General features: G+C 42.2%; 12 protein-coding genes, 11 long non-coding RNA genes, 5 other non-coding genes and 4 pseudogenes across 129 annotated transcripts; 18 read left to right on the top strand and 14 right to left on the bottom strand.

The window, feature by feature from the left end:
* The first annotated feature begins 22366 nt into the window (after window positions 1-22366).
* TMIGD1 (transmembrane and immunoglobulin domain containing 1) lies at window positions 22367-40543 on the top strand. Of its 4 annotated transcripts, none has more exons than XM_077969204.1 (7): window positions 22375-22487; window positions 24342-24445; window positions 27319-27597; window positions 31670-31948; window positions 37899-38002; window positions 39648-39688; window positions 40207-40314. In XM_077969204.1, exons 2-7 carry the CDS (start codon window positions 24364-24366, stop codon window positions 40208-40210), a joined length of 789 nt encoding a protein of 262 aa, XP_077825330.1. In that variant the 5' UTR covers window positions 22375-22487; window positions 24342-24363; the 3' UTR covers window positions 40211-40314.
* Window positions 40544-41353: 810 nt separating this feature from the next.
* LOC144335421 (uncharacterized) lies at window positions 41354-45836 on the bottom strand. The gene is made up of 2 exons (XR_013406276.1): window positions 44768-45836; window positions 41354-42056 (listed from the first exon to the last, which is right to left on the bottom strand). It is a non-coding gene; the product is annotated as an uncharacterized LOC144335421 (long non-coding RNA).
* A 20229-nt stretch (window positions 45837-66065) lies between these two features.
* On the top strand, window positions 66066-111256 carry BLMH (bleomycin hydrolase). Of its 3 annotated transcripts, none has more exons than XR_013406273.1 (12): window positions 66066-66204; window positions 66508-66705; window positions 70079-70188; window positions 71623-71764; window positions 72679-72767; window positions 74095-74187; window positions 85270-85425; window positions 86554-86712; window positions 86825-86892; window positions 88070-89010; window positions 103132-103328; window positions 103748-103956. XR_013406273.1 is itself a non-coding variant. In XM_015118973.3 (12 exons), exons 1-12 carry the CDS (start codon window positions 66192-66194, stop codon window positions 110442-110444), a joined length of 1368 nt encoding a protein of 455 aa, XP_014974459.1. In that variant the 5' UTR covers window positions 66066-66191; the 3' UTR covers window positions 110445-111256. The 3 variants fall into 3 exon arrangements, 2 of the variants coding, with proteins under 2 accessions (XP_014974459.1, XP_077826860.1); XM_015118973.3 differs by lacking the exons at window positions 103132-103328; window positions 103748-103956 and adding exons at window positions 92769-92838; window positions 110293-111256 and having other exon boundaries at window positions 88070-88187; XM_077970734.1 differs by lacking the exons at window positions 70079-70188; window positions 103132-103328; window positions 103748-103956 and adding exons at window positions 92769-92838; window positions 110293-111256 and having other exon boundaries at window positions 88070-88187.
* Window positions 71394-71496, top strand: LOC114673256 (U6 spliceosomal RNA). Its single transcript, XR_003723983.2, has one exon. It is a non-coding gene; the product is annotated as a U6 spliceosomal RNA (small nuclear RNA).
* Window positions 111257-123126: 11870 nt separating the features above from the next.
* On the top strand, window positions 123127-163053 carry SLC6A4 (solute carrier family 6 member 4). Of its 4 annotated transcripts, none has more exons than XM_015118835.3 (14): window positions 123127-123519; window positions 136745-137210; window positions 139798-139932; window positions 140382-140601; window positions 141420-141558; window positions 142812-142946; window positions 143312-143415; window positions 146325-146452; window positions 147754-147866; window positions 148524-148655; window positions 150254-150353; window positions 151650-151750; window positions 156095-156262; window positions 160864-163053. In XM_015118835.3, the coding sequence occupies exons 2-14, from the start codon at window positions 136868-136870 to the stop codon at window positions 160936-160938; spliced, it is 1893 nt and encodes a 630-aa protein (XP_014974321.1). In that variant the 5' UTR covers window positions 123127-123519; window positions 136745-136867; the 3' UTR covers window positions 160939-163053.
* A 9970-nt stretch (window positions 163054-173023) lies between these two features.
* Window positions 173024-240644, bottom strand: NSRP1 (nuclear speckle splicing regulatory protein 1). Of its 8 annotated transcripts, none has more exons than XM_077970728.1 (8): window positions 240125-240644; window positions 239300-239393; window positions 208385-208506; window positions 186930-186986; window positions 181303-181431; window positions 180200-180407; window positions 178463-178571; window positions 173024-174829 (listed from the first exon to the last, which is right to left on the bottom strand). In XM_077970728.1, exons 3-8 carry the CDS (start codon window positions 208469-208471, stop codon window positions 173770-173772), a joined length of 1650 nt encoding a protein of 549 aa, XP_077826854.1. In that variant the 5' UTR covers window positions 208472-208506; window positions 239300-239393; window positions 240125-240644; the 3' UTR covers window positions 173024-173769. The 8 variants fall into 8 exon arrangements, with proteins under 8 accessions (XP_077826854.1, XP_077826853.1, XP_014974457.3 ...); XM_077970727.1 differs by having other exon boundaries at window positions 240594-240644; XM_015118971.3 differs by lacking the exon at window positions 208385-208506 and adding an exon at window positions 203941-204076 and having other exon boundaries at window positions 240594-240644.
* On the bottom strand, window positions 183497-186365 carry LOC144335418 (uncharacterized). Its single transcript, XR_013406272.1, has 2 exons — window positions 183973-186365; window positions 183497-183664 (listed from the first exon to the last, which is right to left on the bottom strand). It is a non-coding gene; the product is annotated as an uncharacterized LOC144335418 (long non-coding RNA).
* Window positions 240285-240378, bottom strand: MIR423 (microRNA mir-423). The gene has a single exon (NR_032517.1). It is a non-coding gene; the product is annotated as a microRNA mir-423 (primary transcript).
* An 8320-nt stretch (window positions 240645-248964) lies between the features above and the next one.
* Window positions 248965-420225, bottom strand: EFCAB5 (EF-hand calcium binding domain 5). The gene is made up of 24 exons (XM_077970687.1): window positions 420184-420225; window positions 419723-419782; window positions 418381-418465; window positions 385878-386454; window positions 368151-368307; window positions 362608-362656; window positions 358996-359066; window positions 333786-333941; window positions 309742-309841; window positions 307203-307698; window positions 306757-307145; window positions 304959-305036; window positions 304768-304860; window positions 303036-303250; window positions 301203-301359; window positions 282455-282744; window positions 280725-280894; window positions 280004-280232; window positions 278013-278165; window positions 271120-271223; window positions 267571-267824; window positions 266089-266375; window positions 265304-265400; window positions 248965-249286 (listed from the first exon to the last, which is right to left on the bottom strand). Exons 1-24 carry the CDS (start codon window positions 420223-420225, stop codon window positions 249096-249098), a joined length of 4500 nt encoding a protein of 1499 aa, XP_077826813.1. The 3' UTR covers window positions 248965-249095.
* On the bottom strand, window positions 291205-292612 carry LOC106993937 (syntaxin-18 pseudogene; annotated as a pseudogene).
* Window positions 420226-431807: 11582 nt separating the features above from the next.
* Window positions 431808-738105, top strand: SSH2 (slingshot protein phosphatase 2). 20 transcript variants are annotated; one of them, XM_077970693.1, is made up of 16 exons: window positions 431808-432098; window positions 567340-567383; window positions 594445-594519; window positions 658185-658288; window positions 665283-665347; window positions 675979-676100; window positions 680916-680984; window positions 681773-681838; window positions 687414-687608; window positions 693992-694085; window positions 694220-694348; window positions 706374-706420; window positions 711421-711567; window positions 716302-716502; window positions 728061-728895; window positions 731105-738105. In XM_077970693.1, the coding sequence occupies exons 5-16, from the start codon at window positions 665309-665311 to the stop codon at window positions 733193-733195; spliced, it is 4035 nt and encodes a 1344-aa protein (XP_077826819.1). In that variant the 5' UTR covers window positions 431808-432098; window positions 567340-567383; window positions 594445-594519; window positions 658185-658288; window positions 665283-665308; the 3' UTR covers window positions 733196-738105. The 20 variants fall into 20 exon arrangements, 19 of the variants coding, with proteins under 19 accessions (XP_077826819.1, XP_028692002.2, XP_014974449.3 ...); XM_028836169.2 differs by lacking the exon at window positions 594445-594519 and adding an exon at window positions 511665-511745 and having other exon boundaries at window positions 680919-680984; XM_015118963.3 differs by lacking the exon at window positions 594445-594519 and adding an exon at window positions 511665-511745.
* On the top strand, window positions 470343-502710 carry LOC144335415 (uncharacterized). The gene is made up of 2 exons (XR_013406269.1): window positions 470343-470896; window positions 502644-502710. It is a non-coding gene; the product is annotated as an uncharacterized LOC144335415 (long non-coding RNA).
* On the bottom strand, window positions 476746-476848 carry LOC114673326 (small nucleolar RNA U13). Its single transcript, XR_003724043.1, has one exon. It is a non-coding gene; the product is annotated as a small nucleolar RNA U13 (small nucleolar RNA).
* On the top strand, window positions 567636-584871 carry LOC144335412 (uncharacterized). Its single transcript, XR_013406266.1, has 2 exons — window positions 567636-568311; window positions 583192-584871. It is a non-coding gene; the product is annotated as an uncharacterized LOC144335412 (long non-coding RNA).
* LOC114673289 (small nucleolar RNA SNORA70) lies at window positions 582416-582541 on the bottom strand (annotated as a pseudogene).
* Window positions 596792-617442, bottom strand: LOC144335411 (uncharacterized). The gene is made up of 2 exons (XR_013406265.1): window positions 616665-617442; window positions 596792-598165 (listed from the first exon to the last, which is right to left on the bottom strand). It is a non-coding gene; the product is annotated as an uncharacterized LOC144335411 (long non-coding RNA).
* On the top strand, window positions 608302-646386 carry LOC144335409 (uncharacterized). The gene is made up of 2 exons (XR_013406263.1): window positions 608302-608506; window positions 645982-646386. It is a non-coding gene; the product is annotated as an uncharacterized LOC144335409 (long non-coding RNA).
* Window positions 611470-614829, top strand: LOC144335416 (uncharacterized). The gene is made up of 2 exons (XR_013406270.1): window positions 611470-613460; window positions 614756-614829. It is a non-coding gene; the product is annotated as an uncharacterized LOC144335416 (long non-coding RNA).
* Window positions 641878-644295, top strand: LOC144335417 (uncharacterized). The gene is made up of 2 exons (XR_013406271.1): window positions 641878-642767; window positions 643292-644295. It is a non-coding gene; the product is annotated as an uncharacterized LOC144335417 (long non-coding RNA).
* Window positions 713046-715105, top strand: LOC144335413 (uncharacterized). Its single transcript, XR_013406267.1, has 2 exons — window positions 713046-713338; window positions 714631-715105. It is a non-coding gene; the product is annotated as an uncharacterized LOC144335413 (long non-coding RNA).
* LOC114673243 (U6 spliceosomal RNA) lies at window positions 723643-723750 on the top strand. The gene has a single exon (XR_003723972.1). It is a non-coding gene; the product is annotated as a U6 spliceosomal RNA (small nuclear RNA).
* Window positions 738106-741116: 3011 nt separating the features above from the next.
* CORO6 (coronin 6) lies at window positions 741117-749174 on the top strand. 34 transcript variants are annotated; one of them, XM_077969150.1, is made up of 12 exons: window positions 741117-741349; window positions 742611-742810; window positions 744265-744387; window positions 744806-744935; window positions 745024-745205; window positions 746376-746495; window positions 746655-746753; window positions 746953-747057; window positions 747148-747293; window positions 747619-747676; window positions 747782-748012; window positions 748103-749174. In XM_077969150.1, the coding sequence occupies exons 7-12, from the start codon at window positions 746703-746705 to the stop codon at window positions 748223-748225; spliced, it is 714 nt and encodes a 237-aa protein (XP_077825276.1). In that variant the 5' UTR covers window positions 741117-741349; window positions 742611-742810; window positions 744265-744387; window positions 744806-744935; window positions 745024-745205; window positions 746376-746495; window positions 746655-746702; the 3' UTR covers window positions 748226-749174.
* A 3-nt stretch (window positions 749175-749177) lies between these two features.
* On the bottom strand, window positions 749178-774455 carry ANKRD13B (ankyrin repeat domain 13B). Of its 7 annotated transcripts, none has more exons than XR_013406262.1 (15): window positions 770559-771160; window positions 756395-756530; window positions 756162-756286; window positions 756032-756077; window positions 755276-755419; window positions 754995-755184; window positions 754849-754915; window positions 753487-753568; window positions 752304-752368; window positions 751948-752078; window positions 751681-751783; window positions 751390-751542; window positions 751125-751288; window positions 750976-751052; window positions 749178-750580 (listed from the first exon to the last, which is right to left on the bottom strand). XR_013406262.1 is itself a non-coding variant. In XM_077970708.1 (15 exons), exons 4-15 carry the CDS (start codon window positions 756054-756056, stop codon window positions 750352-750354), a joined length of 1485 nt encoding a protein of 494 aa, XP_077826834.1. In that variant the 5' UTR covers window positions 756057-756077; window positions 756162-756286; window positions 756395-756530; window positions 774418-774455; the 3' UTR covers window positions 749178-750351. The 7 variants fall into 7 exon arrangements, 6 of the variants coding, with proteins under 6 accessions (XP_077826834.1, XP_077826831.1, XP_077826833.1 ...); XM_077970708.1 differs by lacking the exon at window positions 770559-771160 and adding an exon at window positions 774418-774455 and having other exon boundaries at window positions 751681-751838; XM_077970705.1 differs by having other exon boundaries at window positions 751681-751871; window positions 752298-752368.
* Window positions 758971-759976, bottom strand: LOC144335410 (uncharacterized). Its single transcript, XR_013406264.1, has 2 exons — window positions 759760-759976; window positions 758971-759429 (listed from the first exon to the last, which is right to left on the bottom strand). It is a non-coding gene; the product is annotated as an uncharacterized LOC144335410 (long non-coding RNA).
* On the top strand, window positions 769275-790738 carry GIT1 (GIT ArfGAP 1). Of its 15 annotated transcripts, none has more exons than XM_077970717.1 (22): window positions 774623-774657; window positions 774875-774953; window positions 780585-780718; window positions 781179-781291; window positions 781413-781518; window positions 782073-782290; window positions 782381-782475; window positions 782821-782863; window positions 785231-785257; window positions 785440-785488; window positions 785839-785911; window positions 786468-786565; window positions 786964-787075; window positions 787215-787348; window positions 787537-787689; window positions 787762-787992; window positions 788081-788134; window positions 788313-788399; window positions 788508-788581; window positions 788738-788920; window positions 789063-789126; window positions 789291-790738. In XM_077970717.1, exons 2-22 carry the CDS (start codon window positions 774902-774904, stop codon window positions 789501-789503), a joined length of 2313 nt encoding a protein of 770 aa, XP_077826843.1. In that variant the 5' UTR covers window positions 774623-774657; window positions 774875-774901; the 3' UTR covers window positions 789504-790738. The 15 variants fall into 15 exon arrangements, with proteins under 15 accessions (XP_077826846.1, XP_077826843.1, XP_077826839.1 ...); XM_077970713.1 differs by having other exon boundaries at window positions 774623-774669; window positions 774823-774953; XM_077970711.1 differs by having other exon boundaries at window positions 774623-774669; window positions 774823-774953; window positions 789270-790738.
* A 351-nt stretch (window positions 790739-791089) lies between these two features.
* Window positions 791090-797391, bottom strand: TP53I13 (tumor protein p53 inducible protein 13). Of its 6 annotated transcripts, XM_028836175.2 has the most exons (8): window positions 797153-797391; window positions 796115-796293; window positions 795508-795576; window positions 795202-795243; window positions 792521-792649; window positions 792188-792388; window positions 791548-792103; window positions 791090-791437 (listed from the first exon to the last, which is right to left on the bottom strand). In XM_028836175.2, the coding sequence occupies exons 3-8, from the start codon at window positions 795571-795573 to the stop codon at window positions 791325-791327; spliced, it is 1107 nt and encodes a 368-aa protein (XP_028692008.2). In that variant the 5' UTR covers window positions 795574-795576; window positions 796115-796293; window positions 797153-797391; the 3' UTR covers window positions 791090-791324. The 6 variants fall into 6 exon arrangements, with proteins under 6 accessions (XP_028692008.2, XP_077826850.1, XP_077826848.1 ...); XM_077970724.1 differs by lacking the exon at window positions 797153-797391 and having other exon boundaries at window positions 792188-792413; window positions 796030-796295; XM_077970722.1 differs by lacking the exon at window positions 797153-797391 and having other exon boundaries at window positions 796030-796295.
* ABHD15 (abhydrolase domain containing 15) lies at window positions 797220-803638 on the top strand. Of its 2 annotated transcripts, XM_077970721.1 has the most exons (3): window positions 797220-797703; window positions 797790-798510; window positions 801852-803638. In XM_077970721.1, exons 1-3 carry the CDS (start codon window positions 797220-797222, stop codon window positions 802375-802377), a joined length of 1731 nt encoding a protein of 576 aa, XP_077826847.1. In that variant the 3' UTR covers window positions 802378-803638. The 2 variants fall into 2 exon arrangements, with proteins under 2 accessions (XP_077826847.1, XP_001111217.1); XM_001111217.5 differs by having other exon boundaries at window positions 797383-798510.
* Window positions 803639-817960: 14322 nt separating this feature from the next.
* TAOK1 (TAO kinase 1) lies at window positions 817961-985628 on the bottom strand. 9 transcript variants are annotated; one of them, XM_077970700.1, is made up of 21 exons: window positions 985177-985628; window positions 984972-985040; window positions 916934-917158; window positions 896375-896446; window positions 887395-887496; window positions 885164-885209; window positions 884182-884278; window positions 881891-882004; window positions 880414-880505; window positions 872370-872463; window positions 870245-870326; window positions 865098-865265; window positions 862335-862538; window positions 858259-858393; window positions 852901-853137; window positions 849802-849930; window positions 845021-845224; window positions 840873-841112; window positions 832738-832950; window positions 830943-831125; window positions 817961-822399 (listed from the first exon to the last, which is right to left on the bottom strand). In XM_077970700.1, the coding sequence occupies exons 3-21, from the start codon at window positions 917063-917065 to the stop codon at window positions 821938-821940; spliced, it is 3006 nt and encodes a 1001-aa protein (XP_077826826.1). In that variant the 5' UTR covers window positions 917066-917158; window positions 984972-985040; window positions 985177-985628; the 3' UTR covers window positions 817961-821937. The 9 variants fall into 9 exon arrangements, 6 of the variants coding, with proteins under 6 accessions (XP_077826826.1, XP_014974437.2, XP_077826830.1 ...); XM_015118951.3 differs by having other exon boundaries at window positions 985403-985628; XM_077970704.1 differs by having other exon boundaries at window positions 870245-870300; window positions 985403-985628.
* LOC114673376 (U6 spliceosomal RNA) lies at window positions 923770-923870 on the top strand (annotated as a pseudogene).
* LOC144335414 (uncharacterized) lies at window positions 940535-944113 on the top strand. Its single transcript, XR_013406268.1, has 2 exons — window positions 940535-940698; window positions 943258-944113. It is a non-coding gene; the product is annotated as an uncharacterized LOC144335414 (long non-coding RNA).
* On the top strand, window positions 949773-949878 carry LOC114673269 (U6 spliceosomal RNA). The gene has a single exon (XR_003723993.1). It is a non-coding gene; the product is annotated as a U6 spliceosomal RNA (small nuclear RNA).
* A 3850-nt stretch (window positions 985629-989478) lies between the features above and the next one.
* On the bottom strand, window positions 989479-989602 carry LOC114673364 (U4 spliceosomal RNA; annotated as a pseudogene).
* Between the last annotated feature and the right edge of the window lie 29438 nt (window positions 989603-1019040).

The raw sequence follows: 1019040 nt of genomic DNA, 5'->3' as shown, positions 1-1019040 counted from the left end.
GAATGCTTTACATATATCAATTTATTGAATCCTCATAACTCTACAAAATAATACTATTCATAGCCCCATTTTACAGAAGATGAAACTGAGACACAGAGGTTACATAACTTCACCAAAGTCACTAACTATAAGTGGTGGAGATGAGTGGGTTTGACTCTAGGCAGCCTAACTTAAGAGCCTGTAACACCTGGCTGTTCTGGCCTGCCTCATGTCAACTTGCCATGGCTGATTATGGTAGGGCTGGAGAGGTATTTCTAAGCCTGTCAGCCAACAGCATCTCTAGCTTTTGGCCAAAAGCATGGCCAAGTTCAATGTGATGCAGTGCTGCTTTGGGGTGGATCAGATACTCAACGTAAAAAACACTGCACTGGTTGGGAGCTGATGTATGAAAGATGACTGGGAGCTGTAGGTGGTTCAAAAGTTAGGGTAAAAAAGAGAGACTGGGACTGATTCCAAGGAAAAGGACCTGGTAGCCAAGAAGTAGACTGACAGAGGATATGAACATTAGCCACTAATTATTAATACTTATTATGTCCCAAATGCTGTCCTATTTGCCTTATGTTCATTGTCCCTTTTACTCTCACAATGACCCTGTGAAAGTGTGTCACCATTTTCTAGACAAAGAAACTGAAGCCAGGCATGGGTTCATGCCTGTAATCCCAGCACTTTGGGAGGCTGAGGCAGGTGGATCACTTGAGGTTAGGAATTCGAGACCAGCCTGGTCAACATGGTGAAACCTCGTCTCTACTAAAAATACAGAAATTAGCTGGGCATGGTGGCAGGTGCCTGTAATCCCAGCTACTCGGGAGGCTAAGGCAGGAGAATCACTTGAGCCCGGCAGGCGGAGGTTTCAGTGAGCCAAGATCGCCCCACTGCACTCCAGTCGGGGTGATACAGCAAGACTCTATCTCAAAAGAAAAGAAAAGAAAAAAGAAAAAGAAAAAGAAAAAAGAAAAGAAAAAGAAACTGAAGCTCAGAAAAATCTAAGTAATTTTCCTAAGCTCACATAATCAAATCAAGTGGTTCCGCTAGGATCTGAACCTTAGTATATCTGAATTATGCTTGGTGTGGAAAGGTGCTACAGTCATCAGCCCCTATAGAATTTCCATTAGTTTGTCCAAAGCCACTGATATGGTTTGGCTGTGCCCCCACCCAAATCTCAATTTAAATTTAAATCTCCCAGAATTCCCATGTGTTGGGGGAGGGGTCCAGTGGGAGGTAATTGAATCATGGGGGCCAGTCTTTCCCCTGCTAGTCTCGTAATAGTGAATAAGTCTCACAAGATCTGATGGGTTTATCAGGGGTTTCCGATTTTGCTTCCTCCTCATTTTCTCTTGCTGCCACCGTGTAAGAAGTGCCTTTTGCCTCCCACCATAATTCTGAGGCCTCCCCAGTTATGTGGAACTGTAAGTCCAATTAAACCTCTTTTTCTTCCCAGTATCGGGTATGTCTTTATCAGCAGCATGAAAACATACTAATGTAGTCACCCTAAATAAATATACAATTTAAGGAAAAGCAGTGTGTTAACTCTTAAACACAACTTCAGCACAAGACCTCCTTCCAACTACACTGCTGCATACTGAAACTGCCCTAGGCTTGTTCTAAAGGTGGCCTCTTAATGATAGATCTCTATACCTCCTCATCACTGAGAAGATCAAAGGGTAAGAAAGACAAGGGTGAAAATACATCTGCACTCTTCTTCCTCCAACTCCAATTGAGAGCAAGAGACACGAAGAATCAGGAATTGGTTATGGTGCCTAGTGGTGGCAGTGGTGGCAGAAACATCCGTTTCTAGGGGCAACTTGAGTTTCTACAATGGAGCAGTATTCAGTGTTTTGGGGCCCCCATTCCAAGCTGTGGCATTTAGTGGCTCATCAGTAATGGCTTTCCTGGATGGGTTTATGGTAAAAGTTTAGCCTGTGGTCTTGGTTGCTCCTGGGACCTTCTTGTTCTAATCCTTCACTGAACCTATTTCTCTCTCCTCCTCCACAGTATGTCATTAGTAAATTTCTTTCGTGCTTAAATAAGCTAAAGTCAGTTTCTGTTACTTCCAACTAGAAACTCTGACTGGACAATGATTAAATTTTCATTTTAATTATTACTATCACAGTGCATCATGTTTCCAATTTAAGAAAAATGGACAAGTAGCTCAAAAGCAGTTTCATTAAAATATTCATATAATGCACAGTTAATATAATGCTTAATGGTGAAAGATTGAAACCTCCCTTAAAATCAGGAACAAACCAAGCATGTTCACTTTCTTTGTTTTTTGTTTGTTTGTTTGTTTGAGATGGAGTCTTGTTCTGTCACAAGTGCAGTGACGTAATCTCAGCTCACTGCAACCACCACCTCCCCGGTTCAAGCGATTCTCCTGCCTCAGCCTCCTGAGTAGCTGGGACTACAGGCCCATGCCACCACACTTGGCTAATTTTTGTATTTTTAGTAGAGACAGGGTTTTACCATGTTGGCCAGGATGGCCTCGATCTCCTGACCTCGTGATCCACCTGTCTCAGCCTCCCAAAGTGCTGGGATTACAGGTGTGAGCCACCGTGCCTGGCCAGAATGTTCACTTTCTATTAAACATTGTGCTGGATATTCCAGTCAGGTCAATCAGATAAGAAAAAAAGAAAGCCATCAAGATAGGAAAGAAAGAAAGAAGACTATCTCTATTTGTAGATGACATGATTTACTTTTACATATAGAAAATCTTAAGGAATCCATTATAAACCTATTAAAACTAATAAACAAGTTCAGTAAGGTTGCCAGATATAAAAGCAACTGCAAAAATTAATTGTGTTTATATACACTAGCAAAGAACAATCCAGAAATGAAATTAAGAAAACAATTTCATTTATAATGGAGTCAAAAAGAATAAACAAAATACTCAGGAATCAGTTTAACCAAAGAAGTGCAAGACTTGTACACTGAAAACTATAAAACACTATTGAAAGAAATTAAAGAAAACCTAGACATCCCATGTTCATGGATCAGAAGACTTGTTATTGTAAGATGCCAATACTTCAAATTGATCTACATATTTAATGCAATTCCTGTCAAAATACCAGCATCTTTTCTTGCAGAAATTGATATACTAATCCTAATATTCATATGGAAATGCGAGAGACTCAGAAAAGCCAAAACAACCTTGAAAAAGAAGAACAAAGATGAAGGATTCATGTTTCCTGATTTCAAAACCTAGTATAAAGTTATAGTAATCAAGAGAGTGTGCTAATAGCATAGGGATAGACGCATAGATCAATGGAATGGAATTGAGCATTCAGAAATAAACCCTACTATTTTTGGTCAATTGATTTTCAGCAAGGGTGCCAAGACCATTCAATGGGGGAAAGAATAGCCTTTTTAACAAATGGTACTGGGTCAACTGGATATCCACAAGCAAAAAAAAAAAAAAAAAAAAAAAATGAATTTGGACTCCTATCTCATACCACAGGCAAAAATTAACACAAAATAAATTCTGCGCCAAGCACGGTGGCTCATGCCTGTAATCCCGGCACTTTAGTGGGCTAAGGCGGGTGGATCACCTGAAGCCAGGAGTTCGTGACCACCCTGGCCAACATGGTGAAACCCGTCTCTACTAAAATTACAAAAATTAGCTGGGCATGGTGGCAGGCACCTGTAATCCCAGCTACTCAGGAGGCTGAGGCAGGAGAATCACTTGAACCCAGGAGGCAGAGGTTGCAGTGAACCGAGATCACACCATTGCACTCCAGCCTGGGCCACAAGAGTGAGACTTCGTCTCAAAAAAAAAAAAAAAAATCTGGTCATAAATAGAAGAGCTAAAACTATAAAATTCTTAGAAGAAAATATAACCTCAGATTAGGCAATGGTATCTTAGATATGACACCAGACATATACATGACAAAAGGAAACATAACTGTTAGCCTTCTTTACAATTGAAAATTGTGTTACAGGCCGGGCGTGGTGGCTCACACCTGTAATCCCAGCACTTTGGGAGGCCGAGGTGGGTGGATTGCCTAAGGTCAGGAGTTCAAGACCAGCCTGGCCAACATGGTGAAACCCCATCTCTACTAAAAAAAGAAAAAAAAAACACATACACAAAAATTAGCTGAGCATGATAGCGGGCGCCTGTAATCCCAGCTATTCAGGAGGCTGAGGCAGGAGAATGGCTTGAACCCGGGAGGTGGAGGTTGCAGTGAGCTGAGATTGCACCACTGCACTTCAGCCTGGGGGACTGAGCAGGACTCTGTTTCCAAAAAAAAAAAAAAAAAAAAATTGTGCTACAAAGACTCTCTCAGGCTGGGTGTGGGAGTTCATGCCTGTAATTCCAGCACTTTGGGAGAGCCAGGCTGGAGGATCCCTTGAGCACAAGAGTTCCAGAACAGCCTGAGCAACACAGGGGGACCCCCATCTCAACCAAAAAAAATTAAAAGTTAGCTGGGCATGGTGGCGCATGTCTGTGATCTCAGCTACTGGGGGTTGGGGGATGGGCAGTGCTGTCTGAGGTGGGAGGGTCATTTGAACCCAGGAGGTCGAGGCTGCAGTGAGTCATAATCACGCCACTACACTTCAGCCTGGGTGACAGAGCAAGACCTGTTTCAAAGGACACTGTCAAGAAAATGAAAAGACAATCCACAAAATGAAAGAAAATATTTGCAAACCATATATCTAATAAGGGATTTGTATTTAAAATATATGAAGATTCTTACAACTCAACAATTAAAAAAAAACTAAAAATGGACAAAAGATTTTAATGGACATTTTTCCAAAGAAAATACACAAGTGGCCAAGCAGCACATGAAAAGATGTTCAATGTTATTACATACTAGGGAAATACAAATGAAAACCTCAACAAGATTGCTAAAGGGTATGAGGTTTCTCTTGTGGATGATGAAAATATTCTAAAATTGATTGTGATGACGTACCACAACTGTGAATGTAGTAAAAACCATTTAATTGTATACTTTAAATGGGTAAATTGTATCTCAGTATGTAGGTAAATTATATCTCAATAAAGCTGTACCAAAAAAAAAAAAAAACCCTCACAGCGAGACGACACTTTACACTTACAAGGATGGCTAAAATAGAAGAGACAATAACAAGTGTTGATGAAAATGTGGACAAATTGTAACCCTTGTACATTGCTGATGGAATTGTTAATGGTTCAATCACTATGGAAAACAAGCTAGGTGTTCTTCAAAATGTTAAACATAGAGTTACTATATGACTCAGCAATTGCACTCATAGATATACACCCAAGAGAAATGAAAACACATGTCCACAAAAAAACTTGTACATGAATGTTCATAGTAGCATTACTCAAAAGAGCCAAAACTGGAAGCAATACAAACATCCAGGATGCACAAATTAACAAAAATGTGTTATATTCATACACTGAACAATATTAGGCCATAAAAAGGAAGGAAGTCACATACTGCAATATGGATGAATTTTGAAATCATCATGCTAAGTTAAAGAGGTCAGATAGAGGCCAGGAGCAGTGGCTCACGTCTGTAATCCCAACACTTTGGGAGGCTGAGTTGGGCAGATTACAAGGTCAGGAGTTCAATACCAGCCTGGCCAATACAGTGAAACCCCATCTCTACTAAAAATACAAAAATTAGCCGGGCAGGGTGGTGTGCACCTATAGTCCCAGCTACTCAGGAGGCTGAGGCAGGAGGCTCACTTGAACTCAGAAGGCGGAGGTTGCAGTGAGCCGAGATCACGCCACTACACTCAAGCCTGGGTGACAGAGTGAGACTCCGTCTCCAAAAAAAAAAAAAAAAGGCCAGGCACGGTGGCTTACGCCTGTAATCCCAGCACTTTGGGAGGCCGAGGTAGGTGGATCACAAGGTCAGGAGTTCAAGACCTGCCTGGCCAACATGGTGAAACCCTGTCTCTACTAAAAATACAAAAAAATTAGCCAGGTGTGGTGGCGGGTGCCTGTAGTCCCAGCTACTTGGGAGGCTGAGGCAGGAGAATGGCATGAACCCAGGAGGCAGAGCTTACAGTGAGCCAAGATTGCACCACTGCACTCCACCCTGGGAGACAGAGTGAGACTCTGTCTCAAAAAAAAAAAAAAAAGAGGTCAGATAGAAAAGACCACATATTGTATGACTACATTTAAATGAAATGTCCAGAATAAGCAAATCCATAGAAACAGAAAGGAGATTAGTAATTGCCAGGGACTGTAAGGCAGAGGGAGAAATAGGGAGCGAATGCTGAGGGATGCAGAGTTTCTTTCCGTGGGGATGAAAATGTTCTAACACTAGTCAGGATGCTTGCACAATTCTGTGAATATACTAGAAACCACAGAATTGCACTCTTTAGAAGAGTAAATTTTATGTATCTTAAATCCATTAAAGTTTTTAAAAAAATCATGAACATAGAAATATAAATACCACAAATCATAACAGTATTATAAAGTTAAATAGTGATCAGGTGCAATGGCTAACACCTTTAATCCCAACACTTTGGGAGGCCAAGGTAGGAGGATCACTTGAAGCCGGGAGTCTGAGACCAGCCTGGGAAACACAGCAAGACTCCATCTCTTAAAAAAAAAAAAAAATGTTGGGCATGGCAGTACATGCCTGTTGTCCTACCTCCTCAGGAGGCTGAGGCAAGAGAATCCCTTGAGTCCAAGAGTTCCAGGCTGCACTGAGCTATGATCAAGCCACTGCTCTCTAGCCTGGGCAATGGAGTGAGACCCTGTCTCAAAAAAACAAAAGTTGGCCGGGCACAGTGGCTCACGCCTGTAATCCCAGCACTTTGGGAGGCAGAGGCAGGTGGATCACTTGAGGCCAGGAAGACCAGCCTGGCCAACATGGGGAAACCCTGCCTCTACTAAAAATACATAAATTAGCCAGATGTGATGGCTCTGTAATCCCAGCTACTCATGGGGCTGAGGCATGAGAATGGCTTGAACCTGGGAGGTGGATGTTGCAGTGAGCCGAGATCACACCATTGCACTCCAGCCTGGGCTACAGAGTGAGACTCAGTCTCCAAAAAAAAAAAAAGTCAAATAGCGAACAGGACTCTACTTAAACTATGGTGTGACCCTATATGTGACAGGATAAGCCTCTGAAAATATGATTATTTTACATAAATAGTCCCAAAATAACACTATAGTAGTAAAAGGGCTGATGAGTGTCAAAAATTGGATTTTACTGTGTGTGATGGTTAATTTTACATGTCAACTTGACTGGGCTAACAAATGTCCAGATAGCTGGTAAAACATGATTTCTGGGTGTGTCTGTGAGGTGTGTCTGAAAGAGATTAGCATTTGAATCAGCAGACTGAGTAAAAATCTGTCCTCACTAATTCAGTGGGTATCATCTAACCCATGGAGAGCCGGAATAGAACAAAAAGGTGGAGGGAGGACAAATTCTCTGTTTGAGCTGGAACATACATGTCACCTCTCCTTGGACATCAGCACTCACAGTTCTCAGGTCTTTGGACTTGGACCAGGACTTTATACCATCAGCTCCCTGATTTTCAGGACTTCAGACTTGGGATGAATTACACTACCAGCTTTCTTGGTTCTCCAACTTGGATCTCCAAATGACACATCATGGGACTTTTTGGCCTCCATCATCACATGAGCCAATTCCTATAATAAGTCTCTTCATTCATAGATGGAGAGACAGAGACAGGGAGAAAGAGAGAGATCTTGTTGGTTCTGTTTCTCTGGAACCCTGACTGATACACTGGGCTAGCAATGTATTCATCTCTACTTCTCAGTGTATTGTTTGTTTGTTTGTTTGTTTGTTTGTTTGAGATGAAGTCTCATTCATTCTGTCACTTAGGATGAAGTGCAGTGGCACAATTTCAGCTCATTCCAACCTCCGCCTCCTGGGTGGAAAGGATTCTCCTGCCTCAGCCTCCTGAGTGACTGGCATTACAGGTGTGCACTACCACATGTGGCTAATTTTTTCATTTGTAGTAGAGACAGTGTTTCACTGTGTTAGCCAGGCTGGTATCAAACTCCTGGCCTCAAGAGATCTGCCTGCTTCACCTCCAAAAGTGCTGGGATTACAGGTGTGAGCCCGGCCGCTCAGTGTATTGTTTATTATGAACTTGTTCATAAGCCACCCATCCTTTTTTAGTGTCTTTTTTTTTTTTTTTTTTTTTTTTTTGAGATGGAGTCTTGCTCTGTCACCCAGGCTGGAGTGCAGTGGTGTGATCTGGGCTCACTGCAACCTCCGCCTCCCAGGTTCAAGCAATTCTCTGCCTCAGCCTCCCAAGTAGCTGGGATTACAGGCACTCCCCACCACACCTGGCTATTTTTGTATTTTTAGTACAGATGGGATTTCACCATGTTGGCCAGGCTGGTCTTGAACTCCTGACCTCGTGATCCACCTGCCTCAGCCTCCCAAAGTGCTAGGATTACAGGCATGAGCCACCACACCTGACTGCTCAGTGTATTGTTTATAATGAACTTGTTCATAAGCCACCCATCCTTTTATAGTGTCATTTTCAAACAAAATATGGGGACTTCTCCGAAAAGCAATGAATTTTTTTCCTAGAATAAGAACAAAATAATACTTTTCAAACCGAAAATTTTATATCTAGAGGCAAAGACAAGACCAAAACTATAGCCACATCATTGATATCTATATTTCTTTAGCAAAACAAAGCTATAAATCACTCTAGTGCTAAAAAAGTATAAATCTATTTACAAAGCTAATGACACATTTTATGCTTGAAGAGAAAGCAAACAGAAGTCCTTTATCTGGTGACAGTCTAGGCTGTTATGAAAATTCAACGACACACAATGTGAAAGCGTCTAAGAACATACAGGATAAAACCAAACTCCGTTTCGCCTGTACTCTCACTCAGTAGTCAACACAGAAGACCAAATGTGGGTTTCCCCACTAATAAGCAGGCAATCAATTCTGCAGCAGACACCAGCTGAGTGTCCTCTAATTCAATTCAAACCTGGAAAGATAGCATCAGATCCCATAGATTGAGAGCTCAGTCCCTAAGCCAGCCCCCCATTTCAGATGCCAATTGCAAGCCCCACATTGTTTTATCTGTGCTTCTGACAGACTGCCTATAAATCAGTATTTCCACCATCCTCTCCTGGGGTTAGAATAATGTGTTAGAGTAGCTCACAGAACTCAGGGAAACACTTACGTTTACTGGTTGATAAAAGGACATTACCAAGGGTACTAATGAACACCAGGTGAAGAGATGCATAGGGTAAGGTTTGGGGGAGTGGGTACAGAGCTTCCATGTCCTCTCTGGGCACCATCCTCTAGGAACCTGCACACGTTCAGCTATCCAGAAGCCCTCTAAACCCTGTCCTTTGGGGTTTTTATGGAAGCTTCATTAGGTCGGCATGATGGATGAGATTATTGGCCATTGGTAATCAACTTAACCTTCAACCCTGTCTCCTCCCTGCAGGTTCAGAGGTGGGGCTGAAAAGTCCCAACCCTCTAAACCTGCCTTGGTCTTTCTGGTGAGCAGCCCCCAACCTGAAGCTACCAAGGGGCTGCCAGCCACCAGTTATCTCATTAACATACAAGAAGACACATCACTTTGGAGAGTCCAAGGATTGCAGGAGATGTATGCCAGGAAAGGGGATGACCATATATTTCATAATCTCACAAGGAGCAATTACTATCGTGTGTACATCCTAGAAGATACTTCCCTTCACATAGGAAGGAAACAGCTGATATGCTGAGCATAAGTCAGTCTTTGGGATATGTGTCCCACATATATGAGAGAAAAGTATACAATAATGCTTCATTCTATTTATCATTGCAGACTCATGCTATGGGAGAAGAGATTTTTCATCTATAACAATTAAAATGTATGTTGGAGTCAGTACTGATGGAACCCTGGCCACGTGTTCAGCAAAGAAGGGTGTTAGTAACCCTAACATTCCTAGTTAGGAATAAAAGGTTGCGCCTGAATACCAATCACACACTGCTTCACTCACAGAGAGCAAGTGCCTTGACCTTGAACCAGGGTTGAAGTTTGCAAATATGATCAGTACACAGCCACTAAATGACTTTTCAGAATGTTGTGAGAGGAAACAGGCAGTGAGCACAAAATTCTGCTTTTCCCCTTGGAAGCATGCTACCAGAACACTCTCACAATTTTTTTCAATAAAGGAAGTGACTTACAGTATTTCTTTGTAGACACTCATAAAGCTTGTAAAGATGTTTCTGTACTTTCGCGTGAGTTATCTCAGCTCTGTAGTCACATTCCTGCATGATTTGAACCTATTACTTCAGGACTGATTGAGCAATGAATGAATTTTAAAAGTCAAGAATGAGAATAAACTAGCAGAATTTTTTTAAGAAGATATAAATCTGTATTCGTTATGTATTGCTGCATAACAGAGTATCCCAAAACTAAGAAGCTGAAAGCAAATGTTTATCATCTCATGATTTTTGTGGGTTTGGAATCTGGGTGCAGGCTATTAGTTGGGTGACTCTGGCTCAGGATTCCTCATGAGGTTGTGATCAGGCCGTCAGCTGAGGCTGCATCATTTCAAGGCTTGACAGGAGGAGGATCCATTTCCCAGCTCACTCAGGTGGCCGCCTGCTATCTTTCCTCAATGTTGTCTGGAGAAGTCAGTTCCTTGCCAAATGGGCCTCACAACATGGCAGCTGGCTTCTCCCAGAGCAAGTGAGCCAGAGAGCAAGAGAAAACACAGTGTTTTTGTGACCTCGTGTCAGAACTGATGGCCTATCACTTCTGCCCCATTCTGTTTGTCAGAAATGAGTCACTAGGTCCAGCCCGCACATAAGGGGAGGAGTTTACCTCGAGGGCATAAATATTTGGAAGCGAGGATCGCTGGGGCTCTCTCAGAGTTGGCCTCACACAGTATCCATATACTTCTGTGGACCAGGTGAACTAAGATTCAACAGGTCTTAGTCAGTGAAGCTTTCAAAGGCCCCTCCATCCGGCATGGCCTGCATCCTCAGTGTTCTGTGATCCAGTAGGCAGAACTTGACCAGCCATGTTAGGTGTTAGGTGATGAGTGCAAGGGCTGGGCTCTGTGGCTCATGCCGGTAATCCCAGCACTTTGGGAGGCTGAGGCAGGAGGATCACTTATGCCTAGGAATTGAAGGCTGCAATTAGCTATGATCACACACTGTACTCCATCCTGAATGACAGAGTGAGATCCTGTCTCTAAAAAATTACAAATAAAAAAAAAAGAGATGGATACAGGGCCTAAGTAAGCTGGATTGTGACTTAAAAGTCTGGTGTCCTCAGGTACACATCTACTACAAAGCTGGTGGGTTTCCCCCGGCCTTTTTCAGCTGGCGTGGCTGTAAGCTTGTTTTTCCTTCCATGATAGGGACAAATATTGCCATACCAGTCCTGGGCTGACTATCTCTGGACTTCCTAAGTATAAGAGAGAAAATATATTGTCATATTTGTTTAAGCCATTTCTACATTTTTCTGCTATGCCTAACTGAATGTAATCCTAACTAATGATGTGGCTTTGTTCAAGTACAAACCCTAAACTTATGCAATTCAAATCTAGTCTTGCTGTGACCTGAGCTGCCCCACTACTTCCTCCTAGATGATGCTTCTAATGGGGGGCATATTGTCTCTAAGTGTAGGACAAAAGTTATGGCAAACATTGCCAGGTTTCCACTGATAATGGGTAAGGACCAGGATGTGTTAATGGACTGTGTCCAGAGTATGTTGCAATTTGCCGACAGCTGTATGCTCCCGCTGAACCACAGGGATGGCCCTGGAGTGGGGCAGGGGCTAGTCCTCTGCTTCCTCTTCAGGTAACAAGACGAGCAAGAGGTGGTGGGGCCCTGATCTAAGTTCTCCTGCCATCTGCCCTGGGTGCTGCCTAAGTCCAAAGGCCTGACAGGTACAAGACCTGTACATCAAATCCCTGTCTAACTGAGATCCACAGATCCAGCAGATAGCTTTAAAAACAAGGAGTAGGAGTGGCCAGGGATGAGGAAGTGCAGATAAAAGACAAATGAGTTCTCAAAGTAGGCAGGGAATGGACACAAACAAAAAAATCTATATAGGCCGGTGCAAGTGCAGTGGTGTTTACAACAAATCGATCAAGACCAGTTACAGATTTCTTTGTTCCTTCCCTACTCTCATTGATTCACTTGACTGGCCTTAAAAAAAAATCTGTATAAAGCACCAACGTGGACAGTGTTTGCGTTGTGTGTGCAACGCCAGCCAGAGGCCCTGGGAAAACAAAGGCCGTGACTGTTTTCTTTCACTGCCTCTGCTCCACAGTGTCAGTGACTTTATCTAGTGAAATCCATACCCGGGCTTACTCCAGGGCTGTGCTCAGCTCCCACTCTCCTTTTCATAGCATGCCAAGAAAATCACTTGCCTCAGGGCACCCATGGGGCATTTCCATGGTATTTTATAGCAGTGGAGAACCAAGGGTATCCAGCAATTTCTTAGACCCAAAGTATTCCTATTGTAAAATATATTCCCTGCCTTCCGGGAAGGGCAGGAATTCACCTTAGAGAACAAGAAATTGTCAGCAAAAAATCTGTACTGTGGATGTTTTTTCAAATGCTTCTGAACTAACTTTAACTTTAATTTGACACACTAGCTAGGACTCGCTCCATTAACTTCAGTCTAATTTCCTTTAGTAGAAGCAGGCCCAAGAATGCTTCTAGTTCAAAATCCATATTTCCCAATATTAGGCAGAGGGGCACTCACTAGGCAAGAAATGGTCAGTGTGGGAGGCTCAGTACGGAGTGGAAGGTCATGGACCCTCAAGTTAGACATCCCTGTAATGAAGTCAAGACTTCCACACTCAAGTCCAAAGATATTATCTGTAGTTGTGGAACAGAAAACAAAGGTGTATGAGCATTACTTATAGTTACAAAGGTGTAGCTGAGGCATTTAAAATACTGATAAAACCTTAATGGACAGCAGTTGGGGAGGTAAAAGGAAAATGTTAGGGTACTAGATCCTCATCTTTCATAGCAGGAGGTCAATTAATAAATCAAGAAATGATGTTATACAGGCAAGGCATGGTGGCTCATGCCTGTAATCCCAGTATTTTGGGAGGCTGAGGTGGGCAGATCACTTGGAGCCAGGAGTTTGAAACCAGCCTGGCCAACATGGCGAAACCGCATCTCTATTAAAAATACAAAAAAGTAGTTGGGTGTGGTGGCATGCACCTGTAATCCCAGGTACTTGGGAGGCTGAGGCATGAGAAATGCTTAACTCGGAAGGCAGAGGTTGCAGTCAGCCAAGATTGCACCACTGTATTCCAGCCTGGGTGACAGAGCAAGACTCTGTCTCAAAAAAGGAAAAAAAGAAATGATGAGTTTTCTTTAAAAACAAACATTTATGATGTGCCAAGCACTGTTCTAGACATTGAGGCTATAGCCAAAAAATAAACAAAACAAAGTTGCTGCACTCCTTCTTCTAGTAATAAGCTGATCGGTGAAATATAACACTATTAAGGTGACTAACAGAAGAACTAGAAGAACTAGTTAAAAGTCTTAAAATAATTATCTTAGGGAGCAAACTTAGGGGAAGGAAGAGGGAGAGAGAAACAGGACAAAGGATTGTGGATTGTTTTTCCCAACAAGCCCTGCTATTCTATTTGATTTTTTAAAATTTGATTTAAATTATTAACAAGCTATTCTACTACCTACTAGTTGTATGTCCTTAAATAGATTAGGGAAATTCCCTGGGCTTTAGTTCTTTCATCTGGAAATTGGGGATAATAATGTCTCCCTCAAAGACTATTCATAGGCTGGGCACAGTGACTCACTCCTGTAATCCAAGCAGTTTGGGAGGCCAAGACAGGAGGATCACCTGCGGTCAGGAGTTAGAGACCAGCCTGGCCAACATGGTGAAATCCCGTCTCTACCAAAAATACAAAAATTAGCCAGGCGTGGTGGTGTGCACCTGTAATCCCAGCTACTCGGGAAGCTGAGATATCAGAATTGCTTGAACCTTGGAGGTGAAGGTTGCAGTGAGCTGAGATCGTGCCATTGCACTCCAGCCTAGGTGACAGAGTGAGACTCCATCTCAAAAAAAAAAAAAAAAAAAAAATTACAGACTGAAGTAGACACGCAAACGTCAGTCCCTCCCTGATGTTTCTTATGTCACATTTTGCAGCTCAAGTTTTTCAGGCTGAGAAGTGACATCCATGGTTGTGTCTGGCCTCAGCAAGTCACACAACTTTTTGGGACCTGTTCCTGTCCATCTGACACAAAGATGCTCAGATGCTCATCTCAAATTTCTCCATTTGCAAGAGGAACAGGTGTAGGTTGGTGAGAACTCAGGGAGGCCTTTGAACTTCTTGAGAGAACACTGGCCACATCTTAACGTGGTTTCCATTTGGAGGAGACCATGCAATTTTTATATTATTGTCTTTGCTGTTCACTTGGGGATATAAAGCGTAATCTACTGGCCTGACTCTATTATTGCCTCAGAAGGTTTCACAATTAGATACTTAATCCCTGAAATACTGAGGGTCTCATGATGTAAGGGAAAGAACAATTATGAATTCAAGAAAGAGAGAGATCACCGTCTGAGATCAGGATGTAAATAGTAGGAAAACACTAAAGCTGTCAGCATGACAGAGCAGGGAGGGCCGCTGAGATCCAAGCTGGCTACAAAGGGAAAGTGTGCATAGGTGATTCTTTTTGTGTTTATGCATACACATAAATACGCAGGAGAAGTGCTTGCAGGTTCTGTGCTCTGTGTGTGTGTGTGTGTGTGTGTGTGTGTGTATGTTAGTGGTGAGGTTCAGGCAATGACGTGCTGGTAAAGGGTTAACAACCAGTAGTGGGGAGAGCCCTGATTTTTAGCAATTGCCAATTTCAATGGTGTAAATACTCCCACTGTGGCTTTCAAGCTATCAAGTTGAAGTCACTGAGTGTACAGCTGGGAAGAGACACAGAGTCAGCTCCCACCAGTCGATGCAAGCCAGTTCCAGAAGGTTGCTGGTTGCAGGTTTCCACCACTGCCCTCTTTCAGAAACGGAAAACCTCCCAGCTCCTTCCACTCCTCTGCTTCTAAAGGTGTGGATATTGCTTTTGCTTTTATTCCAGAATCCATTCATATCTCCCAAACAAAATTGCTATTTCCATCTTGGTTATTTACTCCTTTGTAAAGTTCGTAGGTTATCACAACTCATAGAAATTCTGGAACTAGGCTGAGTGTGGTGGCTCACACCTGTAATCCTAGCACTTTGACAGGCCAAGGTGGGCAGATCGCCTGAGGCCAGGAGTTCAAGAACAGCCTGGGCAATATGGTGAAACCCCATATCTGCTGAGAATACAAAAATTAGCTGGGCATGGTGATATGTGCCTGTAATCCCAGCTACTCAGGAGGCTGAGCCACAAGAATCCCTTGAACCCCGGAGGTGGAGGCTGCAGTGAGCCAAGACTGCACTACTGCACTTCAGAGCAGACTCTGTCTCAAAAAAAAAAAAAAAATCTGGAACGATAGTGTGGTTTCCCCCCTCAAAATCTACACAATTGTTGGCAAGACGATTTGTTTATTCAGAAAGCAGTGAACAGGATGCTACAGAGCTGTCAGTGAACCACCCTGCTTCTAAAGATTTGGCAAACTCCTACTGGCTCAGGAAAGCTCCCAGCAGGCAAGAAGAGGGGGCTCCTTCACGTCTGGTGCTCCCACAATTTCAGTTCTTTGGAGATCAAATGACTACCTTGTTCTATGGCCCATGTATGGAGCTCTTTCTCATCCCACAGGAAATCCTCTCTTATTAGTTTCGAGGGGGCTTCCCTTTGAAACTCTCCCCATTCTCTTTTCTCTTCTCTGAAATCCTGTAACCTAGAGCCAGAGAGGACTAGATCCAAGCCCTATGCGGCCTGATGTTTTTATACTTGACGGTGGTGGTGGTGGGGGAGTTCCTTTAAGGAAAAAACCCACAAAATTAAAAATACAAAGTGACTAAGGTCAGGGCCTTTAGAACAGGCCTATGCAAATGAGGGTGCCTGAAGGCGAAGCTTCATTAGCTTCCAGTAAATATGCCCCTGGAGCCAGACTACACTCCAAAGGAAATTGGAAATTTGCCTGATGACGGTGGGTGGTGGAATGTCCTGTGTGTTTTTCCTTTTGGATGAGGAGGAAGCTTTAGAACCCTGCTGTGTTCCCACTTGAAAACCCTGTCTTCAAGACTGATCCTGGAGGACATCACCCGCCTTCTTCAGAGGGATCCATTTTATTCTGTATTGCTCCTGCTGTGTCACACGGCCACTCCTGGCCACTCCCGGACTGCCTGGTATGAAATAGACCAGTTAAGTCTGTAACAGACAGAGCCCGCCTCCCAGGAAGTATCTTCTCTAACCCCTAGCAGTCTAACTTCAAAATCACTATGTATGAAAAGGGACCTCTAGTGGTCAGTTGCAAAGGTCGCAAAGGTCACATCTCTGCTACCTTCTACCTATTGTCCTACAGGTGTTCCTGCTGTCAACTCTGGGTCAGTCCCAGTAGGTGGAGGAAGTGGAGGAATTAAATACCGGCAGATAGTTTCCTGCTTGCTATCAGTCTGGAGGCAGGAAGCTTTGGGGGAAAGGGCACTGGTTTTGGGAGCATTCTCACTTGGGTTACTCTTTTATTAGTTTTATCATCTTAACCCTGAGAGCTGGCTATGCCTTAGTTTCCTCACCTATAAAATGGTGATTCGTCATAGGCACTTTCTAGGTGGATGTGAGGATTGAATGGTAGAACATGTGTAAAGGGCTCAGCGTACAATAGGTATCTGGTTAAAGTTGGTTCTCCTGGCTGGGCATGGTGACTCACGCCTGTAATCCCAGCACTTTGGGAGGCCGAGGTGGGCGGACCACCTGAAGTCAGGAGTTCGAGACCAGTCTGGCCAACATGGCGAAACCCCGTCTCTACTAAAGATACAAAAATTAGCCAGGTGTGGTGGCATGCACCTGTAATCCCAGCTACTCGGGAGGCTGAGGCAGAAGAATCACTTGAACCCAGGAGGCAGAGGTTGCAGTGAGCCGAGATCGCACCACTGCACTCCAGCCTGTGTGACAGAGCAGGACTCTGTCTCAATAAATAAATAAATAGACAAATAAATAAACAAAAAGTTACTTCTCTGACTCCTCCCTTCAAATGAAAAATTCATGGAGGGCAAAGAAGGAAGGAGAATATAGGGTAGTTCAGAAGAGTTTTTGTTTTTGATACAGGTAGGTTGTAGAGCATAGAATGATGTCTTAGTCCACTCAGGCTAAGATGAAAGACCATCTCCCCAGACAAATACACATATGCGCATGCACACACACACACACACACACACACACACACACACACACACACACACAGTTTTGCCTACAATTCCAGCGGTTTCACTGACACTCTAAAGCTCATCCATAGTAATTCAAGAAGCCAACTTTTAAAACTCTGAAGTTAGACACTTGGAAAAAGATGCCATGTGGCCGCCAAGAGTCTTGAAAGCATTCCAATCCCTGCTCTGCCACTAAATAGCTGTGTTACTTTAGACAAGTCCCTTTACTTCCCTGAACTTCATTTCTTCATGTACGAAAAATGGAAGAAGACAGATGGAGAATTGCCAGATAAAAGACAGGATGCTTTGTTAAATTTGAATTCCAGAGAAACATGATGTTTTAACATATAAGTCTTAAAATATTGGTTTGTGATGAATTAGCACATAGTAGTTACCTAGGACATACTTATACTAAAAAGATATTTGTTAGTTATTTACTTGAAGTTCAAATTTAACTGAGTGCCCTGTATTTTTATTTGCTAAATCTGGCAACGTTTTTCAGATAGCCCTTCAGGTATTGCTTTAAGGTTTAAGATTTCTGGTGATGGAAGAATCCTAATAATGGGGAATGAGAGGTTAGAGAATCACTGATTGTCACTTAAGCTATGACCAGGCCAGGTGCGGTGGCTCACATTTGTGATCCTAGTACTTTGGGAGGCTGAGGAGGGAGGATCACTTGAGGTCAGGAGTTCAAGACCAGCCTGGGCTGGAGAAACCCTGTCTCTACCAAAAATACAAAAATTAGCTGGGCATGGTGGTGCATACCTGTAATCCCAGTTGCTCGGGAGACTGAGGAAGGAGAGTCACTTGAACCCGGGAGGCAGAGGTTGCAGTGGGCTGAGATCGCACAACTGCACTCTAGCCTGCGTGACAGAGCAAGATCCTATCTCAAAAAAAAAAAAGAAGCTACGTCCAATTTTAAGCAGTCTAGAGAATGCTGTGTTGGATTCTGGATGGAAAAGGCAACACACTGGGTCCCTGTGTTGCTAAAGAACCACTCTATTGGCTGGGTGCAGTGGCTTATACCTGTAATCCCAGCACTTTGGGAGGCCGAGGGGGGTGGATCACAAGGTCAGGAGTTCAAGACCAGCCTGGACAACATGGTGAAACCCCATCTCTACTAAAAATACAAAAATTAGCCAGGCATGGTGGCGGGCACCTGTAATCACACCTACTTGGGAGGCTGAGGCAGAGAATGGTTTGAACCTGGGAGGTAAAGGTTGCAGTGAGCCGAGATCATGCCACTGCACTCCAGCCTGGGCAACAGGCGAAACTCTGTCTCAAAAAAAAAAAAAAAAAGAGAGAAATCATTGCTAGGCTATGCCTGTCAGATTTCTAGTTTTTCTGTCACTTTAAAACCATCAGTGGCATTCCCACTGACCTGGCCAGATGACCCTGCTGGCCCTCGGGCCCTCTAGCTATTTCCTGAGTTGCTGTCTCTGTCATACCAAGTTTGGTCACAGCTCAAAGACTGTGGGATGGCAGTGCTCAGTGACCGCTGCCCTAGCCTGCAGGCCTTTCCCACATTCTGATTGGTTGTTTCTCTCTCCTGTTCTTCATTCCCATACAACAGAAAGTACTGTGAGGCCTGTGAACCCATCCAGCCAGCCTCCCATAAGGCGCCCCTGTGCACACATCCCCTTCCAGGGCAGAGCACCCAACTTGTACCTTGAATTTGACTCCATGGTTCTCAAAAGGAGATTCACAAACCGCTGTGCAGAGTCCCTTGGAAGGCTTGTTAAAGATGAAATTTCTAAGTCTCATCAGGACTGAGGAAGGAAAGGTACTGGAGCCTCCCCCAGGTGATTCTAATACTTGCCTTAATCAGAGAGTCATGGACTCCCTTGTCTGTTACCCTTCTAGAAGTACCTGGGCCTTGGGGTTGGGAAGCAGATTGTCTTTTTTTTTTATTTTTTTGAAACAGGATCTCGCTCTTTCACCCAGGCCGTAGTGCAGTGGTGCGATCACTCTCACTGCAGTCTTAAACTCCCGGGCTCAATCCATCTTCCCACCTCAGCCTCCCAAGTAGCTGGGACTACATGCCACTATGCCTGGCTAAGTTTTGTAATTTTTTTATTTTTTATTTTTTGTAGAGTTGAAGTTTCACCATGTTGCCCAGGCTGATCTCGAACTCCTGGGCTCAAGCAATCCACCCGCCTCGGCTTTCAAAGTGTTGAGATTAGAGGCGTGAGCCACCACACCCTGCCAGATTGGTCTTTATTCCCAGGAATGTTCAGACTGGAGGCTGCTTTTCCTCTCTCCCTCTTGGTCTAAGTCATTGTGGAAGCTGTGGAGTATTGGACTCTGTAAATACTGCAAACAGTCAAACTACTTAGGCTTAATGGTTAACTACTGGGCTTAACTACTTACAGAAAAATGCTTTCTTCCCTCTGCCAGGTCTAGGAAAGAGGACTGTTCCAGGGATTTATATGAGCTTGCACAAGTCATATGATTTCTTTGACTCTCCAGCAGGGGCGCCATTATACCATTTTGCTTATCTGAAATCCCTGCTCAGCACCTGAGGCCACTCTGCATGGCTACTGATCATCATTAACGTTCTACTCTACAATGTAAGACCTTCAAAAGCCCAGAGCTTGTTTTTCATCTATGTATCACCATTTAATGTTATGGAGACCTGGAAGCACTATTCGTCTTACAGACATCATAGCTTTGTAGAGTTATTATAACAATTTTCCACAGATGGCAGTAGAGTGACTAGAGAAGCCATCTTTTCCCTAATTCATGACACAGCCACCATATTGGCTTGGCCGCAAGTCACATCCCCAGTGCTTAGAATACTTAGCACATGGCAGATACTCAATAAATATCTGCTGAATATATTTCCCCAATATTCTGGTGACAAAAATGTCATACAGAAAAGTTGAAACAATAATGCAATGAAGATCTATAGACCCCTATTTAGATTGAATAAATGTTAACATTTGCTATATTCGCTTTGTGTGTTTATGTGTTTACTTTTCTTGCTGAATCATTTGAAAGGTAGTTGCAATTATCATGACACTTGACCCATAAATATTTCAGCAGGCATCCCCTGAGAATTAGAACATTCTCTACATAACGGCAATACCATTATCACAACTAATAATAATTAATCATTATTTCCTAATACCACCTAATATCCAATTATAGAAGTTGCTGGTGGTGCTCTACCCACATCCCCTTGGCCTACCTAGAAGTTACTTGCAAAGAGTTCCCGTATAGCCCGTGACTTCCTGAGCATCTTTGCCTGGACATCTTGGCCAGCTTGAGAGAGTACACTCTGCCCTCACAGGGCAGGCTGAAAGTGCCAGAGAGTCAACACCTTGAGAGTGCCCCTCAGTCGCCGGAGATGGAGAGAAGCTGGTGATAAATACTAACACTTCCTTCCCTATCAGAAGTTGATTCGGAGGTGTGCTCCACCGAATACAACCTTGTCCAAGGCTCCAGGAGGACATTGCTCACAATAGTAACCTTTAACACATGCTTTACTAGTTTCCTCCCTTCCCTATCTTACTTCCTTACTATGCTTCCTGAGATCACTTTTTTTTTTTTTTTTTGAGAAAGAGTCTCACTCTCTCACCCAGATTGGAGTCCAGTGGCCAGGTCGCAGCTCACCACAACCTCCGCCTCCCAGGCTCAAGGGATTCTTCCGCCTCAACCTCCCGAGTAGCTGGGATTACAGGCGCCCGCCACCATGCCCAGCTAATTTTTCTATTTTTAGTAGAGAGGGGGTTTCATCACGTGGGCCAGGCTGGTCTCGAACTGCCGGCATCAAATGAAGCACCCGCCTCGGCCTCCCAAAGTGCTGGGATTAAGGAGTGAGCCACTGTGCCTGGCCAAGATCACCTTTAAATAAACTACTTGCACTCAAAAGCTCTGTCTCAGGGTCTGTTTTGGAGGGACCAAGAACCAAGACATCGCTCCATTGCTAAATTCATTTTAAAATGACAATCTTGGATCCCTAGAGAGGCAAACTCAAAACCTGCTTAGGTGGTGCTTGCAACCCAGCCAACAGGAGCGGCTCTTAGCTCTGATTTTTGCTTGAACAATGCTATAGTGAGGTTGTGTTGATTTAGGATGCCCTGCTCAGCCTGTATTAATAATAATAGTAATAAGAGCTACTGTTTACTAAGAGCTTACTGTGTGGCAGCTTCACATGCTTCATTTCATTTAATCCTCACAGTGACTCCATAGGGAGGGCACTATTACTATTTCCATTGTATTGATGAAGACCCTGAGGCTCATGGAGGTTAAATAACTTTTCAAAGTCACATAGCTAGTAAGAGGCAGATTGCTGGTGTGCTTCAACAGTGTGTTCAAATGTGTGGATAACTATAAATATTCTTCTGTTATATTTTTGTGTAAATGGGAACAATAGTATTTGGCAGATAAAATTTGCATTGTTAATAATACCATAAACATAGTGTAATGCAAGGATCCCCCAATCGGGTGAGAGTCTCAAGAGGATAAAACTGTTCCCTAGGCAAAGGTGGGCAGATTGCTTAAGGCCAGGAGTTCGAGACCAGCCTAGGAAACATGGCGAAATTTCATCTCTACCAAAAATATATATATAAACAAAGTTTAGCTGGGCATGGTGACTCACACCAGTAGTCCTAGCTCCTTGGAAGGCTGGGAGGCAGAGGTTGCAGTCAGCCACGATCTTGCCATTGCACTCTAGCCTGGGTGACAGAGTGAAACCCTGTCTCAAAAAACGAACGAACAAAAAAAAAAAACGGCTCCCTGCTATGCCTGGCTCGGTACAGCTTATGGACTGGGCTTGGGTTACCAGCAGTAACTAAGACTTTTCCAGCATTATTTAAGTTATGTAGAATCTTCCAATGTTTTGACATCTGTGAAAATCAAACTCCTTCTTGGACTTGTACCATCACAATCCCCAGGCTAGTAGACGATCAAAACGCAGCTATCTTACTTAAATATGACAATATTCAGTGAGATGCGCTACAGAGTTTTGCACAAGTTCAGGCTTTCTTGAAACAACACATCCCTGTTATTAACATCCGGCCCCACCTAGTAACCTAGGTACACATAGAAACTCAGATCTTAAGAAGATGTCTTTCCCAATTACTATCTTCTCTAAGACTCCATAAAGAGAAACAGACTTTGAACCCAAGTTATCTTATTTATTTGATCCTACTGTCATAAAGTGTTCAAATTCAAGTATTATAAAGGATTGTAACAGGGAAAGCATTTAGGGTTTTCAGGCAGAGGAACAGTTGGCCAAGGAAGTCAGCTTCTCAGAGTTCAAGAGGTAAGTGGTAAGACTGTCTTATATAGAAAGTAGAGAGTCATACAGATTAAAATCAAGCCAAGTGAGGGAAATACATTTTGAAAAGTTGCCGTGTCGGTGGAGTGGAAGGAAAGAGAAGACATAGATTTGCCCCCTTAATAGGACGGGGTGAGGTCTGGCAAGAAGCCTGCACTCTCAGTTTTTATTGAGTACTTGTAGTGGAGAGTGCTTGAGAAAATTCTACTATTGACTGCATTCTGCAATCATAACTGTTACAACACTGTGATAGAAATCTTTTTGGCAAATATTTAAAATTACAAAAGAATCAATATTAGTAGTAATTGCATCTTACGAAAAGATTGATGCAGGCTTGTCTGCCAGAAAGGGTAAGCCTGGCATGAATGAAACTCACTCCTGTTGGGACACGCCTGGGACGGGGAGGAGCAGAGTAGGTATAGGTATATTTCAGCTCTTGTAGTTTAATACTGGTGTTAAAGGGAGAGAACTCCAAGTGGTCAGGAACTGGAAAAGAATAACAGCAGCTTCTTTTTATGTATGTATGTATGTATGTATGTATGTATGTATTGAGACCGAGTCTCGCTCTGTCGCCCAGGCTGGAGTGTAGTGGCACAGTCTCGGCTCACTGCAACCTCCGCCTCCTAAGTTCAAGTGATTCTCCTGCCTCAGCCTCCCAAGTAGCTGGGATTACAGGTGCCCGCCACCATGCCTGGCTAATTTTTTTTTTTTTGTATTTTTAGTAGAGATGGGGTTTCACTATGTTGGTCAGGCTAGTCTCAAACTCCTGACCTCAGGTAATCCACCCGCCTCAGCTCCCAAAGTTCTGGGATTACAGGCATAAGCCACTGCACCCAGTCTAACAGCAGCTTCTTAAAGGAAAAGAATATTATTCTAGGCAGTAGATTGGGTAGTAAGGTGGTTAAGAGTAGGGTAGTAGTACGGTGGTTAAGAGCATGGTCTTGGGAGTCCTGGGTTCAAATCCTGACCTTGACATTTACTGTCTGTGAGATCCGGGCAAATTACATAATCTCTTTAAATCTATAGAAATAACCTCAAGAGCGTTGTTGGGAGGCTTAATTGTGACAGAAATGATGTATGTAAAGTGTTTAGCACAGTCCCTGTTGCACAGAAAGTTTTTCATATGTGGTTCCACTATATTTATAGTAGTACTCTTGAAAGGAAGTAATGAATATATGTTTTTTTCCTCAGATGGAAGTGGAGAGTATCTTAGGGAGAAGGAGAGGTGAAGCAAAAGCAAGAAGGGAGAAAGGACAGCTTTGTTATTTATTATTTTTAGTACATATGGGTCAAGGGGAAGAGAGAGAGAAGAGTGGGAGACAGGCAAGATTAACATGGTTTAAACTAGAGGCCATGTTTCAGTTGGGTCTTTCCTAAGTACACACCATTTCAATCCATGGGATTTGGAGTAATCTCAAAAACTCTCTATTACCAGAGAACATCTTTACAAAAACGACCCAAGAGAAACTTTCAGAACAAGAATTACTTTATTCAGTAGGGACTGTCTGAGAATGACACAAGTTTCATTCTGTTAAAATGAAATTCTATCAGTTTCTCTAGGGAAGTCTCTTGGTTTTATCTTCCCCAGGGCACCCTAATGCTGCTGTATCTGTCACAGCCTATTTCCTTGTGGTTTTCTTTATGTTGCTTTAAAAAAAAAAATCTTACTACTAAATGTACTTTGAACTTAGTCAGGCAGCGTTGTTTAATTAAAAGCTAGAAGTAGTACCGTTACAGCTGGGATGATTCATCTGGGACTTCACTTTAAATGCATAATAGACAGAAGGAAGGTTCACAAACCAAAGTACAAAACCAACTGCACTATTTTTCCCTTAGTAGATCCTACTTTAACTCATTAAAGATGGCATGGAACAGCAGTGTTGTAATGCAAATGGGAAGATTTCTTCTCTTATTAATTTTATTTCTGCCACGTGAGATGACAAGTAAGTTAAAGTTCTTTTTGACCTCTTTTTAGATAAAGGAAAATTTCCAATTAAGAAAAATGATCAATGGGCATTGGATATATCCTTAAATTCCAAATTGAAATGACTACACAGTTAGCATGGCTCACAGTATAGGAGTTAGCTAACAATAAAAAATCAAATGGAGGCCGGGCGGGTGGCTCATGCCTGTAATCCCAGCACTTTGGGAGGCTAAGGCGGGCAGATCATGAGGTTAGGAGATTGAGACCATCCTGGCTAACACAGTGAAACCCCATCTCTACTAAAAATACAAAAAATTAGCCAGGCGTGGTGGCAGGTGCCTGTAGTCCCAGCTACTTGGGAGGCTGAGGCAGGAGAATGGTGTGAATCCATTTCATGAGGCAGAGTTTGCAGTGAGCTGAGATGGCGCCACTACACTCCAGCCTGGGCAACAGGGTGAGACTCCGTCTCAAAAAAAAAAAAGGAAAAATATTGTTTTTAGGGTTTTATTATTACAAGACAAGGTGAAGTATTCTATTTTCTCCAGAGCCACCACCAGAATCCTCCTACATTTTAATGCATTTTATTACTAATGTTACCCCAAATAATCTTCTGTTTATCTGAACATGCCATTTCACATGAAAATCTTTCCAGCATTTGCTCCCCTACCACTCTTTTCTGATTTTAAAAGTAATGCATAGTCATAGTAAAATAAATTAGGCAATCTATTAAAAAAAAAAAGTACAAATCTCCCTAAATACTTTCATCCAGAGATGACAACCACTCAATATTCCATATTTAAAAAAAAATACTAGACAATACGATTATCTTTACAAGTAGCTTAAGTTTTTTTTTTTTTTTGAGAAAGAGTCTCACTCTTGTCACCCAGGCTGGAGTGCAGTGGCCTGATTTCAGCTTACTGCAACCTTCACCTCCTTGGTGCAAGTGATTCTCCTGCCTCAGCCTCCTGAGTAGCTGGGATTACAGGAGCCCGCCACCAGGCCTGGCTAATTTTTTTGTTATTTTTAGTAGAGACAGGGTTTCACTATGTTGGCCAGGATGGTCTCAAACTTTTGACCTCAGGTGATCCGCCTGTCTTGGCCTCCCACAGTGCTGAGATTACAGGCATGAGCCACCGTGCCCAGCCAGCTTAAGTTTTTTAAAAGGAAGGTTAATGTGTTTACAGAACATATCAACAAATGTTATCCAGGCTACAGGTTTATGATAGATAAAATTCTTTTTTAGCTTTTGTTACTTGCTTCTAAACCAGGAAAATAAAAATCAAAATTCAAGTGTATTACTACGCAATGAATAGATTTCTTTTTTTTTTTTTTTTTTTTTTTTTTTTTTTTTTTTTTTTTTGAGACGGAGTCTCGCTCTGCCGCCCAGGCTGGAGTGCAGTGGCCAGATCTCGGCTCACTGCAAGCTCTGCCTCCCGGGTTCACGCCATTCTCCTGCCTCAGCCTCCTGAGTAGCTGGGACTACAGGCGCCCGCCACCTCGCCCGGCTAGTTTTTTGTATTTTTTTAGTAGAGACGGGGTTTCACCGTGTCAGCCAGGATGGTCTTGATCTCCTGACCTCGTGATCCGCCCGTCTCGGCCTCCCAAAGTGCTGGGATTACAGGCTTGAGCCACCGCGCCCGGCCAATGAATAGATTTCTAAAAGTCAGAGCTGAAAGAAAAAAAAAAAACCTACTATGTATCCTGATCACCCAACCCACGAAGACTTGTCTACCACACAAACCCCAGCTACTTAAACATCTTTTTATTTTTCTTCACTGCCAAAACAATATTAAAACACTATAGATGCAAGACCCAATTTGTCCATAATCCTATCATTTAATCATAAAAGTGTTTTCAAATCAGTTCTTACTCATATGCATGTGCAATTTTGATACATTTGTAGTAATTATTAGAGCTTTAACTTATATTCTGCATTTTTTGCCTAATGTTTATACCTTAAATATTTTTCCATTTCATTCCCTTGTTTTCCTACTTTCAATCCCTTCAAGTAAACAAATTAAATATGGTATGTGTATATGTATATACATATATGCATGTGTGTGTGTGTGTGTATTCAATATATATGGGATTTTTTCCTAAGTCTTTTTTCCATGAAAATGTGTGTATGTGTATATGTATACCATACACACATACACACACACGCATATGATCATTCTGTATGTATTGGTTTCTAACCTGGTGCTTCTCAAACTTCACTGCATATTACAATCACCTGGGGGCTGGGGGTGAGGTGCTTTAAACAACACAATGCCTAGATTGCACTCACGTCAACTAATCAGAAGTCTGGGGATGAGAACCAGGCATCAGTACTTTTTTTTGGAGGCAGGGTCTTGCTCGGTCACCCAGACTGGAGTGCAGTGGTGCGATCTTGGCTCACTGCAACCTCCACCTCCTGGGCTTAAGCGATTCTCCCACCTTATCCTCCCAAGTAGCTAGAAGTACGAATGTACACCACCGCGCCTGGCTAATGTTTTTTTAAATTATTATTATTTTTTGTGGAGAAGGGGTCTGACTATATTTCCCAGGCTGGTCTTGAACTCCGGAGCTCAAACGGTCCTCCCGCCTCTACCTCCCAAAGTGCTGGGATTATAGGCCCGCACCCGGCTACATCAGTACTTTTTAAAAGATCCCCTGGTGATTCCAACGTGCACCAAAATTTGATGACCACATTTTAATCTTTTTGTTTTTCAGTTAACAATACATTATGAATATTTTTCAATATAAATCATATAGATCAATACGACTATTTTTAATTGTTCAGAGCTTATTTTGTTCTACTGATGTAACATAACTTATTTAACCAATCCCCTGTTCATGAGCATTTAGGTTGTTTACTCTGTATATCTAAATAGTTTCTCTCTACACTCCCAGGTTCTGTTTTAACTGTGAATGGTAAAACTGAGAACTATATCCTGGATACTACACCTGGCTCCCAAGTGTCTCTGATATGTGCTGTTCAAAACCACACCAGAGAGGAAGAACTGCTCTGGTACCGAGAGGAGGGGAGAGTGGATTTGAAATCTGGAAACAAAATCAATTCCAGCTCTGTCTGTGTCTCTTCCATCAGTGAAAATGACAACGGAATCAGCTTTACCTGCAGGCTGGGGAGGGATCCGTCCGTGTCCATTTCGGTGGCACTGAATGTTATTTGTGAGTGAGGGGAACAGAAACGGCTAGTGGGTCTGTAATGTCTGTAACATATGAAGTGGTAGTTGAAATCTAGGTCTTGGTATTGCCAAATTGCCCAATTTACGCTCCCACCACAAAGCATGAGAGTACCTATTTCCCCTCACCCTCATGAGCACTGAGTATCGTCAAACTCTGAGAATTTGCCAGCCTCCTTTGAAATTCTCTTTTCCTTTTTTCTTTCTTTCTTTTTTTTTTTTTTTTTTAGACACAGTCTCGCTCTGTTGCCCAGGCTGGAGTGCAGTGCGGTGGCGCAATCTTGGCTCACTGCAACCTCTGCCTTCCCGGGTTCAAGCGATTCTCCTGCCTCAGCGTCCTGAGTAGCTGGGACTACAGGCACCCACCACCACACTCGGCTAATTTTTAATTTTTATATTTTTAGTAGAGACGGCGGGGGTTCACCATGTCGGCCAGGCTGGTCTCAAGCTCCTAACCTGAAGTGATCTGCCTACCTCAGCCTCTCAAACTGCTGGGATTACAGGTGTGAGCCACTGCGCCCAGCCTATTTTCAATTTTTAAATTAAGAATGAGGGTGTTCACCTTTATGTAAACATATTGGCCTTTTTTGTTTGTTTCCATGAAATGCCTGCTTGTATCCTTAACTCATTTTTTTCTGTTGGGTTTTATGCCTTTTGCTCATTAATCTGTATGAGAGTTTTGTGGATTAAGGAAATTAGTCCTTTGTCATTTTGAATTGTAAGTATTTCTCCTACTTGTTTTTGAAAATTTTTGTAGTTCTTTTTTGCCATATTGAAATTTTAAATGTTTATATATTTAAAGCTACAAGTCTTTTCCTTTGTAGTGCCTAGCTTTTGTGTTCTGCTTAGACAGATTTTCATGGCCTGGCACAGTGGCTCATGCCTGTAATCCCAACACTTTGGGAGGCAGAGGCAAATGGATCACTTAAGATCAGGAGTTCGAGACCAGCCTGATCAACATGGCGAAACCTGGCCTCTACTAAAAATACAAAAATTGGCCAGGTGCGGTGGTGGGCACCTGTAATCTCAGCTACTCAGGAGGCTGAGGCAGGAGAATTGCTTGAACTAAAGAAGCGGAGGTTGCAATGAGCTGAGATGCCACCACTGCACTTCAGCCTGGGCAACACAGTGAGACCCCATCTCAAAAAAAAAAAAAAAAAAGATTTTCATTAGGGAATCTTTAAGCATTACCTTAAAGTCAGAAAAGGTGAAGCTCTTCAATGACTGGGTTCCAGGTATTGGTAACCCATTGGTGGAACTGTATAGGCTTAGGGGACTGTCAAGTGATATTATGTAGGTGATCACATGGGTCATTGGGTGAAAAGCTGGTTCTGCATGAGAATGGTGTGGATGGTATGGCGATGGGTGAGGTATGATGATGCAGTACGATTTGGTAGAAAGACCCTATCTCTACAAACATAACATAGTGAGACCCTATTTCTACCAAAAAAAAAAAAAAGTATGTTTTTAATTAACTGGGCATGCTGGCACACACCTGTAGCCCTAGCTACTCGGGAGGCTGAGGCTAGAGGATCGCCTGAGCCCAGAAGGTTGAGGCTTCAGCGAGCTATGATTGCCCCACTGCATTTCAACCTAAGCAACAGAGTGAGACCCTGCCAAAAAAAGACATCTAAGGAAACTAAGGCCCAGACTAGGGGCTCAAATCATAGCTGCAGCTGAGAACAAAACACTAATTCCCAAGCTTCTAACCTAGTGCTTAAGTGCTTATTCCATGAAACCTCTTTCTTTTTTTTTTTTTTTGGAGACAACGTCTCACTCTGTCACCTACACTAGAGTGCAGTAGCACAATCTCAACTCACTGTAACCTCTGCCTCCCAGGCTCAAGTGATCCTCCTGCCTCAGCCTCCCAAGTAGCTGGGACTACAGGCACACACCACCACGCCGAGCTGATTTTTGTATTTTTTGTAGAGACGGGGTTTTGCTATGTTGCCTGGGCTGATGGAACCCTCTTAAGGGAGACACGGCAGAAATGCCAACAATGTGATTTGTGATTTGATGACTTAAAGAAATTGTTTTCAGTTTTCCAGCCTCAATCCACTTTTTAAATTCTCTTTATAAGAATCTCCTAAATATCATTGTTGCTAAGTGTGTGTGTATAGTTAATTGCTCAGTAATCCATAATGACAGTACTGACACAAAGTCATCAACCAATAAATCAAAATGAGCTCATAAAACGTGACAAGGATATTATGTACCCTTCAAAGGCAGGACCATTATTGTTATAAATAGCAGATCAAGAACCAAATGGAAGCTTGTTAATACACTGTTTGGAGGAGAATATGGATAAACAGTTTCTCTCATACATCGTTGCTGAAAGTTTAAATTGAGAACACCTCTTTCATAATACCTATCAAAGTTTAAAGTGTGCGTATCCTATGACACAGCATTTCTCCTTCTAGATGTTAACCTTGGAGAAATACATGCACATAGGCGTAAAGAGATATGTACAAGGATGTTTACTGTATCATTGTTTAACATTTTAAAATGAAAACAACCTAATGCTCATCAAAACACAAATGATTAAAGTAATGCATTCTAAAAGCAATAAGCTAGATCTCTGTGGTTCAATATGAACATATCTCAAAAACATGCAAGTTATTGAGAGAATTGAAGTATTTTATGTAAATCCTTTCCATGCCCCTAAAATAATATGGTATATCTCCTATGGGTACACTATATGTATAGAAAACTATTTAAGAAAAAAGAAAGATAGGGAAGGATTTACACCAAACTCATAGCAGCTGGTATCTCTGGGGGTCAGGAAGTGACCAGCTTGGATCTTAGCTTTATCTGAAAAGTACTAATTTTTACAGAGGAGATATTCACATATACTGATGTGCTTAAATTAATTTCAAATAGTTAAATAAAAAGAAATCACTAACAGAATCTGTCCACAAATGGAATTGTTCTATTCGGCAATTATGTTCTCTATTCCAGCAGCTTCCTGCATATCTGAATACCATATAACATCCTTGTTGGATTTGATACAGAATTCAAGCTCATTCCAAAGAGCAACAAAATATCATTCTTCTGAGAGAGTTATTAATAGCACAGCCTACTCAGGGTCTAATTATTCAGTGTGCAGATTATACAAGCTCCTTTTTCCTCCTTCTCCATCTCTATCTTTTTCCTAGTTCCCACTCTCCAACCATTTCATTACTATTCTGCACTTCTGCCAGAATATGCAAGGTGATATACATGTTTGACTGTCTATGGGTCTACAACTCCCCTTACTGTAGAGGGAAGAAGGAATTGCTCACACAGAGGGATGAGAGGGACTCACTTGCCTTCCACAGATGCCAGAGTTCTCATGCTTAGAACACCTGGGAGGAGGACATTATTTCTAGAGCACCACTGAGAAAACGCAGAGATGCATAGAGATGCATTGGTAAATATGTTACCAAGGCAATGGTTAGATAAAATGCAAAAACAGACGGTGAGAGTAACCCTCAAAACCACCACCACTGTAATAATAATAGTAGCTAGCACTGTGGCAAATTCTTTACAGGGATTATTTTATTTAATCTTTACAGCATCTCAGGAGATGTATGATTATCCCATTTTTTTACATGAGAAACAGAGGCCTTAGCAGTTAGTTAACTGTCTCAAAGTCACAGTAAATGGTGTAGATGGAATTAGGTCTAATTGCAGTGTATGCCTTCTTAATTTTGTACTGTTTTGTGCAACACTAGCACAGGTTGGTTTATTAAGTCTCAGAGAACAAAGACTCAAGGGTTATACTCTTGGGTAGTGTTACACATTGTCTGCTTATCATAGATTCATTACTATATATCATGCTTATAATCATATATTGTTTCATGGTTTGTCTTGTTCGTCACATTAAAAGTCCCATGAGGTTTGGAACTGGAAGTGTTATTTGCCCTTGTTACCCCAGTGCTTGGCACACAGTACGTATTTAATAAATTTTTGTCAAATGAATAAATGACCACATGAGATAGACTGAAGGAAGACTTTGAACTCTGACAGTGAACTATTGCTTATCAGCTAATTAAATCTAAATGCTTTGAGTCTTGCAGTTCCTCCTCTCCTAAGTGGAAACAACTTCCAAACAGTTGAGGAAGGCAGTAACGTGAAGTTGGTTTGCAGTGTGAAAGCCAACCCCCAGGCTCAAATGATGTGGTACAAAAACAGTAGTCTCCTGGATTTAGAGAAAAGCCATCACCAAATCCAACAGACAAGTGAGTCTTTTCAGCTGTCAATCACCAAAGTCGAGAAATCTGACAACGGAACCTACAGTTGTACTGCAAAGTCATCTCTGCAAACGGAGAGCTTGGACTTTCACCTGATTGTTAAAGGTAACTCTCGTTTTAAGTAATATTCAGCACAGTGCAAAACTCACGCCAGATGCTCGTAAATATTTTTGGTGACAATAAATGATAATAACAATTATGATTAGTGGCTAGGATTTTCTTTGGAGAATCATCCCCATCCAAGGATTTTTCCACTAAGAATCCTGATCCATCCTTTTAGGGAAATCATGCCCATTCCATACAGGACACTGTTTTTTGAGCAAAGATCCTTTCTTAGAACAAAATATAGGAAACAATTCTGCTTGGCTTTTAGGGAGGAGTATTTCCATGAATTCTTCTGGGCAACGAGGTGTGTAGCAACTGGACTTTTGAGTTCATAGCTTCATAACTAACAGAAGAGAAGTAAAAAACACACAGAGAAGAGAAATTATGACTAGATAAGAAAATGCATCTCTACAACCACTCCTAACTCAAATTCTAACCTGTAGGCTAATCAGCAGAGAGAGTAGGAAAAAATAAGGGGGAAAAAAGCCCTTTCTCTTGGATTCATGCTTCATCTACCCAGGGTTATCACCTCTACAATGACAGAACAAATGACCATCTGTGGGGTTTTCCCTCCTCATATTTCTTGCTCATACAAAAAGAGAAAGGCAAAATGCCTGGGGTAGCAGATGCCGAAAATGCTCATTCACACTTTGTCTGCTCTCACGCTAGCACACCAGAAGCGGCCCAACACGCTGAGACTCCCATATCTTGTTAGAACATTATTCACTTTGTCATTTGCCTCCCTGTACCCACTCATTGCCAGTCTTGCCAGTCCCCAGGAAGCCAACTGAACCCCTGCCAGAAGTGTTGTGGTGATAGAACCTTAGCGTGTCTTATTTCCTTCCCCTTGAGGGGAAGGTTATGGGATATGAACAGAGTGGCTGGTGGGGAAGAAGAGTTACTGGAGGTTGAATGCCCGTCACTGTGATTCCTGGAATGACCAGTAATTCGTCCTGCAGAGCACTAACAATTGCTCAGGGGCTCCTTGTTTTAAAAACCAAACCCACAAATATCCTGAGTACCCATGAGATAGAAGCAGTGAAAAAGCTCTGTGGCTATTTACCTCCCGCAAGACCACAAAAGCATGGAAGGGTGGGCCTCATGCCCTGCCATCCTAAGTGACTATGAACACCACACTTGGAGGCCAGGGAATTATATCCCTCCTGGTTAAGAAGAAATCATAATTGTTCTGTGTCACATTTTTAAAAAATACAGCTTATGTGGCAATCAGGATGCTAGCTTAGCAAATTGGCTTTCAGGTGGGCAGAAACTTGTTTTGGGTGGGGCTCTTCCAAACTAACTTGTTTTTCTTATTTCTTCTTGCTTAGCTACTTCCCACGGCTGGTGGCGTAAATGCTCTGCTGCTGGGGCTCAGGCTAAATGCTTTCATGAGGCCTCTCCTGGCTTCACGGCTCAGGGAGGAAGTACCTAAATGAGGCCATGCAAAGCTACAGATGACATCACAGATCTTTTCTTGAGCACAAGATTTAGCCCATGTGTTGGGATTATTTAACCATGATGAATATGGGAGGGAAATATCAGATCTGGTTACAAATGAGACCGTAAAACAGGACAAGGGGGGAGGCGCAGTTATGCAATTACCCTCGCCAGAGTCTCTTTTTTCTTTCTTTTCCTTTATTTTTTTTTTTTTTTGAGACAGGGTATCGCTCTGCCACCTAGGCTGGAGTGCATTGGCATAATCATAGTTCACTGCAACCTCATCCCCCCAGGCTCAAGCGATCTTCCCACCTCAGCCTCCTGAATAGCTGGGACAGGTGCGTGCCACCATAACCAGCTAATTTAAAAAATTGTTTTTGTAGAGATGAGGTCTTGCCATGTGGATCAGGCTGGTCTTGAATTCCTAGGCTCAAGCAATCTGCCACCTCAGCTTCCCAAAGTGCTGGGGTTACAGGCATGAGCCACCATGCCCAGACCAAAGTCACTTTCAACAGAAATTTGAAATCCAAAGCAAGCCAATGGGTAAGGTTGTTTACTTCAGTTTGTTTATAGAATAAGAACTGTTGGCCGGGCGCTGTGGCTCACGCCTGTAATCCCAGCACTTTGGGAGGCTGAGGCTGGTGGGTCACGAGGTCAGCAGTTTGAGACCAGCCGGACCAACATGGTGAGATCCTGTCTCTACTAAAAATACAAAAAAAAAAAAAAAAAAAAAAAAAAAAAAATTAGCCGGGCGTGATGGCCAGGCGCCTATAATCCCAGCTACTCGGGAGGCTGAGGCAGGATAATTACTTGAAACCAGAAGGCAGAGGTTGCAGTGAGCCAATATCGCACTACTACACTCTAGCCTGGGCAACAAGAGCAAAACTCTGTCTCAAAAAATAAGTAAATAAAAAACAGAATAAGAGCTGTCACATGTGGCTTCATTTTATCTGGCTTGGTAAAAATATTCCAACCTGTGAATGAATTCTGATTTCTTTTTCTAATTGTCCCACCTTTACTTCCCCTTTCTTTTGACATCTTGCAAATAGAGGGGCTCCCCAGTAAGGTGAGGGGCTCCCCAGTAAGGTGAGGGCCCTTTGGTGTGTCCCAGAGCTGGCTAGTACAGAACCAGGGCTTACTAGAAAAAGGCTCACTGAGCAAAGTTTCTCCATAGGGGTGATGTGACCCATACCTTCATGAGAATAATGTTTAGAAACAGCCAAGAGAGGGCAAAAATTTAATCCATTTATTCCCCAAAATTATCAAGAGCAGGAAAATTATAAAAAAGGTAATTACAGGCTGTGTGGGATGGTTCGTGCCTGTAATCCCAGGACTACGGGAGGCCAAGTGGAAGGGTTGCTTGAGGCCAGGAGTTCCAAAACAACCTGGGCAACTTGCTGGGACGCTGTCTCTTCAACAAATAGAAAAATTAGCTGGATGTGGTGGCACGCACTGGTAGTCTCAACTACTCAGGAGGCTAAGGTAGGAGGATCTCTTAAGCCCTAGAGGTCGAGGCTGCAGTGAGCCATGATCATGCCACTGCACTCCAGCATGGGTGACAGAGTGAGACTCTGTCTCCAAAAATAATAATAATAATTGGTTAGTGTGTTATACAGTTATGGGGACAGGGGAGATAAACCCTACTTCATAATCTTAAGGTATATAGGGATTGGGCTTTGAAATTAAATTTACCTAAAGTCACTTCTTCCCTTCTTCCCTGGCTTTTGCCCTTCACTTGCTATTTCATGACCCCATTTCCTTTCTAATACTTAATCTGTAGTATCTGTTTGTTTAATGTCTGTCTCCCCCACTAGAAGATGAGCTCCATGAAGGCAGAGGAGCCTTCCACACCTGTCCTATTTTTTGCAGAGCTGAACACAGTGCATAACACACATTAGTCACCCAGTAAATATTTGTTGACTGCACCTCAATCCATAAACTCAATTGTACAAGAAATAGCACATGCTTAATTTCCTTTAAATGCCTAAAATGTTATTTAAGCAATGACTGAAGCTCCTTCCCCTCATTGGGTGGCATCGGAATCCAGGGGCTTGGACAAGGTCACTTAAAAACCTTTGTTGACCTTAAGCACTTTTACTTTATTATTTTTTTAAGAAACGGGGTCCTGCCAGGTGCAGTGGCTGACGCCTGTAATTGCAACACTTTGGAAGGCCCTGGTAGGAGAACTGCTTGAGGTCAGGAGTTCAAGACCAGACTGGGCAACATACCCAGGCTCCATCTCTAAAAAAATTTTTTTTAATTAAAAAATAGGGTTGGCCAGGCATGGTGGCTCACACTTATAATCCCAGCACTTTGGGAGGCCAAGGCAGGCGGATCACTTGAGGTCAGGAGTTCGAGGCCAGACTGGCCAACATGGTGAAACCCTGTCTCTACCTACCTAAAATACAAAAATTAGCTTGGCATGGTGTTGCACACCTGTAGTACCAGCTACTCGGGAGGCTGAGGCAGGAGAATAGCTTGAACCCAGGAGGCAGAGGTTGCAGTGAGCTGAAATCAAGCCACTGCACTCCAGCCTGGGTGGCAGAGCGAGATTCTGTCTTAAAAAAAAAAAAATAGGGTCTCACTATGTTGCCCAAGGTAGAGAGCAGTGGCTATTCATAGGTGCAATCATCGGGTGCTATAACCCTGAACTCCTGGGCTTAAGCAATCCTCCTGCTTCAGCCTCCCAAGTGGCTGGGGCTACACGTATGCCGCCCTGCCTGGCTTTCACTTTTACTTGTGAGAGTTTCATTCTATATCATATTAAAGATATTAAAAGCAAAGCACATTATCTGTGCTTTCTGCTGTAAAATTTTTGAAAGAATTTTTATAACTTGTATAGATTTTGAATTTTGTTATAAATAAGTTACTCATTTGGTTCTTGAGGTTTAAACATCATTATTTAACAGTTGAGTTATAGTTGATGCCAGACTGCATTTTACAGATGCTTAAACATTGATTAATTTTGATTAATTTTGCTACTTTATTTTCATATCTTGGGGCCAATCATTTTTTTCTGGGTCTCAAATATTTTCAGAGGCTCTTAGAAAGCTTGAAAACACAGGCACTATGCCTATAGTGACTGATAAATAAAGTAGCTCTTGGCCAGGTGCGGTGGCTCACACCTGTAATCCCAGCACTTAGGGAAGCCAAGGCAAGCGGATCACAAGGTCAGGAGATCGAGACCATCCTAGCTAACACAGTGAAACCCCATCTCCACTAAAAAATACAAAAATTATCTGGGCATGGTAGCATGCGCCTGTAATCCCAGCTACTCAGGAGGCGGAGGCAGGAGAATTACTTGAACCCGGGAGGCAGAGGTTGCAGTGAGCCGAGATTGCACCACCGTACTCCAGCCCGGGCAACAGGAGCGAAACTCTGTCTAAAAAAAAAAAAAAAAAAAGTAGCTCTCAGTTTGCCTGGTGTTTAGAAAATAAAGGAGTAGGCTTTCACTTCCAAGCTGTCGTGGTTGCTGCTGATCTCTTCCTAGTCCCAGTTAGAAGTAGGCCCTCTGTCTTTGCATGGCATTTAGAGAGATGCGGAAACCTTTGCCAAGGTTGGGAAGGCTAATGCTTAGATTCCTACTTCCCTAGAGACACTATGCAGCCACCTACCTTCTATAATGTCTTGTCACCTGCTTGGGGCACCATCGTAGTACAGGTACAAGGCTCCCCACTGCTTTTGAGGCCCACAGACCTCTCTCTCCTTCTTAGTCCAGAAAGCTCTCCACCCTTTCTCTTCTTGCTCTCAAAGCCTTCCTCCCTCTCTTCCCTCACCCACCCCAGGATACTTCCCAATATATTTTGGGCTTTTCAAAATCCAGGCAAAACCGTTGACTTCAATCTAATTCTGCTCTGCGTGTGGCAAAAACTGTGGGTGAAGGAGGCACAAAATGGCCTACTTGTTTTAGGGGAGTTACTCATATTACAATAAGTTATTAATCCACCAAGGAACAGATTCAAAACCTGCCTCTGCCATTTACTAGTTCTGTGACTTTTTTTTTTTTTTTTTTTTTGGAGAGACAGAGTTTTGCTCTGTCACTTAGACTGGAATGCAGTGGTGCGACCCTGGCTCACTGCAACCTCTGTCTCCCAGGATCAAGCAATTCTCCTGCCTCAGTCTCCCACGTAGCTGGGAATACAGGCACTCACCACCATGCCCAGCTATTTTTTTTTTTTTTTTTTTTGTACAGATGGGGTTTCACCATGTGGGCCAGCCTGGTCTTGAACTCCTGACCTCAAGTGATCTGCCTGCCTTGGCCTTCCAAAGTTCTGGGATTCCAGGCATGAGCCACTGCACCCGGCCTAGTTCTATGACTTTGGACAAGCATTCTAACCCCTCGAAGCCCCTGGTTCCTCACCTGTAAAATGAGGACAATCATATCTATCTTTTGAGATTGTTGAGAAGGTTTAATTAAGGGGATGATATACATAAAGTTCAAGGCACCATTGCTGGGATGTACTGGAAGTATGTAAATGTTCATTCTTATTCCCTGTGTTTGCATTTCCAACAGATAAAACTGTGAGTGTCCCAGTAGAGCCCATTATTGCTGCGTGTGTTGTGATCTTTCTGACATTGTGCTTTGGACTGGTTGCTAGAAGAAAGAAAATAATGGAGGTATCTAAGTATTCTGAGCTATTTAAGTAAAAAATGATCATCTGAATAAAGGCAGAAAGCTAGAAATATAAGTGACTTCAGTTAGGAACCCTTCTTGGCAAAGTCAAATCTGGTCTTTCTACCATGAGATCTTAAAATATAGTTGCTCAAGGGAATAAAAATTATATGGTCTATTATGAGTACAGATTTACAAAGAAGAGAAGTGCACATGGGCAAAGCCTGAATTGAAAATAGCTGTGTTGCCAGGGGTAGGGAATTGGGGGCTGATTTTCCTTCCTTTTAAATTTCCCTTTATTGTTGCTATGGTACCTGTGGTATGATAAATAAGTATAAGGAGGAACATCTGCTCTAGATTCAGAGATCTGCATGAAAAAGATGGCACTGGCTGCTCACCTCTGGACTATAGCCAGATGCCCTGGCTGTAGTGGGCTGGGGTTTGAACTATAAAGTAGTTATCCTCATTGGCTGGTATGATTCAGAATATGTGCATGCATAGGTTAATGCCATGCATTTGACTCTGCCAGTTAAGCCAATGCCAAAGAAGAGCAAATATGGCAGAAAGCCCTAGGCTGAGTGCATCATTCAGCGAGGGGCATTCTCCTTGGAACACATAGTAACAGGGCAGCCACGTCTCTCAAGAAGCAATTCACTCCGCTCCCTATTCCAATCCCAAGCATATTTTTGTTGTTGTTTCCTTCCTTCCTTCCTTCCTTCCTTCCTTCCTTCCTTCCTTCCTTCCTTCCTTCCTCTCTCTCTCTCTCTCTTTCTCTCTTTCTCTCTTTCTCTCTTTCTTTCTTTTTGAGATAGAGTTTTACTCTCTCTCCCAGGCTGGAGTGCAGTGCCACGATCACAGCTCACTGTAGCCTCAACCTCCTGGGCTCAAGTGATCCTCCCACCTCAGCCTCCCAACTAGTTGGGACCACAGGCATGCACCACCATGCCCTGCTAATTTTTGTATTTTTTGTAGAGACAGGGTTTTGCCATGTTGCCCAGGCTGGTCTCGAACTCCTGAGCTCAAGTGATCTGCCTGCCTCAGCCTCCCAAAGCACTGGGATTATAGGTATGAGCTGCCATGCCCAGCCACAAACCTTTTTTTTTTTTTTTTTTTTGAGACGGAGTCTTGCTCTGTCACCCTGGCTGGAGTGCAGTGGCACGATCTCAGCTCACTGCAAGCTCCACCTCCCGGGTTCACGCCATTCTCCTGACTCAGCCTCCAGAGTAACTGGGACTACAGGCACGCGACCCATACCTGGCTTTTTTTTTTTTTTTTTTCTGTATTTTCAGTAGAGACGGGGTTTCACCATGTTGGCCAGGCTGGTCTTGAACTCCCAACCTCAAATGATCCACCCTCCTCGGCTTCCCAAAGTGCTGGGATTACAGGCGTGAGCCACCCCACTCGGCCACATTTTTTTTCTATAAAAAAAGAAATACTCGAGTATCTAAGATCCTGGAAGTATCTTAACTAAAAGTTACATCTTCTCTGCATTTAATAATAACTACTAGTGTGGCCCCCAAAACAACACCTGAGCCAATACAGAGGTGGCTGTATTTCCATGCCCCTGTCCTCAAGCCATCTTAATGCATTCAAAATATTTCTCCATGGGCCTTAAAAAGCAGGCTAATTTATTGCCATGTTTGCTTTTAGCTCTGCATGAAGGATAAAGACCCTCACAGGGAAACAGCTCTGTAAGTACTCTAGGCCGGGACCAGTGCTTTTTAAATAAGCAGATGAATAGCAGTAATATGCATTACTCTAGACAAACTCCTAGAGTTTGGAAATCTAGAGATGGGAGGTGCTGGAAGGGGAAGGAGTTCAAAGAAGAATAGAAGGTGGAGGAAAATCTGCCTCCACTTTAGAGGAAGATAGGTTGAAAAGTTGCCTAGAACAGAGAACACCTTCGGTCCTAAGCCTGCTCTCTCCTTAAGTGAGTTTGCCTAACGTTTGTGCAACTGCATTTTATTGCCACACAACGCAAATGCTCTGGGGGAAGCCACTGCTCCATACTGCTTTACGACGAGGCCAGGAACCACATTCATCCTCATACTGCCTTCTCTTTGCAGCTTCGTTTAGTGCTTCTAGCATATGTGGAGTGGGTAGTAAGTAATAAGAACAAAGGCATGTTGTCAGAGAGTATGGGTTTTGTTTTGAATTTTTTTCTTATTGCTATGAGCATCATTATAATTAATGTCTTCATTCATTTCAGATGAGAAAGCTGAGATACCATCGAATACAGAGAGAGTTTTGCATCAGGACCTCCAAAGTTATGTAGTCCCATCTGTATTTATCGCTATTATTAAATTCACTCCTGTCACTCCTGTTTCATTAATCACTTAACAGTAGTTGTTAGGGCTAATTTGATACACTTGTGGAATATTTTTATGGAGACAGCTATTAAGAATGAAAAGTAAGATTTCTTTAAGTCTTCTCCTTGAGGTATATATTAATGAGATTTGTTTCAAATAGGTTGGTAATAATTTACTGTTTAGTGTGTTTTTTTTCTAGGTAGGAGATGCTTGGGTCTCACAAATTGGTGCAAAACCAAAAAAAAAAAAAAAAGGAGGAAACAACAGAGTAATCAATTTTTTCAGTTGCCCAGGAAGCACATGAAAAAATACCAGTTATGTCAGGTGTGGTGGCTCCTATAATCCCAGCACTTGGGGAGGCTGAGGCAGGCAGATCACTTCAAGCCAGGAATTCAAGATTAGCCTGGCCAACATAGTGAAAACCATCTCTACTAAAAGTACAAAAAGCTGGGCGTAGTGGCGTGCACCTGTAATCCCAGCTACTTGCGAGGCTGAGGCAGGAGAATCACTTGAACCTGGTAGGCGGAGGTTGTAGTGAGCTGAGATGGCGCCACTGCACTCCAGCCTGGGCACCAGAGCAAGACTCTATCTCAAAAACAAACAAACAAAAAATCAATTATTATCTACCTTCACTGTCATTTCGTAAAAGAAATGTTTTAGGACTAAAGAAAGAAGACTAGGCCGGGCACGGTGGCTCAAGCCTGTAATCCCAGCACTTTGGGAGGCCGAGGCGGGCGGATCACAAGGTCAGGAGATCGAGACCACAGTGAAACCCCGTCTCTACTAAAAATACAAAAAATTAGCCGGGCGCGGTGGCGGGCGCCTGTAGTCCCAGCTACTCAGGAGGCTGAGGCAGGAGAATGGCGGGAACCCGGGAGGCGGAGCTTGCAGTGAGCCGAGATCGCGCCACTGCACTCCAGCCTGGGCAACAGCGTGAGACTCCGTCTCAAAAAAAAAAAAGAAAAAAAAAGAAAGAAGACTATAATCTTGAAATATAAGATGCTCCTTTAAATAGAATAAATTTAGTATTATGAAAAACTCAGCATATGTTCTTGTTTTTCTCATCTCATTGTCGTTGACAGGGTCACAAAATTTGTGAGCTCTATGTGGCAATGAATGTTCAAACAGCAATGAAAATGGTCATTTGTGCCACACTATCTGTACTATTGATGAGTCAGCCTGTACTTTTCTCATACATCTCCTGTTTAAACCGCAGCTCTCTTATAATTTATCATTGACTTTCCCCACCTCCATTCTTTCTTCATTTTTGCCCCATAAGAGTTTATGCTTCTCTTTCCCACACAACTGGCGGAGCTTGTGGGGAGAGGCAGCCTTGGCCAGAATCATCTTTGATGTCTCCTCTGTGCTCCTCCTCTGTCTTAGAAAAACAAAACAAAACTGTTTTCATCTAATTTTGCAGAAGCTAAATGTGCCACAGTGCAAGAGAAATCTGCTGTCAGACAGGTGGTAAAAAGCCTTCTTGACATAGAAGCAAAAAGAAGAAATTAGCAGCATGTATGAAATCTGAACAGACTTGTTTCTAAAAAGAACAGACATAATCCTCCTGTTCGTCTCTCTGTGCTTCCTTGGAAACTTCAGTATGGAATGGATGAGAGAGACCGCTACAGACTGTGGGTTACAGATTTCTCTGTCTTCTTGGAGGATCCAGCAGAGTTTTGTGGGGAAGCCTCCAGATCACGTTCCTCACTCGAGATTTCTCAAAGTAGAATCTGGAAACCCTAGGAGAATGCTGTAAGGATAAAATAGAATTATGTAAAAATCTGAACATTTAGACGATTAAGTAGAAGCCGTGAGACTATAAAGCAAAAAACAAATCTCAGGCAATGATGGTTGGGATAGTTTAAAATGGAAAAGGAAACAGAAAACATACATATCAAATTGGACTTGGAATCAGGAGACCAGAGTTCTAGTGTTGGCTCTGTTAACTTGGGTAGGGAAAACACTCTTGGACATTTAGGAAATGAGGAGGTTAGATTAGGAGATCCTTATCCTTAAAGTACACGTTAGCTTCAAAAGTCTATAATTCTCAAAAGATCCTACATAATTTAGTTAAATGCTGGAAAGAGTTGGCAAGAAAGACTGAAAATGTAATCCCTTTGCCCCACCTAGTAGAATTTTGAATCAGCTTTATTCTAGGACATATAACAATCCTTGAGAATTACAGGTCATAAGTAAAGAGTTTCCTCACCCTTATAAAATACAGTGGCCTTGTACATTAGCACAGGCAAGGAACATTGACTAGCTTTAACAGAGCTCAGCAATATTGTAAATGGTCATTGCATTTTGCCTTGCAGTATGGAAAAAACAGAACTTGTATTAAAAACTATGTATACTATTAACACTAAAATCATGAGTGAGCCTGCCTGAGAAGGACATGAAATTTCAGGACTCAAAAGAGGACTCCACTGCCTTTTTCCAGATGTCTTTCCCACTTACCATGAGATACCTGAAATTCCAACATTCATTCTTCTGGTTTTGATCCATAGGACTAAAAGTAGCAGCAGAGAAGTGACAATGCCCGTGGCTCCCTTCCCAACCTTTCCACTAATAAGGATACCTCTTGTTATTGTCACATTCTCTTTCTTGGGCCCCATTTTTCCAAGAACTAATCTATGAAGCAAACTTTATTTATTAAATAATAATAATTATCTGTCCAGGAGCGGTTGCTCACGCCTGTAATCTCAGCACTTTGGGAGGCCGAGGTGGGCAGATCACTTGAGGTCAGAAGTTCAAGACCAACCTGGTCAACATGGTGAAACCCCGTCTCTACTAAAAATACAAAAATTAGCCAGGTGTGGCATGGCACACCTGTAATCCCAGCTACTAGGGAGGCTGAGGCAGGAGAATTGCTTAAATCCAGGAGGCGGAGGTTACAGTGAGCCAAGATCACACCACTGCACTCCAGTCTGAGCGACAGAGTGAGATGCCATCTCAAAAATAATATTAATAAGGCTGAGCACGGTGGCTCACACCTGTAATCCTAGCACTTTGGGAGACTGAGGCGGGTGGATCACCTCAGGTCAGGAGTTCAAGTCCAGCCTGGCCAACATAGTGAAACTCCATCTTTACTAAAAATACAAATAATTAGCCGGGCGTACTGGTGGGCATCTGTAATCCCGGCTACTCGGGGGGCTGAGGCAGGATAATCACTTGAACCTGAGAGGCGGAGGTTGCAGTGAGCCAAGAACATGCCATTGCATTCTAGCCTGGGCGACAAAAGTGAATCTCCGTCTAAAAATAAATAAATAAATAAACAAACAAACAATAAAGTAGTAATAAGAATTATCTGTTTTTCCAATTTTTAAAACATTAATCAATGATATCTGTTTGCTATTTTGATCTTTTATGACAATACAGTTACCCAGTTGGCAGAATTTCACCTAAAAGCAAAGAAATCTGGTGCTTTAGTTAACCTGTGCAGTCTTTTAGAGGTTAAAGATAAAATCATTGCCAAAAGGCTTTTTGAATCATTGAAGAAAACCTCACAAACCTCTTTTCCCACCAGCTTTGCCCCTGTCATCACCACCATCATGACTACTTTCCTGACCCTATTGGCCAGGGGTCATAGATTCAAATTCTTACAGGTGTCAAGCAGGTCAACGAGTGAAGCAGGCTAGATGTACAATAATAGGGAGTTGTGGGGAGTGTGGCAAACGAAGAGCACATCTGTGTCCAAAAGAAGGCTGATAATTATAATCAGGGACAGATCTTCTGCTTCTTTTTTTTTTTTTTTTTTTAGACGGTGTCTCGTTCTGTCAGGCTGGAGTGCAGTGGCACGATCTTGGCTCACTGCAGCCTCCACCTCCCGAGTTCAAATGATTCTCATACCTCAGCCTCCCAAGTAGCTGGGATTACAGGCATGCACCACCATGCCTGGCTAACTTTTGTATTTTTAGTAGAGACAGAGTTTTGCCATATTGGCCAGGCTGGTCTTGAACTCCTGGTCTCAAGTGATTCACCTACCTTGGGATTACCTCTGGGATTACAGGTGTGAGCCATTGCACCTGGCCAGATCTTGTGATTCTTTTTTTTTTTTTTTTGAGACGGAGTCTCGCTCTGTCGCCCAGCCCAGGCTGGAGTGCAGTGGCGCGATCTCGGCTCACTGCAAGCTCCGCCTCCCGGGTTCACGCCATTCTCCTGCCTCAGCCTCCCGAGTAGCTGGGACTACAGGCGCCCACAACCGCGCCCGGCTAATTTTTTGTATTTTTAGTAGAGACGGGGTTTCACCGTGGTCTCGATCTCCTGACCTTGTGATCCGCCCGTCTCGGCCTCCCAAAGTGCTGGGATTACAGGCGTGAGCCACCGCGCCCGGCCCAGATCTTGTGATTCTTTAAGAAAAGTCAGAGATCTGAATTTTTATGTGTGATTCCCCTAATTTAAAAATGTTTTTTGTTTGTTTGTTTTAATCCTGAATGTCTAAGAGTAGAAGAATCCTCTTACCCAATATATGCCATCCTCTGGCAGGTAGGTTATAACAGAGTTGCCTTGGGCTTTCATTGTCTCGTGGAGATCTTTGTGAAACAGCTCTTGGAATTCTCACTCATTGCTTCCCCAGAGATCAGGCATGATCATGAGGAGCTAAGTCAGGGAGCAGTTAGTTATGGTCTGCTGAGGACTTTGTGCACATGATTGGACTGTAAACAATCCTATGAATTGGTCATGATTGTTGCAACTTTGGAGATGAGGACACTTGGGTTCAGAATGCATAATTAATGTATAGAGAGTGACTAAGCTGAGATTTATACCCGGGCTGATCCAAAGCCTGGGACTGGAGTAGCAAAGAGGATATCACAGAAGGGGTAAAGGTTGAATAATAAAAATTTCACCTCTCTCGTAATATGCTGAGAGTGATATCAGTACAACCCCACTTCTAATGACCTCTAGAGAAATTATTTCCGGAAGTAAAGGAAATTTACAATAATCTTAGTTGGAGAGATTTTTGGAAATGTTACAACACTCCTTGAGCTGATTTGCAATACCCTGCAGTGTTGCAGGACTGGAACTGAGAATTGCTGCCCTAAATATTTGCTTGTCCTCCTGATGATAATAATCACCAAGTATTACTCTTTGTCAAGGGGTTTGCATAGATCATTTCCGATCTGTGCAACAACCCCTGAAAGGTAGGCGTTGAAGCCTCCATTTTATTGTCAAGAAAAGGGAAGGGTTGAGAAACAATATAACTTAGTGCAATAACAGTGGTGCAAACCAGAATAAAATTGGTCTCATTTTGTTTTAAAAAATCAAATCATGCTTAATCTCATGCCAGAGACTACAGGGAATAAAATTGACACATTAATCACATATTTCCTAATACTCAGGTAATCTTTTCCCAAGAATGCATCTCTGCAACCTCAAGGTTGCTACGTGGCAAACAACTTACATCACGGGTTGTTTACATATACATACTGGTGGAAAATATGGCGAACACTATTGTAAATTCACAAAAAACCCTGAGTTCTCAAAAAATTGTATATATACACATATATACACACACATATATATATACACACACCCACATATGTGTACATATACAGATATATATATAAAATGGAAGAAGTTCAGAGCTTCCTTTTTCTTTATGTATATATATACACACACATATATATGTATATTTTTATTTATATATATATTTTTATATATACATATTCACAAAAAATGGAAGATCTGGGGTTCCTGCCAACATATCTCTACAGTAAAGTGTTGCTGTGGAAACCCATGAATTCATGAATGATTTGTCCTTAATTCTTCTGACACTCCTGATAGCAGCACTACTGCTAGCCTCTGTTTAAATTGTACTTAGTAATAACAATCTCATATTTTCATGTTACCTTACAGTTTATGAAACATTTTTACAGGTATTTGGTTTGATTCTCACAGCCACTCTGTGAGATAGGTAGTGCTATCATTATTTATGATTTGCAACTAAATGATACTAAAATTCAGAAAGGTTAAGTGATCTGTCCAAGGTAACAGAGCTAGTAAGAAAAGTCACTTCTCCCATCACCCTGCCTTTTGGTCCTAAGTAAGTACTACAGTTGTTCTTAGTTTTGTAGAGGACAATCATTAGGTCCTTTTGCCTTACAGGTGATTTGACAGGAAAAGTGGCAATAGGAGGTGAAAAAATAAATGATCTCACACAAATACTAATTGTTTCCATAGGGTATTGTCAGGAATTGTCAACATTGAGTTCTCTGCATTACCTGACGTGTAGTGGCTTCACCTAACAGAAGTTACACCCCTGTGAGCACTTACCTTGTACTGTTATGAGCACTTTTAACATGTTATAACTCAATCTTAACAATCACAGAACAAGGATTCTATTTTTAAATCATACCCATTTTACAGGGAAGAAAACTGAGGCACAGAGGATTTAAGTCATGGGTCCTGGGTCACACAACTTGTTGGTGGCTAAACCAGAATTTGGGCCAAGATACTATGGTCCTGGGTCTTTAACCACTAGGCTAAATTGTCTTTTACACTAAGAATGAACATGTATATGATACTCCTATATTCCAGGAGCACACATAAATAGACTTATTTAATCTCCATTATTGACACATTTAACATTTGAATTCAAATAGAAAGCAGTGAGGCCAGGAGTTTGAGACCAGCCTGGGCAACACAGAGAGGCCCTGTCTCTAAAAAATTTTTTTTTATATTAGACTGGGTGAGGTGGCTCACACCTGTAATCCCAGCATTTGGGGAGGCCAAGGTAGGCAGATCACTTGAGGTCAGGAGGTCAACACCAGCCTGGTCAACACGGCAAAACCCCGTCTCTATTAAGAATACAAAAATTAGCTGGGCGTGGTGGCACACACCTGTAATTCCAGCTACTCGGGAGGCTGAGGCAGAAGAACCACTTGAACCTGGAAGGCGGAGGTTGCAGTGAGCTGAGATCGTGCCACTGTACTCCAGCCTGGGTGACAGAGTGAGACTCTGTCTCAAATAAATAAATAAATAAATAAATTAGCCAAGTATGGTGGCATGCACCTGTACTACTAGCTACTCAGGAGGCTGAGGCAAGAGGATCACTTGAACCCAGGAGGTTGAGTCTACAATGAAATATGATCATGCCACTGCATTTCAGCCTGGGTGACAGGGCGAGACCCTGTCTCGAAAAATAATAACTTTTTAAAAAGCAAACATAAAAAGACAGGGAGGGAGGGGCAAATGGGGAAAGGGAGATGAGAGAGAGAGACACATGCACACAGCTTGAAGTGCCGTGATGAGTCTTGTATTCCACTCAAAGAACACATGCCTTGAAGTGAGCACAAGAGTGGGAGGAGCGTCAGCTCCCCTGGTCAGTCCCAGTTCCCTCATGGCTCTTTAGGTTTGAGCCTATTGTGTGCTGAGGGTGAGTCTAGTGTTCAAGAATTTATATTTTTTGTACAACATAGTCCCTAAAAGGAAGCCAGATACCTCATTTGGTTCTCAACCACGAAATAGCCCTCTCCATTCTGGAATAAAAATTTTCTCTACGGTGCTTACAAAGAGGAGATATTTGGGTCTCCGATGATGCCTTCCCAAAGAATTTGCAAGGATAATTTTGACTACAACCAATTTGTGTTTGACTTTGGAGCCTCATCCTTGAGTAAGTCACAATTCCACTTATATCTTTGAACATGGTCAGTGCTGAAGGGAGTAGTCAGATTCCTGTAGTTTGTCACGCAACTGTGCTGTATGTATTCAACACTGCTCATGGAGAAGTTGTAGCTACCAGATATACATGAAGCCACCAGATCCGTGAACAGTTGTTTGAAAACCTGGCCCCTCATCCTGGCTCAGCCACTAATGAACTGCTCAACTCAAGGAAATGATGTAACATTTTATAGGTTCAAAACTAAGGGACTAGACCGGAAGATAATCTGTAAGATCCTGTGAGGCCTCACATTATATGACTGCTATTTTTTAAAAGTTTAACAATAGATGGGGCACGGCAGCTCATGCTTGTTAATTCCAGCACTTTGGGAGGCTGAGACCAGTTGATTGCTTGAGCCCATGAGTTCGAGACCAGCCTGGACAACACGGTTAAACCTCTTCTCTACAAAAAATACAAAAATTAGTTGGGCCTGGTGGCATGGGCCTGTGGTCCCATCTACTCTGGAGGCTGAGGTGGGCGGATCACTTGAGCCAGGCAGGTTGAGACTGCAGTGAGCCATGTTCTTACAAAATACAAAAAAATAGAAAAAATACAAAATACAAAAAATTAGCCAGCGTGGTGGTGCACACCTATAGTTCCAGCTACTCAGGAGGCTGAGGCAGGAGAATCGCTTGAACTCTGGAGGCAGAGGCTCCAGTGAGCCAAGATCACGCCACTGCACTCCAGCCTGGGTGACAGAGCAAGACTCTGTCTCAAAAAGAAAAAAAAAACAAAACCAAAACTCCCAAAATAATAATGAAACAACTCTTAGGAGGCCTTACTACTTCCTAGGCAGCTCAAGGGCATCATTAAACAATTCCACCAAAGAGGATATGAACTTTGTTGCCACTCAAGAATCACAGCCTTGAATTCCTGAAATGACTTTATAGCTATGGTACTTCATAAAAGTGTTCAATAACAAACTTGACTCACTTGGAAATCACCAGTCTAAAGGACTTTGCTCCAATTTGAGATGTGAGTTATACTCGTTTTTAAGACAATATTTAATGATGTATTAACAAGTTCATATTTCTGCTAAAGATTCACAATTTTTTTTTTTGAGAGTCTCACTCTGTTGCCCAGGCTGGAGTGCAGCGGTATGATCTCGGCTCACTGCAACCTCTACCTTCCAGGTTCAAGCAATTCTCACCCTCTAGCCTCCCAAGTAGCTGGGATTACAGGCGCGTGCCACCATGCCTGGCTAATATTTTTGTATTTTTAGTAGAGATGGGCTTTCACCATGTTGCCAGCCTGGTCTTCAACTCCTGGCCTCAAGAGATCTGCCTGCCTTGGCCTCCCAAAATGCTAGGATTACAGGCATGAGTCACTATGCCTAGCCAAAGAGTCACAATTTCTTGATCACTCTAAATGTAGGGATAATGCTTGTATGATTCTACAATGCTATCAGTCATATAACAAAGTCTTCTATCAATGATTCCTTGTTTGTCATGTTGAGTGATCTTCATTATTTTCTACCTATATCAGATAAATTAAAATGGGCTAATGTGAAAACTTAACAGCTGCAAATTTGTGTGCCTAAGAAAAACTTCATGATTATGTTCCATTAACTATCCACAAATGGTTGCTTTGGGACAATTAGAAAAATGCCATAGGAAAACACTCAGCCATTTATAAATCTGCAGGTTTATTGTATAGACTGGTATGTCTAAAGTGCTTGAGTTTCAAAGTGCTTTCACTTACATTACATCTTTTGATCCTTAGGCTTAGAGAGCTTAAGTTTTTGTTTGCTTGTATTTTGGAGACAGGGTCTTGCTCTGTCACCCAGGCTGGAATGCAGTGGCGTGATCACAGTTCACTGCAGCCTTCAGCTCCCAGGCTCACGTGATCCTCTGGCCTCAGCCTCCCAAGTAGCTGCCCGCAGACACATGCCATCGTGCCCAGCTTTTTTTTTTGGAGAGACGGGGTTTTGCCATGTTGCCCAGACTGGTCTTGAACTCCTGGGCTCAAGTGATCCACCGCCTCAGCCTCACAAAGTGCTGGGATTCCAGGTGTGAGCTACCACGCCCGGCTGAGAGTTTAAGTTTTTAATCTCTGGAATCAGACTGCTTGGGTTTGTATTTTGACTCTATCACTTTATTAGCTGTGCAAGTTATTATGTGCGAGTCACCTAGCCTTTCTGTTCTTGTGCTTCCTCATCTATAAAATGGGAATGGTAATAGAACCCACCTCCTGACTTAGGGTTATTGTGAAGATTAAACGGGCTAAAGCTTGTATAGAAAGCAGAACGATGCCTGTGGCACAGGAAGTGCTCAATAAATTTTAGCTACTATAGCTAGTATTATTATCCACCCCACTTTTCAGAAGATGAAACAGACTCAGAGATTAAATGAATACCTACAAACACTAAAAGTATTAAATACTAAAGCCATTAAAATACTAGAGCTATTAAAACCAGGTATAATAGACTTCAAACTTTGGCCTCTTTTTCCTAACTCCATGCTGCCTTTCTTACTTAATGTAAGAAATTCAGAGTTCTAATTGAGGACTTTTAGGGAACAATTTTCTTTCTTTCTTTCTTTCTTTCTTTCTTTCTTTCTTTCTTTCTTTCTTTTTTTTTTCTTTCTTTCTTTCTTTTTTTCTTTCTCTCTCTCTGTCTTTCTTCTTTCTTTCTTCTTTCTTTCAGGGTAAGATGTATGTTTATCTTTTGTTTTTAGTTTTCATTTGCATTGTAATGTCTTCAGTTTTACTCTTATCTCATGAATCACTCTTGTTGGAACAAGGAAGAAATAAAATTAAATGAAAGAAAAATCAGGTGAGAACAAAAAGTGGAAATTGGATGAAAAAACATTTCAAAGGATATGCACTGGAAAAGGTGGAACTGAGCCACCAACTCCTGCATATTCACTTTGTTTTGTGATTTTTATGCTTTTTTTTTTTTTTTTTTTTAAGCCTCTGGCCAGGTGTGGTGGCTCACGCCTATAATCCTAGCACTTTGGGAGGCTGAGGCAGGTGGATCACTTGAGGTCAGTAAGTCGAGACCAGCTTGGCCAACGTGGTGAAACCCCGTCTCTACTACAAATACAAAAATTAGCCAGGCATGGTGGTGCATACCTGTAATCCCAGATAATTGGGAGGCTAAGCCAGGAGAATCGCTTGAACCCAGGATGCGGAGATTGCAGTGAGCCGAGATCATATCACTGCACTCCAGCCTGGGCAACAGAGTGAGACCCTGTCTTAAAAAACAAAAACAAAACAAAACAAAAAAACACCATAATTATTATACTTAAACATTTGCTTCAGATAGTAAAGAATGTAATTCATAAACAAAGGAAGAATTAAAGAAAGCTTTGGTTTTGCATCTTTAAGTAATGCCAGTCTAACAGCATTCCCAGAAGGAAACTGGGATCTAAGGTCTCCAGTGATATTTAATTGTGATTTTCTCTCAAGTCCAATTTCCTCTGTTTCACCTCTGTCACTTTCTCTTCCATTTGCCCTTATTTTCCTTTTATCTTTGTTCCAATCTTTCTGTACTTCAACAAAATTTAGCTTTTGGTGATTGTGGCAGTCACTTTTTAAGAGTGAGTAATGCAAAAAAGCATTTTTAGGGTAGCCCAACCAGGACTTCCTTCTAGATCCTCACAGCGCTGAGGATCAGCACCTTATTTTGTTGCTCTTCACAAGGATCTTCCTTTCTCCCTGGCAGGAGGAAAGAAAAATAAAGACAGTTTCCCTGCATCTTCCAGGATAAGGTCTTAACTCCTCTGTGGGCACTGGTGGCTGTCTACACTCGGCCCCTGCCCTCTCTCTCCTTAGTTCAGCTGTGCTCAGTTTCCAGAGATTTCGTTGTTTTAAGACTTTTAAGGGGCCGGGTGCGGTAGCTCACGCCTGTAATCCCAGCACTTTGGGGGGCCAAGGTGAGCGGATCACGAGGTCAGGGGATCGAGACCATCCTGGCTAACACGGCGAAACCCCGTCTCTGCTAAAAAATACAAAAAAAGTCGGGTGTGGTGGCGGGCACCTGTAATCTGAGCTACTCTGGAGGCTGAGGCAGGAGAATGGCGTGAACCCAGGAGGCAGAGCTTGCAGTGAGCCGAGATCACGCCACTACTCTCCAGCCTGGGCGACAGAGCAAGACTCCATGTCAGAAAAAAAAAAAAAGACTTTTGGGGCCCAGCACTTTGGGAGGCCGAGGTGGGCGGATCACAAGGTCAGGAGTTTGAGATCGGCCTGGCCAACATAGTGAAACCCCATCTCTACTAAAAATTTAAAAAATTAGCCGGGCGTGGTGGCAGGTTCCTATAATCCCAGCTACTTGGGAGTCTCAGGCAGGAGAATAGCTTGAACCTGGGAGGTGGAGGTTGCTGTGAGCCGAGATCATGCCACTGCACTCCAGCCCAGGGGAGACTCCATCTCAAAAAAAAAAAAAAAAAAAAAGTTTTTTCCATATTTCCTTTAACTGGAATTCCTTTCCACAGCCATTATCACTTGGCAAACTCCTAACCGGGCAAAACTCAGATGATCTGTCATCTCTTCCAAGAAACTTTCCCTAAAGCTCCCAGGGAGCTTTGACTTAGATATTCCTCCTCCACACTCCACATCACACCATGCAAATCTCTACCACAGCACAAGGGTTAGGGTTAGGGTTAATGTGATCCACCTCCAAAATATGTTCCATATTCATCTGTTTCTTTTCATCTCTACCACTACCTTTTTTTTTTTTTTTTCTGAGCTGGAGTCTTGCTATGTCACCCAGAATGGAGTGCAGTGGCGCCATCTCAGATTACTGCAACCTCCACCTCCCAGGTTCAAGCCATTCTCCTGCCTCAGCCTCCCGAATAGCTGCAATTACAGGTACTCGCCAGCACGCCCAGCTAATTTTTAATTTTTGTATTTTTAGTAGAGACAGGATATCCCCCCTGTTGGCCTGGCTGGTCTTGAACCCTGGACCTCAAGTGATCCGCCCACCTTTGCCTCCCAAATTGCTGGGATTACAGGTGTGAGCCACTGTGCCCGGCCCCACCACTGCCTTCTTGATCCAGGTCACCATTCGCCTCTTGCCTGGAAAAATTATAGCCTCCTAACAAGTCTTCTGCTTATATTCCTTTCTTTTTTCCTTTTTCTTTTTCCTTTTTTTTTTTTTTTTTTTTTTGAGATGGAGTCTTGCTCTGTCACTCAGGCTGGTGTATAGTGGTGCGATCTCGGCTATCTACAACCTCTGCCTCTCAGGTTCAAGCGATTCTCCTGCCTCGGTTTCCTGAGCAGCTGGGATTACAGGCGCCTGCCACCACGCCCAGCTAATTTTTGTATTTCAGTAGAGACAGGGTTTCACTGTGTTGGCCAGTCTGGTCTAGAACTCCTCAGGTGATCTGCCCGGCTCGGCCTCCCAAAATTCTGGGATTATAGGCGTAAGCCACCCGCCCAGCCTTCCTTTCTTTCTTAAGTCACTGCAGTCACAATGACCTTTTAAAGAAGTAATATTTCATATATACAAATACATACATAATATATAAAATTGGGTATAACAAATACTGTAGAATGAACACCCATGTACTCAACACCAGCTTAAGAAATAGGAAACTAGGCTGGGCATTGTGGCTCATGCCTGTAATGCCAGCACTTTGGGAGGCTGAGGTGGGCGGATCACAAGGTCAGGAGTTCAAGACCAGCCTGGCCAACATGGTGAAACCCCATCTCTACTACAAATACAAAATTAGCCGGGCATGATGGCAGGTGCCTGTAATCCCAGCTACTTTGGGAGGCTGAATCAGGAGAATCGCTTGAACCTAGGATGTGGAGGTCGTGGTGAGCCAAGATCGCGCCACTGTACTTCAGCCTGGGTGACAGAATATGACTCAGTCTCAAAAAAAAATTAAAAAATAGGAAACTATAAATACCTTTGAAGCTCAGTGTCTCCTCCCCAAGGGTAAATACTATCTTGAATTTGGTGTTTAACATTCACTTGTTAAAAAAATATATTTTACCATCTATGTATATATTTCTAAACAATACTTTAAGCCAGGCACAGTGGCTCACACTTGTTATCCCAGCACTTTGGGAGGCCGAGATGGGCAGATCACGAGGTCAAGAGATCAAGACCATCCTGGCCAACATGGTGAAATCCCATCTCTACTAAAAATACAAAAATTGGCTGGGTATGGTGGTGCCTGTAGTCCCAGCTACTCCGGAGGCTGAGGCAGGAGAATTGCTTGAACCTAGGAGGCAGAGGTTTACAGTGAGCCGAGATCAAGCCACTCTACTCCAGCCTGGCAACAGAATGAGACTCAGTCTCAAAAAAAAAAAAAAAAAAATTATTTGACTTTGCTTGTTTTTGAAATTTTGAAAACAGATTTCATGCCATTTGCTCTGCAACGTGATTTTTGTACTCAACATTGCTTCCGAAACTCATCCATGTAGATTTTTACTACTGTGTTATAATATTCCATTATATGACTATATCACAATTTATACAAATTCCTGTGATGAACTGTTGGATTTTTTTTGAGTTTTTATGCAACCACCAGCAAAGCTAGGATCAACAGTTTTGACCATGACTTCTAGTACATGTATGTAAGAATTTATCTAGGGAAAGAGAAATTACTGTGATAATGAAAATGTTCTAGTTATATGCTCTGCATCCAATGAGGTAGCCTCCAGCCATGTGTGGCTATTAAGCACGTGGAATATAACTATTATAACTGAAAAACTAAATTTTTATTTTACTTAATTTAGATTTAAATAGCCACAAGCATCTAGTGGCTACCATACTGGACAGAATAGCTCTAGAAAATATACACAAGAATAGAGTTGCTAGATTATGGAGTATGTTTGTCTTCAACTTTACGAAATGTTGACAAAAGTTTTCTAAAGTGGTAATATTAATTTATACTTCTATCAGCAGTATAAAAGAATTGTCAACATATTTTTTAATGCCTGCCTTAAAATTTTTTGCTTGTCTAGGTATAAACTGGGAATAGTCAGAGGTGTTTGAACCAGAGCGACACCATCCAGAATTGGGGCTGTGTAAAATAAGGCTGAGACCTACTGGGTTGCATTCCCAGGAGGTTAGGCACTCAATCACAGGATGCAATAGGTCATTGGCACAAGGTACAGGTCACAAAGATCTTGCTGATAAAAGGATATGGTAAAGAAGTCAGCCAGGCCGGGCGCGGTGGCTCACGCCTGTAATCCCAGCACTTTGGAAGGCCGAGGCGGGCGGATCACAAGGTCAGGAGATCGAGACCATGGTGAAACCCCGTCTCTACTAAAAATAGAAAAAAATTAGCCGGGCGCAGTGGCGGGCGCCTGTAGTCCCAGCTACTCAGGAGGCTGAGGCCGGAGAATGGCGTGAACCCGGGAGGCGGAGCTTGCAGTGAGCCGAGATTGCGCCACTGCACTCCAGCCTGGGTGACAGAGCGAGACTCCGTGTCAAAAAAAAAAAAAAAAAAAAAGAAGTCAGACAAATCCCATCAAATCAAGATGGCAATGAAAGCTACCTCTGGTCATCCTCACTCCTCATTATACATTAATTGTAAAACATTAGCATACTAAAAGACACTCCCACTGGCACCAGGACAGTTTACCAATGCCACAGCAATGTCAAGAAGTTACCCTATATTGGCCAAGCACGGTGGCTCATGCCTGTAATCCCAGCACTTTGGAAGGCCAAGGCAGATGGATCACAATGTCAGGAGTTCAAGACCAGCCTGGTCAACATGGTGAAACCCCGTCTCTACTAAAAAAACACAAAAATTCGCTGGGCATGGTGGCGGGTGCCTGTAATCCCAGCTACTCGGGAGGCTGAAGCAGGAGAATTGCTTGAACCTGGAAGGCGGAGGTTGCAGTGAGCCAAGATCGTGCCACTACACTCCAGCCTCGGCAACAGAGCAAGACTGTGTCTCAAAAAAAAAAAAAAAGTTACTCTAAAACGGGGAGGAACCCTCAGTTCCAAGAATCATCCACCCCTTTCCCAGAAAACTAATGAATAATCCATCCCTTGCTTAGCATATAATTAAGAAATAACTATAATTAGTCAAGCAGCCCAAATCGCTGTGCTGCCTGTGGAGTAGCCATTCTTTTATTTCTTTGCTTTCTTAATAAACTTGCTTTCACTTTACCGTATGGACTTGCCCTGAATTCCTTCTTGTGCAAGGTCCAAGAACCCTCTCATTGGGCCTGGATAGGGATCCCTTGCCAGTGAAAGCATCTTATTTGCATTTTAGTTTGTATTTCCACCATCATTGTTTATTTGCCATTTATGCTTTCTTTTTTGTAAAATGTCTGTCTAAGTCTTTTGTCTCCTTTCCTATTGGGTTGTTCGTCTTTTCCTATCGATATTTTGGAGTTCTTTATATAAATTTTTGCTTGTTTGATGTGTATATATTTTAATATTATATTTTCCCATTAAATGTTCTACAATTATCCTCAAAGTTGCCCTTAGAAACATAAATCAAATCATGTCTTATTTCTTAAAACTCATTACACTTCAAATAAAACCTAAATTTCTTATGATGATGCAGTGAACATTGTGATTAACTCTCGACACCCATCCCATCTCTGTAGCACTGAGGAGAAACAATACAATTTGGGGAATTGACCAGTGTAGTAAGGACAGGCTTCATGGAGGTAAGGGTAAGGCATGTAATCTCCTTTTGGACAACAAAATTCAGGGAGAGATTTGCTGAAAGCCTCTGGGAAAGTTGGCCTTCACTCTTAGGAGGGAGTAAGAAAAAGCCAGACTTTTTTCCACTGGACTTGAAAGAGGAAGTGAAACTGCCTTTGCAAAAATTGTAACAGTGAGAAAATTATGACAATGAAAAAGATCTGATCTAACAACTCCCATATTGCCTTTAACCTCCAAATTATCCTTGTTCATTTCTGGGCTTAGGCCAATCTAACTTTGGGAGAAACTTAGTTTATAGTTTAAATGATAATAGCCTTTCCCCAAATTAAACTGCCTTTGTAAAACTAATGAAAGATCACTGTTAGGATTAGAGAAGCCTGGATTCTGTAAGATCTAGGCGTGAACAATGACCAGCCATTATTACAGAGGTCACAAGATTTGCATCTTTCTCAGTTACTCCTACTGATAACATCACTATTGTAGAATATCTGCTATTGTAGAACCTAAGATTGGCCTTTTGAAATGTCTTTTCAGGCTTTTGCGTTTCTGACAACTAGATGGCCTCACCCAGACCCACGACTCTTGAGTCAACTGGTCCTGTGGCCCCACCCAGAAGTAGATTCAGCACACAAGGACTGGGGTTTCCACATCCCTATGATTGTATCCCCAACCAATCAGCTGAACCCATTCCTTTGCCTGCTAAACTGTCTTTGAAAAACCCTAGCCTCTGTGTTTTCAGGGAGGCTGATTTGAGTAATAATAAAGCTGTGGTCTCCTAATTAGCTGGTTCTGTGTGTATTAAGCCTTTTCTCTACTGCAATTCCCCTGTTTTGATAAATTGGCTCTATCTGGGCAGCAGGCAAAATGAACCCAATGATCTTGTTAAGTGGTGCTTGTTTCTATAAGGCCCTTGCCCTTGCTTTCTCCCACAGAGCCTCACAAAGCCAGACCTTTATTGTCATTCAGTTTCAGAACAAATAGTCACCTCCTTAAAGAGGGCTTTAATGCCACTACTCCCCCTGGCCAGTCACTATCACATCATTGTGTTTTATTTTCTTTATGTCACTATTTGAAATAGTGACATATTTTTATATGTCATATATTTGTTTATTGTCTAACTCTCCCACCAGAATGCAAGCACCAGAAGGGAGAAACCTTGTCTATCTGGTTTTCCTGTGTATTTCTGTATCATTTTTATTATTTTTATTTTATTTATTTATTTTTTTGAGACAGAGTCTCACTCTGTCACCCAGGCTGGAGTGCAGTGGCATGACCTCGGCTCACTGCAAGCTCCGCCTCCCAGGTTCAACGCCATTCTCCTGCCTCAGCCTCCCGAGTAGCTGGGACTACAAGCGCCCGCCACTGCGCCTGGCTAATTTTTTGTATTTTTAGTAGAGTTGGGGTTTCACCGTGGTCTCGATCTCCTGACCTCGTGATCTGCCCACTTCGGCCTCCCAAAGTGCTGGGATTACAGGCGTGAGCCACCGCCCCTGGCTGTATTTCTGTATCTAATACAGTGCCTGACATGTAATAATGCTCAATTAATTTTTTTTCTTTTTTTTTTTGAGACGGGGCTTCACCATGTTGGCCAGGCTGGTCTTGAACTTCTGGCCTCAAGTGATCCACCTGCCTTGACCTCCCAAAGTGCTGGGATTACAGGTGTGAGCCACCACACCCAGCTGAATATTTTTTGTATTAATCAAAAAATAATGATTAATTTTGTTGTGTTCATTTTCCGTACTAGATTGAAGCTTCTTGAAGTCAAGGACGAGTCTCCTTCATTTTCTGTATTTCAAGTTTCTAGTACAGTTGCTGCCAATCGGTAGGCGTTCAATAAGCAGTTAAATAAATGAATTAAAGAGAGAAATTTGGGGGAAATATAATGTCAACCTACTCCCTTTATGGGAAATATAATTTGAAGTTGATTCTCTTTTTTTTTTTTTTTTTACTGATAGAGGAGGATTTTGTGAGTACAGTCATATCCCCATGAGTAAAAGATGCATACCTTTCAAAGGGCTTCATAGTTTGACTATAAACCATTTTTTCAACCTCATTTCTTACCTCCTATATACATTTTTCCCCCGCCATTTACTCTATGCTACTGCCACACCAAATTCTAGAGCAGCCGAATTTTATGAAAGGGATACATTCCTGAAATCTTCACATAAAATTTAAACTTCCAAAATCCAAGACTATTTTTCTCATAGCAATAAATGTGAATTTATTGAAGGAAAGATACTATTTTTCCAGCTAAAATGGCTCCGCCATGTGGCACTAGCATAAACAGTTTCTAATTCACTTTACCACCACCAGGTTTGAAAGTATGCAATTCCTGACAAATACTAAATATTACAAAGGTTTCACACCACTTCAAATTTTGTGTATATAATGAAGTACTATTAATGGTTTATAATGAATGATTCCAAATTTGCATATCTCAAATGCTCATAAAACTCAACCAAACTTTCTCATTGTTCTTGAATCAGACTCAAGGCCATTCATGCCTCTACCTTTGCATGTGCTGTTTCCTCTGCCTAGAATGCTCTGTGAAGTGCTAGCACCTAGAGCAGTGACTAGCAGAAATGTTATATCCAGAGGTGAGAATAATGTGGGTGTAAACATCAAGAACATTGGATCAACATTCAAGAACATTGGATCATGTTTCAAAAAAACCCCAGACATAATCTACAACTAATGTTGAATATGCTGAAACATTTAAAACCTGAATCTAAAGTTCTCTGGGCTTAAGGAGGGGTCACAGGGTTGGGTTAAGCCCACATGGAGTTTAGGAGTGGCAGGGAAGGTGGAAGTCAGAAAGCTGCCAGTTCTCCTGGACTCAGATGAGTGCACGCCACATTCTGGAGAAAAATTATAGTGAAGGGATATAGGCTCCTTTGGGCCCCAAAAGCCCCAGGATCCAGTATCTCAAAGTTTTGGCAGGGTCAGCACCTGCTAGCTTTGCTCATCTTAGGGAGGTGGGAATTACAAGGATAAGAATGGGGATGATAGTGGAAAGGGAGAAATAATTTTCCCAAACTCCACCCAGGTCATTCTAAATCAGGGGTTGAAAACATAAATATCCACAGGCAATAAATGTAACACTTTTTTTCCCTCTTTTGATGCAGAAATTACTATCACGGGAAAACAACAGTATTTTTTTTTCTTTATTTTTTTTTAACAGGGTTCGGTTCTGTTGCCCAGGCTGGGGTGCAGTGGTGCAATCTCTGCTCACTATAACCTCTGCTTCCCAGGCTCAAGCCATTCTCCCACCTCAGCCTACCAAGTAGCTGGGACTATAGATACACACTACCACCACCTGGCTAATGTTTGTATTTTTGGTAGAGATGGGTTTCGACACAGGATTTTTCTCGGCCACTTTGCCAGCCAGAGACCTCTGGCCAGTGATGCCCCTGCCCAGGCCTCGCTTGGCACTGGGTTTGTTGCAGGAGGCACTCAGCCTACTCGGCCCATAGGCCGTGCCTGATTTGTGCTCCAGCACAGATCCCACAGGCACCACAACTGCACGCTCAGCCCCCAGTGGGAAGGGATGTGTGGGCGAGCAAGTGCAGGGTCTGGCCAGTAGCTCCAAGTGCTGGCATAGGAGAGGCTCCATGTGGTGCCTGTGGTTGAACCACGCCTGTTGCAAGAGACTCCTGTGGTGGACTCTGGCATCCAGGTGAGGGGAACGTGGTGGTGCCCAAACAGGGAAGCCTGTGACCCTGAAGCCCCAGAAGAGTGTGTTACAACACGCTGACAGCTCTTTTAGTCTAGGGTTAACCATTCTGTCAGTCCCACTGCCCTGCTCTAGCCCATGGCTCTGGGGTTCGCTCAGCCCTGCCTTAGTGGGGGGCAGCTGCTAGGTGCCAATGTGGGGTAGAGGGCTACAGTGTTATTGCCTTTTTGTATTTGCATTCAGCAGGGTCCTGAGTTTTTGTCCCACGTCCAAGAAGAATGAGACTACGCTGACAATCAAAGGGTGAGAAGGATGGAGAAGAGTTTTATTGAGCGATGAAATACCTCTCACTAGAGAGGGAGTGCGAGAATGGTCCCCCACCTGAAGTTGGGTGGTCTCTCTCCCAGGGTGGCTGGGTCCAGGGCTTTTATGGGCTCAGAATAGGGCAGTGTGTGCTGATTGGTTTGTAGGTATGGCAAAAAGGCTAAAACAAAGGCACAACAGTGTAAAAAATCAATTAGGGAAGGGTAGGTATATGTAAATTATGTGAAGGATGGGGTTCAGTCACAGGAAAGCATGCCAAACAGGAAGAGGGGTTCTCAATTCAGTCCATGGATTTATCCAAAACTTGTAGCTTGGCTTTCAGGCTTTAAACTGTCTTTGGCTTGAAGGTGTGATTTCGCTGGGGACCCGCCCTTATCTGCTTAGGCATTTGACTACCTCCTGTAGCTATCAGTTTCACCATGTTGCCCAGGCTGGTCTTAAACTCCTGGATTCGAGTGATCTGCCTCCTCGACCTCCCAAAATGCTAGGCATGAGCCACTGCACCCAGCCAAAACAATAATATTTTAAAGAGAAGCCAGCTACCCGGATTTGTATCCAAAACTTCCCAATTATAAATATTGTCTCAAAAAAATTTTTCTAAGACAGGGTCTTGCTCTGTCATCCAGGCTGGAGGGCAGTGGCATGATCATGACTCATTGCAGCCTCAACCTCCCAAACTCAAGCAACCTTCCCATCTCAGACTGCCAAGTAGCTGGGACTAAGGTGCACGCTATCACACTGACTAATTTTTGTATTTTTTATAGACACAGGGTTTTGCCATGCCATGTTGCTCAGGCTGATCTCCAACTCCTGAACATTCTGCCTGCCTCAGCCTCCCAAAGTGCTCGGATTCCAGGCATGAGCCACTACCCCGGCCAGCTCAAAAATTTTAAATTACCATGCAGGCCAAACAAAATGTCTCAAAGCTGAATTTGCTCCAATAGGTTACCGGTGTGTGAACTCTGAAGTTGACTATCACGTCTGGTGAAATATAAGAAGGCTTCCTAACCAAGGCAAATCTTGGAGTAAGTGGGACAACACTTAAGTATGAATGAGTTTCATAGAATTGGAGAATGTTTGTGTTAGATTCTAGTGTAGACTTCCATTCAACACAAAAACCTGGTCTTTTCTATCGAAATAGAAGTAGTTGTGGCCAGGCACAGTGGCTCACACCTATAATCCCAGCACTTTGGGAGGCCACCTGAGGTCTGCCCACTTTGTGGGCAGATCACCTGAGGTCAGGAGTTTGAAACCAGCCTGGTCAACATGGTGAAACCCCGTCTTTACTAAAAATACAAAAATTAACTGGGTGTAGTGGCCAGGCGCCTGTAATCCCAGCTACTTGGGAGGCTGAAGCAGGAGAATTGCTTGAACCTGGGAGGCAGAGATTGCAGTGAGCCGAGATCGCGCCATTGCATTCCAGTCTGGGAGACAAGAGCGAGACTTCATCTCAAAGAAAAAAAAAAAAGAAGTAGTTGACAAACACATGTCAAAGATTGGTGGACAGCAAAGGAGGAGACACAGGGTGTGCAATCAATTTGCCTTGAGACTGGCCTTGTTTGCTTTAACTTGGTAGAGTGGTGTGGAAGCAACAGGCAGAAGGCATGTCTGCTGTGGCAGATGGTGCTGCCTCACAGGATTTATAAAGATTTTCTTTTCTTTCTTTTTAGAGACAGCTGAGTACAGCAGTGTGATCATAGCTCACTGCACCCTCAAACTCCTGAGCTCAAGTGATCTTCCCATCTCAGCCTCCTGAGTAGCTAGGTCTAAAAGTGTCTGCCACCACATTCAGCTAATTTTTTTCTAAAATTTTTTCTTTTTTTCTTTCTTTTTTTGTAGTGGTGGGATTTCACTATGTTGCCCAGGCTGGTCTTCAACTCCTGGCCTTTAACTCGAGGCAGGAATCCTCCCACCTCAGCCTCCCAAAGTGCTGGGATTACAGGCAATATTTTCTTTTTTAATATTATGGACTTCATACTAGAATTCTGTTTCTGGTTGCCTTGTCCCATGAGGTGTCACTGGGCTGTACAACATCTCTTCTGGCTGGAATAAGAGGGCTAGAACATAAGAATTTTCTTCTTGGAGAAATGTCTTCCTGGGTGGGTCATTTGGGGGCAACCCACTGGGAAACCAGTTTTATTCTGTACCTCCTCACCATGCCCACATGGGGGCTGAGTGCATGGGTGTGAATTGCTGGGTGGAAATCTGGTAATAAGGGTGCCACCCTGATGATGAGGACAGAGCAGGATGCTGGCAAAGAGATGATGATAGAAATCTCTGGGCATGGGGTGGAGAAATGTAATCGCCAGCATGGAAAGGGTGGCAATAGCTGTAAAACTGGTCCCCTCCACCTTCCCCAGTGATTCCATCTCCTCCTGAGCTCTTACTCTTGCAATTGTATCCTCTCTGACGTATATTTAATCTCTCATCTGTACTGATTCCTTCCTTTCATCCTCCAGTAGACATAAATTTACCCTTTCTCCCCAAAGAGCTTCCCTAATATTTACCTCCCTCTCAACTCACTACAATGTGGCTTCTGCCCACCCTTCCCCTCCACTAAAACTGCCCTCTCTAAGGTTGCCTGCAACCCAGTTGCCAAAACCAATCTTACTTGACTCTCTGCAGCTTTTAGTTCAATTCACTGTCCTCGCCTTGCCTTCCTGGGATTCCAGGACGTAACTCCCCAGGTCTCCTACTTCTCTGACTGCTCTTTCTAGTTCTGCTGGCTCCTCTGTTTTCATCTATACTTTAAACATTATCATTATCAGAGCTAATGCTACCCCCATATGGCATCCTTATAAGAAGTCGTGAAAGGGGCCGGGCAAGGTGGCTCACGCCTTTAATTCCAGCACTTTGGGAGGCCGAGGTGGGCGGATCACGAGGTCAGGGGTTCAAGACCAGCCTGGCCAACATGGTGAAACCCCGTCTCCCTTAAAAATACAAAAATTAGCCGGGTATAGTGGTGCGTGTCTGTAATCCCAGCTACTCAGGAGGCTGAGGCAGGAGAATTGCTTGAACCCAGGAGGTGGAGGTTGCAGTGAGCCGAGATTACACAGCGAGACTCTGTCTCAAAAAAAAAAAAAAAGTAGTGAAAGGTACATCATACTCTGTGCACAGCCTTGGCCAGGGTGCATGGCTTGGCAAGCAGAGCCTGGACTGCATTTTAGTCTCTACTCACCACACTCAGCCTGGTGCCCTTGTGCCATGAACACCCTGTGCCACTGCACATTGCAGCCCAGGGCACTATCTGTGGTCTTCATCTCTATCTCACTCTATCCTGTTTCCCTCTGTAACCCTGCTGACTTCCATGGTTCCAACTTGAACTTATGTGTCTCACTTAATCTCTAGGTATCTTTTCATCTACCTCCTGAACTTCTCTTCCTGGGTGTCCTGTGGGCATCCTAATGTTGCTATAGCCCAAACTCAGTTCAGATCTGCACACTTGCAAATATGCAAATATACCTATTTTTCTGTATGCCCTCTCTTGGTTAATGATACCACCTTCCATTTTCTTATTCAGCTGAAAACCTCAAGATTATCGATGCCTCTTCCCTTTCTGCAATTTAAGGCTTTTGTCCTCTCCCAAGTTCACTACTGGAAGAACCTTCTAGGCAGTTTCCCCATCTCCAGAGCCTCTCCCCTCCAAATCACTCTCCCCACTGCCACCAGGTTTTTTTTTTTTACACGGACTTCAGCATGTTTTTCCTTTGTTTCAAAACCCATTTTGTCTTCTAATTAACCATAAGATAAAGTCTAGATGCTCAGGCATTGCACATAAAACCCTTTATATCTTGGCCCAAACTCACACTTTTCCAGTCCTACACCTTGCCTCTGCTCTCAACACATGCCTTGCTCTTAGCCACATCCGATTATAATGCACCCTTTCTCGAACATGATTTTATTCTCTGTGCCTTCGTTGGTGCCTTGAATGCCCTTCTCCTGTTCTTTAACTTATAAAAATCTCATCCACTCTTCAAGATCATGCTCTCTTGTCACTTCTATTTTCAGGCACCCTTTGGCCCTAATTGATGGTGCTCTCCTCATTGCTTCTACAGTCTACAGCGCTATTGGTATGCTACTACAGAGAGTCTAAAAGTTGTTTTGCATTTCTTTCCTACTACACTGAGCTTCTTAAGGGCAAGATTAAGTTTTGTTCATCTCTATGTCATCGGTAGTTTGTCCAGTGCATAGTACATGTTAGATATTGAATAAAAATTTATTATTTGAATTGGACAGGATGCTTGAACATCATTTTGTGAAAAGACCAGTGATTTCTTTCTGTATAATTCTCAGCCTCTTCTTTTTCAGATATTGAAAGAACCTCAGAATACGATGGTTGATGGGCCCACTTAAAATAGTTGCTATGTTATAGCCCCAATTTTTAGCTGAGTCTCTCTAGGGACATAGAAACTGTGCTTTCTTGAATGACTGGTGCCTCAGTATGGATTTTTCCAGATATCAGAGTTCCTTAGAACTGCGATGGTTTTCAACCTAAGAAGACCTAGATTCTAGGTTACACACACACACACACAAAACCTTATTGTTTTGAATAGCAGATACAGGGTTTCAGTGTTTTTGTTTTACCCTCTTTGGGTTCTAGCCCAACATCTTACTAAGGGCTGAGATTTCGGGGCATGAAAAACGGAATCAACAAAAACAAGGTTTTTACAATCTCAAAACTTTGGGAAACTGTTATCTTGAAAGCCTAGAGGGGGAAGCATCAGTTAGTTTTGTAGAGAACTCGGCAAAACAATATTGAGGCATAAGGCTAGCCTCTGTCATCCTCCTAGGTTAAACCCAACGGGACATGCTGGACTATACAGGAGACACTCGTGAACTCCGTTAAGACCAAATGGGTAGCGTTCTTGAAATGAGCAGCTGTCTATTTGTAGAACTCTGGTAATAGCTTTGGAGTGGGTGGGAAAGAGCTTGGTTCCAATTTCCCCTCAAAGACAATTATTTGCTTCTGACGAGAATCCAAGCAACCAGTTGCCATTGAGAATGCAGTGATTGGTCAGCAAACGAAGCCTATAGGAAGAGCCTTCGGGTGCATTCCTTGTGACCCGTCCTAAGCCTGATGCTTAATTATGGGACCTCTCAGCTCCTCCCTCCCGCCTCGAGCTCCCTTTTGGCTTCTCACAAGGATTCCTGGGGACGATTCCCCGATGCTAGAGTACTTGGGGTCTGGGCCCGTAGGGAACACGTCAGCCTCCCTCCTCGGAGCGGGCCTGATACCGAGAGGGCGCCCGCGCGGCCCGGAGGCGGGAACCCAGGGGGCGAGGGCTCCGGCACCGCCCTGCCTCGCAGAGCAACTGCGCGGTAGTGCGCGGGGGCAGGCGCGGCCTCGGGCCCCCGGCACTGGCTGACCCGGCGCGTCAGCGAGGCCGCCCCCGTCGGCCCTCCCCCGGGCGGGGCCAGCCCCGACGGCGCTGAGTCAGCAACGCGAGGGGGGAGTTTTGTCCCTCCGCGGACCCCGTTTCTCCCGGCCTCAGCCTCCCCGCCGCCACCACCAAGCCGGTTTCCTTTTTCCGGCGCTCCGGGTGCGAGAGGCAGGTCCGGCGCTTTAGGCAGGGAGCCGCAGCGCAACCCCGGCGCTCGCCCGAGGACCCTGGAAGCTACCGTTACGCCGCCGGGCAGCGTGGGCGCCATGAGCAGCGCGGGTGAGGTGCCGCCGTCCCCCGCCGCGGTCCTCTCTGGAGGAGCTCCGCGGTCCCCGTGAGGCCCGGCGGCGGGGAAGGCCGGGGGCTGGGACCCTGGGCGATGGCGGGGAGGGAGCTTTCGGGGCGAGCTGGAGCGGCCTGGAGGGAGACAGCGCCTTGGAGGAGGATGCAGCTCATGGGCTTCCCCGCTGCAGCGGGCATCCCAGGATGCGCCTACGAAGTTAGATCCGGGACGCGGGAGCCCCAGATCAGCCCTCTTCCCCCTCTTTTTGGCGTTAAAATCCCGTTTTGGTCTCCCAACAGGACTGAATTCGGAGAAGGTAGCTGCTCTGATACAGAAACTGAATTCTGATTCCCAGTTCGTACTTGCCCAGAATGTCGGGACCACCCACGACCTGCTGGACATCTGTCTGAAGCGGGCCACGGTGCAGCGCGCGCAGCATGTGTTCCAGCACGCGGTGTCCCAGGAGGGCAAGCCAGTCACCAACCAGAAGAGCTCAGGTGTGGGCTTCAACTTCTCCCATACTTTCCTTGACCTTCCTGACAGCGTCCCATTTTGGTGTCTTACTTGAGAGTGGTCTTAAATTCGTACTGAAAGAACTGGTTGTAAATTCTTAGAGAGTGAGGCACAGGTACAGGCAGGTCTAAGAACATTACCAATGTGGTTTGTTTTGGTGTTCTGTGGCTTGTTAGCACATGTGGTTAGAATACTAAAGTGACATGTCCACGAGTATACGTTTGAGTGTAATTGACTATATTATGTTCCGATGTTTTGTGGTTTGTAGCCCATGTTTTGGAGATACATGGTTTTGGTCACAAAACAGAATATGTGAAAAGGTTCATATCCTTGGAGGACTCCCCAGAAACGCCCTGAAGGCCCTATACTATGAAATAGAAAAGACACAATGTAATTACATTAAAATGTCATCAGATGTTACTTTTAAATTTGTTTCTTGGTTACAGTTGAAGCTAATGTGCTGATGGGCTCAGTTCCCACCAGTAGATCAATTTGTAATACAGAAAAAAGTTCTATTCTCATGCCTTACTAGTCAAGAAGTCTCGTTTTGCTATCTGCTTTCTAGCACCACTCTCAGAAAAAAAACAGGTATAGTGAAAGATTGGATATCCAACAATCTAAATAAGGAGCACATTCTCACAACAAAATTGTACTAAAAGGATTTTTTTAAAGTCTTTATCTACTTGAAGACCCCCAGTCTATCTATATGGACAGGAAGCACATCAGTGCTTGTTTAGAGTCGGTCAGAACTCACAAAGCACACATTTAACTTGAGTACATTTTATTGTATGTACATTTTACCTGAATAAAGTTGATTTTTTAAATGTTAAGGAAAAAATCAAGACCTTACAATAATTAATGTTTTGCTCTAGAAGAAAGTGCTTGGAGTGGTATGGGCTCTCAGGCTACAGATGATACAGTTAGTAATGTCACAGTGGTCCTACATAGTTTAGATTGCAGTGACTTGTTAGGGAACAGGTCAGGTCTTACACATTTTGCAGTGTCACTTTTATATACAAAAGATCCAAATAGCATGTGAGCTGTGTAGTTTATTTTCATGCAGTTTTCACATCACCAGTGCATCCAGATCCCTTCTACTAGAAATATATAGCATATAGAAGAGAGGTGACATACAGGTAAATCTAAGGTAAAGACTAATAGTAAGGCACTGGTGACTTTCAAAAAACACTGTAGTTAACTAGAGTTTTCTTCTTGTTACAAAATTATTTTTGTTTAATGTAGAATATTTGCAAATACCAAGTGAATATTTTTCCTGTATATTTGTCAGGTCTGTGTGTGTGTGTGTGTGTGTGTGTGTGTGTGTGTGTAATGTGGATTGATACCTTATGCATTGTTATGTAAGCTACCTATCTTTTTCACTTACCAATATATTATAAACGTATTTTCATATTAGTAAAAAAGTTATACCCAATACAAGTCAAAGATTTTCCCTCAGAATTTTCCTTCAGAAAAGAGATAATTTCCCTATATTTAAGACCTTAAAGGATTTTTCTAGTGGGCGCTCTCAGTTACTTTATTTTGAAGTAGAGTACAATTTGGAGAAGACGTTACTCTGAAAAACCTCAGATGCGTACTACCTTTGCATGCTTACAGAGATCCTTTGATTGAATCAGCTTTTTTTAAAAGGCGACAAATTAGAATAAATTGATGTTGCATATCATTGTAAATAGACCTTTTAAAGATCATGTAAGTCAGAACAGGAAGTGGTGATAATGGAGTTTGTGATTATACACATACAGGACAAATGAAGAATCTGATTATATAGTTGATGCTTGGCATAGAATTTTCAGGGACAGCATCATGCATGGATTCAAAACATTGACTCAAACATACTAGAGGAAGAGAGATGACGTGTGCTGACTGAAAGAGTGGATCTAATGATGGCACAGACACTGATGGCTAGGTACATGTGAAGAGTATGAATCAGTGTGGAAATGAAATGTGAAGTAGGAAAAACAGTACTTCTAAATCAATTTATGTTAACATGATTTTAAGTATATATTTAAATTTATAAAATATTGGCCGGGTGCTGTGGCTCATGCCTGTAATCCTAGCACTCTGGGAGACGGAGGCAGATGGATCACTTGAGGTCAAGAGTTCGAGACCAACCTTGCCAACATGGCAAAACCCTGGCTCTACTAAAAGTACAGAAATTAGGTGGGTGTGGTGACACGCATCTGTAATTCCAGCTACTCAGGAGGCTGAGACATGAGAATCAGGAGGCGAAGTTTGCAGCGAGCTGAGATTGCACCACTGCACTCCAGCCTGAGTGACAGAGTGAGACTCTGTCTCCTAAAAAAAATTTATTAAAATATTATGGGTAGACAATTTACTATTCCTATATGTTTCGAAGTGTTTATAAAATCCAGTTAGGGAAATATCTCCACTTTTTTGGCTTATCACTAGGAGAATGGAGTATTGACTTACGTTAAGGTCAGCCTATACGGAAGCATATACAATCACCCTATATTGAAGCATATTGGAACGCATATTCCAGATTAAAGGGTAGGGGTTTTTTATTTTTTATTTATTTTTTGAGACGGAGTCTCCCTCGGTCACCCAGGCTGGAGTACAGTGGCACCATCTCGGCTCACTGCAACATCTGCTTCCTGGGTTCAAGTGATTCTCCTGCCTCAGCCTCCTGAGTAGCTGGGATTACAGGTGCTCGCCACCTTGCCCGGCTAATTTTTGTATTTTTAGTAGAGACAGGGTTTCACTATGTTGGCCAGGCTGGTCTCGAACTCCTGACCTCAGGTGATCCACCCGCCTCAGCCTCCCAGAGTGCTGGGATTACAGGCGTGAGCCACCGCCGGATGGGTAGGGACTTTTTAAAGCTTTTGCTAGGTACTGCCAAATTGCATTCAGGTATTTTATGCCTATTTAGATTCCTATCGAGATTGATAATGATGTTTATTTCCCCAAATGAAATAAGAAATGATCTTTCCCCACTTAACAGGTGTCTTTATCATTAACTTTTACAACTGCTTCTTTGTCATTTGTATCTTTTTTGGCCACTGAATGATCTATTTGTGGTCTCTGTTCACAGTTTTCTAGCTATGTTTCTTTTTCTAATGTGATTTTCTTGGGTGATATGTAATGGATTCTTTATTTTATATGTAAAGAGTGTTTTTGTGTTAAAGATATTAAACCTTTGCACATATATTGCTAATAATAATTACCACCTTTCTTGTTTTGTTTTTAATTTTTCTGCTCTTTCTGATTTACTCTTTCTGAATTGTCCAGATCTTGTCATGAGTTCATTGGTGGGAAATAACAGTTGGAGCAGTGCAGTCTGTGTGAACCCTCATAATTTCTTGATGTGCTTTCTTGTTTCAGGGCGATGCTGGATCTTTTCTTGTCTGAATGTTATGAGGCTTCCATTCATGAAAAAATTAAATATTGAAGAATTTGAGTTTAGTCAATCTTACCTCTTTTTTTGGGACAAGGTAGGGGACGGATCTGGCAAGATTCTTTTTGTATTGATTTCAGCGTTGGTAGAGACTGCCTCTTCATTTGTTGCTTTTCCATTTATACCCTGCCCTTTCATAATGGGTGAGACACCTTTTATTCTGACTTCCAGAGTATCAAAAGTTGACTCTTTCAAAGGCAAGAACTGTTTTTGGTTGGTAGGTGGCTATATTTTGCTTGTCTATTTAAAATTTTAAATTTTATATTCAATATTCAATTCAGTGTATCTCCCTTTTTAACATCTTTTTAGGTTATTTGTTCTTTTCTAGGACCTAATTTCCCTTCTCAAGTACTTGTCTGAAAAACAGTAAATAATGTTATTTCATTATTTATTTATTTATGTATTTATTTATTTATTTTTTGAGACCGTCTCACCCTGCCACCTGGGCTAGAGGGCTGTGGCACAATCTCAGCTCACTGTAACCTCTGCCTCCCGGGTTCAAGCCGTCCTCTCAACTCAACCTCCCAAGTAGCTGGAATCACAGGCACATGCCACCATGCCCAGCTAATTTTTGTATTTTTAGTAGAGACAGGGCATTTCACCATGTTGGCCAGACTGGTCTCGAACTCCTGACCTCAAGTGATCTGCCTGCCTTGGCCTCCTAAAGTGCTGGGATTACAGGTGTGAGCCACCACTCCTGGCCATATTCCATTTCCTAATCTTCAAAATGTATATTACTGGCCTGGTTTAGTGGCTCATGCTTGTAATCCCAGCACTTTGGGAGGCTGAGGTGAGAGGATTGCTTGAGCCCAGGAATTCGAGACCAGTCTGGACGTGGCAAAACCCCGTCTCTACAAGAAATACAAAAATTAGCCAGGTGTGGTGGTGCACACCTGTCCCCCCAGCTACTTGGGAGGCTGAGGTAGGAGGATTGCTTGAGCCCAGGAGGTTGAGGCTGCAGTGAGATTGTACCACTGCACTGCAGTCTAGGCAACAGAGCATGACCCTGTCTAAAAATAAATAAATAAATAAACAAAATATATATTACATAGGTGCTCATTAAATGTTTATTGATTAAAGACTTTAGATATCAGGTTTTGTTTTAGCATTGAAATGTAAACACTGTACACATATACGCAATATATTGGAATACATACACAAGTATAAGAAACTTCACATATTCTGATGAAGTCAGATACTGATGTTTATTTACCAATTTTAGTTTAAAAATACTTATGGTTCTTGTTTCAGCATCACAAATACCCAAACTGGAGTGATACAGAAAAGATGAGCATGACCTCTATACAAGGATGACATGTAAATTCACGAAGGGTTCATGTTTTTAAAAATAAAACAAAAAACTATTATGTTGATTCCTTAGTAATTCCAAGACTCCCATTCTGTTGATAATGCCAGTAAAATTACTAACTCTTTTTTCTTTTAATTTTATTTAACTTTCTTTACTCTTTAGGTTGAGCGCTGTTATTTCTTCTTGAACGCTTTTGTGGACACAGCCCAGAGAAAGGAGCCTGAGGATGGGAGGCTGGTGCAGTTTTTGCTTATGAACCCTGCAAATGATGGTGGCCAATGGGATATGCTTGTCAATATTGTTGGTAAAAGTTCTTTCTTTAATGGAACTGAAACTCAGCGTGATTAAGTAAGCCTGTAGTTAGACATGGGCCATTTCTTTGGTGGTTATGTACAGAGTAGAATTGGTCTCCAAGAAGGTTATATCGTTATTTCTGAGAACCTTTAGTTCACATTCTCACCTATAAAGTGCCTTTCTTAAATGAGGAGTAAGGAGAGAGCTACTGTGAAGGATGGGTTGGAGAAGAAAAGGTAGTATTAAGTAGAACTAATTTTCCATGAAAAAATTGTTTTCTTCTCCATTGATGTAATCAGGAAACACGTGAAAACTGTAGCTGTTTTAAAATGTCTTCAAAACATCTTTTGGGGAAATCTCATCATGCTGAGCACTTCACAAAAGTATGATAGATACACTTCATCTTGACCAAAAGGCTGAGAAATGACAAAGCATAGTAGATAAAAAGAATAGAATTAATTCTAACATAGACAGATAAATATGCACATTAAAAACCTACTTAGGCTGAGTAAGGTGGCTCAGGCATGTAATCCTAGCACTTTGGGGGACCAGGGCAGGAGGATTGCTCAAGCCCAGGAGTTCAGTACCAGCCTGGGTAACATAGTGGGACCCTGTCTCTACAGAAAATAAAAAAATTAGCTGCACATGGTATCATGCGCCATAGTTGTGCTACTCAGGAGGCCAAGCCTGGGAATTCAAGGCTGCAGTGGGCCAGGATTGTGTCACAGCACTCCAGTCTGAGTGACAGAGCAAAACTCTGTTTAAAAAAAAAACAAAAACAAAAAAACCCTGCTTAATAATATGAAGTATAAGATTTTCTGAATTAAGCCAGCAAAATATGGCCTATTTTTTGAAACAATCACTATTTTTGCCAGGGTTTCTAATCTTTTACCTTATTTAACACTGAAATTTGTTTTCTTTTAGAAAAATATGGTGTTATCCCTAAGAAATGCTTTCCTGAATCTTATACAACAGAGGCAACCAGAAGGATGAATGATATTCTGAATCACAAGGTACAATATATGAAGCAGGGTTGGATTGAGTTTAGTGTACTTTCCTTAAAACTTACTTTTTAGAAGGGGTTCCTGGGTATTTCAGTGTATACTGTTTGTGTACAAGATAACTATTGATGTCAATGTCTGTCAAAAGCAATGTAGCTACATAATAACTTTAAAAATAATTAATATTAGAGGGTTTTTGCTTTTAAAAAACTTCCACTTTTATTTCTGTTGATGTTAATGTCTTCTTAGGGGGATAGTTAGGAAATAAAGTCCCATGTCCAATTAATACTGGCCGCAAGCACTCAGGATGCTGTGTCTCTCACTTGGTTCCAGTGGAGGTGGACTAGAACTGCTTTATGTGCTAGTAAAACCAAAAGAACTATTCGCAAGATTCCTTAAAGAGTGTGCTGTGTTCTGAGACTTCCCCAGACCACATCAATGTGGTTTATCCACCCACTAAAGATTTGTTGTAGTTATTGAACTGCTTTTTATTTGCTTCATTATCTTAATGAATCATTGTGTCTTCTCTACATAACCAGTTTTCCCGAGGAGAATTATAATTCCTACGGGGATGCTGCTTTTCTAGCCAGGCCTCGTTTTTGAGAACTAGGAGTTGCCAGAATCTGCTGTCCTAATCCATGAGGCCAAAATTGGATTTTTCATCTCCCTGGGAGAAAGATTACATTTTAAAATAAACTATAGGTGTGTCTCCCCAACATTAGAAGTGGGCTATTTTCCACCCTGGAAACGCTGGGGATTTTTATCGAAAGGCTAAAAGATCATTAATAATATGACATTTGATTCCATTTGAAGTGAGAGCAACAGCTTCTTTAGCACTGCGGTTAAATTTCAGACTCACCTTTATCTTAGTGAAAAAATGAAATGAAAAAATGAAAATTTTATTGGGGGCTGGCATAACCATAGTCATAGTCAGTTGGCAGAGAAGGAAAAATGGACAGCTATTGAAATTCTTAAGTAAAAATCTACTAGAGTAACATAGTGGCATAATTGTCTCCTGCTTTTTCTGAGTGATAGGCATTATGTAATCATGTGTTTTCCCCATGCCCAGACACATAAAACATCTTTATATGATGTTTGCAGAGCAGGAGCAGTTCCATCTAGTATTTTGGAGGAATAATGTATGCCTTTGCTCCTTATGGAAAGCATTTTTAGCTATGTGTTTAAGTGGACAAGTTGAAGAAAAACACATTTGCCTTTATGAACTTTGCCACGGGTCTGGCCTGAGTTATACTTCAAAATAGAACTTGCGTTGGTCTATGAGACTCATTTAGATTGAATTTGGGTAACTGTTGGAGTGCTGAATAAGTTTCTGTCATAGATGAGAGAATTCTGTATACGACTACGGAACCTGGTACACAGTGGAGCAACCAAAGGAGAAATCTCAGCCACACAGGATGTCATGATGGAGGAGGTAATAACAAAATTTGGATTTTTTTGTGACCCTTCTAAACAACTCTCAGAATATTCCCATCTATTAAACTAATGATTAGGAAGCTTTAGTCATGGCAACGAACATTTAGTTGAATTGAAAATTACTTATTTTACACTGAAAAAACTGAGATTAAAACTTACTTTGCCTTTTAGTATAGGACTTGGGCTTAGGTTTTCTAATGGCTGGTTGAGTGGTCTGTATAATCATTCTTTTATCATTTCATAAATGCTAAATACGCTCTATGAGTTTGGCACTGAGGAAACAGGTGAGAAAGACATAGTCACTGCTCTTAAAGAGCTCAGTCTCTTGGGAAAAACACATCTATAATTAGAATAAATCCTATGCTAGATGTGTAAAACTGATTTGGTGGTCATAGAGCAGGAAGTGACTAGCTCAGTGAGCTGAAGGTTTCATAGGGAAGATAGCTCTTGAAAGAGTAGTCAGAATTTACCAGGTAGATAACAAGACCATTCTAGGCAAAAGGAATTATATGAACAGTGCCATGAACAGAGATAGAACCTTCAGGGAATCGTGTGGCTGAAACATAACTTTTGTCAGTATGATGGGTAGCAAATTAAGCTAGAAAGGCAGAGATATAAGGGATGTTGGATAGATGCCAGAACATTTGGCTTCTTTCTGTAGAAATAAAGACAGGGAGTTATTGATGGTTATATTTGTTAAAATAATGTATGTAAAAACATTTTGGAAAATGTAAAAATCACTAAAATATGTGGTGGTAATATTATTTATGATCAAGACAGTTAAGAATCTTTATTATTAATACTATCCATGTCCAGAATGAATATGCATAAAACTGAAATTGGTTTGAGGAAAGAATAAATGTTTGTCAGCCAGTGGGCCCTTAATTAGGCTTCGTTTCAAGACTATGGAGTTAAAATGGCCTACTTTTTTTTCCACTGCGGTGGAAAACACGCAGTGTTTCACTCCTGTTTTCCTTTAAATTTTAGAGACGCAGCATAGTGGAGTAGTGGAGGGTGTAATCTCTGAAGTCAGGCTATCTGAGTTCTAGTCTTCTCATTACTTAATAGCCATATATCCTGGGACAAGTTCCTTAAGCTCTAAAGACTCCGTTCATGTTTAACATGTCTAGCCTAGTGCTTGACACAATAGCTGTTTCTTAAATATTTGTTGAGTGGACGAATGCAGAAATTTCATTTACCAAATGCATTTAAATAATCTCATTTTTATCTCTTAAATTCTTATGGAAGAGAGGCATCTTAGTATAGTAGGAAAAAAATAGGCTTTGGAGTCAGACATACATGGGTTTAAATTCTGACTCTTTTACTTAACAGTCTGTGATCCTAGGTAAACCTGTCTGAGATTCAGTTCAGGATCTGAAATATTTTCCTTATTGGATTTTTGGGGAATCTGTCTTGCAGAGGCTATATCTGCTACATAATTTGCCTTTATTTAGGGTTAGATTAAGATGGTGGGGGCCAGGCACAGTGGCTCACGCTTGCAATCTCAGCACTTTGGGAGGCTGAGGCGGGCGGATCACAGGGTCAGGAGATCAAGACCATCCTGGCCAACATGGTGAAACCCCGTCTCTACTAAAATACAAAAAATTAGCCAGGTGTGGTGGTGTGCGCCTGTAGTCCCAGCTACTTGGGAGTTTGAGGCGGGAATCACTTGAACCGAGGAGGCGGAGATTGCAGTGAGCCGAGATCATGCCGCTCATTCCAGCCTGGCAACAGAATGAGACTCCATCTCAAAAAAAAAAAAAAAAAAGATGGGGGCATAGTAGGAATGAGGGTTCTGCAAACAGTTATGGGAAAGGGCCTAGATAATACTTGCTGTAGATCATAAGCATCCTTTTGGCCTTTGATGTTTGCTTAATGATCTTTGAACTAATGATGTGTCTAAGATTGATGTCCTCATCATTTGTAGAGCATGGTAATTGGCTGATAAGAATTAGGGCAGATATGTTTCACATGTTTTTTTCCTCCCCTACTCCTGCCTCTGAGAAATAGTAACATCCAACTTTACCAAGTCCTGAGTATGAGTATTTTATAGGATTATTTACTTAATGATTCTGCCTAAACTATTTACTACAGAATTCTGTAAGGGTTTTTTCCCCCTTAGAGACAGAGCTCACTTTGTTGCCCAGGCTGGAGTGCAGAGGCGCAGTCATAGCTTACTATTACCTTCAACTCCTGGGCTCAAGTGCTACTTCAGCCACCCAGGTAGCTGGGACTACAGGTGCATGCCACCATGCCCAGCTCATTTATTTAAAAAATTGTGTAGAGATTCAGTCTCACTATGTTTCCCAGGCCTATCTCCACCACCTGTGTTCAAGCAATCCTCCCACCTCAGCCTCTCAAAGATTGCATATATTATAAAGTGTGAGCCACCATGCGTGGCCCTGTATATAAGGTTTTAAAATTTTTACAATCCCCCAGATGACTTCTTTTCATTGAACCTGACTCTTTGGTAATGAAGAATCTAGCTGCAGTTTTAAAGCCACAAATTAGTACCTATGATTTGTGTAACCTTGTAGGCAAGTCAAAATGATGACTTAATCAACAACCATGAAGCTCAGATAGCTTTGAATAAAATGTGTTTATGCTAAAGGCATTCTTACTGAGAAGTGAGGTGTAGACTGCTTGTTGAGATGACAGGCAAGGCAGATTTGTTTTGGAGATGTGTGGTTACCTCTATTGCAATGTTATCTCAGTGTCCATTTTTTTAGCCTGCAGATCCCCTTAAGATTATTAATGTGTTCTCAGTTGGGCGCAGTGGCTCATGCCTATAATCCCAGCACTTTGGGAGGTCGAGGCAGGTGGATCACTTGAGGCCAGGTGTTCAAGAACAGCCTGGCCAACATGGCAAAACCCCGTCTCTACTAAAATACGAAAAAAATACCTGGGCGTAGTGGTGCACGCCTGTAATGCCAGCTGCTTGGGCAGCTGAGACACGAGAATCACTGGAACCCCGCATGTGGCAGAGACCAAGATTGTGCCACTGCACTCCAGCCTGGGTGCCAGAGCAAGGCTCTGTCTCAAAAACAAAACAAAACAAAAAAACTTTGTCTGTTAAAAAGCAAAACATAGCCAGGCATGGTGGTAACACTTGTAAATTTTTTGTTTTGTAACAAAAAGAATTCTCTTTTTTGTTTTGTGACACTTGTAGTGCCAGCTACTTGGGAGGCTAAGGCAGATCACTTGAGTCCACATGCCCAGGAGTTCAAGTGCTACCTGGACAACACAGTGAGACCTCATTTCTAAAAATCAATCAATCAGTCAATCAAAGACCAAAAACAATATTTGTCGGTGCCACAAAAAGGGAAAAGAAGCCATTATGATTGACTTAGGAAATTCTATAGCAGTGGCTCTCAGCTATTAAAAACAATATATAGGCCTAACTTGTCCCAGATCCACAAAGTCAGTTTCCCTGAGAATAGGACCTAGTTATCTGCATTTTTATTTTAAAGACATCTTTGATTAAAAAATATTTTTTTAACATCAAATATATAAAATGTTCAGATGTGGTGGCATATGCTAGAAGGAGGCTGAGGTGGGAGGATCACTTGTGCCCAGGAGTTCTAGGCTGCAGTGAGCTATGATTGTCACCACTGCATTTCAGCTTGAGTGACAGAGCGAGACCCCATCTCAGAAACAAAAAATTTTTCAGGATATATTTTGGAAGTGAAGCTGTCAGGACTTGCTGATGAACTGGATGTGGAGGACGAGGAAAAGTACTGGGATAACGTCCTGGGATCTTGAAGGGTGGACTTACAGATAGGAAAGAAGGCTTTTTGGCAATTAGGGCAGTGTGAGGGAACCAATGTGTAGAAAAGGATAGCAGGTGTGAATGAGAGAAATAATAATTGAAGAAGCAAGGTTTTGGAAGAGAGAAAGAGTAGATGTGGTCTAAAGTAGTGCCGTCAGACTTTAATGTGCACATGAATCACCTTGGGATCTTGTTAAGATGCAGATTGATTCAGTAGGTGTGGGGTGGGGCCAGATAGTCCACATTTCTGTTTCTTTCTTTGATATAAACACCTCTAGAAGTAATCTCAAGATCATTTAACTATTATCATCTATATGAGTTCATTCCCTTTAACATCACAGAAGTGCCTATACTTTTAAAGTGTACCCTTTTATGTCTTTCTGTGCCCGAAAACATATTTAATGCCTCCAGAAGGCATCTGCTTTTTTGCCTGCTTTTGCAAGCTTAGGTGTTTTACTTTAAAAAACAAAAAACAAACAGGTCTTTGCCCTTCCTTCATTCCCTACCAGAAAGTAGTAGAGAGCTGTCTTCCCTTCTCCTCTTCCTCTGTGAATAAATAGTCACTAAGGTAGGTTCCTTACTCCTTCTCTCCTATAACTGGCTCATTGACCCACGGCACTGAACCTTTTTCAGAGTTGAGCTGTTTTCTGTGACTGCTTTAGTGTTCTCGTGAGCATTCTATTCTTTGATCAATAGGTTGTTTTACCCTTGAGACTATTTTCTCCATCAGTAAAACTGAAAAAAGCTGGGGTAGGCTGTGCACGGTGGCTCGTGTCTATAATCCCAGTGCCTTGGGAGGCCAAGGCAGGAGGATCACTTGAGCACAGGAACTTGAGACCAGCTTGGCCAACACAGAGAGACCCCATCTCTACAAAAAAAATGAAAAAATTAGCTGGATGTGTTGGTGCGTGCCTGTAATCTTAGCTACATGGTAGGCCGAGGCGAGAGGATCACTTGAGCCGAGGAGTTCAAGGTTGCAGTGAGTGCAGTGAGCTATGATTGTACCACTGCACTCCAGTCTGGGCGACAGAGTGACACCCTGTCTCTTAAAAAATAAGTTGGGGTAAATGATTGTAGGGCTTTGCATTTTATATAATAGAAGTAACTAATGTTTTTACAGTGCTTTAGACTTGACTGTACTACTTTCTCAACAACCCAGTATTGCAAATACAAATGAAGACTTAAGAATCTGTCTCTTCTGCGGTGGTGTCAAGCACTGAAATCTTTTAGCCTTAACAGTGGAAAGGTGAAACTAGACACAGATAATAAGAACCTAGAGTGCTAGCATGAGAGTTCGCCCCAGTTCAACAGGCAATGAGAAGTCAGGAAGATTTTTGAGCAGAAGAATGACATGAAGTTTTGCTGTCTTTCAAGTAGTTTGGTTGTCATCTTCGAACTACCTTACTATTCTAACCTCTCCTTCTTTCTGTGTCTGCCTGTAGCTGCCTTAAAAAACTGTTTCAGGTTCTCCGGCTTCTAAGATTTATGCCTTACTCTCAACTGCTGCATCTTTCCTTCTTCCTCTCATTTGATGTCTGTCTTGGGTATGGGAATTAACTAAGTCCTGTATCATTTGTCTTTAAGTTGGGATCTACACTTTCTTTCCCCTTATTTCATGTCTCATTCTTTTACCTTTCTCTCCGGATTCCACTTCTTTTACCGTGTTGTACTTCAGCAAGTCGTTTAAAATAAACAGATCCTCCATTAGAGAGATTTATTTTTTTTATTTTTTTGAGATAATGTCTTGCTCTGTTGCCCAGGCTGGAGTGCAGTGTTACGAACACAGCCCACTGCAGCCTCAACCTCCCAGGCTCAAGTTATCCTCCCACCTCAGCCTCCCAACATGCTCGGATTACAGGCATGAGCCGCTGCATCTGGCCTGAAAATATTTTTAGAGATCGGTTACAATGGAGCTCCTTTATAAAATGAGACTTGAGAGGAAAGACCCTTCTTTATAATTCACCTTCTTATGAAATATGTTTAAACTGGAAATAGGGCTTGGACCTTTCTGGCACCAGCTGCAGTTTTTCCAGTTATAGGTTGCTAGAAAGGGACTATATATAATCCACATTGTTGTAGGTTAGTTTAAGTTCCCTATTTAATTAGCTAAAGATACAAAATCTTAATCAGAAGACAAATGGCCGCAAGAGACAAGTACAGATGCACTCAGCATAGCTTCCCTTGACATACACCTGCCCCCAGGGTATCAGCGAAGGGTCTCCATCAATCAAAAAATTTAGCTCAATTTTGGGCAGGCTGTCCTTTATACTCTGGGACTTATATCACAAGTTTAGGGGACCTTTCTCAGTAATCTATATTTAAGGGAATAATTAGAAACATTGGCTGCTTCTGTTCTTTTTAAACCAGATTCAGAATTAATAGGATCACATCATTATTTGTTTAAGGAGTTGAGGAAGAGCAGAATCTGTTGCCAGGTGTCATTGAGCCATGTATATCTTTGCCTTCAGCTTTCCACCATTTTGGAAAGTCCATATTCCAAGTCCACACCCTTTATCAGTTTGGTTCTAAATTTGGTTTGAAATGACAAAAGTGCCCGGGGCTGGATGTGGGGCTGGACGTGGTGGCTCACGCCTATAATCCCAGCACTCTGGGAGGCCGGTGGATCACGTTGGCCTGGCCAACGTGGCGAAACCTTGTCTCTACTGAAAATGCAAAAAATTAGCCAGGCATGGTGGGTGGCGCATGCATGTAATCCCTGCTACTTGGGAGGCTGAGGCATGAGAAACGCTTGAACCTGGGAGGCAGAGGTTGCAGCGAGCCAAGATCATGCCACCACATTCCAGCCTGGGTGACAGAGTGAGGCTTTGTCCCCTGCTCCCCCCCACAAAAAAGGAGTCATGTGTTCGGTAAATATTTCTTAATATATGTACCTGACACTATTCTAGGCATTGGAGATTGAACAGTGAACAACGCGGAAAAGAATACCTACCTTTGTGTAGTTGATGTTCTAGTAGGGAAAGACAAGTGTATAAGACGTATAATGTGTCAGAAGATAAGTGCAATGGGGAAAAGTAAAGGAGAAAAGATGTGAAGTACTGGGATGGGAAGTGAGCAATTTCAATTAAAGTCACAAATACATTTCCCTAAATGGGCTAATTGTTGGTTTTAATATTAATTTAATGTGTAATTATATTCTGAGGGATGTGGTTGTACTCTTATTTTATTCAATTCAATATAATCTCTTGTGTTCAATGTGCAGCATCTTTTTCTGTGCTGAATGCCAAATAGATCTTGTGAGAAGCAGGTGACACTCCAGTGTTGCCCACCAGAGAGCAGACTTGGATATCTAAAGCTCACTGCCCAGGGAATGTTATTTCAGAACTGCAGAGTCTCTTATCAAAAAAATCTAGTATCAGAGACCATGGAAATTATTCTTCAGAGCATTTTTTTTTTTTTTTAATGGGAGCTTATTTAATTAACTAGTGTTGTTTGGCTCAGAGTCAGATATTCCTTACAGAGTGTTACAGACTGACTTAAGTATTAATGACTTTGGATAATTTATAGTCATAGTAAACAAATAGTATAAAGCAATGCAGCATATCTCAAGTTACAAAGTTTTACTAAAATCTAAAAGAAAGAAATATCACCCTTATCCTTACTTATGCCTTAATTATATCTATTAAAATTCAGATTTATAAAATATATGTGAAGGGCATAAGTATTGTCTTACAAAAGGACTCACTGTAGAATTCATTTAGATAGCAGAAATGCAGATTTCCTCTATTTATTTGGGAGAAGGAGGAATTTAACCCTTTTTACTTTAAATAGGGAGTCAAGTACATAATAAGGTATTTTGCAAATTATAGTGTAAAACATTTGTATTTATCTTTAGAATATGTTTAAAAGTAAACAGAAATTCACTTAGTTATCTTCATCTTAATTGGGCCTGGCCTTGTGTCTCCTTTTTTGGCCAGAGCCTGGCTGAGCTGAATTTACCACCCTTGGATAACTGAGAATTGATCGAAATGATTCCACTACTACATGTAGATACACATGTAACAATAGTTACTAGTTGAAAATACACATCATTTAGGTCTTTAAAACCTTTCTAATCTAAGTATGTTCTGACTGTACACCTTCATTGCCATTGAGTTGACCATAGTTACCAGTGGCAATGTCTTCTTCATAATGACAGATGCCTAAAGTTGTCATTTGTAGTCTTGGCACTGAGCAAATGCAAAATGACTATGAATCCCAAACAGAGCTCATTAATCCTTGGCTAGAGTAACTCAATTACAGTTGCTTATGTGATACTCTGCCTCCTTTCTGTGGTAGAAACCAACTTGAGGATATAATGTTAAAAGAGAGATGGTTTAATGACCAGATGTTCAGGCTCATAACACACACAGTAAATCTTAATAAAGGAAGGTTCTATCTTGGAAAACAGAACAAAACAAAACAACAGGCAAGCATAACTTCTTCTCTAAGTTAACTTGCTTCTGTTAAGATAGAATCACAGCAGTGAAGAACAGATTGCTCACATACACAGCAATGTGTGTGAATCTCACAGACATTATGTCAGCCAAAGGAAACCAGACACAAAAGATATGTTCTATGGATACTTTTATACGAAGTTAAAGGACAGGCAAAACTAATCAATGGTTATAAAGTAAAAATAGTGGTGATCTGGTGGAAGTTGTGGGTTATTTAACAGCAAAGGGACCAGAGAACCTCCAGAGCCTGGAAATGTTATGTATATTGATGTGAATGATGGTTACATGGGTATATATGTATGTTTTTAAAAAACGAATTGTTAGTGTGTTTTACACACTTAACATATGTTACGCCTAAGTTTAAAAGTAAGAAAAAGGAATTAGGTCACGGAGTTTGCATTTGTTGTGGGAGGTAGTAAGGAAACATTGGATCTTCAACAGGGACGTGAGTTGAGAAAAGCAGTCCTTTTAAAATTCTCCTGTGGTGATATGGAGAATGGAACAATGTTCAGATCAGCTGGTATATCTATGTCATGTCGCCAGCATTGCTAGATGCTATAAAGGACACGAAATATCCATGATCTGGTTCTTATATTTAAGAAGTGTATAATCTTTTATGAGAGACAAGTTATATGAAAACTAGAAAGTTACAGTAAATGGCAAATAGATGGACTTTGGAAACAGCATATTAAAGTCAGCCCTGAGTTCAAATCCTGATACTGCCATTTACTGGCTCTATGACTTCCGGAAAGTGATTTATTTCCCTGAACCTGGATTTCCTTATCTGTAAAAGGGGGATAATATCCACCATCTTTGTTGAGAGGCTTAAGAGATATGGTAATGAAGGATAGTACAGCAAAGTAGACAGTCAGTACATCTTCCCTTTTTAAATCCTGTAGCCAAGGAGCAATACTTTATTGTTGTTGTCATTGACAGCATGTGACTTCAGTTTAGATTGTGGTTTTCCACTTGCTGGCTGTGTGACTTTAAGTAAATTATTTGGTTTCTTTGTGTCTCAATCTCTGATTTAAAAAAAAGAAGAAAAAACAAGGTGAAGCGGAAGTGGAGGGAAATATACCTTGAGAGGGTATTACGAGAATGAAGTGGACCTAGCAAGTACATAGTATCTAGCACAAAATAGGCACACTTGGTAAATATAAAATCTGTTTCTCTTGAATGTGATAGCAGATACAAATGTGTGGCGTAAATAATGCAAGTAGTAGATGATTGGATCAGGGTGGTGACTGTGGATGCAAAAGGGAGAGGCAGATCATAGTGTTATGTTTTTAAAAAGAAGGACATTTGATATAGAAGATGAAATATTTTATTCTGTCCTTGTGCAGGGTGTATCTCTTTTTCTATTTTTGCATTGCTTTTTTTTTTTTTTTTTTGAGATGGAGTCTCGCCCTGTCACCCAGGCTGGAGTGCAGTGGCATGATCTCAGCTCACTGCAACCTCTGCCTCCTGGGATCAAGCGATTCTCCTGCCTCAGCCTCCCGAGTAGCTGGGATTATAGGCGCGTGCCACCATGACCAGCTAGTTTTTTTTTTTTTTTTTTGTATCTTTAGTAGAGACGGGGTTTCACCATGTTGGCCAGGCTGGTCTTGAACTCCTGACCTCATGATCCACCTGCCTCAGCCTCCCAAAGGGCTGGGATTACAGGCGTGAGCCACTGCACCCAGCCTTATTTACATTTCTATAAAATGAAAAAAATATAAAATATATCCTTGGATTGTAATGATGTTAACTTGAAGGTGTTGTGACATCATTAGAAAATATGTTGTCTCACAACCCAAAAAATTATACCTTATTACTAAAAGTTACTCCTCTTCTTTTTATTTTTGAGACAGGGTCCTCACTCTGTCACTCAGGCTGGAGTGCAGTGGTGTGATCTCAACTCACTGCAACCTCTGCCTCCTGGACTCAAGTGGTCAGCCCACCTCAGCCTCCTGAGTAGTTGTGACCACAGGCTCAGGCTACCACGCCTGGCTAATGTTTGTACTTTTTTTTTTTTTTAAACCATGATTCAGCCCTCAGGAGATCCTGAGAACATGTGCCCCTAATTTTTGTATTTTTTGAGATAGGGTCTTGTTCTGTCACCCAGGCTGGAGTGTAGTGGCACGATCATGGCTCACTGAAGCCTCTGCCTCCTGGGCTTAAGCGATCCTCCTACCTCAGCTTCCTGAGCAGCTGGGACTACAGGCATGAGCCACCGCGTCCAGCTGATTTTTTTCTTTTTTAAGATGGGGTTTCACTACGTTGTCCAGACTGGTCTTGAACTCCTCAGTTCAAGCGATCCTCCAACCTCAGCCTCCCAAAGTGCTGGGATTATAGGCATGAACCCCTGCACCTAGCCCTCCTCTTCTAATACTTTTAATAGGCATTGTCATCCAACTGCAGCTGAAAAATTAGTTACTTTCCTATAAGTAGAGACACCTGTTGTAATAAGGAAAACATCAATGTATAAAGGGAAGGAAATCCATTTATAAAATTTGTCATTATTTGTTACTTGAAAAATAATCAGCAGAGCAGCAACTCAGATCTTGCTGGGTATCAATGGTAGGCAGATTCTTGGCTAAGGAAGTTTTAATTTTCAGGACAAGTACTAAGCACTAAATGTTAACATTTCAGAATTGCATTGTTCACAGTGTTTATTTGAGAACTCCTAAGTTGACTGGTACCAAATCTCAGACATCAGCTTTCCAATTTTTGACGCAGTATTAGATTTCTTGTGAAATTTTTAGCTTGAATTTAGCCACTAACTTCTTGTGTTTCCTAAGCTTAAGGAAAAAGAAGAGGTGAAAAAAATAACATTTCCCCCTAGCCATTTCTCACCTTTCCTCCTCCTCTCTTCCAGATATTCCGAGTGGTGTGCATCTGTTTGGGTAATCCACCAGAGACATTCACCTGGGAGTATCGAGACAAAGATAAAAATTATCAGAAGATTGGCCCCATAACACCCTTGGAGTTTTACAGGGAGCATGTCAAGCCACTCTTCAATATGGAAGATAAGGTTGGTGAATGGCACTGGTAGTCACTGGCTGTTTACTTTCAAATGGCTGTTAATCACAGGGAATGGTATAAGATTCTTGGTTAGCATGCATGAGTATCAAACTAGACAGCAAACATTTTTCCCCACTTCCTTAGAAGTATTTTATGTAGCTAATGAAGTTGGTGGTGCCAGGATTTATCAGCCTTTCCCCAGTGTTCTCTTCAGAGACTTTTTAAACTGTAAGCCAGCAGTGATTTTAATTCCCACATACGCTCCTGTCTAGGACCAGAATCATTCTCAAGTGCAAAGACAATGAAAGTGTATCGGGTATTTCTTACCATGGAGTCAGAGCACTTTTGCACTGAGGTCCCCTTGGGGAACTCTCTTGTTGAAGTGAGCAATCTTCATTTTTCCTGTTCCCTTTAGGTCTTCCTCATCTGCCTACCAGGATGATCAGAGCCTCTTCCTTTTATTGGCTTCTTGATCCTCTTCCAAGCAGATGCCTGTCTTGTAACTTGAGAGCAGGGGCCTTGTGATTAGCTCTCCAGTTTTTCTTACTCAGTGCATGTAATTTTTCAAAATGAGTTTTGAGGGCCGGGTGCGGTGGCTCACGCCTGTAGTCCCAGCACACTGGGGGCTGTGGTGAGTGGATCACCTGAGTCTGGGAGTTTGAGACCAACCTGGCCAACATGGTGAAACTCCGCCTCTACTAAAAATACAAAAATTAGCCAGGCGTGGTGGTGCACGTCTGTAATCCCAGCTACTTGGGAGGCTGAAGCGGGAGAATCACTTGAACCCAGGAGGCAGAGGTTGCAGTGAGCCGAGATGGTGCCACAGCACTCCAGCCTGGGTGACAGAGTGAGACTTTGTCTCAAAAAAAAAATTGCTTTTGGAGCAGTTCTTGCTAGTAGGAAAAACAGGTAGATGTGTCTCCTAAGTGGGTCTCTTACAGGAATCAGAATAAGCAAGGACCTCTCTCACATGTATTTTGCCACTTTTTGTTTCTTTGTTACTTAACAATGTGGCTGTAGTACTTAGCTTGTAGGCAGAGATGATGAGCTTGATGCAAACATGAACCTAGAGGAGAGCTGTGTGTTGCTTGACATTCCTGGTTTTATGCCCTAATCAATATGTTTTTGCTCTCGATAGATTTGTTTAGTGAATGACCCTAGGCCCCAGCACAAGTACAACAAACTTTACACGGTGGAATACTTAAGCAATATGGTTGGAGGGAGAAAAACTCTATACAACAACCAGCCCATTGACTTCCTGAAAAAGATGGTTGCTGCCTCCATCAAAGATGGAGAGGTTGGTATTGTTTTTGTATTTTGCACATTGGGGTTAAAACATCTTTTACTTCTTTGGTATAATAGGAAGATGGGGTTTATGTTGACTTTCTTCCTCTCTCTTCTGTTTCTAGGCTGTGTGGTTTGGCTGTGATGTTGGAAAACACTTCAATGGCAAGCTGGGCCTCAGTGACATGAATCTGTGAGTGCAGGAAATTTAAAATAGAAAGTCATTTGTGGGTTGTTTCTGTTAGAGTGTGCTCTTGGTACAAAATGACTCTGCCGAGGTTTATCCAAAGATGAAAGTTGGCCTAACGGCGAGTCTCTTTCTTTGCATCCTGTAGAGTTTGAGGATTCATAGCAGAAACTCCACATACTTAAATACTCTAACCCGAGACATCAAGATCACAATACTTTCTATCTGAGTAGAAATCGTTGAGTGTTCCTAAAAAGCCATCCTCTATGAGAAAGACACTTTAAAAAAATAATTGACTACTGTGTAAATGTGTTCAGTACATTTGGGAATGTAATGAAAGATTTTGCAGGGCTCCCATTTGCTGTGTTACTTTAGTGGCTTTGTATTTTGTCTTTGTGACAAGTGGGACTAATTTGCATGCATACTTTAAAGCATTCCTCCTGGTCATTTATGACAATGAAGGTTAATTTGTAAATTAAATCATATAGGATTCCTTGACAGTTCACCATTCTCCATTTTAGGGTTACTTTTAAGTAGTTGTTACTTGTAGGAAGTTGAGTAAATATCTTGATAGTCAGAGAAATCTGCTAAAAAGATAATTCATGAGTTTTAAAAAATTTTGAAAGCAGGTAGATGCAACTCCCAAGTGTGTCTCTCACACTAACTAGAACACGCAAGGATATCTCTCACATGTATTTTGGCTTTTGTTTCTTTGTATTTAACAGTGTGAGTGTAGTGCTTATGCAAAAATATTCCCCAATATTTTGGGCATTATTTATTTAAATTTTAATCAGCAATGATTTAAATGAATTCAGAAACTAGTTGGTTCTACCAGCTCAAAAGAGACCAGTTTTCTAAGAAGTTACTTCAAAAGCTTTTTTCATTATTTTTAAAAGTTTTCTTGCCTCAATGACAATGTAAACTTGTCAGCTTCTGATGTGGAGAATTTATGTTTAATCATCTCCTTTTTTTCCTGCATACACTTGTGACATGTAGAGAATGGACTCCCACTGAGAGACTAAGTTCTGCATGTTCCATATTCTTTCTGAAGAGCTACAGCTAGAGCCTTATTTATTTGGAGCTGTTGAGCCCCTTCAGTTTCTTCTGAATTCCTTTTACAACCAAAAGCCAGTTTTCCCTATGATCATATTCCCTTTATTTTGTACTATCATTCTTTTTACAGCTATGACCATGAGTTAGTGTTTGGTGTCTCCTTGAAGAACATGAATAAAGCAGAGAGGCTGACTTTTGGTGAGTCACTTATGACCCACGCCATGACCTTCACTGCTGTCTCAGAGAAGGTATGACCCTCAGCATGCCTGCTGGAGTGTTTGCACAGATGGATCTACATTCTCCTGCAGACTGTTTACCCAACATAGCTTCATTTATAGTGTATATGATTTCTGTTAAAAGTTAGTTTCCAAGTAAGACATCGTACCTGCGTCACTTGGGGCTTGACTGCGTGCTTAGAGGTAATATAAAAATAGAAACTTTCTATGAAGAGAATTCGGGTCAGCAGGGAACGACCAAGTAACTGTGTAACTTTGGAAGGTCATGGTGTAAAGAGAAGTCAGCAAGGGAACTTGAGAGAAGGTAACTTCTGCTTTATAAGGAATCAAAATGTGCCCTGAAAGTGTTCATATCTTGATGATGTATGTTCAGATTTCCCTTCATTTGTCATTCAGATTCTTCTGCAGTAAAATGTCAATAACAGTAATTTGTGGACTCCATACCCATTACTAGTTATATACAGAGCTTCAGGAAATTGGATATAAAGTATTTTGAATTTCCTGTGAAATAGTGTGTATAGTAATACCGCTTTTTCTAGGATACACAGTTGGAAACAACTGAAATTTTATCTTTCGCAAATAAACTCCTCACTTCCAGTCAGTAAAAATAGATATTTTCCCCTCTATGCTCAGGGATCATCAGGAAGGAAGAACTTGAACTACTTTAATTCCTTACCACCACAAGCAAAAATATTCTCTTTCTAACCTAATTCCTGGAAACTCACAGAATAACTACCTTGCATAAATTGTTCTAGAAAATCGTTTTGGGTTTGTTTTTTTTGTTTGCTTTTTTTTTTTGAGACGGAGTCTCACTCACTCTGTCATCCAGGCTTGAGTGCTGTAGCGTGATCTCAGCTCACTGCAACCTCCACCTCTCAGGCTCAAAAGATTCTCCTGCCTCAGCCTTGTGAGTAGCTGGGATTACAGGCGCCTGCCACCACGCCCAGCTGATTTTTTGTATTTTTAGTAGAAATGGGGTTTTGCCATGTTGGCCAGGCTGGTCTCAAACTCCTGACCTCAGGTGATGTGCCCACCTCGGCTTCCCAAAATGCTGGGATTACAGGCGTGAGCCATTGTGCCCGGCTAGAAAATAGTTTGATAGAGAATTGTTTTTGCTCTCCTATCCACTAGATTTATGATCTTTAAAATGTTTAGAAATATCTTAGCATATTATTATGCCACATTTTCATAACTAGCCTATCTAAAAGTCCTGATTTGTTTTTTATACTCTATGCAGAATTGTGAGTGGAATGGCGTTTTCTGTCTGTACCTTTTTCTCACCTCTTCCAACTACTTCACTTGAAGGGTGCCCTTTCAACCCCACAGCATCTAAGATCCCTGTTCTCTCTCCATATTCAAAACTTGGTCTTAAAGGTTTAATTACATTCTTGCAAATTATAAGGCTAGTGCTTTAAGTAGTAGAACTCTGAGGTATTCTCAGTTTTATATGAGATCAAACAGTATGGTATAAAGGTGCCCTGAACTTAAGAGGCAGTCTTAATGCTGATATTTCTGATCCTCATGTAGTTTTCATAAATAAATGTAAAGATTGAGGTCTTACAAACCAGCGAGCTGTTTTCCTCATTATTCCATTCGTCGATAATCTCAGCTCTGTAGTTAGCGAGACTCCCACACCAAGAAACAGGTTTTCAGGGTTACCCAGGAGAATGTGTGGAGTATAATTTGCATTACTTATGTAGATCACGAAAAGCCATTTTAAAATAGCAAAAGGTGATTTAAAAGTGTTATCACCCCAATTTAACAAAATTCTCACATTTGAATTATAAACAAACATAAAGTTAGGTTATAAAAGGTTTTTTAGACCGGGTTCAGTGGCTCATGCCTGAAATCCCAGCACTTTGGGAGGCCGAGGTGGGAGGATCACCCCAGGTCAGGAGTTTGAGACCAGCCTGGCCAACATGGCGAGACCCTGTCTCTACTAAAAATACAAAAATTAGCTGGGCATGGTGGCACAAGCATGTAATCCCAGCTATTAGGGAGGCTGAGGCAGGAGAATTGCTTGAACCTGGGAGGTGGAGGTTGCAGTGAACCAAGATCATGCCACTGCACTCCAGCCTGGGCGATGGAGTGAGATTCTGTCCCAAAGTAAATAAATAAATAATTTTTTAAAAAAGGTTTTTAGCTGGGCACTGTGTCTCACGCTTATAATCCCAGCACTTTGGGAGCCCGAGGTGGGAGGATCACTTGAGGTCAGGACTTCAAGACCAGCCTGGCCAACATGGTGAAACCCTGCCTCTACTAAAAATACAAAAATTAGCTGGGCATGGTGACATGCACCTGTAATTCCAGCTACTCTGAAGGCTGAGGCAGGAGAATTCCTTGAACCTGGGAAGCGGAGGTTGCAGTGAGACAAGATTGCACCACTGCACTCCAGCCTGGGTGACAGAGCAAGACTCTGTCTCAAAAAAATATATATAAATAAATAAATAAATAAAATACATGAAAAGGTTTTTCAAATAAGGGTGCTTTATCACTAAACTAAAGCTCTTTAAATAAATTTTTAAACTATATAGAGTTTGTTTTTGTTTGTTTTTTTTTTTGGAGACTGAGTCTTGTTCTGTTGCCCAGGCTAGAGTGTAGTGGCACAGTCTCAGCTCACTGCAACTTCTACCTCCTGGGTTCAAGCTCTTCTCCTGCCTCAGCTTCCTGAGTAACTAGGACTACAGGCATGCACCACCAGGCCTGGCTAATTTTTTTTTTTTTTTTTTTAAGACAGGATTTCACCATGCTGGTGTTGAACTCCTGACCTCAAGTGATCCACCTCCCTTGGCCTCCCAAAGTGCTGGGATTACAGGCTTGAGCCACTGTGCCCAGCCGAGAGTTTTTTTGTTTTCTTTTAAACAAACCAACAATACCTGTTGTAATCTCCAAGAGAAATTCTGCTTTTTATCATTTCTGTCTCTCTTACAGAATATTCCTATTTTTCAGAAATAAAAATAATGAATACCACTGTCATTTTCTTGGGAACTTCCATTCTTTGATTAGCATGGTTTATTTCCTTAGGAAAATGGAGCTACCTTACATGCTAATGGTATAAAGCAGAATTTATATTATTTTAACAAGAATTTTATATTGAACATTTTCTCTTCATTCCACTAGAGTTTTTGATCCCAAAAACGAGTTTGAACTGCACTTGAGTAATAGTACAGAGGTAAATGCATACTAGTGGTTGTAGTTCCACAATTTTCTTTCTTTTGTCGCTGATATCATGGAATCCCTATAAGGGAGTTCCAGGTATTAATAATTTTGTAATTGTAGATGACCCAGAGAACAATTTGATCTAGGTCACTCCAGGAATTCATTGGCCAACGGGAAAACATAGGAACCATTTTAAGACTGAGAATACAAGTAACTATATCGCTTTAGATGACATTGATTCTAACAGTGATATTTAAAAGGAAAGTAAAGTTGGACTACAGTGGGAGGAATAGAAAACCAAAACAGATATATGCCAGCTGCAGAATGTATAGTATATAACGATATGGTTTTAAAGGATTTGGGGGCAAAGAGTAAGGATTAGTACAGGTAAGGGTGTCTGAAACTTGTGAGTTTGTTGGCGCTATTTGTGAGACAGAAAATTACTGAGATCCAAGAAAACTGCCAAGAGTGGAGTGTTTGGGTTAGCAGAGCCAAAGAGAACCAAATCCCATATAGATGAGACTCATCATATAGTTATTTGCAAGTGGGAGTTGACAGATGAAATCATTAGGCGATAATACAGGAGTCAGTGCTTTTCTCATGCTACAAAGATTTAAGTTGCTTTGACATCAGTAAATGTCCTGAATAAACATGAAAGAGAAGTCTTTTCCCAAATGGAGCATTCCTCTTGTCTCTCTCTGTGTCACTGTAGTAAAGGCTGTAAATGAAGGTTATCATGATGAGTATCACTGTACCTTTAAGAAGACAAAAATTGAGCTTATGTTAATAATGAAGATGGAAGAAGGAGAAAAGTAGAACTGCCTGGCTTTTGTTTATGAAAATGGTCTTTTTACTTTTGCTTTGCCATTCAGTCTCTTCTATGAAATTCAATATTTGTGTAACTGGATCAGTAAAAGAATGCACTTGGAGAGTATCATTATTTGGTTTCCCCAAGTAGAAAATCAGGCAGATGATGAGTTTATTTTGTTTTGTTTAAAAAAGGCTGACCAGGTTTTAGAATTATTCCTAAAATAAAGTAGGATGCATTTGCTTTAATCAATATTGATTGATTAAAAGCAAGAATCCCTAGCTTCAAATGGTGTTTACTGCTTTTAGTAGCTTAATACAGTTTTTCGTAGTCAAGTAGCATTTTTACATGCTTATTTTACGTATAGAATAGAATAGAAAGGATGAAATAGTATTTATTGCTTTGTTAGTTTATTATGTTTTTACCCCAAGAGATTCAAATTCCATTTCTATTGGAGTATCTATCCCTTTAGTGATAGTAGGAAACTTATGGCCCTGACCAAGTATATCCTGCCTGTATAGAGCAGGCTGTTTCTTTCAAGTGGCTACAGAAGAGCTAAAATTATATGACACCTCAGCAGGGAGAATCTGGCTTCATACTACTCACCATCATCCACTTTTTTGCAGGATGATCAGGATGGTGCTTTCACAAAATGGAGAGTGGAGAATTCATGGGGTGAAGACCATGGCCACAAAGGTGAGCTCAGTTTGGTAATACTAACTCCAGGTGACTGAACCTGCTCTACTCTGCCTTTCTCGGTGTCAAGCTGCTCTAGTGTGGAGGATTTCTCAGTAATTGGCTCACTGACTAGACTATTCTACAGAAAAATCTGAGGATCTGATTTGCCCCCAGAATTCCCCTGACCATTATGGCATGCCTGAACTCCCAGGTTGACTCTGAGACCGCTATGTGCTGCATTTGTTCCAAACTATGTTAATCCTCCCCTCTTTGTAGACCACTTGGCTAGTGAGGAGGTTGAGGTTCAGGACACTTGCTATATGGCATTTGATGCATTTTCTTTTTCTTTTTTTTTTTTTTTTTGAGACTGAGTCTCGCTCTGTCACCCAGGCTGGAGTGCAGTGGCCAGATCTCGGCTCACTGCAAGCTCCACCTCCCAGGGTCACGCCATTCTCCTACCTCTGCCTCCCGAGTAGCTGGGACTACAGGCACCTGCCACCACGCCTGGCTGATTTTTTGTATTTTTAGTAGAGACGGGGTTTCACCGTGTTAGCAAGGATGGTGTCAATCTCCTGACCTCATGATCTCCTCTCCTCGGCCTCCCAAAGTGCTGGGATTACAGGTGTGAGCCACTGCACCCAGCCTTGATGTATTTTCATCTACTACATCAGTACTCTAGAAAGTCAGAAGCCTTCTATATGGGAGAATGGGACTGGCAAGAAGCTTTCTTTAGGCATTTATTAGAGACTCCGTAGAAGTTACCATTGCCTAAAGTGGAAATGAACACTTTGCTTACCACTTAGAACTTCTTTATACTGACAAATCAAAACCTAGGGAGAAGTCATAACTTACACTAGGTAGACTAAACAAAATAACATAGGTAATATGTGAGTTGTGGAAAAATTTTAAAATATAGATAAAAAGTCTCTGATAATCCAACCACCTAGAGATCACCATTGATTAACAGTTTAGGGTGTATTATTGTAAAATTTTGAGACCATATTTTTAAAGGCTGTCTTTAGTAATAGCTTTTCAAGGAGATTTTACACTTTAATTTTTAGGGTTCCAAACCAAAAGTGGTGACCACCATGGCATATGTGTACATATGAACACGTAGATGTGTGTGTGCTGGGGGCATTTTGTAGCCAACTCTTCCCCAGAGTCCTTTTTCTTTTAACCAATGAATTCTGGCTAGGAAAAACATTAACTGCAGCTTAGCAGACTAGTTAGAAAACTGAGAGAAACCAGGTAGGAAAGCCAGAGAATTGACATGCAGAGAGATACTTGGAAACAAACTTGAGCATACATTTTACCCAACAGGAATTAGGCATTTTATTTTTTAAAAAAGAAAGAAAAAGAGATTTTAGCAACTCCTTGTTGTTGCCCCTCTCTGTGTTTAGAATAGTGATTTTCCAGCTATGTTCCTCACAGCGCTAGGATTTCCAAGGGTAAAAGGTAGAGGACGGGGTGTGGAGGTTTGGACGTGAGCGTATCTGACTTCCATAGCTCGTATTTGAAAATTGCTGTTTTAGAAGAGTCTGTTAAGCTAAGTTTTGAACTTGACAGCACTTTAGTATGCTGATTGGGCAGCACAGGCTTGTATATGATAGCCAAAATCTGAAGACCATTTATTTGTCATTCTAGGGCTTTTCATCTCCCTATGAGAAAAATCACTGGTGGGTTTTGGCTGACTGTCCCTGGAATCTGCTGTGAAACTCAGCAGCCCGGTGTTTATATGTAAACAAATACAAATGCTGTTACTGCGTTTCTCTTCATCATCAGATAGTTGCATGTCTACCTTCTGTGATGTCTATAATTGTTCTGTGATTTCAGGGGTGCCAAAGTTAACTATTATGAATTAGAATGCAACATTTTAAAATTGGCAGTTTCTTGTAAGGTTAATTTTATTTTGAGACAAATACACAATAGGGTCAAATAGAGAAGGGTTTAAACCTCAGCAAAGCTAGCAGACAGAGTAAAAATAACTCACAATTTAGTCGTATCCGTAAGTTGGTGATAGTGAAGAGATGGATACTTGTCTTAAATTTGAAAGATTTGATTATTTGTAGCAAACATAAGATACTGAGTTAAAGTTTCCTGTTGCTTCCAGTGAACCCCCTGCAGCTTCTGTTTCATTTCTGGTCTAATTGGGTTTGTTATCATGTAGCTTACCACCTACGAGAAGAACTAAAGTTATATTTGTTTAGAAGAGCCTGGATCCGTCAGCTTGCTGCGATATTTTTCCATCTGTAATAGTCAGTGAGTTTGAAGATAGTAGTGTTATCTGGTTAATAGAGGATAAACACTTGTAAAATCAGGAAAATGTGTTTTATGTAGTGTGAGTTACTGTCTTTATTATTTTGAACCTAAATACTTAATTTTAGGTCACTTTACTTTATATAATTTTTCCATTTAGCTTTACCTCTTAAAAGTTTTGCTTCTGCTAACAACTCATTTCATTATTATGCTGAGAGAACTGTATAATACAGGATCTTGCTATCCCTGTAACTCTTCTATAATCCTTCTTAGTGAAATCTGCAGCTATCTAGTAAAGATTAACTTTTTTGTTCTCAAATAACTGAAATGCCCGTGATTATACACAGCAAAGCATTTCAGTAGAGAGCCAAAAGATAAGAAACAGAACTGGAGTGGAGGCAGGGAATCATTCATTCAAGCCAAAATAAATTATTCTCATGTATTTCTTGGTAATGTTCTTTCTAACCTAACAGGAAGGAAGGAAAGAAAACATGATCTAATTTAATTGGCACACTTGGCCTGACCTTAGGAGAGCGCATAGTATGTTATTATGTTGGCAATATGTGTTTACCCCAGCAGGGCCTTCTTGTCTGTCATCCTAGTGGACATTGGCTGTCATGTCTGAGGCAGGACCTCTGTTTATGCTCTCTTGGGAGACATGACAACCTTAAGAAGCATTGCTGGGATTTTGTTTCTGTAGATAACATTGTTAACAGTTTGTTGCTGTTCTCTTTGGGATTTTTTACTGTTAAGATTGATGTTTCTGAAAAAGCAGTGTTGATAATACATGCTGGAGATAAACAGAGCAAAGATACCTGGGCAAGCTGCCTTTGCCCAGCCCTGGCTTTGGTTCTCCCCATTGGTTATGTTCATGGCCCTCCTGCCCAGAAACTGTTTTGTAACAGATAACTTGACTGTTTCATAAAATAGACAGAAGGTTTCTTCTCCCCTCCTTCTTAAAATACTTGACTATCCATTTTGTACCTTGTTAATGGATCATATCAGAAATGGATTTCACAATTAGATGAGGGAACAGACTTTGGGATTTGATATATTATCTTTCATTTTGAAACGTTGATAAAAATATTTTGTAAAATATTTAAGAATTTAAAATCAAGGAAGTCACTTTTGATTCCTCTCACTATTAGTCAAAAATTCATCTGAGAAGAGCCTAATCTTTAAGCCAAAGTGACCTGCAGATCCCCTCGCTAGTAAATGATAGAGCCAGAATTACAACCCAGATGGCCTGATACCAGAGCCAGTTTTCTTAACCACTAAACTGTGCTTTTTCTCAGCTTCCCTGTTCTAGTAGCATGTCATCCACTCATGAAATAACAGGTCAGTTCATGGTCATTGGTGACCAGAAACAGTGGGTGAGGGGATATAAAACTGTATGAAGGACCTGGAGATGTTATGTAAATGTCTGACACTGGGAGAAAAGGCCCCTAGAGCATTGTTTGTGGCTGGGAATCTGGGTAAAGAGTGAAGAATGGGGCATTCTCTGAGAGTTTGTCCCATGTTAGCACATTTGTGACTTAGGCAAGTAAGAAACTATGCAGCCACCCAAAACCTCCCTGAATTTTGTCCATACTGCTTTATAATAAGGTTATTTAGTTCTTTTTTTTTTTTTTTTTTTTGAGATGGAGTCTTGCTCTGTCACCCAGGCTAGAGTGCAGTGGCACGATCTCAGCTCACTGCAAGCTCTGCCTGCCAGGTTCACGCCATTCTCCTGCCTCAGCCTCCCGAGTAGCTGGGGCTACAGGTGCTCCCCACCATGCCTGGCTAATTTTTTGTATTTTTTAGTGGAGACGGGGTTTCACCAGGTTAGCCAGGATGGTCTCGATCTCCTGACCTTGTGATCCGCCCACCTCAGCCTCTCAAAGTGCTGGGTTTACAGGCGTGAGCCACCACGCCCAGCTAAGGTTATTTAGTTCTTAACTTTTTATCTTGGACAACTTTAAACATATATAAAGTAAACAGGATTGTATTAAAGAACCCTGCATATGCCTGTCACCCACCTTCAGTAGTTATCAATATTCTGTCATGCAAATAATAGTGTATTTGATAGTCAATAAATAAAATTCCTAGATGGTCTTTCTAATGAACCAGTCTTACTATGAAACTTTACTTCTTTGTGATTGGTTCACTTAGTTATGAGATTGTATTCCATTTCTAGAGCCTGACACAGCAGAGCTCTAAATGTGAAATTATCAAAATATAGTTCTTAATGCTTATTTGGTCTAGTTTCTCAATATGATAAGTAACAACTTTTAAGTGAAGATATGAGGGATATTTTTAAATTCTGCAATGTTCACTGAAGGAAAATACTTACCTTTAAAAATTCAGTCTCTTCTGATTTTCATTTTGAACCAAGATGAGTTTTCCATTTTTCACATTGCTTTTGTTCCTTTCAGATACATGAACATTTGAAATTGTTTTTAACCCACATTTTTAATCTTTTCTTACAAATGAGCCTCTCTGTTCCTGATTTCTTTCATTTTAGGAAAATTTTCAGACTTCCTTCTAGAAAGGAGCCTCTAAATGGTTTCAGTTAAAGAGACTTTGGCATGTTAGAGATTAGAAAGAAACATGTTACCAATTCAGATTATATCTAGATTTCTGCTGCTTCCTAAAAACCAACATTATGACCTTCAATTGTCTCACCAGCCAAACTGCCACATGTGATTTTGGAGATGGTATATTCAAAGCTAGGCATAAAAACCATCATATTCTTCATATAATGCTATGTTGTAGAACCAGGTGAGTTGAGAGACAGTTACTAATAATTAATTCTTGATTTTAGATGCAGGGCAGTAATTTAACTCATTGTAGTGTCACATTTCTATATCAATAACATGGACAATTTGTTTCTTTATGAGCTCCTACAGTTTGTATGTAGCCATCAAATGAAATAATATATGCAAGCATTTTTCAAACCGTATACTGTTATATAAATCTAAGGAGTTATAAACAGCCCATATTTCTTTTGGAGGTAGTCGAGACATAAAGCTACAGGGCGTCTTGCTTCATGAGAATTCAAAGTTCACTAATAATTTCTATTTATTTATCCTCATGACATCAGAGTAGAGTAACTCAGGATGTGAACGGGGGTGATTATACCCAGGTTTTATGTGAAGAAACTAAAACTTACTGACAGTTGTGTCTTGTTCGGGTTCCACAGAATCAGAGAGAGAATTGGAATTCAAATCTCTTAATTTGACACAGATAGCTTCCCTAAAAGTATATATTACTTACAAAAGACAATCAGTTATTTGCAGGTCTCTTTGAGGTTCAGTTCTGGATCTCTAGTACAATAATGGAAATTATAGGTAATGTTGGGCCAGACTTGCTGAAACGAGAGTGAATTGTAGAACTTAAAACCTCAGGTTTCTGATTTCCGAGAAAAGGGCAAGATGCAAATTTGTTTTGTCACCTTGGAGGGTTTCATGTCTCTCCAGGCTTGGGAAAAGTGCTGCTACCAGCAAATCTGGATTCTGGGTTCTTTCAGAAGGGCTTTTTGTTGCTGTTGTTGTTACTGTTGTGACGGAGTGTTGCTCTGTCTTCCCAGGCTGGGGTGCGGTGGTGTGGTCTCGGCTCACTGCAACCTCTGCCTCCCAGGTTCAAACGATTCTCATGTCTTGGCCTGCTGAGTAGCTGGGATTACTGGTGCCCACCACCGTGCCCAGTTTTTTTTTGTTTTGTTTTTTGTTTTGTATTTTTAGTAGAGACAGGGTTTCACCTGTTGGCCAGGCTGGTCTCGAACTCCAGACCTCAAGTGATCCGCCCACCTTGGCCTCCCAAAGTGCTGGGATTATAGGTGTGAGCCACCGTGCCCAGCCTTCTCAGAAGGGCTTTTCATCATACATCTTTATTAACCAAAAAGCCTGTATGACTTTGGCTGAGAAATAGTGTATGTAGATGGAATAGAGGAAGCATGTACTCTCCAGTTCACTGGTGCTTCCTGATCAAAGTATGTGACTAAGAGAGGATTATCATTATGTGGGCAAGGATAGACTGTGTGACAGAGCTCTTAACCTGCAATGAAGCATCTGCTTCAGAGAGAAATCTCCTCATATCTAAAGTAGAGTTTTGTGTATAGATGTGCTTTTACCTGTAGATAGGATCTATAATTTTCACCAGATTATCTCCAAGGTGTGTTTGCGTTGGCTTAAGAAGGATGGAGGTTTAAGCACAGAATCTGGAGCCAGACCACCTGGGTATGCATCCTGGCTAACCTATCTATATTGGCTGTGTCACAGTGGTCATTGACATTTAACCTGTCTGAGCCTCAGCTTTCTCATCTGTGAAATAGGGATAATAATTGGACCTATCTCATAGGGTTGTTGTGAGAACCATGCCAGGCGCATAAGAAGTGCTTAGAAATATTAGAGCTCCCATTGCTACTCTTGTTAATGTTTTCTATAGACTAATGAGGGCAAGAGAACAAGAACATGAAGCTCCCTAACCTTTCCCTTCAAGAGGAGGGCATCTAACTTGCCCCATGGTTCCAGTTTCAGATCTCTAAATTCAGTGCCCTAGTGTGATCATTATGCTACATCACCAGTGTACTGGGTGGATGACCCATAGTGTGGGCTTAGTGTCGTGAGAGAAAGCAGTGAAAGTGAATAAACCTAGTGCTGAGGAAAAACCATTAGCAGTAGCATCAACTCACATTTATTGATGGGATGCAAGGAACCGTGCATAGGCCATGGTGGAGTGAATGTCTCTGACCCTCAGAGGAATTTATACTTACTCACCTGTGACACAGGAAGGGGATTTGAAGAGGGCTGTGATGTGACAGAAGTGGCATTCATGGTGTGCTCCTCAGACTGTAAGATATAGGATAAATAGACCGAGAAAAGCAAAGAAGGGATGAATTTTTTTCCAAGAAGGCAGTTGACAGAAGAAGAACTAGGGAGTACCTTCCCTCAGTGGGGAGACAATAGGAAGACATAGAAGCTGAGGTGATTGAAAAGGGTGAAGGGTTGGAGAGAGCACCTTGGAAGCCCAGGACTAGAGGGCGTCAGGAAGAACATGGTGGTACATAGTGGAACAGCAGAGCAGACAGAAAATGGGTCAAGAAGAAAAGCTGTTGGGTTGGACTTAAGGTAGTTTTTTGAAACTTTAGGAGGGGTCAGGGTGCAAGCCCAGCTATCCTATTATGCTCCATTGGCAGCATGTCAGTACTTCGTTCCCTCAAAGGCTACGTACAGTGGAGTTGCAAGGAATTGAAGCTGGGACAATTAAGACTGTAAGTCTTGGCCCCATATGGTGTTTGTAACCTACTGTAAGAAAAAATCTGTAAAACATAAACACAAGAATAAGTGCAGAGTCACACACGGGATAAACTGCAAGGGAAGTGGTCAGTGACTGGAACTGTGAGGCCTCCGTAGGGATTCTTCAAGGGTGACCCTCTTTAGGGAGGATTTTAGGGGTGTGGCTTTTTTTCTGAAAAGGGAGAGGGAGGCCAGCCAGAGAAATGGTGGCTGAGAAGTGCAGCTCTTGGCATTTGGAGCATGCGTTGAACAGGTCAGAGGAGTGAAGCTAAGAAATAATGTGACTTGCCATTCATAGAGCTTTTGAGGAATGACCAACAAGCAGACTTTGTCTGAAACAAATAGGAGTAGCAATAGTTTGGGGTGAGAGAAAAGTCACTGAGTTTCAGTGGGAAAACAAGACCCTTGGATGGCATCTAAATTTGTGCTTTCCTCTCTGGGTTCGCCCTCAGAGATCCTGGAGAGCTGTGTGTGCCCTCAGGGCTGCCTGGCTCGTGCTCATTGGTCTAGAGAAAGAAGTCAGCCGGGAGGTGAACAGGCTGCTTCTGGGCTCCTTAGCAGAGGGCACTTCTCAGGCTGTGGACACTTCTGCTGACTGAACTTTGTGGTGGATGGGTTTAAAAAATACAAACCACAAACCAAAACAACTCCTTTTCTCTACCGCATTTTCCACCCTGCATTTTTCCTGGTATATTTACTGGGGAAATGGTACTTTCTAACCTTTTTTTCTGAAAGAGGCCACAAGTAATATCCGGCTATAAGAGTATCTCTTCTTTTATCAGCAAATGGTTTATGAATGTAAATGTGTCCTCACCACATAGCCAGAATTTTATGTTTCCTCTGGAGGAAGAAGCCTCTTCTCTCATCACTGTTTCAAATGGCAGTCATACTTATAAGTGGTGGTTTTGGTTCCCTTCCTCTGGCCTTTTTTTTTTTTTTTTTTTTTTTAAAAAAAAAAAAACATCCAACCCATCCTGTTATCTATCTTTCTAAATACATGCACTTAGAACACATGGTGTCTCTTGTCTCTTTGATTTAAACAGACAAAATAGCTAGCCAAACATGGTAGTATGCACCTATAGTCTTAGCTACCCAGGATGCTGAGGCAGGAGGATTGTTTGAGCCCAGGAGTTCAAGTCCGGCCTGGGCAAGATAGTGAGACTCCATCGCTAAAAAATAAATAAATAGAAGATACAAAATACATTATAAATGGACCCAACAAAAACTGGGTTCCTGTTTGTTGATATGGGATTTGTGAGCAGATGGAGTTGGTTTCAAAGTTAGGTACCTGAGCTAGACTAAGTGCTGTCTGTTGCTGAAGCCATAACTACCTCCCAAGTCTCTTTGCCCACAGAGTGCTCAACTGGAGGAAGCTGAGCCCAATGAGAAAGACGGAATTTGAATTTAAGACCTGGGTTTGATGTCGGCTTTACTTACTGCCCTCCTGTCTGACAGTATTGTTGTGAGGATTAAAATGAAAACCAGGATAGGGATGTGAAATTGCATTGTGAAGTGTAAAGTCCTCACAGAGTTTTGGGGGTATATATGTGTGCATTTTTTTGTTTTGTTTTCTAAAGTGTAATTCTTTTAGTAGATAATGAAATTACATCATTCCAAAATCAAAATATAAAAAGATATATGAAAGAATTTTGTTTCCATCTCCGTCACTCTTCATTCCCCTACCTCTCTCTTAGGTTATTATTTCTATTTCTGGTATGTCTTTCCTTGTTTTTTTAGTACTAACATTACACATATTTAAGTATATTATTGCTTCCTTTTCTTACACTAGTGGTAGCACACTAGGTCGCCTGCTCTGCATCTTGTTCTCACAGCGTATCTTGGGGACATTTCCTTATCAGTATATCAGTACAGCTTCATTATCTTCCATTGTCTGGATCTAGCACAGTTTATGTAACCATTTCCCTTACTAATGGGACTTGAGTTGTTGCAGTCTTTTGCTATTACAAACAATATTGCAGTGGGTTATTATATATATGTACAGTGCTTAGAATAGTGCCTGGCACATGGTAAGTGCCAAATAAATATTAACTTTGTTGCACATAAATTCATATTGTATGCATGTAAGTATTGTGTATCTGTAGCATGAAGTCCCAGAAATGACATTGCTTAATGAAGAGGGTAAATGCATTTGTAATTTTTCTAGATACTGAAAAGGACAGATCTAACACCTCTGGACACCATTCCATAGGCAGTGTGTCATTTTGCACATTTGCAACATAACCTGTACAAATTCAAGGAAGTATTAGGTCATGCTTCACCCAGTGGATACCTAACAGAAGTGGTTGACAAATTATCACTACTTAATTATCTGTTGAAATTGTCTGGATTCATAGTTGGGGACTATGCCAAGGCCTTAGTGAGTAATGGAGTTTTTCGTTGAGAGTCTTGTTTCTGATGTTTTCTTATCGATTATCCTTCTTTTTTCTTGTATGTTTTTCATTATAATAGCAGAAAAATGTTTGTAAGCATAACACCAGTTAGAAACCAAAAAGAAAAAGATTAATAAATTTGACTTAATAAAAACAAAAATGGGCCGGGCACAAAGGCTTAACACCTGTAATCCCAGCACTTTGGGAGGCCGAGGCAGGTGGATCACCTGAGGTCAGGAGTTTGAGACCAGCCTGGCCAAAGTGGCGAAACCCCATCTCTACTAAAAATACGAAAAATTAGCCGGGCGTGGTGGTGGACACCTGTATTCCCAGCTACTCAGGAGGCTGAGGCAGGAGAATCACCTGAACCTGGGAGGCAGAGGTTGCAGTGAGCTGAGATCACGCCACTGCACTCCAGCCTGGGCTACAGAGCAAAACTCTGTCTCGAAACAACAACAACAACAAATGTTAGTAGGCTAGAAAATATAAACTAAATTAGAAGGCAAATTACATAATAGGAAAAAAATGTTTGCAACCAATATAAATATAGAGTGTACTATAACTGATCACTATGAAAAAGAAGAAAGCTCCAATTTAAAATATGCAGAGGGCTAGGTATAGTGGCTCACACCTGTAACTCCAGAGGTTTGGGAGGCCAAAACAGAAGGATTGCTTGAGCCCAGGAGCTCAAGACCAGCCTGGGCAACATCGCAAGATCCCATCTCTACGAAAATTAAGAAAATTAACTGGGTGAGGAGGCGCATGTTCATAGTCCCAGCTACTTGGGAGGCTAAGGTGGGAGGATCGCATGTCCGCAGGAGTTTGAGGCTGCAGTGAGCTATGATTGTGTCACTCAGCCTGGGTAACACAGTGAGACCTTGTTTCTCTCTTTTTTTTTTTTTTTGAGACAGAGTCTCACTCTGTCACCCAGGCTGGAGTCCAGTGGCACGATCTTGGCTCACTGCAGCCTCCACCTGCCTGATTTAAGCAATTCTCCTGCCTCAGCCTCCCAAGTGACTGGGACTACAGGCACGTGCCACCATGCCCAGCTAATTTTATGTATTTTTAGTAGAAATGGGTTTTACCCTGCTGGCCAGGCTGGTCTTGAACTTCTGACCTCGTGATCTGCCCGCCTAGGCCTCCCAAAGTGCTGGGATTACAGGCGTGAGCCACCATGCCTAGCCAGACCTTGTCTCTTAAAAAAAAAAAAAAAATGAACAGAGTTCTCAGACGCTTTAGAAAATAAAACTGTCAATAGCAAGCAAACACATAAAAGGAGAAAAGACTCAAATTGGATCCAAGAAGAAAGTTAGTAATTATGTATACCAGATATTGATTAGGATATAAGGAAATTTAATACAGTGAAGCATTGCTTAAGACAGGGATCTTTTCTGAGAAATGCATCATTAGGTGATTTTGTCATTGTGTGGACATCATGGATTGTACTTAGACAAACCTTGATGGTGTAGCCCATTGCCCCTAAGCTACAAACCTGTACAGCATGTTACTATACTGAATACTCTAGGTAGTTGTAACATAGTGCTAAGTGTTATTTGTGTATCTAAACATAGAAAAGGTACAGCAAAAATACCTTATTATAATCTTATAGAACCACTATCATATATGTAGTTCATTGCTGACCAAAATGTCACTACGCAGTGCATGAATGTAGATGATTAAGGGTGTGCACAAAGATTTACCTACAGAAACGTTTATAACAGTATTGTTTCTAAGCATGAAAAAACAGTCCGGATTCCAACAATAGGGGACTGATTAAATGTGTTTTGATTTAATCATGTAGATTCAGTACTTAAAAATTATGATGTAGATAGATGTATTTCATTATCAATAAGGAAAGAGATTAATTGGAAAACAGTATGTGTATTACTTTGTAATACAAGGCCACCATGTAAGATGTCTCATTTTTATGAAATTTATAGCTTCTAGTACATATAGAAACTTTATCAAGGATCCATGTAAAATTTGACAGAGCTTGAACATGTGTCCCAAGGTGGTGGGATTGTAGGCAGTTTAAAAATTATTTGTCTTCTCTTTCTCCTCCTTTCATGTTTCCAGAATTTTTTATGATGAGTCTTTGGGTAATTTTTAAGGAGTTAAAAAGCAGTGTAACATTTCAGAAATTTTGGAGAGAAAATCTCCTATCCCGTGGCATAAAATTCTCAAGTTTTATTGCTGTTCATGGGTTTTTTTTCTCATGTACATCTATATTTGTAACGTAGTTGTAATTATACAGGATATGCCACTTTATTTTTATTACCTAAACATTTTTTCATGTTGCTACACAGTCTTTACAACTTCATTATCAAGTGATTCCTGTTCTGTGAGGTGGTTTCTCCCTGGTGATGAGGAAGCTTGAAATAGAAGACAAGTGCCAGTGAGACTTCCGCTTTCCTTTCTGGGAGCCTTTTTTCAACCTGGAGTTCCGACCGCCAGGTGAAAGATTGGCAGTGACTGAATGAAGGGTTGGTGGTCCAGCTGCTTAGTTTCATGCTGCCAGACAGACCGTTAGAGCAGAACAGATACCTTCATTTTGTCACAACTTTTTTAAAAATGGCAAAAAATAACAGCCACATATAGTTTGTTAGTGAGGTGAAATACCTCATAGAACAAGACAAAGAATATAAAATATTTCTAATATGTTAAAATATAAATATTTTATATTCTTTGTATTCTTTAGTCTGAAAGGCTTAAATCTTACATCTCTGGTGGAATTTCAGAAAAAAAAAAATGTTTTCTTAGGTAAAGCGTCGTTTTTCTCTTAAACTAGCCTATGTGAAACTCTTCTGTTTCTGAATGAATTTCACCTAACCTGTCTACAGCTATATTCACAGACACTGTTTTTCCCTTTACAGACCGACCCTACCCTTTCTGTTACAAAACACAGAAACATTGCCAGTGTTTTTTGGTTGGTTGGTTGGTTGGTTTGAGGTGTTTTGTTTTGAGGACTGTTCACTTTTCTTTCTTTCTCATTGCATATAAACAAGACATTAAAGTTTAAACAAAATTTAATTTCACCTTAGTTCCTAAAGCTGACTTTCTTTATCTGTTTATCTATTTGTTTCCCTCAGTGTAACCTTGGGATCCCTGGAGCAGGTTTTTATTTTGTTTTCTTTTCTTTTTCTCTTGGAATGCTTGTGTCTCATGGCCAGTGGGCCTAAGGGTTAGGAACCGTACCTTCCCACAAATGAAAAGTGCCACCCGAATCCTGCCTGAGCCAGTGCTTTGCTGCTTCCTACACAGATTTCAGACATGCTGATCCTAATCTTCTCAGTCAAACTCCAAGACACACAGTGTCAACAGTTACGGCAGCCGCAAGTTCATTATCTACATAGGGCGCAATTACTTGGCAGCTACCTAGACTGTGAGGATTTTGTGGGTCCCCAAAGAACTCATATCCTGAAGAGAGAGACTAATCAAGGTGGGTCCTCTTGGCAGGGACATTGAAAGGGTGGATTACAATTGATAGGAATTTTAATTTGTGAGGACTTAATCTGATATGCTTTTGGAACAAGATAGTGTAGATGTACTTATTGTCCATATTCTGGGAGCATTCTTTGAAGATTCATTTGATTGTATGGTGATAGTATTGTTGAAAGGACACAGAATTTTATTACATGAATCTGCTTCTATCCTTCACCTGCCTAACTGCCCAGGGCTACTGCAGGTGTTTATTCAGCCTGCATTGTGGTGAGGGAAGGGATGACTAATGTCTCAAACAGTGCGGTGTTCCCTAGCCTGCTCTCCTGCTTGCTGAAAGCTCCTTTTTGGGAAGGCAGATGCTGAGTTTTCAGGAAACACTCACTTAGGATTTAGTGTTTTAGTTTTAAATATATGCACTAGTTGACCTTTGAGCGGACAGAACTTTCGTTGCCAGAACCTGGTGGCACTGGTGTGAGTGATGTTAATTAAGGGCCAGGTCCTGACACCAACAAAGCCAGAAAGTTTGGAATATATAATCAAGACAAGCCAGAAGTAGCACAGGCTACAGAATGGGCCTGTACCCTCCTTCCATCTCTCATCTATTGAAAGTAGGGGCCCTGGGTCCAGGAGGCCAGCTTATCAAGAGACAAGGATGCATTCCTTTATCTGCCTTGGTCGGAGCACTTGAACACTTTTACAGGGCACTCCCAACCCCCACCATTCCCACCCCCAAGACAGGATCTCACTCTGTTAAGGCTGGAGTGCAGTGGTGTGAACTTGGCTCACTGAAACCACAGGCTCAGGCCACCACACTGGCGAATTTTTTTTATTTATTTTTATTTTTATTATTTTTTATATTTTTTGTAGGGATGGGGTTTCGCCATGTTGCCCAGGCTGGTCTTGAACAACTGGGCTCAAGCAGTCCACCTGCCTCGGCCTCCTAAAGTGCTGAGATTATAGGTGTGAGCCACTGCTCTGGCCTCCAGTGTTTTTGAGGGTAAACGTATGCTGTGCCACATCAGGATGATCTGTCTCTGACTTCTGTCAGAGGTGAAAAACAGGATTGGGCATAGATGACTTCACAAATCAATTGTGTTTTCAGGTTAAATAGTGCCCTTTGTCACACCATTTAGCATACAAAATTAGACTTACCACTATAGTTGCCTTTTAATTATTTAAACCAGTCTTGCCTCAAGAGCAACAGTTCTCCCTAGGGCCCTTTCAGGGGGTGTGCAGGGTCTGCCCTTGAGCAACGTATCTTTGTGAGGCTGGATTTCCTTCATCTGCTTCAACCAGAACAACATACTGCAACAGATTAAACACAGATGCAGATACTGGAATTCAGCTGTCTTCTACAAATCCAGATATTAAAATGTAAAACAGTGCCACTTTTCTAACTAAAAATATTTTTTTACAGAATATAATTATTTTTTCCTTAAAATATATTGTTTATATTCATTTTTCATACTTATTTTTAAATGAATTAATATTTTTAGCTTTCTGTTTTAGTTTCTGGTATAGTAAGTTATGATAGATATTAGTCCACATAAAGAATGTTTTAGGTCCTTAATAATTTTAGGAATGTAAAGGGCAGGGCTTGAGGCCAAGAGGCTTGAAAACTGCTGCACTAGGGGACCCTCTTGGTAGAAACACCTACTTCTCCTTTCCCTGGGTCCTGTGTAGTGGGAAATGGTATAGGACAGGTCTAGGCTGATACAAACTTTCAGAGAAAAATGGCTCCGGTGTTTACTGTAAAACAAGTATCAGATACAGTCAGATGACAGTCGTGGTGCTGATGGCCATTGCTAGTCCGGGTAGCCCTTGGATGTGTGTGCCTGCATTGCTCTTGATTCAGTACACATCGTTTGCTCTGTGTTCTGTCTGTGGCCCAGCAGCCCATTCTTGTTAAATATATGGACTTCAGTCTCTCACGTTAATTTTGCTCTTCTTATTAGCAATGGCTTGGGTAAAGCATTTTTTTCCAATTTAAGTTTTTTTGGAGATCTGTTCCTGAAAGAACAGATTTGTTTGTTTTTGTTTTTTTAACTTTCAATCGTTTTGGGGGAACAGGTGGGTTTTGGTTACATGGATAAGTTATTTAGTGGTGATTTCCGGGACTTTGGTGCACCCGGCACCTGAGCAGTGTACACTGGTATGTTGTCTTTGTTTTATCCCTCCACCCCTCCCACTCTTCCATCCTGAGTGCCCAAAGTCCATTATGTCATTCTTATGCCTTTGCATCCTCATGGCTTCGCTCCAACTTATATAAGTGAGAACATATGATATTTAGTTTTCCATTCTTGAGTTACTTCATTTAGAATCATGGTCTCCAGCTCCATCCAAGTTGCTACAAAATACATTATTTTTTTTCCTTTTTATGGCTGAGTGTAATATTCCACAATATGTAAATGTCACATTTTCTTTATCCACTTGTTGGTTGATGGGCACTTAGGTTGGGTCCATGTTTTTGCAATTGTGAATGGTGCTGCTATAAGCATGCGTGTGTGCATGTGTCTTTTTCATTTAATGACCTCTTTTCCTTTGGGTAGATACCCAGTAGAGGGATTGCTGGATCGAATGGTAGATCATTAGTTCTTTAAGAAATCTCCATACTGTTTTCCTTAGTGTTTGTACTAGTTTATATTCCCACCAGCAGTGTAAAAGTGTTCCCTTTTCACCACATCCACGCCAACATCTATAATTTTTTTGCTTTTTAATTATGGCCATTCTTGCAGGAGTAAGGTGGTATCACATTGTGGTTTTAATTTGCATTTCTCTGATAATTAGTGATATTGAGCATTTTTTCATGTGTTTGTTGGCTGTTTGTGTATCTTCTTTTCCAGATTGTCTATTCATGTCCTTTGCCCATTTTTTGGTGAGATTTTTTTTTTTCTTGCCAATTTGTTTGAGTTCCTTGTAGACTCTGGGTGTTAGTCCTTTGTCAAATTCATGGTTTGTGAAGATTTTCTACCACTTTGTGGGTTGTCTGTTTACACTGCTATTTCTCTTGCTGTGCAGAAGGCTTTTAGTTTAATTAGGTCCCATTTATTTATGTTTTTGTTGCATTTGCTTTTGGGGTCTTAGTCGTGAATTCTTTGCCTAAGCCAATGTCTAGAAGAGTTTTTCCAGTGTTATCTTCTAGAACTTGTATTGGTTTCAGGTTTTAGATTTCAGCCTTTGACCATCCTGAGTTGATTTTTGTGTAAGGTGAGAGATGAGGATCTGGTTTCTGAAGGGGAATTTGTGTTGGCCTAGTGGAGCCTGAGATGCAGGTTAATCCTCCTTAGGGAAGACGACGATTACTAGGATGGGTACCCGATGACACCACACTTTTTCTCTCAGCTGAGCTCTCAACCTTAAATGGGGCATTAGTGCCAGGACACCTCTGTATAGTCCTAACCCACTGGAGAGGCCTTCCTAAGGAGAACAGGTTAAGCAGATGTCTCATTCTTCTAGTTCTGCCTGATCCTCATCATAGATTTCCTCCTAGGAAAAACAAGGACTGCTTGATCATTTCACTCCCACAGTATCATCTGCAAATAAGTGCGTATCTAGGAATGATGACATGACCCTATCAAAATGCTCACAGCAGCCTACCTGATTGTTGTAGGAGTGTGTGATAGAAAGGAATGGGGGAGAACAGCCATTGACACTGGTAGGGTAAGAAGGGAAATGGGGTGCTTGCCCTTCTGACCCTAGAAATTTATGCCCTAGATGTGGCTGTATGAATGAGAAGTTTTTCTGCCTCCCTACTAGTATACAGGTAGTCATTCACCATCACCAAGGCAGCTGAGGAAGAGAGCAGCAGCACAGGATCTGGTGTTAGCCTTGGGTCCAAGGCTCAGCTCCAAACCTCACCATGTGACCTGGGCACATCACCTAGTTACTCTAAGACCCAGTTTTCTAATTTTTCTAAAAATAGAGCCATGCCTGTCCTGTCTGCTTCACAGAATTGCTAATAAGGTCTTAAATTAAATGAAATTTACAGATGGGAAAGCTGAAAAATATGTATGAATATCAGTTTTGTAAAAGGTTTATCCTACAAAAAGGGTTTCTGCTCTTTGCCCCTTGCCGTCTGTACTCGTAAGTCTTTTGTTTTTTTTCTCCAGGTTACCTGTGCATGACAGATGAGTGGTTCTCTGAGTATGTCTACGAAGTGGTGGTGGACAGGAAGCATGTCCCTGAAGAGGTGCTAGCTGTGTTAGAGCAGGAACCCATTGTCCTGCCAGCGTGGGACCCCATGGGAGCTTTGGCTGAGTGATACTGCCTCCAGCTCTTTCCTCCTTCCATGGAACCTGACGTAGCTGCAAAGGACAGATCCAGGGACTGAAGCCAAAGTTATGCAAGGGACTATGTGTTGCCACAGGACGCAGTCAGATTTCCAGTCTCCACCAGGAACCTCTTTGGGAAGTGTGGTTTATGCTGAAACAGAATACTCTTAAAGAAAAAAAGGAGGGGGAAAGATCAGGTCATACTCTCTACTCTCCTCATCTCTAACAGCTCAGGATCTCTTAGCATTTTAATCAGATGTAATTGTTTGTCTTTAACTGTCAAAAAGTTTGGTTCTGTGTCTGTGTTTTAATAAGACAAGAGAGGATGAGCGATTGAGGTGTATGGAGAGAAAACAGACCTAATGCTCCTTGTTCCTAGAGTAGAGTGGAGGGAAGGTGGCCTAAGAATTGAGCTCTCGGAACTGCATGCTGCTGGACAGTATCACTGTCTTTCTTAGATGGCAGTCACTGAATTCCATTTTTTCAAGGTAATTTCTGGTGCCTCTAATAGCCCAAAAATGGGAGGTTGATCGGGTCTGACATGATTCCTTCCTGTTCTGAACTGTGGGGTGCACATCTCTGCTTGAGTCAGGTTTGAGTAGAGGCTTAGAGACAGTTGGGTGAGAACAACCAAAATCTTATCATGGTCTCAGTTACAATCATTAGGGGGAGCTCTAGCCAAATGGTTTAACTTCTGCCTTTGGAACTGGGGATTGGGTGGGCAGGAAAAGGTGATATCCATTCTTTCTGATAACTAGACGGTGCTGAGAAGCTTTTGAATAAAAACTTTGCTAAATGAAAATAAGCTGATTTATGGGATCTGTCTAAGAAGTGTTTGTTTAACTACAAAAGAAAGCAGCCAGGTGGCTGGCTCATGTTCTTGAAAGTGAAAAACAGGAAAAGGGCTTTTCCCTCCTCATCTTCTCTGCAAGATGTGTGCTCTTTCCCAGACTGCCGGTTCTCACCGGCATCTGCAAAGGGCTTCCAAGTGCCTGTTTAAGGACTGTTCTCTACCATGTAAATGTTCTGCCCAGATCCAGGGTCCCTGCAAGGGTGGGGAGTGAGGCTCTGTTGGGCCCAGCCTTAGAATAGGTCAGTAAGTTATCTTACTGAGATTGGCCCACCCTTTCAAGAACAAGGGTGAAATAGAAGACATTTTCACAAAAAAACTTGAGTTTGCCCCAACAGAAGGGAAGTGATCATATGGAAGGGTTGAAATGTATCAAGGAATGTAGAATAAAGAACATGATTGTTATGTGGATCAGCTACACAAAAAGCAACTATAGATGAGTCTTACAGGGTTTGAAAAAAGGTGAAACTAAAATCCATGAAGGTAGCAGATAACTAGGGAGGGGAGGTAATAGGAATGAACATACTCTAAGATCCTTGTGTCTTGCAGGAAGAAGATAAATACATTGTTTAACTTCAGACTTTGGTATGTAAACATGTGTGCCAAAAACTTCTGTAGTATCTACTAAAAATAAGCAGAGGATACAGTTTCCAGTCAAGAATAAATAGAATGGAAAAATGCAATCAGTCCATAAGAAGACAAGATAGGGTAGAGAAAGAAAAGGCAGGACAAATAGAGCATCCAAAATAAGATACTAGAGAGAAATCTAAATGTGCCAATAATTATATGTAAATGGACTAAATGTTCCAGGAAAAAAAAAAAAGCCAAACTGGATTTTTAAAAGAAATCCAGCCATATGTGATGACAAGAGAGAGACATAGGCAACCTAGAATATAAGAAAGGATGGAAAAGATACATCAGGCAGATACTAACCAAAATAAAACTGAGAAGTTATATTCATAACCCACAAAATTAAGGCCACTCCGAATAACGAAACAGACGGTCTAATTCCAGGGTATGCTATTTGCATAACTGTAATGTGAATGTCCTCCCTAGAGCTGTGGAACACCGCAGCCCTGGAAACAGGCCTTAAGACAAGAAGCATTACTACAGATAGAACCACTACATAATGATACGCTTACCCAATTCTTCAGAAAAACATAAAGATTCTAAGTTACGTACCTAATAACATTGCCTCAAAATATGTAAAACAAAAACAGCTATATGGAAAAATAAGAAATCCAACATCATAGTGGGAGATTTTAATATACTTCACATAGACCAAGCAACAAAAAATTCAGGTAAGTATGTAAGAGATTTAAGCATTTAGCGAGTTTGGTAAAATGGACATGTGTAGAAGACCACATCTTCATCCTGAAAGCGCAGATGTGTGGAAACCAATGACCGAGCATGAACCTGTTTAAAAAAAAAATGCATCTAACAACTGCACTTTCATGTTGATCACATATGGAACTTTTTCAAAAATTGACCACACGCTGAACAGTAGAGTCAACCTCAACAAATTTGAAAAGGTTGTTGCCACGTAGACCACACTCCAACCACAGTGCAATTAAGTTAGAAACCAAAATTAAAAGATTACAAGATGACCTCTGTATGTTTAGAAATTAACTGATGGGTCCAAGAAGAAATCATGAAGAAAATTTAACCTGAACAATAATAAAAATATGTAAAAATGAGGGATGTAGCTACAACAGTAATTTTAAAATTTTACAGCATTAAATTAATGTTACATTAATGTATTAAGATTACAGAATTTTATAGTTCTGAATAATAGAATAATGTAAATTATTCTAAATCTAAATATAAAAATTATGCTAGGATGTAATAAAGGCTGAAAATTGAGCTAAACATCTGTTTCAAGAAATTAGAACAGCAAAATAAACCTAAAGAAAGTAGATATGCACAGAAATTAAGCATGCCATCAACAAAGCCAGAAGTTGGTTCTTTTAAAGAAAAGTTGACAAATATTTTTTAAGTACACATGGAATTAAAAGGATATTATAGATGCTGCAAATATTAGAAAAATATTAGAAAACTAGAAGATACCCTCAAAGCAACAGTAAAGGGATTTGTTTAGAAGACAAATCCACAAGCTCGGGAAGGCCAGGAGAGGAGTCAATGAAATATTTAAACCCAGAAAGCAGATGCAGACCTTGGAAGATTTAGCAGAGCTGAAAAACTTGAATTTCACTGAGCCCTGGTGGAGAAAGCCAGTGATGAGCAAATCGGTTTACAGTGCATCGTCCCCCGAAAAGCGCAGATACGGTAGCAACAGAAAGCATGACTTCTGGAATTGGGTGTGAAGGGAGGGTTACCAAAGGGTTGAATGTCTGTTGGGTCCCCTTCCATACCCACCAGCTTGGTGACTGCCCTTCCTCCGTTCATCAGCCCATTAGAGAGAGAAAAAGTATAGGTGTCAGGTGAATCCCCAAGGGGATTAAATGAGCATTTACATTCTGAATCTTCTTGCCATCCTTGGCTCCTAGAACTCTAGTAGCCAGGAAGTTGGAAGTCTTCTCAGGAGCAACTTGATTAGCTCAATAGGCAAGATGTAAAAAATGACTTTATGGCCTAAAGAATGATTTTATGAGGGTGGTATAACCCTGATAAAGATAGTGGAAAAAATACATGTAAACCTCACCCATAAACATAGATGCAAAGTCCTAAACCAAATGCAGCAATATGTAAAAAGATAATCTTCATTACCAAATATTTAATAAAATCCATTTTGTAAATGAAATTAGGATCCAGAGGGGAGAATTGAAGCATGGTGGGTTTATCTTCTCTGCTAAACGATCAGGGAAATGGGCTGAAGTTGTAGCTAGAGGTCTCAGTTGGAAGAAACTGCTAATATTTGGGTGACGAATGAGGAAATGGGAAGGCATGGAGTTGTCTTTTGCTTTAACTCCGAATCTTAAGTGTCACCAGAGGAGAGCTTCATGACTGTGGCCTCTGGGAAGTCCCGGCCTGAGTAATGGTGACCCTACATGTCCAAGAAGCCAAGACATGATAATGAGACATGCCTTCAGGATGTGGTGTGGCCCCATCTGCTTGCCTTGGCTTGTCCGTAAAGAGCAACTTAATTCTAATTTGCTGTTGGCAGCACCAGGGCACTCGTACTTGAAGTCCCGTTCCTCCAGTGTGCGGGTGGGCACCGCTGTCCGCTGTGGCTCTGGTTAGTCATTTGTTAAATTAGATTCCACTTTTTAAAGTAATTCCAGATGAGCATGGTCATATTTAGGACAACTTCTCCAAAACGAGTAAGTCTTTTAAGTTCTACTTGCACACATTGAATGACAGGTACACACAGCCTCTCACTGTGGCCCCTGCCCACCTGTCCACACTCGACTTACTCCCCTTCTTGTACACTCTGCTTCGGCCAACCACTGACCACCTCCCACCCTGTCCCGCACTTTGTCCCTCAGACACACCATGCTCATCTCCAACTCCTTGCTGTTCCTCCTTGCTGTTCCTTCTACCTAAAGCTCTTCCCTCAGGTCTTTGCATGGCTGGCTTCTCATTCGGGTCACGCCTTCAGTGTCAAGGCCATCTCTGACCACTTTAGGGAGCCAACTTCCTCCTCCCCCTGCCTCTGCCACCTCCATGCTGTTACAGGGTCTATTTTATTCACAGCACTTACCACTTTCTGGAGGTACCGATGTATTTATATGTGTATTGTCTGTTTTCCCCAAAGTCAGTTACTCCCTGTCAGCTCCCAGGGGCGGGAACCTTGTCCTACTAGTGACTGTATTCTCAGTGCCTGGCTCATAAGAAATATAGGGTAGGCTGACACTGAGCACACCCTCCATTCTGACAGCTATAATTAATGAACAGTTTTTACATAAACCTGAAGTCAGCTTCACTGTAACTTGCTCAGTAGGGACAACTAGAACGAGAACAAAGCCCCCGGAGATCTTTGTATTCCAACATTTCACATTAAGGTCTCAATTTCATTTCATGCAGGTGCGTGGCAGCGGGGAGAATAGGTAGGGAGAGAACAACAGAGGCTTACCTGGCTTCCTCACTGCTTGAACCTTCAAATCAGCCCAACACAATGGGAAGACCAGGGCCTTTGGACTCAGATATGCTGGCCTTGCCACTTGGCAACCATATAAGTGCTTATACCTGGCAAGCCTGTATAAATGTGGAGAAGCTACTTAACCTCTCTGAGCCTCCATTTCCGTACTTCCTTTGTTGAAAAACAATATTAAAATTTATTCACTTTGTGAGGCCGAGATGGGCGGATCACAAGGTCAAGAGATTGAGATCATCTGGCCAACATGGTGAAACCCTGTCTCTACTAAAAATACAAAAATTAGCTGGGCGTGGTGTTGCACACCTGTAGTCCCAGCTACTTGGGAGGCTGAGGCAGGAGAATCGCTTGAACCCAGGAGGCAGAGGTTTCAGTGAGCTGAGATCACACCACCGCACTCCAGCCTGAATGACAGAGCGAGACTCCATCTCAAAAAAAAATTATTAAACATGAGAACTCAGCCTGAAAAGGAGGAAAACCGTAATTTAGTTTTTGATAACATATATAGTTATCCAAAAGTAATACCAGTTTATATTGCATATTTCCCATATGGTAGAAAAGAGACAGAAGATAATTCATATAATGTACCCAGCAGAGGCTCAATAAATGGCAGCTTTTATTAAAAACAGTTCTCATGGAGCTTCTTCAATGTGTCCAGTGTTGTGGGAGCCCCTCTAGGAGTTGAAACGATTCGCTTCTCTCCAACCGAATTAGTCATTTACTAGGGAAAATAACATGTTTATGCGTGAACCAGTTGAAAAAGAAGGTGACTTTATATGAGAGAGGTCTTCCAGTAAACTCCGTAATAATTGTGAAAGGGCTTGACGTTGGAGAAGGAAACGTGCTGACTGGTTTTAAAGTAACTTCAACCCACAGTGAACACAGACATCAAGGGTGAGGGTGATCAGCTCACCAAGAAGAAAGTAAGGGAAGCCCTTCCTAGACGGAGAGACACAAGTTACCCTGAAGTTTGCTGAGAGGAAGAAGAGCCAAAGAGAGGGTGAGTGTCTTATAAACTTGAGCAGGAGAAAGAAAAATGGAAATGGGATACAGGAGAGAGGATTGGCTTCAGGAGCTGGGAGCAGAGGGCTTGAGTTCTGAGTGGGTCTAACTCTTTGATCAAGTCTTGAGCAAAGCCTTGGACTTCACCTCTTGGCTCCCAGCATCTTTGCTAATAAATAGGAAAAAAAATGTACTCCTTAAGTGAACAGCACTGGTGACGTGTAATGTGGCAACATTAGTGGGGTAGTGCGTCTGCTGTAACATGGAGCTGAGCTCCTTTGAACTCCCTAGGGCTCCTCCCTCCTTTGTGAGACGCCTGAGGCCCCTTAGAACATCTTTTTTCCACTTCTTCTCCTTTTCTTTCTTTTCCCTCCCTTCCACCCTTACCCCTTTCTTTCTTTGCCTTTTATAATTTAAAAAATGCTTTTCTGAAAAAGTTTCATAAAAATATCACCTGTACATGGCAAATATGTAAATAGTATAGCAGGGTAGACGTTGACAAAGGGGGTTTCCTTCCACCCTAATATCCTCTTCTTCCAAGGCACCTACTGTTCCCAGTCTCTTCTGTGCACTTACAGATTTCAATACACATATCAGCCCCCATGCCTCGCCCTCAACAAATTGGAGTAACACCTGTTCTGTACATTTTTTCCCTCCATTTATAATAAATCTTGAGAACTTCCCCAGATCAGCCCATAGAAAACTGCCTTACTCTTTTTACCTGCTGCATGGTACTCCATTGGTGGATATGCCCCTGGGGCCCTGGTTTTATGGCATGAAGTCTGGTAAGACTCAGAGGCATTTTCCAAGCCCTTCATTGCCAGTGTGTACATTGATGGAGGCTGCTGTGCGCCCACACAGTGATAGGTGTTGAGGCATGGAGACAGGCAGCAAGCACCCTGTCCCTTGGGAACCCAGAGTCTAGGAAATTCGGAGAGGGACCAATGTGCTCCAACAGCTCTGTGTGTGTACAGGGCGGTGGGGCCCTCCCTGGTTCTCTGTGCTTCTGGTGTCAACATCTCCACCAAGGTGGAAGGGAAAAACAGCTGCCCTCCAGAGTGTGGCCCTGGCTGATGCAGTCAGGGAAGGGAATCCCCTAGGGAGGAAGTAGAAATCATAAACCCTTAAGGAAGGAGACCACTACTTCTCCTGCTGCCCACCTCCCCCTCTCCACCTTCCCCCTGCCGCCCCTGGCCCACGCCTAGTTTATAAGACAGAAGAAAATGAAAAAAGCAAAAAGTCAAAAAAAACCACAAAAAACCAGAAGTAAGATAAATAGCCAGATGGCCTTGACACCACCTGGTCCTGGTGGTTAAAAATAATAATAATAATAATAATAATAATAATATAATAATATCAACCCCTGACCTAAACTACTTGTGTTATCTGTAAATTCCAGACATTGTATGAGGAAGCATTGCAAAACTTTCTGTTCTGTTAGCTGATGTATGTAGCCCCCAGCCACGTTCTCCACGCTTGCTCGATCTATCACAACCCTTTCACGTGTGCCCCTTAGAGTTGTAAGCCCTTGAAAGGGCCAGGAATTTCTTTTTCAGGGAGTTCAGTTCTTGAGACATGAGTCCGCTGATGCTCCCAGCTGAATAAACCACTTCCTTCTTCAGCCCGGTGTCTGAGGGTTTTTGTCTCCGGTTTGTCTTGCTACACCCTGGCTCACAGAGATTGCAGCTAGATCGTGGGGTAGTCACAGTATCTGTAAAGTCTGGGGGTCACCTACAACCTTGATTTCTCCTCATGTGTGAGTGTCCTTCAAGCTGGGCCTTTCCACATCAGCCACTCCCACCTTTCCCCCACTTTTAGAAAAAGTTAAGGCCGGGCGCGGTGGCTCAAGCCTGTAATCCCAGCACTTTGGGAGGCCGAGGCGGGTGGATCACGAGGTCAGGAGATCGAGACCATCCTGGCTAACACGGTGAAACCCCGTCTCTACTAAAAATACAAAAAACTAGCCGGGCGCGGTGGCGGGCGCCTGTAGTCCCAGCTACTCGGGAGGCTGAGGCAGGAGAATGGCGTAAACCCGGGAGGCGGAGCTTGCAGTGAGCTGAGATCCGGCCACTGCACTCCAGCCTGGGTGACAGAGCAAGACTCCGTCTCAAAAAAAAAAAAAAAAGAAAAAGAAAAAAAGTTCTCCATGAAGTCTGAATATACAATGAGTTAAGCAAGGGTAGCAATGGAAACTTACGTCCACGCTAATCTGAAAAATACTTCCTGATTTTAAACAATTATGACTGTGCCTCTCAATGGGGTTGTGGAAGCAGCAGGGGCGCCCCTGGTGAAGACTGAGGGAGTCAATTATGGGCCTTAGAAAGCGCTTTAAAAGTCTTATTGTTGTTGGCATTAGCATTTGCCCAGCAAATGCTTCTGGGAGGGTTTGGGGTGCTATCATAGAGTGGGTGGTGTGGTGAGGCTGCTGCCATAACACGTGATAAGAGATAACGGGAGTTCAAGTGGAGAGGACAGTGCGGCTGGGGAGAGGGAGGTGGGAGGCCGGGTGATGGGGTGCTAGGAGGAGGGTTTAGCAAAGGCAGAAGGCTCTGAAGGAATATGGGGGGAAGGAGCTAGGAAAAGTGACCAATGACAAAATGAACCTACTTCCAAATGTTTCTGGCCTTCCTTAGGGCCGAACCTGATCTGTTCCTCTTCCACACCCCCGGCATTCCCAAAGGGACCTTGCTTGGAGCTCCCTTTAGCTTGCTTCATCTGGATGGGGTGGGCCTGCTAGGGGCTCCCATGGAGACCTTTGTAGAGAGGAGCCCAAGGTTCCCAGTGGCAGCAAGTCCTGCCTTGGAGGTGCCACTGAACATGAATGTAGAGTCACCAAAACCACGCCAGGTCCCAGGAAAAACTGGGGGTGTCGGGGAGGCGCTGGTGGGAATGGAGCAAGACGACACTCTAAGGACAGAATACTGTCAGCATTTTCCTGGGCCTGAGAAAAAGCCCACAAGGAGGGGTGGGCCTCCTTCTTCCTTTATTGTATAAACAGGGCAGAGGCAGGACAGACAGATGGCACCAAAGGCTTCCGGAGGGAGATCACGGGATTCACATGGTTGGGTCCTGGCTGGCTCCACCGAGGACTCACTGCTGGCCTTTGAGACTCCCAGTAAGTGGGTTTTCTTGGCGGTGTTTGGGGCAGGTGTAAATATTTATGTGCTCCTTACCTCTCAAAGCGAAAGCCTACGTTTATTCTGAGCCCCAGAGCAGCTTCTAAGCCCCACTATTTCTGGGCTCAAGCAGGTGAACAAAGAAAAACATTGCCGTGCGGTGATCGCCTGGCAGCCTCTTCCCAGCTGCCCAGGACCTATCGCCCTTGACATCTCCATGGCTGTCCCTATACATCACCAGCACCAAGCTTCCCAGGTGCCTGCTGGGTTTCTGGCTTGCATCCCTTCCCTGCAGCCACCCGCTGACACCTGCATTCACATTCTAAGGAACCCCAACCACCACGACGCTCCCCGCTGTTTGTTACCTGAAGCGCACGCAGGTCATAGATATTAGATTCTTCCTCGCAACACTGCTTCCCTCCTGCCGCGCTCAGGGCTCCCTCTTGCCTTCCACGCCCAGGATAGGGTCTCCCAGCCTCCCCAGGTCTCTGAAGCAACAGAGGTTGTGACTTCCTCATGCTGTCAGGCTCAGGCTGGGAAGGAGCGGCCCAGAGGTGGGGGAGGCACGGGTGCGGGGCTGCCCCTTCCCGGGCGGTGGACGCTGAAACCTGTCCACCTGAATTGGAGGCGGGGAGGGGCAGTCGACTGACCGCCTGGCAGGGGAGCGCGGTGCGGGTTCAGAGGGAGGGAGTGGGAGGCCGGAGAAGGACAAGGCGCTTGTGGCGATGAGTCGAAGGCAGAGCGGGGCTGCTCCAGTGGGGAGAAGGGCTGGCTCTGTGGAGGTGAGGACCTGCGGGTGGGCCTGTCCCTTCTGTGGGATGGTGCCTAGGGCAGGAGAAAGAGAAACACCTGTTTAAAGAGAGGGGCAGGGTCTGGACCAATTGTGTGCGGACTGTGCCAGGGAGGCAGGGGGAATCAGGGTGGGGCCGTCTGTGTAATTCTAATGTCGTTTGCTAATGGTGGGTGCCTGCAGCCAGGGAGCAAGAGAGGAGGAGATGGGATCACTCGGCCAGACAGAGGATGGGTCGAAGGCCCCCTTGGAGGAAGGGCCCAGCGCACAGGGCCTGCAAGGAGTTGGTCCCTTCCCCACCCACAGCTGGGCAGTGCCCACTGAGATCATCCTCCCTACTTCGCAGACAGAGACACAAAGGCCAGACAGCTTGAGGTTAAGGAGCTCGGCCAAGCCCACACGACTGTACAGGGTGGGGGCCGGGATTTGACCCAGGTCCACAGGGTGCCCACTCTCTAGGCAGCACCCGCACAGAACAGGGCAGTGCCGTAGGGAGGGGCTGCGCGCTGGGCAGGAATGGATGTTCGGCTAGAAAGAATCTAGAAGGAAGGCCAGGAGTGATGAGGTCAAGTTCACGAGACTGCACAGTTAAGAAGTATTAAGTCACACTGGACAGACCTGGTCTTGGTGGCCAAGCGCTAAAGTCACCCCTGCCGCCGTCCTGGCGCCTCTTCCCAGCGCCCCTGCCCCCCTCCTTTGGCCCTCCTGGAAACAGCACCTCGCGTTTTTTGTTGCCCTTGCCTATACGGCACAAACATGCTCATTCAAGAACGAGAACTAGGGGCCGGGCGCGGTGGCTCAAGTCTGTAATCCCAGCACTTTGGGAGGCCGAGATGGGCGGATCATGAGGTCAGGAGATCGAGACTATCCTGGCTAACACGGTGAAACCCCGTCTCTACTAAAAAAAAAATACAAAAAACTAGCCGGGCGAGGTGGCGGGCGCCTGTAGTCCCAGCTACTCGGGAGGCTGAGGCGGGAGAATGGCGTAAACCCGGGAGGCGGAGCTTGCAGTGAGCTGAGATCCGGCCACTGCACCCCAGCCTGGGCGACAGAGCGAGACTCCGTCTCAAAAAAAAAAAAAAAAAAAAAAAGAACGAGAAGTGGAACGTGGGAGGCAGCAGACAACTGTGTTCATCTGAAAGGAGGAGCCCCCACCCCCATGCAGGCGCTGCCCCTGGGGATGAAATTCCCAAGCTTGTTGGGGAATCCCCCGCCTGGCGTTGCCGCTCTGAATGCCAGCACCTAACCCCCTAATGTCCCTGCTGCAGCCCTCCCAGCATCTCCCTGTACCCCTCCTAGGATCTCCCCTGCACCCCCCATTATCCTCCCTACACCCCCCAGCATCCCCCCTGCAGCCTCCCAGCATCTCCCCTGCACCCCCCAGCATCCCCCCTGCAGCCCTTTCAGCATCCCCCTGCACCCCTCCCAGGATCTCCCTTGCATCCCCATTATCTCCCCTGCACCCCTCGCAGTATCCCCCCGCACCTCCATTATCCCCCCTGCACCCCTTGCGGCATCCCCCCTGCACCCCCCAGTATTCCCCCTGCAGCACCCCCCAGCATCTCCCCCGCACCGCCCAGCATCCCCCCTGCAGCCCTTCCAGCAACCCCCTGCATCCCTCCCAGGATCTCCCCTGCAACCCCATTATCCCCCCTGCACCCCTCGCGGCATCCCCCTACACCCCCCAACATACCCTCTGCACCCCCCGGAATCCCCCCTGCACCCCTCCAGCATTCCCCTTGCACCCTCCCAGTATCCCCCTGCATCCCGGGCTCCAAGCCTCCCGCCCACCTTGCGGTCCCCGCCCTGGCGTCTAGGTGGCACCAGAATCCCGCGCGGACTCCTCCCGCTGGGTGCCGCCCTCGCTTGCCCATGGTTGTCCAGCTCAGTCCCCCTCTAGACGCTCAGCCCAACCGGCCGCACAGTTTTCAGGGGTCAGTTCCTCCAAGTACAAGGGGCTGTGGCTTCTCTGGAGCTGCAAACTTGTTACTGCTATTTCCTTTCGGTCTTCTACTTCCTATCGTTCCTGGCCTCTTCTTGGGGAGAGGTAGAGCCTTCTCCTCTCTGCCTCAGGGACAACCCAAAGCAAGTACTGCATGTGCCCTTTTTAAAGTTTTAAATAATTTTAGCAAAAAGGGTATTAACATTAAATCCATTTTTAAACTTTTTGAAAAAAATTATCAAAATAACATGCACATGGTTCAAAACAATAGGCTCCTGCTGGGCGCTTTCAGATAATTCAAATTGTCACCCAGGTTTGAGTGCAGTGGCTCCATCACGGCTCACTGCAGCCTCGACCTCCTGGGCTCAGCTGATCCTCCACCTCAGCCTCCTGAGTAGCTGGGACCACAGGTGCGGGCAACCACGCCCGGTTAATTAAAAAAAAATTTTTTTTTTCTAGAGATAGGGTCTTGCTGTGTTGCCCAGGCTAGTCTCGAATTCCTGGGCTCAAGCGATCCTCCCCCGCCTCAGCCTCCCAAAGCACTGTGCTCCGTTTTGACGCAGCTTTGAACAGTAGCTGGTTAACAAAATGAGAACCAGTTCTTCATTCCTTCATTGTGGAAGTCTTTATTGTGAGACTCTGGGGACAGAGAGGAATTAGACAAGGCTAAGCTGAACTCACATCCCAGCAGTCAGATAAACGCATGGGTACCAAGTACTGTTAACGTCCCAGGAAGAAAAAGCAGGTTTCGGGATGGGGGCGATGGGGAGGTGTTGGAGGTCAAGAGGAAGCGGCACCAGCAGACCGCTATGTGCCGTTCTGGGGGAGGGGGGCGGCAGGGGAGGCGCATACCCCGTGCCCCGTTGTGCAGCCTCCCCCCTCCCGCAAAGTTAAAGAGCAGGAAAGTCAGGATTCCTCGCTCGGCCCTGCCCTACCCTGCCTGCTGCTCCGCGCTCCGCTCCTCCCTGCGAGCGTGTGTGTGTCGGGGGTCCCTCCCCTCCTGGCGCTGGGGTCGGGCGCGCACCCCGCCCAGTAGCGCGGCCCCTCCCGGGCGAGCGCAACCCCATCCAGCGGGAGCGCCGAGCCGCGGCCGCGGGGAAGCATTAAGTTTATTCGCCTCAAAGTGACGCAAAAATTCTTCAAGAGCTCTTTGGCGGCGGCTATCTAGAGATCAGACCATGTGAGGGGCCGCGGGTACAAATACGGCCGCGCGGGCGCCCCTCCGCACAGCCAGCGCTGCCCGGTGCCTCGAGGGCGCGAGGCCCGGCCGCCTCCCCAGCCCGGGACCAGCCTCCTGGCACAGCCCTGCAGGTGGGTCCGCTTTTCCTCTCCGCCTCGAACCCACGTTTCTTTCCAGAACTTCTTCCCCGCCTCAGGGAGGGGGAGAGAACCGCTGCGCCTCACCGCCCGGCGAGGAGGCGAGGACGTGTATGCGCCCCAGCGGTGGGCGCTGGATCCTGGCCCTGCGCCCTCCAAGCTCAGCAAGAGCCAGAGCTGAAGCGGACCGGCCGGGGTGGGGGACGAGGAACGTGGAGTGCTCAAAGGAGCCTGGGGGGCGGGCGTAGGGGGTTCCTTTGTGGTTGCAGTGGCTTTGCAACCTCTTGAGGACCCCCGAAAGACCCCTTAAAGAGGGTCTTGAGCAAAGTGCTGTCCTGCGCTTTGGGAAAAGTTGCTTTCGTTTCAACTCATGGTTTAGGTTTGATCTTTACTTTACTGTCATCGCGTGCAGGTGGCTTTATGCAAAGGGAGAGTTCTGGTTGACACAAATGCCCGGATAGCTAGAGAAATCTCTGAGTGGCGCTTAAGTGGGCCCAGTCTCCGCGCGCTTGGGTGGTTTCACTGTCAGAGCTGAGGCGCGCTCAGACATCTCACAGGCCATTCAGAATTTATGTGTAACTCCAACTGCAATGACTGTGCTGCGTGGTTGAAGGGTATAACCATCATTTGCTTGAAAATTGTGTACATTCAAATTTGTTCTTGAAAAAAAAAAAGCTCTCTGGAGCTCGAGAGTGGATTTGGGTCTTGGGCTAAGGAGCAGATTTTCTTCTGAACTGGGGCTTTTGCATATTGAATTGTTCCTTTTCCATTTGGGACTCTGAAGAATTTGAGAGGGGTAGAATTTCTGAATCAGACATTGCAAAGGCTTTGTGTGTGTATTTTTACGATCAGTTTTGTCCAGAAAAGTGAACCAGGTCAATGGATTATTTATGAGCCTGCTAGCTAACTCTCATCATAGGAAGACGAGATCAAATATTTAATGTGTTTTGCCTTCAGTTACATAGGAAAAATGTCTAAGAAGGTGACATTGGGACTTGTGTTTAATGAAACAGAGAACTGTGGGCAGCGTCAGTGTTGGGTTTTTAGGAGGGCAGGGAGCACACAGCTTTGACTCTTTGTCCCATTACTTGCTTCTGTGAAGCCACTGAGGCCCCAGGGTTTGGATTTTCCTACCACGCACTCGGGTTGCAGTGACCGTTCCAGCATGGATGAGTGAGACGCAGGTCCTTAGGAAGTTTGTGTAAATTGAGCAAGCCACTTGGGGCATGGGCTTTTCTATTTTCTTTCTTTCTTTTTCCCACTAAAGAACAGGTTGGAACTGCTTCACAGTTAACCAAAAGTTCCCTCAACACTGTGGTGATCCATCTAAGACCTCTCAGAGATGTAACCACCAACACAGATATTCCAACACATTTTTTCCAATCTGGTTGTTTAAGAAATATATATATACTAGGAGTGGGATAGAGGGAATAATGTTGATGTTTTAATGGAATCTGAAAGACCTCAGGAATTCCTCTTGGGGGATGTTTAGAGTCGTCTGAGCATTTTGATGAAACTTGGAGAGGCATGTTGAAGAGTTTTGCAAATGGGTGAGGTGCCTGAAGAATGGGGATGCTTGGCTGGAGGGGGGGTTAGGAGCATGGATCAGTCTCTTTCTTACAGCAGGTGCTTGCTTCCTAAACACCCTGGATGTCCCCTGCCAAACAGAAACACAGGTAACTCCAGACATTAAGCCAATACGTGGCGGCTCCTTCTGCTTCCTACTTGTGGAATGAATGGTATAATTGGAGAGAACATAGAAGGCAGGGTTTCCTGAAGAAGCTTAATTTTAATTTGGCTTCATGAATCAACAGGATATGGTCATGACTTGACTTTTTCTAAAGATGTCTGGACAGTCAGAGCAAACATTATACAGTCATTTTTGGCTGTTGTTGAGAAGGTAACTCAGACCTTAGTTATTCCCAGTAACACATCAGCTCCTCGTGGTCCTCAGCTCTAAATGAGGGGCTATGAGGAGGCCTGCCTAACACGATGTCCGAGTGCCCTCCAACTCACTCTGCAACCGTGACCCTAACCTCTCCACTTGAAGAAAACACGAGTTGAAACGATGGTGCAAAAAGGCTGCAGGGCTAGTACTCTCTACCCAGAGATCACCTTCAAATCAGGGTCTCCTGGGGATCCCCTCGGGTTTCACTCTAAGGCAGAAGCTGTGCACACTCTGACACACGTGAGTTAAGCCCCGCACCTTAACCACATCCAACCAACAGGGGCCCAATAACCCCCCAGCTGCCCAAATGCCCTTTGCAAGATGCCCAGGGTGTGGTGAGGTAGAAACAGCCCCCTGGCAGCACAAATTTGGGCTGCGCCGATTTTCCTGTCCAGTCCCTGGGCTACTGACAGCCGCCTGCACTCCCCTGAGGTTTGCAGTGTTCATGGAATATACGTGGGTGTGGAGCGAAACCTCTCATAAAAGTGCCTGTTTGTCCACACTGGGACAAGTGAGGCACACTCCCTTGCTCTTACAGAGAATCTGTTTCTGGGCTTAACCAGGCAAAATGACATTCCAAGGAAAGAAAACTCCCATCTTTCTAGGAGGAATCCAGGGGAAAACATGAAACTAGCCTTTCATAGAAACCTGGCATCAATGATCTTCCCTGAGCAGAAAGGCAAATTGCTCTTCTAGGGTGTGCACGGGCTCCACCATCAGCCTGCACAGCCCGGTGTTTCCAGGTGGAGCTCACCGTGCTGACTTTGGTTCACATTCAGAAATGGTCTCTGCAGCGGCTGGTCCCTTCAGCCTGACTTTTGTTCGCTCTGGGTGACTGGGAAGATAAAGGCTCATTTACTGAATGTCAACAACGTGCTTTTAAATGGGAGCAAGTGTTTTCCCAGCCCTGTGTCTAATGAGGTGACAAAATGAGTAGTGATAAAGTGGGTGTGAGACAGTCTGACTGTCTTATTATTATTTCCATCTTTCCTTTGGCGCCCCTGGAACCTGGCAGCAGCTCCCCAGCTTCCATCCCAACTGTGAACCAAGGGGATTTGTTAATGGGATTTAAGCCACAGGCTCTTTAGCACCCAGGACTGGACGGACCTCCATTAATCCCAGAAGCCCCTGGGCTGCAAAAGGAGAGACGCACCCCAGTGATGTGGAGACACAGAGGCAATGTCCCAGGGCCTTCAGGTACTGAGGAGTGACAGACGGGTCTGTCTCCTGGGAGGGTCTCCTGGGATGGTGAAGTCAAGTTCTTCAGGTACATTATTTGAGGTAGGGAGGGCAGAGGTGACAGGAGGGGTTGTGACGAGACCAGGTGGTGATCTGGGCAAGCACTTCTCAGCCACGTTGGGGACACAGCGAGCCCGTTGTGCGCTTCGGGAGAGCCCAGAGCCCCAGGCTGGGTGGGCAGCCGGTGGGAGGGGGCAAGTACGTAGGCCTTTGCCATCCTGGGTTTTGGTGTGATCTTTCTGTGTGGATACCAGGAAGAAAGTGCATTTCATTTCCTTTGTTACTGAACTGTCAAATAAAATAAGCCGATTTGTTTTCTCTAAGGGGCCAAGAATTAGAGAGTGTGAGACCCGGAAGGACCAGGGAGGGGTTCTGCTCCCCGTAGCTCTGTGTGTGGCTGGCTCGAGCTCGCCCACAGCTCATGAGGACAGAGCCAGGCCTGGAACTTGAGACTCTTGTACTTTCACTCTCTTCTCTTCCCTCCGTAATGGTGGGCATGTCGTCTTTAAAAGGCAAATCAAATTAGCTTGCCCTTTCCCGTGTTTCAGTGTTTCAGGGGAGGGGAGCTGGGCCGAAGGAACAGAGAGGGAGGAGCCTGGAGGGGAGAGGGGAGATAAGCTGTTCTGGCCAGCAGGGAGCTTTGGCTGACTGGAAGTTTCCCAGCACTGGCTGAGGGCTAGAATTATTTTTTCTTTTGAAAATGTTCAACTGAAAAATCAGAGATATGGTCCATTTTCCCCAGTTAACATTTTGCCAATTTGTGTACAAAGTCACTCTAATTATGCATAGATCTAATTTTTGCATATGCAGTATATATATAATTTGATATGTGTAATATGTAAAATCATTAATATTATTATGCCTTTTATATATTTGTATATATACATACAGCTATATATCATGTATATATAGATATATAGTATATATAATCTGTACATACAGATATATATAGTGTATATCTGTATATATACAGATATATATACACTCTCTCTATATATAGGTTCAACTAATATATATAGTTGAACCTTTGAGAGTTTGCAGACTTCCAGATACTTCTTCCTTAAATACTGGTACATAACCACAGCGCCATCTTCATGCTGGGGAAACTAGAGATGGATACAATACTATTATCACACATACAGCTCATATTCCCATTTCCCCCACTGTCTCAGTGATGTCCTTTTTAGCTTACAGTGTTACTTTGTGAGACTGTAAACTAGGGGTCAGAAAGCTTTTCTTGCTCTCATCTCAGTGCATATCTGAGAACTAGATTGATGCAATGGTGTGTGAGGATGAACTGATTTTTCGTGAGTGTCCCCAACTGTGTGACTCACACTAAAGCACATCTCAGAAATGTTTGACCTAAGAGTAGAGGCACCGTTGAGCAGCAACACCCAAACTCCAAACACCTTGTGGCTGAAGAGGTGGCCGCACGTGGCCTCCACGCCCCCTCTCCACCTGGATGCACCCCTCTCCTCCAGCAGCCTCACCTCACCTGACCTCACCTCTCCTTCTCCCCTCCATGCCCCGCCCAGAGAAATGGGCCAGTTTCTCCTCTCTTTTCTCTTCTCCACTCCCATTTTATTTTGTAATTCCACTTCAAACCTGTTTTTCCCCGCTTCCCTCTTCCACCTTGCTAAGCAGCCACAGGTAAATCCACCCTTATTTCATAGCACCCTCTCCCTGGGGCTTTTTCCCTCTTCTCCCTGTCTTGGGTCCCTTTGTGGGCCCAATCATGTCTGTTTTACACAAAGGTAATCTTAAGAGAAGCTGTGTGTGGACATGTTCCCATGTGTTTTATCTTGATTTGTACTTATTGCATAAATCACAACAGTAAAGGAGTGTTTAGAAGGTGTAAGTGACACTCGTAATCCTGCTTAATCTAACACATCACCTGTTTTGAGTTTCTCAAGTCTCTTTCCCAGCCTCGTCCACATTTAAATATACTACGGTAACAGAGTAAAAGCAGTTTTGTTTTCTGCAAAAAGTTGTAAGTTGTGAAATTATGTGTCACAAGTAATTCATGTCATCAACTTCTTCTTCTTTTTTCTTTTTTTTCTTTTTTTTTTTTGAGACGGAGTTTTGCTCTTGTTGCCCAGGCTGGAGTGCAATGGCCCGATCTCGGCTCACCACAGCCTCTGCCTCCTGGGTTTAAGCGATTCTCCTGCCTCAGCCTCCCAAGTAGCTGGGATTACAGGCATGCGCCACCACGCCTGGATAATTTTTGTATTTTTAGTAGATACGGGGTTTCTCCATGTTGATCAGGCTGGTCTCAAACTCCTGACCTCAGGTAATCCACCCGCCTCGGCCTCCCAAAGTGATGGGATTACAGGCATGAGCCACTGCACCTGGCCCATGTCATCAACTTCTAAAGAACTTGGGCTGGGCGCAGTGGCTTATGCCTGTAATCCCAGCACTTTGGGAGGCTGAGGCAGGAGGATTACTGGAGTCCAGGAGTTCAAGACCAGCCTGGGCAACATAGGGAGACCTCATCTCTGTTGTGTATTTTTAAATTGAACAACAAACAAAACTAAAGACCTCAAAAGTGCCTAAAAGACACCTCCATGGAATCTGTACAAGGATCTCCCTGCTCCTTGTTCTTCTTTCCTTAAATTTAGTTTTCCTTAAGAACCAAAAAGAAGGTTAAAATAAAGAAAGAAAGAACTTCGGATCAGTCTCATTGTCAACCCCCTCCCCACCCCTACACCGTCTTGTAGCACTTAACAATGCTGTGTTCATCACAGCTTTCATTTCAGATGCTTTAGTTTACCACGTTTATTTCTGTGGGTGGGAAATATATTCTAAGTTCCAAACCACCAGCTCACAGATGAACATTCGGAGCCCAGGCCGCTGATGGGTGTGCCTGCCAGTACTTGTTTCAAAGTCTGAAAGCCCATCCTGGGCTCTTTAATCCTAGGCATGCCAGTCTTTTCCTGTCCATAGTCCATGAAAATGATTTTAAGGCAGCCCTCCTCCTCTGCTACCAAGATGCATGCCAGTCTTCCTGGTGGGAGGGGCAGGGAAGGGTAGGGTCCCTTAGAATAGAACCCTGATCCTATTTGACTTAACTCCAGGGAGGAGGGAAAGAGCAGCACCTCACATGGAGCTCAGATCTGTTGACACCCTTGCCCAGCCAGGAAACCGAAAACAAGCCCTCTGTGCTGAGAGCTGTACAGGGCCTGCTCCAGTCTGCAAGTATTTGGACTCAGGGACGTGCAGCCATAGCCCCTGCTTCCAGAGGAACACAAAGCAAATGTACTTAAAAGGATAACTAATGATACCTGGTAATCAATGGCGAGTGACAAATGAGAATCGAGTAGAAAGAGTGTATTTTGGGCTGGAGTGGTGAGAGGAGGTGGATAGAAGTTTATGCCAGGCCTTGGAGGGTGCAGGATAATTAGAGGAAGGGAAGCTACAGGGTGGGGACACACACAGCACTGTTGGTGCCTACTGGCCCCTTAGTAACCTGCAGTATTTGTTAAAAACTGCAGATCCCTGAGTGCCCACGTGGATCTGTTGAATTAGAATCTCTGGGAGAGCAGCCCAGGAGTCTGTTTCCCAGGTGGCCCCAAGCACTGATTGAGAGAAACAAGCATGACCCATTGAGGCCCGTGCTGGGAGCCAGAGATCACTTAAATCTCAAGTCTCGTGGGCCTTAGTTTCCCTGACTAGGGTGTGAAGTAGAAAGGCAGAATGGGTTGCGGATGTGTGGTGGTGATACTGACATCAACTCACTGTCATTGATTGATGCTTCCCTGTGCTAGACACTGAGTTAAGCATGTGTCATACTTTAATTCCCATGACAGCCTTTAGGAAGTAGCAGTTTTAACAGTCTGCTTTTACACAGGCGGAAATGGAAGCTAAGAGAGGTTAAGTGACCTACTCAAAGTCACACAGCCAGTAAGTGGTGGACCAGGGATTCCAGTGCAGACCTGAAACAGAAAGGAGAGCTATGGGTTATGAACATAGGAACTAATGAAGGATGACTCTGGAAGGAAGTTAGTCTGCGCTTAACTGTTTATGTTCACTGGAGGAGACTGTTCATGTCTGCTATGCCAAATTCATTTCTTTCTAGTAAAGTCAAAATTAATCCAGTGTCCTTTTGGCCAGCCTCTCGGGGGGCTCTTAACCCCATCACAAGGGGCAAATCCTCTAGATTTTATACTCTGTGTAGAGAGAAGCCCAGGGCTATCCTCTCCCAGGCAGGGAAAGTTCTGGACAGAGATTCTTTTCGTTTCTCATGGTAACAGGCCCAAATGGCCCTGAGAATTTTATCCTACTTAATTCCTCTCCAAAAAATTAAACCAGGCTGGGTGCAGTGGATCATGCCTGTAATCCCAGCACTTTGGGAGGCCAAGGCAGGAGGATCGCTTATAGGCCAGGAGTTCAAGACCAACCTGGGCAACATGATGAAACCCCGTCTTTGAAAAAAGTACAAAAAATTAGCTGGGTATGGTGGCACACACCTGTAATCTCAGCTACTCGGGAGCCTGAGGTGGGAGGATTCCTTGAGCCCGGGAGGTTGAGGCTGCAGAGAGCCGTGATCGTGCCCCTGCACTCCAGCATGGATGACAGAGCAAGACCCTGTCTCTTAACAACAACAACAAACAAACAACAAACAAACACCAAACAAACAGAAAAACCACGAAGCTGTTTGACTCTGTCATATAAGGAATCCTTTGGATAAGAAGATGGCTGTGATAGTGGAGTTCATTTCTACCCTTTTTGCCCAAAAAAACAAGCAGATTTTCTCTATTCTCTTCATTTCTATCATGAAGTCTCTTCAATTCATTGGAAAGGCAAGCCAGGAGTCCCTATGGCTTCCAACCTGTGCCCCTGTGACCCTGCACACTTCTGGAATACAGCGGTGCCTTCCGCAGATTCAAACGTGAGCCTCCATTTTACACTGCGGAGCCTGCAAGGAAGGATCAGCCGAAAGCCGAGGTCCTGTGACAGAAACTGTGCAATAGCAGCAAAAGAATACTTAAAGCGTGGGGCAACTGTGGTGCAAAACATGTAAGCTATCTAAACATGCCGCGGCAAGCCAGCGGCAGCCACCGTTCACCACCGGATGTGCGGCAGCACCAAGCCTCTCTCCAGAAGCATCGTGTTTTTCCTAGCAATGGGTCTTCCTTTTCAGATTTTGGGCTTGGCCTGTGGACACCATGCAGGCAAGACTGCGCCTGTTGTTTCTTTTTTCTTTCTTTCTTTTTTTTTTTTTTTTGAGACAGAGTCTTACTCTGTCGCCCAGGCTGGAGCGCAGTTCAGTTCACTGTAACCTCTGCCTCCCAGGTTCAGGCGATTCTCATGCATCAGCCTTCTGAGTAGCTGAGATTACAGACATGCACCATCACTCCTGGCTAATTTTTGTATGTATGTATGTATGTATGTATGTATTTATTTATTTGAAACAGAGTTTCACTCTTGTCACCCAGGCTGGAGTGTAGTGGCTGGATCTTGGCTCACTGCAACCTCCGCCTCCTGGGTTCAAGCAATTCTCCTGCCTCAGCCTCACAAGTAGCTGAGATTACAGGTGCCCGCCACCATACCCAGCTACTTTTTGTATTTTTAGTAGAGACAGGATTTCACCATGCTGGCTAGGCTGGTCTCAAACTCCTGACCTCAGGTGATCCGCCCCGCTTGGCCTCCCAAAGTGCTGGGATTGCAGTGGTGAGTCACCCGGCCCGGCCTGCCTGCCTCCTTCCTGAGGAGCCTAGCACATGTGGGCCTGCGCACATCTTTGCTGAAGGAGTACTTCTCCGCGGGGAGGGCCAGATTCCATGTTTACTGCTCCGGGCGGCACCAGCATTCTGTAATTCCCACCACCCATGGGAGATGCCCTGGGAACTTCGGCCTCCCTCTGAATAGAGAATACTAACTACCAGTTGCCTCTATGACCTGTAACTAATCCTATCTCATCAGCGTTAAACCCACAGTTCATTTGTTTTTGTTTGTTTTGAAAAAGAAAGTTGAGTTTCCCGAGAAATGAACTCACTTTGATCTTGACGCATGAAGTCAAAGTTCAACATTTCTGTAGTGTCTTTCTGCTTAGAAGGCACTGATGGACTTCAAGTAGATGGAATGTCACAGGCATTTCCAAAGGGCTGGGTGTTTATGACCAGTCATGATGATTGCATGCTTGTTCAGGTACCGGTTGCTCCTGGCTATAGAGACAGAGTGTGTGGAAAGAGGAATGGAGATTTGATCAGGAGAAGTTTAAATAGAAATGCTCCTTTTTTACTTGGAGTCAGGGATTGGGGAAATGGAGTGCATTAACTTCAGGAGAGTGAAGAGAAAGTCAACTACGCCCATTGGCTGGTCAACTGCACCCCTCATGTACAGAGACCTGGGGGGCGAGGCTCCTGCCTGCCAGCTGTCATCCCACTGCAGAGATGGGGTCCGTGGCACCACCCTCAGCCTGTCACCAGCACGACCTTGAACAACAGCACACATCCAAGATGCAAAGGAAGGCTTCCTTCGGGGGCTTTTTCTGGCCATGGAGAAACTCAGAGGCTGCCTGGAGAAGGTCACAGCTGTAACATGGACTTCGTTTGCAATCTTTCCACCCAGCAGGAAAAAAATACCTTTTAAAAAAAGAAAGCTTAGAAGAGGGCATTCTCAGAAACCAACCTTCTTAACAACTCACACTTCTCTATTGCTGGGCCAGTTTGTTTTCAGCCATTGTTATGTGCAAGTCTTGATAGAAAAAGCCAGCCCGGGCTCTGCAGAATCAGAAAAAAAATGAGAAGAGAGTCTGGGGCTCCACAGGCAGGAGCTTGCAGGCAGAAAGGGCCCCAGGCACACGGCATCTGCTCCTAGCCGACCCGATTAGTCACCGAGAGGAGTTTTCCTCTACCTGGCAGAGGCAGAGGAGTGAGTTAAGAAAAGGAGACGTGTGTCTCCTTTGAGTGGCTGTAACTTTCTGTTTGCATCCCAGATTCTGTGATGAGGGGTGGGGGCTCAGTAGGAGAACCCCAGAAAGCACCACTGGATAGAGAGAGACAGCCTCTGGGGAGAGGCTGCCCGGTCATGAGTTGTCTGAGGGATGCTCTGGGTTTTCTTGCACTGACGCCACTTCAGCCTATTGATATAAAATTTTTTAATTAAAAAAATTAAAAAGAACTAGGGGATATTTCAGGAAACAAGACCTCTGTAATGGCTCAGAACACACAGAAACAGCGTATTACTCTTCCAGGAGCTGCTCGTCATAGTCGCCAGGAATTCAGGACTGGATGCCTTCGGGGCTGAAGCCCTGAGGACTCCCGAGAACACACGTTGTCCCCCAAAGTCTACCTACCTGAACCCATTTTCTACCCTCTCTGCAGGATGCCTCAAGGGAGAAGGTAAACGAAGTCCAGAACAAATCATTTGGCCCCTGAGGCAGAAGCATAACTGCTCACTGCTGTGGCTAAATGTTTATTTCCTCTCCCCAAAGTATTGCTTCTGAGATGGACCTAGTTTCCCTTCCGTAGACCCTCTGGGCCTGGGTAGAGAGGCCAGGGAAAGATTGGATGATGCAACTGGAGCTTCTGTTCAAGTGAGAGGAAAGTGGCAGTACTGAAAATAGAAGAGGTTCTTGCAGAAAACTGTGGGGCCAGGCTGGGTGTGGTGGCTCACACCTGTAATCCCAGCTCTTTGGGAGGCCGAGGCGGGTGGATCATGTGAGGTCAGGAGTTCGAGACCGTCCTGACCAACATAGTGAAACCCCATCTCTACTAAAAATATAAAAATGAGCCAGGCATGGTGGAACGCACCTGTAGTCTCAGCTACTCGGAGGCTGGGGCACGAGAATCGCTTGAACCCGGGAGGCAGAAGTTGCAGTGAGCCAAAATTGTGCCACTGAACACCAGCGTGGGCGACACAGCAAGACTCTGTCTCAAAAAAAAAAAAATTGTGGAAGGCCAGCGGGAGGAAGAGCAAGGGGTGGGGCAGCTCTTCAGCTTGGTGCCCTCTGGCCGCACAAGGAAAAGCTCTTCCTCCCTGCCATTTGGCCTTCAAGTTCATCAGTTGTTAAATGTACAAAACATGTAATTGATATAGGCCGAAGGGAAGTACAGAGGCCTTCTTAAACAACACAACCATTGACCACCAAGTTCAGGTTTAATTTAGCTGAATATTTAAATACATTGACATCTCATCATGTAATAAAATAATAATATCCGTTGGCCTGGTAAAATGGTTACCTGTGGTGGGTGAGGGCATGTGTGGTTATTTTAAAAGCCTATCAAGCCTAGTTGAGGGCCCAAGGAAGGGGGAAGCAGGGGGAGGCCAAGGCCAGACAGTAGCATAGATGGTGAGCGGAATGAGGTTATGGAGATTGCTCTTGTCAGAAACTCATATCCTTCTGAGTGGTGTTTACATCTTTGAGCCTGGGGTGGGTGGCGGAGGGCCCAAACAGTGGGGTACAGCCCAAGATATCTACCCCCCCTTACACACACACACCCCCTGGCTACATGGAGCTGATTTATCCCTTGTTGCTGTAGATATTTTTGGCAACCATCAATCCCTTTAAAATTTTTATTTTCCACTTTGCAGAGAAAACGCAGCAAACGCACAACCCTAGTGACTGACATTCCCTGGTGTTCTTGTCTAATCCTTGCTCATGTTTATAACCATAGTCATCCATGTGAAGCTACTATTTTGTGTCCTGATTTTTCACTTACTATGTTTTTGTCTTCACGTGTGTAGATAGTTAAGTTGCAGTCACCGAAAACCCCAAGTAGGCAGGAGACACCATGTGCCGTTTCTATTAGCCAGTCCCTAGCCATCCTCCTAACTGTTGGATCTGGAGGGTTAGCCTCAGATCATTGCAGTTATAAATAGTCCATCCCTGGCTATCTTTTCTAGAAGTGTCCAGTGTCATCTCAGCTAGGCAGAAACATATTTCAACTCCCAAACTGTTTCAAGAGTGTGAAAAGCTCAGGCCCAGAAGAAACAGAGTGAGCAGTTGAACGGTCTTACAACTGCTGCTTACAACTTTATAACAGGCCATAGGTTTAAAGTCCAAAAGGGCTCAAATTTCTACCCCATGTTTGACGACTCAGACCTCAATTCAGAGCTGAGCTGACTTCCCTGCGCCCAGGCCACGGGGGTGAAGTGAAGGCACAGCAGCCCCAGCTGGGCCCTCCCGATGGAGGCGCAGGGGGACGGCGACACCAGCCACTCCCGCGTCGGTAACCTGCACGCTCTTCTCCCTGGGTCTCCTGGAGGCAAGGCGACCTTGCTTGCCCGCTATTGCAGAATAACAAGGGGCTTAGCCACAGGAGTTGCTGGCAAGTGGCAAGAAGAGTAAATGGTGAGCAGCAGTGCCGTTTAAGGACCAGTCGGGCTTGCAAATGCATAATGGGAACGCAGAAAGGCCATGTGCAGATAGACTGGACACAGCTGGAGGCAGCTCAAAGCTGCCCCAACCTTCCTAGGGGTTAAAAGACGAGTGACAGAGTCCATAGCTAAGGAGCTGGGGTGCCTCACAAAGGGAGGCCTTTTCACCTCTGTCCTTTGCTTTTATCCTTTTAAAATCGTGTCTGTAGTTGATACAAAATGTAACTTTGGGTGTGCAGCTTAAATGCTGGCGAGGACTGTCCTGCCTACTGAAAGGCAGAAACGCCTTTGCTTGTCATTGTTTCCCCAACATGGCATCCAAGACAAAGGCGCTGCTCTGTGACACTTCGGAGCCTCCCTCACGTTCTTCTGAGCTGCTGGCAAACCATAAGGTGAGATTCCAGTAGCTCAAAGGGAAGCGAGTGCTTTACTCTCCAGTCCAGCCTGTGCAAAACTTGGTGATTTGCTATCTATTTTTGTTGGTTTTGTTGTTTCCTTTTGAAATTACTTGATTGTAATTTGATGCCCTGTATAGGTTGAGAAATTTAGTTGATTTTATGGACTGCCATATAGCAAATAGGATGTCTCACATTTAACAGATGCATTTGTAATCGTGTTAGCTAACGTAGTTTAAGATGTATGATGAGTTAATACCAAAGACGAGTAAAATGTCTAACTTTATTCTCCTTCCTCTGTGTTTCTTTCCAACAGAGTCAATCCTGACGTGTCAATCCCAACGATAGAAAGCTCGGAGGTGATCCACAAATCCAAGCACCCAGAGTTCGGTTGGGATCCTTGGCAGATGGACATCAGTGCCATTTACTAACCAGCAGGATGGAGACCACACCCTTAAATTCTCAGAAGCAGCTCTCAGCGTGTAAGGATGGAGAAGACTGTCAGGAAAATGGAGTTCTACAGAAGGTTGTTCCCACCCCAGGGGACAAAGTGGAGTCCGGGCAAATATCCAATGGATACTCAGCAGTTCCAAGTCCTGGTGCGGGAGACGATACACGGCACTCTATCCCGGCGGCCACCACCACCCTAGTGGCTGAGCTTCATCAAGGGGAACGGGAGACCTGGGGCAAGAAGGTGGATTTCCTCCTCTCAGTCATTGGCTATGCTGTGGACCTGGGCAATGTCTGGCGCTTCCCCTACATATGTTACCAGAATGGAGGAGGTCAGTATCACAGGCTGCGAGTAGAGGCTGTGACCTGGGGTGGGCTGTGAGCCGGGGTGGGCTGAGACCCGGGTGGGCTGTGACCCGGGTGGGCTGCGACCTGGGGTGGGCTGTAGGTCCTCTTGAGAGGCCAGAACACAGATCACATCTTTTCAGTCTTCACTGGTGTAAGTCTGGGAACATGATGGCTTAGACTTTCGAGCTGGTCGAAAAGTCAAATCTCGCCAGGCATGGTGTCTCATGCCTGTAATTCCAGAACTTTGGGAGGCTCAGGCAGGTGGATCACCTGAGGTCAGGAGTTCAAGACCAGCCTTGCCAACATGGCAAAACCCCATCTTCACTAAAAGTATAAAAATTAGCTGGGTATGGTGGTGGGCCCCTGTAGTCCCAGCTACTTGGGAGGCTGAGGCAGGAGAATCACATGAACCTGGGAGGTGGAGGTTGCAGTGAGCCAAGATGATGCCACTGCACTCCAGCCTGGGTGACAGAGCTAGACTCTATCTCAAAAAAAAAAAAAAAAAAAAAAGAAAAGAAAAGAAAAGTCAAATCTCCAGCAAGCCAAAAGCTGAAGGGTGTGTGTCTGAGGCTCTCCGGGTTGAAGCTGGGTGAAGCCCTCGCAAGCCTGACCTCACAGATCTCCAGCATCATTAGCACTCCATTTACTGAAGGGCCGCCTTCTCATCCTGCATTCTCCAGGCTCTGTCCTCCCTCAGCTAGCAGTGAGGGAATGGCCATCAGCCCTGTGCTGAGTCCCTTCACTCCTGCTGGCAAGTTCTGCTGGGAAGAGTCCAGAAGGGTAGGCCTGCGTAAGGGAAAATTTGGAGGTTGCTTCAGCGTCCCAGATGCTTCTGATCCTTTGGACCCGTGTGAGGTCAGAGAAGGGCATCAACGTAGGTCCAGAGTCTTAATTACCAGTCTGGGCAGAATTTAAGCTGGATTAGATTCACAGCATGACATTAATGCCAACCTCAAAATACGAATGGCTGGCCCTCCTATCTCCTCCTGGGATGTTAGATTTTTGAGGCCAGAGGCCCTATCTTGCTCCTTGTACCCCTAAAGCCTATCAAGTAGGTAACTTATAGATTATCAAAAATAGTAGCTGACTGTAGGCCTGAAGATGGGAACCTGGGGGAGAGTGGAGCAGTGGGGGAAAGTGAGTGGGTTTGGAGCCTCTGGACTTGTTACCAGCACAGGAAAATAACAAGAAGTGGGTGTCAAATGAATCAAGCTTGATTTTGATGGAAGCTCTGACAACAGATTTGGGAGGGCAGTTAAAAAGAGGTTTGGGGATCATCCATTTGTGTCACTCTCACTTCTCCCATGACCTAACACAGAATGGCCTGGATTTACTGTCTCTTTTAAGGATTTCTGTCCATGCAGCTACAAAGGTAGTTCCAGGGGGCCCCCGGGAAGTTCAGAGCTTCCTGCCTAGGAGGAGCAAAAGTCATAATCACCTTATCTCCTGCTCCAGAGGACTCACCTTTACCCTGAGCATTATGTAAGGGGCTGGGTCACTGGTGACGTTTCCCTTACACTCATTCCCCAGCGTAAAGCTGATCAAGCAGGCTCTTTGGAGGAAGGCCGTCACAAGAACACATGGTTTTATTCTCGAGCCAGCCTCACCCAGTGTGACTGTAAATTACGTGGACCTTTATGACTTGCATGGACCTCAGGTTTCTGGGTTCAGAGCATTTTACAGCAGGTAAAATTATCAGGGAAAAATCATAGCTGACCCCCACTTTAGGCTAAAAACTCAGGCTGCAGGTGAACATTCCCCAACTTGATATTTTTAAATTCAGCCTCAGCCACAAGATCCCGGAGACACCAGCATCTCCAGTTAGGTAGCAGCTCTGTGCTTTCCTGTTCTGTGAAAACTACCCTGTCCAGCCCCTCCTTCAAACGGTGCTTGTCAGGGAGCGTTCCGGCTCAGTGGAATTGTGGAAGTGTAGCCAAATATCAATAACCGTGTGTCTGGAGCCATAGACAATACTGATGAACAAAGATACTGATTTGGTGACTCACAGGTGGTTGCAGCTGTTGCTACAGATTGTCACAGGTGATCTGTTCCGAGAATCCCAGGTCCTGGTTGCATCAGAATCACCTTAGGGAGCTTGAACACAATTTTTGTGTTGTACCCATGCTTGGAGATTCTGCTTCAGGAGGTCTGGGGTAGACCCAGGAATCTAGGTGACTATGATGCGTGGCTACATTTGGGAAACTCAGCTCTCCTCAACTGTGTTCTTTTATAGGGAGGAAACTGGGGCTCAGAGAGAGGAAGTGGCCCAGGGTTCTCCAGGCAGTCAGAAGGGGACGTGGTCCTGCCCGTTCTGTTGACTCCCAAACCCGGCTTTCTTCCCAATTGGTCTCTTGGCCTCCTCTGAAACCTCATTTTAGTCATGGCGCTCCCCCTACGACTGCTTCTGGCAAAGCAGTAAGACCAGAGGAGCATACCGTGAGGCCACTCAGCCCAGGGTGGCTCCGTGACACTCACATCATCTGGCGACTGTGATTCTCGGAGTCACAGATTGGTTGGGCTATCCTGGGACAGAGGTGGGCAGGAAGTGAAGTTGTCTTTCATCTGCCTCAGGGGCATTCCTCATCCCCTACACCATCATGGCCATTTTTGGGGGAATCCCGCTCTTTTACATGGAGCTCGCGCTGGGACAGTACCACCGAAATGGATGCATTTCAATATGGAGGAAAATCTGCCCGATTTTCAAAGGTAACTGAAGGGCTTGGTGGGGTGGGTTAGTGGAGCCTCTCAGGAAGGGATTTCCATCAGTGGGTGGGAGCTGGGGACCTTCTCCTGGAATCAGTCAGGCCTTAGGAGATGGCTTGAGTAATTAAGGCTTTGACTGTGTAAGTGGTGTGAAATGGTTAAAGAGAAACAGAATAAATGGCAATGAGAAGTAAACGAATGTAAACATTTTAAAGCATTAGCAAGACATGTACACATTTTCCAAAACATGTTACCTTGCAAATACATACGAGTGACTCACGGCAGGGCCACTTTTCCCGTGGTGGCCTGGAGTCCTTGAAATGGAACGGAGGGCGGCACCCACCTGTACCCCTCTGCTGGGCTGCGGGGCTTTCCGATGCCGCGTTTCAGCCTTTTGTCATTGGGCCACCCTTAAACTCGGCCTCTGTCTCCCCGTCTCACCCACTGCCCAGGGATTGGTTATGCCATCTGCATCATTGCCTTTTACATTGCCTCCTACTACAACACCATCATGGCCTGGGCGCTATACTACCTCATCTCCTCCTTCACGGACCAGCTGCCCTGGACCAGCTGCAAGAACTCCTGGAACACTGGCAACTGCACCAATTACTTCTCTGAGGACAACATCACCTGGACCCTCCATTCCACCTCCCCAGCTGAAGAATTTTACACGTAAGTGCATGTAAGTGACGGGTGGGCCTGATGGGGCAGGCCACACCCCTGGGATTTGTCTTCTTAGGAAGGCCAGGGCCAAGGGCTCCCCACCTCTCTCCTGGCAGATTTCTGAGAGATGAAGCTATCAGGGGTGGGAGTAGCAGAATTCTGAGTTGGGAAACTCTACCTCAAGTGCTCCACGGCCTGGCGCTGCTGTGCCTCCCTGCACTTTCTCATGTGCCAAGCCAGGTTGCTCCAACGCGCCCAAGCCCGTCCCTCCCTTCACATTCCAAAATTACTCCCCTTCTTCTGGGTCCTCCTCTCAGCCGAATGTCATGGAGGCAAAGCATCCTAGTACTTTGAAAGTTCAAAACTATTCAAATGGTTTAATGTGTTAACTTCATAAGTGGCATCTACCCTTTGGAAGAAGCAGCTTGGGGAAGGTAGTATTCTTTAATGCTGGAATTTCAGGCAATGGCAGCCCAAAGAGAGAGCTACTTTGGGGTAGGGAAGAGAGCCGACTCCCCACACTTACACATCCCTCATGTTCCCAAAAGCCAGTCACATTGGCAAAGGAGTTCAGGTCCCAGCCAGCAAAGGAGAATCCAGGAAGTCTGCCTTTAGGTTGAACACTCTTCCCGGGGTGTTAGCCAAATGGGCTTTGTGGTCCTTCAGGACGGCAGGGCCAATCCCAGCTCTTCCTGGGCCTCAGTGACCACTTGGTCCTAGCAGCACAGTGTCCATTTGTCCTGGGCACCCTCAAAGGAGCAGCACAGATGTGTGCCCAGGTCACTCTCCAGAGCCTCTCAGGGGCCTTTCTTTCTCCTTCGCCCCAGGCGCCACGTCCTGCAGATCCACCGGTCTAAGGGGCTCCAGGACCTGGGGGGCATCAGCTGGCAGCTGGCCCTCTGCATCATGCTGATCTTCACTGTTATCTACTTCAGCATCTGGAAAGGCGTCAAGACCTCTGGCAAGGTGAGGAGGGCTCTGAATGCTGAGCCGGGCCTGCCCAGGGGCCCACAGGCTCTCAAACTCAAAACCCAGTAGCCAGGACAGACAGCACTGTTTCCTTCCACACCAAACACATTCTGTGATGCACCCTCTCTCTCTTCACCACATTTGTTAGAAAATTCTAGAAGTGGGTTGGGCATGGTGGCTCACGCCTCTAATCCCAGCACTTTGAGAAGCTGAGATGGGTGGATCATTTGAGGCCAGGAGTTCAAGACCAGCCGGGCCAACATGTCGAAACCTCATCACCAAAGAAAAAAAAAAATATCTAGGCGTGGTGGCAGGCGCCTGTAATCCCAGCTACTCGGGAGGCTGAGGCAAGAGAATCACTTGAACCTGGGAGGTGGAGGTTTCTGTGAGCCAAGATCATGCCATTACATTCCTGGGCAACAGAGCGAGATTCTGTCTCACAAAAAAAAAAAAAAAAAAGGAAAAGAAAAAACAATATTTTCTAGAAATGGGCCAATGCCAAGAACCATTACATGATTTTTTTTTTTTTCCAAAATTCCTTTAACCCACCGGTAGTACCACAATTAATAATTGTGGCAATAATTTACTGGAAACCCATCGTGGACCATGTTCAGTGCTTTTTATACACTGGCCAGTGCTATTGTTTCCTGCTAGATACTCCCTCAACCTTACAGATGCGTAGTGGGCTCAGAGGTAGCTCTACTGGCCAACCTGAATCTGATCCTGTCTGTGTGATTCCAAGGGCTGTGATCTTTCTGCCACACCACCTTGCCCTCCTTTCCCAAGGTCTTCAAGAATAAAAGACACGGCTGGGAGTGGTGGCTCACGCCTGTAATCCCAGCACTTTGGGAGGCCGAGACGGGCGGATCACGAGGTCAGGAGATCGAGACCATCCTGGCTAACACGGTGAAACCCCGTCTCTACTAAAAAATACAAAAAACTAGCCGGGCGAGGTGGCGGGCGCCTGTAGTCCCAGCTACTCGGGAGGCTGAGGCAGGAAAATGGCGTAAACCCGGGAGGCGGAGCTTGTAGTGAGCCAAGATCTGGCCACTGCACTCCAGCCTGGGCGACAGAGCGAGACTCCGTCTCAAAAATAAAAAATAAAAAAAGAATAAGAGACACTGACGTCCATCCACCCACCTCCCTCCCCTCCCCTCCCCTGCTCCCCTGCTCCCCTCCGCTGTTTCCCTCCCCTCCCCTCCCTGGAACAGCATGGTGATAACCCATGCTTTCGCCCTTCTTCCTTACAGGTGGTGTGGGTGACAGCCACCTTCCCTTATATCATCCTTTCTGTCCTGCTGGTGAGGGGCGCCACCCTCCCTGGAGCCTGGAGGGGTGTTCTCTTCTACTTGAAACCCAACTGGCAGAAACTCCTAGAGACAGGGGTAAGATAATGAGGGAAATATCTGTACCTGTCTCATTTTACTAAACGAAGCTGGTCCTCCTCCACATAGGACAGTAGGGACAACTGAAATGTGGCTTTAGTGTGCAAGTCTGCCATGATACTTTAACCAAGAAATACAAGCAGTAAAGTACAGTTGAGGCCACTGGATGGGTTTATGCCTAGATGATAGGAAGAGAAATCACATTTGTTGGCACTTGATTTATGGCTATGCCTGGAATGAGCCTTAAAAGCTGGTTTTGTGCCTCTGCACTTAGCCACATGGAGGCAGGAGAGACGACCCTGTTGGGGCCAGGGTCAGCCTGTGTCTCCCCCTCACCCCAGGCCCTTACCCCTGCTGTGTTCCAGGTGTGGATAGATGCAGCTGCTCAGATCTTCTTCTCTCTTGGTCCGGGCTTTGGGGTCCTGCTGGCTTTTGCTAGCTACAACAAGTTCAACAACAACTGCTACCAGTGAGTATCTGGGGTCCCCAAAGAAAGCTTGAAAGTGGCGTGAGTGAAAGTCAGCCAGTGTGGAGGAAGGTGATTGGACCGACGGCCTCGAATCTGGCCAGGTTTAGGCCTTGATGCCACTGCCCCTCAAGGGTACTGCAGGCCCCTGACCAGCTCACCCATGGCCAGAGCACTCATTGAGGCCAGGGCTTCACCCGGACCGCTCAGAGGCTGAGAGGGGCCCCAGGCCCTTCGGTTTTGTCAGTGCTCCTCTATATAAAAATAATAAGAGGCTGGGCATGGTGGCTCACACCTGTAATCCCAGCACTTTGGGAGGCCAAGGCAGGCGGATCACCTGAGGTCGGGAGTTCCAGGCTAACCTTGCCAACATGGCGAAACCCTGTCTGTACTAAAAATACAAAGATTAGCCAGGTGTGGTGGTGCACACCTGTAATCCCAGCCACTTGGGAGGCTAAGGCACAAGAGGTTGCAGTGAGCCAAGAGTGTGCCATTGCACTCCAACCTGAGTGACAGAGCAACATTCCAGAAAGAAAGAGAGAGAGAGAGAAAGAAAGATTGCAAAGTAAGTTTACAAAAAGCTGCAACATCCAATTACATAGTTAGGTTTAACTAGTCAATGTGTTTAACAACAAAAATTATAACGTGATTATTTGTATTACGTATAAACAAAAAGTGTGATGATCACGTTATTTTGACTAACACAAAATGCCATAATTTTTCTTTTCTTTTCTTTTTTTTGAGACAGAGTTTCTTGTTGCCCAGGCTGGAGTGCAATGGTGTGATCTCGGCTCACCGCAACCTCTGCCTCCCGGGTTCAAGTGATTCTCCTGCTTCAGCCTCCCAAGTAGCTGGGATTACAGGCATGCACCACCATGCCGGCTAATTTAGTATTTCTTTTTTTTTTTAATTCTTTTTTTTGAGACGGAGTCTCGCTCTGTCACCCAGGCTGGAGTGCAGTGGCCGGATCTCGGCTCACAGCAAGCTCCGCCTCCCGGGTTCATGCCATTCTTCTGCCTTAGCCTCCCGAGTAGCTGGGACTACAGGCGCCCGCCACCTCGCCCGGCTAGTTTTTTGTATTTTTTAGTAGAGACGGGGTTTCACCGTGTTAGCCAGGATGGTCTCGATCTCCTGACCTCGTGATCCGCCCGTCTCGGCCTCCCAAAGTGCTGCGATTACAGGCTTGAGCCACCACGCCCGGCCTAATTTTGTATTTTTAGTAAAGACAGGGTTTCTCCATGTTGGTCAGGCTGATCTCGAACTCCCAACCTCAGGTGATCCACCCACCTCGGCCTCCCAAAGTGCTGGGATTACAGGCGTGAGCCACTGCACCCAGCCAAAATGCCATAATTTTTGCAACAAAATCCTATTTCAGAAATTTTAACAATATAGGAAGTGTTACACCAATTATGGTTTTAAATATCACCCACTAGGCCAGGTGCGGTGGCTCACACCTGTAATCTTAGCTCTTTGGGAGGCTGAGGCAGGAGGATCATTTGAGCCTAAAAGTTTGAGTCCAGCCTGGGTAACATGGCGAGACCCCATCTCTACAAAAAATTTAAAAATTAGCTGAGTGTGGTAGTGCATGCCTATGGTCCCAGCTATTCAGGAGGCTGAAGCAGGAGGATTGCTTGAGCCCAGGAGGTTAAGGCTGCAGTGAGCTGTGTTCATGCCACTGCACTATAGCCTGTGCAACAGAGGGAGACCCTGTCTAAAAAATAAATACATAAATATCACCCATCATCTTTAGACTTAATTTTGATTGATCACAGATGGCAGCATCCAGCAATCTCCTTGTGCTATGCATAAGATAATTGTAGAACTGGTTTTTTTTTAAAGGTGGGAGGGAAATTCACATGTACCCTAAGCAATGTGGCCTTGCACTGGGACACCACCCTGCAGTTGTATGATGAGGCTGTCATTTAAAAGTGTGAGGGTGGGAGTTTGAGACCAGCCTGGCCAACATGGGAAGACCCTGTCTCTACTAAAAATGCAAAAATTAGCCAGGTGGCCGGGCGCGGTGGCTCAAGCCTGTAATCCCAGCACTTTGGGAGGCCGAGACGGGCGGATCACGAGGTCAGGAGATTGAGACCATCCTGGCTAACACGGTGAAACCCCGTCTCTACTAAAAAATACAAAAAACTAGCCGGGCGAGGTGGCGGGCGCCTGTAGTCCCAGCTACTCGGGAGGCTGAGGCAGGAGAATGGCGGGAACCCAGGAGGTGGAGCTTGCAGTGAGCTGAGATCCGGCCACTGCACTCCAGCCTGGGCGACAGAGCGAGACTCCGTCTCAAAAAAAAAAAAAAAAATTAGCCAGGCATGGTGGCAGGCGTCTGTAATCCCAGCTACTTGGGAGGCTGAAGCAGGAGAATCACTTGAACCCGGGAGGCGGAGGTAGCCGAGATCGTGCTACCCGCACTCCAGCCTGGGCAATAGAGCAAGGCTTCGTCTCAAAAAAAAAAAAAAGAGAAGAAAAAAGGTATGAGAGTATCTCTCTGGCTGGAAGTCTGTGACTTAGTTTGAAGATAATGTCAAAGTCTAACTTTGAGGATCTCACATATGTGAGGCTCAGGCCCTGTCCTGGCCCCCACTGCAACCCGGTCCCTGCTCCAGAACAAGGCTGGTTTGAAATGGAGAGGTCTGCGCTGGCAGGATCACCTTTTAAAGCACCCCCCACTGCTCTTCTCCCTGCACCGTGTGTGGTGGTCATGGCAGTCGGAGCTGCAGGCTTCGGCAGCTGGGCTCTGGGAGGAGGGGAAGGGGCTCCGGGACAGGCTTGAGGTTCCTTGAGTTCAGCCTGCTTGTCCTTGCTGTGGCCGGCCTGTCTAAGGCAGGGCAGGCACATAGACAGTTGCTCCTTAGAGCCCTGATCTTGGAACTGTCTCAGGCGGCCCCTTGGGTTTTCTCCTCCAGAGATGCCCTGGTGACCAGCGTGGTGAACTGCATGACGAGCTTCGTTTCGGGATTTGTCATCTTCACGGTGCTCGGTTACATGGCTGAGATGAGGAATGAAGATGTGTCTGAGGTGGCCAAAGATGCAGGTAGGACCTCAGGTTTTGTGCAGGTCCCTTGCTCCTACTGAGTTGCTTTGCTTTGAACCTTTTAAAAGTTATTTTGATTTATTTCTAAATGTTCCCGAAATTTTCCAAAGAAGGCTGGGCATGGTGGCGTTCAAGACCAGCCTGGGCAACATAGTGAGACCCTGCCTCTGTAAAAAATAAATGAGCTGGGCATGGTAGTGCACACCTGTAGTCCCAGCTACTCAGGAGGCTGAGGTGGGAGGATTGCTTGAGCCTGGGAGGTCAAGGCCACAGTGAGCCATGATCACACCACTGTACTTCAGCCTGGGTGGCAGAATAAGACCCTGTCTCCAAAATAAAAACATTTTTTATTCAAAGATTTGAGAGAAGGTTGATGCCTTGGAGATCTTTCCATGTGTTCAGGCCATGCAGGGACAGGGTAATTCCCTTGGCACCCAGTTCTGGGGCCTTCAAAATCTGTGGGCTTGAAATGTTGACTCTGATGATGGCTTTAAAACCCGTGTTTGCTTCCTGTGATGGTCTTGCGATGGCTCAAAGTCTAGTAAGCAAATAATCATTTATCCGTAGAGCTGCGCCTTGCAGAAAAAGAAAATCTAGCCAATATGACCACTCTATTTTACCGTGAAGTTTTCGTGGAAAAAGAAAAAAGCGACAGAGGTAGAAAAAACAGATGACGGCATCTAGTGGGCGAGGTCCCAGGGCCTTCTTGCTAACCAGCTTGTATCTTTGGCCTGATTCGGTGCTTTGACCAACCCCATGCCCCAAACGAGGGCACCCCTAGCTAGCCCATGAGGGGCTGAAGACATGTCCCTCACACTATCAAAAGGGACTTCACAATAGAAAGAGGTCTTTATTCCAAGGCCTCTGTGACTCTACGGAAATCAATGTAACATTTCCTACTGTTCTGGAGCTGAAGACATCAGAGGGGGTAACTGCCATGGACTTCAGAAATATCAATCCGGGTCCTGAAAAATCCCACAGAATTGTTACACGGTGGAAACTCTTATTCTTGTGTGCAGCTTTGCCAGTCTCTGGGTCTTGGGTCTGTTACTCACCCCCAGGGTTCATGGAGGGCACACAGTTTTCAAGATGGAGGCCCCACCCTTCCTGCCTCCCAGGAATTGGGGTGGCCAGGTCAGACGGAGTAGAGAGTGAGGAAGCACTTGGTGTGTGTCAAAACCTGATTCGCGCATAAGGTCTTGTGATGAGAATTGTAACTTGTTGTGGCTGAGTTTTCCTCTGTGACATCTTTGTAGGATAGGTCTTGTCAACCACCTCCTCCTCTCTCCCCTCTGTCTCAGGTCCCAGCCTCCTCTTCATCACGTATGCAGAAGCGATAGCCAACATGCCAGCGTCCACTTTCTTTGCCATCATCTTCTTTCTGATGTTAATCACGCTGGGCTTGGACAGCACGGTGAGGACACGGGAAGGGGAAGTGGGCCGTGGGAGGATGAAGAGGAAAGGAGGAGGACGAAGCTGGACTCAATTCCCTCCCATCCCGAGGGCCATCCCAAGCAGTGGTGGCTGCTCCCTTCTGGTGCCCCACACCCCCCGCTGACCTCTCAGCATTTACCACCCTCTGGTGCATTCAAGTCATTCATGGGATACTGTGGGTCAAGCGCCTGGCACAGGCCCAAGGCTCACATACATGAGCACTGTTCCTTGGCCCAATTATGGCGCCTACAGGCCAGGGCGAGGTCTCTCCTGGGTGTCTGCTTTGCCAAGCGTTCAGTTCAGGGCCTGGAATTACTAGTGTGGAGTGAGTCTCAGCTTTGAGTTGGCCTTTCTGGTGCAGAGAAAGTCTCCCCGAGACCTCATATATCGAAGTTCTGTCCACGTGTTCTGTTTTGTTTCCTGGCTGTCCTTAGTGACGGGCTTTAAATGACAGTGTAAAACGGCGAAATACTCTTTGAGATGCTTTCGTGGTCCATTGAGTCGGGGAACTGGTGATAATCAGCTTGACCAGTCACTCAGCAACGTTACCCCCTTACCCCTCCCTCCCATTCACTGTTCTGAAGGCTACAGCCTTGTCCCAAAGCCTCCACTGTGACTGCTTGCCTGTACCTCCCAGTTTGCAGGCTTGGAGGGGGTGATCACAGCTGTGCTGGATGAGTTCCCACACATCTGGGCCAAGCGCCGGGAGTGGTTCGTGCTCGCCGTGGTCATCACCTGCTTCTTTGGATCCCTGGTCACCCTGACTTTTGTGAGTACCACCCCCTCAGCTTTGAGTTGGCCTCCCCTAGGGCAACAGAACACTAAGGAAGCTGTTCCTCTCCTTCCATCTCACACGGTGCCCTGGCTTTCAGACCAAAAGAGGGGAGGTTGTTACTCCCATTAAAAAGTTTGTCATCGGCCGGGCGCAGTGGCTCAAGCCTGTAATCCCAGCACTTTGGGAGGCCGAGGCGGGCGGATCACAAGGTCAGGAGATCGAGACCACAGTGAAACCCCGTCTCTACTAAAAATACAAAAAATTAGCCGGGCGCGGTGGCGGGCGCCTGTAGTCCCAGCTACTCAGGAGGCTGAGGCAGGAGAATGGCGTGAACCCAGGAGGCGGAGCTTGCAGCGAGCCGAGATCGCGCCACTGCACTCCAGCCTGGGCAACAACGTGAGACTCCGTCTCAAAAAAAAAAAAAAAAAAAAAAAAAGTTTTTCATCAAGGAGAAGAAAAGTTGTTTCTTGCACATCTGCTTGTAGACTCTGTGCATAGTATCCACCGACTCTCAGCATTTTACAGTAGATCCCACTGGATTTCAGGCTTCAAAAACTATCTGGAGAAAATTAGGATTTGCTTTTCCAGCCTATTTCCACTCTTTAGAGCTGCTTTCGTGGGGATACTGCCCTGACATTTTGCACGTCATGTGTGTCATGCCGCTTGGTCTCCTCCAGAATTTGCAATGGTAAAAAAGTCACACCCTCTCTAGAGATTTCTTTCTTTTTTTTTCTTTTGGTAACTGAAGTAAATACTCTGAAGCAGATTTTGCAGATGTGCATCTTTAAGCCCTGACCCTGATGGCCCTGGAGTGGGGGTCACACAGGGACTGAGTGGAACCCCAGTGAGTCATGATTTAGGACAGAAGGCAAAACTGTGACCAAGGCCCTTAATGTGTCTGATATCCTGGGCCCTTCTGGATTCAGTCTTTAGAGGCAGGGATTCTCCAGGGTCCGGTCCACAGCAGGTGTTCAATAAGTTGAAGAAAGTTTAAAATAGAACCCAAGGCCCTTTGGAGTTTTTCTCTTAAAGTTTAATGGGGAGAAGAAATAAGAAGAATGAACTACACAGGATGGGGGAAGAGGCGTCTGAGTGGGTAAAACCTGCCCACACTGCAGAGGCCTGTCCAAGAAACAGTTTCTTTTCTTTTTTTTTTTTTTTTTTTATGGAGTCTTGCTCTGTCCCCCAGGCTGGAGTTCAATGGTGCTATCTCAGCTCACTGCAACCTCCGCCTCTTGTGTTCAAGCAATTCTCCTGCCTCAGCCTCCTGAGTAGCTGGGATTACAGGCGCCCGCCACCATGCCTGGCTAATTTTTTGTATTTTTAGTAGAGATGGGGTTTCACCATGTTGGCCAGGCTGGTCTCGAACTCCTGACCTCAGGTGATCTGCCCACCTCTGCCTCCCAAAGTGCTGGGATGACAGACATGAGCCACCACACCCGGCCTAAGAGGCAGTTTCTGGGGTACTCACGTTCAGTCCCAGGTGGGATTTTTCCAGAATGATTCTAAGTGAGGAAGCCCCTGCAGGTCTCTATAGTTGGAAGGGGTGGCACCTCAGAGGGCCCTCACCCAGGCTCTGCTCTCCCCTCCAGGGAGGGGCCTACGTGGTGAAGCTGCTGGAGGAGTACGCCACGGGGCCTGCAGTGCTCACTGTCGCGCTGATCGAGGCAGTCGCTGTGTCTTGGTTCTATGGTAAGACGCTTCCTTCAGCCAGCTGGGTCCCTTCTACACCATCAGCTGGCACAATGGCAAAGGGCTGATTTCACCAAAAAAGGCAGTGAAGGGCAGTTTACAAGATGTGACCTCCCGACGATGGGTCTGTAAGAGTCTCGGCCAGGCGTGGTGGCTCACGCCTGTAATCCCAGCACTTTGGGAGGCTGAGGCAGGTGGATCACCTGAGATCAGGAGTTCGAGACCAGCCTGGCCAACATGGTGAAACTCCGTCTCTGCCAAAAATACAAAACAAACAAAAAATTTAGCCAGGCATGATGGTGCATGCCTATAATCTCAGTTACTCGGGAGACTGAGGCAGGAGAATTGCTTGAACCTGGGAGGCAGAGGTTGCAATGAGCCAAGATCACGCCACTGCACTCCAGTCTAGACAACAGAGTGAGAGTCTGTCTCAAACAAAAAACCCAAAAACAGACAAAAGTAAACCACTTTTGCATGTTATTTGTTACACATATTATCCAGGAGGGGACACACATTTTGGGTTGTACACAGGCCCGTTTTTTTTTTTTTAAAAAAAGAAGAAATCTTCCTACCTCCTTGGCAATTCAGAGGACCAAGTTCAATTGTGTGAATCTCCATAGACCTGCCCTAGGAACTGCTGGGACCTTTCGGGGAAGCAACCACAGAGCACCTTCTCCTTCTCAATTTCTCACTCTTCTTTGGGAGTTTTCAGTTCTCACTTCCACACCAGTGACTTTTTGTAGAAGAACCTTGATCTTGATCTGGCATATGAATGGGCAATATTGTGGTTAAAAATTTCCCTTGAAAGTTTCCAGTGTCATGGTCAAAGCCAGTGTCTGTCAGATGGATTCACCATTCCTGGACAAAATTCAACTTTTTTACAATAACAATGAAATCAGACACACACTCAGCTCTCAGGAAGGCAGTGCGGCACCAAGAAGGGGGTGTGCATCTCTTCCCAGATGCCCATCCATCCTCCCAGATGTCCATCCATCCTTCCAGATGCACATCCGTCCTCCCACCCTATGTAGAAAGAGTCTTGCTTGCTATAAAAATGCAGTTTTGTGACAAGTCCCCCAGTCCCACTTTCGGACCAGATTGTTGTTGCTGCACTCCTCGTAGAGAGAAATTCCAGAGCTACTCTGTGTGTCCAGGGTAGGAATTCCGGCTTGTCATTTCCCCTTGTCATTCCCAGTGCTGATTCTGTGACTCTGACTCTCCCAGAGAATCAGGGCACAGCAGCACAGCCCGTGCCCTTTCTCAGCCTCTGCCTCTCTTCCCCTTGGGCGGTTCCAGGCATCACTCAGTTCTGCAGGGACGTGAAGGAAATGCTGGGCTTCAGCCCGGGCTGGTTCTGGAGGATCTGCTGGGTGGCCATCAGCCCTCTGTTTCTCCTGGTGAGTTGCGATTTCCCTGCTCCTCCTTGCCCTGGCGAAAGACTTGCCCCCAGATACATAAAAAATGAATTGTAATGGCTGGGTGCGGTGGCTCATCCTGTAATCCCAACACTTTGGGAGTCTGAGGCAGGCGGCCAACATGGCAAAACCCTGTCTCTACTAAAAAAAACACAAAAATTAGCCTGGTATGGTGATGGGCACCTGTAATCCCAGCTACTCAGGAGGCTGAGGCAGGAGAATCACTTGAACCCAGGAGGCGGAGGTTGCAGTGAGCCAAGATCGCACCACTGCACTCCAGCCTGGGTGACAAAGCGACACTCTATCTTAGAAAATAAATAAATAAATAGTATTGAAGAATAGCATATACATAAAAGTATTAATATACATATCATAAGTGTACATCTCAAAGAAATGTTATAAATTGAGCACACCTATGTAGCCAAAACCATACCAGGAGACAAAAACATGACCAGCACTTCAGAAGCCCCTCTTGTGCCCCCTCCCAGCCACTATGCCCACCATGGTTCCCCACCCTTCTGACTCCTAACACCATGGAGTAGTCTGGGCTTCAGTCACTCTGGCGCGTCACACCTCTGCTCAGTTTCAGAATTTATGGAGCGCTAAATGCCAGGCTAGACTTCAGGCTCAACTTACACCCACTGTTCTATAAATCCTCACGATAGTTCTATGAAGTGGTTATAGTTCTGGCACTCCCGTTTTACATTTAAGGAGATTGAGGCCGGGCGCGGTGGCTCACGCCTGTAATCCCAGCACTTTGGGAGGCTGAGGCGGGCGGATCACCTGAGGTCAGGAGTTCAAGACCAGCCTGGCCAACATGGTGAAACCCCGTCTCTACTAAAAATACAAAAATTAACTGGGCGTGGTACTGGGTGCTACTCAGGAGGCTGAGGCAGGAGAATTGTTTGAATCTGGGAGGCAGAGGTTGTAGTGAGCTGAGATCATGCCATTGCACTCCAGTCTGGGTGACAGAGCAAGACTGTTTCAAAAAAAAAGAAAGAAAAGAAAAAGAAAAAAGAAAGGAGATTGAGGCTTACCAATGTAAACTGAAGGGTCCAAAGTCACACAGCAAAAAGAACTGTTCAAGACCAGGGAAGGATCTGCTGTGCTCTTCATGGGGGCCCTGATGGGGTACTAGTACTTGTGTGTTTACAATTTTGTATGCATCTTCTTTAAGATGACACAAAGCTCTCTAAGCAAAAATGCACGTCAAAACTAGAATCCATGTATTACCAAAGGACCTGGGTGAGACAGTTGAGTCCCAAGGGTTGTCCATGTGTTGAGATGTGTTCAATATTCACTTTGTCCTTGGTTCACGTGCCCCTGTCCAAGATGGATAGCCTGCTGGCCTCCCAAGAGTGTGCTGAGGTAGCCTGGGGTAAACTGATGTCATGCACACCAGCAGGCACTATTCTTCAGTTCTTTCATTTATCTGGAACTTTGTTTTTGTTTTGTCTTTTAGAGCCAGAAATGTTGTTAGATTGTTCCTTCAGTCCACCTCCAGCTTTTTAGGAGTATGTAGGCTATCCCATTTTGTTTTATGACATCTCTTTGACATCCAGCTGTTCTGTGTCCCCTTTCAAAACAGCTGGGTGCAGTGGTTCACACCTGTAATCCCAGCATTTGGGGAGGCCGAGGCAGGTGGATGCCTTGAGGTCAGGAGTTCAAGACCAGCCTGGGCAACATGGTGAAACCCTGTCTCTACTAAAAATACAAAAATTAGCAGGGCCTGAGCAAGAATCAGTCTAAAAAAAAAAAAAAAAAAAAAACAGAAACAAAAACAGCCCTTTTTGTATTCTGTGTTTTGACTTTCTTGGGGTAGCCCTTTATTTTTTGTACTTCTTTTGTACCCACACACCTTGACATTAACTTATCTATGATGGACAACATGCTTGTTCTTTTGACACTGCATGTGTCTCTCTGTACCCCAGAATTCCTCCTTGACTTCCTTTCCCCGGACCCTCGAGATTTCCAAAATCAAAGCCAATGTTTGCACCAAGCAGCACATGTTCCCGGGGTGCAGTGACTCTGGTGCAAGCTCTGGGCTCCTGAGATGTTGGCCTGGGAGCTCATTATGACCTTATCAGCTTCCTGATGCTTTTAGGCACATTTGAAATGCATGTGGTTTTAAATGCAGAAGTTTTAGTTGTTTTCAGTGAGGGTTGTTGGAAGTCGCCTAGCCCATCCTACCAGAAGCAGGAGCCCTGACATAAATGGGTTATTAATTTATATTATTACCAGTACTTCTCAATAATCTACTTAAACATTTTTATTTGTTTTTCAAAGGAAGAAGAGTCATTGGATTAATTCCTTGAGGGCAGAAAGATTGTTTGTTTGTTTGTGTGTTTACTTCCATATTTATTCCCCCCACAGTGAGGAAATGATGTCTAGGGAGACGTGAAGGCAAGTAAAACATTCACTGTGGGTATAAAATTTAAGAAGGCAACAAAGAGCTCAGTACTCATGATGAATATTATTTTAATGTAATATTTTTTAAAAATACAAATTAATTCTGAAAGATCTATGATTAACAAAATATCAACATTTTCAATAAACACAGGGGCCAGCCCTGTACTTGTACGTCTTACCTCACTCGCTTTACCCTAATCTGGCCCTGTTAGATCCTGTCTTTTAAAAAATTGTAATAAAATATTATTTATTTTGATTTGGGCTCCCGCTTAAATGTTGTGCCTGAGGTGAGTGCCTCCTTGTGCTCTGGGACTTGAGTCTGTTCATTTCTGTCAATTTCTGGCTGTCAGACTGGGTAAACTCTTGGTACACAGTCATTGCGTTTCTTTGCCCAGTAAAACCCACGTGCAGCTTTGGATGTGGGCGCATTGCTCACAATTCCCATGATGTTTGCCATACTCACCCCCTCTACAGCCAACTGCCGTAGTGCCTGATTGAGAGAGGCACATCTGTCTTCCACTTCTGCGTTTACTTAACAGGTCCCCTGCTTTGGGCTTCTTAAGGCTGCTTTAGGTAAACAACAAGTAGCTTACTAAAAATATTCTTTTTCACTGCAGCCAAGTTGAAGGAAAGAAAATATTGTGCATGAGTAGAAGCCAGGATGTGTGAGGGGGTTTCTGAAGTAGCACTTGCCCCAGCCAGAGGTCGAGCCCCCGACGACTGAGTGGGATTCCATACACCTGACATTAGGAGACAATTAGCCGGGATGGCTCCTAACTACATCCTCCTTCCCTGTTCCCAATCTTCCTCCGTAGCCGGCTCTGGGGATGAGGAGCGTGGGTTAGGAGGAAGGTTTGCAATTGACCAGGCTCCTGTTTTGAAGGCTTCCTCCTAGACTTAAGACAGCACCGCTCAGAGGATGGATGTGTGTTTAGCAATTTCCCATTTTATTACCTGCAGACAGAGAAAAAAAAGATATAAATAGATGTTTAACCACACAAATAATTTACATTACTGTCTTCTTTATGACTATGAAATAATAAAATACAATTAAATCAAGAGCAATAACGATTTCGGCACAGTGGTACTAAGCAAAATATGGAAACCAATGAAATAAGAAAACTCATAAACCGGGTGTTGGGAGCACACTGTGAAATTTTTCTTGGTCAAAATTCTCACAGTATGTTCAAGTGAAAGGTGTATTAAGCTGCTTTTTTTCCTTCCATAATTCCTTTCACGATGAGGACCGGTGGCAGGCAGTCATTCACTGCTGGGATGCCTGGTGGCAGAGCTATCTTTCTTGAAATCCCAGGCGATGAAGCTTAATGCAGAAGGCAGAGAGCTCAAGAAAATGAGAGAAGGAGCACACCCCCAGGAGCCTGAGTCCTCTCTGGGTCTTGAGAACCTTCTTATCTTTCCTGGACATCAGGCACCTTCCGTCTGACCAAAAACAACCACAGCCAGAAACGCAAGGCAATGAAAACAGAGCAGAGGAAGCCCGGGGCCTGGCGGGGGCTGCAGAGAGGTCACCCAGTTTATTCGTCTGCCTTCTGGCAAGACAAGGCCCAAATCACTCTCAAGGTTGCCAGTCTCTTCGCCTGGGCAGAGGCCCGTCCTGAAGTGGGAGCTGCAGGCTCCCTGACTGTAGGGGCAGCTGTAGGGCTACTGCAACATCCCCCTATAGGAAGTGAGGGCTGGGGAGGAAAATCAGGGAAAGCACCTGGCTGGTTTAGTCTTGCAGCTTGGGTACAGAGGCTGGTAATTCTGTGTGTCAGAGTTCAATCCAGGATATATCACATCTTGGGAATTTCCTAAAAGTATCTTACCTTTAGCGTTTGGTGTTTATGGTATCGGAAATGTCTCTATCTGCGTGGCTATTGTTAAGGTTTTTAATGTTTCTTGGAATTTCTGTTTTAGTTCATCATTTGCAGTTTTCTGATGAGCCCACCACAGCTACGACTTTTCCAATATAATTATCCCCACTGGAGTATCATCTTGGGTTACTGCATAGGAACCTCATCTTTCGTCTGCATCCCCACATACATAGCTTATCGGCTGATCAGCACTCCAGGGACATTTAAGGAGGTACGTGCTAGTTAGTGTGTATATGTGTGTGTGCAGACTGCTAATTATTTTGGGAGAAAAGGATTCTCTTGTTATCCTCTATTCAAAATGAGATTCACCAGGAGGCACGCAACCCTATATATGTATGTACCTGTGCCATAGCAAAGACCTCTCATGGCTGTCACTGTCATCTTAAGGCATCTCCCAAAGCCTCAAGTGCAAGGGTAAAAGAGTGAGCTGATCATTTGGGTGCACCAGAGCATTCAGCTTGGGCTATGCTCAAACTTGTCAGGCAATTCCCCTGCCTCCTGCTTGCCACTGGCCATGGACATCAGATCTGTGATGTCTGGAGCAATACATAAATCTTAAGTGGCGATTGTGGTGGGAAATGTCCATGGTGACTTTTCTAACAGCAATGTGACAAGTACTATTTTGAAAATCATCACAAAATAAGGATGTTGCAACAATATCATAGTTTTAGCTCAAAATTGTTAGCTATCTAACAATAGCATAATTTTAGCTCAAACCATTGGAGTAAAAATGTTTTGCCAGAATAGCAAGATTCATTTCAGCAATGAATGCGCTGTAGAAACGTTAATAACAGTACCTTACAATTTGTATGAGTGCCATTTTCAAAGCATCTGCATGTCAAGTATCCTATTCTGTTACCAAAGTACCTTGGGAGGTAAACAAGCAGGCATTATTACCAGACAAGGACACGGAGGTGGGGAATAATCCTCTCGAAGTTTCCTTATTTCCAGCCGGGCACGGTGGCTCACACCTGTAATTCCAGCATTTTAGGAGGCCAAGACGGGAAGATCATTTGAGGTCAGGAGTTCAAGACCAGCCTGGCCAACATGGTGAAACCCTGTCTTTACTAAAATTCCAAAAATTAGCTGGGCATGGTGGCACTGACCTGTAGTCCCAGCTACTCAGCATAATCTATAATAGCCTGAGACCAGGGGTGGGCTAATATGAGATCTTACAGCAAAATTTAGACATGAGACCATCACAGTAGTCATCCTAAGACATTTCATAAGAAATGAGAAGCAAGAGAACACAGGCAATTAAACATCAGCTCTTTCTTTTCTTTCAGACAAGGTCTCACTCTGTACCCCAGGCTGGAATGCAGTGGTGTAATCATGGCTTACTGTAGCCTCAAACTCCTGGGTGCAGGGGATCCTTTCACCTCAGCCTCCTGAGTAACTGGGACTATAGGCGCCTGGCCAATTCTTAAAATTTTTAATGGAAACAAGGTCTCACTATGTTGCCCAGGCTGGTCTCAAACTCCTGAGCTTAATTCTCCTGCCTCAGCTTCCCAAAGTGCTGGGATTGCCGGCATGAGCCACTGCACTCGGCCAAACCTCAGCCCTTTCTGAGAACAACTGGGTTCATTTCTTTTTCGAAACAGGAAAACTGAATTCTGGGTGAACAGAACTCTGAGCTCTGTAGTTACTAATTTCCTAGAGCCAAAGCAGCCCTCTCGTGACTGCACTCCCCGCAAAGAGCCTTGAGCCCCGTGCTGCTTCCTGCACACTCTCTTACCCAGAGTCACTGAACGCATTCCTTCCGGTCGTCCGTCATGGCAGTTGTGATGGTCTATGAGCTCTGTTGCTTCAAATCCAGAGGCCAAGGTTGGAGGTGGGAACCGTGTTAGGTTAGTAAATGTCAGGATTCTTCAGTCACAGGCTACACCTCAGATCCTGGCCATCTTTCTCACAAATTTCCCCAGTTGGCCACAAGGGAATGCCACCCAAAAGTGTGTCAGATCTGTTAGCAGTAGAGGTAAGACTAATTGTAGGTAGGGCAGTCTTCATGAGGGACCACCAGACGGGGAGCAGTGGTTACCCGGAAGCAGTGTGGTACATACACCCTGTCAGTGCGGACCATGGAAAAGGCCCTAGTCGGCTCTGGCAGACACTCACCTTATCTGGGCCTCGGTTTCCTCATCTTTCAAATGTGCTCATTCGATCATATTAACATTTCCCAAAGTGTGTTCCAGGGGCTGTCACAGGTATTATTGCTGGAGAAAAAGTTTATGTAGTCAGGTAATTTTTGGAGACGCTGGACTAAGGCAAGTTAAACAGGTTTCTTGGCTGAGCATGGTGGCTCACACCTGTAATCCCAGCATTTGGCAGGCCAAGGTGGATGGGTCACCTGAGGTCAGGAGTTCAAAACCAGCCTGGCCAACATGGTAAAACCCCGTCTCTACTAAAAATGCAAAAATTAGCTGGGCGTGGTGGCGAGCACCTGTAGTTCCAGCTTCTCAGGAGGCTGAGGCATGGGAATTGCTTGAGCCTGAGAGGCAGAGATTGCAGTGAGCTGAGATCATCGAGCCACTGCACTCCACCCTGGGCAACAAGAGTGAGACTCTGTCTCAAAAAAATTAAATAAATAAATAAACGGGTTTGTTTACCTCAGGACTTCTCAAAAAAACTTCTCAAAAATATGCCCATGTGCATGTTTAATCTCTGAGAATAAAGCATTGCTGTGTTTTTTTTTTGCCAAAGGTCTAGAATTCTTCACAATTCTTTATGAATACCAGACTTGCTAGTCTGTAACTTTCTGTCTGTGAGGGAGGGAAGCCTCATATTAAATCCTTTCGGGCCCTGGCCATATGCAAGGTTGGCGTTTGTGGAGTGAGCCACCGCTTACTGGTGTAATTTGAAGGGTATCACACATACCCACAGCCTGGAAATCTCGTGTTGGAGTCATCCACTGGCTTAGGTCATTTTTGCAGAAACTACTAATAATCCACCCAAAGATACTGGAAAATGGTCCCTAACGAGTACACGTTTATGAAGATATCAAGAGGAATCCATTTCTTACATTAACTTGTTATCATCTTGCAGAAGGCCAGGGCCTGGCAAATTTTGAGAGCAGCAGTGGCCTGGCAACTAGAATGCTGACAAAGTACGGAAAACAGACGTGGGCCTGGCATCCTGGGTGGTCAGTCACCAACAGGGCGGCAGACCATGTGGGTAGGTTAGGGCACAAAAGCCAAGTGTTTGACTTTACAACATTGTTCATTGCTGGCCTTGCCCCACCAAATACCTCGGTGATCTCTTCTCTCTCTGAGCTGTGGTGATAGCTCCACTTAAGACAAGTTCTAGGAGTCGAGCATGGTACCATGCACCTGTAGCTCCAGCTACTTGGGAGGCTGGGGCAGGAGGATCCCTTGAGCCCAGGGGTTCAAGACTGCAGTGAGGCATGATTGTGCCACTGCACTCCAGCCTGGGCATCAGAGCAAGATCCTGACTCTAAAAAAAAAAAAAAAAAAAAAAAAAAAAAAAAAAAAGGCTCGTTATAGTGATCTCTGTCTAGTTCTCAACTAACAAGTCATCATTCTGTTGAATCAGGCATAGTTCACATGTTAATCTGTGGGAATGTGTGCCTTCTGAAAGGCTGCTTTCCGTGACTCGGCATGCTCTGGCAGCTGATGAGCCCTGCAATGACTCCTTTTAAAATGGATTTCTAGTGAGAGTTCAGTGTGCAGATACTAAGGTCATGAGGAGCATAAAATGTGCAATTTTGTGCATTTTGCCCTATAGTGCATTTCATTAACTGTAGGACTGGAACTTTTTGAATTTTATAGGCCCTATTCCTTAAACAACAAACTCCCAGAAAGAGAAAATAGAAAAGCTTGAAGGCGTCTCCAGACGTTTTCAGTCCAAAATAAAAATGACAGGAGCAGAACTTCGCCTAAAGATCAGTAAATCAAAGGATGCTTTGAGATCCAAATTGTCTGCTTATGATACATACAGACTTTTGGCCAAAAAAGATTTTATTAAGCCACTTAATAAAGATTTTTCGAAGCCTCTGCAGGCAGTGCTGCTGTTTTTTTTTCTCCATATCCCTGAGCTGCTTTTTGCCACTCTGATGCTGAGTTTTACAAGGCAGGTTGTATATTTCATACTTAAGCCTAAGTATATTTCGGATCCATCTTAAAGCTTCTGTGTACCTCAGCTGTTTCTATAGTAGACCTTCTCAGCCACTTCTCTGTGATGAGTACTACATCAACACAATGTTGCATTAGAAGTGATGATTTCAATAATCGCATCTTTTACAATTTAACTATGTGATAATTTACACTCTTGTATGAGCTAACCAGTATTGCTTTACAGGTGAATTCATTAAATTAGTAACATCCTGGCTGTTACAGTGGCTGATAGCACTGGGCACTATGGCTGCAGTGTGTCTGCAGGGGACAAGGAGCCTGGGTGAGGGGATGGGGGCCAAAACCCAGCAATTGCTCTGCCCCCCAAGCCCTGTGTGGCCGCAGAAGCCTCCTCTGTCCAGAGAAAAGTGTACCCTTTCCCAAGTCCTTCAAAAGCGTGTTATTGGCCATCAGAGATTCTATTGAAGGCTCATCATTTTCTTCCATTAGTGTTATAATGATTTTCTTAGTTTACAGATGCGTATAGTTCCTAAATATATCATTTTAATTCATATTTGAGAGTAAATAAATTGGGAATTCTTTTCCTAAGGAAAGTCAAATTCCAACTCGCTGTTAGATATTATTGAAGTGTTATTTAAGCTTTGTTTTAATATTAATGTTGACTATTTTTGCAAGTTTTAAAAATTACAAGAATGTTTATAACGTTGTATTTTCTTCCCAATAGCGTATTATTAAAAGTATCACCCCAGAAACACCAACAGAAATTCCTTGTGGGGACGTCCGCTTGAATGCTGTGTAACACACTCAATGAGAGGAAAAAGGCTTCCCCACAACCTCCTCCTCCAGTTCTGACGAGCCACGCCTGCCTTGTCCCTTCCAAGTGGATGAGTTTCCAGCTAAGCCTGATGATGGAAAGGGCCTTCTCTACAGGGACACAGTTCCAAGAGACGATGGTGCCCAGACTCAAGGCCTCCAGCCACTCATTTCCATGGACTCCCCTGGACATATTCCCACGGTAGACTGTGACGCAGCTGAGCCGGCCTGTTTTGGACGTGCGAGGATGTGAATGGAGGTGATGAAAAGCACCCTATCAGTTAGGATTAGGTTTAGAATCAAGTCTGTGAAAGTCTCCTATATCATTTCTTGGTATGATCACTGCTATCTGATATCTGTTTGCTTCTAAAGGTTTCACTGTTCATGAATACGTAAACTGAGTAGGAGAGAACAGGGATGCTATCTCACTAGCCACATATTTTCTGAGTAGCATACAGAATTTTATTGCTGGAATCTACTAGAACCTTCTAATCCGTGTGCTGCTGTGGTGTCAGGAAAGGAAGATGTAAGAAGCTAAAATGAAAAATAATGTGTCCATGTAAGCATGTGAGTCTGTGTATATTGTTGTTTCAGTGTATTCTTATCTCTAGTCCAATACTTTGGGCCCATTACAAATATATGAATTTCCCCAAATTTTTCTTACATTAACAAATTCTACCGACTCAATTGTGTATGGAGGTTATTATTTGAAGGGTACAATCACTACTACATGCTCTGCCACCCACTCCTTTTCCAGCGACACTGCTTGGCCCACAACTTTCCTTTACGGGCCAGCCTCTGGCGTTTGCTGCACCTCATTGCCACCTTCCTGTCTCTCTGTGCTAAACATTCACAACAGTGTTCCACAGGCAGATCTGGCCTATTTCATTAGTCACTGCGGCTTGGCTGTGAAGTACATTGCAGGTGGATCTTGTCGCATGCCCCTTCAGTGTTTACCTGACCTTCTGGTTTAAGCTTTGTCTGCCTTACGCGACTGAGTGTGACTGTCCAGGTTGCTTTGCTAGGTGAAGAGAGGAGAGAAAATCAGATTCTTGCTTAGCCCTGGGGCATACAGATCTGGCACCCTAACCTAAACCAAGGCATCTTCACGCCAAGAGCAACTGGAGAGTCTGGGTTAGCCTTACATGGACCTCACCACTTACTGGCAGTCACAATTGTGAGCCCTCCAGATAATTTTTAAGATTGAGTCTAAGTAAGGCTGCTTGGGAAGTGGTCAGCTCAGTAAATCACCTTTCATTTCACATAAAGCCCTTAACATAGATAGGTAAATTTGGCCTTTGGTGGCTCGTGACTCTCAGAGGCATAGGTAGAGGAGCAAATTAATATTTGTAGCATGGGAATTCCTTATCAGAATTTTGAGGGGAATAAATCCTCATCAGAGACAAAAGGACTTCATCATCTGGCCGCCTATCACTTCAGTTCTCTGTATAAATGAAATTTAATTCTAACAACCTTATAAAAAGAAGGTCCAGACAGCAGAGGAAACGTGCTGTCCAATTCTAGGTTTTTCTCCCTGGGCCCCCTTTCCCCAGCCTTGTCTACCCTGGCCTGCTTCCTGCATTCTCTCCATGCCCTGCTATTTCTGATTCTTTGCTTCTCCTAGTGAGATACTTTCCTTATATGATAGCTGCTGAGATGTTTCCCAGAATACTAGAGGAAAAGAAGAGGGGAATTTAGAAATGTCCCTCACTGACCTAGCTCCATTATCTTCACTCTTTCATTCTTCCTGCCGCCTCATGCCCATTCTCTTTACCGTCTAGCATGCTGAAAAGAAGGAAGTGATCTAAATGCCAGCATATTCGGTGGTAAATATTAGTTGGGGCAAAAGAAAAACCGTGATTACTTTTGCACCAACCTAATAGCTTTGCACATTTTAAGAACTTGCTTTATGAAGATATTCAGCTATGGATTCTCTGCACCCCACATACTTAGACATTGTTCAAATATGCTACTTTAAAAAAAAAACACCTTTTCAAACAGAATTAGAGTTTTGCCAAACCTGGTATTAAGGGAATTGTGCAGGAGCTTTGAAAGTTTTCAAACTTTATTAAACTAAAATAAATAAATAAATAAAAATCTCTGTCTGTTCTGCATAGTATGCATTTATTTGACCCCTATTTATCAATACTACTACGTTTTGTTTTGTTTTTTTTTAAATTTAAGAGTAGGTAGGTGGATTTTAAAATAATATTTTAAAGACCTTTTACATCTATATGTAGCATTTATAAAAAAACAAAAACTAAAAATAGAATTGAATTGTAACATTATTTAAAGACTGAAGTTAATTTTTTTTCTTGTAATTGTATCAGTAAGAAATACACAAGAGGCCGGGTGTGGTGGCTCACACCTGAAATCCCAGCACTTTAGGAGGCTGAGGTGGGAGGATCACCTGACATGAGGAGTTTGAGACCAGCTTGGCCAACACGGCGAAACCCCGTCTCTATTAAAAATAGAAAAAATTAGCTGGGTGTGGTGGTAGGCGCCTATAATTCCAGCTACTTGAGAGTCTGAGGCAGGAGAGTCGCTTGAACCCAGGAGGCGGAGGTTGCAGTGAGCTGAGGTAGCACCATTGCACTCCAGCCTGGATGACAAGAGCGAAATTCCGTCTCAAAAAAAAAAAAAAATTGTTACGCTTAGTTCCACTGAAAGAATATTCTAAAGCTTTAAGTCTTCTTTTTCTATTTTCCATAGTATTGCCCTTTCCCCACTTCATTGCTTAACTATCTCTAAATTTGAATGATAGAATAATATTTTAAAGGTCAGATAATGCCATTAGAGGCAGAGACAAACCCAAACCTGGGGACCAAGCTAATTTCTCTGCTCTTGAGAGCACTAAAGACAAGTGAACTGGAGTTTTATTGCCCCTGCTAGAATGAAATAATACCTTCTCCGCCAGGCGCGGTGGCTCACACCTATAATTCCAGCACTTTGGGAGGCCAAGGCAGGCAGATCACTTGAGGTCAGGAGTTCGAGACCAGCCTGGCCAACATGGTGAAAACCCATCTCTACTAAAAATACAAAAATTAGCCGGCCATGGTGGCAGGCGCCTGTAATCCCAGCTACTTGGGAGACTGAGGTGGGATAATCACTTGAACCCAGGAGGCAGAGGTTGCAGTGAGCTGAGATTATGCCACTACACGCCAGCCTGGGTGACAGAGCAAGACTCCATCTTAAAACAAACAAACAAACAAACAAACAAAAAACCCTCTCAATTGGTTTAATGCCACAATAGAAAAGATAAATATTTTAGGATGGAATCTTAAATATGTCTGTCTTTTTGTTTCATATAGTTGAAATCAATTCAGTATTGTTTCTATATTAGGTGTTTCAAAAACAGTCACCTTTGCAACAGAAAAGCTCTTTTGTTGAAAATGATTCACAATATAGTTCAGTTGGAATGTCAGGTGGTATTTCTCTTACCAACGCCTCACAGAATCTATGCCAAGCTGCTCTACCACCAGTGCAAGTATTTTTTTAAAGCTACCAAAATAAACTTTCTTCACCAGTCAACTCTAATTTGGAGACAGTGTGCATTGGTGAAGGACCTCATCAGAATAAGTTTGAATGTCTACTGAACTAAGAACTTTGTCATTTGGGGGAGAGAATAGATGGCATCGGTCCTTCAATTATGTAACTGAAGACTCTAATTATAGTAGATAAGAGTCGTGTCTAACAATTTTTAAATACTGACAGTCCAAACAAAAATATTTGGTGAAGGATGTCCCATCTTTTTGCTTAAATATCATAAACAAATACGAGCATTTACTAATTTTTTAAACGATATTTTGAAAGATTACTCTTATTTACACTCTAAAATTAAAGGTGTACTTTATCTTAAGAAAGTGATATATGAAGAATGCATATTTTAAAAGATAAAATTGGGGAATTTACAGTTATTTTGTGAATGGCATTTAAACTATGATTTGATTTATATACAACTTTTCAGAATACTTTTGATTGCGTGTTGGACATATCTAAAGTTAATTTTATCTGGCAGAATTAAACCTAAATTTATTTGTGTAAAAGAGTCCCCTTTCTAAAATTCATATAGTGCCCTTGTATTCATTTATGCAGTGTTTATAAATATTTCAAGTTAGATTGTGAGATATCAATAAATGATTTATGCTGTGAACTGTTACTGTAATTAATGCTTAATATCATGATTTGTTATATCATTAAAAAAAACACAAAATTCTAAACTCTTAAGGTTAAAATAAAAATCTTACCATATAGTCAAAATATTTAAACATCTTCCAAAACATCACTGCATAGCAGTACGAAATCTACATTGAATTAGATGTATTCAATTTCAGTAAAGTTAAATAAGTTAATATAATTCTTTGTAATTTGTGAAGAGCTTTAGTTTATAATGTGCTTCCCCATGGGATCACCAGAGGTCTAAGTGACAGATGTATTTTCCCAGGTGACGATGGGGGCGGGATGAGGAGCCTGAGGCTCAAAGAGGTTGATTGATTTGCCCAAGTTCACACACCTGGGACGTTCCAGGACCGGCCTTATGCCTGGGTTTTCTAATTCCAGCCCAAAGGTTATTTACATGTTCAGCTTTAAAATTAGCATCCATAGAAGCTTGAGAAATCCAAAGAGTATTCAACTGCAGAATGGGTTTTGTTTCTAAACTTCAAGGATGTTCTATCTCATTTTAAAGTGTGATAGGGAAGAATAATTAACATAGTGGAAGAACCTGTTACTGATATATCATCACATGTGCGCGTAACCTACAGCAGCAGTCCCCAGCCTTTTTGGCATCAGGGACCAGTTTCATGGAAGACAATTTTTCCATGGATGGTGGGGAGCAGAGGGGCATTTCAGGATGAAACTATCCCACCTCAGTTCATCAGACATTAGATTCTCATAAGCAGCACACAACGGCCTAGATCCCTCACATGCATAATTCACGACCGGGTTCACACTCTTGTGAGAAATGCTGCTGCTGATGGGACAGGAGGTGAAGTTCGGGTGGTAATGAGCTGTGTGGCCCAGTTCCTAACAGACCTCCTGCCCTACAGTTAAAGACTCTCCAGTTACCATCACCACACTCAATCTAATCCTTGTACTAGATTCAAATTAACTGATTTACATGGACTTGTTTAAAGAGGTATTAAGGTAGGGATTCCCAAAATAAAGGATAACATAAGCCAAAGACGGGTGACAAAAAGAAAGAAAAACAAGAGCGAGAAAATAAAATGGGACCAGAAATGAGGCTACATGTCACACCAGAATGATTTTCACATGTGCCATTGGTATGCCACAAATCTGATCCTAGGCTTTGTTAGAGATAACTGCTTCATCCAGATATGAGATGCCATTTCTTATCACTAAGGCTTAGTGGTCACTCTGGGTGCTGCTGCTTTTCCAGGGATATTGTTATTATTTAAAATAAATGCTAATGCTGTCAGTGCTTTATAGAGAGTTGGGGCAACTCCAGTATCAAGTGTAATATTTCAATTACAGGATTCTCTTTGGAGTCTCAGCTCCAGTTTTGGAACACATCACTAAGTAATAACTAAAGATCTCAAAATGATTACCAGTATTTTTTTTTACACACTTTTTTTTTTTTGAGACAAAGTATCCTGTCACCCAGGCTGGAGTGCAGTGGCGTGATCTTGGCTCACTGTAGCCTTGACTCCTGGACTCAAGTGATCCTCCCACCTCAGCCTGCTGAGTAGCTGGGACTACAGGCATGCACCACCATGCCCAGCTAATTCTTTGCATTTTTAATAGAGACCGAGTTTTACTATGTTGCCCAGGCTGGTCTCAAACTCCTGGGCTCAAGCAATCTGCCCGCCACAGCCTCCCAAAGTACTGGAATTACAGGCATAAGCCAGTGCACCCAGAGACATGGTTTTTATAAACTAAAAAATTCAGTATGTAAAATGATGGAGAGGATAGTTAATGCTGAGATCTGAATAAATGGACTTGAATAAAAAGTAGAACATATCTTAAAGTATAGATTCTAACTACAAAAATGAAAATGAGGGATGTGTTTCTGACAAATGAAGACATTCTCCTACATAACCGCAATTAAACCATCATAGTTAGGAAAGTAACACTGCTACATGACTGTCAACTCATCTTCAGACCCTGTTCAATGATCTTTAGGAAAAAGGATCTAGTCCAGAATCATTTTCATTTAGTTTCATGTCTCTTTTGTTTTCTTCAGTCTGGAACCGTTTTCCAGTCTTTCCTTGACTTTCACCACCTTGAAGCCTTTGACGTTAATGGGCAAGTTATTCTGTAGAATGTCCCTCAATTTGATTTGTTTGAAGATCAATTCCTCCTAATGAAATACAGTATGTATTTTTGGCAGGATTATCACTGGAATAGTGCTGTGTTGTTTTCCCTGCCTCCTACCAGGTGGATCGTGATTTTGATTTGTCCCCTCACTGGTGATGTTAACTTCAATCATTTGGTTAAGGTGGTGTCCACCGGGCTTTCCACTGTAAAGTTCCTTTTCTTTTTGTCATTAATATTTTGGGGGATGGAGTTATTCTAACACTGTGCAAATATCCTGTCCTCATCAATCCATTTGTTTTTTAAAATAGATTCCTGTTTTATCCAATGGATTATAATCAATTTTATTCATTTATTCATTCATTCATTTTTTGGATACAGGGTCTCGTTGTGTCGCCCAGGCTGGAGTACAGTGGGGCGATCATGGCTCACTACAGCCTCGACCAGGCTCAAGTGATTCTCCTGCCTCAGCCTCCTGAGTATCTGGGATCACAGGCGCATACCACCATGTCTGGCTAACTTTTGTATTTTGTGTAGAGACAGGGTTTCACCATGTTGCCCAAGGAGGTCTCCTGTGCTCAAGCAATCCTCCTATCCCAGCCTCTCGAAGTGCTGGGACTACAGGCGTGAAACACAGCACCTGCCCCCATTATTATTTATTTTGATGCTCAATTTGTCCCAAATTTAGCCAGTGAGAAAGTCCCTTCAAGCTGGTTTCTGTGTGCTTTTGACATGTCCCCATCATTCTTGGACCAGTTCCTTGTTTTCCAGAGTGAGATGTTTCAGGACCAGCTTGTACTTTCTCTGCCACAGCTCTGAAATCAGTTATATCTCCAAGAAGCCCTGGTTCCTTTTAGTCAAAAGCAGATTCAGAAACCACGATCTAGGTGTTAGGTATTCTCATGGCTACTGAGCTGTCACTGATCCTCAGCCCTCTCACTGGACGGAAGTGTGTATAAATAATATGAATTTAATAGTTAATTCCATATCTTAAAAACCATGTGGTCACACCAATATCTCCAATTCCAACCCAACACTAGAAAGTTCATTCTAATTTTCTTCCTTTCCATATTTATAACCCCTTTTACCACCTACCCATGTATTTTTAATACAGTTTTGCCTTTTTTCCCCCTATATATATTACTTCTTCTCACAAGACTGAAATTCATCCAAGTTGGGTATAGCTCTAGTGTGTTCATTTAACTGTTGTATTGCCTATGTGTGCGTGCGAATATATATATTATTATATATATTCTATATATAAATATTTGTTTTATATATATATTTTATATATATATATATGTATTTTCTGAGACAGTCTTGCTCTGTCACCCAGGCTGGAGTGCAATGGCATGATCTCAGCTCACTGCAACTTCCATCTCCTGGGTTCAAGTGATTCTCGTGCCTCAGCTTCCTAGTAGCTGGGATTACAGGCACGCACCACCACACCCAGCTAATTTCTTGTAATTTTAGTAGAGATGGGGTTTCGCCATGTTGGCCAGGCTGGTCTCGAACTCCTGAGATCGGGCAGTCTGCCCACCTTGGCCTCCCAAAGTGCTACGATTACAGGCGTGAGCCACCATGCCTAGCTATATATTCTCTACTACTGATGGAGATTTAGGTTGTATCATTTATGAAAAATGTATTACAGATATTCCTGGTGCATCTGTGGAACATGAGTTATAGGAAACATGCAGTGTCAGTTACTAGGTAAAGCCAAACTTTTTCCAAAAATGTTGTACCAGTTCACCTATTACTAGTAGCACACAAAAATTACTGTTGCTGCTGGGTGCAGCGGCTGACGCCTGTAATCCCAGCACTTTGGGAGGTCGAAGCAGGCAGATCATATGAGGCCAGGAGTTCAAGATCAGCATGGCCAACATGGCAAAATCCTGTTTCTACCAAAAATACAAAAATTAGCCGGGTGTGGTGGTGTACGTCCGTAATCCCAGGTACTCGGGAGGCTAAGGCAGGAGAACTGCTTGAAGCAGGAGGCAAAGGTTGCAGTGAGCTGAAATTGCATCACTGCACTCTAGCCTGGGCGACAGAACAAGACTATCTTTGGGGAAAAAAAAAAAAAAAAAAAAGGAGCCGGGCATGGTGGCTCTCGCCTGTAATCCCAGCACTTTGAGAGGACAAGGAAGGCAGATCATGACATCATGAGGTTAGGAGATCGAGACCATCCTGGCCAACACAGTGAAACCCCGTCTCTACTAAACACAGAAAAAATTAGCTGGGTGTGTTGGCGGGTGCCTGTAGTCCCAGCTACTCCGGAGGCTGAGGCAGAAGAATAGCGTGACCCTGGGAGGCGGAGCTTGCAGTAAGCTGAGATCACGCCACTGCACTCCAGCCTGGGCGTCAGAGTGAGACTCCGTTTCAAAAAAAAAAAAAAAAAAAAAAAAAAATTACCGTTGCTCCACATCCTCATCAACACTTCGTATTAGAAGACTCTTAACATTTTGCCATCCTTGTGGAAGTGTAATGGTATTCACTGTGGTTTTAATCTGAACAAACTGTCATTCATTGTTGAGTGTATTTGACATCCATATGGAACAAAATCTTAATCCCTATCTTACTCCACAAACAAAAATTAATTCCAAGTGCACTGTAGATCTAAATGGGAAATATAGGCAATAATGCTTCTAGAAAATGTTGTCCAGTATAACTTTCTGCAGTGGAAATGTTCTATAAACCTGCACTGCCCTATGTGGCAGCCACCAGCCACATGTTGAGCATTTGAAATGTCTAATGCAACTGAGGAACTTTATCTTAAATTTTATTTTAATTAACTTTGTAAAATTAGAGCTATCTGTTCATTAAAAATACTGTTAAGAGAGTGAAAAGGTAAAGTCATAGAGGGGAGGGAGAAGGTCCATACAAACAACTCGTATCTAGAATATTTGAAGAACCTGTACCGGGGCCAGGCGAGGTGGCTCACGCCTGTAATCCCAGCACTTCGGGAGGCCGCGGCGGGCAGATCACTTGAGGTCGAGAGTTCGAGACCAGCCTGATTGACGTGGAGAAACCCCGTCTCTACTAAAAATATAAAATTAGCCAGGCATGATGGCAGGCGCCTGTAATCCTAGCTACTCGGGAGGCTAAGGCAGGAGAATCACTTGAACCTGGGAGGTGGAAGTTGCTGTGAGCCGAGATCGTGCCACTGCACTCCAGCCTGGGCAACAAGAGGGAAACTCCGTCTCCACAACAAAACAAAACAAAACCTGTACTGGATTAAGAAAAAGGCAGAGAGTTCCTCTCCACCACCCACCCCCCCCCCCCAAAAAAAAGCAGGGACTGGAAAGGTAGTTAATACCTGTAATCCCAGCACTTTGAGAAGCTGAGGCAGGCGAATAGCTTGAGCCTAGGAATTTGAGACCAGCCTAGACAACATAGCAAAACCCCGTCTCTATAGAAAATTAGCCAGGCGTGGTGGCATGCAGCTGTAGTCCCAGCTACTTGGAAGGCTGAGGTGGGAGGATCGCTTCACCCTGGGAGGTCAAGGCTGCAGTGAGCCATGATCACATCACTGCACTCCAGCCTAGGTGACAGAGGAAGACCCTGTCTCAAAAACAAATACCACCCCCTGCCTCGCCAAGATACCGAAATGTTAAATGTTAATAAAGATATAAGAGCCATCAGGGAACCACAAAATGAAATCATGAGATACCACAACACCTACCAGAGTAGCTAAAAGACAAAAAGCCAAAAGACAAATACCAAGTGTGAGCAAGATGTGGGGCAACTGGAACTCTCACACATTGATGGAGGGAGTGCCTTTTAGTTCAAATATTTTCGAAAACTGATTGGTAGTTAACTGCTAAAGCAGAACATGAGCATACCCTATGAATCAGCAATTCCATTCCTCAGAAATACCCAACCAAAACATACATGTATGTACTAGAAGACAAGCACAAGAATGTACCTAGAAGATACATTACCTGGAGATATTATTATTCACAACCCAAAAAGAAATAACCAATGTCCATCAACAGAATGGAGAAGTAGTAAAGACTCTAGAAAACAAGCGAAACTACTCTATGGTGCTAAAAGTCAGAAAGAGTAGGCTGGGAGAGAAGTTTAAGGGGAGCTTCTATGGCACAGGTAATGTCTTTTTAAACTAGGTGTACTGTGTGAATCCATTAAGCTGTAAACTCCATGTGCACTTTAAACATTATACAACAAAACAATTTACTAAGAGTGTTCTGGTAATTTTTGGCACAGAGCTATCATGAATGGAACCTTGTATCAAATAGGACTTTTTGAGTTGTGACAGCAGAAATCCAATTCAAACTAACGTAACAGAAAAAGGGAAAAGTATTGGTTTAAATGTCTTAAAAAAAAAAAAAAAAAAAAAAAAAAAAAAAGCTACACTAGAGCCAGAGATGCAAAAGCAATCATCAGGTTTTTTGTCCTTCTCTGTTTGGCTTTTTTTGTGGGTTTTTTTTTTCTGCCAGGCATCAAGGCACTCTCTCATGACACTCAAGACTTACCTCATCGCCATAATCAGCAAAGACAACAGAAAACATCTTTCTGTACATTCTGACAACAGGACCAGCATCAGCCTAGCTTGAGTTGCATACCCTTCCTGTAGGCTATTCCGCCCCATTTGAACCCGTGGACTAAGGGTAGTAAAGGTGTGTTTTCTCAAGGACAAATCAAGGTGCTGTTACCAGGAAAAGGGGGGAATGAATGCCAGAGAGGCAAAACCAACATTCTGTATATTTGGAGGAGACAGAAGAAAACTCTTCATTTGCAGTCTCTCATACTGATTTATGTCAAATTAAGTCAGTTAATAAAAGTAATTTATAGCTTTCCTATCTAAGGATCCAAGCTGCTTTGTAAAAGTCTCTGAGCTTTTCCCTCTGGGAGAGGGAAACTGAGTTTATCATCAGATGTCTCTGACATCAGTCTCTCCTCCTGGACTACCTTGCACCCTATGATCAAATTAATCTTCCCAATGCATGGCTCTAGTTATAAAACAATCCTAACAAAGAAACCATATTCCCCACCAAAGTTAAAGATTTTGTCTGTCACTCATGGTCCTTCCATGATGTCACCCTTTTACCTTTCCATACTTACATTATGTTGCTCCCTTTGTGTACACCAAGTCAGTGATTTTGGGAGTTTGTCACTGTCACTGACTGACTTTAGAGTATTAGGATGTAACTGACATTCAATGTATCAGTCACAGATTCGGGTGTTAACTTTCCTGTGACTTTTCCTTTCTGGTTTTAAAGGTACAATACAATAAAATGATTTATAAATGCTAAATCTGACCCTTAATATATAATGTTTTTCATCTAGTCAGCATTCTTATTAAACCAAGTTTATCCTTCTAAAAATAAGAAAGTGTGCTAACTCTTTATGATAAAGTATTGCGAGAGAGATAAACAGCACTTTCGTAACGGGAAGACCTATTAGAGAACTATTTTCTCCACAGCATTCATCTTTCCCCATAAACAAAATATTTACAGTGTATAATTATTTCTCCCGAGTTTCAAAGACTCAGGAGAAAGATACTAGTTTTATTTTTATACACAAGTGGAACTTGTAATAAACTGCACTATCTTTTTCAGAGTATGTAAAACAAGATATGTTTAGAAATAGGCCACCTGGATCTTTAGCTAATTTCATTTAGGCTAATGTCTCCACAGCTTCACCTTTAACCAAAAGTGATTTACGTACATAACCAATTTACTAACTTGTCAAGGTTTCAGAATTACAAATTAATTTCTACTAAAAGCAAAAAGATGAACTGTGACATGAGTAAAATTACTTTAAAATAAATGCATAAAATGTATAAGCATATCATTTTATTTTCATTTAAGCCAACTATGCTGTAAGCTATTTAGACAAGATGTATGATTCACATTTTACACTTTAATACAAATTTCAGAACATAAAGTATATTTTCTATTTTTCAAATCCGTATTTTATCTTAAATACAATATTTATAAAACAAACAGCTCCTGCAACAAAACATTATTAGAAGAGTTAAATTATTTATTAAAAAATTTTTTTTTTAGAGACAGGGTCCCATTCTGTCACCCAGGTTGGAGTGCAGTGGTATGATCACAGCTCACTGTAACATCAAATTCCTAGGCTCAAGTGATCTTCCTGCCTCAGCCTCTTGAACAGCTGGGACTACAGGCATGCACTACCATGCCAGGCTTTTTGTTTTTTAAATAGAGGCAAGGTCTCATTATCCTGCCTAGGCTGGTCTTGAATGCCTGGCCTCAAGTGATCCTTCTGCCTTGGCCTCCCAAAATGCTGGTATTACAGGCACGAGCTACCACATCTGGCCAAAATTATTTTTTAATGGTTGTGGTGGAGCCAATTTTCCTCATTATGTACCTACAGGAAATTAGCACACTCTCACAGTTCTTGAATACAACAAAGAATGTGGTAATGATGAGTACATACTATATATAAATTCAGCCAAACATCCACATCCAAAATTTAAGACTGACTTTTGATTTTAACCTAAAATTTTGAACATAAAATTTAAAATGCCCTCCAAACTATCTTTCTCTTAGGGTAGCCATCAATCATCTTCTTTCTCAATATAGGTCTTTGTATTAACCCGCGCCATCTGCCTGGCCAAGTACCTGTCTCTAGCTGACATTACAGTTTCTTCATTGTTCCGCTTTGCAAACTTGCTCACTGCCTCAGGTGGTCTGTCTGGTTCTTTACCCTTCTCTTGCCTTTCCTCTGTGAGTCTGTGTTTTGTTCCCAGTGATGATTCAGAATTAGAGGCTTTCTCCTGGTTTCTTTCTTTGTCCTTTGCTATGTTTCTCATTTTGTTGGATATTTCTTGGTCAAGAAATGTATCCTTTGCCCTAGAATTTGGGCTGCTTTCCTTTCTATCTCGATTTCTTTCTGAAGATTGAACACTTACTTCTCGTTTTTCTCTATCTCTGTATTTACCATTATTTTCATATCTTTCCTTCCTTACTTTCATATGCTCTTCCTTTGCTTTGCTTTTCTCTTCCTTCTCTCCTTTCTCACTGTGTCGGTTCTGATCATTTTGTTGTCTATCTCTTTCTTGTTCTCTTTGGGAATATTTCTCCCTGTCTTTCTCCCTTTTCCACACTCTGTCACTTCTTTCTCTTTGGTCCCTTGACCTTGGTTTATCTTCCTGTTCATGCCTCTTCCAATGGGAATCTCTATGACTGGCCTCTCTGTGCCTATGAGAATCCCTTTCTTTCCAGTAATCACGGTCAGTGTAATGGTTCTCCTGGTCTCTGGATTGCTTCTGTTGGTGCTGATCTTCCCTTTTCTCATGTCCTCTCGATGTTCGTGATCCTTTCGTGTGGTGTCTGGCACTGTGCCCTCTTTCTTCACTAGGTGACCGAGAGTGGTTTTGATTCCTGTGGTGCTTGGAGTCATTCTCAGGAGTCTCTATGACCTTTTCCCTTCTGCAGTTCACTCTAGTTTCTTCTACTTCATCATCCTCACTGCTCTTAGCATCAAAGTCACTGTCCGCATCTGGGTTTTTCTCTACTTTCACATCAGTTTGAAGAATGCATTTCTCCTGTGGTATTCTGCTTTTTGAACTTACTTCTTTGGAGTAGCCCCTTGATTTTTCTTCCTTTATACCAGATCTTAAAAACAAAAAAACAAAAAAGGGCAGAAAAAATGCCACATTATCAGTTGTAATAAGCAAATGAAGGGTTCATATAATTTTTATCAATACTCAAATCAATACACCTATAGTGATATACACTATCTGATTATCCAAATGCAAAAAGGTCCTGATGTCTATGCAAACTAGTAATTTCAAATTCATACCATTCAGAACATGTCCAATATTTGTAGAAGTGAAAAGAGAAAATTAGCCCTTGTCTACTATATTACTAGAACCTACAGGCAAGGATTCGTACAGGTCTTCATTTTTTGGTAAGCCTAAGACAAAGAATAATTGGGAAAAGTAAGATATGTTCTGAATCTAAGTTCTGTTTTCGCAACATGAAGCTTAAGTTGTGACTCTTAGATTTTTTGTTTCCTTTCTTATTTATTTTGAGACAGTTTGTCACCCAGGCTGGAGTGCAGAGGCACAATCTTTGTTCACTGCAACCTCCGCCTCCCAGGCTCAAGTGATCCTCTCACCTTAGCTTCCTGAGCAGCTGGGATTCCAGGCCTGCACCAACACGCCCAGCTAATTTTTGTATTTTTAGTAGAGATGGGGTTTCACCACATTGGCCAAACTGGTCTCAAACTCTTGACCTCAGGTGATCCAACCACCTCAGCCTTCCAAAGTGCAGGGATTACAGGCGTGAGCCACCATGCTCGGCCTTTTTCTTTTCAAAAAATTATAAAAACAGTCCTAGAAATACATGAAGATAATCTCTGCACAGCAAAACAGTGGCAAATACAATCCTAAATATTTACTCTCTCTCATGATGAAAAACGCACTAGTATCCTGATATACTCCTTGGCACCTATCACAAAATGGAAATATATTAATTTGTCCATTAGAATCAACAGCACTAAAATTATTTATATTACTTACGTTGTTCCAGCTGGCAAGTACAGTTAACTCTGTACTATTCACACAGTGAGTATAATGTAAATAAGAATCACTCAGTGATTCTTACTAATCACTTACTAACCACACTAATGCTGCAACAACTTTGGTTCTCCAGGAATTATTGGCAGAACTATCTTGGCTAAAGGACCCACTAACAGTTAGGAATTTGATTATTAGACTCTGAGAAGTACAACTATGTCAACGACATTACAGAGTTTCCAGATGAAACTCTAATACAAAGACATAATGTATAATTTCCATTCAAAACCTGAATCTTCAAATACAGTTTCTTAGGTTCATACTTCTCACCAATTTTATAATCAAAACCTAGCAGCGCAGGGAGGGAGTGGGGCATAAACTTCCTCTCCTCACCTTAATTTTATTCTCCTACCTCTTCCCTTCCTTAGCAACACGGACTCAGATCTACTCAGAACCGTTTCTGTTAATTTTTTTTTTTTTTTTGCTTAGGACAGACTCTTTTATCTTCAGCTACATACTTATGGCATAATCATCTCACCACTCCTATAATACCTTATAACTTTATTCAAAAATCCTCTAATCCTTTACCTTCTAGACCAGCACTAATAGAAATGCCTCAAGAAATGGTAATGTTCATATCTGAGCTGTCCCAGTATGGCAACCATCAGCCAAATATGGCAACTGAGTATCTGAAATGTGGCCACTGTGATCAAAACTTTAAATTTTATTTACATTTTTAATTTTATTTTATTATTAATTAATTAATTTATTTATTTATTTTGAGACAGAGTCTTGCACTGTCGCCCAGGCTGTAGTGCAGTGGCACAATCTCAGCTCACTGCAATCTCAGCTCACTGCAAGCCCCGCCTCCTGGGTTCATGCCCTTCTCTGGCCTCAGTCTCCCGAGAAGATGGGACTACAGGCTCCTGCCACCACGCCCAGCTAATTTTTTGTTTTTGTATTTTTAGTAGAGATGGGATTTCACCATGTTAGCGAGGATGGTCTCGATCTCCTGACCTTGTGATCCGCCCGCCTCGGTCTCCCAAAGTGCTGGGATTACAGGAGTAAGCCACCGCGCCCAGCCATTTTATTTTATTTTTTGAGATGGAGTCTAGCTCTGTCGCCAGGTTGGAGTGCAGTGGTGCAATCTCAGCTCACTGCAATCTCCGCCTTCCGGGTTTAAGCAATTCTCCTGCCTCAACCTCCCGAGTAGCTGGGATTACAGGCATGTGCCACCACGCCTAGCTAATTTTTGTATTTTTAGTAGAGACAAGGTTTCACCATGTTGGCCAGGATGGTCTCGATCTCCTGACCTCATGATCCGCCCGCCTCAGCCTCCCAAAGTGCTGGGATTACAGGTGTGAGCCACCATGCTCAACCTACTTCATTTACTTTAAATTAAGTAGCTACACGTGACCAGTGCCTACATACTGAACAGTGCTGTTCTAGCCCCTGATATGTAAGTCTTACATTTTATGAAGGCTGGGTCCTATTTTTGAAAATAAATCACTTTCCTTTTTATATACTATCTGAACATGTATATAAGACTTACATTGTAGACACCTAATTCTTTCCAAATTTCTCCTTAATTCTGACAGCAAAATCATTTTAAGGTACCAGGCACCAATCATTTTAAGGATCATGAGGAATACCTACATTCTTATTTAAAAAAAAAAAAAAAAAAGCAGCCAGGTGCAGTGGCTCATACATGTAATCCCAGCACTTTGGGAGGCTGAGATGGAGGGATCACTCAAGCCCAAGAGCTCAAGACCAGCCTGGGCAACATAAAGCCCCATCTCTACAACAAAAATACAAAAAGAGGCTGGGCGTGGTGGCTCACGCATATAATCGCAGCACTTTGGGAGGCCAAGGCAGATGTATCACCTGAGGTCAGGAATTCGAGATCAGTCTGGCCAACATGGTGAAACTATCTCTACTAAAAACAATCTCTACTAAAAACACAAAGATTAGCTGGGCATAGTGGCATGCACCTGTAGTCCCAGCTACTCAGGAAGCTGAGGCAGGAAAACCGCTTGAACCTGGGAGGCAGAGGTTGCAGTGAGCTGAGATCGCGCCATTGCACTCCAGCCTGGGCGACAGAGCGAGACTCCATTCCATCTCAAAAAAAAAAAACCAAAAAACCAAAAAAAAAAAAACAAAAAACACAAAAGAAAATTGGCTGGGCATGATGGCTTGCACCTGTAGTCCCAGCTACTTGGGAGGATCATTTGAGCCCCTGAGGCAAAGGTTGCAGTGAGCTATGACTGAATCACTGTACTCCATCCCACCCTAGGCGACAGAGTGCGACTCTATCTCAAAATAAAAAAAAGAAAAAGAAAAAAACCACAATTTGATTTTGCTTTCCCTTGAAGATTTTGCTCTCCCTTGTTAAGACTTGTAAGTCACTTAAAAATTCAGAAACTTTATACATTAAAAGTTTGTCTTTGGTTTTACAATAATATTAAACTCAATCACTGACTATGTTTTAATGTAACAATTTCTGTGAACTGCAGAATAAAAATGATCTTAAACTAAATCTGTAGGTTTTAAAATCAAGAAACTGCAAATTTCTAGCCATTCATTCAATTAGGTAAGGCTGGCTGACAACACAATATGCAATGTTGTAATCTTCCATCTTTCAGAGGGTTAAAATGACCCCACAACCACAGATTATTATAACAGTATCTTTCTTCAAAATATTTCACATACATCATATACATCTCCTCACCTGGCTTCACGAAAGCTGCATTTAGGTACTTCCTCTTCACCAACTGCTTGATTTAATAGGTGCCTATAAAATCCACTGAGATCTCTCTGCTTGGTTACATCCAAACATGCTAACAGAGGGAAAGCAAAAATTAGAATATATTCAATAAGGCACAGTGCAGTTTCATTTTACAGACGTAGAGTATATAACATACAGTGTGTAAACTATTCTCTGGATCAGGATTTGGCAAACTATATCCTACAGGCCAAATTGGGCCTGTTGCCTGTTTTTGTAAATACATTTTTATTGAAACAAAGCCCTGTTCATTTATGTACTGTCCAAAGCTGCTTTTGTACTACAAAAGCAGAGCTGAGTAACTGCGACAGAGATCACACATACAAAAAGCCCTAAAGTATGAATACGATCTGGCATTCATAAATATGAATTTATAAATTTAAAGTCTTAAAATATAAATACTAAAATACTATCTGGTCCTTTATAGAAAGACTGCTGACTGGCACTCTAAACACATAGTACATGCTTAGACAGAATGTTACAGACTTGGTTTTCTTCTGCTTAAAAGCTGAAGAGGCCAGGCGCAGTGGCTCACACCTGTAATCCTAGAACTTTGGGAGGCTAAGGTGGGTGGATCATCTGAGCTCAGGAGTTCAAGACAAACCTGGCCAACATGGTAAAATTCCGTCTCTACTAAAAATATAAAAATTATCCAGGTGTGGTGGTACATGCCTGTAATCCCGGCTACTTGGGAGGCTGAGGCATAAGAATTACTTGAACTCGGGAGGCAGAGGTTGCAGTGAGCCAAGATCACACGACTGCACTTCAGCCTGGGCGACAGAGCGAGACTCTGTCTCAGATAAAAAAATAATAATAATAAAAAAAGGCTGATGAGCATTTGTCAATTAAAGCATTTACAGGGCTGGGCATGGTGGGTCATGCCTGTAATGCCAACACTTTGGGAGGCTGAGGCAGGAAGATTACTTGAGCCCAAGAGTTTGAGACCAGCCCTAGAAACATAGTGAGACCCCACCTCTACAAAAAATACAAAAATTAACCAGACACAGTGGTATGTTCCTATAGTCCTAGCTACCCAAGAGGCTGAGGTGGGAGGATCACTGGAGCCTGGGAGGTCAGGGCCGCAGTGAGCCATGGCTGAGCCACTGCACTCCAGCCTGGGTGACAGAAACCCAGTCTCAAAAAAAAAAGTATTTTATAAATACATACTCTACTTAGATCTTGAGACATAATCATGAGCAGAAAGCACTAAAGCATTAAGATATTCTTAATTCATCCAATTTTTATTCTTTCTTCAATTAATGTTATTCTTTTTCTAATTGCCTCATTGATACTCCTTGAGTGGTGTTACTCTATTATTTTCTCATTCCAGAAAAATGTAACTAGGGTTTAAAATTATATTTATATTGTTTCTGACAAATGCCATGGTGTTATACTTTGTAATAAATGTTTTTACATTTCAAATCATGTTCTAAGGCAAAAGCCACAAAATGAGAACTAAGTCTAGTAGAAATAATAGTTACTGAAGAGTTCAACTGTGTTTTTAAACTTTCCTCTCTGTTTTATAGTACTATATAATACCATATTTCTCATGTCTTGAATTCCTAAACATAAATTATGATCACAAATTCATAACCCAAAAATTCAGTGACAGAGCAAACAGCTAACCACAGGGTAGAGATTCTGCTACTGTTTCCTTGTGCCTTTCCCACTCTTTCATGTTACCTTCCAGTGCAGCAGCCCTCTTTTCTCTTTCTTCTTCCTCAGCTCTCTCTTGCAGTTTTTTCTTATATGCAGACGTCACAAATGCTTCTTTATCATCAAACTCTCCCTTTTCCATTTCTCGTTCTCTCTGGATTTTCTTTTCCATTCTTTTTTCCTGTTCCTTTTTTCTGATCTCAACAGCTTTTAGCAAGTTGTGAATATACTTGGGCTAAGGAAATAAAAAAGATTTACGAAAAGAGTAAAAAAATAGTAATTGTTAATATTACAATTTTTATAATGAATTCATTAAGATAGAAATGATCGGCCCAAATAAGATTGTCTTCCCTACATTCAATATAAACTTACTAGCAAGATTAATATTGAAACTGTTTTCAATAAAAATTTAGGTGTAGCAGAGATAGAAATTGTTTATAATGTGATTTAACTTTAAAAAAACATCAAACTAAATATAATTTTTTTTCTTTTTTCTGATATTCTCTTAATTAAAAAAAAATCAGAAAAGTTCCTGCTAGTTTTTCACATTTAGTAGAAATATGACTATTTAAAATAGTAGCTTTAATATAATTTTATACCATCACTCTACTAGTAGGTAACTGTCAGATGCAAATGCCCTTAAAATCAGCCTGTGCTTGTGAAAGAACAAGAGTTGATAGAAAGAAAATCTGAACTTATTTCAGTTTTTCCCCATCCCACATTTTTTTCTCACTGAAAATAAAATCATGATAGGTGCAGGCAGATGATTCAGTTACCAGCTAGGAAGGAATAAAAAAAATGAGAGGATAATAAAACACAAATAAACATACACAGGGCAGGAGCAGTACAAATTTGGTACACTAGAATTCCAAGGAAAAGTTTCCAAAAAACTATTTGCAAAGGTTTCAAAGCAAAAAACAAAATTGTTAGATAATTCACTTGGCCTGTTAGGATAATACACGTAGTACTTCTTGAGTTCTAAGATCAAATCTATAATATCTGGAATTAGGGATTCTTCACACTTCACATACCTAAAAGCTTTTTCTCAGATCATTCTCATGTTAAAATAAGATTAAAACACAAAATGTTAGGTCAAGGTCAAAGAAAGTGTGTTATTTCAGCTAACAAACCTTTCGGTCTTTCCCCAAAAGCAATTTGGGATTATTTTCCTCCTTTTTTTTCTGCATTTCATCATAAATACTGTCATATTCATACACAGTAGCATCTTCTGCAAGGGCCTTCTGGATTTCCAGTTTGGTCTTAAAAAAAAAAAATTAAACATGTTTCAAAAATATGAGCCAGCCAATAGATACAACAAAATCTATGTTTTTTGAGAATGGTTCATAAATTGAAAATATATCATAAAAATTACAATCACATTTCAGATACGAAATATGAATAAATTCTGGAGCCAGGCTGCCTGGGTATGAATCCTGGCTCTACACTGACTAATTACTCTGGGCAAGTTTGTTTATAATCTTTTGGTACCTTAATTTCCTCATCTAGAAGAGAAAGAATAATGATTATCTTTACATTCTAAGCTGTTATAATTAAATGACTAAACTTAAAACACTTAGAGCCTGATAAAGAATAAGTATTCAATAAACATCAACTATTATTATCATCTATTCATTTGTATATAATTATCCACATCAAAAGGTCAAAAGGTACGATGGAAACACCTAACCTTGGTTTTGACAGGCCTGTATTATATACTAAACTTTCATTATCATTTTTAGAGTTGTCAAACATAAAGTCTCTGCCTTTATCATGTTCCTTCCATCTTAAATGATGTTTTTTTCTCCTCTTTCAAGCTATCAAAATCTTATCCAGTGTTTAAGGGCCAGTCCTACTTCTTCTTTGAGCCCATTTCTGAGGCCTCTAACCCCCAATGATTTTTCTTCTAAACACTGAGGAACATTCTATTCTGCAATAATTAGCCCTTAATAATACACTATATATATTTTTCTTTTTTTTCTTTTAAGAGATGGGGTCTCGCTCTGTCGCCCAGGCTAGAGTGCAGTGGTGCAATCTTGGCTCACTGCAACCTCTGCCTCCCAGGCTTCAAGTGGTCCTCCCACTTCAGCTGCCCAACTAGCTGGGACTATAGGCGTGTGCCACCATGCCTGGCTAATTTTTATATGTTTTGTAGAGACAGAGTTTCACCATGTTGCTCAGGCTGGTCTTGAACTCCTGGGCTCAAATGATCCACCTACCTCAGCGCCCCTACAAAGTGCTGGGATTACACGCCTGAGTCACCATGCCAGGCATGGGTGTTTTCATTTCCTGTTTTACAAATCTTAGCCTTTTGCCCCCAGTTGTAAATTCCTGAAGTACAGAGTCTATACACTTTAACTTTTTCCTGAATTGCTAGATTGGCTAATGTAGAACCCAAGAGGGATCCTTTTTAAGTGACAGGATGATGTAATTCAAAAGAATCTATCTGATAGACTCGGGTTTTTACATACCAACATTTAAACTGTGAATAATGCACATGCTAACTGAAAAACCTTTTTTCTAGAATATTGTTTAAAATATTAAGAAATTCATTTTTTTCACTTCTCAACCTTTAGAAAGTGAAAGATTCTCCTGCCTAGATGTTGAAATGGCACTCCTGCTCACTCCCCAAAACCAGCCTGGATAACACAAAAAGGGAAACATGGAATCTAAGAAATAATCACCACTACAATAACAAAAAGCAAGGGAAAAGGGAGACTGAGGGCTGTTTTTTTTGAGACGAAGTCTCTCACTGTTGCCCCGGCTGGTGTGCAGTGGCGCCATCTTGGCTTGCTGCAACCTCCGCCTCCCGGGTTCAAGCAATTCCCCTGCCTCAGCCTCCAGAGTAGCTAGGATTACAGGTACGTGCCACCACACCTGGCTAATTTTTTGTATTTTTAGTAGACATGGGGTTTCACTATGTTGGTCAAGCTGTTCTCGAACTCCTGACCTCATGATCTACCCACTTCGGCCTCCTGAAGTGCCGGGATTACATGCGTGAGCCACTGAGCCCGGCCAGGGCTGTTTTAAACTGATGAGATGCCTTTGTATATGTTGGGAGGAGAGCTGTAGGGGAGCACTTGAGTAGGTATGTTACTATTAACTATGTTGCAACATAAATAAAGCAAAAACTGAACAGATATCCAAGGAAAAATAGACAAATCCACAATCACAGAAAGAGATTTTAACATATGCCTCTCAGTAACAGAATGGACAAAAAAAAAAACCCCACAAAACAAAAAAACCAACCAACCAACAAACAACAACAAAAACACAGTATGAATATATATGGATTAACACAACTGGCCCAATGGCACATACAGAACATTTTCTTTTTTCTTTTTTTTGGGGGGGTTCAGAATCTTGCTCTGTCGCCCAGGCTGGAGTGCAATGGCACCATCTTGGCTCACCGCAACCTCCACCTCCTGTGTTCAAGTGATTCTCCTGCCTCAGCCTCCTGAGTAGCTGGGACTACAGGTGCACACACCACCAGGCCTGGCTAATTTTTATATCAATACAGAACATTTTCAAACACAGAAGAAATATTTATAAAAACTGACTATATACTGGACCATAAAGTAAACCTCTACCTGTTTTAAAGGCATGAAACAATACAGTGCAGTGTCTTGGAACCCAAAATAATCATGTTAGGGACTCGGTGTGGTGGCTCATGCCTGTAACCCCAACACTTTGGGGGGCCAAGGTGGGCGGATCACCTGAGATCAGGAGACCAGCCTGGCCAACAGGGTGAAACCCTGTCTCTACTAAAAATATAAAAATTAGCCGGGCATGGTGGTACACACCTGTAATCCCAGCTATAAGGAGGCTGAGGCAGAAGAATCACTTGAATCCAGGAGGTGGAGGTTGCAGTGAGCCACTGCACTCCAGCCTACGTACAGAGCGAGACTCCATCTCAAAAACAAAAACAAAAACAAAACAAAACAAAAAAAACCCCAAAAAACAAACAAGCAAAAAAACAAAGTAATCACATCAGGAATGAATAACAAAAAGGTAATCAAAAACCTCCGTTATGTTCAGAAATTAATAATACATGGGTCAAACCATAAATCATAATGCAAATCAGAAAATGTTTTGCATGAAACAACAAAAATATTGCCTATCAAAATCTATAAGACGCAGCTACAGAAGTACTTAGAGGGAAACATATAGCATTAAATGCATATATCAGAAAAGAGAAAGAACAGAAAACAGAGAGCTATGCACCCATCTCAAACAGTTAGAAAAATAACAAAATAAACCCAAAGAAAATAGAATGAAGAAAACACTAATCTGTCAGGACAGAAAATGAAGTAGAAACGAACAAAATGTATACAGTATTATATTAGCTCATAGTATAAGGCTCGCCAAACCTTGGTATTATCAGACTTTTTCAATGTGGGTAATTATAGTGAAAGAAAAGGAAAACTACCCTATTCTGCCCAGTCTCACTTATGATGCAAAAATCTTCAATACTTAAAAACTCTCAAAAACTTCAGTAAGCCAAATGCAACAATATAAGAAAAGGATAACATTTTATGCTCATGTTAGGTTTATGCCACTTATGTGAAGTCACAGCAATTGATTTTCTAAAGTTAAGCTGACTTCACATTATTGGTATAAAACCAACATGGTCATGAAGTAGTATTCTTTCTGTATATAGTTTACCATTTAAACAAATAAACAACAAAACCCTCAAACTAAGAAAACAATTTCCTTAGATTAGCATCAAATATCTACCAGAGACCTACAGCAAATGTTTTATTTCCTGATGACATACTGAAAGTTTTCCCAATGAAATAGGGAATACGACAATAATGTTGCCATCATCGGTTCTGTAAACTTGAGGTTCTGATAAAAGAAGAAAAAAATCGTTTAAAGTACCCCATTTTAAAGAGCACTTTCTCTAAGATTCAGTAAATGCAATCAAGCTAGTATTCTTCATAGTAAAATGAAAAATAGCTTCAACTGGTATGGATAAAGACTCGACAAGCTGAATCAACCAAGTGGGGAACAAATGGAAGAGTATGTAATATACATGTGAGAAAAAAAAAAACAGCAGAAAGCAGGTGAAAGGTATAACAGTTGTAGCAGCATTCCTAATTTCCAAGCAAACTATGAAAAAGTCCCACTAAACAGATAAAGTGTCTTGAACAAGACAGAGTTAAGAATAAAATTAGATTTGGGATTAATGCTTTAAGTGAAGGAAAAAAGGCAGCATAAAAATGTTAAAATAATCCTGGAAAACAAGATACCTGTATTATCGTGGATAAGTTACCCAACTCTCCAGAACTAAGTCTCCCATTTACATAGTGAGGAAGTTGAATTTAACGGTCTCTCCAAAATTCTGACTCAAAGCACTACAGTGTTTATATTAAATAATCAGTTTTTTTATGTTTTATGTGTATATTAAATCATTCTGAGGCTGCTGAGTTACACATTATATTTCACTGTGAAACTCTTGACATTATCTTAAAATGACTAAATATATCCTTCTGTGCTAATTCCTCCAGGAGGGTGTGAAACACAGTGGTTAAAAGCTTAGGTTCTGAAGTTTCACTGTCTAGTTTTGAACACAGCCCTACCATTTATTAACTATGTGGTCTCATGCAAATCACATAAATTCTTCTTGCTTTCATTTCCTTAACTACAAAATAAGGATTATAAAAGCATAATTATTGTAAGAATTAAAGATCATTCTTAAAACATAGTTGACATGATGCCTGGCACATACAAAGTGCTTAATAAACTCACCTTTATGCAGGTTTCCAGTTAGACAAAGAGGAAATAGTATCAAAAATTATAAAGCTAATGTGGAGGATAAATAATTTAAAATGAAAAAGAAAGGTACCTTGCTATTGTTTAATTTCATTACATTCTATAGCAGAAAATCTAAGATATACTAGTATAGAAGTAGAAAAATTAGTAAGTCTTCAGGCCTAGTTTGATATTTAGTAGTATGATCTTAAGGAGCACTTTATTCTTTCTGAGTTTCAGATTTCTTAATCAGGACTATGGGGAAGTTTGTGAGAATTGTAAAAGATAAATGTATGTAAAAAGTACTTGGAAACACTAAGGTACTAGCAAGTCTTTTAAAATTATCAGGCCAGACACGGTGGCTCACGCCTGTAATCCCAGCATTTTGGGAGGCTGAGGTGGGCGGATCACCTGAGGTCAGGGGTTTCAGAACAGCCTGACCAATATGGTGAAACCCCGTCTCTACTAAAAACACAAAAATTAGCTGGGCGTGGTGGTATGCGCCTTTAGTCCCAGCTACTTGGGAGGCTGAGACAGGAGAACTGTTTGAACCCAGGAGACGGAGACTGCAGTGAGCCGAGAGTGTACCATGGCACTCCAGCCTGGGCAACAGAGCAAGACTCCATCTCAAAAATAAATAAATAAATAAATATCTATGTCTATATATTTTTATCTATCTCTGATATTCTTCTTTCTTGGCAGATGAGTTTCAAATAATTATAAGTTTGTGAAACCATTTTGATTGTGAAAAGGTTTTTTTCCCCAAGTAAGCTCACTAGCAAGAATTCAATAATAACAACAGGCCAAACAATCCATTATTAGACTAATGAGTCATCTACAAGCAGAACTGGTTTAATCTATAGCACAGCAATAAGGAGCTAATTCTTCATTGTGTTTTTCCTTAAATCTACTCTGTTTTAGTCTCAGCACCTAGATACCAAAACTGATGCTTAAAAATGAGCCAAAATGCTTCACTGCATGCACTTATCCCAGTCTTCTACCTTACCTGTTTCATGGCCTGCTTCTTAGCAGCTTCCCTCTGAAGGCTTTCACTCACGGAGGTCTATCAAACAGAAATATATTATCACTTTTTAAAAAATTTAAAATTTCTTTTCCAGTACGAGTGTCCCCTGTCTAAAATACATGGGACCAGAAATGTTTTGTATTTCAGATTTTTAAAATACTCAGTGGTTCAGCATCCCAAATCTGAAAATCTGATATCTGATGCTCCAATGAGCATTTCCTCTGAGCTTCACATTAGTGCTCAAAAAAGTTTTAGATTTTAGAACATTTAGGATTTTCGATTTTCATATTTGGGATGCTCAACCTGTTTTCTGGTTGGCAATGGTGCCTTACTTATAGCTAAAAGTAAAAAGATAATAATATGAATTAAACTAACATTTTCAGGTGCCCACTTATAGCTAAAAGTAAAAAGATAATAATACGAATTAAACTAACATTTTCAGGGTTTCTCCCCTAAACTTCAGGAAATAAATGAATTTGCATTGTAAATCCTCAGAATAGATTATAAGGTGTCAGAGAAAATAGAATGGTACAGGAAAAAATGAGGAAACATGAATTTTTAATCCTAACCTCACTACTGTCATTCAACCTTTATGGATTTCAATTTGCTTCATGTGAACATGAGAGACAGAGAGAGAGAGAGAGAGTGAGTGTGTGTGTGTGTGTGTTTGAGTGTGTGAAATGGGGAAAGACTGGACTAGATAATATTTCAGGTACCTTCCAACACTAAAATGGTATGATTCCCAGCTTACAAAAAGCAAATTATTTTAACATTCACCACTCAATATAGTGTATCAAGCTCTTGGTTTATGCTTAAAGCTTAGGGACAGCAGTAACTATTCGTGGCTATAATCATTCAAAAACTATGTACTGAAAAGCCTTCCATACCAGGCATATTTAGGTCCTGAGGATAGTGAAAAAGCAAGAACAGTCTCTGTCTTAAGGCCAGAGACTGAAACAAGATCTTGCTTCAGATAAATGGTCTGAAAGGGAAGACAATTAAAGAGATAATTATAATATATGGACAGGCACGGTGGCTCATGCCTGTAATCCCAGCACTTTGGGAGGCTGAGGCGGGCGGATCACTTAAGGCCAGGAGTTTGAGACCAGTCTGGCCAACACGTTGAAACCCTATCTCTACTAAAAATACAAAAATGAGCCGGGAGTGTTGGAGCACACTTGTAATCCCAGCTACTTGGAAGGTTGAGACATGAGAATCACTTGAACCGGGAGGCAGACGTTGCAGTGAGCCGAGATTGTGCCACCGCACTCCAGCCTGGGCAACAGAACCAGGCTCCATCTCAAAAAAAAAAAAAAAAAAAAGGGAATTACAATATAAATGTGATAAGCAATATAATAAAGGAATAAACAAAGGGCTGGGAAGCCCAGGGCAGAGAAGGCAACTAGATGTATATGAAGAATCAGGAATCCCTTTCCAAAAGAGATATGACATTAGATGAGAATCAAAGAGAATAAAAATGTAAAAGAATGCAAGAGGAAGACAGGAAGTAGTCATCACATGGGCAAAAGTAAAGATTACATACAGCTAAGAAAAAAAAAATACTTAAGAAAAATATGTTTCCTTAAAAGTATCAGGCTTTAATCATCAGGGAAATGTAAATCAGAACCACTATAAGATAACACTTCAGACCTGTTAGAATAGCTATTATAAAAAAGTCAGAAAATAACAAAGGTTAGCATGGTGTCAGAAAAGGGAATTCTTGTATACTGCTGGTGCAGATGTAGGCTAGTACAGTCAATATGGAAAACAGTATGGAGGTTTATAAACAAATTAAAAATAGAACTACCATACAGCCTAGCAATCCCTCTTGGCATATAGCCAAAGGAAATGAAGCCACCACCTGGTAAAGGTATCATGTTCACTCCCATGTTCACTGCAGCATTATTTGCAATAGCCAGGTATGGAAACAACCTAAGTGTTCATTGACGAATGGATAAAGAAACTGTGGTACATATGTATGATGGAGTATTATTCAGCCTTTAAAAAGGACATCCTGCCATTTGCACAACATGAATGAACCTGGAGGACATTATGCTACATGGTAAGCCAAACACAAAAAGAAAAAAAGTACCTGACATCACTTGTAAGTGGAATCTCTGAGAGATAAAGAACTTAAAATCAATGGTTACTAGGGGTGGGGTGGGAGGAAATGGGGAGAGGCAGGGATGTAACAAGATGAACAAGTCTAGAGATCTAACGTACCACATGAGGACAATACGTAATAAAATTGTACTATATATGGTATTCATGCTAATTGAGTAAATTGTAGCTGCTCTTGCCACAGAAACAAAAAAAGTATGTAAGATAATGGATATGTTAATTTGCTTTACTGTAGTAACCTTTTTACCATCTATATCCCATAACATTGTTATATACCTTAAATATGCACAATAAAAATTTTTTTAAAGTATCAGGATTTGCAAATATACTGACACTGAACTGTATAAAGGGTGAATTTTATGCTATGTGAATTACATCTTTTTATGGCTAGGGCTACATGGGTTATCCCTGTCCGTCTCAATTTTGCTGTCTAAAACTGCTGTTTAAAAAAAAATGAAGTCTTAAATATAGATAAAAACATGTCTAAGTAACATATATATTAAACATATATACATTTAAACATATTAACATATATATGTTTAAATATAATCCTCAGCTCTAGAATTATAGTAGTCTAGTTTATTAACACTTGCTATCTTCAGTTGTATTGTATCAGCAATTGGTGCTTTTTTTTTCATGGTAATAACCAGAACAAAATAGTTCTCTATGACCACAGACAAATAAATTTAATACACAAAGGTCTTACAATATAGTACATATTTAATAAATTAAATAAGTATGCAAAGAACTAAAGACATTTTAGGTGATGGTAAACTGACTAATTGGGGGAAAGATGTTGATAACAAAAGCAGTAACAGCTGCTAACATGTATTGAGCTAGGTGCTATGCTAAGTACACTAGCTGTGTATTACATGTATTACTCATTTAATGCAAATTTCTGTTACATGTAATATGACACTTTCATTAGAGTATCAATTTTAAATACCAAAACTGAAAGTAACAGTAAATATTTCCAATGTATTTTCATGTCTGTATTTCTAATTAGTATGAATGAAAAATGTTTTTCTTGACCACTGAGTTGATGTCTTCAGGACTGACTGAGAATACATCTCCAAATGCTGGATGTTTTCCTCTTTTACTTGCTTTTATTAGTTTTTCCTATCTCCTCCTTCAGTCTGTCACCTTTAATCTGTCAGAGTTTACCTGCTGCCTTTCAAACTGGATGCTTCAATCTAAACTATGTAACTTGGTTATTATAGAGGATACTCAGAGAAATAAAATAACTTTCAAAAAGAAAACTTGGGAAAGAAAAACACAAGGCTTTACCTTTTCAGATTTTTATAAAGTATAGAATACACAGACTGGGAAACGCCTTTCCAATGTAATCTGTATCTATTTTGAGATATCTCAAAAGATTTTGTTTCTATGTTTACAGCTGTTTAGAAGAATGAAATATGACTGTTGAAAAAACAAGCTGTTACTACTTACACAGGAAGGTAACATAATGGAAGGAGTGCAATAGTTTTACATATTCTATTCACAAACTTATATCCCTAGAATTCAACAGCATCAGTGGATAACTCTGAACCTAACCTGAAAAAGTCAGGAAAGATTGACGATCTTCTTCTGAAGGTCATTTGATTCTCAATTTTCTAAATAAAGGTACTTTAACAATGAATGACTACTAAGGATGATGATTAAAATGCCAAAAACCTGTTTAAACAAATACAAAAAGCTTAAAAGAGTAGCAGTAAAACTCTTACTTTTTTCTATAATAGTAACCCTACATAAAAATACATAAAATGATCTTCTATATAACATAAAAAACTCATCTAGATTCAGATCAGATAGAAAAATAACTAGTACAATTAAAGGCAAAATCAGTAAGATCTTTTTTTTTTCTTTGAGATGGAGTCTTGCTCTGCGGCCCAGGCTGGAGTGCAATGGCGCAATCTCGGCTCACTGCAACCTCCGCCTCCCGGGTTCAAGTGATTTTCCTGCTTCAGCCTCCTGAGTAGCTGGGATTACAGGTGCGCACCACCATGCCCAGCTAACTTTTGTATTTTTAGTAGAGACAGGTTTCACCATACTGGTCAGGGTGGTCTCAAACTCCTGACCTCATGATCCGCCGGCCTCGGCCTCCCAAAGTGCTGGGATTACAGGCGTGAGCCACCGTGCCTGGCCAGATCTTATGTTTTTAAAGGTCAAGTCTTTTTACATTTTTAGAGGTATCCCTAAAATACTAATACAGTATACATACACAACAGAATAGTATTTGGCCATAAAAAGAATGAAACCACGTCATTTACAGCAACCTGGAAGGAACTTGAGGTCATTATCTTAAGTAAAATAAGGCACACACAAAAAGATAAACATCATATGTTCTCAATTGCATGTGGGAGCTAAAATAAATTTGATCACACGGAGGTAGGGTGAAAAGGTAGATAACAGAGACTGAGAAGGGTAAGTGAGGGAAGTGGGGAGGATGAAGAGAAGCTGGTTAAAGGGTACAAACATACAGTAAGATAGAAGGAATATATTCAGTGTTTGACAGAAGAGTAAGGTGACTACCCTTTTTGTTTGTTTGAGATGGAGTCTTGCTCTGCTGCCCAGGCTGGAGTGCAGTAGTGTGATTTCAGCTCACTGAAACCTCTGCCTCCCGGGTTCAAGCAATTCTCCTGCCTCAGCCTCCCGAGTAGCTGGAATTACAAGGGCGCACCACCACGCCTGGCTAATTTTTTTGTATTTTTAGTAGAGATGGGGTTCCACCATGATGGCTAGGCTGGTCTCAAACTCCTGGCCTCAAGTGATCTGCCTACCTCGGCCTCCCAAAGTGTTGGGATTACAGGCATGAGCCACTGCGCCCAGCCAGGGTGACTATACTTAACAGAAACGTATTGTACTTGGGTAACAAACACTAATTGCCGACTTGATCCCTAAACATTATATACATGTAACAAAATCTCACAGGTACCCCATAAACTTGTATAAAATTTTTAAAAATACTAACACAAATTTTAAGAGAACTTTTAAATCATAAATCAGGGAAGGGTTGATCTTACTGAACTCAGCAAGAGAAGAAATAGATTTCATGTGTGTCCTATGAATAAAACAAAATTTAAATATAACCGCAAAGATTATTAATCTCTAACTTCAGAGTTCCTATACTGTATAGCATAAGGAGGACGTACAGAATAACGTTCACAAGCGTAGGCTCAGAAACAGTCTACAACTGTTCTCTCTCTTGCTAGCTTGTTATTCTAGGTGTGCTAATTTCTTCCTGTTTCAGTTTCCTCATCTATATATTAGTACCTACCTCACAAAGGTTAGCTACCATTTTTGTTATTATTACATTTCTGTTTAAAAATATATAGCTGAAGAAATGCTTATATTTAAACAAATCAAAATTAAGTTATGAGAACACAGTAGCTATACTTTTTTTTTTTCTTGGAGTATTATAGTTAAAATTATTCACCAGAAAAGCATGCAAACAATATTCCTCTTTATAGTACATTTATCAGTGTGCTTAATAAAATGTAAGGTTGGTATTTATTTGAAGTGACATTAATATAATTATATTTCCATTTACTGAATTAGAAAAATCTATTCTGCTGAATATTTAAAAGGCTGTATATGTTTTCCTTTGTGTTAAGATTCTTGAAGGTTTTATATTCAGTATGTCCATAAACAGGAAAATGTAGGATGCACATATTTGAATACTTAATTAACCATGGGAGCTGTAGCATAACTAGAAATGGGTTTTCTAGAATTGATAGTGGCTTTACTAGGAACTATTCATAAACAAAAATACACTGCCCCCAAACCTGAGTAGGTTAGAGAGTATTCTCCTTTGAGGGTATCCTCTGCTGTGCTGCTATAATCAAATGGCAAGATACCAAGGACACGCCAAATGAACAGACATTTGTTTTTAATAATTGCCCCGGTTTGGGGTGAGAAGGGGAAGTACTTGTTTAAAAAGCGTATTTTTAAACTTCAAAGAAATGTACAGTTAAGTACTGCGTACCCTTTACCTAACCTCTCCCAGTGTTAGTAAGTTGCATAGAGTACAATATCAACACCAGTGAACTGACACTGGTACACACACACTGCTTATTCAGATTTCACCATTTTTATACATATACATCTGTGTGTGTGTGTAGTCCCATGCCATTTTATAACACATAGCTTCATGTAACTACCACCACAATCAAGACACTTAATTGTACCAGTCACCACAATACTCCTTTGCACTACTCCTTTATAAGCCGTACTCATCCTCCTCCGTCTCTAATCCCTGGCAACCATTATCTCTGTGTTTGACGAATGTTAAATAAATTGAATTATGCAGTATATCCTTTTGAGATTGGATCTTTTCTATCAGCATTATTTTCAAGGATATTTTGTATTTTGTTTAGTATAAACATTGCAAAAACATTTCGTTCTTGCCACAAAATATCTTAGCTTACAAGTTATCTAGGGAAAAATAACTGTTTAAAAAAAGATGAAGGCTGAATGTGACCAAACCACACAATACAGTCATTAATTGACTCATTTCAGAATTAGTAGGTAGACAATTATTCTAATTCTATGCCTGAGGACCAGTTTGCAGTGTAACACAGGAGAATATTCATTAAAAGTGGCTTCTTTTTTATTTTTTTTGAGACAGGGTCCTGCTCTGTTGTCCAGGCTGGAGTGCAGTGGCATGATCACAGTTCACTGCAGCCTCAACTTCCCGGGCTCAAGCAATCCTCCTGCCTCAGCTTCTGGAGTAGCTGGGACTACAGATGTATGTCACCACATCCAGTTAATTTTTTAATTTTTTTGTAGAGACAGGGTCTTACTTTGTTGCCCAGGCTGGTCTCAAACCCCTGGGCTCAAGCAATCCTCCCGCCTTTGCCTCCCAAAATGCTGGGATTACAGGCATAAGCCACCATGCTCAGCCAATGGTGCCTTCTAATAAAATCATTAGTTTTAAATTTAGGGAGACAAAATTTACTTCCTATAAGGGACTTTATCTCAAAGGAAAAAAAAATCAACTTATAAACAGGTTCAAATGCAAACATTAGAACTTTTGTAAAAGTACAAAAAACACACTAATATTTCAAGATAGGTTCTTCATCAAAATCTCAGGAAAATACCTTTCCAAAAATCTGAAGTAGCAGCTCCTTCCAAATGTTTAAAGTTAACTCAGTAAACATGCTGAGAGCCTAACATGTGGACAGCACTTAGACTAGGTGCTACAAAAAGATTACAATCTAGTGGGAAAGGAGCCATATTTGGTCAACATTCAAATTTATGTCTAAGAGTTAGTAGGTTCCAGTTAGCTTTAATTCCAAATAAGAAAGGAACCCACAAAAAAAGGGAAGAAAGTGGCTGGTCTATTTTACAAACAAAATTAACATAAACAATACTTCGCACACACGCACACGCACGCACACACACATACATATTATAAGGGTTAAAAATGTGGTCACTGGCCGGGTGCAGTGGCTCATGCCTGTAATCCCAGCACTTTGGGAGGTGGAGGTGGGCAGATCACCTGAGGTCAAGAGTTCAAGACCAGCCTTGCCAACATGGTGAAACCTCGTCTCTACTAAAAATTAAAAAAAAAAAATTAGTTGGGAATGGTGGTGCGCGCCTGTAGTCCCAGCTACTCGGGGAGGCTGAGGCAGAACTGCTTGAACCCAGGAGGTGGAGGTTGCAGTGTGTGGAGATCGCGCCACTGCACTCTAGCCTGAGTGACAGAGGGAGACTCTATCTCAAAAACCAAACCAAACAAAACAAAAAAAACAAAAAGTGGTCAAAGTATAGGCACCATAAACTGCAGAATTAAGAAAAACACTGCAACTAGATTTCTTAGTTTTCTTCTCCCTCCATTGTTCTGTGTAGAGAATAAAAATTAGTTGATCAATCTAATACTTGCTTCATTTTGAATAGCAGTCAGATATGACCTAAAAGGGAGACTTACAAAAAATCAAAAAACCTTTACAGTTAGCTCAGATAAATCGAAGAGAAAATAAAAGACTATGGACCTTTGTTGTGTCACTATACAATTTTAAATCGATTACCTCCTGGGCGGTAGTAACCATCAGAAAAGAATCAGGGCCGGGCACAGTGGCTCACGCCTGTAATCCCTGCACTTTGGGAGGCTGAGGAGGGTGGACTGCTTAAGCTCAGGAGTTCGAGACCAGGCTGGCTGTGAAACCCCGTCTCTACTAAAAATACAAAAAAAATTTGCATTTCTCTGATGGCCAGTGATGATGAGCATTTTTTCATGTGTCTGTTGGCTGTATGAATGTCTTCTTTTGAGAAATATCTGTTCATATCCTTTACCCACTTTTTGATGGGGTTGTTTTTTTCTTGTAAATTTGTTTTGAGTTCTTTGTAGGTTCTGGATATTATTAGCCCTTTGTCTGATGAGTAGATTGCAAAAATTTTCTCCCATTCTGTAGGTTGCCTGTTCACTCTGATGGTAGTTTCTTTTGCTGTGCAGAAGCTCTTTAGTTTAATTAGATCCCATTTGTCAATTTTGGCTTTTGTTGCCAATGAGATACCATCTCACACCAGTTAGAATGGCAATCATTAAAAAGTCAGGAAACAACAGGTGCTGGAGAGGATGTGGAGAAATGGGAACACTTTTACACTGTTGGTGGGATTGTAAACTAGTTCAACCATTATGGAAAACAGTATGGCGATTCCTCAAGGATCTAGAACTAGAAGTACCATATGACCCAGCCATCCCATTACTGGGGATATACTCAAAGGATTATAAATCATGCTGCTATAAAGACACATGCACATGTATGTTTATTGCAGCACTATTCACAATAGCAAAGACTTGGAATCAACCCAAATGTCCATCAGTGACAGATTGGATTAAGAAAATGTGGCACATATACACTATGGAATACTATGCAGCCATAAAAAAGGATGAGTTTGTGTCCTTTGTAGGGTCATGGATGCAGCTGGAAACCATCATTCTCAGCAAAATAGTGCAAGAACAGAAAACCAAACACCGCATGTTCTCATTCACAGGTGGGAACTGAACAATGAGATCACTTGGACTCAGGAAGGGGAACATCACACAACGGGGCCTATCACGGGGAGGGTGGAGGGGGGAGGGATTGCATTGGGAATTATACCTGATGTAAATGACGAGTTGATGGGTGCTGACGAGTTGATGGGTGCAGCACACCAACATGGCACAAGTATACATATGTAACAAACCTGCATGTTATGCACATGTACCCTAGAACTTAAAGTATAATAATTTTGAAAAAAAAAAAAAAAATTAGCCGGGTGTGGTGGCACATGCCTGTAATCCCAGCACTTTGGGAGGCCGAGGCGGGCAGATCACTTGAGCTCAGGAGTTCGAGACCAGCCTGGCCAACATGGTGAAGTCCCGTTTCCACTAAAAATAAAAAAAAAAGATTAGCCAGGCATGGTGGCATGTGCCTATAATCCCAGCTATTCAGGAGGCTGAGGCAGGAGAATCGCTTGAACCCGGGAGGCAGAGGTTTCAGTGAGCTGAGATCATGCCACTGCACTCCAGTCTGGATGACAGAGTGAGACTCGGTCTCAAAAAAAAAAAAAAAAAAAAAAAAAAAAAAAGGAATTAGGTCTGTATTATTGGTACTCCTTCAGCAGGAAACAAAACATAGTCTAATGACACTGAAAAAATTATAGATACTAGACCATTATTTATATTATTAAATTACCTTCAATCATAAATTTATTTTAACACAAAAATTTAGTAATGGGTTCTGAGTTTTTTCTTTTTGCAGAAATAATTATTCCATAACTAATAAAGCACAATGGGACATATGAGCTTCTTTCTTAAATAAAATTGTACCTACCCAATTATCCAAAATGGCTCTCAGCTAAACAAAAACAGTTCAAGAACCAATCCTTCTTTCAAATGGCTCACGGCTAAAATTTTCTGTTGTGCTCTGAGAACTTCCTGTTCTTTTGTTCTTTTTTAAACTTAGTAACAGATCACTTATTAAAAGTCTTATAACTCAGCAATCTCTACTAGGGGCCTTATTTGTCCATATTCACACAACTCTTGTAAGTACACAGTTTAAGAGCTGTGATGAGTACCTAACATTTTCATTACATAAGCTCAGACCTAAGACAAACACTACAACAGAAAAAAATAGACACAGCTGGCCAGGTGCAGTGGCTCACGCCCGTAATCCCAGCACTTTGGGAGGCTGAGGTGGGCGGATCACGAGGTAGGGAGATCAAGACCATCCTGGCTAACAGGGGGAAACCCCATCTTTACTAAAAATAAAAAATAAAAAAATTAGCCAGGCATGGTGGTACACGCCTGTAGTCCCAGCTACTCGGGAGGCTGAGGCAGGAGAATCGCCTGAACCTGGGAGACAGAGGTTGCAGTGAGCTGAGATCGCACCACTGCACTCCAGCCTGGGTAACAAAGTAAGACTCCGTCTCAAAAAAAAAAAGACAAGGCTATGAAGAGAAAATTTAGAGAAAATATACATGACTCTTAACTATATTAAAAATATTCAATCTTAGCAATAACTACAGAGGTGAAAATAAAAATATTAACTTTTATCACCTATCATGTTGGTAAAGATTTTAAAAATGATATTACTCAACCCTGGCAAGGTATACTGGCAAGCAAAGACATACTCTTACAACATAAAAATGTGACAGGGAAAATGTCACAGAGAGATCATTTCATCCATAGCTGTGTTTTTAGAATGGTTCTAAATACGAACAAAAGAAAAATTACACTTCCTATCCAAAAGGATCTGAATGTATCATCTTTGACAAGTCATACTTCAACAGTTCACCACTGATGACTCAAATCCCATACATAGGACAAGATTCTCATAATCTGTCTTACAATACTGTACCTCATCACAAAAGGAAAACTTTGTTTTCCACATTTTTCTTTAATATTCAAACATTTAGGTTTTGAAGAATATGCAAGTAAACTAAAAATGTGTCTATTTGAAACAATTCCATAGGAAAGCAACAGGGTAAAAATTTCCCCAAAATATGCATTAGATATATTATAAAGCCACAGAAATTAAAACAGTATATATAATAGTGCTAATACAGTACAAAGCAGATCCATAGACAAGAGACAAAAATGAACACAAGCATATACAGAAAACTAGTATAAGAAAGAAGTGACATTTCTAATAATTAGAAAAATGACTATTTAAACAGACACCTTAAGCGACCCAGCCATTGCATGCATAGGTATTTACTTAAGAGAAATGAAAGCCTATGTACACATAAAGAATTGTATACAAATGTTTATAGCCAGTTTACTTGTAATAGCCAAAACCCAGAAACATATATACTTTGTATGGGGGGGTTATCTACTTCTTTCAGCATAGTTTGAGATTAATTCACATCATGTATCAAGTCTGTTCTTTCTTACCAAGTAGTGTTTCCATTGTATAGACATGGCACAAATTGTTTATCCATTCACCTGTTAATGGTCTTCTCAAAGTAAGGCTGTCTTTCATTCCTGGTTACGCATGAGAAAAGGCCCTAATCCTAACAAAGCCCCTTAGTAGCTTCTGAAATTTTAGCTTCTCTCAGAAGTGAAGATATTTTAGTTTTAACTTGAATTATCTATAAATTCATTTTCATAATGTATAATAAATATCCTTGAGAGCAGGGATCTGTCTTATTCAGCCTTCTACTTACTACCAGTAGTATCCAGTACAGTGTCTTCTACACATCAGATGATCAAGAATGATGGTTTAAGTGTTTAACAAGAAAATCATTTTACAAAATTATGTTTCTAGACCAACCAAGAACTCAAACAAAATCAGAAATGAAAAAGGAGACATTACAACTGATACTACAGAAATACAAAAGATCATCAGAGACTACTATGAACTACTATACACCAACAAACTGGAAAACCTAAAGGAAATGGACAAATTCTTGGACACATACAACCTATCAAGATTGAATCAGGAAGAAATAGAAAACCTGAACAAATAACGAGTAATGAGATTGAATTAGTAACAACAAATCTAAAAAAGAAAAGCCCAGGATCTGATGGCTTCACTGCCAAAGTCTACTAAACTTACAAAGAATACCAATTCTCCTCAAACTATTCCAAAAAATAAAAGAGGAGGGAATTCTTCCTAACTCTTTCTGTGAAGCCCTGAAACTAAAACCAGACAAGGGCACAACATTAAAAAACAAAACAAAACAAAACAAAAAAATTATAGGCCATAGTTGAACATAGATGCAAAAGTCTTCAACAAAATACTATCAAACCAAATCCAACAGTACATCAAAAGGACAATATACCACAATCAAGTGGGATTTATCCTGAGTCGTAAAGATAATTTACCATATGCAAATCAATAAACATGATATATCACATCAACATAATGAAAGACAAAAACCATATGATCATCTCAATAGGGGCAGAAAAAGCATTCAATAAAACTCAATATCCCTTCATGATAAAAATGCTCAACGAACTAGGCACAGAAAAAACATACCTCGGCCTGGCACAATGGCTCACATGTACAATCCCAGCACTTTGGGAGGCCAAGGCGGGCAGATCACTTGAGGTCAGGAGTCTGAGACCAGCCTGGCCAACATGGTGAAATCCCATCTCTACCAAAAATACAAAAAAAAAATTAGCCGGACATGGTGGCGCATGCCTGTAGTCCCAGCTACTTGGGAGGCTGAGGCAGAGAGTCACTTGAACTCAGGAGGCAGAGGTTGCAGTGAGTTGAGGTCGTGCCACTGCATTCCAGCCTGGGCAACAGAGCGAGACTCCATCTCAAAAATAAATAAATAAATAAATAAATAAAAATAAATAGAAAGAACATACCTCAACATAATAAAGGCCATATATGACAAATCCATAGCTAACATTATACTGAACAGAGAAAAGCTGAAAGCTTTTCCTGTAAGAACCGAAACTAGACAAGGATGCCCACTTTCACCACTCTTATTCAATACTATACTGGAAGTCCTAGCCAAAGCAATCAGGTAAGAGAAGGAAATTAAAGACATTCACACTGGAAAAGAGGAAGTCAAACTGTCCCTCTCTGCAGATGACATGATCTTATATTTAGAAAAACCAAATGACTCCACTAAAAAAAAAAAAAAAACCTCTTAAAACTGATGAGCAAATTCAGTAAAGCTGCAGGACACAAAATCAACACAAACTAGAAGAAAAAGAAATCAAGAAAGCAATGTTATTTCCAAAAACTAAAAACAAAAACCAAAACCCTAGGAATAAATTTTACCAAGGTGAAAGCCCTCTACAAGGAAAACTATAAAACATCGATGAAAGAAATTAAAGAGGACACAAAAAAATGGAAAGACATCCCATGTTCATGGATCAGAAGAATTAATATGGTGTAAATGACCATTCTACCAAAAACAATCTACAGATTCAATGCAATCTCTACCAAAATACCAATATTTTTCACAGAACTAGAACAAACAATTCTAAAATTTGCATGAAACTACAAAGAGCCTGAATAACCAAAGCAATCCTGAGCAAAAAGAACAGCTGGAGGCATCACACTACCTGACTTCAAAATATACAACAAGGCTATCATAACCAAAATGGCATAGTATTGGTATAAAAACAGACACACAGACCAGAATGGAACAGAACAGAGAATCCAGAAATAAATCCACTCACATCTTTATATCCAACTGGTTTTTGACAAAGGTGCCAAGAACGTATACTGGGGAAAGGACACCCTCTTCAATAAATGGTGTTGGGAGAACTAAATATCCACATGGAGAAGAATAAAACTAGACCCCTGTCTCTCACCATATACAAAAATCAAAACAAAATGGATGACAGACTTAATGTAAGGCTCCAAACTATAAAACTACTAGAAGAAAACATAGGAGAAATGCTCCAGGGACATGGGTTGAGGCAAAGAGTTTATGGCCAAGATCCCAAAAGCACAGTAAACAAAAACAAAGATAGACAAATGGGACCGTATTAAACTAAAACGCTTCTGTACAGCAAAGAAAACCCTCAGCAGAAAAGACAACCTGATGAATGAGAGAAAACATTTACAAAATATTCATCTGACAAGTGACTAATATCCAGAATATAGAAGGAACTGAAACAACTCAATAGCAAAAAAAAAAAAAAAAAAGCCATTAAAAAGTGGGTGAAGGACATGAATAGACATTTCTCAAAAGACATACAAATGGCCAACAGGTATATGAAAAAATGCTAATCACTAATCATCAGTGAAATGCAAATCTAAACCACAGTAAGATATCTTACCCCAGCTAGAACCTCTATTATTAAAAAGACAGGAAATAACAGATGCTGGTGAGAAAAGGGAACTCTTATACACTGCTGGTGGGAATGTAAATTAGCAAAACAAACCTAAAGAAACCAGTATGGAGATTTCTCAAAAAGTAAAATTAGAACTACCATTAAGACCCAGCAATCTCACTATTGGGTATCTATCCAAAGAAGAACTCAGTGTATCAAAAGGACACTCTCACTCATATGTTCCTCACAGTACTATTCACAATAGCAAAGACATGGAATCAACCTAAATGCCCAGCAACAGATAAATGGATAAAGTGTGCTATACATAAACAATAATACTATTTGGCCATAATGAAATAATGTCATTTGCAGCAACATGCATAGAAACGGAGATTATTATTTTAAGTGAAATAGGCCAGGCAAAGAAAGACAAATACTGCATGTCCTCACTCATATGTGGGAGCTAAAAAACTTGATCTCATGGACATAGAGAATAGAACAATAGATAACAGAGACTGGGAAGGGGAGGGAGAGGGGGGATAAAGAGAGCAGACAGACAAAGACTACAAGAAGTATAGTCACCTTAGTCCGCTATCCAACACTGGAACTTATTTCTTATGTACCCAAACATACAGTTAGATAGAAGAAATAAGTTCCAATGTTTGATAGCAGACAAAGGTGACTATACTTAGCAATAATAATATGTACATTTCAAAGTGATTAGAAGAGAGGGCTTGAAATGATACCAACATATAAAAATGATAAACATTCTAGGTGATGGATACCCCAATTACCCTGCCTTGATCATTATATATTCTTTGTATGTAACAAACACATGTACACCATAAATATGTAAATTATTATATATCAATAAAAAGGGAAAAAAGTGGGTAATAGCGATTTCTCAAAATACATAGGAGTAGCCAACACCACTAATTATCAGGGAAATGCAAATCAAAACCACAATGATATCATCCTACCCAGTCAGAATAGCTATTATCAAAAAGACAAAAACTAACAGATGCTGGCAAGGATGCAGAGTAAAAGGAGCTCTCATACACTGTAGGTGGGAATGTAACTTAGTACAGCCATTATGGAAAATAGTATGGAGATTTTTCAAAAAATTAAACACAGAACTACCGTAAGATCCAGCAATATCACCACTGGTATTTATTCAAAGGACAGAAAATCAATATATCAAAAGGATACATGCATTTTTATGTTCACTGCAGCACTACTCACAACAGCCAAAATATGGAATCAACCTAAGTCTCCATCACATATGAATTGACAAAGAAAATGCGGTATATTTACACAGTGGAGTACTATTTGGCTATAAAAAAGAATGCAATCAGCTGGGCATGGTGGCTCATGCCTGTAATCCCAGCACTTTGGGAGGCCGAGGTGGGCAGATCACCTGAGGTTGGGAGTTTGAGACCAGTCTGATCAACATGGAGAAACTCCGTCTCTACTAAAAACACAAAATTAGCCGGGTATGGTGGTGCATGCCTGTAATCCCAGCTATTTGGAAGGCTGACGCAGGAAAATCGCTTGAACCCAGGAGGCAGAGGTTGCAGTGAGCCAAGATTGCACCATTGCACTCTAGCCCGGGCAACAAGAGCGAAACTCCAACTCAAAAAAGAAAAAAAGAAAAAGGATGGAATCATGTCACTTATAGCAACATGGATTAAACCAAAGGTCATTATCTTAAGTAACATAAGCCAGACACAGAAAGACAAAATCTCATGTCCCATATGTATGAACAAAAAAATTTATTTCATAGAGGTAGAAAGTAGAATGATAGTTAACAGAGGCTGGGAAGGACTTGGGGGAGGAGGAAGATAAAGAGAGGTTGGTTAATGGGTACTAATGGGTAGGAACATACAGTGAGATAGAGGAATATGTTCGAAAGTCCGATAGTAGAGTAGGGTGACTACAGCTAACAACAATGTACTGTACACTTCAAAATAGCTACAAGTGAGGAGTTGAAATGTTCTCAACACATAGAAATGATAAATGCTAGTGATGACAGATAGCCTAAATACTTTAGCTTGGTCATTAACATTCTATGCATGTAAAAATATCACATGTATCCTGTAAATATGTACAAACAGCATGTATCAATAACAAAATTTAATTGTTTACTGAAACTCAAATTCTCCACTTTTTGAATTATCATAGTATTTCTAGACCAGTTTACTTCCATTGCCCAGGGCCTCTCGTGTTCCTCTCCCACTAACAAGAGAACATGTGATGACTAAATACAAAACAACTAGTAAAAGTTTAAATATAATTAGTAAATTTGTGGAAATGAATCTTACGTACTCAAAGGCCAAATATATATAATATAAAAAATTAGTTATACTCAGCTTCCAATTCCTCTTAAGTCAGGCTCCCTCCCTCTAAAGAGGTTCTACAAGTCAGGGAGGTTAAATGTGAGAAGTAAACATAAAACTGTAAAAACCCCTGGGGAGGCACAAGCTCGCTTTTGTAAATGAAGGGAGGGCAGTGTAGCAATCCAGGGTTGAAAAGTACAGGGCACACCACTTGAGGTGGGGGTGGGGTGGGTAGGATGAAAGAGAGTTTTTCAGAAATGTTCTTATCTGTCTTCAGTCTCCTCTGAGGCAAAAAAGCAACACCAACCTAGTGCTGAAGGTAACATCAGAGCAGCAGTCTAGTCAGGTTGAGGTGGCAGCCCTGATCTGTTTGTTCAATGAACTTCCATGAGGGTCTGTGCTTGATAAACAGCAACTTCCTGATGGATTTACTGCAAGGTGTCCTGAGAGACAAGGTAAACAGAAACTATCTGAAATAATGTACATGGAAAATATAGTCAAAATAAAAATATTAAGAGATGGGTCGGGCGTGGTGGCTCACGCCTATAAGTCCAGCACTCTGGGAGGCTGGGGCAGGCGGATCTCTTGAGGTCAGCAGTTTGAGATCAACCTGGGCAACATGGTAAAACCATGTCTCTACTAAGAGTATAAAAATTAGCCGGGTTTGGTGGTGGGTGCCTGTAATCCCACCTACTAGGGAGGCTGAGGCACGAGAATCACTTGAACCCGGGAGGTGGAGGTTGCAGTGAGCCAAGATCATGCCACTGCACTCCAGCTTGGGTGACAGACTGAGACTCCATCTCAAAAATAAATAAATAAATAAATAAATAAATAAAATTAAATTAAGAGGTGGGTAAATGAGTGAATGGATATAGCTGAAAAATGTTTTAATAAGTTAGAATATTAGGCTAAGAAACTCCTAGAACACGCACGGAAAGGGTAAAAAGCTTAAAAACAGAAAAAAGCCACACGGTGGTGTATGTCTGTAGTCCTAGCTACAGCCAGGAGGCTGAGGCAAGAGGATCACTTGAGCCCAGCAGTTTGAGGCACAGTGCACTATTACCATGCCTATGAATAGCCACTGCGTTTCAGCTTGGGCAATATAATGAGACCCCGTATCTTAAAAACAAAACAAAAAAAGGTATAGTGATATGAAAGATATTTACGTAACAGAAGACCCAGCGGAAGACACATAAACTAAACAGATTCAAAGAACTATTTGAATGACTGGTAATTTTCCAGAATTGGAGAAAAATATCATATTGAACAGGTTTTGAATGCAAAAGAGGACAGAGGATAAATAAAACACACACACCTGTATATACAACAACTAGATACATTATAATGAAATTTAAGAAAATCAAAGATAAAAAGAAAATTCTAAGAGCTTCCAACAAGGAAGAGTAGGTCACCTATAAAGGGGTACGATCAGAATGTCATCAAATATCTCATCAGCAACCTGGGATTTAAGAACAAGTAATCCATATTATGCACCACATGCCTGTACCAAAATATCTCACATATTCCATAAATATATACATCTACTTCACACTCACAAAATTTTTTTAAAAAAGGTAGTAAATCTTAATTAACATTACCCAGATGGAGTAACTTTAAAGTGCTAATGGAAAGCACTTTGAACTAAAAAGTGTATATATCCAGAAAAACTATCATCAAAAGTAAAGATGTTTTAAGCACATAAAATCTCAGAAGGTCTGCCTCATAAAAGCCCTCTTTGAAAATAAAGGAAGTACAGGATGAATATCCCTAATCCAACAATCCCAAATCTAAAACTTTTCCAGTGTCAACAGTATGCTCAAAGAAGCATTTTGGATTTTTGGATTAGGAATGTTCAGCTATTAAGTATAATACAAATATTCCCAAATCTGAAAAAACCTGAAATCTGAAACACTTCTGGTCCCAAGCATTCATTTCTTTCTCTCTCTTTTTTTTTTTTTTTTTTTTTTCTGAGACAGGGTCTCACTCTGTTGCCCAGGCTGGAGTTCAGTGGCATGATCATGGCTCACTGGAGCCTTGAGTTCCCAGGCTCAAGCGATCCTCCTACCTTAGCCTCCCGAATAGCTGGGACTACAGGTATGTACCACTACACACGGATAATTTTTTAGTTTTTTGTAGAGACAGGGTATCACTGTGTTGCCCAGCTGTTCTTTAACTCCGGGGCTGAAGCAATTCTCCTGCCTCAGCTTCAGAAAGTGCTGGATTACAGGCACCAGCCACCACACCTGGCCCCAAGCATTTAGGAAAGGGATACTCAACCTGTACTCCCAATAATAATATTATGAGATACATGAAAGCTAAATACACAACTTAGTAAAACTTAATTTTTTTTTTTTTTTTGAGACAGGGTTCACTGTGGAGTGCAGTGGTGCAATCACGACTGACTGTAGCCTCAAGCTCCCAGGCTCAAGCAATCCTCCCACCTCAGCCTTCCGAGTAGCTGGGACCACAGGCACCTGCCACCACGCCTGGCTTATTTTTTTATTTTTTGTAGAGATCTCAGCACGTTACCCAGGCTGGTCTTGAACTCCTTCCTGGGTTTAAGAAATCCTCCTGCGTCAGCCTCCCAAAGTGCTGAGATTACAGCACACATGAGAGCCACCACACCTGGCCCTAATATTATCTTTAAAAATGAGACAAAAAACAACCATAACAATCCAGGACCAAATCTAGAGCAGGGCTATACAACTTTCTGAAATGGCTAAAATATTTACTTGTGCTGTCCAATATGTTAGCCACCAGTCATATGTGGCTATAGAACACATGAAATGTGGCTAATGTGACCAAGAAACTAATTTTTAAATTTTACTTAAGCTAAACAGCCTCTAAGACTACTGGCTATCATATTAACACAGATCCAGAGCAGGGGTCAGCAAATTTCCTCAAGGGACAAACGGTGAATACACAGGCTGATGGACCATGTGGCCTGTTGCATCTATTCATGTAGCACAAAATTAGCCACAGACAGACAAATGGCAAGGCTGTGTTCCAATAAAACTTTATTTTAAAACAGGATGTCAACATGAGACACAGTTTGCCAACACCTCATCTAGATGATATAAACACAGTGGCAAGGCAAGCAGCAACTGGAAGAGAGGGAGAGAAGACAACCAGAAGGTAGCCAGAGTGTGCCATGGTACTTATGTTGAAGACAGTGGGTGACATAAAGATACTTACAACAACAATAAAAGAAACCAAACATATAAATCTAAGCATAGATTGGTTTGGGATAACGACCAAAATTATAACTGAAACACAGTGAAATGTGTACATTTCAAACAAGGAAAAGAAAATTCAACCTATTAAATGAAAGAGAGAGAGAAAAAAAGAAGACAAACTCTGGGATTGGATTTTTAAAAGATCCAGAAATAGGAGGTCTGTAAAAAGAGTCTAAATACAATAGGATATAAAAATGCTGAAAATAGGCCAGGCACGGTGGTTCATGCCTGTAATCCCAGCACTCTGGGAAGCTGAGGCAGGCGAATTACTTGACGCCAGGAGTTTGAGACCAGCCTGGTCAACATGGCAAAACTCCATCTCTACTAAAAAATACAAAAATTAGCAGGATGTGGTGGCACACACCTGTAATCCCAGCTACTCAGGATAGCTGAGGCATGAGAATCATTTGAACCTGGGAGGCAGAGGTTGCAGTGCAGTGAGCTGAGATCATGTCACTATACTCCAGTCTGGGCAACACAGCAAGTCTCTGTCTCAAAAAAAAGCTGAAAATAAATGAGTGGGAAAAAATATGACAGGCAAATATGAATCAAAAGCTTGATAGAAATTATAAAATCAGGAAAAACAGAATTAAAGAGAAACATATATGAAGAACAAAGTAGGGTACTAGATACTGAGGAACAGATCAAGAAGAAATAGCAATCATAAACATTTATGCTTTTAACAATGTATCTTTCAAGTAAATAAAGCAACACCAAGACAATCCAATGGGGAAAGAACAGTCTATTCAACAAACGGTGCTGGAACAACTAGATACGCATATGCAAAAGAATGAAGTTGGGCCCTTACCTTACCTTGCAAAAAATAACTTAAAATGGAGTTAATCTAAATGTTTACATTTAGCTAAAACTATAAAACTCTTAGAAGAAAACATACAAGTAAATCTTTGTGACCTTAAATTAGACACATGACAAAATCTGTGTAGCTAAAACCAAAAGTCCAAATGACAAAAAAAACAAAAACAAAAACAAAAAGAAACCTATTAGGCTGGCCACAGTGGCTCACGCCTGTAATCCCAGCACTTTGGGAGGCTGAGGCGGGCAGATCATGAAGTCAGGAGCTCAAGACCAGCCTGCCTAACAGAGTGAAACCCTGTCTCTACTAAAAACACAAAAATTAGCCAGGCACAGTGGTGCACACCTGTAGTCCCAGGTACGTGAGAGACTGCGGCAGGAGAATCACTTGAACCCAGGAAGCAGAGGTTGCGGTGAGCTGTGATTGTGCCACTGCACTCCAGCCAGGGCAACAGAGTGAGACTCCGTTTCAAAAGAAAAAAAAATTTATTTCAAATCTCATCAAAATAAATTGTTGCTTCAAAAGCCATCAAGAAAGTGATAAATAGGCTGGGTGTAGTGGCTCACGTCTGTAATCCCAGCACTTTGGGAGGCTGACGCGGGCAGATCATGATGTCAGGAATTCAAGAACAGCTTGGCCAACAGAGTGAAACCCTGTCTCTACTAAAAATACAAAAATTTGCCAGGCACAGTGGTGCGCACCTGTAGTCCCAGATACTTCAGAGACTGCGGCAGGAGAATCGCTTGAACCCGGGAAGCAGAGGTTGCAGTGAGCTGAGATCGCGCCATTGCAGTCCAGCCTGGGCAACAGAGTGAGACTCCGTCTCAAAAAAAAAAAAAAAAAAATTATTTCAAATCTCATCAAAATAAATTGTTGCTTCAAAAGCCATCAGGAAAGTGACAAATTAGGCTGGGTGTGTGGCTCACGCCTGTAATCCCAACACTTTGGGAGGCCAAGGCAGGCAGATCACCTGAGGTCGGGAGTTCGAGACCAGCCTGACCAACATTGAGAAACCCTGTATCTACTAAAAATACACAATTACCCCGGCATGGTTGCGCATGCCTGTAATCCCAGCTATTTGGGAGAATCACTTGAACCCAGGAGGTGGCGGTGGAGGTGAGCCAAGATTGTGCCACTGCACTCCAGCCTCGGTAACAAAAGCAAAACTCCGTCTCAAAAAAAATAAAAAAAGGAAAGTGACAACCCACAGAATGGGAAAAAATACAGTTGACTCTTGAACAATACAAGTTTGAACTGCATAGGTACATCTCTATGTAGATTTTAAGTAAAAGTTACACCCAGTGTGCCTGCCTCACCTTTCACCTCCTCCACCTCTTCTGTCTCTGGCACTCAGAAACAGTAAGACCAATCCCTCCTTCTCCTCCTCAGCCAGCTGAATGTGAAGATGATGATGAAGAGGAAAACCTTTATGATGATCCACTTCTACTTAATAAATAGGAAATATATTTTATTATATATCTTCCTTCTGATTTTCCTAGTAACATTTTTAAAAAATCTAGCTTAACTGTAAGAATACAGTACATAATACATATAAAAAGTGTGTTAGTTGTTTATCAGTGAGGATTCCGGTCAACATTAGGCTACTGGTAGTTAAGTTTTGGGGTAGTCAAAAGTTTTCAACTGCACGGGTGTTGGTATCTCTAACCCCTGTATCGTTCAAGAATCAACTGTATTTGTAATCATATATCTATTATGGAACTTGCAGCCCATAAAGAATTCCTACAATTCAACAATAAAAAGACAAATAAACTAAAAAATGGACAGAGGAGTTGAACTTTTTTTTCAAAGAAGAAATACAAATTTATTTCAAAGAAGATATACAAATGGCCAAAAAGCACATGAAAAGGTGCTCAACATCATTAGACATTGGGGAAATGCAAATCAAACCCACATTCAAATACCACTTCATACCCAACAGGATAGCTAAAATAAAAAAGAGTCACAAATGCTGATAAAGATGTGGAAACAGGCAAGTGTGGTGGCTCTCACCTGTAATCCCAGCATTTTGGGAGGCCGAGGCAGGCAGTTCACCTGAGGTCAGGAGTTCGAGACCAGTGTGGCCAACAGAGCAAAACCCCATCTCTACTAAAAATACAAAAATTAGCCAGGCATGGTGGCGGGCACCTATAATCCCAGCTACTCCAGAGGCTGAGGCAGGAGAATCACTTGAATCCAAGAGGTGGAGATTGCAGCCAGCCGAGATCGCACCACTGAACTCCAACCCAGGTGACAGAGCGAGACTCCAAAAAAACAAAACAAAACAAAACGGCCAGGCGTGGTGGCTCATGCCTGTAATCCCAGCACTTTGGGAGGCCGAGGCGGGTAGATCACAAGGTCAAGAGATCGAGACCATCCTGGCCAACATGGTGAAACCCCGTCTCTACTAAAAACACAAAAATTAGCTGGGTGTGGTGACGTGCACCTGTAGTCCCAGCTACTTGGGAGGCTGCAGTGAGTCGAGGTTGCACCATTGCACTCTAGCCTGGCGACAGAGCAAGACTCCGTCTCAGAGCGAAAAAAAAAAAAAAAAAAGATGTGGAAAAACTGGTGCCCTCGTACCCTGCTGGTGGAATTGTAAAATGGTATAGCCACTTTGGAAACATTCTCGCAATTTCTCAAAAAGTTAAAAGTAAAGTTACCATATGACGTAGCAATTCCACTCCTAGGTATGCACTCAGGAGAAGTGAAACGTATACCCACACAAAAATTTGTACACCAGTGTTCACAGTAGCCTTACTCAGGAGTAATAATCAAAAAGTAGAAACAACAAAGATGACATGTATATCAACACAATGGAATATTACTCAGCCATAAAAAGGAATGATGTACTAATAAATGCTCACTGCAGCCTTGACCTCCTGGGCTCAAGTCATGCTCCTGCCTCAGCCTCCTGTGTGGCTGGGACCAGAGGCATGTGCCACAGGCATGTCCAATTAATTTTTAAATTTTTTTGCAGAGACAGGGTCTCACCATGTTTCCCAGGCTAGTCTTGAACTCCTGGGCTCAAGCAATTCTCCTGCCTCAGCCTCCCAAAGGGCTGGGATTACAGGCATGAGCCACTGCACCTGGCCTTGCTATGTGAATTTTATCTCAATAAAGTTTTTTAAATAAATGAATAAATAAAAAGCAGCAACTCTCAGAAATATAAGGACAGTAACCATTTTAGATGGCAATTTTAACTTACTCCTCTCTGAAACAAATAGATCAAGAATAAAAATATACATCAGATAATCTTATGTTCTTCAGTCATAACACAATAAAACATAAGAATAAAAACAAGAGCCAAGTGCAGTAGCTCAAACCTGTAATCCCAACACTTTGGGAGGCCAAGGTTGGAGGATCACTTGAGACCAAGAGTTCAAGACAAGCCTGGACAACACAGCAAGACCCCATCTCTATTTTTTTAAAGTAAAAATTAAATAAAATAATAGAAACAGCAATAAAAATATCCTTGGAAAAAACCAAACCTGTATGTCAAAACTAAAAGCTATACTTGTAAGTCTTCAGGTTAAACAAATCATAAAGGAAACTACAAAATATTTATAAACATATAACAGTGAAAACACTACATGCCAAAACTTATGAGATACAGCTAAAATGGTACTCAAAAAGAAACTTGAGAAGACTGACAAGATAACCCAGGGAAGCAATAAGGATATGGGCAGAAATCAGAGAATAAATCAACAAAACATAGATGAACAAAATCAAAGGCTGGTTATTTGAAAAGATTTTGTGAGATGGACAAACTGTTGGTGAGATTAATCAAGAAAAGTAAAGAGATGCAAGTAACAGTAGATGAAAGATTTAAAAAATACTATCGTGAACAATTAAATCTCAAAACCTGGGTAGAACAGATACATATTCTAAAAACTGTAAATCAGCCAATCCACAGCCCAAACTTAAAACCATCTCCTCTGGCCCCTAAGCCAGGAATCAACAGTCCTCTGCGTTCATTGCCCAGGGCCAGATATGAAAAAACTGGTGATCACCCCTACAGCCCAGAGGCAACTGACATGGTTCAAACTAGCCAATACTAAACTTTTTCCCTTTCTTTCCCATGAAAAATAAAATAATAAAGACTCTGAACGATGCTTTTCCTGATCCAAACTGGTTCTTCCCCATGTAGCCCTGCATAAAATGGCATGTCTCCTCCTGTCAGTAAACGTACATAACAATAATGTTCTTTTAAAGGGCATTGGTCTCACTATGTCATTTGTCACCTCCATAAATTAAAATCCTATAGACATTTTTAGACAATAAACAAAGCCTTTTCCACTTATAGACACAGATGTTTGAAAACCCTAAATCAAGCTTTAGTGAATTGAGTTCACTAGCATATTAAAAATGAAACATCCTGCTCAAAAGGATTTAAGCCAGAAATTCAAGAATGGTTTAACACTTAAAAATGTATCAATCTAATAAACCATATTAATGAAACACAGGAGAAAAATGACTTAACTAGTTCAATAAATTCAGGAAGGCATTTAGTACCTATCTGTAATTTATAAAAAATTGTCAGGCTAGGTGTGGTGGCTCACGCCTATAATCCTAGCACTTTGGGAGGCTGAGGCGGGCGGATTACTTGAGGTCAGGAGTTTGCGAGACCAGCCTGGCCAACTTGGGGAAACCTACCAAAAATACAAAAAATTAGCTGGGCATGGTGGTACATGCCTGTAATCCCAGCTACTCCAGAGGCTGGGACAGGAGAATTGCTTGAACCCGGGAGGCAGAGGTTGCAGGGAACTGAGGTTGCACCATTGCACTCCAGCCAGGGGGACAAGAGTGAAACTCGGTCTCAAAAAAACAAAACAAACAAACAAACAAAAAAAACAAAAAGAAAAGTTGGTCAGTTAACTATGAATATAAGAGTTCTTTAACTTAAAAAACTCTGGCTGGGTGCAGTGGCTCACACTTGTAATCCCAGCACTTTAGGAGGCCGAGGTGGGCAGATCTCCTGAGGACAGAAGTTTAAGACCAGCCTAGTCAACATGGTGAAACCCCGTCTCTACTAAAAATACAAAAATTAGCTGGGGCATGGTGGCGGGGGCCTGTAATCCCAGCTATTCAGGAGGCTGAGGCAGCAGAATCACTTGAACCCAGGAGGTGGAGGTTGCAGTAAGCCGAGATCGCACCATTGCATTCCAGCCTGGGCAACAAGAGCAAAACTCCGTCTCAAAGAGAAGAAAAAGAAAAAGTCTATATACCAAAAGCCAATAACAAAAATCAAACTTAATGAAAAAACTTCAGAAGCATTCCACTTAGGATAGACACGTCAGAATGCCCACTAAGGACATTTTTCAACATACTACTGAAACCTTGTCTAATAAAGTAAAACAGGAAAAATAAATAGAGGTATAAGGATTAGAAGAGATGAAGCAGATCGTGTAGACAAACTATTACAGTAAATATGATTAGGCTCAGGTGTGGTGGCTCATGCCTGTAATCCCAACACCTTGTGAAGCCCAGGTGGGCAGATTGCTTGAGGCCAGCCTGGCCAACAGGGCAAAACTCCATCTCAACTAAAAATGCAAAAATTAGCTGGGCATGGTGCTGCACGCCTGTAATCCCAGCTACTCAGGAGGCAGAGGTGGCAGTGAGCCAAGATTGCGTCACTGTAGGCCAGCCTGGGGGACAGAGCAAGACTCTTAAAAATATATATATTCCTAAAAATATGGTACCACTCACAGTAGCTACAAAATGTAGGAAGTATCTAGGAATTAAACTACAGATAAGGCACAGGACCTTAATGGGGTAAAAAATTACCTCATAAAAAAAGTCTAGGAGGGGTGTGGTGGCTCACACCTATAATCCCAACACTTTGGGAGGCCAATGTGGGAGGACTGCTTGAGCCCAGGAGTTTGAGACCAGCATGGGCAAGATAGCAAGACACTGTTTCTATTTAAAATTTAAAAAGTCTAAATGAAGGAAGAACTATACCACACTAACATGTAGTTCCTTCAAGACTAATATAACTTATAAATCCAAGGCAGTTCCAATACAAATCTCAGAACAGTTTTAATTTTGAAGGAATTTCACAAACTTTATCTATATAATAAAAGTCCACAAATAGTTTGATCAAGTTTGAAAAAGAAGTGTAGAGTAGGGTGCTCACCCAACTAGATACACTAAGTTATAGTAATAATAAAAAAAGATGTTTTGGTCAAGCACAGTGGCTCACACCTATAACCCCAGCAGTCTGAAAGGCCAAGGCAAGAGAACTGCTTGAGGCCAGGAGTTTGAGACCAGCATCAGTAACATGGCAAAACTCCAATTCTACAAAAATACAAAAATTAGCCAGGCATGGTGGCATGCACCTGCAGTCCTAGCTACTTGGAAGACAGAAGTGGGAGAATTGCTTGAGCCCCGTCCATCGAGGCTACAGTGAGCCATGGTCATGCCTCTGCACTCAAGCCTGAGGAACAGAGTGGGACCTTGTCTAAAACAAAACAAACTATGTTTTGGCACAGCAACATATAAAAATAAAACAGGAAAGCTTAGCAGCAGTTTCATGGATATATGTAAATGCATACAGCATGATGAAGATAACCCACAAATCAGGAAAAAAATGCATCCACTGTTTGTGGATGGTACTGTAAAAATTGTCTCCAAAAGAAAAGGTAAATAAATAAAGTGCTGATGAGAATAACAACAGTGGCCACCAATGAAAATGTAAACTGATACAGCCATTTCAGAAAGTGGTTAGTGAAATAATTTTGTTTTTTGAGACGCAGTCTTGCTCTGTTGCCAGGCTGGAGTGCAGTGGCGTGATCTCAGCTCTCTACAACCTCCACCTCCCGGATTCAAGTGATTCTCCTGCCTCAGCCTCCCGAGTAGCTGGGACTACAGGTGTGCGCCACTACGCCCAGCTAATTTTTGTATTTTTAGTAGAGACAGGGTTTCACCACATTGGCCAGAATGGTCTCAATCTCTTGACCTTGTGATCCACCCAGCTTGGCCTCCCAAAGTGCTGGGATTACAGGTGTGAGCCACTGTGCCCAGCCTTAGTGCAATAATTTATATACATATCCTATGATCTAGAAATCTCTCTCCTAAATATATACTCCCACAGAAACTGTTGCACGGGTTTCTACTGGGACTTGTATGATAATTTTTTAAAATAACATCACTGTGGTAGCAGGGAACTGAAGTGTTTATCTCAGAAGGAATGGAATAGGTAAAATACAGTAGATGTATATGCTGTAGTTAAAAACAATTAACTAGGCATACATATTGTAATGCAGTATGGACTTAAAAAACGACATAATGCAGTACATCTATGTTTATAAAATCATGTGTACTCAAAACAAAACATAATTTAAAAGTATACACAGATATTTAAGTAGCATATATATCAAACACATCAGCGCATATATCAAACACAGATATCCAAGCAGCACATATATATATTCAAAGGGGAATGAGAGGGGATCAGAAGAGGAAAATTAATAAAGAAGAAAAGAGCTTTGTGCAGGCTGGGCTGATGATAGGAGTGTGCGCCTTGAAATGAGAAGTATGACTAACAATTCTCTGAACATGTTTCAAAAAAGAAGTGTATTGTATGCATAGGCATAACAGTTCTTTCCTTTGTAAAAGAGATGTCGTACTTCCAGAAAGACAGATATATCTATATTGACATACAGATGTGTGTGTCTATACATATACATACACATACAGTTGCAAATACATATATAAATTCCATGAAGGATGCAGTTTGAAAATAATCTTAAATTGCCAGGCACGGTGGCCTCACTCCTGTAATCTCAGCACTTTGGGAGGCTGAGGTGGGCAGATCGCCTGAGATCAGGAGTTTGAGACCAGCATGGCCAACATGGAAAAACCATGTCTCTACTAAAAATACAAAAATTAGCTGGGCATGATGGTGCATGCCTGTAATCCCAGCTACTCAGGAGGCTGAGGCAGGAGAATCTCTTGAACCTGGGAGGCAGAAGTTGCAGCGGGCAGATTGTGCCACTCCACTCCAGTCTAAGCAATAGAGTGAAACTCTGTCTCAAAAAAAAAAAAAAACTTACATGCCTGTGTGATAATTGCTCTGAGGTTAAAAAACAAACAACAAAAACCATAGCAAAAGGTGGCAGAAGCATAAAGGGGTTGTGAACAGGAGGGTAATTTTAGATTGCTCATGAGGAAAGTAGTATAGTTCCCTGACACTCGCATATAGTCTAAGATACTGATTAAAGGGAAAAAAATCAGAATATGGTTTTCAATATTCTGTAATGTTAGCCAAAAATCGTGGTAGGAAAACAAATATTTACTATTTTAAAAAATTATTTAAAAAATGTTTGTGGATACATGGTAGATGCATACATTTATGGGGTACAAGAGATGTTTTGATACAGGCGTGCCATGTGAAATAAGCACATCATGGAGAATGGGGTATCCATTCCCTCAAGCTTTTATACTTAGTTATAAACAATTCAATTACATTCTTTCAGTTATTTTAAAATATACAAGTTATTATTGACTAGTCACCCTACTGTGCTATCAGAAATGCAAATATTTAATAAGCTTTAGTGAAAACATATATACTAGAATTAATGACATGTTTTCCAATTATTGCTTAATTAACCAATAAAAGAAAAACTCCGTAAGTTTGTTCCAGCTAGAAACACAAACTTATTTTCAAAAGGAACATCATTAACTATGTTGGTAACAACTAGCACACTTATAATGAACAGTCAAAGGTCTTACAACCTTTTCTACACAGGCCAAATTTTAATGAAAAACACTTGGTATTTTTTTCAAGAGACAAGCAATAGTTTGGCACCTAATATATAATCACAATGACCAAGTCAGGTGTGCAGTGTCCCCAGTACAGACTTTATTAAAGTTCAGTTATAAATACACAATCTCTTGACACTAAAGATGTAGTTCTTGCAGATAAAGCCCAAAGGCAGGAAATGAATCTCCTTCCAAATGCTGCTTCTTATCTTTAAAGTAACCTCAAATTATTACTAAACTAATAAAGTAATTTTGCTTCAGAAAGTGATCTGATCTATTTTATTTTCAGCTTTTGATAAATTCAAGAGTGAGATGAGGGATTATTGCTTTTTGTCTGACAACACACACTGAAACACAATATGAAAATAAAGGAAAAACTTTATTTTAATGACTTTTATGGTAAAGCTGGAATGGGTAATATCAAAGCCTGTCAGTATATGGAAGCAGATGTGTATGGTTTTGGAGAAACACAAAGCTAATTTTGTTATTTAACTTCATAAATTTGGAAGTAAAGCTTATATTACCTTCTAATTAGAAACTGTCAAACAGGTTGAGTAAAAAGAGTGCAATGAGATTGTACACAAACCAAAAAAACAATAACTCAAAAATGTAATTATGGACATTACTGCCTTATTTATGGAATTTTTCTAATATAATGGTACATAGTGAATGGCCACAAACCCAAATTGGCGATCAAGATTCTATTAAAAGGTCATTAAAAAGCCAGGCTACCAAATACGACAAACACAAAGTGGGATGGAGACAACACAGGAAACTTTCAGGCCACTAATGATGAATAATAATTACTGCACAGATATAATTATTATTGTAGCAATATAGCTACCACTTATTGCACTTCTGTGTCATGCACTGGACTACACACTTAAGATACTGTTTCTAATACTTAGGTCGGGTGAGGTTCCAGCACTTTGGGAGACTGAGTTGGGAGGATCATTTGAGACCAGGAGTTCCAAACCAGCCTGGGAACATAGCAAGACTTCATTTCTATAATTTTTTTTTTTTTTAATTAGCCAGGTGTGGTGGCACATGCCTATATTCCCAACTACTCTGGAGACTGAGGTGGGAGGATCACTTGAGCCCAGGAGTTCGAGGCTGCAGTGAGCTATGACAGAGCCACTGCACTCCCGCCTAGGCAACAAAGCAAAACCCACCCCGCCCCATCTCTAAAAAAATAAAATACATTTTTTTAAATTTTTTTTTTTCTGAGACGGAGTCTCACTCTGTCGCCCAGGCTGGAGTGCAGTGGCGCAATCTCAGCTCACTGCCAGCTCCGCCTCCTGGGTTCACGCCATTCTCCTGCCTCAGCCTCCCAAGTAGCTGGGACTATAGGCACCCGCCACTGCGCCCAGCTAATTTTTTGTATTTTTAGTAGAGACGGGGTTTCACCATTCACAGGATGGTCTCAATCTCCTGACCTTGTGATCTGCCCGCCTTGGCCTCCTAAAGTGCTGAGATTACAGGTGTGAGCCACTGCGCCCGGTCATAAAATACATTTTTAAAAATGTAATGAGTCTTTACATATCTAACATAGTTTTGAAATACATAAACGTAAAACTTATTTCAAAAGAGAGATATTTAAAACACTATAACCATAGTGGAAAACTATCACACCACACAGATAAAAAAAAAATCATGTAGACCAGTGAGAAAGGATATAGATGTGAATAACAGCATTAAGGTTGGACAAGAGATACAAACTCAGATTGCTTGCAAGGTACAGAGATACAGCCTCTTGTAATAGAGTAGGGAGTGGAAGAAACTACAGCTAGTCAAAGAGAGCAAGCCCCACCTGAAGACAGTCACATTTTTAAAATTTTTTTGAGACAGTCTCACTCTGTTGCCCAGGCTGGAGTGCACTGGCGTAATCTCGGCTCACTGCAACCTCCACCTCCTGGGCTCAAGTGATCCTCCCACCTCAGCCTTCCAAGTAGCTGGGACTACAAGTGCGGGCCACCACGCCCAGTTAATTCTTTGTATTTTTAGTAGAGATGAGGTTTCACCACATTGCCCGGGCTGGTCTTGAACTCCTGGGCTCAATGAATCTGCCCACTTTGGCTCCCACAGTGCTGAGATGACCAGCATAAGCCACTGCGCCTGGACGATATTCACATTTTTAAAGTTTCAAAAATTGCCACGACAACCAATTTGCTTGTGACCAATTAATAAACAAAGCACAAATATATACACAAATACATATTCAAACGTACATAAGTATGTAAATGTATATCGTACTTTAAAGAAAACAGGAAAAACATTCATTTCAAACATAGATGAATTGTCACAAAATGTGACCATGTATTAAGATACTAAGAAAATGTCAAAAAACTACAAAAAACAGAAGTCACATGGGCCATAGACATGTTTACAGACAAAATGAGTTAGGATTAACAGTAAAAAGTGGAGGAAAAAGGCCAAATATTTGAAAATTAAAAGCATAATTCTAAATGTTTTGTATTAAAAACAGAGAATCAAAACAAAAATTACAAATTATGTCTAAAAAAATACACAATGTGGTCACTAAATAAAAGCCTGTGGCATGCACTCAACGCAGCACTGAAGAAAAATTTACAGCTATTAATAAATTTCTTAGAAAAAAATTGAAGAATTTAAAAGAGAACTAATATCAAAGAAAGATTATACAGAGATAATAAAGATAAAAAAGTAATATAATAGAAAACTAAAAGACAGTGGACAATGAATAATCAAAAAGCTGATTCCAGCTAGGTGTGGTGGGTCACGCTCATAATCCCTTTGGGAGGTCAAAGCAGAACTGCTTGAGCCCAGGAGTTTAAGACCAGCCTGGGCAACATAGCAAGACCTCATCTCTACAAAACAATTTTTTCTTTTAAATTAGCCAGACGTGGTGTCACATGCCATAATCCCAGCTACTCAGGAGGCTGAGGTGGGAGGACTACCTGAGCCCAGGAGGTCATGGCTACACAGTGAGACCCTGTCTCTAAATAAATGTAAATAACCAAAATTAGCTGAAAAAGTAAAATGTGGGGCCGGGCGCAGTGGCTCACGCCTGTAATCCCAGCACTTTGGGAGACTAAGGAGGGTGAATCACGAGGTCAGGAGTTCGAGACCAGCCTGACCAATGTGGTGAAACCCCGTCTCTACTAAAAATACAAAAATTAGCTGGGCATGGTGGTGCACACCTGTAATCCCAGCTACTCAAGAGACTGAGGCAGGAGAATTGCTTGAGCCTGAGAGGCAAGGGTTGCAGTGAGATAAGATCACACCACTGCACTCCAACCTGGGCCACACAGCGAGACTCATCTCAAAAAAAAAAAAAAAAAAAAAAAAATCTGAACAATTAAAAAAAAAGAAGAAACTGAAATAGTGAAGGACCAATTCCAAATATATTACCTTTAACTTTAACAAAAGTTCTGGGAACTGTCCTAAAACAGAGGTTCACAAATATTTTGGTCTCTTTCATACTCTTTAAAATTATTGAGGACCCAAATAGCTTTTGTTTATAAGCATGGATTTAGCTGTCAATATTTACCACAGTGGAAATTAAAAGAGAAAATTTTAAGTTATTAATTAACTATAAAATAACCCATTTCATGCTAATAACATTCTTATCAAAGGTTATAAAACTAGTTATGAAAAACAACTAGTTTCAAAAAATTAGAAAAGTCAAAATATTTTGTATTTTTGCAAATCTGTTAACAAATGATTGCTGAATTCTAGTATGTGCTCTGTGCTCAATTATAATATCACATGTAAGCAGCCTCTGGAAAACACCGTATACCTGTGAGACTACAAGAGTAAAAAGCAAATAATGTCTTTTTTTTTTTTTGAGACGGAGTCTCGCTCCGTCGCCCAGGCTGGAGTGCAGTGGTGCGATCTCGGCTCACTGCAAGCTCTGCCTCCCGGGTTCACGCCATTCTCCTGCCTCAGCCTCCTGAGTAGCTTGGACTACAGGTGCCCGCCACCACGCCTGGCTAATTTTTTGTATTTTTAGTAAAGACGGGGTTTCACCATGTTAGTCAGGCTGGTCTCGATCTCCTGACCTCGTGATTCGCCTGCCTCAGCCTCCCAAAGTGCTGGGATTATAGGCATGAGCCACCGCGCCCAGCCTCAAATAGTGTCTTAGTATTCCTGTGAAAAAGTTTTGGTTTTGCAGATCCTAAATAATTCCCAAGGGCTACCCCCATTTCACACCTGAAGAGTCATTGTTCTAGAGGAAAAAAAAGAAAGAAAGCAAAATCAACACCAGATTAGAATAGCACAAGAAAACCATAGGCCAATGCAACTTAATAGCAAACACACTGTACATAAAAATTTTGTGTCAAAATGGATTAAAGACCTAAACATAAGGGCTAAAACTAAAAAAACTCTTGAAAGAAAACAGAAAGCTTAATGAAACTGGATCTGGTAATGATTTCTTAGATATGACACCAAAAGCAGAGGTAACAAAAAAATTGATAAACTGGATCAGCATAATTAAAAACTTGTGCAGGAAAGGACCCTTCCAACAGAGTGAAAAGGCAACCCACACAAAGGAGAAAATATCTGCATATCATATATCTGGATACACGGATTGATATAAGAACTCCTACAACTCAACAAGAACAAAAACCCTGATTAAAAAGTGGGCAAAGACAGCTGGGTGCGGCAATTCATGCCTGTAATCCCAGCACTTTGGGACGCTGATGCAGGTAGATCACGAGGTCAGGAGATTGAGACAATCCTGGCTAACACAGTGAAACCTCGTCTCTACTAAAAATACAAAAAATTAGCTGGGCGTGGTGGCAGGCGCCTATAGTCCCAGCTACTCGGGAGGCTGAGGCAGAAGAATGGCATGAACCCAGGAGGTGGAGCTTGCAGTGAGCCGAGATTGTGCCACTGCACTCCACCCTGGGCGACAGAGCAAGACTCCGTCTCAGGGAACAAAAAATAAAAATAAAAATAAAAATAAAAGGGCAAAGACTTGAGATACCACTTCATACCCCTTAGGATAGCTACTATCAAATAAAACAGTCAATACCAAGCGCTGTGAATGGATGTAGAGAAATTGGAACTTGTGTGTATTGCTGGTAGGAATGTAAAATGATATAGCCACTGTGGTGGTTCCTCAAGACTGAAACAGTCCTCAAAAACTTAAACACAGAATTACCATATGATCCAACAATTCCCCACCACCACCCAAAGTATACAGTTGGCCCTCCGTATCTGTGGGTTCCATCTACATGGATCCAACCAACCATGGTTTGAAAATATTTGGAAAAAAAAACTGTGCCTGTACTGAAGATGTACAGGATTTTTCCTTGCTATTATTCCCTAAACAATAGAGTATAACTATTTACACAGCATTTACATTGTATTAGGTATTACACGTAATCCAGAGATGATTGAAAGTATATGGGAGAACATGCATAGGTTATGTGCAAATACTATGCCATTTTATATCAAGGACTTGGGCATTCACAGATTTTCATATCTGTGGGAGGAAGGACCTCAAACCAGTCCCCCACAGACACCAAGGGACAACTGTACACTCAAAATAACTGAAGGCAGGAAATGAAATGAAGACTTGTGTAGCCATGTACATAGCAGCATTATTCACAATAGCCAAAAGGTCCAGGCACGGATGAACAGATTAAACAAAAACAGATTAAAACATTGTATATGTGACACACATATACAATGGAGAAGGAAATTCTGACACATGCTATACCATGGATGAACCCTGAGGATATTATGCTAAGTGAAATATAACCCTGTCACAAAAAGACAAATACTATATGATTCCATGTATATGAAGTATCTGGAATGGTCAAATTTATAGACACAAAGTAGAATGGTGGTTGCTAAGGACTGGGCAGGGCATGGGGGAAGGGGAGTATAACAAGTATATAGTTTCAGTTTGTGAAGATAAAAAAGTTCTCGGCCGGGCGCGGTGGCTCACGCCTGTAATCCCAGCACTTTGGGAGGCCGAGGCGGGCGGATCACAAGGTCAGGAGATCGAGACCACGGTGAAACCCCGTCTCTACTAAAAATACAAAAAATTAGCCGGGCGCGGTTGTGGGCGCCTGTAGTCCCAGCTACTCAGGAGGCTGAGGCAGGAGAATGGCGTGAACCCGGGAGGCGGAGCTTGCAGTGAGCCGAGATCGCGCCACTGCACTCCAGCCTGGGCGACAGAGCGAGACTCCGTCTCAAAAAAAAAAGAAAAAAAAGTTCTCAAAGAAGACCATGGTAATAGTTGAACAACAGTGTAAATGCATTTAATGCTACTGAACTACACGCTTAATGCTTAAATGGTAAATTTTATGTTATGCATATTTTACAATTTAAAAAACAGCAAATAAAATCCAGTTGCACATTTAAAGAATAATACACCAAGACTAAGTCCAGTTTATCCTAGTATTTTAGAGTGGTTTCACTTTTCAAAAAAATCTATCAATGTAATTCACAATAGTAACAGATACTGAAAAAAGAGCTGACAAAATTCAATCCCTAATTAAAATGTTTAGCAACTAAAGTTATTGGTCAATTTTGATAATTGATCCTGTGTTAACAAACATCACCAAAGTCTCAAGGCTTACAATACAAAGGTTTATTTCTCACTCATGCTACATGTCCACTGTGGACAGCCGTGGCTCCTCACTGTCTTCATCCTAGGACTGAAGCTGAAGGCACAGTACCTATATGCAACATACTGTTAAAATGGCAGAGGGGGAAAAAGCAATGACTTAATCAGGCAACGACTCCTGAAGTTTTGCTCAGATACAGCATACATCACTTCCACTGGCTAAAGCAAGCCTCACGGCTAAGCCTGATATCAAGAAGGTAGGAAGTATATTCTCTCACAGGGATGGGCACCTGATAGAAGGACTCTATAAAGACAGACTCAGTAAAGAGGATTGCCCAATAGTTGTAAACAAGATTTGGGAATGACAAATCTACAATACAGGAAAACTCCCTTAATTTGAAAAAGGATATTTACCATGAACCTAGTGTGAATAGCATACTTAATGGTGAAACATTAGAAATACCTTCATAAAGTATTAAAATATTAATTAATATTAAAATCATTTTCAGGTAATATGATCACCTACCCAGAAAATCCAGAGGATTTTTAACCTATTATTACAACTAATGAAAGAGTTTAGCAAGGTGCTCAGATACTATACCCACATACAAAAAAAATCCTTAGATATATACATAAAATATGACATATGTACAAATGTGTGTGTGTATATAATTACTTTTGCTGTGTATCAGCAATAAATGCTTAGAAAATGTAATAACTTTAAAAGACCCCAATCAACCATATGGATTATTAAGTCAATCAGCTTTTAACCTCAGGCAAGTTATTTAAACTTTCTGCCTGTTTCCTCAACTATAAAATGAGAATAATGACATCTTATTTCACTGATTCTAAAACACAGATTCTTCATATCTTAACCTCTCAGAAATCAATGACTTCTTAAAAAAATGCTGTCACCCAGGAAGCAATAATGATGTCTGTCTGAAAAGTTTTCATTGACACTTTCTGGTAACACCAAGAAAGCATCAATATCAAAGCATCTTAGATTTGATAAAATATGGTAAATCAATTAACACATGATTACATGAGATAATTCATACCAAACACGTAAAGCCATGCCTAACATACACAAAGTGCTCAATAAACTTTAGCTTTTCTTATTCTTTGTCCTACCATATATTAAAAGAGATTATAATGCTAGAGTAATTGAAATAATACGGTATTGAAGGAGGATTAAAGAAAAAAAATCAATGAAACAGAATAGTCCAAAGAAACAAACCTACATATTTATGGAAATTTAATATATAATAAATAGGCCATTTTTATGTCAGTGGGGAAAGCCCAGACTGGTAGTTCTCAATCATATCATACCCAATACTCTTTTTGTTTTTGTTTTTAATTTTGAGACGGAGTCTTGCTCTGCCTCCCAGGTTCAAGCAATTCTCCTGCCTCAGCCTCCCAAGTAGCTGGGACTACAGATGTGCACCACCACACCCAGCTAATCTTTGTATTTTTAGTAGAGAGGGGGTTTCGTCATGTTGGCCAGGATGGTCTCAAACTCCTGACCTCAGGCGATCCACCCGCCTTGGCCTCCCAAAGTGCTGGGATTACAGGCGTGAGCCACCACTTGAGCCTGGGACACCAAGGCTACAGTGGGCCACGATCACAAAAATGAAATAAAATAAAATAAGCAGTTTTTCATCTATATGCATGTTCAGAGGGATTTCACCTATATGAATCGGGGCATGAGATGCACAGTTATCTACCACCTCTGGTCCTCATCAAAAACTGGTGCCAGCACCGGGCATGGTGGCTCACACCTGCAATCCCAGCACTTTGGGAGGTTGAAGCAGGTCACAAGGGCAGGAGATCGAGACCATCCTGGCTAACATGGTGAAACCCTGTCTGTACTAAAAACACAAAAAAATTAGACAGGTGTGGTGGCGGGTGCCTATAGTCCCAGCTACTCCGGAGGCTGAGGCAGGAGAATGGCGTGAACCCGGGAAGTGGAGCTTGCAGTGAGCCGAGATCGCGCCACTGCACTCCAGCCTGGGCGACAGAGCAAGACTCCGTCTCAAAAACAAAACAAAACAAGAAACTGGTGCCAACAACATCCGACCTAAGATAGCTGTGATAAGCGCCAGGCATGGTGGCTCACACCTATAGTTCCAGCACTTTGGGAGGCTGAAGTGGGTGGATCACTTGAGCCCCAGGAGTTCAAGACCAGCCTGGGCCAACATGGTGAAACCCTCTCTACAAAAAAACACAAAAATTAGCTGGGCATGGTGGCATGTGCCTGTAGTCCCAGCTACTCAGCAGGCTGAAATGGGAGGATCGCTTGAGTCCTGGACGCAGAGGTTGCAGTGAGCTGTAACTGCACCACTGCACTCCAGCCTGGGAGACAGAGTAAGACCCTGTCTCAAACAAATAAATAAGTAAGTATAAATAAATACAATTGTGATAAGCAAAAGTCACTCCACAAATTTCTGAATGTCCTCTTGAAGTAGCAACATACCCACTGAAAACCCTTGGGATAGACTATTAAAAAAAAAATATATATATATATATATATTTATTTATATATATATTTATTTATATATATGTATAAATATATAAATATATATATTAAAATATATATATTTATATAAAAAATATATATTTTTATATATATAAATATATATATATATTTATATATATAAAAATATATATATATTTATTTATATATATATATTTATTTATATATATATATATAAAACATATATATATCTCCAGACAATGGGATATCCTCTAATCTCCTCAAAACATTCCTAGGTCACTGGAAGGCAAAGTTGTGTAATTTCACCACATTTGACCACAACTTCTATTTGTGTTCCCTTTCCAAATAATTAACAAGATTGACCCTCTGAAGTCAACCTGATCTTTACCAGTCCCCTACTAACTCCTTTTCTATTGTTTCTGAAATCCATTCTCTGAAACTTTGGAAATTCCATGATGAACAAACTAACTCTCAGAGGGAGTACATTAAATTGTTTAAAAGCATTGACTTTAATCAAGCAGACCTGGATTCAAAATTTAGCTCTATTATCTAAGTACTCTGTGTGTGCTATGGACCAGCCAACTTCTTGACACCCTAGGTTTCCTTAGCTGTAAAATCTCTCGTTTTTCCTTAACTGCTTCTCTTTCAGCCGAAACCTACACAAATTCTCTCTATCCTAAGACAACAACAAAAAGGAAAATTACATTGACTGTACCATTATAGGCATTCTTTGTTTTATTGTGCTTCACCGGTACATTTTATTACAAATTGAAGTTGTGTGGCAACCCACCACTGAGTAAGTCTATCAGTGCCATTTTTCCAACAGCATGTGTTCACTTCATGTCAGTGTGTCACATTTTGGTAATTCTCACAATATTTCAAGCTTTTTCACTATTACATGTTACAATGATCTATAATCAACAATCTTTGGTGTTACTAATGTATCTGCTTGGGTAAGCCATGTACCATGCCCAGATAAAATGGGTAACTTAACTGACAAATGTGTGTGTTCTGACTGCTCCACCAACCGGTGTTCTCCTCTCTCCCCCTCCTCAGGCCTTCCTATTCCCTGAGCCACTACAATACTGAATGTAGGTCAACTAATAACCCTACAATGGCCTTTAAGTGTTCAAGTGAAAGAAAGTGTAGCAGGTTTCTTACTTTAAATCAAAAGCTGGAAATGATTAAGCTTACTGAGGAAGGCATGCTGAAAGGTGAGACAGGCTGAAAGCTAGGCTTCTTGCAGCCAAACAGTCAAGTTCTGAATGCAAAGGAAAAGTTACTGAAGGAAATTAAAAGTTGCTACTCCAGCGAACACATGAATGATAAAAAGGCAAACAGCCTTATTGCTGATATGGAGAGAATTTCAGTAGTCTGAAGAGAAGATCAAACTAGCCACTATGTTCCCTTAAGCCAATTCAGAAGCTGCTGTAAGTTATCCAGAAAACCTAACTAGGACCATCAATGAAAGTGGCTACACTAAACAACAGATTCTCAATGTAGACAAAACAGCCTTCTATGGGAAGATGATGCCATCTAGGACTTTCAAAGCCCAAGAGAAGTCAATGCTTGGCTTCAAAGCTTCAAAGGCTGACTCTCATTGAGCATCTGAAAAATGCTAGGGTCCTTAAGAATTATGCTAAATCTACTCACCTGTGCTCTACAAATGACACAAAGCCTAGATGACAGTACATCCATTTACAGCTTGGTTTACTGAATATTTTAATCCCGTCATGGAGACCCACTGCTCGAAAAAGAAGATTCCTTTCAAAATACTGCTCACTGACAATGCATCAGGTTATCAAGAGCTCTGACAGAGATGTACAAGGAGACGAATGTTGTTTTCAGGTCTATCAACACACTATCCATTATGGAGCAAATGGTTCAAGGAGCAATTCTGACCTTCCAGTCTTATTTATGAAATACATGTCAAGGCCAGGTGTGGTGGCTCATACCTGTAACCCCAGCACTTTGGGAAGCCAAGGTGGGTGAATTGCTTGAGCCCAGGAGACCATACTGGGCAACATGGTGAGACCCCTGTCTGTACCAAAATAAACAAAAAAAACCAAAACATAGCTGGCTGTGGTGGTCAGTGCCTGTGGTCCATGCTACTCGGGAGGCTGAGGTGAGAGGATTGTTTGAGCCCAGGGGCAGAGGTTGCAGTGAATCAAGATTGCACCACTGCACTGCAGCCACAGTGACAAAGCAAGACCTTGTCTCAAAAAAAAAAAAAAAACATTTCTTAAACTCTACAGCTTAAGAAATGGGTGGGCAAGTAAACTGAAAACCTTCTGAAAGAAATTCATCAGTCTAGAAGTCATTAAGAACACTTGTGATTCATGGGAAGAGGCCAAACATCATTAATATGACTTTGGAAGAAGCTGATTCCAACCCTCATGAATGACTGAGGGCTTCAAGACTTCAGTAGATGAAGTGGCTGCAGATGGGGCAGAATTAGCAAGATAACTAGAATTACAAATGGAGTCTGAAGATGTGACTGAACTGCTCATGATAAAACTTGAACTGATGACAATCTCATGATTAAACTTGAATTGATGACAAATTTATTCTACTGGATGAGCAAAGAAAAAGGTTTCTTTTCTTTTCTTTTTGAGACAGTCTCGCTCTGTCGCCCAAGCTGGGGTGCAGTGGCATGATCTTGACTCACTGCAACCTCCACATCCTGGGTTCATGTGATTCTCCGCCTCAGCCTTCTGAGTTGGTGGGATTATAGGCGCGTGCCACCATGCCTGGCTAACTTTTCTATTTTTTAGTAGAGACGGGGTTTCACCATGTTGGCCAGGGTCGTCTTGAACTCCTGACCTCAGGTGATTCGCTTACTTCAGCCTCCCAAAGTGTCGGGATTACAGGTGTGAGCCACTGCACTGGTTTCTTTTTTTTTTTTTTTGAGACGGAGTCTCGCTCTGTTGCCCAGGCTGGAGTGCAGTGGTACACCACAAGCTCTGCCTCCTGGGTTCATGACATTCTCTTGCCTCAGCCTCCCGAGTAGCTGGGACTACAGGCGCCTGCCACCATGCCTGGCTAATTTTTTGTATTTTTAGTAGAGATGGTTTCACCATGTTAGCCAGGATGGTCTCGATCTCCTGACCTCGTGATCCACCCGCCTCCGCCTCCCAAAGTGCTGGGATTACAAGTGTGAGCCATCGCTCCCAGCCTTGCACTGGTTTCTTTATATGGAATCTACTCAACGGTGACGACATGAGCATTGTTGAAATGACAACAAAGAATTTAGATTGTACTAATGTAATACAAACTTAGTTGATAAAACAGCAGCAGGATTTGAGAGGACTGACTCCAATTTTTAAAGTTCTACTGTGGGTAAATGCTATCAAACAGCATTACATGTTATCAATAAATAATTCATTAAAGGAAGAGTCAGTCAATGCAGCAAACTTTGTTTCAATCTTAAGAAATTGCTACTGCCACCCAGCCTTCAGCAACCACTACCTAATCAGGCAGTAGCCGTTAACACTGAGACGAAACCCTCCAGCAGCAAAGAGATTATTGCTGGCTAAATGCTCAGATGATCATTAGCAATTTTTAGCATAAAGTATTTTAAAATTATGGTATAGGCTTTTTTTTTTAGCTATAATACTATTACACACTTTAAAAACTATAGCATAGCATAAACATAACTTTTATATACACTAGGGACTTGCTTTACTGAGATATTTATTTTACTGCAGTGGTCTGGAAACATACCCACAATATCACCGAGGTATACCTGTATTTCTTCGAACTATCATTTCCATCTCTTCCTCTGTCTCTTCCCTGTCAAACTCTTTCAAAATAAGATCACTAATTAAATTTTAAAAGTTAATATTCAGATGAGGGGACAATAAAAGACAGAAAAACTGTAGAGCTAAAGAAAACATATTGAAGACTAAAATAACACCAATAGAGCTAATAAATAAATTAGAAACAGTAAGAAACAGAAAAGCTATAACTGAAGCACTGACAAAAGTTTAATCTTAGTAGAGAGAAAAAGACATAGACTGAGTAATTTCCCTAAATACCTGTTTAATTCTTCTTACCCTACTCTACTTTTTCACAGCTCTGTAATCTTCTAAATTCACATGTAACTTACTTCTCTGTTATGTTAATTACTTATCACCCAGCCCCACCACCTGGTGCCACCGCTAGAATCTAAGTGCCACTGAGGCAGTGGCTTTTGTTATGTCTCATCGGCACAGGGCAAGTGATCAGTAAGTGTCTGGTGAGTGCATGAATGAACGCACGACAATGGCATGGAAGAAAAGGCGATCCTCCAAAATGATAACTTAGCGCATAACTTAGCGCGTGGATGACAGTAAATTTCAATGCAATGAAGAAAAAACTAAATATTTAGAGAACAAGCAACAACGTATTCCTGGAAAAAAAATTCAAAATTATTTGCAGCAAGACACATTGAATTAAAAAGGCTATAAAAGAATACACTCTCCAGTAGTCCAAGCCAATTAAAAAAACTCTAGAAGTAGGGATAAAATAACCTATAGTGTACTTCCTGATAAGAACATTAAGTACCAGAAAAAAAATGACTAATTCTGTAAGATTTTGAAATAAATTGTTATTCTGGAAATACTACACCCAATCAAGTAGATAGTTAAGTGACAAAAGCAATGGGCAAGCATTCTTTAACAATCAAAAACTTAGGCCGGGCGCGGTGGCTCAAGCCTGTAATCCCAGCACTTTGGGAGGCCGAGACAGGTGGATCACGAGGTCAGGAGATCAAGGCCATCTGGGCTAACACGGTGAAACCCCGTCTCCACTTAAAAAATACAAAAAACTAGCCGGGTGAGGTGGCGGGCGCCTGTAGTGCCAGCTACTTGGGAGGCTGAGGCAGGAGAATGGCATAAACCCGGGAGGCGGAGCTTGTAGTGAGCTGCACTCCAGCCTGGGCTCCGTCTCAAAAAAAAAAAAGAAAAACAAAAAAACAATCAAAAGCTTAAGAAATAATGCCCCAATGAGCACATGTTGAAAAACTATGAAATTAAGTCAAAGACCTCAGAAATGGAAAACAATGGTTAAAAAGACTAGTGGAGGCTGGGCTTAGTGGTTCACACTTCTAATCCCAGTACTTTGGGAGGCTGAGGCAGGAGGATCGTTTGAAGCCAGGAGCTCCAGAACAGCCTAGGCAACATAGTGAGACTCTACCTCAACAAAAAATAAAAAAAAATTAAGCGGGCATAGTAGTGCATGACTGTAGTCCCAGCTACTTGGGAGGCTGAGGTGGGAGGCGTGCTTCGGCCTGGGAGGTTGAGGCTGCCATGAGTTGCGATTGCACAAACTGTACTCCAGCCTGGGTGAAAGGGCAAGATCTTGTCTCAAGAAATGGAAATAATAATAATAAGAAGTAGTAATATAAATTAAATAAAATGTAAAACTAAGTTAATAAATTTTAGCTATCTAAACTTAATACTCTCTTTTAAAGTGGTTAAAAAGTTTTGTCTCTTTATCTAAAAGCCACAACCAGGCCAGTTACAGTAGTTCGCACCTGTAATCCCAACACTTTGGGAGGCTGAGGCAGGAGGATTGCTTGAGGCCAGGAGTTTGAGACGAGCCTGGGCAACAAAGGGAGACCCTATCTCTACAAAAAATAAACAAATTAGCCGGATGTGATGACATATCCCTGTGGTGCCAGCTACTGGAGTGCTGAAGTGAGAGGATCACTTGAGCCCAGAAGGTCAAGGTTGTAGTGAGCCGTGATCATACCACTGCACTCCAGCCTGGGCAGCAGAGCAAAACCTCGCCTCCAAAAAAAGTGCAACAATTTTCAGATTGTATATATCGTATCTCTTAGTGGCATATAAATTATGCTACAAAACTAGATTTCACCAGTATACCATTGTTTAGAAATAAACATTTCAATTGCTGACATTAAAAGGAAAATTCATTATGCTCTGCAAAATGGGCAGGCATTTATCATAGATAAACATCTAAAAAGGAGTTCAATGTTTAATCTGTCACGCAACATCTAACCATTTTGGTCACTTACAACACTCGTGAAATATTTGTTATCACAAATACTTTTTTTTTTTTTTTGAGATGGAGTCTCGCTCTGTCGCCCAGGCTGGAGTGCAGTGGCCGGATCTCAGCTCACTGCAAGCTCTGCCTTCCGGGTTTACGCCATTCTCCTGCCTCAGCCTCCCAAGCAGTTGGGACTACAGGCTCCCGCTACCTCACCCGGCTAGTTTTTTTGTATTTTTTTAGTAGAGACGGGGTTTCACCGTGTTAGCCAGGATGGTCTTGATCTCCTGACCTCGTGATTCGCCCATCTCGGCCTCCCAAAGTGCTGGGATTACAGGCTTGAGCCACCGCGCCCGGCTATCACAAATACTTTTAAGAACAATCATACAGACCAGTGGTCAGCAAGTTATAGGCTATGGGTCAAATACAGCCCATCTCCATTTTTATAAATAAAGTTTTATTAAAACACATTTATTACTCATGCTCATAATTTATGTATTGCCTAATGGCTGCTTTCACACTGAGACTGAAGTTGTACAGTTGCCCTGCAAGGCCTAAAACATTTACTACCTGGCTCTTTACAATACAGACAGCTAAAACACCTGAATAAATAATCTTACTGATTTTTAGAAGCTAGCCTAGGCCAGGCATAGTGGCTCATGCTTGTAATCCTTTGGGATGCCAAGGTGGGCGTTTTACTTTGAGCTCAAGAGCTTGAGACCCGCCTGGGCAACATGGCGAAACCCTGTCTCTACAAAAAAATACAAAAATGAGCCAAGAGTGGTGTCTCACACCGGTGGTCCCAGCTACTCAGGAGGCAGAGGCTAAAACATCACTCAGGCTGGGAAGCGGAGGTTGCAGTAACCTGAAATCTCACCACTGCATTCCAGCCTGGGCAACAGAGCAAGACTCTGTTTCAAAAAATTAAAATGAAGCTAGGCTAGATGGCCAGACCCTAACTCACAGAGCTCATACTTTATCTAGTACAGTGACAAGACATGTATGTAAACAACTTATAATGCAAGATTTTAAAAGCTAAGTGCAGTAACAATGTAAGAAAAAGGAAGAGATTCTTTCCAGTGAGGAAAATCAAAGAAGGTATCTTGAAAGAAGTAGGTTTTGCACTGGGTTTTGAAGGATGGCTATAATTTAGACATTAAAAAAATGGGGAGAGGCCGGGCGCGGTGGCTCAAGCCTGTAATCCCAGCACTTTGGGAGGCCGAGACGGGCGGATCACGAGGTCAGGAGATTGAGACCATCCTGGCTAACACAATGAAACCCCGTCTCCACTAAAAATACAAAAAAATTAGCCGGGCGTGGTGGCGGCGCCTGTAGTCCCAGCTATTCGGGAGGCTGAGGCAGGAGAATGGCGGGAACCCGGGAGGCGGAGCTTGCAGTGAGCTGAGATCGCGCCACTGCACTCCAGCCTGGGCGACAGAGCGAGACTCCGCCTCAAAAAAAAAAAAAAAAAAAAAAAATGGGGAGAAGACTTGCACTGTAAAGAAAAGCAGAGCTGTGAAAAACTGCAAGCACGACAGTGTACTTTTTATGAAGGAACAGTTAGGAGAAAATACTAATAAGCATTTTAGGGGCAAAGAACAGAGAAAGTTTCCAAAGTCAAGATTAGATTTTAAATATAATTACGTTTAGGACTGAAGATCAGTGATTATAACTGCTTCATGAAGATCAATCTGACAACAATATCTGAAATAATTTGAGGAGACAGATAAGGAAAGTAGTTATGAAACAATTAAAATAATCCAAGAGAAAAGAATGAACATGGTGACAGTGAGACCAGAAAAGAGAGGATTGGAAAAAAAAAAAAAGATTAAATATATTACGATGACAGCAAAACCACTTACTTATGAATTGAGAGCAGCATCAGAATATGCTTTCTTATTCATATGGTGTAAAAACTTTCACCCCCCCCACCATCTCTCCCACCTTGAACAAAATGATAATTAGTTCTAATTTGTTCTGACAATTTCTACTAGGCTGGGCATGGTGGCTCACGCCTGCAATCACAGCACTTTGGGAGGCTGAGGCAGGCAGATCCCTTGAGGCCAGGAGTTCAAGACCAGCCTGGCCAACATGGTAAAACCCCATCTCTACAAAAAATACAAAAATCAGCTGGGCCTGGTGGCGCATGCCTGTGATCCCAGCTACTTGGGAGGCTGAGGCACAAGAATTGCTTGAACCTGGGAGGTGGAGGCTGCAGTGACCTGAGATTGCGCCACTGCACTCCAGCCTGAGTGACAGAGCCAGACTCTGTCTCTGTCTCAAAAAAGAAAGGAGGAAATGCTTAAATTACAATTAAAAGGGACAGACTACCACTTTCCCACTAAACTAACCCCGGATGCAAGCACAAAAGGAAAACAATTCATGTGCTAGGGCTCCCTCTGCTGGACCACTAGAGAGAAAATCTGATCTTAAATGCTTCTGCTGAATTGATGAAAAGAATAGATTAAGTTGGCTTCATAGCAGCTCCTTTCCAAGTGTATCAAACCCTCTCCTCAGGAGGGGAATAAGAAATTATCTTTCTTCTGTATTTTCCACAGCACTAATAATTTAACTGCTGCTTAAATTGTTGACTAATTATGAAAGAGATTTTAATATATAGTCAAATTTCACAATTTTTTTAGATCTTTTTTTGAGACGGAGTTTTATTCTGTCACCCAGGCTGGAGTACAGTGGCTCGATCTTAGCTCACTGCAACCTCTGGCTCCAGGGTTCAAGCAATTCTCCTGCCTTGGCCTGAGTAGCTGGGATTACAGGTGCCCACCATGATGTCCAGCTAATTTTTGTATTTTTAGTAGAGATGGGGTTTCACCATGTTGGCCAGGCTGGTCTTGAACTACTGATCTCAAGTGATCTGCCCACCTCAGCCTCCCAAAGTGCTGGGATTACAGGCCTGAGCCACTGTGCCTGGCCAAATCTCACAAATATTTAAATATACTCAACTAAGAAATTTACTTCTCAGTAAAAAGACAAGCTGGAATTAACCGGATTGATTTTTTTTTTATAGGTAAGGAAATTATTCTAAAGAATGGTTTTATATTCCGTTCACTAAGAAATAAGCTGTAGCTCCCTTATCCATTGGCTTTGACTGGAAGGTCAAAGAAACCAGGCTGGCCAACATGGTAAAAATCCATTTCTACTAAAAGTACAAAATTAGCCAGGCATGGTGGCACATGCCTGTAACCCCAGCTACTCAGGAGGCTGAGGCGGAAGAATTGCTTGAAACAGGGAGGCAGAGACTGCAATGAGCTGAGATCATGCCATTGCACTCCAGCCTGGGTGATAAGCCAAACTCTGTCTCAAAAAATATACACATAAATAAAACCAGAGTTATCATATGAACCAGAAATTCTATCCTAGGTATATATCCAATACAATATCCAATAGAAATGAAAACATGTCCACACAAAAAACCTATACACAAGTATTTATAGCAGCATTATTGCCAGAAATTGGGAAAAACCCAAATGCCTACCACTGACAGATAAAATATGGTACATTCATACAATGGAATATTATTCAGTAATAAAGAGTATTGACACGTTACGATCATGAGAATATCATGCTAAGTGAAAGAAGTCAGACACAAAAGACAGCCTATTGCATGATTCTATTTATATGAAATGTGCAGAATAGGCAAACCCATAGAAACAGAAAGTAAATTAGTGTCTGCCAGGGTTTAGGGGTGGGGAGAATGGGGAGTGATGGTAATGGGTACACAGTTTCTTTCTGGGTGAGGAAAATGTTCTAAATAGTGGTGATGCCTGCACAACTCTTAAAAATCAGTGAATTGGCCAGGCGCGGTGGCTCACGCCTATAATCCCAGCACTCTGGGAGGCCGAGGCAGGTGGATCACGAGGTCAGGGGTTCGAGACCAGCCTGACCAACATGGCGAAACCCCATCTCTACTAAAAATACAAAAATTAGCTGGGCTTGGTGGTGGGTGCCTGTAATCCCAGCTACTCAGGAGGCTGAGGCAGGAGAATTGCTTGAACCTGGGAGGCAGAGGTTGCAGTGAGCTGAGATTGTGCCACTGCACTCCAGCCTGGGCGATAGAGCGAGACTCCGTCTCAAAAAAACAAACAAACAAAAAACCGTGAATTGTACACTTTAAAATGGTAAAGTATACAGTGTGTGAATTACACATTTTTTTAACAAGGAAAAATGATGACCAAAAAAAAAAAAAAAAAGGATCTTGCATAAGGACTCATCTCTTTACTTTCCCATATATTCAATGTGGCTGCCAGGTCCTACTTATTTCTGTGGTATCTCTCACATTTTTCCCCATTCATTCCCACTGACCTCAACCTAGGTTAAGATCTCTCACCTGAACTGCTAAAAAAGCCTTCTAACAAGCTTTGCTAACGAGCATTTTGAACTTTATCTCTCATTTCTCCCTTTCTTTGCTTTACAATTCAAGAGTTATCTTCCTAAGGTAAAAGTGTGATAATATTACCAAATTCCTCAAAAACTACTTAAAAATATAAAGTTGAAATTTTATACAAAAAATTTAAGGTACTCCACAATCTGGCCCAATCCTGTTACCACCTCATCTGCAACACTTTTTTCCTATACACCCTATTCTCCAGCCACAGTATTCCACAAAAATGCCTTGTACTTGTATGCCATTCTGTATTTCTTGCTGTTCTCTCCCAACTGAAATTATTTCCACCTCTATTTTTGCCTATTTAAATCTAAACCAGCCTTGAATGTTATTTAAATGCTTATTCCTGCAAAGTGAATCATTTCATTCTCTACTTTTCATTCACATTCTGTAACTCTATTGTTAAAACAAGGCAAGACAGAAGAACGAATAGTATAGGTTTGAAGGTCAGATACGCCTGTGTTCAAATCCCAATCCTGACACTTACTTATCAGCCACATGGCCTTGAACAAATTACTTAACCTGAGCTTCAATTTTCTGACCTGTAAAATGAAATAATACATCACAGAGTGATCCTGAAGATCAAATAAAGTATAACAAGCACACAGGAATCCTCAGTATATTAGTTTCCTTTTCAAATTTCAGTCTGCTTTATATTCATATTCACATGTCCGTCTTCCCCACTAGACTAGACACTGGTTGAAAGCAACACTATATATGGTCCCAAAAAAACTGTTAAAAGGGTACTACATAATAAAAAGTACAGAGGTTACAGGTGCAAAACTGATCAACTCTTAACCTATAGTAGGTATTAAATATTTATTAATGAAACAACATAATTAAAAATTCAAAAGTTGTAATTAGTAACTTCCTCAATATTCCATTTGAAAATATTCTAGTTGGCTACGCAGAAATGGAGATTTAACTAGTAACCTTGATTTAGTTCTTATGTCAATTACTCTAAAATTTTATGAAGAAATAAAAACAGAAAAATGGAAGAAAAACTTAAGTCACTGTTAAGCGGGAAAAAATCCATTTTAAGAAAAAAGTGATTCTACAACTAGTGGATAAATCTGGCATTATACTGAGTGGAGTAAGTCAGACATAAAAGAGTACATACTGTATGATAGTTTTTATATGAAATTCTGTAACAGGCGAAACTAATCTAGTGATAGAAATACAAGCACTTGTCTAGGGCAGCAAGTGGAGAGGTACACTGACTGCAGCAGGGTATGGAAGGCCTTTTGGGAGAGAGCGAAACGTTTTAAATCTTGATTGGGGCATATACATTTGTCAAAAATCATCAAGCACTTAAAATCTGAGAATTTTATATGTAAATGATACCTCAATTTTTAGCAAGTGTGAGCCACAGAGCCAATGTCTTCAAAAGTAGCAAAGAAATATCAAATATGTTCAATTATCTACCCATGCTATTATATAATAAAAACTGAAAAACGGCCAGGCGCAGTGGGTCATGCCTGTAATCCCAGCACTTTGGGAGGCCAAGGTGGGTGGATCACCTGAGGTCAGGAGTTTGAGACCAGCCTAATCAACATGGTGAATTCCCACCTCTACTAAAAATACAAGCATTAGCCAGGTGGGATGGTGCGTTCCTGTAATCCCTGCTACTCAGCAGGCTGAGGCAGGAGAATCGCTTGAACCTAGGGGGCAGAGGTTGCGGTGAGCTGAAATTGCACCACTGCACTCCAGCCTAGGCAACAGAGGGAGACTCCATCTGAAAAAAAAAAAAAAAAAAGAGGCTGGGCACGGTGGCTCACGTCTGTAATCCCAGCACTTTGGGAGGCCGAGGTGAGTGGATCACCTGAGGTCGGGTTCAAGACCAGCCTGGCCAACATGGTGAAACCCCATCTCTCCTAAAAATATAAAAATTAGCTGGGCGTGGTGGTGGGGCACCTGTAATCCCAGCTACTCAGGAGGCTGAGGCAGGAAAATCTACTAAATATACAAAAAATATTAAAAATACAAAAAATACTAAAAATACAACAACAAAAGAAAATTAGCCGGGCATGGTGGCAGGCACCTGTAACCCCAGCTACTCGGGAGGCTGAAGCAGGAGAATCACTCGAACCTAGGAGGCAGAGATTGCAGTGAGCCAAGATTGCACCATCGCCCTTCAGCCTAGGTAACAAGAGCGAAACTCTGTCTCAAAAAAAAAAGAAAAAAAAATATTAAAACATGACAGGAGTATTAGAAAAGCACACATTTACTGGGCGTGGTGGCTCACACCTGTAATCCCAGCACTTTGGGAGGCTGAGGTAGGTGGATCACCTGAGGTCAGGAGTTCGAGACTAGCCCGGCCAATATGGTGAAACCCTGTCTCTACAAAAAATATTAAAAATATACAAAACTTAGGTGGGCATGATGGCAGGTGCCTGTAATCCCAACTACTCAAGAAGCTTAGGCAAGAGAATAGCTTGAACCCAGGAAGCGGAGGTTGCAGTGAGCCGAGATCACGGCATTGCACTTCAGCCTTGGCAACTGTGCAAGACTCAAAAAAAAAAAAAAAAAAAAAGAAAAGAAAAGCACACATTTGTGGTCGTTTCTGATATATAACTGTGAGTTTCACAGAAAAAGTTTTGGCTGCTAAAATAGAAAATTTTTTTTGTTTGTTTTTGAGACGGAGTCTCGCTCTGTCGCCCAGGCTGGAGTGCAGTGGTCGGATCTCGGCTCACTGCAAGCTCCGCCTCCCAGGTTTATGCCATTCCCCTGCCTCAGCCTCCTGAGTAGCTGGGACTACAGGTGCCTGCCACCTCGCCTGGCTAGGTTTTTTATATTTTTTTTAGTAGAGGTGGGGTTTCACTGTGTTAGCCAGGATGGTCTCGATCTCCTGACCTCGTGAGCCACCCATCTCGGCCTCCCAAAGTAATAGAAAATTTTTATATTAGATGTTATTGTAGTACTATCAAGGGTAACTATTTACTACCATGATTATAACTGAGCAATTACATTTGGCAGACACTGAATTTAAAAAAAGTAGTGTTGTTAAGAACTGTTATATAGTGATCTTAGCTCATGGTTAACAAATTAAAAACTGCTTTTGCTAATAAAAATTTGTAGGAAATTGGTGACATCTTAATAACTCATACCTAGGGATCTTTTTTTTTTTTCATACCTAGGGATCTTTACACCAACAATTTTGTTATGACAATTTCAGTAGTCTGAAAAGACTGTGTATTTGTTTAAAGGTAAAGTTCACAGCTTTTAGAGGGAAAAAAATATTTTAAAAAATCGGTGGAGCTGCTTTCTTTACACATTCCTTTTTGAGAGTTCTGTAAATTATACTTCACTGTACTGACAAATAACAAAGGCAAAGGTATCAGAGTCGCAAGTTCAATTTTTAAAAAATTTACATTTCCAACAATGTACGAGTAAAACATAGGTTTCCTTACCTCATCATCATCATCAGAATCATCCCCAAACACTGATGGTTTTTGCAAAACAGGGTGCAACTGCTGTGTTTTCTTTGGCAAAATAAGCCCATACCTGCATATATTTTTTTTGAAATAGAAATTAAACCATTATGTTTAAATGTTAACAAATACATCTACTATCTCTTCCACATGAAGCTACCAAATCAAAACATGTCATAAGCTTTATGAACACATAACAGACTGTTTCTGCTTCTCAGTAATGTCAAAATTCTAACATGCCGTAAGAGTCTATAATTATTACTTTAAGTGATCATTTGTGGACACGGGCCAAACTCGAATATCATTTTTATCAAAGAAGAGAAGTAAATGAAAAGTTCAGAAATGTTTTAAGATGGCGAAGTGATGGTAACATTTTTTTAAAAAAATGTGTAGTGGAAAGTTTAGTTCATGTCCACCAAAGATTTTAAAATGCTTTCAATTATCCTTGTGGTCTAACAAGTCAAGAAAACGGCCAGATTTTTTTTTTTCCTACTGTGTATTTATACAGTTTCTAAGAACTGACTGGATAGTGTAACTCACTAAAATTTTTAAAAGATTAACTGAGAAACCCAAGTAGCCATGGGGCAAGTTCGCATTACACTTTATTAAGATCACGTGCTTTGCTAAGCGAACCATCCCATCAGATCCACCTCCTTCAGTTTCTCACGTTTTGGCCTTTAAGATGCGGAGATCACGGGAGGCCGCATCAAAACTAAGGATTACACATCAAAGGTAAACCTTTCAAGTACGTACAGTATTTGTCTCTTTTGCGGCAACGTATATCCCAATTTCCTATATGCCTACCCTTTTTCTGTGGCTTCTCAGAACAATATTCCTAAAACGAGAAGGAAGGGCGGGAATCAGGACTTGAGCTTCTGCCAAGGAGAACAAGGCCCTCTAAGGAAGCCAGGAATTGTCTCTCTTCACACTGCCCCTGAGAGCATCCAAGCGGGGAGAAACTCAAGCGCGGGGTAGGAAGCAAGACTGAGGGGCCTCAGACCGAGCTTTTGGAAAATAGAAAAGTCTCGCTCTCTGCCCCTCAGCCTAACTTCCTTTATTTCCTCACAAGTTTCTCCCTCAAACTTCGAGCTTCCATCCTGGAAAATGTACGGGGGAGGGGAATCTACGTTCCTCAGGATTTCTCGTTTTTTCCCGTCTGTACCCCTGAAGACACAGTCCCTTCACTTCCAGCGCATTTAAAACTCCTCGGCCAAAGACACAGTCGCCGTAGTTTCTCATCCCCCAGCCTGACCCTAACTCCCGCATCACTCACTGCCTGCCCGGAATCGCCATCTTGCTCCCGTGTCCGCTGAACGTGGCCGACGCCACCGTGACGCTGACGCCGATGACGTCACTTAAACTCTCGCGCGGCTTTGGGTGGCCCGGATTCTGCTTGTCTGTTGAGTGGCTGGTTTGAGTCACTTCCACCGTACTGGGAATCGGATCCCGTGGCCTCTGTTTTGTTTCGGAGCCCACCGGCTGCCTCAAAATCTGTAGGAGAAAAGAATGACAACGTTCTAGGCCAGTTGTTCCAGAGTGTGGTTCTGCGACCAGCGGCATCACCACAACGGGAGATATTGTTAAAATGACAAATTCTCGGGCACCACCCCAAACCCGCCGAATCAGAAGTTTTGGAGTGGAGAGAGTTATCTGAATTTTAACCCGCGGGTAATTCTGATACTCAAGTTTGAAAACCACGGCCATGGCTATCGATATTCCCCCTACCCACTTCCAAGTGTTCAGTTTAACTGGTTCAGGATAATTAGGCGAAAAATGAAAATCCATGTATTAATAATACCTTACATGGGACCAAAATTATTTTTTATTTTTATTTGTTTATTTTTTTGAGACGGAGTTTCGCTCTTGTTGCCCAGGCTAGAATGCAAAGGCGCGAACTCGGTTACCGCAACCTCCACCTCCTGGGTTCAAGCGATTCTCCTGCCTCAGCCTCCCGAGTAGCTGAGATTACAGGTATGTGCCACCAGGCCCGGCTAGTTTTGTATTTTTACTACAGACGGGGTTTCTCCATGTTGGTCAGGCTGGTCTCGAACTCCCGACCTCAGGTGATCCGCCCGACTCGCCCTCCCAAATTGCTGGGATTACAGGCATGAGCCACCGTGCCCGGCCCGTATATGATACCTTTTTGAAAACTCTACCCACATCTGTGCACTCATTCACTCTTGGTTCATTCCAGACTAGTCTCAGAGCAGCCAAAGAGATCAATTACTGAGAGAAGGATGTTGAAGTCTCCAACTATAATTGTGAATTTGCTTCTCCTTTCAATTCTATCAGTTTGTGTCATGTATTTTGAACTTAGGTATGTAAACATTTAGGATTGTTATGTTCTCTTGCATTAACCTCTATAGCATTAAGAAGTGGCCCTCTTTCTTCCTTTATTCTTTGCTTGGTCTGCTCTAAATATAACTGGCTTTCTTTTGATTAATGCTAGCATAGTGTATGTTTTTCAACCTATTTTAATCTGTGTATTTATATTCAAATTGGATCACACGTTGACAGAATATAGTTGGGTCTTTTTTATCCAGTCTGACAGTCTCTTCCGTTTAATTTGGATGTTTAAAACGTTTTCATTAAAGTGACTATGATTGCAGACTGGGTGGGGTGGCTCAGGCCTGTAGTCCCAGCACTTTGGGAGGTTGAGGCCAGCATGCACAACGTAGCCAGACCCCATCTCAAAAAAAAGAAAAAAAAAGTATGATTGCTGTTTTCTACTTTTCCCAACTGTGATTCAGCTTATGATTTTCATGCTTCAGCCTCCTTTGTTGGTTTATTGACCATACTTCTTTGCTTGTTATTTTTTAAAGCTGTTGCTTTAGGGTTTCTAATATATGTCTTAAACTTATCACAGTCTACCTTAAAGTAAGAATCTACCGCTTTCTGTATAGTATAAGAAGCTTACAAAAGTATACTTCCATTTTATCTCCTAGTTTGTGCTATTGTCACTATGTCGTAAATGCACGATAAATTATTTTTGCTATAAAAAGTAAATTCGTTTTTAAAAAGATTTTTTTGAATAGGAAAAATATGTTTACCCACGTATTTATCATTTCTCATGTTTCCATGTCTTTGTGTAGATTCGGATTTCTGTCTAATATTTTTAAAAATCTTTTTTAAAATTTTTATTGAGCAGTAATTCACATATCGTACAATTCATTCATTTAAAGTGTACAATTCAGTGGTGTTCAGTATAGTAAAGTTGTATTTTTAGTATAGTCATAGTTCTACTACCCTCACCACAATCAATTTTAGATTTTTTTTTTTTTGAGACAGAGCCTTGCTCTGTTGCCCAGGCTGGAGTGCTGTGGTGCATCTTGGCTCACTGCAAGCTCCTGGGTTCAAGCGATTCTCCTGCCTCAGCCGCCCAAATAGCTGGGATTACAGGCATGTGCCACCACACCCGGCTAATTTTTGTATTTTTAGTAGAGACAGGATTTCTCCATGTTGGCCAGGGTGGTCTCAAACCCCTGACCTCAGGTGATCCACCTGCCTCGGCCTCCCAAAGTGCTGGGATCACAGGTGTGAGCCACTGCGCCTGGCCACTTTTAGATTATTTTTAATACCCAGCAAAGAAACCATGTACCTATTCGTCGCTCCTGTTTTCCTCCAAATCCTCCAGTCCTGGGTAACCATTTTATGTCTATAGACTTGAAGTTCTATCAGTTTTAACTTCATGTATTTTGAAGCTCTGTCATTAGGTTTACGATTGTAATGTCTTCTTAATTGACTTTTCATTATCAAATAACCTTTATCATTATAATATTCTTTGCTCTGAAATCTACTTGTGTGATATTATAGCCACTCCGGTTTTCTTTTGACATTAACTCTAGGGAAAGAAAAAGGATGTACAGGAATGGAAAATAATTGTAATTTACAACATGGCTAAGCTCTAAATAGCATACATAATCATGATAATATAAACACTGAATATTGATCTATTCTGATTAAATTACTATGTAATAATATTGAGAAGAATGGATGGGAAGTGTGTGTGTATGTATGCTGAGGAAGGAGCTAAATCTTTGTATTGTATACTGGGAGATTAATAGATACTGCCTAAATCGGAAAAACAAAAATAGCCACACAAGCATGTAATTTAACAATATAGAGGTAAATGTCAAAACCACAGCTAAAATAGAGGTTGGCAAACTTTTACTGCAGTCGGATAGCAAATAATTTAGTCCATGTGACCCATGTGGTTTTTGTGGCAACTACTCAACTCTGCCCTGATAATGTGAAAGCAGCCGTAGACATGGGCATACCTATTCCAATAAAACTTTACCATACCAGGCAGCTGGCCAGATTTGGCCAATGGGCTGTTTACCAACTCCTGAGCAAAAAGAATTGAAAGTAGTTGATTCAGAAGCAAGGAAAATAGAGGTAAGGTGGGGCTGGGAAATGCCATGGTCTCAGCAGACCTTGTGTAACAGAATGACTTTTTAGGAGTATGTGTTACTTTGCTTAAAATAAAGAGTAAAAAATAAAGCCCCCTGCCAGGGCTGCCTGCCTCTTGCTTGAAGAGACTGAATGGGGAATTAGTTACCCATAATTACCCAGGGGGGAACTCAATATCCTAGATAATTTGAGTTTTTCAATTGGTATATTCTGTATTCTTCCATTGCCTTTGGGACATTTTAATGAAGCGGTCATGGGATTTTCCCTAGGCTAGAAGGGACAGTTTCTCAGATGCAGTGTTGTAGAGTCTGCAGCAGTGGTGGTAACTGCAGCGGTGAATAAGGGCACAGAGAAGCCTCCTAACATTTTGGAACCCAACTTTTGAAACTTTAACCAGAAATGCTGTAAGGACAAGCTGGGTAAACCAGTAAAAGATAGATCATCACTACCATCCTCATGGTTATTATACAACAGAAATTTCCAATCATCTTCAACTTCCAGAACAGAACAGTTGACTAAATTGGATCCATTACCGAAACCCTTGGATCTTCCATTTAATCTTTTGACACTAGTGTTACTAATGTTAACTTCACTACTTTCAGTTTCTTCTCTTTGCACCCAATCTTTTCCCCAACCAACTACTCACACCTTTTCTCTACCTATAGTTTCTGCTAACTTGTAGCATATTGAAGGCACTATGCACCAACTTCCTTCAAGGCCTCTCATGACACCTTTGGCCTCTCTAAACACTTAATTTCCTTTTATTATTTTTTAGTTTTTATTTATTTATTTACTTACTTATTTTTGGAGACGGAGTATCACTCTGTTGCCCAGACTGGAGTGCAGTGGCGCGATCTTGGCTCACTGCAACCTCCACCTCCCAGGTTCAAGCAATTCTTCTGCTCATCTCCTGAGTAGCTGAGATTACAGGTGCGCACCACCACGCCCAGCGAATTTTTGTATTTTTAATAGAGACGGGGTTTCACCATATTGGCCAGGCTGGTCTCGAACTCCTGACCTAGTGATCTGCCCGCCTCGACCTCCCAAACTGCTGGGATTACAGGCGTGAGCCACTGTGCGCGGCCTTAATTTCCTTTTAGACACTGCTCCCATTGCTGTTTCCCAGTTTGGCTTGTCCATGGTTTGGGTGCTTTTTATATTAGGCCATTTCACAAATTGGTCTCACTTTGGTAAGGGGTCACCCCTAATTCAAACAACTGTAACTAGAGAGTCAATCACGTAATGGCCACCTAGAGTTGCCTCATCACTTGAAGTGCTTGGGCAGGACAGTCTAAGCTCAGACAGTAGATGGAGGACAGGTTAAATACGGTTAATGACTAGGAGATGGTACACCTACTGAGGGTAATAACCAAGCTTAAGGGCAGAGAAATTAGGCAATATTTATTTATTTATAAATTTAACAAATTTGACCAAGAAAAAGATTATGGAACTGGACAGCATTCTAGACCAAAGATGGTTCACAATGGCCCTACTTTCAAAGTGGTGAGCTATATTTATAACCAGAAAACAGGTGAAATAGGCAATATTTAATTCACTGATCTTATCAGTTGAGTTTTTTAATTAAAATTTTTATTTTTGCTTTAAATTTTTTTTTTAACTTTTAGGTTGTGGGGTACATGTGCAAGTTGGTTATATAGGTAAACTTGTGTCATAGGGGTTCACTGTACATATTATTTCGTCACCCAGGTAGCAAGTCTAGTATCCAATAGTTACTTTTTCTGATCCTGAGAGAGGTCTTCGTAACAAGATTCTGTGAAAGGAGAGTAAGAACATGGCGTTGATGATGTGAAGTGAGGTTTTGTGGGAGTGGCGTTGCAGAAAACCTCCTATATGAGAGGAATGCACAATTCTTTTTTTTTTTTTTTGAGACTGAGTTTCGCTCTTGTTGCCCAGGCTGGAGTGCAGTGGCACAATCTCGGCTCACCGCAACCTCCGCCTCCCAGGTTCAAGTGATTCTCCTGCGTCAGCCTCCCGAGTAGCTGGGATTACAGGCATGTGCCACCACGCCCAGCTAATTTTGTATTTTTAGTAGAGATGGGTTTTCTCCATGTTGGTCAGGCTGGTCTCGAACTCCTGACCTCAGTTGATCTGCCCGCCTCAGCCTCCCAAAGTGCTGGGATTACAAGCATGAGCCACCACGCCCAGCTAATTTTGTATTTTTAGTAGAGATGGGTTTTATCCATGTTGGTCAGGCTGGTCTCAAACTCCTGACCTCAGTTGATCTGCCCGCCTCAGCCTCCCAAAGTGCTGGGATTACAAGCATGAGCCACCGCGCCCGGCCTGCACAATTCTTAAATTACCTTCAAATGGTCTTCTGAGTTGGAGGATTGATAATGTCCAGAAGTTCAGGGCATCTGGTCGCTTAAGCCTATTTAGATTAAGAGGGAATTGGCTGGGTGCACTGGCTCATGCCTGTAATTTCAGCACTTTGGGAGTCTGAGGGGGCCAATCACTTGAGGCCAGGAGTTCAAGACCAGCCTGGCTAACATGGTGAAGCTTGTCTCTACTAAAAATACAAAAATTAGCCAGGTGTGGTGGTGCATGCCTGTAATCCCAACTACCTGTGAGGCTGAGGCACAAGAATCACTTGAACCCGGGAAGTAGAGGTTGCAGTGAGCCAACATTGCACCACTGCACTCCAGCCTGGGCGACAGAGTGAGACTCTATCTCAAAAAAAAAAAAAAAAAAATGAGGGAAGAGGAGGCCAATTACAAAAGACCACATATTGTATGCAAAATGTCCAGATAGGCAAATCCGTAGAGAAAAAAAATTAGCGGTTGCCTAGGGCTGGGGGTAGGAGAAAGTGGGGAGTGACTGCTAATGGGTATGTGGTGTCTTATTGGGATGATCAAAATGTTTGGCAGGCTCGTGGCTCACGCCTGTAATCCCAGCACTTTGGTAGGCCAAGGTGGGCAGATCACGAGGTCAGGAGTTTGAGACCAGCCTGGCAAACTAGCAAAAACCAGTCTCTACTAAAAATACAAGAAAAAACAAAAAAAGCCAGGCGTGGTGGCCGACACCTGTAATCCCAGCTACTCGGGAGGCTGAGGCAGGAGAATCGCTTGAACCCAGGAGGCTTGAACCCAGGAGGTTGCAGTGAGCCGAGATGCACCACAGCACTCCAGCCTGGGCAACAGAGCAAGTCTCCGTCTCGGGGGGAAAAAAAAAAAATCTAAAATTGATTGTGGTGAGGGTAGTACAACTCTGTAAATATATAACAAAAATTAATTCTGCACTTTAATGGGTAACTTTTATGGTATGTGGATATGTTAGTAAAGCTGTTTAAAAAGGCAGTTGGAGCTTTTTTGAGATTCCAAAGTCATTATCTTTACACTTCATGATGTTCCTGAATCATGACAAGCCAAAAGTATAAAAGAAAGTGAAGCTGGGCACAGTGGCTCATGCCTATAATCTCAACATTTTGGGAAGCCGAGGCAGGAGGATCACTTGAGTCCAGCAGTTTAAGGCTGCAGTGAGTTATGATCAAGCCATTGCACTCCAGCCTGGGGGACAGAGCGAGACCCCGTCACTTAAAAAAATAAAAAAGAAAGCAAAGGAAAGAAAGTGGTCTGGATGGTCTACACTGTGCAGTGTCATTGTTACCTATGAACTGTGAGGAAAGAGCCAATAACAAATTCAGTTAATCGAGTCCAAGCTTCTGAAGCATATGTAAATATAATAAATCTATTAACAGTGAAATAAATGGATTTATATATAAATCTGTATCTAACCTTTGTCAGGTATAAATAACATCTTCCTCACTCAAAATATAAGCTCCTAAGGTTGAAGGACAGTATTTTACTTGAATGATTATTTAATAAATTTAACCAATCTGGCTTGTTGGCTGCAAATTTTAAAGTAGTTTTCAAAAGACTGACAGCATGGTCATTAGCCTAGTAAGAAAGCTGGAAAGTGTGAGTGAGATTTCTAGGGTGCTGGCAAGGGCAATAAACCAGAAATTAGGTGCTAGGTCCGCTCTGCCTCTTATACCCATTGTGAAGTGAGCAACTCATTTATAAAATAAAATGGAGATAATATCAGGACTACCCACTTTAGAGATATTTGGAAGAATCAGATAAGCTAGTATGTGAAAATACTTCAAGTTAAAGTGCCATGCAAATGTATGATATTTGTTATCAAGCTAGAAGTCATTTAGTTAATTTGATTTCCAGGATAATGGTTACAAACATAGCATTCTGCAAAGTCTTTCCTTCCTTGCTCCCTAAAATGCCATTTGTATTCACAATGAACTCTGTAAACTTGTTCTGAAGCCATCAGGATATGTGGTTATCAGTTTAATATCTTCAAGAACATTGTTTCTTGAAATGTTGCTGTGAATGCCCTAAAAAGCCCTCTTCCAAATATGAAACAGGCATATAGGTTAAAACCGGCATGTGATCATCCTAGAGAGGAGGACTGGTAATAACACCGCCCTCTTATCAGAAAAGGTTAAAAAGGGACAGCCAATCTCAAATTATAAGATATTTGGACACATCACATTTTGTCAATCTAATAAAGAAAATAAAGTTTAATTTCCCAAAATGTTATTAAAACTGGACTCTGTCATCAGATATCTTATTGCAAAGATGAAATCTCACCACAGAGCAGTAAAGTTCGTCACAAAAACAAGCTTTAAACAAATATAAATTCTTTTTGCCCTTCTTAAACTGAAGAGGTTTTTATCATTTAAAAAGTGTCTTCTTTTTTCCATGAGTCATGGACATTTTCCCACAAGAATTTCTGTTCATTAAAATCACTTTTGAGTACCCCATAAATATGTACACCTACTATGTACCCACAAAAATTAAAAATTAATAAGTTAAAAATGACTTGAGTTGTTAAGGCAAGAGTAGGGGGGCAGAGAGAGGGAAGAGGTGATGCTATAAGTCTTTGAAAAATTAGAAAAACAATTCTCAGTCCATTTCTTAAAAATCTTTATTATTTGGTATTCTTTTGGTTTATCTTTATTATTTGGTATTCTGTTTGGTATTCTTGTTTTCTAAATCCTCAGTTGTTACTTTGCACCTTATAAGAATGAAAAATAACTACTCAATCAACCATAACAGTTCCACAGCAGATACAAAGCTCAAACTGAAAGGAAGCTTTCAAATATATTCTATAACATACTTGAAACACTTGGCTATGGCTACCTTCGCTGGATATTTTTTGGCTAAATTTCTTCTTAGGTACCACTTTTGGGTTTAGAAAGTGCTGAGATAAATGTTAGGAGCAGAAGATGTTTATCGGTACCCCTTTCCAATGGAAAATATTTTATAGTTAACAAACAAAACTGAACATGAACAAAGGATCCTAAATACAGTACCAATTCCATTATCATTCATTATCACTTATCTTGCAAACCTTCCCCTGGCATTTTTGCATACATATAATTGTCAGTCTTGGAGGGCAACGGGGGTGTAATAGAACTATTTAGTTTTTTGGTTATCTTCGTGAGAGCTGAACAGATGTGTATCCAGTGGTATAGATGTTCAATGACAACATTACCAAATTTCCATACTTCGGTTCGGGAATGACCTGCATCAGGAAGAAAAAAGTAAGAGTGGATAGTTTTACACTTCACTATTAAGATGATAAGTTCCAGTATTATGATTAAAGTTCATTAGATATGTTTTGAGTCAAAACCAAGCAGAATCTTGTATTTACAGGATTATGGATAAATTTTGGTGTAGTCATACAATAGAATACTTGACAGCAGTTAACAAAGAATTAGTTATTTGTATTCATGAATAAATCTCAAAATATTCAATAGAAAAAGTAAGTTATAGAATAATATGTACTTTTGGACACAATTAAACAGTTTTAAAACCTGCAAGATAGTATTATATTATTTATGGATTCATTAGCATATGGTAAAAATAGGACATCATGCATGAAACTAATACCAAATTCATGATAGTATTATCTCTAGGGAAAGACAAGAAGACAGTGGGATCGAGGAAGGATAGGAATCCTTAACTGTTCTTCTAATGTTTTCTTTAGAAAGTCTAACTGAAACACAGTGTTAAGGTTGGATATAGAATATAGCTTCATAATGACTATGCAGGTGTTATTCTCTATACTTGCATGTTTGAAATGTTTTCTAATTAAAAATTATTTAAAGCTATGTAGTAACTGCACACCATTATATGTTTTAAGTTTTTAAAATTGAAAACTGTTAAACTGTCATTCATAAAAGTTGCTTTTTCCCAGGAGTCAGTGACTAATATTCAAATAGAATGGTCCAATGGAAAGACTATATAGAGTTGAACAGATGTGGGTTCTGTCCAATGGAAAGACTATCTAGAGTTTAACAGATCTTGGCTCTACACCAATGAGTTTTGTCACTTAACTGCTCTGAGCCTCAGTTTCTTCTCCCATAAAACAAAATTGGAAGAATTGTTTTTTCTTTTGAGACAGGGTCTTGCCCTGTTGCCCAGGCTGAAGTGCAGTGGCATGATCATGGCTCACTGCAGCCTCGACCTCCCATGCTCAGGTGATCCTCCCACTTCAGCCTCCCAAGTAGCTGGGACCAGAGGCTGAGAAAATATTTGTGAAGATCTGTCCCAGAGTAGTTGCTCAAAAATATTAACTATTAGCTGGGTGCGGTGACTCACACCTGTAATCCCAGCACACTGGGAGGCAGAGGTGGGTGGATCACTTGAGGTCAGGAGTTCGAGATCAGCCTGGCCAACATGGTGAAACCCCATCTCTACTAAAAATACAAAAATTAGCCAGGCGTGGTGGTGGGCACCTGTGATCCCAGCTACTCGGGAAGCTGAGGCAGGAGAATCGCTTGAACCTGGGAAGTGGAGATTGCAGTGAACTGACATTGTGCCACTGCATACCAGCCTGGGTGGCAGAGTGAGACTCCATTTCAAATAATAATAATAATAATAATAATAATAACTACCCCCTTTCTTTCAGGTGCCTCTCACCCACAAGTCTGTTTTATTCATTTCTGTTATTCCTAGTGACTAACTCACTGCCTAACCCAATACATGTTTGCTGATTTGAGTAAACCATTTAGTTATAATTGAGTTCAAGCTTTATTATTTATTTATTTATAATTATAAATAAATAATTTATTCATTAATAATTATAAATAAATAATTTATTCATTATCTTTAATCATAGAGACGGAGTATTGTTATGTTGCCCAGGCTAGTCTTGAACTTCTGGCCTCAAGCAATCCTCCCACCTAGACCTCCTAAAGTGCTGGGATTACAGGCATGAGCCCCTGCACCTGGCTTTTTTTTTTTAATTGAGCAAAAGCTTTTAAATATCAAGTCTTCCATCCAATAGCTTATTAACAGTAATGGCAATGATCTATTAGAATTGCTAAGCAGAACATATTTTATTTTCTTGTCTTTTATCAACACAAAGGAACAAGATTCTCTGAATTAGGTTTAGCTGCCCTATGGTTTGGAAGGAACTATACAACAAAAGGTATACTACGGGATAGGAAAGGCACATAAAATGTGGAAAACATTCACAAGTCTCAATTTTTATTTGAAGCTGACTTTAAAACGTGGATCCAATTAATTTTCTAAAATGCTCTGTTTTAACACACACATACGCTCACACACACACCACCCTGGCATTGTCTTTTCTCATTCAGTTGTAAGTCTTCAATAAATGTTAAACTGAAACATTAAATTAAGGAATAATGAATTAGGTTTTTCAAATACTAAACGTCTTTCCAGATTATAGCTCAGTAACATTAGAGAGAATTAGGAATAAAAACAAAAACAGGTGCTGCTCATGAGATCACACTCAAAATACCTGATTCATTTTATGGGCAACACTAGACCAATCGACATACGTACTTAAAATATTGAAGGTGCATTTGTTTTACAATTCTTTTTTCTTTTCTTTCTTTTTTTTTTTTTTCTGAGATGGAGTCTCACTTTGTTGCCCAGGCTGGAGTGCAGTGGCACCTTGTGGGCTCACTGCAACCTCTATCTCCTGAGTTCAAGCAATTTTCCTGCTTCAGCCTTCCAAGTAGCTGGGATTACAGGCGCCTACCACCACGCCTGGCTAAGTTTTATATTTTTAGTAGAGACGGAGTTTCATCATGTTGGCCAGGCTGGTCTCGAACTCCTGACCTCAGATGATCTGCCCGCCTCAGCCTCCCAAAGTGCTGGGATTACAGGCATGAGCAACTGCGCCCGGCCAATTCATCTCTCTTTCTATGAATTAGTTTCCTGGAAACCCTACAAGGTAAATGATACAGGTTTCTAAAGATAGTCTTAATGTCTCAATGATACGAAGCTAAATAAAATAAAATTCAACCTAGGACACTCCTAAAAGTCCTAATTTTCGGAGACAGAACAGCTCTGCTGCTCCCCTCAGCTTTGCTTCCGCCCTTCCGTAATGCCCATGAAGAGCTCTGTTCCTTTGACCCCTGCCACAGTGTTCTTATCTGAACATCCACATGAGCAGACGCCCATCTGCAGCCATTATTAAGCTAGTCGCCATCTCCATGGTGATTCAACGACACGAGGATGGTGAGCGAGGTCGTTCTCTTTCACAAGACCCTGTTGCTTATTTCCTGTCTTATTGTTACCGAGACAGAAGCTCCGAAAGTGTCTGGACGGTGATTCCTGTTTCCCTGTCCTTTCCAGAGCTTGATGCGTTAACGACCTGCTCTAATGATTCCTCTAATGAGCCTCCAGCGCTCTGCTGGGTTCCCTATTAACGGTTGAGTGCTACTGCCCTCTTGTGGTAGATGCATGCCAGATCTTTGCAGCTTGGCCCACGACAGACCCCACTCACACAGACTTAGTAATTTTTTCAAGCGGATAAACGCTTCTTTTACAACCATAGAAATAACGCTTTTTTTTTTTTTTTTTTGCTTTGCTTTGGAAAAGTGTATAGTAAATTATCTGAATACATCTAATGTATAGAGAATACTGGGTCGACCTTTGAGTCTATTTATGGACATTAGTTCAGAAACATGATATTTTTGTAGGTTCTAGTTTAATCAAACTTTTAATTACACGGTGAATTCATTATGCTGGAAACACTGGGCTATAGTAGGATATTTCTGAATTAAAACTCTATTTATGGATCTCTGCTTTTAACACTGGATTAATAAAATTAAATCTTTTGGGAATGATGGATAATTAGCATAGATGGGCAAAGCAAAAAGAAAGAAGTACTTAAGCTTCAAGTACAAAAGCTAAAATGTAACTGCACCTTTCAACTAACAATCCAAGATCAGCTGCATTTTTTGCTGTTCCTCTTCATTAGTTCTCTTAGTTTTCGTTCTCATTTCTATTGCTTCACATACCCCAAGTCACTCCTTAATATTACAGCCACACACAATGAACTGAAGGTCCCTGCAGCAATAGAAGGGTATATGTATGCAAATTTCCTTTCTTTTCTTTTTTAGACGGAGTTTTGCTCTTGTCATCCAGCCTGGAGTGCAATGGTGCGATCTTGGCTCACTGCAACCTCTGCCTCCCGGGTTCAAGCCATTCTCCTGCCTCAGCCTCCCAAGTAGTTGGGATTACAGGCTTGCACCACCAGACCTGGCTAATTTTTTTGTATTATTAGCAGAGATGGTGTTTCACCACGTTGGCCAGGCTGGTCTTGAACTTCTGACTTCAAGTGATCCACCTGCCTTGGCCTCCCAAAGTGCTGAGATTGCAGGCGTGAGCCACCGTGCCCGGTCAGGTATGCAAATTTCAATCAGTTTTTTTGTAGGCAGGAGAACTTACATCTGCCATGGCAATCAGGCACTTAATATGTCATTGTTAATTTAATGTGGTCCCAAAGGCACTGTAGGGTACTGCCTCCCAGATTTATCAGGAAAAATATCAGTGTTACATGGGGAGTTAAAAACACATTTTTCTCGAGTAATCAAAGTTTGGGGGGAAGTTTGTTCCAGGATGAATGCTGGAATCAGTTTCATTCCCATTGCAAGCATACAATGTCACAAGCATAATTTCTATACAATATCACATAATTTCTGTACAATATCACATGTAGTGGCTTTTTTAATGATGTAGCTATAAATCAAGTCATGTGTAAATTGAAATCAATGCAAATTATATTTACAAAATTCATAGTTTAATGTAGTGGCCTCCAAGCTCTTTTGATCATGTACCTCTATCAGTAACAAACATTGAGCATGTTACCCCATATATATATATATATTTATAAATTATTTATTTTAAAACATTTTAAACAAAAAAGTAGAAATTAACAATGAGTTAAAAACATTATAAAGAAAAGTCCTTTGGTGGGGTGCAGTGGCTCACGCCTGTAATCCCAACACTTGGGAGGCCAAGGCAGGTGGATTGCTTGAGTCCTGGAGTTCAAGACCAGCCTGGGCAACATGGTCTGTCTCTACAAAAAATACAAAAATTAGCCAGGCAAGGTGGTGTGGGCCTCTAGTGTCAGCTACTAGGGAGGCTCAGGTGGGAGGAGGGAGGATTACCTGAGCCTGAGAGGGAGAGGTTGCAGTAAGGCAAGATCGTGCCACTGCACTTCAGCCTGGGTGACAGAGTGAGACCCTGTCTCCAAAAAAAGAAAGAAAGAAAAAAAGAAAAGTCCTTAGTCCTTTGGTATTTTTCTTTCTGTCTGTCTTTCAGTGTCTCAACAGAATCATCTTTGATATTTTTCTTGCACCCCAGAGATAGTTTTTAAAAAAATCTTCTGGGGTGCTTGCACTTAACTTTGGAGACCACCAAGTTAAAATATGAAAGAAATTGAATGAATAATGCTTTTCTAGATGATTAACATGCATTCAATTTTGCTACATCTGAAATTCCTACTAAGACTAATGTAAAGGAAAAGAAAGAAGAAAAGAAAAAGAAAAAGAAGACATAGGAACTGGGCGTGGTGACTCATGCCTGTAATCCCAGCTACTCAGGAGGCTGAGGCAGGAGAATCACCTAAGCCCAGGAGTTCAGGGTTACAGTGAGCCATGATCACACCACTGCACTCCAGCCTGGATGACAGAGACAGACCCTGCCTCTATAATTAATTAATTAATTAAAGAAGACATAAAACACAACGATAGAAAGATCAGGAAAAAAGAAACACCAATATTTAATTCCTATTCCTGTCCTCTCAAAGTCCCAACAACTTCCTCTCCCATCCTCACTCTGGCTGATGACTCTGCTTTGAGCTTCACTGTAAGATTGACACAAGCAGAAGGCAACTTCCGTAGACTCCCACCAGCACACCTACCCCTCACTCTCATCTGCACCTATGTTCTCTATCCTCTTGCTGTCTTACGCCAATTCCTCCCTTGGTGCGGTAGATCCAGGGTAGTCAAGTAATTCATTGTCCAAATTGGTACACTTGAGAGAGAGAGGATGCTAACTGGAGAAGTCACCAAAACAACAAGCAAAAACTTGGGCTGTTCCAAGGTAAATATAGAATGTATGGTTACTCTAACAACAGCCCATCCTCTCTCACGTGCTTGAGGACATTGCTACAGGAATTCTCTATCTTCAACATTGTTAACTTCTTGCTCTCTACAGGATTTCCCATCAGAATCAAACCTACTGTTATCTTTCCCATCTGAGAAACAAAACAAAACCTTGACCCCATTGTCTCCTCCAGTTACCACACCATTTCTTTGCTCCCCTTCGTGGCAAAACATTCAGAATTGTCTCTACTCAGTGTTCCCACCGAGACTTTCCTCCCTTTGCCAATCATCTATTCACCAACCAGTCTCGATTTTGTATCTCCAGCTTAGACCTTTCTCCAAAACTCCAGATTTATTTAACCATCTACATATTCACATCTCTACTTCCATATCTAATAGATATCTCAAACTCAGCATGTCAAAATCTGAACACTTCATCTCCCCCGACCAAAGCCTGCTCCACCTACATGTTCTCCATCTCAGCTAATGGTAACTCCATCCTTCCAAACCCTGAAGTCAGTCTTGGCTCCTCTGTTTCTTTCTCATTTCACACTCAAACTGTCAAGATATATTTTGACTCTGCCTCTCAGATATATATAATATGACAACTTTTCACCATTTCCACTGGTACATTCCTCATCTCTCATCCGGATTCCTGCAACAGCTCCTCTAGTTGGTCTCTCTGCATCTCTTCTTGACCTCCAAAGTGTCTTCTAATTATAGAAGCAGGGCGATCCTTTTAAAACACAGGTCATATCATTCCTCTGCTGAAAACCTTGCAATGGCTCTACTTCACTGGGTGTTGTGGCTCATGCCTGTAATCCCACACTTTGGAGGATAAGGCAGGAGGATCACCACAAGCCATAAAATCAAGACATTATGATAGTCTTCAAGACCTTAATTGATTCAGTCCTCCATTACCTCCTGAACTCATCTCCTTACTTACCTCCCGTTCTCTGACCCTGCTGCTGACACAGTGGCCTTCTTGTTGCTATTTGAACACACTGGTTGTTCCTGCCTTAGGGCCTTTGCTTTGGCTGTTTTCTCTGCCTGGAATACTCTTTTTCTTTTCTTAGGATACAATATCATCAAGCAACACCTGGAATATTCCTTCTACGTTCATATGGATGATTCCCTCGCTTCCTTCACATCTTTGCTTAAATCTCACTTTTTTTTTTTTTTTTTTTTTGAGACGGAGTCTCACTTTGTCACCCAGGTTGGAGCGCAGTGGCGTGATCTTGGTTCACTGCAACCTCCGCCTCCTGGGTTGGAACAGTTCTCCTGCCTCAGCCTCCTGAGTAGCTGGGATGACAGGTGCCTGCCACCATGCCCAGCTAATTTTTGTATTTTTAGTAGAGATGGGGTTTTGCATGTTGGCCAGGCTGGTCTTGAACTCCCGACCTCAGGTGAGCCATCCACCTCAGCCTCTCAAGAGTACTGGAATTACAGGCATGAGCCACCGCGCCCAGCCTAAATCTCACCTTCTTGATAAGGCCTACCTGACTTCTCTATTTAAATTTTCAGCCCGTGCCTCCTCCCTGCCTCCCACCTTTGCATCCACCGCCTTACTCTACTTTGCTTTTCTCCCCCATAGCACTTATTTTCTACCATAGTATATAATTTATTACGTTTATTGCTTATCCTCTGCTCTCCCCTTTAGAATGTAAGCTTCTTGAGGGCAGGAATCTTGGTCTATGTCATTCACTACTGTACCCTAGGAACCTAGAACAGGGCCTGTCACATGGAGAGCACTGAGATAATTTTAGTTGAGTGAAAGACAGAACAACAAAATTTGAGAAATATAAAGCAGGTGAAGAAGTGGTAGCAGACAGGAGAAAAGTGGAATCCTAAATCAGCAGTGGAGAAAACCTAGAACCAACCTTCTATATATCCCAGAATCCTCAAAGGGTTCAGAAGGGTTTGTTGGAGTTGTTTAGGAAGAAGAAGAGAAAATAAAGGGATTTTTAAGACTAAATCTGGGAGATCCAATGTCTGAATAATAGGAATCCCAAAGAGTGAATACAGAAAAAAGAGGGCAGGGCCACCACCAGCGTTATAGGTCCCCTTGGTGTAAAGGTGAGGAAAACACACCTACTGTGAGGGAATGCATCCTGTGGGCACAGAGCTTGGTGAATGAAAAAGATGCTCCTCCTCCAAGCAGATGTAGCTTCAGGTTAAGGCACACAGTCTAGTGAATGGAATCCGGGATACATTTTGGCCCCCACCCACCTCCTTAGCAGAGCACCTTTGTGCAGTGTACAAATTGCACAGCTGTTAAGTAGCAGTCTTCATGCCATGGAGGAAATCATCCAGCACTTAACAACCTAGATTTCACAATTGAAAAAAGCCCAGCCAGTACACTGATCAAATGATGAAAACAGACCCATAAAAAGGCATATCATTATGAAATTTTTGCAACTTTGGGGATGAAGGGATGATTCTACAGCTTCTGGAGAGAGATAAAAAATGGTCACACCGATTTAGAAAGGCTTCAGACTTCTTAACAGCAACCTTTGCCTTTTTTTTTTTTTTTTTTAAGAGATTAAGTCTCACTTTGTTGCCCAGACTGGAGTGCAGTGGCATGATCATAGCCCACTGCAGCCTTAACTGGGTTCAGCTTCTTGAGTAGCTGGAACTACAGGCATGTGCCACCACACTTGGCAAAGTTTTTCATTTTTTTTGTGGGGACAGGGTCTCACTATGTTGCCCAGGCTGTCAACAGCAATCTTTAAAGTTGGATGACAATGGAGTCTTTTCCACAAAAAGTTAAACATAGAGTTACCATATGTTTGCACTCCAAAGGTATATACACAAGAGAGCTGAAAATACATGTTTACACAAAAACTTACAAACAAATGTTAATGGAGGCATAATTTCAGTAGCCAAAAAGTGGGAACAACCTACAGGTGCATCAACTGATGGGTGAATAAACAGAATGTGTTCTATCATAGAATATTATTCAGCCACACACACAAAAATGAAGTACTGATACAAGCTAGAACATAGATGGACCTTGAAAACATTATGCTGGGTGAAAGAAGCCAGATACAAAAGGTTACGTATTGTGTGATTCCATTTACATGAAATGTCCAGAATAGGCAAATCCGTAGAGACAGAAAGCAGATGAGTGGCTCCCAGGAGCTAGAGGGAGAGGAAAGACGGAGTGACTGCTAATGGGTACAGCGTTTCTATTGGGGTGATGAAAATGTTTTAAAATTAGATAGTGGTGATAATTGCACAATCTGGGATATATATTCAAAACCACTAAATTCTACACTTTAAAATGTACAAAGAGTGAAATTTATGGCATGTGAATTATGTCTCAGTTTTTAAAAAAGACAGTGGAAAGCCAGGTGCGGTGGCAGCACTCCTGTAGTACTGTAGTAGCTACTTGGGAGGCTGAGGTGGAAGGATAGCTTAAGCCCAGGAGTTTTTTTTTTATTTTTCTGTAGACAGGGTCTCGTTCTGTGGCCAGGCTGGAGTGCAGTGGTGCAAACATGGCTCACTGCAGCCTCAACCTGCTGGGTTCAAGCGATCCTCCCATCTCAGCTCTCCTGAGTAGCTGGAACTACAGGCACATGCCACTACTCCCAGCTTTTTTTTTTTTTTTTCAAGTTTTTTGTAGAGACAGGGTCTCACTATGTTGCCCAAGCTGGTCTTGAACTCCTGGGCTCAAGCAATCGGCCCACCTCAGCCTCCCAAAGTGCTGGGATTACAGGCATGAGCCACTGTGCCTGGCAAACCCTGGAGTTTTGAGTCCAGCCTGGGCAATACAGCAAGACCCCGTCTGTTAAAAATATATAAAACCTGGCCAGACACGGAGGCTCACGCCTGTAATCCCAGCACTTTGGGAGGCTGAGATGGGTGGATCACCTGAGGTCAAGAGTTTGAAACCAGCCTGGCCAACATGGTAAAACCCCATCTGTACTACAAATCCAAAAAAAATAGCAAGGCGTGGTGGCAGGCGCCTGTAATCCCAGCTACTCAGGAGGCTGAGGTAGGAGAATTGCTAGAACACTGGGGGTGGAGGTTGCAGTGAGCCAAGATCACACCACTGCACTCCAGCCTGGGTGACAGAGTAAGACTATATCTAAAAAAAAAAAAAGTATATATATAAAAAATATATATTTATTAAAAATATTATTTTAAATATCTATTTTATTTATATATAATTTATTATATATTATTTATTTATATATTTTATTATTTATTTATAGATTAAACAATATGTATTTTATTTAAAATATATATAAAAAAAATGTAAAAAGACAATAGAGCAATGTCTTCAAAATTATCTTCCACAGCAAAGTAGAAATCAAGTGTGAGGACTGAATAAAAACATCTTCAAAAACGAAAGGTCTCAAAAAATTTACCACTTACACACTCTTTCTCAGAAAACTACCGGAGACATGTTACCTGAAAACAAGGGACTAGACCAAGAATGACGAAGAGAATGGCAAATTAAATTCCTACAATAGGGGCGAAGTGAATCTCAGGAAGGCAGCTGAGTAGCAGATCTGGGGGCAGGGGAAAGACTTTAGATAGAAAGAATTGAGGCCTGGGTATGGTGGCTCACGTCTGTAATCCCAGCACTTTGGGAGGCCGAGGCGGGAGAATCCCTTGAGGTCAGGAGTTCAAGACTAGCCTGGTAATATAGTGAGACCCCCACCTCTACAAAAATAAACAAAATTAGTTGGGCCTGATGGCACGCGCCTATAGTCCCAGCTACTTGGAAATCTGAGCCAGGAGGATTGCTTGAACCAGGGAGGTTGAGGCTGCAGTGAGCTGTGATTGTGGCACTGCACTCCAGCCTGGGTGATAGAGTGAGGCCCTGTCTCAAAACACAAAACAAAACAAAACAAAAACAGAGGAATTGAGATCTCTAGAAGAGATGGCTTTGGGAAAAGAAAATAAATTAGACCTAATAAATTATCTGATAGAACTATCTTATGGGAGAGACAAACGGAAGGGGTGGGAATTATCAAGAACTACAAATAAAACTAAGAAAGTTTAAAAATAAAAGACAGGCTGGGCGTGGTGGCTCAAGCCTGTAATCCCAGCACTTTGGGAGGCTGAGACGGGCGGATCACGAAGTCAGGAGATCGAGACCATCCTGGCTAACCCAGTGAAACCCCATCTCTACTAAAAAATACAAAAAAAGCTAGCCGGGCGAGGTGGCGGGCACCTGTAGTCCCAGCTACTTGGGAGGCTGAGGCAGGAGAATGGCATAAACCCAGGAGGCAGAGCTTACAGTGAGCTGAGATCCGGCCACTGCACTCCAGCCTGGGTGACAGAGCGAGACTCCATCTCAAAAAAATAAAAATAAAAAATAAAATAAAAGACAATTATTTACTTCAGGAAAAACAAAAAAGATGAGGAATCAAAATATGCTACAATCCTCAGGTGTGTATAATATTTGCATAGGCAAAATCATGTAAACATTGCATCTTTATTTAACCCCAAATTATAAATACAACTATATTGGGAGGATGGGGTAAGAGAATAGTGGCATAACAGAACGAAATCTTCATTTTTAATCAGAGGAAATTGACTGATAAGGTTTAAAATTGATGAATCAAAAGATAGCAATATGTGCATAATAGAAATAGATGTGCAAATGCCAAGAAGAAAGAGTGAAAGGACAAAACACGGTTGCCTCTGGCGAGGGGGACTGAAGAGAATGAAAGAGAAGATATAGGCTAGTGACTCTTTTTAGGCTTTTAGTTCTATGTGACCTTTTCAAGTACTTTAATAAAAAATTTAAAGCTGGCGCAGTGGCTCATGCCTGTAATCCCAGCACTTTGGGAGGCTGAGGCAGGCGATCATCTGAGCTCGGGAGTTTGAGATCAGTCCAACCAACATGGAGAAACCCTGTCTCTACTAAAAATACAAAATTAGCTGGGCATGGTGGCACATGCCTGTAATCCCAGCTACTTGGGAGGCTGAGGCAGGAGAATCGCTGGAACTCAGGAGGCGGAGGTTGTGGTGAGCCGAGATTGTGCCACTGCACTCCAGCCTGGGCCACAAGAGCAAAACTCTGTCTCAAAAAAAAAAAAAAAAAAAAAAAGTGTATATATATAAAATATATATATACACATAAAATATCTATTTTTTATATATATATATATGCCTGTAATCCCAGCACTTTGGGAGCCGTGGTGGGTGCATCACCTGAGGTCAGGAGTTCGAGACCAGCCTGGCCAAGTGGTGCAACTCCGCCTCTACTAAAAATACAAAAATTAGCCAAGCGTGGTGGTGCACACCTATAGTCCCAGCTACTCAGGCAGGAGAATCTCTTGAACCTGGGAGGCAGAGATTGCAGTGAGCTGAGGTTGGGCCACTGCGCTCCAGCCTGAGTGACAGAGCAAGACTCCATCTCAAAAAAAAAAAAAAATATATATATATACACACACACACATACACACACACACACACATATGTATAATATTTATATCCTTTCAGGATAAAAGACAGTTTTAACAGCCACTAAAATTTTTAAAAAATGAGTATCAAATTAAATAGAAAACTGTTCTTATTAATTTCTACAGTCGGTGTCCACTATGTCACCCAGGCTGGAGTGCAGTGCTATTCACAGGCACCATCATTGTGCACTACAGCCTTGAACTTCTGGCCCCAAACAATCCTTGTGCCTCAGCTTCCTAAGTAGCTGGGACCACAGGTGCACGCCATCATGCTCTACTTCTCATCAAGTTCATTTTTAAAAGCCTTTAATCAGATATGAAAGTAGCAGTGATGTTATCTACACATGTAGAACTGTGTTTAGTTATTCCTCTTAATAACTACTGCTAGAAAACTTCAAAATTTAAATCACAAGAAGTGATAAGAAACATAAAGCAAGTGGCTGGTTTGATTTTCTTTTTTCCTCTGAATAACTTGGAACTGAAAAGGCAAGGGGTTTGCATGCATGGGAAATCGAAGCATTTCAGGCCTGAGATCTTTACCCAGCACAGAGTGTTATACCCTTCTCCGTGCATGGTGTGAGTACTTGTCTAATATCATAACTCGTAACTAAAAGGGCTTTTTAAGGGGCTCTTGCCAGGACAAAGGAAATCTGTTCTCAAGCGGAACTGATATTTCCTCCTCCATGGCCTAAAATCTGTGAGCAACTTGTAAATAAATGGCACACTCTTAGCTCTCTATTAAACCCAAGTCTAGCTGTGATGGCAAGTTTTTTCCTATAAGAGGGAGCCAACAGCAATTTCCATTCAAGATGACTAAGTCCAAAAGACAGCAGAGAACAGTAATTGAATCCAAAGCAATGTTAGCACACAGAAGGTTTAAATGAATAGGACAGAACTATGTTCCTGTCATCTGGTTGTCCATTTTGGCTTGACCCATTTAAAAGAAAAAGGCACGTCCTCAGAGTTGCAGATTCAGTGCTGTTTCCTACTTGTTATTTCTGGATTGTCGGTAGAATCATTCTACCAAGGTTCCTGTCAGGTCCTTAGCTGTGCAGTGGGGATTAAGGAATGAGTCATGTTCCATTTTTGTAATGGAGTTGCAGGGAGCGTGGCACCTACGAGCGCCACCGCGGTGGCGGCAGTAGCAATTAGGGAAGGATCTTCCAGGGAAGGCGAATCTTGAAGATAAAGTTAATTAGGACTGTGAGTCCAGCAGTCCTCCCCTGCTGATGGGAAGGCACCTTCCTTCATTGTCACTCTTAGAGGATGATGGTGTCATTTTATTGTGGAAGCTAGTGGGTTTCTTTACGAATGGTGACAGCACTGAGCCTCTGGCTGCTTTGGCAGAGTTGGAGCTCTGGGAACCATGTAGGAGAAGTGGAGGGCCTGGGGCACTCCTGCTGAGACCAATGTCTGTGGACTTGTAAACATTTGGATTTAGAGGAGGAGGTACAGTCACTTGGCAGACACCCAGGTTCTAGACAGAAAAGTGATTCTGGTTATACTTGCGATAGGGGACAGCTCTTCTTGCCTCTGGGTCTAAGAACATTTCCAAGCAGGCAACATCTGTCTAAAACTCCTGGGAGGGGGACATGGAGCAGATATGGGGCATCCTGAATGACCAGATGAGACTGGCAGCAGAGGTCCAAAGTGGGTGGGGAGAATAGGTCCTTGAGAAGGTGGTCAAGTCATGAATCTCCAGGTAGAAGAGACCAACTACTAGGAGTTATCTTAGGCGAAGTGACAGAGAATAGTAGGCTGTTGATGTACTAGTGCATACACAGCTGTCTGGGAGTGCTCACTGGAGTCACAGGGTCCCCCACAGGGAAGTATGTCAGCAGCACTCACCTGCAATGGCACGGTCTTGGGAGGCCAGGCCTGCTCAACAAAGCTACCCAATGTTACTTCACAGATGACTGGCTCAATCTAAAGGCAGGACACAGCTGCGTGGAGTTCCACCAGAATAAAAAAAAAACCTCCTTTTTGTTGTTGTTGTTTTTGAGATGGGATCTCATTGTGTTGCCCAGTGCAGTGGCATGATCACATTTCACAGCAGCCTCAACCTCCCGGGCTCAAGTCATCTCCCACCTCAGCCTCCTGAGTAGCTGGGATTACAGGCGTGCACCACCACACCCAGTTAGTTTTTATATATTTTTTCTGTAGAGACAAGATTTTGCCATGTTGTCCAGGCTAGTCTCTAACTTCTGGCTCAAGCAATCTGCCCATCTTGGCCTCCCAAAGTGTTGGGATTACAGGTGTGAGTCACTGTGCCCAGTCAAAAATACCCTTTTCTTTCTTTTCTTTTCTTTTTTTTAAAAATTATTATTATACTTTAAGTTCTAGGGCACATGTGCACAACATGCAGGTTTGTTACATAGGTATACATGTGCCATGTTGGTTTGCTGCACCCACCAACTCGTCATTTACATTAGGAAATACCCTTTTCTTGAACTAGGATGAAGAGGGGGTAAGAGTTGGCAGCAGAAGCCCTAAGAAAGTATGGGCACGTTACGAGCCGTAATTCCACCCTTTTGGTAAAGTAATAGTTTGGAAGGCGTGGTGGGTTAGGAGCTATGCTATATAGTCTAGCAGTCTCTGCCTGTCACAGGCTGAGCCTACAGGTATTATTGGTGACATTTCATTCTGGGTAGATTCGTGGAGTAGGGCCCTTACTTAAAGCTGCTAGGCCAGGTAAACTTTGAGCAGCAGATTGCCCTGCCTGAAGACTCCTCTCCTTCTGGCACAAATAGAAAGGCACCCCGAAGAATTCCTCTCCCTTCCCCTAAGCAAGAAGCTTAGCATTTCCTCATGTAACTGCATCTGAAGGAGAGAGCGTTGGTATCTGGGTGACCTACGAACTTTCTCGGGATTGCTGCGGAGACTGGTATAACCAAAGGCTTGGCGGCAGTGACTGGGGAGCCTATGGGCTATTTTCTGGCTGAGTCGGGCTCCGTTAACTGCAATTAGTATTTCTTCCATCAGAGGGCACTGTTGGAAAGCAGAAGGTGGTGGGAAGGGTTGGTGGTCAAGGCTGCTCAGGAATCAGCTAGGATAGTTCCCTGTGAATCCAGAAACCCTTCTGCGTTGGTCTAGAGCCTCCACAGTAGGAGAGCGGGAAGAGGAGGAAAGGGATAGATTTAGTGAGCAATTTCTACAGAGCCATTTTCCCAACTATGAATTATTTTTCATAAATAACAAAGAAAAAAACAAACTTTAAATGAATTCCTCATCACAGCCTGAGACCTCTGAGAATACGGGTCAGCGGAGGACCTTGGGCCTCTGTTTGTATATTTACTTTCATATGCGGCCTGTTCCCTGTGGTCAAACAACTAATCGTTTTCTCCAACCCGAGAGCCTTGCTGCTGTCCATTTTTGGTGATTCTCCTCCCTGAAAAAGTCTATTATTTTCTTTGGTTATTTATTGAAGCTAAAGATAGCCTTTTTGCTTAACATTTCTATTCTCATTGCAGCCCCATTTGCATTTTTAAAAATAAATAATGCACATGTAGTTAATAAGTGGGAGATAGATGTGCTTTTGAATTCTCATATGTGTGGCATAGACAGTGACTTTGGGGAATGATGCAATAGATTATAGATAGTGTCCCTCCTCTTAGAAGACTTATAACTATTTTCTCCTAAAAACTGAATTTATGACCCACTTGCTTTATCTTAATAAAAATCTCTTAATCACAACTGTGTTTTATTGCTGTTGCTATAGATTTAGGCTGTAATTAAGTGAAAATTTACCTCTGATATATTCATCAATGAGCTGTACATTAACTTCCACATGCTTGGCAGTTGGATCAAAGACACAAATATTGTTGACTAAATATTTGTTAATATACTGTGAACAAACAACAAGAGAAAATTTATGGGATCACCAGCAAGCAGAAATACAGTGCCCAGTTCAACAGCTTACATAATTCCATTTATATAGATTTTAAAATAGGCAAAACCAATCAATGGTGTTAGAAGGGAAGATGATGGTTACCCATGGCCAGGCATGGTGGCTCACGTCTGTAATCACAGCACTTTGGGAGACTGAGGTGGGAGGATAACCTGAGGTCAGGAGTTTGAGACCAGCCTGGCTAACATGGTGAAACCCAGTTTCAACTAAAAATATAGAAAATTAGCTGGGCATGGTGGTTGGCACCTGTAATCCCGCTACTTGGGAGGCTGAGGCAGGAAAATTGCTTGAACCAAGGAGGCAGAGGTTGCAGTGAACCAAGATCGTGCCATTGCACTACAGCTTAGACAACAAGAGTGAAACTCCGTTTCAAAAAAAAAAAAAAAAGGTAATGGTTACCCTTGGGGTGGGTAGGGTGAAGGGATGATGAGGAAGGGTACAAAGGAGAGCTTTTGGGATTCTATAAATGTTCTATTTTTGATCTAGGTCTGGTTACATGAACATGTTCCACTCAGTAAAAATTCTCGCATTTGTACCCTTACGATTTATGCAATTATGATTTGTACATTTAAATTTGTTTAGGTGATTCTTCAATTTAAAAGGTGCTTTAAAAAAAAAAACTTACAAATTTACACTTATCCCAACTTCCAAAGTCACTGGAAAATTCCAACTCTGGATGAAAGAACAAGATAACCGCCTTCAGGGTGTCACGCACTAGTTCCATGTTGGCTTTCAGCTCTATGGATTTGCTGTCTTGAGGATAATTTGGCTCTGTTAGAAGAGTATGGTCATAGAGCAACAGTGACACAAATTCCATGGAATTGAGTAGTTGTATGCTTTCCTGTAGCTCGAGCAGCATGATTCGGAAGAAGAGAATTCCTGCCCGCTGGACTTCCCCGACCTTTTCAATCTCTGGAATAACAAAATGATAGCTCACCTTGCTGTTCAGTCTAATGTACATTGCTGTATATTACTTTTTCATAGGATTCTGAACATATGATAGTAAATTTTTTGTCAAGAAAAAGCAGACCATATCCTTCGGTTTTAAACAACCTTAGTTTCTTTAGCCATGAAATCAAAAGAAAGAAAGGAAATTACTCCTGGTGAAGCTCATAGAAGAGGCTTTGAGAAAAGGCAAAAACTTGGGTTTTAGAGTTAGACCCTGGTTGGAACACACGCTGTCCACCTTATTAGTCTATTGTCTCTCTGAATATCCTTTTCCTCTTCTGTGAGAATGGGCTTAATCCCTACTTCCTTGGTTAGCTGTGAGAGTTAGAGAAGATGATATATGTAAAAGTGCTTAGTTACAGGTGTTACACATAGTGAACACTCAGGAGACATGAATTTTCTCCTTTCTTCTTATCCCACTCTATGACATAGTTACAAATCTTTTGGCTTAATCCCACATAGTGTTACTCTTCTAATTCTATTCACTTCATTCTAGGAAGCCAAAGGTTTCCATGCCTTCTTCCTCCCTCCCTCTCTCCAAGCTGGCATTGCACTGAGAGTAGCCTAGTGGATATGGAATTACAAAAACTAAAGTCTTGTCTTGCCTCTCCCACCAGCTTGCTATTGGACCTTAGATAATCCACTTTACTTTTGCAGGCTTTGGCATCTTTATCTGTAAAACGAGATGTTCTGATTACTTAATGCTGTATAACATAGTGGGAAGAGCACCCAAACATAGGTTCAAATCCAGCCCTCACCATTTCTTAACTGTGTGATTGGGGGCAATTTGCTTACTTTCCTCACCTGTACATGGGGTATCACTATTCACCTCATAGGGTTATGGCAAGGATTAAATGAAATAATACCTGAAACACATAATGGGGGCATTTAATAAATGTTAGTTCTAGCTTGCCTTTATGAGCCCTTCCAGTTCTAAAACTATATGAATCTAACCAAGAGAATGTGATTCCTGGCTCTTTGCTTTAATTTGTAGACATTACTCATCAGCGCAAGACTGCATAAGGGAATTCCTTTTACCTGGAAAGGTCTGTATATTGTAACAATTCATTTTAGAAAGTGCATATTTCATTGCACTGCCTGTGATTTCCCCAAAACCTATTAAACTTGTGAATTTAGGCTGATGCCACACGAACAATACCTAAGACATATTTTTTCTCTATCTCTCCAGATAACTCGCCAAGGATTTCATAGCAGGCCACTTGGACCACTTTCATCATTTTCTGTAGATCTTTATATTCTTGATACAACAACATCCTATTTCGGCCGATGTTAAAATCGAGGACCCCCAGAGCCTCTCCTGTTCTCTCACGAAGTGGAACTACTATGTGGGTTTCTCCACAGGCAGAGGCCAGAACGACTTCTGAACTGTCAGTACATTTAAAGAGGAAATCTCTGAAATCAAAACCAAATAAGCACAAAGATATTAAACTTCTGCCTGTTCACATCATTCTACCCAAACATATTGAATTACTCTCTTGTGCCTACCTCACTTCCACCATGCCAGGCCTTCTTGCTGTTTCATCTGCCTGGAACATTCTAGCCCTTGATTTTACGTGGCTGTCTGTCTGCTCACTCTTGTCTCTGCTCAAACATCCCCTCGGCAGAGAAGGCTTCCCTGACCACCCAATCTCAGGTAGCAAGCAGCGCCCAAGCCACTCTCCATCATGATACTCTGCTTCGTTGTCTTTACTTATCTGAAGGTGTTCATGTTTTGTTTACTTATTGTCCATTATGCTTTTGTTTACTTATTGTCCATTATGCTTTGGTGGAGTGCCAGCAGAAATGATGAGCGTGTTAGGTCGGGTTCCCTAGAAGCAGAGCCTGAGACAGGGATCCTTATGCAAGTGATTTATTGAGCGAGTGTTTGCTGGAGAAACCTGTGAGGGACTGAGGGAAGCAGGATAGGCAAGGGGAAGAAGCTAAGTAAGAATGTAATTTCACATGAAGTCTAGCCTCGGCCTGATCCCAAGGGGAGCTCTGACAGGTCAATTGTACCAAAGAATCTGTTCCACCTTGAGACAAAGGGAGGGGTCTTTTGTATCCTAGCACTAGTCAGTCATTGGCTCTAAGCTGCCCTGGGTGTGTGTGAGCAGTTTGGGCTGGGGGAGTGTTTACACATCTCTTAGGTACCTCCTGGTGAAGAGCTCCAATCGCTCCAGGGCACTCCTCCAGAGAAAGTTACGGTGTGAGCCGTTACTTGTAGCCGTGCCTACAGAAGCTGGTAAAAAGGCATTTTGGGAATCTGGGTAGAGCATCTATAGCATCTGCCTCAGTGAGAGACTTGAGATTTTTCATGGAAATATAGCGGCTGCTTCTTTCTCTTGGTGAGGCACAGACACACCTCTTTTTCTTTCTTTTCCTTTTCCCCATCTACATTAATTCTGATATGCCATTTCTTTAGGGTATTTGTAAAAAATTGGTACTTTGCATCCTCAAAAAGCACATTTATAGTTTCTATATCAATCCTACAGTAACAGGTAAGATGATGTCCTTCTGCTCTTCCCACCCCTTTTGCTGCTGCTGAGCCACCACTTTCTGTTGTGTCTTGATGACTGCCATAGTAGTAATGCATCATACTAAGCTTTCCAGGTATAACAATAGAGCCCATTGGTCAACTGACTTCCTCCAAAGACATCTGTTCTAAGTTACACACAAGAATCCAGGGTTATGCATGTTCCCACTCATAGGTGGGGATTGAACAATGAGAACACATGGACACAGGGTGGGGAACATCACACACTGGGGCCTGTAGTGGGGGTTGGGGGGGAGGGGCCTCAGGAGATATACCTAATGTAAATGATGAGTTAATGGGTGCAGCACACCAACATGGCATGTGTATACATATGTAACAAATCTGCACGTTGTGCACAAGTACCCTAGAACTTAAAGTATAATTTTAAAAATACATAATAAAAAATTAAAAAAAAAAAAAAAAAAAAAAGAATCCAGGGCTATGAGTCTGGGTATTACAAGGGCTTCTGTAAAGCTCTTGACCAGCACAAGGAATAGCTATGTGGAAAAGAGCTTGAGAGTGAATGAACATTCTGGCATGAGGCCAAGCTAAAACTTAATTGCCATATGTAATTAAATGTTGAATTAGCCTACTAGTCTGGGATGACTGGGTTACTGCCTACTCAACGACACCGACCCCCTAAGAAGCAGTCATTCCCTTTTGCAATAGGTGTGTTCTCAGTTAAGATCTGTTTACATTTGTACACATTTTAGCAGTGTTCCTTGCATTTGACAAGTGAGAGTCATTCTAAGTAATTGAGAACCAAGTACTTATTAAACACAACATGCTCTGCCTTCTCTCCAACTCTGCCCCTGCACGTCTTCTTTAAATAAAAAAGACACATTCACAGCCTTGCTAACATTCACAGATGAGCTCTGATGAGTGATGTGAATATATTATTCATAATTATGGTGGGTTTTTTGTTGAATTCCATATTTACAAGGAAATTCATTGAAAATAAAACACTTTCATGCTTTAAAACTTGCAATTTTAAAATAAAATGCCAATGAAATCTGTTTTAAAAAGGACTTAGGAAGGCTGGGCACCATAAAAAAAATTAAATGAGCTGGGCTTGGCAAATACATGTAGTCCCAGCTATTTGGGAAGCAGAGGCAGGAAGTTAGCTTGAGTCCAGGAGTTTGAGACTGGCATGAGCTATGATCATAGCACTGCACTCCCACCTGGGTGATACAGCGAGACCCCATCTCTCAAGAAAAAAGGACTTGGGAAAAAAAGAGCCAATATGTCCCATGCAGACAACATTCTGCTGAAATTTTTCTTTAAAAGCCAATCAGAATAAAATTCAGTGTGATCATTAGAGAAATGCACATCAAAACCCCAATGAGATATCATCTCATACCAGTCAGAATAGTGATTTTAAATCAAGAAACTAGAGATGCTGGTGAGACTGTGGAAAAATAGGAACGCTTTTACACTGCTGGTGGGAATGTAAGTTTAACCATTGTGGAAGACAGTGTGGTGATTCCTCAAAGGCCTAGAACCAGACATATCGTTTGACCCAGCAATCTCATTACTGGGTATATACCCAAAAGAATATAAATCATTATATTATAAAGATACATGCACACATATGTTCATTGCAGCACTAATCACAGTAGCAAAGACATGGAATCAACCCAAATGCTCATCAATGATAGAATGGATAAAGAAAATGTGGTATACACACACCATGGAATACTATGCAGCTATAAAGAGGAATGAGATCATATCCTTTTCAGGGACATGGATGGAGCTGGAAGTCATTATCTTCAGCAAACTAACACAGGAACAGAAAACCAAACACCACATGTTCTCATTTATAAGTGGGAGCTGAACAGTGAGAACACATGGACACAGGGAAGGGAACACACTGGGGCCTGTCAATGGGCAAGGGCAGGGAGAGCATTAGGAAAAAATAGCTAATGCATGCGGGGCTTAATACCTAGGTGATGGGTTGATAGGTGTAGCAAACCACCATGGCACAAGTTTACCTATGTAGCAAACCTGCACATCCTGCACATGTATCCTGGAACTTAAAATTAAATTAAATTAAATTGAAAAGAAAGAATACAAGTCAGTGTGTATGGGCCAGAGCCAGAAGCTGTGTCTTTCAGGTCTACTACTGTAGCAGAAGGATGTGTTCTGGCAGCCAAACAAAACAGACATGTCTCGTACCTGAAGATGCATGACTTCCTGTGGATGGTAGGAGGATTTTTGTGGATTTCTGTTAGACCCAGCTGCCCTGTAACCATCATGTTGCGTAAAACATAGTCTGAATCCTTGAAAAGAGGAAGACATTTCATTAGAGAGGAGTAAGTAGACCTCATATTCCCATTAAAGCTTTTGGGGACAGATAAATAGAAAAAAAAAAAGGAAAGCTTAGATGACCTCTGGCTTTAAGGACAGTGTCATTTTACTTAGTACTATTAAAGAACAGGATAATTGTTGTTTTTTTTTTTTTTTCGAGATGAGTTTCACTCTTGTTGCCCAGGCTGGAGTACAACAGCACGATCTTGGCTCACCGCAATCTCCGCCTCCTGGGTTCAAGCAATTCTCCTGCCTCAGCCGCCCAAGTAGCTGGGATTACAGGCATGTGCCATCATACCCAGCTAATTTTGTATTTTTGGTAGAGACAGGTTTTCACCATGTTGGCCAGGCTGGTCTTGAACTCCTGACCTCATGTGATCTGCCCTCCTTGGCCTCCCAAAATGCTGGGATTACAAGCGTGAGCCACCCCGCCCGACCCCGGCTAATTTTTTGTTTGTTTGTTTGTATCTTTAGTAGAGACAGAGTTTAACCATGTTGGCCAGGCTGGTCTCGAACTCCTGACTTCAGGTGATCCACCCGCCTCGACCTCCCAAAGTGCTGGAATTATAGGCGTGAGCCACCGCGCCCGGCCGATTTACTTTCTTCACTTCGCTATTGGGACGACACTCTCTCCTGGTTCTCCTTCTACCTCACTAAACAATCCTCATTCTCTTTGCTTCTTTATTTCCCTTACTTCTAAGAAGTTTTCAAACTGTAGGTCAACACACAACTTACATGTGGGTTGTGAAAATATTTTAATGACTTTTGATCAATATTTTTTTCATAGAAACTATTTATGAAAGTATATTAACATATTCTGTAAATACAGTAACTGTAGGAAACACAAATTCAATTAAGAGATGTAAAGAGGGGTTTTTATGAATCATTCCTTTGAAAAAATAATTCTTGGAGCATGCCTGTAGTCTTAGCTACTCCAGAGGCTGAGGCAGGAGGATCGCTTGAGTCTAGGAGTTCAAAGCCACAGTGAGCTCCGATCATGTCACTGCACTTCAGCCTGGGCAACAGAATGAGACCTGGTCTCTAAAAAAATAAAAATAAAGATAACTAATTATTGGAATAAAGAAGAAATATGACAAGAGGATCCATAGAGGCTGCATGCTAAATGGTGCTTGGAAGAGGAACCGCTGCTTTGTAATGTGAAATTTCCTCTTGCCTCTATACTCCATGACCCCAAGGGTTCTTCCAAACTCTTTAGAAGGGAAATGTTGTCAACATTATCCTTGGAAAATTGTTAAGATTATCCCATATTGACGACTGGGCTTCTAGCTTCTTTCCAAATTTATTTCTTTCATGGTTTGTTACTTAATGTTACATACTAGACTGAAAAAATATATATATATTGAAATCTCACCCTGTGTATCTAGGTTTAAATGTTTAGCCAAAACTTTCCTGTTTTTCCCTCCAAAATTGTATAAATTGACCACTCCTGCTGTTAGATCAGAAGCATAATACAGAAAATAAGCGGCTTAAAATAATATGCCTGAAACTAAGTTTATTCTTTATTTGATTTTAGTCGGACCAAAAACTGTAAATTCAGCGAGCCCCTCAGCAATTATTCAGTAGTGAGAAAAGCACTCCTAGTAAAATTTCCTAGGAAGCCTTTTGGGAAAAGGCTGCAATTATATTTCCCCTCCTTTTCTTTCTTCTGGTTCTGGCTTGTTATTTTTTTCCCCTTTCGTCTCCAATATCTATCCATGCTCTCCTTTCCCATTGCAAATTGTTTATCTCCTTTGCTTTAATATTTATCCTCTTTTCCTTTTTTCTTGTTTGACATACACTTTTTTTTTTTTGTAAAAAACAAGGAATGAAATAAAAGAGAGAATATCAGAAAATATAACATGTAGGGAAAGTAGGTATTCTTTTGTGAAATTTCTGTTTCATGTGTGTGCCCGCGTGTTCATGTAAGGAGTCAGGATGGAAAATGTTTTTCATACTGTGGGTCACAGTCAGTACAATTTTTTGAGCCACAGTGATTCCAAACACTTGGAGCACCTCAGGGCTCAGTCCTGAGACTTTTTTTTTTCTTTTCTCACACATTCCTTTGGTCATCCCTTCCAGTCTCATGGCTTTGTGTTTTGTTTTGTGTATTGCGGTAAAACATACATAGCATATTTCTCATTTTAACCATCTGTTTAAGTGTACAATTCAGCGGCATTGAATACCTTGACAATGTTATGTAACCCAGTCTCATGGCTTTAAATGCCGTTTATTCATTAGCCTGGATTTCTACCCAAACACCGAGGGCTTATACCCGACTGCCTATTCAATATCTCCTCTAAGATGTCTAACAGCTATTTCAAATTGTAGTTAAAAAATTTTTTGGCCCAGGCGTGGTGACTCACGCCTGTAATCCCAACACTTTAGGAGGCTGAGATGGGACAACAGCTTGAGTCCAGGAGTTCGAGACCAGCCTGGACAACATAGGAAGACCCCTGTCTCTAAAAAAAAAAAAAAAAAAGAAAGTTTCGATTTACTAGGTAAAAATTATCTTTTACTTAACTTTGTATTTATCTCATTGAGAATAATTGAATATTTTCTTACATGTTTATAAACCGTTTGCATGGGTTTTTTTTTCCCGAAGTATACTTGCCCTTTGCTTGTTTTTCTTTTGGATTTTTTTTTTTTTTTTTTTTTGAGACAGAGTCTCACTCTGCCGCCCAGGCTGGAGTGCAGTGGCCAGATCTCAGCTCACTGCAAGCTCTGCCTCCCGGGTTTAGGCCTTTCTCCTGCCTCAGCCTCCCGAGTAGCTGGGACTACAGGCGCCCGCCACCTCGCCCGGCTAGTTTTTTGTATTTTTTAATAGAGACGGGGTTTCACTGGGTTAGCCAGGATGGTCTTGATCTCCTGACCTCGTGATCCGCCCCAAAGTGCTGGGATTACAGGCCCGGCCTTCTTTTGGATTTTTAAAAAAATCTCATTGATTTGTGTATAATCATGTTAACCCTTTGCCAGGTAAATGGTAATTTCCCCCAGTTTGTCACATGCAATTTAATTTTCTTTATAACTCTGGTGCAAGCAAGTTTTACATTTTTATCTAGTCAATGTATCAACCTTCCCTTAATTGTTCCAACCTTTGGTGTAAGTAGCAATCCTTCTCCAGACCAAGATTGTAAATGTTCTCTTAACCCTCATATTCTTAGCTATCCTGTGAAAATTAAAATCATTTGTCAAGTTTTTAAAAAATCATGTTGAGATTTTTCTTGGAATTTTGTTAAATTTATAAATAATTGTTGGAAGAAATTATATCTTTAAAAAATGATCTTCTTGTGGGAGAAAATCATGGCCTTCTACTTCGTAAGAACTATTTATATCACTTGACATAAATTATAGTTTGTTTCATATAGGGCCTAAGGGTGATGCGATGAAGTGAGGAAAATGTTCCAGAATGACAACATTTTTGAAATCCCTGAGGTAAAAGAAAATTTGCCTCCTATTAGGAAATGTGCGATGTAAAACATTAATTGTAGTGTTACATTTTTCTCCTCCTGAGAGTCTCTCCCCTCCTCTTCCCTCTCATTCAAGCAGAAAGTCTGTTTACTGCCTTAGAAAAGGAATGTGATGAGGTAGAAAGGAGAAATCACCGGCCAGTCTGACTTTCAAATTTTTCCAAAAGCCTACATTGCCACGACTTAAGATAGCAAACCAGGCACCCGTGTTAGCTACTTGTCTCTCTTGAGACCCCAGGGAAATAAAAGACTGCCGTACTGATTTCTTTGCTGGCTGTCAGCCGGGGGCTGCCCTTAGTGCCCTGGGTCTTTGTCCACAGCCCTGCGTATCTCGGGACCGGCAGTGGGGTGTTAACTCACCATCTTTCTGACTCTTCCTCCATCCTCCTGTCTCTCATGGATCACAACCAGAAAGGGTTCTCTGTTTTTAAGGGCTCATACGATCCAGGGCTCACCTGGATAATCCAAGATAATCTCCCCATCTCAAATTCCTTAATCTTAATCACATCTGCAAAATCCTTTTTGCCATGTAAAGTGACATACTCACAGTTTCCAGGAATTTGGACATGGACATCTTAGGGGAAGGCATTATTCTGCCTGCCACAGTTACCTATTTAATAAGTTAGGTACTCCAAAGAAATAGACAGAGGTGCTTTGGGGTGATAAAGTAAAATACCCTGAATTTCGGCCGGGCGCGGTGGCTCAAGCCTGTAATCCCAGCACTTTGGGAGGCCGAGGCGGGTGGATCACGAGGTCAGGAGATCGAGACTATCCTGGCTAACACGGTGAAACCCCGCCTCTACTAAAAATACAAAAAACTAGCCGGGCGTGGTGGCGGGCGCCTGTAGTCTCAGCTACTTGGGAGGCTGAGGCGGGAGAATGGCGTGAACCCGGGAGGCGGAGCTTGCAGTGGGCCGAGATCACGCCACTGCACTCCAGCCTGGGAGACACAGTGAGACTCCGTCTCAAAAAAAAAAAAAAAAAATACCCTGAATTTCAAACCTAAGAGAATTTGAATCTGTTTTTATTCATCTATGGTTACTGTTAACAGAGCAGTAATTTTTTTCCTCTATGACTCTATACCTTACAGGAACATGGGCTTGAGGTGAGGGGGAGTATCTCAGAATTTACTTTATAATTCATATCAGTCAGGGTATCACAAGGAAGCAGATTGCCTCAGCTGGGTAATTTAAGGGGAGTTCAATAAAGGAACTATTTACGAAGGCAGTGTTTAGAATCCCGACCTGGTAATAAGGAAGAGCTGTTACCAGTCTTAGCCTGAAGAGGTGGGGAAATGGGGTGTGGGCGGGGGAAGCAATGACCAGAACCAACAAAGGACAGCTGTGTGGACAGGACTGCCTGATGAAAGGTGAAGTGGCTTTTAGGAGAGAAACACAGCTAACCCACAGCAACCTGGCAGAGAGGGAGACAGAAGCACCAATGCCCCAGTTGCACTCTGCTTCTGCCCTCCAGTGTCCTGTTGGCAGCTGTCATTGGACAAACTCAAGCAGAAGCCAAAGGGCCAAAGAGCCCATGGATACTGGTTTATTTTTTGAGACACAGAGCAGGCTGGAAGAGAGAGAGAAATGTGAATCTGGAGGGGCTGCAGAAGGGGAAGAGGGAGGCTGAGGAAGCTATGATCGTTGAGTGCTTGAAAAGAGCTTAGCCAGGCTGTTCTGGTCTCTGTCCCACCACGATCTCACTCACAACCCGCTGCTGGGTGGCCCTTCTCTCCCCCGACTTTTGGCAGGATCTTCTTCACCACCATAAGACAGTCCAGGTCAGATGGGATGTGACCCTGGTGGTTTTGTCCGTGGACTCTTGATTCTGAACCTATAGCTGCTGAAGTCATGCTTCTAGCTGACTGCTTTGGGCTATTTTGGCCTTTTCCATGGTGCCCTATGTGTTGTTTCTCTTAAGGCCCTGACAGTATTCTTCTGAATCTTCCCTGGGACCCCATGTGCTTTGAAGGGCCACTATAGCTGGGGCCCTTCAAACAGGGTGCTCTGCCCCAGTCCTAAGTGCCCTTGGAGGCTTCCAACCACACCCTCAATAGCAGTGCCAATTACAAGGCATTCTCTGCCTCCATGGCCTGGCCAACCCACAAGAGAGTCCATGATTCTGCCCTCATTGATGAAGGCCTCATCAGATTGAGCCAGCCACTGAGGGAGGGAAGTAGGGACCTGGTGGGAAAAAGGAAAGAAGCAGCCCGGAGGGAAGTGCAGACATGCCTGCCATGGGCCAGCCAAGGGACTGGGAGACAACCAGGTGACGCTACCACCCGACCAAGCACCTCCCAGAGTCATTCAGCCTTTCTGAAAGGAAAAACCTTTCCACCCACTCTCATCATATGCAAAATCCTAACACAAAGTATAAAGAAGCAAAGCAAATAGCAAGAATTCATGACATTATGGATAGGAGGGCTTAAAAAAAATTGGTGTCATATAACTGAGTCCTTCCAAAACAGCAGCTCCTAGTCCCTTCCCACTCCACCCATATGATTCTGGTGAGTGGTGCCCATTACTGTAAAGTCCACACTCTGGCCAGGGGTACATATCTCAGTATAAGTCAAAAAGAGTTTTCTGGCCCGGCACGGTGGCTCACACCTGTAATCCTAGCACTTTGGGAGGCCGAAGTGGCTGGATCATCTGAGGTTGGGAGTTCAAGACTAGCTTGACCAACATGGATAAACCCCATCTCTACTAAAAATACAAAATTAACTGGGCATGGTGGCGCATGCCTGTAATTCCAGCTACTTGGGAGGCTGAGGCAGGAGAATCATTTGAACCCGGGAGGCGGAGGTTGAGGTAAGCTGAGATTGCGCTATTGCACTCCAGCCTGGGCAACAAGAGTGAGACTCCGTCTTCTTTCTTGGGTTTTCCAAACTGGAACTTTTTACTGGATGCTTTTAGTAAGCATCTGACTTGCTCTGTGGAAGAAGCCAATCTTTAGCTGGAAGAACAAAACCAATGTACAGAGGGAAACAAACATGAGAGGTGGACAGATGAACACAAGAGAGGACTGATGGTTTCAAATCCCTAGATCTGGCCATCCTGAAAGATAGCTTGACTCCCGCCCTTTCTTCATTTTGGTCACGTGAGTCAGTTAATTCTCCCTTTTGGCTAAGGCAATTTGAGGTGGATTCCCGTCACTCACAATCAAGGGTCTTGTATTGGGAAATCTGTCTTCAGTTAGACTAATAGCTAATTAATATGGTTTTCAAATATTAGCAAGAAATAACATCTAGACACTTGGCTACCTTGGAGAGATCTACCACTACTGAACCTTGCCTACCTGGGCTGGGCTAGGCTCTACAAAGTACATAGTGATGGAGGTGATGCTGGATGTGACGTCAAAGAGCCAGCCAATGCCAGTGATCACAATATGCAGAATGTGCTCCCGGCTGTGGACGTAGTGATAGGCAGTGCTAAAGACATTGGCAACACCCTGTAGAGACAGAAAATTCAAATAGCCTACTCTTTTTAAAATAGAAAAAATAATTAGTAATATAGTAATCGGATTACCTTTACCAGTAATTTAATTACTTCTTGATAATCTACTTCCTGCAAATTATTCAGCAGTCCTCAAAGGGCAATGTTCCAGGTTCTACTATAAAAAAAGGATCATCAAGAAATCAAAGGCATAGGCCAGGTACCGTGGCTCATGCCTTTAATCTCAGCACTTTGGGAGGCCAAGTCAGGGTGCATCACTTGAGGTCAGGAGTTTGAGACCAGCCAGGCCAACATGGTGAAACCCTGTCTCTACTAAAAATGCAAATATTAGCTTGGCATGGTGGTGGGCACCCGTAATCCCAGCTACTTGGGAGGCTGAGGCAGGAGAATTGCTTGAACTCAGGAGCGGAGATCGCACGACTGCACTCCAACCTGGGAAACAGAGCAAGTTTCACAAAAAAAGAGTCAGAGGTGTAAAGAGAGAGACCCACATAAGTTTTTATGCTTTTGATAGTCATCCAGTGAAATTTGTGATATGTGCTAGTAGAGAATAGCATCAAAGGAACAAGATAAACTTTGAAATGAGAAAAAAAATGTTAAAAAGCCAAGAACGAACGCCAATCTTAGGCAGGTGGGTAGGAGCTGCCTTGATCGGATGCCAATGTTAATGCCTGCATCTGTGCAGACATGGCCACTATCATCAGATCAACAGTATAAGACATGTTTGGTTCCAAGACCCACAGCGTGCTAGATTACATAGTCCTCTTATAGGCATTAGAAGACCCTGTTCCACAGAGAAGGGATGGGAAATCCTTAGAACCCATATGTGGGCTTGTTGTCAAGAAACTCTAGGAATCACAAACTCTTCAAAATTATATGCCTTTTATCTTAGGACTCAAGGCATCTAAGGGTAACCCAGAAGCCTTTACCTCTCTCACAAGACTATATATACTTCACCTACTGATAACTTCATACTCCTCCATTTCAATATCGTCACATAATTCCATGTCAGATGAGAATGAATTTTATTATTAAAAATATGTCCAGAGAAAGAGGTTCTACCACTTTCCTCAACTATCCACCCAATAAATGGGAAGAGAAAGTGAAAAATAATGGTAAATAAACATAAGGAGCCAAAGGCTTACAGGGCAACAAATGATAAGGGCATAGCAAGTTCAAGTTCCTAACTCGCTGCTATAGTCCACAGTTCATTGTCTCCATAAAGGCTTTCAATCTTCCTTTACTGCAAGTTCTATCCACAAATTAAATAAAAATGCTTGTAGAAATGGTCTAGCTATTTCATGACCTTAAAAGTGCCTATCATTTTGTGATCCAATTTAAAAACATGAATACTCAAGAAACATTTAGGCCTTTTTCTTTATTTTTCATCCTCAAAAATTATAACACTGAAATCAAGACCTATGGGGATGCATATCAGAGTTAGTACCATTTGTAGAAAGTACAAAAGATTTCTAGATAGATACCACTATTAGTAAAACACAAATCTGTCCCTTCTAAAAGTTCATTCTCGCTTTGTGGGTCTTAGTGGTCTAATGGTTGGATTTCTGTTCTATAGCATAAAATTCTATTCCTGTGATAAATGCTATGGGACACATGAGGCTGAGGCATGGATATGCAACTGAGGCTGAAAGTCCTCCCATAAGTAATGGGGAACTTCTCAAAAGACTGAAACATACATTCAGGGAACAGGAGCAAGAATGATGATGTTATCTGTATACACAGCTTTACTCTCATCGGATTTCAGGTTTCACTCTTAAAGTATTAGAAGGAGAGGCCATCCTACCATTGCTCTTGAAGACGTCTATGACTTACCTGATAGAATCTGATCTCATGAGGTAGAAAGATGTTTATTTCGTGGGGATCTCTAAGGGTGTCAACAGCCAAGACCCCAAAGATCCTCATATATGCATCTTGAAGAGGCAGAGCCAGGAATGACCCATTACAATCATCCTTATTACGGGACTGGTCCCAGAAGAAGATGTTCCCGTGGTACTGAACTTGGGGAACATGGATCGGCTTCCCTTCATCCACTACTGTAAAGCTGAGGAAAAAGAGTACGAGGATGGAAGAAAGGCACAGGGAGAGACTTAGATTAAACCATGGAGGAAGCTAGAGCGATTCTCTATTCACAATCTGTGGCATTATATGACCGAGCAGTGGACTCGATAAGATGACCAGTTTGGAGGTCTGACTTGAGAAAGACTTAAAAAAAAAAAAACAAAAAAAAACTTAGATGTGGACATAGAAAACAAATATAAACAGAACTCCAGAGACATAACTTACGGAGCAGGCAGAAATAATTGAACTGATATTGTGAAGTAGAGTCCCTGTGTGGCGAATCGTTGCCAAAGAGCGGGCTCTAGAAATAGGTGAAATCATCCAGGACTGGAAGCCATCAGCTTCTACTCCAGAAGCACTGGTGACTTGAGCCACTTCTCTTTTGAGCAGCCAGCTGGGATCTTGAAGCCAGTTTACTTAGAAAGGGAATTATTTTTTTAGGAGGGTAAAACCAGCCTCTTAAAGACGTTCTTACCTGATTCCTTTCATGTCCCTGTAGAGCACTCTGTTCAGTACAAATAGAGCATCATCTAAGGTGCAAGCCACATTCCTCAATAGAACATTCCCTTTCTCAGGCAGTAGTAGGTTTTCTTCTAAGAGGGAAATGTGAGCACTGATCTTTTTATTTCCATGGGCTTCAGCATCCTACGGCAAAACATTTCCGACCATGTGTTTGCTAACAGCCAAAGAACTCCCCTAATCATGTCCCCCTCACTGGTTAATTCATGCATCTGACCCCAGCAGTTTCATTTTCCTGAATAAAGAATGCATATATTACTATTCATGGGCAGTGAGGAAAAAGTTGACACCATAGCTATACCCTAAATCTGAGTTTTAGTGAGGATAATGGGGTTTCCTCTATGCCAACTGGCCTGGTTTACTGGAAAAGAAAAACAAAACCAGAGAACTTTCAGGTCTACTCAAATTTAGAAGTTTAAAACTTGGATTCCTTTGACCTATAGTCAAATAGTCTGTGTTTCTATTAAAAGTGTTGATTTTAGAGAGCTGGGCCAAGAATATGCCTTCACTTCACTCATATTTCTTGACCATCAACTGTGAATGTGAATGTGAAAAAAAATGCTCTCAAGGAACTCTTAACACACTTTGTATATTTGATCTTTGTAATTTCAGGAAGGATTTTTTTTGGGCCCAAGATTGCAGACTTTCTGCAACTACTATTTCGGCAACTACAAATTCTCTGTACCTAAAATATTATTATGTTATTAACAATATTATGTGTCAATACATACATTAAACATATCCATAAATTGGGGACATGTGAGACACTTTCCCTGATATTTTTCTCCTCTTTCTATATATTTGGGTTTGCTTTCCATGCCCATTTCTTTTGCCTTTATTCCTTCTTTCCACATACAAGATCATGGAGTCATTAACAAATGTGTAGTGAGATTTCTCTCACAATACCACAGATCTCTGAAGCAAGCTAGAACAATGCCTCTTTTTCTTGAGTGGTTGTTTGGTCCCGGTGCCCCATTTCCAACTACACTGGAAAATTCAGCCATTCAGGAGATGATTCCATTGAGCAAGTGTCGCTACTTAGCTGAGATGACTGGCACAGGTTCCCTGGATCAGTGGAATCTATGATACATGTAGAAGGCAGCCATGCTGTTTCTGCCTGTGAACAGCAGCAACCTGGGAGTCTCTGAGGAGGTGGCAAGGCTGTAGGCAGTGGCCCCTCACGGCCATGCATTCTAAGTGACAGGATTCTGCAGTAGTCTCAGCTTGCTTCTAGGCAATGCTGTGAAATACTGTGTGGTGTCAGACTCGATAATGAGTTTATGATTTAAATAGTTCCTTTTAAAACTGACTCCCAAAATACCATGCAAGGGAAATGTAGCTTGAACTGCTTGTACAGCTTGTTACTGATATTTTACATAATCTGTCTATTGTCCATTCTAGGCTTATTTGACTCTGAGCAGAAATGAAATTAGAAATCCCAAGACATCTCTTCTACATCTGTCTTTTCTACCTTTCTACTCTGCTTCTATCTTGTCAACCAGCAGTCACTCCAGTTGCGCGTCTCCTAGGCTTCGGGCCATTTGTAATGGACTGGAATGAATAAAATATCTATAGCAGCACCCAGCGATTTTTCAAGAGAATTCAGGATGCTCCTCTTTTGCGGATATTGAACATCGCCTACTGTGAGGAGATGTTTCCTCTCACATACCACTTTAGCAAACGTACCTGCGTGAGGGCCTTAAAGGCCTCACTATACACCGGCTCTAGGGACACTCCACTTGTCTCTGCAGCACGTTGGATTTGGTGCAGCCACTTCCGCCTGGCACAATTCCTCAGACTCTCAATGTGGCTCCTTTCTAAAGCATTCATCAGAAATTCCACAACACTTTCCAGAACTCGGTCTTCATTGCCCCTGAGTTCAGATACAACCAATTCTATGTAATTCTGAAATTGTTTTGAAGACAATCTCACTTCGTGACCAGGGTGTGGCTTTGGAAATTGGATGTGTAGTTTAGCTAAAAGACACAAACACAAAACCAAGAACTAACCAAAAGTTCACTCATCGGTGGGGGTAATTTTCATTCTCCTCTTACGATGAACTGCCCTGGACGACTGCTCTAGTGGAAAACCAAGTATATCAAAGGCATCTCTGAGCCCAATGGAATATTTTACAATGAATTTCTATGCTGAACTCAATATGACTCATGTGTCAACTTCTTTGTTTTTGTTTTGTTTTGTTTTGATTTTGCCACCTAGCCTGGTGAAACCTCAAGGTTTGCTTTGATTCCTTCCCTACCTTTGCCTTCCATATCCAATAAGCCACTTAATTCTATCCTGTTACTCTTTGGCAGTGTGGCCACTCCTCTTCTTTCATACTTTCATAACCCCAAAGCCAGCTTTTATCACTTTGTAATTGACTTAACAATAGTAAATGCTCAATACATGTTAGTAAAATTAAATTAAAACACAACTTGCATTAGGCAATTCCCTGGTTCAAAGTCCTACCATATTTGGATCCAGTCTATTTCCAATCACATCTGCCCCTAATACCATATAGGAATTATTTGCTGCAGTATCTCCATTCTACTCATGGTTCCTGACCATGTCTTGCACACTTCTGTATTCACATCTCTTCTCTATTTTTGTAATTGTATAATCATGAACCTACTACCAAATCTGAACATTACCAGTAACATATATTCTTCTGTGATCTGCCCTATTCCATTCCCTGCCTCCTCACATCTCCCACTGATATCCTGAATTTGGCTTTATCTTTACCTTTCTTTTAATTTTCCCAGTGTTATTATAGTTACATAACAATATATGTGTTTGACACGCACACACACACACACGCGCACATGCACACACACACTTCTAAACAATATGTGGTTTAGTTTTGCATTTTTAAAATTTATTTATTTATTTGAGACGGAGTCTAGCTCTGTTACCCAGGCGGGAGTGTAGTGGCACAATCTTGGCTCACTGCAACCTCCACCTCCCAGATTCAAGCGATTCTCCTGCCTCAGCCTCCTAAGTAGCTGGGATTACAGGTGTGCACCACCATGCCTGGCTAATTTTTATATTTTCAGTAGAGGTGGGGTTTCACCATATTGGCCAGACTGGTCTCAAACTCCTGACCTCAGATGATCTGCCCCCTCAGCCTCCCAAAGTGCTGGGATTATAGGTGTAGCCACCGAGCTCAGCCAGTTTTTCATGTTTATAAACTTTAGAAAAAGGTTATCAAACCATGTGTAGTTTTCTGGGACATACTTTTTTATTCAACACTATGCTACGTATCTTCCTTGTTGTTTATCTTTCCAACATTTCTTTCCATGTTGTTACTGTAGCTATGATTCATTCATTTTCACCAGTGTGTGTTATTATATGAGTATATCATTACTGATTTAGTCTACTATCAGTGGGTGTTTAAGTTATTCTCAGTATTTTACTCATATGAACAGTGTTATGAGCATTTTGTAAATGTCTCCTGGTGCATATGTGCAAGATTCTTTGACAGTTGTTATAAATTAATAAGTCACAGGGTATGTACCCTTCCCCTTTAAAGTATAGTTCAAAGTTCCTCCTCCCTCAAGAAGACTTCTGTTGTGATTTATCCTCCTCTTGAAAGACAATAGCATCTATTCTACACCATTTATTTGACAATTAACAAATACTACCTGGTACTTATGGACATCATATCATGTGTGAGCTTCTCATTTCTGTAGCTGAACATTTATTGATTTTTTGCATCTTAGCATCCAATTACCTTTCTCTGAGTAATTGTATCTCTAACTTTGCTTTGGGGAAGCAACTTCATTCCCATCTCTGGTCATGTGTTTGAATGGGGTTCCATTCACAGTTCTAGAGGTGGAGCATGTGCCTCAGGCTTAAGCCAGTCATGACATTCTATTCCTTTAGCCAGAGTGGTTGGTTTAGTACTGACGAATGCCAGACTTTTTGATTGAATGGTTAGGAAGAAGATACTTTCTTTTTTATTCCCATTGGACTTGAATGAAACTGTGAGCATGTGAAACTGGACCTGGTTACCGCAAAGGTAGAGGCTGTATGATAGTGCAGCTAAAACGGAAGACAGCAAGAGAAAGAGAAAGAACCAGACAGCTGTCCTAATGTCATTATTTGGATTCCCAAATCTAGTTGTGTCCTAAACTAGTACTGGACTTTTTCATTGTATGAACGAATAAATTCCTCTTATGTGTAAACACTTTGGGTTGGGTTCTCTATTACTTGAGCCAAAAGGATCTTAACTAGTACAATCCTCAATTAGATTAAAAGTGCCTTGTGGATTCTTCATCTTCCATTTTCTTCTTCTTTTTTCCCTTTCATTCTTTTGCCTCCTTGAACAATTTGATCCTAAAGTCATTAGGTGGGGCAGAGCAAGGTAAGCATCTGTTCCTGGTCAGGTGAAGTCAATGTGGCACCAAGCAGGATATCAGGGCCCAAATCTGTGCAGGGTTAGCCAGGCAAGAGTTGTCAGAGCCTGAGCAGGGCGAGGAGGGTATCCATGTGGAAGGGCAATCTTCGGTCCATGTGGGTAAAGAGGATGGCCTTACAGAGAGGTGGTTTAACTTGGGTGTCAGATTCCAAGCAGTACAAATAGGGTATCCATATGAGACGGACGCCCAACATGGGGTGTTTAATCTTGAGCAGGGTGAGAAGGGCCTCCAAATCGAGGGATGGCCTGGCCTGGGAGGTCAGAACCTAAACAGGGTGAGGAGGGTGTCTACATGGAAGGGCCATCCACATAGGTTGGGGGTCAGCTCAGCGTAAGGAGTCAGAGCCTGAGTGGATTGACAAGGGCATCCACATGAAAATGTGCCTTGGCATGGAGTGTCAGAGCCTAAGGACTATGTAAAGGACATCCACTTGGAGGGGGTGATCTGTTGTGGGCTATCAGAACCTAAGCAGAGTAAGGAGGATAGCCATGTGGGAAGGGCCAATTAGTGCAAGATGTTAGAACTTAAGTGTAGTAAAAAGGAAATCAGTGTGGAAGAGAGGACAGCAACAGTGCTGGGAGATTAGTTCCATATAGAACTAATGGATTCATTGGGGGATCAATCAAATAAATAAATATATTTAGGATAACACAGCCAGAGAAAACGGAACTACAAAAGGGAATGAGAAAAAACTAGAATGAACCCTGTTGTGTTGGACTGGACTTGGAATTACCAGTGTGAACTCATGGTTTTTAATATTAGTAGACAGAAAGGTACGTGCAGATATAAATGTATACATGTACACGCACAGGTGTGCACGAGTGCGTGCATGCATACACATACACACACACACACATACAGTTTCTACATCTGTCCACTGAGAAATCTGAGAGAGGAGACTCACGAGTAATGAGCACGTGTAGAACCCAGATGCTGGCTTGGGGAGATGGATGATTCCAGGGTGAAAGAAGGGAAAATATAAGACCAACCTGGAAGATCTCTTTGTGCCAGAAAGCAAGGACACGCTCAAAGAATGAGGGATACGTGTTAAAAGGATGCAGAAAATTGGCAGAAAATTGGCAGTTTTTTATAAAGCTAAACATATATATTTCACTCCTAAGTATTCATTAATAAGAAATGAAAACATAGTCACCAGAAGATTTACTTAAGATTGTGAAGAGTAGCTTTATTTATAATAGTTGAGAACTGGAAACAGCCCAAGTGTCCATACATTGGAAAATGGATAAACCAACCATGGTATATTCATCCAATGGAACACTCCTCAGCAATAAAAAGAAGCAAATTGCTGATACATGTAGCAACATATTAAGACTCTCAAGAAAAATTATGCTGAGTCGACCAGGCCCAGTGGCTTATGACTGTAATCCAGAGCTTTGGGAGGCTGAGCAGGGAGGATCACTTGAGGCCAGGAGTTAGTGCCCAGCCTGGGCAACATGATGTCTCTACAAAAAGTTGATAAACTAGCCAGGCATGGCGGTGTGCACCTGTAGTCTCCCAGCTACTTGGGAGGCTGAGGCGGGAGGATTGCTTGTGCCCAGGAGTTCAAGGCTGCAGTGAGTTATGATCACATGCCACTACACTCCAGCCTGCGCAACAGAGTGAGACTCTGTCTCCCTGAAAATGTTAAAAAATAAAAGTAAAAATTATACTGAGTGAAAGAAGGCATACACAAAAGAGTACATAGAGTTTAAACTCTCTAAAACCAAGGTGCATACTGTATAATTTCATTTTTATGAAATTCCAGATAATACTAAAGAGATCAAACTAATTTATGGTAGGAAATAGAAATGTGGTTGCTTTGGGGACTGGAGGGTGGGCGACTGAATGGGAAAGAGGCGTGAGGACTTGTTTTGTTCTATATCTTTTATTTAATTTTTATTTTTTAAGAGATGGGTTTTTTATTTTTTTAAGAGATGGGTTTTGTGATATTACCCAGGCTGATCTCGAACTCCTGGGCTCAAGCGATCTTCCTGCCTCTGCCTCTCGAGTAGCTGGGATTACAGGTGTGTCACTGTGCTATTTGTTTGTATCTTGATAGGAGTATGGGGTGCACAAGGCATGTATTTGTCAAAACTCAGCAAATATACACTTAAAATTCGTACATCTCATTTTATGGAAATTTGGTCTCAAGAGGAAAAAACTTCCTTCTTTCCCCATGTGCAAAAAGAAAGAAAAAAACTGTTAATAAATATCGAACTCTAATTAATGATACGCATGCTGAGGTATTTAGGGAGAAGCGTATTGATTTCTATAATTTACTTAAAATGCGCTACATGCATCAAAAATAAGAGAGATGGAAGGATTGAGGGACAGGGAGATAAATAGACAGATTAAAAAGTGAGGTAAAATATTAATGAAGTGAGGTAAAATAAAAATGATTAATTTATGTGGTGGGTATATAGGTATCGCTGTAAAATTCTTTCAGCTTTGCCATGTTTGACAGTTTTCATAATGAAATGCTGGGGTCGGGCATGGTGACTCACGTCTGTAATCCCAGCACTTCGGGAGACTGAGGTGAGAGGGTTGCTTCAGGCCAGGAGTTTGTGACCAGCATGGGCAACACAGAGAGACCCCATCCATACCAAAAATTAGAAAAATGAGCCAGGCTTGCGACGCATACCTGTAGTCCCGGTTGCTCAGGAGTCTGTGGTGGGAGGATGATCACTTAAGTCCAGGAGTTGGAGGCTGCAGCGAGCTACAGTTGTGCCACTGCACTCCAGATTGAGTGAGAGAGTGAGACCTGGTGTCAAAACACACACACACACACACACACACAAAAAAAAAAAAACCATGGGCGTGGGGAGGGGAGGACACAGGAGCCAGAGTGAAAGAACTCCCATTGTCTAAAACTGGGACAATATGAGTATCAAAACAAATAGTGATAGTATTGGATTATAACCCATTGACTAAAAAAGGAAACCATGAACACATACTGCTATAAATGAATAAATGAAAAGTTGACAAAAAGGAAGAATGGTTTATACGGTTTCAATGGACACCCAGGAAGTACTTACTAATTACAAAGGGGGAAAAAACAGCTTTAAAGTGGAGGGGCCTGATAGATATAATCTTAATCAACTGGTCAACGTTGTTACCATGGGACTTCTGATCAGATACAATGAGAAGAACACAGCATTGCTTCTGTGATATATTTCTGACAAAGATGAATAACCTGAATTTAACCATGGGGAAACAGCTGATAAATCAAAATGAAGGACATACTGCAACCAACTTATAATCTTCAAAAGTGTCAAGGTTATGGAAATCAAAGAAAGATAGAAGACTTTCTTAGAGATTCTTTATTCCAGAGTTCCGGAGCAAAGGAATAGCAACAGGAGTTTTATGCTAGCTACTTGTCCAGTTTTCAGTTTCTTTAAAAAACTCTTGTGTGCTTTTCAATGAGACTTTTAAATAACTATGGCTCTTAATTTTCATGGTTTCTGTAACTTTGTGACAAAAAGTATCACCAAAATGCTTTTTGTTGTTTTGTTTTAAAATAAATGTTTTATTACTTCCAACTGTACTTTTTGCCTTTATTATTTTTAATTGATGCATAATTGTCCATATTTATGGGGTACAGAGTGTTATTTCAATACATGTACACAATATATAATAATCAAATCAGCATAATGAGCATATACATCACCTCAAACATTTATCACTTCTTTGTGTTGGGAACATTCAAAATCTGCTCTTCCAGCTATTTGAAAATATACAACAAATTGCTGTTAATTATAGTCACTCTACAGTGCTACAGAACACTATACCTTACGCCTCATATCTAGCTATACTTTTGTATCCATTAACCAACCTTTGGATATCCCCTCTACCCTTAACCTTCCCTGTCTCTAGTAATCACTGTTCTACTTTCTCCTTAAATAAGCTCAACTTTTTTAGCTTCAACATATGAGTAAGAACATGTAACATTTATCTTTTTGTGCCTGACTTATTTCATTTAACATAATGCCCTCCAACCTCATCTATGTTGCTTCAAATGACAGAATTTTTTCTTTTTGGTGGCTAAATACTATTGCATTGTGTATATAGACCAAATTTTTTTATCCATTCATCTGCTGATAGACACTTAGGCTGATCTCATATCTCAGCTATTGTGAGTAATGCAGCAATAAACATGGGAATGTAGAAATCTCTGTGACATACTTATTTCCTTTTTTTTGGATATATACTTTGAGTGGGATTACTAGATCACACAGTAGTTTTGTTTTTAGTGTTTTCAGGGACCTCCACACTGTTTTCAGTAATGGCTGTACTAATTTGCATCACACCAACAATGTATAAGGGTTTCCCTTTGTCTGCATCCTCACCAGCATTTGTTATTTTTTGTGCCAGGGTGAGATAATACCTCATGGTGGTTTTGATTTGTATTTCCCTGATTAGTGATGTTAAGCATTTTTTCATATACCTGTTGATCATTTTTCTTTTGAGAGATGTCTATTCAGCTCATTTACCCTTTTTTCATTTGAATTATTTGATTTTTCTTTTTCTTTTTTTGGCTATTGCTTTGTCTGAGTTCCTTGTATATTTTGAATATTAATCCCTTGTCAGATGAATAGTTTGAAAATATTTTCTCCCCTTCTGCAGGTTGTCTCTTCACTCCATTGATTGTTTCCTTTGCAGTGCAGAAGCTTTTTAGTTTGAAATAATCCCACTTGTCTAACTTTGTTTTTGTTGCCTGTGCTTTTGAGGTCTTTTCCATAAAAAATTTCCCTAGACCAATGTCCTGAAGTGTTTCCCTTATGTTTTCATGAGTAGTTTCATAGTCTGGGGGGTCTTACATTTAAGTCCTTGATCCATTTGAAGTTTTTTTTTTTTTTTTTTTTTTTTTTTTTGAGACGGAATCTTGCTCTGTCACCTAGGCTGGAGTGCAGTGGCACAATCTGAGCTCACTGCAACCTCTGCCTCCTGGGTTGAAGCAATTTTCCTGTCTCAGCCTCCCGAGTAGCTGGGACTACAGGCGTGCACCACCATGCCTGGCTAATTTTTGTATTTTTAGTAGAGACAGGGTATTGCCATGTTGGCCAGGTTAGTCTGGAACTCCTGACCTCAGGTGATCCACCTGCCTCGGCCTCCCAAAGTGCTGGGATTACAGGTATAAGCCACAGTGCCTGGCCCATTTTGAGTTTATTTTTATATATGATGAGAGATAGGGGTCTAGTTTTATTTTCCTTCATATGAACATCCGATTTCCCCAGCAATATTTGTTGAGGAAACTCTCCCTTTCCCAATGAATGTTCTTGGCACCTTTGTTGAAAATCAGTTGGCTGTAAATATATGCATTTCTTTCTGGGTTCTCTATTCTGTTCCATTGGTCTATGTGTTTTTATGCCAGTACCATGCTGTTTTGGTTACTAGAGATTTGTAGTATATTCTAAAGTCTGGTAGTGTGATATCTATTTGTTCTTTTTGTTCAGGATTGTTTTGGCTATCCATGGCATTTTGGATAGCCAAATTTTCGAATTTTTTGTTTATTTATGTGAAAAATGCTATTGGTATTTGATCGGGATTGTGTTGAATCTGTAGATTGCTTTTGGTAGTATGGTCATTTTCTTTTTCTCTTTTTTTTAAAGGGGCTGTAATTGTATTTATTAGATTAACAAGGCAAATGTGAATTTTCTTTTCTATGTTCCGGTGAATCTGTATTGGTTGACTCAGACAGACAGGAAGCCACAAGGAAACAAAGAAGTAATCATTTGTTGAGAGACGTGATTAACTATGTTCTTCCCTGTAGCTACTGGGATGGGAAAGGTCAGTGACTTCCTTAGAACCCTGAGACAATTGGGGGCTTTGGAGACCTGCTGTGCCCCTGCTACTGGAGCAGCCCCCCTGCCAAGGCAGCCTCAAGTTCAGGAACAACTAATTACCAGCTCCGGCATTCAGTTTGTCTAGCCTTATGATGGCTACATAGGCCACTTCGCACTGTTTTCTTTTTCAGCTGAACACCATCGGCCTGGGTATCCCTTTTGGGGGAGTATGTCTGTCTGTCTGAACCCCTTTCTCTTCAAATGGCTCTGTGGTAAAATCTGGTCATACCATGCTCCAGCACCAGGGGTACATGAGAGTACGCAGTCTGTGAGCGCCCATGAGGACTCTCGTGCTGGGCCCCCGGAGCCCAGGCTAGCTGTGGTACCAGTCGAGGAAGAGAAAGGAGAAGGAGCACACATCATGGGGAAGAAGAGGATCCACACGTGGAAGCCAGCGTTGTTGTTAATGGCCTCTCTTATGTCTTTGTTGCCTTCCTTGATATTTTCAGTTGCCCCCACAACTAACTGGTGAATGCTATCAATCTCAGTTTCCTGTGGCAAAACCTTTTCCGTGAATATCTCTTGAAGTCTGGAAATCTCAACCACTCTCCCTTCGATCTGCCTCACTTCATCAAACAAGATGTTCATTTCACCAATTCGTCGCTGATTTTCCAGTTCAAACATTTGTATTTCTTCTGGGGATAATTCATCTTCACCTTTGCCATCTCCCCAGGTTCCCAATTCAGGTTGTGTTTCAGCCAAAATCTTTTCTGGATGTTCTTCAGTGGCAGGGTTTTCTTCAGAGTCTTTTGAAGGACTCTGTGAAACTTTCTCAGATGTGGATTATCTTGTCTTTGTATTTGGTTCTGGTTTCAGCTTAGATAATCTTTTCTTATCCACCACTCTTAACTCGGATGGCTCTTTGTTCTGAGTAAAGTTTACACACTGTTTTTTTTTAAGTAGTCTTCAGTGAAATCCAAAACAGCAGTCCTGTGCTCCTTCACTGCTGGGAATGTATCTCCTTGTGAGCTTCTGTTGGTAGTTGTTGAATTGTTTCTGAACAGGTCCTCATGGATATCTGGACATCCTGGTCTATCTGGTCTTGTTCTGTGTCTGTCATCCTCCCAGGTTCAGACATGGTATAGCTATAAGCATTAATATAATCTTTCCTGTGTTCCAGAAGACAGTCTCTCAGTTTGCCAATGTGAGAAATCACTTCGTGGGCCCGGCTGGAGAAGTCGCCCTTGGGCCAGGGACTGCGGCGGAACAGCTCATCCCGGCTGCCATCGACTCCGCCGCTCACCGCCACTCCCAGCGCCTTGTTCTGCGTCTTCACCGTCTTGACACTGGTCCGGAATAGCAGCGTGATGTCTACCGCCCTAGCGACCGGCACCGGCAGCCCCACATGGGACCTGCCCGCGTCAGCAGCTGGCGACAGCGGTAGTATGGTCATTTTCACAAGTTTAATTTTTCCAATCCATGAACGTGAGATGTCTTCCATTTTTTGGTGTCCTCTTCAATTTCTTTCATCAGCGTTTTACAGTTTTCCTTGTAGATGTCTTTCATCTCCCTGGTTAAATTTATTCCTATGTATTGTATTTTTTTGTGGCTACTGTAAATGGGGTTACTTTTAAAATTTCTTTTTCTTCTGGTTGATTGCTGATGTATAGAAATGCTACTGATTTTTTTTTTTTTTTTTTTTTTTACGGAGTCTCGCTCTGTCGCCCAGGCTGGAGTGCAGTGGAGCGATCTCGGCTCACTGCAAGCTCCGCCTCCCGGGTTCACGCCATTCTCCTGCCTCAGCCTCCGGAGTAGCTGGGCCTACAGGCGCCCACCACCACGTTCAGCTAATTTTTTGTATTTTTAGTAGAGACGGGGTTTCACCGTGTTAGCCAGGATGGTCTCGATCTCCTGACCTCGTGATCTGCCTGCCTCGGCCTCCCAAAGTACTGGAATTACAGGCGTGAGCCACCGCACCCGGCCTACTGATTTTTATATGTTGATTTTGTATCCTGCAACTTTACTGAATTCGTTGATCAGTTTTAATAATTTTTTGGTGGAGCTTTTAGGGTTTTTTATATATAAGATCATGTCATCTACAACAGGGACAATTTGACTTTCTCTTTTCCAATTAGATGCCCTTTATTTCTGTCTCTTTCCTAACTGCTCTGGCTAGGACATCTAGAATAAACAGATGTGGAATAAAAGTGGTGAAAGTGGGCATCTTTTTCTCATTCCAGATCTTAGAAAAAAAATATTTCAACTTTCCCCCATTTAGTACGATGTTGCCTTTGTTATGTATGACCTTTCTTGTGTTGAGGTATTTTCCTTCTAAACCTAACTTGTTGTGAGAGTTTTTATCATGAAGGAATATTGAATTTTATCAAATGCTTTTCCTGCATCTATTGAGAGGGTCATATGATTTTTTTGTCTATTCTGTTGATGGGATGTATCATGGTTATTGATATTTGTATGTTAAATCATCTTTGCATTATTGGGATAAATCCCAGTTGACCAGGGTGAATGATCTTTTATTTCCTTCTTCTTATTATTATTATAGAGACAGGGTCTCATTATGTTGCCCAGACTAGTCTCAAACTATTGGGCTCAAGTGATCCTCCTGTCCTGGCCCCGCAAAGTGCTGGGATTAGAGGTAAAGGCCACCACACCCAGCCTTTCTTTTATTCTCTGTGTGAATGATCTTTTTAATGTGTTGCTGGATTCAGTTTGCTAGCATTTTGTTGAGAATCTTACATTTATGTTCATTAGGGATACTGGCTTATAATTCTATTTCTGTTGTTGTTGTGTTCTTGTCTGGTGTTAGTATTAGCATAATGCTGGCCTCATAGAATGAGTTTGGAAGAATTCCTTCCTCTTCAATTTTCTAAAAGAGTTTGAGAAGAACTGATATTAGATATTCTTTAAATATTTGGTAGAATTCTGCAGTGGAGTCATCAGATCCTGGGCTTTTCTTTGATGAGAGACATTTTATTACAGATTAAGTCTTGTTAATTGTGATTGGTCTGTTCAGGTTTTCTATTTCTTTTTGCTTCAATCTTGGTAGGTTGTACGTATCCAGGAATTTATCCATTCCTGCTAGGTTTTCTATTATGTTGGCATATAGTTTGTAATAGTCAGTAATGATTCTTTGTATTGCTGTGGTGTCAGTAGTAATGTCTCCTTTTTCATTTCTGATTTTATTCACTTGGGTCTTTTTTTTCTTGGTTAGTCTAGCTAATGGTTTGGCAATATGGTTTATCTTTTACAAAACCAACTTTTTGTTTTGTTGATTTTTTTGGGTTTTTTGTCTTAATTTTATTTATTTCTGCTTTGATCTTTATTATTTCTTTTTTTCTACTAGTTTTGAGTCTGGTTTATTCTTGCTTTTCAAATTCCTTGAGATGCATTGTTAGATTGTTTATTTGAAACCTTTCTACAATTTTGATGTGAGCATTTATTTCTATAAACTTCCCTTTCAATACTGCTTTTTCTGTATTTCATAGGTTTTAGTATGTTGTGTTTCTATTTTCTCTCGTTCCAAGAAATCTTATGATGTCATGGGACCTCAGTAGAAGAAATTTTAAAAAATAAATTAAAAAGTAAAAAAGTAAAAATTACAAAAAAAATTAAATTCCCTTCTTAATTTCTTCACTGACCCACTGCTCATTCAGGAGCACGTTGTTTAAATTCTAAAGTTGCTCTTGTTATTGATTTCTATTTTTATTTCATTGAGGTCAGAAAAGATATTTGATATGATTTCAATTTCTTTAAATTTAATAAGATTTGTTTTCTGACTTAACATGTGATCTATCCTGGAGAATGTTCCATGGGCTGAAAAAAAAGAGGTGTATTCTGCAGCTAGCTGTTGGATGAAATGTTCTATAAATATCTGTTATGTCCATTTGGTCTAATGTTTAAATCCAATGTTTCTTTATTGATTTTCTGTCTAAATGATCTGTCCCATTTATTGATTTTCTGTCTAAATGATCTGTCCCATGCTGAGAGTAAGGTGTTGAAGTCCCCAACTATTACTGTATTAGAGTTTATCTCTTCCTTTAGATTTAATAATATTTGCTTTATAATATTGGAGTGCTCTGATGTTCGGTGCATGTATGTTTAGAGTTGTTCTCTTGCTGAATTGATCCCTTTATCATTATATAATGACATTTTTCTCTTTTTACAGTTTTGACTTAAAGTCTGTTTTGTCTAAGTATAGCTACTCCTGCTTGCTTTCAATTTCCATTCATGTGAAATATCTTTTTCCATCCCTTCACTTTCAGTCTACATATGTCTTTACAGGTGAACCGAGTTTCTTCTAGGCAGCATATAGTTAGGTCATTTTTTGTTTCTTTGTTTGTTTGTTTGTTTGTTTTGAGACAGAATCTGGCTCTGTCACCCAGGCTGGAGTGCAGTGGTGCAATCTCGGCTCACTGCAACCTCTGCCTCCTGGGTTCAAGCAATTCTCCCACGTCAGCCTCCCAAGTAGCTGGGACTACAGGCACGTGCCACCACACCCAGCTAATTTTCATATTTTTAGTAGAGATGGGATTTCACCATTTTGGCCAGGATGGTTTCAATCTCTTGACCCTGTGATCCACCTGCCTCGGCTCCCAAAGTGCTGGGATTACAGGAATGAGCCACTGCACCTGGCCAGTTAGGTCATGTTTTTAATTTATTCAGTTAATCTATATCTTTTAAGTGGGGGATTTAATCCATTTATATTCAAAGCTATTATTGATAGGTGAGTACTTACTCCTGTCATTTTGTTAATTGTTTTCTGGTTGTTTTGTATATCCTTTGTTCCTTTTTTCCCCTCTTATTAGTATTGCAGTGTACTGGTTTTCTTTGGTGATAGGATTTGATTCTTTTATTTCTCCTTTGTATATCTGCCCTACCAGTGAGTTTCATATTTTTGCATGTTTTCATGATAGTGATTATCATCTTTTCACTTCCAGATATAGGGCTCCCTTGAGCATTTCTTGTAAGGCCAGTTTAGTGGTGATACTTTCCCTCAGTTTTTGCATATCTGTGAAAGACTTTATTGTTCTCTCATTTCTGAAGGACAGTTTTTCTGTATATACTATTCTTGGTTGGCAAATTTTTTTTTCTTTCAGCACTTTGAATATATCATCCCATTCTCTTATGGCCTATAAGATTTCTGCAACAAATTCTGTTGTTATTCTAATGGGGACTCCAATGTTAGTCTAATGGTGATTCCCTTATATGTGACTTTTCTCTGGCTTTCCCTTATATGATACTTTTCTCTGGCTGTTTTTAGAGTTCTCTCTTTGTCTTTGACTTTTGACAATTTGACCTTAATTTGCCTTGGGGAGGAATTTTAGGCTGTATCTATTTGGGAAATTTTGAGCTTCCTGGATCTGGATGTCCATATGTCTCCCCAGACTTGGGAAGTTTCCAGCTATTATTTTGTTAAATAGGTTTTCAACATATTTTCCCTTCTCTTCTCCTTCTGGAAGTCCCATAATACAAATATTTGTTCACTTAATAGTAATAATTGTAGGCTTTCTTCACTCTTTTTCATTCTTATTTCTTTTTTCTTTCTCTGACTGGGTAATTTCAAATGGCCTATCTTCAAGTTCAAGGATTAGTTTTTCTGCTTGATTAATAAGTCTGCTGGTGAAGCTCTCTATTGTATTTCTATTTCATTCATTGAATTCTTCAGCTGCAGGGTTTCTGTCTGCTTCTTTTTTATGACTTCCATCTCTTTGTTGAATTTCTCATTCATATGGGGATTTGTTTTCCTGATTTTGTTGAACTGTCAATCGAATTTTCTTGTCTTGTTGAGTTTCCTTAAGATCATTATTTTAAATTCCTTTCCTGGCAATTAGTTAATTTCCTTTCTTCAGTGTCTGTTACTAGAGAGTTATATTCCTTCAGTAGTGCCATATTTCCTTGCTTTATCATGTTTCTTGTGTACCTGCACTGATGTCTGTGTACTTGGTGGAATAACTGCCTCTTCCAAACTTTCTAGAGTGGCTTTTATAGAGGAAGATTTTCACCTGTAGTTGAAATTTTGTGTGCTCATTGGGATGGATGTGGCGACATTGTTTCCAGATAGGTGAAATGGTATAGTCTCTGTGCAGTTTCTTTAACTGTGTTCAACATCAGCAATACCTGTGGGCACCTCAGTGGCCTTGGCTGTAGAAAGTTTGTGAGAGCAGCAGCAGCGGCATATGTTATTAATGTCCTTGAAGTTGAGGGCTTTTGGAGTCCTCCTACTCTTGTTTTCCCCACAATGGGGAAACTTAGCTGAGGGGGATCCCTCTTGGTGTCAGGTCTGACATGGCCTATAAGCAGCTGCAGTGGCACTGGGTTCCAGGTGCAGTTGCTCAGAGCAGGTGTGGGGTTAGGGTCCTAAGCACAGGATCTCCCAAACTTATTGTGGCTCCTGAGTCTTGGGGTGCAGGTTTGGTTTCTGTGGCAAGGTTGGGTGTAGGTTGCCCATAGAGACACGATCTGTGACTCTGAGGCACGTCCTAGCAGCTTGAGCCCAGGAGGCTGGGCTGTAGCTGTGATTTTACCCCTGGGGGGCAGGGCACAGTACTGGCCTGACTCCAGAGAGGAAGCTTGCTGTGGAGGTTTGGGCCCAGGAGGAGGATATGGTTGCAATATGGGAACCTAAACAAATAAAACTCAAAGGCAACTCAGGTCTCAGGGCATGAGGCACTGTGTAGTAGTGACACAAGACCATGGAATGGTGGGGCTCAGCATTATCCAAGACACTGTAAGACCAGGTACAATGGCAGCAAGTAACCCAGAAAAGCAGAGCACAGCTGTTCTTCGGGCCTTAGGAAGTACAAGGAAAAGAATAGCAGTGACTCCACTTTCCAGGGAGAGGGGTATTTCAGCCACTCAGACTCTAGGGGTCTAGTACAGCTCCAGAGAAGCCAGGTACTAGAGTTGTTTGGACTGTAAGGCAGAGTTCCTTAGTTCAGCCAATGCTCTGTTTCCTTGGGACACAGGTTACGACATCAACTCAGCACTGGGTTGTGTAGCAGCTCAGTTTGGCCAGGGTACCAATTCCCAGAGGGCAATGTGCTGCTTCAGTTCAGGGCTGGGGGTGGCCAAGGCACCATTTCTTGGGATGCAGGGAGTTTCTTCAACTTAGGCACTGAGGAGGAATGACTGCTTTGAGTGGCCAATGAATTGTTTTTCTAGGAGGCAAAGTACTGTCTCAGCTTTGGCCCAAGGGAATGAGGGGAGAGGGAGATGGAGTGACTCCACCTCCACTTGGCCTCATGTGGAAGAGTGCTTGCAGCTCCGCTTGGGGATGCTGGGCCACTGGCCTGAGATGGTTTGGTGGTGGCTTAGCCCCAGGGATGAAGGGGTGTCGTGACTACTCACCCCTGAGAAAGACACACTCCAGCCGTAGTTCCAATCCCAAGTTGGTGTAGTGCAGTAGCCACATGTGCCACAAGGGTCAGGGCACTGTGTCAGCTTCTTCTCTGGAGAGAGCACAGGTATGTGGTCTAGAGGCAGCTCCCTCAGCTGGGCTTAATGCCTGTGAGGACTGCAGGGGACCCTAGTAGTGAGCTGTGTAGGTGTCCAGGGTGTCGATGGGGGCTGCTGGGATCCTTTTGCTTACTTTCACTTCATAGGTAGAAGTTCTTCCCAGTTCCCACCTGATCCTGGTTGGGGGATGGGGTAGTGGAGACCTGGCATTGCCTTCTGTTCTCTATGTGGCCATCTTGAGTTTCTGTGCTCACCAGGATTTCTGCTACTCCTCTGAGGCAAGATGGCACTCTCCCTCAGTTATTTTTCTTAATGTAGTTGTTTATTTGTTGTTCTGGCTTGTCTTTGTGAGGGAAACAGGCCCTAAGGGCTTCTAGTTGGCCATCTTGCTGATGTTACCGAAATAAATGTTTCTAAAATGTTTTAATTATAAAAGAGTTAAATGTCCTATTGAAATAGAAATGAACATATTCAAGCAAATTTAGTCATTCAAATAGAAAATTAAAAGGCAAACCCAATAATGTTAATAGCTATCCTATGAAAAGTAATGGAGAAAAAATTACTTATTCCATTAAATTCAACAATGCAGACAGGTCACATGTTCTATAGCTTTTATTTGTGATGTTTCTGCCCAAAAAGATTAGGTTGTATCAGACAGGAATGAAAGGGGAAATGAGGCTGGGTGCAGTGGCTCACACCTGTAATCCCAGAACTTTGGGAGACTGAGGCAGAAGGATCTCTTGAGCCCAGGAATTTAAGACCAGCCTGGGCAACATAGTGAGACCCTGTCTTAAAAAAAATAGCCAGGCATGGTGGCACCGTCTATAGTCTTAGTTACTCAGGAGGCTGACATGGGAGGATCATTTGAACCTGGGAGATAGAGGCTGGAGTGAGCCATGATTATGCCATTGCACTCCAGCCTTGGCAACAGAGTGAGCTCTTGTCTCTAAAAAAAAGGTTGGGGGGGAAGGGGGATGACAGACTAAAAGTTTCAAGTTTCCTCTTCCATATAGAAATCTTCCATTTTGAGGACACCAGCAGAAACCTTTCTAAAAACTTCTAATCCTATGATTTTATGCTACTTAAATCCCAATTTTAAATCTTGGACAAAGAAGCAATAAGAGTAGAGCAAAACAAGCAAACAAACAAAAGAGCTGTTTGAAGATTTGCCAACAAGTTATTAGCAATGCTTGAAATTTAGAATCATCTTCCTTTTTAAAGAGGATAAATCTGCTTTTCTTCTTCCATACTGCCATCAGCTCAGCAATCATCTCCTCAGACCAAATGGCTACCAATATGTGTTTATTGAGAGTCATTTTGTATAAGCCTGCCCTTGGAGAGAATAATTATTCTTGTTTGCAGACATTTTTATCTGGCAGCAGATTCTGCCTCCTCATTGCTATCCTTATTCTCATTTGCTGGGCTTAATCCTTCATATTTTATGCTATCTGTCTGTCCCTATTGCTATACCTTACTCATATATATGATTCCATATAATTCCATGTAATTGGATTCCATATCATCTAATCTATGGGACTTCCTTATAACATTACCCTTAGGTTCCTTAAATTCTAAGATTCATCATATCTAAAGCCTTCATTTTACAAACAAGGAGACTTGGGTCTATGGAGGTTAAGGAACTTGCCAAAGATCACAGGATCATTTAGTGAAGATCCAGTATTGGAACCCAGCTGCTATAACTACTGTCTAGTGTTCTCTGTAGGATGTGGCTTTGTGTTATGAAATTTGCCCATCTTATAAGTGAAAATCACATCATTATGTCTTTTGGAATTTCATTAAGTAAATTCTCTTTGGATATATCGTAAGACAAGCCAGGTAGTATAATGTAAAATTTGTAGAAGACACAGTTACTGAAGAGAACATGACAATTGATAAACTTAGGAACATTTGAAGCTCAACCAATACAATGATTTTTGAAAGGGCTGAAGAACTTAACTAACCTTGACAGTTCTTTCCCTTGTTTACTATATACTTTAAAAACTGAAAATCTGGTACACCAAAGTTAGCCAGCTAAATCTTTAAACCCAGTGAAGAGAAAAATAATTTAAATTAAGATCTAATAAAATGAAGAAAGGAATTTATCATACTGGAATGAGAATTTTAGTGGCTTTTGACTGGTAAATATTGGTCATAAGAGACAAATATAATACATAAAAAGTCACTAAGGAGAATAAGAAGTTAGTAAATTGAAGAGAAATTTGTAAGCCAGTGAAGACAAAGAGATAAAACAAGAAGAGAGAACAAGCAGAACTGTGGAATGGCTTGGGTTCTTTTAATCTTAAAAGTGAGAGTAGCCAGGTATACAGAAGGAATATAACTATATAGATTTAAGATTTTGGACAAAGCATTCTGCAACATATTCCACTTCTGACTGTGCTGACAAATGCATAAGTCTTCTAATATTTTCACATCCTTGCCAACACTTGTTATTTTCCACTTAAAAGATTAGAGCCAGAGTTGGGCACAGTTGGCAGGTACCTGTAGTTACAGCTGCTCAGGAGGCTGAGGTGGGAGGATCACTGGATCCCAGGACTTAGAGCCCAGCCTGGGCAACACAGTGAGACTCCCATCTCTATTTTTAGAAATTAAAAATAAATAAGATAAATGTATAGCCATACTAGGAGACATGAAGGGTTATCTCGTGGCTTTAGCATAACCAGTATTTTAACTGTATATGTGTACTGGGAAACTTGAAGCCAAGTTAATTACCACAATTTAAATAAGAACATTCTTATATTTTACCTTTCTTCATAGATTCTTTTTCCATTCCCTCCTTGTATGTGTATAAGAGTTCATCAACTTCCTTCAGATCCAGGAAGCCTGAGCCATCACTGTCCCACTTCTGAAAGATGGCTTCTAGAAGAAGCCTCCGTCGGACTTGGAAAGCATTTTGGCTAAACTGGGATACAAACAGGATAATAAAGCACAGAAGATACATGTTCATTGTGCTAGTGTTTATTCCTAAAAAAGTCCAGCATCTTTTATTAAAACAGGTTTACTTTGGGGCTAAGCATGATATTAACGGAAAATGCAGTGATTCAGCAGTGGTGCATGCCTGTAAATCCAGCCGCTCAGGAGGCTGAGGCAGGAGTATCACTTGAGGCCGGGAGTTGGATACCAGCCTGAGCAACATAGCAAGACCTCAGTCTTAAAAAAATTTTTTTTTCAATTTTTTAGAAAAGAAAATGCAGTGATTAATTTTAATCCCTTAAATACCATTTCTCTGTTTTACCTCTAGGCCAAAACAAAAACAAAAACAAAAACAAAAACAAAACAAAACAGACATTCTTGTTTGGTCCCATGGTAGGGGGTTATCAGAACTTATTAACATTAGTGTCAACTAAAGTTGGTATACAACCTCCCACTGCTAAACTTGACTGGCTTTGAAGAAAAAGAACAACAACAGGCATTCTCTGCATTAGTATTCCTTAAGAATCATTTGTGTGTGTGTGTGTGTGTGTGTGTGTGTGTGCAAATTTCTTCTACAAACCTTAAGAATCTTTGACCATTCTTTTCCACTCCTTCTCTAGTTGTTCAGGAATGTGATAAATACACAGAGTGCTTTGCCTGACTTCTTAGTGGGATTTTAAAATTATTATTATTTTTATCTAGAGACAGAGTCTTGCTGTGTCACCCAGGATGGAATAGAGTGGCATAATTACAGCTCACTGTAACTTCAAATTCCTGAGCCCAAGAGATTTTCCCTCCTCAGCCTCCCAAAGCACTGGAATTACAAGCATGAGCCACTGCACCTGGCCCTAAGGAATATGTTTTGAGTGAAGGGGAATGAATGGCAGTGTTTAAATAATGAAAAATGGCTGTGTTTTAAAAATTCTTTTTTTATATTTAAGATTGATTATATTTGACATTAATTTTATTTATCTTTTAGAGTTTTCACTAGGCTAACTATATTAGCGAGATAGTAATTGAATTAATGTCTAGATAGATCTAATTGCAAAAATAAAATGAATATATACCTTTTGATTAAGTAGGAGGAACTGGAATTGAGAAGGTAAAGGGAATTGTCTAGAATTAGGCTGAAAAGACTCATAGGGCTGATGATTACTGAAAAAGCTTAGTGAAAGTAATTGACATATTTCATGTAAGAGACAAGAAATTGTTCATATAAGCTAATGTGTCACCCAAGTAAGTAGTAAGTTCTTAGGAAATATGTACTACCTGGGTGCTCATGAGTAAAAACATATACTCAGCCATAATCATACCCCAGGTGTGTGTACTCATAAAGACACTCACACACAGGCGTATAATGCACACACACACATCTTTGCATATATCCATATCTGCTTGTCAACCTTCAGAGAAAGAATAAAGCTGTACAATAAACCATCTCCTGCCAGAAGCAATCATGTTATTATTAAGGGAATGAGTTCTCTGGGGTGTGATCTTAGAATATTTGATGATAAAATAGAATCTTTAACGGCTATGCTTGTTGAAATAAAGTGATCAGTTTGGTTGTACATTTTTTAACATGAGCCATATCAGGAGCAACTGAGGTTGAGAGATTTACTTATAATAGTGACCTCATTTGTATTATTAATAAATAATACTACCCACCTGTTCTAAGGCATTCATTTTCTCTTGTTCTGTTTCAACATAGCCCTCCTTAAAAAAGGAGGTGAGAGTCTCGCTGACACTCAAGGGAGCATCTTCACCAACAAATGTCTCCAGGAGTTGCACAAACTGGAGCAGATTGAATGAAACTCCATTGAAGGCAGTTCTGCCTTTTACCTCCTTGCAGGACTGAATATTTCTGATAATTGAGTGTAAATCTATCAAGCAGGAAACATTACCAAACAGTAAAGTGAACAAGTCTTTCAGTTAGGGAAAATAAATGAGTGCCTATTGTAATGAATACCTGCTATTTTTGCCTGTCAGGAATCCATGCTCCCTTCAGGAGGACAGTATCCTCCTTTTTTCTTTGGAAAAAACATCTCTCCATTGTCAGTTCAGATGAGTCAGGTCATACTGTGCCTCCCACTCTGGTGCCATGGATGGTCATGTGATATACGTCCAGCTAACAATTCATATATGATAGCAATGTAACCTACTATAGGCCAATGAGAGTTAGCCTTAGAACTTTTGGAAGAACTATTAGGGACGAATCATTCTTTTTGTACTCTGATTGCTGAACTAGTAGAATATAAGCTTAGAGATGCTTTCATGGCCATTTTTGTCACAGCATGGAGAAAACTGTCTCAAATTGAAAGTGACACAGAAAAACAGGGCTCAGAGGCAGACAGACAGTATCCTGTTGCTATTGTTGAGCCTTTGAATCTAGTTGTGCCTGAAAACAGCTGCACTCTGAACTTTCTAGTTAAATAAATTACTAAATACCACCACCACAACTCCTTTCTCCAAGAGTCTTGACTACTATATTTACCTTTTAGCTCAATAGTATAATATGAAGTACATTTCATAAAATGTCAGCAAAGTGACTTCCATTTGATTTATTCATTGATTCAATCATTCATGCCCTTCTATATGAGATTTGATGTGACAAACAAATGATTACTCACAATTTTTATATACATCGGTAAAGCAAAATTGATATAAAGATGACTAAGAAGAACAACATGAATTAGCAGGCTGCAAGAGCTTGACCAATGCCATGCATTTTCACCAGAAAATTTGAGAATAGAAAGTTTGTTATTTGAGGCTTAAATGAGAGAAAAATTTGCAGGTAGGAAGAAGATAATCTTGATCTAATTTAGTTCTACAACTTGTTGATGTGAAAGCCAAAACAATATAATAGGATTTTAGTGAAATATGAGTGCTTTTGGAACAATCATTGTTAAAGACATGCTTTGTCTGAAAGCCAGAAACTACTCTGCTCTGCTGAGTAGATCTTTCTTTGTAAGTCTTCAAAAGCAAGATAAGATTCTCACTTGTCTCATATGTTTAGATGTGGCCCTACCAGAGAAAGGCATAGCTGAAATGATTTCTATTGAGTTTTAGTATCTAGTATCTGATTTTCTCTGTATGCTTAGATCATAGCTTTAAAGTGGTGGTAGGGTCATATCATGGTTAAAAAATGTATACTAATACGATAAGTTTCAAAGCAGAAGAGCACTCATCAATAGCACATTCCACCATCAACAGTACACCACCACCAAATACATCTATCTGGTATATATTTAGATTCACCAGCTTACGGACAAAATAATGCAAGGAACACCTTCCCATTCTGCCTTAGCTAAATGCAGTCTTTATCATCGAGTACCAGAGTAAATTAAATCCATCTATTGGACTGCCATCTATTCTTCCTACTTTCATTGTTAACATGTACCTGCGAACCTGGAGTTACCATAGATTAAGTTTGCCTGTTCCTCATCTTCAAATGTGACATACTTCATCTTCCAGTTGCAAGTAAAAAATTCACCTGTAAAAACACATTCCATAACGCAGCCAATCAAACTTCACTTTCACAATATTTTTGTTCTAGGGTATAAATGAAAGGAGGATTAAATGAGGAGTTACCTGACCATGACTTTCCTTCTATTTTTTGGGACTTGGGTTCACAGGACTTGTCTTTCTGAACTTCCTTTTTTGTAGTTTCTAAAAGGTACAAATGAAAATGCTTATGAATTAGACATTACATATTCCATTAGCTATTCTAAGGTTAATAAGTGATAGAAATGCCTTGCATATAGAACACAAAAAACTCTAAGTACTTTCCCATATATGTAGTGTCGTAATCAACCACAGTGAATAAATTAATAACTTGAATTGTTGAAAGCAGCTCTGTAGCAAAAGCTATTATTATATCCAATTTGGCCATGCAAAATGAGGGCTATATTTCCCAGCCACCCTCACAGCTAGGTATTACTATACAGTAGCCCTCTTTTTATACTTGGGAGGATATGTTCCAAGATCCCTAGTGAATGCCTGAAACTGAAGATAGTACATATACTTTTGCAGTTTGAGGTGTGACAGAAAAACTAGCATGAGTTTCTTTTTCCTTCTTCACAATTTAATAAGTAAAAGATTTGTTCTTACTGTACATTTTAACAACCCCAGAATACAATTTTCTTTCTTTCCTAAGTTGAGAACTTTCATCCCTCCCTCCCTCCCTCCCTCCCTCCCTTCCTTCCTTCCTTCCTTCCTCTCTCTCTCTCTCTCTTCTTTCTGATAGGGTTTCACTTTGTTGCTTAGGCTGGATGGAGTGCAGTGGTGCAATCATGGCTTATTGCAGGCTCAACCTCCTGAGGTTCAGGTGATCCTCCCACCTCAGCCTCCTGTGTAGCCAAGACTACAGGTGCATGCCACTATGCCCAGCTAATTTTTTTTTGAGATGGCGTTTTGCCATGTTGCTCAGGCTGGTCTTGAACTCCTGGGCTTAAGCAATCCACCTGCCTCAGCCTCTCAAAGTGCTGGGATTACAGGCATGAGCCACCGTGCCCAGCTGAGAACTTTCACATTTTCACTTCAAAGGTAGCACTTTATGCCTTCTCTTTGGCATATCCAAATTGCCAGCATCATTACTCTTGTGACTGGAGCCATTATTAGGTAAAATAAGGGTTACTTGAACAAGAGTACTGCAACATAATGACAATCTGATAATCCAGCAGCTATTAAGTGACTAATGAGCAGGTAACATAGACAACATGGACATACTGAACAAAAGGTGCAAGATTTCATTATACTACTCAGAATGGTGCACAATTTAAAATGTATGAATTGTTTATTTCTAGAATTTCCATGTAATACTTTCTGACTGTGGTTGATTGCGGTTTACTGAAACTGTGGAAAGCAAAACCATGGATAAGGGAGAACTACTGTATGCCTAAATTCTGACCAAAGACATGAGAATAAATATTTGAAATTCAGGGTGCATTCTGTCTTAAATATGACTTTCAGAAACTCTTCTAGAACATATATTTTATATTTAACTGAAAAAAGTGAGACCCATTTACAGTTGAAATAAAAGAAAAATTTTAAAATGGTTTCTAGTATCAGACATTACATTTAAAACAAAAGGCCTTCTCCTACCTTTCCAGAAACCCAATTAAAACACTTCTATAATCTAGTACAATGGAAATTATACGTAAATTGACAATAGAGACATTCTGGTTTGCATTTCACTGGTGAATGTAATTAACTTAATTGATTATTGTTCAAGGTCTAGACTCATGTTGAGCAGCAAAATATGCCTGAGATTTGCATGACCTGATATGCCAGAAAAAAAATTCTGACTTAAATGAGTATTTTCTGAAAAGACTTCAAAAACCATTCCATGAAACAGGGAGCCGATGTTGTAGAAGAACTGCATTACTACCTGAAAAGTGATCTTTTCTACTTAATGTTGGAACTTCCTCTTGCAGTTCAGAACTCAGGAATACTTCCTCTTCATATGCTTGTTCCCAAGACCTCTTTTCCTGTAGAGGGACTTCAATGTACTCAGAGGGTATAGGCTCCCCATATTTTGTACTTTTTAAGATACTATCTTTTCTTGATTGTGAAGTTGAGTCTTTTTGCTCTTCTGAAATTATCTCTTCATAAGGTGCTTGTTCTGATTTTTGGTATGGTTCTTCTATTATTGACTCTCTGAGTGATTCCTGTTCTGCAGTTGACATTCTGCGTGATCCTTGTTCTGCTACTGACCCTTTGCGTCGATCTTTTTCTGCAGTTGACTCTCTGCGTGACCCCTGTTCTGCAACTGACTCTCTGCGTGACCCCTGTTCTGCAATAGACTCTCTGCGTGACCGCTGTTCTGCAACTGACTCTCTGCGTGCCCCTTGTTCTGAAACTGACACTCTGCGTGGTCCTTGTCCTTCTATTGACCCTTTTTGCTGTCCTTGTTCTGTAGTTGACTCTCTGTGTGTTTCTTGTTCTGTTACTATCCCTCTACTTGACTCTTGTTCTAGAGTTGACTCTGTGTGGGTTCCTGGTTCTATTACTGATTCTGTGTACAGTTCTTGTTCTGCAGTTGACTTTTTGCCTTGTTCTTCAGTTGAAATTCTTTGTGGTCCTTGTTCTGCAGTTACTCCTCTCCACTGTTCTGGTGGGTTTGGTGGTGTTGTTGATGTTCTCTGTTCATCAAGTTTAGGTTGATCTGGACTTTCTAATAATTTACTTTGGGTTTTGCTAGCATGTTTTGCAGAAAGTAATGTATTCATCTCTAAGAGCACTTCGTCAAAACCTTCATAAATGTGTTTCTGATTATCCATGTCTCCCCACAACTCAGTCAAGTTTATCTCTTCAAATTCAATGAATGGCCCTAATGCAGAAAACAAAATATTCACTTAAACCATTGATCTTATAATGCAGAATTAGAGCTATTAAATTAACGCAAAGAAAAGCATTGAGCACAGAGATTGTAATATAGACCTATTGCTCTAAATAAATATCAGTTATCTTTGGTTGCAACACAATAAAAAGTAAAAAGGTATCCAAAAGAACTTATACTACTAAGTTAGAAATCATCCCTTCCTAATAGGTGTGATTTTGGAAATAAACAGGATTCTCCTTTTGCTACTTGGAGTGTTGCTTAGACTGCCAAGGCCAATAGAATTTGTCCTCTACCTTTGTAGTCCCCTACAATAAGCATCGCATAGGGATGGGAAAGGGGACACATCTTTCATCTCAAATATATTTTCAATATCTGCAATATAAAAAGCAAGTCTTTATCCATGACAATCTTTCACTGAGGCTATATTTTTCCAGCATTCATTTTCCCCCCTATCTCTTTCCCTCTTCTATGTTCTTCATTCCTCAGTTATTTTCCTCTACAACTTATATGGGCACCTGGAACAGAATACTAGGGAAAGACTGGATAGTATTCACAGAATCCCACTGTTAAACAACGACAATAAAACCCTGGTGTCTGTACTATAAAGAGTGGAAATCATGCCACAAGACTGTCCCCGTTTCTCCCAAAACAGTAGTGGTAAGCTATAAAATTGTGATTCTCACAATTTTCAGAAATACTCCAAGTATATCACCCACAGATTTGTAAGTATCCAAGTAATAAATCTTCACACAAAAATAAAATATTGACATTCTTGGCCAGGTGTGGTGGCTCAATGCCTGTAATCCCAGCACTTTGGGAGCCAAGGCAGGTGGATACCTGAGGTCAGGAGTTTGAGATCAGCCTGCCCAACATGGTGAAACCCCGTCTCTACTAAAAATACAAAAAAAATAGCTGCGTGTAGTGGCGGGCACCTGTAATCCCAGATACTTGGGAGGATAAGGCAGGGATAATCGCTTGAACCCGGGAGGCAGAGGTTGCAGTTAGCTGAGATTGCGCCATTGCACTCCAGCCTGGGCAACAGAGTAAGACTGTCTCAAAAAAAAAAAAAAAAAAAAAAAAAAAAAAAAAAAGACATTCTTTGAGAAACTCAGCCAGTATGATACCTTCTCTTTAAAAAAAAAAATGAAAAAAGCTGAGCACAGTGGCACATGCCTGTAGTCCTGGCTACTCTGGAGCCTGAGGCAGGAGGATTGCTGGATCCCAGGAGTTTGAAGCCAGCCTGGGCAACATAGCAAGACCCCATCTCTGAAAAAGTAAAATAAAATAAAAATAAACCCCATAATTCTATTTGTCTTGGAAATAACATAAAAAGGACATTTTACTGTATAAGTAAAGGTACACAAGTAAAAATGCTTGGGAAAAGGAAATATTATTCTTATAAATCTTATAATTTTAAGTTGGGTATTGGGTGCAGTGGCTTACACATATAATCCCAGCACCCAGGCATTTGAGACTATCCTTGGAAACAGGGTGAAACCCTCTCTCTATTAAAAATACAAAAAATTAGCTGGGCATGGTGGTATACACCTGTAGTCCCAGCTACTCAGGGGGCTGAGGTGGGAGAATCATCTCCCACCTGGGAGGTTGAGGCTGCAGTGAGTCATGATCATGCCACTGCACTCCAGCCTGGGCAAGAAGAGTAAGATTCTGTCTCAAAAAAATTTTTTTGTTGATAAAATGGAATTACCATTACAAACTTAATTTCCAAAACATTCAGACTGTCACTAGAGCATTTCTTCATTTGCATGAATTTAAAATTGAGTTCTCACTGAGTTCTGATATAAAATTTTTGAGTATTGCACTGTGGTGAAAAATACATCTAGTTGTGATGAAGAGTGAATTTTGTGGAGGAAATAAACAACTAGATACAGTTATCATGATCTAAGAAAGCTATTATGTGAAGGGATTCCATGGTGGTAGAATAATCTTGTGTTATCATATCAGTGTATCATATCAGTACATATCAAGTGACACTTCAGCTTGAACATACTCCCTCTGAGTGGCACTTACATTGTCGTGGGTTTCGAAGTAAACTCCTAAGCATTTGTGAACTATGGTCATAGAACAATTCCAGCAAGGCCAATGTCCTCTGCCGATCCAAAAACCCTACCTAAGCAAAGAAGAAAGTTTGTGATTAGTTGTTACAGGAGATTTAAGATTTTTATGCAGTTGGAACGTGGCTTATTGAAGCTTTCATCATCACTACCACCACAACAATCATTATCGTGTAAGTAAAAGCTGCAGCATCAAAATCAGGAAAGTTATATCTTGCCTTTAGGCTTATACTCTACTTTCTCATTCTATGACATGTCAAAATGACCTCTACTTAGTAAATGTTTAAGAACTATTTGTGACTGACTTATTGTTGGCTAAATCCAATGTATAATGTTCAGTTCTTATCTTACCTGACCTGAGTATGTCACTTGAAACAATTAACTGCACCCTACTTGTTCTTTTTCCATTGTTATTTTTGAAAAACTTTTTAATAATAGAATATAGAAAATGATAGAATTAACATATGTGTTCCCAACACCTAGAAATAATAATTGTTAACATTTTGTGTATGTGCTTTAAAAAGTCCGATATAGCAACACAGTGAGACCCCCATTGCTTCAAAAAGTAAAAAATTAGCCAGGCATAGTGGTGCACACCTGTAGTCCTAGCTACTCCAGAGGCTGAGGCCAGAGGATTGCTTGATTTGCAATGAGCTATGATCATGTCACTGCACTCCAGCCTGGCTGACAGAGCAAGACCTTGTCTCAAAAACAAAAACAAAAATACCTGATATCGGCCAGGCGCGATGGCTCATGACTGTAATCCCAGCACTTTGGGAGGCCGAGGTGGGTGGATCACCTAAGGTTGGGAGTTCAAGACCAGCCTGACCAACATGGAGAAACCCTGTCTCTACTAAAAATACAAAAATTAGCCAGGCATGGTGATGGGTGCCTGTAATCCCAGCTACTCGGGAGGCTGAGGCAGGAGAATCACTTGAACCCAGGAGGCGGAGGTTGCGGTGAGCAGAGATCATGCCATTGCACTCCAGCCTGGGCAATAAGAGCAAAACTCCATCTGAAAAAAAAAAAAAAAAAAAAAAAAACCTGATACAGTACATATGTCTTTCTTCAAATTGCTTTTATTTACTTAACATTGAGATCTAATTCATATCTGTAAAGAAATATATTTTATTCTTTTTAACTGCAATAACGCATTCTGTAATATGAAAACACCATAATAATAATAAAAAAAAACTCCTCTATTGATGGGCGTTTTCATTATTTTTAGTATTTTGATATCAACATAATGCTGCAATAGATATCCTTATACACAGCTCCTTGTGTACATATGCAAACATTTCTCTAGGGTAAATAACTAGAAGTGGAATTACTGGATTGTATAATATATGCACTTTCAACTTTATTAGTTATAGCCAAATTGCTTCACAAAATGTTAATACCAATTTACATTCTTGCCAGCATTGAATGACAGTATTATTTCTCCATATCTACATCAATGCTTGATATTATTAGAGTTTATTATTTTTTCTAATCTGATAGATAAAAATGGTATCATTATTATCAATTTGCATTTCCCTGATTACTAGTGAGATTTAATATATTCTCATGTGCTTATTATATGTTTGGGTTTTTCATCTTCTATGAATGGCTTTTTCATATCCTTTTCTCATTTTTCAGTTGGGACCAGTTGCATATTTCTTTTTTTGAGATGGAGTCCCACTCTGTTTCCAGGCTGGAGTACAGTGGCGCGATCTCGGCTCACTGCAACCTCCACCTCCTGGGTTCAAGCGATTCTCCTGCCTCAGCCTCCCGAGTAGCTGGGGCTACAGATGCCTGCCAGCACGCCTGGCTAAACTTTTTGTCTTTTTAGTAGAGATGCAGTTTCACCGTGTTAGCCAAGATGGTCTCGATCTCCTGACCTCGTGATCCGCCCACCTCGGCCTCCCAAAGTGCTGGGATTACAGGTGTGAGCCACTGCGCTCCACCCAGTTGTCTACTTCTTATGGATTTGTAAAATTTTGAGAATGACCATTCTTTTATTTACATAGCAAATATTTTTCCCCAGTTTATCTCATCTTTCAATTTAACTTTTGGTGAGTTTAGCCATATCAACGTTATCCATTAATTTTGAGGATATACATTAATTTTGAGGTAGTCAAACATATAAATCATTTCTCTTTGATATACAGTAAAAAATCAGTGAATGATATTGGGACAATTACTTTTTCATATTGGGAAAAACATAAAAGTAGATCCCACCCTCATTAATGAGAAAAGTGAGTTCTATCTGATCAGAAACCTAGCTGTGGAAAACAAAATTTTAAAAATTTTAGAAGCAGCCAGGTGTGAGTCACCATGGCTGGCTGCTTCTAAAACTTTTTAAGACAGGGTCTCACTAAGGAATGCTCCTAAGGAATACTCCAAATAAGCACAAACCATTTTAAGTTCCAAATATATGCTCTAAATTTTCTTTTTTCTTTTTTCCTTTTTTTTTTGAGACAGGGTCTCACTCTGTAACCCAGACTGGAGTACAGTGGCATGATCATAGCTCACTGCATCCTCAAATTCCTGGTCTCAAGCAATCCTCCTGCCTCAGCAGGAGTCGCTGGGATTACAGGTATGAGCCACCACACTTGGCTGCTTCTAAAATTTTAAAAATTTTGTTTTCCACATCTAGGTTTCTAATTAGACAGAACTCACTTTTCCTCATTAATGAGGGTGGAATCTACTTTTATATTTTTCCCAATATGGAAAATTAATTGTCCTAGCATAACTCATTGATTACTTCTTTTCCCAATGATTTATATTGCCACCTGCGTTATATACTAAATTCCCACATGCTCTTGCATCTGATGCCAGATCTAATATTCTGTTCCACTGATTTGTCTATTCCAGTACCAAAGCCAAAGCTATTTTAATTAATATAAGTTTATTTTAAAAATAAGCTCCTGCACAGCAAAATAAACTATCTCCCATTTGTTTGTCTGTTCACTCTGTTTACACCCGACCTGAATATACAATTTTCATAAGAAGACATACATGGCTGGTGCCTGTAATCACTGCACTCTGGGAGGCCTGGCAGATCACTTGAACCCAGGAATTTGAGACTAGCTTAGACAACATAGTGAAACCCCATCTCTACAAAAATTATCTGGGCCTGGTGGCGTGGCTTATAGTCCCAGCTACTTGGGAGGCTGAGGTAGGAGGATCGCTCAAGCCCAGGAGGTTGAGGCTGCAGTGAACCGTGATCGTGCCACTGCACTCCAGCCTGAATGACAGAATGAGATCCTGTCTCAGGAAAAAAAAAAAAAAAGATGAAGAAGAAGACATACGCGCAGCCAACAAGCATATGAAAAAATGCTCAACATCGCTAATCATTAGCGAAATGCAAATCAAAACCACAATGAGATACATCTCACACCAGTCAGAATGGCTATTATTAAAAAGTCAAAAAATAACAGATGCTGGCAAGGTTGCAGAAAAAAGGGAATGCTTATACACTGTTGGTAGAATGTAAATTAGTTCAGCCATTGTGAAAACTGTTCGGTGATTTCTCAAAGAACTCACAGCAGAATTGCCATTTGGCCCAGCAATCCTATTATTGGGTATATATCCAAAGGGATATAAATTGTTCTACCATAAAGACACATGCACACGTATATTCATTGCAGCACTATTCACAATAGCAAAGACATGGAAACCAACTTAAATATGAACCGATGGTAGACCGTATAAAGAAAATGTGGTACAAGCCAAGCGCAGTGGTTCATGCTTATAATCCCAACAGTTTGGGAGGCTGAAGAGGGAGGATCACTTGAGCTGAGGAGTTCAAGAGCAGCTCTGGGTAACACGGTGAGTTACCATCTCTACAGAAACAGAAAAAATTACCTGGCATGGTGGTATGTACCTGTAGTCCTAGCTAGTCCTGAGGCTGAGGTGGGAGGATCGCTTGAGTCTGAGTTGCAGTGACCTGTGATCACACTACACTCAGCCTAGGTGACAGAGTGAGGCCTTGTCTCCAAAAAAAAAAAAAAAAAAAAAAAAGTAACAGAAAATGTGGTACATATGCACCATGGAATTCTATGCAGTCATAAGAAGAATGAGATTATGCAGCAACATGGATGGAGCTGGAGGCCATAATCCTAAGTGAACTAACACAGGAACAGAAAACCAAATACCAACATGTTTCCACTTATAAGTGGGCGCTAAACACTGAGTACATATGGACAGAAAGAAGGGAACAGACACTGAGGCCTACCTGAGGGTCAGTGGAGGGAGGACGGAGAGTGTCACAAAACTACCTGTAGGGTACTGTGCTTATTATCTGGGTGGCGAAATAATATGTATATCAAACCCCCATGTCACACAATTTACCTATATAACAAACCCATACAAGTACCCCTGAGTCTAAAATAAAAGTTGTCCGGGCAGGTGGTGCACACCTGTAGTTCCAGCACTTTGGGAGGCTGAGGTGGGCAGATAACTTGAGCTCAGGAGTTTGGACCAGCCTGGGCAATGTGGCAAAATCCCATCTCTACGAAAAATAAAAAAATTAACTGGGTATGGTGGCACATGCCTGTAGTCCCAGCTACTAAGGAGGCTGAGGTGGGAGGATGGCTTAAGCCTGGGAGGTGGAGGCTGCAGTGAGCCGAGATCCCACCACTGCACTCCAGCTTGGGTGACAAAGTGAGACCCTGTCTCAAAAAATAAAATTAGTTAATTAATTAAATAAAAGTTTAAAAAATCAGGGAAATTCTCCCCAACTTGTTTTTCATTTGTAACTATTTTTGCTATATTTGAAACTTTTTCCCAACTAAATTTTTTTTAACTAAACCTTTTAAAATATATATATACCCTATAAACAGAAAAGTGCATAAAACCTAAGTATACAGTTTTATGAATTATTGGAATAAAAAAACACACAGGAGGACTTTCTCAAAGAGAATCACAAACTTGAGTAGAGGGTAGAGCTTTGCTCCAAAACTCAAGGGAACTACAATATGATTTTATTGTTTGAATTGCCACAGCATTCCAAATGCAATTCCAAATTGCCATATTCCCTCTAAATACTGTAGGATCTTCTATATAATAAGGCACAAAGTAAAGAAGAGTTTTTGCACTGCAGTTTAGAAAAGCCTACAAAGCCTTTTCTTTCTCTGGGACCCACTCTGGAAGCTGATGACTCATTTAATGCATAAAAGTAACACACACAAATGTGCTCAGTTAATTCATAAAGGCAGCACATGCAAATGTGGCAACAATTGTTTTTAAAATATAAAAACGATCCAATAGGCATTGTGCCTCTTTTTTAGTGGTAGGTGGCACACGGTACAACAATTTACCCTACACCTGGAACTACTGGACTGCTAAAGTTTCTTTTTTCTTTTTGAGACGGAGTTGCGATCTCCGCCTCCCGGGTTCAAGCAATTCTTCTGCCTCAGCCTCCCGAGTAGCTGGGACTACAGGCGCATGCCACCACACCCAGCTAACTTTTGTATTTTTGGTAGAGACAGGGTTTCACCATGTTGGCCAGGGTAGTCTCGTTTCTTGACCTCGTGATCCGCCCGCCTCGGCCTCCCAAAGTAAAAATGTTAACAAGACCATAAACCTGTATTTTTATGGGGCTTATCTCCCATCCTCTGACACACATTGGCTTACTTACCAAGACATCTAATGCTACTTTACCAAGGCATCTAATGCTGCTTTCAGCTAATCAAGTCCAATCATCATGATGGATATCATGGACCTATGTAATGTTCTGTGATATGTCAATACAATCAAAGTCTATGTATACTAGATTACAATACAGAAAAGAAGAACTGCCTTCGCCCTAAGAGAATGCAGTGAAAAGCATTGCTATTCTTGACAGGTGAAATCAATTCTTTTGGTCCTTGTAAACTTCTCTAGAGAAAACAGCATTTGCCAGACCAATAGTTGTTGTGAATGAGAGAGCTATGTCAATTTGGTTCAGTAAAGATTCCACACCTGGAATAGCCACATAAATAGAACCACAGTAATCTACATTCTTCAAGATGTAGGCTGGGTGCAGCGGCTCATGCCTGTAATCCCAGCACTTTGGGATGCTGGGGCAGGCGGATCACCTGAGGTCAGGAGTTTGAGAGCAGCCTGGCTAACATGGTGAAACCCCATCTCTACTAAAAACATAAAATTAGAAGGCATGGTGGCACGCATCCCAGCTACTTGGGAGGCTGAGGTAGGAGAATCGCTCAAACCCAAGAGGTGGATGTTGCAGTGAACTGAAATCGTGCAGCTGTACTCCAGCCTGGGCGACAGGGTAAGACTGTCTCACAAAAGAAAAAAAAAAAAAAAGATGTATCCTCCACCTTCTACATAGACAAAACAGGAAAATTAGATAAGAATGTGATAGGATTACTTCCCCTAAATCCTTTATATATTTTCATATCTATCTCTGTGGAGTTTTTTTTGTTTTTGTTATCTGCTTATGTATTTGTTTTTTTAACATTCTGGCAGACAGGGAAAGTTCAGGAGTTTCTGTTACCATAATACCAGGTCCTTCCTACCATAATAGTCCTCGGTTCCCAATATGGAGAACAAATGTGAAGATTCTGTTGGTTGCTGCGTGTCTATTCCAATTAAACATCCAAGAACCAGAAATAACCATAGCTAAGTCCATAGATTAATTGGGCCTGTGACATAACCTTTGACCAAAATAGCATTTATTGTCTGACATCTATACACCCTAACTTTACCCAGTGGCCCATGGGAGTGCTTTGGGATCCTAGGAATTGATGTTAACTTGGAATCAGTATCTGGTAATCCCTGAGTCTGTGATATTCCTTTGCCAATGCATATTCACCCTAATAAATGGCTACGGGCCCTTTGAGTAAAGCCTAGAGTAAAATCTACGATATATACTTGAGGAAGTCTGGTAGAATTCTTCCCCAAGAGACCCAACCTTCCCTTCAACCAAAGAGTTCTGGGTATACTATCTGACTTAAGTCTGGCATCTGGGTGAGAGACTGAGATTCTCCATTGTGGTATCTCAACTCATGTTTCTGGACCTATAGTTAGTGCTTTTCTGTAAGTAGATCCAGTAATAATTTAGAAGGTATCCTATCCATTTAATTCCTAAGGAAACTGTAATCACCAAGAAAACATTCAGATGGCCACTTTAACTCCCACTACTCATTATGGTAATTCCAAGTATATATTCAGGAACCAACCACAGTGTGAGTCCTAGACAAACTGGATCCGTTAAAATATGGCCTTGGATCTTTGAGACTGAATCAAAATACCATGATTAATTACACTTATGAGCACTAACTTTGACTAGTGGGCCTTGTCTCTGGTAGTTAAATGTCATGTATCTTTTGTCACTCTAGAAGACAATCATTTCCCTTGAAATTACAGCGTTTACTTCAGTGACAGTAACTCTCACCATTGTCCCCAGGACAGCTACCACAGAACTTTTTAGTGATGTTGGTGCTCCCCTCGTTAATTTCTTTAGTTATTTCTCAAGGGAATGTCATTTGGGCTGTCCTGGGCAATATGGTAGAAGTGCACATATAGAGGCTACATATGAAAAATCAATTTCAGAAATCTTGAAAGCCTTTAGATTTCTTACTGTATAGTAAGCCAAGAAGGTTCTGGCATCTCAACCTCATTGAATATAGGCTATCTTTGAGTCAAGGTTTTATTTAATCTACCAGTAAAATTGTTAAAACCAAAAATATTACTGCTAAGTATATACTGCAAAGTATACCAATATTGATAAATTTGAGGCAATCCAAAGTTTTATCTATCCTTAGTCTGAAAATACTATAATCAATTCCCACACATATTACCCAGCTTTCTGCTGCTAGAAATTAGCAAAAACTTACTGATCTGTTGGAGTACCAACACTCATCTTTCAAGACAGACTTTGAACTAGTATTCCTGGAGAAATACTGAGATGAGTCTCCAATTTTGGATTTAAAGGCAATGAATGTTGTACAGGTGGATCGTGAAGAAAACAGACATCTCCTTGCAAACTAATTGCCCCGAGGCAAGTTATTAAAGGATTTCTAAGGAAAGAAAAGCTAATAGTCTCAGACAGGAGAGAAGGTATTGCTTCTCCTGCAAAGGAAAGCTTAGGGAGAATTGTGGCTCAAGTCTCAGATTCCTCCGAGTACACCCATATGTAACTATTCCAAATTTCAGGGTCTCATCTATTTTCTAATGTGCTAACTTTTATGTAAAAGATTTGGCAAGTCTGTGAATTCAACTTGCATCTTGATTCTGTCACATTTATTTGGGGGCTGATTTTTCACCCATATTTGCCCTGAAGCTATAAGAAATAGAGATTTCTATATAATGATCAGGTTTTCTGACTGCAATTTGAGCTGAGAGTTTGAAGTCCTGAGCGTGTCTTTTACTTTCTATAACCTCTCTAATACTGTGAGATGAAGCCCACCCACTGACAACCCCAGGGGTCATCACTATTGTAATTATGGCCAAATGCAGCAAAAGCTTTTCCTTTAATAGGCACTTCATCCCAAGCAACCATAAGTGATTATTTTTAAGAAAATTTTCATTAAGGAGTAACAAATATGCAACGAGGTATGCAAACCCTAAGTGTTTAGCTCACTGAATGTTTGCCACTCGGATAAAGACATAGCACATTTTCATCACTGCCAGAAGGCTCCATTACTATTTCTTAGTCAATAATTCCTCCAAAGGTGGTGATAATTCTGATATTTATCATTATCGATTAGTTTGTTCATTTTTGTTTTTGTTTTCTTTGAGACAAGGTTTCACTCTGTTGCCCAGGCTAGAGTGCAGTGGCATGATCATAGCTCACTATATCTTCTAACTTCTGGGCTCAAGCTATCCTCCTGCCTCAGCCTCCTGGGACTACAGGCGCCATGCGACTACACTCAGCTAATTTTTTTTTATTTTTTTATTTATTTGTAATTTTATTATGTATTTATGTATTCATTTATTTTTGTAGAGACCAGGTCTCACTATGTTGCCCAGGCAGGTCTTGAACTCCTAGACTCAATTGATCCTCTTGCCTCAGACTCCTGAGTAGATAGGACTATAGGCATGCACCACGATACCCAGGTAATTTTTGTTTATTTTTTGTAGAGAGGGGGTCTCACTATATTGCCCTCACAAGTGTGAACCACTGTGCCCAGACCATTCTTGTCTTTTTAAATCAACTTTAGTGAAGTATAGATTCAATAAAATGCACCAATTTTAAGTGTATAGTCCAATGAGTTTTGACAATGTATACACTCATGTGTACCACCACAGTGAAGCTGTAGAACAGTTTCATCATCCCCAGAAGCTCCCTATGTCTCTCTTTTTTTTCTTTCTTTCTTTCTTTTTTTTCCTTTTGGAGACAGAGTCTAGCTCTGTTGCCCAGGCTGGAGTGTAGTGGCACAATCTTGGCTCACTGCAACCTCCACCTCCCGGGTTCAAGTGATTTTCCTGCCTCAGCTTCCTGAGTAACTGGGACCACAGGCACATGCCACCACATCTGGCTAATATTTTGTATTTTTAGTAGAGAAGGGGGTTTGCCATGTTGCCCAGACTAGTCTTGAACTCCTGAGCTCCAGCAATCCACCTGCCTCGGCCTCCCAAAGTGCTAGGATTACAGGCGTGAGCCACCGTGCCTGGCCACTTATGTCCCTTCTTAATCAGTCCCCTCACTCATGGTCCCAGGAAACCACTGATCTGCTTTCTATTGCTGTAAATTACTTTTCCCTTTTCTATAATTTTATATAAATAAAATAATGGCGAATTCTTTGGTTCAGCCTTCTTTCACTTAGAATAATATTTTTGAGATTCATCAGTGTTATTGTATCAGTGGTTCATTCTCTTTTATTACTGAGTAGTATTCCATCGTGTGAATATACTACAATTTGTTTATCCATCCACAAGTCGATGGACATTTGGGTTGTCTCCAGCTTAAAGCTATTATGAATGAGGCTGCTAAGAACAGTCACGTATAAGTCTTTTAGTTTTAATTATATGATTTAATTTGTTTCATTTCATTTATCTTAGGTGCATAATCTAGGAGAGAAATTGCTGATTGCTAGGTCATATGGGGAGTGTATATTGAACTCTTTAAGAAATTGTCAAAACTGTTTTTGAAGTGGTTGTATAATTCCTACCAGCAATCTAAGAGAATTTAAGTTGTTCCATATCTTTCCCAACACTTGGTATTGTCAGTTTTTTTTCTTTTTAATTATAATGAATATCAGATTTTTTTTTTTCTTGTGAGACAGAGTCTTGCTTTGTTGCCCAGGCTGGAGTGCAGTGGTGTGATCTTGGCTCATTGCAACCTCCGCCTCCCAGGTTCAAGCAATTCTCATGCCTCAGCCACTCAGTAGCTGGGATTACAGGTATGGCCACTACGCCCAGCTAATTTTTGTATTTTTAGTAGAGACAAGGTTTTGCCATGGTGGCCAAACTGGTCTTGAACTCCCAGCTTGAACTGATCTGCCCACCTTGGCCTCCCAAAGTGCTGAGATTACAGACGTGAGCCACTGTACTCTGACAGTCTTTTAAATTTTATTCATTCTAGTAGGTTTAATTTTTATCTCACTGTGGCTTCAGTTTGCATGAAAAATTGATGATTATTTATCTGATAAATAATTGATCAGATTAATTATAATCTGATGAATAACTGAACATATTTCCATGTGCTTATTGGATATACCTATATCTTCTTTTCTGGCATGCCCATGATTTTTTAAATTGGGTTGTTTTATAAAGTTGTAGGAGTCTTTATATGGTCAAAATGCAAGTCTTTTGTCATTAAATGCATCACAAATATTTTCTCCCAGTCTATAGCTGTCGTTTCATTCTAGTATCTTTCAAAGAGCAGAATTTTTAATTTTGGTGATGTCTATTTTTTGTCAACATTGTTTTGGCTGTTGTGAGTCCTTTGAAATGCCACACGAATTTCAGAATAGTTTGTCAATTTCTGTAAATAAGTTCACTGGGATTTGGATTGGAATCGTGTTGGATTTGTAAGTCAATTTGGGGACTAACAATACTTAATTTTTTGACTCATTAATATAGTCTTTGACAGAAACAATAAAGGATCGTTCTTATTATTTAGGTCTTTCATTTCTTAACAATATTTCATAGTTTTCAGCCTGTAGATATTTGCAAATACTTTGTTAAATTTATTTCTAAGTATTTCATGTGTGTGATGTTATTATAAATGGCATTTACAAACTTCATCTTCCAATATTTCTTTGCTAGTATGTGGAAATCCAATTGACTTTCATGTATTGATTTTTACATCCTGAAGCCTTGCTAAATTTATGTATTTGTTTTAGTGAATTCAACTTTTTCTTGAGATTCCTTAGGATTTTCTACACAGAAGATCATGTAGTCTGTGAATAAGAGAGTTTTCTTTTTTTTTCTTGCTTTATTTAATTGACTAGTACCTCCGGTACAATGTAAAATAAAAGTGGTAAGAGTGGATATCCTTGCCTTGTCCTTGTTATAAGGAGGGAATCATTAAATGTTTTACCTTTGTAAGTATAGCTGTAAGTTATTCATAGATGTGCTTTATTGGGTTGAAGAAATTTTAGTGTGTTGAGAGGTTTTTAAAAAAATTTTTTTATCATAAATGAGTGTTGAATTTTGTCACAGTTATATAGTTTTGCTTTTTGGTCTCCTAATGTGATGAATTGTTTCGACAGATTTTTTTTTTTTTTAAGAAATGGGGGTGGTCTTACTATGTTGCCCAGGCTGTATTCAAACTCCTGGGCTCAAGCACTCCTTTTACCTCAGTGTCCTCATTAGCTGGGATTATAGGCACGTGCCACCATGCTCAGCTCTGATTTTTGAATGTTAAACCACCCTTGTATCCCTGGATTAAGCTCTATTTGATCCTTTTTAATGTACTGCTTAACCGATTTGTTAAAATTAACTTAAAGATTTTTGAGTCTATGTTCATGAGGACTGTTAGTCTATGGTTTTCTTTTATTGAAATATCTTTATCTGGATTTCATATCAAAATAATACTGGCCCCATAAAATGAGTTGGGAAATGTTCCTTCCTCTTCTCTTAAGAGTTTATGTAGATTTGAAATTATCCCTTCCTTAAATGTTTGGTAGAATTTATTAGTAACGCTATCTGGGCCAGGCATTCTGTTTGTGGAATGTTTTTTTAGTGGTATTAATTATACTTCTTTATACATATAAGGATATCTAGTTTTCCTATTTTCTTTTGAGTTAGATTTGGTAATTTGTGTCTTTTAAGGAATTTATCCATTTAATGTAATTTGCAAATTCATTGGCATAAAGTTGTTCATAATGTTTCCTATCATTCTTTTAATGTTTGCAGGGTCTGTAGTGATGTTCCCTCTTTCTTTCCTGATATCAGGACAGGCATTCCTTAGAGATACCACAGGTCCAGTTCCAGACAATGGCCATAAAATGAATATTGCAATAAAGCGAGTCACACAAATTCACTTTGGTTTGTTAGTGCTTAAAAAAGTTATGTTTATGGCTGGGTGTGGTGGCTCACACCTGTAATCCCAGCACTTTGGGAGGCTGAGGCAGGTGGGTTACTCGAGGTCAGGAGTTCGAGACCAGCCTGGCCAACACAGCGAAACCCCATCTCTACTAAAAATACAAAAATTAGCTGGGCATGGTGGTGCACACCTGTAATCCCAGCTACTCCAGAGGCAGAGGCAGAGGCAGAGGCAGAGGCAGGAGACTCGCTTGAACTTACGCAGCAGAGGTTGCAGTGAGCCAAGACTGTGCCACTGCACTCCAGCCTGGGAGACAGAGTGAGACTCCATCTCAAAAAAAAAAAAAAAAAGTTATGTTTATACTATACTGTAATCTATTAAGTGTGCAATAGCTTAAACTGTAGTTTCTTAAGGGTACCATAGATTAATCGCCTAACCAAGTATACACCTTAATTTAAAAACACTTTATTGCTAAAAAATGCTAATGATCATCTGTGCCTGCAGCAAGTCATAGCTGTTTTGCTGGTGAAAGGTTGTACCTTAATGTTGTTGGCTACTGACTGATCAGGATTGTGGTTGCTGAAGGTGGGTGTGTGCTGTGGTAATTTCTTAAAATAAGACAACAATGAAGTTTGCTGCACCTATTGACTCTTCCTTTAATGAATGATTTCTCTGTAGTATGCGATGCTGTTTGATAGCATTTTATCTACAATAGAACTTCTTTCAAAATTGGAGTCAATTCTTTCAAATCCTATTGCTGCTTTATCAACTAAGTTTACGTGATAATCTAAATCCGTTGTTGTCATTTCAACAATGCTCATGTCTTCACCAGGGGTAGATTCCATATCAAGAAACCATTTTCTTTGCTTATCCATTAGAAAAAATTTGTCATGCATTCAAATTTTATCATGAGATTATAGCAATTCAGTCACATCTTCAGGCTCCAATTATAATTCTAAATTTTATTGCTATTTCCACTATATCTGCAGCTATTTTGTCTACTGAAGTCTTAAAGCTCTCAAAGTCATCCATGAGGGTTGAAATCTTCTTCCAAACTCCTGTCACTGTTGAATGTTTTGACCTCCTCCCATGAATCACAAATGTTCTTAATGGCATCTAAAATAGCGAATTATTTCCTCCCTTCCTTCCTTCCTTCCTTCCTTCCTTCCTTCCTTCCTTCCTTCCTTCCTTCCTTCCTTCCTTCCTTCCTCTCTCTCTTTCTTTCTCTCTCTCTCTCTCTTTCTTTCTTTCTTTCTTTCTTTCTTTCTTTCTTTCTTTCTTTCTTTCTTTCTTTCTTTCTTTCTGTCAGGAAGGCAATGTTTACTTTCTGCAGAAAGGGTGCTCAATTGCATATGGAACAATGGCAAGAGCACACCTGAACAAAGGAAAAGCAGACATATTTATCCCTTATGCATCTGGGTCGTCTTTACTGTTGTGTCCTGCATCCATTGGCTGGAGCTGGACCTCACACTCTTAAGCTGATACCCGCTTTGCTAATAGCTTAAAACTTCCCTAAATGGGTAAGTGCAGGGAAGAACAAAGAATGAGAGGAAGTTGCTTACGAAAGGTTTAAGGAAGCAAAAACATTTCCAAATAAGCAAGGGGCACAAGCTATGAGCTAAGATTTGCCTGGGCCTATCCAGACATGCCTGAGTAAGCCAAAGCAACTAACTGGGCTAAACTGTAAGAACTAATAGTTGATAGGAGGCTTTAGAGTAAGGAGCTATTATTCCTAGTGTCTATTATTTTATTTTTAAACCATGATGAGCTTTGAAGAGGAACTTTTCTACTTTCTACAATTTCCTCCTCTTTTACTTTATAGTTTCCTCTTCAAACTCACTTAACATGTCTTGGCTTAGCTTGTTTTGATTAACTTCTGGATGTATGGTACAACATAGCACCTAAGAAGAAGGAGTATACCTTATTATAGTTGTTAAAGAGGTAAGAATTGAGGCTACATTTTTCTTTTTTTGATTGATGAAATGCCAGGGTAAAAGGGATAGCCAGTTGGACTAGAGCATAAGTACTGCTCTAATTATTTGGCAGAGTGTCCGGTAAAGGTTCTCCATAATACCACCATACATCTGCTCTGGGATGGATAAGGGCGGACTGATAGGTCAGCTCTTGGAAGTGTCTGACTTCACTGCATCCTATTAAGTCTCCAAGGAATGCCAAATTTTTCCCCTTGTCATTGGAGACACAAGGTAACATTGGTTTTGGAAGATGGAGGATGGATGACCCGTGGGGGCTGACCCACAGGGTGTTGAACTTCAGGAAATAGCAGAGAAAGACCTTGGCACTATTCATTATTCCAGGCAGTGGAATCTTGAGAAAGAGCTACCATGCACTCCATGTCCACTTGATTTGAGGACCATCCTAGTGGAAAGGGGACAACCTGGGCCTCTGGCCTACCATACACACAAGTGTAACAGTCACTTTTGTTTAAAGTGCAAATGGAATATTTAATCCATTCTAACAAAGCATTTACATCTTTATACCCTGTTTCAGTAGCACTGGTTTGCCTTAGGTCTTCTACTTCTACTACTGAGACTTTGCTTTTGTCATTTGGCATGAGGCAAGATGTAGTTTGATTTCATAGGTTTGAGAAAAGGGCAGTTGTAGGAGGTGGAGGAGGGAGAACAAAGCGCATCTTAAAGAAGCCTATAGGATCCTTTCCAGTGACTTCTAATCCTAAACCATAGATACGCTCTAAAATGGGGTTAGAGTTGCTAGTGGTAGGAACAGTAATGGATATAAGCACTGGGTTACACTGGTGGGATTGACAATTGGCGGGGGGCGGGTGGGCAATCCCTTTAGTAAGGTAGAGCTATGGCTTTAAGTCGGCACATCCCTCCTCGGAGGTCAAGTCTTGATCCAGATGACATTCACTCACTGAGCATATAAATTTCAACTTGGGGTACCTTGGTACCTCCACCACAAGCAAGACGCAGGGGTGGCAGTGGCCTCCCTGGAGGGGCAGAGGTATTTTTCTGAAGTAGAGAGTTGTCTCTGGCTTTGCAAACCGCCACAAGGTATAACAAGGCAAGCATCAAATGTTATAACCTGTGGTGAATCTGATTTGGTTACACTGTTGACACAATGAGGGATAGTTAGAGGGAAGGAAAGCAAAGAAAAAGATGGATAGACTAAGCTTTTCTTAGCTTTAATTTGGTAGGGCTTGATCCAGGAACAATGGCCCATGATTCTGATGATAACGGCACTTGCTTGACTTGGGTGTGATGTGTGCATCCCCTTTCCACTGTACGAACAGTAGTCTCGGTGGTTAGCAGCACAAAGTAGGGTCCTTCCCAGGCTGGCTTGAGTTTCCCTTCTTTCCACCCTTTGATGAGGATGTGGTTCTCAGGCTGGTGCTGGTTTACCAGAAATTCTAAGGGTGGTAGCTGTGCTAAAAGACGGCTCCTGCGGCTTCTCCTTCCTTGGTCTGTGCACAGACTCGTCACCACAGTATGTGAGGATCCTTTACCCCAGGTTGCTGGCTGGTTTCTTTCCGTGTTGCTGAGAGTCTGGGTTTATTCGTCACACCAGGTGGGTCTCGGTCCCTTACCCCTGAGGCCACCGCAAGAGGTGGCGGGGCGCCTCCTCATGAGAAAGGACCAGAGACCAACACCAGAGGAGAATGTATCCCCATACGGGCCACCAAAATTGTTAGAAATACCAAAATTGTTAGAAATAGATAATCAGTGCCACGAAGAAAAGTCAGCATGGAGATAAAAGATCTCTCAGCAAGGCAGTCTTTCCTTTCTGCAGAAAGGGTGCTCAATCACAGATGGAACAGTGGCGAGAGCACCTAGAATGGTGAGTTATTTATAAAAGATTTTCAATTTGCTTTGCCCAGATCCATCAAAGGAATCACTATCTATGGAAGCTATAGCCTTATGAAATGTATTTCTTAAGTAACAAGACTTGAATGTGAAAATGACCGACTCCTTGATCCATGGGCTGCAGAATGGATATTGTGTTACTAGGAGTGAAAACAACATTCATCTCCTTGTACATCTCCATCAGAGCTCTTGGGTAACCAGGTGCATCTCAATGAACAGTAATATTTTGAAAGGAATCTTTTTTTCTGAGCAGTCAGTCTCCACAGTGTGTTAAAATATTCAGTAAACTATGCCACAGACATATCTACTGTCATCTAGGCTTTGCTGTTTCCTTTATAGAGCACAGGCAGAGTAGATTTGGCATAATTCTTAAGGGCTAGGATTTTTGAAATGGTCAATGAGCGCTGGTTTCAACTGAAAGTCACCGGTTGCACTAGCCTCTAAGAGAATCTGCCAGTCCTTTGAAGCTTTGAAGCCAGACATTGACTTCTCTCAGAAATAAGGCTGTTTGCTTTCTTATCAGTTGTGTCTTCGTGGGAGTAGTGCTTTTAACTTCCTTCAAAAACTTTTCCTTGCATTCACAACTTGGCTAACTGGAGCAAGGGGCCTAGCTTTCAGCCACCTCTTGGTTTTCAACATGCCTTCCTAACTAAGATGAATCATTTCTAGCTTTTGATTTAAAGTGAGAGTTATGTGACTCTTCCTTTCACTTGAATACAATTAATAACCCTAAAAAGGGTATTAATTAATTAAACCCTAATTTTAATATTGTTGTATCTCAGGAAATAGGGAGGCTTTAAAGCATTCCCTTATATAGTATTTCATTAACCTCTCTTTCTCTTTTTCTTCGTTTATAAACAATGCATCAAGAATTTTCTTTGTATGTGTATTTTTAATTTACTAATGCTTTTATTTCTATGGAATACAAATTTCAGGAATGGCTTGCCTGGCTGAAGCATGTATGTATTTTTTATTTAAGTAGATATATCCAGAATGCTTTGCAAAGATACAACTATAAAATTTTCACCAGGAATGTTTGAGAAATGTTTTTCTTCTATTCGTATCAGCGATAGGTATTATCATTAAAAACTATTTTTGGTCATCTATTGAGTATATAGTGATTCCATGAATTGTGTGTTCATATCTTTTGCCCATATTTTGGGGGGTGGGGGTGCTTATATAGAGTCCTGCCATCAGATAAAGGAGAGTCTAGCTCAGTGCCAGCCACGGTACTTGTTGACTGTGACTGTGGTGTATGTACTTCATCTCATTGAGTCATCTGGAAGTTTTATTTTGGTATTTGCTATTTATGTCCATAGTTCTTCTTGTCCTAACCCAGGTGTCTTCTTGAGAGTACTCCCAGAACTTTCACAGTCATCATCTCTGCACACCCACTGTCCTTTACACACAGGTATTTAGGAATAGTCATCATCTTTCCTCTGGCCACAGGAGTGAAAGGGAGTACCTTCAGGCCCATCTACCTACACCCTACCTTCTATAGCTGCTACTCTTTCTCTTTAGTGCCATGTTGAATTTAGCACTTCTCTATGAAGCTTCTCTGAGCTACACTTAGAAAATGAAGTATAAGTGCCCGTTGTTCTTAAATTTCCTCTCAACCTACCTGGAATTTCCAGGGGTGTCAATAATGTTGCCCTCAATCTCCAACCATGATTGGAGCTCAGGAATGGAAGATCAGGTGCTAACCCTGACTTAGGGAACCAGACAACCTCTAAACTCTAGTCACATGCACTCCAACCTCCTTCTCTCATCAGCTGGTCACAATTTCCCATTGATAGAATAACTGCTTTGATGCCACATTTTGCATTATTCTTTACTTTATGATTCTCCATTGTTTCTTAAGAGCCCAGCATTTTCCATTTAAAGTCTGGGCTTTTAGAACTTTAGAACTTTTGTCTCAGCTGCTGGTTAAAAATATACATTCGAGGCTGGATGTGGTGGCTCACACCTGTAATGCCAGGGCTTTGGGAGGCCAAGGTGGGAAGATCTCTTGAGCCAGAAGATCAAGAACAGCCTGGGCAACATAGACTCTGTATCTACAAAAATTTAAAAATTAGCCAGGCATGGTGGTACATGCCTGTAATCCTAGCTATTTGGGAGGCTGAGGTGGGAGATTACTTGAACCCAGGAGGTAGAAGCTGTAGTAAGCTATGATCATGCTGCTGCATTCTAGCCTGGGTGATAGAGTGAGGCTCTGTCTCTCACAGGTGCTCTCTCTCTCTCTCTCTCTCTCTATTAGAGAATGGATATTGATATCTATTAGAGAATGGATTATCTCTATTAGAGAGAGAGAGAGAGTTTTTGGTCATCTATTTTTGGTCATATATAGTATATATATATATATATATATATAGAGAGAGAGACTCATATATATATTAATATATATTAAATATATATAAATATATAGTTATTTATGCGTGTGTGTGTATAAGACATATACATAGTCATTATGTTATGCATTTTGGGGCTTTGTTCCCAGATATATATTCCATTCAGAAACTCATATAACTTCTTTTTTTGAGACTCTATCTTTCCTCTGAGGGGGTTAAAATATGCTATTCTGGCATATTGACTAAGTTAAAGACACTTGAAAAGCAACAGATATGAGAAGATCACTTGACCTTTGTGCTGTTTCTTCAAAGCAGAAGATGAAATTCCCATGTGAAAGCAACTCTCCCTATACTATAAGGAAAGGCATAATTGTTATCTTCAAGGATGAGAAGTTGAGACCAACAGAATACTGTACAGACGTTGTTAGAATAACTCTTATCTTTTAAGACTCCCCATATAATTTAGTCACATTTTCACAGTTTGCTGTTCTTTGTCCAATCCAATACATAAGTAACTGACTCTAAGTGCTTCTTCGGGCCTTCATTTCCTTAAGAGGACTCCTGTGCCATATAAAACTTGTAACTAAATTTGTACGGTTTTCTCCTATTATTCTGTCATGTCAGTTTAATGCTCAGACCCAGCAGGGATCCTACAAGGACGCAGGTGTAGTTTTTCCACCCCTGCATATAACTACTGCTTGAATGATGGGAAGAAAAGCAAAGAATGAAAGCAAACCTCAGTTAATTGCTCTAAATATTATCCCACTACGTTTGGTACAGCACACGAATTGGTGTTAAATTGGCCAACAGAGAATAGTTATCCTTCGGGCATTTTACCAGGGAGTAAAACTTTGACACTTGTCACCCAATATTTATTACAAACTCTGTTAAAAGAAGCAATATTCAATAAGGGTTGACTGAAAGACACATAGACATTTCAGATTTTATAAAATATATTCCTGGCTTCATTCAAATTAGCAGGAATTTGAGAACCTAGATTGCAATATATTGGTTCTTTTAAGAATTGCTTTTTCTGAATTGCAGTCCAGTGTGGCATCGTTTGCCTACATTTGAAATAACTATAAGAAATTGCCCTAAAAAAGTCATTGTTTAATTTATTACAATCCCATCATAAAAGATTTTCACTTCAGTACATAAGGGCCCCTTTAATAAAGAGAAGCTCCTAACTGTAATTTGAACCCCAGGATTCATTGATTTTTTGAAGGGTTTTTGTGTCTCTGTCTCCTTCAGTTCTGCTCTGATCTTAGTTATTTCTTGCCTTCTGCTAGCTTTTTTTTTTTTAAAAAAAGATCAACAAAATTGATAGACCGCTAGCAAGACTAATAAAGAATAAAAGAGAGAAGAATCAAGTAGACGCAATAAAAAATGATGAAGGGGATATCACCACTGATCCCACAGAAATACAAACTACCATCAGAGAACACTATAAACACCTCTACGCAAATAAACCAGAAAATCTAGAAGAAATGGATAAATTCCTGGACACATACACCCTCCCAAGACTAAACCAGGAAGAAGTTGAATCCCTGAATAGATCAATAACAGGCTCTGAAATTGAGGCAATAATTAATAGCCTACCAACCAAAAAAAGTCCAGGACCAGACGGATTCATAGCCGAATTCTACCAGAGGTACAAAGAGGAGCTGGTACCATTCCTTCTGAAACTATTCCAGTGAATAGAAAAAGAGGGAATCCTCCCTGACTCATTTTATGAGGCCAGCATCATCCTAATACCAAAGCCTGGCAGAGACACACCAAAAAAAGATAATTTTAGACCAATATCCCTGATGAACATCTACGCAAAAATCCTCAATAAAATACTGGCAAACCGAATCCAGCAGCACATCAAAAAGCTTATCCACCATGACCAAGTGGGCTTCGTCCCTGGGATGCAAGGCTGGTTCAACATTCGCAAATCAATAAATGTAATCCAGCATATAAATAGAACAAAAGACAAAAACCACATGATTATCTCAACAGATGCAGAAAAGGTCTTTGACAAAATTCAACAGCCCTTCATGCTAAAAACGCTCAATAAATTCGGTATTGATGGGACGTATCTCAAAATAATAAGAGCTATTTATGACAAACTCACAGCCAATATCATACTGAATGGGCAAAAACTGGAAGCATTCCCTTCGAAAACTGGCACAAGACAAGGATGCCCTCTCTCACCACTCCTATTCAACATAATGTTGGAAGTTCTGGCCAGGGCAATCAGGCAAGGGAAAGAAATAAAGGGTATTCAATTAGGAAAAGAGGAAGTCAAATTGTCTCTGTTTGCAGATGACATGATTGTACATTTAGAAAACCCCATCGTCTCAGCCCCAAATCTCCTCAAGCTGATAAGCAACTTCAGCAAAGTCCCAGGATACAAAATCAATGTGCAAAAATCACAAGCATTCTTATATACCGGTAACAGACAAATAGAGAGCCAAATCATGAATGAACTCCAATTCACAATTGCTTCAAAGAGAATAAAATACCTAGGAAGCCAACTTACAAGGGATGTGAAGGACCTCTTCAAGGAGAACTACAAACCACTGCTCAACGAAATAAAAAAGTACACAAACAAATGGAAGAACATTCCATGCTCATGGATAGGAAGAATCAATATTGTGAAAATGGCCATACTGCCCAAGGTAATTTATAGATTGAATGCCATCCCCATCAAGCTACCAATGACTGGCCGGGCGCGGTGGCTCAAGCCTGTAATCCCAGCACTTTGGGAGGCCGAGACAGGCGGATCACAAGGTCAGGAGATCGAGACCATCCTGGCTAACACGGCGAAACCCCGTCTCTACTAAAAACACACACACACAAAAAATTAGCCGGGCGAGGTGGCGGCGCCTGTGGTCCCAGCTACTTGGGAGGCTGAGGCAGGAGAATGGTGGGAACCCGGGAGGCGGAGCTTGCAGTGAGCTGAGATCTGGCCACTGCACCCCAGCCTGGGCGACAGAGCGAGACTCCGTCTCAAAAAAAAAAAAAAAAAAAAAAAAGCTACCAATGACTTTCTTCACAGAATTGGAAAAAACTACTTTAAAGTTCATATGGAACCAAAAAAGAGCCCACATTGCCAAGTCAATCCTAAGCCAAAAGAACAAAGCTGGAGGCATCACGCTACCTGACTTCAAACTATACTACAAGGCTATAGTAACCAAAACAGCATGGTACTGGTACCAAAACAGAGGTATAGACCAATGGAACAGAACAGAGCCCTCAGAAATAATACCACACATCTACAACCATCTGATCTTTGACAACCCTGAGAAAAACAAGAAATGGGGAAATGATTCCCTATTTAATAAATGGTACTGGGAAAACTGCCTAGCCATATGTAGAAAGCTGAAACTGGATCCCTTCCTTACACCTTATACAAAAATTAATTCCAGGTGGATTAAATACTGAAATGTTAGACCTAAAACCATAAAAACCCTAGAAGAAAACCTAGACAATACCATTCAGGACATAGGCATGGGCAAGGACTTCATGTCTAAAACACCAAAAGCAATGGCAACAAAAGCCAAAATTGATAAATGAGATCTAATTAAACTAAAGAGCTTCTGCACAGCAAACGAAACTACCATCAGAGTGAACAAGCAACCTACAGAATGGGAGAAAATTTTTGCAATCTACTCATCTAACAAACAGCTAATATCCAGAATCTACAAAGAACTCAAACAAATGTACAAGAAAAAAACAAACAACCCCATCAAAAAGTGGGTGAAAGATATGAACAGACACTTCTCAAAAGAAGACATTTATGCAGCCAACAGACACATGAAAAAATGCTCATCATCACTGGCCATCAGAGAAATGCAAATCAAAACCACAATGAGATACCATCTCACACAAGTTAGAATGGCGATCATTAAAAAGTCAGGAAACAACAGGTGCTGGAGAGGATGTGGAGAAATAGGAACACTTTTACACCGTTGGTGGGACTGTAAACTAGTTCAACCATTGTGGAAGACAGTGTGGCGATTCCTCAAGGATCCAGAACTAGAAATACCATTTGACACAACCATCCCATTACTGGGTATATACTCAAAGGATTATAAATCATGCTGCTATAAAGACACATGCACATGTATGTTTATTGTGGCACTACTCACAATAGCAAAGACTTGGAACCAACCCAAATGTCCATCAATGACAGACTGGATTAAGAAAATGTGGCACATATACACTATGGAATACCATGCAGCCATAAAAAAGGATGAGTTCCTGTCCTATGAAGGGACATGGATGAAGCTGGAAACCATCATTCTCCACAAACTATTGCAAGAACAGAAAACCAAACACCACATGTTCTCACTCATAGGTGGGAATTGAACAGTGAGAACACTTGGACACAGGAAGGGAACATCACACACCAGGGCCTGTCGTGGGGTGGAGGGAAGGGGGAGGAATAGCATTAGGAGATATACCTAATGTAAATGACTAGTTAATGGGTGCAGCACACCAACATGGCACATGTATACTTGTATAACAAACCTGCACATGGTGCACATGTACCCTAGAAATTTAAGTATAATGAATAAAAAATAAAAATTTGAACCCCAAATGTCTGTACTTCTTAGCACTTGTTTGTAATTATCTTTTTTTTTTTTTTTTGAGATGGAGTTTCACTCTGTTGCCCAGGCTGGAGTGCAGTGGCGTGATCTCGGCTCACTGCAAGTTCTGCCTCCCGGGTTCACGCCATTCTCCTGCCTCAGCCTCACAAGTAGCTGGGACCACAGGCACCCGCCACCACGCCTGGCTAATTTTTTGTATTTTTAGCAGAGACGGGGTTTCACCGTGTTAGCCAGGATGGTCTCGATCTCCTGACCTCATGATCCGCCCGCCTCAGGCCTCCCAAAGTGCTGGGATTACAGGCGTGAGCCACTGCGCCCGGTCAGTAATTATCTTATAAACATTGTCATTAGTGTGTTTGGTCATGTTTTCCTTTTCACATTCACTGCTAGGAATTTTAGATCCAAACTTGTAAACAACCCACGAGGACTATTTAGGTCATTATTTGGGGCTTTGTTTCCAGCTTCATTTGCTATCCCCTCTCTTATTTTTTTCTTCTTTCATCCTACTTTTAGTTTACATTTTGTTGTTGCATCTTCTCTATTCTTGTGAGCTTACTTAAATCCTTTCTGGACATGGAGATACAAACAAATAAATATAAGGTTCATAAACAAATATATTTCAGTAAAGTTTGTATCTATTTTGTAGAGATGGGCTTTCACCATGTTGTCTAGATGGGTCTCAAACTCCTGGGCTCAAGCAATCCACCAGCCTCAGCCTCCTAAAGTGCTGGGATTACAGGCGTGAGCCACATGTCTGGCCAAGAAGCAATTCTTTAAATGTCTTAACCCACCTTCCCATGGTCACAATGTAGGAAGAGTTCAGCGAACATCTGCCTCCGCATGTCAGCTTTTATGACCTCCCGGAATTCATCTGCAGAGTGGCAAAGGTGCTTAAGGAGTTCCTCAAACATTTCACTCTTCAGGTCTTTAATATGTGAAGAGATGTACTACAAGGAAAAAAAGAGGATAAACGATTGACTTAAAACCATGTTCTACTTGGATTTTCCCCAGGATTCAACCAATGTGCATGAAATACATTGGCTGTAAAATGTTTCCATATGATTTGCTTATCACTTAGATGAAGCATTTTCATGTTAGCTGCTCTAAAAGCTGTGATGCAGAGAGAGGTAACTAATGCAGTCCCCAGTACCACACATCAGTGGGACTAGATATATTTGGAGCTATTTCCCTCTATATCACATCAACATTATATAGGGTAGATTTTCCTCACAGTATGAAATAGCAGTAGTTGCCTGTAAAATGCTACCTGCAAATTAAAAATTCTAAAAATTGAATGCAGTTTTTCTATGGTATATATATATGGTATACAAAAGCACATGTATTGCAAGACTGGCTGCATTTAATTACTGGCGTGTAAGGGACAAGGATCATGGGTGGCTTTTTGTTTTTTGATATTGCAATAAGATATCCTTTGTCTATGATCTTCTTTTAAAAGTACAGGGACTGAAAACATCTATACTCTTCGGCCATTTCTCTTGATCCCTGTTGAGTAGATTCCCAGAAGTGGAATTTCTAGCTTAGAGGATTAATGCACCTGGATATTTTGTAGGTTTGACATGGGGCTTGCACCCTTTTGCACTCCTATCACTAATGCATGAGTGACTATTTCTTTTCAGCCTCACCATCAGTGTGTATTGGCATCTGAGTTTTTGCCAATTTGATAGGTCAGGAACGAATTACATTCTTGGTCTACACTTTACTATAAGAGGTAGAAGGTATCCTGTGATAGAGAGAAGTGATCAAGCACTGCAAGAGTTTCTGAGAGCACTCCTTTTAAAGTGTGAGCTCTGTTCACAGCCGATGATTTCCTCCCCTGCCTCACGCACAGAAGTAGCCAAAGTTATACTGCATGACCCCACTTCCATAGCCATAAATGATTGAACCAGGGGAAACACTTAAGGCCATTCAGATTCTCTCCACTAGGAACTGGGGATTACAACTGAGTAACAGCCAGTTAATCTGAGTGGGCCTGAATTTGTGAATGTGTAGTCGAGGCAAAACTTTACATCTACTCTCTTAGGGTCTTTGGCTGGGCCTGAGAATTAAATTGACATAAGATAGGTTAGTAGGAGAAAGGCATAAAGATTTAATATAAATTTTATGTGACATAGGAGCTGTCATAAAGAAATGAAGACCCAAAGAAATGGCAAAAACTACATGCTTTTATTAATATATTGGGTTGAACAAAGAGAGGCAATTGTGGAAAAGTAACTAAATTATGTTGGGAAGCTAAAAGGAAGATAATAATTATCTTAACAAGGTCTGTTTGTACAGAATTCTCTCAGCTAAGACTCCCGATTGAATAATGTTTCCTTTCTCCTAATACAGGGAGGACATCTTTCACATGGAGATTTTAACTTCCTATTTTCAGGAAGAAAAAGGGAGATTAGAATGCCCTTCTTGTATCTATTTTTCAAGTGCCTTTAGCTGAAAGTAATCCTTATGCCAGAGTGGAATGTTTTGGGGTAGCATATTTTGCCACCCTTCAAATGTAAATTTAAGAGTTTTGGGGTGGCCAGATTCCTCCATGTGAACTGAGACTGCCGGGAAAGTCTGTTATGGAGAGAAACAGATGAAATGGAAAGCAGAGAGAAGCAGTCTTAACACTTTCCAAGTCCTCGTTCTAGTCTCTTCCTGAAGCCCTTGGATTTTGCACATTTCATATTCAGCTGTACAGCTCAGGTTGGTTTCTGGTTCTTGTAATTGGCATGCATTTAACATGGTTTGTAAAAATCATGTTCCACTTTAGTAATTTGTTTAAAATGGAACATGTTTTTGGCATATTTCATTGACATATAATTTTTGTTTTTATTTTTTTAGAGATAGGGTCTCATTCTGTTGCCCAAGCTGGAGCGCAGTGGTACAGTGGCACAATCATGGCTCACTGCAGCCTTGACCACAAGAATCAAGTGATCCTCCTACCTCAGCCTCCTGAGTTGCTGGAACTACAGGTGCGAGCCACCACACCTGGCTAATTAAAAAAAAAAAAAAAAAACAACTGTGTGTGTAGAGATAGCGTCTCACTATGTTGCCCAAACTGGTCTTAAACTCCTGGGCTCAGGTGATCTTCCTGCTTCAGCCTCCCAAAGTACTGAAATTACAGGCATGAGCCACTGTACCCAGGATCACTGTCATTATTCTTGATGGATCAATGCACACAGTTAAGTTCTTATCTGTTACCATGGGAAGCAGAGTAGTGGAAACGGCTAAGAACTTACTCTGAAGCCTGTCTGGGCTCAACTCCCTGTTCTCATGTCCCTTCATTTGTGAAATGGGTATCACAGTAGTAGTTACCTCACTGAGTTATGGTATGTACGATCTGGGTGTTTCATGTAGTAAGTTCTCTTCAGCCATTGTGCTTGTCTACTCTTGAGGTAGGTAAGAAATTGGCCAAGAAAATCTTCTTCATTAAATAAACAGTCCTCTTAGCTGATAAACAACTTTAGAAGGAGAAAACCCAACAAGATCAGCGGTTCTCAAAGCGTGATCCCTAGATCAACAGCATCAGCATCATCTGAGAACTTGTCAGAAATGCAAATTTTTGAGCCCCCTCACCCCCCACATTTACTGAATCAGAAATTCTGGGGGTAGGGCCCAACAAGCTATAGTTTAACAAGCCTCCCAGGTAATTCTGATGCTCGTTAAAGTTTGAGAACCACTGAACTCCATGATCTGGGGTATCTGGTCCTAATTAGTCCCGTATCCTAAGATCCTGTTGTTTGATCCTTAATGACTTTTAACTTGACTAATAGGTATTTTTCTATATTACTCATAAGTTAGAATTATTGAATAATTGACATTTTCTGGCAGCATTGTAGCTCAGTCCTCTAATGCTGAAAAAAAATTGGTATTTGGAAGAATCATCCTGTTTTAAATTAACTTTTTGGGAACTGACTTCAAAGCCATATGAGTTTTCTGGCTGTGGGAATGCTATTGAATCAATAATTAGTTTTAAAAGGCTGAGGCAGGAGGATTGCTTGAGGCCAAGAGCTTGAAGCCAGCCTGAGAAACATAGGAAGACTTCATCTCTACAAAAGATTTAAAAATTTAGCCAAGAGTGGTGGTGCATGCTTGTAGTCCCACTTAGGAGGCTGAGGTGGGAGGATCACTTGAACCCAGTAGTTCAAGGTTTCAGTGAGCTATGACCACATCATTCCAGCCTAGGCAACAGAGCAGGACCCTGTTTCAAAAAAAAAAAAAAAAAAAGAATTAGTTAAAAAACCTTTCTCTGGGCTGGGCACAGTGGCTCACGCCTATAATCCCAGCACTTTGGGAGGCCGAGGTGGGCGGATCACCTGAAGTCAGGTGTTCAAGACCATCCTGGCCAACATGGTGAAACCCTGTCTACTAAAAATTAAAAATTAGCCAGGCATAATGGTGGGTGCCTGTAATCCCAGTTATTCAGGAGGCTGAGGCAGGAGAATCGCTTGAACCCTGGAGGCGGAGGTTGCAATGAGCCGAGATTGCGCCATTGCACTCCAGCCTAGGCAACAGAGCGAGCGAGACTCCGTCTCAAAACAAACAAACAAAAAAACAAACATCTTTTTCTGAGAGACACTTCTGGATTTTTCATCCCTGAAAGTTCTAAAGGAAAAACAATATTCTGGAGCTGTAGTCTGTGGGTTTTCTGAGTTTGCATATTCTGATTGTTCTGTAAGTATAGGCTAGCTGGCATAAAGACTAACAGTTGGCAATATCAACTACAAATCAAATTCCAAATATAAGAATTACAGAAGTTTGCCAATATCTCTTACAAAAACAAAAAAGGTGAAAATAGATAGGAGCCTCCATGTTTTCATACCTTTCCAAGCAATGATTGCTTAATTTAAGAATAAATTACCAATATCCTTCAGTTAATATCTCTGTGAGCTGTTAAACATTCAAACTGTACTTAGTCAAGTTATCTCTATGTGCTAAGTCCCAATGTAATGAATTCTGGGATTTTCCTGTCTGACTTAATGCTGAGAATGTGGTAAATATCACATTTAATAGCTATTGTAAGATTCTATAGCTCTGGGCCAATGGGATTCATACTTATTTAATTGTAGACATACTGAAGAGTTGATGAAGTGGGTGATATAAGAGCAATAGGAAGAAAACTATGTTTGGAAACTATCTATCTTAGGTATTAACTTCCAAACAGTATTTGTAAGCGCTGGTAGTATATGAGGAGTGCAAACAAGGAGTACAGCATATTGAAGTACTCAGGTTATATTTGTTATCACTGAGGAAATGGTGTGTTCATACAGCCTGTGGGCAGAGAATTAACTTTCCAGTTTTAGGGAGGAACCTTTAGAAAAAAAAAAAAACGATTAGGGCTAATTACATACAGACAGTCCCTGACTTATGATAGTTCGATTTAACAATTTTTCCACTTTATGATGACAAAAAAGTGATGTGCATTCAGTAGAAACTGTACTTTGAGTACCCATACAACAATTCTGTTTTTCACATTCAGTATAATATTTAATAAATTACATGAGCTACTCAACACCTTGTTATAAAATAAGCTTTGTGTTAGATGATTTTGCGACTGTAGGCTAATATAAGTGTTCTGAGCACATTTAAGATGGTGTAGGCTAAACTGTGATGTTCAGTAGGTTAGATGAATTAAATGCATTTTTTACTTAGATATTTTCAACATACAATGAATTTACCAGGATGTAATCCCATCATAAGTCAAAGAGCATCTGTACTTAACAAATCTGTAACATACTTTTAACTTCTGATTTTTCAAAAGTCTGCTTAACAAATGAACAAAGGCCAAATTTATTGTCTAGTAATAATAAAAATGACAGATTTAAAATGTGCCTCTGATGGTGAATGTTATGGGCTAAGTTTTACCTCCTAAAATTAATATGTTGACAGCCTAACCCTCAGTACCTCAAAATGTAACTGTATTTGGAGATAGGGTCTTTAAAGAGGTAATTAAATTAAAATGAGGTCAATAGGGTGGGCTCTAATCTGACTAGTGTTCTTAAAGAAGAGGAAATTTGGACTTAGACATGTACAGAGTGTACAGACTATGAAGACAAAGGGAAAAATCAGCCATCTATAAGCCAATGAGAGAGGCCCTCAGAAGAAACCAACCCTGCCAACACCTTTTCTCAGCCTTCTAACTTCCACAACTGTGAGGAATTAAATTTCGGTTGTTTAAACCTCCCAATCTGTGGTACTTTGGTATAGCAGCACTAGCAAACTAATACAGCCAAAAAGGATTTGCTGATCAGGTAGGTCCTTGATCTGTTTCAACAGTTGAAGACTGCCTAGGAAGAGACACATCCAGTTGGAGGGTAGTTCGCCTATTTTCCCGGCTTAGAATTCTCTCATTTCTCCCCAAGGTTTTCTCATATATTGTCACAGCGTACTGCTGCCTCAACCTTGCCAAAAGCTGTGATTATTTTTTCTGTCTTTCCATGCTACATCTCAAAGCACATAAAAAACAAAATGAGTAAAACAAGCAAAAAATACAAGATACAGATGAACTAGAGACAGAATAGAAAGTCATTCAGATAAATATCATTGTAAGAAAAATGTACAGCCTGGATTTAGTAGAGTATATTAAAGAAAAGACAGAATCTTTGGGTACAGTTGAGGAAGCCTTTCTCTTTAAAATTTAAACTTGGAGCCACATCAGTTTGAAGGCCTCAGATTGTATGACTGATATTAAACAATCCCATAAGGAAGTGACCATCTCAGAGTGGACCACCACTGAGCAAGAACAGAACGAGTCCCAAAAAAGAGAATTCAGGCAGAGGCATGGCCCTTATTCCTCCTGGCTAAGGGATACAACAGTTCCTCGGTGTAGCAGAATCAAAAGTCAATATCTGAATCCCATACTTTCTAGTATTTGTAGTTTTGCAAATCATTATTCTTAAACCCATTATATGATTCGGGAGTGGACCTCAGACTGCTTGAGGCCCAGGCCTATTGAAGAATGCACCTGGGAAACTGACCTTCACTTTATACAGTCTCATAATAAACAGGAATGTATTGGGTGTTTTCACTTGCCCCTGGTAAGTAGATAGATGTGGGGCTAGAGTCTCCACAATAATCAGGTGGGAAGTAAGGTCCGGATAGGATGTAAGTATAGCCAAGTAAACTCCTCAAATCGAGTGACCAAGTGCTTCACTTTGCCTGGAACCAAAAACCTGGTTTTAACACAGAAAGTTTCCTGTTGCAGAAAACTCCTCAGTCCCAGGCAAGCCAGGACGGCTTGACACTCTATACCTCAATCCATGCTGATGGTATAATCCCTGTGGGGAGCTTTGGGAGACTTCTGTTTGGACGCATGCTGTGTTGTATCCTGCTTTATATAACAAACTGTCTATATCTGTATCTTTTGCCATAAAAGAAACATTACAGCCTTTAGCTGTGTCTGCAGCATCTTTCTATCATCATTCCATTGGGACAATCACACATAATAAAGTATATAGAGAGTTCATATTCTATGGTATACATGAGAAGAAGTTCAGAATATGCCACCCCCAAATATGCTACTTTGCCATGAGAATTATTCTGAGCTAAAGGCGCTTAAAAAAATAAATAAATAAAAGACCACCACGCCTGTAATCCCAGCACTTTGGGAGGCTGAGGCGGGTGAATCACGAGGTCAGGAGATTGAGACCATCCTGGCTAACACGGTGAAACCCCGTCTCTACTAAAAATACAAAAATTAGCCAAGCATGGTGGTGGGCACCTGTAGTCCCAGCTACTCGGGAGGCTGAGGCAGGAGAATGAACCCAGGAGGTGGAGCTTGCAGTGAGCCGAGATCGCGCCACTGCACTCCAGCCTGAGCGACAGAGCGAGACTGTCTCAAAAAAAAAAAAAAAAGAAGGTGCAAGAAAATCATTCTGACCTCCTTGTGTTTTTTAAAAGCAGAAGATGAAATTTTCTTGTGAAAGATGCCTCCTGCTGGGCACAGTGGTTCACATCTGAAATCCTAGCACTCTGGGAGACTGAAGTAGGAGGATCACTTGAGGCCAGGAATTTGAGACCAGCCTGGGCAACATAGCAAGACCTCATTTCTACAAAAAAATTAAAACACAAAAGAAAGATGCCCTCTCTAGACTAGAAGGAAAGCAATATTCTTATCATCAAGGATGGGAAGTTGAAACCAAGAGAATTCTGTATGGACCTTGTTAGAATAATAAAATCAGAGGAACATGTACAACTAAAGAAGTCCAGGAAATAAAAGAGAACTCTCCTACCTAAAAAGTTAATTAAATTTTTAATAACTACATTAATGATGTTTGAATAAAACAAATATACTTTTACAGTGGTTTTCTTTTGTAGGTAAACAAATTAACCAACTAGATAATGAAATGAAACAGTAGATCCTCTGTCAGATTAAATGATGGGAATTTCAGAAAGGATCCACCTAACAACATCTGCATACTCTTGACCTGAACACAAGACAATATAGTTTGTTTTTCTAATGCAAGGCCACTGAAATCTAAGGGCTAACACTTCTATGTCTTTCAAACTTGTATAGGGAACTCAGCAACAGTGTTAAAAGTGATACAAATTGTTAAGTTTTGTCTCCTGGAATGAGTTGTCTTTTGGGGATCAAATTGTTCTTATAATTTAAAACAAACCTGATATAGTCCTAAAACATATTTCTAAACACTTGACTTATAAAACAAAACAACAAAGAAACCCCAATATATTCTACCTTTTAAATTGTTTCTGTCAGTATATCAATGTTGAAAACATTGTTCTTAAGGTTCTTTCTGAAGTAAGGAAACAAAGAGGAAGGTGGAAGAAAATTAAAACTCATGACCACCAGATGAGTTTCTTACACGAAACCTGCCCTGCTGAAGTCTCACTTTTCTTCTGCTATGCATCCCTCAGCAGCAATGAATACACTAGTTTATAATGTTTGCATCTGTTCATTGCCGTTTGTTTATTGCTTTGTAATTGTGTGTGTGTGTATGCGTGTGCGCATGTGTGCCTGCATGTGTCCTTAATTTACTAATATTTTGATCCTCTCCTTCTCTGATCCTACCCTAGTCCATCCAGTGTGTCTGTGCACACATGTGTCTCCAACTCTCATACAGGGAAATAAATTCCTGCATATACCTACAGACGCACTCCCATACAACAATGCATTACTGTATTGAGTAAATATTTGGTATATACTTAATAACTAAGAGACCAGAAGTAAACATTCTAAAGTAGTTACTTTGGGTCTTCATTTACTATGATAAAACAGATGAAAAGTGAGAGAGGGTCACAGTCAACAAAGAGATTATCACCTGTTCATTTATCCATCAGAAAACAGATATGCTAGGAAAATGATAGGAATATGAAGTCATCTGTGACATTCATTCTTACCATTTCTCTTTTTCTCTATATTAATTATTACTCAATGATTCAGTTTTCTCCAAACATACTCCTTCCTGAGTACTAATTACATTGCTCTTTACAAATGATCTGAGGGGCAATTGTATGACATAGTGTCTCCACTAGGCGGCACCTGTGTGTAACATCGCCGCTTTAAGCCCACCATTTATTATTACGTTATCTTCCAGTTTCGTTAAATGAGTACTGATAAGATAGCTTTAAAGCAATCTCTTTGAAAGCAAGTGCTCCAAACACTACTTACTCGTCAAATGGGATGGCCCAATGATTTGTTGATGAGATAATTAAAAACTTTCAATAAATATTTCTGTGTAAGAAATACTTTCTTGTTTCTGTTCAGGTAACAGCTCTTCTTTATAATGAAAGTGTCTGACTGTGTGCTTTTTGCATTTCAAGAAGAGAAGATGGGAAATGCCAGGAAAACTAATATTAATAGCTCAAGCCATCCATTAAAACAAAATTATATTTGTTTATATATATATAACAAATAATGTATATCACCCCATTTTCTCCATTGTGTGTTGTTTTATATACATATGTTACATATATTATATTTATCTATAAATATTTAACAAATATATAACAACACACAAATATATACGTATATTTTATATAAATATAAAAGTATATTTATATAATATACTTACATAGAAAATATATATTTATTAAATATTTATATACAAATTTATATTTATATATTATATATATAAAAAATGACACACACAAAGGAGAAAATGGGGTAAGGGTGATGTATACCTAATAATACTTATATAAACTCATTAGCATTCTATATAATACCCTTGTGATTGAGTTCCAACCTAACTTTCCTCTCTTATTTCTGATCCTTCCCTGGTCATATTCCTCACATCCTAGTTAAAAAAAAATTATTTCCTACCATGTAGACAAACCATACTCTTTCAGACCTTTGTCTTTTTACATGTTGTTTCACTTCCTTCCTGCAAAGCCTTTCTGCCTTTCCTACATCTGTCCAGCTATATACATATTAAGACCCAGCTATATGTATTATCTGAGACATCCTGGCTCATCTACTCTGTTAATTTCCTCCTCTGACATGCTGATATCTTCTAGTATAAATTTCATTACAATAATTTGTAATTATTTGCCTGTTTGTCTCCTCACTTACCTCTGCAACCCCAATAGCTGGTATACACATTAAAAAGTGACCACAATGAGGTACAAAAAATTTAATCGCATTGGTTCAGAGTCACATTATTGGAAGGTCAGGCTTGAGCCTGCTGTGGAGGATGAGAGTCAACTGCCATCACATGAAAGACGAATTCATATGATCTTGGGGTGTCTCTTCATATGGTCTCAGAGTATATTTATAAACAAGACTACATACTACAGACTTCAAGAATAGTGCATAGGTGGGCCTGGTGCAGTGACTCACGCCTGTAATCCCAGCACTTAGGGAGGCCGAGGCGAGTGGGTCACCTGAGGTCAGGACTTTGAGACCAGCCTGGCCAATACGGCAAAACCTCGCCTCCACTAAAAATACAAAAAGTAGCTGTGCATGGTGGCACAGGCCTGTAATCCCAGCTACTCGGGAGGCTGAGGCATGAGAATTGCTTAAACCTGGGAGGCAGAGGTTGCAGTGAGCCGATATCGCGCCATTGCATTCCAGCCTGGGCAACAGAGTGAGATTCTGTCTCAAAAAAAACAAAAAACAAAAACAAAAAAAAAAGAATAGTGCATAGGTAAAATCCAACTTAAACTAAGCCGAAAGAAGGAAAATAGTCTTAGAAATAACAACTACAACACAATTTTTAACTAAATAGAGAATATGCCAAAAAGAAATCTGTACTCTAATATTCTTTGCAGCATTATTCACAATAGCCAATATATGGAACCACCTAAGTAGTCGTTAACAATGAGTAGATTAAATGTGGTGTATATACACAATGGAATATAATTTGGCCTTAAAAAAGAAGGAAATGCTGTCATTTGTGACAACATGGATAAACATGAAAGACATTATACTAAGTGAAATAAGCCAAGTACAGAAAGACAAATACCACATGATCTCACGTATGTGGAATCTTGAAAAATGATGTGAGATGATGAATATGTTAATTAACTTGATTTAATCATTCTACATTTTATATATATAAACATCACATTGTACAAATATATTATAATTAGTCAATTAAAAATATTGATAAAAATAAATTAGTAAACCAAATAGAGGTGCTGAACAATAGATGAAGAACAAAAGCTACAACTGAGAATTAAAAACTGATTTTAGGAATTCTTCCAAAATATGCATGAGTGAGGCTTATTCTAGAAACAGAGGGTGGGCTGGGCGCGGTGGCTCACGCCTGTAATCCTAGCACTTTGGGAGGCTAAGGCATGTGGATCACCTGAGGTCAGGAGTTCGAGACCGGCCTGGCCAACATGCCAAAACCCCATCCTACTAAAAATACAAAAATTAGCCAGGTGTGGTGGCAGGCGCTTGTAATCCCAGCTACTCGGGATGCTGAGGCTGCAGAATCACTTGAACTAGGAAGGCGGAGGTTGCAGTGAGCTGAGATCACACCACTGCTTTCCAGCCTGAGTGACAAGAGTGAAACTCCATCTCAAAAAAAAAACAAAAACAAAAAAAACAACAGAGGGATGGTTCAATATTTGGGAATTTATTGATATAATTCATTATATTAATAGAGTAAATCAATATAATCGTATGATTACTCAATATATAAAATAAGCCTTTTGATATTACTCAAAATCAATTTTTGTTTTAAAAACACCCAATTAAATTAAGCATAGAGGGAAACTCTTAAACTTGGTATTTATCAGAATGCTCATTATAAACCAAGGGCAAACAGATATTTATTAAATAAATAAATGAATAAATGGATGGAATAAAAGAGAGTACAAAGCCTAGGCATTCTTACAAAGACTGCATTTGTTTCAGAGGCACTTTCCTCTTCTCCTCTCTTATTCTAACACCAGGAATCAGAAGAGTCACCAGAAAAGAAAATGTCAAGCCTCTAAACAAACTGGAGTCAGGCTAGGAAGAAAGTCAAGAAAGCATCCACACCATATCAGAATAAATAGAAATTAGGGCAGGACCATGCAAGCACAAGGACTACGAAAAGAAGTAACATAGGATTGTGGCAACTGTGCAAATAACACAGGGAGAATAAAAGCAAATAGATATACTCAATCTAGCAAAAAATATCTACCAAAAAAAAAAAAAAAAAGAAGTTCCTCACTATTGCTTTAAGCTATAGAACAACTTAAGAGGAACACAGATTCAATATGACAAGAACTCAAAGATAAGCTGATGAAACAGCAGAATGAGATAAAAGGGTAGAGTTTAGGTGTAAGCAGCCAAACTGAGCATCAAAATTTAAAAGCGCAAGCGTCATAAAATGGAATTATTGACAGAGAGAAAGGTTTAGATTATCACAGTGAATTCAGGTGAAAAGACAAGAAAATTAATAAAATTACAAAGAACAAATCTTATCCTACATAAGGATATTTGGTTTCCCTAATGTAGGCAGTCCAAAAATAGAATAGAAGATGTATTCAAAGACATGAGAAAATGTTCCTGAAATAAAAAATAAAAATCAAAAGATCACACCATATTCAATACATTTTTAAAACAAAATGCTCTATACCAAGACTATTCTACTTAAACTCTTTGACTTTGAGGATGAACTTCAAGGTATCCCAGCTAACAACAAAGTCATCTACAAGGTAAGCAACAGGAAGACACTGACTTTTCTGTTTTCTGTTTTCTTTTTTTCCAGTGTTGTAATAACAGAGCATAGAACAATGCCTGGCAATCAATAAAATATTTTTTGAACTAATTAAAATGAATGAAGAAAAAAAAAAAAACACTGACATCAGACTTCTCCACAGCATTCAATACCAGGAAGCAATTAAGCAATGTTTATGTTGTTTTAGGTGAAAAAAAAATGACCCAATTACAGTATACCATCCAAGGTATGGTTTAGGTATAAAGGCATTATGCAGGCAGACATTCTCAACATATAAGAACTCAGAAAATATAGCACCCATGTGATCTTCTTTAAAAAACTACAATAAATTCAGCCAAGTAAGAGATGAATCAAAATAAATAATTTGGGAATAGCAAAACACATTGTAAAAGGATAGGAAATGAGGCTTGGATCTATTTAAATATTGAATTTAAATGAATCGACTATGGCAATTGTAATTACAGAAAAGAAGGTGAACAGTGTAAATCTGGATAAAATAAAAATTATAAAATAACTAAAACTGGGAAATAGACAAAAAGATAGAAAAATACGAGAAAATATTAAATACCCTCATCTTTTATAGTAGGATATCAATTGTTATTTCCAAAATTAAAATATGTGGTTTTAAAAAATGACTGCACTCTTGTGATATATATCTCTATAGAGATAGAGATATACAAGTATGTATAGTTATTTCTTAGAATGTCTTTAGAATAAATTTTGTGAAGGTATGTTTAATTTCAGCAATTCCCTTATTTTCACTTTAGTGTCTTTTTCCTCTGTTGGAGTCAAGTACAATTATATTTTTATTTCTAAGTAATCAAATGCTTGTAACTACTTATGGTATCTACTTGCTATGTACCCATCTATCTGTAGTGGCATAGCATATAAACCTGTTTTGATGTTTACCTAAGAAATTTACGATGATTTAAAAATTCTTGTCTTTGTACTTCTATGTGTTGTTTGGATTATTTTTAATGGTCCTGTATAATTTTTACAAAATTGAATAATTTTCCTTAGAAAAATATGCCAAGGTAACAAGATTTAATTCTGAGTGATGGTAATATGCATATCGTTATTCTTTTTTGTGTGTGTTTTTTGTTTGGTTGGTTTCTTGGTAAGTTATTATTTTTCTCTTTTTTTGAGACAAGTTCTCACTCTGTCACCCAGGCTGGAGTGCAGTGGGGTGATCACAGCTCACTATAGCTGCAACCTCCCGGGCACAAGCGATACTCCCGCCTCAACCTCCTGAGTAGCTGGGACTAAAGGTGCGTGCCATTGTGCCAGGCTGATTTTTAAATTTTTTGTAGAGACAGGTCTTCCTATGTTTCCCAGGCTGGTCTCAAACTCCTGGGGTTCAAGAGATCCTCCCACCTAGGCCTCCCAAAGTGCTGGTATTATAGATATGAGCCACTGTGCCTGGCCATTATTCTATTTTTTTGTATTTATCTGTGTTTCAAAAATTCCTCATCATATCTCATTTAAAAGTTTTAAGACTATAATTTCTCAACTGAGTACACATTTAGTAGCATTCCATAAAATTAGATATAAGATTTTGATTCAAAAGTTATTAAGGAGAGTTTTTTAAATATTTTCAAATGGTTGGACTTAATTTTTAAGTTTATTGTTTTCCAACTGTATTACATCATAATAAAATAATATAACATGTCATATTTCTACCTTTTGGAACTTATAAGGCATTCTTGGTGGCCTATTTTTGATGGATTTTGACCAAAATTTTAAGAAAACTGGAAGAGGGTCACTGTAAGGATTAAAGTTCAATATATACTTATATAATGAGTTATTGATATTAATAGGTTATTTATATTCTTATTTGTTTCTTACCTCTTCAATTTATCAAAGACTTGTTAAAAGTTTTACTACCTCACACCATAGATGAAAATTAACTCAAAGTGGATCAAAGACTTAAATAGACATAAACATAAAAGGTAAAACTATACAACTCTCAGAAGAAAACATAGGAATATATGACTTTGAATTAGGCAATGGTTTTTTGATATGACATCAAAAACAAAATCAACAAAAGAAAAAAATAGACAAATTTGGCTTCATAAAAATTTAAAACTTTTGTGCTTCAGATAACACCATCAAGAAAGTTAAAAAGGAACCCACAGAATGGGAAAAAATATTTATAAATCATATATTTGACAAAGGATTGAATATATAAAGAACACTTATGATCCAATAATAAAAAGACAACCCAATTTTAAAATGGGATCTGAATAAACATTTTTTTCCAAAGCAGATACAGAAATGACCAATAAGTTGGGAATTCGAGACCAGCCTGGCCAGCATGGTAAAACCCTGTCTCTACTAAAAACACAAAAATTAGCCGGGCGTGGTGGCAGGTGCCTATAATCCCAGCTACTCAGAAAGCTGAGGCAGGAGAATTGCTTGAACCTGCGAGGCAGAGGTTGCTGTGAGCCGATTGCACAACTGCACTCCATCCTGGGCAACAGAGTGAGACTCTGTCACCAAAAAAAAAAAAAAAAGAGAGAGAGAGAAAGAAATGACCAATAAGAACACAAAAAGGTGCTCAGCATCATTTTTAGCTGTCAGGGAAATGCATTTCAAAAGCACAGTGTGCTACCACTTCATGCCCACAAAGATGGCTATAATAAAAATCAAAACAAACCTAAACAGAGAGTAAGTGTTGGCAAAGATGTGAAACAATTGCAACCCTTGTAAACTGCTGGTGGGAATGTAAAATGTGCAACCGCTGTAGAAAACAGTCTGGCAGTTCCTCAAAAGGTTAAACATAAAGTTTATCACATGACCCAGCAATTCCACTCCCAAGAGAACAGAAAACACATATTCATGTAAAAACTTAGGCACAAATGTTCACAGTAGTATTATTTACAGTAGTATTATTTACAGTAGCCAAAAAGTGAAAACAACCCAAATGTCCACCAACTGATGAGTGGATAAATAAAAGGTGGTATGTTCATAAAAAGGAATATTATTTGGCAATAAAAAGAAGTACTGATACATGCTACAACATGGAGTAACCTTGGAAACATTATGACAAGTACAAGAAGCCAAAAACAAAAGACCACATATTATATATTCCATATATATGAAATGTCCAGAATAGACAAGGCTATGGAGACAGAAAGTAGATTTGTGGCTGCCTAGGGCTGGAGGTTTGAAAGGAAATGGGGAGTGACTGCTAATGGGTATAGAGTTTCTTTTGGGGGTGAAAATGTTCTAAAATTGATTGTTTTAATGGCTGTACTCCTCTGCAAATATACTAACATTCAACTGTACACTTTAAATGGGTATAAGGTAGGTATAGTAGGTTGGATGATGGCTCTCAAAGATGTAAGGTCCTAATTCCTGGATCTGTAAATGCTACCTTATACAGGAAAAGAGTTTTTGCAGATGTGATTAAGGATTTTGAGATGGGGAGATTATCCTAAATTATCTAGGTAGACCCTAAAATGCAATCACATATATCCTTTTAAGAGGGTGATTTCTCAGACAGGAGAAGAAAAGGCAATGTGACCACAAAGACAGAGACTGGTGATGCAGCCACAAGTAAAGGAATGCCAACAGCCACCAGAAGCTGGAAGAGCCAAGGAACAAATTCTTCCACAGACCCTCTTGAGAGTAGTGCAGCACTGTCAACACCTTCATTTTGGCCTGATACTGATCTTGGACTTCTGGTCTGCAGAGCTGTGAGAAAATAAATGTCTGATGTTTTCAGCAACCAAGTTTGTGGTAATTTGCTACAGCAGCCATAGGAAATAAATGCACTTTGTAAATTATATCTGAATAAAGCTGCTACCAAAAAAAGTTTAAAAATCTACACAATTATTGTGCATTTTTTGTTCACCTTTTATTTCTAATATATTTTTATATATTCTATTACAATGTGCTATAAACTCATAAAGCTTAAGAGAGTCCTATTAACTTCATTAATTTTAAATTTTAAAATAAAAAAAATTTTTTTTTTTGAGATGGATTCTTGCTCTGTCACCCAGGCTGGAGTGCAGTGGCATGATCTCGGCTCGCTGCAACCTCTGCCTCCTGGGTCCAAGCGATCCTCCTGCCTCAGCCTCCCGAGTAGCTGGGACTACAGGCACATGCCACTATGCCCAGCTAATCTTTGTATTTTTGGTAGAGACAGGGTTCACCATGTTGGCCAGACTGGTCTCAAACTCTTAACCTCAAGAGGTCTACCTGTCTCGGAGTCTCAAATTGCTAGGATTACAGGCATGAACCACCACACCTGGCCTTAAAATATAAAATTTTCACATTTACAAATATAAAAAATAGTCTTGATCTCATTAAATGATTTTTAACCTTGAAATCTGCTGTTTTGTTTGTTTAGTTGTTTATTTCATGTGTCTGCTATTCCTTTAACAATTTTCTTATTTTCATCTTTTTTCGTCCTTTTGTATTAGATGTTTAGCTTATAAAATGCATACAGTACAGCTTTTAGTTTTTGATTAGCAAAACCCATCAATCATTAGATGGGCTGTTGACTTAATAGATTTTGGGGATTGGGGAAGAGAGGAAAACATACTATTTTATCAAATGACACAGGTTTTTGGGTTTTTTTGTTTTGAGACAGGGTCTCACTCTGTTGCCCAGAGTGCAGTGGTGCAATCATGGTTCACTGCAGCCTGACTTCCCAGGCTCAAGTGATCCTCCTAGGCCTCAGCCTCCTGAGTAGCTGGGACTACAGGTGTGAGCCACCATGCCTGGCTAAGTTTTTAATTTTTTGTACAGACAGGGTCCCACTATGTTGCCCAGGCTGGTCTTGAACTCCTAGGCTCAAGCGATCCTCCTGCCTTGGCCTTTCAAAACTGTGGGATTACAGGTATGAGTCACCACTCTGGGCTAAATGATGCACCTTGATTTCAGAGATGCAGCAGGCAAACCATTCATCTTAGAATTATGGAAATATGATTGTTTGGACTTTCTGTTTAGAAGTCTCCAATCATGCAGAAGGATAGGAAAAGTTACATTTTAACCTGACATGGTCAGAGAAGACCTCTGTCTCTATAAATTGGGAAGAACAAGGGGTTCATTTTTACAATATTCTCTTAATAGCAGTTTGCATAATTTTAAAAAATTTATTCCAATGATGTTACTTGGGCAGTTTATGAGTAAAATAAGACTCTGGAATAAATTTATTCCCAACTGAACAAGAACAAGAAGTCATACCATGATTTATCTTTTCATTTCAGTCTGGCAGATTAAATTGCCTTTCCCAATAAATATGAAAAGATAATGGAGGGTTGACAGCTTCATCAACAGCAGACAAAGTAAGAAGAAACCACATGGAACTAGGGTTTTCTTACCACTTCTAATTTATCCACTGCTTGTTTACCCATTTCTTCCCCTAATAAATCTTGGGATGACTGAAAAAATTTTATCTAATATTGTGTATGCTATTTGCAGCCGAGTTTGCTAAAAGCAAAAACAACAACAAAAAAGACTGTTTTCCATCCTTCTGGTTTTGATTTATCTTATATCAACAGGACAATAGATAGTGTATTAAAATATACACATTCTTGAAAAAATTCATGCTATACTCTTCTTTCTGTAAAAATCGAATTTACATGGGTGCTAAAAAATCTCTCATTCAGTCGGGCGCAGTGGCTCACACCTATAATCCCAGCACTTTGGGAGGCAGAGGCGGAAGGATCACTTGAATCCAGGAGTTTGAGACCAGCCTGGGCAACATAGGGAGATTAATGTCCACAAAAATAACAAAATTAGCCAGGCAAAGTGGCATGCGCCTATATTCCCCCCTACTCCAGAGGCTGATGTGGGAGAATCACCTGAGCCCAGGAGGTTGAGGCTGCAGTGAGCCGAAATTGTGCCAATGCACTCCAGCCTGGGTGACAGAGCGAGACTCTGTCTCAAAAAAATAAAGATAAAATCTCAGTAATTCAAATTTTGTAAAATGTTCTACTTTTATTTTCCATTGGAAAGAAGGAACATAGTAATGCAGAAAAACTTTCATTTGGAAAATTAGCTACTTATAAAGAGAAAGTTTATTTAACCATTTTAGGGAAAAAAAATTAAGTTAGATTCTCACCTTCTATTATTTATCAAAACAATTTTCAAGTTAATTTTAAAAAGTAAAAACAGCTAGAAAAAACTAGGTGAATATTTAACTGATTTGGGAAGGAGAGAACCTTCTAAGCATACGAGCAATAAAAAGACTCCAAAAAAAATCTATAAATTTGTTTGCATAAAATTTTAAAAATTTTCTGTAAATTAGAAACCACCAAAATTTTAAAACAATTGAGAAAAGTTGAAAAATATGTTAACAGAAAATCCAAACTCTATACAATAATTTAAAGAAGTTTATTCTGAGATAATATAAGTGACCACAGCCTGAGGAAAACACAAACCCAAGAAGCCTTGAGTAAGTGGTCCTAAGGCAGTCAGATTACAGTTTGGTTTTATATACTTTAGGGAGGCAGAATTTACACGCAAAGACCTAAGTCAATACACGGAAGGTATACATTGGTTAGGCCCCAAAAGATGGGATACCTTGAAGCAGAGGGTTACAGGTTATAGGTGGATTCAGAGATTATTTAATTTGCAATTGTTTAAAGGAGTAAGGCTCTGTCTAAAACTTGGAGTCAGCAGAAAGGAATGTTTTAAGTTAAGATAAGTCTGCTATGTGGCAAGACTGATGGCCTACAGCCTTGACTTAACCCTTACCTGGCATGGCCTTAGGTCTTGCTTATAACTTAGTATCTTATTGCCAAAAAGAGTCTGTTTTGTCAGTTTTAGTATTGGTATTTTAACATTAACGATGATCAGTTACAGTGCCTAAACTCCAAAGGGGAGGAGATAGAAAGAGGCATGCCTGACCTCCCTTCCTGTCATGGCAGGAAATTCAGTTTTTAAGGTTTTCCTGGGGTTCCCTTGGCTAAGAGGGGGTCTGTTCAATCAGTGGAAGGCTTAGGATTATATTTGTAGTTTACAAATACATGCAATTTGTGATCATAAATAATAATGCCTTTAATATATAATGAACATTTACAACTCCATAAGAAAAAATAAACATCAGGTTAGATGGCCAAAGGATCTGAATGCATAATTTACATAAGAAGAAATTTTTAAATTACATAATTTTTAATCTCACCAGAAATTGCAAAGATAAGTTAAAAAACAAAATGCCACCAAATTACTTTTATTTTTTTGAGACAAGGTCTTGCTTTGTCATCCAGGCTGGAGTGTAGTGGCTTGATTATACCTCATTGCCACCTTGAACTCCTGGACTCATGCAATCCTGACTTGGCCTCACCACAGAGATTTCTCATACTCAATAATACCTACTGTTGTTGACAATACGGTGCCTTGAGAGCCATCACGCATTGCTGAGGAGAATAAATCAGTATAACCAAGAATACAATTTGACAAACAGATACTAAAACCTCAAATATTTATTCTTTGACATATTTGTGCCATTTCTGGGAATCTAACACTGAAACTGTGTCTTAGCTCAGGCGGCAATAACAAAATAGCATAGACTGGGTGACTTAAACAACAGAGATTTATTTTCTTACAGCTCTGGAGGTTGGAAAGTCCAAATCAAGGTGCCCACAAAGGCCGAGCACAGTGGCTCAGGCCTGTAATCCCAGCACTTTGGGAGGCCGAGGCGGGCAGATCATGAAGTCAGGAGTTCAATACCACCCTGACCAACATGGTGAAACCTTGTCTCTACTAAAAATACAAAAAAAAAAAAAATTAGCCAGGAGTGGTGGCACACTCCTCTAATCCCAGCTACTCAGGAGGCTGAGGCAAGAGAATCACTTGAACCTGGGAGGTGGAGGTTGCAGTGAGCCAAGATCGCACCACTGCACTCCAGCCTGGGTGACAGAGCAAGACTCCATCTCAAAAAAAAAAAAAAGTGCCCACAGAGTTAGTATCTGGTGAGGGTTATTGAATAAAAATTATAGAAGGCAGTTGTTTCGGACTAAGCTCCTGAACCAGGCCCAACAGACCAGACGAAACTCAGGCTGAGGTTTCACAACACTAAACTAAAACTAAATTGTTATCTAACGTTTGGAGAAATCAAAAACTTTCACCTCCACTGAGCAATAACAAGGCACCTTGCCCCTGCCTCTGAAATTGCAATGGAGATTGAATGGGGAACTTGGATGTTTATGCCCACCTGGCAGTAGAGAGGTGGCCCTCCCCTTCTTCCACCAGCATGGTATCAGAGGAAGCTTTTTAAAAGAAGATGGAAGTAAGATCCCAAGTCTCATAGTGATAGATGCAGGATGAGCTAAGGAAACCTTGCACAGGGTCTTGCCTGGGCATGCCTGCAACAGATTGAGGGCTCATATATGCATCGGGAGAATGGGGCAGAGCCACCAAGAATTCAGGCCTTATGCAAGAGGAGAAGCCAGGCCTCTTTGGCTCCCGTGTGGTGACCTGGTATTCAGTCTGTGAGGTGATAACCTGTTGGATGGACCCTCTTTTTCTTTGTGGAGAGCTTTCTTTTCGCCTAATAAATCCATCTTCACCCTTCAATGTGTCTGCGTGCCTCATTTCCCTGGTTGTGAGACAAGAACCTAGATTTTAGCTGAACTAAGGAGCAAAAAGTCCTGCATCAATAGCATTATAACCAAAATGTCTAAGACAAAATAAAAGATCACATATTGTATGAGGAATTAGGAAAATCTCAACTTGAATGAGAAAATTTAATCAGCAGATGCCAACACTGAGATGACGCAGCTGTTGGAATTATCTGAGAAGGATTTTAAAGCAGCCACTATAAAAATAATTCAACAAGCAATTATGAACATGCTTAAAATAAATTAAAAACTTAAAAGTCTCAGCAAAGAAATAAAAGACATTAAGAAAAAATGAAAATTTTGAAAAATACAACTCAGGAGGCTGAGGTGGGAGAATCACATCTCTTTTTTTCTTTTTTTTTCTTTTTCTCCCCTCCCCAAAACCACATTTCTTAAAAAAACAACAACAAGGCTGGGCACAGTGTCTCACGCCTGTAATCCCAGCACTTTGGGAGGCTGAAGTGAGAGGATCTCTTGAGCTCAGGAGTTTGAGACTAGCCTGGGCAACATAGGGAGACCCTGTTTCTACAGAAATAAAATTTAGCCTGATATGGTGGTGCATGACTGTGGTCCCAGCTACTTGGGAGGCTAAAGTGGGAGGATGGCTTGGGCCTGGGAGGTTGAAGCTGCAGTGAGCCGTGATCATGCCACTGCACTCCAGCCTGGGTAACAGAGCAAGACCCTGTCCCAAAAAGAAGAACAACAACAACAATAAAAACTACTGAAATAAAAGCTCAAGGTATGGGCTTAGCATCAGCGTGAAGACAGAGAAAGGAATCAATGGACTTGAAGACAGAACAGTAGAATTTACCCAGTCTGAACAACAGAGGGAAAAACAGACAAAAAAAAAAAAAAAAAAAAAAAAGAGGAAAAAAGAAATAACAGAATCTCAGAGTCTCAGCAACATGTGGGATTACAATAAAAGATCTAACATTCATGTCTTCAGAGTTCAGAACACTAAATACAAACCACAAGAGAAAAATAATACTTTACCTATTGAGGAAAACTAATTTGAATGAAGTAGATTTTTCATCTATGGCGATCAGAAGGAAATGATAGAACATTTTCAAGGGCTAAAATAAAAGAACTTTCAATCAAGAATTCTATATCCAGTGAAATTATCATTCAGGAATAAAGGAAAAATAAAGGGATTCTTAGACAATGTAAAACTACTAGAATTTGTCTCATCTGTAGATCTGCTCTAAAAGAATGGCTAGAGGAAATTCTCTAAATAGAATGCATAAAAGAAGGAATCTTGAAACATCGGGAAGGAAGAACAATGAAAAAAGCAAAAAACACAGGTAAATACAACAGAGTTTTCTTCTCATCTTGAGTTTTTTAAATGATGTTTAACAGTTGAAGCAAAGTGTAACAGTGCCTGACGTGATGTATATATGAGAAATATTTAAGGCAATGATGTTATAAGTGGCAAAGTGCAAAATGACTTAAAGGAAGGTAAGGTTTCTACATTTCCCCTGAACTGCCAAAATGTCATTACCAGTAGACCCCAGTAGACCTTTGTGGTACTGAAATAGTTTTGTATCTTAATTTTGGTGATGGTAACAGAAATCTATATGTGCTAAAGTAACATAACACTATACACACACATTATATCAACATTAATTTCCTGGTTTTGATATTATACTAAAGTCATGGAAAATATAACCTTTGGGGAAACTGGATGAAGGGTATATGGGACCTCTCTGTACTATCTTTGCAACTTATTGTAAATCTATAATTATTTCAAAATAAAAAATTTTTTAAACATGTTTTAAAGAATATTTATTGACATAGAGAAATGATCAAGAGATGATATTAAGTGAAAAAAGTAGGATATACAATATATTAGGCATAACCAAAAATCTATATGGAAAACCCACAAAATTAAAACTGAAACCTTACATGTCTCACTATGAATATAACAGACACTGTAAAGCACAAGGGTCAAGACCACGATGAGCTTTGAAGTCAGGCTGACCTGGGTCTGGTCCAGCTCTGTCACTTACATGCTGTGTGATCTCAAGGAAGGTGTTCAATCTTTTTAGGTCTCATTTGCAAAATGAAGATAATAATAACTCAGTTGTAACGATTACACAAGAAAGTGCATGTAATAACCTCAGTACACAATATGGCACATAAAAAGGGGTAAAAAGTGTTAGCTATTATTATTATACAAAAAAATGTAGTGTTAGCAGTGGCTTTTATTGGTGGTAAATTGTGGATTTAAAATTTTTTACTTCTTTACACTTTTATGTCTTTAAATTTCTATAATGAACCTATATTACCTTTTATGGAGATATAATTCACATATCATAAGATTAATATATTTTATAATTTTTTTAGACATGAGGGTCTCACTGTGTTGCCCAGGTTGGTCCCAAACTCCTGGTCATAAGCAATCCTCTTGCCTCAGCCTCCCTAGTCATTGGCATAAGCCACCGCATCCAGCCTACTTTTATAATGAAAAAAATAGGAAAATGTTCTAACTTGCCCACTTTTAGGGAAACTAATATAAGACAAATAGGCACGTCCCTTGCAAATAGGCAGTCCCTTGCAAAGAAATGTAAGTTATGTTTATTTCTGTATTAAAGAGATAAAGCTTTGACTTTTCATGAACCATTTTAATACCATCATTTGTTACTCCGTGTATTTTTCTTCCAGTAGCTTGTCTCATTTGTATCTGTGGAATTTTAATTCATGGAGGTAAATGAACGATGACATGGAGAGGCTAATGCCACTGAAAGAAGATTTTTATTACTTAAGACTTCCAAGTGAAGGAAGCATGCCACACCATGCAGGACCACAGGGAAAGCACCAGGTTTGGGTCAAGAGGCAGAACAGAAAGGAGCAAAGGGACAGCCTAAGCCAGAATCCTTACTGGAGTTTCCAGAAATGCAAGCCACAACAGGCTAAACAGTTGAGGATTGGCTGGTTTGAATAATTCTGGCAGACTCTGAGGCACAAGGGCTATCTCTGGTTGTCTGGTACCTGGTCCTGGGTTGACTTAGACCAGGAGAAATATTAGCTCAGTGTGTGAGAATTAGTAAGGAGGTGGTTCATAGTATGGGTTCTGGATCACAGGGGAGATATAAACAACTCTGGCCATTAGTTTGGCCTTGTGAGTAATGGATGACAAATAGACAAACACAGAATCTAAGAAAACACAGTTAGAACATAACTCAGGTAGAATTTGCCAAATTCTTATCTATACAATAGTCATTTAAAAAAGAATTCCAGGCCGGGCGCGGTGGCTCAAGCCTGTAATCCCAGCACTTTGGGAGGCCGAGACGGGTGGATCACGAGGTCAGGAGTTCGAGACCATCCTGGCTAACACGGTGAAACCCCGTCTCTACTAAAAAATACAAAAAACTAGCCGGGCGAGGTGGCGGGCGCCTGTAGTCCCGGCTACTCGGGAGGCTGAGGCAGGAGAATGGCATAAAAACCCGGGAGGCAGAGCTTGCAGTGAGCTGAGATCCGGCCACTGCACTCCAGCCTGGGCGACACAGCGAGACTCTGTCTCAAAAAAAAAAAAAAAAAAAGAATTCCAGAGATACCTCATATAGAACTTTGAAACTGTATATAGTGCATAATCTTCACCTTCAGTCATGCAAAGGTATATGAAAAGAGAAACAGAAAGTTACCTTGACTCTGGAACTCATCAGAGAAAAACAAGGGGAAATGGAGAAACATGAAAAAATATACAAGTAAGCTGTGGAAGACTTAGGACTCTGGTACCATTAAATTGCTTATTTCACTTATTCCATTACAATAGAATCATACTTTTTCATATGCAATATTATGTAGACTTTGAAACAAAACTGACTGAATACAAATTTCCCCGGTTTTACTAATTGTGAAACAGTGTGCAAGTTATTTAACCTTCCTACATCTTGGTGTCTTCATCTGTAAAAGTGGAGGAAAGGGTTACTGAGAGGGTTCACCAAGTTCATGTATGATGCCTGGCCCATAGGAAAGTTTTTGTAAGTTTTAGATCTCATTATTGTTTGAATAAGCAGATTTCACTGAATATAAGATGCTGGTTTTTCTTGATCTTACCAGAAGACGTCAGTGGTAGTATTTTATACTCTCACATCATGCGTGATACTGATTGAAAGAAATTGTAAAATATAACCTCATTTCAGAGGAGTTGAAATATTTTAAAGTACATATTTTAGAATGTATAAAATAAGTTTTGTGTGTTCATTTAATACTAATTTAATGATGTGTGACAGCCACCAACAGAAAATTGAAACTGGCAAAATAATTCAATTCAAATATTAAATAATGTAACTTCTTACTTCTGTAAATTCCATTTTGTTCAATCTTGGTTCTGTTGAGTCAGTAATATCCAATTGTTCGCAGTGTGATCCTATTTATGGAATGAAGATTATTTGCTAGTTAGTTTGGTTGTAATATATATTTGATATTTATACTATAGTGCTTTAAAAGAGCATAAAATTATGTATTAGCTAATGTCTATCCATAACTACAATAAAGTGAACTACATATAGCTGGGTAACATACCAAATACTACAAAATTTTTACTTTTCCTGGCTTAACAAGCAAACCAAATATTTTTAAAAAGTCTATATTTTTAATATCTAGATTGATATAAAGCAGAAATAAATATGCACATCAATAGTATAAAAGGCTATAAAAACATCTGTGTTGGTTTACACTAGCAGGACCTAAGACAAAACACTTCTGCAAGCTTTCTTTTTAAAAACTTTATTTTGTCTTTAATGTTTCTTAAATTAAATAATGCATAAAAATGTTCTAATTCAAATAATACAAAAATATAAGCAACAAAACATGAATATCTTCCTTTTTGGCTACCTCCCATCAGCACTCTCACTCCTCTCTGCCCCAGATGTAACCACTGTCAGCAGTTTATCATCCTTCCAGCAACCTTTCTATGCATTTCTGTATGTATATAAATGCATATATATGCGCACGTGTACCTTTTGTTTTTCTGTTTATAAATATGATCATTTTGATGTGCAACTTGCTTTTTCATTTACCACTCATAGTAGCTTTTTTTCAAATAGGACCTGGGGCTCAGGGAAAGTTTGCAAAGTGTATATAGATTGGGAGTCATCAGCTGCAGCCATGGACTTGAATAAGAAAACCCAGAGAATGTGTATAGTGTGTATAGTGATAAGAAAGCCTAAAAGGAAACTCTGGAAAACAAAAGTTAAGGTGCAAGCAAAAGAAGAGTCAAGAAACAAAAACACTAAAAGGTGATCAAAAATAGAAGAAAGAAATCAAGAGAATGATATCACAAAAAAACAAGAGAAGAGTTTCATAAATTAGAGTGATCAATAATGAAGAATGTGACAGTTAGTTCAAATACAGATTTTTAAACCTTCATTTGATACAACAACTTATGTAATCATTATTGACCATACTAAGAGAAAAATTCATAAATTGTGTGAAAGCTTATGATGAAAGAACTATACACTGGCTTCCTCTCCTACTTCTAATAGTAATTCTTCCTGCCTATCATGGGTTGGCACAAGGGCATAGAAAAGATTTTTCAATCACTCTTGAATTTGGTAAGTGCTAATTATGAGATATCAGTTATTATGGCCATAGGAGGACTATATACATTTTCATATGAGCTTGTGCATTAGAAGCTGACATTTCCATCCCAGACCTTCCCCCAAGCTCCAGATGATTATGCAAACCAGACTGGTTTCTAGCAGTAACAATTGCTATTAAGTATATATGTCTGTCTCTGACTGGAGTTTGAGCAACTTAAGGGCAGGAAACATGTCTTGTCAGTCCTCTTTGCATTCTCTAACTCATTACAGTATCTGGAACTAAGTGAGGGCTCAATGACTATTGACCAAATGAATAGTAGAGAAAATAAATACTGTAGTATAGGAGGTGAGAGAAGAAACAATCACTGTCAATTGGAATGCTCTGGAATTTCTGTAATTTTATCAGGATCCCACATTGAGTTCTCTTAACTCACTCCTTCTGTACCCTCATTTGAAAATAAATGAAGTTATTTCAATGATTTTTTGAAACAAGAGTAAAGGATGAGCTGACTGGAGAATTACGTTTTTTGGAAAATGTGAGAACAGGTAGAAGGAGAAAAGGTTGTCAGTAAGGCCCAAATCATGCTTGGAGATCAGTGATCAGGAAGATGGGAAGCATATTTTATTTTTAAAAGTGACAGCAGACTTCAGACAATGTATTGTTGTCAATGTAACAAAAGTAGTCAAATAATCAATTGGGAAAAAAATCTATTGGATATAAATTATGTAAATCTCAGGACCCAAACTCTAGTTTCTATGGGACAAGTGAGGGTTTTTTTTGTTTTTTTTTTTGTTTTTTTTTCCACCTAATTTCATATAGGGAAATCTTTCTGAAAACAAAAGCATCAAAATCTGTGAATCTCCATAGGGGTGGTGCTGTCCTCCCTTCCTCCCAGGCAGCATGGTGGAAATTTTTGGGTGAGTTTTTATTGCCACAATGATGAGGAATAGGAGCAGAGGCAGAACTCCTGTAATTTCTGCACAATAAAGACTTTCCCCCTCCTGCAGGACATTCGAGTAGATGAAAAACCTGCTTATAATAATTTTGAACCTAGAACCCAGTTCTATTTTACATATGAATGCAGAATATAATTTTGCTGTGGAATTTTCCAAAAATGTAACTTCTATGAAAATTTGAGGGAGAATTATATACTTTGTTTAATTCTGGAACTTTACCTAGAGTTGTTTGCGGTTTCAGAAATTGTGTAATAGGGAGTAACATAAATTGTATCTGACTTGTAATACAACACACTTGTATCAGTCTGCATTTCTGGGAATTCTATGTATATATATTCATTTTGCCCTATTCCAAAATGTCAAATACAAATAAAATGGTCAACCGTATATAATTTTACTTTTCTTATATCTAAAGGTACATTATAAGTAGGTAGAAATGTCTGATTATCATGTCTTATAGTGAAGTTATAACAAAGCATTTATATATTGAAACACAGTGCATATAATTTTCTTTCTTTTCTTTTATTTTTTTTTAGAAGGAGTCTCGCTCTGTCACCCAGGCTGCAGTGCAGTGGCATGATCTCGGCTCACTGCAACCTCCACCTCCTGGGTTCAAGTGATTCTCCTGCCTCAGCCTCTCGAGTAGCTGAGATTACAGACGCCCGCCACCATACCCGGCTAATTTTTGTATTTTAGTAGAGACAGGCTTTCACTATGTTGGCCAGGCTGGTCTCAAACTCCTGACCTCAAATGATCCGCCCACCTTGGCCTCCCACAGTGATGGGATTACAGGCATGAGCCTCTATGCCTGGCCTCTGAAGAAGTCTTAAGCCTAGTATATATAGTAACAGAACTGGATGAGATTATCCAGGGAAATTTATGTAACATGGAAAGGGAACTCAAGAAACAACATTTGAGAAACAGAGAATGACTCCAGGAGGGTTATAGGTAAGGTGTAGGATATGAGTGGGTAGAGTCAAGGAAATTCAAACTAAGGAGTTTACAGAGGCAATGTTCAACTCTGGTAAATCTTAGCATGAGCCACTGCAACCAGTGCATACAATTTTCTTATGCCTTTCCTTATATTTCTCCTTTATATCACAGTATGACATCTTATCTTTCTTTTACAATTCTGTGTATGTAAGGAATATTTTCTAGGAATGTCATAGGATAATAAAAGAGTATTGCAGAGTACTGGTAATAAAATGGACACCAGACTAAAAGGGCTGAGAATCACAGATTGCGTTTCTGCTTTTATACATTCTCTATCTGGACAGCATGGAAGAGGCTAATTGCACCTGCAAGAGCTTTGAATTACATCTGTCTCATGTTGACTCTTCATCTGAATTCAGTGTCCCCCACCCAAAAAAGAAATAAAAATAAAAATATCAGAGTAATAGGCAGACTTACCTAGCTTGAAATCTGGATTTTGAAAGAATTCATGAAGAACATTCTGAATCTGCAAATCAAAAGAGGAAAAAAAGAAAGAAACCATATGCCACTCCTCAGTTACCACATATTTGTTATTTTAGACTAAAAACCATCTATAGTCTTTCTATTTTAGTATTGGGTGATCTTTCCAACCCAAGGACAGAAATAGTAGTAAGTCACATGTACTTTCTACAAGGGGGTCTTCAAAAAGTTCATGGAAAATGTGTATTATGAAAAAAATATGCATGGATTTCAATTTTTTTTTTTTGCACCAAAATAAACTTGTTGAAACTTGTTATGTCTGAACAAGATCTAGCTTGAAGAACTAAAAAGGATAAGACATCAGTTCGAAAAGAGCCCCTATCAGAGCAACATGAATTCTGCTAAAATTGAAGCAAAAACATTAAATTTATGGTGAAGCTTGGCGGGAAAAATGCTGAAATCACTGGTGTTTTATGAAGTGTTTATGGGGACGATGCTCCAAAGAAATCAGCAGTTTACAAATGGATAGTTCATTTTAAGAAAGGATGAAATGATGTTGAAGATAAAGCCCATAGCGCAGACTATCCACACCAATTTGCAAGAAAAAAAAATCATCTTGCTCATGACCTTATTGAAGAGGACTAAAAGTTAACAGCAGGAGCAATAGCCAACACATAGACATCTCAATTGGCTCTGCTTACACAATTCTGACTGAAAAATTAAAGTTGAAAGAATTTCCAGTCAGTGGGTGCCAAAACCATTGCACCCAGACCAGATGCAGACAAGAGCAGAGCTTCAAATGGAAATTTTAAACAAGTGGGATGAAGATCCTGAAGCATTTCTTCCAAGAATTGTAACAGGAGATGAAACATGGCTTTACCAGTATGATCCTGAAGACAAAGCACAATCAAAGCAATGGCTGGTTACCAAGAGGTGGAAGAGGTCCTGTCAAAGCAAAAGCAGACTGATCAAGAGCAAAAGTCATGGCAATAGTTTTGGGGATGCTCAAGGCATTTTGCTAATTAACTTTCTGGAAGACCAAAGAACAATAACATCTGTTTACTATGAGAGTGTTCTGAGAAAGGCTAGCTAAAGCTTTAGCAAAAAAAATGTCTGGGAAAGCTTCACCAGAGAGTCCTTCTCCACCATAACAATGCTCTTGCTCATTCTTCTCATCAAACAAGGGCAAGCAGGGCACAGTGGCACACACCTGTAGTCCCAGCTACTCAGGAGGCTAAGGTAGAAGAACTGTGAGTTTGTGCCAACCTGGACAAAATAGCAACACCCATCTCCACTAACAAAACAAGAACGATGTTGTGAGAGTTTCAATGAGAAATCATTAGGCATCCACCTTATAGTCCTGATTTAGCTCCTTCTGATTTTTTATTTTCTAATCTTAAAAAAAATCATTAAAGGACACCTATTTTTCATCAGTTAATAATGAAAAAAAGACTGCATTGAAATGATTAAATTCTGAGAACCCTCAGCTCTTTAGGGATGGACTAAATGGCTGGTATCATCACTTACAAGTGCCTTAAACTTGATGGGGCCTCTTTTTATTTATTTATTTGCCATTTAAAAAGTAATGGCAAAAACCACAATTACTTCTGCACCAAGCTAATATTTGAGACAGGGTTTCACCATGTTGGCCAGGCTGGTCTCGCGCTCATGGGCACAAGCGATCCTCCTGCCTCAGCCTCCCAAAGTGCTGGGTTTACAGGCCTGAGCCATGGCGCCCAGCCCGATGGAGCTTATATTGAGATATAAAGTTTATATTTTTTATTATCTTTTAATTCAATTTTTCCACACACTTTTTGAAGTCTCCTCTTAGAATACTGAAGGGTATATAAAGTTATTTTACACATATATTCTCAATGATTCCCAACCTTTTGTGTGATTAGGACTGGGATGCTGACAGTGACCCCATTTTGCCCCCTCCAGGGGATATTTCTAGCAACTCTCAGACACGGCACGATGGAGCTAAGGTACTTTTGGCAAGCACTTTGGCCATCCGAAGAATCCTCTATACTTTCTCGTTCTTCAATTACTAAAAATGAAATTTCAGAGTTCTTCTTGGTCCATTTTTAAAAACATTTTATATTTTAGAGAAGTTTTAAGTGCACAGCAAAATTGAGCGGAAAGTACAAAGAGCTCACACACATATACTATACACATACACAGCTATGTACTATTATTAATATCCTGCACCAGAGTGGCACATTTATTACAGTCAATAAAGCTACATTGACATGTCATTATCGCCCAAAGTCCATAGTTTATAATAGGGGTCTCTCTTGGTATGGGCTTTGACAAAGTATAATCACATATATCCACCATTATAGCATTATACAGAATTATTTCACTCCGCTAAAAATCCCTCCCTCCCCTCATTCCTGGCAACCACTGATCTTTTTACTATCTTTCTGATTGTGTCTTTTCTAGAATTTCAAATAGTTAGGATCATACGGCATGTAGCCTTTTCAGATTGGCTTCTTTTACTTAGTAATACGCATTGATGGTTTCTCCTTGCTTTTTCACGGCTTGATAGATCATTTCTTTTTAGGACTGAATAATATTCCACTGTATAGATGCACCACATTATTATCTATTCCTCCAGTAAAGGGTTTCTTAGTTGCTTTCTGGTTTTGGATATTATGAATATGGCTACTATAAACATCTGCGTGCAGGTTTCTGTGTACATATAAGTTTTCAATTTATTTAGGTAAATACTAAGGAGAGCAATTGCTGGATCATAGGTTAAGAGTGTGTTTAGTTTAGTTTATGTGTGGTAAAAAACACGTAACATAAAATTTACCAACTTAACCATTCTTAAGTGTATGTATATATGTGTAAACATAGTCACAAATCTCCAGAAGTTTTTCTCTCTTTCTTTCTCTTTCTTTCTTTCTTTCTCTCTCTCTTCCTTCCTTCCTTCCTTCCTTCCTTTCCTTTCTCTGTCTCTCTCTCTCTCTCTTTCTCTCTTTCTTTCTTTCTCTTTCTCTCTCTTTCTTTCTCTCTCTCTCTCTCTGTCTCTTTTTTTAGACAGGGTCTCTGTTACCCAGGCTGGAGTGCAGTGGCACCATCATAGCTCACTGCAGGCTCAAACTTCAGGACTCAAGTTATCTCCTGCCTCAGCCCCCAAGTAGCTGGGACTATAGGCGTATGCCATCATGTCCAGGTAATTTTTAAAATTTTTTGTAGAGACAGGGTCCCACTATATTGCCCAGGCTGGTCTTGATCTCCTGGGTTCAAGCAATCCTCCTGCCTCAGCCTCCAGAATGCTGGGATTATAGGCGTGAGCTACTGCGCCCAGCCAGAAGTTTTTCATTTGGCAAACTTGAAACTCTATATCCATTAAACCAGCAGTCCCCATTGTTTTTAGCACAAGGGACTGGTTTTGTGGAAGACATTTTTTCCACAGACCCAGGGGTTGGGGGAGGATGGTTTCGGGATGATTCAAGCGCATTACATTTATTGTGTACTTTGTTTCTATTATTATTACATTATAGATTATGAGCCATTATACGGCTCACCACAATGTAGAATCAGTGGGAGTCCTGAGCTAGTTTTCCTGCAATTAGATGGTCCCATCTGGGGGTGATGGAAAATAGTGACAGATCATCAGCCATTAGATTCTCATAAGGAGCATGAAATCCAGATCCTCGCGTGCACATTTCACAATAGGGTTCCTATTGTGCTCCTATGAGAATCTAATGCAGCCACTGATTTGACAGAAGGTGGAGCTCAAGTGGTAATGAGAGTGATGAGGAGTGACTGCAAATACAGATGAAGCTTTCCTTGCTTGCTTGACTGCCACTCGCATCCTGCTATATGGCCCACCTCCTACCAGGCCACAAGGGGTTGGGGACCCCTGAATTAAATAACTCCCCTTCCCCTCCTCCAAGTCCCTGGCAACCACCATTCTACATTCTGTTTCTATGAATGTGACTACTTTAGATACCTCGTATAAGTGGAATAATTCAGTATTTGTCTTTTAAGAGTATGTTTAAGAAACTGCCAAACTGTCTGTCAAAGAGTCTGTACCATTTTGCATTCCCATCAGCAAAGAATGAGAATTATTGCTGCTTCACATTCTTACCAGCATTTGGAGTTGCCCGTGTTTTGGATTTTGACCATTCTAAATGGTGTGTGCGGTATCTCATTGAAGTTTTAATTTGCATTTCCCTAATGACATGTGATGTCTGGCATCTTTTCATATGCTTTCAAATAAGATTTGCCATATGTACACTTTCTTTTGTGAACCAGGCTGTTTGTTTTCTTATTGTTCAGCCTTTAAGAGTTCTTTGTATATTCTGGATAACAGTCATTTATCAGATATATATACGTGACATATATATGTGATATATAGATATATAGATATATATAGATATATAGATATATTTTGTTGTTGTTGTTGTTTTGTTTTTAAGAGACAGGGTCTCTTTCTGTTCCCCAGGCTGGAGTGCAGTGGCATGATCATGGCTCAGTGCAGCTTCGACCTCCTGGACTCAAGCAATCCTCCCACCTCAGCCACCTGAGAAGCTGGAACCACAGCCTGGATAATTTTTAAATTTTTTTTGTCAAAACCGGGTCTCCCTATGTTAGCTAGGCTGGTCTCAAATTCCTGGCCTCAAGCAATCCTCCCACTTCGGCCTCCAAAAGTCCTGGGATTATAGGTGTGAGCCACCACACCCAACCAGATATGCCTTCTGCTAATATTTTCTCCCAGTCTGTGACTTGTCTTCCCTGATCTATTTTTAATCATTCACTTTAAACTGAAAATATGCTTAGCATTGTATCTAATGAAAAAGTATTTCCAAATCCGTATACACTTAAGAGAAAGCATTTAACTCTCAGAGTATGGCTGTTCTCTAAAGCTAAGAGACAGTCTTGCAGGCCTCACTGAAGTAGTCACACATAAAAACACACACACAAAAAACAAAGAAATGAAATATATTTCGGTTTACAATGATGAGTTTGGGAACCTCAGCCAGAGTCAAGATTTTAGAAATCTAGCTAGAATTTTTTTTTTTTTTTTTTTTTTTAATGTAATGCTCAAGATAAATTGAAGGAATCAATCTCATGGACCAGACAGGTCAAGACTTACCTCAGCGGCCGGGCGCGGTGGCTCAAGCCTGTAATCCCAGCACTTTGGGAGGCCGAGACGGGTGGATCACGAGGTCAGGAGATCGAGACCATCCTGGCTAACACAGTGAAACCCCGTCTCTACTAAAAAATACAAAAAAACTAGCCGGGCGAGGTGGTGGGCGCCTGTAGTCCCAGCTACTCGGGAGGCTGAGGCAGGAGAATGGCCTGAACCCGGGAGGCGGAGCTTGCAGTGAGCTGAGATCCGGCCACTGCACTCCAGCAAGGGGGACAGAGTGAGACTCCGTCTCAAAAAAAAAAAAAAAAAAAAAAGACTTACCTCAGCAATACTGAAAATTTCAAGGGAGGCTTCTAGTATGCTACTCAGTATTCTAGCAATTGCCCTCTTACCACTTACCCGACCTACCTTTCACATATACCCCCAATTTTCTTACCACTGTCTTAGGAATCATTCCTTTAGGGTCTAGAATCCATTCATCAAATTGCTCCTGCAGAGCCTGTTTCCGTGTGTTGGCCACCTTGACTTTGATTTTGTCTATGTGTTCTCTTTGTTTTCTATTCTGTTTAACATTCTCCTTCATCTTGGATACTCTGCAGGACGTAGATATAGGAAACATGTTGAGTTAATACCCTTGGATTTGATCCAGATTGGAACACAGGAATTCAGACTCTCTTTGAAAATGTTTGCCTGTCTTTTCTCCATAAAATCTATGATTCAGACCTGTAGTGAACTCTTCTTCCACAAGCACTTATTGAATTTGGCATTAATCATAGAGTACTTTCTACTATTTGACTTTTTATAGAGGTAGGCCTTATTTTACCCAACTAAATACTAGACTTAAGAAGTATTGGTAGGAATGTAAATTAGTACGACCATTGTGGAAAATGGTAGGGAGGTTACTTAAAAAACTGAAAACAAAATTACTACATGATCCAGCAATCTTATGTCTGCATATTTACCAAAAAGATTTGATATCAGTTTGTCAAAGAGATGGCTGCACTTCCATGTTCACTGTGGCACTCTTCACAATAGCCAAGTGATAGAACCAACCTAAGCGTCCTCCAACAGACAAATGGATAGAGGAAATGTGGTTTACAAATACAATGGAGGGGCCAGGCGCGGTGGCTCACGCCTGTAATCCCAGCACTTTGGGAGGCTGAGGTGGGCGGATCACGAGGTCAGGAGATCGAGACCATCCTGGCTAACATGGTGAAACCCCATCTCTACTAAAAATACAAAAATTAGCTAGGCGTGGTGGCACACGCCTGTAGTCCCAGCTACTCGGGAGGCTGAGGCAGGAGAATGGCATGAACCCAGGAGGCAGAGCTTGTAGTGAGCCGAGACTGCACCAGCCTGGGTGACAGAACAAGACTCTGTCTCAAAATAAATAAATAAATAAATAAACAATAAAATAAATAAAAATAATATTAATAAAAATAAATAAATAACTACAATGAAATACTATACAGCCTTAAAAAAGGAGGAAATTCTGTCATTTCTGACAGCATGAATGGAATTGGAGAACATTATGCTAAGTGAAAAAAGACAGGCACAGAAAGACAAATACCACAAGTTCTCACTTATTTGTGCAATATAAAACAAACAAGCGCATAGAAGCAGAGAGTAGAATGGTGGTTACAGAGGCTGGGAATGGGGGAAATGGAGAGATGATTGTCAAAGGGTATAAAATCTCATTTACACAAGATGAATAAGTTTTATTGTACATTTCAAAATTGCTGAGAGTAAATTTCAAATGTTCTCACCACAAAAAAAGGATATGTATTTGAGGTGATAGATATGCTAATTTGTTTGATTTCATTGTTTCACATTGTATGCACAAATTATAACACCACTTTGACCTTGTAAATGTATATAATTATAAGATATTGATTTACAACTTAAAAAACAGGAAGTAAAAACAGCTCTAGAAGCTGCTATATATACTGAAAAGACAAGGTTGGATGCAGTAAGGCCTTACGGTAGTGAACTTCTCTCTTTCCTGGACACAGAAATCATCTGAAGGGATTGATTTCAGGTGTTAGGAACAGGTCCCCAAATCTGGCCATAAACTGGCCCCAAAACTGGCCATAAGCAAAATCTCTGCAGCACTGTGACATGTTCATGATGGCCATGACACCCACGCTGAAGGTTGTGGGTTTACCAGAATGAGGGCAAGGAAACCTGGCCCACCCAGTGCAGAAAACCACTTAAGGCATTCCTAAGCCACAAACAATAGCATGAGTGATCTGTGCCTTAAGGACATGTTCCTGCTGCAGATAACTAGCCAGAGCCCATCCCTTTGTTTCCCATTTTAGTTAATCTATAATCTATAGAAGCAATGTTTATCACTGACTTGCTGTCAATAAATAAGTGGGTAAAACTCTGTTCCAGGCTCTCAGCTCTGAAGACTGTCAGCCCCCTGATTTCCCACTCCACACTCTATATTTCTGTATGTGTGTGTCTTTAATTCCTCTAGCGCCGCTGGGTTAGGGTCTCCATGACTGAGCTGGTCTTGGTAAATGGCGCGCATACATGGGGCTGGAACCCGGGTTGAAGGGTTGCTGGAGCGACAGTTGAAGAATGTGGAACTAAGCTGGAGGACACCTGAGTACTCTTAAGCAATCCCCATGGTGAATAAGAAGGGGAGCTCGGAAGCATCAGGGTAACAATGGGACAAGTGTGGGCCCTGGTTCATTCCACCTTGGAACCTTTTCACACTGATGATGAGGAGGAAGGAAAGTATAAAGAAGTAACAGGGCCGGGCGCAGTGGCTCACTCCTGTAATCCCAGCACTTTGGGAGGCCGAGGCGGGCGGATCACAAGGTCAGGAGATTGAGACCATCCTGGCTAACACAGTGAAACCCCGCCTCTACTAAAAATACAAAAAATTAGCCGGGCGAGGTGGCGGGCGCCTGTAGCCCCAGCCACTTGGGACACTGAGGCAGGAGAATGGCATGAACCTGGGAGGCGGAGCTTGCAGTGAGCCGAGATCGCACCACTGCACTCCAGCCTGGGAGACAGAGAATCCATCTCAAAAAAAAAAAAAAAAAAAAAGAAGTAACAGAAGAGGTGACAGAGCAGTTTTGTTGGCCAGCTAAAGCTAAAGCAGCAAAGGAGGGAGAGGTTTGTTCCTATCTTTCCGCATCCCCTCATTATTGTGAAGAAAAAGAGTGGCCTGACCCTCCAGATGTTTCTTTTCTGGAGGACACTGGGCAAAAAGTAGTTGCCCCACTGACTGTTCGAGCAGTGGCTTGAGCGACCACTCTCAGTTCTATTCAGGCAGGAATTCAGCAAGCTAGAAGAGAGGGTGATTTAGAGGCCTGGCAGTTCCCTGTTAGGATACACCCCCGAGATCATCAGGGAGATATAGCTACATTTGAGCCTTTTCCTTTTTAATAACTCAAAGAATTTAAACTAGCTATTAATCAATATGGACCAGGTTCTCCTTTTGTAATGGGACTGTTAAAGAAGGTTGCTGTCTCCAGTCAGATGTTGCCAGTGGGGACAATAGGATTACTTCTAGGCAGGTCTAGATTAAAATTTAAAAGGAGTGCAAGTACATACAGGAGTCATTGATTCAGATTACCATGGGGAAATTCAAATTGTTATATCTACTTCTGTTCCCTGGAAAGCAGAGCCAGGAGAGCGTATAGCACAGCTCCTGATTGTGCCATATGTGGAAATGGGGAAAAATGAAATTAAATGAACAGGAGGATTTGGAAGCACAAATAAACAAGGCAAAGCAGCTTACTGGGTGAATCAAATTACTGATAAACGTCCTATAACTATCCAGGGAAAGAAATTTAAAGGTTTGGTAGATACGGGAGTGAACAATTCAATCATTTCTCTACAGCACTGGCTGTCCACATGGTCAATTCAACCCACTCAATTTAACATAGTTGGAGTTGGTAAAGCCCCTGAAATGTATCAAAGTAGTTATATTTTGCCTTGTGAAGGGCCCAATGGACAACCTGGGACTATTCAATCAATTATAACTTCTGTACCTATAAATTTATGGGGAAGAGATTTATTACAACAATGGGGAGCACAAGTTCTAATTCCAGAGCAATTATATAGCCCACAAAGTCAACATATAGTGTATGAAATGGGGTATGTCCCTGGTGTAGAACTAGGAAAAAAATTGCAAGGTTTCAAGGAACTGCTTCAAGCGGAAAGACAAAGTTCCCACCAAGGTTTAGGATATCATTTTTTATGGTGGCCATTGTTAAGCCTCCAGAATCTATACCTTTAAAATGATTAACAGATAAGCCAATTTGGATAGAACAATGGCCACTAAGTAAAGAGAAACTGGAGGCTTTGGAGGACTTAGTTACTGAACAATTAGAAAAAGGACACATAGCTCCAACATTTTCCCCTTGGAATTCTCCAGTTTTCATAATTAAGAAAAAATCAGGTAAATAGAGAATGTTGATTGACTTAAGAGCCATTAATTCAGTTATACAACCTATGGGGACATTGCAGCCAGGACTGCCTTCTTCTGCTATGATTCCAAAACATAGGCCTTTAATAGTCATAGATTTAAAAGACTATTTCTTTACTATCCCCTTAGCTGAGCCAGACTGTGAACAGTTTGCATTTACAATTCCTGTGGTAAACAACCTGCAGCCTGCTAAACGTTTTCATTGGAAAGTGTTACCATGAGGCATGTTGAACAGTCCAACAATTTGCCAAACGTATGTAGGGCAAGCAATTGAACCTACTCATAAAAAATTTTCACAGTGTTACATTATTCATTATATGGATGATATATTTTGTGCTGCCCCTACTCAAGAAATATTACTCCAATGTTATGATCACTTGGAAAACTTGATTTCTTGTGCCAGTTTAATTATAGCTCCTGACAAAATTCAGACTTACTCCTACTTGGGGACCTTAGTAAATGACACTACAATAGTGTCACAGAAAGTAACCACATGTAGGGATCAATTGAAAACATTAAATGACTTTCAAAAATTACTAGGGGACATTAATTGGATACGACCTGCTCTAGGCATTCCTACTTATGCTATAAGTAATCTATTTTCTATCCTTAGAGGAGATCCTAGTCTCACTAGCCCTCGGCAATTAACAAAGAAGGCTAAGGCAGAGTTACAGCTGATTGAAAAGCAAGTCCATAAGGCGCAAATAAATGGAATAGATTCAGAGAAGACTCTAGATTTGCTAATTTTTTCGACTCAGCATTCGCCTGCTGGTGTTATTGTTCAAGAGCAAGATCTTATAGAGTGGCTTTTTCTTCCACATACTGATTCACAGACTCTAACTCCTTATTTGGATCAAATTGCCACTATGATAGGAAATGGGAGAACTCAGATTGTTAAATTACACGGATATGATCCTGGGAAAGTTATTGTCCCTCTCATGAAGGCACAAATACAGCAAATACAGTAAGCTTTTATAAATAGTGTCTTACTTGTCAAATCCATTTAGCTGAATTTGTGAGTATTCTCGATAACCATTTTCCTAACACAAATTGTTTCAATTTTTGAAATTAACTAATTGGATTCTCCCTAAAATAACTAAATTTAAACCAACTGAAGATGCTGAGAATGTTTTTACAGATGGGTCTAGTAATGGTAAAGCTTCTTATTCTGGGTCGAAAGGTAAAGTTTTCCAGACTCCCTATACTTCAGCTCAAAAAGTGAAGCTTGTAGCTGTAATTGAGGTATTGACTGCTTTTAATATGCCTGAAGGGGTGGCCTGCCCCTCCACACCTGTGGGTGTTTCTCGTTAGGTGGAACGAGAGACTTGAGAAAAGAAATAAGACACAGAGACAAAGTATAGAGAAAGAAAAGCGGGGGCCCAGGGGACCGGCGCTCAGCTTACAGAGGACCCACACCTGCACCGGCCTCTGAGTTCCCTTAGTATTTATAGATAATTATCTTTACCATCTTAAAGATAAGGGAGTGGCAGGACAATAGGATCGTTTTTAGGGAGGAAATTAGCAGTAAGACATAAGAACAAGGATCTCTGTGACATGAATAAGTTTAAAGGAAAATCCTGTGCCTTGAGATAAACCTTTTAGCAACATTGTTTCATCCTATCACATGGGGATAAACCTTGGACAATACCTAGCTTTTCTAGGAACAAAGTCACACCCTGCACGCCCAAAATCCATTAAACCTTGAGTTACCACAGCACATGTCTCTTGCAAGGACAAGGTTGGGGGTAGGGTCATAGATTAACAGCATCTCAAATACAGAACAAAATGGAGTCTCTTATGTCTACTTCTTTCTATATAGACACAGTAACAGGCTGATCTCTTTCTTTTCCCCACATATGCCTATTAATGTGATTTCTGATTCTTCATACATGGTTCATTCCACACAATAATTGAAAATGCTCAGTTACAATTTCATACAGATGAACAACTGATGACTTTATCTACCCAATTGCAAGCAGCAGTTAGGAGTAGAATGCACCCTTTTTACATCACTCACATTAGGACTCATACACCTCTTCCAGGACCTTTAACTGCAGGGAATCAAATGGCTGATCAACTAGTTGTTACTGCAATATCTAATGCTAGACACTTTCACAATTTAACCCATGTTAATGCCTTTGGTATCAAACACAGATACTGCATTACCTGGAAAGAAGCTAAAGTTATTATCCAGCGATGCCCAACTTGCCAAATGGTGCATTCCTCATCTTTTACAGGAGGAGTTAATCCTCGAGGATTGGAACCTAATTCTCTTGGTAAATGGATGTCACACATGTTCCCTCGTTTGGGAGACTAGCTTATGTACATGTATGTGTGGACACCTTTTCTAACTCCTCTGGGCTACATGCCAATCAGGAGAGTCTTCTGCCTATGTTAAACATCACCTTTTGCAGTGTTTTGCGGTACAGGCATTCCAGCTTCTATTAAAACAGACAATGCCCCAGTATATACTAGTCAAGCTCTAGCTACATTTTTCTCTATATGGAATATTAAACACATTACTGGTATCCCATATAATTCTCAAGGACAAGCCATAGTGGAAAGAATGAATCTCTCCCTGAAACAGCAATTGCAAAGCAGAGGGGGAGAAATAGGGACTATGGGACACCACAGATGCAATTGAATCTAGCATTATTGACTTTAAATTTTTTTAGTCTGCCTAAAGGCCAGATGCTATCAGCAACTGAACAGCATCTACAGAAACCAGCTGCAAAGACAGAAGCAGAACAACTGGTTTGGTGGAAGGATCTGATAACAAAAAGTTGGGAAATAGGTAAAATAATAACTTGGGGTAGAGGTTATGCTTGTGTTTCTCCAGGACTGAATCAATAGCCAATTTGGGTGCCATTGAGACATCTAAAGCCTTACTATGAGCCAGATGCCCAGAAAGAGGTTTTGGGAAGATCCCAAAGACTCACCAGTTGCAGACATGTCAAGACTCACACTGAGGAGGACCCTAACTGTCAAAAGCAACACCCATCGAACACAACCACCTACCTGGGGACAGATCAAGAAGCTGTCACAGATGGCAGAAGAAAACCTGAGGAAAGCAGGATAACCAGTCATGATGAGTAATTTAATGATAGCTATGATAGTGGTGATCACCATTGCCATGAGTATTCCTTCAACAAGGGCTGATGCAGAGAACAATTATACTTATTGGGCATATTTATCAATCTTGGCTGGCAATAATGCCTAGACGTAATCACTCTATGGCACAGTTACACATGCTTTCTGGTCTCAGTATTTACCATAATGAATCTGCTCTTATAATTGAGGCATGCAACCCTCAAAAACCTATTTGTAAACAGAATTGGACCTGGCCAGAGATAATGAATGTACTTGTTTGGGAAGATTGCATTGCAGAACAGGCAGAGGTACTGCGCAACGATTTGTATGGAATCATTATTGATTGGTCCCATAAGGGGATGTTTAGCTTGAATTGCACCTCTCAGTTTGCGTGCCATGGCCACACTATGTTCAGCTGGTCTAAACAAAATGGTCAGATGGTAGAAATGGTAAGAAGTATGGCAAGAGTTCCTATTATCTGGAAACATGGCCGTATAGTGGCACCTCAACCTCAAATGATATGGCCCATTGTAGGAGCTAAACATAAGGACTTGTGGAAACTATTAATGGCTCTTAATAAGATCAAAATTTGGGAAAGAATAAAAAACATCTAGAAGGACACTCTACAAACTTGTCTTTGGATATTGCAAAATTAAAAGAACAAATATTTAAAGTATCCCAGGCATATCTGATCTTAATGCCAGGAACTGGAGTGCGTGAAGGAGCTACAGATGGATTAGCAGCTATTAACCCATTAAAATGGATAAAACCACTTGGAAGCTCTGTGATTTCAATGATGATTGTGCTTTTAATCTGTATTGTTTGTCTTTGTATAGTCTGCAGATGCAGATCCCGACTCCTACAAGAAGTAAGTAGCTCACTGTGATAAAGCTGCCTTTGCTTTTATCATCTTACAAAAACAAGAATGGGGAATATGTTGGGAACAGGACCTCCAAACTGGCCATAAACAAAATCTCTGCAGCATTGTGACATGTTCGTGATGGCCATGATGCCCACGTTGAAGGTTGTGGGTTTACCAGAATAAGGGCAAGGAATACCTGGCCCACCCAGGGCAGAAAACCACCTAAGGCATTCCTAAGCCACAAACAATAGCATAAGTGATCGGTGCCTTAAGGACATGTTCCTGCTGCAGATAACTAGCCAGAGCCCATCCCTTTGTTTCGGCCCATCCCTTTGTTTCCCACTTTAGTTAACCTATAATCTATAGAAACAATGCTTATCATTGGCTTGCTGTCAATAAATATGTGGGTAAAACTCTATTCAAGGCTCTCAGCTCTGAAGACTGTCAGCCCCCTGATTTCCCACTCCACACTCTATATTTCTGTGTGTGTGTCTTTAATTCCTCTGGTGCCACTGGGTTAGGGTCTCCACAACCGAGCTGGTCTCAGCATTCATGTCTAGGGTGGAAGCCTAGAAGATGCATTTATAACAAGCATCTCAGGTCATTCTGATGCCTTGGATCAAACTTCTGAGAAATCTGTCTAGGAGTATATCTCGGCTAATTGCCTTTATCTAGCCAAAGCCACATGCTTTGCCAGCCACTGCTGAAGTCCTGAGCATAAGAGTTACCCTTGCAGCCAGAACTGCATCACCCAGGTTGAGAATGGGGGAAAACTGTGCTTTTAATTGTACCTATGTGCATCACTCCTATTAGCACTCCAAAAACCCCAAACTGGTTTTGATTGAAATCAAATAGAATGGCTCAGAATAATAAAAATAGTTGCTGGTTTCAAGTACAATTTTTTCCCAACAATGTTGGAGGCAAGTCTTCATCTTTCAGAGAAGAAAGACTAAGACAACCTTACATATTTTAAAATGCAAAAAGATTTTCAGTGGGAACTGGTAAATTGGATACATCTGATAACCCAAAGAAACTACTAAATCTAAGTCATTACCTTATGCCTACATAAAGCCTTCAAAATTCTCTAGAAAAACAAGTGTTCAAAAATGAAATTTGAAGTTTGAAAATAAAAGCAGACAGGCAGTTTAATAGCACAGAAGGAGCTGGTTGTGAACTGCTGGAAGATTAGTATTTTGTTTTTATTTATTTATTTATTGTTTTGAGGCAGAGTTTCGCTCTTGTTGCCCAGGCTGGAGTGCAGTGGCACAATCTTGACTCACTGCAACCTCTGCCTTCCGGTTTCAAGCAATTCTCCTGCCTCAGCCTCCCAAGTAGCTGGGATTATAGGTGCCCACCACCACATCTGGCTAATTTTTTATATTTTTAGTAGAGACAGAGTTTCACTATATTGGCCAGGCTGGTCTCGAACTCCTGACCTCGTGATCTGCCCACCTTGGCCTCCCAAAGTGCTGGGATTACAGGTGTGAGCCACCGCACCTGGGCTTAACAAGTATTTTAAAGGAGTGCTAAGTTTCTCTGATGCAATTACTAACCAACCAAATCTCTACCGCTCAGCTCTCAGAACTCTCAGTCCCTTCTTCTGCTTGTCTCCCCTTCTGCTATTTATCTGTTTCATCCTCTGCTCCTTTTTTCTTTCCCCCTCATCTCTAGCTAGGATTCTTCTCAATTTCTGTCTTCATTCCTCTGTGGCTCTGTCTTCTATATCTGTGTTTTTCACCCAGCTCTTTAAAATTATTCATTCATGCACTCACTCACTAAGCCACTCACTCATTCATTACATAAATATTTATTGGGCACCTACTATGGATTCTGCCATTATAAAGCTTAGGGTCCAATGGCAGAACAGATAAGTAAACGATATTTTAGGGTAAGTACTGAGTGTCTCCAGATTCTCATGTGACACAAAAATGAATTCACAAAATTGGTTTTCTGTCATTTTCCCATGTGCTTGAAATATTTTTCTCCCTCTCTTTGCCTGACTAGATCCTCCACATGCTTTAGGTCTCACCTCAGACATCATTTCCTCCCATTTATTGATGTCCATAACTAGACATAAAATATAGTTTTGTGCTTCTGGGCCCCTGTACATGAGACTCAAAATATAATCCCAATGGATTTTAAATTGATTGTGTCACCCATTCAGGGAATTAATAAAATTTGTCTTCTGTAGCCTGCATTATCTCATGAAGATGTTTACATTAATCCAGATAATTCTTTTTTTTTTTGAGACGGAGTCTCGCTCTGTCGCCCAGGCTGGAGTGCAGTGGCGCGATCTCGGCTCACTGCAAGCTCCGCCTCCCGGGTTCACGCCATTCTCCTGCCTCAGCCTCCTGAGTAGCTGGGACTACAGGCGCCCGCCACCGCGCCCGGCTAATTTTTTGTATTTTTAGTAGAGACGGGGTTTCACCGTGGTCTCGATCTCCTGACCTTGTGATCCGCCCGCCTCGGCCTCCCAAAGTGCTGGGATTACAGGCGTGAGCCACTGCGCCCGGCCTTAATCCAGAGAATTCTAAAGGATCCAAAACTCTTAATTTGGGCAGTACAGGGCAGACATAACCTATAAGCAGATTCATTCTAAGTATAAGCAGACTGGAAGGGAAGAAAATCTGCATTACGTAAAATTGCAAAAATAGTCATAAATTCTTCCCATTCCTGTATGCAAGTCTCTATGAATGCAACATAATTTTGCAGCTCCTCCCATGAAGAAGTGGAGTCTCTTCCTGTACTCCTTGTGTCTGCCTCTGGCCATGTGACATGCTTTGGCCAATGGGCCATTAGAAAACAGAATGTAAGCAGAAAGTTGAAAAGTACTTGAACACTGGGGCTTGCCCTCTTTTATTGAACTTGGGAGTCCTTCCACTACAATACCATCAAAGAAATGAGCAAGGGCTCGCCTGCTGGATGATGATCCAGTTACTTCCATTGCTTTTGCAAAGAGTCTGCCAACCACTACAAAAGTAATTGAGGTCATCACTTTTGGTTGTTATTCTGAAAGTAAAGGGATATCATTGAAAGATTTCATCTTACTGCATTGCATGAGTGAGTCCAATTGATACCATGTGGAACAGAGATGAGCCATGAGCCCAGCTCAAAGTTACCAATCTACAAAATCATGAGCAAATAAATGCTATTGCTTTAAGCCATGAAGTTTTGGAGTATTTTGTTATGCAGCAAAAGTTAACTAATAAAACAGTTTTCCCACATGAATGAGTGTTTCGAGATCTTTTAAAGAAAAGCATAATATCAACCTGATTAAAGAGTAGAAGCAAAAATGCTTCCCCACCTAGTTATGACAATCCAAATTCTAACCATCAATTCAAGCTGTATAAGGAAAATCTTCTATTTACAGAAATATTTGCCTAGATTATATCAAAAGTGAAAGTTGTATTACATCAAAATTGGTTCTAATCAGCTTAAGTGGATAACTGAACATGAACTTTGAGTGACCTCAGTATACCAGATCATTGCTACACCTAACTGAAGACTCTTTCTTGACCACTAAAAACTGGGACTTGTTTTGATCAATCATGTACAGACCTATGGACTCACTCTGTCCTATACAATCTGATAAGTTTTTAGTTCTTATAAGTATAGCTATTATAAAACAATTAAAAGCCCCTGAATTTTCCCCTTCCACAAACCATTCAGTGAAGTCTTCACTGGTATATATTCCTTTGCCTGGCAAGTTAATAAACTCAGTGTTTGTTTGTTTGTTTGAAGGTGTTTTTAACCTCTGGTGGTCTTAGTTTCACAAAGCTAAACTGAATTTCTTTCTTTTTTTTTTTTTTGAGACGGAGTCTCGCTCTGGAGTGCAGTGGCGCTCGGCTCACTGCAACCTCCACCTCCCAGGCTCAAGCGATTCTTCTGCCTCGGCCTAATTGTTAAAGACTTTTTTAACAATTTTTAAATTGTCCTCCCAACATGCTGGAATTACAGGTGTGAGTCACTGCACCTGGCAAGGATATATTCTAAGGATGAAAAAGCTGCAAATAAATGTAAGGCCTTGTTTAATATTTTTATTAGTAGTAAGCTTGTTGGTATTATTATTTTGAAGCTTTTTTTTTTTTTTTTTAGACAGAGTTTCACTCTGTCACCCAGGCTAGAGTGCAGTGGTACAATCTCTGCTCACTGCAACCTCTGCCTTCCGGGTTCAAGCAATTCTCCTGCCTCAGCCTCCTGAGTAGCTGGGATTACAGGCACACGCCACCACACCCAGTTAATTTTTGTATTTTTAGTAAGATGGGGTTTCACCATGTTGGCCAGGGTGGTCTCGAACTCCTGACCTCAGGTGGTCCACCCATCTTGGCCTCCCAAAGTGCTGGGATTACAGGCTTGAGCCATCACGCTGGGCTATTTTGAAGTTTTTATGTAAACTGCAGGATAAAACAAATCAGTAATTATGTCAATATCATTAGGAACCAAGATTTTTTGTGTAAGATAGAAGGAAATACAGGCTGGGCGTAATGGCTCACACTTGTAATCCCAGCACTTTGGGAGGCAGAGGTGGGTGGATCACGAGGTCAGGAGTTCAAGACCAGCCTGGCCAAGATGGTGAAACACTGTCTCTATGAAAAATACAAAAATTAGCCGGGTTTAGTGGCGGGCACCTGTAATCCCAGCTACTCAGGAGGCTGAGGCAGAGAATTGCTTGAACCCAGGAGGCAGAAGTTGCAGTGAGCCAAGATCACGCCACTGCACTCCAGCCTGGATGACAGGTGACAGAGAGAGACTCTGTCTCAAAAAAAAAAGGAAAAAGGAAATGCAAATATCAAAGAAATTAGATAAAGACCCTGAAACATTATATTTAATATGCAACTGTCAATATTAACTCATTTTTAAAATTATATATTTCTTTTCTCAGCACAGCGAATTTTAATGTTTCCCTTTTCCAGGAGGAGAGGTTGCCCTACCCACGTTTGAAGACACCCCAAAGATTGTCTGGCAGTTTGGTGCAGAAAGGATTTGGCCCAATCTTGTGCTGGCTAGGATACAGAAAAGCATGTAAAGTTTGTGGCTCAAAGTCCACCGGGCTGGAGTAGGGCAGAATGTGCACAGGGAAGTGGTCTGGGAGAGACTTGTAGGAGTGTGGGCTTGGGTTCCTGTGACAGAGGTAGTTAGTTGGTCCTGGTGGACCAAGGCTGGGGTGGTCAAGGGGAGCCTGAGCCCTCTGGCTGGGAGGACGCTCCTGCAGTGGCCCCTGTCTAGGGGAGCTAGTTCACCAGCTCACTGCTTTCAAACCACAGCTGGATCTCTTTCTGACCCCTTACCCTGAATAGCTGGTGTGAATGATATTCCTGCTGATGTGGACGTCGATGAAGTCTCCGCATATGGTCACAGAGTCAGCCTCAGCCCTGTCAGTGTATCCTATCATGGCCCTCGAGGCATGGATCACATTGTACCCTTCCCAGACCATGGCCATCAACAGGCCTGAAGCTCACATAGCTAAGGAGGGCTGGGTAGAAGAGCTTCCTTCGCAGGCCCCAGTAGTGGTCAGCAAGGACGCTTTCCAGCGGGCCGCAGGATCTTCATCCCTACCAGCTTGAATCCCTGCCTCCAAAGCACTGGATCACATCCCTAACAGACTGCCACAAGACCCCATCTGGCTTCAGTGAGACCAGGGTCCACTCTTGGATCAAGAAGTGGGCAAGGGATATGAACAGACATTTCTCAAAAGAAGACATGCGTACAGCCAACAGACACATGAAAAAATGCTCGTCATCACTGGCCATCAGAGAAATGCAAATCAAAACCACAATGAGATACCATCTCACACCAGTTAGAATGGCAATCATTAAAAAGTCAGGAAACAACAGGTGCTGGAGAGCATGTGGAGAAATAGGAACACTTTTACACTGTTGGTGGGATTGTAAACTGGTTCAACCACTACGGAAAACAGTATGGCGATTCCTCAAGGATCTAGAAGTAGAAGTACCATATGACCCAGTCATCCCATTACTGGGTATATACCCAAAAGATTATAAATCATGCTGCTATAATGACACATGCACACGTATGTTCATTGCAGCACTATTCACAATAGTAAAGACTTGGAATCAACCCAAATGTCCATCAGTCATAGACTGGATTAAGAAAATGTGGCACATATACACCATGGAATACCATGCAGCCATAAAAAAGGATGAGTTTGTGTCCTTTGTAGGGACATGGATGCAGCTGGAAACCATCATTCTCAGCAAACTATCGCAAGAACAGAAAACCAAACACCACACGTTCTCACTCATAGGTGGGAACTGAACAATGAGATCACTTGGACTCAGGAAGGGGAACATCACACACCGGGGCCTATTATGGGGAGGGGGGAGGGGGGAGGGATGGCATTGGGAGTTATACCTGATGTAAATGACAAGTTGATGGGTGCTGATGAGTTGATGGGTGCAGCACACCAACATGGCACAAGTATACATATGTAACAAACCTGCACATTATGCACATGTACCCTAGAACTTAAAGTATAATAATAATAAAAATAAAATAAAAATAAATAAAGAAATAAAGAAATAAAGAAGGGTCCTCCTGAGCCGGGCGCCAAAAGCAGGCACGGGCAAGAGCCCGCGGGGTCGTACAGCAGGCCCGGCAGTGGTGGCATGCCCGAAGAGGCTGCAGGTGACGTCTGACCACAAGCCATTGATTCTAAAAATTATATGTTTTAGTCCTGAAGGGCCTAGAAACAATGACTATACAATATTTATGAGCATTCCTAGCTCACAAGTGAGTGATCCCCATTAAAAGGAGCCAAGAATCCATTTAAAAAATGCATGAAGTTTTCAAAGACTAAAGGGGTAATGTCAGAACACAGAAGCCAAAGTTGGTGCAATTTGAGCATCTAACAGAAAAAAATGACTATAACTGATTAAAATATATTGAATATATATTAAAATCCATGCATCCATGATGATACTGAAAAAGGAACCCTTTCCCAAAAGGAGAAAACATTTTTCATTTGCTGCCACTGGAGGTGACTATTGATAGGCAGGTAGATATATATCATATTCTGAAAATCTGTAATTAAAAGGAAAGAAATATTTATTCTGTCTTACTAGTAGGAAGCATATTTCAGTGTACCCAAATACATAGCAACCAAGCAGGATTTATTTCAGGAATTCTAAGACAATTGAATAGTAGGAAATCTATTAATAAAATTCACCATTAAGGAATCTAAGGTGAAAATTATACTATCACTTTCATAGGTGTTGAAAAAGCATTTGATAAAATCTAGTCTTAATTTTAAAAAATCACTCTGAAAGGTAGAAATTAGGTACATTTTCTCATTGAGATAAAGTGTTTTTCATACCCAAATGGAATAGAACTAGTAATACAAAAACTGCCCATAATGAAGCAGTAACAGAAGCAGCATTTCTACTAAAGTTGTAAAAAGACAAGGATGCCCACATCACCACTATTATTTAATATTGTATTGGAGGTAGTAGGAAGATGTTAGTATAAAAATTGAAAAGGAAGAAGGAAAACTACTATTATTTGAAGACAATGGTTACCTCCCTAGAAAACCCAAGAAATCAACTAAAATGTTACTGTAAGAGAACTCAGTCAGGTAGCTGGGCACACAAATATACAGAAATTAGTACTTCAGACTACATTCCAGAAAGAAAATGTAGTAAGAGAAGAAAGTCCTGCTTAAAACAGCAACAAAGAATGATAAAAATAACTAGTGCTGAATCTAATGAGTGAGACACAAAACTTATATAATTTTTTTTTTTTTTTTTTTTTAGACGGAGTCTCACTCTGTTGCCCGGCTGGAGTGCAGTGGTGCATCTTAGCTCACTGCAGCCTCTGCCTCCCAGGTTCAAGTGATTCTCCCACCTTAGTGTCCCGAGTAGTGGGGATTACAGGCATGCACCACCACACTGGGCTAATTTTTGCATTTTTAGTAGAGACACGGTTTTGCCACGTTGGCCAGACTGGTCTTGAACTCCTGACCTCAGGTGATCCACCCACCTTGGCCTCCCAAAGTGCTGGGATTACAGGCATGAGCCACCATGCCCAGCTGTAAAAAAACTTTAGGACCACACTAATTCATACAAAATAAGATGAGCAAATGGAAAGACACCCAGAAACACTCACCATTATTAAAGATGTTAGTTTTCTGGTGTGTGTGTGTGTGTGTGTGTGTGTGTGTGTGTTTGAGACTGGGTCTCGCTCTGGCACCCAAGCTGGAGTGCAGTGGTGTAATCTTGGCTAATTGCAGTCTTGAAGATATTGGTTTTCTAAGAATATTAATAGATGTAATCAGATTTCAATAAAAATTCCTATAAGTTTTGTTCTTTGGTTTTCTCTCCCCCCTTTTTTTCTTCAAGTAGACAAGTTACTCCCATAATTCATACAAAAAAAGTAAACAAACAAAAATGTCAGGAAACATCAGAAAAGAAGAAGGGCAAATAGTGGGGACCAGCACTGTCAGATCTATGGAATATATTTAAAAGTCTCAATTATTAAAGCAGTGTGGTATGAATGCATGAAAGGGAGACTGACCAATGGAATATGATGGAAAAAATCCAGAAATACACTCTAAAACATACATGAATTTATTAATAAAGGCTCAATCCCAAACAGTGGGGCAAAGATAGACTATTCAACTCTGATTGGGACCACTAAGTAGACATTTGAAAAAGGATAAAGTTGAATCCCTGTATGTTACGCTAGGTTAAATTCCAAATGAGTCAATATTTAAAATGAAAATTAAAATCATAATTCTGGAAGAGAACATGGAAGAATTCTTTTAATATTTTGAAATGTAACAGTGCCTCAAAATCCTGACGCCATAAAAGTTAAATTTGACTATATAGAAATAAAAAATCTTCTACATGACAAAAGATAAATGGCAGGTAAAAATGGGTATTTGTAACACATATCACATGCTTTTGTGTAAAAGAAAGAAAATTAATAATCCATGTTTGCATTTCCTTATGTATGTATAAAGAAATTCTGTAAGGATCTATAGAAAATTAAGAATAGAAGTTATTTATGGTGGAGGTGGAATACTGGGTAGATGGAAGATAAGAATGGGAGGAAAACTTTTCACTGTATAACTTTTTTTACATATTGGCCTTTAAACCAGGTGAATATATTGCCTATATGGAAAGCTAAATTTTTTTTTAAGTTCCAACTTTCATATAGCTTACTTTCCAGTGCAGGGAGATAAATAAAAATACAAATCAATATACACTTGGAGTCATAGTGAGATAATTAAATCTACGAATACAAGGAACTTATTTATTTTGTTAGTCTTCACAGTGACTCAAAAAGAGTGAAGCACATACTAGTAGCTCAATAAATACTTTCTGAATAACTGTAGAATCACTTGTTTTAAGTCTTGTCTCTATGATTATGTTATTTTTCTACTAGTTTTTCTTTTTTTTTTTTTTTTTTTGAGACGGAGTCTCGCTCTGTCGCCCAGGCTGGAGTGCAGTGGCCGGATCTCAGCTCACTGCAAGCTCCGCCTCCCGGGTTTACGCCATTCTCCTGCCTCAGCCTCCCGAGTAGCTGGGACTACAGGCGCCCGCCACCTCGCCCGGCTATTTTTTTGTATTTTTTAGTAGAGACGGGGTTTCACCATGTTAGCCAGGATGGTCTCGATCTCCTGACCTTGTGATCCGCCCGTCTCGGCCTCCCAAAGTGCTGGGATTACAGGCTTGAGCCACCGTGCCCGGCTCTACTAGTTTTTCAATGTAAGGAGACAGATCATGAACTGAAACTATAACAGATTGTACCTGTTGCAGATAGTGTCAGGAACATACATCTTCAGGTCTTCTGTGACTTCTTTCATCACCCTCTGGTAACCAGATATTCCTGGGTCTTTGATATAATTAGGATTGTTTCTCATTAAATATTCCCCCAAATAATTAATTGGGTCAAACTTGCTTGGAGTATCAACTTCTGTCAAAACCTTCTTCTTTTCTACTTGAGTTAACATGTTTTCTACTCCAGGAACCAAGGTAGGTAAAAGTTTGTCAAGCAAATATGCACGATTATTCAGTGTCATGCTTTCAGTATTAAACCACTCTTTGGCCAAATTATCCCTAGGGAGTTTTTTTTCAGCCTTTTTTTCTAGTTCCTTCTTCACATTTTCCTTGTCTATTATTTTCTGCTGCATTGCTTGGGCTCTTGCCTCCATTCTTTCAAAAAGATTTTTCTTCCATGGTTGCTCTAGCTTTGATTTCAGTTCAGTTTCATCTAAAGCAAAAATCACTTTTGCAGATTTTCTAATTGCAATATTACCTGAGGCTTCAGTTTTAGAGTCCTTTATTGAATCAGGTGAAATTTTTCGCTGCCCCTCCAGGTTTAATTCTGAGGGGAAAAAAAGTGAAATGTAAGAAATGTTAGAAGCAAATTTTAATCTACATGACTTTAGAATAATATTTGAAAAAATTTTTATATCCATTTACACAGTGGATTGGAACAAGGTCAGCTGAAAGTAACAGAAAATTGGACAAAGTGACTTTAACCATAAAGACATTTATTGTTGACTTAACCAGAAGCCATTCAGCAGTTCAGTGATTTCATTAAGTACCTAGGCTGTTTCTGTTTATTTTCGTTCATTTTTTTGCTTGTACCTTATGATCACATGATGACTATCAGAGCTCCAGTCATCACTTCCTCACAGCAAAAAAGGATTGAGGACAAAGGGATTTTCTCCTCTTGAGGCTCTGTTTTATTATCCGATAGGAGAAGATCCCAGACTCCCCACTGTAAGACTTCCCTTTACATTTCATCGGCCCTAACTAGGATACATGCCCACGCCCAGACCAAAGGCTGGTAAAGGAAAATGGTATTACTATGAATAGTATAGACAAATTATAATCTATTTATTGGTGTCAGAGTTTGGATCAAGTTCTCTGATAACAAGTTATTTTCATCTGCTACAACACTGAGGTTCAGTTGGCAGGCAAAAAGGTAGGGAAGGCTGGGCACAGTGGCTCACATTTGTAATCCCAACATTTTGGGAGGCCGAGGCAGGAGGAATGCTTGAGCCCAGGAGTTCAAGACCAGCCTAGGCAACATTAGGAAGATGCTGTTTCTACAAACAATAAAAAAGTTAACCAGGCATGGTGGCTTACACCTGTGGTCTCAGCTACTCAGGAGACTGAGGTGGGAGGATCACTTGAGCCCTGGAGGTCGAGGCTGCAGTGAGCCATGATCATGCCCCTGCAGTCCAGTGAGACTTTGTCTCAAAAAAAAAGGTGAGGAAATGTGTGGTGAGCAAGCAAAGAGTCGACCACACATGTATATTTAAATATATTTCTCTTCATTTTATTCCCAGCTTCTTTTATGTTTTCGTTTTTAAAATGCAGGATGCAGACATTAGACCAAGATGGTAGACTGAGAACAGGCATCTACATCCCCTCCCTACCAAAATCTCTAGCAATGACAGGAAAAGTTGTGTGTATGTTTTTAAAATTTAAAAAATGCATAAAAATACTACAATCATGAAGGGGGCCTTCAATTGTCAGGAATTTTGAAGATCTCTGAAAAATGTAAAGCAGGGGAATTCAACTGATTGAAGAAACTATAGCACAAAAAAGATACAGTGGAGACCACTGTAAAATTTGGGAGCAGATTTGAGGTACCCCAAGTTCAGAGGATGTAGATACGGGTCATAGGGGAAAGACTGACCTTTTTGTATATCTTCATGCCCATTTGAGCTAATCAGTGTCTTCCCCTGCACTGAGTTAAGGTATATAGATATTTAGGCTAGAGAAACAGCATTTTCACACGCAGAGAAAATGAATTATTGACAGCTTCACTGTCTGCACATCTTGTCCTTCCCCCACTGGCATCAGACTATAGAAAACAATAACTCTATAGGAAAGCAAATAGAGAATCTCAAATTCAAATGTAAGCACACATTCATAGAATGTTTAAGAAAAATCATCCCCATGACTAAATTCAACAAACAGAATAACTAATACCACCCAAGGAAATACCATTAAATAGAACAAATGTAAGGAGTCAAAGAATTAATATCCTCAGAGCAGAGAAGTTAGAAGAAATTAAAAGTTAAACACTTAAGAGAATGTAGACCATCTAGCGCTCACATCTTGGTTTCGAATATCACTCTCCAATTAAAAAAAAATCAGAACTCCTTGGAGATACAGCTGATTATAGGATTGGGCTCATCTCATATGCAGGAAATATATACAAGAATATCTTGTAGTGCCTAGAATATCTTGCAGTGCCAGAAAGTAACGAAGTGCTGGAAAAAAAGACTAGTAAATAAGTAAAAAGACAAATTTCCTGTGCAGAAATATTCCAAATAATTTATGTAGATACTCCACGATCAAGGATGTAGAGCATAACTCCCCTCTCCTTAAGTGCGGACTGCATATAGTGACTTCCTCTCAAAGAGTACAATATGGAAATGGGAGGGGGAAATAACTTTAGAGAAACCTGAGAAATATTATCTGAACCTAATGATCATTATTAACATTTACAGTAACACATCATGTTGACACCATATACCCATATGTATATGTATATGAATATATGACAGCATATATTCAGCCTCCTGAGTAGCTGGGACTACAGGTACATGCCACCATGCTCAGCTAATTTTTCTATTTTTTTCTTTTTTTGGTAAAGATAAAGTCTTACTATATTGCTCAGGCTAGTATCGAACTCCTGGCTTCAAGTGATTCACCCACCTTGGCCTCCCAAAGTGCTAGGATTACAGTCATGAACCACCATGCCCAGTCAATCCAGAACATTTAATATTAATCTTATAAAAGTGTCAGAAGGTATAAGCCAAGTGTTAGACATAATGAAATATTCAAATAAATAATGTAAGAAATCTCTCAGAACTGAAGAAAGACACAAATCTTCAGCTTTGAAAGGCTTACCAAATGGAGTTTCCATTTATAATGATAAAAACTTTCTAGAACTAGACAGTGGTAATGGTTGCATAACACTGCGAATTTACTTAATGGCTCTGAATTGTACACTTTAACATAGTTTAAATGGTAAATATTATAGTATATGTATTTACCACAATTTTTTTAAAAGCCTACCAAATAAACACAGGATACAAGATTAAAATACAAAAGTAAATTGATTTCCTTGGAACTACCAATTTAAAATGTTTTATATTTTTAGTTATCAATGAAAATATAATTTTATAAAGCTTCATTTCATTATAGCAACAAAAATTTAAAATATCTAGAAATAAACCAAACAGAAATGTGTCAGACTAATATGAAGAAAGCTATAAAACTTTACTGAAGTAGTACTGGCATTAGGATAGACATATAGATCAATGGAATAAAATTGAGAGTCCAGAAATAAACCTATACATCTATGACCAACTGATTATTTTTTAAAGTTCCTCTTCTACTCTGAAACCAATTGATTTTTGACAAGGGTGCCAAGACAATTTAATGGAAAAAACAGTCTCTTCAACAAACAGTGCCATGACAGCTGATATCTACATGCGAAGGGATGAATCTGGATGCCTACCTTATACCATATATAAAAATTATCTTTAGTTTTAACAGTCATATATACAATAGTCTATCCAATATACCAGCAGAATACATAATTTTCTCAAGTGCACATGGCGCATTCTCCAGGATAGACAATATGTTAGGCCACAAAACAAGTCTCAATGGATTTAAAAAAATAGACACCATATAAAATATCTGCTCTTTAATGAAGAGCACAAAACTTGATGAAGTTAGAAATCAATAAAGGAAAACTAGAAAACATACAAAGCTACAGAAAATAAACAACTCATTCTTAAACGACTAATGGGTCAAAAGAATCACAAGGGATATTAGAAAATAATAAGAGAAAAATGAAAATGAATACACAACATATCAAAATTTGTAAGATGCAGTGAAAAAAGGGCTCAGAGGGAAAATCATAGCTGTAAGTGATTACATTAAAAAAAGTCAAATCTGAGGTCAGGAGATTGAGACCATCCTGGCTAACACGATGAAACCCCATCTCTGTAAAAAAAAAAAAAAAAAAAAAATTAGCCAGGCGTGGTGGTGGGCACCTGTAGTCCCAGCTACTTGGGAAGCTGAGGCAGGAGAATGGCGTGAACCTGGGAGGCGGAGCTTGCAGTGAGCCGAGATCACGCCACTGCACTTCAGCCTGGACAACAGAGCAAGACTCTGTCTCAAAAAAAAAAAAAAAAGTCAAATCAATAACCTAACTTTACACCTTAAGAAACTCGAAAAAGTAGTGCAAACTAAACACAAAACTAGCAAAAGAAAGAAAATAATAAAGGTTAAAGTAGAGATAAAAGAGAGAATAGAAAAATAGTAGAGAAAAACAATTTCACCAAAAATTGGTTCCTTGAAAAAAATCAACAGAATGAATAAACCCTGAGCTAGACTGACAAAAACATTAGCAAAGATACATAAATAACCAAAATCAGAAATGAAAGTGGGGACATTATCACCAACCTTACAGATATTTAAAAAAAAATAATAATTATAGGCTGGGCGCAGTGGCTCATGCCTGTAATCCCAGCACTTTGGGAGGCTGAGGCAGGCAGATCACGAGGTCAGGAGTTCAAGACCAGCCTGGCCAACATGGTGAGACCCCGTCTCTACTAAAAATTCAAAAATTAGCCAGGTGTGGTGGCACACACCTGTAATCACAGCTACTTGGGAGGCTGAGGCAGGAGAATTGCTTGAACCCAGAAGGTGGAGGTAGCAGTGAGCAGAGATCACACCATTGCGCTCCAGCTCTGGGTGACAGAGCAAGACTCTATCTCGGAAAACAAAAACAAAAGCGGTTACAAGAGAATACTGTGAGTAATTGTATGCCAACATATTGGATAACCTAGAAGAAATGAACCAATTCCTTGAAATTACTTAAAACGACTCAAGAAGAAATAGAAAGTCTCAAAAGATCTTGCATTAGTTAGTTTATTTTGTGTTGCTATAAAGAAATACCTGGAAAAAAAAAAAAAAAAGGAATACCTGAGACTGGGTAATTTACAAAGAAAAGAGGTTTATTTGGCTCAGGCTGTATGTGAAAGAGTGCCAACATCTGTTCCCAGTGAGGCCTCAACAAGCTTATAATCATGATGGAAGGCAGAGGAGGAGCTGGCATATCACATGGTGAGAGAGGGAGCAAGAGAGAGAGAGAAGAGGTACCACACTCTTTCAAACAACCAGACCTCACATGAACTCATAGAGTGAGAACTCACTCATTACTGCAAGAACAGCACCAAACCATTCATGAGGGATCCACTCCATAACCCAAAAACCTCCCACTAGGCCCACTTCCAACATCATAGGTCACATTTCAATATGAGATTTGAAAGGGACACACATTCAAACCATATTAGATCTCTAACAAGTAAAGAGATTGAATCAGTGATCAGAAACTTCCCAACAAAGAAAAGTCTTGGATCAGATGGCTTCACTAGTTACTTCTATCAAATATTTAAAGAAGAAAGGAAATGAATTCTTACCAAATGCTTGTAAAAAATTGAAGAGGTGGGAACACTACCTAATTCTTTCTATGAGGATAGAATTACTCTGACACTAAAGCTAAATAGATATCACAAGAAAATTATAGACCAATATTCCTTATGAATATAGATGCAAAAATCCTCAACAAAATATTAACAAATCAAATCCAAGAGCATAGCAAAAGCCTTTTCAACATGAAATCTTTCCAGATTTATCTCAGGAATGCCAAGGTGGCTCAACATAAGAAAATCAAGCAATGTAATCATCACATTGATAAAATGAAGGGGAAAAAAGTCACATAATCATCTCAGTGCATACGGAGAGAACATTCCTCAAAATAATAAAGGGTAGTTATTTAAAAATCCACAGTTGGCCAGGTGTGGTGGCTCACACACCTGTAATCCCAGCACTTTAGGAGGCTGAGGTGGGAGGATTGCTTGAGTCCAGGAGTTCGAAACCAGCCTGGGTAACATAGTGAGATCCTGTCTCTACAAAAAATTTAAAAATTAGCTGGGTGTGATAGCACATGCCTAGAGTCTCAGCTACTTGGGGGGCTAAGGTGGGAGGATCACTTGAACTCTGGAGTTTGAGGCTTCAGTGAGCCATAATCATGTCACTCATTCTGGTCTGGGTGACAGAGAGTGACCCTATCTCAAAACACAAATAAAAATAAAAAATTCACAGTTAACATGACACTCAGTAATGGAACACTGAAAGCTTCCTCCCGAAAATCAGTAACAAGAAAAGAATGCCTACTTTCACCACTGCTGTTCAACATCATACCAGAGTTCTAGCCAGAGCTGTAAGACAAGAAAAACAAATAAAAGGCATCCAAATTGGAAAGAAAGAGGTAAAACTGTCTCTATTCACAGATGACATGATCCTATATATAGAAAGAATTCACAAGAAAACTACTAGAGCTATTGAACAAATTCAATAGGGCAACGTACTGAGATCCTATCTATGCAAAAAAAAGAAAAAGAAAAAGAAAAGCCAGGCATGGTGGCACGTACCTGTAGTCCCAGCTATTGGTAGGTTGAGGTGGGAGAATTGCTTGAGCCCAGGAGTTCAAGGGTGCAGTGAGCTATGATTACATCACTGCAGTCCAATCTGGGCAACAAAGTGAGACCCTATCTCCAAAAAAATAAAAATGGGGGGAAAAAGGAAAGCAATTCCATTTATAAAAGCAGCTAAAAGAATAAAATACTTGGCTGGGCACGGTGGCTCAAGCCTGTCATCCCAGCACTTTGGGAGGCCGAGATGGGCGGATCACAAGGTCAGGAGATCGAGACCATCCTGGCTAACATGCTGAAACCCCGTCTCTACTAAAAAATACAAAAAACTAGCCAGGTGAGGTGGCGGGCGCCTGTAGTCCCAGCTACTCGGGAGGCTGAGGCAGGAGAATGGCATGAACCCAGGAGGCAGAACTTGCAGTGAGCTGAGATCTGGCCACTGCACTCCAGCCTGGGTGACAGAGCGAGACTCTGTCTCCAAAAAAAAAAAAAAAAAAAAAAAAAAAAAGAATAAAATACTTAGGAATAAATTTAACCAAGAAAGTGGAAGATATATGCTGAAAACTATAAAACATTGCTGAAAGAAATTAAAGAAGACATAAATAAGTAGAAAGATGTCCCTATTCATAGATAGGAATACTTTACATTGTTAAGATATCACTTCTACCCAAAGTGATCTATAGATTCAATGCAATCAAAATTCCAATAGTTTTTTCACAGAAATAGAAAAAGTGATCCTCAGATTAATATGAAACTGCAGGGGCCCTTGAATAACCAAAATAAATCTTGAAAAAAAAAGGAATAAACTTGGAGGATTCACACTACCCGAATTTGAGACTTACTACAAAGCTACAACAAATAAAACAGTACTGGAGTAAGGACAGATGTATAGACCAATAAAATAGGATAGAGAGGCCAGAAACAAACTCTCATATATAGTCAATTGATTTGTGACAAGGATGTCAAGACCATTCAACAGGGAAAGAATAATCTTTTCAACAAATGGTGCTGAGACTACCTGATACATCATGTAAAAGAATGAAGTTGGTCCTTTACCTTACATACAAAAATGAACTGAAAACAAATCAAATATCTAAACTGAAGAGAGAAAATGATACAACTCTCCCAGCCTGGGAAACGTAGTGAGACTGTATCTCTACAAAAAATTTAAAAAACAAATTAGCCAGGCTTGTTGATGCACACTTATAGTCCCAGCTACTCGGGAAGCTGAGGTGGGAGGATCACTTGAGCCCAGGAGGTTGAGGCTGCAGTGAGCCATGATCATGCCACTTCACTCTACCCTGAGCAACAGAGTGAGACCCTGTCTTTAAAAACAAACAAACAAAACCTTACAACTCTTGGATGAAAAATGAAAACCTGTGGAAAATCTTCATATCACTGGCTTTAACAATGACTTCATGGATGCAACACCAAGAGCACAGAAAACAAACAAAAAAAGATAAAATACACTTCAAAATTAAAAACTTTTGTATATCAAAGAATTATGTCAAAAAATGAAAAGATGATGTAGTAAATGAGAGAAAATATTTGTAAAGCAAATAACTGATAAGGAATTAATATTCAGAATACATAAAGAACTTCTAAAACTCAATAACAATAAAACAACCTAATTCAAAAATGGGCAAAGGATTTGAACAGGCATTCTTCCTAAGAAAATATACAAATGGCCAATAAGTATATGAAAAGATGTTCAACATTATGAGTTATTAGGGAATGCAAATCATAACTACAATGAGATACCACTCCACACTTACTAAGATGATAATAAGAAAACAAAAAGAAACAGAAACTCAGAAAATAACAAGTGTTGGTAAGAATGGACAGCAATCGGAACTCTTGTGCTTTGCTAGTGGGAATGCAAAGTGATGCAGCCATTGTGGAAAACTGTTGTGGTTTCTCAAAACATTAAACATAGAGCTGGGCTCAGGGGCATGTCCCTGTAGTCCCAGATATTTGGCAGGCTGAGGTGGGAGGATTACTTAAGCCTAGGAGTTCAATTCCAGGCTAGGGAGCATGCCAAGGCCCTGTCTCTTAAAAAAAATTAATAATCAATATTAGTAATATAGTTTAATTTTTTCAGGTAAACCTAGAACTACATATGATCCAGCAATCCCACTCCTATGTATATATCCAAAAAAATTGAAAGCAGGGACTCAGATACTTGCACATCAATGTTCATGGCAGCATTATACACAATCAGTAAAAGGTGGAAACAACTCAAGCATCCGTCCACAGATGAATGAACAAAATGAGGTATATATGTACAATGAAATATCATTCACGCATTGAAAAAATGAAATTTTGAGGGTGGGGGAAGGAGAGCATCAGGATAAATAGCTAATGCATGTGGGGCTTAATACCTAGGTAATCGGTTGATAGGTACACCAAGCCACCATGGCACATGCTTACCTATGTAACAAACTTGCACATCCTGCACATGTATCCCAGAACTTAAAATAAAATCTTTTTAAAATGAAATTTTGAGAGAGGCAGAGCAAGTTGGCCTAACAGAACCCTCCAGTGATCATTCCCCTCACAGGAACACCACATTGAACAACTATCTACACAAGAAAACACCTTCATAAGAACCAAAAATCAGGTGAGTGATCACAATACCTGGTTTTAATATCATATCAAGGAAAGAGGCAGTGAGGAGAACAGGAAAGACAGTCTTGAATTGCCTATACCACCCCTCCTCCATCCCCCAGCAGTGGCCTCATAGTACAGAGAAAGAATATGATGCTTGGGGCAGGGAGAGCACAGTGACTGTGGGATTTTGCATTGTCACGCAGTGTTACCCTGTCACAGTGGAAAGCACCATGGGGCAGAATTCAGCTGGTACCCATAAAGGGAGCATTTAGATCAGCCCTGGCCAGAGGGGAATTGTCCATCCCAGCAGTCAGAACCTGAGTTCCAGCTAGCCCACCACTGAGGGTTAAAGTGCTCTGGGGTTCTAAATAAACTTGAAAGGCAATCTAGGCTATAAGGACTATAGTTCCTGGACAAGTCCTGGTGCTGTACTGGGCTCAAAGCCAGTGGACTTGGGGTGTACATGACCTAGTGAGACACTAGCTAGGGCAGCCAAGGGAGTGGTTGTGTCACCCCTCCCCCAATTCCAGACAGTGCAGCTTATAGCTTTGGCAGAGACTCCTTCCAATTAAGGAAAGGAGAGAGGAGAGTAAAGAGGGCTTTGTCTTGCAACTTGGATACCAGCTCCGCTACAGTAAAATAAAGTACCAAGCAGAGTCCTGGAGTCCCCATGCTAGGCCTTGCCTCCCAGATGACAATGTTAGACACATCCTGGGCCAGAAGGGAATCTACTATCTTGAAGGGAAGGACCAAGTAGGATTCATCACCTGATGACTAAAGTGCCCATGGGCCTTGAATGAACATCAGTGGTAGCCAGGCAGTACTCACTGCCTTGGGTGAGACCCAGTGCCATGCAGGCTTCAGGTATGACCCAGTACATTCCCAGCTGTGGTGGTCATGGGAAAGACTCCTGCTTGAGGAAAAAAGAGGGAAGAGTAAAAAGCATGTTGTCTTGCAACTTGGATGCCTGCTAAGCTACAGTAAAATGAAACACCAAGTAGATATCTAAATTTACCAATTCTAGGCTCTAGTTCCTGGAAAGCATTTCTAGACCCACCCTGGGTCAGAAGGGAACGCGTTGCCCTGAAGGGAAAGACACAAGCCAGGCTGAATTTGCTAGCTGCTGACTAAAGAGCCCCTGGGCCTTGAATAAACATCAGCAGTAGCCAGACAATAGTTGCCAGAGGCCTTGGGTGAGACCCAGTACTGTGCTGGCTTCAGGTTGGACCTAGCACAGTCCCAGTGGTGGTGGCCACAGCGGGGCTTGTGTCACTCTTCCCACAAGTCCAGGCAGCTCAGCACAGAGAGAGAGAGAGAGAGACTCCATTTTGGCAGGGGGTTGGGGAGATGTAAGGGAAGAGAACAAGAGTCTCTGCCTGGTAATCCTGGGAATTCTCCTGCATCTTACCCAAGACAACCAAGGCAGTACCTCTACAAGGCCTCAAGAGTCACAGTGTTAGTGGGTTTGGGGTGCCCCCAATGCAGATATGGCTGCAGTGACTGAAGGCTTAGATCACAACACTCAACTCCCTTTGAATACTTAGAAAGCATTCCCAAGAAGGATGGGTACAAACAAGCCCAGACTGTGAAGACTACAGTAAGTACCTAACTCTTCAATGCCCAGACATCAGTGAACATCCGCAAACATCATGATCTTACCAAAGTCAGGGAACACAGTGACCAATCCCAGAGTCACAGAGATACTTGACCCTTCAGACAGAGAATTCAAAATAGCTGTTTTGAGGAAGCTCGATGAAATTCAAGATAACACAGAGAAGGAATTCAGAATCTTATCAGATAAATTTAACAAAGAGATTGAAATATTTTTTAAAAATCAAGCAGAAATTCTGGAGCTGAAAAATTCAATTAATGTACCCCTCAAATGCAGTATTCATCAAGCAGAAGAAAGAATTAGTGAGCTTGAAGACAGGCTATCTGAAAATACACACTCAGAGGAGAAAAAAACTATAAAAAGGAACAAAGCATGCCTACAGTATCTACAAAATAGACTCAAAAGGACCAAGTTAAGGGTTATTGACCTTAAAGAGAAGGTAGAGAAAGAGATATATATAGATAGAAAGTTTATCTAAAAGGATAAAAATAGAAAATTTTCCAGAAAAATATAACAATATTCAGCTACAATACTTTTTCTTAATTAAAGAAAATTACAGGCCAATATTTCTGATGAACATTGAAGCAAAATCCTCCACAAAATACTAGCAAACCACATTCAACAACACATCAAAAAGATAATTAATTAGTGATGATTAAAAAGTAAAGACACAACAGATGCTGGCAAGGCTATGGAGAAATAGGAATGCTTTTACACTGTTGGTGGGAATGTAAATTAGTTCAACCATTGTGGAAGACAGTGTGGTGATTCCTCAAAGATCTAGAACCAGAAATACCATTTGACCCAGCAATCCCATTACTGGGTATATAGTATATACCCAAAGGAATATAAATCATTCTGTTATAAAGATACATGCACACATATGTTCATTACAGTACTATTCACAACAGCAAAGACATGGAATCAACCCAAATATCCATCAATGATAGAATGGATAAAGAAAATGTGGTACATATACACCATAGAATACTATGCAGCCATAAAAAGGAATGAGATCGGCCGGGCGCGGTGGCTCAAGCCTGTAATCCCAGCACTTTGGGAGGCCGAGACGGGCGGATCACGAGGTCAGGAGATCGAGAGACCATCCCGGCTAACACGGTGAAACCCCGTCTCTACTAAAAAATACAAAAAAACTAGCCGGGCGAGGTGGCGGGCGCCTGTAGTCCCAGCTACTCGGGAGGCTGAGGCAGGAGAATGGCGTAAACCCGGGAGGCGGAGCTTGCAGTGAGCTGAGATCCGGCCACTGCACTCCAGCCTGGGTGACAGAGCAAGACTCCGTCTCAAAAAAAAAAAAAAAAAAAAAAAAAAAAAGGAATGAGATCATGTCCTTTGCAGGGACATGGATGGAGCTGGAAGTCATTATCCTCAGCAAACTAACACAGGAACAAAAAACCAAACACCACATGTTCTCAGTTACAAGTGGGAGCTGAACAATGAGAACACATGGACACAGGGAGGGGAACAACATACACTGGGGCCTGTTGGAGGGGTGTGGGGTGAGGAAGAGCATCAAGATAAACAGCTAATACATGTGGGGCTTAATACCTAGGTGATGGGTTGATAGGTGCAGCAAACAACCATAGCACATGTTTACCTGTGTAACAAACCTGCATGTACTGCACATGTATCCTGGAACTTAAAATAAAATAAAAATTTTTTAAAATCCTTCATCATGCCAGGGATACAAGGGATGCAAGGGATGCAAGGATGGTTCAATATATGTAAGTTAATCACTGTGATACATCATATCAACAGAATGAAAGACAAAAACCATATGATCATTTCAACTGATTCTGAAAAAGCATTTGATGAAATTCAACAGCTCTTCATAATAAAATCCCTCAAAACACTGGGTATAGAAGGAATATACCTCAACAGAATAAAAGCCACATATGACAGACCCACAGCTAGTATCATACTGAATGGGGAAAAAAAAGACAGCCTTTCCTCTAAGATCTGGAACAAGATAAGGATGCCCATTTTTACCACTGTTATTCAACATAGTACTGGAGTGCTAGCTAGAGTAATCAGACAAAAGAAAGAAATAGAATGCATCCAAAATGGAAAGAAAGAAGTCAAATTATCCTTATTTGCAGATTATATTATCTCATATTTGAAAAAACCTAAAGACTCCACCAGAAAACTATTAAAACTGATAAATTCAGTAAAGTAGTGGGATACAAAAATCAACATATGAAAATCAGTAGCATTTCTAGATACCAACAGCAAATAATCTGAAAAAGAAATCAAGAAGGTAATCCCATTTGCAATACCTACACATAAAATTAAATATTTAGGAACTAACCAAAGAAATGAAAGATCTCTACAATGAAAACTATAAAACACTGATCCAAGAAATTGGTTGAAGAGAGCACACACAAAATGGAAAGATATCCCATGTTCATGGATTGAAAGAATCAATATTGTTAAAATGTCCTTACTACCCAAAGCAATCTACAGATTCACTGCAATTTCTATTAAAATACCAATGACATTCTTTACAGAAATATAAAAATTAATCCTAAAATTTATATGGAACCATAAAAACCCAGAATAGTCAAAGCCATCCTGAGCAAAAAGAACAAAACTGGAGGAATGTGATTCACATTACCTGACTTCAAATTATACTACAGAGTCATAGTAACCAAAACAGCATGGTACTGGCATAAAAGCAGTACCATGACATACAGACCAATGTGATAGACTATAGCAGATGTATAGACCAATGGGATAGAATACAGAACCCAGAAATAAATCCATCCATCTACAGTGAACTCATTTTCAACAAAGGTGCTAAGAACATACATTGGGGAAAGGACAGTATCTTCAATAAATGGGAAAACCGTATACTCATATATATGCAGAAGAATAAAACTAGACACCTATCTCTCACTATATACACAAACCGAATCAAAATGGATTAAAGACTTAAATCTATGACCTCAAACTATGAAAATACTAAAAGAAAACATTGGGGAAACTCTCCAGGACATTGGACTGAGCAAAGATTTTTTGAGCGAAAGCACAGGCAACCAAACCAAAAGTGGACAGATGGGATCACATCAAGTTAAACAGCTTCTGCACAGCAAAGGAAAAATAAACAAAATTAAGAGACAACCCACAGAATAGGAGAAAATGTTTGCAAACTATCCATCTGACAAGGAGTTAATAACTAGAATATATAAGGAGCTTACAACTGAATAGGAAAAAAATATGACAATCTGACTAAAAATGGGCAAAAGAGCTGAATAGATATTTCTCAAAAGAAGACATACAAATTGCAAACAGGTATGTTAAAAGGTGTTTAACATCACTGATCATCAGATAAATACAAATCAAAAGTACAATGAGATATCATCTTACCCCAGTCAAAATGGCTTTTATCCAACAGACAGACAATAACGAATTCTGGCAAGGATGTGGAGAAAGAAGAACCCTTATATACTGTTGGTGGGAATGTAAATTAGTACAACCACTATGAAGAACGGTATGGGGGTTCCACAAAAAAAACTAAAAATAGAGCTATTATATGATCCAGCAATCCCACTGCTAGGTATATAATCCAAAGAAAGGGAATCAGTATATCAAGAGATAACTGCACTCCCATATTTATTGCAGCACAATTCACAATAGCCAAGATTTGGAAGCAACCTAACTGTCTGCCAAGAGATGAATGGATAAAGAAAATGTGGCACATGTACACAATACAGTACTATTTCATGACTATTCCAGCCATAAAAAAAGAATGAGATCCTGTCATCTGCAACAACATGGATGGAACTGGAGGACATTATATTAGGTGAAATAAACCAGACTCAGAAGGACAAGTATTACAAATGATTAAAATAATAAATGTCATATATATTTTCCCACAGAAGACATAAAGATCATCACTAGGGTCTGGAATCCCTTCTTGTCACCTCTCCAGTCACGACCTGCCTCCAAAAGTAACACTATCTTTTCCTCCCTCCCTCCTTCCCTCCCTGCCTTCCTTCCTTCCTTTTCTCCATCTTTTTTCTTTCTTTTCCTCTCTTCCTCCCTCTCTCCCTCCTTTTTTCTTCCTATTCCCCTTCCCCCTCCCCTCTTACCTCTTACTTCCTCTCCCTTGCCTTCTCCCTTCTTTCTCTTTTTCTATCTCCCCAGTCTACCTCTTTCTTCCTTTCTCTCTCTCCCTCCCTCCCTCCCTCCCCACTTTCTTTCTTTCAATTACTCCCTTGACTTCTAACACTACAGGCTAATTTTGCTTGCTTTTGAACTTCGTATTAACGGAATCACAGAGTATATGCTCTTGTGTGTCTGTTGTTACTCAACAACATAACCACTTAGGGTCATGTTGTGTGGCATTAGTTGTGTTAAATCAAGTTTGGTCTAAAGTTGCATCCATACAAATATTCGATTTGGCCTAAAGGTTTCTCCATACATAGTGAACTGTAACCAAACTTGATGTGTAAAAAGACCATAACCTACTGTTGTAACAAGTAGCGGAGTGTGAGCCAATCACAGCAGCCAAACATCAGTCAGCCACAGGCAGTCAGCTATTCAAACCAGCTTCTAATAAGGCAAGTGCCCAGTTGTAACCAATCCAGTTGTTTCTGCACCTCACTTTTGTTTTCTGTATATCACTTTCCTTTTTCTGTCCATAACTGTCATCCAACCCTGTGACAGCTCTGGAGTCCGGAGTTGCTCTGATCCTGTTCTGGTTCTGGAGGCTGCCTGATTCCTGAATTGTTCTTTGTTCAATTCATCTCTGTTCAATTTGTCTAAAGCTTTTCTTTTAACAGTTGTTATTCATTGCTACATAGTATATTATTGTATAACTATATTACAATTTATTTATTCTACTGTTGATGGACAATTTAATAGATTCCAGATTTGGCTATTCCCCAAAAAAACTGCCATGAACATTTCTCTACATGTCTTTGGTAGACATATAGATTCATTTCTCTTTGTATGTATCCAGGAGTATAAATGCTGCATCATAGAGTTCAGCTTTATTAAATAGTGCCAAGCCATTTTCCCAAGTGGTTGTACTAATTTACATTCCCACCAGCAATGTATCAGAATTTCTGTATTCCACCATAGGTATGAGTTGACACATGTATAAAGAAAAAGAAAGAAGAAATAAATAGAATTCCTGTATTCCATATCCTTTTGGTATTATCTGGTTTTGTTGTTGTTGTTGTTGTTAGCTATTTTAATGGGTATGTGGTGGTATCTCACTGTGATTTTAATTTGCATTTTGCTGATAATTGATAATTTGAACACATTTTTCTATGTTTATGAGCTATTTGAATATTCTCTTTGATGGAGTATCTGTTCAAGTCTTGTCCATTTTTCTACTGGTTTGTCTGTCTTTTCTTACTGATTTGTAGGCATTCTCTGTATAGTGAAATAAAAGCCTTTGATGAACATAGGCATTATAAATGTCTTTTCTCATACCTTGCTTGCCTTTTCTGTCACCTAGGCGGGAATACAGTGTCACAATCATGGCTCAGTCACTGCAGCCTTAGACTTCTCAGTGTCTGTCTATGTCGTTTGCCCACTTTTTAATGGGTTTTTTTTTTCTTGTAAATTTGTTTAAGTTCCTTATAGATGCTGGATGTTAAACCTTTGTCAGATGCATAGTTTGCAAAAAATTTCTCCCATTCTGTAGGTTGTCTGTTCACTCTGTTGATAGTTTCTTTTGCTGTGCAGAAATTATTTAGTTTAACTAGATTCCATTTGTCAATTTGTGCTTTTGTTGCAATTGGTTTTGGCATTTTTGTAACAAAGTCTTTGCCTGTTCCTATGTCCAGAATGGTATAATCTAAGTTGTCTTCCAGGGTTTTTATAGTTTTGGGTTTTACATTTAAGTCTGTAATCCATCTTGAGTTAATTTTTGTATACAGTGTAAGGAAGGGGTCCAGTTTCAATCTTCTGCATATGACTAGCCAGTTATCCCAACACCATTTATTGAATAGGAAGCTCTGTCCTCATTGTTTGTTTTCGTCAGCTTTGTCAAAGATCAGATAGTTGTAGGTGTGTGGCCTTATTTCTGGGTTCTCTATTCTGTCCCATTGGTCTATGTGCCTGCTTTTGTACCAGTACCATGCTGCTTGGATTACTGTAGCCCTGTAGTATAGTTTGGACTCAGGTAGCCTGATGCCTCCAGGTTTGTTCTTTTTGCTTAAGATTGCTTGGCTACTCAAGCTGTTTTTTGGTTCCATATAAATGTTAGAATAGTTTTTCTTTTCTAGTTCTGTGAAGAACGTCATTGGTAGTTTAATAGGAATCTTATTGAATCTATAAATTGCTTTGGGAAGTATGGCCATTTTAACAATATTGATTCTTCCTATCCATGAGCATGAAATGTTTTTCCATTTGTGTCATTTCTGATTTCTTTGAGCAGTGTTATGTAGTTCTCCTTGTAGAGGTCTTTCATTTCCTTGGTGTATTAGTCTGTTCTCATGCTGCTAATAAAGGCATATCCCAGACTGGGTACTTTATAAAGAAAAAAAAGTTTAAGGGACTCACAGTTCCACATGGCTGGGGATGCCTCACAATCATGGTGGAAGGAAAAGAAGGAACAAAGTCAAGTCTTACATGGTGGCAGGCAAGAGACAGAGCATGCGCAGGGGAACTCCCCTTTATAAAACCATCAGATCTTGTGAGATTTATTCACTTTCATGAGAACAACATGGAAAAGACCCACCCCCATGATTCAATTAACTCCCACCAGGTCCCTCCCATGACACATGGGAATTGTGGGAGCTATAGTTCAAGATTTGGGAAGGGACACAGCCAAACCATATCATTCTGCCCCTGGCCCTTCCCAAATCTCATGTTCGCACATTCTAAAATTAATCATCCCTTTACAACAGTCCCTTAAAGTCTTAACTCATTTCAGCATTAACTCAAAAGTCCACAGTCCAAAGTTTCATCTGAGACAAGGCAAATCTCTTCTGCCTATGAGCCTGTAAAATCAAAAGCAAGTTAGTTACTTCCTAGATACAATGGGGGTACAGGCATTGGGTAAATATATCCATTCCAAATGGGAGAAATTGGGCAAAACAAAGGGGCTACAGGCTCCATGCAAGTCCAAAATACAACAGGGCAGTAAAATCTTAAATCTCCAACATGATCTCCTTTGACTCCATGCCTCACATCCAGGTCACACTGATGCAAGAGGTGGGCTCCCACGGCCTTGAGCAGCTCTGCCCCTATGGCTTTGCAGGGTACAGCTCCCCTCCTGGCTGCTTTCACAGGCTGGCATTGAATATCTCTGGCTTTTCCAGGTGCACAGTGCAAGCTGTCAGTGAATCTATCGGTGGCCATATTCTCACAGCTCCACTAGGTGGTGCCCCAGTGGGGATTCTGTGTGGGGGCTCCAACCCCACATTTCCTGGCCACACTGACCTAGTAGAGGTTCTCCATGAGGGCTCCATCATGTAGTAAACTTCTGCCTGGAAATCCAGGAGTTTCATACATCCTCTGAAATCTAGACAGAGGTTCCCAAACCTCAGTTCTTGACTTCTGCACAATCTTAGGCCCAACACCATGTGGAAGGGGCCAACGTTTAGGACTTGCACCTGTTGAAGCAATGACCTGAGCTGTACATTGGCCCCTTTTAGCCACAGCTGCAGTGGCTGGGATGGAGGGCACCAAGTCCCAAGGCTGCACACAGCAGGGTGGGCCCTTGGCCCTACCTATGAAACCATTTTTCCCTCCTAGGCCTCTGGATCTGTGATGGGAGGGGCTGCCATAAAGGTCTCTGACATGTCCCAGAGACATTTTCTGCATGTCTTGGTGATTAAAATGTGGCTCCCTCTGGTACCATTCCTTCTGAAATGATTCCAATCAATAGAAAAAGAGGGAATCCTCCCTAACTCATTTTATGAGGCCAACATCATCCTGATACCAAAGCCTGGCAGTGACACAACAAAAAAAGATAATTTTAGACCAATATCCCTGATGAGCATTGATGCAAAATCCTCAATAAAATACTGGCAAACTGAATCCATCAGCACATCAAAAAGCTTATCCACCATGATCAAGTGGGCTTCATCATTGGGATGCAAGGCTGGCTCAACATAGGCAAATCATCCAGCATATAAACAGAACAAAAGACAAAAACCACATAATTATCTCAATAGATGCAAAAAAGGCCTTTGACAAAATTCAACAGCCCTTCATGCTAAAAACGCTCAATAAATTCGGTATTGATGGAACGTATCTCAAAATAGTAAGAGCTATTTATGACAAACCCACAGCCAATATACTGAATGGGCAAAAACTGGAAGCACTCCCCTTGAAAACTGGCACAAGAGAGGGATGCCCTCTCTCACCACTCCTATTCAACATAGTGTTGGAAGTTCTGGCCAGGGCAATCAGGCAGGGGAAAGAAATAAAGGGTATTCAATTAGGAAAAGAGGAAGTCAAATTGTCCCTGTTTGCAGATGACATGATTGTTTATCTTGAAAACCCCATCATCTCAGCCTAAAATCTCCTTAAGCTGATAAGCAACTTCAGCAAAGTCTCAGGATACAATATCAATGTGCAAAAATTACAAGCATTCTTATACATCAATAACAGACAAACAGAGAGCCAAATCATGAGTGAACTCCCGTTCACAATTGCTTCAAAGAGAATAAAATACCAAAGAATCCAACTTACAAGGGATGAGAAGGACCTCTTCAAGGAGAACTACAAACCACTGCTCAATGAAATAAAAGAGGACACAAACAAATGGAAGAACATTCCATGCTCATGGATAGGAAGAATCAATATCATGAAAATGGTCATACTGCCCAAGGTAATTTATAGATTCAATGCCATCCCCATCAAGCTACCAATGACTTTCTTCACAGAACTGGAAAAAACTACTTTAAAGTTCATATGGAACCAAAAAAGAGCCCACATTGCCAAGTCAATCCTAAGCCAAAAGAACAAAGCTGGAGGCATCACACTACCTGACTTCAAACTATACTACAAGGCTACAGTAACCAAAACAGCATGGTACTGGTACCAAAACAGAGATATAGACCAATGGAACAGAACAGAGCCCTCAGAAATAATACCACACATCTACAACCATCTGATCTTTGGCAAACCTGACAAAAACAAGAAATGGGGAAAGGATTCTCTATTTAATAAATTGTGCTGGGAAAACTGGCTAGCCATAAGTAGAAAGCTGAAACTGGATCCCTTCCTTACTCCTTATACAAAAATTAATTCAAGATGGATTAGAGACTTAAATGTTAGACTGAAAACCATAAAAACCCTAGAAGAAAACCTAGGCAATACCATTCAGAACATAGGCATGGGCAAGGACTTCATGTCTAAAACACCAAAAGCAATGACAACAAAAGCCAAAATTGACAAATGGGATCTAATTAAACTAAAGAACTTCTGCACAGCAAAAGAAACTACCATCAGAGTGAACAGGCAATCTAAAGAATGGGAGAAAATTTTTGCAATCTACTCATCTGACATCCAGAACCTACAAAGAACTCAAACAAATTTATAAGAAAAAAAAAACCCATCAAAAAGTGGGCAAAGGATATGAACAGACACTTCTCAAAAGAAGACATTTATGCAGCCAACAGACACATGAAAAAATGCTCATCATCACTAGCCATCAGAGAAATGCAAATCAAAACCACAATGAGTCACCATCTCACACAAGTTAGAATGGCAATCATTAAAAAGTCAGGAAACAACAGGTGCTGGAGAGGATGTGGAGAAATAGGAACACTTTTACACTATTGGTGGGACTGTAATCTAGTTCAACCATTGTGGAAGACAGTGTGGTTATTCCTCAAGGATCTAGAACTAGAAATACCATTTGATCCAGCCATCCCATTACTGGGTATATACCCAAAGGATTATAAATCATGCTGCTATAAAGACACATGCACACCTATGTTTATTGTGGCACTATTCACAATAGCAAAGACTTGGAACCAACCCAAATGTCCATCAATGACAGACTGGATTAAGAAAATGTGGCACATATACACCATGGAATACCATGCAGCCATAAAAAAGGATGAGTTCATGTCCTTTGTAGGGACATGGATGAAGCTGGAAACCATCATTCTCAGCAAACCATCACAAGAACAGAAAACCAAACACTGCATGTTCTCACTCATTGAACAATGAGAACACTTGGACACAGGAAAGGGAACATCACACACCGGGGCCTGTTGTGGGGTGGGGGGAGCGGGGAGGGATAGCATTAGGAGATACACCTAATGTAAATGACGAGTTAATGGGTGCAGCATACCAACATGGCACATGTGTACATATGTAACAAACTTGCACATGGTGCACATGTACCCTAGGGAGGCCGGGACGGGCGGATCTCGATGTCAGGAGATCGAGACCATCCTGGCTAACATGGTGAAACCCCGTCTCTAATAAAAATACAAAAAACTAGCCGGGTGTGGTGGCGGGCGCCTGTAGTCCCAGCTACTTGGGAGGCTGAGGCAGGAGAATGGCGAGAACCCAGGAGGCGGAGCTTGCAGTGAGCCGAGATCGGGCCACCGCACTCCAGCCTGGGCGACTGAGCAAGACTTTGTCTCAAAAAAAAAAATAAAATAAAAATAAAAATAAAAATAAATAAAATAAAATGTGTCTCCTTGTTACTTATGCAAATTTCTGCAGCTGGCTTGAGTTTCTCCCCAGAAAATGGGGTTTTCTTTTTTATTGCATAGTACTACACATAGCACTATTGCATAGTAGTCAGGCTGCAAAATTTTCAAACTTTTATGCTCTGCTTCCTCTTGAACCCTTCGCTGCTTAGAAATTTCTTCCCCCAGATACCCTAAATTATCTCTCTCAAGTTTAAAGTTCCACCGATCTCTAGGGCAGGAGCAAAATGCTGCCAGTCTCTTTGCTAAAACATAGCAAGAGTCACCTTTTCTCCAGTTCCCAACAAGTTCCTCATCTCCATCTGAGACCACATCAGCCTGAACTTTATTGTCCATATCACTATCAGCATTTTGGCCAAAGCCATTCAACAAGGCTCTAGGAAGTTCCAATTTTCCCACATCTTTCTGACTTCTTCTGAGCTCTACAAACTTCCAACCTCTTCTTGTTACCCAGTTCCAAAGTCACTTCCACATTTCTGGGCATATTTACAGTAGCACCCCTCTTCTGGTACCAATTTACTGTATTGGTCTGTTCTCATGCTGCAAATAAAGACACACCTGAGACTGGGTAATTTATAAAGAAAAAAAAGTTTAATGGACTCACAGTTCCAGGTGGCTGGAGAGGCTTCACAATCATAGTGGAAGGCAAAGGAGGAGCAAAGTCAGGTCTTACATGGTGGCAGGTAAGAGAGAGAGCATGTGCAGGGGAACTCCCCTTTACAAGACCATCAGCTCTTGTGGGACTTACTATCATGAGAACAGCATGGGAAAGGCCTGCTCCCCACAATTCAATTACCTCCAACTGGGTCCCTCCCATGACATATGGGAAGTATGGGAGCTACAATTCAATATTTGGGTGGGGACACAGCCAAACCATATCACTTGGTTAGCTGTATTTTATTACTATTTTTTTTTTGTGGCAATTGTGAATGGGACTGTGTTCCTGATTTGGTTCTTGGTTTGACCGTTGTTGGTGTATAGGAATGCTAGTGATTTTTGTACACTGATTTTGTATCCTGAGACTTTGCTGAGGTTGTTTATCACCTTAAGGAGCTTTGGGGCTGAATATGACATTTTCTAGATATAGGATCATGTAGTGTGCAAACAGGGATAATCTGACTTCCTTTCTTCCTATTTGGATGCCTCTTATTTATTTCTCTTGCCTGATTGCTATGGCCAGGTAAACTCACTATTTTTAACCCTAACTGGAAAGTAGTTATTAAGATGTGCTCCTACCATTAATAACTCTCAATAAATAATATTATATAATAATAGCAAGAGACCAGAATCTTTATAACTCTAGAGTAGTGTTTTTCAACCTTACTTACTACAAAATATTAAAGACCTGCAAGTATAATGATGATATAATAAGTAGCATATATCTACTCTTAGCTCAAGAAAAAAAATACCTATATATTAAAGCCTCCCATAGACTGCTACTTTGAGAGATAGACTATTCTGAATTTCACGTTTATCATTTCCATGCACTTATTTTTTATTATATCTAAGCAATATATTATTCTTGTTTTTTAATTTCATAAAAAATATTTCATTCTATATATATTCTACAGTCTTTTTTATACTTAGTATTTGGAAAATTCATCTATATTGAAAGGTATAGGTCTAGTTCATTCATTTTCACTGCTGCATAATATCTTATGATATAACTGTATTGTAATGTGTTTATTCATTCTCTCTTAGATAGACTGGGTTATTTCCAGTTGTTGTTTTTGTTTTTTACTATGAAGACAATCCTATTATGAAAATTATTGCATACGTCTCTTTGTGTCCACATGTGAGGGTTTCTCTCGTATATATTACTAGGATTTCAATTGTAAGTGGTATGGTTTGAATGTATGTGTTCCTCCAAAATTCATACGTTGGAACCTAAGACCCAATGTGATAGTATTAAGAGGTGGTACCTTTGGGGGAGTGATTAAGTCAGAGGGCTCTGCCTTCAATAATGGATTAACAGTACCTTTCTAAAAGGACTGGAAGGAACTAGCTAATCACCTCCCTTTTTTTTGCCCTTCCATCTATTCTGCCATGTGAGGACAGTGTTCATCTCCTCTGGAGGACACAATGTTCAAGGCGCCATCTAGGAAGCAGAGACCAGGCCCTTACCAGACATCAAACTTGCTGGTGCCTTGACCTTAGACTTCCCAGCCTCCATAACTGTGAGCACTAAATTTACACTGTTCGTAAATTACCCAGTCTATGCTATTTTGCTATAGCAGCAGGAACAGATTGACATAGGGTCATAGGTAAGTGCATTTCATCTTAAGGAGATATTATTAAATTATTTCCCAGAGTGATTGGTACCAATTTATGTCACCACCTGCAAGAATAAGAGTTCCTACTGTGAAGCAGTGGTTTTTGAACTATGCTTCTCAGGGTCCCAAGAGGGAGTTTCAAAGGCCATAGGACTCTAAACTCCTTGTACTATTTGTAACTGGAGCGGCTATGCTTCAGTTTGTTTTACATAACTGTAGAGCATAGCAAATTTTCATTTGAAAAAAAAGGTTTTTCTGCTTTAAAAAGGTTTAAAAACCAATATCCTGGCTGGGTGCAGTGGCTCACGCTTGTAATCCCAGCACTTTGGCAAGCTAAGGTGGGCAGATCACAAGGTCAGGAGATCGAGACCATCCTGGCTAACATGGTGAAATCCAGCCTCTACTAAAAAAAAAAAAAAAAAATACAAAAAATTAGCCAGGCATAGCGGCGGGCACCTGTGGTCCCAGCTACTCGGGAGGCTGAGGCAGGAGAATGGCGTGAACCCAGGAGGCGGAGCTTGCAGTGAGCCAAGATCGTGCCACTGCACTCTAGCCTGGGAGACAGAGTGAGAATTCGTCTCAAAAAAAAAAAAAAATAAAATAAAATACTTATATATATATAATACTTATATATATATATATCCTGAAGAATACTTTTAAATCCTATTTAGATAGTATCCATCTTTCTGTCCAGGAGAAAAATTGGTATGTGAAGAAACCCTGGAAAAGCCAACATTTCATCTACAGAATGTTTAAATCTAATAGTGGATAATATTTATCAATCTCTCTCCCAAGTTTTGATTTCTTCCTTGGCCTCTTCTCTTATTCCAATATGGGAAAAGTAAAGAGGGTAATATAATGCTTCCCCTCACCTCTAAGTTGGATTTGCAAACATTAACTACTTTGGGTGGGGGAAGAGGGAAAGGTGTATTTCCCTTCTGTTTTGTCACAATGCTCATAAATATATAATGCTTTTATTTTTATTTTTAAGTAAGTGTAAAAAGGAAGGAATTCATTCAAGTCTATAGGTTGTAATGTACAGTTGACCCTTGAACAATGTAGGGGTTAGAGGAACTGATATCTGCACAAAGACCCATGTATAACTTTCAACTCCCCCAAAATTTGACTGGTAGTAGCCTACTGTTGACCAGAAACCTTACTGAAGACATGAACAGTTGATTAACACATATTTTGTATGTTATATGCATTATATACTGTATTCTTACAATAAAGTAAGCTAGAGAAACGAAAATGTTATGAAGAAAATCATAAGAGGTTAGGTGCAGTGGTTCACATCTGTAATCCCAGCACTTTGGGAGGCTGAGGCAGGATGATCACTTGAGGCCAGGAGCTCAAGATCACTCTGGGCAAAACAGCAAGACCCAGTCTCTGCAAAAAATTTAAAACTTAGGTGGGCGTGGTGTACATGCCTGTAATCCCAGCTACTCAGGAGGCTGAGGCAGGAGGATCATTTGAGCCCAGGAGGGAGAGACTGCGGTGAGCTATGATTGCACCACTATATTCTAGCTTAGGCAACAGAGTGAGACCCTGTATCTATTTTTTAAAAAAGAAAGAAAGAGAGAGGTTGGGGGGAGGAGGAAGGAAGGAGGGAGAGAGAGAGGGAACAAAGGAAGGAAGGAAAGAAGGAAGGAAAGAAGGAGAAAGGAAGGGAGAAAAGGAAGGAAGAAACGAAGGAAGGAAATCGTAAGGAAGATAAAATATATTTACTATTCATTAAGTGGAAGTGGATCATCATAAATGTTTTCATTCTCATTGTCCTCATGTTCAATAGACTGAGGAGAGGTGAAAGAGGAAGGGTTGATCTTGCTGTTTTGGAGCGGCAGAGGTGGAAGAAAATCTGTGTATAAGTGGACCCATGCAATTCAAACTGTGTTGTCCAAGAGTCAACTGTACTCTTTCCTTTTAACCTGTCTTCCATAACCCAAGGCAGACAATTCCTCCTCCTGCATTAAGGATATATGGCAACTTAATATCTACCTATCTGCCATGGCTCATTAGTAAACTCACACATGAACTAGGGCACTCTCCATCTTCATTGCAGCCTGGTAGTGTTCTTCTAGTGTACTTGGCTATTATAGGTTGCTAAGCAATAATCCTAGTGCTTGCATTGTCCCCACTGATGTACAGAATGGAAGTAGACATGTGTTTGGTTACCACTGTAGTTAAACACTTCTCTCTTAGAACCATGAAAACAAGAAAAAGCAGCACAGCAACAGCAGGGTCAATAAATCAGGATTCTGAACAAGCCTATCTGAAGCTGTCTTTTGACTGAGTGAACTCTGAATTCATGGATCACAAATTACAGCACTGCCCCAAGGGCAATTGAATTCAGAGGTTTAATTGAATAATTTCAGAGAGGTACTGGATTTTTTCACAGGTCTCTGGTTGGACATCCTAAACCTTTTAAGATTGATTGATTTATTCATTTATATACTCACTCAATAAATAACTATTAATTTCTCACTGTGTGCCAGGCACTGGAATTCTTTTTCAGGATCATCTTCCTAAACTTTTCCAAGAATCAAGAGCCTTTCAAGCTCTGCCCCCAATATGTACATCTTCACCACTCTAGTGGTCTACCTTCTAATATAAAAAGAACTATCCGGGCACTATGGGTATAAATGCTTTCAACTAAATAAGTAGGGACACAAAAGAATTCCTTATACATATTTTGAAAAGTCTAGCCTTGTAAGTGACTTTTATTATTTTCTGCTCTCAGTGTATGGCCCACTGCTGGGCAGAGCCTCAGTACAAAGCCTATTTAAGGATATAAATAGGAATGAATTATAATTCATATTGTAATAAGCCTTAGCAGGCTCTTTCTTCACAAGGAGGCATATAACATTAGTGGGTCTGGCTGCTGATTAAACTGGTGAAAATTGACCCAGCAGGGCTACTTAAGCTGTATGATGTTTTCTTTAAACACAGGCCCTGTTTGAAACTCAGTTGCTTTGTCCTTATTATTAGGATTTCTTAACATTGGCACATGATTTAGAATGACTACTGCAAAGGAAGGAGGTAAAGAAGTACTACTAAACACCACCGGAATTAAAATTCAATAGGTAAAGGAAAAGGCAGTTTCCTATAAAACATTGTTAATCTTAGGGCTGTGTAATAAGAATAGAACTGAGCAAACTGATAGTTGAAAAAATTCTCAAAATGCAAGTTAAGCTCAGTCTGAAAAGTAGAAAAACAAGGGTAAAGAAATGAGGAACTGACATGATACATTTAACCACAGTATTTTCTATGCAACGATATGTATTTGAGTGCATGTTGGGAGCTGCTTATCAAGGTAACATGACTTTAATTTTGACAAATATGTAACAAGGATGAAGACACTTCCTTTGACCTGTTGAAATTGCAATAACAGTTTCTCTTCCTACTTTGTATATACCCACATATACACACACATTCACAAACGAGGGATTTAGAATAAAAAGTTTTAATAGTGACTGATCATTTAATAAATAAGTACACTGCATTGCGTATGATATCAGAATAAGCAACTGCAATGTTTTCAGTACATATCATATACTGGGATAAATAATTTTAAACAAAACACATTTCTTTCTACCATACATTGAAAAGCAGTAAGAGAAATTGAAAGTACAAGAAGAGGAAAGACCACAAACTCTTGCTTGATATGTTTTCTGGTAGGTGATACATTACCTGATGGAACACATATGTACAGTTTTGTAGGTGCAAATGTGGCCACAAACTAATTAAAGTGAACACCTAATTAAATGTATAACAAATTACCTAGATCAAAATTGTGTTTGGCATCTTTAAAATGAATGAGTTAATTTAGGCCAGGCATGGTGGCTCAAGCCTGTAATCCCAGAACTTTGGGAGGTCGAGGTGGGTGGATCAACTGAGGTCAGGAGTTCGAGACCAGCCTGGCCAACATGGTGAAACCCCATTTCTACTAAAAACACAAAAATTAGATGGGCGTAGTGGCAGGTGGCTGCAATCCCAGCTACTTGGGAGGCTGAGGCATGAGAATCGTTTGAACTCGGGAGGCGGAGGTTGCAGTGAGCTGAGATTGTGCCACTGCACTCCGGCCTGGATGACAGAGCAAGACTCCATCTCAAAAAATAAAATAAAATAAAATGAATGAGTTAATTTATAAACCTGGCCCAAGTGATTAAGGTAAAGGCAAAGTATATGTATGCAGTGTTGGTGGTAGATGTTTGGTATAAGGAAGTAAAATCAGAAAAACAGGAGGTACAGACAGGTAGAAGAGGACAAGTAAAGACTTGCCAGTAAGAAAATTTTTAGAAGTTAGTGAAGCTGTGAAAACAGTACTAAGTTTATAAGAAAGACAGGGTAAGTGTTGGAAACTTTGGTTCTTTAAATTTTTTTTTTTTTTTTAATTTTCAGGGATACAAGTGATTTTTGGTTACATGGATAAATTGTATAGTGGTGGTGTCTGAGATTTCAGTGCACCCGTCACCTGAGTAGTATACATTGTACCCAATATGTAGTTTTTTTTAATCCCTTACCCCTCCTTCTACCCTCCTGCTTCTGAGTCTCCATAGCCAATTATATCACTCTGCATACTTTTGCATACTCATAGCTTAGCTCCCACTTCTAAGTGAGAACATGTGGTATTTGGCTTTCCATTCTAGAGTTACTTCACTTAGAATAATGGCCTTCAGCTCCATCCAAGTTGCTGCAAAAGATATCATTTCATTCTTTTTATGGCTGAGTAGTATTCCATGGTATATATATACCACATTTTCTTTTTCTTTTTTTTTTTTGAGACGGAGTCTTGCCCTGTTGCCAGGCTGGAGTGCAGTGGCATGATCTCGGCTCACTGCAACCTCTGCCTCCTGAGTTCAAACAGTTCTCTTGCCTCAGCCTCCCAAGTAGCTGGGACTACAGGCACCTGCCACCACACCTAGCTAATTTTTGTATTTTTAGTAGAGACGGCGTTTCCCCATGTTGGCCAGGATGGTCTCAATCTCTTAACCTTGTGATCTGCTCGCCTCAACCTCCCAAAGTGCTCTTTATCCAAACTCATTGATTGGTGGGCACTTAGGTTGGTTCCATATCTTTGCAACTATGAATTGTGTGGCAATAAACATATACATGCAGGTGACTTTTTAATATAATGACTTATTTTATTTTGGGTAGATACCCAGTAGTGGGGCTGCTGGATTGAATGGTAGATCTACTTTTAGTTCTTTAAGAAATTTCCATACTCGGTTGGGCGCGGTGGCTCACGCCTGTAATCCCAGCACGTTGGGAGGCCGAGGCAGGCAGATCATGAGGTCAGGAGATCGAGACCATCCTGGCTAACACAGTGAAACCCCGTCTCTACTAAAAAATAGAAAAAATTAGCCGAGCATGGTGGCGGGCGCCTGTAGTCCCAGCTACTCAGGAGGCTGAGGCAGGAGAATGGCGTGAACCCGGGAGGCGGAGTTTGCAGTGAGCCAAGATCATGTCACTGCACTCCAGCCTGGCCAACAGAGCGAGATTCCGTCTCAAAAAAAAAAAAAAAAGAAAGAAAGAAATTTCCATACTCTTTTCCATAAAGGTTATACTAATTTACATTCCCACCAGCAGTGTACAAGCATTCCCTTTTCACCATATCCATGCTAACATCGATTGTTTTTTGACATTTTAATAATGATCATTCTTGCCGGAGTAAAGTAGTATTTCATCGTGGTTTTAATTGCATTTCCCTGATGATTAGTGATGTTCAGCCCCTTTTCACATGTTCATTGGCCATTTGTATATATTCTTTTGAGAAATGTCTGTTCATGTCATTTGCCCACTTTTTATGGGATAATCTTTTTTTTTTTTTTCTTGCTGATTTGTTTGAGTTCCTTGTAGATTCTGGATATTAGTTATTTGTTGGATACACAGTTTGCAAATATTTTCTTCCATTCTGTGGGTTGTCTGTTTAGTCTGATGATTATTTCTTTTGCTGTACAGAAGCTTTTTAGTTTAATTAGGTCCCATTCATTTATTTTTTGCTTTATTGCATTTGCTTTTAGGGTCTTCATTATAAATTCTTTGCCTAAGCCAATGTCCAAAATAGTTTTTCCTAGGTTATTTTCTAGAATTTTTAAGGTTTCAGGTCTTAGATTTAAGTTTTTGATCAATCCTGAGTTGATTTTTCTTTTTTTTTTTTTTTTTTTTTGAGACGGAGTCTCGCTTTGTCGCCCAGGCTGGAGTGCAGTGGCGCGATCTCGGCTCACTGCAAGCTCCGCCTCCCGGGTTCACGCCATTCTCCTGCCTCAGCCTCCCGAGTAGCTGGGACTACAGGCGCCCACAACCGCGCCCGGCTAATTTTTTGTATTTTTAGTAGAGACGGGGTTTCACCGTGGTCTCGATCTCCTGACCTTGTGATCCGCCCGCCTCGGCCTCCCAAAGTGCTGGGATTACAGGCGTGAGCCACCGCGCCCGGCAAGTTGATTTTTGTATAAGGTAAGAGATAGGGATCCAGTTTCATTCTTGTACATGTAGCTAGCCAATTTCCCCAGCAACTTTTATTAAATAGGGTATCCTTTCCCCAGTTTATGTTTTTGTATGCTTTGTCAAGGTTGGTTGCAGGTATTTGGTTTTATTTCTGGGTTCTCTACTATGTCTGTGTGTCTACTTTTATACCAGTACCATGCTATTTCAGGAACTATAGCCTTGTAGCATAATTTGAAGGAAAGTTTGGTTCTTTTTTTTTTCTCTTAAAAAAATTTTTTTTAGAGATTGGGTCTTGCTCTGTTGCCCAGGCTGGTCTCAAACTCTGGACCTCAAATGATCCTCCCATCTCAGCCTCCCAGAGTGCTGGGATTACAGGCATAAGTCACCACACCAAGTGAAAGTTTGGGTTTTAATGACTATGTATTACAATGTGTATTACTAAGAAGAAATAGTAAATAGTTACTCTTAGTTGGTTTAAAAAGAGAGAAAAACACTTCGGGGGAAAAAAAACCAAAACAAAACCCAGCACCTAAAAATTACAACTAGCATCTATATATCAATTTATAGTTTAGAAAACACTTTGATATTATTATACTTCAGTCCTAGTTCAGCCTAGCATATACTAAACATTCAATACTTGTAAATTGAAGAAAAATTACAGTAAAATTGTTAAATTTTACATATTGTAAAGAATTTCTGGTGGTATGGGATTTCACTAAGTATTTGGAGTTAAAAGAGCTGTAATGAAAGAGATGAATGTCTTATCTACTTTTTTGAAGCCTTTTTAATCCTATAAATTTTCAATTTGCATAATTATGTGGAATTTGGATTAAGGATGGGGCTAGTAGTCAAGCTTTGGATCAAATGGAATAAATATGTGGTCAAGTACAAGTGTAAAAACAATAAACAGGGTAGGCCAGGCACAGTGGCTCATGCTTGTAATCCCAGCACTTTGGGAGGCCAAGGTGGGCGGATCACCTGAGGTTGGGAGTTCGAGACCAGCCTGGCCAACATTGGGAAACCCCATCTCTATTAAATATACAAACTTAGCCAGGCATGGTGGCACATGCCTGTAATCCCAGCTACTCGGGAGGCTGAGGCAGGAGAATTGCTTAAACCCGGGAGGCAGAGGTTGCGGTGAAGCGAGATCGCGCCATTGCACTCCACCCTGGACAACAAGAGTGACACTCCGTCTTGGGGGAAAAAAAAACCAAAAAACACCAAAAGAAACCAAAAACAAAAACAATAAACAGGGCCAACGACAATAAGCATCCCAAATCACTGGAGTTATCCATTTGATTATTGTATTAGTGGGTTGCCTGCTAGATGTCAGTCAGTTTTCTTAGATAAATTTTATCGTTAAGTACAAGATGAATAATCATAAATTGCCGCAAAAGCATTAATAGAAGGTGAATGAAATACATTTTAAATTATTTCCCAAATTGCATTTAAAATACCTTCTGGCCTATAATCTCACTGACTCTGGGGGCTGAGACAGGAGGATCGCCTGAGTTCAGGAGATTGAGACCAGCCCAGGCAACACAGCAAGACCTTGTCTCTACAAAAACAAAAATTAAAAAACTAGCTGGGTGAAGTAGTGTAGTGTGCACCCATAGTCCCAGCAACTCTGGAGGCTGAGGTGGGAGGATCACTTGAACCCAGGACTTTGAGTCTGCAGTGAAGTATGATCATGTCACTGAACTTCAGTCTGGGTGACAGGGCAAGGCCCATCTCTAAAAAATAAAAATAAAATAAAATATCCCCTGAAATTATGTCTTTAAAATGCAAAATCTTGAAGAATGCATCCCCAGTAAAATTTTAAAGATAGTTTTAGATTTTTTTTTTTTTTTTTTTTTTTTTGAGATGGAGTTTTGCTCTGTCGCCCAGGCTGGAGTGCAATCCACGATCTCAGCTCACTGCAACCCCTGCCTCCCAGGTTCACTTGATTCTCCTGCCTCAGCCTCCAGAGTAGCTGGGATCACAGGCGCCCGCCACCACACCCAGCTAATTTTTTGTATTTTTAGAAGAGAAGGGGTTTCACCATGTTGGCCAGGCTGGTCTTGAACTCCTGACCTCAGGTGATCCACCCGCCTTGGCCACACAAAGTGCTGGGATTACAGGCGTGAACCACCACGCCTGGCCAGTTTTAGATTCTATTGTATAAGAGAAAGGCTAGTTCTCTACCTTGGGATTTGATTTCATCCGTTGCTTTCTCCACCACATTGTTGGTGGCCTCTTTTACAGGAACGTCTGGCACACTCTGTAAAGTCTTTGAAAAGAGAAAAAAAATCACCAATTTCAATGTGACTTGATTTTCCACAAAGTTGTATAAATTATTCCAAGTAAAGGAAAGTTTATTGCTTTGTAAGAGTTAACCAAACATCCCTAGTTAATTTTTCTGGGATATAATGTTGTATACTAGAAGCAAAGAGGTAATCACAGTGTATTTTTTGCATTTACAAGATAAAATGTGTTGGTTCAAAATGTCATCACATCTTCCTATTACTAACAAAGTAATACGCTAGGAATCATTTTAGATGACATTAATTCTTGAATTATACAACACTTTATAGAAACATGATTTGAAACTATAGCATAGGGAAATCAGACCTTTGGAAATGCTACTGTTTTACTGCTAGAATCACTTTCTGTATTTGTGGCAAAAAGAAAAAGCATTTCATCTTAACTGAGGAAATAAAGTATTAATTTTATGAATAGCAACAAAATAGTTTTTGTATACATGCTAATGTACTTCAAAAATCTGACAATAGAATTTTTTTTTTTTTTTTTTTTGGAGACACAGTTTCACCCTTGCCCAGGCTGGAGTGCAGCGGCACAATCTCAGCTCACTGCAACCTCCACCTCCTGGGTTAAAGTGATTCTCGTGCCTTGGCCTTCCAAGTAGCTAGGATTACAGGCATGCACTACCATGCCCAGATAATTTTTGTATTATTAGTAGAGATGGAGTTTCGTCATGTTGGCCAGTCTGGTCTCAAACTCCTGACCTCAAGTGATCCACCTCGGTCTCCCAAAGTGCTGGGATTATAGGTGTCAGCCATCGACAATCAGTAGGATATTTTAAAAACTCACATTAGTCAACTCACTTGTGAATCTATAGGACTATTTTCAATTGCCTCCCCTTTTCTATGAAATGTTTTTCTTTATTGTAGCCTTGTATTTATTTAAACACAAAGTTACTTAAATGATTAACCTGGAAATTACATTTTCAGCACGATAGTAAAGTGATCCTAAAAGCTGGTCGTTACAGTTTTTAGGATAACTTTAGAAAGAATTCTTTATTTATCTGTAATTTATAACAGCTCTTCACAAATAATTTACCTGTCTATGGAAGTTTCCCACAACTTACTCAAATGAATCAGCTTAATAATCAACATGAGTTTGTCCTTTCCCTTTTGCAATTTTATTTATCTTTTTGAATACCCACATCTTTTCTTTTACATAAGAAAATTGATTTATCTAGTTTATTCTCCAGCATTAATATCTGATTTATTCATGCCAACTCTACCTCATGAAGCTCATTCACTTCAGTTGAGTTCCATTTCCTCTTTTTGTCTTTTCCATTTTCCTGAAATAGAAACAGTGTTAGTAAATGGCATCCAAAAAGAGCTGTGGATTAAACTACTGTCTTATACTTTAATACAGTAAGCTTTTAACTTTTAAAAATTTCACATAATGAGTAAATATCATGCCAAATAAAATTACACAAAGTAGTTGTATCAACAAATTCAAACAATAACAGACTTTTATATATAATCAAGGAATGCCAACCAACTAGAAGCAGGTCGCCATGACTCAACTGTTATTTTGACCCCCTTTTCAGCATTTCTGTCAAAACTTGATGCAGAATACTTCAACCAAAAAGAGAAATAATTAAATGATAGACTATGATTTTGCATCTCAGTTTTCCCAAGAACATTGAATCTCAAATCTTCTCATAAATGTAATAAACCTATGTAGGACAAGAACCTGATCAGGTCTGACTTCCTCTTGAGATGTTGACTCATTCATCTGGACTCCAAAAGGTATCACCAAATGTTACAGAAGAATATTACTAGACCAGTATTAATAACAAAAAGAAAGAAATATTAATAAACATCACAAAGTACTCTATAAGTTAAAAAATCTCCCTTGCTCCTGCCCTCACCTCACTCCACAATTCTATTGAATGATAAATTCTCAACTGCTGAACTTTTCCAACTGTATTACTGTTATGGCTGTTGCTACTGACCAAAGCTAGATCATTGCTCAGGGATACAAGAAAACTCACCATAGTAATCATCGCTACTATCATTAAAAAAACAAAACAAAACAAAAAAAAAACAGTAATGCAATTGCATTTTTTAACATGATTGTCATCCTCATTAATTTTTGAGATAACAAGGTGAGGTAAAGCGAAACTTTTATGGCTACCTAATTCATGCAAGAAAGGTAGATAGAGAACAGAATAATAATATCTCAAAAAGCATTTTTTTTTTTGGCAAGGGAGAATTCCAGAAGAATGTGACTTATCTGGTTTATTTATTCATATCGAGGTATTAAATAATTACCAGATCCCCACTTTACCGCAAATGACTGTAGATTCACAGATTATTAAATCACTGCCATGCCAAAAATCATTTAAGAGTTTATGTATATATGAGCTAGGTATTGTGTAAAGACGAAATTAGATTCACACAGTCTCTGCCTCCAGGACAGTTACAGTCTAGATACTCTAATTTGAAATAGTATGTATCTAATGCTCTAACGTATTCCCTTTTCTTTTCCTTTCTTTTCTTTTCTTTTCCTTTTTTTTTTCTTTTCTTCTTCTTTTTGTTTTTTTTACAGAGTCTCACTCTGTTGCCCACACTGGAGTGCAGTGGCACAATCTCGGCTCACTGCAACCTCCGCCTCCTAGGTTCAAGTGATTCTCCTTCCTCAGCCTGCCAAGTAGCTTGGACTACAGGTGCTCACCACCACGCCTGGTTAATTTTTGTACGTTTAGTAGAGATGGGTTTTCACCATGTTGGCCATGCTGGTCTTGAACTCCTGACCTCAAGTGAGCCACCCTCCTCGGCCTCCCAAAGTGCTGAGATTACAGGTGTGAGGCACCACACCTGGCCATTCCCTTTTCTTTTTATCAACATAACACGTTCTAGCTAAATAAACCAAAAGTACTGCCTTTGGAGAGAAAAGTTTCCAACATTTAAAAATAGCTGCCTCAAAGCCTTTTTGAAGCACTTAATAAATAATAAATAATAGAAAATAAATGTATGTGATAGCTCCCAACTGTATATTCTCAACAGCCTCATTTCTTTGCTTATGGTGTCCATCTCCTGAAATTGCTGAGAAGCTTCCTTCCATTTCTTTTAAAATCTATTTGGTTTGCATGCTTTCAGATACATTCAACTCAATAAGCCTTTATTGGGTGCTTTCTATATGCAGGCAAATGTTGGGGCTTAAAAGGATTAATATGACCTGCCTTAAAGAGTTTCCAGTTTAGGCCGGGTGCAGGGGTTCACGCCTGTAATCCCTGCACTTTAGGAGGCCAAGGCGGGTGGATCACCTGAGGTCAGGAGTTCAAGACCAGCCTGGCCAACATAGCGAAACCCTGTCTCTACTAAAAATACAAAAAAGTAGCCGGGTGTGTTGGCAGGTGCCTGTGATCCCAGCTACTCAGGAGGCTGAGGCAGGAGAATCGCTTGAACCTGGGAGGCGGAGGTTGCAGTGAGCCGAGATCATGCCATTTGCACTCCAGCCTAGGCAACAAGAGCGAAACTCTGTCTCAAAAAAAAAAAAGTTCCCAGTTCAGTGAGGGAAACAGATGCAATTCAATCTGCAAAGTAAAAGAGTAGAGGTACACACAAAATGTTAAGGAACAAAGAAATAAGCAATTAATTTTCCCAGGGTAGTTATGGATGTTCTCACAAAGGAAGTTGGATAGTAAAAGACTAGTAAGAAAGTTTTGTGTAAAGGAGGGGGGAAGGATATTTGAGGCAGAAGGAACAAAGGAACAAGGATATTTGAAGCAGAAGGAACAAACACTCCAGGTTCAAAAAGTGTTCGAAGAATTCATATAGCAGATATGCTGATATGGAGAAACTGTTAGTGGTCTGGATAGAAGATCAAATCAGCTACAACATTCCCTTAAGCCAAAGCCCAATCCAGAGCAAGGCCCTAACTTGTCTTCAATTCTGTGAAGGCTGAGAGAGGTGAGAAAGCTGCAGAGGAAAAGCTGAAAACTAGCAGAAGTTGATTCATGGGGTTTAAGGAAAGAAGACATCTCCATAACTTAAAAGTGCAAGGTGAAGCTGCACGTGCTGATGTAGAAGTTGCAGCAAGTTACCCAGAAGATTTAACTAAGATCATCAATGAAGATGGCTACACTAAACAATGGATTTTCCATGCAGACAAAACAGCCTTCTATTGGAAGAAGATGCTATCTAGGATTTCATAGCTGGAGAGAAGTCAACGTCTGGCTTCAAAGCTTCAAAGGACAGTCTGACTCTGTTTGGGGCTAATGCAGTTGGTGACTTTAAAGTGAAACGAATTCTCATTTATCATTTCAAAAATCCTAACCCTTAAGAATTATGCTGGATCTATTCTGCCTGTACTCTATAAATGGAACAACAAAGTCTGGATGACAGCACATCTGTTTACAGTATGGTTTATGGAATATTTTAAATACACCCTTGAGATCTACTGCTCAGGAAAATTGATTCCTTTCAAAATATTACTGTTCATTGACAGTACACTTGGTCATCTAATAGCTCTGATGGAAATGTACAAGGTAATTAATGTTCCCATGCCTGCCAACATAGAATCCATTCTGCAGCCCATGGATCAAAGACCAATTTCAACTTTCAAGTCTTATTTAAGAAATACATTTCATAAGACTATAGCTTCCATAGATAGTGATTATTCTGATGGATTTGGGCAAAGTAAATTGAAAACCTTCTTGAAAGGATTCACCATTCTAGATGTCATTAAGAACATTTGTGATTCATGGAAGGAAGTCAAAATTGATCAGCATTAACAGAGTTTGGAAGAAGTTGATTCCAATCCTCATGGATGATTTTGAGGGCCCCAGGACTTCAGTGGAGGAAGTAACTGCAGATGTAATGGAAATAGCAAGAGAACTAGAAGTAGACATGAGGCCTGAAGATGTGACTGAATTGCTGCAATCTCATAATAAAACTTGAATGAATGAGGAGTGTCTTCTTACAGATGGGCAAAGAAAGCAGTTTCTTGAGATGGAATCACTCCTGGTGAAGACACTGTGAACATCATTGAAATTACAACAAAGGATTTAGAATACTATATAAACTTAGTTGATGAAGTAGTGATAGGATTTGACAAGACTGACTCTAATTTTGAAAGAAGTTCCACTGTGGGTAAAAAGTTATGAAACAACATCGAATGTTACAGAGAAATTATTCATGACAGGAAGAGTCAATCAATGTAGCAAACTCAATTGTCTTAATTTAAGATATTCTCACAGCCACGCCAGGCTTCAGCAACCACTACTCTGATCAGTCATCAGCTATCAACATCGAAGCAAGATCCTCCATCCTCAAAAAGATTTTGAGTGGGTAAAGGCTCATATGATTGTTGGCATTTTTTAGCAAAAAAAGTATTTTTAAATTAAGGTATGCACAGTTTTTAGACATAATGCTACTGCACACTTAATAGACTATAGGATGAATACAACTTTTATATATGCGTTGGGAAACCAAAACTTCATGTGACCACTTTATTGTGATGTTCTCTTTATTGTAGTGGTCTGGAACCAAACCCAAAATATCTCCAAGGTCTGCCTGTATGAGGGCCAATAATATAATTTTAGTCACCACAATGGAGAATTCCAACCTTTCACCCAGTTCCTTAATTGAAAGGTGGGTCCCTTTGAGAAAGAGCTCTGTAGCATTGCCACTAGAATATACTGAAAAATCTTCCTCTAAGTCTTTTCCACAGAGATTGGTGGCCATTTCCTAAAATGACTTTGTGCTAGGGAAAAGGAATATCCAGGTTTTTCAGAGATATCTAAACACTAATTCTAAACTGATGTTAATCCTGGGGATCCAAAATACCACTTCAGTCCATAAGGTTAAGTGGGGGTTTGTGGTGGTCAGATGGAGTCTTAACTCAAGTTTGAATCACAGTGGTTTAGTAGGGCCATAGAACCACCCTGTGGTGATTTCATCAGTCCCTGAATATATAATTAGAACAGAGATACTGGTAACTGGCAGGATCTCTATATCAGTTCTCTGACTCTGGAATAAGGACTATTATAGTAGGAAGGGCCAACTTGAAGCCTTTGAAAACCTCCTCTCAAACCCCCTCCAAACATACCAGGACAGTAAACAAAAATATTGCTTCCTTGGGGTTGCGGGGATGGGGGATTACAGAGATTAATGACACCAATAAAGATCTGAAAGAAGCAGGAGTGAGGCTGGGCACAGTGTCTCACGCCTGTAATCCTAGCACTTTGGCAGGCCGAGGCGGGTGGATATCCTGAGGTCAGGAGTTTGATACCAGCCTGGTCAACATGGTGAAACCCCGTCTCTACTAAAAATATGAAAATTAGCCGGGCTTGGTGGCACATGCCTGAAATCCCAGCTACTCAGGAGGCTGAGGTGGGAGAATCGCTTGAACCTGGGAGGTCGAGGTTGCAGTGAGCCGAGATCACACCACTGCACTCCAGCCTAGGCAATGGAAATTCTGTCTCAAAAAAAAAAAAAAAAAAAAAAAAAAAAAGAAGCAGGAGTGATGAAAGCTACCTCACATCAATTTAACTTGTCTGTTTGGCCTGCGAAGAAGAAGGTGGATGGATCTTGGAGAATGACTGTGGATTACTGTAAATTTTATCAGATTATGCCTCCACTTGCACCTCCTCTTCCATATGTAGTATCTTTATTGAAGCAAATCAATACAGCCCTTGGCACCTGGTGTGTAGCTATTGTCCTAGAAAATGCTTATTTCTCCATATAAATTGGCAAGAAACACCTGAAGCAGTTTGGTTTTACTTGGCAGGGCCAACAATATCCCTTCACAGTCTTGCCTCAGGGCTACATCATTTCTCTAGCTCCCTGCCATAATATAATCTACAGAGATATTGAGCATCTTGACTTCCCAGTCTGCATCACATTGATGAAAGTATGCTGAGTGTATCTGAGGAGCAGGAAGTAGCAAGGTCTCTAACTGTCTTTAAGAGATATATGCAAACCAGAGGATGGGAGATAAATTCTATTCTGGCATCAATTTCCACATCAATCAAGTGCCAGTTATTAAATTATTGTCTCATCTCCAAATTCACCCATTTTTACTCTTCTTTGTTGCTAAAGCTGAGACCCTGAAAATCACATTTCTTTGCCTCGCCAGCTGGCTTTGTTATACTATGTTAACTGGGGGCACTAGAGGGACATCCCACACCTGAAGGAAAGACAAGAGACTTGCTCCTTCTTGTCTATCCGCTGACTGCTTCTTGTGGTCTTTTGGTTCCTGTTTCCTTCACCTAGTAATTCATTCAATTCTGTCTTCATTCTGGTAGGAGCATTTCCTTTTTGAAGCAACAGCTGAATCCAGTGTGTAGTAGTTTTTCTATAGTTCTATAATTTTCATTACTCTAAGGCACCACCACCAGCCAGCCAGTGCTCTGGCTTCAGAAGTCTGTGTCCCAGAAACCTAGGTGCCATGAAGCCCCTCCTCTAAGCTCAGAGGCACTAATACCAGCTGAGCAGCACTTTCTCCTCAGAGACCTTAGTTTTAGCTCTGTGGGGCCAATCCTCTAAATTTCTAAATTTTTCCCTTTGATTCTTTGTTTTTTGTTTTCTAGCCCTTAAGGTGGGAGGTATTACTCACCTCTGTGACACCTTAGATTTCTCTAAAAAAGTTATCTACTTAATAACTTTACATCTAGTAATTAATTCGTTGTTAAAATTTCTTGGCAAATAACTCGTAGAGTTTCTGTTTTTTTTGTTTTTGTTTTTGTTTTTTTTGAGACAAGGTCTTGCTCTGTCACGCAGGCTGGAGTATAATGGCATAATCATAGCTCACTGCAACCTCAATAGCCTGGGCTCAAGCAATCCTCCCACCTCAGACCCCTAAGTAGCTAGGACTGCAGGTGTGTACCACCACAGCCGGCTAATTTTGGTATTTTTTGGAGCGATAAGGTCTCACTATGTTGCCCAGGCTGCTCTCAAATTCCTATCCTTATGCAATCCTCCTGCCTCAGCCTCCCAAAGTGCTGGAATTACAGGCATGAGGCACCGCACCCCACCCAAGCTGGTGTGGTTTCTATCTCCTGTTAGGACACAGTTAAATGAAGTTAGTAAAAGTTAAAGTTTTTATAAAACTTAAGAAAAAATGCAACCAAGTGAAGGCAACACATGACTCAATAATACTGCAGTTGCTCTCAGCTCTTATATATCTGTGCTATATTAATTTATACTTATAATTATGCCTGAGTTGTTTCAAATATAAGGGATTGGATTATCAAGGATAGGACCATGATTTCTTGTCTCTCTCTCTCTCTCTCTTTTTTTTTCTCTCTCTCTCTTAAGCTTAGCTATATAAGCCATAATCTTTTAAGTGAAACACTTCATTTGGTATGCAATGAATGAGTTTCAGACATATTGCAAGATAGGGATCTATTCAGCCTGAGGAGTTACTTAAAAGAACTAGAGTGGTTGATACATCTAGGTAATTCACTCCTGGCAAGAAGCAGTGTGATCTAGAGATTCTCAGCAGCCCCTCAAAATCAGGTTGTGAATACCCACCCTAGTATGCCCATGGTCCTGCTGGTGGACAGCACAATGAAGTTCTTGCCAAGCAAAGCCAAGGAGTATTCTACCAGGTCATCACTTTCATAAGACAATTGTAGTACACATTGCTGCCTATCATAAACACTGAGCTTTGGAGGATGTTCCAGGTACCAAAAGAGCAGGACTTACAGCCTCAGATAAGGCCAGGAAAGACAGGGAGGCCTGCTAGGTACTCCTGATGAACTCAGCTCACAATCTCTCTTTTTATATATATCGAATTCTTCCTTTTGTTTATATCTGATGTGCCCTTTTAGTTATGTTCGAGTTAGATGCAGAATTATTGCTCTAATAACACAATCATACTCTGCAAATTAGACCGTTATCAATATTTTGCAATAGATGCTTGACATGAAAAGTGTTTGGGTAGATGGGGAAATTCCCACTGGCAAATGTAATGAGGAAATACCCTATGATAATGTGGATATATTATCAATTATAATTTATACTTGTAAATTTTGAATTGTTGTGAAAATTGTTTAAAAGTTTTTTTGGCCGGGCACCATGGCTCACACCTGTAATCCCAGCACTTTGGGAGGCCGAGGCAGGCAGATCACGAGGTCAGGAGATTGAGACCATCCTGGCTAACACGGTGAAACCCTGTCTCTACTAAAAATACAAAAAATTAGCCAGGCATGGTGGCAGGCGCCTGTAGTCCCAGCTACTCGGGAGGCTGAGGCAGGAGAATGGTGTGAACCCGGGAGGCAGAGCTTGCAGTGAGCGGAGATTGCGCCACTGCACTCCAGCCTGCAGCCTGGGCGACACAGTGAGACTCCGTCTCAAAAAAACAAACAAAAAAAGTTTTTTTTTTTTTATCACCTACTTGTATGAACTAAGTTCTCATCAATAATGACCACCAAGAATTTGAAGAGATCACTGTTAAACTGTCTCATTCAAGAACTGCATGCAGTCATTTCAATAATAAAATCCTGTATAAAAAAAGTTATGTTTAGAGAAGCAATGTCAGGTTTTTCATTAAATTTTTAGACAACTTTATTTGGAAACGTATACAAATTCAGTATTTAGTGTCATCCTTAATATGTTTATTTTCTCATTAAAAGTAAGTAATATAAAGAAAACCATTTTTTTTCACCAAGTACCATGTAATTAGTTGCCTCCAAATCCCCTTTAATTTATCCCTGTGTGCTGTACAAGTATTATTTCTATGGATGTCATGATGTGGAAAAAAAAGGTAAAGAACCACCCCTTTAACATTTAGATCAGGATTCTTCACCTGGGTTCCTTGATAGGTTTTAGTAGGTATGAGAAATATGCAAGTACATCTTTCTGGAGAGAAGGTCAATAGTTTTCATCAGGTTCTCAAAGCTTAAGAAGCAGCTAACCTCAGAGATTTCAAGCTCCCCTATAATTTCACCCCAGAAGAAGTATTGATACAAGTTAAGGGTTAAATGGACTCCAGTGGTACAACCAGGCCTCCAGCATCATAGGTGGGAAGAGTGAAAGTGCTATAAATAGAACTAGGAGGACTTTTGTATCTTTGGCTCCCTCTTTTGGGAATCCTGCTCTTGACCTCTCTCTCCTCAAATTCAGCCAGAATAGTAAGAGGATCCTAGGATCTTCACTCTATTAGAAGATACCTCCTCTCTCAGTTCACCAGAAGACCTAGCAGGAACCAGGGTGGAGCCTAGGAAAATTAGGTATAAATGGGGCACAGAGCCTAGATTCATCAAATGCTTACTGTGGTCCAGCTCTGTTCACAAAGTGACTGTACTGGGATCTGCAGACAAAGCCTGAAAGCCAATATCATAAAGACCACATTTGCCCAGACCTTCTCTGCTTTGTTTCTATAGAACTTTGTATGTAAATAATCTTCTCCTATATTTCTACATACCTCCTTTCGTGCCTAGCAGAGGTGACAGAAGCCATGGTACCACTAAACTACGCTCTAATTATTTGTTGATGTGTTTTCCCCTACTAATTGGCTTTGAGCCCCTAAGAGGTAGATAAACATTTCTTGTTCTTAAAGCAGTGTCTAGTATACGATACACATTCAAAAAATATTTTCTCAATTATTAGTAAATAAATTAATGAACATGCACCAATAATTTCCAAATCTTAGTTTCTTTAAAAGGTAATACCAGGAAGAAATATTTCCCCTGAAAATTAATAAATGAACTTCCTGATACAATGTGAATTTTGTTATCTCATAATTCTTGATCAGGATTTTATCACCTTAGGTATGTGGAACAAAAATGTTCCACACTTACCCACAGATGAAACATGTCTTGACCACTAATCTACTTCTACTATTAAGAAAAAGAATGATGCTCGGGCGCGGGGGCTCACGCCTGTAATCCCAGCATTTTGGGAGGCCAAGGCAGGCGGATCATCTGAGGTCAGAAGTTCAAGAACAGCCTGACCAACATGGTGAAACCCCTGTCTCTACTAAAAAGACATAAAATTAGCCGGGCGTGGTGGTGCATGCCTATAATCCCAGCTACTCAGGAGGCTGAGACAGGAGAACAGCTTGAACCAGGGTGGCGGAGGTTGCAGTGAGCTGAGATTATGCCATTGCACTCCAGCCTGCACAACAAGAGCGAAACTCCATGTCAAAAAAAAAAAAAAAAAAAAAAAAGGCCGGGCGCAGTGGCTCACGCCTGTAATCCTAACACTTTGGGAGGCTGAGGTGGGCAGATCACTTAAGGACAGGTGTTCGAGACCAGCCTGGCCAATACAAAAACTAGCCAGGTGTGGTGGCGGGCCCCTGTAATCCCAGCTACTCGGGAGGCCGAGGCAGCAGAATTTCTTGAACCCAGGAGGTGGAGGTTGCAGTGAGCCGAGATTGCACCACTGCACTCCAGCCTGGGCGGCAAAGGGAGACTCTGTCTCAAAAAAAAAAAAAAAAAAAAAAAGTCATCTTAATTACATAGAGGGCTTTACAGTTTATACTGCACTTTACCATACATTATCTCAAGAATCCTGTCAGTTAGGGTTCCATTGTAGAGATAAAGGAATTAACGCTCAAAAAGTTCAAGCCATTTGCATAAGGTTTTAGAGCTGGAACTAGAAACCAGGTCTTCTGATTCCAATGGTAGTGCTTTCTCACTGCAAGGTTAATGGACTCAAGTCCTACGTTTTCCAAGAGAATTTCTTAAGAGTATGTTACCATGAAAAAGTAGATCATCATTGTTGCCGTCCCTGAGTCAGAGAATCAACATACAAGTACTAAGACCTACAGATTTGAGTATTACTTTTTCTAGAATGATACTTTGGTTCATAAAGCACATATATTTCATTTATTTGAGTTCATTCAGCTTCTAGCTATGTGTATTTCTTGGCTGTGTATTTAGTTTCCTGTTTGGTCTCCCATGCATTGGTTCAAAGTTCTTACTTCTGAACCTTGCCTTCTCTTTTCCTGTTTACTACGGAGCTCTGGGAAAAACACAGTCAGATTGTTTAATCTGTGAACCATACATCTTTGTTTAATTTTGCCTCAGAGGCACTCCTGATCACCACCAGGGGGCAAAAGCCTACCAGCTGGCTTCTCTGCACTACACTCTGTATAGGACTGTATAATACAGGGACCCTCAGTGTCTGATTCTTGATGGAACCTCCCTGCTAATTATTTCAACCACAGGGCCCCAGGGAGAGAACAAAGGCTCGCTCAGCACAGAGGACTCTTGTGGCATTTAACCGTACAGCAGCCAGAAAGAGCTCATGACAGCCCTGTCAGTTTAAAAGGAGCAATGAGATCCAAGAGTGTTTGAGTGACAAACAGGAGGGGGTGGGTTTTAATAACTGCAAACTCCCGAGTGTGTGTGTTTCCTACAGCTTTGATATGTACGGTGGTATTTACCAGCTCATCCACTCAAACTGAGAAACAGCCTTGTCAACTCTCTTTCTTTGTGTAAATAATCAGTGATATTTGCATTGTGCGATTTTTTTTTTCCTTTTTAATCTTGATTTTCCATTACATTCTTTGCTTATGTTCTGCAAAGAGTTTACCTCTGAGAAAATCATTCCCTTAAAATATCTTTTAATCTTCACTTTTACATAGGTCTATGAAATAATGACATTTAGAGACGAAGGAGAAGAAAGCTTAACGAGCAAATCCTGTTTAATTAAGAGAATGTCTTCACAGCAGGAGGCAAGTGAGAGGTCAATAGCAGGCTGGACCCTCACAACTCTTCGAGCCAGGCTTCCACGGACTCCCAGGCGCGCTCAGCTTCTCTTCTCAGGAATAATGAATAAGTCTTTAGACAGGCAATAGAGGAAGCATGAGGGTACCACAAACCTTTCCAGGGTATCAAAAGGAAAATGGTTTTCTTTCCAGAAGTCTCATCATAAAACATGGACGGAAGGGTGGGAAAGTTGAGAAAAAGCCCCCGAGAACCGGGGCGAAGGGGGTAAACTGGTCCAGCTCAGTCCTGTCTGCGCCCAGTGAGAGGGTCTGAAACTCCGCGGAGCCCTTTCTCACTTTGCTTCAGGATTTTCATCTCAGCTGCTTTTTTCTAAGGTTGGTTAAGCTGTGCGCGGCCCCACCTCATAAAATGGTTGTCTCTCAGGAGTGAAGACTCCAGCGGCCCCCTCACTCGACTGAGACCCCTCACCCGGCTGGCTCCCCTCGGCCCCTTCCCCCACCCCACTCCACAGCACCCAGCGCTGGCAAATCGCGCGATTCCAGTGCAAAGGAGGCAACCCAGGAGGGTGCGGCGGCCCGAGCCGCACGCACTTGGCCGGCTTCCGGCAACTCAAGGGTTACGACCAGGCGGCGGCGCGCGCCGAGGGGAGAGGCGGTAGCTGACAGGTGGCGCCTGCGCACTGGGAGCGCTCATTGTGCCCCGCAGCTGCCGAACCGCCCGCCCGCCGCCCGTTCGGCGCGTCAGTCGGCGAGAGTCTGGTGGTGGGTGCGGAGTCTGCGGCCGTTCCCGCGGCCTCCTCCTCCTCCCCGTTCCCTTCATCCCCACCCCGCACCCCTTTCCCCATCCCGGCTCCGTCACCCTCCCGCCCCCCACACTCAGGACAAGAATGCCCTGCCCGGAACAACCCAGCAGCGCCTAGATGGCTTTGGTCACGGTCCAGCGGTCACCTACCCCCAGCACCACCTCCAGCCCCTGCGCCTCGGTGAGTCCTTCCTGGCGGCCGCTCCGCTTGCTTCTGTCACTGCGGCTCCGCTTTGCCTCAGCGGGTCCCGCCGAACGCCACTGCGCACGCGCCGCGCCGCTTCCCAGGCCTTGGCAGTCGGCTGCCGCGAACCCCCCACACCCCCATCTTAAAGACTAGCAGCAGGAACTACAAGACGTTGATTTTTGCCCCCATCACCCTGAGCACCTAGCTCCTCACAGTCCTCGCCCTGAAATCCCCTGTGGCATGCCTCCCTATGGCTTGAGCACTTCCTTTTGGTAATGAGTCATTCTTGCTTTTCACCCTCCCCCTTCTTTTACCCTCTGTTGCTCTGCGGCAGGGAGGGGACCGTGAGCCTCCTGCGTTGCCCCTTACCCACACCCACATCTCATACCCACACCATTTCATAGACCCGTTCAGTATTTGCACACTGCACACCCTTCTTCGGACTCGCCAGGGTGTGTGCCTTCCCCTAGTCACTTGCTGGCTTTCTTGTGCTCTGTACTGTTCAGGCTTTGAACTGCCCAACGGTAGTTACTCCTTGGTTTCTTCCTCCTGCCCCCCCACCCCAAAGGGTGGCAATGATCTCTATTTCGTGGACCTCTTAACCTTTCCTTTATGAGGTCCTGAAGCATCTGGTGCTGCTTGGTGATCAGTGCCAAATTATTTCCATCTTACAGATATTTATGCCTTACACTCATTGCTCATGATCATTCTCGTTATAAGGTCGTGTTTGTAGGACTCGTTACCTCAGATGCCTATGCCAATAAAGCATGCTCTCAGAAGGAGAATACCCAGTAACCAGCCTTTCCCCGCTGGGCCCGTCTTTGCCTTCTCTCCTCTCACCACCCCCACTCTTTTACACTCCATTCTCTTAGGCTTCGTTTTTGAAAATATTTATTTTTAAAAACAATATATTGCACCAGTGGAGCGAATGGGCTTTAAAAAACAAACACCCAGATGTTTTAGAGAGAAATAGACTGAATGAAAATGTGAGCAACTGGGAAAACCACCTTGAACTACTTGCAGAACTGTAATTTTAAAAACTGTTGGTGGATTTAGTAGTATCAAGTTGCAAAAAAAGGTATTTAATAAACACTGTACCACTCTCCATTGTAACAAAACTCAGTCAGGTTACTCTTAATATTTGTATGTTAACTGAGGTGTGAGCTTTGATATCCTGAAATTTGCTGGCTTGTCATTTCAGTATAATTTCCTGAATTTCAAAGTTTTGTTGTGTATGGTTGTGGTTTCTTCTTTTCTGAGCTTTAATTGCATTTTGTGTGACCAAATTGACAACTATATCTTAATTCAATAAGTAATTTTATTTCAAAGGTTAACATATCTTGGGTTGTTTCAGAGAGCAGAACTGGGATTCTTGGTTCAGGGAGGCAGATTTCCAGTGATTGTAAGGAAGAATTTGTAACAGTGGAGTGCACTGCCTTGCAAAATAGTGAGTGCACATTGCTGGAAATATTCAAGCAAAGGCTGGAGAACATTTTGCCTGGGAGGTGATATAAAGAATTCCTGCAGTGGGTGACTTCTATTTCTAATCTAAGATTTTGTGATTTGAGAATACTTGTACTTCAAAGCTGGTAAAACATTTTAGGGTCATCTGAAGACAAGTATCATAGGAATAAAAATTTAATATAGTTTATTCTTATGTGTAGTACTTTATGCTAGTTTTTGGAAAGTCATTAACATACCATCAAACCTTCTTAATTCACTCCACTAGGAAACTCTTTGGTTTGTGGTTACTAGGCCTGATTTTGAATAAATTGATTGAAAGTTACTAAAGTCATACAAATAAACTGGAAATCAGTACTATAGTAACATTTATTTTCCTTGGGCATTGTTGAAAATAGTTTATGCTATGATAATATATGTATATCAAGTTGTCATCATACTAATTTACTTGAAGTGAATGATTAGTATACAGTAAGACCGTGTACACTTGATATGACTTCATTAGCCAAAACTTGAGTTACTTTCGAATCTTGAGGTATATTAATAGTCACTTTTGACATAGGTAATTAAATTGATCGCGTAATAAGCTCCATTGTTGAGCTGAATCACTAATATTTCTATATGTACTAGCCTGGTTATTTCAGTTGTTTATACTTGACCCTGTATGCAAAGGAATCCTAAGGCTGGTGTAACAATCAGCATTATTAGCATAACTAATAAGCCGGCTTCCTTTCCCTTTAAATTGTCTCCCTTTTGGAGTTCATCCAGAATTGTGTTCAGCTGAGTTGTTTCGAGGTCCTTGTACTCTAGCATTTGGCTGCTGTCTGACCTCCATATATTTTGCTGTTCTATCTCTTGCTGCATGAATAGTTTGGGTCGTTTGCTGTAAAATAGCAAAAAGAACCTAGAGAACCATGAAAGAAGAGATTTAATTTTGTGAGGCTGGAAATTTACATTTTTTAATTAATTACTTTGGGCACGCTGTTAATACTTTTTCACTATAGGATGCAGGGCATTTTAATACTGCCAGCTCTTTAGTGTTGTTTCATTAGGCATTAAACAATATGCTAGGTGTGAGTGACCATTGTAGATACTAAGATGTATAAAAAATTGACCGTTCATCAGGATCTTGCAATCTGGGGGGCTGCGGCATTGGAGGAAGAAGAAACATGAGGTAAGAGGGAAAAGAAGAAGGAGGGGAATGATACTGTAGGTACGTGAAGGGTTTGTAATGGCCATAAGTATTATCTGAATTCAGATTAAGATAAATTCACTAATGGCAATGTTAATAGTAAGAGTAATAACAATATCTAACATTTCTTGGGTCCTCATCTATGCCAGGCATCATGTTAAGTGCTTTACATGAATTAATTCATTTACTTTACACAGTATGCCTTAGGGAAGTTGCTCTTATCCCCATCTTAAAGATGAAGAAGCTGAGGCAAAGAGTTTTAAGGAATATACGCAGTGTCACTCAGCCAGTAAGTGACTGGAGTTATAATTCAAACCCAGACATGTCTAACTTTAGAATCTGCCATCTTTTCCTCCTTGGTGATGAAAAAGTATGCCTAGTAGGTGGCTCTCAAACTAGTTCTTGAAGGATGGATTGAATTTCTATAGGCCAAGAGAGAAGCTGTGAAGAAGAGAGTATTGCAAGTGAAGAGAAATTGTGTACGCCAAAACTTAGAGGCAGAAGAGTACAGGGCATATCTGAAGGAATTAAAGAGACCAGTTTGAGGAAGGATTTGTTTGGGAGAGTAGTAAGAGATAAAGGTGAGGAGGCAGCTAGGATTGCACAGGGACTACTGAGCTTGGGAGTTTGGAGTTTGAACTTGATGGAGAAGGTAATGAAGAGTCTGCTGAGGTTTTGAGTAGATATGATCACAGTGGTATTTTAAGGTTTTTTTTGTTTTTTTTTTTTTAGACAGAGTCTCACTCTGCCATTCAGGCTAGAGTGCAGTAGCACAATCTCGGCTCACTGCAACCTCCGCCTCTTGGGCTCAGGCGATCCTCCCACCTCAGCTTCCCCAGTAGCTGGGACTACAGGCACGCACCATCACGCCTGGCTAATTTTTGTTTTTTTTTGTTTTGTTTTTTGTAGAGATGGGGTTTCGCCATGTTACCCAGGCTGGTCTCGAACTCCTGGGCTCAAGCCATCTGCCCACCTTCGCCTCCCAAAGTGCTGGAATTACAGGCATGAGCCACCACACCAGGCCTATTTTAAGAAAATTGATCTAGTAGATATGAGCCAGAGAACTTTGAGAAAGAGAGGCCATGAGTGGAGCCAGTGAGAGGCTGTTCTAGAAGCTCAGGTGTGAGGTAATAAATGCCCAAACTGGGATTTTGAAGTGGTAAAGGAAAGAAGGAGGCAGATGTGAGGGGTTGTGGAAAAGACTTGGAACTGATTAGATTTGAGGGGAGGGATCAGAGATGCCAACTCTTGGGATAGATATTGTTCTTCTTAGATAATAGATGTTTCCTGATTACTAGAAGGCAATATAAGAATCATCTTTGTCTCTTTCTGTTCTTTCTGGTATAAATTTTTTTAAACCTTCTTTTTTATTTTAAAAAATGTGGCCGGGCGCGGTGGCTCAAGCCTGTAATCCCAGCACTTTGGGAGGCCGAGACGGGCGGATCACGAGGTCAGGAGATCGAGACCATCCTGGCTAACACGGTGAAACCCCGTCTGTACTAAAAAATATAAAAAAAACTAGCCGGGCGAGGTGGCGGGCGCCTGTAGTCCCAGCTACTCCGGAGGCTGAGGCAGGAGAATGGCGTAAACCCGGGAGGCGGAGCTTGCAGTGAGCTGAGATCCGGCCACTGCACTCCAGCCTGGGCGACAGAGCCAGACTCCATCTCAAAAAAAAAAAAAAAAAAAAAAAGTATTACTTTTTAATGGACAAAACATTTATGGTATAAAACATGATGTTTTAATATATGTGTACATTATGGAATAATTAAGTAAGGCTAATTAACATCTATCACTTCACCTAGTTAGCTTTTTTGGTGGTGAAAACATTTAAAATCTCACAGCAATTTTCTTTCTTTCTTTCTTTCTTCTTTTTTTTTTTAAAAGATGGGGTCTCACTGTAGCACAGGCTGGAGTGCAGTGGCACAGTCATAGCTCACTGCAGCCTCAAGTTCCTGGGCTCAAGTGATCCTCCTACCTCAGCCTCCTGAGTATCTGGGACTGCCCAGCTAATTTTAATTTTTTTTCTTTGTAGAGATGGAGACTTGCTTGGGGACTTGCTGCCCAGGCTGGTCTTGAACTCCTGGCCTCAAGGGATCCTCCTGTCTCAGCCTCCTAAAGAATTGGGATTATAGGCATGAGCCACTGTGACCGGCTACAATTTTCAAGTCTACAATACATTATTATTGACTATAGAAACCATATTGTACAATAGCTCTTCATAAGTTACTCCTGTCTAATGGAGACTTTGTACCCTTTGACCATCACATCCTCCCCATTCTCCCACCAATCCCCAATCTGGTGTGAGTTTTCTGAATTGATACCTATATTGATCCAGGGTTAAATAAACACAGTATAATACTGTAATAGTATTTTAGTTTTCTGTAGTGCCCTGTACTTTTCAGAGTGGTTTTTGGTGTGTGTGTGTGTGTTTGTGATCTAATTTAATTCTCAAGCAGCCTCAAAAGTTACGCAGGACAGGTACCACAGTTTAAAGACTTGGCTGAAAGTGACAAAACTTGTGGGTGTAATAACTGCATAGAACTAAGTTCCTTGGCTCCTGGTTTATATCTCTTTCCATGATGTGGTAAGAGAAACAGCATATGCAGTTTCTGATCCTGAGACTTGACTGCCAGTTGAATAAAGGTGCAAGATATGAAACACAATCAAGAACTCACAATCTCTTTGGAGATCATTTATATTGCAACCTTGACTACCTAAAACAGAATCATCTAAGTTTATGCAAATCATTTTAGGTGATAGCTTTGTTTGAAGCCTATTAACTCTTAATTTATACATAAATCTTATAAATGTGGATGTTAAGTTTTCTTATTCTCATATTTCCAAAAGCAGCATAAGAATGGAAAATTACAGGTGCTGCTAAAGGCAGGTTCCCTATAGTGCTGGGAAAAAATACCTGTTGGTTTCACCACAAGGGAAAAGGGGGGGAAAAAAACCCACAAGTAGCTGGCATAATAAAAAAAATTGAGCAATTCTTGCCTAATTAATATAGGGACAGATAGCCCTCTAGGACCCAGTAGTTCCTGACAGCTACTATTATATGTTCCTAATGATGATTCTGAATCATCATAAGAAGGCTTACTCTTGTTTTAAATCTTGATTTAAGCCATCAGGATTGAGTGTGGTGTATTTTTAGATAGATGTCCATCTAAGTTTCACCAAAGTTTTGACATTTAAGATGCACATTCTAATTAATGCGTAAATCCATTTACATATGCATCTTATTTCTTGATGCTGAATAAATATTATTGAGTTATATGCACATATGGATTAAATATAGCACACCTCTCTCACTAGCTTGAGAAAATAAAGCCAAGGCAGATATGAAATTGATTTCTATTAAGTATAAGCACAAGTGATGCTTTTCCTGATTTAGGCACCAGTGACAGAGGAAAAAAAAAAAAGTGATGCCTTTGAATTTTTTGAAGACAGCTTTAGAAATTTTCATGAACTCTAGAAATGACTATTGTAGGAAATCCAGAAATATAGAGAAGTACAGAAAAGATTTTTTAAAAAAGACATATACCATTTATTTTATAAAGCTGAAGTACTGCTGTATATATATAATTTTATATCTTTTTTTTTTATAAGTTTGGTATCTATCACAGATGTATTGCTGTATCATTTAGATGACCGCATTCAGTAGTTTTTGTTTGTATGTTTTGTTTTGCTTTTTTGAGACAGTCTCACTCTGTTGCCCAGACTGGAGTGTAGTAGCATGATCTCAGCTCACTGCAACCTCTGCCTCCTAGGTTCAAGCGATTCTCCTTTCTCAGCCTTCCAAGTAACTGGGACTACAGATGTGCACCACCATGCCTGCCTGAAGTTATAGGCTTACAGGCGTGAGCCACTGCACCAGGCTCCATTCAGTAATTTTAACTCTTTCTAACCATTCCATTCCATTATTGGTTGGCATTCAGTTTTTTCCCAACCCCCCTGCCCCCAGCTTTTTTTTTTTTTTTTTTTTTTTTTTTTTTTTTTTTTGAGACAGGGTCTCACTCTGTTGCCCAGGCTGGAGTGTAGTGGTACAATCACAGCTCACTGAAGCCCTGACCTGGGCTCAAGTGATCCTTCCATCTCAGCCCAGCCAAAAAGCTGGGACCATAGACATGCACCACCATGCCTATCTAAAGATTTTATATTTTGGAGAAACGGGGTTTCATCCTGTTGCCCAGGCTGGTCTCAAACTCCTGGGCTCAAGCAATCCTCTCACCACAGCCTTCCAAAATGCTGGAATTACAGATGTGACTCACCACACCCAGCCCTTGTTTTTCTATTATAAATTACATTACAATGAACATCATTGGCTAGAAATATTTGACTCAGTTTGGAACATTTATTAAGATTTCAAGAAATTCAATTACTAGATTATAGGGTATAAACAGTTTTAAGGCCAGGCACAGTGGCTCATGCCTGTAATCCCAGCACTTTGGGAGGCCAAGGCGGGCGGATCACAAGGTCAGGAGTTTGAGACCAGCCTGGCCAACATAGTGAAACCCTATCTCTATTAAAAATACAAAAAATTATCCGGTTGTGGTGGTACATTCCTGTAGTTCCAGCTACTTGGGAGGCTGAGGCAGGAGAATTGCTTGAACCTGGGAGGCAGAGGTTGCGATAAGCTGAGATTGTGCCACTGCACTCTAGCCTGGGTAACAGAGCGAGACTCTGTGAAAAAAAAAAAAATTGTTTTAAAGACTTCTGTTATATATTACTTTTTAGAAAGGTTATTTCAATTAATGTTTATTCCAGCTAGCATAGTATAGGAATGCTCATTTTTCCTAATCTTATTTACACTGAATATTCTCATTTCATTTTCATTTTTGAGTTGGTGTCTTGCTATTTCCCAGGCTAGTCTTGAACTCCTGGGCTCAAGCAATCCTCCCACTTCAGCCTTCTGAGTAGCTGGGATTATAAGCCCACACCAATGTGTCCAGCCTCATTTCATTTGTATTTTAATCACTACTAATTTTTTAGGATAAAGGGTAGTACCTAGTTGGTTTGATTTGTATTTTATTATTAGGTCAGGTATTTTTCAAATGCTTATTAGGCATTTACATTAAAGTTTTTGAAAAGATATATTTTTTGAGGTATAATCTACAAACTCTGAAATGTACCTGTTTTAATAAGTATACAATCCAATTATTTTTAGTTAACTTAGAGTTGTGCAACACTCACTTCAATTGTATTTCCTTTTTATAAGCTATTCTTTTCAGTTTGTGTACCCTCGTGATGTATTATGAATATTAACTATTATATTTGTTACAAACTAAGTGCTTTTAAATTCAGTTTGTATTATTCTTAGAATAAAGTCTATAATTAAATTGCTAGTGATCCTTAAATGATCCAGCCTTGCTTACCTCTTCAGCCCTGTCTCTTCCCAAGTCCCTGCCTTGCACACCGCTCACAGTTAAGCTGACGTGCCCATGCTCCCTTTGGTCTTTAGGCTTTTGCACATGCTGTTTCCTTTACCTGGAACACTTTTCCTTCATCTCTCTACCTAACTATTTCCTACTCATCCTTCAGGTCTCAGCTTAAATGTCACTTCTTCTGGGAAGCTTCCCTGACTCTACCCCCTCAGACCATGGTAGGTGCTCCTTCTACACACAGCATAGCACCGTATACTTACCCATGGTGGCTCTTATCTTTTTACTGTACTTGTTTTATTACTTATCTCCCCCACTAACCTATAAGTCAAGGACTGGGTCATTTGCATATTTTTGTATTATCAGGGCTCAAAAGTATTTGATGCATGGGGCTGGGTGCGGTGGCTCACGCCTGTAATCCCAGCACTTTGGGAGGCTGAGGTGGGCACATCACCTGAGGTCAGGAGTTTGAAACCAGCCAACTAAATATACAAAAATTAGCCAGGTGTGGTGGCGGGTGCTGGTAACCCCAGCTACTCCTACTGAGGCAGGAGAATCGCTTGAACCTGGGAGGCGGAGGTTGCAGTGAGCCAAGACCTCGCCATAGCACTCCAGCCTGGGCAACAAGAGCGAAACTCCCTCTCAAAAAAAAAAAAAAGTATTTGACACATGGATCAATGGATGATCAATGGATATAGTCATATTTAGCAATCTTTTCTATTTTGAGTTCTTCTACTGTTTTTGAGCATAGACAGATATCTTGAGAAGCCCAAAGGATATGATCACTTTTAAGACTTTTGATACATGTTGCCAAATGATACATTATCCTGTGGAAAGGTTGAATCAATCTTTGTTTACAAGCATTGTATAAAAATGTTTCAGTGTACTCTCACAGCCTTAAGTATCATCATCATCATAGGGATATTTATTGAACACTTACTGTGTACCGGACACTGTGTTGTGTCCTTATGTGCATCATGTTGCTTAATTTTCACATCACTCCTATGGGGTAAGCATTATTGTTCTCTTGATTTTACCGAGAAAATAGACTCAGATAAGTGAAGTGAATTGTCCAGGGTTATAGGCCTGGTGTCTGACCTCAGAACCCCTTCTCTTAATCACTAGTATTTTATTGTTGTTTTAATTTACATTTTTAAAAACCAGAGGCTAAACATTTTTTCAAATATTTACTATTATGTTTTATTATATATTCCTTGTTTTGTAAATTATTCATGTTCTTTGCCCAGCTTTCTTCATGGCTATTTTTTTTTTTCATATTGATGTGTAAGTATTCTTTATATACTAAGAGTATTAACCTTTTTCTGTTATGTTGCAAATTTTCCTCTGGTTTTTCATTTGCCATTTTGTTTTATTTTATTTTATTCATTTGTATATACAGACATTTACAAAATTTTAATACCATCAATCCAGTCTTGTGTGTGGATTTTTAAAATTATTTTTCTTAGTTCACTTTTCCATCAATAAGGATAGAAATATTCTACTTACTGAAAAAATTTGGACCTATATGTTTTAAAGCTATTTATAGTATTATTTTTATATCTTTTAATTGTCTGAAATTAATTTTACTACATGATGTGAAGTAAGGATTATGTTTATTTTGTTCCAAATAGCAGCTTGTCTTAGTTCATTATATGAAACAGTCACTCCTTTTCTCCAATGGTGTGGAACTCTTCCTTGGGAGGTACTAAATTCCCAAATACTTAATTCAGGTATAAGCTGAAGTGTGTTCCATTGAAGTTCCATTGCAAGTCTCATATATTACTTAGTATTTATTAAATTGCATGCATAGAAAATAAACTTTAAACTAGTTTACATTTTGAATTTTCACTCAAGTACCTGGGAAGCCCAGAGAAAGAGAAGGCCTTTGGTCCTCAAAAAGTATCTTCAGGTTTCTCATCTCTTCTATCTGGCTTTAAGTGAGAGGGAGCAGTTTCTAGATTATGCTCACGCTGAAAAAAACACTGTGCAGCACTGTCTTCCTAGGCAGCGCCATTAAATATCACTTCTGGAGGCCGGGCGTGGTGGCTCATGCCTGTAATCCCAGCACTTTGGGAGGCCAAGGTGGGCAGATAAGGTCGGGAGTTCGAGACCAGCCTGACCAACATGGAGAAACCCCATCTCTACTAAAAATACAAAATTAGCCAGGCGTGGTGGCACATGTCTGTAATCCCAGCTACTCGGGAGGCTGAGGCAGAATGGCTTGAACCTGAGAGGCGGAGGTTGCAGTGAGCCGAGATCACGCCATTGCACTCCAGTCTGGGCAACAAGAGGGAAACTCCGTCTCAAAAAAAAAAAAAAAGCAAAATCACTCCTGGTTTCAGCAGCTTAAGAGTTACAGTTTTTCCATTAAATGCCTGCTGTAGTGTTGTCTGCAGTAGTGCCTAGCCTTTTGAAGCTATTCACATGTCCATGTTTTATGTTTATTTGTTAATCCATTAAAAAAAATAAAAACACCTAGCTGTAGTTTTTCCATTCAGTAAACTTAGTATTAAGGAAAGTATTTCCACTTTTTTTTTTAAAAAAGTGTAATTCTTGATGAGCCCCTTTACCCAACCTGAAATATGCCAGAGACTGGATGTACATGAGTAAAACCTTAAGAATCTTGTTAATCAGAAGTATTTAGTGAGTGCTATTTTGTGCAGGTGATCTCATACATTCCCTTCCTTTGTTTCTCAGCACTGACTTCTCTTCAGATACCTTTATAAACTGCCCTGCATTTTCTTGCCCCTCTGAGCAGCAAAGCTACTGATCACAGTGCCCCTGTCAAGGTAAAGCCTGGTGAGGTACTCTTGGCTCTGAAATGTAATGGAAGGTCCCATGGTTCCCTAGACTTCCTGAAAGATTGGGGGAAGTACTTCATTTATTGAGTGGGAAAGGATGTGCTTAGAAACAGATGGAGAGAGATAATACTCTGTTCCAGCTTAGATTTGATGGAACTGTTTGATTTAATTTTCTGAAAAACTTATTTAGTACCTTTTTTATGTCTGACACATATTTATTTACTTACTCATTTATACCACTGCTGGAGATCCAGCAGCCAGTTCGTCTCTGACCTCAGGAAGCTTAGAGTAGAAGTAGAAAGATTGATATTAAATAGGTCAGTAGATTACAGTGTAGTTGTCACAAATACATAAGCCTTGAGAAGGAGGAAGAAAGCCAGCAAGGACTTATAACTTGAGCCTTGAAGAGTGAGTGGGAATTGTTCAGCAAACAGAGGGTTAGGGGTGAGTGGCAGGATGGAAAGAAGAGTTCTTTTTTTTTTTTTTTTGAGACGGTCTCATTCTGTCACTCAGGCTGGAGTGCAGTGGTGTGATCTTGGCTCACTGCAACCTCCTCCTCCTGGGTTCAACCTATTCTTCTGCCTCAGCCTCCCGAGTAGCTGGGATTACAGGCACGGGCCACCACACCCGGCTAATTTTTGTATTTTTAGTAGAGACAGGGTTTCGCCATGTTGGCCAGGCTGGTCGTGAACTCCTGACCTCAAGTGATTCGCCCGCCTCAGCCTCCCAAAGCGTTGGGATTACAGGCGTGAGCTACGGTGCCTGGTCAAAAGAAACATTATTAAGCAAGAACTTAAGGCACAGGGCTACAAATAGCATAATATATGCTGGGAACCACAGGCAGTACAGTGCTGATGCCATGTAAAGTGCAGAAAATAAGGCTGGAGGAGTAAAGATAATTTCTTCTGAATTTTAACATCTGCATCCTTATTTTTACCTTGAATATAGTTGGCTTTTCTTTAAAGTGACTGTGCAAATTTGTGATTGTAGACACTGGGTTCAGCACTAAATAGTCATCACAATTACCATTGGAAGTAGTACTGTTATTGTTCTCAATTTACAGATGAAGAAACTGAGTCTCCGGGAGGTGTCTAGACTCCTCCAGCTAGAAATGGCAGAGCTGGGACTTGAACTTTGTCAGAGTCAGAAAGCAACTACTAGACTAAATTCCACCCCCCTGCCCTTTGGTGTTACCTTCTTAGTGTCAATCAAAGTGCTGTTTGATTGATTGATTGATTATTTGAGACAGGATCTCCATCTGTCACCCAGCCTGGAATGCAGTGGTACAGACACAGCTCCCTCCAGCCTCAACCTCCTGGGCTCAAGTGGGATTCTCCTGCCTCAGCCTCCTATGTACCTGGGATCACAGATGCTCACACCACCATGCCCAGCTAATTTTTTTTAGTTTTTTGTAGGGATGGGGTCTCACTTTGTTGCCTAGGCTGGTCTCAAACTCATGGGCTCAAGCAGTCCTCCCACCTCAGCCTCCTAAAGTGCTGGGATTACAGGCGTGAGCCATGTGCATCTGGCCTGATTTATTCTATTTTTTAATTTTATTTATTTATTTATTTTTGAGTTGGAATCTTGCTCTGTCGCCCAGGCTGGAGCGCAGTGGCGCAATCTCGGCTCACTGCAACCTCCGCTTCCTGGATTCAAGTGATTCTTCTACCTCAGCCTCCCGAGTAGCTGGGATTATAGGCACCCGCCACCATGCCTTGCTAATTTTTTGTATTTTTTTAGTAGAGATGGGGTTTCACCATGTTAGCCAGGATGGGATTTATTCTCTTTTTTAATCATTTACTTTTACGTTTGCCCTGCGACAGTTTGAATCATTGCAATTTGTGTCATTTTGCTGCTCCTGCCTTAGTACTTGATACTAAGGCAGTTCAGCAGAAGTTTGTTGAGAGCCTGAGAAAGCACTGAGGGATAATATAAAGCATTACCTTTGCGTTCAGATTTACAAGTCTGGTGAGGAAGGCAGCTATAAACTAAGCATTTATAATTACCTCGTATAGTGAGCGGTAGTAGTGAGCGGTAGGAAAGGCACAAACCAAATGTGTACATGTGAAGAAAACATCAGTTCCAAAGGGGATAATGGTCAGGGAATTTGGAAAAAACTAAATTAGAAAAGATGGAGGAGCAAAATATCTTTGCAGTTAGCAAAATGAGATAAATTTTTTCCTTCTAGATATTAGTTCCTTTCAGTTTCATTTATAATTAGAAGCCAGTTTTTTTTTTTCTACTGAGTGATTATTATAAGATACTGTTATCTAAGACATGGCAGTCAGATTTGAAACTTCTATGTTTGGAAAGTGTGTGTTTGTAGGTATTACTTTGCCCCTCACCTATTCTTGCTCTCCCACCTCTGTACTTTTCCTCACTTAAAGAAAAAGGAAAAAACCTGACAAACACTTTTTTTTTTCCCCTGCTACAGACAGATCAGGAAATGTAAGAAATTATATTTATTGAAGTTAAAGAAGACACCTCCATGCAACTTGCTGATTGGAGCAGTGATTCTCCTATTGTTGTATCAGACACAAATAGAAATAGTAGGAATTTGAGATAGCCCTTTCTTCATAATTACAATATTAAGCATGTCTCAGGCAAGTATTAGGATAAACCACGTGTTAGCATCTTGTAACACATTATCTTAATCTATTAAGGAAGCTCATTGATTCTTTGGGGTTTGATAAAGTGATTGTGATTTAGAATAAAAATGTTATCTGCCAGTTATCCTAACATAAATAAGCCTTATGAGGGTGGAGAAGCCCTAAAAGTATTTTTATTTCTCTCCTTAGGCCCTCAAAAATACCTATAACATTACCTGGGCAGGGTGGTGCACGCCTGTTATCCCAGCTACTCTGGAGGCTGAGGCACAAGTATCACTTGAGCCTGGGAGGCCAAGGTTGCAGTGAGTCACGCCACTGCACTCCAGCCTGGGTGACAGAGCAAGACTCTCTCTTAAAAAAAAAGAAAAAAGAAAAGAAAAAAACAAAAAACAAAAACCTTTAACAACATGATACAGTGGCAGTGCAGGGTCTGGAAAACTGTCTGCTTAAATCTGAACCCTGAGTTTATAATTTACTAGACTTAGACAAGTCACTTAACCACTCTATGCTTTGGTTTGCCCACCTGTAAAATAGGGGCAATATGGTACTTCTTTCACAAAAATATTGTAAGCGGTAAGCCAGGGAATGCATTAGCACCATGCCTGGCACCAAATATACATGTATTCACAAAGTATTAGTCATTTTTATAATGATGGTGATTTAGGCTTGCTATTTGGTTATTAAGCAATTTTTTCATTATAACAAATTTGGGTGGTGAAGTTATTTGCTTTATGACAATGTAGTTCACATGGATAACCTATTTCAGAGTTTAGTTTCTCTTTATTACTTTTTACATTTTTGTTATTTCATAATGGCTTCATTTTTTTTTTTTTAATTAGAGAATCTTTGTTTTAGTTGCCAATTTCCACAGCAAAGTCTTTTGTGTTTGATTTTGTGATGACCCTGGAGCACCATACAGAAAGATTAATCCAACTGTAATCTTTAAAATTCTTCTTCCCTTGAAAGTTTATTCATTTAATAGGCTATGCTTAGCAGCATATTAATCTGTTGAATGTTTTTCTATATAGTAGGACAGATTGTTGCAAGTGGTCATCTTAGTTTGTATAGTCAAATCATATAATTAATGTGTTGGTATTTTTAGTGATTGAGACTATAAATCATGTGGCAAAATAGTAATTGCCATTTATTTTTTTAAAATATGGAGATCCAAAGACACTGAGTGTATTCATGGCTTTAAATATATCCTTGTAAAGGGAAACAATAGGTGAGAAGAATGATCTGTCTAATCCGGCTATTACGAGCAGTTGGCAGTTGAAATTGAATGCTGCTCTTAGATGCATTTCCAAAGCAAGTGAATGTGCTTTTTCTATAAGTGTCTGAAGCAACAATAGGAGAACATGTGAATGAACTCACATATGATATAACAAGAGATCTTTGGTTCAGGCTTTGGTTGCTTTTAGTTTACAGTTTTTATTGAATCCTATCAAAAAACAGAAACAACCTATTTCTTTTTTGAGTACTGAAAAAAATGACACTGAGTTTTCTGTGAACATGATATGCTGATTTGTCTTCTTAATCTGTCTATACAAACTGAAACTTTCACAACTCTGAGCATTTTTATGCTGATTCCATGGTTTTCTATTAAACTTTAAAGGAAACTGTATTGACTGTAAAGGAAGTCTGGTTAGGCAAGGTGCAATTGAAAAATCCAGGAACTCCTTCCATACTTGCCTACTAAACATTTTGTGTGATACAGAATCTTGAAAATTAAATCTAAGGCTTTTAGGAGAAATAAAATATTTTTAGGACATTTTCATTTAAGCACTATTTTGTGTGATTTTAATCTATAGGATTTTTAAAAATTAAGGTAATCTTTTTTTTTTTTTTTTTTTTTTTTTTTTGAGACGGAGCCTCGCTCTGTCCCAGGCTGGAGTGCAGTGGCATGATCTCGGTTCACTGCAATCTCTGCCTCCCGGGTGCCCGCCATTCTCCTGCCTCAACCTCCCGAGTAGCTGGGACTACAGGCGCCCTCCACCACGCCCGCTAATTTTTTGTATTTTTAATAGAGACGGGGTTTCACCGTGTTAGCCAGGATTGTCTCAATCTCCTGACCTCATGATCCGCCCACCTTGGCCTCCCAAAGTGCTGGGATTATAGGCGTGAGCCTCTGCGCCCGGCCTTTTTTTTTTTTTTTTTTCTTTTTTTTTTTTGAGACAGGTTCGCTCTTGTTGCCCAGGCTGGAGTGCAATGGCGCAATCTTGGCTCACCGCAATCTCCACCTCCCGGGTTCAAGCGGTTCTCCTGCCTCAGCCTCCTGAGTAGCTGGGATTACAGGCATGCGCCACCGTGCCTGACTAATTTTGTATTTTTAGTAGAGACAGGGTTTCTTCATGTTGGTCAGGCTGGTCTCAAACTCCCGACCTCAGGTGATCCGCCTGCCTCGGTCTCCCAGAGTGCTAGGATTACGGGTATGAGCCACCGTGCCCGGCCAAGGTTATTTTATTTAAAAAAAAAAAAAAAAATCAGGAGGCTGGGTATGGTGGCTCACACCTGTAATCCCAGCACTTTGGGAAGCCAAGGTGGGAGGATCACTTGAGCCCAGGAGTTCAGACCAGCCTGGGCAACGTAGCGGGACTCCATCTCTACAAAAAACAAACAAACAAATAAACAAAACACACATACACACACACACGAGAAGTATTCTTATATTCTTGAAACTGTCTGATAGAAAATTGCAGTTGTGGCTTAAAAATGAAAACGTTTCAAGGCACAAAGATGATTTGGACTTCTGTATTGATCAGCCTGTTCAGGGTATCAGTCTGCTGAAAGTTAGAGACGTTGGTCGTCTTTGGTTTGTTTCTAGGTGTCCTTTTGGGTAATTCAAGACACTTTGAAGAAGGCTGTTTTAACAGATCTCAGCTTAAACCTTTTTTTCATAGATTTTTTTTTCTCACTTTATTAGATTGCATTCATTGGCAAACACGTGTGAGTTACTACCGTGTATAAGACTTTATGTGATTTAAGCTGCTGGTATAGCCTACTCTTTAAAGTGAGTTGCCTTATTTTGAACATGTGATTTAGAAAATTGAATGGTTGAGGTTCTTTGTTTTTACTGTTTGTTTGTTCTGATGTTACACGGAAGTCTCCCATTTGTACTTTTTTATTCTGTATTTTACTTGTGGCTCACATTTCCGAAATAACCATAATAGTGATTCTCTAATTAGAAATTAGAGAACTTTGTGCAATAGTTGTATTGACTCCAAAGTGAAACCTTTTTTCTAAAAAATGAATTTTATTATATATATTTAAGGTATACAATATGATATTGTGGGATACATATAGATAGTAAAATGGTTGCTATAACCAAAGTGAAACCTTACTGAATTAGATTATATATGGCTGCAAATTCAGACAAAGGAAAAAAATTACTGACTAGACAGTTGCCTTTGGAAATTATTTGAGTATACAAAATGCTATTTCAAGGGGTCAATAGTTGAGAAAATGCCTTGTAGCATTGTTATTTCTTAACCCCTAAAATTAGAAAAGTTATCTTTCCTTATTTTGCTTTTTGCCTACTACACTTGATTTATTACTGACTTTCTGAAATACCATTTTGGACACAGAGAGCAGAATTTCTTCAGGATCCATAGGCAATATGACAGTGAGTTGATATAATGGAGGTTGTTTTCTTTTTTAATGCTGCTGAATTTTTCTTGATTACATTAGTTTGAAGAATAAAGTATTTTATACACTGGTCATCAGTATGCTTTTCTACCCTGCCAAATCCAGACCCAAAAGGACAGTTTCCCACTCTGGCCAAATTAAGAATGCTTGTATGTCTTAAGTACTTGTTCTCCAGGAAATAGGCTGCGTTCTATCATAGTGGTTAAGTTGGCTGTAGGTTCTTATGCTAGATTCTGGAGTTAAAAATCCAGCTGTAACACTTATTAGGTGTGTGACTTTGTACAAATTAACTTTTCTAAGCCTCAGTTTCTTTATCTGTAAAGTACAGATAATTCTAATACATATCTTATAGGATTATTGTTGGCTTTCTTGCAAGAACTAGATGAATGCTTAGCACAATGTCTGATACTATCGCATAGTGAGAGTTCAGTGACTGCTAGTGATTGCTAATGTTTAGTAGATTTAATTTGTTGCTTTCTGAACAATATTATATACAGTACCTAATTTTTTAAAAATTATGATAACTTTGCTTCTGATGCATATTTATTATAGGTGACATATTTCAGTCTTTATGGAATTGTGTCAAATATATATTTCTCTCATATGTTATTTTATGACAAGTTGTATATAGTACACCTTGGATTGAAATTGGCATGGCCATCTTGGTAATGGTAATGAAGTCATGTGTAATGAAGTATATTTGAAGATAGAACTGTTGTTTGTTGTTATCTGCAGCTACCATTAAAGCTATTAAAATTCTTTTTAGATAGAGATGCAATGGACTTTTGCATTGGACATTTGCATCCTCATTTAATGCTCATTGGGCACAGTTGAGTGATTTTTAAAATAATTGGCTCTTCATTTAAATTATTAATGTTTGTCTGAAGAACTGACAGGAAATGCTCTTTGGGGTTTTTTGTTTGTTTTTTATTTTTATTTTTTTCAGACAGGGTGTCTCTCTGTCACCCAGGCTGGAGTGCAGTGGTATGATCATAGCTCACCTCAACCCCCTGGGCTCAAACCATCCTACCACCTCAGCCTGCCAAGTAGCTGGGACTACAGGTGCGTACCACCACACCTGGCTACCTTTTTTATTTTTTGTAGAGACATGGTCTGGCTGTGTTGCCCAGGTTGGCATCAAACTCCTGGCTTAAGCAGTTCTCCTGCCTTGTACTCCTAAAGTATTGGGATTACAGGTTTGAGCCACCACACTTGGCCAGAAATAGTCTTTTGGCAGTTGAGATAGGCGTGTCATTTCTTGAAACTGCTTGTAGTGAAAGTCTGTATTGTTTAACTATCCTAAATGACAGTCTCCTTGAAATGTCTCAAAACATCACCTCACCTGTGACTTGTAAGGTCTGGCTGGATAGCTTTGGATACAAGAATCCTAAATCCTTCACTAGGACTGTGCAGTGGTGGTACCAGCTTACTTTGCTACTGAGACTACCAAATGACAACCTTACTTTCTTGCTTGGGGGCTTTTAGATGCTGTGGTTTTATATTGCCTTGCCACTTCTATGTAAGAAATACTGGAAGCTGGCTGGGAGTGGTGGCTCACGCCTGTAATTCCAGCACTTTGGGAGGCCAAGGCAGGCGGATCACCTGAGGTCGGAAGTTCAAGACCAGCCTGACCAACATGGAGAAACCCCGTCTCTACTAAAAATACAAAATTAGTCCAGCGTGTTGACACTTGCCTGTAATCCCAGCTACTCGGGAGACTGAGGCAGGAGAATCACTTGAACCCAGGAGGCGGAGGTTTCGGTGAGCTGAGATTGTGCTGTTATACTCCAGCCTGGACAATAAGAGTGAAACTCCATCTCAGAAAAAAAAAAAAATGAAAGAAAGAAATACAGGAAACTTCTTGGACTCTTGATTATTATTGGAATCTTGGAATTTATTCATAAATATTACTTCCTAGTAGTTCACAGAATTTCATAACTGGAAAATTGACTACTTTAATTGCCCATTTTACTGTTAAATAATTGCCAAAGTTTGGCTCCAAGAATAAAGGTCAGAATAGCTTATCTTTTGGGCAGTTTCAGGAGAGCTTTTGCTAGTGTAAAAGCCCTTTACTACATCTTTAGTAGAAATTGGAGTTTTTTTTTTTTTTTTTTTTTTGAGACAGAATCTTGCTTTGTCACCCAGGCTGAAGTGCAGTGGCGTTATCTTGGCTCACTGCAACCTCCACCTCCCAGGTTCAAGCAATTCTCGTGCCTCAGCCTCCCAAGTGGCTGGGAATACAGATGTGCGCCACCACACCCGGCTAATTTTTGTATTTTTAGTAGAGATGGTTTTCACCATGTTGGCCAGGCTGGTCTCGAACCCCTGACCTTAGGTGATTCATCCGCCTCAGCCTCCCAAAGTGCTGGGATTACAGGCCTCTGTGCCTGGCTGGAGATTTTTTTTTTTTAATGGTAGGTGTTCAGATGGCCACTTGGGTTCTAGACCAGACTTAGATTGAGATACAGGAAGTTGTACATTTAAGTGTGGCTACAAGATTTGGCAGATGACCTACATTAGTGAAGCTGGCCAAATAGGATCTGTGATAAGTAGGAGACTATGAGCTCTATCTTCAGAGGCTGCCAGTGTGACTCTGTATAGACCCAGTGTTGCCAGAAAAGTCTTATATCTCAAGAAACATTAGTAATTAGCAGATTATATGGAATCTTTTGATTTTTTTTTTTTTTTTTTTTTTTTTTTTGGTGGTGGGGAGTGGACTTTAGAGACAGGATCTCACTCTGTCTCCCAGGCTGGGGTGTAGTGGTAAGGTTGTAGCTCACTATAGCCTTTGAACTCCTGGGCTCAAGCAATCTGCCCACCTCAGCCTCCTGAGTAGTTAGGACTATAGGTGCATACCATCATACCCAGCTATTTTTTCTTAGTTTTTGTAGAGATGGGGTCTCACTGTATTGTCCAGGCTGGTCTCAAACTCCTGGCTTGAAGCAGTTCTCCTACCTCGGACTCTCAAAGTGCTGGAATTACAGGTGTGAGCCACTCTGCCTGTCTGAAATCCTCTGATTTTTAAATATTGGCAACTGAATTGGCTGGAAATTATTTTGACTGTAAGTAACAGAAGACCAAATTTAAACCATAGGAATATTTATGATTTATCTAACAAGTAGTTTGAAGATACATATAGTCCAGGACTAACTTAGCAGCTCAGCAGTACCATAAAGATCTAAGTTGTTTATATCTTTCTGTTTTGCCATTAATAGTGTATTTGATTCCCATCTTTATGCTTTTTTGCACATAAAAGATGGCTATTGTAGCTCTGGCAGTACATCCATATTTGTTGCAGAAAGGGGTAAAAGGTACAGTGCCAGCAATGGCTGTACCATTCATTAGGAAGCAAAAATTTTCCCGGAAACCAACTGCCCATTCCCAGTAGATTTCTCTTTAAGTCTCCTGCCAGAGCTAGGTTACATGGCCTGCTCTAGTTGCAGTAGAGCCTGGGAAAGCAAGTATATGACTTTCCATTTTAATCATTGAATGACGGCAAGGGAGAAGAATGTTTGGAATAGCTATTGTCAAACTTTGTATAACAACTAATGCAGATTTAAATAACTATATCTTCAAGGCTAAACAGAACATATCTGAGGCCCAGACTTAGCTAGTGAGTCACCAATGTGTAAACACTGTAAACAATATATTTTCCTTCCATTTCAGTACTCTACTACTGATTCCTAGCTTCTATCAGTCATTTCATTATATCACCAAGGAACTTGAAATTAGAAAGCTTGAGTTTAAGTCCTGGTATAGAGACTTGTTAGCAGTGTTTTTTGGGGGTAAGTTTGCTTAATCTTTCTGAGCCTCCCATTCCTTATCTGGAAAATTGATATATAACATTGCAATATGCCATAGTAATTAAGTGCAGAGGTTTTGGAATCAGAACAACCTAATTTGGAATCCTGTCTCTGCCAAGCAAGTTGCATAACCTCTCTTGGTGTTTCCTTCTCTGTAGAATGGGGCTTATAGTTGTATACTACTTCACGTAGTCTTTATGAGGGCCAAGTGTGATACAGTGAAGTCCCACCTTAGGATTCTAAAGTGAGCCTATAGGGCAAAAATCAAATATAGTAAAAATTATCCTAAAAAAAATCTCTTAAATCCCTCACGAAGAACAAAGTAAATGGTTTTGGGCATACAACTCTGTAACTGAGACTGTCTGAGGGGACACAGTTTCTTCCATCTCATGCTTACTTTGTTACCTACACTTGTTGAGTGGAATGGCAGGTAAGATCATGTGCACTAAAATATAACTTGTATTTTTATTCATATTTATTTTCTACCCAGCGCATACTCAGCTTAGCATAGAAACTAGCCCTTTTAAGCCTTCAATCAATGGTAACTGTTACTGTTACCGTAGGTGCACCATGTGATATTTGAGGATGAAGAAATGGAGGTTGTCCAGGGCTCAACAGCATGGACCAATGATGATTTTTTTTCTGCCACATCTGCCAAGATTTGTAAGAGATGAATATGGCCAAGGGAATAATGTCACTATTTTAGAGATAAGGATATAGAATTATCAATTGTATTTCAAGGGAAAATGCTAACATAACTGCTTCCAAATTTATGGGCCAAAATTAACATAATGCCAAACAAATATGCAAAATTTTTTTTCAGTTTGAATTGTGAAGTATATCATTCACACAAATGAATATTTTGATTTCAAAAGCAAAAAAAATACTTAAAGTTGATAATGTAAAGATTTCAAAAGACAAAGTGGTATTAACTAGAATGCAAGATGTCAGGAAGCCTTAATGATAAAATTCATCTGGGAGTCGTTCATCAAGGATGTTAACCATTTTCATCCAAAGCTTATGCAACCATAGACAGTTACAAATGATCTGTTTTATAGTGTTGACACATATGTCTAACAAGGTCTTATACTATTGACAAAAAGTATTGTGTATATAATGATATAATCTTTGTACATTTACTCTCTGAATAACGTGTATTTGTTATTTTGGGAATTCAGTCGCTTGGGTCAGACTGTAGTGCTCAAGTTAATGAATCATATGTAGAGTAAGGCATAAATATCGCCTAGGCATCTCCAGCACTGCCATACAGGAAGACAAATAGGGCCTTCCTTTTCTTAAAGGAAATGTTTATTTTACAGGTTACAATGGGCAGGGGTGCACCTTTTGGACATTTTTCTTGAGGATCCAACATTTAAAAGTAAGAATAACAGTGAGCTGGGCATGGTGGCTCAAGCCTGTAATCCCAGCACTTTAGGAGTCTAAGGTGGGAGGAGGATTGCTTCAGGCCAGGAGGTTTGAAACCAGCCTGGGCAAATAGCAAGACTTTGTCTCTACAAAAAATAAAAAAAGTAACCAATTGTGGTGGCACACACCTGTAGTCCCAGCTACTTGGGAGACTGAAGCAGGAGGATTACTTGACTCCAAGAGATTGAGGCTGCAGTTAGCTGTCATCATGCCAGTGCACTCCACCCTAGGTGACAGAGTGAGACCCCATTTCTAAAAATAATAACAACAACAACAAGAATAACAACAACAATAGTGATAGAATAAAACTCTAAGAACAGTAATATGCTTTTATTCAACTGCTGTCAGGTGCTGACTTTACTGAAAGTAAAGTCGTACCTCATCACTTATTGCTTGGTATAAGACTGTCTTGTTTCTAACAAAGGAGGAAAATCTTTTTTTAAGGTGACTCGTAGTGATGTGATAGGTTGGTTTTTTTGCTCAGTGTAAGCACTGGAAATAACAAATACTGGTAACTTTTTCATATAATTTAACTCTTACATTTGAGAATTCCTAAGAATCTGTGTGTACAGCCTGGTTCCATGACAGTCTTAATAGTAAGAACAGCTAAATTTCACTACTATGTGATCATGGGAATTTAAGGTATGGCATTTATAACGTCTGAGTTATAATTAGCTTATACTTTTTAAAGTCTTTAAATGTCATGTAATCTCCCTTACCTGTGATTATTTTTCTTCTACTGTCCCTTGACACTCATTCATCTGTGATTGGATGATTTATTCATTTAAAGTTAATTAAGTTCAGCTACTGAGCCTTATTTTTTTTTTTAATCTTACTGTGGTTATAGAACTAGGTCTCATGGAAATTTGATTTTGGCATTTTTACAGCTATACAAGCATTACCATGATACCTGGAAATATTGCTTATTAGTAAAAAGGGGGACAGGTCTAGTTAATTGGAAAGATACATAGAAATTTATTCTCCTAGTTAAATATATTTAGAGATTTTTCTAATTTCCTATAAGAGAAGTCATATTAAAACTTAAACTCAAGCTATTTTTACAGTAGGGTATAGTTTTTAATAATAAATCCTTTAAAGCTAAGATTTGGTGAAAAAAAAATTTTTTTTTTTCTTTGAGATGGAGTCTCGCTCTGTCGCCCAGGCTGGAGTGCAGTGGCACAATCTTGGCTCACTGCAAGCTCCGCCTCCCAGGTTCACACCATTCTTCTGCCTCAGCCTCCTGAGTAGCTGGGACTACAGGCGCCTGCCACCACGCCCAGCTAATTCTTTGTATTTTTAGTAGAGACGGGGTTTCACTGTGTTAGCCAGGATGGTCTCAATCTCCTGACCTGGTGATCCACCTGCCTTGGCCTCCCAAAGTTCTGGGATTACAGGCGTGAGCCACTGCGCCCAGCCAATTTTTTTTTTTTTTTCAGACAGAGTCTTGCTCTGTCGCCCAAGCTGGAGTGCAGTTGTGTGATAGCTCACTGCAACCTCCGCCTCCCAGGTTCAAGCAATTCTCCTGCCTCAGCCTCCTGAGTAGCTGGAATTACAGGCGTGCATCACCATGCCCAGCTAATTTTGTATTTTAATAGAGACGGGGTTTCACCATGTTGCCCAGGCTGGTCTGGAACTCCTGACCTCAAGTGATCCACCCGCCTCAGCCTCCCAATGTTCTGGGATTACAGTGGCATGAGCCACTGCGTCAGAGAAACTCTTCTTTAAGAGACAGGGTCTCTCTCTGTTGCACAGGCTGGAGTGCAATGGCACAATCATGGCTCACTGTATACTGCAGTCTTGATCTCCTGGGCCCAAGTGATCCTCCTGCATCAGCCTCCTGAGTAGCAGGACTACCACCATACCTGGCTAATTTATTTTTTAGTTTTTTTTTTTTTTTTTTGGAGAGATGGGTTATCATTATGTTGCCCAGGCTGGTTTTGAACTCTTGGACTCAAGCAATCCTTCCACCTTAGCCTCCCAAAGTACTATCATTACAGATGGATTACCTGGCCTTGGGGAAACATTTAGTGAAAAATTTAGGGAAAGGATTATAAAGCAATTAAGGTTTTATCAGCGTTGGGCACAGTGGCTCACCCAAAATCCCAGCACTTTGGGATGCCATGGTGGGAAGATCACTTGAGGTCAGGAGTTCAAGACTAGCCTGGGCAACATAGTGAGACCCCCCATCTCTACAAAAAATAAAACAGCCAGGGTTGTGGCACATGCCCATAGTCCCAGCTACTCATGAGGCTGAGGTGAGAGAATTGCTTGAGCCCAGGAGGTCAAGGCTGCAGTGAGCCATGATCACGCCACTGAAACCCAGATCCTGAGTGACAGAGTGAGATCCTGTCTCAAAAAAAAAAAAAAAAAAAAAGTTTGTCAGGGTTGATGCATTTTGCCGCTGATTGATTGGCAGTTTTATCTGGGAGAGAAGAATTAGAGAGTCTTTAAAAGTAAGAACACTTTTAAGGCCAGATATTGATGACGAGTAGCCAGTTTGGCTCTGGACTGAGTTTTTTCTTTCTTTATTTGGAAGATTTCAGTTAAGGAGCTCTAGGCCATGGGGCAATAAGACAGATTCTTTTAACAAACATAACAGAGCTTATATATTCGAAAGACTGTTCTCTAGTGCCTAAGGAAAATAGACAATGTATTTTTTTGTTTTCTTCAACTTTTAAGTTCAGGGATACATGTGCAGGAATGTGCAAGTTTGTTACATAGGTAAACATGTACCATGATGGTTTGCCACACAGATCATCCTATCACCTAGGTATTAAGCCCAGCATACATTAGCTATTCTTCCTGATGTTCTCCCTCTCCCCACCCCACTCCCAATAGGCCCCATTATGTATTGTTCCGCACCATGTATTCACGTGTTCTCATCACTCGGCTCCCACTTATAAGTGAGAACATGCAGTCTTTTGTTTTCTGTTCCTGCGTGACTTTGCTGAAGATAATGGCTTCCAACTCCATCCACGTCCCTGCAAAAGACATGATCTCATTCCTTTTTATGACTGCATAGTATTCTATGGTACGTATGTACCACATTTTCTTTATCCTGTCTTTCAATGATGGGTATTTAGATGGATTCCATGTCTTCACTAGTGTGAATAGTACTGCAGTCAACATACGTGTGCTTGTATCTTTATAATAGAATGACTTATATTCCTCTGGGTATATACCTAGTAATGGGATTGCTGGGTTAAATTTTATTTCTGCCTCTAGGTCTTTGAGGAATTGCCACACTGTCTTCCACAATGGTTGAACTAATTTACACTCCCACCAACAGTGTAAAAATGTTCCTTTTTCTTCACAACTTCACCAGCATCTGTTTTTTGACTTTTTAATAATAGCATTCTGACTGGCATGAGATGGTTTCTCATTGTGGTTTTGATTTGCATTTCTTTAACAATGAGTTATGTTGAGCTTTTTTTCATATGTTTATTGGCCACATGTATGTCATCTTTTGAGAATTGTCTTTTTATGTCCTTTGCCCACTTTTTAAATGGGATTGTTTGTGTTTTTTCTTTTAAATTTAAGTTTCTTGTAGACTCTGGATATTAACCTTTATCAGATGGATAGATTGCAAAAATGTTCTCCCATTTTATGAGTTGTCTGTTCACTCTGATTATAGTTTATTTTGGTGCACAGAAGCACTTTAGTCAGATCCCATTTGTCAGTTTTTGCTTGTGTTGCACTTGCTTTTGGTGTTTTTGTCATGAAATTTTTGCCCATGCCTATGTCCTGAATGGTATTGCCTAGATTTTCTTCTAGGGTTTTTATACTTTTGGGTTTTACATATAAGTCTTTAATCTATCTTGAGTTAATTTTTGCATGTGGTGTAAGGAAGGGGTCCAATTTCAGTTTTCTGCATATGCCTAGCCAGTTCTTCCAGCACCGTTTATTAAATAGGAAGTCCTTTCCTCATTGCTTGTTTTTGTCAGGTTAAGTTCAGATGGTTGTGTTACAGGATCTTTGGGGTGTCAATTTTCGGAAACCTCTGTGGCCAGTGGTGCCTTTGCCTGAGTTCTTGTCCATCCAGGAAGAATGAGATAGAATGAGGTGAAGGGTGAAGAAGATGAAGAGGAACTTTATTTAGTGTTAGAACTGCTCAGAGGAGACCCGCAGTGGGTAGCTCCCCTCTGTAGGCAGGCAGGTCATCCATTGAGTGTTCAGCTCTCAGCAGAGAGGGTAGCTCCTCTCTACAGCTGGTCATCCGGTTCGGTTGTCTGCTCAGCTCTGGCTGAGCCCAGGGCTTTTATGGGCCTCAGAAGTGAGGAAGTGCAGCAGATTGGCCCATGGGCAGTCCTGGAAAAGGCACCAGTTTCCACTCTGGTCCGTGGGACTGGCAGCCCAGCCCCCAGCCCACAGGCCCTCCCTGGCCTGAGGGAGGGACCTTACCAGGGACCCGCCCCCTTCCACCTGGAACTGTGTCTGCCTCCCACTGCTGTTCAGTGACACTCAGGCTCTCCTGACTTTACTCCGAGATCTGAGCAGTTGTGGACAGCAGGGAGAAGCCAGGCAGCAGGGGCAGGCACATCCGGGTTGAGGAGCGGTGGCTCCTGCCTCCTCCCAGCTCCCCAAAAGCACAAGGAGGCTCAATTCTACAGCTACAACTTGGGTGGCTGCAGCCTCACCCAGGAAGCAGGGTTCCTGCTTACTTCTTGGAGCATGCAGCCCCAGCCACACCTCCCTGCTGGGCAAGTAATGGCAGGCTGACTGGAGCAGTTGCCACCATCAATCCTGGGTGTGTGGTCTTATATCTGAGTTCTCTATTCTGTTCCATTGATCTATGTGTCTGTTCTTGTACCAGTGTTGTGCTGTTTTGGTTACTGTAGCCTTGTAGTATAGTTTGAAGTTGGGTGGTATAATGCCTCAGCTTTGTTCTTTTTGCTTGGGATTGTCTTGGCTATTCAGGCTCGTTTTTGGTTCCATATAAATTTTAAAATAGATTTTCTAATTCTATGAAGAATGTCAATGGTAGTTTAGTGGGAGTAGCATTGAATCTATTAATTACTTTATGTAATATGGCCATTTTAACGATATTGTTTCTTCCTATCTATCAGCATGGAATGTTTTTCCATTTGTTTCTATTCTCTCTGATTTCTTTGAGCAGTGGTTTGTAGTTCTTCTTGAAGAGGTCCTTCACTTCCCTTGTTAGCTGTATTTCTAGGCATTTTATTCTTTTTGTAGCAATTGTGAATTGGAGTTCATTCATGATTTAGCCCTGCTTGCCTGTTGTTGGTGTATAGGAATGCTAGCGATTTTTGCACATTAATTTTGTATCCTGAGACTTTGCTGAAGTTGCTTATCAACTTAAGAAGCTTTTGGGCTGAGACAATGGAGTTTTCTAGACATATGATCATGTCATCTGTAAACAAAAGTAATTTGACTTCCTGTCTTCCTATCTGAATACCTGTTATTTCTTTCTCTTGCCTGATTGCCTTGGCCAGAACTTCCAATACTATGTTGAATAGGAGTGGTGAGAGAAGGCATTCCTGTCTTGTGCCAGTTTTCAAGTGGAATGCTTCCAGCTTTTGCCCATTCAGTATGATATTGGCTGTGGATTTCTCATATATGGCTCTTATTATTTTGAGGTATGTTGCTTCAATACCTAGTTTATTGAGAGTTTTTAACATGAAGGGATTTTGAATTTTATCAAAGGCCTTTTCTTCATCCATTGAGAAAATCATGTGGTTTTTGTCTTTAGTTCTGTTTATGTGATGAGTCGCGTTTACTGATTCACATATGTTGAACCAACCTTGCATCCCAGGGATGAGGCCAACTTGATCATGGTGGATAAGCTTTTTGATGTGCTGCTGGATTCAGTTTGCCAGTATTTTATTGAGGATTTCTGCATCGATGTTCATCAAGGATGTTGGCCTGAAGTTTTCTTTTTTTGTTGTATCTCTGCCAGGTTTAGTCATCAGAATGATGCTGGCCTCATAGAATGAGTTAAGAAGGAGTCCTTCCTTTTCAATTTTTTGGAATAGTTTCAGTAGGAATGGTATCAGCTCTTCTTTGTACCTCTGGTAGAATTCAGCTGCGAATCCATCTGGTCCTGGGCTTTTTTTTAGTTGGTAGGCTATTTATTACTGCCTTAATTTCAGAACTCGTTATTGGTCTATTCAGGGATTCATTTTCTTCCTGGTTCAGTCTCAGGAGGGTGTATGTTGGACAATGTATTTATGCAAATGATGCAACATTTGTTTGGCATCTTTGGAGCTCCTTTTTCTGGCATTGTCTTCAGTTCTTTTAAATATTTCCAAAGGTAGCAAATCTTCCTTTGAAGGTGAATTTGATTTTTGGAAATAGCCAAAAATAACTTGTACCCATATTCGGTGAATATTAATTAATCAATCCCAAACATCTTAATTGAGTGTCTTTCATATTTCAGCCCCTAGGGGAAAAAGAGTAGAATAATCAGTTCCTGCTTTCAGAACTGTAGCGGAATGGTTGATACATAACACTGGGGCAGATGGCACATCAAAAGACTAAGGGATTTATCAGGGAGATGCAGAACAGAGAAGGAGCTCTCGGCCATGGAGAATTATTCACAAAATTAATAATTTTAGTAAAGGAAAGGCAGTAAAAATAGGCTTATCTGTAAGTTAGTGAAATGACTTTTTTTTTTTTTTTTTTTTTTGTAAATCATGCACTGGCTTAAACACAGTTTCCAAGCAGATATTCTGAAAATGCTTCAAGTTGTGGTATATCATACAACTTCTCAAAATGACTATTTGAAGAGAACTCATTTAAAAATACATATTCTGTTGTGTTGGTTAAAAAAGAAATATTAGTTTATTTTTAATTTATATATATTTTAATATATATGTGTACATATAAATATATATTAAATATATATTTTAAATATATTTTAAAAATATGTTTAAAATATATTTTTTTAATATATAAATAAATATATATATATATATTTTTTTAAGTTGAGACAGAATTTTGCTCTTTGCCCAGGCTGAAATGCAGTGGCACCATCTTGGCTCGCTGCAGCCTCTACTTCCTGTGCTCAGGCAATTTTCCTGCTTCAGCCTCCTGGGTAGCTGGGACTACAGGCACCTGCCACCATGCCCAGCTAATTTTTGTATTTTTAGTAGAGTCAGGTTTTCACCATGGTGGCCAAGCTGGTCTTGAATTCCTGACCTCAAGTGATCTACCCACCTCGGCTTCCCAAAGTGTTCATATTACAGGTGTGAGCCACTGTGCCTGGACAGTTTATGATTTTATAACTTAAATTGAATTCTCTGCTTTTACCTTGAGATAGTCTCAAAAAGTATTCACCATGGAAAATTAATATAGAATTTGTCCATTTTTCCTACTTCTCCTAGATGCCTCTACGATCTCCTTTTTAAAAAATTTCTGGGCTAAAGAAGGCAAGAGTGTTCTTTCACAGCAAATATGGGGGTAAGGGAGGGGCGAAGAGGCATATTAATAGTAAAATTGAAGAGTATTTTTAACCGCTTATTCTCAGAGACTGAGTAGTTAAAACTGGATACCTTTTTTCCTAAAGGTATTAAAGATAAATGATAGAAACTGACCTCCAGAATGAAAAGACAAATTATTGAGGGTTTTTTTTTTTAAGGGCAACAGAAAGTAGATGATAGATAGGGTGAACTTATAATTTGCTATTCAAACCAGGATAATAATGGAATAAAAGGAATGCTAGTGATCATTTCACTGTGCAACAAGTGTTAACTAGGATGGGCAGACTAGGGCATATGGCTACCACAGTGATGAGGATTCTAGAAAACAATCTAAGGTGAACATTCAAGGGGTTGCTGTTTTAAAGTGGTTATGACACACTCATAACAAAGCTTGCTTTTATGCATCTATATGAGCTTGTATTTTACTTTGCAGTTGAGTAGAGACCTTACAGCATATCAAATGTGAATTCTGGAAATTAATTTTTAAGTTTCATGTATCATATCTTTCAGAAAGTAGTATACATTCATTGCCATTTCTGCCTTATTAGTTAAGGAATAGGTCAAGCTGCTATAAAAAAAGAGAGCCCATGGCCAGACAGGGTGGTTTACGCCTGTAGTCCCAACACTTTGGAAGGCCAAGGTAGGAGGATCCCGTGAGGCCAGGAGTTCAAGACCAGCCTGGGCAAGAGATAGGAGACTCTGTCTCTACAAAAAAAAAAAATTAAAAATTAGCCAGGCATGGTGGCATGTGCCTATAGTCTTAGCTACTTGAGAGGCTGAGGTGAGAGGATCATTTGAGCCCAGGAGTTCGAAGCTGCATTGAGCTATGATCACATGCCATTGCATTCCAGCCTAGGTGACACAGAAAGACACTCTTTTAACAAGGAAGGAAGGAAGGAAAGGAGGAAGGAAGGGAGAAAGAAAGAAAAGGAAGGAAGGAGAGAGGGAGGAAGAGAGAGGGGAAGGAAGGAAGGAGCCTCAACACACTGAGACATATTAGTAAGATTAAAGTTCATTCTCTTTTAGCAGTTTAGAGGAGGAACCATTTCTTGTTAATCAGAGGTCAGAGAACGTCTGTGAAATGGGATGGTTAGACTCAACAAACCTATATTGTATTCATGAGCATATATTGCTGGATTTTCCTGAATATTCTAATGTTTGCCTTTTTGACTACTTAGAATTTTTACTTAAAATTTAGGTATGCCCACATCCTGTTATACTGTGAGGCTTTGCAACAGAGAAATACAACTTGTCACTTGTTTAGAAACAGGAATTTATCTTGATAGTGATTGAGTTTTATCCTAATCTAACTCTTAAGTAAAAAATTTCATCTTAGAGAGAAAACATTTTATTTAGAGTTTGTTCTAATTCTTTTGTAACTACTTAAGTGAATTATTTATTCCTCTTTGTTCTCATAGAAATTATATAAATATATACATACACACATATATATATATCTTTATAGCATTACATTAGTATTTTTGTCACCCTGTCCCATTAGATTGAGGTCAGGAACCTTTCTTGTTCATTTTTTTAACCCCTTAGTGTCTGGAATATGATAAATAGGTAATAAATAGATGTCAGTGAAGAACTGTTAATTTCATTTAATTACAGACTTACTCATTACTAAAATAAGACAATTGTGGAGTTGATAATTTTACCTAAGCATATTGGATGAATTGCTTGTGTTTTGTAATATTAAATAGGTTGAGAATTAATATTTAAATGTATAGGCTGCATTTTACATATGATACATAGAAAATTTAAAGGATAGGATTAGAATATCATGTAATTAAACTCATGAAAAAGACCAGTGGGAACTAGCCAGCAATAAAGTGGATGGGAATGGGATTGAATGGACCATATAGATAGAAGAATGTATAAAATATATTTTATAATGTATTTTATAAAATACCAAAATACATTTAAAATAAAATATATTTTATAAAATACCAAAATCTACAGATGCCCAAGTCTGTGTTATAACATGGCATAGTATTTACATATAAGCTATGCAATATTTAAGATACCAAAATGTTTGGTGTATATATATTTTATATATAATAATTTTATATAATACATTTTATAATGTATTTTATACATTTGAGCTGTAAATAAAATAGAATGTATAAAATACATCTATATATAAATAGAATGTATGAAAACATTAAAGCATAGCCATTTGTAGAAATACATATGATTTTATGTGGTTGGAGTGGAGAGTATATGTCAGAGAAGGGGCATGATGGGAGATGAGACTAAAAAGGCTAGATCATGAAGAGCCTTATTTGATACCAGTTTGAATTTTGTCTTGAAAACCATGAGGAATATTGAAGAATTTAAGTATGATCAGATTTGCACATCTGAAGCTATATGGGGGGGTGGGGGCAGAGCTAGATGTACTTAATTACTTAATTGGGGGAAGGGGAAAGGATGGTAACTGAGAAGGAAGGGTCTAGAATATGGCTTCAGTGTTCCAGATTTAGGCATCTGGGTAGATAGTGGTTCCATACCCTGAGATAAAGAATACTGGGGCCAGTTTAAGTGGTGGAAGTGGGTGGTGAACATCTTGAGTTTGAGGTAAATAGTCCTTTGTAGCTGGAAGTTCTGCATCTGCAGTTTCAACCAGTTGTGGATTGAAACTATTTGGGAAAACTCCAATAAAAATAACAATACCATAATACAAATAATACAAATTTTAAAAGTGTAACAGCTATTTACATAGTATTTACGTCGAAGTCATCTAGAGATGATTTAAAGTGTATAGGAGCATGCGCATAGCTTATATGCAAATACTATGCCATGTTATAACAGGGACTTGGGCATCTGTGGATTTTGGTATCTGTAGGGGTCCTGGAATCAATCCCCTGTGGATACCAAGAGATGACTATATATAAAAAAAGCAAAGGAAAGTCCCAAGCTGTATACATACATGTGTTACTCAGCAAGGAGATCTAGGCTAGAGAAAGAAAAAATGATAGTGACCATTTATTGAGCCTTTGCTTAAATATGTCAGGTACTGTGGCAGAAACTTTGTATATGTCATTTAGTACTTACGAGTTGTTATTATTTTATAAATTAGGAAACCAAGATCCAAGCTTACACAGTTAGTAAGTGGCAGAGAAACTTATAGGCTCTAAAGCTGTATTGAAGCCATGAGGATATGAATGAGATCACTTATGGAGAACGTAGCATGAGACAAGTGGAGAACGAAAAGGTGGCTAAGGTGTGAGATGAGAGAGGCCTAAAGAAGGACTGTTGGGGAATGGAACATTTGGGAGGCTAATGAAGGAAAATCCTGCAAATAAGACTGAAAAAGAACATCAAGAGCAATGTTAACCCAAACTGTGTTTCCCAACTCAATTTGTTATGTAAAATAATTCTTTAAAAGGCATGGAAGAGTTCTGTAGTCAAGAAATTTGGGAAAACATTGGAGAACCTCATCTTGTAGAGTCACAATATACCTCAGTATGTTAAAGATCTGAGAAAATCTGTAGTAAATGAAAATACTTAACTTTAATACCACATTTCCCAAAACTATTTGATCACGTACCCTTGTCATAGTCTCATTCCTGCTACTATAACAAAATACCACAGAAAGGGTAATTTATAAATAATAGAAATTTTATTTCTCACAGTTCTGGAGGCTGGGAAGTCCAAGACAAGGTGCCAGCAGATTTGGTGTATGGTGAAAGCCTTCTTGCTGCATCCTTATGTAGAAGGAGCAAATGCGGCCTCCTCATATAGCAAAAGGGGAAAAGGGGTGAACAGTTTTATGGCACTTCTTATATAAGGTCATTAATTCCATTCATGAGGGCTCTGTCCTCATGACTTACTCACTTCCTGAAGGCCCCACCTCTTAATACTATCATGTTGGTGATTAAGTTTCAGCATATGAATTTTGGGGGGATGCATTCAGATCATAGCAATTCTCCCCCACCCCCCCCCCTTTTTTTTTTTTTGCCTAAATTCCATTAACATTCCAGGACTAGGTACTCTAGTTAGGATGAAATTCAGGTGAGTGTGGCATCACAGACTAAGCAAAGAGGGAGTTTCAGGAAGGAAGTGTGCACTGTTGGGTCAGATGTATTGGGGAGGTCAAGAGAAGGAAGAGTAGAAAGTCATTTGACTTTGGCAATTAGGATACTAGTAACTTTTGTATTTCACCATAAATTCAAAATACACCAAAGCTTTGGTGGAGTGGGTGGTCAGAAGATCAGTTGCAGCAGGTTAGAAGGTAAATGAGTGGTGAGGAAAGGAAGGTAGCAAGTAGAGACTGTTCTTTTAAAACCTTGTATCAAGGAAAGAAGTAGCTAGAGGGAAATTTAGGGTGAGAGAAGGGCTCTTTTGGGTTATTTGGAAGAGATTTGAGAATATTTTTCTGCTGAGGAGAAGGAAGGGATCATTAGGAAAGAAAAGGGTACGGGAAGAGGGAATGATTCATGGAGCAAGATCCTGGAAGAAATGGGAGGAGAGAGGTTCCAGAGGACAGAGAGAGAGATTGATTTGGAAGGCTGGATAGTATTGCACTGAGCTCTAGTACAGAAATGCCTTTAGGAACTTCTTTTCCTAGTAGGATTGTTTTTTGTTTTTGTGTTTGGGTCTACTTTTTATTTTATTTTAATTTACAAAAAAAAATTTTAAGCTAGTCAGTCATGGTCGAGACAATGTTAATGAACTTAACAGTGACCCACAACCTTCAGACCAACTTGGGTCTACTTTGTGTAGCTTTACTGAATCTTCCTCTTCATTGTCACAGTGGTGGCTGTTGACATTCCCTACTGTCGTTGTGCCTTCCTCTAGCAGCTCTTTACTTTTACTTTGCTGCTTCCTATCTGCTTCCAACTAGAAAACCAGGCTTTTCAGGAATTAAGAGTAAATAACCTGAAGGTCTAAAGAGCAACACCCTCATCCATACCAGGGAAGCAGTTTATAAACTTTGGGGCATCTTTTCTGTACTTAGAATTCCTTTAATAGGTGAGGTGGGGGTGGGGGCTGCTTTGGAAACTTTCAGATGTTTTTAATTTATATGTGTTTACTATTTAAAATGTTTGCTATTAGCCAAATGCTGTGGCACATGTCTATAGTCCCCAGCTACTTGGGAGACTATAAGGCAGGAGAATCACTTGAGCCCAAGGAGGTCAAGGCCAACCTGGGTAACAGAACAAGACCTTATCTCTTTAAAAAAAAAAAAAAAAAGAAAAGAAAAAAAGAAAGTCTGCTATTACTTCATTTGTGCACTTTTTTAAATTCTAAAAGCCATTTTCCTAATTTTATAAAGCCTCTTAGTAGTAGATATCTTCAGCTATATATTGTTTATACAAAATCTCTTCAGTTTGTAGATGGGTTTTAACTAGAATCTGGAAAGTTAATGGGCTAGTCAGAACATAAGGTTCTGACTTATAACCATAAAATTGTGCAAGATTAAATATTCTTAGTGGTACCAGGTAATCATGGTGTGGTCTGTACTGAGACCTTTTGATTTATAGTGGGTCACTGTATAATGATGCAGTTCTGCTCTGTAGTTTTTTAGCTAATTATGTTTCTTTTGTCTATAATTGAATAGTCCTTTTGGTCAAATGAGAAGTCTGGACATTCTGCAGTTACATTTGGTCTGCTCTTCACATGTCAGAAGTTTGAAGCCTATTTTGTTTTCTTTTTCTGTTACTAGCACATAATATTCAACATTTTAGAATTTAGAATTTATTTAGGGCTCTCGAGCTGCTTGCTTGAGCCTGCTTTCACTGTGGAGTGTACTTTTGTTTCAATAAACCTGTGCCTTTGTTGCTTCTTCTGTTACTTTGAAAAAAAAAAAAAGAATTTATTTAGAAGTGAAGGCTAAATCTGATGGGTTTTGTCTAGATAACAGTGCAGAGAAATATTTGTAGTAAATGTGGTTGCTAACCATCTGCACTAGATTCATGTGGGGACTTAAGCAGAGCAGATTTGTGGGTTTCATCTCTGCCCCACTCAGTCTTTCTTGAGATAGTCAGGACTGTGTGTGTTTTTAACAGGCTCTTGGGTGATTCTGTTAAGCACTAACATATGAAAAGTACTGGTGCAGGGAATCCAGTCTGTGATTAGGCCTGATCCAGGCTGGTCCTTACACTGACTGTAGCTAAAGTGTCCATGGTTAAAATCCAAATCAGAGGAGTGTGTGTCCAGGTGCTTCTCACAGGCTGGGTGTGGTGGCTCATGCCTGTAATCCCAGCACTTTGGGAGGCTGAGGCAGTCGGATCACAAGGTCAAGAGATCAAGACCATCCTGGCCAACATGATGAAAACCCGTCTCTACTAAAAATACAAAAATTGGCTGGGCGTAGTGGCACGTGCCTATAGTCCCAGCTACTCGGGAGGCTGAGGCAGGAAAATTGCTTGAACATGGGAGGCAGAGGTTGCAGTGAGCCAAGATCGTGCCACTGCATTCCAGCCTGGTGACAGAGTAAACAGCTTTAGTGAAATATAATTCAAATACTATACAGTTAATACATTAGTTTTGGTATATTCACAGATATATGCACCCAACACCACAGTTTTTGAAAATTTTCATCACCTGAGAAAGAAACCTCTTTATCTATGACCACTCTATCCCACCTAACCCCCCGCCCAATCCTAAGCAAACACTAATCTCTGTCTCTATAAATTCCCTATTCTGGACTTGCCTATGAATGGGATCATATGTTGTCTTTGTGACTGGCTTCTTTCAGTTAGCATAATGTTTTCAAGGCTTATCCATGCCATAGCCTGTGTTAGCACTTCATTCCTTTTTATGGCCAAATAATAATAGTGTTTTATCCTTTCATCCATTGATGACATTTAAGTTGTTTCTGTCTTTTGGCTATTATGAATGATGCTGTACACATCTGTGTACAAGTTTCTGTATGGACATGTGTTTTCATTTCTCTTGGGCATATACCTAGGAGAGGGATTGCTAGAGCATATGATAACTCTTTTTAACTCATGAACTGCCAGATGGTTTTCCACAGCAGCTGTACCATTTTACATTCCCACCAGCAGTGTATGAGGGCTCTGATTACTCCACATCCTGATCAATACTTGTTGTTACCTGACTTCAGATTCTAGCCATTCTTGTGAATATGAAGTATTATCTCATTGCAGTGTGGGTTTGCATTTTCCTAATGGTTAGTGATGTTGAACATCTTTTCATGTGCTCACTGGCCACTTCCTCACATGAGAAATATCTATTCAGATCTTTTGCCTGTGTTTTATTTTTGTAATTTAAAAATTTTTTAGAGACTGGGGTCTTGCTCTGTTGCCTAGGCTGGAGTGTAGTGAAACAGTCATAGCTCACTGCAGCCTCACACTCCTGGGCTCAAGCCATCCTCCTGCCCCAGTCTTGGTGTCTGATCTCATACCTGGCTGTTTTGTTTTTGTTTTTGTTTTTGTTTTTTTTTGGTAGAGATGGGGCCTCACTGTGTTGCCCAGGCTGGCCTTTGCTCATTTTTAAATTGGACTGTTTGTCTTTTTATTATTGAGTTGTAAGAGTTCTTTGTGTATTCCAGATACAAGTCCCATGTCAGATAAGTAATTTGCAAATATTTTATCCCATTCTGTGGGTTGTCTTTTTTCTTTCTTTATGGTGTACTCTGAAGCACGAAAGTTTTAAATTTGATGAAGTTCAGTGTACCTATTTTTGTTGTTGTTGTTCATGCTTTTGGTGTCATATCTAAGAATTCTTTGGCAAATCCTACATCATGAAGATTTACCCGTTTTCTTCTGAGAGTTTTTTGGTTTTTTGTCTGTTTCTTTTGAGACAGTCTCTCTCTGTCACCCAGGCTGGAGTGCAGTGGCACGATCTCAGCTCACTGCAACCTCTGCCTCCCAGGTTCAAGCAATTCTTCTGCCTCAGCCTCCCAAGTAGCTAGGATTACAGGCATGTGCCACCATGCCCAGCGAATTTTTGTATTTTAGTAGAGCCGGGGTTTTACCATGTTGGCCAGGCTGGTTTCGAACTCCTGACCTCAAGTGATCCACCTGCCTTGGCCTCCCAAAGTGCTGGGATTACAGGTGTGAGCCACCATGCCCAGACTCTTCTGAAAGTTTTATGGTTTTTCTCTTACATTTAGGCCTTTGATCCATTTTGAGTAAATTTTTGTATATGGTATTTGTTTGCATGTGGCTTTGCAGGTGTCTCAGCACCATTTTTTTTTTTTTAGAAAACTAAACTCAAATTTTATATACAATGCCTTTAATTTTATTTTAAATTAGAAACATAGTAGTCTCTCTGTCTCTTTTTTTTTTTTTTTTTTTTTTTGAGACAGGGTCTCACTCTGTCACCTAGGCTGGAGTGAAGTGGCACTGTCATGGCTTACTGCAGCCTCAACCTCCTGAGCTCAAATGATCCTCCTACCTCAGCCTCCTGAGTAGCTGGGTCTACAGGAATGTGCCACCATGCCTGGCTTTTTTCTTTTTTCTTTTTTTTTACGTTTTTTGTAGAGATGTGATTTTGCCATGTTACCCAGGCTGGTCTCAGACTCCTGGCCTAAAGTGATCCTCCCACCTCAGACTCTCAAAGTGCTGGGATTACAGGCATGAGCCACTGCACCTGGCTGTCACTTTCTTTATACTGACTTTTTCTACTGTTTGTATGGTTAAGGTTGCTGTTAATTCTGTAGAAATATAAACCATCAAAATATTTGGTCTATAACAATTACTAGATTTTTGCTTTGCACTTACATGGATTCCATCCCAGAGAGTTGTCGAGTTTCCAAGCTGTCCATGCTATGGCACTAAGTCTCATATATAAAACTCCAACTCTGCTTTCTCCAACTCTGCTTTCTTGGGATTTCAGTGGGAAAGAAATAAAATGCCTGATTCTCTCCAAATCTCCTTCCAGCCATCCCATGGAACCATAAAGATTCCCCAGTCTTAGGCTTTGTGATTTTAGGCTTTTTCTCACCACTATCTGTTAGTTTCCATGGTAGAGTCAAGTGCCGTCTCTGGTTCAGCACAGTTTCTTTCTGGGGGTAGGGTAGACGGGACAGGGTCTTACTCTTGTCGGTCAGGCTGGAACGCAGTGGCATGACTATGGCTCACTGCAGCCTCAACCTTCTGGGCTCAAGTAATTCTCGTGCCTCAGTCTCCCGAGTAGCTGGGACTATAGGCATGCACCACTATGCCTGGCTAACTTTTAAATTTTTTTGTAGAAATGAGATCTCACTACATTGCCCAGGCTGGTCTCGAATTCCTGGGCTTAAGTGATCCTCCTGTATTGGCCTCCCAAAGTGCTGGGATTGCAGTTTAGTCACCACACCTGGCCTCAGCATAGTTTCTTTCATAATCTTCACATATACTAATCTGTAAAACCTATATTGTGTTCTGTAAGGTCATCTTAGTTTTTATAAAAGATAAAGAAATGTTTTCTTCACATTAAATTACATTAAAAGAAGCTGAAATCATTTATTTTCTAAAATTAATATTTAGTAATGGCATTCCCTAATCTGAACTGCAGAAGACCATTTAAAAGTAGGTCTGTTCGCTCTACTATGTATATTCTACTATGATGACTAGGTTTCTTCTCTTTAAAGAGAAAGAAATAAGAACAACCAACATTGGCTTACTCTGTGCTAGGCACTATTCTGAGCTCTTTATCAATACGATCTGATTCAGTCCTGACAACCACCCTCTTAAGATGTGTACTATTACCATCCTCATTTTACAGATGAGGAAATTGAGGCACAGATAAGGGGTAGGACAGGATTAGAATCCAGGCAATCTGACTTCAGAGCCCCTTGTCTTAAAAGCACATACCAAAAATTGGCCTGCCTTACCCTTCTTGTCTTAAACTCCAATCTTGAATTCCATGTCATTTTTGATGGGTCTAGGAAATAGGACCTAGGAAATACACCTGAAGTGCTCTGTTTTGTTTTTGTTTATTCTTACTAAATCTCAAGTTTATCCTCTATTAATCCTCACTAAATAATTTCATAATTACAATATCTAAGATGTACAAAAATTTCTATGCCTGCTCCAAGATTTTTTTTTATTGTATTCTATGCTAATAGCTTGCTTTTATAACACTACTACTGATCTCAGGTATTAAGTTGTTAACAAAATATCCTCTATAGGGATATAATTAAGTAAAATAGGTGGCCCCAAAGTAGTATAAGCTGCATGATGTTGAAGAAATTACATTGGCTCGATAAGAGAGCCATTCATCTGGCTTTGCTACCACTTAACTCTGGCTCTGGTTAATCTTTTCTTCTTTCTAGTCCTGGTTTTCTTATCTGAGAAAAAAATCTTTTTTTTTTTTTTTTTTTTTTTTTGAGACAGAGTCTCGCTGTGTCTCCCAGGCTGGAGTGCAGTGGCGTGATCTCGGCTCACTGCAAGCTCCGCCTCCCGGGTTCACGCCATTCTCCCGCCTCAGCCTCCCAAGTAGCTGAGACTACAGGCGCCCGCCACCACGCTCGGCTAGTTTTTTGTATTTTTAGTAGAGACGGGGTTTCACCATGTTAGCCAGGATAGTCTCGATCTCCTGACCTCGTGATCCACCCGCCTCGGCCTCCCAAAGTGCTGGGATTACAGGCTTGAGCCACCGCGCCCGGCCGAGAAAAAAATCTTTAATCTCTAAGGTCCTGTCCAGCTTTAGTGCTTAAAGATACTATATACTCTTGGTAAAGTGTCTTCAGAACTGTGTAATAGAGGTTGAAGGAGCACTATAATTGGTGATTAACATTCAGCCCCTTGTTACTTATGCAACTTTCTGCAGCGGGTTTGAATTTCTCCCCAGAAAATGGGTTATCTTCTATCACATCATCAGTCTGCAAATTTTTCAAGCTTTTTTTTGTTTTGTTTTTTGAAACGGAGTCTTGCTCTGTCGCCCAGGCTGGAGTGCAGTGGCATGATCTTGGCTCACTGCAACCTCTGCCACCTGGGTTCAAGCAATTCTCCTGTCTCAGCCTCCCAAGTAGCTGGGACTACAGGTGCACGCCACCATGCCTGGCTAATTTTTGTGTTTTTAGTAGGGAGGGGGTTTCACCATATTAGTCAAGCTGGTCCCAGACTCCTGACCTCAGGTGGTCCACCCACCTCAGCCTCCCAAAGTGCTGGGATTACAGGCGTGAGCCACGGCACCCGGCCGTTTTCCAAACTTTTATGCTCTGCTTCTTCTTGAACACTTTGCCACTTAGAAATTTCTTCCACCAGATACCTAAATCATCTCTCTCAAGCTCAAAGTTCCACAGAACTCTGTGGCAGGGGCAAAATGCCACCAGTCTCTTTGCTAAAACATAGCAAGAGCACCTTTGCTCCAGTTCCCAAGTTCCTCATCTCCATCTGAGACCACCTCAGCCTGGACCTTATTGTCCATATCGCTATCAGCATTTTGGTCAAAGCCATTCAACAAGTCTCTAGGAAGTTACAAACTTTTCCATATCTTCCTGTCTTCTGAGCCCTTCCAAACTTCCCCACATTTTCCTGTCTTCTTCCGGGTCCTTGAAACTGTTCCAACCTCTGCCTGTTATCAGTTCCAAAGTTGCTTCCACATTTTCAGGTATCTTTACAGCAGTGCCCCACTACCTGGTACCAGTTTACTGTATTAGTCTGTTCTCACACTGCTAATAAAGACATAAATTACCCGAGACTGGGTAATTTATAAAGGAAAGAGTTTTAATGCACTCACAGTTCCACGTGGCTGGGGAGGCCTCACAATCATGGCGGAAGAATAAGGAAGAGCAAAAGGACATCTTACATGGTGGCAGGCAAGAGACCATTTGCAGGGGAACTCCCTTTATAAAACCATTAGATCTTGTGAGACTTGCTATCACCGGAACAGCACAGGAAAAACCTGCCTCCATGATTGAATTACTTCCCACTGGCTCCCCCCATGACATGTGGGAATTATGGGAGCTACAATTCAAGATGAGATTTAGGTGGGTGCACAGCCAAACCATATCAGTAAGCATGATTGATTAATTGGTCACTGGTAACTGACTCAATCTCCACTCCTCTGGTTACATGATGGAGCTGAAAATTCCAACCTTCTAATCAAGGATTGGTGTTTCTGGTGACTAGCTCCCACCCTAAAGCTATCTAGGGGCCAGCCAAGAGACACTTCCTTAGAACAAAAGATGCTTCTATCACTCTTATCACTCAGGAGATTCCAAGGGTTTTAGGAGCTCTGTGTCAGGAACTGGGGGAAAAGACCTGATCTTTCTTTTCTTTTCTTTTCTTTTCTTTTCTTTTTCCTTTCCTTTCCTTTCCCCTTCCCCTTCCCCTTCCCCTTTCCCTTCCTTTCCTTTCCTTTCCTTTCCTCCCTCCTTCCTTTCTTTCTTTCTTTCTTTTCTTTTCTTCTTTCTTTCTTTCTTTCTTTCTTTCTTTCCTTTCTTTCTTTTCTTTTCTTTCTTTCTTTCTTTCTTTCTTTCTTTCTTTCTTTCTTTCTTTCTTTCTTTCTTTCTTTCTTTCCTTCCTTCCTTCCTTCCTTCCTTCCTTCCTTCCTTCCTTCCTTCCTTCCTTCCTTCCTTCCTTCCTTCCTTCCTTCCTTCCTTTCCTTCCTTTCCCTCCTTCCTTTCCTTCCTTTCCTTCCTTCCTTCCTTTCTTATGATACCACAGCAAGAAATCCCACTCTTTGGTTAATAAGAGTTAAAAGTTAGTATCTGCTTGATAGAAAAAAAGCATAATACTCAATAGGTTGCATAAGACTTGGTGAGAAGAAAGAGGAAGAACAGCAAAAACATGGAAGCCAAAGACACTTGGATAAGTGTAAATGAATTCAGTACTCTAGATAATAAAGCACGTGATGAATTCAGTACTCTAGATAATAAAGCATGTGATGGGAGAAAAAGGGAGGTGCTAGATTAGAAAACTTGGTAGGCAAGAGCCAAGACCTTGGAGGCTTTTTATGCCTTGGTAAGAAATTTAAATTTAAATGTTAGCCTGTACTTAAGCTTTACATTGCATCAGAATAAGTTGAAAAATATGTAAAAATGCAGATTGACCCAGGAATATGCATGTTTAGAAGCATCCACAAGTAACCCTGACACAAGAAATACTGCTTTTGGCAGTGAGGAACGTAAAAGTTTTATGTAGAGATGTAAGGTTAGAGTTACAATTTAGAGTGGATTGTTTCAGTTGCCAAGTCCTAGAACTAACATAGGCTGAAACTGAGGCAATTGTGGTTGGGATAGACAGGATGAGATAGATTAGAGAAATATATAAAAAGTAAAGTGGTAGAGGCCCGATGATGGATTATGAGGTGAAATAAAGATAGAAGACTGGTTAACTCTTGAAGACTTTGAGCTTGGTTGGGCTGAGTAGATGGCAGATGATATTAACAAAAATACAAGAAGTAAAGCTTTGGTGGGAAGATGAGTTCAGTTGTGGACCAGCTGAGGTACGTAATCCTGTGGAATATGTTAGCAAACATGTTCCAATTAGGCAGTAAGATATCCAAGAAGACCAGTGATGAAAATATCCTAAAGTAATGTTTGTAGTCTCTTGAAGCTGTGAGAGAGATGACATCACCGAAGGAATGCCCATGGAGACAGATGCCAAGGACAGAACCCTGAAAGCCCCCATATGTAAGGGGTAAAAGTAGAAAAGGAGAATTTGACAGACTGAAAGGAGCAATCAGAAAGCAATTTGTGGAAGACCAGTAGAAAATAGTGTGCCAAAAGTTTTAGGAAAAAATCAATGGTCCAATTCTGTCAAATGCAACTGAGAAATTCGATAATACAAAGAAAAGTGTTATGAGTTGGTAGTGTGGAAGCCACCTGTGACTTTGGCTAGAGTAGTTTCAGTGGAGAGGTGGGACAGAGAAGCCTGATTGAGGTAGGTTGAAGAAAAATTGATCAAACAGAAATAGTGAATATAAGCCAGGTGTAGTGGCTCACACCTGTAATCCCAGCACTTTTGGAAACCAAGGCGGGAGGATTGCTTGAGCCCAGGAGTTCGAGACCAGCCTGGGCAACATAGTAAGAACCTCTCTCTCTCTCTCTCTCTCTCTAAGTATATATATATATACACACACACACACACATATATATATATACACACACATATATATGTAAAGAAACAGTGACAATAGAGTATTCATTTTCATAAGAGTTCTCATGAGTAGAAGGAGAAAAAGGATTATATCTAGATGGAGGAATGCAAGGTCAAATATTTTTCTTGTTTTTAAAGTATGCAGTAGTCTTGAAAATGTTTCTGTGCTAAAGGAAATGAACCAAAGTAATGGCAGTGGGAAAGAGATAGAAGATAAAAGTGAGACAGGAGATCATTGATAGGAACAGGTCTCAGGGGACTGGTCTAAAACACTAAATAAGGAGTTAGTCTGGTAAAGGCTGGTTAGGCTGGCCAGGAAGAGAATTAACTCATCCTCTGTGACTTAAATATCTATTTCCTGTTATAATTTAACCTTACTATACAGGATGACATTCCCATTCTTTACTCCAGGAGAACTTATAAAGTGTATCCAATGTGCAGTTTTATCAATTTGTCTTGCATAGATAAAAATTTATATTTATATACAGTATAACTTATATTTGGATATTACAGTATGTCATGTAATTTAGTTAAGACTAATCTGTTGCCCTGACTACTATAGAGATTAGCAAAAACCTTTCTTCAGAAAGGATAATGTGTCTTCTGTGTCTTTTAAAATTCTTTCTTCTTTTTACAGCTGTTAAGCACATAGTGGGCCCTCAATAAAATGACACCTAACATAGGATTTGGAAGATGTGTGAATTACAAAGATATAGCCCAAAATATAAAATGTACTCATTCAGAGTTTAAATTCTTTGAACTTATTAACTCTAAAAATTAATACCAGTTTTTAATAGGTGCCTTTTACCATACCAGAATTCAACTTGTCACTAAGCATAACAGTGTTTTTTTCTTTTTTCTTTTCTATTTTATTTCTTTTCACATCAGACAGTTAATGTGCTGATATTGAAACAAGGTTTAAAGGAGGCACATCTCACACAAAGCATGAAAACCCAGTCATCATGCTTATGAACCACAAAAGGATTCCTAGGCATAAGAATATGGTTTGGCCATTAAGAAAAAAATTGGACTGGGCATGGTGGCTCATGCCTTTAATAACAGCAGTTTGAGAGGCTGAGGTGAGAGGATCACTTGAGCTCAGGAGTTCAAAACCAGCCTGAGTAACATAGTGACACCCTGTGTCTACAAAAAAATTTTTGAAAGGAAAAAAATTGTCTTTGACGATAACTTGGTAGACTTCCAGCTGGGAGCATCTTTATTTTATTTTATTTTATTTTATTTTATTTGTATTTATTTATTTATTTATTTATTATTTTTGAGATGGAGTTTTGCTCTGTTGCCCAGGCTAGAGTGCAGTGGTGTGATCTCAGCTCACTGCAACCTCCACCTCGCGGGTTCAAGTGATCCTCCTGCCTGAGTCTCCTGAGTAGCTGGGATTAGAGGTGCCCGCCACTGTGCCCAGCTAATTTTTGTAGTTTTAGTAGAGACGAGGTTTCACCATTTTGACCAGGCTGGTCTCAAACTCCTGACCTTGTGATCCACCTGCCTCGGCCTCCCAAAGTGCTGGGATTACAGGAGTGAGCCACTGCGCCTGGCCAGCATCTTTATTTAAAAGCATGTATTGTGAAGCTCCATGTGAGAATAGAATGCTACCTTGAGTATATAGTGAGGTGCAGGGAAAAGTCCAGGCTACTGTCTTAAGGCCAGTTATAAATCCTTGATGATTTCAAATTTGTTGGATTCTTTTGATGGTGATGATAGTGGGAGAAAGAAATGTGCACATCAAAAGGGATTTACTAGAGAAAAAGCTGTGAACTTTTGAAAGGTTTTTGATAAGTGTGCCAAATTGCTTTCTAGAAAAGTTGTATTAGTTTACACTTCCATCAGTAATAGCAGTGAGTATGCTCCAGACATCATTTTCCAAATATCAAAAATTACATTCTCATTTTAGAAGAAGTTAAGACTGGCATTGTATAATAGGACAGCTATGTATCAACCTTTGTATATCCCTGAAGCTTTCGGCCATTGAGTTCTGTAACCAAATGACTTCCTGTACATCTTAAGAAGCAAATAATGCAGTTTTTTCCTCAATTGAAATGTTTGGAGATGTTTGTTTGTTTGTTTTTCTCATTGAAGCCTGTAAAGTTTGAGTTCATTTTAAAGTTTTGGGGAAATTTTCAAGTTCTGATTTCATCTCCCCAGTGTACTTTTCATAATTATTTCATTTTATTAATAAAGTAGGGCCAGGTATGGTGGTGGGCCAGGTGCAGTGGCTCACACCTGTAATCCCAGCACTGTGGGAGGCTAAGGCGGGCAGATCACGAGGTCAGGAGTTCAAGACCAGCCTGGCCAACATGGTGAAACCCCCATCTCTACTAAAAATACAAAAATTACGTGGGTGCGGTGGCAGGCGCCTATAATCCTAGCTACTCGAGAGGCTGAGGCAGGAGAATTGCTTGAACCTGGGAGGCAGAGGTTGCAGTGAGCCAAGATTGTGCCACTGCACTCCAGCCTGGGTGACAGAGCAAGACTCTGTCTTAGGAAAAACAAAGAGAGAAAGAAAGAGAGAGAGAGAGAAAAAGAAAGAAAGAAAAGAAAAAGCAAGAGAGAGAGAAAGAAAAAGAAAGAGGAAGAAAAAGGAAGGGAGGGAGGGAGGGAGGGAGGGAGGAAGGAAAGAAGGAAGGAAGGAAGGAAGGAAGGAAGGAAGGAAGGAAGGAAGGAAGGAAAATAGGCACTACAGATTGTTCACAATTCCCTAACTGCATTTAATATAAGGATTTTTATTTCTCCTTTTCACTGAAAAACTATCCTACTATTCTTTGGTGGCCAACTGATCACAAACTTATTTTATAGCTACTATTCAGTTTGGGAAATCTTCAATACGTCACATGTACAGATGCTGGCAGTGTATCAAATTCTAGTTTCTAATCTTTAGTTCTTTAAAAAGTCTTTAGTCACTTTGTTATTCTTACATTTCATTTGTGATAATTGGTTAACATGTTTGTATTTGAAGGCATTAATCACAATTTAGAATATATAATGGGCACATAGATACTACTCCGTATCTTTTAGATTTCCTTATACTTATGAAAGATGTTATTCAGAATTCAATATGTTCATTTTAGTTTGATATAAATATTTTTCTGGAAAGAAAGAATGGAGCCATAAATGAATTGTTATGGGATATACTGTTTGGTCCTTTGGGCTCAAGGCTTAATATTAATAAAAAGACCCCGGAACTGAGCCAGGAATCCCCCAATTAGGTCTAGCCCTAATTGGCTTTGTAACCATGAGCAAATTCATTTATCTTTGTATCTTTATAAAATGTCCTACACAAAAAATGTTATTTTTATGAAAGTATTACTCAAATATGAGGTAGTGTTCTTAGGGAGAAGAAAAAACCTTTGCCTTTGAGAATTGGGATGGAAGGGAAGTAAGTTTCTTAACTAATTCAGCCTGTACTATTGGAGAAGGCAGCACAGTGTAAAGCAAGAGTCAGAATTCATTTGCTTGCCAAAGCCAGGCGGGGAGCATGAATATATGAATTGGGCCTATATAAGACTTAGGGAATTGTTGGAGTCTCTGTATATCTCTTGTCTAAAAATCAGATTAATTAAAAATACATACCATGAAAGTTATACAGAACAGTTCTACAGGGAGTATTCTTCCTGTAAGCTTCCAGTTTTCAACCTCTGGTTTAAAGAAGAAATGGGCCCGGTGTGTTGGCTCATGCCTGTAATCCCAGGCCGAGGCAGTTGAGTTGCTGGAGTGCAGGATTTCGAGACCAGCCTAGGCAACATAGCTTGAGACCAGCATCGGCAACATATTTCATCTCTACAAAAAGTAGAAAAATTAGCTGGGCGTGGTGGTGCGTGCCTGTAGCCCTAGCTACACGACAGACTGAGGTGAATCACTTGAGCCTGGAGGGTCTAGCCTGCAGTGAGCTGTGATTGTGTCACTGCACTCTATCCTGTATACTGTTCAGCAGAGTACCCAACATGTAGTAGGCACTCAATGATGTTTGATGGCCAGCTAGCTAAATGGATAATGGATGGATAGATGGATGGATGGATGGATGGATGGATGGATAATCGAATGAATGACTAGAAGGCTCTTCATCCTAGCAGCATGTGTATATAGTATATGGAGTTGTCTTTGCAATTGGTTTGCTCTTATTTTTGAGTCTTATGAGCTCTGTCGCCTAGGCTGGAGTGCAGTGGCGCAATCTCGGCTCACTGCAAGCTCCGCCTCCCGGGTTCATGCCATTCTCCTGCCTCAGCCTCCCGAGTAGCTGGGACTACAGGTGCCCGCCCCTGCGCCCGGCTAATTTTTTCTATTTTTAGTAGAGACGGGGTTTCACCATGGTCTCGATCTCCTGACCTTGTGATCCGCCCACCTCGGCCTCCCAAAGTGCTGGGATTACAGGCGTGAGCCACCACGCCCGGCCAAGCAAAATATTTTATAACAAATTTTTGAAAACATCTTTTATCTTTTTAACATTCTAGTCTCTTACATCTTTAGGTGTCAAAATTTAGCATGCCCAACATTAAATTTGTGGCAATGCTTTCCCCAGCTTAATTTTCATGAGCTTTGACTGGGATTTGGAAACATTGCATCTTGTTTTGATGATTTTCTGACCGACTGGAAGCCTCAAATGGATGTCACATGCTGTTAGAGCAGACTTCGCAAAGAAAAAGACAGTTGATCTTCTTTGTTTCAGGTGGTCTGTTCTCTCTCAGGTTAGGTTTTGTTTGATTTGGGGAGTATTTATTAACTTTAGGGAAGAGTTGTATTTTCTTTCTAATATCCATTTGTTCACAATAACACCTAGTAGGCATTCAGTTCATATTGGAATGAATGAGAAAATGAGCAGCACATCAATTGTAACAAATGTACCACTTTGATAGGAGATGTTGATAATGGGTGAGGCTATATGCATGTGTGGAGGCAGGGGCTGTATAGGAAATCTGTCCACCTTCTGTTCAATTTTGCTGTGAACCTAAAACTTCTCTAAAAAATAAAGTTTATTTAAAAAAAAAAACAAAACAACAGAAAGCACTGTAGAGAAGTGGAAACAGCATGAGCCTCTGAATAAGAAAAACCTGTTTAAATACTGATTCTGCCTCTTATACTTATCACTCATCTTGGATAGATAACATGGCTGAGTCCGTGTATATCTGTAATATGGAAATGATAATACTTAAACTATATTACGGATTTTCAGTATTCTTAGTTTAAAATAGGTCAACATTCTGATTTTTTGTTTGGAAAATATGGTCATGATATTTCAGCTCTTGGACTTTTTACCATGGAATTTTAAAACCATATACTTCTGGACACATTTTAAAAAATAAAATGTACAGAAAAGAGATGTGGGGGGAAGTCATATAATTTAGCCACCAATTTGTGCAGTTTGTATAATTGTGACAAATAACACAATGCTGTATTTGTTAAGTTTTCCTGTGATTGACTTCAGAATATCAATGAATCTTGAACCAGACTTTTTCTGTTATTCACTTGCTGCTTTGAGCTTGTTTCTCTGCCTATCCATTTTTTATATAGCTCAGAAAATTAAACAATTGAGATCTTGAGTTTCGTATTATACCATTAATTTGCTTATTACAATCATAGCATAGTATATTTAGTAGGACACAGCTGGATTTTCTTTTTGTTGCATATGCCTTATGGTAATACTATGACTAGTAACTCATTATTTAATATGGAATATCTACAATAGTGGAAATCTAGAAGAAATATGAGTGCTGAATAAGGTAATAAGGGAGATTTGTAGTCTATACTTATTTCATCTTTGCTTCCATCTATTTCTCCAATTGTTTTTTTAAAATCTTCATCCATTGATTGATTTATTCTAAACATATATTTTGAACATCAACTATATGTCACACACTGTGCTAGGCAATAAGTATGCACTGATGAATAAACCAGGCATAATTTCCTCATGAAGCTTGCTTTATCTGTAGCAGTAGATGGAGTTTCGCTCTTATTACCCAGGCTGGAGTGCAATGGCGCGATTTCGGTTCACTGCAACCTCTGCCTCCCGGGTTCAAGCCATTCTCCTGCCTCAGCCTCCCGAGTAGCTGGGATTACAGGCATGTGCCACCACACGCAGATAATTTTGTATTTTTAGTAGACACGGGGTTTCTCTATGTTGGTCAGGCTGGTCTCGCACTCCTGAACTCAGGCGATCCACCCTCCTTGGCCTCCCAAAGTGCTGGAATTACAGGCATGAGCCACCGTGCCCGGCCTCTTTGTTCTTTTAAAATATACAATTATTACTGACTGTAGTCACCCTGTTTTGCTCTCCTCCAGATAAAGTCTTGCTCTGTCACCTAGGCTGGCGTGCAGTGGCGTGATCTTGGCTCACTGCAGCCTTGACCTCCTGGACTCAGGCAATCCTCCCACCTCAGCCTCCCAAGTAGCTGGGACTACAGGCATAAGCCACCATGCCTGGCTAATTTTTTAATGTTTTGTAAAGACAGGGTCTCAATATGTTGCCCAGGCTGGTCTTAAACTCCTGGACTCAAGCAGTCTGCCTAATTCCCAAAGTGCTGGGATTACAGGTGTGAACCACCCTGCTCAGCCAAATACTAGGTCTTATTCATTCTGGGTTTTTTTTTTTTTTTTTTTGTACCCATTAACCATCCCTACCTCCCCTTCACCGCTCTGCTACTCTTCCCAGCCTCTGTTAACCATCCTTCTCTATCTCCATGAGTTCAATTGTTTTGATTTTTAGATCCATAAATAAATGAGAATACAAGATGTTTGTCTTTCTGTGCCTGGCTTATTTCGCTTAAAGTAATGACCTCCGGTTTCATCCATGTTGTTGCAAATGACAGAATCTCATTTTTTAAATGACTGAATAGTACTCCATTGTATATAAGGGCCACATTTTCTTTATCCATTCATCTGTTGATAGACACTTAGGTTGCTTCCAGATCTTGGCTATTGTAGATAGTGCCGCAATAAACATAGGAGTACAAATACCTCTTTGATATACTGATTTCTTTTCTTTTGGGTATCTACTGAGCAGTGGGATTGCTGGATCATATGGTAGCTCTATTTTTAGTTTTTTAAGGAACCTCCAAACTATTCTCTATAGTGGTTGTATTAATTTACATTCCCATCAGCAGTTTACAAGGGTTCCCTTTTTTCCACATCCTCACCAGCATGCATTATTGTCTGTCTTTTGGATAAAAGCCATTTTATCTGGGCTGAGATGATATCTCATTGTAGTTTTGATTTGCATTTCTCTGATGATCAGTGACGTTGAGTACCTTTTCACGTGCCTGTTTGCCATTTGTATGTCTTCTTTTGAGAAATGTCTGTCAAGTCTTTTGCCCATTTTTTAATTGGATTATTAGACTTTTTTTCCTGTAGAGTTGTTTGGAGCTCCTTATGTGTTCTAGTTATTAATCCCTCGTCAGATGGGTAGTTTACATGTATTTTCTTCCATTTTGTAGCTTGTCTCTTCACTTTGTTGATTGTTTTCTTTGCTGTGCAGAAGTTTTTTACCTTGATGTGATCCCATTTGTCCATTTTTACTTGGGTTGCCTGTACTTGTGGGGTATTACTCAAGAAATCTTTGCCCAGTCCAATGTCCTGGAGAGTTCCTCCAATGTTTTCTTGTAGTGGTTTCATAGTGTGAGGTCTTAGATTCAATTCTTTAATCCAACTATGTTTGATTTTTTTTTTATGTGGTGAGAGATAGAAGTCTAGTTTTATTCTTCTGCATATGGATATTCAGTTTTTCAGCACACTTTTTGAAGAGACTGTCTTTTCCCCAATGTATGTTCTTGAGGTTTAACTCACAGGCAACCTAAGCAAAAATGGACAAATGGGATCACATCAAGGTAAAAAGCTTTTGCACAGCAAAGAAAACAATCAACAAAGTGAAGAGACAACCCACAAAATGGAAGAAAATATATGCAAACTACCCATCTGACAAGGGATTAATAACTACAACACATAAGGAGCTCCAAACAACTCTATAGGAGAAAACATCTAATAATCCAATTTTGTCCTTGACACCTTTCCCAAAAATGAGTTCACTATAGATGTGTGGATTTCTTTCTGGATTCTGGATTCTGTTCCATTGGTCTAGGTGTCTGTTTTCATGGCAGTAGCCTGCTGTTTCAGTTACTATTCCTTTGTAGCATAATTTGAGGTCAGGTAATATGATTCCTCCTTTTTTTTTTTTTTTTTCTTAGGCTAGCTTTGGCTATTCTGGGTCTTTATGGTTCCATATAAATTTTAGGGTTGTTTTTCCTATTTCTGTGAATATCATTGGTATTTTGATAGAAATTGCATTGAATCTGTAGATTGCTTTGTGTATGTACTATGAACATTTTCACAGTATTGATTCCTCCAATCCATGAACATGGAATATCTTTCCTTTTTTTTTTTTTTTTTTTTTTTTGGTGTCCTCTTCAATTTTTTTCATCAGTGATTTATAGTTTTCATTATAAGCGTGTGTACAAATTTGTAATTACAAATCATGATAATTCTATGACTGAAATAACTAGGGAGCAGTACATAGATTGGATGTTAGGCAAGGCCTTCATGATGGAGTTATACCGAGTGAAGTTTGAAGAGTAAGTAGGAGCCAGCCATAGGGTAAAAGGAAAAGAGCTGTTTAAACAAAAGGCATATTCAAAGCCCCAAGGTGGGAGAGAGTTTGGCATGTTTGAGGAGGTTGAAGGGAGGGCAATGTGGCTGGATCATAATGTAGTGGGGCTGAATGAGGAAACTATGGAGAAGTAGGCAAGGATGACATCATGCGAGGCTTTACAGACTATAATAAGAAGTTTTGATTTTTTTTCCCCAAGAACTATGGAAATACAACTGAAAGGTTTTCAACATGGGAGTGACCATGTTTGTGCTTTCAAAAGATATTTTTGGATGCTGTGTGGAGAAGAGACTATAGGAGATAAGGGTGAAAGAAGGAGGAGGCCAGTAGGGAGGCAATTGCAGATAACAGGTGATACTCGGAGATGACAAGAGTTATATAAAGTTAAGATATATTTTGCATATAGAACTTGCAGGGCTTACTGATAAGCTGGACAGGAGGCTTGAGGCAAAGGGTCAAGGGTCACTTTAGATTTCTGATTAGAGCAACTGAGGTGTGTGTTTGCATTACTTTCTGAGATAAGAAATACTAGTCCTGGGCAGGCTTATGGGGAGAGAATGGAAGTTGAAATGGGGAGTATAGTTCTGACATGATAAGTTTCAGATGCCTGTGAGACTCTCAGTGGAGATGACACATAGTTGAATATATGAGTTCAGAGTTTAGAGAGAGTGATATACAGACAGTCTCCAACTTACCATGGTTTGGCTTAATGATTTTATGACTTTATGATTTTTTTGACTGTATCGGAACTTAGCCTCGTAAGTTGAGGAGCATCTGTACATTCGGGAGTCACCAGCAAATAGCTGATATTTAAAGTCCTGGGACTAATGGGATCACTTGGGGGAAAGTTATAGAGAGAGAAAAGAGGGCTCAGGAACAGCCCAATCTTTTGAAAATCTGCAGCATTATAATTAATTTAATTTTCTGACTGAGTTAGATGTTATCTGACAATCACAGAGAATTCTGCATCTCCATGTTGTTTTCACAGCTCATAAAGGCAATTTAATTATTTATTTGTAAATAATTAAAGTATTAGTCTGTTCTCATGCTGCTATAAGGTCATACCCAAGACTAGGTAATTTATAAAGAGGTTTAATCAACTCGCAATTCAGCATGGCTGGAGAGGCCTCAGGAAACTTACAATCATGGTGGAAGGCAAAGGGGAAGCAAGGCATCTTCTTTACAAGGTGACAGGAAGGAGACGTGCCAAGCAAAATGGGGAAGAGCCCCTTATAAAACCATCAGATCTCATGAGAACTCACTCACTATCATGAGAATAGCATGGAGGTAACTGCCCCCCTGATTCAATTAAGTCCACCTGCTCTCTCCCTTATGGGAGTTATAGGGAGTACAATTCAAGATGAGATTTGGGTGGGGACACAAAGCCCAACCATATAAAAATATTTATTTATAAAACCAAATTTATTTTGTAAGTTAAACGTGTTAATCTGAAACCCACCCACCCCCTCCCCATTTTTTTGAGACAGAGTCTTGCTCTGTCACCCAGGCTGGAGTGCAGTAGCACAATCTTGGCTAACTGCAACCTCTACCTCCCAGGCTCAAGCTATTCTCCCACTTTGGCCTCCTGAGTAGCTGAGACTACAGGCACGCACCACCATGCTCAGTTAATTTTTGTATTTTCTGTAGAGATGGGGTTTTGCCATGTTGCCCAGGCTAGTCTCAAACTCCTGAGCCCGTCCGATCCACCTGCCTCAGCCTCCTGAAGTACTGGGTTTACAGGCATGAGCCGTTGCACCCAGCCTGAAAACCCCTTTTAATAAAATATCTTTCTTTAGCCTATTAATAAACTTTTCTGGAAACCAAATATTATTTTGAACACTTCCCTCTTAAGGGAAAACAAATGTAGAAAGGGAGGAAGCTTGACCAAATATCTCATGTGCCAAGAACTTTCCCTGGAAGCTTGTTTAAGTCAGTCAGTCACTGATAGCAATTTCTGTTCTTGTCTATAACCTCTTCTAAAAACGGAATGGAAAATGGAAGGAAACTTTCCCTTAGATGGGGATTTCCAATTAATTTAAATTTGCTCTATTCAGGTCCTATGTCCTATACCAATAGTAAAAGTTGATTGATGTTTGCCTTGGTAGGTGATAATGCTACAGCTCAACCTTTCTTCTGGATTTGTGGCTTTCTTTTTTATATTTCTTTTCTCCATATGTTTGTTCCATGTATTTTTTTTGGAGTTTTTTTTTTGTTTGTTTTTGAGACGTAGTCTGGCTCTGTCTCTCAAGCTGGAGTGCAGTGACGCAAGCTCAGCTCATTACAACCTCCACCTCCCGGGTTCAAGTGATTCTCCTGCCTCAGCCTCCTGAGCAGCTGGGATTATAGGCGTGCGCCACCACACCCGGCTAGTCTTTGTATTTTTAGTAGAGATGGGGTTTCGTCATGTTGGCCAGACTGGTCTCGAACTCCTGACCTCATGGAATCCGCCTGCCTCAGACTCCCAAAGGGCTGGGATTACAGGTGTGAGCCACTGCGCCTGGCCTCTTTGGAGATTTTTCAGTTAGATGTACATCTTAAAGATTTTTTATTTAAAAAGTCGTATTAAAACCAATCCTACCCAATTCTATTTCTCTTGGCTTTTTAGGTAACCCATAAGTAACTATGGATATTTTGTTTTGCTTGCAGGTTGGCTTGCTTGCCTCGTTAACTCCGTAGCTCTAAAACTTAGCAAAGTTAATTTTAAAAATTGTTCTTTCTAACATGAAGCACTTCAGAGTTCTATTACTTTCACCTTACTGTACCAAAAAATACTTTTTTTTTTCTTTTTTTGAGACCAGGTTTCACTCTGTTGCCCAGGCTGGAGTGCAGTGGTATGATCTCGGCTCACCGCAACCTTTGCCTCCTGGGTTCAAGTGATTCTCATGCCTCAGCCTCCTGAGTAGTTGGGATTAAAGGCATGCAGCACCACGCCCAGCTAATGTTTGTGTTTTCAGTAGAGACGGGGTTTCACCGTGCTGCCCAGGCTGGTCTTGAACTCTTGGACTCAAGCTATCCACCTGTCTCGCCTCCCAAAGTGCTGGAATTACAGGCGTGAGCCACCCCACCCAGCCCCAAAAATACTTTTTACGCTACCAGGAATATCCACCTATAAACCCTCCTTCTTCTGTACTCCATATCACCTTGTTACGAGACCACTAGCTCCTCTGCCTTTAATTTTTATTTTTTATTTTTATAGAGATGGGGGTCTTGCTGTGTTGCTCAGGCTGGTCTCAAACTTCTGGCCTGAAACTTTCTTCCCACCTCGGCCTCCCAAAATGCTGGGATTATAGGTGTAAGCCACCATACTAGGACTTCTATGCCTTCTTTAGTTATTGTTCCTGTAGCCACTTAACCTTTTGTAAATATCATTATTCTCTTTTGGGAGGGAGGGAGATTTCTTTCTTTCTTAATGTCGTCTCTAGGAATAGGGATATACACTCTTTTTAATATTACTGTTGTATTTTGATTCTTGAATGGGAGTCAAGAGTTCCTGTTGATGTTATACTGTGCTGTTACGGCCACTGGGTAATAATAATAATAGTCACCAATTCCATAAGATTCTAAAACAAATTGAAAGCTGTAAACTCTCCATTTTCAAGAATTAGAACTGAAGTTAGTTTAAAAACAAACCTGTGCATAATACAAAAGAAATAATTTAACCCTTTAATAACTTTGAAAAACAAAGAGCAATCATAATGTCTAATAGACCACTGCTTTCCATCAGTGTTTTTCCATTTAACAAAATCAGTCAGGCTTATTAAAGGATTTGGCTGAAATAAGAGTTCCCTATGTTGTACTAAGGACAGTAACTCATTTCAGTATGCTACAATGTAATTATTCACCTGTTGTTGAACATTTGAGCTGATATATGTAATATAAGGAAAAAAATAGGGAATATTTTTTGTATATTTATACATCTCTCTATTTCTTTAAATTCTGTAATCAACTATTAGGTAATGAACATCTTTAAGATTTTTGACACAACGTCATATTACTTTCAGAAAAATTTTACCATTTTACATTCCCAGACATCAGTATGTGAGAGTTCCTCTTTCACTTTTCCCAGGTTTGGAAACATTTATAGTCTCTTATCTTTGCCAGTCTGAAAGATGAAAGTAGAGCTTGTTTTATTTTGCATTTTTGATTAATTAAGTAGGGCATGTTTATTTTTCTCATTTATTTTAAAAATCAAATGATTCAGAAAGCACTAATATAAATAGAACAGTATATCTTTATTCCACACTGACATGAAAAGGAATTGCCTACAAATGGCTGCAAGAGAGTATATTTTCAAATCTTGTTGCCTTGAGAGATTAGATGTAAACTTTCAATTCTGCTATGAATATCTCAAGCTCCAACCAGTATTCAGTAGGATGTTAACATTCTAAGTCCAATGTTCCAGAACATAAATTTGCCAGTTCTCTGAAAACATTGGAACACAAATGGAAAATTCAATAGCCCTGCTTCAGTGAATTCCTTACAATCCACGAATGGGCAAAATGCAGGCAAGACTACCAGCTGCTCTGCATCTGCAAACATTTGTGCAGAACTAATTTTAAGAGCAGATGTTGGAAATAAAGGAAAAAAAAAAAACAACAATTGCAGCCTCCCCTCTGAGAAAGTTAGACCTATCCCGTGACTTCTCAGATGCCCCATAACCCTGTTAGCCAGAGTTTCATTCCAAAAATACCATATTTTCCTTCCGTACTTTCTCATGTGAAAAGTTTTAGAAATGCTTAAGGGAATATAACAACTTCAGAAAGTCTTAGTACTGCTTCAGTTGGCCCTGTATGATGTTGTCAGATATAGAAGAGTCTTTGTCTACAATTAGAGTTTACTCATGAAAGATTCCATTCTGACCTTTGGGGTGTGCAGACTTCAATTGTATCATATCCATCTAAAAGAAAGCCTGTTTGTTTTGTATTGAGGTAGAAGTTACAGATTATGAAGAGAAAAACTCTAAGATAAAACTCTTATTTTTATCAAATAGACAATGAAGGCATGGCAGTTCATTAGAAATTTGCTAAATCAGTATCTGAATGATTTCATGTACAGATTTTAGATTTATGAGTATTCAAGATCTCCAAACAAGTTCACATAGACCCCAGTAGTAGATGCCTGTGTGACACACTTGTCAGTATCCTCACTCACATGTCAGAGTTTAATCAAATCTGGCTTTTTCTGGGACTTGCTTACTGCTAAAAGGCTAAAGAAGTCCTTTTGTTATTATTTGATTTTAAGATTTATTTTTTGTTTAATTTTTTAAACTAGGTAATACATTTACAAAGTTCAAAAGTCAAAACTTCATAAAGGGTATATAGTGAAGTCATCCTCTGCTTTCATACCCTGGCCATCCAGTTCTCCTCTTCACAAACAATATTTATAGTTTTCTTTGTCTCTTTGTAGAAGCGCTATGCATAGACATGCAAGCACACACATACATATTCTTCTTTTTTACATAATGATGACATACTGTATACAATATTGCATATTTTGCTTTTTTTTTTTACCTACTCTGCCTTAGAAATATTTCCATATTAGTACATCTAAAACTTCCTTGTTTTTATTTATTTCAGATAGTATTCCATTATAGAGATATACCATAATGTATTTAACCAGTCTCCAGGATATCGTTATTATAATAAATGCTGCAATGAGTAACATTGGGAAAATGTCATTTAACATAATTATAATCAATTCCTAGAATTGCAGGCCCGAAAGAAATAGTTTTATTTTTAATAGACATAAAGCTAGGATGGGACCCAAGGTCCTATCCTAAAACCAAACCCGAAAAAAAAAATAGTACTGACCAGTATCCCATGCAAGAAGTCCATGCCTGAGCTCCAGGTTTTTTTCTAGGATCAGGCCAATGACTGTCATAAACACCTATGCTTTAGTATCTGTTCCTACTGCCTGTGAAGAGAGTTCTGGTTTCAACTGGGCCTGCATTCTGTGCAGAGATCGACACAGACTTTGATTTCTGCAGGCGACCTTCCTGCGCTTCGTCTTGTTTCTGAGAAAAAAACGTTGTCAAAAGCAGCTTATTCTTTCCTGCAATTTTCTTTTCAGAGGAACTCTTTTCTTTGGCGATAATCAGGGGGTCTTATTCACAAGGGTCTCTATTAATCTCTTGCCCTGGGTAGGGTTAATTCTTTCCTGTGACTTGGCAGTTCCCTGATCTTTCATCTCTTCCTTGATGCTCTCCTATTTTGGGTCTCTAGTCTCTTGCTTTTGTTACTTAGGGCTAAATTCTTGTCCTGAATCTTCCCTTTGTCCTAAAGCTTAAGGACCCAAGGTGTTTCTCTTTGGCCTCCATAAAGACACAAAGCATCCCAGGCAAGGGATACTACAAGGGGACAGCCTTGTGGCTATCTCTGAAGCCCTACTTCAAACATGAGCTTCGAATCACCAGCAAGCTGCTCTTTAAGGTCTGGTTGGTTTGGATTTCGGGCAGCCAACACTCTCGATAGTAGGAGGCATTCCTTGATCGCTGAAGCCCCTAGATTACTAAGATCCCCCTTTAGCTTTTGGGAATTTCTCACCCCAGTGGTTCTCATGACACCTCCCAATTATGGTTCAGTAGGTAAGACCCCTTGTATTGACCATCTCTCTGGAATCTGTTCCTTGAAGCAATTTCTGAATTCATCTCCAAAATCCTTTTCCTAAGATGGAAACTAATTTAGAGAAATGTTCATTTCTTTGAGAAACATCTCTCTTTAGACACTCTCACTCCTCTATTCTCTGGCTCTGGGGCATTGCTATTTTGTGGCTAGAATTTTTTGAAACATTTCTACTCTTATCCCTTTGCTTATTTCCTGACATTGCTCAACCTGTAATCAGCTCTGAGCTACCTCTATTAGCATTCCATAAAGTCCCACTTTTCTAGGTTATTTTCTATGATGCTGGATGAGAGGGACTGAAAAGTCTGCCTGTTTTTCTCCCCATCCAGGGGAATGGGGAGGATTCTGCAGGCCCATGACCAATATGTGACAGAGCTTCTTCCAAGAATTCTCTGGTGGGAACTGAATTTTTTTTTTTGAGATGGAGTCTTGCTCTGTTGCCCAGGCTGGAACACAGTGGCGCGATCTCGGCACACTGCAACCTCTTCCTCCCAGGTTCAAGCAATTCTCCTGCCTCAGCCTCCCAAGAAGTTGGGACTACAGGCGCACACTGCCACACCCAGCTAATTTTTTGTATTTTAGTAGAGATGGGGTTTCACCTTGTTGCCCAGGCTCCTTTCAAACTCCTGAGTTCAGGCAATCTGCCCTTCTTGGCCTCCCAAAGTGCTAGAATTACAGGCATGAGCCACCGCACCCAGCTGGGAACTAAATTTTATGTGAGTACCTTGTCTTCTGCCTCCATTACGGTTCCCAAGGCGCTTGGCAACCTCACTATGGTGTTGGCTACTGAAATGTGAGTGACCGAGAAGAAAGGCAGACTAGGACAAAATTGGGCTTCTCTCATCTTTAACAATTTTATGGATTTAAGGATCTTGAGGGGTAGGTACTACCTCCGCTGTACCCAAAATTGACTGTGAGTTTTTAGTACATGTCAAGGGTTTAGATCAGGGAAGAAGAGCCCTAGAGAGTTATTCTGGTGATATTCTTCTCAGATAGTTTTAATCATTGGTATAACTGTTTCTCCAAAGAATAGGGAATGAATCTCTGAAAGATTATACCTGAGGTTTACAAGCTTTCACTTAGTTCCTTCTAGGCAGCTTCTCTCATCATAGTGCACTTAATCAATTAGAATACAAAAATGACCTTGCTACAGTGTGAGGACATCTTGTGGTCAGAATGCTATATAGGAAATTAATTACAAATACAAGACCATCACTCACTTTACCCCCAGTTCAGCCTGGTAGATCTTAATTTTAGGTATCTCTAGCCTTCCTTAATATCAATCTAAGTTCCTCTTCTAATACTAGAGCTAAATCTTTCAGCTCTTATTTATTAAAGAAGGAATAGAGCTCTTTACTAGCGAGGAAATAGGCTCTTTTCACAATCATCTGACACCTACCTTGGTAGTCTAAGTAACAGCGATCTTTCTGAACTTGTCTTTCTTTCCTGACATACATCCCCAGACAAATGTTCAAGGGATGCTTTTCTCTCCTTTCTTACTCAGTGTTTTCTTTTCTTCAAATGCCTTTCTGAAGTTCCTTAGTTTCTCTAAAATAGCTGCCTTTTGCTCTTCAAACCTTCATTCTGTAAGGAAATAACAGAACTCCACCTCTTTGCACACATGCAGTGATCATATTACATGATACACACCTTAGCATCTCTAAAACCTAATTTACTTTCATAGCCCAGGTCCCAAATCAAGCTACACAGATTTTTTTTGTTAAGTGTTTGTGTGGCAGGGGCTGGGGGAAGTTGATGGTTGTATTTAAATCACAGATAGCTCTCATATATTGGTCTGAGGAGGGAAATAAATAACTAGAATGCTACAGTTTTAAAAACTGTAAAAATAATATGTAAGGTGATTTACAAGTGAATGGAGGTCAAAAGAATTACGTGCTTTCAGCACACACAGAATTAACCTTGCAGTATCTCCTTGTTTTGCCAGCCTACTGTTACCTCATGAAGTTGACAGGACTGATCTTTTAAAAACTCCTACACAGGGCTGGATATGTTGGCTCATGCCTATAATACCAGCACTCTGGGACGGGGCAGGAAGATCATTTAAGCCGAAGAGTTTGAAATCAGCCTGGGCAACAGGGAGACCCCATTTCTGCAAAAAAAAAAAAAAAAAAAAAAATCAAAAAATTAGCTGGGCATGGTGGCACGTGGCCTGTAGTTTTAGCTACTCAGAAGACTGAGGTGGAAGGATCGTATGAGCCCTGGTGATGGAGTTTGCAGTGAGCCAATATGGTGCCACTGCACTCCAGCCTGGGCAACAGAGCGAGACCCTGTCTCTAAAAATAAAAATAAAATAAATAAAAACTCCTACACAGAACAGGAGGGAAATAGGCAGCTAACTTGTTAATAGCAGAAGCCTAACTCAAAATGGAAAATAATATAATACTTGGTTTGCCTAAGGAGAGACAATCCAGCCTCTCTATGAATTACATTTCAATTCTCCTTGGCCATTTAATTGGCGACTAGACACATAACTCTAAACTCACAAAACTCTTTTTTATGTCCTGATATTCTAGGTCTAGAAGTTCTGAGATGCTGTTGCCATTTTTTTTCTCATTGTTCTTTTCATGGGTTTTCTGACAGGAGTGAACATCTACCACTGGCTCCTTGGCTTTTCCCTGTCTTTATAAACTTGTTTATTAACTTGTTCTTTTTTGTGGATGATTACTACTCAGAATCTGTCATAGTACCTAACTTAGTGTGCATTTTACACTATATAGGTGTTGATCAAATACAAGTAGCAGCCCTCTATGTAAACCGAATAACCTGTACATATGAACGACTGCTTTTGCATCTCACTGGAGATAACCTCACTTTGCTTTCGGTAGTTTTGGTGTCAGTTGCTAGTTTAGGAATCTAAGCATTGGTTAGGAATGTTTCTCTGAGAAAACATAATTCAATATCTACATATAAATTTCTAAATGATCTTTGTACTGTTTCCAATTAATTGATTTTTCTAAACTGGTTTCAAATTCTTCCAGCATAGTCTCCTTTGTTTCCTTATTTCTTTTCTTTTTTTTTTTTTTGTTTTCTTTTTTTTTGAGATGGAGTTTCACTCTGCCACCTAGGCTGGAGTACAGTGGCACGATCTAGGCTCACTGAAGCCTCCGCCTCCTGGGTTCAAGTGATTCTCCTGCCTCAGCCTCCTGAGTAGCTGGGACTACAAGGTGCCCGCCACCATGCCTGGCTAATTTTTTGTATTTTTAGTGGAAACAGGGTTTCACCATGTTGACCAGGCTGGTCTGGAACTCCTGACCTCAGGTGATCCGCCCGCCTCAGCCTCCCAAAGTGCTGAGATAACAGGCGTGAGCCTCCACGTTCGGCCTGCTCCCTTATTTCTGATATTTGTAAATTTATTGTTCTTCATCTTCTGGTAGTCTTTAGAAGACACTAATTTTTAATTAATCACAATTAGACTTTGTTCCAGGTCCCATTGCTATTTTCTCTTCAGCTTCAACTATCTCTGTCTTTCATAGGTTAAATTATGAGACCAAACCCCATTTGGGTTCAGTGAAATCTGTGATAGGAATTAAGGTCAGCAAAGTCTTCTTCCCTTTCAAGGAATGATTTTTTAGAGTATTTCTGATTTCCTCTTGGTATCCATGATTCTTCTTTAAACTAGGGTTAGAAGTTCCTTAGAGCCCTGACAAATGATACAGTGCATGTTTACTCTGAGCAAATTATCTGCCAGGGAGAGGTTGAATCCCAAGTCCTCCCTGTTTATTTTACAGACTGGATAGGAAACTGGGTTGTAAAGCTTTCCTACTGGGGATCTCTAATTTCCAAATTGAGTTTAAACTGCTGATTCTTTTTCTTCCCTCCAAGCTCTGATGTTAAAATAAATGTTATCTCTCCACACAGCAGCAGTGATTTAATTGTGGTACTGTATTAATCTTAAGTTGCAGAAATTACTTCATACTTATTTTAATTGTAGACTTACCATTTTAGAATATTAAGTCTGTTTTTGTATCTGAGTCAAGTATGTATAATAGAGAAGACGTTTATCTCTTATTTCAACTTAGTTGTAGAGAAACTGTTTCTTCAGTGCCTGGAGAAGTCATTGGAAGTTGGAGACCCACTGCCTAACTATTTTCATAGGAATGATAGGATTCCACCATTCTAGTTTTAATGCAGTGATTTAAGTGCTATATACAGAAGCAAATGCTTTGGACCAGTGGTTCTGAAACTTTAATTTATATCTGAATTACCTGGAGGGCTTGTGAAAAACACATTTCTGGGTGCTACACCAGATTTTTATTTGGTAGATCGGGGTGGGGCCCAAGAATTTGCATCTAGCAAGTTTTCAGGTGATTCTGCTGGTCTGGAGACCACATTGAGAATCACTGCTTAGAGGATTTTTTTCTCTCATTTCAGAAACATGCCCTTTTAGGGAAGCTGATTATATTAGAAAAAGAGAAGGGAAAAAATACAAACACAAACAAACAAACAAAACTACCTCAAGGAGAGGACAGGGTTTATTGTTGTTGTTTTTTTTAAGTAAATATTCAGATTATCTCTGTGTGAAGGTGTGAATTTGCAGCTGCAAGTAATGTGGCATTTGTATGGGATCTGAGATGTGATCAAGTGAACATTCAAAGAATGATAAGCAAAATCTTTAAATCTTATCACTGTTAGTTGCAATAGAAGACTTGGAAGGACAAGGAGAGATACTGTGAAAAAGTATGAGTATATCTATAAGAGCCTGAATTAAAATCTCTACCCTGCCACTTAGACTTCATTCATATGAATTTGGAGTGTGTAACCTTACTGGTTTGTTTTAGTATTTTATTGATTGATTGATTGATTGAGATGGAGTTTTACTCTTGTTGCCCAAGCTGGAGTGCAGTGGCACAGTCTTGGCTCACTGCAACCTCTGCCTCCTGGGTTCAAGCAATTCTCCTGCCTCAGCCTCCTGAGTAGCTGGGATTACAGGCGCCCGCCATCACACCCAGCTAATTTTTTGCATTTTTAGTAGAGATGGGGTTTCATCATGGTGGCCAGGGTGGTCTCGAACTCCTGACCTCAGGTGATCCACCCAACTCCGCCTCCCAAAGTGCAGGGGTTACAGGCGTGAGCCACTGCGCCCAGCCTAGTACTGAATGAGATCAGAAATCTGAAATGCTTTACTTATGGTACCTGTCCATCAAAGTTACTTTCATAGAAGCTGGCCTCCTCACTTGCTTTTGTACACTCAAGAATCTTTTCAAAGTTTAAGGGTGATAAATTTTATCCAAAGTAATTACTCATAAAATAACTGGATCCAACAATTACACCCCTGTGCATACTATAGAAGTGCAGACATAGATGATGTGGGCCTTATTCTCCAAGCACACAAAATCTACTTATAGATTTAAGATTCTTTCTTTTGAAAGTACCAGAACACCACATTAAAAGTGGGATAATTTTTAAGATGAGAAGGCCAGGAGCAAGGCAGTTATAGACTTGATACAGGGATTAATGCAGTTGTCAAGGTTCTGAGTTCTGTCTGTCTGCTCTACCATCTTCAACTTACTTCCTTTTGTCCTTGGGCCTCTCTTTTTGAGGTCACAAAATGGCTATCACAGCTCTAGATATCAGATCTGCATAACTGCATCCAAAGGCATAGGAAGGGCAATCTGTTTTCTCAAATCTCCTTTGTCAAGGTGGAAAACTTTTCCCACAAGCCCATAGCAGACTTGCCCTCAAGCCTTGGAGACCAGGATTAGGATATATGACTGTTCTGGGCTTCAGGGAGGCTAAGCTGAAAAGGCATTGTCAGCCTGAGTACTGGGACTGGTAGGTAAAAGAGGTTAGAGATGACTGTTGGGTAGACAACAGAAACTGCCACAGGAAGACAAGACTATCCACAGATTAGAGAACAGTTCTGGGCAATTTGTCATTAGGCTGAATTGTGTGCTCTAGGCCAGGAATTGACAATCTTTTTTTTTTTTTTTTTTTTGTTAAGGGCCAGTTATTAAATATTTCAGGCCTCACCTAAAGATGTCAGAAGCCACATACAGTCTCTGTTGCACATTCTTTGTCCTTTTTTAAAAAAAAAAAAGAAAAAAAAACTTTTTAAAATGCAAAAGCCATTCTTAGCTTGCTGGCCATATAAAAACAGGCCATGGGACACATTTGGCCCACAGGCTATAGTTTGCCAACCCCTGCCTACCCAAGGAAGGTTCAGAAGGGAGCTCCTACTTTAGTGGGACTGAAGTCATCATTTTGAAGCCTCCTGAAATTCTGGGATTTGACTGGTGCTTTGAAGGATGGGTGAGATTCGGACTGAGAGATGTGTTCCTTCTGAAGGGCACAGTGAGTGGAGAAACAAGCCTATGATGCTTACCATAACACAGTTGTATGTTACGTGCAATGAGTGAAGAGCAGCAATACCTTTGCAAATGAAATAGGCTAACTGCAGGCCAGAGTTAGGGAGTAATGTGGCATGAGTATCTTGACTCTCTTAGGCACTGACAGGCCAAGCTGCTAAGAGGCTCTGAGAAATGAAGATGCTCTTTTGGCTTAAAGCTTCCATGTTGATCTGGAGCCCAAGGGAGGCAGTGTTTCATGTAACAATTGGTTCTTCCAGTAGGAGCTGTTACTACCATTACTAATTAAGGAACAAATATCATGTGTTCAGGGGAGTGAAGACTGTTGGTCTCTTAATTATATCTATATACAAAGATTATAACTTATCTTCACTTTATGTTATTTTTATAGCAACAAGGAAGAATCGCAACAACTAATACTAAGTCACTTATTCATTGAACATTTATTGAATGTTTACCTTGTGCCAGGCCCTGGCAATGTAAGTTGAGAAGCTCATAGTCCAGAGGGGAAAAAGAACCTGTATAGCAATAATTACAGTAGTGAGTTAAGAGTTAGAAAATGTGTGCACAGGGAACTGTGGATGCCTAGAAGAAGGAACCACTCAATTTATTCTCATTTAAATTTTCATATTGACTCAGTTAAATTCAGTAACCACAGATTGTACCCCTAATACTAGACAATTTGCAAATCTGTACCATTTATCACAAAAAAAGCCTATGTAAAATACTATGAGTGGGTTAAATCCAAATCATCACCTCTCCAGAAAAAGCTATTTCAAACCTTCTGTGGCTGATATTAAGTTTTACAATCCTCTTTATGTGCAAAGTATATAACTATAGTGTTGTATTTCCCATTGCACTTAATTAACTTTTTGCTTCCCAGTTTATTGGTGTAAATATTGGATTCTAGAAAACAATTGTTTCCCCCCAGTAAAGCTTTCAAAGAAGAAGATTATGGGCCTGGCACGCTGGCTCATGCCTATAGCACTTTGGGAGGCCCAGGCAGGCGGATCATGAGGTCAGGATTTCAAGACCAGCCTGGCCAACATAGCGAAACCTTGTCTCTACTAAAAATACAAAGCCGAGCATGGTGGCAGGCGCCTGTAGTTCCAGCTACTTGGGAGGTTAAGGCGGGAGAATCGCTTGAACCCGGCAGTCGGAGGTTGCAGTGAGCCGAGATCGTGCCACTGCACTCCAGCCTGGACAGCACAGAGAGACTGTCTCAAGAAAAAAAAGAAGAAGAAGATTATGGTGGTGGGCAGAATAATGGCCCCCAGTAGAGTCCTCATTCTAATCAGCTGTGAACCTGTAAATATGTTATCTTAACATAGTAAAGGAGGAATTAAGGTTGCTAATCATGTATAACTTTAAAATAGGAAGATTACCCTGGATTATCAGGGCAGGATGCAACATAATCAGTCACAAAGGCTGTTAAAGTAGAAGAGGGACACCCAAAACTATAAAAACCCCGGAAGACAACATAGGCAGTACCATTCTGGACATCGGAACAGGCAAAGATTTTATGACAGATGCCAAAAGCAATTGTGAAGAAGCAAAAGTTGACTCTAATTAAACTAAAGAGCTTCTGCACAGCAAAAGAAACTATCAACAGAGTGAACAGACAACCTGTAGAATGGGAAAAAATGTTTACAAACTATGCATCTGACAAAGGTCTGATATCCAGCATCTGTAAGGAACTTAAACAAATATACAAGAAAAAAACCAAAAAACTCCATTTAAAAGTGGGCCAAAGGGCCAGACACGGTGGCTCACACCTGTAATCCCAGCACTTTGGGAGGCTGAGGCGGGAGGATCACTTGAGGCCAGGAGTTCAAGAGTGGTCTGGCCAGCATGGTGAAACCTGTCTCTACTAAAAATACAAAAATTAGCTGGGCATCATGTCACACGCCTATAATCCCAGCTATTCGGGAGGCTGAAGCACGAGAATTGCTTGAACCTGGGAGGCAGATGTTGCAGTGAGCTGAGATCCTGCCACTGCACTCCAGCCTGGGGGACAGAGCAAGACTCTATCTCAAAAAAAAAAAAGAAAAAAAGTGGTCAAAGGAGACTGAGCACAGTAGCTCACAGCTGTAATCCCAGCACTGTGGGAGGCCAAGGCGAGTGGATCACTTGAGGTCAGTAGTTCCTGACCAGCCTGGCCAACATGGCGAAACCCTGTACATACTAAAAATACAAAAATTAGCTGGGCATGGTGGCACGCTCCTGTAATCACGGTGGCTGAAGCAAGAGAATTGCTTGAACCCAGGATGCAGAGGTTGCAGTGAGCTGAGACTGCGCCACTGGGCTCCATCCTGGGTGATAGAGTGAGACTCTGTCTCAAAAAAAAAAAGTGAGCAAAGGACATGAAGAGACACGTTTCAAAAGAAGACGTACATGTTGCCAACAATCATATGAAAAAAAGCTCAACATCACTGATCATTAGAGAAATGCAAATCAAAACCGTAGCGAGATAACCATCTCACAGCAGTCAGAATGGCTATTATTAAAAAGTCAAGAAATAACAAATGCTGAGGAGATTGTGGAGAAAATGTAATGCTTATACACTGTTAGTGGGAGTGTAAATTAGTTCAACCATTGTGGAAAGTAGTGTGGCAATTCCTCAAAGAGCTAAAAACAGAACTACTGCCAGCACGGTGGCTCACGCCTATGATCCCAGCATTTTGAGAGGCCAAGGCCAGTGGATCACCTGAGGTCAGGAGTTCAAAACCAGCCCGGTCAACATGGTGAAACCCTGTCTCTACTAAAAATACAAAAAATTAGATGGGCTTGGTGGTGGGCGCCTATAATCCCAGCTACTCAGGAGGTTGAGGCAGGAGAATCGCTTGAACTCAGGAGGTGGAGGTTGCAGTGAGCCAAGGTCGCGCCGTTGCACTTGAGCCTGGAAAACAAAAGCGAAACTCTGTCTCAAAAACAAAAACAAAAACAAAAAAACAGAGCTACCATTCGACCCAGCAATCCCATTACTGGATATATACCCAAAGGAATATAAATCATTCCATCATAATGACACATGCATGTGTATTTTCATTGCAGCCCTATTTTCAACAGCAAAGATGTGGAATCAACCTAAATGCCCATCAATGATAGACTGGATAAAGAAAATGTGGTACATATACACCACGAAATACTATGCAGCCATAAAAAGAAAAAAAACAAGATCATGTCATTTGCAGGAACATGGATGGAGCTGGATGCTATTACCCTTAGTAAACTTAACATAAGAACAGAAAACCAAATAACACATGTTCTTGTAAGTGGAGGCTAAATGATGAGAACACATGGACACATAGAGAGGAACACAGACACCAGGGCCTACCAGAGAGTGGAGGGTGCAAAGGAGGGAATCAGGAAAAATAACTAATGAGTCCTAGGCTTAATACCTGGATGATGAAATAATCTGTAAAGCAAACCCCTGTGACATGAGTTTATTCATATAACAAACCTGCACATGTACCTGGGAACTTAGAAGTTAAAAAAACAAAAAGAAAAAAAAGTAGAAGAGGAACCCAGGAAAGGAAGTCAGATTGATGCGATAGGAGAAGAACTCAATCCACCTTTACCGATATTGAAGATAGAAGAAGGGGGCCATGAGCCGAAGAATGCAGACAGCCACTAGATGCCAGAAAAGGCAAATAAATTGATTCTCCTAAAAATAGTTAGGGCTACCATAACAAGTATAAGCCATTTAAACAGACTGATCGCTTAAATAACAAATACTTATTTTCTCATAGAGTTGCAGGCTGAAAGTCAAATACCAATGTGTTGGAAAGGGTTGATTTCTTCTGAGGCTGACCTTCTTGGCCTGTAGAAGGCTGTCCTCTCCCTCTGTTTTCACATGGTCTTTCCTCTGGGTGGTATCTGCGTCCTAATCTCTTTTATTTATTTATTTATTTATTTATTTATTTATTTATTTAGAGACAGGATCTTGCTCTGTCTTCTAGGCTAAAATGCAGTGGTGTGATCATAGCTCACTGTAAACTTGAACTGCTGGGCTCAAGCAATCCTCTGCCTCAACCTCCCAAGTAGCTAGGACTACAGGCATGCCTAGCTATTTTGTTTTTATTTTTATTTTTTTTTGTAGAGATGGCGTTTTGCTATGTTGCCCAGGCTGGTCTCAATCTCCTGACCTAAAGTGATTCTCTTGCCTTGGCCTCTCAAAGTGCTGGGATTATAGGCATGAGCCACTACGTGTGGCCCTAATCTCTTTTTATGAGAATATGAGTCATATTGGATTAGGGCCCACCTATATTGGAACCACCCCTAGGTTACTAAACCTCATTTTAACTTGATTACTCTTTAAAGGCTCTGTCTCCAAATACAACCACATCTTGAGGTACTGGGGATTGAAAAACATATGAATTTTGAGGGACACAATTTAGCCTGTAACACTCCCCTAGATCCTACAGAAGGAACACAGGTCTGCCAACTGTTTTATTTTAGGACTCCTTGCCTCTAGACTGTAACATAATAAATGTATGTTGTTTCAACCATCAAGTTTGTGGTAATTTGTTATAGCATATTAGAAAATGAATTTAATTGGAAGTAACTTAAATCTATTAGTAGGAGACTGATTAACTGAACTGTGGAACATCTCTACAATGAAATGTTATGCAGCGATCAGAAACAATGAAATGAATGTCTTAATAGACAAATGGATAAACAAAATGTCATATGTGTGTGCAATGGAATATTATGCAGGCTTAAAAAGGAAGGAAATTCTGACACATGCTACAACATGCATGTATCTTGAGGACATTACGCTAAGGAAGATAACTCAGTCAAAGACAAATACTGTATGATTCCACTTATATGAATTATCTAGACCAGTCAAAACTCATAGAAACAAAGTGAATGGTAGTTGTTAAGGGCTGGAATAGGGGGAAATGAAGAGTTGTTTGATGGATATAGATTCAGTTCTTTGAGATGAAAAAGCTTTAGAGACTGACTGTACAACAACATGAATATATACTGAACTGTACAGTTAACAATAGTTAAGATGGGCCTGGGTGTGATGGCTTATGCCAACACTTTGGGAGGCCAAGGCAGGAGAATCTTTTGAGCCCAGGAGTTTGAAACCTTCCTGGGAAACATAGTGAGACCCCCATCTGTACAAAAAACTTTTTAAATTACCTGGGTGTGGTAATTTTTAGTTTCAGCAACTAGGGAGGCTGAGATGGGAGGATTGCTTGAGCCTGAGAGATCCAGGCTTCAGTGAGCCATGATCACGCCACTATACTTCAACCTGGGTGACAGCAAGACTCTGTCTCAAAAACATCAGTTAAGATGGTTGATATGGTTTGGCTGTGTCCCCACCCAAATCTCATCTTGAATTCCCACATGTTGTGGGAGGGAAACTCCGGTGGGAGGTAACTGAATCATGCGGGCAAGTCTTTCCCGTGCTGTTTTCATGATAGTGAATAAGTCTCTTGAGATCTGATGGTTTTAAAGAGAGGAGTTCCTCTGCACAAGCTCTCTCTCTTTACCTGCTGCCATCCATGCAAGATGTGACTTGCTTTTTCTTGCCTTCTGCTGTGATTTTGAGGCTTCCCCAGCCATGGAACTGTAAGCTCAATTAAACCTCTTTCTTTTGTAAATTGCCCAGTTTCGGGTATGTCTTTGTCAACAGCGTGAAAACGGACTAATGCAGTAAATTGGTACCAGTAGAATACTGAAATAAGTTAAGACTTTGGGGGACTGTTGGGAAGGCATGATTGGTTTTGAAATGTGAGGACATGAGATTTGGGAGGGCCAGGGGTGGAATGATATGGTTTGGCTGCGTCCCGACCCAAATCTTGAATTCCCATGTGTTGTGGGAGGGACCTGGTGGAAGGTAATTGAATCATGGGTGAATTTTATGTTGTGTTATTTTTTATGTTACGTAGTTTTTAAAAAATAGTGAAACAAAGATACTAAGTTTAAAAGGAAAGGGCAGGCCGGGCGCGGTGGCTCAAGCCTGTAATCCCAGCACTTTGGGAGGCCGAGACGGGCGGATCACGAGGTCAGGAGATCGAGAGACGATCCTGGCTAACACAGTGAAACCCCGTCTCTACTAAAAAATACAAAAAAATAGCCGGGCGAGGTGGCGGGCGCCTGTAGTCCCAGCTACTCGGGAGGCTGAGGCAGGAGAATGGCGTAAACCCGGGAAGCAGAGCTTGCAGTGAGCTGAGATCCGGCCACTGCACTCCAGCCTGGGTGACAGAGCAAGACTCCGTCTCAAAAAAAAATAAATAAATAAATAAAAAATAAAAAATAAAAGGAAAGGGCAGAAAAATAGGTGCAGTGTGCTTTCATTTGTGTATTTTGGAGAAAGAACATCTACACACACAATGCTTGTATATACACAGAATAATCCTGAAAGGATTCCTTAGGAGCTGGCATAGTGATTACTTCTAGGAATGGGTTGTAGTAGGTGGGAGGACCGGAATGGAGGAAGACTTAAAAATACTCTTTGACACCTTCTTAGTTGTTTACCACATACATGTGTTACATACTAAAATAATTGTTTTGGAGGGTTTTGTTTGTTTGTTTTTGTTTTTTGAGACAGAGTCTCACTCTGTTGCCCAAGCTGGAATGCAGTGGCAGGATCACAGCTTACTGCAGCCTCAACCTCCTGGGCTTAAACGGTCCTCCCACCTCAGCCTCTTGCGTATCTGGGACTATAAGCATGCACCACCAAGCCCAGCTATAATAGAGGTCTTTTAATGCATCATTAAAATACCACAAACAGGTCTTAGCAACCATACAGTATCTTGTTTCTATAGCTGGACAACTCTTAGATCTTATTCATCAGCCTGCTAAACTGTTCCTCTTTCAGTGACATACAGATCATCTGAAAGTTTTCTGTTATCCTTGTTTTTAACTGTTACGGATTGCTAAATCAAAGCAGTTGAATTTGAAACAAACTCAATGTCATTTCCTCCAAAGATTAATACATTTTTCTGGACTTAAGATAACTGAATAAGCAATACCTGGCCTCATCTAAACCCTCCAGATATATTTTTCACCCAAGAAACTGTGGATTTCAGCAAAAGACCCATGCTCCTGGATAACTAAGTTGATGGGGAAAGGAGCATGCACAGACCTCATCTTGTAATGGAAGCCCAGTGTAACACCCTTGATTATGTTCTGTACACGATTACAAATAGTGCAAGCAGTAGCCACTTCCTTTCTATTTCCCAATCATTTGTCAACCTAGCACCTCTTCTTTTCCAAGGAGAATGCATCCTACATGGTTGTGATTGATGTTCCTCCCTAACTTCCTCTGGGGCTCTTCAGAATAACTGTGCATCCTTTCAGAGTGATGTCTGCATTTTCTGGAATGTCAATAGTCTTATTGCCAAGAATGGTCTTCATTCTCTCAGTAGATACAGCAAAGAACTGAAATAATTGTTTTTAAATGTATAATTTCAGCTGAGACTTTAGAGAATTGTCTTAGTTGGATCAGATGTAGACTATGAAATTGCTTTGTCAATCCATTTATACCTAAGTGCCAGGGTATGTCTTGGCCTTTAAAGGATTAAAAGCTCTTACTCCCAAAGTTGCTGGACTTTGGGGTGTAAATATATTTTATTGTTTGATGCCTGATAGTATATTTTTCTTTTTATTTTTTGAGGCAGGATCTCACTCTGTTGTGCAGGCTGGAGTGAAGTGGCGTGATCTCGGCTCACTGCAGCCTCAACTTCCTGAGCTCAGGCGATCCTCCGACCTCAGGCCCCTGAGTAGATGGGACCACAGGTGCATGCCGCCACACCCAGCTAATTTTTTGTATTTTTAGTAGAGAACAGGGTTTTAGCAGTGTTGCCCAGGCTGGGCTCAAACTCCTGGGCTCAGTGATCTGCCTGCTTCAGCATCCCAAATTGTTGGGATTACAGACATGGGCCACCAGGACCGGCCTATGTCTGATAGTACATTTTCAAAGTCCCTAGTTTCTTTAAGTACAGCTGCAATGTATTCACTTAGAACCACAAAAAAGAAAAGAAAAAAAAAGCGAGGATGAAAGATGGAAAAAAAAAGGAAAGAGGAAAGAAATAGTAAATGTTCTCTGCCTCTTAAAACCATATAATCTATAACAAGAATAGAGTACAAGAGACTTAACAGTAACAACAGGGTAACAGGTTTTGACTCTGTGGGATTATTTCTTCATTTTGTTTTGTTTTGTTTTTGATATGGAGTCTTGCTCTGTCTCCCAGGCTGGAGTGCAATGGCACAGTCTGAGCTCACTGCAACCTCTGCCTCCCGGGTTCAAGTGATTCTCCTGCCTCAGCCTCCCGAGTAGCTGGGATTACAGGCACCTGCCACCACACCCAGCTAATTTTGTATTTTTGGTAGAGATGGGGTTTTGCCATGTTGGCCAGGCTGGTCTCGAACTCCTGACCTCACGTGATCCACCCGCTTTGGCCTCCCAAAGTGCTGGGAGTACAGGTGTGAGCTACCATGCCCGGCCTCTTGTGGTATTATTTCTTAAGACTTCTGCTTATAAATTGTTAGGTAACTGCATATGTTAGATTTTAACACTCTTGAAAACCTCCTTCTTAGTACATGAGTTCTTGCATCATACAGTCCATATAAAAATTGCAACTTCATTACTATAATTGTTCCTTAGAAGCTGTTCTGGATTGAAACTTCTTGTTATGTGCAGGTGTTTTTCTTACCAACAATCTTAACCCCTGTGTTTCTCCACACAATACTTAGCCAAAGGGACATGTTTCCACAAAGTCATATCCTATCTTTGTTGTTTTTGCGTCCCCATAGCAAAAAACTGTTTTTGTAACCTGTTCAGTTACCTTTCCCTTTTTGTTTGGTGTTTTACCTTAGCTACTAATAATTCAGCACCCAGAAAAGTACTTAGTACACAGTAGGGGTACAATAAATGGAAATCAATGACTCATTGTGAGCTCAGTTGCTTCCAGGTTATGTAGGGAATATGATTTCATCTTTAAGAATGAAAAACACTTAAGACTTGATGTAAGCAAAATTTCCCTTGAAGACAAAAGTTTCTTTGAAAGAAAATTTTAACCCAAATGTATAAGCCTTTTACATCTAGGAAGGAGATTAATATTATTATAGTAATATTTATTATTATTATAAGCAGCAGTAATAAATAGTAATAAAATAATAATAATTTATTATTATTAGAAGCAACATCAGAAGCTAGGTTATTCTAAGTGCTTTTTTTAATTACTTTTTTTTTTGGTAGAGACAGGTGTCTTGCTATGTTGTGCAGGCTGAACTTGAACTCCCAGGCTCAAGTCCTCCCACATCAGCCTCCAGAGCGGCTTAGTATCTAGATGCACATGTTACCACACCTGGCTCTAAGTCTCTGAATGTTTTTCTTATGTTATCTCTCATACAATCTTTCCAACAACCCTAATAGATAGATGTTTTGTTGTGCCCATTTTTATGGATGAGGAAATCGAGCTCAAAGAAATTAAGGAATGTACTCAAAATCACACTGCTAGTAAGTGGCAGAACCAGGATATGAACTCAGTTTAGTTAAGATTTGGGCTTGATACTTCCAATGCAAGAATATGAGCTTGACTTTGTCCTCCTCAAAATTCCTGCCAAAAGGACATTCAAAAGAAGAAAATAAAGAAAAGAGAATTGGTATCTGCACTACAAACTGGGGAAGATCACCACCCTCATGCTAGAAGAAACATTGAGGGAATTTACAATATGACATTCAGGCAATGAGATTGAGGTAAAGGCCTACCACTGAGAGGTGCTATATATAATTAAGCCCACCTACGCTGGGCGCGGTGGCTCATGCCTGTAATCCCAGAACTTTGGGAGGCCGAGGTGGGCGGATCACAAGGTCAGGAGATGGAGACCATCCTTGTCAACATGGTGAAACCCTGTCTCTACTGAAAATACAAAAATTAGCCAGTCGTTGTGGTGCGCACCTGTAGTCCTGGATACTGCGGAGGCTGAGGCAGGAGAATACTTGAACCCGGGAAGTGGAGGCTGCAGTGAGCAGAGATCGCGCCACCGCACTCCAGCGTGGGCAACAGAGAGAGAGAGACTCCAGGGAAAAAAAAAAAAAAAATCTCTGCAGTGAATTAAGGCTGCGTTTTGTATTCCTAGCTTACTAAAAATGTTTGAAACCAGAAATGACTATTTTATCAAATGCTTTTTAGCATCTATTTAAATAATCGTGTAGTTTAGTAGACGTCCTAAATATTAATTTGTCCTTGCAATCTTGGAATAAGCCCATATAGTCATGAGAAAGACTGTTCACTCTGCAGAACCTGGAAAGAATTCAGGAATTAGAATTACGAGGTATTGGCCAGGTGTGGTGGCTCATGCCTGTAATCCCAGCACTTTGGGAGGCCTAGGTGGGCGGATCATGAGGTGAGGAGATAGAGACCATCCTGGCTAACACAGTGAAACCCCATCTCTACTAAAAATACAAAAAATTAGTGTGCATGGTGGCGGGTGCCTGTAGTCCCAGCTACTTGGGAGGCTGAGGCAGGAAAATCGCTTGAACCCAGGAGGCGGAGGTTGCAGTGATCCAAGATTGTACCACTGCACTCTAGCCTGGTTGACAGAGGGAGATGCTGTCTCCAAAAAAAAAAGAATTACCAGGTCTCAGAGGCAGGGAAATGAACTTGACCTTTGTCCTTTGTCTTCCTTTAGGTTTCTCAGAATTTAATTTAGAACTAAATATGTTGGTTGCAAGTAAACACTTGTTCCATGAACCCATTATGTTGTAATGCCATCAGCCCACTTTAATGGATACCTTGTATCTTAATGAATTGTTTCAATTAATAAATATATACATATAAAGTCTTAAAATAACTTTAGGAATGCAAGTGTGTTCTTGAAAGGTCATTTTGGTTTTTTTTTTTCTTTGAGACAGAGTGTCGATCTGTCACCCAGTCTGATGGTGTGATCTTGGCTCACTGCAACCTTCACTTCCCGAGTTCAGGTGATTCTTCTGTCAGCCTCCCCAGTAGCTGGGATTACAGTTGAGCACCACCACACCTGGCTAATTTTTGTATTTTTAGTAGAGATGGATTTTCAACATGTTGGGCAGGCTGATCTCGAACTCCTGACCTCAGGTGGTCCACCCGCCTCGGCCTCCGAAAGTGCTGGGATTATAGGTATGAGCCACCGTGCCCAGCCAAAAGGTCATTTTGAAAGAGCTAGTGTGGACATCTGAAATATTTATAAGAAAGAAAGCTGCAACATCTTAACTAGTGTACTTTGGTTTAATTTATACTTTTCTCTCTTCAGGTTTGTTTTGTTTTGTTTTGGAGACAGGATCTAGCTCTGTTGCCCAGACCAGATGGCAGTGGCACAATTATGGCTCACTTGAAGGCTTAAACTCCGAAACTCAAGTGATCCTCCCACCTCAGCCTCCCAACTAGCCAGGCCTACAGAGGTGTGCCACCACACCTGGCTGATTATTATTATTATTATTTTTGTCATGAAGATGGGGTCTTACTATGTTGCCCAGGCAGGTTTCCAACTCCTGGGCTCAAGCTCTCTCCAGTTTTTATTATTATTATTATTATTTTTTTTTTTTTGAGACGGAGTTTCGCTCTCGTTGCCCAGGCTGGAGTGCTATGGCATGATCTCGGCTCACTGTAACCTCCACCACCTGGGTTCAAGCGATTCTCCTGCCTCAGCCTCCAGAGTAGCTGGGATTACAGGTGCCCACGACCACACCCAGGTAATTTTTTGTATTTTCAGTAGAGACAGGGTTTTACCATGTTGGCCAGGCTGGTCTTTAACTCCTGACCTCAGGTGATCCACCCGCCTCCCAAAGTGTTGGGATTACAGGTGTGAGTCACCATGCCTGGCCTCTCTTCAGTTTTTATACTGTAACAGTGACAAGCCACTTTTGATGTGCTTAGTATTATCTATATTTTTATCTGTTGTAGTATGAGACCTTGGGAAGGCTGAAAGCAGCTCTGATCTCTACCATTTTAATTCTTTCGAATATTTATTATTAAGCCTTTAGCTTTCCTAATACGAGTTCCAGAAGTCTTCTAATATTTTATATATATTTTTAAGCTAGATGGAGTGTAAATGTTCTTATTTTCCCCCCTCCAAAATATAAGAGAACAAGAATTAAAAAGACTTTGCATTTGTAGGATTTTTAACAATTATTTTTGTTTGTTTGTTTGTTTGTTTGTTTTTTGAGATGGAGTCTCGCTCTGTAGCCCAGGCTGGAGTGCAGTGGCGTGATCTCACCTCACTGCAACCTCTGCCTCCCAGGTTCACGCCATTCTCCTGCCTCAGCCTCCCGAGTAGCTGGGACTACAGGCACCCGCTACCATGCCCGGCTAATTTTTTGTATTTTTAGTAGAGACGGGGTTTCACCGTGTTAGCCAGGATGGTCTCGATCTCTTGACCTCGTGATCCGCCTGCCTTGGCCTCCCAAAGTGCTGGGATTACAGGCATGAGCCCCTGAGCCCGGCCAACAATGATTTTAAATATTTGGTTATTTCTGATTATTTTCTAAAAGAGGAAGTGAGAGGAATAATGCCAGATGAGACTTGGTTTTAAGACAGAAAACTAAAAGTAGATAAAGGATCAGACTAGAAAAAAAAAAATGAGAAGAAAGTAAACCAGGAGCAAGGCCGTTATCAGAAACAGTAACTCTGAGCTTTACTTTCTTTCATTTAAGTTTATTTGTACTCTAAAACTCTTATCTCTAAGGGTATACTTCAGATGAAACACAGCTCTACCTGTGAAAAATTAAAGTAGGAATCAACTAGGATAGCCATAGAGTAGTTATAAGTTTCAGCCACTGGTAGTGAGAAGTTTTAATGACGTAAACCTATGCATCAATGATCCATGTAGGGATAACTCAGTTTCCAGCTGCTGTTAGCTAAACAGCAAACATTTGAATAGAATCTAATGCGTCAGAGTTGGAGCCTTTTCTGTTCCCTTTTTTGAGTTGTTAGTCATAGGGAGAAATACTCCTATGTTACCAGCTAATTATTTCACTCCTTTGTCTTATTTTCCTTGTCTGTCTTCTGGACAGATTTTTAGAGAGATTAGAGAACAGAAGAAAAGGTTTTAAATTGTTTTCTGGCCTCTGTTGGGGAATTTGGGTAGGGCATGTCTCCTGGCTCTTTTTTTTTTTTTTTTTTTGAGATGGAGTTTTGCACTGTCACCCAGGGTGGAATGCAATGGCATGATCTCAGCTCACTGAAACCTGCACCCCCTGGGTTCATGCGATTCTCCTGCCTCAGCCTCCCCAGTAGCTGGGATTACAGGCGCACACTGCCACGCCTGCCATATATATATATATATATATATATATATATATATATATATATATTTTTTTTTTTTTTTTTTTTTTTTTTTAATAGTAAAGACGGGGTTTCACTATGTTGACCAGGCTAGTCTCAAACTCCTAACCTCAGGTGATCTGCCCGCCTCAGCCTCCCAAAGTGCTGGGATTAACAGGTGTGAGCCACTCTTCCCGGCCTGTCTCTTGGCTCATATAAACACTTGGCAGCAGAGGGCTAATGAGGCTAGGCTAAGAGTTAGGTCCCCTAATCAGGCCCTATGCTATATTCTATAGCCTATCTCTAAAGAAATACATCAAATGCATCAAATACGTCCAAAGATACGAAGATAAATGAACATAAATCTATCCCCAGTCTGAGAAGAGTTAAGAGTACATACTATAAAGGATTAGCAGCACGATCTTTTTTTTTTTTTTTTCAGACGGAGTCTCACTCTGTCACCCAGGCTGGAGTGCAGTGGGGTGATCTTGGCTCACTGCAAGCTCAGCCTCCCGGGTTCACGCCATTGTCCTGCCTCAGCCCCCCGAGTAGCTGGGACTACAGGTGCCGGCCACCACGCCTGGCTAATTTTTTGTATTTTTAGTAGAGACGAGGTTTCACCGTGTTAGCCAGGATGGTCTTGACCTCCTGACCTCGTGATCCGCCTGCCTCGGCCTCCCAAAGTGCTGGGATTACAGGCCTAAGCCACTGCGCCCAGAAAAAAGATGTGCTTTACAGAAAAAGATGTGCTGGATCTTTCCCCAAATCGGGAAACCATAGGAAATGCTTCAGTTGATCAAGCATTCCTCAGTCAACTAACCAGTCACCTTCTTGGCGGTATTCTCTCAAAATAGCCATCAGTAATCAGAATTGCAGCTTCTCACCTGTGAGCTAACACCACTGACTCTGATTTCAGCTTGCTTTTCCCCTTGTGCTTATGGGCCCATTCGTTTGGATCTCTGAAATGATCTTGTTTGTATTACAGAGCTCTCATTTGGAAGACAGTGAATCAGCAGCATTACTTTGCTGTGAATGTGAAGAATCAGAAATCTTTAGTGATTCCAATGTACGTAGGTATATGTTTTTATACAGACTTTGGTGATTCAAGTAAAATCTTCTTGGGTAAATTTGGCTATTAAATGCAACTGATATAGTGCCTATTCTTTTATCTTTTGACCCCATTCAGCCAAATAGTCTGGGAAGGCAAATAGGTGGCTTGGAATAAGTGTATATATAAACAGTATGGTACATTTATATGCATAATGCCATGGCAATGACCACTCAAAACTTATCTATTGAAGCAGAAAAAAAATGTAGCATCTTGGAACCTTGACTGAGTTTCCTTCAATAAAGAATGACTGTTGTTGTGGGATTTTTTTTCCCCTCATGTACACATTTTTTTAATGGTCAATAGTATTATTCTTTTCCCTGTGGCAACTGCTTGGTATTGGTGCTGCCACAGGGCCTTTATTCCTCACATACATGGGCCTCACATGTCTTAGCTATTGATAATGTTAAGCCAAATAGTATTATAATCACTGGACTGGAAACTCAACCTGATCATCTTAAATGTGGAACTTTATCTAACTACATTTCATGAGATGTTATAAATTTTACTTACCCCGTCTAACCTCCAGCATACTTACCCACAGAGTCAGGCTGAAGTTAGAGAACAACTTAAATTGACTTATTTTTGTGTGTTGCAATGAGCAGTGAGATTAGTCTGGAAATTCTCAGAATATCCTGAGATATAAGTGAACTTCCCCCGAGTATTGAATGGCCTAGTAGAACAGGCCAAATTGGGGCTTAGCCCAGGAGGGTTCTTAGTTTCACCAGGAAAGAAATCAAGGGCAAGCCAGTGGTGTTAGACAGCAATCTTTTATTGAACAGTACTGCTCCTGGTGGAACAGCACTAACTCACAGGTAGTGTACCCAGAGTCTGCAACGTGTGGGCTCTTGGCAAGTGTATTTATACTCACTTATACCTACTTTCAGTTACATGTAAATTAAGGGCAGGTTAATGCAAATTGAGGGGTGGGTTATTTAGAACTTTCTAGGAAAGGGGCAGTAACTTCTGGGTCATTGCCATGGCATTTGTAAACTGTCATGGTGCTGGTGGGAGTGTCCATGCTAATGAGCAATGAGGGCAGCCAGGGATTGCCCTTGTCACAATTTGCTGGTTTTGGCCAGTTTCTTCACCTTATCCCATCTGGAACAGATCCTACTTTGTTCAGCAGTGTTGTGACCGGAAAACAAGTTCTGCTGGACTCTTGCCTCATTAGTTCATACACATCGTTCTGCCTTAAAGGGGTATTAGAAGTATTTTGGAAGGAAGTGAAGGGAAGAGTTGTGGGTCCGGAAAACTAAACTGTCATTTAGATCACTGTTTCCTATTGAGCCCCCCCTAAAAAAGCATGAGGGGGTTGGCTACAAAAATGCAGACACCGTCCCAGTTATATTAATGAAAATTAGAAATAGAGAGGACCAGCTCTTTGTGAGAGGCCCTGGTCTCTGCCTTCTGCTTCTCCTTTCAGCCCAGATACCTGATGTTTTTATCTGTTTGCTTCTCACTGGCTCTGAGTTGAAGACTTGGTGACAATCTGATTTTTTTTAAGGTGTACTGCCCTTCACTGCGAAGCTTGTGCAGATTAGGGATGGCACTATGAGGAAAGACTTTATTCAAGCATATTTTTGGACTGTTATACCCATAGGAGACTGGGCTGCTCTTGGAATTTTCCCCCATTTTATGAGAGGTTCAAGATGTCCTTGTATCAAACTGAAGTTTAGAAACATAGCAAAACTTTTTCCCACTTGGACATTTTTTTTCTGTGTCTTGCTATAGAATGAATCCTACTTCACAAATTTAAAAAAATATAGTTTATATAAACTGAATTATAACACATTTCAAAACTGTATTGTTTTTTACAGATTTGATTGTTTTCTATAATTTTACTTGACTTGATCTCTTCCAACAAGTAGCTGTGACTAAAACTAGATTCTAAAAACCTTGACCATAAAAAATGAATTCTGTCAGTATCAGGATATTTATTGCTCATAGTAGCACTCCATAAATATTGTTGAAGTTTCACTAATGGAAACTATCTCTTGAAGTAAGATGTGTCTCTCAAGTATATCACCATAGTACTACCTGCACTGAGGCTGGCTTCCTCATCTTCATGTCACAGTGAATGCAGTTACCATTTCAGGACCTCATTCACCTATTTATTTACGCAATTGCACTTCATTCAGTGTTGATGAATCTGGAATGGCATGAGTTAAGTTATTGTGATTCATTAATAGCTGGAGTGGTGCTCATTTTCTTAGTGCTTGCAAACATTAACTGATGAATCCATGTGAACACTTATCAGTATTTTGCAGATGACAAACTGAGGGTGAAAGGTTATAATCTTTGTCCAGTGTTGTATGATAAGCAGGGGCAGTGCTGATGTCAAATCTCAGCTGATAGCCATCATGAGCTCGTCACCAGTGGGCAGCCTCATTGATGGAATATGTGCCAGTCTCCTTATATGGTATCCTATAAGATTTACTTTGTTCAGGCCAGGCACGGTGGCTCATGCCTGTAATCCCAGCTCTTTGGGAGGTCAAGGTGTGCAGATCGCTTGAGGTCAAGAGTTCGAGAAAGCCTGGCCAACGTGGTGAAACCCCGTCTCTACTAAAAATACAAAAGCTGGGTGTGGTGGTGTATGTATGTAGTCCCAGCTACTTGGGAGGCCGAGGCAGGAGAATTGCTTGAACCAAGGAGGTGGAGGTTGCAGTGAACCAAGATCGCACTACTGCACTCCAGCCTGGGCAACAGAGCAAGACTCCATCTCAAATATATATATATATTTTGTTCAGTTTGCAGTGGAGTCCTCTGGACTTATTATACTGGCATACTGTTTTGGCTGATTTTGTCTGAAAGAGACTAGTACATGGGAATCTACATGAAGAATATTTTCATGAAATTGGACACATGTGGGGAAAAGGAAACTTTAGTTTTAATGGTTTTTCTCCCTTAGAAACAATTAGTTGGGGCCAGGCACAGTGGCTCATGTCTGTAATCCCAACACTTTGGGAGGCCAAGGCAAAAGGATCACTTGAGCCCAGGAGTTCGAGAGCAGCCTGGGAAATACAGCGAGACCCTGTCTCTACAAAAAAATAAAACAATTAGCCAGGCATGGTGGCACATACTTGTAGTCCTAGCTACTTGGGAGGCTAAGGTGGGAGGATACACCGTTGCGCTCCAGCTTGGACAACAGAGCCAGACTCTGTCTCCAAAAAAAAAGAGAAACAATTAGTTAGGTATATGTATTTACAGAATACTCTGGGTTGTTTTATTGTATTGCCAAGCCTTTCATTCATTTAAGTCAGATTCCTTGTGTCTTTTCCTCAAGAGGCAAGAGTTGTTTCATGTACTTGGCTGACTTTTTAAAGGTGTTAGATCCTCCTCCTGTTTTGTTTGTTCAGGGAGTATTTCCCACACTTTTTTTTCCCCTTTTCTCACTTCCCTGTTCCCACCCCCATGTCAAATGGAATTGAAGAGCTTCTTCCTAATTTGAAGGCTTAACCTTGGGGGTGGGATGAGGGGGCAGTTATTTGCAGAGCAAAATGATTGAAATCTCCACTACTTAATTTTCTGCAAAGGAAGTGGTATGTGATCTTGATAATTATTTGAAGTAGAAATACTGATGTAAAGAAGAGGAGTAGAAGATAAAGTCAATCACTGAACAACTTTCTCTTCAATTTTGGGATAAGAGAAGTATGAACTTTAATTAGTTTTATTCATTCATTTGCTTCTGCATAATTCATTCATTCACCAAGTATTGATTGACTGATGTGCAAATCACTGGGCCCGGGGGAGTAGGGGCCCTTAGAGAAAGTATAATCTACACTTCACGAATTAGTTTTATGGCTATTCATGGAAAGTCCTGAAAAGGAGAGGAGAAAATCATTACATGCAGTATGTGGGAAGAAGAAAAGAAATCTGGATAAGTGAAAACAAATTTGGCTGGAGGGCAATTTGGCTGGAGAGCTGGCTGCCTTAGATCTCTTGGGGCTTTCCTAGAAGAGAAGGCAGGAGTGCAGAGAGGCCCCTGCCCCTTTTCTGATCCCACTCAGTCTCCAGGAAACCAGGTAATAGATAGAAGCAGCTACTTGCTCCCTCTGCTGTGCACAGGTTTGTTAGAGGTTTCCATAATGGGGAGAGGATCTGTCTGCCCCTAGAGAAAGATGATAGTGTGACTGGAAGAGGTCACAGAGAAAGAAGATACTGGCTTTAGCTGCAAGAGTTTCACCTTGGCTTCAAATAAGAAGGAATGTAGGCAGTGACTAGAGCAGGTTGGGATGCTAGTGACAGCAACAGGCACTGAGACTCCTGAGGCTTCTCTTCATTTCCCTCTCCTGTACACACTGCTGTCCTACCTAAAAGGAGGAAGATGCTCTGGATGAGCTGGGATTCCAATTATTGTGCTTATGGGTGGTCACCTAGGAACAAATGGATTCATTTACCATTGTAGGGCTATTTCTTCCCCAGCCTGGTAGTCAGGAAAATGTTTGTTATATTAGTTTATTTCCTAAAAATAAAACTTATTTATCTCATTTCCCTGGTCTTCTCACCCCAACCCCTACCCAACCAAACTGGCAGAAGGTCATATATAGAATAGTCATACTATTTTTATGATCTGTTTCATTCCTTTGCTTGGTTTATTATATCCTTGAAGGATGTAATATTACACTCTGTGCAGTCAAAAAAAAAGCTTTGATGCTTGAATAGCCCAGTGAAAGGAAGAGATGTTAGCCTTTTGTGTTATTAAAGAAAAGAAAAAGCCACCCCCTAGAATCAAGTGTGGAAAAGGCAGATGCAAAGAAAGGAAAATCTAAAATGTAAGAATTATTTGGTTTAGAATATTTTTACATTCTTGGACTATAGGTTTGCATTCTCTTCTAGGAAAGGACAGTGTCTCAGAATACAATATCCTTGTTGATAATCAGCTTGTATGGGATTTTTAACATAGAGTCATTTGGGGAGTGGAAAAATGGCTTGAGAGAGATAGAAGATTTAGCCTCATAGTAAGTTCAAGATGAAGGATTTAAGAATTTTTAAAAGTTATCAACATTAGGGTAAACTCTAATTCAAGGCCTGATGTGGAGTAGCCAGTCCTTATAGACTGAAGATAGAAAGGACTTCAATCCTCAGGATTCTTCTGAGATATCCTGTTCTTGTATGTTTTAAGTCTTGAAATATAGTGTATTGGAATGATCAAAACAATGAATGATTTGTTAGTTCAGAAAGGAAAACTACACTTAGGAGGGAGAAACTGCTAGACTAATACATATATATATATATTTTTTTTTTAGACTGAGTTTCCCTCTGTCACCCAGGCTGGAGTGCAGTGGCACGATCTCAGTTCACTACAACCTCTACCTCCTGGATTCAAGCGATTCTCATGCCTCAGTCTCTCAAGTAGCTGGGACTACGGGCGTGCACCACTCACACCTGGCTAATTTTTTTTATTTTTAACAATTATTTTTTATTTTTAGTGGAGATGGGGTTTCACCATATTGGCCAGGCTGGTTTCGAACTCCTGACCTCAAGTGATCCGCCCACCTCAGCCTCCCAAAGTGCTGGAATTACAAGCGTGAGCCACCGCGCCCAGCCTGCTATAGTAATTAAATCTACTTTTGTAAATCTCTAGAGATTATAAGCAAAAACAAGATAGTAGTGGATGAACATCCAGATGCAACAACAAACTGGTTAGCTGTAAGGTGGGGATGGTGTTTAAGCCTACAGCAAGCACGTCCTGTCATTCCTGATAATTTGTATTTACCCTCTTCATTTCTGCTGTCTATACCATATGTATTTTCTGTTTCTTTTTTCAGACTCATTTGCAGAACACATTTCAGTAGCCAACATACACAAATAGAAAAAGAGGGGAAAAAAAGGGAAATTTGGTGCTAAGAAGATGAGTTTTATTATGAGTTTCAAATGGCAGTTGGCCAGTAGCAAACAGTTGCCCCACAGGAGTTTAGGATTACTTGAATTGTTTCAGCATCACCTCTGCTGCATTGTAGAAAGATTGTTAGGGCCTGTGGTCAGACAAAAGATAAAAAAGTGTTGCTAATGGCAAACATAGTTTTACCATGAATAATATCCTTATTTTTTACTTTGGAAGGGGTCTGATGCAAATTTACACTAATAGGAATGTGATGTTAAATTTATTTTGTTTCAGGATAAGATGTAAGAAAGCATAGCTCAATGATTTTATCCCAGAATAATTATTATGAGAAATAATTTTCTTTTAAAAATCTTACACTTGAGTGACATTTGAGGAGAAATAAGATTTGTAGTAATCTTGGGTACAAAGGCTATTTTTGAAATTAGCCTTATTTAACTCAGTGGTTCTCATTGTGGCTGCCCATTAGAATCACCTGCTGATCTTTTTTTTTTTTTTTTTTTTTTGACACTGAGTCTTGCTCTGTCGCCTAGGCTGGAGTGCAGTGGTGCAATCTCAGCTCACTGTAACCTCCGACTCCCAGGTTCAAGAGATTCTCCTGCCTCAGCCTCCTGAGTAGCTGGGATTATAGGTGCCTGCCATGACACCTGGCTAATTTTTGTATTTTTAGTAGAGACAGGGTTTTTTTTTTTTTTTTGAGACGGAGTCTGGCTCTGTCGCCCAGGCTGGAGTGTAGTGGCCGGATCTCAGCTCACTGCAAGCTCCGCCTCCCGGGTTCACGCCATTCTCCCGCCTCAGCATCCGAGTAGCTGGGACTACAGGCGCCCGCCACCGCGCCCGGCTAGTTTTTTGTATTTTTTTTTTTTTAGTAGAGACGGGGTTTCACTGTGTTAGCCAGGATGGTCTCGATCTCCTGACCTCGTGATCCGCCCGTCTCGGCCTCCCAAAGTGCTGGGATTACAGGCTTGAGCCACCGCGCCCGGCCGAGACAGGGTTTTATCATGTTAGCCAGGCTGGTCTTGGACTCCTGACCTCAGGTGATCCACCTGCCTCGGCCTCCCAGAGTGCTGGGATTATAGGCATGAGCCACCGTGCCTGGCCCTGATGATCTTTTAAATTAATAACAGGGTCTCACCCCCATGCAGTTAAATCAGGATCTCTGTGAGTAAGGTCCAGGTATTGGTATTTTTTAAATGCTTCCAGGATTATTCTAATGTGAATCAAGGGTTAACAACACTGGTTTGGGTTGGGGACGGTGGTGCACACCTGTAATCCCAGCACTTTGGGAGGCTGAGGTGGGAGGATCACTTAAGCTCAGGAATTCAAGACCAGCCTGGGCAACAAAGCAAAACTCCATCTCTACATACATACATACATACATACATACATACATACATACATACATAAAAGCCAAGAGAGGTGGTGCACTCCCATAGTCCCAGCTACTCGGGAAGCAGAGATGGGAAGATCACTTGAACCCAGAAGGTTGAGGCTATTGTGAGCCAAGATTATGCCACTGCACTCCAGCCTGGGTGACAGAATGAGACCCTGTCTCAAGAAAAGAAAAAACAGAAAAAGAACACTGGTTTAACTCTAGCTATGCTAATTTTTGCACCGCCATATTAGAAATCTAATGTGCAACATTTGTAACATTGTAACATCTGTTCCTTGAGCAGCGGGATAAAATGTGAGATTGACTACAATTTTTTAAGAGTTGGCTGTAGGCATTTTATTACTCAGGTACAACACACTTAACTTCTATTCTTTCTATTCAGTGAAATTTCTTGGTTAGTCTTCTGTTAAAAGAAAAGCAAGATACTGAAATGAGATAATCCAAATCTACTATAAACTTACCATACCTTTTCCATAAGGTATAAAGGCTATAAAGACTTATTCTTCTGTGTCAACATAATGCTAGGGAGCTAGAGTAAAGAAAATATAATTAAAGATCACTTTATACTTTGTATATTATACTTTTACTGAAGTAAAATATACATAGGGAACAGTGTACTTTTTTTTTTTTTTTTTTTTTTTTTTTTTGAGACGGAGTCTCACTCTGTCACCCAGGCTGGAGTGCAGTGGCGCGATCTCGGCTCACTGCAAGCTCCGCCTCCCGGGTTCACGCCATTCTCCCGCCTCAGCATCCGAGTAGCTGGGACTACAGGCGCCCGCCACCGCGCCCGGCTAGTTTTTTGTATTTTTAGTAGAGACAGGGTTTCACCATGTTAGCCAGGATGGTCTCGATCTCCTGACCTCGTGATCCACCCGCCTCGGCCTCCCAAAGTGCTGGGATTACAGGCTTGAGCCACCGTGCCCAGCCGGGAACAGTGTACTTGTGCTTTTATGTGTAATAATGAATTTTCACCATCTGAGGTTTTCACAAACGCAGGTCAATCACGAAGTATGTAACCTGTACCTAGATCAGGAAATGGAATATTACAACTCCCCAATACTATTTCCCCCTTTCGCCAATCCCTCCTTGCTCCTTTCAGTTACTACTGACTCACCCACCCAGCCATCATACACCAGGAATAACCACTTTCCCGACTTCTTGACCATGTCATTGTGATTTTGATGTGGATATCAGGCTATGCTCTTTAGAGGTCTCTCTCAGACTTTCAGAATCAGAATCATGTAGTAAAGAGCTCAAGTTCAAGGTTCAGACAGCCTGGGTCGGAGTCCAGTTTCACCACTTACTGACTGTGTGACTTCACTCTAAGCCTCATTTCCCCTATCTATAAAATGGGAATAATAATAGTACCTATCCCATTGAGTTGTTAGAATTAAATGAGATAACTTATGTAAAGTGCTTAGAGGGCCTGGCGCATTATCTTTGCCAAGCAGAGAGCAGGGCCGGTGCAGGATTCCCTCATGTCACCAGCTCTTCAGCAGAGTCAAGGCAGTGCCACTGTTGTCTGTCTTCATTATGTCTGCAGACATAATGAAGTTCATACTTCAGCTCTGGAGAAAAAAGAAGAAAAAGTGGACATCCTGACCATCATCCATTTTCTTCACCATCCCTAATTTGGCTTGTGGCTTGGCTAACTTGTGACAACTTCTAAAATATATTGTTTAAATACATGAAATGGCTATTGAAAGGCCAAAAGTATTCTCTTATACATCTTTATATTATCCATAGCTCTTAGCACAGTGATTTAATTGTAAATTGCACATAGTTGATGCGTTGGCTAAAAGAATCTAAAAATGATACTTCAGACACACCGTGCTCTCCTGTGCTGGATTTGTATTGGTCTGGCTCCTGATCCCTCTTTTTACCAGAGTTATATTTTTGAAACATCTGGCATGTTTCAAAGAATGCAGAAAGTGGCAGTGAAACAATTTGTAGGCAGAAACAAGGAGCCTTGGCCAAATTTGCAAAATTAACCAAATAAAAGCTCCAACTAGTTGAGTTATCTTGCTTCCATAATCTGAGGCAGGTTCTGCTCAGGTATCTTTTCCTCTTATTTTGGTTTGGGAGAGTAAGGAAAACAGGAGGAGCTGAGGTTTTTCTCAGATTTTTAAGATTATAGCTTGGGAAAAATTTACCCTTTGGAAAGGGTGGGGTGAGAGGAAGGACCCTTACTGTGAGTACTTACCATGTGACACCCATTGTGCTAAATGCTTTTTATGCAGTTTAGTGTTGAATCCAAGGCTTTGAGGCAACTACTTTTAGTAGTCCCTGTTTAAAGGTGAGAAACCAAGCTTGCCTAAAGTATGTGACCATGCTGGTAGTGACAGCTAAGTCTGCCTGACACTCCCAGCCTGAGCTCTTTAACTTATGCTGGATTACCTTTGCCCTTGAATGTAATGTTGTTATTCTGGTGCTAGGAGTTCAGGGTCAAATGCATTAGTGATTTTCAACTCTAGTTTTATGCGAGAATAATCTGTAGAGTTTATTTTAAAAATATAGAAACTTACATCTCACTTTAGGAAGTTTCTTGTTCAATAGGTCTTAAATGAGACCTGACGTATTTCTTCTTTACAAAGGTCCATAGGTGATTGTGTGCCAGAGTTGAAAATTATAATTCTCAGAAATTCCCTAGTGGGGAATTATAAGATTACAGATGTGGGGGCATCTGAAGACTGAATTTGGAATATTGTAAAGATACACTGTTATTAGAAGTACAGGGAAGGAAGAGTTAACTTAATAATCAAGTTTCGTATTTCAAGAGGTAGTGTTACAGGATTTTTGGCGTATTGCTTTGCCAACCAGAAACCTTTGTGGCCAGTGGCGCCTTTGCCCAACTTTTGCAGAATGAGTGGGCTCATTCCAAGCCCACTCGGTCCGGCAGGTTATACTCGGGTCACGGTACCGGCCTGGATCCCATACCTGCCAAGGGCGAGCCAGGCATGGAGTGGCGAGGGGTGTATAAGCAAGGGTGAGGTCCGGCTACTGTGCACAGCCAGGTACGCTGGCTACAGTGGGAGAGGCAGAGCCTGATCTTTTGGCTTGGTATGACATCAGCCCCTGTTGCCATGGTGATGGAGGCCTGGCATACCATAAGCAGCTTCCACAGCTGACACCAGGGAACATGATAGCACCTGGAAGCTTAGAGATGCCAGGAACCACAGATCCCTAAAGAGGGTGTCACAGCCCTGGCTCATTGAGCTTCTAGGTCTGGGTTCCCCAAAGGGCTGCAAGCTCTTCTCTCCTTATTGTCTTCTTTCCTTATTGTTGCCCGCAACATGGTGAGCAAGGGGGCGTGTTTCAGCCCTGTTTGTGTTACAGCTCTTTTAGCCCCGCTATTCGGCAGGTCCCGAATTCTTGTCCTGTGCCCAGGAAGAATGAGGTATGCAGACAAGTGGAGAGTGTGCAAAGTGAAGAGAAGCTTTATTGAGCGGTAGAACAGTTCAGAGGAGACCCACAGTGGGTAGCTCCTCTCCATAGCCAGGGTGTCGTTCAACTCTAAGCAGAGAGTGTAGCCCCTGTCTGCTAGGCAGGTCATCCCGATGAGTGTTCAGCTCCAGCAGAGAGGGTAGCTCCTCTCTGCAGGCAGGTCATCCCATCCTCTCTTCTGGTCTGGCTGAGTCCGGGGCTTTTCATGGGCCTCAGAGGGAAGGAAGTGCATACCAGTTGGTTCATGAGTGGCCATAGGCAGCCCAGAAAAAGTACCACAAATTCCCACTGCAGTCTGTGGGTCCAGCAGTCTGGCCTTCATGCTTCAGGCCCTTCGTGGCTTGCAGGTGGGACTTCACCAGGGACTCACCACCATCTGCCTAGGAGCCTGCCTGCCTCCTGCTTCCATTCATGGTGCCCAGGCTGTTCATGCCAAGGGGCACCTGCAGGTTAACACCAAGCTACCCTTGGCCTGCCCCCTCAACCTCCATCTTATGCTTGTCAGTGCCCAAACCCAGTGTCTGGAGGGGGTCGGGGGCCAGGGGGCTGGTGTGTCAGTGTGCCTCAAGCATGCACACACCCAGCCAGGTTGCAACAGTGCCCAGGCTTAGCCTCAGCTTTGCCCCATGATCAGAGTGGGCACCAATAGCCAGGAGAAGCCAGACAGTGAGAGCAGGCACTTCCATGCCTGCTGGGGAAGGAGGGGCCTTCCTGGGCCCTCAAGAGTACAGTGATGCCTGGGTCTGCAGCTGAGGTTTGGGCAGCTGCAGCTGTGCCTGGGAGGGCAGGGCTCCTGCCTGCTCCAGGCTCCCAAGAGCACAGGGGTGCCCAGGTCACAGCCACAGCTTGTGCAGCTGCAGTTGTGCCTGGGGAGCTCCCACCCTGCCAACTTGCAAGGGGCAGGGCTCCCGCTTTTCCCCAGCTCCCGCCAGCTCCATGGAGTGCACAGCCCTGGCCATGCCTCCTCTTTGGGTTTCCCTCACAGTGGCAGCAGGCAAGATGCAGGTGGCGCAGTGGGCCCAGCCAACCCTTTACAAACAAACCTGATGCTCCTGGGACCAGCCCAGTCCTGGCTGTACCTTTGGCTGGGTTCTCACAGGCTCCTGGGATGTGGCAGGGAGCAATATTGAGGCCACGGCAGAGGCTCTGGGCCTGGGAGAGTGGGTCCTGCCCAGCCGTGAGAGGGTGGGGGTGGTGCAGTTGGCTGCCTCAGGGACATGGGCCACAGGGGTCCCACCGTCACCACTGCTGCTCCCATAGCTGCTCCTGCCGCCACCACCCCTGCCTCCCCACTACGGCTGGCAGCTACAATGGATAGCCCACCGCTGCCACCAGTAAGATGCTATCTGTCACTGGAAATTGGTAATAACTGGGGTGTTTTTAGCCAGATTAATTTTTTCCATTCTTTCTGTGAATTTCTAGAGTGCTGTCACAATTGTACTCAAGCACAATCTTTCTCAACCCTAGTTTGCTATCTAAGATGTCTATTTTCTTTTCTTTTCTTTTCTTTTTTTGAGACAGAGTCTCACTCTGTTTTGTCACCTAGGCTGGAGTGCAGTGGCATGATTTCGGCTCACTGCAACCTCCGTCTCCCAGGTTCAAGTGATTCTTTTGCCTCAGCCTCCCAAGTAGCTGGGACTACAGGTGCTTGCCACCACACTGGGCTAATTTTTGTATCTTTAGCAAAGAAGGGGTTTCACTATGTTGGCCAGGCTGGTCTCGAACTCCTGACCTCACGTGATCCACCCTCCTCGGCCTCCCAAAGTGCTGGGATTATAGGCATGAGCCACCACGCCCAGCCTAAGATATCTATCTTCTTAGTGCTGAAGGTAAAGTCCTGGTGAAACTGTAATTTCAAAGCTATTAGGCAAGAAGTGTTAACCTTGGAGAGAGCAATGGATAACCCCGATTAAGACAAATGTCATGAGAGTTGTAAATTTAACAAATTCTTAATCTCAGTGGAACCTGTCTGCTGAGTCACTCCTAATGACTTTTGTGTATTTTCTGTAATCTCAACAGTGTGCTTTGGCAGCAGAAAAGGGGTAATAATTTTTCCTCTCACTTTATAATTAGAAAGGTAGAGTTATAAAGGCCGTGACTTGCTGTTAAAACTACAAATAACTGAAAAGATGGCTAACATTTCTTGAGTGCTACCATGTGCCTGGTTAGTAAAAAGAAATGTTCATATGTACATTATTTCACATTACATTTCTGATATCAGTAGTATTTATCCCTGTTCTAGAAGAGATATTCTTGTTTTCTGAGTTTTGAGAAAACTGAGCTTATTTACTCCACAATTATTTAAGTCTACTCTGTGGCAGGCACTACACTAGGCAATGGGTATCCAGTGATGAACAAAGCAAACTCTGCCTTTATGGAATTTACAGTCCATCAGGGAAGGTACAATAAAAAACAAATATTCAATTACAGAATATGATAATGTTATAAAAAATTCAAATGGAAAAACGATAAGATTTATTATTTAGATAAAGGATGTTCAAGAAGGGCCTCTCTAACATGGTGATATATTTATGGGATATATTTAAGGGATTTGCTTAGGATCACACATCTCTTAAGTGATGAAGTTCAAGTCTGATTTCCAAGGCTATGCTCACCATGCCATTTTGCCTGTCAGATATGTACTTGGAATCCACCCCAAGGTTGTGACTCACATCTCTAGTCATATAAGCATTCATACCATGACACTGTACCAGATTTTCAGAAGAGGCATTATAAAATTTATAAATAATAAATTATTAATAATATTTCTTTCAAAAGAAACCTGTCTCCTAAAATGCTTTTCTTTTCTTTTTTTTTTTTTTTTTTTTTTTTTTTTTGAGACAGAGTCTTGCTCTGTTGCCCAGGCTGGAGTGCCGTGGCATGATCTCAGCTCACTGCAAGCTCCACCTCCCGAGTTCATGCCATTCTCCTGCCTCATCCTCCCAAGTAGCTGGGACTACAGGTGCCCGCCACCACGCCTAGCTAATTTTTTTGTGTTTTTAGTAGAGACAGGCCTCCTTATTTAAGGACAGCCCAGGAGGCAGCAGGAACAAGGGAAAGAGAAGAAAGGGCTATAAACAGTATATGAATCTCAATAAATTATAGAGAGAGACACAGCTCCAAAGAAGCTGAAAATCTGCTCTAACTGCACTAGGTGCATTTGCGTGAGGAAGTGTCCTCCTGTCATGCATGAGCTGGGGCTGGAAATTCCACTGTGGATCAACATCTTATTTCCTGGTCTTACTTGAACTTAATTTGCAGGGCCTGGTCCAGGAGCTGGGCAGAAGACTGCTCATGGAAGAAGCTGACTACGAGTGTTAGATGATGGTTAGAACCTTAAGGTATCTGGAAAGAATGTGGATGAAAGGGAAACTGCTCTTGGGAAGGGAAAAGACCAAGGTGAACAATGAAATACAACCTTGAATTTGAATGCTATGGTCTTCTTCTGAGTCCAGTGCAATGCCTGTTTGGCTAAAGTTTTTTTTGTTTTTTTTTGGGGGGGGTTTTTTTAGCGTTTTCCAACAGAGTTCTTCCGAAATGCCCTTTGCTTCAAAAGAATCTGTCTACTTATTCTTTTTCCTCCAAGGAAATAACAGCAGTTCTTAGGCTAGTCAGATTCTGTAGAAGTGTGATGCAGTTTTTCTCATTGTGGATTATAAACCTGCTTAGATTTGAGTAATGCCTAGTGGGAATTTCTGTTTGGAAAGGATTCATATACCATATTCATATATGCATCTTACTTGATGATTGGTTGTAAAGATTGTAAATTGATTTGATCCTGGCAATTTGACATTTTAGTCAAGAGTTGTTATAATGATCAAATGCTTTGACGCAGAAATCTAACTCTTGAATATTTCCTCTGAGGAAATTATATTTTTTAAAAACTATATGTACTAAGATTTTAATGAATATATTTAGTAATGAGAGGAGGTTAATTAAACTATGGTAATATAGTGAAGCCATTAAAGTGAAAAACTTAATTAAAACTATATAGTTTCATGAGAAATTACATAATTAATATTAAATGAATGGAAAAAAATTAAGTTGCCTTTCTACCTTACTTTATGACAAAATACAGATGGATGTGATAATTAAATGTAAAGAATTTGACACCACAAGGAATATCATGTAGGAGAATTTTTTTATAATCTTAGAGTAGGGAAGCTCTTTTTATGACACAAAACCCAGAAACAATAAAAGAAAACATTGCTAAATTCAAGTACATAAAGTCAAAAAATCTACATTAAAAGATCTTATAAACAAAGTCAAAACCACAGGTTGGGAAAAAGACTTTTGGAAGGAAGGAAGGGAGGGAGGGAGGGAGGGAGGAACAAATAACAAAATGACAACAGTAAGTTCTTATCAATAGTAACACTGAATGTAAATGGACTAAACTCTGCAATCAAAAGACATAGAATAACGGAATAGAGAAAAAATAAGATCTAATGATCTGTTGCCTATAAGAAACACACTTCACCTATAAAGACACACATAGACTAAAGATAAAGGGTTGGAAAAAGATATTCCATGCCCATGGAAACCAAAAAAGAGCAAGAGTAGCTATACTTATATCAGATAAAATAGATTTCAAGACAAAAACTATAGAGACAAAGAGGATCATTATATAATGTTAAAGGAATTAATTCAGCAAGAGGATGTAACAGTTGTAAATATATATGCAGCCAGCATTGGAGCACTCAGATATATAAAGCAAATATTATTAGAGTGAGAGAGATGAACCCCAATACAATAATAGTTGGGTACTTCAACACACCACTTTCAATATTGGAAAGATCATCCAGACAGAAAATCAAAGAAACAACAGACCTAATCTGCACTATAGACCAAATGGAACTAATAGATATTTACAGACCATTTCATCCATTGGCTATAGAATACACATTTTTCTCAGCTTATGGAGCATTCTCAAGAACAGACCATATGTTAGACCACAAAACCAGTCTTAACAAAATAAAAGAAAACAAAATGGCTGGGCTCTGTGGCTTACACCTGTAATCCCAGCACTCTGGGAGGCCGAGGCAGGCGGACCACTTGAGGCCAGGAGTTCAAGATAGCCTGGCCAACATGGTAAAACTCTGACTCTACTAAAAAAAAAAAAAAAGCTGATGTGGTAGTACACACCTGTGATCCCAGCTGCCCGGGAGGCTGAGGCACAAGGATCGCTTGAACTTGGGAGGTGGAAGTTGCAGTGAGCTGAGATAATGCCACTGCACTCCAGCCTGGGCAACAGGGTAAGACTGTCTCAAAAAAAAAAAAAAAAAAAAAAAAGAAAGAAAGAAAAAGCTAGAAAACCAAAAAAAATTGAAATCAAGTATCTTCTCTGACCACAATGGAATAAAACTAGAAATCAATAACAAGAGGAACTATGGAAATTATATAAACACATGGAAATTAAACAGTATGCTCCTGAATGACCAGTGGGTCAATGAAGCAATTAAGAAAGAAATTTTAAAATTTATTGAAACAAATGGGTAGAACAAAATTTTATAGCCATCATTCATTTATTCAAACATTACTTAAAGGAAAAAGAGGGCCAGGCTCACACCTGTATCCCAGCACTTTGGGAGGCCAAGGTGGGAGGATCACTTGGGCGCAGGACTTCAAGACCAGCCTGAGCAGCATAGGGAGACTCCATCTCTACCAAAAATTTAAAAATTTAGCTGGGCATGGTGAGTCCAGCTACTCAGGAGGCTGAGGTGGGAGGATCCCTTGAGTCCAGGAATTCAAGGCTGCAATGAGCTATGATAGCACCACTACACCCTCACCTGGGCAACAGAGCGAGACCCCATGTCAAAAAAAAAAAAAAAAGAGAGAAAGAAGATAGCTCTTATTCTCAAATGCCCAAAGCCTAGAAAGACAGATTTATAAGTAAGATGATTGAAATACAGTGTGGTAAGTACAGTAATAGAGAAAATGTGTATAATAGGTACATTTGTGGCACAAGAAGAGAATAGTCCATTCCTTGCCAAATTTGAAAAATGAGCAAAATTTACGTATATGCTCTGATTACAACTACATAAAAACTATATATAAATAAATGACAAAAGAAGAATGAAAACACACAAAAGAGGCCTTAAGTATAAACGGTTGCGGCCGGGCACGGTGGCTTACACCTGTAATCTCAGCACTTTGGGAGGCTGAGGCTGGTAGATCACCTGAGGTCAGGAGTTGGAGACAGCCTCGCCAACATGGTGAAACCCCATCTCTACTAAAAATACAAAAAAAAAAAAAAGTTAGCAGGGCATGGTGGCACATGCCTGTAATCCCAGCTACTCAGGAGGCTGAGGTAGAAGAATTGCTTGAACCCAGGAGGTGGAGGTTGCAGTGAGCTGAAATCGCACCATTGCACTTGGGCAGCAAGAGCAAGACTCTGTCTTTAAAAAAAAAAAAAAAAGGAGATAAGCAGTTGCATTCTGGTGGTGAGGTGCCAAGAAGCGTCAAGAGTTGTCTTATGGTATCTTATAGTGAAAATTTTAAAAATTCCCTTTAGACTTAAAAATAAGCCGGGATTCTTTGGAGTCTTACGTCTAGATTAGCGTCTCTTATTTGTCATCTTAAAGATGAAAATATAGGAAATATTGTATTTGCCGTAAGTTAATACAGGAGAGAAAGAGATTTTTATCACACACATCCTTCTACCTTTTCCCCTTCAATTTAAGATTGAATCTCTACAGGCTACTGTGAAGAGCCTTGGAGCTGAGTAGCATATAGGTTATGTACACAGAAGTGTTCAATGTTCTTTGGGGGAGGTTTCTTTCTACATGTAACTGCTTTTTTCCTTCTCAAATTTCTTTAACACTAGCAGACCCTCACCCTGTTCTGCTAGATGCCTTAAAGGTGAGCTGCAAAGCAGCCACAACTATATCAAACAATTCTGGCACCCAGAATTTATGGCTCATCCAGTTATGAGCTCCATATAACAAGTAAAAATTAAAATCCACTGGCACATTAATCAAATATAATGTTGCTGTGTAGTAATAATTTAAATTCTACCATGCAAAGTTATGCCTAGGACTTACGATCAGCCTCCATCTCTCATTGTCATGCATTAAAGCACTACTGCTTCATTTCCTTCCCCATTTGTGGTTTCCACTAGTCTGGTTCTACATCTCTATCTTGAACTAATTAAACTGGCTCAGACTGGAGCAGCTGTACCAGACATAATACCAAAAGGAGAGCAGAACTGGCCTGGGTACTTCCTTCACTGACTGTATTTACGCTTTCTTGCCTGACCCCTATGTCTTAAGGGCATGACCTTAGCTTCCATTTCTTATGTATATGGTTACTTTTCACTCATTTGTTATTTTAACCAGTATGTGCTGAGTACCTCTTATGTGCTAGACACTGCACTGGTTGCTGAGGATATAGTGGTGCATGTGATAAGCCATAAATATGATTCTTCCCTTTGAAACTTACCCTTTAGTGGAGAAAGGTGGGATTAAACAGCTAAACAGCTAATTATGCAATGAAATTTTAAATTATGACAAATTCTGCAAATCAGAAACTATACAATACTATGAGAATATAGCAATCAGGGACCTAACCTGGCTTGGGGGAAAAAGTGATGTTAAGGTTAGTGGTCAAGAGAAAGCTTCCTTGGGGAACTGGTATTTTGAGTTGTACTCTAATGATGAGTTGAAGTCAACCAGGGAAAAGTCAGCGGGGGAAGATGCGAAGAAAAAACTTACAGATCAGGAACTGGCACATTCAAGGAACTGAAAGAAGGTCAGTAAAGCTGGAACAAAGAAAATAAGGGAGAAAATAACTCAAGCTGGTGCTGATAAAGTCAGCAAAAGGCCAGATGCTGCAGCCTTATAAACTAAATAAAAAATCTTGATCTTGGCCGGGTGTGGTGGTTCACGCCTCTAATCCCAGCACTTTGGGAGGCCGAGGCGGGCGGATCACGAAGTCAGGAGATTGAGACCATCCTGGCTAACATGGTGAAACCCCGTCTCTACTAAAAATACAAAAAATTAGCCAGGTGAGATGGGGGGTGCCTGTAGTCCCACCTACTCCGGAGGCTGAGGCAGGAGAATGGCATGAACCTGGGAGGCAGAACTTGCAATGAGCCAAGATTGCACCACTGCACTCTGGCCTGGGCGATAGAGCGAGACTGTCTCAAAAAAAAAAAAAAAAAAAAAAAAATCTTGATCTTTATTCCTTGGACAACAAAAAGCAACTGAAGAGTTTTCAGCTGGGGAGTGACCAGGTTGAGATTTTTTAAAAATATTTGCCTGTCTTTGCTATGGAGAATGGGCTTCTATATGAGCACAACTATTTCCCCAGCAATCTCTAGCAATGTCTAGCACATAGGAGGTACTCTGTACATATTGGTTAAAAGAAGTATAAATGAGTGGTAGATAGTAACAAATACACAAGAAATGGAAGCTAAAGTCATACCCTGAAGAAAGAGGTCAGGCAAGGAAATGTGAATACAGCAGCGAAGGAAGAACCCAGGCTCCCTTCTTTCCTCTCTCCTCTCCCCCTCACTCTGTATGTATGTACACACACACACAGACACACACACACACACACACAAGCCGTCATATTCCTGTGATTTGGTTTGGTTAACTCACTTGTCAGGGAATGGAGCTCTTAACAAAAGGGAAGTTGACAGAATGGTAGTATGGTGCTATGGTGTGGTGGTAAAGAATGTATACGACCCTGGTTAAGTTACTTTTCTTCTGTCTTAATTTCTTCATCCAAGGAATGGAAATGATAAATAGTATACCTATCTTGGAGGATTAGTGTGAAGATTAAACGAGATAATGGTTGCAGAGCACTTTAACTAAGGCCTGGCACATTGTTAGCCTTTAATAAACAGCCACTATTACAATCTAACAATCTCATGAAGGGTTCAGATGTCCCTCTGAGATCCACCCACTTTTTGTGGCTTATGGAGTAGCACTCCATTCATAGGTCACATGTGGACTTGTCTAGCCTACACTAATGGACTTTAGGACTCTAGTCTCAAATGGTAGAGAAACATGTATACGATTTAATTTTACAAATGTCATTTGGAGATGGAAATGGAAGCAGAAGGGTTGCTTACTTTAACCCCACTAGGGTTTTGCTTTGAAGCTGACTTTTCACAAACACCAATGAGAAGGTTCTGTCACTTGCAGGAAATGACAGAATGTCGTTAGTTGCTTGGAAACGTCCGTGTCTCTTTGTTTCCCACAATACTAGATAACGTCTGCAATTATACTGCTGAGCAAAGCTTCAGGTTGATCAAGGTTAATTGTTGACAGTATTTGAAATGTTAATAATGTATTCCGAAAAACTGCTTTACCAAAATAGATTGTTCTAGCTTCACAAAACATTTAAATACTATTGATTTATTTCATTCAGCAATATGTAATTCTAGGCCCGGAAACTGGGATCTTCTGATTTAATATTTTCTAAGGAATTGGTACCCAGAAAATGTGTTTTCTCTTCTGCTTTAAAGTTCGCCAAATCACTTGCTTCCAGGGATTCTCACTGCCTGACTTTTGTCTTTAGCCTTTTCTCTAAAACATACATTTCTGCTTTTGATCCATTTTTGTGGAACTAAGAAGAGGGGTTAAAGCATGCCATCTTTCTGTAGGAGTCCTGAGGAGTTTTGAATGGTTGGGAATCTATTCTAAAAGTTCACAGTGGATTCAGACCCTGCTGAGAAAGTCTTTGCTTTGTATTTAAATTTGTTGTGTAGCTTAAGAAGATAAAAGAGCAGGATTCTAAAGGGGGTTTTGCTGCCAAGTGCTACAAAAGGAAAAATTAAGTTTCTTGTGTAGTCAGTGAGAGTTCATTGCAATCAAGATCACTTACTGAATTTGTTAAAGACTTCCTGTGATGGCAGGGTTCACAGATGGTGAATAATTCTGTTTTTTTAAATATAAGTGAGTTTTTTTATCTTATCCTTTATCTAGTCTAACATGATGGCTCTACCTCCATGGCTGTCTTTTGTGTTACTTAGTTCTCTAAGTGAAGAACCAAAAGCATCAGCTAAATTGTTCTAGTAATGAGGAGAGTGTTAGGAATTGGCTAGAAATACAGTTTAACCCAGCTATTGCAGGAAGATAAGCAGAGGTTCTATCATATGTAACAATCCTCTTTAAAATGGTTAAGAAATATATTAGATAGCATTACTACTAAAACCTAAGGCTTATATTGATTTAGAAAAACGTTCACATTACAGATGTTGTAGCTACACTGGGGTTTTTTTTGTTTGTTTTTTTCTGTACTCATTCATTCTATTTTTTTTTCCCTAAATTATTTCTTCATTGTTTAGTGTTTGTCCTGTCCAGCTTCAAAAAGCTATACTGAGGGATATGCCAAGTCATAATGCATATTACCTGGAACTTCCTGGAAACCAAGCATTTTATTACTGTGGGAATGTGTTTAGCCAAGTTTTAGAAGAATGACAAAGTGAGAAAACCAAATTTATTTTTATTACTGTTGACTATTACTTAAAATAGGAAAAGGAACTTAATTCTTGGGCTTCTTTATCACTAACTTAGTATGTTCCAAGCACTGTTCTAGTTGCTTCAGATACAAAAACAAAAATTGCTGTCCTTATGAAGCTAGTAATCTGATGCCTGTTACCATTTCACCCTCTGCCTCTGCCAAGGAAAGAATCAAACCGGGATTTAAATCCTAGCACTACTACATGCTGTCTGTGACTGGGAAGTCATTTATCTTCTTTGAGCCTCTCACTTGGAAGAAGCCTGGTAATCATGTTGCTATTTTATCATTTATATAAGCATATCAAGAATAATTTGTTAGCAGTTCATTCTGCAAGAGGGAATTTCCTTGTAACTTGCTTGGATTTGTACTCAGAAGTGCCTTATGCAAAATAAGTTAAAGAAATTTTGTCCCAGCATTTACCCATATGTGTTCCCTAGTGTATGTTTTTACAATTGACCTGGCTTAACATCAGCAACAATTTGTAGTATGAAACCAAGACTACATGGGTTTATATTTACAGAATTTAGTCTCACACATGTCATCAGAGTTGAGGGGAATTATGAAGGAAATGAAAAAATCGAGCTTTCTCAGTAGGTAGCTGCTACCTTTTGGTATGGTCTTCATCTTTTCCTTTTGAGAACTGTGTCTACTTTACTCCATCTGATTCTGGTAGGGCTGAGAATCACCTGGCCTTGCTTTTCTACCACTGGATGGTCATATGTCCATAGACCCATGTCAGGCTGGTCAATCAAAGCACTCCTCTTCCCTGGATATTATGGTGGCACGTGACCCAAACAGGGCCACTGTCATTTTGAGAGATGGATATAGGTCTCTCTGGAGGTAAAAAGGGTTAATTTTTTTCTGGACTCTGATTAAAAGGATGATATATATGCTTGGTGTGGTAGGTGGTCATCCACCACACAGAGACTGTCTGCCTAAGAATAAGAGAAAGCAAAGTCAGAAAGAAAGAGTGGAAAATAAAGACCAATAACATCAATGCACTTCTGAATCCCTGTTGTTACCAGTTAAATGAACTACTACGTTTTTGTTTCTCTTGAGTCAGATTGCTTGCAACTGAAAGCATCTTGTATAGTACGATATCCTTATCTATGATTGTAGTCATCATTTGTGTTTGTCAATATTTTTGGTTCTCCTTCTCCATACTGGTAGGATTATATTTCCTTGGGAACTGACATGGTCATGTGACTGTTTCGGCAAACAAAATATAAGAGGTTTTTGTCACTTCTAGGTGGAAGCCTTATAAGTCTTAAGAGCTGATGCATAATTCATTATATTCCATTCTCCCTGTCACAGTGACCAGTCGAGATGAGAGAGAACAACATGGAACAGAATATCCACCAACCTAGGATGGACATGTAACATAAATGAGAAACTGTTGTTTTCAGTCACTGAGATTTTGATGCTATATGTTTTTGCAGCCCCTCTGACTAATACATGTATGGAATACATTTTTCTATATTAAATTTTTCTAAACACTTCAAGTGAAAAAATATTTTAGTATAACATCTAAAAACACTAATGCCTACAGAATTAGGTTATTAAAATATTTAGTATATGTAGCTATTCTTGTTCAGAATTAAGAGTAGGCTAGAGGTAAACAGCAGTATTTCCTGGTTTACCATACAGGAACTAAACCTGCTTTTAGGGCTGTGACCTCTGACCAAATTATAGTTTGCCATGTTTCATATCATGTGGCAGGACAAAGTCTATAATGACAGGTATTTAAAACTCAGACACTATGTAAGCACTCTAGCTTTGCCCATAACAATTCCTCTTATGTGGGCAGGACAATGATGGCATTTCCTAACCAGGCCTTGCTATCTGAAAATAGAGAAATGGTTCAAGGACAGATTAAACAAAAGCCTGATTTGCAGCCATGTAGTATCAGTATTGAGGCCTTGAAATTAATAGTCCTTGTCAGATAATCATCAAGGAAGGTGCCTCTTGTCTTCAAAGTAAGTATATACTACAGACAGCAGTGAGCTCTGTGGGCATGAACATCCTCTTTAAGCCATGTTAGAGTATTACAGGCAATGCCATTTGTTCATGCCACATAAAACATGTCATCTTTTCTCCCACTTCTGCAATCCTGGACTTCAAAGGCAATGTATTACATTTTTTTACTGAAATGTTATGGAATATTTTGCTAAATATTTGTATAATTATTACAATCTTCTTTGTGTTGGATTCTCCAGCTTACATGAAGGATAGCATATTCTCATGGGCAGAACATACTAATCTGTCATTTAACCTTTGGGTACTTTAATTTCTCTGCCTCTAAAAGGAAATAAACATTTTTCTTCCTCTCCTACCTCTCCTTGATTGTGCACATAGGAAAATGTGGCATATAATGTATTTGTCAGGACTCTTGATTGAGAGTAATAGAAACTGTCAGTAGGAAAATAAAGATGTGTCGGTTCATGAACTGGGAAGTGTAAGGGATAAATTTAAGGTATGACTGGATTCAGGGTGTCAAATTATTTCATCGAGGTAATCTCTCTTCACCACATACCTCTGCTGTTTTCTATGTTGGTTTCATTTTCGTGCAGGCTCTCCATATAAGGTAGTGAAAAAAACAGCCATCTATAACTCTAGTTGTACATTTTATCAGCTAAGCCACCCTAATGGAAAGATATCTTTTTCTTCAGTAATTCTAGCTGGAGAATAGGAAAGGATGGTTCCCTGCAAGAAAATAAGTTATTATCAGAAGAGGAATTGATGGGGCGGGCAAAAACAACAAATGTTCATTACATATAAATTCAAAGTTGTAAAGTGTACAACTACACTACAGGCACAGTTGTCTGTAGCAGACACAGCTGGTTGAATACCATATATCCATTCTCTACTGCCATTCCTAAAAACTTGGTTTTGTTCAGGTAGGTAGGTATCCATTTCCTCCATGTAGCTGAATACCTCAAGGGAAACTGGCCCAGCCCTAGCCCATGAATCCTGATTAGACCCAGTCAGTCAGAGGGTGCCATCCCCTTGCCAGAGGGTGGCTTAGGCATGAGCATGTGATCTACTTCAGGACAGTGAAATTAGAGGGGAAGCTTGGGAGTCTGGGAGGCTTCTGGGACAATTTTCCTTGCACTTAAAAAGACAGAGGAGGGTCTGTTTTTCTCAGGGACTGTTGGGGATGTATGTGATGAACCTTGGTTGTGGCAGTCATCGTGATGCCATATTAGCCTGAGAGCAATGCTGACACAATCAGGATGGCAGAGCACAAAGATATGAAAACTGCATCTTTGATAAAGTTCAGCCACTGAAGTAACCGACTGTGTTCCTTTTGTTATGTAAGATGATAGTTTTCCTTATTTAAGGCATGTTCAGGTAGTTTTTTTTTTTTTTTAACCACTTGTGACTGAAAAATATGACTATTAAGTAGAGATGTTGTGGGTTCCTCGGTCAGAAAAGAAGCTCTTGGAGGGCTATATAGTTCCACTAGACCTAGAACAGTGCCTTGCACATAGTTGAAGCTCAATTGTCTTTATTTGTATTTGTAATTTAAGCGCTAAAAAAATAAAACACCTTTCTTCTCTAACAATTCAGTATAAAAGCCATTAGATGGGATTAAACAAAATAGATGTCTTTGAGTGGGTACCAAGGCTCAGTGTGGAATTTTGTTTGTTTGTTTGTTTGTTTTGAGACAGAGTCTCACACTGTTGCCCAGGCTGGAGTGCAATGGCATGATCTTGGCTTACTGCAACCTCTGGCTCCTGGGTTCAAGCAATTCTCCTACTTCAGCCTCCCGAGTAGCTGGGATTACAGGAACGCGCCACCACACTCAGCTAATTTTTGTATTTTTAGTAGAGATGAGGTTTCATCATGTTGGCCAGGCTGGTCTGGAACTCCTAACCTCAAAGTGATCTGCCCATCTCGGCCTCCCAAAGTGCTGGGGTTACAGGCATGAGACACCGCACCCAATCCCAGTGTGGAATATTGGCACCCAAGTGGGTGAGGAGGGCATCCACGTAGGGGAGGTACCCCGGAGCTGGATGTTAGAACCTAAGCAGGGTGAGGGAGTTACTGCAGAGAGAAGGGATTAGAGGGTGGCCCAATGTGGGGTGTTAGAATTGGAGGAATGTGAGGAAGGCATCATCCACACAGAGGAATATTAGCCCAGTGCAAGGGTCAAAGCCTGAGTTGGGTGAAAAAATACCTGCTTTATACTGTTCTGGAAACTCTTCTATAGGTTTGTAATCATATGTGCCCAAAATGTACCTGTATTTCATTTTGTAAACTGTCACAAAATTAATATTTCCAATGCCTCATATGTTTTTAAAAAATATGAAACTATTATTTTTTAATATATTATATGAAACTCCTCAAAGACATACATTTCTTTTTTTTTTTTTTTTTTTTTTTTTGAGACGGAGTCTCGCGCTGTTGCCCAGGCTGGAGTGCAGTGGCCAGATCTCAGCTCATTGCAAGCTCCACCTCCCAGGTTTACACCATTCTCCTGCCTCAGCCTCCCGAGTAGCTGGGACTACAGGCGCCCGCCACCTTGCCCGGCTAGTTTTTTGTATTTTTTAGTAGAGACGGGGTTTCACCGTGTTAGCCAGGATGGTCTCGATCTCCTGACCTCGTGATCCGCCCGTCTTGGCCTCCCAAAGTGCTGGGATTACAGGCTTGAGCCACCGCGCCCGGCCTCAAAGACATTTCTAATTAAAGCAACTTTGCCATCACAGAAAGTCAGTTTATTTTCTATAATGTATAAATTTCACAAATTATAATCTATTCTGCCTTTCATCTATATAGATGTTTTTTATTTTAATTTTCAGTAGAACTAAAGAATTTTATTTTTTCACAACTGTTCTCTGGTACTCTTTTAGGTTTCAAAGGCAATCTGATAAAAATTGTATTTTGAGGAAAAAATATCAGGCATACTCCTGTTCCTCCCAAACTCTTTGAATTTTATAAACAAAATGTTCAGTTCACCACTAATACTGACATCACAGCACAGCACAGTGAATTCACTTTGCAGATGTGATTAGGTAGTGAAGATTAGCCCTACCTTATTAGTGATAAATATGGACAGTCTTAGCTCCCATAGTGATATTTGCATAGAACTAGAGCCAGGCTGATTTTTCCAAAGCCAAGAGTACTGTCCGTTAAAGTTGCTTTTGTGGAAATAGGAATTGGAGGAAACTAGGACCAGAAGAAAGGAAAATTTAAGAGTCCCTGGCTCAGCTGGATGAGGTAGATCACACCTGTAATCCCAGCACTTTGAGAGGCTGAGGTGGGAGGATCACTTGAGCCCAGGAGTTCAAGACCAGCCTGGGAAACATGGCAAGATTCCATCTCTACAAAAAATTTAAAAATTAGCCAGGCATAGTGATACACACCTGTAGTCCCAGCTACTTGGGAGGCTGAGGCAGGAGGATACCTTGAGTCCAGGAATTCGAGGCAGCAGAGAGCTATGATTATGCGACTGTACCCCAGCCTAGGTGATGGAGTGCGACCCCATCTCAGAAAGAAAAAAAAAAAGGGTCCCTGGCTCATAGGAAGTTTTTTTCAATGATTATATGACATTATTTTAACAATAGATTCTCATATCTAGAAATATCTTTTCGTATCTTAAAATTTGCTTAACTTAGTGAAGCCAAGGAAGTACAGTACTCATTTACTAAATGCCAGTCTCAGGTGACCTGGTAAGTCACTTATCACTGGAGATGCTGAAGCGGGTGGGCTAGTGTACACAGAGATAGCAGCATCTTTGAATTTACAGGACAAATGCATTGAATGATAAGACGCTGATGAATCTCGTTCTATCTGTGATCATATTAAGTTACTTTGCCCTTACTTAGCTACAAATTTGACCCAGGTTACTGTTTAGCTCATGTTTTCAGTTTCTTATGACCATGAATTCCAAGGTTTATAGATATTCTTTTGATTCTTAAAATTGCTTTGGTTCAGCGGCTCAGGCCTGTAATCCCAGCACTTTGGGAGGCCAAGGCAAGCAGACCACGAGGGCAAGAGATTGAGACCAGCCTGGCCAACATAGTGAAACCCTGTCTCTACTAAAAATACAAAAAAAATTAGCTGGGTGTGGTGGTGCGTGCCTGTAGCCCCAGCTACTCGGGAGACTGAGGCAGAAGAATCACTTGAACCTAGGGGCAGAGGTTGCAGTGAGCCGAGATCGCGCCACTGCACTCCAGCCTGGCAACAGAGTGAGACTCCACCTCAAAAAAAAAAAAAATTGACTTGGTTATCTGGTTGGTTGGTTGGTTGGTTTTTTATTCCTTAAAAGCTGTATACTGTAGCAGAAGTTTTCTTACTCCCTGGTTTTTCATTATTTGTAAGTCCTTACTCATTTTTCCCTTTCCTTACTTAGAATTTTTTTTTCGTAATTTGTTTGCTCCAATCACTCACTTGTTCAATAAATATTTGTTAAGTGCTTTACTCTTAGTAAATATGGAGCTGGGTGTGATGGCACATGCCTGGAGTCCCAGCTACTTGGGAGGCAGAGGCAGGAGGAGCCCAAGAGTTCAAAGCTCCAGTGAGCTATGATTGCACCACTGCACTCCAGCCTGGGCAACAGAGTGAGACCCCCCTCATAAACAAATAAATAGATAGATAAATAAATAAGATGTGAATGCATGTAATTTATAATACAAGGAAGAAGATAAAGGCAAGAAGAAAGAACAGGACTTTAGGAAAGGAGATCTTATGCCCAGTTGAAGATCAGAGACTTTGAATTTTGCATTATTTTTCTTCCTGAAAAGCAGGAGCCAAGTCTTTGATGAAAGGGGGTCAAAGCAAAATATGTTTTTGACTGAGATATTTCCCTGAGATGCAGTGCTAAGAATGACTTGATATGGTTTGGAATTAATGGACTCTTCAGATGCTTTTAGAGGGCATATGAGAAAAGAAAAATGAAAGTGTCTGGAGTTCTCATGGTTGATTCCCCCAAGTAAGAGAGGCAGAAATTTCTGCATAGTCCAAGGACCCCTGGGAAGAGAGAGGTGACAAAGGGCTGAGTTTAATCAAATCTGCACTTCATATGAATTGGAATTTTTTTTCTAGCTAGTTTTGTAGTAGACTTCTTTAGAATTAAAAATCTAAAGTCTACATTCATGGCCTCTCGTTGAGGTAGTCTCCAGGGCAGCACTCTTTGTATCAGAAAGTCAGTGTGCGTGTTTTGTTTAAATTTACTTTATTCTGTAAACAGATGAAGAGGAATGAAAGGAAGCTGGGGAATACATTCTAGAAGGGAGTTTTTACTGCAGATAGCATAAGAGTTTAGACATGGGGTATGCTGTCAGTGTGTATGCGTGACAAACACCAGAAGTAGTATTGTATTTCCTCTTTGTAGTTGTAATTTTACTTTTGCTTATGTGTTCATTTGATTGCCTCTTTCATCAGACTGAAGCAAGGACTGGATCTGTTTTATACCAACAGCTAGCACCAACAGCTAGTGCCTGGAGAAACTTAAGAGAGAGTTCTTGAATGAATGGGCATGTCCCATGTTTCTGTGGTGAATTAATTTTGCAGAATCTTAGTGTTAAGAGCCGTACAGAAACAGATCTTTCTTTGCTGACACAGGCTTTTTAAAGTGAAGTATGAAACAAAAATTAGCTGTTTACAATCTGTGGTCTGCCCTTTAGTTCACATTTACTTTAACTCTTTACGTTATTCACATAGCTATTATTAGCATTAGGTCTTTAACCAGTACAAGGATAAGAACCATGCCTTTGGAATTATTTGTCCATCCTCCCTGGTATGAAAATGTGAGGGGACTGGTTCATGTAAAATAGAAAAAAATGACAAACACCAAAGAGCCAGATGAGTACACCTTTTTAAATTTAGAATTTAAAAAGTAGATTTGTTTGACTTCACTGGAAAAATGTTTTTAAATATTTCTTATATTTTACTTATATGAAATATGTTAAACCCTTTCCTTATTATAGGCCAAGAAAGAAGTATTTATGAACTCAACATTGATTAATTATTATCTATTCAGTGCAGTTGCTCTAAAGGCTGAGGATCAGATTTGAATATTTTTACATAGCTTCTATAATTGTCCCAGGTAACAGTCTATTAATGACTGCCTACTTCCCAGTGGATTGTGCATACCAAGTATTCAATTCTGTGACTCCTCAAACATAGGAAAATTGGAAATTACCACTTTATAAAAAGCAGTGTCTGTGGAAGCACTTTGGACTGATAATGAATGTGCATGTGTTCACATAATACACATAGATAGAACTGAAAGCTATTCCTGATTTTCTTCAAAGCTTAGTTTTTCTTACTGTTACTGTCTTAGATCTTACAGAAGATGTAGCATGAAACCTACATTTTGTGTGCCATCTCAGTTTACTCTGCTGGTTTGAGAGTTTTTTTAATCTGCAGCATACTTGATAACTACTTTCTTATTCCATATTTTCAGTTGACTCTATTTTATACAAAATAGTATTGTGTAATGTTTCATTTTACCAACACTTAGTAGCCTTGGTTATTTCTTTCATGGGCTGTTCAAGGCATTGTTTATCAGGAGAGTTATGCTTCTTAGGAAATTAGGCAAGTAATATTTCCTGCTAGTTGCTCAAGGAAAGTGTTTACTGACCCCATACCTGGGGAATGCTTTTCTATATTTGTGTTTGCTTCCAGGAATTGCGTTTTTATGAAATTGCTGGTGCTTTTTTTTTTTCAATGGCGTGATCTCGGCTCACCGCAACCTCCACCTCCCTAGTTCAAGTGATTCTCCTGCCTCGGCCTCCCAAGTAGCTGGGATTACAGGCTTGCGCCACCACACCCAGCTAATTTTGTATTTTTAGTAGAGACAGGGTTTCTCCGTGTTGGTCAGGCTGGTCTCAAACTCCTGACCTCAGGTGATCCGCCCGCCTCGGCCTCCCAAACTGCTCTGATTACAGGTGTGAGCCACCGCACCCGGCCGCTAGTGCCTTTTTTTAAATAAAAAATTAAAAAAATTTTTTTGTAGCGATGTGGTCTTGAACTCCTGGTCTCAAGCAGTCCTTCCGTCTTGACCTTGAGATTACAGATGTGAGCCACCACACCTGGCCAGCTGGTGCCTTTTATTGATTCTTTTAATTTATACATACAGCTAACTGCCTATTGGAACTGTACAAGTTTCTCATGAAAAAATGTTTAATGACAATAGGATAGATGTTTTCAAAGTTACTCTCATTTATATTAGAATAAGACATAAAGGAGGGGGCTTCCTATCAGGTGTACTCATCTTGCTCTTTGTTGTTTGCCATTTTTTCTTCCTCTTTCTCCCCAGTTCTGTTGTTTTGGTCAGGGAGGGGCAGATCTAGATTTAAGAATACCCTTGGCTGGCTGGGCATGGTGGCTAACGCCTGTGATCCCAGCACTTTGGGAGGCCGAGGCGGGTGGATCACAAGGTCAGGAGATCGAGACCATCCTGGTTAACATGGTGAAACCCCGTCTCTACTAAAAATACAAAAAATTAGCCAGGCATGGTGGTGGGCGCCTGTAGTCCCAGCTACTCAGGAGGCTGAGGCAGGAGAATGGCGTGAACCCGGGAGGCGGAGCTTGCAGTGAACCGAGATCGCGCCACTGCACTCCAGCCTGAGCAACAAGGCAAGACTCCGTCTCGGGAAAAAAAAAAGAATACCCTTGGCTCTGCTGTCAGCAGATGCAGGAAGAAAAAAAAGAATACCCTTGGCTCTGCTGTCAGCAGATGCAGGAAGAAAAAAAAGAATACCCTTGGCTCTGCTGTCAGCAGATGCAGGAAGAAAAAAAAGAATACCCTTGGTAGATTCAACCAACCATGGATCAAAAAATATTAAGAAAATTTAAAAAATAACAATACAGCAATAAAAAATAATACAAATAAAAATACTGCATAACAACTATTTATATAGCAGTTACATTGTTTTAGGTATTGTAAGTAATCTTGAGATGATTTGAAGTATATGGGAAGCAGGCACAGTGGCTCATGCCTGTAATCTTAGCACGTTGGGAGGCTGTAGTAGGAAGATTGCTTGAGTCCAGGAATTTGAGACCACTCTAGGTAAATCAGCGAGATCCTGTCTCCATAAAAATAATAATAATAATAATAATTAGCTGGACGTGGTGGCACATGCCTGTAGTCCCAGCTACTCTGGAGGCTGAGGCGGGAGGATCCCTTGAGTCCAGGAGTTTGAGCCTGCAGTGAGCCATGATCTCACTATTGCACTCCAGTCTCACTATTGCACTCCAGCCTGGTCAACAGAGTGAGACCCCTACTCAAATAAATAAATAAAGTATACGAGAGATTGTTCATAGGTTATCTGCAGATATTATGCCATTTTACATAAGACACGAGCATCCACTCACTTTGGTATCTGAAGGAGGGTCCTGGAACCAATCCCTCACGGATATGGAGGGGATGACTGTGTGTTACTAATAGATAATGTAGGATAATTAGCAGAATAATATGCCTATATCATCATAGACTTCCTGTGGTTATTTAGCTTGATTATAAAAATTCTAATGACCTTAAGTGTCATGGATGAGGCATATTATGACTCCCTTAGGATGGCAGAAGGAAAAGATTGTATTGAAAAGTTGATTATAACAATTTCTTCTCTCTTCAAGGGGATAAGATGCATCAATAAAGTTTTCTCAGACTTTGGAGCATAAATGTTTTCTAAAGTAATCTCAAGATAAAAAATTCAAAGAAGTCCAAGAAGAGAACTTCATGAGGCTTGTGTAAAATGGGAGGGTAAGGTATATGGGAGCCTTAAGGCGAAGTAAGAGTGACGTTGGAGGAGAGAATGGAGAGGGCAGTGTGGAAGTTGTTAAAGAAAAACAGTGGATATTGTTTTAAATATGTAACTGAGCAGCTTTTGAGGTAGCTTGAGTGGTCTGTAAGTTGACAATGCATGATGCTGATTTTCAACAAATTGCAGAGGAAAGTCAGATGACAGAGTGCTTCTCAGGAGATTTTACCCTTCTCTATATAATACTTTGTATTCATGTAGTTTTAGTTAGATTTATATTAGGGAGGGAGGTGCTTTCTTATTATACATGAGCTGGTGGGATGTCAAGGTTAATAGTTCTGTAAGTATAATTAAAATCTTCTTGTATTAAGTTGCCAGTTAATTTTTTCTTCTGTCATTTATTTTCATTAATAAAACCAGGAGTGTTTAACTATAAAAGGCTGTTAGTAATTGGTCTCCTCATGATGTTCAGTGTGTTAGCGAGGATCACTAGCTAGGCCTGATTTATATTGGGGGTGAGATCACATTCTGATTTCTGACCTCAAATTTTCTCCTTCGTTTCCGTAAATTAAGCATGGAGGCTTTGAGTTTTGTTTTGTTTTGTTTTAAGTGCAGAATCTTCTTTTTCCATATTTTGTATTGGAAGCCCAATAAAGTTAAGTGACATGCCTTCAGTCCTAGAAGTAGATCAAGGAATTAGACCTAGGAATCTTAAGCATCCGATCTTCTCTTCATATCTACTAACCTACCATACCCCTAACATTTAGCTTATATCTTAATTGTTCAATATTAATTAAACACAGGCTTGATTTTAAAGTTACATACAACAGTCCTCTGCAGTGCTTCTCAAATCTTTCCACAAGAAATTTCTGTAACAGTAGTGGAGAGTGAATAGGGAACCCCTGGCAGTCTGGGTATAGAAAGTTTAAAGGAGCCCATTACTTGAATTTTTATGGTTTATTTTAAGCCTCATGTAAATGAATATATCTCTATAGATCTACCACTATATCTGTTACTATAAAAATATTACTTCCCATTAAGTAAATTTGATGCTCTGGGAATAAACTTTATATTCATTCTTTGGCTTCCATAATCCCTGCCACACTGAGGTATGACCCTGGGATACTTGCACCCCAGTTTAAAAATCAGGGCTCTAGGCCAGGCATGGTAGCTCACACCTGTAATCCCAGCAGTTTGGGAGGCTGAGGCATGTGGATAACTTGAGGCCAGGAGCTCAAGACCAGCCTGGCCAACATGGCAAAACCCTGTCTGCACTAAAAATAAAAAAATTAGCCAAGTGCGGTGGCTCACGCTTGTAGTCCCAGCTACTCAGGAGGCTGAGGCGTGGGAATCACTTGAACTTGGGAGGCTGAGGTTGCAATGAGCCGAGATCACGCCAGTGCACTCCAGCCGAGGCGACAAGCAAGACTCTATCCCCCCAACCAAAAATAAACAGATAAATAAACAATCAGGGCTCTAGAGAAAAAGGTCATTGAATAGGATAGAAAAGACTGTGAATTTGAGCTGAGTTTGCATGGCTATCACAGGAGATTAGAATCTGCCGTACAAAGAAGGGGGAAAGGGAGAGTGTCATTTATTTAGGTAGCCAGCCATCTGCCAGCAGAGGCTTTCACTTGTTGATGATCTTCCAACTTATTAAGTCTCTCTTAAAACATTGGTTAGATGATATGTGTATTCATCTGCCTAATACCTCATAAGACATCTAATTAAGAAAAGGAACAGGCTGGGCACAGTGGCTCACACCTGTAATCTTAGCACTTTGGGAGGCCAAGGTGGGCAGATCATCTGAGGTCAGGAGTTGGAGACCAGCTTGGCCAACATAGCAAAATCCTGTCTCTACTAAAAAATACAAAAAACAGGGGCCAGGCACGGTGGCTCACACGTGTAATCCCAGCATTTTGGGAGGCCGAGGCAGGCGGATCACGAGGTCAGGAGGTCAAGACCATCCTGGCCAACATGGTGAAACCCCATCTCTACTAAAAATACAAAAATTAGCTGGGTGCGTTGGCACATGCCTGGAATCCCAGCTACTTGGGAGGCTGAGGCAGGGGAATCACTTGAATCCAGGAGGCGGAGGTTTCAGTGAGCTGAGATGGAGCCACTGCACTCCAGCCTGGCGGCAGAACAAGACTCTGACTCAAAAAAAAAAAAAAAAAAAACTAGGCGTGATGGTGGGCACCTGTAATCCCAGCTACTTGGGTGGCTGAAGCAGGAGAATTGCTAGAACCTGGGAGGTGGAGGTTTCAGTGAGCTGAGATCACACCATTGCACTCCAGCCTGGGCATCAACAGCGAAACTCCATCTCAAAAAAAAAAAAAAAAAAAAGGAACTGTAATTTATACATTTTCCCCATGTCCCTAATTCACTTTCCCATTATAATATATGACCATTGTAGGAAGTTTAGAAAATATAGATGATCATATATAAGAAAGTAATCACTTATAATTCACATACCAGAAGAAACCTGCTTCTTCCCCAGTAATTATTATTTTCTGCTCATGTTTTTGTTTTAAATATATAACACTTAGGCAAAATAAGCTAATGGCTTAATAAGGTTCTATTACATGGCAGTTTCTTAATTTACTCAACTTCCCCTGTTTTTGTACATTAAAGTGACTTATAGTTTGCTATTATGAATAGTCTGCATAAACCTTTGAGGATATCTGATTTCTTTTATTAGAAAGCATTTTTCTAAGGTATCAAAAACATGGTCAGTACTAAAGCTGTTGATACAGATTGCCCATTTTTCCTAATCCTTCAACAGTATTGCATATTATTGTTTTATCTTAAATGATTTTTTTTTCTTTTTTTTTTTTTGAGACGGAGTCTTGCTCTGTGGCCTAGACCGGAGTGCAGTGGTACAAGCTCTGCTCACGGCAAGCTCCGCCTGCTGGGTTCACGCCATTTTCCTGCCTCAGCCTCCAGTAGCTGGGACTACAAGCGCGCCACCACACCTGGCTAATTTTTTGTATTTTTAGTAGAGATGGGGTTTCACCATGTTAGCCAGGATGGTCTCAATCTCCTGACCTGATGACCCACCCGCCTCGGCCTCCCAAAGTGCTGGAATTACAGGTATGAGCCACCGCTCCCAGTGCTTTTTTTTTTTTTTTTTTTTTTTTTTGAGACGAAGTCTGGCTCCTGTCCCCCAGGTTGGAGTGCCGTGGCGCTATCTCAGCTCACTGCAACCTCTGCCTCCCAGGTTCAAGCGATTCTCCTGCCTCAGCCTCCGGAGTAGCTGGGATTACAGGCACCTGCTACCACGCCCGGCTAATTTTTGTATTTTTAGTAGAGACGGGGTTTCACCATGTTGGCCAGACTGATCTCGAACTCCTGACCTCAAGTGATCCGCCCGCCTCGGCCTCCCAAAGTGCTGGGATTACAGGCGTGAGCCACCACGCCCGGCTGCTTAAATAATTTTCTTAGGAAAAATACAATACAGCATCCTTATTTGGATTTTTGTTTTATAAATTTTTTGTTTTGTAAATTTCTAGCTAAATATATTTTCACTTCCTTTTCCTTTGTATTTCTTGTGTGAATTATCTGCTTCTAGTCTTTACCATTTTTGTTTGTTTGTTTGTTTGTTTTTTTGAGACAGAGTCTTACTCACCCAGTCTGGAGTGCAGTAGCGGGCAACCTCGACTCACTGCAACCTCCCGCTCCAGGGCTCAAGCGGTTTTCCTGCCTTAGCCTCCCAAGTAGCTGGGATTGCAGGCGCTCACTATTGCACCCAGCTAATTTTTGTATTTTTAGTAGAGATGGGGTTCGCCATGTTGGCCAAGCTGGTCTTGAACTCCTGACCGCAAGTGATCTGCCCGCCTCAGCCTCCCAAAATGCTGGGATTACAGGCGTGAGCCACCGCACCCGGTCCCCATTTTTTTATTGGTGTTTATGTTTTTCTAATTGGAATTCCTTGTTTGTTGAGACTATTAATTCATTCTTTTATGTATGGTAAAAATCTTTTCGTTGGACTTTAAATTTTGTTTATTTTTTCCTCTCCCTCTCTCTGTATACACTTTTGGTTTTGAATATATGGCATGGGTTTTTTGTTTGTTTGTTTGTTTGTTTGTTTGAAACGGAGTCTCGCTCTGTCGCCCAGGCTGGAGTGCAGTGGTGTGATCCCGGCTAACTGCAAGCTCCGTCTCCCAGGTTCACACCATTCTCCTGCCTCAGCCTCCCCAATAGCTGGTACTACATGCGGCCGCCACCACGCCTGCCTAATTTTTGTATTTTTAGTAGAAATGGGGTTTCACCGCGTTAGCCAGGATGGTCTTGATCTCCTGACCTCGTGATCTGCACGCTTCAGCCTGCCATAGTGCTGGGATTACAGGCGTGAGCCACTGCACCCGGCCGGCATGGTTTTAAAATGCATAAATAGGCTGGGCGCAGTGGCTGACACCTGTAATCCCAATGCTTTGGGAGAGCAAGGCAGGAGGATCGCTTGAATCCAGGAGTTCAAGACCAACCTGAGCAATAGAGTCAGACCTCATCTCTACAGAAAATTAAAAAGTTAGTCAAGCATAGTGGCACGTGCCTGTAGTCCCAGGTACTCAGGAGACTGAGGTGAGAGGATCACTTGAGCCTGGGAGGCAGAGGTTGCAGTGAGCCAAGATTGTGTGACTGCACCCCAGCCTGGGCAACAGAACAAGACCCCATCTTCAAAAAAAAAAAAAAAAAAAAAGCAGAAATATGTATTTTAAAAAACATAATTGTGTCAAGATACTGAAAACATTGAATTGTATACTTTTAATAGGTGAATCGTATGGTATGTGAATTATTTCTCAATAAGACTTAAAAAAGAAAAAAAAAAAACATACTATGGCCAGGTATCAGGATATAAAAATAAGACACAGTTCGTTTCAAAAGGTTCACAGTTTAATGAATGAGTCTTTTATCTTTTTATTTTCCATGAGGGTTAGAGATAAGTATTACCACTTGCTCCCTGACAACAGTTCTTATGTTGGATATATGTAATCTCCTCTTTTATATAAAAAATTATATATATATTTAAATGTAAATTAAAAGTCGATAGAAAATCGAACTCTTTAGATATTTTTATACTTGAGATTATACAAATTCTTAGAGGATTAGGTTGTGAAGCTTGCATTAAATTATTTGGTTCATGCCTGACCCAGCATTTTGAGAGGTTGAGGTAGGCAAACTACTTAAGCCTAGGAGTTCAAGATCAGCCTAGACAACATAGTGAGACTCTGCCTCTACAAAAAATAGAAATTAGCTGGGCATGGTGGTGCACAGCTGTAGTCCCAGCTAGTTGGGAGGCTAAGGTGGAAGGATTACTTGAGCCCAGGGGTTCAAGACAACAGTGAGCTATGATGGCAACAGTGCACTGCAGCCTGGGCAACAGAGCTGGACTCTGTCTCAAAAAAAAAAAACAAAAAAACAAAAAAAAACTTGTGGTTCACAGTTCATTTATAAGTATTTCCATCTTATTTGTAAGTGGAAGCACTTGTTTACTTAATTTCAATGAATAGCTTTTTACGTTTACTCTTTGAAAAGTGATTATTAAATGAAAAAATATATAAAATTTTTTTAAACTTTAATAAACCAGTTAATATCAAAATAAATATATAGAAATGAATTGCTATTCTATATTGCCGGCAATAACCATTATATATTATGTAATATATAATATAATCAAATGTAATATTAAAAAGTTCCTGGCCAGGCACAGTGGCTCACACCTGTAATCCTAGCACTTTGGGAGGCTAAGGCGGATGGATCACTTGAGGCCAGGAGTTCAAGACCAGCCTGGCCAGCATGGCAAAACTCCACCTCCACTAAAAATACAAAAATTAGCCAGGTGTGGTGGTGCACACCTGTATTCCCAGTTACTCGGGAGACTGAAGCAGGAGAATCGCTTCAACCCAAGAGGCAGAGGTTGCAGTGAGCCGAGATTGGGCCACCGCACTCCACCTTGCGCAACAGAGTGAGACTCTGTCTCCAAAAAACAAACAAAAAAAGAATTTTCTTGGGCCACATATAAAATACACTAATGGGCCGGACACGGTGGCTCACGCCCCTAATCCCAGCACTTTGGGAGGCCGAGGTGGGCGGATCACGAGGTCAGGAGATCGAGACTATCCTGGCTAATACGGTGAAACCCCGTCTCTACTAAAAATACAAAAAATTAGCTGGGCCTGGTAGTGCGCGCCTGTAGTCCCAGCTACTCGGGAGGCTGAGGCAGGAGAATGGCGTGAACCCGGGAGGCGGAGCTTGCAGTGAGCCGAGATCGCGCCACTGCGCTCCAGCCTGTGCGACAAAGTGAGACTCTGTCTCAAAAAAAAAAAAAAAAAAGGAAAGAGAAAAAAACATTAATGATAGCCTATGAGCTGAGAAAAAAAAAATTACAAAAAAAAAACATAATGTTTTAAGAAAGTTTACAAAATTGTGTTGGGCCACATTCAAAGCCATTCTGGGCACCGGTTGGACAAGCTTGTTCTAAAGGCATTTTTAGGGTATTGAAAACCTAACAAAGTCATTTGGAAGACTAAGTGGGTGAAATTGTGCACTCACTTAAAATTAAAAGATGAGATTCTCACAGTCACATATTGAGAACAATTATAAGCTAATAATAGCATGGTGTACAAGAAAGAAATAGATCAACATAGGCGGATGTTGCCTAGAAGGCCCAGAAATAGACCTTAGTACATGAAAATATTTAGTGTATGATTAAGGTAGAATTTCAAGTCGGTTGGGGAAAATGGATAAATAGCCAGATAGTGCTGTAATAACAATTAACTATTTGGGGAGAAAATTATGTTAGATAGCTCTATCTTCAACCATATGCCACAATAAATTGTAGATGAATTAATGAACTACTTTCTGGGAAACTTATTTAAATATGCAAGTTAAAAAATAGAAGCCATAAAGTTGTTAGGTATGACTATCTAAAATAAAATAAATGAAACCCACTTCTAAAAGCAGATGATGATGATTAGTTCCCTAATTTATGATTATTATTAACATTGACCCATTCATCTGTGTTTCTATGAGAATTCTGTTGTGCAGTCTCTAAAATGATTACGTATGTGAAAATGTGGGGTGGCTATAGCTATGAATATTCTTGTTTGAGGAATTACTATCTTTTTGTATTTTAAATCATGGTGTTTGAAGACTGAATCTACATTATAGAAAATGGGGGACCTTGGTTGGAGAATCTGTCCTACAATACTTGGCCTTTCTTTTACATTAGTCATTTATTCAAAATATTTATTCAGCATTGCTAGGTGCTGAGTATACAGCAGTGATCAAGAGACAGTTCCTGCCTTCAAGCTTATAATATGGAGACAAACAAGTAAACAGGCAGCATGAGAATTGCTACACTAGAGAACTGTAGAGGGAGTATGGCTATATTTGGAAAGACCATGGAACTCAGTCCTAGAGGGATCAAGGAAGGCCTCTGGAAAGAAGGACACCTAAGCTCCAATCTAAAAGATAAGTAGGCCTGGTGGGGTGGCTTAGGCCTGTAATCCCAGCACTTTGGGAGGCCAAGGTGGGAGGATTGCTCAAAGCCAGCCAGCCTGGGCAACCAAGCGAGACCCTGTCTCTAAAAAAAATTTTTTTTTTAATGAGCCGGGCATGCTGGTGTGTGCCTGTAGGCTCAGTTACTCAGGAGGCTGAGGTGGGGGAATCACTTGAACCTAGAAGTTCAAGGCTGCAGTGAGCTATAATCACACCACTGCCCTGCAGTGTAGGCTACAGAGTTAGATTTCATCTCATGACTGTGGGAATAAAGGATGAATAGAAGTAGGCAAGCAAAAGGGGGAATGAAGAGTGTTCTAGGCAGAGGGAACAGTAAAGTCTGAGACAAGATGGAGTGGGGTATTAGAGATACTACAAGATTTTAAGTACAGCAAAATTCACCTGCAGTTGAAGTGTACCTGTATCTGAAACTAAATGGTATCATTTTCTAAGATGTAGGTAAAAGAAAATGCTTGTGATACACTGATAAGGAGTAGAGGAAAATTAACTTCCAGCTAATGGCAGACTATCAAGCTACTAAATAGGACTGCTCTTGCTTATTTATTTATTTATTTATTTATTGACAGAGTCTCACTCTGTTGCCCAGGCTGGAGTGCAGTGGCACAATCTCGGCTGACTGCAACCTCTGCTTCCCAGGTTCAAGTGATTCTTGTGCCTCAACTTCCTGAGTAGCTGGGACTACAGGCGTGTGCCACCACGCATGGCTAATTTTTTTTTATTTTCAGCAGAGACGAAGTTTTGCCATATTGGCCAGGCTGGTCTCGAACTCCTGAGCTCAAGTGATCTGCCCGCCTCAGCCTCCCAAAATCCTAGGATTACAGGCATGAGCCACCATGCCCACCCTGCTGTTACATCTTTTTTTGACAAGAGATCAAAGCAGAAAAAGGAGTTCATAATACTTTACAAAATCTAGCCTTAGCCTCTCAAAAGTTTAATGAAATTCTCAACCTTTTTATTTAGTTGTTAACATTCACCTTGTGTTCTAGTTAATGAGAACTGAAGACTCCTGCCAACCCCCACTCCACCATATAACAGCTCCTCAGCCTGCTGAGGCAAATATACATATCAGAGTCTCTGTCTGGAGTCCTCACCTTACTTCTGACTTTAAAGAGAAAGAGAACTTCCCCAGTTGACCAAAATGAAAAGGAGAACCTAGATTGAAATTATGGTCCAGATATTATACACATAGTTAGACATCAGCTTGGGTGATGGTTAGGATGTGCCTGAGATGGGTGGGGATGATCGAGTTAAGATAGTCAGTGATGAGTGCTGTTGTTGGCATTCCAGGTATGCCTACCACATATAAGCACATGTGGCTGTCAGCTGAGCCAGATTCCCAAAGTATAACTTTTCTAGTGGTCTATTTTGCAATTAAGAATAACTTTAGGTTGGTTGTGGTGGCTCATGCCTGTAATCCAAGCACTTTGGGAGGCCGAGGCGGGAGGATCACCTGAGGTCAGGAGTTCGAGACCAGCCTGGCCAACATGGAGAAACCCCCGTCTCTACTAAAAGTACAAAAATTAACCGGGCGTGATGGCAGGTGCCTGTAATCCCAGTTACTCAGAAGGCTGAGGCAGGAGAATTGCTTGAACTTGGGAGGCGGAAGTTGTAGTGAGCCAAGATTGTGCCACCACACTCCAGCCTGGGTGACAAGAGCGAGACTCCGTCTCAAAAACAGAACAAAAAAAAGAAACATTTTATACCACAGAAAGATTTTATGTGAAAGACTGATCTGCTAGCTAAAGACTGTCCAAGTTTGAAGGCACTGAAATGGTCTTTAAACAAAATAATTTTCTCTTGGAATTTTCTATGAATGCACTGCTTTCTCAACCACAGTGTAAGCTTTGACTCGTCTGCCCTCTAGTGGAGGCCCATAGTTAAGTTAACCAGTGTCACTGGCTTTAGAAAAACTACCTAACTTTTCTCCATTGGCTTTCCAAATCAGGTTCAGGGTCCTGTCTCCTGCAGCTTATCTTTGCAGCCTACCTTAAGGAAAGCTCTGGGTTTCAACTCAGCTAGTCAGTTCACTGCCACTCCAAGGTATCAAATGTATTTCTACTGCTCTTCCCTTTTCTTCATATCTATTCTGAATTCCTGTGACATGTACTTCCTGTGCCATACATTTAAACTGTATATTTTGGATCAACTTTTCAGATAAAACAGCCTTACCCCTTCAGGCAGATGACCTCCTTCAGTATGGTACTGTTTCACACTTTTCTGTGTCCCCTGTAGACTCCAGCAGCTTTCAGTGAGTATATTGATTATTTGCTGTTCAGAGATATTCAATATGCTGACTCTTTTCCTCTATTGATAGCTGAAAAGCTAATTGTCTAGATTTAAATATAAATATTAACATAGTAACAATTCATTTCCCCCTAATGAAAACTGTCTTGGCAGTATACCTACATCTTAAATATTCTAATTTCTTTTTTACTTGGGCCACTAACTGTATTTCCCTACTTTGTAGTTTGAAAGTGATTTTAGAAAGTTTGAGAAAATTATGCTGTTCATTTAGGAGTATTTGTTAAGTAATCGGCGTTGCTTCATTATCCTTTTTTACATGTTCTTCGTCCTTATTTCTAGATAATGTTTCCGTTTGTAACCTTGGTTAGTCCTCTTGTTCTTTATATCCATGAACAATTAGAATGTTTAATGCTACAAGAAAAAAACAGATGGATTTTATTTAGCCTCTTCCAAGTGTTGTGAGTGCCTCTTATTGTTTAAGTTTCTTGTGGAAGCATGGTAATCATGTGTAGCAGAGGCCTGGTGCTAAAACCAGAAGCCAGGCTAAGCAATTAGTATAGCTGGTAGGACAGACAAACAAGAAAATATATATAGGCAAAAGTGGCATACAGGCAGGATCCCCAAGGTGAAGCTAAGATCACAGTTAAAGAGTTTTAAACCAAAGTTTAGAGAACAGAAGCGATGTGGCTATAAGTAGAGGAGGAGATACTCAAAATATTTCACAACTAGTATGGTATAGCCATCAACCAATCAGAAAAGATGGGAGCAAAATCTGGAAGTCCCCTGCTGCACTAGGCATTTACCTGGTTGTTGCTGGATCGTGACATACTTAGAGGGGCTCCAGGCAGCCACTATTTCAATATTTTAAGTTAGTACAGCTGTATCAGTATGCCTTGGCTGAACATAAGACTCTATGTCCATCTTGAGGGCTCAGGCTATAATGAAGGAAATGGACCAAGTGTGGGGTCTTCAGAAAGTGGGATCTGGAATTTCACCTGAATAGAAGGGAGCAGAGTCTGGAGCATTCCTTTAATACAAGAGGAGCAACCTGTTCTGGCAGAAGGTGTATTTGATCTTTTCAGACAGAATCCTGGCTTGGCTGTGTACTCTTAGGTTACTTTGAGCAAATTTTCTCACTTCCGTGAGGCAGATTCATCAACTGAAAAATAAGGCTGTAATCATACCTACATGGCATTCATTCCAGGGTGGTTCACATGAGACAATAATCATGAAGAGACTGTTGACTTTTCTGGTTCTGGCAAACAAGAGAATGACACAGAGGCAGAGTCTTCTTACTATCTTATGATGGGTGCCGCATGCTGTCTGCCCCATATTTAAGCACTCATCCTGGATTGGCAAACCAAGTATATGACTAATAACTTAACGGAGGAAAAAAGTACAAAATATAGTGAAATTAGCCTTAGTTTATTTCTGGTTTTCCGACTTACTGGTTGTGAAATCTTGGACTACATTTATTAATTTGTCTAATATCTACTGAACATCTTCTGTATGCTTAGCACTATAAAAACATAGTCCTGCTCTACAGAGCTTACAGTCTAGGAAGGGACTTTTTTTTTTTTTTTTTTTTTTTTTTTTTTTTTGAGAGCTGAGTTTCTATAATCATACTGCTCTCCTTAGTTACCTAGCACAGGTACCTTGAGTAGGTAGAGGCTATGTGTACCCTGGGCTTTTTGATGTTGTTTCTCCAAACCTTTAAGCCAAAGGTTTACAGTCTTAACTGCTTATCAGTTATCTACAGAGCTTTTTTAATGTACTGATTCCCAGGCCCCACAACTTGTTGTATGCTGGTAAATGTTTAAAAGCCTGTTTTCTAAGCAGGGGCTTATGTGTAGCATTTGCTGATTTTGCTGATAAACACATCTGCCTTGGCTACCAATGTGTCTCACAAGGTTCCTAAAAATGTAACAATTGTTATCTAACAACCTAGCCAGCTCCAGCACACCAGTGGACCAATGTCAGAGCTAAAGAATAAGAATTTATAGGCATGAGGGCCGGGCACAGTGGCTCACACCTGTAATCCCAGCACTTTGGGAGGCTGAGGCGAGCGGATCATGAGGTCAGGAGTTCAAGACCATCCCGGCTAACACAGTGAAACCCCGTCTCTACTAAAAAATACAAAAAATTAGCTGGGCGTGGTGGTGGGCGCCTGTAGTCCCAAATACTCGGGAGGCTGAGGCAGGAAAATGACGTGAACCCGGAAGGCAGAGCTTGCAGTGAGCCGAGATCATGCTGCTGCTCTCCAGCCTAGGCGACAGAGCGAGACTCCATCTAAAAATTATAATAATAATAGTAATAGTAATTTATAGACATGAGGCCTGGAGCTTTTTGTTACCAAAAAAGTTCTAAAAGGAACCCAGAGGTAACCAGTGACTTGTGAAGTTTCCATATTGCATGCCTGTCAGATGTGACAGGTTCAGAACACTTGTTGCCTTTTATGACCAGGTGTGGTAGCTCGTACCTGTAGCCCTAGCACTTTGGCAGGCCGAGGTGGGAGGATCACTTGAAGCCAAGAGTTTGAGACCAACCTGGGCAACTTAGACCTCATTTCTTCTCCCCCAAAAAAAAAATCCAGATGTGGTGGTGTACACCTATAGTCCTGGCTACTTGTGAACTCATGAAGGCTGAGGCAGGAGAACGCTTAACCCAGGAATTTGAGGTTATAGTGAGCTACAATCGTGCCTTTGCATTCCAGCCTGGGCAACAGAGCGTGACCCTGGCTCAAAAAAACAAAACAACAACAACGACAAAGACTTGTTGCTTTCTAAAACCAGTGAATTTGATCTCTAGTGATAGAAAAGACTGTATAACAACTCTGAAATTGTCACAAGTACACACATTAAATAACTTTTTAAAAAGTGGAATAAGGATTGAAGACAAAAGACATCCAGTAACAGTTTCACATCCAGAGCTCCGATTTTCTATAGGGCATTGACTGGACTGTGATGTCTCTTAAATTAGCTGTTATCCAAGGACTTTTCGTTCTTTAGAATCAAAGCTATTTCAGCAAAATTCTAATCAAGCTCGCTTTTTCATTGCTGACCATCCCGACTGTGATTCACACGTATTTGTATTTTAAAGGAGTTTGAAAGAAACACTAGAGAAATAGCAGGTGTCTCACAGAGGTTTTCTATTGCTTGAAAATTATAGGGAAGAAAGTTTATTTATTTAAGGTTTCTTAAACCCTGTCATAACATTAATAAGCATAATGTGACTTTGATTTTAATTGTAAGTATTCCAGAATCCTCTGACTTTCTTATTTTTACTTTAATGCATGTCACGTCTCTATAAAATATGATTAAATTGAATATCTGATTCCTGATTCCAGCCAATAGTATATATCTTGATCTAAATTAGACTTTAAAACAAGGTCAGATTATATGGGAACTCCTGATGTGATCATGTCTGAGCCTTTTCCAAACCAGCTTTCTCAGATTATGAGTGCCTAGGTATACACTCTGGTCTTGGACCATACTGTGTGTCTTTACTGCCTCACTTGCAGATCCTTTCTTGTCCTTAGCCTCTCAATAAGGAGAACACTTCTTTATAGACATTAGCCTGTAAAAATATCCATATGGCCTTCAGTCCACTTTGCACTGACCTAAGAGTTAGCTGCCTTACCCTCCTAAATAGCTCTATGGCCCTAGCCTTTAGGAGCTCTACTTCATTCACTATCATTAACTACCTGTTTTTCTTTCCTGTTCATTTTTTCCACCTATTCAGTTAATCACCAGGGTTGATAGGGTTGATTAAAGATGGCTACAAATTCTTGCTACTTCTCCCATTGCGCGAGGGGAATCTAATTCCTCTCACAAATTCCTTGAATCTGTGTTGGACTTGTTTGGTACACCAATGAAGTGTGGCAGAAATGACATTATGCCAGCTCTGAGCCTAGCCTTTAGGAGGACTAGCCCTTTTGGAGCCCTGAGCCATTATTCAAGAAGACCAACCCTGAGGATATCATGCTTTGAGGAAGCCCAAGATAAATTAGAAATCATGTTTAGACATTCCAGTTGACATTTCCAGTTGAGCCCAGCTTTCCACCCATCTAGGCTATGACATTAGACATATGAATGAAGCTGCTTAGATCTTCCATGCCAGCTCATGTGCTAACTAAATATCACCTGAATAGCACTGAATGACCCCTAGCAATACCATGTAGAACTAAAGAATCACCCAGCTAAGTGCTGCTTGAATTTCTGACCCATAAAATCATGAAATATAATAAAGCAGTAATTTGTTATAAAGCAATAAATAACTCAAACAGCTGTTTTTCCTCTGTTTCTAGCAGTGGATCTAAGCCTTCTCTTTCAAGTAGCCAAGTGGCAGGCCTGGTGCCTTTATTCCTCCTCAAGCCTGTGTGTTTTATATCCACTTTTTTCAAAAGCCAGAAGCATGGCATTATCTCTTCCAGTTTCAAAGCACATACTGTCTCTTAGAAAGACTACTAGATTCCTTTTTCCTGTCTGATAGATACCTCCTACTATTCATTTATTTCCAAAGGCTGAGGTAACTGATGGATAATCTGATATCCAGTGAATTGACAATTCACAACCATCTTTTCTGATCATAGAACTGTTATCTTGGAATTTCCATCATTATAGACTCATAACACTAATATTACTTGATAGCCTTAACCCCCAATACCTATACCTTTGCTTCAAAAATGCACAGCTGCTCTTCCCCAAATTTATCAGACTGTCATTCATTTACAGTTTTCAGCTCTTTTGTCTGTTCTTCTCCCTGAAATACTCTTACTTACTTTTTTTTTTAATTTTTATTTTTTTGTAGAGACGGTGTTTCGCTATGTGGCCCAGACTGGTCTCAAACTCCTGCCTCAAGGGATTCTTCTACCTTGGCCTTCCAAAGTGCTGAGATTACAGGCATAAGCCACCATGCCTGGCCAATACTCTTATTTTCCATCTGACAAAAACCCACTAGTTCAAGCCCAGCCAAAAAAAAATAACTGTGAAGGATTTCCCAACATCACAGTTAGTCACTTCCTCCTCTGTTGCGTCTATAACATTTTGTATGTCCTTCTGCTGTAGGCCTAAATGACATATCGTTATAATTTCTGTTTTATGGAACTGTCTCCCCCACTACAATATGAACTGTTTAAGGACAGTTGTGCTTACTTTCATTTCCTGGTGCCTAGTATCTGAAACATAATAGGTAGTCAATGAATGTTGAATGAATGAATGAATGAATGAGAATGAATGAATATATAATTGAGAGCAGGTGGGCTGGGTGCAGTGGCTCACACCTGTAATCCCAGCACTTTGGGAGGCTGAAGCAGGATGATTGCTTAAAGCCAGAAGTTCAAGACCAGCCTCGGCAACACAGCGAGATCTCATCTTTCCAAAAAAAAATAGTATTTTTTAAAAATTGAGAGCAAGTAAATGATTTTGTCTGCTTAAGCAAAAGGAAAGCCTTTGGGTAAGGTATTAAGGTATTGCCAGAACTTAGCCACAGGCGACTCCTGAGCAACAAAAACCATTCTTTTAACCTGGAAAGGCTAAAATGTAACTGGCATAGAGTCCTTACTAGCAGAAAATGTATAGCTAGTTAGCTTCAAGCGTTCACATGGCATTAGTTAGCTGCTCCAGTCACTCATTCGACTCTTTATTGAATTCCATCTGCACATAGGGCATTGTGCCAAACACAGAGTGAGATGCTAAGGGCAATGAGGCATGGTTCCTGCCCTTAAGGAGATTACAATCTGATGATGGGAGATAAAACAAGTACGCCGTTGTGACCCAGAAACAGAATTGGTAGTACTACAAAAATGATGCGCAGTAACCGTTAGGTTTGGAGGGAGACAGAGAGCATCAGTCAGGTGATAAAAGAAATGTCACAGGCCGGGCGCGGTGGCCCACGCCTGTAATCCCAGCACTTTGGGAGGCCGAGGTGGGCGGATCATGAGGTCTGGAGATCGAGGCCATCCTGGCTAACACGGTGAAACCCCATCTCTACTAAAAATACAAAAAATTAGCCGGGCGTGGTGGTGGGCGCCTGTAGTCCCAGCTACTCAGGAGGCTGAGGCAGGAGAATGGCGTGAACCCGGGAGGCGGAGCTTGCGGTGAGCCGAGATCGCGCCACTGCACTCCAGCCTGGGAGAGCGAGCGAGACTCCGTCTCAAAAAAAAAGAAAAAAAAAAGAAAAAAGAAAAAAGAAATGTCACAAACTACTAGTGTTTGAAACTAGCTTTGAAGGCTGGAAAAGAATATAGGAGAGAGGAGAGGGGCTTTCTAGGTTGATACAACAGCATGAACAAGGGAAGTCAACTGGTACATTTGGAGAATGATAAATGAGACGGCTTGGATTGGAGCAAATAGAAAGTGTAAAGAATCTTGAATAAGATTTGGGAAAATATTGCTTAACACTCTGCTAGCCCAGTGTTCAAGGCTGGCAGCATCTCCCTCCGCCAAGCCTGTGTCTCAGCAAATATTACTTGGGTGCTTCTGTATTTTCCAGACATATTTTATTTAGTGACCTGTTTTTTTGATGAGGTAGTAAACAGATTAATAAGAATGCTTTAATCTTTCAATTAATACTTAATGGAGTCAGGCATGTTGGCTCATGCCTGTAATCCCAGCACTTTGGGAGACTGAGATAGGCAGATCACTTGAGGTCAGGAGTTCGAGACCAGCCTGGCCAACATGGCAAAACCCCATCTTTACTAAAAATACAAAAATTACAGGGCATGGTGGCAGACATCTGTAATCCCAGCTACTCGGGAGGCTGAGGTAGGAGAATCGCTTGAACCCAGGAGGCAGAGGGTGCAGTGAGCCGAGATCACACCACTGCACTCCAGCCTGGGTGACAGAGTGAGACTCCATCTCAAAAAAAAAAAGAAAAGAAAAGAAAAAAAGACTTAATGGTTCCTGAACACCCTAAAATTAAATGTAATACTTTTTCTAGGTCAATTTTTTCTTAAGAACCTAAGAAGTAATTATACTCTTTAAAAGCTATTTAACAATAGGGCTCTTGGAAATTAGATCATAAAAAAGCCAACAAACATGTATTTAGTCATTTAATTAATTAGATATTCTCCTATGTATCAGAAAGTATTCTGTTCACTAAGAAACTAAGAGCTGTCTCTACACTTTTCTCCTGGTAATTTCCAATGTTTTGAACAGGCTGACTGTTTGGCATTTTTCAGTAACAATGTGTGAAGTTACTTGACAAGGAAGATGGTTATATCTGGTTTCTGCACTTGTTAAAATAGAATGGTAAGCATTCCACCTTTGGCTACCATTTGAATGCTACTGTTCAAGATAACTGCATTACCTGATAGTTACTCTTATTAAATAAGAAATGTTGTATCTTTGCTTTTTTGGCAGTGAATTCTGCTGAAATTAACATAATTGAACATTTTTTTCATTCCTTTTAAATCCATTTCACCCTAAGACCTACATTGCCTTGATATGCTGAGGTTTTTTTCTCTCAAGTTTCTTTTTCGAAGTAAACAGAAGGGAAAGCAAATTATTCATTTGGCTGGCTATTGAAACATAAAGAAAAAAATATTTGGGGATCTTGTATGAAAAACACTGTTCTGATTTGCTTTTTTGGGGAGACAAAGGAATTTTCTACACTTCTGGCACTACTGTAAAGTGTAGAAGTCATAGAGGAAAGATGCAAAGGATATTACTTTATTATAAGCCATGAAAAAAGATATTCCTTCTTCAGCTCCCTCCGAATTGCCATCTTCGGGTATAAGTATCAAAGTAAGATTCTTAGTTTAGATGCAGCTGATTATAGCAGAAAGATAGACCCACGTTCAAATCCTGACTCCACCATTTATGACCTTGAATAAGTCCCATAGGGTGTGGTACCCATTCAGTGAAACAACATCTAAAGTACCTAGCCCATACTAGTACTCAATAAATGTAGTTCACCCCTGTAAACATAACTGGTTTTGGCTGCTTGTGCCCTATAAGAAAGCATCAAGGGTGTTTTTGCTTTTTACTTATCCACATATTCTCATCACAATTCTCATAGGTAGAAAATCCACCAAAAAACTGAAAATAATTTGAATTATCCCTCTTTTGGTGTGCTTATTTTAGAAATAAGGGCAAGGATATGAAACTAGTAGTAGCCCATAAACATATGAAAGGATGCCTAACCTCATTAGTTAATCTCAACACAAAGCAAATTAAGACCATAATGAGATATAACATTAGATTGGCAAAAATGGAAAACATCTGATGATCCTAAGTGTTGGCTAGAATTTAGATCAACTAAAACTCTTACTCTTTCTGGTGAGAGTATAAATCAGTACAACCACTTTGGAAAATAATTTGGTACTATCTTGTAAAGTTGAACCTTTATTTACTCTATGACCCTGCAGTTTCACTCATAGGTATATATACTGTTGATATATTTTGCATGTACACCAAAAGACAGGTACAAGAATGCTGATAGCATTCTTGTATGTCACCAAAAAAATAGAAACAATCTAGTCTGTGTAAATAGAATGGATAAACTATGATATATTCGAATTTTACCCCATCAAAAATGAGTGAACTATAGCTATATGAATAAGTAGATGAATCTTTTAAGCATGATATTTAGTTTTTAAAAAGCATATTGAGAAAACTATACACAGTATAACACAGTTTTTAAGCCCTCAAACAATCAAAAATGGTAATACATTGTTTAAGAATACAGGCATATGTAATTTTTTAAAAAACAAGGGAATAAATAATGCAAAGAGGTAGACCCAATAGGCAAGTTAAAACAAAATTCTAAAAAATATTCAAATAATACCAAAGAAGGCAGAAAAGGAAGAAGAGAGGAATACAAATACAGGGGACAAACAGAAAATAAATAGTAACATGGTAGACACAAATCTAACAATATCAAAAATTGTATTAAATGTTAATGTACTAAACACTACAGTTAATGGCAAAGATTGTCATAATAGATAAAATAAGATTCAAATGCTGTCTGTGGGCAAAAAGCAATAACCAGTTTGTACCTCAATTTCCTCATTCCTAAAATGGGATAATTATAATAGCCATCTCACATGTTGGTAGAACAGTGTTAGTGTAGAAGAAACACTCAATGAGGTTATGTAATATGCATAAAGATAATAATCATAATGGTTATGATGTTCTTTCTGTAAAAATTTAAATATGCCAAAAATATGACCTATTGATATTCTTTAAAGAAACATTCTTTAAAATATAAAAGATTGAGTCGGACACGGTGGCTAACGCCTGTAATCCCAGCACTTTGGGAGGCTGAGGCGGGCAGATCAAGAGTTCAGGAGTTCGTGACCACCCTGGCCAATATGGTGAAACCCCACCTCTACTAAAACTACAAAAATTAGCCAGGCACAGTGGTACACGCCTGTAATCTCAGCTACTTGGGAGGCTGAGGCAGGAGAATCACTTGAACCCAGGAGGCAGAGGATGCAGTGAGCCGAGATCGCGCCACTACACTCCAGCCTGGGCAACAGAATGAGACTGTCTCAAAAAAGAAAGAAAGAAAATATGATAGACTATGTTCATGACTAGAGGGTAGGCAAAGGTTTCTGAGAACCTAGAAAACAATAACCATAGGGGAAAATAATTGCCAATTAAAGTTACAGCTCTCACGCATTGTTGATGAGGGTATAAAGTGGTGTAAATGCTTTGGGAGAAGTCCTGGCAATTTTATATAAAACTATACATGCATCTGTCTTGTGACCCAAAAGAAATAAAAGCATATGTCAACTGCCCCCCAAAAAAACTTCACAAAAGAATATTCACATAATAGCATTATTTATTTAATGTTAGAGTCTCACTCTGTCACCCAGGTTGGAATGCAGTGGCGTGATCATAGCTCACTGCAGCCTCAAACTCCTGGGCTCAACCAATCCTCCCACCTCAGGCTCCAGTGTAGGACTACAGGTGCCATGTCTGGCTAATTATTTTATTTTTTTGGTAGAGACTTGCTATTTTGCCCAGACTGGCCTCAAACTCCTAGCTTCAAGTGATCCTCCTGCCTCAGCCTCCCAAAGTGCTGGGATGACAGGCAAGCACCACCATGTCTGGCTAATAACTTTGTTCATGATAGGCAAAAACTCAAATATCCCAAATGTACCCATCAATAAGAGAATGAATAAATGAACTAGTATATTCATGTGATGGAATCCTTAGTGATAAAAAGGAATGAACTGCTATTTTATACAACACCATGGGATAAATCTCAAAAACATTATGCTGAATGTTTTTCAAAAATCCTCCCATAAAGTAGTACATAGTATATAATCCCATTTAATGAACAATGGAATCATATCCTGTGTACTAAATTTTTATGGCAAAAATCTGTGGTGGAAAATCAAAACAGGATTGCCTGAGGAGTGGGTGGTGCCACATTTTGACTGGGAATGGCTATGAGAAAAATTTCTGAGGTGATGGAAATGTTCCATTTCTTGATAGCAGTTTGAATTACGTAGACACATACATTTATCAAAACTCATTAAATGGGGCACTTAAGATTGTATATTTCATTGTATATAAATTTTACCTTAAAAAAAAAAAAAAAAAAAAAACTGGCCAGGTGCCGGTGGCTCATGCCTGTAATCCCAGCACTCTGAAGGTCAAGGCAGGAAGACAGGTTGAGGCCAGAAGTTTGAGACCAACCTGAACAGCATAGTGAGACCCCGTCTCTACAAAAATTTAAAAATAAAAAACAAAATTAGCTGGGCATGGCAGTGTGCTCCTGTAGTCCTAGCTACTCAGGAGGGTGAGGCAGGAGAATTGCTTGAACCCAGGAGTTTGAGGCTGCAGTGAGCTATGATAATGCTACTGCACTGTAGCCCAAGTGACAGAGCAAGACCTTATCTCTAAACAAAAAAGGAAAGGAAAAAACTGTAAAGAAAAACTGAATTCTAATTAATTATTATGCATTTAAAAGCACATGTACTGATATCAGTAACTTACATCGAAACACATCCAAAAAATAAGATGGACTGATAGATGGAAAGAGAGATGAATAAACATATGATTTTTAAAAAAAGTATAGAAAATATTGGCTGAGCATGGTGGCTCACGCCTGTAATCCCAGGCCATGGGAAGCCAAGGTGGGCGGATCACCTGAGGTCAGGAGTTCGAGACCAGCCTGGCCAACATGGAGAAAGCCCGTCTCTACTAAAAATACAAAAATTAGCCAGGCCATGGTGGCACATGCCTGTAATCCTAGCTACTCAGGAAGCGGAGAATGGAGAAGCACTTGAACCCGGGAGGTGGAGGTTGCAGTGAACTGAGATTGCACCACTGCACTCCAGCCTGGACAACAGAGCGAGACTCTGTCAAAAAAAAAAAAAAAAGTATAGAAAATATATACAATCTAGATGGTAGATATACAAGTTTGCTATAAGATCTTTCAATTTTATGTTTGAAATTTTTTTTTTTTTTTTTTTTTTTTTTGAGATGGAGTCTCGCTTTGTCGCCCAGGCTGGAGTGCAGTGGCCGGATCTCGGCTCACTGCAAGCTCCGCCTCCCGGGTTTACGCCATTCTCCTGCCTCAGCCTCCCGAGTAGCTGGGACTACAGGCGCCCACCACCTCGCCCGGCTAGTTTTTTGTATTTTTAGTAGAGACGGGGTTTCACCATATTAGCCAGGATGGTCTCGATCTCCTGACCTTGTGATCCGCCCGTCTCAGCCTCCCAAAGTGCTGGGATTACAGGCTTGAGCCACCGCGCCCGGCCTGAAATTTTTTAAATAATAAAATGAGGTAGAAACAAAAAAAGTATAAACTTTGGGACAGTAGTCACATAATAGAAAGAGGAATGGGAGATAAGAGGCAGACAGGTAGAAGCAACAGTGTTGGTACTATTATAGCTCTTAGGTGGAATCGTGTTCATAGGTTCTCATTTTATTGTACCTCATAACTTGTATGTTAAGCATATTCTTATATAATATTTAGTACAATTAAAAAATAATGTGGCCAGGTGTGGTGGCTCACTCCTGTAATCCCAGCACTTTGGGAGGCCAAGGGGGGTGGATCACCTGAGGTCAGGAGTTTGAGACCAGCCTGGCCAATATGGCCAAACCCCGTCTCTACTAAAAAATACAAAAATTAGCCAGGTGTGGTGGCGGGCACCTGTAGTCCCAGCTACTTGGGAGGCTGAGACTGGAGAATTGCTTGAACCAGGGAGGTGGAGGTTGCAGTGAGCCGAGATCACACCACTGCGCTCCAGCCTGGGCGACAGAGCAAGACAACATCTTTAAAAAAAATAAAAAAAAAAAAAGGAAAAAATGTGAGAAGACTACATTATAATTTGAGATATATTAATAATAACAATACTGAAGCACTCTTTGTTAAATGATATTCCAGGAAATCATATCTATTTATTACAGTTCCTTTGGGCACAAAAATCTAACATTTACATTTGTTTATCTGAGTCTTTTCATTTTCATTCTTGCAAACTTTCCAGGTTCTGATTATTGATTCTAGAGATAGTTCTTTCCCATTTTAAACCTTGTTTCATTCTCTACAGGGCATACCTTTCTAACCTAAAACCTCTCTCTTATATGCAAAGAGTGTAATACACTATGACACTTTCTACCTGTACTCCCTCTGGGAGCAGAATCTTTGTTTTGTTCTTCCTTTGTGGGGGAAAAAAAAAAAGAGAGAGAGAGAGAGAAAGACATGTTTGAAATCAATAATGAAAGTAACATGGGAATTAAAGTTATAGGGCTAGCCTTGGCTGCCCAGGAATGGAGGCCGAATGATATAAAGGTAGATGAGGATGGCTTCATAAATGAAAATGCAGGTGGCTTGTTGGCAGACAGTACACATATTCTCTGAGATTATTTTTCTCCTTCTACCTAATAGTTCTGTGTTTACCAGATAGGGCAAAAGTGATGAGAGAACAAATACAAATTGTCAGGGAGCAAATTTAAAGAAAAAGCCTCTCCATCTTTCCTCACTTTTCCTTCATGTCAATATTCTTGCCTCTGTGAAGATCTGTATAATATCATAACATACACCAATTTTCAACCCAGGGCAGGGAGAGGTAAATGATAAGCTTTTTCAGCTAGTTGGGAGTCAATATTTTTTCATTTTAATTCTTCACCACATGAGTCTCCCTGGACAACTTATTTCCCTTTTGCTTCTTCATCTGTAAAATATTCATTGAGTCTAAGTTGCCATAAGTTACAAGACTTTCTATTACTTTATGTGCCACACTAAGAAGAAATAAATATTGTAATTGAACTATGATTCAGTGCTTTTTGTTGTTGTCATTGTTTGGCATCCCTGGGTGGGTCATTAACCGTCAGTGCTTTTATATCACATTGATTTATCCTATGTTATTGTGTGTATTTGAATAAGTTAAAAATAATTGGTACCATCAACCTTCTGGGTTTATAAGGAATAAGTAGAGTAATGTACTTAAGTTGATGAACACAGTGCCTAGCACATTGTAAGTACTCAATAAGTGGTAGCCATTATGTTGATGTTGATGGTGATTTGATCATGAGCACTCTCTTTTAAGTGGTGTTCATTGTTTAGGTTGTTCTTTGGGGATCAGAATCATTAATAGGTTATCTTGATGAGATTTATTGGTGGTAGTCAGAATGCCCACTCATTTTGAAGCTGAAGTAGCATAACAGTAAAATAACATGTTTAGTTGGTTTTCAGAGGTAATTATTTTAATGAGTAGCACTTCATTGTCAATGAAATTTGTTCATGGACTATTGTTGAAGTTACCTCCAGGAATAAGTTCTATTGACATCAACCTCCTGGGTTAGTTGAAGTCACTTTTTATGACGAGAATTTAGTTCAAGTATACAACATGAGTAATTTAGTTCAAGTATACAACATGTGAAACTTAGTAAAATTGTACTAGTAATATTATGATATGAAACCTCAGGTTTTAATTTTTTTTTTTTTTTTTTTCATTTTCTGTCTATACAGGAGGCAGACAGTGGGGAGGAAGAATGCCGGTCACAGCCCAGGAGGTATGTTTGTTTATTATATCCTACAGCATTTTTGTTATAGGATATTTTTGTAGTAGTTATTGTTTTTTCTCTAATTCTTTTTCAGTATTATCAGATTAGCTTATCCTTGTTTTCCAGCATGCTTCCTTGGTCTCTCAAAAAACCAGATTGCAGCTGGGCATGGTGGCTTGTGCCTGTAATTCCAGCTACTTGGGATTGCTTAAGGCCAGGAGTTCGAGACAACGTATCAGGACCCTCCTCTCTTTTGAAAAAGAAAGAGTGGGAGTGATTGCTTTAGGAATCCAGTTACTGACTCAGAAAGATTTTAAAATGGTACACTGGTTTAAAAAGAGGCAGAAAGGTCAATTTTGGCTCAGTTTTCACCCAAGCATCCAAGGAATTATCTTAGGGTAATAAAAAAGCAAATTTTCCTTACCTTTTAGGAAAATATCAACTGAAGAACATTTCAGCCTTCAGTTTTGTACTTGTGTTTTTCATTCATGTTTGACAAATTTTGGCAATTATTGCAGATTGGTAAATATTTGACTTTGTTTTTATACAAAGGGTATACTGAGTAACATACCCAATCTTTTAAAATGCAGTGAAACCTTTTTACCCCCCCTCATGGAATAGTGGGCATGTTGTTAGAAGGGTGCCAGTACCCACTGACATTAAAAGAAAACAATTGTGAGAGAAATCTAGGAAGTATAAAATAACATTTATTTTATCTCCTTAAGGGGTTTTTGAAAGTAACTCCCTCCCACAAGAAACAGGTCTGGTAAGTTCTAGATGGTCATTTCAATGTTACCAAACTTGTATCCTCTGAACTCAAATGAGCCATTCTAGATGATACAGAGAAAGGATACAATAAGCATGCTCATTGTGAAGAAGCTGGCTAAAGGGAATGCTTCTTTAATAATTATCAGGCCGGGCGCAGTGGCTCACGCCTGTAATCCCAGCACTTTGGGAGGCCGAGACAGGTGGATCACGAGGTCAGGAGATCGAGACCATCCTGGCTAACATGGTGAAACCCCATCTCTACTAAAAATACAAAAAATAAGCTGGGCATGGTGGTGGGCGCCTGTAGTCCCAGCTACTCAGGAGGCTGAGGCAGGAGAATGGGCGGGAACCCAGGAGGCGAAGCTTGCAGTGAGCTGAGATCATGCCACTACACTCCAGCCTGGGCAACAGAGCGAGATTCCGTCTCAAACAAACAAATTATTATTATTATTATTATATTATCAGGTGTTTGTTGATATATACCTCCTTCTTGTAAACTATAACTTAATATAAAAATAGTTCCTTTTCATCAGTAACTGAGATTATTGGCAGTATTTTTCCTGACTTGGTTATCACATAAATTTTGGGCTTAAAGCTTAATTTCTCAGTGTCTTTAGCAAAGAGAAGTGTCATTCTTTTGCATAGGGCTAAGGAGATAGAAACCCAAAATAAATTTTAACTGAATGTGTACCAGAGGCATCATAATCATATTCCCATTAGAATGAAAAAAGAATTCTTATATTTTCTAGGAGGTCAGATTTAAAGCTCTCTGGGTCAATTTCAAGCTTTACATATTGACTCAATATCCACTGGAATACTGTTGTTCCAAAAAAATTACCTAATGATGAGGCAATGGAAGTCTATTCTGTTATTCACAGTACTGAATTGTCAAGCTATTAAGAACTATAAAGTCCGGGCACGGTGGCTCACACCCGTAATCCCAGCACTTTGGGAGGCCAGGAGTCTGCGAACAGCCTGACCAACGTGGTAAAACCCCATCTTTACTAAAAATACAAAAAAAAATTAGCCAGGCGTGGTGATGCATGCCTGTAATCCCAGCTACTCAGGAGGCTGAGGCAAGAGAATCACTTGAACCCAGGAGATGGAGGTTGCAGTGAGCAGAGATCGCACCACTGCACTCCAGTCTGGCCAACAGAGCGAGACTCTGTCTTACAAAAAAAAAAAAAGAAGAAGAAGAACCATAAAGACCTGTTTTTAAAGTTTTTGGCAATATTTTGTCACTTTGACCAGCAGAGGGTTTTTGCAGGCTTCTTTTTTTCACAAGAAAAGGATTACTTATAGAAATAAGAAATGAAGAAAACCTAGTAGCAACTATTAAAAAATCAAAATTTGCTAATCTGTTGTAATGTCTTATATTTAGTGTGTTTGCCAAGCTATTTCTAAATCTAAAGGCTTTAAAGTCTGACTCAGAGCAAAGAAACTTATCTTACCTGCCAGTTGAATGCCCCTCGTAGCTATATGGTAAGAGATTGATTTTTGTATGTTTGACTGCTACAGATTGTTTGGAGTTCTCCATCACTTACCACAAAATAAACCAGCATTGAATCGTTTCATTAAGTGTGCCCAAACTCATCTGGTCAGTTTGTGGGTTCAAATGTAGCTTGTAGTAGGAAATTAAATAGTAAACAGCATATCATTAAAATTAAAGGCCAGTTCCAGGTAACAAAAAAGACATTGCATTAAGAATCTATTATTTCGGCCGGGGGCAGTGGCTCATGCCTGCAATCCCAGCATTTTGGGAGGCCAGGGCAGACGGATCACATGAGGTAAGGAGTTCAAGACCAGCCTGGCCAACATGGTGAAACCTCATCTCTGCTAAAAATACAAAAAATTAGCCGGGTGTGGTGGTGCATGCCTGTAGTCCAGCTACTCAGGAGTCTGAGGCAGGAGAATTGGTTGAATCCTGGAGGTGGAGGTTGCAGTGAGCTGAGATTGAGCCACTGCACTCCAGCCTGGGCAACAGAACAAAACTACGTCTCAAAAATAAAAATAGTAATAATAATAATAATCTTTTTTGTTGTTGTTGTTGTTGATACGGAGTCTTGCTCTGTCGCCCAGGCTGGAGTGCAGTGGCTGGATCTCAGCTCACTGCAAGTTCCGCCTCCCAGGTTTACGCCATTCTCCTGCCTCAGCCTCCCGAGTAGCTGGGACTACAAACGCCCGCCACCTTACCCGGCTAGTTTTTTGTATTTTTTAGTAGAGACGGGGTTTCACCGTGTTAGCCAGGATGGTCTCGATCTCCTGACCTCGTGATCCACCTGTCTCGGCCTCCCAAAGTGCTGGGATTACAGGCTTGAGCCACCACGCCCGGCCAATAATAATCTTATTTTAACCAAATGCCATTTATCGACAAAGTCATAAAAATAATCTTTCAGACCAGGCGCAGTGGCTCACACCTGTAATCCCAGCACTTTGGGAGGCCATGGCAGGTGGATCACCTGAGGTCAGAAGTTTGAGACCAGCCTGGCCAACATGGAGAAACCCTGTCTCTAGTAAAAATACAAAAATTAGCTGAGTGTGGTGGCATGTGCCTGTAATCCTAGCTATTCAGGAGATTGAGGCAGGAGAATCACTGGAACTCGGGAGGCAGATGTTGCAGTGAGCTGAGATTGCGCCACTGCACTCCAGCCTGGGCAACAGAGCAAGACTCTGTCTCAAAAAAGAAAAAAATCTTTCAGTACAATTAGACCAAACTATGATGGCTTTGTTCACAGATAACAATCATAACTACAAAAATAGATAAATTAGACTACATCAAAATTTCAAACTTCTGTGCATCAAAAGACACTATCAACAGAGTGAAAAGGCAACCCATGGAATGGAAGAAAATATTTGCAAATCATAAGGGGTTAATATCCAGAATATGGATATAAAGAACTCCTACAACTCAACAAAAACAAAACCCTAGTCAGTCCACTATAACAAAATACCTAGACTGGGTGGCTGAAACAATAGGCATTTATTTCTCACAGTCCTAGGAGGCTGGGAAATCTAAGATCAAGGTGCTGGCATGTTCATGTGCGGGTGTTCTTCCACACTTACAGACAGCCACCTTCTCTCAGTGTTCTTACTTGGTGGGGAGAAAGAGAGAGAGAGCATGTTCTGGTCTCTTCCTATTCTTATAAGGACATGTCACAGGGGACTCACCATCATGACCTCATCTAACCCTAACTACCTCCCAAAGGCCTTGCCTCCAAATACCATCACTTTCGAGGATAGGGCTTCAACATATGAATTAGCAGGGGGCACAGACATTAAGTCCATAATATTTTGCCCGGGAACCCACAAAATTCATGTTCTCATATACAAAATATATTCATTCCATCTCAACATCCTTAAAAGACAAAACATTCCAGCATCAATTCTGAAGCCTAAAGTCCAAAGTTTTATCTAAATATCATCTAAATCAGATATGGGTAAGACCAAGAATGATTCATTCTGAGCCAGCATTCCTCGCCAGCTGCGAACCTGTGAAATCAGGTAAGTTAAGCACTTCCAAAATACCATGGTGAGGTAAGCATAGGATAGATATTCCTATCTCAAAAGGGAGAAATCAGAAGGAAAGTAGGAGTGATAGGTCCCAAAGAAGTTTAAAACTTAGCAAGGCAAATCCTATTAGGTCTTAAGACTTGAGGATAATCCTCCTTGGTTGATGCTCTGCTCTCCAGATGCACTTGAGTGGCAGTGTCACCCTCATTGCTTCATGTGGTGGTCCTGCCCCTTCAGCTCAGTGGAGTGCCATCCACAGGTCTCTCTACAAAAGCCCTGCCCACACAACTCTGCTGGGCAGTGGTCCTAGCCTTTGAAACTGAAGTGAAGACAGCCTTGCTCCCTGATCCCCACCCATGGTGGGTGTGATGAGAGTAGAAGCCCTGATGATCATCACTGAATTGCCTTTGGGGATCTTTCTTCCCCTTTCTTGAAGGATAATGCATAGTCACAGTCTTCCTTTATTCCATTTCATTTTCTCTGTTTCCCTTAATCCTAGCTTGCAGTATTTCTGTTTGCATAATCCCTTCTCTATCCTGGCTTCTATTGAGATGGCTGATTAGGCCTGTGGTTCACACCAACACTACCATCCTTATATGGTCAGTCAGCCCCACTGTTGGTGTTCCCTTCCAAACATGCTTTCTCATTTTTTGCAATATGCACAGGCCAAGAATGTTCCGAGTAAGTTCTGGTTCCCTTTTGCTTAACAATTCCTTCTGCAATTCATTTCTCTCTTTTTGCATTTTATTATAGCAGCCAGAAGGAGTCAAACCACTCCTTCACCACTTTGCTTAGAAACCACTGTAGCTGAATGTCCAATTCCATTGTTGCAAGTTCTACCTTCCACACAATACTAGAACACAAACACAATCCAGCCCGTTCTTTGCCACTTTATAACAAGGATTGCCTTTTCTCCATTGTCCACTAATATGTTTCTTGTTTCCATCTGAGTCTTCGTTAGAATGGGCTTTTCCATCCATATTTCTACCAATATTCTGTTCGTGGTTCTTTATGTATTCTCTAAGAAGATGGAAGTATTTTCTCCAGATCTCCTCTATCCTTTCTGAGCCCTCACCAGAATTACCTTTAGCAGTCCCTTCATGGCAGTCTTGACTTTTTCTAGCATGCACCTCAAAACTCTTCTGGCATCTACCCATTACCCAGTTTCAAAGCCTCAGCACCCCATTTTTCATTACCAATATCTGTATTAGACAGGATTCTCTAGATAAATAGAACCAAAAAGGGTGTCTCATAGAGATAGTTCCAGTCCAAGTCCAAAGACTTAAGAACTAGGAGAGCCAATGGTGGCTCAGTCCACCATTCGTTGAGTCCAAGTCTGAGTCCGAAAATAGAAGACCAGTGTCCTTGCTCAAAGGCAGAAGGAGTGGCTTCTCCCTTATTCAGCCTTTTGTTCTATTCAGGCCTTCAATAGATTGAGTGAGGCCTACCCGCACTGGAGAGGACAGTCTGCTTTACCCAGTCTACTGATTCAAAGGTTAATATTATCCAGAAACACCCTCACAGATAAGCTGAGAATAATATTTAACCAAATACTGGACATCCTGTGGCCCAGTCAGGTTGATGGTTGACACATAAAATTAACCATCATACAACCCAATTAAAAAAATAGAAAAGAACTTGAATAGACATTTCTCCAGAGAAGATAAACAAATAAGCAATAAGCATATGAAAAGATGCTCAAGGCTGAATGCAGTAACTCATGCCTGGAATTCCAGCACTTGGGAGGCTGAGAAGGGAGGATTTCTTGAGCCCAGGAGTTTGAGACCAGCCTGGGAAGCACGGCAAGACTCCATCTCTACAAAAGATAAAAAAAATGTAGCCAGGTGTGGTGTCATACACCTGTCCCAGCTACTCAGAATGTTGAGGTGAGAAGATTGCTTGAGTCCAGGAATTAAAGGCTGTGGTGAGCTAAGAAGGTTCCACTGCACTCCAGCCTGGGTAACAGTACAAGACCCTGTCTCTAATAATAATAAAAAAAAAAAACTCAAAATCACTAATCATTAAGGAAGTGCAAATCGAAACCACAGTGAGATATACTACCTCATACCCATTAGGATGGCCACTATCAAAATAAAGCATTGGTGAGGACATGGAGAAATTGGAAGCCTTGTACACTATTGGTAGGAATGTAAAATGGCATAGCTGCAATGGAAAATAGTATGGTGATTCCTCAAAAAATTAAAAATAGAATATGATCATATGATCCAGCAAATCCACTTCTGGACTCCTGGGTAGATACCTAAAAGAATTGAAAGCAGGGTCTCAAGAGATTCCTATACCCCTGTTAATAGCAACACTATTCACAATAGCCAAAAGATGGAAGCAATCCAAGCGTTCATCAATGGGGAATGAATAAACAAAATGAGGTATTATATGTACAATGGAATATTATTCAGCCTTTAAAAAGGAAATTCTGACATGCCACAACATGGGTAAAAATGAGGACATTAAGCTAAGTGAAATAAGCCAATCACAAAAAGACAAATACTGTATGATTCCACTTACATGAGATACCTAGAATAATCAAATTCATGCGGACAGAATAATGGTGACTGGGGGATGGGGTGGGAAGTTACTGCCTAGTGGGTACGGAGGTTCAGTTTTGGAAGATGAAGAAAGTTCTAGAAATGGATAGTGGTGGTGATTGCACAACATTGTGAATGTACTTAATGCCAATGAACTGTACACTTAAAAGTGGTTAGGATGGAATTTTTATGTTTATTTTACCAGAATTAAGAAACAATGTATTTATGCCATACTAGCCCCTTTTTGTGATTGATTGATTGAGACAGGGTGTTGCTCTGCCACCCAGGCTGGAGTGCAGCGATACAGTAACGGGCTCAGTCAGTCCTCCCACTTGAGCCTCCCAAGTAGGAGGCATGCAACACTATGCCCAGCTAATATTTTCTGTTATTTTTGTAGAGACAGGGTCTCCCTATGTTGCCTAGGCTGGTCTCAAACTGCTGGGCTCAAGTGATCCTCCTGCCTCAGCCTCCCAAAGTGCTGGGATTACAAGTGTGAGCCACCATGGCTGGCCACCTTTTTGTGATATTTAAACTCCAGCAATATTTTTTTTTTCTCAGAAGACAGGCATAAAAAGATAACATAATTACAGAAAATCATGTTTTATATCATTAACTGTTGTTGCAGAACTTTTCCTTAGTTCAGCTAAAGACGGGGTCTTTGTCCCATGGCCACAAAAATTTTGTCTCACAGACGATTAAAGGGTGAGAATAATGGGATTTATGGGGCAAAAAGGAAAACAAAGGGTGAACAGGGACTTTCTGCAAGGCTAGAATTCCTGCTGGTTCGCTTCCTGCCTTGCAGTTTGAATCCCCGGTTTCACAAAGGAAGAGGAGGGGCCAGGCTCCGCCCCATGCAAATTGTGCGAACTTCCCAAAGCTCCACCCCAGTATGCAGGCTGGCTGGAGTTTTGCCAGGGAACCTTTCCAACCTGTCTGTGAAAAGATAAATGGATGAAATGTGATGCCAGTATTTCTTTTGCATATTTATGGACTCAGCTTTTTCTTGTGTGATGACCCACTTTGCTGACTGGGGAATAGCCAGGAAGATAACTATAAAAGTAAACCGGCTGGGCGCGGTGGCTCGCGCCTGTAATCCTAGCACTTTGGGAGGCCGAGGCGGGCGGATCACGAGGTTACAAGTTCGAGACCAGCCTGGTCAACATGGCGAAACCCCGTCCCTACTAAAAATACAAAAATTAGTTAAGCGTGGTGGCATGCGCCTGTAATCCCAGCTACTCAGGAGGCTGAGGCAGGAGAATCGCTTGAACCCGGAAGGCAGAGGTTGCAGTGAGCAGAGATGGTAACACTGCACTCCAGAGCCTGGGCGACAGAGTAAGACTCCGTCTCAAAAACAAAAAATAAAAAAAACATGAAACGCCAACATTCAACCATATTAACTGTAAACAGCTGTCTCATATGGGTCAACCTATTACAATTATAAGATGATAAATAAAAATGAACAAGATTGCACTGAAATGTATCTTTGCAATCTCAGGACACCTTTTTTAAGGAGAATAGTGAATAGGTATGGTAGGAAATAAAGTACTTTGAGATCTTAATTTAATTTTAATTATAGTAGAATTCTTTCATTCTTGTGTGTGCCAACCCCAAGATAAGAATTGTATAAAGGAGTTTTACATTTCTTCTCTCAATTCAAGCAATACATATATTATACTTTTTATTTTTTAATTACTCTGAAAATGAAGAAATTATTTTTCATGTTCAGCTGAAACCCTCCCCTATTTTTAAGCCTAGTTTCTTCCTCTTTAGTCTTTCATGGACATAAACAATTACTCACTATCTGCTGAAAAAAATCTTTACCTTGGAAAATTTGGTCTTTATGAGGGAAAAATTAAGCAAAATAAGAACAAAACAAAAAGAAAATTCGGTCTTTTCCCCAGTTGTTTCAAAGATAGCAATGAAAATAAAATTTGCAGCAGAGGAGAGGAAAAAAAGCAATGTGGGCCAGAGAAGTCTCATAAAACCTCTTGGAAGAGCTGAGTCATGATGAATGAATGGGATTTAGATAGGAGAAGAGAAGAAAAGGGTAGCATTCCAAACATAGGAGAGTGGGGAGAATGGAAGGATATCATCAAAACTCTGAAAATAGGCGCTAATGTGTTTTAGGACAGTAACAAGGTAACTGTGTATACCTTAAAAGCAGAGGAGTTTCGATTTGATAGATCTATGTGTAGAAGAATGACATAACTAATTCTAAATATTACCAGCCATTATTTAGGAGGTCATAAGATTCACAACTTCCCCAATTATTTATTTTTTTATTTTATTTTATTTTATTTTATTTTTGAGATGGAGTCTCACTCTGTCACCCAGGCTGGGGTGCAATCTCAGCTCACTGCAACCTCCGCCTCCTGGATTCAAGTGATTCTCCTGTCTCAGCCTCCCAAGAAGCTAGGATTACAGGCACCCATCACCACACCCAGCTAATTTTTGTATCCTGACCTCAAGTGATTCAGCTGCCTCGGCCCCCAATTACTTTTTTTTTTTTTTTTGAGACGGAATCTTGGTCTGTTGCCCAGGCTGGAATGCAATGGCACGATCTTGGCTCGTTGCAACCTCCATCTCAGGTTCACGCAATTCTTCTGCCTCGGCCTCCTGAGTAGCTGGGATTACAGGTGCATGCCACCATGCCCAGCTTATATTTATTTTTAGTAGAGACGGGGTTTAACCATGTTGGCCAGGCTGGTCTCGAAATCCTGACCTCAGGTGATCCGCCCACCTTGGCCTCCCAAAGTGTTAGGATTGCAGGCATGAGCCACTGTGTCCAGCCCCCAATTACTCTTAAAGGTAACATCACTATTGTGAACCTAAGATCAGCCTTTTGAGATGCCTTTTCAGGTGTGATGGTTAATCCTCAGTGTCAACTTGATTGGATTGAAGAATACAAAGTATTGATCCTGGGTCTGTCTGTGAGGGTGTTGCAAAAGAGATTAACATTTGAGTCAGTGGGCTGGGAAAGGCAGATCCACCCTTAATCTGGTGGGCACAATCTAATCAGATGCCAGCAAATATAAAGCAGGCAGAAAGACATAAAAAGGACAGACTGGTCTAGCCTCCCAGCCTACATCTTTCTCCCATGCTGGATGCGTCCTGCCCTCAAACATTGGACTCCAGGTTCTTCAGTTCTTCCGTTTTGGGACTCGGACTGGCTCTCCTTGCTCCTCAGCTTGCAGATGGCCTATTGTGGGAACTTTAAGTTAATACTTAAAAAACTCTCATATAAATATATTTATATAGAGTTCTGTCCCTCTAGAGAACCCTGACTAATACATAAGGTTTTTCCATTTCTGACAACCAGATGACCCCACGTGGACCTGCCAACCAGTTCTATGGTCCCCACTCAGGAACTGACTCAGCATAAGAGAACAAATTCAACTCCCTATGATTTTATCTCTGAGCCAATCAATCAGCACTCCCAATTCAATGGTCCCCTACCCAACAAATTATCCTTTATACCAAAACTCTGATCCAGGCCAGGCACGGTGGCTCATGCCTGTAATCACAGCACTTTGGAAGGCCAAGATGGGAGGATCAACTGAGGTCAGGGGTTCCAGACCAGCCTGGCCAACATGGTGAAAGCCTGTCTCTACTAAAAATACAAAAATTAGCCAGACATGGTGGCACATGCCTGTAATCCCAGCTACTCGGGAGGCAGAGGCAGGAGAATCGCTTGAACCCAGGAAGCAGAGGTCGCAGTGAGCCAAGATTGCACCACTGCACTCCAGCCTGGGCAACAGAGTGAGACTCCGTCTCAGAAAAAAAACAAAAACAAAAAACAACTCTGATCCTCAAGTTTTCAGGGAGACTGATTTGAGTAATAACAAAACTTTGGTCTCACACACATACACAAAAGAAAAAATGTATAACATGACTGCCAGAAGGAGTCTGGCAGTATTATACAGCATGAGGGGAGGGGAGGCAAGAAAACTATCAAGGAAGCTGTTGCAGTTATTCAGGCAAATAGCTAGTTCCTGTGTGAGAGCAGCATGAGGACAGGGTTTATGTCTTTTACTTGGGTATCCAATTAGCATGTAGTTGGCACTCAGTAAATGCTTAGTGAATGAACAGGAATAGAAGAATATTGATTACTGTACTACAAATAATATTAGTTAAAAAAGGGAACTCTGTCAGAAGCCATATGAAGAGTTTGCCTTTGGATATGTGAAACAACAGGACAATATTCAAGTAGAAATAGTTTAAAGGCAGTTAAAAGAAAACATAGGGCCGGCATGGTGGCTCATGCCTATAATCCCGGACATGGGATTTGGGAGGCCAAGGCAGGCAGATTACCGGAGGTCAGGAGTTCAAGACAAACCTGGCCAACATGGTGAAACCCCATCTCTACTAAAAATACAAAAATTAGCCAGGCATGGTGATGCGCGCCTGTAATCCTAGCTATTCTGGAGGCTGAGGCAGGAGAATTGCTTGAACCTGGGAGGCAGAGGTTGCAGTGAGCCGAGATTGAGATTTTGCCACTGTACCCCAGCCTGGGCGACAAAGCGAGGCTCTGTTAAAGAAAGAAAGAGAGAAAGAGAGAGAAGAGAAAAGGAAAAGAAAAGAAAAATTGGGCCGGGCACCATGGCTTACACCTGTAATCCCAGCACTTTGGGAAGCTGAGGCAGGCGGATCACGAGGTCAGTAGTTCGAGATCAGCCTGGCCAACATAATGGAAACCCTGTCTCTACTAAAAATACAAAAACTGGCCAGACGTGGTGGCACACACCTGTAGTCCCAGTTACTTGATAGGCTAAGGCAGGAGAATCGCTTGAACCCAGGAGGTGGAGGTTGCAGTGAGCCAAGACTGTGCCATTGCACTCCAGCCAGGGCGACAGAGCGAGACTCCATCTCAAAAAAAAAAAACAAAAAACACAGGATTAGGGCATGTCCTTATATAAGAGATGGTTTCTCAGTGGCACTGTTACTAATTTGCAGCTAAATTTTTCTTCCAGATTTCTGTGGTACCTTGTCAGGTTTTCTTTATCATGTATTTGCTCTGTTTATTTTTTATCTTTGAGATAGGACTTCATCTTTATTCAAACCTATTTGGTGAAATAATTTTTCTATGGATTTAAATATCATGACAATATATTTACTACATTGCCCATCTTTCAGCTGTGAAAAGAGGAAAAATGTATTTCTGCATCAGTATATATATGTTCTAGTTAAAGACTATATAAACCTTGAGAATATAAGTATTGTACTTAATTTTTTAAAAGGGAGAAAAAGTGGGGAAAAAAGCAGGTCCATTGTAAATATGAGCTGATAATTTAATCCTCATCTTTTTTATCTTTAAAAAAATTTTTAGGCTGGGTGCGGTGGCTCACGCCTGTAATCCCAGCACTTTGGGAGGCCGAGGCAGGTAGATCACGAGGTCAGGAGTTCGAGACCTGCCTGGCCAACGTGGTGTAACCGCGTCTCTACTAAAAATACAAAAATTAGCTGGGCCTGGAGGCGCGTGCCTGTAATCCCAGCAACTCAGGAGGCTGAGGCAGGAGAATCACTTGAACCCAGGAGGCAGAGGTTGCAGTGAGCTGAGATTGCACTCCAGCCTGGAGACAGAGCAAGACACTGTCTCAAAAAAAAAAAAAAAAAAAAAAATTGAAACAATCTCATACTTACAGATAAATTATAAACACAATACCAGGAACTTTTTTTCTGAGCCATTTGGCAATAAAATGCTCTATCACTCACTCTTCTTTAAGAAATAGAGTGATGATGTTAACATTTCATGGAGAAGCTGAATATTGATTGCACTTAGGACAGGAAATATACATTAGAAAGAGAAACAGAGGGTTTTTTATTGTTGTTGCTGTTTGAGATGGAGTCTCGATCTGTCGCCCAGGCTGGAATGCAATGGCATGATCTCGGCTCACTGCAACCTCTGCCTCCCAGGTTCAGGCAATTCTCCTGCCTCAGCCTCCCGAATAGCTGCGATTACAGGCACGTGCCATCACGCCCGGTTAATTTTTGTATTTTCAGTAGAGATGAGATTTCATCATGTTGGCCAGACTGGTCTCGAACTCCTGACCTCAGGTGATCCGGCGGCCTCCCAAAGTGCTGGGATTATAGGTGTGAGCCACTGCGGCTGGCCAGAGTTGTTTTTTTGTTTTGTTTTGTTTTGTTGCTGTTTTTAAACAAAAGTAGAGCTTTCCATTTATTAGAAAGTGGCTGTAACTGATCACATAGAAACTGTTCATCTTTTTTTTTTTTTTTTGAGACAGAGTCTTACTCTGTCGCCCAGGCTGGAGTGCAATGGGGCGATCTCAGCACGCTCCACCTTCTGAGTTCAAGCAATTCTCCTGCCTCAGCCCCCCAAGTAGCTGGGATTACAGGGCCCACCACCACGCCCAGCTAATTTTTTGTATTTTTAGTAGAGACAGGGTTTCACCATGTTGGCCAGGCTGGTCTCAAACTTCTGGACCCCAAAGTGCTGGGATTACAGGCGTAAACTACCATGCCCAGCCACCGTTCATCTTTTGCTGTGGGCCTCTCTGCACCCTGTGAACCTCCCACCATGTGGGTTACACTTCCTGTACAGAATAGAGAACTATCTGTTGTTTATAAGTGTTTGGGGGGTGGCCACCAGGGGGTGTAGTGAGCTATCTTCTCATTTTCTTAAATGTCTGCTATTGTACAGAGTAGCCTTGCTGGGATGGTTAAGTGTACACCTTTAAAGGCTCTTTTCCTAGCTATTTAACAGCAGTAAGAATTTTCATTTCACTGAAGTATTCTTTGTTTCTGAAGAATGTATTCACAGACACTATTTTATATTTATATGATGTGTACTGTATCTGGTGGCTGTGAAAGCCATAGTTCTTAAATCTGATTTGAAAAGCAAATCTGATTATCACAGCCATAACTGAATTTGGCCGGCCTTCCTTCCTCCCTCCCTTCTTCCCTGCCTCCTTTTCCTTCCTTCCTTCCTTCCTTTCTTCCTTCCTTCCTTCCTTCCACTAGTAAAAAAATTAGGTATATATTTCAAATCTAGGTAAATCATTTTACTTTTTCCCCCAGATGTTATTCTTCATGGTATAAGAAAAACAAACAAAGTAAATGTCCCTTTGATTATTGATTTTGCCAAATTGACTTTTGGAAGAGTTGTTTTGCTGGATATTATAAAAACCCAAAGACTAATAAAAACTCAAATGGCCTATCAATGCTGATTATTTAGTAGTAAGAAAATCCTCTTAGCTACATGACTGACTTTTTTTTTCTTTTGTTTTCTTTTTTTTTTTTTTTTTTGGAGATGGAGGCTCACTCTGTCACCCAGGTTAGAGTGTAGTGGCATGATCTTGGCTCACTGCAACCTCCATTTCCAGCATTCAAGCAATTCTCCTGCCTCACCCTTATGAGTAGCTGGGATTACAGGTGCCCACCACCACACCTGGCTAATTTTTTTTTTTTTTTTTTTTTTTTTTTTTTGAGACAGAGTCTCACTCTTGTCACCCAGGCTGGAGTGCAGTGGCGTGATCTCGGCTCACTGCAACCTCTGCCTCCTGGGTTCAAGCGATTGTCTGGCCTCAGCCTCCTGAGTAGCTGGGATTACAGGTGTACACCACCATGCCCAGCTAATTTTTGTATTTTTAGTAGAGATGGGGTTTCACCATGTTGGCCAGACTGGTCTCGAACTCCTGACCTCAGGTGATCACCCCGCCTCAGCCTCCCAAAGTGATGGGATTACAGGCGTGAGCCACCACGCCCATCCAGGCTACATGACTTTATTAAAAGAATTCCTTTATTAACAGAGAAGTGTGATTTGGGTAGCTGTGAAATTGTGACCTCTACCCTTTTTCCACCATGCGAAACATTTATATATCCCGTAATTCAGTTCTCATTGAAAAACTGTAAAATGTTAGAACAAATATTCTCACATTCATTGCAGTACTTTTTTTTTTTTTTTTTCCTAGTAGGGGAAAGAGGAATGGGAAAAGGCAACAGTATAATCATATCAGGAGAATTCCTTTCATGGGAGGGGAAAGAGCTGACAGTCAAGAACTCTTGAGGAACAGTTGAGAGGATACTGTTCCCATCTGCTGTCCCCTCACTCATGGCAGGCTGCACAGGCTGCAAGGCAGGAAGGGATGTGGTAACAGTGACCTCTATCTCAAAGACCCTCCAGATCAGGTTTTGTTTTTGTTTTTGTTTTTCTAGTTTGGTGATAGTGCAGGGTCAGAGACATGAATATACATTGGAAAGGGCTGTCTCCAGCATCCATTAGAGTAACCCATACAAGCAACAGGCTGCAAACACTACCAAGGAGGCTGCTGTTTGCAGCCATTGCACACCAGATGAAATGTAAGATCAACCAGTAGCTGGTTGTAGAAAGAATTGTTTGTAATGAAATTTCAATTTTCTAAAGGCAAGGATTGGTGCTTGGAAGATTCTCTTTCTGTCATTATTCTTTGCAGAATGAATGTAGGTACCATGGAATTGTGCATTTTCATTATTTCAGTGCACCATACATTTTCTTATTAGGTTGTCCCTGAGTAACACTTTATAAGCAAAGCATGAGTCCTTAAATAGGATGGGCTAGTAATTAAAAGTATATGAGTTTGCCTCCATCAAAATAAACAATTCTCAATAATCCATAAGTATGTATGTGTTAACTACTAAAGCCAAGGAGGCCTTTCCAATAAGAACTAGATAGATGCTGTGAGGTATAAGATTTAATGATTAAATAGCTGATAATCATAATAAATGTATTTTTATTTTATTTTATTTTATTTTTGAGACGGAGTCTCACTCTGTCACTCTGTCACCCAGGCTGGAGTGCAGTGGTGAGATCTCAGCTTACTGCAACCTCCACTTTCCGGATTCAAGCAATTCTCCTGCCTCAGCCTCCCGAGTAGCTGGGATTACAGATGTGCACCACCATGCCCAGCTGATTTTTGTATTTTTAGTAGAGATGAGGTTTCACCATGTTGGCCAGGCTGGTCTTGAACTCCTGACTTCAGGTGATCTGCCTGCCTCAGCCTCCCATACTGCTGGGATTACAGGCATAAGCCATCACACCCAGCCATGAATTTAAAATTTTAGCCACAATCTAAAATGTGGTTTCTGTACTTTTTTGAATAAAAAGCCTACTTTCAGTAATTGCAAAATGCTATACAAATATCCTTTTAAAAGTTAATCCGTTTTAAAAGACATAGTCAGGAGGACTGCAAGAGGAAGCCGAAGCCACAGCCATCACCATCACCTCCATGCTTCACTGATAGCCCCCCTATAACTCTATGGCACCCACATGACAATCCAGATCCACTTTTTCACCTCTGTAGGCTGCAACTTTCTTGTGTCAGTGTCTGTTCATCCCATCAAATTCCAAAAGATCCATGCCAAAGACCACAATGCAGGCTTCAGACATTTTGAAGTCAACTTCACAAAGCTAGTGGATGGAAAAACTAATGATTATTGAACGAAAATAAACAAAACAAGAACAACCCTTAATTATTAAGTAGGCCTTTATATGGTGGGTCTGTGGAGCACAACTGTAATGTCCATTACAGTGGTGGCTTTACTTGGAAACTTTCTTTGCTTGGCTCTTTATGACCACAACCTTCTGCTGAGATAGTTTGGGATTGTTGGTAAGTTATTTGAGCTAAAGATGGTGTGTTGGGCATGCCTCATAGAGGTGGTAAAATATTTTTCTTACGTCCTGAAGGAAGATCTTGAGACCTATTCAGCTCACAGATCCTAGAAAAATCCAAAGTGTTAGAGGAATAGCATACTCTGTAGGTGTATCACCTCAGATGGCTGACTAAATCACGGCACTCTTGAGGAGCATGTTCAACAAGTTCTTACTTTATTTACATGGATCACATGAAAGGAGCCAACCCTGAGGAGTCTCTGGGCTTTGGGCTATCACTTTTTGCTGAGACCACCAATAGAACCTTCCTCAGTACTGAACTGGCCTTCAACCTTTAGGGCAACAGAGCAGCAGTGCTCCAGAGGACCTTGGCAAGAACCATGCCAAGCTGCTACTGAAGGAGTCTACACAGGCAGATATGTGGATTCTACTAGCCAGAGCCTGATTCTATAAGCTGCTCATGATCCAAATTCCTGCTAGGCCTGATGTCTTCCCCAAAACACAGAGTATTTGAAGCATTTGAAGAATTTTTTTCAGATTATGTTGAAAATTAAAACCAACTCATGTTGTGAAAAACTCAAGGGCACAGATAAAGTACTGATGACTTGTGATGGAATGGCTTTACCAACTTATCAAGACCATTGTCTCAGGATAAGTCCCTACCCTACAGACAAAATGAAACAGCCAAGGTTAACCCTAGGGAATAAGTTTGAATGCATACATTCAGGTCAGGAGAGGACTTTCTTTTCTATGAATTAAAAAAAACAGAACCTACAAATAAAAGACAGCTATATATCCTCAAAAAATGACATTCAAAGGATGGTCTCCTCACTGATTAAAAAGAAAAAAGTTTTAGTGAATTTGCTGCTAATTCTGTTCGAGAACTGTATTATTTGCAATTCTGTTGTATATTAATTTGGTGAATAAATTTAGTAATGAAAAGTTCATAATATGGGAGGCTGAGGCAAGAGGATCACTTAAGCCTGGGAGGCAGAGGTTGAGGTGAGCAAAGATCGCGCCAGTGCTCTTCGGCATGGGTGCTAGAGCCAGACCCTGTCAAAAAAGAAAAGAGAAGAAAGGGGAAAGGAAAAAGGAAAGGGAAAGGGAAAAGAAAGAAGGGAAAGATAAAGAAGGGCTTCATTTTTCACACTCCAGTTTGTCTCCCTTCTAGGCTGCCAGATCTCATGCATTCTTCATTTTTTATCCTCAAGGTCCAATCCAAGCCCTGGCAATTAATAAGCATGAATTACCTAATTGTTAAATTACTGAGTAAATGAGTGATAAATGTATAAATTGAAACTAGGGAAGCTTGTATAGCAATAGGCACCTTACAGTTTTGTTTTGTTATTTGGTAATCATAAACTTAATTCTGCAATCCAGCTAGCCATGGAGGGGAACAAGGAAAACATGGAAGCCAAAGGGAACTGCAGTGAGAGCACAAAGAGTATAGGATACTGCGAGCAAATGGGGTGAAGGGGTGCTCTCCTGAGCTACAGAAGGAATGGTCTGGTGGTTAAGGTAAAACACAAGTCAAACTTACTCAAGTTGTCCATAGTTGGCAATGTTGAGCTTCTTGCTTGTCTTGCCATCCTGCACCTTCCAGTTTTAAATGTAATTCATGACCGGATGATTAACTTTTTATAGTACTGTTACCCTCTCCCAGTATGATTTTCCCAATTGAATAAAAATTTCATTTTTAAAAAAGCAGCAGCATATATATAAGAACCAAAGTTTTGCCCATCATTCTTATCCACTTCTCTACTCTCCAATCCCAACCCCCAAAATTAGAATCTCACTTTCCTCCAGGAAGTATGTAGGAAACTTTTAAAAGTTAATAGGCTGAGTGCAGTGGCTTACGCCTGTAATCCCGACACTTTGGGAGGCCAAGGCAGGTGAATCACCTGAGGTCAAGAGTTCAAGACCAGCCGGACCAGCATGGTGAAACCCTGTCTCTACTAAAAAATACAAAATTAGCTGGGCATGGTGGTGTATGCCTGTAATCCCAGCTACTTGGGAGACTGAGGTAGGAGAATTGCTTGAACCCAGGAGGCGGAGGTTGTAGTGAGCCAAGATCCCGCCATTGCACTCCAGCCTGGGCAACAAGAGCAAAACTCCATCTCAAAAAAAAAAAAAAAAAATTAAGTTAACATACTTTCCTTCTTGTTCACTACAAGTTATTTGTTTTGGATGAAAAAGTAAAAGGCTATTAGGAAAGGTTTATTATGAACACAATTCAGAATTGCTGAGTTTAGTATAAGGTCGTTTTTGTTTTCGGTCTCTTCTGATCTTATGTTTATGAGTTTAAACAGTATAAACTTTAGGAACTCCTTATATACATGGTTTTTCTTACCTTGAAACATGTATGTATAGGCTCCTTATTCATATGTTTATGTCTTAAATATATTTTTAAGGAAACAGACACTGTGGAAAGATTCCTATTATAACCCAAATGGCTGGGCGTGGTGGCTCACTCCTGTAATCCCAACATTCTGGGAGGCCAAGGCAGGCGGATAACCTGAGGTCAGGAGTTCAAGACCAGACTGACCAACATGGAGAAACCCCGTCTCTACTAAAAATTAGCCAAGCGTAGTGGTGCAAGCCTGTAATCCCAGTTACTCGGGAGGCTGAAACAGGAGAATTGCTTGAACCCAGGAGGCGGAGGTTGTGGTGAGCCGAGATCGTGCCATTGCACTCTAGCCTCAGCAACAAGAGCGAAACTCCATCTAAAAATAAATAAATAAATAAAAATAACCCAATGATCTCTCAAACTGCCAATGTCTTCATATCACTTTAACAAAATTCATATTTAATAATCTCAAAAGGCGATGTGTAAACCATCTGATGGAGAAATCTTACAAAGTGAAATTAAAGAGCATTTAATAAAACTAAGATGTTGAAGATTAGTATTATTTGTAGAATACTGGTCTTCAGAAAAGAGAGTCAAAATGTTTGCCGTCTTTTCATGAGGTGCTTAGAAAACAAGATTTCTGAAAAACAAAAGATTTTCCAGGTAAAAGTAAAATGTTTTTAAAAATGTAATTAAACAAAAACTGTATATAAGTTTTAAATATATATTTTCTATTCTACTGTGTAATGACAAGGAATAGGACCCCTTTTCTTTTTACATTGTAATATTATTTCTACGGATAGAAACTCAGTTCTGATTTAGTCTTCCTGTTTAGTTAGGTAGGATTCCAGGTGTGCAGTGTTGATTTTCTTTTTGTATACAAAGGGGTCATCAAGGGAAGTCTGGATGTCCAGCAGAGTAATGGAGGATATATTAGTAAGAATTTTCCAGAGAGACAGAACTAACAGGATGGATGGGTGGATGATGGATGGATGGATGGATGGATGGATGGATGGATGGATGGATGGACAGACGGACAGACAGATGGGGAATTGGCTCATGCAATTATGGAAGCTGAGAAGTCCCATGACTGGCCATCTGCAAGCTGGAGACACCGGGATACCGGTAGTGTGGCTCAGTCCAAGTCCAAAAGCCTCAAAGCCGAAGCGTTTAGGGTAATTCTCAGTCAAATGCCAAAGACCTAAGGACCTGGAGGGGTTCACTGGAGTAAGTCCTGGAGTTCCAAGTCCAGAGAGCCTGGAGTTCTGACATCCAAAGACAGGAGAAGAAGAGTATCCTAGCTCCAGGAGGAGAGAGGAAAGCTTTTTTTCTCCTTTTATGTTCTATCTTGGCCCCGCAGCCCAGGTAGATTGGTTGGTACCTGCTTACATTGAGACTGGATCTTCCCCACTCAGTCCACCAACTCACATGCCAGTCGTCTCTGGAAACAGCCTCAGAGGCATACCCAGAAGTAATACTTTACCAGTTCTGTAGGTATTTTGTAATCCAGTTACATTGATGCCTAAAATTCACCACCACAGAGAGAAAGAGCAATTAACTAAGAGTAAGAAGACCTGATTTTTGGCTAACACGGTGAAACCCCATCTCTACTAAAAATACAAAAAATTAGCTAGGTGTGGTGGCGGGCGCCTGTAGTCCCAGCTACTTGGGAGGCTGAGGCAGGAGAATGGCATGAACCCGGGAGGCAGAGCTTGCAGTGAGCCGAGATCCTGCCACTGCACTCCAGTCTGGGTGACAGAGCAAGAGTCCGTCTCAAAAAAAAAAAAAAAAAAAAAAGAAGACTTGATTTTAGCTCTGTCCCACCTCATACTATGGTAGCCCTCAATTTCCTCATTTTGTAAAATGAGGATAACATCTGCTGTTATGTTGCTGTGAGGTGGACTGAATAGAATCTGAAAAAAAAAAAAAAAAAAACCTTACCTTTTCTCAGTTAGTTGATGTACTAGCTGAAGAATAATAAATAGTGCCCCCTTTCTACTAAGGATTGAGAAGTGTAATTTTTGCATACTTGTTGGTTTTATCTAATCCAGAGAGGAAAAACAACTTCCAATATTGTGGTAAATCCTTGAACATATTTGACATGGTTGTTGAAAAATGTATGTCTGATTTTGTATGTGTGTCTGATTTTGTATGTTCACCTGACTTCAGAGAAGAAAGACATAGAAAGTGAAATATGGCCAGGGAAGTTGATACATGAAGGCTAAGAGAGATAATGATGCTGCTCTGCCAGGGCCTGGAAACTTGACCATCCTAAACAAACTGCATAGTACTAAATTGCTTGTGAAAGGGCTGAATCAGTCCTGCTGTGATTTGAACTTTTGGCTCCTGAAAGTCTAGAGCAGGCTTGAATATAAAAATAAAACCCTTACCTACTTACTAGGTTGTGTTTCAGGCCCTCTACTGAATTCTGTGTATGAAGGAGGTATCTATCCAAAGAACAAGAGGCAGCAAGAGAAAGATGTAAAGGCGGTGAAAAGGAGTCTTAAGGGCTGCTCCTTATTTAGTGAGGGAGTGCTCCTAGGGAAAAAGAACTTCCATCATTAATGTATTGATTCTTTAAGGAAATATTTACTAGAGCATAATGTGTGTGTGAAAGAAAGATGGCCTTAAGAAAGATATAAAGTGATGTAGTGCAAAGGATCAGTCATCTAACCAGGATGTATTTAGTGCTTATGACCCGCATAGCAGTGTACTAGGCTATATGAAGTCCACAAAAGAGTTACAGTGTCTGATTTGCTCCAGTAGAGAGATAAGTTATATAGGCAGCAATTAGAGGACAACAAATAAATATGCTCTAATTGTTGTCTATGTAAATATGCATTATGTGCCACAAAATAGAGCATAGAAAATAAGACTTCGAATAACATAATATAGATTATAAATTCTAGAGGACTTAGAAAAGTGTCACAGCATACTATAAACCAGGAATTGATCACTGGACTTAATCAGAAGACGTAGGTTCAAATCCTAGCTCTGACACTTAATATGTGAGTTTGGGTAGGTCCCTTAATTTCAGAGCCTTAGTTTCCTCATCTGTAAAATAAAGCTGATAATCCTAGCTAGCTCTTCTTACCTACACAGGATTTTAATTAGAATCAAGTGAAGATGGATATGAAAACACTATAGAGTTTCTGATTATTGAAAGAGCTGAGAATTAAACTAGGTCTTGAAAAATATGTTATACATGGAAAACCTGAAAGGCTGAATAGAAGTGGTCTCAGAATGGGAACAATTTAAACATAGGAGAATATGACTTGGGCCAGTCACAGTGGCTCACGCCTGTCATCCCAGCACTTTAGGAGGCCACGGTGGGCAGATCACCTGAGGTCAGGAGTTCGAGACCAGTCAGGCCAACATGGTGAAACCCCATCTCTACTAAAAATATAAAAATTAGCTGGGCATGGTGGCACACACCTGTAGTCCCAGCTACTCAGCAGGCTGAGGTATGAGAATCGTTTGAACCTGGGAGGCAGAGGTTGCAGTGAGGAAAGATCATGCCACTGCACCCCAGCCTGGGTGACAGAGCAAGACTCCATCTTGAAAAAAAAAAAAAGTTACTTAATTATAAAAATATAGAAGGACAGGAATATAGAAGGACAGGATAGAAATAATCTAAACAGGCTGGGCAAGGTGGCCAGGCACAGTGGCCCACGCCTGTAATCTCAGCACTTTGGGAGTCCAAGGCGGGCAGATCACTTGAGGTCAGGAGTTCAAGACCAGCCTGGCCAAGGTGGCAAAGCCTCGTCTCTACCAAAAATACAAAAATTAGCCGGGGGTGGTGACTCAAGCCTGTAATTCCAGCTACTCAGGAGGCTGAGGCATGAGAATCACTAGAATCTCTTGAACCCAGGAGGCAGAGGTTGCAGTGAGCAGAGATCACACCACTGTACTCCAACCTGGGTAATGGAGTAAGACTCTGTCTAAAAAAAAAAAGAAAGGAAAAAAAAAAAACTAAATATAGCAAAAATTTGTTTTGAAAGGTAGTTACACTGATTATGTTAGAGAAAGGATGAAGTTGAGGATTATATGCCGTAATGACTGGATTGTATTAGGATTTGAATTATGGTGGATCTCAAGGCTAGAACGAAGAGTTTAGACTTGATCTGAAAGGGAATAGAGAAGTATTTGGGGAGTTTGAGTAGGGAATTAGTGTAAAAGTTATTTAACTCATTCATTTTGATAATCAGCATGTAACATAGTGCCTGGCATACAGGTATTAAAGATTAGTCAAACTGAATTTAGTTATCTGTCAATAATATGTAGGATGAATTGGACACATCTAATAAGCCTAGAATCTAGGCTTCTTATCAACTCAATGTTAGTCTGATTCATCTTTTTCTTTAACTATAACAAGGAATGATAATACCAGCCAGCTAGTAGTTTTAAACATCAAATAAGATGATGGTGATGCCATCATCATTCACAAATACATTAAATGCCTCCTTCATGTAGGATGTTGTGTAAAAACTACGAAAACAAAAATATCTTTAGATATAAGTGCTTTGGAAAATGTGATGAATATAAGTTTGAAATACAGAGTTCTAAAGGATCTGGTAGCAAGAGGATGGTATATAGCAGCCAAAAGATCATCTTACTGCTATATTTAGTACCAGGTTATGTCCCTATTTTTGTCAGAACCATGCTAGGCATCAGTAGGATCAAGTAGAGAAGAAAATACCAAGTGCAGTCAGGTATTTAAGGTCCCCAAGAATTCTCCCTGTTGGCAATAGACCTTTTCAGTTTAAACCTGTAATGAACCTCCATCATCATGGAGACAATATAGAATACTGTTTAAGAAAGAAGGTTCTGGAGCCAGAATAACTGACTGGATTTGAAATACTGCTGTATAATCTTAGGCAAATTATTTAACCTCTCTGAGCCTCATAGAGATAATAATAGAATCAGGATTGTTTATAAGAATTAAGTGAGATTGTGCATTTAAACTCTATTTTTTTTATTTTTTAAATTTATTTATTTTTTTACAGAGATAGGGTCTCCCTAAGTTGCCCAGGCTGGTCTCAAATTCCTGGGGTCAAGGGATCCTCCTGCCTCAGCCTCCCAAAGTGGCCATGTACACTCTTAATAGAGCACCTGACACACACTGAATGTCAGCTCAAAAATTTCAGTTATTTTATTTTCGAAACCTTCTTGGCTCCTTTAGCCTCCATTCTTTGTTACTCCCAAAATCACTTCCCATTCTTCTATCTCTGTCTTACTACATTCTAGGATACTGATGGTATTAGGCCACATTTGGTTCATTCAACTATAATAAGTTCTACAGCATTATCATTGAACAGATCTTAAAATATCTTCTGAATTTATAGAAAAGCTCCAATATATTCCTAAAATAGAAGTAAATAAATAATTTTAAAATCTTCTGAATTTAATATTATATTATCTTCAAAGTAGCTTAAGAATTACATTTACCAGCCAAGCATGATGATTCATACCTGTAGTCTCCACACTTTGGGAGGCCAAGGCAGGAGGATCACTTGAGCCCAGAAGTTTGAAACCAGCCTGGGCAACATGGCAAGACCTCATCTTGACAAGTGTAGTGTCACATGGCTGCGGTCCCAGCAACTTGGAAGTTGAGCCAGGAGGACTGCTTGAGCCCAGGCGGTTGAGAGTGCAGTGAGCTGTGATTGTGTCACTGCACTCCAGTCTGGATGACAGAGCAAGACCCCGTCTAAAAAAAAAAAAAAAATTTACATTTATCTTGTTATAGTCTAAGTAGTTCTTTGGAAACAATAATCCATAATATATTTCCTCATAATGTTTTTCTTTATAAATTTTCTAGTTTATTTCCATAAGCATATTTTACTTTTCTAATATATATTATTTTTAGCTTTTAATGTAACGTGTAAAAGATGGGGTATAGAACAGCAAATTGGGCCCTGAGTTAATTTAATAGATCATGGAGTAGCAGGAGACACTTAGAATGCACAGGAAAATAAAAAGCTAAACTCTTTATGAGGGCAGTTTGACAATATCTACCAAGTCCTAAGATGTTTAAAGTATTTCAAACTGCCAATTCCACCTCTAGGTATTGATCCAACAAGTATATTCACATGTATGCACAAATATTTTTTTCAATATCCCTGTCATGACATGAACAAAAATTATACAAACACATGTTCATAGTGATATTGTATATAATAGTAAAGACTGGAAACAACTTAAATGCCCATAAGTAAAAGACTGTTTAAATAGATTATATATGATTGTACAATAAAATGCCTTATATTCATTTGAAAGAATGAAGGAGATTTACAATAACATGGAAAAAATGTCTAAGGTATAGTGATAAGTAGGGGGGAATGCAAGCAGAGTAATACGTATAATTCTGTGTGTGTGTGTGTGTGTGTGTGCGCGCGCGCGTGTGTGCTTCTTAAAGAGCAGCTACAATCTATTGCTGCTTGCGTATACAAGCAAAATTTCTGGAAATATTAATAACAATCATCTCTGGGAGTAAGATGATGAGAATGAGAATAGTGACTTTTATTTTACCTTTCTGAATTCTAAAAAGTGATTTAAACATTCAGCATGTGTTAATATTATTTTAAAAACAACTAGTTTAAAAAATAAAATGTTTCATCTCGGAGAGGTCTGAAAAAAAGAAAAAGAAAAAAGAAAACATTTAAAGAGATAAAGTGGGGACTAAATGGTTAAATGTTTTGTAAAGTGTGTTTGATGTGAAAAGCGATCTGTAAATACCTATTATTTTTACTAAACAATAGAGTTTGGGGCTTTTGTAACCTGAAGAAAGCAGCATTTCAGCATCTCTTCCTACAGGAGCATATGGTGTTTAAGACCATGAGGGGATGAATGCGTTAGAGATCACCTCTCCTACAGTTGATAGGCAGATCTTTTCAGTGTTTTCCATTACTCTTATGGAGGAAAAATTCTATGGAAAAGACTATAAAGGTTCAGTGACATTGTTCAATCCAGTGTTTAAAACTATGGTCAGATATTCTTTTTTAAAAAATTAGCCACATGGTGATTGCAAAACATGATTGCTTTTGTTTACAGAGTTTGGTTTATTGTATTATATAAAGAATGCCATTGACTAAGTGTAGTAAGATACCTCTTGGTGAAAATTCAGATATTATCTTGAGAGTTTTGTCCTAATGTTTTACAGATTAACAGGAGACAGAATGTTGCATTACTCTGTAATTCTAAGTGTTGGTTTTCTTCCTTTTGATACTCAGGGGATTAACTTACCGTTTATTTTTCTACATTGAGCCCTTAGAGAAAACATAAAAATACAAATAGGTCCTGTGGTATAATCATTTTTTCTTATGACTAAGTATTTTAAAACTAAAATTATGTAAATTAAAGCTATTACATGAAAGCTTTAAAAATACAAAAATTGAGCACTGCACATTTCACATTACTACAGATAGTAATACTGAGTTAATGTAAAACTACCTGGCAAACAATCATAGTAAAGACTTCCTGGATGAAATGGTGGTACATAGGGGAAATTTGTATATATATATTTTTTTTCTTTATTATTATTATTTTTTTAATGAGATGGGGTCTCACTATCTTGCCCAGGCTGGTCTCAAACTCCTGGGCTTAAGCAATTATCCTGCCTCTGCCTCCCAAAGTGCTAGGATTACAGGTGTGAGCCACTGTGCCCAGACGGGTATTTTAATATTCATTCATTCGTCAACTTCAGGGTAATGAAAGAAAACAAATACAACTAGCTTTCTATTATTGAAAGCTGATTGACCAATATATGGATGATGATGATAATAACAATAAAAAAATTTGGTGTTGTTCACAAAGTACTTTTGTCCCTGTATCTCTTTTTTGGAGAGTCTCACTCTGTCACCCAGGCTGGAGTACAGCAGTGCAATCTTGGCTCACTGCAACATCTGCCTCCCAGGTTCAAGCGATTCTCCTGCCTTGGCCTCCCGAGTAGCTAAGATTACAGGCAACCACCAGCACGCCTGGCTAATTTTTGTATTTTTAATAGAGAAGGAGTTTCACCATGTTGGCCATGCTGGTCTTGAACTCCTGACCTCAAGTGATCCACCTGCCTCGGCCTCCCAAAATGCTGACATTACAGGCATAAGCCACTGTGCCAGCCTTTTGTCCCTGTATCTTAATCAGCCCGTGAGGTAAACATTACCTCAGTTTGATTACCCCAGTTTAAGATTAAAGAAAGTAGGGCTAGGATAGATTAAGGTTTGCCCATAGACAAAGCAGCTAGAACCTGGAACTTCTGATATCAGCATCATTGCCACTTTCTAATGTTGTCCACTTTAGCTATTTTTCAGATTTGTGGAAGAGCATAGAGGATAATCTCTAACGTTTTCATTTTCTCAGTGAATAAGGTGCACGGTGAGTCTTACCTTCAAGTTGCCAGACATTAAAGCGAAAGAGTAAATTTTTGTGCCAGGCACTCTTTTAAGTACTTTATGTAAATTAATTAATCCTCACAATAACTTCATAAATTAAGTGCCAAGTACTGAGCCAAAGACTAAGTAACTGAAATTCATAGCCAATGGTTGCAGTATGATCCAAACCTGGCCTATTAATTTCCAAGGCCAGAGTTTTTAACTACTGGGCTCTACTGCTTTGCACTAGGTGACTGCTTAACTGGATTAAATACATTTTCTCCAGAAGGATGAGATTCCTTTCTAAAAATTTTCCAACTCTCATAAGAACAGATGTAGGGACATTTCCTTAGGGTTTTGTTATCCCATTTTATAGATGAAGGGACTTGGCCAGTCTCAGTTTATTAAATGACTATGTTAGAACTACAGATTAGGTCCCCTGGCTTATAGCATATTGCTTTTGGCATCAGTTCAAGTGATCTACGCATGTTGAAATTTTGTCACAGCAGCAAAAACATATCTACTACATCCTTCATTCTCATTTCAGTGTACCTTCAGATCTGTCCTGGAATACAGTTAGGTCAGCATGTAAGTCTCCAGTGTTCACTGTTTTACAGTGATTATACCATAAGGGATACATGGATACACAGTAATGGAAGTACTTTAAGCATTTTCTACTTAAGCATTTTTTTTTTTTTTTGAGACGGAGCCTCGCACTGTTGCCCAGGCTGGAGTGCAGTGTGGCACTATCTCAGTTCACTGCAGGCTCCGCCTCCTGGGTTCACGCCATTCTCCTGCCTCAGCCTCCCAAGTAGCTGGGACTACAGGCACCCGCCACCATGCCCGGCTAATTTTTTGTATTTTTTAGTAGAGACAGGGTTTCACCGTGTTAGCCAGGATGGTCTCTATCTCCTGTCCTCGTGATCTGCCCGCCTCGGCCTCCCAAAGTGCTGGGATTACAAGCGTGAGCCACTGCACCCAGCCACATTTTAAATACTATTAATGTGTCATCCTATAAAAACTTAATTTGGTCATAGCTAATACTGTCAAGAGCCAACATTTTAGAATATTCACATTTTGAATCTTGAAATGGTCGGCAAATGACATGACAAAGCTAATTTCAAATCTTCCAACTCAAGCAGAATGTAAAGAAAGGCAGCAATTTTTCTTCAGGGCCTTTGTGCAAAATTTGTTTTTTAGAGAAAGCCCCTTCTGACTTCATGTAGAGTAAAAAACTAACTTAGTTTATTTCATGCTGCTCAATCTAATTTGAAATCATTTTTGAATTCCTAGATGCATGGGTACAGAGAGCTTGCTCCCTAGCGCCTTGTTTACCGACAGTGGAGAGTAAAGAATTAAATTGAGCTGAAACTAAATTGATTGGGATTTTGACACTCTGCAGACTATGCAAAGAAAAGGAATTTGTTCAACTTTTAAAAACAGGCAGTAGCAGAAAACTATTTTCTTAAAGGTATCCCAGTTTGCAAAGATGATTTAATTTTTTTCTTAAAAAAGCAAGAGACAGGCCAGGCGCAGTGGCTCATGCCTGTAATCCCAGCACTTTGGGAGGCCAAGGCAGGCAGATCACTTGAGGTCAGGAGTTCTAGACCAGGCTGGCTAACATGGTGAAACCCTGTTTCTACTAAAAATACAAAAAATTAGTCAAGCATGGTGGCGGTCACCTGTAATCCCAGCTACTCGGGAAGCCGAGGCACAAGAATCGCTTGAACCCGCGAGGTGGAGGTTGTAGTGAGCTGAGATCGCGCCATTGCGCTCCAGCTTGGGCAATAAGAGTGAAACTCCGTCTCAGAAGAAGAAAAAAAAAAAAAAAGCAGGAGACATGTTCTAGCACTTTCTCAATTTCCTATATTGCAGTTCAAAGTGAGAATTTAACTTTGAGAAGCTTTTGAAAAAGCCTGGATAGGGATGTTAACATAGCCTCCTTTGCTGAACAGACACTGACAGAGGTCTTCTGAGGAGAAAGGAAAGGACTATGCACTTCTGGGGCGTCGCTATAGGAACCTATTTATAAAAGACAAATACATATTTATGAAATCTTTGTCTCTGGCATTTTTAAATGCAAGAGATATTAAGTATGAATTGAATAATATATATTTCCTGTTTTTTCAGACAGATACAGATGATTACCATGCCATTATCTGTCCCAAATGGCATCATTTAGTGTTGACTTCAATAAAATCCTCTCTCTGCTGTGTCATGAAAGGAACTGGGAACTGGACTCACCTTAACAGTGCTGTTCTAAAGTGCCTGCTTTTTTTTTTTTTTTTTTTTTTTTTTAATCACAGCAGGAGGCTGTAATAAATTACAGCCTGGAAGAAGTTTCAAACTGGCAAGTTTGCCAGATATTTTAAGCAATTTATTTTGGGGTGTATCAGCAGATTTTTTCTTACACTACCATTTGGGTGCCTGCTGACACAGCCTGAATAAATCTTTCAAACATTTTCCTTCCTAGAGATGGATGAAGATGATGAACTCCAAGATCCAGACTTTTCGTTAACTCTTCACTTGCCACCTGGTGCTTTCCTATTACCAGATATCTCAGAAACTTAGATAACTCTTTCCAGTGTGAGTTTGCAGTATTTCAAGTCCCTCAAAGTGATTTGGCAACAGCCATAAGTTTTATGGGAGAATCAACTAACGAGTACTTCTGGTTTTAGGCACAAAACTTGTAATTTGGATTGATTATTTCATTACTAGTATCTTGAAAATTGCCAAACTTTCCAATGGGAAAAGGGCATGAATATTTATATAAAACAAAGGCTTATTATTTTCTTGATTATAGCATGTTGAGTCTTAAAGTGACTTCTTCCTAATTTTAATCTGTTTTCTAATTGGTTAGTGAAGTTTTTAGAAATTATTATTAATTTCTGACTCCAGAATTCCTAAGGCAGCTTCAATGATACATATTTTAGTCTAGTATTCAAAAATGCTGAAAATGCTGATACCTGAAAATATTTGCTGTAGCATAATGAGACTGGAAAGGTAAAATAAAAGGAAGCTAACTTCTATTGAATGCCTGCATCGTGCCAGCCCCTTTTGTAAGCACAGCATTCAGGAGAGAGAGAGAGCGCAGTCATATTTCACAAAGAGCTGGTCCCTGGTCAGGTGAAAGGCACTGCTTAGTGAATTGGAAGGAACATGGTTAAGGGCTTAAAACTGTAAAGACGTCAGGGAATACCGTTTGAAGGTAAAAGCCCTAGATCAAACGTCATAAAACCTGGGTTCCTGAGTGACATTATTTATAAACGAGGTCATCTGTTTAGACCTTAAATGTTACCATATCTGTAAAGTGAAGATATGATCTCTACCCTGCCTTCTCAACCATGGCTGCACTTTGGAATCACCCGGGGAGCTTTGAAGAATACGTCTAAATCCCACCTTCAAGAGATTCCAATTCTATTAAGGTGCAGCCTGGGCACTGAGATTTTTTAAACCTACCACAAGTAATTCCTATGTGCAGCTAAGGCTGTGAATCCTTGGATTGGGGGATGGCTAAAAAAGCCCTCTATAGATGTACTTACAAAGATTAGTAGATGTTATCGACAATCTAAATTGTTTTGTTTGTTTAATCATAACTTCAACTGTTTAAAAAAAAAAAAAAAAAGCTGGTGGGGCGCCCTGGCTCACACCTGTAATCCCAGCACTTTGGGAGGCCGAGGCGGGTGGATCACCGGAGGTCAGGAGTTTGAGACCAGCCTGGCCAACACGGTGAAACCCCATCTCTACGAAAAATACAAAAATTAGCCAGGCGTGGTGGCGCAAACCGGTAATCCCAGCTACTCGGGAGGCTGAGGCTGGAGAATCGCTTGAACCCGGGAGGCGGAGGTTGCAGTGAGCCGAGATCGCACCATTGCATTACAGTCTGGGCGACAATAGCAGAAACTCCGTCTAAAAAAAAAAAAAAAAATATATATATATATATACACACACACACACACACACACACACACACGTATGTGAGTGTAAGCTCTGAATTTCCACATCACATAGGAAGTCTTTGATACATATTTGTTGCACTTGTGAATTTATGGCCTTTAAACTTTTTAAGATCTGTCAAAAACGGGTTTGAGGTACAATATATAAAGCCAATCTTTGGGGAGGACTTTTCTGTTGAAACATCCTCCTTTAGAGAAATGCAGGCCTTTCTCGCGCACCCCCGACTAGCTTCACTCCCTTACCGAGGCACCGCTGTCTTGGAGGCCGCCGGATGCCCTAAAGGCTGTGACGCGCGCTGCGGGATCCGCGCGGGCGTCCCGAGATCTGGGGCGGGGCGCTGGCCGGGCCTACCCTCTCCGCTCTCAGGACCCGCCCACCCCGCCGACCCGGACGCGGGTAGGGGCGGGCTGCTGGCGGTGCCCGTCAGTCCGGACTCTACTGCCAGTCCCGGGGCTTCGGCGGCTGCCTCCGCGCGACCCGGCGGGCCCGCCTCCACCGCCAGGTGCCCGCACCGCCTGCGCCTCGTGCCGGAGCAGAGCAGAGGCCAGGATGCGGAGTTGTGCACTTTGAGCCGGCCCCATGACCCTGAGCACGTTGGCCCGCAAGAGGAAGGCGCCTCTCACTTGCACCTGCAGCCTTGGTGGCCCCGACATGATTCCTTACTTCTCCGCCAACGCGGTCATCTCGCAGAACGCCATCAACCAGCTGTGAGTCCGCCGCGCGCCCTCCGCCTCCGCGAACGCTCAGAAAGTTTGGTCTTTCAACAGCCTCTTTCCCCAGCATCCTTGGGAACAAACAAGCAAGCGAGGGCGAGCGCGCATCCTGCGTGCCTGGAGGTCTCCGGGCGTCTGGAGGGAAGGATGCTGGGGCAGAACGATGGGGGGATTCATGGAGGCGGAAAGTGTCCCGGGGTGGGATTGGACGGAAGAATCCTTTGGGAGAATTTCCGGTAAACTTTGAGGGACTTTGAAAGTGCGAGTTGTCCGTGAGTAGTTGTGGTGACCGAGTGACAGCTGAGCCGTTTGGCACTTGGAAGACTGGGGTGAAGGGTGGTCGACAGAATCGGAAGCGGGAGTCCCTGTGGGTCCTGCTAGTGAGCAGCCTTCCATGATTATGGGTTTTGTTTGTTTTAAATAAGTTTCTGTTGCTAGCCATTTACAAAAAGAAAGGTCATTCTTCGCTCCTGCTGGTTGTAGTCTGTAGTGATTCCAGAAAGCTAGATTTCAGTAGTTTCTATTTTTTCCCCTCCTGTACTACTAATACGTGCTCACAGCCCAAACCTGCACGCACACCTTCATTCACCAAAGTGCAAGTGCATCTTTAAATCGTCGCTAGAGAGTTGAAGTCTCTAGAGAGTTGAAGTTCTGAGAAGTGTGTGTGCTGAAGCTTGTGGTTAATCTCACCTCACAGTTATCAAGTAGAGGAACTTTTCCTATTTAGATTCCATCCTTAAATCAATGCAGTGGTTTAAGGTTACTTAGCAGCAGTTTGGTCTGTGTTAGTGTATTGACACTCATTCCAAGTGGCTTCAGAGGAGTCACCTGCTGAAGTTTTCCTAGACTCTGCACTTAAGCAAAGCTACTGTCTCCCTCCCAGGTCAACTTTTTAATGTCCAACAACAGAAACTTTACATTATCCCTTATTAAAGGTCTAGAGAATAGCATGTAAGGTGATTTCTAGATAATCGTATAACTAATTTATTATTTTCATAGATGGTTTGCCCTCCTAGCCTACCAAATAGAACTAACCTCGTTTGAGTTTCTTTTTTACCCCTGACTGATTCATGGTGGAGCTTCTAAAAAAATAGAAAAAAAATCACAAAAGTTGTTTTACTGCCCTGTACTGTAAAAGCTCCACAATTAAATAAACTGACTGACTTGCATTTTCCGTCTAAAAAGGGGAAGGGACATGGAGTGAAGGAGAAGTTAATGGGTGAATAATCTGACACTGATAACCAGTATGAAAATAATAGTGTTAACAGTACTTTAAAAATGGCAGTGGAAGCAACCCAAGTGTCCATGGATGGATGAATGGACTAACAAAATGTGGTATGTATGTATAGTAGAATATTATTTAGCCTTAAGGAAGGAGTCTGACATATGCTACAGTATGAATGACCTTGAAGATACTATTCTAAGTGAAATAAGCCAGTCACAAAAGTATAAAGACTATATGATTTCATTTATATGAGGTACCTATCTATAGAAGTCAAATTCAGAGAGAAGTAAAGTAGAATGGTGGCTGCTAGGGGGTTGAGGGAGAAGGGGTGGGAAATTTGTATTTGAAGAGTACAAAGTTTCATTTGAGGAAGATGAAAAAATTCTAGGGATGGATGGTGGTAGTTGCACAACAGTGTGAAAGTACTTAATACCCTAGAAATATACACTTAAAATGGTTAAAATGGTAAATTTTATGCTATGTATATTCATGGCCAGTGAAAGTAATAGCAAAAACTGCAGTTACTTTTCACCAACCTAATAAGCATAATAAAAAGAATTTAAAAGGGCCTGGTGTGGTTGCTTATACCTATAGTCCCAGCACTTCGGGAGGCTGAGGTGCAAGGATCACTTGAGCCCAGGAATTGGAGACCAACCTGGACAACATAGTGAGACTCCATCTTAAGAAAAATAGAAAAAATTAACCAACATGCCTGTAGTCTCAGCTACTCAGGAGGCTGAGGTGGAAAGATAGCTTGAGCTCGGAGGTTGAGGCTACAGTAAGCCGTGATCATGCCACCACACTCCAGCCTGGGTGACAGAGCAAGACCCTGTCTCAAAAAAATAAAAAAGAATTACAAAGGCCAGGCACAGTGGCTTACACCTGTAATCCCAGCACTTTGGGAGGCAGGAGGATCACTTGAGGCCAGAAGTTCAAGACCATCCTGGGTAACATACTGAGACTCTGTCTCTATGAAAAATTTTAAAAATTAGCAGAGTGTGGTGGTACACACCTGTAGTCCCAGCTACTCAGGAGGCTGAGGTGGGAGGATTACTTTAGCCCAGGAGTTCAAGGCTGCGGTGAGCCATGAGTGTGCCACTGCTTGCCAGCCTGGGTGGCAGAGCAAGACCCTGCCTCTTTAAATAATAATAAAATAATTTTTAAAAGGCCCCATGAGCCGGCCCCATGACCCTGAGCACGTTGGCCCGCAAGAGGAAGCTCATAAAATAATTTTTAAATTCTAAACTTTTTGGGGGGAAAGGAGTTGTGAATCATATTTTCTGGTCAATCAAGTCCAAATTGTTTTTCCTACTAGTTAGTGTCTTTGGGAAATAATTTGACATCAGTTTCTTCCACTGTAAAATGGGGATACAGTGGTTTTTACCCTATAAGATCATAAGAGATCATATATTTGGTAACACTTTGTGAACTGTAAATCTCTACACAAAAAGTTAATTGAAATTAATAACTAATAGCTGCCGTGTATTGACCACTTTCACTGTGCTGAGTTTAATGTACATCTATCTCATTTAATCATCATAGCAACCTTATGAACTAATTTGATCTGTTTATAAATAATGAAACTGAGGCTTAGAGAAGCTAAGTAGTTGCTCAAGGCCATATAGGTAGTAAATGACAAAACTGTCCTTAGAATCTAGATCTATTTCCTAGGCCACTGCCCTTAACCACTATAAAAATGGTATTTTGTCTTAGTAGTTGCAAGGTCACTTTTGAGACTTGGCAGTCTGAGGAATTGTCTTTGACTGCTGAAATCTTCAACTTCCTGAAAAAATATATTTGCTATACTGAGTTTTGCTACTAAGACAAACTTTTAAAGAATTTTTGGAATATTTGTCCTTTATTTTTGTCTCTATTTCCCTACTTCTTTTTTCTTTGTTTCTTGTTTTGTTTTGTTTTGACACAGGCCCTTGCTCTGTCACTCAGGCTGGAGTGAAGTGGCTTGAACACGTCTCACTTGCAGTCTCGACCTCCGGGGCTCAAGCAGTCCTCTTGCTTCAACTTCCTGTGTAGCTGGGACCACAGACACATGCCACCACACCTGGCTGATTTTTTTTTTTTTGAGACCGAGTCTCACTCTTTCACCCAGGCCGGAGTGAAGCGGCATGATCTCAGCTCACTGCAGCCTCTGCTGCCCCGCCACCCCCATCCCGGGTTCAAGCGATTCTCTTTTTTTCTTTTTTTTTTTTTTTTTTTTTTTTTTTTGTAGAGACAGCGTTTCACTTTGTTGCCCAGGCTGGTCTCATACTCCCATTCTCAAGTGGTCCTCCTGCCTTGGCCTCCCAAAGTGCTGGGATTACAGGAGTGAGCTACTGTGCCTGGCCACTTCTTTTTTCTTTGAAGAGACTTGCTATAATATTCACTTCTTCCGAACTGTATTTGTTATTATTACTTTAGAGGTCATGTTTATTTAGCATTTATAATGTTGCGCAGCTCATCATCATTAAAAAAATTATTAGGAATCATTCTGAGTACACTACTAAACTTTATGAACTTAAATATACCCACTGTTAGCACCTAATAAAGAAGTTCTTAATTTGAGGTCCATGGTCACCTAGAGGTCTATGGATTGGCTTCAAAAAATCAAACCCCTTGAGATTGTATGAAAATTTTGAGTAAATAAATATATTTTAAAATCAGATTCTCAAAGTGATCTGTGATCTCAAAAGAGATTAAGAAGCTCTTTCCTAAAGGGAAGTGTTATTTCTAAGACCTGATTCTATAAACCGCAACTGCTGTGAGCATTTCCCTGTGGTACAGATATGGACATAACAACTAGTGGGAGCAGCTAAACAATTCAGATTTAGGGTCCTAAGTGAAGACTGACTCAAAAGATTTTGTATTTGCGGGGGGGTGCCTTGATACATGAGTACACTTAGCCCAGTGGTTCTCTTGTCACTGCTGAGAACCCACTCAAAAGAGCTTTTTGCCCTTTCTCATTTGCTACCCTCAGGTTTGCTGTAGGTTTAGAAACCAAGAAACAAGCTAGGCGGAGTGGCTCACGCCTGTAATCCCAGCAGTTTGAGAGGCCAAGGCAGGTGGATCACGAGGTCAGGAGTTCGAGACCAGCATGGCCAGCATGGTGAAACCCTGTCTCTACTAAAAATACAAAAAAATTAGCCAGGCATGGTGTCACGTACCTGTAGTCCCAGCTACTCTGGAGGCTGAGGTAGGAGAATTGCTTGAACCCGGGAGGCAGAGGTTGCAGTGAGCGAAGGTCGTGCCACTGCACTCCAGCCTGGGTGACAGGGTGAGACTCTGTCTCAAAAAAAAAAACACCAAGAAACAAATCCTATGCGAATTGTGTTAAAGAGTAAATTGGAGCCAAGGGCAGTGGCTCACACCTGTAATCCCAGCACTTTGGGAGGACAGGAGTTTCAGACCAGCCCAGGCTATGTAGCAGGACCCTGTCTCTAATAAATAGATAAGAGAGAGGATAGATGGGTGGTTGGGTGGGTGGGTGGGTGGGTGGATGGATGGATGGATGGATGGATGGATGGATGGATGGGTAGTTAGATAGGCAGGCAGGCAGGTGTAGTGGTTCATGCCTGTAGTCCTAGCTAGTCAAGAGACTGAGGCAGGAGGATTGCTTGAGCCCAGGAATCTGAGGTTACGGTGTGCTATGATCGTGCCATTGCACTCCAGCTTGGGCAATAGAGGGAGACTGTCTCTCTTGTTTTGTTTTGTTTTTTTTTTTTTTCCGTTTGTTCGTTTGTTTGTTTTTGGAGACAGAGTCTTGCTTTTGTTGCCCAGGCTGCGTCATCTCAGCTCACCACAACCTCCGCCCCCTGGGTTCAAGCGACTCTCCTGCCTCAGCCTCCCAAGTAGCTGGGATTACAGGCATGCACCACCACGCCTGGCTAATTTTTTTTTTTCTTTTGCTAGAGATGGGGTTTCTCCATGTTGGTCAGACTGGTCTCCAACTCCTGACCTCAGGTGATCCGCCTGCCTCGGCCTCCCAAAGTGCTGGGATTACAGGCGTGAGCCACTGTGACCAGCCTCTATCTCTTTGAAAATAAAATTTAAAAAAGTAAATAGACCAAAGTGAAATCCTGTGGACTCTCTTAGGAAGGAAAGTTTATGACTTTTGGAGCGTGGGCTTTTGGGCATCTATTTTGGCAATTTCATAGGCTCTTATTACTTTCAACTGTGTTATATATGATAGGCGAAATTATGGAATAGCTGGGGTATTACTGTATTTTATTGGTAATTATGTCATCATTATTAGATGAAGGTCTACCCTTGCCGCTGTATAAAACTCACCAAATATGGTATTATTTTTTACCTGTCAATGAAGAACATTAATAAATGATCAAAATCATTCCAGAAATAAACGATAGTTACTATTGTACTATTAAGTGTTAATTCTACTAGAAAAAATGTATATATGAGCAACCCAGAGTAGCATTTGGTCAGACTTCAAGAGTCTTGGATTAGACTGATGAGAATGATCGTAAAAGTTCATAACCTTTGAGGGTCTGTACATGCATTTTAGTAAAACAAAAACCTGAACTTCTGAAAAATATGGAAGCCTGTATTATTTTTTAGAGAGCTATTATCCAGTCCCTGGGAAGTAGTCACTAAGCAAGGAGCCAAGGTGTTAGTGTTATCATTATATACTAAACAAGTGGCCATTTTTATGTCCTAAAAAGCCCAGGAAAGAGTACAAAATTGTTAGATAAAATGCTGGCAAAGACTACCATTTAAAATATTCCCGGCTGGGTGCAGTGGTCTGTAATCCCAGTTCTTTGGGAGGCCGAAGCAGGTGGATCCCTTGAGCCCAGGAGTTTAAGACCAGCCTGAGCAACACAGGGAGACCCTGTCTCTACAAAAAATTAGCCGGCATGGTGGTGCATGCCTGTAGTCCCAGCTACTTGGGAGGCTGAGGTGGGAGGATGGTGTGAACGAGAGAGGCAGAGGTTGCAGTGAGCCGAGATGGTGCCACTGCACTCCAGCCTGGGCAACAGAGCAAAACCCTGTCTCAAAAATAGATAAATAAAACTAAATAAAATATTCCCATTATGAAAACCTCTGATCAAAAAAGTCTTGTCTTGAAACTAAGGCACTGAAACATTGCTTGATTTGCTAATGAGGTTACCTTAAGCTTTTTATACTTGACCTAAAACATTTTTATTTACTTGGTTCATATATGAACTTGACTTCCCAGAAGCATATCAGTGCTTTCTAAGGCTCAGGCTCAACAGTAGAGGAGCATATTGGATGTTCATCCAAAATGTGCCTTTTCATGAAATCAAAAGGTAGAAAGTCTTGTTTTTTATATTAGTAATAGTAGTAATGCTCTTTCTGTTCCACTTTGTAGTTGTACAAGGGTTTTCACATGAACTCATCTCCAAACTTAAGCTTGCATCAGAATCACCTGGAGGGCTTGTTAAAACACAAATTGCTACCCACAGTCCCCAGAGTTTCTGATTCTGTAAGTATAGGGTGTGACTGGAGAATTTGCATTTCTAACAAGTTCCTAGATGATGCTGTGATGATGGCCTAAGGACCCTGACTTAATTAAAGTCTTCCTCTGAGGCAGATTGGGCAAGTCATCGTCCACATTTTATAGCATAACAAACTAGAGAATCAAAATGCTGAAGTGATTTGCACAAGGCTACATGGCTTGATGGTAGAACTGAAACTAGAACCAGCAGTTTCTTGTCTCTGAATCCAGAGCTCCTATAGTGCTGCACTCACAGTTCTGATACACACATCTTTGTATACATATGTAAACATTTCTTTAGATAAATTTCTAGCAGTGGAATTTCTGGACCTAATGTTGTGTATATGTTAAAAATTTGATACATATTGCCAAATTGCTTTCTAAAAAGGCTTTACCGATTTGCTCTTAACCAGCAGTGTGTAAACATATCTTTCCCTATATCTTCACCAACCCCAATAATATTAATATTAATAGCAGATAAACCCGGCGCGGTGGCTCACGCCTGTAATCCCAGCACTTTGGGAGGCTGAGGTAGGGGGGATCACCTGAGTTCAGGAGTTTGAGACCAGCCTGGACAACATGGTGAAACCCCATCTCTACAAAAATACAAAAATTAGCCGGGCATGATGATGGGTGCCTGTAATCCCACCTACTCGGGAGGCTGAGGAGGGAGAATCATATGAACCCAGGAGGCGGAGGTTGCAGTGAGCCGAGATCATGCTGTTGCACTCCAGCCCGGGTGACTGAGCAAGACTCTGTCTACAAAAAAAAAAAGGCAGATAATTTTTTACTGAGCATTTATTATCTAAGGGACACTGTTTTGAGCAGTGGATGTATTATTTCATTGTCTCTTCTTAACAACTTTATGAGTTAGATATTATCCTCAATTACAGAAGAGAGGAACAGAGAGGTTAACTTGTCTGAGATTATCCGGCCAGGATGCATACACAGACAGTCTGACTCCAGAGTACCTGAGTCCCTGCTCTTAAATACCTCTCTATTTACAATTCCCCTTATTACTATGGAGGTTTAGCATCTTTTTATGTGATTTTTCTGTGATTTGAATGTTTGTGCTTCTGACCATTTTCCTATTGATATTTGGCTTTTTTCATTTTTATGTTCTATATATATTCTGAGTATGTGGCAAGAATACTTTCTCCCAGCCTATTGTTTGCCTTTTAACTTTGCATCCCATATAAAAGTTTCACGTTTTTATGTAGTCACATTTGTTGTATTTTATCTTATGATTTCAAGATTTTGCATCTTGCTTTTTAAAAACCTCTTACCATTCATCCTCAGGATTATCAAAGTATTATTTTATATTTGTTCTAGCATGTTTACATTTTTAAATATTTAACTCTTTAAAACATCTGGAATTTATTTTTATTTATAGTGTGAGGGAAGAATCTAGCTTAACCGTTTTTTTCCAATTGGATAGTTATTCTAATACCATTATTTAATACATTCTTACTTCACTAATTTGAAATGCTACATATATATTAAATTCTTACAGATGCTTGGAGTATACTTCTGTACTCTTAAGTTCTGTTCATGTTTTTCTGTTCATACACCAGTACTCATTTTACTTATTATAGATTTAGTGGACAAATGTATGCCAGTGCTTTACTTCCTTGTTAGTATTTTTCAGTGTCCTATTTTTGTTTATTTTATTTTCCAGATAAATCTTAGAATCAGCTTACCAATTTTCACTTTTAAAAATTGTACTAGGATTTTGATTGAAATTTTTCTGAATTAATTTTGGAAAAAATTAACAGTTTTACAAAATGAGCCTACCCAGTGAAGAATGTGATATGTGGGTCTATTATTCACTGTTTTTTAAATGTTCTTCATTTAAATTGTACAGTTTTCCTTATGATAATTACACATTTCTTATTAGATATATTCATGGGCATTTTAAAAAGTTTTTGTTGCTCTTGTGAATGAGCTCCACTTTCCCATGACATTTTCTAATTAGTTACAGCAGGTGGGTCATAAAACTATCACTTTTGATATTTGCTTTTATATCAGACCATCTTGCTAAAACTCTTACTTGGTTCTAATATCTAGTATATGTTTTTACTTGATTTTCTTGACTTTTCTTCATGGATGATTGTATTATCTGTAAATGCGTTTTGTCTCTCTGAGTGCAGTTATGCACCACATAACAACATTTTGGTCAATGACAGACCACATATACAGCAGTGGTCCCATAAGATTATAATGCAGATGAAAAATCACCTAGTGACTGTAGCTGTCATAATGTTATAGCATAATATATTACTCATGTGTTTGTGGTGATGCTGGTGCAAACAAACCTACATTGTATAAAAATATAGCACATACAGTTATGTACAGTACATACTTGATAATAAGCGACTATGTTGCTGGTTTATGTATTTACTGTATTGAACATTTTATCATTATTATAGAGTGTACTCTCTTTTTTTTTTTTTTTTTGGAGGCAGAGTTTTGCTGTTGTTGCTCAGGCTGCATTGCAATGGCACAATCTCAGCTCACTGCAACCTCCATTTCCTGGGTTCAAGCGATTCTCTTGCCTCAGCCTCCCGAGTAGCTGGAATTACAGGCATGCACCACCACGCCCGGCTACTTTTGTATTTTTAGTAGAGATGGGGTTTCACTATGTTGATCAGGCTGGTCTTGAACTCCTGACCTCAGGTGATCCACCCACCTCAGCCTCCCAAAGTGCTGGGACTACAGGCGTGAGCCACCGTGCCCAGCCTAGGCTGTACTCTCTTTCTACTTAGAAAAGAATAGTTAACTGTAAAGCTGCCTCAGGCAGGTCCTTCAGGAGGTATTCTAAAAGAAGGCATTGTTATCATACACGTTGACAGCTCTATATATGTTATTGCCCTTGAAGACCTTCTAGTGTGGCAAGATATAGAGATGGAAAACAATGATCTTGGTAATCCTGACTCTTTAGGCCTAAGCTAGTGTGTGTGTTTGTGTCTTTAACAAAAAAGTTTCAAGAGTAAAAAAAAAAAAATACTTTTTTTTGTTGTTGTTGTGTTTTTGGTAGATGGTGTTTCACCGTGTTGACCAGGATGGTCTCGATCTCTTGACCTCGTGATCTGCCCACCTCAGCCCCGCAAAGTGCTGGGATTACAGGCATGAGCCACCATGCCCGGCCAAAAAAATACATTTTAAAAATAGAAAAGCTTATGGAATAAGGATATAGCCATGTACAGTAGCTTGTGCCTATAATCCCAGCTACTCTGGAGGCTGAGGCAGGAGGATCACTTGAACCCAGGAGTTTGAGGCTGCAATGAGCTATGATTGTGCCACTGAAGCTGGGCAACGGAGGAGACCCTGTCTCTTATAAGAAAAAGGAGGAGGCGGATATAAAGAAAGAAAATATTTTTGTACATTTATACAATTTTTCTGTTGTTTTATTTTTATTTGTTTATTTTTTTTTTCTTTGAGATGGAGTCTCACTCAGTTGCCCATGCTGGAGTGCAGTGGCATTATCTTGGCTCACTGCAACTTCTACCTCCTGCGTTCAGGTGATTCTCCTGCCTCAGCCTTCCGAGTAGCTGGGATTACAGGTGCGTGCCACCGCGCTGGGCTAATTTGTATGTATTTTAGTAGAGATGGGGTTTCGCCATGTTGGCCAGGCTGGTCTCGAACTCCTGACCTCAACTGATCCGCCCGCCTCGACCTCCCAAAGTGCCAGGATTACAGGCATGAGCCACCACTCCCGGCTAATTTTTCTGTGTTTTGAGCTAAGTATTATTACAAAAGAGCCAAAAAGTTAAAATAATTAAAACATTTATAAAGTAAAAGAGTTACTGTAAGATAAAGTTAACTTATTATTGAAAAAAGAGAAAGCTTGGCTGGGTGCAATGGCTCAACACCTGTAATCCCAGCACTTTGGGAGGCTGAGGTGAGCAGATTACTTGAGGTCAGGAGTTTGAGACTAGCCTGGTCAACGTGGTGAAACCTTGGCTCTACTAAAAATTCAAAAAGCAATCGGGTGTGGTGGCGGGCACCTGTAATCCCAGCTACTCGGGAGGCTGAGGCAGGAGAATCTCTAGAGCCCGGGAGGCAGAGGTTGCAGTGAGCCGAGATCACGCCACTGCACTCCAGCCTGGGCAACAGAGCAAGACTCCATCTCAAAAAACAAACAAGAAAAAATAAGTTTTTAAAATAAATTTAGTGTAGCCTAAGTGTTTATAAAGTCCACAGTAATTACAGTCGTGTCCTAGGTATTCACATTCACTCACCACTCACTCACTGACACCCAGAGCAACTTCCAGTCCTGCAAGCTCCACTGATGGTAAGTGCCCCTTACAGGTGTACCATTTTTTATCTTTTGTACCACATTTTTACTGTTTACTGTGCCTTTTCTATGCGTAGATATGTTTAGAGATACAAATACTTAACATTATGTTACAGTTACCTATAGTATTCAGTATAGTAACATGCTGTATAGGTTTGTCACCTATGTGGTTATCCCATATAGCCAAGGTATATAGTAGGCAGTACCATATAGGTTTGTGTAAGTGTACTCTATGATGTTCGCACAATGATAACTTTGCCTAGTGATGAATTTCTCAGAATATATTCCTGTCATTAAGTGACGCATGACTGTATTTATAACTCTCATTGCTTTGGCTAGGCCTTCTAATGTTAAATAGTGTGATACTAGTGGGCTTGTGTGAAAAGAAGGCTTCAGCTGAGGGCATTTCTTACTGTTGCTAATTTGCAAAGATTTTTCAGTTAGGTATAGTTATTGAATTTTATTGACTGCTTTTTTATATCTATGGAATAATATTTTCCCCTTTACTGGTAATGCAATGACACATTGAATTATTGAGATTGAATCATCCTTACATAACTAAACTAAACTACACCCTTTTTGCATTATTCATTTAACATATTGCTAGGCTTGGTTTACAAATGTTTAAGGTTTTTGCATTTAGGGATCTAAATATTTGTTGAATCTTTGATGCTGTCTTCGTCCAGCTTATGTTTGATTTACAGAATGATTTAGGTAATTTTTCATTTTTTTCTGTGCTCTGAAACAGCTCTGTAGTAGGATTATCTGTATTTTAAAGCTTGGAACCAAGAAGTTTTATTCCAAGTGTTTTTATTTTAGGAATTTTTTTTTACCATTCACATTTTAAAATTTCCATGTTCTCATTGAATAAATATAATTATCATCTGTGAGGCTCTTAAAATCTAGATCTTGTCTTCTACAGAAATGGACAAACATAACTGAATAATTGATAATTGAGTAATTGAAACCAGGCATTCATTTATGGTTTAAGGGCTTTTTTTTCTCTTTTTCATGGATAAAGAGACTAATATTAATATTAATATTTAAGAGAGGTATGAGATGCCTCTTTGATTTTAAATTAATAATGACTTTTTGTGGTTATTTTTTATCCTTAGAGAATATAGCCTTAAAATTGAATATTTCAAAGAAACTGATCAAATTGGTTTACATCTAGTGAATCTTCTGGGTGTTATGGCCTTCAAATGTGAAGGAACAGTTAATGATCCCCTGTCAAAGTATAAAGATGCATTTGTGTTTTTATTATTGTGGTAACTGTCTGTGGGTTTATCCACACTTGTGAGGCCGGGCGCGGTGGCTCAAGCCTGTAATCCCAGCACTTTGGGAGGCCGAGACGGGCGGATCACGAGGTCAGGAGATCGAGACCATCCTGGCGAACACGGTGAAACCCTGTCTCTACTAAAAAAAAATACAAAAATCTAGCCGGGCGCGGTGGCGGGCGCTTGTAGTCCCAGCTACTCGGGAGGCTGAGGCAGGAGAATGGCGTAAACCCGGGAGGCGGAGCTCGCAGTGAGCTGAGATCTGGCCACTGCACTCCAGCCTGGGCGACAGAGCGAGACTCCGTCTCAAAAAAAAAAAAAAAAAAAAAAAAATTAGTAGAGCAGTAATTAGCCTATAACTGAGGAGTATAAAAACAGAGTTCTCATCTTTGGCCTTCTTGGAATCATACTTAGCCAAGGTAACTGAAAAATAAATCTGCACAATGAAGATGAACAGGAATGATGAGGTAGTGATATGCTCAAGTCAAGATTTCTTTTTGATAAGTCTAGAATGGATTTCTTTTTTTCTAAATTACTACTATTTGCCTTTGTGCTCACCTGTATTTACTCCTGAAATTGGGAAATGTCTCTAGACTTAACACTGATAAACACTGCCCAAAGCCAAATAACTACAGATATTGTCAGTCTCTGTTTCTAAGACCTTTTGGGTCTGGGAGTAAGAGAGGCTCAGACTGCTGTATTTGCTCACATCTCTTCTTGGGTCCTTCCTGTAAATGTGAGTCCTATTAATCTACCATATGTTAAACTGCCTTGGGGCTAAAGAACAGTGATGTAGATGTTATCACACAATTTCTGAATCTTTCACATACCTTTTCAATTTCTAAAGTGAAAGAAAAAAATCAGTATCCTATTTTTAGTTAGGGTTAGAGTTAGCTTTGCATTGTTGAATGATACAGGATGACTGCTGTATAACCAACATAAATAAGTTTACCTTAAAGAAATATGCTAAGAACATCAAGGCCTTTTTAGGTGTTCCTGTAATTTGGAAAGAATGTAGCCAATAATTTATAAATAGTTATTGTTGCACACCAAAGGGCAAATTTGGGCTCACCTTTTTTGCATGTTGTGTGAATTTAACAACTTGTGTTTTCTGCATTAATCTATTTTTAGAGGGATATGACCCTTCTTTTAGTAATTCGAGGGATTTGGCTTAGTTACAGTTGGTAAAGCAACAAAATCCAGAGGTTTGAATCACTCCAAAATAAAGAAAAGCCTCAGTATTAGCCAATTATAAACTTTCTTAAAAAGTTGTAGCAGTTTAGGCTTCCAGGGTAGAAGAAGTAGAATTATTTGATTTTTTTTTTTTTTTTTGGTAATAAACTAAACTATTTAAATTGTTGTATGTGTTTGTTTGAGGATGGTATCTGCCTCATTTCAGGACATTTTGGATATCACGTGAGATAATTATTCACAAGAAAGAACAATAAAAATTCCAGTTATGGTTGTTACTTTTATCATCTGTACTTAATATTTATCCATCAAAATTTACATGGATATTTAATATCCTGAGCATTCTAATTGAGCATTCTAATTGTGGACTTTATATTGCTTGTCTTCTGTGGTGACTGTGTAAAAGTTTATGCTGCATATGGCTTTATCTGTTTGCAACTTAAGCAACACTTTAAGCATACTTCATCTCCCCAGCAAAAAGCTGGTCAGGTTTATGAGCTCAGCATCTTATCAGTGCATTTTTGTCTCTGCTGTTCTTTGAATTTTGTATCATAAAAACCAGTTAGTCTCCATGAGGGCTAAATTGAATGAGAGTTTTTTTTCTCTGATTTTAAATAAATACCACTTACAACAGAGCTCTTGAGAGATGCCATTTCTTCCGGACTCTCCTCTGTCCCATGTCCCTTTAAGTTACTCTTTCTCTTAATGTTAATATGCACAGTTCTCATGAACATCAAACATTTTAATTTCCCATAATTGTATCATCTCTTTTTTTTTTTTTTTTTTTTGAGACGGAGTCTGGCTCTGTCGCCCAGGCTAGAGTGCAGTGGTATAATCTCAGCTCACTGCAACCTCCACCTCCCAGGTTCAAGGGATTCTCCTGCCTCAGTCTCCCTAGTAGCTGGGATTACAGGTGCCCACCACCACGCCCAGCTAATTTTTGGTTTTTTTTTTCAGTAGAGACGGAGTTTTGCTATGTTGGTAAAGCTGGTGTTGAACTCCTGACCTCAGGTGATACGCCTGCCTCAGCCTCCCAAAGTGCTAGGATTACAGGCATGAGCCACCGCGCCTGGCCTCATCTCTATTTTTAGGGGGAGCTTTAGTTTGAGAAGTTAGGGTTTCTGTGGTGGGGTGTGAATTCTCAATGTAAATCTTTCTTCCTAAGAGCTGAGTGAAATAAATGGATTCAAACAAATAAAACTGAATTCTTTGAAGTTCCTTTGACCAGACTTGATATCTATCATTGTGTTAATCCTACCTCTGTGATGCCCTTCCCTCTTCAATAAAATCTCATCCTTAATTCTTAAAGTATCCTGTTCCTTAAACACTCTCTTTAAAAACTCTTAAAAGATTTCTTGGGTCACATATTCAGAATAACTACTTGCCATTTGTTATTGTACCTAATAGTAATAGTGTAGTGTTTGAAATGAAACAGACCTGAGTTCCAGAGTTCATCATTTATTATCTGTGTGACTTTGAACATATTTTATAACCACCCTAAATCTTAGTTTCCTCATCAGTAAAATGGAACTTATAATACCTGTGAGGATTAAATATGATATGTGTGAAGCAAATGGTAGCTTAAATTTTTGCTCATTTTACCCTTTTGATCTGAGCCAAATTATAGGAGAAATAGAGTGACACCCTAGCATAATGGTAAACATTGTGTCTTTCCATCATTATCCTAAATTGCATCTATTCTGTGTAAGAAGTAAGAGATAAAGAAATACAAGACATGGTTCCTGCAGTGAGTTTCCTCACAAACTCAGTTTGTTGAGGAAATAAGATGGCAATGAAAGGATAAATAAGAGCTCAATTTATTGCCTGCTAAGTGTCAGATGAACAGTACAATTTATGCTTTAGAAATTCAGAGAACAGAAGGGTATCATTGTAGCTGGGTGCTGTGGCTCACGCCTATAATCCCAGCACTTTCAGAGGCTGAGGCAGGCAGATCACTTGAGGTCAGGAGTTCAAGACCAGCCTGGCCAACATGGTGAAACCCCGTCTCTACTAAAAATACAAAAATTAGCCGGGTGTGGTGACGGCACCTGTAATCCCAGCTACTCAGGAGGCTGAGGCATGAGAATCGCTTGAACCCGGGAGGCAGAGGTTGCAGTGAGCTGAGATGCTGCCACTGCACTCCAGCCTGGGTGACAGAAAAAGACTGTTTCAAAAAAAAGAAAAAGAAAATTACTTTGAGCATACTTTGGGTATATCATATGGGCAGAGCATCCAGAGTATCTACTAGGCACAAGGCACAGTAACCAGTGTTTGCAGATTTTACATAGTTTATTTAGGAAGGTTGCCAGTTTTGCAAGGCCATTGTTATTGAATCAGTACCAGTGACTGTGAGCACAATGTGAAATCCCCACAGGCACACAAGAACAGAAATCATTAAACTATCTGCTAGTGGCTTTATGGTTTGTTTATTTAATTAAAAAAAAAAAAAAAACACATTTCAGTAATCCAAAGCAAAACTTCTTTCTCTTCTTCCTCCAGGTGCTTAGCTTTAGATATTATTATTACATCAGCATCACGTGGTAGGCAGGGTTATTCCCATGACACAGAGGGCTTATAATATTTACAATGGAGTGAGCTATAAGGGGAAGGGTGTGCTGATTGCTGTTTTTCCTTGTTATTATTGGCTTAGTTACTAGCTTAATGGCCTAGTTGCCAGTTAATGGCTTAATGTATTTAGTGTTCTGTATAAGCAATGTACAACTCTTTAGTTTCTAAGTCAAATACACATGAAAATCACCCTAGTGGATACAAGAATCTTCCATACAAATAGTAAGCCTGTGATTATACATTAATCAGTAAAGATCAAAAACTATATAAATGCCGTGTTACACTAAGCCCAAATGATAATTTAATGATATTGAGTCAAAAAAGAGATACTGCAGCTACTAAAAATTTAGAGATTATGCCCTAATAATGCCTATGCCAAGAAAAATGGCATACTGAAACTAGATAAATTGCATATTTCATAACATTTAGTGATTCTTACCAAATGAATTTAAACCCAGTATAATTTTTTTTCAAAATTAAAAACTGAATAATATAGTAGACTGGCTAGTTATCTCTAATGTAAAGATGAAAAACTGTTGGTTTAATCATACTTTTTTTATTGCTTCCCTCTGGAAGTGCTTGAGCATGTCTCTTAAGAACACGCATTAATCCTGGTTATTAGTGTGCCGGGGCTTATTCACCCCTGTGGCTCTCCCATAGTCAGTCCCGGTTATCATAGTCTACTATGCCCATGCTACTGGAAGTTTCTCTGCCTGTTTTGTTGCTACTTTAGATGCTTGGAGAAATTCTCAGTAAGGCCATATGCCCTGTTTGTCAGAAAATGATAGTATCATAATGAAAAAGTTTGTTATGCTTAAAAAAAAACAAATCTAGTCTCTTCCTCAATTAGAATCAAAATCAACAAATAAATATTGAATGTCAATGCTCTTCTTTATGGCAATCTTATAAATAACTTTAGGATAAATTTCCAAATGGAGAATCCCCTAGGCGTTTAAAAAAACCTGTCTACCATTAAATACAGTAAAGCTGATAATGAACTCAGCTTAAAAATGAACTTCTGTGCTGTGCGTGGTGATTCATGCCTATAATCCCAGTACTTTTGATTGCTTGAGGCGAGGAGTTCAAGCCCATCCTGGCCAACATAGTGAAATCTTGCCTCTACTAAAAATACAAAAATTAGTTCAGCGTGGTGGGACATGCCTGTAATCCCAGCTACTCGAGAGGCAGAGGCATGAGAATCCCTTGAACTGGGGAGGCAGAGGTTACAGTGAGCTGAGATCTACCACTGAACTCCAGCCTGGGTGACAGAGTGAGACTCTGTCTCAAAAAATCAAAAGAAGGCCGGGCGCGGTGTCTCACACCTGTAATCTCAGCACTTTGGGAGGCTGAGGCGAGTGGATCACGATGTCAGGAGATCGAGACCATCCTGGCTAACATGGTGAGACCCTGTCTCTACTAAAAAGACAAAAAAATTAGCCGGGCGTGGCGGCTGGCACCTGTGGTCCCGGCTACTTGGGAGGCTGAGGCAGGAGAATGGCGTGAACCCGGGAGGCGGAGCTTGCAGTGAGCCGAGATTGCGCCACTGCACTCCAGCCAGGGCAACAGAGCAAGACTCTGTCTCAAAAAAAAAAGTCAAAAGGAGCTCAAGCCTGTAATCCCAGAACTTTGGGAGGCTGAGGTAGGTGGATCACTTGAGGTCAGGAATTCAAGACCAGCCTGGCCAACGTGGTGAAACCCCGTCTCTACTAAAAAAAAAATACAAAAAGTAGCTGGGCATGGTGGGCAGGCCTGTAATCCTAGCTTCTTGGGAGGCTGAGGCAGGAGAATTGCTTGATCCCGGGAGGCCGAGGTTGCAGTAAGCTGAGATCCTGGCACTGCACTCCAGCCTGTGTGACAAAGTGGGACTCCGTCTCAAAAAATAAAATAAAATAAAAAATAAACTTCTGGCCAGGCACAGTGGCTCATGCCTGTAATACCAGCACTTTGGGAGACTAAGGCCAGAGAACTGCTTGAACCCAAGAGTTCAAGACCAGTCTCAGCAACATAGTGAGACCTCACCTCCACAAAAAATTAAATTAAAAAATATATATATAGCTGGATGTGGTGGCACATACATCTGGTCCTAGCTACCCAGGAGGCTGACCCAGGAGGATTGCTTGAGCCCAGGAGGTCAAGGCTTCAGTAAGCTGTGCCACTGCAGTAAGTGATCATGCCACTGCACTCCAGCCTGGGTGACAGAGCGAGAACCTGTCTCAAAAAAAAAAAAAAAAAAAACACACACACACACACACATACGAAGAACTTGTCCTGGGTGAGTGATTTTTTTTTATTATTTTTTTAACTGAACTAGTCTTATCAGTGTAGCAGCCGGGCCTGGTGGCTCACACCTGTAATCCCAGCGCTTTGGGAGGCTGAGGCGGGCGGATCACAAGGTCAGGAGATCGAGACCATCCTGTTTAACATGGTGAAACCCTGTCTCTACTAAAAATACAAAAAATTAGTCGGGCATGGTGGCACGTGCCTGTAATCACAGCTACTTGGAAGGCTGAAGCAGGAGAATCACTTGAACCCGGGAGGCAGAAGTTGCAGTGAGCCTATATCGCACCACTGCACTCCAGCCTGGTCAACAGAGCGAGACTCCATCTCAAAAAAAAAAAAAAAAAGAAAAGTGGGATTGTTGGCCGGGTATGGTGGCTCACGCCTGTAATCCCAGCACTTTTGGAAGCTTAGACGGGCAGATCACGAGGTCAGGGATTCAAGACCAGCCTAGCCAACATGGTGAAACCCCGTCCGTACCAAAAATAAATACAAAAACTAGCTAGGCGTGGTATCGGGCGCCTGTAATCCCAGCTACTCAGGAGACTGAGGCAGGAGAATAGCTTGAAACTGGCAGGCGGAGGTTGCAGTGAGCTGAGATCGTGCCACTGCACTCCAGCCTGGGCAACAAGAACAAAACAATGTCTCAAAAAAAAAAAAAGGGATTGTTTCATGTCTACTGCTTTGTAGCCTCATTATTTTCATTTCAGCATATTGAGAACATCCTGCCATTGTCCCCCCAAATGCATTTCTTTCATATCCTTTTAGCTGGTTGTTTTCCATAAAACTGATTCATATTCTGTCCAATTGTTGAACATTTCGATTATGTCCAGTTTTTTGCAGTTATAAACAAAACCTCAATGAATGAACATCCTTGTGCTTCAACCTTGCTTCTATCCTAAGGGTCAATTCGGGGATTGCTAGGACAAAAGACATACATATGTCTAGGGCTTTTGATACAGACTGCTGGTTTGCTCACCAGCTGGACCAGTCTACATTCCCATCAACAGTTGTAGTAATTAATATTTCTTTTTTTTTTTTTTTTTTTTTTTTGTGAGACGGAGTCTTGCTCTGTCGCCCAGGCTGGAGTGCAGTGGCATGATCTCAGCTCACTGCAAGCTCTGTCTCCCGTGTTCACGCCATTCTCCTGCCTCAGCCTCCCAAGTAGCTGGGACTACAAGCGTGTGCCACCATGCGCGGCTAACTTTTTTGTATTTTTAGTAGAGACAGGGTTTCACCATGTTAGCCAGGATGGTCTCGATCTACTGACCTTGTGATCTGCCTGCCTTGGCCTCCCAAAGTGCTGGGATTACAGGCGTGAGCCACCGCACCCAGCAGTAATTCATATTTCTAATGCTCCTGAAATGATAAATAAAAGTTTTTAAAAATACGATTCTATCTTTCAGTTCATCTGAGCTACTTGAAGACCCAGAAAATTGATTCTCATTTGTCTTTGTTATCAAGATCCTCTTTCATACCTAAGTACTGGTGAAAAATGCTTTAGTTTGTGAGCTATTTGAGTAGAACTAATGGAAAGATGAGATAATAGTACATCAGTAGTTACGATGAGGAAACTAATTATCCCAGGGAGTTTTTGAGCACATGGGTAGTGTTTGTGAATTTGAGTTTGCTCCCCATATTGTCAGTTTATTCTAAAATTATCACTATTTTAGAGTTAAAGAATTTTAAAGCCAAAAGATAAGCAAACAGACTTGCTTAGGTCCTGTAGCAAATTCATTCAGACCTTGAACAACATTTCATTGTTCTGTTTAGGAAATGTTAAGTGTATTGAGATTTCCCATAGTACTGTCTTACTATGATACTTAAATTTTAGAAGATGATCAAATAAATTATTTTAGTGACTAGGACTATGCTTATGAAGGTAGCATTTCCTGCCCTTATTTATAGAAAGCACTTGACATATTTCACAAAGGTGAGGAGGTTAACTTTTTAGGGAACAAGTCGTTTAAATTCTTGAACCAGTTTCCATCTTTTAGGCTATATGAGTATTGAATATAGGAGAAAAGAGAAAAGTATGCATGTTTCTCAAAGACTCTTTCTTTAAATGTCACCAGCAGATCTAAACAGTATCCACAGGAACCTATGACAAATTTACCAAAAAAAGGGGGGGTAATAAAAGAAAAAGAATAGACAGGAAGGAGGTTTCTTGTCTGTTACTGCTGGCTTCGGTAGTGTTGGTTGTCTGCCTCTCTTTGAGACTACGATGCTTCCATACGGTGTGTGTTTAAATCACAGACAGGGAAAGTGCTTTTGGGTGAAGATTCACTTTTTGTAGTGGCAGCAGTTCTGGACATGGTGCTGGAACAGAGGATGAGTTCAGCATCTTCTCTTCAGATCGGATCTCTGCCCGCAGCTCATCCGTTTTACATAGCAAGCCTTTGTTCACTGGAGAGTGGACCTTTGTAGTTGGCCTGTCCACCTACTGTCAGAGACCAAAGGTGACTGATAAGGAGTTCAAAGTTCAAAATAGATAGTGTGAGGTCAATCCAGCTTTAAGGAGAAAGCAGTTGTTTTGACGTGCAGGCATCAAAAACTGAATTGCAGCCTGAGAGATGTTCAGCTCATCAGCTTTGGCCTTTCAGCTCCAGTCAAAGAAAAATCACTAGCTGTTTCTGCAGTCAGCAGGAGCAGGAAAGAAAGAAAGCTTTTTTAAAGGATGCAATTTAATTAAATTGTGATGTATTAGAGATTTCTCTCCAAAAATGGTTTCTGTGTGTGTTGCTTTGCTTACTGTGAGAATGCAGGTATCAAATAAAAAAACCAAAGGTAAACCACAATCACTAGGGCCTTTTGTTGGTTTTTTTAATGGAAAGTCTATTAGATTAGGTTCAGGTATTTCATATACTAACATCACCTTTTGCCCTATTGGGATCTGATGGAGCATTAGGAAAGGCAAGTCTTATTTGCATTTATTATTAGGGCTAACACTTTCTAATTAAATTGGCTTTTACTAAGTATTTGGCTAACTTCAGAATTCAGATACTACAAATACCTAATCTTCAGCCTGATTCAAAGTTTACTTTTTAGGGAATATCCTTTAAGTTAGCAGGGGTCCCTACATATAGAATTATTGAAAGACTGTAAGCTAAGCTGTTGTCCTTGTCCTGTAGTCTAGTAAAAAGATTGTGAGCGGGACAGCCATATAATTTTCAGGGCCTGGTGCAAAGTGAAAAGGCAAGGGCTGTTGTTGTTCAGAAACAAGAATTTCAAGACAGCAGAGCATTAAACCAATTTTGGGACCCTTCTGGCACCAAACCCTGTACAGGTCACAGTCCATCCCTGACTGAAATGTGAAGTTAAATAGACAGTGGATTTTATTAGAACTCTGCTAGTTATTTATGTTGTTTCTGAATCCCTGTTTTCTCTATATTTTTATCTTCCTGTAAATTTTTTCTTGTTCTAGTCTATCCTCTTGCCAAAGTTGGAGAACCTGCACTAAGAGTTGAGAATATGTATACTTACTTACTTTCCATGTGAGAACTTCTGCAATAGTATTTCCTTCTGTTTGGCTGGTGTAGCAATCAAGATTAGAGTTTTGTTTTTAGGAAACTGATTAATTTATTTTATTAAAAATATATACACCACATTATAGTTTTAAAAGCTTTTTCGTAATTCATATAACATCTGATTCAAACATTTATGCTTTTGAGGCAGTTAGTATTTTTTCCTCTCATCTTATAGGTAAGAAAATTAAGCCTCAGAGGCCAGGCATGGTGGCTCACGCCTGTAATCCCAGCACTTTGGGAGGCTGAGGCAGGCAGATCACGAGTTCAGGAGATCGAGACCATCCTGGCTAACACGGTGAAACCCCGTCTCTACTAAAAATACAAAAAAATTAGCCGGGCATGGTGGCAGGCGCCTGTAGTCCCAGCTACTCAGGAGGCTGAGGCAGGAGAATGGCATGAACCTGGGAGGCAGAGCTTGCGGTGAGCCAAGATTGCATCACTGCTTTCCAGCCTGGGCAGCAGAGCGAGACTCTGTCTCAAGAAAAAAAAAAAAAAGAAAATTAAGCCTCAGAGAGTTTAAGAGACTTTCTCAAGATCTCAAGGATCTAGAACTAGAAATACCATTTGACCCAGCTATCCCATTACTGGGTATATACCCAAAGGATTATAAATCATGCTGCTATAAAGACACATGCACACGTATGTTTATTGTGGCACTATTCACAATAGCAAAGACTAGGAACCAACCCAAATGTCCATCAATGAAAGACTTGATTAAGAAAATGTGGCACGTATGGCCGGGCGTGGTGGCTCAAGCCTGTAATCCCAGCACTTTGAGAGGCCCAGGCAGGCGGATCATGAGGTTAGGAGATCGAGACCATCCTGGCTAACACGGTGAAACCCCGTCTCTACTAAAAATATAAGAAAATTAGCCGGGCTTTCAGCTACTTGGGAGGCTGAGGCAGGAGAATGGCGTGAACCCCGGGGGGGCGGAGCTTGCAGTGAGCCTAGATCGCGCCACTGCACTCCAGCCTGGGGCACAGAGCAAGACTCCGTCTCAAAAAAGAAAAAAAGAAAATGTGGCACATATACACCATGGAATACTGTGCAGCCATAAAAAAAGGATGAGTTCAAGTCCTTTGTAGGGACATGGATGAAGCTGGAAACCATCATTCTGAGCAAACTATCGCAAAGACAGAAAACCAAACACCACATGTTCTCCCTTATAAGTGCAAATTGAACAATGAGAACACTTGGACACAGGGTGGGGAACATCACACGCCGGGGCCTGTCGTGGGGTGGGGGGAGAGGGGAGGGATAGCATTAGGAGATATACCTAATGTAAACGACGAGTTAATGGGTGCAGCACACCAACATGGCACATGTATACATATGTAACAAACCTGCATGTTGTGCACACGTACCCTAGAACTTAACATATAATAAAATTAAATAAATAAATAAATAAGAGACTTTCTCAAGGTCAACCAGCTGGTAAGTGAAGTTCAAGCCCGTGACTTTTCTCACTATTTCATTCTGCCTTTACTGTTTTGTAAGATCAAAGGTAAGGTGTCAGAGTATCTTGCTTTCTCAAGATCAATCTACTTTATGGAATTTTTGGTAGTGTTCTGAGAATAACTGCTGGGTTATAGTAATACTACAAGTTTTCACTTCTATTATTTGCAGTAACCCTTGGAATAACCCTGTGTTGTAGTATTTCAGCATCATTTTAAAGAAACAAGATTGAGGTTCAAGAGATTAAATGACTTGTTGAAAATGAAAAAAGGGAAGTGACTGAAATTCAGGTCTTCTAACTTTATATCCCAAGCTTTTGTACTGTGCCTTATTTGCCTGTAGTTAATTTTATATCCCTACTTAGTAAAACATTCATTTATTGGTCACCTACCATGTTCTAGGCACTAGGAATGCATCAGTGGACAAAAAAAGACCAAGTCACAGCTCTGGAACTTACATTCCAGACTGTAAATAAATTACTATAAATAAATAATTAGCTGCAGGACAGAAAGAAAGCTGGTAGGGAGAGACTATTTTAGAGAAAATGGTCAGAAAACTGTTAAACTGTTACTTGAACCATAAACCAAAGTGTAGACATTTTATGTAAATGTGTAAGTTGATTTTTAGGTATATATAACAGATAATCTAAATAATATACGGCCACTGCATTAATAGACATAATGAAAATAGATTAGGATTGTTAACTGTTACAAAAATTATTATTATTATTATTATCATCATCATCATTATTATTTTGAGACGGAGTGTCGCTCTGTTGCCCAGGCTGGAGTGCAGTGGCGCGATCTAGGCTCACTGCAAGCTCCGCCTCCCAGGTTCACGCCATTCTCCTGCCTCAACCTCCCGAGTACCTGGGACTATAGGCGCCTGCCCCCACACCCAGCTAATTTTTTGTGTTTTTAGTAGAGACACCATGTTAGCCAGGATGGTCTCGATTTCCTGACCTTGTGATCTGTCTGCCTCAGCCTCCCAAAGTGCTGGGATTACAGGCGTGAGCCACCATGCCTGGCCCTTTTTTTAATTGTTATTTTATTTTATTTTCTTGAGACAGAGTCTTGTTCTGTCGCCCAGGCCTGGAGTACAGTGGCGCGATCTTGACTCACTACAACCTCCACCTCCCGGGTTAAAGCGATTCTCCTGCCTCAGCCTCCTGAGTAGCTGGGACTGCAGGCATGTGCCACCATGCCCAGCTAATTTTTCGTATTTTTAGTAGAGATGGTGTTTCACCGTGTTAGCCAGGATGGTCTTGATCTCCTGACCTCGTGATCCACCCACGTCAGCCTCCTGAAGTGCTGGGATTACAGGCATGAGCCACCACGCCCGGCCAAAAAATTAGCCTTTATAGTAACTGTTATACCTTTTGTTTAATCTCTTTTCCCATGTAGCATGGATTATAAAATCAAGATCAGTAAAGCCCTAAATCTAGTCATTTCCTTTCATGCTGAATCACTTTCTGCATAAGATCTTAAATTTCTCATACTGTTGGAAAATAAGTGCTGTGATCAAATGGCATGCTCTGTGTAGCTGTTGACATTTTTAGAGTATCCAACAAGTTCAGAGAAGTGTAAAACCTCATTTGCTAGTCAGATTTAATTTTAATGAATTTCAAAACCTTATCCAAAATCCTTTATTATACTGAAATCCTGTTATGTCTAATACTATAGGGCCTCAGAAGGTCAACTCTCACTTAATGCTTGGAAATCTTTGTAATATAGAATTTTTCTTTCTTTCTTTCTGAGATAGTATCACTCTGTCGTCCAGGCTTTAGTGCAGTGGTGCAGTCTCAGCTCACTGCAACCTCCGCCTCATGGGTTCAAGTGATTCTCGTGCCTCAGCCTCCCAGGTAGCTAGGATTACAAGCACGCACCACTACACCCAGCTAATTTTTGTATTTTTGGTAGAAACGGGGTTTCTCCACATTGGCAAGCTGTCCTTGAACTTCTGAGCTTAAGTGATCTGCCCCCCTCAGCCTCCCAAAGTGCTGGGATTACAAGCTAGAAATGTTTATTGTAGAGGGATTTTTCCAAAATGGGGAGTGAAGGAGACAGCGTGATGGGACAGGTAGAGAGTCTTGATAGGATTTGCCTGATGTGTGCTTTATTTACTTATTTATTTATCTATTTTTGGAGACTGAGTCTTGCTCTGTCACCCAGGCTGGAGTGCAGTGACACAATCTCAATTCACCGCAACCTCCACCTCCCGGGTTCAAGTGATTCTACTGTCTCAAGCCTCCTGAGTAGCGGGATTACAGACATGTGCCACCATGCCCAGCTAATTTTTGTATTTTTAGTAGAGACAGAGTTTCACCATGTTGGGCAGGCTGGTCTCAAACTCCTGACCTCCGGTGATGCACCTGCCTCAGCCTCCCAAAGTTCTGGGATTGCAGGCATGAGCCACCACATCTGGCCCTATAGTATGCTCTAAAATGAGAGTCCACAGTATTAACAGAAGAACCTGTGAAACTCCCATCCATTATGTTTCCTCTGGTTTCAAATTTAAAGCCAAGCAAAAATCATTCAGTGTTTGCCTCTTGTTAAAGGTGAGCTGTTATCTATTAAAAAGTGAGAGGTGCCGGGCGCGGTGGCTCAAGCCTGTAATCCCAGCACTTTGGGAGGCCGAGGCGGGCGGATCACAAGGTCAGGAGATCGAGACCACAGTGAAACCCCGTCTCTACTAAAAATACAAAAAAATTAGCCAGGCGCGGTGGCGGGCGCCTGTAGTCCTAGCTACTCAGGAGGCTGAGGCAGGAGAATGGCGTGAACCCAGGAGGCGGAGCTTGCAGTGAGCCGAGATCGCGCCACTGCACTCCAGCCTGGGCAACAGCGTGAGACTCCGTCTCGAAAAAAAAATAAATAAATAAATAAAAAATAAAAAATAAAAAGTGAGAGGTAGTAGTGGGGAGGCTATTAATTCTTACCTACCCATAATTTCTTTAGGGCGTTTATCAGGTTCCTTTAGTCCAGAGTTTTGGACCAGGAAATTCATGAATACACTGAAATAATATGCAAATGTGGACCTATACGTGAGCAGAGCATTAGTTTTTTCTGGAGGAAAAGCCCATAGCTTTCATCTGATTCTCAAAGGAATCTAATGACGTTCCCCCAACATCCTCCCCACCCCCAATTACGAACCTTGAATGGACTGCTTTAGGTATTTGATTTAGAAACCCAAGTAAATTCTTTTTAAGCTTTTTGAACGTAACCACGGAGATTTATTTATCCATTTTTAAGCAGTCACTCATGATTTCCCCAAGCTGAAAGAATATGAGCTAATGTTTTCTCTCTATTGAGGATTATGCAGCCTTTTGAATACTCTCTCCCTCTTAATAATCTTAGAGTAGATATTCCAAGAATGGTATTTGTTTAAAGAAAACTTGAAATATTACAATAAAGCCTGAATATTTGTGTTTCTCAGCACAACCTATGTGGTAATAAAATGAAGCGACATTAGGGTAAAATATTGCTAGTGCTTGAACTATTCCAGGGAGGCAAAATTGATTTAAGTTTGTTACTCTCAAGAAAAAGTTTGAGAGGCAATAGGAGAGTTTCTAATTGCTTTTACTATAGGTACCTATTGAATTAATTATAAAGAGATTGTTACGAGGATTAGGAATGAAGACCGCTGCCCTAGGCTTGGATATTTAGTGGAATGAATGTGTTGTTTAACTGTTTGTGCACTGATGGCCAATAATTCAACCCATTAAGCCATTCTTTGCTAGTATGGCTGATTTCTGCAGCCTACCATGCATAGTTATGAATTTTTGGAAGTGTGAGCAACCACATTGTATGTGCCATTTTTGCCTCATTGCCATTTTCTTATTTGTGCTGGCAAAAATTTCTGGGCTTTTTCAAGGCATAGAAAGCCTTGAGAAAACTCAGACCATTTTCTCTCTCTTAGAAATTAGGCCAGGTGCGGTGGCTTATGCCTGTCATCCCAGCACTTTGGGAGGCCGAGGTGGGAAAATCACAAGTTCAGGAGTTCGAGACCAGCCTGGCCAATATGGTGAAACCCCGTCTCTACTAAAAATACAAAAATTAGCCAAGTGTGGTGGCGGGTGCCTGTAGTCCCAGCTACTTGGGAGGCTGAGGCAGGAGAATCGCTTGAACCTGGGAGGTGGAGGTAGCAGTGAGGCAGACAGCCAAGATTGCACCACTGCACTCTAGCCTGGGCGACAGAGCAAGACTCCATCTCAAAAAAAAAAAAAAAAGAAAAGAAAAGAAATTAAACACTCTATGAAGAAGAAACTTACGTATCTTACAATTTTTTCCTCCAAGGGGATTATTTCAGCTTTTTAGTGTTAAATGAGAATATTTAGATAGACATTTTTCATTAAATAGTGTTTTTAATACAGAAGAAACAAAATGAGATTTTTCAAAATTCACCCTTTTTAAAGTATTGAACTATTTATAAACAACTTTTGGTTTAGAAGTAAATATTGGAAAATGAATGCCTAAATGCATATAAACTGTATGTTAAGTTTCTGTTTGGTAACTATTGTTTAAATATGAAGAGGAAAGTAAAACATTCAAAATACTACCTTTATATCACTAACTGCTGATTTGGAAAAAAAGTACAACAGATTTCATAATCCTCTTCAGTGACATTAGAAAACCTTTGGGGAAACAGCTAACATCTGTTTAACTTTCCTGCAGAAGAAATTTCATAATTGCAACATGCAGTTTCTTTGAATGAAGATAAACATTTCTATTTGTAATACTTATGTTTCAGAAGTATGTTTACTGCATTCTTTCAATTTATTTAATTTTTTTCCCCTGACAGTTGAGGAGGTTCCAAAAACATCTGGTTGTTAGTGGGGTTTTCTTATATTCCTCTTGAGGGCACCTGTTGTGCCTGACTCGCTTCAACACACTCTTTATTAGAAAATCATGTTCCACAAGATTTGCTTTTGTTTCATTTTTTATTTGTTTGCTTGTTTTTACTAAATCTGTAAGTGAGCTCTGTCCCCATTTGGTTCTTTCTTTGCTGGATGCTGGATCCAGGAAGCTATCAACTAAGAGACTGCTGGAAGACTTCCCAGCTAGACCCTGGTGTTATTGATACAATGGTGATTCCCAGGTTGAAAACCTGTTTTTTTTTCCATTTCCCAGGAGACTAAACTGCTGAACATTTTACCCTGTTGACCTGGGTAGCTCTTGTCTCTGGCTAAGGCGTGGCAGGCAGTTCTGGAAAGTGAGTTACCTGAAAGATATTTGCTGCTTTACTTTAGGCATGACTGTACCAGTTACGTGTGGTAGAGATTGCTAGGTACATATTAGAGATTATACATTTATCTATTCAGGATGAAATAAAATTGATCATTGGTTCTTCTGTTTGTTTCCAAGGAACACATCAATACAGTTTTTCTGTTAGTGTCTTTTCCCCTCAGCTGAGGTAATGACCTCACTGCTATGAGCCTAAGCCTGAGTCTCCTTCTATCTTTAATGGGTGTGCATACCTTACCTAAATATAGCGAGGTGTGAACTTGGCTGATATAGAGAGAGACAGTAAAATGACCTTAGCTGGTCTCCATTTCTACTGTTAGAATTATATTTAACGAAATAGGAACACTTTTTGTTATGCTTATAGGCTGAAATGCTCTTTCCAGCTGCTCAATTTCCTTAGGTAAAGTTTTTTGCACTAGACCAAAAAAGTGTTTTAAAAGCCGAAGCAAAGTATTTTAGAAAGAAGCCAGAAGTTAATTCCACATGAAAACATGCCTGGAGGGTGGTTTCTGTTTCTATTTCGTTGTCCAAAATTTAACATTTATTCCGAATGTGAAAGGTAATGCCTAAGCTTTTCATGTACCTTATGTTCTTTAGAATAATAATTTGCATTTATATAATCCTGGTGCTTGCTACTTTTTAGAATGCTTCTGCAAGCTTTTGACTACTAAGAAAGAAATATTTTATTCCCAAGTATGTGAGACAAGGTAGATATCATTAATTTAATTTCACCGGTGAAGAAACTCAGATGCAGAGAGGTAAAATGACTTTTCTAGGGGACTAAGTGAATCAATAATATAACCAATGCAGGAGATACCACTTCACCACGCTTTAGCTCAGGCAGCTGTCTTTTACCCTCTTTTGTGAGCGTAAAATCACCCAAGCAGGCTCTCTGTTACAATAATTTTTGTGGAAGAAATTCTCCCTCCATCCCTTTCTTTTTTAATTGACCAACACTGGGGTTGTGGGGTGAGGGGGCTGGAGAGACAGGATTCAATTTGCAGAAAAATTTTCCAATGGAAGCAAGGATCCAATGAATGAACAAATTAATCATTTGATTACTAAAGAGGGTTTAGTACCCTATAGGGGCTGAACAGTCACATTTGCAGAGAAGCCCAGACCATTGTGACATAACCTTTAGAGGCATTCTTTAAGAATTACTTCTGTAATCTCAGCACTTTGGGAGGCCCAGGTGGACAGATCACTTGAGGCCAGGAATTCAAGACCAGCCTGGCCAACATGGTGAAACCCCATCTCTACTAAAAATACACAAATTAGCCAGGTGTGGTGGCGCATGTCTATAATCCCAGCTACTCAGGAGGCTGAGGCACGAGAATCGCTTGAACCCGGGAGGCAGAGGTTGCAGTGAGCCAAGATCGTGCCATTGTACTCTAGCCTGGACGACAGGGTGAGACTCCATCTCAAAATTAATTAATTAATTTAATTTAATTAATAAAATAAATTACTTTTTCTGCTATGAAAAAGCTAGTTGGTATTTTTGCTTATTTAATGCTATAGAAATATGGTGATCTCATCTTTAATAGAGTGCTTTTGAGGTCCCCAGTGATAATCTCCTAACATCATTGACTTTTAAGAGTTTATAATGTTAATATGAGGAAATGAGATCTGGATTGTGTCACCACATGTTATATAATTCATTAGTGACAGAGCAAGAACTCCAGGTCACCTGTCAATTCCACGTTTTTCCTATCTGCCTTTAAATGTTGAGATACTACCCTTATCTCATGTAAATGGAGAAACGGACTAAAATGCTGAAACTGACTCAAAGGCCCCCAGCCATAAGTGAAGTGTGATTAGAAAATCCTGGTCAGTTGAGTCTTAGCCAAGTGTGTACCTACTGTTATCTACCTCTACCAAGTCAATGAAAACATGATCTGAGAACTGTAAGTCCATTTATGGAAAGGTTTGATTTAGAGATATTTTGAACTTCTAGTGATGAGCCCCTTCTCAAATAGCTATATTCTGAATGTAACAGTCACCTTATCATATTTTTCATCATATTTTATTTTCATATCTTTTTAAAATAAAAAAACTTATGTGGGTACGTAGTAGGTATATATATTTATGGGGTACAAGAGATATTTTGATACAGGCATGCTATGTGTAATAATCACATTAGGCTGGGTGCAGCGACTCATGCCTGTAATCCCAGCACTTTGGAAGGCCGAGGCAGGCAGATTGCTTGAGCCCAGGAGTTCGAGACCAGCCTGGGCAACATGGTGAAATGCTGTCTCTACAAAAAATACCAAAAAAAATTTGCCGAGTGTAGTGGCACACATCTGTAGTCCCAATTATTTGGGAGGCTGAAGTGAGATGATTACCTGAGCCCTGGAGGTCAAGGCTACAGTGAGCGGTGATTATGCCGCTCTGCTCCAGCCTGGGTGACAGAGTAAGACCTTGTCTCCAAAAAAAAAATAGAAAAGTCAGATCACATCAGGGTAAATGGAGTATCTGTCACCTCCAGCATTTTTCCTTCCTTTGTGTTACAAACAAATTATATATATTTTATTTATTTATTTATTTATTTATTTATTTTTCTTTTTAGGCAGGGTCTTGCTTTGTCACCCAGGCTGGAGTGAACCCAGCTCACTGCAGCTTCAACCTCCTGGGTTCAAGCAGTCCTCCCGCCTTAGCCTCCCAAGTAGCTGGGACCACAGGTGTGTGCAACCACACTAAACTAATTTTTTGTATTTTTAGTAGAGATGGGCTTTTACCATGTTACCCAGGTTGGTCTTGAACTTCTGAGCTCAAGCCATTTGCCCATCTTGGCCTCTCCCGAAGTGCTAGGATTACAGGTGTGAGCCATCATGCTTGGCCTCTTTTACTTATTTTAAATGTACAATAAATTATTGTTGACTTTAGTCACCCTGTTGTGCTATCAAATACTAGATCTTATTCTATCTAACTATATTTTTGTACCCATTAACCATCCCCACTTCCTTTCCACACCTACTACCCTTGCCAGTCTCTGGTAACCATCATTCTACTCCCTATCTCCGTAAGTTCAATTGTTTTAATTTTTAGCTCCCACAAATAAGTGAGTATGTGAAGTTTGTCTTTCTGTGCCTGGCTTATTTCACTTAACATAATGACCTCCAGACCATCCATGTTGTTGCAAAAGATGATATCTTATTCTTTTTATAGCTTAATAGTACCCCATTGTATAAGTGTACCACATTTTCTTTATCCATTCACTTGTTGATGGACACAATAAATGCTGGTGAGGACGTGGAGAAAAGGGAACCCTCATATGCTGTTGGTAGGTATGTAAATTAGTATAACCACTATGGAGAACAGTTACTTCCAAATCTTGGTCATTGTGAATAGAGCTGCAATGAACATGGAAGTACAGGTATCTCTTTATATACTGATTTCCTTTCTTTGGGTATATGCCCAGCTACGGGATTGCTGGATTGTATGGTAGTTCTATTTAGTTTTTTGAGGAACTTCCAAACTGTTCTCCATAGTGGTTATACTAATTTACATACCTACCAACAGCATATGAGGGTTCCCTTTTCTCCACATCCTCACCAGCATTTATTGTTTCCTGTCTTCTGCATTAAAGCCGTTTTAACTGGGATAAAATGATATCTCATTGTAGTTTTGGTTTGCATTTCTCTGATGATCAGTGATGTTGAGCACCTTTTCATGTAACTGTTTGCCATTTCTATGTCGTCTTTTGAGAAATGTCTATTCAGACCCTTTGCCCATTTTAAAATCAGATTATTAGATTTTTTTCCTGTAGAGTTGTTTGAGCTTCTTATGTTAATCTGGTTATCAATCCCTTGTCAGATGGGTAGTTTATAGATATTTTTTCCCATTCTGTGGGTTGTCTCTTTGTTGTTTCCTTTGCTGTGCAGAGGCTTTTTAACTTGATGTGATCCTGTTTGTCCATTTTTGCTTAGGTTACCTGCGTTTGTGGGGTATTACTCAAGAAATCTTTGAGTTCAATGTCCTGGAGAGTTTCCCCAATGTTTTCTTGTAGTGATTTCATAGTTTGAGGTCTTAGATTTAAATATTTAATCCATTTTGATTTGACTTTGTATATGGCGAGAGATGGAGGCTAGTTTCACTCTTGTGCATGTGAACATCAGTATTTCTGACATCATTTATTGAAGAGACTGTCCTTTCCCCAATGGATGTTCTTGACACTTTTGTCAAAAATGAGTTCACTGTAGATGTATGGATTTGTTTCTGGATTCTCTGTTATATCCCATTGATCTATGTGTCTCTTTTTATGGCATTACCATGCTCTTTTGGTTACTATAGCTCTGTAATATAATTTGAAGTCAGATAATGTGATTCCTCTGGTTTTATTCCTTTTGCTTAGGATGGTTTTGACTATTCTGGGTATGTTGTGGTTCCATGTAAATTTTGGGATTATTTTTTCTGTTTCTGTGAAGAATGTCATTGGTATTTTGATAGGGATTGCATTGAATCTGTAGATCGTTTTGGGTAGTATAGACATTTTCACAATGTTGATTCTTTCAATCCATGAACATGGAATATCTTTTCCTTTTTTGGTGTCCTCTTCAATTTCTTTCACCTGTGTGTTATAGTTTTTATTATAGAGATTGTTCACTTCTTTGGTTAATTCTGAGGTATTTAATTTTATGTGTGACTACTGTAAATGGGATTACTTTTTAAATTTCTTTTTCAGATTGTTTGCTGTTGGCATATAGAAATGCTACTGATTTTTGTATGCTGAGTATGTATCCTATAATTTTACTGAATTTGTTTATCAGTTCTAGTAGTTTTTTGGTGGAGTCTTTAGGTTTTTTTCAAATATAAGATCATGTCATCTGCCGGGGAACAGTGGCTCATGCCTGTAACCCCAGCACTTTGGGAGGCTGGATCATATGAGGCTAGAAGTTCAAAAACATACCTAGCTAATTTTTGTATTTTTAGTAGAGAAGGGGTTTCGCCATGTTGGCCAGGCTGGCCTCGAACTCCTGGCCTTTTGTGATCTGCCCACCTTGACCTCCCAAAGTGCTGGGATTACAGGTGTGAGCAATCGCGCCTGGCCTGCAAACAAGGATAATTTGACTTCTTCCTTTCCAGTTGAGATGCTCTTTGTTTCTTTTCTTGTCTGATTGCCCTGGCTAGGACTTCTAGCACTATTTCGAATAACAGTGGTAAAAGCAGGCATCCTTGTCATGTTCCAGATCTTAGAGGAAGGGTTTTCCGTTTTTCCCCTTTCAGTGACATACTAGCTGTGGGTTCTAACATCTTTCTAAGTGTTACAGTTGCATTTGTAGAAGAGAGGTAAGAAGCAAAGTTAGTCACCTATTAAAATATGACAACTTTTCTGTGGTTAAGATACAGATTGGATCAAATCTTATTCTCTGGACTCACTCCACCAGTTCTTTCCTAGGGGATAGCCTGTGGTTCATCTTTAATGTAAATTCTCTTCTCATTCTCCATCTGCCATGTTTTACACAACTACTGATTTTAGAACTGGGGAAATTCGAGTTCCTGAAAACTGTCTTCTCATAGATACTTTTTAATAATGGATTACTTAATTTAGCTGAGAGTCAAAGAAATTTAGCATTACCTGCTTGCCAGTTCTTCACTAACATCCTATTGTAATGTAATACAGATGAATTTGTAAAATTCACTTGTCTTCTTTTGATTGAAGCCGGCTTCAGATTTCCGATTCATCTTTTCCTTGTTACTGTGTTCAGGAAACTGAACTTTCTTTGTCTATTATTGGTTTAAAATGGTAGTTTCAGAATTTATCTGCATTATTGTTCATTTGACTAGAGCCCGTCAGTATATTGCCATATCCGTTGAATGGGGGATAAGGACGGAGGGAAGTCCTTTGTGTAAAAGCATTCTCTTCAGCTGTTCCTCCCTAACGCTGTAAGTTTGGTGCCTAGCAGGAAATGATAGAGACGTGTGTGATAACAAAATGACATAAGGACGAGTTGCCTGTAAGCTTCCCTGGCTTGTCCAGGATGATTGGCTGGCAGCTGGTAGATAGGTTAAGGGAGATTTGATATCCAAATCTGAGGATTCACAAGTGTAACTTAAGACAAAATTGAGATGGTGGAAAAAACCTATTTTGAGAAAAGTTTGGGCAAAGGCAGATGGTATGAAAGGCAATAGCCATGTAGATAGACTTCTTTTTTGACCCTGCTGGGTGACTCAAAGCCTTGCAATTTTTTAAAGACAAGGACCTGTCAGAAGAATCAAGAACTTCAAGGAAAAAACATTCTTTATGAATGCAAAAGATTTTCACATATCAAAACATTTATCTTGTTTTTCTTATAATTTGAATATCTTCATGGAGTAAATTTACCATAGTACTAAAAAATAAACTAGATAAATAGCCCCCATGGTATCTATATTCTCTTTGTTCTCATTAGCTCAGAACAGACCACCCTTGTTTCTTGCCTGGAATACCAAAGTAACATCTATCTCCCTTTTTCTAAGTGTTACCCCTCTTCCAATCCATTCTCTGTATTGTAGTTGGAGGAATCTTTCTAGAAGTGCTAACTCTGGCTCTCTCTTAGCCTCAGAATAAAGTCTAGATCCCTTAGCAAGCCATAGAAAACCCTTCCAAATCTGTACCTTTCCCCATCTTTACTGAAGCCCTCTCTCCACTGTTTTGCCATACAATAGGATTGAGGTTGTTCTCTCTCCCTGACCAGGCCTTTGCACATGCTCCCGCTGCCTGGAATCTCCTTTCTTTTCCCTCCCAACCTCCTTTCACCTGACTTATGCCTACCCAGGCTCCAGAATGGATTGAATAGATTTTATGTGTGACTTCCTCCATGGAGGAAGAAGAGTTCTACCTCCCCTCTCTTCTGGAGAGGGCAGTCAGTGTGTTTGTTTTATTGTTTATTTACGTCTCTGCCCAAATATCATCTTGACCACCTTACCTAAAACAGCAGTGCACCTTGTCATTTTTTAGCCTCTTACCTGCTGCTTACTTCACAGCATTTATTATCACCTGACATTTTACTTGTCTCTCTCTACCTCCACTGTCACAAATCTGTTGATTCCCTGGCTTTTTTTTTTTCTTTTAATTTAAGTTCTGGGATATATGTGCAGAACGTGCAGATTTCTTACATAGGTATACATGTGCCATGGTGGTTTGCTGTACCTATCAACCCATCATCTAGGTTTTAAGCCCCACATGGATTAGGTCTTTGTCCTACTGCTCTCCCTCCTCTTGCCCCCAGCCCTCTGACAGGCCCCAGTATGTGATGTTCCCCTTCCTGTGTCCATGTGTTCTCATTGTTCAACTCCCACTTATGAGTGAGAACATGCAGTGTTTGGTTTTCTGTTCCTGTGTTAGTTTGCTGAGAATGATGGTTTCCAGCTTCATCCATGTCCCTGCAAAGGACACAAACTCATCCTTTTTTATGGCTGCATGGTATTCCATGGTGTATATGTGCCACATTTTCTTTATCCAGTCTATCATTGATGGGCATTCAGGTTGGTTCCAAGTCTTTGCTATTGTAAATATAGCTGCAGTAAACATACATGTGCATGTGGCATGTGTCTTTATAGTAGAATGATTTAGAATCTTTTGGGTATATACCCAATAATGGGATTCTCTGGCCTTTTTTTCTTTCTTTCTTTCTTTTTTTTGGAGACTGATTCTTGCTCTGTCGCCCAGGCTGGAGTGCAGTGGTGCAATCTCGGCTCACTGCAACCTCCGCCTCTTGGGTTCAAGCAATTCTCCTGCCTCAGCCTCCTGAGTAGCTGGAATTACAGGCGCACACCACCATGCCCGGCTAATTTTTTGTATTTTTAGTAGAGACAGGGTTTCACCGTGTTAGCCAGGATGGTCTCGATCTCCTGACCTCGTGATCCACCTGCCTGGCCCTCCGAAAGTGCTAGGATTACAGGCATGAGCCACTGCGCCTGGCCAATTCCCTGGCTTTTATAAAAGTTCATTGCTATATTCCAGGGCCTTGAATGGGACCTGCCACATAATAAGCTCTCAACAAATACCTGTTGAATGAAATCTATGATGTATTCTTGAAAAGTTTTCAAACCAAACTGAGTTTCAGAATCAACTAGAACATCTTTAAAAAATATTAACAGCTAGGCGTGGTGGCTCACGCCTGTAATCCTAGCACTTTGGGAGGCCAAGGTGGGTGGATTGCCTGAACTCAGGAGTTTGAGACCAGCCTGGGCAACACAGTGAAACCTTTTATCTACTAAAATACCAAAAATTAGCCAGGCATAGTGGCATGTGTCTGTAATCCCAGCTATGCGGGAGGCAGAGGCAGGAGAATTGCTAGAACCTGGGAGGTGAAGGTTGCAGTGAGCTGAGAACATGCCACTGCACTCCAGCCTGGGCAACAGAGCGAGACTCCGTCTCTTTAAAAAAAAAAAAAAAAAATTACCAAATTTGGGTCCTTAGAATAGGTTTTTTGGGTTTTTTTTTTTTTTTTTTTTTTTTGAGACAGAGTTTTGCTCTTGTTGCCCAGGCTGGAGTGTAATGGCACGATCTTGCCTCTGTGCAACCTCTGCCTCCCGGGTTCAACTGATTCCCCTGCCTCAGCCTCCCAAGTAGCTGGGATTACAGGCATGTGCCACCACGCTCGGCTAATTTTGTATTTTTAGTAGAGATGGGGTTTCACCATGTTGGTCAGAACTGGTCTTGAACTCCTGACCTCAGGCCGATCCACCCACCTCAGCCTCCCAAAGTGCTGGGTTACAGGTGTGAGCCACCCTGCCTGTCTAGAATAGGTTCTGACATCCACATTTCAAAACTCCAGTTAGATTATATGAGTACAGAAAGAACAGGTACCTTCCTCTGTTTTGCATGTATTACACCTTTGAGTTAAAATCTGTATCTAGTTGATTAAATTATAATCTGGTCTGTTGTGACAGGACCAACAGGAAAATAAGGGTCCTGCGAACTATGTGGAATTGACTGGCTGATGAGAATTCAGGAAGAGGAGCGTATATAGGACCTAAGAGAGGCTACTGTGCCTGAACAAGAGATTTCCCATGTCTTTTGTAGTCAGCTTACCCAGAAGGTAGATGTATGGGAGTATCCCATACAATACACCCAACTTCTCAGAAAAGGGAAGTTCAAGACAGAACACCAGATAGAACTTTGCAAGTAAATTGAAAGTTATTTTTCAAGTGGAAGAAGTTCCCCCTAGCATGAGGCCTGATTGAAGGCTGCAAACAAAAACAGATAAGGCCTTTCCTGTGGTTTTTATGACAAATGTGGGCTTTCTCACCTGCCAGAAGAGCTGCCCTACCCCCACCCCAGAATTACTTCGGTCCTTTATAAAAATTGAAAACACAGAGTAATATCATTTAAGAAAATTTTCAAAAAGAGAAAAAATAACCCACAATGTTAAGTTCCTTTCCTGCCAAGCCACCTTCGCGTTCTTCACATGCACCGGAGAAGAGGTTTTGTAGTATCTTCTATACTTTATTATCTTCCAGAGTGTGCTTGAGTCTTCAGCATCCCTATTACCATTTTCAGATCACATTCATTAAGCACTGTGTATATAGCGTTACACGGGGCACTGTGTAAAGCAGTGTGAATGGCAATTTCCCTTCATTGCCTTACATGCAAGAGCAAACAATATAGGCCCAGAAGTATTCATTTAATTAAACAGAAATAAAGTTAAACATATATCAAAGCAAGGCAGTAGAGCAGATGAATAACTGTATTATCTTTGCTTTTACATGAGTTTTCTGTGCATGATAAGCTTTTTTTTTATTTGGAATTGGAAAATGAAGGGAGGATTGGGGCAATTTGCACCTCACCCAGATTTTTATACAGTATATTGTACCATATCTCATCTCCCACAGGGATGGGATATCTTGCATAGAGCTAAGTAGCGCTACTGACAGAGAACCTCAATCACTGAAGTGGAGACATATAGGCAGCTTAAGGTCTCCTTATTTGAGTAGTAGACATTGCCGATGGCAAAGCATTTTGGGAAGAGGGGTAGCTCATAAATGAGGAACTTAATCTAAGAAACTATTTGTTCTTCAGCCATGTGGCTTCGGATTGTTGGTTTCTTCACAGTTCACTTTCTCTCAGGCTCCACCCCTCTCTCACTACAGAGAAGAACTTGTTGACAGCAGCTCTACTTTTTCCAGTCTTGCACAAAGGCAGATGTCTGAAAATTTAGCTTACGCAAAACATCTGTGTGCATGACTCTGTTCCCACGGTGTGTTTTCCTGTACTGCCCCTCCCCATTTTTTGGTCCTTTTTAAAAACTGAAAACACAGTATAATAACATAATTTAAGAAAATTTTCAAAAAGAAAAAAACACCCACAATATTACTATCCTTATTGATGCTGTTTTCATTCCTGCCGTGTTATCTTCCCATGCATAGCTTTTTGCCTAGTTATGTCCTTTGTCTTAAGCAGAAGTTCAGATACTTTGTCATTTAGCCACTTCCCTGTTTTTTTCCTGGCATTATCTTTTGGTTTTTGGTCTTGAGTTACTGAAAGGGCATTGCTGCTTATCAGTACTCTGTCGATGAGTCCTTATTTTTATTTTCCTTTCTGACTTTTAAAACCCAAGTGCTCTAGTATTTAGAGTATGGCTGAGATCCAACTTTTTAAAAGTAAGACATATAATGCGTGTGAAGGATTTTTTAATATTTAGAAACTGCTGTTGTAAATTACACTGACTTTTTTTTTTTTAATAGACATCCCATTCTGTCGCCCAGACTGGAGTGCGGTGGCGCGATCTTGGCTCACTACAACCTCCACCTCCCGGGTTCAAGCAGTTCTCTGCCTCAGCCTCCCAAATAGCTGGGATTACGGGTGCCGGCCACCATGCCCAGCTAATTTTTGTATTTTTAGTAGAGATGGGGTTTCACCATCTTGGCCAGGCTGGTATTGAACTCCTGACCTCGTGATCCACCTGCCTCAGCCTCCCAAAATGCAGGGATTACAGGCGTGAGCCACCACACCCGGCCTTACATTGACTTTCAAGAAACATTACCCTGCCCACCCAAGGACAGCCTCATTTAGAAAAAAAAAGCGTGTCTGTACTTTTCTGCCTTTTGTTGAGTTGCAAGCCTCATTTCTTCCAATACCTGACTAATCTTGTTAGTGACAGTGTTTCACTTGTAACTGGTTGTCTCCCTTTTCAGAGCTATTATGTCTTCTTAATGGTGAATAAGGACACATCCATGTCTCGTCATCATTTTCCCTTTCTTGTTTGACAAAAAGAACAAAATGGACCATGTTTCCTTGTTTTGGTAGAAAGTTCACAATTGAATATCTTCAGCCACCTTCCTTTCAGAAACCGTAATCCCCGATAATTAGACATTTCAAGGGTTGGACCTGTGGTGTCTAGGGTCCCCTGATGACTTAGGAAGTCTGCAGGACTTACATACAGCTGTGCTATCTGTCTTACAGTGTGAGAAAACAAAAGATCCTCAGAATTATAGCTTTCCTTCCAATCATTGCAGAGAAATTTTGCCTTTAGTAGTAAAACCGGTGGTTAAAAGTTTTTCCTTTTTCCCTGGTTTTCCTGGGTCCTGAGTTGCCATTGGGATAGGTTATAGGACCTAGCTCAACCAAGACCTGAAAGCAATCGGAAAACAAGTGTGGGATTGTACTGCAATGTCCGTTCCTATGCTGCAGCAAATATATAATGAATCTTAACTTCTTTCCTCCAGTACATTTAAAACACATATGAAAGTTAAATTTACTCTTGGATCATTTTGATTAGGATATTTTCCTCTTTCTAAACCCTAACTAAAATGTTTGGAATTACCGTTATTTCACATTGCACTCTAGAGTACTGCAAAATACTACCATGTGATCTCTTTGTTCCCAGCTCCCCGAGAGCTGTGGATCATTGTGTCTTCATAAATTTACTTTAAAATGTGCATTTAGTGAATTTGAACTGTTAAACACAGGAATGGACCATCAAGAAAGCTCAATAAATTAAATTTGCAAGAAACCAGTAGAGTGAATTTTCATCTGTAATAGTGGTACAATTCTGTAGTGATTCTGTAAGGGGAAAAAAACTAGGAAGCAGGGAACACTGAATGGGTGAAAAATTGTAAGGTAATTAAGGACAGTGACTTCTACTTGCTTTCTCTTTTCCCTTTTCTTTGACAGCTCCTTAAATTGTCATTTGGACTTTGCCATTTACTATTTTTTTTTTCTCTTCCTCCTCCTGTTCCTCCTCCTCCATCATCATTACTTTTTTTTTTTCTTTTTTAAACAAAAGTTAACTGCTTTTGCAAGTGTCAGAACCTAAGCACTGGCAGCAGTGCCCCTCCTAGATTTTGTTTGTGCATTAGTGCATGGCCCAAGGGATCTGTAATATGCATTTAAACAGTTACGAAAAGAAGAATTTGTCCAGGGACTTTAAAAAGTCAGGCAGTCCAGCGATAGTAGAGAAAACCAGGCAGTAGATTTAAAAGAGAGTCAACATACTTTACCATGCCTTTCTCTGTTCCCTGTTGTTTAATATTTGGGAATTAGTAACTTTGAGGAACTTTTAAGGGGTCCTACTAGCAAAATATTTTTTATGTTTAGCCTAATAAGGCAGAAAACAGCTATAGAAGAGATGGTTTGGTAAGGAAAATTGAGAAACGTGTTTTGCAGATGGAGTTCAGTTTTTGTGACCAGTGAATTTTGAGAATTACTGGTAAGGTTGAAATAAAGTAGCACTGAACTGACTCAATTTTTTAAATAACAAAAAAACTCCTTGGTGTTCTAGTATTTGAGAATTCACTTTTAGAACCCTATTGGTGCATTGGTGGATATGCTAAAATGCGACTGTGGTGTCCTTGTTGTATAGAACAGGCAAAGAATTCAAAATGCTAGAGGGCCAGGGAGTGATGTTTTAAACAAAAACAACAAAACTTGTAAATAGGCCTATAGGCCAGGTGCAGTGGCTCATGCCTGTAATCCCAGCACTTTAGGAGGCCAAGGCAGGTGAATCACCTGAGGTCAGGAGTTCGAGACCACCCTGGCCAACATGGTGAAACCCCGTCTCTACTAAAAAGTTACAAAAATTAGGCATGGTGGCAGGTACCTGTAATCCCAGCTATTCAGGAGGCTGAGGCAGGAGAATCGCTTGAACCCAGGAGACAGAGGTTGCAGTGAGCAGAGGCTGTGCCATTGCACTCCATTCTGGGCAACAAGGGCAAAACTCTGTCTCAAAAAAAAAGAAAAGAAAAGAAGCCTACATTTTGACCCCTGCTCTGTAATTTACTAATTGTGTAATTGGTAAGTTTAAGCAAGTTACTCTCAAAACCTTTGTTTTCTCATCTGTGAAATGGGAAGAAGAACTTCTGTTCATCGAGTTGTTGTGAGATGGTGGCTGTAAAGTGCTAGGCATTATGCCTAACACAAGTTGGGCACTCAATAAATGATAGTTACAAAGTCCTCTTTTTTTTTTTTTTTTTTTTTTTTAGAGACAGAGTCTTGCTCTTGCTCTGTCAGTTAGGCTGTTAGGCTGGAGTGGCATGATCATGGCTCACTGCAATCTCTACCTCTCGGGTTCAAGTTATTCTCCTGCCTCAGCCTCCTGAGTAGCTGGGATTACAAACGTGAGCCACCACACCGGGCCCAAACTCCTCTTTAACTTTATTTCACAGTGCTCAAAGCCAACACCTAACCATAACCATGACCATCACACAACTCCCAAAGAGAATATTTTGATGGACGTGCCATTGTAACAGATTCTGAGTTTTTACAAATGAACGTTTGTGAAATAATGGTAAAGTTCTTGCCATTATAAACAACAGCTATCCAGTAGGCAGCTGATTTTATAGGTCTGGGGCTCTGATGTTAGAGCTTATCTTTTAGAGAGCCAGTTAGAGAGTTGTGGCAGCTAGCCTCCAGGGTGGTCCATAGTGGTTGTTGCCTCCCAGTATTGATATCCTTGTATAGTCCCCTCCTACACTAAATAGGGCTGACCTATATTACCAATAAGATGTTGCAGAAATTATGATGTGTGTTCTCCAAAATTAAGTCACAAAGCATTGTTCTGCTACCTTGTTCTCCCTGGGATCACTCATTCTGGGGAAAGTCAGCTGCCACGTCGTAAGGACACTCAGGCAGCCCAGAGGAGAAATTTACATGGCAAAGAACTGAGGTCTCCTATCAGCAGCCATGTAAATGAGCCATCTTGGAAACAGATCCTCCAGTCCCAGTCTAGGCTTCAGATGACTGCAGCCTCTTTTTTTTTTTTTTGAGATGGAATCTCACTCTCTCACCCAGGCTGGAGTGCAGTGGTGCGATCTCGACTTACTGCAAGCTCCGCCTCCCGGGTTCACACCATTCTCCTGCCTCAGCCTCCCGAGTAGCTGGGACTACAGGTGCCTGCCACCACACCTAGCTAATGTTTTGTATTTTTAGTAGAGACGGGGTTTCACCCTGTTAGCCAGGACGGGACTGCCTCCTCTTAAGAGACCTTAAGCCAGAACCACCCAGCTAAGCTGTTCCTGAATTCCTGATTCTCAAAAACTGTGTGACATAATAAATGTTTTTTATTGTTTTAGGCTTTTAAGTTTTAGGATAATTTGCTATGCATTAATAGATAACTAATCAGGAGTCATCAACATATAGGATGGTGATAGCCATAAGTTTGGCTAAAGACATTCAGAAGAGTGTATGTAGAAGAAGGAGAGGAGTGGTCTTCCACGAAATCATAGAAGACATCATATTTTAGAAGTTGGCAAAAGAATAGGAGCCCACAAATGAGAATGTGAAGGAATAGTCAGAAACATAGAAGGAATAATAAGAAAGTTTCAAGAAGATGGATGGTTGTTAACAATATCAAATGGTCAGACATTTGATAAGGACTGAGAAAATGTTCATTGGATTTTACAAGCAAAAGAAAATCCCAATTACAATGTATTGGAAAGTGAGTTACAAATGAGGAAGTAGAAACACTGAAACCCTACACCACTTGCCCTTCTCTACCTCTTTGGTCTCATTTTCTACCACTCATTGTTGGCTCACTACATTTCAGTGCCCCTGACCTCCTTGCTGATTCCCAAGCTAACCAGTCACTCTTCTGCCTCAGGGCCTTTACATCTGTTGCTCCCACTACCTTTTTTTAAGATAGTAAGCTATGTTGCCCAGGCTGGTTTTAAACTCGTGGCTCAAGTGATCCTTCCACCTCATCCTCCAGAGTAGTTGGGATTACAGGTGCACGCCACCACGCCCAGCTCCCCCAACTGCCTTTAATGTTCTTTTTCCAAACAGCTACATGGCTCCCTCCCCTAATTCCTACAGATCTCTGTTTAAATGTCAGCTTAGTGAAGAGATTTTCCTTGCCATATCTTATAACACAAGTAAGTATACACAGCAGCACTCCCTGTTACTCTTTCTCGCTTCATTTTTCTCCATAGCACTTACCAACATCTCATGTCTAAAATGGCAGCCACTGCTTATCTCTGGCCAGTTGTTGCTAGATGGACATGTGTGTTCACATTTCATGATTGTTCAAAAGAAGCTGGATTTTTAAGTATAATTAATTGTCAGTGGGCTGAGCTCAGTGGCTCACACCTATAATCTCAGCACTTTGGGAGGCCAAGGCAGGAGGATTGCTTGAGTCCAGAAGTTCTATACCAGCTTGGGCAACATAGCGAGACCTCATCTCTACAAAATATTAAAAAATTAGCCAGGCATGGTAGCACATACCTGGAGTCCCAGCTACTCAGGATGCTGAAGTGGCAGGACTGCGTGAGCCTATGAGGTTGAGGCTGCAGTGAGCCATGAACACACCACTGCCCTCCAGCCTAGGTGAACAGAGTGAGACCCTGCTTCAAAAAAAAACTGTCAATAAATTTATGTTTCAAAGCACTTTGAAGGTCAAACAGACTCTCTGTTTTAAGGGCAGTGGATAGGGTAGGGTTACTGACAAAGGATATGGAACTGGAATGGTCAGAGAGATACCAGAGGGACTTAATGTCTTAGAAACTAAGGGGAACAGGGGCAGGGTAGTCAAAAAGGAGAAAGTGATTTGCCGGTACACATTAGGTATTAAATGAAGAGCAGAAATTGATGCTAAGCTAAAGACTGGGGGTCTTTGTCCTTAGGATCTATCACTGGGGAAATCATTGGCAAACTCAGAGTGGGGGAGGAGTTTCAGAGGAGTGGTGAGACAGAAGCAAGATGCCAGTAGGTAGAAAAATTGACTGGCAAGGGAAGAAAATGGGGACAGCAAGTATAGACTTCCTTCTTAATAAAAAGAACTTAGACTTTCAGCCGGAACTGCCATCTTCCAGTAATTCACCAAAATGACGAACACAAAGGGAAAGAGGAGAGGCACCTGATATATGTTCTCTAGGCCTTTTGGAAAACATGGAGTTGTTCCTTTGGCCATGTATATGCGAATCTATAAGAAAGGTGATAATGTAGACATCAAGGGAATGGGTGCTGTCCAAAAAGGAATGCCCCACAAGTGTTACCATGGCTAAACTGGAGAGTCTACAGTGTGACCTGGCATGCTGTTGGCATTGTTGTAAACAAACAAGTTAAGGGCAAGATTCTTGCCAAGAGAATTAATGTGTGTATTGAGCACATAAAGCACTCTAAGAGCCAAGATAGCTTCCTGAAACACGTGAAGGAAAATGATCAGAAAAAGAAAGAAGCCAAAGAGAAAGGTACCTTGGTTCAACTGAAGCCTGCTCCACCCAGAGAAGCACACTTTGTGAGAACCAATGGGAAGGAGCCTGAGCTGCTGGAACCTACTCCCTGTGAATTCATGGCATAATAGGTGTTAACAAAATAAATAAATAAAAGACCTCTGGACTGTAATTTATAAATAAATAAATAAGAACTTAGAACACAGGATCAAGTTAAGGTTTGGGGGCATGGAGGTTGTTTTCTTTTAAGGGTATGAGAGACCAGACTTGAGCATGTTTCCAAGCTGAGGAGAAGTAGTCACTAGAGAGAGAAAACTAGGAGTTGAGGGAATGGGACCAAAGACATAGGTGACAGCTGAATGCATCATTCTCTCAGATTGAAGGAGATAAGTCTGCAGGTGAGAGAAAGTAATTGAGAGAAATCACACTAGCTAGCCTCCATTTTCTTGGTAGTGTAGAAGGTCAAGTTAACTGTGGAAAGTTGAAGGAAATAGGAGTTGCAATGGGACTTTGGGAGAGTAGAGAGGGTTTGAAATAACAGTGGAAAAGAATAGGAGAGGGAGCTGTCCAGAGGTGTTAAGTGCCCCGCTGAGTCAAGTCAGTGTGGTTGCTGTCATCTCTGATATCCTTGCACTGAGACCGTGAATGTGCTGTGGCATCCAGAGGCATGGTTTCTTACCTCCTTAAGTGTTCAGCTGCTTTTCTTTCATTGATTCCAATGTAGAATTACTATAATTACTAAACATTTATTTAGTGTCAGGTAATGTGCTAAACAACAGAGAGTTACTGCTCAGACAGATAATAATAATAAATAACACATCAAATAGCCATATCATTTTAAGCTGTAGTATTATGAAGGGAAATCAGGAGCAAAGAGAATAGACTGTAGGGAAACCAGTTGAGAAATAGGACATGGAGGCCAAGCGTGGTGGCTCACTCCTGTAATCGCAGCACTTTGGGAGGCCGAGGCGGGCAGATCACGAGGTCAGGAGATTGAGACCATCCCGGCTAACACAGTGAAACCCCGTCTCTACTAAAAATACAAAAAATTATCCGGGCCTGGTGGCAGGTGCCTGTAGTCCCAGCTACTTGGGAGGCTGAGGCAGGAGATGATGTGAACCTGGAAGGCGGAGGTTGCAGTGAGCTGACATCACGCCACTGCACTCCAGCCTGGGTAACAGAGCGAGACTCTGTCTCAAAAAAAAAAAAAAAAGAAAGAAAGAAATAGGACATGTGGACCAGGCGCGGTGGCTCATGCCTGTAATCCCAGCACTTTGGGAGGCCGAGGCAGGTGGATCACGAGGTCAGGAGATTGAGACCATCCTGGCCAACATGGTGAAACCCCGTCTCTGCTAAAAATACAAAAAGTTAGCCGGGTGTGGTGGTGGGCGCCTGTAGTCCCAGCTGCTTGGGAGGCTGAGGCAGGAGAATGGCGTGAACCCAAGAGGCGGAGCTTGCAGTGAGCCGAGATCACACCACTGCACTCCAGCCTGGGTGATAGAGCGAGACTCCGTCTCAAAAAAAAAAAAAAAGAAAGAAATAGGACATGGGACTAGGTTGGTTAGGGAAGAAAAAGCCAAAAGGAGGTTGATAGCCTAAAAAAAACTGAGGAGTCACTAGGCGTGGTGGCTCACGTCTGTAATCCCAGCACTTTGGGAGACCGAGGCTGGTTGATTACCTGAGGTCAGGAGTTCAAGACCAACCTGGGCAACATGGCGAAACCCCGTCTCTACTAAAAATACAAAAATTAGCTGGGTGCAGTGGCACGTTCCTGTAATCCCAGCTACTCTGGAGGCTGAGGCAGGGGAATTGCTTGAGCCCAGGAGGCAAAGGTTGCAGTGAGCCGAGATTGCACCGTTACTGGGCAACAGAGCGACACTCTGTCTCAAAAAACAAAAAAAACAAAAAAAAAAAAAAAGGAAAAATTGAGGAATCAGGGGTCTAGGAGTCTCCCTCAGCTTGAAGAGGGAGTGAACACTTGGGAATTACAAGGAGAGGGAGTTGTAATCAGAAAGTGAGAGTTTAATTTCTGAAATTAAGTCCATCAAGAACTCGTGACTTCCAGAGGGACCCTGTGAATTAGAAGTCTAAAAGGAGTGAAGGTCTTTAAAGACCAAGAGGATGGGAAATTTTGAGACAAAGTTGTTGGATGTTCATCTGTATGAACACTGAAATATCTTAAGATTATAGTAGGAATTGGGGAAATAAGATTGGACAAGATAAAGGGTAAAAAAAAAAAAGAGTGACAAGGATATCAGAAGGTAACAGCAACAAAGAACAGAAGATGACCTTAGCCTCAAAGACACATTGCCAAGGGTGAAAGAGAATGGTCTGAAAACAGGGTTTGACACTTAGGCCAAATGCTTGAAAGCCTAATTTGCGTTTCTTCTGCAGGTGTGTTTTTAAATGCCTGGGAAGGCATTTGTTGAATCATGCAAATGAAATTATTTTTCAAATGCTGAACAGTTTTTCTGAGTCAATCTCCTTTTATTTTGTTTATTTTGTTAGTAAGCAAAACAAAACAAAAAGACATGTTGGTCATGTCTCTTAGTAACCAAGACATCCAGCATTTTAAATACCGAGAAAGAACTTTTCAGGTCATTTACTTTTGGGTCCAGACAGCTTTTAAATTTTTCCATTTTGAAATGGTATTTAAATCTAGAGTTTAGGGCTGCAGGACCAAGAAGCTTTGTGGATTCAGTCTGTAAGGGAAATGGGTTCCTTTGAGCTGAGGCAGTTTCTCCTCTCTTTGGAGGAGGACCTTCTCAAAAACAAAACTCTCCACCGCTGTCAGTCACCAGGAGAACTAGGGTCGGTTGTGTGTTGGGAAGTTGCTTGAGACCAGTTCCTTTCCTGGGCACCTAGGTTTTTGTTTTCTGTTTTTGTTTGGGGGTGAGGGAGGTAGTGGTTATTTTTGGATGGCTACTGGAGGCAAGACTGAGGCCGAACCTTGCTAAGGTGGCCGCACAAAGAGGAAGACAAGAAGACAGCAGTGGTGTCGTGATAAAGTCTGGTCTTTTGGGTCTTAGCTCAAACTCAGAAGTGTTTTGTAGCAAGGCTGCCTGGTGTAAATCCAAGAATGGTGGCTACCTGGAGGAATGGGATAGGGTGTGTTCTTTTCAAAGGTATTCAAAAGTCAAAATTATTTTAGATCTGTGCTTGGTCTCACAAGACATATGGTGAATTAGGCCCAACTACTTCCATTTAGAGCCCTGCCTTACACTCCTAAAGGCCCTCGAGCTCTGATCTTCCATGATTTGGTAGTACTTTAAAACTCAAACCAAAAGCTAAAAGAAAAAAAAAAAAAACAAAAGAAAGAGAAAGAAAAGTAGAACAAGCATCATACCAAGCTTTGCAGTGGAATCCTGCCTTTATTCTCTTCAGATGAACTGACCAGTGGTGGTGGTGTTTTTTGGTTGTTGTTTGTTTGTTTGTTTGTTTGTTTGTTTGAGATGGCGTCTCACTCTGTCGCCCAGGCTGGAGTGCAATGGCGCAATCTTGGCTCACTGCAGCCTCCGCCTCCCGGGTTCAAGTGATTCTCCTGCCTCAGCCTCCTGAGTAGCTGGGATTACAGGCGCATGCCACCACACCCGGCTAATTTTTTCTATTTTTAGTAGAGACGGGGTTTCGCTGTTTTAGCCAGGATGGTCTCAAACTCCTGATGTTGTAATCCACCTGCCTCAGCCTCCCAGAGTGCTGGGATTACGGGTGAGAGCCACCACGCCCAGCCTTGACCAGCAGTGTTTTTAACTGCTAGTTGTTTAAGCTATTATTTAGCAATATGTCCTGTTGTAATAACATCTAACAGAATAAAGGACTAAAGTGCTGCCCAGAGTGTCAGATGACATGGGGGCTTAAGCCTGGCCCTACTGCTAACTAGCTATGTGATTTTAGGGTAAATCAGTAAATTCTCTGGGCTTCAGTTGATATGTTAGATTCTCTGTCACAAGCTCAGAAATGTTTTGTTTTGTTTTGTTTTTGAGACAGTCTTACTCTGTCGCCCAGGCTGGAGTGCAGTGATGTGATCTCGGCTCACTGCAAACTCCGCCTCCCGGATTCAAGCGATTCTCCTGCCTCAGCCTCCCGAGTAGCTGGGATTACAGGCACATGCCACCACGCCTGGCTATTTTTTGTATTTTTAGTAGAGATGGGGGTTTCACCATGTTGGCCAGATGGGTCTCGAACTCCTGACCTCAAGGATCCGCCCACCTCGGCCTCCTAAAGTACTGAGATTACAGGCGTGGGCCACCGCGCCCAGCCAGAAATGAATTTTAACTATCATAAGTAAAATATTTGTCAGAAAGATGTCAGGCATCCTAATGGAAGACTAGAGGACCAAACTTAGAGAACAGATGTATGAAAGGAAAATAAATCTCAGAATCATCACCAAATCATCACCCAAATCATCACCAAGCCAAAGGGAAAAGTCAAGCTGGGAAGTGCTTAGGGCAAACCTGCCCCTCATTCTATTCCTAAAAAGATAGCTACTAAGATTTTTAAAAGCTACATACCTCCCTCACTAGGAATTGTGGACAAAGGACAGACAGAACTCAAAGTCATGCCTCCTCTGCTCAATGAGATAAATGCAAACCTGATTGCCTTCTTTGGAAAGGCTAATCAGAAACCCAGAAGAATGCAACCATTTGTCTTGTATCTTCCTATTACCTGGAAGTCCTCTCCCCACTTCAAATTATCTCGCCTTTCTTGACAGAACCAGTGTACATTTTACATATATCGATTGATGTCTCGTGTCTCCCTAAAATGTATAAAACCAAGCTGTGCCCCGACCACACTGGGCACATGTTGTCAGGACCTCCTGAGGCTGTGTCACGGGCATACATTCTTAACTTTGGCAAAATAAACTTCCTAAACTGACTGAGACCTGTCTCAGATATTTGGGGTTCAAAGGAAAGAGCTAGGGTCATTCAGGGAAGACCAGGGAGCAGGAGCAGACTGTCCCATACCTCGACACTCCCCATGTATCCAAAGCAATAGGAATAATGGGGTATGGTCCCAGGGGAAAGTTTCCAGGGGAGATTCAGATTCCAAGGGGAGAATTTCCAGCTGGCCAGATGTAAGCCACATTCCAGCTTCCTACAAAACCCCTTGCAGTTCCAGAGTTGGAAGCCACCAAAACCACATTTGAATGGATTCCCCAAAAGGAGAGTAGGGTGATATTGAAAAAGATAAATCTATTGCTGAACAGCCAAAAACAACAAATGTCAAAGCAGATGTTCCCCATCTGTAAAAACTAGAAGGTTAATTGTATGACCAGTGGTAAAATTATTGATCCTAAATTATGTCTCTGTCAGACATTTCTAAGATGCACATGGTTAAAGCAAAAATGGAATTAGAAGATCTTATCAGTAAATGAACATTCAAAATGAGCAGAACAAGTAATTTGAGTTTTTTGTTTTGTTTTTGCCTTCGATTTATGATCTGTAGTGAAATGACCAGGGAGTTTTGTCCAGATTGGAATTTGTCTCTCAGTCTTAAACAAAAAGATCCTTTTTCTCCCCTTCAGTTTTAGGAAAGGGGAAAAACAGATAGCTGCATCCTAGCGTAGTTGTGCTGGGCATTGTGCAACAGAGTTTAAGTGGAAGATTAGCTGGAACTAAGTCTGATGGTTATTGTTACTGAGTAAGAACCAGAGTCCTAAGCTCTTCTCTGCTTTGGCCAGTAATTGGTCTACTCACGTGGCCCAGTCTCTGCTTGTCTGGTGATAAGGATAGAAATAATCCTGACACTTGCATTCAGAGGCATGTGTCTGGGAAATCAATGCCCTCAGAGAGAGGATTCCAGGTATGGCTGGGCATTCTAATATTCAGTGTTTGGTCATGCTGCGGGGGTAGGGGAGGAATGTCTACTTACAGAGAACAGTACGATATTTGGGTTTGGATTTTCTCCTGTTGTATTCTGAATTCCTTTAGGATTACAGAATCACATTTTCTTCACTACCTGGAGGTGTCCTTTTGACTTTTGCAGCCAGGTTGCATACATCAAGGAATAATTACTTTTTCCTTCCTGTTTTAGGAGTTTGGCCAGATTTTTTCATTAGGCATTAGTATTGATAGCTGTGTAGTTCCTTGAACTCTGGTCTGATATTTGAAACTTTTTATTATGAAATTCCCTGTCTGTGGTGTGGTCACACCAAGTGAGAACATGAATTCCTTTCCACCTAGTGGGGTTGACAGAAGCTGTCCTAGCACCTTGAATCTGAAAATTAACTAAGCAGAGAAAGCTTATCAGGAGGGGAAAAATATTGGGAGAGTGGAATGTATTTGAAAGTTTTTGCTAGATGAGTATTCTTCAAGACGAAAGTATGAGTTCAGATTATGTGTGGTACTTGAAATTAACGTAAATACCAACCACTCACCTTGTGCAATAATATTGCATGCAGCCAATATTACACAATAATATGCCTGCTGATTTTGGCTTCAAGCAGAATTTTCAAACCAACTCCAGAGTTTGGCATTACAAACATTATAAACATGAAAATCTGTTTCCTTCATTTTAGTATAACATCTACTTTCTGCCACTTGATTTCTCATAGTAAATGAGCCATTTCTTGTATGTGTGCATGTAGAACAGTGGAATTTCTATCCAACTGACGTTCAGCAATTAGGCCAGGTATGTTGTTGCTTTGTTTTGCTTTCTTGACCTTCCTGCTGGTCATGGATGATCACCCTGGCCACATTCCTCAAAGATTATTTCAACCTCAGAACAGTTAAGTATTTTCTTCCCTTAGTTGACCTTTTCCTCTACACTTTTTAAGAAGAAACTACCAGTTAACAAATGTTGTACTTTAGGAAGTGATTTTGATCAGAAGGGATTGTCACAGAGCACTTTCCCAAATATTTTTAAGGCCGAGTAATCTTTCCTCAATATTTTGAGACTGAGATGCCACCGTCATTCCCAGCAGATATTACAACTTGCTCTACTGTCTGGATTCATCTCTCAGACATGTTCTTTATCCCCCTCAGTATGGTCTTTCTGTTTATGGCCTTGTTGGGAAAGTGCTGGGGAAAATGAGAAGAGTTGGAATCCAAATGGATTTCAGTAGTTTTCTCTCACTCCTGTACTCTACCTTTTTTTTTTTCTTTTTTTTTTTTTTTTTTGAAATGGAGTTTCACTCTGTTGCCCAGGCTGGAGTGCAGTGGCATGATCTCAGCTCACTGCAAACTTCACCTCCAGAGTTCAAGCAATTCTCTTGCCGCAGCCTCCCAGGTAGCTGGGATTATAAGCGTGTGCCACCACACCTGGCTAATTTTTATATTTTTAGTAGAGACGGAGTTTCACCATGATGGCCAGGCCAGTCTCGAACTCCTGGCCTCAAATGATCCACCCTCCTTGGCCTCCCAAAGTGCTGGTATTACAGGTGTGAGCCAACACACCTGGCTGATTTTTGTATTTTTATTAGAGATGGGGTTTCACCATGATGGCCAGGCTGGTCCTGAACTCCTGGCCTCAAGTGATCCACCCTCCTTGGCCTTCCAAAGTGCTGGGATTACAGGCATGAACCACCACACTCAGCCCCTGTACTCTACTTTTAAATTCCATTCTGTTGAAAAGGTGTATACGGAAGACATTGTATTTCGTCTACCATAAACTATATCATAAAGCGAAAACAACACGGTAGAGAATGATTCAGAACATAAGCTTTCAAGTCAAATCTTGGTTTGAATCCTTGCTCTGAGGCTTGCTAGGCTTACTAGCTGTATGATCTTAAGCAAGTAATTTATGATCTCTGAGCCCTCAGTCTTTTACTAGTACCTACTTCATAGAATTGTTAGGAAGGTTAAATAAAGTAGTGTAAAATGCACCCAGCATACAGTAGATATATAGTTGAGTTAGCTATTATTAGCTCATTATATATACATACACACACATATTTACATATATATACACACACATATATATACATATATATATATATTTCTTAACCAGGGCTGACTTTCCCCTTGTTGAGCAAGCAGTCTATGGCAAAGAGAAGCATAGATGTTTTTAAGTTATAAAGACTCTGGAGGACTTCACTGTCACGAGTGCTCTATTAGAAAGGTGATCCTGTCATATTTGTATCAAGCAGCTAATTATTCTCTTTAGATCAAGAAAATAGTATTCTCTTTATCTCATTTATTCCTTACTGTAGGGCTTCTTAAGTCCTTTGGGGTTATATTTAACTTAGGCATCTGTAATCACATACAAATGACTTCATAGAGTTTACTGCTGTTCTGTTTCTGTGCTAGACTCTACAGAACTAGTCAATTCAGAAACATGAAAAAGTTTTCACCTGCCTTTTTAAAGAACAGATTTTTTTTTTTTGAAACGGAGTTCCACTCCGTCGTCCAGACTGGAGTGCAGTGGTACAGTCTCAGCTCACTGCAACCTCCGCCTTCCGGGTACCAGCAATTCTCTTGCCTCAGCCTCCCTAGCAGCTGGGATTACAGGCGCCCGCCACCACGCCCGGCTAATTTTTTTGTGTTTTTAGTAGAGATGGGATTTTGCCATGTTGGCCAGGCTGGTCTCCAACTCCTGACCTCAGGTGATCCACCCGCCTTGGCCTCCCAAAGTGCTGGGATTACAGGCGTGAGCCACTGCACCCAGCAAGAACAGACTTTTAATTAGACAACTGACAACTCCATGTCAATTGAATTTTTAAGCAACTATTTCAGAAAGACATATTTACATAATAAATCTTTTATTATTCTGGCAAGATATACCAACCTTTTACCTTACACAAAAGTATATGCAATTAAATTTACATATAATTTTCTTCAGATGCAAATAAAGCATTTAATTTTCAAGTGGAATTTTATCTCCCTAAACTCTGGTGGTGGTTATAAATTTTGTTTTATCACTTCCATGCTATGAATTTTTTTCCGTTATGATAAGAGATTTTTGTAATCAGCCACACACTTATTTCTGGTCCCCTTGTGACCAACAGAATGTCACTTTTTTGATAACTGAGGGGTCATAACCTGGGGCCACAGAATAAAGAGGATTGATTATACCATCCAGATTGTCTGCCACAAGTCTCTGGGAGCCTATATCGCACCTATTATAATAGTATTAAATAGTAGTCTTGGGCCGGGCGCTGTGGATCACACCTGTAATCCCAGCATTTTGGGAGGCCAATTTAAGGCCAATTTTGGGCGGATCATTTAAGGTCAGGAGTTCCAGACAAGCCTGGGCAACATGGTGAAACCCCATCTCTACTAAAAATACAAAAATTAGCCAGGTGTGGTGACATATGCCTGTAGTCCCAGCTGCTTGAGAGACTGAGGCATGATAATCGTTTGAGCCCGGGAGGCAGAGGTTGCAGTGAGCCAAGATCTCACCATTGCACTCCAGCCTGGGCGACAGAGCAAGACTCTATCTCAAAAAAAAAAAACAAAACAAAAAAAAACAAATAGTAGTCTATTGGCCTACCTTGTGCATTTTGTTCCATCAGAAAAATTTATTGACATTTGTGTTTCAAATAGGAAAGCCTCTTATGTGTGAATTTGTGATATTTATACTATATGTGAGTTTGGTTCCTGACCTTTCTTTTATAATCAGGAGTTTTCAGAGTCCAGGTGGCTTTGAACTAACCAATGGCCTTTGTTTAGCTCCTTAACCCTTACTTTGAGAAAGCCCTACATACATTTTAAATAACACATTTAGATATGCTTTAAAGCAAGAATGTACTTAGATATGCTTTAAAGCATAAGCAACAAATATATCTATAAAAAAAAACAGTATTACTGAACTCCAAAAACCAGGAAGTTCTTAAAATAGTGTTTGTCAAAGAGAAACTACCTATCTTACAAAAGGAATGACTGAAGTATGTTCAATTGTTTTAAACTGTTCAACAAATACACACACTTCTTTTGTAGATGTAGCGAACTCCTTTGTTTACTGGAACCTACAGTGTCCAAAGCTGTTACTTTGCCTGGTGAATAGGTAGAGTATTTAACCTTTATTTTTAAAATATTTTCATTTAGTAAAGCAACAGTTGCTGTGTTGGCAAAAGTGTGAATTTCATTTCCTGTCTGTGGTGTAGCCCACTCATCCTGTCACTCAGACATTTTGTTTTAGGTTGTTCCCGTAATGTGAGTGGAACAGAGTGACCCACAGTAGGGTGGCATGTGAACATCACGGACGTAACAACAGACAAGGCTTGTGCAACAGACCACAAGAGAGCAATGCTTTATTTAAAGATGAAAACAAAACAAAATCAAGACACCCCCACACCCAGCCAGCATGCAAATTTTTAAAGTGACATTTGTTTATTCTTTTGTTTTTAGAAGACATGTTTCAGTCTATTTGGCAGGTTACCTCAAAGGTTGTATTAGCTTCATGGACTTTATTAAAGGATAAAATTGAATCAGTGTCTGATAACGTTATAGAGGTGATTTAATTTCATTTGCTAATCTATCATCAAACATTTTAAAGTCCATTAATCTGCCACATATATTGAGTTCTATAATGATTATTTTTACATGTGAGACTTGTCCTAAATTACAGTTTCTGCTACAGTGACAGGACAGATATACAGTGTGGAAAAAACCTGGGATAAATTCATTCATCCATCACCTATTGTTCAAGCAGCTAATATGTGCCTTACACTGTTTCCAGTGCTGCAGCTACAGTGATGCGCAAAATTAAGTCCTTGCTCTCATGGAGCTTATATTCTACTATAGGAAGGTAACCACAAGTATGCACGTGAATAAATATAATTTTAGTTTATGATAAATATTCTGAAGGAAACAAAACAGAACAACAGGATAAAGTATGATTGGAATTGGGGGAAGGAGCAGTGATATTGGAGCTGAGACTTACATAGTAACAGGCCACAAGAAAAGTATTCCAAGTAGAGAACAGAGAGCACAAAGGCCCTGAAACATCGAAGAAACAGAAAGAAGAATCACAGATCATGGTAAACAAAAGGGGAGATGATGTAAGATCAAAGGAGTAGTCCTGTAGTATGTTACAGGGCCTTGAAGACCAAGCTAAAGACTGGCTTTTTTATTTATAAGTACAAAAGGAAGCCTTTGGAGGGTTTTAAGCAGGGAAGTGACACTGTATGATCTATATGATTTTTAAGTCACTCTGGTTGCTGTTTGATGAGTAGATGATGGAGGGCAGAAGTGGTTGCAGATAGACCTGTTAAGAAGTTTTTTTGTTTTTTGTTTTTTGTTTTCATACAGTGCCTGGGGTTTGTTTCACTTCAGGGGCAAGGTAAATGGGTGAGGATGTAGAAGAAACAAAATTTGCCACAAATTAAAGCTTGAATGTGATGGGAACACGGGGCCTTATTATAGTATTCCCTCTACTTTTGTGTATGTTTGACATTTTCTGTAGTAAAAGGCTTTTTTAAGAAAAACTTTTTAAATAGTGGTCCAAGTAAGGAATGATGGTGCCATGGACCAGTGTGATAGTGGTGATAGGAATAAGTGGGCAGGTTCAAGATATATTTGAAAGTAAAGCTGGCCGGGTGCGGTGGCTCACGCCTGTAATCCCAGCACTTTGAGAGGCCGAGACAGGTGGATCACGAGGTCAGGAGATTGAGACCATCCTGGCTAACACGGTGAAACCTCGTCTCTACTAAAAATACAAAAATATTAGCCGGTTGTGGTGGCGGGCGCCTATAGTCCCAGATACTCGGGAGGCTGAGGCAGGAGAATGGCATGAACCCAGGAGGCGGAACTTGCAGTGAGCCAAGATCGCACCACTGCACTCTAGCCTGGGTGACTGAGTGAGACTCCGTCTCAAAAAAAAAAAAAAAAGTAAAGCTCACAGGACTTGCTAATGGATTAGATATATATTATAGGAAGGAAAGACACTAAGGATGACTATTAGGTGTTTTGCCTAAACAACTGGGAGAATGAGGCTGCAGAACGAGGCCAGAGATTGACTTGAGGGTAGGGGAACTCAAGAATTTAGTTTTGGCAACGTGAATTTAACATGCCAATTAAGATTTCCAAGTGGAAATATTGAGTAGACAATGTCATTTACAATCCGCTAGCTAACCTTCAATAGCAGTGCTATACTCAAAAACAATTTAGAATCCTCTATTAAGTATTTCTAAACTTGGCCTTCGTGAGTTAAGTTCTATCCTTTCAGATTCTGTGAGAAACTTGATGGATAACTTGAAAGGCTTATTTAGTTTATTGATATGAAATAACTTAGATTTATTTTCTGGTTATATATGGGTATCCACTAGTTTTTTTTGCTTTTTTTTTTTTTTTTTTTTTTTTAAGAGACAGAGTCTTGCTCTGTCACCCCAGCTGGAGTACAATGGCGCCATCATAACTCACTATAATCTCGAACTCCTAGGCTCAAGCGATCCTCCCACCTCACCCTCCTGAATAGCGAGGACTACAGGCATATGATACCACCCCCAGCTAATTTTTAAAATATTTTTTTGGAGATGGAGTCTCACTGTGTTGCCTAGTCTAGTCTCAAACTCCAAGCCTCAACCAGTCCTCTTGGCTTGGCCTCCCAAAGCACTGGGATTACAGGCATGAACCACTGTGACTAGACCAGTAATTTTATTTTGAAGAGCCGCTATCCTCAGCAGTAATTCTGCACCTTTATTATCATCTTGTGAATGACAAACTCCAGTGGGTTAAACACACTTCCTGCCCACTACTTCTTTTCACTGAGTATGGGGATGCAAGTTGGCAGTAGTAAAATTTTGAGGTAATACTTTACTGTGGTGTATATTTTAAACATAAATCTTTTTTGCAAACTTTGGACCTATTATTAGTAGCTAAATATTGTAACATACTTCACATCTGATTAGGACAGTATTGAAATATCATTACTGATAACCTTCTACTAATCTACTTATAACTAATATTTATTAAGGGCTTTTTGCTGTATACTAGGCACCACTTTAAGATGCTGTGTTCTCATTGGCTCTTCACAACAACTTCATTTTATTATCCCTGTTTTACAGATAGGGAAATTTAGGCCTACTCTGGTAGGAGGAAGTAAAGCTAGGATTCAAACTCAGACATTCTGGTTTCAGAGCCTCCGCTCTTAACTGCCGCCATGTAATGTATATAGAATATCGTAAGTTTTGGCTGGGCTCAGTGGCTCACACCTGTAGTCCTAGCACTTTGGGAGGCCAAGGTGGGTGGATCACATGAGGTCAGGAGTTCAAAACCAGCCTGACCAACATGGTAAAACCCCGTCTCTATTAAAAATACAAAAATTAGCTGGTCATAGTGGCTCACTCCTGTAATCCCAGCTACTCAGGAGGCTGAGGCAGGAGAATTACTTGAACCTAGGAGTTGGAGGTTGTTGCAGTGAGCCAAGATCGCACCACTGCACTCCAGCCTGGCAACAGAGTGAGACTCCCATCTCAAAAAGAAAAAAAAGAAGAATATTGTAAGTTTTGTTTCAGAAAACTTATCTAGAGGATGGGCACGGTGGCTTACGCCTGTATTCCCAACACTTTGGGAGGCCGAGGTGGGCGGATCATTTGAGGTCAGGAGTTTGAGACCAGCTTGACCTATGTAGTGAAACCCTGTCTACTGATATACAAAAATTAGCCAGGCATGGTGGCGGGTGCCGGTAATCCCAGCCTACTCAGGAGGCTGAGGCAGGAGAATCGCTTGAACCCAAGAGGCAGAGGTTGCAGTGAGCCAAGATTGCGCCACTGCACTCCAGCCTGGGCAACAGAGCAAGACTCCCTTTCACAAAAGAAAAAGAAAGAAAACTTGTCTAGAGTAGGCAGGAGTGTATGCGTGAGTAACCACAGCCTCTCTTGATTATGTTTTTACTTCGTTCCATGAAGTTGGAACTTTGGAATAGGGAAGAGAGAATCCTAAAGTGGTTATCCATCCTATCCTTTGATTTCCTTTCCTAAATAATATATTTTCTTTTGACTTTTTCCTTGTAGCATCAGCGAGAGCTTTCTAACTGTCAAAGGTGCTGCCCTTTTTCTACCACGGGGAAATGGCTCATCCACACCAAGAATCAGCCACAGACGGAACAAACATGCAGGTAACGCTGGCATATATACTATTTCTTTCTTGGTAACTATATCTTGTGTTACATTCTAAAAGGCTGATTACCTCATCCCCATCTCTTCAGAAGTTCTTTAAATGGTGAAAGAAAGTGTTGTACTGTGCTGTAATCACTTTTCTTTTACCCTCAGAGACCATTTTTTTAGCACTTAGCAAACTAAGTCTTTTACACTTAGTAGATGTTCAATACATTTTTGTTAGAATAATTATAAGAAGGTACCAAAATACTCTAATGAAGCTATATGAAACTTCTCAGTTAAGATTGAGATTTTTTTTGTTTCGTTTTGTTTTTTTGAGACGGAGTCTCGCTTTGTCAGGGTGGAGTGCTGTACCATGATCCCAGATCACCTCCACCTCCTGGGGGCGATTCTTCTCCCTCAGCCTCCTGAGCAGCTGGGACTACAAGCGCCCACCACCACACCCACCTCATTTTTGTATTTTTAGTAGAAACACGGTTTCACCATGTTGGCCAGGCTGGCCTCGAACTCCTAACCTCAGGTGATCCACCTGCCTCAGCCTCCCAAAGTGCTGGGATTACAGACTTGAGCCACCGTGCCCGGCCAAGGTTTTTTTTTTTTTTTTTTTTTTTCCGAGACCCTCACTCTGTCGCCGAGGCTGGAGTGGAATGGCGTAATCTCAGCTCACTGCAACCTCCGCCTCCCGGGTTCAAGCAATTCTCCTGCCTCAGCCTCCCAAGTAGCTGGAACTACAGGCATGCACCACCACGCTCAGCTAATTTTTGCATTTTTAGTAGAGATGGGGTTTCACCATGTTGGCTAGGCTGGTGTCGAACTCCTGGCCTCAGGTGATCTGCCCGCCTCGGTTATCCAAAGTGCTGGGATTATAGGCGTGAGCCCTCGCGCCTGGCCCTCAGTTAAGGTTTTGAGTGTTCAGGTTAAAAATGTTCAGGTGGGCCAGGCACATTGGCTCACAGCTGTAATCCCAGCATTTTGGGAGGCTGAAGCAAGAGGATTGCCTGAGTCGAGGACTTTGAGACTGGCCTGGGCAAGATAGTGAAATCCCATCTCTACAAAAATTAAAATTAAAAAAAAATTAAATTAGCCAAGTGTGGCCGGGCACAGTGGCTCACACCTATAATCCCAGCATTTGGGCAGGCTGAGGCAGGTGGATCACCTGAGGTCAGAAGTTCGAGACCAGCCTGGCCAACATGGTGAGACCCTGTCTCTACTAAAATACAAAAATTAGCTTGGCCTGGTGGCACATTCCTATAATCTCAGCTGTTCTGGAGGCTGAGGCAGCAGAATCACTTGAACCTGGGAAGCGAAGGTTACAGTGAGCCGAGATCATGCCAACCTGGGCAACAGAGCAAGACTTGGCTTCAAAAAAAGAAAATTAGTGAATTGTGGTGGTGTACACCTGTGGTCCCAGCTACCTGGGAGGCTGAGGTGGGAGGGTCACTTGAGCCTGGGAGGTTGAGACTGCAGTGAGCCATCTTTGCACCACTGCACTCCAGCCTTGGTGACAGAGTCGGACCCTGTCTCAAAAAAAAAAAAAAAAAAAAAAGAGCCAGGCACGGCTCGTGCCTGTGATCCCAGCACCTTGGGAGGCCAAGGCGGGTGGATCACCTGAGGTCAGGAGTTTGAAACCAGCCTGGCTAACATGGCTAAACCCCATCTCTACAAAAAATACAAAAATTAGGCCTGGCATGGTGGCTCATGCCTGTAATCCCAGCACTTTGGGAGGCTGAGACGGGCAGATCACAAGGAGATCAAGACTATCCTGGTGAAACCCTGTCTCTACTAAAAATACAAAAAAAATTAGCCGGGTGTGGTGGTGGGTGCCTGTAGTCCCAGCTACTCAGGAGACTGAGGCAGGAGAATGGTGTGAACCCGGGAGGTGGAGCTTGCAGTGAGCCGAAATCGCACCACTGCACTCCAGCCTGGGTGACAGAGTAAGACTCCATCTCAAAAAAAAAAAAAAGGAAAAGGAAAAGAGAAATACAAAGATTAGCGGGCATGGTGGCACGCACCTATAGTCCTAGCTACTCAGGAGGCTGAGGCAGGAGAATTGCTGGAACCTGGGAGACGGAGGTTGCAGTGAGCTGAGATCGTGCCACTGTCCTCCAGCCTGGGCGACAGAATGAGACCCCGTCTCAAAAAAAAAAAAAAAAAAGTTTAGCTGTTACTTCAGAGTTACTTCAGAGTTACTTCAACTAATCAAAGATTCAATTTCTGATTTCTTTCTGCTCTCTAGTGATGGTATGAGGAGGAGAATGATACAGAATATACTAAGATAAACTTTTTGCTGTGATAATGAGTTATTACGTCACATATTAAAGTGCCAGTGTCTACTACTTGACTGTATACACTAAAAAGACTGGAAATTTAACCCAGAGGACTTCTATAAACAAAGAGGCATCAAATAAACAAAGAATGAGTATAAGCTCTGGTTTTGAAATATCAACTAACAGTAGTATATGCATTGTATTATTTTATATTGGATTTCTCTAAAATCAGGAACACCTGTGGTGATGACGTTTAAAAAGAACCGTAGAAAATGTGTCCTAGGGAGAGAGATCTCCAGGTGTAGAATATCCACAGTTTAAGAAGATAACCTGATGCTTCTCTTCTACCGGCAGACCTTATTTATCATTTTGGGGAAAAAAAATAAAAGCTTGAGGACACTAATCCTGATCAATAGTATACAAAGAGGCAGATTGCTTGTTGTCATAAATGTGACACTTTGACTACTTGTGACCTCCAGGAGTGGGAAAAAAAATTGTAATTACTAAGAAAGGAACAAAGACTACAATAACCTTAAGTGTTTAGGTCAGAGGTGAAAGCCAAAAATATTGGATCCCATTGAGCCAGTAATTGAGCATAGCTTTAGTGAGATAATATCTGCTATTTTAGTGGCTGCCCTGCTACTTGTCTGGGCCTTCACCTAGTTGCAATTGTGGCAGCTCAGAATTGTAATCCATTTTGTTTGGACAATATTTTCCTCCTACCAGAACTCTCCAGCCATGGAAAATTTTTTAGAGTAAGGGAGGAAATAACCTCTTTTGGAAATTAGCTTGGATTGCACTTTCTAAAACCTTCCTCCCCAGTGTCCAGTACTGGAGGTCGGGTAGGGGAGGACGCTTCCCCAAAACACTTGAATGTGCGGAAGAAGTATGCCCACTAAGCTTTTTATTTCTTTTTAATGTGGATATTTATCCCTTACAGTAAAAAGAAGACAAATTATTGGTTTAAATCCAGTTTGACTAGGATGTTGGGCAAATTACTCTATGGCATGTAATAGTTAATGGGGTCAATGGCTTTTAAAGCTCCTGGCACTGGTTGGCATTTTTCTTTGGTCAAACTTCTACACTCAGCTGCCACCCAGGTTTCTGCTTGACATCGTTCACTTAGCTTTCCTCATACTAAAAAGAAAAGCAGATTTAACACAAGCTGAATGGACTTGATTTGTGATCCAGACCGGAACAGATGAGGCAGTGCGAGTATAAACTTGGCTTACAAGAGCCAGGCTGTCACATAAAGTGAAGCTGTCTTGGCCAAGCCCACAGTAACTGCAAGTTGATGGCAGAATTGAGAGCAGGTCAAGGGCTTACCGTGTCTAGTTGTATTTCCTTATGCGTGTTTCTTGAACTAGTTAGAATTTTTTAACTGGCCTGCATTTGAAATATCCAAATAGTATTTTGCAAAGAAGGCTATTACAGGCGAATGTCTGCCAGTATTTTAAATGGAAACAATGAAAAGTCTATAAAATCCAATAGAAAATTGAAATTTAGCTCCTAGCAGTGAAGTATATGGTGGGAAAATGTAGGGAAGGTTATCTTAATGCCATGTCAATATATTGCCTTATATTAGACTCTGTGAAGAACAGTTGCCCAGTAGGAAATGATATGCAGTTTGCTCAGAGCAGTACTTTCGCAGCTAACAAACCTGAGCTTCCAACTCACATAAGAAGGCTTACTTGAGTAGGCCTCCTGACTTTTTTTGTCTGAGCTTCAGAAAAGCCAGCTGAATCTTTGGGCCAGTAGTGTTCGGAGTGGAGACTTTGGGCTGCTATTTAGGGTTCTCCTCCAGAAGTTCTCCACCCTAAAAATCCTTTCCTCTGGTTATTTCTACTGGTAGGACAGAAGGAAACTTAGTTTTAAAGAAGCTCCGGCCTGGTGCAGTGGTCTGTGCCTGTAATCCCAGCACTTTGGGAGGCCCAGGTAGGCAGATTGCTTGAGCTTAGGAGTTCGGGACCAGCCTGGGCACCATGGTGAAACCTCATCTCTACAAAAAATACAAAAAATTAGCCAGGCGTTGTGGTGCACACCTGTAGTCCTGGCTACCCTGGAGGCTGAGGTGGGAGGATTGCTTGAGCCCAGGAAGTCACAGCTGTAGGGAGCCGTGATGGCGTCACTGTACTCCATTCTGGGTGGCAGAGTAAGACCCTGTCTCAAGAAAAAATAAAATAAAAAGTATCCTCAGCTGCTTAATGCAGTTGCAACTTGTAACTCAGGTAGCTTTTCATTGTTTATGCCTAACACTTTATCTCCTCATACTTGTCCTTTTATTTTTTGTTTAACAGCTTTATTGAGATATAATCCACATACCATGTAATTCACCCAGTTTACTTATTTAAAGTGTACATTCATTGGTTTTTAGAAGAGTCACAGAGTTGTACAGCCATCACCACAATCTAATTTTAGAACATTTTTATCGCCCTGAAAATAAACCCGATACCCATTAGCAGTCACTCCCTATTTCTCTCACCCTCTCTCCCAGCCCTAAGCAACCACGAATCTACTTTCTGTCTCTGTAGATTTGCCTATTCTGGGTGTTCTGTAAATGGATTCATATAAATGGATTTTTGAGACAGGCTCCTTTTTCTTAGCGTGTTTTCAAAGGTCATCTATGGTATAGTATGTATCAGTACATCATTCCTTTTCATGACCAAATAATACTACATTTTGTGGATAATACCACATTTTATTTATCCATTCATCATTTGATAGACATTTGAGTTGTTTCCACTGTTTTGCTATTATGAATAATGCTATATATACATGCGTGTACAACTTTTTGGGTGGACATATGTTTTCTTTTCTCTTGGGTTTACGCATATGAGACTTAAGATTGTGTCCCTGGCCTTGAAAGGTAGTAGAATGGATCTGGCCAAACATAATGACTCTCCATTTTAATTTTGAAAATTGAAAGATTCTGCAATATGGAATTAATTGGTCAGAAGCCAGCAGTGAAAACCATCCTTTTTGATTTGGGGTGGGGGGGTGGGTGTTTGGTTTTTTGTTTATTTATTTATATTTAAATGTGAGGTCTTACTCTGTCACCCAGGCTGGAGTGCAGTGGCATAATCATAGCTCACTAGCCTCAAGCAGTCCCCCACCTCAGCCTCCCAAAGTGGTGAGAGTAAGGAAACTATTCTGTTTAAGAAGAAAGGAAAGAGTTTCAGACTTGCTGTCATTTGTATAAACGCACCAACCCATTTGCCAACCTACTTTTTTTCTTCCTGCCTCTATCCACTTCTTGTACATAACAGTATTTCATCTCATAATTAACAGCTATTAGTTAACTGAAGGAAAATTATGTATGTAGATTTCAAGACCAATGTGAGAACAAGTTATAGTGGCATTCATGGTTATGTGACTGTATCAGTCACCTTAGACTTTAATAAGGGCAATATCTGAGTGGGCAAGAGTGAGGTTTTTTTGTTCACAGATTTTCATAATTTATGATAGTACATTATTTATCTCCTGCTATCTAAAGCCTCGGATTTCCTAGGAATATGAGGAAATCTATAATAGTTAAAACAAAGAAATTTCAACTTAGTTTGACAAAATGTGTAAGAACAAGTGAGGATTCAAATAATGGTTGGCCATTTTAAAGAACCTAATAATATGTTCAGGAGAATGTATATCCCTTATGTGGCATACTTAATATATAATCTCATTGGCCGGGCACAGTGGCTCACACCTGTAATCCCAGCACTTTGGGAGGCCAAGGCAGGCGGATCACGAGGTCAGGAGATCAAGACCATCCTGGCTAACATGGTGAAACCCCATCTCTAAAATGCTAAAATACAAAAAATTAGCCGGGCATGGTGGCAGGCATCTGTAGTCCCAGCTACTTGGGAGGCTGAGGCAGGAGAATGGCGTGAACCCAGGAGGCGGAGCTTGCGGTGAGCCGAGATCGCACCACTGCACTCCAGCCTGGGCAACAGAGTGAGATTCCGTCTCAAAAAAAACAAAAAATACATATGTACACACACACACACATATGTATATACATATATATACATATATACACATAAAAATATATATACACATATATGTGTGTGTGTGTGTGTGTGTGTATATACTCTCATTATAGTATCGGTCACTACACTCCAGCCTGGGTGACAGAGCGAGACTCTGTCTCAAAAAAAAATTAAGATAAATAATAATTTCAGTCACTAATATGAAAGTCATTTTAAACTATTGACCTTATTCTAGGGAGAATCCAAAAGTCTTGTTAGGTCAAATGCAACCAAAGCATATGATTATAGAAATAGGAATGACAAAATGGTTAGCTTTTTAAAAGTTATGGATAATTCCTCTAACACTACACTACTACACCCATTTTCAAAGTGCCCTCATTGCTACTTTCAGTGAGCCTGAAAATACAGCCAGTGAGTGCTGCCTCTGCCTAACAGATCTCAACAACAAGTCTCTCATCAACATCCACCATAATACAAAACTGAGACTGGTCTCAAGTGTACCTTTCATAGGACAGACCTAAGTTTTAATATAGTATAGACTAAAAGCAAATGTATTAAGATGCAGTCTAGCAGTCTCTCTTTCCATTTTAAAAGAAGTCAATAATCATTTAATTTTCTATGTCTAATCAGAGTCCTTTAATGAATCAGAACTTTCTTTTACAAAAGTCACTGAGGTAGAAGGAATCCTCTCTGTCAACGTTAGAATGGAGAATAATTATCCTTTGGTTTGTAAATTTCACCAGGCGATCTCCAACAGCATCTCCAAGCAATGTTCATATTACTCCGCCCAGAAGACAACATCAGGCTGGTAAGTTAGTGGTGTCATCATAATTTTCTTCCTCAAAAGACTATCTAAGATAGCCAGCCAACATCGAACAGTCATTTTTACATCCCAACACAGTGCTGGGAACTATGTGAAGTAAGAGAGAAGATAATGTGGAATGTTGTGAAATAATTTGATGGTTTAAGACTGTTGATAAGCACCAGTTTGTAAGTTATTAACTATAATAACAATTGAAGTTCAGAAAATCAAGAAAAAACTTGGGGATTTGACCTAGATGAGGAAGGTTTATGTAGTCAGCGGAGCTTGAGGTGACTCTTGAAAGATGATGAGATTTGGATTGGTAGAAAGAAATTATTCTAGATAAGGACTTAACAAGCAAAAACACACATAGAGAAGGACAAGGAAGGAGTGAAATGGCCAAAGATTGATGCTGGCTTCAGACTCAGGAGACTTGAACTTAGGTGCTAAGTCATATGATACTGGACAAGTTACTTTACCCTGTCTATGCTCATTTCCTCATCTCCTGACTACCTCTTCTGTTGAGAGGGTCAACTGGACATGAAAACATACTGAATAGTGCAAAATGCTGTCTAAGTATGGGGATTATTATTGGGAAGATAGAGACTAGAAAACAAGGCAGGCAAATATGGATTTAGTGCTGTAAACTGGAGGTCTCAAACTGGCAGTGTATAGGCCAGAGATATGTTTTGTTTGGATCACAGCGTTTTTTTAAAAAAATGTAAGCCAGAATTTTAAAGTTAGGTGAGGTCTAGCATGGGTTCTTAATTTACCATAATCCTCTTTTTGAGACAGAGTCTCGCTCCGTCGCCCAGGCTGGAGTGCCATGGCACAATCTCAGCTCACTGCAACCTCCACCTCCCAGGTTCGATCAATTCTCCTGCCTCAGCCTCCCAAGCAGCTGGGATTATAGGCATGCGCCACCACGCTCAGCTAATTTTTGTATTTTTAGTAGAGACGGGGTTTCACCTAATTGGGAAGGCTGGTCTCAAACTCCTGACCTTGTGATCCACCCGCCTCAGCCTCACAAAGTGCTGGGATTACAGGCATGAGCCACAGTGCCCAGCCCCTATTGTCTTCTTAAGTCAAGTGTCACCATTTGTCATCATTCCTGCACTGTTGTAGTAGTACCTCCAATAAAACTAGGAAAACAAAACCGAGATGAGCATATTTCTTTGTGGAAATTGGAAAGTATTTCTACCCATTCAATATTCACGTGGCTTACTTTCCTCATTTACGTTTCCCATCTGAGCCTCTTAGGAGTGTCCAATTATTTGACTTCCCTGGACCACACTGGAAAAAGAAGAACTGTCTTGGGCCACACATAAAATACACTAACACTAACAATAGCTGATGAATTTTAAAAAAAAATCAGGAATATCTCATAATGTTTTCAGAAAGTTTATGAATTTGTGCTGGGCCACATTCAAAGCCATCTTGGGCCACATGTGACCCATAGGCCATGGGTTGCACAAGCTTGCTGCTTGCTCTAGATTACTAACTAAAGGTAGTACCTCTCCCTTTTCAAAATAAGCGGTTGTGAAACATCACAGGTTTTTCAGCCAAAGAATGCCATGAGACAGCTATAGTAGTTAGGGAAGATTCCTCAGAAGCTAATGCAGAATAGAGAGGAGGAAAAGATCATTTTAAATCAGGGAGGCCTGCTAAGGTAGTTATTGCAGTAATCTAGGCATGTGGTAATGAGTCCTCTGATTAGAATATATAAAAATTTAAAGGAATCCTTTCATAGTTGTTTTATATCTTATTTTTAATTTTTTTAATGTTTTATATCCTAACCAAAAGTAACATTATACATTTATATAAATCTTGTCTGTATTTCTTGATATATTTCTTTCTTAAATAATTATTTAAGGCCGGGCGCAGGGGCTCACGCCTGTAATACCAACACTTTGGGAGACTGAGGTGGGCAGATCATTTGAGGTCAAGAGTTCGAGATCAGCCTAGCCAACATGGTAAAACCATGTCTCTACTAAAAATACAAAAATGAGCCAGGCGTGGTGGCAGACACCTGTAGCTACCCAGGAGGCTGAGGCAGGAGAATCACTTGAACCCAGGAGGCGGTGGTTGCAGTGAGCCAAGATTGCGCCATTACACTCCAACCTGGATGACAGAATGAGATTCCGTCTCAAAAAATAATCATAATGTTATTATTGTTATTTAAAAGGGAACAGGGGGATGCAATTCTTACAGTATTAATAATCTGGAGTGACTGGGGTGTGGTGGTTCATGTCTGTAATCCCAGCACTTTGGGAGGCCGAGGCAGGAGTTCAAGACCAGCCTAGGCAACATGGCAAAACCCTGTCTCTACAAAAAATAAAAAATTAGCTGGGCATAGTGGCATGCCAGCTACTCGGGAGGCTGAGGTGGGAGTATTGCTTGAGCCTGGCAGGTCAAGGCTGCAGTGAGCCATGATCACGCCACTGCCCTCAACCTGGGCAACAGTGCAAGACCATGTCTCTAATAATCATCATCATCATCATCTGAAGCAATGATTCTCAAACTTTAAAATATATCAAAATCACCTGGAGAGGTTTGTTAAATCACTAATTACTGGACTGCACATGCAGAGTTTGATTAGTAAAGGGGAAGCAGAGATAATTTGTATTTTTAAGCCAGTTTTGAAATACTGCTGATGCTGCTGATCCAGGAGTCACGCTTGGAGTACACCTCTTTGAAAACCCATAACAACAATCATTTGCACATACGCACATACTGGATGCCCAATAAATATTTGCTGATAGCTTTCAAAATTTGTGTGTTTTGGTAAAGCTAAAGCTTTAAAGAGATGTAACATCACTTTATCATTTTCTCATTGATAACCTTCTGGAATTTGGTGTGAACCTCTAAATATTAAAATAATTTTAACTACATAGAGACTTGGAAGAACATGAAGGAAGCAGTTATGAAGGCAGAGCTGGCAATTCTTTTCTTACTAAAATATGCATCTTCAGTTGCTTTACATTTATAAAATAAATTCAGAAAATGTAACTTACGCCTCTGAATTCAAAGTTCACATGACAAGTCATTTTACAGTTGTTTTGAATTGTTACAAACATAGTCATTATGTTTCAGATTATTGAGTGAGTCATCTTCAAGAAAATGAGTCAATGCATTGTATGACTTTGGACAAATTAGCACTTCTCTAACTGAAAGGAGCATTTGTAGACTCAAAGCAAAGGCTTTTGTTTTGAGTTAAATTTGGAATGCTGAAACTCTTAAGATTTGTGCAGAAGGTTAGAACTTTGATAGTCAACTGAAAGTCTTGCCTTTTTTTTTGAGATGGAGTCTATCTCTGTCGCCAAGGCTGGAGTGCAGTGGCTCAATCGTGGCTCTTTGCAACCTCTGCCTCCTGGGTTCAAGTGATTCTCCTGTCTCAGCCCCCCGAGTAGCTGGGATTACAGACATGCGCCACCATACCCGGCTAATTTTTTGTATTTTTAGTAGAGACGGGTTTTCACCATGTTGGCCAGGCTGGTCTTAAACTCCTGACCTCAGGTGATCTCCCCATCTGGCCTCCCAAAGTGCTGGGATTACAGGCATGAGCCACCGCACCCACTAAAAGTCTTGCCTTTATTTTTTAAATAACCCAACCAAACCACACATTTTGCTTTAGCATTGAAAATAAGACGAAACCAATCTTTTCCTCCAGGGAAGCTCTGTGTTCCAAATACAGGCATCAAGCATTAACTTTAGTTCTTAGGAAAACTGTAGCTAGTAAAATAAAGGAAGTGGTTTTATAGTACTCTTGCACATTACCAAAGATCAACCATTTAATTAAAACAATAATCTGAGAAATTAAGAATTCTCAGGACATTTGAAGTAACTTCAATTGATGTTCTTAACTAAAGCTGAAGTGCTGATAAGGTACAAAGAGGTCTTTTTTGAGTACTTTGCAGGAGAATTTAAGAAAATGAGGAGTTTTATTATTTTGGTTTTCATCATATGTTGCTTCTAAAATGGAAATTGGTTTATTTTTTCTAGCTATAAATATATTATGTGGGGTTTTTTTTATCCCAGTCAAACAATGCAAAAAAGTATAAATAAAGTAAAAATCACTCTGTATTCTACATTCTGAGAAAATCATTGTTAGCAATTTGGATAAGCATCCTTCCACTCTTTTAAAAATATGTATATATGAGAGAGAGAGAGAGTGTAAAGAGTGAGAGGAAGAGCATTGTTTTGTTTCTACAAAAATGTGACAAAAATAGAAATACCTTTTTGTAACCTACTTTCTTCATAGTTTATCATGGATGTCTTTCCATGTCAATAAATAAATCGTGGTTTTTAATGGCTACACGGAATACAATTCATATTTAAGAATTTCATAGAGACAGACTGATTTTAAAAAAATATTCAGAGACTTCCTCAAGTTCTAATCTTTTTCTTTTGAAGACAGTGTTCTTTAGTCTACTAGTGTCACAAGTGAAGCCTGTTTTAATTTTGGCTATTGATTTTGCTTCATTCTTTTGACTAGCGTTTAATATTTACATACTTTTGGAACCCTTCTCTCTGATGGATTAGATGAACTGCCTGTCTTAGACATTGGGTCTTTATAATGTAGTTTACTGGGGGTAATTAATTTCTTTTCACAAAGAGTCTTACATCATGCACGCAGGGGCATGCATGTAAGACTCTTGGTATAGAGAAATTCTTTTTTTTGTTTGTTTGTTTGTTTATTTTTTTTGAGACAGAGTTTCACTCTTTTGCCCAGGCTGGAGTGCAATGGTGCAATCTCGGCTTACCACAACCTCCGCCTCCCAGGTTCAAGCGATTCTCCTGCCTCAGCCTCCTGAGTAGCTGGGATTACAGGCATGCGCCACCACGCCCAGCTAATTTTTTGTATTTTTAGTAGGGATGGGGTTTCTCCATATTGGTCAGGCTGGTCTCAAACTCCCAACCTCAGGTGATCTGCCTTCCTCAGCTTCCCAAAGTGCTGGGATTATAAGCATGAACCCCTGTGCCCAGCGGTGAAAAAAAATTAAAGGCAAAAGTACAGTTTAAGCTTGAGGAGGAGTATTTCCTGATGTTAGATGATGCTGAAGAGAGCAGCTCTTTTTTTTTTTTCTTTTTTTTTTTTTTTTTTTTTTTGAGATGGAGTCTCACTTTGTCACCCAGGCTGGAGTGCAGTGGTGCATTCTCCACTCACTGCAGCCTCTGCCTCCCAGGTTCCACAGATTCTCGTGACTCAGCCTCCTGAGTACCTGGGATTACAGGCACATACCACAACGCCCCACTAATTTTTGTATTTTTAGTAGAGACCGGGTTTCATCATGATGGCCAGGCTAGTTTCGAACTCCTCACTTCAAGTGATCCACCCGCCTCAGCCTCCCAAAGTGCTGGGATTACAGGTGCGAGCCACCGCTCTAAGCCAAGAGAAGCTCTTTTATCAGGTGGTGTTTGTAAACTGCTTGTAATTAGGTTAAGGATTTAAATTAGATGCCGAGGGAATAGCATAATTCTTTGATAGATGAGCTTTGAAAACAGGTTGGGTTTTTCAGGAATAAAGCAGTGGCAGGGGATGACTTCTCAGACCTACTTCAGTCCTAAGACTGCTGGATACAATTCACCTGAAACTTGTAATCGCATTCCAAATTTAGGCAGTAAATGTAGTTTCTTGGAAATATAAGCTCAGTTACTATTGCTGCCAAGTTTTAAAATCCAGGATATTGTTTTGTTCAGACAATTAAAATGTACTTCAGTAGTGTCCTTTTCAAGGAGAACTTTAGTTGATTAATGAAATGCATCTCAATTGTCTTATTCCAGTCATTGATTTCAATATAAGTTCTGGAGACTGAAGAAACATTGGAAATGCTGTCATTTTCAAAATTAGGGTATTATGAACAAAATTGTCATTTTAAATTTATTTGATTGTGTTAATAAATTAAATTATTACATTTTGCTTAATCTTATCTCCAGTGGAGGAATATGAAATAAACCTCAAACCAGGATGGGCGTTAGACTTTTCCTTATGGCTGTGGCACATAGATTTTTAATTCATTAACCTAGAATCTTGAAGCTTAAAATGAACTTTTTTTTTTTTTGAGGGTCTCACTCACCCTGTTGCCTAGGCTGGAGTGGAGTGGCGTGATCTCAACCTACTGCAACCTCCTCCTCCCGGGATCCAGTGATTCTCCTGCCTCAGCCACCTGAGCAGCTGGGATTACAGACACACGCCACCACACCCAGCTAATTTTTTTTGTATTTTTAGTAGAGAGAGGATTTTGCCATGTTGGCCAGGCTGATCTCGAACTCCTGACCTCAAGCGACCCGCCTGTCTCAGCCTCCCAAAGTTTTGAGATTACAGGCGTGAACCACTGCGCCCAGCCTAAAAGGAACTTTAAATAAAGTCTTGGGTTTATCCCCTCACGTTTCAGAATTTTTTCTTCAAAGATTTTTATCTCATCCTTCTAATTAGGAGATAGGTGTTGAATTAATACTGTAGGTACTATCTAGAGGCCTGTGATCAAATTCCAGGAACTCTTAAGTGCTGTTCTTCCATTTAAGAAGCTTAAAATTGACCAGTCTGGACAACATGGTGAAACCTCATCTCTACCAAAGATACAAAAAATTAGCCAAGCATGGTGGCGGGCACTTGTGGTCCCAGTTCTTTGGGAGGCTGAGGTGGGAGGATTGCTTGACCCCGGGAGGCAGAGGTTGCAGAACACCCCACTGCATTCCAGCCTGGGTAACAGAGTGAAACACAAAAACAAAAAAGAAGCTGAAAATTGAATGGATCTGAAATATGCATGGTATTCAAGCCTAAGTCAGTATGAAATGGCTGGGGCCCTTCTCATTAGGTTTGGGAACTTCTGTTACAGTTTGAGTAAGCAAGGGCGAGCCAAACATTTGAAATGCTTTTGATATTATAAAATAAACTTTTTAAAAAGAGACAGCTGGCCGGGCGAAGTGGCTTGCGCCTGTAATCCCAGCACTTTGGGAGGCCAAGGTGGGTGGATCACAAGGTCAAGAGATTGAGAGCATCCTGGCCAACATGGTGAAACCCCGTCTCTACTAAAAATACAAAAAGTAGCCAGGCGCAGTGGCAGGCACCTGTAATCCCATTTACTCGGGAGGCTGAGGCAGGAGAGTTGCTTGAACCCAGGGGGCAGAGGTTTCAGTGAGCTGAGATCACACCACTGCACTCCAGCCTGGGCGACAGAGTGAAACTCCATCTCAAAAAAAAAAAAAAAAAAAAGAGACAACTAATGTTTGCAGTGAATATCACTTACAAAGAAACTCTTATAGCCCACTTCTAACTTGGCCTGGTAACTTGCATTATAGGTAATACTTATGAAAGTTATATTTTTCCTTTTATCAGCTTTGACTTAGCCAATCAGTTGCCACTGGTTGGTGTAGGAGTTGTAGATAAATTGTCAGAAACAAAGTTCAGTTGTTCCCAGGCCATTTGTATTTGAGCCTTGCCAGAAATTCTTGGAGCCTTGACAGAGAATAAAAGAGCCTCTAATACATTCAGGAAACTTGGGCCAAGGGAGGCCCAAATGTAAATATGTAATAATATACAAGATCTTGTTTATAAGAAATTCTAGTTTACCTGCACCAGGATTTCTGATGAATTAACATGTTGTAGAGTGTGTCTACAAGCAGAGAAGGAGTCAGTACTGCCTCCCAGTCGGCCACATGTACATTTACTATTTATTGATTGTTCTGTGTGTGTAATGTCCCACTCTTGATCCCAGCCTTCTAGATCTTAGTCTATTTAAATGTTAGTTCCTCTTAGCTTCTCATAAGTGAATTTGGTTTTAAATGCTCAATTACTTCATGGAACATGAAGTCAGAAGTACAGTTCTCTATCTTAGGCATTTGGCATCAGAATGGTAAGCATTACATTCTTGTTATATCTGTTCTTATTAGAAACAAGATTTAATGTAGCCACTTCTGTCATTTATGCTTCCCTAAATTTTCCTAGGAGTATCAGAATAGAGACAAAAAGATAGCCACGGGAATCTCACCTCTGCCTTGCTAAATGGGTCATTTGAGCTATGTAACTATGCCTCTTTTTCCCTTTGCCTGGCCATTTTGGAATAGTGACAGAGTTAAGAGGAGGGAGACTCTAAGAACAGCAGCACTGAAAAAAAAATTCCAAATAGAAATTTCTGACAAATATAATGAGCCAGTTGATGGATTAGAATTGTTTCTCTAAGGAAGAGGGGTTATTTTACACAGAAGAATTTGCCTCCAGAGCACATTTTTCTGGCTTCAAAGATCTGTCATTTTGCCAGGTGGGTGGTTCACGCCTGTAATCCCAGCACTTTGGGAGGCCGAAGTGGGTGGACCACCTGAGGCAGGAGTTCGAGACCAGCCTGGCCATCTGGCCAACATGATGAAACCCTGTCTCTATAAAAATACAAAAATTAGGCGCAGTGGCGTGCGCCTGTAATCCCAGTTACTCGGAAGGCTGAGGTAGGAGAATCGCTTAAACCCAGGAAGCAGAGGTTGCAGTGAGCCGAGATCGCGCCATTGCACTCCAACCTGAGTGACAGAGGGAGACCCTGTCTCAAAAAAAAAAAAAAAAAAAAAAAAAAAAAAAAAAAAAACCAGGTGCAGTGGCTCGCGCCTGTAATCCTAGCACTTTGGGAGGCCGAGGCAGGCGAATTGCCTGAGCCTGGGCAACATGGTGAAACCTCATCTGTACTAAAATACAAAAAAAAAAAACAAAAAAGCCGGGCATGGCAGCATGTGCCTATAGTCCCAGCTACCCAGGAGGCTGAGGCAGGAGAATTGCTTGAACCTGGGAGGCGGAGATTGCAGTAAGCCGAGATCACACCACTGCACTCCAGCATGGGGGACAGAGCAAGACTCCGTCTCTTGAAAAAAAAAAAGCTGTCTTTAAAATTATTAACAAATGAAAGAAGAGTAGCCTAGACTATACACTCAATGAGGGCATAGATCATGTCTCTCTCTTCCACCATTGAATCCTCAGCACTTGGCATTGTTATTGTATGTGTATAATAAATATTTACATAAATATTCATAATATATACATAAATATATGTGTATTATTTGAATGTGTTGCCTGTAGTTGTTTTATTTTTAAGGCTTATAAGATACCTTTTGGCTTTGGGAGGCCAAGACGGGCAGATCACGAGGTCAGGAGATCAAGACCATCCTGGCTAACACAGTGAAACCCCATCCTACTAAAAAAAAAATACAAAAAAAACTAGCCGAGCGAGGTGGCGGGTGCCTGTAGTCCCAGCTACTCGGGAGGCTGAGGCAGGAGAATGGCGTAAACCCGGGAGGCGGAGCTTGCAGTGAGCTGAGGTCCAGCCACTGCACTCCAGCCTGGGTGACAGAACAAGACTCTGTCTCAAAAAAAAAAAAAAAAAAAAAAGGATACCTTTTGGAACTTACTAAGAAAATTTCCAAACATATATTAAAGTAGAAAGTACATCCTTAGCCAGGCATGGTGACTCACACCTGTTAAAAAAAAAAGAAAGAAAGAAAGAAAGTACATCCTCATAAACTCATTACTCAGCTTTTTTTTTTTTTTTTTTTTTTGACTAGAGTCTCACTCTGTCACCCAGGCTGGAGGGCAGTGGTGTGATCTCAGCTCACTGCAACCTCTGCCTTTTGGGTTCCAGCGATCCTTCTGCCTCAGCCTCCTGAGTAGCTGGGATTACAGGCATGTGCCACCACACCCAGCTAATTTTTTTTTGTATTTTTAGTAGAGACAGGGTTTCACCATGTTGGCTAGGCTGGTCTTGAACTCCTGACCTCAGGTGATCTGCCTACTTGGCCTCCCAAAGTGCTGGGATTATAGGCGTAAGCCACCGCGCCTGGCCATTACTTACCTTTAATAACCATCAACCTTTTGCCTGACTTCTTTCATCTATCCCCACTCTGTGTTAATTTTTTTTGTTGGAACATTTTAAAGTAAAACTCAGAAATCATGTCATTTCACTCCCAGTACTTAAGAAAAAGTCACAGTAACCACAATGCCATTATTACATTAACAGTAAATCCTTAATTTCATCTAAGACCCTGTCCGTATTCAAATTTTCTGAGGGTCTTTTTAAAATTTAAGCAATAAATTAAAACTTTTGACAAAAAATGAGAAGTTTCTGAAAATGCAATCTCCTTTAGTTATCATTGAAACTTAAGAAAATCTTATAGTGCATTAACATGCAGGAATTCAGTATAGCAAAGTCAATACTCGCCTTAGATGTTGCTAATAGTTTGCTCCATATTATAATTGTTTGTGGGAATTGCATCTCTGAGACCAATGCTCACATTCATATGCCTCACATTTCCCTCTTCAATCTTTATTACACACTGTGGTAATTAGTATAAATTACGCTAATAACAAACATCTTATTGAGCATTTACTGTGTGCCAAGCACGGTGCTTTACATGTATTATTTTATAAGATTCTTAAAACAACCAGACAGATAGGTATTATTATATCTCCCTCCAATTAATTTAGTAACTTACCAAAGGTTTTATAGCTAGTATACAAGCTGAGATTTTAATTTATGTCTCCTAACTACTGACTCTGCTGCCTTCCTGAGTATACTAAAGACGCTGATGAAAAGGGGTTGAAATGATCTGAAATTAACATTCTAAATTTCATAATATCTCTGTTGTGTGCTAACTTCCAGGCTGTAAGACTGGAAAGTACTTACCAGAATCGAACACGCTATATGGTAGTGGTTTCAACTAATGGTAGACAAGACACCGAAGAAAGCATCGTCCTAGGAATGGATTTCTCCTCTAATGACAGGTATGGTGGTACCATTTCAAAATGTGAAAACTGCGTTTTAAGTAACCTGTTCCAGTTGTTTTTTTTTTTTTGGTGGGGGGCAGGGGGACGGAATGTCATCACTCTGTTGCCCAGACTGGAATGCAGTGGCACAATCTTGGTTCACTGCAACCTCTGCCTCCTGGGTTCAAGCAATTCTCCTACCTCAGCCTCCCGAGTAGCTGGGATTACAGGTGTGCACCACTATGCCCGATTAATTTTTGTATTTTTAGTAGAGACAGAGTTTTGCCATGTTGGCCAGTTTCAAACTCCTGACTTCAAATGATCCACCCACCTCAGCCTCCCAAAGTGCTGAGATGACAGGCGTGAGCCACCGTGCCTGACCCCAGTTGCCTTTCATCACAAAAATATCTTGTGCAGTTCTGCTGTTAAAGTACAAGACATAAAACTAAAGAACATAAGTATCTTAGCCACAGTCTTGAGAAACAAGAATGTTTAGTGAATGTCTTTGGTTCTGAGTTTCTAATTTACCATTATTCCATACCTTCATCTCATCTTTAGATAGTCACAATATAAAGCAAGTGGTTTCAAAGTTACATTTAAAAAGCTGCCTTTTTATTTATTTTTTTGAGACAATGTCTCACTCTGTTGTCCAGGCTGAAGTGCCGTGATACAGTCACAGCTCACTACAGCCTCAAATTCCTCCACCTCAGCCTCCTAAGTAACTGGAAGTACAGGCATGCACCACCATACCCAGCTATTTGGTCTTTTTTTTTTTTTTTTTTTTTCCTTATTTTTCTGGAGACGAGATTTCCTTATGTTGGCCAGGCTGGTCTTGAATTCCTGGGCTTAAGCGATCCTCCCACTTGGGCTTCCCAAAGTTCTGGAATTATAGGCATGAGCCTTGCACCTGGCCTACTCTATTGTAGTCAGTAATGATTCACTTTGGTGATTATAGGGCACCCAGCCTTTGTGGTAGTATACCAGTGGTCCCAGATCCAAAGAGATCCCACTTAAACTACCATCTGTTTTGTTTATCCATGTCCTTAAACCTTGCTTTTACCAAATGTTATGCCTCCTTTTTCCTTTTATTGAGTTAAAAAGGATGGTGGAGGGGCGGGCAGGGGCGGTACAGGATGGCTCCTTAAACTCAAAGCAGAACTTTTTATGTACCTTTGGCTTTAGCTGTACTTTATATTCTATGATGAAAGATAACACACAACACCTGTCCTTTTTGTGTGTCGTTAAGGTTTGTTGCTTTCCTTTTTTATTTTTCCCACTTTTTCTGGAGAAACCTTCGGAAGACTGTGGAATGTGGCTGCTAAGCAGATCTTTACACCCTGGATAATAAGCCTCAGGAAATCCTGCCAGATGTCTCAAAGCATTGACTTCCTGGTTCAGGACTAGAATGGAACTTTGGAGTAGCTAGGGGTGTGACCCAGGCCTAGGGAAATTTAGTCACAAAGAGAGGAGGAGCCTGGGAATGATTCTAATTGTCCTGATGTTGAGGGGAAAAAAATCATTTTATCACTAGAAAGTTTCCCAAACCAATGTTTACCTTATTCCTATATAGAAGTCAACCTGAAAATAACTTGGGGGTTCACAGGGATTCCCAAAGCCAAAGTTATTAGCTTGTATACCACTTAACAGCATTTAATTGTAGGCTCTAAATTTACACGGGCTTGTAAACCACATTTAGGAAGCTTTCTCCTGCATGGGTTTAACTTCTGATTAAGCAACGGAGCTTTCAGTAAGCATTTTCCTATAACAGCACCTACCTTGTTTACATTCATTAGGATTTTAGGACCTCTAATTTAGGTTTTTAATCTCTCTAGATCTGTATTGTCCAGTATAGTAGCCACTAACCATATGTGCCCCTTCCTTCCTTCTTGCCTGCCTGCCTGCCTGCCATCCTGCCTGCCTGCCTGCCTGCCTGCCTTCCTTCTTTCATCTTCCTTCCTTTCTTTTTTCCTTTTTGTGGAGAACACGGTCTCTCTGTGTTGTCCAGGCTGGTCTCAACTCCTGAGCTCCTGCCTCTGCCTTCCTGAGTGCTGGGATTATAGGCATGAGCGACTGCATACAGCATGCATGTGTCTTTTTAAATAGATTAAAATTAAATGAAATTTCAGTTCCTCAGTTCCAACTAGTCACATTTCAAGTATTCAGTAACCGTATGTGCTAGTGGCTATCATATTAGTACATGTATAGAACATTTTCCATTCTTGCAGAAAGTTCAGTTGGACAGCACTGTTCTAGCTAGTATTTCCTTTGTTCAGTTCTTCCTGTCCCCCTCCCTTGAAAACCCTATAAAACAGGAACAGGAACCTCACAAAGCTTCAATTGAATCTTCCCCTAGAGACAGAAGACAATAACCGCAGATTCTTCTGACCCAGAATATCAGCAAGCACATGTCTAAATCTTAATCTCTTTCACTTTGTCCTAAACTTTACCAGAAAGAATGCATATTAATATAGGTACCCAGTAGTTTATACTCAGTGAATTACATCTATCTTTTGCCAGTAGCCCTGTCTGATTCATATCTGACCAGTGTCACTAGCCAAAGGAAATTTTAGTTTATAGAAGACAAAATAAGACATGAAACACTAGAAACTAGTTTTCATTCTGTTTGCTAAACTTACTATTATGAAATTCCCATACATCCTCGCTTTAATGAGTTCCTTGGACTGTAAGAAGTCTCAGGTGCTCACGTAATCTAAAATCATTTCTGTCTCAGTTGTTGTTGAAGGAATTTGAATTTGTATCATTTCATATCTGAGAATGTAAAATGTTAATGCTTCAAAATAGTATTAAGCCTAAGTGGAACCCAGATAATGACAAGTACAAATAGTTCTTAATAATATGTCGCAGCCAATTCATTTAGCCCATTTACAAGTTCTTTGAGTATTATATTTAAATAAATTTTTTAGTATGCAGCATAATCTTGATTTCTAAAATGTAACATATATTTCAAGTTATAAAATAATAGATCTTCGTGGTTTGTTGTTGTGTTTTTTTTTTTCCATTTCTTTTTGTACTCCTGACACCTTGAAATGTCTGGTACATAGTAGGCACTAAATAAATCGTTATTGAATGAGTTGAATATTTACTAAAGTAAGTAGTTATACTTTAATGGAGAAAAATCTTGAGAGACTGAGGTAACCTGGATAAAAATACCAAGTGTGCCTTATTCAGGCCTTTCCTTCCTGTTGTGTGAAAAAGCTACTTCTTTTTTTTTTTTTTTGAGACAGAGTCTCGCTCTGTGGCCAAGCTGGAGTGCAGTGGCACAATTTCGGCTCACTGCAACCTCCGCCTCCCAGGTTCAAGCGATTCTCCTGCCTTAGCCTCCCGAGCAGCTGGGACTACAGGCACACACCACCATGCCCAGCTAATTTTTGTATTTTTAGTAGAGACGGGGTTTCACCATGTTGACCAGGATGGTCTCGATCTCTTGACTTTGTGATCCGCCCGCCTCTGCTTCCCAAAGTGCTGGGATTACAGACGTGAGCCACCACACCCAGCTAAAAAAGCTGCTGCTTAATGTAAAAAAGCATTCTGGCCTGAATACAAGCCAAAAATGTAATGTTGGTTCCTGTCTATCAATGTCACTTGTCCAAAGGTTAACCAAAATCTGGTCACAAGCTTATAGATCACACCCTTTTGCAGCGTCTATATCTTTTTATATAGTTAATTTCTGGATTTGTCACTGGGCTACCAACCCATCATATTTATACTCCAAATTATACTTGTTGCTAAGAACCTGGCTAAGCACTCACTAAATACAAAGCAAAAAGCTACCGTAAAACTATCCCGACTTCATCTTGTGAAGCCATTTTCAAAACAAATTTTTTGTGCGCTCATCTCATCTGCTCAACAAAACTTGTGGTAGAGCTGTCTTGCTCCTGGACTCTGGCATGGTAGCTGTGTTTCTGTTGTTCAGGTCCAGGTTGCAATGTGGATAAGCTCTTTCAGTCTTGATTTGAATCTCCTGAGCTCTGGAATCACTCTTTTTGAGACAGAGTCTTGCTCTGTCTCCAGAGCTGGAGTACAATGGTGCAGTCTCAGCTCACTGCAACTTCTGCCTCCCAGGTTCAAGTGATTCTCCTGCCTCAGCCTCCTGAGTAGCTGGGATAACAGGCGCTTGCCACTGCACCCAGCTAATTTTTGTATTTTTAGTGTAGAGACAGGGTTTCACCATGTTGGCCAGGCTGGTCTTGAACTCCTGACCTCAGGTGATCCGCCCACCTCGGCCTCCCAAAGTGCTGGGATTACAGCCTGGCCAACATGGTGAAACCCCATCTCTACTAAAAGTACAAAAAATTAGCCGGGTGTGGTAGCGCTCACCTGTAATCCCAGCTACTGGGGAGGCTGAGGTAGGGGAATTGCTTGAACCCGGGAGTCAGAGGTTTCAGTGAGCCGAGACTGTGCTACTGCACTCCAGCCTGGGCAACAAAGTAAGACTGCATCTCAAAAAAAAAAAAAAAAAATCACTGGTGTTCAGTTGGGCACTGTACCTTGTGCTAAGACCTGCCAAATGCAAGTCAGCAGCAATCATCTGCATTTTTTAGATAGTGGTCATTTGCAAGATGACAATGTAGGAAGCTGAGTCAGCAAGTTTTCTTCATTAAATATTTAAGGAACTGACTCACTATGTCTTTAAAACAGCTCCTGAGGACATACATAAGATTAATAGTGATATGATAGAAATTTCTTCACTGTAACACGTATGCCAGAATTTAGAATTTAAGGGTTTATCCTTGGTGTTGAAAGAGTTAGTAAACAAAAGACTGCTTCCCAGAGTAACAGGGAGTAACTTGTGGACTATTTCTTGTCTTGCAGTAGCACTTGTACCATGGGCTTAGTTTTGCCTCTCTGGAGCGACACGCTAATTCATTTGGATGGTGATGGGTAAGAGATTTCCTTTTTTATTCTGTTACAGAAAGCCAAGGGGTGGGGCTCCATCTTACTGCACATTCATTCAGCTAAAAGGGAGGCCCAGTGTGCCAACCGAACTTTCATGTCAGCAGCTCAATGAGTCCTTTTAAACTCTTGTTTTGTAAAGTGGAGTAAAAATACAACTTGCCAGGGTCTCTCACATCTGTTCTTCTAGGCCGACTGTGGTAGGAATCAAGACAAAGAAGAACTAGTTTGTTGGCTCTTTAATCTGAGCATGTGGGACTGTTGCAATGCTCTCCCAAAGGATGATATGTTCTGTTTCAAATAACCTCTTGCCGCCTCTGCCAGCTGTCAGCCTACAGTATAACCCCTTTGCTATGCCAGTTCCTTCCAGTGACCCCACCCCCACCCTACCTCCTAATGTTTTTAGAATGTGTCCCCAAGAGACCAAGATGTTTGCTCCAGTTTATAAAACCAGGGTCAGGTTTGCTAAGAACCCACAAGACCTCCAAATAGAAATATACAGAACATTTTGTCCATAGCTACAGCTGGGAAACTGTATTTAATTCCCTAACTCCAATATGGGAATCCATTCATTTTGCTTGGTAGATGAAGTCAAGACAATCTGTCAAAGCTTTTCTGTCAAGTCTTATTCTCTAGTTAAAACTTCTACATGAAATGCCTGATGATTCCCTCTACGGAGCCAGTTGTGGTTAGCCTGGGATACATCCGTGAAAACTCACAACTGAAATAACCTACCCTAATTTGTGGATTTTTGTCTTGTTCTCATTTGTCCTTAGTGGGTTCAGTGTATCGACGGATAACAGAGTTCACATATTCAAACCTGTATCTGTGCAGGCAATGTGGTAAGATGACTTTTACTATCTCTACAAAAGTGTTTTAATGTTATTGGAGCAATATTTTATAAGAAATGTCTGAAATGGTACAATTTGCTTTGAAAATGCTAAATGATCTGTTTGTGTAACCATCGTAGTTAAAGATGACCTAGAAATGCAATATTCAAATTTTTAACAACTGGAAGGCCTTGAGTATTGGTGAACAAGTGAAATTCAGAGGAATTCAGAGGTGGTATTCTTAGGCTCTGGCAGAGACTTAATGGTTTAGATAAGCCAGTTGATACTGAGCTTTATTAGGGACACATTGACTAAGTTAATTACTTAGTGGACTAAGAGCCAAATCTAGAACATACAATGCTACGCATTAGCTATTTCTTTTTTTTTCTTTTTTTTTTTTTTTTTTTGAGACGAAGCCTCACTCTGTTGCCCAGGCTGGAGTGCAGTGGCGCAATCTCGGCTCACTGCCACCTCTGCCTCCCAGGTTCAGGCGATTCTCCTGCCTCAGCCTCCCGAGTAGCTAGGACTACAGGCACGTGCCACTATGCCTGGCTAATTTTTTTGTATTTTTTAGTAGAGACAGGGTTTCACCATATTGGCCAGGCTGGTCTCAAACTCCTGACCTCATGATCTGCCCACCTCAGCCCCCCAAAGTGCTGGAATTACACGTGTGAGCCACTGCGCCTGGCCTGCATTAGCTATTTCTTAAGGTAACCAGGGATAGCATTCACAGAGTTACTTTATGGATAGATAAATTTCCATTTAAACTGCTGGTGGCTATTTGCATAATGCAAATAAAGCCTAGAGAAAACATTATACTTGCTAATAACCATCAGCTGGCATATGGACATTTCAGGGCTATTTACTACATGCCAGATGTTTTACATGGATTTTATTTAATCATCATACCAAGCCCCCAAAATAATATTATTAGCCCCTTACTATGGGTGAGAAAACATGCTTTGGAGGGGTTACATAACTGCCCTGAGAGTATTTCTTACATTTAGACAGGATAGGTATTTCTCTCTCTCTCTCTCTCTCTCTCTCTCTCTCTCTCTCTCTTTTAAAGAGACAAGGTCTCCCTCTGTTGCCCAGGCTAGAGCGCAGTGGTGCAATCATAGCTTATGGCAGCCTCCAACTCCTGGGCTCGAGTGTTCTTCCTACCTCAGCCTCCTAAGCAGCTATGACTACATGCATGTGCCACTACACCTGGCTAATTTTTTAAATTTTTTTATGGAGACGGGGGTGTCTCTGTGTTGCCCAGGCTGGTCTTGAACTCCTGGCCTCAAGCAGTCCTCCTGCCTTGGCCTCCCAAAGTGCTGGGATTGCAGGTGTGAGCCACTTCACCTCGCCTCTTATTCTCTTATTTTAGATTATCTAGAAAATTATCTAATAGCTGGGCGCGGTGGTTCAAGCCTGTAATCCCAGCACTTTGGGAGGCCGAGACAGGCAGATCACCGTCAGGAGATCGAGACCATCCTGGCTAACACAGTGAAACCCCGTCTCTACTAAAAAATAAAAAAACTAGCCAGGCGAGGTGGCGGGCGCCTGTAGTCCCAGCTACTCGGGAGGCTGAGGCAGGAGAATGGCGTAAACCCAGGAGGCGGAGCTTGCAGTGAGCTGAGATCGGGCCACTGCACTCCAGCCTGGGCGACAGAGCAAGACTCCGTCTCAAAAAAAAAAAAAAAAGAAAAAGAAAATTATCTAATATAGCCAGAGAATGATGTGACTAAGATTCAGAATTCATTCCCCAGTCAGGGATTTGAATTTCGATTTCTTATTCAGCTGCCTGTTAGGTAGTAGAAGTCCCTGTGAGGAGTGGAATGGACAGAATGCAAGCAAAACAAGAAATAAAAGAGCCTGAAAAAGACCCCGGGGAGATAATCTACCCCTGAAAACAGAATTGATAGGATGGAAGTGGGTGGAGTCCAAAGCGTCACTGAACAATTAAGTCTTATCATTACCTGCAGTGATTGAGATAGGACAGTTTCAGGTCATGTGTTTAGACCAGATTTTTAGAGTTAGGACATATTTTGCAGGTAAGTTTCTCATGGAAAACTTAGGAAATTTATGACCTCCCTTGACTAAGGTTCAGTTAAAGACAATTAACTTATCTGTTCTTTTTTTTTTTTTTTTGAGACGGAGTCTCGATCTGTCGCCCGGGCTGGAGTGCAGTGGCCGGATCTCAGCTCACTGCAAGCTCCGCCTCCCGGGTTCACGCCATTCTCCTGCCTCAGCCTCCCGAGTAGCTGGGACTACAGGCGCCCGCCACCTCGCCCAGCTAGTTTTTTGTAGTTTTTAGTAGAGACGGGGTTTTTTTTTTTTTTTTTTTTTTGAGACGGAGTCTCGCTCTGTAGCCCAGGCTGGAGTGCAGTGGCCCGATCTCAGCTCACTGCAAGCTCCGCCTCCCGGGTTCACGCCATTCTCCGGCCTCAGCCTCCCGAGTAGCTGGGACTACAGGCACCCGCCACCTCGCCCGGCTAGTTTTTTGTATTTCTTAGTAGAGACGGGGTTTCACCGTGTTAGCCAGGATGGTCTCGATCTCCTGACCTCGTGATCCGCCCGTCTCGGCCTCCCAAAGTGCTGGGATTACAGGCTTGAGCCACCGCGCCCGGCCTGACTTATCTGTTCTTAAGTAACAAGTAAATCCAAACAGCAGTAACAACCATAAATGACAGCATTTTCAGGTATATTTTGGGGAAGAGTACAGAGCAGTCTTAATTCAAGTAATAACCTTAAATCAAGCTTTGATGTTCTAAAGCAAGCTTGTCCAACCTATGGCCCATAGGCCACATGCATCTCAGAACGGCTTTGCATGCGGCCCAACACAAATTCATAAAACTTTCCTAAAATTCTAATCCAAATTCATAAAACTTTGCTAAAATACGAGATTTTTTTTGCAATTTTTTTTGCAATTTTTTTTTTTTTTTTTTTTTTTTTTTTTTTTTTTAGCTCATTAGCTATCATTAGTGTATTCTGTGTGTGGCCCAAGACAGTTCTTCCAATGTGGCCCAGGGAAGCCAAAAAATTGGACATCCCTGTAAAAGTAAACTGATCCTAGCTCTTATTGCAGAATAAACTTTTCTTGATGTACCTTATGGGGAGTAGTGAGTTGAAGTCACAGGAGAAAAAAAATAGATGATGTGTGGATCAAAGCAACGTTTAGACCAGGTGTTTCCTTCACAGGAAGATAGTTACTGCAGCCTCCCACTCCGATGCAGCTGGAGTATCTGAGGTGCCTAGGCCTTGAGTATATTTTAGGACAGTTGCACCAGACTCTGTGGCATATGCTTTTGGAGCATGTGTTTCCTAGATGAAGAAACATGCATTAGGCATTCTGTAAGTTACACTAAGCTGGCTCTTACCTTTGAATCTGTGTAATGAAACTGAAATTCTCAGATTATTCTCTTGAGACTTTGGCTTACTTTGAATAATAGAAAGCATTTTTAAAAGACTCTGCAACTTTTTTTTAAGGAAAACATTTGTGTTTTCCTAATAAAAATGGACCAACACATTTCCCCTTATTAAATTGGTTTAAATTTGTTTTCTTAATTTACATTGTATAGGGTGGACAGGGATTCAAGGAACAAACACTGTGATGTACTATTGGTGGAAGAATGAACTGGAGCAGCCTTTCTGGAGAGTGATTTGCCAATATGCCTTATCATTTTGCATGATCTTTGTCCTAGTAACTCTACTTCTATGAGTTTACTCCATGTTTGTAAACATGGATGTGTGCAAAGATTTTAGCTATAAGAATGTTTGTCAGTGTTCTAATAATAGCAAAAAATGAAAAACAATTTAAATGATTGAAAAATAGGAATTAGTAAATTATGGTACATCTATATCATTAAATATTATGCAGCCATTAAAAATGATCCAGTTGAAAAATATTTGACATGGAAAGATGTTGATGATAGGCTGTAAAACAAAAGAGCAAGTTATAGATGGTATGGAGAATATGGTCATATCTTTGTTTATTATACATCTATGCATAGCCAAAAAGACTGGAAAAATCTACACTAAAACCTTAACAGCGGTTATTTCAGGGTGGTAGGATTACAGGATATTTCTGCCTTTTCTCTGAGGTCCCTAATTTTCTAAAGTAGACATGCATCATTTTTGTTACGAGGGAAACAAAAATATATATATATTTTTTTGAGACAGAGTCTTGCTCTGTCACCCAGGCTGGAGTGCAGTGGCACCATCTCAGCTCACTGCAGCCTCCGTCTCCCAGGTTCAAGAGATTCTCCCACCTCAGCCTCCCGAGTACCTGGGACTACAGGCATGTGCCACTGCTCACTGGCTAATTCTTGTATTTTTAGTAGAGATGGGGTTTCACCATGTTGGTTAGGCTGATCTTGATCTCCTGACCTCAAGTGATCCACCCACCTTGGCCTCCCAAAGTGCTAGGATTACAGGCATGAGCCACCATGCCTGGCCATAATGTCTTTTTTCTTAGAGAGACATTAGTTTATAGCTAATGACATTTCACTCAACAAATACTAATTGAGCTCCACCTATGAACTAGGTATTCTTTTACTCACTTGGGTAAACAAAGTGTAGAAAGGTTCTTGCTCTTGTATAACTTACTTCGTTGTATTTCTAGCTTAAGCTTTTCCCACATATATAATGAAAAATGTACTTTTCAATTTGTTTACTCTTCTTGGGTTCCTGAGTTCAGAGAGAGCCAGAAGGTTTAATTAGTCTCAGAATTACCAGAGTTAGGCCAGGCACAGTGGCTCACACCTGTAATCCCAGCATTTTTGGAGGCCAAGACGGACGGATGTCTTGAGTCCAGGAGTTCCAGACCTGCCTGACCAACATAGCAAAAACCTGTTCAACTAAAACAAAAATTAACCTAGTGTAGTGGCATGCACCTGTAATCCCAGCTACTACTCGGGAGGCTGAGGCATGAGAATCACTTGAACCCAGGAGGTAGAGGTTGCAGTAAGCAGAGATCACACCACTGCACTCCAGCCTTGGCGACAGAGTGAGTCGCTGTCTCAACAAAAAAGAATAACCAGATCTGTTCTTAGAAAGTAGCTCATGGATTTAAAGAGACTAGGAGACTAAGGCAGCAGGAATAATAAATATCATTAGATCAATACTTCCTGAACATTAAAGGACATGTCCTCAAGGTTTAGGGATATCCATCTATGTGATCTTTGTGAAGCCTCTTAAGAATTACAGAAAATGTATGCTGTAACATCCTGTGCTGAGGGAAACAAATCCTTATATGGCAAATTAGTCAGATCTTTAGTTTTCTAATGATACAGCAGTCACTGCATGGATCATGTGCTCCGTAGGTACCTGGACCTATTTTTCACTGGTGAGTTGTCAGCTCTCCTTCCCCATCTTCTCCCTACCTTAATGATGCATCATATCTTTCAGCAAATGTCTTGTCCCTTGCTGTGGGTAGATAATATGGTATAATCAGAATTGGAGAATCTTGAATTTCAAGGAGTAGATTCTCCAGAGGACAAATTCTATAGAATTTAAAAATTAGAAGAGTTTGAGGTACACAGGTTATTGGCCTTTGGCACCCCACAGTTCTATGGTGCTCATTTCCCAGCATATCTTTCAGGTCTGCACTACAGAGCTTACACAAGGCTTGTGAAGTCGCCAGAGCGCATAACTACTACCCAGGCAGCCTATTTCTCACCTGGGTGAGTTATTATGAGAGCCATATCAACTCAGATCAATCCTCAGTCAATGAATGGAATGCTATGCAAGATGTCCAGTCCCACCGGCCCGACTCTCCAGCTCTCTTCACCGACATGTAAGTCAGTTTGCTAAGGATTATGGAAGTTCTCTACATTATGTCCTGAGGAGTCATAAGAAGCATGTTCCTCCCTAATCTTTTCTCTTGGGGAATTAATCTTACCTAGGAATATTAGTCACTGTCAGTACCACATATCTGCCACATATGAAGAATCCTATTCTTGCTGTTGCCTGCAAAGGCCTGAGAAGCTTCACCCCAAGGCACAGTGGAGTCTCCATAGTCAAAAACTGCAATACCATAAAATTTCATTATTCAGATTCCACTAATTTGAAAATTGAGTTTAAAGGAGTTGCGCTGAAGTTTGAGTTTGCATTATCTGAAAGAATCAGATTAGTAAGCATTACTGGTGACATAAAGAAGCTTTCAAAGTCATGTTTGTAATACTTAAGAAAACAAGATGTTTCCAGTCAACTTAATGCCTAACTTGTTAAGCTAATTTTTTTTTTAAAAGACAGGATCTCACTCTGTCACCCAGGCTGGAGTACAGTGGCACAATCATAGCTCGCTGCAGCCTCAAACTTCTGGGCTTAAGTGATCCTCTCACTTCAGCCTGCAAAGTACCTAGGACTACAGGCATGTGCCACCACACCTGGCTAATTTTTAAATTTTTATTTTTTTAGAGATGGGGTCTCACTATGTTGCTCAGGCGGGTCTTAAACTCCTGGCCTCAGTCCTCCTGCCTCAGCCTACCAAAATCCTGGGATTACAGGTGTGAGCCACTACACCCAGCCTGTTAATTTTTAACTTAAAAAAATTTTTTAAATATTTTATCATTCAAATGTCTTATTCTGCTCTACCTTTCCGTTGATAAGTTCTTGTCAGTACAATTTAATTAAATCTCCCTAGTGTACTGTGAGTTAGATAACAGCCTAAGGTAAAGCTGATGTTTATTTCCTTTTTAGGTCTATGTGTTGAAACTTCTGTGGCTATTTTGGAAATTTTTTTACACTTAGTGCCTGCTTTGTAAATTCGTCATGATGTTTCTTTTGCTCTAAATTGATCTTTCTGCACTTCCAAGGTATTCTACAGCAGGGAAAGAAGAGTAGCTAGTTACTGTCTGACCTTACAAACAGGATTCTCCTTTAGATTCCTAAAGTCATGCCAAAACAGTTCCTGGTTTTTTTGGGGGGCGGGGGGAGGGGTTTTTTTTTTTTTTTTCTTTTTTTAAGACAGAGTCTTGCTCTGTCGCCAGGCTGGAGTGCAGTGGCATGATCTCTGCTCACAGCAACCTCTGCCTCCTGAGTTCAAGCAATTCTCCTGCCTTAGCCTCCTGAGTAGCTGGGATTACAGGTGTCCACCACTACACCCAGCTAATTTTTTGTATTTTTAGTAGAGACAAGGTTTTGCTATGTTGCCCAGGCTGGTTTCAAACTCCCGAGCTCAGGCAATCCACCTGCCTCGGCCTCCCAAAGTGGTGGGATTACAGGCTGAGCCACCGTGCGCCCGGCCAAGTTTTTTTTTTTTTTTTTAACAGAATAGTTTATTTTATTCTATTTTTTGAGACTAAGTCTCACTCTGTCGCCCAGGCTGGAATGCAGTGGCATGATCTTGGCTTACTACAATCTCTGCCTCCCGGGTTCAAGCAATTCTCCTGCCTCAGCCTACCGAGTAGCTGGGATTACAGGCGTGTGCCACCACGGTCAGCTAATTTATGTATTTTTAGTAGTGACGGGGTTTCTCCATGTTGGCCAGGCTGGTCTCCACCTGCCTCAGCCTCCCAAAGTGCTGGGATTACAGGCGTGGCCACTGCACCTGGCCTAAAAAATGCTCTTTACTAGAAAAGGTGAACTTTCCAGAAATTGTATGAAAGGAACAGTCAAAAAAGCAGTGGAATCTTTTTTTGCACAGGGTGTTATTGCTACTAGGACCTTCTTTTCAGTAGCCTTGGTCTTTTCAGAATCTCACAGTAATTGAAAAGATAAAAATTCATGGGAAATGTTACTGGTGATTTCATGCTTTACAGCTAGGTGATGAGTTTCAGAGAAATGGATGTCTCATCTAGCTCAAAAAAGCACATTCTAAACCAGACTTACATGAGAGAGAGAGAACTTTTCTTCCCATTTTTTCCAGATTTTATTAGAGACAAGTTGGGCACAGTGGCTCACACCTGTAATCAGCACTTTGGGAGGCCAACGCAGGTGGATCACCTGAGGTCAGGAGTTCGAGACCATCCTGGCCAACATGATGAAACCCCCGTCTCTACTGAAAATACAAAAATTAGCCAGGCATGGTGGCAGGCGCCTATAATCCCAGCTACTCAGGAGGCTGAGGCAGGAGAATCATTTGAATCTGAGAGGCAGAGGTTGCACTGACCCGAGAAAATCGCACAGATCGTGCCACTGCACTCCAGCCTGGGCAACAGAGCGAGACTCTTGTCTCAAAAAAAAAAAAAAAAAAAGATTTTATTAGCGAAGATTTTGACACTACACAAAAAACAAGAAGAAGAAGAAAATTACTCTTACTCTGTTTACATCCCTAAGCAAAAAACATAAAGGCAGTCCCTGGCAAATGATAAAGGCTTACTAACTGTTAGTTCTTAGTATGTACAATAATAACCCTAATTTTAAGATATATTTTAAGAATTTGTCTGTTTACAGAAAAAGAATACACGAAAGCTGTAGGCCAGAGTGTTGTTAATAATTATCTCTAGGTAGAGGGATTTTCAGTGGTTTTTATTTACTTTCTATTTTTACATATTTTCCAAATTTTTCTCCAATGAAATTGAGGAGGAAAAAGCAGATTTGTGTGTTATAATGCTTTTTCCATTCCTCCTCCTCCCTAAGTTGACTAGAAAAGCCTATAAAACGATGCTGAGAATACAGGGAGAATGTGTGCCAAAATGGACTTAAATACTCTACTGTGAATTTATATTTTGAAATCCAGGGAAAGGAGGAAGAAGAGAATATACATATATGGGATATACATCTGGTGTTATGCCAGCACTTCATACATGTTCTCATAAGACTATCATGAGACAGGTATTATTGCTCTACTCTTTTTTTTTTTTTTTTTTTTTTTAAGATGGAGTCTCACTGTTTTCGGCCTGGGCTGGAGTGCAATGGCACTATCTCAGCTCACTGCAACCTCCGCCTCCGGGGTTCCAGCAATTCTCCTGCCTCAGCCTCCCAAGTAGCTAAGATTACAGGTGCCCGCCACCATGCCCGGCCAATTTTTGTATTTTTAGTAGAGACAGGGTTTCACCCTGCTGGCTAGGCTGGTCTCGAACTCCTGACCTCAGGTGATCCACCTGCCTCAGCCTCCCAAAGTGCTGAGATTACAGGTGTGAGCCACCACACCCAGCCTGCTCTACTCATTTTATAGAAAAGGAAACAGAGGTGCAGGGAAGAGAAGGAACTTGTTAGAAGTCACACCACCAATAGCAGGGCTGGGATTAAAACCTAGGTCTTTCTACTCCCCAACCACTCTGCCTCAAACACCTGTGAAGGATTAAAGGAAAAATTGCTTAGGAACTAGGGAATCTGACCCATGAACACAGGTACTAAAATTTGCTTTTACCTTTTTGTTTTTCCTCAAGACAGAGTCTTGCTCTGTTACCCAGGCTGGAGTGAAGTGGTGCAATCAGAGCTCACTGCAGCCTCCACCTCTGGGGCTCAAGCAGTCCTCCCACCTCAGCCTCCCAAGTAGCTGTGGAACTACAGCTGTGTGTCACTATGCCTGGCTAATTTTTTATTTTTATTTTTTGTAGATATGGGGTTTCGCCAATTGCCTGGGCTAGTCTCGAACTCTTAAGCTCAAGCAATTCACCCCCCTCGGCCTCCCAAAGTGCTGGGATTACATGCATTAACCACTGCACCTGGCCCAATATTTATTTTTAATGGAAGACTGAAATTATACATTTATTTTCTACATTAGCTATGTCTAGGATAAATAAAGCATGGATAAGAATTTTAATCCTAGTTAAGACAGGAATACCTTGGCTGATTGAAGAGAAACACCTCAGGTATTAGCTGTATTCTGTAGGGTTCGTGAGAAATTAAGAGCACAAGTGGTGGGAAGCCCCAAGGTTGTGGGGTTAGAGCATCCATCTCTGGAGATTACCAAAGCTATTTTTGCAACCAGCGATAAGGCTGTAGGCAGCAAGGGCAGGCAGGATGCCTGAAGGCTTAGTCCATTTTCATCTCCAAATAAGGAGGTGCAGAGCCAGATACCTTTCTTGAGTAGGTGGTGGGAGTTGGGGAGGAGATGAAACAAAGTACTCCCTGTCAACCTCATTCAAATTCTGCATAATCTGAAATAATGCTTTAGAGGAGAAGTATCTAGTTACATTGAACCACTACTTTTCTAATAATTGGAGAGGCAGCTACCTAGTTTGATTTCATATTAAAGTTCTAAGGGTGATTTTATTTTTAAGAGAGTCAGAAGACTAAAGGAAGTGACAATCCTTCAGGTAGAGCATTAGGCTAGGCTGAGTGTTCTAATTGTCCTGCGCCAGCGTGGTTATCAGCATGTCATTTAACTTTTCAGTTGTTTGTTTCCTCTATCTGTAAAACAAGGATAACTGTTTCACAGAGATATTGTGAGAACTGTCATTAAAAGGAAAGCATTCTGGATGGAAGGGCTCTTAAGTCAGCAGTCCCCAGCCTTTTTGGCACCAGGGACCGGTTTCCTACAGACAGGGAGCAGTGGGGCGGGGATGGTTTCGTGATGAAACTGTTTCACCTCAGATCATTAGGCATTAGTTAGCTTCTCATAAGGAGCATGCAACCTTGATCCCTCACATGTGCAGTTCACAATAGGGTTTGCGCTCCTATGAGAATCTAATGCCGCTGATCTGACAGGAGGTGGAGTTCAGGCAGTAATGCTTGCCCGCCACTCACCTCCTGCTCTGCTGCCCGCTTCTAACAGGCCACTGACCAGTACCCATTGGGTACCCCTGCTCTAAGTAGTTGATCTCTACAACCGATTTTGGGAGAGGATTTGCCTTATTGAAGAAGGCAGGATCATTCTTCTTTCTTTCTTTTTTTTTTTTTTTGAGACGGAGTCTCGCTCTGTCGCCCAGGCTGGGGTGCAGTGGCCGGATCTCAGCTCACTGCAAGCTCCGCCTCCCGGGTTTACGCCATTCTCCTGCCTCAGCCTCCCGAGTAGCTGGGACTACAGGCGCCCGCCACCTCACCCGGCTAGTTTTTTGTATTTTTTAGTAGAGACGGGGTTTCACCATGTTAGCCAGGATGGTCTCGATCTCCTGACCTCGTGATCCGCCCGTCTCGGCCTCCCAAAGTGCTGGGATTACAGGCTTGAGCCACCGCGCCCAGCCTGATCATTCTTTCTTTCCCATTTTCTAGAACCACAACATTGACTTATCAGCATAAGGTGGCATTTTAAACCACAGGAGACTTAGTTCCATGGGAGGTCATAGTACTGGTCTACTGAGCTGGGTATTCTAGCTCAGTAAGTAATACCCAGAATACAGAAACAAGTATGGGTGTCGTCCTCCATTAAAGTATTACAATCTACCAGGCACGGTGGTTCACGCCTGTAATCCCAGCACTTTGGGAGGCCAAGACGGGCAGATCACGAGGTCAGGAGATCGAGACCATCCTGGCTAACACGGTGAAACCCCGTCTCTACTAAAAATACAAAAAATTAGCCGGGTGTGGTGGCAGGTGCCTGTAGTCAAGCAACTCAGGAAGCTGAGGAAGAATGGCATGAACCCAGGAAGCGGAGCTTGCAGTGAACGAAGATTGCGCCACTGCACTCCAGCCTGGGCAACAGAGCGAGACTCCATCTCAAAAAAATATATATATTACAATCAGTACACCCAAATTATCTTTGCTCCCTCATGATCTAAATACATGAATGTATTTAAGGGCTTTAGACACATATAACCTCTTCAAAGTAATAATTTCTAACATGTTTAAATTCTGTACATTCTGAAAATTAATAAGCTTTTTTTTTTTTTTTTTTTTTTTTTTTTGAGACGGAGTCTTGCTCTGTTGCCCAGGCTGGACTGCAGTGGCCGGATCTCAGCTCACTGCAAGCTCCGCCTCCCGGGTTTACGCCATTCTCCTGCCTCAGCCTCCCGAGCAGCTGGGACTACAGGCACCCGCCACCTCGCCCGGCTAGATTTTTGTATTTTTTAGTAGAGACGGGGTTTCACCGTGTTAGCCAGGATGGTCTCGATCTCCTGACCTCGTGATCCGCCCGTCTCGGCCTCCCAAAGTGCTGGGATTACAGGCTTGAGCCACCGCGCCCGGCCTAATAAGCTTTTTAAAATATGATTTTATTTTGCCATGCTTCCACAATATGAATTTGAGGGTAACAAAGGCAAGGTTTGCTAAATTGGAAGCCTAATCAAATGGTACATTCATTAACTTAGTCAAATTCCTGCTTAAGAATAATCGTTATTTCTCTCTTTTCAGACCTACTGAACGTGAACGAACAGAAAGGCTAATTAAAACCAAATTAAGGGAGATCATGATGCAGAAGGATTTGGAGAATATTACATCCAAAGAGGTAAGAGACCTTGAGTCCTTGTTTGTTCCAAGGCTAGCAGTGGTATAACAGTAGGTGTGGGGCTGGAAATAGTGCATGGTTGAAAGTATAGAGGGACTTTAAGAGATGGGTACAATATGTCATCTTTGTTTCAGATAAGAACAGAGTTGGAAATGCAAATGGTGTGCAACTTGCGGGAATTCAAGGAATTTATAGACAACGAAATGATAGTGATCCTTGGTCAAATGGATAGCCCTACACAAATATTTGAGCATGTGTTCTTGGTAAGTTTTAAGGCCACTTTAAGTGGTGTACTTATGGACTCATGGGCGGGGGTAATTGTTAAATTTTATTATACATCAATAAAATGTAACTTACATTAAAGACAAAAGTGATAAGTACTCAAACCTCATCACTTCCTGATTATTTTATTACTTTTTTGTGTGCGTGCGTGTGTGTGACGGAGTCTCGCTCTGTTGCCCAGGCTGGAGTGCGGTGGCACGATCTCATCTCACTGCAACCTCTGCCTCCCGGGTTCAAGGAATTCTCCTACCTTAGCCTCCTGAATAGCTGGGACTACAGGTGCATACCACCACACTCAGCTAATTTTTGTATTTTTAGTAGAGACGGTGTTTTGCCATCTTGGCCACATTGGTCTTGAACTCTTAACCTCAGGTGATCTGCCCGTCTTGGCCTCCCAAAGTGCTGGGATTACAGACATGAGCCACTGTGCCTGGCCTTCATTTTTAATTTTGTTTTTATTTTTGAAACAGGGTCTCGCTCTATTGCCCAGGCTGGAGTGTAGTGGCACAATCTCGGCTCAGTGCAGCCTAAACCTCACAGGCTCAAGTGATTCTCGCTTCTCAGCCTCTTGAGTAGCTGGGACCACAAGCATGTGCCACCACCCCCATCTAATTTTTGTATTTTCTGTGGGGATGGGGTTTTACCATGTTTCCCAGGCTGGTCTCGAACTCCTGAGCTCAAGTGATCCGCCTACCTCATCCTTCCCAAAGTGCTGGGGTTACAGGCATGAGGCATCGCACCTGACCCCAAATAGGATGATCCTTTAAGGTCACTCTCAAATCTGCCAAATGTGTCTAAGGTCTAATATATCTGAGCAGAGCTGGTGGGAGCTACTATATAACTGAGAGAGGAGACTACTGGACTTTCAAACATATGAAGCCTTGTAGCTACACTTTGAGTCCCTACTTTTACGATTACCAAAAAATTGGTGACTAAAAATTGTTCTTCATGGTTCCTGAACATTTAGTGACCTTGTAACTAGCCCAAGAAGACCTCTCTGACAGGTAGATTATGAAAGCTTCTAAAATCCTAAAACCTATTTCTCTCTCAAATGTTAGAGTTTTAGTTCTTATCTGTTACATGTAGTGGGAACAAAGTTAACAAGAATAATTAAAATCAATGGAGAATGCCAAAACCTCATTTTGTGTCCACTTCCCACACTTTCACCAAAAATGCTTACAATCAGTTGGTTTGAATTTCACTTCCTTTCTCTTCTTGAGGACGTTTATAAACTGTGAAATGATTAGAAGCTGGGAAACACAAGAGAAGGGGAATAAATGCTCAGGAACTGACTAAACTGGATCCACCTCACTCTGAATATTCAAGTGTTTATTTCATGAGACACTCAGACTATGCCTTTGAAGACTTGTGCCCTGAAATAACTTGTTGACACTCTAGGATATATGTGTCTAGAGTGATTCATAGTGGCGTATTAGCTATGAAATTACTCATGAAAAGCTGTGAGCTGGGAGGGGGACTTACTTTCCATTACTTTAACTGACCAATATGTGTTGGCATTTCTGGTTGTAGATCATACTGCAAAACTGGCATTGGCTTTTCCATTTGCAAGGCACCTGGCTTTGTTGTCTCTTATGTATACTTCCACAAGGATTCAGATACATCCTGCTCTTGTATTGTTGGAAAGAAACTTTGTGTTATCTATAGAAAACTTGTGAGTCACTCATTCTATGGGGCCCTCCCAACTGTTTTTGTTTTTGTTTTTGTTTTGTTTTGTTTTGTTTTTGAAGACTAATTTTTATGAAGGGCAAATACCTGTAGTCAAAAGGAGCTCATGTGACTGAAGCTGCAAACTTGGGAGTCAAGTTTCCCATTGAGCTTGGCTTTTAACACTTAAAAGAATATAGACATGATGAAGATCAAATACAGTCAGTTTCTGACTGATCAACCTGTTTTATTTCATGCGTGCTTCCCTGTGTTCTTGACCCACTCAAGAACTACTCCTCAAATGGTGTATTTTAGGCCATGCAAGCAAATTTTAATAGTATTGTAAGCAGAAAAAACAATCCAATTTCCCCAAAATTACATTTCCCTAATCAACTACAAATGCATTTGAGCATTTGTGCCAGTAGATTAATACCATGATTTCATTATTGTCAGGTGTAATCTTCTGTCTTGAGTTTTTTTCTTATTAAAAAAAATCATTCTGGGCCAGGCGCGGTAGCTCACACCTGTAATCCCAGCACTTTGGGAGGCCAAGGCAGGTGGATCACGAGGTCAGGAGATCGAGACCATCCTGGCTAACATGGTGAAACCCTGTCTCTACTAAAAATACAAAAAAATTAGCTGAGCATGGTGGCAGGCGCCTGTAGTCCCGGCTACTTGGGAGGCTGAGGCAGGAGAATGGCATGAACCCAGGAGGCGGAGCTTGCAGTGAGCCAAGATCGCGCCACTGCACTCCAAACTGGGTGACAGAGCGAGAATCCGTCTCAAAAAAATAAATAAATAAAATAATTCTGGCCAGATGTGGTGGCTCACACCTGTAATCCCAGCACTTGAGGTGGCCAAAACAGGAGAATCCCCTGAGCCTGGGAGTTGGAGGCTACAGTGAGCCATGATCATGCCGCTGCACTCCACCCTGAGCAACAAAGTGAGACCCTGTCTAAAAATAATGATAATCCATGTTCATTTTTAAAACTTTTAGAAGACAATAGATTATTATATTTATTTCATCAAATAATAATTATTATATTATATTCATCAAGACTGATAATCACCATCATCTTTTGTTATATAATATTGCCTTCCAATCTTTTTTTTTTTTTTTTTTTTTGAGACAGAGTCTCGCTCTGTCACCCATGCTGGAATGCAGTGGCATGATCTCAGCTCACTGCAACCTCCACCTCCCAGGTTCACATGATTCTCCTGCCTCAGCCTCTCGAGTAGCTGGGATTACAGGCACACACTACCACACCCGGCTAATTTTTTGTATTTTTAGTAGAGATGGGATTTCACTATGTTAACCAGACTGGCCTCGAACTCCTGATCCACCCGCCTCAGCCTCCCAAAGTGCCAGGATTACAGGCATGAGCCCCTGCCCCCAGCTCCAATCTTTTTTACTTTTATTTATAGATGTACATATATATTTTTGTGTATACACACACAGATATAATACATTGACTTTGTTTTTTTATTTTTTTATTTTATTTATTTATTTATTTATTTTTGAGACAGAGTCTTGCTCTGTCGCCCAGGCTGGAGTGCAGTGGCATGATCTCCACTCACTGCAAGCTCTGCCTCCCGGGTTCATGCCATTCTCCTGCCTCAGCCTCCCAAGTAGCTGGGACTACAGACGCCCACCACCACACCCAGCTAATTTTTGTATTTTTAGTAGAGATGGGGTTTGACCGTGTTAGCCAGGATGGTCTTGATCTCTTGACGTCATGATCCGCCCGTCTTGGCCTCCCAAAGTGCTGGGATTACAGGCGTGAGCCACCGCGCCCGGCTGACTTTTATTTTTTTAAAGAACAGTGTTAGGTTCACAGCAAAATTGAGCAAAAGGTATAGAGATTTCCCATCTGCAACTTATCCCAGCACATGCATAGTCTGTGCCATTGTCAACTCCTCCACCGGAGTGGTACATTTGTTACAGCTCATTAGTCTACATTGGCACATCATTATAAACTAAAGCCCATAGTTTACAATAGAGTTCACTCTTGGTGTTGTACGTTGTATGGATTTGGACAAATTTATTACATGTATTCACTATTAGAGTATCACATAGAGTGTTTTTTAAGTACACATCTGTGTACTTTTTTTGCACATCAGCATTGTGTATATATGTACATATTTTTGAACAAGTGAAAATGTCTTCAGCTTCAGGTATAATTTTGTATTCTAGAAAATGGACATTTTATTTCCATTGTGAGTATTTATTTGGGGGGGAAAAAAAGCTTCAAAATTGAGGAACCCTGTAATTTAACTCCTACCTAACAAAGTAAATGCATGAACAAGTTGTCTAAACGTCTTATTATACTTGTTCCTTGGTGGCTTCCTCCCTTTGTTAACACTGCCATATCCTATGTCCAAATCCCTATCTCTTCTCCATTGAGTCTTTGCCCTGCTGGGTTTCCCAGCAGTTGACATGGAAAAAGAGGCATTCTAGCTGCAAGTGGTGTTGATTTTCTGCAAAGTCATCTCATCTTGTGCATAGCTGCCATGCCTGAAGCTCAACCAGATTGAGTAAAGAGAGGCAACAGGATTTCTCCCTCCCTTTGGAAGAATGCTCAGCTCTGCAGTGTACTGCACAGAGATCTGTTTATTAAGGAAAGTATCCAGCTGGTATGGAGTGGGAAAGTGTAGATTATAGCTTAAATAAAAGCTGCATTGAGAAGAGAGAATTGATTGGTGGGAAGCCAGGTTGTTTCTAGAAAAAGAGATTCTACACCCTTACAAGCATATCACTTCTCTGAGCTGGAAGCCTTTGCCCAACTAAGTTTCAGTATCAACAGCTCTCCTGGAGGCTGTCCGATTTGGCTGAGAAAAAGCTAGATGTTGACAGAGACCCTTTGCAGAAAAGCAGGCAAACAAGTATATTGGACACATAACCAGTAATTTTGCTCGTGAATTTAAAAAATAGTCAGAACTTTTACTGCTGATTATCTTTTCCAAGATTTGACATTACAGTATTTGACATCTTTTTGGAAAGTGTTTCCTTTTCAGAGAAAAATTCAGCCTAGGGAGAGGATCAGGAAAAAATAACTAGTGGGTACTAGGCTTAATACCTGGGTGATGAAGTAACCTGTACAACAAACCCCCATGACGCAAGTTTACCTATGTAACAAACCTGCATATATAACCCTGAACTTAAAAGTTAAAAAAATAAGGCCGGGCGCGGTGGCTCACGCCTGTAATCCCAGCGCTTTGGGAGGCCGAGACGGGCAGATCACGAGGTCAGGAGATCAAGACCATCCTGGCTAACATGGTGAAACCCCGTCTCTACTAAAAATACATTTAAAAAAATGAGCCAGGCACGGTGGTGGGCGCCTGTAGTCCCAGCTACACGGGAGGCTGAGGCAGGAGAATGGTGTGAACCCAGGAAGTGGAGCTTGCAGTGAGTGGAGATCGCGCCACTGCACTCCAGCCTGGGCGACAGAGAGAGACTCCATCTCAAAAAAAATAATAAAATAAAATAAAATAGATAAAAAAATAAGTCATCCTCACCGGGCATGGTGGCTCACGCCTGTAATCCCAGCACTTTGGGAGGCCAAGGTGTGCAGATCACGAGGTCAGGAGATCGAGACCATCCTGGTGAACATGGTGAAACCCTGTCTCTACTAAAAATACAAAAAAATTAGCCGGGCGTGGTGGCAGGCACCTGTAGTCCCAGCTTCTCGGGAGGCTGAGGCAGGAGAATGGCGTGAACCCGGGAGGCGACGGAGCTTGCAGTGAGTGGAGATCACGCCACTGCACTCCAGCCTGGGAGACAGAGCGAGACTCTGTCTGGGAAAAAAAAAAAAAAGTCATCAAATTGGTTACTTTTACTGTAGATGCAGAGAAACAGAGAGTGTGTAAATAGATGAGACAGTAATCAAAAGGATTATTTTATCACATTCATGATTTTTGTGCCTGAATGGAGGTGTGGCATAAACTTCTCTTAGAAGGAAAAGTTAATAAAGAGCTTATGCCTGGTTGCCACAGTAATGTGACTTACAGTATTGAGGCTTATAGAAATGATATGATAAAATATGGACAGAGATACCAGTCCTTGGATATTATGTCAAGTTGTATTTATCTTAGCAGAACTCCCACAGTACAGTCCTTATTTGCTATAAATGTGCTGTCCTCTTCTATTTTCCTTGGACAGTTGGACTCCAGCAAGGCTATTTCCTAAGGATAACATGAAAAGAAATCAGTTACTTGGGTCTTTGGGCCAGCGTACAGTGCAAGGGAACCGAAGTAAAAGATGGAAATGAACTTACTTTAAAATGTATTATAGTCCAAATGTTTCATTTTATACTTCAGTAAAATTAGAAAATGCTTTACGTAATTACATAGAACATAACGGAAACCCCGGGAGAATTGTCACCATAAGCCTATGAAGCATGGGGGGGAAAATTGGGTCTGCGAAGAGCCCCAGAAGTCTAATATATATGGCATTTGTATTGAGGACAGAAATGTAATTATACCAAGTGGTCTCCAGGTCTTTCAGATTGAACCTGAAGCAGCACTGACTGTAGCCCAAGTCACTTTATATGGGCTTCAGTGAGTCAGTAACCAGTGCCTTTAATTCATTTGCCAATGGATAGTTATCACTTCACATTGTCAGGTTGAACTCTCTCTGGACAGGTAGATGAAAACCAGGGACTTTATCCATCACGTCAGTGTTATTTTCATCTAACTGGACAGAGTTCCATGAAGAATTTAGATTTCTAAATTAAGAAGTGAGGTGGTCACATTTCGCTGGCTCCAGTTTAACCTCTCAGCCCCTATTGTTTGGCATCTGTCTCCTTGAAGTCCTTTGTAGTTCTTACCTATTTCTTTGGTGCAGGAGCTTGTTTTCTAAGGTTGAGCAGAGCCTTCAGAGCCTCCCATATTTTTTTAAAACAAGCCAGCAGGGCCCTTGCCTGTACATCACTTACTGACCTTTTCCTAAATGGAACTTAAGCACAGTGTCCTTGAGCTCTCCCAGTTCAATGGCCAGATTACAGATCACCTGTAATATGATAGTACTTACACAACACGACAATTTTCATAGTGCTTCGTTTCCTGGTCACATTTGATCTTCCAATTAACAAACATTTGTCGATCCTCTTTATTGTGTGAGGCATGAGACTAGGTATTTGTACAGTCTGATCTATTTCTAGAAGGAGAGCATGATGAGCCATATCAGATAGATACTCAGAGAAGGCCAATGGAATAAGGATACAGTGGTGATAAGACAATTAGGAGAGGTCATTAGTAACATCAGCAAGAGTGATGAGAGTGGAGGCGCAAGTGCTATGGATGAGACATGTGGGAAACCAGGAAATAGAAAAAGTGAGTATTTGCTTTTTTTTTTTTTTTTTTTTTTTTGAGACAGAGTTTTACTCTTTTTGCCCAGGCTGGAGTACAGTGGTGCTATCTTGGCTCACTGCAACCTCCACCTCCCGGGTTCAAGTGATTCTCATACCTCAGCCTCCCAAGTAGCTGGGATTACAGGCACACACCACCACACCAGGCTAAGTTTTGTATTTTTAGTAAAGACAGGGTTTCACCATGTTGGCCAGGCTGGTCTCAAACTCCTGACCTCAGGTGATCCACCCACCTCAGTCTCCCAAAGTGCTGGGACTACAGGCGTGAGCCACTGCGCCCATCCAGAAAGTGAGTATTTGACTTTATTTCTATGAAGCCATGAAGGAAAGAGAGAAAGGACAGAGTCTGCAGGAGGATTTATGACAGAGAGAGGGAATATGGGAAAAACTTTGCATGTATAATTTGAGGGAAAGGTACCCATTAAATATATAGGACTGGGGTGAGGAGGGTGTTTTCATTTTACAAATAAAGACAGAGGGTGGCCAGGCACAGTGGCTCATGTCTGTAATCCCAACACTTTGGGAGGCTGAGGCGGGCAGATCACAAGGTCAAGAGATGGAGACCATCCTAGCCAACATGGTGAAACTCCGTCTCTACTAAAAATACAAAAATTAACTGGGAGTGGTGGCGCGCACCTGTAGTCCCAGCTACTTGGGAGGCCGAGGCAGGAGAATCTCTTGAACCCGGGAGGCAGAGGTTGCAGTGAACCAAGATCGCACCACTACACTCCAGCCTGGGCGACAGAGCAAGACTCCGTCTCAAAACAAATAAATAAATAAATAATAAAATGTCTGTCTTTTCAGAAGATATGAACAGATAGCTCAAAGATAGAAAATAGACCTTAAACAATGAAAAGTTGCTCACTCTTACTTCTAAGAGAAATGCAAATTGAACCTACACTGAGACACCTATCAGATTGGCAAAAATTCTTAACCACACAGTTTATTGGAAAGACTGTGGGGAAAGTGGTGCTCTCATGCATTGCTGGTGGGACCACAGAATTGTTTCAGCCTCTATGGAGGGAAATTTAGCAGTGTTTAACAAAACTGTATTCTGCCTTCGACCCAGCAAACCTGCTTCCACGAATAAGAAACATCATTCATAGGAGACTAGTTGAATAAACTATTATATCACTACTTGTGAAGTACTATGCAGATGTAGGAAAGAATAAAATCTCTATGAACTGTTACATTTAGTGGTTTTGAGGATATATAAAATGAAATATATGTAAAATGAAAGCAATGAATAAAAAATTATATGTAGCATGTTACTTTCGTGTAAGAATTGGTAATATGAGTAAGAAATAGCAATAAGTATATGTTTGCTTGTATTTTTTCAAAATAGAATAAATCAGAAACTAATGAAAATGTCACCAATAGGAATTAAAGAGGATTGAGAGTGAGACTTCTAAGTTTACTTTTTTTTTTTTTTTTTTTTTTTTGAGACAGATTTTCGCTCTTGTTGCTCAGGCTGGAGGGCAATGGCGCAATCTCGGCTCACCACAACCTCCGCCTCCTGGTTTTAAGCGATTCTCCTGCCTCAGCCTCCTGAGTAGCTAGGATTACAGGCATGCACCATCACACCCAGAGAGACGGGGTTTCTCCATGTTGGTCAGGCTGCTCTCGAACTCCCGACCGCAGGTGATCCTCCCGCCTCGGCCTCCCAGAGTGTTGGGATTACAGACGTGAGCAACTGCGCCCGAGCTCTAAGTTTACTTTTTAATAAGATTTTGACTTTTTTTTTGTATGCCCAAAATATTAAATGGAAAATAATAGAAAAGTCACTCTAAAATTGAATACAAACCAGGTATGGTGGCATGCACTTGCAGTCCCAGGTACTCAGAGGGCTGAGGCAGGAAGATCACTTGAGGCCAGAAGTTCAAGGCTATAGCACACAATGATGGTACCTGTGAATAGCCACTGAGCTCCAACCTGGGCATCATAACGAAACCCACCTCTTAAAAAAAAAAAAAAAATTCAGGCCGGGCGCGGTGGCTTACGCTTGTAATCCCAGCACTTTGGGAGGCCGAGGCAGGCAGATCACGAGGTCAGGAGATCGAGACCATCCTGGCTAACATGGTGAAACCCCGTCTCTACTAAAAATGCAAAAAATTAGCCGGGCGTGGCAGCGGGCGCCTTTAGTCCCAGCTACTTGGGAGGCTGAGGCAGGAGAATGGCGTGAACCCGGGAGGCGGAGCTTACAGTGAGCCGAGATCGCGCCACTGCAGTCCAGCCTGGGTGACTGAGCGAGACTCCGTCTCAAAAAAAAAAAAAAAAAAAGTCTTTTTGCCGGGCACGGTGGCTCACACCTGTAATCCCAGCACTTTGGGAGGCCAAGGTGGGCGGATCACAAGGTCATAAGTTCGAGACCAGCCTGACCAACATGGAGAAACCCCATCTCTACTAAAAATACAAAAACTAGCTGGGCATGGTGGCATGCATCTGTAATCCCAGCTACTCAGGAGGCTGAGGAAGGAGAATCCCTTGAACCCAGGAGGCAGAGGTTGAGGTGAGCCAAGATTGTGCCATTGCACTCCAGCCTGGGCAACAGAGTAAGACTCCGTCTCAAAAATAAATAAATAAATAAAATACAGATCGTGGGGAATTCTCCAAGATAACAGATGTGGAGTCTACAAAAATGTCAATATGTCAATATTATGAAAGATCCCCTCCCACACTCCCAAAGAAAGCAGAAGATGGACTGTTGTAGATTAAAGCTAGGCTGGGTGTGGTGGTTCACTCCTGCAATCCCAACATTTTGGGAGGCCAAGGTGGGGAGGATCACTTGAAGCCAAGAATTTGAGACCAGCCTGGGCAACATAGTGAGACCTCATCTCTCTCAAACAAAAGTAAAAAAATTAGCAAGGCATGGTGCTGCCCACCTGTAGTCTCAGCTACTCAGGAGGCTGAGACAGGAGGATGGTTTGAGCCCAGGAGTTCAAGGCTATAGTGTGCCACTGCACTCCAGCCTAAACAACAGAGCAAGACTTTGTCTCAAAAAAAAAAAAAAAAAGTAGCGCGCAGTGACTCACACCTGTAATCCCAGCACTTTGGGAGGCTGAGGCAGGCGGATCACCTGAGGTCAGGAGTTTGAGACCAGCCTGACCAACATGGTGAAATCCCGTCTCTACTAAATACAAAAAATTAGCTGGGCATGGTGGCAGGCACCTGTAATCCCAGCTACTCGGGAGACTGAGGCAGGAGAATCACTTGAACCCAGGAGGAGGAGGTTGCAGTGAGCAGAGATTGTGCAATTGCACTCCAGCCTGGGCAACAAGAGCGAAACTCCTGTCTCAAAAAGAAAAAAAGAAAGTAGGCTGGGTGCAGTGCCTCACGCCTGTAATCCCCACGCTTTGGGAGGCCAAAGCAGGCAGATCACTTGAGGTCAGGAGTTCAAGACCAGCCTGGGCAACATGGTGAAACCCCATCTCTACTAAAAATACAAAAATTAGCTGGGCATGGTGATGCTTGCCTGTAATCTCAGCTACTCGGGAGGCTGAGGCAGGAGAATCGCTTGAACCCCGGAGGTGGAGGTTGCAGTGAGTCAAGATCACACCACTGCCCTCTAGCCTGGGCGACAGAGCGAGACTCCATCTCAAAAAAAAAAAAATGTAGCTAGAGGATAGAGACATGACAACTAAATGTGAAGAATTATCCTTGATTGAGTAAATATAAAGGACATTTTGGGGACATTTGTAGAAATTCAAATATGTATAGTATATTAGGTTATTGTATTAATGTTACATGTCTTTGGTATGATCATGATATTATGTAAGAAAATGTTCTTAGATGATACATGCTCAAGTATTGAAATTAAGTATCATGGTGCACAAATTGCTCTCAGATGGTTTGGGGGGAAAGAGTATGATATGTACTGAAAGAAAGCAAATATGGCAAAATATTAATCATTGTGTCCTCCAGGTCATCGACAGAAACTCCTCCCCCAAAGTTTGCCATTTATCCCTATCTTAAAATTTTACATGTAATGCTTCCCTCATTTGACAGAATCTGCTATTTCACTGTTTTCTCCTGCCACACACAAGTTCTATCCTTTAACTCCTTAGATGCAACTTTAACTCCTTAGATGCACTAAAAAGAGTGTGAGCGGCCCTGTGCGGTGGCTCACATCTGTAATCCCAGCACTTTGGGAGGCTTAGGCAGGCGGATCACAAGGTCAGGAGTTTGAGACCAGCATGACCAACATGGTGAAACCCCGCCTCTACTAAAAAATGCAAAAATTCACTGGGCATGGTGGCACACACCTGTAATCCCAGCTACTCAGGAGGCTGAGGCAGAAGAATCGCTTGAACCCGGGAGGCAGAGGGTGCAGTGAGCCGAGATTGCGCCATTGCATTCCAGCCTGGGCGACAGAGCGAGACGCTGTCTCAGAAAAAAAGGAGTGTGAGCTTTGGAATAAGGTGTAGTTCAATGCATAATAATGCTGCTTTTGTATCTATTAAAAATTCAGCAAATGTTTATTAAGCACTTACCAGGTGCCAGGCACTGTGCAAGGTGCGTGGGTTTCCATCGGGAAGAAAAGAGCTAGTTCCTGACCTCTAGGAGCTTATGTTAAAGGTAGTTAGAAAGTAAGCACGTAAATAAATATATAGGTGCAAATTGTGATACATGCTGTTGAGGAAAGTATCAGATTACTATAAGCAAGAATAACAGATACCTAATTTAGATTGGATGATAGTTAAAGACACCTCTGCTGCTCTATGATCATGGGCAAAAATTATTTGAATTCTATGAGTTGGTTTTTGTATCTGTAAAAATGAAGATGAAAATAACATTCTTACTCTATCATTTGTGGAAACTAAATGTGATAACATATGAAGTGCCTGGCAACTTAAAGGGTACTGGGTGGATGTTATTAGTCTTCTTTTTGAAAGTTCTCCTTCCCTCACTCCTTTTCAAGTATTGTTATTTGGTTGGTTTGCTGATACTCCTTAACCTTGTCTTTTTGGCTCCATAGGGCTCAGAATGGAATGCCTCCAACTTAGAGGACTTACAGAACCGAGGGTAAGCACACAAAGCAGTAGCTGGCACCCCTGTGTGACAGAAGTCCCTGTTTTATCTTTTCCTTTTCCCATCAAAGAGGTATCAGTGGATAACTTTAATCTTAAGAGTTGCATCCGACTGATTCTAATCAGATGTAATCTAAGAAAAATAAAAACAGCTGGGCCAGGTGCGGTGGGTCATGCCTGTAATCCCAACACTTTGGGAGGCCGAGGCAGGCCGATCACGAGGTCAGGTGATCGAGACTCTCCTGGCTAACACGGTGAAACCCCGTCTCTACTAAAAATACAAAAAATTAGCCGGGCATGGTGGCGGGTGCCTGTGGTCCCAGCTACTCGGGAGACTGAGACAGGTGAATAGCAGGAACCTGGGAGGCAGAGCTTGCAGTGAGCCGAGATCGCGCCGCTGCACTCCAACCTGGGTGACTGAGTGAGACTCCGTCTCAAAAACAAAAGAAAAGGAAAAGAAAAACAGCTGTTCTCCCTCTGTTTCGTCCCGCCACCTCCCAAAAATATCAGCTGCTTTAATTGAAGGGCTTTGAAAAACAAATGTGCAAACCATTGGTGATATTTAAAATCAAATTTTTATTTTTATGCAAGAATACATAGAATTACATATGTTGGGTTCACAGAGCCATTCATTCAACATTCATTGAGCATCTTCTGTGGGACAAAGTGCTAGGTGCTGGGGATCCACAGATAAAGTAAGACTCAGTCCCTATCCTGTGTAGTAAGCTGCTTAAAGACTGTAGGTTATGGATGTGAACTGGACAAGCTTCTGAAATTGGAGAGGACCTACCTTATGTTTAAAAAATTGTCCCTAAGCAGCATGGTTATTAAGTTTGATTGTAACAATGGAGACTACAGTGAACATTCAGCAAGTAAAAAGCTGCCATTCTTCCCTTAGCTGATGCCTACTAAGTTTCTTATTGAAGTTCATTCACTTTAGGAGGTCAGATCATCCCAATAAGAAAAGAGAAAATCAGGTCTGAATTTTTTTTTTTTCTTTTGAGACGGAGTCTCATTCTGTTGCCCAGGCTGGAGTGCAGTGGCATGATCTCAGCTCGCTGCAAGCTCCGCCTCCCAGGTTCACACCATTCTCCTGCCTCAGCCTCCCAAGCAGCTGGGACTACAGGCGCCTGCCACCATGCCCGGCTAATTTTTTTTTTTTTTTTTTTTTTTTTGTATTTTTAGTAGAGACGGGGTTTCACCGTGTTAGCCAGGTGGTCTCGATCTCCTGAATCAGGTCTGAAATTTGCCATGCTAACTCCTCGTGGAAAGAGACAAGACAAGCTGAGACTCAGAGGTAGTGATGGTTGCTGGCTGCCTGTTTTCTCAGCCATAAGCCTCCTGGTTATCTTCACCATTAGTGGATAAATACGCCCTACTTTTTCCCCACATGAAAGGTATTTCATAATTGGCAAAAGGAACTTGGAACAGGACTTAAGCCAAATGATTATACAGAGAATTCCACGGCGGGGAGTGGGGGGGGATCTGGTTGCTTAATTTAAGATTTGAAGTTAAATAAAACTTGGAAAACTTAATAAGAATTGAGTCTGGAGTTCTTCAAGGCAGAGACTGTATCTTAGTCTTGTTTATAGCTTATTATCTACCTAGCTCAGAGCTGTATAATAAGAGAGTGCTCAGTAAATGTGAATGAATGATAGGTATATTCACACATATTTGAGAACTGTGACTTGGCTGATGGCAGATAAGGAGAGAAAATCAATTAGCAAACTGTGTTGGGAACTCAGAGACCTCACTTCTAATCCTGTGTCTGCCATTTGCCTTATTTGGAAATGCCCCTGAAGCATAAGGACCCCGTAATTCAACAAGATTAATAACATTGCATCTGCTTTATATACAGGAGTCTCCTTAAGATTTCTTTAGGAGTGGGACAATGTTTTTTACAAACTTCTCAAATCATCAAGCTTTAAAAATTCTGTAATTCTGGCCAGGTGTAGTGGCTCACACCCATAATCCCAGCACTTTAGGAGGCTGAGGCAGGTGGATCGCTTGAGGTCAGGAGTTTGAGACCAGCCTGGCCAACACGGTGAAACCCTGTCTCTACTAAAAATACAAAAAATTAGCTGGGTGTGGTGGCAGGTGCCTGTAATCCCAGCTACTGGGGAGGCTGAGGCAGGAGAATTGCTTGAACCCGGGAGGTGGCAGCTGCAGTGAGCCTCGATCATGCCACTCCACTCCAGCCTGGACAACAGAGTGAGACTCTGTCAGAAAAAAAAAAACAAAAACTGTATTTCTGGGAAACTTAGATATAGTGTTAAAATTAAGTCTGAGATGTGGTATAGCAGTGTTGGCCAAAAGCATTGGAATCATGTCATATATACATATGAATTTAGAATATAACCCCAGCTGGAGATGAGACCTATCATCTCATTTGTTTCTTAGAAGACTAAATTATAAAATGCAACTAACTATATCTAGTTGTCTTTAAAAACACTGTGGTCAAATTCACCGATAGCTACTTAGATCTTGTTTCTTAAATTCAGTGATTGTTAAATTTTAGTATGTGAAGAATTACAGTTTAGGGATCTGTACACAAAACCATGCTGCCTATAGATGACTTATGGGATTTTCAAGGGTAATTTTGACATTAAGGCCATTTCCATCCAATCTACTGACTTCAGAATCTAACCCAAAGTAAAATGTTACTCTATCTAGAGTCATTTGGTGCTGAGATGGGAAAAAAGTTTCAAGGAGTTTCAGTTCCAGTTGGCAGTGACTGCCTATAGCTTTGTAATGAAAAGGATTGGGAAGCTGTGTCCTGCCTCTAGAAAGATAGTGCCATAATTCATTATGAGGTATGGGATTAGAGGTGGGAGATTGTTCGTTTTTATTTTAAATAAAAGGAGGCCAGGCAAGGTGGCTCACGCCTGTAATCCCAGCACTTTGGGAGGCCGAGGCAGGCAGACCACAAGGTCAGGAGTTTGAGACCAGCCTGGCCAACACAGTGAAACGCCATCTCTACTAAAACTACAAAAATTAGCTGGAAGTGGTGGCACACACCTGTAATCCCAGCTACTCAGGAGGCTGAGGCAAGAGAATTGCTTGAACCAGGGAGGCGGAGGTTGCAGAGAGCTGAGATCATGCCATTGCACTCCAGGTCTGGGCGACAGAGCAAGACTCCATCTTGGGGAAAATAAATAATAAAATAAAATAAGGAAAGTGTGTTGCCTGCCTTTTTTTCTTTTTCCTTTTTTGCTGTCACCCAGGCTGGAGTGTTGCCTTTTTTTCTAACAGTTTTATTGAAATATAATTTACATACCATATGATTCACCCATTTTAAATGTATAATTTGTTGGTTTTTAGTATATTCACAGAGCTGTGCAACCATCACCACAATCCATTTAGAACATTTTTCCAACTCAGAAAGTCTGTACCCTTCAAGAGTCACCTCCATTTTTCTTCTTACCCCTGCCCCAGCAATTCCTAGAAATCACTAATGTTCATCAACTAACTAAGAGCCACTCTTTGGCTGTTTTGAATAATGCTGCTGTGACCATTTGTGTACAAGTTTTCGGGTAGGCTTATTTCTCTTGGATTTATTCTTTGGAAAGGAATTGCTGAGTCCTGTGGTAATTTTGTGTTTACCCTTGGGGAAACTGCTGTACTGTTTTCCATAGCAATTGCACCTTTTTTTTGTTTGTTTTTGAGACTGAGTTTCATTGCCCAGACTGGAGTGCAATGGCGCAATCTCGGCTCACTGCAACCTCTGCCTCCTGGGTTCAAGTAATTCTTCTGCCTCAGCCTCCCAAGTAGCTGGAATTACAGACATGTGCCACCATGCCCAGCTAATTTTGTAGTTTTAGTAGAGACGGGGTTTCACCATCTTGACTGGGCTGGTCTCAAACTCCTCACCTCTGGTGATCCGCCCACCTTGGCCTCCCAAAGTGCTGGTTACAGGCGTGAGCCACTGCGCCTGGCCAAGCTCACTTTTTAAATTAAATTTTTTTTTTAATTTTGTAGTAATGGGCTTTGATGCCAAGTTAAAACAGATTCAGTTCGTGTCTGAGAAAATTTTTGGCCACTTGACCTTAACCACAGATTTGGTTAGCTATGGCTGCTTTCTTTTTCTGTATTCATTTCATTGATTTCAGAGTTTGGGTTTATAGAACTTCATATTTGTGCTGAGAAGGAAGCAATGTCTCAGAGAGAAATGAGTGAGTCCATGTTGTCTTGTTGGAGTAAACTTAGACATCCAGCTATGTCTAAACAGAGAGCATTAAGAAAAGATAACATTTGGTAAATGAAACTCAAGCATTTATTGAGATTGTACAGTGAGAAAGATAATAGAAGACTGTTTTGATAGAGAAATTCTCTTCTGCAAGCATCTTAGTGTGGAAGAATCTTCAGATACATCAATGCCATAGCAGCCAGTAATGCAGTCAGATGAGTTTAAGGGAGTTTTAAGTCCAGCTTTTCTTCTTCCAGTTCTCTCCACATTTGCCTTTCACGTAATTGCACAAAGAGAGAGTAATTGCACAAAGCCTAACAATCTGGCGTTTAGAAAAATAGGAAGAAGTCGTTATTCATTCTCTGTTTTTTTCCTTGGAGTACATGTCAGTAGTCTGATTTTATACAGATGACTTTCAGTGAATAAATTGTATTGCTGATAATTTTAGTAACAAAGTGTCTGATTATGGCCTCAAGTTGATTCTTTGGAGTAAAATATGAGGCATATTTTCAGAATACTATCAAAGATGAGATTGTGCAACTACATAAACTGAAAATGGAATTTAGATGTTGAACATGGTGGATAACCTTTTGCTTAATAATTCCCTGGTGCCCAGGTATGCCCAGGAACCCTGTTGTATAATTTCTGTAATATATAAATATAACCTCTTAGTTCTTTAGCTGTCTTCATTATTTTTGTATTTAATTTCAGCCTATGGAATAAACAAGTTTTAAGTAAGAGAAAACATTGCTGGGAATTGGATTTAGCCTGAGCAGTAGAGCACATATTCTCCCTTGGTTTCCTTGCAGGGTACGGTATATCTTGAATGTCACTCGAGAGATAGATAACTTCTTCCCAGGAGTCTTTGAGTATCATAACATTCGGGTATATGATGAAGAGGCAACGGATCTCCTGGCTTACTGGAACGACACTTACAAATTCATCTCTAAAGCAAAGTGAGTAATAGTCCTGCACAATGTTGTGACCTCTGTTCCTCTTGCCCCATGCATGGCTGGGTTGTGAGGGCTATAGACAACTTACTGATGGTACTCAGGAAAAAGGAACTAAAGAAAGGAGGAGACTGAAACCTTTTTAATCCTAGGCAAAAGACTAGTGACTTACGTTAAATAAACCCCTAGGAGAAGGTAACCTCATGTTGGCTATTTCCATTGAGCACAGAATTAAAGAAAATAGACTTAGACTGCAGCATTTTTTTACAGAAATGAGAGAAGGAAGAAATTCTGAATGAAACCCTTAAGTTGCCAGTGGGGAGATTTAAAAGTTATATTGTAGAAATTATTCCAGTTAGATAGAATACTGGTCCTCCCCGCTAAAGACAAGGAGACAAACTTTGGAAATCTTTTCCTACTCTCTTACTCTATTTTTATGATACTTGAAATGATGAAATTTTCCATGGCCCTTCTGTTGATGTCTTCCTTAAATTAATTGGCTCTTTTAGTGAAAGTATTTGTATTAACTCAGTGTTTGGTATTAATGTCAACACTGCTTTTTTTTTTTAAGTCCTTGGGGATTTTCTTGCCAATCCTGTTTATTCCTTTGCTAGAGAGAACCATAAACGAGCTTGTTTGCCACATCTCCCTTCAGGTAGGACTATGTTCAAACCATCCCTGGCAGATGAGAAGTGCTTTTGTATTTAAACTCCTTCAAAAATAATTTCACACTTCTCTTAAGTACCTTCATGGTCAGGAAGTTCTTCCTCTTAGTTTCCCTAAACCCTCATACTCTAGTTTTGAGCCTATTCCTTTAGTCTCTAGCAAGTACCTAAAAGAGTACTTTGTATTTTTGCATTCTATTAATAAATTATTCCCAGTAATAATACCATTCATGGTATGCTTACTGTTCTTTCATGTATTTTCTAAGATTCAGGGGGTAGCTCTTGTCGACATTCAGAGAGGTCAAATAAGTGGTGAAGATAGGACTTGAACAAAGATCTTGCTGAGGCAGGAGGATCACTCGAGCCCAGGAGTTCAAGACCAGCCTGAGCAAGACTCCTATCTCTATAAAAAAAAATTTGTTTTTAATTAGCCGGGCACAGTGGTGCATGTCTGTGATCCCACCTTCTTGGAAGGCTCAGGGAGGAGGGAGGATCGCTTGAGCCCATGAGGTTGAGGTTGCAGTGAGCTGTGGTCGCACCATGGCACTTGAGCCTGGGTTTAGGGGGAAAAAAAAATACTGTGTCTTTTCAGAATCCAAGGGTACTGGAATAGTCTAGTTCTATAAGGAAAAGGTACAAGAAGGCTAGGCCCCAGTCCCAATGAAAAGCAAGGCTAATTTTACTTAGGATTAGGGAGAGCTGTATGGGGTACCCAGGGCACAACTGGGGGCACTCACACTCAGGCTTTTGCAGGCCTAAATCAGCACCTAAGAGTATCTCTTTAAATGCTCCTATGTCTCATCCTAATCAGGACGCTGATTTTTTTTTCTTTTTTTTTTCTTTTCTTTCTTTTTTTTTTTTTTTTTGAGCCAGTGTCTTGCTCTGTCGCCCAGGCTAGAGTACAGTTGTGCAATCTTGGCTTACTGCAGCCTCCACCTCCCGGGTTCAAGCAATTCTCCTGCCTCAGCCTCCCGAGTAGCTGGGGATTATAGGCACGTGCTACCATGCCCAGCTGATTTTATGGGTTTCGCCATGTTGGTCAGGCTGGTCTCAAACTGCTGAGCTCAGGTGATCCGCCTGCTTCAGCCTCCCAAACTGCTGAGATTACAGCTGTGAGCCACTGCACCCAGCCCAGGATCCTGATTCTTAATATGATACCAGCGTTAATCTGGACAGTCCAGCATGGGTGGGGGCACTGAAAGGTGGAATTGGGTTAGGGGATACCTGACTTCAGATCCTTCATTACAAGAGTTAGAAGCCAAACACCAAAAAAGCCCAGTTGAAAATATGTCAAAGAGGCCGGGCGCGGTGGCTCAAGCCTGTAATCCCAGCACTTTGGGAGGCCGAGACAGGCGGATCACGAGGTCAGGAGATCGAGACCATCCTGGCTAACACGGTGAAACCCCGTCTCTACTAAAAAATACAAAAAACTAGCCCGGCGAGGTGGCGGGCGCCTGTAATCCCAGCTACTCGGGAGGCTGAGGCAGGAGAATGGTGTAAACCCGGGAGGCGGAGCTTGCAGTGAGCTGAGATCCGGCCACTGCACTCCAGCCTGGACCACAAAGCGAGACTCCGTCTCAAAAAAAAAAAAAAAGAAAAAAAAAGAAAATATGTCAAAGAGATGTCTTCATGGAAGTGAATTTCATAATTGAATTTTACTTACGGTTGTCCAAGTTTGAGCACCTTTCATGCCTACAGGCATAGACCTGAAACTTGATACATTAAAGTTATTAGAGCTTGATGGGAAAATATAGAGCACATGTCTAAACTTCCTTCTAACATACCACCTTGGCTTCCTAACTGTAGTCTAAATGAAAACCCTAGGGTGCCATAAGTAAAAGAGATAATTACTATTCATTTGGGCTAAACTACACACAGAGACACACACCCCGACTAATGTTAGGACACCCAAATTTTGTACCTAATTCACAAGTGGGAGGTTAATCTTACCTTCCCTTTGAGACTTTCAATTATTACAGCCCATTCTCTGCATTCCTGTAGCTTATCCGGCTCACTTATTTTGGCACTCAACCTCATACCTCCTTGCATTTATACTGAAGTATTTCATATGTCTCTTTCTCCAGAAGCAGGATTATAAACTTCTGAAAACAAGCCTTTCCTTTTTTTTTTTTTTTTTTTTTTTGAGACGGAGTCTCACTCTGTCCCCCAGGCAGGAGTGCAGTGGCCGGATTTCAGCTCACTGCAAGCTCCGCCTCCCGGGTTTACGCCATTCTCCTGCCTCAGCCTCCCGAGTAGCTGGGACTACAGGCGCCCGTCACCTCGCCCGGCTAGTTTTTTGTATTTTTTTAGTAGAGACGGGGTTTCACTGTGTTAGCCAGGATGGTCTCGATCTCCTGACCTCGTGATCCGCCCGTCTCGGCCTCCCAAAGTGCTGGGATTACAGGCTTGAGCCACTGTGCCCGGCCGAAAGGAAGCTTTTCTACCATCATAGTAGTGAGTGAACGGATGAATAGATTTCCCTTGTTATGCTGACATGTACATTTTTAGTTTATTAGAATAGTCACTGGGGAAAGATTCCAGAGCCCATGTATACTAGGGATAAGAATAACAGTTCTTATTTCCAGATTTTTTAATGTTGTTCCTACTTTAAGCACTTAGAAGATCTAATCTGCAGATTCACAGGTTTTTTTATATGTATAGCAAATATTTAGTATTTGAAAGTATGTGCCAGACAGTGTGTTATTAGCATAATTAGCATACTGAATCATGTTCATATTCCATTATAAGCTCCAGTATGTTGACATAGGGGTTTTGTTTGTTAGTATAGCTTTAGGTAACTTTGTTTTCTCTTTCTTCCACCTAATATAAAAGAGAAAAAAACCCCACGGTTTTCCTTCATTCCCCCTCATCACTGAGAAAGCCATGTGGCACACCATATGCCCCCATCCAACTCCTCGGTGGTAGAGCCACCTAGACAGGACCCGGGTTGCAGGGTTGTGAAAAGTAATATTTAGGGCTACATCTGAGTAGAGAGGAGGGTTAGTTTCGTCTGGTTTCTACTTTCTTCTAAGGACAGAACCCTTACTGGAACTTAAACTGGAAACAATTCATAACATTTGAATAAATTAGTTCAGTCACTGTCACACCTGTAATTCGGGAGAGTGTCAGCCATGAAACATGCCCCTGGGGCTATGAGGGAACTGGCCTCCACCACACACAAAATGGGCTCCAGTCTAAATTTTAAATGCTCCCTCTACACCCTGTGACCAATTGTCATTGCACTTACCGTATTGATTTTTTTCTTTTTTTTCAAGATGGAGTCTTGCTCTGTTGCCCAAGCTAGAGTGCAGTGGTGCCATCTCAGCTCACTGCAACCTCCGCCTCCCGGGTTTAAGCAATTCTCCTGCCTTGGCCTCCCGAGTAGCTGGGATTACAGGCACAGGCCACCATGCCTGGCTAATTTTTTTGTGTTTTTAGTAGAGACAGGGTTTCACCATCTTGGTCAGGTTGGTCTTGAACTACTGACCTCGTGATCCACTGGCCTCAGCCTCCCAAAGTGCTGGGATTGCAGGCATGAGCCGCCATGCTCAGCCTGTGCAGCTAAGTTTTGTATTTTTAATAGAGACGGGGTTTCACCATGTTGGCCAGGCTGGTCTCGAACCCCCAACCTCAAGTGATCCACCTGCCTCAGCCTCCCAAAGTGCTGGGATTACAGGTATGAACCACCAGACCTAGCCCCATATTGCATTTTAATTGTATGTTTCTCCCACTGAATCCTACCCTTTAGGATAAAAGCTATGTTACTTACCTTTGCATCCCAGCACTTTGCACATTGCCTTACACATATTGTAAATGCCTGGTAAATGTTTGCTGAATAGATTTAAAAAGCATAATATTAACATTGAATATTGCTTAAGAATACATTAGAGCTGCCTACCCTACCCTACCTACACATTTGATTATAAATGTATACAAGTGCACCAAAGTAGAGAGATTGCATAGCAAGAAAATGGAAGGGCAAGAAAAGGATACTTGGAAAAATGTAGAACCCAACTTTTAAAATATCCCCACTACTGTGTTTTCCTCTGTTCTTTACCTTAATCCCCCAAACAAGGAAACATGGATCTAAATGCCTTGTGCACTGCAAAATGGGGGTTAGTCGCTCAGCCTCCACCGTGATTGCCTATGCAATGAAGGAATATGGCTGGAATCTGGACCGAGCCTATGACTACGTGAAAGAAAGACGAACAGTGACCAAGCCCAACCCCAGCTTCATGAGACAACTGGAAGAGTATCAGGGGATCTTGCTGGCAAGGTGAGTCCTTAAGTGACTTTCTCCGATTCTCCCTCCTTTTAAGTTCCCTAAAGCAAGATGAAGTGTCCTTCTCGGTAGCTGCTTCTCAAGCTGATTTGGATGTGATATTTTTTCAAAAAAGACTTATTTCTCTATCAATCCAGTTTTCCTTTTTTTTTTTTTCTTTTTTTTTTTCTTTTTTTGAGGCAGAGTCTGGCTCTGTTGCCCAGGCTGGAGTGCAGTGGCCGGATCTCAGCTCACTGCAAGCTCCGCCTCCTGGGTTTACACCATTCTCCTGCCTCCCGAGTAGCTGGGACTACAGGCGCCCGCCACCTCGCCCAGCTAGTTTTTTGTATTTTTTTAGTAGAGACGGGGTTTCGCTGTGTTAGCCAGGATGGTCTTGATCTCCTGACCTCGTCATCTGCCTGTCTCAGCCTCCCAAAGTCCTGGGATTACAGGCTTGAGCCACCACGCCCGGCCTCAATCCAGTTTTCAAAAAATAAGTGTAAGCATTTAAGATTTGCATGGGCTGGCCGGGCACAGTGGCTCATGCCTGTAATCCCAGCACTTTGGGAGGCCAAGGCAAGCAGATCATTTGAGGTCAGGAGTTCGAGACCAATCTGGCGAACATGATGAAACCCCGTCTCTACTTAAAATACAAAAATTAGCCGGGCATGATGGTGGGTGCCTGTAATCCCAGCTACTTGGAAGGCTGAGGCAGAAGAATCGCTTGAACCCGTGGGTGGAGGTTGCAGTGAGCTGAGATCGTACCACTGCACTCCAGCCTGGGTAACAGAGGGAAACAACATCTCAAAAAAAAAAAAAAGAAAGAAAAAGAAAGATTTCCCTGGACACACTGCCAGTGGGATAGCCCTTCCCCATAAGGAGCAGTACCAAAAAATTTTTTTAAAGAAAACAAATAGACTGGTATGGAAGATTAAGCATTTAATCTTTCAGGTTGATATAATTAAACTAAAGGATGGAAATACTAAATATTAATACCACTTTTCAACATCTTATAAGACTAGATTCAGCTGCCTTGTTAAAAAAAAAAAAGGATACCAATGACTCCCAAGGTAATGCAAGGCTTAGCTGAAATTCTTGGAAATTTTTTGGCCCATTCATTCATATTTTGTTTGTATTTTTTATGTTTTTTGAGACAGGGTCTCACTCTGTCACCTGGGCTGGAGTGCAGTGGCATAGTCTCAGCTCACTGCAACCTTTGGCCCACTCTTTAAAAAGAAATAAGCACCATCTGCTAATTTGGGTATTTTGTTTACCTCAGTGCTTGGTTTCACTGAGCCTTCTCTAGTAATTTTGATCTTGTGACAAATCAGCAGAATAGGGATGTATATGACCCCGTTGGGTATAAAAGCACTTCCTAGACACAATTCTTTCTTATTTAAAAAATCCTGGCCGGGCGCAATGGCTCATCCCAGCACTTTGGGAGTCCGAGATGGGCAGATCATGAGGTCAGGAGATCGAGACCATCCTGGCTAACACGGTGAAACCCCATCTCTACTAAAAAATACAAAAAAAACTAGCTGGGTGAGGTGGCGGGTGCCTGTAGTCCCAGCTACTCAGGAGGCTGAGGCAAAAGAATGGCGTAAACCCGGGAGGCGGAGCTTGCAGTGAGCTGAGATTCAGCCACTGCACTCCAGCCTGGGTGACAGAGCGAGACTCCCTCTCACAAAAAAAAAAAAAATCTTTTTGCCGGGCACGGTGGCTCAAACCTTTAATCCCAGCACTTTGGGAGGCTGAGGCGGGCAGATTACAAGGTCAGGAGTTCAAGACCAGCCTGGCCAATATGGTGAAACCCCATCTCTATTAAAACTACAAAAATTAGCCAGGTATGGTGATGGGCACCTGTAGTCCCAGCTACTCAGGAGGCTAAGGCAGGAGAATCGCTTAAACCCAGGAGATGGAGGTTGCAGTGAGCTGAGATCATGCCACCACACTCCAGCCTAGGCGACAAAGTGAGACTCTGTCTCAAATAATAATAATAATAATAAATAAATAAATCCAATTGTATATATGCTTTTCAAAAATGCAGAAAATTGCAAAAGGAAAAAATAATTTATGAGCTCAATACACATAGACAGCAGTTGACATTACCTGTTTCTCAAGGTTTTACTCTGTCACATATTTTGGTGGCTATTTTCTCCACGAAAACTGTTCTGTAGTCTACCTCTCCACTCAGTACTAGGTCTTGAATGTCTTCCTGTATCGGTAAGAACCAGCCATTTTCAATAATAATTTGGTAATTGGTTATAAAATGAGTAATTAATTGCACTACATTATTATCCTTTTGGTGGTTAAAGCCACCTTCAGCAGCTCTTGGGAATAAGCATCAGATATTAAATGATTTAAGGATCAGCTTCCTGAGATGCTACATGCTGAAATTCTGTGGATTTCTAGATTCTGCTTTGTTTTTTCCATGTAGGTATGTTCTAGGTGGTTTTGTTAGGGTGAAGGCACAGCTGTCGAGAAGCAGTTGGGGCTGGTGCCAGTGTTTGACTCCAGTAAGTCTTATGATTTGGTCTTGACTCTTGAATCTGGACTGTGTTTCCCCTGAACAAAATGTTACATAGCCTTCCAGCCTATTCAGGCGGAGGGATCACCCTCCCACCCCCGAAGTATTGTGAAAATGTGGCCACAGCATAGCATTATGGTTTCCACTAAAAAACCCCTCCCATTTACTCAACATTTGGCATGAGTTTATCTGAACCATTCTCTTAGGAGGCTGGGAGGATACTGAAGCATCCTGTGTTTAAAAGAATTTGTAGGTCTTTGGGGCCAGATTTTGATGGCATTTTTAGATTAGATCAGAAGGTAGGATGTAGCAGTTCTTTTTGGCACAAGAAAGAGGCATCTGAGCATTTAGCAAGAAATAAATATATATTCCCAGACGCACATGACAGATGTTGGACAGTGTCCTCACGTGACCCACTGAGAGGAAGGATACTATGTGTCCTGCCAATTTTGGTATTTATTCTGGAATCCCAGGCTACTGCAAGCTGTTGGGTTGGGTTTTTTTAGTGTGTGTGGTTTTCCTTAGTTGTTGAAGGAATTTCAGAAAAATCTTAGATGAGGATAAGAAGGGCAGTATAAACCCAAAATCACCTTTTTTTTCCCCTTTCCCTTCCTTTTTTTGCTCCATCTCAGCTTCCTAGGCTTGATTCATGGAGTGGGAGGGACAAGCCCTGGGGAGAGAAAAGCACAGAATTTGAGTCAGTAGATCTGGTTTCCATTCCTGGTTCACCCTCTTGCTGCAACCCTGAGAAGTTACTTCACATTTTTCATCCTTACCTGACCCTATCTATAAAATGAAAATCAAGAGATCCATCTCAGAGCGTTACTGTGAATAAAAATGTGTATGAATGTTTATTGTGTATTGTTGAGAGTTATTCAGATATGATTCTCATATTCCTCCAAGGCTACCCAGAAGACACATGTATGTGCCATTTATTCCCACTTCCATGGCATTTCTCACTGCATCCTGCCACCCCCAGACATATTCCATTCAAAACGGGAATGGAAAATGTTCCTAGAATTTCCTATATTGTGGTGTTTTCTGGATTTTAAGTACTATCTAGTGGTAGGGATGTGACTTAGGCTGCTTTTGGCTGCAAGTAATCAAATACCTCAATCAGGATTTCAGCAAGAAACAGCAGACTCAGATTAGGATTATTTGAGGAGGGTTTTTTATCTATCTATCTATCTATCTATCTATCTGTCTGTCTGTCTGTCTGTCTGTCTGTCTGTCTATCCATCTGTCTGTCTGTCAAGGCAAAGTCTCACTCTGTCACCAGGCTGGAGTACAGTGGCATGATCTCAGCTCACTACAACCTCCGCCTTCCAGATTCAAGGGATTCTCCTGCCTCAGCCTCCCGAGTAGCTGGGACTGCAGGCATGTGCCACCACTCCCAGCTAATTTTTGTATTTTTAGTACAGACGGGGTTTCACCATGTTGGCCAGAATGGTCTCGATCTCTTGACCTCGTGATCTGCCTGCCTCGGCCTCCCAAAGTGCTGGGATTACAGGCGTGAGCCATCGCGCCCGGCTGTTGAGGAGGGTTTTATAAAGGGACTATTTACAAGCGTGGCATTGTAGTGGAATCAAGGGTCTTGTATCAGCAGGGCTGTTTGGAAGCAGCTCCTAGACCCAAAAAGAGAGGAAGCAGTTCCTAGAACCTGGAAAGAGACTCTTGTTAGAGAAAGGCACTTTCAGAGGCAAGCAATAACTTTCTGTCAGAGAGACACAGCTAGCCCGAGGCAGCCCCGTGCTGAGGGAGCTAGAGGAGTAAATACCTTGCCCTCACTCTCTTTCCTCCAGTCTCCTTCCAGAACTCCCCATTAGCCAAACCCTCTGGAAGTCAGAAAACTAGGGTACCTGTTGTTGTGGTCTGTAGATCAGTCTCCGCAGCAGCAAACAGGGTGGAAAAGCTGAAGAATGGACCCTGCAGGGGCAAATAAAAGATATCTAGCCCAACACCCAGCTACAGGTAGTTTATAAGTTGTACCACTTATCTCCTTTAAAAAACACAGAAGTACTGTCTGTAATGGCTCAGTGGTAATGTAATCATGGACTCTGGTGTTCTACAGCTTTCGGTTCCACCTTCCTTTGTTAACAGCTTGGTCCTTGAGGTTATCTGATGATTGCCAGATGTCTGCCACATCGCTAGGCATCTGTAAATTGTACAGCATCTGGCTGAAAAAAAGGGGCATTTAAACTAGATAGGAAGACCTTCCCCAAAAGCTCCCCACCCATTGGCCAGGACTGGGTCATATGGCCAAGAAAACAGAATTTCCAGGACTGGATAAAACATATTCGCAGCTGGGCACAGTGACTCATGCCTATAATCCTAGCACTTTGGGAGATCGAGGCGAGTGGATCACTTGAGGTCCGGAGTTCGAGACCAGTCTGGCCAACATGGCTAAACTCCATCTCTACTAAAACTACAAAAATTAACCAGGTGTGGTGGTGGGCACCTACAAATCCCAGCTTCTCAGAAGGCTGAGGCAGGGGAATCATTGAACCCAAGGTGCAAAGGTTGCAGTGAGCCGAGATCATGCCACTTTACTCCAGCCTGGGCAAAAGAGCAAAACTCTGTCTTTAAAAAAAAAAAAAAAAAAAAAAGGCCAGGAGCAGTGGCTCATGCCTGTAATCTTAACACTTTGGGAGGCCAAGGCGGGCAGATCACGAGGTCAGGAGATCAAGACCATCCTGGCCAACATGGGGAAACCCCGTCTCTACTAAAAATACAAAAATTAGCTAGGCATGGTGGGGGCCTCCTGTAATCCCAGCCAATCGGGAGGCTGAAGCAGGAAAATGGCATGAAGCCGGGAGACAGAGTTTACAGTGAGCCAAGATCACGCCACTGCATTCCAGCCTGGGCGACAAAGTGAGACTCCATCTCAAAAAAAACAAAAAAACAAAAAAAAAACCAGCATATTCATATTTATCCTCTGGATCTAGGGAAGTGCCACATTTCCTGAACCCATGGGATAGTGAACACCCAAATCAAATCAGGCTCTGACAGTAAGAAAAATGGCTGTTGGATATATAGCTGTTAGGGTCTGCAATCTATGATGTGTTATTAGGAAACCATGGCACTTGTAGGCTAACTGGCAAGTGAATAGGCCCAGCAGACTTGCCCAGCACTAAAGTGCCACTCCAGATCTGCCTGCTTAGAAGAGCAAAGAAAAAAATCCCCAGACTCCTGTGACTGTATGAAGCTCTATCAAGCCTTGCCATTTAGGTAAGCAGGAGAGGAAAATCCATAGAAAAATCTCACCCATTGTTTGTAGAAAAAGTCCATTTCCTGTCCAAGTGTTTAGATCTTGCATATTATATTTTATCCCAAGAGGCCTGTGGTGGTTTTCTCGAAGAGGCAGAGCCCTGATCCTAGCATTCTCTAGCTCCATGGTTAGCCAGGGTGGCCCTGGGTGTTTAATTTGAGGTGGCAGCTCTCTGTTTGAGGGCATTCACTTAGTGCTTTGACCTTAGTAGAAGAGAAGTGTTCAAAGTGACACCAGGCTCCTGTACTGATTTATGAATTTGTAACAGTCTTAATCAGAGTATGAGGGTATGGGCCAAGCCCCTCTGAAATACAAGGGACTTTTTGTACCTCCAGTATATCATTAAGAGCCTGGAGAAGGCTAATGTTTAATATTTCCCATTAGATTTAAAAAGAAGGGTATCATAAACCTTATAGTATTCATATCTGATTTTATTTTTTCTGTTTTTATAGATGGGGGATGGGAGCAAAACAAGAGGAGGGAGGTGGGGTGTGTCTGTGTGTGTGCCTGTGTTTTGAAACTGCATTAAACTGCTAGCAGCCCTGTTTGTTATTTTGCACTCTGATCCTGCAGGTATCTGGCAGATTTATGTTCCATTAGACAGGTTTAGATTTCAAGCAGACCATTTGCAAGCTGGACCGTGTGTCTGTGGTATTAGGTTTCAGTGTATAGGGGGCGAGGAAGAAAAACTGGGTGGTGACCAGGGAGAGTGTGTGCCACGTTTCCTCAGAAATGTCAGTTTTGATTCTTTTGAGTGCCCCGTCACAAGGGCCAGAGGAGGCAGGGTTGTCTTTTACCCTGACTTTGCTGGTGGAGACATTGAGGTCTAGTTAGCTGGTACACATTGGTCAGCTGGCAGCAGGCAACTTGAGAAGGAAAGACGTGGACTCCTGGTCAGCCAACAGCAATTGAGATTTAAAAGGATTTTCTTACTAGCTTTCCAGTTAAATAATCTTAAAGCATCTTGGGTGATGCACATCACACACAAAAAAATATTCAGATAATGCTTTTTCTCTTCCTTTATACAGGCTGCCTAACACCCTAAAAAGTAACTATAGACAGCCTAATTTTACTATAACTCCTGGCCCTCTTTTTTTTTTTTTTTTTTTTTTTTAAAGAGACAATGTCTATATTGTCCGGGCTAGTCTCACTCAACTCCTAGGCTCAAGTGATCAAAGTGATCATCATGCTTTAGCCTCCTGAGTAGCCACATTACAGGCGCAAGTACTCCATTTTTAGCAGCCTTTTCCTTTATATAACTTTCTCAGAGTTGATGTTTCACCAAACATGTAACAATATGAAAGTGGAAGCAAGATGATGGGACACCTTATGCATCTGTCATTTAAATTTCCTTCTTCTTGTGCTCACTTGGGCAGCACAAATACTAAAATTGGAACTATACAGAGAAGATTGGCATGGCCCCTGCACAAGGCTGACAACTTAAAAATATGTAAAAATAAAGATAAAATTTCCTCTTGTACGTTAACCTAGGTAAAAGGCCAATTCTTTCCCAGAATGACCTAATCACCTTATGTATGTCTCTGTCTTTATATGAATCCACATTCAGGTCACAGGCCACTCAAGGGGGAAAAGGATCTGAGACTTGGTTATATCATCCAGGATATAGACCAACTCTGAAGTTCCTTTTTGGCAAGCTGTTTATTTGCTGCCTGCCTGGAAGGGGGTGGGAGGTGGGGAGTCGACTGAGTTTAAAATTTAACAGTTTAAGATAATAGATATGATCTTAATATATTACATCTATTCCTACCAGTGATGAAATGTTAGAATAAACTGTCTCAGGACAAAGCTTCATTGGAAAACAGTTTGGTGTAACCAACTAAAACATGATGAGTCCAGGCGTGGTGGCTCATGCCTGTAATGCCAACACTTTGGGAGGCCGAGGTAGGCAGATCACTTGAGGTCAGGAGTTTGAGACCAGCCTGGTCCAACATGGTGATACCCCGTGTCTACTAAAAATACAAAAATTAGCCAGGCATGGTGGCGCATGCCTATAATTCCAACTACTCTGGAGGCTGAAGCAGGATAATTGCTTGAACCAACAGAAGGGAAATAAGTTGTGGCATACTCATTACACTCTGTGGATTACCTTTATACACAGTGATGAATCTTTTTAAAAAAATCCATTGAGGAAGAATACATACAGTGGGATACCGTTTATATAAAGTTCAAGAATGCAAAACAAAGCAGTATTAACAACAAACCATGTAGACACTATAAAGAAAAAAAAGGGAATGATAAGCACAAAATTCAGAATAGAGGTTACGCCTGAGTGGGGAGGAGTGAGGAGGGGTCCCCTGAGTGAGAAGCTACACGTGGAGTAGCAGCGTTTCACAGGCAACGGAGATGAATCAGCTGCTTGCCATTCTCCCTCCAGGTCCTGTTGCAAAAATGAAAACAAGGCAGCAGCATCAGACCTATCTTTAGATTGGCTTTTTTTTCACTCTCTCTTTTACAAGTGTCAGTTTAATTCCAGAGCCCCAACCCAGTATTTTCTAATGATTATCTCCCGAAGGAAGAGAAGGAAATCCATGCTGGTTACACAGCTGCAATGTCAGACTTCCTCTGAAACATGCACTGTTGCTTCCTATTAGCATAACTTCAGTCTCTCATTCTCTCCTGACTGATTAGCAATCTGCAGGCAATTTTAAAAACATGCTTTGGAGGGGCCAGGCGCAGTGGCTCACACCTGTAATCCCAGCACTTTGGGAGGCCGAGGCGGGCAGATCACGAGGTCAGGAGATGGAAACCATCCTGGCTAACACAGTGAAACCCCATCTCTACTAAAAATACAAAAAATTAGCCGGGCGTGATGGTGGGCGCCTGTAGTCCTAGCTACTTGGGAGGCTGAGGCAGGAGAATGACGTGAACCCGGGAGGCGGAGCTTGCAGTGAGCCAAGATCACGGCACTGCACTCCAGCCTGGGTGATGGAGCAAGACTCCATCTCAAAAAAACAAAAACAACACACACACACACACAAACATACTTTGGAGGGTTCTTGGGATCATGAAACTTCTCATTTGCCTGTTCTATTATTAGAAGAGTGAGAACAGCCACCCCTTGAGAGGTCTCCCCAGGCATTTGCATCCCAGGCATTGTCCTACTGTGGTGGGTGAGAGAAGCTGGTGCAGGTTTGAACATCCTCATGATAGGTGAGGGATAGAAATTGGAGAATAGAGTCATATTTATTTCAGGAAACAAGGATGCCGCATATAGGAGAAGAAACTGAGGAAACCACTGGCCTCAGTTGGTCATAATGTACAACTTAGGCCCCACCTATCCAAACAGCTTTCCCCTTCCCATAGCCACTCACTTGTTTGAGATACGTGTTATGTTGTCTCCTCCTAGGGGTGGCTGGAGCTTATGCAGCTTGGGAAGGGTGAAAACCCCATCTTATACCCAGCTGATTGATTACAGCTTGTCTTCATAAAAAGATTGACCTACTCCTTCCCAGGAAAGCAGCCCTCTGCTGTGCAGGCATGAGTCAGAGAGAGCCCCACCCAAGCAGCAGACAGGCAGAGGGAGCTGAGAGCAGGTGCAGAGTTGAGAACAAACAGGGGGTCACATTAGTGCAGGCGCCTGAGCATGACTCGGCAGAGCCCAGGCATGGCCCAGAGCCCAGGGCAAGTTGTTTTGGGCTGAGTTTCCCATTCCACCCTGCGGTTTGGTAACTCCTCATCAGCTTGTAAGTCATGGAGACCACACCCCCAAGGACCACACTTAGTGACCTGTTTCCTGGGCAGATGAACCTGACCATCCACAGGGCCACCTTTCTCTTTTTGGCTGGGATTTTGGGAACTGTTTAAGAGTGTATATTATTTAAGAGTGTATATTATTTAAGAGTATATTATTCTAATATAGACACTAATTTCAAATGTGTTTGAGGTTCTTTTTTACTTAATAGTATACCTTGTTTATCATTCCACTAAAATACCTGACAGGTCTTTTTTCCCTTTTAATTTTTTTTTTTTTCTTATCACAGAAGACTTCTGTAGACCTGACAGTTTTTAAACAGCTTCACAGCATATAGTTGTATGGATTATAATGTAAATCCTTTTTTGTTGTTGTTGTTTGGTGTCTCATCTTTTAGTATCACAAATAGTGTCATAGTAAATATCTTTTTTTGTTTGTCTGTTTGTTTATTTGAGATGGAGTTTCGCTCTGGTGCCCAGGCTAGAGTGCATTGGTGCAATCTCGGCCCACTGCAACCTCTGCCTCCCAGGTTAAAGGAATTCTGCTGTCTCAGCCTCCCGAGTAGCTGGGATTACAGGTACCCGCTACCACGCCCAGCTAATCTTTGTATTTTTAGTAGCGACGGGGGTTTCACCATGTTGGCCAGGCTGGTCTCGAACTCCTGACCTCAAGCGATCCGCCCGCCTCAGCCTACCAAAGTGCTGGGATTGCAGGCATGAGCCACGGCAGCCAGCCAGTAAATATCTTTATATATCTTTTCTTTTTTTTTTTTTTTTTTTTTTTTTGAGACGGAGTCTCGCTCTGTCGCCCAGGCTGGAGTGCAGTGGCACGATCTCGGCTCACTACAAGCTCCGCCTCCCGGGTTCACGCCGTTCTCCTGCCTCAGCCTCCCGAGTAGCTGGGACTACAGGCGCCCACAACCGCGCCTGGCTAATTTTTTGTATTTTTAGTAGAGACGGGGTTTCACCGTGGTCTCGATCTCCTGACCTTGTGATCCGCCCGCCTCGGCCTCCCAAAGTGCTGGGATTACAGGCGTGAGCCACCACGCCCGGCCTATTTTTTTTTTTTTTTTGAGACAAGGTCTTGCTCAGTCACCCAGGCTGAGTGCAGTGGCGCAATCTCAGCTCACTGCAGCCTCACCCTCCTGGGCTCAAGCAATCCTCCCGCCTCAGCCCCCTGAGTAGCTAAGACTACAGTCATATGCCACCACACCTGGATAGTTTTTTATATTTTTGTAGAGATGGAGTTTTACCATGTTGCCCAGGCTGGTCTCAAACTCCTGGGCTCAAGCAATGCACCCGCCTCGGCCTCCTAAAAAGTGCTGGGATTACTGGTGTGAGCCACCTCACCTGGCCATATGGATATCTATATGCACTTGTAATAGCATTCCTCCAAGAAAAATTTATTAAGGAAGAAATGTTGGTGAAAATGTTAAATTTGGAGAGCTATTGCCAGATTTCAGTCTTAAAATCTACAGTTCAGCTGGGTGTGGTGGGGGGCCAATGTGGGCAGATCACTTGAGGTCAGAAGTTCAAGACCAGCCTGGTCAACATGGCAAAACCCCGTCTCTACTAAAGATACAAAAATTAGCCAGGCGTGGTGGCATGTTCTTGTAACCCAGCTACTCGGGAGGCTGAGGTGGGAGAATTGCTTGAACCTGGGAGGCAGAGGTTGCAGTGAGCTGAGATTATGCCACTGCACTGCAGCATAGGCAACAAAGAGAGACTCTGTCTGAAAAAAAAACAAAAAACAAAAATTTTGAATTCACACTCCTACCAGTGTATGAGAGGGCTTGTTTAGCCATACCATCATCAACACTGGCTATTACCAACCATTTTAATTCCTGTCAGACTGATAGGTAAAAAAAATCTCACACTCATTTGTTGTTGTTTTGCTTTGTTTTTTGCTATTAAATTGAGTGTCTTTTCAAACGTTAATTGCCTAGTCCACTGAGCAATAACAAAGCATTTTTACAAGTTAAGATTTATCTGGGGGTGTTTTCCTGGGAGGGTGCTGATTATCTTTACAAACCAGATTAAGATATTTCCTGTGTATGTCCTCCACAGCAAACAGCGGCATAACAAACTATGGAGATCTCATTCAGATAGTGACCTCTCAGACCACCACGAACCCATCTGCAAACCTGGGCTAGAACTCAACAAGAAGGAGATCACCACCTCAGCAGACCAGATTGCTGAGGTGAAGACCATGGAGAGTCACCCACCCATACCTCCTGTCTTTGTGGAACATGTGGTCCCACAAGATGCAAATCAGAAAGGCCTATGTACCAAAGAAAGAATGATCTGCTTGGAGTTTACTTCTACGGAATTTCATGCTGGACAGATTGAGGATGAATTAAACTTAAATGACATCAATGGATGCTCATCAGGGTGTTGTCTGAATGAATCAAAATTTCCTCTTGACAACTGCCATGCATCCAAAGCCTTAATTCAGCCTGGACATGTCCCAGAAATGGCCAACAAGTTTCCAGACTTAACAGTGGAAGATTTGGAGACAGACGCACTGAAAGCAGACATGAATGTCCACCTACTGCCTATGGAAGAATTGACATCTCGACTGAAAGACCTCCCCATGTCCCCTGATCCTGAGTCACCAAGCCCCCAACCCAGTTGCCAGACTGAAATCTCAGATTTCAGTACAGATCGCATTGACTTTTTTAGTGCCCTAGAGAAGTTTGTGGAGCTCTCCCAAGAAACCCGGTCACGATCTTTTTCCCATTCAAGGATGGAGGAACTGGGTGGAGGAAGGAGTGAGAGCTGTCGACTGTCAGTGGTAGAAGTAGCCCCTTCCAAAGTGACAACTGATGACCAGAGAAGCAGCTCTTTGAGTAATACTCCCCATGCATCAGAAGAATCTTCAATGGATGAGGAACAGTCAAAGGTAAAAATTGTCTTTGTAGTTTTCCACCTAATGAAGTTCTCTTCAAAGGTAAAGTATTTGGGATTCTGTTATGTTTATTTTTGATGGAGAATCTGCCTGAGATTTTCCTTGAAAACTTAGGGTTTAAATATTTTTTAAAGAATTTGCCTTTTAGGAATTTACGTTTCTGGTGTCATTGGAAGCACTTCTAAGAGGGGATGACAGAGGAAGGAGTGAACCAAAAACAAGTGTCCTGGCTGAACAATGAGAAGCCCAAAGATGGCCGGGCACGGTGGCTCACACCTGTAATCCCAGCACTTTGGGAGGCCAAGGCAGGCGGATCACAAGGTCAGGAGATTGAGACCATCCTGACCAACATGGTGAAACCCCATCTCTGCTAAAAATACAAAAATTAGCTGGGTGTGGTGGCGTGTGCCTGTAGTCCCAGCTACTTGGGAGGCTGAGGCAGGAGAATCGCTTGAACCCGGGAGGCAGAGGTTGCAGTAAGCCGAGATCGCGCCACTGCACTCCAGCCTGGCAACAGAGTGAGCCTTCATCTCAAAAAAAAAAAAAAAGAGAATCAAAAGGAAATGAATTTGCCAGCAGACAGAATCCTAAAATTCTTTGTGGATTTTAGGATACTCTTACAAGCCATCTCAAACCAGGGAAAGAATCACTATATCACATCAATTCTAAGACTCACACTTATTCTAAGACTCACAAGTTATTCATATTTTGATACTTCTGACATCTTAAATACTTAATACAATATAGTAGTTGGGGAATAAACTGTGACAGATTTACTCTAACATACCAAACTTCACTTAATGATTTTAGTGGAGCTAGTCATAGATTCTTTGCATCTCCTGATGTCTGTCTGCTTATATTTACCACTTTGTCCATTAACGATTTGTTCTCTCTCCTTAACTACCCCACTGTGATTCTTGCCTCTGCTTCTGTCTTTTCACCACCCCCAAAGCTGTGCCTCTGTTTCCTTTCTACTGAGAAGGCAGACTGCTTGTGCTCTCCTTTGGACCAGTGACTATAGCAGCACTGACAGAAATAGCCTTCTCCACAGTCCCTGGTCATATGAGCACTCCTTCCATGGCCCATGCACATACAGGGCCCACTGTGGCTTCTCTCCCAGTCTTGGCAAGTTTGCCTCTGCCTGATGTCATGGCACATTTCCCCCAAAGGCATTACTGACCCTGTTAGATTATACTAACTATGACTCTCTTTTGAAGGAGAAAGACCAGAACAGTTCCAAGGAAATATACTTTGAAGCCTTATAAAAATGTTAACTAGATTGATACTCATAATGATACTACTTTAAGAGGTATCCAAGGGCTATTCCCAGATTTTGAGATTCTTCTGTTTTTTGTTTTGTTTTGTTTTGTTTTGTTTTTTTACAGTAGGACTTGATTTTGCATTGGTCAGTATTCTTTGGCCTTGTTCTAAATCCATCTGGGAATTTATAGCTGGTAAAATAGTAAAATACTAGAGAGTTATGGTTTCTAAGTTTGCTAAGGCATGTGACTGTGTAAGCCAAGTAAACCTTTCCCAGAAGGAACCATGTGAAACTTAGAGATTGGGTAGTCAGACAGTGCATTCTCCCTGCTTGTAGGTACTGGGATGCTGCTGCTAGCGGAAGCAGTGAGAGGATGTGAGTGAAAGCTAGCAAGACAGAGGAGTGAAGAGAACAGTGAGTCTCCAAATCAGAAATCAAATGATAGCCTCGTCCATCTAGCTCTATCACCAGGACATATCTAAGGACGTATCTTAGCCTTGAATGGAACTCTTTCCCTCAGATAGGTTAGGATCAAACTGAAAGTTGATAGGCCATGGGGGAAAGGTTTCATTTACTACAGTGTGGCCTGAATCCTGGAGGCTCATAGTCTTAGGAAAATATAGATTATAGGAGACTCCAAAAATATTTGCTTTTCATTTGGGAGCAAAGTTTTGGATTGGAATTCTGCTTGAGTAAACAGAACAGAAAGTTTAGTAGAGAATAACACAACCTATCACAAATTTTATGTCTAGCCTTGATGAATCCAGTTTTTTCTTGTAGTCTGACAAAACAGATGGGTAGAGTACGGTCCCAGGAACTCTATGATTGGTATTCTCATAGTCAGATAGGTTGTCCTGGATCAGAGGATTAATAAGCAGAAAATCAAGCATTTTCAGTTAGACTACAATTTGCCATAATCTTCTCACTACTTTCTCTTCTTAGGCAATTTCAGAACTGGTCAGCCCAGACATCTTCATGCAATCTCACTTGGAAAATGCAATTTCAGTCAAAGAAATTGTCACTGAAATTGAGTCCATCAGTCAAGGAGTTGGACAGATTCAACTGAAAGGAGACATCTTATCCAACCCGTGCCATACACCAAAGAAGAACAGCATCCATGAGCTGCTCTTTGAGAGGGCCCAGACCCCAGAGAACAAACCTGGACATCTGGAGCAAGACGAGGGCTCCTGCACAGCCCAGCCTGAACTAGCCAAAGACTCAGGGATGTGCAACCCAGAAGGCTGCCTAACCACATGCTCATCTACAGCAGACTTGGAAGAAGGGGAACCAGCTGAGGGGGAACAAGAGCTCCAGGGCTCAGGGATGCACCCAGGTGCCAAGTGGTACCCTGGGTCTGTGAGGCGAGCCACCTTGGAGTTTGAAGAGCGCTTACGGCAGGAGCAAGAGCATCATGGTGCTGCCTCAACATGTACCTCATTGTCCACTCGTAAGAATTCAAAGAATGATTCTTCTGTGGCAGACCTGGCACCAAAAGGGAAGAGTGACGAAGCCACCCCAGAACATTCATTTGTCCCCAAGGAACCAGAGATGAGCAAAGGCAAAGGGAAATACAGTGGGCCTGAGGCTGGCTCACTGTCCCATTCTGAGCAGAATGCCACTGTTCCAGCTCCCAAGGTGCTGGGGTTTGACCACTTGCCAGCTCCTCAGGAGGGCCCAGGGTCGGATACTGGAACACAGCAGGAAGGAGTCCTGAAGGATCTGAGGACTGTGATTCCATACCAGGAGTCTGAGACACAGGCAGTCCCTCTTCCCCTTCCCAAGAGGGTAGAAATCATTGAGTATACCCACACAGTTACATCACCCAATCACGCTGGGCCAGGGAGTGAAATAGCCACTGGCGAGAAGAGCGGAGAGCAAGGACTAAGGAAAGTGAACGTGGAAAAATCTGTCACTGTGCTCTGCACACTGGATGAAAATCTAAACAGGACTCTGGACCCCAACCAGGTTTCTCTGCACCCCCAAGTGCTACCTCCGCCTCATTCTTCCTCTCCTGAGCACAACAGGCCCACTGACCACCCGACCTCCACGCTGAGTAGCCCTGAAGACAGAGGCAGCAGCCTGTCAACAGCCCTGGAGACAGCGGCACCTTTTGTCAGTCATACAACCCACTTACTGTCTGCCAGTTTGGATTACCTGCATCCCCAGACTATGGTTCACCTGGAGGGCTTCACAGAGCAGAGCAGCACCACAGATGAGCCCTCTGCAGAACAGGTTAGCTGGGAAGAAAGTCAGGACAGCCCTCTCTCCAGTGGCAGTGAGGTGCCATATAAGGACTCCCAGCTGAGTAGCGCAGACCTAAGTTTAATTAGCAAACTTGGTGACAACACTGGGGAGTTACAGGAGAAACTGGACCCATTGCCTGTAGCCTGTCGACTACCACATAGCTCTAGTAGTGAAAACATAAAGGGTCTCAGCCACAGCCCCGGTGTGGTGAAGGAGCGTGCTAAAGAAATCGAGTCTCGAGTGGTTTTCCAGGCAGGGCTCACCAAACCATCCCAAATGAGGCGCTCAGCTTCTCTCGCCAAATTAGGTTACTTGGACCTCTGTAAAGACTGCTTACCAGAGAGGGAGCCTGCCTCCTGTGAATCCCCTCATCTCAAACTGCTTCAGCCTTTCCTCAGAACAGACTCAGGCATGCATGCCATGGAGGACCAAGAGTCCCTAGAAAACCCAGGTGCCCCCCACAACCCAGAGCCCACCAAGTATTTTGTAGAACAGCTCACAACAACAGAGTGTATTGTGCAGAGCAAGCCAGTGGAGAGGCCCCTTGTGCAGTATGCCAAAGAATTTGGTTCCAGTCAGCAGTGTTTGCTTCCCAGGGCAGGACCTGAATTGACTAGTTCTGAAGGAGGCCTTCCCATGCTACAGACCCAGGGACTGCAGTGTGCATGCCCAGCTCCAGGGCTGGCCGTGGCACCCCGTCAGCAACACGGCAGAACTCACCCCCTTAGGAGACAGAAAAAGGCAAATGACAAAAAACGGACAACCAACCCCTTCTATAATACCATGTGATTCTGAGCCTACACATGTGACTTTCTAGAAGAAATGTTTGTAAAAGGGGCAGGTGTAATATGTAAGGAACATGCACTTTATTGGTTAATTTTATAATATTTTGGTCATTTTACTGTTTCTGGCGCATGCAGGGTTTGGGTTTTCAGTGTGTATGTGTGTGTATATGTAAGGGGAAAGAGAGCTTGATCTGGATGGCAAGACCGTTTATCATTTTTTATTTTAAAAAAATCAAACCTCAAAAAAGTCATTTTCAGAGAACACCTTTATCAAAGGCAAATTGCTGTTTTTCAGTCAGCTGCCACCTGCCTCTCATTTTGCCCTCTGAGAAAAGGCATGGTTCCTTGATTGAGGGAAGGAAACAGATTCGGAGGAAATTATTTGGAGATAAAGCTGGGAATTGGAAATGTTCCCCTGCCTTTGTGATGATGGTTTGGTTTCCAGACCTGAGGCATCCAATGGGCTAAAGGGCAGCCAGAAGTCAGAGGGCTCTCAGCCTTTGTCCAGCCGCAGCCCTTTAGAGTTCCTGAAGGAGGCAGGTTCCGCTTTGCTTTAAAAGAGGATCTTCCGGTATTCCAGAGTGTATCATTACAGTAAGGCATGATAATGGCCAGCTCTGCAAATTTATCATATAGTTTCTTCCCCAAGAAAATTATTTTTGAAATTAAAACAGGACCCCAAATCCAAGTGGTCTTCTGTAGAGGAAAGCATGATAAGAGGAGGAAGACATAAAGTTGGGGGTGGAGAGGCTGCTGCCCAGAAACTGCTGGGTTGGTGGATCCACACAGATGGGCATCTTGGCTCTCCCTACCAGAAAAATGTGCCTGCAGTGTCCTCCCAACTGAAAACAACAGTGACATGTTTGAAAAGCAGCAATCGAAAGTCAGTGTGTTCTTGTAAAATGAATACGTATGTAGGGTTTTAACCCTTCCATTACTTGAATAATTCTTTGGGCCTTCTGAGTTTAATGGCCATATTTTCTTCCAGTTTATTTTCCTTCCCCATGCTGTTGTCCCCATGCTGCCTATTTTTTTAAATTTCATAGATTATATTTGAATTGTTAACATTACATATGTTTAACATCCATTGAATGCAATATTTTATTTTCGGTATTATCACTGTTAACACTTTTTTTCCTTTTCCTGGAAGGTTTGTCATTTCTCTAAAGTTTGTACACAGTATTTATGTACATAATATTGTCACTGTCTTACAGTGTCTTGTTGTTCATTATGTAGGGTATTTTTGATTTATTCTTTTTAAGAAGGAGTAGAGTTGCAACTGGAAAACACACAGACACCGGAAATAAAACTGTTGGGTGTTGATAGGAATCTGTACAGTATGTTGATGGTGGTTGTAGTTGTTTAAATGGAGACTTCTAATCACCAGCTCCTGCCAAATTATGCATTAGTAACTTCTTCCTCAGAGACACCCCTAAAGGCTCCCATTAGGTTACAGCGTGACTGAAAGCTGATTTCTTTCTGAGACTGAAATCCCAGAACATTGTTTGCCAGTATCTCAACCACAACCAGGAAGTATACGTGAGTTGCTCAGAGTGGAAGCTTCTAGTGGAGGCTGAAGGCCACAGGGGAGGCCTCAGCCAGGGGCAGGTGCCCACAGTGACTCCATTTAGGATGCTGTCGCTTTGCTACTGTTGTGGAGATCCTTAACGCAGCAGCACCTGCCATAAACAAGCCTCTTGTAGCTTCTTACAGAAGACAGATTTAGTCTAGCATGAAACACCTCTGCAGCTCACTAAAACTGAAGAGGCTTGCAGATTTGCTTTCTGTTAGCTTTCGTTGATGTCCACATTACTGAGGATTGACTGAGTACAGACTGGAGACAGGTTTTTGGCTCGTCACAACACTGAAGAGGAAAATACAAATGCACAGACTGTCAGCGTGATGTCAGAGGCTAGAGTTTGGTGGGGGCAGATGGCAGGGTAACCCAAAAGATGGAGAAAAGGTAGACGGGGCCACTGGGGCTTAAGAGGAGCTGTGAAGTTGTGTGGAAGCCGAGGTTGGGTCTGACATCACTGTCAGGAGGCGGGTTGGACAGAAACCACTTGCTAAAAGCATCTTTATGGTGTAGTGATTATGTGTATCCTGTGCTGTTGCTCAGTAGTTTCCTTGAATGTTCAAGTATATCATCCACACAGTTTTGTGATTCCTGGATATTTGTGTGTTGTAAAGTGTTTTGTTAGGTGGTATGAACTAATGTGAAGAGGCTTGAGACAGGGTTATGGATTTCCAGGGCTCTTCCATCTAGAATGCCCTGCCTTCTTGAAGCAGTTCCACCACCAATATGATGGGGAAGGGCAGGAAATTGTGGCAGAGTGGGGAGAGGATTTGCCTGGAAGTTCAGAGAATGGCATCCACTCATGGTAACCCCTTACCATGATGACATCCCACACACTAAGAGGTACAAGCAGGACCAGAGTTTTGGACTTTTCCCTCTTCTCCCCTCCACTGTGTTTAATGTTCACTCATTGCATTAAATAACAACAAAGATGGGACAAAACCCACTAATGCTGTGGGGAAAAAAATTTTTTAAGAGCAAAGGAAAGTCTTTCTGCCTTTTTATAATTACATTTTTTTTTATCGTTTAATTTACCTGCCTAATAAACATCTTCTACAGAGTGTCTGTAATTCAGCCATGCCAAGGAGTGTTTGCCAGCCTTTTCAGACTCCCAGAATTGGGTGTTCCTGGGTTATTTACACAGCTGAGCAGTGTCCAGGGGAGGTGCGTAATGAACTGTCAAGGACTTTGCAGACTGTCTTCTCTTCAGACTCTTTTATAATCTCCAGTGGCCTCTTTCCCTTTTCTTCTGTGCATGGAAAGCCCAGACCTGAAAGAGCAGATAGACTGGCAAAGATGAATAGGAAACACTTTGACTCTTGCCCAGTGTCTACCTCTCTCTCTCTCTCTTTCTCTTTCTCTCAACCACCAATAGACTCTCACTTATTTTGGAGGAGTGTGTGTGCATGTGTACACATATGTACATATGTAAAAAGAGTTGATGTTTTGATGCATGGGGTAAAAGCTCCAGAAGCATACAGAACTTGAGCTGAACCTGGTCAGTAGAAAGGGAAACCCCAACCTTTCTTGATTTTTGGAAACACCCAGGAGTAATGGATACTCTAGTAGACATGTGGTACTATAGTACTGTAATACTCATCTCTCCTAATTTTAGTTGCCTTTCAGATTCTAAATGTTTGGGATCATTCCTATCATCTCAGTCTCTTCAGGATCTTTAGTATTTTCCTGGTTCTGAGGAGGCTTGAGACAGGGTTATGGATTTCTTGATTCTGTCTTTATCCCTACTGATAGTTCCTCTTTCTAATTTTCTAACTACCCAGAGCTCCAAGGACAGCCTGAAGATCTCAGTGCCCCAGGCTTTGAGCCCCCTGCTCACAGGCCCCAGACAGATGCTGTTGGGTAAACCCAAAGCTTCCTATGAGAAGCTTCTGAGATGTAGCAGGTCACAGAAGTGTTCACCTGTTTCATCTGAGGATTTCAGTTCTGAAGCGATCTAGGCATGTTTGGTAAAAATGTTTTTGTGAGAGTTCTTTTTTTAAGAACACATTATGCAAAAAGTCACTTTTAAGGGCATTTAAAAATTTTTAAATAAAGCCATTCTTTGGCTTTTTTGGACTATTTGTGGATGCTTTGTTTACATTTTGAATATTAAAATGTGCATCATCCTGTCGGCCACACAGTCCTGCAGGCATCAGTGCCCTAGCTGTCCTGTGAGTCCTCATGCAGAGCAGTGCCATCATGGTCAGCCCTTGTGAATAAGTGGGTATACCCTGAAGCTGACTTCCATCTATGTCCTGCCCTCCCATCCAGCACTCTCTATGGAAATAGTTGTCATTTCCTCAGTGATGGTGTGTCTTATAGTGATGGTTGTAATGGTGAATGGCTAGTGTCATTTTGTTTAATTTTGTTTTGCTTTTGATGGTGGATAAGATGAAATTTTAGCTGTTTCAGCATCAATCCAACTTAAAAGCATCTTGGACTTTGTTTTCCCTTCCTAACTAAAAGATCAAGGCATGTTTTAGACACAAGCATATTTGCTGTCTCAACTCCTCTGACACCCATATTAGGAAAAGGCCTGCCACCAAAGCAGGAAGCTGCACACTCCTAACCCTTCTCCCAGGGTGTGGGGTCCCTTGACGCCATGAAAAGCTATTGCAAGGTGCTTCTGTACTTTTCCAGCCTGGAAATGGAGGGTGACTAGCCCTGGTTCCTGCTATGAGAAGATAACCAGCCTCATTTTCTCAGTGCCCCAGAGATCTAGGATAGGATTTCTAAACTGGAATCATCCTTAATCAGCTTGAAGATCCCCTAAGAGGCATTTGACTGGTGCTGCCATCTGTGTCCTCAAAGCAATGCTGGTGGCAGCGTCCTGTGTACACGTGCAGAGCTAATACCCAAACTAAAACCTGGGTAACTGGCCCTGAAGTGCTTGTAAGCCCACAGGGAAATGTTTGAATTTTACGTTTTGTTGGGTTTTGGTTTGCTTGGCATATCTAAAGGTGCCTTTTCTTTTATTTTATTTTATTTTTTTTTCTTTCTGCTTTGTTTTGCAGGACTTGTTCTAACATGGAAAACAAGTCCAGAAGACTCCTTCTGACTGTTACCTTTGCCCCAAGCCACCCCAAACTTTTATGCTCACATTTTATTAAAGCAGGTGCTCCCTGGAATCTCTGGGACCTTTTTGAGGCATTTGAAGCAGAATATAGAGTGGTCTCATCTCCTTCCTTAATCTTCCTGGTGGTTGGGATGTTCCACTTGTATCATAGATTTTTTTATTACTGATGTGCTCCGCTGTTTTTAAATGTGAACTTGTGCGCAAATGTGCAGATTCAATGTTCTTGTTACAGATTGAATAAATTTTTATTTTGAAGATGAAACGTGTACTTACTTCATCAGATGCAATAAAGGAGGGGGGTGCTGGAGAAGGAGGGAGGGTCAGAAGAAGAAACACAGTGAACAGCAGTAGTTTTCAATGATTGATCCCAATCATGTCACCCTGAAGAGAGAGCTGAGCCCCCAAAAATAAATGAAACACCTCAGCCCACTGAAAAATTTCTAGAAATGGGACATGAACATCTTGAGATATTTAGTGGTGCCATTCATCACATACAAGGCAGGGCTATCATCTAGGAAGAGCTCAGTTTCCAGTTCCCAATTGCTAACAAAATTTGCTGAAGTTCCCCCCGCTCCCCCGCCAAAAGAGAAAAAACTGCTTTGAACTAAAGTCAGCCTGCTTCATTCTGAATCATCCATATCAAGTGGGAGGGGCACAGTGCTGGTCTTTAGCTGGAGTGCATGATGGTGAAGGTAAGGTCTTTCACCCTGGGATCCCTGACCAATCTAGATAAGCTCAGTCTTGGTTTTCTAGCCAAAGCAGATGGACCAAATCATGGCTAAGTTGCCAGCTACCTCATCCAGAAAATGGCTTCCTAAAAGATGAAATCCATGACTGTCTTCTATGGATTGCCGTTCAGAGATAACAGTTCAAAAGGGAGGCACGAAGCCCAAGTAGCTCCTTTCCTTGATTGGTTCTTCTTGCCTTAACTCTGCCCACTCACAGCTCTGCCAGGCCTTGGCAGCCAGAAGAAGGCTAGAGGGCAGGGCTGAGCTACGCCAGGCCCAAGCAAATATCTGAATCCCTGTACTCAGAAAGCACCACCCTTCCTAGATGATGGAACTGAAGGGAGCATGCATTGAAGGATTCCTGCTTCCTAGTCCCAAGCCCTTCCCTCTAGAAGGGAGTCTCTTGTTCTCTTTAAAGAGAAGGAGGGTGGGGTAGGGGAAACGCCATTTCAGAGGAGGCAGCACATAAAATCCCTACTCTGCTAAGGAGTGGCGCAGAGTTGGAAAGAGTCTGACCCAATCCTGTTTAGAGAGCTGTAAAAATATGGCGATTGAGCCAGGACTGGAACCAGTTTTTTAATTCATTCCAGGCATCCTTCCCTCTGTGCCACACAGTATAAACTCTGTTACGCTTTAGCTCAGCACTTGTGAGATAAAGTGGCACTGTCCTTCAGGGACAGATAGAAATGCGTGCTGCTGAAAGGCATGGACCAGATGCCAGACCACGTGGATAAGAATCATAGCTACATCAACTACCTGTTGAGGTTGTGATGGGTAAGTCACCTAACCTCTTTGTGGCTCAATTTCCTCAACTGTTAAATAGGGATAATAACAGTACCCACCTTAGAGGATTGTTTTTTGTTTGTGTGTGTGTGTGTGTGTGTGTGTTTTGAGACAGAGTCTCACTCTGTCACCCAGGCTGGAGTGCAGTGGCACGATCTCAGCTCACTGCAACCTCCGCCTCCCAAGTTCAAGCAATTCTTGTGTCTCAGCCTCCTGAGTAGCTGGGATTACAGGTGTGCACCACCACACCTGGCTAATTTTTGTATTTTTAGTAGAGATGGGGTTTTGCCATGTTGGCCAGGCTGGTCTCAAACTCCTGACCTCAGGTAATCCACCTGCCTCAGCCTCCCGAAGTGCTGGGAGTACAGGCATTAGCCACCTGCGACCAGCCTAGAGGATTGTTAAGAGTATGAAATTAATACGTATAAAGCCCTTAGAACAGTGCCAGTGCCTAGCACATAAGCATGGGTTATTGTTGTAAAGGAGCAACTGAGTCACTCAGGTATTTTCCTCCTAATCATGTGCCTGGAATCTTTAGGTAAAAGAGAGATGACTCATGTACCCTCATACCCTGCCCCCGCACCCCTATGCCAGGAGTTATTTCTGGAGCACTCGTAACGGTTTTTTATTCTGTTCCCCTACAAGCCACTGGCTCTTGATTTGAGTCTGTCCCTACAAGCCACCTGGACTCTTCCTGAGAAACAAAGGAGCCTTGTGGGGCCCTTCATGGTTTCTACCACCTTCCCTCCCCTTTCTCCCCCGTGCTGGTATCTGCCCTCCGGAACGCTGTGTTCCATTCACTCGCTCCCAGGTGTGCACTGGAGAGTGGGAAGGAATAACTGGTCCCAGATGCCCCTATGATCCAAGGGAAGAAATCCAGACAATGTGAAGACACTGGGTAGACTGGAGCTACGGGACTGGTTGGTCTTCACTGGCTGTATTTTGATTAGTTTATCTTTAATCTCCTTGACCTCGGTCAGCATTCAGTTCTGTGGATATTGGGGGATATGGGGGAAGTTAACCTGGAACACAGCTGGGCACCAATTCAAACAAGGCCCAGAAAACATTAGGGGTCTGGCCTCTGGGCTGGCTTCTCTGACCCCTAAAATGTGACTAGAGACCTGTGCTAGCCTCTTCCCCCGGCATCTGGAGGGGAGGGAGTGTCAAGGTGGGTTCACTTTACACTCGGTCCTCTCCTTGGTCTTTCAGCTGCTTCCTGCCCTGGTCCATGGAATCCCCTCTAATGGGGTGAAATGCCTAGCACACAGCCAGCATTTTAGGTTTCTCAAATGATCGCTATTGCTATTCATAACAATAACATTCGCAGCCCGGTGTCGGGTGCCCTCGCACTTGCCCTAGATCAGCCTGGGACCTCATCCTCTAGGGCCTCTTTCCCCCAGGGACGCCTGGACGTGCAGTCCCGCAGTCCCGGCCGGTCGGGACAGCTAAATTGGGAGCGCGATTGCGGCTGGAATGCGGGCGGAGGCACCTGATCTCGCACGGCTGCCGGCTCTAGGGGAGCACGCCCCCTCGCCGGTTCCCTCTCCAAGCGTCCTGCTCTGGGTCTGCGAACCCGAGCCTCCCCAGCTTACCCGGGAGTCACGGAGGGAGGGAAAGAGCGTGCGTACCCAGCACACAGCGGCACACTTACTTTTGATGCTTTTCCGAGGCCAGCGGAAGCTCGGAGCGCGGTCGGGAGCGCTCGACTTTCCCGCCGCTAGAGGGGGCGGGGCAACTTTGGTTCTGGCCCCGCCCCTAAGCTAGTCCCCACCCCCTCAGGTTGATGGCAGCAGCAGCTGGGGCTGCAGCGGCGCCGGGCCCTGGAGAGCCGCAGGCAGCGGCCTGAGTGTGGAGCCGGACACCCGGGTCCCAGATACTACGGACACCCGGAGAGCCGGCTCCTTCGCTCTGACGACTTCTTCCGCCCCCTACGCACTCGGGCCCCCTCCGCAGAGGATTCGCAGCGTGAGCGCCCCGCAGCCCGCTCAGGACCAGGTACCCAGCCCCCAACACGCGGCCGCCACCGCAGCCGGCGGAGCGGGCGGGGTCCCTGAGGGGCAGAGGTCTGCGCCCCCTCCCCCCGCGCCGCCAAATTCGGTTTCGGGCGGGGAGGACGTGGTGTCTATATTTGGCCAGCGCTCCCGGAGGGCGCAGACACCTCGTCTCGCAAGAACGCAGTGCTGGGGCAGGAGGCTGGAGAAGGGTGCGGGGAGGCCGGGCCTCAGGCTCGGGGCCGCAGACGTGCCTTGAAGGGCACGCGGATGCTGGGGCTGGGGTGGGGCAGGAGCTACTGGCTGGGGCTTTGGGAGTACTCAGTGTGTCATCTAGAGAGGCCCTAGCTGGAGAAAAGGCACCACACCCTCCCCATCCCTGCAAATCTGGCCTGGCCGCGGAGGGGGCAGGGGTGGAGGATGGGGTTGAGGATCCCCCCCCAGAAGAGTTCACTAGGAAGAAGGCCCAGCCAGGGCAGGGGACCCAGAGGAGAAACCGGACAAGCGTATGGTAGGCAAAAGCCGGAAGACCATGATCAGGGCTCCCTGGAGAAGCCAGTGCAGAGAGGAGTGGGAGAAGAGGGACCCACCTCACTCTGTGCTGCCACCCGTCCACCCACAAGGCATGGGATGAAAACACTAGCAGAAAGGACTCAGGTTGGCTGACAGGAGGAACTTCCCCTTTGGCAAATTTTTAGAAAAAGGCAAAACCCCATCTGCCTGAACTATTCCAGAGATGCAAGTTCGGGATCCTGTGGTGGTGCAGTCCTGGCCCCATACCTGGCTTTAAGCCAAGATCCAATGGTCAAGGCCTCTGCTTCTGGACAGGGTGCCTCTTGGAGCTACAATCACTTCCGTGAAGAGATGCTCATCAAGACTGTAGGAGCGGGGGTGGGGGGTGGGGGATGGAGGCGGGCAATGTGGCGTTGAGGCTCCTCCTAAAAACATTCCAACGTCCAGAAAGCTTTCAGTCCGTTAGGCTCCACAATCCCCTCAGCCTGGGTCTCTATGGAGAAGTCAGGCCCCAAATCCTAGCCCCTTACTGTAAACAGCATTTTACACAGCAAAATAACTTTCCCATACTCTGACCACCCTGAAGAAAGCTCCCTGCTTCTAGGACCAGACACTATATGGACTTATACCGGACTCCTGACCACATAACCCTTCTCATCAGCCACCCCCCCACTCCTCCTCCCTCCCACAGCTCACAGGACTAAGGACCAAAGGCATTTCTGGGCACTGAGATCCTACCTCTCTGCCCGCAGCTATGAGCAGACGTGTGGTTCGGCAAAGCAAGTTCCGCCATGTGTTTGGGCAGGCAGCAAAGGCCGACCAGGCCTATGAGGATATCCGTGTGTCCAAGGTCACATGGGACAGCTCCTTCTGTGCCGTCAACCCCAAATTCCTGGCCATTATTGTGGAGGCTGGAGGCGGCGGTGCCTTCATCGTCCTGCCTCTGGCCAAGGTGAGAGACCAGGGAAAGGAAGCAAGTGGGAAGACACTGGCTGGGGCCCCTGGGAACTCCCAAGGCAGCCTGTGTTCTCACCTAGTTGCATTCCACAGTCAGGAGAAGTGTCTGTGTGGATTGTCTCCTCCCTATTCCCCAAGCCCTCAAGGACCAGAGGGGAGGCCACCCCACCCCACCCTAACATCAGGGTGGCCTACTCCCACTCCCTAGCCCTCCCACCTCTCCACGCACCACCCCATTCCCAGCAGGGACCGGGAGGGGAGCCGGGTGATGGAGATGGTTGGGACACAGCACAGCCAAGCCTGGCCAGATTCCATCACTGCCTCTCCTAATGCCGCATCCCCTCATGTTTTGGGTGTGGAAAACCTCCTCCCTAGCCCAAGATGACCATTTGATTAAGTCACATCTCAGAGCAGCAAACTGAGGACAGGGTCAGGCTCTATCCAAAGAGTCCCTGGCTACCTCCAAGGGCTGTTGCAGTGAAATAGAAAGAAAGGGAAGGGAAAGGAAGGGGAACATGATACATGAGGCCAGAGCCCTCCTTACCCTTAGGATGGGGACCAGGCAATGACTGCCATGTTAGCTTCATAACCTTAAGCCCCTTGGCCATCCACATCCCAAGGATGACTCCCCCCCACCCCCAAGGTATGACCCTGACCTGGATTCTGGCCCCTACACCTTGTTAGGGGAGGCTCCACAGGGGGCAGGGTCAGGAAGAGGCCTGACAAAGCCAGTGACTCACCCTAGACAATGCAGACACCATCCTGGGACACAGGCCTCAGGGCTCAAATTTCAGCTGGAGCTGCCTCCTCCCCCAATATGTCTGCTCTTTCAGTACCACATAGCCACCCTCTCCCCCGCTGCCTGGTCTGGACTAGTGCCTGTCCCTGCAGAAGTCTCAGAACCCCCACAAGCAGCCTGTGAAGACCAAAAAATAGGTGGGCCCCCAACTCCCATTTGGCGATAGTAGGCACCAGGAATGCTTGCTGCTTGTGGTTCCAAGGTGAAAGTGGTCCACAAGGAAGAGATCTGCCAAGGGAGGCCAGCAAAGGGCTGTCCAGCACTACACTATTACCTTACCTTGACCTCTTCCACCAGGAGAATCCCACAGACATTTCAATAGGAGAACGGGCTGAAGAACAGCCTCCTCCAAGTAGGTGTCTTTGGAAGCGCACTGGACTGGAAAGTTCAAATCTCAGCTCTATGAGTATCTTGTTGTGTGTCCTTGGTGAGGCCATCTTACCTCTCTGTGTCAGAGTCCCTAATATTAAACTGTTTCAACTCTGCCTTCAGTAAAGTGCAGCAAGTGGACTGGATGGTGTTAGAAATGTGGAGAGGGATCTGCAAAAAGAAAATAGATAATAGGGAATTGAGGTGTAAGCAGATCTGCTACCCACCCCCTAAAAACCACATAGGAGAGTAGCCCCACATCTTCCTCTCCAACCCCTCAGACAGGGCGAGTGGATAAGAACTACCCACTGGTCACTGGGCACACTGCCCCTGTGCTGGATATTGACTGGTGTCCACACAATGACAATGTCATCGCCAGTGCCTCAGACGACACCACCATCATGGTAGGAGCCAGGGGGCTACTGCTGGGCAGTTGAGCAGGGGAGCAGGGAAGGCTGCCTCACCTGTGCTGGGGAAGGTGCTAAGGGTGGTAATAAGGGAGGTGCTTGGTCCCAGAGCCCTGCCCTGCCCAGCTCCCAGACTATTTTTAGCTACATGCCTACCCCTTCCCAGGATGCACTGCTTAGGACTAATTATAGCCATGGCCAACGTGGTGCCTGCAGAGCAGCAGGGCAGCGCTCTGAAGTCTCCCTGCTGGAGTGAATGGGAGGTCTCTGGAGAGCTGGCAGTGCCCCCTCCTGGCTCTCAGCATGCGCCACCACATCTTGCCCTGCATTTCACCCTTACCACTCAAGAGAGCCGGCAGGGAAGCACAGGGTGGCTCCTCATTCCACCTACCATATGCCTTTTCTTCCTACCCAGGTGTGGCAGATTCCAGACTATACCCCCATGCGCAACATTACGGAACCTATCATCACACTTGAGGGCCACTCCAAGCGTGTGGGCATCCTCTCCTGGCACCCTACTGCCAGGAATGTCCTGCTCAGTGCAGGTCTGGGGGCAAGGGAGGGGTCCCCCATAGATGGGTGGGTGGTGGCAAAGGCGGGACCCAGGTGACCATGCCTGGCCACTCTGGGCAGGTGGTGACAATATGATCATCATCTGGAATGTGGGCACCGGGGAGGTGCTGCTGAGCCTGGATGATATGCACCCAGACGTCATCCACAGTGTGTGCTGGAACAGCAACGGTAGCCTGCTAGCCACCACCTGCAAGGACAAGACCTTGCGCATCATTGACCCCAGAAAAGGCCAAGTGGTGGCGGTGAGTGCCTGGCCTAGCCACTCCCCAGCATCCCCTGACCAGTGGCCAGCTGTCAGCACCTTGTACCCACCATTATCAGAGCCCCTGGTCCTGGCTTTCACCTGTCACATCCCTGCTCCAGAGACTAGCCCTCTTCCCCCGTCTCTGCAACCACAGGTCTCTGCCCTAAGTAAGCCCCCAGCCTGCAATTCTCTGCCCGGCTCCTGTTCCCTCCCCTCCCTTGCATCTCAGAAGCTCAGAGAAGGGCTCCTCGCTTTGGGATTGAGGAGGGGAGAAGCTGGAAACTCCACCCTCCCACCAGAACCTGCATGAAACCTGAGCTCCCGGACCCCTCTCCTCTCAGCCGGCACCCAGACGCATCTTCCAGGGTCTGGGGCCTGACACTGGCTCGAGGGCTGGCCCTTTCTCCTTGTGGACCCGCTGGGCGGGGGATGGGGGGCAACCCTCGCATGTTGCTTATCCCAGCCGGGTGCCCTGGGTGGGCTGAGGCCCTGGCCTCGCCGGCCTCAGTCTAACCTGGGGTGCGGGTGCGTGGGCCGCTTGCATGTCTGCGTGGAGCACAAGCGCCGAGCGCGGTCGGGCGGGCGCGCGGGCGCTCTAACCCACTAACCCCGCGAGCAGGAGAGAGCCCGGCCTCACGAGGGCGCCCGCCCGCTGCGGGCTGTCTTCACCGCAGACGGGAAGCTGCTCAGCACCGGCTTCAGCAGGATGAGTGAGCGGCAGCTCGCGCTCTGGGACCCGGTAGGCCAGGCCGCGCCGGGCGCGCTAGCTCGCTCCTTCGCTGGGTCCGCCGGGAGCGCCTTCCCTGGCTGTGGCTGGCGCCCAAGAGGCCCGAGCTGAGCGGGGAGCTCCCCGTTCAGGAAAAGCCTCGCTGCGACTCCGGGGAGCCAGCAGACACCCCTGCTCTAGGGATCGGCCTTTGAGCGCGCTTAAGGGTTCGGGATCGGCTGAGAGCCGCGTGCCTCCTGCTCTCTCCAGGCGCGGATGCTCTCCAGGTCAGGGGCCAGCCGTGGCCCCGCAGGAAGCTGAGTGCTTAGGCCCCTTTTGTCTCTTCCCCGCCTCCGCTCCTCCACCCCGGACACCCAAGTCAGCAAGCTGGTTGCTCGTCCCTCCATGCTGCTCAGAGCAGGCGGCTGGGTGATGTCCCTCCCTGTCTCCCCCTCCCCCCAGGAGAGGTTTGCGGCCCACGAGGGGATGAGGCCCATGCGGGCCGTCTTCACGCGACAGGGCCATATCTTCACCACCGGCTTCACCCGCATGAGCCAGCGAGAGCTGGGCCTGTGGGACCCGGTAACGCAGCTGGAGGCTTGGGGTGTGTGCCCCGGGGACTGGCATCACGGGAGAGTGGCCAGGCGCCCCCCACCCGCAGGGCATGCCCACCTGGACAGGACTGAAGGCTGCTGCCACCTCTGCAGCGCCTGCCATTCTCACACCCACCCCTCTGCCCAGTTTTGCTGCGTCGCGTGAAGGATCCTGCGCTGGCGCCCCCACCTGGTGATGCCGAGTCCCTGGGGGTGGTTTGCTGTGACTGCATGCGGCGCGCAGCGGGTATATGTGCCCGGGAGGAGGAGCGATGTGCGCAGGGGAGGAGAAGAGACGTGCCCAGGGGAGGGGCCTGCAACTCTGGTCACTAGAGGTTTGGGGCATACGGTCTGGGAAGGCCAGGAAGCGTAAAGGGGCTTCTGGGGGTCCCGAAGTAGCACGGGAGGGTGGGGCAGGGCTGGTCACGCCTCCTGTACTCGGGCAGAACAACTTCGAGGAGCCAGTGGCACTGCAGGAGATGGACACAAGCAACGGGGTCCTATTGCCCTTTTACGATCCCGACTCCAGCATCGTCTACCTGTGTGGCAAGGTGCTCACGGCCGGGCAGGGAGAACACGGGGCTGGATGGAGATATGGAGGGCCTTGTCCCGGCGCGCCCCTGAACCGACTGGTTTTGCAGGGCGACAGCAGCATTCGGTACTTTGAGATTACCGACGAGCCGCCTTTCGTGCACTACCTGAACACGTTCAGCAGCAAAGAGCCGCAGCGGGGCATGGGTTTCATGCCCAAAAGGGGACTGGATGTCAGCAAGTGTGAGATCGCCCGGTCAGCGGCCTTGGCCCCTCCCGAACACCTGCCCGCCTCTGTCCCCTACTCATGTCGGGTCCTAGCCACGGGGCTTCCCCAGTAATGCAGTGCTTTGGAAAAGGGGGACAGGGGGATAAGACAGTTCTGTTTCAGTGCCAGACCCACTGCTCACTAGCCTTACATTCTCAACTTCAGTCTTTTACTATAGAACCAATAATGTGTGTAATGTGCAATATGCATGGTAGGCGCTCAGCAAGTGTTGGCCTCCAACCCCCTTGGTCTTAGACAGGAGAAGTTAAGGACGTGGAAGTCTGCGGGGGTGCTGAACCCTGCTCCCTTATAGGTTCTACAAGCTACACGAAAGAAAGTGTGAACCTATCATCATGACTGTGCCCCGCAAGGTGAGGGGCCGGGAGAAGGGTTGGGCAGGGCTACTAGGCGGAAGGGAGCGGAGCAGGCCCCGCACCCCTCTCACGCAGGTCCCCCTGTCCCACCCACCCCCGCAGTCAGACCTGTTCCAGGACGATCTGTACCCGGATACGCCGGGCCTGGAGCCGGCCCTAGAAGCGGACGAATGGCTATCCGGTCAGGACGCCGATCCGGTGCTCATTTCGCTGAGGGACGGCTACGTGCCTCCGAAGCACCGCGAGCTCCGGGTCACGAAGCGCAACATCCTGGACGTGCGCCCGCCCTCCGTCCCCCGCCGCAGCCAGTCATCCAGCGACGCCCCCTTGTCGGTAAGATCGACCCTGCTGCACCCTGGCCCAATCTACATCTCCCCCTACCGCCCCTATACGACACGGCCTCTCCGTCCTCCGCCCCAGCAGCAGCACACCTTGGAGACGCTGCTGGAGGAGATCAAGGCCCTCCGCGAGCGGGTGCAGGCCCAGGAGCAGCGCATCACGGCTCTGGAGAACATGCTGTGCGAGCTGGTGGACGGCACGGACTAGCCCGGCGCGCCAGGCAGGCGGAGCGGGGCGGGGAGCACAAGCTCGGCCCCGCCCCAGCTATTGGTCCCGGACCCCGCCCTCTTGGGCTGGGGCCGGGGGCGGGACTGGGAGGGGAACTCCGCCCCTCGCGGGAGACCGTAACTCTTGGAGCACAGGGGAGACCCATGTCGGTCCGGCGGAAGCTGGACGGCGCGCCTCGTCTGGGACTCGGCTGGAACTGGCCTAGGGAGGTCTGGGGGGGGACCAGCAATGGTGCTGCACGGCGAGGTGGTGTCCCCCTTTGTCCTCTGCCCAGGGCAGGGAAAGTGCTTAGTATTTACGCGATGCTTGGGGACATTGGAGCCTGAGCTTGACCTCAGATGGGTGGCGATTTGATGGGTCCCCCCAGGCTGGGGAAAATGACAGCGCTTCTCCTAATCAGCTCACTGGTTTCCATCACCCTGAGTGGTAAACCAGATGGGCGTCACCCCAGTTCTGCAGACACATACACATCCCGTTTGCTGCAGAGCCGGACCCAGTTACACCCACAGAGGTCTGTGGTAGAGAGTTCTCTTCCTTCTTTCCAGCGACAGGGGCGAGGGCGGCTTCCTCGCGGCAGCCCCCGCGGAGAAATCTTGAGAGAAGTGGCATGAGAAATTAGGTTCATCACAAATACACACACACTGCCCCCCAACCCTCTGCTGTTGCCTCTCTCAGAAAAACAAGACGTACTGAATGAAACATTTTACTAAGCGTTCAGTCTGTGCCTCCTGCATGGGTGGGAGTGAGGGGAACAAGACCCCCAGCCTCTGCAAATGCTACCCCCATGCTCCTGGGAGACCTGGCGATGCACTCCGGGGCTCAGGGCCCACCAGGCAGCCTCTTACCCTAGAGCTCTCCCCACTCTGAGGTTCAGAAGGACCCCAACCCACACCGTAGGTGTTCCCCCCAGTAAAGTCAGGTAGCAAAAGCCTCCGGTTTGAAGCCTCTTTTATTTGTGCCTCAGAATCAGTCTGGTGCCCCTGGCATCAGGGAAGGGGGTGAGAGGAACAGTTTCTCTTTGTTCTTTTCTTCCATCCCTTTTTGTGTCCCCTCTGAGCCTCAGGGGCTGAGCCGGGAAGGCCAGTCCCAGACAGGCCCGGGACAAGGGTGTGCGGTGGGCCCCTGCCCCTAGCGGGGTCTGTGCTTCTCTGGGTGGGTGAGGTGGGGCAGGGGAGAGCCGGGTGTTAGCACCATTGGATGAAGGGTTTTAGAGTCAGTCTCCGTGTGGGGGCAAGTGGGATGTACAACCACAGAGGCTAGCAGCAGCTGGTGGGAAGGGGTGGGGGTGGTGCCAGGGCCCTGGGCGAGCCCTTTGTGTCCAGTCTACTCGGGTCTAGTGCTTACCCAGCCCAATATGCTCCCCACTCTCTGAGGCACCATGAGGGAGTCAGGGCTTGCCCAGGCCAGGGGGCTACCTTGGACACACTCCCTGATCACCCAAAAAAAAAAAAAAAAAATGTGCCTTGGGGGATGGGACTCCAACTTCTGGCTGCCCAAGGAGAAGCTGGAACCACCCTGAGACCCAGGACGGGTGTGGGGGCTGGGGGAGCCAGGTACCCCGGTAAGTGCACTTGACGCTGAAATGCCGGGGTTGGGGAGGGGCTGGGCCCTAGACGTGCTGGTTTGTGTCTGGGACAAAGCAGCGACACAGCACGCGAGGAGCTCAGCTGCCCCCCAGGAGTGAAGAGCAGAGATGCAAAGGCTTCAGGGGCAGTGTCCTGGAGTGGGATTAGTGAACAGAAATGCGGACCGGCCACAAGGAGCAAGGGATGGGGACAGCGCTCCTCTAAGGATTCATCTCGCCCTCAGGACCGCCTGGCTCCGCCCCAGGACAGATCTGAGCCCAGGGGAGCGGGTTGGGGAATCAGCATACAGCAAAGCAGGGGAACCAGGCCGTGCCAGCTGCCTCCAGGGCCCTGGGCTGGGAAGGTACCCCGCGGCCATGCCGAATCCCTCCCCGAATCGTGCCTGCTGCGCTGCTGCACCGGCGAGGCAGTGGCTCCAGTCTCCAGCCGCCGCTCTGCAGGCGCGCAGGCCTAGGCTTGTCTGGCTCCTGGCCCTGGGCGTGGCGCGCATGGCGCAGGCGAGGGTCCCGGCAGGGGGCGCTACTGCTCGGTCAGTGAGAGCCTAAGGATGCGCTCCAGCTCCTCCTCCTCCTGGCGCGCGCGCCGCCGCCGCTCCTCCTGCTCCTGCGCGGACAGCTCCATCGCCAGCCGCAGCTGCTCGTCGTAGCTCCGGAACACGTGGCCGCTGGAACCTGGCCCTGAGCTGGGCCGAGGGCTGGGCACTGACGCCGGGGGCGCAGGCTGGCGCTGCGGCGTGGGCGGGGCGCTCCTGGGGGTGGGGAAGGAATGTCGCGGGCTCCCGGGCGCACCCACCCACCGGCCCGGGCCAGGACACGGCGTGGAGGCTCCGGGGCGGCCCAGGGCCACCACCCTCTAGTGGAGGCCGTCAGTCCCACGGCGTCCTGGCCCCCACCTGGTCGTGGGGGAGCCCAGCCCCTACCAAGTTCTCCCCGTCAATGCCTGGGGAGAGTCTGAACGCCGCGGTGAGGCCTCGATCCCTGCCCCCTGACTGCCGCCTTGGAGCCAGGAAAGAGTGGTGGCAGAAGCCATCCCGATACCAGAAGGGTCCCTGCCGAGGGCCCCGCGGGTTCTCCGGGCTGTGTCCTGGCTTAGGGGAGACAGGATCCTCTCCGGAGGATTCTCTCCGGCCCAGCGGGCACTGACCTGTCCTGTCGGCGACCCTCGTAGGACATGGGGTGGGTGCCAGGCTTGCTGTTGGTTAGCGCCTCCCAGATGGTGACCTGCGGGAAGGCATGGGCGTTAGCCGTGGCGGCGCCGCAGTCCCGTGGACCCGCGCGCCTGCGGAGACGCACCTGGTCATACTCACTGCCCGCCTCAAGCAGGCTCTGCTGGATGGCGAATTGCAGCAGGTCGTCATCGTCGTCCCGGGTCGCCGCCTCCCGCTGGCCGCCCATCACGCTGTAGCCGCGCGGGGCCTCGAACAACGCCGGGGAGATCTCGCAGCCGCGGCAGGAGGCTGGGGGCGCGGGGGCTGGGTCAGGCACGGCCGGGCGCGCCCCTCCCACCCACCCCGGGGAGAGCCGAGGGGCAGGCGTTCTCGCGGGGAGGGGGCCTCACTCGTGGAGCTGGAGCTGCTGACGCTGGAGGAGTCGCTGCCTGGGGAAGGCGTCTCGCTGCTGGGGCTGCCTCGCACCGATGGCACCGGCTCGTCACAGCCGTTGAGGTTCCCGAAGGTGATGCGTGCGTTGAGGATGTGGAAGATGGGGATTTCTGAGGATGAGGAAACCATCAGGCACCACCACCCAACCCCTCACACCTCAGCCTCAGCCCCGCCCCGCCCCGCCCCAACCTCCTCTAAACCCTGGCCCGCCTGCCGCGGGCTCAGGAGAAATGGCGGTGCAGTCTTACCAATCTTGACCGGGAAGCCAGGAGGCAGGCGCAGGGTGATGAAGTCCCGGAGCTTGGCAAAAAGCGCATTGCTGACGGCCATGAGATCAATGATGGGGGCCACCTGCTCACACAGGGACAGGGGATGCTCCTCACACAGCCACAGCTTGGCCTTGAACCTGCCCCCACCAGATCCCAAGGGGTGAGGGACACTGCAGGAAGCCATGGCCTCCCAGCATCTCCTGGAGCCCCAGCCCCCCACCCTCCCAGCACCGGCAGGGGCCTCACTTCTGTGTCTTGGTGGTCAGTTCCATGGGGCGGCCCATATCACGGTTGCCCAGCTCAAAGTTGGGGTTGAAGTATTCTTCTGCAGTGATGGCAGTGGGGTTGGCTTGGCTCAGAGTCTGAGTAATCAGGGTCTGTACCACATGGGGAGGGGCCCAGGAGCTCCCCTCAGTTCCTGATGCCAGGCCAGCTCATTTGCCATCACAGGGCCCCCGAGCTGTCCCCTCTGCCAGTGTGGCACGGACATGGCCTTGGGCATTGTGGAAAGGAGGTCCACATGGGCCATGCTAAGCCTCCCAAGCCGCCTCCTGAGCCACATCCACACCCCTCCACTTATGGGTACCCCTACACACACTCACCCCATTTTGGGGGCCCCCGTGCTGCTCAGCGATTCCCAGGAAGGACTGCAAAGGCGTCTTACAGCCTACAAGAAATGTGGCATCTCAGAGGACACTGTAGCTCCACACACACCTGGGCACCTCATCAGAGGTGACAGCACCCAAGACCTAGGAAAGAGGCTGCTTCCTGGGGTGGGGCCTGCTTACCCAACCACATACTCAGGCACCTTCACCTGAAGAGGACTGAGGGCTCCAAGGGCCAGGGCTCCAGGCCTCTGTGAGCACAGCTTAAAACAGTAAAAAGTGGCCGGGCGCGGTGGCTCAAGCCTGTAATCCCAGCACTTTGGGAGGCCGAGACAGGCGGATCACGAGGTCAGGAGATCGAGACCATCCTGGCTAACACGGTGAAACCCCGTCTCTACTAAAAAATACAAAAAACTAGCCGGGCGAGGTGGTGGGCGCCTGTAGTCCCAGCTACTCAGGAGGCTGAGGCAGAATGGTCTAAACCCGGGAGGCGGAGCTTGCAGTGAGCTGAGATCCGGCCACTGCACCCCAGCCTGGGCGACAGAGCAAGACTCTGTCTCAAAAAAAAAAAAAAACAGTAAAAAGTAGGCCCAGGGCTCAGAAGCAACTTCCAAAAGTGCTCCTCTCCAGCTCGGTGACCCTGGACAGTAAAACGCCTTCCCCAGTAGGCATTGTAGGGTGTGCATGTGCGTGTGTGTGCTCTGCTTCAGGCACTTTCATAGGTATGACTTCATGTTGTTCCCCTGTGAGGTAGAAATTATGCTTTTTCACTTCGGACACAGTATCTGGTACCCACAGAATCAGGTGTGGCATCAGTGGGCATACAGAATCTATGGCAAGGTCCCCTGACTTTCTAACTAGGATATGTCCCACTGGACTAGAATGGCCAATAAATGGCATACATGGCATTTCTCTCCCCTCCCAAATTCAACACCGACATTAGTAATCACTTGCAGCATGCCTCTCCACTGAACCCAGATGAGTCCTTAGAATCTTCTTAGTACTCTAGGAAGCCACTATCCATCATTAGGGCTTGGCACCTGAATTAAAATCTATTGGCCTGAATAAAGCATCCAGGCTCTTGCTAGGATGCCTGTGGGAATACTGATGGAAGCATTGAAGTGGGAGCTGGTTCCCGCAATCCTGCAATACCTCTCCCCATCCACCTCTGCCTCATTACCTTTGACCTTGCCCTTGTGCTGTTCTGAAAGATGCTCTGTCCGTGTCCGGGTGATGAGCTCCACGTTGGATGCTCCATACACCTGGGGACAGATAAAGAAAGGGCTCATAGGCAGTTCTGGTCTTACCCTGTGTCTTACCCTCAAGGGCATTGGGATCACTCCCTGTAGCAAAGGGTCCTGGAGAGACTCTGCTCCAGGCTTTTGGATAAGTAAATATATGAGGTCATTTTTTCATTCATTCATTCATTCATTGATTCACTTATTCATTCAACAAACATTTTTTGAGAAGCCTTTCTGTGCCAGGCATTGAGGTAGGCATCAGTGATACAGTAAACAAGCCAGACATGATCCCTGCCCTCCTGAGACTTACAATCTCTAGAAGGAGACAATAAAATGGAGTTACAACAGCATGGTCCATGCACTGGTGGGGGTAGCACAGAGGCCTTCCCAGCCTACAGAAGCAGGGGAGGCTTTCAGAGGAGATACCACACACAAAACCCAGGGCATTTGTTAGGTCCTGCTTTCATGTCATGGGCAACATAGGGGTCCCAGAGTAACAGGCAGAGCCTTTTGGGGTTTTTTTTGTTTTTTTGTTTTTTTTAGATGGAGTCTCTCTCTGTTGCCCAGGCTGGAGTGCTGTGGTGCGATCTCAGCTCACTGCAACCTCCGCCTCCCAGGTTCAAGTGATTCTCCTGCCTCAGCCTCCCATGTAGCTGGGACTACAGGCACATGCCACCACACCCGGCTAATTTTTGTATTTTTAGTAGACACGGGGTTTCACCATGTTAGCCAGGCTGGTCTCAAACTCCTGACCTCAGGTGATCCACTCACCTTGACCTCCCAAAGCGCTGGGATTACAGGCGTGAGCCACCACGCCTGGCCAGGAAGACTTTTAGGGATAAAGGCCTGACTCTAGGATCAGGCCAGCCAGGATCTGAACCCCAGCTCTGCCACTTAACAGCTGTGTGACCTTGTACAGGTTACAGAACCACTCTAAGCCTGTATTTCCTCATCATAAAATGGACCAATCATCCCTATTTCTTGGGATTGTTGTGAAGACTAAATGGGATGCCAAGGAAAGGACTCAATAAACATGCATAAAATGGGAATACTAATAGAACAGCACCTACCAGAATGGGTTGTGAGGATTAAGTGTGTGTGTGCATGTGCACATGCCCTGTGTATACATCCACACATCCATATAAAATACCAGAGCAGTGCCTTGAACCCAAATATAAGTGCTTGACCACGCTGCATTGCTTCTGCACCTCCAGGGCTGGGGAAGGGAGGCCAGAATCCCCTGCACAGCTTGCTGCAGACAAGAGTGCAGCTGGGCTGGCAGCTGGGAGCTGCAGCCTCACCTTAGCTTCATACCCATTCACCATCTCCGTCTTTTCACTGCGCCAGCCCAGAATGCCAGTCTTGTTCCTGGGGAAGCAGAGTGGTCCAGCTGAGGCAGGCACCCCACCGGGCTGGCTCAAGGTTGACCAAGGCCATGCCCACCCACCTCTCAAAGGAGATATTCTTGGTGTCAAGCTGCGTGGTGACGACAGGCGCGGTGAGCCGGCTCAGCACCTGTTCCTCAGTGGGCTGAGCAGCAGCCAGTAGCAGCTCCCGGTCCTGCCCAGCCAATGCCAGGGTCTCTGTGTACACCACCCGGCGGTCGTGGTCAATTTCCATGACCACAGCGCTTGTGTCTGCCAGCCACGGAACAGCACAGGGGGTTCAGGGGTGGCCTGGGGCTGCTTCCCATTGTCCCCACCCCGCCCCACCTCCTGCCTGCCTGACCTTGGCCCCTGAAGACAAAGCTGCGGTTCCCTCGCTGCCAGGTCATGTGGTCAAAGCCCAGGAGCGTGGTGTCTACCCTCAGGTTCTGGCCGCTCTTCCACACTTTGTAGGTGTCACTAGGGCAGATCTTGGACACCAGGGGCACTGGTGGAAGTGGAGGTTGGAGGTGGCTTTGACCAGTCTGGCCTACCCAGCCTGGGCCAGCTCAGGGCATGGGGTGTGGGATCCGTGTGGCCAGGAATGGGGGAGGGGACTGATGAGAGAGCGGCCTCTCCTCCGAAACCCCCTCCCTGGCCAATGTTGACCATACTCACGCAGAAGAGCAACCTGAGGTCGGGACGGGCGTGTTTCTGTCACCACTAAGTCCCTAGTGTCCACCATTTATTAATTCATTCACTCACTCTTTCATCCATTCTTTCAACAAATATTTATGAAACACCTACTGAGTGTTCCAGCCACTGGGAATACAACGGTGAAAAAGACAGGACTCCTGCCCTCTCAGAGCTTACCTTCTAGCAAGGAACGGCAGGTCATGAATACCGTAAGCAAATCATGACACAGTGAAGGGAATAATAATGGAATCAAGACAGTATCTGGGGCAATCTGGAAAGGCCTAGCTGAGGCGGTGGCCCTGAGCTGAGCTAAGGGATGGAGGGAGCCACTGGAAGAGCTATGAGAACACATTCCAGGCAAGGGAGCAAGTGCAGGACCTAAAGTGCGAGAGAGCCCAGAAGCGACCTGCTGCAGCCCGCTTACCCCAGCTAGTGAACTCCCATTTCATCTCCACGTAGAAGTCCTGGGCCTGGAGGACGAAGGGGAGAGAGGCTAAGTCTGCACTGGAGAAGGGCTCAAGGGTTCCCATGGAGGCTGAGAGGCTGGGCCTCACCTTGCGCAGCTTCTCCAGGAGCACGGGGATGCCCGCCAGCCGCTTCACCACCCGCTGGTAGTCCCGGTACCGCAGCACCAGCTGCACCAGCTCCAGATCCCGCGTACTCACAGCCTCCTGGAGCACTGGGGGAGGGGGAGGCAAGGTCACAGGGCAGGATCCTTCAGCCAACCATAGGTCTATGATGATGGGGAGGCCCTGGCTGTGGGGCTGGGGTGAGCAGGGCTGCACACCTGTCCAGCCGCTGCGATTCTCCCTGCCCACGTCTGCGCCGTGCGCCAGGAGCACACGGGCACACTCAAGGTGCCCCAGCGTGGTGGCCAGGTGCAGGGGAGTCCGGCCGCGGGGATCCAGCTGCTCGATGTCCACCTGGAGGAGAAGGGAGTGGAAGATATAGCCCCAGTCACTTCGGAGACAGCCCTCCGGAGCCCGACAGCCCTGGAACAGACAGCAACCCCCACCCCCTGCTGGGGCTGCTCTGCCTCGCCAACCTCACAAGGCAACGGAAAGACAGACACTATGAGCTGGGGTCAGGTGGATGCAAAGGGGCTTAGAAGACAGGACAGAAAGTAACTCTGGAAGGGGGAGGGCCTTCCCTCCCTTCCTGTCCACCAAGGGCCCCTGGTTGGGTCCTCTCCTCCAAGGCCCAGTGGCCTGCCTGCCAAGAATAAGCCCGGGACTGAAGTGGGGTGGCAAAGAGGCTGTTGGCCAAGGAGCTCACCTGGGACCAGACCTACCCTAGGGGTCCCAAACCACCTTCAGGAAGGGCTACCAATTTAGATCACTGACATTATCGAGTGAGGTTTAACAAACAGTTAGAGTAATAGACAGGAATGAAATAACAAGTCCACGGTATTCATACAATTTCACAACCAGGTCATGTGCATGTGGGACACTATGCATTAAAATTTGTACAAATCCTATAGTTTTGTGAATAACATGATTACATTGCATGAGATTTTTGTTGTGTGATAAAAGTGATAAAAGCTTTGTTGTGTGTGTGTGTGTGTGTGTGTGTGTGTGTGTGTGTGTGTGTGTGTGTGTTTTGAGATGGAGTCTCACTCTGTTGGCAAGGCTGGAGTACAATGGCGCGATCTCCGCTCACTGCAACCTCTGTCTCCTGGGTTCAAGCGATTCTCCTGCTTCAACCTCCCGAGTAGCTGGGATTACAGACATTCGCCACCATGTCTGGCTAATATTTTGTATTTTTAGTAGAGATGGGTTTTCACCATGTTGGCCAGGCTAGTCTTGAACTCCTGACCTCAGGTGATCCACCTGGCTCGGGCTCCCAAAGTGCTGGGATTACAGGTGTGAGCCACAGAGCCCAGACAAAATCTTCTTTTTTTTTTTTTTTTTAATTGAGACAGGGTCTCACTATGTCGCCCAGGCCGGTCTCAAACTCTTAGGCTTGAGCAATCCTCGTGTTTCAGCCTCCCAAGCAGCTGGGATTACAGGCTTCTGCACCTGGCTTAGAAAGCATGTTTGTTAAACATAAGTTTTGTTTGTTTGTTTGTTTGTTTTTTGAGACAGAGTCTCACTGTGTCACCCAGGCTAGAGTACAGTGGTGCGATCTTGGCTCACTGCAACTTCCACCTCCCAGGTTCAAGCGATTCTCATGCCTCAGCCTTCCTAGTAGCTGGGATTACAGGCGGGCGCCACTATGCCAGGTTAATTTTTGTATTTTTAGTAGAGATGGGGTTTTGATATGTTGCCAAGGCTGGTCTCCAACTCCTGACCTCAAATGATTCGCCTGCCTTGGCCTCCCAAAGTGTTGAGATTACAGGCATGAGCCACCGCGCCCGGCCTTAAATGTAAGTACTTAAGTATATTTCAAGAGTCTAGGACTTCTAGTTAAGAACAGTGAACTGACAGGCCAGACGCGGTGGCTCACGTCTATAATCCCAGCACTTTGGGAGGCTGAGGCGGGCGGATCACCTGAGGTCGGGAGTTCGAGACCAACCTGACCAACATGGAGATACCCCATCTCTACTAAAAATACAAAATTAGCCAGGCATGGTGCCTGTAATCCCAGCTACTCAGGAGGCTGAGGCAGGAGAATCGCTTGAACCCGGGAGGCGGAGGTTGCAGTGAGCCGAGATCATGCCATTGCACTCCAGCCTGGGCGACAAGAGCATAACTCCATCTCCAAAAAAAAGAACAGTGTACTGACCACATGCATGTAACTCCCTCCTCTCCTCCTCAAAACTTGATTAAAATGCCAATAAAAAGGCTTCAACTTCTATCATAATAAATGAAATTACTCTCCCACCATAAACAATGAGAAAATTATTGCTGCAAAATATATGAAGGCCGGACACAGTGGCTCACCCCTGTAATCCCAGCACTTTGGGAGGCAAAGGTTGGAGGATTGCTTGAGCACAGGAGTTAGAGATCAGCCTGGGCAACATGGCAAAACCCCATCTCTACAAAAAATACAAATCAATTAGCCAGGTATGATGGCCTGTGCCTGTAGTTTCAGCTACTCGGAGCTACTCGGTGGGAGGATCGCTTAAGCTTGGGAGGTTGAGGCTGCAGTGAGGTATCATCACACCTCTGCACTCCAGGCTGGGTAACAGAGTGAGACCCTGTCTCAAATACACACACACACACACACACACACACACACATACTCTATATAGAAAATATATGTAAAGAGAAATAACAGTTTTTAGAAATCCAGAACTGTGATCCTTGAAATAAGGAAAATGAAAAAGCTGAGCTCTGTAACATCCCTGGATTTCTGCCTGGAGGAACATTCCAGACTGTAATTCAAGGAGGGGAAGCCCGAGCAGAGCATGGTGCTCTTCCTGGGTTGAGAAGATGGAGACAGGAGTTCAGGGAAGCCAAAGTACTAAAAGTTGCAGCAGAGCACAGTTCTGGAAAGGAGTAAACTACTCAAAAAATTCCAGAAATCCGCACAGGGGTCTCTTCCAGTTTTGCTGGATACTAAACTACACATATGTATAGTGAAACTCAGTAATACCATGCAAAAAGGAGCAATAAAATGGTAAATTCTCAGAGCTCACCAATGGCAGGGAGATAATCAAGCTCCAGCCTCCTAGAATGCAGAAGTATATTTAATCAGACCCCAGAAGGGTTATGCCTTAGTAGTAGAGCTAAACTATCCCTAGAGAAAAGGCTCACCTAGACCCACCCTAACAAGTTAAAAATTAGCCTCAGGCTGGGTGCAGTGGCTCATGCCTGTAATCCCAGCACTTTGGGAGGCGGAGGCGGGCAGCTCACCTGGGGTCAGGAGTTCAAGACCAGCCTGGCCCAAATGGCGAAACCCCATCTCTACTAAAAATACAAAAAATTAGCCAGGTGTGGTGATGGGTGCCTGTAATCCCAGCTACTCAGGAGGCAGAGGCACGAGAATCACTTGAACCCAGGAGGCGGAGGTTGCAGTGAGCTGAGATTGCACCACTGTACTCTGGCCTTGGTGACAGAGCAAGATTTCATCTCAAAAAAAAAAAAAGAAAAAGAAAAAGAAAAGAAAAATTAGCATCGAAGGCCAGGCATGGTGGCTCATGCCTCTAATCCCAGCACTTTGGGAGGCTGAGGCAGGCAGATCACTTGAGCCTAGGAGTTCAAGACCAACCTGGGCAACACAGCAAAACCCCGTGTCTACAAAAAATACAAAAAATTAGCCAGGTGTGGTAGCATGTGCCAGTAGCCTCAGCTACTCAGTGACTGAGGCAGGAGGATCCCTTAAGCCCAGGAGGTTGAGGCTGCAATGAGCTGAGATTGGGCCACTGCACTCAAGCCTGGGTGACAGAGGAAGACTCTGTCTCAAAAAAAAAAAAAAAAAAAAAAAGCCTCAAAAAGGTCAAGCTGATTTGCAAGTAATTTACCTAGTCTGCCTGAACAAAGCCCAACACTCTTTAAAGGACAATAACAAATCCAGATGCTTAACATCATATTTACAATGTCCAACATTCAGTTAAAAATTACTAGACACAGCCAGGCACAGTGGCTCATGCCTGTAATCCCAGCACTTCAGGAGGCCAAGGCAGGCGGATCATGAGGTCAGGAGATCGAGACCATCCTGGCTAACACGGTAAAACATCGTCTCTACTAAAAATACAAAAAATTAGCTGGGCGTGGTGGTGGGCACCTGTAGTCCCAGCTACTCGGGAGGCTGAGGCAGGAGAATGGCGTGAACCTGGGAGGTGAAGCTTGCAGTGAGCCAAGATGGCGCCGCTGCTCTCCAGCCTGGGTGACGGAGCGAGACTCCATCTCCAAAAAAAAAAAAAAGAAGAAGAAGAAAATATAATCTATAATCAGGAGAAAAATAATTTCATAGAAACAAGACCCAGAAGTGATAAAGATGATAGACGGCTCAATATACTCAATAGTTTAAAGAAAAACATGAAAAAGATGTTCATGAGGAGAGGAATGAGAGGTATAAAAAAAAAGCCAGTGGACCATCTAAAGATGACAAGTACAGTAACTGAAATGAAAAATTCACTGAATGAAAATAACAGCAGATTAGATACTGCACAATTTTAAAAATCAGTGAATTTGAAGACAGCAATAGAACTTTCCAAACTGAAGCACAGAGGAGAAAGAAAAATAGTACTGAAAAATAAAGTTGCCTGGGCTTCTATAGTCCCAGCACTTTTGGAGGCCAAGGCGGGAGGTTGGCTTGAGTTCAGGAGTTTAAGACCAGCCTGGGCAATATAGCGAGACCCTGTCTCTACAGAAAAAAAACCCCACTTTTAAATTAGCTGAGCATGGTGGCAAGCAGCTGTAGTCCCAGCTCCTCTGGGGCTGCGGCAGGAGGATCCCTTGAGACCAGGAGTTTGAGGCTGCAGTGAGCTATGATCTCACCACTGCATTCCAGCCTGGGCAATAGAGCAAGACCCTGTCTCTATGGAGCCTCATAATCTGTAAGACATTATCAAGCACTCTAACATATATGTATTGGAATCCCAAAGGATGGAATAAAGAAGTAGGACAAATAAGACAAATTTAGAGAAACAGACCTGGTATGGTGGCTCATGCCTGTAATCCCAGCACTTTGGGAGGCCAAGGTGGATGGATCACAAGGTCACTTCAACACCAGCCTGGCCAATATGGTGAAACCCCGTTTCTACTGAAAATATAAAAATTAGCCAGGCGTAATGGTAGGCACCTGTAGTCCCAGCTACTTGGAGGCTGAGGCAGGAGAATCGCTTGAACCTGGGAAGGGGAGGTTGCAATGAGCCGAGACCGTGCCACTGCACTCCAGCTTGGGTGACAGAGGGAGACTCCATCTCAAAATAAATAAATAAATAAATAAATAAATAAATAAATAAATAAATAAAACAAAAAAGAAAGAAAGAATGTCCAAAATTTTTCTAAATGTGATAAAAACTACTACGGTGGGTTGAAGAATGGTGCCCCTCCTAAGACATGTCCACATCACATTCTGACCCTCAGAGCCTATGAATGGGACCTTATATGAAAAAAGGGTCTTTGCAGACATAATTAAGGATCTCAAGACGAGATAATCCTGGATCACCCAGGGGGCCCTAAATCCAATGACAAGTGTCTTTCTAAAACACTCAGAGAGGTGAGAAGGCCATGTGAAGATGGAGGCAGAGACTAGAGTTCTGCAGCCACAAGCCAAGAGGGTTGTGGCCTAGTCACCAGAATCTGAAAGAGACAAGGCAGGACTCTTCCCTAGAGCCTTTGGAGGGACTGCTACCCTGCCAACATCTCAAATTTGTACTTACGTCTCCCGAACTGTGAGAGAATTTATTTATTTTTTTTTAGATGGAGTCTCACTCTGTCACCCAGGCTGGAGTGCAGTGGCGTGATCTCGGCTCACTGCAAGCTCCGCCTCCTGGGTTCACACCATTCTCCTGCCTCAGCCTCCCCAGTAGCTGGGACTACAGGCACCCGCCACCACGCCTGGCTAATTTTTTGTATTTTTAGTAGAGACGGGGTTTCACCGTGTTAGCCAGGATGGTCTCGATCTCCTGACCTCATGAGCCGCCCGCCTCGGCCTCCCAAAGTGCTGGGATTACAGATGTGAGCCACTTCACCTGGCCAAATATTTGTTGTTTTAACTCACCTAGTTTGTAGTAATTTGTTGTGGAAACTAATACCAAGATAAAGCCACAGAACCAAGAAACTCAATGAACCCCAAGTAAGACAAACACGAGGTAAACTACACCAAGGTCCATCATAATCAAATGCTGAAAACTAGTGGTAAAAAGAAAATCCTAAAAGCATTGAAAGAAATGAGGTCTATTATGTATGGAAGAACAAATACAGGAAATATTACATTCTTCATATCAGAAACTATGCAAGCCAAGAAACAATATAATGAAATCTTTAAAGTGCTGGGGGAAAGAACAAAAACAAAAACTTTCAACCTAGAATTTTTTTTCCCTCTAATCCAGTCTGACTGGTATTGACCTAGAATTCTATACCCAGTGAAAATATTCTTCAAAACTGAAGAAGAAATAAATATGTTGGCAGACAAACAAATACTAAAAGAATGTATTGCCAGATGTGCAGGAAATGTTAAAGGGAGTTCTTCAGGTGGAAAGAAAATGATCCCAGATGGAAACCTGAATCTGTACAAAGGATTGAAGAGTGCCAAAAAATGTTAAATGTATAAGAATGTCAGGAGACAGGCACAGTGGCTCACGCCTGTAATCCCAGCACTTTGGGAGGCCGAGGCGATCAGGTCAGCAGAGGTCAGGAGTTTGATACCAGCCTGGCCAACAGGGTAAAACCCCATCTCTACTAAAAATGCAAAAATTAGCTGGGTGTGGTGGGGGATTCCTGTAATCCCAGCTACTAGGGATACTGAGGCACATGAATTGCTTGAACCTGGGAGGTGGAGGTTGCAGTGAGCAGAGATCACACCACTGCACTCCAGACAGGGCGACAGAGAGAGACTCTGTCTCAAAAAAAAAAAAAAAAAATGTCAGGCTGGGCACAGTGGCTCATGCTGTAATCTTTGGGAGGCCGAAGTGGGCAGATCACTTGAGCCCAGGAGTTTGAAACCAGCGTGGGCAATGTGGTGAAACTCCGTTCTACAAAAAAATGCTAAAATTAGCCAGGCGTGGTGGTGCATGCCTATAGTCCCAGCTACTGGGAGGCTGAGGTGGGAGGATCCCTCGAGCCAGGGAGCCGAAGGTTGCAGTGAGCAGAGATCATGCCACTGCACTCCAGCCTAGGCAACAAAGCCAGACCCTGTCTCAAAACAAAAAAAAGTCAATAAAATATTTAAAACCCACAAGAATAAAGAGATGTCAGCAGATGGGAAACTTCAACACACTTAAGAACATGGAAAGTGGCTAGGGCCTCACCAACTGACTTAGGGGAGCAGAGGAAGCCGAAACTAAAGCAGCCACAGAGGGAAACGTCCGTGTAAAGAGCAAGCCAGATGACCCCCCAGGCCCCCCTGAAAGGTGTAGGTAGGACCCGCAGGCAGTGGGGAAGGCAGAAGTGGAGGTGAGGCTAGAGCTGAGTGCAGGGAGGCTGGTTACAATTCAGAGCCCCCTCGTTCCCTTCCCAGCCTCATTAACCCCTTCCTCACCACAGGACACCAGGGGTTTATTCTCTGCAGAAATTGGGCATGAGATGCTCTGGACTCAGGGGTATTGGTCACAGCAGAGGATGAGGTATGGTGCTGAAAGCCAGTGACCCGTGAAACCGCAGCCCCTTCCCTGCCTGGGTCCTGAACTACTGGCAGCCAGGTCACACCACCACCACCCTATCCACCCAAGCAAGAAGTTGTCCCAAAGACCTCAGAATACAGACATCTGGTGACCCTACAATGAACAGGCCAGCCTGCCACCTGATCACCTTACAGTAGCACCCACACATCCCTGAACTCCACAGCCCCATTCTTAAATATGATCCAACAGCCAGGAGAAACTGGACACTTGATGAAAGCTTCCCATGTGAAACAAACCAAAACATACAAATTAGATGCTAAGAACCCAGAGGAAATTCTCTCGATGCAGGGAATAAAAGAAAACTCTTCGGGGGAAAACAGTAATTTACATCCTCAGGAAAATATAAAAAGATCATTGAATCCATGAAACAAAATGGGACAGCCTGGCTTTCCATGATGTCTCCTGCCCTTTCTCTTGCCTTCATTCTGGAAGTGACTTTCTTAACTTTTCCTTGTTTTCTGCATTCCTGGACAGCTGCACCTGCCCCGTAAACAATAAACATCACCTGAATTTACTTCATTTTCAGGTGGAAAAAAAAAAAAAAAACAACTTTGAAACTGTCTTTATCTCCTCTTTTTCCCGCACCCTCCACATCTAACCCATCAGGAAAACTTGTAGGCTCTGCCTTCGAAACAGACCTAGAAGCCTCCCAGTTTCCACCACCTTGCGGCTGTAGCCACCCCATCTCTCACTGGCAGCCCCTCACTGTCTTTTTGCTGCTCCCCTTGTTCCCAAGCTCTATTGTCCACCTCACCTATGGCAGCTAAAGTCATCCTGTGAAGTGTTACTCAGGTCCTGACACTCTTTAGTTCAAAATCTTCCAGTGGCTTCCCATCGTAGTTAGCAGGGAATCCAATGGCCCCAGACTTCTCTTTGCACTCATTTGCTCCACCCTTCGCCAACGACCTTCCCTGGAACATTCTCCAGGGTCCTCCAGAGAGCCCCAAGGCTTTCTCTGTCCCTTCACTCAGGCTGCTGCTCAAATGTCACCTCCTTAGAAAAGCCCACCCTGGGCCGGGCGTGGTGGCTCAAGCCTGTAATCCCAGCACTTTGGGAGGCCGAGACGGGCGGATCACGAGGTCAGGAGATCGAGACCATCCTGGTTAACACGGTGAAACCCCGTCTCTACTAAAAAAATACAAAAAATTAGCCGGGCGCGGTGGTGGGCGCCTGTAGTCCCAGCTACTCGGGAGGCTGAGGCAGGAGAATGGCGTGAACCCGGGAGGCGGAGCTTGCAGTGAGCTGAGATCCGGCCACTGCACTCCAGCCCGGGCGACAGAGCGAGACTCTGTCTCAAAAAAAAAAAAAAAAAAAAAAAAAAAAAAAGAAAAGCCCACCCTGATAGCCCATCTGAGGTGACAGCTGCTATGGCTCTATCCACTGCCCAACCAAGTGTGCCTGTTTAGCACCTCCTGCACCTCGAACAAAGCCCCATCAGCCAGGTCCCTGTCTGCTTTGTTCACTGCTGGTTCCCCACTCCCCAGGCAGCACTTGGCACATAAATATTTGCTAGACAAATGCATAGAGTACTAGGCTGAGGGGGCACGAGGAGGGGAAGGTAATTAACCAAGAAATCATTGCAGAAGTATATTGTTTATGCACGGGGGGCTCAGGCCTGTAATCCCAGCACTTTGGAAGGCCAAGGTAGGTAGATCACTTGAGCTCAGGAGTTCGAGACCAGCCTGAGCAACACGGCAAGACCCCATCTCTACAAAAAAATACAAAAATTAGCCTGGCATGGTGGCACCTGTAGTCCTAGCTCCTTGGGAGGCTGAGATGGGAGGATCACCTGAGCCTGGGAGGCAGCAGCTGCACTGAGCCATGATCACACTACTGCACTCCAGCCTGGGTGACAGAGTGAGAACCTGTCTTATTAAAAAAGAAAAAAGAAGAAGAAAGAAAGAGAGAGAAAGAGAGAGAGAAGGGAGGGAGGAAGGGAGGGGAGGGGAGGCGAAAGGAGGGGAGGGAACGATATTGTGTATAATTAGGGAGGTAAAGGACAGGAGCGTTTGAAGCGGTCACCTCTGGGGAGGTGGGAGAGGCGGAGCAAGGAGCACCGCTTTTCATTACGCATCTTCTATCAACAGTTAAATATTTTAAAGCATGACCGTGAACTCCTTTGTCAAAAATGAAACATTTTAAATAATTTAAGATTATTTATATAATTTTTATAGCCTTGTTCTGACATTTCTTCATTTTTCAATATACTGGAAGCCTCAAAAAAACCAGTGGGCCCGGCCCCTGTTGGCCTCTGAGCTGTGGCCCCCCACAGAGAAGGGGAGCACTGTTTACTCTTGTCCTGTCTTGGTTGGGCTAGACCCCCGGGCTTGCAACCTGGGTGGGGTCTTGAGCCCTACAGAGGGAGTGGGAGAGGGCCACAGGACCCGAGCTGACTGGGGAAGTCCGGAGCCTCCCGATGGCGCTGTGCTGAGCCATCCAGGCCTCCCAGCCCTGCCCCACATGCCGCAGCCACTGCAGCTAATAAGGCCCTAGGGAGCTGGCAGGGCCCCTGCCTCGCCTCAGGGCTCCAGATGCTGCCTCCCTCCCACTCAGGTGCCTCAGCTCCAGGCCCCAGAGACAGGATGGCACTCCCTTGCAGGCATGGTGCCCCTCCCCACCCCACACCTCAGGAGTGCTCCCCAGCGCGCCTCCCCAGGGAGGCCTGGATGGCTCAGCACCCCATGCACCCCATGCAGAACCCCAGGCACTCAGCCAAGCCCCAGAGCAGCTCTCCCCACAAGCCCAGAGTGCCACCTGCAGTGCAAGTGGCACCTTGCCCTGGACCCAGGTAGGAGAATTCATTAATCTCCTCAGCAGAGGCCTCCAGCTTCTCCTCAGCAGAGGCCTCTAGCTATTTAATTGCTGGAATGAAAAGGTTTCCCATGAAACCCAACACCCAGCCCTCCCCACCAAGAGAATGGAGATTCCTTATCCCAGCAGGCCTCAGCTGGTGTCAAAACCTGGGGTCTTTGGAGTTTCGTAGCTGGGGCTCCCTGGGCAGAAAGCCCCCCGGCCTCCACTCAGGCATACATACCACACGCTAGTACACACAGGTACCATACAAATACACACCCATTCGCTCATAGGTACTCACGTGTGCCCTTAAGTGTACAAGCACACGCGTGCCCAGCTGCCTTCTGGCCCTGCAGGAGTCCACTCCTGTGTAACGAGTGTGTGCGCTGCCAGCATATTTGCACAGGAACACCCCTCACACCCACGTGCACTAGCAGGGTACTTTCCAAACTCCTTTAGCATGAGCAGAATCCTTTGGTTAAGGGAAGTATGAAAAGCATGCACCTAATGTATGGACTAAACATGGTGCTTGCAAGGAAGGTGAGGGACGAAGAGCCTGTGCTCAAGGCCATGCCTGCTTAGCCCCTTCCCCAGCCCACCGGGAGGAAAGCAGGAGTCTGGTGTGGTCGTTACTTGACCTCTCTTGCCCAACGTGGGGGGCGGGGCAGGTCTGCCTGAGCTCATTCAAGGGGAGGCAGGCAGGATGTGTCCTCAAGCTGCATAGGAGGCCATGGGCTGTGGGGGCTGCACCCTGGACTTCTCCCTCCATGTCGCCCCTCCCATCCTGCCCGTGCAGCCCCTACCCCTCATCCCAGAACACATTGATTTTTGGTTTTTGGGGTTTGCGGCTCCCTCTCCTGAGCTTCCTAGCTTACCAACTGTGGTGATGCCCCATATCCAGGAGTGCCCACTGTAGGCAAAGGGAGGGGTCTGAGGTGCTCCCCGCCCATCCCGGGCCCCACAACCCATCTCCCCTGCCTCTAGGTCAGAAGAGTGAACAGGGAAAGCAGGAAGCAAGCCCATGGTGGAGAACGCCCCAGGGAGAAGGAAAATGTTTCTCTGGGACCACAGTCTGCCCACTTCAGGGTTCTGGTTGCCAGGGGCAGAATCCTGCTCCCCAAGCCCAGCCTACACATGTCCCTCCCACGGGAGCTGCACAGGCTAACCCTTCCCCCTGCTCCCACCCCAGGGACTCCAGATCTCGTGACTCCAGAACCAGGGCCATGCCCAGCTGGCCATGCCAGGCAAGGGGGAACTGGCACATTCCCTGGCCTACAACCCTGTCCCCCTTGACCTGGCAGGGAACACGCATGGCGGCAAGCAGGGCACCGCGCCGGCATCACAGCACTGCTGCGTGCCCCTTCCCTTCACCAGGCACCTCCTCTCTGCCTACCACTCCCTGCTTCCAGCCTCCAGCAGAACAATTAGGGCCTGAGTAAAGCCCATTAACCTCCTCTGAAGGTGGCCATGCTGACCCCCTCCTCAGCCAGCTGCACTGCCAAGCCTGCCCACAGAGGGCCTCTGCGGGGCTTTCTTGGAGTGAAGAAGAGGCAGCTATGCCAAGCCAAGACCAGGGAAACCCAGCTCCTGAGTGCTTGAGGAAAGCCGAGCTGTTTCCGTGGCGGCTGGTACCAGGGGGACGAGAGGCCAGGGACCCCGGCTGGGATGCCAGGGTTCCACAGTGCTTTTATCATGATGTTAGGTGGCTGTCCCCAGGTCCCCCTGCAGAAAACAGAGCCTGGTGCCCTGGGGAGTAGGCAGCGTACATCTGGATACAAGCCTCACTCTGGGCCAGTCCTCGAAGGGGGAGACAACCAGGGAACTCTCCCACCCACACGGAGTGGCATTCCCCTTTTTGGCATGCCCGAGGGAAGGAGAGGACTGGCCTGGCTCCTCTGTGGTTGAACAAGGGTTAACCTCCACCAGTGCCCTATATTCCCCCTGGCCTGCATCCAGGGCAGGCAGTGTCCATTTCAAGGAGACATTAACTCACTGGGGCAGGGGTAGGGGTGAACCTGGGACCTTGTTTCTGAGGCAGCCAGAGCGGTGGGAGAGAGAAACACATGAGCAGCCCCCAACACCTCTACCTGCAGTGGCTCCAGTGCCCCCTACCCCAGCAAGATGGCCACCCACTTCAGGACTATCAGCAGAGAGGCCTGCTGGAGAAGTCTTTTCAACCAGGGCATTCTGCCTCTCCAGTCTCTGCAGTGAAAGGACCACCCACCCTCAGGCAAGGGAGTGGGACTGAGGCATTCTGGAGATTCAGCATTTTGCCTAGTGATCCCTGGACCCCTGGGAAGTTCTTCCCACATGAGGCTTGTCTTCTTTTGCTTTCAGAAAAGGAAAGCAGAGAAGAGCCAGCAGAGGGTGGCTGGCCTTGTCTTAGCACTCTGCACATCACCTGGAATTCCCTGTTCATACTTGCTTCACCAGAACAGAGACTCCTTGAGGGCAGGGGCTGGTGCCCTGTTTGTTCATCTGTTTCCCCGGGGCACTGTAACCCACTCTCTTTAACAGGCCTCTCATGGCTGCAGAGCACTGCCTTTATGATAAATAAACAGAGACAGAGTCTGAGGAGTTCAGTCCAAAGAGAAACTTGGAGAGTGCTGGCGTAAGCACAGGTAACAGGAAGTGGTCACCCAGACCCGCCCAGAGGCTTGCAGGCACAGGTCACTTGGATATTTACAGGGACTGCCATGCAGAGCTGGATGCCGTACAGGCCTCGGAGCTGGTTTAGCGTGGGACTTCAGAGACACATCCTGATCCCCAGCCTGCTCAGTCTGATGGCCTGCCCTCCACCTCCATGCTTCCCTTGGCGATTGCACAGCTCCTCAGACTGAACTTCTCCTGACTCAAGAAGTGGCCCTCAGAAGGTAAATTCCCACAGCGGGCAACTGCGCTAACCACCCCCAGCCCATGGTCCCAGGGTCTCAGACCCAGACTGAAACTGGGGTTCTCAACCTGCAGCAACCCATGGGGCCTGGGCCCAGCTCTGGCTCCTGCTGCCCACCCTGGAGGGGGGGGCATCTCTGCCATGAGTGCCTACCTGTGGCCTGGGTGCCAAGGGCAGAAGTGGCAATCTGTGACCTGTGCCTGCCTTTGTCCTGAAGCATGGCCAGAAGACATCCCCCTTTTCCGTTTTCTTGGAGACCACTGCCCAGCCCAAAGCTGGTGACCCACGTGGTCTTACTGACCAGCAGAAACCAGGGAGCCCACCTCGTGTGCAGAACCTCAAGTCCTTCCAGCAGCCAGGGCCCCCCAGCTTCCTCTGCGCCTAGAAGCCAGGCCCCAGCACCAGAGGGCAGGAGAGCGCTTTTCAGCACCTGGACAAGGCCCTTGGGGCCTCCCAAGAGGGTCTTTCTCCACTCCCCGTTCCTGAGCTGGGGCTGGGGTCTGAGGGATCCAAGGATCTGCTCAGTTTGAGAGCTAAAAGAGAAAGCGCTCACCGTTGGGGAGAGGGCGCTGGGTGGGGCTGGGATGCCTGGGAATGTGACACAGCCTCTTCCCCATCCTTGACCTATGGCCCCCTCCCCACGCAAGCCTTTCCCACCTCCGCACCCTCATTCGGGAGGTGTCGCTGCTCCACTGGCTGGGGCGGACTCTCCCACCACATGGAACACCGACCCAGCCCGCAGCCCCTCCCTGCAGCCCTCACTGCCCCGGCGGAGGAGGGGCACAGTGGCCCCTACCCCCATCCAGGAGGGTCCGAAACACGTGTGGTCCCGCCCGTCCCGGCCAGAGGGGAGTGGGCAGGGCCCGCTCCCATCACCCTTTCCCGGTCAACAAACACAAAAGCCGCGGCCGCAAACAAAGACGCGCCGCAAACTCGCCGGGGAGGCGGGACAGCCCGCGCCGCACCCCCTCCCCTGGCCGGACGGGCGTGCCTGGTCGTGGGGTCCCCGCGGCGACCCGACGGCGCTCCTACCTGGCCGGCGCGGACCTCCTTCTCCAGCTCGCGGTGGCGGTTGTACCACACGAGGTAGTGCAGCGGGTATTTGCCCTCGGGCCCCTTCCTGGCGGAGGCGTTGGCGGGGATCATCGCCCGCTCCTCATGCCGGGGCCGCGGCGCCCGGCCGGGGAGGAGGGACGGCGCCGGAGCCGGGGCCCGGGGCCGCGGGGCGGGGGGCCGGCGCTGCTTGCTCGCGGGGCTGCGGCTCGGGCATGTGCGAGCGGCGGCGGGCGGGGGCGGCGCGCCCGGCGCGGTGCGGGCGGCGCGGGCGACGGGCGTCCTCGCGAGGCGGCGGCGGCGGCGGCGGGTGGCGCGGAGAGGCCCCCACCCGCCCTGGGAGGGAGCGGGCACTCGGCAGCGCGGCGCGGACTCGCGCTCGCCTCCCACACCCCCGCACACAAAGACGCGGCTCGACGGAGGGAGCAGGCGCCCGCAGCGGGCGCGGGGGCGCACGGGGCGCGGGCCCCGGGGACGCCGCCGCAGGGACGCGCGCCCGCAGCCCCCTGCTCCCCGCAGCTGCATAGCCCGGCCCTCAGCCCGAGCGGCCGGCGAGGGATGCGGGGATGATGGGGAGAGAGGAAGGGGACCGGGCGCCCCGGGTAGAGCTTGTCAGCTCAGCCCCGCGGCATCATGGGGCTTGTAGTCCGCCTCGTGAAACTGGGGGTGGCAGGTGGCCGGAGAGGGTCCGCACTGTCCCCGGATCCCGTGGGAGAATGGGCGGGGAGTCAGGCCTGGCCCAGACGCGGGCAGGGCCCTGACGCCAGGTGGGCTGGGGTGCACCTGCCCCGCTGGCATTTTGCCTTTTGCTGGGGAAGGAGGGGCACGGGCCTAGTTCGAGCGTTTGGGAGACGGTGGAGGTGTAATCTTCAGAATTGAGCTTGGGTCCCAGGGGCCTTGAAGAAGGATCCGGATTCCCAGAAGACAGTGACTGATGAGGGGAAACTCCTGAGAAAGATGTGGGGCATCAGTACCAGGGGTCATTGGCGCAGCCAGGGGTCTGGCCCCTGGAACATTTCTGAGGAGTCTTCCCTGCCCTGTTAGAAAATTAAACTCCATCTTTCCACACATGTCATTGGAAACAGAATGTCCAGTAAGGCGGGAAAGACGGTCCTTCCCCCCAGACACACTGTCCCCAGCAAGAACCAGAGTGAAGTTGGACAGAGAAAGCAGCAGGTGGCAGCTTCGCTCCTCCACCCAGCTGGTCCCTCAGGAAGGGAAGTGACTGATTCCAGAGACTGTCTTCTTCCTGAATGACCGCAGGGCGAAGAGGTACTTCCAGAACGGTCCCTGCAGAGGGTGTGGTACAAGTTGAATTGGCCTCTCGGCGCCAATTGCAAGGCCTGGAAGGACCAAGAGGCTTGGACCAGTCCCTGGAGGGAGGGGACTGTGATGTCAGAGAGACAAGAGTTCGAATACCTCCAACTGCCTGACCTTAAAAAAGCAAACTGCTTAATTTTTCCGACTTTCTCGGTCCACTCCCCTTCAAAATGAGACTCTAGATACTACCTCCTGGGTTGAGCTAAGGATAATGACTGCCCTGGAAACAGCGCCTCCCTCCCCAAACCAGGCGGGCCGAGACAGGTGGCGGGACCAGGCACGGTGCCTTCTTGAGCCCACCTCAAAACAAGGCAGGAATAAGGGATTCCACACCGGCCCTACTTAAAACAACAATCCAAGAAGTATTTGTGTGGGAAGTGCCAGCAAAAGCTTGCAAACTCTCTCAGGTTTCTTTGTGTGGTCTTCTCTCCTTCCTCCTCCACACCCTGCGGTGCCAGGCCCCGGCGGGAAGAGATGAGGGAGGAGCGGGCTGCCTCGCCCGTTTCTCCCGCCTGGGAGGAGCCAGCTGGCTTCTCTGGCGGCCCGGGACCGCTGCCCGCCTGCACCACCAGGGGTCAGCAGAGTGTCGTGGCTGCAACTGGTGTAGGGGAGGGGGGCTGTCGCGGGGGAGGGGCATCTAGGAGTGGCCGGGAGCAAGCCAGTGCGTTTCCTTATTAAATTGTCTTTCGAACCTTGTATGTGATTCCACTGTAGCAGTCCTGCTTCCTGGGGTGGTGACATCTCCATGGGGGAATCCAGAAACCCTTTTATCTCCAGTCCCAGGCCCAGAAGTTTGGCTGTGACGGGGCTGGGGGAAACAAAGTTTGGACGGTGTGTCCGCGCCGGGGCCACTCCCAGGTAGCCTCCGAGCCAACCAGGAGATGGGGAGTGGGGCTGCGGGGGGTTGGTAAGCAGAGTGAGTCATCCTTCTTCCCCAGCAAAGCCCAGGAGTCCGAGGGCAGGGGGAGTTGTGGGGAGCTGTCGATTGTGGGGAGCTGTCCCCTGGGCGGCCGGGTTCTTTCTTTGCCAGGCGGCGGTAGACACTGAACCCAGGTCGCTTGCGCTTCGCCTGCGCGCTCAGCTGCCACGTGCTCGAGACGCGCCCACACAGCGGAGAAACAAAGACAGCCAAGCGGCAGGGCTGCCAGCAGCCTCCTCGACATTTAATAAATGAAATTCCATGGCTGGGGGTCCACCGGGGGTGAACGGGAGGCCACCGCTCGTCGACTGAGCGCCCGGCACCGGCTGCCTGGCCACTCCTTCCGTCTCACTCCCCCCGCCCCTTACCCCCTTCCCACTGGGGCCACCAAAGCCCATGGATTCTTTGGTGAGAGAGCAGCTCGGGGCGGCAGGTAGTACTCCTCCCTACATAGCAGCTAGGTATCGTTGCTTGCAAAAGCCCCACCAGCTGAGCGGCTGGCTGTCTGGGGAGGGGAGGCCTGAAAGATTTTTTTAAGGTGCAATTATAAATAAAGCCCATGGATCGCGATTTCAAACAAACTTGTCAATCCGGGCCGCAGCAAAAGGCGATGGAGGCAGCTTTGCATGTATTTCGGGTGGTGTGACTCATGAGAATTACTTGTCTCCCCTAGGGAAGGAGCCTGCCCACCCACAAGTCACTGCCGCTCTGGCACCGCTGGGATAAATCGACCAACTTGAGCACCCCTGCCAAAGGACTGCCCCCATCTGTTACCGAGCAGGAGTCTCTGACTTCGATAACCCCTCCTCAATTGTCACCACTGACCTGGCCCCCAGGTCTGGCCCTGGGGACCTCTGCCCTCTCCCCACAAGCAGAGTGCCCGGGCCTTTTGCTGCTGCAGGGATTGGGGGTTGGGTGCACGCGCGGCACACGTGTATGGGGGAGCATGCTCAGTGCGGGGGCTGTGCTCATGTGAGGCCTCCAACTAGGCTCCCTGCCCCCCAGCCCACCCACGTCCCTCACCTGCCTTGCCTTTGCCTGCCTCTTCGTGTGAAGTCCAGGAAGAAAGGCTGTCACCTGAAACGGCCCCTCTGTGTTATATGCACCCTTTCTGGACGCACACACCTCTGGTGGCCCAGAAACACCGTGTGTATAAGGCGGATGACAAGTGGATTTGAGTGCACACAGGCACAGTGGTCACTCCTTGGGAGGTCTTTAAAAACCGCCCAGATTCCTCTCTGGATGGAAGCATGCATGGAGAGATAGATATATTTTTAGTCCAGAGGCAGGGGAATACACTGCCTGACCTTTCTAGCACCTGGGCGTCCATATTGTTGGCAATGAGCGTATTCAGCAAGAGTGTGACACACGCACACACACCTGGACACACAGATGTGGACACCTACAGGACCGGGAGGCACACCTCACCCCAACCAGAGATAGAAGGGTACCCCAAGGCACAGCCCCTTTGACCTGGAGCGGGACTTGGGCCTCCAAGTCCTTCCTGCCTAATCCCCGCCCTCGCCATCCCTGGGCCCAGCGTCCCCCGGGCCACCCCACGCGGAAAGTGAAGGGGAGGGGGCTGTGAGGGTGACTCACATTGCCTCCGGGCCAGGCGAGCGCCGCAGCGGAGGCCAGGACCGCAGGCCCCGCTGCCCGCCGGGGCCGGGCATTAGCCGCGGCCCCTTTAAGCGCCCCCGCCCCCTCCCGCCCGCGCCCGGGCTTCCTTTCTCCAGGGGGCGCGGCCGGGAGCGCGCGGCGGGGCGGGGGTGCGGCCCCTCCCCTGGTGGGCAGGGCCTGCGCCGCTTCCTGCAGGAGCGGCCCGGAGCCGCGCAGGGGGCGGAGAGAGGAGTCGCGAGCGGCGGCGGGGCGGCGTGGGGCGGAGGGCGCCCGAGGGCGAGCGGGCAGGCGGGCACGGCGGGTTCCGGGCCAGCCCCGGGGCGGACGGTTGGCCGGGCGCGCGGAGCCTCGCCGGGGCCTCGCCGGAGCCGGGCCGGGCAGCAGGGGCCGCCGCCGCCGCCCGGGCCCGCCGCCCGCGCCCCCCACGCTGGCCCAGAGGGCTGCGGCCGCGTCGCCGCTGAGGATGTCCCGAAAGGGGCCGCGAGCGGAGGTGTGTGCGGACTGCAGCGCCCCGGGTAAGCGCGGCGGGGCCGGGGGCGGGACCGCACAGCCAGGCCGCCGCCGGGCGGGCGCCGGGGCCTGGCGAGAGCGCCGTGCGGGGCCGGAGGGCTGGGCTGGGCTGGGCTGGGCGGGGCGGGGGGCTGCGGCCTCCGGGCTCGGCCCCCGCCCCGGCCACTGCGGAGCCGCGTCCTTGGCGGGAGGGCTGTCCTGGGGGGCCCATGCTCCCTGGAGGCGGTGGACGAGCGAGGAAGGACGTTCCCGGCGCTGCCTCCCGCCCCTCGGTCTGAGGGAGGCGGGCAGCTGGCTGCCCCTCCACCTCCATCTCTATCCGACGGAAGCGCCAGCCTGGGGTGGCAGGAGGGCAGTGGCGGAGGCCGGCAGGGCTTGGGAGGTGGGGGCGAGTGTGGTTTTGTGTCATCTCAGTGCCACCCCCGCGTCTTGCACCTGCTGCTCGCGTGGTCGGCACGCCTGCCGGGGTGGTGGAGGGCAAGGAGCAGAGGGCCGGGCAGATGCGCCAGCGGGGCCTGGATACCGTCTCCTCAGGAGCAGATGAGCAGTGGCTACTCCCAGGACTCCCTGCCGCGGGTTCCTAAGGCTAGCGCTTTTTTGCGGGGCCTGGCGTTCAGGGCCAGTTCAGACCCGGGTGTCTTATCGGGAGGCATCACCAGGCCTGCTGGTGGTGACTGGGAACAGCTCGGCTGGACCCTGCTGTTCCTATTCACCGTAAGGCCCGCTTGGGAAAGTGAGCTTGGCATCAAGCTATCCTGGGCCCCGGCCCCTCCCTGTCCCCTAGCCCAGTCTGGCGAGAAATGGGTGGGAGGCAATGCCTAGATTCCCCGCATCCTGCTGGCTTCCTAGCCTGCCTCCTGGCTGTATTTACATGGTGGTTCTCTTCTTTTTCCTAACAGAGTCAGGACTGGGCTGGAGTGAAACCCCCCAGGCCTGCTGAGGAAGTCAGGGGTAATGATCCAAGAGTCTGCTCCCTTCTGATGGGGGAGGACAGCCAGTGACTGGGCTCTGCAGCTGGCCTGGGAAGGAAGCTCTAGCCCCCATCCATTCTTTCTTTAGAAAAGGAGCTATCTCCCTAGTAGGCCCCTGGGCAGGCTTCGGAGGTCTGTGAACTCTAGCGGGGCTGTGGGCATTATTAAGAGTGAGATTATGGGGTGCTGGTTTGTGGGTCCATAACTTTCAGCCACCCCTTGAGCAAGCCCAGGACCCCACAGGTTGAGCCTCACAGATGCTCTGGTGGTTCTGGGGGTGGTGCCAAGCTAGACGGTTTGGGAACTGTGACCCAGCAGGGCTTGGGCACAAGATACTCTCCTCCTTGGGGCTTTTGGTTTAGAGGGCCCTGGGGTTGAGGGTCCATACCCCTAAGAAACTATGACTCCCTTCCCCCAGCTGCAGGCAGGTCTGGGGATGGCAGGGCTGAGGACACACCTTGCCTTATAAATGTCTGCCCACTGTTCCGCACCTCCATGGGGTGAGCATGGCATGCATGTGGAGGAGAGGCTTAGCAGGCACCCTATCGGGGAAGCCTGGGGCATAGTGTTGCCTTTGTTCCCAGCTTACTCTGTAACCCCAAAAAGACTTTCCTCACTGTGGGGGCCTCAGTTTCCTCAATTAGGAGGCAAAGAAATTGGAGTAGAAATGGTTTCTGGGGGGGCTGTGATCTGATTCTGGGGTGGAGGGGTGAAGGGCAGCACCAGCAAGGCAGCAAGGCAGTTGTCCTTTCTCTGTTGCATTGAATGTCATCCAAAGCCTCTGGATGCCCAGTGGGCTCAGGGAGGAATGGTGGGCATCAGATGTGTTGGATTGCCCAGCTCCTACTCCTAGGTCCTCATCCGTCAGAGGAATTTGTGCCCCAGATGACTCTTTTCCCCTGATACACAATAGAGGTCAGGAAGATGGTGAGAAGGTGAGGATGGTGGGGTGGGGAGGATATGGACAGTCTTACACATCAGCCCACCTAGCACCCAGCGAAGTGTCCAGCACATGGCAGGCGCTCCCTGAGTGTCTGGCTTCTTGTCGGGACCCTGGCTGGCTGCTTGGGACTATCCCACACCTGGACCCTAGGATGCTGGCCCTGGCATGCAGCGACGTGTTTGGTCTGGGTCCTGTGGCATCTCAGGCAGAGAGGCATGAGGGTACCCAGCAGTCTGGAGTCCAGATCCAGTGCCAGCCCCATGGTGTATCGCTCCACCCCAGGGTCACAGCTTTCTTTTATTGTGATAGGAGCCCTGCAGTCCCAGCCACAGGAGTGGGGCCAGGGACTTTTTGTGCTTGGTTAATTTGAGGAGTCATGGAGGTCAGAGGTGAGATGCAGCCTGCCCCCAGAGAGCCCCATCCTCCCTCTGCTCCCGGGCCTGGGCACCCGGGACAAGTGCGAGTGTGTTGGTAGGCAACTGGACATGGCGTGGCTGCTCTGGCAGCTTGTGCCACCTCGTCAGGCACCGTGTGCATTCCTGCCTGCCTGGGGCGTCCAAGAGAGGAAGGGGGCAGGGAGCCCTGGAGAATGTGCATTTTCCCCTTTCCTTTGCCTTGGCCCACCTTGCCACATGGTCTCAGTCAAGGGCCTCTCCTCACCCCATGGGCTTCTATCTCAGCCTTTTCCACTTTGGCAGCCCTGGGGGTGAGAGTGAAGGCCTCAAGATGCCTGTCCTTTAGATATCTCTGGTGAGCAAGGCTGGGGACATGTTACAGGACAAGCTGCAAGCTGATTTGTCTCTTCATAGTGTAGATTGCAGAGTGGTACAAATGTTGGGCTCCTCTTCCTGCCTTATTGAGGTAGAACTTGTATGTGTCTGTGCCCGCACCTGAGTGTTCACACTGATGGGCTTTTACATGTGTGTATACCTGTGTAACTACTACTCCGATCATGTTATAGAATAGGGGTATCCAATCTTTTTGCTTCCCTGGGCCACACTGGAAGAAGAATTTTCTTGTGCCACACCTAAAATACGCTAACACTAATGATAGCTGATGAGCTAAAACAAGCAAAAAATAAAAATAAAATAAAATTGCACAAAAGTCTCATAATGTTTTGAGAAAGTTTATGAATTTGTGTTGGGTCACATTCAAAGCTGCCCTGGGCCGCATATGGCCTGCAGGTTGGACAAGCTTGTTATAGAACATTTCCATCACCTTAGGGAGCTTCCAAGTGCCCCCTCTCAGTCTGTGCACTCAGAGGTAACCACCATTCTGACTACCCCAAGGACTACTCTTGCTTGCCATCATGATGTGGGCTTTTCCCTTAGTCTAGTGGGGATCTGGCCCTTAGCTCAGGGGAGGGAGGCCTGAAGCTGGCCTGTATGTGCAAACCTACTGGCCCTGGAGGCCACTGATGGCTTCAGGTGGTGGCAGGAATTCACCATAGTAGAGGCCTCCCTGGGGTTGGCACTGGTTAACGTGATCCCAGGATCACACCTGCTACCTCGCCAGACATACAGACCCGTACCCTGCTGGTGGAGCCAGAAGCCCAGGGGGAGGGCTGACAAGTTCCCTTATAGTTCCTGTCCTTTCCGTCCCAGGTTTGGTCCAAGGAGCCTCTTGAGGCAAGGATCCCTTCACCTTAAACTACAATCTGGGTAGACCCAAGGGCACTTGCACAGAGAGAGGAGAGAGAATGGTTAGGGTGGGCATCGCATCTGTGTCATCCAGAAATGAGATGACACCAGTGTCAGCTGCCCAGACCAGGACAGTGTCCTTTGCCTACCATTCCTCTCAGGTCACCTGGAGGAGAGGCAGAACCCCTCCCCCAGGCTGGGGGAAAGTGCGAGGCAAACCCTTGGACCACGTTCCTGCACCCTGGTCTTGGTTGCTGCCATATCCAGGGTCACTCACCACATCTGGTCTGCCCATGGCTTGGGGCTCTGGAGCGCCTGGCTGTGGATATCTAGTCAACCTTCCCCGCCTGGCTTCTCCGGTAGGACCGTAGACCTCAGGTCAGTCCATTTATGATCCTGCCCTGGGCGGCTCCCCACTTACAGGAAACCCCACCAAGAGGAATTTGGGCTGCATCATTTCCGGCTTCCTGCCTGGGCTGCCGGAGGTGACTGGCTGGCAGCCCCCTGACCCAGTGGTGTTTGGAGTGGGGAGAGGGAGCTCTCCACGCCTGGGGTGCCTCACTGTTTGGGTAAAGCCAGCACAGAGGTGCATGCTAGGACTCCCCCTCTTGGCGAAGAAGGCTCATCCCTTCCTCCTGAGCCCTGGAGTCAGCCCCCTAGGAAGGTGTTGGCAGTCACCTTGGGCATCCCTCTGTTGCCCTGATTGGGAGGGGTTCCCTTAAAAAGCCTAAACCCAAAGACAGACCTCCCTCCTTTACTTCCTGTTTCCATGCCTCAGCGGGGGCCACTTGCTGTGGGCAGAGCCTAGGCTGGACCCCTGACTCAGAGTCTCCTCAATTTTCCTGGGAACTTTGGTGGAAGTCCTTAGAGGGGAAGGGCCTGAGAATTGCCTTCTAGTTGGGGGAGATTCTTATCCCCCTAAGGCTGTCCCTCCCCTGGTGGGGGCATTTCTGAACACCCTGAGCGGTACAGGGCAAGGCAGAGAGCCAGTCCTCCACCCCCACCCCAGGACAGGGTTTCCTGAGACAGGGCGGGGGCCGCTGGGCAGAGCAAAGTGTCCTGGGAGAGAGGCGCCCTGCCCCCACTCTCAGGCGGCACACAATGCCTGCTTTCTCCCCCGTGACCTTTCTGCAGCCTGAGTCGTATGCAGCTGTCTCCTCCCCATCTCCCAAGGGGCCTAGGATGGGTGGCATCTCCTCCGCCCGTGAGAAGGACCCCGAAATTTCCACCCAGTCCTGGCCCCACTTCTTCTTTCCAAAGTTCACTTTTCCCTAAAGAGTGGAGAGCAGGCTATAGAGGCAGAAGGATAGCAGCAAGTGTGGACATGGCATGGTCTCAGGCATCAAAGTGCCACATCCTGTCAATTCTACTCATTAGCCTTGTGACCTTGAACAAGCCCTTTAACCTCCGAGCCACTGTTTCTTCATCGCAGAGGTAGCATGTCCTACCTTGCCTGACAGTTGCAAGCAGCATCATACATAATGTACCCAGCTGGTACCCAGTGGGTGCCCAGTCAAGCCCAGCTCCTTTGCTCTGTCCGTCTTCCTTAAGAGGGCTCCAGCTCACACCCTCAGTGATGGTGGCAGGAGGCTCCAGCATGAAAGGACCTCACCTGCTGGCAGGAGGCCAGAGGCAGGACCTGTGGATGGGTGTGATCTGTCAGGCATGTTTCAACAGCATCTGGCACGCAGCAGCATCTGGGTTGCATCCCCTTGGGGATCCCTGCCTCCCTTCGGGATGGGCTAGGGCAGACGCCTTGTTTCCTGGGAAAAGGCTGAGAGACTGGTAGCAGTGGCTGCAGGGCAGGAACCTGTGCTTGCTGAATGGACTCTGGGGACTGCATGTCCCAGAGGGGTAAGGATGTAGGAAACGGCATGGCTCTGTCAGCCCTCAGCTGTGAGCTCTTGCGGAGATCCCTCACTGGTAACCTGACTGTAGTGATGGTCCCATCTCCTAGGCTGTTGGGGACTGAGTGAGTGAATGTGTGGAGAGTACTAGGCTTGGCACGGGCCAGAGCGGTCAGTGCTCAGAAGGTCTGGCCTATCGTCTGGCTCCGGCTGACCCTTGCCCTCACTCTGGCAGATCCTGGCTGGGCATCCATCAGCAGGGGTGTGCTGGTGTGCGACGAGTGCTGCAGCGTGCACCGGAGCCTGGGACGCCACATCTCCATTGTCAAGCACCTTCGCCACAGCGCCTGGCCTCCCACGCTGCTGCAGGTACAGGGCTCGGTCAGGTGGTTCTTCCTTCCCCACAGGCAGAGCATGCTGAACATGAGGGCATTTACCCCTCACCCACACACACCCCCGTCTGGAATCTGCAGCTTCCAAGGGGCAGCTGGGGCAGAGCCTAATCCTGACCCTTTCCTCCCATCTACTCACTTCATGCAGAAGAGTAGCTCACACCCCCACTCTGCCGCTTATCAACGTGGTCGTGTAGCATTGAGCAAGTCGCTTCACCTCTCTGAGCCTTGGCACACTCATCATGCGACCTGAAGTGCTACATGGGATCTGTGTCTTTGGGCAGCTGGACTAGATGGAGGTGTGGTGGTGTGGGCACACCGTAGGCCCCCTTGGTACTGTTTCCAGCTACGCCAGCCACAGCAGGCGCTCAGGAGGTGTTTCCCCCAGTGCCCAGCACGCAGTGGGCACTCTCTCATTTGGCATCTCTTCCCCGCAGATGGTGCACACGCTTGCCAGCAACGGGGCCAACTCCATCTGGGAGCACTCCCTGCTGGACCCCGCACAAGTGCAGAGCGGCCGGCGTAAAGCCAACCCCCAAGACAAAGTCCAGTGAGTGGGGCTGGAGGGGTGGTGGGCAGAGACTGCACAGTCTGGGACAGGGCCCTGGGAGGTGGCAAAGTGACCACCCTCTCCCACCATGCCCCCCATTCCTCCTGTGTGCCCCATGCAGCCCCATCAAGTCAGAGTTCATCAGGGCCAAGTACCAGATGCTGGCGTTTGTGCACAAGCTTCCCTGCCGGGACGATGATGGGGTCACCGCCAAAGACCTCAGCAAGGTTTGAGGGGCCCTACAACAGATGGGTGGCCCCCTCTTCTTCCCACCCTTGACTCTCTGAAGGCCTCTCCTTTGTCCCCACTGAGGCCTGGGCCCCAAAGGCCGCAAGGTCAGGTGGTAACAGTAGGCAGGATGGAAAGAGCAGATTGCTAGGTCAAGCCATGTGCGGCTGAGGCTCCTCAGCAACCAAGTGGACACAGAAGGCTAGAAGCCCACAACTGCCACTCAGAAGCTGGGAAAACCTGGGGGTAGTTGCTTAGCCTCTCACAGCCTCAGTTTCATCATCTGTAAAATGGGAAAGAAATAACAGCATCTACTTCATGAAGACATTATCTTAAGCAGGGCACACAGCACACGTGGTAGATGGTGACTGACAGCAGCGTTTATTGATTGGCATTAACCCCTAGTGGGGAGCCTCTGTCCTCCTGACATAGCCTGGTTTGGGCAGGCCTCCTTGGAGCTGCTAGGCGTCCCAGGGGCAGCCAGGGTGCAGCTTGCAGGTGGAGAGGTGCGCCTCACGCAATGTGTATTCATTGCACGCTCTGCTCCTCGTAGCAACTGCACTCAAGCGTGCGGACAGGCAACCTGGAGACATGTCTGCGCCTGCTATCCCTGGGTGCCCAGGCCAACTTCTTCCACCCAGAGAAGGGCACAACACCTCTGCACGTGGCTGCCAAGGCAGGGCAGATACTGCAGGCCGAGCTGCTTGTAGTGTATGGGGCTGACCCTGGCTCCCCTGATGTTAATGGCCGCACACCCATTGACTATGCCAGGTGAGGGTCAGCTGAAGGGTGCAGCGTGGGTGGGTGGGGGTGTGGGTGAGGGCTGCTGCTGCAGGGCTGAGCCATACCCCCTCCCCACAGGCAGGCGGGGCACCATGAGCTGGCGGAAAGGCTGGTTGAATGCCAATATGAGCTCACTGACCGGCTGGCCTTCTACCTCTGTGGACGCAAGCCGGGTGAGCAGAGCTTGGAGCGGGCTTCGCTGGGCTGGGCAGGTGGGACCTGGACACACCCAGCAGCAGGTGCCATGGTGACAGAGCGACTGGGGAGCAGTGTTGCTAGGCAACTGGCTCCTGTGAAATTGCTGCAGGCTCTGGGCCACAGCATCGTTGGGGCTAGGGAGTGGGGGTGGGCATCCTGCATCCTCCCCTGAGCTCCCAGCACTCTTGGGGGTGGCCTGCCCTCCCCCCTTTCCCCTGACACTTCTGGGTGCCAGCCCTGCTCATAGCAGTGAGGTGGGCTCCCAGCTGCTGATGCCACCCAGCTCTAGTGAGTGACTTGGCATTTTTATTTTTGTTCAGATCACAAGAATGGGCATTACATCATCCCACAGATGGCTGACAGGTGAGTGCCCACCTGATGCCCCTTTCCAGAGGCTGTTGGATGCCATGTGGGCAGCTGACCCCCAGAGCTCCCAGCCCAGGCTTCAGGGGCCTAGGACCCTGCTCCCCACCCCCCAGAGACTAGAGGCACAGCTTAGTCCTCAGTCCCTAATGCTGGGCCCCAAGGCAGGTAAAAAAATGTTAGCTCCGTATGTGGCCAGCATAGCCTGAGCCCTGTGACTGTCAAGTACATGGAGGGCTTGGGTGTAAGAAGCTACCTGTGGGCCGGGCGCGGTGGCTCACGCCTGTAATCCCAGCACTTTGGGAGGCCGAGGCGGGCGGATCACCTGAGGTCGGGAGTTCTAGACCAACCTGGCCAACATGGAGAAACCCTGTCTCTACTAAAAAGATAAAATTAGCCAGGTGTGGTGGCGCATGCCTGTAATCCCAGCTACTCGGGAGGCTGAGGCAGGAGAATCCCTCGAACCCAGGAGGCGGAGGTTGCGGTGAGCTGAGATCACGCCATTGCACTCCAGCCTGGGCAACAAGAGCAAAACTCCGTCTCAAAAAAAAAAAAAGCTACCTTCGGCTGGGAGGGTGGGCCACTGGGTTCTGTCTCAGTGGCACTGACCCCACTGTCTTTAGAGAAGCCTCTGCTCCTCACTGAAAAGATGGGTGGGCTTCAGGGATGTGACTAACTTTGAGACTGCACGCTAGGCCTCGAGCATGCTCAGAAATTAGGCAGGTGCCCTGAGGCTGGTTGAATGAGGTGTTTCTGCCTCCGTCTGAGAGGCCCCAAGTGCCCAGGCAGTGTGGGACACCCTCTGCCACTCACCCAGCACATAAGATGGATGCTAGTGCCACCTGGTGGCCACCTCTGATGGCCACGTCCTCATGCCAGGCTGTGCCTTCTGGCCGCCAGGCTGTGCCTTCTGGCCTGGATCTGGAGAGAGGAGGTGCTCTCCTCCCCAAGGGCCTGTGTGGGCAGATGGACATAGCCAAGCCTGGGCAACTCAGATCCTAAACCCAGACCTCCTCGAGACCCCAAGGCTCCTACTTCAGTGGTCTGATTCTACCTGGGCTGTGAGTGTGTGTGTGCGTGTTTACATGCATGTGTGTGTATGGTAAATATACCCACATATGGGCTCCATTCAACAGCACATTAACTGAGCACCTTCCTGGAGCCAGCTACTGCTCTTGGCACTGGGAGCACAGAGGCACCTGAGACACAATCCCTACCCTTGAGGAGCTCACAGTCTAGCTGGGGAGGCAGCCTAGGCAGGTGATTCTAGTCCCCTTGGGGGAGCGCAGCAAGAGAGGCAGAGGCATGGAAGGTAGAAGTGCTGCATGGGAATGGAGGCAGCCCCTGGGGCTGGAGCACAGCATGGGAGGCAGGGAACCCTACGAGCAAGACTGGAATAGAGACAAGCAGGAGAATGAGCAGCCCCGAGAGCATCAGCAGGAGCAGTGACCATCCCAAGAGCAGAGAGTTCCAGGCATAGAAGTGTGAAGTCAGTTCTGCTGCTTACTGGCTGTGTGACTTGCAGGCTGCTTGACCTCTCTGAGCCTTGGTTACCTCTCCTGGAAATGGAGATGACAGTATCTGTTTTTCAGGGAGGAGAGGATTAGATAATGTACGCAAAATGTTTAGCTTTTGGTTTTTTTTTTAAGAGTTGGGGTCTTGCTCTGTTGCCCAGGTTGGAGTGCAGTGGCTCGATCATAGCTTACTGCAGCCTTTAACGATCCTCCTACCATAGCCTCTTGAGTAGCTGGGACTACAGGCACATGCCACTATGCTCAGCTAATTTTTAAATTGCTTTTGTATCTGTGTTGCCCAGGCTGGTCTCCACCTCCTGGCCTCAAGTGAACTTCCCAGGTTGGCCTCCCAAAGTGCTAGGATTACAGGTGTGAGCCACTGCATCCGGCCCTAGGGTATTCTGATGAAGTATGGTTGGAGTGTGCCGTATGCACCTGTTATTACTGCAGTGCTTTAAGGCAAGGGATAGTGCAGCCAGGTGTATCCAAAAAATCACCCTGGCTGCTGGGTAGAACAGGATTGTAGGGACACGACTAGAAGGAGGGAGATTAAGAAACTGTTGCAAAGCCCAGGCAGCAAGTGATTGAGGAACATGGGGAGCTTCACTAGGACTGGAGGGTGAAGGAGACTTCAGGTGACTGCCAGGTGGCTGACACTGGTGCTGGATGAACAGGTCACTGAGAGGAAGAGCAAGCCAGAGGAGGAGGGGTGGGGGACGCGGTGAGACGAGTTGAGCTTTGTCCCTTCTGGGCCGGGTGTGCACGGAGATGGGTCTGGGCCTGACGTGCCCTGCTCCTGGGTAACTGCTGCCTCTGTCCTGTTCTTCCCTCTGCTGCCTTTCTCTGGACTTAGATCTCGGCAAAAGTGCATGTCTCAGAGGTATACGGTGCCTGCCGGGGCAGCAGGCCTGAAGGTGGGGTAGGGTGGGGAGGCATTTGGTGTGCAGCATCTGGGGTGCCATCTCCCTGGGATCCCTGCATGTTGGGGAGGTTGCTGGCATGGGCCTGGCCACCTCTCAGGTCTCTCCTCTCCTCCCAATTCTCGTCTCCCTCCGCCCTCAGCCTGGACCTATCCGAATTGGCCAAAGCTGCTAAGAAGAAGCTGCAGGCAGTAAGTCTGCTCCAACAGTGCCCTGACACTTGGAGCTGGCCCCTCTCTGGTTCCCCACCCTCTGCCCTTGCTTCCCCTGCCTCTGACTCAGTGAACTTTTCCAAGTCTTTGACCTGTCCCCTCACTCGCCTCAGCAGTCTGATCTCCCCACAAGGGGACGGACTGGTCCCTTCTCTCCCACCTTGGAGTTTGGAACATGATCCCTTCCCACTTACCCGTTCTGAGACTGTAGGGGCTGGGCAGCACGAGGAAGGCCACCGGTTCCCCAAGGCTCACAACATGCTGTGGAGCTGGCCTTGGCACTGGGAGCCAATGCATCTGACAAAATCTGGGCCCCTCTTTTCTTCCAGCTCAGCAATCGGCTTTTTGAGGAACTCGCCATGGACGTGTATGATGAGGTGGATCGAAGAGAAAATGATGCAGGTGAGTCGGGGAACAGGAGTGTCTGGCACGGAGGACCCGAGCGGCCCAGGCATGGGTCTCTGGTCCTTTACTGGGCTAAGAAGGGGTGCCTCGGGTTGGGGCTGCTCAGAGGCCTGCAGATGAGCCCCTGCTGGCTGTGAACCTGCCTGGGCAGCATCCCAGGCTGGGCAGAGTGCTGAGGGGGAGGCGGCTAGCCTGCTCCTCCCCCAGCTTCAGACTGGGGCTCCTCTCACTCTGGCAGCCTCCCACTTTGGCTGTCTCCCTGGTACTGCTCCGCCCTCCTGCATCACTCCTTCCTGGCCACAGCCGGATTCCAGCCCAAACTCTGGGTCTGGATGGGTGGGACCCGCCTTGTTCCATTTGTCTATCCCCAGCCGGCTGTGCCCAGCCTTGCCCTGACCCAGCCTAGCTCTGCGTGCCTGAAGAGCACCCCTGTTCTGAACACCAGTGCTCAATGGGCGTGGGGGCAGCTAGGAAGGCTGGGCTCAGTGCTTCCCCACCCCCACCGTGGGGGCCTGGCCACCGTGGCTGATCTGCTCCTGTCCCTCCCCTCCAGTGTGGCTGGCTACCCAAAACCACAGCACTCTGGTGACAGAGCGCAGTGCCGTGCCCTTCCTGCCTGTTAACCCGGAATACTCAGCCACGAGGAATCAGGTAAGGGGGCTGGGTTGGGGGCCTGGGGTGGTCTCCTTCATCCGGGCGGTCCCTCCTCATCCGGCAGTGGGCTGGGGCCTGAGCCAGCTCTCCAGCATTTGCCAGGGCCTCCCTCAGGGCCCAGCTGGCACTGGGATTTGGGAAGAGACAGGAGGCCGTTCTTTTGAGCACTTGGTGAGCAGCTCCGGCGGGTGTTCCGGCCTCTGCTCAGGCACCCTACTGTATCATACCCTGCCCCGCGTGGCCTCAGCTGCTGACTGGCCAGGTGAAGCAAGGCTGGGACGCTTTAGCTGGGGTTAAATTAGATGGCAGAGCCAAGCCCTGCTGCTTGGTCCCCACCCCTCTGCGTCAGTTATAAGGGGTCCCCTGAAGCCAGCCTGGCCCTTTCTGCCTTGCAGGGGCGACAAAAGCTGGCCCGCTTTAATGCCCGAGAGTTTGCCACCTTGATCATCGACATTCTCAGTGAGGCCAAGCGGAGACAGCAGGGCAAGAGCCTGAGCAGCCCCACAGGTGGGAGGGTTGTGGGGGGTGGTGCAGGCAGCGGGCGGGGCTCCAGGGGTCTTTCCTACATGGCTCTCTCTGCCAGTGGTGGCCTGAGAGACGGGTTGTGTGGTGGAGTGAGGCCTGAGTGACGCCCCTGTGTCCTCAGACAACCTTGAGCTGTCTCTGCGGAGCCAGAGTGACCTCGATGACCAGCACGACTATGACAGCGTGGCCTCTGACGAGGACACAGACCAGGAACCCTTGCGTAGCACCGGCGCCACTCGGAGCAACCGCGCCCGGGTCCGAGTCCCACCCTCCCTCCCACTCCCGTGTGCCCTGACCCAGGCCTTCACCGAGACCCAGTTCTTTCCTCTTGTAGCCCAGGGGCCTGAGGGACAGGCGGGCTGCTCCTAGCCTCAGTAACTGTCCCCTGTGGGTGTTGGCCTCCCTGCCCCCAGGTGCTGACTGGCTTAGGTCTCTTTCTGCAGAGCATGGACTCCTCGGACTTGTCTGATGGGGCTGTGACGCTGCAGGAGTACCTGGAGCTGAAGAAGGCCCTGGCTACATCGGAGGCAAAGGTGCAGCAGCTCATGAAGGTCAACAGTAGCCTAAGCGACGAGCTCCGGAGGCTGCAGCGAGAGGTGAGGGTGCAGCCTCTGTGGGAGGGGGAGCCCCAGGACTCCAGGGGGGTTGACAGCACTTTGCACTCACAGATCCACAAGCTGCAGGCGGAGAACCTGCAGCTCCGGCAGCCTCCAGGGCCAGTGCCCACACCTCCACTCCCCAGTGAACGGGCAGAACACACACCCATGGCACCAGGCGGGAGCACACACCGCAGGGACCGCCAGGCCTTCTCCATGTATGAACCCGGCTCCGCCCTGAAGCCCTTCGGGGGCCCCCCTGGGGACGAGCTTACTACACGGCTGCAGCCTTTCCACAGCACTGTGAGTCACCTGTGGGTCTCAAGGTGTGGGGAGATGGTTGGGGCTGCTGCAGGGTCCACCATGACGCTCACTGTGCTAACATCCCCAGGAGCTAGAGGACGACGCCATCTATTCAGTGCACGTCCCTGCTGGCCTTTACCGGGTAAGCCTGGGGAAGGCGTGTCCATCTTAGGCAGTAGGTTCTGAGCCCCAGGGGGTTCTGGGCTCTGTGCTGAATGCGGGGCCTAAGATGATTAGGCTGACCCGGTCCCTGCCGCACTGCTGGTGAGCAGGGGGCAGTGGGGCACACTGACTCCATCCAGCACTGCCCTGGGTTTCAGATCCGGAAGGGGGTGTCTGCCTCAGCTGTGCCCTTCACTCCCTCCTCCCCGCTGCTGTCCTGCTCCCAGGAAGGAAGCCGCCACACGGTAATGTTTCCATACCCAGTGCCCACAGCCTGGCTGGGGGCCATGTGGGCTGGGGGTTGTGTGGGTCCAGGAGCACAGCGCTCACAGCCCCTTCCCTCCGCCCTCCAGAGCAAGCTTTCCCGCCATGGCAGCGGAGCCGACAGTGATTATGAGAACACACAAAGTGGGGACCCACTGCTGGGGTGAGGCTCCCTGGGTCTTCAGCCTGCTCATGTACCGAGGCGGGGAGGTTGAGAGGGTCCCCAGTGTGTCTGTGAGGACCGAGGCAGGCGGTTCCGAGGCTGGAACGTGTTTCTCTATATATATCTTTGTCTCTCTTTTCCGGACCTGGGCCTCAGGCTGGAAGGGAAGAGGTTTCTAGAGCTGGGCAAAGAGGAAGACTTCCACCCAGAGTTGGAAAGCCTGGATGGAGACCTCGATCCTGGGCTTCCCAGCACAGAGGATGTCATCTTGAAGACAGAGCAGGTCACCAAGAACATTCAGGAACTGTTGCGGGCAGCCCAGGAGTTCAAGCATGACAGGTACTGAGTGGAGGGGGCGGGGGGGATGCAGTTCCTGTTGGTTTCTAGGGTGTTGCAGAGGGCATGAGGGGCCCTAGGTTCTGCTGTCCCTGGGAACCTCCCTTGAGAGCCCCCTGATTTATACCCTCCCTTCTCCCCGCAGCTTCGTGCCCTGCTCAGAGAAGATCCATTTGGCTGTGACCGAGATGGCCTCCCTCTTCCCAAAGGTACAGGGGCCAAAGAGAGGACCAGGAGTGGGAGGGCCTCGGGCTGGGGCAGGCGTGGAGAATCCCATCTGATTGCTACCCGGGTGGAGACACAGAGATACTGGGCCCTGGTGGCAGCTGGCGGCTTAAAGTCCAAGGTCCAGCCTCACTTCTGCCCCCTCCAGAGGCCAGCCCTGGAGCCAGTGCGGAGCTCACTGCGGCTGCTGAACGCCAGCGCCTACCGGCTGCAGAGTGAGTGCCGGAAGACAGTGCCGCCAGAGCCTGGCGCCCCAGTGGACTTCCAGCTGCTGACTCAGCAGGTGATCCAGTGCGCCTACGACATCGCCAAGGCTGCCAAGCAGCTGGTCACCATCACCACCCGAGAGAAGAAGCAGTGACCTCTCTCCCCACACCCTCACCTGCACCCTAGGACCTCACTGGCCACAGGAGCTGGGCCACTCCAGACATTAATCCCCACCCCAACAGAGCCACTGGCACAAGTGCCCTTAGTGCTGCCACTGTCCCTGGTAGCCAGGCGCCCTGGTGCCCACCCGTCAAGCCCCTAAGGATGGGGAGGTGGGGTGGCAGGAGCTTCTGTCCCCCACATTCCATGCACCTCCCCTCTGTATATAGCATCTCCCCACTCCTAGTGAGCAGGGGCCTGCAAGGCATCACTCCCAGCCCCTCGCCTTCGAGGGCACCCTCAGCAAAGGGGCGGGTGGGGACACTCCATGTGGGGCAGCTCTCCGTACATGCGACCCACCCCCATGAGCCAGTTCAGCCCTATTGGGGGCTGAGCAGGGGCATCCCCTCCTTTGTACATAGTCTCCATGGATGTCCCTGCCCTGTAGCTACCAGCCCCTTGCTGCTCTCCCTTTAATGCCAAACGGCCCCTGCCTAGGGCACAGGCCCCAACCTGTGTGCTGGGGGTCCCCAGCAGCAAACACTGGAAAGTCTTGTTTTTTCTTTTTCCCTTTCTTCTTCCCCACCCCTTAATTTTAACTTCGTGGTAACTGAGTGTCCCCGCGTGCCTGCGTGTTGAGTGTGCGGGCGGCAGTGCCGTTCCGGAGGCCTGGTCCATCTGGAGTTTTGAGGGGTGAGGGGACCAGAGCAGTGGGACCAGAGTGGGGTTCAGCTTCCCTTCCCCACCTGGAGCCAGGGACTGCCCGTGTAACCAGTTTTGGTCCTGCCCGCTGCCTCCCTGATCCCTCCCCACTCTCGCCCCTTCTCTATGAACTTAAATCAAAAACCACTTCCCTCCATCTCCTCCCGCTCCTGTGTGGAGGGGGAATATGTGCTGGCTAGGGTGGAGGACAGAGCACCTGAGCCTGGGGCTGGCTCCCCGGGGTGTCCGATTCAGCTGGTGGCTGTGGAGCTGAGTCCCCTCCCTGTAACCTCTACAAGGCCAGCACCCACCATCACTACCTGCACCTGCTGTGGTCCCACCCTCTGGAGGTCTGGGAACCTGGCTGGCAGCCTGGGAAGGCTGGAGAGGCAGACGGTGGGACCCACCAGCTCTCTCCCCATCCCGCTTCTTCCCTGGGGGGCCAGGCCCTACCTGTGTGGTGGTGGGTGGGCTGACTGTCAAGACGTGTCATGTACATTTGTATCAAAAATAAAGAAGTGACCATGAGCTGTTTCTTATGCTGAGAATGGGGGCTGGAGGGAGGTGGCAGACGTGAAAGGGTGACTGCAAGTGCCCCAGGACCCCCACCCTAGGGAAGCCCCTGTGCTGGGAACATCTGTCTAGTGGAAGAGTTACTTTGGGAATATGTAACTATTCTAACATGTATGACAATAATGTCACCCTCCCACGAGGATACTCCTAAAGCCCCATGTCCAGGGACAGGTTGGCCAGCGGGGGCGGGCTGGTGGTGGCCAATCTGGTAAACGCCTGCCTCAAAAAATATCACCTTCATGGCCTAGGACTAGGGTCCGGGTGGGAGTGTCTCTGTGCGGCAGATGCACAAGCTCAACTCCAGAATCTACTAAAAATAATTTAATTAGAAACGGAGTTTTTGGCAAGGGAGGCAGAAGCGGCTCCTTTTCTCCCCTTGGCCGCCCACTCAGCAATCAACAAAGAGGAAAACCCCCGCGGTGCTCCGTCAGGGCCGTGCCACCGCCACCAGGGGGCGCCCCGCGCGCGGTCCACGTGGCATAGGTCCACGTGGCAGAGGTGCGGGGAAGAGCCGCATGCCACAGTGGCAGGTCCTAGGCCATCACTCCGAGCTCTCGCCTTCCGGGCCGCTGTCCGGCGTGGGCGGAAGGAGGGGTCTCCGGCGGGAGCGCTTGACCCGGCGCGAGGGCTGCAGCAGCCTCCGCTTCAGCACAGCTGTGGGCCAGGCGCCGAGCAGTCAAGGGCGGGAGGGCAGGGAAGCCATGGGGGGCGGCGGGCCGGGGCCACGCAAGGTGGGGTGGGGGCCTCGGGTGGGAACTCCTCACCAGCCACTGTGTCCTGGCTGTCCGCTGTGGGCCCCCAATAGATGCTCTCCCCGCGTCGGAAGTTTCTGTGCAGCCGTGTGCAGAGCGTGGCCAGGGTGAGCAGCACCAGCAGGAAGGTTAGGGCCATGGCAGCCCAGGCGGCCTCTTCAGTGCGTGGGGTGGGGCCGCGGGCTGCCCGTGGAGGCGCTGCTGCGCGAGGGGCCGGGGAAGCCTGACTTGAACAGACACAGCCCCCAGGGCTGCCTTGCCCGTTGAGCACCTGAGCCTCTGTCCTGGAGCTGGCATTGCCTCCAGGCGCCCCGGGCAGGAAGGAGACAGTGGGCACAGATGGGGCATTACTCTCCCTACCAGGGATTCCCACCATGGGCTGCCTGGCCTTCAAGCTCCCCGAGGAAGCAGAGGGAAACCTCAGGGCTGAGCGAGTGGGCTGGGGACCAAGGGCAGCCCGCAGCCTCCGTCTTTTGGCACCATTGGGAGAGGGCTGCCTGGGCCCTTGAGATGTCACTTCTGTGCCAGGGGGCCGCCAGCTCCGCAGAGCGAAGGCCAGAGCCAGGGCCTAAGGAGAGGGGAGACAGCAATCACCCTGCTGCCCCTCTCAGAGAACCCAAGGACCAACAAGCCTGGGCCCAGCGCCTCTCACCTGCACACACCCTCTCCGGCACAGCCTCCCTCTACCCAGGGTTGGCTCGGTGGGCGCCAGCCCTGAAAGGCTTTCACAGTAGATCCATGCCTTCTTCTTCCTCTCCTTCCTCCTCCGCCTCCTCATCAGCCAGTGGGCGGCCCAGGTTGGCTCTACCCAGGCCATCTCCAGCGCCAGCTCCCATGCAGTCAGCACCAGGGGCTATGAGAGGAGGTAACTGTTAGAGCTACGAGGAAGGTGGGGTACAAGCAAGAGAAAACCCTTGAATTTTTCTTTCCCTGCACACAGGGCCTTTTGCCAGGGCCAGACAAGCACCTTTCATCAGCTACATACCCGATCCGGCGTGAGGCTGGAGTCAGGGGCGAGGGAGGGGTTAGCCATACAAGCATAGGCCAAGAGGGCAAGCTGGAACTTCAGCCAGGGGTGGGCACAGGGGTGGTAGAGGAAGGTGACATCCTCAGCCTGGAGGAAAGGCACACAGACATCAAAGCAGGCCCAGAGCCCTCCCAGAGAATCTCAAGTTCTCCCATCCAGGGGGCCAGTTTAAAGGTACTCCCATAAGCTGGATGGCTCTTCTGCCTTCAGGGTCCAGGAAAGGACAAAGGGCCCTGGGTATTGGCAGGTACCCGCTCTTGCCTCTGAGTGTTCCTTTCACCCTTCCTTTCCATCAAGTGCCACCCTTCAAAGCTCACAGCATGCCTGGATAATCCTGCCAGACTCAGACCACACTCGAGCTATATTTCCCTGCAGGTGTAACAATGGCTCTACACGTTCACAATCCAAGCCATAAGCATCCCCCAAATGAAGACCATCAATCCGATCTATACAATCTCCCAAGAGCATCCAGATACAGAGCAGGCAGGCAGCAGGTGCACAATCTCAGGACGGAAATACTCCATCAATCATTCATTACTCTTTGATTGAGTTGACTTGGTGCTCAGTGCTGTGCTAGATGCTGTAGGAGATGCCAAAGAACTCCTGGACTCTGCTTGCAAGGAATGTATAAGAAACTCTGGGAGGCCGGGCGCGGTGGCTCAAGCCTGTAATCCCAGCACTTTGGGAGGCCCAGACGGGCGGATCACGTGGTCAGGAGATCGAGACCATCCTGGCTAACACGGTGAAACCCCATCTCTACTAAAAATACAAAAAATTAGCCGGGTGTAGTGGCGGACGCCTGTAGTCCCAGCTACTCAGGAGGCTGAGGCGGGAGAATGGCGTGAACCCGGGAGGCGGAGCTTGCAGTGAGCCGAGATTGCGCCACTGCACTCCAGCCTGGGCGACAGAGCGAGATACTGTCTCAAAAAAAAAAAGAAACTCAGGGAAACAACTAATGCAAATAAAAGAGCAAACTAATAAAACTTAGTGATTAGTTGCTAAATTATCAGAGATAAATTCAGAGGAGGAGGGGAGGAATAAAGGCTGATGCCATCAGGCAGTGTCTCAGGGGGAGCTGACTCCTGCTGGGGCTGGGAAGAGGGATGGGAGAGTATGACAGGAGGGGAGGGAGCTGCACTCTCTGATTCAGGATAGGCCAGGTGTGGAGGAGAATAAACAGGAGCAAAGGGGCTGTGCTGGGGGCGAGGCTGGAACTCATTTCTGTGGCAAACAGCCTGACACAACTGGAGAGGAACCAAGGATGTGGAGAGGTCAGACGAAGCTTACTTAAGTAAGGCCTGAAAAGCCAGGCCAGAGAGTACAGCCACGATAAGGTGGGAAATAAGGAGCCATTGACAGTTTGTGAACAGAGGAATGACTTCATGAAAGGGTGTTTGAGGAAAGGAATCTGGTAGGTGGCAAAGTGAGGCAATGACTCTTGGCCTGGAGCTATTACAGAGAATTTTTTTTTTTTTTTTTTTTTTTGAGACAGTCTCGCTCTGTCAGCCAGGCTGGAGTACAGTGGCACGGTCTCGGCTCACTGCAACCTCTGCCTCCCCAGCTCAAGCAATTCTCCTGCCGCAGCCTCCCGAGTAGCTGGGATTACAGGGGTGTGCCACCACGCCTGGCTAATTTTTGTATTTTTAGTAGAGATGGGGTTTCACCATGTTGGCCAAGCTGGTCTTGAACTCCTGACCTCAAGTAATCCACCTGCCTCAGGCTCCCAAAGTGCTGGGATTACAGGCATGAGGCACTGTGCCCGGCCAATTTAAGTTAGGTATTTCAGTCCAGGCATGGTGCCTCACGCCTGTAATCCCAGCACTTTGGGAGGCTGAGGCAGGCAGATCACTTGAGGGCAGGAGCTCAAGACCAGCCTGGACAACATGGTGAAACCTTGTCTCTACTAAAAATACAAAATTAGCTGAGGTAGGTGTCACACGCCTGTAATCCCAGCTGCTCGGGAGGCTGTAGCATGAGAATTGCTTGAACCTGGAGGCAGAGGTTGCAGTAAGTGCCACTGCACTCCAGCCTGGGCAACAGAGTGAGACTCCATTTCAAATAATAATAATAAATAATAATAATAAGTATTCCAAAGGAAAAATCAGAGGAGCTGGCAATGAAGATGGAGAGGCTGCCACGGAAGCTGAGCCTGCAGTGTGGAGCCTGGGAACCAGAGGCACACTCCTTCCACTTTGCAGCTCTGTACTGTCCCCGGTGCTGGCACACACCCTCCCTCGCTGCTCACAGGTAGAGACAAAATTCCTACCCTCTCCTACAGAAAACTAGGGCTCACAAAGTCAGGAGACTTCCCGCTGTCCCCTCAGGGAGCTGGAGCCTGGGCTTTTTCCAGCTACTCTCAGAGACAGTTCCACTCACAGCCACTTGTCCACAGAGCCAGCTACCCAACAGCATCCTGACACAGTACTGCAGATGACAGGCCTATGGCTCACTGTCTTTGAGCCATCCGTCCTGGGGCTGATCTGTCCTGGGCTTGGAGGTGGGGTGGAGAACTAGAGCCCTGCCTCTGCCTGAGGGAAGTGGTAAGGAATGGGGCCGATCAGCAGAAAAGGTGGGGAAGCCTGCTAGGAGCTCCTGTCTCCAGGCGTGGACACCAAGGGTGGGCCCCTGCTTGTACTCACCCGTCCTGGGCTCACTCGTGTGTAGGTCACTCTTGGTGACACCTATACATGGGGAAAGAACAGAGCTTAGGGCAGCTGGGGGACTCCGTGTGTGTGTGTGTGTGTGTGTGTGTGTGTGTGTGTGTGTGTGTGGTGGGGAGGGGACGGCAGGCCCCAAGCGCCAGGCTGGGATGGAGAATTGGCTACTGAGGACGGAGGAACGGGCAGAGGTCCCCAGATGGTGACTGTGGAGGGTGCGGAGAGAACTGAGCGGGACTGGGCTAGCCTTTCACACCCCTCTCTCCCTGGGCCCTCCAGGGCTCCTACCTGCGGGGGCAGAGGCCACAGGCCCTCGGGACAATGGGCTCCCGCCTCCTCCGCCGGCCCAGCCATCACCTGTGAGTCCAAAGCGCAGAGCTGGGGCACTGGACACGACGAGGCCCTGCCCTCTCCCTCCCCAGGCCCAGACCGCCAGGGGAAGAACTCCGCGTCCCCCTCGGCGCGCCACTCCTTCCAGGACGAACTTTTGGCAAAGCGCTTTGAGCTCCCGGGCCGAGGCCTTCCCAGGAGCGGGTCACCTTACCTCGCTGGGACCCAGGAGCCTCGCAAGGGCTGCCAAGAGAAGCAGCTGGGGCGAAGGCGGAGGAGGCGCCATCCCAGGAGGCCCCAGGCCCGGCCCGCCGCCCTGCCAGCGAGAGAACGCGCGCGTCCCGCCCCTCCAGCCCCAGCGCCGCCCGCGCCGCCCGCGCGTCCGTAGGCCCTGGGCTCGCGCGCGCCCCTCCCCTAACAGTGGGCCCCCGGTCTCGCCCCGCCCCAATGCCCGCCCACAGCAGCGGAGCGTGCGCGCACGCGTCCTAAACCTGAAGCCGGAAAAGTTAAGTGTATGACCCGGGTCAGCGCGTAAGTCTCAGCAGGGCAGGCAGGGGCTCCTTGCCTCGTCCGGGGATTCGTCTCAGCGCGTCCCTGCAGCCTGCAGAACACAGCTGCAGCGCCCGTATGGGATCGTGGAGCGGGGTGTAGGGCCGGAAATGGGATCCCTGTGGACCCGGTGGCCCAGGCCAGGGAGACGGGTACACTCCTCTGGCAAACCCGCTTCAGATTTGTCGGTGTGACCTGCAACAAGAGGGGCAGAATCATTAAAGCAGGAGGAACTGCTGAAGGGAGAGGGTCCCACCTCTGGAACTTCGCCGTCGGCCCACCCCACTCCCGCCCTCGCAAATAGGGTCCGAACCCGGAGGAACCTCTGGGGTGTCTCCGCTCCCCAAACTCTCCAGACCCAGAAGCCCCGGGAGGCCGGAGCCGGCCGAGAGGCTGCTGTGTTCCCCACCTCCGCCGTCGCCCAGCGGTGGCGGGCGCGCGTCCAGAAAGAGATTGGTCGCCGCGGGATGGGGAAGCTACAGGCCTCACCCCCAGGAGGTGCGCTGGCCGGCCCGCCCCGCGGCGGGGCGCTGGTTCTGGTTCCCTCTTCAGGATTTGGGGGGAAAACGTGGGTAGAGAGCGAGGGGTCGAGATGCCCATCCCAAAGTTTGGAAACAGCGAGAACGTGTTATTTCCTTGGTCTCCCATGCACCCCGGTTTACGAGGCGTTCCTTGTAGGTCGGACGGGCATCCCTGTCGCAGGGCGCCTGAGTGTGTCCTTTTCTCCGACTGACTCTCGGAGGCGTGGGGCTGCTCCTTCTGGGAAAGCCCCTCCCGGGCTGAAGATTTCCTTTACGTGGAGCCCCGAGCTCTCCGGGACGGGGGCCAGAAGTCCGCGGGGCCCGCACTGATGCAGGCAGGGAAGCAGCAGCCTCCCGCCAGCGGCTCGGACGCCGCGCCCGCCCTCGCTGGCCCGGTGCGGGATCCCGCCCAGCCAAGTTATTGCGGGGCTGAGTGGCTGGGCTGGGGAGAGCGGGGCCGGTTGAGGGCAGAGCGCGCAGCCGCCGCCCCACGGGGGCCCGGGAGCCGGCGCCCGGAGCTGCGACTTACTCACCTCTCCCTTCTGCTTCTCTTCATCGGCCTCTGAGGGCGCAGCGCACAGGGTCTGGCAGAAGACCCTGATGGCAGTCGGGTCCCCAGGCCTCGGCCTCCAGTCCTCCCACGTTTCTATGGCCAACACCGCTCTCCCCGGCTCGTGCCCTCCCCACTCCCTTCCGGCTGCCGGCGCGCCCTCCCTCCCTGGTGGCAGCGGCTCCTCTCACCCTCTGCTCCCACTTGTTGCAATTGCTGTACAAAGGGCCCGGGCAGAGGTGGGGGCCGGGCGAGGGCAGCCGGGCCCGAACTGGCTGCCTCTGCCGGGCCACGGCCAATCCAGAGCGCGCCCGCGCGGGAGGGCCCTGGGCAGCCGCCGCCGGCGGGTGGAGCCGCGGGCAAAGCGCGGAGCTCGTGGAGTAGACGGCCCTGCCGCCCGCCGCCCGCCGCCCGCCGCCCGCCGCCCGCCGCCCGCCGCCCGCCGGGGCTCTCTGGCTTCGCCATGCCGCCATGGGGCGCCGCCTTCGCGCTCATCTTGGCCGTGCTCGCCCTGCTCCGCCTGCTCAGCCCGCGGCTCCGGGGACCCTGGGGGCGCGCCGTCGGAGAGGGGACCCTGCCGGGGGCCCAAGACCGAGACGACGAGGAGGCGGACGGCGGAGCCCCCGGGGACCAGTTCAGCGACAGGAGCGAGCCACTGCCGGGCGGGTGCAGCCTTGTCTGCAAGCCGTCGGCCCTGGCCCAGTGCCTGCTGCGCGCGCTGCGGCGCTCGGCGGCACTGGAGCCCGGCCCGCGCTCCTGGCTCTCCGGGCCCCACCTGCAGACCCTCTGCCACTTCGTCCTGCCCGTGGCGCCTGGGCCTGAGCTGGCCCGGGAGTACCTACAGTTGGCGGACGATGGGCTGGTGGCCCTGGACTGGGTGGTGGGACCTTGTGTTAGGGGCCGCCGGATCACCAGCGCCGGGGGCCTTCCTGCGGTGCTTCTGGTGATCCCCAATGCGTGGGGTCGCCTCACCCGCAACGTGCTCGGCCTCTGCTTGCTCGCCCTGGAGCGCGGCTACTACCCGGTCATCTTCCATCGTCGCGGCCACCACGGCTGCCCACTGGTCAGCCCCCGGCTGCAGCCTTTCGGGGACCCGTCCGACCTCAAGGAGGCGGTCACATACATCCGCTTCCGACACCCGGCGGCGCCGCTGTTCGCGGTGAGTGAAGGCTCGGGCTCGGCGCTGCTACTGTCCTACCTGGGCGAGTGCGGCTCCTCCAGCTACGTGACAGGCGCTGCCTGCATCTCACCCGTGCTGCGCTGCCGCGAGTGGTTCGAGACTGGCCTACCCTGGCCCTACGAGCGGGGCTTTCTGATCCACCAGAAGATCGCCCTCAGCAGGTGGGTAACGGAGGCCGCAGACCAGAATGGAAGGAATAGAGGGCCTGAGCTGGCTAAGAAACAGAAACAGCTATGCATAGCATTGGAACAAACAGGCGTGGGCTAGTTTGGGCAAAGTTCTCTGAACGCATCTTCCAAAGCCTTCCAAATCCTGTAATCTAGACAGAACCGGGGAAGCGGGTTTAAAGGTCATCGGTATTACTGTGCTAGAGCAGGGACTCCTGCCCCGGCTCCTTGCCTCATCTCAGCACCCCCGGCTGTATCCTAGCAATTTGAGCACCTGGCCCACGACAGCAGAGATACCTGACATTTACCGCTTAGCCTGCAGCTTGACAACTCAGCAAAGAGCACTCCGGAAGCCACTGCAAACGATTATCTGCCCAGAATGTTTACTCACAGTCTCTAAGCCTGGAGGTGACAAGAATCAGAAATATGGTAGCATTTGAGGCCAGGTGCAGTGGCTCCCGCCTGTAATACCAGCACTTTGAGAGGCCAAGGCAGGAGGATCACTTGAGCCCAAGAGTTTGAGACTAACTTGGGCAACATAGGGAAACCAGTCTCTACAAAAATTTCTTTTTTTGATTAGCTGGGTGTGGTGGCATGCATCTGTGGTCCCAGCTACTCAGGAGGTGGAGATGGGAGGATCACCCAAGCCCAGAAGTTCGAGGCTGCAGAGAGCCTTGGTCAGGCCACTACACTCCAGCCTGGGTGACAGAGCTACACCCTGTCTCAAAAAAATATATATATATGTATATACACACACAGACACATACACACACACACACACACACACACACACAGGCATTTATTAAAATTATTTATTTTATTTATTTATTTATTTTGAGACAGAGTCTCACTCTGTCACCCAGGCTGAAGTGTAGTGACATGATCTAGGCTCACTGTATCCTCCGCCTTCTGGGTGCAAGCTATTCTCCTGCCTTAGCCTCCCAAGTACCTGGGGACTACAGGCGTGCACCACCAAGCCCAGCTAATTTTTAATATATTTTTTGGTAGAGGTGGGGTTTCTCCACGTTGGCCAGGCTGGTCTGGAACCCCTAACCTCAAGTGATCCGCCTGCCCCAGCTTTCAAAGTGCCAGGATTACAGGTGTGAGCCACCGTGCCCAGCTCTTTGTTTGTTTGTTTTTTGAGGCAAGATCTTACTCTGTCACCCAGGCTGGAGTGCAGTGGCGGGATCACCACTCATTGCAGCCTTGAGTTCCTGGACTCAGGTGACATTCCCAGCCTGCACTCTGGCTTTCTTAGGAGAGGGCAGAATGAGGTCGAAGTCATTATGGCAACAGTGTGGTGTAGCAGAAAGACTTGGGGTGTGGGGGTCAGACCCCCACCTCAGCTTCCCGAGTAGCTAAGACTACAGGCACATGCCACCATGCTCGGTTAATTTTTGTATTTTTTGTAAAGATGGGATTGTGCCATGTTGTCCAGGTTGGTCTTGAATGTCTGGACTCAGGGAATCCACCTGCCTTGGCCTCCCAAAGTGCTGGGATTACAGGTGTGAGCCACTGTGCCTGGTCAGAGATGAACATCTAATTTCAACTGAGGCTGGATTGAGCTACTCAAAAGACGGAGCTGCCCATCCTGGCCTCCTTGTCAGAATGCCAAACCCTCTCCAGGGGGCTAGAAACAGCATAGATGTTCTCTGTTACCCAAAGCAGTTGCTCTGAGGCCCCCATTTAGGAATCCACCCAGTAAATTACAGACTCAATTGCTTCCTCTGCCAGGCAGCACACTCTGTAGGAATATCTACCCCAGTTATACCTGATCAACATCACACTCATGTGACATTACCAGGACAGGATGTTAGTTTAAAAAAACAAAAATAGGCCGGGCGCGGTGGCTCAAGCCTGTAATCCCAGCACTTTGGGAGGCCGAGACGGGCGGATCACGAGGTCAGAAGATCGAGACCATCCTGGCTAACACGGTGAAACCCCGTCTCTACTAAAAAATACAAAAAAAACCTAGCCGGGCGAGGTGGCGGGCGCCTGTAGTCCCAGCTACTCGGGAGGCTGAGGCAGGAGAATGGCGTGAACCCGGGAGGCGGAGCTTGCAGTGAGCGGGGATCGCGCCACTCCACTCCAGCCTGGGCGACAGAGAAAGACTCCGTCTCAAAAAAAATAAATAAATAAAAAAATAAAAACAATGAATGCAACCTAAAGTCAAATATGAATGATTAGCAGACGTGTCACCTGCTGGTTTGGATACTCTGAGCCAACAAGTTCTTCTAGGAGCAGTTCAGGAGGTTACAGTTCATAGCAAGTTCTCTACAGAGGGCCAGAATTTGCGGTTAGGAGAACTGTCAGCAGCTGTGAAGTCAAATGCTGCCCCTAGGGCACATCGGCAGGTGCAGTGATGCTGTGAATGACAGGCCTAGTGGGCACCGTCTTCACATAAGAAGGAGGGAGGAGGAACCCATTGTTGTGCTGAGAAATGCCCACCCATGTGGCTGGATCTTCCCACTTCCCTAGAGAAGCCAGACACCTGCATTTTATGTGAAATCTTCTAATTTTATTATTTTATTTATTTATTTATTTATTGAGACAGAGTCTCACTGTCACCAGGCTGGAATGCAGTGGCATGATCTTGGCTCACTGCAACCTCTGCCTCCCGGGTTCAAGCGATTCTCCTGCCTCAGCCACCCGAGTACCTGGGACTACAGGTGTGCACCACCACACCCAGCTAATTTTTGTATTTTTAGTAGAGCTGGGGTTTCACCATGTTGGCCAGGATGGTCTCGATCTCTTGACATTGTGATCCACCCACCTCAGCCTCCCAAAGTTCTGGAATTGCAGGCGTGAGCCACCGTGCCTGGCTGATTTTATTATTTTATTTTATTTTATTTTATTTTGTTTATTTTTTTAAACAGGGTCTGTGTCACCCAGCCTGGAATGCAATGGTACAGTCATAGCTCACTGCAGCCTTGACCTCCCAGGCTCAAGCAGTCCTCCCACCTCAGCCTCCTGAGTAGCTGGGACCATAGGCTTGAGCCACCATAACAGGCTAATTTTTTTTTCTTTTTTTTTTTTTTTTAGAGATGGGTTTTCGCCATGTTGCCCAGGCTGTTCTCAAACTCCTGGACTCAAGCAATCCACCCACCTCGGCCTCCCAAAGTGCTTGGATTACAGGTGTGAGCCACCGCAACCAGCCTCATCTGGTTTTAAATGATGGCCATGAAATGAAATTTTTTCAAAGCCCTAAATGGCCAAAGAAAGCTTCTGTGGCCAGATCTGGAATGCGGGCTGTCTCTCTATCTCATCTGCTGTCACCTGATGTTCTCATTCTTCCCTCTCTTTCCCACCTTCCCCACCCAACAACTCGCTGCCAGGTATGCCACAGCCCTGGAGGACACTGTGGACACCAGCAGACTGTTCAGGAGCCGTTCCCTTCGAGAGTTTGAGGAGGCTCTCTTCTGCCACACCAAAAGCTTCCCCATCAGCTGGGATACCTACTGGGACCGCAACGACCCCCTCCGGGATGTGGACGAGGCGGCCGTGCCTGTGCTATGTATCTGCAGTGCTGACGACCCCGTGTGTGGACCCCCAGACCACACTCTGACCACTGAACTCTTCCACAGCAACCCCTACTTCTTCCTCCTGCTCAGCCGCCACGGAGGCCACTGTGGCTTCCTGCGCCAGGAGCCCTTGCCAGCCTGGAGCCACGAGGTCATCCTGGAGTCCTTCCGGGCCTTGACTGAGTTCTTCCGAATGGAGGAGAGGATGAAAGGGCTGAGCAGGCACAGAGCTTCCTTCCTTGGGGGCCGTCGTCGCGGGGGAGCCTTGCAGAGGCGAGAGGTCGCTTCCTCTTCCAACCTGGAGGAGATCTTTAGCTGGAAGCGATCATACACAAGATGAGAGACCTGGCCCAAGAACCCCGAAGTCCTGCAAAGAAAAACAGAGCTGGGCAAGGGAGAGTCCTGGAAAGATGGGGTGGACTGAACGGAGGGAGCTCCGGCTCTGTGCTCCTCATTCAGTCCCTCTCTCTTAAACTGGTGCCTTGAAGGAGATGGAATGCCCTGCGAGCCTGCGCTCACTTCATCCTCAGCAGATCTCCTGCCTGGCCTCTGCTCAGCATATCCCTACTCATCCGGTCAGCAGCGGAGTGTTCCAGTCACTGTCTCCTATCACTGACATCACAAGCCAAAGGATGGCACTTTTTCAACCCATGGACACAGGAGAAAGTGCCCTCTTACTGGCAGTGACTAGAGGGATGAGACGTTTGTGTATGTCATAGGGCAGTGACCCCGATTCTCAAGCTGGAGCCACTTGATGTCATTAGGACAGGATGTTTGTGTCTCGGCCCCACTTCCCTCATTTGCTCTGTGGTTGTGGCGCCCTGCTTTGACCGAATGCTCTGGCACCTGCGGCAGCAGGCTTGTGTATGAGAAGGGCGGCAGAGGCAGTGGGGCTGGCTGGTGAGGGCCCAGCAGTTAGAGAATGTGAACGTCCATCTCAAGGAATGTGAAGGTCCAGTCTCTCAGAGGAGCTCTGCAAGTCCCAGCTGGGAATGGGGCTGACCTGGCCCCCAAGCCTCACTGAAGAGATCCCAAGGGTATTTTACAAATAGGAAGCGCTCTCATGCAGGGTCTGAGGGCTTTGCTAGACCATGATTCAAGGAGTCAGAATCTTGGCTACCCTACATGCTCCCTCTGGCACCATTTCAGGGGATTACTCCAGAGAGCTGCAGCCAGAGCTGTTTATCTCCTGAGATGTGGACTTTCTCTAAATCAGGAAAAGTACAAACCTCATAACTTAGGTGTTTTCTAGTTAGTTGCTCCCTTTTCTGATGCTACTACTGGCCTTTCCCTTTCCAGAGCCAGGAGACACATCTGGAACCAGAGGAAACAAAAGCACCAAGAGGTTGACTAGAGCTGACCAGTGATTTACAAATATTTCACATTACAATGTTTTGTCTGCTCAGTTATTCAAAAGGCCATCCCTTTAAAGGCAGAGAAGCTTCCTCTTAGATCTGGCCACTCAGCAACTAAGTGGGTATTTGGTTTTATGAAGAATAATGCTGAGGACTAGAGATAGTACATCAGAGAAGATACAGTATACAAGTTGATCTAAATATTCTGGTTTGGATTAGGCAATTAAAATTTTTTTGGCAACAGGACATATGTTTCCATGTGTTGCTAAGATTCAAAAACTTTACCCTGAAGTTTTATTTTAATCGTCATTGAGAAAGAGGGCTCCTGTTCTGACCTCACAAACAGCAAAGCAGTTGTAAAGAAAAGAGCTGCTTATACCAAAACCCACATCCCAAGACTTGGCATAAAGGTATTCCTGAGGCCATGATTTCAGGTTTGGATAATCTTGCCCCAGCCTTGTTCTTCTAGATCAAATCAGAAGAAACTTTGAAATAACTCCAAGAATCTGCACTGAAATGTAGACAACACTCGATTGTCTAAGGCACATTATCCTGTTGTGAAAAATTATCTCCCTCCTGGCAGGGAGCTGTGGTGCACACCTGTAATCCCAGCACTTTGGGAGGCCGAGGTGGGTGGATCACAAGGTCAGGAGATCGAGACCATCCTGGCTAACACGGTGAAACCCTATCTCTACTAAAAATACAAAAAATTAGCTGGGCGTGGTGGTGGGCACCTGTAATCCCAGCTACTCAGGAGGCTGAGGCAGGAGAATGGTGTGAACCTGGGAGGCAGAGCTTGCAGTGAGCCGAGATCGCACCACTGCACTCCAGCCTGGGTGACAGAGTGAGACTCCATCTCAAAAAAAAAAGAAAAAAAGGGCCAGGCACGGTGGCTCATGCCTGTAATCCCAGCACTTTGGGAGGCCGAGGCAGGTGGATCACGAGGTCTGGAGATCGATACCATCCTGGCTAACACGGTGAAACCCTGTCTCTACTAAAAATGCAAAAAATTAGCCGGGCGTGGCGGTGGGCGCCTGTAGTCCCAGCTACTCAGGAGGCTCAGGCGTGAACCTGGGAGGCGGAGCTTGCAGTGAACCGAGATCACGCCACTGCACTCCAGCCTGGGCAACTGAGTGAGACTCCGTCTCAAAAAAGAAAAAAAAGAAAAAAAACACTTCTTGTTTCTCCTCCTCCACATTCCTCATCTGACTTTCTTTTGCCATTTCTAAGCAGGATAAATAAAAAGGAACTGAAATTACAGAAGCTGTTCTACTGCTTGTGAACAACAGCCTTGGTGTAAGGCTTGGTGAGGGATATTTACTGCCATCTGGCCATCCCCTACCACCAGCTGCCCTCCACATCTGGAATAGTAGGGATTTCAGTTAATTAGGGTCTTGCAGTCCCAGTTGCCCTGCAAAATGGGAAGCAGCCTAGTGGTTTTTAAACCCTAAAGCTTAAAGAGTCCGTAAGGGTGAAAATCTGCATCGTTTCTCTAGAAACTATCCAGATATCGCAGGACTCTGGTTCTTCAGTAGAATAGCTTTTGGATAAATAGGGTTGGTTTTCCTTTCCCTTTTGATAGGAAAAAAAGTTTTCCAGGGAGAGAAATGTATAAACTTTGTAGTTACAGTGTGAAGAATGGCAGAATCAGCCCCAGTTGAGGTTCCATTAATTCCTTTGAACCCTGAACTCCAGTGACCTGAAACCTAAAGTATTCCTCTTCCATGGCTCTTGTGCTAGATGCACCCACTGCATATCCCAAGAACATTCTCTCATTTTCCCATTACTACTTGAAGACTAGGGCTGAAATGCCTGTTTTGTTTGTTTGTTTGTTTGTTTGTTTTGCTGAGAAAGTGTAGTTTCTGTTCAAGCAGGAAAGTTTGGATAACCCTGTCCTTTAGCCTAATGATTCAAGAATCACACAGGTGAATTCTGCTTTGGTAAATAGCTAATTGTGTGAAGCCAGCTGGAGGAGCCCCAGGCACACTGTTCTACGAACGGGTGGCCCTTGAACAAAATGGCAAGTTATGAGTTTGAGGAAGCAAGAAACAAACAACAAAACCAACCAATAGGCGGGGCACAGTGACTCACACCTGCAGTACCAGCACTTTGAGAGACTGAGGTGGGACGATCACTTGAGGCCAAGAGATTGAGACCAGTCTAGCCAACATAGCAAGACCCCATCTCTACAAAAAATTCAATTAGCTAGGCATAGTGGTGCACCCTGTAGTCCCAGCCACTTGGGAGACTGAGGTGGTAGCACTGCTTCAGCCCTGGAGGTCGAGACTTCAGTGAGCCCCTCCCAAACATCTAAGAAGTACCACTGAGGTGGACTTTGCAGGTGGTGGGTCTTCAGTGATCTTCAGGCCTCATTATTTGCTTGCCTCCTTTTTGGTGTCCGTTATTTACCAACATCTTCAAATGGTAAGGTTAAAAAATTAATACAAATAAGGAAACGAGCCAGGTGCAGTGGCTCACTGCAAAGTGCAGTAATCCCAGCACTGTGGGAGGCCGAGGCATGCAGATCATTTGAGTCCAGGAGTTCAGGACCAGCCTAGCCAACATGGTGAAACCCCATCTTTACAAAAAATACAAGATTAGCTGGGTGTGGTGGCACATGACTGTAGTCCCAGCTACTTGGGAGATTGAGGTGAGAGAACCGCATGAGCCTGGGAAGCAGAGGCTGCAGTGAACCAAGACTGCGCCACTGCACTCCATCTTGGGCAACAAAGCCCTGTCTCAAAATAATAATGAAAATAATAAAACAAAAAGCCAATGACTAAAGGGAGGCATTAATTCAGAAGTGGCAATTGAGTCCTCTGTCTCTAGCCATGGATCAGAATGAGGAAAGCAGACAACTGCTTCTGAAAGTTTCTGTGAGTTCTAAGTTCTCATCTCTGATATCAAGATTGTGCTAAGCTCTAACTTAATTCTCATAATTTAGTATTTTATGTATTTATATATAGATTTCCAGGGTGGCTTGGCTGGAGACGACAGTTGAAAAACACAGCACTAAATTCTCTGAGAAGCCATCATCTCTGTTTTGAGTGACAATACCCTAAGACTTGGATACTGATGAAAAGAGGCCTTGGCCGGGTGCGGTGGCTCACACCTCTAATCTCAGCACTTTGGGAGGCCGAGGCAGGCAGATCACCTGAGGTCGGGAGTTCGAGACCAGCCTGAGCAACATAGAGAAAACCCCGTCTGTACTAAAAATACAAAATTAGCCATGCATGGTGGTGCATGCCTGTAAATCCAGCTACTTGGGAGGCTGAGGCAGGAGAATTGTTTGAACCTGGGAGGTGGAGGTTTCAGTGAGCTGAGATTGCACCATTGCACTCCAGCCTGGGCAAGAAGAGCAAAACTCCATCTCAAAAAAAAAAAAAAAGAAGAAGAAGAAGAAGAAAAGAAAAAGAAAAAAGAAAGAAGGGAAGGGGAGGGGAGGGGAGGGGGCCTTGGCCAGACATGGTTGCTCACACCTGTAATCCTAGCACTTTGGGAGACTGAGGCAGATGGATAGCTTGAGTCCAGGAGTTTGAGACCAGCCTGCCTGGGCAACATGGTGAAAACTTGTCTCTACAAAAAATACAAAAATTAGCCGTGTATGGTGGCGCATGCCTGTATGCCCAGCTACTAGAGAGGCTGAGGTGGGAGAATCACTTGAGCCTAGGAAGTTAAGGCTGCAGTGAGCTGTAAACATGCCACTGCACTCCAGCCTGGGCAACAGAGCAAGACCCTGTCTCAAAAAAAGAAAAGAGAAAAGGTCTCAAAACAAGGAAGTGTCACCTTGACTTTAAACATAACCTCAGAACCACCTAGAGTCAGAAACTCTTCTGTATTCATCTTCCATCCCAAACCACAAGATCCTTTCTCAATCCGTCACCATTAGTAATGAATGCCGAGGTATCTTCCTTTAGAGATGAACTTTAGTATGAATTCCTCTTCCTGCTTTTAAACAAGCTGATACACTTGGCCACTCTGGTAGAACTTGGTAACAATGCCAATAAAAGGAGTATTTGTGATTTTTCAGTCAAGCCACAAAGGATGACACCAGAAATTGCTTTGACTCATTATCACAATTTGCAGATATAAGATTGCATTCAGGAAGGCTTGAGAAGTTGTATATAGGGAGTGTCCAAGTACTCAGAGACGAAATGAATGCCCCAGGAAACAGTAAGTTTCCTTCATCGTCAGTGGGATATTCCCACTGATAATCCCATGATTATTATCCCATGATTCCCATGATAATTCCATCATCAGTGGGATATTCAAGCTAGACTGCCCCTTGGCACATATCATGGAGAGAACATGTGGCAAGAAATGAGGATGAACTAGATCAGATATCCAGTTTCTTCTCCTCTAAGGTCTGTGAATTAAAATAAATAATGCTAATGATCTTAGTGTGTGTAACAACTTAAGGTGGGTTTCTGGACTCAAGGATCAGAAAACCACAGACCTGACCAGGATCCTGGGAGTTGAGAGATAACATAAATTTTAATGCCCTGCTATAGTGACCAGAGTGAGTGTGTGTGTCTGTGGCTTTTGTTTGCTTGTTTAAGGTCTTGCTCTGTCACCTTGGCTAGAGTGCAGTGGTGCAATCTTGGCTCACTGCATCCTCAACTTCCTGAGCTCAAGTGATCCTCCCACCTCAGCCTCATAAAGTGATGGTACTACAGGCATAAGCCACCATTCCTGCCAGAGTGTTTTATTTTGTTTAGAGAAAGGGTCTTGCTCTGTCACCCAGGCTGGAGTGCCCAGTAGTGTGATCATGGTTTACTGCAGCCTCGACCTCCCGAGCTCAGGTGATCCTCCTACCTCAGACTCCTAAGTAGCTGGGACTACAGGCACACAGCACCATGCCTGCCTAATTTTTGTATTTTTTGTATAAATAGGGTTTGTTACTATGTTACTCAGGCTGGTCTTCAACTGAACTCCTAGGTTCAAGGGATCTGCTCACCTCGGCCTCCCAAAAACTTGAGATTATAGGCGTGAGCTACTACACTTGGCCTCAGAATATATTTTTAAGATATACAATGATTATGCTCTAGTCACAATTGCGCAGAGCTAAAGTTTTGAAGGTAAAATGATACTTAATTGAAACAATAAGATACTTATGCATCAAAAGTAAGTCTGTAGTCCCTGTAGTCTTTCCTTGTAATAATGCAATACCTTGCCTTAGTATTTAGTATGATTGAACAAAACATTTATCTCCAACTTATTTGTCTCTGAATAGTAAATCTGTCTCCCTGTAACACTGGAATGTTACTATTTTTTAAATCTCCAGAAACAAATATGTGCTGTTTATCTTCTGAAGTCCTCTGTGTACTAAGCCATGCTTGCCTGCTGTGGCGTTTAGCAGAGCCTCACTGCACATTCTCTATCCACTGGTTGTTGCCTCACTTTTGTAGATCTAGCCTCGTGTGGCCTAACACTAACCAGTAGCATCTCTGTTTAATCAGTAAACAGGCCTCCTGTTCTGGGCTAATAATTTCCCAGCAGGCGTACAATTCCCTGATAATTGATGGTACCTACAACAAATACATTATTCAGTGGACAAATGGTGTTTGTGTGTTGATAGGATACTGAAGTAATAGTTTGGAGATGTGGGTTCCAGTTTCTACTTCATCGATGACTTAAGTGACCCTGAGAAAGTTATTTTATGAGTTGTTCCATATGAAAAGACTGGGAATGTGTATAGGCCTTAATTTATAAGGTCTGTTAGGATATAATGAGATAGTTAGTAGCATACGGATCCCATTCTCCAAGACTCTATTTAATTCCTCAGCCAGAGCTCAAAGACCTCCATGATGAAGTGGCATCTGCTTTCAAATCACAATCTTTATTCTCTGATCAACATCTTATAAGGCTAAGAAGTTCCAGCTGTTAATTGCACTGCAAAGTTGGGAAGGGCCTGGAAGAGCAGCACCTTTGAGCCTCATAGGTTGGGTTTGGGTTGCCCAGTTGAGGGCAAACTCTCCCCATCCCCACCCCCATATATGTACACACGCACTGATACCATGTCACAGCTTATCGGTTTCAAATCAATTTTGGTCCAAAACCGTCTGCATTTCTATTTCTTATAAATGAAGGTCAGAGAGGATGTGACTTTTAAGATCTCACAGTTAGTGATGGGGCTAAGACCAGACCCAAATTAGTGCTCTTTATGCCATATGTTATTTGCCTTTTCCTAATCACTGTCTGAGATGGTACTAAACAATGTTCATTTTGAACTCCAAAACGTAAAGGATTTTAACAAAAGGGTGGGGGTTTCAGGGAATCTCTCTTCAGAGCTGCGGGGTGCACAACTGCATGAGGGGAGCCATGCACATTTATCTATAAATGGCACTCTTTAAAGTTCACTGCACAGCCTGCACAGAGCTAACACCCTCAGCAGCCTTTCTCTCCCTGTATCCGTTAAGAACAAGTATCTGAAAATAGGGTGGCAAAAGGTAAAGTTATTAATTGCCCAGGATACATACAGGAAGACCCTGATTCTGCAGCTGACATCACGTGATGTAGGTGATGGCATAAGGGCTGTGAAGCTAGCTGATTAATTTTTTTTGTTTGTTTTTTTGAGACAGAGTCTTACTTTGTTGCCCAGGCTGGAGTGCAGTGGTGTGATCTCAGCTCACTGCAACCTCCACCTCTTGGGTTCAAGCAACTCTCCTGCCTCAGCCTCCCGAGTAGCTGGGACTACAGGCACACGCCACCACACCCAGCTAATTTGTGTATTTGTGTAGAGATAGGGTTTCTCCATGTTGGCCAGGCTGGTCTCAGACTCCTGACCACAAGTGATCCACCCGCCTTGGCCTCCCGAAGTGCTAGGATTATAGGCATAAGGCACTGTGCCCGGCCTCCCATGACTAATTTTATGTTCAAATTTCTTTTACAATCAGGTAGGATAGATTTTAAATTCTTTTTTTTTTTTTTTTTTTTTTTGAGATGGAGTCTTGCTCTGTCACCCAGGCTGGAGTGCAGTGGCCGGATCTCAGCTCACTGCAAGCTCCGCCTCCCGGGTTCACACCATTCTCCTGCCTCAGCCTCCCGAGTAGCTGGGACTACAGGCGCCCGCCACCATGCCTGGCTAGTTTTTTGTATTTTTTTAGTAGAGACGGGGTTTCACCGTGTTAGCCAGGATGGTCTCGATCTCCTGACCTCGTGATCTGTCCGTCTCGGCCTCCCAAAGTGCTGGGATTACAGCCGTGAGCCACCGCGCCCGGCCAGAATCTTTTTTTAGAGACGGAATCTCCTTATGTTGCCCAGGCTGGACCCCAAACTCCTGGGCTCAAGCAATCATCCCACCTCATCCCATCCTACTCCCGAGTAGGGGGAACTATAGGTGTGAACCTCTATGCCGTAGAAATCTTGTGTTTTAATCCCATTGAGTTACTCCAAATTCAGGTGGGTATATTGAAAATACTGGAGATGAGGTCTGGGGTCTAATTCTGGCTCTGCAAGGCAAAGTCTAGCTCTGACACCCAGGCTGGAATGTAGTGGTATGATCACGGCTTACTGCAGCCTCAACCTTCCAGGCTCAAGCGATCCTCCCACCTCAGCCTCCCAAGTAGCTAGGACTACAGACATGTGTCACCATGCTTAGCTAATATTTTTATTATTTTTTTGTAGAGATAGGGTCTCACTATGTTGCCCAGGCTGGTCTCACATTCCTGGTCTCAAGCAATCCTTCCACCTCAGCCTCTCAAAGTGGTATGACTGCAGGCATGAGCCACTGCATCTGGCTGCCACACAGCTGTTTGAGGCAAGCAAATTAAACACTATATAAATGTTAATCTCAAAAGTTTAATATCGACATCCTAGGAGTTAAAAAACTGCCACTTTAAGTCTTCTTTTCAATATGGTAGGTACCCTAAATTATACTTTAAAAAATGGTACTTAAAACTGTTTTCTTGGTTGGGTGTGGTGGCTCACGCCTGTAATCCCAGCACTTTGGGAGGCCGAGGCAGGTGGATCATCTGAGGTCAGGAGTTCAAGACCAGCATGGCGAAGATGGAAAAACTCCATCTCTACTAAAAATACAAAAATTAGCTGGGCGAGGTGGCACACACCTGTAATCCCAGCTACTTCAGAGGCTGAGAGTCACAAGAATCACTTGAACCTGGGAGGCACAGGTTGTTGTGAGCCAAGATCACACCACTGCACTCCAGCCTGGGTAACAGAGAGAGGCTGCTTCAAAAACAAAAAACAAACAAAAAACCCAAAAGCTATTTTCTTTTTGTTTTTTTTTGAGATGGAATCTCGGTCTGTCACCCAGGTCACAGTGCAGTGGCCTGATCTTGGCTCACTGTAACCTTCGCCTCCCAGGTTCAAGTAATTCTCCTGCCTATGCCTCCTGAGTAGCTGGGATTACAGGCACCCACCGCCTGGCTAATTTTTGTATTTTTATTATATATTTATTTAATTTTATTTTGAGATGTAGTCTCGCTCTGTTGCCCAGGCTGGAGTGCAGTGGCACAATCTCAGCTCACTGCAAGCTCCGCCTCCCAGGTTCACGCCATTCTCCTGCTTCAGCCTCCCAAGTAGCTCGGACTACAGGTGCCCGCCACCATGCCCGGCTAACTTTTTGTATTTTTAATAGAGATGGGGTTTCACCGTGTATTTTTAGTAGAGATGGGGTTTCACCACGTTGGTCAGGCTAGTCTCAAACTCCTGACCTCAGATGATCTGCCTGCCTCAGCCTCCCAAAGTGCTGGGATTACAGGTTGAGCCATCATGCTTCGCCATATTTTCTTTTTAAATTAAAAAACATAAATCCCAGCCCCTAAGCATTTCCCCCTCTGAATTAGTCTTCTGACAAAAAAAAGTCACAGGGTTTTAAATAGGACTTGATTTGATGGCTTACTGCCCCCATACAGGGCTAAAATGTGATTTTTCAAATCTAGGGAGATAAGCCCAGATAAGACTACCTTTTGAGGCTTTGTGCAAGACCCAAGGGAACTGCTTACATTTATGGCTCCATGTATCGGAGCTGTAGTTATGCAGACCACAAGGTATAAATAAAACTTAAAAACTTGGATCAAGCAGTCAGAATTTCAACTAGAATAATCTCACACCCAGAACACAATAGGCCACTTCACTCTGGGCAGACAGGAGGCAAGCCAATTAGCCTAGAGGGTTTATGTCTTTTTTTTTTTTTTTTTTTTTTTTTTGACGGAGTCTCACTCTGTTACCCAGGCTGGAGTGCAGTGGCACGATCTCAGCTCACTGCAACCTCCACCTCCCGGGTTCAAGCGATTCTCCTGCCTCAGCTTCCCAAGTAGCTGGGATTACAGGTGCCCGCCACCACACCCAGCTAATTTTTCCATTTTTACTAGAGACAGGGTTTCACCATGTTGGCCAGGCTGGTCTCGAACTCCTGACCTCAGGTGATCCACTGACCTCAGCCTCCCAAAGTGCTGGGATTACAGACGAGAGCCATCACACCCGGACGAGGGTTTATATCTTTATCAGATGGTACACTCTTACCATCTGAGTGGTAATCCCATTTTTGTAACCCCAACATTCAGCACACTGCCTAAGGTTCAGTAATTATCCAACAGTCACTCAACAGAAAGAGTTTATCTTCATGGGAATAAAATTGCTTTAAAAAACTGGACAGACACTGTGTACTAAAATTACTTTATTACAGTTGATTTTTTTAAACATTTCCTTTGCTATGATACAAAGGATACTTACAAACAAAATATTACATATGACCTTGTTTTCGCTCTTATGTTCTGACAACTTGGTAACAGCTTTAAATGCACGATCTATACAATTAATACAGGTTATATATGAACTATAAGGTATGCTGAACCAGAAGAATACTGACAATATACTGTACAATAAGCCTTACCAGTTAGTGCTGTGGACCATTTATACCAAAAGGAAAATGCACATCTGTACAGTCACCTTTACCAGCTGGTGCTGACAGAAAGGGAGAGGCTTCTTCCCCAATGCAACCCTTGATAAGCCTCCACTGTGAGCGTCTGTTTGGTCCAAAAATCGAGAGGACAGTGTGTATTTAAAATTAGTTATTGGTAAAGTGGTAGAACATCACACTTTCAACACGATACTCTCTCAAAAAAATATCAGTCCCAGTTTTAAAAGACCACAAGTTCTTTGTCCACTATGAAAACCCTACAGGCTCAAGGGGTTTGGGAGATGAGAAGATGAAGGCTGCCAAAAAAGGAGGCAAGAAACCAAGCCAAAATCTAGGTCTTGCAAAATCATCATTTTTCCCTTCACCAAAGGGAACTAGAAATGTACAAATTCATTGATGAACCTCAATGATAGCATATCAGTTAGCTGATAACCCTCATTTTATCTGGACCCCTGACTTGTGGGAATAACTGAAATACATTGTGGATAACAGATACCACTTTTAGAAAAGAACCTCTTGCTTAGTTAACATATTCCCTTTAGCCACCAGAGCTGGTCCTGGGCTATTACAGGTGTGCATTCATCTCTCAATGGTCTACTCAGAAATGATAAGGTTACAGCTTTTTTTCTTTTCTTTTTTTTTTTTTTTAAATAAAAAAGCAATTGACCGAAGCATTTTCTTTTTTTAGGTAAATAGCAAAAATAAAAATAAAAACCAACCCTGGCATTTGCACAAATAATGCAAATGGAGTGATATGGCCTTTAAGGAAGGGGTTAGTAGAAAGGAAGACGGAAGTGAAGAAAATCCAGAGAAAATGATGTACTAATTTCTTTCTTTTAAAAAATTTCTACATGTGCAAAAAAAAATCATGCTGTTTGAGGAAAACAAAGGGAAATGAGTACATAAAACTAAAAACATAAATACGTTTGGGTGACTGGTAAAAGTAGAAACCAACCTGGGTTACAAAAAGGATTATACATTCAAGATGCTCTTAAACCCAGTGGGATAACTTATGTTAAAACTGTGTTAATAGTTACGTTAGAAATCTCAAGTTTGTTTTTAAATCTTCACAATACAAGCAAAGCTGTTTTAAAATATACACTATACATATTTCTCATAGTCTCTTCAACCTCATTAATGCGCATTAGGCTTTTTCATATACTAAAACAAGGGGGTTCTGAAAGCTAATTTGCTTATAGTAACCCATCCATTATTTAAATGGTTGTCTTAAGTTTTAAGTGGGCTAAAAAACTTTAGCAGATTTACATAAATAGGATTTAGCAACACAAGTGTTAATTTAAAAAACTCTAAAGCATTTACAAATTATCAGATTGGAACAGTCCGGGGAAGTTATGTGCAGTATACTTTAAATGTTATTTACATCCAACCATTGCTTTTGTAAAAATTTCCCTAAAAAAAAAAAAAAAAAAAATTTGGAGAATTAACCTGTTCTAGCAGAGAAGGATCGAAAAAGGAAAGGTAAAATGGGAACAAAATTATCTTCTAATAGAAACCCCACACACACATCCTTCTCTTTTCTTGGATTTTACTCAATGAAACCACCTGCAACTCCTAACAGGCTCATATATAAGGTGTCAAGGTGTGATAAAATACCTTTGCAGATAAATTACTGGCCTTAAGAGGACTTTTTTTTGTTTGTTTGAAATGTTTTCCCACCTTGTGTCTCTGGCTTGGATTATTCTTGGACGCATGTAATTAATTGGAGGGGCACTCCTAAGTAGGCACAATTCCCATTTAATGTGGAATAAAAGGCATAAAATGCTGTTATGAAGAAGGGTGGTGGTTTCTTTGATATTGTGAAATGCAAAGAAGGACAGCAGCACATTTGGAATGGGAACCAAAAGAGAGCTGTCTGGCAATACACCAGGACAACCAACATCTTGATAAGTTATATATACACTTGTCTATGACAAAGGAAAAAGGGTTGGAAGGGTTCCAATAGCCTCTGGGTTTTTGGATACGTGCCAAACGGTCACATAGACCACCCAGAATCAGCAAATGTTGGGCAGTTACCTCCTTTAAAGTCACATAATTCACTCCATGACCATGTGCAATTTATGGTAACTATGTTCATGCCCAGGCAATGTATTTGGGGCTCAGAAAAAGCAAAATGTGCCACTGAGAGAATCCTGTTCCCTATATAACTGGTCTTCATGCTTTCAAGTGGCCCTAATACACCTTGGATACTAAGCCAAGCCATGCAAAAGCAAAGAGCACACACTTTTCATTAACACTGGTATCTCATTTCTAAACCACTGACCTCAGAGTTGCCATAGAAACATATTAACACGAGTACTGAAAGCATACAACTGAGAGTTCATGGATTTCTAAGAAATGCATTTCCCTCGTCTATGTTCATCAGCCTTTAATACTTTGGCTACAAGGCATATCAGAGAAAGGGAGGTTAAATTGGGTAATGACAAAAGAACATACGTAATGTTCCAGAAATGGGATCAATGTGCCAGCAATAAGCATAGTTCATTTCATTTGAAAATTCAGTTAAAGAGCCCAATAAACAGTTCCAAACCATTTTATCACCTGCATAATTTACATAAACATTAAAACACTTGCACTTTATAGACAAAACACACTTTTGTAAACATGGCCACTGGGGGAGAGAGGCTCCCTACCTCATTCATGATTGAGGACATGTGATCATTTATATTAAATAAAGTTATTTCACTGCAAAAGATCTCAAACCTGACCAATGATTAAGCTTTATTTCCCCCTGTTTAACAACATTTAAGTATTAATTCTAAAAATGTCACCTAGGATGGTTTCAGGGTTAGATGCTAGGACCACAACTGGTAATGACAGCAACTTCTCTCTAGCTGGCACAGACCTATAAACTTTAGTACAAAAACAAAAAAATACAGAAACTAGGTCAATTTGTTAGCTACATATTTACAGATAATTACATGATTTTTCACTCACAAGTGCTAAATACTTTGAGTGAAACAAAACTGTGCAGGTTGAATTACCCGTACTTTGGGGGGAATTCTGGGCATCAAGATACCCTTTTTCATTCATTCAAAAGTCTCATCTTCTCTCCACTTTTTCATGACAAACTACCTACAGATGTTCAGATTAGTATATCCAGTGGGCATCCTGCTGTTTCAGTGAGGATTAACCTTTTTCTCTACTTAAAGAATTCCTTGTATATTTAAAAACAAAACAATACAATACAATCACACAGACATATATACCAAAAAAAAAAAAAAAAAAAAACCCAAACAAACAAACAAACAAAAAAAAACCTCTGAAACTTCAGAAAGTTTAGATTGCTGGGAAACAATTAACAGTGACGGTGACATAGTAAATGGCTCCCCAGTTTTAATTCTCTGCCTTTATTTTCTTTAAAGGATATCTATCTTTGGGTGGGTAGGAAGTGCAAGTTTAAGAAACCCACAACAGGCAGATAAGGTGCATGCTAATTTATATATTTCTTATGATTTAAAGACTACTATTAAGCCAGATGGAGTCTCTTCCCTTGTATGAGTGAAATTTTGGAAATCTGAATACAAACAAGGAGGAAAACATTAGTCAACATGACTTTAAAGGAACTACCAGAATTCAGCAGAAAATATAAAAGTACAATAAAGGAAGAGTTCTCAGCTTCACTTTCTTTTTCTAGACAGTGTTTAATAAAACTTACTTCTTTACAAATTAATAGTCATTTCCAATGCAGACCTATTGTAGTGATTTCATAAAAGTGCAGACAACATAACCAGACACAGCAAAACAGACTTCAATCAGTAGTCCTTGCATATAAGAGGCAAGTCTGCTAAGTGTACAGCCAACTCTTCATCCTTGAAGGAATCTGAGGATGGGAAATTTCCAGTTCTTAAAAACTAAGAGTGAGTGAGTCTCTTTTAAAAGGCAATGCTACAACCTGGTTGTGGGCACTATCATGTTAGATGGGGGAAAACAAAATAGAGAATTTGTTTTTCTTCAATAATGGTCTGCATTTTGGTAAACAGCTCAAAGATAACAGCCCAAGTTTTGACACTGCTCTTAGAGAAGGCTCTTTTCTATCTAAGACAAGAGAATATCTTCTTCCATCATTATAGGAGATTCACACTTATATACCTTAAACATACTATTTTTTGACTTGAATACACAAGACACTTCACATTGTGAGCATAGGACAAAACGCAGGGCCATTTAAACCTCCAAGGAAAAAGTTCATGTGTTGGGGCAAATCTCTACTTGAATAGTAGTGGCTCAGAAGTGGTGGAAGGTGCACAAAGAACTATTAGAGCAAGCAAGAAGAGGCAGGTAAAGGGAGAAAGCCCCTCACCCAATACCAAATCCTTCTCTCCCAGTGGCCATTTCCTGTTGACGTTACAGTTTAGGAGAATCTTAGATGTTTTAGCAGTAATTCCTTTCTTGGCTGTTTTGATCCTCAGCAAAGTATATAATTATTAGTATTAATGGAGTAAAAAAAGTAAGAGGATCAATGGTATCACTACTAAGAAATACATACAGAAAGCACATGAAGATTGTGTGATGTAATCATCTTTGCAGAGGAATCACCACCAGTGTTCTTACTTTCCATGGTTCATCTCTCTCTGCATTACTTATCTTTTATTGCATCACAACACAAACTCACAGAAACACTAACCGGCTCCTTCCCCAGCACCATTTTACTGCATTGCAACTTATGATTCCAAATTTTATTTAACGTCCTCTCCACTCACACAAATGCCAAGAGGGGATTAAAAAGGAAAAGACTGCATCTAATGACGACCTTCTCATAAATATCAACGCAGAGTACACATTCTTAAGAAACACATGCATTCCTGCCTTAACTGAGGACTGAAATAACAAAACCAAACAAAAATAACAGAACTTTAAGTGCCCTGATGGAAATGTACAGTATGAGTTACATCCATCCATCTATCTATACACACACTTATATGTATATACAATATATACATACAAATGATAATAGCTGTGCCAAAAATGTGCATATTTAACACAGTTTTAAAAAGCCAGTAGATCATGGTATAATACAATTTATTTCCACTAGTGAATGGCACAAATGAAGAAATGCAAAGGAGGTGTTTCAAGTACAATGAAGTCATTTTTCACAGGTGAAAATAAATAGTATTATTCCAGTGTCCAACACAATGTATTCTATAAAAGTTTAAAATGCCAGACATTTAGTATTTACAGAAATAGAAAGTCACTAAAGTCTGCTTTATGGTCTGAAAAAGACACTCATAGAGTTTTCAATTTTTGAAAAGGGGGTGAGAAAAAAATTGGTGGAGGTGGGAGGGAGTGTCCAGGATAGTTTCTTTAGTGTACTGAATGTTTGCCTGATGTCTAGGCAACCAAATATCATAATGACTATGCTAAAATGTTCCATTTACCAACAAATCCTTGACCTAGAGTATTAAGCATATTACACCAGTGTGTGTGGCTTCAAATGTAAGACTCTTTATCTGTAGGTATTGAAATGGCAAATAAGAATTGCAGCTCTGAAAATATAATATAAACACATTTTTCAGATAACATTATACAAACAAAAATACTTCTGGATACTAGAATTTGGGGTTTGAGCTGACTTCAATAAGGGGAGGAAAAAATATGTGCAAAGGGAAGGGAGCTCAATTTGGAATAATATATTTCAAAGTATGTGGCTTTGCATTTTTAAAATGCTAACCAAAAAAATGGGAGATAGAGTGACACCAAGGAACTTTTTACAGCCAGCCTCTGGATACCAGATATAGCATTTACAACTTCTTGATATGCTACACAAATTTTCCACACTTTTAATTTTCTTAAAGACATATATAGTGAGTGAACACCAACACTGGGAAGGAGGTAGTGTTAATTTGATCAAATATTGATATTTGCCCACTGATTCCCCAGAGAGTGCTTGCTCTTTCCCTAGGATATCTCGAAACCTTTCCAATTTTTCTGCTACAAGCTTTACTCTGTGATGGTTCCTACCATGTATGAGATTCCTCAGAAGCTAGATCTCACAAACATATACAAACCAATTAATTTGAATCATTTTTGTAAACTATATATATACTTTAAAATTAACTTAATGGTAAAATCCAGGCAGAGTCATGATCTACATGTAAAACAGGTGGCCAAATAATTACATAAGATAAAAAACCCTACTGGAGATCTGAATGGACTCAGTAACTCAATTTGACTTAAATTTAAGTCCACAACTGGACTTTAAAATGTACCACCAGTAGTATTTTGGGTTTGAAAGAGTTTTGTATGCAAAACTAATCTGCTTCCCTATTCCACCCATCCAGTAGTACAGAGCAGCCAGATCTATGAATAATTTTTAAGGGTATCAAATTATATTTTTGATATTTTATTAAATTCTAAAGCTCTCTCTTATCATTTGACACCAAATACGTAATTTCTCAATTTGTTGGAAACACTATAATACCTGAATGCAAAAAAGATACTGAGACAACCAAAAGCCCCTTTCACTGATATTTTAAGTACATGTCATATTTACCTAAAAACTGGTGACCTGGAGCATGGCCGAAAGGACAACACATAAGAGTGCTTCTTGAAACACTGCCTAAAATTTTGTGTGAACTCTATGGTGATTTTGGTTTTAAAAACATTTACATTAAAACATTAATTTCCTTCCAGTTTCCTGAATCTCAGAAACTCCTACAGGCGAGGATTCATGGCAACTCGACTGACATACCTGGGGAAGACTTAAAATTTGGTTGAGAAAACCAGGATTTCAACAGCGATAGATTGATTACTATTTGGTCATTAGTTTGGTCTAGGCAAAGAGTGCCACTGAGAGGGACTTAAGAGAGTTCTACCTTGGAGCCCCCTGACTATAGGAGAAGCAGGATCCAGAGTTAGCAGCAAGGATTCTTCAAGACAACTTGGAAGGGAGCAGGACAGTAACTTGTAAGAAACTCTGATTTGTCATTGAAAAGGATATTTTTCTTCAAGTCATACTCACAGCTTCCTACCCACCTCCAACTCAATTTCTATACAAAAAATGGAAAACCAACAAAACAACTGACTTTTTAGCATTGGGTTCATCCTTCATTGTACAACAAAACAAAACAGAACAAAACAAAACAAAAAACAAAACAAAACATGTGCCCCCTGAAAAAGAGTTAGCTTTCATCAAGAGATTCCCTGACCACTATAACTTACTTTTACTTTTTTTTCTTAATTGGCCAAACTTCCTAGTTCCTTTTCAGTAGTACTTTAGCACTGAGGCTTGAGACTTGTGGAAGTGGTGTTTCCTATTGTGTGATGTTAACTTGATGCCAAATGGCCACTAAGCCTCAACGAACTAGAAGTTTGTAAAGTACTGCAGCAATGAAAACAGCAATTAAAAATAGAGGACCTGCACATGCAGCAAAATCTACAGTGGTGATGAGGATTAGTCAGCAGCTGGTAAAGTCATTGGCTCAGTGACTCCTGGTTCACTGTGGCAACTAAACATTTAAATAATTGGCTATTCTACTTGTAAACAGAAAATCACATAAGCCAAAAGGAGATAATAATTATGTCTATGTAGTGTGATGAGAATTTCAATAGATGGCAATTTGCAAATATGGCATCATTCAAATACCTCTGGCATTTGATTTGTATTGGCTATATGTCTTTCTTTTTGTACAAACAAAATAAAAGTACTGTTTGGGGTCTTGGGCGTTATAGAGCTTAGCTAGGATGAGATATCACAGTATAAGCAACAAAACATCAGGACATGTAAGCTTCACCTCACTCTGCTGCGGGACATACCCACCGTATGAACTTTCTGGGCCCCTCTCACCCTTCTGGTCTTCCCCATTGAAGGCTCACAGATTTGTTAATGCAATCCACACAACTTATGATCTCCTTAAGTACCCCCATCTTATCGTAATACAAAGAAGGCACAACTGAATGGACAAAAATCACTCACAAGCCTATGAAGCATTCAGGAAAAAAAAAAACTAGGTTGTTTTCTACTCTCTGAAAAAGTCAATGCAGTCGTTTAGTGTTCATGGATTTCTATACTTGATCTTAGCCAAAAGGCCGAGAAGTAATGTGTTCATGGATTTCTGCTTCCTTTTTTTAGTCCAAATGAGGCTGAGAAGTCAGATCAATTTAATAACAAATAAATATATTAGTGAGGGGATGCAGGTGTGTACCAGTAATAACTTATTTCAACATATGCTGCCTGCTGTGAGTGGCTCATAAGAATTTGGGATATGGGATAAAAAGGCTTTACATCTTTTCAGAAACTTCTTACGATACAGACACCCAAAAGTGATAACTGAAGCCACTTTGCTGTGTTTTATTTTTGCCGTGTTCAGAAAAATCCCCTATCTAGCCAATTATTTCCACCACATGCATAATATATGTGTATATATGTATATATATATACACACACATACACATTTATTTTTAATATCAACTCCACTTTTCAAAATTTCCCCAAAAGTTAAAAAAACAAACAAACCCGGCAGCCAAGTACTATGACATCCCAATTAGTAAACACAAAACAGAACGCTTTACAAAAATGAATAAAATATACCATATGCACTCAGCTTCCACACTGTAGTACCCAAGTGAGGAGGCTGCTGTGACGATGTCTGTAGGCAGTTTCTTTTGGCAGACAGCTCCAGCGGAATTGCCACTCTCAATTATTAAGTTATGTATAAGACATGTGTGACCCATTGGATATTTGTGAAGTGACACTCGTGCTTCTGCTCATGCCCTGCTCCGTCCGTCCCCCAGAAGCTGTCCGCCTCAGAGCCTGGGGGCTATTGCGGACTCCCATACTGCTACCTCGAGGTACCCCTTGCATTGGCCCTGAGGGGTGACCCCATGGCTGGGGTCCACCTTGCATTGGATGGCCCCAAGCTTGTGGTGGGCCACCCATGGGATGACCCCAGTGAGGTCCTGGACCCCCAGTAGGGTTGTGTGACCAACCAGAAGCTCCTGGGTAGCTGTGGCTGAATGCCTCAGGGGAGAGATTAGAAAGGACCATATTACTAAAACCTAATCTCATGCTTTCAGAGTCAAAAGCTTCAATCTCTCTGGCTTGACGTTCCAACAGGCTTCGTATTCGTTCTGTGCGCTCATTCTGCAAAGCCAACATCTCTTCTTCAATCTGTTGGAGATTGGACGAAGGAAGAAAAATGAGAGCCAATTTATTTTTTTTAAGTCTATAAATAAAGGAAGTAATAATCATTCAGCTTTGAAGTGGCTATTTTATGGATGTACATTTGTCCATGAGTTTCAAATTTTATTTAAATTTTTCCCTTTATTAAAAAATTTTTAAAGTTTTTATATATTCAGGGGGTACAACTGCAGATTTTTTTACATGCGTGTATTGCGTAGTGGTGAAGTCTGGGCTTTTAGTGCACCCATAACTTGAATAGGGAACACTATACCCAACAGGTAATTTTTCATCCCTCACTCATCTCCCACCCTCCCACCTTCTGTAGTCTCTAGTGTCTATTATTTGACGCTATGGATATACATTTAAAAATCAAGGCCGGGCGCGGTGGCTCACGCTGGTAATCCCAGCACTTTGGGAGGCTGATGCAGGTGGATCCTGAGGTCAGGAGATAGAGATCATTCTGGCTAACATGGTGAAACCCCATGTCTACTAAAAATACAAAAAATTAGCCAGGCATGGTGGTGGCAGGCCCCTGTAGTCCCAGCTATTCGGGAGGCTGAGGCAGGAGAATGGTGTGAACCTGGGAGGTGGACGTTGCAGTGAGCCGAGATCATGCCACTGCACTCCAGCCTTGGCGACAGAGTGAGACTCCATCTCACAAAAAAATAAAAAACAAAAAATAAATAAAAATAAAAAGAGATGTCCCTTAGGAATCAGGGAATCAGTATAATTTATATTTTTTAAATGTGTAAAATCAAGTTGTTGTTTTTTTTCCCAAGACGGAGTCTTGCTCTGTTGCCCAGGCTGGAGTGGAATGTCACTGTCTCAGCTCACTGCAACCTCTGCATCCTGGGTTCAAGCGATTCTCTAGCCTCAGCCTCCCGAGTAGCTGGGATTACAGGCATGTGCCACCACATCCAGCTAATTTTTGTATTTTTAGTAGAGACGGGGTTTCACCATGTTGGCAAGGCTGATCTTGAACTGCTGACCTCAGATGATCCTCCCACTTCAGCCTCCCAAAGTGCTGGGATTGGGGATTTGCGATAATAGGGGAAATTTAGACATGCATTTAAAAATTAAAGGCCGGGCGCGGTGGCTCAAGCCTGTAATCCCAGCACTTTGGGAGGCCGAGACGGGCGGATCACGAGGTCAGGAGATCGAGACCATCCTGGCTAACACAGTGAAACCCCGTCTCTACTAAAAATACAAAAAACTTAGCCGGGCGAGGTGGCAGGTGCCTGTAGTCCCAGCTACTCGGGAGGCTGAGGCAGGAGAATGGCGTAAACCCGGGAGGCGGAGCTTGCGGTGAGCTGAGATCCGGCCACTGCACTCCAGCCTGGGTGACAGAGCGAGACTCCGTCTCAAAAAAAAAAAAAAAAAAAAAAAAAAAAAATTATTATGAATTCTGTTAGATATCACAGTGGAATTATGATTCCGTTAAAGTCAAAAGTCCTATCTGGGTCAGGCGTGGTGGATCACGCCTGTAATCTCAGCACTTTGGGAGGCTGAGGCGGGTAGATCACTTGAGGTCAGAAGTTCGAGACCAGCCTGGCCAACATGGTGAAACCCCATCTCTACTAAAAATACAAAAATTAGCTGGGCGTGGTGGCACACGTCTGTAATCCCTGCTACTTGGGAGGCTGAGGCAGAATAATCACTTGAACCTGGTAGGCAGAGGTTGCAGTGAGCAGAGATCACACCACTGCACTCCAGCCTGGGCAACAGAGTAAGACTCCATCTCAAAACAAACAAACAAACAAACAAACTGAACAAAAATTTTTTCATGGGAAGCAAATACAAATAAAAAACTGCAATAGAATGGGTTAAGATATTTGTAAGGATACTACAGAAATAAAAAATGTATCGAGGCCGGGCATGGTGGCTCATGTCTGTAATCTCAACATTTTGGGAGGCTGAGGCAGGTGGATCACTTCAGGTCAGGAGGTGAGACCAGCCTGGCCAAGATGGCGAAACCTTGTCTCTACTAAAAATACACAAATTAGCCAGGTGCGGTGGCTCACGCCTGTAATCCCAGCACTTTGGGAGGCTGAGGTGGTCAGATCACTTGAGGTTGGGAGTTCGAGACCAGCCTGACCAACATGGAGAAACCCCATCTCTAGTAAAAATACACGATTAGATGGGCATGGTGGTGCATGTGTGTAATCCCAGCTACTCGGGAGGCTGAAGCAGAATTGCTTGAACCTGGGAGGCGGAGGTTGCGGTGAGCCGAGATAGCGTCATTGCATTCAAGCATGGGCAACAAGAGTGAAACTCCGTCTCAAGAAACAAAACAAAACAAAACAAAACAAAACCCAAAAACAAAAACCAAAATTAGCTGAGAGTGGTGACAGGTGCCTGTAATCCCATCTACTCAGGAGGCTGAGGCAGGATAATCACTTGAAACTGGGAGGTGAAGGTTGCAGTGAGCCAAGATTGGGCTACTGCACTCCAGCCTGGGGAACAGAGTGAGACTTAGTCTCAAAAAAAAAAAAAAAAAAAAAAGTATCAAACTTTTTTTTGCTCTATAGGGGAGGAAAAGTGGAGCAAATAAGTCTCAAAGAAGATGGTACAGACATACAGACATTTGGTATCTTTCCCTGAGAAGAATAATCCATGTTTAAGTCCTCCTTCAACCTTCATATAAAATGCCTCTCTAATGCCTTTTTAATAACATGTTTTAGAATAACAATTTTCAAACTCTTCTTACTCCAGTCCATCCTGGCCTGTTTGTAATTTCTCGCAAATATTTCTTATTTTATCATTTCTCCACACCTTTACACATTCCTTGTGTTCCTGGTTAACCTATTCTTCCTTCAGAAAGCACTCTTTATTCCATCTCCCTGAGATTTCTTTGCCCCACTTTCCCTCCCCTATAGAGTAAATCACTCCTATACTTTTGTATTTATGCTGTACCTTATGAAATGTTATTATATCTTGCCACATTCTACTGCAATTTTTGCTTTTTTTTGAGACAGGGTCTTGCTCTGTTCACCCCGGCTGGAGTCCAGTGGCACGATCTTGGCTCGCTGCAACCTCCACCTCCCAGGCTCAGGCAATCCTCCCACCTTACCCTCCTGGGTAACTGGGTATTTCTACTAAAAATACAAAAATTGGCTGGGCGTGGTGGCTCACGCCTGTAATCCCAGCACTTTGGGAGGCTGAGGTGGGCAGATCACCTGAGGTTGGGAGTTCGAGACTAGCCTGACCAACATGGAGAAACCCCATTTCTAGTAAAAATACACGATTAGACGGGCGTGGTGGCGCATGCCTGTAATCCCAGCTACTCGGGAGGCTGAAGCAGGAGAATCGCTTGAACCCGGGAGCCGGAGGTTGCAGTGATCTAAGATAATGCCATTGCACTCCAGCCTGGGCAACAAGAGTGAAACTCTGTCTCAAAAAAACAAAAAACAAAACAAAAGAAAAAAAACAGGCATGCACCACCACACCCGGCTAATTTTTTGTATTTTTGGTAGAGAAGTTTCACCATGTTGCCTAGGCTGCTCTCAAACCCCTGATCTCAAGTGATCCGGCCTCTTCTGCAATTTTTTATTTGTTTCCTATGCAAAAATATGTTTGTTTGTTGTTTTTTGAGACAGGGTCTGGTCTGTCGCCCAGGCTGGAGTGCAGTGGTGCAATCTTGGCTCACTGCAACCTCTACCTCAAAGGTTCAAGCAATCCTCCACACCCCAGCCTCCAGAGGAGCTGACAGGTGCACACCACTACACCCAACTAATTTTTGTGTTTTTTTTTTTTTCTGTAGAGGTGGGGTTTCGCCATGTTGCCAAGGCTGGTCTCAAACTCCTGAGCACCAAGTGATCCGCTCCCCTCGGCCTTCCAAAGTGCTAGGATTACAGCATAAGCCACTGCACCTACCCCCAAATTTTAATTCTTACTTAAAAACATTACTAACCATGATGTTAATACTAAGAGAAATCTTGAGAGAAAAGTAAATGAGATGATAAAACAAGGTCATTTATACTCTGGAAATACTACTACTTTTCATATATATATATTTCACATATAATTTAACATTTATAGTTGTGTTGTTATCTAAAAATTTAATGTAAATGAAGGATGACAAATATTGAAACAAGACTTCATGTACATGTGAGGCTCATTTTGTTTGTGTCTCAACCTAAATGAACAATTTTTGGTTCACCTGGAGACTTACAACAATCTTCAAACAGAATGATTTTTCACCTAGAATCAACTAACATTCACTCCAGTTCCATTTCTATTTATTTTCAGATATCTCCTCATCTGTATGTACAACCGGCAAGCATAAAGTGCACAAATTACAGCTTCTAGGATTTTACAAAGTTTTTGTAGAGAGGGTACAGGGTCTTAGTGATTGCTAATTGACCCCAGCCTGCCTTGCAGTCACATACTTCGCTTGAAAGGCAAAATATTAGCCATAAAAACCAAGTAACACCTTGAAGCACTATAGATGTACCATCCTTTGTTCTTTTACTCTTTTAAATACTAATTGTATGCATTTTTCCATTATGAAATGAATAAAACCATATTTAAAAAAGAAACAGAGAAAAAAATCAACCTATCACATTAACATAGCCACTACTAACATTACTTCAAGTAGGATTTGTCTTTTAAAATTTTGTTAATCACAAACATTTTTCCTTATTAGTACTGTTTATGCAGACATCATTTAAATGACTGAGTAAGATTTTATTGTTGGCTTGGCCATATTTACTTTTTTTTTTTCAGACGGAGTCTTGCTCTGTTGCCAGGCTGGAGTGCAGTGGCGTGATCTCAGCTTACTGAAACCTCTGCCTCCCAGGTTCAAGCGATTCCCCTGCCTCAGCCTCCTGAGTAGCTGGGCCATGACCAGCTAATTTTTGTATTTTTAGTAGAGATGGGGTTTCACCATTTTGGCCAGGCTGGTTTTGAACTTCTGACCTCGTGATCCACCTGCCTCAGCCTCCCAAAGTGCAGGGATTACAGGCATGAGCCACAGCACCCAGCCATTTCTCTATTTTAAATAGGTTGTTTTAAACTATTATAAAGTTGTTATAATTAACACTTATGCAGTGTTTTTTTCTGTAATTTGGATTTCTTTTCCTTTCTTTCTGTAATTTGGATTTCTTTTCCTCAAAGTTTTAAACACTTAACATTTACAAGGCTAAATATACAACTCCAGGCCAGGCGCAGTGGCTCAGGCCTGCAATCCTAGCACTTTGGGAGGCCGAGGTGGGCAGACTGCTTGAGCCTAGGAGTTCGAGACCAGCCTGGGCAACATGGAGAAACCCCATTTCTACCCTTGCCCCCTCCAAAAAAAAAAAAAAAAAATCAGTGGTCATGGTGGTGCATGCCTGTAGTTGTGAGGCTGAGGTGGGAGGACTGCTTGAGCCTGGGAAATGGAGAATGCAGTGAGCTGAGATTGTACCACTGGACTCCAGCCTGGGCAATAGAGAGAGACTGCTGAAACAAACAAACAAAAAAACCAAACAAGTATACATACACACAACTCCAAATTGCTTTCCAAGATGTATTAGCACTGTATAAAAGTGTTACTGTACCTTCACCAATGAGTCAATGAGTACTGATTTTATGCCTGCATTGTAATGGCTTTGTATTAACACGCAGTTTTTGGTTAGGATATTAAATAAGACTAAGATGCTAATTAATGCTGTTTAACTGTTAACCACCAGGTGGAGCTAAAATTACAATCACACTTTAATAGTGCCGATATTTCTCTTGTAACACCATTCTTGATATACCATAGGGAGTTTTTCATTTAGTGATAATACTGAAGCCTAAAAGAAAACTTTAAATTTTAAATATAAAAGTTTGAATGAGACCGCCGGGCGCTGTGGCTCACGCCTGTAATCCTAGCACTTTGGAAGGTCGAGACAGGTGGGTCACGAGGTCAGGAGATCGAAACCATCCTGACTAACACGGTGAAAACCCGTCTCTACTGAAAATACAAAAAAAGCAGCTGGGTGTGGTGGTGAGCGCCTGTAGTCCCAGGTACTCGGGAGGCTGAGGCAGGAGAATGGCATAAACCCGGGAGGCGGAGCTTGCAGTGAGCGGAGATCGGGCTACTGCACTCAAGCCTGGTTGGAGCTTGCAGTGAGCGGAGATTATGCCAATGCACGCCAGTCTGGGTGACAGAGCGAGACTACGTCTCAAAAAAAAAAAAAAAAAAAAAGTTGGAATGAGACAGATTTAGGAAATTTGCACATGGAACAAACTATATTTTTCAAAATTTATGTTTCTTTCTTTCTCATCTAATTTTTATTTACTTTTTTTGAGACAGAGTCTCACTCTGTCACCCAGGCTGGAGTGCAGTGGTGCTATCTCGGCTCACTACAAGCTGCGCCTCCCCGGTTCACGCCATTCTCCTGCCTCAGCCTCCCGAGCAGCTGGGACTATAGGTGCCCGCCACCACGCCTGGCTAATTTTTTTGTATTTTTAGTAGACACAGGGTTTCACCATGTTAGCCAGGATGGTTTTGATCTCCTGACCTCGTGATCCGCCCGCCTTGGCCTCTCAAAGTGCTGGGATTACAGGTGTGAGCCACTGTGCCTGGCCTCTCATCTTATTTTTTGAGACGGAGTCTCGCTCTGTCACCCAGGCTGGAGTGCAGTGGCGCCATCTCAGCTCACTGCAACCTCTGCCTCCCAGATTCAAGAGATTCTCCTGCCTCAGCCTCCCAAGTAGATGGGATTACAGGCGCCTGCCACCACACCCGGCTAATTTTTGTATTTTCAGTAGAGATGGTGTTTCACTATGTTGGCCAGGCTGGTCTTGAACTCCTGACCACAGGCGATCTGCCCCCTCGGCCTCCCAAAGTGCTGGGATTACAGGCATGAGCCACTGTGCCTGGCCTTAGCTTTCTCATCTTGAATAAGAAATAAAATTGAGTTAATATTTAGATGCAAATACCTCTCAAAGAAGCCAGTAATAAAGACAGCTGTGCTAGAGAAATAGTAATATCTTATATCTTATTGAGGTGATATTTTTTAAGATTTTTTTTTTTTTGAGACAGGGTATCGCTTTGTAACCCAGGCTGGAGTGCAGTGGCATGATCTCAGCTCACTGCAGCCTCTAACTCCCGGACTCAAGCGATCCTCTCACCTAAATCTCCCTAGTAGCTGGGACTATAGGAGTGTGCCACCACACTTGGCCAATTTTTGTATTTTTTGTAGAGGCAGGGTTTTGCCATGTTGCCCAGGCTGGTCTTGAATTCCTGAGCTCAAGCGATCTGCTTGCGTCCGCCTCCCAAGTGCTGGGATTATAGGCATGAGCCACAACACCTGGTTTAAAATATATTTTTTACTTTAATAAGGCATTCTATTTTTAGCACAAGAACTATAGGAAATAGAGGAAAAATCTACAGGCCTATGGTCCAGAAACAATGACAACTTTAGGAAGATCATTAGGTAAGTATTAAATGCAATGACCGAGGGACCTAAGACTACATCAGTTGTTGGGAATTTAAGACTCAAGAGTTCTGGAATGTATCTCTGAATCCTGGATACAATTGATAATCGACCACTGTTTTATTTATTCATTTATTTTGAGACAGGATCTTGCCCTGTTGCCCAGGTTAGAGTGCAGTGGTGCAGCCATAGCTTACTGCAGCCTCAACCTTTTAGGCTCAATCCATCTTCCCGCCTCAGCCTCCCAAGTAGCTGGGACCACAGGGGCGTGCCACCACACTCAGCTACTTTTTTAAATTTTTTGTAGAGATAGGGTCTCCCTGTGTTGCCCAGGCTGGTCTCGAACTCCTAGGCTCAGACCATCTTCCCGCCTTGGCTTCCAAAGTGCTGGGAGGCCTAAGCCCAGCCTAATCTCCACTTCTTGCAACAAATGCCTTTCTTCTCTTTACCTTTCAAAACCTTTTGTCCATCACCCTTTTCCCTAATACACACACATATACCTTAGTATCCCAAAGGATGGAAATTTGGGGATTCTAGTTCTATTTTCTAATATATCTGACAAGAATAATTCAGAAAAAGTAAAGATGTGCATCTAGAAACAACATTTTTTCAGCCTGACTTTTCACCTGTGTGGAACTGATTTTACCTTCTATCCCTCAATAATCCTCTACCAATCTGTATAGCTCCAGGCCAAGGACATATGAGTAAAGTATATATTCCTGATCCTTTGTCCCTGGCTCTCTCAGGCAATTAATGCAGCTCTCTTTCTTCACTAGTTAAGTCTTTCTCCAACCTCCTTAGGTAGAGCAAGCTAGGAACACAGAAGTGAGGAACATGGATTCAGAGCTGCTACTCTCAAATTCAACTGATTGTCTTCACACACCCATATCTTTTCTCTAGCAATTACTACTTAATTATATTCCCTTGATTTCTGGAGCTCATTAATGATAAGGTTCATCAGTGAATCAGTAATTTTAAAGAAAAAACTGCTGCCATAACCAGAATTCAGGAAATGTGGTTTTGTGAAAGAAATCTAATGTGACCCCTGCCAACATGAAAATATATTTATAAAACGCTTTTGACAAAAGCTAATTTGAAAACAATGATTTTCCCTTCTATTACTTATACCTTTTGTTCTAAGAGTGCCCTCCGGAGGGAGACCCTCTGTTCAAGCTCCCGAAGCTCTCGATCATGTTGTGCCTCAGCTTGCATCTTGATTTTGCTCTGATATGCATTCAGCAGCTCCAGTTCCTGCTGCAGCTGCATCTTCAAAACCTGGCATTCTGCTTCCTGTGCTTCATCCAAACGCAGCTGAGAGAGAGAGAAAAAAAAACGAAACAGATATATCCTACTGTTAGCTATCAATGCATGACCTGTGGATTCTGTCTTTTATCTTGGAGTAAACATCTCTGAAAAAGAAAGGCAGAATAACTAACAATAGTATTATGAAGATAAAGCTATCATAAGCTATTTGGAGGATGCCTGAATAACCACATTTTTCTTAAGAAAAACTTAGAATCTCTTTAGATCTCTGAATCTCTTCCTCTGTAGTGGAAATAACTATAGAACAAAGACCAGCAAACCATAGTCTAGAAGCAAAGTATGGGCAGGTGCCTGTTTTTTTGTCTTTTACAGCCCATGAGCTAAGAATGATGTTTCATTTTGAAAGGGTTACATCTTAAGCGGTCATGTAAGTACCCACATAATAGCCTTAGTTTTGCCTCCTGTCTAAAAAGTCTTATCTGGCCCCCCCCCCTTTTTTTTTTAGACAGAGTCTCATTTAATTGCCCAGTCTGAGTGCAACGGCGCAATCTTGGCTCACTGCAACCTCTGCCCCCCGGGTTCCGGTGATTTTCCCGCCTCAGCCTCCTGAGTCGCTGGGATTATGGGCGCCCACCACCGCGCCTGGCTAATTTTTGTATTTTTAGTAGAGATGGGGTTTCACCATGTTGGGCAGGCTGCTCTCGAATTCTTGACCTCAGGTGATTCATCTGCCTAGGCCTTCTGAAGTGCTAGGATTACAGGCGTGAACCGCTGCGCCCAGCCTTATCTGGCCCTTTAAAAAAAAGTTTACAAAGCTCTTATATGGAAAATATTTTGCGCCTATAATCCCAGCTCCTCGGGAGGCCAAGGAAGGAGAATCGCTTGAACCCGGGAGGCAGAGGTTGCAGTGAGCTGAGATCGTACCACTGCAATCCAGCCTGGGCGACAGGGTGAAATTCCATCTCAAAAAAAAAAAAAAAAATTTTGTATTTGTACTCAAACACAACCATTTTTATTCCCATTATAATAATACCTTTTGCTCACTGCTTCCCAAAGCTGCTATGCCAATCTCAGTAAGGTGTTGGGATCTGTGCTGGCAGGGAGCCTATTTAGAACCTCCTGTCTAAATGTATAAATGAAAATTGATGCATCGGCCGGGCGCGGTGGCTCAAGCCTGTAATCCCAGCACTTTGGGAGGCCGAGACGGGCGGATCACAAGGTCAGGAGATCGAGACCATCCTGGCTAACACGGTGAAACCCCGCCTCTACTAAAAAATACAAAAACCTAGCCGGACGAGGTGGCGGGCGTATGTAGTCCCAGCTACTCGGGAGGCTGAGGCAGCAGAATGGCGTGAACCCGGGAGGCGGAGCTTGCAGTGAGCTGAGATCCGGCCACTGCACTCCAGTCTGGGCGACAAAGCAAGACTCTGTCTCAACCAAAAAAAAAAAAAAAAAAGAAAATTGATGCATCATGACATACCTCATGCATCATGACATTTTCAAGCAATGTTGAGAATAGAAAGAAAATGAACCATCACCACATTTCCCAAGCTGCAGGAGAGCTATCATTTTCAACTAGTACTTTAATTGCTGTGATTTCATTCAAGTAGTGGAAGAAAAGGGGCACTAAATTTGTTTTGCCCAAAAAAAGCAAACTCACGGCTTGTGTGGAGAGCATTTCGTTAATGCTGTGATCATATTGCTCAGCCAAGATAGCTAATTTCCGGGTCTGTTCCTCCTTGAGCCGTTTCAGAACAGCTTTGTGCTCACTCTTTGGTGTAGTCTCCAGCAGGTGATTTCTTAATGCTTTGTACTGTCTGGTTTGGATTTTGCAGGTATCCTGAAACTGCTTTTTTATTTGGAGTTCTTTAGACTGGGGGGGAAAAAAAAAAGATTTATGTAAGTTGTAACACAAGGTATTTGGTATATGGTATGCTTACATACATGAAAATAAAGACTATTAGGAAAAAATGAGAGGAAAACCAAACAGGTCAGATCATAAAGTTGCAGATACTTTTTGCACTTGGCTATTTGGCCAAACCGCTGACTGAAATTTATGCAGTTTTACAACAAAAAACTTCATTTAAAACATTAGGGCATAAAGAACACCATTTATGATAGGACTTGTAACAGTATCTGTTGTTTCACTAATAAAGTTAGTGACCTGAGTAGATATTAAAATTAGCTTTGATTATTATGCATATTCGTGACAGAAAATTACATTTTTTCTTTTTTTTTTTTTTGAGATGGAGTCTCACTCTGTCACCCAGGCTGGAATGCGGTGGTACAATCACGGCTCACTGTAGCCTCAACCTGCTATGCTCGAGCAATCCTTCCACCTCAGCCTCCTGAGTAGCCGGGACCACAGGTGTGTGCCACACCCACATTCGGCTTTTTATTTTTGAGTCTTGCTCTGTCGCCCAGGCTGGAGTCCAATGGCGCAATCTTGGCTCACTGCAACCACTGCCTCCCGAGTTCAAGCAATTCTCCTGTCTCAGCCTCCCGAGTAGCTGGGATTACAGGCATGTGCCGCCACGCCCAGCTAATTTTTGTATTTTTAGTAGAGACAGGGTTTCACCATGTTGGCCTGGCTGGTCTCGAACTCTTGACTTCAAGTGATCTGCCTGCCTTGGCTTCCTAAATGCTGGAATTACAGGCGTGAACCACCACACTTGGCCAATTTTTGTATTTTTTGTAGAAACAGGGTTTCACCATGTTGCCTAGGCTGGTCTCAAATTCCTGGGCTCAAGCAATCCACCTGCCTCGGCCTCCTAAAGTGCTGGGATTACTGGCATGAGCCACCACACCCAGATCCTGGCTAATTTTTTTTTTTTTTGGTAGCAATGAAGTTTCCCTACGTTGCACAGGCTGGTTCCAAACTCCTGGCCTCAAGCGATCCTCCCACCTCAGCCTCTAAAAGTGCAGTAATTATAGGCATGAGCCACTGTGCGTGGCTTAGAAAATTAAATTTTTTTCTCATGAATTAAGCATAATACAATTATGGTGGCTCACGCCTATAATCTCAGTACTTTTGGGAGGCCACGGCAGGATTGTTTGTAGGCCAGGAGTTCCAGACTAGCCTGAGCAACACAGTGAGACCCTATTTCTACAAAGCAATATTAAAAATTAGCCAGGCACAGTGATGCGCACCTGTAGTCCTAGCTACTAGGGAGGCTGAGGCAGAAGGATCACTTGAGCCCAGGAGTTCAAGGCTGCAGTGAACCGTGACTGCATCATTGGACTCTAGGCTGAACAAGAGTGAGACACTGGTTTCTAAAAAAAAGAAAGAAAGAAAGAAAAAAAAAGATATAAAAGCACTTTATTGGTGAGACAATATCTTATCAGATCTACAGACAGAAAATAAAGCACATTTATTCTGTTTGTTTTAGAAACACTTTGCTGTAATTTCTTTTTGTTCTTTTCTGTTCTTTTTTTTTTTTTTTTTTTTTTTTTTAAGACGGAGTCTCATTCTGTTGCTCAGGCTGTAGTGCAGTGGTGCGATCTCAGCTCACTGCAGACTCCATTTCCTGGGTTCAATCGATTTTCCTGCCTCAGCCTCCCGAGCAGCGGGGATTACAGGCTTGTGCCACCACGCCTGGCCAATTTTTGTATTTTTAGTAGAGACCAGGTTTCACTATGTCAGCCAGGCTTGTCTTGAACTCCTGACCTCAGGCAATCTGCCCAACTTGGCCTCCCAAAGTGCTGAGATTACAGGCATGAGCCACTGTGCCTTGCCCCCAATTTCTTTTAATGACACTCTCAACTCCAACTATACAGTTTATGTACCAAATGTGAGGCTAACTTGGAAATCTCTATTCGGAATTATTAATACTGTTATTACAATGGTCTTTTCCTTAAGAGAATAAACTAGGTAGAGATATACTTAGCAATGGTTTACTCTTTAACACAAGCAAAAACTTAAACGTCAGTCAACTCATCTTGGCCAGGCATGGTGGCTCACGCTTGTAACCCCAGCACTTTGGGAGGCTGAGGTGGCCAGATCATTTGAGGTCAGGAGTTTGAGACCAGCCTGGCCAACATGGTGAAACCATGTCTCTACTAAAAATACAAAAATTAGTTCGGCGTGGTGGCACATGCCTGTAATCCCAACTATTCAAGAGGCTGAGGTATGAGAATTGCTTGAACCCGGGAGATGGAGGCTACAGAGAGCTAAGATTGCACCACTGCACTCCAGCCTGGGCAACAGAGAGAGACTCTGTTTCAAACACACACACACACACAAAACCATAACAAAACTAATCTTTCAAAGGTTAAACAAAACTCATGTGCTAACGTGAGGAGACAGCCCTCTTGTTGGGGTAACAGACATGAACTACAGTATATAAACATTTCTAAGATGAAAATATTTAAGTTTAGAGACAGAAGATCTTTGGCTTTAGTGTTTGGTTAATCAGCAGGTTGGGTATTCTATGAACTCAGGTTTTAAGAAGTTTTAATAAGATGAGATCTGTTTCTGCAAGGTGTACCAGTTGATCCTACAAGTGACAACACATTGATTTACTGCACTGAGGCAGAACCTATAGTTGAAATTATTTTTTTACCTTAATATAAATACCGCCAGGTATTGATTGGCTGATTCATCATGCAACAAATGGATATGTGACCAAATTTACACACGTATCTAAGAAGTACTCCCCTCAATACTACAACATTAAATATACCTTTCTGTATTTTTCACCATCTGAGGCACTAGATCCTAGTAATATGTCTTTATTTTGTGAGGGGTCAAGAAACGTCTAGCTAGTAAGAGAAACTCTTAGTTTAGCTAAGAGTTTTAGTAGAGGCACTTAGTAGCACTGCTTTTATTTTATTTATTTATTTATTTTTTTTGAGACGGAGTCTCGCTCTCTCGCCCAGGCTGGAGTGCAGTGGCCGGATCTCAGCTCACTGCAAGCTCCGCCTCCCGGGTTCACGCCATTCTCCTGCCTCAGCCTCCCAAGTAGCTGGGACTACAGGCGCCCACCACCTCGCCCGGCTATTTTTTTGTATTTTTTTAGTAGAGACGGGGTTTCACCGTGTTAGCCAGGATGGTCTCGATCTCCTGACCTCGTGATCCACCCGTTTCGGCCTCCCAAAGTGCTGGGATTATAGGCTTGAGCCACCGTGCCCAGCCTGCTTTTATTTTTGAGACAGAGTCTCAACTCTGTCCTCCAGGCTCTGGAGTACAGTGGCATGATCATGGCTCACTGCATCCCTGACCTCCCAGGTTCAAGCAATCCTCCTACCTCAGCCTCCCAAGTAGCTGGGATTACAGGTGTGAGCCATCACCACGTTTGGCTTTTTAATCTTTTTCTTTTCTTTTTTTGAAACAGGGTCTCACTCTGTCGCCCAGGTTGGAGTGCATGGCATGATCATGGCTCACCATAGCCTCAGCCTCCTGGGGTTCAAGTGATCCTCTTGCCTCTCGGCCTTCTGAGTAGCTGGGACCACCACAGGCATGTCATCATGCTCTCTCTTTTTTTTTTTTTTTTCCTGACACAGAGTCTTGCTCTGTCACCAGGATGGAGTGCAGTGGCATGACCTCAGCTCACTGCAACCTCTGACTACCTGGTTCAAGTGATTTTCCTGCCTCAGCCTCCTGCGTAGCTGGGACTACAGGCGCACACCACCACGCCCAGCTAAATTTTTTATTTTTAGTAGAGATGGGGTTTTGCCCCGTTAGCCAGATGGTCTTGATCTCCTGACCTCGTGATCTGCCCGCCTCAGCCTCCGAAAGTGCTGGGATTACAGGCGTGAGCCACTGTGCCTGGCTTTATTTTTAGAGATGAGATCTCCCTATGCTCCCCCAGGCTGGTAATTTTTTCTAGAGACAGGGTCTCACTATGTTGCTCAGGCTGAGTAGCACCATTTTAAAATATCATTCTTAGGCGGGGTGTGGTGGATCACGCCTGTAATCCCAAGAGTCTGGGAGGCTGAGGCGGGTGGATCACTGGAGGTCAGGCATTCAAGACCAGCCTGGTCAACATGGCGAAATCCCTTCTCTACTAAATATACAAAAATCAGCCGGGTGTGGTGGCGCATGCCTGTGATCACAGCTACTCGGGAGGCTGAGGCAGGAGAATCGCTTGAAGTTGGCAGGCAGAGGTTGCAGTGAGCCAAGACTGTGCCACTGCCCTCCAGCCTGGGTGACAGAGCGAAAACAAACAAAAACAACCATTCATGGTTAACAAAGTTGTTTCAAGTGCTTCTAGACAGAAATGGAACAATGAAATTTAGATAGTATCTTCTGCCTCAGTAAAATAGCATCCATTCTTTTAAAAGGTTTTATTTATTTATTTATTTATTTATTTATTTATTTATTGAGATGAAGTTTTGCCCTCGTTGCCCAGGCTGGAGTGCAATGGCGGAATCTCGGCTCACCATAACCTCCACCATCCTCCACCTTCCGGGTTCAAGTGATTCTCCTGCCTCAGCCTCCCGAGTAGCTGGGACAGCAAGCATGCGCCACCACGCCCGGCTACTTTTGTATTTTTAGTAGAGATAGGGTTTTTCCATGTTGGTCAGACTGGTCTCAAACTCCCGACCTCAGCCTCCCAAAGTACTGGGATTACAGGCATGAGTCACCGCACCTGGACATTATTTTTATTTTTTGAGATGGAGTCTCGCTCTGTCGCCAGGCTAGAGTGCAGTGGCACGATCTTGGCTCACTGACCCTCCACCTACCGGGTTCAAGAGTATCTCCTGCCTCAACCTCTCAAGTAGCTGGGACTACAGGCACGCGCCACCGTGCCCGGCTAATTTTTGTATTTTTAGTACAGACGAGGTTTCACCATGTTGGCCAGGATGGTCTCTTGACCTGGTGATCCCCTGCCTCAGCCTTCCAAAGTGCTGGGATTACAGGTGTGAGTGACTGCGCCCAGCCAAAACTTTTTATTTTTAAAGCATTGTGCTGGGCTGGGCGTGGTGGCTCACACCTGTAATCCTAGCAGTTTGGAAAGCTGAGGCGGGTAGATCACCTGAGGTCAGAAGTTTGAGACCAGCAGGGCCAAGGTGGTGAAACCCATCTCTACTAAAAACACGAGGGCGTGGTGGCAGGCCCCTGTAATCCCAGCTACTTGGGAGGCTGAAGCATGAGAATCACTTCATCCCGGGAGGTGGAGGTTGCAGTGAGCCAAGATCACGCCACTACACTCCAGCCTAGGCGACAAGAGCGAAACTCCATCTCAAAAAAAAAAAAACAAAAACAAAAAAACATTGTGCCAGGAATACTGTAATCATTCCACATCCCTGCCTAATGAGAAAAAATAACTCCTTGAAAAATTTTTCTTTAACAAGAGTAAAATTAATGCTTATACTAAGAATAAACTATATCCCTCAATGTGTGACTCAAATGAAAGCGAGATGAATGCAAGTTTCAGTTATTTCTACTCATTTAGTGCTGACAAAGCATCATCTGGATGAAAGCTGAAGAAACAGCAGAGTAGGCAGCAGATTTTTCACCCGACCCTTTCCACAGAAACAGCACCCCACCCCCACAGATCCTAATCAACATAAATAAAATGTTCCAACTGCAATCTCCTCTCCTCCATCAAACACAGTTGATGCTATATTCTAAATTCTGCCTCCACTACTTAAGAAGAAAACTGGAAAAGGCAACGATTACTTAAGTAAATAGAAATGTGATGATTTGGGGTTAAAATGCTCCAGTTGACTAAGTAAATAGATACACATAAATATGAGGAAAATGGTGATTTTTCTTCCCTAACAGGAAACCTTGAGCTCACCTGTAATCAGAAAGGCATTTTATTTAAAGTCTGACTATGATTAATGAAGCTTTATTTTCTCCTCACTTTTAATATACTATCTGAGAGAATCAGATTACTGTTTATAAGCTTTAAAATGGAAAAGTTCTAATGACAGGAAATAGAAAGAAATGGTTAAATGTCAAACAACTATCCATTACCCAAGCCCCAGGGAAATGCAGTCAGTCATATCAGATTTACAGTACGACTTTCAGTTTGGTTTATTCCTCAGTGCTGTTGGCTTTAAAATCACAATTGACTTTGCTGACATGTTAGTTTAAAAATCTTTTCATGGGAGATTGTCTTTCTGTAGCTAAATGATTATGTATCTCCTTACTGCAAAAACAAAATAAATCTAAAATATCATTACAATTCCAGTTTTTCTAAGCATTAACTAAGGAAGGTTATGTTAGTAGTCAACATAACCACTCTGTAAATAAAACTTACCTATTTTGAAGACATAGCAAGGTGAAATTTTACTCACATTCACATGAAAACAATAAAGCATCTTAACATCGTTTCTATATTTTGTTCAGGACAGCTTGTTTGAATGGAGTTGGGTGGGCATTGGGAATACCATTGAGTGTGTTGTAGTTTCTAGATTTTCACACAGACTACCTCTGTGAATGAATTTCACTGTACTCCAGCACAGTTACTCAGAGTAAAACCAAGAACCATTTTATAGTTTAAATATCAAATAGCTTATAAAAATGGCTGGGTAGGAGTACAGGGGAAGCTTTAAATAGGAAATACTGTGGAAACTGGACCTTACTGAATATAAACAAAAGTTTAAAATGTACAGATATGTACAGGGCAACTAAGGTGCTTATCATCGATGACAGACTATATAGTGGGTGGTTTTGTATATTAAGATTCACGTGGGCCGGGCGTGGTGGCTCACGCCTGTAATCCCAGCACTTTGGAGGCTGAGGCAGGCGGATCACGAGGTCAGGAGATTGAGACCATCCTAGCTAACATGGTGAAACCCTGTCTCTATTAAAAATACAAAAAATTAGCTGGGCATGGTGGCGGGTGCCTGCAGTCCCAGCTACACGGAGGCTGAGGCAGGACAATGCAGTGAACCCGGGAGGCGGAGCTTGCAGTGAACCGAGATCGCCCCACTGCACTCCAGCCTGGGTGACAGAGTAAGACTCTGTCTCAAAAACAAACAAAAATTTCAGAATTGGTAACTGTAGTTGACTTTGTCCTTGAGAGAGATGGATCAGGTGGCTGGAGGAACAAGCATAAAGAAGAAAACTTTTTTCTTGTTATTATTTTTCTAACTAGTGGCTATGCAGCTTAAAACTTTTTATTTTATAATGCACTTTCATGTTTTTAAATTTTGTACAAGTCATATTTACAGCAAATTATGGTTCTAAAATTTTACTTGGAACAACAGAGATAAGCCAAATGGTTAGCTTGTTGACATGCAGAATGTAATATTGACCTTGGACATTTGGGTAAATTTTTCTTTGAGACAGGGTCTTGCTCTGTCACCCAGGGTGGAGTGCTGTGGTGTGTTCTCGGCTCATTGCAACCTCTGCCTCCTGGGTTCAAGGGATTCTCCTGCCTCAGCCCCCCAAGTAGCTGGGACTATAGGCATGTGCCACCACACCCAACTAATTTTTGTATTTTTAGTAGAGACAGGGTTTCGCCATGTTGTCCAGGCTGTTCTTGAACTCCTGACCTCAGGTGATCCACCTGCCTTGGCCTCCTGAAGTGCTGGGATTACAGGCGTGAGCCACCGTGCTCTGCCCTTGGTTAAGTTTAAAACAAGAATCTTGATTCTTATCTACTGGCACTTCCCATGGTTAAAAGTTTTGGCCACTTTTTTTTGTACTTTGATGAGAAATACATAAGCAAAAGACTGTAGCAACAGGCATTCAACATTAAAATCAACCAAAGATGCTAAAAATGAAAAGAAGCTTAGTCAATTTCTTTATGACTAGACATTCGTCTTAAGACTTTTCCTGCTTACATGGATATCTTTTCATTCTCTTCCCTGTTGTCAAAAAGCTTAGGCTAACCATACCTTCAAACTCTTAGGCTGTTGTCGAACTTCCATGACATGCTTTCGTCTTAGTTCTCGTTCTCTTCGCTTATTATATTCCAGCTGGTTAGTGAGCTCAGTTTGATGCTGCAATCTGATCAACTCACAGCGCATCTTCTGAATTGTGTTGAGGTGGCGGAACTCCAGTTCTTGCATGGATTCATGCTGTCGGAGTAGCATGGCATGTTCTAAGTCCTTCTGCGTCTGTCTTTTGTTTAACTCCTAATCCATAACACAAAAGACAAAGGTATAATTTACTGCTGTATAATGCCAGAAAAAAATCCTAAAAAACAGAATAACCAGTAAACAGATGTAATTAACCCTGTTATTCAATTATAATTGCATAGTAAATATTAGGGTTGTGACTTTTACCTCTTTAAATGGGCAATTAGTAGCACAAATTTCCTTATCATATTCATTTACTATTTATTCATATTATTTTATTGCCATTAGCTTAAGACATTATTACATCTATATCAAGAGGTTTAACATTTTTCTTTTGTTTACTTCCTAATTTTATATTTGAATTGGGCTCCTAAGTTATCCTTTCAGTTTCTTCAGAGTATTCTATTCAATTATTTTACATGCAGTCTACTCTGGTGAGTGTGGTGATTAAGAACATGGACACAGCCGGGTGTAGTGGCTCACGCCTGTAATCCCAGCACTTTGGGAGGCTGAGGCAGGTGGATCACAAGGTCAGGAGATTGACATCATCCTGGCTAACACGGTGAAAACTGTCTCTACTAAAAGTACAAAAAATTAGCCGGGCATGGTGGCGGACACCTGTAGTCCCAGCTACTTGGGAGGCTCAGGCAGGAGAATGGCGTGAACCCGGGAGGCGGAGATCACGCTCGCGCCACTGCACTCCAGCCTGGGTGACAGAGCAAGACTCTGTCTCAATTAAAAAACAAACAAAAAAAAATTAACCGGGCATGGTGGTGCATGTCTGTAGTCCCAGGTACCTGGGAGTCTGAGGCAGGAGAATGGCTTGAACCCAGGAGGCAAAGGTTGCAGTGAGCCGAGATCATGCCACTGCACTCCAGCCTGGGTGACGGAGTCTCAGGAAAAAAAAACATTGTAGAGACAGGGTCTTGCTATGTTGCCCAGGGTAGTCTCAAACTCCTGGTCTCAAGTGATCCTCCCACCTCAGCCTCCCAAAGTGTTGGAATTACAGGTGTGAGCCACTGCACTCAGCCAGTACATAGAAATTTTAAAAGTTTCGTTGTAACCTAGTGCTTTGTGATGCCATAATTCTTTCAATCATTCCTCTGTGTGTTTGGACATTTAAGCTGCTTCTATGTTTCACTGTTTTGTTTTGTTTTTTAATCAGAGTCTCACTCTGTTGCCCAGGCTGGAGTGCAGTGGTGCGATTTCAGCTCACTGCAACCTCTGCCTCCCAGGTTCAAGCAATAATCGTGCCTCAGCCTCCTGAGTAGCTGGGATTACAGGCGTGCACCACCACATCCAGCTCATTTTAAAAATATTTTTAGTAGAGACAGCTTTACCACGTTGACCAGGCTGTCCTTGAACTCTTGACCTCAAGTATTATAGGTGAGAGCAACTGCTCCAGCCCACATTTCACTTTTATAAACAAAGTTTCAATAAGTATCTATTTATACTGTATCATAGAATAATGTTGTTATTTCTGTAGGACAGAGTTCTAGAAGTGGATTTGATGGATAAATGCTACGTGCATATTAAATTTTAAAAGCTACTGTTAAATCATGCTCCAAAGGGGCAATATCAATTTATAGTCTTACTAATAGTGTCTGTTAACACACGCCATTACTAGGATTGAATGTATCAATCTTTTACATTCTTCTTACATAATGGATGCAACTGTTTTAATTTGAATTTATTAGTAAACTCGCACAATTATGCTATATTACAAGCATAATATATTACAAGCATGAAATATATTATTTCAACCCACTCTCAGAAATTTATCTATACTCACAGGTATCTTAATAATGAAAATAATTCTTTTCCTTTTTTGAGATGGAGACTTGCTCTGTGGCCCAGACTGGAGTATAGCAGCATGATCTCAGCTCACTGCAACCTCTACCTCCCAGGTTCAATTGATTCTCATGCCTCGGCCTCCCAAGTAGCTGGGATTACAGGTGTCCGCCACCACGTCTGGCTCATTTTTTTGTATCTCTACTAAAAGTAGAGATGGGGTTTCACTATGTTGGCCATGCTGGTCTCAAACTCCTGACCTCAAGTGATTCACCTGCCTCGGCCTCCCAAAGTGCTAGGATCACAGCCATGAGCCACCACACCCAGCCAAGAATAATTGTTTTCATTGGCAGAAGAGTTTCTACAACATTTACCAATTAATAATCACATGATGATAAAAATGTATTTAAGGGCAACACACACTTCATGGAACCCATTTCAGGTCAGAGGCAAAAACTGCCCAATGAATTTCCTCATATGTAAAAATCAAGGCTGACCATGCTGGCTCATGCCTGTAATCCCAGCATTTTGGGAGGCTGAGGCAGGCAGATCACTTGAGGTTGGGAATTGGAGACCAGCCAGGCCAACATGGCAAAACCCCATTTCTACTAAAAATACAAAAATCAACCGGGTGTGGTGATGCATGCCTGTAGTCCCAGCTACTTGGGAGGCTGAGGCAGGAGAATTGCTTGAACCTGGGAGGCAGAGGTTGCAGTGAGCCGAGATCGCCACTGCACTCCAGCCTGGGTGAAAGAGCGAGACTCTGTTTCAAAATAAATAAATAAATAAAAGTAAAAATAAAAAATAAAAATCAACATTTTTCATTTGTGGATTGGCTAAGATTTATTGAATGCCTACTATGAATCAGAAACTGGAGATTAAAAAAACTGCATCAATTCTATGATTTCATACAACTTCCATTGTAGTGAGGGAGTCAGGAACAACCTCCCTACCCTGCAGAAACACATGGTTTTGTGAACATACACATATTCACGTGAAAAAGAAAAGTGCAAAGAAGAACATATGTATTTAGTTAGTTGTCTGTCTGTTTGAGACAGGGTCTTGCTCTGTAGCTCAGGCTGGAGTGCAGTGGCATAATCATGGCTCACTGCAGCCTCAACCTCCTGGGCTCAGGAATATTCATGCCTCAGCCTCCCAGGTAGCTGGGACTACAGGTGCACACCACCACACCCAGCTAATTTTTTTTTTTGTTTTTTGTTTTTTGAGACGGAGTCTCGCTCTGTCGCCCAGGCTGGAGTGCAGTGGCGCGATCTCGGCTCACTGCAAGCTCCGCCTCCTGGGTTTACGCCATTCTCCTGCCTCAGCCTCCTGAGTAGCTGGGACTACAGGCGCCCGCCACCGCGCCCGGCTAATTTTTTGTATTTTTAGTAGAGACGGGGTTTCACCGTGGTCTCGATCTCCTGACCTTGTGATCCGCCCGCCTCGGCCTCCCCAAGTGCTGGGATTACAGGCGTGAGCCACCGCGTCCGGCCAATTTTTTTTAATAAACATATTTTTTGTAGAGACAGGGATTTGTCAGGTTGCCCTGTCCGATCTCAAACTCCTAGAATCAAGTGATCTGCCTGCCTTGGCCTCCCAAAGTGTTGGGATTACAGTTACCATACCTGGCTGCAAAGAATAATATTTAAATAAAGCAGAAGAATGTGGTGGTTAAGTCCAGGCATGGTAGCTCATGCTTGTAATCCTAGCACTTTGGGAGGCTGAGACAGGCAGATTGCATGAGGCCAGGAGTTTGAGAACAGCCTGGCCAACATGGCGAAAGTCCATCTATACTAAAAATACAAAACTTAGCTGGGTTTGGTGGTGCACACCTGTAATCCTAGCTACCCTGGGAGGCTGAGGCACGAAAATCGCTCACACCTAGGAGGTGAAGATTGCACTGAGCCAAGATGGCGCCACTTCACTCCATACTTGGCGACATGGAGAGACTCTTTCTTGGGGGAAAAAAAAATTGGTGGTTAAGAGATTTTAAGGAAATGACATCTGAGTAAAGATATACAGGGAGCAAACACTCCATGTGAATATCTGAGGAAGAATGATTCAGACAGAGGCAAGTAGAAGTGCAAAGTCCCTGAGACTAGAATGGAATTGGAGTATTTTCAGGAAAGATGCTTTTGATAAAGGATTTAAAATTTCTCATCACTCAAACTTACCTCCCTGACAAGGTCCTGCTCTAAGTTATGACGACCAAGTAACATTCTTCTCTTGAAGCGACGGCATTCCAGCTCTAGGTATTGTCTTTGACGTCGAAGAAGGTTAGCTTCTTCTTCTGCTTGGAAATGCTGTATATTCTCCTTCTGCTTTGAAAGCCACTCCTGTTTTTCTTTTTTGGGGGTACTCTGGTTTTCATTTAGCTCCTGGCAACATAAAAAACAACTCAGGTAAAAATACATAAAAATAGGGCCAGGCATGGTGGCTCATGCCTGTAATCCCAGCTCTCTGGGAGGCCAAGGTGGGCGGATCACCTGAGGTCAGGAGTCCGAGACTAGCCTGGCCAACATGGTGAAACTGTCTCTACTAAAATACAAAATTAGGCTGGGCGTGGTGGCTCACGCCTGTAATCCCAGCACTTTGAGAGGCCTAGGCAGGCGGATCACGAGATCAGGAGATCGAGACCATCCTAGCTAACATGGTGAAATCCCATCTCTACTAAAAATACAAAAAATTAGCCAGGCGTGATGGCGGGCGCCTGTAGTCCCAGCTACTCGGGAGGCCGAGGCAGGAGAATGGCATGAACCTGGGAGGAGGAGCTTGCCTGACCAACATGGAGAAACCCTGCCTCTACCAAAAATACAAAATTAGCCAGGCATGGTGGCGCATGCCCGTAATGCCAGCTACTCGGGAGGGTGAGGTGGAGAATCACTCGAGCCCAGGAGGTGGAGGTTGCAGTGAGCTGAGATAGCGCCACTGCACTCCAGCCTGGGCAAAAAGAGTGAAACCCAGTCTCAAAAAAAAAAAAAAAACTTAGCCAGGCATGGTGGCACATGCCTGCAGTCTCAGCTACTTGGGAGGCTGAGGCAGGAGAGTCGCTTGAACCCGGGAAGCAGAGGTTGCAGTGAGCCGAGATTGCGCCACTGCACTCCAGCCCGGGTGACAGAGTGAAACTCTGTCTCAAAAAAACAAAAACACCACCACAACAAAAACCCCATAAAAATTACCTAAATGAATGTTATCATTTTGCATCAGTAAATTTTAAATAAAAGTTATTGGCTAGGTGCGGTGGCTCACGCCTGTAATCCCAGCACTTTGGGAGGCTGAGGTGGGCAGATCACCTGAGGTCAGGAGTTCAAGACCAGCCTAACCAACATGGAGAAACCCCATCTCTACTAAAAATACAAAATTAGCCAGGCATGGTGATGCAGGCTTGCAATCCCAGCTACTCAGGAAGCTGAGCGGGAAAATCCCTTGAACCCAGGAGGCAGAGGTTGCAGTGCAGTGAGCCGAAATCGCGCCATTGCACTCCAGCCTGGGCAACAAGAGCAAAACTCCATCTCAATCAATCAATCAATCAATGAAAGTTCTTAAGTGTGTTTCTTCTCTAATACTCAGGCAGGGCAATGACCAATGACCTCTAGAAGGCAAGTGGTATTTACATCTTTTTTTTTTTTTTTTTTTTTTGGAGACAGAGTCTTGCTCTGTCACCCAGGCTGGAGTGCAGTGGTGCGATCTCAGCTCACTGCAACCTCCGCCTCCCAGGTTCAAGCGATTCTCCTACCTCAGCCTCCCGAGTAGCTGGGATTACAGGCAACTGCCAGCATGCCCAGCTAATTTTTTGTATTTTTAGTAGAGACGGAATTTCACCATGTTAGCCAGGATGGTCTCGATCTCCTGACCCCGTGATCCGCCCACCTTGGCCTCCCAAACTATTGGGATTACAGGCGTGAGCCACTGTGCCCAGCCTTTAGATCTTTCTTGAGTTACCCACTCAATCGGAAAGGAAAGAGAGATATGTACACCAGAAAACGTGTACCTTTTGTCTCTGCACAGCTACATTTCTGATGGTTCCTAACTTCAAAGTACACAGTGATTGGTTAATAAAGTAAAACACATCCTTCTTTAAAACCTTCCCAAGAAGAAACAGAAGATAGTGCTTTTAGGTAAAAATCGCAAGTGAACTAGGGCAAAATTACAGTTAAACATCTCGCTTCTTGGTTTTTGACATCCTTGATGCTAAGTTTTTGGCAAAATTATGGAAGGATTCGATATAAGAAAACTGGAAATTAAATGGAAAATAAACAAAACCATGGGAGAATAGAGACCTACTTTATGAATGGTATTTAATTTTCAGCATTAATAACCACTGAACAAATCAAAATTAATGACTTTCCACATTGTTTTAAATTTCACTGGAAAACAAAACAACTGCATTTTGTTGGAGATTTATTTATAGTTGGAAACTCTATTTACTATTGTTTCAAACTCAAAGTTCCAGTATAGAGTTTGGCTTCTGAATTATAGTCATGGGAATATACTACAAATTACACCCTTTAGAGTTGGAAAAATCTTGTCAATGACGCTCACTTGGCAGGGTATAGAGCAAGTCTTTGTGCCACCCATATGTACACAAGAAGACATACATATCTGATTATAAGGCAAATTCCTACACACACACAAATCATTAATATCAAATTGATTATACTTATTTTATCAAAATCAATTGATGTATCACGGTATGCTAATTAATTATATGAACTAAAAATTTCAATCATCCTGTAAGACAGGAGTGTAAATTAAAAGACATATCATTTTCCATTCCTGGTGCCTATCTTGAATAATGATCCTCTTTAAGAAGTTGTCAGGCCAGGCGCAGTTGTAATCCCAGCACTTTGGGAGGCCGAGGCGGGCAGATCATGAGGTCAAGAGATCGAGACCATTCTGGCTAACATCGTGAAACCCTGTCTCTACTAAAAATACAAAAAATTAGCCACGCTTGGTGGCGGGCACATGTAGTCCCAGCTACTCGGGAGGCTGAGGCAGGAGAATGGCATGAGTTTAAGACCAGCCTGGTGGCCGGGCACGGTGGCTCAAGCCTGTAATCCCAGCACTTTGGGAGGCCGAGACGGGCAGATCACGAGGTCAGGAGATCGAGACTATCCTGGCTAATACGGTGAAACCCCGTCTCTACTAAAAAATACAAAAAAAACTAGCCGGGCGAGGTGGCGGGCGCCTGTTGTCCCAGCTACTCGGGAGGCTGAGGCAGGAGAATGGCGTAAACCCGGGAGGCGGAGCTTGCAGTGAACTGAGATCCGGCCACTGCACTCCAGCCTGGGTGACAGAGCGAGACTCCGTCTCAAAAAAAAAAAAAAAAAAAAAAAAAGACCAGCCTGGCCAAGATGGTGAAACCCTCATCTCTACTAAAAATACAAAAATCAGCCGGGCGTGGTGGCAGGTGCCTGTAATGTCAGCTACTCAGGAGACTGAGGCAGGAGAATCACTTGAACCCAAAGCGGCAAAGGTTGCAGTGAGCCAAGATTATGCCACTGCACCCTAGCCTGGACAACAGAGTGAGACTCTGTCTCAAAAAAAACAAACAAAACAAAACAAAACAAAAAAGGCAGCACAAGAACCAGGAGTGGTGGCTCCCGCTTGTAATCCCAGCACTTTGGGAGGCCGAGGTGGGTAGACTGCCTGAGGTCAGGAGTTTGAGACCAGCCTGGCTAACATGATGAAACCCCGTCTCTACTAAAAAAATATATAAAAAGTATCTGGGCATGGTGGCACACACCTGTAATCCCAGCTACTCGGGGGGCTAAGGCAGGAGAATCATTTCAACCTCGGGGGAGGGGAGGTTGCAGTGAGCCAAGATCACACCACTGCACTCCAGCCTGTACAACAGAGTGAGACTTGTGTTTCGGGAAAAAAAAAAAAAAAGCAGAGGGAGGGGGCAGCACAAGAAAGGGCAAAGAAATATGAAACCCTGTAGCCACAAAGAAATAATCAGCATATTCTACCTAAAAAAAAACTGATAAGCAAATATCCCCCTTATTCTGTTTACTTTTAAAGTAAAACAATGGGAAACCAAAAACATTAGAAGAAAAGGTTTCACATAACAAAATGTGATCAGGTACAGTGGCTTACGCCTATAATCCCAGCACTTTGGGAAGCCAAGGTGGGCAGACTGCTTGAGCCCAGGAGTTTGAGACCAGACTAGGCAACATGGCAAGACCCTGTCACTACAAAAAATAAATTTAAAAATTAGCCAGGAGTGGTGGTGCGTGCTTGTGTTCACAGCTACTGGGGAGGCTAAGGCAGGATTGCTTGAGCATGGGAGGTCGAAGCTGCAGTGAGCTATGATTGTGCCACTGCACTCCAGCCTGTGGAACAGAGTAAGACTGTCTCAAAAAATACATACAAAAAATAAGAACATAAGGCTGGACGCAATGGCTCACACCTGTAATGCCAGCACTTTGGGAGGCCGGGGCGGGCGGATCACGAGGTCAGGAGATCAAGACCATCCTGGCTAACATGGTGAAACCCCGTCTCTACTAAAAAAAAAAACCAAATGTTAGCCGGGCATGGTGGCAGGCGCTTATAGTCCCAGCTACTCAGGAGGCTGAGGCAGGAGAATAGCGTGAACCCGGGAGGCGGAGCTTGCAGTGAGCTGGTATCACACCATTGCACTCCAGCCTGGGCGACACGGCAAGACTCTGTCTCAAAAATAAATAAATAAATAAATAAATAAATAAATAAATAAATAAATAAAAATAAAACCATAAAAAAAGTATATTTTCAGGAAATGATTCATTTTAGATCCTCAACTAGATAACTCAGTTAAGGGTAACTGATTATAATTAAAGTCATCATTTAAACTAATATCCATTTAGTGACCACAAACAACAAAACATAATTTTATCCTAATGCTTCTGTGAGTTGGTCACCATTGGATATAATTAATAAGCAGAAAATTTATTGAAAAGTTTTATGACATAAGTACCTCTTTAAGCTGCTCTTTTCGAAGTTTATACTCTCTTTTCTGGGACTCTAGAAAACTATTCAGTTCTTTCTTCTGTTGGGCCTGAATATGTTGCTGAAATTTTTTCTCTTCATTGGCCATCACTTTAGCCTATATGAAGTTTAAAAAATGAATCAAATTAGTTAAGTAGATAGATTTAAAGTAGCAGTTTAATATACATCACTAAGAATATCTTTTATTTTCTGGCCGGGCGCGGTGGCTCAAGCCTGTAATCCCAGCACTTTGGGAGGCCGAGACGGGCGGATCACGAGGTCAGGAGATCGAGACCATCCTGGCTAACCCGGTGAAACCCCGTCTCTACTAAAAAATACAAAAAACTAGCCGGGCGAGGTGGTGGGCGCCTGTAGTCCCAGCTACTCGGGAGGCTGAGGCAGGAGAATGGCGTAAACCCGGGAGGCGGAGCTTGCAGTGAGCTGAGATCCGGCCACTGCACTCCAGCCTGGGCGACAGAGCGAGACTCCGTCTCAAAAAAAAAAAAAAAAAAAAAAGAATATCTTTTATTTTCTAAGAACAAGAAATCAGTAGAAACATTACCAAAATAAAAGACTGAACCAAATTATAAACACGTGCTACTTGGCATCCTTATCATTTGAACTTCATAGAATCAGTAAGATGAAACTCATCTTTGAAATGTCAAACATGTTGTCAACTTTTTATTTCATTTAACAGAAGTATACCCTCCTTCCAACCCTCAATCCCTTAGTAAAATGAAACAAATGCTATACTTTATTTCTGATTCTATATCCAATACACGTTCACTGTAGAACATTTACAAAATACAGAAAAACAAAAATCTTATGTTTTGGTGCATATCTTTTGTTATTTTTTCTTTTTTAAAAATTACTACTTTTGAGATGGAGTCTCACTGTCACCCAGGCTGCAGTGCAGCGGCACAAGCTCAGCTCACTGCAACCTCCGCTTCCCGGGTTCAAGTGATTCTCCTGTGTCAGCCTACCGAGTGGCTGCAATGACAGGTGTGTGACACCTGTATTTTTAGTATTTTTAGTAGAGACAGGGTTTCGCCATGTTGGCCAAGCTGATCTCGAACTCCTGACCTCAGGTGATCCACCTACCTCAGCCTCCCAAAGTGCTGGGATTACAGATGTGAGCCACTGTGCCCGGCCTCTAATTTTTTCTATAAATGTACATGTCTCAAATATATACACACACACATATATATGTGTATGTATATAATTAAGTAGGCATTGTGGCTCATGCCTGTAATCCCAGCACTTTGAGAAGCTGAGGTGGGAGTATCACCTGAGCCCAGGAGTTCAAGACCAGTGGGTAACAAGGCGAGTGCCCGTCTCAAAAAATGTATTACAGGGTCTCACTCTGTCACCCAGGTTGGAGTGCAGTGGTACAATCATGGCTCACTGCAGCCTCTTTTTGAGCTCAAGTGATCCTCCCACCTCAGCCTCCCGAGTAGCTGGAACTACAGGTGTATTTCACCATGCTCAGCTCATTTTTTTATTTTTTATTTTTGTGGAAACAGAGTCTTCCTATGTTGCCCAGGCTGGTCTTGAACTTCTGGGCTCAAGTAATCTTCTCACCTCGGCCTCCCAAAGTGGTGGGATTACAGGCGTGAGCCACTGCACCCATCCTGGTTATATACTTTTAAAACAAATTTGTTATCACATTGCACATCTGCTTCAGCAATTGTTTTCATAAATATGTTAGTATCCCCTTTTCCCAAGCTATTAAAAATAATATCTGTCAGGTGTGGTGGCTCACACCTATAATCCCAGCACTTTGGGAGGCTGAGAAGGGAAGGTCAACTGAGGTCAGGGATTTGAGACCAGCCTGATCAACATGGTGAAACCCCTTCTCTACTAAAATAAAAATAATACAAAAATTAGCCAGGCATGGTAGATGCACCTGTAGTCTCAGCTACTTGGGAGGCTGAGGCAGGAGAATTGCTTGAACTTGGAGAGCAGAGGTTGCAGTGAGCTGAGATCACGCCACTACACTCCAGCCTGGGCAACACAGAGAGAATGTCTCAAAAAATAATAATAATAAAATAAAAAATAAAAATATTCAATGCCCAGAGGATTTTAAATATGTATACATTGTTTTATCAAATTATTTCAAAATCAAATATTTATTTATATCATAAATTATTTTGTCAAAGTCCCTACTACTATGAGAATGGTTCTTTTTTTGTGAAAAGGGAGAAGAGGGTAGCTATGATAAATAATGCCTCACTGCAGACTACCTGGACATATTTTAATGATATGTGTGAATTTACTGAGAATTCTAAATTCTACTTGACAAACATGACTATCGAAAAAAAGTAAAACAATGGGAAACCAAAAACATTAGAAGAAAAGGTTTCACATAACAAAAATCCTAAAAACTAAACTTTTATCATGTAAAATAATGACAATTATTTGTCAATAATCAAATGAATTTGATTCTGAATCAAATTCATGAATCTGAATCTTTCATAACTTATAACCTCCAACATTGTATTTATTACAGTAATCTTCAATCATTCTGATATTAAAATGCTGCCAGAAATTCAAGGGTAGTTTCCAAAAAATACAAAAAAGAGAATAAAAATGACTTTTTGAGACCTAAATCACCTAATGACAGGAGATTTAGCAAACTCCTCAGATAACCAGAAAATGAAAAGCTTAAAATAACTGAGTAACTTACCGATTGTGACACTATAAAACTCTCAAGAATCAGGAAATGGTCCCATGTCTTATTAGTTCCCAGGCCTAGTACTTGATATTAAAATACATCAATTTTTCATATTCAAAATTTTGCTGGCTATTACATAAACTATAAAGTGGACTACCCCAATGAATAGTTTTAAGACTGATTTGTTTTAAATGATGCACACACAAAATTAGTGAGAGATAAGACACACAGATATCACCTTTTTTTGTAATATCAATTTACAGAAACCTTTATATAAGTCACATAAATGTTTCTCCTTTTCCCCAATTTGCTTGGTTCCTTGGAACAGATACTCTAACATCAAACTGCCATGTTGGTTAATTCTGAGACATTCAAAACCTAAAACAAGCAAATTAATAATACTGAATAAGCCACCTCTTTCTCCATAGCAGCCTGATGTTTCTTGATAAGTTTCTCCATTTCTGCAGCAAAATTGTTACGCTGAGTTTCAAGATCTTTGTCTAATCTGAGGCGATGTTCATCCATCTCAGCCTTTAGCTTATTTTCCAGAGTCATCAGTTGCTTTTGATGTTGTCGCCTCATTCGCTTATAGCCAGACATTTGTTCTCTAAGCTCAGAATCCTGCTCATGTTCTTGCATTTGCCTTGTAACCTAGACATACAAATAATGGAAGGAAAAGAAGAAAATAAAACATTCTTCTTCGAAAAGCCTTTTAAACCATTCTATATTAACTAAGTAGGGAATTAGTATAAAATATCCCAATGTTAGCAGATTCCAAGAAAATTTCCAACAAGTCTTTCAAAGAAATAGACTGGTTCTAAAATTTATATGGGGATATAAAAGAATCTAGAATAGCCAAAACAATCTTGAGGAACAAAAATATTTGGAGGACATGCAGCCCTACAGTACTCAAGACAATACGGTACTGGCTTTAAGATAGGCTACGTAGATCAAGGAAAGAGAATAAAAACTAGAAAGAGATCCACATATGTTCAATTGATTTTTCTACCAAGAAAGTCAAGTTAATTCAGAGGATAGTGTTTTTAGCAAATCCTGCTGAAACAACTGGTTCTTTACATAGAAAAAAACAAATAAACCTTCACTCCCTATATCACTTATGTCATATATAAAAATTAATTTGAGAAGGATCATTTGACCTGAACGTAAAACCCAGAATCACAAAGCAGAAACACAAAATATCTTTATAACCCTGGAGTAAGCAAACACTTCTTGGGCAGAACACAAAAAACACTGACCACAAAGCAAAAAAAAAAAAAAAAAAAAGAAAAACCTCAATTTAAAAATCAAGATAGGCCAGGCGCGGTGGCTCACGCCTGTAATCCCAGCACTTTGGAAGGCGGAGGCGGGCAGATCACAAGGTCAGGAGATCGAGACCATCCTGGCTAACTCGGTGAAACCCCATCTCTACTAAAAATACAAAAAAAATTAGCTGGGCACGGTGGCGGGCGCCTGTGGTCCCAGCTACTCCGGAAGCTGAGGCAAGAGAATGGTGTGGGCCTGGGAGGTGGAGCTTGCATTGAGCTGAGATCGCGCCACCGCACTCCAGCCTGGGCAACAGAGCGAGACTCCGTCTCAAAAAAAACAAAAAAAAAAAAACAAGATAAAATACGCATGACATAAAATTAATCACCTTAAAATGAACAATTCAGTATGTTTAGTATATTTACCGTGCCATGCAACTATCACCTTTATCTAGTTATAAAGCATGTTTATCATCTCAAAAGAAAATTCTATACCTGTTAAGCAGTTGCTCTCCATTCTCCCCTCCTGGTAACCATCAATCTGCTTTTTGTCTCTATAGATATGCCTATTCTGCATATTTCATATAAGTAGTGTCATATAATAAACGAGTTTTTATGGCTGGTTTCTTTCACTTAGCATGTTTCTGAAGTTTATCCATGTTGTAGTATGCATCAATATTTCATTTCCTTTTACAGCTGAATAAAATTCCACTGTATGTATATAGCACAATTTGTTTATCCACTCATCCACTGATGGACATTTGTATTGTTTCTGTCTTTTGGCCACTGTGAAAACTGCTGCTGTGACTATGTGTGTACATGCACTTGTCTGAGTACCTGTTTTCAATTCCTTTAAAAAATGTTAATGTTTTGATTGACAAATCATAATTGTATACATTTATGGAGTACAAGTGTGATATACTGATATATGTATTCAACATATTAAATTAAATCAATCTAACATATCCATCACCTTCTTTATGCATCATTTTTTATGGTGAGATATTTGAGATTTACTTTTAGTTATTTCAAAATATTCAATATACTATTGTCAACCGGCTATGCAAAATATCTCAAAACCTGTTCCTCCTATCTTTCTGAAACTTTGTACATTTTGATCAACAACTCCCCATTTCTCTCTGTCCCTAACCTCTAGTAACCATCACTCTACTCTCTACCTCTATTCTATGAGTTCAACTTTATTTTTCTAGATTCCACATAAAAGCGAGATCATGTGGTATCTTTCTGTGCTTGCCTTATCTCACTTAGCATAATCCTCCAGATTCATACATGTTCTTGCAAATGACAGGATTTTTCCTTTTTAAGGCTGAATGGTATTCCATTGTGTATATATGCTACATTTTCTTTATCCACTCATCCACTGATATGCACTTAGGTTGATTCCATGACTTAGCTATTGTGAATAATGCTGCAATGAACATGGGAGTGCAGATATCCTTTCAACATACGAATTTCAGTTCCTTTAAGTATGTACCCAGAAGTGGAATTACTGGATCATATGGCAGTTCTATTTTTAGTTTTTTGAGGAACCTCCACACCATTTTCCAAAATGGCCATACTAATTTAGGTTATCACCAACAATGTGTAAGAGTTCCCCTTTTTGCCAACACTTGTTATCTTTCATCTTGTTGATAACATTTTCAATTCTTTTTCAAAGACAGGGTTGGTGTGTTGCCCACGCTGGAGTACAGTGGCACGATCTTGGCTCACTGCAGCCTCTGCCTCCTAGGTTCAAGTGATTCTCCCGCCTCAGCCTCCTGAGTAGCTGGGACTACGAGTATGCGCCACCATACTCAGCTAATTTTTATATTTTTAGTAGAGACAGGGTTTCACCATGTTGGCCAGGCTGGTCTCGAACTCCTGATTTTTTTCTTTTTTTTTTTTTTTTTGAGATGAAGTCTCGCTCTTGTCCCCCAGGCTGGGGTGCAATGGCACAATCTCAGCTCACTGCAACCTCCGCCTCTCGGGTTCAAGCAATTTTCCTGCCTCAACCTCCTGAGTAGCTGAGATTACAGGCGCCTGCCACCACGCCCAGCTAATTTTTGTATTTTTAATAGAGAAGAGGTTTCACCATGCTGGCCAGGCTGGTCTCGAACTCCTGATCTCAAGTGATCTGCCTGCCTCGGCCTGGCAAAGTGCTGGGATTACAGCTGTGAGCCACTCCGCCCGGACCACCATTTTATATAAGGGACTTGGCTTATCTGTGGATTTGGGGATTTATGGAGGGTCCTGGAACCAATCCCTCACAGATACCGAGGGATAACTATACCTTGTTTCAGACGGTTAAGGCAGGTGTATAGAATTGTAAAAACTCTTCAAATTGAATACCTAAGATCTGTGCATTTTATTGAATGAAAAAAATCCAAGGCAGAAGAAGGTAGGCTGTGATGGTATATAGCACTTATAATGAATAATATAGCTATGCTTATTTGTATTAAAAAACTACTTATGCTCTGAATATTTTAAGTGAAATAAATGAAACTACTGGCTTTAAAAATACAAATCTTTTTCAGATTTTGATTCATTAAATCTGTAAATTTAAAATGCCCTTAATTGATTTGAGGAAGCCAAACTTTGGGACAGAACACTTTCTTGGGAAAGATTTAACTTATGCCAAGTTACTGAGAGGTTTTCCTTTAAGCTGGTCCTTCTCAACATATTTATCAAAATAGTCATGCAAAAATTAAGCAATCTTTACCACTTGCTCTGTTAAAAGTGCTATTTACATGTTGCAGAATAGTAGGAATAACCTGACTTAGGGTAGGGTACTACGTTCCCAACCCCACGTCATATAGATTCATGACAGCATAGGATTTATAACATCTGCTTATTACATAGTTGAGAAGTCAGATAGCTATCATATCTTTTTTTTCCCCCATCATATTTTCTTTTCTTTTTTTTCTTTTTTAGTTTTTGAGACAGAGTCTCGCTCTGATGCCCAGGCTGGAGTGCAATGGTGCAATCTCAGCTCACTGCAACCTCCATCTCCTGGATTCAAGCAATTATCCTACCTCAGCCTGTCAGGTAACCCGGATTACAGGTGCCTACCATCATGCCCAGCTAATTTTTGTATTTTTAGTAGAGACGAGGTTTCACCATGTTGGCCAAATTGGTCTTGAAACCTGACCTCAGGTGATCCACCTGCCTCGGCCTCCCAAAGTGCTGGGATTACAGGTGTGAGCCACCACGCCCGGCCTCATTTCTTTCTTTCTTTCTTTCTTTTTTTTTTTTGAGACAGGATCTGGCACTGTCACCCAGGCTGCAGTACAGTGGTGTGATCTCGGCTCACTGCAACCTCCATCTCCTGGGTTCAATCAATGCTCCTGACTCAGTCTCCCAAGTATATGGGACTACAGGCACACATCACCACACCCAGCTGAATTTTTTTTTTTTTTTTTTTTTTTTGGAGACAGGGTCTACCTCTGTCACCCAGGCTGGAGTGCAGAGGTACGATCTCAGCTCACCACAGCCTCTGCCTCCTAGGTTCAAGCAATTCTCCAGTCTCAGCCTCCTGAATAGCTGGAATTACAGGTGCACCACCATGCCCAGCTAATTTTTCTATTTTTAGCAGAGACGGGGTTTCACCATATTGGCAAGGCTGGTCTCAAACTCCTGACTTCAGTCGATTCACCTACTACAGCCTCCCAAATTGCTGGGATTACAGGTGTGAGCTACCACACCCCACCTGAATTTTGTATTTTTTGTAGAGATGGGGTTTCACCATGTTGCCCAGGCTGGTCTTAAACTCGTGAGCTCAAGTGATCCACCCACCTCAGCCTCCCAAAGTTCTACGATTACAGGCATGAGCGACCAAACCCAGCCTTTCCATTATGTTTTCTAATAGCCTACTTTTCTTATGGTATCTTAATGTAATTTCGTTGTATCCTTAGTATCCTTTATCATGCTTTGGTTTTACTTATCTGTCTGATTAAGATTTTAAGTACCCCATTATAGCATCCTTGTAATGAACAGATAATCCATATTATTTGGAAAATCAGAATGACTTTAGAGTGCACCAAATTGTACTGCTTGCCATTTCCAATATTCCCCTCTTTCTGGTTAGCCTCACACAATATATTTCCTTACTGTCCATATTCTTCTTATATGGAAATACCATTCATTTCTCCTCTCCCTGCTGTGCCTAAATCTTACTAATTTTAAATACTCAAACTATTTATTTCATAAATACTTCATTTATGCTCCTAATAAAAAGTTATCTGAATTCCTGTTTAGTGTCCTGTAGTTATCTTAAGTATTTAAGATATTCTAACATACTCGTTTTTTGTGTACGTGTCATGAAGACATTGTTAGTTTAACATTTCTCAGAGTTCTCTGAATAACATCTTTCTCATAACAGGCAATTAAATATTAAATGAGTATTTCGCAAAATAAAACCCAAATACAAAACAACATATAGCTATACTTGAGTTTATATTGCCAAGGTCCCACATGAAAAATATATTTATCTTTAATTCGGGGAAGTACATACCAGTGATGCTGTCCGTATAGTAGCAAAGTGTTCTCGATTACGATAGTGTGATTTGTGACGAGATACTTGGGGTGGAGACTGTGGATCTGATGCTCTTGTTCTAGGATCTCCCTCTTCTCTGTAATTTTCTTCCTCCTAGGCAAAAAAAAAAAAAAGATAATACTATGTAAGGTGAACAGTTTGTTTGAATCTTTATGGAAATTAAAGTTTAAAGACAACTTGATCAACAAATCTCACAGACATAATTTTAAAAAGCAAAACCAAAAAGTAGAAATGCTGTTCTTTTTTCTTTTCTTCTTTTTTAGAAACAGGGTCTCGCTGTGTCACCCAGACTGAAGTACAGTAATGTGACCATAGCTCACTGTAGCTTCAACCTCCTAGGCTCAAACCATCTGCCTACCTCAGACTCCTGAGAAGTTGGAACTACAGGCACGGGCCATCAGGCCAGGCTAATTTTATTTTTTTAGAAACAAGGTTTCCCTATGTTGACTAGGCTGGTCTAGAACTCCTGGGCTCAAGTAATCCTCCCTCGTTGGCCTTCCAAAGTGCTGAGATTACAGGTGCAAGCCAATATGTCCAGCTTTATTTTCAATATAATTAGAATTAGAATAAATTATCTGTACAGGGTATAAAATTGTACACAGACTTAGGATAAGAAAATGCACATGACTAGATTGATTGATTGATTTGTTTGTTTGAGATAGGGTCTCACTTTGTCACCCAGGTTGGAGTGCAGTGGTACCCTGAACGGCTCACCACAGTCTCAACTTCCTGGGCTCAAGCGATCCTCCCACCTCAGCCTCCCAGGTAGCTGGGACCACAGGCATGCACCACCATGCCAGCTAACTTTTGTATTTTTTGTAGAGATGGGGTTCTGCCATGTTGCCCAGGCTGGTCTTGAACTACTGGGCTCAAGCAATCTGCCTGCCTTGGCCTCCCAAAGTGCTGGGATTACAGGCGTGAGTCACTGTGCCTGGCACATGACTAGATTTATATCCTACCGATTATGTGCAAAATTGAAAAGCTTTAACATAACTTGAAAACAAAGATGATGAAACATGCAGCCAATATAGTCAATGTTTTAAACAGGAGTAGTAGAAAATTGCTCAAAGCCTCTTGGGTTTTGGAAGCAATGGAGTTATCTTTATAATACTTCTGCCATCTGTCCAAAATAAGCAAAAACAAAAACAGTTGCAAAAAATTGAAGGACTGATATCTTTCCCTGAACTCAATCTGTTAGCTGAATAGAACATCAGTTAAGTAGCAACCAATTAATTGTGGTAATAATTTTTTGTTGTTGTTGTTGCCCAGAACGCAGTGCGGTGGTATGATCAAGGCTCACCGCAGCCTTGATCTCCCAGGCTCAACCGATCCTCCACTACTCAGTGGGCCTTCACTACTCAGCCTCTTGAGTAGCTGGGGCCACAGGCATGTGCCACACCTGGCTATTTTTTTTTTTTCTTTAATGGATGGAGTTTTCCTATGTTGTCCAGGCTGGTCTTGAACTGCTGGCCTCAAGTGATACTCCTGCCTCAGCCTCCCCAAGTGCTGGGATTATAGGAATGAGCCACAGCGCTCAGCCTATTTTAACCATTTTAAGTGGTATTAATTATACTCTCAATGATGTACAGCTATCAGTATTACTTCCAAAACTTTTTCATCAACCCAAACAGAAACTACGTCCATTAGCAATAACTATTTTGACCTCCACCCAGTCTCTGGTAACTCCTAATGTACTTCCTGTCACTATGAATTTGCACATTTTACTTTCATCACTTAAAATGTTTTCAAGATTCATCCATATGGCAGCATGTATTAGAACTTCATTCCTTTTTATAGCTGAATAATATTCTACTGGATGTAAAAACCACAATTTTTTTTGGTTTTTTGAGACAGTGTCTCATTCTGTTGCCAGGTTGGAGTGCAGTGGCATGATCTCGACTCACTGCAACCTCTGCCTCTTGGGTTCAAGCGACTCTTCTGCCTCAGCCTCCTAAATAGCTGGGATTACAGGTGTGTGCCACCACGCCTGGCTAATTTTTGTATTTTTAGTAAAGACAGGGTTTCACCATGTTGGCCAGGATGGTCTCAATCTCTTGACCTCATGATCCACCTGCCTTGGCCTCCCAAAATGCTGGGATTACAGGCGTGAGCCACCGTGCCCGGCCTACAAACCACAATTTGTTAATACATCCGTTGATGAATAATTTGGGTTGTTTCCATCTTTTAGCCATTGTACCTACTACTTTTAGATAGTAACACAAGCTGTGAAGTGAAAAAGGAAGCGTTCCTATTTTTGTTTGTTCGTTTTTTGAGATAGTCTCACTCTGTCACCCAGGCAGAGGTGCAGTGGTGCAACCTTGGCTCACTGAAAACCTCTACTTCCTGAGTTCAAGTGAACCTACCACCTTAGCCTCCTGAGTAGCTGAGATTAGAAGCATGCACCACCAAGCCGAGCTAATTTTTAAATTTTTTGTAGAGACAGGGTTTCACCATGTTGCCCAGGCTGGTCTCCAACTCCAGGCTCAAGCAATCTGCCTGCCTCAGCTTCCCCAAATGCTGGAATTACAGGGGTGGGCCTCCACTCCCAGCCTCAGCATTCCTATTAATTGTTAAAAGGAGTTACCTGACTTTTCAATATTTTTCAGGTTTAACATTTTACACTCAAAAGGGTAAAGAGTAATGCAGCAAACACCCATATTTCCTAAATCCAGAATCTAGTTTTCTACAATTATATTCAGCTTTATTTTTAAGAGACAGGCTGGGTGCAGTGGCTCACACCTGTAATCCCTGTAATTTGGGAGGCCGATGCGGGTGGATCACTTGAGGTTGGGAGTTTGAGACCAGCCTGGCCAACATGATGAAACCTCTTCTCTACTAAAAATACCAAAAATTAGCTGGGCGTGGTGGCACGCACCTGTAATCCCAGCTACTCAGGAGGCTGAGGCATGAGAATTGCTTGAATCTGGGAGGCGGAGACTGCAATGAGCCAAGATGGTGCCACTGCACTCCAGACTGGGCAGCAAGAACAAAACTCCATCTCAAAAAAAAAAAAAGATACAAACGCCTTGGCGCAGTGGCTCACACCTGTAATCCCAGCACTTTGGGAGGCTGAGGTGGGTGGATCACTTGAGGTCAGGAGTTTGAGACTAGCCTGGCCAACATGGTGAAACCCCGTCTCTACTAAGAATACAAAAATTAGTCGGGCAGGGTGGCACACACCTGTATATTCCAGCTACTCGGGAGGCTGAGGCAGGATGATCGCTTGAACCTGAGAGGTGGAGGTTGCAGTGGGCCAAGACTGTGGCCACTGCACTCCAGCCTGGGTGACAGAGTGAGACTCCGTCTCAAAAAAAAAAAAAAAAGATATAAATATTACGGATAACATAAAATTCACTTTTGATCATCACTCATCCCAACCATTTCTCACTCTCCAAAGGCAACCATTATCATGAATTTTATGTGTATCCTTCCTATTTTTTAGTATTTTATTTTCCATGTAAATAATGTCAAATAATGTATTTGAGGTTTCTGTACTTTTTCTTCTAATATTCTGAAATAGTTCCACATTCTTTTTGTATTCTCAAAACATAATTTTCCAAATGGAAATAACAGGTTAGGAGTTAACAAGGCTTTTTTCATTAAAAAATGCTCCAAACTTCTTTTTTTTTGAGACAGGGTCTAACTCTGTCGCCTACGCTGGACTGCAGTCGTGTGATCTTGGCTCACTGCAACCTCCACCTCCCAGGTTCAAGTGATTCTCCCACCTCAACCTCCGAAGTAGCTGGGAGTATGGGAGTACAGGCACGTGCCACCAAGCCTGGCTAATTTCTGTTATTTTTAGTAGAGACAGGGTTTCACCATGTTGGCCAGGTTGGTCTTGAACTCCTGGCCTCAAGTGATATACCCGGCTTGGCCTCCCAAAGTGCTGGGATCACAGGCATGAGCCACTGCGCCCGGCCATGTTCCAAACTTCGGGAAACTTCCTTCTCCTCCTTCTTCCTTCTCTTAAACTAATAGACGAAGAAAACAGTTTACCAACATTGAATTTTTTTCAATGAAATCCAAATACTCACAGGTTTTAAATGGATAACAGAACTGTTAGACATCACTGTGTGGTCTCCCTCCATCATATCTAGCTCACTCTTGTCATCTGAGACATCTGGAAGACTGTTAACACTACTGCTTTGGCTGCTGGCACTGATGGACATGCTGGGAATGGATTGATTACTTCCAACACTATTCACTGTTCCTGTCCGGCCAACACCATGATCTTGTTCCTAAGAGAAAAGAACATTCAAATTCAGTTCAAATATTTATATATATCTCTCTCTTCTGAATTCTTGATTATAAGCACCTAGCATACCACTTGGCAGACAGTCTCAGAAAGTTGGTCTATCATGAGAAATTGCTTTTATTTTCCAAGACCAAGAAGTTTATCAACTGTTAGTTTATTGAAAAACAAAAATGACCAACAAGTAAATCACAAAAAAACTCAGCCAACTGTCTAAAACAAAGTCAGCTGATCACTTTTGGGTGATTTTCAAACTAGAATATTTTATCTACATTGCTTGTTATTTTAAAATAACCATTTATACTTCTCATGGGGCATATATAGGGATCCTGCTCATTTCTCAATAATTCTTGGTTAATACAAATCCCTCCTTTTAAAAAAAAAAAAAAAAAGCACTGGCTATTCTGGGTACAGTGCCTATGGGGTAGCCCTGCTCCATAAGGAGCATTTAAAAAAAAAAAAGTATTAGAAACTTCATTGTAGTTGTTACTCTTTTTTATTAAACCAGCCTTTCATAAGTAGATTCTTCTTTCTTCTGGAAAACAGTCTCCAGATTACCTTTCCCTTCCTCCCTTCCTTCCTTTCTTTCTTTTTCTTTTTTGTATTTCAATAGGTTTTTGGGGAACACCAGATTATCTTTTTACCACCAAATAATTTACCATTAATTCCTACCTATTCTTGTGTAAACTAATAATTACATATTATATTATTTCAAATCACAATCATAAGAATGTTATTCTGATGTAAACAGGCAGGTGTAGTATCTGGGCACTAACGTTACAGTAGTCTTACCATACCAGAATTCTTTAAGATACGTAGAATTTAATAAACACAGACATATATGTAGATAGGGACTTTTCTTACATTCCTAGCCTAACACATATATTGTTAACAATTTAACTACATAGAATTTTATTAATTTCACTTTATTAAAGTATTTCACATATCTGAAATAATCCCAATTTTCTAGTGACTACCATTAAGAACTAAAAAAAATCCCCAAATCCAAAAATTGTAAGTTTAGAAAGTCTTATATTTGACAGTTCATTAATTATTTAGTGATATTAAAAAGAAAAAGAAAATAAACTATTGCTCATGGTTTCAGAATGCAAAGTGGTCTCTCTCGATGAAAACCAATAGAAAAGAATAAAATTTTTGAATTCTGACGGGGCAAAGAAGAAACAAAATATTTAGAGGGAAAAAATAGCTTTACACATAATATACTTTATATGTATATTTCTTCATGAGGAAGTTCTGTAACACTTCTACAGCAAATCTGTATTTCCATTCTCCCTAAGAGGCAAGACAGAACTTGGTCTTGAGAGTAAAAGAGGTATGAATTTGAACCCATGTTCCTCTACCTACAGTGAGCAACTTAATTTATTCTGAGCCTTGCTTTTGGTATCTGTAAAATGAGTATTTTAGAACAGTGTAGGCCAGGCGCGGTGGCTCACACCTGTAATCCCAGCACTTTGGGAGGCTGAGGCAGATGAATCACTTGAGGCCAGGAGATGGAGAACAGCCTGGCCAACATAGCAAAACCCCGTCTCTACTAAAAATATAAAAAATTAGTTGGGCGTGGTGGCGCAACTGTAGTCCCAGCTACTTGGGAGGCAGAAGGTGGAGAATCGCTTGAACCCAGGAGGTAGAGATTGCAGTGAGCCAAGACCGCGCCACTGTACTCCAAACTGGGCTACAGAGCAAGACCCTGTCTTAAAAAAAAAAAAGAACGGTGTAGATGGAATGAAATCAAGTTTCTTTGGTGACACAGTAGAATGCCTAGTAACTTTCTCATGACTTCTGAGAGAGTACATTCAACCTTCAGATTCTGTATTTCAAGAACTTCCAAAAGCACATCATATGGAACTGGACAATAGGTCAAAAAAGGGCTCAGACTGGGCACGGTGGCCCATGCCTGTAATCCCAGCACTCTGGGAGGCCGAGGTGGGTGGGCCACCTAAGGTCAGGAGTTCAAGACCAGCCTGGCCAATGTGGTGAAACCCCATCTCTACTAAAAATACAAAAAATAAAATAAAATAAAAACTAGCTGGGTGTGGTGGTGCACGCCTGTAATCCCAGCTACCAGGAAGGCTGAGGCAGGAGAATCACTTGAACCAGGGAAGTGGAGGTTGCAGTGAGCCGAGATCATGTCATTGCACTCCAACGTGGGCAACAAGAACAAAATTCCATCTCAAAAAAACAAAAAAGGTTCGGTGGTCAAGAAATTAGAGAAGGACTAGATTAAACAAAGGTGAACAGGTTTCTTTAACAAAGGACTTCTCAGAACCTTCACTATGACACTGTGTACCATAAAGGGGCATGTAATCTAACATGATTAAAGACTTAAAAAAAATTTTAATTTTTCTTATTTCTCCAAGAAAAAGGGACCTTTTTTTTATTCCTAACTGGGATTTTATAGGACCAATGGTAAGAAAATACAACCTGGAAACCATTGGTATATAAGGTAAATTATGGCAGGGCAAGCTGCATAAGGAAAGAAACCAATAGTGAAAATTCAATATTGGAGTCATTTTTTATCTGTTACCTCTTCTTCTTCCTGTGCTTCTACTGCTGGTCCGTTATGTGCCTCCTGGAAAAGGAGTTTCTTCATCTTTCGATACTGCAGATTGTCCAGCTCTCTTACTGCATCCTTTGTCCTCTGAATGAGATCTATTAACACGGTTTCAGGGCGCTCCCGAAGAACAAACATGTGCTAGATAGGGGAGAAGGTAAAAGGTTGATTTTTTTTCAATTAGTGCCAAGGTACTCCTTCTCAGACCCTAGAGATAATATCCTATGATAGATAATGCATATAATCTATACCTACATAATTCTGTTAAATTTCTCCTATTTATAAAATTATCATTTACATACATATACTCTGTGTATACACAACTACTCTTTTTATTTTGAACATAATATTTTTGTTGGCCAACTAAAAATGCAGAGTTAAAATAATTGAAGGGTCTAAACACTAAGAATTAAGTCCAATCAGAGCTCTCAAGGTTTACCTACTCTAAGAACTGATGATTTCACACAAAAGACGTGTTCAGTTATTAGATATCTTTATATCTAATATCTTTATATGCTGGTGAACAATATTCTGCATAAAATACTAACAGAGATTAAAAGCCATTAAATTATTACTGTTTATCACTAGCGTTTAATATAATTTCACCTTATCAAATACAAAAAGTAGAAAAAACAATTCCACCATTATGATGATCACAGTTACATTGTAATATACTTCTTTTCAGAAATTTTCTATATATAAAATGTTTTGTAGATACATAGTTAGCATGTAAATTCCAGAAAGACATATTCTGCCATCCCTTGAGTTCCATGAGATATCCTTGAATTCCTAAGACAACTTTTACCTCCTTTGTTAGCTCACATTTATTTCTTCTTTAAGCAAAGAGTTGTAACTATGAATCGTAGCCCACTGTAACCTCAAACTCCTGGGCTCAAGCAATCCTCTCATCTCAGCCTCTCAAGGAGCTAGGACTACAGGTGTGCACCACCATGTCCAGCTAATTTTATTTGATTTTTTTGGTGGGGGTAGAGTTAAACTCCTGGCCTCAAGTGACTCTCCCATCATGGCCTCCCAAAGCATTGGATTACAGGCATGAGCCACTACGCACAGCCTCTATACAATATTTTATTCAATTTTCACAGTCATAATAAGTATTATTATTTTAGCTGGGCGCAGTGGCTTATACCTGTTACCACAGTACTTTGGGAGGCCAAGGTAGGCAGATCACTTGAGACCAGGAGTTCAAGAACAGCCTGGCCAATAGTGAAACCCTAAAAATATAAAAAATTAGCAGGGCGTGGAGGCATACGCCTGTAATCCCAGCTACTCGGGAGGCTGAGGCACGACAATCACTTGAAGCTCGGAGGCGGAGGCTGCAGTGAGCTGAGATCATGTAACTGCACTCCAGCCTGGGTGACAGAGCAAGAGTCTGTCTCAAAAACAAAAAAAATAATTATTATTTCAAATTCATAAACATAATGCTTGTAGAATATTTCATCAAATGTTTGTGCCCAAATTACCTAACCATTACTCTAATTTGGGGCAGCTATTTCTAATTTTTAATTCCATGATAAACAGCTTCATATATTAAAATTTTTTCGTTAGTTTTTTTCTTTATGATAGACTGCAACAGAAATGTAATTAGGCCAAAAGATAAGAAGCTCATGATAAATACTTCCTATCATTTTAAATAGGGGTATGATAATATATACTAGGGGCCAGGCAAATGAATACTATTAATATATGCAGATTTAGAATCTAATCACCAAATACTAGTGGGCTGGGTTACTACTACATGAGTTAGAAAGGTTTCTTTTGCTTCTATTTGGCAAATGTAAGAAGCCAGTCACATTCTTCCTTTTTTTTTTTTTTTGAGATGGAGTTTCCTCTGACTGCCCAGGCTGGAGTGCAATGGTGCCATCTCCGCTTACCACAACCTCCGCCTCCTGGGTTCAAGCGATTCTCCTGCCTCAGCCTCCTGAGTAGCTGGGATTACAGGCATGCGCCACCATGTCCAGCTAATTTTGTATATTTAAAAGAGACAGGGTTTCTCCATGTTGGTCAGGCTGGTCTGGAACTCCTGACTTCAGGTGATCTGCCTGCCTTGGCCTCCCAAAGTGCTGGGATTACAGGCGTGAGCCACTGTGCCTGGTCATTCTTCCTTTTTCTTTAATTTGGTGTATACCACTATTTACAATATTGTCTTCTTTCTTTCTTTCTTTCTTTCTTTTTTTTTTTTTTTTTTGAGATGGAGTCTCGCTCTGTTGCCCAGGTTGGAGTTCAGTGGCGTGATCTCGGCTCACTGCAAGCTCCGCCTTCTGGGTTTGCACCATTCTCCTGCCTCAGCCTCCCAAGTAGCTGGGACTACAGGCACTGCCACCACGCCCAGCTAATTTTTTGTATTTTTAGTAGAGATGGGGTTTCACTGTGTTAGCCAGGATGGTCTCGATCTCCTGACCTCGTGATCTATCCACCTTAGCCTCCCAAAGTGCTGGGATTACAGGCATGAGCCACCGCGCCCGGCCTCTTTTTTTTTTTTTTTTTTTTGAGACACAGTCTCACTCTATCTCCCAGGCTAGAGTGCAGTGGCGCGATTTTGGCTGATTGCAACCTCCGCCTCCTGGGGTTCAAGCGATTTTCATGCCTCAGCCTCCTGAGTATTTGGGACTACATGAGTCCACCACCACGCCCGGCTAACTTTTGTATTATTAGTAAAGACAGGGTTTCACCATTTTGGCCAGGCTGGTCTCAAACTGCTGACCTCAAGGGATCTGCCTACCTCGGCCTCCCAAAGAGCTGGGGTTACAGGCATGGGCCACCGCTCCCGGCCTACTATTTACAATATTGTTTTATCCAAAAACATAAAACCTTATATTTATTTATTTATTTGGAGAAGGGCTTTTGCCCTTGTTGCTCAGGCTGGAGTGCAATGGTGCGATCTCGGCTCACCACTACCTCTGCCTCCTGGGTCAAGCGATTTTCCTGTCTCAGCCTCCCCAGTAGCTGGGATTACAGGTATGCGCCATCACGACCAGTTTATTTTGTTTTTTTTTTTTTTTAGTAGAGACATGATTTCTCCATGTTGGTTAGGCTGGTCTTGAACTCCCAACCTCAGGTGATCTACCCGTCTTGGCCTCCCAAAATGCTGTGAGCCACTGCACCCAGCCAAAACCTTCTATTTCTAAGTTTCACTGTTTGTTAGATTTTGCTTATTTTTTTTAACCAACATAATTCCTAGCTATATTAAAGCTTCTACTAGCTACTATGAGTGCCTGTGTATTCAGGCTTTCATTTCTGAAATGACAAGTAAGCTTACTGCCTGGAATTTCTCAAGCATTACTGAAATTTTGCATGGTTTTTCTATACACTGTGGCTGCAAATAATACTGCTGAATATATATGTGACCCTTTCAAACTAACTTGTGGCTTTAACTGATGTGTCAGTGAAAATAAACTGAATTTCCTTGAAATTCTAAAACATTAGTGTAAATATAGTTGACTTAAATCTTACAGTGAAAGATTAAGAAGATTCCTTAGGGTCCCAAAAAGATAGTCAAATCCTACTTATTACTGCCTAATCTAGATGTTTTAAGAACTATATTAAATTCAACAATACTACTATTGCTATTAATAAGACAGTCGATGCCCAAATGAAATGATGTTTTAAGACCAGAAAGCATACACTAATCATGTGTTTAAATTACTCAACCAAGCCTGTTGAAAACTCAACAGAACTCACATATTTTTAAAATATTTCATTGCTAAGTTAGAAAAATATATTTCCAAAAAAGGAAGCAAAGATATTATTTCCATTTTTAAGTTTCTCTTCTCCAACATATTATGTAAATACATGTCATCTTTCTTTCATATTATATTAATATTGTACAGATCAATACATAAAAATTAAGCAAAAAGTTAAACTATGTTTTTTGTGTGTGTTTTTTTTTTTTTTTTTGAGACGGTGTCTCGGTCTGTCGCCAGGCTGGAGTGCAGTGGCACAATCTCAGCTCACTGCAACCTCTGCCTCCGGGGTTCAAGCAATTCTCCTGCCTCAGCCTCCTGAGTAGCTGGGACTACGGGTGTGCGCCACCACATCCAGCTAATTTTTGTATTTTTAGTAGAGACGGGGGTTTCACCATGTTGGCCAGGATGGTCTCGAACTTTTGACCTTGTGATCCACCCACCTCAGCCTCCCAAAGTGCTGGGATTACAGGCGTGAGCCACCGTGCCCAGCTAAACTATGTTTTATCAACTTTGAAATAAGACATTGTTCTGCCGGGCGTGGTGGCTCAAGCCTGTAATCCCAGCACTTTAGGAGGCCAAGACGGGTGGATCACGAGGTCAGGAGATCGAGACCATCCTGGTTAACACGGTGAAACCCCGTCTCTACTAAAAAAAATACAAAAAACCTAGCCAAGCGAGGTGGCGGGTGCCTGTAGTCCCAGCTACTCGGGAGGCTGAGGCAGGAGAATGGCGTAAACCTAGGAGGCGGAGCTTGCAGTGAGCCCAGATCTGGCCACTGCACTCCAGCCTGTGCGACAGAGCAAGGCTCCATCTCCAAAAAAAAAAAAAGACATTGTTCCACATGAATTAAAATTTATAACTCATGATTATATTCTTGAACATATTAAGTATTGAGCTATTTGAATACTTAACTATACATTCTATTTAGACATGGTAAGAGCAGCTAATCAATTTGAAAAAAGAAATTAAAAAATTTAGTATCTAAGAGAAGTTCTCAGAAACAATAGTATAAAAAACTAGTATTAGTAAAAACTAGTAGAGTATACTTAATCCTAATTCAGAATCAAATAATAAAACACATTATTTACAATCATTTCTTAGGGGTAAGAACAAATTTAAAGTATAATGGAACTGGTGGCTCACACCTGTAATCCCAGCACTTAAAGAGGCTGAGGCAGGTGGATCACGTGAGCCCAGGAGTTTGATACCAGCCTGGGCAATGTGACAAAACCCTAATTAGCCAGGTTTAGTGGCGTGTGTCTATAGTCCTGGCTACTTGGGAGGCTGAGGTGGGAGGATCGCTTGAGCTTGGGAGGTCAAGGCTGCAGGAGACGTGATTGTGCCACTGCACTCCAGCCTGGATGACAAAGTGAGGCCTTGTCTTAAAATAAATAAATAAACTGTAATAGAACTGACCTTTAGAAGTTCCTCTGATGTAGGTCGATCTTGAGGGATTTTCTGGAGGCAAGAATCTACAAAGTTGCGAAAATAATCAGACCTATTGTAAAGGAAAGTATCAAGTGAACACATTGCTATTTCCTTTAAAAATACATCCACAAATCAAGGCACGTGCCTATTGGTGGGAGGGGGAATGGAAAGGGAATGATTTAAAAAAAGCAGAGACTATATAGTTTCATGTAAGTCTATGAAGATCTATCTAAAGCAACCAATGAATGTTTACCATTTTCCAAAGATAAATTCACACAGATTACTTTAAAATCCTGCTCCTACATATTTAAATATCACAACTCATACTACTGTATTGAGGCAAAATGAGGGAAGCCTATCTACTTTTTTTTTTTTTTTGCATTCAAACCCAAGATAATATTCCTTTCCAATTCCCTTTTTTTCTTTTCCTTTTTGCTAAGCCTTTCTTATAATAAGCTCTTTTCTTATTTGCCCCTTGGATCGTCTTCCATATAGCATGTTTCAGAATATCACTCTATCTGCTCTGGAGAGAGCGTTTTTATACCTGAGTATTTGGTGCCCCTGAGCAAATGGGAAAGACTTCCATTAAACCTAGAAAACCTATTAAGATATTTTTTAAAATGTTAGAAGTCTGTAACACATTATTATATAGTGTTATTGACAAGAGTTCAGTGAGTAAGGCAGTAAATAATTACTCCATCAATGTTTGTCTCCAATATTCAAATAAGATTTTAAGTTCTTTGTAGGCAAGAATTCTTTTATAAATCCCCAAGTCTCAAACACAGTGTAAAGACAGTCTGTGTTCAATATATTTATTACTTACATGTATCAACTATGGTTTCAATGTTTTTGTTTCTCCAAAACTGATGTTGAAACTTAATCTCCAATGCAACAGTGTTGGGAGGTGGGGCCTAATGGGAGTTGTTCAGGTCATGAATGGATTAATGCTGCTATAAAAAGGGCTTGTGGGAGAGGGTTCTCTCTCTCCTGCTCGCTGCCATGTGAGGACACAATGCTTCTCCCCCGCAAAGGATGCAGAGTTAAAGGCACTATACTGTAAGCAGGAGGGCCAGGTCCTAACCTGCCAGTGCCTTGATCCTGGACTTCCCAGCCTCCAGAAAATGAGAAATAAATTTCTGTTCTTTATAAATTACCCGGCCTCTGATACTCTGTTACAGCAGCACAAAATGTACTAAAGCATACCATAACCCTAAACTCAGTGCCAAAAGATTCGTTCTACATAATTCTAAACACAGAGTTATACAGAAAGAATCTTTTGGCACAGAGTTTTAGCATTATTAGTTTAGTAGAGTTACATGGCACACTCTTAAATGGCAAAGACTTATATGAATGAGACATAATTATGTACTCTTTAAATAATTAAGTACCCCTAATTTACATATCTGTGATTTTCAAAATACTAATTAAATATGCTAGCTATTCCCCTAGAATTTATCAAATGCTAGGTACACCTGAGGAATTAATTTTCTACTACAATTTTATACTGTTGATAAAAAATCCTAGTTTTCTAAAATTGTCAATCTGTTGTCCATAAACCTCTTTACACGAATGAACTAAATTTTATCAAATCAACGAAGCCCTAGAAGGAATATCAGATAAAACTGAATAACATATTATAGTTAGAGTGATCCCAAAATTTTTAATTACCTGGTAATTTTGATAAAGTCAAATCATTTTACCTATATTTTTATATCATATAAATTACAAACCATCCTGCAATCAAATATCACTATAGGTTGTAATAATAAATATAGTTTAGTTATAAAATATTAATGCTTAAATGCTACTTATTATTTAATAAGGATTAGGTATTCCTAAATTTAAAGAAAAAGTAAAATACAAATTCTTGTAAAAATGAATACTTTTTGCATTCATGTGACATCATCCATCCTTTTCTGAACTCAGTTATACATATGCTATAAAATGGAAACACGATAAAGAATAAATATTTAAAAGGCTAAAATAAATCTATTTTAATATCTTATAAGGTGATACATTTTACCTAATTGAAATTAAATCACTTTGATAACAGATTATGAAAAAGCATTTCATTTATTCAACATTGAGCAATATATATATTAACAATACTCACCATTCATTAGACTGTAGTGTAGGGGATTCATTTTGGGCTATGTGATATAAGGCACTCATTGCATTCATATTAAATAAAGGAGGCTTCCTTTCCGCTGTAAAAGAAAGGAAACATTCCTGTTAAAATAGGTGCCGGGGTACTCTAGTACTGGGCACGTTTTTCTTTTTTTTCTTTTTTAATGATTTTATTTTGAAACAATCTTAAACTTATACAAAAAATTGCAAGTAGAGTTCAAAGAGCTTTTTTTTTTCCTTTTTTCTTTTTTTTTCTGAGATAGGATCTCGCTCTGTCACCCATGCTGGAGTGCAGTGGCACAATCTCAGCTCACTACAGCCTTGACCTCCTGTGCTCAAGCAATCCTCCTACCTCAGCCTCCCGAGTAGCTGGGACCACAGGTGTGCACCACCATGCCCAATTATGTTTTGTATTTTCTGTAGAGATGGGGTTTCACCATGTTGCCCAAGATGGTCTTGAACTCTTGAGCTCAAGTGATCCTCCCAACTCAGCCTCCCAAAGTGCTGGGATTACAGGTGTGAGCCACTGCACCCAGCCTCCAAGAACTTTTTCAAGTGAATCAATTGAGAACAAATTGCTGACCTGATGCCTCACCATCCTTAATATATACTTGAGTGTATATTTCCTATAAAGAAGAACATTTTCCTAAATAATCATAATACATCCATTAAATCAGGCCATTTAATAGTGATATAAGACTATCATCCAATCCCCAAACTACATTCAAGTTTCATTCAAATGTCCCAATAATATCCCGTGTAGCAATAGTGAGCTTTGAGTATTGGCAATCTTCAAGGAATTTGTTCATTTTACCCAAGTTGTCAAATTTATTGACATAAAATTGTTCATATTTCCCCAATACTCTTTTAATACCTGTAAAATCTATAGTGATTATAATCTCTTACTCCTGATATTGGAAATTTGTGTCGTCTTTTATTTTGTGATTAGTCTGGCTAGAGGTTTAACCATTTTATTGATCTCAGAGTACTAGTTTTTGGTTTCACTGATTTTCTCTATTGTTTTTCAGTTTTCTATTCAACTGATTTCTGCTCTGATCATCATAATCCTCTGCTTATTTTGTGTTCAATTTGCTCTTTGTTTTAGTTTCTTAAGGTAAAAGTTGAAGTCATGACTTTGACAAATTGAAGTATGGTTGCCCTTCTGTATCTGTAGGTTCTGCATCCACAGACTGAACCAACCAACTGAAATATTTCAACCACAGACTGAAAATATCTAGGGAAAAAATAATAAAAATAACAACAAAGACTTTTTAACAATAAAAAAATTAACAATTTTTATTTATTTATTTATTTATTTATTTATTTTTTGAGACGTGGTTTCACTCTTGTTGCCCAGTCTGGAGTGCAATGGCGCGATCTTGGCTCACCACTACCTCCACCTCCAGGGTTCAAGAGATTCTCTCCTGTCTCAGCCTCCCAATTCTCTCCTGTCTCAGCCTCCTGAGTAGCTGGGATTACAGGCGTGCGCTGCCATGCCTGGCTAATTTTGTATTTTTAGTAGAGACGGGGTTTCTCCATGTTGGTCAGGCTGGTCTCAAACTCCCAACCTCAGGTGATCCACCCGCCTCGGCCTCCCAAAGTGCTGGGATTACAGGTGTGAGCCATCGCGCCCAGCCAAAAATACAAATTTTTAAGACAGCTACTTACATGGCATTTATATTATATTAGGTATTATAAGTAACCCAGAGATTATTCAAAGTATATGGGAGGATATGCATAGGTTACATGAAAAACTAAGCTATTTTATATGAGACTTAAGCATCTGCACATCTTCTTATCTGAAGGAGTTCTGGAACCAATCCTCTGAAGATACTGAGATATACAGGACTCTTGAATGTACCTCACTTTGAGATTTTCTGACATTTCCTATTATCAGAGTTAGGCTAAACACCTTTGGCAGGAGTATCACAGAGGTAATGCTATAATTTGTATCCTATGATGTGGCACTTGATTTTGAGAAGTTCTGTTATTGATGGTATTCACTTTGATCACTTGATTAAGGCCCATGTCTGCCAGTCTTCCTCATGATGAAGTTTCTCTTTTCTCCTTTGTAATTAATAAGCATTTTGCAAGATGGTACTCTGAATCTACATAAATATTCTGCTTCTCACGAAACTTTCAACTTTATTCTTTTATTATATGGAGTCACAGATTTTTATTTTAATAAGTTATATCATTTATTTTGATGTTCAAATTATCTCATATTTGAACAGTAGAAACCTTTTTAAGCTGGCTTGTATCTTTTGGACATGGTCCCATTATTATTTGGTTACTTTCTTGCTTTCTGGTACACTAAGATGTCCTAGCTTCATCTTATGCTTTCCCTAGCCCAGACCCTGGATCAATCATTTCTTCAAGGGGCTGTTGTGCTAGGTGTGCTTACTGCTGCTGGGGTGTCACTGCTCTCAGACACGCTCAATGAACAGAGTTGGGAATATATACATGTACACAATACATTTATACACCTATGTGTACAAATACATGACATATATTATTTATATTTGAAAACAATAAATATTGTAGTACAATATCTCAAATTCCAATCCAACAACATCATGTTTATTTCTAGCTTTCTCTTTCCATATTTGTAAAATCCTTCTCTGACAATGAGAGAAACCCTGCTCTCATTATCCTTAACATACATATATATATATATATATTTTTTTTTTTTTTTTTTTTTGGAGACGGAGTTTCGCTCTGTTGCCAGGTTGGAGTGCAGTGGCACAATCTCAGCTCACTGCAACCTGCGCCTCCCAGGTTCAAGCAATTCTCCTGCCTCAGCCTCCTGAGCTGGAACTACAGGCATGGGCCACCATGCCCGGCTAATTTTTGTATTTTTAGTAGAGACAGGGTTTCACCATGTTGACCAGGCTGGTCTTGAACTCCTGACCTCAGGTGATCTGCCAGCCTTGGCCTCCCAAAGTGCTGGGATTACAGACATGAGCCACCACGACTGGCCCTTAATATATTTTTCTATCTGATAAATTCCTCCCATGTAACCAATATCCCATCTTTGTGATCATCTTCTCTCTCCTTAAGCAGATGCCCTCCTTTCTCTGTTCAAATTCTGAATCCCCATTCCACTTCACCCTACAGTGTGAATAAACCTCTTGGTCACTAAGTCTTTTAAATGGTATACCATCAATATATCAAACATATCAAACTAGAACATATCTTTTTAATTTTGTCATTCACTATTAAATTAAAAATCTCTCAATTTTATCAAAGAACATTAAACTTGGCTAAAAATCACAGAAGAGATTCACCGAATTTATGTATTAGACTCTCATAAATTCAAATAACTTTTTTTTTCTTGAGTCAGAGTCTCACTCTGTCACCCAGATCAAAGTGAAGCGGCAAGATCTCAGCTCACTGCAGCCTCTGCCTCTCTGGTTCAAGAGATTCTCCTGCCTCAGTCTCCCAAGTAGCTGGGATTACCGGGATGCACCACCACACCCAGCTAATTTTTGCGGTTTTAGTATAGATGAGGTTTCACCATGTTGGCCGGTCTAAAACTCCTGACCTCAAGTGATTTGCCCACCTTGGCCTCCCAAAGTGCTGGGATTACAGGCATAAGCCACTGCACCCGGCCAAATATTTTCTGTCTCAAATTTTTATAAGCTACTACTAAACTTCTTCCTTTTTTTGAGATAAAGGCTTGGTCTGTCACACAGGCTGGAGTGCAGTGGCACAATCTTAGCTCACTGCAACCTTGACTTCCTGGGCTCAAGTGATCCTCTCACCTCAGCCCCTCAAGCAGCTGGGATTAGAGGCACATGCCACCATGCCCAACTAATTTTTTTGTATTTTTTTGTAGAGACGGGGTTTCTCCATGTTGCCCAGGCTGGCCTCCAACTCCTGAGCTCAAGTGATCTTTCCACCGTGGCCTCCTAAAGTGCTGCAATTAGAGGCATGAGCCACCACTTAATTTTAAACCAAATTTATTTTAAGTTAGAGATACTATTTCTTATTATCTTGTGCATGTTTCTAAACTGTCTCTACCCATAAATTTGAACTGCTTCTGTAAAATTAATACCTCCAAAATTCAAAAGGAAATTAGATGAAACTGAGACAGAAGCACTGAACGGTCTAGAAAGTAAATCTCAGAAACAATGTCCAATAATAAAATTTCCAGAGAAAGAGTTCAAATTATATATACTTATACAGAAGAGTAATCACCAAAGGGTGAGATAAATGGGTTCAAATGTAGTATTTTCATTTATTCCTCTCAACGGGAAAAATTACTTTGTGTACTTTTGTTTCCTGTATTATTTTTTTTTTTTTTTTTTTTTTTTTTTTGAGACGGAGTCTCGCTCTGTCACCCAGGCTGGAGTGCAGTGGCCGGATCTCAGCTCACTGCAAGCTCCGCCTCCCGGGTTCACGCCATTCTCCGGCCTCAGCCTCCCGAGTAGCTGGGACTACAGGCGCCCACCACCTCGCCCGGCTAGTTTTTTTTGTATTTCTTAATAGAGACGGGGTTTCACCGTGTTAGCCAGGATGGTCTCGATCTCCTGACCTCGTGATCCGCCCGTCTCGGCCTCCCAAAGTGCTGGGATTACAGGCTTGAGCCACCGCGCCCGGCCCCTGTATTATTTTAATTTAATTAATTTGTTTGTTTAGAAAGGGTCTCACTCTATCACCCAGGCTGAAGTGTAGTAGCATAATTATAGCTCACTGTAGCCTCAAACTCCTGGGCTAAAGGGGATCCTCCCACCTCAGCCTCCCAAGTAGCTGGGACTACAGGTGTGAGGCTACATGCCTAGCTAATTTGTCTTGTTTTTGGTGGAGATAAGGTCTTGTTATACTGTCCAGGCTGGTCTCAAACTCCTGGCTTTAAGCAATCCTTCCGCCTTGGCCTCCCAAAGTGCTAGGATTACAGATGTAAAGCCACTGTACCTAGCTGACAGTAGAACTATGAATATTTTCTTTTCACTCCTTTTGTATTTCTATAATTTTATACCCTAAACATATTATGTAATTTAAAATGATAAATTACATTTTTACAAAGATTATATAATCATGCAGCTCAAATAACAAGAAACTAAGAATTTTCATCAGATGAACTATAAAGAAACATGTAACCAAACCCACTCATGAAAAATTATGTATTATAAGATTTCTTAGTATTAAGACATAACCAAGTAATTTCAACCTTTGTGACACTAAAGCATGAAAGAGTCATGTCTATCTATTCACAACTATGTTTATCAAGACCAATAATGGTATGGTTGATGTAAATTTTTTCTATTACCTATACTGTAAGAAAATAGTTTGTTTTAATTTGCTATCCTTAACTCTTCCAACATAGAAAAGTATATTATAATAAGTATGTGTCCCAAGACTGAATCTGATTTGCATTGAGAATCATACCTCACTGTCTGTAAACCCAGCACTTTGGGAGGCTGAGGTGGGTGGATCACCTGAGGTGAGGAGTTGGAGACCACCCTGGCCAACATGGTGAAAACCCATCTCTACTAAAAATAAAAAAACAGCTGGGCTTGGTGGCAGGCACCTGTAATCCCAGCTACTCGGGAGGCTGAGGCAGGAGAATCCCTTGAACCCGGGAGGTGGAGGTTACAGTGAGCCAAGATTGTGCCACTGCACTCCAGCCTGGACAACAAAGCGAGACTCTTATCACCCTGCCCCCAAAATAAGAAAGAAAAGGAAAAAAAAACGAAAATCATACCTCTAGACCTGTGTTATCTAACAGGGTAGCTAACTGGCCACATGTGACTATTTAAATGCAAATGTATTTAAACAAAATTTTAGAAAATTCACTCCCTTAGCTGAAAAGCCACACATACAGAACACTTCCTTCATCGCAAAAAGTTTTCCTAGCCTGTGCTACTTTAGACCTTTCACCTATAACCATAATCAGGCTTAAAATATAGTTCCTGACTTAGCACTTCAAAACATTCAAAACATTTGTAAGTAAAATGCTTAACGTTATTATGAAAGATTATAAAAGTGAAGATACCAAATGAATGCCTAAAATTCTAAGAAATTATTTCAAATATTTCACCCATGTAAAATTATTTAAAGGTAGTCACATCTAAAGTTGCTTTAAGTATAAAAACTTCTATTGTGAAGGAACTCTGTTTTATGAAGTAGAATAAAAAGCTAGAAATAAGAAGCCATTTCACGGAAACTACAAAATTTAGGTATATTTTGTTCTAAGCAGAACAATGAGCCAACAAATCCCTTCTAATCAAATAAAATATATCAATGAAATCTAACAGGTCCATTAATGCAATTTCACTATCACTGAGGGGCACATGTATGCATGAGCCAGCATTAAGAAAGTAAAAGGATCCCATGGGCAAAGAGTACATTAACCAGCTTCTCTACATGTGTATCCAGGATTCTTAAGAAATTAATTAGGATCTATGGGTAGGAAAAAGAATCATACGTAAAAGAATAGAGATTAGAGTTTAGGACACTTAAAGGTACTTTCAAATGGAAGAAATAGTTTTGCAAACTTCAAATTAAGACAAAGAAATCACAAGTATGACATTATGGTCATCTCCAAATCTCTGTTTGTTGATGCTATTAAACTATAAAACAAAGAGCAGGATGTGGAGCTTGAAGAGAGTAGTTAAATAGGAATTCCAACAAAAGTGAAAATACTTAAAGATTATGTTTTAGGAAAAAAAAACTGGACTGCAAGGTAGTCTGGTTGTAATAGAAATCATAACTTTAATCTACTGTGTAATAACAAGCAAGATTTTACCTTCATTTTACCTCATTTTCCCTATACTTGTTTTCGAAAACTGACAAACTTGAGTAGATAATGATTAATCAAAATTACCAACAGATTTTACTTTTAATGTATTATTTTCCATCCTCAGTCACTCCTTTCAGAATGGCTTAGATGAGCGCTGTGGCTCATGCTTGAAATCCCCCCACTGTGGGAGGCTGAGGCAGGAGGACAGCTTGAGCCCAGGAGTTTGGGACCAGCCTGGACAACATGGCGAAACCCTGTCTCTGCTAAAAATACAAAAATTAGCCTGGTGTGGTGGTGTGCGCCTGCAGTCCCAGCTATGTGGGAGGCTGAGGTGGGAGGACTGCTTGATTCCAGGAAGCAGAGGTTAGAGTGAGCTGATACTGCACCACTGTACTCCAGCCTGGGTGACAGAGTAAGACCATGTCTCAAAAATAAATAAGTAAATAAATAAACAAATAAATAAGTAAAGTTTACTGCAATGCAATGCTCTAAAAGAAGATAAAAAGGAAAAGGAAAACACTATTGGGCTGGTAGACCTCCATTGGGAAATCCAGAGCAAGAAGATGGCCAGCATCTTCAATTGCAGTGACAGTTTATTGGCTCACATAAGTTATGACAGTCCACTGTTTTTAGCACATTCCATTTATGAGCAACTGAACAAAATGTGTGCTTAAAATCAAACTGCTACAGGAAATTGAATCCAATCTCTCTCCTTCACTGCAAGACCCTGCTACAGTGATCCATATACCTATCATCATGGCCCCTGTTGAATGAAGTCGGACTTACCATCTTATAAATCATATATATATCAAATATATATATCAAACTGTTACAAAATGGTATGTAGGTATGACAGTCTGACATCTAATTTCATTCCTAATTCAAAGTAAAAACAAACAAACAAACAAACAAAAAAACAGTAGTAACTACCCCAGCTAGTTATGAATGCTTTACAGATCTTCTACAGCTGGTAAATCCGGTAATCATAAACATATTCTAGGTGTTTAACAAATACTCATTAATGTTAGACATAGATTCCTCAAACATAATTAAAACCACAGTGGAAAATTATTTTGGATATAATGGAACAGAGCAAATATAATACAGCTAACCCTAATATAAATAAAAATTACCAAATAACCAAAGTGAAAACCTTACTAAATATATTGCCCCCCTTATAAAGTGACATTTAAGATAAAAATCTATAATTTTTATAGATCGGTACAGAAATTGATGTAAAACATTGATCAAACCTTAATCCATAGTAATGAAGAACAATGCTTACCTAGTTCAATACATGTTATTCCAAGAGACCACACATCTACTTTGCCATCATACTGTCCTTCATCCATGGCTAAAATTACTTCTGGGGCCATCCTAGAACAAAATGTTCATTTAAATTTAAAGATTTTTTTTAAAAGTGTACTATTCTTTGAGAATGTAAGTCATCTACCTGGAGATCACTGGTTTGAATTCTAGTCAATATATCTGGACATAAGAATTTTTATAATGGGAACTAAGTGCATTACAGGTTGTAAGGTAAATATTTAGCAATGCATATACAGTGTGAGATTTATTCTCACTATCCCGTCATTATCATGTAACAGCTACCCCAAAAAAAAGAAGCTCCCAAGGCACAATTATATTCTGCATCTGCTCCAGTTTGCAGATTATAATACTTCATATCCTTTAGGCCAGTGGTTCTCAAATATTTTGGTCTCAGGATCCCATTACAAAAGTCTAATTTTTGGCCAGGCGCAGTGGTTCACACCTGTAATCCCAGCACTTTGGGAGGCTGAGGCGGGTGGATCACGAGGTCAGGAGTTTGAGAAGCCTGAGCAACATGGTGAAACCCCATCTCTACCAAAAATACAAAAATTAGCTGGCCATGGTGGCTGGCGCCTGTAATCCCAGCTACTCAAGAGGCTGAGCCAGGAGAATCGCTTGAACCCAAGAGGCGGAGGTTGCAGTGAGCCAAGATCACGCCACTGCACTCCAGCCTGCCTGGGCGAGAGAGTGAGACTCCGTCTCAAAAAAAAAAAAAAAAAAAGTCTATTTTTGCTTAAAAGATCGAATTTTACTGTTGGCAACAAGTATTGTCAGTTGTTTTCCTTGAAGTTATAAGCTCATGTCGTTTATTAAAGAAAATTATCTGCCACAATCACCAAGACTGAAGACTGAATAATCATAGTTTGTGTCTTTCTTTCAAATAAAAATGGTATTCCATGATAAAAGTGGCCAGGGCAGCTTACAACTCAATCACACAATTATCAATCTTATGGGTATCTTATTTGTAAATGAAGCACTAATTCATGTCTTCAATTAGTGTCCTATATTCTTTTTTTAAATTTTTAATCTTTTTTTATTTTTTTGAGAGACAGGGTCTCACTCTGTCGCCCAGGCTGGAGTACAGTGGCACAATCTCGGCTCACTGCAACCTCTGCCTCCTGGGTTCAAGTGATTCTCCCACTTCAGCCTGTCAAGTAGCTGGGACTACAGGCATGCATCACCACGCCCGGCTAATTTTTGTATTTTTTGGTAGAGACAGGGTTTCACCATTTTGGCCAGGCTGGTCTCAAACTCCTGACCTTAAGCGATCTGTCTGCCTCGGCCTCCCAAAGTTCTGGGATTACAGGTGTGAGCCATTGCATCTGGCCGAGTTTAACATTCCTGACAGTACTTTACCTTCCACTTCATTTGTATTTCATGTTAAACACAGATAGACACTTAAAACGGCTGCTGACTGCTTTAACTATTCTTACCAATATGGCGTTCCCACAAAGGAATTGGCAGGTGATGCCATGGAAGCAGATCCAAAGTCAGCAAGTTTCACCTGGCCTGGTTCTGTCAGAAGGATATTTCCTGCTTTGATATCTCTAGGTTTAGGGAATACAGAAAATTACTTAACTTTCCCTCATTAGATTATGTTTAAAACAAAAAAAAAAAAAACAAGAATTCATAAAATAGAGAAGGAGAAATCAAAATAATTAAGTGCTGGGGTAATCACATAATTGGGATAATGAGAATTAATATTCAAATTAGAAAACAAAAAACTACAGAATTCAAATAAACATATAGTAATACTTTTCTAAAAGAGAAGACAAATAGCAGCAAAAAGAAAAGAAAATTAGTTCACTGGAGCACACAGTTTATATTTTAGTTTCTGTTTATTGGTAGAAACAATGGTTTTTAAAAATACATTGTAATTAGCAAACAATCTCTTTATCATACATAAGATTTCTGAGTATCCATACTTAACATAAAAACAAAAAAAAATAAAGAACCTTATTCTCCAAACTTTTTGAAAAAGACTTATTCAAAATAAGTAAATACATAAAGATGTATTTGTATCATTTACAAACTTTAGCATAGTTTTCCTAAATATAAAATAAAAACTGAAATATATGGATAATGTAGTATCAATGATCCCAAATTTACTTTTCTGAAACAGCAACAGTCTATTAAACTAAGAAAACAGGTATTTATATAATAAGACTGTCTAATTAGCATTAAATATATACTTAATCATTCAAAAATTAAAATAGAAATTAAAGTGCTGAACTTCCAAGCCCTTAATTCTTACATTTTAGAGCATAACACAAAGTGAATCTATTTTTCTTACATTTGATTTTTTTTAAATGGAGAGGTATCTTAAATTTGAGAAAAACTTAGGTTGAAATTCCAACTATGGCACTCACTTATTTACTAGCTTGTGGGTATCTCTCAGATCTTATCCCGATGTTAAAAAATGATAACCCATTAACTCACAATGACTCTATTATATAGTTTAATATGTACTGCCTCGTTCATACATGTATAAGAAAATACTAACTTTCTTCTACAACAGCCAGAACCAATACCAGTGCCAAAAATTTATTATAAAATGTTTTAACTTCAAAGTTATTATCCATAATCAAGGATTATCAAGGACCACAGCTCAAAAGCATAGAGAGTCTTAAGCAGCTTGTTTTTTTTTTTTTGAGACAGAGTTTCACTGTCACCCAAGCTGGGGTGCAGTGGCACAGTCTCAGCTCACTGCAACCTCCACCTTCCGGGCTCAAGCGATTCTCCTCCCTCAGCCTCACAAGTAGCTGGGATTACAGATGCCCACAACAAAGCCCAGCTAATTTTCGTATTTTCAGTGGAGACAAGGTTCCACCATATTGGCCAGGCTGGTCTCAGAACTCTCAACCTCAAGTGATCCACCCACCTAGGCCTCTCAAAGTGCTGGGATTACAGGTGTGAGCCACCTTGCCTGGCCTTAAGCAACTTTTATTCGTCCATATGTCATGGAATCAATGGAATAAATCTGTCATTATCAGTTACCAAGAAGACAAAAGATCTAGATTTAGTTCTAGCTCTAATCTACTCAGCTTTGCAACCCTTAGGAAATTAGTCACAAATTGAGACATCAGTGATTTTACCTGTAAAATGAGAAATTTTATGATTCTCTAATGCCCAATCCAATTGCAAATTAAATGATTCTACAGCTAAGTTTCTACCACTAATCTAAAAAGTATACATACTTTTACAAGGTCAAGCAGCACATACAGGCAAAGATAAAAATTATCCTAGAGAGCCGGGTGCGGTGGCTCTCGCCTGTAATCCCAGCACTTCGGGAGGCCGAGGCGGGTGGATCACGAGGTCAGGAAATCGAGACCATCCTGGCTAACACGGTGAAACCCCATTTCTACTAAAAATACAAAAATTAGCTGGGCGTGGGGGCAGGAGCCTGTAGTCCCAGCTACTGGGGAGGCTGAGGCAGGAGAACAGTGTGAACCCGGGAGGCGGAGGTTGCAGTGAGCCGAGATCGTGCCATTGCGCTCCAGACTGGGTGACAGACCGAGACTCCGTCTCAAAAAAAAAAAAAATTCCTAGAGAGATCAAGTATACCACTATGTTCATTTTAGGATATGAAAAGTCTAAAAAAATGAGTTTATATTATTTTATTTGGCTTTAACCAATAAAAACTTTAGGGTTAATAAATTCTAAAGTTGGTAATATGCAACAAGCCATTTACTTATCAACATATGATAATTTCCAAAGCACTTACCTATGAATCATAGTATGAGAATGTAAGTAGGCTAATCCCTGGAGAGCACCATGTGTAATTGCTGCTATTTCCACTTCTTGCAATGGCTTTTTGTGAACTTAAAATTTATTTGAAAATAATTAATACACAGAACATTTTTGTTAAAAAAATACATATCTAATACATGGGGCAATTTTAAAAAACTGATACTTAGCAAGAAGAGATTTATTTTCCAAGATGATAAAGATTATTAAACTTTGTAACTTGTACACAGTTGTGCCAGTTGTCAAAGCACAGTTCATAGCCAATTCTTCTCTTAGCTAATGATATTGAATAATTATTTGGTGATGTAAAAACAATAGCAGCAGAGTTCTCTCTCTTTATTCTCACTTATCTTTGTTTTGAACAGGAGGAGCAGGATAACAGAGAATTCAGAAAAACACTTGTAAAGTCACAATGAGAGAAAACATGACTATTTTAAGCTACTGTATAACATATAATATTTAATAAGGACAGCATATACCATGCTGAGAATTTGAAGACTAAGAGTTCTGCTCTTTCTGGAAAGTTTGACATTATTTGGTATTAATATCATTTAAATAATGTCAAACTAAATTATCATTTTATTCTGTGAATACTTTTTAAAAAATAATCAAAGGAGGCCGGGCGCAGTGGCTCACGCCTGTAATCCCAGCACTTTGGGAGGCCGAGGTGGGCGGATCACCTGAGGTCAGGAGTTTGAAACCAGGCTGACCAACATGGAGAAATCCCATCTCTACCGAAAATACAAAATTAGCCGAGCATGGTGACACATGCCTGTAATCCAGCTGCTGGGGAGGCTGAGGCAGGAGAATCGCTTGAACCCGGAAGGCGGAGGTTGCGGTGAGCCAAGAGTGCCACTGCACTCCAGCCTGGGTAACAAGAGTGAAACTCCTTCTCAAAAAAAAAAAAAAAAAAAAAAAAAAAAGGAAAGAAAAAATAATAATAATCAAAGGAAACTTACCTTCTAGTAAATCCGAAGCAGATCCTAAACAATATTCCATTACAAGCTACATGGAAAAATTATAAAAGCATTAAAATATATTATTATAAAGATTCTATTTAAGATAAAATAAGTTTACCCAGTAGATCAAGAAGATAGTTTGAAGTAAAATTCTAGTCACCATTTACCTTAAAAAAAAAAAAAGTTATATAGATATTTCTCAGAAAAATATATTTTTAAAATTTTTTAATAAAAAATACTCACGTATTCAGTGATTTGTTAAATGCAGTCAAGCCAATGATACATTAATCTTTTAATAATGCCAACATAATAATAACTTCTATAAGCTGTGCATTTCATATATAATTACTAATTAAAATTATGAAGAAATACACATATTCCATTACTACAAAATAGTAACAATACTCATCATTGTTAGAAGACAGAAAACTGTGTTCTCTAGAATTATACGTATAGTCAGCCCTTCACATCTGTGGGTTCTAGATTTGTAGATTCAACCAACTATGTATCAAAAATAATTGAAAAAATAAAAAAATTGGCCAAGCGTGATGGCTCACGCCTATAATCCCAGCACTTTGGGAGGCCGAGGTGGGTGGATCACCAGGTCAGGAGATCAAGACCACCTTGGCTCACATGGTGAAACCCCGTTTCTACTAAAAATATAAAAAATTAGTTGGGCATGGTGGCGGGTGCCTGCAGTCCCAGCTACTCGGGAGGCTGAGGCAGGAGAGTGGCGTGAGCCTGGGAGGCGGAGCTTGCAGTGAGCCGAGACTGCACCACTGCACTTCAGCCTGGGCGACACAGAGACTCTGTCTCAAAAATAAATAAATAAATAAAATTTTAAAAAATTACAACATAACAACAAAAATAAAACAAAAAGCCAATACAACATAACAACTATTTACATGGCATTCACATTGTGGTATTATAACTAATCTACAGATGATTGAAAAAATTAATAGATGGATGTGCACAGGTTATGTGCAGATACTCCATTTTACAGAAGGGATTTGGTATCCTGGGGGTGGGTGTCCTGGAAGCAAATTCCCCACAGATACTGAGGAAAAACTATATACAAAGCTTAGGTCACAGCTGTTTCTTTGAAAGCAAACACAGAGCACTTCCTATGTGCCAGGTTTTTTTTTTTTTTTTTTTTTTTTGAGACGGAGTCTCGCTCTGCCGCCCAGGCTGGAGTGCAATGGCCGGATCTCAGCTCACTGCAAGCTCCGCCTCCCGGGTTCACGCCATTCTCCTGCCTCAGCCTCCCAAGTAGCTGGGACTACAGGCACCCGCCACCACGCCCGGCTAGTTTTTTGTATTTTTTAGTAGAGACGGGGTTTCACCGTGTTAGCCAGGATGGTCTCGATCTCCTGACCTCGTGATCCGCCCGTCTCAGCCTCCCAAAGTGCTGGGATTACAGGCTTGAGCCACCGCGCCCGGCCTGTGCCAGGTAGTTTTTATATAGTAACCAATTTAATCCTCAGAATGACCTTATGAGGTAGGTCCTATTAGTATCCTTATTTTATGGATGGAGAATCCTGAGAGGCAGAGAGGTTACCCGTCTAATATTACTGCTTTTTCGTTAATCATAGCCTCAATTTTATAAGTCATCATTACCACCACCAAAACAAACTGGATAAAAATGCACCAAACACTACAAATCTAAATCTACAGTAAGTATACTAAAATGATACTTAGCTGTGGCTTACTAATTATTCAAAATAAGGGGCCATTCCTGGTAACAAAAGGACAAAATTAATTTCTACTTCTTATAATAAAGGGCAACAATTCTCTATCTTTAGTATTATATTATTCGGCCAAGGAATCATGATCAGTTCTAACTTCACCAGGATTCACCCAAATTTCACCAAGATCTTTCTGGTTAAATGCATTAAAGTACATTTATGTCAAGAAAATATATGCTAACTTTCAATCTCAAGTAACATGATTGTTTTCACAATGTTTGAATGGTACTACTAAAACTGTCAGAGGACATTTTATTATACACAAAAAGGTCAACAGAATTCTGAAAAATCTCTGCAGTAAGACTTGCAAAAATTCTATCATCTCTTATTGCCTACAAGTTCTAGGAAATATTGTTTTCTTTCAGTATGAACTAACATTTCAGGTGATTTTGCATGTGTTTACACAACCCATATGAGATATTCTGAATTAATTCATTATAAATCAAAATCAGCTAAAATTGCAACAAGGGGAAAGCAAATACCAACCCATGCTGTGTGTTCACGTAGATAACAGCCTTTGTATTCTATACTGTTGGGATGTTTTATTCTTTGTAGAAACTTGACTTCCTTAATAATATCCTGCCATTTCTGTGGGGAGAAAAAAGGTAAAGAATTATGAACAGGGCTTTTCCTCAGAAAGTTATATGAGAATAAAAGTAATACTAAATTGAGTAATTACTAAATTGAGAAGGGTTAACATGCAAGTTTGCTTGGTTTTACTTACTTACTGGGAGGGTCTCGCTCTTTCACCCAGGCTGGAGTGCAGTGGCACGATCTCAGCTCACTGCAACCTCCATCTCGTGGGCTCAAATGATCCTCCTCCCTCAGCCTCCCAAGTATTTGGGTCTACAGGCACACACCACCATGCTCATCTAATTTTTCTATTTTTTGTAGAGATGGGGTTTCACTATATTGCTCAGACTGGTCTCAAACTCCTGACCTCAAGTGATTCACTTGTCTTGGCCTCTCAAAATGTGATAATTTTTAGATAAAATGTCAAAATTAAAAAGTTTAAATAAATTATATTCAGCCGGGCACACTGGCTCACACCTGTAATCCCAGCACCTTGGGAGGCTGAGGCTGGCGGATCACGAGGTCAGGAGATCGAGACTATCCTAGCCAATATGGTGAAACCCTGTCTCTACTAAAAATACAAAAATTAGCTGGGCATGATGGCACGCGCCTATAGTCCCAGCTACTCGGCAGGCTAGGCAGGAGAATTGCTTGAACCCGGGAGGTGGCGGCTGCACTGAGCTGAGATCGAGCCACTGCACTCCAGCCTGGTGACAGAGCGAGACTCCATCTCAAAAATAAAATATAAGTAATATTCATATACAGGCCTATCTCAATTTACGGTGCTTCGCTTTATTGTACTTCACAGATATTACTTTTTTTTTTAAAACAAATTGAAGGGTTGTAGCAATCCTGTGTCAAAGCAAGTCCACCAGCACCATTTTTCCAATAGCATGTGCTCACTTGATGCCTTTATGTCACCTTTTGGTAACTCACAATATTTCAAACTTTTTCATCATTATTATTATATCTGTTATGGTGATCTGTGATCAGTAATTGTTGATGTTACTATTGTAATCGTTTTGGGGAGCCATGAACCGTGCCCATATAAGACGGTGAATTTAATCAATAAATGTATTCTGACAGCTCCACCAGCCAGCCATTACCCTGTCTGTCTCCCTTTCCTTGGGCCTCCTTATTCTCTGAGACACAATAAAGTTGAAATTAGGCCATTAATAACCCCATAGTGACCCCTAAGTGTTCAAGTGAACGGAATACTCACACATCTGTCACTTTAATTCAAAAGTTACAAGTGATTAAGCTTAGTGAGAAAGGCATGTCAAAAGCTGAGACAGGCTTTGAAGCTAGGCCTTTTGCGCCAAATAGTTAGCCAAGTTGTAAATGCAAAGAAAAAGTTATCGAAGACAATTTAAAGTGCTACTCCAGTGGATATATGAATGATAAGAAGGCAAAACAAGTTTATTGTTGATATGAAGAAAGCTTTAATGGCCTGGAGAGAAAATCAAATCAGCCACAACACTCCTGTAAAACAAAGTCTAATCTAGAGGATGGCCCTAACTCTCTTTAACTCTACAAAGGCTGAGAGAGGTGAGGAAGCTGAAGAAGAAAAGTTGGAAACTAACAGAGGTTGCTTCATCAGGTGTAAGGAAAGAAATCATCTCCGTAAAATAAAAGTGCAAGGTAGGCCGGCATGGTGGCTCACTCCTATAATCAATCTCAGCACTTTGGGAGGCCAAGGCGGACAGATCACTTGAGGTCAGGAGTTCAAGACCAGCCTGGCCAACATGGTGAAACTCCATCTCCACTAAACATACAAAAATTAGCTGACTGTGTTGGTGTGTGCCTGTAGTCCTAGTTACTAGGGAGGAAAGGCAAAGGAAGCAGAATTGTTTGAACCCAGAAGGTGGAGGCTGCAGTAAGCCAAGATAGTGCCACCGCACTCTAGCCTGGGTGACAGAAAGAGACTGTCTCAAAAAAAAAAAAAAAAAAAAAAAAAAAAGAAAAGTGCAAGGTGAAGCAGCAAGTACTGATGTAGAAGCTACATGCAAGTTATCCAGAAGATCTAGCCAATGTGTCATTGAGGAAGGTAGCTACATTACACAACAGATTTTCTTTCTTTTTTTTTTTTGAGAGTCTTACTGTCACCCACACTGGAGTGCAGTGGCATGATCTTGGCTCACTGCAACTTGTGCCTCCTGGGTTCAAGCATTCCTTCTGCCTCAGCCTCCCTAGTAGCTGGGACTACAGGCATGTGGACTACCGTACCTGGCTAATTTTTCTATTTTCAGTAGAAACGGGGTTTCACCATGTTGGCCAAGCTGGTCTCGAACTCCTGGCCTCAAGTGATCCACCTACTTCGGCCTCCCAAAGTGCTGGGATTACAGGTGTGAGCCGCCATGCCCAGCCAAGAGATCTTCAGTGTAGACGAAATAGCCTTATGTTGGAAGAAGATACTATCTAGGACTTTCATGGCTACAGAGCAACTATGAAATGCCTGGTTTCAAAGTTTCAAAGGACAGGCTGACTCTCTTGTTAGGGGCTAATGCAGCTTGTGATTTTAAGCTGAAGTCAATGCACATTTACTATTCCAAAAATTCTACTCTGCTTGTGCTTGTTCAATGAAACAACAAAGCCTTTAGATGACAGTACTTTTGTTTAAGCATGGTTTAGTGAATATTTTAAGGCCACTGTTGAGATTTACTGCTCAGAAAGATTCCTTTCAAAATATTAGTGGTCTTCGCCAGTGCACCTAGCCACCCAATAACTCTGATAGAGACATAAAAGGAGATTTATGTTGTTTTCATTCCCGTGAATACACCATCCATTCTGTAGCCCACGGATCAAGGAATAATTTCGAGTTCCAAGCCTTATTATTTAAGAAAGGCTGGCTGGGCACGGTGGCTCACTCCTGTAATCCCAGCACTTTGGGAGGCCAAGGCAGGCGGATCACCTGAGGTCGGGAGTTCAGGACAAGCCTGACCGACATGGAGAAACCCAGTCTCTACTAAAAAAATACAAAATGAGCCGGGCGTGGTGGTATATGACTGTAATCCCAGCTACTTGGGAGGCTGAGGCAGGAGAATCGCTTGAATCCAGGGGGCGGAGGTTGTGGTGAGCTGAGACCATGCCATTGGGCAACAAGAGCGAAACTCCACCTCAAAAAAAAAAAAAAAGAAAAAAGAAAAAAAGAAAAGAAAAGAAAGGCTGTAGCAGCCGGGCATGGTGGTTCACGCCTGTAATCCCAACACTTTGGGAGGCCAAGGCAAGTGGATCACCTGAGGTCAGGAGTTCGAGACCAGCCTAGCCAACACAGCAAAACCCTGTCTCTACTAATAATACAAAAATCAGTCAGGCATGGGGACGCAGGCCTATAATCTCAGTTACTCAAGAGGCTGAGGCAGGAAAATCGCTTGAACCAGGAGGTGGAGACTGCAGTGAGCCGAGATCATGCCATTGCACTCCATCCTGGGCGACAAGAGTGAACTCCATCTCAAAACAAAAAAACAAAAAAACAAAACAAAACAAAAAGGCTATAGCTGCCGTAGACAGCAATATGTCTGATGGACAGTGGCAAAGTAAACTGAGTACCTTCTGGAAATAATTCATTATAGATGCCATTAAGAACATTTCCGACTGATGGCAGTGCAAATTAGCAACATTATCAGGAGTCTGGAATAAGTGCATTCCAACCCTCATGAATGACTTTGAGGGGTTCAAGATTTCAGTGGAGGAAGTAATTGCAGATGTGGTGGAAACGGCAGGAAAACTGGAATTGCCATGGAGCCTGAAGATGTGACTAAACTCCTGCAATTTCATGATAAAACCTGAATGGATGAGAAACTGCTTGTAATAGATGGGCAAAGAAAGTAATTTCTGAATATTACATAAACTTAGTTGATAAAGCAGTAATAGAGTTACAGAGGATTGACTCCAATTTCGAAAGTTTTATTGTGGTAAAATGCTGTCAAACATCATTGCATTCTACAAAGAAATATTTTGTGAAAGAGAAAACTGATGGGGCAAACTTCACTGTTATCAGATTTTAAGAAATTGCCACAACCACCTTAACCTTCAGCAACCACTACCCTGATCAGTCAGAAGCCATCAACATAGAAGATCCTCGAGCAGCAAAAATACTATGACATGCTGAAGGCTCAAATGATCATTAGCATCTTTTTAGAAATAAAATATTTTAGGCCGGGTGTGGTGGCAGGCATCTGTAGTCCCAGCTACTCGGGAAGCTGAGGCAGGAGAATCACTTGAACCCGGGAGGCGGAGGTTGCAGTGAGCTGAGACTGCACCACTGCACTCCAGCCTGGTGACAGAGTGAGACTCCATCTCAAAAAAAAAGAAAGAAAATATTTTAAAATTAAGGTATGTACATTGTCTTTTTTAGACAAAATGTTACTGCACACTTAATGGACTACAGTATAGCATGGAGATATATATATATATTTAGATGGAGTCTCATGTTGCTGTCCAGGCTGGAGTGCAGCGGCACAATCTTGACTCACTACAGCCTTCGCCTCCTGGCTTCATGTGATTCTCGTGCCTCTGCCTCCTGGGTTCAAGTGATTCTCCTGCCTCAGCCTCCCAAGTACCTCGGAATTACAGGCACATGCAACCACGCCTGGCTAATTTTTGTATTTTTAGTAGAGACAGGATTTTCCACCATGTTGGCCAGGCTGGTCTTAAACTCCTGACCTCAAGTGATCCGCCTGCCTTGGCCTTCCAAAGTACTGGGATTACAGGAGTGAGCTACTGCACCAGGCCTAGACATAATTTTCATATGCACTAGGCACCAAAAAGTTCATATGGCTTGCTTTATGATATTTGCTTTATCGTAGTGGTTGAGAACAAAACCCACAATATCTCCAAGGCATGCTTATAGTTTACAACTCAATTACATAATTTACAAAATTATTTCACTAAAGGTAGGTAAGATAAATTTGAGTTTGATAAAATTTATCATTAATGACTCTTATTAAAATTTTACAATCATACACCAATCATGTTGATAACTATATACCATATTCAGTGATTTTTCTTCAAAAGTTCAACCTTTCTTTTTTTCATACAGTTTTATTGATACATAATTTATATACCATGAAGTTCACCAGTTGTGTTTTTGGCTTATTTTTATTACCAAATGTTAGAGTTTCTTTTTGTTTTTAACTCAAATGAACTAATTCCTCTGAGATTCAAGTTCCTAAATGCAGACTCTAAAATGCTAGTGAATAATTAGCTATTATATAGAAAAGTTCACAGAAAAAAACCAAGCAGTACAAAAATCTTTTCCTACATAGTTTACTAATACCTATCAGGAAATACAGATAAACCTTTGGTCTTAAGCTACTTCATGACAACCTTAACTACTCAGGCCACATCCTAAACACAGTTACTCTTAAGAAGCAACCCGAGAACTCTAAAAATACAGATCCTTTGGTCCATACCCAGAAATTCTACAGATTTAGTAGGTGTGAGAGGAGGACTAGAAATCTGTTTTTGCTCTTTTTAATTTTTTAAAGTTTTATCATTGATTTAGGCTATATTCTTAATGGCAAGGAAAGCAATATAAATAGAATACTTAAAGAGATGTTCTATACTAGATTTAAGATCATATACCTCCTATATTATTTCACAAGGCCTTAACAGAACACAGCAAAATATGCTCACAGTGGGCCAGGTGCGGTGGCTCACGCCTGTAATCCCAGCACTTTGAGAGGCCGAGGCGGGCGGATCACGAGGTCAGGAGATCAAGACCATCCTAGCTAACATGGTGAAACCCCGTCTCTACTAAAAATAAAAAAAATTAGCCGGGCATGGTGGCGGGTGCCTGTAGTCCCAGCTACTCGGGATGCTGAGGCAGGAGAATGACATGAACCCGGGAGGCGGAGCTTGCAGTGAGCCAAGATTACGCCACTGCACTCCAGCCTGGGCGACAGAGCAAGACTCCATCTCAAAAAAAAAAAAAAAAAAGTTTCACAGTGTTTTGTGTAAAATGTGTAAGATACATTATAAAATGCTAAATCCAGAAAATCTGTTCCATGGTCTTTAAGTTTCAAATTTGAATACTCTGGAAGGCAAACTCAAAAAAATGTATTCCTCAACATAAAAAGATTTTCATGAAGGATGCCAACATTAGATATTAAAAGATGATGTGGTAAATGAAAATTTTTGTTCTAGGTATGACTAATCAGACTCCGAAACAGATACAGATACATGTGTATATATATACACACACACACACATATATACACATACATATACACAATGGAATATTTTTCAGACTTAAAAAGGAAGGAAATTCTGACATACACTACAACATGGATGAACTTTTGGGATATTAGGTTACGTGATACAAGCTAGTCACAAAGAGACAAATCCCAAATGATTCCACTTATATTAAGTACCTAGTCAAATTTATGGAGACAGAAAGTAAACTGGTGGTTGCAAGAGGCTGGGGAATTACTGTTTAATGACTACAGAGTTTTAATGCTGCAAGATAAAAAGAATTCTAGAGATGCATGGCGATAATGGTTGGTTGCACAACAATGTGAATGTACTTAATTCCACTGAAATGGGGAATTGAAAATAGTTAAAATGGGCTGGGTGCGGTGGCTCAAGCCTGTAATCCCAGCACTTTGGGAGGCCGAGACGGGCGGATCACGAGGTCAGGAGATCGAGACCATCCTGGCTAACACGGTGAAACCCCGTCTCTACTAAAAAATACAAAAAATTAGCCAGGCGAGGTGGCGGGCGCCTGTAGTCCCAGCTACTCGGGAGGCTGAGGCAGGAGAATGGCGTAAACCCGGGAGGCGGAGCTTGCAGTGAGCCGAGATCCGGCCACTGCACTCCAGCCTGGGCGACAGAGCGAGACTCCGTCTCAAAAAAAAAAAACCAAAATAGTTAAAATGGCAAATTTTATGTTGTATATTTTACCACAATTAAAAATAATTTAAAAATAATTTAAGATTAAAGAGAATTCTAGAGTTTTTCTTTTTTCATTTATAAATATTTCATTTTTTGATTGAGACGCGGTGTCTCACTATGTTCCCCAGGGTGGTCTCAAATCCTGGGCTCAAAATGATCCACCCACCTCGGCCTCCCAAAGTGCTGGGATTACAGGTGTGCGCCACAGTGCCAGGCAGAATTGTAGATTTTTAAAAGCAGATTACATTTCATAAATTTATGAAATTAGGTAGAATATAATCTGAAGAGAACTAATTAGAGTATTAGTGAACTAAAGTACATTCAATGTAGCATTGTTTCATTTTTTAATTTTTCAAATTGTTATACATTGCTTGTTTCTCAGACTAGATATAGATTCATGTTGATTAAAGTTTGTTTAAAACAGGCATTAAACAATGTTTAAACAATTTTAAAGATCATAGGCCAGGTGTGGTGGCTCCCAGCATTTTGGGAGGCCAAGGCAGGTGGATCGCTTGAGGTCAGAAGTTCAAGACCAGCCTGGCCAATGTCATGAAACCCTACTTCTACTAAAGATACAAAAAATTTGCCAGGCATGGTGGCAGGTGCCTGTAATCCAGGCTGAGGCAGCAGAATTACTTGAACCTGGGAGGTGGAGGTTACAGTGAGCCAAGAAGGCACCACTGCACTCCAGCCTGGGGGACACAGAGATGCTACGTCTCAAAAAATATATTTAAAAAAAAGGTCATATCCAATATAATTTGTCAAGTACATCTTATTCTACTTTAATTTTTAGAAACTGATAATCCTTCCAAGATAAACAGAGAATATTTAAAACAACAGTTTAAAAAATTAAGGCTGGGAGCAGGCAGATTGCCTGAGGTCAGGAGTTTGAGACCAGTCTGGCCAACATGGTGAAACCCTGTCTCTACTAAAATATAAAAAATTAGCCGGGCGTGGCAGCATGTGCCTGTAGTCCCAGCTACTCGGGAGGCTGAGGCAGAATTGCTAGAACCCGGGTGGCAGAGGGTGCAGTGAGCTGAGATCACACCACTGCACTCCAGCCTGGGCAGTGCAGCGAGACTCCATCTCTTTAAAAAAAAAACAAAAAAAAACTGAAAGCAGGCTGAGCACAGTGGTTCACACCTGTAATCCCAGCATTTTGGGAGGCCAAGGCAGGCGGATCACCTGAAGTCAGGAGTTTGAGACCAGCCTGGCCAACATGGAGATACACTGTGTCTACTAAAAATACAAAAATTAGCCAGGTGTGGTGGCACACACCTGTAATCCCAGGAGAATTGCTCGAACCTGAGAGGCGGCGAAGGTTACAGTGAGCCAAGACTATGCCACTGCATTTCAGCTTAGGTGACAGAGCGAGACTCTATCTCAAAAAAAAAAAAAAAAAAATTAAAAGCAGAAGGCACAAGTAGGGGGACTTTGGAGAGAGCAATAATGCTCTGTTTATGGCTCTCAGCACTATTAGAGTTAAATGGGTACATCAGTTTGGGAAAAAAAAATTCATTGAGATATACACTTAAGATTTGCATACTTCACCTATTAACACTTAAAAAATTCCCACCCTTCCTTCCCAATTAAAAATTATGTCTTCCTCTAACATATCAATAAGAATGTATATATTGGCCGGGCGCGGTGGCTCACGCCTGTAATCCCAACACTTTGGGAGGCCAAGGCGGGTGAATCATGAGGTCAGGAGATCAAGACCATTCTGGCTAACTCGGTGAAACCCTGACTACACTAATAATACAAAAAATTAGCCAGGCGTGGCGGCAGGCGCCTGTAGTCCCAGCTACTCGGGAGGCTGAGGCAAGAGAATGGCGTGAACCCGGAAGGTGGAGCTTGCAGTGAGCTGAGACTGCACCACTGCACTCCAGCCTGGGCTACAGAGTGAGACTCCATCTCAAAAAGAAATTAAAAAAAAGAATGTATGTATTTATTCTGAGATAAATATAAGAAAAAACAAGAATGTACACATTTAACCTACCTCAGTAGACTGCTTTCCACTATAAGACATTTTCTTGATGGCCACCACTTCATTGGTACGCACATCTCGTGCCTAAAGAAGAACAAAGAAAGAAACATTGTAAAAATTAACAGGTGAAATCTAGGCAACTATTTCTTTGTGAATATAAAAGCATTTGTAAACTACCATGTCAAAAAGGACATCAAAACCTCTTTTAAAGAAAATTTTTAAAATAACACTACACTGCAATACTTATAAAATTATCCTAGAGCTAGTACTTTAGAAAGAAAATAAAGCAAAGTAAAAAAATAAGAAAATAAGCCTTTGAGGCCGGGCGCAGTGGCTCAAGCCTGTAATCCCAGCACTTTGGGAGGCCGAGATGGGTGGATCACGAGGTCAGGAGATCGAGACCATCCTGGCTAACACGGTGAAACCCCGTCTCTACTAAAAAATACAAAAAACTAGCCGGGCGAGGTGGCGGGCGCCTGTAGTCCCAGCTACTCGGGAGGCTGAGGCAGGAGAATGGCATAAACCCGGGAGGCGGAGCTTGCAGTGAGCTGAGATCCGGCCACTGCACTCCAGCCTGGGCGACAGAGTGAGACTCCATCTCAAAAAAAAAAAAAAATAAATAAGCCTTTGAGTAATCTAATTGAGAAGAAAAATACAGAAATTTGAGTAGTACTATAAACAGACAATACAATGCAAGTGTATAAAAGTCTATGCTAATAAAGTTTGAAATCTCAATGAAACAGACAACTTTTTAGGAAAGAACAAATTACTAAAACAGACCTAACGACAATAACATGAGTAAAACAATGATGGCAGATTGGAAAGAACACCAATGAATGACCTTTAACATAGTCTTCAGTGAAAAACAGTTCTACCAGAGGAACTTTCCAGAATATATAAGAGAAAAATACAAAAGGTATCCCATTAATTTTACAAAGGCAGTTTAACCCTATAACTAAAACCTCACAAAGAGTACAAAATTGAAAGTTAGGTACCAACAATTTCATTTGTAAATACAGATGGGAAAACTCTAAAATTAGCAAACCAAATTTTACAGGGCATTAAAAGATTTTTCCTTTGGATAAAATATACTATTACAGGCTGGGCGTGGTGGCTCACACCTGTAATCCCAGCACTTTGGGAGGGTGAAGTGGGTGGATCACCTCAGGTCAGGAGTTTGAGATCAGCCTGGTAAAAACCCATGATGGAAACCCATCTCTACTAAAAATATAAAAATCAGCCAGGTGTGGTGGCGCACACCTGTAATCCCAGCTACTCGGGAAGCTGAGACAAGAGAATTACTTGAAACTGGCAGGCGGAGACTGCAGTGAGCCGTGATTGTGCCACTGCACTGCAGCCTAGACAGCAACTCTGTCTCAAAAAAACAAAACAAAACAAATTACTATCACAGGAATGCAGAAAATTTTGAAACTAGAAAAACATTTCATAATTCACCACATCTTTTAAAAGTCAAGGGGAAAAACATATATAAACTCTCAATAAAAGCTGAAAATGTGAGATAGGCCTAATGCTAAATGTATTCAATTGTAGAGAAGGCCAAACTCTTAGAAAAACAAAATTAGCAAGGTAATTTTTCAACATATCATGTCTATTGAAAACAACTGCTAATCAGGATCAAGACCAGACTCCTTAAAGTGCTGCCATGATGAGTATTTAATACTGTTGTGGAAATTCTGAAGGAAAAAAAAAAAAAAGGCACAGAAACATGACAGTTAACTCTTAAAAAAGAGCCAAACTCTCACTATATGCAAAAAAATAATAATAAATATTAAGAAGGTACAAGGCAATAGCTGTGAAATATTTAAAATGAGTTTAGTAAAAGGGTTAGAAACCATCTCAAACCATCTGTGCAAGAACTCGTTTTCAATTCAGGCTCTAATGAATTCCCAAAGACAAAATGTTCTACAAGTGGAATGTAGTGATGGCTACAAAACTTGTATCTACCAAAAATAATTGAAATGTACACTTAAAACTGGTAGACTTATGGTATGTAAATTATACTTCAAAAAAAATTTTTTTTAAAAAAGGATAGCACCTGTAAAATTATACCTCAATAAAGGTTGCTTTAAAAAATTAAATAAGGGCCAGGCGCAGTGACTCACGCCTGTAATCCCAGCACTCTGGGAGGCCGAGACGCGCGGATCACGAGGTCAGGAGTTGAGACCAGACTGACCAACATGGTGAAACCCCATCTCTACTAAAAATACAAAACTTAGCCGGGTGTGGTGGCGTGCATCTGTAATCCTACTCAGGAGGCTGAGGCAGGAGAATCGCTTGAACACAGAAGGCAGAAGTTGCAGTGAGCCGAGATCATGCCATTGCACTCCAGTCACTGCAATCCAGCCTGGCGACAGAGAGAAAGTCCATCTCAAAAAAAAAAAAATTTTTTTAAGTAAGACCAGGCGCGGTGACTCAAGCCTATAATCCCAGCACTATGGGAGGCCGAGGTGGGCTGATCACTTGAGGTCAGGAGTTTGAGACCAGCCTGGCCAACTTGGTGAAACCCCGTCTCTATTAAAAACACAAAAATTAGCTGGGCATGGTGGCACATGTCTGTCGTCTCAGCTACTCGGGAGGTTGAGGCACAAGAATCGCTTGAACCCAGAAGGCGGAGGTTGCAGTGAGCTGAGACTGCGCTACTGCACTCCAGCCTGAGCAACAGAGGGAGACTCCGTCTCAAAAAAAAAAAAAAAAAAAAAGACAGCTTATTATCTGTATTCTGCTACGTGAGTACAGTGAAGAACTAAGGACATTTTAATTTCAACTGCCGGTGGATTGGTTAATGGAAACCTGTACCACTCACTGTAAAGAATGAAGTAGATCTATCCACATAAGTCTCGTCAGGTATAAATTTCTTTTTCCAAAATGTTCTCTACTCACCTATCTGTGAGCCCCTGATTGTGATTAATAGGACTAAAAGGTCATATAACAGCTTTATTGAGAAATAATTCATATACCATACAATTTACCCATTTTAATGTACACGATTCAATGGTCTTTAGTACATTCACAGATACGTGCAACCATTAGAACGGTCAATTGCAGAACTTTTTTTTTTTTTGAGATGGAGTCTCGCTCAGTTGCCCAGGCTGGAGTGCAGAGGCGTGATCTCAGCTCACTGCAAGCTCCGCCTCCCGGGTTCACACCATTCTCCTGTCTCAGCCCCTCAAGCAGCTGGGACTACAGGCGCCCGCCACCATGCCTGGCTAATTTTTTGTGTTTTTTTTTAGTAGAGACGGGGTTTCACCGTGTTAGCCAGGATGGTCTCGATCTCCTTATCTTGTGATCCGCCCGCCTCGGCCTCCCAAAGTGCTGGGATTATAGGCGTCAGCCACTGTGCCTGGCCTGCAGGACATTTTTTTATCTCCTCATAAAGAAATCCTAAAACAGTTAAAGACAAATTTTACATTATATATATATTTTACAACAAAAATCTTTTTCTCCATTTAAAAGAAAAAAAAGAAAAACCCATAAACTCTTTATTATTATTATTATTATTAATTTTGGGATAAGGTCCTGCTCTGTCACCCAGGCTGGAGTGCAGTGGTGCGATCATAGCTCACTACAACCTCAACCTTGTGGGTTCAAGCAATCCTCTTACCTCAGCCTCCTGAGTAGCTGGGACTACAGGTATGTGCCACTGCACCTGGCTAATTTTGATAGTTTTTGGTAGAGATAAGGTTTTGCCATGTTGCCCAGACTGGTCTTGAACTCCTGGGCTCAAGCGATCCTCCCGCCTTGGCCTCCCAAAGTGCTAGGATTACAGGTGTGAACAACCATGCCCAGCCTCCATAAACTCTTTTTTTTTTTTTTTGAGACAGTCTTGCTCTGTCACCCAGGCTGGAGTGCAGTAGCACTATCTCAGGTCACTGCAACCTCCCCATCTCGGGTTCAAGCAATTCTCCTGTCTCAGCCTCCTGATGAGCTGGGACTACAAGTGCATGCCACCATGCCAGGCTAATTTTTTTTTTTTTTTTAAGTAGAGACAGGGTTTCACTGTGTTAGCCAGGATGGTCTCGATCTCCTGACCGCGTGATCTGCCAGCCTCGGCCTCCCAAAGTGCTGGGATTACAGGCATGAGCCACTGCATCCGGCCCATAAATTCTTTAGCTATCAGTCTCCTGTCTCCTTACCTACCTCCCAGACCTAAGCAATAATTTACTTTCTGTCCCTAGAGATTTGGCCATTCTAGACATTTCATATAAATGTAATCATATATGTGGTCTTTTGTAATTGACTTCTTTCATTTAGCATAATGTCAAAATTCATGACTAATGAGGTTGAGGATCTTTTCATGTGCTTCTTGGCCATCTGTATATTTTCTTTGGAGAAATCTTGACTCAAGGTCCTTTGCCTATTTTTAAAATTGAGTGTCTTTTTATTATTGACTTGTAAGAGTTCTTCATATATTCAAGACCCAAGTCCTTTGTCAGATATATCATTTGCAAATATTTTCTCCTGTTATCTTTTCACTGTTTTGAAGCAGGAAAGTTTTTAATCCTGATGAAGTCCAATTTATCCTGTTGTTGTCCATACTTTTAGTGTCCCATCTAAGAAGGCTTTGCCAAAACAAATGTTATACAGATTTATCCCTACATTTTCTTCTAAGAGTATTATAGTTTTAACTGTTAAATTTATGTCTCTCATCTATTTTAAATTTTTTTTTTTTTTTTTTTTTAAGATGGAGGCTTGCTCTGATATCCAGGCTGGAGTGTGGTGGCATGATCTCGGCTCACTGCAACCTCTGCCTCCCAGGTTCAAGTGATTCTCTTGCCTCAGCCCCCCGAGTAGCTGGGATTACAAGCACATGCCTCCATGCCCGGCTAATTTTTTTTATTTTTAGTAAAGACAGGGTTTCCCCATGTTGGCCAGACTGGTCTCGAACTCCTAATCTTGGGTGATCTGCCTGCCTTGGCCTCCCAAAGTGCTGGGATTACAGGCATGAGCCATCATGCCTGGCCTGGGTTAATTTTTATATATAGTATGAGGTAGCAATCCAATTTCATTCTTTTGCATTTAGAAAGCAAAAAATTATCTAAAACAAAAATTATGGCATTGTATTATATGTTTATAATATATGCAGATACAATACATATGACAAGAATAGCATAAAGAATATGGAAAGGGGTAAATACTTTCTACATTTTACTTGACATGATAGAATATTAACAAATGAACTTGTAAAAAAGATGGGATGTTCTTCTAGTAGAGAGTAAGGTAACAGTAGGAAAGCTTGCAAAAGTGTTTGTTTATGGCAGGGCGCGGTGGCTCAAGCCTATAATCCCAGCACTTTGGGAGGCCGAGGCGGGCGGATCACGAGGTCAGGAGATCGAGACCATCCTGGCTAACACCGTGAAACCCCGTCTCTACTAAAAAAAATACAAAAAATTAGTGGGGCGTGGTGGCGGGCGCCTGTAGTCCCAGCTACTCGGGAGGCTGAGGCAGGAGAATGGCGTGAACCCGAGGGGCGGAGCTTGCAGTGAGCCGAGATCGCGCCACTGCACTCCAGCCTGGGCGACAGAGCAGTTTCCGTCTCAAAAAAAAAAAAGTGTTTGTTTACATAATAAAACACTGTGTAGAACAGAACCAAATGAACTGTAAGTAACTAAAGAACACAATACTACACATCATCTATTCTCACCTCCACAGAGAAAAAGAGCAAAAACAAAATAAGTTGTAGTCCTAAAGACAAATTAGATACTGTTGAGAAAAAAATGGGAACAGAAATAGTCAGAGAGAGTGGGAAAAAGAAAATACATACAATAAATAATTTTGTTTCAAACTAGGAAATTGTCTGTGAAGATTCATTTGGGATCTATTTTAATAAATTCATAAGAATGATCTGAAATCACTATATCAATTAATTATATATAAATGGTCTTATGAGACTAATGTGAACACCACCGAACAATGTACTGTAATCACTGAAAATACAAAACTTGCAAACCTGCTAAGAGAAAACAGATTAGTAAAATCTTACGCTAGGAAACAACAGGTAAATATTACATCCCATTTCAATAAAGGAACAAAAACCTACTTTGTTAGAAAGTAAATAAATGATTTCGCTGGGACCATACATTGTCTACCATATTTGTTAGCAAGCTACCTGGTTCCCAAGCCAGTGTTCTCTTTGACTTTTATATTTCTTATTGTGTGACCCATCTACTGACATCACATTGGTTCTATTTAAGGTATTGGAAACTAAAAGATTATGTTTATCTTCCTGGTAATCTAGAGACAGTAATCCTTTCGGACATCTGACTCTCTGGTTTAGTTTCAAATACTCACTATGATACCAGCCCTTAATTAGCTTGCCTGATGAAACAGCCATGCTGGCTGACTCAATTTGAGTATTTTTTAATTTGAGGTTATCCCTAAATGCCAATTAATTAAAATTTAGAAGTGTGTTAAAGAGCTATTTTCAGCCACCTAAAAAAATTTGACCACAGGGTCCTTCCTTTAGATAGTCTATAAACAAACACTGCACATTTCATCCTGTCATGGAGTGCGGATGAGAGGAAATGTAACAACAGAAAAGTGTGTGCATGGGTTTCTCTGATACCACAAAATATGAAGATTAGTGACCCAGAAATAGAATTATAGCAAAAAGATTCAATTCTGGACTACATTCAAATGTTCCTCATCTACATGCTCATGTTTCTCACACATCAAGAAGCATAACAGAAAACACCTGCTGAGTTCATTAACCTTGACTCTGTGCTTTCATTCAGTTGTTTCTGGGATAGTCCTAACCTGAACTGGAGAGTTTTCTGGCCTCCTAAATCAGCATTAAAAAAAAAAAAAAAATCCCTCTCTACATTTCATTACACAAATCTGTCAAACATACGACAAAGTTGGCACAGCACAGTGAACCCTTGTTATGCCTTCTTCTAGATCAGAAGTGAGCAAAGTTTTTCTCCAAAGGGCAAGTAGTAGAAATCTCAGGCTTTGTGGGCCACATACAATCTATGTTGCACATTCTTTTTTTAATGTTAAAACTGTTCTTAGTTTAGGAGCTGAACAAAAACACATCACAGGTTGGATTTGGTGTCAGGGCTGTAATTTGTTCACCCTGTCTATAGAAAAATTATTGGTTAACATTTTGCCACATTTCCTTTGAAATTTTCTATCTAAACATACATATTGTTACCATTATCATTATTTTATAATTAAAGAGCCATTAGAAAGTAGATATTCTGATTCTTACTCCTAAAACACTTCATGTATCTCCTAAGAACAAGAACATTCTCATGAATAACCAAAGTACAGTTACCATATTTAGAAAATTCAGCACTGATATAATACCATTATCCAGATGCATACATAATACGCATCAAATTTCACCAACGTCTGAGTAATGCTCTTTACAGGAATTTTTTTTCTAATCCAGGATGACACATTATGCCTAATTTCCGAGTCTCTCCTAAACCAGCTCCAGATATCTGACTTAGAACAATTTGTTTTTGTTGTCCTGTTAGAATCTTATTTCTGAGACTATGAGACCTTCAACTACAGCTCTCTGAAATAATCCAGCTTGGGTAGAAGAATCTTAGCAATTATCACATAAGGAAGTGCAAACAACAGAGAATCACTTCCTCTCACTCTCTTTAATAATTCTACTCTAGGCCGGGCGCGGTGGCTCAAGCCTGTAATCCCGGAACTTTGGGAGGCCAAGACGGGCGGATCATGAGGTCAAGAGATCGAGACCATCCTGGCTAACATGGTGAAACCCCGTCTCTATTAAAAAAAAAAAAAATACAAAAAACTAGCCGGGCGCGGTGGCAGGCGCCTGTAGTCCCAGCTACTCGGGAGGCTGAGGCAGGAGAATGGCGTAAACCTGGGAGGCGGAGCTTGCAGTGAGCTGAGATCTGGCCACTGCACTACAGCCTGGGCAACAGAGCGAGACTCCATCTCAAAAAAAAAAGAAAAAAAAAATAATAATAATAATTCTACTCTAGGAGTGAGACACTACCACATGCACCCCTTATTTTATCAGAATATAAATGCTCTTCATTCTACCGATTTAAACTTTAACTCTCAACTGTTTACTCACCTCTCCACTCTCACTGCTATTAACTAAGCTCTCCACATTTCTTTCCTAAATTATTACAAAAGCATCCTAATCAGTCTCTCTGCTTCGATCTGATACATGCCAACCTTTCCTCTACATTAATACAAGAGTAAATTTTATTTCACAAATGGAAATAAAATATTTCTGTTGTACTTCAGTGGCTCCCTGAAGACTTCAGAATAAAGCCCATATTTCTTAGAGTAATGTAGTAGGTATTTCAAGAGCCCTTGATTATCTTTCTTTTTTCCCATTGCATCTTTAGTTCCCACTATATACTTGATCCTAGACATACCAACTTCAGTCATACTCGTCAAAAAAAGACTACTGACAGGCCAGGCACAGTGGCTCACGCCTGTAATCCCAGCAATTTGGGAGGCCGAGGTGGGTGGATCATGAGGTCAGGAGTTCAAGACCAGCCTGGCCAACATGGTGAAACCCCGTCTCTACTAAAAATACAAAAATTAGCTAGGTGTGTTAGCACATGCTTGTAATCCTAGCTACTCAGGAGCCTGAGCCAGAAGAATTGTTTGAACCTGGGAGGCGGAGGTTACAGTGAACTGAGATTGTACCACTGCATTCTAGCCTGGGTGACAGAGAAAGACTCCATCTCAGAAAAAAAAAGACTACTGACAAAGTTCTAGAATTGGGATAATGCAATTTTATAGTTTTATTTTGAAAAAGTTAAATCATTGATATTTTGCCAAGATGGGACTTACGTCTCTTTTAATGAAAGGAAAAGGGTAAGAAACATTATTTTCCCCACTTTGTAGATCATATAGGCAGGCCTAAAGAGGTCTGACAAAAACCCGCCGAAATTCAAAACTTTCCAATATAACAACGAAAGACCAACTGCTCCAAAACACATCTTTACAGAAGGATATATGAAAAGCCCAGGTAAGTACAAATAATATGACTAGTGAGGATGTGGAGAAAAGGGAACCCTCATACACTGTCGGGAATGTAAATTAGCACAACCACTACGAAAAAGAGTTTGGATGGAGGTTCTTCAAAACACTAGAAATAGAGCTACCAAATATCATCCAGCAATCCAACTATTAGGTATATGCCCAACATAAAGGAAATCAGTATTATCAAAGAGATATCTGCACTCTCATGTTTATTGCAGCGCTATTCATGACAGGCAAGGCTGGAAACAATTTAAGTGTCCATCAACAGACAAATGGTTAAAGAAAATGCGGTACATACATACAAAGTACTATTCAGCCATAAAAAAAGAATGAGGCCGGGTGTGGTGGCTCCTGCCTGTAACTGGGAGGCAGGTGGATCACTTGAGGTCAGGAGTTCGAGACCAGCCCGGCCAACATGATGAAATCCCATCTCTACTCAAAACAAAAAAAATAGCCGGGCATAGGGGCAGGCACCTGTAATCTCAGCTACTCGGCTGAGGTAGGAGAATCACTTGAATCCAGCAGGCAGTGTTTGCAGTGAGCTGACAAAGCAGGCAATATATATAAAACAATTATATAAAATTACCAAAGAGCAACAAATGCAGCCATAACTTTAGAGACTACAATCCTTGAAAAACCAACAGTATGCAAAATGAACTCCAAATTTACTCCAGCTTCATCTCTGAATTTGTGAAAGGAAACAGTCCAAGAAGAAAGCCAGGCTGAGGAGACAGAAGCCAGAGTTAGAAGCTAACAAAAGCACAATCTCAGAAGAGGAAGCTGAAAAGCAGAAGCTCAAGAATCTACAAATTCTCCTTAAATAAATGGCCAACATGGTGAAACCCCATCTCTACTAAAAATACAAAAATTAGGCTGGGCACAGTGGCTCACACCTGTAATCTCAGCACTTTGGGAGGCCAAGGCAGGTGGATCTCTTGAGGTCAGGAGTTCAAGACCAGCCTGGCCAACATGGTGAAACCCTATCTCTACTAAAAATACAAAAAAAGTAAAAAATAAAAATAAAATAAAATTACCTGGGCTTGGTGGCACATGCCTATAATCCCACCTACTTGGTAGGCTGAGGCAGGAGAACTGCTTGAACCCAGGAGGCGGAGGCTGCAGTAGGGCAAGATCGCAATACTGCATTCCAGCCTGGGCAACAGAGTGAGACTCTGTCTCACAAAAAAATAAAATAAAATAAAATAAAATAAAATAAAATAAAATAAAATAAAATAAAATAAAACAAGCAAGCAAAAAATAAAAATACAAAAAACTAATCAGCTGTGGTGGCGCATGTCTGTAATCCCAGCTACTGGGGAGGCTGAGAGAGGAGTAATGCTTGAACCCAGAGGCAGAGGTTGCAGTGTGACAAGATCGTGCCATTGCACTCCAGCCTGGGTAAGAGAGCGAGACTTCGTCTCAAAACAAAAACAATACAAAACAAAACAAAACCATATTGAAATACTACTACACACCCATCAGAATGCAAATTAAAATGACTGTCAATACCAAATGCTGGAGACGATAAAGGGCAAACCAAATTCTCATACACTGCTGATGGGAGTGTAAAATTTCTACCTCTTGATGAAAACATCTGGGAATTGATTATAAAACTAACATAAACTTGCCCAATGACTCAACAACCCCAACCTTGATATTTACTGAAATGAAAACATCCATAAAAAAATAACTGTACATGAATTGTTCACAGCAACTTTATTCATAATAGCCAAAAACTGTAAACAGTAGAGCTTTCTGCCAACAGAAGAATGGAGAAACAAACTGTGGAGTAATCATACAACACTGTTACGGTTAATTTTTTTTTTTTTTTTGATACGGAGTCTCACTCTGTCACCCAGGCTGGAGTACAGTGGCGCAATCTCGGCTCACTGCAAGCTCCACCTCCCAGGTTCACACCGTTCTCCTGCCTCAGCCTCCTGAGTAGCTGGGACTACAGGCACCCACCACCACATCTGGCTAATTTTTTTGTTTGTTTGTTTGTTTTGTATTTTTAGTAGAGACGGGGTTTCATCGTGTTAGCCAGGATGGTCTTGATCTCTTGATCTCGTGATCCACCTGCCTCAACCTCTCGAAGTGCTGGGATTACAGGCGTGAGCCACCGTGCCCGGCCTTTTGTTATGGTTAATTTTATCTGTCAACTGGGCTAGTCCATGTTACCCAGATCTTTAGTCAAATACTATTTATATGTTTCTGTGAAGGCATTGTTTGGATGGCATTTAAATCAGTAAACTCAGGCCAGGTGCACACACCTGTAATCCCAGGAATTTGGGAGGCCGAGGTGGGTGGATCACTTGAGGTCAGGAGTTCAAGACCAGCCTGGTCAACATGGTGAAACCCCATTTCTACTAAAAATACAAAAATTAGCCAGGCATGGTGGCGCGTACCTGTAATCCTAGCTACTCGGGAGGCTGAAGCAGGTGAATCACTTGAACCCAGGATGTGGAGGTTGCAGTGAGCCGAGATCGTGCCATTGCACTCTAGCCTGGGTTACAGAGCCACACTTTGTTTCAAAAAAAAAAAAAAAAAATTTTAGCTGGTCATGGTGGCACACGCCTATAATCCCAGCTACCAGCTACTTGGGAAGCTGAGGCATGAGAATCGCTTGAACCCGGGAGGTGGAGGCTGCAGTAAGCCGAGATTGCACCACTGCACTCCAGCCTGGGCAACAGAGTGAGACTCTGTCTAACAATAAATAAATAAATAACAAATCGGTAAGTTCTAAGTAAAGCAGATTGCCCTCCATAATGTGGATGGACCTCATCCAATCAATTGAAAGCCTTAAGAAACCAACTGACCTCCCCCTGAGGGAGAGGAAATTCTGGCAGCAGATGGTTTTTGGACTCAAACAGCACTACTCCTCCCTGGGTCTCCACATTTCAAGTGAGCTAATTCCTGTAAGTAAATAAAGAAACTGTTATCTGTGTGTGTGTGCATGTGTGTATGTGTGTACCTGCATAAGAAACTACCCAATGGACAAACACAATAAAATATTTTCCCAAAAAAAGGCTTTTTAAATTAATATATTGTACTATTACTGTTTCTGGTTTCACTCTTCTCTTTGCCTATTTGGGCATTAACACCATATGGCTTTACTTACTGTGTTGTAACTCTTAATAACTGACAGTTCAAAGCTCCCTTTAGTCCTCTCCTGTGTAATATCCTTTTTCATTATATTCTAGGTTATTCACACTGCCTTACTCTCCTTTTATTCCTTTTCCCTCCAAAGTGGCAAAAATGTCCACAAGAGGGAAATATAGTGATGTTCATCACAGCATTATTTTTAATAGCAAAAAAAAAGGGGAGGAATGACCTGGTCTGGCACAGTGGCTCACGCCTGTAATCCCAGCTCTTTGGGAGGCCGAGGCGGGCAGATCACGAAGTCAGGAGATCAAGACCATCCTGGCTAACACAGTGAAACCCTGTCTCTACTAAAAACAATACAAAAAATTAGCCAGGCGTGGTGCGGGCGCCTGTAGTCCCAGCTACTTGGGCTACTTGGGAGACTGAGGCAGGAGAATGGCGTGAATCCAGAAGGCGGAGCTTGCAGTGAGCCGAGATCGCGCCACTGCACTCCAGCCTGGGTGACTGAGTGAGACTCTACCTCAAAAAAAAAAAAGGCAGGGGGAGGAATGACCTAAATATCTAATCATATCGAATGACAAAAAGCAAATTATGGTATATCAAATACATATATGATTACATAGAAAAAAATGGGCAATACAGCAAAATACGTAACAATATTGTTTGCTTCTGTTTTAGAAAATACATAGTGAATGACAGAATACACATTAAACATTATGTGTTATAGATACATATAGGATGACCAAACATCTCAGGTTGCCCTGGACTAAGGTGTTTCTAGGACATAAGACTTTCACTGATAAACTGGGAGCGTCCTGGTCAAACTAGGATGACAGGAGATATACACATATTATGTTAAAAGCTGAAAAGATTTAAAGTGAGGCCAGGCGCAGTGGCGCATGCCTGTAATCCCAGCACTTTGGGAGGCCAAGGCGGCTGGATCACCTGAGGTCAGAAGTTCAAGACCAGTCTGGGCAACATGATGAAACCCCGTCTCCACTAAAAATATAAAAATCAGCCAGGCATGGTGGCACACACATGTAATCCCAGCTACTTGGGGGGCTGAGGCACGAGGATCACTTGAACCTGGGAGGCAGAAGTTGCAGTGAGCTGAGATCACGCCACTGCACTCCAGCCTAGGCACGAGAGACAGACTCCACCTCAAAAAGAAAAAAAAAAAAAAAAAAGTAAAAAAAAGAAAATAAAATATTATCAGTGGTTACCTGAAGGGAAAATAATTACAATTAATGGTTTCTTTCCTTTAATGCTTTTTTTTTTTTTTTTTTTTTTTGAGGCGGAGTCTTGATCTGTCACCCAGACTGGAGTGCAGTGGCGCGATCTCGGCTCACTGCAAGCTCAGCCTCCAAGGTTCACGCACTTCTCCTGCCTCGGCCTCCAGAGTAGCTGGTACTACAGGCGCCCACCACCGTGCCCGGCTAATTTTTTGTATTTTTAGTAGAGACAGGGTTTCACCGTGTTAGCCAGGATGGTCTCAATCTCCTGACCTCGTAATCCACCTGCCTCGGCTTCCCAAAGTGCTGGGATTACAGGCGTGAGCCACCGCGCGGACCAATGCTTTTGTTTTTAAAGTTGGTATGTTACCTTTACATGAACATGGTAAGTTTTTACTAAGAGTCTTTTACTGAAAATCTCCAAACAGAATTAAAGAGAAGATGCAAGTAAGTAAATCAGAAAAGAATGTGGGGCCAGGTGCAGTGGCTCACACCTGTAATCCCAGCACTTTGGGAGGCTGAGGTGGGCGGATCACTTGAGGTCAGGAGTTCAAGACCAGCCTGGCCAACATGGTGAAACCCCAACTCAACCAAAAAATACAAAAATTAGCCAGGTGTGGTGGCATGCACCTGTATATTCCCAGCTACTTGGGAGGCTGAGGTGGGAGAGTTGCTTGAACCTGGAAGGCAGAGGTTGCAGTGAGCCAAGATCATGCCACTGCACTGCAGCCCGGGCAACAGAGTGAGACTCTGTCTCAAAAAAAAAACTAAAATAAAATAAAACAAAAAGAAAAAAAAGAGAGAAGAAAAGAATGGGGGAACGTTATAGAAATAGAACTATATATGAGATATAGTCTCTATAAATAAGAATATTACAGGTTGAGTATACCTTATGCAAAATGCTTGGGACTGGAAGTGTTTCAGATTTCAAATTTTTTCATATTTTGGAATATTTACATTATACTTACTGGCTGGGTATCTCCAGTATGAAAATCCAAAATCTGAAATGCTCGAATGAGCACTGAATTTTCAGATTTGGGATGCTCAACCTGTAACAGACAAATTCCTAGAAACTTACAAACTAAACTAACCCAAGAAAATAGAAAATCTCAACAGACCTATCACAAGAGATTGAATCTGTAATCAAAAACCTCCCAAGAAAGAAAAGTTCAGAACCAAATGACTTCCCTAGTAAATTCTACCAAACATTCTTTTTTTTTTTTTTTTTTTTTTGAGACAGAGTCTCGCTCTATCCCCCAGGCTGGAGTGCAGTGGCATGATCTTGGCTCACTGCAACCTCCACCTCACGGACGGGTTCAAGCGATTCACACGCCTCAGTCCCCCAAGTAGCTGGGACTACAGGCATGCGCCACCACACTCAGCTTATTTTTGTATTTTTAGTAGAGATGGGGTTTCGACATGTTGGCCAGGCTGTTCTCGAACTCCTGACCTCAGGTGATCTGCCTGCCTTGGCCTCCCAAAGTGCTGGGATTACAGGCATGAGCCGCCACACCCGGCCCTACCAAACATTTAAAGAAGACTAACACCAATCTTTAAAAAACTCTAACAAAAAATAGAAAAGAGGGGAACACTTCCTAACTCACCCTATGAAGGCAGTATTACCCTGGTGCCAACACTAGATAAAGACATCACAAGAAAACTACAGACCAGCATCTCTTACAAATGTGGAATGAAAAATTCCCAACACCATACTAGCAAACGGAAACCTAGAACATATTAAAAGAATTACAAACCGCGATGAAGTTTGATTTATCCCAGACATGTAAGGGTGATTTAACCTAACAAAATCTATCAATTTGATATATCACATTAATAACATGAAGAAAAAAAAAAAAAACACATGACCCAGCTTGATGCAGAAAAGGCATTTGACAGAATCCAACGCTTTCATGATAAAAACACTCAAAAAGGCCGGGCACGGTGGCTCAAGCCTGTAATCCCAGCACTTTGGGAGGCCGAGACGGGCGGATCACGGGGTCAGGAGATTGAGACCATCCTGGCTAACATGGTGGAACCCCATCTCTACTAAAAAAATACAAAAAAACTAGCCGGGCGTGGTGGCGGGCGCCTGTAGTCCCAGCTACTCAGGAGGCTGAGGCAGGAGAATGGCATCAACCCGGGAGGCGGAGCTTGCAGTGAGCTGAGATCCGGCCACTGCACTCCAGCCTGGGCAACAGAGTGAGACTCCGTCTCAAAAAAAAAAAAAAAAAAAAAAAACACTCAAAAAAATAGGAATAAAAGGAACTTCTTCAACATGATAAAGGGTTATTTATTAAAAACCCAGTACTAACACCATACTCATAGTAAAAGGCTAAAAAGACTTTCTCACTAACATCAGGAACAAGACAACATGCTCACTTTCACCATGGCTGTTCAACACTGTACTGAAAGTTCTAGCCCGGGGTATTAAGACAGGAAAAATGAAAGGCATTTAAGTTGCAAAGAAAGAAGTAAAACCATCTCCATTTGCAAATGATATAATACTGTATGTAGAAATTTCAAAGAGTTCAACAGAAAGATACTAGAACATACAAACTCAGCAGAGTTGTAGGGTACAAGATGAAGATACAAAAAACAGCTACGTTTCCATACATCAGCAATGAACAATTTCAAACAGAATTAAGAAAGTAATTCCACTTACACTAGCATCTAAAAGAATAAAATACCCAGGAATAACCAAGTGCAGTGGCTCACACCTGTAATCCCAGCATTTTGGGAGGCTGAGGCAGGCAGATCACTTGGGCGGATCTCTTGAGGTCAGGAATTTGAGACCAGCCGGGCCAACGTGGTGAAACCCCATCTCTACTAAAAATACAAAAATTAGCCGAGTGTGGTGGTGTGTGCCTGTAATCCCAGCTACTTATGAGCCTGAGGCAGGAGAATCACCTGGGAGGCAAAGGTTGCAGTGAAGATCGTACCACTGTACTCCAGCCTGGGTAACAAAGCAAGACTCTGTCTCAAAAAAAAAAACAAAAAACAAAAAACACCATCCTGGCTAACACAGTGAAACCCCATCTCTGCTAAAAATACAAAAAATTAGCTGGGCGTGCTGGCATGCACCTGTAGTCCCAGCTACTTCAGAGGCTGAGGCAGGAGAATTGTTTTGAACCCGGGAGGCAGAGGTTGCAGTGAGTTGAGATCGTGCCACTGCACTCTAACCTGGGCGACAGAGTGAGACTCTGTCTCAAAAAAAAAAAAAAAAACCTAAGAATAAGTTGCATAGAGGTGAAACATTTACAACTAAATGCAAAATAATGCTCAAAGAAATTAAAGATATAAATAGAATATCTTTAATTTAGATTAGAAAGACGTTCTATGTTCATGGATTAGAAGACTTAATATTATTATGATAAGTAATCTATAGATCTACAAAAAGTGATCTATAGAGTCAACTCAATCCCTATCAAAATTCTAAGTCTTTTTTTGCAAAAATAAAAAAGCCATGTCAACGGGAAAGTGGTAATAAGAAAAAAAGAAAAAGCCAATCCTCAAATTCATATGAAATTTCAAGGAGCTCTAAAACAAACCTTAAGAAGAATAACAAAGTTGGAGGAATAAAACCTCTTGATCTCAAGCTTACCACAAAGCTGCAGTCATCAAAATGGTGTGGTAGTGACAGAAAGATAAGACATATAGATAAGTGGAACAGAATTAAGAGATCAGAAATTAATGTACGAAATATGATCAATTGATTTGACAAGGATGCCAAGATAATTCAATGGGGGAAATAACAGTCTCTTTAACAGATATACTGGGAAAACTGGATTTACACACACAAAAGAATGAAGTTGGGGCCAGGTGTGGTGGCTCACACCTATAATCCCAGCACTTTTGAGAGGCCAAGGTGGGTGGACTGCTTGTGCCCAGGAGTTCAACACCAGCCTGGGCAACATAGCAAAACCCCATTTCCAAAAAAAAAAAAAAGCAAAAAACTTAGCTGGACCTGGTGGTGTACACTTGTGGTCCCAGCTATTCTGGAGGCTGAGGTGGGAGGAACACCTGAGCCCAGGGAGGTTGAGGACGTAGTGGGCCATAATGACTCTGCTGCACTCCAGCCTGGGCAACAGAGTGACAGACCCTGTCTCAAAAAAACAAACAAACAAAAACAAAAAAACCCAAAGTGAATGAAGTTAGACCTCTACCTCACATCATATATAAAAACTAACTCAAAATATAGCTGGGTGTGGTGGCGTGCACCTGTAATCCCAGCTACTCAAGAGGCTGAGGCAGGATAATTGCTTGAACCCGGGAGGTGGAGGTTGCAGTGAGCCGAGAACGTACCACTGCACTCCAGCCTGGGCAACAGAGCAACACTACGTCTCAAAAAAACAAAAACAAAAATCTACCTCAAAATAGGTCAGGTGTGGTGGCTCACACCTGTAATCCCAGCACTTCGGGAGGCAAAGGCAAGAGGATCACTTGAGGTCAGGAGTTTGAGACCAGCCTGGCCAACATGGCAAAACTCCGTCTCTACTAAAATGCAAAAATTAGCCAGGGGTTAGGGGCATGTGCCTCTAGTCCCAGCTAATTGGGTGGCTAAGACATAAGAATTGCTTGAACCCGGGAGGTGGAGGTTGCAGTGAGCCAAGTCTGCGCCACTGTACTCCAGCCTGGGCGACAGAGTAAGACTCTGCCTTATTAAAAAAAGAAAATTACTCAAAATAGATAAATGACCTAAATATAAGAGGTAAAACTGGCCAAGCAAGGTGGTTCACGCCTGTAATCCTAGCACTTTGGGAGGCCGAGGCGGGTGGATCACAAGGTCAGGAGATCAAGACCATCCTGGCTAACACGGTGAAACCCCGTCTCTACTAAAAATACAAAAAATTAGCTGGGCCTGGTGGCAGGAGCCTGTAGTCCCAGCTACTGGGGGAGGCTGAGGCAGGAGAATGGTGTGAACCCGGGAGGTGGAGCTTGCAGTGAGCCGAGATCGCACCACTGCACTCCAGCCTGGGCAACAGAGCGAGACTCTGCCTCAAAAAAAAAAAAGAACTAAAACCATAAAACTCTTCATAGAAAACATAAGAATAAATCTTCATGACCTTGAATTTGGCAATATATTTTTAAACATGACACCAAAAGCATAAGGAACAACAAAAAAATTGGACTTCATCAAAATTTAAAACTCTTGTGTATCAAAAGACAATTATCAAGAAAGTAAAAAAAATAAACTACAGAATGGGAGAAAATACTAGCAAATCATATATCTGATAAAGATTTTATATCCTGAATACACTAAAAACCCCTGGCTGGGCATGGTGGTTCATGCCTATAATCCCAATACTTTAGGATGCCAAGGCGGGTGGATCACCTGAGGTTAGGAGTTTGAGACCAGCCTGGCCAACATGGTGAAATCTTGTCTCTATTAAAAATACAAAAATTAGCCGGGCATGGTGGTGGGTGCCTGTAATCCCAGCTACTTGGGAGGTTGAGGCAGGAGAATCGCTTGAACCTGGGAGGCGGAGGTTGCAGTGAGCCGAGATTGCGCCACCGCACTCTGGCCTGGGCAAGAAAAACAAAACTCCTTTTCAAAACAAACAAACAAACAAAGAACCCCTACAGTTCAACAAGAAAGAGACAGCCCAAATATAAAAATGGGAAAAGGAATACACGTTTCTCCAAAGAAGATCTACAAATGGCACTGGAAAAGATGCTCAACATCATCAGTCATTAGGGAAATATAAACCAAAACCACAATGAGATATCACTTAACATCTAGTAGGATGGTTATAATAAAAATAATGGAAAACAAAAGGCACTGTTGAGGACGTAAAGAAATTGGAACACTCATACATTGCTGGTGGGAATGGAAATGGTGCAACTGCTGTGGTGCAGTTTGGCAGTTCCACAAACACACACAGAATACTGTAGGAACCCGCAAATCCACTCCTAGGTACATACTCAAAATTGAGAACAGGGACTGAAGATACACATCAATGTTCATGGCAGCATCATTCACACTAGTCAGAAGTATAAACAACCCACATGTTCATCAACAGATGCATAAACAAATTATGGTTTATACATACAATGGCATATTATCAGCTATAAAGAAGAATGAAGTTCTCACACATAATGCAATATGGATGAAGCTCAAAAACAATCAGTTAAATAATATAAGCTAGAAATCAAAAGAATAAATATTGTTTGGCTCCATTTCTATGAATATCTAGAAATATCTAAGCAAATTCATTGAGATGAAGGGAGATTACAGGTACCAGGGGCTGGGTGGAGGGTGAAATAGGCGTTACTGTTAATGGATACAGAGTTTCTATTTCGGGTGATGAAAATGTTTTAGAAGTAGATGGTGGTAATGTTTGTGCAAATGTTAAAAGATAATTAAAATAGCAAATTTGATAATTTTTTTTAACTCACATGCACACACACAAATGCATATAAAAGAAACAGACTTTGGTATATCTGTCAAATAATAATCCTAGACCTCCACAAGACTAAGATTGACTCTGAATGGGACTTTATGGAAGTAGAAATCAGTCAAAGTTTATGTTTTGCAGTATTTAACTCTATAGCAATGCAAGCCATGAGACTCATAAAAAAGGTGTGCTAAGAATTCTAAAAAAGTAACACATAAGTTAAAGCAAAATAATTTTTTTTCTTATTCTTTCTTTCTATTTATTTATGCATTTGTTTGTTTATTTTTGCAACAGGATCTGGCTCTGTAACCCAGGCTGGAATGCAGTGGTACAATCTCGGTTCACTGCAACCTCTGCCTCTTGGGCTCAGGTGATTTTCCGGCCTCAGCCTCCTGAGTACCTGGAACTACAGGTGTGCACCACCACACCTGGCTAAGTTTTGTATTTTTTGTAGAGGCAGGGTTTCACCATGTTGCCCAGGGTGGTCTCGAACTCCTGGGCTCAAGGGATCCACTCAACCTTGCCTTGCAAAGTGCTAGGATTACAGGCATGAGCCACCAAGCCTGGCCCACAAAATAATATTCTTTCTCATTTTTTCAATAATCCAAGTAGTTCAATAAATAAATCTATTTTCATATTTGAATCTTACACACACACACACACACACACACACACTCACTCAATCATGCTCTCGCTCTCTCTCTCTCTCTCTCTCCCCCCCACCTATGCAAGTGACTATAAAATGACTATGGCCTATATCTCTTTTCATTACTGTATTTTGCTCTGTCAGGAGCGCACATTAAATAAATGCTGGTCACTAAAATCAAGCCATTAACACTTACAAAATACACTGCTCCAAAGCTTCCATGGCCAATTTCTCTGAGATCTGTGAAGAGCTTCTCTGGATCTTCTTTGAAGAAGAGTTCTGCAATTTCAGGGTCCTTCAGGCTGCCTGCTCTGTTAGTTGATGGCATCCTGCTGAGCAGTCAGCTGTCTGATTCTAATTTTATACTGCTATCCCGATCCTTGGTTCATCTGTATGAATGAAGTCACGTTGACATAAACTACTGTAGAAAAATAGAAAAAAAAAAAATCAGAAAAGGCAAAAACTGTTAAGAATAATTAGTATAAGGTCATATACTGATCTACAAATTTCTCTCATGTCTAAAATTTCACTGAAAAGGCAGTGTGGATACTACTGCAGTAGCTCCTAAACCTGTTTCATCATCATAAACATCTATGGTACTTCAAAAACAGATTCCTACTATACAGCATTTTTTAAAAATGAGATAATCTTTGTACTTTGGGAGGCTTTCTAAGTCAATACTTAAAAATTTATCCCCTTCTGATGCACTTATCTCATCAATAGAGAAGATAATATAAAAGAGACTATTTTAAAAATACATAATAACTCAAGATGTGCCCACAGTATTTTTGACAACAGGAAGCTTCCTTTTCTGTTCAGATACCATATGCCAGGGTATTAATCAACTCTAACAGACATTCAAAGAAAAATACAGTGGGAGAAAGTAATGTATTTCACACAGACAACTGTTTCGCCATAAACTTGATTCACCTGATTCACATTAAAGTATGCCCTTTATCAACTCTGTTTCATTAAATAAGTAGAAATACAGATAACCAGAAAATTTCCTGGCAGTTATCCTATCAATTCCTTTATATCAGATTACCCAGTTTTAACACTGGCTGTCATAGCCAGACTCAGTGGCTCATGTCTGTAATCCCAGCTCTTTGGGAGGTCAAAGCAGAAGGATCGCTTGAGACCAGGAGTTCATGACCAGCGTGAGTAATATGGTGAGACCCTGTCTCTAAAAAAATAAATTTAAAAAATTAGTCAAGAGTGGTGTCATGCACTTATAGTCCCAGCTACTTCGGAGACTAAGGCGGAAGGATCACTGGAGTTCAGGAGGTCAAGGTTGCAGTGAGCTATGATCACACCACTGCACTCCAGCCTGGGCAACAGGGTGAGATCCTGTCTCAAAACAAAACAAAACTGGATGTCATAACTAAGAGGCTTCAGAACCCGGACTCTGGAATGACACTGCCGGATAGGAATTCCAGCAACACTAGTTCTGAAATTAGGTAATATCATTTTCCTAATCTGTAAAATGAATATAGGCCAGGTGTGAAAGCTCACACCGGTAATCCAAGCATTTTGAGAGGTCAAAGTGCGAGGATCACTTGAGGCCAGGAGCTCGAGACCAGCTTGGACAACACAGCAAGATCTTCCCACACAAAAAATTACAAAATTAGCTGGGTGGTGTGGTGTGCTCCTATAGTCCTAAACTACCTGGGAGACTGAGGTGGGAGGATCACTTGTGCCCAGGGGTTTGAGGTTACAGTGAGTGATCACCCCATGGCATTCCAGCCTGGGCAAAAGAGAGAGACAGAGACCCTGTTTGTTAGATGAAAGAAAGGAAAGGAAAGGAGAAAGGAAAAGGAAAAGGAAAAGGAAAAGGAAAAGGAAAGGGAAGGAAAGGGAAGGGAAGGGAAAGGAAGAAAGGAGGAAATAATCTACTTCATAGTGTAATCGGGAGGGTTAAATGAGTTAATAAATCAAAGCATAGAGTAATACTCTGGCATAATAAGCACTACAGTAAGTGTTAGCTATTTTATTTTAACTTACTCAAATTCAGCAATTTTTAAAAACTCCAAAATTGATTTCATCAGGCTTTTTTTTTTTTCCTTTTTTGAGACGGAGTCTCACTCTGTCGCCCAAGCTGGAGTGCAATAGCACAATCTCAGTTCACTGCAACCTCCAACTCCCAGGTTCAAGCAATTCTCCTGCCTCAGCCTCCCAAGTAGCTGGAACTACAGGCATGCACCACCACCCCCAGGTAATTTTTGTATTTTTAGTAAAGACAGGGTTTCACCATGTTGGCCAGGCTGGTCTCAAACTCCTGACCTCAAGTGATCCGCCTGCCTCGGCCTCCCAAAGTGCTGGGATTACAGGTATGAGCCACCACACCTGGCCTGATTTCATCAGACTTTTAAGAGAAAAAAACAGCTCCATCCAATTCTTGTCAAGTAACTGAAGCAATTTTAATTCTTACTAGAAAACTTCTTTGTAACTATATAAAATACATTTATATATCTTTTGTACCTCCCTAAATTAACACTACACTGCAATAAAAAGATATATTGTTAATTTGCATTCAATTTCTAATATACATCCAAGGCTGCCCCACATACTTTTACCAATTTCCCTGTTCTAGAAGTTCCCTGGAGCAGTCTCAATCACAGTTCTTCCAAGAATATGTGACCACAGCAAAGTCACTTAACTTCTCATTCCTAAACTGAGTAGGCTGAACTAAATTCCATACAAAGTATACATTTTCTATTAATCAACCTATTTAAAAAAACAAACTTCAGTGTTACTTAAGACCGTATTTAAGAATTCTGAATAAGTTTTAGTGCCCTTATTAGAAGAATTATTTTACATTAAAATTTTCTAACTGGGTCCATGATCTGCATCTTCTTTCTTATCTACCTAACAAATTCCCACTCAAAGTCTTTCGAGATTTAGATTGAATGTCACAATGTTTGCAAAATCTTAACTCTATTAGGAAGAGTTGATCACTCTCCCTTTATGCCTCCAACTCATCCTGCAGCATTTACCATGCTATATTGCAATTATTTAACTCTCTCTTTCCTAAATAAGCAGGCACAGCATGTCTCATTCATTTTTGTATCCTTCCTCCAGCTTCTACCCCTTACCATCTACAGTTAATATTATATAAATATTGCTGAATAAAACAATATATTTAATTCTCTTCTATGTAATTCCTAAAAATTTCATTTCCATAAATACTTACAGAACAAACAGTATGCATAAGACTAAGATATACAAACACATTAAAGTTATTAAGAACAGAGAAAATGCAGGATAACAACTTCCAGAAAATCAGAGAGACAAGAAATAATTAGGAAATTGATATACTTGTTCTACCAAAGACCAAAGGATAACACAATACTATCACCATCACAAGAGTAAAATACTAAAACAAAAAGACAAGGAAATTAATAACCTAAAAGACCCAGAAACAAACCCATGTATGTCTATCTTGGAATTTAACACACACAGTTAAAGGAGAAGAAATAAAGGTTGAGAAAACTTGACAATCCATTTGGAAAAAAAAAAAAGGCTATATGCCTATCACATATCTTACCATAAACATAACTGCTAAATGCTTAAAAAAGCATCTCAAATCAATGGGGAAAAGACTGATTTGATAAAAATGTGTTGTTAGGAGAGCTTAAAAGCCATGTGAGAGAAAAATCATACCTTTTCCTCAAACTGAACATCAGAATTACATAGGGATCAGATACACAAATATAAAAAAAGCAACTACACAAGTACTGGGAGGAAATATGAGTAAATTTCTTTGTAATCAGTATGAAGAAACTTATCTATGATCTACATGCAAAGCAGTAAGAAAAAAACATATTTGACAATATAAAAAAGAAAATTTGAGAGGAGGAAACACAGTAAAAGACACCAAAAATAATAAAAAACAGATAAACTTGGTATGAAAGCAGGAAGTACATCTGTAAGAATTTAAAAATAAATAAATAAAAAAGGCCGGGCGTGGTGGCTCACGCCAGTAATCCCAGCACTTTGGGAGGCAGGCGGGTGGATCACCTGAAGTCAGGAGTTCAAAACCAGTCTGGCCAACATGGAGAAACCTCGTCTCTTTTAAAAACACAAAAATTAGCCGGGTGCAGCGGTAGGCACCTGTAATCCCAGCTACTCGGGAAGCTGAGGCAGGAGAATCACTTGAACCCAGGAGGCAGAGGTTGCAGTGAGACAAGATCTCGTCATTGCACTGTAGCCTGGGTGACACAGTGACACTCTGTCTCAAAAAAAAAAAAAGGGGGGGGCCGGGCAAGGTAGCTCACACCTGTAATCCTATCACTTTGGGAGGCCAAGGTGGGCAGATCACTTGAGGTCAGGAGTTTAAGATCAGCCTACCAGCCTGGCCAACATGGCAAAACCCCATCTCTACTAAAAATACAAAAATTAGCCAGGTGTAGCAGTGCATGCCTGTAGTCCCAGGTACTCGGGAGGCTGAGGCGGGAGAATTGCTTGAATCCGGGAGGTGAAGGCTGCAGTGAGCAGATTGTGCCACTGCTCTCCAGCCTGGGTGACAGAGCGAGACCTTGTCTCAAATAATAAGATACACTTTTAAAAAGTCTGAAACTTACATAAGAGTTAATATCTTTAACAATGTGGAGTTTTGAAAAACACAGAAGAAATGGACAACATCCTAATACCCCTAATATAGTTACTAAAAACGGGGGAAACCAGACATGGTAGTGGGTGCCTACAGTCCCAGTTACCCAGGAGGTTCAGGCAGGAGAATCACTTTGTGCCCAGGAGTGTTGAGATCATAGTGCATTCTGACCATACCTGTGAATAGCCACTGCACTCCAGCCTGGGCAACAAAGTGAGATCTCTTCCCTTAAAAAAAAAAAAAAAAAAAAAAAAAAGATGCCAGGCACAGTGGCTCACTCCTGTAATCCCAGCACTTTGGGAGGCTAAGGCGGGTGGATTATCCATAGTCAGGAGTTCGAGACTAGCCTGGCCAACATGGTGAAATTTTGCCTCTACTAAAAATACTAAAAATTAGACTGACATAGTGGTACACGCCTGTAATCCCAGCTACTCAGGAGGCTGAGGCAGGAGAATCACTTGAACCTGGGAGGCGGAGGTTGCAGTGAGCTGAGGTCGTGCCATTGCACTCCAGTCTGGGCAACAAGAGCACAGCTCCATCTCAAAAAAAAAAAAAAAGTACAGTAAAAATACAGTTACTATAATTTTACGGGAGCATGGTTTTATGTGTGGTCCATTTTTGACTGAAAACATCATTACATGGTGCATGACTGCATGTGGAAAGTGAATGACATACTTCTAACTAACTCATGAGTCAGTAATGGAGTTTTGAGGAAAATTAGAAAAAGATTATGAACTGAATAAAAACTAAAATACAGGCCGGGTGTGGTGGCTCACACCTGTAATCCCAGCACTTTGGAAGGCCAAGGCAGGCGGATCACGAGGTCAGGAGATCGAGACCATCCTGGCTAACACGGTGAAACCCTGTCTCTACTAAAAAATTAGCCAGACGTGGTAGCGCACACCTGTAGCCCCAGCTACTCGGTAGGCTGAGGGAGAAGAATGGTGTGAACCCCAGAGGCAGAGTTTGCAGTGAGCTGAGATCGCCCCACTGCACTCCAGCCTGGGCGACAGAGTGAGACTCCGTTTAAAAAAACATAATTAAAAAAAAAATACAGCATAAAATGTGTAGGATACAGTTAAAGCAGTGCTTAGAGGGAAATTTATAGTACTAACTGCTATATTGGAAAAAACAAGGACTCAAATCAATAATCTAAGCTTCTATCTTAAGAATATAGAGGCCAGGCACGGTGGCTCACGTCTGTAATCCCGGCACATTGGGAGGCCGAGGTGGGCAAATCACGAGGTCAGGAGTTCGAGACCAGCCTGGCTAACATGGTGAAACCCCATCTCTACTAAAAATACAAAAAAATTAGCTGGGGGTGGTGGCGGGCACCCGTAATCCCAGGTACTCGGGAGGCTGAGGCAGGAGAATGGCTTGAACCCGGGAGGCGGGAGTTGCAGTGAGCCAAGATCGCGCCACTGCACTCTAGCCCGGGCAACAGTGCAAGGCTCCGTCTCAAAAAAAAAAAAAAATATATATATATATATATAGAGAGAGAGAGAGAGAGAGAAAGAAAAAAGCAAGTTAAACCAAAAGTAAATATAAGGAAGGAAATACTAAAGAACAGAACAGAAATCAGTGAAATAGAAAACAAAAGGCCAATAGAGAAAAAAATTTAAGTCAAAAATTGGTTATTTCGGAGGAAGCAGAGGAAGTTAGTAAGACGAAAAGGCTTCTAGCCAAACTAACAAAGGAAAACAAGCAGATATAAATTACCAATAATGCAAACAAAAGAGAGTGTATCACTACAGACCCTATACACATCAAAAAGATGAGGAAATACAATGAACAGCTTTAAGCTCCTAAATCTGACAACACAAATGAAATGGACAAATTATTCTGACAGATAAAAACTACCAAAAAGTCACTCAAGAAAGTAACCTGATTAGTCATATGTATATGAAAGAAAACTACAGGCCTAGACAGTTTCACTATCAAATTCCATTAAATATTAAAGAAAAAAATAATACCAATTCTACATAAATTCTTCAATTCATTTTATGAAAACATCATGACATTGATGGCTTCAGAAAACTGACAAAAACTGAAGATTTCTGACCAATATAAAAGCAAAAGTCATCAACATAAAAGCAAAATATCATCAACAAAATGAGATTAAATTCAGCAATATATAAAAATGACACCACAGCACAATCAAGCAGGATTTATCTAGAAATGCAAGACTGGTTTAGCATCAGAAAATCATTGTCATACTCGATTCTAGACATACTAAAGAAGAAATATAAACAGAGGCAGAAAATCAAACTGACAACATCCATTCATGCTAAAACACTCAAAATAGGAATAGAAAGAAACATCCTTAACCTATTAAAGGTATCTACAAAAAACCTGCTGCTAACATCATACTTAATGCTTGAAGACTGAAAGCTTTTCTCTAAAGATTAGAAATAACACAAAGGGTGCTTGCTTGGGCAGCACATATACTAAAATTGGAACAAGAAGATTAGCATGGCCCCTGCACAAGGATGACACGCAAATTTGTAAAGTGTTCCATATTTGTACATTTTTTTAAAACTTAAAGAGTATAACTGGATTGTTTGCAACTCAAAGGATAAGCACTTTTGGGGATGGATACCCCATTCTTCGTATGTGCTTATTTTGCATTGCATGCTTGTTTCAAAACATCTCATGTACCCCATAAATATATAAACCTACTATGTACCCACAAAAATTAAAAGTAAAAACTAAATTAAAAAAGAAGGTAATGATATCCACTCTAATCACCCCTAATCAACGCTGTACTAGAAGTTCTAGTCAGTGTTATAAGGAAAGAAAAAGAACTAAAAGGCATACGTAATAGAAAAAAAGAAAACTGTCTCTACTTACTGACAATATTATTGTGTACACAGAAAATCCCAAAAATGTACAAAATAGCAATGGGAAAAAAAATGAGTAAACGTAAGTCTAATAATATGTGGGTAGAATTTATACAGCAAAAACAATAAAAATCTGGTGAAAGAAATAAACGTCAACCTAATTAAATGGAGACATGTATTCATAGACTGAATGACTCAATACTGTTATGAGGTAATTCTCTTCTAACTGATCCAAAAATTCAATGATTCATAGATTCAACACAATCTCAAAAGTCCAACAGGATTTTCTGTAGATATCAACAAACTGATTCTAGCCTGTATATGAAAAGGCAAAAGCTCCAAAGTAGCCAAAATAACTGTTTAAAAAGAATAAAGGTGAAGAACTCACATTACCTGAAGATCCAATAACACCTATGTATATTGTCTGATTGTTAGAAGACAGGAAAAAGTAAAAAATAAAATACATAAGTACACGAGAACCCTCAAAAGACAACTCTGAAATACATCATTATATTGTTAAACTAGAGTTAACAGCATCCAGTGCATACCTGCTTCTTTTCCATACACACTAAAGTTCCTAAAAGTACATTATAAAAATTAGCACCATCCTGGTTGCCCTGTACCTACTCAGAATATTGCTATAACAGAGCCGTCAATGTAAACTAACAAAGAAAGGTCTTTTCATTTTTAATAGCTGTCATGAAAAAACTACAGGAAAGAAACAGCAGCAAGGAGCTTTCACAGCAATCCTAGACTTCATAATTATTCTAGTCTGCTAAATACACATACATAAATACCCAAACAAAATGTAGGACTAATATAAGTGGATAAACCATAGATCAGACTTTTTTTTTTTGAAGACAGTCTCACTCTGTCGGCCAGGCTAGAGTGCAGTGGCGCCATCTCGGCTCACTGCAACCTCTGTCTCCAGAGCTCAAGCAATTCTCCTGCCTCAGCCTCCCACGTAGCTGGGATTACAGGTGTGTGCCACTATGCCCAGCTAATTTTTGTATTTTTAGTAGACACGGGGTTTCACCATGTTGGCCAGGCTAGTCTCGAACTCCTGACCTCAGGTAATCTGCCCGCTTCGGCCTCCCAAAGTGCTGGGATTACAGGTGTGAGCCACCGCGCCCAGCCTAGATCAGGTTTTAAATATAAATATTTGTAACAAGTTTTTTAAAGGTACTATGAAACAGCATATACAATTTTCTTTAAAAAGTCTATTAGATTACATTTTTTAAATTATCTAATCTGTTCTTAGAGGAAAATATCATTAAAGTAATTTACCATTATGCTTCCTAATAAAGCGAACAATAAAAAGAAACTAACAATCACATCAACAGCCAATGAGATCTAATTTATTCCTGGTTCCACAAAAGTAGACCAGAGAAGCCTAGCACTTATTAGGCTATTTACACTTGAAAATGTGAAAGGCATACATAATTTTTGTGGGTGGTATCACTTTATCCAATCATAAACCCACACATCTCCAAGAAAGCTGATAAAACAAGAATAAAATCCAATATAATTTATTTTAAAATCTCAGACCAAAGTAGGATTTTCAGATAAGTAACTGTTCCAAATTTGCAAAACATAGTCAAATAATTGACAATAACATCATTCAAGAGCAACAAAAAGAAGATGGGAAGGTACTGATAATTACAGCACATTCAGTATTACTTGAGGAATGCTCCTTGAATCAACAAGGATAATGTCATAGTATTCCATCTTTTAAGAACCTTCAGATTTTCACAAAAAAAGGACATTGTTGGTCCTAAGCAATTGATTTAATATTATAAAGCCCTTTTCCCTACATCTGTTAGTCAAAGGGTTCAGGCTTAGAAAACAGCCAATTTAGTAAAATGTGCAGTCCTCTGGAGAAAGAAAATTGCTTCTTTACACCGAATTCATAGAGATTATACTATCTACTATATCCTCCCTCAACAGACACACACACACACATACATATGTAATTATACCAATAACTGAAATGATAAATAAGACTGAGAAATATCAGCAAGAAGTTTGAGATTATAGGACAAATCAGGCTTACCTACACATTTGTATTTTTAGTAGAGATTGGGTTTCACCATGTTGGCCAGGCTGGTCTCAAACTCCTGGGCGCAAGTTATCTGCCAGCCTCAGCCTGCCTGAGTGCTTGATTAGAGGCATGAGCCACCATGCCAGGCCTGTTGTGAGCATTTTTATTGCTAAGTAGTATCCTATTGTACGGATATACCACTATATTTTTTTAGGAAACTTATACATCACAATTACTTACTCCTAGTAAACTAGAAAGATGAAGAAACTTTCTTAACCATACTATCCTATTTAATGGTGAAATATATTTCTATTACAGCCAAAAAGAAACCTTTATTATTCAGCATCGTTCAGAGGTCCTGGTGCTGTTAACACATGCCACAATACATAAAGCATTCTACAAAAACAATAACAAAAAACAGGTTCCATAAATAGGCAATTCAAAGAATAAGATTACAAATGGCCAGTAAACTTACAAAAATATGCTAGCAGAACAGTGGTAAGTGAAATAGAAAATATTTAAAAAACAGAAAAAAATAAACCATAAAAAGAGAAAAAGTGGCTGGACACAGTGGCTCAGTAAGTGGTGAGATCTGTAATCCGAGCACTTTGGCAGGTCCAGGTGGGAAAACAACTTGAGCCTAGGAGTCCAAGACCAGCCTAAGCAAACTAGGGAGACCCCATCTCTACAAAAAAATGTGAAAATTAGTTGGGTGTGGTGGCACATGCCTGTTGTCCCAGCTACTTGGGAGGAAGCTGAGGTGAGAGGATCGCTTGAGCCAGGGAGGTTGAGTCTGTAGTGAACCATGATTGTACCACTGCATTCCAACCTGGATGACCCTGTCTCAAAAAAAAAAAACCAGAAAAATCAACAAAGCCAACTTTCAAGAAGTTGGCTCTTGAAACAAAATAGACAAACCTATTAACCAAACAGAAAAGAACAAAAGGATAGAAGACTCAAATTACTAAAATCAGTAATGAAAGCAGAGATTTGGGTTTTTTTGTTCATTTTTTGGGGGTTTTTTTGAGATGGAGTCTTGCTCTGTCACCAAGCTGGAGTGCAGTGGCACAACCTCAGCTCACTGCAACCTCGGCTCACAGCAACCTCCGCCCCCCGGGTTCAAGCAATTCTCCTGCCTCAGCCTCCTGAGTGGCTGGGACTACACGCATGCACCACCACGCCCAGCTAGTATTTGTATTTTTAGTAGAGACGAGGTTTCACTATGTTAGCCAGGATGGTCTAGATTCTTGACCTCGTGATCCGCCTGCCCTAGCCTCCAAAGTGCTGGAATTACAGGTGGGAGCCACCGTGTCTGGCCAAAGCAGAGATGTTACTACCAAACTTACAGAAATAAAAAGGATATGAGAATAATATGAACAAACATTAGGTAATCTAGATGAAATGGTCAAATTCCTAAAATCACAAAAACTACCAAAACTAACTCAAGAAAACAGAACATTTCAACAGACTAAATTGACCTACATCTAATTTCAACAAGTAAAAACATTGATAAAGCAGTAATCAGAAAACTGTCAGAGGAAACAGCCTGGAACTAGATGGCTTCACTCATGGCGTCTACAATTTTTTTAAAGAGATGGGGGTCTCGCTATGTTGCCCAGATTGGACTCGAACTCATGGGCTCAAGTGATCCTCTAGCCTCAGCCTCCCAAGTCTGGGACTACAGGCATGTACCACCAAGCCAGACTTCCACCAAATATTTAAAGAATTAACTCATTTTATGGGCCAGTAGTGCCTTGATACAAAGCCAGACAAAGATATCACAAGAAGAAAAAAATTACAGACCAAATACCCCTTATGAATATAGACTCAAAAATCCTCAACAAAAATACCTGAATCCAGCAGCATGTTAAAAGGATTATACACTATGAGCAAGTGGCACTTATTCTAGGAATCCAAGGGTGATTCAACATATGAAAAGAAATCAATGTAACATATCACTTTATCAAAATGAAGGGGAAAAACCCACAATCAAATCAATAAATACAGAAAAGGCATTTGATAAAATGCAATACACTTTCATAATAAAAACACTCAACAGGCTGGGCTGGTGGCTCACGCCTGTAATCCCAGCACTAGGAGACGGAGGCGGCTGGATCACCTGAGGTCAGGAGTTCCTGATCAACATGGTGAAACCTCATCTTTACTAAAAATTTTAAAATTAGCAGGGCGTGGTGGCGCACACCTATAAACCCAGCTACTCAGGAGGCTGAGGCAGGAGAATTGCTTGAACCCCGGAGGCAGAGCCTGCAGTAAACTGAGATCGCACCACTGCACTCCAGCCTGGGCGAAAGAGCAAACTCTGTCACAAAAAAAGAAAAAGAAAAAGAAAAAAAAGTAATTGATATAACCATTAAGAATTATTTACAGTATATAATAAGTATCTAAATACTGACTGATAAGACAAGAGCCTCTCCTTCCAGCCGTTTCCTTTTAATAAGCTCATATGGTACCTCTACTTCTCCCTGCTTTCACTGTTTAATACTGTAGCCACTTTTGGGGGGTTGTAGAGCAAACTACAACACAGAGTTACAATACAAAAATTCTTGTAATGTCTCTCTCACAAGCACTTACATTCCTTCAAGTTTGAAAGAGTATTGACCCAAAATGTTAACAGTTTTTCTATGTGAGTGCTAGGACTTATATAAGACTTATTTTCGTCATTTTCCTTATCAGAATTTTCTAGTTTATTTTGCTTACAATTAACATTGCTTGTGTGAATTTTTAAAATGCAAGTTAAGGCCGGGCGCGGTGGCTCACGCCTGTAATCCCAGCACTTTGGGAGGCCGAGGCAGGCGGATCACCAGGTCAGGAGATCGAGATCACCCTGGCTAACACGGTGAAACCCCGTCTCTACTAAAAATACAAAAAAATTAGCCAGGCATGGTGGCAGGAGCCTGTAGTCCCAGCTACTCGGGAGGCTGAGGCAGGAGAATGGTGTGAACCGGGGAGGCGGAGGTTTCGGTTAGCCAAGATCACGCCACTGCACTCCAGCCTGGGCGACAGAGCGAGACTCCGTCTCAAAAAAAAAAAAATGCAAGTTAAAAAAATGAGTTGTGACTATTCTCAAGTGTCAGAAAGGTAAACGCAAGACAGGGGTGAAGCAGTAATTTTTTAAGTTTAATATCACAGTTCAAAATCTAAGTGTTACAACTTTGCAAAGTAGAAAGATTTTTGTTCTTTTTTTAAAATTCCATGCATACACTGGAAGACATTCTCCTAAAATATTACTTTTAAGCTGAGGATGACGAGGGGAAGCAGGACTGTCAAATTAGATACCTATAACTACCCACTATCATATTACAGACTATCTTTTAAAAAACAATTTTTTTTAAAGAGACAGAGTCTTTCTCACTACATTGCCCTGGCTGGATTCAAACTCTTGGGGCTCAAGAGATTCTCCTGCCTCAGCCGCCTAAGGAGCTGGGACTACAGATTTGTAGTCCTTGCCCTGTAATTATGGACTATTTAGATATCTATAACTCCACACTAACAAATCTAACAAGAAGGATTTTCTGTCAAAACAGAAATTCTATAAAACAACTGGCCTGGACTCTTGAAAACGTCATTAAAGACAAAAAATACATAGGGAACTGTTCTGGAGGAGACTAAAGAGACATGGCAACAATATGCAATGTATGGCCTTTGACTGAATCCCAGATTGGGTAAAAAAAATTCCAGCTTTAAAAGGCATTATTGGCTGGGCGCGGTGGCTCACGCCTGTAATCCCAGCACTTTGGGAGGCTGAGGCGGGCAGATCACAAGGTCAGGAGCTCAAGACCAGCCTGACCAACATGGTGAAACTGTCTCTACTAGTAAAATACAAAAACATTAGCCAGGCATGGTGGCGCGCACCTGTAATCCCAGCTACTCAGGAGGTTGGGGCAGGAGAATTGCTTGAACCCGGGAGGCAGAGGTTGCAGTGAGCCGAGATCACCCCACTGCACTCCGGCCTGGGCAACAGAGTGAGACTCCGTCTCAAAAAAAAAAAAAAAAACACATTAGAGAAAATCTAACACTGTATATTTGATAGGAATACTATATTGCTGCTAAATTTCCTATCACGATTATATTGTGCTTAGCAGGAAAATATTCTTGGGCAATACATACTGAAGTATTTAGGGTCATGATTCTGCAACTAATTCAAATGGTTCAGGGAAAAAAAGTGCCTATGTAGCATAGCAACACATGTTACAGAGCAATAAGTTAATGGATTGGTAAGCTTTCATGAAGGTATAATGGCTATTCATTTTACTAGACTTGCAACTTTTCGGTAAGTTTTACATTTTTCAAAATAAAAAGTTGGAAAGTTCTAAACAGTAGACTAATTACTAAAGCCCAACAACAGTAGACTAAATAATTACTAAAACTCACTCAAGAGGTGGGAATGTTATCTCTTGTTAGACAGTAATTAGAAAGAGTAACAACTTCTAATCATGTTTTAGAATCTGATAGCTTTATTTGTTTGTTCTGAGACAAGGTCTCCTTACTCTGTTACGCAGGCTGAAATGTAGTGCCTCGATCTCAATGCAGCCTTGACCTCCTGAGCTCTGGGCTCAAGGGATCTTCCCACCTCACCCTCCCAAGTAGCTGAGACTACAGGCATGTGCCACCACGCCCAGCTGATTTTTGTATTTTTGACAATGGGTTTTACCATGTTGCCCACACTATTCTCGAACTTCTGTGCTCACGCGATCTGCCTGCCTCAACCTCCCAAGGTGCTGCTGGGATTACAGGCATGAGTCACTGCACCCAGCCAGAACCTGATAGTTTTATAGGTATTTGCAAACTTCAAAGCAGAAAAGAAACTTTTAAATTTGTTTTGATGCTCACATAATTCTAATAGTAAACAGAACAGAAAAAGAAAAATCCACAAACCAATTTTACTTTGAATTCATATAAAAATGGTATTTTCTTTTTTTTTTTTTTAAATGGTATTTTCAACAGAATATTCAAAAAGTAATACTGGAACATTCGAAAAATAAAAATAATAAATTTTAAAAATGTAATATTGAAACAATGTTTAAATTTGGGATTATACATATGAATGTTTTGTAACAGTCTTCTCAATACCATCACCCTATACCTGTGGAAGAAAGACATTGCTAATCCACCACACCATTTTCCCCATAGAATATAAAGACAGTTACGGCCGGGCATGCTGGCTCACACCTGTAATCCCAGCCCTTTGGAAGGCTGAGGCGGGCGAATCACAAGGTCAGGAGGCCAAGACCAGCCTGGCCAACATGGTGAAACTCCATCTCTGATAAAAATACAAAAAATCAGCTGGGCGTAGTGGTGGGCGCCTGTAATCCCAGCTACTTGGGAGGCTGAGGCAGAAGAATCACTTGAACCTGGGAAGCAGAGGTTGCAGTGAGCCGAGATCATACCACTGCACTAAAGTCCGGGTGACAGAGTGAGACTCCATCTCAAAAAAAAAAAAAAAAAAAAAAAAAAAAGAATATAAGGCAGTTCCAAAGGCATAAGTACTCCTTCATTTTATCAGAATTGAAACAGAATGCAAAACTTATTTCCCATTTCCAGGTTTTCTACTTCAAAAAGCCAAGTTAGATTATTGTATCTTATATTATACGCCAAAATTAATCAGACATGGACTAATGAGTTTAATCAGAAACAAGTTTTAATAATAGGTTAAATATACTCTATAAAACCAATGTTAAGAAATACACAGGCCAGCGCAGTGGCTCAGGCCTGTAATTCCAACACTTTGAGAGGCTGAGGCAGGCAGATCACTTGATGTCAGGAGTTCAAGACCAGCCTGGTCAACATGATGAAACCCCATCTCTACTAAAAATGCAAAACTTAGGCCGGGCACAGTGGCTCAAACCTGTAATACCAGCACTTTGGGAGGCCAAGGCGGGCGGATCACGTCAGGAGCTCGAGACCAGCCTGGCCAACATGGTGTGACCCTGTCTCTACTAAAAATACAAAAATTAGCCAGGTGTGGTGGCAGGCGCCTGTAGTCCCAGCTACTTGGGAGGCTGAGGCAGGATAATTGCTTGAACCTGGGAGGTGGAGGTTGTAGTGAGCCAAGGTCTCACCAGTGTACTCCAGCCTGGGAGACAGAGGGGGACTCCATCTCATAAATAAATAAATAAGCAAGCAAGCAAGCAAGGTGGGTGTGGTGGTGCATGCCTGTAATCCCAGCTACTTGGGAGGGTGAGGCAGGAGAATGGCTTCAACCTGGGAGGTAAAGGTTGCAGCAAGCCAAGACTGTGCCACTGCACTCCAGCCTGGCAATAGAGCAAAACTCCATCTCAAAAAAAAAAAAAAAAGGAATTATATAAAACTCCTATACCAAGTAAGTTACATTTTATTTGATCCTCTTAAAGGCACTTTTAAGTACTTCTTAAGTAAAGATGTCAGGAGGAGTAAGATTTTACACATAGTATACTTAGCAAGGTACCTGGCATACAGGGAACAACAATATCTACTTTTATTATCCCCAATTTATAGATGTGAAACTCAAGATTCAGAGACATCAAGCAATCTGTTAAGATTACACAGCCTAATAAGTGGTGGAACAGAAATCTGAACCCAAGAGGTTTCATCCTAGAAAATCCCTTCTTAACTACTATACTATATACTGCCTATACAGTAAAAATGCAGAGAAGCAATAATAAAGGAAATATGCCAAAACACTGATGATCTCTAGGTGGTAAAATCAGGTATGGTTTTAATCTTCCTTATGTTCTAGTCATATATGAAGTACTTTTAAAACTGTTTTTTCCAGAAAATTAAAAAGTATCAGTAACACAAATACCAGTATTACAAATACCTAGAACTTATAAAATCTACATCAAAAGCTTGGTGTTATTAGTTCCATAGCAGTACTTTCAAGAAGTATTCATATTTTCAACATATTCAAACTTCAACATATTTTCTGATAAATGAAACTACTGAACTAAGCTCAATAATCAAAATCTAGTAACCAGCTGGGGGCAGTGGCTAATGTCTGTAATCCCAGCACTCTGGGAAGCCAAGGAAGGAGGATCACTTGAGGACAGGAGTTTGAGACCAGCCTGGACAACATGGTGCACCTCTGTCTCTATGAAAAAATACCAAAAAAAAAAAAAAAAAAAAAAATTAGCTGGCCATGGTGGGAGCTATTCCAGTGGCTGAGATATGAGAATCACTTGAACCTGGGAGGGGGAGATTACAGTGAGCCAAGATCATGCCACTGCACTCCAGCCTGGTGACAGAGACACTCTCTCAAAAAGAAAAAAGAAAAAAAAGAAAGAAAAAAAGAAAAACAAATCTTAGTCACGCCACTTCTGATTTTCAAGAAAATTTAAAGGGAATAGTTAAAATACCCAAGATACTCACATATATAAAATAATATAATACAGTAACTTATCAGTGCAACATAAAATGAATATGATGGGTGAAATAAAGAAAAAAAAAATTTCCCTTCTGGTATAACTATTCTCATTGTACATGTGCAACAACTTGGTTAACTATAGTTTAGGTAAGGCAAGAATCATCACCAAAAGCAGTCAGGAGTGGTGGCTCATGCCTATAATCCCAGCACTTTGGGAGGCCAAAGCAGGCAGATCACTTGAGGTCAGGAGGGTGAGACAAGCCTGGCCAACATGGCGAAACCCCATCTCTACTAAAAATACAAAAATTAGCCAGACGTGGTGGTGTGCACCTGTAGTCCCAGCTATTCAGGAGGCTGAAGCACAAGAATCGCTTGAACCCAAGAGGCAGAGGTTGCAGTGAGCCAAGATTGTGCCAACATACTCCAGCCTGGGTGACAGTGACACCATCTCAATAAAAAAGTTAAAAAAAAAATTATTACCAAAAGGAAGCAAATATTTAATCCAATATTCAAAATATATTGCTTTTAAATTGTTATGTTAAACTTAGATTTGCCCTTTTTGACCTCTTTTTACTGATCTTTTCCCAGGGTGTATTTTGGTTCTGTCATCTCCAAAGGAGAACTGTCCTAATGAGACAGTCAGGTGGGAGGGGTCCCTGGATAAACTCCAACCAGCCTGCCCACTGAAGTGGAGCCTCATGAAGTTCACACCTGTTACAGCACAGAGGAGCCTGGCCCCTGCTCTTCCTGTGTGGAGGCTGAGATTCAAACAGTTGGGTGAGAAGCACTCTAGCAAGGGACTCTGGCCTTGCAGAATATCCTTGTTTCCCCTTTTATTCCCTTTTCATCCAATAAAACCCTGCTTTACTCACCTTTAAACCATCTGGGAGCCTACATTTTCCTGGTCATGGGACGGACAAGAATCCCGTCTTTAGCTGAATTAAGGAAAAGTCCTGCAACTTTTTGGCGCCCAGCATGGGGCTTGAGAAAAGTGAGTAAATGGGAACTCAAAACCTCTAGCTGTGGTTTCTAAGCCTTTTCATCCTCAGACTTCTGAGTTTATGGGAAACTGCACCCCCACCCCGTCGCTCCTGGGGGTCGGGGGCCTTTTCATCATCTTTTGCTACTTTTTCAGGAGGGACTGGGGAGCAGCAGATCCCAGCCACTCTCCCCTCCATGTCAGGACTGGGACGCATGGCCCAAGGGTCCCACACAGCCTATCTATTGGCTGGGAACAGCCAATAGACTGGTTCCCAGACACATCAGGGCAGCCTTCCCCTTACCCAGCCAAGGGGTTTCAACTCTGTGAGACAGAAATTAAACTTTTCTCCCTGGTGAAGGAACCACTTGCATAAGAATAGAGGTCAGGAGTCCGAGACCAGCCTGGCCAACATAGTGAAACCCCGTCTCTACTAAAAATACAAAAATTAGCAGGGCATGGTGGCCCACACCTGTAGTCCCAGCTACTTAGGAGGCTGAGGAAGGAGAATCACTTGAACCCGGGAGGCGAAGTTGTGGTGAGCCGAGATCCTGCCACTGCACTCCAGCCTGGGCAAGACTCCGTCTCAAAAAAAAAAAAAAAAAAAAAGAAAAGAAAAGAAAAAGAAAAAGAAAAAAGAAAAATTCAAAGAAGTTCTTCCCCAGGCATTTTTAAACTGTTTCTTTTCTTTCCCCTTCTCTAACCCATCAACAGGTTAACCTTTAAAATATCTTTTTCCCTTTAGTAGGCCAGGTCCCCCAGCTATCAGTTTATATTTTCTGTAAAGCTTTAATTGTGAAAAAGGATTTGTGGGGCTAGTCTTGGGCCGCGGCCAATCTGGTGTGCTTTGCATGTCTGTATGGTTCCTGCTACAAGCCTCCCAACATCCTAAGGGCATGGCTTCTAACTCCCAGGCAAGTCTTTGTTTAGCAATCCTGCCTTAGGGAATGTTTCTTTCTGGTTTGACATCTGCATGTTTTCCTAGCAGCCCTGTCTCTTAAAGGGCCCCAACCCAGCAAATGGGTTTTCTTCCACTTCTCTGTGTGTGTACTGCGTGTGATGCCTGTAAAAAGAGCTCTAATTAATTTGGACTAAAGAAAGACAAAGGCTTGGCTCTAATATTTTTTTAAGGCAAAATAAATGCTGTGGTACTTTTCAGTTCATGTGACTTTAATCTTCAAGAAATAAAAACAGCTGGCCAGGCGCAGTGGCTCACGCCTGTAATCTCAACACTTTGGGAGGCCGGGGTGGGCAGATCATGAGGTCAAGAGATCGAGACCATCCTGGCCAACATGGTGAAAACCCATCTCTACTAAAAATACAAAAATTAGCTGGGCGTGGTGGCACGCACCTGTAGTCCAGCTACTCGGGTGGCCGAGGCAGGAGAATCACAGGAACCTGGGAGGCAGAGGTTGCAATGAGCCGAGATTGTGCCACTGCACTCCTGCCTGGCAACAGAGCAAGATTCCATCTCAAAAAACAAAAAGAAAAGGAAAAAAAAAAAAGAAAAAGGAAAATAGCCCTGAAGACTATGGTAAAATGCAGGTCAAATCCAAAGTTTCCTAAGTGTTTTGAGATTATAAACTGTCTGTCTTGCCTGCTTCACAACTGTTAAGGCCTGGGGACACATGGAATCAACCATGCCCTTAAGTAAGAGAGCAAACCTTGGCTGCAGTTAGCACACATTTAAAGCAACTCACCAAGTTTTACCTTAAAGTTAAAAATTGCTAGGAGTTAACTGAAACTACCAGAAATAGATTTACATGGAAGGTGAGTAAGAACAGTGAAATGTGGTTTTTAGTAAAAGGTTATGAGAACGCATGGAAATGTAAACTTTTGCCTAGAGTTACAGAATTGAGTTAAATTAGGAAAAAGGTGAAGGTTCAAAGAAGTGGTGGAAGAATTGTAAAAATCTTGGAAAAGAGATTATCTGTGTGTACATAGTGATGAAATTCAAAAGAGGGTATTATATGGTTTTTCTGTAAATTGAGCACTGAAATAAAAGCACAAGGTTTTCCTAAGGTGCTAATCTGCTCTTTGGCAAAATTTGTAAAGCATTATAGAAGGTTTTTTGGGCCAGGCATGGTGGCTCACGCCTGTAATCCCAGCACTTTGGGAGGCCAAGGCGGGCAGATCACAAGATGAGGAGTTCAAGACCAGCCTGGAAAACATAGTGAAACCACATCTCTACTAAAAATACAAAAAAATTAGCCAGGCATTGTGGCAGGTGCCTGTAATCCCAGCTACTCGGGTGGCTGAGACAGGAGAATCACTTGAACCCGGGAGGCGGAGTTTGCAGAGCCAAGATCACACCACTGCACTCCAGCCCGGGCAACAGTGCCAGACTCCATATCAAAAAAAAAAAAAAAAAGTTTTTTTTTTTCTTTAAAATTTTTGAGTCATCATTTTGGCAAAACTTATGGTAATCTCAAATTTTATTTCATAATATCAAGTGTGTACATTTAGCAGCCTTCCCAAAAACAAACTTCAGTTTCAAAATTGTCTTCCCTGGCATCTGGCTTTTCAGATACTTCAGAGGGCCCCTGAAGTGTCTAGAAAAGAAAGGCAAACAGGATTATGTGACGCGTTTAGGTACATAGAATTGCCAAAATGACCTTCAATCTTCTTTAGGTTATATCTTAGTAAACAATGCTGATGTATGTTCCAAAATTTTATGGGATTTCTAAAATTCTAATGTCCCAGTATATGCTATCAATCAAAATTAAGGTTAAGTTATTGTAAACTATGGAGATAACCAAACTTCTTTGCCAACTGTGTTTCTGACCACTTGGCTATTCACAGACGATTGTTGTCTTGTTTTAATCCTGTTCAGAAGATGGTTTATAATAGGCTGTAAGACTTTAATAGGTGCTCTCAAATACAGACTTCAGACAACTTTGGAGACTGTAACATTTTAATAAAGGAAAATGAACAGGACTCATGGAAGAGCTGAAATGTTTACAAGTATCAAGCAAAACAAGAGTTAAGGAAATGGACTGAACTCAGAAAGCTGAAGCAACCTTTTTGACTTTTGGTTGGAATATTGCTGATCCTTGTTTTGTTTTTCAGAGTCAAGGAAACTCATTTTGAACTATTTATGGCCTTTAATAATTGAGTAAGGTATACTCCTATAAACAAAAATTTGGAGCATGTATGTTTCTCTCTGCCTGGTGCCTCTAAAATTTGGAAACTATCTGTGAGTATTCTTTAATTTTTTGATTTTTTAAATTTAAATTTTTTTTTTTTTTTGAGACGGAGTCTTGCTCAGACGCCCAGGCTGGAGTGCAGTGGCCGGATCTCGGCTCACTGCAAGCTCCGCCTCCCGGGTTCACGCCATTCTCCTGCCTCAGCCTCCCGAGTAGCTGGAACTACAGGCACTCGCCACTACGCCCGGCTAATTTTTTTGTATTTTTAGTAGAGACAGGGTTTCACCGTGTTAGCCAGGATGGTCTCAATCTCCTGACCTTGTGATCGATCCGCCCATCTCTGCCTCCCAAAGTGCTGGGGTTACAGGTGTGAGCCACCGTGCCCGGCCAAAAATTTTTTACCTATTTTTGAGGCTCTTGTTGCCCAGGCTGGAGTGCAATGGCTCAATCCCAGTTCAACGCAACCTCTGCCTCCCGGGTTCAACCGATTCTCTTGCCTCAGCCTCCCAAGTAGCTGGGATTACAGGCACCAGCCACCATACCCAGCTAATTTTTTTTGTATTTTTAGTACAGATGGGGTTTTATCACATTGGCCAAGCTGGTCTTGAACTCCTGACCTCAGGTGATCCACCCACCTCGGCCCCCCAAAGTGCTGGGATTATAGGCATGAGCCACCGCACCCGGCCTATCTGTGTGTATTCTAGGAGCTCCAAGTTTATCTTGGGACCTTAAGAGGAGAGGATCCCCCAACTCATAGATGTTTCAAGGTCTTATCTGAGATTCTTTGGGGAATAGAGTTCCATAGGCCAACCTAAAAGGCCTATGTAGACATAATTATTCTTGCTACACTTTAGGCAAATCATCAGGTCAAGTATAGGACTAAGGGATTTTGCAAACCACTCAGTCCTATCATGATTTTTTAACAAAAATGAGAACTGAAAAGAGAGAAATCATGTTCTACAATTTATCATACATTTGTCATTAAATTAGAAACTCATTAGTTGTTTTTAAGTTTTCACCTACATTTTAGACTAACCCTGCTTGTTCCTGTGAACCAACCAGCAATCTCCAGCTGCACCTCAGAAAGAACAAGAGAGATGGGTAACGTAAAAATCTGGACCAATATTCTAGTTCTGAGCAATTATCCTTCAAATTCTTCCAGGTGATGGGAATACACAGGATGCCCATCACTCAGGTTTCCTTTTGGGAAAGTAAGACCAAGGGAGCTAACCAAAGCCAAGCACCATGCACCCAAATCCTAGCAAGCATAACTAGCGCCACCAGTTATCTGGGTGTGTCACAAGACATCTTTTCCTCTCCCTTACTGCAGGAGGCCTCAGTTCCACAGTTTGACCTTAGCATTCGGCTTATGATAAGGAGTCCATGCAACCCCCTGAAACACATTTTTGTCCCAGACTCAATTCCAAATTTCGGGTCAAAGCCCTAGGAAAAAAAAAAAAACTGGATCTGAGGCAGAGGCAAATGACAACAGAGGTTAAAAGGCACATCACAGGTGAGCGTGGCTGACTCCTACTGATTAAGCCAACTCCAAGTTTCCTGTTTCACAGATAAAGGCCACATTAATATCCATGGCATAAATGAGGCCTAGGGAACTCCAAGGCTACTGACAGTAGGTGGGAAAGAGACATAGGTGAGACAAATAATTCCTATTGTCTAGACACCCCTGCTTCATGGATGCAAGCCACTTTGGTACTCATGGTGGCACCTGACAAGGTTGCCAGAACTCAGGGATGCACGGACAGAAGACTGAAAGAAGACACTCTTTCCTCTCACCCTCATGTATCCGGGGTATCTGCTAGGAAAATAAGGGAACCAGGAAGGTCTGCTTCCCTCTTTCTAGATGGGTAGCCATTCATCTTCAATCTGTACCCCTTTCAAATGCATCCTGAACCTCTGGGACTCCTTTAAAAAGCGCCTTTTCCCCTTTCTCCTCAGTTCTCTCTTCACTAATAGGTAATTGTGTTTCTGCACTACAAGACACTCCCCTTAAACGCATCTTCCGAACTAGAAAGAGTTAATTTCCCAAACTTTAAACTGGTTGGCTTAGGATTGGGCTCAGAGGAAGGGAACCCAAAAGCCCAACATGCCAGCAAAAGGGTAAAGTTTCTTTACCAGTCAAGCTTTTGGCCTCCCTCTCCCTGTGAAAATTGGTAAAAGGCCTCAGAATTTTTCGGCTGTCCTTACCCCTCCCCTTGTTTCGTTTTGATGCATGTTTTCTAATAACCCGGTTTGTCTGTTCTTGCCTTCAGGCCATCAAACTCCAAATGGTCATGCAACCAGAGCCTCGGATGGTGACCCTTTCTGCTGGGAACCCCTAAATAGGCCTCTTAGGGGGCTCTGACTGCTGTTTCCCCCAAAACAGCCCCCTCTGTCAGCAGGAAGCAGTTAAGATCGGTCTTTCTCCGTGTCCTTAATCTAACAACTGTTAGATTAGAGGGGAAATGAGACAGCCAGGTGGGAGGGGGTCCCCAGAGGAACTACAACCAGCCTGCCCACTGGAGCTTAGCCTCAAGAGGTTCATGCCATTTGCAGCTGGGGGGAGTCTGGCCCCTCCTCTTCCTGTGTAGAACCTGAGATTTGAACAGCAGGGCTGGAAGTGCTCTAGCAGGAGACTCCGGCCTTGCGGGGTATCCCTATTTCCCGTTTTCACCCAATAAAATCCTCTGCTTCACTCACCCTTTAAACTGTCTGCAAGCCTAAATTTTCATGGCCACGGGACGGACAAGAACCCTGTCTTTAGCTGAACTAAGGAAAAGTCCTGCAGTGCTAACAGAGCTGCCTTAGTTGATTTCTAGAGTGACGAATCTTTTTACATTCTTTTTTCTCTTCTTCTTTTTTCTAAGACAGAGTCTAGCTCTGTCACCCAGGCTGGAATGCAGTGGCGTGATCTTGGCTCACTGCAACTTTCACCTCCCGGGTTCAAGGGATTCTCCTGCCTCAGCCTCCTGAGTAGCTGGGATTACAGGTGCCTGCCACCACATCCGCTAATTTTTGTATTTTCAGTAGAGATGGGGTTTCACCATGTTGGGCAAGCTGGTCTTGAACTCCTGACCTCATGATCCGCCCACCTCAGCCTCCCAAAGTGCTGGGATTACAAGCGTGAGCCACAGCACCCGGCTACATTCTTTTATCAGCCCTGTAACTGAGACTCAAACTCTACTTACCTTCTCTTGCATTACCAGTAATTCAAAAAGATAACCATGATAAGGCCATGGAGAGTCAGTGGTTCATGCCTATAATCCCAACACTTAGGAAGGCCGAGACAGGAGGACTGCTTGAGCCCAGGAGTTTAAGACCAGCCTAGGCAACGCAGCAAGACACAGTCTCTACAAAAAATTTAAAAATTAGCCAGGTGTGGAGGTAAACACCTGCAGTCCTAACTACTTAGGAGGCTGAGGCAGGAGGATCCCTTGAGCACAGGAGTTTAAGGCTACAGTAAGCTACAACCTGAGAGACAGAGCAGGACTGTTTCTCTCTAAAAAAAAAAAAAAAAAGAAAGAAAGAAAGAAAAAGAAAAAAAAATTTGGCCAGGTGTGGGGGCCTCACGCCTGTAATCCCAGCACTTTGGGAGGCCAAGGTGGGTGGATCACCTGAGGTTAGGCGTTCAAGACCAGCCTGGCCAACATGGTGAAACCCCATCTCTACAAAAAAATACAAAAATTAGCCGGGCAGGCCAGGCACAGTGGCTCATGCCTGTAATCCCAGCACTTTAGGAGGCCAAGACAGATGAATCACAAGGTCAGGAGTTCGAGACCAGCCTGTCCAATATGGTGAAACCCCATCTGTTAGGAACAAGTCCCCAAATCTGGCCATAAACTGGCCCCAAAACTGGCCATAAACAAAATCTCTGCAGCACTGTGACATGTTCATGATGGCCATGGCGCCCATGCTGAAGGTTGTGTGTTTACCAGAATGAGGGCAAGGAATACCTGGCCCACCCAGGGCGGAAACTGCTTAAGGCGGTCCTAAACCACAAACAATAGCATGAGCGATCTGTGCCTTAAGGACTTGTTCCTGCTGCAGAAATCTAGCCACAGCCCATCCCTTTGTTTTGGCCCATCCCTTTGTTTCCCATTTTAATTAATCTATAATCTATAGAAACAATGCTTATCACTGGTTTGCTGTCAATAAATACGTGGGTAAAACTGTTCCAGGCTCTCAGCTCTGAAGGCTGTCAGCCCCCTGATTTCCCACTCCACACTCTTAATTTTTCTGTGTGTGTGTCTTTAATTCCTCTAGCAACGCTGGGTTAGGGTCTCCGAAACTGAGCTGGTCTTGGCACCCATCTCTACTAAAAAATACAAAAATTAGCCAGGTGTGGTGGCACATGCCTGTAGTCCTAGCTACTCGGGAGGCTGAGGCAGGAGAATCACTTGAACCCGGGAGTCAGAGGTCGCAGTGAGCTGAGATTGAGCCACTGCAATCCAGTCTGGGCGACAGAGTGAGACTCCATCTCAAAAAGGAAAAAAAAAAAATGGCCGGGCGCGGTGGCTCAAGCCTGTAATCCCAGCACTTTGGGAGGCCGAGACGGGCGGATCACGAGGTCAGGAGATCGAGACCATCCTGGCTAACACGGTGAAACCCCGTTTCTACTAAAAAATACAAAAAAAAAACTAGCCGGGCGAGGTGGCGGGCGCCTGTAGTCCCGGCTACTCGGGAGGCTGAGGCAGGAGAATGGCGGGAACCCGGGAGGCGGAGCTTGCAGTGAGCTGAGATCCGGCCACAGCACTCCAGCCTGGGTGACAGAGCGAGACTCCGTCTCAAAAAAAAAAAAAAAAAAAAAAAAAAAAAATTAGCCAGGCATGGTGGCAGGCACCTGTAATCCCAGCTACTCAGGAGGCCAAGGAGGCAGAATTGCTTGAACCAAGGAGGCGGAGGTTGCAGTGAGCCGAGATCGTACCATTGCACTCTAGCCTGGGTGACAAGAGCAAAACTCTGGCCGGGCGCGGTGGCTCAAGCCTGTAATCCCAGCACTTTGGGAGGCCGAGACGGGCGGATCACGAGGTCAGGAGATCAAGACCATCCTGGCTAACACGGTGAAACCCCGTCTCTACTAAAAAATACAAAAAACTAGTGAGCCGAGATCCGGCCACTGCACTCCAGCCCGGGCGACAGAGCGAGACTCCGTCTCACAAAAAAAAAAAAAAAAAAAAAAAAGAGCAAAACTCTGTCTCCAAAAAAAAAAAAAAAAAAATTAACCTATAAACATACTTATTTACATTTATTTACTTATAAAACCGTATGATGTCTCCACTTCAATATCTCAAAGAAATTTCTAACTCAAAATAATCTAGTCATTCAAGCCAATCTTCTTTGAGTTTCCTATAAAGTGTGCTACACTAATGTATCCAATTTAGTAATCCAAAAACCTAAGTTATTTTTCACTATTTATTTATTTAGAGACAGGATCTTGCTCTGTTGCCCAGGTTGGAGTGCAGTAGCACAAGCACAGCTCACTGCAGCCTTGATCTCCTGGGCTCAAGTGATCCTCCCACCTTAGCCTCCTAAGCAGCTGAGACTACAGTCACACACCACCACGCTCAACTAATATGTTTTATTTTTAGTAGAGACAACTCTTGTTATGTTGCCCAGGCTGGCCTCAAACTCCAGAGCTTAAGCACTCTCACCTAAGTGAGAACCTGACCAAAAAGGGGGAGTTTTTTTAAACAAAATTCTGGGAGGTCATTGTTCTGGACTAAATTCATGCACTAGGCCCCAGCAAACCAAGCCAAAATGGAGTCATGTGTGCTAAGACTTTAAGGAAACACACAGATTCTAGAACAGACCAGGTTTTGTTTTTTCTCCAGCAAATTTCTCTAACAAACAGCATAGGCATCCACTCCCAAAACTCCCATTAAGTCTTTTAATCAATTTCATTTCCTCTCACCTAGAGACCACCAAGCTTCAGATGATCACGCAACAAAGGTTCCAGCCAGTTCCAGGTGAAGACACCACCCCTGTCTATCAAAAAGCTACCCTCCCTCCACCAGACAGAACAGGGTGAGAGTTCCGTGATCTCCAACAGGTAGGGACTACGCCCCAAATCAGCATGAAGCAGTTACAAAAGAAAGACCTTCAGTCCCTCTGCCTCCCATAAAGATTTATGGGGATCACATCTCAATCTTGGAGAAAGATGAGGCAGGACAATAGGGTCTAGAGTCAGGGAACCTAAGGCTAATTTCATGCCAACTTCCTAGAACTAAATTGAAAGGAAAACCCTAACTTTCCATGCCTAGGTAACAAAAGGACCAGAGGCTACTCCCTTTGACCTTTCCTGAGCACTGCAGACCGGAAATTGGCTGTCCCCAACAAATTAGACTGATTGCTGGTGGAGTCTTCACTTGCAACTTTGTAACTTTACCCCAGCCTCTGATTGGTTGCTTTTTGCAGATGTGAAGTTACAAAGTTTTTGCAACCAATCAGATGTCTGTACAGGAGTGTGACCTTTGTAACGTCACCTCAGCCTCTGGTTGGCTGCTTTCCACAACCAATCAGACTGATTGCAGGCTACCGCTTCAGTTACATGAGGTGAGCATGAAACGGCCAATGGGAAACCTATAGGGGGTATTTGAACCCAAGAAGATTCTACATCTGGGCTTCTTGAGCTGCAGCTCGGGTGTGCTCCCACACTGGGGAGTGTACTTTCATTTTCAATAAATCCCTGCTTTCATTTTTTTGTTACTTCATTCTTTCTTTTCTTTGCTGGACATTTTGACCAATTCTTTGTTCAAAACGCCAAGAACCTGGAGTCATGACCCTCTACCGGTGAAAAATACAAGTCCTCTCTTTTTATCTTTTTGGTTCGAATGGAAGAAAAAACTCTTGTGAGTTTTCCCAAAACTCAACATTATTATAGTTTTCCTTTAATACTAAAGTAAAATTACAAGATAAAAATTAAATTTTACTGTCAACAAGATCAGGTGTATTGATTAGATCTTATAGTCTTATTTATCTCAAAATAAAAATAGGGCACACTGTATGACAGATATTAAACTCAAAACTTCAGAGATAAAAGGTATCTTAGATGGACAAGGGTCTGAAGGGTTGGGTGGTGTGCTTAAGGTCACAGTTAATAACAAAACTAAAAAACCTAAAGGTACTAAATACAAGGTGGTATCCTAAATTAGATCCTGAAACAGAAAAAGGATGTTAGTGGAAAATCTGGATAAAGTTGGTAGTTAAGTTAATAATATTGTAACAACGTTAACTTGTTAGCGTTGACAAATAGACCGTGGTTATTTAAAATGTTAACATTAGAGGAAAGGCCAGGCATGGTGGCTCACACCTGTAATCCTAGCATTTTGGGAGGCTGAGGTAGTTTTGGGAGGCTGAGGTGGCCAGATCACTTGAGGTCAAGTGTTTGAGACCAGTCTGGCCAACATGGTGAAACACTGTCTCTACCAAAAAATACAAAAATTAGCTGATCCTGATGGCGTGCACCTGTAATCCCAGCTACTTGGGAGGCTGAGGCACATGAATCACTTGAACCCAGGAGGCGGAGGTTGTAGTGTCCCCCAGTGTGGGGGACAGAGTGAGACTCTCTCCAAAAATAAAATAAAATAAAACTCAGAGGAAAGTAGATGAAAGGTTTATAAGAACTCTGTACTATCTTCTTTGCACTTTTTCTGTACATCTGAAATTATTAAGTAAAAATAAAAGGCTTATTTTAAAATTCTAAATCTAAAACTGATTTCTAATCCAGAATACTTCCCATCTGTTTCCATAAGAATACCCATCTAATCTACAAAGGCATTAAGTTCTAAAACCAAGTATACAAAGATAACAAACTATAGCACCTGCCTGTAGCACCCTCAAACAAAAAATAATCAAAAGAAATATCCTCTAGTTTTCTGTTTAATAGGGAAAGGAACACTCATTGACTTGTCGCTATATTCCAGGCATTTTGCTTATTTAATTCTCATAACTGGGGTGGGCGCAGTGGTTCACGCCTGTAATCCCAACACTCTGGGAGGTCAAGGTGGGAGGATCACTTGAGCCCAGGAGTTCGAGACAAGCCTGGGCAACGTGGTGGAATCCTGTCTCTACAAAAAAAAAAGAAAAAAACACAAAATTTAGCCAGGCATTGTGGTGCACAACTGTAGTCCCAGCTATTTGGGAGGCTGAGGTGAGAGGATTCCCCAAGCCCAGGAGGCAGAGGCTGCAGTTGACCCACTGCACTCGGGCCTGAGTAACGGCCAGATGTTGTCTCAAAAAAGAAAAATATATATGTAATTCTGACAACTGTTTTAAAATAATTGTCACCTCAAATTATACTTGAAGCTCAAAGCATGTAAATAATTTGCTCACTATCATATAGCTACTAAGTAACAGAGCCAGATTTCCATAATACCTCATCATCAACTTTCTCTAGGTTATCTAGGCACTATACAGTCATCTGTGTATATAAAAAGAAGTATTTGTTACTCAATTTTACAGATTCTACCTCCACGGCATTTTTCACATCAAAACCCTCACTGCCAATCCCATTGCCACTACTTTTTGTTCAGGTCTGTTCTATAGCAAAACACCTCTCAAGCATTCCAATCTCTAGTCTTATTCCCTTTAGTCCATTCTGTACAGAACAGTAAAGAATAGTTTCTTGCTCAGCCTCCCAACATCTATGAGGATGTTTTAGTAATGGTCTTAGATTTCCTTTTGAGATTATTACCTCTCCTCTGCCTAGGTATTCCCCTCTAGGAAAGGTGTACTTGGCTTTTGGAGTTTCTGAATCTTGAACAAATGATACAAGTCTGGAAAAAAACGGTTGGCACTTATTCATCTGGGTGGCATCCTGATGAAACTGTCAACTCATTCCTTGTATCAAGACCCCAGGAGCTATCCTAGACTCTCTCCAGCCTTCCTTTTCAGTCTATGAGCAACTTAATAGTCTTATAATAAAATTCTTCTCTTTTTTTTTTCTGAGACAGAGTCTAGCTGGAGTGCAGAAGTGCAATCTCAGCTCACTGCAACCTCCACCCCTGGGTTCAAACAATTCTTGTGCCTCAACCTTCTGAGTAGCTGTGATTACAGGCGCCCATCACCACGCCCAGTTAATTTTTGTATTTTTAGTGGAGACAAGGTTTCACCATGTTGGCCAGGCTGGTATGGAAGTTTTGACCTCAAATGATCTGCCCGCCTTGGCTTCCCAAAGTGCCAGGATTACAGGCATGAGCCACTGCGCCTGGTCAAGAAAATTCTTCTTAAGATAGTTGGTATCACTTCTCTGCTTCCAAAAACCCTAACAAATACATCACTCCTAACTCAAACAAGATCTCTAAAGCATTTCTTTCTATTCTTTTTTTTTTTCTTTTTTTGAGAGAGTCTCGCTCTGTTGCCCAGGCTGGAGTGCAGTGGCACAATCTCGGCTCACTGCAACCTCTGCCTCTAAGGTTCAAGCGATCCACCTGCCTCAGCCTCCTAAGTAGCCAGGACTACAGGCATGCAACACCACACCTCGCTATTTTTTGTATTTTTTGGTAAAGACAGGGTTTCACCATGTTGGCCAGACTGGTCTCAAACTCCTGACCTCAAGTGATCTACCCGCTTCAGCCTCCCAAAGTGCTGGGATTATAGGCATGAGCCACCGTACCCAGCCAAGATCTCTAAAGCACTTCTAAAGCATCACTCAATCCTCCTGCTCAAAAACTGTAACCTACAAGTTCTCAATATTATATAATCTTCTCCAGGTTAAGTTTTCAGGGTTCTCCCCATTTTGGTCCAAACTACATTTCTAAACTTATTTTCCACCAATGGCATTACATGTATTTATTAATGTTATTCTCTCTACTTGGAATGCTATCCACAAAACCGCCACATCTGTCTACAAATCTTATCCACCCTTCCAAATCTATTTCATTGTTGCCTTGTGTATCAATTCTCATCCAATTCCACTTCAAATGTAGTTGGTGCAACTAAGAAACTGAATTTTATTTAAGTTTTATTAAGTTTAACTGAAATTTATGGTAGCTAGGGGCCACCATATTGGACAGCTTAGCTCCAGCATATAATCTATTTTGCTTCACTACAAAATATTCAAGGAAAATATAAGAAGTTATTTAGGGGTTTCCATAATCTCACCAGGATTCCACTCCAGAACACCCTGAAGTTGCTCAGATCTAAGTTAGAGAATAACAGGCATAGAAAATCAAATTCAAAATCCATAACTAATCATACAATGTACCAACAGCTGGTCCTACATATAAGGGGCCTCTTAAGCCACTGACCCTTTTAAGAAATTGGAAAAAGGGACTCCTTTTAAGGATGTGCAACTCCATAAGGACAAGACATAAATAATGGATAGCACAACACAGGCTGAATTTCAGTCCTCACTCGCCCCTTAGACAGATGCCTGGCTTAGAGCCACACATTCTTCCCATATTCTCTTTCTTCTAGCCTTTTACTGCATCTCAGAATGCCTTTTTCTACCTTTGGCTCAGAAACTATCTCCTATATGTCCTCCCAGACTACTATAGTTACTCTCTTCCCTAATCTCTAATTTGGATTCAGAACCCTCTTCTGTGTTTCTGTAATAATAAAATATCTCTGAAACTGCACTTATCATACTAGCTTATAATTACTTATTTTCTCCTTTGATTTCCTATCCTGGAACAATACGCTCTCTACAGATACAGGTCACATTTTTTCACCTTTACATTTTCACCTACTACATAGCACCTAAACATAGTAGGTGCCAAATCAATGTAACCATGAATCAAACTGATTCATTCTTATGTAAAATGCAAGAAAATAGGAGAAATTTTGCAATCTTTAAATGACCTATCAATTTTAACAGAATCTAATTTCACTTGATCTTAGATTACAAGAACGATATTTTCAAACGTAATTTATCATCTTTCAGTATCTCCTTTACTAACGTAAAAAGTTTCATTCTTTTTTTTTTTTTTTTTTTTGGTTTTGTTTTTGTTTTTGACAAGATCTGGCTCTACCACCTAGGCTGGAATGCAATGGTGTAATCTCAGCTCTCCCAGGCTCAAGCCATCCTCCCACCTCAGCCTCCCGAGTAGCTGGGACTACAGGCACACACCACCCCACTCAGCTAATTTTTGTATTTTTTGTACAGAATGGGTATCACCATGCTGCCCAGGCTGGTCTCAAACTCGTGAATCTCAAGCTGTCCACCCGGCTCAGCCTCCCAAAGTGCTGGGATTACAGGCAGGAGCCACCAAGCCCAGATAGAAGTTTTAAAGTGAACCAAAACGGGCCAGGCACAGTGGCTCCCCTGCAATCCCAGCACTTTGGGAGGCCAAGGCAGGTGAATAATCTGAGGTCAGGAGTTTGAGACCAGTGTGGCCAACATGGTGAAACTCCATCTCTACTAAAAAATTTAAAAAAAAAAAAAAATTAGCGGGGCGTGGTGGTATGTGTCTGTAATCCCAGCTACTGGGAAAGCTGAGGCAAGAGAATCGCTTGAACCTGGGAGGTGGTAGTCACAGTGAGCCAGGATCATGCCACTGCACTCCAGCCTGGGTGACAAAGCGAGATTCCACCTCAAAAACCCAAAACCAGTAAGTATTTACTAACAAATTTAATGGTCTAACTTTTAAATAACTGTACTGCTAACTATCTGGTTGTTATAATAGAGACAAAGCAGTATATCTCAATAGCACATTAATCTTTAGTACAGGTAGAGTAATAAATTTTGTATATAATCTATAACGAAAAATGACAATTACACCAAAACTGTTAAAATATTCCAAAAGGTGGCCGGGCACAGTGGCTCACACCTGTAACCCCAGCACTTTGGGAGGCAGAGACGGGTGGATCACAAGGTCAGGAGATCGAGACCATCCTGGCTAACACGGTGAAACCCCGTCTCTACTAAAAAAATACAAAAAACTAGCCGGGTGAGGTGGCGGGCGCCTGTAGTCCCAGCTCCTTGGGAGGCTGAGGCAGGAGAATGGCGTGAACCCAGGAGGTAGAGCCTGCAGTGAGCTGAGATCCAGCCATTGCACTTCAGCCTGGGTGACAGAGCGAGACTTCGTCTCACAAAAAAAAAAAAATTCCAAAAGAAATTTACATGTGCTCACTTCAGCAGCATATACACTAAAACCCCAGAACAATACAGAGATTAGCATGGCTGCTGTGCAAGGATGACATACAAACTCGTGAAACATTCCATTAAAAAAAAAAATTTAAACTTACGTAAGTTGTACAAAACTTCAAACTATTTTCTAAACAGCAAAAAGAGAAACTAAAGGTCAGCAGTCAACAAAGAAAACTTCTGACAAGTAATCCAACACATGACACAAAAATAGGCATCTCCTACTACTGACCTCCTTTTTTCTGATAAGCATAACTTCCAAAGAAAGATATGTAGGTCAACCAACTTCTATACTTTAGCAACCAAGGAGAAGTGGATGAGTCTTCCTATTTCTCTGCCCAGTATTTCTTTTCTTTCCTTAGCAAATGTTACCATGCCTCTATTTACTTTTTTTTTTTTTGAGATGGAGTCTCACTCTGTCACCCAGGCTGGAGTACAGTGGCGTGATCTTGGCTCATTGCAAGCTCCGCCTCCCGGGTTCACGCCATTCTCCTGCCTCAGCCTCCCGAGTAGCTGGGACTACAGGCGCCTGCCACCACGCCCGGCTAATTTTTTGTATTTTTAGTAGAGATAAGGTTTTACACCATGTTAGCCAGGATGGTCTCCATCTCCTGACCTCATGATCCGTCTGTCTCGGCCTCCCAAAGTGCTGGGATTATAGGCGTGAGCCACCGTGGCCGACCTTTTTTATTTTTTCTTTGAGACACAGTCTTGCTCTGTCCTCCAGGCTGGAGTGCAGTGGTGCAATCTTGGCTCACTGCAACCTCTGCCTCCCAGGTTCAAGCGATTCTTATGCCTCTAGCTCCCGAGTCGCTGGGATTACAGGTGCACACCATGACACCCAGCTAATTTTTGTATTTTTAGTAGAGATGGGGTTTTGCCATGTTGGCCAGGCTGGTCTCAAACTCCTGACCTCTAGTGATCCGCCCACCTCGACCTCCCAAAGTGCTGGGATTACAGGCGTGAGCCACCATGCCCCGTCTCCAAACTATAACTACTGTTCAATGAACCATTTATGTGACTCTGCTTATAAAAACAATAACCGAGTTTCCATGAAAAAATAATGTGCAGTTATTCTAAATGACGCTGTTTTGCTAAGTAAAAAGCAATGGCTTCTCACTACTGAAGTACTAAATATTTAATTTTATATAACTAGGTGATTACCAACTATCCTAATAAATCCTATTCTGGGATAAACTATTCTGCTAAATAGCCCAAACAGGCATTTCAGAAGTATGTAACTCTATTTATCCCTTGGTGCATAAAAGCACAGATTCATATTCATAATAACTGTGAAATCACTCCATGCTCTCACACTTCGACCAATGTTGCAATATTGGCCATAATACTATGATAAAATTTAAACCAATAAAATTGTTTTTAAAACTTGTTGTATACAAACTTGGGATCAACTTCTGCTTCTGAGCAATGATAACCTAATTAGGACAAGATTTACCTTCCTGCCATAAACACCTGAGAAACTCGAAAAATATAAAACTACTTTTTGGACACTGAATAAGAGGCAACACAGGACTACGATCTCTGAGAGAAGCTAAACAAACAAGGTAAGTTGTATGGGTACAGGCTTTCTATCTGAAAACGAATGAATAATTATAGCTGACATTTCAACATTCCTCTCTATAACTGAGAAAACAAATACAGAAAATCAATCGGCACACAGAGAACGTAAACCACACTCAAACTAACTTGATCTAATAATTCACATTTATATAACACAATATACAACAAATGAAGAATACACATTCTTCTCAAGTATGTATAGAACAACCAAAATAGACCATATAGTGGGCCATGAAACAAGTTTGCTTTTTTGTTTGTTTTTTTTTGAGACAGGGTCTCCCTCTGTTGCCCAGGCTGGAGTGCAGTAGCACTATCTCGGCTCACTGCAACCTCCGCCTCCCGGGTTCCAGCGATTCTTCTGCCTCAGCCTCCAGAACAGCTGGGATTACAGGCGTCCACCATCACGCCTGGCTAATTTTTTGTGCTTTTAGTAGAGACGAGGTTTCGCCATGTTGGGCAGGCTAGTCTCGAACTCCTGACCTCAAACAATTCACCCGCCTCAGCCTCCCAAAGTGCTGGGATTACAGGTGTGAGCCACCACACCCAGCCTGAAATAAGTTTTAATAAATAAAGAATTAAATTCAGACAGTGTGTTTTCTGACCACACAGAATTAAATCATAAATCAAATATCAGAAAAACATCAAGAAAATTCCTAAATATTTAGAAATTAAACACACTTCTAAATACACATAGTTTGTCAAAGAGAAATATAAAAGTGAAATTGGAAAATATTCTGAATTGAAATACAGGGACATAGGAAAATTTTATAACATTAAATCCTTATATTAGAAAAGCAGAAATATTTAGTATCAAAATACAAACATCCAGATTAAGAAACTTTAAAAAAAAAAAAAAAGGAAGCGCAAATTAAATACAACACGGCAAAAGGAAATAACGAGCCAAAATCAAAAAAATGGGAAAAAAAAAGGAAACCAATAAAGAAAAGTCAATGACACCAAAAGCTAGATTTTTGTTGTTATTGTTGTTTTCGTTTTGAGATGGAGTCTTGCTCTGTCACCCAGGCTAGAGTGCAACGAGGTGATCTCAACTTACTACAACCTTTGCCTCCCAGATTGAAGTGATTCTCATGCCTCAGCCTCCTGAGTAGCTAGGATTATAGGCACCTGCCACCATGCCCAGTTAATTTTTGTATGTTTAGTAGAGCGGGGTTTCACCATGTTGGTCAGGCTGGTCTCAAACTCCTGACCTCATGATCCACCCACCTCTGCTTCCCAAAGTGCTGGGATTATAGGCGTGCAGTAGCATGCCAGCCTCAAAAGCTAGCTAGGTAACTCTGTAGACAAACTAATGTCAAAGAGAGAGAAGAAACAAATTACCAGTATCAGGAATTAAAGAGGCGATATCACTACAGACGCTATCAACATTAAAAGAAAAATATGGGATTATGATGAATAATTTTACCAGTTAATCTGATAACTCCCATGAAATGAAGAGTCTCTGAAAAAAACCACAAACTATCAAAGTTCACTCAAAAATAAACAGAGGGGCCAGGAGCTGTGGCTCATGCCTGTAATGCCAGCACTTTGGGAGGCTGAGGCAGGCGGATCACCTGAGGCTGGTCAGGAGTTCTAGACTAGCCTGGCCAACATGGTGAAACCCAGTCTCTACTAAAAATACAAAAAAAAATCAGCTGGGTGTGGTGGCACGCACCTGTAGTTCCAGTTACTCGGGAGGCTGAGGCAGGAGAATCGCTTAAACCCAGGAGATGGGGATGGTAGCAAGCCGAGATCGTGCCACTGCACTCCAGCCTGGGCGACAGAGCGAGACTCCATCTCAAAAAATAAAAATTAAAAAAAAGGATAAATAAGAGGACAGCACAGTGGCTCATACCTGTAATCCCAGCACTGTAGAAGTCGAGTGGGATCACTTGAGTCCAGGAGTTTGAGACCAGCCCAGGCAACATGCCAAAACCCAATCTCCACCCAAAAAAATTTTTTTAACTAGCTGGGTGTGGTGGCATGTGCATGTGGTTCCAGCTACTTGGGAAGCTGATGCGGAAGATCACTTGAACCCAGGAAGTCAAGGCTGCTGTGGGCCATGATGGCACCACTACACTCCAGCCTGGGTGACACAGCAAGACAAACAAAAAAAGATAACCTAACCCACTGTTTCTATTAAAGTAATGGAATTCATAATTAAAAGTGTTGCCTAGAGAAAACTCTAGGTCCACATGGTTTCACAGGGAAATTCTATCAAATATTTAAGAAAGAAATAATACCAGTTCTGCATAAACTCTTCTAGTATATAAACATTTACCAACTTACCTTATGAGGTCAACATTACCATGATACCAAAACCAGATATGAACAAGAAAACTATAAACCAGTATCTCAAACGGGTATAATGCAAAAACTGCAAAAAACATTTACAAATAGATGCTGGCAGTTTATCAAAAGAATATATCATTATCAAGTGGGATTCCTCTCAGGAATAAAAATCAATCCATATAATTCACTTTATCAGTCTAAAAAAGCATAACCGGCCGGACGCAGTGGCTCACGCCTGTAATCCCAGCACTTTGGGAGGCCAAGGCAGGTGGATCACTTGAGGTCAGGAGTTCAAGACCAGCCTGGCCAACATGGTGAAACACCATCTCTGCTAAAAATACAAAAATAAGGTGGGTGTGGTGGCACGTGCTTGTAATCCCAGCTACTCGGGAGGCTGAGGCAGGAGAATCACTTAAACCAGGGAGTCAGAGGTTGCAGTGAGCCGAGATCGCACCACTGCACTTCAGCCTGGCAACAGAGCGAGACTCAGTCTCAACACACACACACAAAAGTATAACCATAAGAGTTCAAGAGCTGTCCCCCAAAAAAGTCTTTGACAAATGAATGTGAATTAATTCATGACAAAAACTCTTAGAAAACCGCAAATAGAAGGAAAGTTCCTTAACCTGATAAATAGCATCTATAAAAACCCTATAGCTGGCCAGGCATGGTGGCTCATGTCTATAATCCCAGCAATTTGGGAGGCCAAGGCAGGTGGATCACTTGAGGTCAGAAGTTCAAGATCAGCCTGGCCAACATGGTGAAACCCTGTCTCTATAAAAAAATACAAAAATTGGCTGGGTATGGTGGTGGGTGCCTGTAATCTCAGCTACTTGGGAAACTGAGGCAGAAGACTAACTTGAACCTGAGAGGCAGATGTTGCAATGAGCTGAGACTGAGCCACTGCACTCCAGCCTAGATGACAGAGCGAGACACTGCCTCAAAAAGAAAAAAAAATCCCTAGAGCTAATATCATATGCAATGATAAAAGATTAAGTATTTTCCAGCTGGGCACAGTGGCTCACACCTGTAATCCTAGCACTTTGGGAGGCCAAGGCGGGCAGATCACGAGGTCAGGAGTTCGGGACCAGCCTGACCAACATGGAGAAACCACGTCTCTATTAAAAATACAAAATTAGCCGGGTGTGCTGGCACATGCCTGTAATCCCGGCTATGCGGGAGGCTGAGGCAGCAGAATCGCTTGAACCCGGGAGACGTAGGTTGCAGTGAGCAGAGATCGTGCCATTGCACTCCAGCCTGGGCAACAAGAGTGAAACTCCGTCTAAAAAAAAAAGATTAAGTATTTTCCTCATAAGATGAGGAATAAGACAAAGATATCCACCATCACATTATACTTTAGGACCTACCCAGTGCAATAAGGCAAGAAGAAAAAAAAAAAAAATAAGGCATTCAGACGGGCAAGTAAGAAATAAAACTGTACTAATAAACGTAATTGTGTACATAGAAAATCCCAGTCTACAAAATAGCTACTAGAAATAAGTGAATTTATCAAAGGTTGCAGAATACAAAGTCAATATCAAAAAAATCAATTATGGTCGGCACTGTGACTCACTCTTGTAATCCCAGCACTTTGGGAAGCCGAGGCGGGTGAATTGCTTGAGTCTGAGACCAGCCTGGGCAACACGCAGAAACCAACTCTAAAAAAATAAAAAATTAGCCAGGCATGGTGGCATGCACCTGTAGTCCCAGCTACTTGGAAGGCTGAGGAGGGAGGACTGCTTTAGCCCAGGAGGCAGAGGTTGCAGTAAGCTGAGATCACACCACTGTACCCCAGCCTGGGTGACAGGGTAAGACCCCATTTCAAAAAAAAAAAAAAAAATTAGCCAGGTGTTGCAGCAACACTTGTAGTCCCAGCTACTTGGGAGATTGAGGTGGGAGGATCACTTGAGCCCGGGAAGTTGAGGCTGCAATGAGCCAAGATTCTGTCACTGTACTCAAGCTTGGGCGACAGAGTGAGACCCTCTCACAAAACAAACAAATCAATTGTATGTTTACATACTCATAATGAAACTGAAATTGGGGTGGGGGGTAGACAACATTTTCAATAAAATTAAAAATCACGGCTGGGCTCAGTGGCACATGCCTATACTTCCAGCACTTTGGGAGGCTGAGGTGGGAGGATCGCTTGAGCTCAGGAGTTCAAAACCATCCTGGGCAACACAGCAAGACCTCATCTCTACTAAAAATCAAAACAAATTAGCCAGGCATGGTGGTGTGTGCCTGTGGTCCCAGCTATTTAGGAGGCCGAGGTGGGAGGAACGCTTGAGCCTGGGAGATGAATGCAGCAGTGAGCCTTGATCACACCACTGTACTCCAGCCTAGACAACAGAGAGAGAGACTATATCTCAAAAAAAAAAAAAAAAAAAAAAATTGCCAGGCACAATGGCTCACATTCCCAGCACTTTGGGAGGCTGAGGCAGGTGGATCACCTGAGGTTGGGAGTTCGAGACCAGCCTGACCAACAAGGAGAAACCCCGTCTCTATTAAAAATACAAAATTAGGCATGGCGGCACATGCCTGTAATCCCAGCTACTGGGGAGGCTGAGGCAGGAGAATCGCTTGGACCCAGGAGGTGGAAGTTGATGTGAGCCGAGATCATGCCATTGCACTCCAGCCTGGTCATTAAGAGTGAAACTCCATCTCAAAAAAAAAAAATTTTTTTACAAAATAGAGATAAATCTAACAAATGTGTGTATGATTTGTATGCTGAAAATTACAAAACACTGATGAGGAAAATAAGAAAAAGACTTGAATAAATAAAGAAATATACTAAATTCATAGATTGGGAGACTCAGTATTGTCAGGATATCTATGGTCCCACTAATGATCCAAAGATTCAACAAAATCCCAAAAAACCAGCAGCTTTTTTTGAAGAAACTGACAAACTGATTCTAAAACATACATTAAAAAAAGAAGAAAAAAAGCAAAGCACCCAGAATAGCCAAAACAACTTGAATAAAAGAATAAACGTGAAGAACTCTAACTGATGCCAAAACTTACTATAGTCAGCCCCCTGTATCCTTAGTTCCACGTTCCTGGATTCAGTCAACCTCGGATCAAAAATATTCAGAAAAAAACAATTCCACAAAGTTCCAAAAAGCAACACTTGAATTTGCCATGCACCAAGTAGTACACTGAATCCAGAAGAATGAAGTGATGTGTAGAGAATGCATTTAGTATTACAAGTAATCTACAGAAGATTCAAAGTATACAGGAGGATGTTTGTAGGTTATATGCAAACACTACATCATCTTATATAAGTGACTTAGGCATTCATGGATTGTATCCACAGGGGTCCTGGAACCAATCCCACACAGATACCAAGGAATGACTATATAAAGTTACAATAGGCTGGGTGCAGTGGCTCACACCTGTAATCCTAGCACTCAGGAGGCCAAGGGAGGAGGATCACTTGAGGCCAGGAGTTTGAGACCGGCCTGGCCAACATGGTGAAACCCCGTCTCTACCAAAAATACAAAAATCAGCCAGGCATGATGGCACACACCTATAATCCCAGCTACTCAGGAGGATGAGGTGGAAGAATTGCCTAAACCCAGGAGGTGGAGGTTGCAGTGAGCCGAGATCATGCCACTGCACTCCAGCCTGGGCAGAAGAGCTAGACTCTGTCTTAAAATAAATAAATACACACACACACACACACACACACACACACACACACACACACACAGATAAAATCAGCTGGGCATGGTGGCATGCACCTGTGGTCCCAGTTGCTCAGGAAGCTGAGACAGGTGGATCGCTTGAGCCCAGGAGGTCAAGGCTGCAGTGAGCTAAGACTGCACCACTGCATTCCAGCCTGGGTAACACAGTGAGACCCTGTCTCAAAAAATAAATAAATAAAGCTGCAATACTCAAGACAGTGTAGGCCAAGGGGCAGTGGCTCACACCTGTAATCCCAGCACTTTGAGAGGCCAAGGTGGGAGGATCACTTGAGGTCAGGACTTGGAGACCAGCTTGGGTAACATAGCAAGACCCTACTTCTACAAAAAAATAAAAAATAAAAAAAGTTTAAAAATTAGCCAGGCATGATGGCATGTGCCTGCAGTCCTAGCTACTAAGGAGTCTGAGATGCGAGGATCACTTGAGCCCAGGAGTTTGAGGTTGCAGTGAGCTATAATCACACCACTGCACTTTAGCTTCATCAACAGAGCAAGATCCTATCTCAAAACAAAATGAAGAGGCTGGGAACAGTGGCTCACGCCTGTAAGTCCAACACTTTGGGAGCCTGAGGCAGGTGGCTCACTTGAGCTCAGGAGTTCAGACCAGCCTGGGCAACATGGCAAAACCCCATCTCTACTAAAAATACAAAAATTAGCTGGGTGTGGTAGTGTGTGCCTGTGATCCCAGCTACTTGGGATGCTGAGGTAGAAGGATCACTGGAGCCTGGGAAGTCGAGGCTGCAGTGAGCTGTGATCATGCCACTCTACTGCAGCCTAGATGACAGAGTAAGACCCTGTGAAAGAAAAAGAAAGAAAAGAGAGAGAAGACAGAGAATGAAAGAATTAGATTTTATCAAAATTAAAAACTTCTGCTCTGTGAAAGATACCATTAAGAAAAAAATTTAAAAGCCATAACTGGGTTTCCAGTGGCAGGGTCTGGGGAAGAGGTGGCAGGTGCCATGTCCAGCCACAAAGATGGCAAGAAGGAACCCCTGAAACAGCCCAGAAAGCAGAACAAGGCAGAAACAAAAAGAGGACTAGAAGAAACTATAGGGAAGGCGCCCCTGGCCACAGGTGTAATTAAGAAATCTGGCAAAAAGTAAGCTGTTCCATGTGCCTGAGGCGATGGTGACCCTTGATTTCATTCCCTGCTATACCATCTTTTGCCACCTATAGCTGGACTGAAGTGTTGTATTGGAGCCTGTTGTACATTTAAGAATAAATTTTTGTGGGAAAAAACAAAAAGCCATAAACGAAAAGAACATATCTGCAAAACCTACATCTAATAAGGGCTTATCCTGAATACCTAAAGAATTCAAAACTAAACAATAAGAAAACAAACAACCCAACTTAAAACTGGAGGGGAGGGATCGGGGGCGGTGGCTTACGCCTATAATCCCAGTACTTAGGGAGGCCAAGGCAGGTGGAGCACCTGAGATCAGAGGAGTTCAAGACCAGCCTGGCCAACATGGCAAAACCCCTAATAAAAAATACAAAAATTAGCCAGGCATGGTAGCAGACGCCTGTAATCCCAGCTACGCGGGAGGTTGAGGCAGGGAGAATTGCTTGAACCCAGGAGGTGGAGGTTGCAGTGAGCCAAGAAAGTGCCACTGCACTCCAGCCTGGACGACAGAGTGAGACCCCATCTCAAAAAAAAAAAAAAAAAAAAAAACTGGTAAACTAAAATAAGCATAATTCAGACCTTTACCATATCCCCGGCACTGTCGTAAATGCTGGGTTCAGAAATAATTAAGTGGGAGGGGGAAATATGATAAAAACTTGATTGTAATTGCATTTAACAAATATTGATTAAATAAACTAAAAGATATAAAAGAATAAAAGATAGCCTTGCCCTGAAGATTACCCCTTTTAGAAAATTAATGAGTTCAAATTTTGTCTCTCTACGGTAGTATCAAACGTGACACTGAATACAAGTCCAAGGAGGAAAACTAAAAACTCAAGTTTTAGTTAAAAATGTTACTCAGCAAAGTTTTAAAATTAAACAAGCCTAAAAGATGGCAAATACATACTTTCAGCTTGCATTAAGGAAAGAAGCCATTCAATGTGTTCTATTTAATTTGTTGTATTATTTAATGTAACATTTAATTAGACAATGTAATATTTAATTTGTATTTCCAATGTATAACTGCCCCTTTTCCGATGATCCAATTGATTTCTCTAAGACTTCTCTCTGAGAAGTCTTAGAAAAACCAAATACTTCTCTCTGAGAAGTCTTAAGACTAGCTTTTTTTCCCATTAAATCTAAAGGGTACTGTGAATCTTCCGTGTGACTTATTTCTCTGTATGCTTTGAAACGAAGAAGAGCAAAAAAATTATCAGACTTCTAAATCTATCCAATAAAACTAAAAATAAATAATGTTGCAATAAAATCCCTGTACATAATCTTTTTATTTTTTGAAAAGGAGTTTCACCGTGTCGCTCTGACTGGAGTGCAGTGGTGCAATCTCAGCTCACTGCAACCTGTCTAGCAGGTTCAAGTGATTCTCTTGCCTCAGCCTCCCTAGTAGCTCGGATAAAAGGTGCCTGCCATCATGCCCGGCTAATTTTTTTTTTGTTTTCTTTTTGAGAAGGAGTCTTGCTCTGTCACCTAGGCTGGAGTGCAGTGGCTCGATCTCGGCTCACTGCAAGCTCCGCCTCCCGGGTTCACGCCATTCTCCTACCTCAGCCTCCTGAGTAGCTGGGACTACAGGCGCCCGCCACCACACCCGGCTAATTTTTTTGTATTTTTAGTAGAGACAGGATTTCACCATGTTAGCCAGGATGGTCTTGATCTCCTGACCTCGTGATCCGCCTGCCTCGGCCTCCCAAAGTGCTGAGATTACAGGCGTGAGCCACCGCGCCTGACAACCTGGCTAATTTTTTATATTTTTAGTAGAGATGGGGTTTCACCAGGTTGGCCAGGCTGGTCTTGAACTCCTGACCTCAGGTGATTCTCCTGCCTCAGCCTCCCAAAGCACTAGGATTACAGGCATGAGCCACCGCACCTGGCAAAACTGTTCTTTAATGCAGAAAATTGAATAGACATCTTTCAATGCCAAGTCAAAGGGTAATATGTGAATATTTGAAGCATGAAAATCCTCCAATCAAATTATCTGCATTACAGTTTATAACTGTACATAATGGTAGAAGGGTTCCCATACACTTGCTTTCAGACAAAGTTTAAACCAGTTTCACCATATCTTCTCTTTTTAATTACCACAGTATTCTATATTTGTACCAGTTTGGCACTTGATTATATAGAAGAACCAAATACTTTACATCTTCAAACATTTTTCTTGCTAACTGAAGCAGACCTCTTTGAGAATTATGTTTATTTTATATTTGTCTATAGAAGATAAACAAATGGCCAATGAGCGCATGAAAAGATGCTCATCATCATTAGTCACCAGGGAAATGCAAATCAAAACTACAAAGAAGTACCATTTCACACTCAGTCACGGCTATAAAATTTTTTTAATGAGAAATAATTGTTGGAAGAGGATGTGGAGAAACTGGAACCTTCATATATTTTTGGTGGTAATGTAAAATGGTTCAGCCTCTATGGAAAATAGGTGGCCATTTCCTTAAAAAGTTAATGACCCAGCAATTTCACTTCTAGGTATACATCCAAAAGAACTGAAAACAATACATACTAATGTACAAGTATGTTCACACCAGCACTATTCATAGTAGCCAAAAAGTATAAAACAGCTGGGTGCGGTGGCTTACCGCCTGTAATCCCAGCACTTTGGGAGTCTGAGCAGGTGGATCACTTGAGCTCAGGAGTTCAGACCAGCCTGGGCAACATGGCGAAACCCTGTCTCTACTAAAAATATCAAAATTATCCTGGCTTGGTGGCATGCACGTGTAATCCCAGCTATTTGGGAGGCTGAGACAGGAGAATCGCTTTAACCCGGGAGGCGGAGGTTGCAGTGAGCCTAGGTCAAGATTATACCACTGCACTCCAACCTGGGTGACAGAGCGAAACTCCGTTCCCCCACCCCCGTGCAAAAAAATGGTATAAAACAGCTCACATGTCCATTGACAAATGAATGGGAAAACAAACTGTGGTACATAAATACAATGGAATATTATTCAGCCATAAAAATAAATAAATAAAGTAGGCCAGGCGCAGTGGTTCATGCCTGTACTCCTAGCACTTTGGGAGGCCAAGGCGGGCGGATCACTTGAGGTCAGGAGTTCAAAACCAGCTTGGCTATCATGGTGAAACCCCGTCTCTACTAAAAATACAAAAAAATTAGCTGGGCATGGTGGTGTGTGCCTGTAATCCCTGCAACTCAGGAGGCTGAGGCAGGAGAATCGCTTGAACCCGGGAGGCGGAGGTTGCAGCAAGCTGACATTGTGCCACCGCACTCCAGCCTGGGTGACAGAGCAAGACTCCATCTCAAAATAAATACAAATTAAATAAATAAATAAATAAAGTATTGGGCTGGGCGCGGGTAATCCTAGCACTTTGGGAGGCCAAGGCGGGTGGATCACTTGAGGTCAGGAGTTCAACACCAGCCTGGCCAACACGGTGAAACCCCATTTCTACTAAAAATACAAAAATTAGCCAGGCACAGTGGCTTGTGCCTGTAATCCCAGCTACTCAGGAGGCTGAGGCAGGAGAATCACATGGACCCTCCTGGAGGTGGAGGTTGCAGTGAGCCAGGATCATGCCACTTGCACTCCAGCCTGGGCAACAGAGCAAGACTCCGTGTCAAATAATAATAAAGTACTGATACATGCTCCACCATGGATGAAGCTCCAAAACACTATGCTAAGTAAAAACAGCCAGAAACAGGCCAGGCGTGGTGGCTCACGCCTGTAATCCCAGCACTTTGGGAGGCTGAGGCAAGTGGATCATGAGGTCAGGAGATCGAGACCATCCTGGCTAACACAGTGAAACCCTGTCTCTACTAAAAATACAAAAAAATTAGCCGGGCATTGTGGCAGGTGCCTGTAGTTCCAGCTACTCGGGAGGCTGAGGCAGGAGAATGGCATGAACCCAGGAGGCAGAGTTTGCAGTGAGCTGAGACCGTGCCACTGCACTCCAGCCTGGGCAACAGAGCAAGACTCAATCTCAAAAAAAAAAAAAAAGAAGCCAGAAACAAAAGGTCAAATATTTGTATTTGTATACAAATGTTTGTATTGTACAATATTGTATGATTTCTTTTTTATGAAGTATCCAGAATAGGCAAATCCATAGACATAGAACAAAGACTGGTGATTATCAGAGACGGAAGAGACAGGAAAATAGGGAGCAACTGCTGTAATAAATGGGTGCAAGGTTTCCTTGAGCGTTAAGGAAAATGCTTTGGAACACACATGTGGTAGCTATACAACACTGTGAAGGTACTAAATGCCACTGAACCGTTTACTTTAAAATGGTTAACTTTGCTATTGTTTTTGTTTTTTGTTTTTGTTTTTTGAGACAGGGTCTCACTCTGTCACCCAGGCTGCAGTGCAGTGGCGTGATCTCTGCTCACTACAACCTCTGCCTCCTGGACTCAAGTGATCCTTCCACCTCTGTTTCACAAGCAGCTGGGACTACAGACACATGGCCACCATGCCCAGCTAATTTTTGTACTTTTTGTAGAGACAGGGTTTCGCCATGTTGCCCAAGCTGGTCTGAACTCCTGAGCTCAAACAATCCACCTGTCTCAGCCTCCCAACATGCTGGGCTTACAGGCAGGAGCCACCAAACCTGGTCTAAAATGATTAATTTTATGTTATGTGAATTTCACCTCAATTTTTTTACGTTTAACTATTTGGGGTGGAAATATTTCCTAACTGTATTCAGACACTTCCATGGAGTCTTATTTCCCTTTTTATAAGGCAGACCACATTGAACCTAATTAATATTTCCTGTTGACTCAGGATCACCATTATGAGTAACAACGACTATGAGTAAGCCATTCCTCTTGTGTGTTAATTCTGAGTCTCAGTTGTCTCATCTGTAAAATGACATTTTTTGCTAGATCACAGGATCTTAATTTTTTTAGTCACAGATACCTTTGAAGACCCAATTAAGGTATGAATTCTTACCCCAGGAAAATGCACATGTACATATTCATACCAAATTGTACACAACCTCAGGAAGTTCATAGACCTACTGTAACCCATGCAAGCAATTCCCATGGGTTCAGCATTTCTGATTCTACTACGGTCTAATACAGTGGAATAGTATCAAGATTTATATGCGTTCATGAAGCTATGTTGTGCTTTTTATTTTCGTTATACAAATAGTTGCCCTAGTTCACTGCCAAATTATCTACTATAACTGCTAGCTGCTATCCAACACTTAAAGAACTTAAACTTTAAAAATTCAATTAGATTCTATCCAACAATTAGTACTGTATGTCCTATGGTAGCCATTAAATGGGAGGGACACAAAATAACCATAGTCCTAGTAAAAGCTAAGACAATTAAGTACTTACAAAAAAAGGAAAATATCTCATTAAGTACTAAACTGGGACACTGATAAATGAGCCAAAAAGAACTTAGAGAAGAACAAGGACAGCATAAGCTGAAGCAGTTGGGGACAACTTCATGGAAGAGGATTGGAATGGACAGAGAGAAAGAAGAGATGAGACCAAAAGGGCACTAAAAGAGACATCATGAACATAGGCAAAGTGTGCTGGGCAGTAATCAGAAATAGGCTGTATCGGCTGGGTGTGGGGGCTCACGTCTGTAATCCCACCACTTTGGGAGGCCGAGGCAGGCAGATCACTTGAGGTCAGGAGTTTGAGACCAACCTGATCAACATGGTGAAACCTCATCTTTACTAAAAACACAAAAATTAGCCAGGCATGGTGGTGCATGCCTGTAGTCCCAGCTGCTCGGGAGGCTGAGGCAGAAGAAACACTTGAACCTGGGAGATGGAAGTTGCAATGAGCTGAGATTGTACAACTGCACTCCAGCCTGGGAGAGAGAGTGAGATCCTGTTTCAGAAAAAAGAAAGGAAGGAAGGAAGGAAGGAAGGAGGGAAGGAGGGAAGGAGGGAAGGAGGGAAGGAGGGAGGGAGGGAAGGGAGGGAGGGAGGGAGGGAAGGAGGGAAGGAAGGAGGGAAGGAAGGAAGGAAGGAAGGAAGGAAGGAAGGAAGGAAGGAAGGAAGGAAGGAAGGAAGGAGGCTGTATAGATATGGAGGGGTCAATCACAGATAATCTTAAGAAACAATGAAAACAATTACATGGAAAAATTCTTTATGGTAAAGAGTCAGAACAGATATGGAGGGATGGTTATGAGGGAGAAGGGACAGGAGGGAGCCTTCAGGAATGTTGGAAACTTTCCGTAACATAATCTTAGTAGATACATTGGTTAAAAAAAAAAATTCATTTAAGCATTTGTTTGTACATCACAACTGAAAAAAATAGACACAAAGAGTTGCCAGATTATGATATAGAAAGTACTTCCGTAGACCAGGCACAGTGGCTCACATCTGTAATCCCAGCACTTTGGGTGGTCGAGGCAGGTGGATTACTTGAGGTCAGGAGTTTGAGACCAGCCTGACCAACACCGTGAAACCCCATCTCTACTAAAAAAAAAAAAAAAAAAAAAATTAGCCAGGCATGGTGGCATGTGCCTGTAGTTCCAGCTACTTGGGAGGCTGAGGCAGGAGAATTGCTTGAATGTTGGAGGCAGAGGTTGCAGTAAGCCTAGATCCTACCATTGCACTACAACCTGGACAACAGAGTGAGACTCTGTCTCAAAAAAAAAAAAAGTAAAAAGAAAGTACTTTTGTAGGTTTGTAGAAGTAAAAAATAAGATACTACATAAGGAGATAAGTCTTATACCAATAGGTAAGGGGAACTGAAATGGGAGAGAAAAAGACAGCCTTTTAAGTAATGTAGAATTAAGATAATAGTACTAGCTGGCTGAGCACGGTGGCTCACGCCTGTAATCCCAGCACTTGGGGAGGCCTAGGCGGGTGGATCACCTGAGGTCAGGAGCTCAAGACCAATCTGGCCAACATGGTGAAACCCTGTCTCTACTAAAAAAAAATACAAAAAATTAGCCAGGAGTGGTGGCGGGCACCTGTAATTCTAGCTACTAGGGAGGCTGAGGTAGGAGAATCGCTTGAACCCAGGAGGTGGAGGTTGCAGTGAGCTGAGATCGTGCCACTGCACTCCAGCCTGGGCGACAGAGCGAGACTCCATCTCAAAAAAAAAAAAAAAAAAAAAAAAAAAAAAACTAGCTAACACTTACGTAACACAATATGCCAGGCACTATTCTTTTTTTTTCTTTTTTTTTTTTTCTTTTTTTTTTGAGATGGAGTCTCACTCTGTCACCCAGGCTGGAGTGCAGTGGCATGATCTCAGCTCACTGCAAGCTCTGCCTCCCGGATTCATGCCATTCTCCTGCCTCAGCCTCCCAAGCAGCTGGGACTACAGGCATCTGCCACCATACCCGGCTAATTTTTTGTATCTTTAGTAGAGACAGGGTTCCCCCATGTTGGCCAGGATGGTCTCGATCTCCTGACCTCATGATCCGCCTGCCTCAGCCTCCCAAAATGCTGGGATTACAGGCGTGAGCCACTGCGCCCGGCACCAGGTACTATTCTAAGAGCTACACATACAGGCTGGGTGCAGTGGCTCATGCCTATAATCCCAGCACTTTGGGAGGCCGAGATGGGCGGATCACCTGAGGTCAGGAGTTCGAGACCAGCCTAGCTAACATGGTGAAAACCTGTTTCTGCTAAAAATACAAAAAAATTAGCCAGGCATGGTGGCGTGTGCCTGTAATCCCAGCTACTCGGGAAGGTAAGGAAGGAGAATTGCTTGAACCCCGGGGGGCGGAGGTTGTGGTGAGCCAAGATCATGCCATTGTACTCCAGCTTGGCCAACAAGAGCAAAACTCCATCTCAAAAAACAAAAATAAAAACAAAAACAAAACTAAGAGTTATACATACAACAATGCATCTAATCCTTTTAACACTATGTGGAAAGTATTATTATTCCCATTTTACAGGCAATGAACTGAGGCCCAGAGATTAAGTGCTTTGCCCAGGCTCACATAACAATGACAATACCCATGACAACAAACTTTTTCACCACTTTACACCACATACGTATCCATAAATACACAACAAAACAAAAACAAACTAAAAATAGCAACAATAAGACTAGAACAAAAACAGGGACTAAAATGATACTTTTACAGATAGAGTGCTTCCAACAGCAATAGCCCCTTTCCCCATCCTATACATTCAATGTCAGCATCCCCGCCTGACTATAAACCTCACTGAGCAAATATATCATCTGCACAATCATCCTTATATCCCCTACTCCTAAAATAAGGCTACATACACAAACACACACACACACACCCTCTCACAATAATGTTACAGATACTTGGAAAACAGAACAAAGAATGAAACACATTTCAAAAGAAGAAATCCCATGACTTCATAACCTTTTGTGTGAATATAGTTGAGAAAAGAGATTAAACAAATCAAAAATAATCCCAAAGTTTCTAATTTAGAGGACTTAGGGTTGGCAGAAATAAAAATATATGTCCATAAAAAAGCCTATATACAAATATTGCTAGCAATCTTATTCATAATAGCCAAAAACTGGAAATAATTCAATTATCAATCAACAAGCGAACAGATAAACAGTGATATATCCAAACACTGGACTATTAATAAGCAACAAAAAGAAATGACCTACTGAAACACACAACATAAATATCACGGCTATTATGCCAAGAGAAAGAAGCCAAACACAAAATTGCATACTGTATAATTCCATTTCTATGAAACTCTAGAAAAGACTAATCTCATTTATAGCAATAGAAATCACATCAGAGGCCTGGTGTGGTGGCTCATGCCTGTAATCCCAGCACCTTGGGAGGCTGAGGCGGGTGGATTGCCTGAGCTCAGGAGTTCACGACCAGCCTGGGCAACACAGTGAAACCCCGTCTCTACCAAAATACAAAAAATTAGCCAGGCATGGCACCATGTGCCTGTAATCCCAGCTACTTGGGAGGCTGAGGCAGGAGAATTGCTTGGACCCAGGAGGCGGAGGTTGCAGTGAGCAAAGACTGTGCTACTGCACTCCAGCCTAGGTGACACAGTGAGACTCCATCTCCAAAAAAAAAAGAAGAAAGAAATCACATCAGTGGCTGCACAGCAATAAAACTGAAAAGAGACCGCAAAGGGGCCTAGGAAATTTTGGGGGGAAATAAAAATTACTCTATTATTAAAGTGATTGTTACAGCCACTGATCTGTATATTAAAAATTTGTGAAATTACTGCAAATAAATTATAGCTTGGTAAAACTGAAAAAACGTTATGGGCCAGGCACAGTGGCTCATGCCTGTAATCTCAACAGTTTGGCAGGCCGAGGCAGGCAGATCACTTGAGGTCAGGAGTTTGAGACCTGCCTGGGCAACATGGCGAAATCCCATCTCTACAAAAATTAGCCAGGTGTGGTAATGCACTCCTGTAGTCCCAGCTACTTGGGAGGCTGAGGTGAGAGGACAGCTTGAGCCCCGGAGACAGATGTTGGGGTGAGCTGAGATTGCGTCACTGCACTCCAGCCTGGGGGACACAGCAAGACCCTGTGTCAAAAACAAAACACAACAAAACAAACCAAAAAAAAAACCTTATGGCCAGGTGCAGTGGCACACACCTGTAATACCGCCACTTTGGGAAGCTGAGGCAGGAGTATCACTTGAGCTCAGGAGTTTGAGACCAGCCTAGGCAATACGGCAAGGCTAGGGAAGGATCAAGTCTGACTCATTTCTGTATCCTGGCACAGTATCTAGAAAATCTCTACAAAAAATCAAAACGTTAGTCAGGAATGAATGGCAGCAAGCTCCTGCAGTCCCAGCTATTTGGGAAGCTGAGGCAGGAGGATCACTTAAGCCCAAGAGTTCGAGGCTGCAGCACATGCCACTGCACTCCAGCAGCCTGGGTGACAGAGCTAGACTCTATCTCAGAAACAAAACTAAGCAAAACATGTTATTAACATTGAAATAGGTAGGTAAACAAGGGGAACCTTTTGCAAAAGATTAAGAAGATGAGTTCAATTTAGATATGTTCACCCCAATGTGTCTTCTAAAAGAGTAAGATACCTCAGTTGGACATTGTGGCTCACGCCTGTAATCCCAGCACTTTGGGAGGCCAAGGCAGGCGGATTGCTTGAGCCCAGGAGTTCAAAACCAGCCTGCGGAACATGATGAAACCCCATCTCTACAAAAAATACAAAAATTAGCCAGGTGTAATGGTGAGCACCTGTAGTCCCAGGTACTAGGGAGGCTGAGGTGGGAGAATCACCTGAACTTGGGGAGGTCAAGGTTGTAGTGAGTCATGATTGTGCCCCTGCACTCCAGCCTGGGCGACAGTGAGATTCTGTCTCAAAGAAACATAGAAATAAAAATAAAAATAAAAAAAGATTATCTCAGTCAGGCAATTGGGTATAAAGGATGGAGTTGGGGAGGAAGCAGGAAGAGAGAGAGACAGAAAAGCACTGTGTTAAGAGACACCTACTATTAAAAGCAGTCAGAAAGAATAACCAGTAAAATACAAATTTTTTTTTTTTTTTTTTTTTGAGACGGAGTCTCGCTCTGTCGCCCAGGCTGGAGTGCAGTGGCGCGATCTCGGCTCACTGCAAGCTCCGCCTCCCGGGTTCACGTCATTCTCCTGCCTCAGCCTCCCGAGTAGCTGGGACTACAGGCGCCCACAACCGCGCCCGGCTAATTTTTTGTATTTTTAGTAGAGACGGAGTTTCACCGTGGTCTCGATCTCCTGACCTTATGATCCGCCCGCCTCGGCCTCCCAAAGTGCTGGGATTACAGGCGTGAGCCACCGCGCCCGGCCAGAAATACAAATTTTAAGAAGAAAGACAGTCAGACATGGTGTCTCATGCCTGTAATCCCAGCACTTTGGGAGGCCAAAGCAGAAGAATGGCTTAAGGCCAGGAGTTCAAGACCAGCCTGTGCAACACAACAAGTCCTCATTCCTATATATGCCTGTAGTCAGTCCTAGTTCCTCAGGAGGCTGAGATGGGAAGATCACTTGAGCCCAGCAGTTCAAGGCTGAAGTGAGCTATGATGGTACCACTACACTCCTGCCTGGGCAAAGGAGTAAGACCCTGTATCTAAAAAAAGAAAGAACTGTAAGAGGTACTAGGAATGTTCTCTATCTTGTTCTTAGTGGTGGTTACATGAACATATACATCTGTAAAAATTCAACAGGCTTACACTTCATATTTATGCACTTTGTTGCATTAATTATACCTCAATTAAACAGTTTAAAAAAAAGAAAAATGGCTAAGCATGGTAGCTCACACCTGTAATGCCAGCACTTTGGGAGGCTAAGGTGTGAGGATCACTTGAGCACAGGAGTTCAAGACCAGCCTAGGTAACATGGAGAAGCCCTGTCGCTACAAAAATTAGCTGGCCATGGCGGTATATGCCAGTTGTCTCCCAGCTACTCAGTTGGGGGGCTGGGGGTGGGTAGTGGACTCCTGTGGTCTCAGCTACTTGGGAACCTGAGGTGGGAGGACTGCTTGAGCCAGGGAGGTCAAGCAAGGCTACAGTGAGCCATGACTGTGCCACTGCCCTCCAGCCTAGGCAAAACAGTGAGATCATGTCTCAAAAAAGAAAAAAGAAAAGAAAAAAGATATGGCCCAAAAGTACCTTTTCGGCTTCATTTTGCCAGACATCCATCCCAAATCACATAAATAACCTATAGCCACAAATGATCAGTTATCACCCTCTTCAATATTGATCGTTCATGCTCTCAGGTATATAATACCCTTTGCACTTTTATTGTTTTTCAAGACCCATACAAAATCTCACTCCCTCAGGAATCACTACTCCTAAACACCCCTTAACTCTACCTGTATAACAGCTAAATAAATGGTTCTCAATCAGGTGATTTTGCTCCCTAGGGGACATTTGGTAATAACTGAAACATTTTTTGATCATCACAACCAGGGGTGATGCTACTGGCATCTAATGGGTAAAAGCTAGTGATGCTGCAAAATATCCTATAATACATAGCACAGATCCCCACACAATGAATTATCCTAGCCAAAATGTCAATACTACCACAGTTGGGAAACCCTGCATTACACTATTGTACGTATTTACTTGCAAGCCTGTATCCCTACTAAACTACAAAATGGAGGGATCAATTCTTACTCTTTGCTGTATACTGGCGCAGTATCTAGAAAATAACACATCAAAAAAATTATTAATAAATACAGATGTGTCATTACCGAACCTATTTTAATAACCACACTGCCTAGAATGCTGCACTCAAAAAATACAAAAATACGTGTATCATTGCTGAATCTTACTTTGATATGAAAGCTACATAACTTACTGGCTACACTTACTGGTGGTCTTTTTTTTTTCTGAGATGGAGTCTCGCTCTGTCTCCCAGGCTGGAGTACAAAGGTTCGATCTAGGCTCACTGCAAACTCCGCCTCCCAGGTTCAAGCAATTCTCCTACCTCCGCCTCCTGAATGGCTGGGATTACAGGTGAGAGCCACCACACCCAGCTAATTTTTGCATTTTTAGTAGAGACGGGATTTCGCCATGTTGGCCAGGCTGGTCTCAAACTCCTGACCTCAGGTGATCTACCCACCTCAGCCTCCCAAAATGCTGGGCTTACAGGCATGAGCCACCACGCCTGGCCTAAACTTGTGGTCTTTAAAAGCAAATTCCATCAATCACTATTCTGACTTGGTGCATAGTACATACCAACAAATTACAAATTATAACTATGTGAGTATCTCAAAAGAGCATTAAATTGAAATTGATTTCCAAATTTACTGCAGCATGAGTAAACCAACTGGCTTAATGACTGTGTTCCAAAAGGATTTTTAAAAGGACACTGTTTTGTCAGGGCATGGTGGCTCACGCCTGTAATCCCAACACTCTGTAATCCCAGCACTGTGTAATACACAGGCCAAGGCGGGTGTATCACCTGAGGTCACGAGTTTGAGACCAGCCTGACCAACATGGTGAAACCCCGTATCTACTAAACATACATACACACACACACACACACACACACACACACACACACACACACACAAATAAGCTGGGCCTGGTGGCACATGCCCGTAATCTCAGCTACTTGGGAGGCTGAGGCAGGAGAATCGCTTGAACCTGGGAGATGGAGTTTGTAGAGAGCCAAGATCATGCCATTGCACTCCAGCCTGGGCAACAAGAGCGAAACTCCATCTCAAAAAAAAGGATGCTGTTTCAAAAATTTTTTGAACACATCTCATAGTGCCATTTGAATAAAATTGAGTAAAATAATGGATACTAAAATCCAGTCTATCATTTCACCTAACTTTAATAAAATTTATGTTAAAATACAGAATGGTAGTGTACTTTAACATATTGTCAAAAAATAAGACACAAGGTCTCACTGTTGCCCAAGCTGGAATGCAGTAGCACTATCATGGCTCATTGCAACTCCATCCTTCTAGGTTCCAGCAATCCTCCTGCCTCAGCGTCCTGAGTAGCTGGGACCACAGGCACATGCCACCATACTTGGCTAATTTTTTATTTTTAGTAGAGATGAGGCCTTACTATGTTGCCCAGGCTGATCTTGAATCCCTGGGCTCAAGCGATCCCCTTGTCTCAGCCTCCCAAAGTGCTGGGATTACAGGCAGAAGATACCACACCCAGCCGAAAGTTTTTATATCATAATTATTTTACTTATTTTAGCAAATATTTCAGGCCAGGTGTGGTGGCTCATGCCTGTAATCCTGGCACGTTGGAAGATTGAGCTGGGTGGATCACTTGAGTCCAGCAATCCAAGACCAGCCTGGGCAACATGGTGAAGCCCTGTCTCTACTAAAAATACAAAAAATTAGCTGGGTGTGGTAGCACAGGCCTGTGGCTACTTGTGGGGCTGAGGCAGGAGGATCACCTGAGCCCAGGAGATCAAGGATGCAGTGAGCTGTGATCCTACCACTGCACTCCAGTCTGGAGTCTTACAACAGGTTCTTACAAGAGTAGGACCCTGTCTCAAAAACAAAACAAAACAAAAAAATCTCCCTCCCACACACAGAGAAATATTTGATATCTCAACACTGTTTTATTTTTTACATGCCCAGCCAACTTTTTCATTCTTGATTAAAGATTAATGGCATTATTTTACAGAACTAGACATTCATACATAAAACACAAAAATACTTTGTCACTACCTAAACTGAAGATAAAATGATCTTTTAATTTCTCCATTTTCAAATTATTTGTTCTTTTCTAGAGAATTAAAAAGTCATTATCTCTAATAACTACATGTCAAAGTAAAGAATCTAGGCCAGGCATGGTGACTCACACCTGTAATCCCAGCACTTTGGGAGGCTGAGATATGAGGACTGCTTCGGTGCAGGAGGTCAGGGCTACATTGAGCTGTGATTGTGCCACTACACTCCAGCCTGGGAGACACAGCAAGACCCTGTCTCAAAAGAAACACAAAAAACAAAAAACAATCTGAAAGTGAGCACATTATATTGCTCCTCTGGGACTCAGAACTCTATTCTAGTAAATAAAACCAACTGAAATACCATACTCCTATCATGTAATGAGCCCTATAAAACACCATCATCATCTACCATTTAAGCAGTAGGAGATTACTTAAATACTATATATTAAATAAAACAACATATACCATACAAAGTTTCTGTACAACAATGAAGAACAAAGTTTCCTCACCAAGTACAGTCAAGGATATGGATGCTTTTGGCAAAGAGACAAAGCTTTTCCAATTTTCAGTAACACTAAATTCCCCAAGTCTAAAAACGGAAAAACCTTGACCTTGTTTAGTAATGCTGTTCATCAACTTTTTCTGAAACCTCTTTCTCAGTCTCATGGGAATAAATTGTAACAAATCAATCCAAAATACAAACTAGAAGTTTATAACTACTATCATGAGTGAATTAAAAACATCAACTAAAACATAAATATAATGGTTAGATGTAACACATTGCAGCACGCTGATTTTTTTTTTTTTTTTGAGACGGAGTCGCCCAGACTGGAGTGTAGTGGCTAGATCTCAGCTCACTGCAAGCTCCGCCTCCCGGGTTTACGCCATTCTCCCGCCTCAGCCTCCCGAGTAGCTGGGACTACAGGCGCCCGCCACCTCGCCCGGCTAAGTTTTTGTATTTTTTAGTAGAGACGGGGTTTCACCGTGTCAGCCAGGATGGTCTCGATCTCCTGACCTTGTGATCCGCCCGTCTCGGCCTCCCAAAGTGCTGGGATTACAGGCTTGAGCCACCGCGCCCGGCCTTTTTTTTTTTTTTTTTTTTTTTTTGAGACAGAATCTTGCCCTGCCACCCAGGCTAGAGTACAATGGCATGATCTCAGCTCACTGCAACCTCCACCTTCCAGGTTCAAGCGATTCTCTTGCCTCAGCCTCCCTAGTAGGTGGGATTGCAGGTGCCTGCCTGCCACCACGCACAGCTAATTTTTTTTTTTTTTTTGAGAATAAGTCTCACTCTGTCTTGATCTCTTGACCTTGTGATCTGCCCACCTCGGCCTCCATTCTAGGATTACAGGCGTAAGCCACCGTGCCGGGCCTAATTTTTTTGTATTTTTAGTAGAGACAGGGTTTCAGCATGTTGGCCAGGCTGGTTTTGAACTCCTGACCTCATGTGATCCACCCACCTCGGCCTCCCAAAGTGCTAGGATTACAGATGTGAGCCATCACGCGCGGCCTGGTACTTTTTAAGTACGCTTTATATACTTAATTAGTCACATAGTAATTTTATGAACAGACATATTTCAATTCAATTAAATCTATATATGTCTCTAAATAAAATAAAAATAAAAGATATTTTCTTAATATCCTCCAAATAAAGAGTTTTCAGCCAGGCACGGTGGCTCACACCTATAATCCCAGCACTTTGGGAGGCTGAGGCAGGCAGACTGCTTGAGCTCAGGAGTTCGAGACCAGCATTGGCAATGTCACAAAACCTCATCACTACAACAAATACAAAAAAATTAGTCAGGTATGGTGGCGCATGCCTGCAGTCCCAGCTACTTGGCAGGCTGAGGTGAAAGGTCACCGGCCCAGGAAGTCGAGGTTGCAGTGAGCCATGATTGTGCCACTGGACTCTAGCATAGGGAAGGGGAGTGAGATCATCTTAAAAAAATAAACAGATAAAAAATAAAAAGTCTTCTTTTTTTAAAATTCTGCAATTCATGAGAAACTGCACTCACACATAGGGTGTGACATTAGATATCTGATAACACATGTTCCTTAATACAAAAACCTCAGAAGTTACCATGATTACCCAAAACTACTGGTACCCTGCCCAGGATCTTTTAGGCAAAGTCCTTGCTATCTCCCAAGCTTTGAAACCCAGGAAAGGTAAATATACCCAATATGACCACTAAATGGACTACAGATGAATCAATAGAGATTGAAGAAGAGTTGTTGAAAGAAAAAGGAAAAAGCAAAAATTGAAACAAGCATACTTCAGAGACAGAAGATTAGAAGTAAAAGGGATGAGGTAAAAAAATTTTAGGCCAGGCACAGTGGCTCACGCTTATAATTCCAGCACTTTGGGAGGCCAAACAGTGGCCTCCCACTGTTATAACAGTGTAACCAGGTACCCAGAACATATAAAAATGTGGCAAACTGCTGAGCGCAGTAGCTTACACCTGTAATCCAAGCACTTTGGGAGGCCAAGGCAAGAGGATCACTTAAGCTCAGGAATTTGAGACCATGCTGGACAACATAGCGAGACCCTGTCTATACAAAAAAATTTTTTCAAAAATTAGCCAGGTGTGGTGGTGCACACCTGTAGTCCCAGTTACTCAGGAGGCTGAGGTGGGAGGATCCTTTGAGCCAGGAAGTAGAGGCCGCAGTGAGCTATGATCACACCACTGCATTCCAGCCTGGGCAACAGAGCAAGACCCTGGCATCAAAAAAAAAAAGAGGCAAACAAAAGTTTCCCATAATAATGTTTACCCTTACTTTATGCACCATACTAACACTCCCCATCACTTTTTAGAATTGTTATTGTGACTCAATAAATTGAATTTACAAGCCATTAATGGACCACAAACTAAAGTTTGAAAGCACTGGCTTAGAGGAACTAAAAATAATAGGAAAGTCCTTGTCTTCCTATGAATATCTAGCTTGAGAAAACTATTCAGAAGGTGGAATTCTCCCAGGGCTGATATGCTGTCTTATCTGGCACAAAATAATCACTTAAAGTTTGTTGAATTAATACATTTTGGAACGTAAGGCACTTTCAAGGTAAGGACACACCTACAAAAGATACCTAAATAAAACCACTTAGAAGAACATGGGTACTCTGAATCCCTTCAAAGCCAGGGATGGTAAAAAAAGTTCCAGAAGGTAGAAGAGGGATACCAAATTTTTCTTAAATAAACAAATTAAGTACTGGAAAAGAAATGTTGTTTTTTGTTTTTTTGTTTTTTTTTGAGACGGAGTTTTGCTTTTGTCTCCCAGGCGGGAGTGCAATGGCATGATCTCGCCTCACTGCAACCTCCGCCTGGTTCAAGTGATTCTCCTGCCTTAGCCTCCCAAGTAGCTGGGATTACAGGCGCCTGCTACTACACCCAGCTAATTTCTGTGTTTTTAGTAGAGATGGGGTTTCATCACATTGGTCAGGATGGTCTCGAACTCCTGACCTCAAGCAATCCACCCGCCTCAGCCTCCCAAAGTGCTGGGATTACAGGCCTGAGCCACCACACTCAGCCTGAAACGTCATTTCTTAAGACAAGCTTTATATCCAACAAAGGAAAAAGAAAACCTGTGATAAATTAAAAACTCCCATCAGAGGTGGGCACAGTGGCTCCTGTCTATATCTCACCACTTTGGGAGACCAAGGCAGAAGGATCACTTAAGCTCAGAAGATTAAGACCAACCTGGGCAACATAGTGAGACCTCGTCTGTACTAAAAATAAAAAAAAATTAGCCAGGTATGGCGGTATACGCCTGTAGTCCTAGCTGCTGAGGTGGCTGAGGTGAGAGGATCACTAAGTCCAGAAGATTGAGGTTGTAGTGAACTTTGATTTCACCACTGCACTCCAACCTGAGTGACAGAGTGAGAATCTATCCCAAAGATAGAAAAAAAATCCCATTAAGTACTACATAGTAGTTCATTATAGGTGCAAAAAGTTACTAAGCTACATTGATATTCTAACTATTTCTTTCAAAAATATATGTCAGACTCCAAATACATAAATATCTCCGGGCGCAGTGGCTCAGGCCTTTGGGCTCATGCACTTTGGGAGGCCGAGGCAGGCAGATCACAAAGTCAGGAGATCAAGATCATCCTGGCTAACACGGTGAAACCCCGTCTCTACTAAAAATACAAAAAAATTAGCCAGGCATGGTGGCAGGTGCCTGTAGTCCCAGCTACTTGGGAGGCCGAGGCAGGAGAATGGCATGAACCGAGGAGGTGGAGGTTGCAGTAAGCCGAGATCATGCCACTGCGCTCCATCCTGGGCGACAGAGAGAGGCTCCGTCTCAAATAAATAAATAAATAAAAATAAATCCAATATCAAATCAAAATTATATAATGCAACTCATCCTTAAATATTAGACTCTCCCCAGCACTTTGGGAGGCTGAGGCAGGTGGAACCATTTGAGCTCAGGAGTTTGATACCAGGCCAGGCAACATGGCAAAATCCCATCTCTACAAAAATTAGCTGGGCGGTGGCATTTGCCTGTAGTCCTAGCTACTTGGGAGCAAAGGTGGGTGGATCACTTGAGCCGGGGAGGAGGTCAAGGCAGCAGTCAGCCAAGATCGTGCCACTGCACTCCAGCTTGGGTGACAGGAGTGAGACCCTGTCAAAAAAAAAAAAAAAAAGAAAAGAAAAGAACATTCTCTTTATGTACTAATAAACATTTACATTAGGCAGCAAATGTGTGATAGCCAACAATTTATTGAGTGTTAGCATGTATCAGGCAGTAAGTTAAGTACTTTGCAAGCATTATCCTGTTTAAACAACCCAGTATATACTACCTTCACATTAAAGGGTGTGGTGGCTCACACCCGCCTGTAATCCTAGCACTTTGGGAGGCCAAGGCAGGTGGATCACCTGAGGTCAGGAGTTAGGAGTTCAAGACCAGGCTGGCCAACATGGCAAAACCCTGTCTCTACTAAAAATACAAAAACTTTAACCAGGTGTGGTGGCACACACCTGTAATCTCAGCTTCTCAGAGGCTGAGGTAGGAGAATCATTTGAACCCGGGAGGCGGAGGTTGCAGTGAGCCGAGGTCATGCCATTGCACTCCAGCCTGGGCAACAAGAGCAAAATTTCGTCTCAAAAAAAAGAAAAGAAAAGAAAAGCTGGGCGCAGTGGCTCATATCTGTAATCCCAACACTTTGGGAGGCCAAGGCAGGTGGATCACCTGAGGTCACAAGTTCATGACCAGCCTGACCCACATGGAGAAACCCCATCTATACTAAAAATACAAAAAATTAGCTGGGTATGGTGGCGCATACCTGCAATCCCAGCTACTTGGGAGGCTGAGGCAGGAGAATTGATTGAACCTGGGAGGTGGAGGTTGCAGTGAGCGAGATCATGACATTGCACTCCAGCCTGGGCAACAAGAGCAAAACTTCGACTCAAGGGGAGGGGAGGGGGGAAGGGGAGGGGGGAAGGGGAGGGGAGAGGGAGGGCAAGGGGAGGGGGGAGGGGAAGGGGAGGGGAGGGGAAGGGGAGGGGGGAGGGGAAGGGGAGAGGGGAGGGGAGGGGGAGGGGAGGGGGAGGGGAGGGGAGGGGGGAGGGGAGGGGAGGGGGGAGGGGAGGGGAGGGGGGAGGGGAGGGGGGGGAGGGGGGAAGGGAAGGGAGGGGTAGGGGAGGGAGGGGGAGGAGAGGGGAGGGAGGGGGAGGGGAGGGGTAGGGGAGGGGAGGGAGGGGGAAGGGAGGGGAGGGGTAGGGGAGGGGAGGGAGGGGATAGGGGAGTGGGTAGGGGAGGGAGGGGGTAGGGGAGGGGGTAGGGGAGGGGAGGGAGGGGGAGGGGAGGGAAGGGGAGGAGGGGAGGGGGAAGGGGAAGGGGAGGGGGAGGGGAAGGGGAGGGGGAGGGGGAGGGGAAGGGGAGGGGGAGGGGAGGGGAAGGGTGAGGGGAGGGGAGGGGAGGGGGGAAGGGAAGGGAAGGGTGAGGGGAGGGGAGGGGGAGGGGGAGGGGAGGGGAGGGGAAGGGTGAGGGGAGGGGAGGGGAGGGGGGCAGGAAGGGGAAGGGAGGGGAAGGGAGGGGAGGGGAGGGGGAGGGGAGGGCGAGGGGAGGGAGGTGAGACATAAATAGTTAGATAAATAAGTTACCACAGGCCTGGCACTGTGGCTCATGCCTGTAATCCCAGCTCTTTGGGAGGCTGAGGAGGGAGGACTGCCTGAGCCCCCATGAGTTTGAGACCAGGTTGGGCAACATAGAGACCTCGTTTCTAGAAAGAAACTTTAAAATAAGCCAGGCATGGTGGCACAGGCCTGTAGGCTCAGCTACTCATGGCTTAAGCCCAGGAGGTAGAGGTTGCTGTGGGCTATGACTGTGCCACTGCACTCCCACCTGGGTAACACAGCAAGACCCCATCTCAAAAAACACAAACAAACAAAACCCGAAAAAGTTACACATTTACACTAGTAAATGGTGACATACATATTTTTGGGGGGGGGAGGGGGATGGAATCTCACTCTGTTGCCCAGGCTGGAGTGCAATGGCAAGATCTTGGCTCATTGCATCCTCCGCCTGCTCAGTTCAAGCAATTCTCCTGCCTCAACCTCCTGAGTAGCTGAGACTACAGGTATGCGCCACCATCCCCGGCTCATTTTTTGTATTTTTAGTAGAGACGGGGCTTCACCATGTTGGCCAGGCTGGTCTCGAACTCCTGACCTCGTGATCTGCCCGCCTTGGCCTCCCAAAGTGCTAGGATTACAGGTGTGAGCCACCACGCCGAGCCAACATTAATATATAGTAAGCACCAATTTTATTATTAATAGCTGCAAACCAGAAAGTTTTGTTCCATCCTATTATTTAATTAACATTTCTCAGAAACTAAACTTTGAATGTCTTTCTAAATGTTGCAGTAATTCATCTACTTTTAAACCTGCATAAAACTATTTGATCGAATAATTTTATCAAAAGGAAAAATTAGCCCCTTCTCAGCTTTAAAGATAAATTAGATAGTAATTAAGTGTCATTATATTTAAATAATAACCTACAGCATAACGGTCACTGGCATTTTTAGGAGGCTGTAGTATATCTATTATGCAAGGCACTTACTAATTTATACTTTTATTTACTTTATTTACATGCCAGGTACTTACCATTTTAAAAACTCTTCCAACTTTTATAGGATACTTAATTTTGTCATCAAAAAGGTACAGCCTTAGACTGTATTTTAGAACAAAAAGTCTGCTTCTGGCACAAATAGAATAGACTGATACAGAAATAACTGTTACCAAATGATGACAGAAACATCCCAATTGAAAATAATTGTTGCGGCCGGGCGCGGTGGCTCATGCCTGTAATCCCAGCACTTTGGGAGGCCGAGATGGGCAGATCACGAGGTCAGGAGATCGAGACCATCCCAGCTAACACAGTGAAACCCCGTCTCTACTAAAAATATAAAAAAAATTAGCCGGGCGTGGTGGCAGGCGCCTGTAGTCCCAGCTACTCGGGAGGCTGAAGCAGGAGAATGGCGTGAACCCGGGAGGCGGAGCTTGCAGTGAGCTGAGATCAGGCCACTGCACTCCAGCCTGGGTGACAGAGCGAGACTCCGTCTCAAAAAAAAAGAAAAAGAAAATAATTGTTGCTAGTCCCTCCACACAACTTTTTAATTCATGTAGATTTTTAGAAGGTATGAGACATCTTTAATGAAATTAAACATCAATTTTTAATTACTAAAAACTAAAATACTTTAACAATGGAATACAATGGAATGAACTAATACAGGTTGTATCCTCTCACATTTTATAATAGGAAAACCTGAAGAATAATTTTTAAAATCCAGCCATTAGTAATAAGTACAGAAGTCAGGCCGGGTGCACTGGTTCATGTCTGTAATCCCAGCACTTTGGGAGGCCAAGGCTGAGGAGTTCAAGACCAGCCTGGGAAACATGGCAAAACCCCATCTCTACAGAAAAAAAAAAAAAAGATTAGCCAGACATGGTGGCATGTACCTGATGTACCTGTAGTGCCAGCTACTTGGGAGGCTGATGTGAGAGGAGCACTTGAACCCAGGAGGCTGAGGCTGCAATAAGCTGTGATTACCCTATTGCACTCCAACCTGGGTGACACAGCAAAAACCCTGTCTCAAATTAAAAAAAAAAAAAAAAGTCCACATACCTAAAGGTAAGTGAGCATATGTTGGTACTCTGCTTAATGAACTTCTCAATTTTATGCGAAACTTTACTAGAGAAATAACACTTTTTTATTTGTTTCATTTTGTTTTGAGATAGAGTCTCGTTCTATCGCCCAGACTGTCAGGCAGTGGCACAATCTCAGCTCACTGCAATCTCCACCTCCCGGGTTCAAGTGATTCTCCTGCCTCAACCTCCCCAGTAACTGGGGTTACAGGCACCCACCACCATGCAGAGCTAATTTGTTTAATTTTTGTACAGACTGGGTTTCACCATGTTGGCCAGGCTGGTTTTGAACTCCTGACCTCAGGTGATCCGCCCACCCTGGCCTCCCAAAGTGCTGGAATTACAGGCTTGAGCCACCACGCCGGCTTCTGTTTTGTTTTTAGACAGTCTCACTCTGTCGCCCAGGCTAGAGTGCAGTGGCATGATCACAACTCACTGCGGCCTCCATCTTCTGGGCTCAAGCAATCCTTCCACCTCAGCCTCCTAGGCAGTTACAACAATCATGCACCATCACACCCCATAATATTTTCATTTTTTATTTTTTGGAGACAGGGTCTCACTATGTTGCCCAGGCTGGCCTCAAACTCCTCGGCTCAAGTGATCCTCCTGCCTCAGCCCCCAGCATACTGGGATTATAGGCATAAACCACCACACCTAGTCCCTGTTAATTAAAAAAAAATTTTTTTATAGAGACAGGGTCATGCTATGTTGCCCAGGCTGCTCTTGAACTCCTGGCCTCAAGCAATCCTCCCACCTCAGCCTCCCAAAGTGCTGGAATTACAGGCCTGAGTCACTTCGCCCAGCCCAGAAATACTTTTTTGAAGAGATTCGTTCATATATGATCCTCATCCAAACATCAGCCCTCAACTAATATGTACCAAAAATGCTCCTCATTTATAAAAGATTAAATTAGTATGAGTGCAATTAGTTGTTATAATAAAGACCACTGAAAACAAAACAGAGATACAAATGAAAAAATTAAGTGATTTTAATATACAAATAAGCCAAATGCAAAACACAGAATTTATTTCCAGGTGAAAGACATAAAAGACAGATTAATCTCAACTCTAATTTCAAAGCCAACAATTGACCCCTAGGTAACTTCTGGATTTACTAAATATTCATGTCTACTAAGAACTGGCAAATTATTAAAATAAATCATACTCATGGTTAGTTATGAGCATCCAGTCTTTCTAGTATCCTGTTAACTAATGAGTTGTTTTCTTATTGTTAAAATGGCATCGTAACATGGGCCCAAATATCATATATATACCTTGTTATACAGAAAGCTTATTTTATATCACTACCCATTCAATTACCTGCCATATCCGCACTTCTCCCAAAATCGACATTATAAAAAATAGAATAATTATTTTCTATTCAGTGCACTCACATTTTTGATCCTGTACATTGCTGTATTTCTTTAAAACCTCTCAGAGTTTAAATTTGTTTGCAATACTATCCTTTAGTTTAGAAGCAATGTTTTCTTACTGTCAAGATAATCTTAGACTATTAAAAGCCTTTAAATTCAGCTGATTCTCAGAAATTCTTCCACCTATAAAACATGAGAATTATAACCAAATTAACAAATCAGATATCAGAATGCCAAAAATTAAGTCATTAAAAGAGAATCCAGTGAAAGAGCCAGTTGTGAAAGAACAGGAAGTGATTTACACTGCCATTTTGTAGATGAACTATTTAGAAACATAAGAAGTGCCATACTAATCTGGAATCAACTCAGACTAACAGCTCTCAGCATTTTCTTTCTGACAGTGGCATCAGAGGTCATCTGAAATAACCCTCAGGCAATTTTTCCTTAATAATGTATTTAATTGAACATGAACATATTTTTCTACTTTTAGGCAACATTCCTACCAGCTCTGAAAAAGAGTTTTTTTTGTTTGTTTTTTTTTCAGTTGTCCTGAAGAGTACTCCTTAATTATAGCATGCTGAAATATAGCAAGTAAATAGTTAACCTACACCCTGTGTAAATCCTTTAAGTTTTGTAGCCTCTATTGATAAATCCTCTCTGCCTGCAACTTTCCAAGGTAAAAGCAGTCACTCTTTACTGAGCAGTATGCTTCGATCAACACATGCTAGTATATATGAATTAATTATCAACAAGCCATAATACGGAGAATTAGACTTCCTGGCATAATTTGCCATAATGGAGAAAACTCTACGTATCAACAACATGCAGCTTTGTCCCATGAAATAAATACCCAAATGAATAGTGTTATTTCACTTCAATGAATTGAGATGACCATTAAAAGGCAATAAAGAAAGCAAAGAGAATTCCGTCTTCTGAGGAAAAAAATAAATAAAATTTATTTAACATACCATGTCTCCTACATCAAAATCATGATATAAAATGACAGAAACTAAATTAGTGCCTGGCCCTACTACTAACATCTTTAAATCCCTATCTTAAAACAGGTTTCAAAATGCAACAAACACACCAAAAAAGCTCTATTGGACAACATTTAATGACAACATAAAATGCAGATGGCATTTGGAAATATTTAAAAATAAGTCACTAAGTAGAGCTGAAAACACTAAATACACCAAAGACAACTCATCTGTACACATTTTAGTCTTCTTCTTCACTTTGGGAAAAAATAATTTAATTCTACTAATAGTCATATGTGGAATATTTTAAAATCACATCACCAGTATTTACTAAACACTTAAAAAGAAAAAAATGTATCATCAGTACATGGAGACTTGAAAACTACTCTGGTCACAAAAAGCACTTGGCAGCACATTTCCAGAATGTTTAAATTTTTATTTATTTCTACTCAACTAAGAACAAAACCAACAAGTACTACTGTAAATCAGATAAGATGATCTGCTTTCAGACAAATATGATAGGTAGCAAAAGAAGTGAAAAAATGACTGACTACAGAAAACAGATCACAGAATAATTAAGCAGATTAATAAGAACAAAGCAACAGCTGCAGAAAGGTTTGTAACCCAACCATTTTCAAAAAATTCCAATTTCAATATTATACAAAACAGTATTAACCCTAAAAATTCGCAGCTTAGGGAGAAATGCCCATCAGACAGGCTGTCTGTATGTAATAATCGTTAATAATTTTTTTTTCTTTTTTTGAGACAGAGTCTCGCTCTGTCGCCCAGGCTGGAGTGCAGTGGCACCATCTCGCCCCACTGCAACCTCCGCCTCCCGGGTTCAAGCGATTCTCCTGCCTCAGCCTCCCGAGTAGCTGGGACTAAAGGCGCCCGCCACCACGCCCGGCTAATTTTTGGTATTTTTAGTAGAGACGGGTTTTCACAGTGTTATGGAAAACTGACCTCGTGATCCGCCCACCTCGGCCTCCCAAAGTGCTGGGATTACAGGCGTGAGCCACCGCGCCTGGCCAATGAACTACAAAAGTCATAGAAAAAGAAAAGGGAAATGAGGATGAGGAGGTACAAAATTATTTTATTGAATTCTAACTAAAACCCAACCTGCTCACAAAAAAATGTCAACTCAGACATCTCTCAAAAAGAGAGACACCAAAACTGTTCTAACAGAAGAGGAGTCCCTCTCGAGAGGCCATATCCTCCAACAATAACACCAGGAGCAGATACACTTCCCATGGACAGATCTCAGGGGAAGAGTATTAAAACGGTACTGTCATCGATTTAAAACCAAAGGAAAAAGAGTAACCTTTTAAAGGGAAGCGCCATTACTTCCCTCTCCTGCTCCCCCTCCCTTATGTGTATACATGAGTCTGTGTATGAAGAAACTGCCTTGGACTTCTGCAGCATTGCAGTAGACTAGAGGATAGGGAAGGGGGAAGGGTAGGGGGAGAGAAACGCTTCCATCACCCCTGCAGAAGAGGGGTATAGATTTCCTGTGCTAGGGGGTGGAATCCACCCAGCAAGCCACTCAGAGCAGTCTCCCTTCCCAAGAATACACAGACACTACAAAGGAGAAGGAGCGGGAGGAGCAGAGGCACCAGAGGGGAAAGGGACCTCGCGCCTTTAAACCGGGGTGCACATCAAGCCAGTCTCCCTGTGAGAGCCACACCTTCCTCGAAACATCCCCCTTCCAACACCCCTTCCGGTGACCCTCAGGAAAAAGGAATGGAATTGCTCTCGCCCCTTAAAACGGGAGGGCGCCCAGCTCACCAGCTTCTTCACCCCACCCACAGAATCACAGACCCTCCTTGTCTCCCTCCCCCACCCCACCCCCACATTCCGTCTTCCACACACAGGCCCGAGTGGGCCGAATTTCCCCGCCCCCCTCCATATCTCCCTTTCCCAAAGCAGAGGTGCCCTTACCCTTTCGCCGACAGGTCTGGGGCGGAGCAGGCAGGCGCAGCCCCCGGCAGCGCTCTGGTAGCCGCTACCCTGGAGGGTGAGGAGTGAGGAGGAGGAGGGGGCCCGGCGACAGACCGCCGCCCCCCCCCCACAAGAGCCCCAGCGAGCCGCCCAGCCCAAGCTCTGCAACAAGGGGCGGCGGGGGGGGGGGGGGCGAAGGGACTACCGGGGTCGAGGAGGCGCCCTTAGCGCTTGGGCTCAGTTAAGATGGCGCGGGGAAGTGCCGGGAGCCGTAGCCGCCGCTGCCGCCTCGGGGGAACCGGCCCGGGCCTCGGCCGCCTCTCGTCCTCACACAGCCGAGGCCCTCTCGGTCCCCCGCCGCGGCCCCTCGGCGGGCGGGCCCACGCGCAGCCCTCCGCCACCACCACCACCCCTGGGAAGGGGGCGCTCACAAAGGGAAGAGAGGCCGCGGGCCGGCCGGCGGACGGTGGGGCGGGGTCCCCCGGGGCTGGGAGGCTTCAGATGTTCTCGAGTGCCTAGTGCGCTCGGCCCGCAAAGGGCGCAGGGCGAGCGGGACCCCTCCTCTCTCCTCAGGCAGGCGGCGGCACCGACTCACTCTCTTTGCCACCCTCCCTCTCTCTCCCCGAGCCCTGAAGCCACAGAGCCCGGCCGCTGCCCAGGTTCCCCCCCTTTCCCCGACACCACTCCCCTCCTCCCGACCGTCAGCCCCGTCTCTGATCTCGCGAGATTTCCCGCCTGACAGGCCCGACCCAGCGCGAGACACGACTACATGCGCGCGCGCGCGCCATCACAGGAGCGCGCAACGCTTGCTATGGGCGGAGTTGTCCCGGTGGCCCGGAGTCCCAGCCTCTGTCCAGCATACCCTCACTGACTTCAGGGAGCTTCTAATGCCATGCGGGCATCAGGTGCACTCATTTCACCCCGGAGATCTGCAGAAGGGTTTATCTGCACTCCCCTTCCTTCCGGCTTCCCACCTCCAAAGCCCGCCACTGATCCTACGAATAAGTTTGCCCTGGAGTGTGGAATATCCCATTCCTGCACAACTTGGTTCGACACCCCCTCCCCGGTGGGATTCAGAGGTACACTGGGCAGCGCAATCAGTATGCAGTTGAGTTTTTGAGATTCTAATAGTTGATAGTAATTCTTGGAACGACAGTAAGACTTGGAAATACAGATCTAAGCCACCCTATATATTGGTGATGGTAGAAAAGAGATAACTTCTTGAAAAGTGTCTGTGGGTTTAGTAAGTTGAGTAATGAGAAGTTTTGGAACAAGAGCAGCAAACAAACTAAAGACTCCAATGCAGAGAAGAAGTACAGTTTATATTCTTTTATCTCAAAACTTTTTTTTTTTTAAGGGAAAACCCCTTCAGTACTTATTCAGTAACACTAAAAGTACAGTCATAAAAAATCTTGGTTCTTCAAAGACTAAAACCACATGATTATCTCAATAGATGCAGAAAAGGCCTTTGACAAAATTCAACAGCCCTTCATGCTAAAAACTCTCAATAAATTCAGTATTGATGGAACGTATCTGAAAATAATAAGAGCTATTTATGACAAACCCACAGCCAATATCATACTGAATGGGCAAAAACTGGAAGCATTCCCTTTGAAAACTGGCACAAGACGGGGATGCCCTCTCTCACCACTCCTATTCAACATAGTGTTGAAAGTTCTGGCTAGGGCAATCAGGCAAGAGAAAAAAATAGACGGTATTCAGTTACGAAAAGAAGAAGTCAAATTGTCCCTGTTTGCAGATGACATGATTGTGTATTTAGAAAACCCCCTCATCTCAGCCCAAAATCTCCTTAAGTTGATAAGCAACTTCAGCAAAATCTCAGGATACAAAATCAATGTGCAAAAATCACAAGCATTCTTATACACTAATAACAGACAAACAGAGAGCCAAATCATGAATGAATTCCCATTCACAATAGCGTCAAAGAGAATAAAATACCTAGGAATCCAACTTACAATGGATATAAAGGCCCTATTCAAGGAGAACTACAAACCACTGCTCAGTGAAATAAAAGAGGACACAAACAAATGGAAGAACATACCATGCTCATGGATAGGAAGAATCAACATTGTGAAAATGGCCATACTGCCCAAGGTAATTTATAGATTCAATGCCATCCCCATCAAGCTACCAATGACTTTCTTCACAGAATTGGAAAAAACTGCTTTAAAGTTCATATGGAACCAAAAAAGACCCCGCATTGCCAAGACAATCCTAAGTCAAAAGAACAAAGCTGGAGGCATCACGCTACCTGACTTCAAACTATACTATAAGGCTACGGTAACCAAAACAGCATGGTACTGGTACCAAAACAGAGATATAGACCAATGGAACAGAACAGAGCCCTCAGAAATAATACTACACATCTACAGCCATCTGATCTTTGACAAACCTGAGAAAAACAAGAAATGGGGAAAGGATTCCCTATTTAATAAATGGTGCTGGGAAAATTGGCTAGCCATAAGTAGAAAGCTGAAATTGGATCCTTTCCTTACTCCTTACACGAAAATTAATTCAAGATGGATTAGAGACTTAAATGTTAGACCTAAAACCATAAAAACCCTAGAAGAAAACCTAGGTAATACCATTCAGGACATAGGCATGGGCAAGGACTTCATGTCTAAAATACCAAAAGCAACAGCAACAAAAGCCAAAATTGACAAATGGGATCTAATTAAACTAAAGAGCTTCTGCAAAGCAAAAGAAACTACCATCAGAGTGAACAGGCAACCTACAGAATGGGAGAAAATTTTTGCAATCTACTCATCTGACAAAGGGCTAATATCCAGAACCTACAAAGAAAAACAAATTTACAAGAAAAAAACAAACAACCCCATCAAAAAGTGGGCAAAGGATATGAACAGCCATTTCTCAAAAGAAGACATTTATTCAGCCAACAGACTCATGAAAAAATGCTCATCATCACTGGCCATCAGAGAAATGCAAATCAAAACCACAATGAGATACCATCTCACACCAGTTAGAATGGCAATCATTAAAAAGTCAGAAAATCATTAAAAAATCATTAAAAAGTCAGGTGCTGGAGAGGATGTGGAGAAATAGGAACACTTTTACACTGTTGGTGGGATTGTAAACTAGTTCAACCATTGTGGAAAACAGTGTGGCGATTCCTCAAGGATCTAGAACTAGAAATACCATATGACCCAGCCATCCCATTACTGGGTATATACCCAAAGGATTATAAATCATGCTGCTATAAAGACACATGCACACGTATGTTTATTGCGGCACTATTCACAATAGCAAAGACTTAGAATCAACCCAAATGTCCATCAGTGACAGACTGGATTAAGAAAATGTGGCACATATACACCATGGAATACAATGCAATACTATGCAGCCATAAAAAAAGATGAGTTCATGTCCTTTGTAGGGACATGGATGAAGCTGGAAACCATCGTTCTCAGCAAACTATCGCAAGAACAGAAAACCAAACACCACATATTCTCACTCATAGGTGGGAATTTAACAATGAGATCACTTAGACATGGGAAGGGGAACATCACACACCGGGGCCTATTGTGGGGAGGGGGGAAAGGGGAGGGATGGCATTGGGAGTTATACCTGATGTAAATGACAAGTTGATGGGTGCTGACGAGTTGATGGGTGCAGCACACCAACAGGGCACATGTATACATATGTAACAAACCTGCACGTTCTGCACATGTACCCTAGAACTTAAAGTATAACATAAATAAATAAATAAATAAATAAATGTATTAAAAAAGAAAAGAAAAGAAAAAGAAAAAAAAGCAGGTCACTTGCATGTACTTTACAATTATCAGACCCAAAAGGGGGAATCTTGTTCAAATAAGAATTAGGACCTGATGAGAAGTAAAGGTATTAAAAGAATAATCACTCTGAAAAACAAAAAAAAATCTTGGTTCTTTAACCAACAAAACGACTGAAATAAATAAACCTGTTATGTGAGTTTCGTGAATAAAAATTAACTCTGGGCCAGGCGTGGTGGCTCACGCCTGTAATTATAGCACTTTGGGAGGCTGAGATGGGCGGATCACCTGAGGAAAAGAGTTCAAGACCAGGCTGGCCATAGTAGATCTGTGCTCCAGGGAAGAAGCATGTTGATCAGGCCTAAGCAATCCGTGTATACAGTGTATGTATGACCATCCTCCAGTCTCGCTCAGGGATGGGCACATGATCCAATTAGAGCCAATGGGTGTAATAAGATTTTCTCTGGCTTTTTTGGGAAATAAGTTTTCTTACTTTCTCCCGAAAATGTAATATATGTATTAAATTCTCGAAATGGAGTCCAATGGTATGATCCTGGCTCACTGCAACCTCTCCTCCCAGGCTCAAACGATCCTCCTACCTCAGCTTCCCAAGTAACCGGGACTACAGGCATATGCCACCATGCTGGCTAATTTTTGTGGTTTTTTGTAGAGATGGGTTTCGCCGTGTTGCCCAGACTGGTCTTGAACTCCTGGCCTCAAAGGATCTGCCTGCCTCAGCCTCCCAAAGTACTAGGATTACAGGTGTGAGCCACTGTGCCCAGCCTTTGATTTTTCAATGAGCAATAATCATACCTCGGATAAATCTCATTGGTTACAATACTGCCACTATGCAAAGTTTCTGAAATTTGATGATGATGATAATAACAAAAATAGTGAAATAGTTAACACTTATTGAGTGCCGATTATATGCCAGAGAGAGTTCTAAACACTCTACTTATTTACTCCTCACAATAACCATATTGGGTAGGTATAATTAATATTCCCTTTTAGAAATGGTGGAACTGGGCCTAGTGCAGTGGCTCACACCTGTAATCCCAGCACTTTGGGAGGCTGAGGTGGGCGGATTACCTGAGGTCAGGAGTTCGAGACCAGCCTGGCCAACATGGTGAAAAAATTAGCCAGGCATGGTGACACACACCTGTAATCCCAGATACTCAGGAGGCTGAGGCAGGAGAATTGCTTGAGCCAAGGAGACAGAGGTTGCAGTGAGAGGAGATAGTGCCACTGCACTCCAGCCTGGCCAACAGAGTGAGACTCTGTCAAAAAAAAAAAAAGAAAGGGAAAGAAAGAGAGAGAGAGAGAGTGGAACTGAGGCACAGAGAAGAATTTTGATTAACTTACCTAAGTTCTTATAGCCGGTTTGTGGTGAAGCCAGTTGTCAAACTCAGCTTTCACCCTGAACCACTATATTCTTTTTTTTCTTTTCTTTTTCTTTTCTTTCTTTCTTTTTTTTTTTTTTTTTTTTTTTTGGAGACAGAGTCTTGCTCTGTCGCCCAGGCTGGAGTGCAGTGGTGCGATCTCAGCTCACTGCAATCTCTGCCTCCCAGGTTCAAGCAATTCTTCTACCCCAGCCTCCTGGGTAGCTGGGACTACAGGCGTGCATCACTGCGCCTGGCTAATTTTTGTGGTTTTAGTAGAGACAGGGGGTTTCACCATATTGGCCAGGCTGGTCTCGAACTCCTGACCTTGTGATCCGCCCGCCTTGGCATCCCAAATTGATGGGATTACAGGCATGAGCCACCATGCTCGGCCTATTTTTTTTTTTTTTTTTTTTTTTGAGACGGAGTCTCACTCTGTTGCCTAGGCTGGAGTGCAGTGTCACGATCTCGGCTCACTGCAGCCTCCACCTCCCAGGTTCAAGCAATTCTATTTCCTTGAGAGAATATAAAGACTGGAATTGCTATTTCCTTTTGCTGTGAAGCCCCAGAACAAAGGCAACTCAGTGGAAAACACATTCTGGAGATAAAACCAGATCACTGAAGACCTGGAACTAATTCTGTCTAAAGGCAGTCCTGACCCTGGAGTTTTTGGCATGCGCGTGCCAAAACATTCCCAATTTTCTTAAGCTACGTTGGGTCTGGTTCTCTTTCGTTTGCAACCAAATAGTCCTCACACAGAACTGTTTATTTTTTGGCCTTTCCCACCAGGCTGTGATCTACACAAGCATATGAATGTTTGTCTTATTTATATCTATGTCCACAAACTTAGCATAATGTACATAATGACATTCAACAAATGTTTGCTATCAGTTCAATAATTCTGCAAACATTTTCTCCTATGTGTCAGAAATTGGGTTAGGTGTGGGAGATGTCAAGAAGAGTGACTGAAAGCTGTTTGCCTGGAGTGTATGGAAGAATAGCTGCCGCAAAGGTTAGTGTGATCAAGAACTCTAGGAAAAGATGTACACACATGCTAGTGTTCTCTGGAGGTTATTGTCACTTTGGCGCTATGTGCCTGGCTGATGGGTATATCTAGAGTCTTATACATGTCAGTTGTTTTCAGGATTGTCTAAGGTTCTAAGAATGTGTTGTGGTCACCTGCTTCCCAAACTGATGTACATACCAGTTATAGCTAGTTCTGCCATGTAAATTATGTATTTTCTGCTATGCTTCTCTGTGTCTCTTGACTCCCAAAAGTGTATACTGTAAAATGAATATGCCCTACCCATGTCTCAGACTTATGGTGAAGATCCTGTCTGGATATGAAAGTTCTGTTGTATCCAGGTGATAACTGCTTTCTTTCACCTGACCACAAGTGCTAATATATTCTACTGTAGCTAGCATCCCCACAAAAAACATATCAGTTAGCCTCACTAGCAGTTCCATTCCACTTGTAGTGAACATCTGTTGTTCTTGTCTGTCCCAAATTTCTCCCTCTTCTTCTGGCAAAAAGTACCCTATGGCCGGGTGTGGTGGTTCACACTTGCAATCCCAGGACTTCGGGAGGCTGAGGTAGGTAGATCACTTGAGCTCAGGAGTTTGAGACCAGCCTGGTCAACATAGGGAAACCCCGTCTCCACAAAAATTACAAAAATTAACTGGGTGTGCTCGTATGCACCTATAGTCCCAGCTACTAGGGAGGCTGAGGTGGGAAAATCACTTGAGTCTGGGAGTTTGAGGCTGCAGTGAGCCCTGTTTACACCACTGCACTCAAGCCTGGGTGACAAAGTGAGACCCTGTCTCAAAAAAACCCATTTTTTTTAAAGTACTCTACAGTTCTTTTTTTTTTTTTTTTTTTTTTTTTGAGACGGAGTCTCACTCTGTCGCCCAGGCTGGAGTGCAGTGGCCGGATCTCAGCTCACTGCAAGCTCCGCTTCCCGGGTTCACGCCATTCTCCTGCCTCAGCCTCCCGAGCAGCTGGGACTACAGGCGCCCGCCGCCTCGCCCGGCTAGTTTTTTGTATTTTTTAGTAGAAACGGGGTTTCACCGGGTTAGCCAGGATGGTCTCGATCTCCTGACCTCGTGATCCACCCGTCTCGGCCTCCCAAAGTGCTGGGATTACAGGCTTGAGCCACCGCGCCCGGCCTACTCTACAGTTCTTAGAGAAGTTTCCTCTCCATTGTTCTGTGGAGTTCTTGTGGAGTTATTACTCTGGGGCCTCTTGCTACAGATGGGCACACCATCACAGCGTGGGCAGCCAAAATAGCTCACCCCTTGGTGAAGCAACTGGGCCAGGGAAGGGCACATGACACAGAGCCCAAGCTGGACCACTCAGAGATGTTCATTTGGATTTTATATACTGCTTTGTGAGAGTGAGTTTTGCTTTGCCTTTGGGCTCATAAACTGGGATGATGTAAATCTAGACTTTCTATGGAAGTTCTTCCCATGCAGACCCCATCTCCCTCATCCAGCATCCCTCTGTTGCATAAAATAAACTACCAAGATGCAAGCTTTCCTCCGTATGATCTATGTGAAACCTGCTTAAATTGCTTATAGAAGCATGTCTATGGTTCATAAGCTCCAAGTTCTGATCTCATCCTCACAAAGTTTCAAATGCCTTCAAATTCTACATTTACAATATTCTAACATTTCTGTGTTGAGTAAATTTATGAAGAGGAAAAATAAAGGGCAAGTTTCATGATAATCATTTTCATGGTGCCATATGATAAGCGGGCCAGACCTCTGTCCCTTCTTCAGGGGTTTCTGAGCAGTGAGTAGGAGAGAGCAGGTTATGCAGGAGAGGTCTCCGCAGTGAGTAGGAGAGAGCTGGTTATGTAGGAGAGGTTGTTTAAAACCTGAACTTTGAGACACTCACTGTCTCTAGTGGGTATAATACAACATACCATTAAAGGAAGCATTTTTTTTTTTTTTTTTGATACAGAGTCTCACTCTATTGCCCAAGCTGGAGTGCAGTGGCAAAATCTCGGCTCACCACAACCTTTGCCTCCCGGGTTCAAGCAGTTCTCGTGCCTCAGCCTCCTGAGTAGCTGGGATTACAGGCATGCACCACCATGCTGGGCTAATGTTTGTATTTTTAGTAGAGAAGGGGTTTCGCCGTGTTGGCCAGGCTGGTCTCGAACTCCTGGCCTCAAGTGATCTGCCTGCGTTGGCTTCCCAAAGTGTTGGGATTATAGGCGTGAGCCACTGCACCTGGCCAAAGGAAGCATTTGATTAAAACAGATATTAGAAATTTTCCTTGTTCATTTCCTGTGTGTAAACAGTATTGATGGCAGCATTCAGTGTTGAGGTGTATTAAACTACGTGGCAGCAGTGGGAAGCACCCAAGTCCCCAGTTCACCAGCTGTATCCCCTGCCCCAATATGGACACTCAACTTTATAACAAAACTCAATCTATAGAGAAAAATACCCAGGAATTGGGAGCTGGGTGTGGTGTGTGGAGAGACAGAAAAAAGGGAGACAGAGTCAAACACTTAACAAAACTTTTTAAGCTCCTACAGCGCTGATTTTTCAGTTACAGGGCCTAATATATTTTGTTTTTCCCAAACTTAAACTGATTTGGGCCGGGCGCAGGGGCTCACACCTGTAATCTCAGCACTTTGGGAGGCCAAGGCGGGCGGATTACGAGATCAAGAGATCGAGTTCAGCTTGGCCAACATGGTGAAACCCCGTCTCTACTAAAAATACAAAAATTAGCAAGGCGTGGTGGTGCACGCCTGTAGTCCCAGCTACTTGGGAGGCTGAGGCAGGATAATTGCTTGAACCCGAGAGGCGGAGGTTGCAGTGAGCTGAGATCAGGCCACTGCACTCCAGCCTGGCAACAGAGCGAGACTCCATCTCAAAAAAAAAAAAAAAAAAAAAAAGGCTGATATGAATTGTCACCTTTTTCTTTCTTTCTTCTTTGTTCTTTTAGACAGGGTCTTGCTCTGTCACTCAGGCTGAAGTACAGTGGTGATCATAGCTCACTGCAGCCTCGAACTCCTGAGCTCAAGGGATCCTCCAGCTTCAGCCTCCCAAGTAGCTGGGACTTACAGGCACACACCACTATGCCCAGATAATTTTTTTACCTTTATTTTTTGTAGAGACAGGGTCCAGCCATGTTGCCCAGGCTGGTCTCGAACTCTAGCCTCAAGTAATCCTTCTGACTTGGCTTGCCAAATTCGTGGGATTATATGCGTGAACCACTGCACCTGGCCCCAAAAGACTTCCTACTGGTATATTACTCCTATTTGGTAAAGAGAAGTCCAAAGAGGGAGCCTAAAGAAAATCCCAAGCCAATAAAATACTAACTTATTTTATGTTTTGATTGCCAGCTGTTTATGTTTCATATGCTGTGTGGCAGAAATCTGGTAGGAATTGATGCAGATTTTTTTTAATCCTGGCAGATGTCAGCCAAAGCAAAGGGCATAACAAAATCACCAACTGGTTCTGAAGATACATTCCAAAAACCTCTCAGTCCACAAACATGCTGCCCAACCCTTCCTATAGTCACAGATGTCCCAGACAATCAACCGTGATGCACTGATCATGGGATGCCTGCCAGAAGATAGTGTCAGAGAAGTGGGATGAATATTTACCTCCTTACACATACACAGTAATAGCTAACACTATAAAACATTTTCCATGGACCAGGCATGGTGCTAAGCACCTTACATGTTACTTAATCTAACTTACTTAGTCTTCACACAACCCTCTGAAGAAGGTAACATTAACCCCATTTTACAGATAAAGAAAAGAATCCTCGGCTTGGTTATGAAAATGACACAAAGTAAGGGCAGTCACCGACCTTCTACATGAAACTCCAAAGTCAATGTCTTTTTTTTTTTTTTTTTTGAGACAGAGTCTCACTGTGTCGTACAGTGGCACAATCTCAGCTCACTGCAACTTCCACCTCCTGGGTTCAAGCAATTCTCCTGCCTCAGCCTCCTGAGTAGCTGGGATTACAGGCATGAGCCGCTGCACCCAACCCAAAGTCAATTTGTTTTTGTTTTGTTTTTGAGACTGAGTCTCACTCTGTCTCTAGGCTGGAGTGCAGTGGTGGTGCAATCTTGGCTCACTGCAACCTCCGCCTCCTGGGTTCAAGCAATTCTCCTGCCTCAGCCTCCCAAGTAGCTGGGACTACAGGCGTGTACCACCACGCCCAGCTAATTTTTGTATTTTTTCTTTAGTAGAGACAGGGTTTCACCATGTTGGCCAGGATGGTCTTGATCTCTTGACCTTGCAATCCACCCACCTGGGCCTCCCAAAGTGCTGGGATTACAGGTGTGAGCCACCGCACCCAGCCCAAAGTCAATGTTTTTAACTGCTGCTGTATTGTACTACTTTTCCATCCACTGCTTCATTTCTTCAGGGCTGGATTTATTTTGGACTCTGAGGGAGCTTCTTTTTTTTTTTTTTTTTGAGACAGAGTGTCGCTGTGTCGCCCAGGCTGGAGTGCAGTGGCGCCATCTCGGCTCACTGCAAGCTCTGCCTCCTGGGTTCACGCCATTCTCATTACTCAGCCTCCCGAGTAGCTGGGACTACAGGCATCCGCCACCTTGCCCAACTAATTTATCGTATTTTTAGTAGAGACGGGGTTTCACTGTGTTAGCCAGGATGGTCTCGATCTCCTGACCTCATGATCCACCCTCTTCAGTCTCCCAAAGTGCTGGGATTACAGGCATGAGCCACCACGCTCGGCCTGAGGTGGCTTCTTTAACTTATTAATGGCTTGGTGCAGATGTGTATCTGATAGGTACTTGATACTAAAAGGTTTTTAGGTCAGGACTTTCTTATATTGAATTGTGTTCTACCAACTGTTGCGTACTTGGCCCAAGTACCTTGGCCCTTATGGGTTAAAAAGGAAGAATCTGTTGCCTCCATGTGCAGGGCATTTTAAAAGGATTGGCATTTTTAAAAGATTTTCACAAAATGGATCACATTATATGAGAATATAGAGCTCAAGAAGAAACTCTGTACATGATCAGCTTTATTTTCCAGTCTGTAAAACCACACTTCTATCAGGCATCCTTCTGTAGACATGTTTGAGTGAGATGGGCAACAGAGCAAGACTCTGTCTCAAAAAAAAAAAAAAAGGCTCAGCTTGGTGGCTCACGCCTGTAATCCCAGCAATTTGGGAGGCCGAGGCGAGCAGATTGCCTGAGCTCAGGAGTTCAAGACCATCCTGGGCAACACAGTGAAAACACATCTCTACTAAAATACAAAAAAAATTAGCTGGGTGTGGCGGTGTGCGACTATAGTCCCAGCTACTCAGGAGGCTGAGACAGGAGAATTGCTTGAACCCGGGAGGCAAAGGTTGCAGTGAGCTGAGATCATGCCACTGCAATCCAGCCTGGGCGACCGTGCAAGACTCTGTCTCCAAAAATAAAAGATAAAAATAGAGACAGGGTCTTGATTTATTGGTCAGGTTGGTCTCAAACTCCTGGCCTCAAGCAGTCTTCACACCTCCGCCTCCCAAAGTGCTAGAATTATAGGTGTGAGCCCTTGCACCAAACCTGCTTTTTGTTTGCTTGTTTTAAAAGCTCACAGCCAGGCATAGTGGCTCACAGCATTCCAGCCTGGGCGTCAGTGCGAGACTCAGTCTTGAAAATAAAAAAATAAAAATTAAAATAAGGATCCGAAAAGCAAGCTATCTGCTTCAGTGGGATGTGTATATGATTTGTTCTCAACACTACCTCTTGTAGTAAGGGTCCTTGCTCTTTGAGTTGGTCATTCCTCTCTTCACCTATGTTGTCAACCACTCTCAGATGGCAACTCCCCCTCAGCATTAAAAACATGCCCTAGTTTCTTCTTCTTTGGGGAGAAAAGAAAGATTACTTTCGTCTCTTCTGTCTACAGCCAAGCTTCTTGGAATTCCAAATTATCTATCTTCCCACCTCTACTGAAATTGATCTTGCCAAGGTCAAGACTGACTTCCTGGTTGCAATGTCTAGTGAAGTCATTTAATACTTTTCTTCCTGTCATCTGCAGTATTTGACATCATTGACACTCCTTCCATCTTGAAACTGTATTCCTCCTTGGCTTTTTCAACACCACTCAAAACCAGATTTCCTTCCACCTTCCTGTCCTGGCAGGGTCCTCTTCCTTCACCTACCCCTTAAAAGATGCCCCTCCAATCCTGATCTCTTTTCCTGAAATTGTGATAGCAAGAATGTTCTCTTCTAGTTATTTCATACATTTGGGAGTGGAAAGAGATTCAGGCTTTCCCTAGTATTTTTAAATTTTTTTATGGAAAATTTCAAATATATTCAAAAGGAGTGCAATAAATAATAAACTTCCACGTGTCTGTCACCTAGCTTGAACTCATATAAACACTTTATCATTCTCTTTTACCTCTTCTGCCATAAGCCCTTATTCTCCCTGCTGGAGTTTTGTTTTGTTTTTTTTTAGTTTATTTTAGAGACAGGGTCTCACTGTCTCTCCGAGGCTGGAGTGCAGTGGCACAATCATAGCTCACTGAAGCCTCAAATTCCTGGGCTCAGGCAGTCCTCCGCATTCAGCCTCCCAAGTAGCTTAGACTACAGGTGTGTGCCACCATACTCAGCTAATTAAAAATTTTTTTTTGTAGAGATAGAGGTCTCACTATGTGTCCCTGGCTGCTCTTCAACTCCTGAACTCAAGCAGTCTTCCTGCCTAGTGCTCCCAAAGTGCTGGGATTATAGACATGAGCCATTCACACCCACTCAACACCCCCGAAGTATTTTTATTTATTTATTTGTTTGTTTATTTATTTATTTATTTATTTATTTTTTCGAGACAAAGTCTCACTTTGTCACCCAGACTGGAGTGCAGTGGCACAGTCTTAGCTCATTGCAACTTCTGCCTCCCAGGTTCAAGTGATTTTCCTGCTTCGAGTAGCTAGGATTATAGGCATGCCCCACTATGCCAGCTAATTTTTTTGTTTTTAGTAGAGCATGCTCAGCTAATTTTTTTGTATTTTTAGCAGAGATAGGCTACTTGGCCAGGCTGGTCTCAAACTCCTGAACTTGTGATCCACCCGCCTCAGCCTCCCAAAGTGCTAGGATTACAGGTGTGAGCCACCTCTCCCAGGCCCCTGGAGTATTTTTAAATAAACCTCTTGTAAATTATAACATTTCACCTGTATATACTTCAGTATGTATCTGTAACAAAGACCTTTATTGTAACATTACCACAATATCATTATCACACCTGTACAAAATTTTTTTTAAAAAGTTTCCTTTTTGGCCGGGCGCAGTGGCTCAAGCCTGTAATCCCAGCACTTTGGGAGGCCGAGACGGGCGGATCACGAGGTCAGGAGATCGAGACCATCCTGGCTAACACGGTGAAATCCCGTCTCTACTAAAAAATACAAAAAACTAGCCGGGCGAGGTGGCGGGCGCCTGTAGTCCCAGCTACTCGGGAGGCTGAGGCGGGAGAATGGCGTAAACCCAGGAGGCGGAGCTTGCAGTGAGCTGAGATCCAGCCACTGCACTCCAGCTCGGGCGACAGAGCGAGACTCCGTCTCAAAAAAAAAAAAAAAAAAAAAGTTTCCTTTTTTTTGGTTGTTTTTTGTTTTTTTGAGATGGAGTTTCACTCTTGTCACCCAGGCTGGAGTGCAATGGTGCGATCTTGGCTCACTGCAACCTCCGCCTCCCAGTTTCAAGCCATTCTCTTGCCTCAGCTTCCCGAGTAACTGGGATTACAGGTGGGAGCCATTGTGACTGGCTAATTTTTGTATTTTTTTTAGTAGAGATGGGGCTTCACCATGTTGGCCAGGTTGGTCTTGAACTCCTGACCTCAGGTGATCTGCCTACCTCGGCCTCCCAAAGTGCTAGGTGTGAGCCATTGTGGCCGGCCCCCATCTCTTTTTTTTTTTTTTTTTTGAGACATAGTCTTGCTCTGTTGCCAGGCTGGAGTGCAGTGGCACCATCTCAGCTCACTGCAACCTCCACCACCTAGGTTCAAGCAATTCCCTGCCTCAGCCTCCTGAGTAACTAGGACTACAGGCGTGCCACCATGCCCGGATAATTTTTTGTATTTTAGTAGAGACGGGGTTTCACCATGTTGGCCAGGATGGTCTCGATCTCCTGACCTCGTGATCCGTCTATTTTTAAAAAGAAAGAAAAAGCAACTCTACTAATTTTTACTATTATTTCCTCTCCTTTTGAAAGGCTATGTTAAATTCCCATACACCCGTGCCACTTCTGGCTTTGATGACCTTCACTCCCTTATCACACCATAGGGGCAGCCCTTATTGCTCAGGACACACATGAACACAGAGATTTTCCCCATTACTGCTAAGAGACCCAACAGTCTGCTTTGGAATTAGATAATGCATCGAGAAAGCTAGCATTTATCTCAGATCAGACTATTTGAATGATAGGAGGAACATAGGATTGAGAAACTTTCGTTCCCTGGAGGGGAACACGCCAGTTGTGAAAAGCCCAAAGTTGTAAATTGTCAGATGGTGACTGCCTGGGAAACCTATCAAGATTCCTGACAGCTCAGCTGAGAACCTAATTACCAGTTACAAAGAGAGACAGGAAAAACGTGTTGTCAGAGTGCGCCTGGTCAGAGAGAATGAAGTATGATGTCCCAGCCTCATCACCAGCCTCCTTCTTGTTTCGACTAGAACAAAACACAATTAGTATAATTGACATTACACATGTTTATTATCTGGAACAAAGGAACCATGTCAAACCATAACTCTGTGTCAGCTGAGTCTTTGGTGATCACATAAACTGAACAATGGCATTTGACCTGATTGTGCAAAAACACTTCCGGGATTCTCAGTGCCAAGGATAATACCATCCTGTACTTAACTTTTCACCTGGAGTTTACACAAACTTCAACCAATCCTCCTAATTTCCCGGAGTGAAGAGGAGCAGTGATCTTTTGTTCTAGTGAAGCCCAGAGAGGGATAAGAACTTACCTAAAGCCACACAATCAGCAAATCAGCATCTTTTCTTTTCTTTTTTTTTTTTTTTTTTTTTTTTGAGACAGAGTCTCTCACTCTGTCACCAAGGCTGGAGTGCAATGGCATGATCTCAGCTTACCGCAACCTCTGCCTCCTGGGTTCAAGCGAGTCTCCTGTCTCAGCCTCTCGAGTAGCTGGGATTACAGGTGCCTGCCATGACACCCGGCTAATTTTTCTTTCTTTTTCCTTTTTTTTTTTTTGTGTGTGTTTTTGTAGAGATGGGGTTTCACCGTGTTGCCCAGGCTGGTCCAGAATTCCTGAGCTCAGGCAATCCACCTGCCTCGGCCTTCCAAAGTGCTAGGATTACAGGTGTGAGCCACCGTGCCTGGCATCAGCATCTTATTTTCTAAGGAAAATAAATTAGTATCAGCCATGCTGCAACACCAACATGAGGAAATCAGCGCTCTTCACCAAGAATCCCTGTGCTGGGGAAAACCAACATTAGTGTATTCACATGCTAGTTTTTACAAAGACTTCTAGTCTTGCAAAACTCACCCACACTTCCCACTCTCTTACCTCAATTGTATCAGCAGTAATTGAGCATGAATGCTAACTTTCTCAGTGGGAGATTTTTTTTTTTTTTTCAGTTCTTGAAAACAGGGACCTGGCACTTACAGCAGCGGGGGGATAGAGAGAGAATTAATATTTACTGGGGACCTATTATATTCCAGATAGTATGGTTTACCTCTATCTAATCTGTAAGCCAACTGGCAAAGTAGATGCTAGTATAGATATCATCAGATGCAATACCTGGAGCTCAGAAAGTTTGAGTAAATTGCCCAAGCTCACATATTTAGTAAATGACAGAGCAGAATTTTTAACTTTTTATTTATCTGTTTATGTACCTTTTTTTTTTTTTTTTGAGACGGAGTCTCACTGACGCCCAGGCTGGAGTGCAGTGGCACAATCTCGGCTCACTGCAAGCTCCGCCTCCTGGGTTCATGCTATTCTCCAGTCTCAGCCTCCCCAGTAGCTGGGACTACAGGCGCCTGCCACCATGCTCGGCTAATTTTGTTTTTGTATTTTTAGTAGAGACAGGGTTTCACCGTGTTAGCCAGGATGGTCTCGATCTCCTGACCTCGTGACCTGCCCGCCTCGGCCTCCCAAAGTGCTGGGATTACAGGCATGAGCCACCACGCCCAACCTGTTTATATATCTTTTAGAACAGAGTTTGAAGTCTCACTGTGTCACCCAGGCTGGAGTGTGGTGGCACTATTTTGGCTCACTGCAACCTCTGCCTCGTGGGCTCAAGCAATTCTTGAGCCTCATTCTCCTGAGTAACTGGGATTACAGATCTGTACCACTACACCCAGTTAATTTTTTGTATTTTTAGTAGAGATGGGGTTTCGCTATGTTGGCCAGGGTGGTCTCAAACTCCTGTCCTCAAGTGATCCACCCACCTCGGGCTCCCAAAGTGCTGGGATTACAGGTGTGAGCCACCATCCTGACCTAAAGTCAGTGTTGTTTATAATGCACAGTGCTACCTCAGTAGAAGAGGAGGAGCTATGGGGACCTCCCAAGAGATAAAATTGATGAAATAAGCGACTCTGAACTCCCAGTACTTTTGTTTTTGTTTGTTTGTTTGTTTGTTTATTTATTTTTAAATGCATCTTTTTTTTTCTTTTTTTTTTTGAGACGCAGTCTCGCTCTGTCGCCCAGGCTGGAATGCAGTGGCCGGATCTCAGCTCACTGCAACCTCCGCCTCCCGGGTTTACGCCATTCTCCTGCCTCAGCCTCCTGAGTAGCTGGGACTACAGGCGCCCGCCACCTCGCCGGCTAGTTTTTTTTTTTTTTTTTTTTTTTTTTTGAGACGGAGTCTCGCTCTGCTGCCCAGGCTGGAGTGCAGTGGCCGGATCTCAGCTCACTGCAAGCTCCGCCTCCCGGGTTCACGCCATTCTCCTGCCTCAGCCTCCCGAGTAGCTGGGACTACAGGCGCCCGCCACCGCGCCCGGCTAGTTTTTTGTATTTTTTTTTTTAGTAGAGACGGGGTTTCACCGTGTTAGCCAGGATGGTCTCGATCTCCTGACCTCGTGATCCGCCCATCTCGGCCTCCCGAAGTGCTGGGATTACAGGCTTGAGCCACCGCGCCCGGCCTGTATTTTTTTTTAGTAGAGACAGGGTTTCACCGTGTTAGCCAGGATGGTCTCGATCTCCTGACCTCGTGATCCGCCCGTCTCGGCCTCCCAAAGTGCTGGAATTACAGACGTGAGCCACCGCGCCTGGCCTTTATTTATTTTTTGAGACAGAGTCTTGCTCTGTCGCCCAGGCTGGAGTGCAGTGGTACTATCTTGGCTCACTGCAAGCTCTGCCTCCCGGGTTCACGCCGTTCACCTGCCTCAGCCTCCCGAGTAGCTGGGACTACAGGCGCCCGCCACACCTGGCTAATTTTTTGTATTTTTAGTAGAGACGGGGTTTCACCATGTTAGCCAGGATGGTCTCGATCTCCTGACCTTGTGATCTACCCTCCTCGCCCTCCCAAAGTGCTGGGATTACAGGCGTGAGCCACCGCGCCCAGCCAAGAACTCCCAGTACTTTTGATTGTCCTATACACATATGGATTAGAACTGCTTGGCACAAATAGAAGGTATTCGGGCAAAATACTCCATCAGATTAAAAGATATTACAGAGAAAAGGGAACTGGGTTGGAGAAGGGGAGATTGGAAGGGAAATGAAATGGATGAAGAGAAAGAAGGATCAGGAAGGGAATATGCCTGGGAAATTTAGTAAGTAGCTTGGGGTTGTTACCAGAGACCTTGCACCAGGACCCACAGAACAATACAGAAGCCGATACTCCTCTTTTTTTTTTTTCTTTTTTCCTCTCTCTTCACTCACCATTTATTTTGTCTTCTGTAAAAGGATTAGCAGGATGGGCTCAGTGGGAAAGGAGGCCCCTGTGGGATCCTGTTACCAGCCATCTGTGTTCTGTTCTTTACTTCTGAACGAGACGGCTCCAAAACTCTGAGGGAGTTGGAGCTGCATACAGATCAGCAGAGCTGTTGCTAACAGCTCTGACGCCTGCAGGATGACTCAACCCTCTGTGCCTGGCAGAGTCAGCTGTGGTCCCCTGGAGCCTCCTACTCTAGGGAGAAAATCAGAGATGTGGGGAAGTGGCTTGGGGAAAGGGAAGGGGGGCCCTCAATCTTGGGCAGGAATTCAGGCTGGAAGGATAGATTGGGGCACTTGAGTCTTCATTTAAGAGTTCCAGCTAATGATGGGGGAGGGATTAAAGATGACAGTGAGGAAAGCACAATTTTCTGTATACTTTAACTGCTCCCCAAAAAGAGTATACTATCTGGAGGATGGCAGTCAGTAAAAGCCATATGGCTGTGTCACCAGGAATTCATCCCAAACAGAAATCTCACTCACTTCCCTGGTGAATTTTATTCAGGTACAGGCAGCTTCTGCTGTTCCCTCACTTGCTGAGGAGCCCAAAGACTCTTTTTGTCCGTACAGGGCACCAGTAATACTTAACATTTTCAGTGCTGAACAGTTGCTACCTTCAGACCTCTCCTCTGGTCACTTACTCAGATCTCTCCTAGACATAGGCAATTGGGAAGAAGAAACCATGCTAGAAAGCTCCTAGGTAGCCTTCCTGTTTGTTCTGGTCTTTGTTGCTTGTGTATGGATCATGCCAATAGTTGTCTGGATTAACCCTATACCAATACTTAAACACCCATCTCCACCCAACTCCCCAAACAACCCCAGCCTTCCCTCAAAGAACTTTCCTTTTTATTTGGCTCCTAATCATTCACTAATAAACAACCCCCCAGCTTTGTCTTTTGGGTGTCATGGCAACTCAAAAGAAACGGTTGACACTGCCAATAAAGGCATCTGCAAGAGCTCCCTAAAGCCAGACTCCTTTAAAAACAATAATACAAAATGGAATCACCACTATATCCACCCTCCCTACCACCCCACATACACACCCTCAATTGTTGCTTTAGGGAGAGACTCGCAGTTCTTGGAATAGCTGAGAAAGTAGCTGCTTTGCCCCATATGAAAGGTTTTCATACTCTAATACAATTCTTGTTTTTTTTTTTTTTTTTTTTTTTTTTTGAGACGGAGTCTTGCTCTGTAGCCCGGGCTGGAGTGCAGTGGCCGGATCTCAGCTCACTGCAAGCTCCTCCTCCCGGGTTTGCGCCATTCTCCTGCCTCAGCCTCCGGAGTAGCTGGGACTACAGGCGCCCGCCACCTCGCCCGGCTAGTTTTTTGTATTTTTAGTAGAGACGGGGTTTCACCGTGTTAGCCAGGATGGTCTCGATCTCCTGACCTCGTGATCCGCCCGTCTCGGCCTCCCAAAGTGCTGGGATTACAGGCTTGAGCCACCGCGCCCGGCCCTAATACAATTCTTTCTTTAGACATTAGCCTATAAATCAAACCCACCTACCAGGTGTCCTTGGAATTTTTTACAAAATAAGTCTGCATGTGCCCTTTACTTATTTTCATTTTTCTGTGCCTGTAGGAAGAATCTGGGTATTTGGTATTTCAGGGATAGAACTTCTGGCTAGTTTCCCACAATGAGGGGACTCTTATGTGTGAAAGTGCTTTTATATAAGTGCTCAAATATTCATATTAACTAGTGTTCCCTGCCCTCCTTCCTCTTTAGTTCGGGCTATATAGTATAGTAGTTAAGCTCTGGGACTCTGGAGCCAAATTTCCTGGATTGAATCTTCTACTTTGCAACTTTTCGTAAGCCTTTCTCTGTGCCTCACTTTCCCCATCTGTAAAAATGAAGGAAAAAAATGAGCATCTGCTTCAGAGGTTTTGGGGAAGATTAAATAAATTCAAATCTATAAAGTGCTTAGAACAGTAGCTGGTTTTATATGCTGAGCATCTTTTTTATATCAAGTTTACTACTAGACACGGTATGCTGCTGTGAAACACAGACAAGGTAACCTATCCTCAAAGAGTTCACAGCCTGATATTCTGTGGGTAGAGAGAGACAAACCAATATCTAGGTAGTGTGACAATTGTTTCTCTAAATGAAGAGAGAAAACAGAGGAGCGAGCCAGAAATTTACCCTTAAAGGATGGTTGGGTTTTCCCAAAACAGAGAAATGGTGTGTCAGTTAGGAACTCTGGGTTGCAAATAATAACTTGCTCCATTTAGTTAAACAATTTTATTTTAAGGATCTATGTCACAGAAACTCAGGAAAACTAAGAGCCCAGAAGAGCAAGAAATGGCATTTTTAATATTTTCACTCTAATGTTCACTCATTAGCATGACTTAGCTATTTTCCTCCTGGCAGGGCCTCTTCCACCAGTACTGATTGATTCCTTATTCTTCCCTTCAGATGAATATTCTCTGCCTCATAGTTTCTATTTCCTTGTAGGTTTCCTTGATTCCTCATGGCTCTGAATTTATCTTAATATTAATAGCTTTTCTTTAGGTATAATTTCAGCTTTTGTTCTTAGCATTCGAAGCTGCATCCTCAGGCTGGGTTTGGTGGCTCATGCCTGTAATCCCAGCACTTTGGGAGGCTGTGGTGGGTGAATCACTTAAGGTTAGGCATTCGTAGACCAGCCTGGCAAACATGGTGAAACCCCATCTCTACTAAAAATACAAAAATTAGCTGGGCATGGTAGCAGGTACCTGTAATCCCAGCTACATGGGAGGCTGAGGCAGGAGAATTGCTTGAACCTGGGAGGCAGAGGAAGTTACACTGAGCCAAGATTGTGCCACTGCACTCCAGCTTGGGTGATGGAGTGAGACACTGTCTCAAAAAAAAAAAAAAAACAAACAAAAAACAAAACTCAAAACCAAACAAAAAGCTGCATTTTCTCCTTTTGCTAACTCAAAATTTAAACATTAAGAGAGACTGGGTGCAGTGGCTCATGCCTGTAATCCCAGCACTTTGGGAGGCCAAGGTAGGGAGATTGCCCGAGCTCAGGGCTTCGAGACCAGCCTGGCCAACATGGTAAAACCCCATCTCTAATAAAAATACAAAAATTAGCTGGGTGTGGTGGCAGGCACCTGTAATCCCATCTACTCGGGAGGCTGAGGCAGGAGAATTGCTTGAACCTGGGAGGCAAAGGTTGCAGTGAGCCGAGATCGTGCCATTGCACTCCAGCCTGGGTGACAAGAGTGAAACGCTGTCTCAAAATAAATAAATAAGTAAATAAATAAATAAATAAATAAATAGGCTGGGCGTGGTGGCTCACACCTGTAATCCTCACTTTGGGAGGCCGAGGCGGGCGGATCATGTGGTCAGGAGTTTGAGATCAACCTGACGAACATAGTGAAACCCCGTCTCCACTAAAACTGCAAAAATTAGCCGGGCATGGTGGCACGCACCTGTAATCCCAGCTATTCAGGAGGCTGAGGCAGGAGAATCGCTTGAACTTGGGAGGCAGAGGTTTCAGTGAGCTGAGATTGCACCACTGCACTCCAGCCTGGGCATCGTAGAGAGACTCCCTCTCAAAAAAATAAAAATAAAAATAAAATAAATAAATAAAGAGAATCTGGGCCAGGCGCAGTGGCTCACATCTGTAATCCCAGCACTTTGGGAGGCCAAGGTGGGCAGGATCCCTTGAGCCCAGGGGTTCGAGACCAACCTGGGCAATACAGTGAGACCCCGTTTCACATATCTTTAAAAAATAATACGTTTTTAAAAAGAGAGACAGATCTGATCAATCTACTCCTTTTTAATTGTCAGATATGTTGGAAGTTGCTAGCCAGGTCCTGGATTATCCACCATTGCATCAGATGCCAATTCTGGTCCAGTCAACTAAGGCAAAAGGGACATGACTATGGCTACCTAGGGGCTGTCTCTTCAACAGAGGCTGTGGGTGGGAAAGTTTCCCTTGGGAAGGAAATGTGGATGTAGCAGTCTTGATCTTCTGTCTAGAACAGAAATAAGAAACAACATGTACAAAGAGCCTGGGAAAGAGAAACGCAGTGTCTGGAGTTGATTCAACAGACACTTACCGAAGGATTGCTAAATGTCAGTCACTATGTAAGGAATAGATAACAAATGCTTTGATGAGTGTTAGGATGACATGGGAGCCCATTGCAGGGTCACCCAAACAAGACGTGGGATATCAAGAAGGGTTACTCAGAGGAAGGAAGCTCCACATGGGATCAGATAGAGACGTAGGAATAAAAAGGAGCATGGCAGGCTGCGTGCGGTGGCTCACACCTATAATCCCAGGACTTTGAGAGGCTGAGGTGGGCGGATCACCTAAGGTCAGGAGTTTGAGACCAGCCTGGCCAACAGGTGCATCCCCATCTCTACTAAAAACACAAAAAATTAGCTGGGGACATGATGGCTCATGCCTGTGATCCCAGCACTTTGGGAGGCTGAGGCGGCCGAATCACGAGGGCAGGAGTTTGAGACCAGCCTGACCAACGTGTTGAAACCCTGTTTCTACTAAAAATACAAAAATTAGCCAGGTGTGGTGGCACATGCCTGTAATCCCAACTACTCAGGAGGCTGAGGCAAGAGAATTGCTTGAACCTGGGAGGCAGAGGTTGCAGTAAGCCAAGATTGCACCTCTGCACTTTAGCCTGGGTGACAGAGGGAAATTCTGTCTCAAAAAACAAAACAAACAAAAAAATTAGGCGGGCTTGGTGGCACATGCCTGTAATCCCAGCTACTCAGGAGGCTGAGGCAGGAGAATCGCTTGAACCCAGGAGGCAGAAGTTGCAGTGAGCCAAGATCGCACCATTGCACTCCAGCCTGGGCAACAAGAGTGAAAACTCCATCTCAAAAAAAAAAAAAAAGCTCCGCGTGGTGGCAGGCAACTGTAATCCCAGTTACTTGGGAGGCTGAGACAGGAGAATCCCTTGAACCTGGGAGACAGAAGTTGCAGTAAGCCAAGATCGCGCCATTGCCATTGCACTCCAACCTGGGCAACAGATCACTCTCAAAAAAAAAAAAAAAAAAAAAAACAAGAGCATGGATTCCAGGATCTGAAAGAAACTTAATGAAACTATTAGAAAATGAGGGGGAATAGCAAGAGATATGCAGGGACTACGTCATTCAGGTGTTAAAAACTGTAGTTACCATTTACTGAACACAGAACAGAACACTATGCTCATTATTTTGTGTGTATTAGCTTATTTAATCTTCTCAACAATTCTATGAGGTAGGAATAATTATTGTTCATGTATGTGTGTGTGTGTGTATATATATATATTTTGAGATGGAGTCTTGCTGTGTCGCCCAGGCTGAAGTTCAATGGCATGATCTCAGCTCACTGTAACCTCCACCTCCTGGGTTCAAGCGATTCTTCTGCCTCAGCCTCCCCAGTAGCTGGGAATACAGGCGCATGCCACCACGCCCAGCCAATTTTTTTTTTTTTTTTTTTTTTTTTTGTATTTTTAGTAGAGATGGGATTCACCATGTTGCCCAGGCTGGTCTCGAATTTCTGAGCTCAGGCGATCCACCTGCCTCAGCGTCCCAAAGTGCTAGGATTACAGGTGCCAGCCACTGCGCCAGGCCTCTCTCTCTCTCTTTTTTTTTTGAGATGTAGTCTTACTCTGTCACCCAGGCTAGAGTGCAGTGGAACGATCTCGGCTCACTGCAACCTCCATCTCCTGAGTTCAAGTGATTCTCCTACCTCAGCCTCCCTAGTAACTGGGATTACAGGCACCTGTCAGCACGCCCAGCTAATTTTTTGTATTTTTAGTAGAGATGGGGTTTCACCATGTTAGCCAGGCTGGTCTTGAACCTCAATGACCTCAAATGATCTGCCTGCCTTGGCCTCCCAAAGTGGGATTACGGGTGTGAGCCACTGTGCCTGGCCTATTGTTCACATTTTTAAGATGAGGAAACCAAAACTCAGTGAGATTTACTAATTGTCTAATAATCACATAACTAGCAAGTGGCCAAACTGCTAATAAATGAAATTATAATTACTTTGTGGGTCATATTCAGAATATAACAGTATTTATTTTAAGAGCAATGGGAAGCCATTGAAGGGTTTTAAAGCAAAATTGCATTTTGGAAAGATCATTCTTGCTGCAGAGTATAAAATGGATTGTAATGAGCAAAAGGAGATGTAGGGAGACCACTTGGGACCCCACTGCAGAGCAGGTGAGAGATGGTAGTAACTTGGACCAGGAGGACAACAGTGCTATAGATGTAATCATTCATGTATTGTTTTGATCGATAAATATTTAATGAGCTCCCATGAAGAGTGCTAGACACTAAAGATATATATTTGAGGCTGGGCGTGGTGGCTCACGCCTGTAATCCCGGCACTTTGAGAGGCAAGGCAGCGGATCACGAGGTCAGGAGATTAAGACCATCCTGGCTAACACGGTGAAACCTCGTCTCTATTAAAAATACAACAAATTAGCCGGGCGAGGTGGTGGGCTCCTGTAGTCCCAGCTACATGGGAGGCTGAGGCAAGAGAATGGCGTGAACCCTGGAGGCAGAGGTTATGGTGAGCCGAGATTGCGCCACTGCATTGCAGCCTGGGTGACAGAGCGAGACTCTGTCTCAAAACAAACAAACAAACAAAAAGATACAAGTTTGAGCAAGGTGGACATGGTCCCTGCCCTCAAAGAGTTTCTCTAAGAGATACAATAGACATACAATGTGGTACTGATGGAAAATAAGTGGCCTGGGATAATTAACTGACTTCTAGTTGGCTCCAACACCTATGTTCTTTCCACTACACTACTTCCCCAAGGATTTGTATTTTGGATGAAGAGCAGGGGACTAAAGGGCAGAGTTATGAGGGAAGACCAAGGCGAATTTGGGAAGAACTTGTATGCCATTCTCATCAACTCAGACTTTATTCTGGAAAATTTAGGGAGCCATTGAACATGTGTAAGCCAGGAAATAGCTTGGACAGAAATATGTGTTAGCAAGATCAAGATTTCTTATCCTTGAACACTTAGAATTCGTACAGGGCTAACTAGGCAAGGATAAAAATACGCTAATCTTCTTTTCATAGTCTACCCTCTAGTGGCAAGAGGAAAAACAGCAAGTCCAACTCCACAGGTTTGTAAGGAGCAGCCAGCTTTGATTTGCCCTGCATGTCATAGCTCAGAAAGTTGTGCGGCTCATACAATCCTCAGCAAAGACCATCTATTCATTCCTGGATTGCCCCAGCTCATGGACACAGCTGTGTCTCTGACTACAGTCAGCAAAGGCTAACACGGCTGCCCTCAGCTGGAAACTTAGTGAAGTGCCTATTACATTTCTCCTGGAACCACTCCTTCTGAGAAAGGCAATTCAAACTGTATCTTAGTGAGCATCCACTTCCTTTTCATCTGAGTTATAAAAGAATAGTGCCCCATTTGGCTCAAATCTATGCAATGTGGAGGAAGAAAAGGCAAGAGCTAATCCTTGTCATGAATTCATCATTGTCATCATCACCATTTCACCATTATCAGCAACAGACTCTAGAAACAACTTGGTGAAGGCTTGAAAATAGAGGGTAGGGCAGATACAGGGCAGCCTTCTCAAGGATATCTCCTCCTTTTTTTGAAAAGAGATGTTCTCTTTCTCTTGAATCTTGACTCTCAGTCCCTTTGCCCCAGAGTCTCTGTGCTTCCAAGATGGAGCTCTGATAAATGTCTGCTGTAATAAGATAATAAGAGAGTCTATCTATGTAGCTTGGAAATAAACACTGGAATTGCTTCTCAAAAATCCAGATTGATTTAAACACCCTCTGGCAATGTTCTTTTGGCATCCTCCCCAATTTTAAATAACTTGGGTCACAGTTTCCTCCACTCATGGACTCAGCACTTCAGTGGCAAAGTGACCCTCTAAATTTCACCTCAGCTAAGATAGCTCCTCCACCTCCTAGAAGGATGATATTGTGAATTAAATGCTGATGCTATGTTTCTGATTTAGCACATATGCACCACCCACAGACAATTTATTCTAGACTTTCTTTTAATGCCATGGGCTTTAAGATTACTGATGAACAGATCCCTCCCCCATCCAAGCCCTCTATTCACCCAGGAATTTGCGATGGAAATAGTACTGTTGGCTGGAGTAGAGCGGCATACCAGTGCTGCTGAGAGCTGAGTGGCTGTTGCCATGGGGGCGAGTGTGTTTGTATAGAACTGCGTATACAAGGTGGCAGGACTGAGGGCTGCTTTTGATTCAGAGCTGATTAGAGTAGACCTGAGCCAGCCCCCTTATTTTACAGATGAGGAAACTGAGGCCCAAAGACTTAGTTAAATGACTTATTCAAGGTCTGAGGGCAAGGTAGAGACAGAGTTGGGCCTTTGCAATGCATCACCCTTTCCAATAAAACACCCATTCTGGTTGAGTGGGTGCTCCTCCAGCCAGTTCCACTAATGCCACTATGTTACGACAGCACCATCAATCCAGGTGGAAGTGCCAGCAAACATGGTACAGGCAATAATGGGTATGTAAATATTCTTGGATTTATATGCATGCGTATGTTTGCATCAAATTACACATACACACCTGAGGGTGATGGTGCTAACTGGATATTTGTATAGTTCTCTGGTTACTGAAATTCCTTAAACCACCCTTTCCTCAAGTGAAATGTGAATAAGAAATAATACCTATCTCAAAGGATTAAATGAAATAATGAATTTAAAATACTTAGCACAGTAGCTGGCATAATAAGTGTTTGATATTGTATTGTTTCTATTATGTCTTTCTGCAATGGAATGTGTCAGTGACTGCCTTCCAGGCACTGGGCTAAATGCTTTAAATTTTCATTTAATATTTACAACAATCCTTTGAAGTAGGTTCTTTTGTTATCTGCACAGCACTAATGAGAAAACTAGGCCTAGAGAGGTTGAATAACTTGCCTAAGGTCCCAGGGCTAGGAAGTGGCTGAGCAAGAATCAAAACCAGGTCTGTCTAATGTTAATGCCCTCAATTTAACAATTAGGTTGTACTGCCTCTCCTACAGAAAATAGGAGACAATGAATCTATTCTAGTGTTTTTGAATTTGTTTGCAATAACTCTAAATCCAAATACATTAGATACAAACTGCATGTGGGGTGCGCTGGCTCATCCATATAAATACATTTTCATTAAACCCACTGAAACTGTAAGCAAAGGGTTTGTTTTCACTCCCCTTTAATTACAGTTTTCTTATAGAGACCCTACTTAGGCATTTTGTACAAGAGACAATTTCCCAATGAATGCCATTTTATCCAATATCTTATTATTTCAAAACTTCATAGGTTTCCTCTTTCTTTTTTCTTGCTTTGTCTCCCAGGCTGGAGTGCAGTGATGCAATCTCAGCTTACTGCAACCTCCACCTCCCAGGTTCAAGCAATTCTCCCTGCCTCAGCCTCCTGAGTAGCTGGGATTACAGGTGCCCGCCACTACGCCGGGCTAATTTTTGTATTTTTGGTGGAGACGGGGTTTCTCCATGTTGGTCAGGCTGGTCTTGAACTCCTGACTTCAGGTGATCTGCCCGCGTCGGCTTCCCAAAATGCTGGGATTACAGGTGTGAGCCACTGCGGCTGGCCCATCGGTCTCCTCTTCAGACCTATGTAAAAAAATACTAATCTAGACTGGGCAAGGTGGCTCACACCTGTAAACCTAGCACTTTGGGAGGACGAGGTGGGAGAATCACTTGAGTTGAGGAGTTGGAGACCAGCCTGGGCAACATAGTGAGACTTTGTCTCTACATAAACAAAATTAGCTGGATGTGGTGGTGCGTGTCTGTAGTTCTAGCTACTTGGGAGGCTGAGGTGGGAGGATTGCTTGAGCCCAAGAGGTTGAGGCTGCAATGAGCCAGATCACACCACTGCACTCCAGCCCGGGTGACGCAGTGAGACCTTGTCTAAAAAAAACAAGAGGCGTTTAAAACCAGCCTGGGCAAAATAGGGAGACCCCTCTCTCTACAAAATATAAAAATAAATTAGCAGGCTGGGAGCAGTGGCTCACGCCTATAATCCCAGGACTTTGGGAGGCCAAGGCAGGCCAATCACCTGAGGTGGGGAGTTCGCAACCAGCCTGAACAACATGGGGGAAACCCTGTGTCTACTAAAATTACAAAATTAGCTGGGCGTGGTGGCATATGCCTGTAATTCAGCTACTTGGGAGGCTGAGGCAGGAGGATCGCTTGAACCTGGGAGGCAGAGGTTGCGGTGAGCCAAGATCGTGCCATTGCACTCCGGCCTGGGCAACAAGAGCGAAACTCCATCTCAAAAAAATAAATAAGTAAATAAAAAATTAGCAAGTCATGGGGGCTTCCACCTGTGGTCCCAGTTACTTGGGAGGCTGAGGCAGGAGGATCACCTGAGCCCTGGAGGTCAAGGCTGCAGTGAGCAGTGATCACACCACTGTACTCTATCCTGGGTGACAGAGTGAGACCTTGTCCCCCTACATCCCCCAAAAAGAATATACCTATTTGTTTTCTATCTCCCCTACCAGATTGTAGGCTCCATAAGAGAACAAGGACCATGGCTGCTTAGTTCATCAATATATATGGTGAACCTAGCAGAATGCCTAGCACATAGTAAGCACTCATAAATGGTAGCTGATGTCATTATTCCTAGTGAACTCCCTTTTTCATTCTGCAAAATGGCTGTTTCAAGGCTAAACCACTCTCTTCAAACTTCCTCCTCTAATCTTTACCTCCTTAAAATAAGATAGAAATTACTATCCTATTCTTTTTTTTTTTTTTTTTTTTTTCTGAGACGGAGTTTCCCTTTTGTTGCCCCGGCTGGAGTGCAATGGCACGATCTTGGCTTACTACAACCTCCACCTCCCAGGTTCAAGCGATTCTCCTTCCTCAGCCTCCAGGGTAGCTGGGATTACAGGTGCCCGCCACCATGCCCAGCTAATTTTTTGTATTTTTAGTAGAGATGGGGTTTCACCATGTTGGTCTCTAACTCCTGGTCTCAGGTGATGGGCCCGCCTTGACCTCTCAAAGTGCTGGGAGCGAGCCACTGTTCTCATTTTCTATAATCTCCTTAAATGCCCTGAATTTGAGTTAAACTGGACCACTTAACATTCCATCACACCTCTAAACCACTGTTTGCACTATTCCTCTCCCAGAAATGCCCCCCTCTACTCCCTCTACTTCCCATCCCATATTGTCATCATGTCCTTAAAGCTCAACTCAAAGGGCAAGCGCATTCCCTTTTTAGTTTTCCCTGATAGTCCACAATTAACTGCTCCCTTCCCAGAGCCTTTCACAATACTTTTACATTAACTTTTCACATTTTATATGTGTTATTTGTGTGGGTCTCTTACCCTGAAGAGTGAATTCTTTAGGGATAAGAGATTCATTATCTTCTTTAAATCCCCACCACTCAGCACAGCTCTTGATGCATGGAATGCAGTCAATATATAGTAAGCAAATTAGTAAATCCAGGGCAGAGTATCTTCAAAAGAAAAACACAAGTTATCCCAGAAACGAATAATAAGAGACCTGATAGGACTCTGAGAAAAGGAAAATACTGTGTTAATCATGCCTCAAAAACACCTTTTCTTTAAAAACCATAGAAATCGGCCAGGTGGCCGGGCGCCGGATCCCAGCACTTTGGGAGGCCGAGGTGGGCGGATCACAAGGTCTGGAGTTCGAGACTAGCCTGGCCAATATGGTGAAACCCTGTCTCTACTAAAAAATGCAAAAATTAGCCAGGCGTGGTGGCACACGCCTGTATTCCCAGCTACTCAGGAGGCTGAGGCAGGAGAATCGCTTGAACCCGGGAGGCAAAGGTTGCAGCGAGCTGAGATCGCACCACTGCACTCTAGCCTGGGCAACAGAGTAAGACTCTGTCTCAAAAAAAAAAAAAAAGAAAAAAGAAAAAAGAAATTGGCCAGGCACAGTGGCTCACGCCTGTAATCCCAGTACTTTGGGAGGCCAAGGGGGGCAGCTCACTTGAGCCCAGGATTTCAAGACCAACCTGGGCAACATGGCGAAACCCCATCTAAAAAAAAATTACAAAAATTAGCCAGCATGGTGTTGCAGGCCTGTAGTCCCAGCTACTTGGGAGGTTAAAGGAGGGGGTCACCTGAGCCCAAGAGGCTGAGGCTGCAGTGAGCCCTGATCATGCCACTGCACTCCAGCCCGTGTGACAAAACAAAACCTGGTCTTAAAACAAAACATAGAAATCCTCAAAGAAGCTTCTGTTTAGATTTTCTTCCCACATAGAAAAACAGAAACCCAGAAACGGAGTGAAAATTGAGTGAAATCAGGGCTCCTTGGGCTGACCACTAAGGCTTTAAGAAAAGAAGTTGGATGCTCCTTACTGAGGGAAAATGTGAATGTGAGTTACCCTCTTCTTTCTTTCTTTCTTTCTTTCTTTTTTTTTTCTGAGACAAAGTCTCATTCTGTCGCCCAGGCTAGAGTGCAGTGGTACAATCTTGGCTGACTGCAACATCCACCTCCCAGGTTCAAGTGATTCTCATGTCTCAGCCTCCCGAGTACCTGGAATTACAGACATGTGGCCACCATGCCCAGCTAATTTTGTATTTTTAGTAGAGCCTGGGTTTCACCATGCTGGCCAGGCTGGTTTAAAACTCCCGACCTCAGGTGATCCGCCTGCCTCAGTCTCCTAAAGTGCTGGGATTACAGGTGTGAGCCACCACGCCTGGCCTTAGTTACCCTTTTCTAACTCTCGTTCAATCTACAAAGAGGAGCTAGGCTCTACTTCCAGATATTCTGAGTTAATTGGTCTAGCATATAGGCATTGGTATTTTTTAAAAGCCTCCCTGAATGATAAAATGTGCAGCCAGGTTGGAGAAGCAGTTCCTAGAACGACGTTACGGACAGAATGTGCCCCTCTTAAACTTGCATGTTGAAGCCCTAACTCCTAGTGTGGTGGGTTTTGAGGGGTGAGACCTTGGGAGGTAATTAGATTTAGATGAAGTCTTGAGAGTAAAGACCCATATTGATATTAGTGTCTTGATAGGTGTGTGTGTGTGTGTCTCTCTCCCCATGTGAGGACACAGCTGGAAGTTGGCCATCTGCAAGCCAGGCCGAAGGCCATTACCAAGAACCTGATCATGCTGACCCTGTGATCTGGGATGTCCCAACCTCCAGAACTTCGAGAAATAAATATCTGGGTTTTTTTTGCTTGTTTTTTTTTTTTATTTTTGTTTGTTTGTTTTTAGACAGAGTCTTGCTCTGTCGCCCAGGTTGGAGTGCAATGGCGTGATCTCGGCTCACTGCAACCCCTGCCTCCTGGGTTCAAGCAATTCTCCTGTCTCAGCCTCCTGAGTAGCTGGGACTACAGGTGCCTGCCACCAAGCCTGGCTAATTTTTGTATTTTTAGTAGAGATGGAGTTTCACCATATTGGTCAGTCTGGTCTTGAATTCCTGACCTCAGGTAATTCACCTGCCTCAGCCTCCCAAAGTGCTGGGATTATAGGCATGAGCCACTGCACCCGGTCAAAATCTGTTGTCTAAACCACTTAATCTACGGTATTTTGTTACAGCACCTCAAGCTGCCTAAGACAAACAGCAACACACTGGTCTTTTTTTTTCTTTGCTTTTTTTTTTTTTTTTGAAACGGAGTCTCGCTCTTGTCTCCCAGGCTGGAGTGCAGTGGTGTGATCTCGGCTCACTGCAAACCTCCACCTCCTGGGTTCAAGCGATTCTCCTGCCTCAGCCTCCTGAGTAGCTGGGATTACAGGTGCCCACCACAATGGCCCAGCTAATTTTTGTACTTTTAGTAGAGATGGGATTTTGCCATGTGATCTGGTGATCTGTCCACCTCGACCTCCCAAAGTGCTGGGATTACAGGTATGAGTCACTGTGCCCAGCCTTTTTTTTTTTTTTTTTTTTTGGAGATGGAGTCTCACTCTGTTGCCTAGGCTGGAGTGCAGTTTCACGATCTTGGCTCGCTGCAACCTCCGCCTCCCAGGATCAAGCAATTTCCAGCTAATTTTTTTTGAATTTTTAGTAGAGACGGGATTTAACCATGTTGACCAGGCTGATCTCAAACTCCTGTCCACAAGTGATCTGCAACACACTGGTCTTTCATACAGGCGTAGTAGGGAGCTGATGTAATATCAGAAACTGAGACTTAGAAATTCAACAAATCATCATTATCATAGAAAGCACTCTGAAATCTGCCAGGCACATAGACAATGCTCTATAAATGTAAGTGAGTAGTAGAAGTATTAGTATTATCATCACCATCGTCAAACTGATAACGAGGGGTTGCTACATACTTTCTTCTAATTTTCACCAAAGAATTAAAGGTAGATTATTTTTCTGTTAAAGAGCTTCTGATTTAATAGTGTTGAGTAGTTTGAGCAAGATTTCAGCATCAGTATTCAAATTATGACTGAAATTTGAATGTCTTTCATTACACCAGGTTGATGGCCGTGGAAATAGCTTCTTGTTATTCAGAATAATGATGCCCAGAACAAATATTACTGTTCCATATTTTCCCTATTTCCTTGGCCATCATCCTTTTTTGCTTTCCAGATTAAGCCGTCCAAGAGAGGTTTAAATAAAAGGCTGTATGGGCTAAAACCAAACAATAACTGAGCAATACCAATGGGCAGAATTTGGGGATCTAAAAACCTAATGGTTTACCTGGGAACAACTAACCCTATTTATAATACAGAGCCTCCAGCTCTTGGGCTCACCTCCAGCTCTTGGGCTCTCCTCCAGGACTGGAGAGATCAGACTGCTAAAGACAGTCTTTTTCAAGAGGTTCATTTTTTATCTAGTCCTCAGGTCCTCCTACCCTTATTGATTTCTTTTTCCTTTCCTTTTTTTTTTTTTTTTTTTTTTTTTTTGGTGGTGGTTGTTGTATGTTGTGTTTTGTTTTGTTTTGAGACAGGTTCTTGCTCTGTTGCCCAGGCTAGAGTGCAGTGGCATGATCATAGCTCATGCAGCCTCGATCACCTGGGCCCAAGTGATCCTCCCACCTCAGCCTCCTGAAGAGCTGGGACTACAGGCATGTGCCACTATGCCAAGTTAGTTATTTTGGTTTTTAGTAGAAATGAGGTCTTGCTATGTTGCCCAGGCTGGTCTTGAATTCCTGAGCTCAAGCTCTCCTCTGGTCTCAGCCCCCTAAATTGCTAAGATTACAGGATGAGCCACCGCACCCAGACTACCCTTGTTAGTTTCTAAAACTACTTAAGTGTCTTAAAAACTCAGGATATACCTAGAAATGATTCCAGAAAAGGGGAAATGTGGGGGGAAGTGCTATTGTTAACATTATCCCAATAACCCCAGGAACCCAGATCAGTCCAGCACTTTTTCGAATGTCTTGATTATTTTACTGATACAAAATTGGATCAGGCTTTTTGACAGTTTGTGGTGAGGGAAAAACCCAGAGCTGGGCCAGAATGACACCAGGAAGCCCTATGTTTCGTTTGACTAATATTCTTTTTTAAAGAACCAAATCAAAGTCATCTCTTTTGTGACACTGTGATAACATGTGCAGTCCTACAGGTGGAGCTACCTTTATTTATTTATTTATTTTTATTTATTTATTTATTTTTGAGACGAAGTCTCGCTCTGTCGCCAGGCTGGAGCACAGTGGGGCGATCTCGGCTCACTGCAAACTCTGCCTCCTGGGTTCAAGTGATTCTCCTTCCTCAGCCTCCCGAGTAGCTGGGACTACAGGCACGGGCCACCACGCCCAGCTAATTTTTTTGTATTTTTAGTACAGATAGGGTTTCACTGTGTTGGCCAGGATAGTCTTGATCTCTTGACCTCATGATCCGCCCACGTAGGCCTCCCAAAGTGCTGGAACTACAGGCGTGAGCCACCGCGACCCGCCGGAGCAACCTTTATTATAGCACTTATCATTGTATTAGAATTATTTGATTACCTATCATTTCTTTTCATCTTTCTATGAACAAATAGAAAGATCGTATCTATTAATTCTATTCTTCATCTAACAATAGCTATTACACAGTGGCAAATACATTAAAGATGCTTAATAAATGATTGTTAAACAAATTAATAGATAAATGGATACTAGGCCTTTGGGTCTTATTTAGGCCTGAAGTGGTAGTACAATTGCAGAGGATATACTTTTGCATCATTTGGGCCTGTCTTAGTCTGAGT

Source organism: Macaca mulatta, chromosome 16 (assembly GCF_049350105.2).
Source record: "Macaca mulatta isolate MMU2019108-1 chromosome 16, T2T-MMU8v2.0, whole genome shotgun sequence".
NCBI lineage: Eukaryota > Metazoa > Chordata > Mammalia > Primates > Cercopithecidae > Macaca > Macaca mulatta.
This window is presented reverse-complemented; position numbering and strand designations above follow the sequence as displayed.

Bases quoted from the DNA above. Each gene is read 5' to 3' on its own strand.
- SSH2 (XM_015118963.3), top strand. From the start codon at position 432,036: ATGGCTTTGGTCACGGTCCAGCGGTCACCTACCCCCAGCACCACCTCC. The intron at 680,985-681,772 runs GTAAGAGATTTC...ATTTGTCCTTAG, and splicing joins ATTCATTTGGATGGTGATGG to TGGGTTCAGTGTATCGACGG. The intron at 706,421-711,420 runs GTAAGCACACAA...GTTTCCTTGCAG, and splicing joins GAGGACTTACAGAACCGAGG to GGTACGGTATATCTTGAATG.
- GIT1 (XM_077970711.1), top strand. From the start codon at position 774,902: ATGTCCCGAAAGGGGCCGCGAGCGGAGGTGTGTGCGGACTGCAGCGCC. The intron at 786,566-786,963 runs GTAAGGGGGCTG...TCTGCCTTGCAG, and splicing joins ACTCAGCCACGAGGAATCAG to GGGCGACAAAAGCTGGCCCG. The intron at 787,690-787,761 runs GTGAGGGTGCAG...TTGCACTCACAG, and splicing joins TCCGGAGGCTGCAGCGAGAG to ATCCACAAGCTGCAGGCGGA.
- TAOK1 (XM_077970700.1), bottom strand. From the start codon at position 917,065: ATGCCATCAACTAACAGAGCAGGCAGCCTGAAGGACCCTGAAATTGCA. The intron at 880,506-881,890 runs GTAAGAATAGTT...ATTTTGTTCTAG, and splicing joins TTTGTGGGAACGCCATATTG to GATGGCCCCAGAAGTAATTT. The intron at 865,266-870,244 runs GTCAGTTCTATT...TCCCCTATCTAG, and splicing joins CATCAGAGGAACTTCTAAAG to CACATGTTTGTTCTTCGGGA.
- ANKRD13B (XM_077970705.1), bottom strand. From the start codon at position 771,104: ATGCAGCTGCGGGGAGCAGGGGGCTGCGGGCGCGCGTCCCTGCGGCGG. The intron at 752,079-752,297 runs GTGTGTAGGGGT...CATGTGGTACAG, and splicing joins GCCCCCAAAATGGGGTGAGT to ACCCTGATTACTCAGACTCT. The intron at 750,581-750,975 runs GTCAGTGCCCGC...CCCCACCCCCAG, and splicing joins GAGGGTCGCCGACAGGACAG to GAGCGCCCCGCCCACGCCGC.
- TP53I13 (XM_015118958.3), bottom strand. From the start codon at position 795,835: ATGGCGCCTCCTCCGCCTTCGCCCCAGCTGCTTCTCTTGGCAGCCCTT. The intron at 795,577-795,763 runs GTAAGGTGACCC...TTGGACTCACAG, and splicing joins GGCTCCTGGGTCCCAGCGAG to GTGATGGCTGGGCCGGCGGA. The intron at 791,438-791,547 runs GTGAGGAGTTCC...CCTGGCCCACAG, and splicing joins CAGCCAGGACACAGTGGCTG to CTGTGCTGAAGCGGAGGCTG.
- EFCAB5 (XM_077970687.1), bottom strand. From the start codon at position 420,225: ATGAATGAGTCAACATCTCAAGAGGAAGTCAGACCTGATCAG. The intron at 362,657-368,150 runs GTAAGAAAATTG...TTTGATTTGCAG, and splicing joins GAATGATTCCTAAGACAGTG to ATTCAGAATGTTCTTCATGA. The intron at 359,067-362,607 runs GTAAGTCTGCCT...TTCCATAAATAG, and splicing joins AAATCCAGATTTCAAGCTAG to GATCACACTGCGAACAATTG.
- CORO6 (XM_077969126.1), top strand. From the start codon at position 742,613: ATGAGCAGACGTGTGGTTCGGCAAAGCAAGTTCCGCCATGTGTTTGGG. The intron at 742,811-744,264 runs GTGAGAGACCAG...CCAACCCCTCAG, and splicing joins TCGTCCTGCCTCTGGCCAAG to ACAGGGCGAGTGGATAAGAA. The intron at 747,058-747,147 runs GTGCTCACGGCC...CTGGTTTTGCAG, and splicing joins TCGTCTACCTGTGTGGCAAG to GGCGACAGCAGCATTCGGTA.
- SLC6A4 (XM_015118835.3), top strand. From the start codon at position 136,868: ATGGAGACCACACCCTTAAATTCTCAGAAGCAGCTCTCAGCGTGTAAG. The intron at 146,453-147,753 runs GTAGGACCTCAG...CCTCTGTCTCAG, and splicing joins TGAGGTGGCCAAAGATGCAG to GTCCCAGCCTCCTCTTCATC. The intron at 150,354-151,649 runs GTAAGACGCTTC...GGGCGGTTCCAG, and splicing joins CGCTGTGTCTTGGTTCTATG to GCATCACTCAGTTCTGCAGG.
- ABHD15 (XM_077970721.1), top strand. From the start codon at position 797,220: ATGGCAGTCGGGTCCCCAGGCCTCGGCCTCCAGTCCTCCCACGTTTCT. The intron at 797,704-797,789 runs GCTCCGGGGACC...CGGACGGCGGAG, and splicing joins CTCCGCCTGCTCAGCCCGCG to CCCCCGGGGACCAGTTCAGC. The intron at 798,511-801,851 runs GTGGGTAACGGA...ACTCGCTGCCAG, and splicing joins CAGAAGATCGCCCTCAGCAG to GTATGCCACAGCCCTGGAGG.
- BLMH (XM_015118973.3), top strand. The intron at 72,768-74,094 runs GTACAATATATG...TTTCTGTCATAG, and splicing joins ATGATATTCTGAATCACAAG to ATGAGAGAATTCTGTATACG. The intron at 92,839-110,292 runs GTGAGCTCAGTT...TTTTTTCTCCAG, and splicing joins TGAAGACCATGGCCACAAAG to GTTACCTGTGCATGACAGAT.
- TMIGD1 (XM_077969204.1), top strand. From the start codon at position 24,364: ATGGCATGGAACAGCAGTGTTGTAATGCAAATGGGAAGATTTCTTCTC. The intron at 27,598-31,669 runs GTGAGTGAGGGG...TGAGTCTTGCAG, and splicing joins GGTGGCACTGAATGTTATTT to TTCCTCCTCTCCTAAGTGGA. The intron at 38,003-39,647 runs GTATCTAAGTAT...GTTTGCTTTTAG, and splicing joins GAAGAAAGAAAATAATGGAG to CTCTGCATGAAGGATAAAGA.
- NSRP1 (XM_015118970.3), bottom strand. From the start codon at position 240,613: ATGGCGATTCCGGGCAGGCA. The intron at 239,394-240,593 runs GTGAGTGATGCG...AAATATATGCAG, and splicing joins ATGGCGATTCCGGGCAGGCA to GTATGGGCTTATTTTGCCAA. The intron at 178,572-180,199 runs GTAACATGAAAG...TCCCTCTGTTAG, and splicing joins GAGGGCTGCTGCACTGGAAG to CATGTTTGGATGTAACCAAG.